At 36.5% G+C, this 1,153,433-nt stretch overlaps 2 protein-coding genes and 1 long non-coding RNA gene across 4 annotated transcripts; 2 read left to right on the top strand and 1 right to left on the bottom strand.

The window, feature by feature from the left end:
- Window positions 1–110,658: 110,658 nt before the first annotated feature.
- On the top strand, window positions 110,659–112,449 carry LOC137246278 (salivary glue protein Sgs-3-like). 2 transcript variants are annotated; one of them, XM_067777388.1, is made up of 2 exons: window positions 110,659–110,711; window positions 110,790–112,449. In XM_067777388.1, exons 1-2 carry the CDS (start codon window positions 110,702–110,704, stop codon window positions 112,064–112,066), a joined length of 1,287 nt encoding a protein of 428 aa, XP_067633489.1. In that variant the 5' UTR covers window positions 110,659–110,701; the 3' UTR covers window positions 112,067–112,449. The 2 variants fall into 2 exon arrangements, with proteins under 2 accessions (XP_067633489.1, XP_067633488.1); XM_067777387.1 differs by having other exon boundaries at window positions 110,660–110,711; window positions 110,772–112,449.
- A 183,371-nt stretch (window positions 112,450–295,820) lies between these two features.
- side-V (sidestep V) lies at window positions 295,821–790,012 on the bottom strand. Its single transcript, XM_067777067.1, has 12 exons — window positions 789,919–790,012; window positions 564,764–564,899; window positions 509,363–509,571; window positions 505,299–505,543; window positions 483,018–483,090; window positions 458,096–458,247; window positions 455,312–455,519; window positions 451,976–452,106; window positions 387,875–388,028; window positions 376,046–377,002; window positions 363,610–364,304; window positions 295,821–296,733 (listed from the first exon to the last, which is right to left on the bottom strand). Exons 1-12 carry the CDS (start codon window positions 790,010–790,012, stop codon window positions 296,023–296,025), a joined length of 3,765 nt encoding a protein of 1,254 aa, XP_067633168.1. The 3' UTR covers window positions 295,821–296,022.
- Window positions 612,822–707,122, top strand: LOC137246279 (uncharacterized). Its single transcript, XR_010951434.1, has 3 exons — window positions 612,822–612,892; window positions 627,839–627,856; window positions 707,025–707,122. It is a non-coding gene; the product is annotated as an uncharacterized lncRNA (long non-coding RNA).
- Window positions 790,013–1,153,433: the final 363,421 nt, after the last annotated feature.

Raw genomic sequence — 1,153,433 nt, forward strand, 5'->3', positions numbered from 1 at the left:
GGTTCTTTGCCGGATATAGATACGGCACGTTTCGGTAACAAGCACCATTAAGGTACTAGCCCGGCCGTCTCGGGAACGATTTAGTACGACCACATGGAACCTTCCAGGCAAACCCATTCTCCCACTCCCCATATCCCTGAGGTACTTGGGATCGTCAAGCCTCAGCTGCTAAAGAAACAGGATTCGCCACGGTTAGGTGAGGTTTTTTAGTTTGATTGGAGAGGCTGTAAATTGCGCTGCTACACAACCCTTCGAACGAATTTTGTATTTTAGTCGCCTGCGGGGGGTATCGCGCTGTGGATCATAGTTATTGTTGAACCAGCACTATATCGCTGAAGCTATCAATATAATCTCATACGTGATCAATCTAATCTCATAGATAATTAGTTTTTCCATTGCCTTCATCTTTGGGGCGTTAGATCTCCTGCTTGTTCTGAATCGGCTTCAAATTGTACTTTTATAAAAATTGGGATACTGAGTTTTCAGTTCTATTAAAAAGTTAGCCAATTTATATTATTGCTATTTTATTGCACTTCGCTGCACTTATTCACATGCAGGTCTTTGCGATTTATAGTTCATCACTGATAACGTTCATCGTATTGTGCAGTCAGTCAACATCATTACGATGATCGCTATCGCTCAGCACAGTTTGCGCCTCCCCTATCAGCTAAAGTTCATTCTGTCAACAGCGCAACAACTTCTCATTGGTTTGCTTTGTTTAAATATCAGTCAACAATAATAACAACTACAACAACGAAACAAATTATCATTTTGAGTTGCCACTCTTGAGGAAGTGTAAGTGTCATTTATGCCGTCGGGCATTTTTACCACCTCTTTTACTTATGGTACGTTATTTCGCGTGGTCGTTGTGCGTGTTGTTTCTATTTTTTGTTCGTGCCTGGTTTTATCATTTTAGCTTGTCAATTGTGACAGTTTTGGTTCAAGCAACCTTTTTTCTTCATCTGTTGTTAACTTCCACTCTATCTTGGGTTCAATATTAATTGTATGCAAATTAAATGCACAGACAAACAAATTGCTTGCCAACGAGTGCAATGACGGAGTAAATGAGAGCATTTAAAAAAAATTACAACAAATGACAGGAGAGTAATAAGTGCGCTTGTGCGCCTCTCCTGCTAATAACACTGGATCACAAATACCAATTTTTTTTTCTGCATCAGAGACGCCATTAGCAAATTCCTATGTAGAATCACCCCCTGATTTCGAAAATCAAGGTTATTTTTAATTCTATGGTAATGCTTTTGAGATATTTGCGAATAACGGTTTTTTCCAAAAAAAAAAAAAAAAATTGGGTCCACTTAATCATATATGTCTCAAGAACGAATTGAGCAATTCCAAAACGGTGTGAAGTTTCTTAAAGGTAATAAAACTTTCTATAAACTGTGCATTCAACTTGCTAGGCCCTGCAGATTCAAAGATAACGAACAATCATTACGAATTTTTTCCATTTTTTTTGTAAAAATATAAAAAAATTTGTAGTTTGCGAGGAAGGATCTCGAGAACTTTTTATTTTTTTGCAGATTTGTTTTTTTCTCTCTAAGCCTTGTTTTATTATATGTTAGTATTCGTATATCAGTTAGTTAGTTTTTGCATATTTTTTGTTTTCTCTCTAAGCTCTGTTTTATTAAAAAAAAAAATAATAAGGTTCCATTCAACCAAATCGACGGACTAATACAAAAGTTATTGGCATTAAAGTAAATATATCCATTTAATACTTAAGTACCCTACTGGTACATATGTGTTAATATTCGCTAACTAACTAATATACGTATACTAACATATATGTACCAGTAGGGTACTTAAGTATACATTTTTTTTTTTTGGAAAAACCAGTTATTCGTAAATATCTCAAAAACGTTACCATAGAATTAAAAATAACTTTGATTTTCGAAATCAGGGGGTGATTTTACATAGGAATTTCATAATGGCGTCTCTGGTGCATTTTGGTTGTAAACCAGTGTAATTGTTTGTCTAGCAACAGAGAAGAAAGGGTGCCAGTATTGATGAAAGAATGATTAAGTGACATGCAAATTGGAATATGTGATTTCTTTTAATTTGATTAAGTTTATGTCGGAAATGGAGTGATTATATGAGGGAGAGAGGAGCGAATGCGCAAAAGTTTTCGTTTTATCAATAACAAAAATTTATAATTTTTAATGAATTTCCATCATATAAATTGCGTACCTTGGCCAATTCGAGGATATCGAGGACCAAAACTTTCTTCTGCCACAAAGAAACGGCACGTAAACCCGTCTAGCTTTCAGAAAACCTCATACCACCAGAACTGCTTTCATACAAAAATTTGGAGAGAACGTGGAAGAGGATGGTGTGATGACAAAACTAGCGCAGATATCTGTCCTAGTGTATATACGGGAATAATAGGCGCTACCGATAGAAATTGTGATGGCTTTTGTGTGCGGATACGCAGCATTTACCTCATAAAAGTTCATAAAGCTGTCCAGAAGTATAGATTTTTCAAGCCTTGAACAGGTCAATATAATAGTCACTTCCACATAATATGAAGGTGAGTTCAAAAATTATAGACTAATTTACCTCCTATCCACAGTAGCGTAGACTGAGGTACGTACATACATATTGTAAGGAATTTTGGGAAATTCCTAATAATTATACACCTTCTGCTAATGTTCGAATCGCTAAACTGTCGAGCAAATAACTCCAATATTCAATATTGCAAAGTGTTCTTTATTAGTCTACTTTGGGAGTTTTACTTCACAACTAAAATTCACTTCACAACTAATAGCGTTTTTAAATAAAACTGCTTAGTTATTCCTCAGAACTTTTTTTCCTAAGGTCTAGACTTTTCACGAACATGGCACAGTTGTATCGTATACCTCGCTATTTAGCTATATGCGTATGTATGTGTGAGTAAAAATTTCGGTTGATGACTACATGTGTATGTGTGCGATATCTCTTCACTTCGAGCTGCTGTTTATGTTTGTTGAATATTCTTCGTTGCTTTGTACATAAGTGTGGCTGATTGCCATTTTTATTGTTGTTATTATTTACTAACAGCATAGTGATGTCAACATTCGCCAAAATATATATCCATGCCCTATGTTCACATGTACCTATTTAACCTGAAGGTTTTGGTGCCTCTTTCTGCAGAAAAATAAATTGACTTAACCTCAAATGCTAATGAGTCCTCCATAATGGGGAAAGGCGTCTACGTCGAAGGAAATTTGCTACCGCCTATCAATTAAGCAAGTGAGATTTGCGGTAAATTGACGAAGTACTTGCTGTTATCCAAGAAAGAGTCGGCGCATTCACCCCTTAGCAGCCACGTCACTGTTGCCGGATATGATCTCGAGACTGGGAACCAGCATCAACATCAAAAACGATGTCAGCTTTGAAATCAAATGGAGATTAACACTTGAGAAAAGCTGCTTCTTTGAACTGAGTAAGTAATTGAAAAGTAAAGTCCTCCCTCGGCTAACAAAAATCAAGCTTTTTAAGTCGCTCATAAAACCTTTCTCGATGTATGGCCCGGAATCATGGACAGTGTTGAATGAAGATGAGATGCTTCTTGGGGTGTTGTAGAGTAAGTTTCTAAAGGGGTTCTAAAGCTGTATGGACTAATTTGCAATGCTAACGGCGAGTATCAAAGGAGTTATAATGATGAGCTGTTTGAGTTTTACGCAGATATAATAATGTAAATGGAGGAGTACGCTTCGGCCAAGTAAGTATTTCAATCGACTCCGCAGTTTGGAAGTAGAGGATGGGGCAAACCTCTACTGAGTTAGAAACGGCAAGTGGGGGGAGACTTTACCTACAATCTACTCCCTGTAAACCCAGTTTGCTAGTTCGTGGTTTAGCTTTGTTATCTTATTTTATAAGTTACATCCTTTTAAGCTATGGTTTCTACACCACATTTGCCTTACTTTTTAAGTTTTCGGTTAGAAAGCAGGAGGGAATCTCTAATTTCCAGAGAGATGATGTGAATAATGTATCGTCCGTCTTATTTCGTGTGCAGATTATGTATGGCACGCTTTCTTTTTGTACGCACTTTCTCAACTTCACAGAAGCACGGCGTACATTACTGTCTCAAGAAAATAGTCAGACTCGATATTGGCACCGTTTAGATTACGTATATCGAGGGCGTAGGTGCTGGGAAACAAAGATAATGACCGGGTTTTTTGTTTGTTTTTATCAGTAGATGCCGTGAAACCGTGCTTAGCAGTCCACTAAAGTAGGGAAATTTTCAGTTTACCATTCCCCAAACAATGACCCGGAATTTTTTTTGGTGCTGAGCTAATGTGAGAAAGCGACAACCTGGCAAGACCACTCCCTTATACACCGCTCAGGAATATTGGGATATCGATTCAGATATCGGCGGCTTTTAACCACCATAAGGCACTGCTACTATTAGGCGTCTCTATGGAATCAAGGGGCACCAAAACCCTCTGGACATTATGTTCATATGTGCAGTGGGCTCTTGAACCCTCTAAGTTAAACCACGCTTCTATGGAAACCAAAAAAGCCTTGCATAATAAAGCATTGACCAAAATGGTTATACGGTCAAGCCCTTGCCAAATATGTAAAGAAGGCAATAATGTAAGGCAAACCGATTACTGTAGGAAACGAGTCTGGAAAATACTTATCTGCAGTAAACAAACCCAGCTGGATCCAATAATTTTTTTTTTAAATATTTACAACCTAATGAGCTTAGCAATATCCACAATTTATCAGAGCACAGGTCCATTTACAACTTTTTTAAGCAATAAAAAATTCCAACAATACCAAATAAACAACCCACAACACATTTTTCGCATTTTCTAAGATTTATGATATTGAAATTGAGTGAGAAAATTATAAGCTTGAGAAGCCGACAATGCACAAGCACCGCCTTGTGAGCACATAAGCCGAAGTATCGATGTGCAAAGTGCTAAAGGGCGACAAGCATTTCACAATAAAGCGAATATTTGAAGGGGTGACATAAGGTCAACGGCTTTAAGATCAATTGACTTTATGACCACTTCAAATGGCCACAAAGTCTTTATGAAATTGCTAAAACGTCATATTTAAAATGGTTACAATGCCAAAGATATTGATATTCTGATTTTTCGAAATGGTCATAAGGTCAACTCTTTTCTCCTCAAGTGGCCATTAGGTCAAATATTTTGTTTCGCAGCTCCAAGTATTGAAATATAAAAAAACATTTGAATTACAGTAATTTTTTTATTATTTTCTTCATATTTTTTGGGAAGTAGAATGAAAAGAGACGTATTTTAAAATTCAAATCTTCCGATACGGCGCTCATTTTCTTATATTTCGGCTGCAATCTGTTAAAAAAAACACCGCCCAACGAGGTTCTCTGATAAAAACTCATTCAACTAAATGTTTAGAGAAAATTTCGAGTAAAAAACCGCCTCCACCTCTACTTTTCCTAATTGTTTTTTCACAATAGTGCGAAATCGGATAAAAAGCTTGGGCGGCGGGGATTCCTTTGAAACAAGAGTAATATATTCAACTAAACGTGTAACCTATCCTGCGGCAGTTTTTGGTTTTTGTGCTGATTTTGTTGTTGTTGCTGTTGTAGCAGCGGTTTGCGCTTCTGAAAGCAGCCTGTTCTATATACCAGATCAACCAGGGCTATGACTTCAGTCTAATTTGTTTTTGTGCTGATCTTAAATTGCTGTAAGTGGTCATGGTCTTTTGCCCAAAATGGTCATAAGGTCAAAGGGAAATTTCTTTAATGGCCATGAAGTCAAAATTAAGAACAAAAAATTCAATTGAACTCATGCCCATTCCAAGTGGTCATTGACCTTATAGCCGGAAATTTTCTAAATGCCTATAAACTAAGAACGGTCATAAAGTCAATCGACCTTCTGAGCATTTGAAGTGGTCATAAGGCCAATTGATCTTATGTTCGTTTAAATTGGTTTTAACGTCATTCGAACTTTTGATCGTTGACCTTATGTCACTTCACTGAAATATTTTTATTCGCCTTGCACAACAATGCGCCGTTATTTGACTATACGACGTACTTTGGTTTGATAGCTTTTGGCGCTGAATTGGAATTAAGTTTATGTTTATTTTCATAAGTTGGCAACATTTTTACGACTTAACACCGCCATCGAAACTGCAGTGGAACCTACGCTTAAGTTTTTTTTTTTACATTTTTTCATTGACGTAAATGAGCTTTGGGCAAACAAAACAAATATCGATAAAAAGTTTTAAAATTGTGTTTGAAAAGCGCTGAGTTATATGATGACGCCGTGGCAGCTTTGTTGGCACTATCAGAATGATTACAAAGCGCTTTGTCGGCTGGTTAGTTGCTTGCTTGCTTGCTTAACACTCGGCTGACTGCTTTGATTACTGTTAGTTTGTTTTGGCATGGTTTGAGCGCGTCTTGCCAATTTTGATGGTCAAATGTAATAAATCAAAATGAAATGTTGCCATGCACTGATGAAAGAATCGGGCAAAAAACGCTGAGTTACATTCACGCAGCGCTGCAAGTTAAATTTAGCCGCACACGCAAATTGAAAGTAAGCAAGCAGAAAAAGGGAGCTTGCATGTACGTAAATACGAATTTCTTTCATTCTGTTCAATCTTTTTGTTTTTTGCAAAATTTTGGCAAGCATTGATAGTGTAAATGAAATAAATGGACGCGCGCAGTTGGCTACGACGACCCATGCGAAGGCGAATAATGAAGACAATGACGTTCAAACGCAAGCTGAAGTGCGATGCAGGGAGACAGCAGCGAATTATAAAACAAACGGACATCGTACAGGAAGCGACAGCTGGTAGCATAAAGCAAAGATAGCAACTGGGCAACTGTCAGTGAATTCTTAATAAAGTATCTTTTAGTCGTTTCGGCTGCCTACAGATAAAGTAAGTTAAAGAAGCAACAACAACTCTGACATAGTGTCGGATGCAAGGAAATGCAGTTATGCAAAATTTATGTGTTTCTAGGACAATTTTGATATGAAAGAAAAAACGTCTTTAAATAACGGTAGAAGCAAAAGACCAGGCTGTGTTTAAAGTATTGGAACTGGCGTGAGTAGAGGAAGAAAATATTACTTTTCTATAGAGTGAGTTGGTAATGCTTCCATAAAGTTAAGTAAGGCACAGGCGTATGCAAATAAAATTAGATATATGTATAAAGCTGGATACATTGGTGCTTTATCGGTAACCGTATCGGTAACCTTTTAACAGCTGTTTCGACCAACCTTATGAGAATCAATGCAATCGATTATTGGTGCCGCTAAGGTCGTACCGTATCGTAGCCAACCAATTGGGTTTTGGTTTACCGTCGCAACGATAAACAGCTGATTACGTTAGGGATACGACTACAGCGATACGACATACGGCACCAATGACTCCCGCTTAAAAGAAATTGTTCCTACCAACGCTATTGGCGCTTTTTATTATGGACTACGTTGTTCCGACCGTTTAAAGCATTAGAATATAGGTTGCGTATATTGCAAATATGTGTGTGTGTATGTTGAGGTGCAACTTTTATTTGGTTTATGTCTGTCTGACTGCAAGGCGTGGGTATGAGCAGATTTACTATAAATGAAAGTTCAGTATTATTTGAATATGAATCTTACATATATTCACTAGCAGACCCGGCAGACGTTACTCTGACCTAGCTTTGGTCTATCCGCATAACTTTTAAGCAGTTTTGACCTCTTACTCTCCTCTTCCATTTCTCCCCCTTTTCCTTATATTTTTACTCACTCCTCCCATTGCCTTTCTTTCCGCGTCTCTTTCTCATATCTGTTCCCCTCGATCTATCAATATATCTATATCTTCGTCTATCTCTATATCTTTCTCCTTTCTCTTTTCTCTAGTTCTTCTTGTTCTTTTCCTTCTGTTTTTCCCAGTCTCAGTCCCAGTCGCAGTCGCAGTCGCAGTCGCAGTCGCAGTCCCAGTCCCAGCCCCAGTCCCAGTCGCAGTCCCAGTCTCAGTCCCAGTCCCAGTAACAGTTCCAGTTCCAGTCCCAGTCGCAGTCCCAGTCGCAGTCGCAGTCCCAGTCGCAGTCCCAGTCCCAGTCCCAGTCCCAGTCCCAGTCCCAGTCCCAGTCCCAGTCCCAGTCCCAGTCCCAGTCCCAGTCCCAGTCCCAGTAACAGTCCCAGTCCCAGTCCCAGTCCCAGTCCCAGCCCCAGTCCCAGACCCAGTCCAGTCCAGTCCAAAACCTAAGTCCCAGTCTCAGTACCGCTCCCGTTCCCAGTTGCAGTGTCATAAATATTAATCTGGGCAAACGGCTAGCTATGTACATATATGCCCAGTTTCAGGTAAATCGAAATAATAACAGACTTTGTTCGAAAAGACCGGTCCTGGTCCTCCTCCCAGAAAAAAGGTATCGTAAATACTAGTCTAGGCAAAGGGCTAGTTATATACCAAATTTCGGTTAGATCTGTTCTTGGTCCACTTCCTCGCAAGAAACTTCACTGGAACGCTATCCTTTCTTTCAAGTGGGATTAAACTACACACGGCGTGCAAATTTGATTGAAATTGGTTAAGTAGATTAGGAGTCCAGTGACACGAAATTCATATAAATTAAGATTTTAAATCCTATTCGCATAGAGCACGAAACGTGCACAGGAAATTGAAGTATAAAAGTGTGAAACATTAGCTTTATCATATCTTTGGGAGGAAGGAGTCGTGTGCAGAATTTGGCGCAAGTGCGGGAAGTTTCTGATCGCCTTTCACCTGGGATTGACCAGGCTGTTTCTTATGAATGCGTTTCAAGCAGCTCACTAGATACTTCCTGACGCTTGCGTCCAAGTGCCCCGTGGGTACACCTAGTAAATATCTGTTTGACGGTGAGATAACGTAGGTAGCGACGATTTTGAAAGGTATGGAATTCAAGGGGTTGATAAGCGCAATACAAAGCTTTATAGCTATAGAGCAACCCAATTGCCAACCTCAACTACGCGAGCATCGTACACGTATTTAGCAGGCGAATTGCCCTTGGAGGCCTGCATGGTTTATTGTGGTCATATTACTCGTTCCCAAGATGGTCGGGCTAGTACTTCAATGATGCTTGTTACCAGATACATCGATAAAACTCCCCAAAACCTTCGAGGAGTGTCTTTATCGTTAATACAACAACAACATTTGAAAAGATATAATCGCCTTTATCAGCTAGTTGAAGCATTCCATAGGCGGAGTTTAATCATTATGACGTGTGGCTGCAAGCTAGCGTCTGTCTTGTGTCTGGGATACAAAATTATTGCCCCCAGAACGGCTTGTGCGCTTGGCTTGGAACCTAGATCATACAAAAATTTTACAATGAAAGTCCTCAGATAACGAAATAACAACCATTGCAAAGTTTTGATTTAAGGGCACGCATCTGCGATGTACGTTCCCTTAATGGTATTTCCGACGCTACCCGGCTGATATCACCGCCATCCAAGAGACGTATTTCAAGGAGTTGTGTGGTGCAACTGCATAAAGAGTTGCTAGTGCGATTTATAGCATCCTCAATCCAATTGTAACATTCACCTACTCGTGGCGAATGCATTTAGCAGGCGAGGCTTTTGGCGATCTCAAGTTCCCCACTGAAGTAGGGGCTTGGATGACCTAGAAGGTTCAATAAAAAATAAATGTAAGGCGCCATAATCTCCGAAGAGATTTAAGGCAAAGCTTCTCTTCCAATTTGCGTCGTGCTCCTCTTGATTTTCCCTACAAAATGGCCGGACGGGACCTACATGTTTTATGCCCTCTTCGAAGAATGGCATCTGCAAGGCAGATGAGTTTTCACTGAGAGCTTTTCATGGCAGAAATACACCCGGAGCGCTTGCCAAACACTGCCGAGGGGCGACCCCGCTTAGAAAATTTTCTTCTAATTGAAAAACCTTATTTCTGAAATTCTGATGTTGCTTTGCCCGGGGTGTGAACCCAGGGCATACGGTGTTGTAGGCGGATCACGCTACCATCACACCACGGTGGCCGCCAAGGTTCAATGCTTTCATATTAACTTGTTACCCAGAAGGTCGGGCTGGTACTTCAATGGTACTATTTTTCAAAATATATCCGATAAAATAGAATTTCTTTTATCGGGGCGGGATGGAAAATGTTAATTGTACCATAATTGCTGCCGTCGCAGCAACTGTATGTCCGTGGACCAAAAACTACACTTTTGGAACAGTTGCTATTCAGGGACTAATTTTCCATCACTTCAGGGTTGCGTTCCATGCTTCTCCCTTTTTAATAGCCTTCTGTTGTTCCAGCGACCCTTTACTGCTTCTTTGCTCCGATTGTGGCTACTAAAAAGTTGCTGTTTTGTTGCCACTCTTTTGGAATGCTCTGCGTTTTTGCTGTATCATTAACGGTAATAATTTGGCCGACACTTTTCTTGAGCAATCGTCGGGTTTGACTCCTTCAAGAGGATTTGAAGTAGGTGAGCTCATGTCCAGGGGGCATTTGTGTAAGGTAGCAATTCACCCTACCAAAGATTCTGGTGCTCTATGCTACAACATATCTGATTAGTTTCATCGTTTTTGCCACTGCCTAAACGTTTCTTCCCTACTCTCTTTGCTTATGACTTCCATGTGCTCTTGACCTGTCTGCTTTATTCTTTCATCTTTTTTCCAGTGCTAATAGTCAACGGCGATTGCTACTGTAATCGCTTGTACGACTGGACCTGATGCCGTGCGATAAGTGGAAGCTACTCTCAGAGTTGATTTTCTTCGTGCAAATATTTGAGGATTAGAGCAATTCTATTTTCTAGGTGCGTACCGCCATAGTTCGGAGCGGTAACGGGGATAGGGTGCTATCTATCAGCAGCTTCTTTTTGATTACTTTGATAACTTAATCACCTCAGCAGCAAGATTCTAGCGCTATTTTTGTATGCTTACATAATAAATAATAGCTTTTTTTTAGATTTGTGCCACTAACCGATGGCGTGCTCCTAATTAATCTTGACACCATCGATATTACTAACTTTCTATGAAAAATTGGCATTACAACAGAACTGTGCATGTAGACCAGCTGCAGGGATGCCAGTTAGTTCATTCATTATCTCAGTGTAGACAATTTCTTTTGAAAATTGAGAAATTTACAATATCTGTGTCCGAAAACCATAAAATCTAATTTACAAGTAATTTGACAAACAATTGTGACAATAAATACCGATGAGTGGTAGTAACGGAACCCAAAAAATAAACACAATCCTATGTACACTAAACCACCGTAACACTGAATGGGTGCCCAATAGAACAAATAAACATTGACTTGTTTCACAAACCCACAATGCAATAATCAGAACAGGTGAGCACCAACAAGGCAGAAAAGCGAATACAAACAAACAACAAAAATAACAGAAATAAATTGCAGTTGGAAAGAATTACACACTTGTGTAAAATTACTAAAAGGAATTGCAAGCGAACAAAGGAAATTCATGTGCGAGAATGTTAGAACAAGATGAAAAGTGGGGGAGACGGCCATAAAGAAGGGCAACATGATTGCCAAGAGAACGGAGAAAGATTGAATTGTGCAAGTGACCAATAAAATAAATTCTGTAAAAAAAACCACAAACTTGTGAGAGAAGATTGAAGAAGAATGTAATAAGGAGCAGTTTAGTTCAGTCATGCTCATCTAGTAGCTCAACGGCACTCACATCAAGCAGTGACTAACAATAGAAGCTTTGCTGGTTACGCACAGAATTCTGCATCTTCAAGTCACAGAACTGGCAAAGGGTCCTCCACAGAATTACTTATTAGGAATGCGGTTCTTGAGTCTGCAGTGACCTGCTTGAATTCGTATGCCGGGATCACACCTCTACAGTGCTTTGCAAAGACCTTCGGATGTATATCCGCCATTGAAAGTTGTCTCAGCAGAACTCATCTCCCACAGCAAATGTTACCGGAGTCCATACAAATTATGAAAAAAAGGAGCAGGAAAAAGTAGGAGATAAACTCGGTTTTAATCACCTCGGAGGTACACCGCGCCTTGCCAACACTTTTATCATCATTAATTGGTGCTTAAATACCTAAACTATTTTGGCCGTTTCGTAAGAAGTCACACCAGATACCGCGGGAGGTCAAGTCTTCCTCCATCTGCCTCTCTCAAATCAGTAGAGATCCCCCCCCCCCCCCCCCCCCCCATTCATATGCTTCCGAAATTTTAAGGGATTTCCATCACAATTTACAGCTTCTGCAGCACATTTCTTAACCTCACCTAACCTAAAAGGTTCAATGTGGTCATGCCAAATCGATCCCCAGATGGTCCTAGGCGGTGCAATTTACGGTACGTAATGGACCAAAATACGGCAAAACACCATCTAAAGCTACTTATCCCGACAAGGAGAAAAAGAAGAATGCGTCAAAATATTTTCATATCTATTTTTATATTACATCAAATGTATCCTCCTAATATTAAAGTGGACTCTTACGAATCTCTGGTCCGCTGCTAATGGGACTTAATTTGAGATTTCTGATATTCTTTCGTCAAATTTCGCCAGTCCAACACACCTTAGATTGTTACTCACTTGGTTGTTCCAACGAATGCGGGCCCCCTTTTTTCTTTCAACCCCAGGTGGGAGACGATAAGAATACCCACCGGACCGGAGCATCTTCAACCATTCGCATAACCTGGCGCAGCGAATGAAGCCGCAGTTTGATCACGACTTGGTGAACATTGTTGTTGTTGTTGTTGTTGTAGCAAAGTTCGCCCCACCTAATAGCAGCGACCGATCACAAATTGTCATCAATATCCTCTAACGGGAGTCCAAGGAAACTTGCCGTTTCAACAGGGGTGGACCATAAGGAAAGGGGTGTTAGAAGCGTTGGTTCCACATTACAATTAAAGAGATGGTTGGTGTCATGTGGGGACACATTGCAAGCGGGGCATACATTTTGTATGTCGGGGTTGATTCTGGATAGGTAAGAGTTTAACCTGTTACAGTATCCAGAACGAAGTTGAGCAAGAGTGACACGCGTTTCCCTGGGGAGTATGCCTTCTTCTTCCGCAAGTTTTGGATACTTTTCTTTAAGTACTGGATTCACCGGGCAATTCCCGGCATAAAGGTCCGATGCCTGTTTATGGAGTTCACCAAGGACCTGCTTGTGTTTTTTCACTTCATACGGCTGGGTTCTCAGGTGCCGTATTTCCTCAAAACGCTTACGGAGATGACTCCTTAAGCCCCTAGGCGGTGCTGGTTCATCAATCAGATGTCTGTTGAGATGCCCAGATTTATGGGTATTCAACAGGAACTGTTTGGTCAGCATCACATTTCTCTCCCTGATGGGGAGTATTCTCGCCTCATTATGCAGATGGTGTTCTGGGGCATAAGAAGACAGCCCGTGACGATTCTGAGAGCGGTATTTTGGCAGGCCTGTAGTTTCTTCCAGTGAACATTGTAATGTCTGCTCATATCATCAAATCTTTAGATTTTGTCGGTGATGACGTGACGCACCCGTAAAGCCCTTGGCTCTTTCGAAGAACTTTTATTTCGAACACTTCTAAAGCCGCTTTATGAAGGAATCAGTATATTGTATGAAAATATAAATTCAGCCTTCCGATTTTGCACTGGTAAACATGCCACCTCTGAACTTAAGCCGTTTTTAAAAGTTTTTTGTTACTCCGGAGTCGCATTGACGCTGCGAAGAGGACCTTCACGTCAATAGATAAAACCTCACAGCCTTTTGCAAACGGTGGTGTAACTAAGCCGCTAGAGGCTTCCTCGCTGTGGGTAGTTTGACGAAACCCGAAGAGGAAAAGTTAACACCAACCGAACCCGTTGAGAGAACCACCAGTTTGGCGAGCAGCAACCAGGCAACATGTCCCCAGCAGGTAAAAGTGGTAAGCAGATCAATGGTACCCATTCGAACTCTTGTGCGGAGAGCGCAAGAGCTATCAGCCCAAGACAAATAGTGTTAGAAAAACGACCACTTCCATCAGAGTACATTGCGATAGGCGCACGTCTGCGAAAATTAATGTGAATCTAGTAAAAGTTTCTCCCAATGAAATGGCAATATAATTTCAAACCTCCCTCTGAGCCAAAGACACCTCTAAGAGTAAGTTATCTGCAAAAAAATTTCGAAGACTTGGAACTGTTATCCGCGATATCGTTTGGCATCATAAGTGGTTATAAAAACTTATAGTGCGCTGACGAGTGTTCGGTCGCGCTAACTCATGAGAGATCTATACGAGTCTTGCCGGTACAAACTATGCAACAAAAAAAATTTAGTTTTATATTTTGTTGTGTACGATGACTAAAATCCTTTGTGTTCCGAAAAAGATGTAACTCTAGCTGACGTCGTATTGTTGTTGTTGAAATTTAAGTCGCAAAAACACTACTTAGACACTTAACGAGAGTTACAGATTTGACAGTTCTTTCCCTGATTGAAACCGGTACGATCTGGTAGTAAGTAGCACCTCCTTAGTACAACTGCTTCACCCATCGAACCATCGGTTTGTGGCTTTTAGCTGCTTCTTCCGTTAGAAATCCGTATCACTAGTTTCTTGATCCGCAGGAGTGTTAACGTCACTGTCGTGTGGCTCAATTAGCTGAATTTGCTGAACTCCTCTGCAAAATTTGATGCAATGGTCAGACAGCTAAGTTTCTTGTTTGCTTTTGTTCAATACATACGACTAGTAGAAAATTACACATATAAACTAAGAATTTGTATTAAGTTTTTATTTTTGTTGTTGTTATTATATAATGTTTATATAGCTTCTGTTTGCAGATTGCAGAATATTGTGAATATTGTGTTGTGGTAAACGTACAGAGAAACACCTTAAGGAGTATTCAAGAAAAACCACAGCAGATAGATGAAGGAAGCAAGGGAAGAGGGAAATGTGTAACGACCAATAAAAAAAATATTATATGAAAGCAACATAAACAAACAACAACAACAATACAAAACGAGTAAGCAGAAGCATGTTTGTAAAGTAGTAAATGTAAACTGTAAAGAATATAATAAATGTTAAGGTGTGCAGTACGACAAGAACAACAACAACGTAAACAACAATATAATATAAAATGCAAACTTAAATGTACAAAAAACAAGAAAATGCAATGCAACAGCGCATGCTGAAGCGGAGGAGATGCGCGTCAGCCTGGAACATACAATTTTATAAAAAGGATATTAACGTAACGTCGTTGGCCTCCAGGGAAAAGCAAAAGGACAATTGCTTTACAACGTGAAAAATTGAATAGAAAAGTAACTTGTGCATGTATGAATTGACTGTGTGTGTGGCTGTTAGTCGTTGCGACTGGTCATATTGTTGATATAAACCAGATATAGAAGTCCTAATACATACTGATGAATAAATGCTGCTCCAAGCGAGGACTTGGCCGGTTGGCAAGTTTGTGTGTGTTTGGCTTTTGTGACTTATGCGATGAATTTGCACGGCAATACCGGAATTGAATTGAATGAAAAGCTTACAATCTAAAATATGCAAACATTTGTTATATACGGTAACGCTAATAACAATACACATGCACAGAAACGACGTAGGAGATGACCCATAATATAAAGAAGCAATTAAGGGTGTCTAAGTTCGTGTGTAACCGAATATTATATATCCAGTGTGAGTTTCAATTGTACTGTTCATTTCAGATAAATTACTTGCCTTATCCTACTGAGGTATATTTTAAACACAAATTATTCCCAAAACAAGTAAGGAAGGCTAAGTTCGGGTGTAACCGAACATTACATTCTCAGTTGAGAGCTATGGAGACAAAATAAGGGAAAATCACCATGTAGGAAAATGAACCTAGGGTAACCCTGGAATGTGTTTGTATGACATGGGTATGAAATGGAAGGTATTAAAGAGTATTTTAAAACGGAGTGGAACATAGTTCTATAGGTAGACGCCATTTCGGGATATCGCCATAAAGGTGGACCAGGTGTGACTCTAGAATTTGTTTGTACGATATGGGTATCAAATTAAAGGAATTAATGACGGTTTTAAAAGGGGGTGGCCCTTAGTTGTATATGTGAAGGTGTTTTCGAGATATCGACCAAAATGTGCCCCAGGGTGACCCAGAACATCATCTGTCGGGTACCGCTAATTTATTTAAATATGTAATACCACGGACAGTATTCCTGCCAAGATTCCAAGTCCTTTTGATTTCGCCCTGCAAAACTTTTTCATTTTATTCTACTTAATATGGTAGGTGTCGCACCCATTTTGCAAAGTTTTTTCCTAAAGTTAAATTTTGCGTCAATAAACCAATCCAATTACCATGTTTCATCCCTTTTTTCGTATTTGGTATAGAATTATGGCATTTTTTTCATTTTTCGTAATTTTCGATATCGGAAAAGTGGGCGTGGTCATGGTCAGATTTCGGCCATTTTTTATACCAATATAAAGTGAGTTAAGATAAGTACGTGGACTGATCTTAATAAAGATATATCGATTTTTGCTCAATTTATCGTGTTAACGGCCGAGCGGAAGGACAGACGGTCAAGTGTGTATACAAACTGGGCGTGGCTTCAACCGATTTCGCCTTTTTTTACAGAAAATAATTATCGTCCTAAAATCTAAGCCCCTACCAAATTTCACAAGGATTGGTACATTTTTGTTCGAATTATGGCATTAAAAGTATTCTAGACAAATTAAATGAAAAAGGGCGGAGCCACGCCAATTTTGAAATTTTCTTTTATTTTTGTATTTTGTTGCACCATATCATTACTGGAGTTGAATGTTGACATAATTTATTTATATACTGTAAATATAATAAATTTTTTGTTAAAATTTGACTTTAAAAAAAATTTTTTTTAAAAGTGGTCGTGGTCGTTCTCCGATTTTTCTAATTTTTATTAAGCATATATATAGTAAAAGGAGTAACGTTCCTGCCAAATTTCATCATGATATCTTTAACGACTGCCAAATTACAGCTTGCAAAACTTTGAAATTACCTTCTTTTAAAAGTGGGCGGTGCCACGCCCATTGTCCAAAATTTTAATAATTTTCTATTCTGCGTCATAAGTTCAACCCACCTACCAAGTTTTATCGCTTTATTCGTCTGTGGTAATTAATTATCGCACTTTTTGGGTTTTTCGAAATTTTTGATATCGAAAAAGTGGACGTGGTTATAGTCCGATATCGTTCATTCTAAATAGCGATCTGAGATGAGTGCACAGGAACCTACATACCAAAATTTCGTCAAGATACCTCAAAATTTACTCAAGTTATCGTGTTAACTGGCAGACGGACGGACGGACGGACATGGCTCAATCAAATTTTTTTTTGATACTGATGATTTTAATATATGGAAGTCTATATATATCTCGATTCCTTTATACCTGTACAACCAACCGTTATCAAATCACAGTTAATATACTCTGTGAGCTCTGCTCAACTGAGTATAAAAATAAGGGAGTCTAAGTTCGGGTGTAACCAAATTTGGATTTACGCTGCTGTTTATTGTACATATTGTGACGAATATTAGCAACACTAAGTGAGGCTACCAACTCTAAGCTGATACTAAGCAGTCACTGGTATGTACATAAACAAATCAATCATAATGTCTACACATATGTAAATACAAGCAGCGGAGAGATACGCACAAACACATGCATATATCTGAGATACTCACAAAAGTATGCAATCATCAGCTACTACTTCGCTCACATATACAAACGCATATGCATACAAATACACGCGCAAGCAGGTAGAGGGTTCTAGAAGAAGAAACGCCTAGAAGTATGCAAACGAGACGGCAGTAAGTATAAAAGAAGCGAAAGCTGTGTAAGCAGCAATCAGTTTGATTTGAACACGCAATTAGTTGTGAAGTATAAGTGTTATTGTGAAGTACCTTAAGGTAGTCTAATAAAGACTATTTTGCATTACTGAATATTGGAGTTATTTATTCGACAATTTAGCGATTCGAACGTTTCCAGAAGATTTAAAATAAGCGGAGTTTCCCGAAATTCGTTACAATATTTATTTATGAGCCTAATATATATATCGAATATATCATATGGCTCAGCAGCACTCATATGAATGTTGGAGATTCGAGTTCAACGCTCAGCTCCCAAAAAGCTAGCTGATGAAGAAGTGATATTCAGAAGCATGTCCTAGTAACCATTGCCGTTTGTAAACTTACAATTTTTCTCTAATATCAATAACAAAAACCATTGTATAAAGCAATATGAGCAATGCTCGCTAATTAAATACATACGATTATATCGAATTTTGTTATGAGGGACTTTTTTTAAGGCTCTAGAAATGTTGTGTAATGCCTGATCGAATGAGGGTGGGGGCGTGGCACAACGCCCATTTAAAAAAATGTCTCCCAATTTCCTCTCACAATAAAACTTAGCAAGTGAAACGTCATTGATACAAAACTACTCTTCGCTAAGATTTATTAGTCTTTTATATAAATGTAGAATGTGGGCGTGGTCCTTAACCGATCTCGTCCTTTTTTCTAGCAATAATTTCTGCTATAATGAAAATACGTGTACCCAATCTTGTTACGATCTGTTAATTTCTTTTCGAGCTGTGGCTTCCGAAACATAGAAAATTGCTTCAAAACTTTTAGTTTTTTTTTATGGTTTTTTGTTATAATTTCCCTTGGAAAAAGAAATATCATTGATGTAAAGCTCTTTTTTCAAAGATATATCTTATTTTATTCGTTCACGAGCCTTTTAAAAATCTTTTATATAAAAGTGGGCGTGGCCTTTAACCGATTTCGTTAATTTTTCTTTTAAGCATTTCTTAAAGAAGAATCATTCTGCTGAATTTTGTTATGATAGGCTAGCCGTTTTTGATTTATGATTAATAACATTTGTAAAATTTATTTTAGCAAAAGTGGGTGGTGCAACGCCCATTTTCAAAACTTTTTATCAATAGTCTTAAATTTTTTAAAATATCTATGTGAAGTTAGCCCCCCCAACTAAAAATTTTTAATTTTTTAAAACGCTAATCGTTTGATAGTCGTTTGATAATGATTGATACACTTCGATATTCGTTTGATAGTTATTCGTTTGTTAGAAAAACGAAATTTTTAAAAATATCTATGTGAAGTTAGCCCCCCCAACTAAAAATTTTTAATTTTTTAAAACGCTAATCGTTTGATAGTCGTTTGATAATGATTGATACACTTCGATATTCGTTTGATAGTTATTCGTTTGTTAGAAAAACGACATTTTTTAAAATATCTATGTGAAGTTAGCCCCCCCAACTAAAAATTTTTAATTTTTTAAAACGCTAATCGTTTGATAGTCGTTTGATAATGATTGATACACTTCGATATTCGTTTGATAGTTATTCGTTTGTTAGAAAAACGAAATTTTTTAAAATATCTATGTGAAGTTAGCCCCCCAACTAAAAATGTTTAATTTTTTAAAACGCTAATCGTTTGATAGTCGTTTGATAATGATTGACACACTTCGATATTCGTTTGATAGTTATTCGTTTGTTAGAAAAACGACATTTTTTAAAATATCTATGTGAAGTTAACCCCCCCAACTAAAAATTTTTAATTTTTTAAAACGCTAATCGTTTGATAGTCGTTTGATAATGATTGATACACTTCGATATTCGTTTGGTAGTTATCCGTTTGTTAGAAAAACGAAATTTTTTAAAATATCTATGTGAAGTTAGCCCCCCCAACTAAAAATTTTTAATTTTTTAAAACGCTAATCGTTTGATAGTCGTTTGATAATGATTGATACACTTCGATATTCGTTTGATAGTTATTCGTTTGTTAGAAAAACGACATTTTTTTAAATATCTATGTGAAGTTAGCCCCCCCAACTAAAATATTTTAATTTTTTAAAACGCTAATCGTTTGATAGTCGTTTGATAATGATTGATACACTTCGATATTCGTTTGATAGTTATTCGTTTGTTAGAAAAACGACATTTTTTAAAATATCTATGTGAAGTTAGCCCCCCCAACTAAAAATTTTTAATATTTTAAAACGCTAATCGTTTGATAATGTTTGATACGCTTTTATATGCGTTTGATAGTTATTCGTTCGTTAAAAAAAATTTAAATATCTACATATGTCAAATTGCCCCCAGTTGATAATTTTTCAGGCTCTAGAGGCCTAGGAGCTCGAAGCGATGTCTATGTCATTCTTTGGTTGATAATACGTGATAATGCAACTGGCTGCACTCCCCTCGTTGCGGCTCTTAAGTTAGAAGGGCATACAAATTTTATGTCATTTTTATATATAGGAAGAAGATAAACATTAATTTCAGGGTACCTCTTATCCGTAGTTTTGATTATATCTGTTAAACGGCTTTAAATAAACCAAATAGTTTACTTTTATGTCATCAGCATCTTTATTTGATATCCATTTTGTACAATTACATAAAAAATTCCGGGGTCCCTAATATGGGTTTCGACACCATAGGCAATAATAATAAAAAAGACTTTAGCCGATTGTCATATCCAATATGTATACAAAATTTCATGAGAATCGGTCCAGCTGTTTTGGAGGAGTATGGTAACGAAAATTGGGCCACGAGAATTTTATAAGGAGAGTTACATACATATGTACAAACTTACATACAGGTTCAATTAATAAAAGAGTGTTAAAAATATTAAAATTTCATGCGAAGTTAATCCCCCAATTGATAAGTTATAATTTTTTCGAGTTGGGTACATGTATGCAAATTTTTCTGAGTTTTGGTATTTTTTCATAACGAATTGGTCCCAAAAATAAACGCGTTGTGGCAACAATATAATGGATTAGAATTCAAAACTACATACATATATTAAAATTTAAACCTATTTTTTTGCATTGATTGTTGTGCCGTTAACTTCAAGTGATAGCCACGTCGGCGCCGACGAAAATCAACATACTGTAGACCATTTAGTTGAATAATTAGGGCTGATCACATTTAACACGGTGTCCACGACGTGCTTGTGTGTTTTTGCTGGAAAAGATAGGGGAAGATGGGGGCGGGGGCTGATGCTCGGCATTGCTCCTGACTGTGCTACTATGATTGTAGTGATGGGTTGGAGCGGCCGTAAGAGTAGGAGGCGCCGATCGGCGCCAGCAACAGCGGGCAGTAGATATAGTATGCAAAGCAGGGTTGCTGCTGGAGTGTTGCACAGGTACGCTTCTGCTTCCGCGTCATATTTCTGTAGATAGTCATAAGTAAAGCCAACTGAATCTTAATCAGGTTATGCTACGCCTCACATTTTTAGAAATTTTGCGCGCCCAACGCTTTTATTTAATTGTCTGATCTATGCCATAGATTGATAAGGAGTGTGATGACTAGTACCTAGGACCTACCTAATTATTTTCTAGCTTTTCGTATTATTATTACTTCATGTAAGTATTGTTTTCAATGAAACCGTTTAACTTAAACATTTTTTTTTAATTATTTTATTTTCGTGTTAAAACAATGTGTTACATAGTTTTATTTTCTAAATAATCACAAATATTGATAATTTTACATTTACTTCATTTTTAATTTCGAAACTAGCATAACTGCACTTTCCCCCTGCTTTGCATACTATATCTACTGCCCGCTGTTGCTGGCGCCGATCGGCGCCTCCTACTCTTACGGCCGCTCCAACCCATCACTACAATCATAGTAGCACAGTCAGGAGCAATGCCGAGCATCAGCCCCCGCCCCCATCTTCCCCTATCTTTTCCAGCAAAAACACACAAGCACGTCGTGGACACCGTGTTAAATGTGATCAGCCCTAATTATTTAACTAAATGGTCTACAGTATGTTGATTTTCGTCGGCGCCGACGTGGCTATCACTTGAAGTTAACGGCACAACAATCAATGCAAAAATATAGGTTTAAATTTTAATATATGTATGTAGTTTTGAATTCTACTCCATTATATTGTTGCCACAACGCGTTTATTTTTGGGACCAAAATTCGTTATGAAAAAATACCAAAACTCAGAAAAATATGCATACATGTACCCAACTCGAAAAAAATATAACTTATCAATTGGGGGATTAACTTCACATGAAATTTTAATATTTTTAAAACTCTTTTATTAATTGAACCTGTATGTAAGTTTGTACATATGTATGTAAGTCTCCTTATAAAATTCTCGTGGCCCAATTTTCGTTACCATACTCCTCCGAAACAGCTGGACCGATTCTCATGAAATTTTGTATACCTATTGGATATGACAATCGGATAAAGTCTTTTTTATTATTATTGCCTATGGTGTCGAAACCCATATTAGGGACCCCGGAATTTTTTATGTAATTGTACAAAATGGATATCAAATAAAGATGCTGATGACATAAAAGTAAACTATTTGGTTTATTTAAAGCCGTTTAACAGATATAATCAAAACTACGGACAAGAGGTACCCTGAAATTAATGTTTATCTTCTTCCTATATATAAAAATGACATAAAATTTGTATGCCCTTCTAACTTAAGAGCCGCAACGAGGGGAGTGCAGCCAGTTGCATTATCACGTATTATCAACCAGAGAATGACATAGACATCGCTTCCAGCTCCTAGGCCTCTAGAGCCTGAAAAATTATCAACTGGGGGCAATTTGACATATGTAGATATTTAAATTTTTTTTAACGAACGAATAACTATCAAACGCATATAAAAGCGTATCAAACATTATCAAACGATTAGCGTTTTAAAATATTAAAAATGTTTAGTTGGGGGGGCTAACTTCACATAGATATTTTAAAAAATGTCGTTTTTCTAACAAACGAATAACTATCAAACGAATATCGAAGTGTATCAATCATTATCAAACGACTATCAAACGATTAGCGTTTTAAAAAATTAAAAATTTTTAGTTGGGGGGGCTAACTTCACATAGATATTTTAAAAAATGTCGTTTTTCTAACAAACGAATAACTATCAAACGAATATCGAAGTGTATCAATCATTATCAAACGACTATCAAACGATTAGCGTTTTAAAAAATTAAAAATTTTTAGTTGGGGGGGCTAACTTCACATAGATATTTTAAAAAATTTCGTTTTTCTAACAAACGAATAACTATCAAACGAATATCGAAGTGTATTAATCATTATCAAACGACTATCAAACGATTAGCGTTTTAAAAAATTAAACATTTTTAGTTGGGGGGGCTAACTTCACATAGATATTTTAAAAAATGTCGTTTTTCTAACAAACGAATAACTATCAAACGAATATCGAAGTGTATCAATCATTATCAAACGACTATGAAACGATTAGCGTTTTAAAAAATTAAAAATTTTTAGTTGGGGGGGCTAACTTCACATAGATATTTAAATTTTTTTTTTTCTAACAAACGAATAACTATCAAACGAAAATAGAAGCGTATCAATCATTATCAAACGACTATCAAACGATTAGCATTTTAAAAAATTAAACATTTTTAGTTGGGGGGGCTAACTTCACACCGCTAGTTGTTGTGTGGTCAGACAGATGGCTGGACAATTGGACCGACAGGCGGACATAGCTTAACCCTAGGAATTATACCCAAGTACAGGTGTGGCCAGTAGCTACTTTGGAGTGATGTAGCTCCTAAATCGCTAAAGATATTGACTTGAAATAATCTAGGAAATCGAAGTAAATCTACGTCGATTGGTGTCTTATTTGTCATGGTAGGTCCATGCATTGATGATATATAAGCTTTCAAAGCTGACACCTACGACTTCTTATACCCAGGTACAGGTGTGGCCAGTTGCCTTTTTTTCTCGTTTTTTCTCATTTTTTGAAGGAAAAAAAATTTTATTTATTATTTTCTTTATAAAATATTATTTTATTGATTATTTCTTATAACTAAATATGCAAACAAATTTAAATTATTCAATTGTCTTCATTATTTTCACAAATATTACATGTACATAAATGTATTTGAAGAATGCTGTATGCATATTGGGCGCTGACATATTCTGCACATGTTACACGTTCGTCTTCTGTGTTGGTCATGGATGTAGCAGAGAAAACAGCTTCCAACCTGCTGTTTCTTTGGTTTTGCACCAGCAGCTGCAGACGTTGATGACCTATTGTCAGCACTTCCTTGCAAGGCCGTACTTATGAAACTCGCGACTGCAATTTTTGTGTTGGAGTTCCGCATCACTTGCTGATTCACCGACCGCTCTTCAATTATGGGCATAGACAGTTCCTTGGCGAGCTGGCGAAGAAATCTCTTACGCTTCGCATTGGTGCACCTGATGTTGGGATTATTCTCCTAATATATGATGTACGCTGCCAATGCCGTCAAATCAATCATATTGAAGAATAGAGACAACGGCCAACGCTTTGTCATCCTTTGGCAAGTATATTCTCCAAGCAATTGGTCCATCACGTCCACTCCTCCTTTTGTCTTGTTATAAAACTCAATTTCTGGTTTGCCGCTTTCGCCAATATGATCATCGTCATGCATTGATGATAGTAATATAACTACCTGGTTTTTTTCGGCACATAGGAGCAAATGGATATGTTGGGCCTAAAACCGAATGTACTAGACCTCTCTGCACGATCTTTGTGTGCTAACATCTCCTTTGGTATGTAGGGCTTATTTTTCCGCAGAGTTCCAACTGCCGTCAAATTCATGGATGACAAGCTTTCCAGTAGATTTAGGGATGTAAAAAAATTGTCCATCGTTATATTTCGGCCGGTTCCATAAAAGCAGCTTACTAAATCCTTGACCACGCGTACACCCTGGTTAGTTTCCCGTCCCGTAGGTGTTTGGCCAGTATATATTTGTCCATGCAGTGGTTATGCGTTTTTGGCATCACATACCCACCACACTTTGATGCCATATTTTGTCGGTTTCGATGGGATGTATTGCGTGAAACAGCTGCGGCCACGATATGGAAAGAGCTGCTCGTCTACCGCTAGATATTCACTTCGCTTATATGACTGCTCAAAGTTGTAGTTCATCATGGTCCACAGCTCGGATATTGGTGCAGCTTTGTCAGTTACCAAACGTTGTGCCCGTGTGTTGCCATCGTCAAACCTTGTAAACCGCAGTATGGCCTGAAAGCAGTTAATGCCCATTGACGCACGATATAATGGACATTTTTCCACCAACCACAAGTCCGGCGCACATTCGGCATTGCTGCGGTTAGCGCCAGTCATAATAAGCACTCCAATGAACGCATGCATTGCACTCAAAGTAACCTTCTTTCATGTTTTTGGTACCGCCTCTGGATGTTTTGCGTTTAATTCCGCATATGTAGCTTCTACTTTTTTGTTGGTGTAACGTACTATAATATCCACCATTTCCGGAGTCATAAAACATTTATATGTATTGACTATTGACATCATAGTAGTTGATCTTGCGGGCCCACTTCGCTGTCGCAAAATATTTTGTTGCCTAGTTTGGCGTGCAAGTCGTGGCCGTGAGCTCCATATGGTACTATCACGTGCTACGAATTCAGCTGCACGCAAATTAATCTCCTCAGAATCATCTGCAGCATCGGATTCATTGTCAGATTCTTCGTAATCAGCCTCATCTACCTGGGCATTGTCAATTATGTAATCAGGGTCTTCTACATCCGATTCAACCAAGCCATCTGCTACTTGTTCGCTTTCATCCCTTCAGGGTCGGAAAATAATTCATCATCTGAGATTTCGTCAAACAGGTTTTGTATGTACTGCTCTTTTTCAGCGTCAGATAATCTATATAAAATAATTAATTTTTATTCCATTTATGAAATTATATTTGAGTTATTTGTATTTACCTCATATATTGATTCGAAGACAAATATTCCATGTTCCTTCTGCTATCCATGTTGTAATATTTAAAATTTTTTCTGACTTGTTATTTTCGCAAATATAAATCAACTTCACACTTCAAAAGAACGATTTACAATGAATATAAACTCGCAAAACTGCCGTTTATATAGCTGCAACCCTTAAGTTTCTGGAAGCATTTCTTACCTGTCAGGTAGTTGGATTATATCAAATGTTGTTTGTCAGCAAATTCTAGCAAGGGTACAATATAATGTCTTCTTCTAAATAATTAAGAGTGCGCGAAAAAGGTTGTATTCTAAAAATACTAACAACAATAGAAATTATTGACTTCTTAGAAATAACTTAGAATGCGCGCAATTCTTAGAAGCAGTCTACAAATATATGTTTATATTTACTTAAAATGTTCGCCAGACAGCCAGCTACAACATTGCATTAAAAAAAAAATAACTTGTTTCTCAGAAAAAATGAGAAAAAACGGGTAAAACAGGCTACTGGCCACACCTGTACCCGGGTATAAGAAGTCGTAGTAAAAGTTGGGTATAAGTCCTAGGGTTAATCAATTCCTTTTTTCATTCTGGGCGTTTTGATGTATGTAAGTCTATATTTATCTTGATTGGAAGGTTAAAATACTCTGTGTGCAAAGTACGCTGGGTATATAAAAAAAAACAGGAAAACACCAACTATAATGTGGATAAACTCAAACACGTACCATCATGCTTACAATATCAATGGTATGTTTCATATAATTTCCCAGGCATTGAGTGGCAACGCCAACGTATACCAGATGTCGTTTTGTGCCAGCTGTACAATGCTGTGAAACGAACGAAATTAGATCTGTTTGTCATCGTGCTGCTGCTGCAGCGCAAATATTCAAATTTCCTCGGGCATTTTTAGCAAAATTTTAAATAATATTCAGTAGCCCAATAAAAGTTGCAGTAGCAGTGAGTTAAGAGAGTTTGTTGTTAGCCGCCAGCCAAGAGTCGGCCTTGGCAATAATAAGCTGATGTTGTTGTTGCTGTCACGAAAAAGGTAAAAGTTAAGCGTAACATCATTCGCTTGCTAAAAATAAATGCTCGCACAATGAAATTTTTGAATTTTACATTTTGTAAGGAATTTTGCGATTACATTTTAACAAAATTAAGGATTTGTTGACTGTTGGCGTTGTTTGCTTGACAGTGCAAAAGGGTGAAACAAAATAATACAGAAACTTTGAGTTGTAATAGAATTTCGCCGAAGCAGCAGTAATTTTGATTACTTTGAATAAGTGAAAATTTAAAATTGATTTCTAAGAAATGAAACGAATGATGTTGTTGTAATTGTAATGACATAGTAATTTTTGGGGAGTGGTGCCCAAGTGGCAATTCTCTAACGTATAAGAGGCGTTAAAGGTGCCATATTCGAGAATCAATCACGAAGGTGTACATCACTGAGTTGATTTGGAAGATATCACATCTCACTTACTTACCCAATTGTCCCTTAACTGTTTAAACAGCTTTGGCCGTCCTACAAGGCCCGCCACTCAATTTTTCGCTTAGTCAACTGGCGCCAATTGGTCACACCAAAGCAGTTAAAATCGTTTTCCACCTGGTCCTTCCAGCGGAGTGGGGCCGCCTTTTTTCCTTTGCTTCCATGGTCGGGTTCCTATAAAAATATCTTCTTACCCGGAGCGTCATTTTCCATTTGCATAACATTGTATAGCCAGCGTAGCTGCTGTGTTTTAAATCGCTGGACTATGTTGATGTCTGTATAGAGCGCGTACAGATCATCATTAAACTTTCTTTGGTACTCGCCATCGCCAACGCGTAGAGGTCCGTAAATCTTTAGAAAATCTCTTAGTCGAACACTTCCAGAGCCGCTTCATCTGGTGTTTTCCGGGTCCATGCTTATGCACCATATAGCAGGAAGGCTCTGATAATTGACTTGCAGATCGTGATTCTCGTTTGCCGAGAGTGGACTTTACTTTTCAACTGACTAATTAGTTCAAAGTAGCATTTATTGGCAAGAGTGAGGCTTCTCTGGATCACATTATTAACGCAAATATACAATTTCCGTGAAAACGTCTAGATAATTTGCAAAAGGTGAAGTATGTTGTCAGATCCAGGTTGGTTTGTTGTTGTTGCTTTAACGATGCGTGAAGTAGCTTTAGGGACCATCAATTCACAGAAGTGAACCATAAAAAATTATTATAGCACCCTGCTTGGCTGTAGTTTACCTGTCCATTACCTTTAAGTCACGGATGCCCGGGAACCCATCCTAACAAAATATTGTTACGAATATTAGCAAAACTAAGGGGTGCTTCTATCTCTAAGCCGATGCTAAACAGTGATATCATGTACATCCATAGATCAATCATTATATATCTACATAAACGAAACAATAATTGCGTCTACGCATATGTACCATGTACGTATACGAGCAGCGTAGAATCAATGCACAAACACATGCATATATCTGAGATACTCCTGGAAATATGCAACGAGAGAAGCTATAAAATCGTGCAATTGTAGTTACAGCTGAGAAATTTGAGAGCTGATGGCAACTAGTAGATTCTGGAAATGGAAGCGCCTAGAATATGCGAACGTTGAAATCAGAGAGTATAAAAGGCAGCAAATGTAGAGGCGCTGGAGTTCAGTTTGATTTGAGCTATCAAGCAGTTATTGAAAAAGCACGCAATCTGTCGGGCAATAGTAGAGTTTCATTTGAGCTATCAATCAGTTTGGTTGTTAAGCAAGCTAGTTGCAAAATATAAGTGTTATTGTGAAATACTTTAATAAAGGCCATTTTTCCATTATTCAATATTGGAGTTATTTATTCAACAGTTTAGTGATTCGAACTTAGCAGAAGGGCAAATAAGGGGATTTGCAAGTAAATTCGTTATAATATTATTTTTGGCTCCCACATTATTTCGGAACCTACTGCATTTATCCACAAGCTAAGGAGGAAGTAGTAGCGTAAGATTGTTAGGCATAATGAGGATATTCCTCGGGGTAAACTTTTCCGTTGACCTTCTCTACCGCAAACTTTTTTGCGTGGATTTCTGCCTGAAAAGTAGTGGAGTAGCATCCCATTGGTGTTTATTTCTTGAAGTTCGGCCCATAGATACCAGTTCCGTTTTTCCGTCATCAAATTTTGATACATCTGTGAACCAGACCCCTGCGTGAAGGTAAGTATATGTATTCTCCGCTTCCCAGTGAGTTGTTTTCGAAATGAACACCTCGACTTTTCGTGAGATTTTGAGGGTAGGGCCATTGCATCACGTAATTGCAATATTTGGTTTCCTATGAATTTTCTTTTTACTTTAATATGTCCTGTCATGTTACCTATATATAAAACTCACAAATTTTTAAAGCCTTAGCGCAGCAAGAGTTGATTATTTCATTATTCAAATATAGAAGGGAGGTATTCTCACTTGGGTCCACTGATATAGCGAAAAGTAAGTCAACTGGTACATAGCCCCTATATCCCAGTAAGACTAATTACAATTAGAGGGCGTTAGATATTTGATGCCCACCTTGGACACATTAACGTAGTACCATTCGTTCCATGAGCGCAGTTTGGATAACACTCACAATTGCAGGTTTTATCGAGTTGTGCTCTCTAGATCTGCCAAATTCTATAAAAGGAAGCATGGGATACGTTATGCAAGTATAGTCGATCTAGAACTACAGAATAGCCCCAAGAGAAATTAGAGCAAGAATGACCGAAGGGTACCGATGAGAGCTATGAGTTTAAGGAAAATCAGTTTATAGGGAGAGGAAAATTTCCCTGCTCGAAATCTCCGCCAAGGCGTTACCATGGAGACTCTCCTCAAAAATGGTGTGGAGGGACAAACACCTACGAGTAAACGTTTTCGGATGCCGTCGGTATGTGAAATGTGCGACATACCCATCAAAGATATCCGGACCGGATCATAGTTGGCTAGATCATAGATTTAGTGTATTTCATTTGTTTTTCGAATTTACTCAAACATGTTATCTTTTGACTTTTCGGTAGATACCTCATTTCTAAATACACAGTTCTATTGCTTAGACCCTGTAAACCGCTTCTTGCGAGGTGATCGAACATATACTTCGCATACTTTATTCATAAAATTTTGGTTTATATAAGCACCCTTTGAATCTGTCAATGAAAGATGTCTACAGCCAATGGTAGAATATACTACGCCGTTAAACAAAGTGTGTACAAGGAAACAACAGAAGTAATGAAAATGATATGAAATAAGAAAATGTCTGAAAAACGTTGAGTTTCCGGTAAAATAACCAATTTTTATAAAATTTGATAGGTGAGATATAAATAAAAAAAAGGCGCGATAGCCTCCGAAGAGATTTTAGGCCCAGCTTCTCTTCCAATTTGCGTCGTGCTCCTTTTTAAGTTTTTTCTACACATTGACGAGAGGTCTCCGTTGACCTACTTGATTTATGCCGACTCCAAACGGCATCTGCAAGGCAGATGACTTTTCACTGAGAAGCTTTTCAGTGCAGAAATACATTCGGAGTGCTTGCCAAATCATTGCCGAGGAGCGACCCCGCTTAGAAAAACTCTCTTCCAATTGAAAAAATCTGTTTCTAAAATGTTGATGTTGCTTTTTCCGGGGCGTGAACCTAGGATCTACGTTGTGTTGTGAAGAGCAACCTACCACCACACCAGGGCGGCCGCCAAGTTTTCTACTATTACGAATTTGATTTTTGTGAATGGTTTCTGCTGATATTCTTTTTGTAGTAATTCTTAACATATTAGCGGTTTGGCCAAGTTATCTTTCAGACATATGGAATATTATGTAAAGTAAAGCTGTTTAAAAGATGTATTTGGACTAAGCCCCCAGACTCCTAAAGAGCTTCAGCTTTTGTACCTAAAGAGGTGTTAGGGTTTAACATGTCAAACTTAAATTTTGCATTGACACCATTTTTTAAACTCAGCTGAGCAGAGCTCACAGAGTATATTAATTTTGTTCGCATAACGGTACCCCGTAACGGCATAAACTAATCGAGATCGATATAGACTTCTATATATCAAAATGATCTGGGCGAAAAAAGAAATTCATTTAGCCATGTCCGTCCGTCCGTCTGTGCGTAAACACGATAACTTGAGTAAATTTTGAGATATCTTGATGAAATTTCGTACGCAGGTTCCTGGGCGCTCATCTCAGATCGCTATTTAAAATGAGCGAAATCGGACTACAACCACGCCCACTTTTTCGATATCAAAAACCTCGAAAAACCCAAAAAGTGCGATATGTCATTACCAAAGACAGATAAAGCGATGAAACTGGGTAGGTGGGTTGACCTTATGACGCCGAATATAAAATTAGTAAAATTTTGAACAATGGGCATGGCACCTCCCACTTTTAAAACAGTTTTGCAAGCTTTAATTTGGCAGTCGTTGAAGATATCATGATGAAATTTGGCAGGAACGTTGCTCCTATTACTATACGTGTTTTAAATAAAAATTTGCAAAATCGGATGACGAACACGCCCACTTTAAAAAAAAATTTTTTTAAGTCAAATTTTAACAAACAATTTAATATCTTTACAGTAGATAAGTGAATTATGTCAACATTCAACTTCAACATTTGTCTCAAAGCTCTCAGCTGAGTTTTAATGTTCGGTTACACCCGAACTTAGGCTTCTTTACTTGTCTCACATTTCAAATAATTAAAGGAAATGTTACGTATACGCACCGGTAGCCGTGTTTTGAGGTGGTAGGGATATGTTTGCGTGTAAGTAATTGGTTGATATTCAATAAAATAACGTACTTGTTACTTCTAGAGGTCGATGGATGGCGTTCTAGTGCTTTTAAAAATGTGAAAGACATTACATGGCTTAAATGTTAAATGTTCTCAAACTCACAAACTGTTTTAATATGCATTTGAAATTCTAGATATTAAACGAAAATTTCTATTTCAAACTTTACAAAAGTAACCAATCTTTCTAAAACTATCTAACCTCGCAATCAATGACCAATGGCCTTGATAATGATTTTTTTTAAATTACTCAACAAAAAACGAATTGAAATTAAACGATCAGTAAATACTTCTATTAGAGTTATACGCAAGCCGGAAAACATTTATTTTGGCATTAGAAAGCGAGTAACTAAGTAACAATAACACGCCGAAAGCAGGTGTAATGGGAGAGCAAATGAAAAAGTAATTTTTAATGTACATGCATACATACATATACACATACATACACACACACATTCATTGACGGCATCTATCTCAGCACTGTGCAGGGGAAGCGAAACGCGAAAAGAAATAACTTGAGCAATAAACTTTGTTGTTATTTGGGGTTCAGCTAATAGCCGGGGCACCTGCTGGAAATGTAAGCAAAGCAAAAACAAAAAAAAGAAGAATTTGCAAATTGATAAATTGAATTAAATTTTTTATAAACAACAATGGCAAGCAATTTCATGGAGCACTACAACAACACTAACTGCCGTGCTGCAGTGTAGGTGGGCAAATTGTCGCAAAGAACAATGGCTGTCAATAATGTTATTTAGTTAACTGTAAAAGCACTTGCATTGTTGTTGTGATGGAGTTGCCATTGAATGGATGAATATTTATAAATGCTCCCACCTACATAGCCACTTTAGAATTCTTGATTTCTTGTTGTTTACCTTACTTTTCTGCACACTTTTTGCCGCTGTCACTTTACGTGTAAATTACTGTTAACCTTTTTACTTTTGCCACTTCATCATTTGACTCTTTGAATTGTTCGCTATTTTTGCTTCAAATTTTTTGTGTGCATTTTTTGGTTGACTGTATTAAGTCAATGTGTATGTATGTTTGTATATGTGTTAAAAGGATTCGTCATTATTTAAATTGTAAAGCGGGTTTCAATGTTGTTTCCTTCGTAAAAACTTTTTCAGGCTATTTCGGGTTTGTCTTCTCTCTCCAAACATAATTCAAAAATTAATTTCAGTTAAGTCTCGATTTTGGCCTTTTTTCGGTTCTGGTTTCACTCTTGAGAACTAACCCCAATATCAGCTTCAGACTCCTTTGCAAAATTCCTTTCGGTTCTATTTCAGTTTTTGCTTCTTTGTTATTTCGGTTTCATTCTTCAGCATTTTTTAAGGTTTCAGTTTGGCTCAGATTGTAGAAATTATTGGAAGAAATGTTGGAGAAAAGCTTTGTAAATTAAGCCGTATCTCAAAATCACACAGAGCGGAAAGTACGGAAGTTGAAAGGAAGGATAAGGAGTCAAAATCTAAGACGGAACCGAAACCGAACGGCGTTTTACACGCTTTCTATAGAAGTGTTAACGATGGGTTATGGTTGTGTTATCTACGCGTAACCCGCTCTTCGAAGGGGTGTTATCGACGAGGTGTAGACCAGCTATCGTTAGGTTTGCCACATTGTTTGGTAGAGAAAATTAATCGATTTGTTATCGAAAAGTTATTGCAATGTTAGCAAAAAGGCATAGATTTGCTTTCAAAAATGTATGGACTTGTTGTCGATTACTTGTATAAAAACTACCGATAATTTATTAAAAAGTTATCAAAAAAATAACGGATTTCTATCGGAGTGTTACCTGTATGTTACTGATATGCTATCGAAATGTTATCGGTTTGTTATCAAAAATTTGTCGATAATTTTTAGAAAATTTAGCGACATGTTATCAAAAAAAAAAATCTATTTTTAACGACATCATCAGCTTCCTCAACTCCTATTGGAGCATAGGACCTCGAGCACCGACTTAAATCGTATTCTGTTAGGTGCGGTTCTTGTATTCATATCATTCCACGTGCATCCTGCGTCTTCGAGTTCTTTATCCACAATTTTGCGCCAAGTTTTCGTAGGTGCACCAGGTCGTCGGCTTCCTTGTGGACTCCATCGAAAGCTTGTCTGGCTATATTTACTGGAGGTCTTCTGAGAGTGTGACCAATCCACGACCATTTACGCTTGGTTATTTCTGTGGCAGCCTAAGGTTGATTTGTTCTAGACCATAAGTCGTCATTTGAAATTCTTTCCGGGCATCGAATTTTCAGGATTCGGCGCAGACATTTATTAATGAAAACTTGTAGATGTTTCTGAATTAAAGTTGAGCTTTTCCACGTTTCGCAAGCATTTAACGACAAGTTATGATAAAATTATCGACTTAATATTGAAAAGATCAATTTGTTTGCGAAAAGCTATCGATTTGCCATCAAAAAGTTATTGGTATGTTATTAAAAAAGGTTCGATTAGTCATCGATTTTTTATCAAAAATGTATCGACTTGATATCGAAAAGTTATCGATTTCATATCGGAATGGTACAAACTTGTTATCAGCGTGTTAGCGATTAGTTATTTTGATTTATTGTTTGTATATAAGCCAGCTTCGCTCCTACTAAAGTGGGGACTTGGGTGTGTCCCTGTAATAATTTTAGTATCGAAGTCCTGCGGTGAGTCCACTGGATGATGGCTTTGGTATAACAATGAAAGGGTGGGAAGGAGAACGAGAGTGAGTGGCTGGAAGGAAAAGTAAAAGGGAAAACGATAGGGAAGGAAAGGAAACATAAAATCCGAAAAATGTAGCGGTAGGGTGGGGGAGTGGAAAAAAGATAAGAAAGCCAAAGAGAAAACAAGTAAGAAAGTCTAAGTTCAGGTGAAATCGAATATTACATACCCAGCTGTGCAATTGAAGCGCTGTTGTTTTTAACTTTGTGTGGTTAATAGTATTCTATTCTGAACTCATTTTCGTTCAAAAGAAGCAAAAATTAAACAGAGGCTACCACAAATGAACTTGAGCGGCTAAAAATGCAGTTTAACAGTTGCAGCTATGAAAAAAAGTTATTGCAAACTTTGTTAAGGTTAGGTCTTTAGGAAAAGTCTTCTTAGCCTTTAACCGATTTTGATTATCTTCTCTCAGTCTATATAATTTGGCTAGGATAGTGTATCTGCCAAATTTCAATGTAATATCTTTGACGGCTTGTTCAACTTCCAAATTTTCTTCTTCCAAATATGGGTGGTGCCACGCCCATATTCCAAAATTTTTTGGAATTTATGTTTTGCGCCATAAAACCAATCCACCTACGAAATTTAATTTTTTTAAATTTTCGATATCGAAAAAGTGGACGTGGTTATCGGCAGATTGCGCTCATTTCCAATACCAATCTATTCTGGGTGATAACCCCACATACCGAACGGACATTGCTTAATCAAATTTTTTTTCGATAATGATGATTTTGATATATGGAGGCCTATATCTATCTCGATTCCTTTATACCGGTGTACAAGTACAGCTGGGTATAAAATGAGGAATGGATGGAAAAAAAACAGCGTGAAATTAATTTGTTACTACCTGAGCTACAGTCTCGTAATGCCCAAGAGAAATCGCGCAGTTTAAAATTATACAAACTCAATCAATTAACTGATGTCACCTTTAAAATTTTAAGAAGCATGTTTCACATCAATATCTTGGATTTCTTTAAACGGAACGGAACGGATATTTTAGTACTTAAATTAATCCTTCCATTAAAGTGCACACAAAGTAAGAGCAGTGTTAGGCTACTGAAGTTATTCTTACCTCAAGTGTCATTTGGAATTTTGCTCATTTAGTTGTCAACATTCAAGTGTCAATACTAAATGACGCACAGTGAGCGCAAAAGCAATTACAAATCATTGCTAACCATCACTTCTGTCTTTGCTACATTTCCATGCAATCTCAGTTGAAATGTGACCAAATTACCTGAAAAGCTTTTAACTAACCAAGCACACAACTAATCGGCTTGATCATTGTACGCATTGCAATTATTGTTGATAACGGCACGCATGACTTGTCATTTACAGTTACATTATATCAAGTAATCAAAGATAAGCGTCAAAGCTTTAACAAAAGAGCATCAAAGCTAAGCTGAGCAAATATGCCAAGTAGATGAAGTGATCGAAATCTTAACATTGGATTGGATATTCGTATAACTGGACTTACTTAACAGTGTCAACACTTCAAAGCGGAAACTCTGTGTGCACAATTGTGTACATTGATGTATCAACCGGGACAAGGATTACTTTTATACTTACATATAAATATTTTTGTAGGAATACTTGGATTTACGTATATATTGCACCTCTTTCTCATATGGAATTTTATTTTTGATTTTTTACTATCAAATCTGAAAGTTCTTGTCACTTGTTTTATCAATCAAAGCGGTGGAATGAAGTGCACATGCATTTGCCTCCTGAAGTAAACGGTATGCCGAAGTATCCAAATCACCAATAATTACTACTTATTTACTTTCTTTCTTCATCCCAATAGTCACCTGCTCAACGCATGTGTCAGTTCGTTTTTCATACTTGCAGCATTTTCTGTGACACTTGAAATGCCGCTGCAGCATGTTCGAGTAGTTGTTCGCGTAATTTTGTCACTTTTTCTGTTCCTAATCCGCCTAATCAATGTCTGTTTTATCTGCAGAGCTGCATTCGCAAGTGAGCGAGATGGCGTTGAAGTGTGAAGGAAATCAGCCTGTAAAACACTTAATAGCGAATTCTTTGATTATAGTCAAAGAAAATTTGATCGAATTATAGAGGGATTGCATGAGCATGTAGGGAACTTTTGACAATATTTCCCTACATGCTCAAGCAATCCCTCTATAATTCGCCATAAAAAAAAAAAACCAAAATGACAAGTTTGTCACCAAAAGTTTATTTGGTATCTCTTATTAGAACACAATTTTAAAAAGTATATTTCTTTTTGTTGTATTCGAACTGTATTCTTTAAGAATAGCTTCAAAAGTGAGGTTATGTTATTAGTTGGTTTTTGCAGTATGAGCAAGTTAAAAACTAGTAAGGAAGGCTAAGTTCGGGTGTAACCGAACATTACATACACAGCTGAGAGCTTTGGAGACGAAATAAGGGAAAATCATCATTTAGCAAAATTAACCTAGGGTAACCCTGGAATGTGTTTGTATGACATGGGTATCAAATGAAAGGTGTTAATGAGTATTTTAAAAGGGAGTGGGCCTTAGTTCTATAGGTGGACGCCATTTCAGGATATCGACATAAAGGTGGACCAGGGGTGACTCTAGAATATGTTTGTACGATATGGGTATCAAATGAAAGGTGTTAATGAGTATTTTAAAAGGGAGTGGGCCTTAGTTCTATAGGTGGACGCCTTTTTGAGATATCGCCATAAAGGTGGACCAGAGGTGACACTAGAATGTGTTTGTATCAAATTAAAGGTATAAATGAGGGTATTAAAAGGGAGTTGTATATGTGAAGGCGTTTTCGAGATATCGGCCAAAATGTGGACCAGGGTGACCAAGAACCTGTCGGGTACCGCTAATTTATTTATATATGTAATACCAGGAGCAGTTATCCTTCCAAGATTCCAAGGGCTTTTGATATCGCCCTGCAAAACTTTTTCATTTTCTTCTACTTAATATGGTAGGTGTCACACCCATTTTACAAACTTTTTTCTAAAGTTATATTTTGCGTCAATAAAACAATCCAATTACCATGTTTCACCTCTTTTTTCATATTTGGTATAGAAATATGGCTTTTTTTCATTTTTCGTAATTTTCGATATCGAAAAAGTGGGCGTGGTCATAGTCGGGTTTCGGCCATTTTTTATACCAAGATAAAGTGAGTTCAGATAAGTACGTGAACTAAGTTTAGTAAAGATATATCGGTTTTTGCTCAAGTTATTGTGTTAACGGCCGAGCGGAAGGACAGACGGTGGACTGTGTATAAAAACTGGGCGTGGCTTCAACCGAAAGCAGTTAACGTCATAAAATCTATGCCCCTACCAAATTTCAAAAGGGTTGGTAAATTTTCGTTCGATTTATGGCATTAAAAGTATTCTAGACGAATTAAATGAAAAAGGGCGGAGCTACGCCCATTTTGAAATTGTCTTTTAGTTTTGTATTTTATTGCACCATATCATTACTGCAGTTGAATGTTGACATAATTTACTTATATACTGTAAAGATATTCAATTTTTTGTTAAAATTTTACTTAAAAAACATTTTTGTTTAAAGTGGGCGTGTTCGTCATCCGATTTCGCTAATTTTTATTTAGCACATATATAGTAACAGGAGTAACGTTCCTGCCAAATTTCATCATGATATCTTCAACAACTGCCAAATTACAGTTTGCAAAACTTTTAAACTACCTTCTTTTAAAAGTGGGCGGTGCCACGGCCATTGTTCAAAATTTTTCTAATTTTCTATTTTGCGTCACAAGGTCAACGCATCTACCAAGTTTCATCGCTTTATCTGTCTTTGGTAATGAATTATCGCACTTTTTCGGTTTTTCGAAATTTTCGATGTCGAAAAAGTGGGCGTGGTTATGGTCCGATTTCGTTCATTTTAAATAGCGATCTGAGATGGGTACCTAGGAACCTACATACCAAATTTTATCAAGATACCTCAAAATTTACTCAAGTTATCGTGTTAACGGACGGACGGACGGACATGGCTCAATCAAATTTTTTTTCGATCCTGATTATTTTGATATATGGAAGTCTATATCTATCTCGATTCCTTTATATATGTACAACCAACCGTTATCCAATCAAACTTAATATACTCTGTGAGCTCTGCTCAACTGAGTATAATAATTCTCACATATTGGTAAAGCTGTGGCCAAAGTTTCACTTTGATATCTCTACTGGAAGTATTTTTGGCCACCAACTCCATATAAGGCCGACCAGTGTGCGGTGAGATCATCACTTCACAAACTTATACATCACACGAGCCATGCGCACATGCCTCATATCTGCAATGGTAGTACTACTCGTGCCAGATCTATTTACTATGTAGAACAAAGGGCGGTTCATAGACATCAGAAGTGGAACTGAATATTTGCCCAACGAGACTAGAAATCAATGCTACTGATACTGGAAGTCTTATCCAAGTGACAGTAAAGTCGAATTCAAAGCTATATTTAAATTTGACATCATATCATGGCTGAACAAAGTTCGATTAGCATGTATTGTTGGTGTAAAGGAAAACAAGTAAGCTGATAGATGAGCCCTAGAACCGAAAGCTTAAACACTAACTGAACTTGAAAAATTTCCGTCTTGTAGTGCCGCATTACAAAACAGAAGCTCAGAACGGAAGATACAGTAACGAGTTATACTGGCGTTCGTACAGAGTTATACTGGCGTTCGCGACTTAATTGCTCTAAGTAAAATCCATGATGGAAAGATGCAATAAAAACGCTTATAGTCGGCAACAAAAGTAGCCTTAAGATGGGCGGGAGTTCTAGCAGACTATTGTAGACTCGGACCCATATATATAAACTACGCATTTTGTATATCAGCATATACTTCCCCGATAGTACAACTGATTTTGCAGTTCAGAAGTTTTAAGGCATACAAAGAATGTGACACTTAAAACGATGGGGCATTGGTATTCTAAAAAGTAGCACGCCAACTTCCTCTAAAACGCCGATGTTTGTTAGTTTTCTATCAAGGGTAACTCAAAGATGCTTGACTTTATAGATAAAACCTAAGCTTTGAATGCACATATTTGGTGGTTTTGAGATTTGGCCTTCTTCTTCTTCTTGTTTCGATAAGGAGACTTGCTTAAGGATTTGGGGGGTTGTATCGATGTTGACGCTCCTTTGCTGGATATTGATCCGTTACATTCCGGAAATTATCACCATTAAGGCACTAGCCCGACCATCGCAGGACCGATAAGATATGAATACGTTGAACCCCTAGGTCGTCCAAACCCCTCTATTTCATGGCAAGCTTGGAGTCGACAGCCGCCTCCGGTTAAAAAAGCAGGATTCACCACGGTGGCCCCCAACAACAGTTGGGAAAGATCACTATATCGCTTGGTGCCTCTCTTTGTTAGTCTGGTAACCACACATTCACCTATCTCCATGGTAATTCTTCTGTGCGTGTGCGGTTTGTATATAAATTTCAATAAGGGGTTGGCAGAGGGTGGGCTTTTTAATATTTCGTATGTTTCTAAAAGTTAGCCGAACTGTCTCTTCCATTGCTACCAGCAACAAAAAGTCAAATCAGTACTAAATATAAAAGCCGTGGGTACCAAGCACAGCTATGTGTAAAGAAAACTCATGCTTTTAATAAACTTAGAACTCATGCAGAGGTTGAAGTTAAAACACCCCAGAAGTAACTGTACCAGAAATAAATAATTTCAGGCTTTTTGAGAAGAGCTTCGTCGGATTCTTATCAGTAATAACCGATGCCGACAAGTAATTGTTTTCTTATCGGCTTATTATCGAAAGCGAATTATATTCGTTAAACTATTGGGTTGGTATCTTATCGGTTTCCTATCGGCCTAACAGTTTACATATGCGTCATCGTTTTTATACTGAAGTTTTATCGATATCTGTTCCATAACGAACCGTTGATTCGGCGATAAAAAAACGATAACACGCCGATAACGAATTAGTGAAAATCCGATAAGAAACCGTTAACTTTTCGATACAAAATCGATTAATTTCTGGATAGAATTTATAAATTTTGGGGAAAAATATCGATGACATGCCGATACAAATTTTTACTACTCCGATAGCAAATTGGTAACTTTTCGATATAAAATCGATAGCTCTTAGATAACATATCGATAAATTTTCGATATATAACCGAAACCTTTAGAAACCTTTAACACACCAATTACAAATCGATACCTTTTCGATAGCAAGTCGATAATCTTTGATGACATACCGATGATTTTCGATAAATAATCGATAACTTTTCGATAGAACGCCGATAATTAGTCAATACAAGATCGATACGCATCGACAATCTTTTCTATCAATTTTAAATTTATTCCAATTCTATTCTTTTCCTTTCGCTTGCTTTACTTTTCTTTCCTATCCTATATTTTCTGTATGACTTCATCCATGTCAGCTATAGAGCTTACATAGCTCCCGCATTACGCTACTGTGTAGTGTCTACCTTTACGCTTACATTCTGTATTTCCTCATACCGCTGACAAAGATGTTTATGATTTTTATGGATCAAAAATTACGCTTGTGTGTGGATTTTTTGTCGAATTTGTGCAGAGACATATTTGCCAGAGCAGAAGCCGTCATAGTCAGCTGGCTTTGACAGATATCAGTGCGCGAGCAAATTACTCGTCAAAAGAAAAATTGTGCTACAAATAAAACGAAAAAGAGTTAAAATCCAAGACTAGATTCTGAATTAAACTCTTCCAGCTCTAAAAAAAAAGAGTAAAGAAATACTGCTGTGAAGCAGTGCGTAACTCCCACAAGTGCATAAATTTAAGGCTACGTCTGTCGGCATACAAACTCTAACAAAACGAGGCGAGAATTGTGTGCATGCACAGTATATGTGTGTGAGTGTGAGTTCCTATTTGCCTGCATGTACATGGAAGTCATCAGTAACATTTTCGACGCTTCCTTTTTTTGCGGTTGTAGCACTTCAAAGACTTGGGGGTGTGTGGAAAGCAAGGCAAAAGTTGTGTTTTGGACGTATTCGGGGACTATGTGGAAGTGCAAGGTGCAAATGGAATTTATCACCGACAAACATATAAACATTGTATTAGTACATTGAGAAATATAGTAGTTAACTGTTTTTGCTACGCTGCCACAGCGATATTTCTACTCTGCTTTACTTTGGTTCTGAGTCGCACTCAGGCGTTACACATCTTTGCCCCATACACGCAATGAAGATTTATACCACGTTGTATGGAATTAGTGCGCAAATTGATGGGCCGCATTGTACTATTTAGCACTTTGGACGTTAACGTTAAGAGAGAGGGAGAGAGAGAATATAGTAAGACCCAACAAGTTATGCCGTATAAACGTATGTATATGCGCCCAAATATACATACAAATGAACATGCGGACTATGAACAAGTCAGAATGTGGCTGCGAATATATAAAACCCTTTGACGACATATGTACATATGGGGTATTCCATCCAATTTCGACCAATTTTGAACCCTACCCCTTTAGAATTGGCTGAAAGTTTTTCTTCTTTTTCTAACTTACGAAAGACGTTTCTCAGAATTTTTTCAAATTTTTTCATCCAACTTAAAAAAAGTTATGAATTTAAAAAAAACACCGTTTTTGTTTTCAAAATGCTATAACTTTTTCAAAAATTGACCGTTTGGGATCTTTTTTTTTTTTTTTAAATTTGTTTTTAAATGTACTTTTCGAAAAAAATATAAAAAAATTTTTACAGTTTTTTTTTTGTAATTTTTCAGTTTTTCGAGATTTTTTGAATTTCGCCATTTTTTTTTCTCATAAAAAACTTCAATCAATTCTGCAATCATCCCCACTAATCCCGGAGTGGGCCGATTTTTTTTTTTTTTTAATTGAAAAAAAAATTAAAAAATTTGTTTGTATTTTTTCCGGAAAGTACATTTAAAACCAAATTTAGAAAAAAGATCCCAAACGGTCAATTTTTGAAAAAGTTATAGCATTTTGAAAAAAACACCGTTTTTTTTTTTAAATTTATAACTTATTTTGAGTTGGAAACCGGTGTTTTTTTCAAAATGCTATAACTTTTTCAAAAATTGACCGTTTGGGATCTTTTTTTTTTTTAATTTGTTTTTAAATGTACTTTTCGGAAAAAATACAAAAACATTTTTAAAGTTTTTTTTTCAATTAAAAAAAAAAAAAAAAAATTGGCCCACTCTGGGATTAGTGGGGATGATTGCAGAATTGAGTGAAGTTTTTTATGAGAAAAAAAAAAATGGCGAAATTCGAAAAATCTCGAAAAACTGAAAAATTACAAAAAAAACTTTAAAAATTTTTTTGTATTTTTTTCGAAAAGTACATTTAAAAAAAAAAAGGTCCTAAACGGTCAATTTTTGAAAAAGTTATAGCATCTTGAAAACAAAAACGGTGTTTTTTTAAAAATTCATCTTTTTTTGAGTTGGAAATTCCGAAAAACGTATTTCGTAAGCTAGAAAAAGAAGAAAACTTTCAGCCAATTCTAAAGGGGTCGGGTTCAAAATTGGTCGAAATGGGATGGAATACCCCATATATATTTATACTGTCATAGAATCGTATTGATATGTACGAATATTTATGTTGTGTTATAGTTACCCGTCGCGGTCATCAACAATCAGGATTGCGTATAATCAATGTCACTAACGCATGGCTTGGAAGCATGTGACTATCTGCTTGTCTCTTTGCCTGCCCGCCTATTCGCAACAAGCGCCAATGATCCTTATTTAGTCTCGGCTTCATTATGTCAGTGATTAGTGAAATTGAGCATTGTCTGTGAGTTAGTTCGATTGTTCGTAGCATTTCTATAGACAATTGTTGTTGTATGCATTGCTTTAGTTAAGTCATCACATTAGTTGTAAGTCCTTTTACCATAACAAAGCCGCTTCAATGAAAATCCTTACTTGTATTTCTATCGTATTGTCCACCTACAAAATTTATGTGTGTATAAATGTCACTACTTCAGGGAATTATATCATCTCTGACTATAAATGTTCTCAGAAAAGATTTTATGCTGCTTTAATAATGCATTAGACAATAAGCGGTTATTTAAAGGGCAGATTTGTAAAGGGCAGCTGTGAACGAGTTATAAGACATACATATTGTAACGAATTTTACTAAAATTCCTCTTATCTGCAACCTTCTACTAACGCTCGAATCACTAAACTGTTGAATAAATAACTCCACTATTCAATAATGCAAAATGGCCTTTATTAAAGTACTTCACAATAACACTTATACTTCGCAACTGATAGCTTGCTTAAATCAAACTGCCTTGTCATGCTTCAACTGTAGCTGCTTTTATACTGTTTGGTTTCGTTGGCATTTTTCTAGGCGGTTCTATTTCTAGAATTTACTAGTTAGTTACTAGCTATAAAATTACCAGCTATAACTACGTTTATAGCTCCTCATGTGCGCATGTATATGTGAGTGATACTTTCACAAATTATTGCCTACTTTTGAGCGCATCTCAGACAAGATATATGCATGTGTTTGTGCGTTTTCTCTCCGCTGCGTGTACGTACATATGTGTAAACATAATGATTGACTTGTTGATGTGCATACAAGTCACTGCTTAGTATTGGCTTAGAGATGATAGTATCCCTTAGCGTTGCTAATATTCATCACAATATAATGAAATAAGGCTACATATAATGTGGCCGTCGTGTGGTGGTAGTCTGCTCCGCCTACCACAGGCAAAAAACAACAAAAGTTTGGAAAAAATACGTTTTTCTAAGCGGGATGACCCCTCCTCAGCGGTTCGGCAAACACTCCGCGTGTATTTCTGCTATGATAAGTTTTTCAAAGAAAATATATCTGTTTTGCAGCTACTGTTCGTAGTCGGTATAAAATATGTAGGTCCCCGCCAATTTGTAGCAAAAAATTAAAAAGGTGCACGACGCAAATTGGAAGAAAAACTTGACCTAAATTCCCTCAGCCCTGAATTAACTTATTTTTTTAATGTCGCTTTTCAGTAACATCCCAAATATTTATGCTTGCATCATCTGTGCTAAAAAGCGTTGGTAATTTGGGGTCTTTGAAACACACTTGCAAAAAGGTGTGGTACCTTGAGAGACTCTTTGTTTTTTTAAAATTCTTATATTCATGAGTAAGGCTAGGGGAGGTACGCGTGAATGGGAAACTCTCACAATTCCCCTCCAACTTAACTGTGCTTATTTTGAATAGCTTCAGTGAAAGCAACGTGAAGTATTTTCGTCCAACCAGATACTTCCCAATTAGTCTTCAATTGCTTGCTAAAATAAACTTATGTAGTAATATAAGGTCCATCCTTCCTGCCTCCACCAGACTGTCGAGAATACGTGCGCTCAGAAATCTGTGTAATATTTTCTACAGCCCTGGGTATTGGCAAGGATAGTGCTGAATTGACTGCTTTTCGTCCTCATCCTCACAAGTGCTTCGAAGCATCGGTGGAATAGCACATTGACCTGCGATATCAACCATAGGCGACATCTCACAATTCTTGCTCGTTCACAGCAGGTAAATTAGATATTGTTCATCTGGAGATATTATATGGTCGTCGTGTGGAGTTTTACCTCTCATTTATATTCATTTCGGTCTTATTATTGGCATTTTTGTAACTAAAGTCATTCCCTTCGACATGTCCATGTCAAGATATTAAAAAAGCACATATTTAGATGCCCAATGAATGCCAGCAAAGCTCCACAATATCGTACAATACTCCATTTTATGAAGTTAGGTTCTAACACCTCTAAGGCAACCTGGCTATTAAACATGGCAGGTGTGAGGAGGTCGTTAAGAATGATGCTTTGGGTTCGTCCTAGCTGCAGTTTTCTTTTTAATGTTTTACTCCCTCCCATTTATATCTTGAAGCACACTTTATTTTCTATACCCGAGAGTCATCCCTTCATCTGCTGTAATATAGTCCATGTCAGACTTGAAATCACTTTTGACATTGTTTAATTGTATCTTTGCTATGTCATCTTATAACTTTGTTTGTCTTAGCTGATTGGTTTCTATCAATTTCCTTATGCCGAAATAACTTGCACGAAAAAATGCAGATCTACACCTGATGATATCCCCTGGCATGCTAACTTTTGAAGTTTTCCAACCTTCAGCTGATTTTCTAGGTCCTTTGACAAGTTTCTTCCAGAGGTCCCGTTCGAGGGAAGGAGTACTACCAGAACTTGCTTTGGTCTCTTCGTCGCGAATTAAGTCATTATATTTGGCTTCCGAAGAGTGATTTATTATTGTGCCATTTAAGGTTTGGGTACCTCAAAATGTTGCAAGGTGACATTTTCATGAGCTCACTAGTCATGGAAAGGGATATACCCGTCACCAGTATCTCTAGGTTGTTAGCACTCCTATTTCTCTGAAAGCTCCAACGGTTTCGTCAAATATCAATATCCAGAACAGCAACGACAGCGCGCCTTCCGGAGGACTTCTTCGGTAATCATTCTACAAAGCAAGCAGGCGCCGATAGTTCCGTTGACGACGCTAGTTCTGAGCATAGAATCAATCAAAACAACTCAAGAATCAGGGATACATGTTGCTCAAGCAATCTAAAGATGACCCCTAATGTTGAGAAAGACTGCCTGGGTATACACCAAGAAAGGGTCGACTTTTAAAAAAATTATGTACTTTGCGGGAAAATTGCCGGATTATTATTTGTGTAATGGGTTGTAGATGCAGATAGAGTGTCTGCGTTTTTAAGGTATTGTACCCTTCCAAGTTACGAGTAGCCAGACCGACAAAGTAGCAGTTTTCATTTCAGAAATGATTCTTTAAATCAAATATGGGCGATGTTTTCCACGCTAGTATGTTAAGTTGTATGGAATGTCAGCTTTCCCAATGAGTGCCAGTCTGTTATGAATGTAGCAACGATCTCTGAAGTAATATCACATTTTCAACAGATCTCTAATTATTACCTTATAGAGCTGAGCTCAGCCTTCGCATTCGCTATGTGGCGTGATGACAGCGTCTCATTACTTTCCATTGGTAAGGTTGTGTTGAGCCGGCCGGTCAAAAAGACCTCCCATAGACTAAATGTATCCTTAATTTTACCAGAATTTGTTCGACTATCAATCTTTAGAAACCCTAGTGGGCAATGATCGGAACCCTTCTTTCCCCAACTTCATCTTAAATCTTAAGCACAAAATCATTTTTATTGTGGCGACATATAATGAGTGTGACACGTACGAATGCCAAATCAGAATCGCAGGCAGTAACTGCCCCAGGCGAGACATGCCTCTGTCGGAGACCAGTCAATGACAGCCGTCGAGTGCAAACATTTATCAATGCTGACAAGAGTGCAACTAAAAAGTTGTCCATGCATGACTGCGTTAATTCATATGTATGATGTTGTCGTATGTATGTTTGTTTGAAAACATTAGGGTGTACCATATTTTCTTTGAAAGACAAATGTTTTTTGGGTAAAAAGGAACGAAAAATTTGAAATGATTTTATTCATTCATTAATTCAGTCCATGAAGAGCCTTTTAACTTATTCCTTACCTGACCAGGGCAGAGCGTCTGCAAAGAAAGTGCTCAATACCATCTAAATATTATTTGTTCCTACAGCTCCGACAGAACTCACTCATTCGGACTCCCTCACTCTTTTTAAGGCAATCAACGGATCTATGAAGGAACTATTCTGATTAATATTGAATTTTGTTCCTCCAGGAATGGAAGTGTCAATCAACTGGTTTCTCGTTAGTTAATCCGCAGCACAGATCCCAGGTACACCACTAGTGAGCTGTGACACTTACAACTGGTGTTAGGCACCGAGAGGTGTATTCGTCTAGCGACTGTAAAGTGCTACCTTTAATGAAGTCGCGCCGATTAAATATCAGAGTGAATTTGTCCAGATTTTGGACTTTTAGATAGCACTTGTGGCCTCTTTTGTTGCTGTAATTCCCGCCTGAAATATGAGAAAAAGGCCCGGCTTATGTCTAAAGAGAGTAAAAGTTCTTTTGAGTGGAAAAATTCGCCACATTACCGTTCAGTTTAGAGCTAACTAAGACTGTCCTGATCTCTGGAAACATAGTAGATATATCGTTCCACTCGTACCTCTCTAGAATTCCATTTAAGAACTTGTTGGTAGAAAAAGGGTCGCTGTAGCAAGATTTAGTTGAATTGCTCAAAGCATTATCCCGAGAATGCTGAAACGAGCACATCTGATGCGGATTTTCTTGCTGAAACTATTGCGGGATTAGTCAAACAACTGTGGTGGCCAACGACCTTAGTAAGTAAGTGGCTGATGGTAAAAAGGGAGGTTTTTGGGACGGAAACATCACTAAACAGCAGCAGTTCGACAACGGAGCACCTAAAGAATATAGAGCAGGAACAATGGGAGTGCCGGAAATTGATAGTTTACCTTCTAATAGAGTATGCTTCTCCAGGGTTTTCGGTAGATGCTCGTTCCTTGATGTGACTCATAGTTGGCAGAAAATGCCTTAGCTAAACAGGAAAATAAGTGCGAAATCTAAAAAGGTTGCGGCTTGTCGTTTCACGAAGCAAGGTGTATTCGGTGCTATCGTAGCACTTGATCAGATGGCGTTAAAATGTAAGATTGTCTCGATGGATATCATCTTACCCATGCTCGTAACCTAATATAAGAAGCCGGGAAGAAGTTGTGTCAGGACTTCATTGGTCGATTCGACGACGGAAATGCATTACCGCAGCGCACCGCTTTTCCGCAACTGTAGAACTGGTTGATGGTTGAAAACAGTGCTGAGGGAAAGAAGTTGAATCATCAAAACACAGCGAGTCTATCCGACTTGGTTTGGACTAAAGGTGAGTTAGTCTAAAGACTGCGGAGCATCGACCTTGCAAAGGAAGTGTGACTATGGCAACATCCCCTCAAGATAAAAATACGAAATTCAGGGCACACTTCAGTGAATTTCCATTGACAGTTGATTATCAGCTGACACCCAGCTATTGTTCGTTGCCTGTTGCTCAGCTGGGCTGTTTACCATGGTGCTGTATATAGTCTTGTTTCAGGCGCACGTGCAGTTACAGTGGAGGAAGTCCTATGACGGAAACATGACATTCGATCTTCTTTTTAAAACTGTTGCGAATTTGTGGAACCTCATTGATTACTTATTTAAACATATTGATGATAGTTTCACGGGGCATTCTAGTTGTGTAGAATATTGTAAAAGGCGCACCCTAATGTAATCACACACATTCCTACATAACTTTAAGCATAAATTGCTACATGCAACATGCAACCATTCATCTTTATTGCAGTACTGGTATATACAGCAGAGACGTGTCATTTGCGCAAAAGCAGCACAAAAACAAAACAACAACACTAAAATCAACATTAGCTTACTAGACTTTGTGCAAACGTTGAGATGTGGATATGAACTTAAACCAAAGTTGACGATATTGGTGGCGATGACGACGATGACGACGAGGACGATGAAAACGACACAGTGGACCCAACAGAGGACATGCAACCAAAAACTGGCATTTGCAATTATTATGCGCGACACATCGTCGGGAGTGGCAGCAGCAGCAGTGGCATTTGCAGTGGCAGTTCCATGTGCCACTAAGCAGGAAATTGAGCAGTGGCAAGGTAAAATAATGGACTGAAACCAGGATTAGGCAGGCAATCATCAAGTAAAGTTGCAACGATTTAGAATTATATAAGCTCATTTTGCAGATTTTTCGTGTGGTAGCATTTGTGTGTTGGTTTGTGGCAAGCAGTAATTTAGATGACGTGTGTGTTGGGAAAAGAGTCACCAAAAAGTAGTGCGCGTATGTTGATGAATCAATAATGAGCTATATGCGTGCTGCATAAATCTAAATAAGCTGATACTGCGCTGAGCGCTTATTGTACTTTATGATGGCGTATATGTAACGATGGGTGACTGCTCTGCAATATGTTTTATTGCCTTTTTGTAATCACGCCTACTAACAAATGTATGGGATAAACCAAGCTTATTGACAGTACTAGCACGAGCGAGTGATCATATTGGCGTTTATGCGCATTGCTGGAAATTGATAGGTGACACTCTGTTATTTTTGTTGTTGTAGAATTTGTAGATTTTTGTTTGTTGTATATAAATTTTAAATACATTAATGTTCTTTTTCACTGACCAATGGCTCCGCCTACCAACGAAGATCCTGGGTTCACGCCCCGTGCAAAGCAATATCAAAATTTTAGAAACAAGCTTTTTTAATTAGAAGAAAATTTTTCTAAGCGAGGTCGCTCCTCGACAGTGTTTGGCAAGCACTCCGAGTGTATTTCTGCCATGAAAAGCTCTCAGTGAAAGCTCATTTGCCTTGCAGACTTCGTTCGGAGTCAGCATGGAACAAGTAGGTCCCGTCCCGCCAATTTGTAGGAAGACTTAAAAGGAGCACGACTCAAATTGGAAGAGAAGCTCGGCCTAACATCTCTTCGGAGGTTATCGTACCTTACATGTGTGTATGTAATGATAATAGAGAGTGACACGCTTGCCAAAGAAATAAAATTTATGGAAAGACAGCTCAGTTAACCTGACATTGAGTGCAGTTTTTGAAGACTAAAAAAATCTAGGTCAGAAGTGCTCACATTAGAAATTTGGTACGCAGAGTATTCTAAAAACTTTATTAACAAGGCCTTTCCGAAGTGCCCTATGTCTCCGATGGCATATTCAGATTTTAAAAATTATGCTTTTGTGGTAAATCTAGATTGTTTAACTAGACTGGGATATCTCGCAGGGCCAGGTGGTACCAAGCTCTGTATCAGGGACTGTGCCCTAGAATGACCATAGTGATGAAATTTCATATCCTGCAAACGGTGCCCCGCTTTTACCGAAAGTGACGGACTTCCAGGGGACAATTGGCTGATGATATCTCTTCTGTAGCTGAGTAGTCTCAGATATCGACGCTTGACAAACCGCTGCCCATCAAAGACTCAGCAAAAAAAAAAATGTTATGATATAGATATATATGTAAATCGATCGCATTAACAGGATTAGCCTGGTTTCAATGGCCCACTTGAGGGCAGCGCGCTGCCACAACATCCAACGTATAAAAACTCAAAATTCTGAGTTGTTGTTCCAATCTGTGGGTCAGGAGGAATCTTTATCTGTATCAAATCAGCAAGGAGCGGTGACTAGCTTGCGTTTACTTTAGGCTTGAATTGGAATTCTTGTTTGGGACTGTGCAGGGTCTTGAGCCGGCAGGTTCTATATTCTGTCACTTTAGTAGTAAATAGTATATACGTTCATGAACCGTCGGCGCTTAGGTGGAAGTTTGGTTGCAGTTGAGGTCTCTCTCGAATAGCAGCCTTGAGGAGGGATTTATTTAGAATGTAAAAAAAACCAAAATACAGCAGAAGAGGGTGGAAGATAGGAGTGGAAACTACGGACAAAGATAAGAGTAACAGAGGAGATAAGTTGCGGGGCATTCAATGCGTTACAGACGCGGCTAGTGGGAAAAATGGGGTACGAGGAGCCTCCAGTAAGGATGAATGGCAACGAGTATTGCAACTGACTCCTAGCTAATACAGAAAAAGGGAGGAAAGGGCTCTGAAAGTAGTTCTTGGTAACAGTGCGAGGTAAGGCCGAGGGCCTGATCGAATGGGTCGGATTAATTAGAGGCAAAGGACCGTACAAAATCTTCTTATTCCGAATGGAAGTGGTGTGTAAGCCACTTATATAGTTTGAGACTATTTGAGGGAAGGATTTTCCTCCTCTTTTGGGCGCCTTTGAACAGTCCTTAAGCACTATTTTTTTATTTCTTCATTACTGAGTACTCTGACTCCCATTAGCTTTTGCTGAGAAGTAAGGCCTTATATCTGATGACTGACACTTCAGCATGTTTTGTTTTCTTTTCTAGCCGTCTTGCTTTCTCGACTGCATATTTCACTTTTACTGGGCCATTTTTTGTAGCCTTCTTGTCGGAAATCATATAGTCAGTAGAACCGTCCCCAAACTCATTTGCTGCAGTGAGGCATTGCTTCAAGTGTAACTACAAAATCAGCGCTAAAGATTTCCTAGGTATTATGCTACGCAATGCTGTTTTAACATCTTATTCATGGAACGGTCCACTTTGCGGTTTTCTTAAGTAACGTGCTCATCCTGTCTAGGTTGATGCAATGAAAAAATAACATCCACGATGCTGATAAGACAGCTCTTGATTGGGAAAAATCCTAAGTCGCCCCGGTATATAGATCCAACTGCCGTGGGTCCTTAGTCCACTTCCACACAAAAAGCTTTCCACCATATAAGTTTGGTTTAAGTGATTACAGCATCGATAGCACCTTTCTCCGCCCTCTTGTATGATTTGAACTTTTCCAAAGCCCTGGCTTCTTACGACTGACATTTCAGAAACCTGGGATTTCGTTGCTCCACGAGTAACTTATCTAATCCCTAATGCTTGTCGCCGTGGTATAAAGACATTGTCCTCTAAGGACAGGTAAGGTCCTCTGGGATGCTTTATCCAGAGGCATTTGGTAGTAAACTATTTGAAACTGGGGCTATATCAGGAAAGAACTATACAAAACCCGGTCTTTCATATGTTGGGTTTCGGATAATGGTTAAATCAATCCGGGATACTTTCGGCTCTTGTATTGTCTTAATGCGCCACCAACTTTGCTATTTCATTCGCTAATCTAGTTCAGATCGATTGTTCCATTCAAATTCGGAGTATGACACCGAAGAGACTCAACGTTGAAACCATTTGTTCTGCAACCAAAACTTCTTTAAACTCAAATTGCGTACTTAGTATAATTTTTCAAGCCGAAAAACTTTTTGAAGTTACACATTTATCATCATCTTCACAGTAGCTGTGGGCGCCATCTGAACCATACTATTTCCCCAAGCTAACAATAGAAACTGCTGGTCAGTGATTGCATGCGACAGGCAAATATCGCTCACAAATAAGTATGCAGCATTTTTTCCTGATTTTAGGAACCAGCAACATTGGCAAAAGCTTTTGCAACACATGGCTGTATGTATATGTATGTGTGTGTGTATGTGTGGTTGTGTGTTTCAAAAGGGCCAATGTCACCTAACAGTAGTTAACAAAATGTCACGTACATGCAGTCGTGGTTAACATAATGAATGACATTGGTAGCCTGCAGACTAGCACCAAGATTTGGCTGCCAGCAGCAATAGCAGCCAACAGCTAACAAGCAGAAATACATTGCAGCTGCAATCCTAGAGGTATCCGTAGGCAAACAGATTCATATTTCGGTTCATGTATGAATGAGTATGTGTGTGTGATTAGTTTTCTAAGCGGACTCTGTCCATTCATTGATTTTACTGATCACTCTGGTGAACTGCTAACGCGACTCATACTTACGTGATAGGATTGGGTTATTGTTGTTGCTATTTTTCTGGAGCCTCATATTAAGCTGGTTTACTGTAATGAATGCACACATTAAAGTGGGCCTGTTGTCCCGTTATTGGGTTGAATCGACCACGAATTGTCGTTGGCAACGAAAATGTGCGTCAAACATAAAACGCGAACAAAAACAAAAAAGTATATATATATATATATATATGTACATATGCATACCCTGTTGGTCCTTTATGTAGTGACATTCTCATTGGCAGTATCTGGATTTACCTTCTATCTGGAAGCTGTCAGCTATTCCACGTCAACACTCGCACACATTTTGGCAATTTACAGTTTCTCACTGAGCTGAGTTGTAGTAGTATTAGTGCCCATGCATAAGTATGCATATATGTGCGCAGGTTAAGTTCAAGGATCAACTTGATTCAATTTCAACAGATAAATGGTCTTTACCGCACAACAACAACAACAACAACCATGTTCAATTGACTTATGTATTTACAAGCTCGTATGTTTTTGCGTATGTATGTATGTGTATGTAGTCAACAATGTGTGGGTTAACAGCTTATTTGGCTATAAGATAGTTTGATTGCAATTCTTCAGCTGTGCCAAAGTCTACATCATTGCTGCCAACCTCAGCTCATACACACACACACACACACACACACACATACTCACACTGTAAATGTCTTTGAAATGTGTACAGTTTAAGTGTCTTGGTTTGTTGGCTCATTTCGTACTTTATTATGGTCTACATGTGAAGGAAATGTGTCTCCTAAGTGTCAGTGCTTCGTTGGCAATGAGAAAGTTTAAATTGCGCTGGTCATGGCTGACACAATATCCTTGGCTGCTCGATGGGTTATTGTCGTCCGCTTTAGAGACATTACTTAGTACGTTTATGCGGAGAATTTGAACAGTTTATTAAAGCTAAGTGGATTTGGTTGCAAAGCAATCTCAGTGTGCGATGGTAGTTTTGAATTCTGGCAAGGGATTTTTTTGCGCACGACAGTAATTGGGAGGACTCGCAAACAAAAAAATGTGAAATCACAGAAAATTAGTAACTGGTGGAGATGACTGAACCTTTTTAGGAGAAGAAAGCAATGCCCACCTAGCTGTTGCCCTCTTGAAGGCAAAGGCTGACCTCACTATTTTTATAAAAAAATTAAAAATATTTAGGATAACTACCCCCGCTATGCCATAAAATTGATGCTTGCCAACTTTCACACTAGGGCTAGCAAGAAAAAAGTCTTACAGTCAGAAAATTGACTTATCCGCGACACGAAACATGGCATTTGGTGGCTGCAAGATTCAGCATGAAAACTACTTGGTTGCACCGATAGAAGGAGCGCTTATTCGCACCGCTAAGATAGCGATGCTGCTGACGTATCATTTCCTTCATTGTAGCTATAAGGAGACTTCCCGAAAGGTATTGGTAGTTTTATTGATGCTGATAGTCCTTTGTTGGATATTGATTTGGTATGTTCTGGAAAATATCAACATTAAGCTACCAGCCCGAGCATCTCAGGAACGATTTCATTTACCACCTCGAACCTTCTTTGTAATCCGATGCCCTAATTTCGTGTCGATCGTCCTTTGGATATTGATCTAAAAGTACTAGCCCGACTATCTCGGAAATGTTTTGATGTATCACATATAAAAATTTCAGGTCATCCAACCGCGTCTGATAGGTAAATAGAATTCCTCACAATTTGGTGGAGTTGACAATTGGGTTAAAAAAAAAAATATATATAAATGTAAGGCGCGATAACCCCCGAAGAGATCTAAGACCGAGCTTCTCTTCCAATTTACGTCGTGCTCCTCTTGTTTTTCCCTACAAATTGGCCGGACGGGACCTACATGTTTTATGCCGACTCCGAGCGGCATCTGCAAGGCAGATGAGTTTTCACTGAGAGCTTTTCATGGCAGAAATACACCCGGAGCGCTTGCCAAACACTGCCGAGGGGCGACCCCGCTTAGAAAAATTTTCTTCTAATTGAAAACCCTTATTTCTAAAATTTTGATGTTGCTTTGCTCGGGACATACGGTGTGGTAAGCGGAGCATACTACTATCACATCACGGTTGCCGCCTTACGTTAGAGAAGCTATAAATTGCATTGCCAACAGCTTGAAAGTGTTTTTCTACACAATCCCTTGAATATAAAAAAAGAAGACGAACCCGATACACCAATTGCTGACGATGGAATATATATTCCGCCATAATACTGTAACAAAGAAAAACTTCAATATCACAGCAAAAAATATTAGGGAGCTGATAACCCCACAAGTGGACATTCAAGTCCAAAGGTGGCATTGTAAACAACGTCAGCTTACAAATCGGAAAATAATTCTTGTCAAACAAGTCCTATTACATTTCCATCTTGATGAACCAAAGTGTAGCTCTGAAAAGCTCGCACTATACCAGTCCTAAGGTAAGGCTCGGAGTCATGGACAGTGTTGGAAGAAGATGGGATGGCAATTGAAGTATTCGAGTAAAACTTTCTCTGGAATATTTATGATCTTCCCGTGAGTCCAACGACGTGCATACGAAAACGAGTATAATGATACATAGAAAGGGTAGGACCTCCTCCAGTTGGAAGAGAAGGGTGCAGAAAGATTTTAACCACATTGCTACTCCCAAGCGGGGTAGCTTTTTCCGCATCAGCTAAAATGGCCAAGGGAGTTAAGCGAAAATTAATGGTGAACGATTATGGTTACCTATTTTTAGCAAAATAGCATTTGAAATAAATTTTGTAGAAGCCTATAGTAATAATCATTTAATTAAGGGTGAAATAGAGGTCACATAAACCTCCTCCGAATAAAACACAGTATTTATGTGCTAAGTAAGGGTACATACACACAGCTTGGATTGCTAAGAAGTCAGAAGATTTCAGTGGTTAGCGGTATGCAACGGACGGGTTAGTTAAGAGCGACTGGGCCTGAGATCCCTCCTACGGTGAGATGATGGACAGTTGACCAACAGTTGTAGCAATTGGGATATCAGCATGACACTAGCTGGGTGGTGATATGACAACGAGCGTCAACAGCTAAACAGCGGGACGACAAACAGTAATAACAGAGCGACAGGAGTGTACCAGTAGCAGAGACGCAGCGAAGTGAATTTGGGGTCGCCAGAGACTCGGCTATTAAAAACAAGATTCCACACGAGTAGGTGAGGTGGACATTTGGGTTCGAGAAGCTGTAAAATGCGTTGGTTTGAATCAATTTGGTATTTTGGTCACCTCATATAAAACGAATACCTGCCTCCTAAACCCCCTAACCCGCTGGGGTATCAGTGGTTGTTAACTGCCCGTTGTACTGCGTTATACTTCTGGCGGCAGGTGAAGTTACAGAGGTAGTCCTGCTTATTGTAGCGCCACGTTGCATGTATAAAAGATCTTGCAGGGTTACCGAATAAAAATATGTAACATTTCAATTCAGAAATAGATAACATCCTTTTATACTTGTGTGTGCGTTGATATTATCTGTGACTAAGCCAAGTGCCAATTAAAATGCAACAAAACGGTCACAACAGCAAACCAGCAGCATACTGCTGAAATATAAAAAAACACTTCTTCATAAATGACAAGAGATAAAAAAAAAAAAAAAAAACAAAAAAAGAGTCAAAGCATGATATGAAAAAATATGAGATAAGTAATAAAAAAGAAATAAAAAAAAAACACATCCTGAAAAAGAAATAAATATAACCTAAACTCTTCAATATGTCTCTCTAACACTCACACACGTTTCATATTCCCTCAAGCGTTTTACTTACTTTCATACTAACACTCTACAAATAGGTCTAAAAAAACTATGGCAAACGCATAAGCTCTAAGCTGTTGCGCCTCTTGTTGCCTGGGTTTTTGTGCCCTTTGGGCATATTTTCATTATGATAAAACATTTGCGCCCCAAGTAGTCTCCATGGCATTTGTATATGCAATGCAACAGGCGACACTCTTTTTTCTTTTGCTTTTCTCTTTCACTGAAATCAGCAGCCTAGGCCTGGAAGTGCTATCATGTGGCAACACTTTTTTTTATTATTTTTTTTGTTTCAATTTGTGGCGGTTATGCATCATGCATATTTCGCAAAGACGTGCTAGATTTGTGTAGTCAAGATTTAGTTGTTTTTATAATTTACTTCCTTTTGCGTGCATACCCTGGCTGCTGATTAAAGTGACAATGTATGCCATAGCATCAAAATGCACTAGCAACATGTAACACGCAACATTCACAGCACTGTGACGCTTCTATTGGTAATAATGGCTGACTGTTTCATTTTATTATTAAACTGTTTTATTTAGCTTGACTTGACAGGCCGGCCGGCTGGCCGGCCGCACAGCCGTTGTGAACGAATTTTGTAATTAAAATTTAAGTTACTTGGAATATAGTTAAGAATCCGATGACAATGCAATAATGAGAAGAAAAAACTCCGATAGGTGGCGTAAGGATCGAGATATTCAAAAAAATCGTATTTGTGGTCCGATTTGGTCCATATTTGGAACACATAATACATACATGAATAGAAAGCGACCTATGAACAAAAATCGCCGCTAGGTGGCGTAAGGATCGAGATATTCAAAAAAAAATCGTATTTGTGGTCCGATTTGGTCCATATTTGGAACAAATACATACAGTCCGGTAGAAGTAACATCAAAATATTTAGGAGTTTGAGGAGGCACAAGCATACGTGGCGCAGAGTCGAGTAAATTCTTTGAAAGGATTATGTATTGATGACTTAGATTGTAACAAATTGTCAGGATGAGTCACTAAATGAACTAAATAGAATGATAGTCATAAGTAAGACCAACTGAACCATAATCAGGCTATGCTACGCCTCACATTTTTAGAAATTTCACGCGCGCAACGCTTTCATTTATTTTTCAGATGAACGCCCTAGATTGATGAGGAGTGTGATGACTAGTACCTAGGACCTACCTAATTATTTGCTAGCTTTTAGTATTATTATTACTTCATGTAAGTATTGTTTTCAATAAAACCGTTTAACATAAACAATTTTTTTTTAAATTATTTTATGAATACCTTTACATCAGAATTTGGCTTATGGGCGCAGCTTTATAATGCTTCTATGGAACTTGGCAAAAGCTCATTATGAAGTGATATGTGGGAAAATCAGCTCCCCTTAAATATTTTGTGATGTGTAAAGATCATTTGCTCATGGTATTGTGGAAACAATGGGGAATCGTTTTTGGAAGTGTAATTCCATATGGGAGAATGTTAAGTGTAAACCTAGACGTAGAGTGTGTTACTGGCATTATGTATGTGAAAATACAGTATGTAAGCGTTAGTGTAATCAGTACATAGTAGGGTTAAGTGGGAACAATGTACTATGAAAAAGATGAAGAAAAAGATAAGTTTAATAGTAATGTCAATAAATTTGTGGACAATTATAACGATGCTTATTGTTTTCGTTACGGCTGCGAAGCCAAAGCAAGGCAAGAAAAGGCAAGGAAAGGAAAAAGAAAAGAATGGAGAGGAACGGAAAGATAATAAGTCAAAGCAGTGGCCAAAGCCTAGCTGGAATCAAAACCAGTCAGCCTTTAATCAATTTTTTATCGAAGCGTTAACGGTTCGTTGCCAATAAGCTATCGGTTTGTTATCGACGTGATATCGGCATATTATGCGTTTCATATCGACGAGTTATAGATTTGTTATCAGTGTGTTATCGTCGGTTAATGCGTATTAACAATACCCAAGTGTCCTTAACCTGATGTCAGAAAGGCTATAGATTTTTTATCGAGGAATAATCGGTTTGCTACCGAAGCATTATAAATTTATCATCAAAAAGTTTATCAAATCGATGTGTTATCAAAACGTTATTTATTTGCTATCGAAAAGTCAGCGATGTGCAATCGGTGTATTAGCGACTTGTTATCGGCGTGTTCTTGATTTATTATGTAGAAGTTATCGATATTTTATCGATAGAATATTTATTTAGTATCCGAAAATGATCGATTATCTTTTGAAAAGTGAAGTTCTCAAGAAACTAAAGATTAGTTATCGATTTTTGATTATAAAGTTATCAATTTGTTATCGAAACTTTATCCATTGTGTATCGAATGGTTATCGAGATTTAAAAAAAAATTTAAGATTAGTAAAAGAAAAATGATCGATTTAATACAAATTTTTTGTAGTGTGTTATCGAGTTGTTACCGAAAAGTTATTGGCATGTTATCGATCTGTTATCGACCACGTTTAGGCTTATTTTGAAACAGATGGAAAATTTGTAAGACTTACAAGCAATGCTTCGTTTTGGCAGTATTTCGTTTGATAAATTTTTTGGTTGTAATAAGTTCTTCCTTCTTAAAGCACATGCAAAAAAGTGTTTGCGAATAAGCAACACTATCTTACATTCATCTTATATACATATGTACGAATGATGTTGCTTAGCTATACTCTGCTTGGTACTTGCAATTTAAAATGGCATTGTAGTTGCTTTGACATTGTTCCCTCGCGCTGCTCGTTCACTCAATATACATACTTACATCGGTTTTAGGGATGTTGCGAACGTGGAAGTTTCGACATTTCCGGATTTAAATATGACCTAAAGAAATCTTAAAGTTGCAGAAGAATGTCTTTAATATTCTATAGAAACATTGTATGCAGAAATTATGGTCCCAATTCTCTTCAGCTTTAGTTTTTTGTACTTTTTTGGGCTTATTCTCTTAACCCTTAGAAGGTCTTGGGGTAAAATTTGACACCTTTTAGGGGAAAATCGTTGCAGTACTTCTTTTTGATAGTCTAGGAATTTTATATATATTAGAAACACCCCGTGAAGTGATGTCGAGCTCATATACGAAATTTTTGGCTTTAGACTTTTTTACAAAATTGGCTCTTCCTATCTTCACCAACTATAGAGAAGTTACTACTTTTGTCTTTCTTGGCAGAGCTCTACACTCAACAGTCAAATTTCCGTTTTGTTAACGCCCGTAAACAAAATGTAAGTATGCTAAATAAGTTTCATGTGGTCAAATTTGACCCGAAGATCTCTAATGGCGTCATTTTAAGAGAGCTAATGAAGGTCAAAATAAAAACTCAAAGTTATTCTAAATTCATTTCGTGAAACTTTTTGATACTCCGTATTTTGTCTCTAACCACATAGATAATGGCGAACACGAATACGAATACTAATATTCGCAACATACCTAGGATGTGTGTTTAAGGAAATGTACGTAGTGATGATGACTTTATTAAAGCTCTACAAAGTTAAGTAGTGCTGCTGCATTAGGAAATGAAGTGTTAAGTATAGAATTTTATGACACTCGAGAAATGAATGAATGCAATGGGTGAATGAACTTTGTGTAGTGTTGTTGTATAGCATCGTAACTAGGATTTATATGAGTGGATAAGATAAAAATGTTCATGAAATTGTATTCGGCATTCAATAAGCTAAGGATGGGTGGCAAAAGAGTGTTGCTTTTGCTTAAAATTTTAGTTGTAGTCAACCAGACTTAAAAGAAGTAATCTGCTGAGCTTAAGTATCAGTGATTGAGATTCAAAAGCTCTATGGTCATTATTCAGAATGCGAAGTTCATAAAAGGCGAATGACCAAATTTCGTATAGAGTGAAAGTCCGTAAATAAACGCAAAACTTGCGGAATATAAGTCTTTTAAACATGTTCTCTTTCATTTCTTTATTAGCTGTTTGGTTCGATTGCAATTCTCAATTGGTTTATGGTTCTAAGGACTTAGTTTATTATCCCGAATCGGGGTCATTACATTAAAATTAGGAAGCCGATACCCAACACCACAGAGAAAAGTGGTCACATGGCCTAGTTTACAGCTCAAAGATGAATCGGTTGGGCTTCATTGGAATGCACGATTTTCGGCTAATGGTTTACCTTCAACCACGACAGTGGTAATAATTACTATACACAAACAAATATACATATGTCACGGCTGCCAGTTCAAAATGATTTCAGTTAAAATACCCCGATGCCAGTTTGGGTTTACTGCCATTTACAGAATCAGTTTCGGTTTGAATTTCAGTTCCGAGATCATATTCAGTATTATTCCCGGTTGTTGTTCTCGTTCAGTTTTGATTTCAGTTGCATTTCGGGTTTGGGATAATGCCTATTTTTCTTTCCAATTCTGGGTTCGTTTCTGGGTTCATGCACGGTATGTTTCTTGGTTGTGGTTCTCATTCAGTTCCGATTTCAATTGCATTTTGAGATAAAGCTAATTTTACCTTCCATTACTGCTTTCGGTTCTTGTTTTATTCCGATCTCAATATCAGTTTCTAATCGGGTTTGGCTGCATTACAGTTTCGGATTTGGATTTGTTTTTAAATAATTCGGATTCCGTTTCTATTTTTTGGTTAATTGGCCTCGGCTCCGGTTTTTATCTTGATACCATTTGCAGTATCAGCTTTGTGTTGAGATTTGGTTTTTCAATTTGAGTTCCATATTTGGCTTTGTTTACGGTTTTGGTTCCTTTTTCGATTCCGGTTTTGGTTTCAGGTCTGGTTAAACCATATTTTCTCACTAGGTTTCTAGTTTTGGTTCTTATTTTGTTCCGCTTCCGTTAGCACTCTCTATCTGGTTTCAGATCTATTTTCAGTTTCACTTTCAGCTTCGGTTTTCATTTCGCTACCAGATTAAACTAGGTTGTTACTAGTTTTTCACCTGGTACCTGTTTTGTTTCTGTTTGCTTTATGTTACAGTTCCATATTCGGTTCCGGTTTTGGTCGCTTCGGGTACAGGACTAAGCACCGGTGTCGACTAATTTTTGGCTCCGGGTTCGCATCCGTATTTTTCTCCGATTTCGGTTCCGAATTCGCGCCATTTTCGTTTCCGATTTCGCTTTCGGATTTAGTTTTCAATCAACTGACTTGGGGTCTGATTGCGCTCATATCAACTAAAGTTGATTTACACAAATATTTACTACACTAAGTTTTACACTTACATTCTGGATTCCCCCAAACCAGGAGCAAAGATGTTTACACAACAAAAAGTAAACAGCCTCATCCTGTTGCCAAAGGCCTAAAAGTATAAAAAAGCGCTTCGTAGCTATTCATTTATCCGTTAATTAATATGAATAACAAAATATATTTTATCTCTGGTTTTTAATAGAACAGTTTAGCATGCTTCCCTATTTGAATGTTATTATGCTCTATATTTTCTAGGAAAATAAAAAAACAATAAGCCTACACGAAATACAACAATGCTCATTAAATGTATGCTGAGATGTCTTATATAACGTGAAACAACACAAAAGCGAAACGATTGAAATACAATACTGACAAAAACATAAAAAAGAAGAATAGCAAAAATTAAACCGAAATTGTTTGACAATTACCTACATGCAACGAAAAAAATTACTACAATGTAGAGTACTGTTATACACTGAAAGGAATGATGCTAGTAAAATCATTCTGTTGTTCTTGACTTAACGGAGATTCTGTGAAATTGATTGAATAATGGTTAGGTAGGTTGAACTGGCCGATCTATGAGGACCTCACATAGACTGATTGAGTCCGTAGTGTTACTAGAAGTTTGTTTTAACGACCAAACTGAAAAACCCTATCAAAAACCAGGACCTATGTTATCAAATAACTCCATCCTCTTGGCAAATACTAGAAGCTTCCTAGGACTTAAGCCACTTGCTTCTTCTAGATCTGACAGCTGCATCACTCCAAATAGCTGGAGTATTAGCCTGGCAAGTGCAGGGCACGAGCACAGAAAGTGCTCGATCGTTTCCTCATCCAACCCGCACTTCATACATCTGCTATCACTGACCAAGCCTAATTTAAAGGCATGTGACGCCAGAAGAGGCAGTGTCCAGTCAGAATACCCGTCATGAGTCTACAGTCCTCTATTTTTAATGATAGCACAACTGTGTTAAAGTTGTAAGACATACACATAATCTTCGACACTTTACAGCCCCGCGCTTGAACCCACGCCTTTCCCGCTTGGTCGATCATGTGCACCTCTCGCCTTCGCTTAATTTCGCCCAATCTAATTGGGACATCTACGGAACAAGCTTCAAGGGATGCGCCCTTTTTAGCTAGTTCGTCCGCTTTTTCATTCCCATCTATTCCCATATATATATATAGATGTATGCTTCTCACTGTCCCGATTCTCTCCAGGGACTGTTTACACTCTAATACGCATTTAGATGCTGTGCTATGCGAGATTATTGCCGTAATTGCTGCTTGACTGTCAATATAAAAGTTAGCACGGTTGGAGCTTAAGCTATTCTCTTCCAGGGTTTCTACTGCTTTGGTTACGGCTAATATTTCCGCTTGAAAAACACTACAGTAATCCGGCAGCCGGTAGGATCTGCTTATTTCGGGATCAGCGCAGTATACTGCAAACCCTACTCCTTCCACTACTTTGGAACCATCGGTGTACACATGTATCGCCTCGTCCGCCATTTGCGCACTCTTGCGCCAACAGTCCACCTCTATTGTGACCTTAAGATCTCCCTCGAAGCGCAGATAGGGAATCATGTACTTATGGTTAATTCGACCGAAATCTTTGTCAAGCAAGCAAATTAGTTTAGTCATTTCAACAGAAGAGAAATTGTCGCTCTTAGGTTAACAAAATTCTCTAAAATTGACAGATTCCTAATCAATCTAAATGATTTTTTTGTTAACACAACTGATCTCACTGGTCATTTCAACAGCGATCAACAGTCAATACATGAGCAAATTTCAAAGAAAATTTTACGCTCACTGCGCTCTCTACTTTGTACTTATGTATGCTGTGTACTATATATATGTACATATTTACGTATGTATATGGCGGCCGCCGTGGTGTGATGGTAGCGTGCTCCGCCTACCACACCGAAGACCTTGGGTTCACACCCCGGGCGAAGCAACATAAGAATTTTAGAAATAAGCTTTTTCAATTAGAAGAAAATTTTCCTAGGCGGGGTCGCCCCTCGGCACTGTTCGGCAAGCACTCCGAGTGTATTTCTGCCATGAAAAGATCTCATTGAAAACTCATCTGCCTTGCAAATGCCGCAACATAGGTACTTTCGTACAAAGCTGTCGCAACAACTTTTTTTTTGTTCATTTGACTACTAAAACGTTCAATTACGAAATAACGATTTGTGCGCAGTGGATTTAACATCTTGTTTCGATGGATACAAATTGACAGAAATTTCGGTTGAATTGACTAGATTTCAGTTGATTTTACCAGTCTTTTTCTTTCAGTGTAGCGTATATCGTAACAAGACACCAAAATGTAAGCCGGAAGTAAAAATATATTATTAAATATTATGTACTGTTACACATTGCAACGCTGTATGTTTTATGGGAAAAGCTAAGAAAAAGTAGAGATTCCCAGATGAAATAAATATGGACAAGTACAGGAAGGAAGTCTTTCTTCTTGATAACAGCTTGAAGTGTATGTAAATTAGCTTTGCCATTGGCTGTTTATGTGAACATGTCATAAGTTGATGCCTCATTTTGGGGTAAACATGATATGTAAAGTAAAATAGTGTATAAAATTTATGAAAATATGCATTACGTTTACGTGATATTCATGTAAACAAGTTACTAGGATATTTATAATAACAACGTTGTAAACAAAAAACAAAAAAATTATGTACAAATTTATACTAAATTAATATCGCTTGGGGTCAAAAATTCATCCAATCCAATTTCTTAGACAAGGGATATCAAAAATTAATATGGAGATTTCTATGCATAGGGTATACATTCCTTTCGCTAAATTTCCACTCCTCTCTACAACATGGTGTTTATACGGAGTAAATAAATAATAAATGGTCTAAGTTCGGGTGTAACCAAACATTAAATACTCAACGTGACCTTCAATTTCACAGTTTATTTCAGATAAATTACTTTTCTACATACGTGGCATTCTCTTAAACTGCGTTTATATAAAAGTAGGCGTGGTCTTTAACCTATCCTGACTAATTTTACTAGAAACATTTCCTAATATAAGGTAAATATGTGTACCCCATTTTATAACGATATGTTAATTTTTCTTCAATCATGGCTGCCGAAACATAGAAAATTGCTTATTCAAAAAAAAGAGGCAGTGCCACGCCCATTAAAAAATTTTAATAATTTCTAACTTTTTGTTATAATTCCATTTAGAAAAAAAATAATAATAATAACAATAACATTAAGTCGCAAAGTTATAGCTTATTATATTCGTGTACGACCCTTTTAAAAGTCTTTTATATAAATGTGGGCCTTAACCGCTCTCGTCCATTTTTTATACTCAGCTAAGCAGAGCTCACAGAGTATATTAATTTTGTTCGCATAACGGTAATTCGTAACGGCATAAACTAATCGAGATGGATATAGACTTCTATATATCAAAATCTGGGCGAAAAAAGAATTTCATTTAGCCAATTCTGTCCGTCCGTCCGTCCGTCCGCAAACACGATAACTTGAGTAAATTTTGAGGTATCTTCATGAAATTTGGTATGTAGGTTCCTGGGTGCTCACCTCAGATCGCCATTTAAAATGAATGAAATCGGACTACAACCACGCCCACTTTTTCGATATCGAAAATTTCGAAAAACCGAAAAAGTGCGATAATTCATTACCAAAGACGGATAAAGCGATGAAACTTCGTAGGTGCGTTGACCATATGACGCAAAATAGAAAATTAGTAAAATTTTGGACAACGGTCGTGGCACCGCCCACTTTTAAAAGAAGGTAATTTAAAAGTTTTGCAAGCTGTAATTTGGCAGTCGTTAAAGATATCATGATGAAATTCGGCAGGAACGTTACTCCCATTACTATATGTGCGCTAAATAAAAATTAGCAAAATCGGATACGAACACGCCCACTTTTAAAAAAGTTCTTTTAAGTAAAATTTTAACAAAAAATTGAATACCTTTACAGTATATGTGACCCGGCCTATGAAAAGGTTGCTTATGACTCAAAAAAGAAATTGCGAGAAACAGCTGTTAAAGATAAACAACGCATTTCTTCAGTTTCTTAGTAGTGTTCTTTTTTTTGAGTCATTAGCCATCTTTTCATAGGCCGGGTCACATATAAGTAAATTATGTCAAAATGCAACTCCAGTAATGATATGGTGCAACAAAATACAAAAACAAAAGAGAATTTCAAAATGGGCGTGGCTCCGCCCTTTTTCATTTAATTCATCTAGAATACTTATAATGCCATAAGTGGAACAAAAATTTACCATTCCTTGTAAAATTTGGTATGGGTATAGCTTCTATGACGATAACTGTTTTCTGTGAAAATCGGTGCAATCGGTTGAAGCCACGCCCATTTTTTATACACAGTCGACCGTCTGTCCTTCCGCTCGGCCGTTAACACGACAACTTGAGCAAAAATCGATATATCTTTACTAAACTTAATTCACGTACTTATCTGAACGCACTTTGTATTGGTATACAAAATGGCCGAAATCCGACTATGACTACGCCCACTTTTTCGTTATCGAAAATTACGAAAAATGAAAAAAATGCCATAATTCTATACCAAATACGAAAATAGGGATGAAACATGGTAATTGGATTAGTTTATTGACGCAAAATATAACTTTAGAAAAAACGTTGTAGAATAAGTGTGACACCTACCATATTAAGTAGAATAAAATGAGAAAGTTCTGCAGGGCGAAATAAAAAACCCTTGAAATCTTGGCAGGAATACTGTTTGTGGTATTACGTATATAAATAAATTAGCGGTATCCAAGAGATGATGTTCTGGGTCACCCTGCTCCACATTTTGGTCGATATCTGGAAAACGCTTTCACATATACAACTACCACCACTCCCTTTTAAAAGCCTCATTAATACCTTCCATTTGATACCCATATCGTACAAAGAAATTCTAGAGTCACACTTGGTCCACCTTTATGGCGATATCTCGAAATGGCGTCCACCTATAGAACTATGGCCCACTCCCTTTTAAAATACTCTTTAATACCTTCCATTTGATACACATGTCATACAAACACATTCCCGGGTTACCTCGGTTCATTTTCCTACATGGTGGTTTTCCCTTATGTTGTCACCGTAGTTCTCAACTGAGTATGTAATGTTCGGTTACACCCGAACTTAACGTTCCTTGCTTGTTGATTTATGATTTATAATTTTTGTAAACTTGATTTAATCATAAAAATATCGGTTACCTTTCGCAGCGCGTACAACCTGATGATTTAAGACACTTGGGAATATTTCAAACAATTTCTGAATCAAAAATCAAATTTTCCAAAATGATTGATAAAACTGTTCTTTTGTTGCCGTTTTAACTTTAATTTCCTACTGGGTTGCTCATGCTCTCGCTCCCACTAATACAACTACATTAAATGTTTGCATGCAAACATGATCAAAAGCCTAATTTTCATTGCTAGTAAACAACAAAGCACGTGATAAAGAATCCAGGTTGGCCTGCTTTGTATGAAAATATTATGTCAAAAAATTTGACCACGCCCATTTTAGTGAAAAATGTAATTTGTTATATCTTCAAAATATTTAATAAAGTAAACATTCAGTACTTTTATCTTTACCGAAGTGTTATGAGTATAAGGGGAATGGAAGTTATAGAAGATGAGAGAAAACACAAAAGGCCACGGCGGAGGTGCATGAAAACTCCAATGGAATGGCTAAAGTAGATGTTGAAGGAGAGAAGATAAAAGTATTCTGTTGAAGAACGTCCTATCTCATAATGTTTTTCAATAACACCTTACTAAATGTCAAAATATATTGAAAAGTATTCATAGACAAGTTGCTTTTGAAACAATTTCTGAGTTCGGACGTTGTTCAAAGAATTCTCAGATAGGATGTTTATGAAAAAAATTCGAAATAAGGCGTTCTTTAAAAAACAATTTGAGATAGCGCGTTCTGCAGCCTGTAGCCGAGAGGAGGGTGATATTCCGCTTAGTAGTCGGCATAAATATGTTTACAAGCTCCGATAGAGCGCATAACCGGGTACCCGTGTGTCCAGTTGCGACTTTAAACTACTTTAGTGAGAGAACTACTGGCACTACAGTGCTGAACCTTCTAACCTAGGAAACTACAGTATTTCTGTATCCTTTAAGTCAATACAGTATAGTTCCCAAATAATACATATACATAATACATATAAGTTCCCAAAGTCGACACCTACACGAACGCATAACAGGGTACCCGTGTACCCTTCAAATATTTAACAATTTATTTGTTTTAATAAGAAATTTTTATTGCGGATTGTAAAAATATATTAGAAAACATGAATCTTTAAACAAAAAATATTTTATTTTGTAAACATATACTAGTTTTTCTGCTCGCAAACGGTGCAGATACAATTTGTCACCGAATGTACCAGGCACATTGGTTTTTTGCAGATGCTGCATGCTTTTCGCGTTTTTCTTCTTCGTTTGGGGGTTTTACTATAACATATGTAGCAGGATCCAGTTACCGGGATTCTCGAGCTTGATGCAGTAAGTAAGTAACTCACTGATCAGCACACATTCTGTAATAATTTTTACTTATGAATTTTGTTACTGTGCATTTGTTACTGTGTATGTGCAAAACCCCCGTTATGCGTTTGCGTGCTATTTTTTGGTTATGCGTTCTGCGGTTATTTATGCTCCAATTTTTGCATTATTGTTGTTGTTATAGCAGTACATCACGCTGCTAATACGTCAAGTTGCAGCTTAAATAGATAGAACTCGAGACACTTCGATTCATTGCTTTTGTTTGCTGGGTAGTTATCACCAATGCGCAACATTCTATAAAGCCCGGTTTTGCAGTATGTACAAGATCAACTCAGTTTGTCAGCTAAACTATGCTTAAACTTATTCTGCAGTTTTCAGTCTACTTTAACTGAAGTCTAAGCTGAGCTTAAACGGCCAATCTGGCAGGGTCAAACTCTAGTTAAGCTATCGGTGATTTGCGTTCGTGCGAAATGGCGTCGAATGTACCCAACAAGCATTTGGGCTTGAGTACCATTAGAGCTCATGTTGATAACCAGCATACCTCAAAAATCTCAAGAGGTGTTACGAAACAGTGGCTCAACTTGAGAATCATAGAGCCTCAGCGAAAGAGGGAGTTTTTATAAAGGGAAAAATGCTATTACTTAAGTTGAAAAAATGATGGTTCCAAACTATTGGTTCTTTGACTGGATTAAAATGTAAGATTCCAATAAATGAAAAATAAATAAATGTAAGGCGCGATAACCTCCGAAGAGATCTAAGGCCGAGCTTCTCTTCCAATTTGCGTCGTGCTCTTGATTTTCCATACAAATTGGCCGGACGGGACCTACATGTTTTATGCCGACTCCGAACGGCATCTGCAAGGCAGATGAGTTTTCACTGAGAACATTTTCATGGCAGAAATACACCGGGAGCGCTTGCCAAACACTGCCGAGGGGCGACCCCGCTTAAAAAAATTTTCTTCTAATTTAAAAACCATATTTCTAAAATTTTGATGTTGCTTTGCCCGGGGTGCGAACCCAGGGCATACGGTGTGTTAGGCGGAGCACGCTACCATCACACCACGGTGGATTCCAATACTACAGTATTTTCATGAAAACAAAATAAAATATATATAATTTATTTTTGAAAAATTACCCTTTATTACTGCTCTGAATCAGGTGTTTATTTCTCACAATAAATAGTTGTTGGCTTTGGTGGTATCACTTAGGAGATTTTTTTTTCAACTTCACCTCAAGTGAATATCCAAACTGGAGAAACGTGTTGAATATTCATTGGAGAACTGTATATTTCTCAAAATGCTAACGACGTTGGAGGTCAACTCGAGAACCATGAATTTTACAGAATTTTTCAAAGGTTGGATAGTGATTGGAGAATGTAGTTGGATATCAACTTAGAAATTTGTATATGTTTGTTGGGTAAGCAAAATTCAGCTGTTGTCGTATCTACAAATAATATAGATAATAAAAGACCAATGTTGCCGTACAAAAAAGCCTACCCCAAAGGCGGCCTTAAACTATGAATGAATAACTGCTAAGTAGTTTAATTTGAGTTTAATTTGACTACAGTTTAATCATACTTAGTTTAACCATACATTAACCAACTACTGAAAAAACGGACCTAAATCATAAAAATACTGTGCTACGCGGGAGGATTTTTTAAATGAAAATAAATTAAAATAAAAAGATGATAAAAAAATTTTAAGGACCACCTTTATATAAATGGACCAAAAATCAGAAGGCAATTTTTCCTTTAATACAGACATAATCTTGTTGAATTTTGACTAAAACACTTTAACAGTAGCTCTTGTAAAAGAATTTTGGGTTTTACAACTATAAAAGTGGAGCGCAATCTTTCAATTTAAGGCAAACCATGTACTTGGGATTAACTAATTGATTATTTAAGATTTAAGCACGCGCTCTACCTTTATAATTTTAAATTCCAAAATTCTTTTGCAAGAGCTATTTTTAAAGTTTTTTAGTCAACATTCAACAAGATAATGTCGTATTAAAGGAAAAATTGCCTTTTATTTTATCGTCCATTTATATAAAGGTAGTCCTTAAAATTTTTTAACATCTTTTTATTTTCACTTTCTTAGTGCTGCCTACAAAAAGGCATTTGGAATTTTGGGTTCTGACTCACGGCCCAAGTTTCAAGTCTCTATCTTACTGGCAAGTTACTTAAAAATCGATTGCAAGATTCCCCTCGTCTTTCAGGGACTTGCAGTTATCTTGACTAGCGCGCCACCTAGCGGAAATTTCTTTTCTATAAGTTGTATTGTCACTAGACCTCTAACTAACTGCCAAGTTTCAAGTCTCTAGGTAACCGGGAAGTTAGTTAAAATTGGATTGGAAAATTCCCAAATCAAAATTAATTATCTTAATATCTCGATCCGTGCGCTACCTAGCGAAATTCTTTTGACCAAATATTGCATTGCCACCGGGTTCTGACTCACGGCCCAAGTTTCAGGTCTCTAGATCACCGGGAAATTACTTAAAAATCGATCGCAAGATTCCCTACGTTTTTTCATGGGTTTTCAGGGATTTTCGTTTATTTCGATTCGTCTGCCACCTGGCGACATTTTGTTTTCCACGAATTGTAGTGCCATCGACTCGCAAACTATGTGCTAAATTTCAAGTCTCTGGATCGCCGAGAAGTTAGTTAAAAGTCGATCGCAAAATTTCCATTTTAAAATTAATTGTCTGTATATCTCCATCCGTGCGCCACCTATCGGATTTTTTTTCACTTGCATTGTAATGTCTTCTAGATCTGAACTATGTTCTAAGTATCAAGTGTCTAGCTCAACGGGAAGTTACCAAAAAAGACTTTTCCGTGGGTCAAAAATTTGTATGGAAATGAGGGGACAAACATGAAAGCGACTTAATATAAAGGTATAAATAAAAATACATAAATAAACAAAATAATAAAAAAGGCTTTGAAGAGATTTGTAAGGTATAATCGAAACAGCTGTCGCCTTGTCCGTCCTGATGGCATATTGTTTAAAAATGTCCCGAATTATTAAATAAATTATAAAGTAAAAATTGCTTCAACTAAATGTTTTCATACATTTAAAAGCAATAAGGGCAACCCTCGTTAAATTCAAAATAATAAAAAACCTAACCGGGGATCTCTGCTTAACCCGGAAGGATGCTTGCTCATCTACACCATTTATGATTTATGGTAATAAAAGTTGCGTAATTTGTTCAATCCTTTGTACCTTGACATATTTGCTTCCAAACAAAGTTATTATTACTTACTTCAAATTAAATGGACATAAGAGCTTAGTAAAGGATTTCTGCAAAATATAAAATATCCATCAAATATGTCATGAGCACAGCTGTTGTAGAGCATTGCATTTTTCCTGAAGCAAAGCTTAGTAGGAGAGCTTTAATTCAACCTCTTAGATATGTAGTTAGAAGGAAAATTTTTATAGAGTGACACAATTTTGATGTAGTTCCTGGTATAAGGTGACTTAAATCCTCCCATAGTTCGCGTTTTCACATAAGCGCAGCTTAAGCGGAAATAAAAGCTAAGTACATTTTTTTAATAAATATGTTTATGTAATACTACGACCTTTTTGTTTTTTTTTAAGGATTTGTTAACGACGATTTTACGAGAGCACAAACACAAATGTAAGCGAAATCAACTTAAGACAGCAAAGTGAAAACGAGAAAATCTAGTAAAACACGTTTTATAGCTGCAGAAATGGTGAATTGAATCTACAGAGGACTGTGAAAATGATAAATCGCGGACAAAAAAAAAAAAAAAAGTGATTACCGTTCGTATTATCCAGCAATAACTTTGATTATTATTAGCGAATAAAATGCGTATAAATTCATGACGATGCTCAGTTTGAATTATTCATGAGCAGCTGGAAACGGGCGTGAATGTTTACAGTTGAGTGCTATAATAGTGAAGAAGAGTACGTAGAAGTGTGAGTGAGATTTAAAATGACAGTGATGGTTAAGAATGGTAATGATGATGGAGTGATGGATAGGTTTTATGAACGGTTAACTGTCATAATGAAGCCATGGCAATAAGTTAATATAAAATAGAACTTTATGTAAATAAATTGCTAATATGTATATATTTTCATCTTGGCCATAAGTTGTATGAGTTTTATTGAGTCATATATATATGTATATCTGGTTCAGCGAATTCAAATCTAGCAACCAGTTACACTTAGTAATCTGATGACCAGAGTTGTTCCCCAGCGGCTGGGAGGGGTTAGAATATACGCGCGGCAGGCTTGTCTGTCGTAAGAGGCGATTAAAATATTAAATTGATTCAAGTGGTTATGTAGCGCAACTCTTTCAAGAGGTTGGCTGCGCAATTTATAGCTTCTCCAACACAATTGTCAACTTCACCTACCAGTGGCGAATCCTGTTTCTTTTGCAGTCGATGTTCTGACCACCCTAAGTACCTCATGGATCTACTTGTGGGAGGGCGGTATGGCCTAGTAGGTTCCCTGTGGTCATACATACTAAATCGTTCCCGAGATGGTCGTGCTGGTACCTTAATTGGCTTGTTACCGGAAGGTACCGGATCAATATCCGGAAAAGAACTTCAACACGGATAACACTTCCCACAAATTTCGGGGAGTGTCCTTATCACTACAACAACAACAAAAACAACTTGACTAGTGTTATGACCTACTAACAGAAGAAGGATCGTTATGAGAACTATTTAATTAAAAGCAACCACTTAAAATTTCTTACTGGTGCATTCTGACCTAGACGGTTATCGCTGAGTTTAGATTTCTTGAGCAAGCATGGGTAAAATAACGGTTCATTTAGATTATCTTAAATTATAATAAGATTTTCAAGTTAAGAAAATATTTCATCATAGACCGAATCCCGATTTGAGTAGGTATCTTTCGAGAAAAATGGGTTGGGATCAAGCAAAAATAAAAAAAAGAAGGAGAGGGTTAGAGGTTGTAGGAAAAAGAGAATGAGAGGGAGTGTAGTGAGAGGAAGATAAATAGACAGGGCAAGATTAAGGGATGGCTAAGAAGGAGGTTCAAAATAATTTTTAAAACGTTGGTAAACCAATCCGTGTGCAAGCCAAAGTCCACGCGGAATGCTGGTTACCTATAAAAAAATTTTAAGCCAACCTGTTGATTTCCCTTTGGTAACCAAAAAATTTTCCAAAAAATCTACCAAACTGTAAATTCAAGACCGATTTCAGTAGACAAGTTTGGCCTTGAAATAACGTTTCCATATCGACAAACAAGGCAATGAGCGGACACATTGTGATGCCCTTCAACGTCATACCTCTCTTTTGTGTTGGATATTGTAATGAATGTTATGAATCCTTGATTATTCTGTAGCTTCTGTTATAGTTCGAATCGCTGAGCTCTCGAACAAACAAATATTCAGTATAGTTTGGTATATTGTTCTTTATTGAAAACACTACTTTGGTAGTAGTATTTCATGATAAGATTACTCGCGTACTTCAATTAGAGCGTTTTCAAATCAAACTGATTCCTTATTCCTCAGCTTGCGCTGCTTTTATACTCTCAGTTGGTCTGGACTTTTAGCAAATAGCCTTCTCGAATAGCTGCTTACTTATTTCTTCTTTTGTTTATTCGGTATTCACGTTTGTTTTCTCGTTATATGCGAGTGTAATAACTTCTGCTATTTTTATAGCATACTTACGAATTATTTTTTGAGTGTTAATAAATATGCGTGCATACTACTTGCGTCGTTTCTCGTTAATCAACGACGTATTCACTTTCACTACGATGATTTAACTGTTAACAGCCACAGTTTCAATATTTCGGAACACTTGTTTACAGCCATGCCAGATTTTGCTGCACTTTGTCCGTGAAGAGCACTTTAAATACATTACCTAATAAACTTAAAAGCTTTGCTAACGAATAGTAGCTGTTATAGCTTATGCATTTTTTAAATGCTTCAAAGTACAATTAAAACTTACTAACTCTAATCTTTAATTAATTTAACACCAACTATCTTAACCGTTATCATTGCTATATCCAAACGAATCATTACTACTTTCGCAAATCCGCATTCCAAGCTTAGATTTTATGGTCTTATTGTGGCACTCGAATATATTTCAGCTACGTACTAACCAATGCTGCTTATCTGACAGCTGTCAAATTTAATACATGTTTCACATTAAATTTACAATGCAACACTTTGAAAATCGCTTGATATCGCCAATAAAGGCACATTTATAAGCCAAATTTGGTTAAATTACATGGCAGGCAGCCAAAAGCTAAGACATATGCTAGTACAAAGCTAAGCGCACACATATCAACACACTTACATGCCAAACATGCCAAAATGCCAACATTCACATAAATCATGCCACATCAACCTGCGGCGACTCCTAATTATTGTTCATATCAATTGAACGTCACTAATGCCACCTCTAAAAGTAGGTATGGATATGGAAGTAAGTACCCAGCAAAAAATGGCATAAGTGGTTGTAACTAATAAGGAATACTGGTTTCACTCCTGATAGATAAACCTAAGAATAAGGTAAATAGAGCACATCCCTAAGGTAAATAAAAAGTTTCCAAATGATATCTGGAAATGCCATCTGGTAAATGAATTTCCGGGCGGGTTGGCCGCAGCACTTCCAAGCTCCGTTTAAAAAACTTGAAAAAAATGTTTTAATTATATGCCTCTTAACTTGAACGTAGGAAGTAAAAATGGATTTTCGATGAGAGACTACCTATCTTTACTTAAATAATTTTGAAATTGGTTATTATAAAGATGAACGAAGGTATTCAAAGTCAGATGGCGTCTTATTATAGGTCCCATGCAAGCCTGATTTTATATGTGCAATAAGACTTATAATTAGTGATTCGTTTTAATTTTCCGACAGGGTGGATCAAATATGTATATTGGAAGGATTTTCCGTCATCTGTCATTTTTCGTTATAATTAGGTTGAAATATGGCATACTATTCCCTATTATACAGGGTTTATAAACCTTATAGGCAAGTTATTGTACTCAATGTATTATCTTATTATAACGTATTATATAAGACTGATTCTAGTTGGGTTACAAGCCTTATATATAAGGTCCTTATACAGCAAGTAAAATAAAGTTACAATAAGACCTTCATTCAGCCAAATTTTATTTGGTTCATATGCCTTTTAATAGGGATATTAAATACTATTTAATTGCTCATAATAAGTCTTAATTTAATCCTTATATTATATGGGCTATAAGCCTTATACTTAACGTCATCTTTCAGATAATTCTTTTGATTGATGATAAGGAGTACGCCATACAACTTACATTCCTCATAGAATTGAGGCCAGGTGCCATAAATCTTTTGCCCATATGAAATAAACCTTATATAAGTTTAACATTTGTTGCTGGGTCTTTGCATGTAAAGCAGGTCACCGCAAAGAATGTGTCAACAATCGCGAGAGCTGCAAGCTAAATTGTAAAATAATAAAACGTTGATGAAAAATGAAACAGAATTTGAATTTGAGGCAATATTGCACACCGCGTTTTCGTTGGAAAATTTTTATACTCAGCTGAGCAAAACTCACAGCGTATATTAACTTTGTTCGCATAACGGTAATCCGTAACGGCATAAACTAATCGAGATAGATATAGACTTCTATATATAAAATGATCTGGGTGAAAAAAAAAATCATTTAGCCATGACCGTCCGTCCGTCCGTAAACACGATAACTTGAGTAAATTTTAAGGTATCTTGATGCAATTCGGTATGTAGGTTCCTGGGTGCTCATCTCAGATCGTTATTTAAAATGAACGAAATCGGACTACAACCACGCCCACTTTTTCGATATCGAAAATTTCGAAAAACCGAAAAAGTGCGATAATTCATTACCAAAGATGTATAAAGCGATGAAACTTGGTAGGTGCGTTAATCCTATGATGCAAAATAGAAAATTAGTAAAATTTTGGACAATGGGCGCGGCGCCGCCCACTTTTAAAAGATGGTAATTTAAAAGTTTTGCAAGCTGTAATTTGGCAGTCGTTGAAGATATCATGATGAAATTTGGCAGAAATGTTACTCCTATTACTATATGTGTGCTAAATAAAAATTAGCAAAACCGGATGACGAACACGCCCACTTTAAAAAATTTTTTTTTTAAAGTCAAATTTCAACAAAAAATTTAATATCTTTACAGTATATAAGTAAATTATGTCAACATTCAACTCCAGTAATGATATGGTGCAACAAAATACAAAAATAAGAGAAAATTTCAAAATGGGCGTGGCTCCACCCTTTTTCATAAAATTTGTCTAGAATACTTTTAATGCCATAAGTCGAACAAAAATTTACCAATCCTTGTAAAATTCGGTAGGGGCATAAATTCTATGACGATAATTGTTTTCTGTGAAAATGGGCGAAATCGGTTGAAACCACGGCCAGTTTTTATACACAGTCGACCGTCTGTCCTTCCGCTCGGCCGTTAACACGATAAATTGAGGAGAAAAAATCGATATATCTTTACTAAACTTAGTTCGCATACTTATCTGAACTCCCTTTATCTTGGTATAAAAAATGGCCGAAATACGACTATGACACGCCCACTTTTTCGATATCGAAAATTACGAAAAATGAAAAAAATGGCATAATTCTATACCAAATACCAAAATAGGGATGAAACATGGTAATTGGATAGGTTTATTGACGCAAAATATTACTGTAGAAAAAACCTTGTAAAATGGGTATGACGCCTACCATATTAAGTAGAATAAAATTAAAAAGTTCTGCAGGGCGAAATCAAAAGCCCTTGGAATGGCAGGAATACTGTTCGTGGTATTGCATATATAAATAAATTAGCGGTAACCGACAGATGATGATTTGGTTCACCCTGGTCCACATTTTGGTCGATATCTCGAAAACGCCTTCAAATATACAACTAAGCCCACTCCCTTTTAAAACCCTCATTAATACCTTTAATTTGATACCCAATCGTACAAACACATTCTAGAGTCACCCCTGGTCCACCTTTATGCCCATATCTCGAAAAGGCGTCCACCTATAAAACTAAGGCCCACTCCATTTTAAAACCCTCATTAATACCTTCCATTCGAAACCCATGTCATACAAACACATTCCAAGGTTACCCTAGGTTCATTTTGCTAAATGGTGATTTTCCCTTATTTTGTCTCCAAAGCTCTCAGCTGAGTATGTAATGTTCGGTTACACCCGAACTTAGCCTTCCTTACTTGTTTTTTTTTGGCAATGTATATACTTAATAAGTATGTATGTTTGTATATATGTATCTAAGTGATGAGGAAAGTAAATGAAAATGCAGGATGAAATAAATGAGGTTACATTATGCTGATAGCTTTGTTTCCACCAGAGGAATGACCTGAATGCATAGTTTAAGTGTTTAATGGTTCGTTAGAAAAATAAAGAAGTTTCTGTGCCTACCGGAAATAAATGAATAGCATTTTACATAATTATTATTAGCAGCTTGTGTTTTAGTTTTCTGGTTGTTTTTCAATACACTATTAAAGCCCCGGCACATAAGCTATATAGATGCGTTTAACTCAATCTTAAGCATTATGATAGATTTCGCGTATTTTGAGTGACGAACTGTTGAGTGATACTGACGCCATCTGACATGAAAAAGTAGCCAATTTGCAACTTTTGTTGCAAGCAAAAGAAGAATTTTATATTTGCTTTGGCTAAGGCTGCTAGCACACTTTGCAAGTGAAATTATTTTTCCCACTCGTTGATAAATTTTCTAATATTATATGTTAGCAAGTATTTTTGTTGTATAGGGAGAATGTTTATTACAGTGCTTCGCAAAATGTTAGGATAGGTTGAACTGGCCGGTCCATGAGGACCTCACATAGACTGATTGAGTCCGCAGTGTTACCAGAAGTTTGTTTTAATGACCAAACTGAAAAACCCTATCAAAAACCAGGACCTATGTTATGAAATATCTCCGTCCTCTTGGCAAATACTAGAAGCTTTCTAGGACTTAAGCCACTTGCTGCTTCTAGATCTGACAGCTGTATCACTCCTAATAGCTGGAGTTTTAGCCTGGCAAGTGCAGGGCACGAGCCATCGGTGTACACATGTATCGCCTTGTCGCCATTTCTGCACCCTTTCGCCAACCGTCCACCTCTATTGTGGCCTTAAGACCTCCCTCATATAGGGAATCAGGTAATCTGGTCGTCTTGTGATTGATGACGCTATTCTACTATGGCCATATGGCCGGCGCTCAAGCTGCCCGAAGCACCGGGCCTGGTTGCGGTCGTTAATGCTTTGTTCTTTGCTACCAGGTCTACAGGTAGAATGTGCAGAATGGCATACAGTGCAGCCGTCGGGGTTGCTTTCATGGCTTCCGTAATGCTAAGCATCGATAGTCTGCATACCCCCTCTAATTTTTGAGGTATGTTGTTTTTTGTGTGGCTTTACACCAAACAAGAACTCCATAGTATAGAATAGGGCTTACAATCGCTGTAAAACCCAATGAGAAAGAGAGGACGATAGGCCCCACGTACACCCCAGCATGCTTTTATATGCATAGAGTGCCGTTGAGGCCTTCTTTACCCTCTCCTCTACGTTGAGCTTCCATGACAGCTTACTGTCTAGGATGATTCCTAGATATTTTGTGCAAGGTTTCTCCTGTAAGGTCACCCCTCCTAACTTAGGCCTGGGTCAATTTGGGACCTTGTACCTCTTTGTAAACAAGACCATATCCGTCTTCTCCGCATTGAATTTGAACCCGACATTAGATGCCTAGGTATGAATATCCCGAAGCGCCCGATCCATCAAAGAACTAATCGTTGGAAGGCACTTTCCACCTATGACAATTGCAACGTCATCTGCGTAAGCCGTAAGTTTTACGAGTCCCTCATCGAATTGCCTGAGCAGCTGGTTGATGACCAGCGTCCACAGGAGAGGTGATAGCACCTCTCCCTGCGGCGTGCCCCTGTCCACTGATTTCGTGGACTCGTACAATCCCCATTGTGATGTAATCTTTCTGCAATTTAACATGCAGCCGATCCATCTGATTAAGGCAGGATGTACTTTAATGTAATTAAGACCATCCATAATCGCCCATTTTGCAACATTATTGAAAGCCCCGGCAATGTCTAAGAAGATTCCTAGAGCATACTCCTTATATCTTATATTCCAGGGATTTCTCTATGCTTATTACCACCCTATGCAATGCGGTGTCTACCGACTTGCCTTTCGTGTACGCATGCTGTGTTGTGTAGAGCAGCTTTTCATCCACGTTGGACTTTATGTACACATCTATCAGCCTCTCAAAGGTTTTGATCAGAAATGATGTCAAGCTAATGGGTCTATAGTCTCTAGGATACACGTGACCGATCTTCCCCGCCTTTGGTAGAAAAGCTACACGAGCAATTCTCCAAGAGTACAGTACATGATTCAGTCTTATGGACCCATCGAATATTATTTTAAGCCACTCCACGACCGCCCTACTTGAGACTTGTAGCATGGCTGGGAATATACCGTCTGGGCCCAGCGATTTAAACTTAGAAGAAGCCCGGTACTACTAGCTCCGTGATCGAAGTGTGAGTGATGTCTGCTGGCTCTTCTAAACCGTCTACCGATGGGAAATGTGTATCGAGAAGCACCTCAAGGGATTCCTCACTATTACGTGACAATTCCCCGTTTTCCTTCTATATTAGTCCCTGGACTATGTTTCCCTTTGCTAGGACTTTTTTCAACCGTGCTGTTTCGCTGCAGCACTTTATGTCCGAACAGAAACTTTCCCATGAGTTTCTCTTCGCCCTGGTAATTTGACGCTTGTAGATTCTCAGTAGATCCGTGTACTCGTCCCAACACGCTTCGCTTTCCGCGGTCTTTGCGAGCTTAAACATTTCTTTTACCTGTCTTCTTAGAAGACTCAGCTCATTGCTCCACCATGGCGGCTTTGCTTTTCCTCTGAATCTTCTTAGCAAGCTTTGTTATACGCAGTTATAAGCGTCCTTGTTAGGAATTCATTCGACTCCTCCAGTTCCTCTACATTAGCAACCTTGGGTTGTCCCAGTTTTGTTTCTACATGTTTCTGGAATTTAGTCCAGTTCGTTGACCTAGGGTTTCTAAAGGTTCCTCCCTTCTCTACCGTCACAGGGGACATTTCCCCTGTTGGCTATCTACAAATTGGTTTGCAGGATGTAACAAAATAGAGATTCGCCTCTCTCGTTCGTATCTGCTCCTCCCCACGCATTGTGGTGCGCATTTGTATCTGCGCCTATGACCAACCGCCCTTTGCGTCCTTCCTCCTGTACTAGCCTTTTGCACTTCATCGGTGGAACCTCCGCAGCATGGGCTATGTAGCAGGACCCCAGGATAAATGCCTGCTTATTCTTTTGCTTAACGGCCACCACTACGAGATCCTCAGTGGTGTAATTAGGCAGCATATATGAATGCAGCTGTTTCCTTACAATTACTACAGCTCGCACCCGTCCTTCCGTTTGCGCGTAGTAAACGCCAAACCCGCGCACGCTAAGTCCAGAAACCTTTCCTCCCGATGGGATCCTGGATCAGCGCCATGTCAAACGAACCCTCCTCAAGGGTTAGGAGGAGTTCGCTCGACGCCACTTTACTGTGTTGGAGGTTTATCTGTAGGACTTGCAGCACCATTGAGCTGTTTGTCCCCCTCCAGCACCTTCGTCTTGACGTCGTCGTCCTGCCCTTGCCTGTTTGGTTTAGAGTATTCGAGGCCCCCTTCAGCCTCTCGTGACTGTTGTGCCGGGTGTTCTCTGTGCGAGTCACAGCACCATTTAGCGGTTGGTTCTCTTCTAGCACGTTCGTGGTGACGTCGGGGACCTCCACCTGAATTTTTTCCCTTAGGCTTTTGAGGTCCTTTTCGACTTCGCCCACCTCTAGCGTGTTAGGGTTTTTATCCTCGGGACTTCTTTTCCTGAGTCGCATGTAAATTTTGCCGGTGCCAAAGGACATTTTGCCAAGCTGCGTGTACAAAATATCATCCGCCGGCTTGTTTATTTGGAAGATGTAGAACTGACCATCCTCGGTAGACCGAGATACAGTAAGTAACTTCCATTCCTGTGTCGGTATGTTCGGATTTTGATTCTGCAGAAGTCGCAGTGTATCCTCCGGCTTCATCACGCGTGGTATCCATACCTTAACTTTTGGTACCGTGGGGATTTGCGCTTTATCCACCACCTCAAACCGCGCGTTGGTGCCTTGCCTTTGGAAGTTTGGAACCATTTCCTCCAGCCACCGCAAGCTCGCGATGTTGTCGCACGCTATCATTTTCACACCATTATACCATCCCCCCGAATCAAATGTTGGAAGGGGCTTACTTGGTTGTTCCCGCATCATCTTAAGCATTAAACTAATAAGCTCCCTTTCCACAGATCTCCCCCTTTCAGTAGTCATTTGTCCGAAAGGACTGCTACGATCAACCAGCACCACAGTCAGTGACTGCTTTGTCACATCACTCATCTTCTCGGGAAAAGCAGAAATCTTAGTGTTATCTCCCTTTGGCACCCCCGAGAAAGCCGGAGTCTTAGCGTTTACTCCCTTCAGCGCCTCCGAGAAAGCCGAAGTCTTAGCGTTATCTCTTTTGGTTTATCTCCTACTTAAGTAGTTGGAACCCCCCTCTGACTCGCAGCTTTCGAGGTAGTTGCTACCTCGCTATTGGAGCCTATCTGTCTTACAGCTTTGGGCCTACTTGTCTTGTCTATGCGATTGCCCCGTCTCGCAGTACTAGGACTGGGTCCTTTCTGCCTCTTGAAAGCAGGCTTGTCGCCTTCCGCCGAATGTTGCCTCTTCATTTTGCCATTCGACTCTTCTTCCTCTTCGTACCGGTTGCAGAACCGAGGGTTTATCGCAGCAAACCTTTTGAACTGCCTTCGACCTACTTCCACCGCTTCATGGGCCCATTCCAAGCACTCGATCTCCACTTCTGTTAGGTCGACCACTGCTTCCAAGCGTTGTACAATTCTTAGTGCTGCACGGTATTGCGAGAGAGCTCTTTTACTTCCTCTGCTCCGTACCCTTCTCCACTCTTCTATTCCGTTTTCATTTGTGTGATTCTCCAAAACGGAGTTCATTGAATCAGCACTTCTCTCTCTCCCCGGGTCCGACGCATCGCTTAATTCGTATTTGTCGTCCTTGGATTGTGACTCAGTCCTCTGCTTTACAGCGTCCTTATTACAATCAGGTAATGAGTCGTTCATCTTGGTCATACGACGACCTGCCCTACAAGGCGGGCTCAGCGGTCCAGTATTATATACAAGGAAAGAACCGTCCGCCGCAGCAGTGCCCCTTACTGCGGTATGGCCATAAATACTTCCCGAGGTGGCCCGGTAGCGGGAAGACTACGATCGAATACAGCCGATTTTATACCCTGGCTGCAAATCGTTCAATAGGCACGGTCCGCATAACACCCCGGATTAGAGGGTTAGCAGTTCTTGGTCATCGACATCCCGCCGCTTTCCTATGAGGCGAAACGGCGCAGATCTCAGTTCTAAACAGCTCCGCCTCATAGTTGGGCGCTATGGAGTTCGGCTAAGCCCTCACACCAACGGCAAGGTGCCTACCCTAGTGAGGGAGTGCTTCGCGAAAATTTGTATGTGAATGGGCAAGGCTAAATAAACTTCAGTTGCCAAGTCTGAAGTTTCGTCATATTTATAAACGCAACATCGTGTTTGATTGTGACGATTTTACTAGAATGCAAAGCTTGCGTTAAACGCATCTATATTAAAAATATCATTGTGTCACGGCCTTTATGCCTAAGCATTTTTTTAGCATTATTCAAACCTGTTTCGTATCTATATATGGGCAGCTTTTATGATATGATGGTGTTGTCTTTGGTTTCTGATTATTCTAGATCGCTAAAGTTAATTCTGATAGTATAAATGGAGCCAATCCTCTCTTACCCACTCATCCTAGCTTTGCAAATTGATCTATAATTTCATTGGGCCTTGATAAGTCTAAAAAGTTCAAATTTGAACAAAGTCTTTTATCAGAATTCCATACCAGTACTACTTTCGTAAATGCCTTATCTGAGCTGAAAACGTATTGAATTCATAGAGTTCTGAAATAGCGCGTTAGTCTATAAAATTCCGACAAAGGCCATTTAAAAAAAATAAGAGTTGTTAAAAAATTACTGAAATAAGGAGTTTTTGAAATCACCCTAGAAGGGGTAACATTACCCTGTAAAAATTGTCTAGCTCACTAAATTTTACTTCAAATAAGTTGCGAAAAAACGAACTCAGCAGTGTACTCTCATACTCGTATATATATTAAGGCTACCTTTAAAGAGAATTGTAGCGGCATTAATTGATATAAAACCTAAAACTTACCCAAAAATTGCATTGAGATAGTAGTTTTAAAGAAATGATTACAAAAATAATCCAGAAGTGATACTCTAATGGGGCGGAAATGTTTTAGCTATAGTTTAGAAGTGATCCAGAAATTGTGTCGAAATTTTACCTTTAAATAAATCCCGAAAAGAATCTAAATCTCTTTCAAATTGGTGCTGAAATAGTCTGGAAGTGATTCCGAAAATAATCCTTAAGTGATCCTGAAATCGACCCGAAATAGCATGGAACAAATTTCGAAATCCTGCGGTGTTTTTGAAATCATTCATATCCATGGCACTTAGCTTCGCACGTATATATAAGTTTAGATCCTGCAAATAATACCGAGGTGTTTCTCAAATCATTCCATATTATTATCCCGAAACAGTCTCGAAGTAGTCCCAAAAGGAGGCACTTTAGCTCCGCGCGTATATATATGAGCTTCGCTTTAATCCATCCGTAGTGTAAGTCCTCTTTTCACAGCCGACAGTTAAAATATATTGTAAGTTTTGTTAAGATTCAACTTTTAAATAATTTTTTTAAGTGGGCGTGGTCATCAACTTGTTTGGATCAAATATACTTAAAACCAAGAACTCTAATTCTGCCAAGTTGCAAAATGATACCAATGGCTTTTGATTCACTGCTTTCATACTTTTAAATTGTTTTTTACAAAATTGATGGCAGTATCACGCCCACTTTTAAAGATTTTACTAATTTACACTTTTGTGTATTAAAGTAATTTGCTCGCCAAGTTAAACCACTTTATCAGTATTTTTTTATGCATTGCGTAATTTTTTCAAATTTTTTTAAATCTTTGATATCGAATAAGCTGATTTCAAGCATTACACTTTTGTGTAATAAAGTAATTTGCTCGCCAAGTTAAACCACTTTATCAGTATTTTTTTATGCATTGCGTAATTTTTTTAATTTTTTTTTAAAACTTTGATATCGAATAAGCTGATTTCAAGCATTTAAGCGAAGCTATCTAAATTTTTATTCAAGTTATCATGCTAACGGATGTACGGTAGGACAGACAAAAGAGTAGGCATAAAAAGTGGGCATCGTTTCCAACCGATTTCGCTCTTTTTTGTGACAGACAGTTATTGACAAAAAGACAATGCTTTTAAAAACTTTTGGGTCTTTTTCTGACTTAATTATTGTTTTTTTTTTTTTTTTAATAGGCGTGGTCGTTTATTGATTTCCTCAATTTTAACTTAATGTTTATATAGTTGGCTGGTTGGTTGCTGTGCTGCCCGGCTATGGAGCCGGGCCCAAGTAGCATTCTAGGCGCCATTTTGATGCACTTCCTGCTGCAACCAATTACGTTTTGGATTGATGTACCCTGCTATAGTTTTACTCAAACCACTTGGTTAGATCAATAAACCTACTGATGTCCTTGATTCGGCAGTTTGACACCGCCCTTAAGTCCGGAAACACATAACTGCCTAGAGTTCGGGAGTTTATATAGTAGGAAGCAAAACTTCTCTGCCGAATTCAAATATGATATTTTCAACGGCTTTCTTCTTTTACGTGTAGGAGGTGCCGCGTCCGTTCTTTCAAAATATTACTAAATTTCAGTTTTATGTCATAAAATCCGCCCTTTATTACAATTTTCATCATTTTATCAGTCTTTGATAGTGAATTATCGCATTTTTTCTATTTTTCGCAATTTTAATTTCGATTTTTTTTTAAGTGGGTGCCGTTACGTATATAATACCCTCATTCAAAAGTACACGTTTGATATAAAAAAAGTTCGTAAAAAGACTTCAAAAAGAAGAAAAACAAAATTTAACACTTGTTCATCTATAAATTTTTCTATTACAACATTATTACATTTTGTACATGTACTACATATAATCCATATTTGGAATAAAAATTTCTGTCTTTTATGGTTTCTGTTAGACTTACACATTTCTCCTTTGCGCTTGTCATTTTGCAATTTCTCCTTCGAAGAAACTCTAATTTCTACCAATATATTCTCCTCTTTGTACGAAATTGTACTGTTGTTTTGCTATAATTATATTCAATACAATCCACATGTGAAAATACCCCTACACAGGGGTTGTTTTTTGTAGTGTTGCCAACTAACTATACTTTCTCCTGCTATACTTATTTGTGGATTTTAACTTAAGTTCCATTGCTATAAAATTGTACTATAACTCATAGCAGTGGATGGTAACCCCTATTTGTGGACACGTTTTTATTGTTGGGGTAGGATGAGGACGATGTAATTATCTGTTAAAATTTTGTTGGTTGAAAAATTCAATTCAATTCTTTTTTTTTTTTCTTATCGATATCTTAAGACAAAATTCCTACGAATTGAGTTGCTGAATACAAAAAAAAAAAACATAATTGATTAATTACCCTTTAAATAATAATTCGCAAAATTTAAAGCGTAGAGATTTATCAATTGTACTTTGTTAGACAAAAATTAATTGAAGTGCAGGACTGTATACCCAAGCATTTCTCTGTTTCTGTACCTATATATTGATTTCAGCTTCAGGTTGTGACGTATATGCAACGTTCGGTATGAAAGAGAAAGTAGTCCTAGTTTACTTACTTTGGATTTGTTCCTGCAGTGAAGCGTACTTGCTCCGAACTACATAGCGCAGAACTATAGAATTAAGAAAGTGTACTACACTTTTTGCAAGTGTACTTCAGATACCATGAAATGTTGTTGAGAAACGGTAAATGTACTTCAGAATAAACAATTGTAATTCAGAATGGATAAAATGCATTTCATAATAAGTAAATGTATTTCAGAAATCAAGTGTACTTCAGAAAACCGAATATGTATTTATAGAAAAGTCAATTTCTATACATAAATTGTAAATTTTACTTCAAAAAATAGTAAATTCTATTTGAGAAACTGTAAATTGTATTTCAGATAGCAATGAATGTACTTCTGAGTAATCAATTGAATTTCAGTAACCGTAAGCTGTACTTAAAGGGCAGTTTAAACTTGACGTATTCATATCCATATAAAACAGCTGATCCAGCCAAACTTATGTAAAGCAATGTAATTATTCTATGGTGCCATACCATAACGCCCTAGTCATAACCATACCATAGCCAACCAATTGGTTTTTGGTTTTTCGCCATATCCATAACCTACAAATACTTGAGTTGGATAATTTATTAACTGTTTGTAGATTTTATTTATTGTTTTGGATACGTTTTGAGTAAGAGACTTATTTTTTGTGGTATATGTTTGTAATTTTTTGCGTTTTCTTCTTTTTTGTGAAAATTTTACGATTTTTAGGTTAAAGCACCAACAACTGATGCCAATTGATATGGATAAGTAAAAATATGGTTGGCCAGACCCTTAAGAAACCACTTATTGTGCTTCAATATACTTTGCTGAGCTGTACATTTATTCTGAGATACATTTCACGGTTTCGGAAGTACAACTGACTATTCTAAAGTACAATTTACAGATTCTGAGGTACAGTGTTCAATTTCTGAAGTACAACTGACTAACCTGAAGTCCATGTCACGCTTCCTGAAGCAAAATTGATTATTCTGAAGTACAGTTAACGTTTTTTGAAGTACATCTGGAATATGGTGTAGTTCTGATTGAGTCCCATCACAATACTTTCAATTGACACTTTTAATATAGTGATGTCCTATGAAATGACAACGGCCCTCCTTTGTAGACCTTTTGAAAGAATTTAGTTCTAAAACAAACACCGCCGTTGATTGATTAATTTAAATTTGTATAGTTCAGACTTAAACGCAGATTGTTCAAGTATGGCTACCAACTGTCCCGCTCTGCATCCGATTGTTACCAGTTCGGAGGTAGTCATTAAGTCTGTAGTGCGAAACTGTCGTTTTTCATGACAATCTGCCATACCCGCTGCATGGTAAATATAATCCTTTTGACAAAGTCCAGCTCGCCACTTATAAACCCTGAATAGCGACTTCTCAAGTACTTAAACTTTATTTATATTTATTTATATACTTTCGTATAGGCGAAATTAAATTGTCTTTTAGGATTTAGAACTGTATTTTAACTGACAACTTTTCACAATTTGACAGAGTAGGTTAACTTAATCAAATAAATCCCAAATGTAGAGTGTAGGTAGCTATATTTGCACACATGCTCAACAAGGTCTACAATAAAAGGCTGAATCGTTTTGTTATTCAGATGGAAAAGAATATTCCGCATTACACTGAAACGGAAAGAAACAGTTTTTATTCCGATTCGTTAAAAAGCGTTTACATGAAAAAATATACAATATATGTATGTATATTCACACAGTACTTCATCAAGAAGTGTTCTTCAGTTCAAAGAAAGCATTGGAAAAACTTCACTCAGATCCGATCATACATTTATTCTGGGTTTCTTGTCATAAAGGGATGGAAGGTAATGAAAAGGCCGTTGAGTTGGCAGCATTCACTCAATCGACGATAGACGTCCCAATCTGCATGGGGGAAATCAAAAGGGAACAGGAAATGCATATGTTCCATCAAGCAGGAATGGCGTGGACAGAAGCGTGGGGCTTCAAAATTTCTTAGATCATGTGCAAGGCTTACAATATTAGACTCACATAGTGACGCACATCTCTAAACAAAAAATACTTACATACACGATGGGCATGCTGTCTGGACACTACTTTCTGGCGTCACATGCTTATAAGTTGAGCCTTGGCAATAACAGCAGATGTAGAAGTGCGCGCTGCAGGAAGAATCGATTGAGCATATTCTGTATTCATGTCCTGCTCTCGCCAAGTGAAGGCTGCAGATAGCAGGGGTGGCAAAGTTGTCAGATCTCAAGGCAACTAAGCTAGGTCGTAGAAAATTTCTAATATTTGCTAAGAGGACGAAGTTTTTCTGCCGTAAGTTCTGGCACCTGATTGGGGTTCTTCATTTTGGTTGTCAAACAAATTCTGGTAACATTATGGACACATTCAGTATATTTCATATATATTTTCTTCGTTGATGTATATTGGAACCATTTTCCGTCATCCCTTGTCTTGGATTTGAAGACATGGCCTCGAATGTATACCAAATATTAGCCCTATCGGAAAATCTGCAAAATATAATAAGTTTGTTTTCAGTTTGCGGACCTTTAATACTATATGCCATGGCTTACATAATAGCGTAAAATATACCGAATTTTCCAATTTTTTTATTGAGCTTACAAAAGATTGTAGCATAGTCAAGTGTGTATATAAATTTCTTGCAAGAAAATTTCATTTCCACCTCACCCCAATTTATAAATGTCTAATTGACTTGAAGTCATAACCTTTTTTAATGCTTTCCAAGGACCATGGAGTACTTTAAACTACGAGTAAGGTAAATATGTACATACATACATTCATACATATGCAGAGTATCAAATTTAGTAGAAAAATACTTAAGTATTAGAACATCAATTTGTATATTTATGTAAGTTTGTATAGCACTTAAAAAATTGCCTTTATATTCACGTTTTTGTGTTGGACAGGTATTTGATCAGTTAACTTAAGAACTTGTTTTAGAATAAAGTAAGATTTGGTTGAAATTGATTGCATATATTCATAGATTCGTAGATGCTATGTTACATATTCCATAAATGAAAGTAAAGGGCAACGAAAGTTTGTTTGGGGGGGTCGATGTATGCAAAGATATAACACAAATATGGTTTCATATGTGATTATGCAAACACTGACCATTCCACGAAAAACGCAAATTTTCGGCCCATTTACTGAATATTTTTTCTGAATAATTGTGGGTGGAATACATGCATAAAAACCCAGCTTCCAGGACCCGTATCATGGTATATGATTGGTGACAGAAATAAATTTTTAAATCGCAATAGCTCTTAAATAGTGAATTGGCTTAAGGAAATATGTGAAGGAATGGCTACGGGTACCCACTAGATCGATAATTTGTTATCATTTGAATAACAAACATATTGATCGTATAAAAAAAGTATTAATAAAAATATTTCGTTTCGTTAATTAAAAAAAAAAAAAAATAGCAGAAACAGTTAACTTCGTATCCTTTCGACAATAGACATCTTTTCTTCTACCCGTTTTACACCGTTTCACTTTTCCAAAAGTTAATCGATAACTTTCTTTGATAATTACCGAAACTCAATTTATTTTGACTTTTTCCTTTCCCAAGAAATTTTTTTTTATTACTTGATATATAAAGGAGTTACGTACATACAAAAATACAAGTGAAGCTATAATATGAGTTTAAAACAAAGCTAAATAAAAAGATGATAAAACATTTTAAGAACTACCTTCATATAAATGGGCCAATAAATGGAAGGCAATTTTTCTTTTAATACAGACATAATCTTGTTGAATTTTGACTAAAAAACTTTAACAATAGCTCTTGTAAAAGAATTTTGGGATTTAAAACTATAAAGTTGGAGCACAATCTTTCAATTTAAGGCAAACCATGTACTTGGGATTAACTAATTGATTATTTAAAATTTAAACGCGCACTCTACCTTTATAATTTTAAATCCCAAAATTCTTTTACAAGAGCTATTGTTAAAGTTTTTTAGTCAAAATTCAACAAGATTATGTCTGTATTAAAAGAAAAATTGCCTTCTATTTATTGGTCCATTTATATAAAGATAGTCCTTAAAATTTTTTTATCATCTTTTCATTTTAAATTGTTTAGTACTGCATACCAAAAGGGATTTTGGGTTCTGACTCACGGCCCAAGTTTCAAGTCTCTAGCTCACCGGGAAGTTACTTAAAAATCTATTGCAAGATTCCCCTCGTTTTTCAAGAATTTTAAGTTATCTTGACTAGCGCGCGCCACCTAGCGGAAATTTGTTTTCTATAAGTTGTATTGTCACTAGGCCTCTAACTAAGTGCCAAGTTTCAAGTCTCTAGGAAACCGGCAAGTAAGTTAATAATGAATTGAAAAATTCCCAAATCAAAATTAATTCTCTTAATATCTCGATCCATGCGCCATCTAGCGAAATTCTTTTGATCAAATATTGCATTGCCACCGGGGTCTAACTCATGGCCCAAGTCTCTAGCTCACCGGGAAGTTACTTAAAAATCGATCGCAAAATTCCCCCCGTTTTTAAGGGATTTGCAGTTATTTTGACTAGCGCGTCACCTAGCGGAACTTTGTTTTCTATAAGTTGTATTGTCACCAGGCCTCTAACTAAGTGCCAAGTTTCAAGTCTCTATGTAGCCGGGAAATTAGTTAAATATGGATTGAAATATTCCCAAATTAAAATTGGGTTTCTTACAATCTCGATCTGCGTGCGCCACCTAGCGAATCTTTTTGATCAAATGTTGCATTATCACCGGGTTCTGCCCACGGCCCAAGCTCCAAGTCTCTATCTTACCGGCAATTTACTCAAAAATCGATCGCAAAATTCCCTCGTTTTTCAGGGATTTGTAGTTATCTCAATTAAGACGCCATCTAGCGGGACTTTGTTTCCTATAAATTGTATTGTCACCAAGCTTCGAACCGTGTGCCAAGTTTCAAGTCGCTAGGTCACCGGGAAGTTAGTTAAAAATGGATTGAAAGATTCCAAAATCAAGATTAATTTTCTTAACATCTCGATCCACGCGCCACCTAGCGAATTTTTTTTGATCAAATTTTGCATTTTCACCGGGTGCTGACTCACGGCCCAAGTTTCAGGGCCGGGAAGTTACTTAAAAATCGGTCGCAAGATTCCCTGCGTTTTTTCAGAGATTTTCTTTTATCTCGATTCGTCTGCCACCTGCGGCATTTTGTTTTCCACGAATTGTAGTGCCATCGACTCACAAACTATGTGCTAAGTTTCAAGTATCTGGATCACCGAGAAGTTGGTTAATATCTATCCGTGCGCCACCTAGCCGACTTTTTTTCACTTGCATTGTAATGTCTCCCAGATCTGAACTAAATTCTAAGTATCAAGTGTCTAGCTCAACGGGAAGTTATCGAAAAAGACTTTTCCATGGGTCAAAAATTCGTATGGAAATGAGATGACAAACATGAAGCCACTTAATTTAAAAAGGTATAAAAAAAAATCTTTCTAACTTCGAAACATAAGAAAATTTTCAAAGATGTACACCCTTGGAAATCGACTGGACTTGCTCTTTGAAGTATAGCTAGTAAGGAAATCAAAGTGCGGACGAAAGTGTACTTAATAAACTCAGTTAGGTGTCCTAAATTTGGTCTTGAGAGATTCTATAATTTTCTCAAGTAATCTCTTGAGTTTCATAGTGGTCACAAAGGCGTTTTTTATACCCTGGTACCCCGAGCAAAATGTTGCAAGGGGCTGCAGCTGATTTAGAGGAGAAAGCTATATGAAAACGACTTAGAGCTCAAGTTATACTTGCAGAAATAAAATTTGGAAATCGGTTGTACCGTGATGATGTATTTTAGAGCGCTTTTATGTCATTGCTTAACAAATCCGGTGGTTTCGAGATATCGACCAAAATGTGGAGCAGGGTGACCCAGAACATCATCTGTCGGATACCGCTAATTTATTTATATATGTAATATCACGAACAGTGTTCCTGTCATGATTCCAAGGGCTTTTGATTTCGTCCTGTAGAACTTTTTCATTTTCTTCTACTTAATATGGTAGGTGTCAAAGTTTTCTCTAAAATTATATTTTGCTTCAAAAAAACAATTCAATCACCATGTTGCGTCCCTTTTTTCGTATTTGGTATAAAATTACAGGATTTTTTAAATTTTTCGATATCGAAAAAGTGGGCGTGGTCATAGTCGGATTTCGCCCATTTTTATTAGCAAGATAAAGTGAGCTCAGATAAGTACGTGAACTAAGTTTAGTAAAGATATAAATCGATTATTGCACAAATTATCGTGTTAACGGCGGAGCGGAAGGACAGACGGTCGACTGTGTATAAAAACTTTGTGTAGCTTCAACCGATTTCGCCATTTTCACAGAAAACGGTTAATGTTATAGAAGCTATGCCCCTACCAAATTTGACAAGGATTGGTAAATTTTTGTTCGAATTATGGCATTGAAATTATCCTAGACACATTAAATGAAAATTGGCGGAGCCACGCCTAGTCCTAGTCCTAATCGCAGTCCCAGTCCGTCTCTGGTCTACTTCCCGGAAAAAAGGATCGTAAATACTAATATAGGCAAATGTATATAGCAAATTTCAGGCAAATCGAATAGGACGTATGTAAATAGGTATGTTTGTATTATTAATTCATGTCTTTATTTCGGCTTCGCATGCATATTTATCAGTTTTGCCGGGTTAATGCGACTAAATCGAATATCACAATGAAAATCACTTTAAAGCTCTCAGTAAAAGCTTTCACTTGATATCCACATTACACACACATTCTAGGGTTATCCGGGTCCACGTTTTGGCATATATATCGAGGCCCTAGTCACCCAGTGGTATAAAAAATACTATGTTCTAAAGCACACATCAGCAGCTTCAATTTGATACCCATAATGTAAAAACACATCCTAGTGTTACGCTGGCCCATATCTCGAGACCCTAGTCACCAATAGGTATGAAAACTACCCTGTACTAAAGCACTCATCAACAGCTTCAATTTGACATTCACAATGTATAAACACTGTCTAGGCGTACACTGGCCCACGTATTGGCCTCTATCTCGAGACCCTAGTCACCCAGGGATTTGAAAATTACCCTCTACTAAAGCACTCATCAACAGTTTTCATTTGTTGTCCATATTCTATAAACACATTCTAGGGGTACCCGGGTCCACGTTTTGGCCTATATCTCGAGATCTTAGTCACCCAGGGGTACGAAAAATACCCAGTATCAAAGTACTCAGAAACAGATTCCATTTGACACCAATGGTGTACAAACAAATTTCCATGGATTACCAAGGTCCACGTTTTTGATTTCAAGACCCTGGCTAGAACGGGATAAAAAGTATTCTATGTCCTCTCCTTGCTCTAAGCTACCTCCCCACTAATTTTCAGCCAAATCGGTTAATCCGTTCTTGACTTATAAATAGTGTAACTAACAACACTTTCTTTTATATATACACATATATTTTTGATACCCATAATATATGCATATAAACCTTCTGAGGTTACCCTGATCCACATGTTCGATATCTCCTAAACCAACTAAGGTAACAAAATTAAAACTACCTTGCATTAATATCCTCATCAATGCCTATCGTTTGACATCCATATCGTATGAACACATTATATAGTTATCCTTGTCCACAGGTTGGACGATATTTCGCAAAGTTAGTTGGATATTGAAATGATATCAACTCTACATTAAAACCCTCGTCGATAGCTATCGTTTGATACCCGTATCGCATGACCTCACTTTAGGGTTACCCTGGTCCACATTTTGGTCGATATCTCAAAAACTTTTCTAAATCTTTGCAGTTTTTTAGCCTATAACCATGTCGAGCCACTACCAAATCTATGTTCAAAATTTCATCTCAATCGGTTCAGCCGTTCTCGAGCTTTGCGGTCCAGAAAAAACGGCATTCAAAATATATATTAGTATAGACTATTAAAATAAAACACGTTCTGACCCACGTTGGATTTATGTTGAGGATAATAATTTTAGAAAGTTGATCATTTAATTTTTTGAAATTGGCTTTCGAAAAATCAAAACGAATGGTAGACTTTGATTTAACATAATGTGTTCCTCCCTCTCACTGTGCTTCCAAAGGTCTGTTGCAATGAGAATACCGTCCGAAGAATCTTAAATGCAGCTGTTGTGATCTGATTTATGTATTATTCTTGATTACCCTGTCTTGCTCTTGTTAGTACGTTCCTTTTTAGACAACTCACTTCATATTGCTGTTGCGAGCTCCTCAAACTATATCTTTGCATAAGATCATATACATAGTTTAACTGATAATTGATAGTTAACAACACAATTTTCTTAACTCATCTTGCTGTAAACTGCCAACTAATCAATGTCTTAATTGAAGTTTATTGTTTACTTCACAATCAAAACCATCATTAAAGATCTTCACATATGCATACATTCTTAGACAGGTAACTTCACTACTCTGACTGGAAATTTCATAATTTAATTGCCACTATATAATACTAAACAACTCTTTCGAATTTTTGTAATATTGAACAATTTGAAAATAAATAATGCAGCATTTTGAAATTTGATGAGAATGTATTTATTATTAGATATCTATCTTGTCTTATAGATACGAATGTAAAAGTTGTATTTTTGTACTAAAATTTGCATAATTTTGTTAAATTGCGTAAAGTCAAAATCATGTTTAAATACATATTCATTAGGTCGGGTCGATTTGTGGGGAGGTAAAAAAATCGCCCATTGCCATATGTGAAAATCATATTCTAGGGATCAAAATAAGAAACTTTGCCGAATGAACCATACCTCTAAAACGAATTCTGATGTTCCCCCCCTTTGGGTCGTAAGGGACAAATTTTGAAAAATCCCACTTTGAAATGCCTATGCTTTATCTTTTTGGAGTTTATTTTTTCTCTTTAGAAATTGATTTAGTCAGAACATATGTAAATGAAAAAATGAATTCAACTTAGTAATAGAAAAATAATTAAAAAAAATTATTAGAAACTAGCGTTTTTACAACCCCCTTTTAAAACCAAGGCATCACTGTGATGCATTTGCATGTTGTAAACATAGTTGTGTCGGTTTTTTATTCAACCGTTTTAAAAAATGAAGGTACCACTGCGACACAATTGCAAATCGTAAAATCGCTTGTGTTTTCTTTTTAAGCCACCACAAGACACAGCAGGTAGAATTGAAATTGCGCCTACCCAAAAGTTCGACCCAAAGGGGGGGGGGGGGGGGGGGGGGGGACATCAGAATTCGTTTTAGAGGTATGGTTGGCAAAGTTCCTTATTTTGATCCCTAGAATACGATTTTCAAAGAGCAATGAGCGATTTTAAATCGACCCGCCCTAATATTCATAATATACATATATTTACTTTTCTTTGTTTCATTAGATACTGACAGCTTGTTTTCTCTTACGTATCTTATTATCATGTACAAAGTGATGCATACGTATATATGTATTTTGCATTTACTGCATTAGGCTGCGCCCTATTTGTATGAAACCATTTTTTTGTTGATATAAAAAGATAGATTTTGTGCAAAAATATTTGGTGGATTATAAGAACGTGTGCCGCAAAGATTTCTAAAATCTATCATGCTCAGGTGGCACTTTGTAGTGAAAATAGCTAGTTCAAAATTGGCACGTTCCCAGTGCATTCTGAACCATTACTAGTTCGTTTTCTATCTCATTTACATGCTTTAAACTGGCGATATCCTAGGCAGCGGAAACTTTTCCCGCTGCATTATATTTTCTGTAGCTCCGAGTTCGATAAAACTTTTCACTTTAGAACTAGGTGGTTTAATGGTACTTTTTCGATGGCTTCGACCAATTGAAAATTTACAGAAATATAAAAAGGAAGTAAAATGCAAGTACCGTATAAAATCTTAGGCGTTTTAATAGGGAAAAAATTACCCAACGCATTATTTTTTCTCGTGCGAACCAAAATTCCTATGAAATAAGAGAGTCAGTAAGTGACAGTAAACCTGAATACCTTAATAAAATTTTTGGTATTGTGACGAATATTAGCAACATCATCTCTAAGCCAACACTAAGCAGTGACTTGTATGCACATCAATAAATCAATCATTATGTCTACCTATACATCCATACAAGCAGCGGAGTGTGACGCACAAACACATGCATATATCTGAGATACTCCCAAAAGTATGCAATAATGTGTGCAAGTATCTCTCACATACACACGCGCATATGAGGGGCTGTAGGCGTGCATCTGTAGTTATAGCTGATAAGTTTTTAGCTGATAAATAAGTAGTAGATTCCAGAAATAGAAAAGGCTAGAAATATGCAACGAGGAAACAACACAGTATAAAAGCAGCAACAGTTGAGGCACGACCAATCAGTTTGATGTAAGGAAGCTATCAGTTGCGAAGTATAAGTGTTATTGTGAAGCACTTTAATAAAGGCCATTTTTCATAGTTGAATAGTGGAGTTATTTATTCAACAGTTTAGTGATTCGAACGTTATTAGAAGGTTGAAAATAAGAGGAATTGCACTAATTCTTTACAGTATTATATAGTGGTGACTGTGAATGTGAGTGACTGCAACGCAAAGTGTTACGGCGTCATACAAAGGCTGTCCCTAAGTTATCAAATTTCGGATGAGCTATAAGAAAACAACGAAGAATTTCTAATGCCCCGAAATGGCTCTATAAAGGACTGGGCCTTTTGCTGTCCATCTTTGTACTACCAGTCGTGCGTTGGTGGGTCATTGCTAGGAATATTGAATTTTAATTAAATGTTTTATTCAATGTATGATATCATTGATATCAATTTTATTACTAATTATTGATTGAAAAAATTACAATGTGAATCAGAAGCGTATCCAAACAGATATTTTGCTTGGGAACTATACGAAAAAAAAAATTATTTTTCTATAGCCGACCTGATCGGTGTTATCGTCTAGCTATTTTTTTTTTCAATAGCCGATTGAAGTCAATCGCAAAAATTGGTAGTCTCAACTGAAAAAAATGTTAAGTTATCATTGTTCATTCGGTCATAGGTCCACTAACCATCCGTTCGAGACGTCATTTTCACATAAGTTTTTGAAATAATTATATTATTTAAATGCAGTAGCTTGCCCAACCTATTGGGTTATCACGTATGTGTAACAAAAAATATTATAACACCATGCATAACAAAAAGTTTCGAAAAAGAATCTTTAATGCTGCGGGTACTCAAATATTCTAAAATCTTTCTCCTCTTTTCAATAAATTGTAATTAGTAGCCTTTTTTTTGGTTAAGGTGGCTGTATTTCATAAGTCTTAGTCAAGAGATCCAGTTTAGGAGCTCACTTTATTAGAAAGATCTGACACTTTCTCTTTTTCGCTGTCTTTTTTAAATTTGTGTGAAAATGGAGACTTTTCTAAACATTTTTTTACTAATGGAAATTTTATTATGCACAAGGTGTTATTTGTTTAAAGAAATATATGTGTGATAAGCATTTGTGAAACGGAATTATCTTTTAACCTTTTTTAAAAAAATTCTTCAATTTTCAGGTCTAAATATCGACTGCTGAGTGGAATATCACCCTATTCTGGCTGCCGTTTCTAAACCGCCCTGAAAACTTTTTTATAATATTCTATTTTAGAATTTGTTTCAAAAACGCACTATCTGAGCTTAAATTCAATGCATTATAAAGCAGCTTACCCGTGTTTTTGGAAACAATTCCGATACGGGATAGGGCGTCATTAAAGCAAACCCTGAAATAGCGTGTTTTTGAAAAATACTCGCAGATGGAGCGTTTTTGAGTTGACTGTTAGCCGTTGATATGTGAAGAATCATTATGCCATAACGATTTTAAATAAAATTTTTTATATCACGTTAAAGCACGGACCAACATTTCAAGGAAGATTCTTACATTGAAGAACAAAGTTGCAAATTTAGGAGCACCCTAATAGCTATTTATGTGTTTAAAATAGTATTTATAAACTTGCTGATGTGAATTTTATTGATATTTTGTAGATTTGCTGCAAAATTACATTGAATATAAATTCAAAAGCCCATTATATAGGCATTTACGAAGAAGAAAACGAAAAAGTTCCCTGCAGGAAATGCTACACAAATACTGAAATATTTTAAGAACTATTTTTGGTTTTTTTTTTGTGTGCAGAGATTCTGGTACGTAGATAATTGAGAAAACAAAATTAAGAATTCTAAGAGTTAAAAATATTTTATAAAAATCGCTATTTAAATATGAATTAATTTATCGCTGGAAAAAAGTAATTATTTTCTGACAGTTTTATTTCATTCAGGAAATAACTGCAAATGGAGAGTAACTCTTGCCAACAAGTGCTACTTTGGACTGAGTAGGCAATTAAAAAGGAAACTCCTCTCTAAACAAACAAAAATTGCGGCCAAAAGTCGTTCATTAAATCTGCCTTGATGTATAACCCGGCATCATGGACGGTGTCGGGAGAATATGAGATAGCCCTTGGAGTGCACGCGATAAAAGTTCTCCCGAAGATTCGTGATGCCGATAACGAATATTGAAGGCGATATAATGATGGGCAATATGAACTTTATTCAGTTAAGAACACATTGTAGCGAAATTAAGCCCAAACACTTGGTTGGCTAGGTTATGCAAATAGACGACGACGCTCCGGCCAAGAAAGCAAAGGAAGGGGGAGACCTTCACTGAGTTGGGAGAGGCAGAAGGAGGAAGACTCGACCTCTTATGTTGCTCCAAATTGGCGTCAGCTATCGCGAAACAGAGATAACCGGCATGACTTGTTACGAAACGCCCAAAACGCTTATCATAACGCTGTTTTTCGAAATTTTGATTTCTTTAAAAAAATAATATTAAAATTTTCCAGTTTTTTATTAGATAGGAAAAATTACAACAACTAAGGCATGACGTAGCTGAATGCGTTTGTGACAATTTCAACTATCATAGGAGTGTGGGTTCGAATCCCACTCCCAGGAGAAAAGGCTTTGAAGAGATTTACAAGGTATAATCGAAACAGCTGTCGCCTTGTCCTTCATGATGTCACGTTGTATAAATTTTTCCCAAATTATTATTATATAGGGAAAAATTTAAGTTATTTTTCTAGTATTTATTTCGATTGCAAAATAAAAGTTAGTTTTAGTGTTTTTGATTTGACTAAATATTTTCTTTGTTTTTTTTTTACTTCTTATGGATATTGCATTGATTTTTATACTCAGTTGAGCAGAGCTCATAGAGTTTATTAACTTTGATTGGATAACGGTTGGTTGTACAGGTATAAAGGAATCGAGATAGATATAGACTTCTATATATCAAAATCATCAGTATCGAAAAAAAATTCGATTGAGGTATCTTGATGAAATTTGGTATGTAGGTTCCTGGGCACTCATCTCAGATCGCTATTTAAAATGAACGATATCGGACTATAACCACGCCCACTTTTTCGATATCGAAAATTTCGAAAAATCGAAAAAGTGCGATAATTCATTACCAAATACAACTAAAGCGACGAAACTTGGTAGGTGAGTTGAACTTATGACGCAGAATAGAAACTTAGTAAAATTTTGGACAATGGGCGTGGCACCGCCCACTTTTAAAAGAAGGTAATTTAGAAGTTTTGCAAGATGTAATTTGGCAGTCGTTGAAGATATCATGATGAAATTTGGCAGGAACGTTACTCTTATTACTATATGTATGCTTATAAAAAATTAGCAAAATCGGAGAACGACCACGCCCACTTAAAAAAAAAAAATGTTTCTAAAGTCAAATTTTAAAAGAAAAATTAATATCTTTACAGTATATAAGTAAATTATGCCAAAATTCAACTCCAGTAATGATATGGTACAAAGAAATACCAAAATAAAAGAAATTTTCAAAATGGGCGTGGCTCCGCCCTTTTTCATTTAATTTGTCTATGATACTTTTAATGCCATATGTCGAACAAAACATTACCAATCCTTGTGAAAGTTGGTAGAGGCTTAGATTCTAGGACGATAACTGTTTTCTGTCAAAAAAGCGAAATCGGTTGAAGCCACGCCCAGTTTTATACACAGTCGACCGTCTGTCCTTCCGCTCGGCCGTTAACACGATAACTGGAGCAAAAGTCGATATATCTTTACTAAACTCAGTTCACGTACTTATCTGAACTCAGTTTATATTGGTGTAAAAAATGGCCGAAATCGGACTATGACCACGCTCACTTTTTCGATATCGAAAATTACTAAAAATGAAAAAAATGCCATAATAATATACCAAATACGAAAAAGGGATGAAACATGGTAATTGGATTGGTCTATTGACGCAAAATATAACTATAGAAAAAAACTTTGTAAAACGGGTGTGACACCTACCATATTAAATAGAAGAAATTGAAAAAGTTTTGCAGGGCGAAATCAAAAGCACTTGGAATCTTGGAAGGATAACTCTTCGTGGTATTACATATATAAATAAATTAGCGGTACTCGACAGATGATGTTCTGGGTCACTCTCGTCCACATTTTGGTCGATATCTCGAAAACGCCTTCACATATACAACTAAGGGCCACTCCCTTTTAAAACCCTCATTAATACCTTTCATTTGATACCCATATCGTACAAAAATATTCTAGAGTCACACCTGGTCCACCTTTATGGCGATATCTCGAAAAGGCGTCCACCTATAGAACTTAGGCCCACTCCCTTTTAAAATACTCATTAACACCTTTCATTTGATATCCATATCGTACAAACAAATTCTAGGGTCAGCCCTGGTCCACCGTTATGGCGATATCCCTAAATGGCGTCCATCTATAGAACTATGGCTCACTCTCTCTTAAAATACTCTTTAATACCTTCCATTTGATACACATGTCATACAAACACATTCCAGGGTTACCCTAGGTTCATTTTACTACCAGGTGATTTTCCCTTATTTTGTCTCCAACTGAGTATGTAATGTTCGGTTACACCCGAACTTACCCTTCCTTACTTGTTTTTTTCTGGCTTGAATTCTGTGGCAATTTGAAAAAAACAACCTAATTCGAGTTAGGATAATGGCGATACATAGACCTTTATCTGAAAAGCTAGCCACCTTGTAACTTCCTATATTTTGTAGCAGCCATTTGGCGCTAGGGCTATGAGTAAGTAACACACGGAGATCTGTAACGGATTTCTGTTATGAAGCCAGAATATCACTTTTATCCTAACTGGAATTAAGTTGTTTTTTCAAATTAACACAGAATTTAGCAGTTATTTATAATTCCTGAAAAGAGTGTATGAAAAAAATATCGAAAAGTTTACTTTTTCCCTACGGGGCTTGATTTTTTTGTTTCTGCTCTAAAATCGATTTAAATATTCTTTCAAAACAAACAAATTTAATTAAGTTACATGTAATTTGACATTGTTTTGTTAAGTTTATAGATCTCCCTTTTGGGGCAATAAAATAAAAAAATTATTTCTGAAACAAAAGAAAACACTTAATCTAAATTTAGTTATTTGACATTTAACCATCATGAAAGTTTAGATATTTGTCTTTATATAGAGAGGTACATGTATACAAATTAATATATTTAATATCTTATGTGTATTTGGCTGGAAGCCAGAAAATGTCAAGCTGATATTGATAAGAGAAAGAAAACAAAAAAAAATAATAAAACATAAAATAAAAAATTAGAAAAGTCATTTATAGTTTTTGTAACAACCACAACAGATATGTAACTGACATTTTACTTTCAGTTACATATGTATGTTCACATACACATTTTCATTTTTTAAGTTAGCAAGAAACAATGTGTATAACTTATCATGTTCAAATATGTATAGCAGCGAGCACGAAAATAGCAGTGATAATTTTTGTCAAACTTCGTTAATTAAATTCTTTTTTTTATTTTTGTTGTTTTAAAACGAAAGCTTCTAAGAATTTGGTAATTGAACCCACACAAAAAATCTCGAAAATGGTCACGAAAATATTCGAAAATTCGGGAAAATTTCGCACTTTTTCGGTCATTCGATTCGAGCTCAAGGCTAGAACAATAATTTTTTCTAATGATAATTATTGTTATTCTTTTTTTTTTAATTTTTCTATAATTGAAAAATTGTATTTTGTGTTTGGAATACTAAGAAGACAATTCAGACAACCTGCTATAGCTGCGCAGATAGATGCTTTAGGCATACTGCGCAGGTGATGATGAAGGCTTAGCACCCTTCGAAATGGATCTATTTGCGCAGCTATGGGAGGTTATCTGAAAAAAATTTCTACTTACTATTCCAAAAACAAATTACAATGTTTCAATTATAGAAAAATTAAAAAAAAAAAAAAAATTATTATCATTATAAAAAATGATTGTTCTGGCCTTGAGCTCGAATCGAACCTTGAATCATTTATCAATAGGGCGCTAAAAACAAAAACAATTCGCACTTTTTATTTAGAGTTTTCTGAATTTTTGGAGTATGCACATTTGTAGCCCACAATAAATTTTAGTATTGCAGTGTACAACATAAAGGCCTCTCAAAATTCGTATAGAACTTAAGCAATTTTTTTTCGAAGTATATAAAATATTTTTATACAAAATGAGGGCGCGTATATTTATTTTTTATATGGAAGTAGGTCTGGAACATCACTCAGACCAATGCGAGAATGAAAGAGCTATAATTTATAATTTATTAGACCAAATTTGATTGGGCTACCAAACTGCAAGCCCGAAAAAATTCGGAAAATTCTTAATAAAAAGTTCGAAATTATTTCGGATTTTCAAATTTCTTCGAAAATGTTTTTGAGATTGCATTGTTTCAGTTACAAAATTTATAGACGTTTTTTTCTTGCATTAAAGAAAAAAAATATCAAGAATTAAATTGCTAAAGGGCCACTGCTAATATCTAGTTTGCTAATGTAAATCTTAAGTATTAAACAAATAAATAAAAAATGGCTGGCTTGATCAATTTAAGTGTTTTCACTGATGTGTTTTAGTTATGTTGTATGTTACATTTTCAGAGTTTTCAGTGATAATAACCATCACCATTAATTGGCGCTAAACGCCTAAGCAATTTCGGCCATTGCGTAACAAGCCACGCTTTTGTTTCGCAATAACTGACACCAATTGGGAGCTTCTAGAGAGGTCAAGCCTTCCTCCTTCTGCTTGTCTCAACTAATTGGAGGTCTCTATCTTCCTCTGCTTCTAAACTGCGGTGTCGTTTAAAATACTTTTTTGGCTGAAGCGTCTTCGGCCATTCGCATAAGATGATCTAGCCAGCGAAGACTTTGGGTTTTATTCTTTGCACTATTGTCATATTTGCGTAAGGCTCATAGAGTTCATTACAATACCTCGACACTCGTCGTCAGTATCACGAACAGAGCCATACATGTTTCCCAGAACTTTTCTCTCAAACACTCCAAGAACCACCCTATCTTCTCTGTACACCGCCCATGATTTCGAGCCATCCACCAGGACAAGTATTGTGAGCGACTTGTAGAGCGTGGTTTTTGTTCGTGGAGAAAGGAATTTACTTTTCATTTGTCTACTCAGCCCAAAGTACCACTTGCAGGCAAGAGTTATTCTCCGTTTCATTTCTAACTTGACATTGTTTTTTCTGTTAATGATGGATGGCTCGAAAATAGACGAAATCTTTCGCAGCCTCGAATTTATTTCCGTCAAATGTGACGTCGCTGCCAAGCCGCGAATGCGCCGATTCTTTTTTGGATTACAACAAGTACATCGTTTTTACCGAAAGACCCATTTTTTTTGCTCCTTTATCTAATCTCGAGAAGGTAGAACTCACGCCGCGTTTGTACTTACCAATAAAATCAATAGGATCAGCATACGCCAATAATTGTACGCGCTTATAATATATTGTACCATCACCGTTAAGTTCTAGTATTATCTTTTCTAACATTATGCGAAACATAAACATTGCTCGGAGAGGTCCCTCTCAATCTTTACGGAGCTGATGGTGTTGTTCAACGTCATTTGGCAGAACCTTACTAACTTAGCAGAGAATTTATAGTCAGAAATAGCTGCAGCTTTTTTTAGGCTGTGTCCTATTTTAGAGTGTCCTATATGAAGCATAGTGAAGACCTGGTCGATAGCAGGCTATTGAATTCAGTATTTCGCACAGTACGTTAGAGACAACCTTATACGCGATATGAAGTTTTTAAGTTAGCAAGAAACAATGTGTATAACTTATCATGTCCAACTATGTACAGCAGCGAGCACGAAAATAGCAGTGATAATTTTTTTAAACTTCGTTAATTAAATTCTTTTTTTTATTTTTGATATTTTAAAACAAAAGCTTCCATTCGAGGTCAAAGCCTCGATTCGAGGTCAAGGCCAGAACAATAATTTTTTCTAATGATAATTATTGTTATTCTTTTTTTTTAATTTTCTGTAATTTAAAAATTGTATTTTGTTTTTGGAATAGTAAGAAGAAAATTTTTTCAGACAACCTGCCATAGCTGCGCAGATAGATGCTTTAGGCATGCTGCGCAGGTGATGATGAAGGCTTAGCACCCTTCGAAATGGATTTTTTGGCGCAGCTATGGCAGGTTATCTGAAAAAATTTTCTACTTACTATTCCAAAAAACAAAATACAATGTTTCAATTATAGAAAAATTAAAAAAAAAAAAAAAATTATTACAATTAGAAAAAATTATTGTTCTGGCCTTGAGCTCGAATCGAACCTTGAATCATGTACCAATAGGCCGATAAAAACAAAAACAATTCACACTTTTTATTTAGAGTATTCTGAATTTTTTTGAGTATGCACATTTGTAGCCCAAAATAAATTTTAGTCTTACAGTTTACAATATAAAGGCCTCTCAAAATCCGTATTGAAGTTTGACAAGTTTTTTTTTTAAGTATATTAAATATTTATATCCAAAATAAGGGCGCGTATATTTATTTTTTTATATGGAAATAGCTCTGAAACATCATTAAGATCACTTTGAGAATGAGAGAGCTATACCAAATTTGCTGGGCAACCAAACTGCAACTCTTAAAAAAAAAGTTCTACATATTTCCATATTTTCGAATTTCTTCGACACAGTTTTTGAGATTGGTTTGCATGGTTTCAGTTAGAGAATTTATAGAGGTTTCTTCTTGAATTAAAGAAAAAAAAATTTCAATAATTAAATTGACATAAAGAGCCACTGCTAATATCTAGTTCACTACTGTAAATCTTAAGTATTAAAGACTCAGTGAAGGTCTCCCCCTTCCTCTGTCTTCAAATTGCGGTGTCGACTGAAATACTTTTTTGGCCGGAGCATCTTCGTTCATTCGCATAACATGGCCTAGCCAGCGAAGCTAACTGCACTATCGTCATATATGCGTAAAGCACATACAGCTCATCACAATACCTCCTTAGATATTTGCCGTGGGCATCACAAACAGGACACCAAGAGCCATCTCATCTCCACTCGATACCGTCCATGACTCCGCAACGTGCATCAGAACAGGTACGATGAGCGACTTGTTGCTCGTCAAGAGGGGACTTTAATCTGTCTACTCAGTCCAAGGTTATCAGTAACGTGGCTGCCAAGACGCGAATGCGCCGATTCTTTCTTGGATTATTTAGCGCAGTACCCACTTTTTTTGCTTCTTTATCTAATATAGAGAAGGTAGAACTCACAGCGCGTTTGTACTTACCAATACTATCAATATCACCAGCATACTCCAATAATTGTACGCGCTTATAATAGATTGTACCATCACTGTTAAGTTCTAGCATTATCTTTTCCAGCATTATACGAAACATAAAAGTGGCTCGAAGAGCTCCCTATGAATCCTTACCGAGCTGGTGGTATTGCTCAACGTCATTTGGCAGAGCCTTATTAACTTAGTAGGGAATTTAAATTCAGAAATAGCAGCAGCTTTTTTTTTTTAGGCTGTCAAGGGCTGCTTTGAAGTCGAAATGGTAAGTGTCGAGTGTCCTAACGTGAGTATTCTCCATGATATGAAACATAGTGAAGACCTGGTCGATAGCAGACTATGGAATTCAGTCTTTCGCACAGTACGTTAGATAGAACCTTATAAGCGATACGAAGTAGGATGATTCCGCGGTAATTGGGTCGGCTTGTGGCACCGCCTTCCTTGTGAACTAGGTATACATATTTTTCATAGGAGTTGATGGTTGATGCATGCTCTTTTCTAACCAGGAATACATGGCCAATACTAAGGAAGTAGAATTTAGCAAACGAAGAAGTACACAATTTCAAGATATATATTGTACGGAAGACCTCTCGTTTTTGAGCTTAAAATAGGTCACGGTTTATATACCACATAGAATTAGTTATGAATCACATACTTGTTTGTCTCATGTTTAATGAATTAATGGTTTTCAACAACGTCACCACAAATTTCCGCTAAAATAAAAGTTCAGATAGTTTATTGAAAGTTCCATACGTACGAAGTAGCGCGTCATACTCATAGCTTTGTTTCTAATTTCACAGTAACAGGCGCATCTGCCGGCTTGGGACTTAATATCTAAGTTCAATAAATCCATAGAAAAGTACACATATTTATAATCCTTAACAGCTGGCACACATGTCGCCATTCATGAACAAAAGCCTGACTGAACTTTCTATTTTTCATATAACAAATTACTCTCTTCAAGTTTTGTTTGTTTGCAAAAGTGGTGCGATTTGAGCACATATGATATTTAAGCCAAAAAGTCAATAGATAAAGTTTTATTTTCAACATATACGAGATTAGTTTATGCTATTAACTTTCAGTGTATATTTGCAAGGCGCACGCGTAAGCTTCTTAGCAAAATATGGTCGCAGAAGTGCATGTCTAACGTTTGGAATCTTAAGTCTCAGTCCACAAGAGGGGAATCCTGCAAACTGCGCCAAATATCATGAAGTCGGCCTTGTTTTTGTTGTTGTTGTAGCGATAAGGACACTCCCCGAAGGCTTTGGCTAGTGTTATCGATGTTTATGGCCCTTTGCCGGATGCAGATCCGGTAAGTTCTGGTAACAAGCACCATAAAGGTACTAGCCCGACCATCTCGAGAACGATTTCGTATGACCACATGCAACGTTCTAGTAAATCCCCTTGATCCATCAGGTTGACAATTGGGTTGGAGAAGCTATATATTGCGCTTGCAACCCCTTGAGAAAGTTGCGCTACACAACTTTAGAATCAGTTTAGTATTTTAATCGCCTCTTATAAATCGGCTGATTGGACCTTATTGGTGCGGCTTGATACCTGCTAAATCTATCATTGAACAGCTTTTCAATATGCGCCAAACCTTGAAGAATAAAAAAAACACAAAAGTTATAGACATCCATTACTTCTTCGTCGTATTTGAAGATGCGTTTGACAGCACCAAAAGGAGCTACCTATATGACTGTATGTCTGAATTTGGTTTCCCTACAAATTTATACGACTGCGCAAAGTGACGTTGAGCAAAAACATCAGCTCAGTCAGAATTGGAAAGATCTCTCCGAGTCGTTCGAAACTAAACGAGGTCTCAGACAGGGTGATCCTCTATCATGAAACTCCTTTAATTTGATACTGGGGAAAATAGTAAAAGCAACAGACCTAACCGCTCCGGAATATGCTGACATCATTGGTATCATCGGCGTGAATACCCGCGACGTATATTCTGCTTACTCCAATTTCAAAGAGAATTGGAAGAGATGGTTAGGGGTTTGGAACTCAAAATATCAAATTGATTCAAGGGATTGTATAGCGCAACCCTCTCAAGAGTTTGCCAGCGCAATATATAGTTTCAACAACCCAATTGTGAACCTCATCTACCCGTGACGAATCCTGTTTTATTAACATCCGAGGCTTTGGCGACCCCGAACTCCTGATGAATTTCGGGGATGGGAGCATGGGACGGCCTAGAAATTTTCATGTGGTCATACCAAATCCTTCCCGAGATGATTGGGCTAGTATATTTATGGTGATTGTTACCGGAATGTACCAGCAAATGACTATCAACATCGACAACACTCCCCAAGGCCTCTGGAGTGTGTCCTTATCGCTTTAACAACAACAACAAAAACAGATGGGATTCGTGGTGAATGAGGACAAAATGAAGTACTTGCTGTCATCGAGCAAAGTGCATTTGTGATTTGCCAAACAAAAAAAACAACAACTTCAGCTCTGAATCCAATAAATGTTACTTTGGACAAGATCAGGGACGGATCCATAGGGGTTGGGAAGGGGGGGATCAGGGGTCAGGACATAAAACACTTATGGGAGGGGGGATTGTTGGAATAGAAGTGTGAGTTGGAGAGTTGCAGAGGGACTGGAACTGGGGCGGGGTTTGAGAATAAGGGATATAGAAGAACAAAAAGAACTAGAGATAAAAAAGAGAGCAGGAGACAGAGAACAAGATAGAGTTAGACGAAGTTAGAGAGATAGGGATAGATAGAGCGGGGAAGAGAGAAGGAGAGGCAGCTAGAGAAAAAAGAATGGATAGAAAGGGTGGAGAGGAAGAAAGAGACGAAAAGAGAGTAGTGAATAGTGGGATAAAGAAAGGGGGAAAGAGACGGAAAGAGCGTTAGAGGTAAAAATTTCATAAAAGTTGTGCAGCTAGACAAAAGCAGACCAACGTGTGCCGGATCTGCTTGTATTTCTATGTAGGTGTTGATATGTTTTTTGGATGTGGCTACACTAGTGACAGTATTAAATTATATGTCCACATTTTCTTATATAGAGTTAACGCTCTTACAAAATCAGTATTATGATAGTTATTTATATAATATTAATACAAATTCTGCATCCGTTCTTGGGCTAGGTACGAAATTGAAAAGTAAAGATCTCTCTAGACAAACGAAAACCAAAATCTACTAGTCCCTCATCGTACCCGTCTTGCTATATGGTGCAGCAGCATGGACCATGACAACATCAAATAAATCGGCTCTAGGAGTGTTCGAGAAAAAGTTTTATGGACCTCTTGGCGGTGGCGAGTACCGAAGAAGATTTAACGATGAGCTGTACAAACTTTATGCAAGCATCAACATAGTCCAGCGAATTAAAACGCAGCGGCTAAGCTTACTGGGCCATCTTGTGCGGCTAAGAAAGTATTTTTATCGAAATCCGCCTATGGAAGTAGAGAAAGAGCGCGGCCTCCACGCTGCCGAAAAGACTAGGTGGTAAATTATTTAGATGTTCTAAGTGTGACAAATTGGCGCAAGTTAGCCCAGCGAATAAGCGACTGGCGCGCCATTTTAGAGGCCAATATCGTTTAAATGCTTAAGCGTCAGTTGGGTGATTATACCAATTTCACACAGAGGGTTAATGGAATAATTAATAAAATTTTCTACATTAAAGCCTTTAATGAACTCAATATTCCATACAAATTATAAATTCTGAGGATGAAATGGCTAGATAGCATAATATTTTTTGGGGCTGCTGGCAGATGTTCGCTTAATGAAGCAAGCGGCCATATGTGAAAAGGAAAACTTAATTATTTCATAAAAAAAAAATCGGTATTAGAGCGAACAAGTAAGGAAGTCTAAGTTTGGGTGAAACCGAACATTACATACCCAGCTGTACACTTGAAATGCTGTTGTTGTTTGTTTTGTGTGCTTAATAGTGTTACAACGCTGCGCAATAATACATATACATATGGTTCTGTTCTGAAGTAATTTTCGTTTAAAAGAAGCAAAAAGGATACAGAGGCTGACACCAATAACCTTGAGCGGGTAATAATGCAGTTTTCCTTCAGATACGGGGATTTCCCTACTGTTTGTTTTAAAATAAAGATATAACAGAACAAGAAACAAACACACAAACGCCATTATACTAAAACGCGTTATTACAAAAAAAAAGGGCAGCGTTATTAACAAAATTCTCCAAACTTTTACTAGAAATAGCTTATTACCTGCATCTGCGCACTTTTACAAAATCTTTTATATAAAAGAAGGCGATTTAACCGATTTAGTTCATTTTTACTGAAAATATTTTCTGTTAAAAGGCATACATGTGCACCGCCCATTTTTCAAGATTTGAATTTTTTCTCATTTCTTGTTATAATGCACAAAATACGATTGGTACAAAATTATTATTCGCTAGGATTTAACTTATTATTTTCATCTACGACCCTTTTAAAAATCTTTTATATAAGAGTAGGCGTGGTCTTTAACCGATCTTGCCCATTTTTTCTATCGATCCGTTAATTTTTATACGAGTTATGGCTCCCTAAACATAGAAAATTGCTTAGTCATAAAAGGGGCGGTGCCACGCCCAATTTTTAAAACTTGAAATTTTTCCTATTTATTGTTATAAATCCACTTGGGAAATGAAATACCATTGATATAAAGCTCCTTTTTGCAAAGATACGGCTTATTTTATTTGTCCACGACCCTTTTAAAAATCTTTTATATAAAAGTGGGCGTGGTCTTTAACCGATTTCGTAAATTTTTCTTCAAAGCATTCCTTAAAGCAAAGGCAACCTCTCTGCCGAATTTTGTTACGATAGGTTTAGCCATTTTTGGTTTATGATTAATAATATTTATAAAATAGATTTTATCGCAAGTGGGCGGAGCCATGCCCATTTTAAAATTTTTTTTCAATTTTTTATCAAGATTCTCAATATCAGTCCACACGTCAAATTTCAATATTCTAGGTGTATTATTTACTAAATAATCAGGTTTTTTGTGTTTTCCAAAATGTTATATATATAAAAAGTGGGCGTGATCCGATTTCGCTAATTTTCAATGCCAATCTATTCTGGGTCCAGATAACCAAATTTGGTGAAGATATCTCAATAGTTACTCAATTTATCGTGTTAAAGGACGGACGGACCGACGAAAATAGCTCAATCAAATTTTTTTTCGATACTGATGACTTTGATATATGGAACTCTATATCTATCTCGATTCCTTCATACCTGTACAATCAACCGCTATCAAATCAAAGTTATAATACTCTGTGTACAAGTACAGCGGGTATATACATTAGGAATTGCTAGATTAAAATGTGTAGATAAGCGGTATTTTCTTAGTTACAACTTATTAATCGGCCATCAATTCCGGGCGTGTATGAGATATAAGTGTAGATAAAAATTTATTAACTTAATTAAACGAACCCGCGTATGTATTCAAATGACGTTTTCAAAGACCATGCCCTTTCAGCTTAAAAATGTTTCACTTATCAGCTATTTTTAGTAATTGGTTGGCATGTAAATAATTACAGTGTAAGTGGTGATAACTACTTCTACTATGAATGTCAATTTTACTTTCATGTTAAGAGAACAGGAAATCATCACTGCTTTCCATACATGCATTTTTCCGCATAACGAGTTGCAATTAGTAAGTAACTTACTAATTAAATATTTTGGCATATAAAAGAATGCAGATTTTTAGTTGCAATATTAGTTGAAAAGTTACTTTCGACATAAACATCCTGCAAAGAGAGTAGTGCAAAGATGCATTTAAGTGAGTTTGGTTGTTTTTCTTATACATTTTAATTTCTCCATATGCTCTCTATTAATTAAGTAATTTTTAATATTACAGCTAATTTGGTACTGCTAGTCTTTGCTGCGCTAGCAACAGAAACATACGCACGGGTTGAAAAGCCTGACTGTTCATTATATAGCAGAGACACAGCATTGCCCGATGATAGTAATGAACATGCTTATTATATTTGCAAAGGACGTGTGGCAAAATGGCGTTTATGTAAAAAAGGATTGATATTTGATGCAGATGTAAAGACTTGCATGTATCCTCAATTGGTTGGACATAATTCGCATAAAGCCGATGATGATTACGATGATTCATTTGAATTCGGACATCAACGTGAGGCTGCAAATAAGGACGAGCCATATGGTTGCAAGGACGAAATTCCCGAGCTTACCACTTGCATTACAACAACCTGTAAAACACCAAGAACAACATGTAAAACACCAACTACAACCTGTACAATGCCAAAAACAAAAACAACAACCTGTACAACAACAACAACTCCGAAAACAAAGACAACAACATGTACAACATCAACAAGAAACCCAACGGCCTGCACAACACCAACGACACCCTGCACAACACCAATAAAACCGGAAACAGAGACAACAACTTGTACCACACCAACAACAACGTTTACAACACCAACAACAACGTTTACAACAACAACGTTTACAACACCAACAACAACGTTTGCAACATCAAAAACAACGAACACAACACCAACAACAACGTTTACAACATCAAAAACAACGAACACAACACCAACAACAACTTTTACAACTCCAACAACTTTAACAACTTCAACAACAACTTTTACAACTCCTACAACAGAAATAACAACCTACACAACACCAAATATAGTGACAACACCGAAAACTAAGACCACAATCAGTACAACACCAACGACAACCTGCACAACACCAACAACAACGTGTACAACACCAACAACACCCTGTACAACAACACCTTGTAAAACAACACCTTGCACAACAACACCGTGTACAACCACATCCTGTACAACAACACCTTGTAAAACAACACCCTGCACAACTCCTCCTTGTAAAACGGTAGCACCACTGCGCCATCATTATTATGATGATGATGATGACCATGTACACGAAATACGCGTGAAAAAATCTTCCAAAGATTGTGCTGATTTACCCGATGGCACATTTCTCGTTGATCGAAAACTATGTAAACGCTTCTATGTATGTCTCAATGGAAAGGTAAAGCCACGAAATTGTCTACCCGGTTCTTGGTTTGATCGTGATTTAGAAGAATGTAGACCACGTCGTGAAGTAACAAATTGCAAAAGAACGAGATGGTAAAATATTTACCCCTATCACAATACGATCTATTTCCGCCCTAAGAGACTATCGATACGAAAAGGCGAGCTCACCTAATTGTTAGTAGACAAAACGGTTATATGGAGCGTTGAGCAACCATAACTTTGGTCAAAAATAGATAATCGTGATAGAGCTAATTATTGAATGATAACAAATTGCAATAAAAAGGTTATGATATTGAAAATATTATAACGATGTCAATGTGATAAAATTTGCTGCATTGTCTACTGATATCTTAGTAATATTTCTAGTTTTTATCGGATCGCTATGTATTTATTTGAATATCACACTTGTATGTCTTATCTTGCTTATCTTTGTTTATGTTAACGGATCATATTATAATCAAAGCATTCCAAAAATCCAAAGACTTGGTATATATTTATTTTGAATATGTGGAATAGACTAGCGAAATAGCTTCTAAGCATACTCGGCTGTATTTCAACGAAGCCCTCCTGATACTGGGCCGCCTTTGGAAGTAACGTTGGCCTTTCCACAGTACGGAGTGCTGCTGTGACGGAAGGTTTTGGAGCTGCGGAGCGTACCGGATCTGTATCCGGCAAAGGACCACTACATCGATAACACTCCCCAAAGCCTTCGGGGAGTAACCTTATCGCTACAACAACATACAACTAAGTGGTGTGGGAAATTCATGCAGGAAGAAAGAAAAAAGAAGAAAACAAGTTAACTCTTAAAATATTAAGAAAACTTTGATTTAATAAAAAAGATAAGAGTGAGTCAAGTAAGGTCTTATTTAAGGTATATTGTTACTAACGATTTTCTAAGGGCTAGCGCGTATAGCGTTCGGAAATCTTAGTTCGCGGCTTGACAACCCGTCAAAACGGGTTTCTGGCTAATTTCGGAACCATATTATAAGACCTATGCAGGTCTTGGCGTACGTTCACAGTCCGTTAACATTAAGTTGTGATGCAGGTTCGGTTGCGATCAGCCTAATTAACGCAAATGCGGTTTCGAACGTAGTCCCGATAAGAAACAGCGCCAACATTTACGTGGCTTCCCTGCGTTCGCATCAAAAACCACGACATTCAAGATGATTGTATATTCAAGGTGACTGTACTTTCGGACTAAGATAGTGGCTTCAAAAGGGGGCGGAATTACAAAAGTGATGAATCAACCGAAACAACAACAAACAGCACAAAAGTTTTCGCGCTTCAGAAGCGCTTGGCCCATCGGGCATAGATGAAAATATTTCGTCGCTCACGCGGACAAAACCGAAGTGAGCAGAGCATAAGTGTGTGCTAGGAGCGTATCCAGCTGCTTCAAAAGCAAGGGGAACTGCCTTTTTGACCTTAAACAGGCATTCCTACATTAAGTGAACTTATTAAGAAGGCAGGAGCATACCTTCAAAATTCGCAGGCACCAGCAGGGAATAAAGGCTCTGTGGCACTCTTAAAAAATATGGAATTGGATTGATTTTTTTAAGAGCTTAAATATATAAATGCGGAAAGTAAGCGCTTGGGCTTAGTAAGGTATCGTATGTAAAATAAGCTCTGGAGGTGACAAGTTCAATCAAATTCCATCTTTTTTAAGAGTTGCCATTAATGGAGCTGAGGATGGAAGCTCCATACCCCTGTGAAAGACACCTAGAAGGAACTAGGGGAATTGAAACAAGGTAGTCAAGCCAACTACCTCATCAAAGGCGCACGAAAAAACAAAACAGGTCGAATGGAAGAAAGGCTCTACAGGCCAAAAGTGTTGAAAGGTAACCAAACCCAAAAATCTGAATAAGAAGAACATTATTGAAGCAAGATCTGACGAAATCATTATTTTTAAGGCTGTATATGCTACGTATGCCGATATTTTGGGCAAAGTGGGGATTTACGATTAATTAAAATCTCTTTTTTGTAGAAGAACGGCAAAACCTAATTTGATACTTTAACTAAAAAGATCTTCATGCTTTAAACCGGAAAATTCCTGTAGAACTGTATGCCTGGAAAACGCTACTGTGTTCTGGTAATCTGGAAATCTCAGTTTTCGATCCGAACTGAGTCTCCTTACAGCTGAGGTTGCCTGGACTGTACGAAAGCCCTTTTTAGCCAAGGCGTAACTAAATTATTCATACTAGTACGCGCCAAACAGCCTGAACGGTTACAAAGTCTAAAGTTTTCAATCCGCGACTTGACTTTGTTATCTTACTTAGTTGGAGTCCATAACTTAAGTTTATCAATTGTTTGCTCTTGGTATCGTAGGTTTAGAAAGCTCAGAGTATTCGAGTGCCACCTCTACATAGCTGAATAGATGTAGGTTGTGCCTAAAACAATTGTGGCCTATCAACAACTGTGCATTATTGCAGTCATCCCCTCTAGAGATAGTTCTCAATAAATGTGCATAGTTTTGCTCATCGACACATTAATATCTATAACATTGAAAATCTCAAACTTTTCATGGCTTTTACGCTAACGTGTCGATCAACTATTTGCGTCAGTCACTCCACATACACACATACAGACAAATACTGTTAGCACGGTTTTCCAAAATTTATAGAATTTCCGCTATAGTAATTCAATTCATTTCACGTTTGTTGGACTCACACAATCTCTTGTGTTGTCATGAATTCATTTTAGTTTAGCTTTTACACATATTTGCAACATTTCAATGCAAAACAGAGCAATGGCAATAGTGCATTTCTACCCAGTTACAAATTTGTGCAAACACGCCCCTTTATAAGGCTCAACAGAAAAGATTCTTAGATTCAGCAATGAAATCTGTGCAGCGCTCCACTGAGAATGCTTTCTACGCTCCTTCTCTCGAGAAGTATGATAGCAGGGTTGTGAGATGGGTTTTTATCGATGGCTGAGATATCACTCACAGAATCTAGGATCAAATAGTAGTCCCAACTGAATAACACAGTATTAAGGTGTTAAGCTGCATGGTTCAGCAGTAGCCGTGCAGAGGAATTTGTGATGATTTGCAAAAGAGCATATGATTTTAGTCAGATGCTTGAAAGGGCTTTTCGAACAGAGCCTCTTTGTACACATACGAGTACGCTCAGAGAGGTTCTCTGTGTACCTTATAGGCACTCTCGGCGAGAGATTTATTTTTCGCATGCGAGCACTGTCCTCTTTTTATTTTTTACAGAAATACAATCTTCAGGGATTGGGTACACGATTTTTTGCAGGGTACATATACGAATATGCTTACATACATAAAGACAACAACGTACCTACAACAGCAAGCAAAAAATTTGCACTGACAATTTCATTAAAATTTCGTCGGTTAAATTCTTTTTTTTTTGATTTCGATATTTTAAGGAAAATTTTTTATGAACTTTGCAAATTAGACTAAAGGCTTGGTTTCCTCGAAAGCGTTGCCGCTATATAGCGGTCGTTACATAGCCGTAGAGTACGTTGTCAAAAATATTGCAATGTAAAATTAATTATGTGGAAAGTTCACCGTAACTTAATATAGCGGCCGGGCATAAAACAACCCTGCCGTCATAACGGTAAAAACTCGTTCATCACCGTTTTTTCCCACCGCTATTGTCAAAGCGGAGAATATTTTGTCAATAATTTCTAATTATTTATAAAATAAACAACATTTTTGAATTGCAATTTTTATACTCAGCTGAGCAGAGCTTACAGAGTATATTAACTTTTTTCGCATAACGGTAATCCGTAACGGCATAAACTAATCGAGATAGAATAGACTTCTATAGATCAAAATGATCTGGGCGAAAAAAGAAATTCATTAAGCCAGATCGCTATTTAAAATGAACGAAATCGGCTACAACCATGCCCACTTTTTCGATATCGAAAATTTCAAAAAACCGAAAAAGTGCGATAATTCATTGCCAAAGACGGACAAAGCAATGAAACTTGGTAGGTGCGTTGACCTTATGACGCAAAATAGAAAATTTGTAAAATTTTGGACAATAGGCGTGGCACCGCCCACTTTTAAAAGAAGGTAATTTAAAAGTTTTGCAAGCTGTAATTTCGCAGTCGTTGAATATATCATGATGAAATTTGGCAGGCACGTTACTCCTATTACTATTATATACTAAATAAAAATTAGCAAAATCGGAAGACGAAGAATTTTTTTTACTTCAAATTTTAACAAAAAATTTAATATCTTTACAGTATATAAGTAAATTATGTCAACATTCAACTCCAGTAATGATATGGTGCAACAAAATGCAAAAACTAAAGAAAATTTTAAAATGGGCGTGGCTCCGCGCTCTTTCATTTAATTCGTCTAGAATACTTTTAATGCCATAAGTCGAACAAAAGTTTACCAATCCTTGTGATATTTGGTAGGGGCATAGATTCTATGACGTTAACTGTTTTCTGTGAAAATGGGCGAAATCGGTTGAAGCCATGCCCAGTTTTTATACACAGTCGACCTTCTGTCCTTCCGCTCGGCCGTTAACACGATAACTTGAGCAAAAATCGATATATCTTTACTAAACTTAGTTCACGTACTTATCTGAACTCACTTTATCTTGGTAATAAAAATGGGCGAAATCCCACTATGACCACGGACAGTTTTTCTATATCGAAAATTTCGAAAAATAAAAAAATGCCGTAGTTCTACACCAAATACGAAAAAAGGGATGAAACATGATAATTGGATTGGTTTATTGACGCAAAATATAACTTTAGAAATAAACTATGTAAAATGGCTACCATATTAAGTAGAAGAAAATGAAGAAGTTCTGCAGGGCGAAATCAAAAGCCCTTGGAAGCTTGGGGAAGGAATTCTGTCCATAGTACTACATATATAAATAAAATAGCGGTACCCGACAGATGAAGTTCTGGGTCACCCTGGTCCACATTTTGGTCGATATCTCGAAAACGCCTTCAGAATACAACTAAGCGTCACTTCCTTGTAAAATCCTCGTTAATACGTGTAATTTGATACCCATATCGTACAAACACATTCTTGAATCACCCCTGGCCCACCCTTATGGCGATATCTCGAAAAGGCGTCCACTTATAGAACTAAGGCCCACTCCCTTTTGAGATACTCATTAACACCTTTCAATTGATACCCATATCGTACAAACACATTCTAGAGTCACCCCAGGTCCACCTTTATGGCGATATCTCGAAAAGGCGTCCACCTATAGAACTAAGGCCCACTTCCTCTTAAAATACTCTTCCATGCTATACAAACACATTCCAGGGTTACCCTAGGTTCATTTTGCTAAATGGTCATTTTCCCTCATGCAAAAATCTAAAATTTACTTTTGCAACTCGTCTGTCGTAACAGTTCGTAGTTTCCAACAAAGCGTTGCCGCTAGAAACTGTAAGTATACCGGCCGCCCTTTAGCGGTCGTAACGTAGCGGTACCGCTTTTGGAGGAAACCAAGCCTTAAGCAAACCAATCTCAAAATCATTTTCGAAAAAATTCGAAAATTTCAAGAAAATTTCGAGTTGGTTATTAGCAGTTCTTCGAATTTGTTTGAGTATACAGTTTTACAGCTCGTTTAATTTTAGTCTCACAAAGTACAAGTTATAGGTCTATCGAAACTAGAATTGATTTTTGGCAATTTTTTTTTTCGAAAGGTGTTTCAGATTTTCTCCATAAAATAAAAGTGCTCACACTTTTTATGACAAAAAAAAAAAAAAAAAAAAAAATAATCAAGAGAGTACTTGAAAAAAAAGTTATCAAAAATCAATGCGAATTTCGACCGTGTTATAACTAGAATTTTATAAGTTCAAAATTAATTTCGCTATAATTCTGCATACTTAAAAACCTTGAGAACTCCGAAGAAAATGTTCGAAATGTTTTCGATTTTTTTCGAAAATGTTTCTGATGTTGATTTCAGTAACAAAATTCGGAGAAGTTTTTTTAATAAAATATTAAGAATTAAAAAAGGAGAATGAAACTGTCGAAATTTAATGTACATTTTCACTGCTACTTTTCTGTTCGCTGGTATATGTAAGTATGTTTGAATGCTTGCATGAATTTGAACAATAGCTGGGAGCTGATAAATTAATTAGCTGAAATAGTTAAACGTTCCTGTCACCGTCAAAAGCTGTGGGTATGTAAGTAATACATACATAACCCTGCAAAAAATGCGATTAGTCTAGGTTGAGTCCGGGATGAGACGCACAGAAGTATGCTCCATTGATTGATCTTTTTATATGCGTATGTATCATTTGTTTGAGCTTCTCCTATGAAGTGACCAATTGTACCCAATTAAAACCGAACGGGAAAGATAGGACCACTCCCCTTTGTACCCAAATGGGGACTAATCTCTTTTGTCATCAAAAAGTGTAAGTTTACGTAAGGTACGAGGTTATGTACATTTTAAACGCAAAATTAAAATTAGCAAAAAATTGTTAGATACACCTATGTAAAAAAATTATTAAGTCGCCAACTCATTCCAAGAGGTATGGGTCGACGATAATGGAATATATGGTCCAAGTCATTTAGGTTCGGTGTAGGGCTCCGCATAATCTATTTTATTTAACTCACTTTGTTGCCGCTTTTTTATGTTTCTTAAAATGGACTACATAGATTTGAACCTGACTAATTCCAACTGTACACTCAAAGAAAAAATCGTTCAAAAACGAACTAAACAAGTTCAAAATTAAGAACATTCGTTGACAAAAGTCTTTTAATTACGCTTTTTCTTAACTCATGACCGATGGGCTTGTTTTAAGAACAGTTTTTCCAAGAACACCGTTCGTTTTTTATGACCACTTTGGTATTGATGATCTTTTCGCCTACCAGATTACTGTAGTGTTTAGCAACCGGAAATGCTGGCAATACACAGGGCTGTGAACCATCTAGGATCTATGCCTAAGGATAGTAAACGGGTGTTTATTTTCTCAGACTGCCAGGCCGCATTAAAGCCCCTGGACTCATTCGTCGACAACGCAAGTTCGGTCACTGCATGCCGCAGATCTCTTAACGAGATGGCTCAGCATTTCAGTATCAGCCTTATGTGGGTACCTGGGCACAGGGATATTGAAGGCAATTGCAGAGCAGACGAGCTGGCCGCAAGAGGCACCACCGACCATATCCTTCCGGGAAATGATTCGGTAGGCATACCCATGGCCACTTTCAGGCTTCGTGTGAACACAAGGACAATAAGAATCGCAAATGGACTATGGTCAGCCTTATCATCGTGTGAGACATCCAGGCAAAATTGTCCCTCATATGACAAGGGGCTTACAGAAACGCTTCTGATTTTAAACAAATCAGTTCTATCGTCCTGATAAGGGTTCTAACCGGGCATTGCTTAATAGATACGCATGGTGCTAGAATGGGGGTAACGTCCTTCGACTATTGTCGCAGCTGCAGCTGTACAGAAGAAGAATAGAGCGTCCAGCACCTTTTCTATCACTGTCCAGCGCTTAGTAGGCGTAGGATGGCTATCCTTGGTAAACCTTTTCTACATGACCTCGCTGAGGTCTTTTGCTATGAAGTAAAGGCTCTAGCAAAATTTATAATTACCCCGAGGTGGTTTGACCCGCTTTATGTAGGGTAGGGGTTCTCTTTGAGACCGTATAGGGTATTACAATGGGCCCACTGGTGGCCTAAGTAGTGAGCTGTTACCATAGTGTCCAGCTCAGCCCTTGCAAACTAACCTAACCTTGGTATTGATGTGTAAACCTTCTGTGCTCATTTCAAGCACCACTTGAGCTTGTTTTAAGATTTTTCGTTCTCACGCTTCGAGAACAATTTGTGGTCGATTTAACATTTTTCGGTATCAATTCAAGAAAGGTTTGTGCTTGATTTTTGGGGGAAGTGGGGAAGTTAATTTTTTCAAGTAGAAGCCATTTATTTACTTTTTATTAATAAATGATTTTTTGTCATTAATAAAAAATATTAATAACAAAAAATTATTATTAAAATTCCAAAGAGAGAGAAAGATTGAGAAATTCTTCTTATTCGATGATGCAATCTGCATAAAAATATTGAGAATTACCTGTGCATATGTGAATGGTACTCAACGAAAAATAAGAGATAAAAAACAGAATATAAAAAAATTGTTTTAAAAAACTTCAGAGTTTGACAATGATCGAACTCGCGCCACACGATCGCAACCGCAACATCATAGCCGCTGGGCCTCTACAAATTCTTGGTAGCTTGTGCCAAATGTTGTATTTAACATTGTAGTGCATATGAATTGTACCGTTTCTTTTTGCTTGAACTTCATTTAAGAACATTGTGCTTAATTTGCGAACATCGTTCCCATTAACACAACATTTGTTCATATTTTAAGATCAACCGTTCTCTTTTCAAGAACATGGTTGTCGTCGGTTCAAGAATAGGGTTATTGTTTTGAGAACGGGTCGTTCGTTTTTCAAGAACAAAAAAGTGAGAACATGAAAAGCTTGAATTGAGTCCGGTGGTGCTGAATTTTAGAACGGCGTTTTTCTCTGAGTGTACCCAAATGGGACTAGAGGGGAACAATTGTGCCCCTAATGTAGATAAAAGAGTTCAATCGGAGACCGCTCTCTTTAGGGATTAGTCGCACTTTTTTTTTGCTGGGTATATAACTTGTATGCATATAAACGTTTGCATTTACTTACACATGAATGTGTGTACTTATCGTATAGTGAGTGCAAAAGCGTAAAACAGTGCTGTCACCAACAAGCAACTCATAATTCCTGTTATATAATTACGTAAGTAGTTATTACTCCGTAAGGTTTTATACCTGCATAAGATGAGAGCGCCTCATGCACTCAAGTAAAAACTAGAAGTAAAGACCCAAGAGTAATCCAAAATTAAGAAAATTTCATTTAAAAATGTGGCATAATTAAGTTTAAAAATATATTGATGGAGGAGCGATTGAGAAGTGAACGCGATATAGCCACTACGTGATCTTAAATACCATTCCGATATAGCTCTAAACGATCCCGAAGGAAATGTTAAATAAAAACGAAAGCAATCGCTTAACAATCTGAATATACTCATGAATTAATCCATAGATGGTTCCAAAGTAATACTGAAAACCCCGAAATTATCCCGAAAATGATCTTAAATTATCCGCAGATACTCTTTAAAGCATTCCGATATAGTTTGATTTTTGATTGCAGGTTTGCTACCAGACACAATGATAACACTGGATTACAGCCAAAATGCACCAGAGACGCTATTATTAAATTTCTATGTAAAATCACCCCCTGATTCCGAAAATCAAGGTTATTTTTAATCCTATAATATAGTTTTTGAGATATTTACAAATAACCGTTAAAAAAAAAAATGGGTCCACTTGATCATATATATCTCAAGAACAAGTTGAAAGCTTTGAAGTGTTTAAAAGGTAATACAATTTGCTATGAACTGTGCATATAACACTTTTTGCTAAGCCCGGCACGTTTTGGAATTGCTCAATTCGTTCTTGAGATATATATGATTAAGTGGACCCAATTTTTTTTTGAAAAAAACGGTAATTCGTAAATATCTCAAAAACGTTACCATAGAATTAAAAATAACCTTGATTTTCGGAATCAGGAGGTGACTTTACATAGGAATTTCATAATGGCGTCTCTAGTGCAGAAAAAAAATTGGAATTTGTGATCCAGTGTAATGTTCCTGTGAAGATTGGGTAACTACGTACAAAGTACTTTTGGATCCAAATGCAATACTCTTTTAATAATATACGAGGAGTAAACGCAATTTTTGTAGAATCATAATATATATGTACGAATGTATATATGGCGTATTCCATCCCATTTCGACCAATTTTGAACCCGACCCCTTTAGAATTGGCGGAAAGTTTTTCTTCTTTTTCTAGCTTACGAAAGACGTCCATCCAACTCAAAAAAAGTTATGAATTAAAAAAAAACACCATTTTTGTTTTCAAAATCCTATAACTTTTTCAAAAATTGACCGTTTGGGATCTTTTTTTTTTAAGTTTGTTTTTAAATGTACTTTTCGGAAAAAATACAAAAATTTTTTAAAGTTTTTTTTTTATTTTTCAGTTTTTTCGAATTTCACCATTTTTTTTTCTCATAAAAAACTTCAATCAATTCTGCAATCAACCCCACTAATCCCGGAGTGTGCCGATTTTTTTTTATATTTTCTTTATTTAATTGAAAAAAAAAAAGTTTCAAAAATAACATTTTTTTTATCAATTTTATTTATATAACAAAAAAATGTAAGAAAATGATTTTTAAGTATTCTTTTCTTTATATATTATGGTATTTTTTAGAAAACATACATGTTTACTGTGTCAGTCATTAATCCTGGTTATTTTAATCGTAGATTACCATATATATAAAGAAAAGAGTACTTAAAAATCATTTTCTTACATTTTTTTGTTATATAAATAAAATTGATAAAAAAAAATTTTTATTTTTGAAAATTTTTTTTCAATTAAATAAAAAAAAATATAAAAAAAAATCGGCCCACTCCGGGATTAGTGGGGATGATTGCAGAATTGATTGAAGTTTTTTATGAGAAAAAAAAAAAAAAGAAATGGCGAAATTCGAAAAATCTTGAAAAACTGAAAAATTAAAGGAAAAAAAACTTTAAACATTTTTTTGTATCTTTTCCTAAAAGTACATTTAAAAACAAATTAAAAAAAAAAAGATCCCAAACGGTAAATTTTTGAAAAAGTTATAGGATTTTGAAAACAAAAACGGTGTTTTTTTTTAAATTCGTAACTTTTTTTGAGTTGGATGAAAAAATTTCAAAAAATTCTGAAAAACGTCTTTCGTAAGCTAGAAAAGGAAGAAAAACTTTCAGCCAATTCTAAAGGGGTCGGGTTCAAAATTGGTCGAAATGGGATGGAATACCCCATATATGTATGTATGAATGTATTTTCAAGCTCTGTAACTACACACCATAAACAGCTTTTGTATAGGCTGTCACTCATTTGGCCATAAATTAAATTTGAAGCAAATGCGTTTGTGCTTTCATTGTTCCAGCAGGCATTCAAATGTCAATTATCAACAATAACAGCAACAACTAAAATCATAACTTACACATGTATACGTGACAGTAATAATATGAATATTAACAATAAGAGTAGTGAAAATTTTGCATGAATACAAAAGCAAATACACACATACATATGTATTATCATGTTTGTATCACACGGCATGTCAACAAGGATTTGGGCAAAATTTACTATACTGGCGAAAAAGGGGAATTGTATTTAAAAACATAACTAATATATTCTGTCACGGTTTTATAGGCTTAACTCCTCCGAAACGTCCGAACCGATTCTCATGAAATTTTGTGGGCATATTGGGTAGGTCTAAGAATCGGTCAACGTCTACCTTTTTTTTCGCTACGTGTCTAGGGTGTTGAGATCAAAACGTGGACCCGGGTACCCCTAGAATGTGTTTATACAATATGGATATCAAATGAAAACTGTTGATGAGTGCTATAGTACAGGATAATTTGCATACAACTGGGAGGCTAGGGTCTCGAGATATAGGCCAAAACGTAGACCCGGATAGCCCTAGAATGTGTTTATACAATATGGATATCAAATGAAAGCTGTTGATGAGTGCTATAGTACAGGATAATTTGCATACAACTGGGAGGCAAGGGTCTGGAGATATAGCCCAAAACGTGGACCCGGGTACCCCTAGAATGTGTTTATACAATATGGATATCAAATGAAAGCTGTTGATGAGTGCTATAGTACAGGATAATTTGCATACAAATGGGAGGCAAGGGTCTCGAGATATAGGCCAAAACGTGGACCCGGTTACCCCTAGAATGTGTTTATACAATATGGATATCAAATGAAAGCTGTTGATGAGTGCTATAGTACAGGATAATTTGCATACAACTGGGAGGCTAGGGTCTCGAGATATAGGCCCAAACGTGGACCCGGATAGCCCTAGAATGTGTTTATACAATATGGATATCAAATGAAAGCTGTTGATGAGTGCTATAGTACAGGATAATTTGCATACAACTGGGAGGCTAGGGTCTCGAGATATAGGCCCAAACGTGGACCCGGATAGCCCTAGAATGTGTTTATACAATATGGATATCAAATGAAAGCTGTTGATGAGTGCTATAGTACAGGATAATTTGCATACCCCTGGGTGACTAGGGTCTCGAGATATAGACCAAAACGTGGACCCGGATAGCCCTAGAATGTGTTTATACAATAGTAGTAGTAGTAGTAGTAGTTTATTATTCATTTTGCTTATATCTACACAAATTTTAAATATAATTACAATAAGGCAAAGTATTAATATAAATTAAAGATATAAGAAAAGTTAGGGCATTTTATATGTTATGCAAAACATAGCGTCAAATGCCAATCCTATTTTTGTTAATAATACAGTGGGATGGACTGTTAAATTCATGGTAAATTTTTACATGAGGTTATAAAGATAACAAAATAACAAAACTTGTAAATTCATAACAAAATTGTGTACATAAGGTGGGTTGAGTAAAAGTGAATAGTATTCAAAAATAAACAGAAGAAATTAATTAAATTACAACTCTTAAGAAATCAAATTTTTAATTATCTGTCCGAAGCAAAACTTCGATTTCGAGATACGACCTGCTTAGAAGGAAGGATTTCACATATTTTAAAAACGGGCGAAGATTCCTTAAAGCCCGAACTTCTGCTGGTAGTGCATTGAATAGTTTACGAGACACTATTGTATAAAATTTGTTAGAATGTGTGGTTCTCCAAGAAGGCATAGCGACGGTGTTGTTTGTGTTTCTCCTCAGATTATATACTTCAGATGCCATGCTTTCCAGATAACCACATCTAAGGAAAAAAACTTTTTAAACTTTAAAATAATATAGGTCTCTCACTGGAAGAATGAGTAACCTTCTAAAAAGCTCCCTTGAGGAGTGCATTCGGTTCAGCTTGCATATTTTCCGTATTACCCACTTTTGCAATGTTATAAGTGGTTTAATTTTGTTCAAGCTGGCGCCTCCCCAACAGGTGATTCCATGTAGCAATTTTGAGTGAAATAATGCGTAGTAAACTGTTTTCATAGTTTTACTAGAGCAGTAATTCTTGAGTTGATAGAAGCAGCGTAGTGAATATTGCAAATATTTTTTCAAACGGGAAATGTGCCTATACAAATTCATATTACAGTCAACGATTATACCTAGCTATTGAAATTCCTCTACTATGCCAATTACAAAGCAATTGGCGCTACAGGATGTAAGAGAATTGAAAGTACAAGACAATAGCTCAGGACATAAATGCTGATGAAGGGTGAAGCGTTCGCAATCTGAAGAGTGAAAAGTTATGTTGACATCTGGAGGTTGCCTTGAATTCAAGCTATAAAACATTAACTTAGTTTTATTGCTGATGACGAGTTTATGTTTTGCGAACCAAGATCTTAATAGAGAGACATCATAATTTATATTAGCAATTAGGTCAAAAAAACTACCTGAGCCATATGCTAATGCAAGATCGTCAGCAAATGCAGTAACATTTCCTTTAATGGATATCAAATGAAAGCTGTTGATGAGTGCTATAGTACAGGATAATTTGCATACAACTGGGAGGCAAGGGTCTCGAGGTATAGCCCAAAACGTGGACCCGGTTACCCTTAGAATGTGTTTATACAATATGGATATCAAATGAAAGCTGTTGATGAGTGCTATAGTACAGGATAATTTGCATACAACTGGGAGGCTAGGGTCTCGAGATATAGGCCCAAACGTGGACCCGGATAGCCTTAGAATGTGTTTATACAATATGGATATCAAATGAAAGCTGTTGATGAGTGCTATAGTACAGGATAATTTGCATACAACTGGGAGGATAGGGTCTCGAGATATAGGCCAAAACGTGGACCCGGATAGCCCTAGAATGTGTTTATACAATATGGATGTCAAATGAAAGCTGTTGATGAGTGCTATAGTACAGGAAAATTTGCATACAACCGGGAGGCAAGGGTCTCGATATATAGCCCAAAACGTGGACCCGGTTACCCCTAGAATGTGTTTATACAATATGGATATCAAATGAAAGCTGTTGATGAGTGCTATAGTACAGGATAATTTGCATACAACTGGGAGACTAGGGTCTCGTGATATAGGCCCAAACGTGGACCCGGATAGCCCTAGAATGTGTTTATACAATATGGATATCAAATGAAAGCTGTTGATGAGTGATATAGTACAGGATAATTTGCATACAACTGGGAGGCAAGGGTCTGGAGATATAGCCCAAAACGTGGACCCGGGTACCCCTAGAATGTGTTTATACAATATGGATATCAAATGAAAGCTGTTGATGAGTGCTATAGTACAGGATAATTTGCATACAACTGGGAGGCTAGGGTCTCGAGATATAGGCCAAAACGTAGACCCGGATAGCCCTAGAATGTGTTTATACAATATGGATATCAAATGAAAGCTGTTGATGAGTGATATAGTACAGGATAATTTGCATACAACTGGGAGGCAAGGGTCTGGAGATATAGCCCAAAACGTGGACCCGGGTACCCCTAGAATGTGTTTATACAATATGGATATCAAATGAAAGCTGTTGATGAGTGCTATAGTACAGGATAATATGCATACCCCTGGGAGGCTAGGGTCTCGAGATATAGGCCAAAACGTAGACCCGGATAGCCCTAGAATGTGTTTATACAATATGGATATCAAATGAAAGCTGTTGATGAGTGATATAGTACAGGATAATTTGCATACAACTGGGAGGCAAGGGTCTGGAGATATAGCCCAAAACGTGGACCCGGGTACCCCTAGAATGTGTTTATACAATATGGATATCAAATGAAAGCTGTTGATGAGTGCTATAGTACAGGATAATTTGCATACAACTGGGAGGCTAGGGTCTCGAGATATAGGCCAAAACGTAGACCCGGATAGCCCTAGAATGTGTTTATACAATATGGATATCAAATGAAAGCTGTTGATGAGTGATATAGTACAGGATAATTTGCATACAACTGGGAGGCAAGGGTCTGGAGATATAGCCCAAAACGTGGACCCGGGTACCCCTAGAATGTGTTTATACAATATGGATATCAAATGAAAGCTGTTGATGAGTGCTATAGTACAGGATAATATGCATACCCCTGGGTGACAGGGTCTCGAGATATAGGCCAAAACGTGGACCCGGATAGCCCTAGAATGTGTTTATACAATATGGCTGTCAAATGAAAGCTGTTGATGAGTGCTATAGTACAGGATAATTTGCATACAAATGGGAGGCAAGGGTCTCGAGATATAGGACAAAACGTGGACCCGGTTACCCCTAGAATGTGTTTATACAATATGGATATCAAATGAAAGCTGTTGATGAGTGCTATAGTACAGGATAATTTGCATACAACTGGGAGGCTAGGGTCTCGAGATATAGGCCAAAACGTAGACCCGGATAGCCCTAGAATGTGTTTATACAATATGGATATCAAATGAAAGCTGTTGATGAGTGATATAGTACAGGATAATTTGCATACAACTGGGAGGCAAGGGTCTGGAGATATAGCCCAAAACGTGGACCCGGGTAACCCTAGAATGTGTTTATACAATATGGATATCAAATGAAAGCTGTTGATGAGTGCTATAGTACAGGATAATTTGCATACAACTGGGAGGCTAGGGTCTCGAGATATAGGCCCAAACGTGGACCCGGATAGCCCTAGAATGTGTTTATACAATATGGATATCAAATGAAAGCTGTTGATGAGTGCTATAGTACAGGATAATTTGCATACCCCTGGGTGACTAGGGTCTCGAGATATAGGCCAAAACGTGGACCCGGATAGCCCTAGAATGTGTTTATACAATATGGCTGTCAAATGAAAGCTGTTGATGGGTGCTATAATACAGGATAATTTGCATACAAATTGGAGGCAAGGGTCTCGAGATATAGGCCAAAACGTAGACCCGGATAGCCCTAGAATGTGTTTATACAATATGGATATCAAATGAAAGCTGTTGATGAGTGCTATAGTACAGGATAATTTGCATACAAATGGGAGGCAAGGGTCTCGAGATATAGGCCAAAACGTAGACCCGGATATCCCTAGAATGTGTTTATACAATATGGATATCAAATGAAAGCTGTTGATGAGTGCTATAGTACAGGATAATTTGCATACAAATGGGAGGCAAGGGTCTCGAGATATAGGCCAAAACGTAGACCCGGATAGCCCTAGAATGTGTTTATATAATATGGATATCAAATGAAAGCTGTTGATGAGTGCTATAGTACAGGATAATTTGCATACAAATGGGAGGCAAGGGTCTCGAGATATAGGCCAAAACGTAGACCCGGATAGCCTTAGAATGTGTTTATATAATATGGATATCAAATGAAAGCTGTTGATGAGTGCTATAGTACAGGATAATTTGCATACAAATGGGAGGCAAGGGTCTCGAGATATAGGCCAAAACGTAGACCCGGATAGCCCTAGAATGTGTTTATACAATATGGATATCAAATGAAAGCTGTTGATGAGTGCTATAGTACAGGATAATTTGCATACAAATGGGAGGCAAGGGTCTCGAGATATAGGCCAAAACGTAGACCCGGATAGCCCTAGAATGTGTTTATATAATATGGATATCAAATGAAAGCTGTTGATGAGTGCTATAGTACAGGATAATTTGCATACAACTCGGAGGCTAGGGTCTCGAGATATAGGCCAAAACGTGGACCCGGATAGCCCTAGAATGTGTTTATATAATATGGATATCAAATGAAAGCTGTTGATGAGTGCTATAGTACAGGATAATTTGCATACAAATGGGAGGCAAGGGTCTCGAGATATAGCCCAAAACGTGGACCCGGTTGCCCCTAGAATGTGTTTATACAATATGGATATCAAATGAAAGCTGTTGATGAGTGCTATAGTACAGGATAATTTGCATACAACTGGGAGGCAAGGGTCTCGAGATATAGCCCAAAACGTGGACCCGGTTACCCCTAGAATGTGTTTATACAATATGGATATCAAATGAAAGCTGTTGATGAGTGCTATAGTACAGGATAATTTGCATACAAATGGGAGGCAAGGGTCTCGAGATATAGGCCAAAACGTAGACCCGGATAGCCCTAGAATGTGTTTATATAATATGGATATCAAATGAAAGCTGTTGATGAGTGCTATAGTACAGGATAATTTGCATACAACTGGGAGGCTAGGGTCTCGAGATATAAGCCAAAACGTGGACCCGGATAGCCCTAGAATGTGTTTATACAATATGGATATCAAATGAAAGCTGTTGATGAGTGCTATAGTACAGGATAATTTGCATACAAATGGGAGGCAAGGGTTTCGAGATATAGGCCAAAACGTAGACCCGGATAGCCCTAGAATGTGTTTATATAATATGGATATCAAATGAAAGCTGTTGATGAGTGCTATAGTACAGGATAATTTGCATACAACTGGGAGGCTAGGGTCTCGAGATATAGGCCAAAACGTGGACCCGGATAGCCCTAGAATGTGTTTATACAATAGTAGTAGTAGTAGTAGTAGTTTATTATTCATTTTGCTTATATCTACACAAATTTTAAATATAATTACAATAAGGCAAAGTATTAATATAAATTAAAGATATAAGAAAAGTTAAGGCATTTTATATGTTATGCAAAACATAGCGTCAAATGCCAATCCTATTTTTGTTAATAATACAGTGGGATGGACTGTTAAATTCATGGTAAATTTTTACATGAGGTTATAAAGATAACAAAATAACAAAACTTGTAAATTCATAACAAAATTGTGTACATAAGGTGGGTTGAGTAAAAGTGAATAGTATTCAAAAATAAACAGAAGAAATTAATTAAATTACAACTCTTAAGAATTCAAATTTTTAATTATCTGTCCGAAGCAAAACTTCGATTTCGAGATACGACCTGCTTAGAAGGAAGGATTTCACATATTTTAAAAACGGGCGAAGATTCCTTAAAGCCCGAACTTCTGCTGGTAGTGCATTGAATAGTTTACGAGACACTATTGTATAAAATTTGTTAGAATGTGTGGTTCTCCAAGAAGGCATAGCGACGGTGTTGTTTGTGTTTCTCCTCAGATTATATACTTCAGATGCCATGGTTTCCAGATAACCACATCTAAGGAAAAAAACTTTTTAAACTTTAAAATAATATAGGTCTTTCACTGGAAGAATGAGTAACCTTCTAAAAAGCTCCCTTGAGGAGTGCATTCGGTTCACCTTGCATATTTTCCGTATTACATACTTTTGCAATGTTATAAGTGGTTTAATTTTGTTCAAGCTGGCGCCTCCCCAACAGGTGATTCCATGTAGCAATTTTGTGTGAAATAATGCGTAGTAAACTGTTTTCATAGTTTTACTAGAGCAGTAATTCTTGAGTTGATAGAAGCAGCGTAGTGAATATTGCAAATATTTTTTCAAAGGGGAAATGTGCCTAGACAAATTCATATTACAGTCAACGATTATACCTAGCTATTGAAATTCCTCTACTATGCCAATTACAAAGCAATTGGCGCTACAGGATGTAAGAGAATTGAAAGTACAAGACAATAGCTCAGGACATAAATGCTGATGAAGGGTGAAGCGTTCGCAATCTGAAGAGTGAAAAGTTATGTTGACATCTGGAGGTTGCCTTGAATTCAAGCTATAAAACATTAACTTAGTTTTATTGCTGATGACGAGTTTATGTTTTGCGAACCAAGATCTTAATAGAGAGACATCATAATTTATATTAGCAATTAGGTCAAAAAAACTACCTGAGCCATATGCTAATGCAAGATCGTCAGCAAATGCAGTAACATTTCCTTTAATGGATATCAAATGAAAGCTGTTGATGAGTGCTATAGTACAGGATAATTTGCATACAACTGGGAGGCAAGGGTCTCGAGATATAGCCCAAAACGTGGACCCGGTTACCCCTAGAATGTGTTTATACAATATGGATATCAAATGAAAGCTGTTGATGAGTGCTATAGTACAGGATAATTTGCATACCACTGGGAGGCTAGGGTCTCGAGATATTGGCCCAAACGTGGACCCGGATTGCCCTAGAATGTGTTTATACAATATGGATATCAAATGAAAGCTGTTGATGAGTGCTATAGTACAGGATAATTTGCATACAACTGGGAGGCAAGGGTCTCGAGATATAGCCCAAAACGTGGACCCGGTTACCCCTAGAATGTGTTTATACAATAAGGATATCAAATGAAAGCTGTTGATGAGTGCTATAGTATAGGATAATTTGCTTACAACTGGGAGACTAGGGTCTCGAGATATAGGCCCAAACGTGGACCCGGATAGCCCTAGAATGTGTTTATACAATATGGATATCAAATGAAAGCTGTTGATGAGTGCTATAGTACAGGATAATTTGCATACAAATGGGAGGCAAGGGTCTCGAGATATAGGCCAAAACGTAGACCCGGATAGCCCTAGAATGTGTTTATATAATATGGATATCAAATGAAAGCTGTTGATGAGTGCTATAGTACAGGATAATTTGCATACAACTGGGAGGCTAGGGTCTCGAGATATAAGCCAAAACGTGGACCCGGATAGCCCTAGAATGTGTTTATACAATATGGATATCAAATGAAAGCTGTTGATGAGTGCTATAGTACAGGATAATTTGCATACAAATGGGAGGCAAGGGTTTCGAGATATAGGCCAAAACGTAGACCCGGATAGCCCTAGAATGTGTTTATATAATATGGATATCAAATGAAAGCTGTTGATGAGTGCTATAGTACAGGATAATTTGCATACAACTGGGAGGCTAGGGTCTCGAGATATAGGCCAAAACGTGGACCCGGATAGCCCTAGAATGTGTTTATACAATAGTAGTAGTAGTAGTAGTAGTTTATTATTCATTTTGCTTATATCTACACAAATTTTAAATATAATTACAATAAGGCAAAGTATTAATATAAATTAAAGATATAAGAAAAGTTAAGGCATTTTATATGTTATGCAAAACATAGCGTCAAATGCCAATCCTATTTTTGTTAATAATACAGTGGGATGGACTGTTAAATTCATGGTAAATTTTTACATGAGGTTATAAAGATAACAAAATAACAAAACTTGTAAATTCATAACAAAATTGTGTACATAAGGTGGGTTGAGTAAAAGTGAATAGTATTCAAAAATAAACAGAAGAAATTAATTAAATTACAACTCTTAAGAATTCAAATTTTTAATTATCTGTCCGAAGCAAAACTTCGATTTCGAGATACGACCTGCTTAGAAGGAAGGATTTCACATATTTTAAAAACGGGCGAAGATTCCTTAAAGCCCGAACTTCTGCTGGTAGTGCATTGAATAGTTTACGAGACACTATTGTATAAAATTTGTTAGAATGTGTGGTTCTCCAAGAAGGCATAGCGACGGTGTTGTTTGTGTTTCTCCTCAGATTATATACTTCAGATGCCATGGTTTCCAGATAACCACATCTAAGGAAAAAAACTTTTTAAACTTTAAAATAATATAGGTCTTTCACTGGAAGAATGAGTAACCTTCTAAAAAGCTCCCTTGAGGAGTGCATTCGGTTCACCTTGCATATTTTCCGTATTACCCACTTTTGCAATGTTATAAGTGGTTTAATTTTGTTCAAGCTGGCGCCTCCCCAACAGGTGATTCCATGTAGCAATTTTGTGTGAAATAATGCGTAGTAAACTGTTTTCATAGTTTTACTAGAGCAGTAATTCTTGAGTTGATAGAAGCAGCGTAGTGAATATTGCAAATATTTTTTCAAAGGGGAAATGTGCCTAGACAAATTCATATTACAGTCAACGATTATACCTAGCTATTGAAATTCCTCTACTATGCCAATTACAAAGCAATTGGCGCTACAGGATGTAAGAGAATTGAAAGTACAAGACAATAGCTCAGGACATAAATGCTGATGAAGGGTGAAGCGTTCGCAATCTGAAGAGTGAAAAGTTATGTTGACATCTGGAGGTTGCCTTGAATTCAAGCTATAAAACATTAACTTAGTTTTATTGCTGATGACGAGTTTATGTTTTGCGAACCAAGATCTTAATAGAGAGACATCATAATTTATATTAGCAATTAGGTCAAAAAAACTACCTGAGCCATATGCTAATGCAAGATCGTCAGCAAATGCAGTAACATTTCCTTTAATGGATATCAAATGAAAGCTGTTGATGAGTGCTATAGTACAGGATAATTTGCATACAACTGGGAGGCAAGGGTCTCGAGATATAGCCCAAAACGTGGACCCGGTTACCCCTAGAATGTGTTTATACAATATGGATATCAAATGAAAGCTGTTGATGAGTGCTATAGTACAGGATAATTTGCATACAACTGGGAGGCTAGGGTCTCGAGATATAGGCCCAAACGTGGACCCGGATAGCCCTAGAATGTGTTTATACAATATGGATATCAAATGAAAGCTGTTGATGAGTGCTATAGTAAGGATAATTTGCATACAACTGGGAGGATAGGGTCTCGAGATATAGGCCAAAACGTGGACCCGGATAGCCCTAGAATGTGTTTATACAATATGGATGTCAAATGAAAGCTGTTGATGAGTGCTATAGTACAGGAAAATTTGCATACAACCGGGAGGCAAGGGTCTCGATATATAGCCCAAAACGTGGACCCGGTTATCCCTAGAATGTGTTTATACAATATGGATATCAAATGAAAGCTGTTGATGAGTGCTATAGTACAGGATAATTTGCATACAACTGGGAGGCTAGGGTCTCGAGATATAAGCCAAAACGTGGACCCGGATAGCCCTAGAATGTGTTTATACAATATGGATATCAAATGAAAGCTGTTGATGAGTGCTATAGTACAGGATAATTTGCATACAAATGGGAGGCAAGGGTTTCGAGATATAGGCCAAAACGTAGACCCGGATAGCCCTAGAATGTGTTTATATAATATGGATATCAAATGAAAGCTGTTGATGAGTGCTATAGTACAGGATAATTTGCATACAACTGGGAGGCTAGGGTCTCGAGATATAGGCCAAAACGTGGACCCGGATAGCCCTAGAATGTGTTTATACAATAGTAGTAGTAGTAGTAGTAGTTTATTATTCATTTTGCTTATATCTACACAAATTTTAAATATAATTACAATAAGGCAAAGTATTAATATAAATTAAAGATATAAGAAAAGTTAAGGCATTTTATATGTTATGCAAAACATAGCGTCAAATGCCAATCCTATTTTTGTTAATAATACAGTGGGATGGACTGTTAAATTCATGGTAAATTTTTACATGAGGTTATAAAGATAACAAAATAACAAAACTTGTAAATTCATAACAAAATTGTGTACATAAGGTGGGTTGAGTAAAAGTGAATAGTATTCAAAAATAAACAGAAGAAATTAATTAAATTACAACTCTTAAGAATTCAAATTTTTAATTATCTGTCCGAAGCAAAACTTCGATTTCGAGATACGACCTGCTTAGAAGGAAGGATTTCACATATTTTAAAAACGGGCGAAGATTCCTTAAAGCCCGAACTTCTGCTAGTAGTGCATTGAATAGTTTACGAGACACTATTGTATAAAATTTGTTAGAATGTGTGGTTCTCCAAGAAGGCATAGCGACGGTGTTGTTTGTGTTTCTCCTCAGATTATATACTTCAGATGCCATGGTTTCCAGATAACCACATCTAAGGAAAAAAACTTTTTAAACTTTAAAATAATATAGGTCTTTCACTGGAAGAATGAGTAACCTTCTAAAAAGCTCCCTTGAGGAGTGCATTCGGTTCACCTTGCATATTTTCCGTATTACACACTTTTGCAATGTTATAAGTGGTTTAATTTTGTTCAAGCTGGCGCCTCCCCAACAGGTGATTCCATGTAGCAATTTTGTGTGAAATAATGCGTAGTAAACTGTTTTCATAGTTTTACTAGAGCAGTAATTCTTGAGTTGATAGAAGCAGCGTAGTGAATATTGCAAATATTTTTTCAAAGGGGAAATGTGCCTAGACAAATTCATATTACAGTCAACGATTATACCTAGCTATTGAAATTCCTCTACTATGCCAATTACAAAGCAATTGGCGCTACAGGATGTAAGAGAATTGAAAGTACAAGACAATAGCTCAGGACATAAATGCTGATGAAGGGTGAAGCGTTCGCAATCTGAAGAGTGAAAAGTTATGTTGACATCTGGAGGTTGCCTTGAATTCAAGCTATAAAACATTAACTTAGTTTTATTGCTGATGACGAGTTTATGTTTTGCGAACCAAGATCTTAATAGAGAGACATCATAATTTATATTAGCAATTAGGTCAAAAAAACTACCTGAGCCATATGCTAATGCAAGATCGTCAGCAAATGCAGTAACATTTCCTTTAATGGATATCAAATGAAAGCTGTTGATGAGTGCTATAGTACAGGATAATTTGCATACAACTGGGAGGCAAGGGTCTCGAGATATAGCCCAAAACGTGGACCCGGTTACCCCTAGAATGTGTTTATACAATATGGATATCAAATGAAAGCTGTTGATGAGTGCTATAGTACAGGATAATTTGCATACAACTGGGAGGCTAGGGTCTCGAGATATAGGCCCAAACGTGGACCCGGATAGCCCTAGAATGTGTTTATACAATATGGATATCAAATGAAAGCTGTTGATGAGTGCTATAGTAAGGATAATTTGCATACAACTGGGAGGATAGGGTCTCGAGATATAGGCCAAAACGTGGACCCGGATAGCCCTAGAATGTGTTTATACAATATGGATGTCAAATGAAAGCTGTTGATGAGTGCTATAGTACAGGAAAATTTGCATACAACCGGGAGGCAAGGGTCTCGATATATAGCCCAAAACGTGGACCCGGTTACCCCTAGAATGTGTTTATACAATATGGATATGAAATGAAAGCTGTTGATGAGTGCTATAGTACAGGATAATTTGCATACAACTGGGAGGCTAGGGTCTCGAGATATAGGCCAAAACGTGGACCCGGATAGCCCTAGAATGTGTTTATACAATATGGATATCAAATGAAAGCTGTTGATGAGTGCTATAGTACAGGATAATTTGCATACAACTGGGAAGCAAGGGTCTCGAGATATAGCCCAAAACGTGCACCCGGTTACCCCTAGAATGTGTTTATACAATATGGATATCAAATGAAAGCTGTTGATGAGTGCTATAGTACAGGATAATTTGCATACCACTGGGAGGCTAGGGTCTCGAGATATTGGCCCAAACGTGGACCCGGATTGCCCTAGAATGTGTGTATACAATATGGATATCAAATGAAAGCTGTTGATGAGTGCTATAGTACAGGATAATTTGCATACAACTGGGAGGCAAGGGTCTCGAGATATAGCCCAAAACGTGGACCCGGTTACCCCTAGAATGTGTTTATACAATAAGGATATCAAATGAAAGCTGTTGATGAGTGCTATAGTATAGGATAATTTGCTTACAACTGGGAGACTAGGGTCTCGAGATATAGGCCCAAACGTGGACCCGGATAGCCCTAGAATGTGTTTATACAATATGGATATCAAATGAAAGCTGCTGATGAGTGCTATAGTACAGGATAATTTGCATACAACTGGGAGGCTAGGGTCTCGAGATATAGGCCAAAACGTGGACCCGGATAGCCCTAGAATATGTTTATACAATATGGATATCAAATGAAAGCTGTTGATGAGTGCTATAGTACAGGATATTTTGCATACAACTGGGAGGCAAGGGTCTCGAGATATAGCCCAAAACGTGGACCCGGTTACCCCTAGAATGTGTTTATACAATATGGATATCAAATGAAAGCTGTTGATGAGTGCTATAGTACAGGATAATTTGCATACCACTGGGAGGCTAGGGTCTCGAGATATTGGCCCAAACGTGGACCCGGATTGCCCTAGAATGTGTTTATACAATATGGATATCAAATGAAAGCTGTTGATGAGTGCTATAGTACAGGATAATTTGCATACAACTGGGAGGCAAGGGTCTCGAGATATAGCCCAAAACGTGGACCCGGTTACCCCTAGAATGTGTTTATACAATAAGGATATCAAATGAAAGCTGTTGATGAGTGCTATAGTATAGGATAATTTGCTTACAACTGGGAGACTAGGGTCTCGAGATATAGGCCCAAACGTGGACCCGGATAGCCCTAGAATGTGTTTATACAATATGGATATCAAATGAAAGCTGCTGATGAGTGCTATAGTACAGGATAATTTGCATACAACTGGGAGGCTAGGGTCTCGAGATATAGGCCCAAACGTGGACCCGGATAGCCCTAGAATGTGTTTATACAATATGGATATCAAATGAAAGCAGTTGATGAGTGCTATAGTACAGGATAATTTGCATACAACTGGGGGGCAAGGGTCTCGAGATATAGCCAAAAACGTGGACCCGGTTACCCATAGAATGTGTTTATACAATATGGAAATCAAATGAAAGCTGTTGATGAGTGCTATAGTACAGGATAATTTGCATACAACTGGGAGGCTAGGGTCTCGAGATATAGGCCCAAACGTGGACCCGGATAGCCCTAGAATGTGTTTATACAATATGGATGTCAAATTAAAGCTGTTGATGAGTGCTATAGTACAGGATAATTTGCATACAACCGGGAGGCAAGGATCTCGAGATATAGCCCAATACGTGGACCCGGTTACCCCTAGAATGTGTTTATACAATATGGATATCAAATGAAAGCTGTTGATGAGTGCTATAGTACAGGATAATTTTCATACCCCTGGGTGACTAGGGTCTCGAGATATAGGCCAAAACGTGGACCCGGATAGCCCTAGAATGTGTTTATACCATATGGACGTCAAATGAAAGTTGTTGATGAGTGCTATAGTACAGGATAATTTGCATACAACTGGGATGCAAGGGTCTAGAGATATAGCCCAAAACGTGGACCCGGTTACGTCTAGAATGTGTTTATACAATACGGATATCAAATGAAAGCTGTTGATGAGTGCTATAGTACAGGATAATTTGCATACAACTGGGAGGCTAGAGTCTCGAGATATAGGCCAAAACGTGGACCCGGATAGCCCTAGAATGTGTTTAAACAATATGGATATCAAATTGAAGCTGTTGATGTGTGCTATAATACAGAGTAAATTTTACACCGCTTAGTGACTAGGGCCTCGAGATATAGGCTAAAACATGGACCCGGATACCCCTAAAATGTTTGTGTATTATGGATATCAAATGAAAGCTGTTGATGAGAGCTCTAAAGTTCATTGTGTTATTCGATTTAGTCGCATCAACCTGGTAAAACTGATAAATATTCATGCGAAGCCGAAATAAAGACAAGAATTAATAATAGCCACATACCTATTTACATTCGTCCTATTCGATTTCCCTGAAAAATCGTACATAAATTTGCCTATATTAGTATTTACGATGCTATTTTCCGGGAAGTATACCAGAGACGGACTGGGACTGGGATTAGGACTAGGACTGGGACTGGAACAAAATACATACCACCCTCTGGGACTGACAATAAGAGATGTAGATGAAGAAGGAGAAAAACTTGAGAGAAGAGAAAATAGAGAAGGAGACTGAGAAAGAGACAGAATGAGACGAAGATGGAGATGAAGCGAAAAAGACGGAGGAGGAGTGAATAAAAAGATTAGGTAAAGTGTAGATGGGTAGGGCAGAGTTAGACGGAAAAAGCTTATTAAAATATATGCAGATAGGCCGAATTTAGGTCAGAACAACGTCTGCCGGGTCTGCTAGTAATAAATAAATATAAGGCGCTCTAACCTCCGAAGAGATTTTAGGCCGAGGGAAGCTCGTAGTGCTCCTTTTAGTTTTTCATACAAATTGGCGGGACGGGACCTACATGTTTTATGCCGACGTCGAACCAGGCTTTATATTGTGAAATAACTTCGTCCTCTTGGCAAATGTTGGAAGCTTTCTAGCACCTATCCCACTTGCTGCTTTTAGATCTGAAAGCTGTATCACTTCTCATAACTGGAGTCTTAGCCTGTCAAGCGTAGGGCACAAGCACAAAACGTGCTCGATCGTTTCCTCCTCCAACCTGAGCTTTCTACATTCCTCTCTTTTTAATGATAGGAGTAACTTCCTTAGTCTAAGGTTGTAAGACCTGCACATAATTTTCGACACTTTGCAGAACCGGGCTTGGGTCCACGCTTTTCCCACTTGGTCGATCATGTGCATCCCTCGCCTTCCCTTAACCTCACGCAATCTAATTGGGACGCATGCTGATACCACTGGTAAAATCTCCGGTATTCGGCTCTTATTCATAAACCCATTTAACTGCACCAAAATTTGTCTTTTCCAATAGCTTTTATGTATATCCCCACTTGCACACAACGTAGGTCTGCTAGGCAATCAAAGAAGCATCGATGTAAGGATCGATATATTATGCATACTGTAGGTGTATTCTGTGCTCATATTTTATTTGCTGGCTAAAGTGTGTTCTATGAAGATTATTTCATCAGGAAAAACAATGCTACCAACATTGCATAATGGAAAGGCTTTCGCATATGGAAATGGATAAAAAGTTGACTATTTACCGATAACACGCTCATAATAAATTTCGACGACAAATCAGTAGTACCCTAAAAATCGATTACTTTTCAATATACAAATGATAACTTTTTGAAAAAAATCGATTAATTTTCGATAAATAATTGATAAACTTACGATAATAAATCGATAGTTCGTCGATAAAAAATCGATATCTTCTGCTGTCGATTGCGATGTTTATAACACTTCGTTAAAAATAAATAACACGTCAATATCTCATCGATAACATATCGACAATCAAGTTTATAAAACTTTGATAACAAATCGACAAATCATTTAAACCTAGTCGAAATACATCCATAGCTCGTCGATAAGAAATGTATAACACGTCAATATCTTGCCGGTGGCAAATCGATAACTCATCGATAACAAATCGTTAATACTTCGATTACAAATTAGTAACACGTTGTCCGGTGCCGTTAGAGGTAACATGCTTTCCGCAAGGTCATTTAAGAAGTGTCGGGTCGTTTCATGCCCGCTGTAAGAATTCCGGAAATCCATACAGAATAGAAGCCGCAACTTTAGTGAGACAACATGAACTTGATGAACCGTAAAGTCCTTATCAAACACAACTAAACAAAAAGACAAAATTTGCATCGCTTTTGGCTATAAAGTGCCACCGGGTGCGAGCAAATGCGCGAGCGCTTTTGGCTGATAATATGTAATGCATTTCACGTTTGACAAATCTAGACGCATACACAAGCATAAAAACAGCGCGTCGCTACACCGCCAAAGTGTTTGAGGAGGCCATGGAACATGCTTAACCAATCGAATCAGTAGGTGCGGATGGAATTGCCATTCCGATGCTTAAAAGCTCGGCCATGAAGGATTAAAATACTTAGCACTCGTCATCAATATGCCTGTGTTCACTTTCGTCATCCCTGAAAAAAGGAAAATGGGGAGGGTGATACCGCTACTAGTTAAAGCCTGGGAAACCTGCTAGCTTAGGAGACTGCTATCGACAAATACCTCTCGTATCTCCAGTAGCTAAAACACCTTAAGCGCCCTGCTTCCTTATTTCAACGCAAACCTGCGGCTTGCCGATCATCAGCATGGCTTCCGAAAGTTACGCCATCAACACACAGATGAATTGTGGACTGCATAAAGAATCTCACAAGATAAAAGTATTTCAGAGAAAATGTCCAGCTCGCAAACAGTAGTCCATTTACGCTCTATTGATGAAGAGTGGGATCGCTTTCTTATTGCACAATTTCTATCCTTTGGAGTCAATTTCCAAGGAGTTTCAGTTTTTGTCAAGTTCAGTCGAGGCAGGCAGCAATACAAATCCGCCTTTCGGGCTGATTTCGCCCAACAAAAGCTCCATTTTTGTTAAAACCAGTGTAGGATAAATATCTTCATTTTACGCTTTATTATAGTTTGCAATATAAACCATGATTACATAACAACTACTTTCTCATACAGGTTCGGTCAAGGTCCCTTTATACATCCCAAATCTCAAAATTCGCATTTTCGCCAGATGTCGCTCGCAATTTCTTAAACAAATTTTTCGTGACCGTTCTCATAGCAATAATTGCGCATAAAGCGAAGTTCAAAATTTGTCGCCTCTAAACATATTTAAATGTGAAAAGTTTTTACAAGTCCTGCGTCATAATTGTTGTTATTTTTGTAATGCTTATGTCTGTACTGTTTTATTTTATTTTACGGTTTTGTACTTTTATGGGTTGGATAAACAAGATTAGAAAAGTTTGGGCAGCAGGCGTTGGCTGGCTTTTGTAGTGACCATAAAAACAATATCCCGTCAATAGTGGGAATATTTACAACATAATTTTAGGTGTTTAAGGGCTTGAAAAACTTTTGTATGCATAATATAGTTTTTGCATATTCGTTGTGTTTTTCGTGACGCGTAATTTAATAATTTAATTTGGAAAATATTTCAAAAGTTTTGTTTTGGTGAAGAATGCATTTTAGTCGCGCCAAAAATTTTAATTAGTGATTGAATTTATATTGAAAGAAGTTTGTTTGAGTTTCGTGGAAGGAGGAAATGCTTTATGCACTGACCGAAATATTTAAGCCACACTGTGAGACTCCTTTCTTCCATGAAGTGCTACACACTAAAACCTCAACTCCCACGGAGAAGTGCCCGCATTCGAAGAAGGTGTGCCACACGTCGTCTATTTTCTACAGTACAGACAGCTCGAGTTTTGAAAGAAGTAGGGAAGCTAAAGGTTGCGTGAAACTGAGTATTATATAACAAGTTTTAATAGCACTTGCGGCCACAGGTTTTATTGCATGGGATTAATTTTGATTGTAGAAGCCATTTTTCCCTGCAGCTCTAACTTTCGAAATAATTAATAATAAAGATTTTAGTTAAAATATATATATTGTAACGGATTTTGAGAAATTACCCTTATTTGAAACCTACTGATAACGTTCGAATCGCTAAACTGTTGAGTAAATCACTCCAAAATTCTGTATTGCAAAATGGTCCTAATTTAGATTACTTTGGGGGTGGTACTTCACAATTATACTTCACAACCAATAGCGTGTTTAAATCAAAAATGAATCGTCATTACTCAGCTTGCGCTGCTTTTATACCCTCTGTTGCCTCGCTCGCATATTTCTCCAAAAGTTTAGACGTTTCACTTTCTAGAACTCGTGTATCTCCTGCTTGGTAATTTAGTTATATGCGTGTGTATGTGTGATTAAGGATTTTGTCTCATGGCTATATGTGTGTACTGCTGCTGGTTATTGGTATGCATGTACTTCTCGTCGCCTACCATGTATGTGTGTAAATGATGATTGAAGTGTTCACGTACACAAGTGTGGCTTGCTTTAATGTTTTTGTCGTTGCTTTATTATTTACTAACAGCCTAGTGATGTCAACATTCGTCACAATATATTTAAGCTCAAATAAGGTGACTTACACTTTATATTTAGAGATTTTGTTTTATGATTCGACTCAAGAACACTACTCTGGAAACTCCAGCAGTAATCAGCTAACATATGTGCGTTTCAGTGTATCTGATATCGCTCTTCCGTAGTGCGTAGGACCTAGTGAAAACGCCCGGGCTGATCTTTACTGAGATTGCCTACATTTTCAGGCAAACTGCCCAGGTGGCTAGAGAGAAAGTGAATCTTGATAGTCTTGCTATGTACACCCAATGTAGGGTAGTGTAGTGGTATATATGCTCAGAGAAGTTAGGTAATTGTTTGTTACCTAAAAAGTCTTCTACAACTCAAGCGAACTCATCCTAAAGTTCACAAGCTAGTTTTCTAATCTATGCGCCATCTCTATGCAAATTTCAGCTTTAAACTTTTTAGAACTCAGTTTTGGAAATAATTTAGAAATGTATTTAAAACATTCACCACTTTTGTCTGAAGCCTTTTGGAGAAGGTATTATTATATGGTGTCTGGGTACTTGTGGTTTATTGATGACGTTAAGTTCCCTGGATTCAGAGACTCTCTAAAAAGCCAATCTTTCTTGGTTTAGTGCTCTGATTTTGCTCTACCGTCCTATAAGCATATGAAACAGGTATGTTTCGTGTAGCCAATTTTGACAGTACAAGAACTCTAAATAAATCATCTAATTCATGTTGATTAAAAATTTAAGGGTCAGAAGGGTCGATAAAGTCAGAATCATTGCTATCAGGTTAGGTTAGGTTAGGTTAGGCGGCAAATGCCCTGGTAGGGGAAGCTCACTTGGACAACATGAAGATTCGTTGGGAGGTCACATAAAATAAAATAACGGTGATGTAGCTGTAGTCGCTTAGAGAAATGCTTTCGCCTATTTCTGTCAAGAGCTGGCAATAAAGCATAAAGTGATTCGATGATCAAACCTCATCTTCTTCCATACAGGTACTGACGCATGGAGTTTCCAGCACATTGAGACGTACCGCATGGATTCCTATTGGGAAGTGGCCTGTTATTGCTATTATCTTGATCGCAACTGCTCGATGCATTCTGCTGAAGAAAATCCTCTGAATGATGCCGGTATATATTGGGTTCAGGTCCTGATGAATGTCTAGTACTAAGGACTGGTCGAACAGCAGTCAGTAAGTTGAGGTAGATCCATTTAAATTGTTTTTTGCTGATTATTCTTACTATGTTTGCACCAGTGTGATTCATGGCAACGATCTGGACAGGGTTTTGTCAAAGAAGGAATAATGACTTTTTTATACCCAGCTCTACTTGCTTTTAGGCAGATTTAAGTTAAGGATTCCATCAACTTAATTTTCATCTATGTGTACTCCATTTTATATATGGACAATTCTGAGAATCATATCGAGTCACAATTGCCATGTTTGATACAAGTGACATACAGCAGTGAACAAAAAAAAAAGCAGTGGCAATTAATTTCAATAAAATTTTTATTTTCGATATTTAAGAAAAAACGTTTTGGAATTTTGTAAGTGCGCAGTTATAAATCTGTACATGAAACATCGATATTTGAGGCATGAGTTGGAGCTACGTATGCCCATCAGTGTAAATCCACGTTTATTTCTTTTTAACACTTGTACTTTCTCAGGGAACTACCTCTGTTTCCATATGGTTGGGTTGATGCCAAATACATTCAAAAGCAGTAGAAAATCATGTATAAAACATGTGTACATTCACACGTATGTTTCAAATGTACGAAAGCACTATCCCTGCCTTGATCAATAGGAATTTATTCTACACATAAAATAAAAATAAAAACAATGTTGATATTATGAAAGATGGGGCAACTTGATACCCATCAACTAGGATTATATGGACCATTAATACACGCGCAATTCTTACCGGTTTGGTCAAACCCCACCATCTTCGAATTTGTCTTCACAACAGTTCAATTGCGGAAAATGCATACTGAGCCAAAGAATTTGCGGTCGTATTTAATCCTCGATATATTCCAAGTTAATTTTTTCAAGTTTCCAATTTCTAAGCAGCTATTCATATTCTGAAGTTCTTTTCTGGAAAAAACTGTTTCAAGTACATATATTTCGTAAATACATATAAAGGTTTTTCAAGACTAAGTGTTCTAAATTATATACTGGCACACAAACTTCAGAAAAATTTATTTTTAAAAACATACGATCATTGATACAAAATGCATATTTCATGCATGCATACAAGTTTTTCAACTCGGGAAGTAGCAAATAATTTTTTCATACTTTTTCGCTAGTACAGCACGCATACTTTTTGTATAAATAAATATGTTTAGAATTCCAAAAGCATGAACCTTACATACTTTTGCATGCATTTAGCATGTATACCTCCGGTATTCATAAAATTTTTTTGAACTAAGATGCAAACCAATCTCAAAAACGTTTTCGAAAAAATTCTTATTTAATTCAATTTGAGTAGCGCAAAAAGAAGTTATTGAAAATTGGAAATGATTTTTGCCAATATTCAGGGAACTTTAAATAAAAAGTTCGGAATCTTCATAGAAATCTCGGATTTACGTAGTGTTTCGAAAACGGGTTTTAGACTGATTTGCATAGCTTTAGTTATAAATGTTATAAAGTTTTTTGCTTGAAATATCAAAAATAAAAAAGAGAAGTGTCAAATGGACCAAATCTGATAAAATTATCACTGCTCTTTTTATTTTCGCTGTTGTACGCAACTTTAGGTCTTGTCTCTCTTCAACTAAGAAAGCACAAATAAGTAAAAGAAATGAAAATAACCAGGATTGTTTTATACAAATAGATAAAACATATAAATATTTATGATAAATTATGCTATACTTTGCTTATGTACTAAACTTTAATGAACAGCTGGCTTACAAAATTCTATTTAATCCTCTGTTATGATAAGTGGCTTATTGCCAAAACTGTGGCTTAACGTTAAAGAGGATAACGAAATTTTTTAAATGTGACATAAGAAATTAAAACAAACAAAAGCTTTAGTAAGCGAGCGGAGTAAACAATTTAAAATTTAAGAATTAAACTCTCAGCAGCAACTGCAGTAACAACTGCTCGTATGAAACCGGAAGTCGGTTAAGCTCCGAAGTGGTGGAAGAATGTTTTACCATTTCTGTTGACATTTCCGCTTCCGCTGTTTTACATAGAATGCAAAAAATAAAGCTCACTGTATATACTCTGCCTGATAAAAAGTGTGGGTAAAATGGGGAAAATTCTTTTAATGTATGTAAATAATATACAAATTTGTATATTCTTATGTAGCCGTATAATGCGAACATAACATAAAACAAACATGTATGCTGGTTTTAGTATTTATATTTGTGTACAGCCGCAAGCATTTGACTCTTACCTCTTCCTTTACACTACTTAAGCACTTTGCCAACTTGCTACTCTCTTTGCTTTGCGTTTGTTGTTCTTGCCTTTTACTCATACTAAGTAGCTGTTTCATATGTTCTTTGTCAATAACTACATCACGTTTGCCGCTGACAAGCGAAAGGAGTGTCAATCTCAAATAAATACATGCATATGTATGTTGGTGTATATGTAGATATAGTCCATGTAGTAAACGCAAAAGCGGATATCCGACATAATGTCCTGAGGGTATATTGAGTATGGATAACCTTAGAAATGAACATATTGCGATTTAAAAATGCAAAAAGCTTTTTATGTTTTATTTTAAGTTGTATAGTGTTCGACTCAGTTAATCAATAAAGTCGATACTTGAAATGATGGAACATTTAAATGCTTATATGAGTTAACCGGGGATTGCCCGTATCGCTTTAAATATATGAAAACATTTATTTCAAGCAATTTTTAATTTTATAATATATTAATAATTTGGGAAAAATTTAAACAACTTGACATCAGGACGGACAAGGCGACAGCTGTTTCAATTATACCTTGTAAATCTCTTCAAGGCCTTCTCTTCCGGGTGTGAGAGTCGAACCCGCAATCCTACGATAGTTGAAATGGTTATAAACGCATTCAGCTACGTCATGCCTTAGTTGTTGTAAAGTTTTTCCCAATTGCCTTCTTCGCATATATTATCTTCCACACGTTACATAATTCGTATGTAATTATGTGTTGAAGTTATGCCTGTTTGTAAGGCGGTTTTCAGAGAAACTTGGTATTTGTTGTTGTTTTTGCTCTATTTATAGAACTACAACGAATTAACCAAATGTTGTCTACTTATATGAGTTAACCGGGGATTGCCAGTATCGCTCTAAATGTATGAAAACTTTTATTTCAAGGAATTTTTAATTTTATAATTTATTAATAATTTGGGAAAAATTGATTTGATGTTTGTTTTGCATGGAAATTGAACTCAGGATCTTCGGTGTGGTGGAGCAGCACGAAGTTGTAAAGGAGCATGGTTGCAGCCGCTGTATGCCTCTGCCAAACTCTATGTGGTAATTGTTTTGCGTTAACTGCGATACAATTGGGAAGTAATGTGATAGTTGGAATAAAGTAAAATAAGTCAGATTTTCTTGTATTTGTTCTAATTCGCGCATTTACATTTTTTTCTACCTGTTCATGAAAGAGGATGAAATGGAATACACACCTAGAGGGTCATTATAAACTATTGGCGATTTCGTTATAAACTAACGAGAAATCTTTAATTTACAATAATATGATGGGATATCATATGATATTCCGTGATATGATAAAATGTGATATTATGTGATGTAATATGATATGATACAATATGATTATGATATGATACCATATGCTACGATACGATATGATGTGATATTATATGATATGATCCCAACAAAAATATAGTGACGGAAAATGTCGTCCATCGAAAAATTTCCCACTTCGTTCCCCAAAACAGTTATACGAAGGAAGCTCTATAGTTTGTGTACACTTGCCCAATATGTGTGAGCAATATGAGAATCACAAAAACCGGTAGGATACGGATCGGAATGGAGACCAAAATGGCACTGAAAATTAAACGTGTTTAGTCGTCACAGAAACAGCCATTTTACTAGCCAATTTACGGGTTCACTTTGTGCCGGGATACGATTAGATGTGATATGATATGAAATGAAACAATATGATATGATATGATATTATATGATACGATGTGACATGATAAAATTTGATATGATAGTTATGATAAAATGTTATATGATATGTTATTATATGATGTAAAATCAACCGTTGGTTATAGTAGATATCTACATATCACCAGTCTATCTCGGCTGTAAGTTCGAAAACATCTTATTTTAGAATATTTTTCAAAATGTTCTAACTAAGGATTTACTTCAACTAAATTCGGTCACATCATTTTTTTTTTATAAAATCTCTACTTAAAGTCATAATGTATTGAATTTATGCGCAGATGGCTGATTTTAAAACAAACTCTGAACGTTTTTAAAACAATTCTTGGCGTTTTTTAAATAAATTACAAGATATCACATTTTAAGAAAATGCTTTTATAGAGATTTTTTGAGACGGCGGTCAAGTTGGTGTGATATTTCACATAGCAGTGGATATGTTATGACATGATGTGATGTGATGTGATATGATATGATAAGACATGATATGATATGATAGGGATGATATGACATGATAAAATATGATAAAATAACGCAAAAATTCCTCAAGTAAAACTCGAAATTCCTCTACCATCAGTTTCTCACGTCTTTTACGAATTATTTGCAAAATAATAATACTAAGTACGTATTACATAGAGTTGGCAGATTGCGCGACTTTTTAAGAAGCAACGTGACGTAAGTTTTGTAGCTTAAGCAGCCAAATGCAAGCGATTTGAGACAATGTCTCAACAAATTTGTGCGATGAGAAGTCAAAGGAAAGTATATACAAAATGGCCAAAAACCAGTCGAACTAAAGCCATCAACCAACGACAGTGTAGAAGCCTCAAGCGTAACACAACTTTAGAAATAGAAAATATTTAGTTGAAGTGTAAGAAATGATTTTCGTGGTAGAATGTTATTTACTTTCACAATTTCAATACACTTAATTAGCATTATTAAATGGTATGGCATGTTCATATACATATACATTAGGGCGGGTCAAATTGCATGGGGAAAAATGGGGGAAGAAACTTCAGGTGCACATACAGTTTCTGAATCTATGGGTCATACTGAGAATATTGTCCATTGGACCATACGTCTGAAATAAATTTTAGGCCTTCCTAATTTTGTTAGAAAATTTTATATCCCAATCCGAATCCGAATTTGACATTTACTTTCATGTATTTTATTTTTGAGAGCCGCTATTCGGACTGGGATGTAAGTTTTCTAACAAAATTAGGGAGGCTAGAAATTCATTTCAGAGCTATGGTCCCACGGACAATATTACTCAGTACCCATAGATTCAGAAAATGGATGCGCCTTTTTAACAATAAATTTGACCCACCCTAATACACATACATATATTTTGACTCTGTGATTGTTCTTAGTTGCTTTGAGTTAATATTCAAGTTTGTTTGCCCTCAAAACGCGGAAATGAAGAGCTTTTCAAAATGATTTATTTGATTCAAATTGAAAAGTACCTAAGGCAATGCATTGTTTAACAATGAGAAGCAAGATTTCGAAGGCTCAAAATGTACTATGTAGTTTTTGTTATTGAGAAGGCAAAATATGAACTAATATTTGTCTTAAAGTCGGGTAACAATGCGCGTGTTTTAGTAGAAGTTTGAGAAACATAGGAAAATACAAAAGTTTGCACTTATGTTAGACAAATTGAACAGGAGCGGAAGAACGGTTTGAGTTTCGGTGTTAGATGGTTTATTATAACATTGTTATTTTCAAGCTTTCGTATTGCTAAAATGGATGCTGATTTCAATTAGATGAAATTTTGCGAGCATAAAATACTATTCGATGTGCCAAGACTTTTATTAGTAGTTTGGTTTCGTTTTGTTAAGGGTTGAGATTACAAAAACCAAGCTGAAGACTTTCTGAGTTCAAGAATCTCAGATGACCACGTTTAGGTTATCGAAGATGTTACAAACCTTCTGAGGTAACGCAACATGGTTATGATATCGAGAAATGAAGGTGGTCGAAATTAGTGTGCCTCTTATTTGATGATACGGGTGGTGGCCTCGGATATCTGGGAAGATTTGTCATCATATCTGTACACCTACAAAAGGAAGTGATATTTCGTTCTCTATTTCTATTAATCACAGTAGCTTAAAAAGCAGGAGTTCAATTGTGTAGGCCATCTTTCGATGGTGGGTAGATATGATAAAATCTTTTCCAAGTCTGACATCAATAAGCTTACCTATACAAATATTCGCGTGCTACTGTAGTTTCTCACAGAAGATCGTCAAAAGGTGTTGCAGCATTGGAGCTGCCTTCGATATTATTATAGGTGGGGGTACCCTGCAATAAAAAAGGAGCTATTGAAAACAAAGTTAAACAGCAAAGCTCACATTGTAATTTTATCACATTCGGGTTCGAGTACTTTTAGATCAGCCTTTTTCCGGGATATAGATTTTACTTTGGACGTTCTGAGCCCATAAGTAAATAGGACTGGCTGATTTGCAGAAAATTCACAGAAAGAAAGAGTTCGCGTAGGCTTAAGTGGTCAACAAAAAAGTTCGCAAGGCAGGTAGTAGAAAATGCAACAAGAAGTGCGTAGCGGGTCTGTAACACTCCCTAAGTCTTCAGTGGTTGAAACAACAAAAAAACATATGGTTGAACCAGTTATTTAAGAGAATCAGCCACTTTCTGGTGAGCGCTGCTTATATCGCCTGCAATTTCTAGATACGCCAGTTTTGCACTTTCTCAATTTAAAACAAATTTGCTTTCCGAGCCAGCGCTTCCAGCAGATTTAATATTATTGAAGGCATCTCGGACGTATATTAAGCCCGCAGGTTATACATCCTGCAATACAGAGATTTATCGTTATCAGTAACTACCTCATGAAGAGCGCTTTGCCTAAACCCATCTACAAGATGAACCAAAAAATGTTTACCGTTCTGCAACTTTTGGCATACAATTTATTTATCGAGTCACCGCATAAAATCACTTTTGATCCTCTGGCATCTAGTACATATCCAGATCTTAAGAATATTTAAATATATCGCTTAAAAATCAAATTGTCAACAGAGGATTGCATCAACACATGATACAAGCTAATTTGTAGGGAAGATGCGACTACTCACAATTGTCATCCATATCCTGTATCGGGAGTCCAACAGTGGTAGCCCAAAGAGAAAATGCCGTTGGAGGCGTTGGTTTCAGAGTGCAATTGAAAAGATGGTTGGTGTCATGTGGGGACACATTGCACGCAGGTATGCATTACGTATATCAGGGCTGATTCTGGATATGTAAGTGTTTTACCTGTTACAGTGTCCAGATCGAAGTTGAACTAGAGTGCCGCGCATCCTCCTTGGGAGGTTGCTTTCCTCTACTGCGAATTCAGGGTATTTGACGTTAAGAACGGCGTTCGCCAAGCAATTCCTAGCAAGGATGTCCGCAGCGTTTTGGTGCATTTCTCTGGGAATCTTTGTGTGTTTTTTCTTCATACCGCTCAGTTCTCAGGTAGGTGCCGTATTCCCTCATAATGCTTGCATAGATGACTTTTTAAGTCACCGAGGGGCGGGGCTTCTTCAATCAGGTGCCTGTTAGAATGCTCTGGTTTCATTGCATTCAGCAGAAACTGTTTGCTCAGCTTTTATTCTTTCCTTTATGGGGAGTACTGTCATCTGACTATGAACATGGTTTTCTGGAGACAGTTCTAGCAGTTTTGAGAGCGGTGCTTTGACAGCCCTGTATTTTCTTCCAGTGAGGGATCCTTCAGTACATATTTGCTTTGTAAAGGGTAATGAGCGGGACAACTGCAGCCGACAAGAGATTTGAGGATTTTATTACAGCTCTTGACTTGAAGTAAATATATCTGCACGCTAAAATATAGATCCTGATCGAACGTCACAACTAGCAATTTTGGATGTACGGGAGTCGGTAGCGTAATACCATCGACGTGGACAAAATTTGTTTTCTGTTTGTTGTAAATAGGATTGCCGATGATTTGGTCGGTGACAACGTCAAGTTTCATGAGGCTAAGTAGCTAGGAAGATTTGGGAAATATTCGCTTATTTTATTATATAGCTCATCAATGGCTAAACCGGTCATCGGCGTAGGATACAATAGTAACTCCTTCTGGTAGCAAAAGTAGCTTCAATATATTGAAGTTTAACAAAAGTGGAAGTAGGACACCACTGTGTAGCAGCCCTTGTCTAGTTCTTCTAGGTGTAGATGTTATGTTACTGAATGGCACTTCTGCTTCCCACGGTAGCCGGAGCGATACTGGAGTTTTTTCCGATCAAAGGCTGTCGTTTCGGTGTAACTCCATTTAACGGATGGGGGGTCTTACATAACGTAAAACTGTATATGCAGGTATACTGATCCTGATGTAGTCAGCTGAATAGTTCCCTTCTTGACGGATTTAGTTTTCAAAGCCTACATACCACCAAACACGTGTGGATTACGAAGTGTGACTATGAAGTATACAAAATTTTTCAAGAATATTCTGCAGTCAGAGACTGTCTTATTTGCAGAGCTAGTGAAGCAGCTAAACAAAGTACTACCCGCTTTTGCGTTCAAAAATATAAAACAAATATGATGCTCCTTTAGTTCGTAGAGCTTATTCCACAATTTTTATAATTTTCATGAGAATGAACTTCGTCACAAATCTCAAAATTGTAAGTCATTAAAGGAAAATAGATAGGCCCACCATTAAGTACATGGAAATTATCAAGATGAAGAACTGTGTTGATTTAGCCATGTCCGTCTGTCTGTTTGTATGCAAACTAGTCCCTTAATTTTTAGGATATCGTGATAAAATTTGGTGAGCGTGTACATTTGGGTGTCCGATTAGACATTTGTCGGAACCGAACGGATCGGACCACTTTAGCATATATCCCCTAAAGAACCGATTTTTCAGAAAAAAGGATTTTTGTCATATCTTCCTCAATTTTTTTTTTTTTCTTTATTGCTGGCGTATTTTAATATAATACAATGTTTTCTCGAAAAAAAAAAATACATTTTGTGTGTATGTATGCATATTTGCTTCCTACGCTGTCAATTGCGCTAAGTACACTAGTTTACATTTAAATTATTTTAGTACATACTAACAAGGGTGTTGTGCCAGCTTAAATATACTGGCGCCAAATTATTTTAATGTACTTATTTACTGTGTTGTGTTTTTTTTTTTTTTTTTTTTTTTTTTTTTTTTTTTTTTTTTTTTTTATAAAAAACAAATAAGAATAAATTAGCTATATTTTTATTTTACATGCTAAAGTTATAAATCTAGTAACAAGAGGCTTTTAACTTGCCTCTTGAAATGCAAATAATTTGAACATGTTTTAACATTGTCGGGCAATTTATTAAACATTCTAGTACCATAGCTACGTATTGAATTTGTGCTTCTTTGAGTACGAAAAAACATGTTTTTATACATAGAGCATTTCTAAAGTTATAGCTTAGATTTCCTGCGAAATTTAAGTCAAGACTATGTTTAATCAAATTGTTTTTGATTTTGAAAACAATGAGCAGTGTCTGTAGGATACTGTACTTTCTAACGTCTAACCTATTTTCGTAAAGCCTGATAGTGGGAGTTATTCTGGGTAGTAACAGGATATTTTTTATTATTTTGTTTTGAAGTATTTGTAACTAATTTATTTTATTTTCTGCACATCTGCTCCAGATTGGGTTTAAATACGTTAAACGTGATATAAAGTACGCATCGTATAATAGCCATAATTGTTTTGCGGGTATATTATTTCTACCTTTATATATTGCGAAATTTAGCGGTATTAATTTAAGTTTCAATCTAGTTATATGCTCGTGCCAATTTAAATTCATGTCGAACCATATTCCAAGGTATTTCAACTTATCTACCTTCGTGATACTTTTGTTATCAAATGCGAAACCAGGAAAATCTGTAATGCTCGGTATGGGTTTGAAGTTGTTAAAAATAATGAAATGTGTTTTTTCTAAATTAATTTTTAATAAATTACAATAAAACCATTTTTTATCTCATCCAAATCTGTCCTACTGTTGGTGATTAATTTTTCTAACGTACTTGCAGAGTACATGAAGGTTCCATTATCAGCATAAAACTGGGGAACACCCTTTAGATTTTGTCTTAGTACATTATTAATATATATTATAAACAGAGTTGCTGCTAGTTTTGATCCTTGTGGTACGCCTGTTATAATTTCCAAAGTGGAACCCGTTGTATTATTTATTTGTACTTATTGTTTTCTGTTGGTTAAAAAGGTTTCAAATTTCTTCAGTTCCTTGCTTTCCAAGCCTAGTTCAGCTAACTTACGAACCATTATCTTTATATTTACTGAGTCAAAAGCTTTTGATAAATCAATTGCCAAGAGAAATAAAAAATAAATGTAAGGCGCGATAACCTCCGAAGAGATCTAAGGCCGAGCTTCTCTTCCAATTTGCGTCGTGCTCCTCTCGATTTTTCCCTACAAATTGGCCGGACGGGACCTACATGTTTTTATGCCGACTCCGAACGGCATCTGCAAGGCAGATGAGTTTTCACTGAGAGCTTTTCATGGCAGAAATACAATCGGAGCGCTTGCCAGACACTGCCGAGGGGCGACCCCGCTTAGAAAAATTTTCTTCTAATTGAAAAATCTTATTTCTAAAATTTTGATGTTGCTTTGCCCGGGAGTTGAACCCAGGGCATACGGTGTGATAGGCGGAGCACGCTACCATCACACCACGGTGGCCGCCAATTGCCAAGAGAGCCAGATTGAAAAACAACAAGGCCGTGGGCGCTGATGGATTGCCCGCGCAGCTATTCAAGTACGGAGGCGAGGAGTTGCACGCCCGACGAGTGCATGCCCGATGGCTGGAATCTAAGTGTTCTTTGGCCAGTCCACAAGAAGGGGGATACTGCAAAATGCACAAACTATCGTGGAATCAGCCTTCTTAATATCGCATATAAGGTCCTTTCAAGTGTATTGTGTGAAAGATTGAAGCCCACCCTGAACCGGTTGATTGGACCTTATCATTGCGGCTTCAGACCTGGTAAATCTTCGACCAGATTTTCACAATGCGCCAAATCTAGGAAAAAACCCGTGAAAAGAGAATGGACACACATCACCTCTTCGTCGACTTTAAAGCCGCCTTCGACAGCACGAAAAGGAGCTGCCTATATGCCGCTATATCTTATTGGTTTCTCCGCAAAACTTATACGGCTGTGCAAAATGACGTTGAGCAACACCATCAGCTCAGCAGAATTGGGAAGGACCTCTCCGAGCCGTTCGAAACTAAAAGAAGTTTCAGACAGGGTGACCCCCTACCGTGCGATTTCTTTAATTTGATGCTGGAGAAAATTATACTAGCTGCAGAACTTAACCGCACTGGAAAAATATACTATAAAAGCGTACCATTACTGTCATATGCTGAACACATTGATATCATCGGCCTAAACATCCGCGCTGTTAGTTCTGCTTACTTCAAACTGGAAAAAGAAGCGGTAAAGATGGGTTTGATGGTGAATGAGGACAAAACGAATTACCTGCTGTCATCCAGCAAAGAGTCAGCGCATACGCGCCTTGGCAACCACGATACTGTTGGCAGCCATAATTTCGAAATAGTAAAAGACTTCGTTTATTTGGGAAACAGCATCAATACTAGCAACAACATCAGCACTTCGAAAGATTTATGGACCTCTACGCGTTGACGATGGCGAGAAACGAAGAAGATTTAATGATGAGCTGTACGAGCTATACGCAGACATCAACATAGTTCAGCGAATTAAAACGCAGCGGCTGCGCTGGCTAGGCCATGTTATGCGAATGAAAGATGATGCTCCGGCCAAGAAAGTGTTTCTATCGGAACCCGCCTATGGAAGCATAGGTAGAGGGCGGCCCCCACTCCGTTGGAAGGACCAGGTGGAAAACGATTTAAACTCCCTTGGTGTGACCAATTGGCGCCGGTTGGCGGAGCCGTTTAGACGGTTAAGCGCCAATTAAGTAAGTAAGTAAGAGAGCCACATAATTCTTTTTATCAATATTTTCCTAGATACATTCTGTGCACGATATGCACGCTGCCATGACGTTGGAGCATTATACAAAGCCAAACTGGTTTTTGTCAATTATATTATTTTGTGCTAGAAATGTTTTAAGTCGATCAAGAAGTATGCTTTCAAACATTTTATCAATGGTGCTGAGCTTCGTTATTGGCCGGTAGTTTGAACATCACTCTTTACTTTATCAGATTGAAACTTCAAACTTCACCGTATGTTTTCGTATATTGTATATATTATTGTCTGAGAAAATGGATGAGATCGGTCGTATATATAGCATATATCTCATACAACCGATTGTTGAGATAGGAAACTTTTCGCAATTTAACAGATAGAAGCCTTAAATTTCACCAAATGCCTACGTTTACGTCATATATTGTTGAAATTGAAATGAAATGTTTTACATGCAGACCACAAAAAATGTGAAAATTGGCATCCTCACACAAACTACCTACCTATTTTTTTATTTTTCATAGAAATCTCTAAGGTATGTATATCTGTTCACTATATATATTTCTTATCTTACACTGCCGATTATTTGGATATTACGAATGGGATAAAATTATTGTTCAGCCCCATTCATGAAAGGTATTAAGTCTTCGGCATAGCCGAAGACAGTTCCGTACTTACTTGTACTTGTTTGCATTTCACTAAGAAGCGACCAAGTGATCAACAATGTGCTAAGTTCTTCCAACATTTCTTGCCAATTTTCTCTTTATAAAGGAATGTCCTTCCTAATAATAAGAGTCACAATCTGCTTAATGAATATTTATTGTGCCTCAATATTTCTCCTAAATTTTTTAAAAGTTACAGCATTTAAAGGTTAGACTAGAAAGTCATATAAAATGCAGCCATCTCAAATTAATTATTTTCAAACATTGGGTACTCATTCAACTGAAAAAAAAGTATTAAAAAAATTTGCATAAATAACGCATTTTCCAAGTCCCAAGGCGATAATATTCATTGAGTTGAGAATAATAAACTTTTACACTTTTTCCACCAACACCAACAACAACTGGACATAGTTAAAGATAGTCGCCAAATGCCAGTTGCAAACAATGGACAGTTGTTAATAAAATAGTGTCAATGTCAAGTTAAATGGAAGTAAGAGAAATGAAGAGAGAGTGGAAATGCTAACGATACGAAAATAGAAATAATGGGGCGTCAAATGCCAGAAGGTGGATTTTAAAATAAAATTGCAAATTAAAAGCGTCAAGTGCAAATTCAAAGGCACACAAAGCACTATGTATGTATGTGTATATGTGTTTATATGTACATTGCAATATAAATTTAATAAATGAATTCAATCACATAACAAGTAAGGAAGGCTAAGTTCGGTTGTAACCGAATATTACATACTCAGCTGAGAGTTTTGGAGACAAAATAAGGGAAAATCACCATTTAGCAAAATGAACCTAGGGTAACCCTGGAATGTGTTTTTATGACATGTGTATCCAATGAAAGGTGTTAATGATTATTTAAAACGTATTGGGCCTTAGTTCTATAGGTGGACGCCTTTTGGAGATATCGAAATAAGGGTGGATCAGGGGTGACTCTAGAATGTGTTTGTACGATATGGGTATAAAATTAAAAGTATTAATGAGGGTTTTGAAAGGGAGTAGCCCTTAGTTGTATATGTGAAGGCGTTTTCGAGATATCGACCAAAATGTGGAGCAGGGTGACCCCGAACATCACCCGTCGGGTATCGCTAATTTATTATATATCATACCACGAACGTATTCCTGCCAAAATTCCAAGGGCTTTTGATTTCGCCCTGCAGAACTTTTTCATTTTCTTCTACTTAATATGGTAGGTGTCACACCCATTTTACAAAGTTTTTTCTAGAGTTATATTTTGCGTCAATAAACCAATCCAATTACCATGTTTCATCCCTTTTTTCGTATTTGGTATAGTATTATGGTATATTTTTAATTTTTCGTAATTTTCGATATCGAAAAAGTGGGCGTGGTCTAGTCGGATTTCGTTCATTTTTTATACCAAGATAAAGTGAGTTCAAGTAAGCACGTGAACTAAGTTCATTAAAGATATGTCGATTTTTGCGCAAGTTATCGTGTTAAGGGCCGAGAGGAAGGACAGACGGTCGACTGTGTATAAAAACGGGACGTGACTTCAACCTATTCCGCCCATTTTCACAGAAACCAGTTATCGTCATAGAATCTATATCCCTACCAAATATCACAAGGATTGGTAAATTTTTGTTCGACTTATGGCATTAAAAGTATTCTAGACGATTTAAATGAAATTTATCTTTGTATTTTGTTGCACCATATCATTACTGGAGTCGAATGTTGACATAATTTACATTTATACTGTAAATATATTAAATTTTTTGTTAAAATTTGACTTAAAATTTTTTTTTTTTAAATTGGGCGTGTTCGTCATCCGATTTCACAAATTTTTATTTAGCACATATATAGTAATAGTATTAACGTTCTTGCCAAATTTCATCATGATATCCTCAATGACTGCCAAATTACAGCTTGCAAAACTTTTAAATTACCTTCTTTGAAAAGTGGGCTGTGCCACGCCCATTGTCCAAAATTTTTCTAATTTTCTATTTGGCGTCATAAGGTCAAGGCTTCTACCAAGCTTTATCGCTTTATCCGTCTTTGGTAATGAATTATCGCACTTTTTCGGTTTTTCGAATTTTTCGATATCGAAAAAGTGGGCGTTGTTGCGGTCCGATTTCGTTGATTTTAAATAACGATCTGAGATGAGCGCCCAGGAACTTACATACCAAACTTCATCAAGATACCTCAAAATTTACTCAAGTTATCGTGTTTAAAGGCGGATGGACAGACGGACGGACGGACGGACATGGCTAAATGAATTTCTTTTTCCATTTTCTTTATCCATTTTGATATATAGAAGTCTATATCTATCTCGATTAGTTTATGCCGTTACGGATTACCGTTATGCGAACAAAGTTAATATACTCTGTGAGCTCTACTCAGCTGAGTATAATAAATGTGGCATAAGCAATTACAACAAACAGAAACGAAACTAAAGGTCAAACCGTAAAATTAAAATAATATTTTCCATTTATGCATATTTACGGTGCGCATATAAATAAATATTTTGCTGATTTTGTTGTTGTAAAAGGGTTTTTGCATATATTTGAAAAGTCAACCAGTGCGGCAACAATCAAACTTTTTTGGAACGTTCTAAAAGCGTCAATGTCTGCCAAATGTATTCAAAATATTTAATTTATTACACTTAAATTTCTTGCTGGCCTAGTTTACTGTCATTATTTTTTTGCCTTTGCATAATTACTTGATTTTTCTGAGGAAAAAACAAAAATTTCGGCCTTACAGTTGCAAACACTAAAATTGCAGTGAAAAATCTTACTGAGTTTTATCAATTACTTCCTTTTGTAATTTGTTTATTTTATGTAGAAACAAGTAAGGAAGGCTAAGTTCGGGTGTAACCGAACATAACATACTCAGTTGAGAGCTATGGAGACAAAATAAGGAAAATCAATCTGGGGTAACCCTGGAATGTGGTTGTATAACATGTGTATCAAATGAAAGGTATTAAAGAGTATTTTAAGAGAGAGTAGGCCATAGTTCTATGGATGAACGCCATTTAGGGATATCGCCATAAAGGTGGACCAGGGCTGACTCTAGAATTTGTTTGTACGATATGGGTATCAAATGAAAGGTGTTACTGAGCATTTTAAGAGTGAGTGGGCCTTAGGTCTATCGGTGGACGCCTTTTCGAGATGTCCCCATTAAGGTGGACCAGGGGTGATTCTATAATGTGTTTGTACGATATGGGTATCAAATGAAAGGTGGTAATGAGTATTTTAAAAGGGAATGGGCTTTAGTTCTATAGGTGAACGCCTTTTCGAGAAATCGCCATAAAGGTGGACCAGGGGTGACTCTAGAATATGTTTGTACGATATGGGTATCAAATGAAAGCTGTTAATGAGTATTTTGAAAAGGAGTGATCCTTAGTTCCATAGGTGGACGCCGTTTCGAGATATCGCCATAAAGGTGGACCAGGGGTGTCTCCAGAATGTGTTTGTACGATATGGGAATCAAATGAAAGGTGTTACTGAGCATTTTAAGAGGGAGTGGGCATTAGGTCTTTAGGTGGACGCCTTTTCGAGATATCGCCATTAGGGTGGGCCAGGGGTGACTCTAGAATGTTTGTACGGTATGGGTATCAAACGAAAGGTGTTACTGAGCATTTTAAGAGGGAGTGGGCATGAGGTCTATAGGTGGACGCCTTTTCGAGATATCGTCATTAGGGTGGGCCAGGGGTGACTCTAGAATGTGTTTGTACGATATGTGCATCAAACGAAAGGTGTTACTGAGCATTTTAAGAGGGAGTGGGCATTAGGTCTATAGGTGGACGCCCTTTCGAGATATCGCCATTAGGGTGGGCCAGGGGTGACTCTAGAATATTTGTACGATATGGGTATCAAACTAAAGGTGTTACTGAGCATTTTAAGAGGGAGTGGGCATTAGGCTTATAGGTGGACGCCTTTTCGAGATATCGCCATTAGGGTGGGCCAGGGGTGACTCTAGAATGTGTTTGTACGATATGGGTATCAAATGAAAGGTGGTAAGGAGTATTTTAAAAGGGAGTAATCCTTAGTTCTATAGGTGGACGCCTTTTCGAGATATCGCCATAAAGGTGGACCAAGGGTGACTCTAGAATGTTTGTACGATATGGGTATCAAACGAAAGGTGTTACTAAGCGTTTTAAGAGGGAGTGGGCATTAGGTCTATAGGTGAACGCCTTTTCGAGATATCGTCATTAGGGTGGGCCAGGGTGACTCTAGAATGTGTTTGTACGATATGGGTATAAAATGAAAGGTGGTAATGAGTATTTTAAAAGGGAGTGATCCTTAGTTCTATAGGTGGACGCCTTTTCGAAATATCGCCATTAGGGTGGGCCAGGTGTGACTCTAGAATGTTTGTACGATACGGGTATCAAACGAAAGGTGTTACTGAGCATTTTAAGAGGGAGTGGGCATTAGGTCTATAGGTGGACGCCTTTTCGAGATATCGCCATTAGGGTGGGCCAGGGGTGACCCTAGAATGTTTGTACGATATGGGTATCAAACGAAAGGTGTTACTGAGCATTTTAAGAGGGAGTGGACACTAGGTCTATAGGTGGACGCCTTTTCGAGATATCGCCATTAGGGTGGGCCAGGGGTGACTCTAGAATGTTTGTACGATATGGGTATCAAACGAAAGGTGTTACTGAGCATTTTAAGAGGGAGTGGGCATTAGGTCTATAGGTGGACGCCTTTTCGAGATATCGCCATTAGGGTGGGACAGGGGTGACTCTAGAATGTTTGTACGATATGGGTATCAAACGAAAGGTGTTACTGAGCATTTTAAGAGGGAGTGGACATTAGGTCTATAGGTGGACGCCTTTTCGAGATATCGCCATTAGGGTGGGCCAGGGGTGACTCTAGAATGTTTGTACGATATGGGTATCAAATGAAAGGTGTTACTGAGCATTTTAAGATGGAGTGGACATTAGGTCTATAGGTGGACGCCTTTTCGAGATATCGCCATTAGGGTGGGCCAGGGTGACTCTAGAATGTGTTTGTACGATATGGGTATCAAATGAAAGGTGGTAAGGAGTATTTTAAAAGGGAGTAATCCTTAGTTCTATAGGTGGACGCCTTTTCGAGATATCGCCATAAAGGTGGACCAAGGGTGACTCTAGAATGTTTGTACGGTATGGATATCAAACGAAAGGTGTTACTGAGCATTTTAAGAGGGAGTGGGCATTAGGTCTATAGGTGGACGCCTTTTCGAGATATCGCCATTAGGGTGGGACAGGGGTGACTCTAGAATGTTTGTACGATATGGGTATCAAACGAAAGGTGTTACTGAGCATTTTAAGAGGGAGTGGACATTAGGTCTATAGGTGGACGCCTTTTCGAGATATCGCCATTAGGGTGGGCCAGGGGTGACTCTAGAATGTTTGTACGATATGGGTATCAATCGAAAGGTGTTACTGAGCATTTTAAGATGGAGTGGACATTAGGTCTATAGGTGGACGCCTTTTCGAGATATCGCCATTAGGGTGGGCCAGGGTGACTCTAGAATGTGTTTGTACGATATGGGTATAAAATGTGGTAATGAGTATTTTAAAAGGGAGTAATCCTTAGTTCTATAGGTGGACGCCTTTTCGAAATATCGCCATTAGGGTGGGCCAGGTGTGACTCTAGAATGTTTGTACGATATGGGTATCAAACGAAAGGTGTTACTGAGCATTTTAAGAGGGAGTGGGCATTAGGTCTATAGGTGGACGCCTTTTCGAGATATCCCCATTAGGGTGGGCCAGGGGTGACTCTAGAATGTTTGTACGATATGGGTATCAAACGAAAGGTGTTACTGAGCATTTTAAGAGGGAGTGGACACTAGGTCTATAGGTGGACGCCTTTTCGAGATATCGCCATTAGGGTGGGCCAGGGGTGACTCTAGAATGTTTGTACGATATGGGTATCAAACGAAAGGTGTTACTGAGCATTTTAAGAGGGAGTGGGCATTAGGTCTATAGGTGGAAGCCTTTTCGAGATATCGCCATTAGGGTGGGACAGGGGTGACTCTGGTATGTTTTTGTACGATATGGATATCCAATTAAAGGTATTAATGAGGGTTTTAAAAGCGAGTGGCCCTTAGATGTATATGTGAAGGCGTTCTCGCGATATCGACCAAAATGTGGACCAGGTGATCCAGAAAATCATCTGTCGGGTACTGCTAATTTATTTATATATGCAATACCACTAACAGTATTCCTGCCGAGATTCCAAGGGCTGTTGATTTCGCCTTGTAGAACTTTTTCATTTTCTTCTACTTAATATGGTAGGTGTCACACCCATTTTACAAAGTTTTTTCCAAAGTTATATTTTGCGTCAATAAACCAATCCAGTTACCATGTTTCATCCCTTTTTTCGTATTTGGTATAGAATTATGGCATTTTTTTCATTTTTCGTAATTTTCGATATCGATAAAGTGGGCGTGGTTATGGTCAGATTTCGCCCATTTTTTATACCAAGAAAAAGCGAGTTCAGGTAAGTACGTGGGCTAAGTTTAGTAAATATATATCGGATTTTGCTCAAGTTATTGTGTTAACGGCCGAGCGGAAGGACAGACGGTGGACTGTGTATAAAAACTGGGCGTGGCTTGCACCGATTTCGCCCATTTTCACAGAGAACAGTTACCGTCATAGAATATATGCTCCTACCGAATTTGAGAAGGATTGGTAAATTTTTGTTCGACTTATGGCAATAAAAGTATTCTAGACAAACTAAATGAAAATGGGCGGAGCCACGCCCATTTTGAAATTTTCTTTTATTTTTGTATTTTGTTGCATCATATCATTACTGGAGTTGAATTTTGACTTAATTTACTTATATACAGTAAAGATATTAAATTTTTTGTTAAAATTTGAATTTAAAAAAATTTTTTTTTAAAAAGTGGGCGTGTTCTTCATCCAATTTTGCTAATTTTTATTTAGCACATATAGAGTAATAGTAGTAACGTTCCTGCCAAATTTCATCGTGATATCTTCAACGACTGCCAAATTATAGCTTGCAAAACTTTTAAATTACCTTCTTGTAAAAGTGGGCGGTGCCACGCCCATTGTCCAAAATCTTACTAATTTTCTATTCTGCGTCATAACGTCAACCCATCTACGAAGTTTCGTCGCTTTATCTGTCTTTTGTAATGAATTATCGCACTTTTTCGGTTTTTCGAAATTTTCGATATCGAAAAAGTGGGCGTGGTTATAGTCCGATATCGTTCATTTTAAATAGCGATCTGAGATGAGTGCTCAGGAACCTACATACCAAATTTCATCAAGATACCTCAAAATTTACTCAAGTTATCGTGTTAACGGACGGACGGACGGACGGACGGACGGACGGACGGACGGACATGGCTCAATCAAATTTTTTTTCGATCCTGATTATTTTGATATATGGAAGTCTATATCTATCTCGATTCCTTTATATATGTACAACCAACCGTTATCCAATCAAACTTAATATACTCTGTGAGCTCTGCTCAACTGAGTATAAAAACGGAGAATAATTCAACCCCTTCTGCGAAAGTACTGGAAAGTTACGTTTTGTAGTATACTAGTAGTGATAATAATTTTGTAAATGCCAAAAGAATTTGGGGAAATTATTAGGGATGGGATTCTACCGGGTATTTACCATTTTTGTGGGTAAATACCGGGAATATTTCTCTTTCTTTAATATTTAAAAATTATCTGAATCGAGCCTGCTTAGAATTGCAATTCAGCAATTAAATTTATACGTCATTTGAAATTAAAAAAATTTCATTTGGATTTTAAGTAAACAACCCACAAACATTGGGGTTCAACAATTAGTCAAAAAGGAGTCCAAATTTTGGATCGTTTGCACTCACTATATCTATAATATAAGTCTTATACACGCCTCTTTCCGATATCATTTAAAAGCCTTTTTGGCCTCATTTACTGCTTATTTTAAGTTCTTTAATGACACTCTTTCTGGAATTTAGGAAGAATTTTTGACACATATGCGAAGCGGAAAACATAGGGGAAAAAATTGTTGTGATAAAACTCCCATAAGGATAGGTTAGTTTGGGGTGGCTGCCCGAGGGCGCCCTTAGGCCAATAGTACTAGGCCCGTTGTGATACCACGAAAAACACCGTTACCTTTCCTCTTCGAACCATTTTGAGGACCTGATGAAAACTACCAGGTCCTTGACGTCATGCTCCACAACCTGATTCAGATTATCAAGAAATGGAGCTCCCAGAAAGCGCTGCCGTGCTCCGCTTACTGCTGGGCAGTTGCAAATGAGGTGAACCACCGTTTCCTCCTCCTCATCCTTTTTACAACTCCTACAGCAACGACGATAAGGTGCTCCTAACCTTTCTGCATGCCTACCTATGAGACAATGACCCGTTATTGCCCCCAAAAGTGTGGAAATTGTATCCCTTCTTAGGTTGTACACGTGACGGGATCTTTTAGGATCCCATTTCGGCCAGGTTTCTTTCGATGTTCGACACCCCGGTGTTTGTAGCCATCTTTCGTTGGCTTGACGGTAGATGTGCTCTTTTAGCATTAGCTTGCATTTGGACAGGGGCATACCTAAGCGTTCTTGTCCAGGAAGAACCTGCTTGGTTGTACCCTGCCTAGCGAGTTCATATGCAATGCAGTTTCCCTCGATATCCCTATATCCAGGGACCCATGTGAGGTGTACACGGTTCTGTTGAGCCATCTTTTGAAGAGATCGGCGACAGTTTAGTGCTAGTTCAGAATTGAACGAGTGGGAGCCCAAAGATTTTAGGGCAGGTTGGCTGTCGCTGAAGATAAAAATTTCTTTGCCGACATTGTATGTCCCTATCCTAGCTGAGGCTTCCATTATGGCTGCAACTTCTGCCTGGAATACACTGCAGTGGTCGGGTAGTCTGAATGAGAGCTGGAGGTCAAGGTCCCTTGAGTATACTCCACCTCCGACTCTACCGTTTAGCTTGGAGCCGTCCGTGTATATGGAAATGCTGTTGCTCATAGCAAGGCACTTATCCGACTCCGTCCAGTCATCCCTGCTGGGTATGCTTATCTTAAAGTTGGTTTCCGCAACTGTTGTGGTCGCACAGCGATCCGTGCTAGGAGGGAGAAAACTGTATTTGTTTAGTATAATTGAGTGCCTGTGGTCTTGTTGTTCCAACACGACAACTCCCTTAGACGCAGGGCTGACGTTGCCGCTGCTCGATGAACAGCCAGATCCAATGGCAGGATGTCAAGAATGACCTGAAGAGCTTCGCTAGGCGTTGTTCTTAGAGCCCCGCTTATGCTTATCATGATGGATCTGTGGACTTTACCCAACAAGTTTAGGTTTGACGCCTTGCTCAAGGCTGGCCACCATACGACTACTCCATACAGCAGTATGGGTCTGACAATCGCGATATAAATCCATCTGCATATGTTGGGGGTGAGTCCCCATTTTTTGCCAATGGCTCTTTTACACGTATATAATGCAATGTACGCTTTCTTTTGTCGCTGAATAACGTTGTCCTTCCAGTTCAGCTTTTTGTCTAAAACTACGCCTAGAAATTTGGCTTTATCTGCCAGGCTTAGGCGCATGCCATTTAGTTCTGGTAGGTTCAACGATGATATTTTGTATCGTTTGGTATATAAGAGAAGCTCTACTTTATCGGAGTTGACGCTGAGTCCACATCGGGAAGCCCACAGGGAAACTTCTCGCAATGCTACCTGCATCAAGTCGCACAAAGTTTGAGGGAAATTGCTTCTTTAGACAATCGCTAGGTCATCAGCATATGCCACGACCTTCCCGCTCCCCCAACTAGTATCTCTTAATAGCGAGTTTACAGTTAGGTTCCATAGTAAAGGGGAAAGGACACCACCCTGGGGCGTGCCCCTTGCGACAAATCGTGTTATATCAACCTTCCCCAGTGAGGAAAGCACTTTCCTTCCCCTGAGCAGTTGATCAATCAGTCCCACTAGGGGTCTATTTACGTCCAGATCAGTTAAAGCATTGTTAACGGCGTCTGGAGTTATATTGTTGAATGTTCCTTCAATGTCTAGGAAGGCCACAAGACAATAATCCTTTTCGAACACTGATGTTTCTATAGTAGAGACTAGGCTGTGTAGCGCAGTCTCCGCAGATTTACCTTTGGTGTACGCGTGTTGGTAGCCCGAAATGAGATTCCTATCAATGCTTGTAGTGAGAAAATCGCTAACTATTCTCTCTAGGGTCTTGAGTACGAAGGATGAAAGACTGATAAGTCTGTAGTCCTTCGGCTCGTAGTGAGAGGCTTTGCCTGCCTTAGGAATGAATATAACCGTGGCGCTCCTCCATGCACACGGAATATAGTTCATAGCTAAACAAGCGGTATATATGTGCCGCAGCGAGTTGGCTCATAACTCCAAAGAGAAGATAAGTTCAGCGGGTACAATCCCGTCTGGTCCAGTCCCATAAGGATAAGATAGAAATGATTTTAGTATTAATTGAATTCAATTTTTATTTAGAATAAATTTTCGAAGAAAATTTTCTTAGTTGTTATGCAGGAGCTGCGTAGTTTACTAATTTTAATATTTTTTGCATGTTCACAATTTCATCAAGTTGTAGTCATAACATAATCTTGATGATAGCATTCGTGAGGTTGATATTTTTCATGTATTTCGCACTCATATTGAACTCCAGAACTACGAGTGCTTTGAGGATAAACCCTAAATAAAAAAATTAAAACTTTCACCCAGATTTTTAAATACTCCTCGAATGCTCTATTTTTTCGAAAATTTTGTTGAATTCATTTAATTTTTTTAAGACTAACAAACAAAAAAAAAAACAACAATACAAAAAAGTTATAAAATTAGCTAAAAGGTTTCACCGAAATTTTCATGTTTGCTACTGTAAATATTTATTAGAACTTATTGAAGTCCCACCTTTTTACTTCGCTGCTTTTCTATTAGCATATTAGAATGGGTTGGGGTTCTTCTTAAAATTAAATGTTGAAAGTATGAGGCGCAAAGAAATAGCTTGATTTTGTATTTTGATTTTATTTTGAAAAATTTTAAAGACTCTCGTAAATTAAAAAATCGTCCTTATTTTCATATATCTTTTAAAGCTATTATTAAGTAACCCTTACACGACTACCAAATCCAATGTCTGGGTTGAAGACCCGGCCAAAGCAACATCAAAATTAAAAAAAAAAAAAAAATTTAATTCCAAGCACTGTTGGTTGCGCCATTTTCTGTGAACCTTTCTTTTGTTTAGTAAGTACTAAGGCATATTATGTAACAAGCAAGGATGCGAATAAACTGGTGTATACATATGCAGATTTAAGCATCAACTTATGCAGTGACGAGCTACTTAGAAAGCATTGAAACGTGCCCAACAGACGTAGAGCCTAGAGTTCGATCAACTTGCCGAAAAAATAATAAAATGATTGATGGTAGTACCGGGAGGAAATAATATCTTGAATGCAGGTGGTTTTGTGTGCTTAAAATCCCACACTGGCTTTAAGGTTTTCCATGTTTTCTACTCTATAAAAAAAGAACTATACTAAATGAGTTTCGAAATGCTCCTAACAACGCCAGCGGCCGCCGTGGTGTGATGGGAGCGTACTTCGCCTACCACACCGAAGATTCTGGGTTCACGTCCCGGAAAAAGCAACATCAAAAACTTTAGAAACAAGTCTTTTTTCAATTAGAAGAACATTTTTCTAAGCGGGGTCGCCCCTCGGCGGAGTTTGGCAAGCACTCCGTGTGTATTTCTGCCATGAAAAGCTCTCAGTGAAAACTCATCTGGTCCCATCCCGCCAATTTGTAGGAAAACAAGTAAGGAAGGCTAAGTTCGTGTGTAACCGAACATTACATACTCAGCTGAGAGCTTTGGAAAAAAAATAAGGAAAAAACACCATGTAGGAAAATGAACCTAGGGTAACCTTGAAATTTGTTTGTATGACATGGGTATCAAATGGAAGGTATTAAAGAGTATTTTAAAAGGGAGTGGGCCATAGTTCTATAGGTGGACGCCATTTCGGGTTATCGCCATAAAGGTGGACCAGGGGTGACTCTAGAATTTGTTTGTACGATATGGGTATCAAATTAAAGGTATTAATAAGGGTTTTAAAAGGGAGTGACCCTTAGTTGTATATGTGAAGGCGTTTTCGAGATATCGAACAAAATGAGTACCAGGGTGACCCAAAATATAATCTGTCAGGTACAGCTAATTTATTTATAAATGTAATACCATGATACTGTTCCTGCCAAGATTCCAAGGGCTTTTGATTTCGCCCTACAGAACTTTTTCGTTTTCTTCTACTTAATGTGGTAGGTGTCACACCCATTTTACAAAGTTTTTTCTAAAGTTATATTTTGCGTCAATAAACCAATCCAATTGCCACGTTTCATCTCTTTTTTCATATTTGGTATAGGATTTTGGAATTTTTTTCATTTTTCGTAATTTTCGATATCGAAAAAGTGGGCGTGGTCATAGTCGGATTTCACCCATTTTTAGTACCAAGATAAAGTGAGTTCAAATAAGTAGGTAAACTAAGTGTAGTAAAGATATATTGATTTGTGCTCACGTTTTCGTGTTAAGGGCCAAGTGAAAGGACAGACGGACGACTGTGTATAAAAAACAAACAGAAAACAGTAATCGTCATAGAAGCTATGCCCTTACCAAATTTCACAAGGATCGGTGAATTTTTGTTCGACTTATGGTATTAAAAGTATTCTAGACAAATTAAATGAAAAAGGGCGGAGCCACGCCCAATTTCAAATTTTCTCTTATTTTTGTATTTTGTTGCACCATATCATTACTTATATACTGTAAAAATATTCAATATTTGTTAAAATTTGACTTTAAAATTTTTTTTTTTTTAAAGTAAGCGTGTTCCTTATCCGATTTTGCTAATTTATATTTAGGACACATATAGTAATATTAGTAACGTTCCTGCCAAATTTCATCATGATATCTTCAACTACTGCCAAATTACAGCTTGCAAAACTTTTAAGTTACCTTCTTTTAAAAGTGGGCGGTGCGACGCCCGTTGTCCAAAATTTTACTAATTTTCTCTTCCGCGTCATAAGGTCAACCCACCTACCAAGTTTCAGCGCTTTATCCTTCTTTGGTAATAAATTATCGCACTTTTCCGGTCTTTCGAAATTTTCGACATCGAAAAGTGGGCGTGGTTATAGTTCGATTTCATTCAATTTAAATAGCGATCTGAGATGAGTGCCCTGGAACTTACATACCAAAATTTACTCAAGTTATCGTGTTTACGGGCCGACGGGCGGTCGGACGGACATGGCTAAATGAATTTCTTTCTTCGCGCAGATCATATTGATATATAGAAGTCTATATCTGTCTCGATTAGTTTATGCCGTTACGGGGTGTCATGCAAAGAAAATTAATATACTCTGTGAGTCTGCCCAGCTGAGTATAAAAATTTCAACTTATCAACTTATCCAATGCCGAACGCCTTAGAAAGCATTGAAATGTGCCCCAACAGACCAAGAGCCTAGAGTTCGATCAACCTGCCGATAAAATAAGTAATACCGAGAGGAAATGGTATCTTGAATGCAGGTGGTTTTGTGTGTTTAAGATCCCACACTTACTTTGAGGCTTTCTATGATTTCTGCGCTAAAAAATAACTATGCTAAATGAGTTTAAAAATGCAATTAGTATGTGGCGAAACTTTACTCCGTAACTATATCTTTACATCTTCGACTAAATTTAAGACACGATGGATCATTGTATTCCGGAAATTGCTCCCTGTGGCAGTTTAACCAGTTTCATTGTTTCCAGAGCGGCTAAATGATTGGTGGATGAGTCAAAATTGTTAAGAAAACAGGTGAGATATTTTTTGCCTGGAACTCGATATAAGCAGCGAATTCAAGCGATCGATCTTTGTAGCGTATTTCAAGCGATGAATTCCGAGATTTAGAAGAGAATTGAACATTTATTGGATTCGAACTATTTTAGAATTAGAAATATTTCAATTTATTCAAAATTAAAAAGTGTTTACTCAACATATAGAACATTTTCGCAATTAAAAAGGTTGATTTTAGGAAATATTTTCCGTATTTAGAGTATATGTGTTTTCTTGTGTCTGCATGTCTACACCAGCAACTTCTGCAATTTTTCAACACACACACACAATTAGTAGCGGCTTGCTCAAACCACAAACTCTTTAATTGTCACAGCAACTGTCAGTCTGTGGTAGAAAATCAAATTGAGTGAGTGATGACTACCTGCACAGCATATAAAATTTGTCCAAAAATGTCATAATTTCTTTTCAATTGCTGACCGTACAGCATCCGATGATACAATTTTAATTGCTTCAGGACAAGTGTACATTAGGGTGGCCATTCGTTGTATGGAGGAAAAAAAGTGTTTGGATTTTCGATCCGACCCCCTAGAAATATGAGAATAGCGCAAAACGATTATATACAAAGTCTTATCTATAAGATTAAGAGGTTGCGCAGGTAACTTGAAGTCCTAAAAAGGTAAATTTCAAGTGTTCATATTTCTTTAACCTAGAAACCTTTACTTCTCTTCAGAGCAATTTTCATGTCTCAAGTTCTTTTCTTTTTTAAAATGACTACAATCTTAAAACTCGGTTCATTATTAACATAGCTATGCAAGAAAATATAATATATGTAAACGAAAAAAGTTTTTCTTGATTAATTATATAAAAGAGAATGACCAACACCCATCAGGTATTCAAGGGGTTAGTAAGCGCAATTCATAAATTCCGTCATAAATTTTCAATGCGACGCGAATCCCTTTACAAATATGCATATATCACACAAGTATTTAGCAGAAGAAACGCTGGCGACCTAAAGTTCCTCATGGAACAAGGGCGGGGAGGGGGGCGGGGTGTCGTTATGGCAAAATGTGCGGGCTTTTATTTTAATGGTACTTGTTTCCGTAACGTACCAGAGTTATATACGCCAAAGGACCTAAAATATCGCTAACACTCCCCAAAGTCTTCGGGGGCACCCGTCATGATTTCCTCAGTTAAACAGTGGTCCAAAGCGTTTTGAAACTTATACGTCGTTAAGCTTAAACTGTATGAACCTCAAGCTTGTGTTCTCCAAAAATTTTAAAAAATTCATAGTAAAAATTAAAAATTTTGCATGCCATTGAAATTTTGCCACATCAGCAATTCTATAACTTTTTGTATTTAACTAATTTTTGTTGTTTTATATGCGTTTGAAAGAAAAATTTGTGAACGGTATTGATAACTAGTGCGAGAAAATTCCATCATCAATAAATGAATTAAGGTGGACCAAAGAAACCTAAAAATGAGCGCTTTTTTAAGATTTCAATATCCCTGCGCAAATCTATTTTTATTGGCCTTAATATTTGTAATACAAGTTTTAAAGCTGTTTCAATATTTGCGGGTAGTGAGATCGATATTCGAAACCCTTTGGAAAACAAGGGCCACCCTAGTGTACATACCTATGTGTATGTGTGTAGCAACTTGGTAAAGTTTGGTTGACCATAAACACTTGCTCTTTGTTAGTTGAATTTTGCATTGAATAAAGTTAAAAGTTAAATGAAGTATGCAGACAGTGATTGCAACAATTCTAACAATCGAAGAAAACCGAAATTTATCTACATACAAATATATATATAGGTGTCAATGTAGAAAAATTTTGGAAAAAGAAAATCTATATCAAATTCTGCGCCCAAAACGATTAAATATCAAAAGTATCTAAGTCACATGCAGATACTTATGAGATATGTAGAAGCTATTATTTGTAAGAGTATAAGGAAGGTTGTAAATGGCAGCTTTGTATGCACATAAATACAAATACAGTATTTTTGTAGTAGACATGCAACTATGTCAAATATGTCAAATTTGAAAGCCCGCAAAGAAGATTGCAGCAGCCGGTAAGCGGAGCCACTCAAGTGCTCTATATGTGTATGTGCAAACCAAATATCACAAGAGAATAGTGCAAACATTTTTTTTATACTCAGTTGAGCAGAGCTCACAGAGTATATTAACTTTGATTTGATAACGGTTGGTTGTACAGGTATAAAGGAATCCAGATAGATATAGACTTCCATATATCAAAATCATCAGTATCGAAAAAAAATTTGATTGAGCCATGTCCATCCGTCCGTCCGTCCGTCTGTCCGTTAACACGATAACTTGAGTAAATTTTGAGGTATCTTGATGAAATTTGGTATGTAGATTCATGTGCACTCATCTCAGATCGCTATTTAAAATGAACGATATCGGACTATAACCACGCCCACTTTTTCGATATCGAAAATTTCAAAATGCGATAATTCATTGCCATAGACGGATAAAGCGATGAAACATGGTAGGTGGGTTGATCTTATGACGTAGAATAGACAATTAGTAAAATTTTTGACAATGGGCGTGGAACCACCCACTTTTAAAAGAAGGTAATTTAAAAGTTTTGCAAGCTGTAATTTGGCAGTCATTGAGGATATCAAAATGAAATTTGGCAAGAACGTTAATACTATTACTATATATGTGCTAAATAAAAATTAGAAAAATCGGATCAAGAACACGCCCACTTTTAAAAAAAATTTTTTTAAAAGTCAAATTTTAACAAAAAATTGAATATATTTACTGTATAAAAGTAAATTATGTCAGCATTCAACTCCAGTAATGATATGGTGCAACAAAATACAAAAATAAAAGAAAATTTAAAAATGGGCGTGGTTCCGCCCTTTTTCATTTAATTCGTCTAGAATACTTTTATGGCCATAAGTCGAACAAAAATTTACAAATCCTTCTGAAATTTGGCAGAGACATAGACTCTATGACGGCAACTGTTTTGTGTGAAAATGGGAGCAATCGGTTGAAGCCACGCCCAGTTTTTATACACAGTCGACCGTCTGTTGTTCCGCTCGGCCTTTAAAACGATAACTTGAGCAAAAACCAATATATCTTTACTAAACTCAGTTCGCGTAGTTATCTGAACTCACTTTATCTTGGTACAAAAAATGGATGAAATCCGACTATAACCACGCCCACTTTTTCGAAATCGAAAATTACGAAATATGAAAAAAATGCCATAATTCTATACCAAATATGAAAAACGGGATTTTGATTGGTTTTTTGACGCAAAAATAACTTTAGAAAAAACTGCAGGCCGCAATCAAAAGCCCTTGGAATTTTGGCAGGAATACTGTTCGTGGTATTACATATATAAATAAATTAGCGGTACCCGACAGATGATGTTCTGGGTCACCATGGTCCACATTTTGGTCGATATCTCGAAAACGCCTTCACATATACAACTTCCTTTTAAAACCCTCACCAATACCTTTAATTTGATACCCATATCGTAAAAACACATTATAGAGTCACCCCTGGTCCACCTTTAGAACTATGGCCGACTCCCTTTTAAAATACTCTTTAATACCTTCCATACCCTTGTCATACAAACACATTCCAGGGTTACCCTAGGTTCATTTTCCTACGTGGTGATTTTACCTTATTTTGTCTCCAAAGCTCCCATCTGAGTATGTAATGTTCGGTTACTCCCGAACTTAGCCTTTCTTACTTGTTTCTAACTCAGCTTCTCTTAAAAGATTTTATCAAGCATTTCATGAGCTTCCGTTTGCTTGAATGTATTTTATTCTTTACAAACCTCGGCTTTTGAAAGTTTGCAAGCTGTGCAAGCATCAAGCATAACGCACACAAATCATGACGCTTGAGTTATTGAAATATTTTATTAACCCTACTATGTCGTTGTTTGAACGTAGAATGAGCGAGTGCGGTTTTCCAATTGGTGTTCATATGCAGTTGGTGTGTGTGTGTGTGTGTATGCATTTTGCGAAGTTTTGAGTGAATGGCAATTCATTATTCATAAATTGAGTTTGGAGTGGGTAAAACAAGAGTTGCATAAATTGTTGCTTTGACTTTCTTTGAGTTCTCATATAATTTGTTTAACATAAATATAGAAGTAGGAAATTCATATAAAAGCGAGTGTGCTAAGCGAAAGATTGCTGTAACAAACAATCCTAGCTAAATTGTAAAGACAGTCACTTAAAAATGTTCAGCTGTGGATAACAATTATACCAGAGCAAATGTGGATTAAGTTTAGAGGAAAAAATGAATTGAAGCAGAATTTTCAAGCAATTTCAAAAGATACATACATGTGAGAGACTAAAGAAAAAACGAGCATAATTGATTTGCTTTTGAAGCAACGTACAACAATTTAAATCAGAGACGCACGCAGCAGCTTTGCAATACATCGGCAGTTTAATTGGCATTCACCTACACCTGGAATCAGACATTAGACCTTAAATTCTTTAGTTGCGGTAAACAAAATTTGTTTGAGTGCAAAAATACTCGGCCTTTAATGTTACTCATACGCTCTGGAGCACTTTATTATTTGCTTGCAGTTCAATAGCTATGAGCTTAGCCACGAAGCAAACAATTGTCATTGTTTAATGAGTCAATGTATTAACGTCATTTATGAGCCCTTCAATGCACAAAACTATTAACTCCATAAAACAGAAAGTAGAGAAATGCAATGAAATAATAAGCCTTGAATAAGAATTCCCTTTATAATATAAATTCAAACAAATATTATATAATGCATTAATAAAGATGTAGCTTTCATCTAAAAGTATTTAAAATCAATAAGTAATACTAAGTTCAAACACACATCAAATTGGCAATTTATACTATTTGGGCAATTTATTACGCAATTTGTCATATAATAAATTGTAATAATAAATTGCCAATTTAAAAAAACTTGCGTAATAAATTGTTTCAAACTGCAAATGCAACATTGTAAAGTGTGTTTATTGAGTATATTTAAACGTCAGTTACGCATGGCTAAACTATATGGTTGGCTCATCTCATCAGCTGTTTTTTTGTCTTTCATTTCCTGGAGTAGGGATTGTCAAGAGAAGATGGCAAACTCAAAATGAAACCAAAACATTGAACACATTTTCTTACAACACACAAAAATTTCAAAGTTATATGTTTTCATTCCATTTCATTCGCCTAATAATGTGCGTGTTTATTTTGACAGTATGAACAAAGGTATGTTCTTGCTGTAGAGATGAGCCAACCAGCTATCAAATTACTATTGTGTAAGCTAAATCGAGTTGTATGAACAGCACTCAATTCAAATCGAAATTTCCTCAATTTATTTTTCTGTTTGAACATAGTATAAGACTAGCCAAAAAATTATCGTCTGAAATCTTACAATTTTTATGTGGCTGGTGGAGTTAATCAAATTGGCAAGTGAAAAAGTAATAAATTTAAATTCAATATTTAAATTTTTAAGTTTCTTCTCACAGAAAATTTAGGTATTAGATATTTTTTGATTACAAATTTTTCCTGAAAATTAATATTAACAGTTCTGTTATAATATATTATTATTTGTGATTAATTCGTCAGCAGTATGAATGATGCCTTCTTCATCAGGTGTATGTAAGCACTTGTCATTTCGATTTGGCCGCAAGTTTTTTAAGTAATCATGTTTAACAAGAGAAATGAATTTCAGCAGATCCATCATGTCTCTCCTTTTTCCCCTTTTTACAGATCTACCTTTAGGATATAACTAGCAGACCCGTCAGACGTTGTTCTGCCTAAATTTGGTATATTTGCATACATTTTAATAAGCTTTTTCCATATAACTCTGCCTTCCCCCCTCTTCACTTTTTCTTAATCCTTTTATTCACTCCTCCCTCCGTCTTTTTCGCTTCATCTATCTCTATTTTCGTCTCACTCTATCTGTTTCTCAGTCTCCTTCTCCTTCCCCCTTTTCTCTTCTCTCAAGTTTTTCCATTCTTCTTCGTCCCTTATTACCAGTCCCAGAGGGTGGTATGTATTTTGTTCCAGCCCCATTCCGAGACACAGTCCCACTCCAAGTCTCAGTCTCAGTCCTAGTCCTAATCCCATTCCCAGCCCGTCTCTGATCTACTTCCTGGAAAAAAGGTTCGTAAATACTAATATATATAGGCAAATTTATATACCAAATTTCAGGAAAATCGAATAAGATGTATGTAAATAGGGATGTGCGTATTATTAATTCATATCTTTATTTCGACTTCGCATGTATATTTATCAGTTTTGCCAGGTTGATGAGACTAAATCGAATATCACAATGAAAATTACTTTAAAGCTCTCAGCAACAGCTTTTATTTGATATCCATATTACACACACATTCTAGGGCTATCCGGGTCCACGTTTTTGCCAATGTCTCGAAACCCTAGTCTCTAATAGGTATGACAACTACCCTGTACTAAAGCACTCATCAATAGCTTCAACTTGATACCCATAATGTAAAAATACATCCTAGTGTTTCGCTGATTCACGTTTTGGCCTATATCTCGAGACCCTGTTCACAAATGGGTATGAAATTTACCCTGTACTAAAGCACTTATCAACAGCTTTCATTTGTTATCCATATTCTATAAACACATTCACGGGGTACCCCTCCACATTTTCGCCTATATCTCGAGACCCTAGTCATCCACGAGGACGAAGAATACCCCGTATCAAAGTACTGATAAGCAGCTTCCATTTGATACCCATATTGTACAAACGCATCTCAGAATTACCCAGGTCCACGTTTTGATTTCAAGACCCTAACCAGAACGGGATAAAAACTATCCTCTGTCTGTCTCCTGGTTCTAAGCTACCCCTGCACCAATTTTCAGCCAACTTTGTCATCCGTTCTTGAGTTATAAATAGCGTAACTAACACCACTTTCTCTTATATACGTATGTACATATATACATCACATTAGAAACTTCGAAAATTGCAGTATTTCTCCACTATTTAATGAATGTTATTACACATATAAACTTTCCTCCTCAATCACTATATCTATTAAAAAAACCCCCTTCAAAGGGACATAGGGACAGAAAAAGCGACTTTGTTTTATACCATGTAGTGATAGTGATACATGCAAAAATACCAATAAAACTTTTTTTTAAGAATTAATTAGATATAAGGAAATGTTCAACATTTTCAACGAAAGAGTATTTTTCAAGAGATGTATGCATTCTTAACCATTTATGTTGCATAAATATATATGTACATACATATGTCAAGCTGATATGATATGAAAATACATACATATGTATATCCATACATACCTATAAACCTACGCCCGAAGTTAAATAACGCAGCGAATGCTATGTATGTACGTATGTGTCGCATCATGCCTCACTCAAAAGCAATTTGCGCGCACAGTTGACACCGAACAATCACACACCCGCATTTTTTGGTAAAAATGTTACTTTTGTTTAAACAATTTGGCTGACATAAGAAAGGAGTTAAGTATTTTTTTGATGATAAAATTTATAGATAGATAGATAGATATAGATAGACGGATATGGATAAAGGCTGATCTACATTTTCTAAACTTTGCGGTCTACCTGCCACAGATTTCCTTATGTTGATGACATAAAATTCTGAATCTTCATTATTGTCATATTTGAATTGTATAAAGTGTGGTTTGGATCTTTCTAAAAATTCACCGTTATCATATAGCGTTTGCTAGTTAATTTAAGTTGCATTACTGAAACGATTTCTATTACAGTACGGAGTTAATCAAAGTGGCCTTTGAGATAAATTATTTATTATTCAGTGGCCAAAAAATATTTGTAATTTTGTGGTGCTATGCTAGTTAGGATTTAACTACATTAAATCTTTAAAAAAAATATTTCTTGTGGACACGAAGTCCGACTTTATTCGTTCACTTTCAAATTAGAACTGATTTTACAATTATTCCTAATTATAATTTACGGCTAATTCTAAATTTGTATGTTTGTCAGGTCACGTTGCACCTGCATGTGCTGGGAATATTTGCCGGGTTTGTTGTAGCAGCGTCAGCATATTTTGTAGCGCGTGTGGTGTCGTTTGCCCATGGGAGACAAGCAGGTTAAATGTTCGCATTGTCACTTGATATTGCTGTGATGCAATAATTTTGTTATTGCCACGTATGTTGTGTTAACGTGCTTTATTGATTGGGAAAGTTTTTATAAATATAAATTGTTATGACTATACCAAGTGCTTCTACACTTAAACTTAAGATTTTTGCAAAAAGTGGAGTTAGTCGATATATCATATATTCGCATGTTAAGGGTATCACTAAAAAGAAATATACTCATTCTTTGTAGATCGCAACTGAATTAAGTTCATATGAATTTTGACACATGTTTGCTTTGACTTTGGATACACATACTAATGTATGTGCTATGTTTGTATTTTTTGGCTTAGGGCGTTTACTTACTTAAAGTGATATGGAATTTAATAATGAACGTGTACTATGCTGTCCTCATAATGCTCATGCAACATACATGCATATCTCCACATACGTGTTACATAGTCGTATATAAAACATAGGAATACTTACTCACTGCCATCAGCTATAACTTGACAATGAGCGTCTTGGAATCACTCATTATTAAAATCTTTGCTTACCACATCAACAAAGATGTCACTGAAACTATAAGCCATAATATTTATGGCAACAAGCAATAACAGCTCAAGTCGAGTTTAGTCGAAATTGAGTTGTTGTTAGCATTGCGTCCTTCGTAGTATGACTTATAATCACGCAAAATCGGTGGCAAATTTTTTTTAAAATTTCTGCAACTAGTTATTCTTTTTTTATTTTTATTATTTTTACCTTTATATTAAGACGCTTTCATGTTTGTCCCCTCAGTTCCATACGAATCTTTGACCCACGGAAAAGTTTTTTCGGTAACTTCCCGTTGAGATAGACACTTGATACTGAGAACATAGTTCAGATCTGAGAGACATTACAATGCAAGTGAAAACAACTCCGCTAGGTGGCACACGGATCGAGATATACAAAAAATTAATTTTAAAATGGTAATTTTGCGATCGACTTTTAACTAACATCTCGGTAATCCAGAGACTTGAAACTTAGAACATAGTTTGCGAGTCGATGGCATTACAATTCGTGGAAAACAAAATGCCGCCAGGTGGCAGACGAATCCAGATAACTGAAAATTCCTGAAAATCCCTAAAAAAACGCAGGGAATCTTGCAATCGATTTTTAAGTAACTTCCCGGTGAGCTGGAGATATGAAACTTGAGCCATAAGTCAGAGCCCCTTGACAATGCAACATTTTATCAAAAAAATTCCGCGAGGTGGCGCATGGATCGAGATATTAGGAAAATAAATTTTAATATCGGAATCTGTTAATCCATTTTTAACTAACTTCCCGGTTACCTAGAGACTTGTAACTTAGCACATAGTTCGGGATCCGGTGACAATACAACTTACAGAAAGCAGAATTCCGTTAGGTGGCGCGCTAAGTGAGATAACTACAAATCCTTGAAAAACGAGGGAAATATTGCAATCGAATTTTGAGTAACTTCCCGGTGAGCTGGAGAAACTTGAGCCGTAAGTCAGAACCCGGTGACAATGCAACATTTTATCAAAAAAATTCCGCGATATGGCGCATGGATCGAGATATTGAGAAAACTAGTTTTAAATTGGGAATCTTGCAATCGATTTTTAACTAACTTCCTGGATATCTAGAGACTTGGAACCTGAAATATAGTTTAAAACTCGGTGACAGTGCAATGTATGTGAATTTCAGCACGATCTTCAGCTGTGCAAATTAAGTAGCTTACAAACGAGGTGGAATTCTGTTGTTTTCAGTTGTTGCCAGTGTTGTCAGCGAAAATTCCACTAATTCTATTAAATCTTACTATTTTGAATAAATAAATAAGGATAAAAATTTTCACTTAGGAATTACTTCAATTACTAATCAAAATTGCAATTGCTTTTTTGTAGGCAGTACTAAAAAATTGAAAATAAAAAGACGATAAAAAAATTTTAAGGACTACCTTTATATAAATGGACCAAAAAATAGAAGGCAATTTTTACTTTAATACAGACAGAGCGTTTTTGAATTTTCACTAAAAAACTTTAACAATAGCTCTTGTAAAAGAATTTTGCGATTTAAAAATATAAAGATAGAGTGGGTGTTTAAATTTTAAATAATCAACTAGTTAGTCCCAAGTACATGGTTTGCCTTAAACTGAAAGATTGCGCTCCACCTTTATAGATTTAAATCCCAAAATTCTTACAAGAGCTATTGTTAAAGTTTTTTAGTCAAAATTCAAAAACACTATGTCTGTATTAAAGGAAAAATTGCCTTCAACTTTTTGGTCCATTTATATAAAGGTAGTCCTTAAAATTTTTTTATCATCTTTTTTTATTTTCTATACTTTAAGAAAAAACTTTTGTAAATTTTGAAATTGAAGCAACTGAAAGGGCTTTAAAATTTGCTGTCGAAAAAATTCGAAATTTTTTTAACGGGAATTTCGAGCTTTTTGTTGGAGTTGTGTGAATTTCTTTTGGTTTCCAGTCTTCTAGCCCACTCCATTTAAGTCTGACAACGAACAAGTAAAAGGTCTCTCAAACTTCGCATTGGCTTTTGACAATATTCGTCTGATATGGAAGAAAATCTGAAACACCCTTTGGAAAATATTGTCAAAAATGAAGGCGAATTCATCCAAGGTAATGACAAAGCGAATTCAACCAATTCGCCGGGCAGAAGAATATAAAGTCAATAGAAAATTTTCTTTGATTTCGATTAACGGACATATTGTTGTACAAGTTATTGGAAAATAATCATTAAGAAGCAATCAGCTGTTGGGACAACAACACCTGGTACTGAATTCACCATGGTAAAAATTATACGTCTCTCGAAATTCAGATGAATTTTTGACCAAGGCGAGTTCAATACCTGATGTTGTTATCCCAATAGCTGATCGCTTCTTCTTGAAAATCTTCCATATAACGCCTTGTACATCAGTATGTCAGTTAATCGAAATCCATGAAAATTTTCTTTTGACTTGACATTGCTCCACACGGCGAATTGGTTCAAATCGCTTTGCCACTACCTGATATAGATTTGGCTTGATTTGTACTTTGAAATTTTTATTAATATTAGGTCTCGATGCACTGAGACTTTTATTTAGATCTATTGTGCTTGACCTTTAAGTCTACTCTTCAATGCGTAGACCTTTTATTTAAGTATTGCTACACACTTTTAACTCCCTATCACGAAGGCATTAAGAATAACGCCTCCTAGATGCAAGAATCTTTGCTTTACCAAAGCGATGCACTAGCAGGGACTGTGAACCAGCGGTGCATTTATCGGCTTACTAAAGCGACAGATTTGTGTATCAGATAAATTTAAAACACTAAACTGATAACCTAGACTACTGTGCTCCTTACAGTACCCAGTGAAAGCCTGAAGGTCCTATCTGCTTAGGTTAATGATAATACTAATATTCTCATTGCTGGGAGTATAACCATCATGGTCTGTCTTTACCCTGGGTATACCTCCCAGTACTTTGATTTACATATAGCTATGGTTACCATAGTATGTGACTTTGTGAGTCCACAGTAGGACTCTGTGCCGCAGAATGCTGCTATAGCAAACCGGCTTGGCTAGGAGTCTGCCTGTTGATTACTGTACTGTACTAGACTAAAATATAAAGTTACAAAATTTTGTAACATTTTTTTGAATTTTGGAATTTTTTTTCGAATTTTTTTTTGCAAACGTTTCGAGATGCAGTTAAAAAATTAATACAATTTCTTTTTAGATATTGAAAATATAGGAGAATTTAGGTGTGGAAACTTAAACAAAAAGTACCCCCTGCTATTTTTCTGTTCGCTGTTGTGCAAAAGCCATCATAACTAAAGCCGACTTAAGAAACATGCAATATGTAATAGCTCGTAGAAAATGTACATGTTACAAGCCCTAAAGAAGACTCACAAAAATATTAGGTTTTATTATAAAAAATCGGCAGTAAGACTTTGCGCCATGTCCATTTCCTTAGCAGACTTAGGATGTTATTGCTTGATATGATTTTGTAATAATAAGAAAAGGAAAGGGAAATAAAAATAAAAGACTTACACCCAAGGGCTGGCTGCATTTCATACTAAAGTAATAGCTGCACTGGTGCAGATTGAGACCTAACGCTGCGCTAAAAAACTGGTTGCGTTAAAACCGTTCATAATATTGGTGTTATTAAGTACAAGTGTGCGCCGGTAAGTGCAGGAAATTCGAAAGTGTCATTTGCCCTGAAACATCAGTTTGGGCGCATCTTAGACAGCTAAAGAAGTTGTTGTAAGAAAATGAAAAGAAAAAGAAATTTGAATGAAAATGAAAAAATCCATTCAAATACACATAAGCAAAGACACCAGATAAAAACGTATGTAGGTGAAATCAACACGAAAGAAAAACAAACTAAAGATAAAAGGAAGAAAAAACGGAAAATTGAAAGAAACTAAAAGCGTATATATACATATGGGGTATTCCATCCCATTTCGACCAATTTTGAACCCGACCCCTTTAGAATTGGCTGAAAGTTGTTCTTCTTTTCTAGCTTACGAAACACGTTTTTCAGAAGTTTTTCAAATTTTTTCATCCAACTCAAAAAAAGTTATGACTTTTTAAAAAAACACCGTTTTTGGTTTCGAAATGCTATAACCTTTTAAAAACTTGACCGTTTGGGATCTTTTTTTTTTTGAAAAAATTGTTTTAAATGTACTTTTCGGAAAAAATTCAAAAAAAATTTTAAAGTTTTTTTTTAATGTTTCAGTTTTTCGAGATTTTTCGAATTTCGCCCTTTTTTTCTCATAAAAAACTTCAATCAATTCTGCAATCATCCCCACTAATCCCGGCGTGGGCCGAGAATTTTTTTTTTTTTTATTTAATTGAAAAAAAAACTTAAAATTTTTTTTTTGTATATTTTCCGAAAAGTACATTTAAAAACATGTTTAAAAAAAAAAATGATCCCAAACGGTCAATTTTTGAAAAAGTTATAGCATTTTGGAGAAATCACCGTTTTTTTTAAATATTTAAAGCTTATTTTGTGTTGGAAAAACGGTGTTTTATTCAAAATGCTATAACTTTTTCAAAAATTGACCGTTTGGGATAATTTTTTTTTTAAGTATGTTTTTAAATGTACTTTTCGGAAAAAATACAAAAAAAATTTTAAAGTCTGCCCACTCCGAGATTAGTGGGGATGATTGCAGAATTTATTGAAGTTTTTTATGAAAAAAAGGGCGAAATTCGAAAAATCTCGAAAAACTGAAAAATTTAAAAAAAAAACTTTAAAAATTTTTTGAATTTTTTCCGAAAAGTACATTTAAAAACAAATTTAAAAAAGATCTCAAACAGTCAATTTTTGAAAAATTATAGCATTTTGAAAACAAAAACGGTGTTTTTTTTTAAATTCATAACTTTTTTTGAGTTGGATGAAAAAATTTGAAAAACTTCTGAAAAACGTCTTTCGTAAGCTAGAAAAAGAAGAAAAACTTTCAGCCAATTCTAAAGGGGTCGGGTTCAAAATTAGTCGAAATGGGATGGAATACCCCATATATACTTAACTAGTAGGGCAAGCATTTTTTTGTTTAAGCAAGAGAAAGCAAATATGTCAAGGATGGGCGTTACAAATCTCTGTTTTTATGTATATGTGTGCATAGAAATCAGAGAACTGTTTGAAAAGTAAAAAAAAAAAAAATATATATATATTTTAGTTATGCTTAACGAAAGTGTTTTAGTGTTATTTGACTTTAGAAGACATATGCCTTTTGTTAATCACGCTGAGTTAACTAATTTGGCTTAAGATTAAGTGCGTGTCAATCTTGAATCGTATTTTGGTATTAGAAGAGCGCATGTACGTGGCAGCTGATAGTTGTGCATGTGGGCATATGACACGCCTCTTGCACATGTACTTTATTTCAGTTACGATTTATATGGGGAAATATTGAAACAAGTTTTTTAAACTTTCGCGTAGCTACGTTTAAATCAGTTTTCTTCGTTCTTGATGACCTGTGCGTTACGAGGTGGATTAGAAACGGACATACTTCACTATGGTGGACATGATGTGTTGGTAGCGTGCTCCAAGTATTAAACGGTATATCCTTTCTTCGATTTCCGCGCAAAGCAACATCAAGAACTTAGAAACAAGATTTTTCAATCAGAAACAAAGGAGGACGTAGCAAAATGGAAGAGAAGCTCGGTAGGCATTTATTTATTTATTTATATTGGAACGATTTTCCGTCATCCCTTGTCAAATTTGGTTTTGAGACAAACCGGTAATTTTAGTCCTAATTACCTGCCCCAGTCAGCCACACAAATCGATCAGTAAAACCACACTCGGATCTGAATGCACACACAGCATATACACAAAGACTAACTATACACAAGCATCAATTTTGACAATACCTGCTCATGTACCTACGAAGTATAAATACAGGATAAACGACAACAACAGTTCAGAGAAAATCGACACTGATTATGGCACAACACCGAAACCGGTTTGTCTCAAAACCAAATTTGACAAGGGATGACGGAAAATCGTTCCAATATACATCATTTATCCACCCTGTCGGAAAATCAACAAAACAAAATAAGGCATTTATTGAATTATGCCTTACTTTATTTTTTTGCAGATGACGTTTGGAGTTAGCATAAGACATCTACGGGACCTACTTGTAGCCACTAATTTGTAGGAAAAATTAAAAGAGCACCATGTAAATTGGACAAGAAGCTCGTCCTAAATCGTTTCGGAGATAAATTGATCATTTACATATTTGAAGCTAACTGAGTTGTATTTAGTTTTATTATAAAATTTTCAAGTTGAAAAAATTATAGAAAGGTGCCTAAAAGTATGTGCATGTTTTCGTAATAATCGCATACTATCTTAACAATCTTACAGATAAAAATTCAGCTGCATAGCTTAACGCAGTTTTGAGTTTTTATTTTATTGTAGAACCCCCAAAATTTTTGAAAAATATTAAGATTATACACAAAAAATTCTAAATTAATACTAGCCCAAAACTAGAAGCTTCTTTCATCAGCTCCTCTTTTCTATTCTATCCAATTGCTATATCCAAAGGTAAACTATGCTCCTATTTCAATGGTACTGATTGAAATTTCATGGGCGTGTGTTTTCTAATAATAGTTTTCTAATGCGTTGTCAGCAATGCTATGCTAGGAATTGCGCTCGCCACTCTTCATTGTGAATATCCTCATTCAGAGTCAAGTTCAAAAGTGTTAGCATACTTTTTGGCTGAAGAAGTGAATTTTCCTATTCTTTACATAATGAAATTGTGGTAATCAAAATTAAACTTTTGTTGCTAAAATCCGTATCTACTATTGATAAACGATTCATTTGCCAGAAATGTCCAAAAAGTTGTGTCAGACAGAAAGCTGTTGACTATGTTGCAACCGCAATAGCAAACTAAATACAAAAACCCAAATCTACTAATCGCGTTAATTAACAGTTTCAGTAGTGATGTATACTTAATTACATACAAAGTGGAATTAGGTTTAACAAATGATCTATAAAGTAAAACACAACGGTAAATCGGTTTAACCCAAGATGTACACATATACTTAATATAGCTTGTGGGAAACAACTGGAATAAGAAAACTGTTGCTATAAATTTCTCAAATACAAATATAAACAAAACATGACCTCCTTCTCTGCATACTCTTGACCTTTTAATTGCTTTGGATATTTATATAAAGCTTTGTCCAATACGCATTAACTTTTCCTCTGCTGACTTAATGTTTGAGTGGCCGTCTAACTGACTGCCTACACCACTAACAAGCACATCATTAGTGTCAACGACCAAGTGCTGTTTAATGGCGTTAAGAATTAACAAGAAATGCGTGATTATAATACCAAAAAAAACCAATACACGCCCACGCACTTAGGTTTTGCTACAATATCTAGCTACCTAAGTAATTACATATCTCGGCACATACATATGTATCTATATAAGAGTAAGCTATATATTAATTGCTATGCAGACAATAAACGCAGCAACAAATTTGATTAGATAAATGCTATTCCTATTGCTGGTGTTAAGTGCTTGATGCTGATAATGATGCGCCCATTTTTATACTCAGTTGAGCAGAGCTCACAGAGTATATTAAGTTTGATTGGATAACGGTTGGTTGTACATATATAAAGGAATCGAGATAGATATAGACTTCCATATATCAAAATAATCAGGATCGAAAAAAAATTTGATTGAGCCATGTCCGTCCGTCCGTCCGTCCGTTAACACGATAACTTGAGTAAATTTTGAGGTAACTTGATGAAATTTGGTACGTAGGTTCCTGAGCACTCATCTCAGATCGCTATTTAAAATGAACGATATCGGACTATAACCACGCCCACTTTTTCCATATCGAAAATTTCGTAAAACCGAAAAAGTGCGATAATTCATTACCAAAGACAGATAAAGCGACGAAACTTGGTAGATGAGTTGGATTTATGACGCAGAATAGAAAATTAGTAAAATTTTGGACAATGGGCGTGGCACCGCCCACTTTTAAAAGAAGGTAATTTATAATTTTTGCAAGCTGTAATTTGTCAGTCGTTGGAGAGACGTTACTCCTATTACTATATGTACGCCTAATAAAAATTAGCAAAATCGGAGAAGGACCACGCCCACTTTTAAAAAAAAATTTTTTTTTAAAGTAAAATTTTAACAAAAAATTTAATATCTTTACAGTATATAAGTAAATTATGTCAACATTCAACTCCAGTAATGACATGGTGCAACAAAATACAAAAATAAAAGAAAATTTCAAAATGGGCGTGGCTCCGCCCTTTTTCATTTAATTTGTCTAGGACACTTTTAACGCCATAAGTCGAACAAAAATTAACCAATCCTTTTGAAATTTGGTAGGGGCATAGATTTTATGATTTTAACTGTTTTCTGTGAAAACAGGTGAATTCGGTTGATGCCACGCCCAGTTTTTATACACAGTCGTCCGTCTGTCCTTCCGCATGGCCGTTAACACGATAACTTGAGTAAATTTTGAGGTAACTTGATGAAATTTGGTATGTAGGTTCCTGAGCACTCATCTCAGATCACTATTTAAAATCAACAATATCGGACTATAACCACGCCCACTTTTTCGATATCGAAAATTTCGTAAAACCGAAAAAGTGCGATAATTCATTACCAAAGACAGATAAAGCGACGAAACTTGGTAGATGAGTTGAATTTATGACGCAGAATAGAAAATTAGTAAAATTTTGGACAACGGGCGTGGCACCGCCCACTTTTAAAAGAAGGTAATTTAAAACTTTTGCAAGCTGTAATTTGTCAGTCGTTGAAGTTATCATGATGAAATTTGGCAGGGACGTTACTCCTGTTACTATAAAAAATTTTTTTAAAGTAAAATTTTAACAAAAAAATTAATATCTTTACAGTATATAAGTAAATTATGTCAACATTCAACTCCAGTAATGACATGGTGCAACAAAACACAAAACTAAAAGAAAATTTCAAAATGGGCGTGGCTCCGCCCTTTTTCATTTAATTTGTCTAGGATACTTTTAACGCCATAAGTCGAACAAAAATTAACCAATCCTTTTGAAATTTGGTAGGTGCATAGATTTTATGATGTTAACTGTTTTCTGTGAAAACGGGCGAAATCGGTTTATGCCACGCCCAGTTTTTATACACAGTCGTTCGTCTGTCCTTGCGCATGGCCGTTAACACGATAACTTGAGCAAAAATCGACATATCTTTAATGAACTTAGTTCACGTACTTACTTGAACTCACTTTATTTTGGTATGAAAAATGAACGAAATCCGACAATGACCACGCCCACTTTTTCGATATCGAAAATTACGAAAAATGAAAAAAATGCCATAATTCTATACCAAATACGAAAAAAGGGATGAAACATGGTGAGGTAATTGGATTGGTTTATTGACACGAAATATAACTTTAGAAAAAACTTTATAAAATGGTTTTGACACCTGCCATATTAAGTAGAAGAAAATGAAAAAGTTCCGCAGGGCGAAATAAAAAACCCTTAAAATCTTGGCAGGTATTACATATATAAATAAATTAGCGGTATCCAACAGATGATGTTTGTGTCACAGGTCCACATTTTGGTCGCCATCTGGAAAACGCCTTCACATATACAACTACCACCACTCCCTTTTAAAACTCTCATTAATACCTTTAATTTGATACCCATATCGTACAAACACATTCTAGAGTCACCCTGGTCCACCTTTATGGCGATATTTCGAAACGGCGTCCACCTATAGAACTAAGGCCCACTCCCTTTTAAAATACTCATTAACACCTTTCTTTTGATACCCATATTGTACAAACAAATTCTAGGGTCACCCCTGGTCCACCTTTATGGCGATATCTCGAAACTGTGTCCACCTATGGAACTAAGGATAACTCCCTTTTAAAATACTCATTAACACCTTTCATTTGATACCCATATCGTACAAACGCATTCTAGAGTCACCCCTGGTCCACCTTTATGGCGATATCTCGAAAAGGCGACCACCTATAAAACTACCACCTCTCTCTTTTAAAACCCTCATTAATACCTTTAATTTGATACCCATATCGTACAAACAAATTCTAGAGTCACACCTGGTCCACCTTTATGGCGTTATCTCGAAACGGTGTCCACCTCTGGAACTAAGCATCACTCCCTTTTAAAATACTCATTAACACCTTTCTTTTGATACCCATATTGTACAAACAAAGTCTAGGGTCACCCCTGGTCCACCTTTATGGCGATATCTCGAAACGGCGTCTACCTGTGGAACTAAGGATTACTCCCTTTTAAAATACTCATTAACACCTTTCATTTGATACCCATATCGTACAAACGCATTCTAGATTCACCCCTGGTCCACCTTTATGGCGTTATCTCGAAACGGTGTCCACCTCTGGAACTAAGCATCACTCCCTTTTAAAATACTCATTAACACCTTTCTTTTGATACCCATATTGTACAAACAAAGTCTAGGGTCATCCCTGGTCCACCTTTATGGCGATATCTCGAAACGGCGTCCACCTATGGAACTAAGGATTACTCCCTTTTAAAATACTCATTAACACCTTTCTTTTGATACCAATATTGTACAAACAAATTCTAGGGTCACACCTGGTCCACCATTGTGGCGATATCTCGAAACGGCGTCTACCTGTGGAACTAAGGATTACTCCCTTTTAAAATACTCATTAACACCTTTCATTTGATACCCATATCGTACAAACGCATTCTAGATTCACCCCTGGTCCACCTTTATGGCGATATCTCGAAAAGGCGACCACCTATACAACTACCACCACTCCCTTTTAAAACCCTCCTTAATACCTTTAATTTGATACCCATATCGTACAAACAAATTCTAGGGTCACACCTGGTCCACCTTTATGGCGATATCTCGAAACGGCGTCCACCTGTGGAACTAAGCATCATTCGCTTTTAAAATACTCATTAACACCTTTCTTTTGATACCCATATTGTACAAACAAATTCTAGGGTCACCCCTGGTCCACCTTTATGGCGATATCTCGAAACGGCGTCCACCTATTGAACTAAGGATTACTCCCTTTTAAAATACTCATTAACACCTTTCATTTGATACCCATATCGTACAAAGGCATTCTAGAGTCACCCCTGGTCCACCTTTATGGCGATATCTCGAAAAGGCGACCACCTATACAACTACCACCACTCCCTTTTAAAACCCTCCTTAATACCTTTAATTTGATACCCATATCGTACAAACAAATTCTAGGGTCACACCTGGTCCACCTTTATGGCGATATCTCGAAACGGCGTCCACCTGTGGAACTAAGCATCACTCCCTTTTAAAATACTCATTAACAATTTTCTTTTGATACCCATATTGTACAAACAAATTCTAGGGTCACCCCTGGTCCACCTTTATGTCGATATCTCGAAACGGCGTCCACCTATGGAACTAGGGTTACTCCCTTTTAAAATACTCATTAACACCTTTCATTTGATACCCATATCTTACAAACGCATTCTAGAGTCAACCTGATCCACCTTTATGGCTATATCCCTAAATGGCGTGCACCTATAGAACTATGGCCCACTCCCTCATAAAATACTCTTTAAAGCCTTTCATTTGATAGACATGTCATACAAACATATTCCAGGGTTTCCCTCGGTTCATTTTCCTACATGGTTATTTTCCCTTATGTTGTCACCATAGCTCTCAACTGAGTATATAATGTTCGGTTACACCCGAACTTAACCTTCCTTACTTGTTGATGATAAGCCTATACTATTCGGTGAAAACTTATGCGGTATAAATGTGTGCTAGTTGTATGTGAATATGTGTGTGTGTAAATGATAACAATCATATAGTAATGATCATAAAGGTTTCATATAAATTTGTTATTGAATGTCATCCAGCAAAATTGGGTGGACTCTGTAGTAAGACTATGCACAACTACAATTTAAACAAGTAAGGAAAGCTAAGTTCGGGTGTAACCGAACATTACATACTCAGCTGAGCGCTTTGGAGACAAAATAAGGGAAAATCCCCATTTAGCAAAATGAAACTAGGGTAACCCTGGAATGTGTTTGTATGGCATGTGTAACAAATGAAAGGTGTTAATGATTATTTAAAACGTAGTGGGCCTTAGTTTATAGGTGGACGCCTTTTCGATATATCGCAATAAGGGTGGACCAGAGGTGACTCTAGTATGTGTTTGTACGATATGGGTATCAAATTAAAAGTATTAAAAGGGAGTAGTCCTTAGTTGTACATGTGAAGGTGTTTTCGAGATATCGACCAAAATGTGGAGCAGGGTGACCCAGAACATCTTCTGTCGGGTACCGCTAATTTATTTATGTATATCATACCACGAACAGTATTCCTGCCAAGATTCCAAGGGCTTTTGATTTCGCCCCGCAGAACATTTTCATTTTCTTCTACATAATACGGTAGGTGTCACACACATTTCACAAATTTTTTTCTAAAGTTATATTTTGCATCAAAAAAACAATCCAATTACCATGTTTCATTTCTTTTTTCATATTTGATACAGAATTATGGCATTTTTTTCATTTATCGTAATTTTCGATATCGAAAAAGTGGGACTGGTCATAAACGGATTTCGGCCATTTTTTATACAAAGATAAAGTGAGTTCAGATAAGTACGTGAACTAAGTTTAGTAAAGATATATCGGTTTTTGCTCAAGTTATCGTGTTAACGGCCGAGCGGAAGGACAGATGGTCGGCTGTGTATAAAAACTGGGCGTGGCTTCAACCGATTTCGCCCATTTTCACAGGAAACAGCTATCGTCATAGGATCTATGTCTCTACCACATTTCACAAAGATTGGTAAAGTTTTTTTCGACTTATGGCATTAAAAGTATTCTAGACGAATTAAATGAAAAATGGCGGAGTTACGCCCATTTTGAAATTTTCTTTTATCTCTGTATTTTGTTGCATCATATCATTACTGGAGTCGAATGTTGAAATAATTTAATTTTATGCTGCAAAGATATTAAATTTTTTGTTAAAATTTGACTTAAGAAAAATTTTTTTTAAAGTGGGCGTGTTCGTCATCCGATTTCGCTAATTTTTATTTAGCACACATGTAGTAATAGGGGTAACGTGCCCACGAAACTTCTTCATGATATCTTCAACGACTGCCAAATTACAGCTTGCAAAACTTTTAAATTACCTTCTTTTAAAAGTGGGCGGTGCCACGCCGATTGTCCAACATTTTTCTAATTTTCTATTTTGCGTCATAAGGTCAATTCACCTACCAAGTTTCATCGCTTTATCCATCTTTGGTAATGAATTATCGCACTTTTTCGGTTTTTCGAAATTTTCGATATCGAAAAAGTGGGCGTGGTTGTAGTCCGATTTCGTTCATTTTAAATAACGATCTGAGATGAGCGCCCAGGAATATACATACTAAATTTCATCCAGATACCTCAAAATTTACTCAAGTTATCGTATTTACAGACGGACGGACGGACATGGCTAAATGAATTTCTTTTTTCACCAAGATCATTTTGATATATAGTAGTCTATATCTATCTCGATTAGTTTATGCCGTTACGGATTACCGTTATGCGAAGAAAGTTAATATACTGTGTGAGCTGTTCTCGGCTGAGTATAAAAATGCTTAAGTGCTTTTATTGTCAAAAGCTCTCCTTTTGTTAATCTTTTATTGAAAACTTTGTCTTTATCTTAAGGTTCTAATTAAACACAATCTCATTTCGTTATATAATCCAATGTTAATTGGATTGAAGAAAAGAAATTTAAGGCAGGTTGGTTAGTTTGGTTTGCGGTTGACGATACGAGTTTTATGTCACAATAATATTTGGGCTCAAACTTGATAGGGTAGTAGAAGGTGAACAGAGAGTGATAAGGGCAATAAGTTGACCCAAAACTCAAGAGAAGAGCAACTTTACGAAGGAAAACTTATCTTGAGATTCGCTTAGTTATTCTAGCCGCCGAAAAATCATCGTAAGGATTGTGAGTCGATAAAGCGTTCCATGAGTTAGGTGATAAGCTTTAAGAGCTTTATACTGATAAGAAGATAGTGCAGCAAGTAAAAGTTAAAAGGCTTCGCTGGATAGGCCATATCATGCGAATGGAGGAAAATGCTATGACCAAAAAAGAGTATTTCAAGCGACAGCCGCAGTTGGAAGAAGAGGAAGAGGGAGATGTTAATTGAGCTTAAAGAGGAAGATAGAGGAAGACTAGAACACTCTTGGTAATCCCATTTAGCTTCAGCTTTATACGAGTGAGCAAAAATCGGTCAAGAGTTTAAGCGTCAAATAATGACGATGATAGTTGCCGGGTTATAATTGTAATATGGCCGACGTGATTAGGCACTTGATGTTTCAGGAGCGCTGAAGATCCTTGAATTCCTGGGATTTATAAAGGGTTGCATAGCCCAGCCCTATCTCTGCGAGGTAAACAAAAAGTGGAAAAGTTTGCAGTTTGCAACTAAAACTGCTCTTTAGCTGTTTTTGAAATGCATGAAAAAAATATTTATTAAATTTTGTTGCGGTACTCACCAAGCAATGAACAATTGGGTTTCATGCGGCACGGATGAACCTGAAATATTAACCTCATGTCGAAGCTGCAACCTTCCAGCCGCAAAGAAAATGCCTTCCACCGCAGCTGCGCTCCTTTCAAGCGGAATGAACTTTCTTGGAAAACCTCTTTATTACGGCCACGCAGAATATAAAAATGTGCTGCCTTGAGAGTCTCTCGAATCTATAAACCCAACAAGATGGATATAGTGGACCTCTGTTCTCATAGGTGCTCTTGAGTATCCGTCCGTGAGACACTATAGCGCTAGCATGAGTCAATCAGTCACCACACCAAAATTTTCGGTCTTTGGCTTTTAGTTGCATTTTGCTCCAAGAATGCCAACCACCGGAATATTCTTAATCTATTGACCAGATTAAGTTAAGCCACTTATCACTGCCTACTTGGGGAAAGTCTTCTCTTTCCCTTTCTGCCATCATTAAATTTCTGTCAATACCAGAAGTTAGCATTACATACATATATCTTCCCAAGATCTTTTCTCTTTTGCTCTACACCACCCCACGATTTGTGGCATACATTAGGAAGAAGTATGATTACAGACTTGTGGAAGGTGATTTTGGCTCGCAAAGATAGGACTCTAATTTTCAACTGCGTTTTTAGTCCAAAGTATTATTTGTTGACTAAAGTTATTTTCCGCTGGGATTTCAGGCTGATATCGTTTCGCCGATTAAGTTCATTTATATTCCAGCCCCCGTAGGTTAGTATAAATACTTTTGCAACCCAGCCGAGTTACAAATAAATAAAAAAAGGTTTCATATCATCAAAGAGTTTTGATGTTTATCCACTTATCCAGATTTGTGATAAATTTTTTTATTCTGGACTTGGGCTAATATTTATAAAAATTATGATCATCAAAGAATGTTTGTTCAGAGATAACGCTAGCCAATGGTTAGCCGTCTTATGGTATCAACCCACATTGCGAGCTGAGGTCAACTGTATATGCTTTATTTTCGTCCTCTCAACAGACTCTCCATAACATAGCTGATGTTCTTGAGAACTAGAACTCTAGAACTCAGCTTTGAAGATGAACCAACAAAGCAAGACTACAAAATTTGACACAAAGTCGGTTTTCGGACCACCTGTAAAAGTTTTGGAATATGTGAGCCCAGACCCGTCTTAAAAAAGGCGCGTTATCCATATTAAAGCTACTGCTTATGTCTCAGCACAATTGTTGTTTGTAATGGTAGAGGTGAGCGATAATCAACGCCAAATTATCCACAATTGTTTTTATTTAATCAAACACACTCATAAATGCATATCCTCTGAGATTCGTATTAAATTAAATTGTTCAACTGTTTATTAAATCGACTAAAATTCAACTCGCCCGTGTTTTGGTGCATTGGACTCACCGCCTTCAGAAGTTCTTCAGCTGCCAACTGGCAATATGCATTTTCACAGATTTTCAAGAAAGTCAATAGAAACACTGAAGCATATGGGCAAATACATATGTATGCGTGTATGTGTATACTTATGCAAGGATGTAAACGTTATCATTATCTTAGCTGTTATTCTATTGTCATTCCTTTAGTTGGTTGGATGGAATGTATGGGAATTGGGTTAGTACAAAATGCCATTTAGGTGGTTCTCTGTTACCCACAGTTGGGGCAAGTATTCGATGTAGATCAAAATATGGTTTACTTGAATGTAGTATATAGACAAGCACACACGGGTCATTTCACTGTGACATTTCAGTATATATGTATATTTAAGGTTTTGATTCCCAAGCTTTTATTGAAATTTATTTAGGTTGACTTTTAAGGGAGAGTATACCAGTGAATTTCATGTCAGCGTGTTAAAAACAAAAACAAACATTTTTTTCTGATACAATTTATTATCGAAAACGTATCGAATTATTATCGAAAAGCTATCGATTTGTTATTGAGAAGTGGTCGATATGTTATCGGAGTGCTACCGATTCGTTGTCAGCGTCTCATAGATTTGTTATCGGTGTATTAGCAATTCGTTATCGGCTTGTTATTGATTTAATATCAGTTTTTAAACGACAAATTATCGATAATTAATCAAAAAGTGATCGAAAAATTATAAATAAGTTATCGAAAATGATCGATTTTTAACAAAAAAGATCGATTTGTGTCGCAAAGTATTACAAGTTCATTATATTCGTGGCATCGATTAGCTATCGAAAAATAATCGATTTGTTATCAAACAACTATAAACTGTTTATAAATTTTTTATCGGGGCTTTACCAGTTTTTTATCGGCAATATAAAACTCATAGGTTTGTTTAAATAAGAGACCATTTAAACTTCAATACAAAATATATGACACAGCTGAAGCCCCGCGATAATAAGCCGATTAGAAACCATTAAGAAGCCTAAGCGATAACTGGACGATAATAATTCGATATAGATAATAAGCCAATAATACAACAATAACTTGTCGATATCGGTTGGTACCCATAAGAAGGCGACGAAACTATACTTAGAAATCACGATATTACTTATTTTTGATAAAATTTTCGTATTTTTGGTTCAACGTCAATCCTTCGGCGACATCTAGTTAACTTATAAACGTTCGTTTTCAAGACGCACACCCGACTTTGTACACGTTGAAATTCACGAGTACTTGATACTCACTCCGTTTTCTGAGCGTTGTTGAGCTTGATCCCCTACAACTTATTTAGTAGATGTAAAGTCCGAAACAAAACAGATTATTTCCAGCGCATTCGCAACAAAAGTTGTGGAATGGCCCATATGCGTGTTAGACTATGTGAAATCTTTCATATTTCGGCAATCGATCTAGAATAGATACACATATGTATTAATGTTTATATGTATATAAATCCCTGGGTAAAGTCTCTTGCAGGCATGGTTTATAGCCCTGTAAAAATTGCAAGAAGTTAACTTGCGTATGCAGGCAGTACTCAGTAAGGATCGAAGAGTGCACCGAAATAAATTGCAATTAATGAAGAAAACGTGAAAGGAGTATGAATTAAATACTTGTTTCATATTTATGTTTATATGTTTATGTAAGCTTCTTTGAACGGTTTTGGAAGTCCAATAAATATTCTTAGTGAGTTTCCTATTTAAAAACTACAACTGGGAGAAATCGCTGTGCTAGGTTATGTTGAACGTGTCGGTAAATAAAGACCACACATAGACTGAATGTGCCCATTGTGTTTCGTTTGACGACCAAAAGTAAGAACTCCAATCAGGTGCCAGGACTTATGTTATAGAATAACTACGTCCTCTTGGCAAATACTAAAAGCTTAATTGCGGCCTCGAGATATGGCAACTCTGCTGCCCTTAATAGAGGGTACCAAGACCTGGCAAGCGTAGAACAAGGACACACAATGAGCTCAATCATTTTTTTCGACAACTTGCACTTACTACATCTTGTTGGTTGGTGTTTAATTAAACTACGTGCTTATCAATAAAAAATATTATAGCGAATGATATTAAGTATAGCACATCACCAGGCCCGCCGAGAGGGTAGGGGGGGGGGGGGGAGGTTTCTGAGGGGGCCCGAGATTTAGAGGTACTATGAAATTTTTTTTTAATTCAGGAGAGTCTTTAGTTTTTCTATGTGCAATTTTTAAGTCGAATTTCAAAAGGAACGAAAATGTGCATTTCGTTTTAATATTGTAACGAATTTACTGCAAATCCTCTTATTTGCAACATTCTGCTAAGTTCGAATCACTAAACTGTTGAATAAATAACTCCACTTTTCAATAATGCAAAATGGCCTTTATTAAAGTACAATAACACTACTATTGCCCGACAGATAGCGTACTTAGTTCAAAACTGCTTGTAGCGCCTCTACCGTTGCTGCCTATTATACTCTTTATTTTCCTCGTTGCATCTTCTAGGCGCTTCTGTTCTAGAATCTACTAGTTGGTTATCTGTTATAATTATAACTACAGATGTACGTGTATAGCTCTCATATGCGGGTGTGTTTGTAAGCGACACTTCCACAATTACATTGCATATCTCAGCTAAGATATCTGCATGTGTTTGTGCGTTGCTGCTCCCTGCGTGTACGTACATATGTGTAGACATAATGATTGAATTATTGATGTGCATCAAGTCACTGCTTATCATCGGCTTAGAAATGGCAGTACCCCTTAGTGTTGCTAATATTTGTAACAATATTATAGTGAAGTGTGAAAAATGAAAATCTATATATATAAAAGGAAAGGCTAAAATGTGTGGTAGTTAGTCGCCGGTGTTTGAAGAGATGCGTCGGTCGATTTTGTTCAAACTTTCACACAAGTTGCGTAAACCTCACGCGGCGATTACTACATAGGCTTGGTTGCGATCGACGTACAGGGTCTCGAGATACAGGTCGAAACGTGGACCCGAGTACCGCTAGAATGTGTTTATAGGATATGGATAACAAATGAAAGCTGTAGATGAGTGGTTTAGTAGAGGGTAATTTTCATACCACTGGGTGACTAGGGTCTCGAGATATAGGCCAAAACGTGGGTCAGTGAATGCCTAGACAGTGTTTATACAATATGGAAATCAAATGAAAGCTGTTGGTATCCAGAGACGGACTGGGACTGGGATTAGGACTAGGACTGAGACTGAGACTCGGAGTGGGACTGGGACTGGGACTGGAATAAAATATATACCACCCTCTGGGACAGGAAATAAGGAATGCAGAAGATTGAGATGGAATTGAGAGAAGAGAAAAGAGAGAAGGAGATTTAGAAAGAGATAGAATGAGACGAAGATGGAGATAGATGAAGCGAAAAAACGGAGGGAGGAGTAAATAAAAGGATTAGGGAAAAGTGAAGAGGGGCGAGGGCAGATTCACACGGAAAAAGCTTATTAAAATGTATGCAGATAGGTTAAATTTAGGGCAGGACAACGTCTGACGGGTCTTCTAGTATAATAAAAAATTCTTGAAATGTTTCGACGGTATTACATTGATCGACTCCTGCATAACACCGGACTATTTTGTAAGCACTCGAATATGTTAAAAATATATCACATGGTGTAACATACTTTGCCAGGACATAACTTCATATTTATCTAGGTATTTGCAGATGTTAACACACAACAAATCCATTTGCACAATTTTCGGTTCTGTGGCAAAAATTGCAGTCAGTAATCGCTTACTGATTCGATTTAAAATTCCAATGAAGCTTTTTCTTTCACGACTTGCTTTACAATGCGTTTGTCACTGAATATCTACTCTCCACTAACCAACAACAATACAAAAAAAAAAAAAACACATAAGCCAAACAAGAGGATGAGGAGAGTGCAGTTAGCGTAATTTGTAGGATTATTTACGTACCATACATACGTTTGTGTGTGCGCGCTTGAAAACCGTTTATGTGCTTATGAATGTATTTGTGTGCTGAATAGATCTGAAGGGAATGCGGTGACAAGGGATGCATTTATTTGCACAAAGCATTATTAAGTGATAGATGTTGGATGAAATGTTGGTTTCATGGCAATTAAGTTTGATTCGATGAGAACGACATCTAGTGGTAAACTAGAAAACGCTTGTGCTCAAGGCTAAAAGGCAACAATCATTTCTAAATATTTAGTATGCACAACAGCATCAACAACATTGATTTGTGCAACAAAAATGTAGGGAAATTGCTACGTTGAATGCATTGCAGACGATTGGCAAAAATGACAATCGCTATTTACGAAATTTTGGTCAAGGGTCTCAGGTTGCTTTGAATTTATTCGTAGTTTTTTTGTACATGACTTTTAATTTTGTTTATGGGGTGAGTTTCGCTCATAAAATATTTATGGGTTCGGTTTAATAGAGCGGAATATTTTGATTGATTGGGTGAGTTGTAGTTAAAATGCTAGTAAATTTCTAATTTATATTATGCCGCTTTTTCTTCAAATTTGCCTTGACATTTGTGTAACTTTTGCCACTTTTAGCAACTCCTAAGTCTCTTGCAAAGAATAATATAAGGATATATATGAGGGCCTGGGGCATTACCGTAAACACTATACCTGTCGGCGAAGCAATGAACGGGCTTTTCTTTTGTCTTGAAATTGGGTTTGAATTTATGCCTAGAAAATAGACGTTACTATGAAGGTGTTGAAGAAGATAAACAGAATGATCATGTAGGCACTTCAATACAGTAAAGTGGAATAGATTGAGTTTCTTTTTTAATTGCGAAGGGTTAATTTTCCATTACGCTGATCTAGAAGCCATGGCTTTCAACAGGAGAAACTATTTCTAGATTCAGTGCATTCGGATTCCGGAAGGTACGCTGAGAGTTGCGGTTACTTATGGTAAGGAAATAGCTGTATTCACGTACGTGACTTTACTTCGGTACTTTAAAAGCTTGTGTTAGTGGAAATCGAATGTGAAACTAAGCAGGCGGAAACAAATAATAAAGGCAAATCGCTCTTATTTTACAAAAGTTTAAGTAACCTGCAGGTATCCAACAAGGGTAGTGTTCCTAAACAAATATGTGTGCAATGTTCAATAAAATATCATATTGAGTTGTGAGCGTCTCTGTCAAGTTTTTGCTGCCAGTTTGTACTCAGCCATCTTCCTGAAGTCATGTTTATAACAGGTTAAGGATCTCCCTAAGTAAGTTAGAGGAAATGGGAGTTTTAAAAATACTTTTGCAACAAGCTGGAAGTGCCAGAAATATGAAATAAATAATAGTTTAAAAAAACTAAAAAAAAACACACTTCACAGCAATCAAAAAGAACACAGTTTGATGAGATGAGCAACGAAAAGGATGCAGCGCGAATATATGTATATAGTTTTGCAAAAAAAAAAATTTTTTTTATTTAATTGAAAGTAATGTAAGTGAAATCCTCAATGTTGTGTAAAATGTTTATTTTGCAAATATTTGTTTTATGTTATTAATAAAAACAGATCTCCCTGAGGAAGGTACAAAGTGTACCGAAACGCGTAGGAGGATAAAGGAAAACTTAGTTTTTCCCTTAAAAACCACCGGCCAAATAGCTCTTATATAAAATAACCCAAACATAATAAACATTGGCCCATCAAACAACTGAATAAAAAAACACGCTTTTATAGCTAACCGAACTAAAAAATTGAAAATAATTTTCAATTAAAAAGAGTTTGTATAACAGTAGTAGAAGGTCAAACAATCATTTATAGTTAATCACCTCAAAATAAAATTATAATAAATTTTAAGTTATTAACGGAATAATTTAATTCAGATTAAAAAGCGTGGGGTGCATTTGACTACATTTCATATCATTCCTCCCAGATAATTGCCAATAGAATGATTGTAACATTCAATATCAAAGTCCCCACGCTTTTTACTAAATTATTATGTTAATAACTTAAATTTTATTATAAATTTCTTTTGAGGTGATTAACTATAAATGATTGTCTGACCTTCTACTGCTGTTATATAAACTCTTTTTAGGTGAAAATTATTTTCAATTTTTTAGTTCGGTTAGCTATAAAAGCGTATTTTTTTAGTTTTTTTAAACTATTATTATTTTTAATTTTTTAGTTCAAGTAATTTTAAAAGTTTTAGTCGAGAGTAATGAAACCTCGAAACGCCAGCGGTCTATGTATGAATCCAACCCCACGGCACCGAAAAGGGCCAAGACGCCGGGAGGCTGGACGCGGTCTTTCGCCGAAATTGCCAAGGGTCGGCAGATCATTGGCATTATAGGCGAGAGCAGCGAAGATGGCAGCATCCCGAAAAATTAAATTTAATTTTATAAATAACTTAATTAACTATCGTTAACTCTATGTCACCCCACCATCACATTATTGATTTGTCATCGAGCCTTGATACGTGTGCAAAGTTTCAATGAAACTTATGGCCATTCAAAGTGGTAATAAGGTCAATTGACCTTATGGCCGTTGACCTTATGTCACCACACCATCACATTAATGCAATGTCATCGAGCCTTGATACGTGTGCAAAGTTTCAATCAAACTCGTGGCCATTCAAAGTGGTAATAAGGCCAATTGACCTTATGGCCGTTGACCTTATGTCACCACACAATCACATTAATGCATTGTCATCGAGCCTTGATACGTGTGCAAAGTTTCAATCAAACTTATGGCCATTCAAAGTGGTAATAAGGCCAATTGACCTTATGTCACCACACCATCACATTAATGAATTGTCATCGAGCCTTGATACGTATGCAAAGTTTCAATCAAACTTATGGCCATTCAAGGTGGTAATAAGGCCAATTGACCTTATGGCCGTTGACCTTATGTCACCAGACCATCACATTAATATATTGTCATCGGTCCTTGATACGTAAGCAAAGTTTCAAATTAATCAGAATTCTAGAAACCGGTGAAAATTAAGCTCAAAAAGATTCCGTTACATAGATACAGATCAAGCTAATAAAAGCGTGTTAAAAATAAACTTTGCAAAATCCAAAAAGGTGGCCACTGCAGAGTAATTGCCAAAGACTTTAACGAATGCGTAAAACAGGTTGGTTTCTAAAGCAATCCACGTGAAAGGCATGATGAAGTAAAGAGCTAAAGAAACCATAACCAGGCGCCGTTGTAAAACACTTTGAGAAACTGGCAAGGCCATATCTATGAAAGACATATGCTATTGAGTGCGCAAATCTAGTTAGAGCCTCTCTCTCTATTACCGGGTAATGTTTTTTTAGGAGATAGAGATAATTTGTTTGGTAGCATTGAAGAAATAAAGATGGGAAGAAGTCTACAACAGGAAGAATGTTTCCGGGGTATAAGACAAATTTTCGTTGTTCTACAATATTCGAAAGATTTTTCTTTTATTCCCAACGAAACATACTCAGCTAAGAGGGAAATCTATTTCTACCACACTACATTACAACACATATCGATTTTGGCACAACATGGATTTTGGCACAACATATGGGGAAGAATTTGAGCTCGTACCTACTTCTCCACTGCAAAATATAAGCTAAGCTAAGATGACCCAAAGTAAGCGCAAGCAGATGATGACGGCACAAGACGAAGGCTCTCTGATGTGTCCCGTTACTCTAAATTATAAAAGTAGCCACGAAAGGCGACCATCTTGGGAACGATATAATATTATCACACTGAACTTTCTTGGCCATTCCGCCCCCACCCTCTAGTTCCATGAGCAGCTGGGGTCGTCAGAACTTCGGCTGTTAAAGGAACAGGATTCGCCACGAGTAGGTGAGATTGATATGGAATTGGACATTGGATTGGAAAAGCTATAAATAGCGCTGGCAACCCCCTGCAGTTTGCGCTACACAACCGCTTGAGTCATTTGGGTATTTAAGTCACCTTTTACGACAAGCATACCAACTACCTCAAAACTTGTCTGAATCTCGAGCCGACTTGTTGGCCTGCCTCGCCCTGAATCTTCTCGGTGGTTAAAAGTTAACGATAGATTATCGAAAATAATCTATTTGTTTGCAAAAGTTATCGATATTTTATTACAAAATTATTGGTGTGTTTTCAAAAATGTATCAATTTGTTATCGTAAAGATAACGATTTTTCGTCCGAGTGATACCAACTTCGTAGTGGCCTGTTACAAATTTTTTGACGGATGTTTAACGATTAGTTGTCGAAATAATATCGTTTTGTTGTCGAAAATGCATCGACTTACTAACGACTTGATATCGAAAAGTTATAAAATATCGACGAATTATGAGGCAGATACCGATAAACCTTCACTAAAAAATTGATGCTACACCTGTCATCCATTAATAACAAACTGATAATAAATGAATTGAAAACCAACGTGTTGGCATTAACATGCCGATAACAAACCGATTACTCAACGGTAGTAATTCACTTTAAATTGTACGCCCCTAACAATTAATTAAGGCTACCAGTTGTTGCCGTTAAGAAGCCGACACTGCAGTGTCCTAATAGCTCGAAAATATTTGTTCATTTAAAGTTGCGCTACGTGAGCTATAGCTAACTTAAAAGCATTAGGCTGGCAATAGAGTGGAAGCGAGAAGTTTTGCTTAAATATAAAGATAGAAAGCTGTCAAAATGATTCGTCATGGAAAATTGTAAAAGTTGTACAATGCCAGAGACGTTTTAAGCTTGTGAAATATGTATGTGAAAATAAAAATTGCTTTTCAGCGCAGCCTATAGCAAGCACCTTGCCGTCAGCCTTAGTTTTGTAGACGTGCACTTATCCGCTTACACATCGAACTTCACGCGTATTTGGCACGCATGCCTTTTTTATCAAGTATGGTTACAGAAAATAATTGAAACATTGCCGGACATGTTGGATAACATTCCTGTTCACGTTAGAGATTTTATGTGTTTGAGCCTTGGCGCTAGTATTTAGCTGTAGCTTTGAAGGCATAGCTACATACCGAACAGTTGAGTTGGGAGAGCTCAGTTATATCAAAAACCTTCCTTAATAACGACTATGGCGGCATGGGAACAACCATTCCTTCAACCTATGTACGCATGTACATAATTATGTAATTTTGCATTTGATAATGCAACCATTGCTGATGAATATTTATCTTAACCTTTATAAGGTCTTCGGGTCAAATTTGACCCATTTATGAAGAAAATCGTTTTTTCCCGAAAAGTTTGAGGATATAGTTTTTCATATTTTATGACTTTTATTCATTTTAGAAGCCACGAATGTACTAGTGATTTTCAACTCATATATTTACTAGTTTTATTGATATACAATTTTTTACAAATAGGGTCCTCAGGTCAAGTTTGACCCATTGTAAACGCACTATTATTTTTGTGTTGCTCGATAACCTTTTTGGCTAACTTCCGCTTTTCTAACGCCTATAAATTCAAAATAAATACTTATAGACATATGGTTGTCTCGCTTCCTTTTATCACGTTTGTGCTTTTATATCGGGGAATCCCCAGATTATTTGTTTGTGAGTGAACTAAAAAGGTTTGCTTGCTAAAGAAGAAAGAGTAACACAAATAAATTTGAACACTAAGAAAAATGGCTTCAAAGAAAATAAAAGATAGTGAAATAGAGGTCCTATGGAATGAAGTATCAGACGAAGAGGAATCTTGTTCAGAAAGTGAAGATTACATTTAATACACTGAGTCGTTGGATAGTGAAAGTGATAGTCAAAGTAATAACGAAAATATTTTCACTGAGGACTTTGTTACAAAAAATGGACAAATAAGATATTCAAGGCGCCTTGTAACAATAGATATGGAAGAGCCCCCATGCAGAATGTTATCAATAAAAGTCCAGGTGTGACTCGCTACGCCTCTTCAATAATTACTGGGGAAGAGATGTCAAGCTTTCAATTATTCTTCCCAACTTCTGTGAAGATCACTCTCTTGAAATGCACAAACATTGCAGGAAAACGTATTTTCCGTGATGACTAGTCCGGCATCGACGAGATTCAAATGTTCGCATTTATTGGTTTATTTTTGTTAGCTGGAGTGTATCGCTCAAATAATGAAAGAACCAGAAGTTTATGGCACCCTGAAATAGGAACACCCATATTTGGAGCAATTATGCCATTGAAAAGTTCAAAGTCATTTCAAGAGTAATAAGGTTCGACCATAGAGACACTCGCAGCCAACGGCGAATGGTATACAAGTTTACACCGATACGTGAACTGTGGAATCTCTGGGTTGATTTGTTGCCCAAACTTTATAACCCTTCACAAGATGTAACAATCAATGAGCCGCTGGTAGCATTTAGAGGAAGATGCCCATTCTGACAATGCATAGCATCAAAACCAGCAAAATATGGGATCAAATTTTGGGTTCTTTTTGATGCGGTTACTAGTTATGCCTGGAGTATCCAACCGTATACAGTAGGGCGGGTCGATTTAAAAATCGCTCACTGCTCTGTGAAAATCGTATTCTAGGGATCAAAATAAGAAACTTTGCCGAAGGAACCATACCTCTAAAACGAATTCTGATGTCCCCCCCTTTGGGTCGAACTTTTGGGTAGGGGCAATTTCAATTCTACCTGCTGTGTCTTGTGGTGGCTTAAAAAAAACAACACAAGCAATTTTACGATCTGCAATTGTGTCACAGTGATACCTTCATTTTTTAAAACGGTTGAATAAAAAACCCACACAACTATGTTTTCGAAATGCAAATGCATCACAGTGATGCCTTGGTTTTAAAAGGGGGTTGTAAAAACGCAAATTTCTAATAATTTTTTTTTATTTCTTTTCTATTACTAAGTTAAATTCATTTTTTCATTTACATATGTTCTGACTAAATAAATTTCTAAAGAGAAAAATAAACTCCAAAAAGAAAAAACATAGGTATTTTAAAGTGGGATTTTTCAAAATTTGCCCCTACGATCCAAAGGGGGGACATCAGAATTCGTTTTAGAGGTATGGTTCCTTCGGCAAAGTTTCTTATTTTGATCCCTAGAATATGATTTTCGCAGAGCAATGGGCGATTTTTTTGCCTCCCTACAAATCGACCCGGCCTAGTATACAGGCAAAGATATAGGAGCCATGCTCGAAAAAAGCAAGGTATGCGTGTAGTTCCTGATTTGACAGCTGGACTTAAAGGGCAATAATGTGACTGCAGACAATTTTTTCACATCTTAACAACTTGAACAAAAACTACTGGAAAAACGCATCGCTTTAGTTGGAACCATTCGCACAAATAAGCCTGAGTTGCATTCAGAGTTAGTAACAACTAAATTAAGACCTATTTATTCTTCGACATTTTGTTTTCAAGAGAACATCACCCTGCTATCTTACATCCCAAAGAAAAACAAACTGGTGCTTCTGCTTAGCACTTTGCATCATAGCTCAGAAGTAAGTGATAGCGAAGACAAAAAATCTCAAATAATATTGGATTATAACAAATGTAAAGGTGGTGTAAATACGTTAGATAAAGTTGTGTCCTGTTATACTTGCAAAAGAAAAACAAATCGATGGCCCCAAGTTGTATTTAGCAATATGATCGACATATTAGCGTACAATGCTTTTATTTTATTTACCTCTGTTAATAAAGGCCAAAACGGAAGCTCTTTTTCCAAATGCCGGCACTTCTTGGAAAACGTAGGCCTACAGCTTACAGCGCCTTATACAAAAAAAAGAGAAACGTTATCAAGGGCTAAATTTTCTCGGGAAATCGGTAAGAGAATTCAAGATTTGAATCATCACGATCAACAGCCGTCTATTTCAACAAGATCGGAGTTAAGACCAGACAAAAGTACAACAAAAAGACGTCAATGCCAACTATGTCAGAAGTCAGATAATTAAGCTGGATTAGTGTGTACCAATTTTGAAACCTTTGTATATAAAAAGCATTCTAAAACGATTATTTTATGTGACCGATTAAATAATTAAAAACTTGAATTATCTAGATATAATTTTTCCATGAATTCATTTTATTTTTTTCTTGAATTTAAATAATTGATATTATATTTTTATTCCATACACTGTATTTAAATATGTGTTTCTTGCTTAATTTTGCGAAGTCAAAAAGAAAAATGTTGAAATAAATGCTGTTAAAAGTATAAAATATTTATTAATTTTAGCTAAATATAATACGCTATATTTTATAAAACATTTTAATATGTTAAATTCGTTCTATACCACAACTTTACCGCTTGGGTCAAATTTGACCCAAAGAACTTGAACGTCAGCCATTTTGAAGAACTTATGGGGGTTAAAATAACTTTATTGTTTCTCCTTGAATTTTACGATTTCATGTGCAGTTCATCAAATCATACTGATCGTAATTGCGCAATAAATACCTTACTGTATAACATATTTTCTGAGTACATATTGCAAAGTATACAGTAAAAAGTATTTTTATAGCTAAAAACAAAGAAGTTTATATGGAATGTTCGTAAATGTCCTTTGCTGTAAAGAATTTTTTTTTTGTTTTTTGAATAATACATATGTGGTACATATTATATAAGAAAGGTATACTTAAGCAGGTGCATTGAAACATTCACGCGAAATAAGTAGGTTTTTAAATTTTTTACAACTTCTACTTTCCAGTACCGAAATAAATACACCTACACGTACTTTTAATCAAAACAACGGTACACAACGAAATACATTTTTTATGTTTACGACATACTTAAGTACTTAACTTGTCCATTGACTGCTTTACTACATTATTTATGCTCTTACATTATTTATGGTGTATGTTGTCATGTGTGTCACATAGAAAATGAAGTTCATGACTTAGCTGAAGCTTTCATTTGATAAGGGATATTTTGCGTTTAAGAACTGCCAATATTTTTATATAATTTTTTAAAACGAGGCTCAATACTTCAGTGTAACTTGAGCGTAGTTCATAAGGCCATAGTTGTGTAGCGTCATCATCTGCGCTTTAAAGTGGCTCTTAGAGCCACAAAGCGGGTGGGTTCAAAAGTGCTCAAAATGGCGGACGAGGCGATACACGTGTACACCGTTGGTTCCAAATCAGTGCAAGAAATAGGGCCTGTGTTATACTGAGCTTATCCCTAAACAAACACATCCTGCTAGCTGGCAGATCTTACTTACTTACTTAATTGGCGCTTAACCGTCTAAACGGTTATGGCCGTCCAACAAGGCGCGCCAGTCGCTCCTTCGCTCCGCCAACCGGCGCCAATTGGTCACACCAAGGGAGTTTAAATCGTTTTCCACCAGGTCCTTCCAACGGAGTGGGGGCCGCCCTCTACCTCTGCTTCCATAGGCGGATTCCGATAGAAACAATTTCTTGGCCGGAGCATCATCTTTCATTCGCATAACATAGCCTAGCCAGCGCAGCCGCTGCGTTTTAATTCGCTGGACTTTGTTGATGTCTGCGTATAGCTCGTACAGCTCATCATTAAATCTTCCTCGGTACTCGCCATCGCCAACGCGTAGAGGTCCATAAATTTTTCGAAGAACTTTTCTCTCGAACACTCCCAAAGCCGCTTCATCTGCTGTTGTCTTGGTCCATGCTTCTGCCTCATATAGCAGGACGGGTGCGATAAGTGACTTTTAGAGTATGATTTTCGTTCGCCGAGAGAGAACTTTAATTTTCAATTGCCTACCAAGTCCAAGGTAGCATTTATTGGGAAGATTGATTCTTCGCTGGATTTCAGTGCTGATGTTGTTGCTAGTGTTGATGCTGGTTCCCAAATAAACGAAGTCTCTTACTATTTCGAATTTATGGCTGCCAACAGTAGCGTGGTTGCCAAGGCGCATATGCGCTGACTCTTTGCTCGATGACAGCAGGTACTTCGTTTTGTCCTCATTCACCATCAAACCCATCTTTACCGCTTCTTTTTCCAGTTTGGAGTAAGCAGAACTAACAGCGCGGGTGTTTAGGCCGATGATATCAATGTCATCAGCATATGTTAGTAATTGCACGCTTTTATAGTATATTATTCCAGTGATGGCAGATCACCTTAGCGTTTTTCAGGCGGAAGAAGTAGCCGTAACCAAAGTGGTAAAAACACTGGAAGAAACAAGATTAAACTGTAAACGCATTAACTTTTATATTGACAGCCAAGCAGTAATTAAGGCAATAATCTCGCACAAGACAGCATCTTAAAGTATGTTAGAATATAAGCAGTCCCCGAAAAAAAAAGAGAAACATACATCTATGTTGGGTTCCAGCGCATATGGGAACATATTGGAATGAAAGAGCGGATGAACTAGCTAAAAATAGCGCATCCCACAAAACTTTATCCGTAGTTAGACGAGATTTACAGAAGGAGAGGGTTGCGCATGAGCGACCAAGCGGGAAATTCGTGTACCCAAACGCGGGGCTGCAATGTGTCGGAGATTATGTGTAGGACTTACAACCTTATACGAAAAAATGTACACTTATCATTAAAAAGAGAAGACTGTGGACTCATGACATTTATTCTGACTGGACACTGCCTTATGGTATAACATGCCCTTAAATTGATCTTGGTCAGTGACAGCATTTGTATGAAGTGCGGGTTGGAGTACGAAATGATAGTGCACATTTTGTGCTTGTTGTTGTTGTTGTTGTAGCGATAAGGTTGCTCCCCGAAGGCTTTGGGGAGTGTTATCGATATGAGGGTCCTTTGCCGGATACTGATCCGGTACGCTCCGGTACTACAGCACCATTAAGGTGCTAGCCCGACCATCTCGGGAACGATTTATGTGGCCACATTAAACCTTCAGGCCATCCCTTCCCTACCCACCCCCAAGTTCCATGAGGAGCTTGACAATTGGGCTTGGAGAAGATGTATGTTGCGCTGGCAACCTGAAGCTCGTGCCCTGCGCTAGCCAGGGTAAGACTACAGCTTTTAGAAATGATACAGCTATCAGACGTAGAAGCAGCAAGTGTCATAGGTCCTAGAAAGCTTCTAGAATTTGCCAAGAGGACGGAGTTATTTTGTAACACAAATCTAGCATAGATGGTGTTTGGTAGGGCTTTTCAGTTGGGTGGTTAAACAAACCTTTGGTAACACTACGGAGTCATCCAGTCTATGAGAGGTCCTTATGGACCGGCCAGTTCAACCTAACATAACATCATCATATTGAATATAAAATTTGAGAAGGTTTTTATAGTTTGTTTAAAATTGGGAAGTAAGTCCTCTACTTAATTATGACGGGATTTCGCTCTTAGAAAATGGTAAGTTTTCGTTTAAATTACAACATCTAGTTTCGTGTCACACAAATATACGACTTAAAGTGATAAAATTTCAAAAATTCTTAGTTTATGCGCAAGTGAGAAATTTGGTGAAATATTAGTCAGAGTCGGGTGAAAATGTCGCATCCGTCATAACATCACATTTGGTATTTTCAAAACTACATGTTCTACTTTGTAAGACCCGTAAAAGAGTGCAAGAAATAATAAACAAGTGAGGCATTTGATTGCTCAACTAAAATGTACTCAATTCACTTAATATTGCATTCATTTTATTGCGTATACGCCATGTCGAACGAATGCGTTGGCTTATAAAATGTTAGCTTAAAGTGGCTTAAAAGATTAAAATACTTATACATACATGCGCATATATAAAACGTATATTCATGCCATTAGTTTAACTCAGTGTAATTTCCGTACATTTGCGCAATTATTTACAGTAGCGAACAGGAAAATAGCAGCGACAATTTATTTGTCAAATTTCGTCAATTATATTCATCTTTTGTTAGTTATTAGCTTTACCCGGGGTACGCTGTAACCCCGAGATCGAATGAATGTTACGTTAGTTTTTCTGTTTTGTCTGTTGACAATTTAGTTTATTGTTCTGTAAATTGATTTGAATTTTGTACGCATGTTTGATGAAATTTTCGTTTAAAACATTTTATTATTGCATCTTATTGTAATGCAAGTGGGTACACAATATTTTTGGTTTTCTCGTTCGGTGCAAAAATAAACAAATGTGGTTCTAAAGAGTTTAGAAATTCAATTGGATAACTCACAATTCGATCTTCATCTGTAACTGTGTCGATCGACTTATATTTCGTCAATTCGCCAGGAATTTGGTTTTGAATGTCATCATTGATTTGATATAAAAAAAATAAATGTAAAGCGCGATAACCTCCGAAGAGATCTAAGGCCGAGCTTCTTTTCCAATCTGCGTCGTGCTCCTCTTGATTTTCCCTACAAATTGGCAGGAGGCAATTGCAAGGCAGATGAGTTTTCACTGAGAGCTTTGCATTTTTGTTCTAATTGAAAAACTTTATTTCTAAAATTTTTTTGATGTTGCTTTGCCCGGGGTGTGAACCCAGGGCATACGGTGTGGTAGGCGGAGCACGCTACCATCATACCACGGCGGCCGTTGTAAACATGATCAGTTTTGGGAGCTAAGATTGCTCGTTCCCATAGCCAAAAATAATCTAATTTAAAATTCTTAATTATGAAATATGAAAAACCTTTGTCTGGATCGAAGGAACCCATAGCCAAAATTTGGTGATGATTGAAGTGTGGGAAATCCGTTTCCATAGGGAACGCACACACAGAATTTGATTTTTATAGAAGATGTAAATAGACTGAAGCTAACAAATTTTTTTAACGGTGGCAGATTACTAAACGTCCAGAAGGAATAACAGCCAAACTGAACAATGCAGTCAAATTTTAGGTGTTAAAATAACTTAAGTTTGTACGGCAGTAAAATAGTTCTGAAAAATTCCATTTGTAGGGAAGGTGCCACGCCCCTTATTCCCAATTCCGCATTTTACTGGAGGTGTTAGAACTTAATGTCATGTAGCTCCTTACCAATTTTCATTATCCTACCATTACTACATCCAGAGATATGAAGTATGATATATTTCATTTGTATGGGAGGTGCCACGCCCCCTTTTTCCCGATTCCACATTTTCTTTGTGGTGTTAGGGATTGACCTAATATAACTCCTTACTGAATTTGAATGTTCTGGAATGTATACCTTCAGAGTAATGCAGTACCAAAGATTCCATTTGTATGGGAGGTGCCACGCCCCTTTTATATATCGAAGATATTTTCAGCCTAAAACCTTCGTGTTCACCGAAGGAACCTATAGCCAAAAGTTGGTGATGATTGAAGTGTGGGAAATACGTTTCCATGGCGAACATACGCACAGAATTTGATTTTTATATATATAGAAGATATATAGATAGATAGATAGATATAGATAGATATATTTTCGATTATTTAATAAAATACTTTTAAGAATTTTGTAAATGAAACTGCAAAGAAATCTCAAAAATTTTGAACTTTTGGTTGGAGTTCTCTGAATTTTTTTGAGTATGCAGTATTGTAACTCTGTGTACGGAGAGAATTCCGAACTTATTGGAAAAATTTTTCGTGTTTGGTTTGCACAATTTCAGCTTCAAATATCATTAAAATTGTTTCCTAAGACATTATGAACAAAGAAATAAGCTGGAAAAATTTGCAAAAAAAAAAAAAAATAAAAACAAGTCACGACGAAATGAGCTGTGTCGAAGACTTCTTACCTTTCATGAATGGGGCTAAACAATAATCTTGTCAATTCGTAATAACAAAATAATCGGCTGAAATATATAGTGAACAGATGTACATACCTAAGCGATTTTTATGATAAATATAAAATGAAAAACAAGTAAGGACGGGACTGTCTTCGGCTGTCGAAGACTTCATACCTTTCATGAATGGGGCTGAACAATAATCTTATCCCGTTCGTAATCTCCAAATAATCGGATGTATAAGATAAGAAATATATAGTGAACAGATGTGCATACCTAAACGATTTTTAAGACAAATGTAAAATAAAAAATGGCAAAAACCCCTTATCTGAACGATCGGTTGTAAGGGATATATATTATATATAGCTCCGATCGAAATGCTTTTTACAGGAAATCATCTATGATATATTAGAATATATATCACCAAGCTTCACGTTTTTATATTGGAAACTAAGGGAGAAATGGCCAAAAATCTTTCTATATGAACGATCGGTTGTATGGGATATATATATTATAGTGGTCCGTTTTTCATTGTTTCATTGAGATATCTCAAAATGTGAGGGACTAGTTTACGTTCAAACAAACAGACGGACGGACATGGCTATATCAACTCAGTTCGTCACCCTGATCAATCCGGTATACTTAATGGTGAGTCTATCTTCTATATTTCTCAACGCTACAAACATCGGACCAACGTCAATATACCATTTCATGTTCATGAAAGGTATAATAACTAGATATTTTGTGTGAGGATGCAAAATTTCACGTTTTATATGGTCGGAATGAAAAATCTTTGACCATGAATCACTTATGCCAACAATAATGCGGAAAACGTAAGTATTTGAGGAATTCTGAAGCTGCTAGCCATTGAAAAGGGGGTTGAAATGACAGTTTATATGGGGTATATACTCACATATATCAGACAACAATATATGCTATATACGTAAGCATTTGGTGAAATTTGAAGGTTTTAGCTGTTAAAATGGTTTCTTATCTGAACAATCGGTTGTATGGGATATATACTTTTTATACAACCGATCTATACAATTTTTTTCAGAAAACAATTTATGCTATATACTTAAGCATTTGGGGAAACTTGAAGTCTCTAGCTGTTAGTGGGGCAGTAGTTAAAAAAGCTTCTTATCTGAACAATCGGTTGTGGGGGATATATGCTATATATACTACCATCTTGTCCATTTTTTCAGACGACAATTTGTGCAATATAAGAAAGCATAAGGCGATGTTTGCAGCTTCAGTCTGATAAACTGAGGAAGATATGACAAAAATCCTCATCTGAAAAATCGGTGGTATCCCCCATATATGCTATAATTGTTCGATCTGGAAAGTTCCGACATACGTCTAATCCGACACCTAAATATACCCGCTTACTAAATGTTATCAAGATTTCTAAAAAATTGAGGGATTAGTTTGTATACAAACAGACGGACGAACAGACGGACATGGTTAAATCAACTCAGCTCTACATCCTGATACTTTCAGTAAACTTATTGGTGGATCTATCTCTTCTCCTTTAATGTAAGTCCTTTGAGATTCGTGACAAATTAAATATACCATTTAATTTTCATGAAAGGTATAAAAATGGCCACTGCTATTTTTCTGTTCTCTGCTATATATCTAGTAATGCATTGTTTGTTGTTGTATACTCGTGTGCTTTACAATTACACTCCATTCAATAATTAATTGCAATTTATTGAACAATTGTCATGTGGAACGTTTTTGACGTTGGTATTGAAAATCATTAGCACGCAGCGGATGAAATTCTCAACCGCGGTGCATTTAAAATATCCATTTATATAAATACAAAACTAAATATGTTGAGTGCTGAAGGGCTATAGAAGTGTTGCTAATTTACTTACTTCCTCACTTAATTAATTGGCGCTTAGCCATTTAGACGGTTATGGCCATTCAATTGGTCAGTTTAAGGGAGTTTTAACCATGCTCCCACCGGCCTTTTCAACCTAGTGGGGTCGCATCCTTCCACTGTGGCGGGTTCTGATAGAAATACTTTCTTAGGCGGAGCCTCAATTTTCATTCACATAACATGGCCTTGTCAACGTAGCCGCTGAGTTGTGATTTGTTGGAATATGTTAATGTATGCGTAAAGCTCTTATAGCACATCATTAAATCTCCTTCGGCAATAGTCATCGCCTACGCGTAGGGGATCGTAAATTGTTTTCTCTCGAACACACCCAGAGCTTCAGATGTTGTTGTCATGATCTATGCTTCTGCAACATATAGCAGTACGGGTACGATTATTTACTTGTAGAACATGAGTTTCGTTTGCGAGAGGTGACTTTGGTTGAATTATTATCAAAGCTACAAAGCCTCGGTACAATTGTTTTGATCTATTGTTCTTGTACTTTCAGCCTGGTAGTCCAAAGAAGGGCTCTGGATCATGGAATACTGCTAAAGCACCCTACTTGTATACTACCGAGTGTAAGTCGATATTACTGGCTGTTGAGTTGACAAGTTGTATATCATCAAAATATTCAAAATCCTCATAACCAAGATCATTGGGCACACTAAAATTTCCTTGAAACTAATGGCGTTTTCCTTTCTGGTGTAGCCCAGTTGATTCTTCTCAGCTCTCTCTCTCTCTTTGTTAATTTCACAAAGTGCAAAATGGGGGTAGCATTTGTCCCAGGAAGGAAAACACCATAACTTACGTTATATTTTTAAACGAATCAGGTGTTATGCTGCTTTCTTGGTGGTGACACAGTTCCTCTCTACAGTCTCATACAGTCAAATTGAGTTTCATAGCATTATTAGGTCTACATCTCCATCAGTATATAATTCATGTGTTTGTACGAAAAAAAAACATATATATATATATATATATATATATATGTGCGTATATATATATATATATATAGCAGTCAGTATCAGTAATGTACGTATTTAACTTTGCTTGGTTGATTGTTTGCATTAATTTATAAAAAAAATCCAAAGAGCGACTGCTTTCCACATTGGCTTAGCAAAGTAATTTTCAACTTTTATTTAACCCGATCGAGCTGTTTCCGTCAAGCGGCGACAAGCGCAGAGCTGCTAACTTCAATTAAAAGTTTTGTTACATCCGCCATTAGACAGACAATTCTGTGCATTAGCAAAGTGTATTTTCAACACCAGAGGAAATAAGTCAACACAATGAAGAAATAAAAGAAATAAATGCAGATTTACACTAATACAGATATAAATAAGTTAGAAAACAAATATTAAGCATTGAGTAACTTTCATGTGACTGATCCGTGTTAATTTACTCATTTGCCGTAAAATTAGCTTACTGCTGTGTGCACAAATACAAATACGATTCCTGTGTGTATTTGAGTGTGTCACTTGTATGTATTTTATTGATTCTTATATGATTTTACTATTTTTAAAGATTAAATACAGTCACTAATAGAAAGCGGAAATGGATGGAGGCCAAAACGAGGCATTTTAAGTGAATCCTTTGGAGATTTAATTTCATTGAAAAAAAATTGTTGAAAGCAAAGTTACAGCAGCGACTTGAAAACTTGAAATTGAATTGATAACAAGTAAATATTCCAAAAGAGCGGTGCAGAGTGTGGAAACAAATTTTGAAATCTGCTGGTACGACAATGTATATGGGGTATTCCATCCCATTTCGACCAATTTTGAACCCGACCCCTTTAGAATTGGCTGAAAGTTTTTCTTCTTTTTCTAGCTTAAGAAAGACGTTTTTCAGAAGTTTTTCAAATTTTTTCATCCAACTCAAAAAAAGTTATGAATTAAAAAAAAAAAAAACGGTGTTTTTTTCAAAATGCTATAACTTTTTCAAAAATTGACCGTTTGGAATTTTTTTTTTAATTTTTTTATAAATTTACTTTTCGGAAAACATTCAAAAAATATTTTAAAGTTTTTTTTTTTGTAATTTTTCAGATTTTCGAGATTTTTCGAATTTCGCCCTTTTTTTCTCATAAAAAACTTCAATCAATTCTGCAATCATCCCCACTAATTTCGGAGTGAAAAAACACCGTTTTCCAACTCAAAATAAGTTTTAAATATTTTGAAAAAAATGGTGTTTTTATTTTAAATGCTATAACTTTTTCAAAAATTGACCGTTTGGGATCATTTTTTTTTTTTAAATATGTTTTTAAATGTACTTTTCGGAAAAAATACAAAAAAAATTTTAAAGTTTTTTTTTCAATTAAATAAAAAAAAAAAAAAAATTTCCGGCCCACTCCGGGATTAGTGGGGATGATTGCAGAATTAATTGAAGTTTTTTATGAGAAAAAAAGGGCGAAATTCGAAAAATCTCGAAAAACTGAAAAATTACAAAAAAAAAAAATTAAAAATTTTTTTATAAATTTTTCCGAAAAGATGTACTTTTTAAAAACAAATTTAAAAAAAAAAGATCCCAAACGGTCAATTTTTGAAAAAGTTATAGCATTTTGAAAACAAAAACGGTGTTTTTTTAAAAATTCATAACTTTTTTTGAGTTGGATGAAAAAATTTGAAAAACTTCTGAAAAACGTCTTTCGTACGCTAGAAAAAGAAGAAAAACTTTCAGCCAATTCTAAAGGGGTCGGGTTCAAAATTGGTCGAAATGGGATGGAATACCCCATATATAACGAAGATGTATATTTATACGATGCTGATGGACTCCGAAACCACTCCGCCGACTTTATTCAAATTTGCAGGCCAGCTTAAAGCAACTCGGAGCGTGATTCTATGAAGTTTTTTTTTTTACCGGAAAGTGGCCCAGAGACCGATTTATTCGAACAAATTCTATTCACGGTTCGTTTTGACTGAAATTTGGTATATAAGTGGCTCTTTGCCTATATTAGTATTTACGGGCCTTTTTTTTAGAGAAATGGACCGGGAACCAACTCGGACTAGGACTGGGAATGAGATTGGGTCTCGGACTGGTAATGGAAGTGGGACTTGGGAAAAACAAAACTTGCTGGAGTGAAGAGAAACGAGGAAAGGAGAAAGAGACTGTTAAATTGATCGAATTAGATGAAGAAAGAGAGATAGGGATGATTGAAGAGGTAAAGATGGAGAGGGAGAAAGAGATGCAGAGAAAGAGGGAGTAGTGAATAAAAGGATAAGGAAAAGGGTAGAGAGGGGGAACGAGAGGAAGACGTAAAAACTTCTTGAAAGTGATGCAGATACACCAAAGTTAACGCAGAAAAACTGCTTCCGGGTGCGCTAGTAGCCTATACATCTAATATAATGCAGTCTGCACAGTAAGCTCTGATTTTAAAATGTTTTTATACTCAGCGTATATTAACAGAGTATATTAACTTTGATTGAATAACGGTTGGTTGTACAGGTTTAAAGGAATCGGGATAGATATAGACTTCCATATATCAAAATCATCAGTATCGAACAAAAAATTTGATTGAGCCATGTCCGTCCGTCTGTCCGTTAACACGATAACTTGAGTAAATATTGAGATATCTTCACTTAATTTGCTACACGAGCTTATCCGGACCCAGAATAGATTGGTATTGAAAATGAGCGAAACCACGCCCACTTTTTATATATGTAACATTTTGGAAAACACAAAAAACCTGATTATTTTGTAAATAATGCACCTAGAATGTTGAGATTTGACGTGTGGACTGATATTGAAACTCTTGATAAAAATTTGAAAACATTTTTTTTAAATGGGCGTGGCACCGCCCACTTGTGATAAAATCAATTTTACAAATATTATTAATCATAACCAAATTCGGCAGAGAGGTCGACTTTACTGTAAGGAATGCTCTGAAGAAAAATTAACGAAATCGGTTAAGGACCACGCCCACTTTTATATAAAAGATTTTTAAAAGGAGCGTGGACGAATAAAATAAGCTATATCTTTGCAAAAAAGACCTTTATATCAATGGTATTTCCTTTCCCAAGTAGATTTATAACAATAAATAGGAAAACTTAAAATTTATAAAAAGGGGCGTGGCACCGCCCCTTTATGACTAAGCAATTTTCTATGTTTCGGGAGCCATAACTCCAAGAAAAGTTAACGGATCGTAATAAAGTTGGGTACACATATTTTCCCTATAGCAGAAAATATTTATAGAAAAAATTAACGAGATCGAAATAAGCTATATCCTAGCGAAAAAGAGCTTTGTGTCAATAGAATTTTACTTTCTAAATTGAATTATAACATTAAATTTGAAAACACTAAAATTTTCTAAATGGGTGTGGCACCGCCACTTTTATGACTAAGCAATATTCTATGTTTCGGGAGCCATAACTCGAAGAAAAATTTACGAATCGTAATGAAATTGTGTACACATATTTTCCTTATAGCAGAAAATATTGCTAGTAAAATCTGACGATATCGGCGAAAGACCACAGCAACTTAGCTATGAAACAAGTTTAAAAGGGTCGTAGACTACTAGAATAATAAGCTATAACTTAGCAAAAACTAGTTTTGAGTCAATGATATTTCACTTATCAAATTTTATTGTAATAGAAAATGGGGAGACATTTTTTTTTTTTAAATGGGCGGTGCCACGTGTTATGTAAAAAGTATTTAAAAGTTCTTTATCTGAAATGAATTCTACAATTGAAGCTCACGATGAGTATATAATGTTCGGTTACACTCGAACTTAGACACCTTTACTTGTTATTTTTCATTTTAAGGCTTAGATATGCGATATTGTCCTTTTCGGTAAAATTTGGAAAAATCCATTTAAAAGGCGTGGTTTTTATCAAAAATGTGTGAAAAATCATAAAATTGTTTTTCACACAGCTTTAAGTCAAAAACGAGTCACCAATTTGAAATATTTCTTATATGCAATTAAACATTAAAATATTTAGTTACTTTTATCCCGCATAAAAAAAGTAGGATTTCTTTGTTATATTATCAAAGTTGTTACAAAAAAAGAGTGCATATGAAAACACAATAGTTTGGTTGTCTGTTCGCTTCGAACCAAACGTTTAAGTACGTGTTCAGCGAGAGCATCCCACTATATCACATACAAACAAATCAAGTCAGATCAAAGCGTGTACAAAGCCAGCACGCGCTAGCATATCTAGCTATGTAATACAGTCGCCGCAAAGTTGTATCTTGGCTGTCAACTTCACAACTTATAAACTACTGCAGCAACAGTGGGAACAGTTGGGGAAGATATTTGCGATAGTGATTTGGTGAACTTGTTTACGTTTGGATCCAATAGGGAGCGTATTCGAAAAGGTACACTAAGGCCCATAGCGCAGTGGCAATTGGAGCGTTGATGGTGTACTGCCCCATACGGTGCGGTCCAGTAGTCTGGGTAATTCTAACTGTGTTAGTTGCATAGAGGATGACGTGGTGGCGTTATCAATTCAATATATGCTTAACTGTCAGTACTCTTGAATTTCGTTGTGTTAATATAGAGGTGTTCGTCTAGGAAGCAAATATTTTTAGCGTTCGACGAAACCATGTTGGGAATATATAAGAGCCATGCCGGTATAGCTTCTAGGCTACTTTGAGAAAGAGATTCCTCAGCTTGTTATCGATGATAAATTTATCGCTATATTATAGGTTCGTTACCATCTAGTTATCGGCTTGGTAATAAGTAGTATTTTATCGCACAAATATCTATATGTAATAAACTTTTTATTGAAGTATTAACGGTGGCTGTTTGATAAAAACCGATAAGTTTCCAATAATAAAATGTCGATTGCAAACCTTAACTCATCTCAAACAATTCGGTAAGAGACCGATAACTAATTGTAATCAAATCGAAAGTTCTTTGATAACAAATAGGGATCTTTTCAATAGCACATCCATTACAAACCGGCAACTAGTCACCGAAGAGATTAAGGCAGAGCTTTTCTTCTGATTTGCAAACGATATCCGTTTTAGTTTTGCCTATGCAATTGCGGGACTCTTGTCACGAGTGTTTTCCACGCCACAGTCGCTTGGCTACTCCGCTTAGAAAAACTTGTTACTAATTAAAAAAAACTTTTTATAAATTTTTTCGTTTCTTTGTCCGGGACGAAGACAGGACCTTCGGTGTGGTAGGCAAAGCGCACTACCACCACACCACGGTGCAAAGAAAAACCGATAGCTTGCCGATAAAAACCCGAAAATTTTTAAAACTTCAATATCAAATCGATAACTTGTTTATACTACGAAGTTAACAAATATAAAACAAACCAACAACTCGTCAAAAAATAGGTTACTTGCGTCTAATCCGTCAATAACAAATCGATACCCCATCGGAATGCTTGTTATCGATAACCGAATATTAGCTCTTTGATAAAAATTTTATATCACGTCATGTGGTTTCGACTATAGCATTGGCTTCGGTTTTTGCTCTCATCTTTACCTACCTCACCTGACTTTTTCTTTCTTTTTGACTTTCATTAGTATATTCAAATTATTTGTTGTTGACTTCTTTATCTAAGTATATTGCACATACAAAGTCGTTCAGAAAAATCTGTTTTGTTATAGAATGATGAAATATTCTAAATACTTTTGTTCATGTGTATGTTTATGTGATCTCATTCTAAAAATTTTATACTTTTGTACGCACATATGCAAATATACTATCAATGTTAGTTAATCCTAGCAATTTTATATATAAAATTAAATTCGTCATTTATGTACAAAAAGAAGAAGTTTACTTCTACAGCAACAGGAATTGCTTTCTTCGGCTATAAGATAAATACAAATTGCCAGTTTTATAGACGATTTTCAGTTTCAACTTATTAGTCATGTAGACATACATACATAATCCCTGTAAAAAAATCGTTTAGTCTAGGATGAATCCGGCATAAGTCGTAAAAGAGCATGCGATTATAGCCAGGTTTTATATCTTTATTTGAGTTGGAGTGATCCCTTTTGCTTGTGCATGTCCTATGGTGAGGGCAATTGCACATGTTTATATCTGAGTGGGTATAAAGTGTCGGACTGGTCCTATTTATACCCCTACGGGTACTGTCGAAAATATAATTTTTCTTATCTCTTTTATTTCCATGCATGTTATGTTCCACATGTTCTCTCTCTGCCCCTGCGGGTACTGTCGGACAGATTCCCTTCGTACCCAAAATGATATTGTCGGAGGAATCCTCATAGGCGAACAGATTGGTACAATCGGACACGGATAATACTTACAGATTACCTCCTTTTTAAAATTATAACAAAATTTTTTTAATTCTTTTTGCATTGCAGTATTTATTTAAAAATAAATACATACGTAAATGAAAACAGATTCCTTTCAACATTTTTTTTCGTGCGCCTTTTTTGAAAGTGCTTTCATTTTCACAATTTTTTATAAAACATAGTTGAATTGAAAGAACCTTTTTTCTCTGTGGATAATTTAAGTAATAGCAGTCTCAATAGGATTGGTCCAAAGAGACATGGGTTTTAGAGGTGGTACCAACCGTAATTGCATCGATTCTATGATTTCTTAAACTCTTGTACAAAACTTTTTAATGTTTTCGTATTGTATGAAGGCGACCGCCGTGGTGTGATGGTAGCGTCCCCCGCCTACCACACCGAAGATCCTGGGTTCAAGCCCCGAGCAAAGTAACATAGAAAATTTAGAGAAAGTATTTTCAATAGCTTTCCTAAGCGGGATCGTCTCTCGGCAGTGATTTGGCAAGCACTCCGAATATATTTCTGCCATGAAAAGCTTCCTAGTGAAAATTCCTCTGCCTTGCTGATGCCTTTCGGAGGCGGCATTAAAAATGTAGATACCATTCCGCCAAAATTTATGAAAAATTAAAAGGAGAACGGCCTTAAATCTATAAGCTATCGCGGCTTGCATTTATTTATTTTTAATTCCCGGAACTGAAGTGCCACAACTCGTATGGTACTAGTCTTTTAGGCTCGGTGTAGGGCTCCGCATTTTTCTTAAATAACAGAGGTCTGCGACCAAAGAACTGCATATGATTATTTTTACATTTTCTTACAGATTTTGACCCCCTGAAAAGATATTTTGACCTCTTGAAAACAGAAAAAATATTCAAATTATTATATCACATAATTTTTTATGTATATTGCAGTATATATGTTCACTGGTAAAACACCTATATGATTTTTATTTGATAATAGAGAAAAACAGCCTGAGCTGTTGGCAAGGCGAATTCATATAAGGTGAGAGCAAGGCGAGAACTACGAGAACTACGAACAACAAGCGGAAGAACAAGCAATCAGCTGCTCACTTGACATCACCATGTAATGAATTCGCCTTGGCTGTTGGTGAGACTGAGAATGTTTTACCATGTTGAGACAAGTCAAATGACGTATATCGTTGAAACAAAGAAAAGCTCTCAGTAGACATACTGGTATTCAAGTGAACAGTGCTGTTGTCTATTAATCATGGCTACAAAGGGGTTGTGATATTTCTCCAAACAGTTTTTTTTATATCTGTGGTGAATTCACTATTAAAAGTCAACAGAAAAATATAAGTGATTTTGTAAGAAAAGTGTATTTTGCCTACTTTAAATTAAAAGTTGGTGATCAAGATAAACCACGGGCTCTGCATAAGGTATGTAGAAGATGCGAAGAAGATCTTCGTTTGTGGTTTAAGGGAAAGAAAAATGCATTTCGATTTGGAATTCCTATGATATGGCGTGAGCAGAAAAATCACACCACTGACTGCTACTTCTGCTCAGTTGTCGTAAAGGGATTCAAATCAAAAAACAAAAGAAACATAAATTATCCTAATCTTGACTCGGCTATACGTCCAGTGCCCCATAACTCCGAGATATCTATCCCGCAGCAACCTTCCAGTTTGGATGAGTACCCTAGTGAGTTGGAGGACGAAGCTACATTACCTCTTCCGAGTGAATCAAGCTCAGATTTATCTTTTGACGAAGATGGAAGGCCTCAACTATTTTCTCAAGGTGAGCTCGATGATTTAGTAAGAGATTTAGGTCTTTCAAAAGATGCAGCCACATAGGCTATTTTCCTGAAAACCTGGGAACTTACAGTTAAGAGCGGGGGAGCGATTTCAACAGGATGTTCGTGATATCGAGAGAATGTACCAAGGGCGATGGGCGATGTCACTTTGCTTGCTGACTAATGTTGGCTGCTTAAGCGCGAAACTGAAAATGGAAATCGGAAAAGGACTCGTCAAAGTATCAAAGAAAGGAAGAAGAGGTTTCATAAAGAACATGAAGAGGTATATGCATCAAAATGTTTGTCTGCTTTAAAAAAAATATTTATTGTTTGAAAATTTTGAGTAAAGGAGAGTTTTAACCAATTTTTTGTATTTGAATTTGCAAAAAATCCTTATGTGATAGAAAAAAATGGCCACCACTTTTGAAATCTGCGCACTTTAAAACATAATTCAATAAAAATATCTCATGAAGTAGACAAAAAAATTTTTTTCGCAGATCTGTGTAATTTGTTTCAATATCATCAAATTTTTATTTCTTATTTTATCCATTTCATTGCCATTTATTTGATATTGTTTCTGATAATGGCTACTTACATTTTAAACTGACTAATCTTAACTGCAGTCAAGAAGGAGTAGAGGGATCAACTAGGCGCCAATGTAGGCAAAAGAGAACAATCTCAGACTACACTCTTTAGGGATTAGTCGCAAAATTTTTGCTTGGTTACTAGAACATAAAACATACATACTTATAGTTGTGTGCATGTGTGTTTGTTAAAATTTTTGAAAGATTTTGTACACAAAGAAAAATAATAACATATGTAACTAATTGTATGCCTTTTTCACATAAAGTTAAGCTCGAAAAGATTTAATTTAGGAATGTGTAAAGACTTTTTAAAAAAATATGTGTAATTTTATTTCTGTATTAAAGCATTGAAAGCTTAAATTCTAACATTATATTGCAATTTAATTTGAGTACTTTAAAATGTTTTTCACTTTTGTTTTAAATTTATTTTCTAAAAATTCAATTGAGTATTCTTTTGAGCAGTTAAAGTTTCCTCTTTCATTTTCTATTCTAGCATACATTCCATTCTCGCCTTTTATCCTTTGTCTAACTAAAAAATAATACCAACTAAAGAAGACAGCAAAAAAAAAAAAAAATATTAATGCCAAAATTTTTTTCTTACAAAAATCGTATGCAAATAAATTATAAATATTTTCACAGCTGCCAAGTGTAGAAAAGTTGTGCAAGTTTATACAAAATTCATTGAATTCTGAAGCACTTGCTTATCCAAAAGTAGGGATGGGACTGTCTTCGGCTATACCGAAGATTTTATAACTTTCATGAATGAAGCTAAGCAATAAATAAGCAACAACTACGACATACATCAAATAAATAATAGATCCGTAATTCTCACAGAAAGCTTCGTGTTTCTTATTCTTTGTATGAGAAAGCTTTACAACGAATCTCTCTTGTCTGGGCAATCGGCTGTATGGGACATGTGCTATATATACGACCCATCTCTAAGATTTTTTCAGAAAACAATAAATGCTTTATAAGTAGTCATTTTTAGAAATTTGAAGCTTCTAGCACTTGCAGTGATACAGTAAATGCGAAAAGTTTCTTATCTACACAATCGAGGTAAAAGAATATAAAAAACATATTTGTACTATCGATCTCTACGTTTTTTTTTATACAGCAATTAGCTAGAAGACCCGGCAGACGTTATTCTGCCCTAAATTTGGTATATCTGCATACATTTTAATAAGCTTTTTCCGTCTGACTCTGCCCCCTCCCCCTCTTCACTTTTTCCTAATCTTTTTATTTACTCCTCCCTCCGCCTCTTTCGCTTCATCCAACTCCATATTCGTCTCATTCTATCTCTTTCTCAATCTCCTTCTCTCTTTTCTCTTCTCTCAATTTCTTCTCATTCTTCTGCATCTCTTATTGCCTGTCCCAGAGGGTGGCATTTATTTTATTCCAGTCCCAGTCCCAGTCCCACTCCGAGTCTCTGTCCTAGTCCTAGTCCTAATCCCTGTCCGTCTCTGGATAATATATTATTCTGTACTAAAGCACTCATCAACAGTTTTCATTTGATATCCATGTTGTAAAAACACTGTCTAGGCATTCACTGGCCCACGTTTTGGCCTATATCTCGAGACCCTAGTCACCCAGGGGTATGAAAATTATCCTCTACTAAAGCACCTGAAAATGTGAGTGCCGGTGGGTACACATAGCATTTTATTATTACGTATAAACAAATAAAAAAATTTGCAAAAATATAATATTGCTACTATAAACTGAGACATAACTTATCCTATATTTCAAGTTAGATCGAATTCTATACGGTGTGCAAAACAAATTCAAAATCGGTTCAGTAGCTCAGGAGTCCATCGGGAACAGACATAGTGATACTAGATTTTTATATATTAAGATATATACTGCATACGTAACCATTTGGTGAAAGTTGAAGCTTCTAGCTGTTAAAATAGAGCGAAAATTACGAAAAGCTTCTGCGCTGAACAACCGTTTTTATGGGGTATATAATATATATATAACCGATCTCGATAATTTTTTCAGAAACAAACAAAATTGTAGAGATATCACACCGGGACAAGCGCAATTCATAGCTTTCGCAACTTAATTGTGAACCTCACTTACGCGAGGCAAATCCTGTTACAAATAAGCATCTATTATATACATATTTAGCAGGCGAGCCCCTGGCTACCACAAATTTGTAATGGAACTAGAGGGTGGAGGCAGGATAGCCTAGAAGGTTCAATGTTATAATATTAAATTGTTCCCGAGATGATTAGGCTAGCACCTTAATGATATCTTTTACCGGAATATACCAGATCTATATCCGGCAAAGGACTATCAACATCGGTAACACTCTCCAAACTCTTAAGGGAATGTCCTTAGCGCCACAACAACATCAACAACAGTTTTTGATACAATAATGCGCCCCATTAAAGAAGCGTCTGGAAAAATTTAAAACTTATATCTCATAAAGTGAGGAAGATATGACAAAAAAACCTATATTCTGAAAAATCGGTTGCTAGAGTATATATGCTATAGTGATGGGATCTAGCCGTTCCCGACATATGCCTAATCGGACACATAAATATACCCGCTCACTAAATTTTTCTTAGATATCTTAAAAGTTGAGGCACTAGTCTGTGTTCAAACAGACACACGGACATAGCTAAATCAAATCAGGTTGTCTATCTGATCAGTTCGGTATACTTATTTATTGGTCTATCTCTTCTTCTTTAAGGACTTAAAATTTTAAAATTAGTGACAAACTGAATATACCATTTTATATTCATGAAAGGTAAAAGTGCTACTGAATAGCGGTGAAAAATAGAGTGAGTAAAAGTACCGCTAATATTATAGCATTGACAGCAAGTAAAGCGCGCAAGGATGGATGAGTTGCGGAATTAAGATACAATAAGGATTTGAGTAATACTGAATTTTTTAGCAAAGAGATTTCTTATTGAGTCGGGGAATAAATACAAACATTTCTTTCCACCTGACTACATTTTCTGTTAAATGTTTACTGAGACGAATTTTAAGTATTCTCGATTATTCCTGTCAAATAAATAACTAAAATCTTCAGGTGGTTTCTGAAGGTTTAATAAGGAGTTAAAGACGGCCATCGTAGTGTGGTGGTTGCGTGCCATGCCTATCACACCATAGGTCCTGGATTCAAGGCGAAGCAACTTCAAAAATTAAAAAAAATTTTTTTTTTTAATTAAAAATTTTTTTTTCTAAGCTGGATGGTCCCTCAAGAGTGGTTTTGCATCACGCTGTATTACCGCCAAGAAAAGGCTTCTAAGTGATAATTTATAATACACTTGGAGTCCGTGAAAAACAAACATGTACCGTATTGCTAATTTGTGGATACATTGAGAAGAGCACGATGCAAATTGGAAGAGAAGCTCGAGCTTATTATGCTCGGATGTAAATCGTGTCAAGTACTTGTCTATATTTTTCAGGTTAGCGTAGTTGGCAGCTGCCCAGTTATGGCGTAGTTCACTTAGACACTTTTTTTTATTAGATTTTTGTATTGATTTTTGTATTCAGTAATTTAGCGAAGCGAGGCGCTTTAACAAAAAGCTACAGGGTAAATATTTGATGTATATTGGAGCGATTTTCCGCCAACCCTTGTTAAATTTGGTTTGGAGATATAAAGGTTTTGGCGTAGCGCTATCATCAGTGGCGTTTTTCGTTCTGATGATGGCACAACGCCGAAACCCATTTGTCTTTGACAAGGGATGACGGAAAATCATTACAAAATGCACTCAAAGATCTTGGAAGCATTTTATTCATCTTATCTCCCTCCCAGTTTTTAGTAATCATTCCTTTCTTCATTTTTTTTAGTCTAACCCTCGCTCTCCTCTTTTATTTTGTCTAGTACTTAAATATTACATTAAAAGCTTCCGATGGCCAATTAATTGAGTCCTCTTTATTGAATGGTATGAGGGAACATATTTCAGATCTCACAATATTTCAAGACTAAAGTTTTAAAAGTATTAAATTTTTTTTTTTATTATTTTGTAAGTTGTTAAAAAATATATAATACCGACCAGCACTGTAACTGAAAATTTTAAACAAAGATTTGCTAATTTATGGAGTTTGGAGAGACGTGTTTTCGAAACTTCCTTAAACACGTTACCAAAATAATTTTGAAAAATTATTTTGCTTTCGTTGGTGTTGTCAGAATGGTTCCAATATAAATGACAAGTCCCACTTAAACATTACAATCTTCTGCCCTCCTTCCATTGCATAAAGTCATAACACTCAAAAAAAAAAAAAAAAAAAATTTCATCAGAAAATTTTTCCAATTTTTATCCATTTTTAAAAGGCAGATTTCCTTATTCTACATGTTTTGCTGATACAATTTCTTTGACAAAAAATCATAGTCAAACGTATTCTAAGTATATTGACACCCCTCAGATGGAATACACCGATCTTTTCACACTGCTGGAGAAGTCCTTAACAAGATAGTTTCTCTGAGATAAGCGACCAGAGTCTTTGGAGAAAAACAAGCCATAATAAGTTATTACATATCTACAGAATTGAAGTTACCAAAAATGCCCTTATGAGCTATGTAGAGGAATACGCAAAATTTGGTCAAGGTAAAAGTGTGAAAAACACAACATGCACTTTTTAGGAGAAACGAAAACTGGCATTATTAGCAAAAACGAAAAACTCCCTTTGCCATTAATAAAATAGTTAGCATACAAATATTTATAGCTTTTTATTTCGAACTTTGACACGCATTCTTTTTCCGTAACTTTCTTTAAAGCTGAAGCATGCCATTCAATTAAGGACTCTTTGCATATGCAAACATACGGACGCTTCTTATCAAAATGAGCTAAAACTAAAACCAACGTAAACTTTGATAATTTAAGATTTATATGCACTTACACAATTTTCAGGTTACACTAGAAATATATTAAAAATGCAAAAGAAAGAAAAAAAAAATTAAGAAATATGCGCCAAACACGAAAAGTCAAATTTAAATGCTGATTTGCATATGTGCACTACGCACAGCACACTTCACACACACGCACAGAAACATACACACACATATATGCCTACACGTCTACACACAATGAAGATAAGTGCCAATGAATATTGTTGTAAAATTACATGCATATGTGGCCACTCACCTGACCATAAAAATTTAGTGAGAGACTTTAACAGAAGCTAGCAAGCGCTTAGCAAATTACACGCACACATACACAAAGGTAAGAGGATGTGAAAATAGCTTTATTATTTAGGGTAGTAACGGTGAAAGGAATTTGTGGCGTATAAGTTGATCGTAAATTAGAAGACGTTTATGTAGCAACATTGCTGTCCCAATAGCGATAAGAAGGCAAAATAGAGAAAGAACAAGTAAGGGCTTCAATGTTTCGATTGTGTTCAAGGGCTTAGACCTTTCACGAATGTATGTGGACTATAAAGTGATTGGAGTCTAAGTGTTTAGGTAAGCAAGGGAACATAAATCTATACCTTGGGAATCATTTTATATCGTAGTCTTGATCGTAACTGAAGGCGATCTTCTATGATTTTTAACAAAATTTCTTCAATCTAGACGTTCACTGACAATTATGGTGAAAACTCGAAACTCTGAGTATGAGTTATCTGTACAAAGTTTTATATCACCATCTGTGTGCTAGGTGTTTCCAAGACTTATTTATTATGATTAAATTTGGTAAGTACTTGCAACTTAGACCAGCTTAGGTAACCGAAGAGGTCTCACCTCAAATAATGACTAATGTGTCCCAAGCAGAAATCATCTCTTATTTGTTATAACTCCGAGTGTGTATGAGAAAGGGACTGAAAAGAAAAGAAATAAGATCAGGGTGAAACGCGGGTTGCGAAAGGAACGCTAGGAATAGAGAAAGAGAGGGAGGTTAAGACGAAAAGCAAGAAGATGTTGAAAAGGAAGAGGAAGGAAAAGAGCGAGCAAGGAAGACAAGAGAGAGAATTGCGGAAAACAAAAGCAATAAGAAAGGCAACTAGGGGTATTGAGAAAAAAAGTATGGTTGAGTGGTAGAAAAATCGAAATGAAGTGAGTGCGGTAGAAAAAAGAGCAAGAGGGGAAAGGCTGGTAGCAGGACTAAAAGAGACCGAAACAAGGAAAGAGAACAGGCATGCCGAACAAAAAGAAAGTAGAAATTTAGAGGCGTGCATAGCAAAGAAGAAAGAGGGGGGAATAAAAGAAAATAAACCCGAGAGGAAGGAAGGGAAGATAGTGGATTACGGAAAATTAAATTTAGAGAAGGGAATAAGAATGTCAAGAAGAAAAGGTAATGAAGGGAGTGCGGCAAAATAAATCAAGGGGAGGGAAAGGTGTGCAGCAAGACGAAAAGTTACGAAAAGAGGGAATAGAAAGAGCATAACAAACAAAGAGAAAGAAGTAAATAAAAGGCGTAGCAAAGAAAAAAAGAGAGGGAACAAAAGGAAAGATAATGAGGGAAGAGGAGTGGAAAATTAAAATGGGCGGGAAAGATCTGGATATAAAATAAAAAAATAAATATAAGGCGCGATAACCTCCGAAGAGATCTAAGGCCGAGCTTCTCTTCCAATTTGCGTCGTGCTCCTCTTGATTTTCCCTACAAATTGGCCGGACGGGACCTACATATTTTAAGCCGACTCCGAACGGCATCTGCAAGGCAGATGAATTTTCACTGAGAGCTTTTCATGGCAGAAATACACCCGGAGCGCTTGCCAAACACTGCCGAGGGGCGACCCCGCTTAGAAAAATTTTCTTCTAATTGAAAAACCTTATTTCTAAAATTTTTGATGTTGCTTTGCCCGGGGTTTGAACCCAGGGCATCCGGTGTGGTAGGCGGTGGATATAGGTCAGGGGAAAAAAAGAGTAAGAAGAAACCGAAAAACAAAAACAGTGAGAGTAAGAATTAGAATAATAGTAAGAGCAAGAGTGAGAGTAAAAGGAAGAGGAAGAGAAGGAGAAAGAGTACAAGTAAGAATAAGAGTAAGAGTATGAGCAAAAGTAAGAGTAAGAGTGAAAGTGGGATTAAGAAAAAGTGTAAGAGTAAAAGTAAGAGTAAGCGTAAGAGAAATAATAAAAGTAGCAGTAGAAGTAAAAGTAAGTGTAAGAGTATGAGCAACGGTAAGAGTAAGAGAAAGAGTAAGATTAAAAGTGAGAGCAAGAGTAAAAGTATGAGTAAAAGTAGAAGTAAGAGTAAGAGTTAGTGTAAGAATAGGGTAAGAGTAAGCTTAAAAGAAAAGCTGCAAATAAAGATAAATGGCAAATGAATAGAAGTGAAAAAAAAACATTATAAAAAAAACTGGCGCGATACAACTCCGTGGAGCATTAGGTGGAGATTCTCGAGCTTCTCTTCCAAATTCCGTCGTGCTACTTTTCAGTTTTTTTTTGTTGAGTAAATGGCGGAACAGGACCAACGTGTTTTTCGGAATGGCATCTGCTAGGTAGACAAATTTTACCTTACAATTTCAAGTGGCAGAAAAAAACTTAAAAAAATGTTAATAAAGTGTTTTGATGATACCTTTGTTGAGATGGAAAATATTTGCTATATGGATCCAATCTTTTCGGCTCTTACAAATACTTAGAAGGCCAGAAAACTACATCCGGTTACGAAATTTCATCAAAATATCTCCAAAGTTGAGATACTAATTTGCCTTTAGTCAGAGGTATAGGCAGGCGAACATAACTTAAACGACTCGACTCGGTCAGAATGACAAATAATTGCAGTATTTTTATTGATGGTTTATCTTTTCTACAAATAAAAACATTGAATCAAGGTAATTTTACGGTTTCATGTTCACAAAAGGTATAAAAGACAAATAGCAGTGTGTCTTGCCGCCAGTTAAGGAGACCGAAAGAGGTGGGGGCGGCACTAGCAGCAGCAATATTGATAGCCATGGTAGTCGGTCAAACGAAACCCTTTCTTACATAGCTACACATCCTTGCATACACTATTAAAGTAGTCGTATAAAACCAACCAAGCCGATCACCTTTAAGGACCAAGGACCTTTTATAATGTCTTTTTTATATTTTTTATTGCAATCCTTCATGATATGTTAAAATGAAAGATATGTTAAAGGATGCTAATCCGCTTACCGGCATGAAAACAAGAAAGACACAAAAACAAAATGTGGGTAAAATAAATGAGTAAAAGAAATAACGATATGGTGTAAGTATGGGTTTAACAGCACAAAAAGGAAAACAAGTACGAAAAAACATTGCCAAGATTGTACAATAACAGTAAATAGTAGTGGGACATCCCTGCGACTTTTACGAGATACACTACAATATTGTGCTATCTGTATTTACAGTATTGTGCAAAAATAGAGCTGCGAAAAGTGAAGCTCCGTTAGTAAAAAAATATACATTTGATCATGTTGAGAAAATGTGTTAAGATATTTTACTTTTCTTTTCCAACAAGCCTAAAGAAAAGTTAATGAGTTTGTAATCTTCATGAGGCGGATAAAATTTGGCATACCTAAGAAAAAGGAAATTTTTTCCAGAAAATTTTGCAACCACAATTGATGACCTTATTAATTTAAAATATATATTAATGACTATCACTCTATAAACTGTAATGACGAAATTATGAAATTTAAAGTAATTTTAAATAACTTAAACTTTTGATAGAGTATGCCAAGAGTGAGGCCGTATTCAAAAAGCTAATGGGACCTTCTTAATACAGCTTGAGTCCTGGTAAATCTACTATCGAGCAGATCTTCATGATGCGCCAGATGCTGGAGAAGAATCACGAAGAGAATGGACACTCACCATCTTTCCGTCGACTTCAAAGCAGCCTTCAACACCAAGGAAAGGTGGTTTGTATGCTGCTATGTCTGAACTTAAGTTTCCTGTAAAGTTAACAAGCTCCTGTAAAATAACGTTGAGCAAAACCACCAGCTCCATAGGGATTGGGAAGGACCTCTCCGAATCATTCAAAAGCAAAGGAGGCTTCAGGCAAGGCAACTCGCTTTCATGCGATTTCTTTAGCAAAATGCTGCATACGATAACTCTCACAGCAGAACCAGACCGTGATGTTACAATCTACTATAAGAGTGTACATTTACTGGCGTTTGCTGATGATAATAATATTATGAGCTTGAGCAAACGCGCTGTGAGTTCTGCCTTCTCTGGATTAGATAAAGAAGCAACAAAAGTAGGTATTGTGGTAAATAAGAACAAGACGAAGTACTTGTTGTCATCCAAAAAGGAGTGGGCGTATTTGCGCCTTGGCAGCCACGTCACTGTTGTCGGATGAAGGATTGCGTCTATTTGGGAGTCAGCATTAACAACAAAAAACCAGTGTCAGATTAGAAATCAAACTGAATGTTAAAGCAATTGAAAAGTAAGGTCCTTCCTCGACGAATAAAAATTACGCTCTACAAGTTGCTCATCATAACTGTACTGATATATGGCTCGGTTTCAAAGTGTCGAGGGAAGATAAGATGGCTCTTAGAATGTTCGAGAGAAATGGTCTCCGAAAGATTTATGATCCTGTCCGTAATGTCGAAGGCGAGAAGGAGGTTTAATTATGAGCTGTGCGCGCATAACCCAAGTACGACGATAGTGCAGCAGCGAATTGGAATGCGAACGGGCGAAGACGCTTCGCCCAAAAAAGTACTTCAAACGACCCGCAGTTTGGAAGCAGAGGAAGAAAGAAACCTACACTGTGTTGGAAGAGGAAGGTGGAGGAAGACTTGACCTCCTTTTGTACTCCCAATTGGCAACAATTATCGCGAAACAGCGATACTTATTACGAAACGGCCGAAATCGCTTAGGCATATAAGGTTTTTATTATATCGGTTTGAGATTTGTCTTCAAATTTCAGTGTGCTTCAGAATACATAAAGAAAAAATTTTCGCTAGGTGGCGTTTCGTTCGCGATTTTAGAAAAAGGCAAGATATATAGAAAACCTACTTAGGGCGTGTGGAGATTTCACATTCGATTTTTAGGTAACTTCTCATTGAGCTAGAAACATGAAACCTAAAACTTATCTCAAGATATTGTGACAAGAGAAAATGTTCCGCTAGTTTTAGAATTTTGAGATAAGTTTTTGAGAAACTTTTTGGTGAACTACATAGAGACCTGAATTTTAAGAGTTTAATGCAAGTATTGAAAGAATTTTTCTAGGTGATGCACAGGTCAAGATATTGCAGAAAATCGTACGGCTAATCCAATCAGTTTTTGAGCTGCAATTTAATACTTGAGACGAAGTTGAGAACCCAATGGCAACCCATTCGACAATGGGAAAAATTCCGGTAGGTAGCAACGGCTGGGGTAAATCATTCAGAAGATTCTAACCGAACAGGGGATGGTGAAACTTTACATTGAGTTACGAAAGCAACCCCCACATATGCAGTTCTTTAAGTTTGGAAGAAATTCGAAATTTGGGATCTAGCTTCAAGGAAACCCCGCGTTTCCTTTAACTTCTTTAAGTTTTGAAGAAATTCGAAATTTGGAGTATAGCTTCCAGGAAATCCCCGCCTTTTCTTTAAACACTTCCTTATTATAAAGCAATCAAAACGCAGAAGAGAGTTTGACTTTGAACGCAGAAACAATATTGATGAATAGTACTCGATAAATAGTCGATAATTTTTCGAATATGAATAATAACTTGTCAATAAAATATCGATAAATTTTTGTGAAAAAATCAGTTGCACGCCAGCAATAACAATAACTGACACTCCGATAACTGGTCTAGAACTTTTTGTTTACGAATCCATAAATTTTTGAAAACAAATCGATAAGTTTAAAATAAATAAATGATAACTTTGCGATAGTAATGCGATTTTTTCGATAGAAACCCGATTAATCGTCTTTTAAAACCCGATAGCAAATTTGTAGCATTTCTGTACCTAATCTTGTAACTCCTTTACATGTTTACACTTTGTCAACAAATACTCGCGAACAACAAGGAATCCCGTGTTGCAGCAACGTGGTGCAATGGCACCTACGATTAGAGTCTCACGCGATTTTGAGGTGCACATTGTAGGACAGAACTTTATGTGGAACAGGCAATCCATAAAGTGACTCTGACCCCGAGGTCTGGTTCATGGGTGAATCAAAATTTGTCGACGGAAAAATGGAAGCTGACATGTATGGACTGAACTTCAAGATATCGATACCAGTGGAATGCTTCCTCTTTAATTTTCAGACAGAAATCCTATCAATAGAAGTTTGCGGTAGATAATGTCTAGGAGGAAGCTTATCCAAGAAGAATATGCTCATGGTGTTAGCAAGTCAGGTGGCATTACGTGCCTTGCCCTTTTAAATGATTTATGCTAAGCTAGTGGATGAATGCATTGGAGTCCTAATTGATCTGAGGGCATAAAACTAGGTTTTTCTAAGTATGTGTGCCTGGGTATCAGGGACATGAAATTAATGAACAGCAAACAACCTTGCCTAACATGATGCAATAACAGCATTCTATGCTTAAGAACCCTTCTATGGAGAAACAAAAGCACACACTATGGAAACCATAAGTAATTAGGAAACAAAGCAGTTGATACAACAGTACATTTTATGCCAGTTCAAAGACAGGACAAATTGTTTATGTTCCCAGAAAAGAGGGTATCAGTCAATTATCAAAACATACAGTATGACCTAGGGACCCTCAATAGGTAATCAACGGGACTCTGTAGTCTACGTTATCACTTCAGTAAGTTAAACCTATCTCAAACAAAAAGTGTCGCATTTGTGAGCTGTGGGATGAAACCTCATAAATAAGAAATATTTAAAACGCCCATAGTCCGTCGATAACAAACGATAACTCATCGATAACAAATCGCTCATTTCATATCAACTATATGACGTAAATTTTTCACATATTACGTGTTTCCCCATACATAGCATACCACTTCCAGCGACCAAGCTTACGCTTACAATCTGGATTGTCCCATGCTATGAATTAAGATATTTTACACATCAAAAATGTTACGTATACGCACTGTCAACCGTGTTTTCAGATAGTACGGAGAACGGATATGTTTGCTTGCAATTGATTGATTTTTAATAATACAACGCCCTTTATTTATTTTTTGATTTTTTATACTCAGTAGAGCAGAGCTCACAGAGTATAATAACTGTGATTGGATAACGGTTGGTTGTACAGGTATAAAGGAATCGAGATAGATATATACTTCCATATATCAAAATAATCAGGATCGAAAAACAAATTGATTGAGACATGTCCGTCTGTCCGTCCATTAACACGATAACTTGAGTAAATTTTGAGGTATCTTGATGAAATTTGGTATGTAGGTTCCTGGGCACTCATCTCAGATCGCTGTTTAAAATGAACGAAATCGGACTATAACCACGTTAACTTTTTCGATATCGAAAATTTCGAAAAACACAAGAAGTGCGATAATTCATTACCAAAGACAGATGAAGCGATGAAACTTGGTAGGTGAGTTGAGCTTTTGAATTAGAATAGAAAATTAGTAAAATCTTGGACAACAGGCGTGGCACCGCCCACTTTTGAAAGAAGGGAATTTGAAAGTTTTGCAAGTTGTAATTTGGCAGTCGTTGAAGATATCATGATGAAATTTGGCAGGAACGTTACTCTTATTACTGTATACGTGCTTAATAAAAATTAGCAAAATCGGAGAACGACCAAGCCCACTTTAAAAAAAAATTTTTTTAGGTAAAATTTTAACAAAAAATTTAATATCTTTACAATATATAAGTAAATTATGTCAACTCCAGCAATGATATGGTGCAACAAAATACAAAAATAAAAGAAAATTTCAAAATGGGCGTGGCTCCGCCCTTTTTCATTTAATTTGTCTAGGATACTTTTAATGCCATAAGTCGAAAAAAAATTCACCAATCCTTGTGTAATTTGGTAGGGGCTTAGATTCTAAGACGATAACTGTTTTCTGTGAAAAAGGGCGAAATCGGTTGAAGCCACGCCCAGTTTTTATACACAGTCGACCGTCTGTCCTTCCGCATGGCCGTTAACACGATAACTTGAGCAAAAATCGATATATCTTTACTAAACTTAGTCCACGTACTTACCTGAACTTACTTTGTATTGGTATAAAAAATGGCCGAAATCCGGGTATTACCACGCCCACTTTTTCGATTTCGAAAATTACGAAAAATTAAAAAAATGCAATAATTCTATACCAAATACGAAAAAAGGGATGAAACATGGTAATTGGATTGGTTTATTGACGCAAAATATAACTTTAGAAAAAAACTATGGGAAATGGGTGTGACACCTACCATAATAAGTAGAAGAAAATGAAAAAGTTCTGCAGAGCGAAATCAAAAGCCATTCGAATGTTGGCAGGAATACTGTTCGTGGTATTACGTATATAAATAAATTAGCGGTACCCCACAGATGATGTTCTGGGTCACCCTGGTCCACATTTGGTCAATATCTCGAAAACGCCTTCACATATACAACTATCACCACTACCTTTTAAAACCCTCATTAATACCTTTAATTTGATACCCATATCGTACAAGCACACTCTAGAGTCACCCCTGGTGCACCTTTATGGCGATATCTCGAAAATGCGTCCACATATATAACTAAGGCCCACTCCCTCTTAAAATACTCTTTAATACCTTGCATTTGATACACATGTCATACAAACACATTCCAGGGTTACCCTAGGTTCATTTTCCTACATGGTGATTTTCCCTTATTTTGTCTCCACACCTCTCAACTGAGTATGTAATGTTCGGTTACACCCGAACTTATCCTTCCTTACTTGTTTTTTGTTTGTTTCAAATACATACTTAGTTAAAAGTTATTTTCAACACTTCAAACTACTATTATTTTGCGCAACACTAAACAATAAGCTCGTTGTAAGCATAGGCAAAAGAGCACGTGGTATACCAGTGCAAAGCTTTCGTGGCATAAAATCAAGATTTATGAGGCAACAACAACATAAAAAACAACAACACTTTACTACTTTCATAGTTATTTCACATAGGCCACAGGGAATGGAAAAGCAGAAAATTTTTACCTTGGACTTTAAGAAGTTAATTATTTAGCGCAGAGCAAGAGAGGCGAATAGTTGACGTAAATAAAATGGAAACATTCTTATTATAATAGTAAATCAGTGAGGTAGCAAGGAAGTGAGTAGTATTTTATGTACATTGCTGTGTAGTGAAGTGTGATGATGAGCTTTCCTGCGCTGGTTTATATGAAGTAAATGAGCTTCTTTTCTCTTCCATTGGTTTATACGAGCGTTTTGAGAAAATAGGGTCAACTAAAATTACTCTAGAAAGGTTAGTGCGTTTTATGCAGTCTCGGGCCAGTAAAGATGCCTAGCAGATTGCGTTGAATCTCTAGAATGTAATCTATTTAATTTGACACGAAAAGTTAACCTTTTGCTTTACAGTCCATCTGCCAACAAAATGTATGCATATTTGTTGTTGTATTTTTAGTATAAATTCTTTTGGTGTTGTTAGTGTTTATGTGTTTTTCCGTTAGTGTTGCTGATTTACTACTTATTATGTTAAATAACTGGAACCTTGACATTTGTTTTAATTTATGTTCGTATGCCAAATATACAGCTCATTGCTTATTTGTGTAAGAAAAATTGGTGCTAGTTTATGCTCAAAATGAAATGTAATTGATCTTATTTTTTCCGGAATTGCATAATAACAGAAATGTATTATATTAATTTTTGCTCGCTTCACTATCATAAAGTTTCCTTAAATAGTTGCTGAATATGTTCGTGGAATATCAGTTGTTGGGAATTATTTATAGCAGGTAGCCTGGGGAGAAACCTTCAGGCCACCACAAATGATTTTGGAAAGGAAAGGGAAGAAAAGAAGAAAAAGTGAAGAGAGATAGGAAAGCTAGAAGGCTTGAATATTCAAGCACCAATTAAGAAGAAGAATATCGGCTTTTCCCAGATAAGTTATCGGCTATGGGTGTATTATCCATTTCTTACTTACTTACTTAATTGGCGCTTAACCGTCTAAACGGTTATGGCCGTCCAACAAGGCGCGCCAGTCGCTCCTTCGCTCCGCCAATCGGCGCCAATTGGTCACACCAAGGGAGTTTAAATCGTTTTCCAACTGGTCCTTCCAACGGAGTGGGGGCCGCCCTCTACCTCTGCTTCCATAGGCGGGTTCCGATAGAAACACTTTCTTGGCCGGAGCATCATCTTTCATTCGCATAACATGGCCTAGCCAGCGCAGCCGCTGCGTTTTAATTCGCTGGACTATGTTGATGTCTGCGTATAGCTCGTACAGCTCATCATTAAATCTTCTTCGGTACTCGCCATCGCCAACGCGTAGAGGTCCATAAATCTTTCGAAGAACTTTTCTCTCGAACACTCCCAAAGCCGCTTCATCTGCTGTTGTCATGGTCCATGCTTCTGCCCCATATAGCAGGACGGGTACGATAAGTGACTTGTAGAGTATGATTTTCGTTCGCCGAGAGAGGACTTTACTTTTCAATTGCCTACCTAGTCCAAAGTAGCATTTATTGGCAAGATTGATTCTTCGCTGGATTTCAGTGCTGATGTTGTTGCTAATGTTGATGCTGGTTCCCAAATAAACGAAGTCTTTTACTATTTCGAAATTATGGCTGCCAACAGTAGCGTGGTTGCCAAGGCGCATATGCGCTGACTCTTTGCTCGATGACAGCAGGTACTTCGTTTTGTCCTCATTCACCATCAAACCCATCTTTACCGCTTCTTTTTCCAGCTTGGAGTAAGCAGAACTAACAGCGCGGGTGTTTAGGCCGATGATATCAATGTCATCAGCATATGCCAGTAATTGCACGCTTTTATAGTATATTGTTCCAGTGCGGTTAAGTTCTGCAGCTAGTATAATTTTCTCCAGCATTAAATTAAAGAAATCGCACGATAGGGGGTCACCCTGTCTGAAACCTCGTTTAGTTTCGAACGGCTCGGAGAGGTCCTTCCCAATTCTGACTGAGCTGATGGTGTTGCTCAACGTCATTTTGCACAGCCGTATAAGTTTTGCGGGGAAACCAAATTCAGACATAGCGGCATATAGGCAGCTCCTTTTCGTGCTGTCGAAGGCGGCTTTAAATTCGACGAAGAGGTGATGTGTGTCGATTCTCTTTTCACGGGTTTTTTCCAAGATTTGGCGCATTGTGAAAATCTGGTCGATGGTAGATTTACCAGGTCTGAAGCCGCACTGATAAGGTCCAATCAGCCGGTTCACGGTGGGCTTCAATCTTTCGCACAATACACTTGAAAGGACCTTATATGCGATATTAAGAAGGCTGATTCCACGATAGTTGGTGCATTTTGCAGTATCCCCCTTCTTGTGGACTGGGCAAAGAACACTTAGATTCCAACCGTCGGGCATGCTTTCGTCCGCCCATATTTTGCTAAGAAGCTGCTGCATGCGCCTTACCAACTCCTCGCCGCCGAACTTGAATAGCTCCGCAGGCAATCCATCAGCGCCCACGGCCTTGTTGTTTTTCAATCTGGTTATTGCTATTCTAACTTCGTCATAATCGGGCGGGGGGACATATATTCCATCATCATCGATTGTGGGATCGGGTTCTTCATCTCTGCGCGGTGAATTGCTGCCTCCATTTAGGAGAGCAGAGAAGTGTTCCCTCCATAATCTAAGCACTCCATCCATCCATTTCTTAATGAAGAGTTATTGGTTCATTATTTGTAAGCGCGCTATGGACGAAGTCTAGACGCACCATCGATTTTTTAAGAAATTTTTATAAATTTTATATCGATAACAATATTTATCAATAAGTTACCGATTTTTTTTCAATAAATTATCGGTTTAATAACAAAAAATTTTCAATTTATTATCAAGAAAATATAGATTATAGTTATTAGTACGTTAAGAAAAAGCGGTTCAGAAGTTATACATTTTTTTCAGAGAGTTATCGGTATGTTTCCACCATGTTATCGGCTTTTCTTTTTAAGAAAAATAACGGGTTTTTCATTCGATAGAATTGGCGATTTATTATCAAAAAATTTGTTTATTTAGTTTCGAAAAGCTATCGAATTTGTATCAAAGTGTTACAAATTTGTTATCGACGTGTTATCGACGACCGATTGTTTTGCTACGAAACGTTATCCGATAAAAATAAAAACAAACTGACAAAACTTCATTAAAAAATCGATGACACTCGATATCAAGCCTATAAGAAACCAGTATAAGGCGTGAAAATTAGCCCAAAATCCGATAACTCGCAAGGTTAACCAGATTGTCTTTATCGGTTAGTACCGAAAAGTAGCGAACAAATCTCTTCTCAAAAAGGACAAATTTATTTGTTTGTTCAACCACCGAGCGAGCTCCAGCTAGGTTAAAGTGCCCGGTCAATAAAGACCTCACAGATACTGAATGCGTCCATAGTTTAGGTCTAGTAAATTTAAAAGCGATATTTTCGTAGGCGTACCCTGTAAGTTTTCCTTTCGATCTTCGCGAGTACCTCGCTTCTTTTTTTTTGAAGGAATCACAGTTTGTTGTGTTGACTAGGTGAACATTCTTTTAAATAGTTCACTTCCGCAATTGGTAATATGATTGATTTAATATATATTTAAGGCGAAATACGAAGGGACGCAAGGAATTTGTAAGTTATTTAAAAATACCAGTGAAAGGATTTCCTCCCGTCGATAAATAAAGAGAAAAATATGCACCTTGTGCGCTTTGGGCATTACCTTAAACAGCTCATCAAAGAAAATAAAGATATCTAGAATTGTTAGGGATTGTTGTGCAATTCTCTGCATAGAAGCTAGGTCCATCTGCTCGAACAGAACAGAAGTAGCCCTACTCTGAGCTGACGTTAAGCTATATCTACCATATGATCACAGTACTAGGTCTCACGCATTGTCCATGCAATCGGTTTAACCGTCTACTTTTACATGGCGGTGGCAACTGTCAGGAGTGCATTAATTCGCAGCTCGTTGTAGCTCAAAACTCTACTGCATGGAAATTAAATATCCAAAAGTGGTGTTAGAAGTTAAGTAAGGGCGGACTTTACAAAATTTTTCAAAAGTACAAAAAGCGAGTTCAGAGGTTGTTAAGCCTAATCATAAAATAGTTCGAAGCAATCGAGTGCGAGGTCAGGTATTGCCCCCAGCGGGTAAGGGGGTAAGAATATACCCGCGGTAGGTATGCCTGTCGTAAGAGGCGACTAAAATACCACATTCAAGGAGTGTGTAGCGCAACCCTTCAGGTTGACAGCGCAATATATAGCTTCTCCAAACCTAATTGTCAACCTCACCTATACGCGGCGAATCCTTTTCACTAACAGGCGAGGCTCTGGCGACCCCAAGCTCCTCATGGAACTTGGGGGTGGAGAGGGAGGGGATGGCCTGAAGGTTTAATGTGGCCAAATAAATCGTTCCCGAGATGGTCGGGCTAGCACCTTAATGGTGCTATGGTACCGGAGCGTACCGGATCTGTATCCGGCAAAGGACAATCACATCGATAACACTCCTCAAAGCCTTCGGGGAGCAACCTTATCCTATCTTATCCTACCTTAACCTACAACAACAACAACAACAACAGATCAGGTATTCCCAGACCACCCTAAATTGCACTATAGTTGAACTCAAAAACTTGATAGCCGCTTGGCCATCAGAGTAGATGTTATGTTCCCTAACCGTAGAAGCACTGGATATTATATAATCCACTGCATCCTTAATTGCAGCAACTTCCACTTGGAAGACGCTGCAGTGATCAGCCAACTTTAACTTGCGGCTCTTGACAAAAGACCCCCTCATTAACCTTTTCGTGCAGATTCGGATGGTGCAGATTCGAACCATCCGTTAACAAGTTCACTGACTCCTCTTCCCTGTTCCTCTCTCGGCAGAATGACTGGGTGATGGTTGTACAGAAAGCTATTATTTACCCACAATAATTCGTCATGACAGGGATAAAGTCAGCCCTATTAAGGAGGCTAGAGTGCGCCTGTACCTTAATAGTATAAAATAAAAATCGCCAAAACCTACGGGGAGTTTCATTATTGCTTCGATGAACAGACGAAAAAGAGAAAAGGTAGGGAAAACAAATTTGAAATATGAAGAAGGTTAATAATATGAAAGATGACATGAAGATAAGGAAAGAATTGGAACGCAGAGGAAGAGCATAAGAAAAGAAGAAATTTCTATTGCGTATCGTAATTTCTGCAGATAAATAATATGTTTTTAGTGGTCTTATTCTCCTCAATAAAGGAAGGAATTTTCTATTTACGCTGAGTGTATAGCTGTTGTATTGAAAATCCACAGGGAGAAGGAATGCAGAAGTTGCTTACAGAACGTGCAGCCTCAGGTTTCGAGGATTCGGTTGAAAAAAAACTTTCTATCAGAACTTGCTCAAAGAACTTAAGCTGAAGTAGGAGCTTTTTCAACGTCTTGCTTCTTATTACTTTAACAAATGTGTACATATATACATACATAATATTTGTATCGATCTTTTGTAAGTTTCGTATTTAATATGAATTGAAAATCAACAATGAAACGAAATCAATGTGGAGCGAATAATTGCATTTGGGAGCAGGTTGCATTGTAGTTGGTGTGGAATTTTAGCTAAACACACACAAACATTTATATGTAAATAGTAAAGCCATTTCTAATGATAGTACACGGCTGGCTTCTATTGTAGTTTGGTATTTCTCAGTGCACAAACGAATAAACTTACATACGCTGGGACCCTACTGGTATGCGACTATGTAAATACGGAACTATGTATGTGTGTGTATACGTATATGCAAATGCATAGCTTTAATTTTTGTACAAAACTCACAAAACACTTGTCAACTTTGGCAACTTTAGCTGTCAATGTTGTTCCAAAGGTATGTAGTTCTTTTGTTATTTTTAAATTCATACTTCAAAAGTTGATTTGCCCACAATTTACAGACGGAGGAATGCAAAACAGACTTGATTTTTAGAGCTATCGGTTAGACAGGGGAAAGGGTGGGGTTGTGAAATAAATAAGGAATAGTATTGAAAGCAATGATATATGAAAAAAGTTTTATGTAAACAAAGAAACGCTTCAAAGTTTCCAAAAATTAATATTTCATCTTTTTTTAATGACACCAGAGGGAAGAGGAGGACAGCAGCAAAAAGTTAGACATGACCAATAGAAAAATGGAAAACGTTTAGTATTTTATAAAAAAATAAAAAGCGTAATTGGTGTGGCCTATTCAAACGAGTTCTATAGTAACAATTTGCTGATTTCAAATAGTCTCACAGATATCTGAAAGACTTTATGCTATAATTGGAGCTATTAAAGAATGGTTTTCAGCCTTCTTAATTGTGTTGCACGATATCGTGTCCATTAAAAGATTTTGAAATCTGTGTATTTGTAACTTACGCCACTCATTTGTGGATTCTGTTACTGTTAGTCTTTAGATTTCAAGATATTTTTGTTGTTGTTATAGTCCTGGTTCGCTCCATTCAAGAGATGAGACTACTCACAAACTGTTATTTTAGCCTATAACGTTCCAATGAAACTTGCAGTTTCAACAGGGATTTACCAGAGAGAGAATGATTTTAGAGGCGTTGATTCCACATTGCTATTGGAAAGATTGTGTGCATCATCTGGGGACACGTTACAAGCAGGATGCACATTCTATATGTCGAGGCTGATTCTGGATAGGTAAGAGTGTAAGCTGTCACAATATCCAAACCGAAGTTGAGCTAGAGTTATTCGCGACTTTCTTAGGAGGTTTCTTTAAGAAAGGGATTCTCCGCGAAGTGTCTACCATAAAAATCCGAACGTTTTGATGGTTTTCCCTGAGCACCTTTTTGTGAACTTTTTCTTCATTCGGCTGAGTGCTCAGGTGCCATATATCCTCATAATGTGTGCGGAGATGTCTTAAGTTGCTGGGAGGCGTGGCCTATTCAATCAAATGCCTGTTGGGATGCCCAGGCTCCTGGGTATTCAGCAGAAGTTATTTGTCAGCACACCATTTCTCTACTTTGTGGGAGGGGGGGGGGGGGGGGGGGGAGTACCCCGCTTCAATGTATAAACGATGTTCTGGGGGCATAAAAAGACATCCCGTAGCAATTCTGATTTGTAGATTACAGCTCTTTGCACAATCCTCAATATCAGTTTCGAAGAACACGAAATAACCACTATTGCGATCACTTCAGAGGTTGGTTTTCACAATTTTCCTTATTTAGTTATAATTTCAGTACCATCCTCATTATAAACTTTGCTGAATTGAACACAAAGACCAAATTGTAGTGCTATAATAAAAAAGGAAAGAACAAAAATAGTATGGCCCCAAATATCATGAATCGATTAGAGAATGTCCGCAGTTTGCACTGGCGGATAAAGAAGCCTTTCATGCTCCTACAGTACGAGTCGTCTAAACTACACAGACAAAGAAGTTCGAGAGGTCAAAAAAACCCTTTTAGGAGTTGTGAAGGAAGTGATAACACAGAGCGTAGGGACCTTATATCGGGCAAAGGACTGTTCACACCCATAACGCTCTAGCCCTTAACATACGGAGAGTATATTGCGGTTACCTCAAAAACAACGAAAATATGCATTTGAATCTAATATGCGTTAGTGACGCTCCATGAGAAAAGACCCCTAACTCGAATGTCAATAATTTTACACGGCAGCACATTGAGTCGTATGCGATAGCCTTGGTGGTCCGTATACGACAAAATTATTGTTGACTTTAACTGTACATAATCCAAAAAGTAGTAAAGATATTGACTTTGTGCTTTTTACCAATTTTTAGAACAAGCTTATATTTGTAAGAAATCGTAAAAAAATTGATTTTTTTAGTTTCATTTGTATGTTTGTATGGATGTGTGGAACTCTTTTATACCAAATATAAAAAAAATGTTACGTATACGCAACGGTTTCCCTCTTTTCATGTGGTATGGATATTTATGGGTGCAATTGATTGGTTTTCAATAAAATAATACTAGGTACAAACACACGCCATATTGGCAATTTATACCATTTGGACAATTTATTACGCAATTTATCATATAATAAATTGTAATAAAAAATTGCCAATTTAAAAAAAAATGCGTAATAAATTGTTTCAAACTGTAAATACAACCTTGTAAAGTGTGTTTATTGAGTAGATTTAAACGTCAGCTGCGCATGGCTCAACTATATGGTTGGCTCACCTCATCAGCTGATATTACTTTTTTCATTTCACTGGAGTAGCAATTGTCAAAAGAGGATGGCAAACACAAAATGATATCAAAACATTGAACACATTATCTTACAACACACAAAAATTTCAAAGTTTTATGTTTTCATTCCATTCCATTCACCTAATTCCAACACGCACATTTTGACATTCTGAACACAGGTATGTTGTTGCTGTAGAGATGAGCCAACCGGCCATCAAATTACTATTGTGTAAGCTAAATTGAGTTGTATGAACACCACTCAATTTGAATTGATATTGCCTCAATTTATTTTTCTGTTTGAACATAGCATAACGTGCTTGTCAAAATATGACAAGGTTTATTATGGAATATTATATGGGCATCAGTTTGTGAATATTTGAAGGTTGCTTTTAAGATGTTTTCAACATTGTTTTCGGGTCTTGTGCAGATGTAGCATACATTAAAGAGATTTTCGAAATCACTTCAATAACTCGATTGAAAATAGTTACGATGCTCCAAAAAAGTAACAATTTACACTGTATCATCTAGTTTCAAAAAACTACCCTGCTCCGGAAAAGTATCTGGTCCATAAAATTTATGATTTCTAAAAACGCATAAGTTCCAAATATTTAACCGGTCCCAAAAAAGGCTCCTGTTTCACACAAGTAACCGGTTCGAAAAAGAGCTCCCGTTTCAAGCAAGTAACCGGTTCCAGAAAGTAACTGGTTTCAAAAAAGGTTCCTGTTTCAAGCAAGTAACCGTTTCCAAAAAGTAACTAGTTTCAAAAGGTAACTAGTCGCAAAAAGTAACTGATTCCAAGAAGTAACTGGTTTCAAAAAAAAAAACTGGTTTCAAAAAGTTGCTGGTTCTAAAAAGTAGCTGGTTTCAAAAAGTAACGGCTTCCAAAAGAGTAACTGCTTCCAAAATGTAATTGTTTCAAAAAAGAAATAACTGGTTCCAAAAATTATCTGGTTCAAAAAAGAAGTAACTGGTTCCAAAAAGTAACTGGTTGCAAAGACGAAAAAGCTTTCAAAAATTATACTGCTAAAAAATGTCGAATAGCACCCAGTTTAATAATAAATAATCCGTTCTATAAAGTAACAAGTTCGAGATTACATATATTACCGGTTCTTAAAACAGCAACCAGTGACAAATTAATAACCGTATAAAAAACTAAAACGCTTTCAAACATTATGCAGTTTGAAAAAATAACTGGATATAAGGGTTCAAAAATGTAATCGACTCCAACAAAGTAACCGGCTCAAACAGAGACACGTGTTGCAGATATGTAACCGAAAAATAGACACCAGTACCCGAAAAATAACTGCTTTTAAACCTCAAACGGCTTTGACAAAGTAACTAGTTCCAATTACGAAGAAATAAAGTCTCATTAAAGCCTGTTACTTAGTTTAAAGTAACAGGTTTCAGATACGTAACCGTTTAAAAAAATAGTAGTCATTACAGAAAAAGTGAAAGCTCTCAAAAATTACCCGGTTCAAAAAAGTAACCGCTTCTAAAAAAGTAACCGGTGCGAAAAAGGTAACCGGTTCGAAAAAAGTAGGCGCTCCTAAAAAAGTAACCGGCTCCAAAAAAGTTACCGTTTCTATAAAAGTAACCAGTTCGGATAAGTAGGCGCTTCTAAAAGAGTAACCGGTTCCAAGAAAGTTACCGGTTCTAAAATAAATAACCTGTTCCAAAAATAGTAGGCGCTTCTAAAAAAGTAACCGGTTCCAAAGAAGTAACCGATTCCAAAAACGTAACCGGTTCAAAAAAGTAACCGATACAAACAAAGTTGTAGATGCACAAAAACTCACGGGCTCCAAAGTTACATTTTTCACACCTGCATCTGGTTCCAGAAATGTATTCGTTTTCAATAACGGACAATATCTTAAATTTTAAATTTTTACTTGAGATGTCGATGCCGAAAACGTACAAAGTTACCACCTTAAAGTTTTAAAATATGTGACCCAGTCTATGAAAAGGTGGCTTATGACTAAAAAAAAAAAAAAAAAAAACAGCTGTTTACAGCTGTTTCTCGCAAAAAAAAAAGCTGTTAACAGCAGTTTCTCGCAATTTCTTGTTTGAGTCATAAGCCACCTTCTCATAGACTGGGTCACATATATTGCATTTAATAGTGGTATTTTGTTCCTCCTAATATACAAAAATCTCGAACTAAATAATTTTTAGCTAGATTGCCACCCATGCTAAATATTAGGAATTCGACTTAACCAGAGCAAGTCTCAGCTACTCAGCTAGCACTCATTTACTTCCACATAAGAATGTATGCACATACATACATATGGGGTATTCCATCTTATTTCGACCCATTTTGAACCCGACCCCTTTAGAATTGGCTGAAAGTTTTTCTTCTTTTTCTAGCTTACGAAAGACGTTTTTCAGAAGTATTTCAAATTTTTTCATCCAACTTAAAAAAATTTATGAATTAAAAAAAAAACACCGTTTTTGTTTTCAAAATGGTAAAATTTTCAAAAAAAAAAAAAAAAAATTCTCGGCCCACTCCGGGATTAGTGGGGATTATTGCAGAAGTTTTTTATGAGAAAAAAAAGGGCGAAATTCGAAAAATCTCGAAAAACTGAATTACAAAAAAAAAAACTTTAAACATTTTTTTGAATTTTTTCCGAAAAGTACATTTAAAAACGAATTAAAAAAAGATCCCAAACGGTCAATTTTTGAAAAAGTTATAGCATTTTGAAAACAAAAACCGTGTTTTTTAAAAATTCATAACTTTTTTTGAGTTGGATGAAAAAATTTGAAAAACTTCTGAAAAGTCTTTCGTAAGCTAGAAAAAGAAGAAAAATTTTAAGCCTATTCTAAAGGGGTCGGGTTCAAAATTGGTCGAAATGGGATGGAATGCCCCATATATAAACTTGTACAATTTATGGTGCTTACCGAAATTTAAATGATATATGTAAATTTAATATATTCAATTGGATTGCGTTCAATTGAATTTAATTGGTGGAAGTTAAGGCGTGGGAGAGCGTTTATTTAAATGTTGTCAGTCGATAGCAAACATTAAAACCGAATAAATATATACCAACCTACCTAAAGTAAAGCATATATGTATGTATGTATATAAGTAGATTTACACCAAGCCAATATGTATGAGATAATGCACGTGCACAAATATCACCGCACATATACATATGCACACGCAAATACAAGGACACTAAAATCTGTTTTGTTACGTGCGCAGATTTTATATAATCAAAGCAAAAATAAGTTAAAAGTAAATAAGAAAAACCTCAAAAGTTGACTGACAAAATATGCTTTCGGCTGAGTCAACATTCCTCTCCCTTTTATAATTGCATGTCGATTTACGTTGACAGACTGACAACGCCGAGCAGTAAGCTTATCAACGCCGATTTGCTGAATTTTTTTTTTTTTTTTTGTTTCAGTTATGTATTCGTTTGCAGTATTTGAAATATTTTAGTCGATATGTTTATATATTAAAATTTTGCAATTGTACGAAATTCGATTTCGTTCCATATCCGCAAATTATCGTTTCACCTTTACGAGATTTGCTATGAATTTGTAAATGATGTAGCGCACTTTCGCAGATTTACTTGATGGACTAAGGACTAATGCTGTCAGAAGGTTATCACTTTTTGGAACTATAAGGATTAAAACAGTGAACGAAAAGGGCTAAAAAAATTAATTTACAGATGCAGAAGCGGAACAGATAAGTAAAGTGGAAAACTATAGGAGAACTATAACAGGAAAACAAGGTAACTCCACTTTGACGTATTTACTATAAACTTTGCTAATTGTCAGAGATAGAAATTGTGAAATGATGATAACGCATTACCACCTCAAAAAAATATATTTTTGAAATTTTTGATTTGTTATGATGAATTTTAATTCTACTTTTAATATTTAAAACATAAAAATAAAAACAACTGTCAAAAAGTGTGACCTGTCCTTCATGTAAATATATCTAAAAGCCGCATCCAAAAACTAAACATAAATCTGATTACTCTCTTGTAGGGAACATCTCTAGTTCAAATCTAGTGCGCGCTTATTGCATTCCGAGCCACTGCTATTTCGCCCTTTGACTCGTTTACATGCTTTCAACTGTCGAATTTAACATGACGCTGTGTTGGGCAATGGAAATTGTCCCCGCTGCATTACATTTTCTCTAGTTCCCAACTAGATCAAATTTCCCTTTATACAATTTATTGTTTTTTGGCACTTTTTCGTTAGTTCCGAACTAGTGTACAAATTTATAGCTAAGATCTAGTTCTTTTCTTGGTAGTAATTCGGTGGCTCCGACTCGAAATTCTGCATGTTGCTTCAAGAATGATATTATCTCCTTTTTTGATACATACTCATAGTCGAAGATCCTTAAAGCTGGTAGCCATTATTTTGTCAGTTGCCTATTTCTCAAATATAGATATGTTAAATATGAAATTAAAAAATCCAATATGTCATATAATAACTGGAGAAAATCTAGCTACTAACGAAACTGTACTTATTTGTCACTTTAGATCTAGTTCCGAACCAAAAATAAAAATCGGTTCTGTTGTTCTTGACTTAACGGAGATTTGGTGCAATTGATCGAGTTATGGTTAATTCGACCGAGTTCTTTGTTAAGCGACCAAATTAGTTTAGTCATTTCAACAGAAGAGAAATTGTCGCTCTTGAGTTAACAAAAATCTGTAAAATTGATAGATTCCTAATCAATCTAACTGATTTTTTTGTTAACACAACTGATCTCACTGGTCATTTCAACAGCGATCAACAGTCAATACATGAGCAAATTTCAAAGAGAATTTTACGCTCACTGCGCTATCTACTTTGTACTTATGCATGCTGTGTACTATATGTATGCACATATTTACGTATGTATATGGCGACTGACGTGGTGTGATGGTAGCGTGCTCCGCCTACCACACCGAAGACCCTGGGTTCACACCCAGGGCAAAGCAACATAAAAATTTTAGAAATAAGGTTTTTAAATTAGAAGAAAATTTTTTAAGCGGGGTCGCTCCTCGGCACTGTTCGGCAAGCACTCCGAGTGTATTTCTGCCATAAAAAGATCTCAGTGAAAACTCATCTGCCTTGCAAATGCCGCAACATAGGTACTTTCGTACAAAGCTGTCGCAACAACTTTTTTTTGTTCATTTGACTACTAAAACGGTCAATTACGAATCAACGATTTGTGCGTAGTTGATTCAACATCTTGTTGCGATGGATAAAAATGTACAGAAATTTCGGTTGAATTGACCCATATTTAGGTTAATTTTAGCAGTCTCTTTCTTTCAGTGTAGTTACTAAATTCCCTTTAGGATCTTGTAAGGAGACATCGCTTCTTAAACTACGACCTCTAAAGCGGGAAACCCACACTACAAATAATCGCTAAGCAGCTTGTTTGCCCCCTCCTTCTCCGCCGTTTTGCTTTAGCGAAGTACCTTTCAATCTCGTGTTGGGATAATAGGATTCTGATTAAGCAATAAGTTCGATGCGTCCTCACAATACACTACACATGGGATTCATGCCTTTTATGGTTTTATAATGTTCAATCTTATCAACTTAACTACAATGCATTTAATGAATCGAGTAGTGGAAGATGTTTGTTTGGTACGTTCCTCTTTATTTTGACAATGATACTAAGCAGTTTCTTTTAGAGTCCCATAGAATTCGTGCGTTCTTTTAGCATAACATTCAGGAACTGCTCGTCGTTCAGTTCAGTTTGTGGAAAAGGGCCCTTTGCTTCCTTTATCATTTCAGAGAAAAACCGTAATTTCTGTGTTACCTCACTTTACTTATTAAATCAGTTCGTAGCAGCAGCGTTCTTTGTTGCGAAAAGGCCGCCGTTCTTTTACAGAGCGTCGCAGTGAAAGGAAGGGTCTATTTAACTATAGCGAAATTGACGCACGGAAGCGCCTAAGCCACTCAGCTACATGGTAGTGATAAGTCTTCACGCCACTTACAAGCTACCTTTAACAGAAAAGGCTTTAGACAAAAAAATGGAAAAAAAAACTATGATGTCTATTTGTGGTGGTGTCAAGACCATATGTCCTTGGAACACCGAAAGGATTTAATATCTACCTGTAAAAGCTTGTTAAACGTAAAAAAATATACCAACACATTTACCGTGAAGAGAAGCCCTTGCTTGACAGAATCAATAAATTGTGCATATGCTATCCGGTGCACATTTATTTTTTGAATGGGATGACGCTGAAAGAAAAAGACTGGTAAAATCAACCGAAATACGGGTCAACACAATCGAAATATCTGTAAATTTTTATCCATCGCAACAAGATGTTGAATCAACGGCGCACAAATCGTTGATTCGTAATTAACCGTTTTAGTAGTCAAATGAGCAAAAAAGTTGTTGCGACAGCTTTGTACGAAAGTACCTATGTTGCGGTATTTGCAAGGCAGATGAGTTTTCACTGAGATCTTTTCATAGCAGAAATACACTCGGAGTGCTTGCCGAACAGTGCCGAGGGGCGACCCTGCTTAGGAAAATTTTCTTTTAATTGAAAAACCTTATTTTTAAAATTTGTATGTTGCTTTGCCCGGGGTGTGAACCCAGGGTCTTCCGTGTGGTAGGCGGAGCACGCATTACACCACGGCGGCCGCCATATTCATACGTAAATATGTACATATATATTGCGACGAATACTAGTAACACTAAGTGATACTCACATCTCTAAGCCGATAATAAACAGTGACTTGTATGCACATCAACAAAGCAGTCATTATGTCTACCCATATGTCAATACAAGCAGCTGATGGCAACGCACAAACACATGCATATATCTGAGATACTCCCAAAAGTAGGCAATAATTTGTGCAAGTATCACTCGCATATACACGCGCATATGAGAGGCTATAGGCGTGCATCTGTAGTTATAGCTGATAAGTTTATAGCTGATAAATAAGTAGTAGATTCTATAAATAGAAACGCCTAGAAGTATGCGAGCGACACAGCACGGAGTATAAAAGAGCGCCAGCTGAGTAATCAGTAATTCAGTTTGATATTAGCACGCTATCTGTCCAAAAGTAGAAGTGTTATTAATAAAGGCCATTTTGCATTATTGAATAGTGGAGTTATTTATTCAACAGTTTAGTGATTCGGACGTTAGTAGGAGGTAGCAAATAAGCAGAATTACACTAAATTCGTTACAATTGGTGTCAGAAGAGGAATTGTTGAGTAAATCCCGAAGATTGGGAATACAACTTGGACATGGCAAAGTTGAGTGAACTGACGATCTAGCAACTGAAGGAGGAGTTGGAAGTCCGTGGATTGGCTACTACTGGCAATAAATCCCAGCTACAAAGACGACTAAAAGTAGGTATGGTATTTGAAGGAATCAATGCTGATGAGTATGTCTTTTATCCTGATGTGGAAGAGCCAACAACAAAAATGGAAGAAAAAAAGGAAACACCGCAGACAGTGACGAGCACAATATCTGCACAAACATCGACAATGGCATCTCAGCTGGCGTCACAGGAGGCACGCATTTCAGACATGGCGCCGCATATGTCATCTCAACTGGAAGCGCAAGAGGCACGTATATCTGGAATATCGACACAAATTTCGGAACAGGTATCATCGCAGCTCTTTGCGAAACTGGAAGAGCCGGATGCAAAAATTTTACAACTCGAGGACAAAACTGATGCCGAGATAGAAGTGCTGAAAGGCCTTATGCAACAGTTACAACTAAATCGCCCAGCTATTCCAGCGAGCGATCCGAAGGTAAAAAGTCCATCTTTTGACGGCTCTGTTCCTTTCCAGGTATAAAAGCTTCAAATTGAGAAGACAGCAGCAGTGAACAACTGGAATGCTGAAGATAAAGTTGCTGCGCTGTTCGTGGCATTGAAAGGTCCTGCAGCTGAAATCTTATAGACTATTCCAGAGTACGAATGGAACAGTTATGAAGCATTGATGGCCGCTGTCGAGAGAAGTTATGGAGGCGAGCATAGAAAACATATATACCAAATTTAGCATAGAGTATAGCAAAAAGATATATCAAATTGAGTTGCAAAACCAAAAAGCAAATGAGAATTTGCATGAGTTTGCGTCGGATGTTGAAAGATTGGCTCATGCAGACGCACCCGTGGAATACACTGAGAGGGTTAAAATCCAGAGCTTTATAAATGGAATACGGGATGTCGAAACGAAACGATATACATATGCGAACCCAAAGCCAACATTTGCTGAAACGGTCTCCCATGCACTGACTCAGGAAACAGCGTCACTTTTGAGTAAGCCCGCATACAAAGATCATCGCGTGGAAGTGGAAAGGCCAGATTGGGTAGACACAATTTTTGAAGTACTGAAGGGACTACAACAAAAAAATGCCGGAGTTCTGAAGTGTTGCAAGTGCGGTAACCCGAGTCACATTGCACGTCACTGCAGCACCGGTCATGGTAGTTTCAACTTGGCTGGTCGTAAACGCAAAGCTGGAGGAGATAAGCAGAGCGAGTCAGATGTAAAGATTGAGAACTTGCCCCAGCTATTGAATGTCCTGTGATAACTAACTCGCAAACTGGAAGGAAATCGAGCAGTCTTACCTTCAAAGGAAATGTGGATGTTAAGGAGCGTGTACTGGCTGTAGATACGGACGCATCTCATTCTTTAATCTGATCTGATTTCGTCAACAGGAGAGTAAAGCCTTTACCTGGAGCAAGATTGCTTACGACTACTTGCGAGTATAACCAAGTCCAAGGAGAAGTGGTATGTGAAGTCTTAATTGGGAAGGTCATGGTTCTACACAAATTCGTTGTGGCAGATATCGTTGATGAATTCATATTGGGAGTGGACTTCTTAGTGGACTATGAGATCAGGATCGATATGCAGAGCAGGATTATGCAGTATAGGAACAAGGATGGGCCACTTAACTTCAGTTTTGAGCAAGAGTTCAGCAGTGAGCGGGTGCTGGTGAAAGAGATTCGACAAAAACCACAAAAGTCAAAGGCAGCAGATCGGGCAAGGGTTGATGGAACGAATGGGCCAAACAAATCATAACCGAATGTACCTGTGAGAAAAACACTGGCATTGACAAACCCTAATGGACGAACTAAAACGAAGGAAATAATTTCCCAGAAAGAATGCAAGGGCAGTTTCAAGCCAAGGCGCACTACTTTTGTGAAACGTTGGAACGATACTGATTATGCGACGCCAATCCGTTAAGCGCATAGTGGAGTTATTTATTCAACAATTTAGTGATTCGAACGTTAGTAGAAGGTTGCAAATAAGCAGAATTACACTAAATTCGTTACAATATAGTACACAGTATACATAACTACAAAGTAGAGAGCGCAGTGAGCGTAAAATTCTCTTTGAAATTGGCTCGTGTATTGACTGTTGATCGCTGTTGAAATGACTAGTGAGACCAGTTGTATTAACAAAAAAATAGTTAGGTTGATTAATAGACAGATTCCTAGTCAATTTCATAGAATTTTATTAACTTAAGCGTGACAATTTCTCTTCTGTTGAAATGACTAAACAAATTTGTTCGCTTGATAAAGAACTCGGTCGAATTAACCATAATTCGATAAATTTCACCGAATCTCTGTTAAGTCAAGAACAACAGAACCGATTTGTTGATTTTACTAGAACCATTTCTCTCAGTGTATCAAAACGGAATTTATTTCAACGGGGGTAATGGCGGCTAAGAAAAAAAAAAGTAGAGCTACCTTTCTGAATTTGTATCATGAGCAGAACTATACAAAAATTTGTATTTGATAAAAAAAAAATTAAAAAGCACAGGAACACAAAGCCACGACGATAAATTAAAAACGGCTTAGCTCAATACTTTCAAATAATTGCCAAAACGAAGAACCACATGCCACTTAAAACACACCAATGTGGCAACACTGCTAAGACCAAACAAGTATGGGCTGACGTTTTGAATTTAAATTACTTTTCTATAACTGCTGTTTAGTGTTGTTGCTAGGCAATATAAGATGCTTATATCTATAGATAGAACAGAAACTAAACGATAAACAGCGTGATTTTATAGCTAAGGACGTGGTGTTTTGCACGTGGCATGTGGCAAGCTCAATATTTGCGCTGATAAATAATTCAATGGATATAGTATTGTAATACTGATTTTGGTTATAACCAGCTGTGGATACGAGATAGGCTCTCATATATCACAATCATACTTCGCGCCAACCATGTGCGTTGGTCTATCGGTTCGTTCGGCAGTCACAACTACTATGGCCTCGCGTAATTATTCAGAAGGTGAGGCCCCAAGCAGCACTGTTTGGCACCACTTATCACTGGCTAGTTCCAGATAACGTAATCACATTTTCTTTGTTTTGCCATAGACGATAGGGAGCTTACACCCTTTTTACAAACTTTTCCATAAGGCAGTACTCAGTTAGTACTCCTCCATGTGTGGATATTTAAGCTTTCTTGGGGTGTAACCGTACGGGATACCTGAACATCCCAGTTTGGCCAGGTTTGCTTGGCTGTCCGATACTATGGGATTTGTGTTTATCTATCGTTGGCTTCACGGTAAATGTATTCTTTATATGTTAGCTTACATTTTGAAAAGGTTATATCTACGCGTTCGTGTGATAATGTGATGATGGCGCCACATTGGAAAGCCTTCCGGGGACTTCATTGTGATCACATAGTATAGAATTCCAACATTTACACTCACAATCTCTTTTTGTCGCACAAGTTGTAGGTTCCCATATGTCATGGTCCAGAGGTAGCTGGTTAAGGAGCACATTTGGTGCGTCAATTGGGCACTTAGTGGACCTGTTACTCTTTCGAAGGCTTCTCGTTGTACTCTATTGATATTTTTAATACTCTATTCTTTGTTCATGGCCGGGCAATCTATAGCTCCAAATAATAGTTTTGGCATGACGACGGAAGTATTAGGTAAAATCACGAGTTTGGGTTTTAGATACCATTATCTGCTACCTTTTCAAGAGACGAAAGCTATGTAAGCAACAAGTTAACTCAGAGGAGGAGTTACTGGCTGCCTTGTTGGACGCTCTTAACATTTTAAACGGTTAAGCGCAAAATAAGGAAGTAAGTAAGTTCGAGAGGACGGTCGGAACTGTGGTATTTTAGTTCTTGTTATTATACAATAAAAGCTGCGTCTTACTGGGTTTTACATTAAAAACCGCTTTATCTAGTAGTTGAGCGGAAAGTGCCAGATAAACCGATTATGACACAAAACATCAAACTGCAACATTTTATAAAAAATCATCACCTGAGTATATAATGTTTGGACCTACAGTTAGCCAGACTTCCTTACTTGTTATTTTTATACTTCTGCACATTTTTATACTCAGTTGAGCAGAGCTCACAGAGTATATTGACTTTGTTCGCATAACGGTAATCCGTAACGGCATAAACTAATCGAGATAGATATAGACTTCTATATATCAAAATGATCTGGGCCAAGAAGAAGATAATTTAAAGGTTTTGCAAGCTGTAATTTGGTAGTCGTTGAAGATATCATGATGAAATTTGGTAGGCACGTTACTCCTATTACTATACGTGCGCTAAATAAAAATTAGCGAAATCGGATAACGAACACGCCCACTTAAAAAAATTTTCTTTTAAAGTAAAATTTTAACAAAAAATTTAATATCTTTACAGTATAAAAGTAAATTATGTCAAAATTCGACTACAGTAATGATATGGTGCAACAAAATACAAATATAAAATACAATTTCAAAATGGGCGTAACACCGCCCTTTTTCATTTAATTCGTCTAGAATACTTTTAATGCCATAAGTCGAACAAAGATTTACCAATTCTTTTGAAATTTGGTAGAGACATAGATTCTACGACGGTAACAGTTTTCTGTGAGAACAGGCGAAATCGGTTGAAGCCGCGCACAGTTTTTATACACAGTCGATCGTCTGTCCTTCCGCTCGGCCGTTAACAACATAATTTGAACAAAACTCGATATATCTTTACTAAACTCAGTTCACGTACTTATCTGAACTCACTTTGTATTGGTATAAAAAATGGCCGAAATTCGACTATGACCACGCCCACTTTTTCGATATCGAAAATTACGAAAAATGAAAAAATGCCATAATTCTATACCAGATATGAAAAAAGGGATGAAATATGGTAATTGGATTGGTTTAGTGACGCAAAATATAACTTTGGAAAAAACTTTGTAAAGTGGGTGTGACACCTACCATATTAAGTAGAAGAAAATGAAAAAGTTCTGCAGAGCGAAATCAAAAGCCATTGGAATCTTGGCAGGAATACTGTTCGTGGTATTACGTATATAAATAAATTAGCGGTACCCGACAGATGATGTTCTGGGTCACCCTCGTCCACATTTTGTTCGATATCTCGAAAACACCTTCACATATAAAACTAAGGGCCACTCGCTTTTAAAACCCTCATTAATACCTTTAATGTGATACCCATATCGTACGAACAAATTCTAGAGTCACCCCTGGTCCACCTTTATGGCGATATCTGGAAAAGGCGTCCACCTATAGAACTAAGACCTACTCTCTTTTAACCCCTTTCATTTGATACTCATTTCGTACAAACGCATTCTAGAGTGACCCCTGGTTCACCTTTATGGCGTTATCTCGAAAAGGCGTCTACCTATAGAACTAAGGCCCACTCCCTTTTAAAATACTCATTAACACCTTTCATTTGATATCCAAATAGTACAAACGCATTCTAGAGTCACCCCTTGTCCACCTTTATGGCGATATCCTGAAATGGCTTCCACGTATAGAACTATGGCCCACTCTCTTTTAAAATACTTTTTAAACCTTCCATTTGATACCCATGTCATACAAACACATTCCAGGGTTACCCTAGGTTCATTTTCCCACATGGTGATTTTCCCTTATTTTGCCACCAAAGCTCTCAGCTGAGTACGTAATATTCGGTTACACCCGAACTTAGCCTTCCTTACTTGTTATTTATAACTCGTGGTTGCCAGTTTTCGATAAGCTGTATCTAATATGATTTTCAAATATTTCGTTAACTTATTTATATTCCTGGTGCGTTGAAATTTTTATGCATGTTTTTCAATTGGCTTAAGCTTGTGGCTTTTAACTTTGGGTGGAGTTATATGTAAGATAGAGATGCGTTTAAATATTTATCTGCATACCGATAACCCATTTTTAGATTACAGTATGGATTCGCCTTGGCTAATAAATTGAATATTACATAATTTTATCTCGAAAATTTTTGGGTTAATATGAAAAACTTAGGAGAACTGAGAAATGTATAACTTCTTAAGTTGCGAATTTTCAATTTTAAATTGTTTTCATTGTATTCAATCTAAAGAGGAAGAGCGATCAAAGCAAAAGGCAGGCGTTTGTTTAGCGTCGAGATTTTAAACTGCTCAGCTATAGAGAATAACACATAAGCTAAGTTAAATACATTTAAATTTAAAAGATACTTATAAAATATATTGTTAAATTAAGACAGGACATTTATGATTGTGAACAGCGGCTTAGGCCAAGGATTCAAGGGGTTGATAAGCGCAATACAAAGCTTTATTGCTTCAAAGCTTCCGCAACCCAATTGTCAACCTCACCTACGCGAGGGGAATCCTGTTACAAATATTAATATTTCATACATATATTTAGCAGGCGAGTTTCTGGCGACACCAAGTTCCTCACAGAACTAGGGGTGGGGGCAAGATGGCCTAGAAGGTATAATGTGGTCATATTAATCGTTTCCGAGATGGTGGGGCTAGTACCTTAATGGTTCTTCGTTACCAGAATGTAACAGATATATATCCGGTAAAAGACCATCTACATCGATATCACTTCCCACAGCCTTCGGGTAGTCTTTGTCGTTAATGCAACAACAAAAACAACGGCTTACTTGGATAAAATTTGAGACAAATTTACCTATAATTAAAAAGAGCTACTAATTGGATAGGAAGCTCACTATGTATAAGACCGTATGCTTATCAGACCACTGCGTTATTTTTCAAGCTGAGCTTGTTAATTAACTTGGCGGTGACTTACCCTGTTTCCATTTTTTCCGACAGTCAGGCTGCTATTAAATATCTGAAATGTAAACATACAAATAAAGTTCAGGGAAGCTCTAAACACGCTAACTGTTAAGTGCAACCTAAGTATAATATGGGTACCAGGCCTCAGTTATATCTAAGAAAATGGCGCTGCTGATGAGCTAGCAAGGGAAGGCACCAGCTTGCAAACAATCATCTCTGCTGGCTGGGCGAATCCTCTGATGAATACCTGCCAGCACCTGACGCCATCTCAGTTCACGGAACAAGCTAACGCGAGATAGGACATGGAAACAACATGTAGAGTGTCCAAGCAAATATGGCCTAAGCTGGAAGAAAGGTGATCACAATTGATCATACTTCTGAATCTCCTTTCTGCAAGTCCATGAGTGGATATTCTAACAGGCCACTATCGTATGGGCGCCCATGGGGCTTATATTGGCCTGCAAACAGTTTACTTCTGCCACAGTTGAAGGGGAAAGAAGAGAATCTACTAATTGCGAAGGAAAGGAGGGCTCCTTCATGGTATTACAACGGGCCACAATGGTCTACGTGTATCCGCGCTTGGGCAGCGGAGGCGACCCCTTCAACCTTACCTATACATACTATTTGGGGAGGGTGATTCTTACTGATGAAAAATGAGTATGAAACATGAAAAAATAGCTCGAAGGCTTATTTTATTCCAAATTAGTTCAACATTATTTCGTGAAGAGAGGTTTGAAATATTTTAAATGCCTGGAGAAAACTTGGGCGATAGATGCGTCAGAAACCAAAGCAATTACTAAAGCAAACCCACCTACAACGTTTCGTCGCTTTATCCGTCTTTGGTAATGAATTATCGCACTTTTTCGGTTTTTCGAAATTTTCGATATCGAAAAAGTGGGCGTCGTTATAGTCCGATTTTGTTCATTTCAAATACCGATGTGAGACAACCGCCCAGGAACTTACATACCAAATTTCATTAAGATACCTCAAAATTTACTCAAGTTATCGTGTTTACGGACAGACGGACGAACGAACGGACATGGATAAGTGAATTTCTTTTTTCGGCCAGAATATATTGATAAATAGAAGTCTATATCTATCTCGATCAGCTTATGCCGTTACGGGCATGAGCTCTGCTCAGCTGAGTATAAAAAAGTTGGGTTAGGTTTGGTTAGGTGGTAGCTGCCCTGGTAGGAAAATCTCATTTGAACAGCGATATGAAACCGATCTCAATCTTGGATAAATCCTCCGGAGACCCAAGTTAGTCGCGACCGATATACTTTCGCCTAGTTTTGAAAAAAGCTGAGAAATCAAGCATACATTTTATGGATGATTTTAACTTATCATCCTCCGTACAGCTGCATTAGGATGGGGTTTCTAATATATCGATATGTACCGCATGAATTTCCGTTGGACAATGTTCTATTAAAACCTCTATGATCATTTTAATATTAGCCCATTTGAACCCAATTATTACGGCAGACCTCCTGCCATCAACTTCCGGCCAGAATGATCCTACTATCCTGCAAGAGGTGGTGACGGTCCAACGCTTGTTAAACTGACTCGAGAGTCATCCATGCAGGAGCAGACCCCAGCGGTATCCCGAAATCTCTACAATCATCTTAATCTGGTTCAATTGTACTGATGCGAATAAAAAATACGCTTGATAGTTGCCCGGGATATCACTATGGCCCGTAATCCAAATAATCTTAGTCATAAAATATTTCGATGTAATCGCTAGCGAGGTCAGGACTCTCGAACCACCCATCCTCAATCGCACTATAGCTAAACTCAAGGCCTTGATAGCCGCTTGGCTATCGGAGTAGAAGTCAAGTTTCTTAACTGTATTAGCAATTGATAGCATTTCATCCACCGCATCCTTAATTCATAATGTTCATTTTGTTTTAGAACGTTTCGAAAAGGTGAAGATAGTTATTAATATTCAAAAGTAGTCTCATCCTTTTTACTCTAGCGATATGGATAATCACCGAAGGTTTTGAAAAGTTGTATCGATGTTGATGGTCTTTTGCCGGATATTAGTCTAGTACGTTTCGGGAAATAGTACTATAAAGGTCTTGATCCGGCTATCTCTTGATCGATTTGATATGAAACACGTTGAACCTTCCAAGTAATTCAACCCCTTCCTTCCGTGAGGAACCAAAAGTTCGCCAGAGCCTCGTCTGCTAAAGAAATAGAATTCGCCAGGGGTAGATAATGTTGACAACTCAATCATTAATTCCTTCAGTCTTATTGTACGATCACAAATATTTTGCTTTACACTGTACGTAATTATACTAAATCCTTTTGTGCAATAAGCCGAAAACGTAAATTTACTGATGCCTTGGGAGAAGTAAGAAATTTAGCAAATTTGCGCAATTATATTGTTTTCATAATAAATATTCAATAATCACAAATTGATAGTGAATAGTTGCTGAATAATCGATATGCTTACGTAAATAGCAAAGGCAGCACAAACACTTAACCGACTTAAATGTTTAGATCTAAGCATTCGCTTCAATGGGCATGCTTTGCTTCATCTGAATATGCATAAGAATTTGTACTTGCATACATACATACAAATATATAGGTCATTTCGCTTTGGCAAATATGCTACAGGCACTTCGACAATTCTTACCTTGCAGCTAAATTTACTCACTCGCACTCTCTCTGCCCCTCTCATTGAAAGATGTGAGCTTCAAAGCTCTTATTCATAATACACATGTTGGTCCAAATGTATATACAAGAGGTGCATATGTAGTTGTAGTTGGGTTATTAATGCATTTAGCAATTAAATGCATCGAAGCAAATTATTTGCTCTGAACTGAAATTAATGATGACCGCAAATTATAAATGTGATATGAAACCAATAAATGCGTTTAAATACATATAGAAGAATGTGGTTCTATGATTTTATGCATGCCATACAATTATGTTTATTTACACATACTCTCATTATATTAGACGCTTAAGGAACACAGGAGGCTCCTAACAAAAGTTCGTTTCAGAAAAAAAAATTTAATCCTTTGTTTGTGCTTAGGTAGTCTTCTGATCAAGCAATCAAATATTTTGTGGTCTTATACCCAGCTGTACTTGTACACAGGGTATTATAACTTTAATTGGATAACGGTTGGTTGTACAAGTATAAAGGAATCGAATCGACATAGATATAGACTTCCCTATATCAAAATCATAAGTACCGAAAAAAAAATTGATTGAGCCATGTTCGTCCGTCCGTCCGCCTGCCCGTTGACATGATAACTTGAGTAAATATTGAGATATTGGTACACGAGCTTGTCTGGACCCAGAATATATTGGTATTGAAAAAGAGCGAATACGGATGATAACTACGCCCACTTCTTATTTATATAACATTTTGGAAAATACAAAAAACCTTATTATTTAGTAAATAATACACCGTAGAATGTTGAAATGTGACGTTTGAACTGATATTTAGGCTCTAGATAAACATTTTTTAAATGGGTGTGGCACCGCCCACTGGTGATAAAATCAATTTTACAAATATTATTAATCATAAATCAAAAACGTTAAACCTATCGTAACAAAACTCGGCAGAGAGGTTGCCTTTACTGTAAGGAATATTTTGAAGAAAAATTAACGATATCGGTTAAATAAAAACGTTTTTCAGAAGTTTTTCAAATTTTTTCAACCAACTCAAAAAATGTTATGAATTTTTAGAAAAACACCGTTTTTGTTTTCAAAATGCTATAACTTTTTCAAAAATTGACCGTTTGGGATCATTTTTTTTAAAAAAAATTTTTAAAGTTTTTTTTGTAATTTTTCAGTTTTTCGAGATTTTTCGAATTTGGCCCTTTTTTTTTCTCATAAAAAACCTCAATGAATTCTGCAATCATCCCCAATAATCCCGGAGTGGGCCGAGCATTTTTTTATTTTTATTTAATTGAAAAAAAAAAACTTTAACATTTTTTTGTATTTTTTCCGAAAAGTACATTAAAAACATTAAAAAAAAAAAAGATCCCAAACGGTAAGTTTTTGAAAAAGTTATAGCATTTTGAAAAAAAAAAAACCGTTTTCCAACTCAAAATAAGTTTTAAATATTTTGAAAAAAAAATTCTCGGCCCACTCCGGGTTAGCGGGGATGATTGCAGAATTGATTGCAGTTTTTTATGAGAGAAAAAAAGGGCGAAAAAAAAACTTTAAAAATTTTTTTTAATTTTTTCCGAAAAGTACATTTAAAAACACATTTAAAAAAAAAGATCCCAAACGGTCAATTTTTGAAAAATTTTAGCATTTTGAAAACAAAAACGGTGGTTTTTTTTAAAATTCATAACATTTTTTGAGTTGGATGAAAAAATTTGAAAAACTTCTGAAAAACGTCTTTCGTAAGCTAGAAAAAGAAGAAAAACTTTCAGCCAATTCTAAAGGGGTCGGGTTCAAAATTGGTCGAAATGGGATGGAATACCCCATATGTATTATTGTGCAGCCTTGTAACACTATTAAGCACACAAAACAATCAAGAACAGCATTTCTAGTGTACAGATGGGTATGTAATGTTCGGTTTCATCCAAACTTAGATTTTCTTACTTGTTTGAGTAAAGATTTGATTTGCGTCTTTACTTACCACAACCGTGGTGGCTCGAAAATTTCTACCAGCCAAATATAGTTTTAAGTTTTTTGTGTACTACATTCTCGAATCTCCTACTGTTTTGTTTTATCTCATTCTACCGTTGCTTATATTTGCTGACACCATTACTGCTACCTTCGCTCCTAAGTACATTTGTTTGTGTAGCTTTCTCGTTTTAAGCTTGCGTCCGCGATGAGAAAAATTTCAAATATGTTTAGGTGAGAACGACAGCATGAGCATGCCAGTAGGAAATTGAAGTTAAAGTTTCAACATGCGGGCGGTATATCAAAATGTTTGTAAATTATTATTTTAGATCCAGACATGGTGAATAATATTCTCCTATTGCTTTATTCAGCAAGTTGCACTCGCATCGAAGTGAATTTTTTACATCTACTAAGCAATGAGCTTTGTTTGTCAAAACAGAGTTTTTATTTGTTATACAAGATTAGCAGTATCAACGAAAATATGCTGGGTAGTATTTTAGAGTGGAGTAAGTAGCAAAATAAAACCTCCGAACGATATGATATTTATAGCGAAGCGCCAGCAAATCAAATTTATTTTATGCTATTTGCGATCGCTTGACCACAAATAGCATATCGTTCGGAGATTTTATTCTGTTATTTGCGCCGCTCTAAAACATTATAAGATCATAGCTGAGCCTCAGAAATGCTATCACTTTTTAATCCTACGGCTCTGTTCTATGCTCTGTTCATGTTCAGAGCGGAGCAACATCAGAACAAAAAACTGCAGAGAAGAAAAGTGTTCTCAATCACTTTGTCAAATCAGCCCCTTTGGCCAAATATAATTGTTATAACTCGCTTAGTCCTCCGATTAGCGGTGAATAAATTCAACACATCTTATCGTTGTCGTCTGGCCAGACGAAATTTGACACTTTAAATTTTATCCACAAATATTTAAACTCTGAAGAAATCTCTTCGCGCACTGTGATTACCCAGTAATAAGTTTGAATTTTTATTGAAAATTTTTGAAATGAATACGAAATATGAGGTCTTATAGGCTTAAAACTATGTTCGTCTAGGCAGACGACAAAGCTAAAATGTGACATAATCAACTATGGTACAAAAAAAAAGGCGAAATAAAAAGAAGAAGATATCGGTGTATATTGGAACGATTTTCCGTCATCCATTGTCAAATTTAGTTTTGAGAAAACGAAAATCGACACTGATGACGGCACAATGCCGAAACCGGTTTGTCTCAAAACCAAATTTGACAAGGGAGACGGAAATCGTTCCAATATACATCATTTATCCACCCTGTCGGAATATCAACAAAAAAAAAATAAGAAAATATCGATTTCCGAATTATTATAAAGACCGCCTCTAAACTCAAAAGTCACTAAAGCTTTTCATGATCGGGTGGGTAGGAGTAAAGTTATTCACGAAAATAAAGCCTTCTCGTCTGGCCAGACGGCACCATCTATCGAAGGGTTAAAAATTGCATATTTCCGACAATAATTAAAACTTCGTAACTAGAAAAGTTAAAAATGTTTGAAAATGTTAAAAAAAAAAAACAATGAGGGCAATCGCCGCTTAATTCAAACAAATGAAAATGCCAGTTTCTTTGAAACCTGCCAACAACAAAAAGCATAACTATGTATAACTATCTATATAACATATGAAAATATACGTCGTAGAAGTTCAGGTTCGAATCCCAATCCCGGGAGAAAAGGCTTTGAAGAGATTTCCAAGGTATAATCGAAACGGCTGACGCCATGTTCGTCCTGGTGTTATGTTGTTTAGATTTTACCCAAATTATTAAATAAATTGAAATAAGTTTGATATTTGACTGTTCCTCCAATTAAATTATAATTTATATATTCTAGTTTTTAAATAAAATTTGTGAAGACATCATTAGGAATCTGAGGCTGTGCTTAGAAAACAAAAGAACGCATATTCTCAAATAGAAACTGGCCTTTGAGTTCAAAAAATTTGAATAATTATATACTCTATAGAAATTTTTTTGTAGGTAAATTTTTTTAAAAGATTTTTTCTCATACAAAAAGGTGATTTCAAAATGAAATTGTTACAACTTTTGTAAAAATAATTTATAAAAAAACATATTGATTTAAAAGGTTATTACCTAAAATACATAGCCAAAAAGCTGAATATCTAGAACACAAATATGTTTAGGTGATGAGTTATTTATGAAAGGCCATTTTACCAGTTATCATAATATTTCTCACGGGGCATCTTTATCACTGTACGACAGACGTGCTTGCTGTTCCGCAAACGACTACACAAAGGGAGTAAGAATACTATATGTAAACTAATTCTAGCTCAATTGAGATGCAGCGTGCTCATGCTTTGCTTAGGTTGTCACTGCTTCTATTCTCAGTTGAGCAGAGCTCACAGTGTATATTAATTTTTTTAGCATAACGGTAATCCGTAACGGCATAAACTAATCGAGATACATAGATATAGATTTCTATTTATCAAAATGATCTGGGCGAAAAAAGAAATTCACTAAGCATGTCCGTCCGTCCGTCCGACCGTGCGTAAACACGATAACTTGAGTATATTTTAAGGTATCTTGATGAAATATGGTATGTAGGTTTCTGGGTGATCATCTCAGAGCGCTATTTAAAATGAAAGAAATCGGACTATAACCACGCCCACTTTTTCGATATAGAAAATTTCGAAAAACCGAAGAAGTGCGATAATTCATTACCAAAGACAGCTAAAGCGATGAAACTTGTTGGTAGGCGGGTTGACCTTATGAATTAGAATGCAAAATTAGTAAAATTTTGGACAATGGGCATGGCACCGCCCACTTTTAAAAGAAGGTAATTTCAAAGTTTTGTAAGCTGTAATTTGGCAGTCGTTGAAGATATCATGATGAAATTTGGCAGGAACGTTACCCCTATTACTATATGTGTTGTAAATAAAAATTAACAAATGCGGACTACGAACACGCCCACTTAAAAAAAAACAATTTTTTTAAGTCAAATTTTAACAAAAAATTTAATATCTTTACAGTATATAAGTAAATTATATCAACATTCAACTCCAGTAATGATATGGTGCAACAAAATACAAAAATAAAAGAAAATTTCAAAATGGGCGGGGCTCCGAGGAAATTTTAAACGAACGACTTATTGATGTGAAAGCTTTAAATATTGTAACGAATTTACTGCAATTCCGCTTATTCGCAACCTTCCGCTAACATTCGAATCACTAAACTGTAGAATAAATACCTCCAATATTCGATAATGCAAAATGGTCTTTATTATACTTCCTTCAAAATAACACTTCTGTTGCTCGACAGATAGCGTGGTTAAATCAAACTGACTTGTCGGGCCTCAACTGTTGCTGCTTTTATACTGTGTGGTTTATTCGTTGACATATATCTAGGCGCTTCTATTTCTAGAATGTACTAGTTAGTTATCAGCTATAAAATTACTCAGCTATAACTACAGATGCACGATTTGATAACTTCTCGCAAAGACCATGCGCGTGTATATGTGGGTGATACTTACACAAATGATTGAATACTTTTGGGAGTATCTCAGATATATGCATGTGTTTGTGCGTCTCCCTTCGCTGCGTGTACGTACATATGTGTAGACCTAATGATTGATTCGTTTATCTAGATACAAGTGACTGCTTGCTTTATTGTTGTTGTGGCTTCATTTACTTAGCATCAGACTAGTGATATGAGTATCACTTACTGTCACTAATATTCGTCCAATATGTAAATTTTGTATTTATAAGCGCACTATGTTTCTGAAAACCTATTTTTGAAATACTATGAGTCTCTATCTCGAATTCCAGCTCGCAAATTTTAAGGAGACATTTGCTTGGCGAGTCTCGTATAATTTGTTCCTTAATTTTTAAAGTACTTAGGGAGCATTTAGAGTTTATAAAAAAATAATATAAGAATTATGAAAAAAAAGTAATCTTTCCATCACGGAATCAGAACTCGTTTCTGACCTATAATTTCTTCGCTTGATTTTGTGAAGTGTAATCGATTCCCCGGGAATCGGTCTGGTACATTCCGAAAACAACAATATATTGGCGAACCATACCAGGAATAATCTAGTATACCCAAGTCGAGCCTTTTAAGTCAGCCCACCTCTTATTTGCGTGGAGCGCTTGAACAAGCTCTAACGGACACTGTACATATCGCCACCGTAAAGAAAAAAGCTTTTTGCTTTACTTTTTCCCCAACATGAGGTTTGTTGTTGTAGACAGCCTTATTAAACACCTTTATAAGTGTGGTCATCAGCAATTATCTTCCACGCGATAATCTGAAACGTGTTTCTAGACGACACAATGTATTCAAATTGATTGAAAAAGTTCTGTTCCAATTTTTTTCATGTGTAAAAATAGTTCCATGCTTCTTGACAAGGAGTGTGTAGAACATATACACAAAAACCTCTCCTAACGGCCACCTCTACTATGCGGACTCCTCCCTTGGTCGGACGGGATTTCAAGCAGCAAGTTTAAGTTAAAATTTGTGCACAATTTGGCCTCTGTTAGGTGGACAGTTAAAATTAAATAAATCCCGTTTTACGTAATACAGATATGTAGTTCATGTTATAGCTGTATTTATGTAGAACGAAAATTTTCATTTTCCGGTTCAAAAAGGCCATTAGCTAGTATAACTTTTGTATAAACAATTGCCTGAAATTAGGTTAGATTGAAATGACTGGTCCGTAACGACCTCACATAAACGGAATATTTCCCACCCCATTTGTTTTTCTAGATCTGAAAATTTTATTTTACATGATTCAGTTATCTGCCAGTTTGCAAGATCGTCTTATTACGGAACCGGCATGGTATACAATACATCGTCCCTACTCCATTAGTTTGGTTCCCACGGCTTTGTACGTGTGTTGCATCTTCCCGCATTTTCGCGAGCTCTTCCCACGCTTCCACCTTAATTGGGGTATCTAGATCAATAAAATCTTAGAAAATCCTCGAATATCTTGCCTGTAGCACTTGAGAAAAAGATAAGGATACGCTCATTAGCATTTAAAAAGTAATTGACTTGACGTTAGCATGCTACGCGTCCCCGATATGCTCGCCGAACTAAAAAGCCTCTCACCGGAAAAAACCACAGGTCTCTCATAACACCGCTCTCAGAAACGCTACGGGATGTCTTCTTAAAATAACATACGAACAGTTTTTGTTCAATACCTGGAAACTCGAACATCCCAACAGCCATCTCATACAAAAAAGTCCACCTCCCAGAAATTTAAGAAGTCATCCCTGCAAGCATTATGCGGCACCTGAGAGGTCAGCCATATGTAGAAGAAAAGCACAAAAAGGAAATCAGTGATATCCACAAAACGGCGTCCGTTCTCTATGCCAGTAGTAGCCCGACGAACCGTGTTCTTAAAGTCAAAAATCATGAACTTGCAGCAGAGGAAAGCAAGCTCCCCAGTGAAATGCACGTCACTCAAGCTCAAATTTCCTCTCAAGCTTAAATTTTCTCTCTTATCTGTAACAGGTTAATCCTTTACCTATTCTGAATGAGCCCCGATAAACAAAGGGTATGTCCTGCTTGTAGCGTGGCCCCACATGACATCGACCGTCTTTTCAAGTGCAATGCGAAAACAACGCCTCTACTATCTATCTATCCTTGACCCAATCCTGTTAGACGATATTGATGAGAATCTTTTAGTAGTCGCACCTCTTAGATAGGACGAAGCACTGCTACAATAACAAGAAGTACAAAATCTTTCAAATAATCAAAAAATGTTAAAACAGCAACCCACTCTCTTGAGTGAATAGCTCTTTTAGCTGACGGTGGGTGTACGGACAAATGCGGTTTCACTTTGTATATTATGTATGGTATATATTTGATATAAGGAAATTTTACCACTTAACATACTTTCATCAATTAATCAAATTAACACATTCGCGATTACTTACATATTGATAAATTCTATTAGTTTATTATTATTTCCGTGTATGTATTTATAAGTCTATAACAAAATGTTTGTCATTTGTAATTAATCAAACTGATTTGATCTATTAATTTCATAATTCATAAGCGCTGAAATTTTCATGCTAATGTCATATGCAACAAAAATGTGTATAAATTGTTTAAAATATATTCTATCTAAATATGAGCTAAATTGATAGACCACAATGTTGACCGACCATTTGTACAAGCTTGTAAGTAATTAGTTTAGTTTATCAGTATTGCTTTAGGTAAGGTAAGCCCATTAGGCTAATTAAATTGTTAAGTGATTGTATAACATATTCGTTGTATTGATATCACTCTCTCGAGAGAGATATGTTACTAGTTAGTGGTTTTTGTGTTTTTTATACTCAGTTGAGCAGAGCTCACAGAGTATATTAAATTTGATTGGATAACGGTTGGTTGTACATATATAAAGGAATCGAGATAGATATAGACTTCCATATATCAAAATAATCAGGATCGAAAAAAAATTCGATTAAGCCATGTCCGTCCGTCCGTTAACACGATAACTTGAGTAAATTTTGAGATATCTTGATGAAATTTGGTATGTAGGTTCCTGAGCACTCATCTCAGATCGCTATTTAAAATGAACGATATCGGACTATAACCACGCCCACTTTTTCGATATCAAAAATTTCGAAAAACCGAAAAAGTGCGATAATTCATTACCAAAGACAGATAAAGCGACGAAACTTGGTAGGTGAGTTGAACCTATGACGCAGAATATAAAATTAGTAAAAGTTTGGACAATGGTCGTTCGTCTGTCCTTCCGCATGGCCGTTAACACGATAACTTGAGCAAAAATCGACATATCTTTAATTAACTTAGTTCACGTACTTACTTGAACTCACTTTATCTTGGTATGAAAAATGAACGAAATCCGACAATGACCACGCCCACTTTTTCGATATTGAAAATTACGAAAAATGAAAAAAATGCCATAATTCTATACCAAATACGAAAAAAGGGATGAAACATGGTGAGGTAATTGGATTGGTTTATTGACGCGAAATATAACTTTAGAAAAAACTTTATAAAATGGTTGTGACACCTACCATATTAAGTAGAAGAAAATGAAAAAGTTCTGCAGGGCGAAATAAAAAACCCTTAAAATCTTGGCAGGTATTACATATATAAAAAAAATTAACGGTATCCAACAGATGATGTTTTGGGTCACCCTAGTCCACATTTTGGTCGATATCTGGAAAACGCCTTCACATATATAACTACCACCACTCCCTTTTAAAACTCTCATTAATACCTTTAATTTGATACCCATATCGTACAAACTCATTCTAGAGTCACCCCTGGTCCACCTTTATGGCGATATATCGAAACGGCGTCCACCTATAGAACTAAGGCCCACTCCCTTTTAAAACCTTCATTAATACCTTTAATTTGATACCCATATCGTACAAACAAATTCTAGGGTCACACCTGGTCCACCTTTATGGCGATATCTCGAAACGGCGTCCACTTGTGGAACTAAGCATCACTCCCTTTTGAAATACTCATTAATACCTTTCTTTTGATACCCATATTGTACAAACAAATTCTAGGGTCACCCCTGGTCCAACTTTATGGCGATATCTCGAAACGGCGTCCACTTATGGAACTAAGGATTATTCCCTTTTAAAATACTCATTAACATCTTTCGTTTGATACCCATATTGTACAAACAAATTCTAGGGTCACCCCTGGTCCACCTTTGTGGCGATATCTCGAAACGGCGTCCATCTATGGAACTAAGGATTACTCTCTTTTAAAATACTCATTAACACCTTTCTTTTGATACCCATATCGTACAAACGCATTCTAGAGTCACCCCTGGTCCACCTTTATGGCGATATCTCGAAAAGGCGACCACCTATACAACTACCACCACTCCCTTTTAAAACCCTCCTTAATACCTTTAATTTGATACCCATATCGTACAAACAAATTCTAGGGTCACACCTGGTCCACCTTTATGGCGATATCTCGAAACGGCGTCCACCTGTGGGACTAAGCATCACTCCCTTTTAAAATACTCATTAACACCTTTCTTTTGATACCCATATTGTACAAACAAATTCTAGGGTCACCCCTGGTCCACCTTTATGGCGATATCTCGAAACGGCGTCCACCTATGGAACTAAGCATCACTCCTTTTTAAAATACTTATTAACACCTTTCTTTTGATACCCATATTGTACAAACAAATTCTAGGGTCACCCCTGGTCCACCTTTATGGCGATATCTCGAAACGGCGTCCACCTATGGAACTAAGCATCACTCCTTTTTAAAACACTCATTAACACCTTTCTTTTGATACCCATATTGTACAAAAAAATTCTAGGTTCACCTCTGGTCCACCTTTATGGCGATATCGGACTATAACCACGCCCACTTTTTCGATGTCGAAAATTTCGAAAAACCGAAAAAGTGCAATAATTCATTACCAAAGACAGCTAAATCAATGAAACTTGGTAGGTGAGTTGAACTTATGACGCAGAATAGAAAATTAGGAAAATGGGCGAGGCACCGCCCACTTTTAAAAGAAGGTAATTTAAAAATTTTGCAAGCTGTAATTTGGCATTCGTTGAAGATATCATGATGAAATTTGGCAGGAACGTTACTCCTATTACTGTATGTACGCTTAATAAAAATTAGCAAAATCGGAGAAGGACCACGCCCACTTTAAAAAAAAAAATTTTTTTAAAGTAAATTTTTAACAAAAAATTTAATATCTTTACAGTATATAAGTAAATTATGTCAACATTCAACTCCAGCAATGATATGGTGCAACAAAATACAAAAATAAAAGAAAATTTCAAAATGGGCGTGGCTCCGCCCTTTTTCATTTAATTTGTCTAGGATACTTTTAATGCCATAAGTCGAACAAAAATTTACCAATCCTTTTGAAATTTGGTAGGGGCATAGATTTTATGACGTTAACTGTTTTCTGTGAAAATAGTCGAAATCGGTTGAAGCTGCGCCCAGTTTTTATACACAGTCGTCCGTATGTCCTTCCGCTCGGCCTTTAACACGATAACTTGAGAAAAAATCGATATATCTTTACTAACTCAGTCCACGTACTTATCTGAGATCACTTTATCTTGGTGTAAAAAATGAACGAAATCCGACTATGACCACGCCCACTTTTTCGATATCGAAAATTACGAAAATGAAAAAAATGCCATAATTCTATACCAAATGCGAAAAAAGGGATGAAACATGGTAATTGGATTGGTTTATTGACGACAAATATAACTTTAGAAAAAAACTTTGTAAAATGGTTGTGACACCTACCATATTAAGTAGAAGAAAATGAAAAAGTTCTGCAGGGCGAAATAAAAACCCTTGAAATCTTGGCAGGTATTACATATATAAATAAATTAGCGGTATCCAACAGATGATTTTCTAGGTCACCCTGGTCTACATTTTGGTCGATATCTGGAAAACGCCTTCACATATACAACTACCACCACTCCCTTTTAAAACTCTCGTTAATACCTTTAATTTGATACCAATATCGTACACACAAAGTCTAGAGTCAACCCTGGTCCACCTTTATTGATATACCTCGAAAAGGCGTCCACCTATAGAACTACCACCACTCCCTTTTAAAACCCTCATTAATACCTTTAGTTTGATACCCATATCGTACAAACACATTCTAGAGTCACCCCTGGTCCACCTTTATGGCGATATCTCGAAAAGGCGACCACCTATACAACTACTACCACTCCCTTTTAAAACCCTCATTAATACCTTTAATATGATACCCATATCGTACAAACACATTCTAGAGTCACCCCTGGTCCACCTTTATGGCGATATTTCGAAGCGGCGTCCACCTATAGAACTAAGGCCCACTCCATTTTAAAACCCTCATTAATACCTTTAATTTGATACTCATATCGTACAAACAAATTCTAGGGTCACCCCTGGTCCACCTTTATGGCGATATCTCGAAACGGCGTCCACCTATAGAACTAAGGATTACTCCCTTTTAAAATACTCATTAACACCTTTCATTTGATACCCATATCGTACACACAAAGTCTAGAGTCAACCCTGATCCACCTTTATGGCGATATCCCTAAATGGCGTCCACCTATAGAACTATGGCCCACTCCCTCATAAAATACTCTTTAATGCCTTTCATTTGATACGCATGTCATACAAACACATTCCAGGGTTTCCCTCGGTTCATTTTCCTACATGGTTATTTTCCCTTATTTTGTCTCCATAGCTCTCAACTGAGTATGTAATGTTCGGTTACACCCGAACTTAACCTTCCTTACTTGTTTTTATACAATTTGAATGCATATCTGTTGTATGAATAAGTAATATAAATAAATACCCTTTTATGTAAGCGTAGTTGAAATGTCATAGTACTAACTTGTTAAAATGACAAGGGTTGATATGAATATTTGACCTAAGGAATGTATTACAGTAAAGGTAAAGACAAATGGTGAGGGCACAACAATCGTACATTCTAGTCATATGTGTGAATTGTACGCTTAAGACGCCAGACACTTTGTACAAGTAATTCTCTTTAAATTGTTAACACCACTTTGTTTGATATAATTGAAGCACCCAAGGTGAAAGACAACGTGATGAAAGTAAAAAAAATGCTATGCCTTTTACTTTAGTCACACATTTTTTTGTTTTGCTCGCTTGTGTACGTGCCTTATGAATATGTAATATTTCAATGCCTAAAGCAACGAGTGACAGCAGTTTGAAAGGAAGTTAGAGTGAAGTTCAGTTCAGTTTGGTATGACTGCATATAGAAGAATGGAAATAACAGCTCTGAGTACAATAACTTCATATCAGCTTAGTATTTTTATACTCAGCGTGCTTTGCACACAGAGTATATTAACTTTGATTGCATAACGGTTGTTTGTACAGGTATAAAGGAATCGAGATAGATATAGACTTCCATATATCAAAATCATCAGTGTCGAAAAAAAATTTGATTGAGACATGTCCGTCCGTCCGTCTGTCCGCTAACACGATAACTTGAGTAAATATTGAAATATCTTCACCAAATTTGGTACACGAGCTTATCTGGACCAAGATTAGATTGGTATTTAAAATAAGCGAAAGCGGATGATAACCACGCCCACTTTTTATATATAGCATTTTGGAAAACACAGAAAAGCTAATTATTTAGTGAATAATATACCTAGAATGTTAAAATTTGTCGTGTGGACTAATGTTGAGACCCTTGATAAAAAAAAAAATTTTAGATGGGCGTGGCACCGCCCACTTGTGAGAAAATCAATTTTACAAGTATTATTAATCATAAATCAAAAATCGTTAAACTATCGTAACAAAATTCGGCAGAGAGCTTGCCTTTACTCTAAGGAATGCTTTGAAGAAAAATTAACGAATTCGGTTAAGGACCACGCCCACTTTTATACAAGGGATTTTTAGAAAAGTCGTGGACGAATAAAATAAGCTATATCTTTGCAAAAAAGAGCTTTATATCAATGGTATTTTATTTCATAGAATGTCATAGAAGAAAAGTACAACTTTGTGCAGTTGCAATATATTTTGTGTCTATCATGATATTTTGATGTGTGAAATGTCTTGAAAATATCGACCTATATAAGTCCAAAATCTCTTCGTGCAATATGGATATCCAACCAAATTCGTAGGTGAGCTTTCCAGTAAGCTGACTCTTTAATTTGGACTGAGTTGGAACGATTAACAACGGCTGAGGACATTCTAATTGCATACAGATCGAATTTAAATAGTTAAACAGGGTTGATTAATTTATTTTAGAACAGTGTAAGAACCTATCTGGGTTCACATTTTTAGATATACGCCCAAAGCCGATTGATACGATAAAAAAAAAAAATAAAAATAAAATAACAAGAAAGGAAGGCTAAGTTCGGATGTAACCGAACATTACATACTCAGCTGCCAAATTACAGCTTGCAAAACTTTTAAATTACCTTCTTTTAAAAGTGGTCGTTGCCATGCCCATTGTCCAAAATTTTATCCATTTTCTATTCTGCGTCATAATAATTTGGTAATGAATTATCGTACTTTTTCGGTTTTTTGAAATTTTCGATATCGAAAAAGTGGGCGCGGTTAAAGTCCGATTTCGTTTATTTTAAATAGCGATCTCGTATGAGTGTCCAGGAACATATATACCAAATTTCATTAAGATACGTGAAAACTAACTTAAGTTATCGTGTTTACGGACAGACGGACGGACGGACGGACATGGCTAAATGAATTACTTTTTTCGCCCAGATCATATATCAAAATGAAATCTATCTCGATTAGTTTATGCTGTTACGGGATACCGTTATGCGAAAAAAATTAATATACTCTGTGGGCTCTGCTCAGCTGAGTATAAAACCAGCAGTCATGTAGTACTTACGTTTGATACCCACATTGTTCAACCAAATTTTTGGCAAATCTAGGTCCCAATGTTTGGTTATATTTCGGAAACCAGTCGAGCCTATATCGCTGTAAATTTAAGTATATATTTTCGAAACCGATTAATATATCCAAGCTATTTGGCACTCTTTTTATTTGACTTAGTTATTGAACGTTGCTAGTTCTTCATGTGGGCGAAATTTTCAACCATGTCTTATAGATTGAAGTAAGAACTTTTCTACGCTAAACTACTAATTAGCGCCTGTCGTTTGATTACCTTATAGTAAAAACACATTTCTGGCCTACCTAGATGCAAATTATCAACAATATCTCCAAAATTGGCGGGGATGACCAAGTAAAATATTTGTTTGAAACCCACATCGTGGAAACATATTTTGTGCCTATCTGGGTTCTCAGAGATACCGCAGACAAATTCTTAGATATCCCAGTGAACGTCAACGATCGCTGCAAAGCGTATTTGTAGCCTATCCAGGTCCACATTCTGATCGATAGCTGGACATCCGTTGGAGTATCCAATCGGAAGACTCAGGTTACTTAAACAGTGTACAGATGCTCATATAAAAGTATGGTTTATGATGTCGGGATGAACGGAATTCCGAGAAGCATAGTTTAAACTGTTGCTAAGTTAAAAAAAACTTGTTTTCATTATATCGTCCCTTTTTCTAAGTACAAAATTCGCAGCGTTCGTATATGATTAGTCTTATTCGTTTCTACCTATATTATAATATATTTAATTGGCCATGTTTCTTTTTATTTATTTTTTTTTTCCTTCGGATATTACACTTAGTATTAATGTATGGAGAAATACTGGAGACATACACTATTCAGTACTAATTTTATTCGCAACAATTTTATTAGCGAAGATATTGTTATTTACATAGCAGTTTAAGTGCAAATGTATACGCGCGTACAAAAAACCAACATGCTGTCCGACCAGTCTGGATTCCGGGCAGCAGATATTCAATTATCACACAGTAATTAATGTTGCCCTGTATGGAAGGCTGGACAAGATGTGTTGCCAAGCCACTTTCCCAAATATTGTACCAATTTTATAAACAGTTTAATGGAAAGAATTTTTGGAAAAATTTATATAATTTTCTGTTGATAAACGTAAAAGGCTAATAAAAGTTATAACAACAAAAATTTGATACTTTTTCAATACAAATAGCGAATACGTTTGCTAAAATAAATACATTTATATATATATACATATTGTGACGAATATTAGCAACACTAAGGGGATACTATCATCTCTAAGCCAATACTAAGCAGTGACTTGTATGTTCATTATCAAATCAATCATTACGCCTATAGATATGTCCACACAAGCAGCGGAGAGCAACGCACAAACACATGCATATATCTGAGATACTCTCAAAAGTAGGCAATCATCTGTGGAAGTATCACTCACATATACACGCGCGTGGGCTATGCGAGAAGCTATTAAAACGTGCATCTGTAGTTATAGCTGAGAAATGTATAGCTGGTAAACGAGTAGTAAATTCTAGAAATAGAAACGCCTAAAAGTATGCGAACGAGACATCAGAGAGCATAAAAGGAGGTAAAGCTGAGACTCAGTAATCAGTTTTATTTAAGCACGCTATCTGTCGAGTAGTAGAAGTGTTATTGTGAAGTACTTTAATAGAGGTCATTTTGCATTATTGAATAGTGGAGTTATTTATTCAACAGTTTAGTGATTCGAACATTAGTAGAAGGTTGCAAATAAGAGAAATTTCACTAAATTCATTACAATATGTTACTGTTAAATAAAGAATTAAACCATATCATATGATCACTAAATTAAAGTCGATGATAGAAAAATTACACCCAATTTTTTTTATGAAACAAAGTTCTAAAAATTCAGTAAAAGTGTTTGTGTTTTTTTTATAAATATGAGCTTCAATCGAAATAATCTGGCGAATTATTTCCTACTAAAATAAACTTTTACACTATTATTATGTTACCTTGTTTTATATTTTGCTCTTTCATCATATTCTCTGATGACCGCACTTTGAAGCAGCTTTTCAACTCGGATTTCTAATTTTCCTGTTTATTTTTTTATTTTTATTTTCATTTGGATGAACTAATATACGCACAGAACTTATACAGAAGCAAATGAGTTCCACAAATGTAATTTGAGCATTTATAGTTTGTAGCAAAGTTCAGTAAAAATAAGTTGGAGCAATATTTGGGTTGATTACTCATCTTTGGTTTATTTAAATTTTATTAAATATTGAGAGTTTTGATACTCACGGTATGAGGAAGTCCAGAATGCAAGCAAAAGTTATGTGTAAGCGTAGGTGTAAGCGTAGACATGATATGCAGGATTGGTATGCTCTATCGGGGAATACAGAGTATACAGTTCGCCCCATAAATTGAGAAAACAAAAGTTCAAAAATACATTTTTCAGAAAATATTAGTCAAAACCCTTTTTTCAGAAAGTCAGAATTCAAAAGTCAAAACTCAGAAATCAAAATTTAGAAGTAGAAATTCAGAAGTCAAAATTCAGAAAAAAAGTTTCAGGGGTCAAACTTCAGAAATTTGATTTCTAAATTTGGACTTCTAAATTTTGCCTTTCCGAAAAAGGGTTCTGTTACCTATTTGTTTGCATAGCGAAAGTCTTAAATTGAAGCAATAAACCAGTGTTCAAGGAATACGATGATATGGACCGGCAGTGTTCGCACCCAACCCATAAACGATTTCAGATTTCGATGCCTAGGTCGGCTATGCAATACGAGGTGATATATTTTGAATTGAAATTTTAAGAAATATATTAAACAGCTTTGGCATTTGTTGTTATTTCAAAAAAGCAAAATTTCCTTAATATTATTAAATTCTTTTTAATTTTATATATTACGATGTCGGAAAGTGTTTTACAATGAAAATTTGCGCTGCGCATTAAAAACCAATTAGATATTATTCATAGTTATTAAATCCTTTTATCAATTAAAATTGAATATTTTCATCTTAAACTTAAAAAAACACAAAGATTTAATTGATTTATTTAGCTCAAAGGAAATATTACGTTTTTCCCAGCAAACCAATAGATTTATTTGGTTTTAGGATTTAAATCTAATAATTTTCTTCAAAATTATTTAACAACAACTAAAACTTTTAAACCAGCTTCAAAATTTTTGAATCAAACAAACATACAATTTCCGTTCAAGGGATAGAAGATAGGGCCATTTTCTTTGCAGAAATTGGTCTTAAGGTAAATTTATTTTTGGTAATTTTAATCTTTATATTTCACAAGCTAACAAATACATAGTTGCACATTGACAAGTCCTCTGTAACGCACAGGACATTCAAACGCATTTAAACCAGCATAAAAAGGAACATGAGGAGCGGAGTGAGCGGATATTATAATTTTTGGATATCACAATTTACATGTGCATTCTTACGCACACGTCAACGCGAGTCTATGGAGTTTCGCTGTTAGTACTGAACGACGTTGAATGCAGTTTTTACCGAAGCATCATCGCTGTTACTTTAAAAACTTTTGATTCAGATAATTATGGGTAGCCACCAGGGCCGCGGAGAGGGCGGGGCAGCCAGGGCAATTGCCCTGAGGCCCGGAAAGTTTTTGGGCCCCGGCAAGGCAAAGCTGTATTGACAGTACTCTCAAAGCAGTATTGACGGTAATCTACCATCGAAATCTGGAACTGCAAGCTGGAAATGCCACACTGGATGTGGAAACAGAAAATATACCGCAGCCTGATTGATGACTTGAAGAAGTTCAGGGATCAATGGTCGATCATACTTCAAGAATGTAAGGTTCTGAATACCTTCGTAGAGAAAAGAAGCGGGATAAGAAAGCGCCAGTTCGATGAATTACTTGGCGAATCACCTGAGCGTGATTCCGAAACTCAATTCAAACAGCAATTTTTTTACGTTTTTTTGGACTGCTTGACTGGTAACATGACAAGACGTTTCGAAGCCGTAACTGAAATTGCGATTAAATTTAGTGTTCAAGATCTGACGGAAGAATAGCTCAGAGAAAAAAAGCAGCGGCATTCCGCACGATTTATGGCATCGATATTTGTACGGATCTCTTAGACGAAATCATTCATCTGAAAGCCATCCACTTAGCAAATTTGGGATGTGGTTCGCTGCCATCATTTAACAAATTTCATGACTTGAAAATGGAAGTATTATTTCCTAACATCTGCATAGCATTAAGAATATTTTGCACACTTCCAGTCAGTGTGGCTGAAGGGGAGTGTTCTCTTAGTCTATTGTCTCGCGTAAACATTTTTTACGTTCTACTATGAGCCAAAATCGCTTGACAAGCCTTGGAACATTGGCGTTGGAGTCCAGCCTTGGTCGCAGCATTAGCTTTGAATCGGTAATTTCCATATTCGCAGACCAAAAAGCACGGAAGGTCTTCCTTGGCTGATTCAAGCTCTTAAAATGTATATATTTAGAAAAAGTTAATGTAAGCAAATAAAACAATGAAATCTAACATTTCATTTAGGTAAGTGCTCCAGTAAATCTTATTTTATATGAAATAAAACTGACAACGTGAACTGAAAAATTTATGTATGTTATGTTATTTTGTTTTACTGGATTGAGTTAATTTTTTAGGGGGGCCCGTAAACGTGAACTGTCCCAGGGACCCGGCACGGCTCTCTGCGGCCCTGGTAGCCACATGCAATCGTAAATATCTTTTTATTTTAAAGCACTGCAAATCAATTAAGTGTACGCCCTATTTTCATTTTAATTTAATATATCCGTTACCTAGCATGGCACTGGACTTGCTATGGATCAATAGTGCTGACTGCGAAGTCTCCAGGTCCTTATGGCCATGCTTGGATAGGAAAGCCACCAGCTACTATCTCAAACTGAACAAATCCCCGATGAGGGTACTTACGGGTGTCATCACAGGTCATTGTGCTATCACACCAATGCTCCGACAGTGGCGAATACCAACAAGCTTCTTTTGAAGACGCTGTTCGGATGAGAAGGGAGAGGAGTCGATGTACCACTTTCTCTGCCGATGTTCGGGGCTTCAAAAAAGAAGGCTCCGATTTCTGGGCACACAGTTCTTCGACAGCCTGCCAGAGGTTGGGAAGGCGGACGTCTCGCACCTACTTGGTTTCACCAGGAAAAGCAAGTGGTTCCTTGAGGACCAGTAGAAGGTAATTGGGTTCAACGAATGTGCCGCCACCCTGTACTTACTGAGCTCGCACACAATGGAAATGTCTCCGAGTGGAAGTATGGGTAATACCCATGCACGCCCTCTTAACCTAACCTAACATTAGCTGCTTTTTTTTTCAAGTCTATATACGTTTACGCTTAAAATTTATATGGACTGCTAAGCGAATTTATATGGACGCCTAGCAAAGTGTTCTCCACGATCTTCCTGTCCCGAATTCAAGAGGCGGTGCACGGAACTCTAAGAGAAAATCAGTTTGGCTTTAGACAAAACCGATCCTGTGTTGATCTAATAAATACCGTCCGAATCATTGTTGAACAATGCTGTGAATAAAGAACATCAGCTTATTTACTTTTTATCGACTTTAAAAAGGCTTTTGATAGTCTCGACAGGAAATATATTTGGGAAATACGACGAAAACGAGGGATGCCCAATAAAATAATCAACATTATGAAGGCAATATATGCCGAATTTAAGTGCCGGGTCAGTCACGATGCATACTATCGCCGCTCTTGTTTATCTTGGCATTAGACAAGATTATGAGGAATGCAGAAAATGGTGGACACGGTATACAGTGGAAGCCTTTCACTCAGCTAGGGTATTTAGAATATGCAGACGATGTCTGTCTGCTAAGCCACAGCAGTACTGACCTTCAACACAATTTAGAAACTGTCAACACACATGCAAAGGAGGCCGGACTAAGCATCAATACAGCGAAAATGAAAGTCATAAGATGCGGCTATAGTATTTCATCAAGGCCATTGATGCTTACGGTTGACGAAAATGAAATCGAAGGTGTAGAGTCCCTTGTTTATCTTGGTAGTATTGTCTCAAATAAGAGCGGTGCAGATGAGGACGTTCAGTCTCGCAGAAACAAAGCAAGAATGGTTTTTGGGCAACTGGCAAACATGTGGAGGTCCAGCCAAATATCTTTAAAAACGAAGCTTCGACTGTTTAATTCGAATGTTAAATCAGTACTGTTTTATGCTTGCGAGACGTGGAAAAGCTCAACTTCAATTCAGAAACGTTTACAAGTTTTTATTAATAAATGTCTGCGCCGAATCCTGAAAATTCGATGGCCGGAAAGAATTTCAAATGACGACTTATGGTCTAGAACAAATCAACCTAAGGCTGCCACAGAAATAACCAAGCGTAAATGGTCGTGGATTGGTCACACTCTCAGAAGACCTGCAGTAAATATAGCCAGACAAGCATTGCGATGGAATCCACAAGGAAGCCGACGACCTGGTGCACCTGCGAAAACTTGGCGCAGAACTGTGGATAAAGAACTCGAAGACGCAGGATATACGTGGAATGACATCACAAGAACTGCACCTAACAGAATAAGATTTAAGTCGGTGGTCGAGGCCCTATGCTCCAATAGGAGTTGAGGAGTAAATAAACCTCTGGAATTGCTACGCATAAAATTAGTACTACTAAATTTCAATACGCATTATACTCAGATCTAACTGAAATATGTGTCCATGTTTCACCCTCTGCACTAATTCCATGTATTCTATGCGCGTCCACTATCTATCACAACTGATTCAGCTATATGTTATACACAGAAATACAACAGAGGGTTGTGTCTCCGCTTTTCGGTACACCCTGTAGCTGTAGCTAGTTGTTTAACCACTGCCGCTAGATGGGTCTCCTAAGCATTATCTAAGTGAGGATAGGCGTTTTTTTCACGCAAAAACGAAACGTATCGCGTGTAAAAAAAAATACGGCTATTACCTACCGTTTTTGCTAAGATTGTTTCAATAATCAACAACGTTTTGTTTTGTTTATATTTTCATTTTATTTATAATCAATTGTTTTTGTTTTCCTTAAATTTATTTATCTAATAATTTTCTCTCCAATCGTGATTTCAATTTATTCTAATACTTAATTAGTTATTTGTATTTTCATAAGTAAATAAGTAATCAATGTAACTTTTAAAATTTTATATTGACGTAAATAATAAATCATAAATGTGTAACACCTAGTTTAAAAATTTAATTTGGATTATAAAAAAAAAAAAGAAAAAATACACTTTCAACTTCTTATAAACAGTAAAAAATAGTTTTATAAAATAGCGAACTAAGCTTATCTCATTTTGAATTTTTTTGCGTTTCAATTAAAAGGTTTTGTGCAATAGAGAAAATTCATAATATTTTAATTGGTCTTAAATATAACTTAATTAAACTAAATTGTATGCACTGTGGAGCTAAAAAAAGATACACTTAATATATGCATGCATACAAACTCAAATAAGCGTTAAAACCCAGCAAACCTTCAGCGTCATAAAGAAGTCTTAGGTATGATTCTTAAATTGGAGCATCTTAGCTCTTTGTGAGCTTAATTGAGAAGTGTAAAACGAATCAATTCTTTTTCTTGCCATGCTCTTTCAAAATGAGCACAACTTCTTACATTAAACAGTATGATCCAAAATTTTGCTTAAATATTTCGCACACATCTCGCTGGGACAAAGCCAAATAAAAATATTAGGAAATTGTTTCTTCAGTTTCAGATAGCTTTGTCGAAAGAGCCGTGCTCTGAGCTCTTAGAAAGACCGATTGCCTCACATCACATCTCAGTTGATGGCGATCGTGTTTTTCATGGTAGAAGGATTACGTACGGTACCTATGAAAGTCATCGACTTCCTCTCCCTAAATATCATTCAATCTATCTATGAAATCTATTAAAAATTATGAAGTCCTTGAACTTTCAATTTAAGCAGGAAATAATGAATATGATGAGAAATGATGAAAAAAACTAAAAAAGGAAATGGCCATGCATTATGCATTAAAAGCTGATGAAGTCAATATTACAAAAGGAGTCGCTTTTGACATTACTCACTCTCATAACTTAAAGTGTTGCTTCCTGATTTTTTCTGCTGCATTGTTTTTTTTTCAGTGGCATAAAAAAATAATACATGCATGCCATTCTGAAACAAAAAATAACACACAGAAAAGTAACATCTGCGGTCTTTTTCCTTTTCTAGGAGGTTGTTATTTCCTTTTTGTATATGAACTAATAAAATGTTTAGGCTTTATTGCCGCTGTAATTATGTCGTCGTACCAGAATTACAGAGCTTCTAAAAGGAAATTGAAAAAAATGTAACAACGGAATCGAATGGCTGGATGTTAAGAGTATCACATTGTTCACAACTAAGGAATATGGAAAAGACTATTGGTCAATGCGATGATTTACGATCTGGAACAATATAATGAAGTTGCGTATGAGCATGTAAGAGGTTTGTAACACGAAAACGCGGGATTGATGGTAAACAGTGCCAAGAACCAACATTTCAATATGTAAACCAATTGTTAAGGGCAAGGCTCATGTAGTATGTAGAACGTGCTGGAGTAGAAATATATAGTGGCAGAGGTTGTACAACATGCTTTAAAAAATCAGGGCTAATAGATTTAATTTATGGCAAAAAATTAGTATATGGCTTATCAGACCTTTACTTCAAATATTTCTGTCTAAGTTTGGAAACGTTTAGACAGACATACTTCTAGCCGTATGATCAAACATGACAGACGTTTTTCTGAATTTGTCGAGCTATAAACTTGCCTCTCCTCTGACGCACCCTCTTCTTCCTCTCTTTTTTCCTTCTCTCTAGGCTTTTTCTAGATAACCAGTTCCTTTCATTAATTCGTTAGTCTTCCCTTTTTCTCTTACTTTTCCTGCTCTTGCTCTGGTTTTGCTACATCTCTCGTTTCTACCGTCCATCCATCCATACCATCATCCATATGTTATTCTTACTCTTCTTGTTAAGCGCTTTTTCTCTCTATTTCTTCTCAAACTATCTCATATATTATTTCTAATTGCTGTGTTTATGTACAGGTCCCTTTTTCGCTCTTATTTGGAATCCAAATCTTTAAATAAAGTTTTGGTTATAAAGACGGGTATTCGTACTATTAGCGAGCTTTGTTAAAAATAAACGATTATGAGCACACAAAGAAATCCATTTGTGCTATGGCAATATTGTGAATATTTGATTTGAATTAACACTGCATTACCGGCAGTTGATAACATTCGCCAGATGGCAGCGCAAGCGCATGTAAATTTATATAAGTTTGATTGATTGACAGCTGATTTTTGTTGATATTTGATATGAGACTTTTATATTTGTTGCGCAAGATGCCCACGGGGCCGGTTCGGTACCCTTATTCTTACTTTAATATTCACTCTACCTCACCACCACTCATGTTTGGTTTTCTTTTCCTTCTTTTAATCTTTCCAATGTGAAAATGTATCGAGCTTGCTTTTTTTCTGCCCATTGCATTAGTAAAGTAGTGTGAAAGTAGCAAAATTGTGCCAAGAATTTTCGCTCCCTACTACTTCTCAGACCAGATTATGAGGGCCTCCAATTTTTTGTTGTTGTACTACTAACTTCACTGTTTGGCAAACCCATTTACATGTTACAAGCGTGAATTCATGTAAATTCTAAACAGAATTCACCTCATTGTTTTCGCTATGATTAAAGTTTACGAAACTTCACCATATTTATTAAGCTTGATTTATTTTAAGAATCGCTCAATGATTGGTGAATTTATTTTACGTGTTGATTTATTATTCACACAATTACACCTATTTCCAGTACTGCACTGAGTTTGCATTTGTTTGTAGTAATGTTGTGCTTGGTTAAAACAATTTTATAACTTAGTTCTTATATATTTGAGAAATGGATGGGTTTTATTTTAGTTAGCTATCTTTGTAGAGGTTAATGTAATAATTTTTTTAAAACCAAATTACATACCAATCTTTTCTGGCTTATCTGATATGACCTATTTTTAAAATTAAAGGCTTTTATATATACGCAATATGTAGTGTTAATGAAAATATAATATATAAAGCTTTTTGTTAGCCTTGGTTTCAGGAATACATGGGCCAAATATTTAAACACCATTTTGTATTACACTGCATGTAAAAGCCTGAATGAGAATCATGCATGACAGCTATTGGCCTCATCTCATTTGTGGAATCATATTGGACTTCAAAGAAAAGAGACTCCTTTCGAATGCTTTTCGGCCAAAATGAGTCAAAATTGACGCGCTATAAAAGTTTGGGGGTAAGTATCACGCCGATATCTTTGAAATAATCTCGAAACTATATCAATATATATAAAATTTGAACACGAAAAAGTCGGCTAGGTACTTTTTATACAGGAAAACATACATATGTACAAATTTGTGTAAAATTTCTGTGCTAATTGTGTTAGTACTGCTAAATGTTCTTCAATAAAAATCACTTATTTTCACGAAAAAACAATAAAAAAATAAAAATGTAAGACGCGATAACCTCCGAAGAGCTCTAAGGCCGGGGTTTTCAAAAAACAATTAATTTTGCTAAATTTTAATAGCGCTAAATATAGAATTCGCATAACTATTCAACAATTTTTGTGAGTTCTATATTTCATAATTTATAAGTTCTTTGTATTCTTGATTTTTTTGTATGTATGTAGGTAGAAAAATTCATTTAGTTTCAGTTGTCGTGGGCGGGAGAAAAGATTATATAATTTGTTTACAATTTTGTTTTGTTTTTCGTTCATTTTCATTCGAGTATTTTTAACATTCACATTTTAGCTCAAACTGTTTATTTAATTATTTTATGATTTGCTTCATTATCATGTTTTATTTGTATTCGTTTTTGCTTTGCAATACCATCGACGGGACTGTCTTCGGCTGTGCCGAAGATTTCAAACCTTTCATGAATGGGGCTGAACAATAATCTTATCCCGTTTGTAATCTCCAAAATAATCGGATGTATAAAATAAGAAATATATGGTGAACAGATGTACATACATACCTAAACGATTTTTAAGATAAATATAAAATAAACAAGTAAGGAAGGTTAAGTTCGGGTGTAACCGAACATTACATACTCAGTTGAGAGCTATGGTGACAACATAAGGGAAAATAACCATGTAGGAAAATGAACCGAGGGAAACCCTGGAATGTGTTTGTATGACATGTGTATCAAATGAAAGGCATTAAAGAGTATTTTATGAGGGAGTGGGCCATAGTTCTATATGTGGACGCCATTTAGGGATATAGCCATAAAGGTGGATCAGGGTTGACTCTAGAATACGTTTGTAAGATATGGGTGTAAAATTAAAGGTATTAATGAGTATTTTAAAAGGGAGTAATCCTTAGTTCCATAGGTGGACGCCGTTTCGAGATATCGCCATAAAGGTGGGCCAGGGGTGACTCTAGAATTCGTTTGTGCAATATGGGTATCAAACGAAAGGAGTTAATGAGTATTTTAAAAGGGAGTGGGCCTTAGTTCTAAAGGTGGACGCCTTTTCGAGGTATCGCAATAAAGGTGGACCAGGGGTGACTCTAGAATTTGTTTGTACGATATGGGTATCAAATGAAAGGTGCTAATGAGTATTTTTAAAAGGGAGTGGGCCTTCGTTCTATAGGTGTTCGCCTTTTCGAGATATCGGCATAAAGGTGGACCAGGGGTGACTTTAGAATATGTTTGTACAATATGGGTATCAAATGAAAGGTGCTAATGAGTATTTTAAAAGGGAGTAATCCTTAGTTCCATATGTGGACGCCGTTTCGAGATATCGCCATAAAGGTGGGCCAGGGGTGACTCTAGAATTCGTTTGTGCAATATGGGTATCAAACGAAAGGAGTTAATGAGTATTTTAAAAGGGAGTGGCCCTTAGTTCTAAAGGTGGACGCCTTTTCGAGATATCGGCATAAAGGTGGACCAGGAGTGTCTCTAGACTTTGTTTGTACGATATGGGTATCAAATGAAAGGTGCTAATGGGTATTTTTAAAAGGGAGTGGGCCTTCGTTCTATAGATGTTCGCCTTTTCGAGATATCGGCATAAAGGTGGACCAGGGGTGACTTCAGAATATGTTTGTACAATATGGGTATCAAATGAAAGGTGTTAATGAGTATTTTAAAAGGGCGTGGGCTTAGTTCTATAGGTGGACGCCTTTTCGAGATATCGCCATAAAGGTGGACCAGGGGTGACTCTAGAATGAGTTTGTACGATATGGGTGTAAAATTAAAGGTATTAATGAGAGTTTTAAAAGGGAGTGGTGGTAGTTGTATATGTAAAGGCGTTTTCCCGATAGCGACCAAAATGTGGACCAGGGTGACCCAGAACATCATCTGTTGGATACCGCTAATTTATTTATATATGTAATATCTGCCAAGATTTTAAGGGCTTTTTATTTCGCCCTGCAGAACTTTTTCATCTTCTTCTACTTAATATGGTAGGTGTTACAACCATTTTATAAAGTTTTTTCTAAAGTTATATTTCGCGTCAATAAAACAATCCAATTACCTTACCATGTTTCATCCCTTTTTTCGTATTTGGTATAGAATTATGGCATTTTTTTCATTTTTCGTAATTTTCGATATCGAAAAAGTGGGCGTGGTCATATTCGGATTTCGTTCATTTTTCATACCAAGATAAAATGAGTTCAAGTAAGCACGTGAACTAAGTTCATTAAAGATATGTCGATTTTTGCTGAAGTTATCGTGTTAACGGCCATGCGGAAGGACAGACGGGCGACTGTGTATAAAAACTGGGCGTGGCATCAACCGATAAAATCTATGCCCCCACCAAATTTCAAAAGGATTGGTTAATTTTTGTTCGACTTATGGCGTCAAAAGTAGCCTAGACAAATTAAATGAAAAAGGGCGGAGCCACGCCCATTTTGAAATTTTCTTTTATTTTTGTATTTGGTTGCACCATATCAGTACTGGAGTTGAATGTTGACATAATTTACTTATATACTGTAGATATATTAAATTTTTTGTTAAAATTTTACTTTAAAAAAAATTTTTTTTTTAAGTGGGCGTGGTCCTTCTCCGATTTTGCAAATTTTTGTTAAGCGTACATATAGTAATAGGAGTAACGTTCCTGCCAAATTTCATCATGATATCTTCAACGACTGCCAAATTACAGCTTGCAAAATTTTAAATTACCTTCTTTTAAAAGTGGGCGGTGCCACGCCCATTGTCCCAAATTTTACTAATTTTCTATTCTGCGTCATAAGTTCAACCCATCTACCAAGTTTCGTCGCTTTATCTGTCTTTTGTATTGCATTATCACACTTTTTCGGTTTTTCGAAATTTTCGATATCGAAAAAGTGGGCGTGGTTATAGTCCGATATCGTTCATTTTAAATAGCGATCTGAGATGAGTGCTCAGGAACTACATACCAAATTTCATCAAGATACCTCAAAATTTACTCAAATTATCGTGTTAACGGACGGACGGACATGGCTCAATCAAATTTTTTTTCGATCCTGATTATTTTGATATATGGAAGTCTATATCTATCTCGATTCCTTTATATATGTACAACCAACCGTTATCCAATCAAACTTAATATACTCTGTGAGCTCTGCTCAACTGAGTATAAAAATGGTAAAGCGGGTCTCCTTATCTGAACCATCGGTTGTATGGGATATATATTATATATAGCTCCGATCGAAATGATTTTTACAAGAAATCTTCTATGATATATTAGAATATATCACCAAGTTTCACGTTTTTATATAGGAAATTAAGGGAGAAATGGCCAAAAATCGTTCCATCTGAACGATCGGTTGTATGGGATAGGTATATACTATATACATATAGCTCCGATCAAAGTGATTTTTTTAGAAAATCTTCTATGAAACATTAAAATATATATCACCGAGTTTCACGTTTATACTTTCTAAATTAAGGGAGAAATGGCCAAAAATCTTTCTGTCTGAACGATCGGTTTTATGGGATATAACTACATATAGCTCCAATCAAAGTGATTTTTTCAGGATATCTTCTTTACTTTATATTTTCTAAATTTCAGCAGGAATAACCAAAATCGTCTTATCTGAACGATCGGTTGTATGGGAGATATACGTTATAGTGGTCCCATCCTACCGGATCCGACAAATGCTTAATATAATACAAAAATACATCCTTGTGCCAAATTTCATTGAGATATCTTAAAATTTGAGGGACTAGTTTGCGTTCAAACAGACAGACGGACGGACGGACAAACGGGCATGGCTATATCAACTCAGTTCGTCGCCCTCATCAATTCAGTGTACTTAATGGTGAGACTATCTTCTATATTTCTCAACGTTACAAACATCGGACCAAAGTTAGTATACCATTTCATGTTCATGAAAGGTATAAAAATACATACAGCTGCGCGCATGAAAAAAGAAGTGACAATTTTTTTTTAAATTTCTTTAATTGAACTCTTTTTTTATTTTCGATAGTAAAAGAAAAATCGTACATAAACTTTTTTGACCGAAACAGTGCAAACCAATCACAAAAACGCCTTCGAAAAAAAAAAAAACACGAAACAAATTTTATGAAAGTTTCGAATATTTAATACTTTTTGTTTGAGTATGCAGTTTTGTTAATCAATAGATTTTAGTCTAACAAAGTACAAGTTATAGGTTTCCCAAAATGCGCGTTAATTTTTGAATTTATTTTTATGCTGTTGTTCAGAGCTTGGTTTTTTATGTGGGTGAAAATCTAGGATTTTTTTCAAAAACATTTTTGAAATTGGCTTCAGTTCATGCATACCTTTTCTTAAATTAATGAATATAAAAAAAGCTAAAAATATATAAGTAAACAATTTTCAAAAAAATACTTTTTACCGACTGTTGTAATAACAATTGTTTTAAAACAGATCGATTTCTTAATTGTTTAAGCTTTCTAGTTTTTATATTTTCTTCATTTAGAATGCAGTACAGTTCGTTCTTCTTCTTACCTGTTTTATTTTACATAAGTTTCGTACGTTGAGTGTATTGTTTTCATTATATGTATGCATGCGTATTAGTTTATCATTATACATTTTTGTTTTACATATTTCTTTGTTTAATGTACAATGCAATGTATTTTTTGCTTGTATGCATTGTTACATAGCACATAGTATATGCGCAGTTAGTCTTTTTTTGTTTTTTTTTTTCTTTTTTTTTCTCAATTGTAAACTCATTCAATATGGCTAACTAAAATCCTTATGGAAATTATTCTTTGTTCATTATGTATGACATTTTTATATTTTACAACTACACACAAATGATTTATATACAGTTATATACATTTGCAAGAGTATGCTTAAAAAAAATAATAACAAAAATATGGCGCATTTCAGGTTTTGTTATGTTTTTAGGTTTACCCACTGGCATAAATGCAATCGAATTGATGGAAAGGTTATAATTTGTTTCGCTCAATCTTAATTTTAACGCTATATAAATTATAGAGTTTTATAATAAATATACTAAATATGTAACGGTGTATATAGTTTTGTTGTTGTATTACATAAATTTTTATTTAAAGATCTCTAAATGCACAACTTACGCTTTAAACAAAAATAGAGAACCCCAACGGCCATGATTTGACTTCGATGAAACTTTTGTCCGATTTAAGCTTTGGGCTTCAAATTTTTTTCTGCTCCCTTAGAAAACAAATTTAAATTGGAAATGTTGAAGTTTTAGGAAAAAACTTTTTATTGATGACGCATGCTTTGAGTTTTTTAATACATTTTTTGATGAAAATTTGTATATGTGACCCGGTTTATGAAAAGTTGGCTTATGACTCAAAAAACAAAAAAAAAAAAAAGCTGTGTACAGCTATTTCTCGCAAAAAAAACAGCTGTTTCACGCAATTTATTTTTTGAGTCATAAGCCACCTTTTCATAGACCAGGTCACATATATTAAAACCATTGTATGATATCTAGAAAATATTTCCAGGAAAGAAAAACTTGCATATCCAGCCATATTCTATCAAATGTCGAGTCAACATAACTACCGTGTACCTATGCAGTCCAAATTATCTAGAAAGCTTCAAGATAGCCGTTTTCTTCTCTCTCTGAAGTAATTTAAAAAAAAAATGTGTAGCTTGCTTACTTCGATATGAATTCTTTACAATTTCCCAGACAAAAGAGGTGATTATTCTTCTAACTTCCTTTTTTTCCCTTCTCAATGACGGACATAACTCAAAACACCTGACCGGTGCTTACCTATGCAGGAATATCTGATGGGCATTTCAACAGACGCTGTATGAAGATGCAAGCTAACCATACCGAAGGCGCTTAGTTCAATAGGCAGAATAGTAGGAAAGTCAGTAGCTAGTGCTGCAAACTCAAGCTCAGCTCTAAATCTAATACCAGTACCACAGAAAAATTAGTTTGATAACAGGTAGATTTTCTGCAGTTCGGAACTATAAATTAAGTCTTATAGGAGAGGATAATGTTTACTGTTAAGAACATCGTAATGCAAACTAACCCAGTTGAGATGATGTTAAAGAGTTTGAGGTCGAACTATTAATGCTTCTGAACGAACTAGATGTGCACCAGGCCAGCACTAGACTAGATATTTAGCGTACAAGGAAATTCCTTTAAAATTACTTTAGATAATCTTTCTAGACCTGGTAGCCCCTCGATTCGGCTTTAAAGTGAAAATAAGAAATGCTCGGCCTTAATTTATGAGAAAGCTTATCATGCCTTTATCATTGCTAATTCGACCATTGCTTGCAAAAAAGTCCACTTCGGCTATAAAGAGTACACACAACTCACTGTGTAGGTGGTATTGTGGAGATTTAAGAAGGCAGCCCGTATCAGTTTTGAGAGCGGTGTTAAGACAGGCCTACAGTTTCTGCTAGCCAGTGACCCTTAGGCTCGGCGATTACATCGGAGACGCATAGCATGCAAGCGGCCGGCCAATTGTCCGTCTCTGTATGTTTAGTTATTGTGCTGCAGGCAAGAGATTTGTGGATTTTATTACGGCTTTGGATTTTTGTTTCTTTGTGATTTTGGTTTGTTTCGATTTTTTGGTTTTGCTTTCTTTCATCGTTAATTTGATTTGTTTATCTTTTGGCTTGTTTTGCTATTTTTGTTTGATTGTTTGTTTTGCCTATTTTTTTGCTTTGTTGGTTAGGTTTGTTTTTTCGTACACGTTTTCTTTTTAATTTATTTTGTTTGCTTGTCTTGATTTTTTTCGGTTTACTTGTTGTGTTTTTTCTGTTTTATTTTGAATTTCGATTGCTACTATTATTGTTTATTTGTTCGTTTTACTTTTTTTGCATGGTTTATTTTCGTCTGTGGTGTTTGTCTACTTAATTTGTTTTTTGAGTGTTGATTTGATTTGTATTGTTTGTACTGTTTGTTTTGTGTATTGTTAAATTCTTATGTTTGCTTTGTTTATAATGTTCCGTTTTTCTCAATTTTCCTTATTTCGTTTCCTTTTCTTTACCTGTCCTCAATTCGTAAAGTTGTAAAAGTTCCAAGATCATCTGAGTTTCACTTTCGCATAAAACCTTTCACATGATTCCTTTTCATGTGATGTTCCATTAACCTCTCTTCCAAGATAGTTGACCCTCAAGAAGATAGCATCTTCAAATATAATCCTCTACAAAACTCTTTATGACGTCTGTTAAACTGGGAACATAAAAAGCAATAGCGAACTATTTATAAAAACTTTTGTTCACTGCAAAATTTATCTATCGGGTAGTGAAAAATCGGATATTAATTCAGAATGCCTTTCGAAGAAGCAATTAGTGTGCCAAATTTTATATTGATTTCCTAAACAGAAAAAAAAAGTTAAACCACTTCAGACGTACAGCTAAGGTTCGGGGGAATAACTAAGCCCCATACGAGCTCCCAAAAATTCCTAATGTTTCGATTTATTAAATGAATACCAAGGTAAAGAATATCAAGTTCGGTAGTTTCCTAATACTGAGTTTACCAATAGTTTGAAAAAAATCTACCTTATCCTGATATTTTCTATAATTTCTACCACAAACTCTCCTGAAGGATAAGAAATCGAAATCTATACGTTCATTGACATTGCAAATTATTAAAAAAAGTAGAGAATTGTAAGTAGTGCATTTTGTGTAAAGATTTTCAAATCTAAAGGCGTAACTTCACGTCAAACTGTGTACGCAAATTTTCCACCGTAGGTACAAATTTAAAATCCCTCAATTTTAGTTTATTTTTAATTATTTTAGTTAACGTAGTTGTATTTTATGATATTATACAACTATTTATTCATACATACATACATATTTGTCATCTTACATTCATAGCTAATTATAAATTTCGCTTGGAAGCCTTATACTTTCTTGTTCATTTTGTAAAATTATTAAATTATAAAATAGAATAAAAAAAATTTAAGGTATCAGAATGGCAGATTTTGCAGAGTAGGGTAAGTCTAAGTTAACTTAAACACAAAAAAAAAAATTAAATTAATAAATAAAAATAACGTTTAATTCATATTTATAAATTAAAACATACCCTGTTGAAAGCGCGAACATTTGTCAATACGTGTAGCATTAAATAAATCCGTAGTTTTAATGAACCGATCCAAGGTTTCGAAATAAATTTAATAAAAAACATTTAATTGTCGAAAAAAAAGTTATATTTTAACGGGGAAAGATTACGCTGAAGGTGGCACAATGTACAGTACAGTCGGAAAGCATTAAAACAAGATAAAAAAAATATGTTGTCAGTTAAACCTCGGAATTGTGTTTTTCCAAATTGCAAACGAGCGAAAGGAATTTGAGCCCAAATCATCAGCGAGAAATAGCCAAACTAGCCAAGATAATGATCCGAAACATACATCAAAACTTTGTACTTCTTATTTAGAACGAAAAAGGTTGCAGGTGACCTTAATACAATGAAGTGGCCACCACAATCTCCCGATTTAAATCTCATCGAAATATGGTGAGAACAATAGGATAGACGTGTGAGAGATCTAAAGCCAACAAGCCTCCTTGACCTCTGGGATTGTTTGAACAAAGCGACTATTCCACGCTACATCAAACACTTAACAAACTCATCGAAAGAATGTCGAAATGTTGCGATGCAGTCATCAAAGCAAAAGGTGGTCATTTTCAAGCAAATCGCTTAAAGTAACATACTCATTGTTTTCTTATAAGTTTTGATGGAAGCTTCAATAAAATTAATTAAAAACGTCTTCGGATCAGAGAAAGACGTTGACTGTACAAAACTATTGCAAATATGGATATGTGGATAATGTTTTAATAAATAATACGATAAACTGACAAAAAAAAAATACGTTTTTAATCTTGTTCCAATACTTTCCGACCGTACTGTACGTGACGTTCCAATGTACATTTATGATCCACCCTTTCGGAAAATCCCCAAAACAAAATGAATTTTATTAGTGATTTTTGGGCCAGGGTATATATATGTTTTTTTAAGTTTTTAAAAAGGAGCTTTTCGGCCGTTGAATAAAAGACAAATTTATTTTAATGAAAATAAATCAGACTCCCTGAGGAAGATGTCATAGAAAAACAGTGAAACGCGTGGTAGAATAAGAGAAAACTAAAGTTTCTACTTATTATTTAAGAATTCATGAGCTTAATACCGGCTTATAATAATTGAATAGTTTTTTTAATTATTATGTTTTTCTGTTTGTCTTTTCTTTATCGGCCAAAAAGCTCCTTTTTGAAAACTTAACAAATTGAATTTTGTTCAAATTAAGAATATTCAAAATGAGCCGAAAAAATACAGAACAAGCGTTGAGTCAATGAAGTAAAAAATAGAGTATTTTCAAAAATTCAAATTTATAAAATAAAAAAGAAAAAAGTTAACATATCAAAACATTACGCAGAAAGCTATCTGTAACATATAATCATGAAAAAAATATAATTTAATGAAATTAATCATTGCTAAATAAAGTGAATCAATGCAATGCAGTTTATGAAAAAATATATAAAAAGTTTTCATGTGCTTACGAAACATAAAAATAAAAATAAATCGACTTAATTTTTTCTATCTACAAACGATCAAACGATATTCCTACATACAAACTTATTATAATTACACTTGTCTACACCACAAACTAATTTGCTTTTGCTTACCTGCTAGATATATTTAAATTACATTTAATTTACACAACGCCATAACAACGGCGTCTACTACGCCATAATTCTTGCTCAATTTCATCATACTAAACGATTGTGGTACGCTCCGCATTGCTCGTACACGTGCTACTCCCACCAATACATACAAATTGACATTTAATGTCATCTTTCGGTAATTCTCAGGAGGCCACGGTCTCATAGTTACTATTACCCAAAAGCGCTGCTGATGAGTTAAGCATTGATGCGCCACCACCTAGCGCTGTTGTGGCAGGCGACATTGACGTTGTTCTCATACCCATCACACCCATATCACTTATGCCACCGCTAAGCGATAGCACACCCACACCACTACCACCAGCATTATGAGTACGCGGTGATGTAAGCAACGTTTGTGTTGCGGCTAGACTAATATTCCCCGATGTCACTGATGAGGTGAGCGTTGATGGTATACCATTTGCTGCCATTGACGCTACAGCTGCAGCAGCTGCTGCCGCTGATGCGTGATGCGCATGTAATGCATTTGGATGTGGTAATGTATTACAATGTATACCATAGCTATTGTTGCTTGTAAGACTACCACCACCACCACCAACGCCACCCGAACTGCTACCCAATGTACTGCTATTCGTTTGTAAAGAACCATTCGATTGACCGCTCAATAATGGCATGGTGCATGTGGTTGTTGAACCATAGGGCGATGTAGGTGATGTGCGTGTTTCATAAGCCGGCAGGTATGAGCGTCCGGGTATACGTGTGTAAATGTTTGGTGGTGTGCGTGTAGAGAGTAGCGGTGGTGGTGCGGTATACACAGGACGTTGTGTGGCTGGCGCACGTTGTGGTGTATTGTAGAGACTAAAGGCGGGATTGGTGGTGAGCGAAAGTTCGCCATACTGCAAAGAAAATAAAAATTTTAATTATTATTAACTTTTGTGCGTATATAAAATGTTATTTAATGTGGTTCTTAAATATTAATTTCGCTAAAATATCATATGTTTTCAAACTTTTTGCAATAAAATATATTAAATATTTAAAGTGTGCTGCAGTTGGCAGTGGTGCCTTCTTCATTCACACAAATATTCTGGAAACTCCGTTTAAGGCTGAAAGGCTTTCAGCTATTTGATTCATATTACCCCTCTTGTTGCATTTGCTTTTGAAGTATTTACGAAATACTAAAAGCCAAGACAACAAGCACACACTCGCACTTGTATGCATATGCAAATTAGGGTGGTTCATATTTCGATTGAGGGAAAAAGTACGAACCAAACGAGGCAATTTCTTTAACCTTATGCTGAAGAAGATAAGTCTAGCAGCAGAACTAAGCCGTAGTGACACAATCTATGACAAGAGCGTACAATTACTGGCGAATGTTGACGATACTGATATTATTGGCCGTGATTTCTTTCTGCCTGCTCTCGATAAGATAAAGAGGCAAGCAAATGATGTATATTGGAACGATTTTCCGTCATCCCTTGTCAAATTTGGTTTTGAGACAAACCGGTTTGAGCGTAGTGCCATCATCAATGCCGATGTTCGAACGAAATTTTGAAAATGAACAAAATAAAATAAGTCAACAAAGAAATCTTGTGGTAAACAAGGACAGAACGAAGTACTTACTGTTGCATATAGTTTAAGACTATGAAAGACTTCGTCTATCTGGGAAAAAATATTCCATTAACAGCTTAGAAATAAAAAGGAGCACAACTCTTGCCAACAAATGTTACTTTAGACTGAGCTGGCAATTGAAAAGCCAAATCCTCACTCAACGACCAAAAATCACGTTCTAAAAGTGGCTCTTCATATTTGTGCTGATTTATGGCACGGAAACATATACTGTGTCAAGAGAGAATAAGAAAGATCATAGAGTTTTCGAGAGAAAAGTTCTGCGGAGGATTGATGTTCTTATCCGTGTTGGCAGCGGCGTATATCGAAGAAGGTATAATAATGAGTTGCCTAAACTTTAGGCAGATATGAAGAGAACGCATAAAAATGCAAAGCCTTCGCTGTTCTGAAGCCATTGGAAGAGGGAGACTTCTCTTTAGTGCTCTTAGTACACGGAAGAGTGAAGTACTCACGGGAATGCAAGTGAAGCTAAAAAGGCGTGTTAAATACTGCAATTGACGAACCAAAGTGCAGCACAAATTTACCCACCCTAACGAAGACACCCCATAAGAAATGTTACTTATACGCAATGTTGGCCACTCTTCTTTTACATTAATAAATGCATGTGCTTCTATTAGCTTCAAATCCCTTGGGCAAGTTATTGTGACCCAGTAATTGAAGTGCAATGTACATGCTTTGTTGTGTTTTTTCTTTTATATACACACGTACATATGTACATATGCACGTACAACATATGCAACATTATTAATATTAAATTATGCAAAGTGACCCAAACATAACATACATATTTTATGTAACTTTTAATCACATACATATGAACATTCATACAATCATATGTTCGCATATTATTTATGGGTAAGCTTTTGCTTTGTTTCTTTGTTTCAGTAGTAACATCCGCTTTGTCTTAAAAACCCAAATTCACTTCCCACTTGACATGCGAACTTAAGTGTGCCAATAAACCTAATTTGCTTGGGTACAACTGGGTATGGGACAGTTGTGTGAAAAGAACATGTGTAATAATTTAGTTGGCGCAAGGGAGACATTGTATATCGATAGTGTTAAATGTTGAACAAGTTGTTATAATATTTGAAAAACAAATCATTTTGAGTCGCGAAATAAGTAGGAAATCATTGCTATTAATGAAAGTGGTAAATGCGACAATCGTGATGTAGTAGTAATTAGCTTGTATACCATATTGTAGATCCAAGGCTCAAGTTATGTGAAAACATCATCATTATTAATTGGCTCTTAACCGCGTAACCAACTTTTGCCGTTTCGTAATAAGTCATGTCGTCTATGCCTGTTTTGCGGTAACTGACGCCAATTTGGAAGCACCAAGGGAGGTCAAGTCATCCGTCACGAGATATAACGATGATCCCTGTGAGACTGAGCTGGCAATTGAAAAGTAAAATCCTCACTCGGCGACTAAAAATTACGTGCTACAAGTGGCTCATCATATCTGTCCTGATTTATGGCACGGAATCAAGTACTGTGTACAGAAGATAAGAAAGTTCCTAGAGTTTTCGCGAGAAAATTTCTTCGAAACATTTATGGTCGTATCCCTGTCGTCAGATGCGATTATCGAAGAAGGTATAATGAAGAGTTGCCTAAACTTTAGGCAGATATGGAGAGAGCGCATAAAAACCCAAAGGCTTTGCTGGATAGCTCAGGTTATGCGAATGAACGAAGACGCTCCGGCAAAGAAAGTATTTCATTCGATGCCGCAGTTCTAAATCAGAGGAAGGGCGAGACCTGGACTGAGTTGGAAGAGGTAGGTGGAAGAAAAATTCAGACCTGTATAGTACTGAGTACATACCTGTACTTGTACCAAATAAGTACAATTACTCAAGTACTTCAAATCTAAGTACAGTGTATAAGTACTACAGTACTTGTACTTCGAATCCGAAAGTACAAGTAGATATACTTACTAAATTCTTGCAAGTACACGAAAGTATATTTTCTGATAAAAGATGTCAGTTTGATTCATAAATGGAAAATCAAAATATGAGTAAAATTCATATTAGAAAGCAACAAGAAGTAAATCAACACATTAAATAAGTATAAATTTTAGAACAGCTAACAATATTAAAGTAGTTTTGTATTTGCCTTCATTAGTACTAGCTTTTCAAACGAAAAGCCCGTCACTGATTGCTTTCTGGGACTAAAAATTATGCCTGCTAAGGAAAATAAAAGCTCTACTGGTTCGGAGGAAGCTGAGGACGTATTCAGTTTGATTGATAGGTCCTTCATAAGAGGATACTCTGAAGCATATTTAAATCTGTTGATGTATCATTAAATCACCATAAAAGTCTTCTTCAGCCATTTTGTCAAAGTTAGGTGATCGTAAGGGTGCTAGTTGATCCGCTTCAAACCCGTTCAATACTTATCAAAGTACTTCGAAAGTACTTACAAGTACTTTACTTGTACTTCAACAATTCAAGTACATGTAACTCGATACTTATACTTGTACTAATTTTTCGAAGTACTGAGGTATTGATACTTATACTTGTACTGGTACTTTTTCTTTACAGGTCTGGAAAAATTGCTCTCAATAGGCGTCAGCTAAGGCGAAACAAGGATAGCTGGCGTGACTTGGTACGAAACGGTCAAAATTGCTTTGGCAGTTAAGCGCCAATTAATAGTGATGATAATTAATCTGAACTTTCTTTCTTCTAGTCCAAAAAAACATCTTTCTAAAATTGTGATGTTGCTTTGGCCGGAACATGAATTCATGATCTTTGGGGTGATGGACAGAGCACGCTACTAGCATACTTCGACGGCCGCCCCAGCAAACAATGTAATGTCTTAGATAAGTGCAATGTATCTGTGCTTTTCTTTGCTACTGAAAAGATCTAAAAAATCATATAAGTAGTATATTAAGCTGATTATTCCATATTCAATTTTCTTAAAAAAACTTTCAAGTTACGACATTTCCATTAGGATAGGTCGATTTATAAATATACAAAACATTTTGTTCTGAAACACCGGAAAAACAAGACCTAAATTTCTCTTGACCTGTTCCCACTCATACAGTTTCAAGAAGTTTCACGCTAAAGGGCAAAAACGATTCATGCCATATGCCTATGATGATGGCGAAGAAGAGAAAAGAGAACTATCTCATGTCGACTACAGAGTGGTAGATCTCCCTGTCTTGACTAAGGTTGCGGAATCGCTATATATCGACAAACTTTTCAAAAATTTCGATGATGTTGATGTCAACGAAAATCTATCTGAGCCAAAAATTCACTACCTTTGGACGTAAGACAACAAGTTTATGAAAAATAAGCTGATTTAAGAAATTTTCGAACTAGATCTCACTATATGATATTGTAACGAATTTAGTGCAATTCCTCTTATTTGCAATATTCTACTAACGTTCGTATCGCTAAACTGTTGAATGAATAGCTCCAATATTTAATAATGCAAAATGGCCTTTATTAAAGTACTTCACAATAACATTGATACTTCACAACCAATAGCTTGCTTAAATGAAACTGATTGTCGTGCCTCTTCTGTTGCTGCCTTTTATACACTGTGGTTTCTCGTTTGCATCTTCTAGGCGCTTCCATTTCCAGAATCTACTAAGTTGGCCATTAGCTATACAATTATAGCTTCCCATATGCGGGTGTATGTGTGAACACAATTATAATTGCATACTTTTGGGAGCATCTCAGATAAGATATCTGTATGTGTTTGGATGTGTGAGCGACACTTGCACAACCATTGCATACTTTCAGGAGTATCTCAGATGTATGTATGTGGTTGTGCGTTGCTTCTCCGCTGCGTGTATGTACATATGTGTAGACACAATTATTGAATTATTGATGTGCATACAAGTCACCACTTAGCATCGGCTTAGAGATGATATTATCCCTTAGTGCTGTTAATATTTATTTTTATTTATTTATTTATTTATTATTTAAAGTCGACGACAATCTATGATCGACTGCATAATATAAAAGATATATAAATATGCAACTGAAAAGATAAAATTTAAGATATATCGAGATTTCAACAATGTTATATTACAAACAAAGAAATATTAATGAACATTACTCTTCAATTTCAGAATATAATAATAATAAGAAATATGAGCAGAAATAAGAACTTATGCCGAAATCTTATACTGGCGGAATGCATCAGATTCCGCTCAGCATGATTTCGGAATGCAGTGGATTCCAATCCTCCTGTTGGAATGCAAAAAGATTCCAATCAGCATGTCATGGGAATCCGGCAGTGCTAAGAGTAGTGTAATGAGAATACGCCATCACAAGGCATAAAAAAGTAACATGACCTGTGTTGTTGGAATGCACCGGATTCCAATAAGCTCGATGCCTGACCCATAAGATTATACTGCCGGAATGCATACGATTCCGGTCAGTGACTCATGAAAAAGCATGTTTTTTACGTTGTTGGAATGCACCAGATTCCAATCAACACAATACTGTCTTGTTCCTTCTTAATGATACATGTTGATAAATGTTCCTCCATCCCTAAGCGAGATAGTTCCTGTCTTTTATGGAAGGAATAAAATGCCGGCAAATTAAATTATCTTGTATCTCTTAAATTATATAAGCAAGTATTGCATTACGTATAGTGGCAAAAGTACATTCTAGACTGATACAGCTATACAAGTCATTGTAGTGCGCACACCAGATAAGAAGAGAATTATTTTTAGCAAAGTTTCGTCGACAAAGGGGTAAATAGAAAGGAACGTAGTGTCTGGATACTCTAGGGAGAACCGCGAAAAACAAGCGGCTGAGGAGGTCCGCAGAATCAATTTCTCCAATAATGAGCTTACGGATGAACCATACCACCAGTAATATTCTCCGATTTTCCCGAGTGGGTAAGTTAATAAGAAGAAGTCTACTTCTGTATGGAGGAAGGTGGAGACTTGAGTCCCAATTAAGGCCGCGCAATGCAAATATCAAAAATTGCTTTTGAACTGACTCAAGACGCTTTATATGCTTTTGAGAAACAGGGGACCAAACGCATGAGCAATACTCGAGTATTGGACGAACCAGCGATGTGTAAAGAACCTTAGTGAGGTACGGATCATCGAACTCTTTAGCCCACCTTTTAACAAATCCAAGTAAACCCAACGCTTTGTTGGCTATAGATGAAATATGCATGTTAAAATTTAATTTCGGATCAAAAAGGACACCTAGATCATTTGCAATAGATATACGCTCCAAAGGCGTTCCATCTATTACATAAGATTTCAATGCTGGCTTCACTCGGTGAAATGTCATATGCTTACATTTAGAGCAATTCAAAGCTAGTAAATTTGTTGTGCACCAACATTGGAACGAGTCCAAGTCGGCCTGAAGAAGATCCAAGGAATTCAAATCGGTAGGACAGTAAGTGTAGCAAAGTTTTACATCATCCACATACATTATAGTATGGGAATATAATATTGTTTGTGGCAAGTCATTAATGAAAAGGGCAAAGAGCAAAGGGCCTAGATGACTTCCCTGGGGTACGCCGGAGGAAACTCCGAATGATTCCGACAGATTGCACTTGAACAGGACTTTTTGGGTTCGGTTAGAAAGATAGCTTTTCAGCCACATTAATAGGTGAAACGGAAAGCCCAGTAAATCAAGCTTATGAATAAGTAACTCATGGTTGACGGTATGAAATGCTTTGCTGAAGTCCGTGTAGATGACATCCGTTTGCTTGTTCGCTAAAAATCCTTCCATAACTATAGAGGTGAATACAAGCAAATTTGTAGTGGTTGACCTTTGACGAATAAAATCGTGTTGGCATGGAGATAAAATACTAGAACACTGATATTGGAGTTGACTAGTAACAATCTGTTCAAAGACTTTAGGAATAACTGAAAGCTTAGCAATACCCATGTAGCTTTCAACTTTTGACCTACTACCTTTTTTATGCAGGGGTATAATAAAAGACTGTTTCCAAAGTGCCGGGAATGACGCAGATCCCAGAGATAGCTCAAATAATTTTAAAATAGGCTCATACATGTTTTCGGCGCAGTACCTAAGCACGCAACTAAGAACACCGTCCGGTCCCGGATTCCTAATGTAATTCCAGCTATCTAAGCGATAGGGATATTGACCGGAATGAAAACCACTGGATGAATACGTGGACTTAAAGAACTCAGAAAATAGTTCAGCAACGTCGTCATCAGTGCAAGCTTTTTTACCTCCAAAGGTTAATGAGGAAGGATACCCAGAAGTTTTCCGCTTTGAATTTACGAAACTTTAAAACTTTTTTGGATTTCTAAAAAATTGGGTTTTACAACAACTCAAGTAATTTTTATAACAAAGCTGATTAAGACGATGAAATTTAGAACGAGCTATTAGATATTTAGAGAGGTCTGCAGATGCTCCAGATTTCTTGAATCTCTTATAAAGCCTAGATTTAATGTTATTAAGTCTGATAAGGTGCCTTGAAAACCAAGGGGGCTTATTCGAACATAGGGTATAGCGAGTAGGAATGCAGGTATCAAAGAAGCCATTAAGCGTACTGTAAAATATAGAGATAACCGAATCGACATCAGTGCAAGCATAGAGATCCGACCAATCATGGGAAGCCAACAGATCATTGAGCATAATAAAATTCGCTTTGTAGAAGCATCTAGATCGGGGACGAGACTGTAATTGAATCCTACAGGGTAGGCTGATATCAAGTGATATCTCTAGCGTAGGGTGAAGAGGGTCTTCTGGAAGGGATAAAGGTGGTATTTGCGTAAGGGCAGTACCCACCGAGCCATCCACAAATACTAAATCCAGCATTTTATTTCCACTATTTGGAACATTGTTAATCTATAAAAGAGATGAGTCTAATAAGCAATTGAGAAAACTCGAATAACGCTAACGCAAATTTGCAAATAATGCACTGTCCAAGAAATAAATCTATAGCTAATTGGGAGAAATGGCAAAACAACAAAGGCATAGCATTGGCTGAATAAATTTGTCCACAGATGAAACATCGCAGAAGTGCGGGTTTGAGTTCCACATCCGTTATAAAATTTTGTCCCAAATATTTAACAACCATTTTTATTAAATTATTTTCTACACCTTTTCCAGTTTAAGTACAGAAATTTTCAACTCAAGTTCAGAAATTTACAATTCAAGTTCAGAATTTCCAATTCGAGTTCAGAAAATTCTTGCTGGATGTCCTTGTAACTGACTCTTATGAGAGCAGGAAAGAGAAGAGAGGAAAGGAGTTTTTCTTCGCCATCTCCTTCATGTTAGCAAAATTGATTTAATTGAGTTAAGAAGTACAATGCTTTCTTAACAGATAGTAGGCCTTCATATCCGTGTATCATATTATTAGCGCTAACATTTACTATCTTATATACTTTTATTCCCATTGCATGAAAGATAAAATTCCTGACAAACTTTCTCAACTTGAAATGTACCTTTATGAATTTGAATTGTAAATTTCTGAACTTAAACTGGAAAAGGTCTATTAAATGCAGCCATTAATAAAACGCCCTGGTATGCGAGAGTTGAAGCTTTCATTCCTCTTTTTTGCTATCTTACCTAAAGTAAAGCTTGAATCCTTTAACTATTTTCATTAAAGCATTCGATATAATTTGCAATAAAAATTAAACACCAACAATAGTTAGCGCGACGTCACCATTGTCTCCACCTTGAAAATGCCATAACTTGAAATATTTTATTTTCTCGAATTTATAGGCGAGAACATAAATTTAATACATTAAATAAAGCTCAGAATGTGTTTGGCTTAAACGTTCTTTTAATGAAATTCATATTAAATATTTTAGTGCTAGGCTGATTTTAATACATACGGCAGGGAAAGGAAAAAAGCAGCGGTAATTTTTTTATACACAGAGTGCTTTGCACACAGAGTATATTAACTTTGATTGGATAACGGTTGGTTGTACAGGTATAAAGGAATCGAGATAGATACAGACTTCCATATATCAAAATCATAAGTATCGAAAAAAATTTGATTGAGCCATGTCAGTCCGTCCGTCTGTCCGTTAACACGATAGCTTGAGTAAATATTGAGATATTGAGATATCTTAACGAAGGCCCACTTTTTATATATATATAATTTTGGAAAACACAAAAAACCTGATTATTTAGTAGATAATACACCTAGAATGCTGAAATTTGACTGATATTGAGACTCTTGATACAAATTTGGATTTGAAAAAATTTTAAAATGGGCGTGGACCGCCCACTTGCGATAAAATCAATTTTACAAATATTATTAATAATACATCAAAAATCGTTAAACCTATCTTAACAAAATTCGGCAGAGAGGTTGCCTTTGCTATAAGCAATGCTTCGAAGAAAAATTAACGAAATCGGTTAAGGACCATGCCCACTTTTATACAAAAGATTTTTAAAAGGGTCGTTGACGAATAAAATAAGATATATCTTTGTAAAAGAGAGCTTTATAACAATGGTATTTCATTTCCCAAGTGGATGTATAACAATTAATAGGAAAAACTTCAAATTTAAAAAAATGGGCGTGGCACTGCCCCTTTTATGCCTAAGAAATTTTCTATGTTTTGTAAGGCATAACTCGAAGAAAAATTAGAGGATCTTAATAAAATTGGGTACACAAATTCTCCTATGGCAGGAAATATTTCTAGAAAAAATGTACGAGATCGGTTAAAGACCACGCCCACTGTTATATGCAAGATTTTTAAAATGGTGTAGACGAAAATAATAAGCTGTATCTTAAGGAAACAGAGTTTTGTATCAATAGAATTTTACCTATTTTCTTTCTTCTATTCTAATTTAATAATTTTTTCAATTAAGAAAAAAATTTATCATAACAATAATAATGATAAAATAATTATTGTTAGACCTTGAGCTCGTTTCGAGCCCGCGATAATAGAATTTTACTTTCTAAATTAGATTATAACATTAAATTGGAAAACACTTAAATTTGAAAAAAAAAAAAAATGGGTGTGGCACCGCCTCTTTTTTGTCTAAGCAATTTTCAATGTTTCGGGAGCCATAACTCGAAGAAAAATTTATATATCGTAACAAAATTGTGTGCACATATTTTCCTTATAGCAATAATAAAATTAAATAATTAAAATATTTCTAGTAAAAATGGACGGGATCGGTTAAAGACCACATCAACTTAGATATAAAACAAGTTTAAAAGGGACGTAGACTAGAATAATAAACTATAACTTAACAAAAAATAGTTTTGATCAATGATATTTCACTTATCAAGTTTTATTGTAAGAGAAAATGGGGAGAATTTTTTTTTTAAACGGGCAGTGGCACGTGTTATGTAGAAAAGTAATTTACCTGAAATGAAATGTACAATTGAGACTCACGCTGAGTATATAATGGTTGGTTACACCCGAACTTAGACACCTTTACTTGTTTTAGTTTAAATTCGTAAATTTAATTCTTAATATTTTTTTCGATCATTGAGGAAAAAAAGTTTCGAAATTTTTAGAATTTCCTGTGCTCGTATCGCGTTATGCGATCCGTGATCGGAACCAATTCTTGTTATCGCAATAACTCTGAAATGTGTAATCGGAATAAAGAAATATGTGAATTGTACTTATTAGATCCATAATTTATTATCATCTTTACTATTTTTTGACTGTTTCTGATTTTTATTTTGAGTGAAACTGCTTTTCGATACGTGATCGTAAAATACGATACAGGCACTGGTTTTCTGTGGCCCAATCAATTTTGGTTTAACAAAGTACATGTAATAGCCCTCTCACATAACGCACTGATATTTGACGACTTTTTTTTTCAAAGGATGTTTCAGATTTTGTTCCATGAAAAGAAGACATAGCTTTCGTTTTTCAGAAAAAAATTGTCAAAAATCAGTGGGAATTCTAAGACTTATAAAAATTGCGTTTCGTAAATCTAAAATAGGTTGGGATACAAAACTGCATAAACGAAATCAGAGAAATTCAAATAAACGTTTTTGAGTTTGGTTTCCATAGTTTCAGTTACAATTTTATAACACTTTTTTACCATAGGTTAGGTTAGGTGGTAGCTGCCCTGATAAGGATAGCTCACTTGGACAACACGAAGGTCCGTTGTGATACCACATACACCAAAAATAACTGTGACTTAGATATAGCTACTTAGAGAATCGTTGGGTAGCAACGATAAAGCTCCGAATGATACCGATCTCAACTTTGGATAAATCCTCGGGAGATCCAAGTGAGTCGCGACCGAAGTACTTTCGCCTAGTTCTGGCAAAAGCTGGCAATCAAGCATAAAGTGATTTGGTGTTTCCACCTCATCATCCTCCATACAGCTGCAGCAGGATGGAGTTTCCAGTATATTGAGACGTACCGCATGGATACCCATGGGAAAGTGCCATGTCAAAACCCCAATGACCATTGATAGGTGAGCCTTAGTAAACCCAATTATTTCAGAAGACCTAATGTCATCCACTTTCGCCAGAAAGATCTTGCTAACCTGCAAGACGTGGTGTCCGCCCAACATTTGCTGAGCTGATTCGAGGCCCAGCTATGGAGGAGCAATCCATACCATAATATGGATAAAAGTTTGACTCTAATTTTTCAGGTCGCTACTGAAAGCATATATGTATACATAGATGTACACAGATATTCAACGCGCTTTTATTTTTATGCCTATTCGCGTCTAACGCGCTTTGCAAGTCTTGCCATTCGCACATCAAAAGCAAGATACATAATCAAACTGAATTCGTTTCATTGACACTTTTATTAGTTTGTTTGCTATATATCAACATTTTGGCAAATAAATTGAACAACTTTTAAGGCGGCAATAATTCTGCATATGCCCTTATCGTAGCAGGTCTTTACTTTTTCGCACTTGTTCAACTTTTGCAGAGTTTGAGTAGAAGTTTTCATAGCGAAACTTGTTATTTCCAAGGCCCCCTCGTTATCTGGTTACTTTTTTATTTTTTTTTTTTTGTAACATTTAGGCATGAAAAATTGCCAAAATCCTTCTTCTGTCTAAATTTTGTTATTATTTTTGTTTTCTTGCGTGCTTGTCGCCTGTAACAGTAAATTTTGTTCATGGCCTTTTTGAGTGCTGTTTAGCGGCGACACCTGTCAATTGGTTATACATAAAAGTACATGAAAACATATGCACAAGTATTCACGCATTTCTATAGGTTTTGTGCAAAGAAACTGCACACTTTCTTCAAAATACAAATTCTTTTATCAGAGTGGTAGACAGATGGATAAATATATATGTTGTGAGGTTAAGCACTGCGACCTATTGGTCTATTGTTCCCCCATTCTCTTCACAACACCTCATCCAAACCGATTTCTCTGAGAAAATCAAGAATAGTTCTCGGCTTCAAAGAGTGCATGTGACTACTTTCTAATTTGGTGATTCTAGGATCCTAAGTCTTCCTCTCACGACTGCATCGCATTCTATTAGGATGTGTTCTGCAGTCTCATCTTCGCGAACACAGAATCGACAGAGTCTAATAGACGATATACCTAGTTTACGCATGTGGCTCTTTAGCCTGCAGTAACCTGTGAGTATGCCTGTTAAAATTATAAGACTGCTTTTTGGGTGGTTCATCATAGCTTTATATCGCTTTGAGTTGTACCCTCCTATTAGTGACTTTGCCTGCCGAAATCCTGGACTTTCGTGCCAGTGTTGTTCTCTGAGGCACGCCTCTTTTTGTCTGAACTCTTCTCTTATTGTGTGTGACCCTTTCGGCATGATGGGCTGAGCTCCTATTGACTTTTCTGCCCTTGCCATCTACTCCTATTTATCCAAGTACCCAGGCTAAACGGATGGTGTTAATGTGTAAATGTTGAATGTGTTGATGATTTAATCTCAACTGAAGATAGTGCCTTGAGCGCAACCTGCCTGTCGCTGAATATAGCGATTCTCTCAGATTTGTATAGTCTGTATTTATAAGTACAGGGCATGTGTTTGGCATTTTTATCTCAGCTCCTAATGTTTAGTTAAGCTAATGTTGCTACTTTTTCTTTTTTTTTTGTATATTATCTTCGTTTTGTGAAGTTCTTCTGCTTTTTAAAATTTTTTTTATATCGATGTTTTAAGTTTATGCACAAGCATTTTTTCCTCACCAAAAATTCATCGAAGTAAAATAAATTGCTATGCACTTACACATCATCACTTACAAAAGTGTTATGCATATACATATAAGTGGTAGTAGTAGTGGTATAATAGCTTAATATTTCCATATGATTTTTGTCCGTTATCAGCATTTTCACAATTTTTATTTCTTCCAATGTTTGCCAATTTATATGGCATACTCCAGCGCACTCATTCTTCAATATTCTAGATTATTTGTGCACAATCGAAAGCTGACAACGTTGGCAATATTTTTTTTGATAAGAAAGTAGGTATAACAGGTTACATGCAGATATGATTTTGTTACACAAATTTAAATCAAAATATATGTAAATATATGGAAGTATTGTGACTCAATTTTACAATGCGTTATTGTCGTCAGCTGCATATAGAATTTTTGAGTTATTTTATCGACAAATTCCTGCATACAAAAATCGTTTTATTTTGCGTTTTTTTTTCTTAGAAGGAAGAGGAAACAAAAGAAACGCATATGGTTTATCTATTTTTTGAATACTTCAACCATCGCATGCCATGGCGTATGAGTAACATTTGATTGTAAGCAAACGACATAACCTTTGCATGTAGCAGCGCTTTTCACATAGCAATTGTCTTCTAGAATATCTATACATATACGAACACATTTGCGGTTACCAAATATATTTCGATCTAAGAGATATACATTTGGGAAATGAAAAGTAGCAGTGAAAATTTTTTCAAATATCGTCAACGAAATTTTTTCTGCTTTAGTAAATGTTTGAGAAAATTTTGAAATAAGTTGACATCAGGACGGACAAGGAGACAGCTATTTCGATTACAACTTGTATATCTCTTCAAAGCCCTTTTCCAGCGATGATCGGACTATTTACAAATGGATCCACGTCTGCTGTTATACAACTTTATCCCAATTGCTTTCAGTTTTATTTATTTATACAAATAAATAGAACGACAATTTTTTTTGTTTGCTTAAATGAAAGAAATTACAGAAAGATTTTTGTTAATAATATGGAGTAGTATTTTACGAAAATTTCGTAGTTGCAGTTTTTTAGTCCAACAAAATAAAATTTATTTTCGAAGGGTGTTTCAGATTTTCTTCCATATAAAAAAATTGTTCACACTTTACATGGGACGCCGACACTCTGAAAATGTCCATTCTCTGGTTGCGGAATCGTAGTGGAAGTAGGCGTACCCCTCGCGGTTGGGCAAGTGGGAAATTTGAAATTTTTATGTGAAAAAAGATCAGCAAAAGTGGAGGAACAAACGGACTGTGCAATAACGAGAGCTACATGCCCAGAATGCAATGAAAGGAAGACAAAGCCTACTAGGTCCAACATCACTAAGCCAATAGCTGTCTGCACCGGTCATTGGGCTTTGGGCATGCATGCGAAAAAGATGGATATTCCACATAATAATAACTGCAGAAGTTGTAAAGGCGTTACTGCACAAGAAACTGTTGCGAATATTTTGTGCAAATCACGGTTCTAGCTAAAACACGTTTAAGATTCTTCTGGAAAATCTAGGAAGATCATCCATAAAAGTGGGATTCCAAATAATCTTCATTTTATAAACGACTCGTGCTGTTTATAATACATTGCCGATGTAGTACTCAAATTTTCATTATCTAGTTGAGTGACCACTATATCGACCTACCGAGATGTATTGATGTATGGAGGAAAATCTACAAAAAACAAAAAACGGAAAAAGAATTTTCAAAAATCAATCAAATCAAATTGAGATCTATACCTTGTAGACTGTTAGACTAAAGTTAATTGGGCTTCAAAAGTGCATACTCATACAAATTTTTAGAACCCCAAATGAGAAGTTCGAAATTTTTATAAGAATTTCTCGAATATTTTCGAAATAATTTTATCATACTCATAAAAATTCCGAAAGCCAAAATGAAAAATTCAAAGTATTGTAAAATTTTCTTAAATTTTCAAATGTTTTCGAAAAATAGATTGCTTTGCATAGTTTCAGCAAGAAAATGCGTAGAACTTTTTTCTTCATAAGTATATCAAAAATAAAAGGAAAGGTGAATATAATTGACGAAATTCTGTAAGTACTGCCACTGCTATTTTTCTGTTCGCTACTGTACATACATTCCATTCACGCATTATAAAACTGTGTACGCTCCATATCTAATGCCATCAAGGGCATTCCAAAAATACATATTTAGAATCGAATATCACAATATCTTTGACACATAATCGATTGAGGGTATACGCTCGTGCTTGCCCTAGGAATTTCTATTTGCAAGTATGTCTTGTACTTCTAAGTTTATTCACGTTATGCCTGTATTCTATATTTCGATTTTATTGTGTATTTATGTTTGCCGCAAAAGTCACAATAAAATCGTTGTCACGTTCAATAGACATACATATAAAGGTGAAATGCCTACACACACAGATAAACACTTGATGTATAAGTAATTATGTATTCGTACATTAAAATTTAAGTGCAATTATTGCTACATACATGCAAGTTCCCATGGATTTACATATGTATAAAGGTAAGGTTGTAGATTTTGTTCTGAGCAATTTTCAAAACATTACTCAAAGATTTAGACAAGACAAAACTCTTTAAAAAAGTTTCACCGGAGCATAGCTTGAAAGTTCATGTTTAACATACCCAATTTTGACTTCCTTGAAACTAACTCGATTACAATTAGTACTTTAGGCTTGAAAGCCTTGCACCTGAAACAAAGCCTCTATCAAAATCATGGCCGAAAATTGACTTTACACTGAAAGAAATGGTGCTCGTAAAATCAACAAATCGGTTCTGTAGTTTTTGACTTAACGGAGATTCCGTGAAATTGATCGAATTATGGTTAATTCGACTGAGTTCTTTGTAAAATAAACAAATTAATTTAGTTATTTCAACAAAAGAGAAATTGTCGCTCTTAAGTTAACAAAATTCTGTAAAATTGACAGATTCCTGGTCAATCTAACTGATTTTACTGTTAACACAATTGACCTCACTGGTCATTTCAACAGAAATCAACAGTCAATACATGAGCAACTTTCAAAGAGAATTTTACGCCCACTGATATCTCTACTTTGTACTTATGACGATGGTGCCACTTGTTTAAAAAAAAATACCAAAATAAGAAAACCACCAAATCGGAAAAACACACAAAATGGGAAATCAACAAAAAACTAGTTTTTCAGTTATCAATACAAAACGAAAAACCCTTTTTTGAATTTACTGTGCAAAAAATTATTAGATACCGGGACACCTATTTATCGGGTACAATTTTGCAACTTTTCCTCCAAGCGAAATGCAAAATTGCGTCCTCTTGTTGCAAAATTTTGTTTGAACGAACAGGATTTTTCCAAATTTAGTAACATTTTGTTCAAGTTTTTACTAATTTTCACTCACGCTAACGAATTTAATAAGATGAAAAAAAAACATCCTTTTTTAATATTGATGTTTCCGACAACATAAAAGTTTGAATTGTTTTGGAATCGTTTCAACTTAAAGTGTTACGAAAATCAAACTTGCCGAATTACATGTAAAGTTAGTCCAGTGGTGAGTTACCTTCCTGCGATTTGATTCTTTACTTTTCTATAACTTACAAGTACTCCTTTTATAATGTTACGTCAAACATTAATACAAGTTTTGTTTGAAACAATGAAGTGTGGCAACTACATGCGAGAGAAGAAATTGAGAAAGAGCTGAGCTGCAACTGAAAAAATTGAGAATCAGTTTTGTGACTACTATTTCCATTTCTATTTGCAAAGGGAAGTTCAAAACTATAAATTAAATAAATTATAAAATATAAAATTTGGTGAAAGTGCATTTAATAAAACAAAATAATAAAGTATATAATGTTTAATGTGTGGCAGCATATTTGATGCAAGCCCAATTGACGTTCGGTTAGTAAGTGCCACCGTGGTGTGATGGTAGCGTGCTCCGCCTGCCACACCGTATGCCCTGGGTTCGCACCCCAGGCGAAGCAACATCAAAATTTTAGAAATAAGGTTTTTCAATTAGAAGAAAATTGTTCTAAGCGGAGTCGCCCCTCGGCAGTGTTTGGCAAACGCTCCCGAGTGTATTTCTGCCATGAAAAGCTCTCAGTGAAAACGCACCTGCCTTGAAGATGCCGTTCGGAGTCGGCATAAAACATGTAGGTCCCGTCCGGCCAATTTGTAGGAAATATCAAGAGGAGCACGACGCAAATTGGAAGAGAAGCTCGGCCTAAAATCTCTTCGGAGGTTATCGCGCTTACATTTATTTTTATTTTTTTTTTGTCGCAACAACTTTTTTTGTTTATTTGACTACTAAAACGGCCAATTACGAATCAACGATTTGGGCGCAGTTGATTCAACATCTTGTTGCGATGGACAAAAATCTACAGAAATTTCGGTTGAATTGACCCGTATTTCACTTGATTTTACCAGTCTTTTTCTTTCAGTGTAAACAGTGGCTCTCTAAAAACTAAAGGGATTGATCCTTCGTAGCTGCATTGAGAGCAAAATTGTGATATAAAATTCAAACGGATAATTTAGCCCTACGCATAGATTTTAAGGTTAATTAAAAGTATTTTAAGAAAGATGTGGCAAAAAACTGACTTACCATAAAGCATATGTTTATGTATAAAAAAAAAATTGAGCTCCTCTACTTCAATTATTACCAAGTTTGTAAGTGCACCGCTTTTGACAGCTCAGTATTTGGCTCAATAGCAAATATTAAATTTTAAATGCGAACTTAAAAAATTCTGAGCTGAACTTATAGCCTCTAAGGACTTTCCTTTTTCTCTATATACATATGCGTGTTAAACACACTTGGTAAGGTAGCACTCGGGTCATTCCGGTTCAAGTATCATCTGTCATGGAAATGTCGTTGTATGATGTCAAGGAGCCTGATTTATTAAGAGCAGTTTTCGACATCTCATTATGCGTATTGTTAACGCAGGACTACGGAGACAGATTTTTGCGAGGCGGTGAAACTGATGTACATTTCTGCACATCGACAAATATTTCATCAATGTCTTTCCAGCGGCAATTGAAGAACCCTCCTAAAACTGAAAATAGATTGGAGTCTGGTGGTAATGAGAAAATGTAAACCAAGGGGATTGTTCTTTCTTTTTCAGGTCCTTGAGGATAGGGGCTGCCATGACGTGGCTTATGTCGATGATCACCCAGTTCCTGTCAGGGATGGCAATCAAAGTTTCACTGAGGGAAGTTTTACGTGCTTGTCTTGATCAGGCGTATGTATGTATGTATGTATTGTAAGATTCCTGAATAAAAAAAAACCTTTCCTATTTATATATCTAAAGGTGTTGTCGGAAGGTTTGCAAACCTTGTGACGTGAAAACGATTGGCGACGGTGGAATAAATGGGGCCCTTCATACAAGGTCTGCATAGACGCTCAACGTAATGCTGAATCTTTACCCAGTTCCACAACAGTGGAAATACGGCTTCGTATTGCGGGATATCACCTCGTGAATTTTGGCCACTCCAATATTTTGACCAACTTCCACTATATCCCTGGCAGGACCGACTACTGTGTGCCGCTTCCGCTCTTGTTTTCCCGCTCAATTCGCATGTTCCTTCAAGGGTGAGATGGGGTCCTGAATTAATATAGGAAATGAAACAATTCATGAATGCATTCAGGCACGACGCGAAGGCTTGATGGTGGGTTAGGTTTTGAAGTATTTTGCCTTGAGACGGAAATTTAGATTTCTGGATCACTGCAGCTTCTAAAAGGCGGAGCTAAATCTACTAACGTGAGGTCGAGGAATTTGAAGGATTTCTTAACCATGATGATATACCCAGCAACAGTCACGCTTATCTACCGACCCGGTCAGGCACTGTTGAACTTATCTTGTCTGCCAATAAGGACTATAAAACTCTATAAATTGCGCTGGCAGCCCTTGAAGGGGTTGCGCTATACAACCCATTGAATCTTTTGGGTATTTTAGTTGTCTTTAAAGACAGGCCTATTTGCAGCGGGTATATTCTAAGCCCCCTGGGGTACTTTTACTATTCCTTTGCATGTTTTAATCCATTATTCTCTAACGTTTTTTGTTTTTTTTTTTTTTGCTTTTTGCTTGTTCTAATTTGCATTATTTTTTGACTTGGTTAAAAATGTTCACTTCAACTTAACACTATAAACATGGCTAGGATTTGACGCGTGGGTCCAACGTGTATTCTTGTAGATTTCCCATTCCGCGACCTTTTTCATACCAAAGCTATATCTTTCTACTTCTGTCAAGTAGAACTTGAATTGTTTAATACAAAAGACTATTAATCACAAAGCTTTTTCCAGAAAAGATGCATTAAAATTCAGATCTTTCAGGGGCATAATCAAATGATTACCTTTACCACATCGATCATGTATGCGTGGCGAATATTAGCATCACTATGCTGTTAGTAAATAATCACAACAACAACAACAAAAAGCCACGCTTATGTACAAGGCAACGACGAATATTCCACACATAACCAGTAGATCGAAGTGAAGAGATATCTAACCATACACAAATGTTGTCATCAGCTAAGAGAATAAGTAGTTACTCACACATACACACGCATGTGGCCAGAAGAAAAGCATTAAATGCAAATATACATTTATATAGCTGAGTAACCAAGCATGAAGTGCAGCGGTTCTAGAACACATGATCGTGAAACGACGAGACATTAGGAGAATTGGCGAACGAGATAACCGAGAGCAAAAGAGCAGCCTAAGCTGAGTAATCAGTTTGATTTAAACACGCTTTTGTGAAGTACGTGATACAATTCTGAAGTACTACTCACAAAGTAGTCTAATAAAGAACATTTTCAATACTGAATATTGGAGTTATGTACTCGAGAGTTCAGCGATTCAAACGTTAGCAGAAGGTGTGTAAATTTCAGGAATTACCCTAAATTCGTTACAATAGTTTTAGTACTTCAAAAAGTACTTAACTGCTTTACATAATATATAACATGAGTAGTTCGAACATAATAGGCCCTTCCTCTCACTGTGAATTAATAATCATAATTAGCTAATAATATCTGCTTAATTAGGATTTAGAAAGTATTATTGTTTACGAAATAAATTGCTTGGGTGCTTCAGCATATTGTTCAAAAATGAAATCAACCCTTTTTTATTTACAATCAAAGCCCCAAAATATTCAAAAACCCATAATTATTAACAAACAAAGCAAAATGCAAATTGTTAGGTAATACTTGATATTCTGTAGGAAAGGACGTTCACATAGAAAATAAAGACAAGACAAAGTAATTGCTTTCATCAGCATCAGCCATCAGCATAATCATCGGTAGGCAATGAGTTGCTTTTCTTAATTTATTAAATTGGCTCAGATGTTGACTGAGATAAATTTTAATTGGCTTGTAAAGTGGGCACAGCATGAGAAGCCGTTGAGGGTCGATTGCCATACCAGTGGGATGATATTTATGAATCCTATGATTACATAATTAAGTAGTGTGTAAGCAATTTTTGTTTGCATTGTAATAGGTCATCACCTCACATTGTTGGCACTTATAATTTGCTACAACTTAATCGCAATTAAAGCACTTTAATTAAGCTTGAGTCAAATAAAATGAGTAACTTTGTATAGCTTATGTTGGTATAATCAAGATATGTTGGTATAATCAATCTTATCGAACCTCGTATATGAATCTAAATACCAATTTTACTTGAGTGTGCTTCGTGTGTCTTAATATGAGCAAACAAAGCAAAATTCAATAAAGTATGTCATAGCTTGTGTTGGTTAAGGGTTCGACATAAAATATCTTGAATGACAAAGACAATAAGCGCTGACACAATTTCCTCCAAACACATATTTGCAATGTTATGCAAATGTTTATGTGTGTGTGTGTGTTTCCGTGAAGGATACTGTCAAGAAAATTGGAAGCTAACAAATTAATTCGTAAATATGTATATAAGTACACCTATGCGTTTGAGCTCACATATGTAAGTATGTGTGTGCCTCTTTAAGATATGTGCCTATTCATGTGCTTAACGAATATTTATGATGTATTTGCATATAAATATATTATTTTATTTACATACAATTTTGTAGGTTTGTGCTTTTGCCTATGTATTTTCGAACAGGCAATCGTAATCACCAAGCCATGTGCAAACACACCAGTGTGCTTGTGTTGAAATGGAGGGCACTACAAATTCTATTGGGGTGTGTGCTTTATTAATTACATATATATTAATGTAAATTTATGTACATATGTGTAGTCATGAAACTAGAAGCAAATTTGACAATTCTGATTTTAATTATTAAGTACGCAGGCCTATTTCTAATTTAATTCCTTTTGTGGAACTCGATTTTTTTCAATTTTCAAATTATGTTCTGTAATCTGTAAAAGGTATATTCAACATATTAGGTTTCTATTAAAATTCCCTTGCGAAAGTACAGGGGCGTAGCGACGGGGAGAGGGTTTGGGGGTTTAAACCCCCCTTGTCTCCAGATCATTTGATTTTTTAGGTCATTACAATTCAAATATTTGATGTTTTATGTTTATGTTAATAAATTTCTTTATAATTCTGCTACGTTTTTACTTTGTTGGTGATAATATATTTTGAATATGCAAGCATATCTATGTACGAAATGAATACTTATATATTTTAATCATATTCTGTTTCATAATAATTCTGCAATTTATTAAATATACAAATGTACATGTTAACTTTTACTATAGTTTCATAAAGAAGTTTCCTTGTTAATTTGTCTAACGACCATCTACATACATATCAGAGAATAGCAAAAATCGAACACAACAACGTTCGGCAACAACGACAACATGATCGTGTTCAATGATCCATCTTGCTTAAACGAATATAATCGACATTGATTTAAAATCAACCAACTTATTGCATGCGTGAATATAATCAATTCAGGCGTTTGCACGTTTGCCTCAACAGCGATTATATTCATCGGAATGAAAAGGCAAATATTTTTAAGATTTAAATAATGTTAAATTTACAGCATTTTTTTGAAGTACACATTTCCTATTTTGAAATATAATGCAAATTTGATATTATTTTCCATGTGGAAAACACATTATTATAATGTAATATCTACTTTTTTCGCATGTCAAAAACACATCTCAAAAATGTAAAATTGAAATTATTTGATAAATGAAAAATAATGTGTTTTTCACATATTAAAATGTAAAAAACACATTAGTGTTTTTTACGCGTAGATATGACTTTTTTAAATAACATTTTTTTCTTTTCGATCGTTTCTTTCTTTTGAATTTTATATACGTATAAGTTAGATCTCATACATAGGCTTAAAAAGCATGAACTCTACTTATTCCTGAAGGTGGTATATCGGTTTTTTTTATCAATTTATCTATGATTAGTATTACAGGATTGCGATTCTATGGCTTTTCCTAATGTTCACATGTTGCTGAAAATCTTGTGTACGCTTCCAGTAACAACTGCAACGAACGAGAGATCTTTTTCAACTCTTAGGCTGATTAAAAACTATTTGAGAAACACGATGAGTGAAATCGATTGAATGGCTGTGCATCACTAAGTATCCACCGTGATCAAATTGTTACCGTTGAAGAAGTTTTAGATGAAATGGCAAAGAAAAGCCGACGCATGCGCTTAATGTAACCTTTTTCATATCATATTCGAACTACACGTACTTTAATGTTAAAGCTAAAGACAACATTTTTTTTTTATTTATTTAACTGACAAAAAAAAAAAATTTTTTTTAACCCCCCCAAGGCAATTTTCTGGCTACGCCCCTGCGAAAGTAGTACCGTGTTGCGTAATATGAAGTCAACAGTAATAATTAGCATCTAGGATAAATTTTTGGTACCAAATTTTACTTAATCTAAAATTTTATTATAGCCAAGTATTTAAAATGTGAATTTAAGAGTGATTGCAATAAAATATGAACGTAAAAATATTTAAGCGAAGCAGCGTATCAGATTCTAAGAATATAAATATAAGCGAATGAGCGTAACGATAAGAGCGTAGGCGTAACCGTATGAGCGCAAGCGTGTTAGCGTACGCATATAATCATAAGCATATGAGAATTACAATATGAGCGTAATAGTTGCTTATTTGCGCCATTAAATGTCAACGTTAAAACGTGGACAGCATATTACAACTTTTGTTATTTAAGGATTTAAAGTGCGTTTTTAGGCGAAGTCTATTGCAAGCATACTAGCTTTAAGGAGCAAAAGAATATCCGCGTATAATCGCTGGCGTATGAGCCTATTGGCTGTCTTTAATGCAAGCGTACAAGCGTAAACGTAAGAGCGCAAGGGTATACCCGTATAAGCGTAAGCGTGTAAGCAGAAGCGTAAAATAGCCTTTAGTGTAAACATACATTTTTTGTAGCAAATTTTACTTAATTTTAAATTTCGTTTTAGCCTAGAATTGGAAATGTGAATTTAAGAGTGGTTGCAAGTAAAATATGAACGTAAAAGCGCTTAAGCGAGGAAGCTTATCAGATTATAAGAATATAATTGTAAGCGAATAAGCGTAACCATAAGTGCGCAAGCGTAACCGTATGAGCGCAAGCGTCTTATCGTAAGCGTATAATCGTAAGCATATGAGTATTATCATATGAGCGTAATCGTTTCTTATTTGCGCGATTACATGTTAACGTTAAAACGTGAATAGCACATTTCAACTTTTGTTATAGTTAAGGATTTCAAGTACTATTTTAGGTCTAGTCTAGTGTAAGCATGCTACATTTAAGGCGCAAAAGAATATACGCGTATAATCGTAGGAATATGAGCCTGTTGGCTTCGTAGCGTATCTATAATGTAAGCGTATGTGCGTAAATGTAAGAGTCGCAAGCGTATATCCGTATAAGCGTAAGCGTGTTAGCAGAAGCGTATAACGTACTAGCGTAAAATGTCTTAAAAATAGCAATAAATGGCCCAGTTTTAGTTATAGATATAGCTATGTCGTAGGCAATTTCTTAATGATATGAACAGCGAAGAAATATTCATTCATTCATTCATTCATTCATTCATTAATTATTATAAGCGTAAGCATGTAAGCAGAAGCGTACTAGCGTAAAATATTCTAAAAATAGCAATCATTTACCCAGACTCGGTCATAGATAGCTATGTCGTAGGCAAAATCTTAAAGATAAGCATAGCGAAGAAATATGTAATGGTATAACGTAATCCATGTCAGCGTAGTTGAAACAACATAAAAGCGCATTGCCGTATTAGAAGTGAAGTGTATTAACGTATATAATATTTCCTTTCAAAATGAGATCATCAGGCTGCTGAAATCGTCTACTAATTCTAAAATTACCTTGTTTTGACGACCAATTCGAAAACGTCTTATCTCAGAGAAAATTTTTAAAACATGTCTTATTTCAGAATATGTTTGAAGAACACCCTATATCAGAGTTTAATCGATGATCTAAACAATTGTTAACCTCACCTACGCAATGCGAGTTATATTTAAAATGTGAATGTATCATACATATATTTGACAGGCGAGGATCTGGTAACTCCAAGTTCCTCACGTAACTAGGGATTGGGGGGCGGTATGGCCCAGAACGTTCAATTCGATCATATTAACCCGTTGCCGAGATGGTGGGGATAGTAGACACCTCACTGCTGCCTGGAACCAACAACATCGATAATACTCCTCAAAACAACAACATGACGCCCTTTATCATAACATTCTATCTGAGCAAAAATACAATATAATTTTACCACGCAGGGTGTTTTTGAAACAAATCCTTAAAATGGGATTTTTTTTAGAGATAAACTGAGAAAGAAGGTTTTCGCGATAGGAATATCACCCACTCAGACGTTGGTATAAAAAATAAGTTTCTTGTCTATAGCACAAATGGTAATGGTTGTTGGTAAAAAGGGCGTGGCACTTCCAATATGAATAAATTTACACAAACTAAATATCGTTAGAAGTGTTTTGGTAGCTCATGGCAAAACATTTATGTCGTTGAAACGATATAATGCAATTTCCCGAACAAACAATGGCTGTGATTATTAACTTAAATTTTATATGGATTGCTAAGTGCATAGCTTTATATACACTTATGAAATTGGTGCGCATAAATTTTGTACTAAAAATGTGTGTATACACTATTCTTTACTTTCAATTTCGGTATGCGCTCCACACTGTGGCCGAAAAAGTGTGTGTCTCCACTATCTCTAGTTACACTACTAGTACATGCGATTGCCGATTATCACTTTTTATTAGTCGCAAAAGCAAATGTATATGCAAGTAAAAACAAGTAAGGAAGGTTAAGTTCGGGTGTAACCGAACATTACATACTCAGTTGAGAGCTATGGTGACAACATAAGTGAAAATAACCATGTAGGAAAATGAACCGAGGGAAACCATGGAATGTGTTTGTATGACATGTGTATCAAATGAAAGGCATTAAAGAGTATTTTATGAGGGAGTGGGCCATAGTTCTATAGGTGGACGCCATTTAGGGATATAGCCATAAAGGTGGATCAGGGTTTACTCTAGAATGCGTTTGTACGATATGGGTATCAAATGAAAGGTATTAATGAGCATTTTAAAAGGGTGTGGACCTAAGTTCTATAGATGGACGCCTTTTCGAGATATCGCCGTAAAGATGGACCAGGGGTGACTCTAGAATGCGTTTGTACGATATGGGTATTAAATGAAAGGAGTTAATGAGCATTTTAAAAGGGAGTAATCCTTAGTTCCATAGGTGGACGCCGTTTCGAGATATCGCCATAAAGGTGGACCAGGGGTGACCCTAGAATTTGTTTGTTTGTACGATATGGGTACAAAACGAAAGGAGTTAATCAGTATTTTAAGAGGGAGTGGACCTTTCTAGACCAGGGGTGACTCTAGACCTTGTTTGTACGATATGGGTATCAAATGAAAGGTTTTAACGAGTATTTTTAAAAGGGAGGGGGCTTTCGTTCTATAGGTGTTCGCCTTTTCGAAATATCGCCATAAAGGTGGACCATGGGTGACTCTAGAATGAGTTTGTACGATATGGGTATCAAATTAAAGGTATTAATGAGAGTTTTAAAAGGGAGTGGTGGTAGTTGTATATGTGAAGGCGTTTTCCAGATATCGACCAAAATGTGGACCAGGGTGACCCAGAACATCATCTGTTGGATACCGCTAATTTATTTATATATGTAATACCTGCAAAGATTTTAAGGGTTTTTTATTTCGCCCTGCAGAACTTTTTCATTTTCTTCTACTTAATATGGTAGGTGTCACAACCATTTTATAAAGTTTTTTCTAAAGTTATATTTCGCGTCAATAAAACAATCCAAATTCCTTACCATATTTCATTCCTTTTTTCGTAATTTTCATCCAATTAATTTTTCGTAATTTTCGATATGGAAAAAGTGGGCGTGGTCATAGTCGGATTTCGTTCATTTTTCATACCAAGATAAAGTGAGTTCAGATAAGTGCGTGAACTGAGTTTAGTAAAGATATATCGATTTTTGCTCAAGTTATCGTGTTAACGGCCATGCGGAAGGACAGACGGACGACTGTGTATAAAAACTGGGCGTGGCATAAACAGATTTCGCCCATTTTCACAGAAAACAGTTATCGCCATAAAATCTATACCCCTACCAAATTTCAAAAGGATTGGTTAATTTTTGTTCGACTTATGGCGTTAAAAGTATCCTAGACAAATTAAATGAAAAAGGGCGGAGCCACGCCCATTTTTAAATTTTATTTTATTTTTGTATTTTGTTGCACCATATCATTACTGGAGTTGAATCTTGACATAATTTACTTATATACTGTAAAGATATTAAATTTTTTGTTAAAATTTTACTTTTAAAAAAATTTTTTTTTAAAAGTGGGCGTGGTCCTTCTCCGATTTTGCTAATTTTTATTAAGCGTACATATAGTAATAAGAGTAACGCTCCTGCCAAATTTCATCATGATATCTTCAACGACTGCCAAATTACAGCATGCAAAACTTTTAAATTACCTTCTTTTAAAAGTGGGCGGTGCCACGCCCATTGTCCAAAATTTTACTAGTTTTCTATTTTGCGTCATAAGTTCAACTCATCTACCAAGTTTCGTCGCTTTATCGGTCTTTTGTAATGAATTATCGCACTTTTTCAGTTTTTCGAAATTTTCGATATCGAAAAAGTGGGCGTGGTTATAGTCCTATATCGTTCATTTTAAATAGCGATCTGAGATGAGTGCTCAGGAACCTACATACCAAATTTCATCAAGATACCTCAAAATTTACTCAAGTTATCGTGTTAACGGACGGACGGACGGACGGACGGACATGGCTCAATCAAATTTTTTTTCGATCCTGATTATTTTGATATATGGAAGTCTATATCTATCTCGATTCCTTTATATATGTACAACCAACCGTTATCCAGTCAAACTTAATATACTCTGTGAGCTCTGCTCAACTGAGTATAAACAAGTAAGGAAGGCTAAGTTCGGGTGTAACCGAACATAACATACTCAGTTGAGAGCTATGGAGACAAAATTAGGAAAATCAATCTGGGGTAACCCTGGAATGTGGTTGTATAACATGTGTATCAAATGAAAGGTATTAAAGAGTATTTTAAGAGAGTGTAGGCCATAGTTCTATGGATGAACGCCATTTAGGGATATCGCCATAAAGGTGGACCAGGGCTGACTCTAGAATTTGTTTGTACGATATGGGTATCAAATGAAAGGTGTTACTGAGCATTTTAAGAGTGAGTGGGCCTTAGGTCTATCGGTGGACGCCTTTTCGAGATGTCCCCATTAAGGTGGACCAGGGGTGATTCTATAATGTGTTTGTACGATATGGGTATCAAATGAAAGGTGGTAATGAGTATTTTAAAAGGGAATGGGCTTTAGTTCTATAGGTGAACGCCTTTTCGAGAAATCGCCATAAAGGTGGACCAGGGGTGACTCTAGAATATGTTTGTACGATATGGGTATCAAATGAAAGCTGTTAATGAGTATTTTGAAAAGGAGTGATCCTTAGTTCCATAGGTGGACGCCGTTTCGAGATATCGCCATAAAGGTGGACCAGGGGTGTCTCCAGAATGTGTTTGTACGATATGGGAATCAAATGAAAGGTGTTACTGAGCATTTTAAGAGGGAGTGGGCATTAGGTCTTTAGGTGGACGCCTTTTCGAGATATCGCCATTAGGGTGGGCCAGGGGTGACTCTAGAATGTTTGTACGGTATGGGTATCAAACGAAAGGTGTTACTGAGCATTTTAAGAGGGAGTGGGCATGAGGTCTATAGGTGGACGCCTTTTCGAGATATCGTCATTAGGGTGGGCCAGGGGTGACTCTAGAATGTGTTTGTACGATATGTGCATCAAACGAAAGGTGTTACTGAGCATTTTAAGAGGGAGTGGGCATTAGGTCTATAGGTGGACGCCCTTTCGAGATATCGCCATTAGGGTGGGCCAGGGGTGACTCTAGAATATTTGTACGATATGGGTATCAAACTAAAGGTGTTACTGAGCATTTTAAGAGGGAGTGGGCATTAGGCTTATAGGTGGACGCCTTTTCGAGATATCGCCATTAGGGTGGGCCAGGGGTGACTCTAGAATGTGTTTGTACGATATGGGTATCAAATGAAAGGTGGTAAGGAGTATTTTAAAAGGGAGTAATCCTTAGTTCTATAGGTGGACGCCTTTTCGAGATATCGCCATAAAGGTGGACCAAGGGTGACTCTAGAATGTTTGTACGATATGGGTATCAAACGAAAGGTGTTACTGAGCATTTTAAGAGGGAGTGGGCATTAGGTCTATAGGTGAACGCCTTTTCGAGATATCGCCATTAGGGTGGGCCAGGGTGACTCTAGAATGTGTTTGTACGATATGGGTATCAAATGAAAGGTGTTACTGAGCATTTTAAGATGGAGTGGACATTAGGTCTATAGGTGGACGCCTTTTCGAGATATCGCCATTAGGGTGGGCCAGGGTGACTCTAGAATGTGTTTGTACGATATGGGTATAAAATGAAAGGTGGTAATGAGTATTTTAAAAGGGAGTAATCCTTAGTTCTATAGGTGGACGCCTTTTCGAAATATCGCCATTAGGGTGGGCCAGGTGTGACTCTAGAATGTTTGTACGATATGGGTATCAAACGAAAGGTGTTACTGAGCATTTTAAGAGGGAGTGGGCATTAGGTCTATAGGTGGACGCCTTTTCGAGATATCGCCATTAGGGTGGGCCAGGGGTGACTCTAGAATGTTTGTACGATATGGGTATCAAACGAAAGGTGTTACTGAGCATTTTAAGAGGGAGTGGACACTAGGTCTATAGGTGGACGCCTTTTCGAGATATCGCCATTAGGGTGGGCCAGGGGTGACTCTAGAATGTTTGTACGATATGGGTATCAAACGAAAGGTGTTACTGAGCATTTTAAGAGGGAGTGGGCATTAGGTCTATAGGTGGACGCCTTTTCGAGATATCGCCATTAGGGTGGGACAGGGGTGACTCTAGAATGTTTGTACGATATGGGTATCAAACGAAAGGTGTTACTGAGCATTTTAAGAGGGAGTGGACATTAGGTCTATAGGTGGACGCCTTTTCGAGATATCGCCATTAGGGTGGGCCAGGGGTGACTCTAGAATGTTTGTACGATATGGGTATCAAATGAAAGGTGTTACTGAGCATTTTAAGATGGAGTGGACATTAGGTCTATAGGTGGACGCCTTTTCGAGATATCGCCATTAGGGTGGGACAGGGGTGACTCTAGAATGTTTGTACGATATGGGTATCAAACGAAAGGTGTTACTGAGCATTTTAAGAGGGAGTGGACATTAGGTCTATAGGTGGACGCCTTTTCGAGATATCGCCATTAGGGTGGGCCAGGGGTGACTCTAGAATGTTTGTACGATATGGGTATCAATCGAAAGGTGTTACTGAGCATTTTAAGATGGAGTGGACATTAGGTCTATAGGTGGACGCCTTTTCGAGATATCGCCATTAGGGTGGGCCAGGGTGACTCTAGAATGTGTTTGTACGATATGGGTATAAAATGAAAGGTGGTAATGAGTATTTTAAAAGGGAGTAATCCTTAGTTCTATAGGTGGACGCCTTTTCGAAATATCGCCATTAGGGTGGGCCAGGTGTGACTCTAGAATGTTTGTACGATATGGGTATCTAACGAAAGGTGTTACTGAGCATTTTAAGAGGGAGTGGGCATTAGGTCTATAGGTGGACGCCTTTTCGAGATATCGCCATTAGGGTGGGCCAGGGGTGACTCTAGAATGTTTGTACGATATGGGTATCAAACGAAAGGTGTTACTGAGCATTTTAAGAGGGAGTGGACACTAGGTCTATAGGTGGACGCCTTTTCGAGATATCGCCATTAGGGTGGGCCAGGGGTGACTCTAGAATGTTTGTACGATATGGGTATCAAACGAAAGGTGTTACTGAGCATTTTAAGAGGGAGTGGGCATTAGGTCTATAGGTGGACGCCTTTTCGAGATATCGCCATTAGGGTGGGACAGGGGTGACTCTGGTATGTTTTTGTACGATATGGATATCCAATTAAAGGTATTAATGAGGGTTTTAAAAGCGAGTGGCCCTTAGATGTATATGTGAAGGCGTTCTCGCGATATCGACCAAAATGTGGACCAGGTGATCCAGAAAATCATCTGTCGGGTACTGCTAATTTATTTATATATGCAATACCACTAACAGTATTCCTGCCGAGATTCCAAGGGCTGTTGATTTCGCCTTGTAGAACATTTTCATTTTCTTCTACTTAATATGGTAGGTGTCACACCCATTTTACAAAGTTTTTTCCAAAGTTATATTTTGCGTCAATAAACCAATCCAGTTACCATGTTTCATCCCTTTTTTCGTATTTGGGATAGAATTATGGCATTTTTTTCATTTTTCGTAATTTTCGATATCGATAAAGTGGGCGTGGTTATGGTCAGATTTCGCCCATTTTTTATACCAAGAAAAAGTGAGTTCAGGTAAGTACGTGGGCTAAGTTTAGTAAATATATATCGGATTTTGCTCAAGTTATTGTGTTAACGGCCGAGCGGAAGGACAGACGGTGGACTGTGTATAAAAACTGGGCGTGGCTTGCACCGATTTCGCCCATTTTCACAGAGAACAGTTACCGTCATAGAATCTATGCTCCTACCAAATTTGAGGATTGGTAAATTTTTGTTCGACTTATGGCAATAAAAGTATTCTAGACAAACTAAATGAAAATGGGCGGAGCCACGCCCATTTTGAAATTTTCTTTTATTTTTGTATTTTGTTGCATCATATCATTACTGGAGTTGAATTTTGACTTAATTTACTTATATACAGTAAAGATATTAAATTTTTTGTTAAAATTTGAATTTAAAAAAATTTTTTTTTAAAAAGTGGGCGTGTTCTTCATCCAATTTTGCTAATTTTTATTTAGCACATATATAGTAATAGTAGTAACGTTCCTGCCAAATTTCATCGTGATATCTTCAACGACTGCCAAATTACAGCTTGCAAAACTTTTAAATTACCTTCTTGTAAAAGTGGGCGGTGCCACGCCCATTGTCCAAAATCTTACTAATTTTCTATTCTGCGTCATAACGTCAACCCATCTACGAAGTTTCGTCGCTTTATCTGTCTTTTGTAATGAATTATCGCAATTTTTCGGTTTTTCGAAATTTTCGATATCGAAAAAGTGGGCGTGGTTATAGTCCGATATCGTTCATTTTAAATAGCGATCTGAGATGAGTGCTCAGGAACCTACATACCAAATTTCATCAAGATACCTCAAAATTTACTCAAGTTATCGTGTTAACGGACGGACGGACGGACGGACGGACGGACGGACGGACGGACGGACGGACGGACAGACGGACGGACGGACGGACATGGCTCAATCAAATTTTTTTTCGATCCTGATTATTTTGATATATGGAAGTCTATATCTATCTCGATTCCTTTATATATGTACAACCAACCGTTATCCAATCAAACTTTATATACTCTGTGAGCTCTGCTCAACTGAGTATAAAAACGTGCACAATACTTCCAAACATCATAGAACTATCAAAACTTTGCAGCTAACATTTAAATTTTTTGCTATTTTACTGAGCACGACTGTTTAATTACCCAGTCATATGATAGCCTCGCTACACGAAAACTCAATTATTCAGCTAGGATAAAAATAAAGTTGCAAATAAAAAGAAAATATAAACAATACTCTAAAAAAAATAAAAAATAAAAAATACGTACAAAACGCAACAACGACAATGGATGAACTATCGCTCCAAGAAACATGACCAATTGTGCTTTTAACGCATACTTTCATAAGGGTATGCCGGCGCCCACAGCACACTTCCGTTTTGACACGTTTTCGTTTCACTAAAGACACAGCACTTCAAATTAAGTGCTGTTATGTAACAAGAAAACAACAACAACAGAAAAATGTCAAACGTTTACAATGGCAACGTAGGCAATAACGGAAGTTATGATGATACGCTATCTCTCAGCTCTGAAGCATGCTTTATTGTTGTTGTATATAATGTCAATATGTAAGCACACACATACATGAATACGAGGGAGGTGCTTATTTTTCGACTTTTTAAATAATAATGGGGCACCCCGTAAAATCATTGTTTACTCAAGAATACTGAAAGTCAAACTATAAGAAAAATTATTGTAATAATATAATACAGGCAATAAAACGGAAATTAAATTTTTAATTTAGATACTCCAAAAGATCTGCTTATAACCAACCTTAAAAATAGTCTTAGTTATTTTGGGACAAAACCATTGGTGAAAGTTACTAAAAACGGTCAAATAGTAAATATTAGCGTAAAAGGACCATGCGCCATACAGACTTCAATCCTCGGTAGCGACCTCTAATTGTTTAGAAAAAGACTGAAATAGTTTCTCAGTCAGAGAAACAATTGAGATAAAGTCCTGCCAAAAAATAAAAAAAAAAAAAAACAAGTAAGGAAGGCTAAGTTCGGGTGTAACCGAACATTACATACTCAGCTGAGAGCTATGGAGACAAAATAAGGGAAAATCACCATGTAGGAAAATGAACCTAGGGTAACCCTGGAATATGTTTGTATGACATGTGTATCAAATGGAAGGTATTAAAGAGTATTTTAAGAAGGAGTGGGCCATAGTTATATTGGTGGACGCCTTTTCGAGATATCGCCATAAAGTGGACCACGGGTGACTCGAATGTGTTTGTACGATATGGTTATCAAATTAAAGGTACTAATGAGTGTTTTAAAAGGGAGTGGCCCTTAGTTGTATATGTGAAGGCGTTTTCGAGATATCGACCAAAATGTGGACCAGGGTTACCCAGAACATCTTCTGTCGGGTATCGCTAAGATTCCAAGGGCTTTTGATTTCGCCCTGCAGAACTTTTTCATTTTCTTCTACTTAATGTGGTAAGTGTTACACCCATTTTAGAAATTTTTTTTCTAAAGTTATATTTTGCGTCAATAAACCAATCCAATTACCATGTTTCATCCCTTTTTTCGTATTGGGTATAGAATTATGCCATTTTTTTAATTTTTCGTAACTTTCGATATCGAAAAAGTGGGCGTGGTCATAGTCGGATTTCGTCCATTTTTTACACAAATACAAAGTGAGTTCAGATAAATACGAGAACTGTCTTTAGTAAAGATATATCGATTTTTGCTCAAGTTATCGTATTAACGGCCGAGCGGAAGGACAGACGGACGACTGTATAAAAAAACTGGGAGTGGCTTCAACCGTTTTCTCCCTTTTTCACAGAAAACAGTTATCGTCCTAGAATCTAAGCCCCTACGAAATTTCACATGGATTGGTAAATTTTTGTTCGACATATGGCATTAAAAGTATCCTAGACAAATTAAATGAAAAAGGGCGGAGCCACACCCATTTTGAAATTTTCTTTTATTTTTGTATTTTGTTGCAACATATCATTACTGGAGTTGAATTTTGAGATAATTTACTTTTCTACTGTAAAGATATTAACTTTTATTTTAAAATTTGAATTAAAAAATTTTTTTTTTAAAAAGTGGGCGTGGTCGTTCTTCTATTTTGTTAATTTTTATTAAGCATATATAGTAATAGCAGTAACGTTCCTGCTAAATTTAATCATGATATCTTCGACGACTGCCAAATTACAGCTTGCAAAACTTTTAAATTACCTTCTTTTAAAAGTGGGCGGTGCCACGCCCATTGTCCAAAATTTTACTACTTTTCTATTCTGCGTTATAAGGTCAACGTACCTACCAAGCTTCATTGCTTTATCCGTCTTTGGTAATGAATTATCGCTCTTTTTCAATTTTTCGATATGGAAAAAGTGGGCGTGGTTATAGTCCGATATAGTTCATTTTAAATAGCGGTCTGAGATGAGTGGCCAGGAACCTACATACCAAATTTCATCAAGATACCTCAAAATTTACTCAAGTTATCGTGTTAACGGACGGACGGACGGACATGGCTTATTCAAATTTTTTTTCGATACTGATGATTTTGATATATGGAAGTCTATATCTATCTCGATTCCTTTATACCTGTACAACCAACCGTTATCCAATCAAAGTTAATATACTCTGTGAGCTCTGCTCAACTGAGTATAAAAAAATGTTCCACACGTATAAGGACCAACCTAATCTTATAAATGCGGCCACCGTGGTGTGATGGTAGCGTGCTCCGCCTATCACACCGTATGCCCTGGGTTCAACTCCCGGGCAAAGCAACATCAAAATTTTAGAAATAAGATTTTTCAATTAGAAGAAAATTTTTCTAAGCGGGGTCGCCCCTCGGCAGTGTCTGGCAAGCGCTCCGATTGTATTTCTGCCATGAAAAGCTCTCAGTGAAAACTCATCTGCCTTGCAGATGCCGTTCGGAGTCGGCATAAAAGATGTAGGTCCCGTCCGGCCAATTTGTAGGGAAAAATCAAGAGGAGCACGACGCAAATTGGAAGAGAAGCTCGGCCTTAGATCTCTTCGGAGGTTATCGCGCCTTACATTTATTTTATTTTTTTTATAATCTTATAAATGCTTATATTTATTTTATAGCCACTTCGACGATGTCACTAAAAATTGGCCTTATCGCTAATATGTAAGAAAAAAAAATATGAGTTCACATGAAAGGACTTTGAAGCTTATGAAAGACAAAAGGAGGAAAACTTTAAAAATGCGAAAAATAAATAAGTAAGGAGAAAGTAAAAAATACCGCTTGTATCTCAAATATTGATGACGCGTTAAAACTTGTGCTAAAAAAAATCCATACATGCACCAAATCAGTCAGTGATGGTGGCAACAAAAAAAAAAACACCAATAAAATTTTAACAAGCCCAACGTATGTATATGGAGTATATAAATAATTGACATTTTAGACACCAAAGCTTTCCAGCTGTTATCGCCTATTTAAGCATAGATGAATGGGCATTTATGACTAAGTTGTCGATGACAACAGTGTTTTACAAATTTTCTAATTTCCTGAAAGGTAAGTAGAGCAGATGTACATAATTTGGTTGACAAATTAGTAATGTAAATTAAATTGTTTATGTAACAAGCACTCTGTTCTCGAAAGGTATATAAATAAAAATAAATAAATGTAAGGCGCGATAACCTCCGAAGAGATCTAAGGCCGAGCTTCTCTTCCAATTTGCGTCGTGCTCCTCTTGATTTTCCCTACAAATTGGCCGGACGGGACCTATATGTTTTATGCCGACTCCGAACGGCATCTGCAAGGCAGATGAGTTTTCACTGAGAGCTTTTCGTGGCAAAAATACACTCGGAGCGCTTGCCAAACACTGCCGAGGGGCGACCCCGCTTAGAAAAATTTTCTTCTAATTGAAAAACCTTATTTCTAAAATTTTGATGTTGCTTTGCCCGGGGTGCGAACCCAGGCCATACGGTGTGGCAGGCAGAGACGCTACGATCACACCATGGTGGCCGCCACCAAAGTGAAAAGTATATACCGTTGCGAAAATAATGACGTGACAACTGACTGGTATAGAAGCAGCGTAAGTAAAATACGCGTAAACATTAAATTATGAAGTTATACTCGCATTGTTGTGGTGTATAAAGGAAATTTTGGTGAAAGCAATATATGAGTTTATATATTTGACAATTCACTGAGGCGAACCGGCAACGGAAGGGAAGGAATTATTAAAACTCGTCACAATATATCGACTGCTGTGTGCTATGTCCCCCTATTGCAGAGTATTTCTAAAAACATCTTGTTTTTTTTGTTGTTGTTGAAGCGATAAGGTCACTCTCCGAATGTTTTGGGGAGCGCTAACGAGGTCGTTTGCCGATACGTTCCGGTAACAAATACAATTAAGCTACTGAACAGCCCATCATTAAATCTTCTTCGATACTCGTCGTCGCCTACGCAAGAAGACCCATAAACCTTTCGAAGAACTTTTCTCTCAAGCCGCCTCATCTGATATTGTCATGGTCCATGATTCTGCACTGTATAACAGAACGGGTATGGTAAGTGATTTGTGGAGCATGATTTTCGTTTGTGGACAGAGGATTTAGTTTTCCATTGCCTTTTCAGTTCAAAGTAGCATTTTTTGACAAGAGTAATTCCTCGCTTGATTTCTAGACTGAGGTTGTGGTTTGGGTTGATTCTGGTACACAAATAAACAAAAAAAATGTAAGGCGCGATAACCTCCGAAGAGATTTTGGGCCGATTTTCTCTTCAAATTTGCGTTGTGCTACTTTTTTAATTTTCCCTACAAATTGGCCGGATGGGACCTACTTGTTTTTATGCCGACTCCGAATGGCATATGCAAGACAGATGTGATGTGGCTTTGCCAGGGGCGTGAACACCGGATCATCGGTGTGGTAGGCGGAGCACGCTACCATCACACCACGGCGGTCAGCACAAATAAACAAAGTTCTTTATTAATGCTAAATTACGGCTGAGCGAGAATGTTATGGAATATCTTGAGTATCTAATAGACATTCATTTTCGGGATGTTCCAGTTGCCTGAGAGAAACATCATCAATCTACCTAATGGAAAACCAATTTGCAAGGACCAGTAACTCCGGGCCTGATGGCATATTTCTTACGCAACTTTAAAGGTATTTGGGGATTCCCTGCAGCTGAATGGGTTCCAAGTCTTGAAATATGTTCAATGTCAGCATGGACTTTAGATGATTCGGTCATCAAGCGTTCATCGGCAATTCTCAGTTATAAAATTCATAGAAGTTTTCCTCAAATTATGAAAAAAAAATTTTTTTTTTTGATTAAATTTGATTAAAATGGCTTTTACTTTTTTCGTGCTCGCTTCTGTACGTATGTATCACAGTTTCTTTGTTTGCGTAAGTCTGAGCAAACTTTTACAAAACTTTTATTTAATGAGACTGTTTGTGAAACTTTTTCTGTAAGTCATTTATGTGTTTGCTATATACATATAATACTACAACAAAAATGTACAGCAAATACATTAAGGCGTTGGACCGTGGTCGAAAAGTCACTTTCGCTAGAACAATTTTTTTATTTATAGCGTTTTGTTTTTAGAAAACTTTTACTTGCGTTACACATAATATTTGCTAAAAGCTTGTTGACAACAAAACTAATTAAGTAAACATATACAAATATGCTGCAAGAGGGTATGTTAAGTTTACAAATGAAGAGCAGATTCTTGAGATTATTTGAGTTTATTGTGCAACTGAATTTCGGATTGTAACTACGCCAAGGAAACTGCCACTTAGTCCATTAAAAGGTTTGATAAAGAGTTATTGTGGCAACATTTTTGTTATACTAAGCTGAGCAGAGCTCACAGAGTATATTAATTTTGTTCGCATAACAGTACCCCGTAAGGGCATAAACTAATTGAGATAGATATAGACTTCTGTATATCAAAATGATCTGGGCGAAAAAAGAAATTCATTTAGCCATGTCCATCCATCCGTCTGTCCATGAACACGATAATTTGCGTAGGTATCTTAATGATATTTGGTATCTAAGTTCCTGGGCACTAATCTAAGATCGCTGTTTAAAATGAACGAAATCGGAATATAACCACGCCACTTTCAATACCGAAAATTTCGAAAAACTGAACAAGTGCGATAATTCATTACGAAAGACGAATAAAGCGATGAAACTTGGTAGGTGGGTTGACCTTATGACGCAGAATAGAAAATTAGTAAAATTTTGGACGCTTTTAAAAGAAGGCAATTTAAAAGTTTTGCACGCTGTAATTTGGCAGTCGTTGAAAATATCATGATAAAATCGGCCGGCAGGAACGCTACTCCTATTACCATATCGTCGCCCGCTTGCCAGAAGCATGTATGTGCCAAAATGAAAATGTTGGGAAATCGAGTTTCAAAGTTTATTGCTCTCTCAAAATTAGAAGAATTAGTTTCTCGTGTAAAAATGTATCTATATATTATCACACTATGCTCTTTCAACTGAGGGAATTGCTCTGCTCGCATCCCTTCTATTCTCCGAGATTTAGCATATTCATTTTTCTGGCACAACAAAAATTTAAAAAGCTGATATATTTTTTGTTAAGACATCTATACAAAAAAAAAAAAATTAAAAGTATTCGGATCTGCTCATGCTTTCTATGCATTTTGATGCGCTGAATCCGAATAAGCTATAAGAACAAATCCGAATAAGCTATAGAAGCAACTGGTCATGGTATGGCCTTAACCTCAAAAGACGTAAAAAAATCACTGCAGATTGATTTTTAAATAACGTTAGGGCCAAGCCAAGACCTGCTAGGTCAATTCCGTTAGCGGATTAGGATTCGGAGCATCACAGAACTTGGCAAAACATCCGCGGCTTTGACATATCGAAAGTATGTATGTAAATGCAAAAAGTTACAAATTCAATTCAATTTCATATACACTAATGTGTTTTTATTTACGATATTATTGCAAACATAGAATTAGTTCTTATTCTCATCAGAATCAGAATCTTCTGAAATGTTGGGTTCGGGAAAAGCGTTGCCCTCAAGATTTTTATAAAAAGAATGATATTATTTTGGTATAACCAGTTTATCACAAAATGTTTCCAAATATTTTAGTTTTGATTCGGGAAGAGGCAACGTCTTCGAATAAACCGGTTTGCCTTCAATTAAACAACTATTTTCTTTACGATATTAACCTATAAAAATTCTTCATCGGTACAATTTTTTTTTTTTGAAGAATACCAGGCACGTATACCCGAACGATGGAACATACGAATATGTGAGCTGCATCACGCTGGAACCCGCTTTGAAAAAATCCAAATTTTTTTTGTGATTTCTATAACTACAAACGATGCAATTGATTGTAGTGAAGTTCATTTTTTTGTAGTTCTTATAGTTACTCCGAAAATATAATACATTGTGCGGATACCAAGCAATTTAAGCAGATTTGGTTTTTTTCTTTTTGAAATACGTTTTAAATCGTTTGTAGTTTTTCATACGAAAAATAAATTTTTTTTTGGTCCACAGGTTTCGGAGATATCGCTAACGCATCTCAAAAAAACCAAGAACGCAGCAATTTGGAAGCACTAAAAGTACTTTTCCTATAACTACAAACGATGGAATTGATTGTAGTGAAATTCATTTTTTTGTAGTTTTTATAGTTACTCCGAAAATATAATACATTGTGCGGAAACCAAGCAATTTAAGGAAATTTGGGTTTTTTCTTTTTGAAATACGTTTTAAATCGTTTGTAGTTTTTCATACGAAAAAAAATTTTTTTTTTGGTCCACAGGTTTCGGAGATATCGCTAACGCATCTCAAAAAAACCAAGAACGCAGCAATTTGGAAGCACTAAAAGTACTTTTCCTATAACTACAAACGATGGAATTGATTGTAGTGAAATTCATTTTTTTGTAGTTTTTATAGTTACTCCGAAAATATAATACATTGTGCGGAAACCAAGCAATTTAAGTAAATTTGGTTTTTTTGTTTTTGAAATACGTTTTAAATCGTTTGTAGTTTTTCATAGGAAAAAAAATTTTTTTTTTGGTCCACAGGTTTCGGAGATATCGCTAACGCATCTCAAAAAAACCAAGAACGCAGCAATTTGGAAGCACTAAAAGTACTTTTCCTATAACTACAAACGATGAAATTGATTCTAGTGAAATTCATTTTTTTGTAGTTCTTATAGTTACTCCGAAAATATAATACATTGTGCGGAAACCAAGCAATTTAAGTAAATTTGGGTTTTTTCTTTTTGAAATACGTTTTAAATCGTTTGTAGTTTTTCATACGAAAAAAAATTTTTTTTTTGGTCCACAGGTTTCGGAGATATCGCTAACGCATCTCAAAAAAACCAAGAACGCAGCAATTTGGAAGCACTAAAAGTACTTTTCCTATAACTACAAACGATGGAATTGATTGTAGTGAAATTCATTTTTTTGTAGTTTTTATAGTTACTCCGAAAATATAATACATTGTGCGGAAACCAAGCAATTTAAGGAAATTTGGGTTTTTTCTTTTTGAAATACGTTTTAAATCGTTTGTAGTTTTTCATACGAAAAAAAATTTTTTTTTTTGTCGACAGGTTTCGGAGATATCGCTAACGCATCTCAAAAAAACCAAGAACGCAGCAATTTGGAAGCACTAAAAGTACTTTTCCTATAACTACAAACGATGAAATTGATTGTAGTGAAATTCATTTTTTTGTAGTTCTTATAGTTACTCCGAAAATATAATACATTGTGCGGAAACCAAGCAATTTAAGCAAATTTGGGTTTTTTCTTTCTGAAATACGTTTTAAATCGTTTGTAGTTTTTCATACGAAAAATAAATTTTTTTTTGGTCCACAGGTTTCGGAGATATCGCTAACGCATCTCAAAAAAACCAAGAACGCAGCAATTTGGAAGCACTAAAAGTACTTTTCCTATAACTACAAACGATGAAATTGATTGTAGTGAAATTCATTTTTTTGTAGTTCTTATAGTTACTCCGAAAATATAATACATTGTGCGGAAACCAAGCAATTTAAACAAATTTGGGTTTTTTGTTTTTGAAATACGTTTTAAATCGTTTGTAGTTTTTCATACGAAAAAAAATTTTTTTTTTGGTCCACAGGTTTCGGAGATATCGCTAACGCATCTCAAAAAAACCAAGAACGCAGCAATTTGGAAGCACTAAAAGTACTTTTCCTATAACTACAAACGATGGAATTGATTGTAGTGAAATTCATTTTTTTGTAGTTTTTATAGTTACTCCGAAAATATAATACATTGTGCGGAAACCAAGCAATTTAAGTAAATTTGGTTTTTTTGTTTTTGAAATACGTTTTAAATCGTTTGTAGTTTTTCATAGGAAAAAAAAATTTTTTTTTTGGTCCACAGGTTTCGGAGATATCGCTAACGCATCTCAAAAAAACCAAGAACGCAGCAATTTGGAAGCACTAAAAGTACTTTTCCTATAACTACAAACGATGAAATTGATTGTAGTGAAATTCATTTTTTTGTAGTTCTTATAGTTACTACGAAAATATAATACATTGCAAAATTGGGAAATTCGAATACACCCGGTTGGGTATTCCAAACAATGATTTTTGCACAGCAAATGGGTTCTTTGTATAATTCTCTCGATTTAAATTACAAGCATATTAAAGTTTTTGAATGTGCAAGTAAATATTGTTGCTTACAATTCATATGTTCAAAAATAAAACAAACTTCATTTCAGCATACCCCTTCTAACAAAAATTATTCTTACGCTCAAGCAAATGTACGTACATACATATGTATGTATGCTCATATGTAAGCTAAGAAATGTATGAACATGGTAATGTATCTGCTATGACGATCGTAGCGTATAAACAAACTTAGATATATATGCAAACACATACATATGTATATTCTTAAACTAAAGATCAACCAACACCCCACTTCACTCCACTTCACACCCACCTCATTGATACCAATATATCCAAGCATAAGCTAATATATGTATGTTTGTACATTCACATGTTCAAAAAAAAAAAAAAACTTCTATTCAACCAACCACTTCCAACAATAATTATTCTTACGCACAAGCATGTGTACATACATACATATGTATGTTCAAATGTAAATCACAAAATCCTGAAAACTAGCTTCCTCTTTTTCATTCATAATGCTTCTTCTTAAGTTGTCCAAATTGGTGATGCAATTTGGCAATATGGCATTTGATAAAATCGTCAAAAGAAAAATGTTTGTGATTTTATAAATACCTACTTCGATGCATATTGAGGGCTTTCATTATAACGCGCATAACTACTTCCATAACTAGGCACTTTTCCTATGAAATAATACCAAACTATTTATATGCCCTAATCGAAGTAATAATATGGTAGTAAAAAATGCAAATAAAGATGCGAGTATATTGCCCAATAAATGCCCAGTAACGTATTAGCAATATAATCTAAATATTTTCATGCATTGTTCATATACATTTTTGCAAATAATTTTCCAATATGCCGAATTGCCGAGTTGGCAGAGCTTATGGAAATTTTAATTTGCTATTTGAAAAACCTGATCTTATTCTGTCGAAAAATTGTTCGCGCAGTCGAACAACCAAGTTTTCAGCAGCTGTGTTGCAGTTAATAAATAAAAGTCGAGTTTTACCCGTTTCTGGCCCGAATTCGCACTGTGACGTCATATTGTATATGCTGACTTGTTTATCACATGTCAGAACAAAGTAAGAATTTTACACCATTTTCATAGATAAATATAGTAATAAATGGGAGGGGCGAAATGAATTAAAGTAATTTTGACAAGAAAAATAACATTATGTCGCAAAAGAGCAATAAATTCCTTTATTTTAGTATTAATAATAAATTCCCCTTTTAGCTGTCAGTTGATTAAAGCTGCAAACGGCAACACTTTTAACCACCGACGACACATAATTTGGCTCGTGCTATTGTATTTCGTTGGCTAATTGCTACGAGCATTCATATGTATATATATATATCTGTATACGCGGATTTACATAAAGTCTTTGGTCGCTTTAGAACGTAGCAAGCGGCAAGTTTTTTTTATATCTGCCTTTACTTTGGAGTATTATTGAATATGTATGTATGTACATTTCTAATTTGGTTCATATTTTCATACATATATATTCAATGATACAATGCTCAAAAGCTGATCGACAGGCACAGGCTTCTGTGTACATATGCACATACGTATTTAAGGGTGGAATTGATGCTAGTCAAGTGCTCTTTGACTTGGCTTATCAAACTACAAATGATGAAATTAATTGTAGTGAAATTCATTTTTTTGTAGTTTTTATAGTTACTCCGAAATTATAATACATTCTGCGGGAACCAAGCAATTTAAGTAAATTTGTTTTTTTTTTCTTTTTGAAATACGTTTTAAATCGTTTGTAGTTTTTCATACGAAAAAAAATTTTTTTTTTTGGTCCACAGGTTTCGGAGATATCGCTAACGCATCTCAAAAAAACCAAGAACGCAGCAATTTGGAAGCACTAAAAGTGCTTTTCCTATAACTACAAACGATGAAATTGATTGTAGTGAAATTCATTTTTTTGTAGTTTTTATAGTTACTCCGAAAATATAATACATTGTGCGGAAACCAAGCAATTTAAGTAAATTTGGTTTTTTCTTTTTGAAATACGTTTTAAATCGTTTGTAGTTTTTCATACGAAAAAAAATTTTTCTTTTGGTCTACAGGTTTCGGAGATATCGCTAACGCATCTCAACAAAACCAAGAACGCAGCAATTTGGAAGCACTAAAAGTACTTTTCCTATAACTACAAACGATGAAATTGATTGTAGTGAAATTCATTTTTTTGTAGTTTTTATAGTTACTCCGAAAATATAATACATTGTGCGGAAACCAAGCAATTTAAGGAAATTTGGGTTTTTTCTTTTTGAAATACGTTTTAAATCGTTTGTAGTTTTTCATAGGAAAAAAAATTTTTTTTTTGGTCCACAGGTTTCGGAGATATCGCTAACGCATCTCAAAAAAACCAAGAACGCAGCAATTTGGAAGCACTAAAAGTACTTTTCCTATAACTACAAACGATGAAATTGATTGTAGTGAAATTAATTTTTTTGTAGTTCTTATAGTTACTCCGAAAATATAATACATTGTGCGGAAACCAAGCAATTTAAGTAAATTTGGGTTTTTTCTTTTTGAAATACGTTTTAAATCGTTTGTAGTTTTTCATAGGAAAAAAAATTTTTTTTTTGGTCCACAGGTTTCGGAGATATCGCTAACGCATCTCAAAAAAACCAAGAACGCAGCAATTTGGAAGCACTAAAAGTACTTTTCCTATAACTACAAACGATGAAATTGATTGTAGTGAAATTCATGTTTTTGTAGTTTTTATAGTTACTCCGAAAATATAATACATTGTGCGGAAACCAAGCAATTTAAGGAAATTTGGGTTTTTTCTTTTTGAAATACGTTTTAAATCGTTTGTAGTTTTTCATAGGAAAAAAAATTTTTTTTTTGGTCCACAGGTTTTGGAGATATCGCTAACGCATCTCAAAAAAACCAAGAACGCAGCAATTTGGAAGCACTAAAAGTACTTTTCCTATAACTACAAACGATGAAATTGATTGTAGTGAAATTCATTTTTTTGTAGTTCTTATAGTAACTCCGAAAATATAATACATTGTGCGGAAACCAAGCAATTTAAGTAAATTTGGGTTTTTTCTTTTTGAAATACGTTTTAAATCGTTTGTAGTTTTTCATAGGAAAAAAAATTTTTTTTTTGGTCCACAGGTTTCGGAGATATCGCTAACGCATCTCAAAAAAACCAAGAACGCAGCAATTTGGAAGCACTAAAAGTACTTTTCCTATAACTACAAACGATGAAATTGATTGTAGTGAAATTCATTTTTTTGTAGTTCTTATAGTTACTCCGAAAATATAATACATTGTGCGGAAACCAAGCAATTTAAGTAAATTTGGGTTTTTTCTTTTTGAAATACGTTTTAAATCGTTTGTAGTTTTTCATACGAAAAAAAATTTTTTTTTTGGTCCACAGGTTTCGGAGATATCGCTAACGCATCTCAAAAAAACCAAGAACGCAGCAATTTGGAAGCACTAAAAGTACTTTTCCTATAACTACAAACGATGGAATTGATTGTAGTGAAATTCATTTTTTTGTAGTTTTTATAGTTACTCCGAAAATATAATACATTGTGCGGAAACCAAGCAATTTAAGTAAATTTGGTTTTTTTGTTTTTGAAATACGTTTTAAATCGTTTGTAGTTTTTCATAGGAAAAAAAATTTTTTTTTTGGTCCACAGGTTTCGGAGATATCGCTAACGCATCTCAAAAAAACCAAGAACGCAGCAATTTGGAAGCACTAAAAGTACTTTTCCTATAACTACAAACGATGAAATTGATTGTAGTGAAATTCATTTTTTTGTAGTTTTTATAGTTACTCCGAAAATATAATACATTGTGCGGAAACCAAGCAATTTAAGTAAATTTGGTTTTTTTCTTTTTGAAATACGTTTTAAATCGTTTGTAGTTTTTCATACGAAAAAAAATTTTTCTTTTGGTCTACAGGTTTCGGAGATATCGCTAACGCATCTCAAAAAAACCAAGAACGCAGCAATTTGGAAGCACTAAAAGTACTTTTCCTATAACTACAAACGATGAAATTGATTGTAGTGAAATTCATTTTTTTGTAGTTTTTATAGTTACTCCGAAAATATAATACATTGTGCGGAAACCAAGCAATTTAAGGAAATTTGGGTTTTTTCTTTTTGAAATACGTTTTAAATCGTTTGTAGTTTTTCATAGGAAAAAAAATTTTTTTTTTGGTCCACAGGTTTCGGAGATATCGCTAACGCATCTCAAAAAAACCAAGAACGCAGCAATTTGGAAGCACTAAAAGTACTTTTCCTATAACTACAAACGATGAAATTGATTGTAGTGAAATTCATTTTTTTGTAGTTCTTATAGTTACTCCGAAAATATAATACATTGTGCGGAAACCAAGCAATTTAAGTAAATTTGGGTTTTTTCTTTTTGAAATACGTTTTAAATCGTTTGTAGTTTTTCATAGGAAAAAAAATTTTTTTTTTGGTCAACAGGTTTCGGAGATATCGCTAACGCATCTCAAAAAAACCAAGAACGCAGCAATTTGGAAGCACTAAAAGTACTTTTCCTATAACTACAAACGATGAAATTGATTGTAGTGAAATTCATTTTTTTGTAGTTTTTATAGTTACTCCGAAAATATAATACATTGTGCGGAAACCAAGCAATTTAAGGAAATTTGGGTTTTTTCTTTTTGAAATACGTTTTAAATCGTTTGTAGTTTTTCATAGGAAAAAAAATTTTTTTTTTGGTCCACAGGTTTCGGAGATATCGCTAACGCATCTCAAAAAAACCAAGAACGCAGCAATTTGGAAGCACTAAAAGTACTTTTCCTATAACTACAAACGATGAAATTGATTGTAGTGAAATTCATTTTTTTGTAGTTCTTATAGTTACTCCGAAAATATAATACATTGTGCGGAAACCAAGCAATTTAAGTAAATTTGGGTTTTTTCTTTTTGAAATACGTTTTAAATCGTTTGTAGTTTTTCATAGCAAAAAAAATTTTTTTTTTGGTCCACAGGTTTCGGAGATATCGCTAACGCATCTCAAAAAAACCAAGAACGCAGCAATTTGGAAGCACTAAAAGTACTTTTCCTATAACTACAAACGATGAAATTAATTGTAGTGAAATTCATTTTTTTGTAGTTCTTATAGTTACTCCGAAAATATAATACATTGTGCGGAAACCAAGCAATTTAAGTAAATTTGGGTTTTTTCTTTTTGAAATACGTTTTAAATCGTTTGTAGTTTTTCATACGAAAAAAAATTTTTTTTTTGGTCCACAGGTTTCGGAGATATCGCTAACGCATCTCAAAAAAACCAAGAACGCAGCAATTTGGAAGCACTAAAAGTACTTTTCCTATAACTACAAACGATGGAATTGATTGTAGTGAAATTCATTTTTTTGTAGTTTTTATAGTTACTCCGAAAATATAATACATTGTGCGGAAACCAAGCAATTTAAGTAAATTTGGTTTTTTTGTTTTTGAAATACGTTTTAAATCGTTTGTAGTTTTTCATAGGAAAAAAAATTTTTTTTTTTGGTCCACAGGTTTCGGAGATATCGCTAACGCATCTCAAAAAAACCAAGAACGCAGCAATTTGGAAGCACTAAAAGTACTTTTCCTATAACTACAAACGATGAAATTGATTGTAGTGAAATTCATTTTTTTGTAGTTCTTATAGTTACTCCGAAAATATAATACATTGTGCGGAAACCAAGCAATTTAAGTAAATTTGGGTTTTTTCTTTTTGAAATACGTTTTAAATCGTTTGTAGTTTTTCATACGAAAAAAAATTTTTTTTTTTGGTCCACAGGTTTCGGAGATATCGCTAACGCATCTCAAAAAAACCAAGAACGCAGCAATTTGGAAGCACTAAAAGTACTTTTCCTATAACTACAAACGATGGAATTGATTGTAGTGAAATTCATTTTTTTGTAGTTTTTATAGTTACTCCGAAAATATAATACATTGTGCGGAAACCAAGCAATTTAAGGAAATTTGGGTTTTTTCTTTTTGAAATACGTTTTAAATCTTTTGTAGTTTTTCATACGAAAAAAATTTTTTTTTTGGTCGACAGGTTTCGGAGATATCGCTAACGCATCTCAAAAAAACCAAGAACGCAGCAATTTGGAAGCACTAAAAGTACTTTTCCTATAACTACAAACGATGAAATTGATTGTAGTGAAATTCATTTTTTTGTAGTTCTTATAGTTACTCCGAAAATATAATACATTGTGCGGAAACGAAGCAATTTAAACAAATTTGGGTTTTTTCTTTCTGAAATACGTTTTAAATCGTTTGTAGTTTTTCATACGAAAAATAAATTTTTTTTTGGTCCACAGGTTTCGGAGATATCGCTAACGCATCTCAAAAAAACCAAGAACGCAGCAATTTGGAAGCACTAAAAGTACTTTTCCTATAACTACAAACGATGAAATTGATTGTAGTGAAATTCATTTTTTTGTAGTTCTTATAGTTACTCCGAAAATATAATACATTGTGCGGAAACCAAGCAATTTAAGTAAATTTGGGTTTTTTGTTTTTGAAATACGTTTTAAATCGTTTGTAGTTTTTCATACGAAAAAAAATTTTTTTTTTGGTCCACAGGTTTCGGAGATATCGCTAACGCATCTCAAAAAAACCAAGAACGCAGCAATTTGGAAGCACTAAAAGTACTTTTCCTATAACTACAAACGATGAAATTGATTGTAGTGAAATTCATTTTTTTGTAGTTCTTATAGTTACTACGAAAATATAATACATTGCAAAATTGGGAAATTCGAATACACCCGGTTGGGTATTCCAAACAATGATTTTTGCACAGCAAATGGGTTCTTTGTATAATTCTCTCGATTTAAATTACAAGCATATTAAAGTTTTTGAATGTGCAAGTAAATATTATTGCTTACAATTCATATGTTCAAAAATAAAACAAACTTCATTTCAGCATACCCCTTCTAACAAAAATTATTCTTACGCTCAAGCAAATGTACGTACATACATATGTATGTATGCTCATATGTAAGCTAAGAAATGTATGAACATGGTAATGTATCTGCTTTGACGATCGTAGCGTATAAACAAACTTAGATATATATGCAAACACATACATATGTATATTCTTAAACTAAAGATCAACCAACACCCCACTTCACTCCACTTCACACCCACCTCATTGATACCAATATATCCAAGCATAAGCTAACATATGTATGTTTGTACATTCACATGTTCAAAAAAAAAAAAACTTCTATTCAACCAACCACTTCCAACAATAATTATTCTTACGCACAAGCATGTGTACATACATACATATGTATGTTCAAATGTAAATCACAAAATCCTGAAAACTAGCTTCCTCTTTTTCATTCATAATGCTTCTTCTTAAGTTGTCCAAATTGGTGATGCAATTTGGCAATATGGCATTTGATAAAATCGTCAAAAGAAAAATGTTTGTGATTTTATAAATACCTACTTCGATGCATATTGAGGGCTTTCATTATAACGCGCATAACTACTTCCATAACTAGGCAATTTTCCTATGAAATAATACCAAACTATTTATATGCCCTAATCGAAGTAATAATATGGTAGTAAAAAATGCAAATAAAGATGCGAGTATATTGCCCAATAAATGCCCAGTAATGTATTAGCAATATAATCTAAATATTTTCATGCATTGTTCATATACATTTTTGCAAATAATTTTCCAATATGCCGAATTGCCGAGTTGGCAGAGCTTATGGAAATTTTAATTTGCTATTTGAAAAACCTGATCTTATTCTGTCGAAAAATTGTTCGCGCAGTCGAACAACCAAGTTTTCAGCAGCTGTGTTGCAGTTAATAAATAAAAGTCGAGTTTTACCCGTTTCTGGCCCGAATTCGCACTGTGACGTCATATTGTATATGCTGACTTGTTTATCACATGTCAGTACAAAGTAAGAATTTTACACTATTTTCATAGATAAATATAGTAATAAATGAGAGGGGCGAAATGATTAAAGTAATTTTGCCAAGAAAAATAACATTATGTCGCAAAAGAGCAATAAATTCCTTTATTTTAGTATTAATAATAAATTCCCCTTTTAGCTGTCAGTTGATTAAAGCTGCAAACGGCAACACTTTTAACCACCGACGACACATAATTTGGCTCGTGCTATTGTATTTCGTTGGCTAATTGCTACGAGCATTCATATGTATATATATATATCTGTATACGCGGATTTACATAAAGTCTTTGGTCGCTTTAGAACGTAGCAAGCGGCAAGTTTTTTTTATATCTGCCTTTACTTTGGAGTATTATTGAATATGTATGTATGTACATTTCTAATTTGGTTCATATTTTCATACATATATATTCAATGATACAATGCTCAAAAGCTGATCGACAGGCACAGGCTTCTGTGTACATATGCACATACGTATTTAAGGGTGGAATTGATGCTAGTCAAGTGCTCTTTGACTTGGCTTATCAAACTACAAATGATGAAATTAATTGTAGTGAAATTCATTTTTTTGTAGTTTTTATAGTTACTCCGAAATTATAATACATTCTGCGGAAACCAAGCAATTTAAGTAAATTTGTTTTTTTTCTTTTTGAAATACGTTTTAAATCGTTTGTAGTTTTTCATACGAAAAAAAATTTTTTTTTTTGGTCCACAGGTTTCGGAGATATCGCTAACGCATCTCAAAAAAACCAAGAACGCAGCAATTTGGAAGCACTAAAAGTACTTTTCCTATAACTACAAACGATGGAATTGATTGTAGTGAAATTCATTTTTTTTGTAGTTTTTATAGTTACTCCGAAAATATAATACATTGTGCGGAAACCAAGCAATTTAAGCAAATTTGGGTTTTTTCTTTCTGAAATACGTTTTAAATCGTTTGTAGTTTTTCATACGAAAAATAAATTTTTTTTTGGTCCACAGGTTTCGGAGATATCGCTAACGCATCTCAAAAAAACCAAGAACGCAGCAATTTGGAAGCACTAAAAGTACTTTTCCTATAACTACAAACGATGAAATTGATTGTAGTGAAATTCATTTTTTTGTAGTTCTTATAGTTACTCCGAAAATATAATACAATGTGCGGAAACCAAGCAATTTAAACAAATTTGGGTTTTTTGTTTTTGAAATACGTTTTAAATCGTTTGTAGTTTTTCATACGAAAAAAAATTTTTTTTTTGGTCCACAGGTTTCGGAGATATCGCTAACGCATCTCAAAAAAACCAAGAACGCAGCAATTTGGAAGCACTAAAAGTACTTTTCCTATAACTACAAACGATGGAATTGATTGTAGTGAAATTCATTTTTTTGTAGTTTTTATAGTTACTCCGAAAATATAATACATTGTGCGGAAACCAAGCAATTTAAGTAAATTTGGTTTTTTTCTTTTTGAAATACGTTTTAAATCGTTTGTAGTTTTTCATACGAAAAAAAAATTTTCTTTTGGTCTACAGGTTTCGGAGATATCGCTAACGCATCTCAAAAAAACCAAGAACGCAGCAATTTGGAAGCACTAAAAGTACTTTTCCTATAACTACAAACGATGAAATTGATTGTAGTGAAATTCATTTTTTTGTAGTTTTTATAGTTACTCCGAAAATATAATACATTGTGCGGAAACCAAGCAATTTAAGTAAATTTGGTTTTTTTGTTTTTGAAATACGTTTTAAATCGTTTGTAGTTTTTCATACGAAAAAAAAATTTTTTTTTGGTCCACAGGTTTCGGAGATATCGCTAACGCATCTCAAAAAAACCAAGAACGCAGCAATTTGGAAGCACTAAAAGTACTTTTCCTATAACTACAAACGATGAAATTGATTGTAGTGAAATTCATTTTTTTGTAGTTTTTATAGTTACTCCGAAAATATAATACATTGTGCGGAAACAAAGCAATTTAAGCAAATTTGGGTTTTTTCTTTCTGAAATACGTTTTAAATCGTTTGTAGTTTTTCATACGAAAAATAAATTTTTTTTTGGTCCACAGGTTTCGGAGATATCGCTAACGCATCTCAAAAAAACCAAGAACGCAGCAATTTGGAAGCACTAAAAGTACTTTTCCTATAACTACAAACGATGAAATTGATTGTAGTGAAATTCATTTTTTTGTAGTTTTTATAGTTACTCCGAAAATATAATACATTGTGCGGAAACCAAGCAATTTAAGGAAATTTGGGTTTTTTCTTTTTGAAATACGTTTTAAATCGTTTGTAGTTTTTCATACGAAAAAAAATTTTTTTTTTGGTCGACAGGTTTCGGAGATATCGCTAACGCATCTCAAAAAAACCAAGAACGCAGCAATTTGGAAGCACTAAAAGTACTTTTCCTATAACTACAAACGATGAAATTGATTGTAGTGAAATTCATTTTTTTGTAGTTTTTATAGTTACTCCGAAAATATAATATATTGTGCGGAAACCAAGCACTTTAAGTAAATTTGGTTTTTTTGTTTTTGAAATACGTTTTAAATCGTTTGTAGTTTTTCATACGAAAAAAAATTTTTTTTTGGTCCACAGGTTTCGGAGATATCGCTAACGCATCTCAAAAAAACCAAGAACGCAGCAATTTGGAAGCACTAAAAGTACTTTTTCTATAACTACAAACGACGAAATTGATTGTAGTGAAATTCATTTTTTTGTAGTTCTTATAGTTACTCCGAAAATATAATACATTGTGCGGAAACCAAGCAATTTAAGTAAATTTGGTTTTTTTGTTTTTGAAATACGTTTTAAATCGTTTGTAGTTTTTCATAGGGAAAACAATTTTTTTTTTGGTCCACAGGTTTCGGAGATATCGCTAACGCATCTCAAAAAAACCAAGAACGCAGCAATTTGGAAGCACTAAAAGTACTTTTCCTATAACTACAAACGATGAAATTGATTGTAGTAAAATTAATTTTTTTGTAGTTCTTATAGTTACTCCGAAAATATAATACATTGTGCGGAAACCAAGCAATTTAAGTAAATTTGGGTTTTTTCTTTTTGAAATACGTTTTAAATCGTTTGTAGTTTTTCATACGAAAAAAAATTTTTTTTTTGGTCGACAGGTTTCGGAGATATCGCTAACGCATCTCAAAAAAACCAAGAACGCAGCAATTTGGAAGCACTAAAAGTACTTTTCCTATAACTACAAACGATGAAATTGATTGTAGTGAAATTCATTTTTTTGTAGTTTTTATAGTTACTCCGAAAATATAATACATTGTGCGGAAACCAAGCAATTTAAGGAAATTTGGGTTTTTTCTTTTTGAAATACGTTTTAAATCGTTTGTAGTTTTTCATACGAAAAAAAATTTTTTTTTTTGGTAGACAGGTTTCGGAGATATCGCTAACGCATCTCAAAAAAACCAAGAACGCAGCAATTTGGAAGCACTAAAAGTACTTTTCCTATAACTACAAACGATGAAATTGATTGTAGTGAAATTCATTTTTTTGTAAATCTTATAGTTACTCCGAAAATATAATACATTGTGCGGAAACCAAGCACTTTAAGCAAATTTGGGTTTTTTCTTTCTGAAATACGTTTTAAATCGTTTGTAGTTTTTCATACGAAAAATAAATTTTTTTTTGGTCCACAGGTTTCGGAGATATCGCTAACGCATCTCAAAAAAACCAAGAACGCAGCAATTTGGAAGCACTAAAAGTACTTTTCCTATAACTACAAACGATGAAATTGATTGTAGTGAAATTCATTTTTTTGTAGTTCTTATAGTTACTCCGAAAATATAATACATTTTGCGGAAACCAAGCAATTTAAGTAAATTTGGGTTTTTTGTTTTTGAAATACGTTTTAAATCGTTTGTAGTTTTTCATACGAAAAAAAATTTTTTTTTTGGTCGACAGGTTTCGGAGATATCGCTAACGCATCTCAAAAAAACCAAGAACGCAGCAATTTGGAAGCACTAAAAGTACTTTTCCTATAACTACAAACGATGAAATTGATTGTAGTGAAATTCATTTTTTTGTAGTTCTTATAGTTACTACGAAAATATAATACATTGCAAAATTGGGAAATTCGAATACACCCGGTTGGGTATTCCAAACAATGATTTTTGCACAGCAAATGGGTTCTTTGTATAATTCTCTCGATTTAAATTACAAGCATATTAAAGTTTTTGAATGTGCAAGTAAATATTGTTGCTTACAATTCATATGTTCAAAAATAAAACAAACTTCATTTCAGCATACCCCTTCTAACAAAAATTATTCTTACGCTCAAGCAAATGTACGTACATACATATGTATGTATGCTCATATGTAAGCTAAGAAATGTATGAACATGGTAATGTATCTGCTATGACGATCGTAGCATATAAACAAACTTAGATATATATGCAAACACATACATATGTATATTCTTAAACTAAAGATCAACCAACACCCCACTTCACTCCACTTCACACCCACCTCATTGATACCAATATATCCAAGCATAAGCTAATATATGTATGTTTGTACATTCACATGTTCAAAAAAAAAAAAAAACTTCTATTCAACCAACCACTTCCAACAATAATTATTCTTACGCACAAGCATGTGTACATACATACATATGTATGTTCAAATGTAAATCACAAAATCCTGAAAACTAGCTTCCTCTTTTTCATTCATAATGCTTCTTCTTAAGTTGTCCAAATTGGTGATGCAATTTGGCAATATGGCATTTGATAAAATCGTCAAAAGAAAAATGTTTGTGATTTTATAAATACCTACTTCGATGCATATTGAGGGCTTTCATTATAACGCGCATAACTACTTCCATAACTAGACACTTTTCCTATGAAATAATACCAAACTATTTATATGCCCTAATCGAAGTAATAATATGGTAGTAAAAAATGCAAATAAAGATGCGAGTATATTGCCCAATAAATGCCCAGTAACGTATTAGCAATATAATCTAAATATTTTCATGCATTGTTCATATACATTTTTGCAAATAATTTTCCAATATGCCGAATTGCCGAGTTGGCAGAGCTTATGGAAATTTTAATTTGTTATTTGAAAAACCTGATCTTATTCTGTCGAAAAATTGTTCGCGCAGTCGAACAACCAAGTTTTCAGCAGCTGTGTTGCAGTTAATACATAAAAGTCGAGTTTTACCCGTTTCTGGCCCGAATTCGCACTGTGACGTCATATTGTATATGCTGACTTGTTTATCACATGTCAGTACAAAGTAAGAATTTTACACTATTTTCATAGATAAATATAGTAATAAATGGGAGGGGCGAAATGATTAAAGTAATTTTGCCAAGAAAAATAACATTATGTCGCAAAAGAGCAATAAATTCCTTTATTTTAGTATTAATAATAAATTCCCCTTTTAGCTGTCAGTTGATTAAAGCTGCAAACGGCAACACTTTTAACCACCGACGACACATAATTTGGCTCGTGCCTATTGTATTTCGTTGGCTAATTGCTACGAGCATTCATATGTATATATATATATCTGTATACGCGGATTTACAAAAAGTCTTTGGTCGCTTTAGAACGTAGCAAGCGGCAAGTTTTTTTTATATCTGCCTTTACTTTGGAGTATTATTGAATATGTATGTATGTACATTTCTAATTTGGTTCATATTTTCATACATATATATTCAATGATACAATGCTCAAAAGCTGATCGACAGGCACAGGCTTCTGTGTACATATGCACATACGTATTTAAGGGTGGAATTGATGCTAGTCTGCTCTTTGACTTGGCTTATCAAACTACAAATGATGAAATTAATTGTAGTGAAATTCATTTTTTTGTAGTTTTTATAGTTACTCCGAAAATATAATACATTCTGCGGAAACCAAGCAATTTAAGTAAATTTGTTTTTTTTCTTTTTGAAATACGTTTTAAATCGTTTGTAGTTTTTCATACGAAAAAAAATTTTTTTTTTGGTCCACAGGTTTCGGAGATATCGCTAACGCATCTCAAAAAAACCAAGAACGCAGCAATTTGGAAGCACTAAAAGTACTTTTCCTATAACTACAAACGATGAAATTGATTGTAGTGAAATTCATTTTTTTGTAGTTTTTATAGTTACTCCGAAAATATAATACATTGTGCGGAAACCAAGCAATTTAAGTAAATTTGGTTTTTTTCTTTTTGAAATACGTTTTAAATCGTTTGTAGTTTTTCATACGAAAAAAAATTTTTCTTTTGGTCCACAGGTTTCGGAGATATCGCTAACGCATCTCAAAAAAACCAAGAACGCAGCAATTTGGAAGCACTAAAAGTACTTTTCCTATAACTACAAACGATGAAATTGATTGTAGTGAAATTCATTTTTTTGTAGTTTTTATAGTTACTCCGAAAATATAATACATTGTGCGGAAACCAAGCAATTTAAGCAAATTTGGGTTTTTTCTTTCTGAAATACGTTTTAAATCGTTTGTAGTTTTCATACGAAAAAAAGTTTTTTTTTGGTCCACAGGTTTCGGAGATATCGCTAACGCATCTCAAAAAAACCAAGAACGCAGCAATTTGGAAGCACTAAAAGTACTTTTCCTATAACTACAAACGATGAAATTGATTGTAGTGAAATTCATTTTTTTTGTAGTTCTTATAGTTACTCCGAAAATATAATACATTGTGCGGAAACCAAGCAATTTAAGGAAATTTGGGTTTTTTCTTTTTGAAATACGTTCTAAATCGTTTGTAGTTTTTCATACGAAAAAAAATTTTTTTTTTTGGTCGACAGGTTTCGGAGATATCGCTAACGCATCTCAAAAAAACCAAGAACGCAGCAATTTGGAAGCACTAAAATTACTTTTCCTATAACTACAAACGATGAAATTGATTGTAGTGAAATTCATTTTTTTGTAGTTCTTATAGTTACTCCGAAAATATAATACATTGTGCGGAAACCAAGCAATTTAAGTAAATTTGGGTTTTTTCTTTTTGAAATACGTTTTAAATCGTTTGTAGTTTTTCATACGAAAAAAAATTTTTTTTTGGTCCACAGGTTTCGGAGATATCGCTAACGCATCTCAAAAAAACCAAGAACGCAGCAATTTGGAAGCACTAAAAGTACATTTCCTATAACTACAAACGATGAAATTGATTGTAGTAAAATTCATTTTTTTGTAGTTCTTATAGTTACTCCGAAAATATAACACATTGTGCGGAAACCAAGCAATTTAAGTAAATTTGGGTTTTTTCTTTTTGAAATACGTTTTAAATCGTTTGTAGTTTTTCATACGAAAAAAACTTTTTTTTTTGGTCGACAGGTTTCGGAGATATCGATAACGCATCTCAAAAAAAACCAAGAACGCAGCAATTTGGAAGCACTAAAAGTACTTTTCCTATAACTACAAACGATGAAATTGATTGTAGTGAAATTCATTTTTTTGTAAATCTTATAGTTACTACGAAAATATAATACTTTGTGCGGAAACCAAGCAATTTAAGTAAATTTGGTTTTTTTGTTTTTGAAATACGTTTTAAATCATTTGTAGTTTTTCATACGAAAAAAAATTTTTTTTTTGGTCCACAGGTTTCCGCACAATGTATTATATTTTCGGAATAACTATAAAAACTACAAAAAAATGAATTTCACTACAATCAATTTCATCGTTTGTAGTTATAGGAAAAGTACTTTTAGTGCTTCCAAATTGCTGCGTTCTTGGTTTTTTTGAGATGCGTTAGCGATATCTCCGAAACCTGTGGACCAAAAAAAAATTTATTTTTCGTATGAAAAGCTACAAACGATTTAAAACGTATTTCAAAAAGAAAAACCCAAATTTCCTTAAATGGCTTGGTTTCCGCACAATGTATTATATTTTCGGAGTAACTATAAAAACTACAAAAAAATGAATTTCACTACAATCAATTTCATCGTTTGTAGTTATAGGAAAAGTACTTTTAGTGCTTCCAAATTGCTGCGTTCTTGGTTTTTTTGAGATGCGTTAGCGATATCTCCGAAACCTGTGGACCAAAAAAAAATTTATTTTTCGTATGAAAAACTACAAACGATTTAAAACGTATTTCAGAAAGAAAAAACCCAAATTTGCTTAAATTGCTTGGTTTCCGCACAATGTATTATATTTTCGGAGTAACTATAAGAACTACAAAAAAATGAATTCCACTACAATCAATTTCATCGTTTGTAGTTATAGGAAAAGTACTTTTAGTGCTTCCAAATTGCTGCGTTCTTGGGTTTTTTGAGATGCGTTAGCGATATCTCCGAAACCTGTGGACCAAAAAAAAATTTATTTTTCGTATGAAAAACTACAAACGATTTAAAACGTATTTCAAAAAGAAAAAAAACAAATTTACTTAAATTGCTTGGTTTCCGCAGAATGTATTATATTTTCGGAGTAACTATAAAAACTACAAAAAAATGAATTTCACTACAATTAATTTCATCATTTGTAGTTTGATAAGCCAAGTCAAAGAGCACTTGACTAGCATCAATTCCACCCTTAAATACGTATGTGCAAATGTACACAGAATCCTGTGCCTGTCGATCAGCTTTTGAGCATTGTATCATTGAATATATATGTATGAAAATATGAACCAAATTAGAAATGTACATACATACATATTCAATAATACTCCTGCAGTAAAGGCAGATATAAAAAAAACTTGCCGCTTGCTACGTTCTAAAGCGACCAAAGACTTTATGTAAATCCGCGTATACAGATATATATATATACATATGAATGCTCGTAGCAATTAGCCAACGAAATACAATAGCACGAGCCAAATTATGTGTCGTCGGTGGTTAAAAGTGTTGCCGTTTGCAGCTTTAATCAACTGACAGCTAAAAGGGGAATTTATTATTAATACTAAAATAAAGGAATTTATTGCTCTTTTGCGACATAATGTTATTTTTCTTGGCAAAATTACTTTAATTCATTTCGCCCCTCCCATTTATTACTATATTTATCTATGAAAATAGTGTAAAATTCTTACTTTGTACTGACATGTGATAAACAAGTCAGCATATACAATATGACGTCACAGTGCGAATTCGGGCCAGAAACGGGTAAAACTCGACTTTTATGTATTAACTGCAACACAGCTGCTGAAAACTTGGTTGTTCGACTGCGCGAACAATTTTTCGACAGAATAAGATCAGGTTTTTCAAATAACAAATTAAAATTTCCATAAGCTCTGCCAACTCGGCAATTCGGCATATTGGAAAATTATTTGCAAAAATGTATATGAACAATGCATGAAAATATTTAGATTATATTGCTAATACGTTACTGGGCATTTATTGGGCAATATACTCGCATCTTTATTTGCATTTTTTACTACCATATTATTACTTCGATTAGGGCATATAAATAGTTTGGTATTATTTCATAGGAAAAGTGCCTAGTTATGGAAGTAGTTATGCGCGTTATAATGAAAGCCCTCAATATGCATCGAAGTAGGTATTTATAAAATCACAAACATTTTTCTTTTGACGATTTTATCAAATGCCATATTGCCAAATTGCATCACCAATTTGGACAACTTAAGAAGAAGCATTATGAATGAAAAAGAGGAAGCTAGTTTTCAGGATTTTGTGATTTACATTTGAACATACATATGTATGTATGTACACATGCTTGTGCGTAAGAATAATTATTGTTGGAAGTGGTTGGTTGAATAGAAGTTTTTTTTTTTTTTGAACATGTGAATGTACAAACATACATATGTTAGCTTATGCTTGGAATATATTGGTATCAATGAGGTGGGTGTGAAGTGGAGTGAAGTGGGGTGTTGGTTGATCTTTAGTTTAAGAATATACATATGTATGTGTTTGCATATATATCTAAGTTTGTTTATATGCTACGATCGTCATAGCAGATACATTACCATGTTCATACATTTCTTAGCTTACATATGAGCATACATACATATGTATGTACGTACATTTGCTTGAGCGTAAGAATAATTTTTGTTAGAAGGGGTATGCTGAAATGAAGTTTGTTTTATTTTTGAACATATGAATTGTAAGCAACAATATTTACTTGCACATTCAAAAACTTTAATATGCTTGTAATTTAAATCGAGAGAATTATACAAAGAACCCATTTGCTGTGCAAAAATCATTGTTTGGAATACCCAACCGGGTGTATTCGAATTTCCCAATTTTGCAATGTATTATATTTTCGTAGTAACTATAAGAACTACAAAAAAATGAATTTCACTACAATCAATTTCATCGTTTGTAGTTATAGGAAAAGTACTTTTAGTGCTTCCAAATTGCTGCGTTCTTGGTTTTTTTGAGATGCGTTAGCGATATCTCCGAAATCTGTGGACCAAAAAAAATTTTTTTTTCGTATGAAAAACTACAAACGATTTAAAACGTATTTCAAAAACAAAAAACCCAAATTTACTTAAATTGCTTGGTTTCCGCACAATGTATTATATTTTCGGAGTAACTATAAGAACTACAAAAAAATGAATTTCACTACAATCAATTTCATCGTTTGTAGTTATAGGAAAAGTACTTTTAGTGCTTCCAAATTGCTGTGTTCTTGGTTTTTTTGAGATGCGTTAGCGATATCTCCGAAACCTGTGGACCAAAAAAAAATTTATTTTTCGTATGAAAAACTACAAACGATTTAAAACGTATTTCAGAAAGAAAAAACCCAAATTTGCTTAAATTGCTTGGTTTCCGCACAATGTATTATATTTTCGGAGTAACTATAAGATTTACAAAAAATGAATTTCACTACAATCAATTTCATCGTTTGTAGTTATAGGAAAAGTACTTTTAGTGCTTCCAAATTGCTGCGTTCTTGATTTTTTTGAGATGCGTTAGCGATATCTCCGAAACCTGTCTACCAAAAAAAAAAATTTTTTCTCGTATGAAAAACTACAAACGATTTAAAACGTATTTCAAAAAGAAAAAACCCAAATTTCCTTAAATTGCTTGGTTTCCGCACAATGTATTATATTTTCGGAGTAACTATAAAAACTATAAAAAAATGAATTTCACTACAATCAATTTCATCGTTTGTAGTTATAGGAAAAGTACTTTTAGTGCTTCCAAATTGCTGCGTTCTTGGTTTTTTTGAGATGCGTTAGCGATATCTCCGAAACCTGTCGACCAAAAAAAAAATTTTTTTTCGTATGAAAAACTACAAACGATTTAAAACTTATTTCAAAAAGAAAAAACCCAAATTTACTTAAATTGCTTGGTTTCCGCACAATGTATTATATTTTCGGAGTAACTATAAGAACTACAAAAAAATGAATTTTACTACAATCAATTTCATCGTTTGTAGTTATAGGAAAAGTACTTTTAGTGCTTCCAAATTGCTGCGTTCTTGGTTTTTTTGAGATGCGTTAGCGATATCTCCGAAACCTGTGGACCAAAAAAAAAATTTTTTTCCCTATGAAAAACTACAAACGATTTAAAACGTATTTCAAAAACAAAAAAACCAAATTTACTTAAATTGATTGGTTTCCGCACAATGTATTATATTTTCGGAGTAACTATAAGAACTACAAAAAAATGAATTTCACTACAATCAATTTCGTCGTTTGTAGTTATAGAAAAAGTACTTTTAGTGCTTCCAAATTGCTGCGTTCTTGGTTTTTTTGAGATGCGTTAGCGATATCTCCGAAACCTGTGGACCAAAAAAAAATTTTTTTTCGTATGAAAAACTACAAACGATTTAAAACGTATTTCAAAAACAAAAAAACCAAATTTACTTAAAGTGCTTGGTTTCCGCACAATATATTATATTTTCGGAGTAACTATAAAAACTACAAAAAAATGAATTACACTACAATCAATTTCATCGTTTGTAGTTATAGGAAAAGTACTTTTAGTGCTTCCAAATTGCTGCGTTCTTGGTTTTTTTGAGATGCGTTAGCGATATCTCCGAAACCTGTCGACCAAAAAAAAAATTTTTTTTTCGTATGAAAAACTACAAACGATTTAAAACGTATTTCAAAAAGAAAAAACCCAAATTTCCTTAAATTGCTTGGTTTCCGCACAATGTATTATATTTTCGGAGTAACTATAAAAACTACAAAAAAATGAATTTCACTACAATCAATTTCATCGTTTGTAGTTATAGGAAAAGTACTTTTAGTGCTTCCAAATTGCTGCGTTCTTGGTTTTTTTGAGATGCGTTAGCGATATCTCCGAAACCTGTGGACCAAAAAAAAATTTATTTTTCGTATGAAAAACTACAAACGATTTAAAACGTATTTCAGAAAGAAAAAACCCAAATTTGCTTAAATTGCTTGGTTTCCGCACAATGTATTATATTTTCGGAGTAACTATAAAAACTACAAAAAAATGAATTTCACTACAATCAATTTCATCGTTTGTAGTTATAGGAAAAGTACTTTTAGTGCTTCCAAATTGCTGCGTTCTTGGTTTTTTTGAGATGCGTTAGCGATATCTCCGAAACCTGTGGACCAAAAAAAAATTTTTTTTTCGTATGAAAAACTACAAACGATTTAAAACGTATTTCAAAAACAAAAAAACCAAATTTACTTAAATTGCTTGGTTTCCGCACAATGTATTATATTTTCGGAGTAACTATAAAAACTACAAAAAAATGAATTTCACTACAATCAATTTCATCGTTTGTAGTTATAGGAAAAGTACTTTTAGTGCTTCCAAATTGCTGCGTTCTTGGTTTTTTTGAGATGCGTTAGCGATATCTCCGAAACCTGTAGACCAAAAGAAAAATTTTTTTTCGTATGAAAAACTACAAACGATTTAAAACGTATTTCAAAAAGAAAAAAACCAAATTTACTTAAATTGCTTGGTTTCCGCACAATGTATTATATTTTCGGAGTAACTATAAAAACTACAAAAAAATGAATTTCACTACAATCAATTTCATCGTTTGTAGTTATAGGAAAAGTACTTTTAGTGCTTCCAAATTGCTGCGTTATTGGTTTTTTTGAGATGCGTTAGCGATATCTCCGAAACCTGTGGACCAAAAAAAAAATTTTTTTTCGTATGAAAAACTACAAACGATTTAAAACGTATTTCAAAAACAAAAAACCCAAATTTACTTAAATTGCTTGGTTTCCGCACAATGTATTATATTTTCGGAGTAACTATAAGAACTACAAAAAAATGAATTTCACTACAATCAATTTCATCGTTTGTAGTTATAGGAAAAGTACTTTTAGTGCTTCCAAATTGTTGCGTTCTTGTTTTTTTTGAGATGCGTTAGCGATATCTCCGAAACCTGTAGACCAAAAAAAAATTTATTTTTCGTATGAAAAACTACAAACGATTTAAAACGTATTTCAGAAAGAAAAAACCCAAATTTGCTTAAATTGCTTGGTTTCCGCACAATGTATTATATTTTCGGAGTAACTATAAGAACTACAAAAAAATGAATTTCACTACAATCAATTTCATCGTTTGTAGTTATAGGAAAAGTACTTTTAGTGCTTCCAAATTGCTGCGTTCTTGGTTTTTTTGAGATGCGTTAGCGATATCTCCGAAACCTGTCGACCAAAAAAAAAATTTGTTTTCGTATGAAAAACTACAAACGATTTAAAACGTATTTCAAAAAGAAAAAACCCAAATTTCCTTAAATTGCTTGGTTTCCGCACAATGTATTATATTTTCGGAGTAACTATAAAAACTACAAAAAAATGAATTTCACTACAATCAATTCCATCGTTTGTAGTTATAGGAAAAGTACTTTTAGTGCTTCCAAATTGCTGCGTTCTTGGTTTTTTTGAGATGCGTTAGCGATATCTCCGAAACCTGTGGACCAAAAAAAAAATTTTTTTTCGTATGAAAAACTACAAACGATTTAAAACGTATTTCAAAAAGAAAAAACCCAAATTTACTTAAATTGCTTGGTTTCCGCACAATGTATTATATTTTCGGAGTAACTATAAGAACTACAAAAAAATAAATTTTACTACAATCAATTTCATCGTTTGTAGTTATAGGAAAAGTACTTTTAGTGCTTCCAAATTGCTGCGTTCTTGGTTTTTTTGAGATGCGTTAGCGATATCTCCGAAACCTGTGGACCAAAAAAAAAATTTTTTTTCGTATGAAAAACTACAAACGATTTAAAACGTATTTCAAAAACAAAAAAACCAAATTTACTTAAATTGCTTGGTTTCCGCACAATGTATTATATTTTCGGAGTAACTATAAGAACTACAAAAAAATGAATTTCACTACAATCAATTTCATCGTTTGTAGTTATAGGAAAAGTACTTTTAGTGCTTCCAAATTGCTAAGTTCTTGGTTTTTTTGAGATGCGTTAGCGATATCTCCGAAACCTGTGGACCAAAAAAAAAATTTTTTTTCGTATGAAAAACTACAAATGATTTAAAACGTATTTCAAAAACAAAAAAACCAAATTTACTTAAATTGCTTGGTTTCCGCACAAAGTATTATATTTTCGGAGTAACTATAAAAACTACAAAAAAATGAATTTCACTACAATCAATTTCATCGTTTGTAGTTATAGGAAAAGTACTCTTAGTGCTTCCAAATTGCTGCGTTCTTGGTTTTTTTGAGATGCGTTAGCGATATCTCCGAAACCTGTCGACCAAAAAAAAATTTTTTTTCGTATGAAAAACTACAAACGATTTAAAACGTATTTCAAAAAGAAAAAACCCAAATTTCCTTAAATTGCTTGGTTTCCGCACAATGTATTATATTTTCGGAGTAACTATAAAAACTACAAAAAAATGAATTTCACTACAATCAATTTCATCGTTTGTAGTTATAGGAAAAGTACTTTTAGTGCTTCCAAATTGCTGCGTTCTTGGTTTTTTTGAGATGCGTTAGCGATATCTCCGAAACCTGTGGACCAAAAAAAAATTTATTTTTCGTATGAAAAACTACAAACGATTTAAAACGTATTTCAAAAAGAAAAAAACCAAATCTGCTTAAATTGCTTGGTTTCCGCACAATGTATTATATTTTCGGAGTAACTATAAGAACTACAAAAAAATGAACTTCACTACAATCAATTACATCGTTTGTAGTTATAGAAATCACAAAAAAAATTTGGATTTTTTCAAAGCGGGTTCCAGCGTGATGCAGCTGAATATGTGCTGTTCTTATTTTTTTCAAAAATTGTAAAAATTGTTTAGCCATATCAACGAATGTGTCATACAATATGCCACGTTCATTTTTCTGGCTCACCTTTTTGTGATTGGATTGTACATTCGTGAAAATGGCATTGCAAATTATTGGGGTTTCCATGTACGTAGGAAGCTCTAGATTTAAGTAGAACCTAGAGAATCTAAAGGGTAATCTAAAAGGGCCTCTAACACAAAGTCGGAAAAATTTCATATTCATGCTTCTGGGTAGCGAGCGACGATATGTGTTCTAAATAAAAATTAGCAAAAGCGGAAAACGAAAACGCCCACTTTTTAAAAAAGTCAAATTTTAATAAAAAATTTAATATTTTTACAGCATATAAGCAAACTATCTCAACATTCAACTCCAGTAATGATATGGTGCAACAAAATACAAAAATAAAAGAAAATTTCAAAGTGGGCGTGGCTCCGCCCTTTTTCGTTTAATTTGTCTAGAATACTTTTAATGCCATAACTCGTACAAAAATTTACCAATCCTTGTGAGGTAAGGGCATAGCCCCTATACCGATAACTGTTTTCTGTGAAAATGGGCGAAATCGGTTGAAGCCGCGCCCAGTTTTTATACACAATCGACCGTCTGTTCTTCCGCTCAGCCGTTAACACGATAACTTGAGCAAAATTCGATATATCTTTACTAAACTTAGTCCACGTGCTTACCTGAACGCACTTTATCTTGGTATTGAAAATGGACGAAATCCGACTATGGCCACGCCCACTTTTGTGATATCGATAATTGCGAAAAATGAAAAATGCCATAATTCTATACCAAATATGAAAAATGGGATGAAACATGGTGATTGGATTGGTTTTTTTACGCAAGATATAACTTTAGAAAAAACTTTGTAAAATGGGTGTGGCACCTACCATATTAAGCAGAAGAAAATGTAAAAGTTCTGCAGGGCGAAATCAAAAGCCCTTGGAATCATGGCGGGAATACTGTTCGTGTTATTACATATATAAATAAATTAGCGGTACCCGACAGATGATGTTCAAGGCCACCCTGGTCCACATTTTGGTCAATATCTCGAAAACGCCTTCACATATACAACTAAGAGCCAATCCCTTTTAAACCCCTCATTAATACCTTTAATTTGATACCCATATCGTACAAACACATTTTAGAGTCACCCCTGGTCCACCTTTATGGCAGTAACTCGAAAAGGCGTCAACCTATAGAACTAAGGCCCACTCCATTTTAAAATACTTTGAATACCTTTCATTTGATACACATGTCATTCAAACTTATTCCAGGGCTATCCTAGCTTCATTTTCCTACATGGTGATTTTCCCTTATTTGAAAAAGGATGAAGGAAAATCGTTCCAAAAAACTTCACCCTTGGTCTACAATTTCTGACTTTTATCGGACTCATATTTAAGAGCGTTTCGAAGATATTTCAGGAGTGTTTAAAAAAAAAAAATGATAAAGAAATGCGTTAAAATTTAACCAAATTTTCATACTAAAAAAAAACTATTCAAATAAAACGAATTGATAGCTGAAAGAAGATAGCAAAGGCAGGTTGCTCCAATTTTTAGTTCATATTACCATTTGTATATATCCATGAAAAGGACAATTTTGTCTCCAAAACTCTCAGCTGAGTATGTAATGTTCGGTTACACCCGAACTTAGACTTCCTTAGTTGTTTACTACTTAATATATAAAAAACACGTGTCACAACATTTTTGACCGCGATGGACTCCTAAACTACTGAACCGGTTTTGAATTTGTATTGCAGCCCGTGTCTAGTTTGATCTAACTTGAGCGATAGGATAGGTCGTATCTCAGTTTATAGTCGCAATATTATTTTATTGCAAATTTTTTTATTTGTTTATACGTAATAATAAAATGTTGCGTATACGCAGTGGTACTCATATTTTCAGGTGGTGCGGATATACTTTCTTGTAATTGCTTGGTGTTTAATTAAACAACCTGCTTATCAATAAAAAATATTATAGCGAATGATATCAAGTATGGCACATCACCAGGCCCGCCGAGAAGATGGGGGAGGTGGGGTTTCTGAGGGGGCCCGCGACTTAGAGGTACAATGACATTTTTTTTAATTCAGGAAAGTCTTTAGTTGTGTAGAGTGTAATTTTCATACCCCTGGGTGAATAGGGTCTCGTGATATAGGCCATAGGTCTCGTGATGAATGCCTAGACAGTGTTTACACAATATGGATATCAAATGAAAGCTGTTGATGAGTGCTTTAGTACATAGTAATATATTATCCAGAGACGGACTGGGACTGGGATAAGGACTAGGACTGGGACTGAGACTCGGAGTGGGACTGGGACTGGGACTGGGACTGGAATAAAATACATACCACCCTCTGGGACAGGCAATAGGGGATGCAGGAGAATGAGAAGAAATTGAGAGAAGAGAAAATAGAGAATGAGAAGGAGATTGAGAAAGAGATAGAATGAGACGAAGATGGAGATAGATGAATCGAAACAGACGGAGGGAGGAGTGAACAAAAGTATTAGGAAAAAGTGAGGAGGGGGAGGCCAGAGTCAGACGGAAAAAGCTTATTAAAATGTATGCAGATAGGCCAAATTTAGGCAGGACAACGTCTACCGTGTCTTCTAGTTTCTATATAGAAACATATGCAAGCACATATCCTTAAGTCATTAAACATTTCTTTGTACAAATTCTCAATACACTCACCTGCTTGCCAAATGTAGGCGACAGTGATTGTGGTGGCGGTGTCGCTGTATTAATGCGCGATGGTGGCGTATAAAGTATTCGCTGTGATTCAATATTCAAACGATCGAATGCTTTCTCCTCCAAATGGAATTCATCTTCACTATTTGTTTCTTGTGGCACTACATCGGGATTTTTGTCTTCCAAACTTGAATGGCTACCCATGTTGCGTGATAACGGTTCAGCGCTACCCTTATCCGCTTCTGTTGTAGTTGTGTCAGCTGTTGGGCGTCTCGTTGTTTTTGGACGTACACGCAAGAAGATTACAATACAAATTGCGATTAAAATAATGGTGGCAAAAATGCCGAGTAGCGCACCTAGCAGTGGTGTCAGTTGCACAAGCACAGCAGTTGATGAAGCTGTGCGTAAAAGTGGCGCTGATAATGTACGTCCACGTACACGTAATGATGATTTGCTTGGACCTTGTGCATTCACCGCTGTTATGCGTATCACAAAGACGGAGTCACTAGGTAAACGCTTAACCGTGAATTCGGCATATTTATAGGAGGTATTGTAGAGTATTTGATTGGTGAGCTCATCTTTGACTTGTACATGAAAATGTTGTGTTATGCCACCATCATAGCCGGCTAGGCATTGAACTTGTATTGAGTTGGCGGTGGCATTGTAGGCTGTGCAATTCTTTACTGGTTCGGGGAAATCTGTGAATGAATATGAAAAGAACATTTTTTGTAAGCTTATGAAGTTTTTTTAAGTCAGCACAAAAAAAACATAAAAATTTCGATAAGTGTGCGTGCATGTGCGTATTTTATTGGCATCCAAAGTTCGCCGCCTAAATTTATAAACCGTTCACACTAGGTTGTACGCTCAGCGTAAACAAAATACATTTTTAGCTAAGATAAGATGCTTATGAAAAAAATTCTGAGACAGGAGGTTCTCTAATTGAATTCGGAAAGAGGCGCTTTCTGTGCCAATTCTGAGGAAAGGCATGCATTTTTTTTGGACTAAGAAGCCAAGTTGGGATAAGGTAGGGAAAGTAAGCTGAAAACAAAATGGAAATGGAATGGGATTACGAGTGAGTAATAGACAAAATGGTGTATCGTATAGAAAGTTTAAAAAGGCAATGTGTCATATGAGTTTCCCGAAAGGGTTATGATTAGAAGAAGTTAGCAGAAGCATATTTCCCTAGAGTGTTATCGTGTAGCGGTTTTTTAAATTCCATCGACATTTGCCTCCATGGTACGATTGTGGCTGGTAGTTTCTAATTAGACTGATTCATTCTATGAGTTGCATCTTTGCTTTGTGATAAGTTAGCGGATTCTCCCTAGGAGATATTGTCAGTTGATGAAAAGCGCATCTCTGCTTTTTTATTGTAGCGATAAAGACACTCATTTGCAGATATTGAACTTGCACCTTCCAAAAACAAGCATCTAAGGATACTAGGCCTACCATCTTTGGAACGATTTGTTTAGACTACAAAGAACCATTTAACATATCTCACCCCCGCATACATTCATATTTGTAACCGGGTTCGCTTCGCTTAGGCGAACTTGAACCCTAAATATATATATGCTGGGCTTGTAAAATATTGAATAAGATTCAGAACATAAATATGACGAATATTGTCTGAAAAAAGTCTGCTAAACTTCAGCATTGTTACCATCACCGACTTTATCCCTTTGGAAGTCTGTATGCAGTTATTCCATAGAAAGAGGCCGAGGTAGAGAGACTCATCACAGGTAATGAATCACGAAACAGTCTCATGTCAGAAGCTAGATGTAAGATGCTTTTTAACCCAGATAACCCTGATGTACTATATGTAGTACACCAATTTCATATCGATTTACGCACGCGCCCCACGGCCAGGAAATAACGGGGATGTATTTTTGCATGCAGTAGAAAATACCGTTAGTAAGTGTTTACAGTCCCTCAGTGAGAGAAGTGCTCGTTGTCTTATTCAGAAAATTACTAAATTTAGAAAAATGCAAAAGTATAACATACGATTTCAAAAGTGAGTTAAAATTTATATGATAAAATTTACCAAATATATTTTTTTATTAAAAAATTATAGAGAAATAAACGAGTTTTTAAATGTGTAAAATTATAGTTAAATACATTGAAAATTAATTAGTAGTAAAAATGAGCAAATATTAGTGTACTGTATATAGTACATTAGGAAGATAGGTGTCTACAGGATCTATTTTTTTGCAGGGGTCTCTGGCTTCATGAGGTTGTTGTTTTGTTGGAAGATGGTGAATAAAACATTGGCGACATCCATGAAGTGGTGTTGTTTCCTCCAGTTAATGCAAACGACGAAGATTCTGGTCCTGAGGGAGCTTTTGGCGTAAATAATTTTCCATCTGCCCAACTGCAGGCGCCAGCAGAAATAAAATTTTTGTGCAGCCGGGCCTGAAAGTTCATCGGATATGTTGGACCATAATATACTGTTATATATGTAGCAAAACCACATTTGATTTACATGTATAACTCTAACATGGGAGGAGTGGAACGTTCTGACCAAAATATAAGCTGGTATGGAATTTCAATGAGGGGCAAATGGTACCTGCCTTTGCTAGCCCACTGCATTGATATGGCGCTCCAAAACGCTTGGATCATACATCGAGAACGGGGCGAAAGTTTAGACCAACTGAGCTTTAGGCGTGCAGTGGCTACCATGCTGCTGACTGCCCATCGAAAGCAATCAACCTACCAAAAGACCATCCAAGTTGCCCTAAATAAGCCGAGATTCGCTACGACCGTATGGATCATCTTGTAGAGCCACAGGAAAAACAAACCCGATGTGGATATTGCCATCAAAAAACCACTACAAGATGTGTAAAATGCAATATTGGAGTACATAGAAAGTTTTTTGTAAACTTCCATTCCAATAAATAAAAATATGTTTTTATCCCTTATATTCCTAATGTACTATATATAGTACACCTCTAAAACAATAAAAAAAAAATTAAAAAAAAAAAAGTATCAGAGTCTCTTTCTATAGCGGTTTTAAACAGACATTTCCAAAAAAAAATCAAAAGTTCTCGCCTGAGTAACTTTTAGGGTTATCTGGGTTAGGGGCATCAAGCGGATGTTGCTTCTTTAAGACTACCTTACCTTGCTAGCGTTTGCATCGAACTAATTAAAAAGTAGGGTCATCTGGGTCCCAATCCATTGCTCTATCGCGGGTACGCATTGCTACGCTTTCCACGTAGGATCTGCTCCTGGACAGCGAGGCCTCAGTTAAGGTAAACGGTGGGAAGACGCAAACACATGTAAAATAGCGAAATATTTCTGACAAGAAGTGGCAAGCAGTTTTCCAACGTAATACGGTTTATTATGGCTGATATTTAAATGGTGTTTGGGGGATTTTTAACTTACTTTCATGAAAAATTCTTTCGGCTGCAGTTTCATGGAGGATAATGTGGTAAAATTGTCGATTCACTTTCTGTTTGTCTATCCTGCTTTTACAAAATGTAGGCAAGGGCATTATGGTGTATCTTCAGAGGATTTTTTCTGAGTCAAAATGGTTATAGTTTACGCCATGTGTCCAAACGCGCTTCTCCGACTGTGCTAGCTAACCTAAATTAACCTCAATACCTCGATTTCACAATCTAACCTGTCGTATTTTTCTTTATTCATTCTCATCGTGTATTGGACTGCTTCATATTTCGAGTATATAGTCCACAGTTAGTTTTCGGAGCAAAAGTGTGCCTATGATCAATTTAATAGTGGCATTGAATATATAAACATCCTCCCACTGCCTATTCCTTATTATCGTAGTTTAGCTCCAACTAAATTTAACTATAAAATGTCATGCAGATATTTACTAGCTGCTCTCAAAGTTTTACCACCACTGCCATTAAAAACGCCATCATCATTTATGTTAAGGTTGTAGTTAAGTAATACTTTCTTGGCTCTTCACATAGTCGCACAACCTTTTAGGGTCAATAGTGCACTTGAGCGTGGCACACAAAAAGCACGTCAAGTGGTGGTTAAAACTTAAGAAACAACAACGAAAAACCCGTTCGTTGCATCCGTATATTTCATCTTAGTAGATGCATAACATCGACTAGTTTTATGTATATAACAGGGGAAAGCAGAGAGGGGTAAATGAAATCACCCCCTCTTCAAAGTAAGCAATTGCGGTTCTTTTTGTTGTTTATTATATTTCTTTTTGTAATTTTTTACAAGCACACTTTGCAACGAATATGCTTCAAGAGCATAAGCAAACGAAACCACTACAAAACAATGTGCAATATGTACAGCAGCAAACAGAAAAATTGCAGTTTAAATTTCATTGAAAATTCGGCAATAAAAATTGTTTTTTTTTTATTTTCGATATTTTAGGAAAAAACTTCTACAAATTTTGTTACTTTAACTATGCAAGCCAATATCAAGTAGAATCTAAAAAAGTTCGAAAATTTTTAGAGATTGTCTTCAAACGTTTTTTCGAATATGCTGTTTTGTAACTCAATACAATTTATGCCCAGTTTTTCAGTGCGAGGTTTTACTACAGTTAAAGTTAACTAGAGTTTAACTTTGCTACTTTGCTCGATAACATTAAATTTTGCAGCTTATCTCAGCTAAACCGGCTGAAGTGGCAGGGTTGTACTCTAATCAAATTTAACTATAGTATACGCACTAAAAAACCGGGCATAAGTCTAACAAAGCAGAAGTTTTGGATTTCTCAAAATTCGTTTTGATTTTTGACCGACTCGTTTTCGGAGCGCTTTTAAGATGTTCTTCCAAAGTGTAAAATGGAAAAATATCCGCAACAGCCTTCGGAGAAAAAAAAAATTGTGAAAAAGAACAGCGGATTTTGGGAGAACTCGTATTTGTTCTTGATTGGACTCAAACTGATTAGGATAGAAAACTGCGTATTCAAAAATTTCAGAGTACTCCAAAATTTTTAAAAAACTATCTCGAATTTTCGATTTTTTCGTAATTGTTTTTGAGAAAGGTTTTTCAAAGTTTCTATTAGGAAATTCACATAATTTTTTTTTAAATACCAAAATCAAAATAAAAAAGTAAATTGACGAAATTTGATAAATGTTTCCACTGCAATTTACCTGTTCGCAGCTGTAAGTACCCGGCAACAAAAACGTGTAAGTATTTATATCATATTTAAGTCATTCCACGGCAGCGATGCTTCCTATGACAGCTATATCGTAGATTAAAGCAATTATTGAAGACTACTGGCAAATCAATTATAGTGAAATCGATTTTTTTATATTGAACCGTTTTCATTGCTCTCAAGACAACAACAGTGCAACGAACTTATTTTTGTCAATTTAATTGCTTAAAGGCGTTAAAAGTATAAGTCTTAGTCTTGGTAGCCTATTAGCAGTATACATATCATCGTTTACTAGAGAAAGTATCCTAAGTCAGTCAACAGGAGTGCACCTCAAAAAGGTTTTGCAAGCATGTTAATGAAATAAAAGGTAAATTTTTTGTTGGGTACTACGTAAGCAGTACTACTATATCTATGTGTACGACAAAGCAATGTGCTGAAGGAAGTAAAACAAAAGCTTACAAGCCGCTAGATAAGCAGTTAAATTGAATCAAAAACCAACTAAACAAACCAGGTGGCAACCACAACCAACTCACGCAAAAGCACTGACAAACACATGCACAAAAGTAATAGGGCGAATGTAGAGGATTGCTTTTCAGTTGCAAGTTCAAAACAATATATATGTATACTTGAGAATGGCTAGATATTTCTAGTTAACGCACACTAACATTTGTTTAGAGATTGTAGCCAGACTGTAGGGCGTTTAGAGTTTATTTTTTATTTTTTTTTTTTATGTACTTATACGTATACTACGTTTGGTGTTCGTATGCTTTTTTACTTATATGCGTGCACGTTAGTAAAAATGCATATAAATGCTTAAGCTAGATATATAGGCTTTTAAGCACGCTCTCACACTTTTAAATAAACAATGCAGCACCAAGTTTTTTTTATTAAGTTTGCCTTTTTTACTTTTATTTTATTTTTTTCTTTACCAAACGCTTCTCTCTAATTCTAAGCCTAACATGGTATGCCCGCACTTGCCTAACACTTATGGTTACTTGAGTTGTTAGTCTTAATTATTAAGAGTCGTTTGTGTTTGTGCGGTTGTTTCAGTTTTACTTTTACTTAACAGCACCTCTCACTATACAAACATACAGTGGCAATTTTAAAAAGTGGAAAACAATTTAAGAAAAAATTGCTAAGAAGTTTGGAATAGAAACAGTGAAAACCAATCTCAAAAACTTTTTCGAAAATATTCGAAAAATCGAAGAAAGATTACGAAAATTTCGAACTTGTTATTGCGAACTGTCTTAGCTATTTTGAGTATGCAGTTTTGTTGCCCAATCAATTTTATTTTAACAAAATATAGAAGAAAAAATTGCTAAGAACTTTGGAAATGAAACCAATCTCAAAAACGTTTTCGAAAATATTCGAAAAACGATTACGAAAATTTCGAACTTGTTATTTCGAACTTTCTTAACTATTTTGAGTATGCAGTTTTGTAGCCCAATCAATTCCAGTTTAAGAAAATGTATTAGTTTAACAAAATATAATTACAGGTCTCCCAAAACTAGCAATGACTTTTAACAACTTTTTTCCGAGGGTTGTTTTAGATTTGCTTCCATACAGGAAAAGTTGTTCATACTATGTATGGAGGTAAAAAATTCACGTGAATATTGAGAAACCTATGACTTGTACTTTTGTAGACCCATATTGATTGCGGTGCAAAAATGCAAACAAACAAAATTCGAAAAACTTTATGTAAATTGTTCAAAATTTTCGTCAAAATTTTTCGAAGTTACTTTTTTTTTGAAAACGTTTTTACGCTAGTTTCCAAAGGCTTATATTCGAAATTCATGAATTATTGTTCTTAAATTATGGAAAATAGAAAATAAAAGAGTTTGGTTGACGAAATTTGATAAACATTTTCACTGCTGTTTATGTGTACGCTGCTGTATGTAGGTGTGCGCTTCTATATACAGTGAAACTTCTCTTAGCATAAAGCCAACTTCCGCCAGGTTAAGCGCCGCTTATTTATTCGAAATTAGTATGCGAAAGCGACTAAGCATGTAATCGAAAAGACTTCGAACTTTTAAAAATTGGCCATTATTAGCATAAGTTAGCGATGAGTAATCGGTTTTTAATCGAAAAGTTAACGATTTCCTATGCAAAAAAGAAAACTTTTCGATTTATTTGAAAAAAATTATCCATTTGTTATGGAAAGGTTATCGGAGTATTAAATGCCGATAGTGTCATCGATTTGCTACAGAGAACTTATCGATTTGTTATCGAATTTTTATCAAAATGTGATTTACTTGCCATCGAAAATTACACGGTTTCTTATCGTACCGTTCCCAATTTGTTATTGGCTTGTTAAGAATTGTTTACGACGACTCGTCGACGATAGATACGGACAGATACGTTAGTAATCCGTCGATAAGAAACCAATAAGAAGAGGATGACTCGGAGTTGTTAGGCCGATAACTAGTACATTATAGTTTGCTTTTGATTATAAAGCAAAAATAAAATAGTAACTTTCCCATATCGTGAGAAATCGTTGAGAATCCGACGAAGCTCCTTTCACAAAGCTCGATACAGTACGATTTTGACATTAGTCCATCGATTTACAAAGGCAAATTATATGGAATTTTTATACATGTGTATATGTATTTCACCGTACTGCCACCTTGTATGGTTCCGCGATGGTTAAGAACCATGATTGAGACAGTTGAGGATGCGTTCTAAAGCTCTGCCAAAGGTCGTAGTTGTCACTTCGCATGATATCAAAACGTTAAAGGCGACTCTTAAAAGCACGCACCGGGTAAGATTCTGCTGTAATTTCGAACAAGCACGATTTCTTTATGACGAATATTACTATGACAAATTAATTAAAAATTTAAATAAACATATAAACCATATTGAAATTAACTTGCTCCGCATAAAAGGACTCTCTGAAACTGTCTGGAAAGTCTGAAATCTCGATGTACGTCATGTTCTGTTTTTGAATATTTGTTGTAAGGCCTTCTATTTCTACGCCAGCGGCAAACGAGTTGACATAATTTTACTCCGAAGGCCGGTAGGTACACTTCTTATCTACAAGTTTCTTCACCACCAAGCGTGTTGGTACAATACGAGTTCAATTCTGGCTCAACTTTTGTTGAGCAAGCATTTTAAAGCCAATATATGGGGCATCGCTCCTAAATGGGCAAATATGTTTTTCAGACTTGAAGATATCTAGGCCCTAGACACAGGCTTTAAATTGCTTAGTATATCTAGATAATTGCAGAGTATATCTAGACAGTTTGAATTTTCCTACACTATCCTCCAGCCGTGCACTTGCAGCTCAAAACATAGAGCTTCTCTTAGTAAATTAATATAACGGCTTAAATACCACGAAAGGTGGTAAAGTTCCATCAAATCTTTATTAATTGAGCCACGCTAATTGTGAAAACTTGACAAGTACCTAATTTCGGTACTAAACATTTTTTTGTTCGTTAATGTTTTGTGGCTTCACGGTGCTCTCGAGGCAATGAAGAGAGATGAAGTGTAATAAGTGCCCTCTAGCTTAATTTAACTACACAAACAACTGAGAGTGTGTTTTTTTAATGTAAGTGTGAGAATTTCGTTTTTGGTTCTTTTGGTTTGTAATGTACATTAGTAGTTATATAAATAACATGAAATACGAATGTACATTAGGGTGGCCCTTATTTTCCAAAGTGTTCCGATCAAGAATCCCTAGACCCCCTAGAAATATGCGAATAGCCTAAAAACTAGAATTTACAAAGTTTTAGGTCAATCGAAAAAGGGTTAGAGGTAGCGTAAAGAGCTGGAAGTCCTGAAAACTGACGAATTTTTACAATTTCTTAAATTTGGTCAACCCTACTTCATTTGTTATGGGAGAAACGAAATTTATCGTGTTATTATATTAGTAAGTTCTAGAGATATTTGGCTTTCAAATAAATCTAAAACAACAAAAATTGGTCAAATAATAATAAATTTATAAAATAAATTATGCCTTAAATACGGTGTCATTACTTCAAGAATGTGTATATAATTAGTATACGTAAATGAGTTTGTTTTAAATTTATTTTTTATACATTTTTTTTGTAAATACATTTTTAAAACATATACATATATTTTGTGAAACTTTAGCTGACACGTATATTATATGATATTATTTCCAAGGATCTAATTAATGATGATTTAGTATGTGATTCAAATTGTTTTTTGTAATCAGTTACAACTTGTAAAAAATATTGTTTTTCTTGTTCGTCATTTGTAAGTATTCTGCTATATTCTTCCATAAGCTTTACTCCCCGTTCTGCTGCGTCGTTAACTACTTTTATATTTATAACAGTATCCTTAGCTCTTCTATAGGATCCTGTATCCCCCCCAGTATAGTGGATCTACCTCCAGAAATTGAGATGATATCCCAAACCGACCAAAAAATGAATTGTATTTCCTGTTACAAAATCGTGTAGTTCTTTTTCTATGAATTTATTGATTTCACTGGGCCTTAAGTGTAACATCTTTAAATTTTCTGTTTCCTTGTCGCAGTTGTCTATGCTTTTGATTTTTCCACAATCTTTTTCTTCGTGGTACAAGAGACGTCATCATCGAACAATGCGAATGCAATACATTCTTCAGACAGGTGCCATAGGTGGTTACAAATCTTTTTTATTGCAATGTCAGATATTTTTTATTAACATTTCTGTATTTATAAATTTCTCTAATAAAAGATAAATCTTGAAGAGGTGCTCTATGAGGATTAGTACAGTAAAACCAAAGCTTAACATAGAATTGTATAACAAACGCGCATATACTTGCTATCGAATTCTCTTCATACTTCGTTAGTTTAAACTGTTCACCAAAAAAATAGATTTTTAAGCAATACAATGCCTTAGACATCTACCAAGCATGATGAGTGGGCTTTGGTGTACGAAACTTTATGCCATCACTTGCTCCTAGACATATAGACGTTAATTCCAATAATTCCCTATAGTCATCTCTTACTATTTTGTTTTTCAACTATTCCTTAGAGGGTTTTTTAAGATAGTATCTTTGCTATCGCTTAAAAGTAATTTTGTTATTCGTTATTTTGTAGCAAATCTCTAATCGAGGTGTTTGCAATTTTCTTGAAATCGCCGAAATAACTGTACGTCCTTACTAGTATTTACTGGAAAATAACTCTCAGCAGAATTTCATAAATATGATGACGACAAGTTAGATAAAAAAACTTTCCCTCAAGTTTTTTTTCTAATAACGTTGCAGCTCCTTTTATAACGCCTGTGTTAACCGATGACGTATCAAAACAACAGGCCACAATATCATCCTTCAGATCCCATTCAAATAACAGTTCATACAACGTGTCAGATATTTCCGAGCCTGTTGCTAATTTGTTGCTCCTATTAACTGTTCACCATTCCTGTAAGCAACAAAAACTGGTAGTCGTTTCACCTTTTCACGACCTGTTATTTGTGGAAGTGGTTTTCCATGCCAATGCAAATTGCCGCAATTTATCTATTTAAAAAAAACCTATATTCAAAATTTGTTCATTCAAGAGCAGTATAGTTTTAATAAGAAAACGACAAAGAAATTTTTTGTAGTTGTTTGCAATTTTAAAATATATATTTTCATTTCTTTATACTTTTTTTAAAATTTCTTTCGACATGCTTGTTGCAAGAAAAAGTTGCAGTGCAGGCTTGAATTTGTTGTGGCATCACGCATTTCGAAAGAAAATTTATAAAAAAATATATGTGTATACTTTTTCAAATAAATAAACTTATGTATTTGTGTATACGATTCACTGATAAACACATTTGCACAGACTTAATTTACTTTTCATATTTGTTTGTCATAAGCAATATATACTTTGCCCTGTAACTCTGTTATTGATCGACCGATTTTGAAGATTGTGGCCATCTTAGAAAAGTAAGAAAACACAGATCTTATTACGGTATGGAAAAGCAGCAAATTTTCGTAGGGTTTAGAAATATGGAACCCTGAATAACGAAATTGTAAAAATTCGTAATTTTTCAGGATTTCAAGCCCTTTGCGCCACCTCTAAATCTTTTCGATTGGCCTAAACCTTTGTATATATTCGTTTTTGAGCTATTCGCATATTTTTAGGGGGTGAGATCAAGAATCCAAACATTTTTTTTCCCTCCATACAACGAAGGGCCACCCTAATGTAAATACGTATGCAGGCGTATATGAGTTACTGTTGACCTTTTGACTTTAATTAATTTAAACAAAAAATGCTACAAGACACAAATGAGTGCAGCGCGTTGGTTTCTCAATTGTGGCAATGGAAAAATTTTAATTGAGTTTTCTAGAACTGCGGCGTGAGTGACTGAAAAGTGTACCCCAAAGGACCTAAAAGTATCTGCGCTGTATAAATTTATACATAAATATATATATGTAATGCATATATATGTATGAGTTAGTGGAAGTGTTGAGCAAATTTTAACGATTTGTATTGAATAAATTTTTGATTGAATTTTATTTAATGAACCAAGCAAAACAATCAGTTTAAGCCAAAAATATAGTTGTATTTTAAAATTTTTTTTTAATTTTTGACATGTCGAGCAACATGGAACCTAACGAGAACAGTTGACCTATTTTGTTAATTAATATAATTTTATTATTTTAGAATTTTAAGAAAAAACTTCTTATGAAATTTGTAATTGAAACTATGCATACCAATCTCAAAAGCGTTTTCAAAAAAATTCGAACTTTTTATTTGGAGCTCTCAAATTTTTTATTTCTTTTTTTTGAGTATGCTGTCTAGCATTACAATGCATTTTAGTCTAACAGTTTTCATGGTGTTGCAGATTATCTTTTATATATAAAAAAAATATTTCACGCTTTGTATGGAGGAAAATCTAAAACACGCTTTGGAAACAAAATTTCAAAAATCAATGCGACCTAGAGAGACCTTTTTAGACTGAAATTGATTGCGGTACAAAACTGCATACCCAAAGGAATTAAGAGAACTTCAAATGAAAACTACGAAACTTTCATAAAATTATCTCGAATTTGTAATATTTTCGAAAACATTTTGAGATTGGTTGACATAGTTTAAGCTACAAAATTCAATAGTTTTTTAGATATCAAAACTGAAAAGAGGAAGAATTTAATTGACGAAATTTTTTAAAATATGATGCTGCTATTTTTTTGCTTTCTACTGTAAATGTGTGTATATTTCTTTCCATAAACAGAAATACCCAAAAACTTGCAAATACATATTTACCACTTAATTTATATAAAAAAAAAATTCATTTACGGCCTTTTGCAAATTTGTTCCAGACACTCATAGCAGTTCGAACTCGAAAGTATACATATATAAATAAATAAATACGCACAAATATACGTCGGGGAACACATACGTACACATATACGCAAACATTTTGTATCAATATTTTCACTTACCTGCCGGTTGTATGTGATACCAACAAGGCTCACTATGACCCATTGCATTACTCGCCACACATGAGATTGCACCAAAGCTGTCATACGAATCTATATGATAGCTATAGATATTATGTAGCGGTGGCAACGATGTTGGATGAGTGGTTATTGTGGCAGCGCCCATTGTGCGATGATGTTGCTTTTTATGTAGCGCAGTTGTCAGTCGTTTACGTTCGACCACTTGAAATTGATTGCTATGCGGATGGATGTCATGTCCGGTAGCAGTACCACCGTCAGCACCTCCACCGACTGCAATGCGTCCCTGTTGTTGATGTTGATGCGCTAACAATTTTTGTGGTTCATGTGGAGGATATAGTTGCTGTTGTGTAGGCTGCTGTTGTTGATGCTGACCATGATGTTGTCGATCTAAACGATTTTTATATATCAAATTTGAATAAACCATACGTGTATGTGGTGACTGTTCATTTGCTGACAGCTGTTCATCATCATCCGCTGAATGCGATTGCTCAGCATTTTCATTATTTTCCATAAAATCGCCAGCATCATCATTATCAGCATCATCATCGTATTCGTCGACATATTGTGTAGGCGTTTCATGTTCAGCGCCATTTTCAAAATGTATATTAGACCATGCGTTGCCGCTATGACTGCCGCTTGCCGCAGCAATACGTCCATGTCGGCCAAGCAGAAATTTTTGTGTATGACCATGTTTCCGTTTGCTACGCTGATAATATCCGGTTACAGTCGCTCCTTCATCCGGATACAAGTGTAGCGGCATAGAGGCTGGCGCTGTTGCCATCGTTGTAGGCAATTCAATGAGCCTCTCTAGTGAATTGTTGAAATGCCATCTGTAATTTAGATTATCAAGTGGATTCGAGTCCACTTGACACGTAATATTGATGGTTTGTTTGAGGGCGGCGCGTATAGTTGTCGATTCAGATTTGCATACGGGCGGATCTGCGGGCAAAATAGATGGAGAGATACATACTTAGTTAGAGATTTTGTATGATTTTTTTTTATAAATTTGATATGTCCTCATATTTAGGCTGTTTGGCTTATTAAATGTATTATACTTATAGCTTTGGGCCAAATGAGCGCTCAAAGCTAAAAATAATTGAAATCACAGAGAGTTGCGCTGATTAAAAATTTTGTATTTTAATGTTGGGGGAAATTCTAAATGTAGCATAAAATAAACTCAACTACATGAATCGGAAAACAGGAAAAGTAGCATAGTAACATTTAAAGTTACCTTGAGCTGATCAGTGCCCGAATCGTCTCATATATGCAATAATAACATCCCTGAGGGGTAGTCAGTAACTAGTCATACAATTTCTGGTTCAGAACTAGACATAATAGACCGTTTGGATTTCATATTGCATATTTAACATGTATGTCATAAGACGATATACTTAATAAACTCCGTATACTAGCTTTAAGGAACTTCGTTCTTTCGTTCCACTTTAAAAGCATTCCCACTGGTTCGGTATGATCATACTGGAAGCAATTTGTAGAATTATATTCCGGCACATTTTTCAACTAATTCGGAACTATGCAACGGGGAAAATTTTCGCGGCCTAGGATATCGCCAGTTGAAAGCATGTAAAAGAGATATAGGGCGAACTATTAGTGGTTCTGCATGCAGTAGAATTGCACCAGCTTTGAACTAGAGTTTTTCCTTCGGGGATGGTACAGTGCCGGGCAGGGTATCAAACCAAAGCAATTTTTTTGAAGAGATTGAGGCTTAAGTTGATTTCCCAAATCAAAGGTATGGACTTGCGAGCTTATAAACTAGAACTTTGTGAAATAAGTTCAATTTATGTATTACTTAAAAGCGTAAAATTGTATGCATGTGCTTATTTTAAAGGGATACGTTTTTTTTCTTTCAAGTTTATATGACTTTATTTTCGAAAATCTCTTCGGATGTTCGTTGTTAACACTTGCAGATATATAAAATGCCATTTAATTGAAAAAAAGGAAATCACGACCGTATTTCTGCTCCTTTAGTTTTTGGAACACCTTAATAAAAAAAACAAGTAAGGAAGGTTAAGTTCGGGTGTAACCGAACATTACATACTCAGTTGAGAGCTATGGTGACAACATAAGGGAAAATAACCATGTAGGAAAATGAACCGAGGGAAACCCTGGAATGTGTTTGTATGAGATGTGTATCAAATGAAAGGCATTAAAGAGTATTTTATGAGGGAGTGGGCCATAGTTTTATAGGTGGACGCCATTTAGGGATATAGCCATAAAGGTGGATCAGGGTTGACTCTAGAATGCGTTTGTACGATATGGGTATCAAATGAAAGGTGTTAATGAGTATTTTAAAAGGGAGTGGGCCTTAGTTCTATATGTGGATGCCGTTTCGAAATATCGCCATAAAGGTGGACCAGGGGTGACTCTAGAATGTGTTTGTACGATATGGGTATCAAATTAAAGGTATTAATTAGGGTTTTAAAAGGGAGTGGTGGTTGTTGTATAGGTGGTCGCCTTTTCGAGATATCGCCATAAAGGTGGACCAGGGGTGACTCTAGAATGCGTTTGTACGATATGGGTATCAAATGAAAGGTGTTAATGAGTATTTTAAAAGGGAGTAATCCTTAGTTCCATAGGTGGACGCCGTTTCGAGATATCGCCATAAAGGTGGACCAGGGATGCCCTAGAATTTGTTTGTACAATACGGGCATCAAACGAAAGGTGTTAATGAGTATTTTAAAAGGGAGTGGGCCTTAGTTCTATAGGTGGACGCCGTTTCGAAATATAGCCATAAAGGTGGACCAGGGGTGACTCTAGAATGTGTTTGTACGATATGGGTATCAAATTAATGGTATTAATGAGGGTTTTAAAAGGGAGTGGTGGTTGTTGTATAGGTGGTCGCATTTTCGAGATATCGCCATAAAGGTGGACCAGGGGTGACCCCAAAATTTGTTTGTACAATATGGGTATCAAAAGAAAGGTGTTAATGAGTATTTTAAAAGGGAGTAATCCTTAGTTCCATAGGTGGACGCCGTTTCGAGATATCGCCATAACGGTGGAGCTGGGGTGACCCTAGAATGCTTTTGTGCAATATGGGTATCAAATGAAAGGTGTTAATGAGTATTTTTAAAAGGCAGTGGGCCCTCGTTATATAGGTGTTCGCCTTTTTGAGATATCGCCATAAAGGTGGACCAGGGGTGACTCTAGAATGAGTTTGTACGATATGGGTATCAAATTAAAGGTATTAATGAGAGTTTTAAAAGGGAGTGGTGGTAGTTGTATATGTGAAGGAGTTTTCCAGATATCGACCAAAATGTGGACCAGGGTGACCCAGAACATCATCTGTTGGATACCGCTAATTTATTTATATATGTAGTACCTGCCAAGATTTTAAGGGTTTTTTATTTCGCCCTGCAGAACTTTTTCTTTTTCTTCTACTTAATATGGTAGGTGTCACAACCATTTTATAAAGTTTTTTCTAAAGTTATATTTCGCGTCAATAAAACAATCCAATTACCTTACCATGTTTCATCCCTTTTTTCGTATTTGGTATAGAATTATGGCATTTTTTTAATTTTTCGTAATTTTCGATATCGAAAAAGTGGGCGTGGTCATAGTCAGATTTCGTTCATTTTTCATACCGAGATAAAGTGAGTTCAAGTAAGCACGTGAACTAAGTTCATTAAAGATATGTCGATTTTTGCTCAAGTTATCGTGTTAACGGCCATGCGGAAGGACAGACGGACGACTGTGTATAAAAACTGGGCGTGGCATCAACCGATTTCGCCCAGTTAACGTCATAAAATCTATGCCCCTACCAAATTTCAAAAGGATTGGTTAATTTTTGTTCAACTTATGGCGGTAAAATTATCCTAGAGAAATTAAATGAAAAAGGGCGGAGCCACGCCCATTTTGAAATTTTCTTTTATTTTTGTATTTTGTTGCACCATATCATTACTGGCGTTGAATGTTGACATAATTTACTTATATACTGTAAAGATATTAAATTTTTTGTTAAAATTTTACTTTAAAAAAAATTTTTTTTTTAAAGTGGCCGTGGTCCTTCTCCAATTATGCTAATTTTTATTATGCGTACATACAGTAATAGCAGTAACATTCCTGCCAAATTTCATCATGATATCTTCAACGACTGCCAAATTACAGCTTGCAAAAGTTTTAAATTACCTTCTTTTAAAAGTGGGCGGTGCCACGCCCATTGTCCAAAATTTTACAAATTTTCTATTCTGCGTCATAATATCAACTCACCTACCAAGTTTCGTCGCTTTATCTGTCTTTTGTAATGAATTATCGCACTTTTTCGGTTTATCGAAATTTTCGATATCGAAAAAGTGGGCGTGGTTATAGTCCGATATCGTTCATTTTAAATAGCGATCTGAGATGAGCGCTCAGGAACCTACATACCAAATTTCATCAAGATACCTCAAAATTTACTCAAGTTATCGTGTTAACGGACGGACGGACGGACATGGCTCAATCAAATTTTTTTTCGATCCTGATTATTTTGATATATGGAAGTCTATATCTATCTCGATTCCTTTATATATGTACAACCAACCGTTATCCAATCAAACTTAATATACTCTGTGAGCTCTGCTCAACTGAGTATAAAAAAAAAGTTTAGGTATAAGGTTAAAATTGTAAAAATTTTGAGCCTTAGGGCCAGATTATGTATGACGACGTGACACTTTGCGACGCTGTCACTGACATTAGCATTCAACACTTTAAAATAGTGAACATTTCACAAAAGTCTCTCAGGCCCACTGTCTGCCTTTTCAAACGTGAAAATATGATTGGTTGCGTTATACATAATATACCCCTAAATCTGAAACTTTTTTGTACTACATATTTATATGACAGAACGAAATTTGGTTTAAAATTTAGGATATACCGGTTTTTACTAAAAAGAGGGTTTTAACGGTTTTAACAGAAAAAGGAAAATTGTGCTGTCCGCCGTCAGATTTCTAGTCGAAGTGGTCTGTATGAGGGTCGTGCGCTCCACACACTGATCTATCACATCTGTATAACGAAACACATCATACTATTTTCTACGTATAACATAATATTTAAAAAAAATCATATTTGCCGTGCCGCACTTTTCACAAACATTTTATTTTATTTTTTTTTTTTTTTTTTTTGTTTTAGATTTTCGATTGTAATCTCAAACTTTTAGGTTTTATTTTAAACCCAGAATTATATACAAATTTCCATTTTTAGATTTTTAAACTTTTTTTAGTTTTGCTGTTCAACCGTAACTGTCACTAAGTTTCATGTTTAGAATTTTTTAAACTTTAAAGTTTTTTTTTTTTAACTTTGAGAGTTTTTACACTAATAGCACAGTGGAGTTTAAAATTTAAACAGAATTTAATTAAAAAATGTGAAGTAGTAAAATGATTAGTTCCCAATTTAGTACAACAAAGTTTGAATATGTTTCGGAATCATTTATAATTTAGCCTAAAATTTTTAGTCATGCAATATAACAATTCGGGGTTTTCTAGAAAAATACAAAAAATGGTTCCACAAAACAAGCCCTAAATTTAGATGCGGCTTGAGGAGGCCTGAATAGTTTTGCGTGATATATAACATGATTTCAGACCCTTTCTTTCACATTTTCTAAACGCACGTTCTATTTTAAGCATGAGTTTCTCTAGCTAATTAGGCGTAATTACAAGCCTTTAAGTAATTTTAGCTTAGAGTTCATCGCAGTGTTTGAAAACAAAACTAGAAACAACAAGTAAGGAAGGCTAAGTTCGGGTGTAACCGAACATAACATACTCAGTTGAGAGCTATGGAGACAAAATAAGGAAAATCAATCTAGGGTAACCCTGGAATGTGGTTGTATAACATGTGTATCAAATGAAAGGTATTAAAGAGTATTTTAAGAGAGAGTAGGCCATAGTTCTATGGATGAACGCCATTTAGGGATATCGCCATAAAGGTGGACCAAGGGTGACTCTAGAATGTTTGTACGATATGTGTATCAAACGAAAGGTGTTATTGAGCATTTTAAGAGGGAGTGGGCATTAGGTCTATAGGTGGACGCCTTTTCGAGATATCGCCATTAGGGTGGGCCAGGGTGACTCTAGAATGTGTTTGTACGAAATGGGTATCAAATGAAAGGTGGTAATGAGTATTTTAAAAGGGAGTAATCCTTAGTTCTATAGGTGGACGCCTTTTCGAGATATCGCCATAAAGGTGGGCCAAGGGTGACTCTAGAATGTTTGTACGGTATGGGTATCAAACGAAAGGTGTTACTGAGCATTTTAAGAGGGAGTGGGCATTAGGTCTATAGGTGAACGCCTTTTCGAGATATCGCCATTAGGGTGGGCCAGGGTGACTCTAGAAGGTGTTTGTACGATATGGGTATCAAATGAAAGGTGGTAATGAGTATTTTAAAAGGGAGTAATCCTTAGTTCTATAGGTGGACGCCTTTTCGAGATATCGCCATTAGGGTGGGCCAGGCGTGACTCTAGAATGTTTGTACGATATGGGTATCAAACGAAAGGTGTTACTGAGCATTTTAAGAGGAAGTGGGCATTAGGTCTATAGGTGGACGCCTTTTCGAGATATCGCCATTAGGGTGGGACAGGGGTGACTCTAGAATGTTTGTACGATATGGGTATCAAACGAAAGGTGTTACTGAGCATTTTAAGAGGGAGTGGACATTAGGTCTATAGGTGGACGCCTTTTCGAGATATCGCCATTAGGGTGGGCCAGGGGTGACTCTAGAATGTTTGTACGATATGGGTATCAAACGAAAGGTGTTACTAACCTTTTTAAGAGGGAGTGGACATTAGGTCTATAGGTGGACGCCTTTTCGAGATATCGCCATTAGGGTGGGCCAGGGTGACTCTAGAATGTGTTTGTACGATATGGGTATCAAATGAAAGGTGGTAATGAGTATTTTAAAAGGGAGTAATCCTTAGTTCTATGGGTGGACGCCTTTTCGAAATATCGCCATTAGGGTGGGCCAGGTGTGACTCTAGAATGTTTGTACGATATGGGTATCAAACGAAAGGTGTTACTGAGCATTTTAAGAGGGAGTGGGCATTAGGTCTATAGGTGGACGCCTTTTCGAGATATCGCCATTAGGGTGGGCCAGGGGTGACTCTAGAATGTTTGTACGATATGGGTATCAAACGAAAGGTGTTACTGAGCATTTTAAGAGGGAGTGGACACTAGGTCTATAGGTGGACGCCTTTTCGAGATATCGCCATTAGGGTGGGCCAGGGGTGACTCTAGAATGTTTGTACGATATGGGTATCAAACGAAAGGTGTTAGTGAGCATTTTAAGAGGGAGTGGGCATTAGGTCTATAGGTGGACGCCTTTTCGAGATATCGCCATTAGGGTGGGACAGGGGTGACTCTGGTATGTGTTTGTACGATATGGATATCAAATTAAAGGTATTAATGAGGGTTTTAAAAGCGAGTGGCCCTTAGATGTATATGTGAAAGCGTTCTCGCGATATCGACCAAAATGTGGACCAGGTGATCCAGAAAATCATCTGTCGGGTACTGCTAATTTATTTATATATGCAATACCACTAACAGTATTCCTGCCAAGATTCCAAGGGCTGTTGATTTCGCCTTGTAGAACTTTTTCATTTTCTTCTACTTAATATGGTAGGTGTCACACCCATTTTACAAAGTTTTTTCCAAAGTTATATTTTGCGTCAATAAACCAATCCAGTTACCATGTTTCATCAATTTTTTCGTATTTGGTATAGAATTATGGCATTTTTTTCATTTTTCGTAATTTTCGATATCGATAAAGTGGGCGTGGTTATGGTTAGATTTCGCCCATTTTTTATACCAAGAAAAAGTGAGTTCAGGTAAGTACATGGACTAAGTTTAGTAAAGATATATCGGATTTTGCTCAAGTTATTGTGTTAACGGCCGAGCGGAAGGACAGACGGTGGACTGTGTATAAAAACTGGGCGTGGCTTCAACCGATTTCGCCCATTTTCACAGAGAACAGTTACCGTGATAGAGTCTATGCTCCTACCAAATTTGAGAAGGATTGGTAAATTTTTGTTCGACTTATGGCAATAAAAGTATTCTAGACAAACTAAATGAAAATGGGCGGAGCCACGCCCATTTTGCAATTTTCTTTTATTTTTGTATTTTGTTGCATCATATCATTACTGGAGTTGAATTTTGACTTAATTTAATTATATACAGTAAAGATATTAAATTTTTTGTTAAAATTTGAATTAAAAAAAATTTTTTTTTAAAAAGTGGGCGTGTTCTTCATCCAATTTTGCTAATTTTTATTTAGCACATATAGAGTAATAGTAGTAACGTTTCTGCCAAATTTCATCATGATATCTTCAACGACTGCTAAATTACAGCTTGCAAAACTTTTAAATTACCTTCTTGTAAAAGTGGGCGGTGCCACGCCCTTTGTCCAAAATCTTACTAATTTTCTATTCTGCGTCATAACGTCAACCCATCTACCAAGTTTCGTCGTTTTATCTGTCTTTTGTAATGAATTATCGCACTTTTTAGGTTTTTCGAAATTTTCGATATCGAAAAAGTGGGCGTGGTTATAGTCCGATATCGTTCATTTTAAATAGCGATCTGAGATGAGTGCTCAGGAACCTACATACCAAATTTCATCAAGATACCTCAAAATTTACTCAAGTTATCGTGTTAACGGACGGACGGACGGACGGACGGACGGACGGACGGACGGACGGACGGACGGACGGACATGGCTCAATCAAATTTTTTTTCGATCCTGATTATTTTGATATATGGAAGTCTATATCTATCTCGATTCCTTTATATATGTACAACCAACCGTTATCCAATCAAACTTAATATACTCTGTGAGCTCTGCTCAACTGAGTATAAAAAATTACGAAAAGGGCAGTGACAAGTTTTTACATCCCATAACCACATTTTGGAGGCGAATTTCAAAAAGAAAGATATAACTTTTGCTTATGTTTCAATCTGTTAAAAAAAGATTTGTTCCAATTCATGTTCCCATATAATAAATGAATCAAGGGAGTTGAGTATGTGTCGATACAAAATCACATACATCATTTATCCGACTTATCGTATCACAGTTGCTGTAGATATAAAATTTTGCAGGATCAGTGGACCTACTAACAAATATGACGAGTCGGCCTCAACTTTAAAAATTGTTTGATTGTAAAATACTTATTTCTAATACCCATTACTTTATCCATGTGTCTATATATACATGTGAGAGTCTCTGAGGGCGCGGAGCATCAAACCTAAACCACATCAACAAATAACGCGAAAATGTACACAGTTCTATATTTTGTACCCAGAACGGTAAAAGCTATGGCCTTTTTTCACAGGGTATGTTGGAAAGTGGACTAGGTGATGATCTATTCAAAATAAAATAGTGTACGGTACGATTTGCTTGAAATTCTGTAAAAGGGTACTTCCGTGACAGCTTAGCATTATTCAGGAAATTTTCTTTACGGCAAGTGGGACCGACTTATTTAAAAAAATCTTAAAATTTTAAAACTCGGTACAGCAGTACCTCACTGACAACGAAAATATTTGAGAAACTTTTCATTGCGGGAAGTGGACCAGTGGCCGACTTATTCTAAATAAAATAGTGTGCGGTGCAATTTGCATAAAATTCGGTATATGGTATCGTAACGAAATTTGGGGGTTTCCGATTATTTTGCACCTTCTGCTAACGTTCGAATTGCTGAAATGTCGAATAAGTAACTCCAATATTCAGTATTGCAAAACGGTATTTATTTAGACTACTTTGGGAGTAGTACTTCACAACTAATAGGGTGTTTAAATCAAACAGATTAGTCATTCTTCAGCTTGCGCTGCTTTTATATTCTCAGTTGACTCGTCCGCATATTTCTCCTAAGATCTACACGTTTCACATTTTAGAACTGTTGTATCTCCTGCTTGGTTATTTAGCTATATGCGCGTGTATGTGTGAGTAACAACGTTTGCACTTAGCTGATGACTATAAAAAATAAAAAAAAATAAATGTAAGGCGCGATAACCTCCGAAGCGATCTAAGGCTGAGATTCTCTTCCAATTTGCGTCGTACTGCTCTTGATTTTCCCTACAAATTGGCCGGACGGGACCTACATGATTTTATGCCGACTCCGAACGGCATCTGCAAGGCAGATGAGTTTTCACTGAGAGCTTTTCATGGCAGAAATACACCCGGAGCGCTTGCCAAACACTGCCGAGGGGCGACCCCGCTTAGAGAAATTTTCTTCTTATTGAAAATCCATATTTCTAAAATTTTTGATGTTGCTTTGCCCGGGGTTTGAACGCAGGGCATCCGGTGTGGTAGGCGGAGCACGCTACCATCACACCACGGTGGCCGCCAATGCTGATGACTACATATATGTATATGAGATAATTTATTTGGTTTAAGCCGCTGATTATATGTGTGAAATATTCTTCGTCGTCTTGTATGTGTAAATGTGCATAAATGCGGCTGCTTGCTGTTTTCGTGGTTGTGATTATTTACTAACAGCATAGTGATGCTAATATTCGCCACAGTATATTCCTTGACTAGCTCATTATTTGCGGAAATTTTCTTTGCGAGAAGACCTATTCCAAAAAATCTCACTTATGGTGCAGTTTCCTTTAAATTCAGTACACGTGCACCTCTTTGACAAAGTTAATATTTAAGAAACTTTTCATTCCGCGAAGTAGATTAGGGGCCGACCTATTTTAACGATATCTATTTCTTCTGTATGTGTGTTTGTGACTAAACACCTTCAAAACGTTTGGACATATTTTGATGAAATTTTGTGTGGTTGTTCAATTGGATTTCAGGATGCTTTACATTTACAATTTGGTCTGTTCTCCTTCTTATTTTTCCGGGCAGAGAACCAGCGTCAACCCATTAAAAAATAATTTTTGGTGCGATCTTCTTGAAATGTGGTACTTCCTTGATTTATTTGCGTACATTTTATTTCCGGGAATTTTACCATAGACCGGCCTATGCGAAATAATCTTGTTAATGGAGCGATTTGCTAAAAATTGAGTGCAGGATTTTCTCTTCGACAAGTGTAATATATGCGGCTTTTTCATTCTAGCAAGAGGAACAATGTTTGAGCAGTTTGTTTGTGATTTTTGAAATTTTTTATTCAGGCAGCCGAATAAGTTTATCTTATATACAAAAATTAATACAAAATCAGTTCGTAATCTTATAACTTAAGATTGTAGATTGTTTGTAAGTGGATTTCAAATAACCAATTTTTTTAGATATGAACCAAAATATCGACTAGGGTTCTAGTGTGCTTTCGCAATATGGGTAAGGATTTGGATGTGTATGTGAGGTTTTTAACAAGGGGCGGTGGTTAAGAAAGCGAGGAAGATAGAAAAGAAAGTTACACGAAAAGTCTGAGGTAGAAAAAGAGAAGAAGGAAATTAAGGGATAGGAGTAATGATTGGAGAGGGGAAAGAGTGGTTAAAGTGACGAGGGAGATAAAAAAGGAGTTATACGAAAAGCCTTCGTAGAAAAAGAGAACAAGCAAAATAAGAGATAGAAGTGAGTATTAGAGAGGGGGAGAGGGGGAGAGAAACAAGAGGAAGAGGAATATAATAGAGCGGATGTGAGGGTGAGGAAATAAATTGGGATTAAGAAAGAAAGAAGAAGAGTGATAAGAATGAAGAGAAAGTGCGTGGGAAAAAGAAAAAGAAAGAAATAGAGGGCGGTTGAGGAACGAAAAACCAAAAAAGCAAAAGAGAGAAGATACAGAAAGTCGCCGTTCTAGAGTATAGATAAGTTGATAAATATTATCTGCTTAATCTAATATGTAAGGAGACGTCCCTGATAACACTCAATAACGATTTTAAAATTTCACTTACACTTCACATCCAAATAAACTTCATTGCTGGACACACTCCCTTGTATGTTAGTGGCGCGACAAAAATATTGACCATGTGATATTTTTGATATACCCTGCAGTACAAGCGTCTGATTGGAGATGATTACGCCGCGCGAGAGATGAAGTTGTTTATCCTGAAATAAAAAATTTAAAAAATATTTTTAGAATTTTCTAAAAAACAGGAATTGTGAAAAGAAATTTTGCATCATCCTACACGAAGTGAAATTTTAACTATACATACATATATACCACCCGTAAATCAGAGAAAAACTTCGTTTAAAAACTCAGCACCACCGCACTTTCATGTTCTTACTTTAAATTTACTCTTTTTCTCTTAAAACTGCCTTCTTAAGTTAACAACCATTTTATTGAAAAGAAAACAGTTGTTTTTTATTTTATTAGCATTATTAACCCATGTAATAATAACAAGAGTAATGTTTTTTTTTTTTTTATGGTAAGCACCAGGGATTTGAGGTTTTGGTATCGCGTAGCCACCTCTCATTTAGTATAGAAAATGCCACCACCTGCGTTTTTGAACAAGGTCCATCTCGCCTGCCTCATTGGGAGTGATCGCTGGGGCTCTGAAGTTCAGAATTTGGGTAGCAACATCGCTTTAGATTGATAAATCTCAACTTGGGCCACAATGTTTACATATACGATGAATACAGCAATAAACACACACTTGTACACGGTTAGAAATTTGAGCCTAAGGGGCATATTATATATAAGGCAACAAGTCGTATTTTCTATATGTGAAATTCGTGTGCTAAAAGTACATTCGTTCACCCCAGTGAGTTGTAGTAAACTTGTTTGCCTTTGAGAAATTTTTGGTATTATATAATGGTGAATGTAAATGCTAGTGACTGCGGTGCAAAGTTTTTTTTACCCGAAAATGTAGACGTATATACATGTGAACAATAACACGGCTATTGTTTTGATTGGATAGTATAATTTTCGGCATTTCGTAACATTTTTATGAGGATTTTTCTGCTTGATTAGATTTTATGAGGCCTAGTGGTCAACGAAGCATCTGGTTCAATTCCCCACCATTTTTTCAGAAGAGTATTTCCCTTGGGTACTCTAGGATATTGTGACGAATATTGCCATCACTATGCTTTTAGTAACTAATCGCAACAAAAAAACACAGCAAGCAGCGACACTTAAGTACAAGGCGACGAAGAGATATCTCACACACACACATGTAGTCATCAGCCGAAGTAGTTAATCACACATGCACACGCATATGGCCAGTAGAAAAGCATAAACTACAATTATACATGTATATAGCTGGTAAGCAAGCATGAGATACAACTGTTTGCGAAATTACTACTCTTTAGGAGAAATGGGTGAACGAGAAAACCGAGAGCATCAAAGTAGCGAAAGCTGAGGAGTGACGAATCAGTTTGATGTAAAGGCGCTTTTGTGAAGTATGTGATATTAAAGTATAATTGTACTACTCCCAAAGTAGTCTAATAACGACCATTGTGCAATACAATATTGGAGTTATTTATTCGACAGTTCAGCGATTCGAACATTAGCAGATGTTGTATATATTTCAAGAAATACCCAGAATTCGTTACAATATATTAATGTCACACGTGTTCATTAGTGTTATGTCAGAAAGGGTTTAATAAAACAGTTATGGATCATACGTTTTATTCATACTAAGCAGCGAACGCAATACGAATGAACTCTATATGTCTTGGTTAATACAACAACAGCAACAACATATCTCGGCCAAATTAGTACTGACAATACTATTTCAATAAAAATTAAGTGACCTTTCAAGGACAAGCATTTAAAAGGTGCCAATAATAAAGATACATTAGCTTTACTGCGAAATAAAAAGCTATATTAAAACTTATTTGCACCTGTTCTTGAATAGGAAGTAGAAGCTGTCATAATGGACTTTAGCAAAAATGCATTAACTCAATAAATTTAATTGTCGCTTAATGGATGATGTCAAAAATATATTTCATGTACTCTGTAAAAGCTTATTGAATAAACTGAGCTGAGAAACCGAAGATTTATAGCAAATATCTATTTAAGTTGGTTTGGAGGAGTGGTGGAATTTGTATATATGTACGTTTGGCTGGTGTTTGGTAGCAGACAAGGAGTGATCAGCATAGGGATACGTGAACAAGTTCATTACAAACGTTGCCTTTTGAATAGCAAGTTTACAAACTTTGAGCTACATAGTCTCAATAAAGGAAGCGTTGTTATAGCAAAGAATTGCGGCAAAATATTTTGAGATCAAGGTAACAAAAATACGGTTTTGATATAAAATCGCATATAAAAAAAAAAAAAAAATTATATTTTCAGATGAAAATCGCTTTGTTTTTCATGTTTAGCTGTTGTGTGTTGGGGTTGGCTAAAAAATTAGGCGACTCATTAAGACACATCAATCAAATGACAGAAGCTAGAATTAATTTAATTTTTGCGAATGCGCCATATTGCCTTGAGCTTGATGAAATGTTACAACAAGTATATGTGCCGCGTTTCCTAATTTCAACAAATCGACTGGGAAATTTACATCAACATTATCAGGAAAATATAGTATCTGTGCTATTTTTGGATAATTCTTATGAAAGACAAGAACAACAATTAAAAATATTGAACTATATTGTAGTACATTGCAAACATTGCGTAGTACTCTTTATATCGAAACACACGCAAGTTATAAGAATGCGTTGGCTTTTCCAATGGTGTTGGGATAATAGTTTTATAAATGCATTATATTTAACAGTGAATAACAATTTTACAACATTTACGACTTATACGCCATTTCCACGCATTCAATTATACAACACTACGCTTAACGAGTATTCGAAAGCATTTCAAAAAGACATATATAATTATAAAGGATATCCCATACGCTTTTGGAGTGGTTTTCAAATTCCGCGCTCAATGGTATATGAAAATAATATGAATGAGTTGATCCTCAAAGGCAGTTTATTGCGTATATTAAAAATGTTTGCGGATAGAGTTAATGCTACATTAGAACGTGTCATCAGCGGTACGAATCATACGGCTCCACAAAATTCAGAAGACTGTGTACAACTGCTCAGCGCAAAAAAAGTTGATATATGCACACACATGTTTTTTATCGATAGAATTTTTCACATGACGCATCCAATGTTCTTACTCAAATTGCATATATTGGTACCTGAGGCACGCCCATTAACTATATTTCGTCGTTTTACTGCACCATTCAGCTTAGGTGTTTGGCTTATGCTCCTTTTGTCGCTTATGACATTTACTTTGGTATTGGGTTTGATTTGTTTTTATCGTTACTCCAAATGGTGTATTGATCATATATTTCTAGAAATATTTGCCAGCTTCCTTTATTTACCATTCCAGCTGCCACTATTTTCAGGTCATACTCGTTATTTTTTACATTTACTATTGCTTGCATTTGGATTTTTATTATCAACACTTTATTTAGCATTTCTTTCGAGTTTCTTTAGTGCTAATATCTATGAGAAGAAAATTCAAAATATAGCTGATCTAAGAGATAGAAATATATCAATACTTCTTGATAAGGAAGATGCTTCAATTTTAAGGCATTATGAAGTTGACGATGAGCTTTACAAAAGCATATTGATTGCGCCAAGCGCATTTGTTGATTCTCATCTATTTAGTTTAAATCCAAAATATGCATACGTTTGTGCTTTGGATAAATGTGAATTGATACTTAGACAACAAAAATATATGAGACGTCCGAAAATGACTCATATAAGCTCGCCCACTGCTCTAATGTGGGCCGGTTTGCTTATACAAAATCATACATTTTTTGAAGTTTCCTTCAATGCACATTTGCAGCGAACGTTTGAAATGGGTTTCATTCACCATCACACGGATCAAAGTTTTGCTGATGCTGCGGAAATGGGATTTTTGCACTACTTTCATACAGAGGAGCATAAAATTGTTGTTCAACGTTTGGATATTGATTATTATGGTTTGATAGCAGTTGTAATCATTACAGGACATTCGATTGCTTTAGTGGCTTTTATTGGTGAATTAATTGTGCATCGATATTGGTAATGCAGTGGAATAATGTTGAATATAGATGACGAGCTCAGATAACAAACTTGAACGTATTTTAAAATAAACTTTGAAAACATGTAGCTCATGTGCATATGCTTGGAAACATAGCTGCTTAAAAATTTGTAAACTTTGCCGTGTCCTTATCATACGACTATTGTGAAATTTTCTTTAATTAGAAGTCTCAATTTAAGTGGTATAACTAAAGTAAGCTTTTGATGTTGTATACTTTAATGAAATTCAATAAAATAAAGATAACAAATAAAAGATGTAAATATTAACAAGTAATGAAGGCTAAGTTCGGGCGTAACCGAACATTACATACTCAGCTGCCAAATTACATCTTGCAAAACTTTTAAATTACCTTCTTTTAAAAGTGGGCGGTGTCACGCCCATTGTCTAAAATTTTACTAATTTTCCATTCTGCGTCTTAATGTCACCAACTACCAAGTTTCATTGCTTTATCCGTCTTTGGTAATGAATTATCGCACTTTTTCGGTTTTTCAAAATTTTCGATATCGAAAAAGTAGGCGTGGTTATAGTCCGATTTCGTTCATTTTAAATAGCTATCTGAGATGAGTACCCAGGAAATTACATACCAAATTTAATTAAGATACCTCAAAATTTACTCAAAAACATGATAACGTTTGCGGACAGACGGACGAACGGACATAGCTAAATTAATTTCTTTTTTCGTCCAGATCTATTTTATATATAGAAGTCTATATCTATCTCGATTAGTTTATGCCGTTGCGGAGTACCGTTATGTGAACAAAATTAATATACTCTGTGAGCTCTGCCCAGCTGAGTATAAATATATTGTATTGCCATACTTAAACCCGACCCTTACGCTATCGTTCAGCTATTTGACATCAGTTACCTGACGCATGTTTTCTACTTGCCGTTTTTGCCTTTTCCATTGCAGAATAATGAAGAATCGAACGGATAATGCCACTACCAAAGCTAAAGATCCAGCGAAGACGTTGGAAAACGTTCTACTCCCTTCACTTTAAACGCAAGTGGCGCTTAATGATAAGCTGTACGAGCTATATGCAGACATCAACTTAGTCCAGCGAATTAAAACGCAGCGGCTGCGCTGGCTAAGCCATGTTATGCGAATGAAAGATGATGCTACGGCCAAGAAAGTGTTTCTATCGGAACCCGCCTATGGAAGCAGAGCTAGAGAGCGGCCTCCACTCCATTGGAAGGACCAGGTGGAAAACGATTTAAACTCCCTTCACGTGACCAATTGGCGCCGGTTGGCGGTGAGAAGGAGCGACTGGCGCGCCTTGTTGGACGGCCATAACCGTTTAGACGGTTAATCGCCAAATGAATAAGTAAGTAAGTAAATTCCGGACTGAGCCACTGAAAGCTCCATCATAGGATCGTGGTCGTGGCACTTGACCTGTCGTTTGATACAGTCAACCACCGCGCACTACTCCCAGACTTAGAAGTATCACCTCTTGTCTAAAAATATTGACGGCTGATTATATGAGAGCTAGGCAAGCGTCGCTTAAATTTAAGAGCGAAACCAAGAAACTTAGGAAAGTCAAACGAGGGGTGGTTTTCTATCCTTGTTTCTTTTAATACAAACATATCAAATCTCTTTTCACCGGCAGAACGAGATATCAACACATCCTATGAGGACGACTGCACGATGATAACAACTGGCCTTGGCCCCTCAATATATGAATTAGTTTCCAAAATGAATAGTTATATACCCAGTCTTTCTGTTTAATTTAGCTAGCGCGATCTGAAACTTTTGCCGATCAAGTCAACGGCCAATATATATAAGACTTTTAATAAACAGATGACACATATATTGGACGTTCCCGTCGATGGCGTTACGCTACCGACTGTCAGTCAGCCAAAGATCTTATTCGTGTCATTCGATAACACCATCACCTTCAAGGCGCATGCCTTCGATATCATATCTTAAGTTCAAAGCCACAACATAGTCCTCAAGTCACTTTCCGGCAGAACAACTAGCAAAGCAATTAATCGACTGATCATGTGATACGCGTCACTGCCTGACTTAAAAATAATACACTGGATGGAAAACGCTTTAGGCGTGCCAAATACTGCCTTCAGAACTACCACGGCATATATTTTTATGACCCTTGATCGCCACCTACATAGTGAATCAAAAGAGCCCAACTTAAAGGATTTTTTGCTGAATAGTAATAAGGCGGAGAGTCCCAGCAAATAACTGCCTGATCTAGTCCCACCTACTAGAGGGATAGGAATACATCTCTCTAAGCACTACGGTGAGATACGGCACCTACCACCTCAGTCGTAAGGAGCAGCTAAACCTAATCCATACTGATTTGGTAAATATCTTCCCTTAGTTGCACTCGGTGAACGCTGTTATCACAATATTGTTACATAAACTAATAGTATGTCAATTGGTGTGATATTAGAGTTTTTGATAACTAATATGCCATCTTATAATACTAACGCAAAGGCTGACTAGTGAGTTAAATGGTAAGATTCTGGTGCATATAATGACTAATTTTTCAATAGGTATGAAACTGATGCAGAGACTGGCAATTGATATTTCGCAGGACATCGTCGAGTTAAAAATACCAGTTGCTAATATGGAAAAAAGACAGAATTCTAAGTGCTTGCAATCAAGATGAATGTATGTAACTTTCAAACTCAATTTTATACCTTTCTTGAACATGAAATGGTATATTAACATTGGTCCGATGTTTGTAGCGTTGAGAAATATAGAAGATAGACTCCCCATTAAGTATACCGAATTGATCAGGGCGACGAACTGAGTTCATATAGCCATGTCGGTCTGTCCCTCCGTCCGTCCGTCTGTCCGTCCGTCTGTCTGTTTGAACGCAAACTAGTCCCTCAAATATTGAGATATCTCAATGAAATTTGGCACAAGGATGTATTTTTGTATTATATTAGACATTTGTCGGATCCGGTAGGATCGGACCACTATAACATATATCTCCCATACAACCGATAGTTCAGATAAGACGATTTTGGTCATTCCTGAGCAATTTAGAAAGTACAAACCTGAAACTCGGTGATATATATTTGAATATATCATAGAAGATATCTTGAAAAAATCACTTTGATCGGAGCTATATATAATATATATCCCATAAAACCGGTCGTTCAGATAGAAAGATTTTTGGCAATTTCTCCCTTAATTTAGAATATAAAAACATTAAACTTGGTGATATTTATCCTTATATATCGCAGATTCCTTGAAAAAATCACCTTGATAGGAGCTATATGTATATAGTATATACCTATCCCATACAACCGATCGTTCAGATAGAAAGATTTTTGGCCATTTCTCCCTTAATTTCCAATATAACAACGTGAAACTTGGTGATATATATTCTAATATATCATAGAATATTTCCTGTAAAAATCATTTCGAGCGGAGCTAAATATAATATATATGCCATACAACCGATCCTTCAGATAAGGGGGTTTTTTGACATTTTTATACTCAGTTGAGCAGAGCTCACAGAGTATATTAACTTTGATTGGATAACGGTTGGTTGTACAGGTATAAAGGAATCGAGGTAGATATAGACTTCCGTATATCAAAATCATCAGTATCGAAAAAAATTCGATTGAGCCATGTCCGTCCGTCCGTCCGTCCGCCTGTCCGTTAACACGATAACTTGAGTAAATTTTGAGGTATCTTGATGAAATTTATTATGTCGGTTCCTGGGCACTCATCTCAGATCGCTATTGAAAATGAACGATATCGGACTATAACTACGCCAACTTTTTCGATATCGAAAATTTCGAAAAATCGAAAAAGTGCGATAATTCATTACCAAATACGGATTAAGCGATTAAACTTGGTACGTGAGTTGAACTTATGACGCTCAATAGAAACTTGTAAAATTTTGGACAATGGGCGTGGCACCGCCCACTTTTAAAAGAAGGTAATTTAGAAAATTTTCAAGCTGTAATTTGGCAGTCGTTGAAGATATCATGATGAAATTTGGCAAGAACGTTACTCTTATTACTATATGTCTGCTTAATAAAAATTAGCAAAATCGGAGAACGACCACGCCCACTTTAAAAAAAATTTTTTTTTAATTTTAAAAGAAAAGTTAATATCTTTACAGTTTATAAGTAAATTATGTCAACATTCAACGCCAGTAATGATATGTTGCAACAAAATACTAAAATAAAAGAAAATTTCAAAATGGGCGTGGCTCCGCTCTTTTCCATTTAATTTGTCTAGGATACTTTTAATGCCATAAGTCGAACAAAACATTACCAATCCTTGTGAAATTTGGTAGAGGCTTCGATTCTAGGACGATAACTGTTTTCTGTGAAAAAAGCGAAATCGGTTGAAGTCACGCCCAGTTTTATATACAGTCGACCGTATGTCCTTGCGCTCGGCAGTTAACACGATAACTGGAGCAAAAGTCGATATATCTTTACTAAACTCAGTTCACGTACTTATCAGAACTCACTTTATCTTGGTGTAAAAAATGGCCGAAATCCGACTATGACCACGCCCACTTTTGCGATATCGAAAATTACGAAAAATGAAAAAAATGCCATAATTATATACCAAATACGAAAAAAGGGATGAAAAATGGTAATTGTATTTGTCTATTGACGCAAAATATAACTTTAGAAAAAAACTTGGTAAAATGGGCGTGACACCTTCCATATTAAGTAAAAGAAAATGAAAAAGTTTTGCAGGGCGAAATCAAAAGCCCTTGGAATCTTGGAAAGAATACTGTTGGTGGTATTACATATATAAATAAATTAGCGGTACCCGACAGATGATGTTCTGGATCACCCTGGTCCACATTTTGGTCGATATCCCGAAAATGCCTTCACATATACAACTAAGGGCCACTCCCTTTTAAAACCCTAATTAATACCTTTAATTTGACGCCCATATCGTACAAACAAATTCTAGAGTCACCCCTGGTCCACCTTTATGGTGATATCTTGAAAAGGCGTGCACCTATAGAACTAAGGCCCACGCAATTTTAAAATACTCATTAACACCTTCTTTTTACAACATGGTGATTTTCCCTTACTTTGTCTCCACAGCTCTCAACTGAGTACGTAATGTTCGGCTACACCCGAACTTAGCCTTCCCTACTTGTTTATTTTATACTAGCCTTTACCCGCGGCCCCGTCCGCGAGGAGAAAATAAAATATATGTGCTATTCACGTTAGCCTGCTTATCAAGTTGTCTGTTTAAAATTTTTTTCTGTCAATGTATTTTATTTTTTAATACAGTAAAAAAAAAGAACTAACTGAGCTGATGGGCACGCTTACATGAATAATACAATACACTTTTTTCGAATTAAAAAAAATACATTTTGTTTCTAAGTTAAATTAATTGATATGACAGGGGTGAAAGAATTACTACTCATAGAACAAAGGAGTGAAACTACAATTAGCTAAAACCAAAAAGAAGTTTTTAAATGAAAGCAGTGTTGCTTTTTCGGGTATTTAGTTAGTTAAAATATTACAAAAATTTTAATTATAGGTGTAATAGTTCGTTACAGGATTCATTTAAAAATAGAACGAAAAAGCTGTGATATATTAAAGATAAAACATACCGAATTTTAATTACGAATAATTTGCCGTAAATCCACGGCCATGTGTGCTGAATTACCGGTTTCGAAGAGACCTAAAATGATCCCGGAAGTGTCCCTAAATGACACCAAATAGTCACGAAATGATGCCGACGGGATCCTGGACAAATCTCGAAAACTATCCAGAAATGATGCCGGAAGGGTCCCAAAATAATCCCGAAGTAGTCACGAAAAGTCCCGAAATGACCCTGACGGGATCCCAGACGGATCCCGAAAACCATCCAGAATTGATTCCTGAACGGTCCGCAAATGATCCCGATATAGTCCGAAAAAACTCTGACGGGATCCCGGACAAATCCCGAAAATCGCCCAGAAATTATCCCGGAGGAGTCCCAAAATGATTCCGAAATAGTAGTCACGAAAAAGGCCCGAAATGACCCTGACGGGATCCCGAAAACCATCCAGAAATGACTCTGGAGGGATCCCCAAATGATCCCGGAAAAGTCCCGAAAGTCACGAAAAACTCAGACCCATCCCGAAAATCATGAAGAAATTATCCTGGAAGGGTCCCAAAATTACCCCGAAATAACTCCGACGGGATCTCGGACAGATCCCGAAAATCATCCAGAACTGAGCTCTGAAACGTCCGCAAATAATCCAGAAATAGTCCGGAAAAAGTCCCGAAGAAACTCCGTCGGGATCCCGAACAGATCCCGAAAATCATAGAGAAATTATCCCGGAAGGGTCCCAAAATGATCCCGAAATAGTCCCGAAAAGGCGCGAAATAGCCCTGACGGGATCCCGGACGGATCCCGAAAACCACCCAGAAATGATCTTTAAGGGCAACTGACCCCGAAATAGTCGTGAAAAATTCCCGAAATTACCCCGACGGGATCCCGAAAACCATCCAGAAATTATCCCTGAAGGATCCCCAAATGATCCAAGAACAGTCTCGAAATTCCCTGACATTTTCCCGAAAAATTAAAAAAATAAACCCGCCGGGATCTCGGACGGATCCCGAAAACGATCCAGAAATGATCCCGGAAGGGACCCCAAATGATCCCGAAAAATTCCCGAAATTCCCCCGATGGGATCTCGGACGGATCCCGGACCATCCAGAAATGATGCCGGTTGGTACCCCAAAATGATCCCGAAATAGGCCAGAAATGACCCCGTCGGGATCCCGGACGGATCCCCAAAAGTATACAGAAATGATGCTGGAAGGTGAAATGATCCCCTTAAAGAAAGATGAAAAATGAAATGATCCCCTTGTAGTTCCGAAATGATCCTGACGGGATTCCCGACGGATCCCGGAAACTATCCAGAAATGATGCCGGAAAGGTTCCCAAGTTATCCCCAAATAGTCCCGAAATTACCCTGACGGTATCCCGGACGGATCACGAAAACCATCCGGAAATGATGGCGAAAGGGTCCACAAATGATCCCGCATTAGTCACGGGTTCCGAAATGATCCTGACGGGATCCCCGAAGGATCCCGGAAACTATCCAGAAATGATGCCGGAAAGGTTCCCAAGTTATCTCCAAATAGTCCCGAAATTACCCTGCCGGTATCTCGGACGGATACCGAAAACCATCTAGAAAAGTGGCCGGAAGATACCCCAAATGATCCCGAAAAAGTCCTGAAGTGACCCCGACGGGATCCCGTACGGATCCTGAAAATCATCCAGAAATGATGAAGGTAGGTACCCAAATGATCCCGAAATAGTCCCGAAATGATCCCGACGGGATCCCGGACAGATCCCGAAAACCAACCAGAAATGATGCCGGTAGGTACCCCAAATGGTCTCGATATGACTACGTCGGGATCCCGCACGGATCCCTAAAACTATCCAGAAATGATGCCGGAAAGGTCCCCAAATAACCCCCTAATAGTCCCGAAATTACGCCGACGGAATCCCGGACGGATCCTTAAACCATCCAGAAATGATGATGGAGGAGACCCCAAATGATCCCGCTAAAGTCCCAAAATGACCCCGACAGGGTCCCGGACGGCTCCCGTAAACCATCCAGAAATGATGCCGGTAGGTACCCCAAATGGTCCCGATATGACCCCGTCGGGATCCCGAACGGATCCCTAAAACTATTCAGAAATGATGCCGAAAGGGTCCCCAAATGATCCTGTATTAGTCGAGAAAAAGTTCCGAAATTACTCCGACGGGATCCCGGATGGATCCCGAAAACCATCTAGAAATAATGCCGGAAGAGACCCCTTATGATCACGCAAAGGTCCCAAAATGACCCCGACAGGATCCCGGACGGATCCCGAAAACCATCCAGAAATGATGCCGGAGGAGACCCCAAATGATCCCGCTAAAGTCCCAAAATGACCCCGACAGGATCCCGGACGAATCTCGTAAACCATCCAGAAATGATGCCGGAAGAGACCCCAAATGATTCCGCAAAAGTCCAAAAATGACCCCGACAGGATCCCGGACGGATCCCGAAAACCATCCAGAAATGATGCCGGAATGGACCCCAAATGGTCCCGAAATGACACCGACGGGATCCCGGACGGATACCGAAAACCATCCAGAAATGATGCCGGCAGGTACCCCAAATTATCCCGAAATAGTCCCGAAATGACCCTGACGGGATCGCGGACGGATTCCGAAAACCATCCAGAAATGATGCCGATAAAGTCCCCAAATGATCCTGTATTAGTCGAGAAAAAATTCCGAAATGACTCCGACGGGATCCCGGACGGATCCCGAAAACCATCTAGAATTGATACCGGAAGGTACCCCAAATGATGCCGAAATAGTCCCGAAATGACATCGACGGGATCCCGGACGGATCCCGAAAACCATCCAGAAATGATGCCGGAGGAGACCCCAAATGATCCCGCTAAAGACCCAAAATGACCCCGACAGGGTCCCGGACGGATCCCGTAAAACATCCAGAAATGATGCCGGAAGAGACCCCAAATGATCCCGCAAAAGTCCCAAAATGACCCCGGCAGGATCCCGGACGGATCCCGTAAACCATCCAGAAATGATGTCGGAAGAGACCCCAAATGATCCCGCAAAAGTCCCAAAATGACCCCGACAGGATCCCGGACGGATCCCGAAAACCATCCAGAAATGATGCCGGGAGAGACCCCAAATGATTCCGCAAAAGTCCCAAAATGACCCCGACAGGATCCTGGACGGATCCCGTAAACCATCCAGAAATGATGCCGGAGGAGACCCCAAATGATCCCGCTAAAGTCCCAAAATGACCCCGACAGGGTCCCGGACGGATCCCGTAAACCATCCAGAAATGATGCCGGAAGAGACCCCAAATGATCCCGCAAAAGTCCCAAAATGACCCCGACAGGATCCCGGACGGATCCCGTAAACCATCCAGAAATGATGCCGGAAGAGACCCCAAATGATCCCGCAAAAGTCCCAAAATGACCCCGACAGGATCCTGGAAGGATCCCGTAAACCATCCAGAAATGATGCCGGAGGAGACCCCAAATGATCCCGCAAAAGTCCCAAAATGACCGCGACAAGATCCCGGACGGATCCCGTAAACCATCCAGAAATGATGCCGGAAGAGACCCCAACTGATCCCGCAAAAGTCCCAAAATGACCCCGACAGGATCCCGGACGGATCCCGTAAACCATCCAGAAATGATGCCGGAGGAGACCCCAAATGATCCCGCAAAAGTCCCAAAATGACCCCGACAGGATCCCGGACGGATCCCGAAAACCATCCAGAAATGATGCTGGAAGAGACCCCAAATGATCCCGCAAAAGTCCCAAAATGACCCCGACAGGATCCCGGACGGATCCCGTAAACCATCCAGAAATGATGCCGAAAGAGACCCCAAATGATCCCGCAAAAGTCCCAAAATGACGCCTACGGGATCCCGGACGGATCCCGTAAACCATCCAGAAATGATGCCGAAGGAGACCCCAAATGATCCCGCAAAAGTCTCAAAATGACCCCGACAGGATCCCGGACGGATCCCGAAAACCATCCAGAAATGATGCTGGAAGAGACCCCAAATGATCCCGCAAAAGTCCCAAAATGACCTCGACAGGATCCCGGACGGATCCCGTAAACCATCCAGAAATGATGCCGGAAGAGACCCCAAATGATCCCGCAAAAGTCCCAAAATGACCGCGACAGGATCCCGGACGGATCCCGTAAACCATCCAGAAATGATGCCGGAAGAGACCCCAAATGATCCCGCAAAAGTCCCAAAATGACCCCGACAGGATCCCGGACGGATCCCGTAAACCATCCAGAAATGATGCCGGAAGAGACCCCAAATGATCCCGCAGAAGTCCCAAAATGACCCCGAGAGGATCCCGGACGGATCCCGTAAACCATCCAGAAATGATGCCGGAAGAGACCCCAAATGATCCCGCTAAAGTCCCAAAATGACGCCGACGGGATCCCGGACGGATCCCGTAAACCATCCAGAAATGATGCCGGAAGAGACCCCAAATGATCCCGCAAAAGTCCCAAAATGACGCCGACGGGATCCCGGACGGATCCCTAAAACCATCCAGGAATGATTACGGAAAGGACCCAAACTGACCCCGAAAAAGTCCCGTAATGATCCCGGAAACCATCAAGAATTTATCTCTCGAAGGTACGCAAATGATCCCGAAAGTACCCCGACGGGATCCCGGACGGATCCCGAAAACCATCCAGAAATGATGCCGGAAGGGTCCCCAAACGATAGCGAAATAGTCCCGAAATGATTCCGGAATAGTCCCGAAAATGTCCCAAAATAACACCGACGGGATCCCGGACGGATCCCGAAAACTATACAGAAATGATCCCGGAAGGGTCCCAAAATGATCCCGAAATAGTCCTGAAAAAGTCCCGAAATTACCCCGGCGTAATCCCGGACCGATCCCGAAAACCATCCAGAAATGATCCCGGAAGGGTCTCGATATGACCCTTACGGGATTACAAATAAGGTGAAGCTAATTATAAAACCATGTTAATAAGGCAGCAGGCGCATTGGAGCGAATAAAAAGTTACATAGAAACATACAGGTAAAGCTAATAAAAGCGTGCTAATAAAAACAATTGATGGAGGGCGGATGGCGGGAGTAGAGGAGAGGACCACTGATCGTTCCTCCAAAATTGTCTAGATCTCGTTCTGTATGTACCAGATACCAAAAACTATTGATTTAGAAGAAAATTTATATTGAGTTATAACAATTTATAGATTTTACACCAGAGGGGGTGATAAAGGGGGGCGGGCGGAGGGTGTCACTGCTTACTTTGTAAGCCCTCGACTTATTTGACCCCTTGAGTCTGTGATATTGGTGAAGGCCAGTATACGTAAAGTTATAATGTGTAAAAATTATTGAAAAATTATTTCTCGAAGGGGTCGTGGGACCCCCACCCCTCTTTCCATGTTCGAAAAAAATTTCGCTAGTAGACCACTGTCTGTGTCCAAAATTTCATCAAAATCCGTGTAGCCATTCTGGCGTGATTCAGTCGCAAAGACGAAAAAATATAATAATTAAATTATAACTGTTCCTAGGAGGCGGAGACCACGCCCGTTTTGAAAGATATATAGCTAGTAGATCCTTCTAGAATATTGGCTATATGTGTGCAAAATTTCATCCAAATCGGTCCAGCCGTTCTTGCGTTATTGAGTCACAAAGACAAACGTCTGGACAAACATCCAAACATCCAAACATCCAAACATCCAAACATCTTCACATCCAAACTTTGCCATTTATAATATACTAGCCTTTACCCGCGGCCCCGTCCGCAAGGAGAAAATGAAATATGTGGGCTATTCACGTTAGCCTGCTTATAAAGTTATCTGTTTAAAATTTTTTTTCTGTCTAATGCATTTTATTTTTGTAATTGAGTAAAAAAAAAGAACTTTATGAGCTGATAACCTGATAGGATCCCAAAATGATAACGAAATTATCCAGAAAAAGCCACGAAATGACCCCGACGCTATCGCGGACGGATCCCGAAAACCATCCAGAAACGCCCCGGAAGTGTTTCCAAAAGTTCCCGAAGTAGTCCCAAAAAAACCCGAAATGACAACGACACGATTCTAGACCTATCCAGATAACCACACAGAAATGATGCCTGAAGGGTACCAAATTGATCCCGAAATAGTCCCGAAAAAGTTCCGAAATCACCCTGTCGGGCTCCCGGACGGATCTCAGAAACCATCCAGAAAATATCCAGGAAGGGTCCCTAAATTATCCCGACTAACTCCAGAAAAAGTTCCGAAATGGCTCCGAGGGGATCCACGATGGATCGCGAAAACCATACAGAAATGATTCCGGAAGGATTCCAAAATGATCCCGAAATAGTCCGGAAATGACCCTGACTGGACCCCGAAAGGATCCCGAAAACTATCCAGAAATGATGCCGGAAATGTCCTCAAATGATCACCTAATAGTTCCGAAAAGACCCCGACGGGATCCCGAACGGATCCCGACAACTATATAGAAATGATGCCGAAAGGGCCCGCAAATGATCCCGTATTAGTCGAGAAAAAGTCCCCAAATGATCCCGACGGGATGCCGGACGAATCCCAAAAACCAGCCAGAAATGATGCCGGAAGGGACACCAAATGATCCCGAAAAAGTCCCGCAATAATTCCGACGGGATCCTGAGCGGATACCGAAAACCATCCAGAAGTGATGCCGAAAAGGTCCTCAAATGATCACCTAATAGTCCCAAAATTACCCTGACGGCATCCCGGACAGATCCCGAAATCCATCCAGAAATGATCTTGGGAGGGTCCCAAAATTATACCGAAATAGTCTGGGAAAAGTCCAGAAATTACCCTGACGGATACCGGACGAATCCTGAAAGCCATCCTTAAATGATCCCGAAAAAGCCCCGAAATGACCCTGACGGGATCCCGAAAGGATTCCAAAAACTATCCAGAAATGATGCCGGAAAGGTCCTCAAATGATCCCCTAATAGTTCCGAAATGACCGTGACGGGATCCCGAACGGATCCCAACAACTATCCAGAAATTATGCCGAAAGGGTCCGCAAATGATCCCGTATTAGTCGAGAAAAAGTCCCGAAATGACCCCGAAGGGATCCCGGACGAATCCCAAAAACCAGCCAGAAATGATGCCGGAAGGGACACCAAATGATCCCGAAAAAGTCCCGCAATAATTCCGACGGGATCCTGAGCGGATCCCGAACGGATCCCGACAACTATCCAGAAATGATACCGAAAGGGCCCGCAAATGATCCCGTATTAGTCGAGAAAATTCCCGAAATGACCCCGACGGGATGCCGGACGAATCCCAAAAACCATCCAGAAATGATTTTGGAAGGGACCCCAATGATCCCGAAAAAGTCCCGCAATTATTCCGACGGGAATCTGAACGGATACCGAAAACCATCCAGAAGTGATGCCGGAACGGTCCTCAAATGCTCACCTAATAGTCCCAAAATGACCCTGAGGGCATCCCGGACAAATCCCGAACTCCATCCAGAAATGATCTTGGGAAGGTCCCAAAATGATCCCGAAATAGTCTCGGAAAAGTCCAGAAATTACCCTGACGGGTTCCCGGACGAATCCTGAAAGCCATCCTTAAATGATCCCGAAAAAGCCCCGAAATGACCCTGACGGGATCCCGAAAGGATTCCAAAAACTATCCAGAAATGATGCCGGAAAGGTCTTCAAATGATCCCCTAATAGTTCCGAAATGACCGTGACGGGATCCCGAACGGATCCCAACAACTATCCAGAAATTATGCCGAAAGGGTCCGCAAATGATCCCGTATTAGTCGAGAAAAAGTCCCGAAATGACCCCGAAGGGATCCCGGACGAATCCCAAAAACCATCCAGAAATGATGCCGGTAGGTATCCCAAATGATCCCGAAATATTCCCGAAATGACCTCGTCGGCATCCCGGACGGATCCCGAAAATTATCCAGAAATGATGCCGGAAGAGCCCACAAATGATCCCGAAAAAGTCCCCATATGACCCCGACGAGATCCCGCACGGATCCCGAAAACCATCCAGAAATGATGCCGGAAGGGTCCCCAAATGATCGCGAAATAGTCCCGAAATGATTCCGGAATAGTCCCGAAAATGTTCCAAAATAACCCCGACGGGATCCCGGACGGATCCCGTAAACTATACAGAAATGATCCCGGAAGGGTCCCAAAATGATCCCGAAATAGTCCCGAAAAAGTCCCGAAATTACCCCGGCGTAATCCCGGACCGATCCCGAAAACCATCCAAAAATGATCCCGGAAGGGTCTCGATATGACCCTTACGGGATTACAAATAAGGTGAAGCTAATTATAAAACCATGTTAATAAGGCAGCAGGCGCATTGGAGCGAATAAAAAGTTAGAAACATACAGGTAAAGCTAATAAAAGCGTGCTAATAAAAACAATTGATGAAGGGCGGATGGCGGGAGTAGAGGAGAGGACCACTGATCGTTCCTCCAAAATTGTCTAGATCTCGTTCTGTATGTACCAGATACCAAAAACTATTGATTTAGGAGAAAATTTAGATTGAGTTATAACAATTTATGGATTTTACACCAGATTGGGAGATAAAAGGGGGCGGGCGGAGGGTGTCACTGCTTACTTTGTAAGCCCTCGACTTATTTGACCCCTTGAGTCTGTGATATTGGTGAAGGCCAGTATACGTAAAGTTATAATGTGTAAAAATTATGAAAAATAATTTCTCGAAGGGTCGTGGGACCCCCACCCCTCTTTCCATGTTCGAAAAAAATTTCGCTAGTAGACTACTGTCTGTGTCCCAAATTTCATCAAAATCCGTGTAGCCATTCTGGCGTGATTCAGTCGCAAAGACGAAAAAATATAATAATTAAATTATAACTGTTCCTAGGGGGCGGGGACCACGCCCCTTTTGAAAAATATATAGCTAGTAGATCCTTCTAGACTATTGGCTATATGTGTGCAAAATTTCATCCAAATCGGTCCAGCCGTTCTTGCGTTATTGAGTCACAAAGACAAACGTCTGGACAAACATCCAAACATCCAAACATCCAAACATCTAAACATCCAAACATCCAAACATCCAAACATCTTAACATCCAAACTTTCCCATTTATAATATACTAGCCTTTACCCGCGGCCACGTCCGCAAGGAGAAAATAAAATATATGTGCTATTCACGTTAGCCTGCTTATCAAGTTGTCTGTTTAAAAATTTTTTCTGTCAATGTATTTTATTTTTTAATACAGTAAAAAAAAAGAACTAACTGAGCTGATGGGCACGCTTACATGAATAGTACACTACACTTTTTTCGAATTAAAAAAAAATACATTTTGTTTCTAAGTTAAATTAATTGATATGACAGAGGTGAAAGAATTACTACTCATAGAACAAACTACATAGAGTGAAACTACAATTAGCTAAAACCAAAAAGAAGTTTTTAAATGAAAGCAGTGTTGCTTTTTCGGGTATTTAGTTGGTTAAAATATCGCAAAAATTTTAAATATAGTTGTAATAGTTCGTTACAGGATTCATTTAAAAATAGAACGAAAAAGCTGTGATATATTAAAGATAAAACATACCGAATTTTAATTACGAATAATTTGCCGTAAATCCACGGCCATGTGTGCTGAATTACCGGTTTCGAGGAGACCTAAAATTATCCCGGAAGTGTCCCTAAATGACACCAAATAGTCACGAAATGATGCCGACGGGATCCTGGACAAATCTCGAAAACTATCCAGAAATGATGCCGGAAGGGTCCCAAAATAATCCCGAAGTAGTCACGAAAAGTCCCGAAATGACCCTGACGGGATCCCGGACGGATCCCGAAAACCATCCAGATTTGATTCCTGAACGATCCGCAAATGATCCCGATATAGTCCGAAAAAGTCCCGAAAAAACTCTGACGGGATCCCGGACAAATCCCGAAAATCAACCAGAAATTATCCCGGAGGAGTCCCAAAATGATTCCGAAATAGTAGTCACGAAAAAGGCCCGAAATGACCCTGACGGGATCCCGAAAACCATCCAGAAATGACTCTGGAGGGATCCCCAAATGATCCCGGAAAAGTCCACAAACCATCCAGAATTGATCTCTGAAGGTTCCGCAAATGATCCCGAAATAGTCCCGAAAGTCACGAAAAACTCAGACCCACCCGAAAATCATGAAGAAATAATCCTGGAAGGGTCCCAAAATTACCCCGAAATAACTCCGACGGGATCCCGGACAGATCCCGAAAATCATCCAGAACTGAGCTCTGAAACGTCCGCAAATAATCCAGAAATAGTCCGAAAAAAGTACCGAAAAAACTCCGTCGGGATCCCGGACAGATCCCAAAATCACCCAGAAATTATGCCGGAGGGGTCCCAAAATGATTCCGAAATAGTCTCGAAAAAGTCCCGAAATGACCTTGAGGGGATCCCAGACCGATACCGAAAATCATCCAGAATTGATCTCTAAAGGGTCCGCAATTTATCCCAGATAAAGTCGCGAAAAAACTACGAAGGGATCCCGAACAGATCCCGAAAATCATAGAGAAATTATCCCGGAAGGGTCCCAAAATGATCCCGAAATAGTCCCGAAAAGGCGCGAAATAACCCTGACGGGATCGCGGACGGATCCCGAAAACCACCCAGAAATGATCTTTAAGGGCAACTGACCCCGAAATAGTAGTGAAAAAGTCCCGAAATTACCCCGACGGGATCCCGAAAACCATCCAGAAATTATCCCTGAAGGATCCCCAAATGATCCAAGAACAGTCTCGAAATTCCCTGACATTTTCCCGAAAAAGTAAAAAAATAAACCCGACGGGATCTCGGACGGATCCCGAAAACGATCCAGAAATGATGCCGGAAGGGACCCCAAATGATCCCGAAAAATTCTCGAAATTCCCCCGATGGGATCCCGGACGGATCCCGGATCATCCAGAAATGATGCCGGTTGGTACCCCAAAATGATCCCGAAATAGGCCAGAAATTACCCCGTCGGGATCCCGGACGGATCCCCAAAAGTATACAGAAATGATGTTGGAAGGTGAAATGATCCCCTTAAAGAAAGATGAAAAATGAAATGATCCCCTTATAGTTCCGAAATGATCCTGACCTGGATTCCCGACGGATCCCGGAAACTATCCAGAAATGATGCCGGAAAGGTTCCCAAGTTATCCCCAAATAATCCCGAAATTACCCTTACGGTATCCCGGACGGATCACGAAAATCATCCGGAAATGATGGCGAAAGGGTCCCCAAATGATCCCGCAGTAGTCGCGGGTTCCGAAATGACCCTGACGGGATACCCGAAGCATCCCGGAAACTATCCAGAAATGATGCCGGAAAGGTTCCCAAGTTATCCCCAAATAGCCCCGAAATTACCCTGACGGTATCCCGGACGGATACCGAAAACCATCTAGAAAAGTGGCCGGAAGATACCCCAAATGATCCCGAAAAAGTCCTGAAATGATCCAGACGGGATCCCGGACGAATCCCGAAAACTATCCATCTAGGTACCCCAAATGATCCCGAAATAGTCCCGAAATGACCCCGCTGGGATCACGGGTGGATCCCGAAAAAGTCCTGAAATGACCCCGACGGGATCCCGTACGGATCCCGAAAATCATCCAGAAATGATGAAGGTAGGTACCCAAATGATCCCGAAATAGTCCCGAAATGATCCCGACGGTATCCCGGACGGATCCCGAAAACCAACCAGAAATGATGCCGGTAGGTACCCCAAATAACCCCCTAATAGTCCCGAAATTACGCCGACGGAATCCCGGACGGATCCGGAAACAATCCAGAAATGATGCCGGAGGAGACCCCAAATGATCCCGCTTAAGTCCCATAATGACCCCGACAGGGTCCCGGACGGATCCCATAAACCATCCAGAAATGATGCCGGTAGATACCCCAAATGGTCCCGATATGACCCCGTCGGGATCCCGAACGGATCCCTAAAACTATCCAGAAATGATGCCGAAAGGGTCCCCAAATGATCCTGTATTAGTCGAGAAAAAGTTCCGAAATGACTCCGACGGGATCCCGGACGGATCCCGAAAACCATCTAGAATTGATACCGGAAGGTACCCCAAATGATGCCGAAATATTCCCGAAATGACATCGACGGGATCACGGACGGATCCCGAAAACCATCTAGAAATGATGCCGGAAGAGACCCCAAATGATCCCGCAAAGGTCACAAAATGACCCCGACAGGATCCCGGACGGATCCCGAAAACCATCCAGAAATGATGCCGGAGGAGACCCCAAATGATCCCGCTAAAGTCCCAAAATGACCCCGACAGGATCCCGGACGGATCCCGAAAAACATCCAGAAATGATGCCGGGAGAGACCCCAAATGATCCCGCAAAAATCCCAAAATGACCCCGACAGAATCCCGGACGGATCCCGTAAACCATCCAGAAATGATGCCGGAAGAGAACCCAAATGATCCCGCAAAAGGCCCAAAATGACCCCGACAGGATCCCGGACGGATCCCGTAAACCATCCAGAAATGATGCCGGAAGAGACCCCAAATGATCCCGCAAAAGTCGCAAAATGACCCCGACAGGATCCCGGACGGATCCCGAAAACCATCCAGAAATGATGCCGGCAGGTACCCCAAATTATCCCGAAATAGTCCCGAAATGACCCTAACGGGATAGCGGACGGATCCCGAAAACCATCCAGAAATGATGCCGATAGGGTCCCCAAATGATCCTGTGTTAGTCGAGAAAAAATTCCGAAATGACTCCGACGGGATCCCGGACGGATCCCGAAAACCATCTAGAATTGATACCGGAAGGTACCCCAAATGATGCCGAAATAGTCCCGAAATGACATCGACGGGATCCCGGACGGATCCCGAAAACCATCCAGAAATGATGCTGGGAGAGACCCCAAATGATCCCGCAAAACTCCCAAAATTACCCCGATAGGATCCCGGACGGATCCCGTAAACCATCCAGAAATGATGCCGGAGGAGACCCCAAATGATCCCGCTAAAGTCCCAAAATGACCTCGACAGGGTCCCGGAGGGATCCCGTAAACCATCCAGAAATGATGCCGGAAGAGACCCCAAATGATCCCACAAAAGTCCCAAAATGACCCCGAAAGGATCCCGGACGGATCCCGTAAACCATCCAGAAATGATGCCGGAAGAGACCCCAAATGATCCCGCAAAAGTCCCAAAATGACCCCGACAGGATCCCGTAAACCATCCAGAAATGATGCCGGAAGAGACCCCAAATGATCCCGCAAAAGTCCCAAAATGACCCCGACAGGATCCCGGACGGATCCCGTAAACCATCCAGAAATGATGCCGGAGGAGACCCCAAATGATCCCGGAAGAGATCTCAAAATGACCCCGACAGGATCCCGGACGGATCCCAAAAACCATCCAGAAATGATGCTGGAAGAGACCCCAAAAGATCCCGCAAAAGTCCCAAAATGACCCCGACAGGATTCTGGACGGATCCCGTAAACCATCCAGAAATGATGCCGGAAGAGACCCCAAATGATCCCGCAAAAGTCCCAAAATGACGCCGACGGGATCCCGGACGGATCCCGTAAACCATCCAGAAATGATGCCGAAAGGTTCCCCAAATGATCCTGTATTAGTCGAGAAAAAGTTCCGAAATGACCCCGACGGGATGCCGGATGGATCCCGAAAACCATCTAGAAATGATGCCGGAAGGTACCCCAAATGATGCCGTAATAGTCCCGAAATGACATCGACGGGATCCCGGACGTATCCCGAAAACCATCCACAAATAATGCCGGAAGAGACCCCAAATGATCCCGCAAAAGTCCCAAAATGACCCCGACAGGATCCCGGATGGATCCCGAAAACCATCCAGAAATGATGCCGGAATGGACCCCAAATGGTCCCGAAATGACACCGACGGGATCCCGGACGGATACCGAAAACCATCCATAAATGATGCAGGCAGGTACCCCAAATTATCCCGAAATAGTCCCGAAATGACCCTGAACGGATCGCGGACGGATCTCGAAAACCATGCAGAAATGATGCCGGAAGATACCCCTAATGATCCCGAAATAGCCCCGAAATGGTCCCGACGAGATCCCGGACGGATCCCTAAAACCATCCAGGAATGATTACTGAAAGGACCCAAACTGACCCCGAAAAAGTCCCGTAATGACCCCGGAAACCATCAAGAATTTATCTCTCGAAGGTACGCAAATGATCCCGAAAGTACCCCGACGGGATCCCGAACGGATCCGGAAAACCATCCAGAAATGATGCCGGAAGGGTCCCCAAATGATCGCGAAATAGTCCCGAAATGATTCCAGAATAGTCCCGAAAATGTCCCAAAATAACCCCGACGGGATCCCGGACGGATCCCGAAAACTATACAGAAATGATCCCGGAAGGGTCCCAAAATGATCCCGAAATATTCCCGAAAAAGTCCCGAAATTACCCCGGCGTAATCCCGGACCGATCCCGAAAACCATCCAGAAATGATCCCGGAGGGTCTCGATATGACCCTCACGGGATTACAAATAAGGTGAAGCTAATTATAAAACCATGTTAATAAGGCAGCAGGCGCATTGGAGCGAATAAAAAGTTACATAGAAACATACAGGTAAAGCTAATAAAAGCGTGCTAATAAAAACAATTGATGGAGGGCGGATGGCAGGAGTAGAGGAGAGGACCACTGATCGTTCCTCCAAAATTGTCTAGATCTCGTTCTGTATGTACCAGATACCAAAAACTATTGATTTAGGAGAAAATTTATATTGAGTTATAACAATTTATAGATTTTACACCAGAGGGGTGATAAAGGGGGGAGGGCGGGCGGAGGGTGTCACTGCTTACTTTGTAAGCCCTCGACTTATTTGATCCCTTGAGTCTGTGATATTGGTGAAGGCCAGTATACGTAAAGTTATAATGTGTAAAAATTATTGAAAAATAATTTCTCGAAGGGGTCGTGGGACCCCCACCCCTCTTTCCATGTTCGAAAAAAATTTCGATAGTAGACTACTGTCTGTGTCCCAAATTTCATCAAAATCCGTGTAGCCGTTCTGGCGTGATTCAGTCGCAAAGACGAAAAAATATAATAATTAAATTATAACTGTTCCTAGGGGGCGGTGACCACGCCCCTTTTCAAAAATATATAGTTAGTAGATCCTTCTAGACTATTGGCTATATGTGTGCAAAATTTCATCCAAATCGGTCCAGCCGTTCTTACGTGATTGAGTCACAAAGGCAAACGTCTGGACAAACATCCAAACATCCAAACATCCAAACATCTTCACATCCAAACTTTGCCATTTATAATATATATTAGATATTAGATACTAGCCTTTACCCGCGGCCACGTCCGCAAGGAGAAAATAAAATATATGTGCTATTCACGTTAGCCTGCTTATCAAGTTGTCTGTTTAAAAATTTTTTCTGTCAATGTATTTTATTTTTTAATACAGTAAAAAAAAAGAACTAACTGAGCTGATGGGCACGCTTACATGAATAGTACACTACACTTTTTTCGAATTAAAAAAAAATACATTTTGTTTCTAAGTTAAATTAATTGATATGACAGAGGTGAAAGAATTACTACTCATAGAACAAACTACATAGAGTGAAACTACAATTAGCTAAAACCAAAAAGAAGTTTTTAAATGAAAGCAGTGTTGCTTTTTCGGGTATTTAGTTGGTTAAAATATCACAAAAATTTTAAATATAGTTGTAATAGTTCGTTACAGGATTCATTTAAAAATAGAACGAAAAAGCTGTGATATATTAAAGATAAAACATACCGAATTTTAATTACGAATAATTTGCCGTAAATCCACGGCCATGTGTGCTGAATTACCGGTTTCGAGGAGACCTAAAATTATCCCGGAAGTGTCCCTAAATGACACCAAATAGTCACGAAATGATGCCGACGGGATCCTGGACAAATCTCGAAAACTATCCAGAAATGATGCCGGAAGGGTCCCAAAATAATCCCGAAGTAGTCACGAAAAGTCCCGAAATGACCCTGACGGGATCCCGGACGGATCCCGAAAACCATCCAGATTTGATTCCTGAACGGTCCGCAAATGATCCCGATATAGTCCGAAAAAGTCCCGAAAAAACTCTGACGGGATCCCGGACAAATCCCGAAAATCGCCCAGAAATTATCCCGGAGGAGTCCCAAAATGATTCCGAAATAGTAGTCACGAAAAAGGCCCGAAATGACCCTGACGGGATCCCGAAAACCATCCAGAAATGACTCTGGAGGGATCCCCAAATGATCCCGGAAAAGTCCACAAACCATCCAGAATTGATCTCTGAAGGTTCCGCAAATGATCCCGAAATAGTCCCGAAAGTCACGAAAAACTCAGACCCACCCGAAAATCATGAAGAAATAATCCTGGAAGGGTCCCAAAATTACCCCGAAATAACTCCGACGGGATCCCGGACAGATCCCGAAAATCATCCAGAACTGAGCTCTGAAACGTCCGCAAATAATCCAGAAATAGTCCGAAAAAAGTACCGAAAAAACTCCGTCGGGATCCCGGACAGATCCCAAAATCACCCAGAAATTATGCCGGAGGGGTCCCAAAATGATTCCGAAATAGTCTCGAAAAAGTCCCGAAATGACCTTGAGGGGATCCCAGACCGATACCGAAAATCATCCAGAATTGATCTCTAAAGGGTCCGCAATTTATCCCAGATAAAGTCGCGAAAAAACTACGAAGGGATCCCGAACAGATCCCGAAAATCATAGAGAAATTATCCCGGAAGGGTCCCAAAATGATCCCGAAATAGTCCCGAAAAGGCGCGAAATAACCCTGACGGGATCGCGGACGGATCCCGAAAACCACCCAGAAATGATCTTTAAGGGCAACTGACCCCGAAATAGTAGTGAAAAAGTCCCGAAATTACCCCGACGGGATCCCGAAAACCATCCAGAAATTATCCCTGAAGGATCCCCAAATGATCCAAGAACAGTCTCGAAATTCCCTGACATTTTCCCGAAAAAGTAAAAAAATAAACCCGACGGGATCTCGGACGGATCCCGAAAACGATCCAGAAATGATGCCGGAAGGGACCCCAAATGATCCCGAAAAATTCTCGAAATTCCCCCGATGGGATCCCGGACGGATCCCGGATCATCCAGAAATGATGCCGGTTGGTACCCCAAAATGATCCCGAAATAGGCCAGAAATTACCCCGTCGGGATCCCGGACGGATCCCCAAAAGTATACAGAAATGATGTTGGAAGGTGAAATGATCCCCTTAAAGAAAGATGAAAAATGAAATGATCCCCTTATAGTTCCGAAATGATCCTGACCTGGATTCCCGACGGATCCCGGAAACTATCCAGAAATGATGCCGGAAAGGTTCCCAAGTTATCCCCAAATAATCCCGAAATTACCCTTACGATATCCCGGACGGATCACGAAAATCATCCGGAAATGATGGCGAAAGGGTCCCCAAATGATCCCGCAGTAGTCGCGGGTTCCGAAATGACCCTGACGGGATACCCGAAGCATCCCGGAAACTATCCAGAAATGATGCCGGAAAGGTTCCCAAGTTATCCCCAAATAGCCCCGAAATTACCCTGACGGTATCCCGGACGGATACCGAAAACCATCTAGAAAAGTGGCCGGAAGATACCCCAAATGATCCCGAAAAAGTCCTGAAATGATCCAGACGGGATCCCGGACGAATCCCGAAAACTATCCATCTAGGTACCCCAAATGATCCCGAAATAGTCCCGAAATGACCCCGCTGGGATCACGGGTGGATCCCGAAAAAGTCCTGAAATGACCCCGACGGGATCCCGTACGGATCCCGAAAATCATCCAGAAATGATGAAGGTAGGTACCCAAATGATCCCGAAATAGTCCCGAAATGATCCCGACGGTATCCCGGACGGATCCCGAAAACCAACCAGAAATGATGCCGGTAGGTACCCCAAATAACCCCCTAATAGTCCCGAAATTACGCCGACGGAATCCCGGACGGATCCGGAAACAATCCAGAAATGATGCCGGAGGAGACCCCAAATGATCCCGCTTAAGTCCCATAATGACCCCGACAGGGTCCCGGACGGATCCCATAAACCATCCAGAAATGATGCCGGTAGATACCCCAAATGGTCCCGATATGACCCCGTCGGGATCCCGAACGGATCCCTAAAACTATCCAGAAATGATGCCGAAAGGGTCCCCAAATGATCCTGTATTAGTCGAGAAAAAGTTCCGAAATGACTCCGACGGGATCCCGGACGGATCCCGAAAACCATCTAGAATTGATACCGGAAGGTACCCCAAATGATGCCGAAATATTCCCGAAATGACATCGACGGGATCACGGACGGATCCCGAAAACCATCTAGAAATGATGCCGGAAGAGACCCCAAATGATCCCGCAAAGGTCACAAAATGACCCCGACAGGATCCCGGACGGATCCCGAAAACCATCCAGAAATGATGCCGGAGGAGACCCCAAATGATCCCGCTAAAGTCCCAAAATGACCCCGACAGGATCCCGGACGGATCCCGAAAAACATCCAGAAATGATGCCGGGAGAGACCCCAAATGATCCCGCAAAAATCCCAAAATGACCCCGACAGAATCCCGGACGGATCCCGTAAACCATCCAGAAATGATGCCGGAAGAGAACCCAAATGATCCCGCAAAAGGCCCAAAATGACCCCGACAGGATCCCGGACGGATCCCGTAAACCATCCAGAAATGATGCCGGAAGAGACCCCAAATGATCCCGCAAAAGTCGCAAAATGACCCCGACAGGATCCCGGACGGATCCCGAAAACCATCCAGAAATGATGCCGGCAGGTACCCCAAATTATCCCGAAATAGTCCCGAAATGACCCTAACGGGATAGCGGACGGATCCCGAAAACCATCCAGAAATGATGCCGATAGGGTCCCCAAATGATCCTGTGTTAGTCGAGAAAAAATTCCGAAATGACTCCGACGGGATCCCGGACGGATCCCGAAAACCATCTAGAATTGATACCGGAAGGTACCCCAAATGATGCCGAAATAGTCCCGAAATGACATCGACGGGATCCCGGACGGATCCCGAAAACCATCCAGAAATGATGCTGGGAGAGACCCCAAATGATCCCGCAAAACTCCCAAAATTACCCCGATAGGATCCCGGACGGATCCCGTAAACCATCCAGAAATGATGCCGGAGGAGACCCCAAATGATCCCGCTAAAGTCCCAAAATGACCTCGACAGGGTCCCGGAGGGATCCCGTAAACCATCCAGAAATGATGCCGGAAGAGACCCCAAATGATCCCACAAAAGTCCCAAAATGACCCCGAAAGGATCCCGGACGGATCCCGTAAACCATCCAGAAATGATGCCGGAAGAGACCCCAAATGATCCCGCAAAAGTCCCAAAATGACCCCGACAGGATCCCGTAAACCATCCAGAAATGATGCCGGAAGAGACCCCAAATGATCCCGCAAAAGTCCCAAAATGACCCCGACAGGATCCCGGACGGATCCCGTAAACCATCCAGAAATGATGCCGGAGGAGACCCCAAATGATCCCGGAAGAGATCTCAAAATGACCCCGACAGGATCCCGGACGGATCCCAAAAACCATCCAGAAATGATGCTGGAAGAGACCCCAAAAGATCCCGCAAAAGTCCCAAAATGACCCCGACAGGATTCTGGACGGATCCCGTAAACCATCCAGAAATGATGCCGGAAGAGACCCCAAATGATCCCGCAAAAGTCCCAAAATGACGCCGACGGGATCCCGGACGGATCCCGTAAACCATCCAGAAATGATGCCGAAAGGTTCCCCAAATGATCCTGTATTAGTCGAGAAAAAGTTCCGAAATGACCCCGACGGGATGCCGGATGGATCCCGAAAACCATCTAGAAATGATGCCGGAAGGTACCCCAAATGATGCCGTAATAGTCCCGAAATGACATCGACGGGATCCCGGACGTATCCCGAAAACCATCCACAAATAATGCCGGAAGAGACCCCAAATGATCCCGCAAAAGTCCCAAAATGACCCCGACAGGATCCCGGATGGATCCCGAAAACCATCCAGAAATGATGCCGGAATGGACCCCAAATGGTCCCGAAATGACACCGACGGGATCCCGGACGGATACCGAAAACCATCCATAAATGATGCAGGCAGGTACCCCAAATTATCCCGAAATAGTCCCGAAATGATTCCAGAATAGTCCCGAAAATGTCCCAAAATAACCCCGACGGGATCCCGGACGGATCCCGAAAACTATACAGAAATGATCCCGGAAGGGTCCCAAAATGATCCCGAAATATTCCCGAAAAAGTCCCGAAATTACCCCGGCGTAATCCCGGACCGATCCCGAAAACCATCCAGAAATGATCCCGGAGGGTCTCGATATGACCCTCACGGGATTACAAATAAGGTGAAGCTAATTATAAAACCATGTTAATAAGGCAGCAGGCGCATTGGAGCGAATAAAAAGTTACATAGAAACATACAGGTAAAGCTAATAAAAGCGTGCTAATAAAAACAATTGATGGAGGGCGGATGGCAGGAGTAGAGGAGAGGACCACTGATCGTTCCTCCAAAATTGTCTAGATCTCGTTCTGTATGTACCAGATACCAAAAACTATTGATTTAGGAGAAAATTTATATTGAGTTATAACAATTTATAGATTTTACACCAGAGGGGTGATAAAGGGGGGAGGGCGGGCGGAGGGTGTCACTGCTTACTTTGTAAGCCCTCGACTTATTTGATCCCTTGAGTCTGTGATATTGGTGAAGGCCAGTATACGTAAAGTTATAATGTGTAAAAATTATTGAAAAATAATTTCTCGAAGGGGTCGTGGGACCCCCACCCCTCTTTCCATGTTCGAAAAAAATTTCGATAGTAGACTACTGTCTGTGTCCCAAATTTCATCAAAATCCGTGTAGCCGTTCTGGCGTGATTCAGTCGCAAAGACGAAAAAATATAATAATTAAATTATAACTGTTCCTAGGGGGCGGTGACCACGCCCCTTTTCAAAAATATATAGTTAGTAGATCCTTCTAGACTATTGGCTATATGTGTGCAAAATTTCATCCAAATCGGTCCAGCCGTTCTTACGTGATTGAGTCACAAAGGCAAACGTCTGGACAAACATCCAAACATCCAAACATCCAAACATCCAAACATCTTCACATCCAAACTTTGCCATTTATAATATATATTAGATATTAGATTAGATTTATCTTATTTATCTTAAAAATCGTTTAGGTATGTACATCTGTTCACTATATATTTCTTATCTTATACATCCGATTATTTGGAGATTACGAACGGGATAAGATTATTGTTCAGCCCCATTCATGAAAGGTATGAAGTCTTCGGCACAGCCGAACACAGTCCCGTCCTTACTTTAATTTTTTTTACAATTACAAGTACCAACCAATCAAATTTAACGTAAAACTTGATTGAAACAATACAAAATCAGGACGTACGATGCCTAAGCTGTTGAGAGTATAACTTGTGAATCTCTTCAAATCTAATATCTAATATATCTATATCTAATATCTAATATATATTATAAATGTGAAAGTTTGGATGTTAAGATGTTTGGATGTTTGGATGTTTAGATGTTTGGATGTTTGGATGTTTGGATGTTTGTCCAGACGTTTGTCTTTGTGACTCAATAACGCAAGAACGGCTGGACCGATTTGGATGAAATTTTGCACACATATAGCCAATAGTCTAGAAGGATCTACTAGCTATATATTTTTCAAAAGGGGCGTGGTCCCCGCCCCCTAGGAACAGTTATAATTTAATTATTATATTTTTTCGTCTTTGCGACTGAATCACGCCAGAATGGCTACACGGATTTTGATGAAATTTGGGACACAGACAGTAGTCTACTAGCGAAATTTTTTTCGAACATGGAAAGAGGGGTGGGGGTCCCACGACCCTTCGAGAAATTATTTTTCATAATTTTTACACATTATAACTTTACGTATACTGGCCTTCACCAATATCACAGACTCAAGGGGTCAAATAAGTCGAGGGCTTACAAAGTAAGCAGTGACACCCTCCGCCCGCCCCCTTTTATCTCCCAATCTGGTGTAAAATCCATAAATTGTTATAACTCAATCTAAATTTTCTCCTAAATCAATAGTTTTTGGTATCTGGTACATACAGAACGAGATCTAGACAATTTTGGAGGAACGATCAGTGGTCCTCTCCTCTACTCCCGCCATCCGCCCTTCATCAATTGTTTTTATTAGCACGCTTTTATTAGCTTTACCTGTATGTTTCTAACTTTTTATTCGCTCCAATGCGCCTGCTGCCTTATTAACATGGTTTTATAATTAGCTTCACCTTATTTGTAATCCCGTAAGGGTCATATCGAGACCCTTCCGGGATCATTTTTGGATGGTTTTCGGGATCGGTCCGGGATTACGCCGGGGTAATTTCGGGACTTTTTCGGGACTATTTCGGGATCATTTTGGGACCCTTCCGGGATCATTTCTGTATAGTTTACGGGATCCGTCCGGGATCCCGTCGGGGTTATTTTGGAACATTTTCGGGACTATTCCGGAATCATTTCGGGACTATTTCGCGATCATTTGGGGACCCTTCCGGCATCATTTCTGGATGGTTTTCGGGATCCGTGCGGGATCTCGTCGGGGTCATATGGGGACTTTTTCGGGATCATTTGTGGGCTCTTCCGGCATCATTTCTGGATAATTTTCGGGATCCGTCCGGGATGCCGACGAGGTCATTTCGGGAATATTTCGAGATCATTTGGGATACCTACCGGCATCATTTCTGGATGGTTTTTGGGATTCGTCCGGGATCCCTTCGGGGTCATTTCGGGACTTTTTCTCGACTAATACGGGATCATTTGCGGACCCTTTCGGCATAATTTCTGGATAGTTGTTGGGATCCGTTCGGGATCCCGTCACGGTCATTTCGGAACTATTAGGGGATCATTTGAGGACCTTTCCGGCATCATTTCTGGATAGTTTTTGGAATCCTTTCGGGATCCCGTCAGGGTCATTTCGGGGCTTTTTCGGGATCATTTAAGGATGGCTTTCAGGATTCGTCCGGGAACCCGTCAGGGTAATTTCTGGACTTTTCCGAGACTATTTAGGGATCATTTTGGGACCTTCCCAAGATCATTTCTGGATGGAGTTCGGGATTTGTCCGGGATGCCCTCAGGGTCATTTTGGGACTATTAGGTGAGCATTTGAGGACCGTTCCGGCATCACTTCTGGATGGTTTTCGGTATCCGTTCAGATTCCCGTCGGAATAATTGCGGGACTTTTTCGGGATCATTGGGGTCCCTTCCAAAATCATTTCTGGATGGTTTTTGGGATTCGTCCGGCATCCCGTCGGGGTCATTTCGGGAATTTTCTCGACTAATACGGGATCATTTGCGGGCCCTTTCGGTATCATTTCTGGATAGTTGTCGGGATCCGTTCGGGATCCGCTCAGGATCCCGTCGGAATTATTGCGGGACTTTTTCGGGATCATTTGGTGTCCCTTCCGGCATCATTTCTGGCTGGTTTTTGGGATTCGTCCGGGATCCCTTCGGGGTCATTTCGGGACTTTTTCTCGACTAATACGGGATCATTTGCGGACCCTTTCGGCATAATTTCTGGATAGTTGTTGGGATCCGTTCGGGATCCCGTCACGGTCATTTCGGAACTATTAGGGGATCATTTGAGGACCTTTCCGGCATCATTTCTGGATAGTTTTTGGAATCCTTTCGGGATCCCGTCAGGGTCATTTCGGGGCTTTTTCGGGATCATTTAAGGATGGCTTTCAGGATTCGTCCGGGAACCCGTCAGGGTAATTTCTGGACTTTTCCGAGACTATTTCGGGATCATTTTGGGACCTTCACAAGATCATTTCTGGATGGATTTCGGGATTTGTCCGGGATGCCCTCAGGGTCATTTTGGGACTATTAGGTGAGCATTTGAGGACCGTTCCGGCATCACTTCTGGATGGTTTTCGGTATCCGTTCAGATTCCCGTCGGAATAATTGCGGGACTTTTTCGGGATCATTGGGGTCCCTTCCAAAATCATTTCTGGATGGTTTTTGGGATTCGTCCGGCATCCCGTCGGGGTCATTTCGGGAATTTTCTCGACTAATACGGGATCATTTGCGGGCCCTTTCGGTATCATTTCTGGATAGTTGTCGGGATCCGTTCGGGATCCCGTCAGGGTCTTTTCGGAACTATTGGGAGATCATTTGAGGACCTTTCCGGCATCATTTCTGGTTAGTTTTCGGGATCCTTTCCGGGTCCCATCAGGGTCATTTCGGGACTTTTTCGGCATCATTTAAGATTGGTTTTCAGGATTCGTCCGGTATCCGTCAGGGTAATTTCTGGACTTTTCCCAGACTATTTCGGTATAATTTTGGGACCCTCCCAAGATCATTTCTGGATGGATTTCGGGATCTGTCCGGGATGCCGTCAGGGTAATTTTGGGACTATTAGGTGATCATTTGAGGACCTTTTCGGCATCACTTCTGGATGGTTTTCGGTATCCGCTCAGGATCCCGTCGGAATTATTGCGGGACTTTTTCGGGATCATTTGGTGTCCCTTCCGGCATCATTTCTGGCTGGTTTTTGGGATTCGTCCGGCATCCCGTCGGGATCATTTGGGGACTTTTTCTCGACTAATACGGGATCATTTGCGGGCCCTTTCGGCATCATTTCTATATAGTTGTCGGGATCCGTTCGGGATCCCGTCGGGGTCTTTTCGGAACTATTAGGTGATCATTTGAGGACATTTCCGGCATCATTTCTGGATAGTTTTCGGGATCCTTTCGGGGTCCAGTCAGGGTCATTTCCGGACTATTTCGGGATCATTTTGGAATCCTTCCGGAATCATTTCTGTATGGTTTTCGCGATCCATCGTGGATCCCCTCGGAGCCATTTCGGAACTTTTTCTGGAGTTAGTCGGGATAATTTAGGGACCCTTCCTGGATATTTTCTGGATGGTTTCTGAGATCCGTCCGGGAGCCCGACAGGGTGATTTCGGAACTTTTTCGGGACTATTTCGGGATCAATTTGGTACCCTTCAGGCATCATTTCTGTGTGGTTATCTGGATAGGTCTAGAATCGTGTCGTTGTCATTTCGGGTTTTTTTGGGACTACTTCGGGAACTTTTGGAAACACTTCCGGGGCGTTTCTGGATGGTTTTCGGGATCCGTCCGCGATAGCGTCGGGGTCATTTCGTGGCTTTTTCTGGATAATTTCGTTATCATTTTGGGATCCTATCAGGTTATCAGCTCATAAAGTTCTTTTTTTTTACTCAATTACAAAAATAAAATGCATTAGACAGAAAAAAAATTTTAAACAGATAACTTTATAAGCAGGCTAACGTGAATAGCCCACATATTTCATTTTCTCCTTGCGGACGGGGCCGCGGGTAAAGGCTAGTATATTATAAATGTGAAAGTTTGGATGTTAAGATGTTTGGATGTTTGGATGTTTGGATGTTTAGATGTTTGGATGTTTGGATGTTTGGATGTTTGTCCAGACGTTTGTCTTTGTGACTCAATAACGCAAGAACGGCTGGACCGATTTGGATGAAATTTTGCACACATATAGCCAATAGTCTAGAAGGATCTACTAGCTATATATTTTTCAAAAGGGGCGTGGTCCCCGCCCCCTAGGAACAGTTATAATTTAATTATTATATTTTTTCGTCTTTGCGACTGAATCACGCCAGAATGGCTACACGGATTTTGATGAAATTTGGGACACAGACAGTAGTCTACTAGCGAAATTTTTTTCGAACATGGAAAGAGGGGTGGGGGTCCCACGACCCTTCGAGAAATTATTTTTCATAATTTTTACACATTATAACTTTACGTATACTGGCCTTCACCAATATCACAGACTCAAGGGGTCAAATAAGTCGAGGGCTTACAAAGTAAGCAGTGACACCCTCCGCCCGCCCCCTTTTATCTCCCAATCTGGTGTAAAATCCATAAATTGTTATAACTCAATCTAAATTTTCTCCTAAATCAATAGTTTTTGGTATCTGGTACATACAGAACGAGATCTAGACAATTTTGGAGGAACGATCAGTGGTCCTCTCCTCTACTCCCGCCATCCGCCCTTCATCAATTGTTTTTATTAGCACGCTTTTATTAGCTTTACCTGTATGTTTCTAACTTTTTATTCGCTCCAATGCGCCTGCTGCCTTATTAACATGGTTTTATAATTAGCTTCACCTTATTTGTAATCCCGTAAGGGTCATATCGAGACCCTTCCGGGATCATTTTTGGATGGTTTTCGGGATCGGTCCGGGATTACGCCGGGGTAATTTCGGGACTTTTTCGGGACTATTTCGGGATCATTTTGGGACCCTTCCGGGATCATTTCTGTATAGTTTACGGGATCCGTCCGGGATCCCGTCGGGGTTATTTTGGAACATTTTCGGGACTATTCCGGAATCATTTCGGGACTATTTCGCGATCATTTGGGGACCCTTCCGGCATCATTTCTGGATGGTTTTCGGGATCCGTGCGGGATCTCGTCGGGGTCATATGGGGACTTTTTCGGGATCATTTGTGGGCTCTTCCGGCATCATTTCTGGATAATTTTCGGGATCCGTCCGGGATGCCGACGAGGTCATTTCGGGAATATTTCGAGATCATTTGGGATACCTACCGGCATCATTTCTGGATGGTTTTTGGGATTCGTCCGGGATCCCTTCGGGGTCATTTCGGGACTTTTTCTCGACTAATACGGGATCATTTGCGGACCCTTTCGGCATAATTTCTGGATAGTTGTTGGGATCCGTTCGGGATCCCGTCACGGTCATTTCGGAACTATTAGGGGATCATTTGAGGACCTTTCCGGCATCATTTCTGGATAGTTTTTGGAATCCTTTCGGGATCCCGTCAGGGTCATTTCGGGGCTTTTTCGGGATAATTTAAGGATGGCTTTCAGGATTCGTCCGGGAACCCGTCAGGGTAATTTCTGGACTTTTCCGAGACTATTTCGGGATCATTTTGGGACCTTCCCAAGATCATTTCTGGATGGAGTTCGGGATTTGTCCGGGATGCCCTCAGGGTCATTTTGGGACTATTAGGTGAGCATTTGAGGACCGTTCCGGCATCACTTCTGGATGGTTTTCGGTATCCGTTCAGATTCCCGTCGGAATAATTGCGGGACTTTTTCGGGATCATTGGGGTCCCTTCCAAAATCATTTCTGGATGGTTTTTGGGATTCGTCCGGCATCCCGTCGGGGTCATTTCGGGAATTTTCTCGACTAATACGGGATCATTTGCGGGCCCTTTCGGTATCATTTCTGGATAGTTGTCGGGATCCGTTCGGGATCCGCTCAGGATCCCGTCGGAATTATTGCGGGACTTTTTCGGGATCATTTGGTGTCCCTTCCGGCATCATTTCTGGCTGGTTTTTGGGATTCGTCCGGGATCCCTTCGGGGTCATTTCGGGACTTTTTCTCGACTAATACGGGATCATTTGCGGACCCTTTCGGCATAATTTCTGGATAGTTGTTGGGATCCGTTCGGGATCCCGTCACGGTCATTTCGGAACTATTAGGGGATCATTTGAGGACCTTTCCGGCATCATTTCTGGATAGTTTTTGGAATCCTTTCGGGATCCCGTCAGGGTCATTTCGGGGCTTTTTCGGGATCATTTAAGGATGGCTTTCAGGATTCGTCCGGGAACCCGTCAGGGTAATTTCTGGACTTTTCCGAGACTATTTCGGGATCATTTTGGGACCTTCACAAGATCATTTCTGGATGGATTTCGGGATTTGTCCGGGATGCCCTCAGGGTCATTTTGGGACTATTAGGTGAGCATTTGAGGACCGTTCCGGCATCACTTCTGGATGGTTTTCGGTATCCGTTCAGATTCCCGTCGGAATAATTGCGGGACTTTTTCGGGATCATTGGGGTCCCTTCCAAAATCATTTCTGGATGGTTTTTGGGATTCGTCCGGCATCCCGTCGGGGTCATTTCGGGAATTTTCTCGACTAATACGGGATCATTTGCGGGCCCTTTCGGTATCATTTCTGGATAGTTGTCGGGATCCGTTCGGGATCCCGTCAGGGTCTTTTCGGAACTATTGGGAGATCATTTGAGGACCTTTCCGGCATCATTTCTGGTTAGTTTTCGGGATCCTTTCCGGGTCCCATCAGGGTCATTTCGGGACTTTTTCGGCATCATTTAAGATTGGTTTTCAGGATTCGTCCGGTATCCGTCAGGGTAATTTCTGGACTTTTCCCAGACTATTTCGGTATAATTTTGGGACCCTCCCAAGATCATTTCTGGATGGATTTCGGGATCTGTCCGGGATGCCGTCAGGGTAATTTTGGGACTATTAGGTGATCATTTGAGGACCTTTTCGGCATCACTTCTGGATGGTTTTCGGTATCCGCTCAGGATCCCGTCGGAATTATTGCGGGACTTTTTCGGGATCATTTGGTGTCCCTTCCGGCATCATTTCTGGCTGGTTTTTGGGATTCGTCCGGCATCCCGTCGGGATCATTTGGGGACTTTTTCTCGACTAATACGGGATCATTTGCGGGCCCTTTCGGCATCATTTCTATATAGTTGTCGGGATCCGTTCGGGATCCCGTCGGGGTCTTTTCGGAACTATTAGGTGATCATTTGAGGACATTTCCGGCATCATTTCTGGATAGTTTTCGGGATCCTTTCGGGGTCCAGTCAGGGTCATTTCCGGACTATTTCGGGATCATTTTGGAATCCTTCCGGAATCATTTCTGTATGGTTTTCGCGATCCATCGTGGATCCCCTCGGAGCCATTTCGGAACTTTTTCTGGAGTTAGTCGGGATAATTTAGGGACCCTTCCTGGATATTTTCTGGATGGTTTCTGAGATCCGTCCGGGAGCCCGACAGGGTGATTTCGGAACTTTTTCGGGACTATTTCGGGATCAATTTGGTACCCTTCAGGCATCATTTCTGTGTGGTTATCTGGATAGGTCTAGAATCGTGTCGTTGTCATTTCGGGTTTTTTTGGGACTACTTCGGGAACTTTTGGAAACACTTCCGGGGCGTTTCTGGATGGTTTTCGGGATCCGTCCGCGATAGCGTCGGGGTCATTTCGTGGCTTTTTCTGGATAATTTCGTTATCATTTTGGGATCCTATCAGGTTATCAGCTCATAAAGTTCTTTTTTTTACTCAATTACAAAAATAAAATGCATTAGACAGAAAAAAAATTTTAAACAGATAACTTTATAAGCAGGCTAACGTGAATAGCCCACATATTTCATTTTCTCCTTGCGGACGGGGCCGCGGGTAAAGGCTAGTATATTATAAATGGCAAAGTTTGGATGTGAAGATGTTTGGATGTTTGGATGTTTGGATGTTTGTCCAGACGTTTGCCTTTGTGACTCAATCACGTAAGAACGGCTGGACCGATTTGGATGAAATTTTGCACACATATAGCCAATAGTCTAGAAGGATCTACTAACTATATATTTTTGAAAAGGGGCGTGGTCACCGCCCCCTAGGAACAGTTATAATTTAATTATTATATTTTTTCGTTTTTGCGACTGAATCACGCCAGAACGGCTACACGGATTTTGATGAAATTTGGGACACAGACAGTAGTCTACTATCGAAATTTTTTTCGAACATGGAAAGAGGGGTGGGGGTCCCACGACCCCTTCGAGAAATTATTTTTCAATAATTTTTACACATTATAACTTTACGTATACTGGCCTTCACCAATATCACAGACTCAAGGGATCAAATAAGTCGAGGGCTTACAAAGTAAGCAGTGACACCCTCCGCCCGCCCTCCCCCCTTTATCACCCCTCTGGTGTAAAATCTATAAATTGTTATAACTCAATATAAATTTTCTCCTAAATCAATAGTTTTTGGTATCTGGTACATACAGAACGAGATCTAGACAATTTTGGAGGAACGATCAGTGGTCCTCTCCTCTACTCCTGCCATCCGCCCTCCATCAATTGTTTTTATTAGCACGCTTTTATTAGCTTTACCTGTATGTTTCTATGTAACTTTTTATTCGCTCCAATGCGCCTGCTGCCTTATTAACATGGTTTTATAATTAGCTTCACCTTATTTGTAATCCCGTGAGGGTCATATCGAGACCCTCCGGGATCATTTCTGGATGGTTTTCGGGATCGGTCCGGGATTACGCCGGGGTAATTTCGGGACTTTTTCGGGAATATTTCGGGATCATTTTGGGACCCTTCCGGGATCATTTCTGTATAGTTTTCGGGATCCGTCCGGGATCCCGTCGGGGTTATTTTGGGACATTTTCGGGACTATTCTGGAATCATTTCGGGACTATTTCGCGATCATTTGGGGACCCTTCCGGCATCATTTCTGGATGGTTTTCCGGATCCGTTCGGGATCCCGTCGGGGTACTTTCGGGATCATTTGCGTACCTTCGAGAGATAAATTCTTGATGGTTTCCGGGATCATTACGGGACTTTTTCGGGGTCAGTTTGGGTCCTTTCAGTAATCATTCCTGGATGGTTTTAGGGATCCGTCCGGGATCTCGTCGGGACCATTTCGGGGCTATTTCGGGATCATTAGGGGTATCTTCCGGCATCATTTCTGCATGGTTTTCGAGATCCGTCCGCGATCCGTTCAGGGTCATTTCGGGACTATTTCGGGATAATTTGGGGTACCTGCCTGCATCATTTATGGATGGTTTTCGGTATCCGTCCGGGATCCCGTCGGTGTCATTTCGGGACCATTTGGGGTCCATTCCGGCATCATTTCTGGATGGTTTTCGGGATCCATCCGGGATCCTGTCGGGGTCATTTTGGGACTTTTGCGGGATCATTTGGGGTCTCTTCCGGCATTATTTGTGGATGGTTTTCGGGATACGTCCGGGATCCCGTCGATGTCATTTCGGGACTATTACGGCATCATTTGGGGTACCTTCCGGCATCATTTCTAGATGGTTTTCGGGATCCATCCGGCATCCCGTCGGGGTCATTTCGGAACTTTTTCTCGACTAATACAGGATCATTTGGGGAACCTTTCGGCATCATTTCTGGATGGTTTACGGGATCCGTCCGGGATCCCGTCGGCGTCATTTTGGGACTTTTGCGGGATCATTTGGGGTCTCTTCCGGCATCATTTCTGGATGGTTTACGGGATCCGTCCAGGATCCTGTCGGGGTCATTTTGGGACTTTTGCGGGATCTTTTGGGGTCTCTTCCAGCATCATTTCTGGATGGTTTTTGGGATCCGTCCGGGATCCTGTCGGGGTCATTTTGAGATCTCTTCCGGGATCATTTGGGGTCTCCTCCGGCATCATTTCTGGATGGTTTACGGGATCCGTCCGGGATCCTGTCGGGGTCATTTTGGGACTTTTGCGGGATCATTTGGGGTCTCTTCCGGCATCATTTCTGGATGGTTTACGGGATCCTGTCGGGGTCATTTTGGGACTTTTGCGGGATCATTTGGGGTCTCTTCCGGCATCATTTCTGGATGGTTTACGGGATCCGTCCGGGATCCTTTCGGGGTCATTTTGGGACTTTTGTGGGATCATTTGGGGTCTCTTCCGGCATCATTTCTGGATGGTTTACGGGATCCCTCCGGGACCCTGTCGAGGTCATTTTGGGACTTTAGCGGGATCATTTGGGGTCTCCTCCGGCATCATTTCTGGATGGTTTACGGGATCCGTCCGGGATCCTATCGGGGTAATTTTGGGAGTTTTGCGGGATCATTTGGGGTCTCTCCCAGCATCATTTCTGGATGGTTTTCGGGATCCGTCCGGGATCCCGTCGATGTCATTTCGGGACTATTTCGGCATCATTTGGGGTACCTTCCGGTATCAATTCTAGATGGTTTTCGGGATCCGTCCGGGATCCCGTCGGAGTCATTTCGGAATTTTTTCTCGACTAATACAGGATCATTTGGGGACCCTATCGGCATCATTTCTGGATGGTTTTCGGGATCCGTCCGCGATCCCGTTAGGGTCATTTCGGGACTATTTCGGGATAATTTGGGGTACCTGCCGGCATCATTTCTGGATGGTTTTCGGGATCCGTCCGGGATCCTGTCGGGGTCATTTTGGGACTTTTGCGGGATCATTTGGGGTCTCTTCCGGCATCATTTCTGGATGGTTTACGGGATCCGTCCGGGATCCTGTCGGGGTCATTTTGGGCCTTTTGCGGGATCATTTGGGTTCTCTTCCGGCATCATTTCTGGATGGTTTACGGGATCCGTCCGGGATTCTGTCGGGGTCATTTTGGGATTTTTGCGGGATCATTTGGGGTCTCTCCCGGCATCATTTCTGGATGTTTTTCGGGATCCGTCCGGGATCCTGTCGGGGTCATTTTGGGACTTTAGCGGGATCATTTGGGGTCTCCTCCGGCATCATTTCTGGATGGTTTTCGGGATCCGTCCGGGATCCTGTCGGGGTCATTTTGTGACCTTTGCGGGATCATTTGGGGTCTCTTCCGGCATCATTTCTAGATGGTTTTCGGGATCCGTCCGTGATCCCGTCGATGTCATTTCGGGAATATTTCGGCATCATTTGGGGTACCTTCCGGTATCAATTCTAGATGGTTTTCGGGATCCGTCCGGGATCCCGTCGGAGTCATTTCGGAACTTTTTCTCGACTAATACAGGATCATTTGGGGACCCTTTCGGCATCATTTCTGGATAGTTTTAGGGATCCGTTCGGGATCCCGACGGGGTCATATCGGGACCATTTGGGGTATCTACCGGCATCATTTCTGGATGGTTTATGGGATCCGTCCGGGACCCTGTCGGGGTCATTATGGGACTTAAGCGGGATCATTTGGGGTCTCCTCCGGCATCATTTCTGGATTGTTTCATTTGGGTACCTACCTTCATCATTTCTGGATGATTTTCGGGATCCGTACGGGATCCCGTCGGGGTCATTTCAGGACTTTTTCGGGATCCACCCGTGATCCCAGCGGGGTCATTTCGGGACTATTTCGGGATCATTTGGGGTACCTAGATGGATAGTTTTCGGGATTCGTCCGGGATCCCGTCTGGATCATTTCAGGACTTTTTCGGGATCATTTGGGGTATCTTCCGGCCACTTTTCTAGATGGTTTTCGGTATCCGTCCGGGATACCGTCAGGGTAATTTCGGGGCTATTTGGGGATAACTTGGGAACCTTTCCGGCATCATTTCTGGATAGTTTCCGGGATGCTTCGGGTATCCCGTCAGGGTCATTTCGGAACCCGCGACTACTGCGGGATCATTTGGGGACCCTTTCGCCATCATTTCCGGATGATTTTCGTGATCCGTCCGGGATACCGTAAGGGTAATTTCGGGATTATTTGGGGATAACTTGGGAACCTTTCCGGCATCATTTCTGGATAGTTTCCGGGATCCGTCGGGAATCCAGGTCAGGATCATTTCGGAACTATAAGGGGATCATTTCATTTTTCATCTTTCTTTAAGGGGATCATTTCACCTTCCAACATCATTTCTGTATACTTTTGGGGATCCGTCCGGGATCCCGACGGGGTAATTTCTGGCCTATTTCGGGATCATTTTGGGGTACCAACCGGCATCATTTCTGGATGATCCGGGATCCGTCCGGGATCCCATCGGGGGAATTTCGAGAATTTTTCGGGATCATTTGGGGTCCCTTCCGGCATCATTTCTGGATCGTTTTCGGGATCCGTCCGAGATCCCGTCGGGTTTATTTTTTTACTTTTTCGGGAAAATGTCAGGGAATTTCGAGACTGTTCTTGGATCATTTGGGGATCCTTCAGGGATAATTTCTGGATGGTTTTCGGGATCCCGTCGGGGTAATTTCGGGACTTTTTCACTACTATTTCGGGGTCAGTTGCCCTTAAAGATCATTTCTGGGTGGTTTTCGGGATCCGTCCGCGATCCCGTCAGGGTTATTTCGCGCCTTTTCGGGACTATTTCGGGATCATTTTGGGACCCTTCCGGGATAATTTCTCTATGATTTTCGGGATCTGTTCGGGATCCCTTCGTAGTTTTTTCGCGACTTTATCTGGGATAAATTGCGGACCCTTTAGAGATCAATTCTGGATGATTTTCGGTATCGGTCTGGGATCCCCTCAAGGTCATTTCGGGACTTTTTCGAGACTATTTCGGAATCATTTTGGGACCCCTCCGGCATAATTTCTGGGTGATTTTGGGATCTGTCCGGGATCCCGACGGAGTTTTTTCGGGACTTTTTTCGGACTATTTCTGGATTATTTGCGGACGTTTCAGAGCTCAGTTCTGGATGATTTTCGGGATCTGTCCGGGATCCCGTCGGAGTTATTTCGGGGTAATTTTGGGACCCTTCCAGGATTATTTCTTCATGATTTTCGGGTGGGTCTGAGTTTTTCGTGACTTTCGGGACTATTTCGGGATCATTTGCGGAACCTTCAGAGATCAATTCTGGATGGTTTGTGGACTTTTCCGGGATCATTTGGGGATCCCTCCAGAGTCATTTCTGGTTGGTTTTCGGGATCCCGTCAGGGTCATTTCGGGCCTTTTTCGTGACTACTATTTCGGAATCATTTTGGGACTCCTCCGGGATAATTTCTGGGCGATTTTCGGGATTTGTCCGGGATCCCGTCAGAGTTTTTTCGGGACTTTTTCGGACTATATCGGGATCATTTGCGGACCGTTCAGGAATCAAATCTGGATGGTTTTCGGGATCCGTCCGGGATCCCGTCAGGGTCATTTCGGGACTTTTCGTGACTACTTCGGGATTATTTTGGGACCCTTCCGGCATCATTTCTGGATAGTTTTCGAGATTTGTCCAGGATCCCGTCGGCATCATTTCGTGACTATTTGGTGTCATTTAGGGACACTTCCGGGATAATTTTAGGTCTCCTCGAAACCGGTAATTCAGCACACATGGCCGTGGATTTACGGCAAATTATTCGTAATTAAAATTCGGTATGTTTTATCTTTAATATATCACAGCTTTTTCGTTCTATTTTTAAATGAATCCTGTAACGAACTATTACAACTATATTTAAAATTTTTGTGATATTTTAACCAACTAAATACCCGAAAAAGCAACACTGCTTTCATTTAAAAACTTCTTTTTGGTTTTAGCTAATTGTAGTTTCACTCTATGTAGTTTGTTCTATGAGTAGTAATTCTTTCACCTCTGTCATATCAATTAATTTAACTTAGAAACAAAATGTATTTTTTTTTAATTCGAAAAAAGTGTAGTGTACTATTCATGTAAGCGTGCCCATCAGCTCAGTTAGTTCTTTTTTTTTACTGTATTAAAAAATAAAATACATTGACAGAAAAAATTTTTAAACAGACAACTTGATAAGCAGGCTAACGTGAATAGCACATATATTTTATTTTCTCCTTGCGGACGTGGCCGCGGGTAAAGGCTAGTATATTATAAATGGGAAAGTTTGGATGTTAAGATGTTTGGATGTTTGGATGTTTGGATGTTTGGATGTTTGGATGTTTGGATGTTTGTCCAGACGTTTGTCTTTGTGACTCAATAACGCAAGAACGGCTGGACCGATTTGGATGAAATTTTGCACACATATAGCCAATAGTCTAGAAGGATCTACTAGCTATATATTTTTCTAAAGGGGCGTGGTCCCCGCCCCCTAGGAACAGTTATAATTTAATTATCATTTTTTTTCGCCTTTGCGACTGAATAACGCCAGAATGGCTACACGGATTTTGATGAAATTTGGGACACAGATAGTAGTCTACTAGCGAAATTTTTTTCGAACATGGAAAGAGGGGTGGGGGTCCCACGACCCTTTCGAGCAATTACTTTTTAATAATTTTTACACATTATAACTTTACGTATACTGGCCTTAACCAATATCACAGACTCAAGGGGTCAAATAAGTCGAGGGATTACAAAGTAAGCAGTGACACCCTCCGCCCGCCCCCTTTATCTCCCCCTCTGGTGTAAAATCTATAAATTGTTATAACTCAATATAAATTTTCTCCTAAATCAATAGTTTTTGGTATCTGGTACATACAGAACGAGATCTAGACAATTTTGGAGGAACGATCAGTGGTCCTCTCCTCTACTCCCGCCATCCGCCCTCCATCAATTGTTTTTATTAGCACGCTTTTATTAGCCTTACCTGTATGTTTCTATGTAACTTTTTATTCGCTCCAATGCGCCTGCTGCCTTATTAACATGGTTTTATAATTAGCTTCACCTTATTTGTAATCCCGTAAGGGCCATATCGAGACCCTTATGGGATCATTTCCGGATGGTTTTCGGGATCGGTCCGGGATTACGCCGGGGTAATTTCGGGACTTTTTCGGGACTATTTCGGGATCATTTTGGGACCCTTCCGGGATCATTTCTGTATAGTTTTCGGGATCCGTCCGGGATCCCGTCGGGGTTGTTTTGGGACATTTTCGGGACTATTCCGGAATCATTTCGGGACTATTTCGCGATCATTTGGGGACCCTTCCGGCATCATTTCTGGATGATTTTCGGGATCCGTCCGGGATCCCGTCGGGGTACTTTCGGGATCATTTGCGTACCTTCGAGAGATAAGTTCTTGATGGTTGCCGGGATCATTACGGGACTTTTTCGGGGTTATTTTGAGCCCCTTTAGGCATCATTTCTGTATGGTCTTCGGGATTCGTCCGGCATCCCGTCGGGGTCATTTCGGGACTTTTTCGCGACTAATACGGGATCATTTGGGGACCCTTTTGGCATCATTTCTGGATGGTTTTCGGGGTCCGTCCGAGATCTCGTCGGGGTAATTTGGGGACTTTTTCGGGATCATTTGGGGGCTCTTCCGGCATCATTTCTTGATGGTTTTCGGGATCCGTCCGGGATCTCGTCGGGGTCATTTGGGGACTTTTTCGGGGTCATTTGGGGACTTTTTCGGGGTCATTTGGGGGCTCTTCCGGCATCATTTCTGGATGGTTTTCGGGATCCGTCCGGGATCCCGTCGGGGTCATTTCGGGACTTTTTCGCGACTAATACGGGATCATTTGGGAACCCTTTCGGCATCATTTCTGGATGGTTTTCGGGATCCGTCCCGGATCTCGTCGGTGTCATTTGGGGACTTTTTCGGGATCATTTGGGGGCTCTTACGGCATCATTTCTGGATGGTTTTCGGGATCCGTCCGGGATCTCGTCGGGGTCATTTGGGAACTTTTTCGGGATCATTTGGGGGCTCTTCCGGCATCATTTCTGGATGGTTTTCGGGATCCGTCCGGGATCCCGTCGGGGTCATTTCGGGACTTTTTCGCGCCTAATACGGGATCAATTGGGAACCCTTTCGGTATCATTTCTGGATGGTTTTCGGGATCCATCCGGGATCTCATCACGGTCATTTCGGGACTATTAGGGGATCATTTGAGGACCTTCCGGAATCATTTCTGGATAGTTTTCGGGATCCTTTCGGGGTCCCGTCAGGGTCATTTCGAGACTTTTTCGGGATCATTTAAGGATGGCTTTCAGGATTCGTCCGGGAACCCGACAGGGTAATTTCTGGACTTTTCCGAGACTATTTCGGTATCATTTTGGGACCTTCCCAAGATCATTTCTTGATGGATTTCGGGATCTGTCCGGGATGCCGTCAGGGTCATTTTGGGACTATTAGGTGATCATTTGAGGACCTTTCCGTCATCACTTCTGGATGGTTTTCGGTATCTTTTCAGGATCCCGTCGGAATAATTGCGGGACTTTTTCGGGATCATTTGGGGTCCCTTCCGGCATCATTTCTGGATGGTTCTTGGGATTCGTCCGGCATCCCGTCGGGGTCATTTCGGGACTTTTTCTCGACTAATACGGGATCATTTGCGGGCCCTTTCGGTATCATTTCTGGATAGTTGTCGGGATACGTTCGGGATCCCGTCAGGGTCTTTTCGGAACTATTAGGAGACCATTTGAGGACCTTTCTGGCATCATTTCTGAATAGTTTTCGGGATCCTTTCGGGATCCCGTCAGGGTCATTTCGGGACTTTTCCGGGATCTTTTAAGGATGGCTTTCAGGATTCGTCCGGGATCCCGTCAGGGTAATTTCTGGACTTTTCTGAGACTATTTCGGGATCATTTTGGGACCTTCCCAAGATCATTTCTGGATGGATTTCGGGATCAGTCCGGGATGCCATCAGGATCATTTTGGGACTATTAGGTGATCATTTGTGGACCTTTCCGGCATCACTTCCGGATGGTTTTCGGTATCCGTTCAGGATCCCGTCGGAATTATTACGGGACTTTTTCGGGATCATTTGGGGTCCCTCCCAAGGTCATTTCTGGATGGATTTCGGGATCTGTCCGGGATCCCGTCAGGGTCATTTAGGTATCCTTTCGAGATCCCTCAGGGTCATTTCAGGACTTCTTCGGGACTATATCGGGATCATTTCTGGATGGTTTACGGGATCCGTCCAGGATCCCTTAAGGGTCATTTCGGGACTATTAGGTGATCATTTGAGGACCTTTCCGGCATCACTTCTGGATGATTTTCGGTATCCGTTCGGGATCCCGTCGGAATCATTGCGGTACTTTTTCGGAATCATTTGGGATCCCTTCCGGCATCATTTCTGGATGGTTTTCGGGATTTGTCCGGGATCCCGTCGGGGTTATTTCGGGACCTTTTCGGGGCTATTACGGGATCATTTGGGGATCCTCTAGGGGTCGTTTCGTGACTTTTTCTGTATTATTTCGGGATCATTTGGGGACCCTTCCGGCATAATTTCTTAATGGTTTGCCGGATCCATCAGGGTCATTTCGGGACCATTTTGGGATCGTTTAGGGACCCTTCCGAGATCATTTCTGGATCCGTACGGGATGCCGTAGGAGCCATTTCGGCATTTTTTGTTACTTTTCCGGGATAGTTTTTGGACCCTTCCGGAATCATTTCTGGATCTGTGCGGGATCCCATCTGGGTCATTTCCGCACTATTTCGGGATCATTTTGGGATCCTTCCGGAATCATTTCTGTATGGTTTTCGCGATCCGTCGTGGATCCCCTCCGAGCCATTTCGGAACTTTTTCTGGAGTATGTCGGGGTCATTTGGGGACTTTTTCGGGATCATTTGGGGTACTTACCGTCATCATTTCTGGATGGTTTTCGGTATCCGTCCGGGATCTCGTCGGGGTCATTTGGGAACCTTTTCGGGATCATTTGGGGGCTCTTCCGGCATCATTTCTGGATGGTTTTCGGGATACGTCCGGGATCCCGTCGGGGTAATTTCGGGACTATTAGGGGACCATTTGGGGACCTTTCCGGCATCATTTCTGGATAATTTTCGTAATCCGTCCGGGATGCCGACGAGGTCATTTCGGAACTATTTCGGGATCATTTGGGATACCTACCGGCATCATTTCTGGATGGTTTTTGGGATTCGTCCGGGATCCCGTCGGGGTCATTTCGGGACTTTTTCTCGACTAATACGGGATCATTTGCGGACCCTTTCGGCATCATTTCTGGATAGTTGTCGGGATCCGTTCGGGATCCCATCACGGTCATTTCGGGACTATTAGGGGATCATTTGAGGACCTTCCGGAATCATTTCTGGATAGTTTTCGGAATCCTTTCGGGATCCCGTCAGGGTCATTTCGGGACTTTTCCGGGATCATTTAAGGATGGCTTTCAGGATTCGTCCGGGAACCCGTCAGGGTAATTTCTGGACTTTTCCGAGACTATTTCGGGATCATTTTGGGGCCTTCCCAAGATCATTTCTGGATGGATTTCGGGATCTGTCCGGGATGCCGTCAGGGTCATTTTGGGACTATTATGTGATCATTTGAGGACCTTTCCGGCATCACTTCTGGATGGTTTTCGGTATCCGCTCAGGATCCCGTCGGAATAATTGCGTGACTTTTTCGGGATCATTTGGGGTCCCTTCCGGCATCATTTCTGGATGGTTTTTGGGATTCGTCCGGCATCCCGTCGGGGTCATTTCAGGACTTTTTCTCGACTAATACGGGATCATTTGCGGGCCCTTTCGGTATCATTTCTGGATAGTTGTCGGGATCCGTTCTGGATCCCGGCAGGGTCTTTTCGGAACTATTAGGAGATCATTTGAGGACCTTTCCGGCATCATTTCTGGATAGTTTTCGGGATACTTTCGGGTCCCATCAGGGTCATTTCGGGACTTTTTCGGCATCATTTAAGATTGGTTTTCAGGATTCGTCCGGGATCCTGTCAGGGTAATTTCTGGACTTTTCCGAAACAATTTCGGGATCATTTTGGGACCCTCCCAAGATCATTTCTGTATGGTTTTCGCGAACCATCGTGGATCCCCTCGGAGCCATTTTGGAACTTTTTCTGGAGTATGTCGGGATAATTTAGGAACCCTTCCTGGATATTTTCGGAATGGTTTTTGAGATCCGCCCTGGAGCCCGTCAGGGTCATTTCGGAACCTTTTCGAGATCATTTTGGAACACCTTCAGGGATTATTTCTGTGTGGTTCTCTGGATACGTCTGGAATCGTGTCGTTGTCATTTTGGGTTTTTTTGGGACTTTTCCGGGAACTTTTGGAGACCCTTCCGGGGCATTTCTGGATGGTTTTCGGGATCCGTCCGCTATAGCGTGGGGGTCATTTCGTAGCTTTTTCTGGACAATTTCGGGATCATTTGTGATCCTATCAGGTTATCAGCTCATTTAGTTATTTTTTTACTCAATTTCAAAAATAAAATGCATTAGACAGAAAACAAAATTTTAAACAGATAACTTGATAAGCAGGCTAATGCGAAGAGCCCATATATTTAAATTTCTCCTTGCGGACGGGGCCGCGGGTAAAGGCTAGTAATAATATATATGAAAAGTGAGTCAGATATAAATTTGCCATCAAAAACTAATCTTCGCTAAAGCTGCTGATGGAGGATATTGAAAATAAGCCTACGTTATGTAAATACAACACATGATACATATAGATAGACCTCTCATACATCGAGTCCCTTAGCAAAACAAAAAAATCCTTTCTTATATAGCCAAACATGTTAAAATGTATGCTTGTAAAGCAATGATGGATTATAAGTAAAGCAAAAGTATATGAAAAACATACTTCACTTAAGTATATGCATATCCACTACTAAGAAAACCCTTTTCACAAATTTCTCACAAAGCTACTCCGTCTAATAGCTGTTATGTACTCGTTACTTAGACCAATGGACAGTTTAATATGTGCGTTTAGCAAATTTAACAGGGATAAGAATAATATTGCGATACATAAGAGAACTTACGAAGCAGAGCTGAAGCATAGCCAAAGGATGTATTAACTACCTTGAATAGCTGCTCCTAATGCTTCTATAAAGTGTGGTTAGCTGCTGAGTGAAACGTTTTGTGGTCGAGTGCTATCACTAAGATTGTATTGTGCATAGTAATCCTTTTATATGGTCACTAAACATGGTGTTTCTATTCAATTTATGCGAATTAGCAAGTAGATAACGATTGAAATTGTATATGTTTATACATTAGACCAATAGAGTTTGGAAATTTCTAAGCTCACGCCGCAATATGCACATTTTTGTGAAGAAAATGTAGCACATTTCGTCTAGTAAGGGTTAGTTCTTAACTTTTTGTTACGTTTTTAACATTTTTTAGCTGAAGATTTTTCAGGATCTTATCTGAGTCACGAAGCTCAAGTGTTGTAGGAAGAAATAGACAATCACGCGATTTTGTTGTAAACAAACAATTACACGTAAACATATCCATAGCACCTGTAAAGACGGATACGTATGCCAAAACGTAACACTATTTTTTAGTATATGTGTTATAAAAGAGAGTCATATAACTTGACATACATACATACTGGTGAATCAAATAAGGAAGTGTTAAAAAATGGTATCACTCACATAAAAATATTCAAAATTGTTAGACAAGTTATTCATAGGGCTTTCTCATGAAGAAAGATCTGCTGCGATTTAAGATTGTACAACATGGATAGAATACATACCATTGCATAGGGAGAACAAGATAGGGAATACAAGAAGTATGCCTTAGGAGTCCTCCAATACATTGCCCGAACTTTTCGAAACGGGCGATCGTGCATTGCCTAAACTTTATTTGAGGTAAATTTAGCCTTAAAAAGATGGATCGGCTACGTGCTTTCTGGCAGTGATATTACTTCATAATAGAAAATTTGTGAGCGAAGAAATCAATTCACAGGAGTACGCCGCAGAACGTATTACGATCACCTCTGTTTTGGACGCTGGTTATCAACCAACTTGTCAGGCAGTTCGACGTGCGATCCGTACGGCGTACGCTGATGACGTTGTAGTTGTCATAAGTCGATAACGTCTTCTAACAATTAGTTATTTTATGAATCGGGCGTTTCGTGATCCACATACTTGGGCATCTAATATCTCATTGGCCGCCTGTGCAGAGAATACTGATCTGGTCCTGCTAACTTAAAAAGCTAAGATCCCGAGATGTTGGGAAGGGTGATCCTGCAGGAAAAAGCTTGTATAAATAATTATACTATAAATCACTTTAAGTTAGTAAATTACCGTGGAATCTCAACGCGGAGGAGAGAGTGAAGAAGACCTCGACGGTACTGTATGCATATACAAGCGTGCAACGATGTACGTTAGGAATATGGCCTTCTCTCTCTCATTGGTATTTGCATTTATTGTAAAGCCTATTCTATATTATGGATTCTTTGTTTGGTGGGGAGACACAAAAAAAAAAATACCACAAGAAACTAGAGAAGTTATGCAAGCTATCAGAGCTTAGCATAGTTGTAGCGCTTAAAACCTATCCCTAGGGTGCGTTGTATGTCGTCCAGTACATTCCGCCTGTATACTTGCAAAAAGACTTCGTACCTCGGGACAGCTTGAGCACAGAATATACGGTAATCGTAGCATAATCTCAACAGATATTGGACGAACTTACTATTTTAAACTCGATGGTTATTGTAGAACCACAATACCGGAGAATTACTTGCACAAGGGCAAAGGTATGACGTGATACGTGTGAGTACCGATGGTTTCTATCCTATAAAAGTTGGGGTTTTGCATAGCGTGCTCATTCGGATATATGTAAATAGATACTACAAGCGAGCGGATAACAAAAGTGCCTTCCTGTCGAAAAAGTAACCGTAGAATCTATGAGCTAGCTAAGAAGGGCGCATCCCTTGAAGCTTGCACCGTGGGTGATCAAACTATGTTGTGCGGTATGAAAGAAAGAAGTCAAGAGTTGCGCATTATCGACCAAGCATGAGAGGCGTGTAGAGCTGCAAAGTAGCGTAGATCAAATACTGTTGCTCGTATCATGAGTACTCTAGCTAGACATTACGTCCTGCTGTCACACGGTTATAAATTTAGAGTCATCAGTTATAGTAGGTAAAGAAAACGAAGGCTTCGGTAGGAGCATGCACGTTGTGTGATAATGTTCTGCGCTCGACAGACTAAGACTCCAGACTTTAGTAGCGGCATAGCTATTAAGGCTCCAAGTGGCAAGTGGCATAAATCCTAGAAATTTTTTGTATTTTCCAACAGTTCGGAGCTAGTTTATAATAAAGGTAATGTTTTTTTTGGTAAGGTTTGTCAGTTTGGTTGTTAAACAAACTTTTAGTAGCACTATGGGCACATTCGGTCCATGTGAGGTCCTCACGAACCCGCCAGCTCAATCTAAACCAACCTAGGAATGCTACTGAAAAATACATTGGGGAAAATATTTGGAATAATGTGGTGAGCTATCTAGTGAATAAAAAGAAGGCAGACATTCTTTCATGTTTTTTTACCTGAACGCAAACAAAGCACGCAGAGTGGTGGTGAAATATGAAACTAAGAAGCTGACATGATTTTGGTCCTCAATTGATTGGCCAAAGAAGTAAGAATGGGTAAAGGATACAAGTTCTTTAAAGAATTGCAACGCAGATATGTACTACAACAACAAACAAGTTGAAGTAGCAAAAAACATAAAATGTTTAAAGAGCAATGCAGTGCTGAGCTTAGTGACGGATAAGAACTGAAGACAGCAACAATAAATAACAAAAAAAAAAAAAAAAATTGCATACACATAAAATAAGGAGTCACTCCGAATGCATATAAATATTTATTGCATTTTATGCTGAGTAATCCATATATTTATCTTTTATATGACTTTGTATATGATTAACATTAAAACAAAGTTGCGACAAATGGGAGAAAACTGCAGCAGGAAAAAAAAAAAAATACAAACTACCACAAAGGGTAAATAAGAAGAGCAAAAGGGCGGGCAGTGAGACATCCTTAAATTTAACAGTAATGGAAAATGCCGTGCGAGTTACTTTGACGAAAAAAAATAAACAAAACAAGTAAGGAATGCTAAGTTCGGGTGGAACCAAACATTACATACTCAGCTGAGAGCTTTGGAGACAAAATAAGGGAAAATCACCATGTAGGAAAATGAACCCAGGGTAACCCTGGAATGTGTTTGTATGAAATTGGTATGAAATGGAAGGTATTAAATAGTATTTTGAAAGGGAGTGGGCCTTAGTTCTATAGGTGGACGCCATTTCGGGATATCGCAATAAAGGTGGAACAGGGGTGACTCTAGAATGTGCTCTTACGATATGGGAATCAAATAAAAGGCGTTAATGAGTATTTTAAAAGGTAGTGGGCCTTAGTTCTATAGGTGGACGCCATTTCGAGATATCGCCATAAAGGTGCTGCAGGGGTGACTCTAGAATTTGTTTGTACGGTATGGGTATCAAATGAAAGGTGTAATGAGTATTTTTAAAGGGAATGGGCCTTTGTTCTATAGGTGTATGCCTATTGGAGATATCGCCATAAAGGTGGGCCAGAGGTGACTCTAGAATGTGTTTGAACGATATGGGTATCAAATTAAAGGTATTAATGAGGGTTTCAAAAGGGGGTGATCCTTAGTTGTACATGTGAAGACGTTTTCGAGATATCGACCAAAATGTGGACCAGGGTGACCGAGAACATCATCTGTCGGGTACCGCTGATTTATTTATATATGTAATACCACGAGCAGTATTCCTGCCAAGATTCCAAGCGCTTTTGATTCCGCCCTGCCGAACTTTTTCATTTTATTCTACTTAATATGGGAGGTGTCACATCCTTTTTACATAGTTTTTTCTAAAGTTATATTTTGCGTCAATAAACCAATCGAATTACAATGTTTCATTCCTTTCTTCATATTTTGTATGGAATTATGGAATTTTTTTTTAATTTTCGATATCGAAAAAGTGGGCGTGGTCATGGTCGGATTACGGCCATTTTTTGTGCCAAGATTAAAGTGTGTTCAGATAAGTACGTGAACTAAGTTTAGTAAAGATACGTCGATTTTTGCTCAAGTTATAGTGTTAACGGCCGAGCGGAAGGAAAAATGGTCGACTGTGTATAAAAACTGAGCGTGGCTTCAACCGATTTCGCCCATTTTCACTGGAAACAATTACTGTCATAGAGTCTATGCTCATACCAAATTTCACAAGGGTTGGCTAATTTTTGTTCGATTTATGGCATTAAAAGTATTCTAGACAAATTACATGAAAAAGGACGGATCCACGCCCATTTTGAAATTTTCTTATATTTTTGTATTTTGTTGCACCATATAATTACTGGAGTTGAATGTTGACATAATTTACTTATATACTGTAAACATAATCAATATTTTGTTAAAATTTGACTTTTATAAAATTTTTTTTAAAAGTGGGCGTGTTCTTCATCTGTTTTAGCTAATTTTTTTTAGCACATATATAGTAATACTAGTAACATTCCTTCAAAATTTCATAATGTTATCTTCAACGACTGTCAAATTACGGCTTGCAAAACTTTCAAATTACCCGCTTTCAAAGGTGGGCGGTGCCACGCCCATTGTCCAAAACATTACTAATTTTCTAATTTGGTAATGAATTATTGCACTTTTTGGATTTTTCGAAATTTTCGATATCGAAAAAGTGGGCGTGGTTGTAGTCCGATTTCGTTCATTTTAATTAGCGATCCGATATGAGCGCCCAGGAACCTACATATCAAATTTCATCAAGATACATCAAAATTTACTCAAGTTATCGTGTTTACGGCGGACGGACGGACATGGCTAAGTGAATTTCTTTTTCCGCCCAGATCATTTTGATATATAGAAGTCTATAACTATCTCGATTAGTTTATGCCGTTACGGATTGACGTTATGCGAACAATGTTAATATACTCTGTGAGCTCTGTTCAGCTGAGTATAAAAATTGCAGACGCTCGTAACAACAGTTGAGTGCCTTTATTTATTATTTACTTAAAATGACGCTAGAAGAAATGAACAAGAATAAAAATGAAAAATAAAATAAAATAAATGTATTCTACATCCAAATGTGTAACATAGAATGCATTTAAGAAGTAAATCCAGTATCTTAGCTTGTATTGCAGATATCTGTATGTATGTGTAAAATATGTGGCATCTATGATGCACAAGAAATATTTGCAACCAAAAAAATTTACATACGTACCAATGTTTATGGTATACAAAAAAAAAAAAAAAAAATAATAATAATAATAATAAACTGCACCCTGAAAAAATGCGATTATTCTAGGATGAAATCGTGATGAGTCGCAAAGGAGGATGCGACCATGCCAGTTTTGATCTCTTTGTATGAGTTGAACTGTTCCCTTTGTTTGAGCATATCTTATGAAGAGACTAATTGTGCCCATTTATATCCGAAAGGGATCAATACGATCAATTCCATTTGAATCCATATAGCACCATAGAAAGACTACTCCTTTTTCTGGACTTAAATAGGGCCCAGTCGAATTTTTCATGGTAGAAACACAATCGAAGGTTTGCCAAGACACCCGCTTTTCAGAGAGGAATAAAAAAAATTCTCCGAAAATGTAGCCCTAACTGCGGCATAGTCATTAAGTCCCAGTAATTTAGGTTGGGTATAGGGCTCCGCTTTTTTTCTTAAATAATTCGATTCAATCAACTGTAATCATTTTTATTTTTCTCATTTCGTTGACGTTTTTTTAATATTTTTTAAAATGGGCTATATAGCTTTCAAACAGACTAATCCCAGCTGTACTCGAAAGGGACTAAAGGGGATCAATTATGTGCAAATTTAGACAAAAGAGATCAATCGGAGACAAATCTCTTTAAGGATTAATCGCACGATTTTTTGCAGGGAAATATTTCTCAGTACTTCTTCCTATAATACATCAAGCGAGTGACTATATATGTATGTATGTTGACATATTGAGATGACTGACTGTTTCGCAACTTGATTTGTTTGCAAAGGAACTTATATAAACGATAAATGTATGTAGAAAAGTATGGAGTACACCATTATATCCCTTTCATATAAATAACTTAGATACTTTAAGATAATATTTGCAAAGTACCTCAGAGAGGTAAATAGTAAACCTGTCGTTATTTACGAAACTACTATAAATATGAAACTTAATGTAAATGCACACAAACTAGCATACAAGATTACCTACACAAATACAGAAGAAAAGTTGCTGAGCACTTCAATTGATAAGGCATTACAAAACAGCTTCAGAGCATAAGCAATGCACACCTGAGCAGGGCTCTTCGCAAGGCGCTTACTTCTTCCCGAAAAGCGTGTTACCAAAGGTGTTTGGTAAGTGAGCTTTTCCTTCGGAAGCGTAAAAGCAAAGCCTTGTAATTCGTCCCATTTTTTATTTATCTTAACCTAATTCAAAATAAAAGCTTCTGAACTCCTTATAGCAAAACCAACGATCTACTGGGCCGACACTCGCAATTCAAATCCTAAAATAACAAAAGTTTGCCTCAGATTAACATTTAATATGAATTTGTTTAATATTTATAGGTATATTTCTTAATTTTGTTTTAAATAACACCATGTGTAAATAAATTGTTTAATTTTATAACAAGTCCCTGATTCCCTATCTGTGTTTCGAGGGAGATCTTAAGGCCACAATAGAGGTGTACGGTTGGCGCAAGGGTGCTCAAATGGCGGACGAGGCGATACCTGTGTACACCGATGGTTCCAAAGTAGTGGAAGGAGTAGGGTCTGCGGTATATTGTGCTGATCCGGAAATAAACAGATCCTACAGGCTGCCGGATTACTGTAGCATTTTCCAAGCGGATATGGTAGCCGTAACCAAAGCAGTAGAAACTCTGGAAGAAAATTGCCCAACCTGCAATCGTGTTAACAGTTAAGCAGCAATTAAGCCAATAATTTCGCATAGCACAGCATCTAAATGCGTTTTAGAGTGTAAGCAGTCCCTGGAGAGAATCGGGACAGGGAGAAGCATATATCTATATTGAGCTCCAGGGCATATGGGAATAGATGGAAATGAAAAAGCGGATGAACTAGCTACAAAGGGCGCATCCCTTGAAGCTTGCTCCGTAGACGTCCCAATTAGACTGGGCGAAATTAAGCGAAGGCGAGAGGTGTACATGATCGACCAAGCAGAAAAGACGTGGGTTCAAGCGCGAGGCTGTAAAGTGTCGAAGATTATGTGCAGGTCTTACAAACTTAGGCTAACAAAGTTGCTTCTATCATTAAAAAGAGAGTACTGTAGACTCTTGACGGGTATTCTGACTGGACGCTGCCTTCTGGCATCACATGCGTTTAAATTAGGCTTGGTCAGTGATAGCAGATGTAGGAAGTGCGGGCTGGAGGAGGAAACGATCGAGCACGTTCTGTGTTCTTGCCCTGCGCTTGCCAGGCTAAGACTCCAGCTATTAAGAGTGATATAGCTGTCAGATCTAGAAGCAGCAAGTGGCTTAAATCCTAGGAAGCTTCTTGTATTTGCCAAGAGGACGGAGTTATTTTATAACATGGGTCCTGGTTTTTGATAGGGCTTTTCAGTTTGGTCATTAAAACAAACTTCTGGTAACACTACGGACTAATTCATTCCATGTGAGGTTCTCATGGACCGGAACCTAACCTAACCTATAACAAGGCCGAGCATGACCAAAACTGCTTACAATACAACCCGGGTAACTGAAAGAGGAACCCACCTGTTCTATAAAAGATTTTAAGATGCAGTTTGCTTTTTACCTAAATAAATATTGGAAATATTTATATCAGAGGTCGAGCTATTGAAAAAAAATTAAATAATCATAAGTGAAGAGTAGAGAGGCGGTAAATTAAGATTGATGAGAAAAGAGATGCGAGGAGAAATGTAGACTGAAAACGGGAAAGAAATTAGCGCAGGGAATAACAGAAGCAGAACAAGAGAGTGGAAAGAAGAAGCATTTAAGTAAGGAGGTGAGGAAGAGAAAGCATAGTGAAAATAGAGGCGATAGTGGTATAAGAATATATTTAGAAGTATTAAAGGAAGTTTGAGAAAAAGCAGTGCCGAAAAAAATGGAAGAAAGGAGAGCGGAGGAGAATAGGAAGCAGTGAGATATAAAAGTATTCACCATAAGCCATATAAATAAAAATTAGTTTTTTCCAAAATTTCTTAAATGAGTTGTTCTACGGCGGCAACGCGCCGGGTAATAGCAGGTATGAAAAAAAAATTTACGAAACAATCTAATGGGTGAGACACTCTGAAAATTTAAAAAAGCTGCAGTAAGTGCTTTCTACTGCTTTCTTTTTCTGGTGAAAAACCCCTAAATCCCTTAGTTACTTAGTTGGCGCTTAACCGTTTAAACGCTTATGGCCGTCCAACAAGGCGCGCCAGTCTTTTCTACTCTCTGCCCACTGGCGCAAATTGGTCACGCCAAGTGAGCTTAAATCGTTTCCACCTGGTCCTTCCAGCAGAGTGGGGACCGCCCTCTTCCTCTGCTTCCATGGGCGGGTTCCGGTAGTAACGCTTTCTTAGCCGGAGCGTTATCATACATCGGCATTTACAAATTTCGAGAGAAATCTATGTTTTAGTGAGTATGTCAAAAAATTGTCGAACCTATACTTTTTTAAGTTTTGGAAATTGTTTGTGGTCATCGCGAATATCATCAAGTTCAGAAATTAACGCAAAGTCCACACCTTTCCAACGTGCGATATTTGATCATTCGACTGAGATACTGTGAGTGTCAAGGGCCTGACGTGGGAGTTTTGAGCCACGATTATTCAAAAAAGTTGCATGTTCTTCAAAGAAATCTGTATACAATTTTTTGTTTGTTTTCGTCCCAGCAATACGAGTGCGAACTATTGAGATGCAAATTCGCATCGCATTCGTATATGGCCGCTGTGGTGTGATGGTAGGGTGCTCCGCCTACCACACCGAAGATCGTGGGTTCAACTCAATTAGAAAAAAGTTTCTTTAAGCGCGGTCGCCCTACGCTAATTCGAAGAGAAGCGTGGCCCAAAAACTCTTCGAAGCTTATAGCGCCTTGTATTTGTATACTCAGCTGAGCAGAGCTCACAGAGTATATTAACTTTGTTCGCATAGCGGTAATCCGTAACGGCATAAACTAATCGAGATAGATATAGACTTCTATATATCAAAATGATCTAGGCGAAAAATGAAATTCATTTAGTCATGTCCGTCCGTGAGTCCGCCCGCAAACACGATAACTTGAGTAAATTTTGACGCATCTTGATGAAATTTGGTATGTAGGTTCCTGGGCACTCATATCAGATCGGCATTTAAAATGAACGAAATCGGACTACAACCACGCCCACTTTTTCGATATCGAAAATTTCGAAAAACCTAAAAAGTGCGATAATTCATTACCAAAGACGGATAAAGCGATGAAACTTAGTCGCTGCGTTGACCTTATGATGCAAAATAGAAAACTGGTAAAATTTTTGAAAATGAGCATGGCACCGCCCACTTCTAAAGAAGGTAATTTAAAAGTTTTGCAAGCTGTAATTTGGCAGTCGTTGAAGATATCATGATGAAATTTGGCAGGAACGTTACTCCTGTATGTATGCTGAATAAAGATTAGTAAAATCGGGTGACGAAAACGGCCAATTAAAAAAAATTTTAACCCATATTTTAACAAAAAATTTTATATCTTTACAGTATATAAATAAATCATGTCAACATTCAACTACAGTAATGATATGTTGCATCAAAATACAAAAATAAAAAAAAAATTTCAAAATGGGCATGGCTCTGCCCTTTCTCATTTAATTCGTCTAGAATACATTTAATGCCATAAGTCAAAAAAAAATTCACCAATCCTTGTGGAATTTGGTAGGGGCATAGATTCTATAACGATTACTGTTTTCTGTGGGTGAAATCGATTGCAGCCACGCCCAGTTTTTATACACAGTCGACCGTCTGTCCTTCCGCTCGGCCGTTGACATGATAACTTGAGCAAAAATCGACATATCTTTACTAAACTCAGTTCACGTACTTATCAGAACTCACTTTATCTTGGTATAAAAAATGGCCGAAATCCGACTATGACCACGCCCACTTTTTCGATATCGAAAATTACGAAAAATTAAAAAAATGCCATAATTCTATACCAAATATGAAAAAAGGGATGAAACACGGTAATTGGATTGGTTTATTGACGCAAAATATAACTTTAGAAAAAAGTTTGGAAAATGGGTGTGACACCTACCATATTAAGTAGAGGAAAATTAAAAAGTTCTGCAGGGCGAAATCAAAAGCCCTTAGAATCATGACGGGAAAACTCATAGTGGTATTACATATATAAATAAATTAGCGGTATCCGACAGATGATGTTTTGGGTCACCCTGGTCTACATTTTGGTCGATATCTCGAAAACGCCTTCACACATAGAGCTAAGGGCCACTCCCTTTTAAAACCCTAATTAACACCTTTCATTTGATACCCATATCGTACAACACACATTCTAGAGTCACCCCTGGTCCACCTTTATGGCGATATCCCGAAATGGCGTACACCTATAGAACTATGGCCCACTCCCTTTAAAATACTATTTAAGACCTCCCACTTGAAACCCATGGCATACAAACGTATTCCAGGGTTATCCTAGGTTCATTTTGCTAAACGGTTATTTTCCCTTATTTTCAAAGCTCTCAGATGAGAATGTAATGTTCTGTTACACCCGAGCTTAGCCTTCCTTACTTGTTTTATTTTACATTCGTAGTTATTATAGAGTACAGCATGCTACAGAAAAATTCCAATATGAAATCATTACCGAGCTTTAAGAGCATTTCTTCTTTTTGTGTGAGCTTCTCTCAGCTTTCAGACAAAAGCATTATAAAGTTACCAACAACAATGCTGAAACAAACGAATGCTCAAAATTGAAGAGCATATTAAACAGTGCTAGCAGCATCTTTACGTCTGAAGTGTAATTGTTGTTTTATTCGCCAATATAATAACAACATTTTTTTTTTATTTTTTAATGACAAGACTTGAAATAAAAACGAACAAAGGATGACGACAGAGTTGTTAAATGAAAGAGTGTGAGAAGTGCTTGCATTAGACAGTTTAAGAAAAAGTATTCCTTTCTTTCTTAAAGTTTATTAGAAGTGTTAGAATTACTCGAATGTACTTATTATGAAGAATATGGTCATAACTTCAGTTTATCTTTTGGGTATTTTAAGTGGTCTTCGATCAATTGACGTTAGGACCGTTCATTTAACACTTTGAGCACAAATTACTATCAGGGGAAGTTGCAGCTAAGCAAGAAGTCTTCTTGTGGTAGACTCCTCTAACTAGTTAAAAAAGAGCGAGAGTACTCGTGAAGCTCCATTTTACATTGAAGTTTTATCGGTATCTGTTTTATAACAAATCGATGAGTCGTTAATAACAAATCGACAATACGCGAATAATAAATTGGTTACACTCCGATAACATATTGATAACTTTTTAAAAACATATTGATAGCAAATTGATAATGTTTCGATAAATTTTTGATAATATATTGTTAGCTTCTACATAAATACTTGTTATTTATACGATAAGTATCCGATAAATTAAAAAAATCTTAAATTGTTTGATAAAAAATCGGCAAAATACTGGTTACAACTAGGCAACACACCGATAACAAATCGCTATCCTTTTGATAACAAGCCGATTACTTTTTAATAACACATCAATAATTTTTTGATAAATAATTGACAACTTTACGATAACAAGTCAATAATCTTTGTTACCGATATAAAATTTATAGTTATTTATAAACAAACCGAAAACTAGTATTTTCCCCCTCTTTGCCTTTTTTGATTTGGTTTCTTTTATATCCTCTTGCTAGCATTTTCTAGCCTCATCTTGTCTTGCCTTATCTTCGCAACCGTGACCATAATGATAAACATTGAATCATATTATCGACATTTGTATTATAAACTTATTTTTTTTGCTTCTTCTTCCTCTGTTTCATCTTTTTTATTTTTTACCTTACTCGTCCCGCTTTCTCCTTTTTATACTTTATCGATTTGTTTTCAGCTTCATTAATTTTTATTAACTGATTTGCTCTCTGATTTCGTTCATATTGAAACTTCTGCGTACCACAGTGTAGTGACTACACTTACGCTTACACTAAAACTCTAAATTCTCCCGTATAGCATACCAGTTCCAAAAACTACGCTTACGCTTACATTCTGCATTCCCCTATCCCGTGAGCAAAGATGTTTACACGGAAAAAATACCGGTCTAATGTTGACACTGTATATTAATCAAGGAATTATAGAAAAGGGCAGAGCTTTAGTGGAGTATGCACGAAGGTATGTTCTAGTTTGTGTAAGTGCCTGACTGACTAAAAAGAAGGACCTCATCCATATGAAGAAAATAAGCTTCATTGCACGTTTAAATGAATGAATGTTGGTAAGCTTACTAAGAATGAATCCTGCTCTTAATATAGTTGTAAAAAGAACAACGAGGCTTATAAATAAAACTTTGGTGCAGTTTTCTACACCTAAATATTTCTAACACAGGCTGTAAACAATTATGTTAAAACTATTTCTTAGCAGAAGGTAAGGGGCTAAGGATATAACCACGCAGGTGTGCCTGCTGTAAGAGGCGACTAAGATTTTCAATTGATTTGAGGGGTTGTGTAGCCCAACCGTTTCAAGGGGATGCCAGAGCAAATTATAGATTCACCATATGAATTGTCAACCATAGTGGCGAGTTCGGTTTCATGAGAAGCCGAGGTTATGGCGACCTTAAATTTTTCATGGAAATAGAGGGTGGGTGCTAGTGGGGTTAGAAGGTTCAATGTTGTAATATTAATTTGTTTCAGAGCTGGTCGGGCTACTGCTTGATACTGGAACGTACCGGATTTATATCGGGCGAAGGGCCATAAACATCGCTTATGCTCTCCTAAATCTTCGGGGAGTGTACTCAGCGCTACAACAACATCAACAATAGCAGAGCGTACCCGGTCACTTTATGTACCCAGTTGGTGTTGCTGTTTGTTTTACACATATTTATTTATTCTATCGATAATGTTTTTGCAACTTGGTGACAAAAGAATTTTGGTTTTATTATATTGGTTTTCTTTTATGTTAGTATATATTTTTGTAAATGCATTGTTTTAGCGTGTCAATGAATTTCATTCATTCTTCTTTTTCATTGTTCGCTATCATACTCACTAACTGGCATTTTTTACTTCATTCATTGTTTATGTTTTTGTTGACTGGTGATACTTGAAATTTTGTGAATATATTAAAAATGCATTGTTCGAACACACATTTACACACGAACACGTATAATGCGACTGCATCTGCCACACATGTAAAGAATTTTTATTTTAGCAAAGTTGCCCGACAGTCTTCCTCATAGTGGGATGATGTTGTTACATGTTTGTGTGTATGTGTATCTATTCACGTGTATGTTTAGTTTAACCTACATTGTGATACCACTCGACCCGTGTTATGCCTGGATTCGCTTTTACATCGCATTCCAAGTAAACATCTGATCCTTTGAGCAAGTTGTTTGGATCCAAAGGAGCACCTAGACGTAGCGAAACAATAGGCGCGTCTGCAAATAAAAGAATTGAAAGGATTCAAGTTGAGTTCGTTGAATTTTAGAAGCTGCATGAACAAAAATTTAATTGTAGAAAATTATAGATATACATATGTACGTATGTGAAATAGAAAGAAACTTTAACTTTTTTTTTTAAAACATAAATGCGTTCTCGATTGACCATAGTTGAAATGGCCGGCCAATAAAGGCCTCACATAGGGTTAATGTGTACATAGTCTTTTGATGGACCATCGATTTGCCATGTTTTTTTTTGTTTGCTGTTGTTGGCCCCAAATAGGCTATTTCAGGTCCCAGAACCAGGCGCGCACCGATTATGGGGACTTCACACATGACAGAAATCGGCAGCACCTAAGCACGTGAACACAGCGTGCAATAAAGTGCAGGGCTTGCTCTCAGAGTTATTGGCAGAGAGAAGTGACATACTCATCCTCTTAAAGCTCACGCTACCACATTACCCACTAGATAAAAATAAGCACAACTAGGGCCCACTCCAAAAAGGAAAGGAGCCCCCTTCTTTCAACAGTATTACCGCTCACTGCGCGTGTTGGAGACTGTGAAAAAATTATGGAGAGCTATCCGAAACAATGCCTCAAGGGCGCAATAGAGGACCGGAGAAGTCTGTCTCACAGACATGTTGTATTCCGGAGATGGCACTCCACAAAAGATGCCATAGAAAACGTCATAAATAGAAACTTACACCTCAAAGAAATATCTGATGGTGATATACCTTTTCGTAGCACATTCACGGAGCCTGAGAAAGAACTGCTATAATGAACCTGAGCATGTTAGGCAAACATAGGCCGTCCAAGGCCATGCACGAGAAAGCTGTTTGCTTCAGCTTGGAAGTGAAGCAGTGAAGCAGGTTCAACGAAGGAAAGTGCACCAATGAACTAATTCCTCAAATAAGTCAATGATTGAAGCGGCTACACGGAGAGATCGACTTTTGCCTGACACATTATTTAACCGGACACGATTGCTTTGGTAGATATCTCCACATAATTGATAAGACTGAAAAACAAAACTGATGTACGCCAAACCTTCTTCATTTCCCAACACAGATTGAGAGTAGACACACTTTGACGACCTATCCCCGGGTTATCAGTAGCATCACCTGCCGGGCAGACAGCTGCGATATGATCAGCAGCTACATGTGTGAGGCCAACACTTCTCAGATAACGAAAATATAGATGCTTGGCCTATTAGCTTGAGGTTAGCCATGGTAAAGTAAAATATCGCCGCAGATACGGATGAAAGCAGACCAACATTCGGAGAGCCCGAAATTAGGCATATCATATTACTATGGCCCGCGACCAAGATAATCTTAATCACAAAATAATTCGATGGTATGGCACGCGAGGTCAGGCACTCCCAGACCACACTCGATCGCCATATAGTTGAACTCAAGGCCTTGATAACTGCTTGGCTCTCCTGACAGATGTGAAATTTCCTGACCTTTGTAGTACTGGATAGCATTTCATCGCGACAACTTCCGCTGGGAAGACGCTGCAGTGATCAGCCAACTTAAACTTGAACTTGCAACGGCTTACATTTAACCAAGTATTGGGGGAAACCAGTTGATTTTTATTTAGAGCTTTATCATTTTTTCGGTCGGAGCTTTTAGGGATTGTGAGATCTGTATAAACTGAGATTTTGAAGAATTAATGAGCTCTGTGTATTATTCCCTTAGTCTTACTAAACAGTTGCTGCCGTGAGTCTTATTTGCTCTCATTATTAATTTTCATTTATCAATTTATTCATGTTAATTTAATTACTAAACTTTATTAATTGTTTTATTATTTCTTCAAAATTGTACTAAATGAATTAATTAAATGTATTTCAACATACTAACTCAAGTGCAATAAGCTGTAACTGACAACTCAAAGAATTAACTCGATTCACATAACTTGCAGCCTGAAGCGTAGAAATCAATTAAATTTTGCTAAAATCAATTAAAAACTTAATTAGTGAAAGCGAAGCTTCTTACGTTGCTTTAAACGGCGAATTTAACTAAAACAAGCGATTATATAACATACCAAGTTATAAACATAGCAGTGGTGCACTCAAGAGAAAAACTATGCGGCGTTCACCAAAATGTTGTGTGGGAGCAGCGACAGGGATTCAGTAAAGCAAGTCAATCAAAGACCTGGAAAAGTTACCATATGCATATCCATATAAAACAGCTGATCAAACCAAGCTTATGAAAATCAATGGACCTAGTCAATGATGCAATACCATAACGCCCTAGCCATAATCATACCATAGCCAACCAATTGGTATTTGGTTGGTCGCCATATCCATAACCTTAAAAAATTGTTTTTGTGAATTTATTAACTTTTTGGACATTTTATTTTTTTGTTGTGGATAAATTTTGACACAGTGACTTATGAATTGTTGGATTTCATACCAATTTTTTCTTATTTTTTATGAAGTTGTCACATTTTTTAGGTTAATGCACCAATAACCGAGGCAAGTCGATATGGCTAAGTAAAAATTGGTTTTGACTAAGGCATTAAGACTATGTCAACTTTGCCAGGGTTCTTGAAGCAGTATACGGCTCACGCGTGCGTAAAAACATAAAAAAAGTTATGTAAGGCGCGATAACCTCCTCAATTTGTGTCGTGCTGTTTTAAATTTTTCTTACAAATTGGTCGGAAGGGACCTGCTTGTTTTATGGCGACTCCGAACGGCATCCGCAATGAGTTTTCACTGAGAGCTTTTCATGGCAGAATTGCAGTCGGAGTGTTTGCCAAATACTGCCGATGGGTTACCCCGTTAGAAAACATTTCTTCTAATTGAAAAACATGTAAACACATACCACTACAAAATAAGTTGCTTTTGTATTCGAAGCTGTTCCGGCGTTGTGCACCACTGAAACATATGAACGCTTTATAAATGCAATTGCCGTAAAGGTTAAGCACTCGTGTCAATATTAAAACATATGAATACAACTACGTACAATTGCAGAATGAATTAATCTGTATAAAAGGTGCACTTATGAGAAGTATTCGGCTAAACCGAGAAGCAAAGCTATAAAGGGAAGTATGCGCATACTTGAATGTAACTAACTTGAGAGTGCGATGAGCTACCTATAAAAGCTACGAATACATAAAAAATCACATACGTACATATGTATGTGTTTGTATAGAGACAGCTGTTAAGACACGTAACATAGTAGCGTTATATACGACAATTGACTTACGTGTCACATTTAGCACGCGCGAATCCTTCAAATACAATCCCATATTGCCATTGCTTGATGCCGTCAACACAGTCATATCACCCTCATGTAATTGTTGTGATGTTATAGATGGATTTAATGAAATGGAGCAGACTACTTGACGTTCGTTATCCTCGGGCACTGGTATAAGTATCAACTCGGAGACGGTTGTATTGCCATCACTGGACGTCTGCAAAAGATTGTGTTTGAAGTAAAAGAAGTGATTTAAAATTTAATCAACAGAACTCAAGTGTACAAATAACAGAACATGCTTAATATTATGAAATAGTAACAAGAAATAAGAGTATCATATACATGCGTCTAAGAATATCACAAGCATATTTGCATTTGGTGGAAACAATGACAGCAAATATGTTGCCAGTTTAAATGATTCTAATCTATTTTTTTATACTCAGCGTGTTTTGCACACAGAGTATACTAAATTTGATTGGATAACGGTTGGTTATACAGGTGCATAGGAATCGAGATAGATATAGACTTCCATATATCAAAATCATAAGTATCGAAAAAAATTTGATTGAGCCATGTCAGTCTGTCCGTCCGTCCGTCTGTCCGTCAACACGACAACTTGAGTAAATTTTGAGGTATCTTGATGAAATTTGGTATGTAGGTTCCTGGGCACTCCTCTCAGATCTATATTTAAAATTAACGATATCGGAATATAACCACGCCCACTTTTACGATATCGAAAACTTCGAAAACCCGAAAAAATGTGATAATTCATTACCAAAGATGGATAAAGCGATGAAACTTGGTAGGTGCGTTGGCCCTATGAAGCAGAATAGAAAATCAGTAAAGTTTTAGACAATGGGCGTGGCACCGCCCACTTTTGAAAGAACGTAATTTGAAAGTTTTGCAAGCTGTAATTTGGCAGTCGTTGAAGATATCAAGATGAAATTAACTTGGAATTTTATAATTTTAACTCTATTTGTGAAGATAACAATTCTACTGAAATGTCCTCTTTAGACTGGGATTGTCTTTTCTATGGTCTGTCTTTACATGACTGCTTTGAAGTTTTTAAATTTAAAGTTAACAGCATCTTCAAGCGCATTATTCCTATTAATAATATAATATCTTATAAAATTCCATGGTATACTAGAGACTTAAAGAAACTAAAAAATTTAAGAAACAAATTTTATAAAAAATTTAATTTTTCGGGCTCTTGTTTCCATAGTGATCTATATCTGTGTTACTCGAAGGAGTTTAATCCATGAGTAACGTGCTATATAAAAATTAAGTTCAGAAATATGAAACTGAAATCAAAACGAACCCTAAAGCGTTTTGGCTTTATGTTAAGTCAAAAAAATTGTGTTCTATTATTCCGCCTGAGGTATTCTATAAAGAAACCATTGCTTCGACCTCCTATGAGGCTGCAAATCTTTTTGCGGACTTTTTCAGTTCCAACTTTGAGTCTGACATTGAAGAAACTGAAAACCAGGGCCCAGTCGTTGGCTCTCCTATTAATTTCGGAGCTCTCTACCTAATAATTGATGACATAATAGATGTCATTAGGAATATTAGTTGCACAACACAGACTGATGTCGATGGTTTATCGGCCTGTCTATTTAAAAATTGTGCAGCTTTTGCTTACCCTCTTTTAATTTTACTCAATAAATCGTTTGATAGTGGCGAATTTATCAATGCTTGGAAGATTACTTCTATTACCCCTATTTTTAAAAGCGGTAACAGGAATGATATTTCAAATTACAGACCCATCTCTAAATTATCAACGGTTTATAAATTATTTGAGTACATCGTTAAACAGAAAATGTGGTTTGCCGTTAAGAGCTTGTTATCACCTAATCAGCATGGCTTCCTGCCAGGAAGATCTGCCACGACAAATCTAGCTATATTTTCCGAATTATTTTTATCAGCTTTTGGTAACCGTTGTCAAGTTGACACCATCTATACGGAATTTTCGAAAGCTTTTGATAAAGTTAGTCACTCGCTTTTATTATCCAAACTATCCAGTTTGGGATTTCACTCCATTTTTTTATCGTGGATAAGATCGTATCTTTCATCTAGAAGCTGTGTAGTAAAAGTTGATAATACTTCATCACGTTCTTTTATTGCCTGCTCTGGTGTTCCCCAGGGTAGTATTTTGGGTCTGGTGCTCTTTATTATTTCTATAAATGACTGCTCAAGCTGCTTTCGACACTCAAGATTTCTGCTATATGCTGATGACCTGAAAATATTTACGGCTGTTACCAGTCACCTGGACTCTGTTGAGTTACAAGAGGATCTTAATAACGTTGTAGCCTGGTGTAATAGTAACCGATTACATTTGAACCTAAAAAAGTGTTTTGATATTTCGTTCTCAAAGTCTCTTTCTCCCATTCCCACCTCATATTGTATCGAGCACTCTCAGCTTTGCTCCCTTAGAGAAATTTCGGATCTCGGTGTTGTCTTTGACTCAAACTTTTTATTTCTTGGTCATATAAATTACATAATTGCTAAATACTACTCAATGCTTGCATTTATTCACCGTTTTGGGTCAGATTTTAAGGACCCTTATACACTGAAATTATTGTATACGAGTTTGGTACGTTCAAAGTTAGAATATGCTGTCTTTATTTGGGGACCTTATTATGACTGTCATATCAATAGGATTGAACGAATTCAAAAATCTTTTATTCGATTCGCTCTTCAAGATTTGCATTTGGCGGAACCAATGACCGTAAATCTGTTACCAATTTAAATAATTCTAATCTAAAATTGAGGAAATATCAAAAAATCTTTACTTACCGACTGTGTTGAGCCTTTAAGCACTTGTCCCGCCTTGGTCCATTTGATTTGTGGTGGTGGCCTTGCACCCACAGCGGTGCAGGTGACATGCGTACGCGTACCTGCGACGAGCGCGTGATTAAGTCCTTGCAGAAGCAGGCTTAATGGTGGCACTGCAAGATAAAAAGAAGCCAAAAGGTTAAATTATAATAATAAATATATAAAAAAAAAAATAATACTAAGCTATAAAGCATATGGTAAATTTTTGTATTTTTTTAGAAGTTTTTTGAAGTTGTTTCCAAGTCTAAGCTTTCTCACAATATGTCAATTCTTCTTCCACTTATGGCTCCGGAAATATTAAAAAGAGCACTGCCACGCCCTATTTCAAAATTTGTTCAAGCAATAATTTTCTTCTTATAAACAAACTTGAGAAGTAAAATGGCATTGATATAAAGTTATTTTTCGCAAAGATATCGCCTATTATATTCATCTACGATTCTTTCTTAACCTCTTTTATACAAATGTGGGCGTGGCCCTTATACGATTCTATACAATTTTTGCAAACTTGTCCACGGTAATACCAAAAATATGTGTGTGTCAAGGTATATCAAATGGTGTTTGAGTTTTTGGCTGACGAATCGTGTGAAAATGCTTGGTCTAGAAAGGGGCGGTGTCACGCCCATTTCCAAAATTTTTTATTTATTTATTTTCTTGTTATAAATGTGCATAAGAGGAAAAATAGCATTGTTATATAAAGTTCTTTTCGCATATTGCCTTTTGCATTCGCTCAAGATCTCTTTAAGTACCTTTTATATAAAAGTAGGTCCATCCCGATTTCCTTAAAATTTGTTCGAACTCATTTCCTATTACAAGGATTTTCAGTTTATCGAGTTTTGTGATGATAACTAAAACCGTTTTTGATTTACGACAAATAATATTGGAAAAGCTGATTTTTTCAGAAGTCGGCGGTGCCACGACCCCCTCCAGAACTAACGTGCGGCAACAGAGTCTTTTCCTCGGTTCATTCCACACTTTTTGCGCTTTCATGTCGTCCTCGTTGCGTTTTTGGACACTGTTGCAAAATCTATTTTTTGTGTCTCAGTTTCGTCATCTGTCGTGATATATCATAAACGCTATTTTCCTCACAACTTTTTATCATTCCATGCGTTTGCGTATTTGTGTTACTAAATTCTTACAAATCGGCGGGATAGGTTGGACAAGAAAAGAGCCAGAAGCCACCGCATCTCAAAAATATCTTTCTGGGATGATTGATTAGTTCGCCTTGCTACTTTCCCCGGTTCGTTCCACTATTTCAAAGCTTCAGATGATTCTTTGATATCTGTGGCACACAGATTTATAATAACGTTTGTTAGAAGGTTTGGTGTTTTAGAGTCTCTGAATACTCATACATATACTGAATATGCCGTCGTTGTAATTTGATGATCCCTACGATGAAGACTAACTCTGTTTGGATCTCCCCAAAACCACTTTCAACTTTAGGCTAGCCATCTATAGTCAAATATTCTGCAGTTACTCCCTTATTATACTTAACTGAGCAGAGCTCACAGAGTATATTAATTTTCTTCGCATAACGGTACTCCGTAACGACATAAACTAATCGAGATAGATATAGACTTCTATCAAAATGATCTGGGCGAAAAAAGAAATTAATGGCTAAATTCGTTCATCCGTCCGTCTGTCCGTAAACACGATAACACGAATAAATTTTGAGGTATCTTAATGAAATTTGGTATGTAATTTCCTGGATACTCATGTCAGATCGCTATTTAAAATGAACGATATCGGACTATAACCGCGCCCAATTTTTCGATATCGAAAATTTCGAAAAACTGAAAAAGTGCGATAATTCATTACCAAAGACGGATAGAGCGATAAAAACTCTAGTTGGGTTAAACGTATGATGCAGAATGGAAATTTAGCAAAATTTTGGGCAATTGGTGTGGAACCGCCCACTTTTAAAAGAAGGTTATTTAAAAGTTTTGCAAGCTGTAATTTGGCAGCTGAGTATGTAATGTTCGTTTACACCCGAACTTAGCCTTCCCTACTTGTTTTTTCCATAGCTTCGAAACATAATGCTTGCAGCATCTGTTGTTCTGTGGCTACTATTCCACGTTAAATAATTAGTTACAACGCTATCATTTTGCAAAATTCCTAGCCATGTATATAATTAAATGAATGAAAAATATATTTCAAAAAAGTAAAATCATACAATATTAGAGTAAGGTCACCTCGACCACTAAGAAGATAGTACAAGATTGTAGTTAATGCGCTGAAAAGCATATTTATGAAAAGTTGCACAAGGAACAGACGATTCAACGTACCGGGAACAAATATCGTGAAAACTGTAATGTATTCTTGCTATCAAAAGAAATAACCAAATCCGTTGAAACTTTTGGCGGAGAGCCAAATTTCAGCGTTTTAGCCGGAATGAGCAAGGACTTCAAATTTAAAATTTAAAATTCTAGCGGAATTAAAATTTCACTTACATACATATATAAAATTCTGACACATAAAACAATTCAAACCAATAAATCCGTTTAAGCTAATAGAGTATATGATACCAATCACAGGTTTATCTAATAAAAGCCAATTTCTTATGCACATATCGTAAGCTGAGCTATAAGGATTTTATAAAGTACTCAAAAAGATAAAAGATTAAAATAGACAAAAAAGATGCTTTCACATCTTGAGACTCGAAAGTAAGTAAATGCATGAAATATCTTTGCTTTTGCTCCTACAAATCAAAGCACAAGCGAGCAGGTGTAGGTTGAAAGCCACACACATACAAACATATGAAGCTGCTGTAAAATCTTTTATTTAACAAACTAATATGCATAGCAAAAACACAGAAGAAACGACTTCTTACATGTTCGTCATGCATGTTTGTAGATATGTAAACTTAATTCCAGTGCACATACATAAATTCGCCTAGTTAAATATTTGTATGTAAATATGACGGTCCACAGTTTGGACAAGGGCGTTTTGTACGATTTATGCGCGCTGAAATGTGTGTGCAACATATTTGTTAAGTCGACAGCTGGGCGTTACTATGCTGTACTTACTTACAGGCAAGTAAACTTAACAACTTTTGTGCATATGTAAATAAGTGATTTAATATAAGAACATGCTTCTTGAGAAAAAATTTGAGTAATTCTCAAAGATTTTATTACATCATAGAAGTTTTATTTATCCTTTGTCGAGTATTTGTTAGAGAGTATTTGGTAAATGTATGTGCATGCATATTAGACTGGGTCGAAAAAAAGTTTTAAAAGTTCGCCACTAAAATTAAAGCATTAATATGAGAAAAATATTAAAATTTTTTTTTGGTCCTTAGAAATAGAGCCGAATTGCCCTTTCTTTATTGTAATTTCGTTATTTGACATCCAATTCCTGAAATTCGTACGTCATCTTAATATATAAAAATCACGTGTCACAATCTTTGGCCGCGATGGACTCCTAAACTACTGAACCGATTTTGAATTTGTTTTGCACCCCGTGTGTAGTTTGATCTAACTTGAAATATAGGATAAGTAATATCTCAGTTTATAGACGCAATATTATATTATTGCAAATTTTTTCTGAGGGGGCCCGCGGTTTAGAGGTACTATGCAATTTTTTTTAATTCAAGAGAGTCTTTAGTTGTTCCATGTGCAATTTTTAAGCCGAATTTCAAAACCAGAGAAAATCTGCATTTCGTTTTAATATTATAGTGAAGTGTGAAAATAAAAATCTATATTTATAAAAAGAAAGGCTTAAATGTGTGTTAGTTGGTCGCCGGTGTTTGAAGAGATGCGTTGGTCGATTTTGTTCAAACTTTCACACAAGTTGCGTAAACTTCATGCGGTGGGTACTACATAGGTTTGGTTGCGATCGACGTACAGGGTCTCGAGATATGGGCCGAAACGTGGACCCAAGTACCCCTAGAATGTGTTTATAGAATATGGATAACAAATGAAAGCTGTTGATGAGTGCTATAGTAGAGGGTAATTTTCATACCCCTGGGGGACTAGGGTCTCGATAATGCCGTGGGCCAGTGAATGCCTAGACAGTGTTTATACAATATGGATATCAAATGAAAGCTGCTGATGAGTGCTTTAGTACAGAGTAATATATTATCCAGAGACGAACTGGGACTGGGATTAGGACTAGGACTGCGACTGAGACTCGGAGTGGGACTGGGACTGGAATAAAATACATACCACCCTCTGGGACAGGCAATAAGGGATGCAGAAGAATGAGAAGAAATTGAGAGAAGAGAAAAGTGAGAAGGAGATTGAGAAAGAGATAAAATGAGACGAAGATGGAGATAGATGAAGCGAAAAAGACGGAGGGAGGAGTGAGTAAAAGGATTAGGAAAAAGTGAAGAGGGAGGGAGGGCAGAGTCAGACGGAAAAAGCTTATTAAAATGTATGCAGATAGGCCAAATTTAGGGCAGGACAACGTCTGCCGGGTCTTCTAGTCATTTTATAAAAAATAAAATAAAATCGGAAAGCTACATATTTGTTCTTAACGGCCATGAAGTCGTTTTCACATGTTTAAGTCAGCTAATTGAGTATTTATCACCCCCTAAGTATACTTTTTGTTTTACCAGACGAAAGTATTTCCAAATTCATGACATTATTGTGTTTGAACCAATATAATGACCTATTTATTTTAGAAATGGAATGTCGTACAATCATGTAACAATAAAAAACTATTTCGGCTATATTTCGAAGGATCAAAAAAATACAAAAATTTTTTCCGAAACCCACATATGTTTCAATTTAGGGGCGGAATTTCGGAATTTTTTTTTTTGTATGCGAATTAACCCAGTCGAAAGCACATGTGATACCATACATACATACATATGTAAGTAAAAAGTATACAGTAGTAAGCATTGACTTTTATTTATTTTACTTTACTACCGTTAGTCAAGTTTATTATATGAATTTCTGTATATATTTTAACTTTACTATTTTTTTAACCACACACATCCATGCACATATCTACATAACAGTAGCGAACACGAAATTAGTAACCATATATTTCTCCAAATTTCTTCAACAAAATTTCTTTTCCAATTTTCGTTATTTTCAGAAAAAGCTACAAAGGATTTTGTAGCTGATGGCATGCAAACCAATCTTAATAACATATTCGAAAAAATTTGAAAATTCAAGAAAGTTTTACGATGTTGTGTACTTTCTGTTTGAAAATTTCTGAAATTTTTTCGAGTATGCAATTTAGAAGCACAATACATTATAGATCCACACAATATGTGTTTCAGGTCTATCAAAACTCGCGTTGATTTTATCAACGATTTTCTTTCCACACAATATGTGTTTCAGGTTTATCAAAACTCGCGTTGATTTTATCAAAATTCATTGCGAATTGTGAGAGATCTATTATTCGTACCTTGTGCGACTAAAATGTGTCGGTCTTTAAAACTACATACTCGAAAAATTTTCAGAACTTTATTAATAGAAAGTTCGAAGCTTTCGTAAATTTAGATTTTAGTTGATGAAATTTGCTAAAATTGGTACTGCTATTTTCGTGTTCGCTGCTGTACTTACATTTGATGTATATAAATAAAGCATTCGTTAGCTTTACAAATGTTTTACTTTGAATCTTTATGAGGCGTAATGAAAATAATTCTTCATTTTTTATTGCATCCTTACAAGCATGACTAATTTGTTCACATGTAATGTTATTAACAAGTTTATTTAAACAATTCCTCAAACGTTTGTGACTTAATAGAAAATATTATTACAAACATTTATTGGCAATTATTTGCATGCTCAAGGCAGCAGCACGAGGAAGTGTCAAGTGAGAGAGAGAACAAGCAGCACAAGGAGGGTTACTCAAAGCTTTTTTACAAGGCGAAAGCTTATATGGAGGTCATATTTTCTGTCATAAAACTTGAAAAATTATGAAAAGAAGTACCCACTGGAGATCTTTAAAAAAAAGGAAATAGATATGCGAAAAATAATGCGAAAATCGCATGAAATATTAGAACGAATACTGCACGAGATTTCAAACAAAACTTGTTATTTTTATTCTTTTTGTTTTGCTGATTTTTTTTTATTTCATTATCGGCTTGTTATCAAAAGAGAAATTATAGCTGAATTAACAGCTACTCACTTGTTTCTAATTGTCTTGCTATGGATGGGTGAGAGATGCGTCATCGATTTCTTATTGAAGTTTCATTCGTATCTGTTTCGAAACAAACCGATGATTGGTCGATAATACGCTGACAACAAATTAATAACTTTTTGATAACAAATCGATATATTTTCGATAGTAGATCGACAACTTTTTAACTGAAAATGTATCATTTTTGATAAGAAAACGATATGTTGTCAATATTATGTTGATAACAACACGATAACTTTTATATATAAAGTAAATATATTTTTGATAAAAAATCGATAACTTATTGCTAACTTCTCGATAACAAGTCGAAAACTCTTCCATAACACGCCTGTAAGAGATCAGTAAGAGGCCGGTTAATTTAAGATAACAAATCGACAACTTTTTATAACACATCGATATCTTTTCGATTATAGCCGATAATTTTTCAATAATAAAGAATAAGAAAAATATATAAAGCAACACAGCAAGCCCGAAAGGAAGAAATGGCCATAAACGATGATTCGGATGCAAATAGCGAGGAAAGTGTGCGGGTCACAAACTGCACTTAGAATTGAAACGTGACAGAGAGTTTAAGAGTACCCTTTCACAATATCGGACAAGATTTATAACTATGCAACACTTTAGCGCAGAGGTCTACTCCACCGACAGCGAAAGCGAGAGCTTGGCATGAGCCTGTAATATATTAGAAGTAGATCGAAGGAAGTTCACTGTCGAGGACTATGCTACCAGCAATCTTAAATTCTTCAACCGTGTTTAAAATGAAACATGCGGGAGTGGGAAGAAAAGGCAGTATTCGGCTGAAGACGACAAACCTTCTTTGAAGGGGCGGAAAAAGAGTGGCAAACGCCCAAAACCACGAGGTAAGCTAGCTGGAATGACCAGACAAACACCGTTAGATTTGGAAAGAAGAGCGAAGAGGAAAGTCTTAGTATGGAATAACCATATACCTCAAAAGCTTCAAGGCAGAAACAGAAAGATAATAATGGTAGCATCGGAAAAAATTACGAAGTTGTTCAGGGTACTAACGACATGATTACGGCTTTAACGGAGATACAAAGGGAGCTAACGGTGCGGCCGTTTTTACCGAGAATAAGAGGGCAAAAATAAGCTGTAACAACCACAACGGGCAGGATCTTACGAAATGTGGAGATCTGTTGCATAGTAGCTGGTTGGCATCATAATCACAACGACACTTTGTGAACCAAATAGACCCCTTAAGTTCTTCGAAATAGCGGAAATAATAGGGTTAAGTGGAAGAATTGAAGCAATACGTCATCTTAAAGTGGTGGATGGAGTTGCTCAAGACCCTCATAGGCAACAGGGCACACGGTTTAAGGTGGTGAGAAGAGCACAAATCCAAACGATGCTATCGGCCAAGGATTATATACCAGGTTTGGTACAGCTCGTATACGCGGTGAACAGGTTGCAGCTTTAGAATTTAACACAAGATGTGAAGGTACTTCATGTAACACAACGCTCGTAGAAGGGCTAGCACAACATCTTACAAATAAACAGGGAATCTGAGGATCTCTTATACCCAGATCCTGAGAGAATATCCTGGGGTGCGGGCAGTATTTATATGCGGTATAAAAAAAAAAAACACAATACGCCAAAAGTAACAGGGGAGATGGAAAGGCACCTCGAGATCGCTACACGAATAAAATGAGTTCAGAATAGCAACATCACGACCTGAATAAAAAAAGTTAAAAAATCTACGGTGTATCTACCAAGCTATGAAATCTTATAGAAGCAAAGTTAATAAGAAGAAACCGGCTTTTCATTTGAACTGGAGTACTTTTTGTCCAAACCATAATATTGCATACAAAGCTCTTGCAAAGTTTTTCCTCCCTTGACTTGAACAAAGAATAAAAAAAGTAAGTTGGCTACTGGGGAAAGACGAAGTTTTTCTAAGTAAGCATAGGAAGGGTTGGGTACCTATCTTTATTGAAATAAGTTGTCTTTTTGATTAAGGCTGGATGCGAATTTGCCTAACTTGCTGCCTAAATTGAGAAAAGACCTAAATCACTGGAAAATGTCGGTAAAGCAGTCCAAATGAAAAATTTAGATTTTTTAGCATACTTTTCAGCCTAAATTCAAATGTCAAATATAAAAAATAAACTAGCAGACCCGTCAGACGTTGTTCTGCCCTAAATTTGGTCTACCTGCATACATTTTAATAAGCTTTTTCTCTCTAACTCTGCCCTCCCCTCTTGACTTCTTCTTAATCATTTTATTTTCTCCTCCCTCCGTCTTTTTCGCTTCATCTAATTCTATTTTCGTCTCACTATATCTCTTCCTCAGTCTCCTTATCCTTCCCTCTTTTCTCTTCTCTCAAGTTTTTCCCATTCTTCTTCATCCCTTATTACCAGTCCCAGAGGGTGGTATGTATTTTGTTCTAGTCTCATACCGAGTTCCAGTCCCACTCCGAGTCTCAGTCCCAATCCTAGTCCTAATCTCAATCCCAGCCCGTCTCTGGTCTACTTCCCCGAAAAAAGGATCGTAAATACTAATATAGGCAAATTTATATACCAAATTTCAGACAAATCGAATAGGACGTATGTAAATAGGTATGTGGGTGTTATCAATTCATGCTTTTTTTCGGCTTCGCATGCATAGTTATCAGTTTTGCCAGGTTGATGCGACTAAATCGAATATCACAATGAAAATTACTTTAAAGCTCTGATCAACAGCTTTCGTTTGATATCCATATTACACACACATTCTAGGGATATCCGGGTCCACGTTTTGTTTGGCCTATACCTCGAGACCCTAGTCACCCAGCGGTATAAATTACTCTGTTCTAAAGCACACATCAAAAGCTTCAATTTGATACCCATAATGTAAAAACACATCCTATTGTTACCCTGGTCCACGTTTTGGCATATATATCGAGACCCTAGTTACCTAAAGGTATGAAAACTACCCTGCACTAAAGCACTCATCAACAGCTTCAATTTGATACCCATAATGTAAAAACACATCCTAGTGTTACCCTGGTCCACGTTTTGGCCTATATCTCAAGACCCTAGTCACAAACAGATATGAAAATTATACTGTACTAAAGCACTCATCAACAACTTTCATTTGTTATCCTTCTTGTATAAACACTTTCTAGGGTATCAGGGTGCACGTTTTGCCCTCAACCTCGAGACCCTAGTCACCAATAGGTATGAATACTATCCTGCACTAAAGCACTCATCAACAGCTTTCATTTGTTATCCGTATTCTATAAACACATTCTAGGGGTACCCGGGTCCACATTTTGGCCTATATCTCGAGACCCTAGTCACCCACGGGTACGAAAAATACCCCGTATCAAAGTACCCATAAACAGCTTTCATTTGATGCCCACATTTTACAACATATCCCAGGACTACCCAGGTCCACGTTGTGATCTCAAGACCATATCCAGAACGGGATAAAAAGTATCCTATGTCTGTCTCCTGGTTCCAAACTACCCCTCCACCAATTTTAAGACAAATCTGTTCATCCGTTCTTGAGTTATAAATAGTGTAACTAACACCACTTTCTCTTACATACATATGTACATATATACATCACATTAGAAACTTCAAAAATAACAGTATTTCTCCACTATTTGGTGGAGGTTATTATACAATCTACAAACCTCAATCACTCTATCTATTAAAAAAATGCGTAGTTTTAAAGGTTTAAGCATTCAAAGGGACATGGGACAGCAAAAGCGACTTTGTTTTATAGTATGTAGTGATAGTGATACATGCAAAAATACAAAAAAATAAAACTTTTTTGAAGAATTTTAAGGAAATGTTTAATATTTTTAACGAAAGATTATTTTTCAATAGATGTATGCATTCTTGCATTCTTAACCATTTATGTTACATAAATATGTATGTACATACCTATGTCAAGCTGATATGATATGAAAATACATACATATGTACATTCATACATGCCTATAAGCCTACGCCCGAATTTAAATAACGCAGCGAATGCTATGTACATATGTACGTATGGTCGCAACTCAAAAGCAATTAGCGCGAAAAGATGACACCGAACAATCACACACACGAATTTTTTGGTAAAAATGTTACTTTTGTTTAAACAATTTGGCTGATATAAGAAAGGAATCAAGTATTTTTTTTTTTTTTTTGATGCAGATCGAAGGTAAATATTTCAAAGTTTTACTGAATAGTAGAATTTTTTAAATCCATCCATCCGTTTATGAGTTATAGCTGTGTACACAAAAATTTTATGATTTTTTCTACATTTTGGCAATTTGCCACGCCCCTGTAATATATATCTTCAAATGATATTGACTGTACCATCTCACATAGCTAAGCTTTCAAATGCATAAAACCGTTTTAATATCGGAGCATTCTGTATGAAGTTATGTGCATTCATGGCATTTAGCGACTTTATTTTATAAGATTTATAGAAGATATCTAATTTTTCTGTTTTTTACTCAGCTGAGCAGAGCTCACAGAGTATATTAACTTTGTACGCATAACGGTAATCCGTAACGGCATAAACTAATCGAGATAGATATAGACTTATATATATCAAAATGATCTGGGCGAAAAAAGAAATTCATTTAGCCCCGTCCGTCCGTCCGTAAACACGATAACTTGAGCAAATTTTGAGTTATCTTGATGAAATTTGGTACGTAGGTTTCTGGGCGCTCATCTCAGATCGTTATTTAAAATGAACGAAATCGGACTACAACCACGCCCACTTTTTCGATGTCGAAAATTTCGAAAAACCGAAAGAGTGCGATAATTAATTACCAAAGACGGTTAAAGCGATGAAACTTGGTAGGTGCGTTGACCTTATGACGCAAAATAGAAAATTAGTAAAATTTTGGACAATGGGCGTGGCACTGCCCACTTGAAAAGAAAAATCTTAAAGTACAATTTTAACAAAAAATTTAATATCTCTACAGTATATAAATAAATTATGTCAACATTCAACTCCAGTAATGATATGGTGCAAAAAAATACAAAAATAAAAGAAAATTTCAAAATGGCAGTGGCTCCGCCCTTTTTCATTTAATTAGTCTAGAATACTTTTAATGCCATAAGTCGAACAAAAATTTACCAATCCCTGTGCTATTTGGTAGGGGCATAGAGTCTATGACGATAATTGTTTTCCGAGAAAATTGGCGAAATTGGTTGAAGCCACACCCAGTTTTTAAACACAGTCCACCGTCTGTTCTTCCGCTCAGCCGTTAGCACGATAACTTGAGCAAAAATCGATATATCTTTACTAAACTTAGTTCACGTACTTATCTAAACTGACTTTATCTTGGTATAAAAAATGGCCGAAATCCGACTATGACGTTGCCCACTTTTTCGATATCGAATATTAGGGAAATGAAAAAATGCCATAATTCTATACCAAATATGAAAAAAGAGATGAAACATGGTAATTGGATGGGTTTATTGACGCAAAATATAACTTTAGAAAAAATTTGTAAAATGGGTGTGACACCTACCATATTAAGTAGAAGAAAATGAAAAAGTTCTGCAGGGCGAAACCAAAAGCTCTTGGAATCTTGGAAAGAATACTGTTCGTGGTATTACATATATAAATAAATTAGTGGTACCTGACAGATGATGTTCTGGGTCACCCTGGTCCACATTTTGGTCTATATCTCGAAAACGCCTTCACATATACAACTAAGGGCCACTCCCTTTTAAAACCCTCATTAATACCTTTAATTTGATACCCATATCGTACAAACACATTCTAGAGTCACCCCTGGTCCATCTTTATGGCGATATCTCGAAAAGGTGTTCACCTATAGAACTAAGCCCTTTTAAAATACTCATTAGCATCTTTCAATTAATACCCATATCGTACAAACACATTCTAAAGTCATCCCAGGTCCACATTTGTGGTGATATCTCGAAAAGGCGTCCACCTATAGAACTCAGGCCCACTCCCTTTTAAAATACTCATTACTACCTTTAATTTCATACCCACATCGTACAAAGACATTCTAGAGTCACACCTGGTCCACCTTAATGGCGATATCCCTAAATGGCGTCCACCTATAGAACTATGGTCCACTCCCTTTTAAAATACTTTTTAATACCTTCCATTTGAAACCCATGTCATACAAACACATTCCAGGGTTAATGGTCATTTTCCCTTATTTTGTCTCCAAAGCTCTCAGCTGAGTATGTAATGTTCGGTTACACCGGAACTTAGCCTTCCTTACTTGTTATTTTAGGAAATACAAATAAAATGCACGTTTGGTACCAAAAATTCGGATAAGTGGAAAATATGTAATTTAAAGATAATTCTTCTTTTTTGCTTTGGACAAAATAATAATTTAGGCTGTCAAATGAACTCGCACACATGCAACAGCTTTTTTCCTAAATTTGAGTAGTGCTGGAAAATTCCAATGGAATATTAATTTAGGTACCAAAAATTTAGGCAACTCGCACCCAGCCTAAAACTCCAAAACCAACTCTCCATAGATTTGCCATTGACGCTAGTTATAAGCATAATTTTTGCCGCCCCACACAGAGACTACACTGTTCTCTTTGCCTGAGTTGTTTGCAAAAGGCGATTTGATGCAGAAATCTGTAATGTACCTTATCAAAAATCAAAGCGGAAAAGTAAGTTTGTTTACCTCAAACTTCAAAATACTCACCCAGGGCGGAAGCTGAATCGTGCCTCAAGTAAATGTGAACAAAAACGCACTAATTATTAGTAATCACGCACTAAAAATGCAAGCAACATACAAACGCAAATATAATTTTCTTTGTGAAGAGAAATTGCACTCGAAGCGTTAACAGGAGTAGTTAAGACATGAGCAAAAAGTGGATGCTTTTCTGTTGTAGTTGCTGGTTCATTGTTGGTGCTGCTGAAGTTGTTGGTTTCTGGTTGCTGTCAGCTTTCTTTATTTTAGCATCGCTGATAGCGCAAACTCTATACAAAATATTCTGATGATTTTTGTGCGAAATTACACACTCCACTGTCATCAATGTGTTTAAGGAAATGTCACGAAAATAACAGCATGTGAGGCATGTGTCACGTGAAAAACAAATGCCGGCCACATTCATACAAGGGTGATGAGGACGAGTGGTGCGATTGTTGTGTGCACTTAGGCGTATTGAAAACGTGCGCTGGCAAAAGACGTCAAAGCAATGCCAGACAATTTTCGTTTTGCTCAGTCACTGTATTTGATTACAACAAAAGCTGAATGATTTGTGCATATTTTTTCATTAGCAGCACAAAAGCGACCACCTTTGCAACCACCGACGCAGTTATCACCCTCACTCACTATCACCAACAGCACTTGTTTGCCAACACTTCAGTTATAATCTTTTACGAGTATGCGTACACATATGCAGTGTGCTGCATTAAAAAGTAGCGAGCACGATAAAAGCAGTGGCAATTTCTTGTCAAATTTCGTAAGTTTTAAATTTATGTTTAATAATTTAATACCGTTTTCACACAGAAACTGAATCGAAGCACAATTCTATTTAATGAAATAATTAAGTTTCACTTTTCATACAGGGCCTTTTGCTTCATTGAGCGAACATTTGTCAGCAGCCCCAAAAAATATTTCGTTTTACAAAAAATATTTAAAATGGAAAACAGTCGTTTCCTTCTTAACTATAAATACAATCAAAATAAAATGCATGCGGAACAATCCATAGATGCTGCGCCTAATCAAATATGTGCCTATTTTCGAAAAAGCCATATTATCTTTTGCAGCAAATGCAGCGAAAATAAAATTTTGAATTTTTTCGTGTTTTTATATTTTTCGTAAATTATTGAAAATAATTTATTTTTGATTGTCATTTGTTACATTGACATAGGCATTCAATAAAGCAATAATGAGATAATTAAGAATTTGTATTTTGTATGGAAGATTGAGTTCAATTAGTGCTTTAATGTAGACAACTTGACTAATTATTTCATTAAGCCTCTGTGTGAAATTGGTATATAAAGAAATGTTCATAAATTTTGTAAGTGAAAATATGCAAACTAATCTCGTGTTCGAAAAAATTCGATACAATTTTGCGAAAATTTCGAAATTTTCTCTGTAGTTTCCTGAATTTTTTGAGTGTGCTGGTTTGAAGCCCAATCAGATTCAGTCTGACAAAGTAAAAGTTATAGGTCTCTCAAAATTTGTACTGACTTTTGTCAATTTTTTTCCTAAGCGTGTTTTATAGTTGTTTCCATACGAGGGACGCATTGCATAACTCTTTATTTAGTGGAAAATCTGAAGCACTTTTTCGAAGAAAAATTGTCAAAAATCGATGCGAATTTTGGGAGACCTATAATTTATACTTTTTTGACTAAAATTGATTGGGATACAAAATTGCATACTCAAAAAAATTATAAAATTCTTAATAAAAATCTAGATATTTTCGTAAAATTTTCTCGTTTTTTCGAAACTGGTTTTCAGATTGGTTAGCATAGTTTCAATTACCATCATATATGTAATAATTCTTTATCGCTACTGCAGGCTGGGAACTCTCGCAGACATCAGAGTTTATTTATTTATTTATTTATATTTATTTATTCATGCATATTGCAACAGCGATATAGGAGTATTTCATATATGGTTACAATATTCATACAATTTTTTTCCTTTGCCTGAGGGCCTCATCGAGAATTGCTAGTGAATTTCCACTAACACTTTCTTTGGTCTATCTGTTTGACATAAAGTAAGCAATGTAAATGCCAAAAGAAAATGATAGAGAATACCATTGCTGGACGAAATCGATTGGAGGTGAATCGTTCGTCTAAGCTATCGTTCGCAATACAGAATGAAGTCCTTAGAAAACACAAGTAAGGAAGGTTAAGTTCGGGTGTAACCGAACATTACATACTCAGTTGAGAGCTATGGAGACAAAATAAGGAAACTCACCATGTAGGAAAATGTACCTAGGGTAACCCTGGAATGTGGTTGTATGACATGTGTATCAAATGGAAGGTATTAAAGAGTTATTTAAGAGAGAGTAGGCCATAGTTCTATGGATGGACGCCATTTAGGGATATCGCCATAAAGGTGGACCAGGGCTGACTCTAGAATTTGTTTGTACGATATGGGTATCAAAGAAAAGGTGTTACTGAGCATTTTAAGAGGGAGTGGGCCTTAGGTCTATCGGTGGACGCCTTTTCGGGAAATCGCCATAAAGGTGGACGAGGGGTGACTCTAGAATATGTTTGTACGATATGGGTATCAAATGAAAGGTGTTTATGAGTATTTTAAAAGGGAGTGATCCTTAGTTCCATAGGTGGACGCCGTTTCGAGATATCGCCATAAAGGTGGACCAGGGGTGACTCTGGAATGTGTTTGTACGATATGGAAATCAAATGAAAGGTGTTACTGAGCATTTTAAGACGGAGTGGGCCTTAGGTCTATCGGTGGACGCCTTTTCGAGAAATCGCCATAAAGGTGGACCAGGGGTGACTCTAGCATATGTTTGTACGATATGGGTATCAAACGAAAGGCGTTAACGAGTATTTTAAAAGGGAGTGATCCCTAGTTCCATAGGTGGACGCCTTTTCGAGATATCGCCATTAGAGTGGGCCAGGGGTGACTCTAGAATGTTTGTACGATATGGTTATCAAACGAAAGGTGTTACTGAGCATTTTAAGAGGGAGTGGCATTAGGTATATAGGTGGACGCCTTTTCGAGATATCGCCATTAGGGTGGGCCAGGGGTGACTCTAGAATATTTGTATATATGGGTATCAAACGAAAGGTGTTACTGAGCATTTTAAGAGGGAGTGGGCATTAGGTCTATAGGTGGACGCCTTTTCGAGATATCGCCATTAGGGTGGACCAAGGGTGACTCTAGAATGTTTGTACGATATGGGTATCACATGAAAGGTGTTACTGAGCATTTTAAGAGGGAGTGGGCATTAGGTCTATAGGTGGACGCCTTTTCGAGATATCGCCATTAGGGTGGGCCAGGTGTAACTCTAGAATGTTTGTACGATATGGGTATCAAACGAAAGGTGTTACTGAGCATTTTAAGAGGGAGTGGGCATTAGGTCTATAGGTGGACGTCTTTTCGAGATATCGCCATTAGGGTGGGCCAGGGGTGACTCTAGAATGTGTTTGTACGATATGGATATCAAATTAAATTTGATGAGGGTTTTTAATCCGAGTGGCCCTTAGATGTATATGTGAAGGCGTTTTCGCGATATCGACCGAAATGTGGCCCAGGGTGGTCCAGAAAATCATCTGTCGGGTACTGCTAATTTATTTATATATGCAATACCACGAACAGTATTCCTGCCAAGATTCCAAGGGCTGTTGATTTCGCCTTGTAGAACTTTTTCATTTTCTTCTACTCAATAGGTAGGTGTTACACCCATTTTACAAAGTTTTTTCTAGAGTTATATTTTGCGTCAATAAACCAATTCAATTACCATGTTTCATCCCTTTCTTCGTATTTGGTATACAATTATGGCATTTTTTTCATTTTTCGTAATTTTCGATATCGATAAATTGGGCGTGGTTATAGCCGGATTTCGGCTATTTTTTATACCAAGATAAAGTGAATTCAGATAAGTACGTGGACTTAGTTTAGTAAAGATATATCGGTTTTTGCTCAAGTTATCGTGTTAACGGACGAGCGGAAGGACAGACGGTGGACTGTGTATAAAAACTGGGCGTGGCTTCCACCGATTTCACCCATTTTCACAGAAAACAGTTACCGTTATAGAATCTATGCCCCTACCAAATTTAAGAAGGATTGGTAAAATTTTGTTCGACTTATGGAATTAAAAGTATTCTAGACAAACTAAATGAAATTGACTTTTAAAAAATTTTTTTTTAAAAAGTGAGCGTGTTCTTCATCCGATTTTGCTAATTTTTATTTAGCACATATAAAGTAATATTATTAACGTTCCTTCCAAATTTCATCATGATATCTTCAACGACTGCCAAATTACAGCTTGCAAAACTTTTAAATTACCTTCTTGTAAAAGTGGGCGGAGCCACGCCCATTGTCCAAAATCTTACTAATTTTCTATTCTGCGTCTTAACGTCAACCCATCTACCAAGTTTCATCGCTTTATCCGCTTTTGGCAATGAATTATCGCATTTTTTTGGTTTTTCGAAATTTTCGATATCGAAAAAGTGGGCGTGGTTATAGTCCGATATCGTTCATTCTAAATAGCGATCTGAGATGAGTGCCCAGGAATCTACATACCAAATTTCATCAAGATACCTCAAAATTTACTCAAGTTATCGTGTTAACGGGCAGACGGACGGACGGACGGACGGACATGGATCTATTAAATTTTTTTTCGATACTGATGATTTTGATATATGGAAGTCTATATCTATCTCGATTCCTTTATACCTGTACAACCAACCGTTATCCAATCGAAGTTAATATACTCTGTGAGCTCTGTTCAACTGAGTATAAAAATGTAATTGATAAAACTTAATAAAAATATCCACTGCTATTTCCGTTCTCGCTGTTGTACTTTTAATACAGAATACGTTTGAATATCTGCTTATTGTGTAGTTGTATTCCTTTTGCTGTTTGTGAGTTCTTTGTTCGACTTTTAATTACAGCCACGCGTTCAAAATTATGCAATCATATTCTTTCTTGTCTTGAATGCTACTTATTTGCTTGTTATATGTATGTATGCATGTATATTAGTTATGATTGGTGTATATTTTGTTGCCTACTTACAGGGGTTCACATTGGGTGACTGACTATTGTTTGCTTATGTGCTCGTAATTGAAATTGTTGTTTGCTGCTGTGGATTTGTGATTTAAATGCAGCAACGTTTCCTTATTCGTTTGATTTCCCAATTGTAAGAAAATGTGCTTGCATTGTATTAATGAAATGACAGGTGTGAGTAGGAATTATGTGATTTCTCAAAGGACATGAGGAAGATTTAAGCTTTGTTGTGTGTTTGCTGTTAAATGAAGACAACAAAAATATTTGTTCATACTTACGTGCATTATTATATGCTGCCTTCTCCACTCAAACATCCCCCTATATTTTTATACCCAATTCTTCTATTTTTGTCCTTTTTCGTGTTTTTTTTTTTTTTTTTTTTTTTGTCAATTCACAAAGGGCTGCAACACGCTCCCAAAAAACACGAACACATTAGTGTTCTTTCAGCTCATTTTGAAATTTTGGAAATGCACGTTCATATCTCATATAGCTTGACATGAGTTTTAATAGAACCAATAAGTAAATCACTTTGTTTGATTTATTCAAAATTTTGCGCTTTGTTAAATTTTTTTTTTTAGAATTTTTCTCCCTTTTTTTCTTTTTTTATTCACTTTCGTCCTCTGTGCTCCTTCAGAAGTGAAATCATTGTCAAATTGCACTTCAGTGTCTGCAAATTTCCTATTTAATCTCTGAAATTGACTCCTGTTAAGATTTTTGCCTATTACAGCTCACTTCTCTCTATTATACGCTGGTATTGTTGGAAATGTTTTTTAAACACATAATGAAAGTGAAATATGCGCCCAATTGTGTTCAGCTCAATTAGTGTGCATTGAGCAGCACTCCAATCAAGAATTTTCAATTGCCATAATATGCAAGATTAACTGTATATCAAAACAATAATTATTTGCCTGGGGCAATTTGTTCGAACAAAAGCCGCTTGAAAGTATGCCTTAACAATGCAAATAGAAGACGGAGGACTTATTTTTAACCTTCCTATACTCGCGCTAATTTTTGCAACACATATACACGCGCACGGTCTCACAGAACGAAAGTTTGAACCAGATGAAATACTAGTTTTTTGAAACAAAACTTAAAAAAAAAAAAACAATTTTATTTAAACTCGATGATATAATAAAAAAAAAATAAAATCATTCAATGAATTAATATTCAGTAATTTTATTGATTTTCAGTCGTTAACATATTAGTCCTCAAAATCGATTGTTTTTTCGTACATGCTACAAAAATAAAAAATTAATATAATCTTAAAATTTCAAAAGCACTCTTTGTGCAATACATAAGTCACAGGTTGATCTAATTATCAGCCTTTAAATAAAAATTAGGGCATATCACATTTCAAAAATCAAAACCGTTAGCGTTGCTGCAAAAAAAGTTAGAAAAAACAAAAAATAACTCTCTTAGTTTAAAAAATACTTTTTTTGCAATAATAAACAATAAGATAACTTTTTCATTATCCTTATAGTAACAGTTAGAACAACAAAATCAACAAAATCTTCAACCTCGCTGTCATTTTCATCCTCATATTGAGAACTCGAAATTTCTTCCTACAAAAGTAATCTGATTTGCTCTTGATTCATTTTGATAATTAAAGGTACCTGCAAAATAATAAAATACACAACAATGAAGAAAAACACAAACAATAAAAAAATTTTTACCTGCACAAAAAGTTACACATATACTCACGCCGGTCTCACACATCAATTACTATCAAATACACCAATATGTCCGTCTCGCACAAGCACCAAAACAAAGCTTGTAAAAAAAGCGGCAGCTAACAGAAAATTCAAATTTCTAGGGTTTCTGGAAAAAATAGTATTTACGGAAAAGCGTTTTGTCGGTCTCACAGACCAACGCGCGAGTATAGGAAGGTTAAGAGAAACTCGTAATATTGGTAATATTTTAAGGTATTATTCTAGCAGTAATTTAAATATTTAATATAAAAAAAAAAAATAAATAAATGGTGGAGCTCTTGTTTCAATCGACTTTACGGCTAATTGACTAGTCGATTAGTGGAGTATAAATTTTTGGATTGATTAAAAAGTAACTTTCACTATTCGAGTACTGACGAATTGATGAATTTAATTTTTTATACCTCTCATGAAAATGAAATGGTATATTAACTTCGTCATGAATCTCAAAATTGTAAGTCCTTAAAGGAAAATAGATAGACCCACCAATAATTATACCGAAATGATCAGGATGAAGAGCTGAGTTGATTTAGCCATATCTGTCTGTCCGCCTGTCTATTTTTATGCAAACTAGTCCCTCAATTTTTGAGATACCTTTATCAAATCAGGTGAACGGGTATACGGCAAACGGGTGTCCGATTAGACAAATGTCGGAACCGGCCGGATAGGACCACTATAGCATATATCCCCCATACTACCGATTTTTCAGAAAAAGATAATTTTTGTCATATCTTCCTCAATTCATCAGATTGAAGCTTCATGCTTGTGCATATTGTTGTCTAAAAAAATGCATGAGATCGGTAGTATTTATAGCATATATCCCCCACAAGCGATTGTTCAGAAATGTAGTTTCCTGCTGCAATTTCAGTTTCTGGAAAAGTAGTTCGTTAGAAAATGTCTTTTTTCTGGTTCCTGAGCGCGCCAAGGAGTCAAGAGAGAACTCAGTCATATTTACAAAAAAGTTTATAGAAATTGCTTGTAAATATGCACTTACTGAATCTACAACAGCGGAAAATTCATACGAAACTTGATTCATTTCTAATTAGGCCTCAATCAGCTTAGTTAGCTAGCGAGATTGCCTACCTTTTTTTCGCTACCCGTAGCGTATGCATTTTAGATATTTACACGCACTAAACACGCAGTTGTAGGCCGAATAGTTTGTCACATATGTAAATGTCAACAGCAGGGTTGGTAATAACATAAAACAGTTAAAAGTCCTTATAACAATGAATGAATGTTTAAAGTGCAAAATTCCAACGCAAATGCAAGGGTAAGGCTTATATATGCATGCATAATGTACTTTTTGTGAATTAATACGAGTATCATATACAGCGCATCTAAAATCGTGCTCAATCAAACCAATATTTTTTATTATCTGCCAGCGACTAACAACTGGCTTGACAAACAATAACACTCATGCACTTCTCTGGTATGTGTGGTTCTGACATAGAACGACACATTTGTGCTTGATTGCTACCCTGTGTTGGGAGAACATTATCTGAAGGTTGCACTTTAAAGTATGGGAGATGTGAAAGAAAAAAAAAAAAACAATTTGAGGTACAGAAAATATGCCCAATAAAAATTAATTATACGTCATGTCGTCAGAAAATGGAAAGTGACTTATAAGAGAGAAAAAAAGAGGGAAAATTAGATTAGATTCAGTGTGTGAGAAAAAGAAAAGCCTTGTAAGGTAAGAAATTTATGAGTTTTTGTGTTTGCTGCAAAAATTTAAATGTCACCTTTTAGCCTAAATACATACATATGTTTGTAAGTAATTTATTCAAGCTTCTGGCCTACTTTTTGAGTCATAAAACAACTTAGTCATAAGTAACATTTGCGAGAATTTCGGGTAGCGCACTTAAATTAAGTTAAAATGCTTCTCCTTGTTATAATTTCCCATTTAAACGGAGCTTTGAGAAAAAACGGTCTTTAATAAAAAAAATTGTATGACAGTCAAAAGAGATAAGCAAGTAATGTGCTGCCCAGCTACACGTAAAGTCGCATGTTCAAGTACCGCGATAACTATCATAAAAAATACTTACGACAAGTTTTGCTCGGCAGGATAAGCTTCCCTTAGAGGTTTGCTAGATGTATTTTTTGATACGAAATGCTTTTCGGCACAAACTCATATGCTTAAAAAATGCTAACCAGAGTTCTAACGAAATTTGAAAGTTAGTAGGAAGAGAAGCTTGGCCTTAATATCCATTGTGGTATATAACACCAGGGTCGAACATGCATAAGTATTTAAGGAGAGGGTAGCACTTAATTGTAGCATGTCTAGCACATTTTGGTAGGCAATTAAGAGCTCATGTACAATGTGCAATAAAATTTATGGCAACACAAATAACAAAAATGCTTTATATGAAAATGAAAAATTATTATTTTTTTTTTGAGATGAGCGTGACTTTGAAATGGAAGAGCTTAATATCAGCTCTATAAATAAGATATGTAGAACATAAACTGACAGTTATAGATTTTGTGACTACTGAGAAACGTTTTGAATATATTTTGAGTTTTCAGAAGGCAAAGTGTATGAGATAAGCTCCAATGATGCAATGATATTCAGTTCGAAGCACATGCAGCGCTTTATCACGTTCATCTGTGAATAGAAGGCTATATTTAATTCGGTCCGTCATAGTTCACCGAGACACGATTAGGAACACACAAAACATATTAGCAACAAACGGACAGCCCGAGCGCAAACCCGTCGATTGTTAGCGTTTTTTTTTATTAAAACATCTAAACAAATTTTTATTTGTGAATTAGCGTGCACTCAGTTGGCAGTAGTAACCGGGATTCGCCGAGACCTTTTTTCACGTGGGAAGCCATACCATGAAACAAGACTCCGCGCTGCCCAAGGCAGCACGTTCTATGTACAGGAGCGACTCGGGATTTTTCCCGACCAAGGGCTGTCATTTCAGTGAAACCCTTTTTAATTTTTTGCGTCCCTCCCACTCCGCGAATAACCTTTCAACGATATGAACTACTATGTTATGCATCGTAAGGTTAGGCCAACGACGGCAGGTATTTACATTAAATCAATCACTTCACTGCTATGAAAAATTTAACACTTTCGTGTGCTCTCAGGCAGCCAGACTTTACATATATATTTTTTCGAGTTTGCAACTAACCATACTGTTCAATTTTTGTTATAAATTTCCAGTTTAGGTGTGACGTACAGCCATGCCAAAACGGGGAAACTTCTCTAATTCGTGAAATACTTTTTACAAAAAATGTCCAAAAGTGTAAAAAGGAATATCCATAGGCCAAAAAACAAAAACTGGGATATAATTTTTTTATTTGTTTAATAGAAAAGAAATCTGTAAACAAAGTATGCCATGCACACCTTTATTTCTTATAAAATCATATTGTGACGAATATTATCATCTCTAAGCCAACACTAAGCAGTGACACATCAATAAATCAATCATTATGTCTATACATATGTCCATACAAGCAGCGGAGAGCAATGCACAAATACATGTATATATCTGAGATACTCCCAAAATTAGGCAATAATTTGTGCAAGTATCACTCACATATACACGCGCATACGAGAAGCTATAAACGTAGTTATAGCTGGTAATTTGATAGCTGTTAACTAACTACTAAATTCTGGAAATAGAAGCGCCTAGAAATATGTCAACGAGGAAACCACACAGTATAAATGCAGTAACAGTTGAGGCACGAAAATCAGTTTGATTTAAGCAAGCTATCGGTTGCGAAGTATAAGTTTTATTGTGAAGTACTTTAATAAAGGCCATTCTGCATTATTGAATAGTGGAGTTATTTATTCAACAGTTTAGTGATTCGAACGTTAGTAGAAGGTTGCAAATTAGAGGAGTTGCCCTAAATTCGTTACAATATGAAAAACGCCCCTCAGTCTAGAAAATGTAGTAAAGGTAGAAAAACCTACACTTGTACCTACAAATGTACAATACTCAGGGAACGCAACGCTTTTTCAACTAATATCAAACAAATTGGTACATATGCCTATATATATGTTTAAAAAAATACTACAAGAATTATTTTACAATTTTTTAGTTAGTATAAATTTATTGGTCAAAATGGTTGCTGAAAAATAACTTAAAAGAAGACAGAGCGAAATTTCGACACCCTCTACCGTTCCAATTCGTTACCTACTTCACAGTAAGTTAAGCTCATAATAACAATAATTCTATCGTCTTTAGGGGATAAAGGAGATATCAAGATTTTCAAGTGGGAACATTTTATAAGGCATATTTTACTTAAAAGAAGTGAGGGATTTTCTCACTCGAATAATAGACAAAATGGGAAAATTGATACCACTGCGTGGAATTTTTTTTTCCCAATTCGACGGCATCACAGGTCAAGCACACACTCACGAACTTCAACGAAAAAGAAAAATTACCAGTGCTCTGAAGCGGAGTATCAATATAGTTCAGATAAAAGTAACATATGGTCCCGTTTATTCGTGAGCCACGTAACTAAATTTTTTGGGAAAATCTGTTTACTAATGAGAAAACACTCATAAAATATCGTACCAGACGAGGCGATAGCTAGTTTGTCAAAAATTATTACCGTCATAGTTTTAAGCTCCTCGTTGTAGTTGTTTTCTTCGACTACCCAACACTTTCTCAATTGTAGATATATGGTGCAGAAGCGTGAACGATGACAACATCAGACAAACCGGCTCTGGGAGTGTTGTGAAAAGAAAGAATTAATAACGATGAGCTGTACGGCCTTTACGCGGACATCTACATAGTCCAGCGAATTAAAACGCAGCGTTTACGCTGGCTAGGTTATGTTATGCGAATGAAAGACATTGAACCGGCTAAGAAAAAAATCTAAAAAAGGCAAAGAAAATAATTTAAAAAAAGGAGAAAAAATGGTGGCCTCTTTCTGCTTTAAGGACCGGTTGTAAGACGATTTAAGTTCTTTTGGTGTGACGAATTGCAGCCAGTTATTTTAAAGAAGAAGAGACTGATGCATCATTTTGTAGGGCCATAACCATTTAAAGGGTTAAGCGATAGTTAAGTCAGTAAGTATTTCCCTGAATACATTTGGCTCTGTAACTATATGCTTTTGCTGAGGTATTTTAATGATTATCCCTAAATTCCTGCAGTAAAGCAGCTCACAGTAATATGACGAATGTGTTCTAAATTTGGGCATTCGCGCAAATACGAGATTAATTTGCCGAACATTCGCGGTCCGAAAATATGCTCTCTTTGGAAGCACTTTTCTCATTCTTTTAGTAGGGTGGCATGGCCATTTGTGATAGTACTCCAAAGATATCATTGTAAAATGGGTTGTACAATTTAAAAGGCTTTCGAGCACAAAAGAACATTGTTCTAGCCCTTTCAAAGTGATTGTAAAATAAATATCGTATAATATTTATAAGAGTGCATCGCATTGAAAAAACACACATTTGAGTAAAACAAATTTGTATACTCACAGTTCATATCCAGTACAACTTTTTTTGTTAAAGCAGCCACAACATGTCCATTACTTGCTTGACACGTATAAACCTATAAAGGATAAACAAATAAAACATTGTACTTACTTACTTACTTAATTGGCGCTTAACCGTCTAAATGGTTATGGCCGTACAACAAAAAACATTGTACTATTGTAAATAATAGAACAAATAATGCATAATATATAGGCTCATAAGATTATTGGGGTCAAGTAAAGCAACATATATATTCAATATATTATATACTTAATATAAGTCAATTTAGATGTTTTATTAAATAAAGCGAATTGCTAACATTCACACCTTTGACAAAACAAACAAACACCTACACCAGATATGTACATATGTCAATGTATGAGGAGTTTCATATTAACACGCAATAAGTGAATTATTTAATAGTTTTCGAAAGGTGTAGGGATAATTAGGCTAGTCAACTAAAAACAGTTATTTAAAATTTTTATTTACGCAACGAAGCCAGATGGCACAACATCACATTTTCTCAATTTTCGAGGAATTTTTCAAATGTAATTCTGACGTTTTTATATGGAATTTCTCATGCTTAGTAAGCACTATCCAAATCAAAAATAAATATGCAGTCACATATGTTTTTATGTTAGTTTTGTATCAATAATATTTAGAGATGGGGTTCTACCGGATATTTACCATTTTTATGGGACAATAACTGAAATATTCCTTTTTTATAATCAGCGTGCTTTGCACACAGAGTATATTAACTTTGATTGGATAATGGTTGGTTGTACAGGTATAAAGGAATCGAGATAGATATAGACTTCCATATATCAAAATCGTCAATATCGAAAAAAATTTGATTGAGTCATGTTCGTCCGTCCGTCTGTCCGTCCGTCTGCCCGTTAACACGATAACTTGAGTTAATATTGAGATATCTTCAGCAAATTTGGTACACAAGTTTATCTGGACCCAGAATAGATTGGTATTGAAAATGAGCGAAATCGGATGGTAACCACGCCCACTTTTTATATATATAACATTTTGGAAAACACAAAAAACCTGATTATTTAGTAAATAATACACCTAGAATGTTGAAATTTGACATGTGGACTGATATTGAGACTCTCGATAAAAATTAAAAAAAAAAAAAAAAAAAAATTTAATGGGCGTGGCACCGCCCACTTGTGATAAAATCAATTTTAGAAATATTATTAATCATAAATCAAAAACCGTTAAATCTATCGTAACAAAATTCGGCAGAGAGGTTGCCTTTACTATAAGGAATGCTTTGAAGAAAAATTAACGAAAGCGGTCAAGGACCACGCCCACTTTTATATAAAAGATTTCTAAATGGGTCGTGGACGGACAAAATAAGCTACATCTTTGCAAACAAGAGCTTTATATCAATGGTATTTCATTTCCTAAGTGTATTTATAACAATAAGTAGGAAAAACTTTAAATTTAAAAAAATGGGAGTTGCACCGCCCCTTTTATGACTAAGCAATTTTCTATGTTTCGGGAGCTATAACTAGAAAAAAATTAAGGGATCATAATAAAATTGGGAGCACAGATTTTTCCTATAGCAGGAACCACGCCCACTTTTATATAGACGAAAATAATAAGCTATATCTTAGCGTAAAAGAGCTTTGTATCAATAGAATTTTATTTTCAAAATGGAATTATAACATTAAGTCGGAAAACACTAAAATTTTTGAAAATGGGCGTGGCACCGCCCCTTTTATGATTAAGAAATTTTCTATGTTTCGGGAGCTATATCTCGAAGAAAAATTAACATATCGTAATGAAATTGTGTACACATAGTTTCCTTATAGCAGAAAATATTTCTAGTAAAAATGGACGGGATCGGTTAAAGACCACGGCAACTTAGATATAAAACAAGTTTAAAAGGGTCGTAGACTCGAATAATAAGCTATAACTTAGCAAGAAATAGTTTTGAATCAATGATATTTCACTTATCAAGTGTTACTGTAAGAGAAAATGGGGGACATTTTTCTTTTATACGGCCGGTGCCACGTGTTATGTAGAAAAGTAATTTATCTGAAATGAAATGTACAATTGAAGCTCACGCTGAGTATATAATGTTCGGTTACACCCGAACTCAGACACCTTTAATTCTTGTACCTTTTTTGGATATTCAAAAAATAATTCAATCGAGGCTGCTTCGAATGACAGTTCAGAAATTCAATTGATACGTCATTTGAAATTAAGAAATTTTTGTTTTGATTTTAAACAAGCAAACCAGCAAACGTTCGAAGTCAACAAAATAGTCCGAACTCATTTAGGAGCGTGAAGTAAATACGATATGACTCCTAGCAGCTCATATTTTATAGCTAATATGACTTCTGCACAGGCGTCTTTTCGATGTCATTTATGAGCCTTACTGGCCTCACAAACTGCTTGTTTTTAGTTCTATAATGGCACATTTTAGGGCTTTTAAGGAGAATTATTGACACATATCCGAAGGGGAAAATATAGGAAATCAATTTTTGTAATAAAACTCCCCTGAATTATCCTGTTAATAGAAATGAGATAAGTTTTAATTGAATTCAAATTTTATTTAGAATAAAGCTCTGATTTTTTATTCCGGTGCTTCCTAGTTTACCAATTATAACATTTTTTGTTTGTTCATAATTTCATCAAATTTGAGTCATAACAGACCCTTAGGTAAACAAATTTCTGAAGCTCATATTTTTCACATATTATTAGACTCCCGAATTTTAGGGGCTTCGAGTATGTTTAAAGAGTACACATAAGCTACCCCTCAAACATGCTCATGGCGATCATAATTTAAGAATCCAAAATGAGTGATAAATTAAGGAATCAGAAAAACGATCAAATGGGAGCCTTTTGTGACTCCGATATGATGGCATGCCAAATATTTATATTTGTCAAAACAAAGCTTCTCCACCGTCATCTACATATTAAAAATGTTAGTGTTTTGAACATTGTTTAATGTGACCGAAAAACTGTCACGCCTTGTCCTGATATGTCGATCCCGATATGCCACCAGGAAGCGCTGACGAACGTGGGGTTTCCTCCTATACATTTTGTTATAGATTTTGCTATTTAATGCAAATGACTCATTTTTCCCTCCCAAATGAGCTCATAATGACTGTAAATGCCCCGATTTAGATATTTTTTCTGGCTCCTTTTTGACTTAAAATGTTTGCTGGGCACATTAAAATTTTTGCTTCGGCATGCATTACTGGTAAAGATTTTTGGAAAACGCTTTTTTCTAAAAGATAATTTATACCCCTCTTTTGGGTAAATATTTTGGTATTTACCCATTCTTACCATATATAACCAATTAACAGGGTATTTACCATTTGGGTATTTACCCCTTTCCCATCTCTAATAATAATAATTGTATTGACACAAATTGCTTCATGAATTATTAAAAAAATCGACTTGTATTAGGAGTTTGGTTATTAGTTATACAAATATAAGGAAAATTGAGAGCTTGATACAAATTTTGTGTTGTGTCATACCTAATGTAATTTAAAAAAGTCACGCTATTATTGGTGTGGATCTGATAAACCAAACAATTTTAATTAGATAATAGAAAAAAATATATGTTAAAAATGGGTGTTGACGACTTTAACAAGTTAAATTCTCATAAGAGCGAAAAAATGGAAAAGGGAACTGGAGCTGAAATGTACTTTAAGCATCTGCAGGTAAATCAATCATACCGACATCCTGACGCAAGCAGTGCCTTCCAGGTGGAGGTCTATGCCATAGAGAGAGCAACCAGATTGCTCCAGCATACTTAGTCTCAGACATTAATGTAACGATCTTTGCTGACAGCAGGCCACTTCAAAAGCATTAGAAACCCACGAGCTTCGCTGGCGTTTATAAGGCACCTAACTGAATCACTTTTCTGGGTGCCGGGCCACAGCGATATGGAAGGGAATGAATTTGCGGATGAGATGGCTTTGAAAGGTTTCGAAATGGATATAAGAGAGGCGGACAGCTCCGTACTGCTACCGCTTGGTTTGCTGTAGAATAATCGCGATGATTGTGAAGTCTCAAGGTCGTTATAGCCATATTTGGATAGGCAAGGAACTAGCTTTAGTCCCACGCGAATCAAATCTGAAGTGAGGGTACTTATGGAAGTCATCACAAGTCATTGCGCTGTTGCATCAATGCTCAGACGGTGGTGTCTGCCAACCAGCTCACTCAGCAGAAGCTACAAGGGTGAGAAAGAATACCATCATTTTCTCTGCCGATATTCAGAACTGTAAACAAGACGACATAGATTTCTGGGCGCACAGTTTTTCTATAGTCTGGAAGAGGTTGCGAAGGTAATTCTTTCATTGCTATATGGCTTCATCAGAGAAAGCCAGTGGTTCGTTCAGGACCACTAGAAAGTAGTCTGGTTAGACGAATGTTCCACCCGGCACTCACAATGGTCAGAAATGCATCCGAGCGGAAGTGTGGGATGCCCAACATACGCCCTCTTAACCTAACTTAACCCTAAGAGGCTTTAGAGCAAAATCCCAGGGTCGATCGCACAGCTAACAGAATACTAGCAAAACAGATTTCCAATTAGGCCTACGCACAACTTAAGATATTGAGCACTGGAAACTTTAATATAGTTATTATTTTATAAAAAATCAAATTGTGAAATTGTAGTTGTTATTTGCGCTCCCTGTATTAACTTTATATACAGCATTCTTTCTGACGTTTACTTCCAATTTTGTTTGTCTTAATAAACATGAGTTATTAAAAATGCTTTCATATCTCTAGTTGAATACCACAAACCGAGACAAAAAGTGGCAAAATAGTTGTACCAAACAACTTTTGACGTAAAACGGATAATCCGCCAAAAAACTTTTGAAGGCAATAAGCATAAACTAATGAATTTATACAAACTTGAGTAAAACTTCGAAAAACAGCAAAGTCTTAAAAGCTTTGTCAGAATTACATGGATACATATACTTTACATAAGTGAATCATATTACCAGCGTGAATGCTTGGAATGCGTAAGACTAAAGAACCTGATCTGTGATGTCGACTTGTTTCTAAAACTCAAGTCTGCGCAGCTAAGAAGATTATAACAATGGGTTTATGAAAATAATAGCTTAGTTTACCGGCAGATAATTTAAACGAAATTTATCGCAGATTATTTTCTTTTATCTACGCGAAAGTCTAGATAAAAGGCCAGCGGTTTCTGGCTGCGAGAAAGCCAACTTTAGCGGGACCAGGTGACATTCTTCCTGCGCAGCTTAGAAATTCTTTACGGATATACTGCCACTGGTTTGCCATCATTTACACTTATTGCCTTAAAAGGAGCCACATATTGAAGTCTTGAAATAAGACCCAGGTTACTTTTGTGCCAAAGGCTAAAGAGTGTAGACCAATCACACTTTCGTCGTTTGTTTTAAAAACGCTAGAGCGGCTTATTTGTCTGTACATAAAGGACGGAATTTCTCGCGGTTTTAATCGGCATAGCAGCACATCTATTGTAAGGCCAAGTCAAAGAAACCAGCTCTCCATGCTACTGAAATGCAAATAACGGGATCCCCAGAGCACAGAAAATACTCTATTTTCTTCGCAATAAAGGAACCTCTAACAGTGGTCTGTCTGAAATCATTATAAACGGCCTGGTTCGCTTAGGAGTCGAGGGCTCCCTGGTTGCCTTTATTAACAGACTTCTGTGCAACAGAATTGTCTCATCGGAGTAGGAAGGGGCCATAATCGAAAGAAAAGTATGCAGAGACACGTCAGAGGGGGTGTTATATCACTTATACTCATGAATGTGGTAGTTAACAAGCTTTTGAGGCGTCTAGAAGGAAGTGGCTACCGAATGGTGGCCTATACGGCTGACCTGGTAATCATTGTTAGAGGTAAATTTCTAAACGCCCTGTAAGACTTTTTTTAGAGATCGGGACTAGGTAGGCGGAGTCATGTGGAGTGTCAATCAACCCTGCAAAACGGATCTGATTCTTAATACGAAGAGATATAAGATGTCCGATTTCGGGGCACACTTGCTGGAGGGAACAACGTTGACAAATTTTTGATGGGGTTAAGTATTTGGGGAATATGTTGGACAGGAAACTGTTCTAGAGCAAACATAGAGGATAGGGTTAGGAAGGCCTCGGGTGCCACCTGTAAGAGCTTTGGACTCTTACCAAGGGTATGGGCCTGGTTGAACGGACTTTACACCGTGAGTATTACCAACATGTTAGGGGAAGTACAACGTCTAAGGAAAACTCCTGACTTGGCATATAATACAATGCTGCACATACATATGTTTATGCGGTGGATATTGCGAGCAAGACGTCTGCGGTCCGGTCTCTGATCAATACATAGCATTTCATTATTATTACAAATCTTGACTTCATTCCAGACAAGAGAATTTATTGTGTGCCAATAACTGCGCCCTGTGCAAGTTTGAGAACAGACATCCCCTCGAGAGAGGAGTGCCGAAAAGAATTAATTTGGGGCAGAGTGCTGGTTAATTAGTTCACGGATGGGTGTTCGAAGTTGGGCGGAAAGGTTGGAGTGGAAGCTTTCTGTCAGAAATTCGATGTAGGTCGCAAGATTCGGTTGCCCGATCACTGCAGTGTCTTCCTAAGGGAGAATACCGCAATCAAAGATGCGCAGATGGAATGGCATCTAGTGCTACCATGGTTAGACAATTCAGCAGCTACATAGCTAGCCGCGTTTCTAAAAAACCAAAAGTTAAACTGCGGTGCGATGGGGGGTTGTATGGCCTCACTTATGGTTGAATTAAACTAATTTAATTTTAATATCATCTGGTTTCTGTCACTAAGCAATATACCTGGCAACTGTCACGCGAATCTGCCAGCATGGCTGTGGCAAATACGGATTACCCCCAACCACCTGTGGCCTGCTTCTCTATAGGTGGGCCCTGAGAAAGCTAAGCGGACACACATCTTGCACGCCAGCAAGGTATGAAATGTCAAATGTTTCTTCTAATTCTTTACTTGTAGCAAAGGTTGAATATTTCCAACCGAATTTGAGAAAACCGATTACCTAGAGATTCGTAGTACCACATCCCCACTAAATACATATTTACCTGTGCAAAAATAATTTAGACAAATACCACAAAACGTTGCTAAGTTGGTTCTTAAATATTTCTAGAAATTTTGCAAGAGGAAGTTTTTTGCCAAAAATAAACAATTTGTGTTTTGCTCTCAAAGATTTTCAGTGCAAAGGTACAAATAAATGCAAGTTTTCATTTCCCACATTGCAAAGATTTTGTAGAAATTATTTTGTTAAGTGCGTAAAGGAAGCGTTGGAATGTAATTTTAGTTGAGACATGTTGAAGTGGAGTTTGGGTTTAATTGTACGCTGTTGACTTGCCATAAATTTTAATTTAACATCCTAAAAACACCAAAGAGGTCACCTTGATGCCAATGTCACTTAAAATTTTATTGCACACTTTAAGTCGAAACAATATTGCGCAATAGTTTGAATACAACCCTGGGTTTTGTGGTTTGAAGCTTAAAATGATATATATCTTTAATAGGTTGGGTGAAATAAAATTAAAAAAAAAGAAAACATTGTATTAAAGCAGAACAAAATGCAGCAAACGAAACACGTTTACAGCCTTAGGTTATATTAAACCAACCGATTCGTGTGGACCACACGTAGATTGAAATAGTCCATAGTGTTACCAGAAGTTTGTTTAACGACTTAACTGAAAATTCCTGCCAAAAACCAGTACCTATGCTATAAAATAACTCTTTCCTCTTGGAAAATACTAGAAGCTTTCTAGGACCTATCACAATTTGTCGCTTCTAGATCTGACTGCTGTATCACTTGTAATAGCTGGAGTCTTAGCCTACCAAGCGCAGAGCACATGCAAAAAACATAGTCGATCATTTCCTCCTCAAGCCCGCTTTTCCTACATCAGCTATCTTATTTAAAATCAGGTTCAGACGGAATAATCGTCATGAGTCTACAGTCCTCTCTTTTTATACTCAGCTGAGCAGAGCTCACATAGTATGTTGTGACGAATATTAGCAACACTAAGGGATACTATCATCTCTAAGCCGATACTAAGCAGTGAATTGTATGCACATAAACAAATCAATCATTATGTCTACACATATGTCCATACAAGCAGCGGAGGGAAAAGCACAAACACATGCATATATCTGAGATACTCCCAAAAGTAGGCAAGCATCGGTGGAAGTATCACTCACATATACACGCGCATATTGCTATGCGAGAAGCTATAATCGTGCATCTGTAGCTATAGCTGAGAAATTTATAGCTGGTAAACAAGTAGTAAATTCTAGAAGTAGAAACGCCTAGAAATATGCCAACGAGGAAACCTAAGAGTATAAAAGCAGCACCAGCTGAGGCACGACGAATCAGTTTGATTTAAGCAAGTTATTAGTTGTGAAGTATCAGTGTTATTGTGAAGTACTTTAATAAAAGCCATTTTGCATTATTGAATATTGGAGTTATTTATTCAACAGTTTAGCGATACGAACGTTAATAGAAGGTTGCAAATAAGCGAAATTTCCATAAATTCGTTACAATATTAATTTTGTTCGCATAACGGTACCCCGTAACGGCATAAACTAATCGAGATAGATATAGACTTCTATATATCAAAATGATCTGGGCGAAAAAAGAAATCTATATAGCCATGTCCGTCCGTCTGTCTGTCCGTGAAAACGACAATTTGAGTAAATTTTGAGGTATCTTGATGAAATTAGGTATGTAGGTTCCTGGACACTCATCTCAGATCGCTATTTAAAATGGACGAAATCGGACTATAACCACGCCCACTTTTTCGATATAGAAAATTTCGAATAACCGAAAAAGTGCGATAATTCATTACCAAAGACGGTTAAAGCGATGAAATTTGGTAGGTGCGTTGACCTTATGACGCAAAATAGAAAATTAGTAAAATTTTGGACAATGGGCGTGGCACCGCCCACTTGAAAAAAAAAATCTTAAAGTACAATTTTAACAAAAAATTTAATATCTCTACAGTATATAAATAAATTATGTCAACATTCAACTCCAGTAATGATATGGTGCAAAAAAATACAAAAATAAAAGAAAATTTCAAAATGGGAGTGGCTCCGCCCTTTTTCATTTAATTAGTCTAGAATACTTTTAATGCCATAAGTCGAACAAAAGTTTACCAATCCTTGTGACATTTGCTTCGGGCATTGCTTCTGCGATGATAACTTTTTTCTGCGAAAATGGGTGAAACCGGTTGAAGCCGCACACAGTTTTTATACACAGTCGATCGTCTGTCCTTCCGCTCGGCCGTTAACAACATAATTTGAACAAAACTCGATATATCTTTACTAAACTTAGATAACGTAATTATCTGAACTCATTTTATTTTGGTTTTAAAAATGGACGAAATCCGACTATGACCACAGCCACTTTTTCGGTATCGAAAATTTCGAAAAATGAAAAAATGCAACAATTCTAATCAAATACGAAAAGAGGTATGAAACATGGTGATTGGATTGGTTTTTTGACGAAAAGTATACATAACTTTAGAAAACAAACTTTGTAAAATGGGTGTGACACCTACCACATTAAATAGAAGAAAATAAAAACGTTCTGAAAGCCCTTGGAATCATGGCAGGAATACTGTTCCTGGTATTGCATATATAAATAAATTAGCGGTACCCAACAGATGATGTTCTGGTCAACCTGTTCCAGATTTTGGTCGATATCCCGAAAACGCCTTCACATATAAGACTAGGGCCACTCCCTTTTAAAACCCTCATTAATACCTTGAATTTGATACCCATATCGTACAATCACATTCCAGAGTCACCCCTGTTCCACCTTTATGGCGATATCTCGAAAAGGCGTCCACCTATAGAACTAAGGCCCACTCCCTTTTAAAATAATCATTAACACCTTTCAGTTGATACCCATATCGTACAAACACATACTAGAGTCACCCCTGGGCCACCTTTATGACGATATCTCTAAAAGGCGTTCCCCTATAGAACTAAGGCCCACTCCCTTTTAAAATACTCATTAACACCTTTCATTTGATACCCATATCGTACAAACACATTCTAGAGTCACCCCTGGTCCACCTTTATGGCGATATCTCGAAAAGGCGCCCACCTATAGAACTATGGCCCACTCCCTTTTAAAATACTCTTTAATACCTTCCATTTGATACCCATGTCAAACAAACACATTCCAGGGTTACCCTAGGTTCATTTTCCTACATGGCGATTTTCCCTTATTTTATCTCCAAAGCTCTCAGCTGAGTATGTAGTGTTCGGTTACACCCGAACTTAGCCTTCCTTACTTGTTAATTATATGATACTTTACTTTGGGTCCGCGCTTATGTTGCTTTGTCGATCATGTGCAACTCTCGCCTGTACTTAATCTCAATATGACTCGAACGTCTAAGGAGCAATTTTCGAGGGATGCGCCTTTTAATGTAGCTCATTCGCTTTTACTCCCATCTTTTCTCATAAGGCCTGAGGCCCAATATAGATGTATGGTTCTCCCTATCACGTTTCTTTCCACACAGTTTCAGAAAGTGCGCTATGGGAGATTTTTCCTTAATTGATGTTTGAATATCAGTATAAAAGTGACGGGACGGCGGTCTAAGCTAATTTATTCGAGCTTTTTCTACTGCTTTGGTTACGGCTGAAAATCTCTATCTGGCAGCGCTTGTAGGATCTCTTTATGTTCGAATCAGCACAGTTTAACAAAGATCCTACTCGTTCTATTATGTTGGAACCATCGATGTACGCGTATATCCCCTCGTCTGCCATTTGGGCACTTTCGAAGCGCAGGTACAGAATTAGGTAGTATGTTTGTCCAGTAATTGATGTCACTATACTACCATGACCGTATGGTCTGCGGCCAAGCTGTCCCAGGACTACATGCGGATTGTGTAGAATTGCATACAGTATAGCCGTCGAGATTGCTTTTCAGAGTTCCCGTTATGCTAAGCATTGATAGCCTGCATTCCTCCTTAAATTTTTTGAAGTAGTTTCTTTTTTGTGTGGCTGTCCACCCAACCAGTACTCCATAATATAGGGTAGCCCTTACATTTGCTGCAAATACAAAATGAAGGAGAGAGACCCCACTTCATGGAAAAAGTGTTATTGATAAATTTTTCACTCCTTCCTCTCGGTTTAGTTTTTAGTTTAGACGACAACTTAATGTCTAAAATAATTCCCAGATATTTCATGCAATGTTTGACTTTATGTAGACATCTATTAGTATCTCAAAGGTTTTGAGCATTAATTATATTAAGGTAGGAAAACTACACGAGCAGTTCTCCAAGAGTGTGGTATATGATACATTTTGATGGACACATCGAGTATTATGTTGAGCCATTCGGCGATCGATCTATTCGAAATTTGTAGCATGACAGGAAGTTCACCGCCCATTCGATCTTGGTATTGGTCACCAACTACTGCTCTAACCGCTCGGTGATCAAATAGTAGGTGCTGTCTGCTTGATCTTCTGAATAATTATGTGGATGGGAAACATGTGTTGAAAAGCGCCTCAAAGGGACTCTTCATAATTAAGACCGTATACTTTATTTTGCTGGACTATATTTCCAATTGCTAGGAATTTCCTTAACTGCGCTGTTCCGCTGTCTCACCAGATGTCCCTACAGAAATTTTTGAAGACAGTCCCGTCCTTACTTGTGCTTTGCTTTTCTCTTCATTTTCTTAGATGTCAATCTCTCGCTGACATACGCATGGTCGGAGATGAATGGTGCAGCAAGATATGATTGTATGGTCTTTACAGTCTTCAATGAAACATTTTGCTGTCTTTATATCCATAACACATAACATAACAATATAAACATCATTTGACACACTTAAAAAGTTACAGAGAGAGAGAACAGAACAATTCGTAGTTTGTAAAAAATGTGAGTGCCTATTTCTATTTGTATAGAATTAAAAAAATTTGAAGTCTATAACATACGCACTAAATCCGATTAAAATCATTTAAGACATTTTCCGGTCAACAGACAGTCAAACACATGAGCCGCAAAGCCAACCAAAACAAACTCAATGCGGTCGTACTGCAAAGAAAGTGTGCTGTAGTGACACAGACTAAAAAGCAAAGCAAATAAATGTGGCTCTGGTTTGTTGAAAAGCAAATCCACAAAAAAACTATGCGCTTGAAGGAAGAAATGTAAGTCAGGTGTAAAAATTAATTTACTATGCCAACTCAACAATTGAAGATACTTTAAGCTAATGCGGCAGAAGAATCCACAACAAAGCCGAACAGTGAGAGTAAACGTAAAACACGCAAGAAATTGTTTAAAAAAGGAAAAAAAGGAAAAGTTGTAAATGGAACATACAATGAATACGCTAGAAATATTTAAGCTGCTCCAAATTGATGCCAACACAAAGTCAGTGCGCCCTAGAACTACACTTAAGTCCCGCGTTGACCATGGTTGGTGAAAAATTGTTTGTGTGTTTTCTTTGCTGGTGTGCGGCATGCAGCATTAGTTTAAATTATAACAAAGAAGTGTGCAGTGAAGAAGAAAAATTCTTTTAGTTCTAAAATTTACGGTATTCTTGAGAGTTGAACAATGTGTTAATGCTAAATACTTAAGAATTGTCACACACGTAAGCGCGCTGCATGATTTCCGGGTGGCCGTTTGGAATAGATTTTACCTATGTAGGCAGTGGCGTAACAATAGAATGGCAGGGAATACAAAATGCCACGGATGCCCGACCCAAGAGGGCTCCGGGCCAAGGGGCCGCGAGATCAAAAATAATACATTGTACCTAAGTATTTTATTTTATTTATTTTATTTTTATTTTTTTAAATCCAAATTGAGACAACTAAATACCATAATACAATTTCAAGTTAATCGTTAAGCATTTCAACCAAACTAAACAAAATAGTTTAATGATATGCAAACATTTTTTGAAACAATTCAACAAATTTATAATATTTTTGGACAAAGTATCGAAAGATGGAATATTTTTTCAAGTTTCGTATCTAATAAAAAAAGTGAGTATTCAACTTCAGTAACACTAAAAACATTAAACGCTACTAGATGGACAAGACGTTATGATGTTGTTTGTGCCTTAAAAGTTCGGTTTGTTGAAGTCAAAAAAACGCTAACGAAAACATTCCGTTAAATTGAAAAATTAGATGAAAGAAATGAAGATGTTCCAATTAAAAAGAAGATCGAAAACTACAGTTTTGTCATGTTATTAGTTTTCCATTGCAAGGACCTACTTACTTTAGATGCAGCCCCTAAAGCACTTCAGTCTAAAAACACCGATCTCTCAAATGCCTCTTAAAAATGTCTAGATATCGACATGAATTTGAAAATTTAAAAATTTAAAGATGGATTTTTACTGTAGCAGAAAATTGGTTTATCATCCCTGAATTTTCTAGAACTCGCCAGACGATGGTAAAACGCCATTTGATGAACTTTGCGAAGATGAGCGTCTCCAAGTTCCGGAAAGTTTGTTCAAAGTGAACATATTTTATCATTATAAACCAAACAGATGAAGCGGCTTTGGGAGTGTTCAAGAGAAAAGTTCTTCGAAAGATTTATGGACCTCTACGCGTTGGCGATGGCGAGTACCGAAGAAGATTTAATGATGAGCGTACGAGCTATACGGAGACATCAACATAGTTCAGCGAATTAAAACGCAGCGGCTGCGCTGGCAAGGCCATGTTATGCGAATGAATGATGATGCTCCGGCCAAGAAAGTGTTTCTATCGGAACCCGCCTATGGAAACAAAGGTAGAGGGCGGCCCCACTCCGTTGGAAGGACCAGGTGGAAAACGATTTAAACTCCCTTGGTGTGACCAATTGGCGCCGGTTGGCGGAGCGAAGGAGCGACTGGCGCGCCTTGTTGGACGGCCATAACCGTTTAGACGGTTAAGCGCCAATTAAGTAAGTAAGTAAACCAACAGAAATCGCCTTTCATTCCAATGAATGACATTGTTTCAAATTCCAGTGTTTTGAAGCCTTCCACTTTAAAAGTTTTAAATGACACTGATCTATTAAAGAATGTTCTAGAATTTGTTGGGATATATAAAATAAAAAAAAGACATATCTGAAACATTTGCCAGGGCAATTCTCAATTTTTGACCCACTTTCGGAGACGAAATGGAACAATCGTTGTGTATTAGAGACCTTGCTGATCTATTAATAATAAAAAATCATTCTTCTTGCATCTGTCCTGAAGAATGCACTACATTACTGTTTTTCAATACAATTCCTGTGACTGCAGCTAGTGCTGAATGATCATTTTCGAAATTAAAATTGATAAAAACGTACTTAAGAAACTCTATGAGACGAGACAGATTATGTAACTTGGCTATTCTGTCTAATGAAAATTCTATAGCATGATCTTTAAACTTTGATGAGTTATAGACATTTTTGCGGAACAGAAATCTCGAAAATTCTCGACTGCCTAAGAAAGGTGGCCTATGACCATTAGTGGGACATATGCAACGTGTAATTGAGTACGCTGAAAATCTCGAAATTTGCTGAAACTAAACTGAGTACATCGTGATGATTTTTATTGATAGGGCCCCATCAAAAGAATTTGCCACGGGCCCCAGATGGTATAGTTACGCCACTGTTGTGGTTGTGCAATAGCATAAAAAACTCAAGTGAGAGGTTTTTATTGAGTGAGAATTTTTTGAGATTACAGAAGTAGTGCGCTTTAAATGAAAAAATAATTTAGAAAAATAAAAGAAAATACCACACACGTTGCCTTAAGTATGTGGGGGCGTCATATTAAATAGATGCTTTAGAATTTTTAAGGTGACATATGTATACAGAAATGTGGCTTACAAAGCCTGCGAAGAAATATTAGAAGTTTTTGATTAAGTATGCTCTTTAACCAGAGCTTTGTAATGTCGCCGTGCGTCACGCCTTTGCGCTGATTCAGTAATTCGCAAAATATTCCTTAGATGTAGATCGCATCTTAATGGGTGTACTTAAGGGTCACTGCCTTTTGGCATCACTGATAGCAACTGTGAGCTGCCTGCAGCTTCTTATATTGAAGTATTAAAATGTGGTACTCTTTATCGAACGTTTGGTGATACATGAGAGCAATGTTTCGCCTATTAGGAGTAGCACAGTTTGATCAAGCAATACGTTTTCGGACCACAGCCATTAAAACAAGTTTTAGATTGCAAATATACACATATGTATAGGAAAACTATTTCGCTGTTTAAGTTAAAATATTTTGGTATTAGTTTCATAACATAAAAAAACTCTGGCTGGCTTGTGTAAATCGAAATAAGTTTGCTTTTGATCGCAAGTCACCACGTACATAGATGATTCGCGAGTCAGACGCACCGTACTTAGACCCCACAATATCTGGGTGACGTTTTGCATTTAAAACTTTAGTAGAAAATTGCTGTTTTAACTCCCAACATAATCTCATTTAGCACATGGAAATAAGTACTGCGTTTTCTCATTTTTATTTTAGTCCTTCCAAATAAAAAGTTTCTCAAAACTTGCAACATTGTCATTGTTTTTCAGTAATAATTTGTATACTCAGCTGAGCAGAGCTCACAGAGTATATTAACTTTATTCGCATAACGGTAATCCCTAACGGCATAAACTAATCGATATAGATATAGAGTTCTATATATCAAAATGATCTGGGCGAAAAAAATAAATTCATTTATCCATGCGGTCCGTCCGTCCGTCCATCCGTCTGTCCGTAAACACGATAACTTGAGTAAATTTTGAGGTACTTAATGAAATTTGGTATGTAAGTTCCTGGGCACTCATCTAAGATCGCTATTTAAAATGAACGAAATCGGATTATAACTACGCCAACTTTAAAAAGAAGGTAATTTAAAAGTTTTACAAGCTGTAATTTGGCAGCTGAGTATGTAATGTTCGGTTACACACGAACTTAGCCTTCCTTACTTGTTTCATATCCGCTCTATCTTTGTAGAAGGTTAGAATTCAGAAGCTGATACACTGTGCTAATCGAAAATTTCAATTTCAACTTAAATTTATTTAAAAAAGTGGTTGTGACTGTAAGACAGAGTATTTTATAGCACATCAGCGATAATACATTGCAGAGAAATATATATCCAAAACCGAAGGTATCATAGAAGAAATGAAATGTCGGAGAATAAGAGAGGATCCCACAGATGAATACCAAAAACAAATCAAAGTTGCTATAAAAAATGCAACAAATGCAGAAGATTCTAACATGGCACATAGATTGGTCGAAATGAACCCTTCGGCTCCTCCACTGATTAAAAAAAAAATAAATAAATGTTAGGCGCGATAACCTCCGAAGAGATCTAAGGCCGAGTTTCCCTTCCAATTTGCGTCGTGCTCCTCTTGATTTTCCCTAAAAATTGGCCGGACGGGACCTACATGTTTTATTCCGACTCCGAACGGCATCTGCAAGGCAGATGAGTTTTCACTGAGAGCTTTTCATGACAGAAATACACCCGGAGCGCTTGCCAAACACTGCCGAGGGGCGACCCCGCTTAAAAAAAGTTTCTTCTAATTGAAAAACCTTATTTTTAAAATTTTGATGTTGCTTTGCCCGGGGTGTGAACCCAGGGCATAAGGAGTGGTAGGCGGAGCACGCTACCATCACACCACAGTGGCCTCCACTGATTGCGCTACCAAAAATACACAAGCCGGACACCCCAATGCGCCCATCATTAACTTTAAATCGGCACCACGACTGTCCAAATATTTAAAAACGCTATTGAAAGATACTCTGGAGCTAAGGAACGAATATGCAATAGCTAACACTATAGAACTAATAAAGAAACTTGAGACCGTAGAGCTAACAAAGAACAGCAAATTGGTATCTTTTGACATAAAAGATTTATACCCATCAATACCACTATCGGAGACTTTGGACATAGGTGGCTCAACAATAGTTCATAATACAAAAAACAAAGTGAAAAGTATGCAAATCACAAATAAGCTAGGAACCACTTTACGTCAAAACTATTTTCAATTCAACAATAAAAAAATATATAGACAAATAAACGGTCTTGGAATTGGAAGCCCCCCATCAGCAATTCTTATGGAAAAGTACGTACAGGAGATGAAGTACAAATTAGGCGTGTCATTTTATGCTAGATACGTGGATAACATAATATGCATTTTAACTATTAATAACGAAGAGCTTGTATTGGAGTACCTCAACAAGCCGCACGGAAATATAAAATTTACAATGGAAACCGAAAAAGAAGGAGGAATCAACTATCTAGACCTCACGATAAATATTCATAAAGAAGCAAAAAGATTTAACTATGACATATATAAAAAGCCAACGGCCACCGACAGAATAATACATTATACCTCAAATCACCCCCAACGGCATAAAAATGCAGCATTAAGGCACTTGGTGCATACACTTGAAAGCACACCTCTTAAACAATAGGAGTATAAGAGAGAACTTGAGGTCATATATAATATCGCAGCAAACAACGGATATAAAAAGCACTAGTAGATCAGCTCAGAAGGACAAATGGAAAACCAACAATAAATAATGAAAAGGAAAATAATAGCTGCACGACTATGACACAAACTGGAAAAGCAACATATAAATTGGCAAACTTCTTCAAAAATTACAAAATTAACACAGCTTTCAAAACATCGAACAATCTAGGGCGAAAATTAAGAACTAACACTAACTCAGAGGATCCGTTTAGCAGCCACGTCGTATACAAGCTTACCTGCGGATGCCAATATAGTGACATAGGACAAACAGGACGGTAAATAAGAACGAGGTTTAGAGAACATATTAGAGATTGCAACAAAAAAATACGGATTCCAAATATTATACCCGAGTCTAAGTTAGGGTTCTTCACATACAAGCAAAAGGCCGGCGTTTCAACGTACTCGAAAACATGGAAATCTACAAACAGAAAACATTCGACGGTAGAATAATAAAAGAACATAAAAACACAATTTCTGACACAATATTCGAGCTTTTAAAATTTGTTTACAAGAACCAAAGTAATCACACAGGTACAACAGACAAAAACACAACAACAAATAAACACAAATAAACTAACACACCAAAACAACAAACCCACAAAGAAGGCCTAACGACTAAAATTACGGATTTTTACCTACCCCAGTCATCCAAACAAATCGAACATTAAAAACCACCCTCGGTTCTGAATGAACACACAGCACAAACACATAACTAAATACTTATACACAAGCATCAATTTTGACAATACCTGCTCATGTACCTAGGAACTATAAATACAGGACAAACGACAACAATATATCAGAACGAAAATCGACACTGATGATGACACAACGCCGAAACCTATTTGTCTCAAAACCAAATTTGACAAGGGATGACGGAAAATCGTCCCAATATACATCATTTATCCACCCTGTTGGAAAATCAACAAAATAAGTGATATATTTACTACTTCCCTAACAACCACCATAACGTATTGAATATATCTTACTGTACCAGCAGGCTTCACATGCGCCACATGCAGAGAATGAACGGCTCATTAATCAGCTTGGCTGTTATAAATTATCAGTTCTTTGTCGATTTTCCTTAATAACTCCCAACCAACTGGCATACATATCGTCTACAGCTTTTACTAAAATCTCTAAATCAGTATCTGCGTGAGCTCGTTGAGAGCTGCCAATATTTACCATCTAATCCGGCAATCAAATTTCAAGAGCACTCCACCGGAACATAAAGTAATAAGCGATTTTATGCTTGCTTGACATTTGTCACATTGGGCCTTTTCTCTTTGCTCTACTTTATTGTTATTGTTGTTTTATTTATATTATTGTAGGATAACAAGATAAACACTTTTAGTTAAATTGAAAAGAATTCGCAACGAATTCGCTGAAATGAGTAAGTAAAACGATGGTAGCAGGACGAGGAGGAGGATATTTCGAAAATATCATTTCTCTTTGAGCAGATGGTATGGATATTAGAGGATTATTAGCTAAAGCTTTGTGAGTTATGAATGATTTTGCCGGTTTCTTTTTTTGTCTTCTTGGCTATGATTGTCATATGATTTTTATTTTAAATATTAACTATTCACACAGTCAAGGCTAGGCATAGGAATTTGGAATCTATTTTCATTTCTTTGTGTTAACGGAAGTGGTAGAAATATTTTCTGTGTAAACGAATATTTGTGATAGCTTAACTTATTTGCTTACCGCCATAACTTGACTTGGCTTATGTAATAAATGCTGAGTATTAGCAGTAAAAATAATGTTAAGAATAGTAATATAATCCATCGCCAACAATCAGAATAGAGGATAAGTACTTAATCCCAAAATCGTGTTGGGAACGAAAACAAACGACTTAAACAAAGCTTGTGCTCGGTTATATTTGAGGATAACGTTAGAGCTTGGATAAATACGATTTTTTTTGGACTATCGCTATCGATAGTGAAGTGGAGTGAAGTCTCTTTCTATATAAAAATATCTGCACCTGATAATAACGACTTTCTGAATATCCAGAAAATTACCATCAACATCGAGAACGATCCAAAAACCTTCGAGGAGTGTCTTTATCGTTAATACAGCAACAAAAACGGCGACTTCCTGAATCCCGCTAAGAAATAATCCTGAAATTTTTCAGAATTTTTAGTTTCTATCGGAAACAAACCAGAGAGGCCAAAATTCAAATATAATAAAATTCAGCTATAAAAATGCCCGATAGAATAAATACCGCAAAGATACAATTTAAACAAATTTTCAAAAACAATAGAACATACATACATATTGTTACGAATATTAGCAACACTAAGGGAAACTATCATCTCTAAGCCGATGCTAAGCAGTGACTTGTCTGCACATCAATAAATTAATCGTTATGTCTACACAGATGTACGTACACGCAGCGGAGAAGAGACGCACAAACACATGCAGGTGTCTTATCTGAAATGCTCCCAAAAGTATGCAATTATAATTGTGGAAGTGTCGCTCACAAATACACGTGCATCTGTAGTTATAACTATATAGCATTAACTAAGTAAATTCTGGAAAAGCCTAGAACTATGCAACGAGGAAACCAGACAGTATAAAAGGCGGCAACGGTAGAGGCGCGACAATCAGTTTGAGTTAAGCAAGCTATCAGTAAGCGAAGTATAAGTGTTATTGTGAAATACTTTAATAAAGGCCATTTTGCATTATTGAAGAGTGGAGTTATTTATTCAACAGTTTAGTGATTAGATAGTAGAAGATTTGGAATAAGCGGAATTGCAGTAAATTCGTTACAATATTTTCCCTCAATGCTAAGCGTAGTCCTACATGGTGCACTAAGACTCATGCTAGCGTCCGGGGCGCTAGTCTGGTAGGCAGAACTAGAGAAGAAATACAACATTTAGAAACGAAACAACGTCACAACGGGCAGCATGCGCAGAGGAAGCACTTAGGTCGACTTCAGTTTAGGTACTATGAGGAGCAGCTGCATTTGGACCTGCACATACGCCTGACAGCTCCAAGTTCAGCAAACAGGTTTAGGGATACTTAAAGCTGGAACAAAAAGCTTTATGGCCACAACGTTATCCTAAGGATGGTCGCTAACGTAGATACGTAGTAGCTTACCTATCACCCACATTGATCGTTAACAAGAAAGTCAAGATGAGGTTACCCTCAAGCATGGCTTGGTCAGCCGAAAAATTTTACAAAAAGGGCGTTACCACACTCTACATAGAGGGATCTAAAATCACCTGCTGTGTCGGTGAGGTGTTTACTTTGAATCTTTATTTTTTCTTAATTTCGCACTTTTTTGATTGATACGGTTGCCATAAAAGTACTTATGAGAAATTTTCCGTATCAAGCCGCTTTAACGGGTGAAACCGAACATTACACACCCAACTGTAAACTTGAAATGCTGTTGTTGTTTGTTTTGTGAGCTCTTAATAGTGTTACAAGGTTGCGCAATAATACATATACATATAATTCTATTCTGAACTAATTTTTCTTCGAGTTATGGCTCCCGAAACATAGAAAATTGCTTAGTCATAAAAGGGTGCCACGCCCATTTTTTTGAATTTGAAGTTTTTCCTATTTATTGTTATAAATGCACTTGGGAAATGAAATACCATTGATATAAAGCTCTTTTGCAAAGATATAGCGTATTTTATTCGTACACGATCCTTTTAAAAATCTTTTATATAAAAGTGGGCGTGATCCTTAACCGATTTCGTTAATTTTTCTACAAAGCATTGCTTATAGTAAAGGCAATATCTCTGCCGAATTTTGTTACGATATGTTTAACGATTTTTGATTTATGCTTAATAATATTTGTAAAATTGGTTTTATCACAAGTGGGCGGTGCCACACCCATTTTAAATAATTTTTTTCAAATTTTTATCAACAGTCTCAATATCACTCCAAATTTCAACATTCTATGTATGTATGTAATTTACTAAATAATCAGTTTTTTTGTGTCTTCCAAAATGTTATATATATAAAAATTGGAGTGGTTATCATCCGATTTCGTTCATTTTCAATACCTATCTATTCTGGGTCCAGGTAAGCTCGCGTACCAAACTTGGTGAAGATATCTCAATCTTTACTCAAGTTATCATGTTAAGGGGCACACGGACGGACGAATTTTTTTCGATACTGATGATTTTGATATATGGAAGTTTATATCTATCTCGATTCCTTTTTATCTGTACAACCAACCGTTATCCAATCAAAGTTATAATACTCTGTGTACAAGTACAGCTTGGTATAAAAATATAGGTCACCCTTCGAAGCGACTACAGCTTGATGAATTAAGTGACTTGGGAATGTTTTCATATATTTCTGAATAAAAATCAAGCCAACCAAAAAGTTTGATAAAACCGTTTTTAATAAATGCACGTTGCGGTTTTAACATTAGGTTCCTGATAACATGCTCATGCTCTATCTCTCACTAATACACTTATATTGAAATTTTTACCGACCACTGATCTAAACATCTTAATTATTTAGGTCTCTAAATCTCCATTAAAATATGTAAAGCTATTTTTCTTATATTAACTACACCAACTTGAGAAATACAAATAATGAGATGTAAAACCAAGTTTCCATGCAATTTAGGCTTATTCTGGCATCAAAACTATAACCTTTAAGCGTGATGCCCAGAAGAAAGCCAAAAACAATTCTTAAAATCTCTAGTATATACTCTCTATGACTGTGGTAGGCAACTGATTAAGGTGAGTTTAGGAAAGCAACGCTGAGTTTATCAGAACCACCCAACAGGTTGAATCTTACAGTACTAACATCTTTACTTGGCATTTCTCTGAGCCAGACATACACACCCACACAACCACACATTTATGTAACTACATGAAGCCACTTACCGTTAATAAATCTTTTCGTGCAATATTTTTCAATTGTAGAATATTGCGAACAGTACCATCTGGTAGCACATCATATGAATCATCGACTAAAGCATGTTCACGCCACCAGGAAACGCGCGGAGGCGGCACACCACCACTGGACAAGCACGTCAAATTAATGTTATCACCCTCCAAGTATGGACCTGCCATTTGCTCGCGTATCGCAGCGCCATGATTATCCAATATCGTCAATTGTGTGGGCGGTACTGGAAAATAAAGAAAGAACTTCCATTTATATAACGAATAATAGTAAATACACAACTGCAAAAAATTAAAGGTATGCTATTATGGCAAAATATAATATTGCAGCAGAAACACAAACAACAACGAAAGTTTTAAAGAAGAAAAATTGCTTTAGGTACGGAAGAGGATGTTGAAAGGATGTTGTAATAAGGCAAACACTATGCAAGAAAGCAAAATTGTGTTACTACGAATGTCGTATTGGCATGTGAGCGTAGAAGATTTGCTGCTTTACAAAGAATTATTAAAAAAATGTCAGCGAGTTGATTGGTGACACATTCCTACAAAGTCGACAGTCGTACAAAGGAGCCTGGTAAAGTTGTTGTTATTACGCTTGAATGTATTATGTATTAGTAGCTATGTTTGTATGTACATAGTTGCTGATGGTATTACCTTTTGTGATAAACGAGCCAAAAAAATGTGAAGAATAGGTCGTGAGGGAAATGAAAAATGGAAGCTGCGGAAACGGATATGCCGAGAGTGAGTTGGCGCAGGCGAAGAGCTTAAATTGTGGGTGTTTGCGTGCTAAATGGTTGAGAAGTCGCGCTGCTACCTTTGACTTACTCAAAATAGTGCTAGAAGTAAGGGATATGTGCAGTTTGAAAAAGTAGTGGAGGAGCTTTATTGCTCGTTGATAAATATCAAATCATTTTACTTGAGTAAGTAAGTCAGTTGGAATAGGGGATTCATGAAATGCTATTAAAGCTTCGGCGATAAGTTAAGGATCATAACAAAAGCAGGATAGAGTAAATTTCGCATATTAAAGTTTAAAAATGAAAAAATATGATCATTTGAAATTTTATTTTTACAAAATCCATGTTAATAAAAATATAATATTGTGAAGAATATTAGCAACACTAAGGGTAACTATCATCTCTAAGCCGATACTAAGCAGTTACTTATATGTACATAAACAAATCAATCATTATGCATACACATATATACATACAAGCAACGGAGAGATACTCGCAAAAGTATTCAATCGCCAGCAAAGTAGTTCTCATATATACACGCGCATATGGCTATGCGAGAGGCTATAAACATGCATCTGTAGTTTATAGATGGTAAGCTAGTAGTAAATTCTAGAAGAAGAAATGCCTAGAAGTATGCGAACGAGACAGCAGAGAGTATAAAAGGAGCGAAAGCTGAGTAAGCAGCAATCAGTTTGACTTAAGCACGCTATCAGTTGCGAAGTATAAGTGTTATTGTGAAGTATTTTCAAAGTAGTCTAATAAAGACCATTTTGCATTATTGAATATTGGAGTTATTTATTCAACAGTTTAGCGATACGAACGTTAGCAGAAGTTTGCAAATAAGCGGAATTGCACTAAAATCGTTACAATATTAAAAATAAATAAATGTAAGGCGTGATAACCTCCGAAGAGATCTAAGGCCGAGCTTCTCTTCCAATTTGCGTCGTGCTGCTCTTGATTTTCCATAAAATTTGGCCGTACATGTTTTGTGCCGACTCCGAGCGGAATCTGCAAGGCAGATGAATTTTCACTGAGAGATTTTCATGGCAGAAATACACTTGGAGCGCTTGCTAAACACTTCCAAGGGGCGACCCTGCTTAGAAAAATTTTCTTCTAATTGAAAAACCTTATTTCTAAAATTTTGATGTTGCTTTAGCCGAGGTGTGAAACCAGGGCAAACGATGTGGTAGGCGGAGCACGCTACCACCACACCACGGTGGCCGCCAAAAAAATATAATATTATTAGAATATATTTGAGAAATTTACATTTTGGTTGAAAAATCTTAAGATTTTAGCGGTTTTTATGGTTTCCATTAAAAAATTTGATGGAAACATGGGACATTCGACGAGCATAAGGCCTTGGAAATTGTTATATTTTTTTAGTTCTATAACCAGACAACGAATACGATTTTTCCTAAATTCGATGCCACAGTGGTCGTATGAATGATGCGGGAACGAGACAAGTGTAATGTTAAAATACGATTATGGGATCGTAAAATTGGTCAAAACTCTGACGTTTGAGCCAGAGACTAATCACTGAAAAGGTGAACTTATTCACTTTTAAATTGATGTATGATTATTCATCTACTTTGTTATCTTCCATAACTCACGGCACCTATTAATGAAGTTCCCGAAAATAAGGTATACATTTTCTACTTTTACTATTTCAGCGGCAGATCATGTGATGGGAGAGACGCGTAATTAAAGATTGAGGTGATAACCAATATAAGAACTTATAAGTGATCATAAAGCAAAAAGAATAAAAATATACATTAGGAGAAATAAGAATACATAAAGGAAAAAGGAAGGGGTGCTAAATGGGTTGAGTTGAGATGTTAAAACATGAGGAAGATTCAAGGAATAAACAAAGGGAAAAACTCAACGAAAAATTCAGAAACAATGCACAAAACAATAAGAACCAGACGTAAAAATTTCGCTCTAAATTTGCGTTTTATGAAAGGAGTGCTTTTTGTATCAAATTGTTTGTTCCTTTCTTATGTTTTGTCCTGATGCTCTGAACTAAGTCTTCAAAAATATACCGCGAGATTCCCCCCTTCAATAAATTTTTTTTAATACGCCGATCCATGCGCCACCTAGCGAAATTGTTGTGATGGTTATTGCACTCTCTTTAGCTTTTAATGAACTTCGAGTCTCTAGTTTATCGGAAAGCCAGTTAATAACTCGTGTAAATGTCTGATTACTGCGCTATCTACCGCACTCCTTTTTCCTTTTTTCCTAAATTTAGATTAAAATTGTAAGCCCATAGCTTTCCGAAAAGACAGTTGACAGTCCAGATTGCATTCTTATTAACTTTTATTAGAGTACGTTCTAAGTCTCAGCACTCAAGTTTCACAGGAAGATATTCAAAAACCAATTACAAGAATCCAGAATTTAGTACCGACATTGTCGGACAAAAGAGAACCCGACTAATTATAAAGGAAGTTAAAAAGAAAGGGAAGGAATCCAAAGGAATTTGAAAATGAAGGGAAAAGAAGAGAGAAAAAGACTTAAAAAGTGAATATGAGGCATATTGAATAATCAGAAAAAAGTGAAATAGAAGACGAAACAGAAAGAAAGGCACAGGACAGAAAAATTGCATACAAAATAGATGATAACAAAAAGAAAGAAAATTAATAAATCGGAATTAGGAAGCAATGCAAAACCAAATGGGAACTACTAAATAAAAGAAAAGATGAAAACAGAGGTGGAGGAAAAGAGAAAAAAAATAAAATAAAGGAACAAGGATAAGATTAGTTATGTGTTCATACTGATGAAGATGATATGCTGATCCTGATGGTTATAATGAAGAAAAGAAAAATATAAGACCGAAAATGAAAGAACACGCTCACGGTTACAATTACAGTGTCTAGTGCGATTGCTGTTACAGCTGCGGTTATTAGGGCTTATTCGGTGTTTTCAGTTAAAAATTACCGGCAGCTTAAACCTGTGATTACGATTACGATTATATTTATTGTTGCGTTTGCTTTTTTCGCTTAAGGTACATGGTTAGTAACCATTTGTTACAGTTGCTGTAAGGTTACAATAACGGTTATGTTTATGGTTAGTATAAAATGTTTGTGAAAGTTATGGTGACAGCTATAGTTAGTACGCTCATATAGAATGAAGGCTCATCAGTTACCGTTACTTATACGTTTACGGGCTCAGCTACACCTACGGTTATGGTTACAGTTGCGGAAACGATTACGGCTTGCATAACAATAGTCATTAGGGATACTTTTACCGATTCGTTCGGCTTAAACGTCAAACATAATGAATATTAGCTGTTAACGCCTTTTTTGTAAACAAACTTACCCAAAACAGTAACATTAATACGCCAATTCCGTGTCGGTGATTTATGAAAGTCCACACGGCACTTATACAATCCAGCATCGCTTGTTTGTATATTTTTGATGCGTAGCGCTGGTGGATTTGTGTCATAGTAAAAATGTGCCTTATTCTTAAAGACATTTTCATCTGCCCAGGGTATGGCTTGATGCAGAGGCCGACCGCGGGCGTCGAAGCTGGAAAGAGAAAAAAGAAACAAAAAATTAGGTCACTTAACGAATCAAAAAAATAGCAAATATACATATGCACTTAGGTGTACTATTTACGTTTTGATAAGAGAATATTATCTAATTAAATGAGAAAAGGAAAATTACACTGAAGATGGCGCAACAATGAAAGCTGTTAAAATCTGTGAAACAAAGTTGAAAAGAGATAATAACAAATGAGGAAGGCTAATTTCGGGTGTAACCGAACATTATATATTCAGCGTGAACTTCAATTGTACATTTCATTTCAGATAAATTACTTTTCTACATAACACGTGGCACCGCCCGTTTAAAAAAGTGTCTCCCCATTTCCTCTCGCAATAAAACTTGATAAATGAAATATAATTGATTTAAAACTATTTTTTGCTAAGTTATAGCTTATTATTCTAGTCTACGACCCTTTTGAACTTGTTTTATATTTAAGTTGCCGTGGTCTTTAACCGATCCCGTCCATTTTTAATAGAAATATTTTCTGCTATAAGGAAAATATGTGTACACAATTTCATTACGATATGTTAATTTTTCTTCGAGTTATGGCTCCCGAAATATAGAATATTGCCTAGTAATAAAAGGGGAGGTGCCACGCCAATTTTTAAAAATTTGAAGTTTTTCCTCTCAAAAATCTTGTATATAAAAGTGGGCGTGGTCCTTAACCGATTCCGTTAATTTTTCTTCAAAGTATTCCTTATAGTAAAAGCAACCTCTCTGCCGAATTTTGTTACGATAAGTTTAACGATTTTTGATTTATGATTAATAATATTTGTAAAATGGATTTTATCGCAAGTGGTCGGTACCACGCCCGTTTAAAAAAAATTCAAATTTTTATCAAGAGTCTCAATATCAGTATATATGTCAAATTTCAACATTCTGGGTGTATTATTTACTAAATAATCAGGTTTTTTGTGTTTTCCAAAATTTTATATATATAAGAAGTGGGCATGGTTATCATCCGATTTCGCTCATTTTCAATACCAATCTATTCTGGGTCCAGATAAGCTATTGTACCAAATTTGGTGAAGATATCTCAATATTTACTCAAGTTATCGTGTTAACGGACTGACGGACGGACGGACGGATATGGCTCAATCAAATTTTTTTTCGACACTGACGATTTTGATATATGGAAGTCTATATCTATCTCGATTCCTTTATACCTGTACAACAAACCGTTTTCCAATTAAAGTTAATATACTCTGTGTGCAAAGCACGCTGAGTATAAAAATTCATTTCCAAATATTGCCAGCTAAATCAATTCAAATTGATTTCTCTGGTAGATCCTTAAGCAAAAACACTCTGCGTAATCACTTTAGTAGCGTAAGGTCTCGGAATAGCATGGAAATAAGGAAATAAGGCAAACAGTTTTTTGTCAACGGTTGAACAAGTTAACTCTTTTGTATAATTAATAATTTCTAAAACAAAGGATGACTTATTCAGAGACCATGGTGAAAATTTATCTTTTTGGTTTAGTAATGGGTCGTTGATTCCAAGCTCTTTCGCGTATTCTATGCATCTGGATATTACTGACTTTCGCCTAAGGGGACGATTGCGATTGATTTCGGCAATAACCGTTTGGTAGAGCACGATGTTGTTACAGAGAAAGAGTTTTGATATAAGTTTTGTGGTGTTAAACACAGTTCTCTCTTCGATCGTAGGTAAGCCAGCCTCCGCAAGTACAAAACTGGTGGGCGACCTTGGAAATGCTCTGATGATCCGACAAACGGCTGATGGTAAGGTGCGTAGAGATGCACAGTGTCCATATATTGGAAGACCATAATCTATCTTCGATAGGATAAATGCTTTTGTAGCACTAACCATGGTGGAGATGTTGATCAGGCAGTGTTTTGAGGTTAAATACTTGATAATGTTTAACCTGGCAGCCAGCTGCTTTTTACGGTACAAACAGTGATCTTCAAAGGAGTATCTTTTGTCAAAGATAATATTGCAACATTAGATAAAAACATATTATGGCGAATATTAGCATTTTCGATAAGTAACTAAGTTAAAAATAAATAAATGCAAAACAACAGCGAAGTAAGCAGCCACACACACATGTAAACAGCAAAGATAAGACCGAAGAGGAAAGAGAAAACAGACACGCATGCATTTAAATAACAGCTAAAAGCGTAGAAGTTATCACTCACACATATACACGCATATAACATGATAACAAACGAGAACATGTATACAGAAATGAGAAATAAATAGCCAATAGAAGGCGTGAAAAGTGTAGGCCATTTGAGAAATATGCGAAGGAGGCAACATAGAGTAACAAAGCAGCGTAATACTGTTTTCACACAGAAACTTAATGATCTCATTTCACCTTCTAATGAAATCGTAAATTGTTTGCTTTCACACAGAAGTAACTGCTCGATTAGTATGAAGTATGAAATGTCAAGCCAATAAAATGAATGCTATATGACAGACAATCACGGCGGAACGATACAAGGTGGCAGCATGGTGATATACCTACATACATACATAAATAAGAATTCCATGTACTTTGTTTTTATAAATTCGATGGGCAAATGTCAAAATCGTACTGCGCCGGAAGTTGATATATCAAATCAAATAAAAAAAGGTTATAATCAGCTGTTCGATGCGGCCACCTCGTATCGTTCCGCCATGCAGACAATGACATTTGCTTTGACAAATGACATTTTTAAGCACTGTCGTTTTATGTCAACTGTTCTATAATGGCCGCACCTTCTCAGCTCTCTGGTGCGCAATCCGCTACTCCTTTGCAGGTGACTGCCGTGCCACCTCGTAGGGCTGTATTTGTGTCCCGATTACACGCCTCGCTTACTGAAAATGACATTGCTCATTACGTTTGCTCTAAACTTGGTGTTGCACCCACTAGTAACATCAATGTGTATAAATTTAATTTTAAATATGAGAGAGACATCTCCTCATTTAAAATATCCCTTTCAGATAAATATATCGATAAGGTACTTTATTCCTCTTTTTGGACTAAGCATACTGTGGTTCACTTGTTCACAAGAAAGGCGAGGGCCGAACCTGTTTTATTACAGCCAAAAAACGGTATGACGAACACAGTAATAACAACACAAAGGTAATTGCTGATCTGTCCCCTCTTGTCATTAATTACCAAAATGTTCGTGGTTTACGATCAAAACTTGTTCCATTCTTCCTTAATTCTATCAACTTTTCTGCACAAGTTGTAGCTTTTACGGAGACCTGGCTAAAGCCTGATAATTACAATTCTGAGGTTTTTTCAAATAAATATGCTGTTTATCGGCGTGATCGCATCTCTAGAGGGGGAGGTGTCCTTATTGCTGTTGAATCTAACCTATCATCTGAGTTGATTTCGCTGGACAATATCTCTCATATCGAATTCATAGCAGTTAGGCTTTCATTCGGTAGCTATAGCGTAATTGTTTGCTGTTCGTATATACCACCTCGTTCGGATATGGATGTTTATGCTAGTCATAGCTCGGCCATCTGCGATTTGCATTCGCAGTTGGGAGATAACGATCGAATTGTTGTTGTTGGTGACTTCAACTTACCAATACTTAGTTGGGTTAATATAAGTGATTCAAACTTTTTAACTCCCACTGCTCAACGTGAGTTTCTCAATTGCTTGTTAGACTCATCTCTTTTACAGATTAACAATGTTCCAAATAGTGGAAATAAAATGCTAGATTTAGTATTTGTGGATGGGCTCGGTGGGTACTGCCCTTACGCAAATACCACCTTTATCCCTTCCAGAAGACCCTCTTCACCCTACGCTAGAGATATCACTTGATATCAGCCTACCCCGTAGGATTCAAGTACAGTCTCGTCCCCGATCTAGATGCTTCTACAAAGCGAATTTCATTATGCTCAGTGATCTGTTGGCTTCCCATGATTGATCGGATCTCTATCTCTATGCTTGCACTGATGTCGATTCGGCTATTTCTATATTTTACAGTACGCTTGATGGCTTCTTTGATACCTGCATTCCTACTCGCTATACCTTATGTTCGAATAAGCCCCCTTGGTTTTCAAGGCAACTTATCAGACTTAATAACATTAAATCTAGGCTTTATAAGAGATTCAAGAAATCTGGAGCATCTGCAGACCTCTCTAAATATCTAATAGCTCGTTCTAAATTTCATCGTCTTAATCAGCTTTGTTATAAAAATTACTTGAGTTGTTGTAAAACCCAATTTTTTAGAAATCCAAAAAAGTTTTACAGTTTCGTAAATTCAAAGCGGAAAACTTCTGGGTATCCTACCTCATTAACCTTTGGAGGTAAAAAAACCTGCACTGATGACGACGTTGCTGAACTATTTTCTGAGTACTTTAAGTCCACGTATTCATCCAGTGGTTTTCATTCCGGTCAATATCCCTATCGCTTAGATAGCTGCAATTATATTAGGAATCCTGCTATTGATGGTAATATTGTTCTTCAGAGTCTTCAATCTTTGAAGCCCACCTTTTCTCCGGGACCGGACGGTGTTCCTAGTTGCGTGCTTAGGTACTGCGCCGAAAACATGTATGAGCCTATTTTAAAATTATTTGAGCTATCTCTGGGATCTGCGTCATTCCCGGCACTTTGGAAACAGTCTTTTATTATACCCCTGCATAAAAAAGATAGTAGGTCAAAAGTTGAAAACTACAGGGGTATTGCTAAACTTTCAGTCATTCCTAAAGTCTTTGAACAGATTATTACTAGTCAACTCCAATATCAGTGTTCTTGTATTTTATATCCAAGCCAACACGGTTTTATTCGTCAAAGGTCAACCACTACAAATTTGCTTGTATTCACCTCTATAGTTATGGAAGGATTTTTAGCGAACAAGCAAACGGATGTCATCTACACGGACTTCAGCAAAGCATTTGATACCGTCAACCATGAGTTGCTTATTCATAAGCTTGATTTACTGGGCTTTCCGTTTCACCTATTAATTTGGCTGAAAAGCTATCTTTCTAAGCGGACCCAAAAAGTCCTGTTCAAGTGCAATCTGTCGGAATCGTTCGGAGTTTCCTCTGGCGTACCCCAGGGAAGTCATCTAGGCACTTTGCTCTTTGCCTTTTTCATTAATGACTTGCCAAAGAAAATATTATATTCCCATACTATAATGTATGCGGATGATGTAAAACTTTGAAACACTTACTGTCCTACCGATTTGAATTCCTTGGATCTTCTTCAGGCCGACTTGGACTCGTTCCAATGTTGGTGCACAACAAATTTACTAGCTTTAAATTGCTCTAAATGTAAGCATATGACATTTCACCGAGTGAAGCCAGCATTGAAATCTTATGTAATAGATGGTACGCCTTTGGAACGTATATCTATTGCAAATGATCTAGGTGTCCTTTTTGATCCGAAATTGAATTTTAACATTCATATTTCATTTATAGCCAACAAAGCGTTGGGTTTACTTGGATTTGTTAAAAGATGGGCTAAAGAGTTCGATCATCCGTACCTCACTAAGGTTCTTTACACATCGCTGGTTCGTCCAATACTCGAGTATTGCTCATGCGTTTGGTCCCCTGTTTCTCAAAAGCATATAAAGCGTCTTGAGTCAGTTCAAAAGCAATTTTTGATATTTGCATTGTGCGGCCTTAATTGGGACTCAAGTCTCCACCTTCCTCCATACAGAAGTAGACTTCTTCTTATTAACTTACCCACTCTGGAAAATCGGAGAATATTACTGGGGGTATTGTTCATCCATAAGCTCATTATTGGAGAAATTGATTCTGCGGACCTCCTCAGCCGCTTGGGTTTTGCGGTTCCTCCTAGAGTATCCAGACACTACGTTCCTTTCTATTTACCCCTTTGTCGACGAAACTTTGCTAAAAATAATCCTCTTCTTATCTGGTGCGCGCACTACAATGACATGTATAGCTGTATCAGTCTTGAATGTACTATTGCCACTATACGTAATGCAATACTTGCTTATATAATTTAAGAGATACAAGATAATTTAATTTTCCGGCATTTTATTCCTTCCATAAAAGACAGGAACTATCTCGCTTAAGGATGGAGGAACATTTATCAACATGTATCATTAAGAAGGAACAAGACAGTATTGTGTTGATTGGAATCTGGTGCATTCCAACAACGTAAAAAACATGCTTTTTCATGAGTCACTGACCGGAATCGTATGCATTCCGGCAGTATAATCTTATGGGTCAGGCATCGAGCTGACTGGAATCCGGTGCATTCCAACAACACAGGTCATGTTACTTTTTTATGCCTTGTGATGGCGTATCTCATTACACTACTCTTAGCACTGCCGGATTCCCATGACATGCTGATTGGAATGTTGTTGCATTCCAACAGGAAGATTGGAATCCAATGCATTCCGAAATCATGCTGAGCGGAATCTGATGCATTCCGCCAGTATAAGATTTCGACATAAGTTATTATTTCTGCTCATATTTCTTATTATTATTATATTCTGAAATTAAAGAGTAATGTTCATTAATATTTCTTTGTTTGTAATATAACATTGTTGAAATCTCGATATATCTTAAATTTTATCTTTTGAGTTGTATATTTATATATCTTTTATATTATGCAGTCGACCATAGTTTGTTGTCGACTTTAAATAATAAATAAATAAATAAAAAAAAAACTAAGAAACTGAACGCTCCCAACAGAGTTGCATTGTGCTTTTGACTTCATTAGGCATTCGATTAGCTACTAATGAAATAATTATAGTTTCGAATTTTGTAGGGAAGATTGAGCTCAATAAGCGTCTTAATGTAGAAAACTGCCTTTATTATTCAATAAGCCGTCTGTGTGAAAACAGTATAAGCTTATTCGGTTTGATTTTAAAACGCTGTACGTAAAGTGCTTAAGTAATTTGATTGTGAATTACTACTACCAGAGTAGTGTTGTTATTTATTAAACAGTTCAGCGATTCGAACTATAACCGAAGCTACAGAATAATCAATAATCTATAAAAAAATGCCACGAAACCAAGCCAATAGCTTACAAAATAAGTACTTAGCTTTGGAAATGCAAAAAAGTATATACATACAAATATCACTGCTAATTATCAACTTTTATATTTCCGTATATACCAAAATTATTAATATTCTACATAAATTGTATCCATCGGCGCCACTTTCTCCACATTGCCCATTTCCAAGACCACAACCTAATCTCCATCAAAATAATCGCGCTAATATAAAGTACTTCAGTGCTTAACAAATATTTGTTAATTGTCTACTTATTAATTGCTACGAAACAGAGCAAGGAAGGCGTATTATATGCAAAAGCAACTAACAGCTTCGGCAGAGGCCCGCCTAGAAAAATAAATGGCATGAAATGAAATTAACTTATCATTTTAGTATAAGTACAAATAAGCTAGAAAAAAAAATTACATACATTTTATTAAATGTAATCAAAATTAATTAGCAAATCAGAAATTATTAGTACTAAATATAATTTATGGCCTAGCAACAATAGGAATACAATACACACGCATGCACAAATTTCACATGGCCAAAGGCATGAGTACTGACAGCCGCTTGTTAAATAGCCTTTTGTTTATGACCCATCAATATCCCTTCAGGCAAATGGTGGTTCCCAAAAGGAAAGTTGTAATGGCGAAAACGGACCAGTACTAGGACGTTTTTTTGTGATGCAGAAGGTATGCATAACCACTCTCTGCATCATTAAAAGACGCTCTAGTAGTGGGTCCCTATTAGCTTACTTAAAACTTAAAAAAAGGCCAAACCAACCACAAGTACGCCACCATAGCTGCGCTTAAAGACAAGTTGTTTCAACCCATCACATCGATACGAAAGATTCTCGAACGTATTATTAGTAAGCGTGTTCAGCGGACGCTGAAAAGCCCAGTTGGCTTGTCAAATAGTTGGTTTGAATTTCAAGGTCCACGATAGATGCAAAATACAAATAGGTTCAATATAGCCCATGCAGCCATAACTGGAGGCCAAAATAAGCGGAAGCTCTGTGCACTGATTACTTTGGATATTAAAATTATTGTAACACCTCGAACTGGATGCATATAATAACAGCGCTACGAAACTTTGGCACATCAGCTTACCTGCTCAGAAAAATTGGCAGATATTTTAGCGACAGATTACTACTTTTGACTTGATTTGCTACAAGCATTATGTAATGACAACGTAGGAAAAATAAAGGAATGGCTGACGGACATGAGGCTGGAATGACTAGCAATAAGACAGAAGTCGTTTTGTTGAGCACAAAGCGGACTGTGCATGAGTTAGTCCTAACCATAGGAGATTATTAAATACATTCAAGGCCTTTTCTGAAATATTTCCTGATATATTGACTAGTTAAAAGCTAACTTTTAAGGAGCACTTCAGGGCGTTGTAATAGAAAATTTATAGAGTTTGTGGAGTCCTAACGTGAATAATGCCCAACATCGGTGACCCGTCAGTTATTATCCAACATTACCAGCTCGATAATATTATATGCAGCACCTGCATGGCACTGATCAAAAATAATCCACCAAAAAGATATATTAGCAGCTTATCACATTACTGCTAAACAAATTGCATGTGCTTATCGGGCGGTGTCCGCCGACACGATCCACGTTTTATCCCCAAAAATCCAAGTAGATCTACTGCCAAGTGAAACGGACAACGGACACGAACAATACCTAGGTGGCAAGAATGGTGAGAATAATCGAGCAAACTGGGTGCTTGACTTTCATGTTAGTTCATAATATATCGGAATGGAACGATCAGAAGCAACGTGAACTAAATTACCACCTCATGCAGCTTTGAGTTCACGGCGGTTTTAAGGCATATCTACATAAGCCTAGGACAGAGGAGGACCCTTTCTGCCCAAACTGTCCCACCGAATTGGACAACGCAGAACACGCAATGTGCCATTAGGAATTTAGTTTTCCTTATGTGCAGACAAATATATTGTTGGACTGAGCAATATGACCCTTCTAGTAATGACGCGATTGGTGCATGCTGAAAGGTAGCGCAGATAAATGCGCATGTGAGGCAGTGGCGACTGAATCAACCCCTCCCCCACCCTCCGTCCCACTCCTTTGGGACGTTATGCATAACGCCAGTCCCACGGGGTTTCGACACATAAATGTATAAGCCTGGTTTCATTGAGTCACTTGGGAGCAGTGCACTGCTCTAACGTCCCAGAAAACAAGTGGTGCCCCATAGTATTGTTAAAGGAAGAATTCTTTTAAGCTATAACCGGTCTGCCACCACATTCTTTCTACGGTGGAAATTGGACACCCACAATGACAATTCCATGTTAAAGGTGCGCGTTTTTTTTCATATAAAAGAACCGTTACTGTGATGAATATGCTTTCTTGGTGATCGGTATGTGATACGTCACCTACCGGTCCTTTTGACTGCATGGATAGAATTTGACCCCAGAAGTAAATAAAAAAATTAAGCGTTGTTGCCATTTATTTACACGTGCGTGCATGGTCTATATATAAATTGTTACATATGTAAGTTTGTTTCTTTGATTTTCTATTTTTTTCAGTTATTTCACGCCTTCTCCATCAGCAGCGTGTTTGGGTAGTTATTGTGAATGTGAACAAATTAGGCGTGTAAATACAGTTGAATTTGTAATGACGCCACATGCGTAAGGCGAGTGATTAGGAAAGCTCACGTTGAGGGGCTTGTTACCAAGCAAGCGCCTTTATTTCGTGGGATGGGAAAAATTAAAGTTCGTTTGAATAAAGAAATGTATTTTCTTTGGCTTGGTGTATACAACACTGGTTCTAAAATTTATCGCTTTTATTTTAAATATTGACATTTACTGTGCTTATTATTTTAGTGCTACTCAGCGTCTCCATTCATTGAATCTCAGCCAAACGGTCTGTTTAAGTAATAAGACAGGTGAAAGAAATAAGAAAATATCTTAACTACGGCCTATGTTAAATGGTCTCTACGCTTAGAATGTAACGAAAATTTGAGGTGACCGAACTCTTTGGGAACAGCGAATTCATATACACACCCTGACTCCGACGTCTGGTGCACGGATGGTTCAAAACTTGATGACGTAAAAAAAAGAGCTAGTATCTATGGGACGCTCTTCAAGAATCCTTGAAGATTATCCGCATTATATCAGACAGCCAGGCAGCCTTGCTTGCCCTCCAGTTTTACAGCACTAGTTCTTAGCTAGTGGATGAATGCATTGAAATCCTAAGTAATGTGGAAGCCAAAAACAAGGCTTTTGGGTATCAGGGACATGAAGGTAATGAATAGGCAGACTACCTAGCCGAGCAGGGCTTCTATGGCTCAGAACCCTTCTGTGGACTCACAAAAGCTCACACTAGCGAGACCATAAGAAACTGGGCAGAAACAAAGCAGTTAAGACTTACTGAATGATCACAGCGAGAGTTCTTTATTCAAAACAGCCTACTTCGTGTCTTCCTTATGAGTCCGAATGTTTCCTGAGTAAGTGTCTACTCAGCCTAATATTGGAAACAAGTATTAATATCGTATTATTAATAACGTAACGACCGGTCCTATTTAAAAAGTTTCGCTAACAAGGTTGAAGCATATTTGTAAAAAAATTTTACCCCTGAACTTGAACACTTAACTTACGAGGAGTTCATAGAAAGGAATGATCAATAAGATTAATTACAGTCGGGCCTCGATTATCCGTGATCCGGTTAACCGGTAACCCCGATAAACCGTGATGGTCAGAGATCAGTCTATTGTTTTTTCTTTGCAGTGTTTTCAAATTGTTTGCTTGGATTAATCGTGATTACCTCTATTCTCCGTGATGGCAGCGAAAATTGTGTTTGTGTTAATAGCACGTCACTGTAGGTGAATATGTACATATGTATGTATAATAAACATGAAAGCGGGGAATTACCTTATTCGACGATGAGCCAGAAGCATTTACAAGTTAATACTGTAGTTTAGTTTTGAAATTTGAGAAGTGCGGGTGGTTAGATCTAAATATATTTAGTATGCCACTGTTACCAGTGGTAAAAAGAAAAAGAAATGTTTTAAATATTGAAGATAAAGTAAAAATAATTAACGAGCATTTGAAAAATAATGTGAGTGTTAAAATGATAGCTCAAAAATACGAAGTTGGGGTGCAGACCGTTAATGACATTTTAAAAAGCAAAGACAAGATTTTAAATTTTTGTGCAGAGAGTGATTCGGTGGTTGGAAACCGGAAAACTTTAAAGACAGCTGAAGAACCAAAAATAGATTTGGCACTTTACGAATAGTTAAGACAAAAGCGTTTTAAAGGCACTCCAATTACAGGACTGATGATAAGAGAAAAGGCTAAAATATACCACACAAAACTAAACGTTGATTCTGAGTGTGAATACTCCAACGGGTGGTTGCAAAATTTTAAGAATAGACATGGAATAAAAAGACTTCATGCTGAAGGAGAAAAATCTTTAGCAGACTATGTAAGTGTCACAATGTTTGCAGAACAATTAAATGAATTGATATCAACGGAAAATCTTACCAGTGTGCAAATTTATAATGCGGACGAGACAGGCCTTTTTTGGATGTGTTTGCCCGAGAGCAGTTTGGTTTGTCATAATGAAAGATTCATAGATGAAAAAAGGTGTCAAAAGAAAGACTAACCACTTCAGTTTGCGCTAATGCTGCTGGTACACACACAGGTGCACAGATTTCGTTATTGGTAAAAGTGCTCGTCCAAGAGCTCTAAAAAATGTATACGACCTTCCCGTAATTTATAAGGCCAATTCAAAAACATGGGTAACGTAAACAATATTTTTAGAATGGGTTACCAAAAGCTTTGTGCCAGAGGTAAAAGAGCATCTTAAGAAAATCGGTCTTACGGATGAGAGCAAAATCCTTCTGTTATTGGACAACTACCCGGCACATCCAGACGTTCACGATTTTAAGGCTAAAACGTTATTGTAAAATATTTGCCACCAAATTGTACGTCCTTGATCCAACCGATGGATCAGGGTGTAATATGGAGTTTTAAATGCCATTGTCGTAAAACTATAGTGCAGAAACTAGTCTTGTCAAATAATAGAGAAGATTTTAAGAAAAAATTTAATATACAGAAAGCCCTGTGGTCCACTTATAATGCTTGGGACGCTGTTACTTCCAAAGTTTTGAAGAACGCTTGGAATAATTTGTTATGCCCAGATAACGAAGGTGCGTAGGTATATTTTTATAATTTTATAAAATATTTTCATGCAAAAATTCATTGATTTTTGTTATAGGTATGAACATATAAAATACGCAAGTGAATGTGGCACAAATGATCAATATTACGGATGACTTTACCACAGAGGATATAGAGACATTGCTGAAATGTGATGAAAATGCCTCCCAATTTGCTGTTTTGTCAGATGAAGAAATTATAAGCATGGCAAACAGTAACTCAGATGAACCTGGGCGAGACAATGGATTGGAAGACACTGATGAAGACGATGTAATTGTTTCCAGAAACCACTTTAAAAGATTCGACAGAGGCATCAAGCACATTGCTGAATTTCCTGGATAGCCCTGGTTGACCCGGATTTACAGAGCAGGATAAAATTCAAGTTTATCGCATACAAGAAAAACTTATAAAGGAAAATTATAAATTGAAAAATATTAGACAAACAACACTACAGGACTTTTTTATGAAATTGTATTCTTTTTTTGCTTGAAGTCATTTTTTGCCTCATGTTTTCAGTAGAAAATTTCATGTATACATACATTGTATTTAATATAAAAATGTACATAATTTTCTTGAATTCATTTTTTTTAATGTAAATATGTATGTACACCAATGTTCACTTGTTAAATAATAAAAATATTAAAAAAACTATAATCAAAATTGTTATTCCATTAACCGTGAAAATCGATTATCCGTAATGCTTCTGGTCCCGAACATCACGGATAATCGAGGCCCGACTGTATAAAGAAACAACTAATTTCGGTACTTTTGCAGGGTGCTGATAGGTTTTTTTTTTTCAATTTTTCCAAGAAGTACGTATTCGATAATAAGACCCAGTTTTTTAATAGTTGGTTAAGCTAAGCTTAAAAAAAGTTTGCTCCAACTCATTGAGAAATAAATATCCAGTTCTTAAGTTGATAAATAACATCATTCTCTTATTACTTTACAACATTTGAGAAATTTTGTAAAACTTTTAGTTCTAGAGTTGATCTCCAACGTCATTCTCAAATTGTTTTCAATGTATAGTTTTCAATTGAATTTCCAGCCCATATCTCCAGTTGATATCTTATACTGCATATCGATTTAAGGTGGAGTTGAAAAAAATCTTCTAAAAGGTGATACCACCAAAGCCAAAAGCTGTTTATTATGAGAAAAAGATGCCTGGTTGGTAGCAGTAATGAAGCGTTATAAATTATATTTTATTTTTGTGAATTTCGGAGTCTTATATTTAAGTTCAATCAGAGAACCAGTTGATAACTATCCTTTTTCCACCTAAGTAACACAATTTTTTACTTTTTAAAAAATTGCACTCTTTTGCTGAGAAAGCTATGATTCTCAAGTTGAGCCACTGTTTCGAGAAAACTAGAAAACTCTTGTGATTTTAGAAGTATGCTAGTTGTCAACGCAGGCTCTAATGGTACTCAAGCCCAAATGCTTTTTAGAAAATTCGACGCTATTGCCAACGAACGTAAATAACCAATACATTAACTTGAGTTTACCACTGCCAGATCGGCCTCGAAAGCTCAGATTAAACTTCAATTAAAGTGGACTAAAAAACTTCGGAAGAAGTTGCGTAGTATTAACTGACAGACTGAGTTGAACTTGTACTGAAAAACCGGGCTTTTTTGCAAATAAATTATTTTACCGCAATTTTTGTCGCTTCCCTCAGAAGAACACACAAATACATGTACATACATAGGTGTATATAAAACAATGCTCTGTATAGGGGTATGTTGGTAAAAGTGCCATGAAAAGGTAGCCTACTTTGTTCGGTGTCCTTTTCGTTATTTCTTCGCATGAAGAATATGTGTGAGGGTGGGTTTTAAAGGGATAGCTATAGATGGCAACTACGCTGTGGTAGAGAAAAACAACTGACGTTGCTGAATGCGTTTGTAACACTTCACCATAGTAGGAATGCGTTTTCAAAACCAAGTCCCGGGAGAAAAGGTTTTGAAGAGAATTACAAGGTATAATCGAAACAGCTGTCGCCATGTTCGTCCTGATGTCACGTTGTTTAAATTTTTCCCAAATTATTAAATTAAAAACTATATAATTAGCAGTAAAAAAAATAAACATTCAGTTGATGACATGTTTGCTTTTTAAAACCGAACGTTCTATTAAAATAGTTATTTTAGTGAACACATTGCTCAACTGGGTGTTGATTAAGTAATTATTAAGAGTTTCTTACAATCCACCCTAATATAAACGCACGCAAGTCATTTTTTGTCAAAAATGTCTCATGCACATACAATTTGTATGAGAGCAACCCAAATTGAATTTGCTGCGTGAAAATCTAACTCGATTTCCAATTTTTGTTCTGCGTTACATTTAAATTTGACGTTTGCACACATGCTTTACATTGTCGCAACGCATGCTTATTTGGGTTAGGGCAAAAAAACGCCGGTTGTTTGCGTGCGCTCAAAAAACGCAGTGCGGTTTTATTAGGTTGGCTTGTTACAACGAAATTCAGAATAGATTTTTTGAATCGTTCGAAAGGAAGGTATAGAGGTTGTCAGTTCTGAAAAAAGCATAGTTATTGTTCTCACCGCACGCTATCATGATTTATGCATGCATTAGAACTAATAAAATGGTAGTGTTTAGAAAAGTTTCGTTACTAGAATGAGCGTTCATTAAATTTTTCGATTAATGAGTACAAAAGCAGAGAAAAAAGAAAAAATGCTAGATTATCACCTGTTTTGTGTTAAGCACAGTTATAGTGTTTCATGGTCATATCTGTAATTTGTGCTGCACGCGTTCGAAATAAGCTCTTAGATTGCCTACTTATAATAACTATATGGTGTCGAAACTTATCTAAAGTGTTATAATGACTGTTCCACTGTATAAGTCACGGTCCCAAGACGATGTTAGAATTAAATAAAACCGTTTAAAAAAAACGAGCTTTCTGCTCAAACTAAACTTTGAATAGTTAAGAATATCGGAAAAAGCTACTGCGCTCTTGGACAGATGCTTCAACGATGACGAATCCCATCAAACTGACTCTACAGAATATATCAATATAAGAAGTCGATTTATCACTCTCTAGGCTTAAAGGATTGTATATCAAAAATGTAGCGGTGTTGAATCTAGCAAAACTTTCTTCAAAATTCCAAGTGAATCATTAAATAAATTATATTTAACGATGTCAATTAGATGCTTATCGCGATACCAAGTTTCATTTTACTGTGACAATGCCATACATTAGGGTGATCCTTATTATTCAACTTTGAAAAAATTAACGGTACACCACGTAAAATCATTACTTATACAAAAATACTGATGGCGTATATATATATATTTTTTTTTTGAAAGGCTTTTAAAGGTCGCTACCGAAGGTGAAATTTTTGAAAAATCATATTATTACATATAAAAACAAAACACAAAAAAAAAAAAATGTATAACCTTACAGACTATCTAAGTTATTTTGGGACAAAAAATCGTTGAAAGTCACTAGAAAATATAAAATAGTAAACAGTACCGTAAAAAACAATGCGCCATACAAAATTCATACACATCAGTAGCGAAAAAAATTTAGAAAAAAAGTGAAATATTTTTTCAGGATAGAGAAATATTTGATAGGTGCCCTGCCAAAAAAAAAAAATAAAAAAAAATTTTTCCGTATAAGGACTACCATACTATACTTGTTTTATATGATAGGAATATACTTTGAGTAGTTAAACTTTTTGTAGGTTTGATACTTTGACAGGTTACTTTAATAAATTGGTACAGATATAAATAACTTGATGTCATTGTGAACTTCTCGAATTATGCTTCACTTGTAAATTCAAAAAACTTTATGGTTTAGGTAAGGTTAATACACGCCCTGTGCAGCAAATAAGTTTAAAATGTAGCTTATAAAGAAAGCTGGGAATTATTCGCTAATTATGCTTCAAGTGCTTGAAAGTAGGAAACATATTAGGGTATTACTTGCGTGCAAGGTATATCATTAGATGCTTACATAACAATCAAACAAGATTGTTTTAAGTGTTGTTGCTAAATATTGAGATGTCCAATTGCTTGGCAAAATTAATATACCTATACCAATTATACGCAAACATATCCGTACGACCTGAAAAGACGGGTACCTGTGCCTAAATGTAACATCGTTTCCTATTTACATAAAAGCATGCAAATAAAGCTAATAAATGTGCGTAAAAAAAGGATTCCAAATTTTCCACTTAATAGGTATCAAATTTTTCAAACCATCAAATTGAATTAGTGTTAAAACATATTCAGCCCAATTCTAAACGAAAATTCCGTGCGAGCTTTTTCCCTTCTCCCATTCCTTGTACTCTAAATAAAAAATTCTTTGTGAGTTTTTTCACTTCTCCCTTTCCTCCTATTCTGAACAATGTTCGAAAAAGCGGAAACCGGTTATGGGAGAAAAGTAGGTATTATGAATGTGAGGGAGAGGGAGATTTCTCTGCCATTTCATAGAAGTTTTTTCACTAGTTAAATTAAAGGGAATGCATCAAAATAGTTAACGGTAATTAGTTATTTTAAGAAAGAACACTTATTTGTACAAATTTGTGCTAAAATATGTGTTTACATTCTACCACAATATTCTCACTGTTAATGCAACAACAACAACCACAATATTCTTTATTTTAAGTCGAAAAGTATATCATAAGCAGCGGAAAAGCTCTTCGCATATTTGATGCAGCCATCCAGAAATTGCGCAAAGATTTTTAAGAAGGCTTAAATATATTTTGGCATATGGCGAAAGGCGAACTTAACTCGACTTGGCCGCCAGAAAATTGCTTTGCAGAATGAATGCATGCAAGTCCGCCGGATTTGTGTTATCCCGCCGTCTTCTTCTTCTTATGCTCCTCTGTTGATGTTGCTGTGGCACCAATTCATTACTCATTTCAGTGAATACCACATGAAATGCAATAATGTGCATTGTTTATACCTTATTTCTTAATTTCAAACCAATTGGCAACAATAATTAAACTTTTAAATTTTTTAAACAAAATAAGAAATGCGCAACGAAATTTCAATTGGCAAAAAAGCTAACTTCGAAATTCTGATTCATCAATTATTCTTCTCCCTAGGAAAAAAGAATTGGAGGAATTTTTCCGCGGGAATAAAAAAATCCGCGAGAACAAAATTCCGCGAGAATATTTAGAATTGGTTTGATTTTATTGAGTAAAAAAATTTAAATACGCTCTACATATAGCAGGCAAGAGTTGTGTTTTAATGGAATTAAAAGTCACAAAAAGGAACGGTGCAAAAATGTCAAATTGGAAATTAAGTGACGCTTAAAATATATTAACTTGCAAGTATAGACGCATACATACATACTAATATACACACGTCAAAATCATTGACAGCTCACTCAAAGTGACAGTGTGACAACAAGTTGCTATCGTTTACCATTAACAGCCTGATTCTAATGTGGTAACAACTTTCTTTACCACGGCAACTTTCTTCGTGTGGTAACTTTTGTACCCTTTTGGTATTCTGCGCACGAAAGTAGCCGGATAATTGCTTACCCACTAAAATAGGTGGTAACATCGATCTAACCACACAAAAGCTGTTGTTTAGAAAAAGGCAATACTGAAAAATAAAGAATTATGAGCGCAAATAAGTAAACATAATAGCAACAAGTAAGGAAGGTTAAGTTCGGGTGTAACCGAACATTACATACTCAGTTGAGAGCTATGGTGACAACATAAGGGAAAATAACCATGTAGGAAAATGAACCGAGGGAAACCCTGGAATGTGTTTGTATGACATGTGTATAAAATGAAAGGCATTAAAGAGTATTTTATGAGGGAGTGGGCCATAGTTCTATAGGTGGACGCCATTTAGGGATATAGCCATAAAGGTGGATCACGGTTGACTCTAGAATTTGTTTGTATGATATGGGTATCAAAAGAAAGGTGTTAATGAGCATTTTAAAAGGGAGTAATCCTTAGTTACATAGGTGGACGCCGTTTCGAGATATCGCCATAAAGGTGGACCAGGGGTGATCCTAGAATTTGTTTGTACAATATGGGTATCAAAAGAAAGATGTTAATGAGCATTTTAAAAGGGAGTAATCCTTAGTTCCATAGGTGGACGCCGTTTCGAGATATCGCCATAAAGGTGGACCAGGGGTGACCCTAGAATTTGTTTGTACAATACGGGCATCAAACGAAAGGTGTTAATGAGTATTTTAAAAGGGAGTGGGCCTTAGTTCTATAGGTGGACGCCGTTTCGAGATATCGCCATAAAAGTGGGCCAGGGGTGACTCTAGAATGAGTTTGAACGATATGGGTATCAAATTAAAGGTATTAATGAAAGTTTTAAAAGGGAGTGGTGGTAGTTGTATATGTGAAGGCGTTTTCCAGATATCGACCAAAATGTGGACCAGGGTGACCCAGAACATCATCTGTTGGATACCGCTAATTTATTTATATATGTAGTACCTGCCAAGATTTTAAGGGTTTTTTATTTCGCCCTGCAGAATTTTTCATTTTCTTCTACTTAATATGGTAGGTGTCACAACCATTTTATAAAGTTGTTTCTAAAGTTATATTTCTCGTTAATAAAACAATCCAATTACCTTACCATGTTTCATCCCTTTTTTCGTATTTGGTATAGAATTATGGCAGTTTTTTCATTTTTCGTAATTTTCGATATCGAAAAAGTGGGCGCGGTCATAGTCGGATTTCGTTCATTTTTCATACCAAGATAAAGTGAGTTCAAGTAAGCACGTGAATTAAGTTCATTAAAGATATGTCGATTTTTGCTCAAGTTATCGTGTTAACGCCAATGCGGAAGGACAGACGGACGACTGTGTATAAAAACTGGCCGTGGCATCAACCGATTTCGCCCATTTTCACAGAAAACAGTTAACGTCATAAAATCTATGCCCCTACCAAATTTCAAAAGGATTGGTTAATTTTTGTTCGACTTATGGCGTTAAAAGTATCCTAGACAAATTAAATGAAAAAGGGCAGAGCACCATATCATTACTGGAGTTGAATGTTGACATAATTTACTTATATACTGTAAAGATATTAAATTTTTTGTTAAAATTTTACTTAAAAAAAAAAAATTTTTTAAAAGTGGGCGTGGTCCTTCTCCGATTTTGCTAATTTTTATTAAGCGTACATATAGTAACAGCAGTAACGTTCCTGCCAAATTTCATCATGATATCTTCAACGACTGCCAAATTACAGCTTGCAAAAGTTTTAAATTACCTTCTTTTAAAAGTGGGCGGTGCCACGCCCGTTCTTCAAAATTTTACTAGTTTTCTATTCTGCGTCATAAGATCAACTCATCTACCAAGTTTCGTCGCTTTATCTGACTTTTGTAATGAATTATCGCACTTTTTCGGTTTTTCGAAATTTTCGATATCGAAAAAGTGGGCGTGGTTATAGTCCGATATCGTTCATTTTAAACAGCGATCTGAGATGAGTGCTCAAGAACCTACATACCAAATTTCACCAAGATACCTCAAAATTTACTCAAGTTATCGTGTTAACGGACGGACGGACGGACGGACGGACATGGCTCAATCAAATTTTTTTTCGATCCTGATTATTTTGATATATGGAAGTCTATATCTATCTCGATTCCTTTATATATGTACAACCAACCGTTATCCAATCAAACTTAATATACTCTATGAGCTCTGCTCAACTGAGTATAAAAAAGTGTTGCCTCTTGCCATACATATTTGTTTCCATGTACTTTCACAGTATATATTACAATATAGCTATGTAAAAACGTATGAATGTGTGCACATATGTATATACACATCGTCCCATTTATTCGTTAATATCGTATCAACGAGTGACATATTTTCGGTAAAGCCATGGCGGAACCATACACGGTGGCAGCATGGTCACATACCTACAAACATAAATAAAAATTCCATGTACTTCGTTTTTGTAAATTCGATGGTCAAATGTCAAAATCGTACTGCGCCGGAAGTTGATGTATCAAATTAAATAAAAAAGTTTATATTCAGCTGTCCCATGCTGCCACCTTGTACAGTTCCGCCATGGGTAAAGCGAAGAAAACCAACTTTTAAATTTCACTATAGACACTGGTGAGTTTTTCGGTGATGACAGCGTTACCACTTTGGCCAGAATAGCAAATAAAACAACTGGTAACGATTTTCGGTTACATAATGTTCTGAGTACTATTTTACCGGTAACGCTAAGAATCAGACCGTAAAAGGGAGAATGAGAAAAGACTATGAAGGAAGGAAAATAGTACATGGTTTTTGTGTTATATCTGCGCTAAATTCCTATAAGAAGTTTTAGATATATGAAACCAGAATAATAAAAGCAAAAAAAAATAGCACATAAGCAACCGGAATGACGAAGACACTAAAAACAACCCCATTTGTAACCATCGCCCTGAACCGCCACCGCTTTCGCATAGCTTTAGAGTGGCGATCAATGTTTCTCGTTCTTTAAGGACCCTCTGTTGTTTCTGCGTACAGGCCCCGATTTTTTGCTCTGATTTTAATTTCTACGAAGTAACTGATTTCTTGTCGCTCTTCGGAATCACTTAGCATCTAAACTGTAATGTTATCGATAGTGATTTGGCCGACTCTTTCCTCTTGCATTTGTCGGTTCTGGTTCCATCGCGAGTATTTGAAGAAAGTTTGTTCAGTATCATCCTGTGTTGTTGTTGTAGCGTTATGACACTCCCCGAAGATCTTTAGGATATAGGTACGGGTACGTTCCGGTAACAAGCACCTTTAAAGAATAAGCCCCACCAACTTGGGAACGATTTAATATGACCACATTGAACTTTCAAGGGGGGGAAAGATTTTCGGCTGAATCCGCCTCGGGTAGGTGAGGTTAACAATTACGTTCGAGAAGCTATAAGTTGTGCTACAGACCTCCGCTACACAACCCCTTAATTAATTTGGGTATTTTAGTCGCCTCTTGTGACAAGCACTCCTGGCGTGGGTATATTCAAAGTCCCCTTACCTACTGGGGGATCAGCATTGTACCTCGCTAAAGCTTCTGGTGCTCAATGCTTCAACAGCGCACACAATCGCAAAATATTCTGGAGATAAGCCGGCAATAACGCAAGGAAAGAAGGATATAGTGGATTTCTTTGAAAGGTGCGGTCCAATACTCCACTGAAGTATTTATTTACTAAGTGATCCCTAAATGGTCATGAAATAGTTCCGTAAAACGACAGTCTCGATTATATGCGGCCATATTTAAAAAATATTCCAAGGCAGTCCTTCCGATGTAATTGCTGAACAGCCTCGGAATGATTTATAAAGCCTGGAAACTATATGGAGATAGTTCCGAAGTAGGCACGAAATCGTTTTGGTGGTATTATAACAAAGACAGTCAAGTTATGTCGAACGAATCAATAAATAGTGCCAAAGTAGTCTAGAAATAATCCTGAAAAACATCCAAACATCATCCAGGACACAATGCCGAATTGGTCTTATAGGAAACTTGCGTAATCTAGTAATAGTCCCAAATTTCAGAACAAATTTCCTAACTGACGCAAAAGAGTTCTGAATTATACCAAAAACCATGCCGAATAGTTCCAAAATTAATCCCAAAATGGCCCGATATGATTCCAGATATAATCTAAAAACTATCACGAAACGATCTAAAAATTATACCAAAAAACGCCGTTACGATACAAAAGTAGCCTCAAAACGACCACGAAACAGCCAGAAAAAAAAACATAAAATGATCTCGTAATAGCCAGGAAACAATCCGGAAGTGGTATTGGAATGATTGCGAAATGATCCTGTAAGAAACCAGAGAACTGACATCTTTTTCACAATCATATATACCAAAATCTGCATTCATATATTATAAATTCAAAGATTGGTATATTTTGACGTCTAAATTAACCAAAGTAATACCGATTTGGGAAAAGAGTTCCAGAGGGAGTTCCGTGGATCAGGGGGTAACACTGTCCTTTACTCCTGATAAATTGAATAGAAGTTTTTATAAATCAAATATTATTGGAATAAGTCAAATCGACCCAGAGGTATGAAAGCTTATAACAACAGAAGACGACGTCTCCGCTCACTTTTCCAAAATTTCCAAGAAGTATATCTGTGCATATATCATAGGTACCAAATATTGTTGGTATAGGATAGATACAGGTAGAGTTAGAACAATTTAAAAATACTGGTCCAGAGTGGAGGAGCTGGGGAGAGTCTGAATCTGCAAACTTTTCCTTAATTCTTACACCTCTATTAGTATAGCCCTTAGTCGATAGAATCCTCACGACTATGCGACTATGCTATCTGCGTGCAAACTTTCTTTAAAATTCATTCGGGTGTTCTGGCAAGATATAGCCACAAAATACAAGCGCTTGGACATCCAAACACAAAAAGAAGCTCCTTTTTTCTTCATTTTATAGTATTTGATTTCCGTAATACCTGTACTTAAGAAGTTATGCAAATAATTTACAGAAGCCAGTGGCATAATCTTAGGCGTTAAGCCGACAAAAACGCAAAATCTTTTTAGCTACAGCTTAGAGTAGTCGTAAAAAGTGCTTAATATAGAAGGGAAGTCTCATGATATGTCATGACAAAACTGTGTAAAAAGTATGCAAGAAAAAAAAAAAAAATACCACAGGTAAAAGCTCAAACATTTGTTAGCCTATAAAGCGGCTGTCCCAGATGTTGACAGCTTAACTAAAATTTCACTGCTGTTTTCCTCCTTTGTCAATGAGACCATGTTTAATTTTTCTTTATTTTTTTATTTTTTCTTGTTTTATTTTATACTTTTTAATGTCTTCTGTTGTTGTGCGTTTTAACCAAAAGCTTATATCGACGCGTTGACAAATTTAACACCAATCGTTCACTCTGCTATTGTTGTATGATTTTATTGTTGCATTTAATGTGAATGAAATTTTTATGGCCCACATTTTATTATTTTGTGTAGAGAAGTTTATGTTGGGTGAAGTGTGGCAAGCAGAGCTGCAATGTTTAAGCTTTATATTTGTGTATTGCCAAGAATAAATTGTCAATTTGTCTATAAACATCATGCAACGGTTGCCACAGCTTCTATAAAAAGTTATAGATATAAATATTTATGATATAGGGCATTACAGCTGCCAGTTTTCTTGTATATCTGATTTGCCTATTTGTGTATATTCTAATATTTTGACACAATTTCGATGTGCCGCAGGTATTAAAAGTTTACGAGTTTCATATTTTTTCTATAAAATGTTTCTTCACAGGAGTATGTAAAACATGCAGCAGAGAAAAGCAAATCATCCCAGTGAGTCATTAACAACATCTTTAGTGTGACATTTGTCAAACTTGCAGCGAGTCGCACTGGTTCCGAAAAAGGTAGTACTATCACATTAAGAGACGGTCCGCTGTTCTTTTCGGACCTTTTGTATGCTTTCAATTAACCAACACTGCATTTGATTGATTAAATTAAATTAGCGATCCAAAAAGCCATCTGAGCTTCGAATACAAACGCGAAATTTTTTGTAGTGGTACGTGTGTACAGGGTATGGAAAACAAAATTGGAACACAGAATTTACGCCATTGTGAATAAGACAAGTGTGATAACTTCTGCATAGACGTCAAAATTACAAATAGAATGGATCACCTGATTTTTAATTGAGTGTCGCTGTCTCATTCTGTATCTCTTTCTATCACCCGCTGAAGATAGCCGGCCCTATGCGCCGCAATATTGAACACCCTATCAAAATGCTGCCAAAACGCTAAAACGAAGACATAGTGAACATCCTGTCAGGCAGTTGAGGAATAAGATATCACATTTGTTTTATCCACAATGATTTACGCATCAGCTGTTTACTGCTTGAAGTGCGCCAAACAAAGATGCAGTGCTTGCTCTGCTGGAAAACAGTCGCTGCACTCACACGACAAGTAGGTGAACACCGAATAAATTTCCGACGTTCTACGAAGTTCTTGACGGCATACCTAATGGCGCTCTAATATACCTCGCATTGTTACTCATGCGCCCCTATGTTGCGAGGCGGCGCAACATTACTCATCGCACCAGTTGTTTTTGTTGTGATTTTTGCTGCAACTTTATGACATCTGCTGGAGCGATATGTTATGAGAAAGAAATGTACTCACATTGCTCGGTAGCATGGTAAAAATGCAGATTACTCTTAGTGTGGAGGTCTAACAGCCAATTTGCGTAAAGCTCTATGCTAGTGGGCAGCTTTTCGGCGGAAAACTTTCGACTCTCGAACAAAGAGATTCGGACTATAGTAAGGTATTGGTTCGAGTCATTATTTGAGCCTTGTAGGGTGTGTGCACGTGCAGGGCGCTTGTACTATGTTTGCTGTATGTCGAAAATTGACCAGTTCCCTCGAATTCACATGACTGCTCGCTTGTTCTTAGATCGAAGTCTGCGTGCGTCTGCCCTTTATGGGGAACATATATAACAAACTTCAGTGAGCTCTTAAGCCGGAGTGACCGCCTTCGAGTTTCTCGTTTTATCTTTCTTCTGCAGACGTGGGCGTTACAGAGATTGATTACCGGACCTTTCAAAAATATTGCTCACGTTTTCCAGAGTGCATCAACATCCTTCAAATCCCGCGCTCATAGGATATGCTAAGTTGTGCTTTTTTTCTTTCCTAAATAAACTTAATTCAGATTTTGGTTTTGCATGTTCTTCAAAGTCGTAGGGTAGAGGGGGGAGGCTTCGACAGGTTAAGAGAAAATGATTTTTTTAGAGAAACTAGAATGAGAAATAGATAACTCCTTTCATAATTACTGATGCCATGTATGTTTATGATACTTCGGATTTGTGGTTAATATTCCACTTGTTTTTTTTTTAAGTTATAATCAAATAACCAAAAACAAAAAATATGACGAAACCTCCCTTTTTCAGGGAGGCTTCGTCAGTCATCTGGATGGCTTCGACAATGGTTGGGAGGTTTCGACATTTATCAAATATAGCAATTTAACCAGCAAATTAAAAAAAAGGATGTTGGAAAAAACTCTAAATACGATTTTTAATTCATATTTGATGTTATTTATTTCAATACAGTAACAAATTTTTCGAACAAAAACATAAGAAATGTAAGCATAAAATAAAGTATAACTGTACTATTAACGAACATCTAAATTTGAAAAATCAAAGTTAAAAATAAACTTGCTTTGCGCGCGTGAAGTTCCTGGCGGATGTTCAGGTGTGGGCAATATACGTATTATATCCTGCTTTGAAACCAAGTGTCTGTCTTCTACAATCGGTTCATAGAAATATTGGGTTTTACTTTGACGTCTGAGGAATTTCGCGACGCACGTCGAATTTTTAACTTCCACGACTACACCAGTGTAAAAGAAATTTGTTTTGTCAATGAACATAAAAACAAAAACAAAAACGAATCGTCTAGCCAAGTCATACGTCAATCCATGATGAAGATCTGAACATTTCTTGAAGTAAACCGTTAATTCTTTTTCCTGGGCAGCTGTAAGTACTTAATTGGAAGAAAACTTCTGCTGAAAATCTTTAAAAGTTCCCAGATTTGTTTGCTCTTTTGAAATTCGAGATATTAGTGTTGTCCGCTTCAAGTTATATTTCCGAGCAGCGCTTGATGGTGTTTCTTTTTCTTTTTTTGTTTTATCTCCTCGATGGCTTTTTTCATTTTGTCTTCGTTGATGATCTTTTCAGGGAACTTTCTTTTGTAGATATTTGGCATCTTGATGACTGTAAAATATTACTTGCTAAGTAAAAAAGCTAGAAGGGAGGCTTCGACAAATTGTCGGAGCCTCCCAAAACATACTGTCGAACCCTCCCCCGTGCACTTATTTCAGATTTTTCGCTCCAAAAAATACATCTTAGTGTTATTGAAAGTCTTTAAAAGTAATAAATCTTAATTTTATTGCAATATTAATGGGCAGAAAACTCATGTTATATATTCTATATTGTACACTTTACACGCGAATAATTACCAGCAATTTTTACATCAACACTTTTCAAAAATAAAAAATCTCGACTGCATACTATCGTCATTGAACAAGCACTGAATAGTTTTCATGACAGCGTCACACTCAATTTGGTTACTATTTATTCGTGGAATAAGAACAATGGCAATAATAACGGCGGCCAAATTTGAAAAAGTCGAAGCCTCCCTCATGTCGAAGCCTCCCCCTTCTACCCTACCGTTTTCGGAATACCTTTATTGTTGCTGTTACTCATTTGCTTTTATTTTAGTATATTTTTTCTCAAGTAGTGAAACAACAAAGTCATTTTTTATGGACTTTTTGAACCCGTCAAAACATGTCGAACAGAAATAGAACAAAACCGCCTTTTTTGAGAATGTCAGAATGACATTTTATTTCCAAAAACAAAAGCTCTATAATCAAGGAAAAAAAGTCATGAATGCTATGACATTTTGTCAACCGTAAAAAGACTAAAAAAGCAACAACTGAGCTAAATTTTATGAGGAATGAGGAAGCGAAAAATTAAATAGCAAATAAATACCACGAAAGGGATTAATAGCATTAGAAAGCTTTCGGTTGACATGCTCCCCTGTGTGCTCTTCTGTTCTTAGCATCAATTTTCTATTACCATTCCCCTGTGCCATTAGGCCTTTCCTCCAAATGATTTGGGTGTCCAGTGCCATTTTATGACAATTTAGTTCAGTTAACTTTGTTTTTTTTGTTTATTTTTATACCTTTCATGAACATGAAATGGTATATTAACTTTGGTCCGATGTTTGTAACGTTGAGAAATATAGAAGATAGACTAACCATTAAGTATACCGAATTAATCAGGGCGACAAACTGAGTTGATATAGCCATGTCCGTCCGTCCGTATGTCTTGTTGAACGCAAACTAGTCCCTCAAATTTTGAGATATCTCAATGAAATTTGGCACAAGGATGTATTTTTGTATTATATTAGACATTTTGCGGATCCGGTAGGATCGGACCACTATAACCTATATCTCCCATACAACCGATCTTTCAGATAAGACGATTTTGGTCATTCCTGCCGCAATTTAGAAAGCATAAATGTAAAATTCGACGATATATATTCTAATATATCATAGAAGATATGCTGAAAAAATCACTTTGATCGGAGCTATATATCCCAAACAACCGATCATTCAGATAGAAAGATTTTTGGCCATTTCTCCCTTAATTTAGAAAGTATAAACGTGAAACTCGGTGATATATATTTTAATATATCATAGAAGATTTTCTGAAAAAATCACTTTGATCGGAGCTATATATAGTATATATCCCATACAACCGATCGTTCAGATAGAAAGAATTTTGGCAATTTCTCCCTTAATTTCAAATCTAAAAACGTTAAAGTTGGTGATATTTATTCTAATGTATCATAGAAGATTTTGTGAAAAAATCACTTTGATCGGAGCTATATATAGTATATATATCCCATACAACCGATCGTTCAGATAAAAAGATTTTTGGCCATTTCTCCCTTAATTTAGAAAGTATAAACGTGAAACTCGGTGATATATATTTTAATATATCATAGAAGATTTTCTGAAAAAATCACTTTGATCGGAGCTATATATAGTATATATCCCATACAACCGATCGTTCAGATAGAAATATTTTTGGCCATTTCTCCCTTAGTATCCAATATAAAAACGTGAAACTTAGTGATATATATTTTAATATATCATAGAAGATTTCCTGTAAAAATAATTTCGATCGGAGCTATATATAATATATATCCCATACAACCGATCGTTCAGATAAGTGGGTTTTTTGCCATTTTTTATTTTATATTTATCTTAAAATCGTTTAGGTATCTACATCTGTTCACTATATATCTTATACATCCTTATACATCCGATTATTTGGAGATTACGAACGGGATAAGATTATTGTTCAACCCCATCCATGAAAGATATGAGGTCTTCGGCACAGCCGAAGACAGTCCCGTCCTTACTTGTTTTTTTTTCTTTTTTTGTGTAGCAAATCGTCAGGCGTTATTAAAACGTGCTTAAATGTTGCTTTGACGTTCCCTCATAAAATTTATAGACAAAAAAAATGTAATTACTTGCACGGTGTGCGATTTTGATACCGTAAACGTGTTGTTGTTAGGACATAAAAATTGATGAAACCAATTTAATAACTTAGAAAAACGAGTAGCTACAAAAATTTTAAAATTTTACGTATGTAAATGAGGGCTATGAAAACGGTTGGAGATTTTTAGTATGCTCCGCGTATTTTAGTGGCAGTGAAATTGATTTTAGTACAACATAAACAGGATCGTTCAATTGTTAGCAATATATCTGCATAATAGATGGGGAAGGCTATCGGTGTAATGTATGCAAATTCCAAAACGCTCTCACATTTCTGCGAATAACTTTTTAAGCGACAAAATCATAACATTCCCGGCGAGCAGAAACATATCAATCGTTCAGTAGAAAGTCAACCTATCGCGAAAGGTTTTCCAAATAGTAGGCCGCTTTAAAGCTACTATTTTCATCGACTAAGGTGTAACAATTAACCCCAAACTGGACTTTAAACCAAATATTAAAAGCTGTGTTAACAAAGATCCTTGTTTTGGTTGAGCGTTGGGCTAAAGAAATCAACGACCCTTAATTACCAAAAACCTTTTCACGTCTTTAGTAAAATATACTAGTCGTCTGAAGCCTACGTTATAAGATCAACAGTGATAAATTGGAATCTATACAAGAAAGTGTTTGCTCTTCGGCCGACTGAAACTTACATTATTACTTATGCCAAAGAATAGTTAGGAAATTCTTAGACCACAGCGGATTAGTGGGTTAAGAATTTACCCGCGGCAAGCATGCCTGTTGTATGAGGCAACTAAAATACCCAAATGATCCAAGGGGAAAGCGAAACCCTTTCAAGCTCACTTTATGGCCCCTCCAACCTAATTGTCAACCTCACCTACCCGTGGAAAATCCTGTTTCTTTATCAGCCGATGCATTAGCGACCCTAAGTTGCATGGAACTAGGGAGTGGGGGGCTGGATGGCCTAGAAGGTTCAGTATGGTCATATTAAATTGTTCCCGAGATGGTCGGGCTTGTACCTTAATGGTGCTTCTTACCAGAACGTACCATATCTATATCAGGCAAAGGAACTTCAACATGGATCACACCCCAAAACCTCCGGGGAGTGACTTTGTCGCTACAATAGCAGTAGCAAAGGGGGAATTATTAGTGTAACATTGCGAAATTAGCCAGGGACTTAGTAAACAACCTGGTTTTGCAGACTGTGATTATGTTCAAAGTATCTCTCGGGTCGTCTACAAACTTCCAACCAATTTTGTTAAGTATATATCTATAAAATTTTTAAATGCACGGACTTTCAAATTACACAACAACTTATATCTGAATTTGCGTAGATAAGTAAATAAATGTACGATCTAGTGTTGGACGGTATTACGTTCATCACGAAAACATACTCGGAAATTCACCAGTGTAGTTATCAATAAACTAGCTTAACTAAAGGATTATTGAATTTACATTAGATAGAGCAGGTTTGAATAAAAAGTTTTAAGGCAGGTTCATTTTTCCAAAAGATTTTGCGTAATGTAATTTTTACATCGTTTTGATGGTGTTTTTGAAGAGACAGAACAGACTGGATGATATCATATCACGGGAGCTCAGTACCAGGTGATGTCATACCAACAGCATCATCAACAGGTAAAACAGTTTTTTTTTTGGAATTTTTTATTTTCAATCCACTTTTTAACGAAAGTGCATGAATACCGAACGTAAAACAAATATTTCGTTCTTTTTCTACCTCATTTTACAAAATATCGTCGATACTCACAGCGGGCACATTTGTTCTTTCGTCGGTAGTTGATGGTATTTATGTATAACATAAATTGTTATGCGATATAATATAATATGTTTAAATACAGCAGCGAACAAAAAAAAAAAAAAAACGCGTTGGCAATTTTTTTTTAATTTCTTCAATTAAATTCTTCTTTTTTGTTTTCGGTTAAAAAAAAAAAAACATGTGAATTTTATAACTGAAACTGGGCAAAACAATCTCAAAAACGTTTTCGAAAAAATTCGTAAATTCGAGAAAATTTTTTTTCGCAGTTCTCAGATTTTTTTCGAGAATACAGCATTGTATCTCAAACCAAATTAGGCTAACAAAGTATAAGTAAGATAGGTCTCTCAACATTCGTATTAAATTTTTAAATTTTTTTCGAATGGTGCTTCAGATCTTCCATATAAAAAAAAAATTTGATCACACTTGTAGGAATCTAAAAAAAAAAAAAAAAAAACAACCAACTGTCCATATAATATGAGTGTGATTTTTTAGAGACCTATAACTTGCACTTTGTGAGATTAAAATTGATTAGGGTACTAAAACTGCGTACTCAAAAAACACGGAAACTCAAAAAAAAAACTCTTAAATTTTCGTAAAATTTTTTCGAATTTCGAAAATATTTTTAAAAAATAATTTAATTTACGAGGTGTAAAAAGATTGTCCCTGCTATGTTTCTGTTCGCTGCTGCACATACATTCATAAAATTTTCTCTAAGTTTTGTACCGTTTAAAGATGACAGATGACTTTATTACTGTCACATAATATGAAACAAAAGAAATGTAATTATAGATACAATTGTTATAACTTTTATATTGAATTAATTCAAATTAAAACAACACATATTTCATTGATGGGTGGGTTCCCAGCGGGTGAGATATTCATGAATACCCACCCATCTGTATTTTATCATAAGCGCACGCTTTACACACCATGACTTCGCGCCCAACAAACTTCAAAAGAAATAGATAGTACTATGGTGACATGTTTTTCACATTCTTTCGTTTGGTTTTTGTTTCCTTTATTACTCTTAATTTTATATGTTGTTCTTATTTTACATTTTGAGCCTTTTGTGCATAAGCTATAAAGCAACATGACAATCGGAGTGCAATTAAATATTTCCTTCTGCTTGTGTCACAAGCAAATTATGAAATTCATTAAAAATGCTCAAAATAAAATTGAAAGCCTTAAAACAAAAATCAATGAACACAAGAAAATAACAACAAATGAAAGCAATAAAAATAATTTTTACAGAATTTTACACTGCAGTCAAGCCAACTTGTTTGTAAACTAAGTCTGAACTAGTCCGCCAACTAATACTTTTCTCAAGACACTACTAGACACCATTCGGAAAAACTCCACAATTAATCATACAATGCACTTAAAAATTTATATATTTAAAAAAAAAAAACGCTTAGAGCAGTTTCGTTCAAAGCTGACGCGCATGGCACAAGTTCTATTACCAGCAGAGACAATTTTAAGATAGAGATGTTGCAGGCGCATACTTCGGTGGAAAGCAGCGAAGCAGAAAGGAGCTTCACAAAATTCTAGTAGGTCACTTCCACCACACCACAAACCTTAACACATGTTTTAAAATAATTTAAGCACACAAAATACACTGATTGTAGTTTTAGAGTGTAAAAATGTAAATTCTGAACATATTAGCTGAATTAAAAGTGTACAAATAATTGTTAAATAATAAATACAAACAGTGGTAGTTTAACAAATTCTGCTGTAGTAAGTGGTGAATGTGACCTATTAGAGTTTTGTGAAGCTTGCTTCAAACTATCTTTCGTCCCTAGTCTCTATTACCAGTAGGCTGAATCGATTTTGCAACCTCTGCAACCTCTCTCTTTTTCTATTTTTGACTGTCCCTTGCTTAGCCGTTCTCCCTCCTATTTCTATTTATATTTTTCGCTTCCCCTCTTACGTTTCCTTCGCTCCGTTTCTCCCTTTAGCTCTGCCTTTTCTTTTTCCTTTCTCTTTCTCGGCTCATCTTCACCTTCTTCTACCTCATTTATCCCATCTATTTCAAAGGATCACTATACCAAATTCTGGCATATACCTGGAATATTTTGAAAAAATATCGAACTGCACTATTTCTGAAATGGGCGTAGCACACCTCACTTGCATACTACATTATCTTTAAAATACTTATACCCAATTCAGCCTAAATACTTTTTAGCCGAATCCATAACTTTTCGATAAGAAATCAAAAAAAGTGTGTAAAACAAATCGATAAATTTTCAATATATAACTTTTCGATAATAACTTGACAACTTTACGATAAAAAGTCGATAAGAAATTGGTAACAGCTCTATAATAATTCGACACCTTTTCGATAACTAATCTTTAACTTTTTCGTAACTTACGGAGACATTTTCGGTAAGTAATTGCATAGCATTTCTAAAGTAAATCGATACCTTTTCGATAAATCTTTTATCAAAAATCGCTTTATTTTAAATGATAACAATTTGAACACTTTCTGATACTAAACCGATAACTTTTCTATAGCAAATCCATTGCCTTCGTTAATGAATCGACAACTTTTCGATGATACGTCCATAACGAATAAGTAATACTAGTTAACAAAGTGGTAGCTATTCGAAAAAAATCTATATCTTTTAAATATCATTTCGATAACTTGAAGATACAAAATTTATAGTTAATCGATAACTCTTCGATAAAAATCTATAACTCATCGAAAAAATTTTATTAGTGATAACCTTTCCTTCCCTACCCTTCCCTTTTTTTATCTTCCGCATACGAGACGATAACCATAAAGCGGGAGTTATTGGTGCCGTATGTCGTATCGCTGTAGTCCCTAACGTAATCAGCTGTTTATCGTTACGACGGCACACCAAAAACGAATTGGTTGGCTACGATACGGTCACGATCTTAGCGGCACCAATAATCGATTGCATTGATTCCCGTAAGGTTGGTCGAATCAGCTGTTATAAGGTTACCGATACGGTTACCGATAAAGCACCAATGTCTGCAGCTTAAGCATCGTTATTACGACATTATTATCCACATTTTAGTAATTAGTAAAGGAATGGCCTTCAAAAAACTGTGTTTGCAAGGTTTCTTGTTAATATTTCGTATAATTGTGTTATTTTTGGGTTAGTCAGAAATCAGTAGTGGTGTATTCGTATTTTTCTGAGCTGTTTGGAGTTTTACTGCAGGGTATATGCACATACATACATAAACACGTAGTTGGCAATGACAGCAGCGGTTCCACGAAATGTAAAGAATATAACAAAAAGAAAATTATGTCAATCAATAAAATGTTATAATTTAAATAACGACATGCATAAAATTGACAGGCTAACGTTTTTTTGTTCTCTTGTTTTCTTATCACTTGGGTATCATAATTTTAATTTCGCCGCCACTTTATGACATTATGATGGTAACTGTTAGCGCTGAATAGATGATTTGGTGCCTATTTTGGGTACGATTGCAGTGCAACGGGCATATAAGTTGTTAACCAAGAAAAAGTATAGGGAAGCTTGTTCTATTACTTCAAACTGAAGATCTTTTAGATGAGTTCGTCTTCAACAAAGTCATCAGGGTACTTTTGATGCCAACGCCAAAGATGACCTTATCAAAATATATAACCATTATAGTACCCCGCATACTTTGTACTGCCCAAAAATTGGTTTGCCCACATTTAAAAATTGAGCCTTGCTTCTCCTATTCACTATCTATCCCATTATCTTCTACTCTATCTTCCATTTTTCTTATAATTATTTTCATCATTTGTCTGCATCCCACTCCCCTATCCCACCTCCAATCCCAGTCCCATTCCTACTCCCACACCCACTTCTACTTCCGCTAAGCTTCATATTCCCATTCCAACTTCAAGTCTTTGTCCCACTCGCACTACAACTCCCATCCCTCTCCCTCTCTCATCTAAATTACCTCATATGTGGAATCTCTATAACAAATACCGAATACCTGCTTCACCTGGCCGACCTATTTCGTTATCTTTGTTTGCATAAACCTTTATAATTCTATCAGTAGACAGAGGCATTTTTCATATTGTGGCTTTTACAGAAAAATTGAAGTTATTGCCTCTCCCTCCTTCTCTACATATTATATCCCTTTCTCTCCTCCGTATCCTTCTTCCTTTAACATTCGATTTTTTTTCTTCTACTTCCACCTTCTTTCCTCTCGCTCATGCTTCCCCTATTTGTCTTCAATTCCTTCCTTGCACATGCAGAAAGTTTTCAAAGTATATAGCTTTTCGAACAAGAACTCATGTACTAGATTTCAAGCAAATTGTACCATAAAGGAAATTTGTTCAAAAAGGTCGGTCACTGGCCCACTTCTCGAAATACTAGTTTTCCAAATATTATCTTTCGCAGAGAGGTACCCCCGTAACGAATTTTAAGTGAATCGCAACATAAATAAGATTATTTGGAACAGGTCGGCCCCTGGTACACTTTCCAGACCAAGTTGTGAATCTAAAGTGTCCTCAAATCCCATAAACATTTCCACTATACAAGAAAAATACTTGCTAATATATTTTGTCTTATGTTACAAAGCAGTTTTTAATTGTAAAAAACGTTGGAAAAGTACTAAAAAGTGGGAAAAATAGTTTTACTTGCAAAGTGTGAAAGCACCTACAGCCAAAGCAAAAGTCGAATTCTTCTTCTTGCGCTTTACATGTAGCAAAAAATGAAGATTGCCAACTTTTGTATGTCAGATGGCGCTAGTGTCGTGTAATCTGCTGTTGTCCATAAAAATACGTGTAATCTACTCATCATGCATAAGATTGCGTTGAACGCATCTACATCAAAAAGTTAATTGTGACGTGGCCATAATGTAAGGCGCCAAAACTTCCGAAAAGATTTTAGGCCGAGCTTCTCTTCCAATTTGCGTCGTGTTCCTTTTTAAACTTTCGTACTAAATTGGTGGAATGGGACCTACTTGTTTTATTCCGGCTCCGAACGGCATCTGCAAGGCAGATTAGTTTTCACTGAGAGCTTTTCATGGTGGAAATACACTCGGAGTGCTTGCCAAACACTGCCGAAGGGCGACCCCGCTTAAACAAATTGTTTTATAATAGAAAAAACTTTTTTCTAAAATGTTGATGCTGCTTTACCCGAGGGGTGTACACAGGATCTTCGGTGTGGTAGGCGGAGCACGCTACCATCACACCACGGCGACCACCCAAAAGGCTCGACAAATCATTATCTAGGCGCAAACACATTCGACTTTTGCGCCGTTTTGGCGCCGGAGTTATTTTGAAATAACGCACGTTGAAAGTTTAATTGGCACAACGAACGAAAAGGAAAAGCCAAATTTTGATTTGTTGTCAAGATGAAAAATTAAAAACAAAAACTATATTTACTATTCCGTAGCCTCTTTGTTATTTTTGGAGACTTCTTGGATTGCAAAGAATTTCAGAAGAAATTAACAACGCCAGCAAAACGTAAGTTTTTGAATTCCTACTTGCGTTAGGAGCATAGCATGGCTCAACTATGTATATGGTTGGCTCTCATCAGCTGATTTTATTTTTTCATTTCACTGGAGTAGGGATTGTCAAAAGGACATGGCAAGCTCAAAATGCAACCAACACATTGACAATATTTTAATACAACACACAAGAATTGCAAATTTTTATGTTTTCATTCCATTCCATTCGCCTTACACCAACATGAAGATATTGACAATCTGAGCAAAGGTATGTTGTTGCTATAGAGATGAGCCAACAATAGCCGTGTTTTTTTTACACGCGTATACTTTTCGTTTGCGCGTGAAAAAAAAACGCCTATCCTCGCTTAGATAATGCTTACGAGACCCATCTAGCGGCAGTGATTAAATAACTAGCTACATCATAGGGTGTACAGAAAAGCGGAGACACAACCCTCTGTTGTATTTCTGTGTATAACATATAGCTGAATCAGTTGTGATAAATAGTGGACGCGTGTAGAGTACATAGAATTAGTGCAGAGGGTGAAACATAGACACATATTTCAGTTACATCTGAGTATAATGCGTATTGAAATTTAGTAGCACTAATTTTTTGCGTAGCAATTTCAGAGGTGTATCTAAACTTTGTCGCTTAGCAATCCATATAAAATTTAAGCATAAACGTATATAGTTGTTAAATAAAATAATTAAAGTTAAACGGTTTTATTGAAAACAATGCTTACATTAAGTATTAATAATACTTAAAGATAGAAAATAATTAGGTAGGTCCTAGGTACTAGTCATCACACTCCTCATCAGTCTAGGGCGTTGATCAGACAATTAAATAAAAGCGTTGGATGCGTCAAATTTCTATTGATAGTCATATACAAGACCAACTGCACCTTAATCAGGTTATGCCACGCCTCACATTTTTAGAAATTTCACGCGCCCAACGCTTTTATTTAATTGTGTGATCAACGCCCCAGACTGATGAGGAGTGTGATGACTAGTACCTAGGACCTACCTAATTATTTTCTATCTTTAAGTATTATTACTACTTAATGTAAGTATTGTTTTCAATAAAACCGTTTAACTTAAAAAATTTTTTTTAATTATTTTATATTCAAGTTTTTAGTCTTTATTTAATTGCCTATTATTTCTCATTCTATTTAGTTCATTTAGTGACTCATTATTACAAGGACTCTTTCCTGACAATTTGTTACAACCTAAGTCCTCAATACATAATCCTTCCAAAGACTTTACTCGACTCTGCGCCACGTATGCTTGTCCCTCCTCCAACTCCAAAATATTTTGATGTCACTTATACCGGACTGCATGCAATATTTGTTCCAAATATGAGCCAAATCGGGCATCATAGGTCGCTTTCTATTCTTGCATGTATTATGTGTTCCACATATGAGCCAAATCGGACCACAAATACGAGTTTTGTGAATATCTCGGTCCATGCGCCACCTAGCGGCGATTTTTTCACAGGTCGATTTCTTTTCTTGCATGTATTACGTGTTCCAAGTATGAGCCTAATCGGACCACAAATACGATTTTTGTGAATATCTCGATCCATGCGCCACCTAGCGGCGATTTTTTCTTATTATTGCATTGTCATCGGGTTCTGCACTAAATTCCAAGTTTCATGCTTGTAGCTTATCGGGAAGTTACTTAAATTTTAATTACAAGATTCGTTCACAACGGCCGTGCAGCCTGTCCACTCAAGCTAAATAAAACCGTTTGAAAACACAGCTAATATAGTTGAACCATGGAGCATAGCAAGAAGAAGACGTGTCTATTCAAATTCAGTTGTTAACGCAACGTAAGCGAGAAAACGCCGCAAAATTGGTATGCGTTTGGGCCTGTATTTATTTGCGCAAGTTAAAAGTAAGATTTGTAGCAAAGATACTTGTGAAGCAAAAAAAAAAAGTTTTTACACAAAAAAGTAATCAATAAAAAGTACCAAGTGGTGTTTCTGCGAAAAACGCATTACAACATTAAAGTAAAGTAAATGAATGACAATATTACTTTTATATTTAATTTGATTTTTGTCATGAGAAATTAAAAAAAAAAATGAAAGAAATAACAAAGTTTTGCAAGAGCATTTTTACGCTTGAACTCTCAGAGAAAAGCTAATAAAGTATTCCATTTTTACTACTTGAAATAAATTTCACCTAAAAACACACACACAAGTTTCGTGAACTTTTCTCATCTTCCCTGCCAGTTCTCAACTTATGCTGCTCCATAAATTTTTTCTTGCTCACTTTCGCCTACAGACAGCCATTAAGTGTACTTTTTTCAAGTCACAATACCAAACTCGATTTTCATTTTCTTTTTTGTTTGTTTTAATGTTTGTCGAAATTCCTTATACATTTTTTTTTCATGGAAATTGTTGTGATGCTCTTCCGCCAAATATCATTCCGGATATTCATGTCGCTTCTTGATGGCGCAGTTTTCTAGTTTTTTTTTTTGTTGTACGTCATTGTCTTTAATTTTGTTTGCGTTCAGTGTTTTTTATTGAATGTATTTATTCCTTTTCGTTTTTAGTGGCCAGACTTATTTACCTTGGAGAGTCATAATATCTGTCATCGGCGCTTTTAGTGCCATTGAAGTGACAAAATATTCATTTACAATATTCATTTCAAAAAAAGGGGACTGGGTAAAATTAAATTGGAAGAATCTAGTTTTTATATATGGGAACTTCCACAGAAAAGTCCACCTTAACCGAAAAACTACACTATGATTTAAAAAAAGAAATTGTTTGAACTATTAAAGAAAAATATTTAAATGCTATAAAATTAATATTTTAAAAATTTTCCTTACTTGCGATGGTGAGTTATCGGTACACAAATTTCGAGTTCAATCGGTGATCAGTTTTTTTTATTTACAAGAGCATTTTCTCTTTGCTGTTTAAATTTCTTAGAGAAACTCTGCAATTCAACTCTAATAGCTCGAATTCGGCAATAACAACAAGTAGGCGTAAAATCAATGTAAAAGAGCTGTGACGCTACAATTAACAGTAAATTTTGGATTTACTTTTAAACAATATTCCATAATAAAGTCACGCCATACAGAGGCTATTTAGTCTTATTATATCTGCGCTGGCGATTGTAGATGCAAATAGTTTTGTGTTTTAATAAAAGTTGACAAAGTTTACAAATTAAATTAAATTTAAGCAAGTAATTACTTTCATATTGAGCTTCAAAGTTTCGTAACGTCACGCCATATAGTAAGTAATTTTCTCGATAGGTGATGCTTTATTCTGAATTCCAATTCAATCATGTCTTATGCAGAGGGAATCTTCGAGTAACGGTAAAAAATACTCAAAGTGCTATAGAGAAAAACTAAAAACCGACCCACTAAGGTAGGAGAGAAGCCGTTTAAAAACAAAAGAGAGTGCATCAAAGTATAGAAAAAGGTTGGAGTCCAGCAAGCATAACATGATGCAATAAGAAAACAAAATTGTAAAGGACAACAAGCATTTCGCTTGAGAAAGATAAATGAGTGTGATTTAAAAGATAACCCAGAAGCCAATCCGCCCCACAAATGCAAGCAAACAATAGGAAAGGCATTCAAAAAAAGCCAAAACTGCTTTGCCGGTCGACCCAAAGAAAAGAAACTATACTGTTGACTTGTTATATAAAAAATATAGTACATTATCATTGAAGGGCGATCCTAAATCTGCAATATAAGAAAAAAAACAGTTTGTCGTAGACTTTTACTCAAGAGATGTTATTAGTGTACAGGCCGCTGGTAGAAAGGAGATATTGATTGTCCATGGGGAAATAGTGGCCAAGCGTTTTATGTTGCCTTCTGTTGCTGAGTCATACGAACTCTAAAAATTGGAGAAAATATAGCTGTGTTTTTTTTTTACTTCTATATACGTTTACGCTCACACGCGTATACGTTTACGTTTATAAAAAAAAATTTATGTAAGGCACGATAACCTCCGAAGAAGATTTAAGGCCGAGCTTCTCTTCCAATTTGTGTTGTGCTCCTCTTGATTTTTCCCTACGGACGACATCTGCAAGGCAGATGAGTTTTCACTGAGAGCTTTTCATGGCAGAAATACACTCGGAGCGCTTGCCAAACACTGCCGAGGGGCGACCCCGCTTAAAAAAATTTTCTTCTAATTGAAAAACCTTATTTCTAAAATTTTGATGTTGCTTTGCCCGGGGTACGAACCCAGGGCATACGGTGTGGCAGGCGGAGCACGCTACCATCACACCACAGTGGCCGCCAAACGTTTACGTTTGCGAGTAAAAAAACGCTTATCCTCGCTTAGATAATGCTTAGGAGACCCATCTAGCGGCAGTGATTAAATAACTAGCTACAGCACAGGGTGTAACGAAAAGCGGAGACACAACCCTCTGATGGCCAGAGGGTATAACATATAGCTGAATCAGTTGCGATGAATTGTGGACATACATAGAATACATAGAATTAGTGTAGAGGGTGAAACATAGACACATATTTCAGTTACATCTGAGTATAATGCGTATTGAAATTTAGTAGGAAAATTTTTATGCGCAGCAATTTCAGAGGTGTATTTAAAGTTTGACGCTTAGCAGTCCATATAAAGTTTAAGCGTAATGGTCTCTAGATGAAAAAAAACACGGCTAATATGTGTGTTTGTAAGCATCATGCTAACTTTGCATTTATTTTGGAAAGCAGTGCGGATGTTATAAAATCTTTTTCGTCCAACTTTGAAAATTTTCTCAAATCTGCTTGTTGCAACATTGAAAACGAAAAATGCATGATGAATAAATGCAAAAATTGCGTTCAGAATGTAAGAAATGAATTAGTGCCCCGAAAATATTGGCCATTGATGGATGAAGCTGTTAAATGGAAACATTGGCGCAAAGTTGAACACCGCATTGCTTTGACATACACCGACGGTTCTTTATCTGATCTTTTGTACTACCTTTGTTTAAATACCACTTTTTATTAAACGTTCCTAACAAAACTATTTCGAAAGCAAAAAGATAACATTAGCCCAGAAGATCTAATTCCACAAATTGACGTTGCAGAGAACTATAGGTTAACTTTTCAAAATGAGGTGCAAAGCGTACAGTTTAGCTACCGTCAAGTTACCATTTTCACTTGCGTTGCTTGGCTGGTTGGCGAAGTAAAATCGTATGCTATAATCAGTGACAAACTCACTAACAATAAATTCCATGTGCGCTGTTTTTTAACAAAACTTGTAGACATAATCAGAAAAGAACATGGGCAATTTCAAAATATTTATATTTTCTGAGTTTAAAAATAAGTTTATTGCGCGAAGCCTGCCAGATTTTGTTTTTGAATTTGGTTGCAAAGTTGTAGAGTGGAACTATTTTGCAACTTCTCATGGAAAAGGTGCGATCGATTGGGTAGGAGCAACGATAAAACGAAAAGTTTGGCAGGTGACAAGAACGAAAAATATAATTTTAGATACTGCAGTTTATTTTTACCAATGTGCTCGAAATCATATTTTTGGAGTTAAATTAACTTACATTCCCACACAGCGAATAGAAGAGTTTTCTGTTTTGCTAACAGAAAAGTGGAATGAGTTGCCGAAAATTTCTGGAATACATAAAATTCATCATTTATCAAGCAGCGAAGACAGGCAAATAAAAGCAGCCGAGACTGCGTTTTCACATAAAAGTGTTGCATAATAATAAAATAAACTTTTAGAACGTTATTTTTACTTATTTAAAATATTTTTAAATAAAAAAAAATACATATTTTTAAATAAAATTCATGTTTTATTTTTAAATGTCAAATGTTATTTGGTTTATTTTTTCAAAACAACAAAATCACAGCACTTACCCCACCTATCCCTTCAATTTGGAATTTCTACAAAAAATTTTAAAATTGGAAAATTGGTATATCAACAAAGAAAATTTTAATGGATTTAATTTCAGTAACGCCACGCCAGACACTTTGTCTGGTAAAAAAAAAACCGAAAAGATTTTTTTAATATAAGAAATTGGAATATTAACCTTAAATATTTAAACATCATGACAAGAAGTGTTACGCGAATTGTTCTACTCAATTCCAAGAATTATGCCTTTTCAAATTTCAAGCCAAAGAGGAATTCCATTTTTTGTAACGTCACGCCTGCCCATTTATTACCTTATATAATTTAGTATTTTTAATAAATTTCCGTAAATTTTTTACTAAAATAAAGGCCCCTTTATTACAATGCAACTATTTAAAAAAAAAATTTCGAAATGTTAAGTAAAGCATTTGTTTTTTAACATTTAGTCATACAAATGTCACGTCACGCCAGTTTGGAAATACCCATATCTCTATGTACGTATGAGTGTTAATTTAAGTATGCAATAAAGTAGCAACTTAGATTACACGTGCTAATAAATTTCACCGCTTTATGAGATTGGTATTCGAACGACTCAAAGATTTTCATTCGGTAATCGAAATACCAAAATGTGTTATACGATCACGGATGACAAACCAATTTCACTCAAATGATAATGATAAAGATAAATCTGTAAATCTTTTCATAAAAATTATAATACAAAATCATAAGTATCTGCAGCCTATATTTCACGTACTATCGCAATCCTTATCACCATTTCAGTGCTACATATTGCGATTTATATTCCAATTCGATCACGGATCGTAAAGCACAAACGTGTCCTGCTGATATTTTCGGTGATTTTTTGATATCATACAGATTTTTGAAAATTATTTATGAATTCAATTTTGCATGAAAAATTACTTCTTGTAACTCTTTTTAGACCCCAATAACACGCGCTCCATTACAGTCTTTGGTGTTCAAATCTCAACTCAAAACAGTCTGAGTGCCATCTCTAATAAAGCTAGAAACTAGTTGTAGAATATCGATCTTCCACATAGCTTCGTTTTACATTTTCGTTTTTACCACCATAGGGTGACCCACCAATAGTTAAATCGAAAACTGTACATATTTTGTGATACGAAGCGTAACACATCTACTGTGAATACACAAAAATCAACAAAACTGCTGACTTTTGTTTGCTTTTTTGTCTTGCGCTTAACTGACCCAGTTAAAAATAAAAATAAATGTAAGGCGCGATAACCTCCGAAGATATTTTAGGCCGAGCTTCTCTTCCAATTTGCGTCGTGCTCCACTTTAATTTTTCCTACAAATTGGCGGGAAGGGACCTACTTGTTTTATGCCGACTCCGAACAGCATCTGCGAGGCAGATGAGTTTTCACTGAGAGCTTTTCGTGGCAGAAATACACTCGGAGTGCTTGCCAAATACTGCCGAGGGGCGACCCCGCTTAGATAAATTTTCTTCTAATTGAAAAACCTTATTTCTAAAAATTTTGATGTTGCTTTGCCCGGGGTGTGAACCCAGGGCATTCGGTGTGGTAGGCGGAGCACGCTACCATCACACCACGGTGGCCGCTGCCCCAGTTAGAATGAAGAAAACAAGAATTTCGATTACTCTCATAAGCATATTTTCTACTTTTTTCAGTGATACGCCTTAAAAGACTTTCTTCAGCCATGAGCGTAGTCCCTATCAGAAATTCTTGATAATTTAATTTGAAATGTTGTTGGTGTGATTTTCCAAATAAGGGCAAACCTTGTTAGGCGTAGTGACCTCTAAGACCTATTTAAACCCTTAGACCACGTTTACACATGCCTTAAACGACAATAAATCGTCAACAGATAACCTAAGCGTTTACATATGTGCCATCCCTTCAAACTAGAAAATTTTATGTCAAGTTTTCACGTTACATTTTTATTTTTTGCTTCCAATTAGAGATTACACTCTAGACGTGGAATTTTTATTATATTTTTCTATGAAAAAAAAAATTCGCAGCTCTTAATCTTGTTCATAATTACCGATTATCGAAGAACAAATTTATATGGCAAATCTAGTTGTGGTATTAACGATTTGGAGCAAGTACTGTTATGAAGATAATCTCGTTACATGTAAACCAGGTCTTAGTCATATCGGCAGCACTTTAGGATCAATTTTGAGTAAGTAGGTGCAGTTTATTGAACAAGAAAAACCATGCAACATTCTAAGCTATTTTTAGATGGATATACATATTTTTGTTGGAGTTGCTCGATTAGTTTAGATTGAGTTTGGTTAATACAGAAACATCTATTTTGTATACTTTTATAGTCCTCGGCTACCTGAATCGCTTTGTAGCAACTATGGACTTCTGAATAAGGCAAAAACGTGAATTTTTTCTTCAGTGATACATAACAATATTTCCAGTATAGAGCCGAACTTATATTCAATAGAAAACTACAAGTGGCATGCAGAGTTTCAATGCTTCTATTGGCATCTAGCACCAGGTTACAAATTTTAGCTCGGGCAGAGAGCTTCATGTGCAATTGCCAAGAATATAGTGTTGCCCTTACACTCCAATAATTTTAACAAAAGGTAGATCGATGCGTCTACAAGCGATTTCAGATCCTCTGCGATCATGCTAGATCACATAGATTTAGGGCCCAGTGCTTTAATATCTGTCACAACTGTTCGAGTAGATGTTGAACACTTTAACCCATAACGTACCGATTAACATATCGTTCGCCTCATAGATACAACCTCTGTTTGTAAGGCGCTGCTTTCTTGACGTAGCATACATATTTGGCTGAATCCGAGTTTTTTGACAAAATCTTCCTTGTTTAATAAGCGTTTCGTTTCGTTTTACATGCAAATCACTATTTTCTGACAAAAGCAATAGAATTGGGAAAATTAGGTTGACTGTTTAGGTTGTTGTTTGTTTTTGTACCAGTTTGCGTTTAAAAGTAATAATCAGGAAATGTTAGCAGTTTGTTATCGATGATTAATCGTTTCATCTCCAAACAGGTTATGTGCGTGTTATTCATTTCTTATCGAAGTGTTATTGGTTTTTTATATGTATCTATTTGTAATATCGACGAGTTTAAAAGCAGTTATTGATTTGCTATCGAATTGTTACGAATTTCCTCTCGGCAACAAAGGTTATCAATGAGCTACAGATTTTTTATCAACGAGCTATCGGTCTGTTATCGATTATTTGTCTAAAAGTTATCAATATGATATCAAAAAATCTAAAATTGTTATCGAAAACTTGTCGATTCGTTATCGATAATTTATCGGTTTGTCCTAGAGTTGCTTTCAAAAGGTTATCAAAAATTTATCGATTTATTATAACAAAAAAGCTATCTGTTTCATTGTTGTTGTATCAGCTTATTGCTTTAAGGATCGTGGGATTCAATGGCCTGCTGGCAATAATTTTTGACTTCAAACAATTGAAGATCATGTGTACTTCTTATAGCCTTGGACTAACAAAGTTACTTCTATCATTCAAATAGAGGACTTTATACATATGACGGGTATTCTGACTAGGCGCTATCTTCTGGCGTCACATGCCTTTAAATTAGGCTTGGTCAGTGATAGCAGATGTAGGAAGTGCGGGTTGCGCTTTTCAAGCTAAGACTTCAGCCATTAGGAGTAATACAGCTGTCAGATTTAGAAGAAGTAAGTGGCATAGGTCTTAGAAAGCCTCTAGTATTTGCTAAGACGTTGGAGTTATTTTATAATATTGGTCCTGGTTTTTGATATGATTTTTCAGTTTGCTCGTTAAACAAACTTCTGGTAACATGGACTTATTCAGTCTATGTAAAGTCCTCATAGACCGGCCAGTTCAATTTAATTTTTTCTCATTTGAAAAAAAAAAATAATAATTTTTTTATTAGAATAGAAATAAAAAGTTTAAGAGAACTGCCAAAGCTCGTTGTATAGAACGATTTTAGGTACTACTAAATTCCTTCATCGACAACATTCAGGCCTCACTGTTCCAACCATTCAGCAACCGCAGCTGTTGTTTTGCTATCTTTATAGCTTTTATTCCTATTCTGTTTCATTTTATTTTCACATTGCTGCGACATCTGTCGAAGAAACCATATGAATATGAGCTTGTTTTTAAGCTGTTTATATTTTTTAACAAAAAATTGTGAAATTGTTATCACAGTGCAAACAGTTTGTCATCGACGTGCTATCGATTTGTATTCGAAAAGTTTTCGATTTGTTTTGAAAAAGTTTTTGATTTGATATAAAAAAGATATGGTTTTATTTTCAGAGTGTTATCGATTTTTTATCAAAAACTTGCCGGTGCGTTAAGAAACAGATACCGAAAAAAATTCAAAATAAAATTGAAGACACATATGCAACTCGGCCGCCGGTAACAAGCCAATAAGAATACACTAAGCGGGCAGTGACGATAGCAAGCCGATAACAAAACGATAGCTCGGCGATAATATTTCCCTATGGATAATAAGGCTTTAAAGAAAAAATTCAGTTTTTACCGCCGAAGTCCTACTCAAAAAGTTTGGAGTTATTTACTTTTAGAAAAATTACCGCTGTTGAGGTTAAAATTAAACCCCTGAGCGAGCTTTAGTTATCTTTAAAGCATTACTTTCCTGGACCAACACCTGTTTGCTTATACATTGAATTTGCGAGTACTTGGTACTCACACCTATTATTTCTTATTGAGCTCCGTATTTGTGAAAAACACTCGTCTTTATCCAGCAAAACAAAAAACTACTAACATGGACACCACTTACTAATATCTGTGGGAAGGGCCTTTGTCGCCGTTAAAAAAAAAACAGCTTCGTACTATTGTAATCAAGATCTACTAGCAAGAAAACAATGTAAAACTTTTTTCTTGATTTTTGCCATCTTTTATTTGACACTTGGGAATGGACGTGCGCGGCTTGTAAATCTAGCATGATTTACTTTTGAAGTCATTTTCAAAGTTTGTTGTTCTGCGGAGAGCAAACTGGTGAAAATATAAGCACAGTTATGCCATTGAATAAACTTTTTTCTATAAGATTTAATGTATTTTAGTATAATCTGAATTGATTTTCAATAGATTTCCTTTTCTCATTTTTGGCATCATAAAGAAGATTCGAAACTTTTGAAACTACAATTCAAATAAATTTTGTTCTCAACTTGTAACGCCACATTGAGAAAAACAAAAACATAAGGCTCATTGCCAAAAAAGGACAAATATATACTTCCTGAAACAAAAATCCATTATTATGCGCTGCCCTTCGATTCTATTTTGCTCATTGTTTACATTCCACTTTGTGTTCTGGTTTATATGAGTTTTTGGCGGTGAGTCGATCAAACACTCGAAATGATTTATGAGTTGGAAAACAAATTACTTGTGGCATTAAAAATGCGGCAAATAACTAAATAAATAACGGTATTGGACAGCAGAAAAATCAAACGACTAGGCCAACTGCACGTTCGATACGCTGAATATTGGCTATATGTACGTATATATATATATGTCCATAAGATTTTGTTTCTCCTTATGTGCCAAGATAGAAGAATTCAAGGTTTATGAAGCGCATAAAATGTCAAAGAAAAGGAACAAATAAAAGCAATAAAAAATCGGTACGTTTTATAGAAAACAAATCAAATTAACTTTGGGCAAGACAAAGCACTTAAAATAAAATATGTGCGCTGGTAAATAAAAAAGTTAAACAAAAATGGAAGCACATTCGACAAGCCAATCCAGAGTATTTCCGCAAATGATTTTGTTTTCCTGTTTGAGCAGCACGGAAGCGACATGGCGTTTGCGGTGCTTTTATGTGGCGCTAAACAAACGTGCCGTTGAATTTATTTTTTTTGTTCGATATTTTTGACATTTTTATTACTTTGTGTATGACCTTTCTCTGCTTATCTACTGACAAGCTGACCCAATGGCTTACGAGCCAAGCCATCAAAACTGCAATCATTCAAACAAGCGAATTGACCCCGATTAAATTGTTGATCAAATTTAAATTTAATGTATATGTACAAGCACTGATATGAGCATTAGGGTGTGCTTAAAATTTATTCAGTCGGAATTCTTATCCTTCAGTTTAACATAGTATCGGTGTGCTATATTGAGATAGATAGTTTTATTAAATTATCTTGAATAAAAAGTGAATACTCACTTGGTCTTTCTTCGCTACACTCAACACTCCCAAATAAAAAGGTTTATTGTTTTTCCTTTAAACACGTTATAAAATTCAATTCTTTCGATTTATTATTTGATAGTCGATGACATTAAGACTTTAACTTTAAAACTTATATTTCCACAAACTTTGTATTCAAAATGTGTAAAATTAATATCTGGACAAGTATTTAAAATAGAATTTTAGGAGCGCGTCCGCGGTTGTCGGCTATTAGTACTTGACTGTTTTTTCCAAATATCGTTGAAGACGATGGCAATGGTCGCTCGTTGGTGTCTTCCACTACGCCGCGCACGGCTGCGCCTACGCATATTTTGACGCCGTCTAAATATTTGTGAAGGTGGCTTAGACAATCTAAAACTTTGTTACTTGCAAACCGAATAGGAATTTTTTCCTTGGCTTTTAACCCACTTACAAATGTTACCCAGATGGTCACACTACTTGTTTGGTGTGAATACCAAGGACATTCCTTAAGCTACTTATTTCGTTATTTAAAAAAACGTTTGGGAGCTCTCGACCAAGGGTGCTGCAATAGCTTGTGCGACAATACTTCTTGAAGGTTTACGTAGTGCAAACGGCATGAAAGTTTTTATCTGGATATACATAAATACGGCAAGCTTAGGTTGTAGGAACTTAGAGTATTACCACACTGGCAGAAGAACGGTTTGTTTGACCCCGTCGAACCTTTTTGATCATTAAATTTTGTCTGCTGATTTCCAGACAGGGTGTGAATGTATATTGAAATGATTTTCCGTCATCCTTTGTCAAATTTAGTTTGAAAACATACCGGTTTCGACATTGTGCCATCTTCAGTGTAATTTTTTTATGTTTAAATTTCTTACTAGCTCTCTTAAAGATCTTTTGTAGTTAACAATATCAATTAAATTAAATTAAATTAAATTGAATTAAATTAAATTAAATTGAATTAAATTAAACAAAATTAAATTAAATTAAACTAATTTAATTAAATTGAATTAAAATAAAATAAAATAATAAAATAAATAATATAAAATAATATAAAATAAAATAAAATAAAATAAAATAAAATTAAATTAAATAAGATAAAATAAAGCAAAATAAAATAAATTAAAGTAAAATGATATAAAATTAAATAAAATAAAATAAAATAAAATAAAATAAAATAAAATAAAAAAATAAAAATTTTGTTAATGAAAATCAAATTTAAATAAATATGACAAATAAAATAAAATAAGATTAAATTAATTAAAATAAAATAAAATTTAATAAAATAAAATAAAGTAAAATCAAATTTAAATAAATACGAAAAATAAAATAAAATCAAAAATAAAAAAAATTAAATTGAGTTAAATAAAATACCGTGGTATGTTGGTAGCGCGCTCCGCTTATCACACCGAAGGTCATGAGATAAAAGGCGGGCAAAGTAATACCGAACATTTAGAAAAAAAAAAGTTTTTTTAATTAGACCAAAGCACCTCAGTGCTGATTTGGCAATTCTCGAGTGAGTTTCTGCCATCAAAATCTTCCCAATGAAAATGCTTTGCAGATGCCCTTCGGAGTCGGCATAAAACATGTAGGTACCGTTGGAAGAGAAGTTCGGGTTTAATTTGTTTAAAGGTAAAGCGCGCCCAGTAATTATTTTAAATTTGTGTTTTTTTTAAATAAAAGTAACGCACCCCAATGTAGAGAGATATGTTCATCATTTGTCTTTAACATATCATGTAAAATTTGTATATTGCTACTAGGGATGATTGGTAAACCGTACACTACACACCAATCAAATTTTATGGTGAGCAATAAAAATCGGACACATCAGAAAATGTCAGAAAAAAATACATAATAAAAAGCATCGTTTGGTGTGATAATTCTAAAAGGGTATTATAAAAAGCTTAGCCGCAAATCATAAACAAATAAGTTCTATGCACAAATTATAAATATGTTAGAATATGATATACAATTTTGTTTGTATGTAAATCTGAAAAAATATATATATTAATAGCATTGTAAATATTTTATATAAATTAACCTTTCAATGCGATATCCACGTTTCATTTTAGCACTTCATTTTTATGCTTCATATAAATGCTTTCATTGATAGAAGCTGCTGCCCTACAAGCATTAATCTCTACAGCAGTATTTATGTGCATGATTATGTTATGTTATGTTGCATATTTGCAGCTATTAAGTAACGCTGCATCACCCCTGCAGCTTTTAACCCATTCAGTATATTTCTGACTTTTTTTTTTTTTTTTTTTTTTTAACTAAGACTGAAAGCAAGGGCTTTGCTTTGAATTCTATGAACAAATGTATGGTTTGTATGTGCTATAAAGTCAAATTTTTAATTTTTTTCCCATTTTTTTTTTAAATAATATTTTTCAAGTCACACACAATTTGTAAGCAATTCAAGCATTAAATGGGCTGCACATTCATCATTCCAATAGCTTTTATATGCTTGAAAATTGTTAAGCATGAACGCTTGCATTTACATAAGTGCATACTATGTGTGAGTGTGTATTTGTTGTTGCATGTTGTTTTTAATTTGTCTTGGTATTCACTCATAAATTGTTTAAATTGTTCTTAGAATTTTAAGATTAATGTTCATGTTAATGTGGTAATGCAGTCCAACGTCAAAAGGGTGACCCCAAACTTTATTTGTATTTTTAGAATTCGAATGATTTATTGCTTTGTAAAGTGCCAATTTCGATCGACGTTTTACATCGATTTAGTACATTTGGTAGCAAGTTCGTATTCTATGACTTCATATGGTTCTAATGGGCACTTATTTGGATATATTTTAAAAATAGTTTTTGTGTATTTTTTCTTGGTTTTATTCTTCTCTTTTTTATGCCTGCATGTCATAAGATGTCTCCTATTTGCAATTTTTTGGAACTGCAGCATTAAAACTTATATTATAAAAATTTTATTTTAACAGTTATTTTGTTAATTTTATTTTTCGCTCAGAAAATAACAGCCATTTATCCGAATTTTTTTATTTCGCTCTTAAAATAACGATAATTTTAGAGATTTTTTTTTCTAAAATACCAATAAAAAAAAAAATTAAAAATATTATATAATAGGTTAGGTTAGGGTTTGGTGGTTGAATAAATGATGGTCTTTCTTCGCTACACTCTTCACTTTCGTAAATAAAAAGATGTATGCTTTTCTTTAAAACGTTATAATCAGGCCTGTTCTGGATTCCGATTCCGATCAATTTTTTCGGAATCGAAATGGATTAGTGTTCTCAATTTCGATTCCGACCAAAAATTATCGGTTTGAAAAGTATTGCCTCTGAGCAGTCGGAATGAAAATTAATTGGCAGATTATACACAAATGTTGCGATATTTGTCTTTCAAATAATTTTTTTTAAATTCTTCATTTTATTTGGAAGAGTTGTGGTATTTTTTGTTTAAATTTGAGTTAAATTGGCATAATAAATCTTTCTTTAAAAACTTCTATCAAGAAATCTATTAGGCAAACGGCGCATTTTTACAATTCGCACGCACAATAGCACGTATTCTTGCGTCTGCGCATCAAAAACCATATCTGTAGGCATTTTTTAATTAAAATAAAATTTTATGATACTTAAACCAAAACACATAAACAAAAACAGCTGATTACACTGGTTACCGAATCGGAATGAAAACGATTCGAAATCGACTTCGAATCGATTTTTTACAATCGGAATTGAGAACACCAAATAGAAACCGGGTCGATCAATGTCGTTTTACTTTTCATTCCGAGTCGGAATTCAGAACAGGCCTGAATGTTTCGCTATTTATTTCTTCTTTCACAAGATAGAAATTAAGTTAATTTAAATATAAGTACATCTTACTTTTGTTAAAACTTTAACTTTTGATTTTAACTGTTCACTCTTTACAAACTCAAATTATTTCAACCAAATATATGGACACAAGTATTTTATATAAATATATGCAAAAAAGGATCGCGTCCGCGGTTGCCGACTGATAGTCCTTGACTGCCGGTCGGTTGCCGTTTTGTTGATGGCGATGGCCTTCGTGGGTGTTGGCACCTTCCAATTCGCCGCGCACGGCTCCCCCTGTGGGTTAGGGGTTAGAATATGCCCACGGTAGGTATACCGGTCGTAAAAGGCGACCATAATACCATGGGTACCCAATCCATGAGTAAGGTGTTTTACTCGAAAGGTAGCAGGGTGGACGCGGTGTATCACCCTGTGAGACCCTAGGCAAGGTCTTTATAAAAAGTGCTACCGCGGGAGCAGGAGAAGCCAGTGTGATCTGGTGCACTGCCCCTTGTGGGAGCATCGCGGTGGCTGTGGTTTCAAATAGAGTTCACTTATGACACACGCTCTGAGTAGACTTGCTTTACCTTGGGGACCCTAGACCCAAGGGAATTCGGTCTCATGCTTGCCACGGCGGTCCAAATTTCATTGAGAAGCTGACCCTGAGGGGCAGATGATAGGTTGGTCACATCCCTTAAATTGTGACAAAATGCTGTACAAAAGTCGACGAAAGATGGTGAAAGAGCGCATGTCTATCGTCAGCCAGAAAGCAATCGATAATTGTACGAGTGGGCCGGTGCTCATCTCGTCTTTTGAGATGTTTTGAGGCTGCTTTAGACTGCGCAAGCGAATAGAAGGCGTTCGCTGTGTGGATGGCCACACCCTATATGTGGCAAGATTTGACGTTGTCAAATCACTGTAGTGTGGCGGACTGCAGTGCAAAGATGTTGCTGGGGCAGGTACTCGGTACTTACAGGTCTGTGAGCGGAAAAGGTTGGACACATCCCTTAATTGTGGTAGGAGTGTATTTGGAGGCAAATCGGTGCATAATTGTTGTGTAATTGAGTGGAAATTGGAGCGAAATTAGTAGCGAAAATGGAAGCCAATAGAAGACGATATGGCACACAATGTTTGTCAACGTAGTGTGGCCTCAAGCGATGTCGAGGGGCATTGTTGAGGCGGGCACTCGGCACTCACAGGTCTGTGTGCGGAAAAGGTTGGTCACATCTCTTGATTTAAATTGTGATGGTGTTTGGTGTTGAAGACGGCGCATAATTGGATGCCAAGCTCACTTTGTTTGTCAACGTAGTGCGGCCCTTTAAGCAACATCTAAGCAAAACCAAGCGCCGCCAAATATCTCAATCTGGTTAACTTGTTAACCAGATACCGAGATATCAAAATCAATGAAAGAGGGACCTTGAGGCAAGCACGGAACTCGCGGTGGAGTTGCCGTGCAACCGGGTGCCATTACCCGAAAATGGAAGAGGAGGATGGATAGTCCTCCTCGGCCAAACCAAGGCTGGTTGACTTGAACACCCCAGCTCACCGCATTGGTACCAACTTGTTGGGCCGAAGATCAACGGACATTGATCTGTGTTTTACACCGGAGGTAAGTATTCACGACAGGGACTCCCGTAATACACGTTCTTTCGTCTTTCGCCGCGCACGGCCGCGCGTAAGGATGGCGCGCGCCGCCGTCTAATTAGGGATGTAGACAGTGGTAGCTACCTTGATACGGAAAACTCACTTGGACAACAAGAAGGTTCATTGTGGTGATACCACATACAATAATCTCAGCTGTGGATAAATCCTCGGAAGATCCAAGTGAGTAGCGACCGAAGTACTTTCGCCTAGTTCTTGCAAAATCTGGGAAATCAAGCATAAAGTGATTTGATGATTCCACCTCATCATCTTCCATACAGCTGCAGCAGGATGAAGTTTCCAGTATTTTGAGACGTACCGCATGGATACCCATGGGACAGTGCCGTGTCAAAACCCCAATGACCATTTATATGATGTATAATAGTTTAACCCTAAGGTAATCGGTAGCCTACATTTGCAGAAATTTTGGAAAAAAAAAAAAGAAAAAAAAAAAAAGCAGCAGGCTCCAAGATTCCCAGTAGTTTCCTAATTATAAATTCTAACTCGATTTAGTGCATTAAATAATTCAAACTATTACTTGAATGACTCCCAGATCTTACTTAAGAAAAACACCACCTCTCAGCCGGTAGTCTATATGAAAATATATGGAAAACTTGTTGAAATATATTATTTTCATATGTTATTACTACAAGCTTGTCGATGGTGTAATGGCTTAGCTGCACTTCAACGCTCCCGTCTATGTGTCTGAGAGCTTTGAGGTATTATATGTGTCTACGCCATTCTGCTTAATATATAGACTGTGAATTCTCGGTGACCATGAACTATGTCTATTCGGTAATTTGCAGCCAGAGTATAAACCCGGCTGAATTTCGATGCAGCCTTACTGATATCTTATGCTGATAACAAGGACGGACGGGACCTACATGTTTTATGCCGACTCCGAACGACATCTGCAAGGCAGATGAGTTTTCACTGAGAGCTTTTCATGGCAGAAATACACTCGGAGCGCTTGCCAGACACTGCCGAGGGGCGAACCCGCTTAGAAAAATTTTCTTGTAATAAAAAAACCTTATTTCTAAAATTTTGATGTTGCTTTGCCCGGGTTGTGAACACAGGGCATACGGTGTGGTAGGCGCAGCACGCTACCATCACACCACGGTGGCCGCCACGGTGACCAAAAATGCGTATAACTATCGAAGAAGCACTGAAATTATCCCTTTTTGTGTGCAACTTCTGGTGTTTCGAACAAGAAACAACCAACTAATCCTTAACCTAGACCATATTGTGTACTGTTTGAAAAAGCTCGAGTTCAGTACGGACTTTGGGCGCTTTAACCGTCCTGTTCTTGAATAATTTTTCTTCTTAGTTCGCATGGCTGGGTAGACGGGTATCACAAGGCAGTTTATACGTGAGAACTACTAGTGTTACCTAGGTATCGCAGCCATGAGAACTAGTAATAAAAAACTAATTTATTAAAAAACCATCTTTATGAAAGTATATTTGAAAACAAGTTTTCTCTCTTTTTGTAGAAAACTTATTCCCATACGATGCCACAAAAATTGAACTCGTTTCTATTTGTAGATTATTTAAAAATGGCTTTTGAGAGGTACCCGGATACCCATCTATGCACAGGACGGTTAACTACATGCTACTTAACAAATATCATACGAAAAACTAACTTCACCGACGGAGACATTCCGCCTTCTTTTAATGCTCAAGTTGATTAGGTTAAACGGGTCATTCCGCTAAGACCTCCAATACATGCAACTAAATCAAATCGAAAGAGTTGTCAAAATGTGATTATGGGCTTGCACATAGCGGAAACGCGTAATTATAAGGTTTTGAATATTAGCAATATATTTTACATCAATTCTTTGGTACTCTCATATAATATAATGATATTTTCATAGGATATTTACGAAATGTTTTGTGAATGTTAGCAAACAATGCGTGCATATTTCTTGCTTCATTGCTTGTTTATCAACGACTAGGCCAGTATTACCACGATCATAACGCTCTTACTAACACAGTTTCAGTTTTAAAGTCCACATACTTGGTTACGGCGATCCAACTCTAAGAGAAATGAGTAATTTTGCAGTGCTTTGTTGAATTTTTCTGTTTCATATACTTCTATCTGTAAAATATAGACCATCTCTGAAAGTTCTATGATAGAAATCAACAAAATTAAGCCAACCAACCATGCCCTAAATTTCACTTTAATAGTGCCAATAAGGTGCTTCGCTAAGTCACACGCCATTCCTTAAAGGGTTCTGAGGACGTTCGCAATGATCGTGTTCATTCAGCACTCTTCCTTAATTTTATTCGTAAAACTACCGATATAGTAAGTTTTCGCAGCGGTATTTAAGATAAGATTGTTTTTAATTATTATTATTATTTTTTTTTTTTTGAAGAAATACTTGCTAGAATGGCGCGTTATGCAATTATCAGTCGTTATATGGCGATCTCCAACTCTACCGACTACTCAGAAGTTTTTCTAACGTTGATACATTTTTTGGAGAATTCGCTACAACTGAATAGATAATTTTAAAAGTGTGTATTGCTTTTCAACACAATTTTTGTTAAACTTCGTGCGAAATGTAAAATATTTTAATTATTTTCAGTCGACTTACGTATAAATTGGCTTAACGTTGCCCTGCCGATACCAAATAACCAATTGCACTTTATCGGCAATCATTGTGCCGGGCATTAGGTCACAAGGTAGCGTCACCTCCAAACCAACGGCTGTTTGTACTTCTGAAAGAGGACCTGAAAGAAAAAATAATAAAAAAAAAAATTATTATTAACTAATGACTGGTAATTATACTAAAATGCTTATCATGTTTTAAATAAAACCTTGGATATAAAACGCAGTAAAATCTAATTAATTACTTAATTAATTTAAAAAATGTTCGAATGGTTGATATTTGTGGTCGATATTGAATATACAAACTTATTAAACAAGCTAATGAATATAGGAATATACGTTTTGCCATAACATAATTTGATATGTAATTAAAAATGCAGCACCACGCATTGATCATAAAAATTACTGACAACTAAAAGTTGGTCATTAATTTAATAATTTCTGGTAATAGAAAAGAAAAAACTGAAAGCTTTAGCTAGTAAACGTGCTTAACGTCGAAAAGCGAATGTAAAGCTGTTGCCATATGTTAAAACAAATTGCCAAAATATAAGAAAAGAACTACCAAAAAAACCTGACTTATTTTAATAAACACCGGCATACAATATTGAGGTTTATGGAAAGATTGTCATCTCATATTAAAAATATTACTCCGTGTAACACATAAATGCAGTGAAAGTGACGTGAGGTGAGGAAAAAGTAAGTGGCAAGCTAGTTTAACTTAAACTGGCTTGGGACCAACCAATAATATCAAGTCAATGATTACTTTAATTTGACATATTTAACCGAATGCTAAGTTCCATTTAGTTCCATTTTCATCAGATCCGTTTATAAACTTTCTGATAAAGTAGAAGATGTATATCTAAACAACGCAAAGAACGCGTCATCTTTGCAATTTCCTAAAAATACAAAAAAAACAAAAAAATTAAAAAAATTATAAGTTACCTTTCCTCATGCCATGATGTTGATCTAAAACCAGCTTTCTATATAATTTAAACCGATTTTGCTATACATTTTTGTAAACTGCATTGCTTGTTTTAATAAAATAGAAATAAGAAACATTTTTCCTGGCCTCAAGATTTCAAACATCCCAAAAATAATACTATGTGTATTTGATGAACGAGACAGGCTCATATTGTTTGATACAATTGTTTTTGTTATTGACAGCTAGCTGATGAAGAAGTGAATTTCAGAAACATATCATAGTAACCATCGCCGTTTTTAAGTTTCGTAATTTTTTCCTAATATCAATAAAGAAAACAATTGTATAAAGCAATTTGGTCTTATCTCGCAAATTAAATACACATAATAATATTGCTATGATTGTAAACAGCTGAGGCATTGCTGATAAATCAATGCTAAAGATCCAATGTAACTTAGCTCTTGTAGCGCGTCTATAAATATTCCACACAATTTGTATTAAACACATATAGTACACATGTGTACCAACATGGTGTATAAAAGGCATAGGAACAAAAAAGTAATACTTAGAGACAATTTACAAAGCCTGCAGTGGGGCATTCATATAGCTGTGTGGATAGAGGCATCTGCTTTACCGCCTGTATAAGCTATGCATCTTAGAGATTTCGAAATCACTACTCAGCTCACGAAAAGCTAGCTGATGAAGAAATACAACATGCCCTAGTAACCATCGCCGTGTGTAAATTTTGTAATTTTTCGGTACTATCGATTACAAAAACAATTCTATAAAGCAATATGAGCCTGTATCAGATCGAAGCGTTTGCGAAAGTATACTTCTAAAATTTTTTTTCAAATAGAAAACAAATTGAGAAGAGTGTGCAAAAAGGGTCAGTCTAAAGTGGCAAACAAGCACGGAAGTTAAGTTCAAAAACTGAGAAAGAACTTAAAATGTTTCAAGGAAGAAAAAATAAAACTTTTTTGTTAAATAGAACCGATAACATCGATTGTAAATATGTATATACAAATTTATAGAAAATAAGCAGTAAGCAGTGTCTCGATTTCCAAATATAAAGTAGTTCAATGAAACCAATAACTAAAAATTTCTAAAGCTGAAAAGTAAAACAAATGAGATTCCATAAAATGTTCACACATTTACAGCAGCGTAACATAAAAAATAGCAGTGTGCACAATTTTATCACATTTCGTCGTCAATTAAATTTTTTAGATTATGTGACCTTTTAATGCAATAAGCGGCACAAAATGAAAGTTTTGCACGACACCTCCTCGAAAAGTAAATTTATTAAGATGTGTTGTACAAGTGTTAACGGATAAGATAAGACGGCTGTGATGATCCCCAGCTGTGTTGGTCGTAAGAAGCAACTCAAAATCCAGTTGCTCAAAAAGGTTCCGCTGCAGTCGAGCTGGAAAAAAGAAGAAGTTAGTATCGTAGCACACCAGATTAATTTACATTGAAATACTGCACATATCCGTAATACCCCCCTAAATCTCCCAGGTGCGTTTTATACAGCTACAACAAATCGAAAAGTGTTTTGCGCTGACTATTGATCCAACTCCTAGAATCGTGGACAACCAGTACTCAGTCACAAAGCATTAAGTTCGTAAATATCAAGCTCCGGCGGTTCGCAGAAGTCTATTGACACTTGCCTTTATATTTTTATTTGCCCCAAGGCACGCAACAATGTATTCCGGTCTCCGAGAAAGAATATACATACGTTATTTCATGTTTGATGTTTGCTTTAAGAGCAAAATTACAAAAATTTGCACACACAGCGTTCTGTGCTTTGGACATGTGCCGTAAACACCAGTATAAATTTAAGTGCAATAGAGTTCAATCTCAACACCAGAAAAAGCTAGCTTATAAAGACCTAAAGCTCAGAAAAAATGCCTCTCTCCACTCAGCCACTTGAATGCTCCGCTGCACGCTATATAATTTTGCTCTCTTAGTTTTTGCCCTTTTTGTTGCTATTCCTTTTTTTACTCTCAATTTTGTGATAGATATATTTTTAATATCAATTATATATTAATTTTTGGTGTGTTTTCAAGTTTCTTAAAATTCCGAAAAAATTTAGTTCAAATAGTTAAATTTTTATTTCATTTTGACAATTTTTTTTCGAAGTGTTTTTTTCAGAGTTTCTTCCATACGCATAGCTTTAATTGTTATACGGACGAAAATTCTAAGACACCCTTTAAAAAAATTATCAAAGGTAAATGCGACTTCTGAGAGACCTTTTACTTGTACTTTGTCATACTAAAACTGATTAGATTAAATAAAATACAGCATACAAAAAAAATATTCCGAAAACTCTAAATAAAAACTTCGAAATTTTCGTCAAATTTTAAAACGTCACTTCTAGCTTCGATGGTTAATAAAACAGCGGAAATGTCAGGATTAATTAAATTAGTACTTTATTTTTTCGGTCTTCAATCCAATAATGAACCGGAAGTCCACCATCTTCTCTTTATCTTCCATTTCTTTCCTTTACAGTGATGTATTTTTTACTTATTCTATTAATTAGTTTCCCATGGTTGTATTTCTTGCTAATTTTGTTACATTATTTGACATGGTTGCATTTATGATCTTACAAAAAATTAAATTTTATAGAAGTGTGGGAATTTTTTTTTACTCTGCATAGCTTAAGCTACAAACTTCATTGATTGTTTTTTTTTTATTTAACGAAAATAACCACACACAAAAATTGTAAATGATGAAACGTGATAAAAATTGTAACTGCTATTTTCATATTAGCTGCTGTTCTTTCTCTATATAGTATGAAGGAAAGACCAGAGAGAAATTAGTGAGAGCTATTGACATAAATTCTGTGGTCACAAGCAATAGTCGCCTCCTAAGTTCTATTCTTTTGCGCATGACCACGGAATTGTGGAATTGAAATCCAATTTGGAACTACATAAAAGAAAACGAATGAAGCATCAGTTCAGATTATAGATTTTTCCTACAGTGCATATATGTATGTATGTATATTACGTCTCATTGCGACCACGAAGTATTCAAGTCCATTAGACAAATTGAATTGCAATATTAATAACAATAACTGATATTGAGGACGATTCACTTACCATATGCGTGTTAGTACGAACGTTGGGATGAATGTAAAGAAGTATTCGTATGAAAATAAGTCAAGCTTGTTTTTATGGCTTTAAACAACAACTGCCGTATCGAACAACACAATTTATTAGTGGCTGGAGGGCATACAAAACATATTTCTAATTGTTGTATTTGTTAGGAATTTTGCTGTAAAAAGCTACAATATGTTTTTCCAGCTATCGATAGCATCAATTTCATGATAAAAAAAAAATAAATATATAACAACATGCAACTAGTAAAACAATAAGTTACATTTAGCACTACCTATAATCACATAAATATTTGATTACATTCTTTTCTACTACATTTGCTATCTATTCCTTTCATAGGAAAATGTAGGTAAATACAAATTTGAGAAATCTACTTTTGGTGAAACAGCACCACGAAAATCATGAATAAAACATGCATTTAATACTATCTGCTATTAACTGTTGAGCTCTGGTGATATGTAAGTATCAGTACCTAGATCATTCGAGATGAAATTTTCCTAAAGAAAATTATTTTTTGGGCTATATTTGACTCATTATACTCAGCTGAGCAGAGCTCACAGAGTATATTAACTTTGTTCGCTTAACGGTACCCCGTTACGGCATAAACTAATCGAGATAGATATAGACTTCTATATATCAAAATGATCTGGGCGAAAAAAGAAATTCATTTAGCCATATCCGTCCGTCCGTCCGTCCGTCAGTCTGTCCGTGAACACGATAACTTGACTAAATTTTGAGGTATCTTGATGAAATTTGGTATGTAGGTTCCTGGGCACTCATCTCAGATCGCTATTTAAAATGAACGAAATCGGACTATAACCACGCCCACTTTTTTCGATATCGAAAATTTCGAAAAATCCAAAAAGTGCCATAATTCATTACCAAAGATGGATAAAGCGATGAAACTTGGTAGGTGGGTTGACATTAGCCGTGTTTTTTTTTATACGCGTATACATTTCGTTTGCGCGTGAAAAAATACGCCTATCCTTGCTTAGATAATGCTTAGGAGACCCATCTAGCGGCTGTGGTTAAACAACTAGCTACATCAAGAGGGTGTAACGAAAAACGGAGATACAACGCTCTGATGGCATAGGGTATAACATATAGCTGAAGCAGTTGCGATGAATTGTGGACACACATAGAATACATAGAATTAGTGTAGAGGGTGAAACAAAGACACATATTTCAGTTACATCTGAGTGTAATGCGTATTGAAATTTAGTAGGACAAAATTTATGCGCAGCAATTTCAGAGATGTATTTAAAGTTTGTGGCTTAGCAGTCCATATAAAGTTTAAGGGTAAACGGATATACGCGTGTTAAAAAACACGGCTATTATGACGCAGAATAGAAAACTAGTAAAATTTTGTATAATGGGGGTGGCAACGCCCACTTTTAAAAGAAGGTAATTTAAAGTTTTGCAAGCTTTAATTTGGCAGTCGTTGAAGATATCATGATGAAGTTTGGCAGGAACGTTACTCCTGTTACTATATGTGTGCTATATAAAAATTAGCAAAATCGGATGAGAACACGCCCACTTAAAAACAATTTTTTTTTTTTAAGTCAAATTTTAACAAAAAATTCAACTCTAGTAATGATATGGTGCAACGAAATACAAAAATAAAGGAAAATTTCAAAATGGGCGTGGCTTCGCCCTTTTTCATTTAAATTGTCTAGAAAACTTTTAATGCCATAAGTCGAACAAAAATTTACCAATCCGTGTGAGGTGGTAGAGGCATTGCTTCTATGGTGATAACTGTGAAAATGGGCGAAATCGGTTGAAGCCACGCCCAGTTTTCATACACAGTCGACCGTCTGCCCTTCCGCTCGGCCGTTAACACGATAACTTGAACAAAAATCGATATATATTTACTAAACATAGTTCACGTACTGATCTGAACTCACTTTAATTTGGTATTAAAAATGGGCGAAATCCGACCAATGAAAAAAATGCCATAATTCTATACCAAATACGAAAAAAGGATGAAAAATTGTGATTGGTTTGGTTTTTTGACGCAAAGTATACATAACTTTGGAAACAACTTTTGAAAAAATTTGATACCCATATCGTACAAACACATTCCAGAGTCACCCTTGGTCCACCTTTATGGCGATATCCCGAAATGGCGTCCACGTATAGAACTATGGCCCACTCCCTTTTAAAATACTCCTTAATACCTTCCATTTAATACCCATGTCATACAAATACATTCCAGGGTTACCCTATATTCATTTTCCTCAATGGTGATTTTCCCTTATTTTGTCTACAAAGCTCTCAGCTGAGTATGTAATGTTCTATTACACCCGAATTTAGCCTTCCTTACTTGCCTTGGCGGCCACCGTGGTGTGATGGTAGCGTGCTCCGCCTATCACACCGTATGCCCTGGGTTCAACTCCCGGGCAAAGCAACATCAAAATATTAGAAATAAGATTTTTCAATTAGAAGAAAATTTTCCTAAGCGGGGTCGCCCCTCGGCAGTGTCTGGCAAGCGCTCCGATTGTATTTCTGCCATGAAAAGCTCTCAGTGAAAACTCATCTGCCTTGCAGATGCCGTTCGGAGTCGGCATAAAACATGTAGGTCCCGTCCGGCCAATTTGTAGGGAAAAATCAAGAGGAGCACGACGCAAATTGGAAGAGAAGCTCGGCCTTAGATCTCTTCGGAGGTTATCGCGCCTTACATTTATTTTATTTTTTACTTGTTTTTAGCTATACCTGAAGCTTACTGTATTCACTGAAGTAGATAAATATTCCTCTTCTGCACTACTTACTCCATCTCTTTCTTCGTTAGAAATTATCTTTCGAATACATTAAGATTCATTCTAACTACACTTAAGGCCATCTATGAATCCGACCATACAACAGAACAGGTATGACTAGAGACTTATAGAGTATCAAAAAACCAAAACTACATATCAGTAAAAGCTGTAAAAATTTATCATCATTCTGTTTTGAAGACAATAATTGCGCTACTGATATGATTGCAATCAAATTTGATTTACAATCATCGATAGCAACACAATCAAAGATTTATTTTCATTGGACTCACAGAAATAATTTTATATTCTTTGAGATTAGGTTGAAACCTTTGTGAAGGAATGAGAATTCCAGCTCAATTTTGCTTTTCAAGTATTCTGAAGTAGTAAATAATGTTTGGATTTTAAAAAATGGGCAGCTAGAATTTAGTTAAATTTACTTAATAAAGAGCATCATTTCCCCCATTTTGCGATAATAGATTATCTGTATTTGTTTGCTGATGCAATTTTTTAGTGTTTTTGGATTGATTGCAATCACTTTCTTCCAATTGATTGTATAGTGAATTTTTTTATCATCAGTGACTTTATAATTAATGTTTGCAATCAAAAACTTTTAACTGAAAAGTGTAACTCTAAAGTAATTGAATATTACATTTTTTACAATAAAAATTAATAAACTCATATTTGATTTGCAATCTTAAATGAGTTCAATATTTCTTATGTCTTGTAAATGTAATAAAATTTGTTTGAAATATTTCAGAGCTATCTTTTTCAGAATAATAACATTAAAAATGTTTTTGGATTGATTGCATTAAATTTTTACCAAATGATTGTTTTTGGTCCAAAATAGCATTAGTTGGTAAAAGTGAATTTTTTTGGAACGCGCCGTTCATATACAAAAAAAGAAATTGTAAAGGTCATTAAAATAATTTTTTTTTTTCTTATTAATAATTCTACAAATCAATCAAAATAGCTCAAATTTTTTTATTGGTTACTGACATATATTCAATAGTAATAAAGTTTTTATGCATACATATACAATATCCATTTAATAATTAATCCTCTTTTTATCTTCTTGTCGATTTTACAGCTTAAGGTTTTATATTTTTTTGTTATTATAGTGAAATATAGTGCAAAAACATTCAATGTTCAATGTTTCTTAACATCACTCAAACCTGAATTGTTTGCAAAAACCCAATTAATTTGCGTTGACATTTTACCAAATATTGTACCTACAGTAGCAAACACGAAAATAGCAATAGCACTTTTTATCAAAATTGATCAATTAATTTTTTTTATTTTCGATAATTGAAGGAAAACGTTTCATGAATATTTTGATTTTAATGTTTTTAAAAAAATTTTAACTCGAGAAAATTATACAAAAATTTGGATCATTCTATTTCGGGTTTTCTGAACTTTTTGAGAATTCAAAACTAAAAAAGTAAATATAAAAGCTTATTTTTGAGTACGCAGTTTTGTAGACCAATAAATTTTAGTCCAACAAAATACAAGTTCTAGGTCTCTAAAAATTGGTATTGATTTTTGATATTTTCATGTGAATAATGTTTAATACAGACTTCCAATTGAAACGTGTAACTCTTAAGTAATTGGATTTTATATTTTTTTAAATCAAAGTCAATAAACTCATATTTGATTTACAATCTAAAATAAATTCAACATTTCTTAAGTTTTGTAAATGTAATCAAATTTGTTTCAAATATTTCAGAGCTCTTTGTTATACCAAATTAATCAATCAATTACTACGAAATAATTTTTTATTTTTATTTTTTTGTTTGCGATCAGTAATTTTGCAATTGCAAGCAAAGTGTGAGTGCAATCATTTACTCCTACGTAATTTTACTTTGAAAATCTATTTTGCATACAATCGGATTAAATAAATTTTGTTTTTGATATGCGATCTGGTGGGATTGCAGTATTTCTTATGATTCGTCAATATAATAAAATTTAATTGCAATCTTTTTACAAAAGGCAATATTTCAAATTCAACCAAACCAATTGATCAAATTTGTTTAAAATCTTTGAGAACTCATATACTAAATTAACCACTTTTATATTGTTTCTAGAGTGATTGCAATCAATTAATACCAAATGATTGTTTATTTAAATGTTTTTAGATCAGTGATTTTACAATAAATGGTGGCAAGCAAAGTGTGATTGCAATCACTGACGCTTACATATTTGTTTAAAATCTTTCAGAAATCATATACCAAATTAGCCACATTTATATTGTATTTAGAGTGATTGCAATCAATTAATACAAAATGATTGTTTATTCAAATGTTTTTCGGTCAGTGATTTTATAATAAATGATGGCAAGCAAAGTGTGATTGCAATTATTAACGCTTACAAATTTACTGCAACTAAATTTCTCATTTAAAATTCACAATGAAAGATAAAACAAAGTCTTAAATTTTAAGTTTTTTTGAACATCCATAAAGTCGGCTTAAAATATTTGTTTACGCAGATCTTCGAATTAAATTTCTGTTTATGTTTACACAGCGTAATTAAAATATAAACAAACGAAGTCATAAAGCCATGATAGTAAAAACAAATCCGTTGTAATTGAAATGATAAAAAAAATTGCAATAATATTTCCAGCTTAAAATACTTGCAGAAGTATATAACAGTGCTCGTCCAAATATGAGTAATAATTGGAGTTTTAATTATTACACACAAAAATATTTTGGTATTAAACCCGTTCTTTGTAAAATTTTTCTATATAAAATCGTATATAGTGTAAATTTCATATCGAAATAGTGCTATAAAAAAAAAAAAAAAAATTTACTTATAATAATAATGAAAAAAATTTGGATGTTACTGAGGATGGAATTTGAGTCCAGGATGTTCGCTGTGAAAGCGGATCACGCTACAACCACACAAAAGCGGCTTACTGTCATTAGTCAAAATAACGGATAACAAAATTAGTTTTAATATCACTCCGAAAAGTGTAACACTGTAACATTACACCAAACATTGCATTAATTTGGTGCTTAGTTCGAAAGTACACCATAATTTGTTTCGATATTACTCCGAATATATTTTGTTCTGTGTACGCATAAGTTTTTTGCGCTTTATGCAAATACACAGTTACCTCAATTAATTTACATATTGTATCTATATATGGATGTATCAAAATTTTTTTATATAAAGTCACGTTTTTTGTCAATGGCGCCGCATATGTTTGCGTATTTAGGTTACGTTTACAATAGCAATAATATGTAGAGAAGAGTTTATTAAAATTTAGCTTTATACAGATATTGTAAACAAATATAACAAAAAATATTAGAATTTTTATTACGCGGGGCAAGACAAAGCTACTCAACACCGAAAATAAATTTTAGCTAAATAAAACATTAAAACAAAAAATTGTGTCCTTGCATTCCAGCTGAACACTTTTTTGCTTTGTGAACTAGGACGGCTGCTTTTAGACAGCAATTTGATCTTATATCTGAATATTTGAAGCGTAAGCACCGATAGTAACTTTCTTTTTAAATAAAAACTAGACTCCCTGAAGAGGATGCGCTAGCATCGAAACGCGTTGGAGAGAAACGTAAAATTTTGTCTTATAAGTTTGTAAATTCACTATTGGCTCACAAGTTAAAGGTTATATGTAAAACTAAACTATAAAATCTTTCTAGTTCTGATGCGCGTCTTGTGCGTTCCGGATCACTACTAGTTTGCACTATATCTCTTTCACATGCCACCAAGTAGAGAAAACAAAATAGCGATGTCCTAGACGGCGGAAATTTGCCACGTTGCATTACTTTTTCTATTGTTCTGAACTAGATAAAAAATTTCCACCATAGAGCTAGTTGCTTTATTGGTACTTTTTTGATAGTTCCGACCTAATGTAAGAATTCACAGTTGAGATTTATTTCTTTCGTTAGTACTATTTCGTGGGATCCGAATCAGACCGAAATTCTACACGTTGCTTCTAATAGCTGCCCTGATAGTTTCAAACTACTCCATACAAAAAAGAAAATATCAACTGCTTTTTAAGGTAGTTCAGATCCAGGTGAAAATTCGAAATATTTCAGCTGGCACCTTTCTGCATTGACAGTCTTCACCAACTTTTGAAACGAATATCGCTTGATCGGTTTAACACCGACTACTCGATACCAAGTATTGCCGCGTAGAAACCCTTCCATAAGTGTGTCTTTGTCCAGGCAGTAAGTATTTCGTATCCCCCAAAATCACACTCTGAAGGACTTAAATAAATAAATGCAAGGCGCGATAACCACCGAATAGGTTTTGGGTCAATCTTCTTTTCCAATTTGAGTCGTGCTTCTTGTAACTTTTTCCCGCGAATTTGCGGGACGGAACCTATATTTTTATGCCGACCCTGAACGGCATCTGCATGGCAGACGAATGTTCATGCCAGAAATGCACTCGTAGTCTTTGCAAATCACTGCCACGGGGCAACCCGGCTTAGAAAAACTTTTTCTAATTGTTTCTAAACTTTAGATGTTGCTTTGCCCGGAGCTTGAATCCCTCTGAAAGACAAAGGCATGTTTAATACGAAATACTTAAATACAAATTGCATGGCATTGTCTAAAAGTATATCCGAAAAAAATCCCTTTGTGGAATCCTTTTCCTGCCAATTTGGTTACCTAGTTATATGTTATGGAGTTAACGTAAGGGAGGGAGTTTAAGTAAGTGTTCAGAAAGAAGGTATACTCACAGTCGAAGCTCCTTAAAGGCCCTTGGTTTTTTGTAAATAGTATATCTACCAAATATATGTTCAATATGATATATAAAACCCTCACTGTCGATTTTTGAACTAGAAAAAGTCTTGTAACTATCGTACTAGTATTTATTTGGTGCTTTAGGTTTAGTTCTGAATCAGAAATTTGTATCACTAACTACCGTCTTCCCCAAAAAAAACTTCATAATGAATAAACATATGTATATTATGAATGCCCCTGGTTCAGATTTTACTTAATATTTGGAAAGCTTTTGCTATTAATTAACATAGATTTCAAACCTCATAAAGCTTTTTTCTTTTTAGAAGTTAGCAGTTACCATTATTTTCAACCAGTTCAGCCATTTTCACAAGGCTTTGCATACCTATAGATATGTGAAATGTTTTTTTGCTTTCCTTTCATTTCATCTCATCTCATCTCAAATATCAGGCTATCAAATGATTTTCCTGCGAAACTCTTCCACTTTTGACAAGATTGTTTAAGGCAAACTTAATCTACATCAACGACAATACACCGTTCAATTTACTATTGTGCCTATCAATGTTAATCAATCGTTGTTAATCAACGAGCTGGCTTTTGTTTAATTAATATTGTAATCTGAAGCGTAAACTACTGCGCGTATGCGCAATAGATTTTTCTTGTGTTTATTACTAAATTGTAAATACCTGACGCATATGAGCTTTGTTAATGCCATATGAATAGATCAGGTTGTTTTGTTTGTATGTCTACACATTTGGTTATCACTATTGTTTTGTTGTGTGCAATAAATAACATGAAATTCCTTTTAATACTACGCACAGACATTTAATTCATGCAACAAACCTTATAGTAATGTTTTTGGATATCATATATGAGTATATTTAAATAAATTTATTTACAGATGTATGCACAATCAGCATGTTTATGGTAAATATGTGGTTCGCCACTACTGTGGCTTCTTTATTTGTGAGTTGCACTGTTGATGCTTCTTTCGGCTTTGTTACTCCAACCCTTTTGACCGCTTTATTTCTTGAATTACTTATCTAAATGTAGGAATCACTCGAATGACAAGTGGCATAACAAGGCAACAAGCGTTTAAGACGTAGAATGTTTGCCAGAAAAAAAATTGCACTTCATATAAAGCTTATTTAATTATATTGTTGAACTAATATTTAACCAGCAATCTGAAATTTGTAAGTAGTAGCCAACATCCAGTGAGTTTTATAGCTCCGTATCGCGCCCAATTCTCATGGGAATGCTCTGAACCCTTCGAAGAATTGAGAAGAAGAGCTTATGATATTTTTTTTACACATGTGTTGTGATAGGCAGATGTCGCTGTTATGTTTCATTTAGCACATAAGATTTGCGTTCCAATGAAGCGTGATCCAGATATGGATAGAAAGTTAACAGGAAAATGCAACAACAACGCTGTAATCCTGATATCTATCTGGATCAATTTCGGATCAACAGGGTGGCTCTGTTGATTTGGTTTTTTGTGAAAATTTTTTGACAGCTAGCCCTCTGTTTTTGGTAGCAGTCATACGCACTGGGGCATCCGATATTTAACATATTTTTCCACTCGAAAACCCATAAATTTAAACTTTAAGTCTGAAAGCTAATTATTAAGGCCATAAACTATTTACATTACATTCATTTTAAATCATGATAAAAAAAACTATAAATTTTATATACAAAATAATGCTTTTTGCACAAAGTTCTTGACAGAAGTAAAATTTTTATTATCAGCCTTGGGACGAAAGTTATATAGTTCAAAGCATTTCTTTTGGTAGCTCTCCCGACATTTTTGGAAAATTTTAGGATTTGGAATTGGATTAGTAAAATATATAGGATTTGTGGCATGCTTTAAAGAACAAATTAGGCTATTTATTAGTTTGATAATTTGTTTTAACTTTTTAAGTAAAATTTCATGTAGCGTTTCGGGGGAATAAGTTGAAAATAACAGGCACCCTATTGTGTGTACACATTAGTTGAGTACTACCAACTCTCATAGTACTGATCCTGATCGTTCCAATGAGATCCAGAGCTCGATTACTCAATGGAACGTTACTTAGTTTAAAGCGTAGCAGTGACATCTATTTTTGAAAAGTTAGGGCTGGCAGTGTTGCCAAATCAAAGAAAAGAAATTAAAAAATTATCTGCCTCCCAACCAAACTTCTATGTGGATTTATCTGGCTGAAATCGTTTTTGTTGCATTTACATGCAAAATTATTTATCTGGCTAAGGATCTTTGCGACCGGATGATGCCTAGTATCTCTCGTAGCATCAACTTTTATGCATACGGTGTTAGCCACTAAAACTAAGGTTTAAACAAGATGTATATTTGAATGATTTTCCGTCATACATTGTTAAATTTTGCAGGGCCAAACCAGTTTTGGCTTTGTGCTATCAACATTTAGTTTTTCTATTGTTTTTTTTTTCTTTTTTCGAAAACGAAAAATCAAACTGAAGATGGCACAATGCCTTAACCGGTTTGTGCATAAACCAAATTTGAGAAGGGATGACGTAAAATTATTTCAATATACATCAGTTATCAACACTGTCGGAAAATCAACAAAACAAAATAAATCAGTTAACAAAAGACCGATTTACCTAAAACTAATCGGACGAAGTAATTAACGCCGTCGCCATTTTCCTCATTTTTTGTAAGCGCTTAAACTATTATTTGCTGGGTAAAATTGCTTCTGTATATGAAGAAAAGTATGTAGCAAGAGTACGACACTTGAAAACGTTGCGATAAACAAAATCAAAAAGCAAGAAAATATAATCGTAACAATACAAGTGAACCAGTTTTGAAGCCCTGCAGGAATCAATGTCTTTGCCGAAGCAGACTGCAATGCAGCAGTGTTACCGTAGACAATTTATAGGAAGTGCCTAAAACGGTGTATTTAAACTCAAAGGGTTTTAATAAATGTATGTGGTCAAAAGTGAAAGACGGTGCAAAGTTATGGAGATCTAGATTAATTTGTTCAGGTTTCTGCTTCATTCATAATAATTATTTCAAAATTTACCGCCTAGTGGAATGAAAATCATAGTGCGCCAGACGTGCTCTTTTAGCTGTAGCTAGGGACAATTGATAGCAGTAAAGATATCAACTATTCCTTCACCTTTTTTCCCTAACTAAGAAGAAATTCGAAAGTTTCTATGCGGGATTATCCTTATGAGCCGGTGCTTCTCCATTCGTATCTTTTTTCGGCAAAGCTCATTATACCTAGCCAGATTCAAGGGGTTGTGTAGCGCAATATATAGCTTCTCCAACCCAATTGTCAACCTCACCTTCGAGCGGCGAATCCCGTTTCACTAACAGACGAGGCTCTGGCGACCCCAAGCTCCTCATGGAACTTGCGGGTGGGGAGGGAGGGATGGCCTGAAGGTTTAATGTGGCCATATAAATCGTTCCCGAGGTGGTCGGGCCAGCACCTTAATGGTGCTGTGTTACCGGAGCGTATCGGATCTGTATCCGACAAAGGACCATCACATCGATAACACTCCCCAATGCCTTCGGGGAGTAACCTAATCGCTACAACAACAACAACAACCTAGCCAGACACCAGAAAATTTGAAGGATGGCAGACTTATAGATAGGAATTAATTTTACTTTGCTTACTCAATTAGGTAGATCTTGGTACCCAAAGGGATTTCTGCCCTAAATCTAGGCTGTAGCACGCGTGATTTTTGCCCTATTTCTAGGTTTTTTTTTTTCAAAAATTTTAATCACAAATTTCGAAGGAAAAATAAAAAAGTGCCACCTCAGCAGTGCTGTTGAATATTGCATTAGCATTGTTGATTTCAATCGCAATATACATCATAATTCTTTAGAGTAGTTGATTGCAATCACGGTTTTTATGTAATCCATGAATATACAGTCGCTGATGGTAATTTTTATTACAATATACAATCATTTTTATTGCAGTAAGCCTTTCGTGAATTAAATAGAAATTGTGATTGCAATCAATTCAAAAAGATTTATTTGTTTTTCTTTTCGGAGAACTTATTTTAATGAGCAGGATGCAAGAAAAACGGTATATTACAGAAATCCTGAAATACATAGGGATTACAGAGTTTACTTGCTGTTAGCGTAGCATTCTCAACTTGGTTAATAGTCCTTAAGGCAAAAAGGTTGGCAAATTTTTAATCAAATATTACAACACTGAATAACCACTGATGTGAAAATAATAATTTAAATCAAATTTAATTAACAGATGGGGCCAGCCAAGTTCCAATTTTGGTTGGAAGAAATTCTTTTTCTAAGTACACAGTCACAGATTTTCGTAGCATTTCTGAATTGAATGCAATAAAACTGACTCCAAACAAGGTGCTTACAGTCAAGTTGATTGCAAACAATTATTGCAAATTAATAGCTGTTTTAAATTGAAATGAAGAATGCATAGAAATTTGATTGCCATATATGTTAGATTTGAAGCTTTACAATCGCGATAAAATTTTAATGCCATGAATTAAATAGTGCAATCAATGATTGTAAAATAAAAAAAAGTGTTGATACTACAGAGGTGGCAAATAGAGCCTGCCGAATTTCAATTTCGCTTCAAAGAAATCATACGTTTCTTTTTGGCTGCAGTCATAGTATTTCAAGTTAATTCCAAACGATGTGCTAAAAATCAAGTCTAATGCAATTAATGCTTCTGAATAAATAGCAGATTACAATTTGTAAAAAAAGCAATGAAACTTTATTGCCTTAATCCAAACTGGAAAAAGAAGCGGTAAAGATGGGTTTGATGGTGAATGAGGACAAAACGAGCAAAGAGTCAGCGCATACGTGCCTTGGCAACCACGCTACTGTTGGCAGCCATAAATTCGAAATAATAAAAGACTTCATTTATTTTCGAACCAGCATCAACACTAGCAACAACATCAGCACTGAAATCCAGCGAAGAATCAATCTTGCCAATAAATGCTACTTTGGACTAGGTAGGCAATTGAAAAGTAAAGTCCTCTCTCGGCGATCGAAAATCATACTCTACAAGTCACTTATCGTACCCGCCCTTCTATAAGGGGCAGAAGCATAACAACTGCAGATAAAGCGGCTTTGGGAGTGTTCGAGAGAAAAGTTCTTCGAAAGATTTATGGACCTCTACGCGTTGGCGATGGCGAGTACCGAAGAAAATTTAATGATGAGCTGTACGAGCTATACGCATACATCCACATAGTCCAGTGAATTAAAACGCAGCGGCCGCGCTGGCTAGGCCATGTTATGCGAATGAAAGATGATGCTCCGGCCAAGAAAGTGTTTCTATCGGAACGCGCCTATGGAAGCAGAGGTAGAGGGCGGCCCCCACTCCGTTGGAAGGACCAGGTAGAAAACGATTTAAACTCCCTTGGTGTGACCAATTGGCGCCGGTTGGCAGAGCGAGAGAGCGACTGGCGCGCCTTGTTGGACGGCCATAACCGTTTAGATGGTTAAGCGCCAATTAAGTAAGTAAGATTGTAAGCTCACTGTAAATTCAAGATTTAAAATCACAAAAAAATTTTGTAATTTAATTGCAATCAAATAATTAGCAACAACATTGATTGTGAAACAAAATAATGTATTTATTACCAACAAACGTAGAAGATGGAGCAGCAGGGTATCAATTTCAGTTAAAATAAACAAATAGAGTTTTTTTTTTTAAATGCAATCATAATATTTTAGGTTAATTCCAAACGATATAAGCAATTCGTCATCAAATCGAAAAGGTATTAACTGGTAAACTCAAAAAAGCAATGAAATTTGATTGCATTTAATGATTGTAAATTTATTTTAGATTTCTAATTTACAACCACAATAAAAGCAATGAAATTAGATTGCAATCAAATGATTGGCGCATTCAGTGATTGTTACAAAAAAAAAAATTATTCAAATTTTCAAAATCAATATTTCAGACATAACGGCAACACTGGTTCATAGTATACAATAAAAGGAAAATTAATTTCAATTTCAACTCAGTTTTGAGCGGGAATCGTCGAAGCACTTGCAGAAAAAACTTGCAGCTGCATATGCGGTTGCGTTCATATATAGGATGTATGAGTATCAATGTGATTGCCAAGATTTATTTAGTGATGCAAGTCAATTTCCAAACGTAAAAAATAGCAAAAAAATTGCAGCAATTGTAAATTGAAAAATTAATTTGCCTCATCCACAGCTTATCTATGCTTTGTCATTTATTTAATATCACGGGATGCGTCTGCAGCCGGTTCTAGTCTAAAGAGCTGAGCTTTGTATCGAGAAGCTGCTGACATTGTTCGCTGTGTCGTCGCGTATATTATTTGGCGTCTACATATGCTGTAGTTAAGCCTGCGGGCCAAAACTAGTTGCTGTAATAAATTCAATAATTAAAATGTTTATCTTAGTCTCCAGGGAGCACGAGGTCTTGCATGCTGTTGAAGAGTAGTGAAAATAAAGATTGTGTAAAATGCGCAAATTGATTTTCTTTTTATTTCTGTTTTTTTTTTTCGGTAGATCGTTTTGATTAACGATGTTATTAGCGCCTCTCATCACTTACCATACTTCTTTGGGAGTGGACCAGTGAGTAGTGAATTGCTGTAAGAAGGTTGTTTGTCAAGTCCATAACTAACTAGCTCAATATTAGCATAAGCAAGGCAGATGAACTAGTTAAAGCTGAACGGAAATGTCACGTCGTTTTGACTTAATTTGAATGTAATGCAATTATTTAAAAATTTTCTTTGATTAAACATGGAGCATGCATGCATTTGTAAGAGTTTAGAAATTTTAATGAGTTGGATTTTAATCGTTACGGCGTTTAACCTATGGATGGTCTTCGGGTCATGTTTGACCTACATTAGGAAGAAAAACGATTTTTCCTGAAAATTTTCGCATGATATACTGCAATTTTTTTATTTATGAAACTAAGAAGATACTAAAGATTTTGCGCTCTAAAATATATTTACGACTTTTGTGGCTAAGATTTTTTCTTTTAAATATTTTTTATTTGGGTAAAATTTTACCCATTGTAAACTAATAACTTTTTTTTGGCGGAATCCTTTGCTCAATGATTGTGAACTTTTTAACGTTTGTAATAAAATGTTCTAGTACATCAACAAAATTGTTAACCATAAATTTACTACTGGGGTCAACTTTGATCCGAAGAACCTTAAAGACGTTATTTTTGAGCTTGAAAAATATGCACTGAATATAAAAAATAAATGAAATAAATGAAAGGCGCGATAACCTCCGAAGAGATTTAAGGCCGAGCTGCTCCTCCAATTTGGGTCGTGCTCCTTTTAATTTTTCCTACAAATTGGAGGGACGGAACCTACTTGTTTTATGCCGAATCCGGCATCTGCAAGGCAGATGAGTCACTGAGAGCTTTTCATGGCAGAAATACACTCGGAGTGCTTACCAAACACTGCCGAGGGGCGACCCCGCTTAGAAAAATGTTCTGCTAATTGAAAAACGTGTTTCTAAAATTTTGATTTTGCTTTGCCCGGGGCGTTAACCCAGGGTCTTCGGTGTGGTAGGCGGAGCACGCTACCATCACACCACGGCGGCCGTGTGCACTGGATATAAGAAACATATTTTCAAGTAGTGTTTTAAGCAAACATTTCTAAGCTTAATCGGACTTATGTTATTAACAAGTAAGGAAGGCTAAATAGGGGTGTAAGCGAACATTACATACTCAGCTGAGAGCTTTGGAGACAAAATAAGGGAAATTCACCATGTAGGAAAATGAACCTAGGCTAACCCTGGAATGTGTTTGTATGACATGGGTAACAAATGGAAGGTATTAAAGAGTATTTTAAAAGAGAGTCGGCCATAGTTCTAAAGGTGGACCAGGGATGACTCTAGAATGTGTTTGTACGATATGGGTATGAAATAAATGGTGTTAATGAGTATTTTGAAAGGGAGTGGGCCTTAGTTCTATATGTGAAGGCGTTTTCGAGATATCGACCAAAATGTGGACCAGGGTGACCAAGAACATCATCTGTCGGGTACCGCTAATTTATTTATATATGTAATACCACGAACGGTATTCCTGCCAAGATTCCAAGGGCTTTTGATTGCGCCCTGCAGAACTTTTTCATTTTTTCTACTTAATATGGTAGGTGTCACACCCATTTACAAAGTTTTTTCTAAAGTTATTTTTTGCGTAAATAAACCAATCAAATTACCATGTTTCATCCCTTTTTTCATATTTGGTATAGAATTATGGCATTTTGTCATTTTTCGTAATTTTCGATTTCGAAAAAGTGGGCGCGGTTATAGTCGGATTTCGGCCATTTTTTACACCAATACAAAGTGAGTTCAGATAAGTACGTGAACTGAGTTTAGTAAAGATATATTGATTTTTGCTCAAGTTATTGTGTTAACGGCCGAGCGGAAGGACAGACGGTGGACTGTGTATAAAAACTGGGAGTGGCTTCCACCGATTTCGCCCTTTTTCACAGAAAACAGTTATCGTCTTAGAGCCTATGCTCCTACCAAATTTTACAAGGGTTGGTAAATTTTTGTTCGACTTATGGCATTAAAATTATTCTAGACAAACTAAATGAAAATGGGCGGAGCCACGCCAAGTTTCATCGCTTTATCCGTCTTTGGCAATGAATTATCACACTTTCTCGGTTTTTCGAAATATTCGATATCGAAAAAGTGGGCGTGGTTAAAGTCCGATATCGTTCATTTTAAATAGCGATCTGATATGATTGCCCAGGAGCCTACATACCAAATTTCATCAAGATACCTCAAAATTTACTCAAGTTATCGTGTTAACGGACAGACGGACGGACGGACGGACGGACATGGCTCAATCAAATTTTTTTTCGACACTGATGATTTTTATATATGGAAGTCTATATCTATCTCGATTCCTTTATACCTGTACAACCGACCGTTATCCAATAAAATTTAAAATACTCTGTGAGCTCTGCTCAACTGAGTATAAAAATAAACAACAAATGCAAAAAGTTTAATTTAAATTGAATTTATTTAGATTTTGTTTATTTATTTCGTCTGTAGATTGATCGAACCTTACAGGCTAAGTGAACATTTAAATATGAAGATATTTAACAAAATTTTTAAAAATTCAGACTTTTATTGCTGATGATGTTGGGATGGACGAGATTTCGAGCAGTGAAAGTTTGTAGATAAGTTCTAAGTGTTTAGTTTGAAGTCTTTCATCCCCTTCCCGTAGTTGAAAACTTCGAACTGTTTTTTATGGCGTCTGGATGGACGGGATATCGAGCACCGTAATCAAAGTGTGTTGATAAGTTCGAAGTGATTAGTTTTCAGTCTATCATCTCCTTCCAGTTGTTGAAAACGCCGGATCGCATCGTTGATAGGATCGAAGTGATTAGTTTTCAGTGTCAAATTGCGTTGTTGATGATGTTGAATGGACGGAACAAAAGAGGATATTTGCCGATATGTTCGGAATGACTATCGTTCCTTTTCCGAATTTCATCGTTGATGATGTCGGTATGGACGGGAATCCGAGCACCAAAGTGAAAGTTTGTTAGTACGTTCGACGGGATTAATTTTAAATCCATCATCCTTTTGCGAAAGTTTATAAAACAGAACTGTATTTTTGATGATGTGGAACTGTACGCACTTCAGAGCACAATAGCGGAAGCTCGTTGATAGTTTCGAAATGATTAATTTTTCATCTATCATTCTGAGTACCATTGTAAATGTTTGTTGATAGCTTCGAAATGGTCAGTTTTCAAACTATCATCAATTATCTAGCATTTGAAAAAAAAAAATAATAATATTAATTGCATTGTTGATAATGTTGGGGATTATGAGATTCCGGGAACCATAGTAGATAAAAGTTTTTTGATTAGTTTTCAATCTTTCATTCCTTCCTCGTAGTTGAAAATTCTCAACATACAGAAAATATCAAACTTGACTAATGATCCCTTTTGCTTAATTTTATAATCATAATTTCATATACCATTTCTAAGCTTCTTTATATTTTTCCTTCCTGTATAACTTTTTGTTTTTTTTTTTTTGTTTAATGTCGTGTTATCTCTAAATAACTATAAATTGGGTAGAAAACATTTCTGAGTAATGAATTAATTAAAAATCAGAGTTCAATTTAATTTATTTCAAATAATTTAATTTTAATGCCTTCAACGCCAAACCTAGACACTTTGTGATTACTTAACGGCTCGTTATTTGACGCCACACGTGCGCAGAAATCACTTTTTCTATGGGATTTGCTTTATGCTATCATTTCCCACTTCATACTAAATATTTATTTAGCGATGATGGATGTGTGTGCTGCGTTGGCAGGAAGGCAGGAAGTTTTGAACATAAAAGTGCTAGCAGACATAATGAAACAAATCCTAAGTCAAAGTAGATACGGATTGCTTGTATAATTTTTTATCTGTATAACAATTATACGTATGACACATGCAGTGTCAGGTCAACAATCGATCGTACTATGTGGATTTACTTACAGGCGGCAACAGTTGCTTGTACTATTGGCTGCATTTCATTTGCAGCAAAAATTACACATGGCTTTGCATGGGCGTCACAAGCTGACAAGGTATTTTAAATTTGTTAGTTTCGCAAAGAATGCGTGATGGCTTTGATTGTTCGGCTAGAACAGTTTTAACTTGCAGCTGCGGTGACCATCCGTCTCTTATTAGCTATAACTGTTGGAATACTAAGTGAGATCAGAAACATGGTTCAGAATTTGCTGAAAGTGCAAAAATAAGGAAACAAATTTCTGGTCAGTTGCGTAATGATCGAGAAAGTTAGAAAATTCTTTCGCGGCTTGCAATCTTTCGATCGATTTTTACTGACGAAATGCAATACATATCATTTGTCTGCCCTAGAGCCATCTCCCCTGAAGCGCATCATAGTAGAATAGTTTCGAACTAACGCAGAGAAGCATTATTAGGATACAGTAATAGTCTTAAACGTATCGTCTCACAGTTATTTCAACTGACACTTTTTTAGAGTTTTCTTTTCTGGAAATAATGTAACCCTATTGGTTCTTCTCACTTCTATCGTAGATTTGTGTTCCTTTCATAAAAATTTCCTTCTGAAAAAGCAAGAGGAAACCATTATCTTCAATATCTGCCCTTTTACAGAGCGCCAGGTCACTTAGTTCATGGGTTACAATTTAAGAGTGCGACATGAGGGTAACATTTTTTCACGAAGCAAAAATTCTATAAATTTATATAGCTGTTGGTACTAGTGCGTAGTTTGGAGGTAGCCAATAAAATTATAGTCCGAAACTGGTGCTTAGCATGACTGTTTCTAATTTTTTCTGAAAAGTAGGTAGAGAATCGAAATCTTAAGGAAGCTTTACGAAAATCGCGGAATCTTAGAACAGAGTTTTTAATAACTTCGCTGTGGATACACACATGACCCTAGGTTCGTAGTTAAGAATCACGTGACGAAGCAATATCTTTAACAAAATTCCTCTATATATAAAAATATGGCTGCTAACCCGTATTGAGTACATAAAAATATGGTCACCGTACTTACGAGCTCCTTTCCTATTGGATCGCATAATATCTAGGTAAAATATTCAATTTGTGAAATTTTTATTAGCGGACTATAAAGACAATTGACCATTTGCCAAATAAATTAGCTAAAACGGCGATCCCATGACTGTGACAAAATATTATGGTAACCGGATTTGAAGTTGGCTATGCGAAAGCCGAAACTTATTTAAAAAAATATACATACATAAATATCCTGCAGAAATTAAAAGTACACTTTGCAATGCAAAATAAGACTATAAAGTTTGTAAAATAACCCAGCAAAAAGTTTGAACCTTATATAAGGCTTACTTCTTATGGTCAAAAGGCTTTTGGCATCCGGCCTTAAAAGTTGTATGTCGTATTCCTTATAATACTTCATATTTTTCTGTCCTTTGTCATCAGGTCTAGGGTTTATCTGAAACATAACGTTATGAATAAGGCTTACGGATCAAACAAAATGAATTTTATATACACTGAAAGAAAAAGACTGGTAAAATCAACCGAAATACGGGTCAATTCAACCGAAATTTCTGTAAATTTTTATCCATCGCAGCAAGATGTATCAGCTGCGCACAAATCGTTAATTCGTAATTGACCGTTTTAGTACTCAGATAAACAAACAAAGTTGTTGCGACGCCTTTGTACGAAAGTCCCTATGTTGCGGCATTTGCAAGGCAGATGAGTTTTCACTGAGATCTTTTCATGGCAGAAATACACTCGGAGTGCTTGCCGAAGAGTGACGAGGGGCGACCCTACTTTGAAAATTTTCTTCTAATTGAAAAACCTTATTTTTAAAATTTAAAATGTACAGTTACTTATTAAGACTAGTTTTAGGAGCACTCTATTTTCAACAAAAAAAAAAAAATCAATCTTCTTAAAACTATCACCAAAATTTATCGTCTATAGTAAGGTTTTATTTATCATGTATTTGAATTTCGGCAACACTTATTTTTTATGTTTAACTAACTACTGGATAAGGCTTCTTTGTGACATAAATAAGCTCAACAAAAGCGTTATAACAAGGCGTATGATGTACCATATGAACCTTATTCTAAGGTTTGGCTATGAGGAATGAAACCACTATGCCTTATTGCTTATAACCGCTTCGTCAGTTTTTGCAGGGAATCAGTAGCGTAAGTGCTCCAAACCCCAATCGAACAAAATTACGCAAAATTTATACAAAATCCAATTAAATCTTATTTCTGAACTTGTTGAAATTAGTCTGCTTATATACAGTAAATATCTTCTTCAACTGAGTACTTATTTATCTGTAACGATTTTTTTGTAAACATTTGCTTTTTGAAATTGATTTGCAAATACGTTCTGGTATATGCAAAGCTTCTGCTTCTAATGGATTGAAAATAAAAAAAAAAAAAAAAAAAAAAAAAAAAAAAAAAAAGAAAAAGATTTCAATCTGAAACCCAAAGGTAAAGTATGTATGTAAGTACAGCGGCGAGCACGAAAAAAACAGTGGCAATTTTTATCAAATTTCATTGATGAAATTGTTCTCTTTATTTGCTATGAATTTTGTAATTGAAACTATGCAAACTAATCTAAGGCAAGACAAGCTGTCGCCTTGTCCGTCCTAATATCACGTTGTTTAAATTTTTCCCAAATTATTAAATCTTAATATATAAAAATCACTTGTAACTATGTTTGTTCCCGATGGACTCCTGAAGTACTAAACCCATTTTGAATTTGTTTTGCACCCCGTATATAGTTTGCTCTAACTTGAAATATAGGATAGGCTATATCTCAGTTTATAGTCGTAATATCATATTATTGCAAATTTTTTTATTTGTTTAATATAATAATATAATGTTACGTATACGCACCGGTACTTACATTTTCAGGTGATGGGGATATACTTCCGTGTAATTGGTTGGTGTTTAATTAAAGAATGTGCTTATCAATAAAAAATATTATAGCGAATGATATCAAGTACAGCACATCACCAGGCCCGCCGAGAGGGTGGGGTGGGGGGGGGGGGGGGGGGGGGGGGGGGGATTAGCCCCGGGCCCGGGGTTTATGAGGGGGCCCACGAATTAGAGGTACTATGACATTTTTTTTAATTCAGGAGAGTCTTTAGTTGTACCATGTGCAATTTTTAAGCCGAATTTCAAAAGCAACGAAAATTTGCATTTCGTTTTAATATTATAGTGAAGTGTGAAAAAAAAAAATTCTATATATATAAAAAGAAAGGCTAAAATGTTGTAGTTGGTCGCTGGTGTTTGAAGAGATTCGTCGGTCGATTTTGTTCAAACTTTCACACAAGTTGCGTAAACCTCACGCGGTGGTTACTACATAGGTTTGGTAGCGATCGACATATAGGGTCGCGAGATATAGGCCGAAACGTGGACCCGAGTACCCCTAGAATGTGTTTATAGAATATGGATAACATAGGAAAGCTGTTGATGAGTGCTTTAGTATAAGGTAATTTTCATACCCTTGGGTGGCTAGGGTCTCGAGATATAGGCCAAAACGTGGGCCAGTGAATGCTTAGACAGTGTTTATAAATATGGATAAAAGACGGAGGAAGGAGTGAATAAAAGGATTAGGAAAAAGATAAGAGGGGAGAGGGCAGAGTTAGACGGAAAAAGCTTATTAAAATGTATGCAGATAGGCCAAATTTAGGGCAGAACAACGTCTGCCAGATCTTCTAGTAAATTATAAATTAAAAATTGCTTCAAATAAATGTTTTCATACATTTAAAGCAATACGGGCAATCTCCGATTAACTCATTATCTAAGAAAAGTTTCCCACAAAAAATCGAAAATTCGATAAAATTATAAATTAAAAATTGCTTCAAATAAATGTTTTCATACATTTAAAGCAATACGGGCAATCTCCGATTAACTCATTATCTAAGAAAAGTTTCCAACAAAAAATCGAAAATTCGATAAAATTTTACGAGAATTTCGAATTTGTTGTTAATCTGAGTTTTTTGTGTAAGCTGCTTGTAGCCCAAAGAATATAAGTATATACAAATAAATGGTAATATGTAACTGAATTGCGTAATCGTAGATATTGCAAGTGCATATGTAGATGTAAGAATCCATTACTCAATGCACTAACAAATATTCTTGTTGCACTCAAATAAATTAAATTGAAACCTTTTAAGAAAATAAAATATACTTTAATATTATATGAGTGATAGCGAAGGTAGCCTGGCATAGAAGCATAGATGGGCAGTATTCATTAGCGTGCTAAATTTTCTAAAAGAAAGTTTCTGAGTTGTTCAACCCGTTGATCGCTTTAAATTAGCACAAAATTTTCAATTTCATTATAAAATTACTTATATTAAAATTTTGTTATAATATTATACAGCGTTTATTACATTTTATTTGCTGTTACAAACAGAAATATTAGGTTTTGTTAAATTTTTGGTCATTGTTTTTTACATTTATCTGAAATCTTTATTCATATATTACAGGTATTTCGATGCAATGAAACTCAGATCTTATGCTGTTGTTCATTTCACGCCATTCGAGTATATTCATTCCTCAATTAAAGCTGACAACAAATGTAGTAAATAATGGCCGCTTCTTTAGCCTACATAACTGGCGCCCGAGTAGGAACCCTTCGGAATGTGGATCCTAGAAAAGTACCTCTTTCAATATGAGGTCCCTTAATTTAATTTTGGTTGCTGGAAGACTGATCATCTATGGTAGAGAGAAGAGGCGAAGAAATGGCACAGAAATAAAAGTGAATGCATTAGAGTTGGTAACACATGATTTTGTACTAATGGCATGAAGAATTGCTAAATGAATTTCTTTAAAAACAATTTAATAAATCAGCAGCTTGACACAATGAACTATTGCAGTGAATACGATTCAAAATTGTATTTCAATACTTCGCTTAAGTGTTCCTCAGGTTTTTGAGGTTAGAAATAAAACAAGAGTTAACTTTTGATTTCTGCCAACGAATTCGTGTTTAACGACCCAAAACCCATGAAAATTGACCAATCTCGTCATCCCACTATTTCTGTATGGGGCTGTGTTATATGCAGCACACCTTTTCAGGCTGGGAGGAAGGCAAGACCCTTCCAAGCTTTGCAGTAACGCCCACGTCAGCCTCGTATAACTTGTCATTTTCTGAACTTTCTGATTCCGATGAGAAGAACAAAAATTTTCCGAAAAATCAATGGCTTGCAAAAAAGTCAAAAAATGATCAAAAATCTAAATTGCTTTCAATTTTTCGGAATTTTTTTGTAGTCTTTGCCAATATATTTAGCTTTAGAAAGGGTGGAAAAGTACACAGCTCTGATCTATCTCTGATGAAAAATATGTTCGCAATCGGACAAGATGTGATGAGTAACAAGGGGGTGACATGATGCTTTGGACACCGATTTATCCATATGATTTTTTTTCGTCTCGCTCCCCGAAATACGTGTGCAATATATTGTGATGCAATATTCGATCGCCCTCTATATTGTGCGATTAACTTTTTAGAAACAATTGCTGAATGGATTAAAATATTAGAGCAAATATTTGAAAATTATTTTTTATGACTTCAGATTTAAAATTATATCCAAAGAGTGCCTTATCTCAGGATCGGTTCCAGTATTGCTCAATTTACATTGAACATTTGTTGAGTTCATTGTTACCTGTTATTGTTTTTGGTGACTTGAAACAATTGTCTCCTGTTGGTGATAGATGGATTTTTTCACCGAATCCGAGCGATAATTACAGCGTCTTAGTCAGTTCGCCATTATGAGAGCTCTTTAAATATTATGAATTGAATGAAATAATGAGACAGCGTGGAGATAAACCGTTTGCTATTGCTTTGAATAATATGCCCTCCGGGGGCTATGAACAGTGAAGACATATCTTTGATTGCAAGTAGGGTCGTTAACTCTGACCAGGTTCCGCACGAAGCAATCCACTTATTTTGGTCAAATGAGGAATCTGCCAACTATATTGCCCTTAAACTCAATCAAAATCCTTCTACAGCAATTTTGTCAACTGCGAAAGATGTGGTTAAAGGAGTTGCCGTTAGTGGCCAAAATGCTAATATCTTAGAACGGGTCAGACTATTCAAAACTTCGGAAACGCAGAGTCTTATCTATAGCTTAATACTAAAGATCACGGCCAAATATATGATGACAGTGAATGTCAACACAGGCGACGGTTTGGTCTATGGTGCAAATGGCCAGCTTATGCAGATAAATTTAGATTCATCAGTTCTAATAACATTGTGGATAAAATTTTTGGAACCTCCTGTTGGTTTGATGGCTAGATCGAAAAAGACCCATCCTAACGAACCTTCGAGGACACCCATTGAGAAGACTGTGCGAGCCTTTCAATATAACAGAAATGAACAGACAATAATTGAAAGAAACCTGTTTCCAATTGTCCCTGCTGAGGGAATAACAATTCACAAAAGTCAGGGTGCTACGTATAACAAAGTGGTTGCTCACACCCGACCTATAATGCCTACATCATCTTTATATGTAGCCTGCAGTCGAGCTATTAGTGCTGATGGTCTATTTATATTAGGTGACTTCATTCCACCTAATCCCTTTTGTGAATCTGATCCTGTTTTTAGGCAGTTGACTGATTTGACCACAACAAAAGCTTTGGCCCCAACATTCAACTTAATGCTTTATCGAACATCGAGCCTTCAAATTATATTTCATAATGTCCAGGGTCTTCATGCCCATATAAATGATATATATAATAACAACCCGATGCTATCCTCGTATATCCTGTGCTTTGTCGAGACATGGAGTTATCCATCTGAACACTTTGAAATTCCTGGGTTTATTTCACTAAATATTTTACGGATAGACAGAACCGAAACGGAAAACTGAATTAAGCGAGGCGCTGTAGTGTATGCGAGACCTAACATTGCTTCCGCAATAGAAATATGTAAGGTGAAGACAATTTGCTCTGGTCGCAAGGTTTTAGAAATCGTTGTATTCAAATGCAAAGATTATCATATATTGGTGCTTTATAGGAATTCCAAATTCCCCATCAGGCATTTTGAATCAGAACTGCGGGAAATTCTCACGACAGATTTGCATGAAAAAAATATCTTAATTTTGGGTGACTTTAATCTATGCCTTAAGTTTAGAGATAATAGAATCCAACATCTGCTGAGAGATAATAACTTTAATTCCCTACAAGACCTCCAATATTTCACCACACTTGCAGGTACCCAAATTGACTGGGCATTTTCAAGTATTGACACAACCCATGTTAAAGCTACTACTTATGAAACAGCATATAGCTACCACTATAAAATTTGCGCCTTTTTTTATGAAAATAGCGAAACTAAATAAAGCCGTGTTTTTTTACACGCGTATACGTTTACGCTTAAATTTTATATGGACTGCTAAGCGTCAAACTTTAAATACACCTCTGAAATTGCTGCGCATAAAATTAGTACTACAAATTTTAAATACGCATTATACTCAGATGTAACTGAAATATGTGTCTATATTTCACCTCAACACTAATTCTGTTTCACCTATAAAAATGGTGTGTATCCACAATTCATCGTAACTGGTTCTACTATATGTTATACACAGACATACAACAGGGTTGTGTCTCCACTTTTCGGTACACCCTGTGCTGTAGCTAGTTGTTTAACCAATGCCGCTAGATGGGTCTCCTAAGCATTATTTAAACGAGGATAGCCGTTTTTTACGCGCAAACGTAAACGTATACGCGTTCAAAACAAAACACGGCTTAAGATAAATTAAGATATTTATATAATGTAGCTGATTAGGTACATATTTTTCTGATTCTTAAGATTTATTATATTATCAGTATTATTAATTTATATAAATAAGAGAAGCCTTAGTTTTAGGTAAATATAAACTTATTAATCGAAATTAAAGCTTAAATTGTATTGTATTGAAAAAAATGTACTAACTAGTGATTACAAAATATAACAGGTTGACTTTCATAATAAGATTTAATAAACATCGCAGTGATGAAATTAGCATGTATGCTGACTTACATACATAAATTTGTCCAAATGTTTCTTATCTTTGCAAGTCATCAAATATACCAAGGTTAGTAATTAGATATACACATGAACCTCGACTGCTTTCCGAAATAAAATATTTTCTGTTCCTATTAATAAGGAAGGGATGGACTAGTTGTGATTCGACTTTTTTTCATTTTAATATTGTATAATATAATTTCATTGTTCGATATCAATAAAATTGTGAATTTTTAAATGAGTATAGTTTTTAACCGACTCATTTCTAACTCTCAAACCTCCTTTAATCGCCATTTAAAGGTTTTTTATGAAGCTTTTATCTATAAATATTAAATAACACTCATATCAAATCTGTGAAGGGCGCAGCTTCGAAAAATGTGTTGTGAGTTAAGGTGACAATGTGGATATCAATCAAAAATTATTGAAGAAGGTATAAATATGGGAGGTTATTATTTTAAAAACCCACTTAGGTTTGGGGATATTGGCCTAAATTTTTAACATATAATGTCTTTATACAATATATGCATTTGATACTTATTGTATTGGCGCGGCCATAAATATAGGATGCTATTACATTCAATAAATATCGAGCAGGCGATTTAGGATGGAACAAATAATTACAAAAAAGGCAATGGTTATTAACGAAAATTTCCAACTTTTACTAGAAATAGCTTATTATCTGCATCTACGCACTTTTACAAAATTTTTTATATAAAAGAAGGCGATTTAACCGATTTAGTCCATTTTCACTGAAAATATTTCCTGTTAAAGGGCATACATGTCCACCAAACTTTTCGTCGAGTTATGGCTCCAGAAACGTTGGGAAATGCATTGCAAGAAAGGGGCAGTTTCACGCCCATTTTTCAAGATTTTAATTTTTTCCCATTTCTTGTTTTAATGGCACAAAATACGATTGGTTCAAAACTTTTTTTCGCTAAGATTTAACTTATTACTTTTGCCTATGCCCCTTTTTAAAGTTATTTATATAAAAGTGGGTGTGGTCCTTAACCAATCTTATCAATTTTTACTAGAAATATTTCATGCTATAAAGAAAATTTGTGTACCCAATTTTGTTATGATATGTAAAGTTTCCTTCGAGTTATGGCTCCCGAAACATTGAAAATTGCTTAGACAAAAAGGGTCGGTGCCACACCCGTTTTAAAAATTTTTAGTTTTTTCCAATTTAGTGTTATAACTCAATTTAGAAAGTAAAATGCTATTGATACAAAACTCTAAGATATAGCTTATTATTTTCGTCTACGACCCTTTTAAAAGTTTTTATATAAAAATGGCCGTGGTCTTTGACCGATCTCGTCCATTTTTTCTAGAAATATTTCCTGCTATATTATTACGATCAGTTAATTTTTCTTCGAGTTATGGCTCCCGAAACATTGAAAATTGCTTAGTCATAAAAGGGGCGGTGTCACGTCCATTTTTTAAATCTTTAAATTTTTCCTATTTACTGTTATAAATCCACTTGGAAAATGAAATACCATTGATATAAAGCTAATTTTTTGCAAAGATATAGCTTATTTTATTTGTCCATGGCACTTTTAAAAATCTTTTATATAAAAGTGCGCGTGGTCCTTAGCCGGATTCGTTAATTTTTCTTCAAGGAATTCCTTAAAGTAAAGGTAACCTTTCTGCCGAATTGGGTTACCATAGGTTTAACGATTTTTGATTTAAGAGTAATAATATTTGTTATATTATATATATATATGATATCTCTACATTTAATCAAGTTACGGACGGACAGACACGGCTCAATCAATTTGTTTTTTTTTTTTTTTGATACTGATGATTTCGATATATGGAAGTCTATTACTATCTCGATTCCTTCATACCTGTACAACCAACCATTATTCAATCAAAGTTAATATACTCTGTGTGCAAAGCACGCTGAGTATAAAAATATAATATCCAACTTGTGGATAAATGCGCCAAAGCAAAAATTCATAAAAATCGTTATGACCAAGGCGTTATTCTATGAGTTCAATAACCGATTACGTTGGCTTCCATAGAGCTGGTTGGATCAGCTTTTTTACACGGAGATTGCCAAGGCCTCAAAGTAGTTATTCCGCAATTATTCCTTTTATCTCATGATCTATTAATACACGAGGGAACTTTACACTCGTGATGACAGTTGGGTCTCACAATTTCAGTCATTTACATGCGCCACACTTTGATTGCATACAATCAAAAATATTTATTTATCGCCGTAACATTTTATTTTTACATGATACAATACAAAAATATTGCCATTTCGACTGCTGACCGGAATATCCGCATATGTGACCCGGTCTATGAAAAGGTGGCTTATGACTCAAAAAAGAAATTGCGGGAAACAGCTCTTCTTTTTTTTTTTTTGAGTCATAAGCCGCCTTTTCATAGACCGGGTCACATATGCTGATATACCAGTCAGCAGTTTCGAAAACGCCCTATCTCAAAATATTTCGAAATTCGGTGTTCTGTCGTATAAGGGTGATATTGCACTTAACAGTGAATTTATAACAACACCTCCATATAGTTTAAGATAAAATCTATTTATTTTGTAAATATAGCTCTTTATTTATTTAAATCTTAATTTAACAAAATTTATTTATTTAATAAAATTTTCTTTTTTGATTTATTAAAAAATTTCCATTTTAAAAAGGTAACTTAATTATTTTTAAATATTGAAATATAAAAAATAAAAAACAAGTTAAAGTATTAACATAAATAAAGTAAACAACTAAATATAGACCCAACAACCTCTTAACACATCTTGGATCTTATAAAGCGTTGAACTCTTGAATTTGTAACATCTGTATATAAACCGGGAAGACCGGGGTAGTCACAATTACTTTGTAACACCGCACAAAGTCGTCCGCCCACAAGGGCCCCTGCTCCAGTATCTCCAAAACACACACCACTTCCACTACATCCAGCACAAATTATTGCTTTTGGTAAATCTTGCGAGTTCCTTATATTCCAATAAATGTGCTGGCAGGATATTTTGTTTACTATAGGCAATTCAGTAGTTCGGAGAATAAGATGAGGAGTGTCATCTTCTGCAGTTATCGAGCCCCATCCACTAACTTTCATCCTGCTACCCGTTAAAAATAAGTTATCGTCCGAAGGAGAGCAAAGCGCGATTGGTTCTACGGTATTAACCACGGTAACACCCCTCGCCAATATAAGCATACATACACCCATATTGCCTGTTTCTTTATGATAATCATTGATAAATTTTCCAGCGACATCGATTACTTGCCCTATTCCTTCGTCTATGTGATGTATATCGGCTGCACCAGCTATTACGAAGATTTGCCCCCGTTCTCTATAGCAGGCCCCAGCTGTAACCACAGATTTCTCACTAACTAAGGTACCAGCGAACTTATACGCGTTGTTAATAAATATTGCAACCGAGTGTCGGCTCTGCTCTATTGGTATCGTTTCGCCACCTCTAACACGAAATTGCGCATCCGTAAAAGTGAAATTGTAGCTTAGCCCAACAAGCAGGATCGTGAAGTATATGAGAGAATTCATATTAGTTTTAGACCTTACGCACCACTTTTTAAGTATGAAATACATCGAAATTAATTTTGTGGGCGCTATTTATACCTAATTGGGTGGTGTGAATAAAAAATAAACAAAAACTTTTCAGTCAAAATTTCAGGAATTTTAAATAACAACAATACATCTTAATTAAAGTTGAAGTTATACAATAAAAACTCTCGCGGCTTTAACAAAATATTTTGCTATACTTTTTCAAAAGAAAATTTCCTTGTACTTGTTGCTTTATATAAGTATGTGTTTGCACAGCTGAATTGTGTTATCAAATTGATATGTGTGCATTAATCGCACGTTTAATGAATAAATACAGAAAAGTACGTGGGGTAGACTTAATTAGTTTTATTTGTTATCTAATATGCTCTATTGTATACTCTCAGAAAACCAAAGTTGAGAGCAGTGCACTAATTTCTGAGCAACAACACTACTCGAACTTACGTGGCCCAATAAAACGAAACAGAAGGAAAGATTTACTGGTTTTCTTAAAAAGGTAGGGTCCAATTCAGAAAGGTGTTCTGGCAAAAAACTATAGATCCAAATCCCAGATTCGCAGCGGTTTGGGCGTATTTTTTCGGACGCTGTTGTATTGTTCCCCTCTTTTATCATTTCCTTAAGATACGCTTAGACAGCCGCCGATAAACCTAAAACTAGCAATCGACCGATGAAATTGGCCGGGTTGGTGCCCGCAGAAATACGATTGCTTTTATGTGCTTATCCCCTCACTAGGGTAGGCACCTAGTCGTTGGTGTGAGGGCCTAGCCGATCTCCACAGCGCCCGACTATAAGGCGGAGCTGTTTAGGACTGGCATCTATGCTGTTTCGCCTCATAGGAGGGCGGCGGGATATCGGTGACCAAGAACTGCCAACACCCTAATTCACGGCGTTATTAGGACCGTGCCTATTGGACGATTTGCAGCCAGGGGATAAATTCGGCTGTATTCGAACGGAGCCTTCCCGATACCGGGCCACCACAGTAAGGGGCGCTGCTGTGACTGACGGTTTTTTCCCCGTATATAATACTGGACCGCTGAGCCCGCCTTGTCAGGCAAGTGGTCGTGCGACCAAGATGAACGAATCATTACCAAATTGTAATAAGGAGGATGATAAGAGGAGGACTGAGTCGTAAGCCAAGGATGACAAATACGCATCAAGCGATGCGTCGGACTAGGGGAGCGAGATTAGTGCTGATTCAATGAACTCCGTGTTGGAAAAGCACACAAATGAAAACGGAGTAGAAGAGTGGAGAAGGGTATGGAGCAGAGGAAGTAAAAGTGCTCTCTCGCAGTACCGTGCAGCACTAAGAATTGTCGAACGCCTCGGAGCAGCGGTCGACCCAACATAAGTGGAGATCGAGCGCTTGAAATATGAGTTGGTAGAAGTAGATCGAAGGCAGTTCAAAAGGTTTGCTGCTAGAAACCCTCGGTTCTGCAACCGGTGCGAGGAGGAAGAAGCGCCGAATGGCAGAATGAAGAGACAACGTTCAGCGGAAGGCAACAAGCCTGCTTTCAAGAGGCAGAAATGACCAAGTCCCAGAGGCGCGAGGTAGGACAGTCGCAAAGACAAGACAAGTAGGCCCAAAGCTGTAAGGCAGATGGGCCCCAAAAGCGAGGTAGCAACTACTTCGAAAGCTACGGGTCAGAGAGAAGTTGCAACTACGGAAGTATGAGATAAGCCAAAGGGAGATAATGCTAAGACTCTGGCTTTCTCGGAGGTACTAAAGGGAGTTAAAGCTAAGTGTTTGAGCGACTGTCGTAGTCGCCAACAGCCAACCCTTCTATTTAATAGAAATTAGGCTTAACGAAACCTAAACCTGAATTTACCTGAATTTTATATTGAATTTATTGATATATGTACCTTTTACGTATAAGTACGCATTCTGAATTATTTGCACGTACAAATACGTAATATCATATTACGTACATATTTATTAAACTTAAGAATTTGAAATGTTTGTATTTTACGCTAACACGCGAGCGTATTTCACCTCTCTGGCAACCCCAACAATGGGTTGACAGATGTGACTATGTACGTACATACATACATTTATATTATTGTTTTTGACATTTCTTTTTATTTTTACTTATTCGAAATTTTTCTCCATCCCGTGTGTGACACAAAGTTGTAAAGCTCTTTTAAATTCAAAGAAATAGTTCTTTAAAATAAGAAAGCCCAGTTGCCTTTTATTTATTTCTGCAACATAGTCTCAGTGCAAAGTGTATATCGTTTCCAACGAGTATTGCAGTGCATTACCCCCAACCGCTCCAGTAAGTTAGAGCAAAAATCATACTGCCGGTGGTAGCAGCAGACACAACCACCGCCACCATCACCACCACATCATAGCCATCAACACCGCAGCAGCCGTATCCATCAGCTACACCCCACCGCAGAAAAAGGAAGGTAAATTTTATCCTGCCAACCCCCTAAACAGTGGTCCTTCGACGCCACCAAGGAACCAGCGACAATAAATACCCATTTGCCAAAAAACCGTGAGTATTAAATGACATTTGAATACACCCTAAACACGGAAAAATATACATAAAAGAGAAAAATCAAGGCAATTTTCATTTTCGAGGATTAGAATTTCCCGCCAATAATCCTCATTTCCCGCCAAATTTTCTCAAGTTCCCACTAAAATTACACACACCATTTCGTATATATATATATATATACATATAGCAATAACCCCATATTGCAAAACTCAGTACGGTATATGTGCAAAGCAAAATAAGAAAAACTCAGTAGTTAGCTACAGTGGGCACACTTGCTAAAAGCACCCCTTATATTTTAATGCGACAAATCTCTTAATAATTTAAAATTTCCTCATTTTAAACTAAAATATCTCTTGTCGTTAATTAAATATATTGCACAACCTCTGCTAACTTCTGATTTTTCCCAATTTAAATTAATACAAAACGCAAAAAATATTTTCAAATCTCCATACTTGCGTATACATACATACGGATATACAAAAGAAAGAAAACGACATAAGCGGTGAAATAAAATATCGTGCACAGTGGTACAAGAGTGGTGCAGTGCGTATTATAGCACTTTTCTCGCATTAAATTTGCACGCTATAAATTCTCAATCCCCATTAAGAATTTCGATAAGCTACTAATTTCTCTCTCCTCAAAGCCCCTACAGTCCAACAAATCGAAGCTAAATAAGACTCCTCTAAGTCACACAAAAAAAAAAATACACATTTTTAGATAATCTCATACGTATCAAAATTATAATAATTTACCGCCGAGATACTTTTAATACGTATATATACATATATCTCACATAATTTTTCCCACGTATATTTAAACCACCCGCATATATACATATTAAATACAGTGCACCGCGGCACAGTGGTCAACTTTGTCTCGTCATACCCTCAAATTTCAAATTAATTAAAACCTCTTTACTTCGGAAATTTGTCCCCCTCTCTCTATTAGGTTTTACACATACTCAAACCCCTCAAATAAATTTAACTAAAAAACTTTTTTTTGGTTTTGAAAATTATTCTCTCTTGCTATTTAACGTGAATATAAACGTAACTCCCTCACACATAGTTAAAAGCAAATAAATACTCTCTATTCAAAAAAAAAAAAGTTTTTTCTCTCTTAGTTAAATTTTATTAATTCTCAACTCTAAGCGACATAAAACAAAGCTCAAAAATGAGTGACGATGAAACCAAAAAAGGTGGCTCCAAAACTCAAGGAGTTAAAAAATTTAAAATCTCGTCTGCCCCCAAAAAATTTACATCCGAAACGGACAATTTTTTGGAATATTGTGCTCGGTTTAGGTCGACGTTTCTCCAAGACAACACGGAGTCCTCACTCAAAATAAAAAACGCCAATATAGACAAATTTTGGAATAGAGTCCAAACCGTCTTCGATAAGATTGTCGAAACCCCAGATCAGGACCTGCCAGAAGATTTTCCAACATCTGCTAATAGCATATACAGGTCCTGTCTCATAGCATACGAAGACACAAAAGCCCAGATCGAAGACCAGCTTCAGTTGCTTAAACAAGCAATTGCCCCCGCTCCCCCTACCGTCACAACAGGTCCGCCCGACAACTCCGGTATTTCGCTAAAGATCCCTCCCTGCGATACCGAAATATTTTATGGTGGTTATGAAAAATGGCCCTCATTTCGTGACATGTTCACAGCCGTTTATATTAACCATCCCAAACTCTCCCAAGCGCAAAAATTGTATCACCTCAGATACAAAACCCAAGGAAAGGCAGCTCAAATAGTCAACCAATTTCCCTTGACTGACGACAACTTTGCCTTAGCGTGGGAAGCCCTAAAGGCCGGATACGAGAACAGACGAGTTCTCGTAGATAACCAAATACGGGCCCTGATGAACTTAAAAACTATCACTACCGAAAACAGTGAAGACATTCAAAGGTTACAATCGTCGGTAAATAATTGCCTTCAAATTCTCGCCACGCAACAAGTCTCCACAGATAACTGGGACCCCATACTTATTTATCTGGTTACCTCTAAACTCCCAGAAAATACAGTCACGTTGTGGGAGCAATCTCTAACCTCAAGAAGAGAACTTCCCAACTGGTCCCAAATGGACCAGTTCCTCACAACGCGATACGAAGTGGTAGAAAGAGTTGATCAATGGCGCCCAAGTAAAAGTAAATTCACTCCTCCTCAAACTAGGCCGCCATTTAAACCCCAACAGTCACATGCGTTTCCAAATAAACCGACCTCCCACACCCAGTCCCATGTGACAGAGCAGCGAACAATGTACAAGTGCGCTATGTGTAAAACCTCATCTCACCCCCTTATAAGTTGCTTCAAATTTAAGAAGCTGTCGACCTCTGATCGCAGAAGGTTTGTGAGAGAAAACAATATGTGTTTCAATTGCCTCTCTCAGTCACACATACTGAAAGACTGTTCCAGTACTCAAACGTGCAATCAATGTCAAGATCGGCACAACTCAGTTCTTCACGAAGACACATCTCAAGTGCCGAAAAGACAACCCTCACGATTGCAAAGGACAGCCTCACAAGCCACCACCACGAATTCCACAGTCTCACCCGGTAATACTCCCGATCAAGCCAATGCTCTGGATGAAAGCCCTTCATGCTCGCAGAAAAGCCAAGTGCAATCGTTTTATTCCGAAAACGATTGTGAAATAATTTTACCCACGGCTATCGTTCCCGTAGAGCATAAAGGAGAAATTTTTAAACTACGAGCTCTTGTGGATCAGGGATCTGAACGAACCTTTATCTCTACCAGAGCCCAAGATAGACTCAAGCTCCCATTCAAACCCTCTAGATTTGAAATATCAGGGATGGGCGGCAAGGTAGTTCAGACCTCAAACAAATTGTGCTCTTTGACTTTGGTATCACCCGATTTTGAAACCAGAATAAGTGCAGAGGCAATAGTATTACCCCGGCTAACAAAAATGCTCCCCTCGCTTAAGCTCACTAGCGAGCTTCAAGCAAAATGGGCACACCTCAACCTCGCAGACTCGAACTGTCACTCCCCCTCGCAAATAGATCTCGTCCTAGGCAGTGATGTAATACCGCAAATCATCCAAAACGGCGTTGAGAAACTTTCCCCCCATCTTCTAGCGCAGAAAACCATTTTTGGATGGATTCTGAGCGGTAGAGCTCCTGTGATGGTAAACGCTTTCTGCATGCAAGTGTCAGAAGTGTCCAACGAAGATCTTAACTCTTTATTGCGTAAATTCTGGGAATTGGAGGAAGTTCCCACCAAACCCCAAATAATACCAGAAGACGAGTTTTGCGAAAATTTCTATGCAGCCACAACCTTACGCGATGATAACGGTCGTTATATCGTAAGGCTGCCGTTTAAACCCAGCTTCCCAGAGTCAATCTCATTATCCCACTCTCGGTCTTCAGCTCTAAGCCAGTTTCTTGGAATGGAGAGAAGTCTGCAGAAGAAAGGGGATTTAAAGACTCAATATGATAGTGTTCTAGAAGAATACCTCACCCTCGATCATATGGAGGAAACCGGCTCCTATGAAAAATTTGACGGAGGAAAATGCCTCTCATTTTATCTTCCTCATCACGCAGTTGTCAAACCCGAGCAAAAGACATCAAAGGTGCGGGTCGTGTTTAACGCCTCAAAGAAGTCGGCATCTGGACATGCGCTCAACGACGTTCTTTATACCGGCCCTACCCTCCAGCCCGATCTGATGCTTCTGATTCTCAAGTGGCGTACCTACCAATTTGTTTTTAACGGAGACGTAGAAAAAATGTATCGTCAAATCATAATGCATGAAGACGACAGAGACTATCAGAGGATCGTCTTTCGCTCATCCCCGAGCGACCCCATAAAAGACTATCGTCTGAAAACAGTCACATTTGGTGTGAACTGTGCCCCCTACCTCGCCATACGTACTCTTCACCAACTGGCCAAAGATGTAGAGGAAACTTTCCCCAAAGCCGTCCCTGTTTTGACGAAAGAAACATATGTAGATGACATTCTCTCTGGCAGCCATGAAATTCTCTCTGCTGAAACATCTCTCTCCCAAGTCATCCAAGTGTTAGCGTCAGCAGGATTTCCATTACGGAAAATAACGGCCAATCACCCCAGTATAATAAAAAACATCAAAGAAGAGGACTTGCTAGATACCAATCTTTTGGAATTCGAGAAAGCAAGCAACACCAAAACTCTCGGCATACAGTGGAACGCTCTGACCGACACGTTTTCGTATACAGTGGACTCAATACCCCTCTCGTCCGCTAATACAAAACGACAAATTCTCTCCTCGGTCGCAAAACTTTTTGACCCCGCAGGGTGGCTTACGCCGATTATGATTCAGGCCAAGATTTTACTCCAAGAGCTATGGATAGACGGAACTGGCTGGGACGAACCAGTGAAGCCCCTCCGCTTCATTAAATGGACGCAGTTCGCAAAAAATTTACCCAACATCTCAGAGATAAAGATACCTCGATGGGTTGACTACATGCCGAACCAGCAGGTTGAACTGCATGGTTTCTGCGATGCGTCAGAAAAGCCATATTGCGCCACTATATATCTGCGAACAACCCACGGTGCCACCACTTCGTCCCACCTTCTGGTCGCTAAAGGCAAGGTTGCCCCTCTTCGCACTACCAGTCTTCCAAGACTAGAACTATGTGCAGCTCTACTCCTTGCCCGACTAATCGCCGTCGTACAATCCCATCTCGAGCTCTCTCTTAAAAATCTTTACATGTGGTCTGACTCGGAAATTGTGTTAGCATGGCTCGAAAAGCCTCCCCACGCTTGGAAAACTTTCGTATCCAATCGAACAGCTGAAATTATGGATCTCGTCGGAAGCGCCTCCTGGAAGCATGTAGGCAGTCGCGACAATCCAGCAGATATGGGCACACGAGGATGCAAACCCATGGACTTGGCAAATTCTTCGCTGTGGTGGAATGGCCCTGCGTGGCTGACCCAGCCCCCCGAAATTCGAGCCGGATATGAACCAGCGACTTGGCCAAACCCATCTACCCGCAGCATCAACCCGCCTGAAATGCGCCGAGTCGAAGCACTATACTCAGCTGGAGATGACCCCGATGTATTGGATCGATTTTCCTCATTTCCTCGCGCCCTCAGGGTCATGGCATATGCCTTCAGGTTCCTTAATAATCTCAAGGACCGAATTCGAAGCATTAAACCCGCTTACACTCCCTCTCTGTCTCATGAAGATCTCCGCAAAGCGAAAAATAAACTTGTGACGTTAACACAAACCCGATATTTTCCTCGCGAAAGAGCATGCTTGGAAAAGGCAAAACCCATTGATCAAAGAAGTTCTCTACTAACCCTCAACCCATACCTCGATGAAAATGGGCTCCTCAGGGTTCATGGTAGACTAGTTCATTCGACGCTGACTTACAATGAAAAACATCCCGTTATTATCCCAGAAAAATCAAGATTCGCTGTCCTCTATATACAGTACCTCCATGAACTTCTTCTCCATGCCGAAATACGTCTCATGCAGCAATGCCTCAGACAGGATCTCTATATTCCACGACTTAAACCCCTCATAAAGAGATGCATACATCAGTGCAAAACTTGTACCCTCCACAAGCAGCAAATGCGATCGCAAATCATGGCGGCTTTGCCCCCGGAACGATGCACATATGCTCCGCCTTTCACCACTACCGGTGTCGACTTTGCGGGGCCTTTTCAAATAAAAGCCTCCTTGCTAAGGTCTCACACCTTACTGAAAGGCTACGTGGCCGTTTTTGTCTGTTTCGTGACAAAAGCTGTCCACCTTGAGCTGTGCTCGGACCTAACAACAAATGCCTTTCTCGCAGCATTCGCTCGCTTCGTCGGACGTCGTGGATATCCTGCCACAATGATGAGTGACAACGGCAAAACGTTTATTGGAGCTAAAAGAGCGACGGAAAAAGAGTTCGTTGACTTCATGAAAACTGCCTCTCAAGAAGTAATCGCAAAATACTCTCCCCAGGGCATTAATTGGAAATTCATTCCACCCGGAGCTCCCCACATGGGCGGCTTGTGGGAGTCTGCAGTGAAGAGTTTCAAACTGCATTTCAAGAGGACTGCAGGAGCCCACAAGTTCACATTTGAAGAATTTACCACCCTCTTGGTAAGAATTGAAGCCGTATTAAACTCTCGTCCTATCTCACCTTTATCCCAAGATCCCACAGAGTTTACCGCGCTGACCCCCGGCCACTTTCTTCGAGGTAGCCCCCTCCTCGCTATCCCTGAAGTGGATCACGCGGATTTATCTCTTATAAACCGATGGGACAGGGTAAAAGGTTTACATCATCAGTTCAGCAAAAGGTGGAAGGAAGACTACTTAAAGGATCTCCAAAAAAGGCAGAAGTGGAAAAATCCACAACCCGAACCCAAGGTCGGTGAGTGTGTCTGCATTTACGACGACTCACCTCCCCCGACTGAATGGCGCCTTGGACGGATTGAAAAAATACATCCAGGTCCTGACGGCCATATACGTGTTGTTGACGTTCGTACTCAAACCGGCACCCTCACACGACCACTTGTCAAGCTCTGTTTCCTCCCTCAGACTGAAAGCCCACCCTCTCGGGCAACCCCGGAGAATTCGTAGCTACTCTCAAACTACCTCTGTCCACTCTTACCACATCACCGTCACTAATATGTCGTATTTTGCAACATAATGCCAGCTGAAATCCCCTGTATCAGTATTTCTCTCCACTAAAATACTTTTACAACTGTAATTACAGATCGCTATGGATCGTGCAAATCAGTCGTCGTCACGAAGACCAGTGCGGTCGGAGATCGTTGCTCCCAACCGCGTCAATGAATCACGCAGCTCGACACTAATAACAGATTACCGACGGTGCCGCATATGCACCCGTCAGCACGCTCTTCGGAACTGCGTCATATTCAAAAAAATGAAACCACCCCAGAGATGGATGCTTGCACGAGCCCATGAGTTTTGCCTGAATTGCTTGGCATTATCTCACATCACCAGCGAGTGCAGCTCGTACGACAGATGCCGGATCTGTGGAGCGCGACATCACTCCCTACTCCATCGGCGGGACGCTACCCCAAGCGCCCAGCGCGCCATCCAGGCACCCCGGCCTGGCAGATCCGCCGTACCGGCACCCCCTGCCGCCACCGGGCAACCCCGTTCTCGCCCGGGAAACAACATTCCCTCAGCAGCACCCAGCATCGCACGACGCACCATTCGATGCACCGCACAAGGGCTGCAAACCGCCAACGCTAGAGGAAGAGTGTCCCAAATCCTCGTTCGAGATGCATTGCGGACCCTTAAGGAGCTACAGGAGGCTCTAGCCGCTGAACGCGCCTAGGGCGGGGACGATGTTTGAGCGACTGTCGTAGTCGCCAACAGCCAACCCTTCTATTTAATAGAAATTAGGCTTAAGGAAACCTAAACCTGAATTTACCTGAATTTTATATTGAATTTATTGATATATGTACCTTTTACGTATAAGTACGCATTCTGAATTATTTGCACGTACAAATACGTAATATCATATTACGTACATATTTATTAAACTTAAGAATTTGAAATGTTTGTATTTTACGCTAACACGCGAGCGTATTTCACCTCTCTGGCAACCCCAACAATGGGTTGACAGATGTGACTATGTACGTACATACATACATTTATATTATTGTTTTTGACATTTCTTTTTATTTTTACTTATTCGAAATTTTTCTCCATCCCGTGTGTGACACAAAGTTGTAAAGCTCTTTTAAATTCAAAGAAATAGTTCTTTAAAATAAGAAAGCCCAGTTGCCTTTTATTTATTTCTGCAACATAGTCTCAGTGCAAAGTGTATATCGTTTCCAACGAGTATTGCAGTGCATTACCCCCAACCGCTCCAGTAAGTTAGAGCAAAAATCATACTGCCGGTGGTAGCAGCAGACACAACCACCGCCACCATCACCACCACATCATAGCCATCAACACCGCAGCAGCCGTATCCATCAGCTACACCCCACCGCAGAAAAAGGAAGGTAAATTTTATCCTGCCAACCCCCTAAACACTAAGACTCCGGCTTTCTCGGAGGAGCCAAAGGGAGTTAACACTAAGCCGCAGGCTTTTCCCGAGAAGATGAGCGATATGGCAAAGCAGTCACTGACTGTGGTGCTGGTTGATCGTAGCACCTCTTCGGACAGATGACTAATGAAAGGTGGAGATCTGTAGAAAGGGAGCTTATTAGCTTCATGTTTAAGATGATGCGGGAACAACCAAGTCAGCGCCTTCCAACCTGATAGCGTGTGACAATATCGCGAGCTTGCGGTGGCTGGAGGAAGTGGTTCCAAACCTCCAAAGGGAAGTAACGAACGCATGGTTTGAGGTGGTGGATAAAGCGCAAATCCCCACGGTACCAAAGGCTAAGGTATGGATACTATGCGTGATGAAGTCGGAGGATACACTGCGACTTCTGCAGAATCAGAATTCGAACATACCGATAATGGATTGGAAGTTACTTACTGCATTTCGGCCTACGGTGGAAGGTCAGTTCTACATCTTCCAAATAAACAAGCAGGCGGAGGATATATTGTACACTCAGCTTGGAAAAATATCCTTTGGTACAGGACAAATTTATATGCGACTCAGGAAAGGAAGTCCCGTGGATAAAAATCCTAACTCGCTGGAAGTGGGCGAAGTCGAAAAGGACCTCAAAAGCCTAAGGGAAAAAATACAGGTGGAGGTAGCCGACGTCACCACAAAGGTGCTGGAAGAGGACCAACAGCCAGATGGTGATGTGAGTCGCACAGAGGAACACCCGGTACAACAGTTACAAGAGGCTGAAGGGGGCTTCGAACACTATAAAAAAAAGGGCAAGGGGACTACGACGACGTCACGACGAAGATGACTGGGAGTCCTACAGATAAACCTCTAAAACAGTAAAGTGGCGTGGAGCGAACTCCTCCTAACCCTTGAGGAGGGTTCGTTTGACGTGGCGCTGATCCAGGAGCCGTGGCTATCATCGGGAAGAAAGGTATCTGGACTTAGCGCACGCGGATTTGGCGTTTATTATGCGCAAACGGAAGGACGGGTGCGAGCTGTATTAATGGTAAGGAAACAGCTGCATTCACATATGCTGCCTAATTACACTACTGAGGACCTCGAAGTGGTGGCCGTTGAGCAAAAGAATAAGGAGGCATTTATCCTGGGGTCCTGCTACATGGCCCATGCCGCGGAGGTTCCGCCGATCGAGTGCAAAAGGCTAGTACAGGAGGAAGGGCGCAAAGGGCGGTTGGTCATAGGCGCAGATGCAAATGCGCACCACTATGCGTGGGGAGGAGCAGATACGAACGAGAGAGGCGCATCTCTATTTTGTTACATCCTGCAAACCAATTTCCAGATAGCCAACAGGGCAAATGTCCCAAAACACATTGGTCCAACATCCAGAAATATTTTGGATATTACACTGAGCTCCGAACGTGATATATCAAGTTATGATTGGATGGTTCTTGATAGAACATCCTTCTCCGACCATGCGTACATCAGCTTCAGCATCCCCCTAAAGAGCGTAGAGAAGGGTGGAACCTTTATAAACCCTAGGTCAACAAACTAGACTAAATTCCAGAAACAGGTAGAAACGAAACTGGGACAACCCAAAGAGATTGCCAATGTGGAATAACTGGAGGAGTCTAATGAATTCCTAACAATGACTCTTAGGACTGCGTATAACAAAGCTTGCCTCTAAGAAGATTCAGAGGAAAAGCAAAGCCGCCATGGCGGAGCAATTTAAAATGTAGAGGTGGTAGTTGTATATGTGAATTCGATTTCGAGATATCGACCAAAATGTGGACCAGGCTGACCCAGAACATCATCTGAAGAGTACCGCTAATTTATTTATATATGTAATACCATGAACAGTATTCCTGCCAATATTCCAAGGCCTTTTGATTTCGCCCTACAGAACTTTTTCATTTTCTTCTACTTAATATGGTAGATGTCACACCCATTTTACAAAGTTTTTTTCTAGAGTTATATTTTGCGTCAATAAACCAATCAAATTACCATTTTTTATCCCTTTTTTCGTAATTTTCGAAAAAGTGGGCGTGGCCATAGTCGGATTTCGGCGATTTTTTATACCAATACAAAGTGAGTTCAGATAAGTATGTGAACTGAGTTCAGTAAAGATATATCAATTTTTGCTCCAGTTATCGTGTTAAGGGCCGAGCGGAAGGAAAAACGGTGGACTGTGTGTAAAAACTGGGTGTGGCTTAAACAGATTTCGCCCTTTTTCACACAAAACAGTTATCGTCCTAGTACCTAAGCCCCTACCGAATTTTACAAGGATTGGTAAATTTTTGTTCGGCTATTGGCATTTAAAAGTATTCTGGACAAATTAAATGAAAAAGGGCGGAGCCACGCCCGTTTTGAAATTTTATTTCATTTTTGTATTTTGTTGCACCATATCATTACTGGAGTTGAATGTAGACATAATTTACTTATATACGGTAAAGATATTCAATTTTTTGTTAAAATTTGACTTAAAAAAAATTTTTTTTAAGAGGGCGTAGTCGTTCTCGGATATTGCTTATCTTTATTTAAAACCCATATAGTAATAGGAGTAACGTTCCTGCCAAATTTCATCATGATATTTTCAACGACTGCCAAATTACAGCCTGCAAAACTTTTAAATTACCTTATTTTAAAAGTGGACGGTAGCACACTCAGAAAAAAATTGAATGAAATGGCACTTAAGAAATTTTTTCCTCTTTGCATGGCCAAAATTTCTTCAAAATGAGGAACAAATCCTCAATTTGAAGACTTTTTCTTCATTTTGAAGAAATTTGGCTATGCGAATGAGGAAAAAATGTCTTAAGTGCCATTTCATTCCCATTTTTCTTCAATCGGGAGAAATTTTTTTCTGAGTGCACGCCCATTGTCCAAAATTTTACAAATTTTCTCTTCTGCGTCATAAGTTCAACTCACCTACCAAGTTTCATCGCTTTATCCGTCTTTGGTAATGAATTATCACACTTTCTCGGTTTTTCGAAATATTCGATATCGAAAAAGTGGGCGTGGTTAAAGTCCGATATCGTTCATTTTAAACAGTGATCTGAGATGAGTGCCCAGGAACCTACATGCTAAATTTCATCAATATACCTCGAAATTTACTCAAGTTATCGTGTTAACCGACGTACGGACGGGCGTGGCTCAATCAAATTTTTTTTCGATGCTGATGATTTTGATATATGGAAGTCTTCGTTTCGTTTATTAACGTTGATTATCGTAACGAAATGATATCGTTTCGTTGGTTAAGCATGCCTGGTGTGTGGTAAGATAAGTGCGAAAACTACTGCGTGACAGTACTTTATAGTTAAAAGCAGTTTGGAAACAGGTAAAACTAATTAAGTGGACTCTTTGTTCTTTTATGTATTTATTCATTAAAAATACGGTTTTTATTTTTAATTAATTTATTTATTTATTTGTACGGTTTATAAGCCGGCAGATTAAAATCATTTTTAATACGAGTATTTACAGAGTGCATATCTTTTACATCTATAAATATAAAAGCACCACCAACACTACGCATAACTCAAGAACGGATAAACCGATTTGGCTGAAAATTGGTGGATAGGTAGCTTAGAACCAGGGAACGGACATAGGATCTCGTTCTGGCTATGGTCTTGAGATCAAAACGTGGACCTGGGTAATTCTGGGATGTGTTTGTACAATATGGCTATCAATGGTACAATGGTATAAAATGGAAGCTGTATATGAGTACTTTGATACCGGGTATTTTTCGTACCCCTGGGTGAAGAAAATATAGGCGAAAACGTGGACCCGTGTACCCCTAGAATGTATTTATACAATACCGATTTCAAATGAAAGCTGTTGAATAGTGCTTTAGTACAGGGTAATTTTCATGGGCGTGGTTAAAGTCCGATATCGTTCATTTTAAATAGTGATCTGAGATGAGTGCCCAGGAACCTACATGCTAAATTTCATCAATATACCTCGAAATTTACTCAAGTTATCGTGTTAACCGACGTACGGACGGGCGTGGCTCAATCAAATTTTTTTTCGATGCTGATGATTTTGATATATGGAAGACTTCGTTTCGTTTATTAACGTTGATTATCGTAACGAAATGATATCGTTTCGTTGGTTAAGCATGCCTGGTGTGTGGTAAGATAAGTGCGAAAACTACTGCGTGACAGTACTTTATAGTTAAAAGCAGTTTGGAAACAGGTAAAACTAATTAAGTGGACTCTTTGTTCTTTTATGTATTTATTCATTAAAAATACGGTTTTTATTTTTAATTAATTTATTTATTTATTTGTACGGTTTATAAGCCGGCAGATTAAAATCATTTTTAATACGAGTATTTACAGAGTGCATATCTTTTACATCTATAAATATAAAAGCACCACCAACACTACGCATAACTCAAGAACGGATAAACCGATTTGGCTGAAAATTGGTGGATAGGTAGCTTAGAACCAGGGAACGGACATAGGATCTCGTTCTGGCTATGGTCTTGAGATCAAAACGTGGACCTGGGTAATTCTGGGATGTGTTTGTACAATATGGCTATCAATGGTACAATGGTATAAAATGGAAGCTGTATATGAGTACTTTGATACCGGGTATTTTTCGTACCCCTGGGTGAAGAAAATATAGGCGAAAACGTGGACCCGTGTACCCCTAGAATGTATTTATACAATACCGATTTCAAATGAAAGCTGTTGAATAGTGCTTTAGTACAGGGTAATTTTCATTCTTATTGGTGACTAGGGTATTAAGATATAGAGTAGTAGTGCGTGAAATTCACCTCACTTCAAACACGCTTAACGTTACAAATATACTTACAAACAAACGTTCATATCTAACCCAGATAACCACCATGAGTTTATTCGCACTTGCCAATATATTGATGCATCATACCAAATTGCTCAAACGGGAATCATATTGACAATATGTAGGTCAATATAATAATTTACTGACAAACCATTCCTTACTATTGAGTCATGCACCTCTAGTATGTAGATATTAATGTAAGTATGTATATATGTATAGGCTAAAAACTTTTGTATAAATAGTAACCAATTTCGTCAATAAAAAAGAATCAGAAATTGCTATCCAAGCGTTCGTCACACACTCATTTTTAACGTTCTTTACATGTCGATCCTCCCACCCTGATCTACAATTAGTGAAAAATTTGCTCATAAGCAAAATCGCTAGATCTTGCTGAACAGAGATTCTGACATCTCAACAAACAGTTCGCTAACTGCCAAGAATTTTAAAGACAGGACTAAAGGTCCTGCCAAACTAAAGGTAAAAACAAGTAAGGAAGGTTAAGTTCGGGTGTAACCGAACATTACACACTCAGCTGAGAGCTATGGAGACAAAATAAGGGAACATCACCATGTAGGAAAAGGAACCTAGGGTAACCCTGGAATGTGGCTGTCTGACATGTGTATCAAATGGAAGGTATTAAAGAGTATTTTAAGAGATAGTAGGCCATATTTCTATGGATGGACGCCACTTAGGGATATCGCCAAAAAGGTGACCAGGGCTGACTGTAGAATTTGTTTGTACGATATAGGTATCAAATAAGGTGTTAATGAGTATTTTAAAAGGGAGTGTGCCTTAAATATATATGTGAAGGCGTTTTCGAGATATCGCCATAAAGGTGGACCAGGGGTGACTCTAGAATGTGTTTGTACGATATGGGCATCAAATGAAAGGTGTTAATGAGTATTTTCAAAGGGAATGGGCCTAAGTTCTATAGGTGAACGCCTTTTCGAGATATCGCCATAAAGGTGGAGCAGGGGTGACTCTAGAATGTGTTTGTACGATATGGGCATCAAATGAAAGGTGTTAATGAGTATTTTAAAAGGGAGTGATCCTTGGTTCCATAGGTGGACGCGTTTTCGAGATATCGCCATAAAGGTGGACCAAGGGTGACTCTAGAATGTGTTTGCACGATATGGGTATCAAATGAAAGGTGTTACTGAGCATTTTAAGCGGGAGTGGGCCTTAGGTCTATAGGTGTACGCCTTTTCGAGATATCGCTATTAAGGTGGGCCAGGGGAGACTCTATAATGTGTTTGTACGATATGGGTATCAAATGAAAGGAGTTAATGAGTATTTTAAAAGGGAGTGGGCCTTAGTTCTATATGTGGACGCCTTTTCCAGATATCGCCATAAAGGTGGACCAGGGGTTACTCTATAATGTGTTTGTGCGATATGGGTATCAAATTAAAGGTATTAATGAGGGTTTTAACAGCGAGTGGCCCTTATATGTATATGTGAAGGCGTTTTCGCGATATACACTAAAATGTGGACCAGGGTGATCCAGAAAATCATCTGTCGGGTACTGCTAATTTATTTATATATGAAATACCACGAACAGTATTCCTGCCAAGATTCCAAGGGCTGTGATTTCCCCCTGCAGATCTTTTTCATTTTCTTCTACTTAATATGGTAGGTGTCACACCCATTTTACATAGTTTTTTCTAAAGTTATATCTTGCGTCAATAAACCAATCAAATTACCATATTTCATCCCTTTTTTGTATTTAGTAAAGAATTATGGTATTTTTTTCATTTTTCGTAATTTTTCGATATCGAAAAATTGGGCGTGGTTATAGTCGGATTTCGGCCATTTTTTATACCAAGATAAGGTGAGTTCAGATAAGTACGTGGACTAAGTTTAGTAAAGATATATCGGTTTTTGCTCAAGTTATCGTGTTAACGGCCGAGCGGAAGGACAGACGGTGGACTGTGTATAAAAACTGGGCGTGGCTTCAACCGATTTCACCCATTTTCACAGAAAACAGTTACCATCATAGAATCTATGCCACTACCAAATTTCAGAAGAATTGGTAAATTTTTGTTCGACTTATGGCATTAAAAGTATTCTAGACAAACTAAATGAAAATGGGCGGAGCCACGCCCATTTTCAAATTTTCTTTTATTTTTGTATTTTGTTGCACCATATCATTACTGGAGTTGAATGTTCACATAATTTACTTATATACAGTAAATATATCAAATTTTTTGTTAAAATTTGACTTTCAAAAAATTTTTTTTTAAAAAGTGGGCGTGTTCTTCATCCGATTTTGCTAATTTTTATTTAGAACATATATAGTAATAGTAGTAACGTTCCTGCCAAATTTCATCGTGATATCTTCAACGACTGTCAAATTACAGCTTGCAAAACTTTTAAATTACCTTCTTTTAAAAGTGGGCGGTGCCACGCCCATTGCCCAAAATTTTTCTAATTTTCTATTTTGTGTCATAAGGTCAACGCACCTACTAAGTTTCATCGCTTTATCCGTCTTTGGTAATGAATTATCACACTTTTTCGGTTTTTCGAAATTTTCGATATCGAAAAAATGGGCGTGGTTGCAGTCCAATTTCGTTCATTTAAAATATCGATATGAGATGAGCGCCCAGGAACCTACATACCAAATTTCATCAAGATACCTCAAGTTATCGTGTTAACGGACAGACGGACGGATGGACATGGCTCAATCAAATTTTTTTTCGATACTGATGATTTTGATATATGGAAGTCTATATCTATCTCGATTTCTTTACACCTGTACAACCAACCGTTATCTAATCAAAGTTAATATACTCTGTGAGCTCTGCTCAACTGAGTATAAAAATGTTACAATCGACAGTAAAGGCAGCCCTGCCTAAAGCGAACAGCAAATCAAAAATTTGCATGATTCCTTTGAATGCTCCTGACAAAGATGGTCACGAAGCAATGGGAAATTCTAGGACAGTGGAAATAGGCAAAAACGAAAAAAAATAAATAAATAATAATAATAATACTAAAAAACCAGCCAATAAGAACAAAGATAAAATAAAATATATGTGAAATAAAAATATATGTGAAGCGCTATATAAATTTGCAACAAAAGACTTCATTTTTTTTTTATCTTAGGATAGAAAAATGTTAGCGTAGAAAAATTATCAAGCAACCAGATTGTTGAGGAAGTTATTGACTTAGGACAATATTCGACCAGGCATGCATGAAATGCCGGCAATCCAGGACTAGAAATTTATAAGGAAAAACACAGTTGTCCTGAGGGACAAATTGGTGAAAAATTAATTCAATATTTACTGCAGTAGGCAAATTTAAAAATCTTAAAATGGTACACAAGTTCTCCAAGATTTAATAATTGCACTAACCCTAGAGGTAGTGAAAGTGACAAATCCCGGTTAAAAATAAAAATAATTCTTCACAAGAGTCATGACGATTCTGCCTTGGTGGACCAAAAATATATTGCAGGAAAATACGAAGAAAACAAAAAATATAAAGATATGAAAAATTTTTTACATCCACTGTCCTCCCTTCTGCTCAGTAGCTGAACTGCAACTTCTAATACTTAACCACACCGCTCTTCCGTCAACTACAGCTCTTCATTTGTCTATGCAGTTAGGTACAAATTTCATATTCAGCACGTTTAAAAACAAAAAAAAAAACTATTAAAAAAAAATTTTTAATAAGAATAATAATGAAAAGGAAAGGAAATATAAACCATTTTTTACCTATATTCTTTGTTAGAAATGCTATTTCAAAGAAATAAGCATAAGTCAAACCGGTTTACTCTAGAAATAGGCCATAAAGTTAGGAAAAATATTTGTACTCTAACCTTCGGTAGAATAGGAGATTTAGCTAACCAGGGAAAAGGCCCCACGTAAGTTGAATAATAAGAAAAATATTTTTATCTTAACTTATACACATAGAAATATTTTGATAGGAAAATAGCTTTGCACTATTTACTAAATGAGTTATAGAACCAATAAAGATAAGGAACTAATTTAAACCTTCAATAATAACCAAAATACGTTAATCAAAAATCTTCTAAATATACAAACAATAAACATTTCACGTTGCTCACAATAAGCACCAAACAAAAAAAAAAAAAAAAAAAAAAAAAAAAAACAATAAAGAAATGTTCACTCAATATGTAAACCTATGCCGATTTTTAAGTGAGTCGACGCTCTTAAGGGTCGGCTGTACAAAAAAAAAAAAAATTAGTAATCACAGTAAATATACGAAAACAAAAAATAATAGCAAAAGCCAGTATATAATGTAAAGCAAATGCAAGCGAATAAAAACAAGAAAGCACATAAGCAAAAAGTTCCCTACTTATAGTATAAAGTTACCATTATGACATAAATTACAACTAAATTAAAAAAAAAAAACGCAATTTTATTTGGTAATACTAAGCAAGTTGACTGGGTTATTCAACGTAAAATGAAACAACACGGCACACTAATAACAGTGACATTAGCGTGACCGTCTATAATTAAGCATCAAATTATATACGCTCACTTAAAAGGCCGGTGGTGTAGTAGTGCGTGGAACTCACCTCACTTCAAACACGCTTAACGTTACAAATATACTTAAAAACAAACGATCATAGCTAATTGACCCAGATAACCACCATGAGTTCTTTCGCATTTGCCAATATATTGATGCGTCATACCAAACTGCTCAAGCGGGAATCATATTGACAATACGTAGGTGAATATAATAAATTTCTGACAAACCATTCCTCACTATTGAGTCATGAACCTCTAGTATGTAAATATTAATGTAAGTATGTATATATGTGTTGGACGGCCATAACCGTTTAGACGGTTAAGCGCCAATTAAGTAAGTATGTAATGTATATATGTATACTAGGGCGGGTCGATTTAAAAATCGCTCATTGCTCTGTGAAAATCGTATTCTAGGGATCAAAATAAGAAACTTTTCCGAAGGAACCATACCTCTAAAACGAATTCTGATGTCCCCTCCCCCCCTTTGGGACGAACTTTTGGGTAGGGGCAATTTCAATTCTACCTGCTGTATCTTGTGGTGGCTTAAAAAAACAACACAAGCAATTTTACGATCTGCAATTGTGTCACAGTGATACCTTCATTTTTTAAAACGGTTGAATAAAAAACCCACACAACTATGTTTGCGACAAGCAAATGCATCACAGTGATGCCTTGGTTTTAAAAGGGGTTGTAAAAACGCAAATTTCTAATAATTTTTTTTAATTTCTTTTCTATTACTAAGTTAAATTATTTTTTCATTTACATATGTTCTGACTAAATAAATTTCTGAAGAGAAAAATAAACTCCAAAAAGAAAAAACGTAGGCATTTCAAAGTGGGATTTTTCAAAATTTGCCCCTACGACCCAAAGTGGGGACATCAGAATTCGTTTTAGAGGTATGGTTTCTTCGGCAAAGTTTCTTATTTTGATCCCTAGAATATGATTTTCACAGAGCAATGAGCGATTTTTTTGCCTCCCCACAAAACGACCCGGCCTATTGCTATCCAAGCGTTCGCCACACAATCATTTTTAACGTTCTTTACAATAGGCCAAAACGTGGACCCGGGTACCCCTAGAATGTGTTTATAGAATATGGATATCAAATGATGAGTGCTTTAGTACAGGGTAGTCTTCATACCTATTGTTGACTAGGGTCTCGAGATATAGGCCAAAACGTGGATCAGGGTAACACTAGGATGTGTTTTTACATTACGGGTATCAAATTGAAGCTGTTGGTGTGTGCTTTAGTTCAGAGTAATTTTTATATCGCTGGGTGACTAGGGTCTCGAGATATAGATCAAAACGTGGACCCGGGTGCCCCTACAATGTCTGTGTAATATGGATATCAAATGAAAGCTGTTACTGAGAGCTTTAAAGTAATTTCCATTGTCATTGTTTAGTCGCATCAACCTGACAAAACTGATAAGTCGAAATAAAGACATGAATTAATAATACCCACATAGCTATATACATATGTACGTCCTATTCGATTTGCCTGAAATTTGGTGTATTTATTTGCCTGTATTAGTATTTACGATCCTTTTTTCCGGGAACTAGACCAGAGATGGACTGGGATTAGGACTAGGACTGTGGCTGAAACTCGGAGTGGGACTGGGACTCGGAATAGCACTGGAACAAAATACATACCACGCTCCGGGACTGGCAATAAGGGAGGAAGAAGAATGAGAAGAACTTGAGAGAAGAGAAAAGAGGGTAGGAGAAGGAGACTGAGAAAGAGATAGAGTGAGACGAAATAGAAATAAATGAAGCGAAAAAGATGTATGCAGATAGACCAAATTTAGGGCAGAACAACGTCTGCCGGGTCTGCTAGTATTTTATATTAGTCCTCAAATACGCAGGTAAAGTTCCTTCTATTATGTTTTTAATAAATTTCTTGGTATAATAATGGCTGTCTAATGCTAAGCCAATTAAGAGAGCATATCATATCTCTGATAGGTGTGTCATACCGTTTTTTGAGAATGAATCTCATAGCTCGGTTCTGTTGCTTTTGCAGCTTGTAGAGCTGACTATCTCGCAAGATGAAAAATATAGTAGGGCAACAAATAAAATGAGGTTCGATTATATATCTGTAGGTGATGATTTTATACCTTATATTTAAATATTTGCAGGTTCGTTGTATAAAATATAATTTTTCGTTATTTTTCCTACCGTATAATGTACGTGCTCGTTGAAATTCAGCTTATCATCTATTTCTATTCCCAAGTATTTTATGGTGCTGACTTTTTCAATTAGTTCGTTATTTATATTTAAGTTTTGTAGCTCACTGTTTTGAAAATTGCGTCTAGATATAACCATAAATTTCGTTTTATTGACATTCACTTTCAGTCTGTTTACGCATAACCAACTTTATACGCTGTTAAGATCTTCTTGCAGCTTAGCATATATTTCAGTAATATTGTTCCCACTTTTCATAAGCAATGAATCATCAGCAAATAATTTTATTTCACAGTGCTTTATAGAGCTAGTTATATCAGTAATATATATATTGAAGAGTATGGGTGCCAGCACAGACCCTTGAGGCAGACCAACAGGTTCCTCCCTTTTATCCGATACGGACGTTCCAATCACTGTTCTTTGGTATCTGTTAATTAGGAGGTCTTGAAACCATTTTAGTTCTATACCAGAAACACCATGTAAGAAAGCTTTTTCAGCATTAACTTTGGTCGATCGTCTCGAATACACGTTTTAAATCCAAAAACACAGCTAATATGTGTACACATATCTAACTAAAAACACAATTCAACTGTGCGAATACATATACAAACAACTCATTACTAGGAAATTTCTTTTGAAAAACTAATGCAAGTGTTCTGTTAAAGCTGAGCTCATTTCGTTTCGCAGAAATATGCATATGTCTTAAAAAATCTGTTTGTTCAACTAATTAAAAAAAATTTTGTTTGTACTATTCCTGAAATCTATAAGAAAAAGTTTTTGTTTATTTTTTATTCACAAGACCCAATTAGGTATACATTGCGTCAACAAAATTTACCACGTAGTACTTTATACTTAAAAGCAGTTTGGAAACAGATAAATCTAATTAAGTGGCCCTTTGTTCTTTTCTGTATTTATTCATTAAAAATACGGCTATTGTACACATATTTAATTAATAACACAATTCAACTCTACAAATCTTAATCTTAATCTTAATAATCTTATCTTAATCTTGATCTTAATATAACATTAAAAATGCGAAAGTTTGGATGTTTAGATGTTTTGATGTCCAGACGCTTGTCTTTGTGACTCAATCACGCAAGAACGGCTGGACGGATTTTCTCCACAGGCTGCTTAAGAGTTGTTACAAATTAGCTTAAGGTACAAAAATCTAATATATAAAATATCTAATATATAAAATTCTCGTTGTTGAACTGCTTCGAAAAGGCTAGACCGATTTCCATGAAACTATGTGAGCATATTGAGTGCGTCTGCGAATCGGATCTTATCTATTTTGCATACCCATAAATAGTGAGCGTAATCCACCACTTAATTTCTTTAGTAAAATTTTTTGTTTTTATTTTGTTATGAAACATCATTCAATAATACATACACCAAAAATTACTCCTTGTACATTATTTCACAATTGTTAATTATAAACTTTATTTATTTTAAAAAAAAATTTTAATTTTATTTTGTCAACTAAGGCTAGGACTCAGCTTGGACTTAGATGGACGTGGACTTGGCCTTGGACTTGGACTTGGACTTGGACTTGGACTTGGACTTGGACTTGGACTTTGACTTGGACTTGGACTTGGACCTGGACCTGGACTTGGACTTGGACTTGGACTTGGACTTGGACTTTGACTTGGACTTGGACTTGGACTTTGATCTGGACTTGGTCTTCGACTTCGCCTTGGACTTGAAATTTGACTTGGACTTGAACTTGGACGTGGACTTGGAATTGGACTTGGACTTGGACTTGGACTTGGACTTGGTCTTGGACTTGAACTTGGACTTGGACTTGGACTTGGACTTGGACTTGGACTTGGACTTGGACTTGGACTTGGACTTGGACTTGGACTTGGACTTGGACTTGGACTTGGACTTGGACTTGGACTTGGACTTTGATCTGGACTTTGTCTTCGACTTGGCCTTGGACTTGAAATTTGACTTGGACTTGAATTTGGACTTGGACTTGAATTTGGACTTGGACTTGGACTAAGACTTGGACTTGGACTTGGACTAGGACTTTAACTTGGATTTGGACTTGGACTTGGACTTGGACTTGGACTTTGACTTGTACTTGGACTTGGACCTGGACTTGGACTTGGACTTGGACTTGGACTTGGACTTGGAATTGGACTTGGACTTGGACTTGGACTTGGACTTGGACTTGGACTTGGACTTGGACTTTGATCTGGACTTGGTCTTCGACTTCGCCTTGGACTTGAAATTTGACTTGGACTTGAACTTGGACGTGGACTTGGAATTGGACTTGGACTTGGACTTGGACTTGGACTTGGACTTGGTCTTGGACTTGAACTTGGACTTGGACTTGGACTTGGACTTGGACTTGGACTTGGACTTGGACTTGGACTTGGACTTGGACTTGGACTTGGACTTGGACTTGGACCTGGACTTGGACTTGGACTTGGACTTGGACTTGGACTTGGACTTGGACTTGGACTTGGACTTGGACTTGGACTTGGACTTGGACTTGGACTTGGACTTGGACTTGGACTTGGACTTGGACTTGGACTTGGACTTGGACTTGGACTTGGACTTGGACTTGGACTTGGACTTGGACTTGGACTTTGATCTGGACTTTGTCTTCGACTTGGCCTTGGACTTGAAATTTGACTTGGACTTGAATTTGGACTTGGACTTGGACTTGGACTAAGACTTGGACTTAGGATTTGCATCTGAACTTGAACTGGAACTTGGACTGGGAAAAAGGGAATGGGGCAGGATAAGAAGAACTAGAGAGAAGAGGAGAAGAAGTAAGGAACTCAGAAAAAATTGAGTTAGACGATGATAGAGAGATAGGGATGGATAGAGCAGAGGGAGGAGAACAAGATGGAGCTAGAGAAAAAAGTCGTGGAGGAAAATACGGAGAGGGAGAAACACATCCATAGTAAGAGAAAAACAGAGTGAGGAGTGAAAAAAGGACACGGAAAACGTGGAGAGGGGACGAGGGAGAGTAAAGGGTAACAACTTTTTAAAAGCTACGCAGATCGACCAAAGTTAGGGCAGAACTACGTCTGCCGGGTCTGGTATTATATATACACGAAACTTTTCCGTGAGCTATTTGAAATTGTAACTGTTCAACAATTAAAACGATGAGTAGGAGCAATTTATAATTCTTGATTTGAAAACCATCCCCTACGATTCTACTGACGTATATGGCAAAATCTTGAAATCTGTTTCGAAAGCTATAAAAATTAAGAACAGAAAATATTTTCGGTGACTATTCTGGACGCGGGCACTCTCTTAGATACGGAAAATTTTTTGGAACCGAGTACTTTTTTTTAGAACTGGGTAACTTTTCTACAGCCTGGTAAGACACTCAGTGAAACTAAAACAAGCGTGTGTGTGCGTAAATGTGTTTTCGCCAAGAATCGACTATTTATTCGACACAAATATAAAAAATTTAAACCTCTTAGCGTTATCGTTTTAAACTAACATTTACTCATTTGATAAGCAATTTATTAAAAAATTGCTCCTAACATTTTTTGTTAGTTTGAAGCACACAGTATACCATATTATTCCTTCGGAAGTGCCACTAATCTTATGTATGTATGTTACTTGATATTTCTTCGATTTTCTCGCATTTCATTTATAATGAAGTACCAATTTTATATATTATTTTTGTACATTTTTGTGGAATAGTTATTATGAAATTAGTGCAACTAGTTTGGTGGCTACTTTTATGCATATCTAAAACAATAAAATAATATAATCATTGACTTTTGAAGAAGGCATGGAGCCATGGCAACAAAAAAAAATAGTCATAATGAAGAACCCAAGATATAAGGAAAAGATGTCATGGTGATGACTTTTCTTAATAAGTATTTAGTGTAAGAATTATTTTGAAACGATTTTCCGTCATGCCTTGAAAATTTTGGTTGAGAAACAAAAATGGCTTGTTGTGCGTTGTGCCATCTTTAGTGTCTGTCGTGATCGCGGTACAATTAACTTTTTGCTTAGGTCAGAGACGATTCTTTCCCAGCCCGCGTGCGAAACTTTTTCAAGCTCTCACATGTAATAGTGCAAAGCTCCCTGCACTGTGAGATGTGAAAGTATATTTGCCCATAAGCTATTTTACGACTATTGAAAGTGAAGCTGCTTTGATTGGTGTGAGAATTTTCCAAATTAAATGGCCAAAGTTTAATTTTAAAAGTAAGAACAAAAATTTTTTTTTTTGGAAACAGTTCAATACATGAACGTTAACTATCCACTACTTGTAAAACTCATAGTTGTACTTAAAACAAGAAATCTTTTAAAACTACACTATGTTTTAAAATAAAACATAAAATTCAAGTACCCACTTCAGTTTTCCGAAATGCATCTTGTTTATAGATTAAAATGATTTACTATGGAGACAGTTTGAGTCTATCCATTCAAAATACCGAAAAACTTGAGTACTTTCTAGGATGTTCTGCATAATATTTCCGGAAAAATTGGTGACTCACTTGCACTGTATCTGTTTAACCCTCATTTGTACTGATGGATCCAGCCTTTTTGAACTCTAATTAACTATTTCTATGCCAGGGGATGAGTTTGTGTTTTAAAGCTTCTTGATATCCTTCGTTATGTATTTTAGCATAATTTTCTTCATGCATACATTTATAAACATTTGTAAATATTTATTAAATTTTTAAAATTAAATTTTTTTAAATTTTTTAAATTTTTCAGTGTCATAATCACATTGAGTACTGATGGGTCTGCCCAGACCCTTAAGTAAATAGCGTGGTGATTAAATTCGTTCGTATGCATCGGCCTACTTTATTGTCGGTTTGTGCATGGCTTTCTTTGCTGTTTTGTGTTTGAAGGCCCGTTTTTGAAAATATTTTTGTTTTATCACTTTACACGTGTCATTAGAATTCGCTGTTATCCGTGAAAACGTGTATTTATTTAGTAAAAATGAGTAATATAGATTTTATTTATGATAATGTTCCACGTCGTGATCCCAAATTTTATGAGTTGGTTGCAAATGCTTTGGCCGAGGAAATTGAAAACGATAATGACAATGACGATAATGATTGTGCCTCAGAAGTGGAAAATGAGTGGGAACTTGAAGCTTCAGATACTGAAGCTGAACATGAAATTGAAGCCGCATCAGTTATATATATACCAGTTCAATCAGCGACGATGATTTTAATACTGATGCAAGTAACGACTTTTTTGGTAAGGATGGGACCGTTTGGAGTAAGATAGTGCCGCAAAGTGGTCGTATTCGCTATCATAATGTACTACGTTCTCTCGGTGGATCGACTATCAAATCGAGTTCTCCTGTTGAAGTTTTTGATGAGTTTTTTACACTAAACATATCGTACATTATAATAAGTGAAACAAACAATTACGGTATGAAAAACACAAATGAATGGAACTTAAAAAATCCTACCAATTTGAAAGAATGGCAAAATCTTGTAAAAGCAGGACTGAGGGGTTGTCTTGGTATTCTTATTGCAGCAGGACTCAGCAATCAATAACCAGGCGGCGTCGGTTTTCAAAGCAACAATGACTAGCCATAGTTTTTTGGCCATATCCCGTTATATAAGGTTCGATGACGGATGCGCTAGATCCTTTCGCTCAGAAAATGCACCTATACGAGGTATTTGGAACTTTTCAAATCAAAGCTTTCAAAGGAATAGTGAGATAACTGTTGACGAGCAACTGTTTCCTTATCGAGGAAGAACAAAATTTACTCAATACATACCTTCAAAACCGGCTAAGCACGGTATAAAAGTATAGTGGAGATGTGACGCAAAAACTCACTACCCTTTGATTGGAGATATTTATACTGGAAAAGCAGCCAATGAAGATAGAGCAAAAAACCAAGCAGAAAATGAACAGATACCTTTGGTTTCAAAATATGCAAACTCAAGGCGCATAGTAGTTGCCTATAACTTCTTTTCTAATTTTAATTTATGTAAGCGTCTAATGAGCTTGGGGCTGTCCTACGTTGGATCTCTTCGAAGCAATAAAGCACGCATCCCACACGAAATGAAAAAACACAAGAATAGGGCAGTTATTTCCTCTGAGTAGAAAAACAAGATTCTTTTGCCAGGAGTGTGAAGAAGCTGTTTGCCAGCAACACTCACAATGCTATTACATATGTTTTAAGTGCACAAAAACAAACTAGTTTTAATTTAAATATTTTATTTTATTAACAGAGTGCCTTATTTAAGTTTTGAAGATGGTATTAAAAAAATAAAGTGCAGTTTCGATAAATTGATGTTAAATTTTCTTTGGGGTCTAGCCAGAACCATGGGTACTCAATATGACAATACAGGTAACCGTCAAAATGAGGGTTAAAAATATTAAGTTATGTAATTTTTTTTGTTTAGCAAAGAGCTCATTTTCAACTGATTGGTAAAGTGTTATTTTTGTGTTCGAATATCACTGGTTTAAGTACGTCTTCGGTGTCGTGAAACGCGCTCGTTTACTAGATGTTTGGTTTGTGGTTGGGTGCCATTCGTTGGCAGGTAGAAGTCAGTGATTCGAATATGTTTGTCCGCTAGGCTTTTACTTCGTGTAAGATTTAAAAGGGGGTCGTCTATAATTGCGTTAAAGTAAATACTACATCAGATTTTTCCTTTCCCATTGGTAGCTTTTTGTACTATGGCTTCACCTCTCCGTCCTGCCTCTTGATCCACCATTATCTCTTTCCTTCTTTAGTTTTACGTTTCTCTTGAACTCGTTCACTCTCTTTTCATATCACTGATCTCCTTTATTAGTTTCTATTTTTAATTTAAATTTATATATAAATATTTTTATTTTAAACTCTTTAAGGTACACCCACTCCTTCAGTTCTAGACCAGATATGTACATAAATATTATACAATTGCGCAAATATGTTTCTAATAAATGGTTGTCACATCATATGCTAATAATTATGTAGGCAAAAGGGCAAGCGCTTTTCAAAGCTTCCAAGCACTCAACCAGCACAAAAAGCAAACATTTCAGAGAGTTCACGCCTTTCAACCGGATCAATTAAATAAATCGATCGAAATTTTATTATCATGATTGACAAATGAGCAACTCGGAAGAAAATCAAAAATATATTTGTTCCTTATAAATACTAAGTAATTTTTGTAGTTCACTAATGTCAATTGATGCATCACAATGCGTCAAAAAGTACGCGCCCCTAAGGCACTCACACTGTGCCTGTCAGCCAAACTTTTATGTACAATCTGCATATGACGTGATCGATCGAAGATCTTTTGAGTGACACAGATTTTTAATGAGACATTTACTTAAGTACACTCAAAAAAACATATGTTTGTTATTATGTGTACATTAAAAAGTTAATTGATTTGAAAATTGCTGAATTTCATTAGGCATAATAAACTTTGTTTTCTTTTTTGCTTTGCTGTCAGATAATCAGCTAATAATTTGTCAAAACTCACTGCATGTGGGGTAATAATCGTGCTATAATACATAACAAATAAATACATATATATTACATATAAAATATTTATTTGCTTATGTGCCTTGGAGAGCGTGCAGCTGCGTGGGCAGTGTGGCGTGAAGTTGCACAGCATGCACGCGTCAGTTACAAAATTTTATGGATCGTATTTTATAAATTTTATTTGTATTTTCTATTTTGACTTGTTTGGTATCATTTATTATTATTATGGTGTTATTAACATTTACTTTTATTGTTTTGCAGCTAATTCTTATGGTTCAGGTGAGTTATTCCTAAATGACGCTTTGTGCGTGAAATTGTTTCGTTTGACTGTGGCGCCAGATGTGCTTTTGTCACACTTCATTTGTTATTTGGAATATGTTATTGTACTGTATTGGATACAGTTTTAGGGATTATAAAGTTAAGATATAAAAATGCTAATTTATATAATTGTTTGTGGCATAAGAAAACATTATTTATTGCTATAAGATCTTGATATTAAAGAGCGTTTTTGTTTTTATTTTCGGCAGTACGCCGTTTAGTTAGAAAGTTTTATTTACTGAATAAACAGATAAAAATAAAAAAATTATACCAAAAAGTGTAGGAAGTTTGTAGGCAGATATATGAATTTAATAAGGTCTATTTACACACTATGCGTCTGACTCGCGAGTCATCTGTGTGCGTGTTACTCCATGTCAAATTCATTTATTCGTATTCGATAACTTGTCGAAAAGCAATCAATATATAGCCTAAAATTTACCGATTTTTTATCAAAAAACTTTCGATTTATTATCGAAAAGTTATCGATTATTTATCGATAATTTTTAAAAAGGTTATGTTTTTGTAAACAAAATGTTATTAGCAATGTTATAGATTTGTTGTTGAAAAGTTATCGGTTATTATCGATTTGTTTGCAAATATTATCGATTTGGTAAAGAAGATTAATCGGTTTTTTTCTTAGTGCTATCAGTTTATTATTTGCGTGTTACAAATTTGTTTTCGTCTTCTCATCGGTTTGTTATGGAACAGATATCGAAAACATATCTGTAAACTGGTTATACTTACAAATTTAACTGATGCTTAACCGTTTGAACAATTATGTACGACCAAGAAAGTACACCAGTCGTTTCTTTGCTGTGCGTGCTAAATGGCGCAAATCGGAATTGAAATCGTATTTCCCCTGGCTCATCCATAGGTGGATTGCCGTAGGTATACAGTTTTGGTGGGATTACCATCTTTCTTTGTCATAATATCGCTTAGCCAGCGTAGCCACTGTGCTTCAATTCACCCATAAAACCTTCGAGGATTTTTTTTCTAGAAACTTCCAGCGCCGCCTAATCTGATTTTGTACTGGTCGATGATTTTGGACCATAAGCAGGTCGGGTATGATAGATGATTTATAGAGCATGATCTTCATTTTCCTAGAGAGGAATTTACTTCTCACTTTCCAACTTAGGCCAGAATAACATTTGTGGCCAAGGGTGATCCTTTGCCGGGTTTCTAGGCTGGCGTTGTGTTTTTTTACTTCCTTTTTATTAGGTCGGTTGAATGTTTGTTCACTTTTCATACAAATCTTGCAATCGATTTTTAAGTAACTTCTCTTCGAGCTACAAACGTGAAACTTTACACAAAGGTTAGAAACCCGTGACAATGCAACAAAAGGAAAAAATCCGTTAGGTGGCGCACGGATCGATATAATTAGAAAAGAATTTGAAATTTTTCAAACCAGCTTTTGAGTAACTTCTCGATGAGGTAGAGATTTGAAAATTCAAAATTAATTCAGAGGTGATGACAGCCGATGACACGATACAAAAAGATTCGCTAGGGGTTGCACGGGATGAGATATTTGGAAAAATCTTACGAAACGGAGAGAATTTTGGGATTGATTTGTATGTAAGTTTTCATTGAGCTACCACTGTAAAACTTCACAGATAGGATAAGACGCCGAGAAAATGTAAGAAAAGCAGAAAAAAATTCCGTTAGGTGGCGCACGGGCCGAAATATTTAGATAAGAAAGTTGGAGATTTGGTGTTTTGAGATCGATTTTAAAGTAACTTCTCATTGAGCTACAAACATGAAACCTTAGAGACAGATTGAGATACCGTGACAAGGGAACAAAAGGAGAAAAAAATTTCGTTAGGTGGCGCACGGATCTAAAAAATAAGATAATAATTTGGAAATTTGAAATTGGGTTTTAAGTAACTTCTCGATGAGCTAGAGGCTAAAGAATTAGAACTTAATTCAGAGGTCGATAAACAGCCGATGACACAATACAACACGTTTCGCTAGGGGGCGCTAAACTTTGATATTTAAATTTTGACATAGAAATTGCAAAAATATTTATCAGAAGTCAAAATATAAAGGTGGAGCGCAATTAATTGCCTAATAGTATCTCCTTTCCTACCAACTTTCCAATCCAAGTAATGTGCGCTCCACTTTTATATTTTTACTTCTCATAAATATTTTTGCAATTTCTATGTCAAAATTTAAAACTCAAAGTTCAGCAAGAATATGTCTTTATATAAGGAGAAATATTTCGCAGATTTTTGTGCATTTATATAAAGGAAGTGCTTAAAATTTTTTTATTTTATTTTATTTTTTGTTAATGGTGGTCCTTTTATATTTCCACGTTGCCAATGCGCTGACTCTCTGCTTAATGATAGCAGGTACTTCGTTTTGCCCTAGCTCATCATCAAACCCATCATGCCAAATGTACTCAAACAATAGTGACAGCATTTTTCTTTTCTCAAATAACACTGGATCACAAATTCCAATTTTTTTTCTGCACCAGAGACGCTATTATGAAATTCATATGTAAAATCACCCCCTGATTTCGAAAATTAAGGCTTTTTTAATTCTATGGTAACGTTTTTCAGATATTTACGAACAACGGTTTTTTCCAAAAAAAAAAAAAAAAAAATTGGGTCCACTTAATCATATATATCTCAAGAACGAATTGAGCAATTCCAAAACGGTTTGAAGCTTTTAAAAGGTAATAAATTCTATAAACTGTGCATACAACACTCATTACGGATTTTTTCCATTTTTTTTTTGTAAAAATATAAAAAAATGTTTACTTTGCGAGGAAGGATCTCGAAAATATTTTATTTTTTGCAGATTTGTTTTTTTCTCTCTAAGCTCTATTTTATTACAAAAAAAAAAAATAAGCTTCCATTCAACAAAATCGATGACTAATACAAAATATATAAGCATTCATGTAAATATATCCATTTAATACTTAAGTACCCTACTGGTACATATGTGTTAATATTCGCTAACTAACTGATATACGAATACTCACACATATGTACCAGTAGGGTACTTAAGTATTAAATGGGAATATTTTCATGAGTGCTTATAATTTTTGTAAGTCCATCGATTTTGTTAAATGAAAACTTATTTTTTGTAATAAAACAGAGCTTAGAGAGAAAAAAAACAAATCTGCCAAAAAATAAAAAGTTTTCGAGATCATTCCTCGCAAAGTACAAATTTTTTTTTATTTTTACAAAAAAAAAAAAATGGAAAAAAATCCGTAATGATTGTTCGTTATCTTTGAATATTCAGGACCTAGCAAAAAGTGTTGTATGCACAGTTTATAGAAAATTTTATTACCTTGTAAAAGCTATAAACCGTTTTGAAATTGCTCAATTTATTCTTAAGATATATATGATTACGTAGACCCAATTTTTTTTTTTTTTTTTTTTTGAAAAAACCGTTATTCGTAAATATCTCAAAAACGTTATCATAGAATGAAAAATAACCTTGATTTGATTTTACATAGGAATTCATAATGGCGTCTCTGGTGCATTTTGGCTGTAAACCAGTATAATTAGCACCAATTAGGCAGTAAAAGACTGACTGAGTCACATTTCAATCAGAGAAGTGTAGACAGAGAAGTCCTGCTTAAACGCACTCAATGAACGGCTGGATCATAGTGAATTTACTGATACGTTTTAAAAGGTCTTCGATTTCAGCGAACCCCCGCTTGTTGTTCAAAAAATACGTACATAGCTTCAGCAGTGCAGGGCAGCTAGACATGAAATATATAATACTTTATATACCCTTCTCGTTTATACGGCTGCGGCAGAAGTCACTTATAGGGTGACTTATGTATATACTCATTATAAACTTTCATCAGACAATAGCGCGTAGATGTCCTAATAAGTGGATTCAGGCAGACACAATGACAATTAATACAAAATTTGTTTCGCTACTAATTGCAGCTTTGTCAGATGTGGACTTCAGTGTTCATCTTCCCCCAGCTTGCTAGGCATAAATAAATTTCAGCGAGTTCATGCACTTTGCAAGAGCAGAATAAATATTTCAAATTGGTTTCACCTCGTTAAGAACAGTGGCCTTCATAGCTGGGTTAAGCTGTGGTCTAAGGCGAGGCCAGTTCATTTATCGCGAATTCATGCTTCCATAGATGCTACCGAAAAGTTGGATGTATAGATTGTATCCATCGGGCGGTAGCTGCAAATGCGCGGCAGTAGTATACTTGGAACTGCAAGATTTTCCGATTTTTTTTTTTATTTTTATTTTTTAATTTTCCTATAATTAAAACATATTAATAGGTACGCCGAGAAAAAAAAAATAACAATCAGATGTAATTACTTTATTATTTTAGTCAAGCATTTCTTTGCTGGAAGTGTTTGAAAGCTTCTCAGCAAAATATTGATAACGATTAACAAGCACAGAGTTTTAAGCAAGTTAACTTTATTAATTATCTGGGGAAATTCCCGCGAAAAATGCGAAAAAAATATTATGCATAACAAGTAAGGAAGGCTAAGTTCGGATGTAACCAAATATTACATACTCAGCTGAGAGCTTAGGAGACAAAATAAGGGAAAATCACCATGTAGGAAAATGAACCTAGGGTAACGCTGTAATGTGTTTGTATGACACGGGTATCAAATGGAAGGTGTTAAAGAGTATTTTAGAAGGGAGTGGGCCTTAGTTCTATAGGTGGGCGGCTTTTCGAGATATCGCCCTAAAGATAACTCTAGAATGTGTTTGTATGATACGGGTATCAACTTAAAGGTATTAATGAGGGTTTTAAAAAGGAGTGGCCCTTAGTTGTATATGTGTTTTCGAGAAATCGACCAGAACATTATCTGTCGGGTACCACGAATAGTATTCCTGCCATGATTCCAAGGGCTTTTGATTTCGACTTACAGAACTTTTTCATTTTCTTCTACTAATATGGTAGGTGTCACACCCATTTCACAAAGTTTTTTCCAAAGTTATATTTTGCATCAAAAAAAAACAATCTAATCACAATGTTTCATCCCTTTTTTCGTATTTGGTATAGAATTATGGCATTTTTTTTTCATTTTTCGAAATTTTCGATATCGAAAAAGTGGGCGTGGTCATAGTCGGTTTTTGCCAATCTTTAATACCAAAATAAAGAGAGTTCAGCTAAGTACGTGAACTACGTTTAGTAAAGGTATATAGATTTTTGCTCACGGCCGAGCGGAATGACAGACGGTCGACTGTGTATAAAACCTGGGCTTGTTCGACTTATGTCCTTAAAAGTATTCTAGACAAATTAAAAGAAAAAGGGCTGAGCCACGCCCATTTTGAAATTGTCTTTTATTTTTGTATTTTGTTGCACCATATCATTACTGGAGTTGAATGTTGACATAATTTACTTTTGTACTGTAAAAATATTAAATTTTTTGTTAAAATTTTACTTTAAATTTTTTTTTTTTAAAGTGGGCATGTTCGTCATCCGATTTTGCAAATTTTTATTTGGCACACATATAGTGATAGGAGTAACGTTCCTTCCAAATTTCATCATACCTTCAATGACTGCCAAATTACAGCTTGCAAAACTTCGAAATTACCTTCTTTTAAAAGTGGACGGTGCCACGCCCGTTGTCCAAATTTTACTAATTTTCTATTCTGCGTCATAAAGTTAATCAACCTGCCAAATTTCATCGCGTCATAAGTTCAACTCATCTACCAAGCTTCATCGCTTTATCTGTCTCTGGTAATGAATTGTCGCCCTTTTTCTGTTTTTCGAAATTTTCGATATCGAAAAAGTTGGCGTGGTTATCGTCCGATGTCGTTCATTTTAAATAGTGATTTGAGATGAGTGCCCAGGAACTTAATGAATTTCTTTCTTCGCCCAGCTCATTTTGATATATAGAAGTCTATACCTAAATCTATTAGTTTATGACGTTACGGATTACCGTTATGCGAACAAAATTTATAAACTCTGTGAGCTCTGCTCAGCTGAGGATAAAAAAGAATTACAAAACGGAAAATTGGCATGCAGATCTGGGTATTTATGGAAATAATTACAACCAGCTTGCTTTCATAACCTTTAACCTCTGCAGCTGAGTGGGAGATAGAAAGAGATGCGAGATCGAAAGAGAGTGAGACTATTTTTGCAACTGTTTATCGTACAACAACCGCCAATTAAAATGGAGGTTAAAACACAGAAACCACAACAGCTGGAAAAGAAACAACAATATTATTGTAATTAAAATTTGTCGAAAAAAAATAAAAATTCTGTTAAATGTATATTGGAAATTGTTTTTTTTTGCACAACCATTTTGTGTAAAAATTTTACGAGCTTAATATAAATATGTGTGACTATGTATGTGTGTATATTTATGTTAAGCTCATAAGTATATAGGTATGTACATATATGTTAAGTACATACATAAGTATGAAGGTATGCATACAACAACCTTCCTGCCTGTTTTAAGAATTTTTGTATGTCTATAAACGAGTATTTATTACAATGCATTTTCCGGAAATTACTGGCCTGACCAGATGTGTTGGTTCACATGAAATTTGTATGGCTTAACTCTTTGCTAATGCGCCGTTAAATGAGAGGATAACACAGTATTTTTGTACTTTTTAATTCGATTGTTTTAAACTTTTGCTACTTCGTTTCTTGTTGCTTGTAATACGAATCCAAGGCTGATTAAACGTCATTGCTAAGATGTGCTGTTGCCAGGCAAAGTATATATAGTAAAATGTTGTTTTAATGGAATTGAAATTATTGTTGTTTTAAAAAATGAAGCAGCAGAGGTTAATCTATAAAACGGCAAGCTGTGCTCTTGTTTAGTTGGCTACTGTGCTGCCCGTGCCATTTTGATGCATATTCTCCTGGAGCCAATTGCGGCTCAATTCAGACAATGAATCTGCTGATATCTTTCACACAGCATTAAGGTACATTCTAAAGTTTCGCCAAAATATAACTGCCTATAATTATAAACCTAGTGTGAGGTAGGTCTAACACTTCACAAAAGTAAAGCGCGATTGCTTCTTTCCTGCTTCCCTTGCAGAAGCTCCTTCAAATGCTGTTAAAAGGGATCCGCATTCTCCCAGCATGCAGGCCAAGCGGCCAGTGTACCATGATTATGGCAGTAATGGTGAAGATTGCTTCCCTTACCACAATTAGTAAGTTCTCTACTCTGGTATTATTGTAATTTAACCTGGTTTGCTTGCTATCTCGCTAGTATTCGAGTAGTACCAGTTTGAAACCCTTTAATTTGCCATATATGAACATATATTTTGATTGATATAAGTGGATGATACATCTCGACCGCCTTCACAGAGCCCCTTTGTCTCGCAAGTTCGTCTGCCTTCTCGTTACTTGCAAAGTTCCTGTCAACAGCGCCTGTATTCAGCAAGTGTGAGTTTTAAAATGTATATTTTTATTTCATACAAATTATATGAAGAAAGAGTGTACATATTAAACCTCACAGCTACTGAATCTACCCCCAGGTTACCAATACAATTGGTATGTTTGCAAAGTTAGCTGCGGCTTGAAGCGACTTCTTGCAAGCTGCTGATGGTCTTAAAGGAGTAAATGCACAGTTCGCACCCCCAAACCCCCACCCCCCCCCCCCTCCCAGCTTGAAAGATAATAGAAAAATGGGAAACTTGATTAATAGCGACACCTTAACTGCGTCCTTTTTTTGTACCCCGTACTCTATATACATATGTATTTATGTATGAATTCTAAACTTTTAACGAAGGTAGATACATAAAAATGTATCTATACCTATCTCATCATTTCTACTTTTAAATGAGAAAGCGTTATTTGAAATTAATAAGTCGAAATCGAATCTAAAATCCAAATCAAGACTTCTTGAGAAAATTTTAAAATGTATGTGGACCCATCACCATCCTGCAGTCAAAGTAGCGGTATTTTGTAGAGCATCGGCTCCAATATTTATAACAATTGGTTGGTGAAGTAACTGGAGAAACTTCGCAATTTACTATTTCGTACTCAACTCACACTTTTTTATTTACAACTGATTTTCACACTATCTGATTTCAAACTGACTGTTCCTAATTTCAAATGGCGCTTTTTAGATCGCTGGTTCGAATCGAGCTCAAGGCCTAACAATAATTTTTTATCATTATTATTGTTATGATAAATTTTTTCTTAATTGAAAAAATTTTTAAATTAGAATAGAAGAAAGAAAAAATTTTTTTTAGACAACTGCCAAAGCTCGTTGTATAGATCCATTTCGGGAACTGCTAAATTCCTTCATCGGCAACGTTTAGGCGCCGCTGCTATAACCATTCAGCCATCGCAACGGTTTTTTGTTTGTCTTCATTAATCCTACTTCTATTCTGGTTCGTGCCAATTGATATTCACAACACTGCGACATCTGTTGCAGAATAGATGTGAGAATTGGACTTGTTTGATGGCAATGCTGCCATAGTGTCATATTTTATTGACACTTTTTTCCCCGTGGTCTGGGATGTATTAACAATTTTTGTTGTTATATCGGCCTACTGATTTTGAGATCGCGGGTTCGAATCGAGCTCAAGGCCTAACAATAATTTTTTATCATTATTATTGTTATGATAAATTTTTTCTTAATTGAAAAAATTTTTAAATTAGAATAGAAGAAAGAAACAATTTTTTTTAGACATCTGCCAAAGCTCGTTGTATAGATCCATTTCGGGAACTGCTAAATTCCTTCATCGGCAACGTTTAGGCGCCGCTGTTATAACCATTCAGCCATCGCAGCGGTTTTTTATTTGTCTTCATTAATCCTACTTCTATTCTGGTTCGTGCCAATTGATATTCACAACACTGCGACATCTGTTGCAGAATAGATGTGAAAATTGGACTTGTTTGATGGCAATGCTGCCATAGTGTCATATTTTATTGACGCTTTTTTCCCCGTGCTCTGGGATGTATTAACAATTTTTGTTGTTATATCGGCCTACTGATTTTGAGATCGCGGGTTCGAATCGAGCTCAAGGCCTAACAATAATTTTTTATCATTATTATTGTTATGATAAATTTTTTCTTAATTGAAAAAATTTTTAAATTAGAATAGAAGAAAGAAAAAAATTTTTTTAGACAACTGCCAAAGCTCGTTGTATAGATCCATTTCGGGAACTGCTAAATTCCTTCATCGGCAACGTTTAGGCGCCGCTGCTATTCAGCAAGTAACAAGCAAACAAACAAGTCCAATTTTCACATCTATTCTGCAACAGATGTCGCAGTGTTGTGAATATCAATTGGCACGAACCAGAATAGAAGTAGGATTAATGAAGACAAACAAAAAACCGCTGCGATGGCTGAATGGTTATAGCAGCGGCGCCTAAACGTTGCCGATGAAGGAATTTAGCAGTTCCCGAAATGGATCTATACAACGAGTTTTGGCAGTTGTCTAAAAAAAATTTTTTTCTTTCTTCTATTCTAATTTAAAAATTTTTTCAATTAAGAAAAAATTTATCATAACAATAATAATGATAAAAAATTATTGTTAGGCCTTGAGCTCGATTCGAACCCGCGATCTCAAAATCAGTAGGCCGATATAACAACAAAAATTGTTAATACATCCCAGAGCACGGGGAAAAAGTGTCAATAAAATATGACACTATGGCAGCATTGCCATCAAACAAGTCCAATTTTCACATCTATTCTGCAACAGATGTCGCAGTGTTGTGAATATCAATTGGCACGAACCAAAATAGAAGTAGGATTAATGAAGACAAACAAAAAACCGCTGCGATGGCTGAATGGTTATAGCAGCGGCGCCTAAACGTTGCCGATGAAGGAATTTAGCAGTTCTCGAAATGGATCTATACAACGAGCTTTGGCAGTTGTCTAAAAAAAATTTTTTCTTTCTTCTATTCTAATTTAAAAATTTTTTCAATTAAGAAAAAATTTATCATAACAATAATAATGATAAAAATTATTGTTAGGCCTTGAGCTCGATTCGAACCCGCGATCTCAAAATCAGTAGGCCGATATAACAACAAAAATTGTTAATACATCCCAGAGCACGAGGAAAAAAGTGTCAATAAAATATGACACTATGGCAGCATTGCCATCAAACAAGTCCAATTTTCACATCTATTCTGCACAGATGTCGCAGTGTTGTGAATGTCAATTGGCACGAACCAGAATAGAAGTAGGATTAATGAAGACAAACAAAAAACCGCTGCGATGGCTGAATGGTTATAGCAGCGGCGCCTAAACGTTGCCGATGAAGGAATTTAGCAGTTCCCGAAATGGATCTATACAACGAGCTTTGGCAGTTGTCTAAAAAAAATTTTTTCTTTCTTCTATTCTAATTTAAAAATTTTTTCAATTAAGAAAAAATTTATCATAACAATAATAATGATAAAAATTATTGTTAGGCCTTGAGCTCGATTCGAACCCGCGATCTCAAAATCAGTAGGCCGATATAACAACAAAAAAAAAAGATGGCGCTTTTTATTAATAGCTGACTATTCTCAGTTATAAATGACACCTTCAAATTTTGACTGGATGCTTTCTCATTTGATGACCTCCCAATAACAATTCACCCTTTTCACTTCCATATAACGCTTTCTCTTTTCTCAAACGACTTTTCGCATTCACTACCGCTCATTTACAAATCATTTCAGTGGGATGCTTTCGCATTTTCAATTAACTGTTAATTTTCAATTTACTGTTCTAATTTACTATAAACTATTCGTAATTACAATTGGGCCTTCTAATTTTGATTTGACCCTTTCTCATTTAGAAGTGACTATTCTCATTTCCAATTCCAATTTTAAATTGAGTGTTCATCTTGACTTCTGATTGTTCTCTGTGCAAGTTGACGCTTTCTCATTTTCATTTGCCTTTCTCATTTACAATTGACCATTGCAATATCTAATTGACGATTTCGCGTTTAAAACTGACTATTTTCATTTCCATATGTCAATTTCGCTTTTACAATTTTCTATTCCCATTTATAGCTGACTATTCTTAATTACAGTTTACACTTTCGGGTTTAATTTTGACTCTGTCTGGTTTAAAAGACTTCGTTCTCACTTTCACTAGACGCTTTCTCATTTAAAATGGACTGTTCCCATTTACTAATGATAGTTCATAATTGCGGCTTTCTCATTTTTATTTCAGGTACTCATTAAGAATTCACTCTTCTTATAACGGATTTGATGCTTTCGCATTTACAATTTACTATTCCCATTTATAATTGACTATTCTCAACAACAATTGACGCTTTAACCGTAGTTCGGCCGACGATTTGTACACCTATTTTTGGCCGACGCTACCACCCCGGTGACTGCCAGAAAAAAAAGGGTTCAACTCGTTACAGTTGTTTATGACTAAAATTATAAAACCTTATTTTTTATTTTTTTTTGACTTAAAATTCTTAAAGTTAAGATGTCGCAGAAAATTAGTTAAAAAAAATTATTAAAAATATGTTTTTTTATTAAATAATTAAATAGTCACCCCGGTGGGCTCGTCGGCCAAATACGTTGTAAAACAATTGTAAATTACTAAAATTATAAAACTTTTCTTTTTTTCGAATTAAAATTCATAAAGTTAAGTTGTCACGGAAAATGAGTTAGAAAAAATTTATTAAAAAAATGTTTTTTGAGGGGAGAATGTAAAAAAGTCTCTCGGTGACTCGTGGGCCGAACTAGGGTTAAAGGTCACTATTCTCATATAGAAGTTACGTCTTCGTATTATCATCTGATGCTTTTCATTTACAACTTTTAACGCTGAAGAGTTGTGCCGGGTATCCAGAATCAAGCTTATTCCGGGTCTTTTTCCACTTTTAGAATATTCTGATTATTTGCCGAATCGATTTTTTAAAAACGGCCCTAGGTTTTTTTTTTTTTTTTTTGCGAAATGTTATAAAGAATGCACAGTCAGGATATGCAAAAAAACCTTACAGTAAGCGAAACTTTCATTTAAACTGAGTTCAGGTGGTGCACTCGTTAAAACTTCAAAGATTTTTGTTTGCGCTCGTGATTTTCTTACGCATGGCAAGAAAATCGAAACATGAGCAACAAAAACTGACCAACAAGAAGTCGAGAAGACAAACTGATCGATTAGTTTAGTTGTTATTCCATATTACATGCACAGTGTAAAAATGTTTTGATGAAACGCTGTTACAGGTTTCTTTTGTTAGAGAAAATCAATTACAACTGACAATCAAGCGATTGATGTGTTTACCAGAAAAAACAAAATACCAAACTTTTTAGATTTTCAAAGTGTAGATATTTGGCTGATTACGTCAAGTGGTTGTACGTACATATTTTTTGCTTGTGGTAATTTGGTAATGCTGTGATTATTTTGATTAATCACTTGAACTTGTAACGCCATCAGCTATAAGGCGCCAAAGCGTATATGCATCTGCCGCCAGAATGACGATGGTATTTCATCAATTTAATTCGATACAGGAATGCTTTCTCACAGCAACACCCATTAGTTACAACACATTAGGGCGGTCATTCGGTTTTGAATTTTAAGCTTTTACTTTTAACGAAGAATTTACTCAAAGAATTCAAAGGTGTAAAAGTCGGGCAATCGGCAAACTATGCGTATTTTCCACACAGTGGCGATGATGATACGCTAATATTTCATACAGCAAGCTGACGACTTCTCCATTGAAGTAACCATGTTGCGAGTAAAACGGCATGCATAAGATTCGTACCTTGATTCTCCATTGAAAAAGGCGTGTGCGACACAAAATCGTATCATTCATAATTTATTTTTAGAGTAAGATATGATGACGAGACGTATTCTCTGATGTGTTATTTCTTATTTTAGTTATAACCCTAATACACATACCATAGCTTGTAGTTATTGTTTTATTGTATGTGTCTAAAAAGTATTTATGTAATTAATTGAAAGGTGTCAATAAGATGCCACAAGGCAAGGCTGTAACCACAGTAGCCTACGAATTGGGCGTGTGCGTTTGTGGGTTTGACGATATCCCATACACGTAAATATGTATCACTTGTTGCCTTGAAGGATGCTATTATTATATTAATCATGAAAGATTTAAAATTAAAAATACTTTTAATTAACAATAACGTCAATCTTTGGCGTAGAGTGGCTCACAGCTTATTTCGAGCAGCTACAGAAAAACGGTAGAGCTATATAGAAAGGAAACTAGTGACGGTGTCAAAAAAATTCAAATGCATAGTTTTAATAAAAATATGCTTCTATTTGAACAAATACTTAATTTTCATGTGTTTACATGTTTGTGCTAATTATTTAATAATAACAAAAATTATCTCAAAAACTAGGGTCACAGCTTATTTCGCGCACTGCGCTCTGCCTTAGAAAAAAGTACTTTTTATTTAGTATAGTACCTCGTATGACCACCTTTTTGTTAAATAAAATCTTCAAGATGATTTTTCCCTTGATGCAATTAGTTTTTGAGCGGCATCGGGTGGTACCTTATGCCTTTCTTCGGCAAGAGTAGTTTTTAAATCGCTAATCTTACTAATCTGCTTTTGCCATGTAGCCGATTCCAAAATTGACCACAAATTTTCAATGGCATTTAAGGCGAGAGATTGTCGAAGTAGATTCATGAGGTGTGGAATAATTCCATATTACCCATGCCTACACAATACCGGCACAATCCTGGATATGTGTTAAAGGTATTTGTCTTGGTTTATTGTGCGATTCGCAACAAATTGCCTTTCGTAAGGTTTAATAAAAATTTTGTCCATTGTGGCATCAAAGAAAGTTATTTTGCCAATTCCAGAGGCAGCCAAGTAGGCCCAAATCCATCACACTTCCACCGCTATACCATACAGTTCCCTTCAAAAAATTTTTTTTGTTTAGCTCTGAAATTGCTTAACACCGCAATAATGTGGTCTAACTTATGACTATCAATATAAATTTGACGCGTCCAATGCTTTTATTTAATTGTCTGAACGCCCTAGATTGGTGAGGAGTGTGATGACTACACTCAAAGAAAAACGCCGTTCTAAAATCCAGCACCACCGGACTCAACTCAAGCTTTTCATGTTCTTACTTTTTTGTTCTTGAAAAACGAACAACCTGTTCTTAAAACAACAACCTTGTTCTTGAACTGAACCTTGTTCTTGAACGGCCGGTCTTAAAATATGAACAAATGTTCTATTAATGAGAACGATGTTCGTAAATCAAGCCCAATAAAAAAAAACCGTACAATTCGTGTGCACTACAATGTTAAATACACCATTTGGCACCAGGTATCAAGCAGTTGCGGTGGCCCAGCGGCTATGATGTCGCGCTTGCGATCGTGTTGCGCGAGTTCGATCACCGCCAAACTCTGAATTTTTTAAAACAATTTTTTTTTGTTCTATTTTTTTAACTCTTATTTTTCGTTCAGTTCCATTCACATATCCACAGGTAATTCTCAAACTTGTTATGAAATGTTTTAAGTATATATGCAGATTACATCTTTAAATAAGAATAATTTCTCAATAAGAGAAATGTATGAGAAAATTCTTATTATGCATTTTTTCTTAAACTTTTGAATTTTAGTAACAATTTTTTTGTTGTAAATATTCTTTATTTATGACAAAAATATTATTATTAATAAAAATTAAATAAATATATTTAAATAAATACTTTCCCTCCCACCAAAGATCAAGCACGAACCGTTCTTAAATTGAGACCGAAAAATGTTAAATCGGCCCCAAATCGTTCTCGAAGCGTGAGAACGAAAAATCCTAAATCAAGCCCAAGTAGTGCTTGAAATGAGCACTGAAGATTCACACATCAATACCAAAGTGGTCATAAAATACGAACGGTGTGCTTGGAAAAAGTGTTCTTAAAACAAGCCCATCGGTCACAAGTTAAGAAAAAACGTACTTAGCAGACTTTTGTCAACGAATGTTCTTAATTTTGAACTTGTTTCGTTCGTTTTAGAACGATTTTTTCTCTGAGTGTAGTACCTAAGACCTAACTAATTATCTTCTAGCCTTTAATATTATTATTACTTAATGTGAGAATTGTTTTCAATAAAACCGTTTAACTGAAAAATTGTTTTTTAATTAATTTATTTTGTAACAGATGGCATACATATATTTGTATAGTATTGGTTGACTTTTTTCTGTATTTTATGTCTCACAATTTTATTCCCCTAGCATAATTTGCATTTGCGCTAGAGCAGCTTACCAATTTAACCTAGAAAGGTATTTTATATGTACAACTATCCTTGGAAAAAAAAAAAACAAGTAAGGACGGGACTGTCTTCGCCTGTGCCGAAGACTTCATACCTTTAAAGAATGGGGCTGAACAATAATCTTATCCCGTTCGTAATCTCCAAATAATCAGATGTGTAAAATAAGAAATATATAGTGAACAGATGTACATACCTAAACGATTTTTAAGATAAATATAAAATAAATAAGTAAGGAAGGCTAAGTTCGGGTGTAACCGAACATTACATACTCAGTTGAGAGCTATGGAGACAAAATAAGGAAAATCACCATGTAGGAAAATGAACCTATGGTAACCCTGGAATGTGGTTGTATGACATGTGTATCAAATAGAAGGTATTAAAGAGTATTTTAAGAGAGAGTAGGCCATAGTTCTATGGATGGACGCCATTTAGGGATATCACCATAAAGGTGGACCAGGGCTGACTCTAGAATGTGTTTGTACGATATGGGAATCAAATGAAAGGTGTTACTGAGCGTTTTAAGAGGGAGTGGGCATTAGGTCTATAGGTGGACGCCTTTTCGAAATGTCGCCATTAGGGTGGGCCAGGGGTGACTCTAGAATGTGTTTGTACGATATGGGTATCAAACGAAAGGTGTTACTGAGCATTTTAAGAGGGAGTGGGCATTAGGTCCATAGGTGGACGCCTTTTCGAGATATCGCCATTAGGGTGGGCCAGGGGTGACTCTGGAATGTGTTTGTACGATATGGGTATCAAATGAAAGGGGTAATGAGTATTTTAAAAGGGAGCAATCCTTAGTTCTATAGGTGGACGCCTTTTCGAGATATCGCCATAAAGGTGGACCAAGGGTGACTCTAGAATGTTTTTACGATATGGGTATCAAACCAAAGGTGTTACTGAGCATTTTAAGAGGGAGTGGGCACTAGGTCTATAGGTGGACGCCTTTTCGAGATATCGCCATTAGGGTGGGCCAGGGGGACTCTAGAATGTTTGTACGATATGGGTATCAAACGAAAGGTGTTACTGAGCATTTTAAGAGAAAGTGGGCATTAGGTCTATAGGTGGGCGCCTTTTCGAGATATCGCCATTAGGGTGGGCCAGGGTGACTCTAGAATGTGTTTGTACGATATGGGTGTCAAATGAAAGGTGGTAATTAGTATTTTAAAAGGGAGTAATCCTCAGTTATATAGGTGGACGACTTTTCGAGATATCGCCATAAAGGTTGACCAAGGGTGACTCTAGAATGTTTGTACGATATGGGTATCAAACGAAAGGTGTTACTGAGCATTTTAAGAGGGAGTGGGCATTAGGTCTATAGGTGGACGCCTTTTCGAGATATCGCCATTAGGGTGGGCCAGGGGTGACTCTAGAATGTTTGTACGATATGGGTATCAAAGGAAAGGTGTTACTGAGCATTTTAAGAGGGAGTGGACATTAGGCCTATAGGTGGACGCCTTTTCGAGATATCGCCATTAGGGTGGGCCAGGGGTGACTCTAGAATGTTTTTACGATATGGGTATCAAACGAAAGGTGTTACTGAGCATTTTAAGAGGGAGTGGGCATTAGGTCTATAGGTGCACGCCTTTTCGAGATATCGCCATTAGGGTGGACCAGGGTTGACTCTAGAATGTTTGTACGATATGGGTATCAAACGAAAGGTGTTACTGAGCATTTTAAGAGGGAGTGGGCATTAGGTCTATAGGTGGACGCCTTTTCGAGATATCGCCATTAGGGTGGTCCAGGGGTGACTCTAGAATGTTTGTACGATATGGGTATCAAACGAAAGGTGTTACTGAGCATTTTAAGAGGGAGTGGGCACTAGGTCTATAGGTGGACGCCTTTTCGAGATATCGCCATTAGGGTGGGCCAGGGGTGACTCTAGAATGTTTGTACGATATGGGTATCAAAGGAAAGGTGTTACTGAGCATTTTAAGAGGGAGTGGACATTAGGCCTATAGGTGGACGCCTTTTCGAGATATCGCCATTAGGGTGGGCCAGGGGTGACTCTAGAATGTTTTTACGATATGGGTATCAAACGAAAGGTGTTACTGAGCATTTTAAGAGGGAGTGGGCATTAGGTCTATAGGTGCACGCCTTTTCGAGATATCGCCATTAGGGTGGACCAGGGTTGACTCTAGTATGTGTTTGTACGATATGGATATCAAATTAAAGGTATTGATGAGGGTTTTAAAAGCGAGTGGCCCTTAGATGTATATGTGAAGGCGTTCTCGCGATATCGACCAAATGTGGATCAGGTGATCCAGAAAATCATCTGTCGGGTACTGCTAATTTATTTATATATTCAATAACACTAACAGTATTCCTGCCAAGATTCCAAGGGCTGTTGATTTCGCCTTGTAGAACTTTTTCATTTTCTTCTACTTAATATGGTAGGTGTCACACCCATTTTACAAAGTTTTTTCCAAAGTTATATTTTGCGTCAATAAACCAATCCAGTTACCATGTTTCATCCCTTTTTTCGTATTTGGTATAGAATTATGGCATTTTTTTAATTTTTCGTAATTTTCGATATCGATAAAGTGGGCGGGGTTATGGTCGGATTTCGGCCATTTTTTATACCAAGATAAAGTGAGTTCAGATAAGTACGTGGGCTAAGTTTAGTAAAGATATATCGGTTTTTGCTCAAGTTATTGTGTTAACGGCCGAGCGGAAGGACAGACGGTGGACTGTGTATAAAAACTGGGCGTGGCTTCCACCGATTTCGCCCATTTTCACAGAGAACAGTTAACGTCATAGAATCTATGCTTCTACCAAATTTCAAAAGGATTGGTAAATTTTTGTTCGACTTATGGCATTAAAAGTATTCTAGACACACTAAATGAAAATGGGCGGAGCCATGCCCATTTTGAAATTTTCTTTTATTTTTGTATTTTGTTGCATCATATCATTACTGGAGTTGAATTTTGACTTAATTTACTTATATACAGTAAAGATATTAAATTTTTTGTTAAAATTTGAATTTAAAAAAAATTTTTTTTAAAAAGTGGGCGTGTTCTTCATCCAATTTTGCTAATTTTTATTTAGCACATATATAGTAATAGTAGTAACGTTCGTGCCAAATTTCATCATGATATCTTCAACGACTGCCAAATTACAGCTTGCAAAACTTTTAAACTACCTTCTTGTAAAAGTGGGCGGTGCCACGCCCATTGTCCAAAATCTTACTAATTTTCTATTCTGCGTCATAACGTCAACCCATCTACCTAGTTTCATCGCTTCAACAGCCTTTGGCAATGAATTATCGCATTTTTTCGGTTTTTCGAAATTTTCGATATCGAAAAAGTGGGCGTGGTTATAGTCCGATATCGTTCATTTTAAACAGCGGTCTGAGATGAGTGCTCAGGAACCTACATACCAAATTTCATCAAGATACCTCAAAATTTACTCAAGTTATCGTGTTAACGGACGGACGGACGGACGGACGGACGGACATGGCTCAATCAAATTTTTTCTGGATCCTGATTATTTTGATATATGGAAGTCTATATCTATCTCGATTCCTTTATATATGTACAACCAACCGTTATCCAATCAAACTTAATATACTCTGTGAGCTCTGCTCAACTGAGTATAAAAATGGCAAAAACCCCCTTATCTGAACAATCAGTTGTATAGGATATATATTATATATAGCTCTGATCGAAATGATTTTTACAGGAAATCTTCTATGATATATTAGAATATATATCACCAAGTTTCACGTTTTTTTTTTTTTTGGAAACTAAGGGAGAAATGGCTAAAAACCTTTCTATCTGAACGATCGGTTGTATGGGATAGGTATATACTATATACATATAGCTCCGATCAAAGTGATTTTTTGAGGAAATCTATGATATATTAGAATAAATATCACCAAGTTTAACGTTTTTATATTGGAAATTAAGGGAGAAAATGCCAAAAATCTTTCTATCTGAACGATCGGTTGTATGGGATATATACTATATATAGCTCCAATCAAAGTGATTTTTTCAGGATATCTTCAATGATATATTAGAATATATATCACCGAGTTTCAGGTTTATACTTTCTAAATTGCGGCAGGAATGACCAAAATCGTCTTATCTGAACGACCGGTGGTATGGGAGATATATGTTGTAGTGGTCCGATCCTACCGGATTCGACAGATGTCTAATATAATACAAAAATACATCCTTGTGCCAAATTTCATTGAGATATCTCAAAATTGGAGGGACTAGTTTGCGTTCAAACAGACAGACGGACAGACGGACGGACGGACAGACGGACATGGCTATATCAACTCAGTTCGTCGCCCTGATCAATTCGGTATACTTAATGGTGAGTCTATCTTCTATATTTCTCAACGTTACAAACATCGGACCAAAGTTAATATACCATTTCATGTTCATGAAACGTATAAAAAATAAGTACATCACTGACGAGACGCAGACCGAATTATTTATTGCTCTTACTTTATAAAACTATATATAGCGAAAATTAATTACATTTCTAAGTTTTCTATTTGTAATTTTATTACTCTAATATTGATTGCAACGGAATGTGCCAAATAGTAATTAATATGACGCCTATGGCTTGGAATTGCAGGTGACATTATTATGTGGGTAAGCAGCTTTCAAAGTGTAATTAATTTTCGCTCTTTTAATGTTTTACTCCTATAGCATCATGTTTTAAAAAATATATATAACTATTTGTCTGGGTCGATTTATTAGCCGATATCGCGCCATCGACTTTTCGATAGGATTTGGGCTCAGGAAAAAAAGTTCCACTACGCATACCCAAAAAAATAATTTTCGAACCTGCGAAATTTTATTTTCTTGATTTTTCTCGACATTGTTTTTAAGGTTTTTCTTCATGACCTACTAAAAAATTTTCATTTGATTGTAAAATTTTCAGTATATCCTGTCCGACCCAAAATTGTCCGCTAAAAACACACGTTAAAACTGCTATTACATCACTAGTTGTCACATAAGACGACTTGAAATTATTCAGAAAACATTTATGCATTTCGACGCCCTCCGATCGTTAAGTTTTAAGGATCCCCTATCATCTAACAACACTCGATGTCTACTAATATGACTAAAATCTTTAAATAGTAGAGGCTCTATTCTGACGCTGGCATTTATTTATGATATTGTTAGAGGCATGATTGATTCGCCTTTCCTACTGCAGCTTATTCGTTTTTATATTCGATCTAGAACCTTCGTAATCATGATAATTTTTTGTTTTGATAGAGCTAGAGCAGCTTATGCCTATAAAGCGCCTATTTCTAGGGAAATAAAAGGAATATTATTTGCTATCCAATACCAAGGAAATTGATTTTTATTAAATAAATCTAAGTTTAAACTCCTACTAAATAAATTTGTATAATACTAGTATATAATTACTCTAATTACATACTTTTAAATAATCTGTTAGATAATATTAACTTGTCCAATATTAACTTTGAAATAAATAAATAAATGAATAATAAATTCTTATATATGTACTTTGTAACTGCACCTACGCAAACTAGTTCCGCCTTCCTAAGCCAATTCATGTCCTCTCCCTCTGGCTAGTATGGCACTTTCACTCCCACACTCATTCCCTTTTTCATTACCGGCTGCATTTCCTTTTACCTTGAACGAATTTTTTTTAGAGTTATTACGAATATAAATTGCGTCCTACCTGAGTACCAAGCCCACATTTTGAAAACGATCTTTAGCCATAAATATGCCCAGACTTTAGAGGGATCGACTGCAAGGGTCGTCATTTCACGCACATCTGTGTCGATTTCATTCACATGGATTGCCTCGCTATTTTGTTTATTGAATGTATTACATGCCAACCTAATAAAACCGCACTGCGTTTTTTTAGCGCACGCAAACAACTGGCATTGTTTGCCCTAACCCAAATAAGCATGCGTTGCGACAATGTAAAGCATGTGTGCAAACGTCAAATCTAAATGTCAAAAATTGGAATTCGAGTTATACTATTTTCACACAGACGGCTTATTGAATAATAAAGGCAATTTTCTACATTAAGACGCTTATTGAGCTCAATCTTCCCTACAAAATTCGAATCTATTATTATTTCATTAGTAGCTAATCGAATGCCTAATGAAGTCAAAAGCACAATGCAGCTCTGTTGGCAGCGTTCGGCTTGCGTTTCCGCTTCTCAGTTTTTGGTGTGTTCAGTGCTTAAAAATGTCATTTGTCAAATCAAATGTCATTGTCTGCATGGCGGAACGATACAAGGTGGCCGCATCGAACAGCTGATTATAACCTTTTTTATTTGATTTGATACATCAACTACCGGCGCAGTAAGATTTTGACATTGGTCCATCGAATTTACGAGTACATGGATTTTTTTTTTGTTTGTAGGTATGTCACCATGCTCCCACCTTGTATCGTTCCGCCATGATTGTCTGTCACATCCTTCATACTAATCGAGCAGTTACTTCTGTGTGAAAGCAAAAAATTTACGATTTCATTAGCAGGTGAAATGAGATCATTAAGTTTCTGTGTGAAAACAGTATTAGGTTTTCACGCAGCAAATTCAATTTGGGTTACTCTCATACAAGTTGTATGTGCATGAGACATTTTTGACAGAAAATGACTTGCGTGCGTTTATAATAGATTGGCATGTTAGTCGTCGCTGAGCGAGCAGAGTAACAGCATCGGAGGAGACTGATATTGGTTTAACCATTTAAAAATAATATATCTTGCAAACAAAAGCTGAAGCGCTTAATTGAGGGCTTTTAATGTTGTTACCATTATATTTTATTTTAATTCTTTGGTACTTTCTTGTAATAAAAAAATATTTTTATAGAATATTTACGAATAATTTTTTGAATGTTTGCAAACAATGGATGTACTCGTTTTGCTTCATTGCTCGTTGATCAACGACTGAATCACTACCACTACGATCATGAAATTTTTACTAACACAATTTTGAAGAGCCTACATTTACTGTGCAAATTTCGTAGATATCTAACTTTTGCGAACATTGCACAAACGTAGACATTCATTTGTATAAATATACATATCGCTCATTTACTGCAACGTCGTCAGAACTCAAAAAACATGACTTTTGAGTTAATAACATATAAACGTACCCAATATCATGATGTATGTAGTATAAAAAAAATCTTCGTGATCAGTTAAAAATTTAGCTCGTGTTAAAAAAAATGAAAATATGCCTTTATATGCGCAACATATGGCAGTTAAAATCTTTGAATGGCTCTCCTGGAAAATTGTGTTTATTGAGTTATGATGACGTTGCAGCAAATGAGCGATATATCTGTGGCTACAAGGCATAACAGCCTAAGTCTTAAAACATATCATCGAAAAGGTTTTATAAAATGTTTCAAATATCGAATATAAAAGACAAAAATACAGAAATATCATTCAAATTCAATAGTTCACAAATATTTAGGAGGTATAAAAAGCGATTAAAAATTACTTTTGCGCATCAGATTATATCAAATTTTCTTGTACTTAAACGATAATAAATTGTGACCAAAGATATACAGATTTTCCTACAACGGATTCTTGCTTCAATTTTAATATTTAATCTTACTCGATTTAAAAACACTTTAATTTAAATCAAAAATATAATCGGCAAATATTTATATAATTGATTTCACAACTTGTATCCAAAACATAATCATTTTTACATGCAACCAAACAAAAATTTAATTTCTGTAAAACGATTATAAAGACTTGCGAGAAATGCAGGAAAAATCATTTTAACCGCACAAGTCAAGTTATCGGATTTTGGTGCTATAAAATTATCAAACATATAATAGATAACACTGTTAAATAATAAAAGGTATTCTAGCTTTGATGCCTAAGGCGATAGTGGCCCTTATAAAATAAATAATATTTGGTACCAACACTTGAAGATTCCACCATTTCTCTTTCCAGCTCTTTTTACGGAGTTATCAGGAAAATGCTACGTGTTGCCGCAACATGTTGCTAAAGACTGATTCAGTATTTTGATGTATAAAAGGTATGGAAAGCCTAATCGTGGAGATTGGTAGTGCTAGTAAAAAATGTTAAGGATTATATTGTGAGCAATATTGTTCAGTAATGCTCTTCATGAAGTCCGTTTTATGAAAAATACTTTGTAATACTCTGTTGTAAGTAAAATATCAAATTTTGTTGTACTGTGTAATTTGCATATTAAAACTTCTTTGTATGTCTTTTATTGCATTAGAGTAATTCAATTTCTTGCTTTCATAATCGGTAATGCATACATAAATACTTGTGGAATCATCTTATGAAATTTAATTAAATTATTGATCTAAGCAGATTTTATACATTCACATATGCACACTCAAACAATTTAATAGAAAAAAGAAATATTTAAATCAATCCGCAGTAATTTTTCTTTCTAGCTGAGTTTTACAAATACCATAATATATTGTATGAAAATATGTATGTACATACATACATATATGTATACTAAATTATATTGCGGCAAATATTAGCAGTTTCAGCACATCACTATGTCGGTAATAAATATATAAATGCTGCACAACCTCAACAGCAATGTAAGCTGATTAGACCAAAAGAAAGCTACGCTCGCATGCAAACAGCAATAAAGAGCGCAGACATTACTCACACATATGTATATACAGCATGAAAGAGCGCAGACGACATTACTAACAAAGATACACAGCAACAAGTAAGGAAGGCTAAGTTCGGGTGTAAACGAGCATTACATACTCAGCTGCCAAATTACAGCTTGCAAAACTTTTAAATTACCTTCTTTTAAAAGTGGGCGGAGCCACGCCCATTGTCCAAAATTGTACTCATTTTCTATTCCGCGTCATGGGTCAACCCACCTTCCAAGTTTTATCGCTTTATCCGTCTTTGGTAATGAATTATCGCACTTTTTCGGTTTTTCGAAATTTTCGATATCGAAAAAGTGGGCGTGGTTATAGTTACAAAATTAATATACTCTGTGAGCTCTGCTCAGCTGAGTATAAAAATAAGCGGACATAAAATAATATAAACTACAGATATGAATACACTTACATAGCCAAAGCCCTTATGACATAGAAAAATGAAAAACAAATAAGCAACTATTCGAGAAAGCTGATCGCGAAAAGTCTGTACGGCGGGAGACATCAATGGCAATTCAAAGAAGAGTCTTAAAGTAGCGACATTGAGGGGATGGCCATTCAGTTTATCTTAAAAACGATATAAGTAAAGAACGCGAATGCATTAAATTGTAAAGATTTACTACCGTAGTAGTGCTGTTAATGAACAGCATTTTATATACAGAAAATATGAGTGTACTTATTCTACAAATCAGTGATTAGAACGATAACAGTTATCGAGAATTTCATCATATTCGCTGAAATATGAAAATGAAAGTTCGATGCTGAAGACTGCCTCTTTTAAGGGTACCAGAGTGCGTAAGAAATATATGCTGAAGATTCAATATCCGTGAAAACAATTTTTTTGTAGAAATAGTAATGATTAAAACTGAACCAATGAATACTTACGATTGGCGCTAGAATGGGAAAATCGCATGTGAAAAATTTTCGTCGGTCTCACTAATTTCCTTCATAGCAAAACAAGCGATTTATTACTTACATAGGTATATTACATAGGTATAGTATAGGCGGCCACCGTGGTGTGATGGTAGCGTGCTCCGCCTATCACACCGTATGCCCTGGGTTCAACTTCCGGGCAAAGCAACATCAAAATTTTAGAAATAAGATTTTTCAATTAGAAGAAAATTTCTCTAAGCGGGGTCGCCCCTCGGCAGTGTCTGGCAAGCGCTCCGATTGTATTTCTGCCATGAAAAGCTCTAAGTGAAAACTCATCTGCCTTGCAGATGCCGTTCGGAGTCGGCATAAAACATGTAGGTCCCGTCCGGCCAATTTGTAAGGAAAAATCAAGAGGAGCACGACGCAAATTGGGAGAGAAGCTCGGCCTTAGATCTCTTCGGAGGTTATCGCGCCTTACATTTATTTTTTTTTTTTTAGGTATATTTCGAAAAGCAAATAAACAACACAAATAAATACATACGCCCAGACGGTGTAGCCATTCAAATGTTGAAACACCTTGGCGACGAGAGAGTATGCTAACTGACGCACGTTTCCCGACCAATGGAAAATCGAAGGATAATGACAGCAGATCCTGTCCCTTTAATAGACGAATTAATTTCTAAAATAAATAGCTATCTACACAGTCTTTTTGGTTTCTTCACCCACGGCCATTCTGTTTACGACACGGAAGGAACGGATGAAGTAAATATTAAACCTTCACGTCGATGACATTACGCTTCCTACCTTCAGTCAGTAAAGAACTTAAACTAACGTTGCTTACCACGTACAAAGCAATTGACCGGCCGCTAATGTGATACCCGTCACTAGTTTGGTCGGCTGGTCTTAAAAACACACACTGGGGGTCGTTGGCCTAGTCTACATTGAATCGACACCTTCTCTAGTTACCTTAACAATATACACAATCCAACATTTGCTTAACTAACAAGGGAGCCACTCTGGCTCAACTTCGTTCTGGATATTGTAACAGGTTAAACTCTCTATTGTCCAGACATCACGACATACGTAATGTATGTTCTGCATACTATGTGTACCCATATGACATTAACCATCTTTTCAGTTCTTATGTGGAACTTATGCCTTTAACAGCAGCAGCACTATGGTTCAAACCTGTTGAAAGTTCTAGAATCCTAAGACTCCCGTTAGAGGACTTTAATGACAATTTGTGATTGGTCGCACATATTGAATGGGATGAGGCAGTTTACACAACAATAAAAACAAAACAGCTAGAATAAACCTAATTATATAAATTGCGTTATTCAAAAATTTTCCTGAAATTCAAGTTAAAAACCAAAACCTAAACCAAATCTCCCGAAAAATATATAACAAAATTTTCCACAACCACTTAATTAATATTTGCGTACTTAATACAGAAATATATTTCCATTTCGTTGATTAAATTCCGATTTTAGGTCATAAAAAAACAAGTAAGGAAGGCTAAGTTCAGGTGTAACCGAACATTACATACTCTGCTGCCAAATTACAACTTGAAAAACTTTTAAATTACTTTCTTTTAAAAGTGGGCGGTGCCCGCTCATTGTCCAAAATTTTACTAATTTTCTATTCTGCGTCATAAAGTCAGCCCATCTACCAAGTTTCAACGCTATATCTGTCTTTGTTAATGAATTATTGCACTTTTTCGGCTTTTCGAAATTTTCGATATCGAAAAAGTGGGCGTGGTTATAGTTCGATTTCGATTTTAAACAGCGATCTGAGATGAGTGCCCAGGAACTTACATACCAAATTTCATTAAGATGCCTCAAAATTTACTCAAGTTATCGTGTTTACGGACGGACGGACGGACGGAAATGGCGAAATGAATTCCTTTTTTCGCCCAGATCATTTTGATATATAGAAGTCTATATGTCTATATCTATCTCGATTAGTTTATGCCGTTACGGGGTACCGTTATGCGAACAAAATATGCTCTGTGAGCTCTGCTCAGCTGAGTATAAAAAGTGACGAGAGAATCAAAAACGCTTAGCAATGTTTTATCTTCATTTGTATGTGTGTATATAAACAACAACGACGTCAAAAAGGAATAAATCGAAAACAACAAAAATATATTTATTTAGAGAACAAAAAAAAAAAAATACTCATACAATGTATTCCTGGGAGTGAATATAGTGCATGGATATGAAATTTTATTTTATGCAAATATTTAACCTCAGCAATAATTAGATTTTCACCAAATAAGCAAACGACACGTACAAAACATTAAATTTGCGGAGAAAGAAAATGTTAGGCAAAAGGAAATGTGAGAGGTGAGGAGGCGTAATAAGTTTTTAAGGCGCATTCGAATTGAACCCAACATACTCATTCATATGCGTAAAAGCACACAAAATATATATCAATAGGCAAGGGGTGTGGAAGCTAATCGACGAGGTAGAAAATGATTGTACAAAAGACTTGCGTACATTTGTATGTATTTAACATCAATTGGAAAAGTTTATCAATCAGAAGAGCCGAAAGGCGGGGTAAGAAAGGGATATGTAGTTGTCAAAGAGGAAATAAAAGCGAAATAAAGTACTTTAAAAGTTTTTGAAAGACAACAAAAACCATTGCAGATTTCTAAAATTCGTGCGCAGAACAATGCCGAAACAATCAAATCTATGGCAAACTCGATACATCTACTGAAATATATGTGCATTAAATTGACACTCGATGGTGGGAGGAAAAGGCCTCAGTTGAAGGCTCTTTTTTGCTCTTCTTGGCGCAAATCTGAATCATAAACGGGACTTGAATCGCTTTCCATATGATCCTGGAAGAGTGGGGACCTCGCCCTTAGTGCTTGGCGGACCGTGATTTTTAAACGATTGGGGGCGCAGATTCGACTCCGATCATCATCTCGTCGCGGTCTACAACAGTGCGCCGAAAGTATGCAAAAAAATACAATGGAAGCTAGACGTCAAAAAGCTTGCTCTCGCAAAAGCCGTTACAAAATTTAAGGTGAATTAAAATAAAATCTTAAGTTTTACTTTCGCTTTAATAATTTCTAGGGGTTATGAAATGGTGCTCTCACTAGCGAAACGATCTAAATTGTCTAAGTATTTGCAAAAAGTTGACATCTATGTAGTGAATAGGTCTGGCTTCAATGTAAAACTGAATAATTGAATTGCAAATTCGGCGGGCGCCTTGGTGTGATGTTAGCGTGCTCCTTCTACCACACCGAAGATCCTGGGTTCACGCTACAGGCAAAGCAACAACAAAATTTTGCAAACATGTTTTTTCAATTAGAAGAAATTTTTTCTAAGCAGGGTCGCCCTTCGGGATTAAGCAAGTAGGTCCCGTCCCGTTAATTTGTAGGATAAACTAAAAAGGGAACACGACGCAGATTGGAGGAGAAGATCGGCCTAAAATCTCTTCGTAGACTATCACGCCTTACAATTATTCATTTAAAATTCGGAAAACGTCGCAAAAACAAGCTTTTCACCAAACTACCATTAAAATCATAATAGCTGATAAAGTTTGCATTTGAGCACAAGAAAATAGTGGTAGTAGTTTCCTGGGCCTCAGGACTGAGGTTATTTGATGAAGTGTTTACATAAAAAAATACAATTTTCCGAGAAATTTCCTGTCTAAAGGTCGGTTTCTCTTGTGAACTTCAAAATTATTCTGCTCTTCAGACAAAAATTTTGTTCACAAAAAATTTTTATATTAGTCAGGTAAATCTTAAAGTTTACTCGAAAAAGGGCGTTTACAGTACTAATGAAAATTATAATGAAGTGAAAGGGATAAACGGTGAAGTCCTTTAGTGCTCAATTCGCCTTATATGGGGGTTTAGCTTTAGAAAGCGAGGTGATATTTTTCTAAATGCCCTCAAACCGATTTGAAACGGTTCTTGAGATTGGAACGGGTTTGATTTAAATGCTTTTTTAAATAGATATATTGGTTACATATTACGTTTCAGCGATCTTAATTCCTAGCTTAGAGCACAGTTTAATTCAATGATATTCATATTTAATATATCTTGGGGTTGATACCGAGAAATTGAAAATTTTCGAAAGAAGGAAAACGGAAATACATATACAGTGTCCCAAAAAATGAAAAGAAATATTATTTTTAAAAATATTTTTCACATTTGAAATTGCAAATCTTATACATATATTATTTCTAATTGCTGTTTTTATGTGCAGGTCCCTTTTTCGCTCTTATTTGGAATCCAAATCTATAAATAAAATTTTGTTTGTAAAGATGGAAATTCGTGCTATTATTAGCGAGCTTTGGGCATTATTGGTCGTAGTTCTTTTATTTAGCTATATTTTATTAAAACAATTTGTTAAAAATAAACGATTGTGAGCACACAAAGAAATCTATTTGTACTGAGGCACTATTGTGAATATTTGATTAGAACTAACACTGCATTACCGGCAGTTGCTAAAATTCGCCAGATGGCAGCGCTAGTGCATGTAAATTTTTATTGATAGATTATTGTTTGTTATAACAGCTGATTTCTGTTGATATTTGATATGAGACTGGTGTGTTCTTTTGACCGTCCGAGGTCACCAGAAATGTTTAAATGTAAATGACGAAAAGTTCCCTCAATTATTTGTAAGAATTTTCGAAGAATCCACATACAACTTTGAAGTCAGCACACTTACAGTTTTTAAAATCTCGCTCCAGTGAGAGATAATGATGTGTCTATAACAGTTTAGGAGTAAAACACACGAAATCTAATAACAACTCTATTTCGGCGACTACGAGTAAATTCAGAGGTAAGATAAAGCACTAAACAAAAGACAATTAGGTAGTTAGCTCTCTACTTTGCGTATTTTGGATATTGAGTAAAAATTATAAGCCCTAGTTAGATAAACTTAAGGACTACGTGAATGTCCCAAAAATTTTTTCTAATATACAAACAAATATGAATTGAAGAATTGGATCCAAATACTCGATTGCTTTTGTTAGTAGTTAGTTAATATCATAAAATTCACAACATATTAAGTTCTTAGAGTCACATGAAAAAGTTTGCACCAAAGTTGATTCACTCATGCATTGCGTGAGTGCGTTTGTTGCTCACATTGTAAATCATCACATAGTGCAAACAAAATTCCAAATCGAATAAAACTTATAGTATTTGTGTTAAACCAACAATGTTTTTTAGAATTTGCAACAAAATGTTAACAAAACAATTCAACATGAAACAACGAACTTTACTGAAATAGTGAAGGAGTAGAGTTGTGTTTAACTGCGGGAGAAGAGTATGTTAGCTTGTTTGGCTGCGTCATCGTCTATGCCACGCGTGTACGCAAGTGTAATCAAATGTAAACAAACGCCTAACAAAACACGTACGTCAGCAGTAATAGTAAACAATGTAAGAAAAGTTGCTGATTTACGCCCATAACATGCCCCGCCCCTCACCCCTTTGGAAATTTCTTGTGAGTGGCTGCTGCACCCAACATAAGCACACGAAGCCACTTAATTGGCGCGCGTATAAGTTGCATGGAATTCAGTGAAATTTTGAGTTGTTTGGAAAATAGCAGCAGGCTCCAACATAAAACAACACAAAGACCACAAACATGGATATCTAACAGAAAGTGTAGAAACATCGTAAAACATTGCAAATAACATAAAGTAAGAAAATGTTCTTGTTTTGGCAGCCACAAAAAAAAAAAACAAAAAACAGATACATCGAAATTTGAAAATTTAGAAAATAGTTTGTGGGAACGAGCGCAGCTGTTGTGGTGATAGCAGCAGTACTAAGGCGTTTGCAGAAAAGCAAGTGGCGTTACTAGCCTGGTATGCCGAAAATGTGTGTTCTTGGATATGCTCAACTAGAAAAACTCCTTAAATTAGATTTTAGACGCGTTGCTGGAAGAAGCCACATAAAATTTGGAATTTCTTCCAGTTAATTTTCGGACTCGAAATCAGCGATTTTAAAAAAACGTCCAACTATACCACAGATTAAAGAGCAGGTAACTGCTTACCTGCTTTCGTTTAATCGACATCCAAATCCGTACATATCGCCAATCTCAAATTTCCTAGCCGAAGCAGGCAACTAGATGCTGTCGTTATTGTCTAGTGACAAAGACACTCCCTGAAGTTTTTGCAGAGAGTTATAGATATCGATGGTCCTTTGCTGGATATAGATCTAGTACATTCCGCTTACAAGCAAAATTTAGATACCTGACCAATCATCTCAGAAACCACATGGAACAATCTAGGTCACCGCTCCCATACCTCCTAGCTCTGTAAGGATCGTAGGATCCTTAGATCCTCACCTGATTAATATGTGTAAGATACATTCATATTTGTAACAGTATTCTCCTCGAGTGGGTGAGGTTGACAATTGGGTTGCAGAAGCTGTGGAGCTATACAACTTTGTATTGCGCTTATCAACCACACGAATTCCCAGACAATGGAAAAAGTCCGCTACGTAGTAATTACGTAGCCATGTTTCCAATTACGAATTGATATGGTAATACTCTAAAAATTTGCAAAGAACCCACTGCCCTTTTCACCAAGCCAGGTCAAGAGTTTGGTGAGAGGGTTCCTGAACGAAAATTTCATTTGATCTTTTGAACACATCGTTTGATATTCGATATTTAATGTAATTCTATCTACAACGTCGTTTTCACAGCTATGCCTACTAAACGAGTTGTAGCGCCTGAAAGAATGCATCTGTTTTTGGCAAACTACATATGAAAACGTTTGAAAAGTTTAAAAGAACATTACTAGAGAAAAAAGAGTTTTCAACACCAAATTAACAACTTAAGGATTTTAAATATTGAAATTAAATTTTAATTAAAAACGACTCCGGCTGTATTTACAAGGATAAAAAAAAGTTTTATTCAACTTCCTTTTATTGCGTAGGGACTAACCCAGTCTCATAATATCGCACCTAAAGAAATAGTTCTCACTTCCTTCTCAATCTTCGTCCAATTTCATGAAATTTTCTTTAGTCTTGTATAAAAAACAACTGAAATCACAAAACTCCACTTCGCGCCTTAAAGTAGGTTTTAAAATAATTTTTAATAATTTCTGGTGAATTGAAGAAAATAAAATTTGTACTAAATTGATTCAAGTGACAATAACCACTTACATGTTTTATTTAGTTTTCTTTCACTTTATGAGATATCTCTGATTAAAGTATTTATATAAAGTCTAGCCAACAATGAAAGACGGAAAAGATTATAGACATACAAACAACACAAAAAGAGTAAAGTATCTTCACAAATTTATTTTACTTACACAAATTGTTGTTTGTTTATTTTCCTTTATTGATGTTCAAGTTAAGCTTTATTAAAGAAGATAAAAAAAAAATAATAAGATCATAGGTTTAAAAAGGTGAAGGTACTTGACTTTGTGTATACACTATAACGTGTTAATTTGACATCTTTTTGAAAGTATATGTATGTACATAAAAGCATACAGCAGCGAGCGCGAAAATAGCAGAGGACTCTAGATACTTCTTTTTATTTTCGTTAAGTTGTGACAAATCTCCTATGAATTTTAGAACTGAAACTATGCCCACCAATGTCAAGCAATTTTTCGAAAGTTCGAGAAAACTTAATGAAAATTTCGAATTTTTTATTTAGAGTTTAGCAATTTTTTTCGTAGTTTTGTAGCTCAATCAAATTTGGATTGACAAAGTGAAAGTTATAAGTTTCTAGAAATTCGCATTGATTTTTGAAAATCTTTTACCCATTGACGGTTTTAAATATTTTTCCATATAAAAATTAAAGCTATGTAAGGAAACAAAAAACATTCTTCTGATAAAAAGCTGTCAAAAATCATTGCGAATTTGTACTTTGTTAGATTAGTTAGAACTTATTGGGCTGCAAAAATGCATGAAAAAAATATTCGCAAAAATTTTCGAAACTTGCACAAAATTTTCTCCAATTTGTTATTTTCTTAGAAAACGTTATAAAATTAGTTTTCATAGTCAAAACATGAAGAAAATATTAAATAAAAAGTTCCATACCTCCGAAACTTTTTATACTCAGCGTGCTTTGACCACTTTTATATATATGATTTTTAAAAGGGTCGTGGACGATTAAAATAAGCTATATCTTTGCAAAAAAGAGTTTTATATTAATGGTATTTCATTTCCCTACTTTATTTATAACAATAAATAGGAAAAACTTCAAATTTAAAAAAATGAACGTGGCACCTCCCCTTTTATCAATAAGCAATTTTCTATGTTTCGTGAGCCATAACTCGAAGAAAAATTAACGGATCGTAATAAAATTAGGTACCCACATTTTCCCTACAGTAAGAAATATTTCTATTTTTCTAGGAAAAATGGACGAGATCGGTTAAAGACCATGCCCACTTCTATATAAAAGATTTTAAAAGGGTCGTAGACGAAAATAATAAGCTATATCTTAGCGAAAAAGATCTTTGTGTCAATAGAATTTTACTTTCTAAATTGAATTATAACATTAAATTGGAAAACACTAAAATTTTAGAAAATGGGTGCGGCATCGCCCATTTTATGACTAAGCAATTTTCTATGTTTCGGGAGCTATAACTCGAAGAAAAATTAACATATCATAATGAAATTGTGTACACATATTTTCCTTATAGCAGAAAATATTTCTAGTAAAAATGGACGGGATCCGTTAAAGACCACGACTACTTAAATATAAAACAAGTTTAAAAGGGTCGTAGACTAAAATAATAAGCTATAATTTAGCAAGAAGTAGTTTTGAATCAATGATATTTCACTTATCAAGTTTTACTGTAAGAGGAAATGGGGAGACATTTTTTTTTTAAACTGGCGGTGCCACGTGTTATGTAGAAAAGTAATTTATCTGAAATGAAATGTACAATTGAAGCGCACGCTGAGTTTATAATGTTCGGTTACACCTGAACTTAGACACCTTTACTTGTTTTTCATATATTTAAATTGTTTTGAAATTGTTTTTGAGATTGGTATGCACACTCACAAAATTTTAAAAAACTTTAAACAAAAAGTTCGAAATTTTTTTAAACTTTCTCGCTGTTTCGAACTTTTTCGAAAACACTTTTGGTATAAGTTGTCATAGTTCAAAAAATTTAGAAAGCTCTTAGTAAAAAGTTCGAAATTTACATAAATTTTCTTCGAAATTTCTCAAAATTTATATTCTTTTTAATATTTTTGAGATTGGTTTGTATACTCCTTAAGAACACTCTACATAAAAAAATATTTCGTAAAATTTTCCTGAATTTACGAAAAAGCTTTTGAGATTTGTTTGCATAGTTTAAAATGTTTGCCAGTTCTTTTTTAAATTATCGAAAATAAAGGAAAAATTCATTTGCGAGAATTTTATACAAATTTCCACTGCTGTTTTCGTGCTCACGGCTGTACATAAACATTGGTTGGCATAGTTTCAGTTACGAAACTTATAGCGGTATTTTCAAATATCGAAAATGAAAAAAGAAATTATAGCCTTTGAGGAAAATTTATAAATTTTGCTGCTGCAATTTTTCTTTTCGCTACTTTACATACATATAGAAATAAAGATTTGCATTGGTCGTAGACTGTATATACTGTATATACTCATATACCACACTAGTCCGAAAACATACCACTTTACAAATACAGTCTTCGGGCTGACTTCGAAAAATCTGATATTTTCTTAAATTTACTGTTACTATTTTTTGCTACTTTTAAAAGGACAATAACAATAACACTTATTGGTTAGTGTTAGCTGTGATTGTTATTGAGGCGTAAAACAAATTTTAATTTTTTATATAATTTTTGGACATCAGAACGGACAATGCGTAGTTCTCTTCATACCGATTTCTCGCGGGAGTGGAATTAAAAAAAGCTTTCTTGGGATGATCAATCTGTTGACTAACGCACTCCACCAAAGCCGCATGTTGTTGTTGTTCAACTTTGAATCAATTGCCTTCTGCTACACACATTTATACTTTGGTATAAGATTGGCTTTTTTGTTTTTGTCAGGTTCCTTATTAACAGATTTTCCCATTGTGTTATATTTATGTAGAAGCGCAATGACTTATCAATGAGTGTTATCTGTTGTTGTTAAGAGAGAAGATCCCTTGTTAGTTAATATATGAAACCATTTTCAAAGCCATCTTCTTTTCTTTAATTTGCATAAAGTTGAATCAAAGGGGCATCGGAACGTACAAGGCTACAGCTATTCTGTTTATATCTTGTAAATCTCTTCAAAGTGTTTTCTTCCGGGAGTGAGATTTGAGCCCGCACTTCTTCGCTGACCAATCTGTTTGGTATTGTTCAGTTTAGTTCCTTGTAAACTAATTTGTTCTCATATTGAGTACTTTCATTCTAAATATCATTGATTTCATTTCCACTTTGTTTCAGTCATGTTTGAGAAAATAAAATTTCAATATTTGAGAAACAGTGAAAAATCCTTACATAAAGAGCACAATCAACGGCCATTTGGCCCGCATTTGAGAATTAACGTTTGATTTTGAAAATACTACCTTCATACCACTCTAGACGCAGTTTACAACTTGTTGATTTGACTGCATGGTTTCCATACCGATATGATTGTTTGAATAGAAATATGAAAACTGCTTACGTGCGTATTCAGCAAGGTTTTGGTGTGAGTACAGTAGTTGTACATGATTTTCTTAAATGATAGCTTCCTAAGATTTTTGTTCAACACTTACTCTGCATAAATATTTATTTGTGTCATGCTCTTGAATATCTTGCCTGCTTTCATCTGTTTTTTTGTTGTCGCCTGATTGTTTCATTTCATTTCTTATTTATTTATTTATTTATTTTTTTTTTTACTTTATATACCTTTAAGTTTCTTCTCCATCACTTGCATGAGCCTGTATTTACTTTATCATGTCAACAAACTAATTTCAAATAAAACAAACTTTATGTCAACAATCAACGGCGGACAGAGAAACGTAAGTCTGTCGAGTAAATGCGATGGTCGAGTGACAATTCTACTTTGTAGCAACAACATCGTTTACTTTGGTATCACATTTATAACTTTAGCTAAGTTCCATATTTTTCATGATATACATTTTTTTCCACCTTTATCACTTCTCCTTTCGCTATTAGAAATCATTTTATTTCACTACCTTGCACAAACGTTTGTCCCTCTAGGCACCAACGCTATCGCAACTATTCGCTTACAAAGTTTTCATGTTTGTTGGTAATTCATCAAAAATTTTACGTTGCCTTCATCATTTTATACTTCATATAAATGGTTGGACAGTTCAGTAATCGATATTTGAAATTTACTTTAACTGTGGCGACGATGATAAACACCATCTCGATGGTCAGCACTGCGGCGACCACAGAAATGAAGTGTGAAAGACGCCACAAATAGTGCGCGTTCTATTTATTGATTAACTTACTTTCCTTTGAAATTTAATTTAATTTTTATATGTATTAAAAGCGACAATTGATATGATATTTGCTATAAATAAAATTTTCATGGAATTCACAAGTACTTACGTGCACGTATGTATGTAAACAAAGGTGTGGCCTAACGTGGAATATAGGCACGTGTTTCAATGAGTATGAACATAAATGTAATGGAGTGAATTAATGATTACAAAAGTGATTGAATGAGTCCAATTAACGAACACAAAAAATTTAATTAACAACAAATTACACAACTATTATGGCATTTTCATAGATCCAAATTGCTAGTTATTATAATTATAGCTACTAATATTAGCTTGCAGCTAGGAAGTTAAATATTTGTAATTATTAAGATAAGGGAAATACTAATTAGAAGTAAAATTTAATGAAAATTTTTTAACACCTGGCAAAGCCATATACATAATTAAACTGAACAAAGACCACAAAAAAAGATGAATATTGAAAAAAATATTCAGTGAGTGAACATAACCGAATTATATCAATGAAACAGCATATATGTAGAACTTAGAAACATGAGAATGATAAAGATAAAGTTAAAGAAGAAGATGAAAAGAAGATATATCAGAAGAATAAGAAAGATAACTATGATAATGATGTCAGTATGTGTTTATGATGTCAATATTAATGATGATGATAGAGGTAATGATGACGTGCTGACGTGGTGACGTTAAAGAGAAGTCCGAAAAGGAACCTTTGCACTCTTTAGTCTTAATTTTATTTATTCTCTTAGTAAAACCTCCCAAATTCCATGTTAAACTGGCGCCAACTCCAACAGTTCTCAATGTGAACAATATATAGGATTAGATAGTTGTTTCTCATTGAACACAACAGAAGTTGTTGTTGTAGCTATAAGGATACTCCCCGAAGGCCTTGGGGAGTGTTATCGATGTTTATGGTCCTTTGCCGAATGCCGATACGGTAAGTTCCGGTACCACGCCCAACCATATCGGGAACGATTTGTTATGAGCACATGCAACCTTCTTGGCCACCATGCCCTCCCACCCCTAGATCCATGAGGACTTCGGCATCGCAAAAGCCGCGGCTGTTCATGAAACAGGATTCGCCACGGAAAGGTGAGTTTGAAAATTGGGTTTGGAGAAGCTATATATTGCGCTGGCAACCTGAAAGGCTTGCGCTACACAACCCCCTGAATCTGGTCTCTAAACCACCTCTTACGACAGGCATACCTACCGCGGGTATATTCTGACCCCCTAACCCGCAGGGGGATTCCATTTTGCGACTTCTGTTGTTTAACACTAATAGTGCCATTTCGATAGTTATACGTGTTTGTTTCATTTCGAAACTTCTTCCTTATAATGCTGGTTGCTCAACGCAAGGCTTCTTGCAGCAAATTGCTTGAACTGTCTTCAGCGTACTTCTACTTCTTCACGTCCCATCCCAGGCGCTCAATCTTCAAATCTTTTGGGTCGGCCACTGCTTTTAAGTGACAGACAATTTTTAATGCTACACCGTGCTATGTGAGGACTCTCTTACTCTTTCTGATCCGTAGCCTTCTTTTATTTTCTTCTCTCGTTGGATTCATGTGCCGTTCCATGACGGAGCTCGTTGAGTTTACGTTTTATTTGCGCTACGAGTGCGACGCAGCGCTTGTGCTATCACGCTCTCTTCTGATGAAATTTTTCAAATGTTTTAGATGGTTTCTACAAATGGAGATTAACGGCTGAGGGGTGTTTTTTTTTTCAAGTAGATGCTCTTGGTCAGACAAATAATAGTTTGTATGATTTTATGCACTAAATCGGCTTAAAATTCATAATAAAAAAGCAACTGAAAGCTTCGAGATCTGTTTTTTACGATATTTATACCTTTCATGAAAATGAAATGGTATATTAATTTCGTCACGAAACCGAAAATTGTAAGTCCTTAAAGGAAAATAGATAGACCCACCATTAAGTATACCGAAATAATCAGGTTGAAGAGCTGAGTTGATTTAGCCATGTCCGTCTGTCCGTCTGTCCGTCTGTCTGTTTGTATGCAAACTAGTCCCTCAATTTTTGAGATATTTTGATAAAATTTGGTGAGCGGGTGTATTTGGGTGTCCGATTAGACATTTGTCGGAACCGACCGGATCGGACCACTATAGCATATATCCTCCATACAACCGATTTTTCAGAAAAAGAGGATTTTTGTAATATCTTACCCAATTTAACAGATTGAAGCTTCAAATTTCACCATATACTTTCGTATATTGCACATATTGTTGCCTGAAAAAATTGATGAGATCGGTCGTATATATAGTATATATCCCCCACAACCGATTGTTCAGATAAGGAACTTTTAGTAATTACTGCCCTATTTTAAGAGCTAGAGGCTTCAAATTTCAACGAATGCTTACATATATAGCATATATTGTTGTCTAAAAAAATCATAAAGATCGGTGGTATATATAGTATATATATGGTGGTATATATAGTATATATATATAGTATATATATATATATTTTTTCGCAAATTTTAGCCCCATTTTAACAGCTAGAGGCTTCCACTTTCAGCGAATACTTACGTATATAGCATATATTGTTGTCTGAAAAAATCATAGAGATCGGTTGTATATATAGTATATATCTCATACAACCGATTGTTCAGATAAGAAACTTTTCCCAATTTCTACCCCATTTTAACAGCTATAAGCTTCAAATATCACCGATTGCTTACGTATATAGCATATATTGTTGTCTGAAAAAATTATAGAGATCGGTTGTATATATAGTATATATCTCATACAACCGATTGTTCAGATAAGAAACTTTTCGCAATTTCTACCCCATTTTAACAGCTATAAGCTTCAAATTTCACCGATTGCTTACGTATATAGCATATATTGTTGTCTGAAAAAATCATAGAGATCGGTTGTATATATAGTATATATCTCATACAACCGATTGTTCAGATAAGAAACTTTTCGCAATTTCTACCCCATTTTAACAGCTATAAGCTTCAAATATCACCGATTGCTTACGTATATAGCATATATTGTTGTCTGAAAAAATCATAGAGATCGGTTGTATATATAGTATATATCTCATACAACCGATTGTTCAGATAAGAAACTTTTCGCAATTTCTACCCCATTTTAACAGCTATAAGCTTCAAATTTCACCGATTGCTTACGTATATAGTATGTATTGTTGTGTCAAAAATTCATAGAGATCGGTGATATATATAATATATATATGATGGTATATATAGTATATATATATTTTTTTTGCGAATTCGGCCCCATTTTAACAGCTATAAGCTTCAAATTTCTTACGTATGTAGCGTATATTTTTGTCTGAAAAAATCATAGAGATCGGTGGTATATATATTATATACTTCATATAAACTGTAATTTTTGCCCATTTTTTACGGATAGAAGCTTCAAAATTCATCAAATTTCATCAAATAGTTACGTTTACGTCATATATTTTTGAAATTCGTGGTTCGTAGTCATAGTTTTTGCATTCAGACCACAAAAAACGTGAAGCTTTGCATCCTCACACAAAGTACCTACCTATTTTTTATTTTATATTTATCTTAAAAATCGTTTAGGTATGTAGATTTGTTCACTATATATTTCTTATCTTATACATCCGATTATTAGGAGATTTCGAATGGGATAAGATTATTGTTCAGCCCCATTCATGAAAGGTATTAAATCTTCGGCACAGCCGAAGACAGTCCCGTCCTTACTTGTTTTAATTTGAATTCGCTTTGCAATCACCTTATATAAGTAGATTCTCCTTGATTTTTAGAAAAGAAAAATGGCGAATTCAGTAAAAGACTCATCGGCTGATTGCTTCTTCTGTATGGCGAATTTGGTTGAATTCGCTTTGTCACCACGTTGTTTAAATTCGCCTTGTAAAAGAGTTAAGAAAGTTTGGAAATGAATTTCAGAGCGAATTCAGCGCAAAATACTTACAGCTGCGAGCAGGAATATAGCAGGGACAATTTTTAAGCAATTAGGTCTATAGAATTCTTATTTTTTATTTTCGATATCATATGAAAGATTCCATAAATTGTGGTACTGAAACTATGCCAAGCATGGTGAAAGACGTTTTCGAAAAAATTCAAGAAATTGTAGAACTTTTTTTTAGTGTTTTCTATTTTTTTTTTCTGGTTGCAGTTTTTCAGCAATGGATGAAGATCTGAAACCCTTCGGAAAGGTTAAATTGTTTAAAATCAATACGAATTTTAAGGGACCTATAAATTGTGCGTTGTTAGACTAAATTTATTGGACTAAAAAACTGCAGACTCAATAGAAGTAAACTAAAATTTCAGTAAATTTTCTTTATTTTTGAAAACGTTTTTAAGATCATTTTGCATAGTTTATATTACAAAATTAATGAGTATTTCTTAAATTATCAAAAAAAGGAACTCAATTGACAAAATTTGCTAAAGACTGTGAATGCTATTTTCGCGCTCACAGCTGTAGGTTGGCTGGTAATAGGCGCTAGGCGAATTCATTACTGAATTTTACTGCAAATTTCAAAAAAAAATGCTGTGGGGCCTTTGGTGTATTCCTTTCCGAATTTTAATTCGCAAGAAAATTATAGGCAAATTGAAGGCGACTTTCGAGGCATATTTACAGGGCAATTTGAGCAGGAGCACGCAAACGGCTTTTAGAGCAAAACTGCAGATGAATTTCATGTTACACTAAAAAAACTGTTTGAATAATTGAAAATTCGCTTCACTCCAAGTAAGAGAGTGGTTGTTGTTGTTTTTATAACGGCAAAACCATACTTCCACCATTTGGGGTAGCGCTACTTGAGTAGGGGATCTAGGATACAGGAAGTTGACATATATCTATTCTGAGAACTATTACTTTGTTTGCGGACGAGGCTGTAATCTGCAAATTAATAAAGCAATCGCCTTAAAACCTGGTCCGTTTATTGAATGTTCATACGTGATGTGATTTCATTACAAAGTCCTTCATAAACCAATGCCCATCAAGTGTCATCAAACTCAACTTTGAAGAAAATTGTAAAAAAAAGAGAATTGCGCAAGTAAATTCAAATGAAGACCTTTTTGTTGAACTTTTCACACAAAATTTGAATTAAATAATGTACAGCAACAAAAAAGGATAGGACCTTAATAAAAATTCATGACGATAACGACACAACAATGCGACATGATGCCAAAGAATAAACAACAGGCTGACAAACTTAAAAAAAAAAAAATTATTGTAATACCTACAAACAAACCCACAAATGAGAGTAAACAAAGTCTGGTTTTAAGTCAAATAAGTACCTAAGTATTCCAAACTCATCAGATGCTGGCACCTCGAGCGGTACATATGTACTTGGCTTGTGTGGCGACACCGCTGTGTAATGTTGTTATTATTCTGGTGCTGATGTTAGGGTGCTGCTGCTGTAGGGCAAACAGAAGTGGCAACCAAAATGTCAAAAAATTAAAGCCGACTGCCGACTGGCAACACTCACAAAGACTTTTGAATTGACAGACATGCGTTGACAAAAGCAATTCAACGCTTCGCACCCAGTATATGTTGTTATTGTATTTATTGCCTTTTCATAGTCTGTTAGCGGCATTGCAAAATCAGCAAAGCGGACTTTGTTATTTGAAAAAAAAAAAGAAAAAACTGTGATATGGAACCTTAAGCTCTCCCTAAATTGCAAAGACGCCGAATATGTAGTTGTGGCTTTGTTTCCACAAAGGACATGCGAGAAGTGATGGTACATTCATGGGCACATACACGTGTGCTCCTTCAAAAAAAAAGTGCATACATGCGAATGTGTCAACTGGCGTTTTGAATGTGTTTTTGATGTGTGCATTGCTTTTTTATTTTTTTTGAAATGTATGAAACAAAAACTTATTTTTAAAAATTGGTTACAAGCACAGTGGAATGTAATGAAAAGGCTGTTCCAGCAACAAAATTTAAAATTTGTAGTTTTTTCTTGTTTTAAAATAATTATACTTAAGACTGAAATTAAAGCTCGAATAATCTACGAACAACAAAACACATTTTTCACTTTAACACCAAAAAAAAACGTCTTTGGTGAAACTTCACTGTAGTGCTGCGGCAGCATTTTCGAAGTTCCTGAAATTTATCCCTTTAAATTGTCTAGAAAAAAATTCCGAAAGAATTCAGAAAGGATTTAGCAATGGTCATGAATGGATATATAAAAAAAATCACTAAAGATTCCGAAAGCAGCTCCTAAATGATCCGAAAATGGATCCTAAAGTGTTCTTAAATTATCTGAAAGCATTAACGAAACGATCATGTAATCTAGGTCGAAAGGATATGTAAACGGCATGAATATTTTCATGAAACTCTACACTATTGTTACGAATATTAGCAAAACTAAGGAGTGCTGCCAGCTCTAAGCCGATCTAAGCAGTGACGTGAATGCACATCAATAATTCAATCATTATGTATCTACATAAGCGAATCAATAATTGCGTCTACACATATGTACACATTCCGACGAGCAACATTTACATACAAGGCAGCGAGAGATGAGATGTCACACACCGATGAATTTACTTATACGCTTATGTGTGTGCGGGAGACTGTAAACTACAAACACATGCATATACCTTATCTGAGTTGTCACAAGAGAGAGCAATAATTTGTGCACGTAGTTGTGGCTGGCGATTTTGTAGCCGAAACAACTAGTAACTTCTGGAAATCGAAGAGCCTAGAAGTATGCAGCGTAAACTATAAAAGCGATGCAGGCGAGTAAGAAGTAATTCAGTTTGATTTGAGTTGTCAAGCAGTTGCGATTAAGACGATATCTAGCGAGCAAAAGCAGTATTATTTTGAATAGTAGAGTTTCATTGAGCTATCAATCAGTGTGGTTATTAAGCAAGCTATTCGTTGCACAGTTGAGTGTATTGTGAAGTACCTTAATAAAGGCCATTTTGCATTATTACAAATTGGAGTTATTTATTCAACAGTTTAGTGATTCGAACTTAGCAGAGGATTGCAAATAAGAGGAGTTGCAAGTAAATTCGTTACAATTGGTGTCAGAAGAGGAATTGTTGAATAAATTCCGAAGATTGGGAATACAACTTGGACATGGCAAAGTTCAGTGAATTGAAGATCCAGCAACTGAAAAAGGAGTTGGAAAACCGGGGATTAAATACAACTGGGAATAAGATCGAACTTCAAGCACGGCTACGAGAGGTAATGGAATCGCAAGGAATTGATGTGGACGAGTTTGTCTTTTATCCTGATGGGGACGAAACAACAACAAAAATTGAAGAGAAAAACGAAACATCGCAGACAGTTACGAGCACAGACTTGAACATGATATTGGCTGCAATAACTGCTCAAACATCGACAATGTCATCACAGATGGAATCGCAGGAGACACGTTTAACATCCAAGATGGAAGAACAGAAAACGTATATGTCATCTCAACTAGAAGAACAGAAGACGTATATGGTATCCCAACTGGAATCGCAGGAAACCCGTATAACATCACAATTGGAAGAACAGAGGACACATTTGGCGTCTCAACTGGAAGCGCAAGAGGCACGTATATCTGCAATGTCGGCACAAATTTCGGAACAGGTATCATCGCAGCTCTTTGTGAAACTGGAAGAACAGGATGCAAAAATTTTACAACTCGAGGACAAAATTGATGCCGAAATAGAAGCGTTAAAAGGTCGTATGGAGCAGTTACAACTAAACCGCCCAGCTGTTTCAGCGAGTAATCCAAAGGTAAAGACACCATCCTTTGACGGTTCTGTTCCTTTTCAGGTCTTTAAGCTACAGTTTGAGAAGACCGCAGCAGTGAACCAATGGAATGCTGAAGATAAAGTTGCAGCTCTGTTCGTGGCACTGAAAGGGCCTGCCGCGGAAATCTTACAGACCATCCCAGAGTACGAGCGGAACCACTACGAAACATTGATGAGCGCTTTAGAGAGACGTTACGGAAGCGAGCATAGGAAACAGATATTCCAAATTGAGTTGCAAAACCGCTACCAAAAAGCAAATGAGACATTGCAGGAGTTTGCTTCAGATATTGAAAGATTGGCTCATCTTGCAAATGCAGACGCACCCGTGGAATACACTGAAAGGGTAAAAATCCAGAGTTTCATAAATGGCATACGAGATGTGGAAACGAAGCGGGCTACATATGCGAATCCAAAACTAACGTTTGCTGAAACGGTATCGCATGCACTGACTCAGGAAACAGCCTCACTTTTGAGTAAGCCAGCGTACAAAGCTGATCGCGTGGAAGTGGAAAAGCCAGACTGGGTAGACGCAATTTTGGAAGCATTGAAGGGTACGCAGCAGAAGAATAATGATGCAGTCAAATGCTTTAAGTGTGGAAAGCCAGGGCATATTGCGCGTTATTGCAACACCAACCCTAACAGTTCCAACAATGTGGGTGGTCGTAAACGCAGAGCAGAAGGAGATGAGCAAATCTCCAAGACAAATCAATCGTTAAACTAAAGCGAGTCAGCAGCAAGGGGCGACAGCTGACTCCCTCAATTGAATGCCCCATAATCTCTATCTCACAAATTGGAAGAAGGTCGAGCAATCTTACTGTCGGAGGAAATGTGGATGGAAAGGAACGTTTACTGACTGTAGATACGGGTGCATCTCATTCCATCATTCGAGCGGATTTAGTCAACAAGAAGATAAGACCATTGCATGGAGCAATATTGCGTACAGCCACTGGAGAAGACACCCAGGTAATTGGAGAAGTAGAATGTGAAGTAGCAATCGGGAACGTCACGGTACTACACAATTTTATAGTGGCAGATATTGTTGATGAAATCATAATTGGAGTGGACTTCTTAATCAACCAAGGCATCAAAATCGATATGCAAAGCAAGACGATGCGATATAAGAACATGGATGTGCCACTTAATTTCGGCTACGAGAGAGGCTACAGTAGTAAACGAGTGCTGGTGGAAGAGAGTCAGCAAATACCACCAAAATCAGAAGCAGTCATCTGGGCAAAGGTTGATGGAGATTGTGGGACAAACAAATTGTGGGTTGTCGAAGCAGCAAATAAATCAGCACTGAACATACTTGTAGGAAAAACCCTGGCTATGAAAAAACAAGATGGACGTATTCCGGTAAGAGTACTAAATGAGTTCAAGTCACCATTCAATTTGACCAAAGGAGCTATTTTGGGAAGATGCCAAGAGGCCAAAGTAGTTATTAACTGTGAACAGCTCCAGGAACACGTTTCATCTAGTAATACTGATCTTTCAAATGATATCACGGCATGGACGCATGGGCTAGAGGAAGCCTATCAGAGTAAGGCAAAACAACTGCTCATAAAATACGCGAACATATTTGACCAGGATGGTTCCAAACCAGGCCGCACCAATGTTGTGAAACATCAAATTGACACTGGAGATGCGAGACCGATCCGTCAAGCTCCACGTAGTGTTCCACTGGCGAAGCGGGAAGTTGTGAGTCAAATCATTCAAGAAATGAACGACAGCGGCGTCATCGAACCATCAGCTAGTCCATGGAGCTCACCGGTAGTACTTGTAAAAAAGAAGGATGGAAAAATGAGGTTTTGCGTGGACTACCGGAAGTTGAATGACGTAACGAAAAAGGATAGCTACCCATTGCCAAGAATTGACGACACTCTGGACTCGCTATCTGGTACGAAATGGTTTTCCATGCTGGACTTGAAAAGCGGCTACTGGCAAGTGGAGGTGAAGGAGGAAGATAAAGAGAAAACAGCCTTCAGTGTCGGTGATGGTCTTTGGCAATTTACAGTGATGCCTTTTGGACTTTGTAATGCACCAGCTACTTTTGAGAGACTCATGGACCAGGTACTGAAAGGACTACATTGGAAAACATGCTTGGTGTACCTGGACGACATCATCGTATTGGGCAAGAACTTTGATGAACATCTTAAGAACTTGGAGGAAGTTTTCCAGAGAATAGCTGGCGCTGGTCTGAAGTTAAGTCCCAAAAAGTGTGCGCTGTTTAAAAAGGAAGTCAATTATTTGGGTCACAAGGTAACGACAGAGGGCATCTGCACTGCGAACGAAAAAATAGAGGCTGTACAGGATTGGCCAAGACCACAGAATCTACATGAATTGAGAAGTTTTCTTGGGCTGTGCACATATTACCGCCGATTTGTACCAAATTTTTCCAGCGTAGCCCATAGCCTCCATGAGCTTACACGAAAAAACAAAGCTTTTGAATGGAAGAAGGAGCAAGAAGTGGCTTTCCAAACATTGAAGGAGCGTTTGTGCACTGCCCCAATGTTAGCATATCCGATTCCAGGAGCAACATTTATTCTAGATACAGATGCAAGAGGATATGCTATAGGAGGCGTTTTATCACAACTGGTCGATGGACAGGAGAAGGTAGTTGCATATTACAGCCGTTCGATTGGAAAACCAGAGAGGAACTACTGTGTTACGCGGAGAGAGCTGTTGGCATTGGTAGAGTGCATTAAACATTTTCACAAATACCTCTACGGCCAGCGATTCCATGTCAGGACAGATCACGCAGCATTGAAATGGCTTCTGCAGTTCCGTAATCCGGAAGGACAATTGGCACGGTGGATCGAGCGACTTCAAAGCTATGACTTTTCCATTGAGCATCGAAAAGGTAGTACCCATGGAAATGCCGATGCAATGTCACGAAGGCCATATAGTTTGGAATGCAAGCACTGTTCAAAGGCCGAGGCTAAAGAAGACATTATAGATGTCCGGCTAATGACTATAACGTGTACGGATGAATGGGACAAGGAACAACTAAGAAAGTGTCAGCTAGAAGATACAGATCTGTCACATGTTATGCAAGGGCTCGAACGAAACGAAAGACCAAGCAGAGAGGATATGTCAGCAGAGAGTCCCATTGCGAAGTCATATTGGGCACAGTGGAACAGTTTGGAATTGATATCCGGTTGCTTGCATCGAGTATGGGAGAGTGAGGATGGTCAGTGCAAGAAGAAACTTATAGTTGTTCCCAGAAAAAGGATTCCTGACGTGCTCAGCGAGTTGCACAATGGTCCAAGTGGAGGCCATCTTGGAATCACGAAGACACTCGAGAAAATTAAGCAGAGATTCTATTGGGTTGGTTGCCGTCAGTCGGTCACCGAGTGGATTGCCAATTGCGAGGTATGCAACAGAGCGAAAGGGCCCAAAACCCGAAGTCGTGGCCAGATGAAGCAGTATATTTCAGGTGCACCATTTGAAAGGATCGCCATGGATGTCGCAGGTCCATTTCCTACTAGCAACCGCGGAAACAAATACGTACTGGTGGTTATGGATTATTTCAGTAAATGGCCAGAGGTATACCCAATCCCAAACCAAGAAGCAGAAACAGTAGCAGAAGTGGTTAAAAACGAATGGGTTGCAAGGTATGGTGTACCAATGGAGTTACATTCTGACCAAGGCAGGAATTTTGAATCAGCTGTGTTCCAAGAACTGTGCAAGAAGTTGGGCATTCGAAAAACACGGACAACTGCATTGCATCCTCAGTCCGATGGTATGGTGGAACGTTTCAATAGAACATTGGAGGAGCATTTAAGGAAAGTAGTCGACAAGTACCATAAGGACTGGGATACACACATATCATTATTCTTGATGGCCTACCGATCGGCAGTACATGACACAACGGGCCAAACTCCCGCAAAGGTAATTTTTGGCAATGACCTTCGACTGCCAGCTGATTTGAAGTATGGGATAGATGCCGATGCGGAGAGGAATGTCAAGAAATCCACTGATGTCTTAGAAGAAGAGCTGAGAGAGATACACGATCTGGTAAGGCAACGAGCAAAGATTATGAGTGACAAGATGAAAGCGAGGTACGATAAAGCAATTAATTCGGAAGGGTTTCAGGAAGGAGATTTGGTGCTGCTATACAACCCACAACGAAAAAAAGATTTGTCCCCGAAATTGCAGTGTAACTGGGAAGGCCCAAAGAAAGTTGTAAAACGGATCAACGATGTAGTGTACCGCATACAAACCACTACCAAACCACGAACCAAAATGAAAGTGGTTCATTTGGAGAGATTAGCAGCGTTTAGATCGAGAGATTTGTCTGATCGGGACGATCAGACTTAGGTGGAGGGCAGTGTTACGAATATTAGCAAAACTAAGGAGTGCTGCCAGCTCTAAGCCGATCTAAGCAGTGACGTGAATGCACATCAATAATTCAATCATTATGTATCTACATAAGCGAATCAATAATTGCGTCTACACATATGTACACATTCCGACGAGCAACATTTACATACAAGGCAGCGAGAGATGAGATGTCACACACCGATGAATTTACTTATACGCTTATGTGTGTGCGGGAGACTGTAAACTACAAACACATGCATATACCTTATCTGAGTTGTCACAAGAGAGAGCAATAATTTGTGCACGTAGTTGTGGCTGGCGATTTTGTAGCCGAAACAACTAGTAACTTCTGGAAATCGAAGAGCCTAGAAGTATGCAGCGTAAACTATAAAAGCGATGCAGGCGAGTAAGAAGTAATTCAGTTTGATTTGAGTTGTCAAGCAGTTGCGATTAAGACGATATCTAGCGAGCAAAAGCAGTATTATTTTGAATAGTAGAGTTTCATTGAGCTATCAATCAGTGTGGTTATTAAGCAAGCTATTCGTTGCACAGTTGAGTGTATTGTGAAGTACCTTAATAAAGGCCATTTTGCATTATTACAAATTGGAGTTATTTATTCAACAGTTAAGTGATTCGAACTTAGCAGAGGATTGCAAATAAGAGGAGTTGCAAGTAAATTCGTTACACTATCCATAAACTATCTCGAAACCAGACACGAAGTGATCCATTTCCACTAATTGCAAGGAAACGATTCCAAAAAGCTTCTTTCTGCGTTGCTGTCACTATTCAAAACTTGTACCCAAAACAGTTTGGGAACGATCTTAAAAAACTTAAAATGATTCCTTATACCTAAATAATTCCGAAATTATAGCGAAGACAATGCTGAAATGGTCACCAAAATATCGCAAAATTTATAATTAAAGAGACAATACCAGAATGATGCTGGAAACAATACCGAAACCATTTTCAAAATGTTCCGCACGGAATATTCCCTAGTTAGTTCTAAAATGATCGAGGAGTCGCTTTGAGAGGTTCCGAAATCATCTAAAAACAATTCGAAATAATTAACAAAACGATTGTGAATCTCTCCGGGAGTAGTTCTAATATGGCCTACAAAATAGTTTCCAAATGGTCTTGAAACTATTTTGAAAACAGATCTGATATCATCCACTGATAGTACGAAATGATCCGAAAAAGTTAATTTATTAATAACGAAAGCATTTCCGTATTGACCCCTTACTGGTCTCGAAAACAGTCTCAGTTATTCAAAATGGTCTGAAAATATTGCCGAAATGATTCAAACACAGTTTTAAAATTTTTTTTAAAACTATCGGCATTATTACAAAATAATTCTGAAGTGATCACCAAAATATTGCAAAATTATCCCAAAACTATCCTGCATTAGTCCAAATTAGAAAATGTCGTTTAAAAAAAGTGAATAGTCTTTAAATGATAACAGAAAGGATGCGGAAATAGTCTATGCATGGTGCCAAAACGGTCTGATGCTTCAAAATGGGAGGTTGGGGATGTTCTGCACATTTAAAAAATTCATTAGTCAAAGTTTATTGTTGTGGAGAAACATATATGCGTTATCAGTTGTTTTACAAAAAAAAGTAAAGGCAGTAGATTATCCAGACTATTTGCTATCTGGATCATCATTATCAAATAAGACACTCTAGCTATTTCTCTTTCGAGATACCTGCCACCCATTGCCATAACCAAGGGATGTCAAGTCTTCCCTCACCTGCCTCTCACAACTCAGTGGAGGTCTACTCTCTCATTGCATTCAAACTGCGGTTTCGATTGAAACACTTTCTTGGTTAGACCTAGCCAACAAGGACTTAAGGCGCTTCCCTATCTTCATATATGCGTAGGACTTTTAGAGCTCATCATCATATCTCCTTCAATACTCGCCGTCGCCGTCATCAACACGGACAGGACCATAAATCTTCCGGAGAACTTTTCTCTAGAACACCTAAAGAGCCATTATCATGGACGGTGCCGAGAGAAGATACGACTCTCAGCACCGTCCATGATTCTGAGCCACAGATCAAAACAAATATGATGAGCGACTTGTAAAACGTGATTTTTGTTCGTCGAGAGAGGATTTTACTTTTTAATAGCCTACTCAGTCTGAAGTAGCACTTGTTGGCAAGAGTTGTTTTCCGTTATCGTATTTCATTAAAATCAGTTCAGAGACACAAAATGGCGCAACTACTTATGGAAAAGGAACTGCTCCCAGAGGATCTTCGACCATTCTCTGTTCAAAAATACGTAGTCAGTAGATCCCACAGACTATTGTCTTTCTACTATATTTCGAAGCGGTTCAGGCGTTCTGGGGTAATTGAGTCTTAAAGAAAGGAAATCCCGTCGCTTGAACTTATACTTTTTTATTTTCGGGCGAGTAAGACGGAAAAAGCAGTTTTGAATGTTCTTCCTATAATCTTTACATTTTCGACACACTGTGTATGTTTTTCTCAATTGCCTGCAAGTAACTGTCAGAAGTTTGACTTGCGTAGCTTGCCACTGCTCCATTCGCATTCCAGGCATCAAATACAAAAAGAAAGAGCAACACACATCGCTAATTTTGACTGACATGACCCTGTCTTAACCAGCCACACATAAAAACATACATGTATGTATATTAAGATTGGCACACTCAATTTGACGCTGACTTATGTGTCTATGCATGCGTACAAGAGGCTTCCAATAATATGCATTGAATTAGATACACTTGTCAAATCGTACGCCTTCTGTTATATGAAGCTCTCATCCAATACCTACTGCCTTTTACTGTCACGGCTTGCTCAAGAAGTGCGCTGTTTTTTAATGATTTTTTTCATTTTATATTTTTCATTTAATACTTTAGAAACATTTTTTGTTTATAAGCAATTCACACAGTGTTGAACAGCAACAATTTTTTCGTGACATAAAATTAAAACAATTTGAATATGTTAAAATATGTACATATATATATTAAAAAAAAGAGAGGAGGGAAAACATAAAAGGGTTCTTATTCCTGGTTTTATGTTAATTATTAATTATTGCTATGCAATTAAATTTATCTTTGAACTCTTTGTTTTGTACTCTCGCACACTTCCTGCACTGAGAAAAAAAGCTGGTAAAATCAACCCATTTCTCTGTCTAATTGCTAAATAAGTGCAGATTGTTTTATTTATATTCTTCATTGTTTATGTATTTATTTATTCTTGTTTAGTGGTAATTTTTTGTGTTTTATATGAGAGCTAAGTTTTCTGTTATCCACTTACGCGTTTAGATAAATGTTTTACCTTCCTTAGGAGTGGCGCTATTTTCAACTTTTTTCCCTATCTAGTATAGTGCATCTTAAAAATTTCAACCGTTTAACGACAACGTGTTGCCTGGAAATCACGGTGGATTTTGTTATGCCTGGCAGTACGGATTGCCATTGGGAATTCTGGCAATTATAGGAATTATATCTTGTCGAGATTCTTAAAGTCGAAATTAAGGAGTGTGCAAATAAATATTAATAAACTAGTTTTTCAATCGCAGTACCAATATTATGTTAGAAAGCGATATTGCAGTTAAATGCTGTCCATTGTTAAGTTGAGCTGAACTGGCGGGTACATGAGGACCTCGCATAGACTAAATGAGTACGTAGTGTTACCAGAAGTTTTTTTCAATCACCATAATAAATTCTGATACTATGATCAAATATAAGAACGTCTTATACACTGTTCCAAACCAGTTCGATACGCTTGCATTAGCACATTCTTGGCGCTGTCATTGTGCTGACTGTCGGAGCATCATCGCTGTGCGCTGTATCAAGCAATGAATCCAATAGATATTTGCTGCCCGCAAAGTGATTTGTGTGAGTATTTCATGGTTTCACCACGCAACTACACACACCCTATTACCACAAGCACCAGCACTATATGTGATACCATCATAGTCACCGTCAGTAGCATTCATATCGTTCAAATTCATTTACAAGCATACCAACATATGTACCCAGAAGAAAAGTAATAAAGCGCATTACAAAGTGGCATGGCTTTGTTCTCTTGTATCATACAAGGTAAGAGCCTAACAATATTCTCGCGGTAGGTGTGCCTGTCGTAAAGGACGACTAAAATCCACACACTAAAATGGTTCAACGTGCTCATATCAACTTGCTTCGGAAATATACGCTCTTGTACTTTAAGTGTGCTGATTTCCGTAACATCGTAATCGATTTTGCTACATAAAACCAAAGATAAGAATGCAAAAATATTACCTTGCGATTCTAAAAAGAGTTCAGGAGATGACAAAGAACAATTGTTTTGTTTTATCGGCCTATCGATAAGAGACTCCAGTTTCAAATTCGAACTCAGAGCATTTAAAAATAATTTTTTTGATAATTATTGTTTTTTTTTCCCATAAATGAAATTTTTTTTAGTATTTTAAAAAACAATGTTTCAATTATAGAGAAATAAAAAAAAAAAAATCATAAAAATTATTGTAAATGAAATTTTTTTTTTAGAATCTTAAAAAATAATGCTTAAATTATAGACAAATAAAAAAAAGATTATCATAAAATTATTGTTACGGGAATTGGGCTCGAATAAGAACCTGGAAAGAATAGAGATGATAAGGTCTTAAGCCGCTTGTATAAGTGCTCCTACGCGTCAGTTTTTCTACTAGGAATATGCCTTGCTTAGAAGTTAACTTTTAAGTTTATTTCAGATTAGAATAAGTAAAATTAAAAGAAGAGGAAGTCTCATTTTTAATATTCAGCAAAAATTGTTTGATCTCAACTTTTTGTCTTAAGAGGGTTTCAGATCGTCTTCCATATAAAATATAAATTTATGCGCATTTCGTAGAGAAGATAATATTAAACACCCTAACTAAATTGTGCGGGCACTACAATCCCAATTATTTTTTACTCAATATTTTCTCTGCTGGGTATCTACATAGATTTACCTCTACATTTACTGTACGTATCACATTTCATGCTGCTGACATTTGACAGGCGGTAAAGCTAAATGCTAAAAAAAAGCTGTGTAGAAAAGAAAAACTGCTCAGCATTCTTGAGGCAACTACAATCCACCAGCTTTATGCTGCCTTTCGCCTTCCCTATCCAATCACATCTCGCCTCCATATCATTGTTTTCATAAGCCAAGTGCACGTCAAGTATTTCATTCAAGTGCAATATTCGTAAAATTTAACATAGAATGTTTTTTATTGTTTTGCTTTTATTTCGTTTCGCTTTATATACGACATAAGTTGGTATTTCGATTTTTTATTCATAAGATAAATATAGTGTTGTTCGTTGTTGCCTTGTACTCGATACCGGTACTCATTTAAAAAGAGCGATAGAAAGTACGCAATACTTACTAGGATTACACTGATTACATTTTTTTGTAAAACTTATAAAAACAAGTCTTGCACATGCAAAACAACTGCGATTATATGTACGAAATTATTTAAAAGAAATAAGAAATTTAAGTTCCCCCAATCACCTCGCGAATTTTAGGATATGATGCGAGGATGAGTCGTGAATGCGGAACGTTTCGAAACTGTGGATTTGCTTGACTCAACCAACCTTCCTTTCAATTTACTTTTCTTCACATTCATTTTTAATAAGCAATTTCTTAAGCTCGATTCGAACCTTGAATAATTTCTTAAGCTGTCTAAGCTTTGGGCAATTGAGGGCGAGCAGTTTAATAAGAGTTATAAATGAGTAATTTTATGTGCTTGTAAGCGTATGAGTCGTGGCGCAGTGGCTGACGTACCCGACCAAACGCCCGGGGTTGCGGGTTCAACTCCCACCAAGCATTCCTTTTTTTTAAATTTATAAATTATTATTATTAATGGACTGTATTGAGTTTATGGGGTTTTTGATTTAATGTATTCCATTTATTGAGTTGGGTAGTTTTAGTGTTATTGGTGTATTTAAGTCATGGGAGGATGCATAGCATCAGTACACCTTTATTTATTTATTTGTGTTTATTTTAAGGGATTCAGTTTATTAAGTTGGGTAGTTTTAGTGTTATTGGTGTGTTTAAGTCATGGGAGGATGCATAGCATCAGTACACCTTTTATTTATTTAATTTGGGGGCGAGCACTGGGGGCTCTGAGGCTTCGCTCTACTGAGCCACCTCATCCTCTATTTGAAGAACCCTTTAAAATGTGATATGGAGGCGAGAGCGGGACGGCTCTGAGGTATTGGCACTCCATTTTCTACAAGAAAAACCTCTATTTATTTAATTTGGGGCGAGCGTTGGGCACTCTGAGGTTTCGCTCTAATGAGCCACCTCATCTTCTATTTGAAGAACCCCTTCAAAGTGTGATATGGAGGCGAGCACTGGGCTCTGATGTATTAGCACACCATCCGAAGAACCTCCCTTTTAATTAAAAAACTCAAACTATGTCTTTAGAATATTTCACTAACCAGTTGAGAATTACAAGCACACTCAATGGCTACTGAAACAAACGAACGAAAAATGTTCATAGTTTAAGTCGCTTAAACATAAGCCTTTAAATAATTTGAGATGAAATAGAACGACATCATGGCGGGCCAGCCGACGCCTGCTACGATTATGATCTCCTTTGCCTTCTCTTAGAATTGGAATTGATCACTAACTCCTACGATGATCGACCAATTCACAACAGGCTCAACCAAAGCCATATCTTGTTGTTGTATAATTTTCTGCCAATTTGCCTTCTGTATCATATATTTATACTTTCGTACTGAACATAATTGCTATTCTATGAATGCTATTCTAAGAAGCACAATATGCAGCCGTCAGTGCTACTTGTTATCAGCCTTTATTAGATATTTGATATAATTTTAATATTGGTAACGAAAAAGGTCTAAACTTTGTGAGTCTTACAAAAATTGGGAAATAATTCGTAGGGCAGAAGTTACAAAAATTCATGAAACGATAACTGACCCACATCTTTGCGGTGCCCACGTACTCTTTATCTGTGAAGGTACTACTTGTACCAGGAATCAGGTGCGAAAAAGTATTCGTTACTTGAGAAAAAGTACTTGAGTATTTACCAGAGCAGGATTTACTGGAACTACATTGACCACAGGTGTATTTTTTGATTTGTAATTTCGAGATTTTTATAATCAGTTGAGCAGAGCTCACAGAGTATATTAACTTTGATTGGATAACGGTTGGTTGTACATATATAAAGGAATCGAGATAGATATAGACTTCCATATATCAAAATAATCAGGATCGAAAAAAAATTTGATTGAGCCATGTCCGTCCGTCCGTCCGTCCGTCCGGCCGTTAACACGATAACTTGAGTAACTTTTGAGGTATCTTGATGAAATTTGGTATGTAGATTCCTGGGCACTCATCTCAGATCGCTATTTAAAATGAACAATATCGGACTATAACCACGCCCACTTTTTCGATATCGAAAATTTCGAAAAACCGAAAGAATGCGATAATTCATTGCCAAAGGCGGTTAAAGCGATGAAACTTGGTAGATGGGTTGACCTTATGACGCAGAATAGAAAATTAGTAAGATTTTGGACAATGGGCGTGGCACCGCCCACTTTGACAAGAAGGTAATTTAAAAGTTTTGCAAGCTGTAATTTGGCAGTCGTTGAAGATATCATGATGAAATTTGGCAGGAACGTTAGTACTATTACTATATATGTGCTAAATAAAAATTAGCAAAATCGAATGAAGAACACGCCCACCTTTTAAAAAAATTTTTTTTTAAATTCAAATTTTAACAAAAAATTTAATATCTTTACTGTATATAAGTAAATTAAGTCAAAATTCAACTTCAGTAATGATATGATGCAACAAAATACAAAAATAAAAGAAAATTTCAAAATGGGCGTGGCTCCGCCCATTTTTATTTAGTTTGTCTAGAATACTTTTAATGCCATAAGTCGAACAAAAATTTACCAATCCTTCTCAAATTTGGTAGGGGCATAGATTCTATGACGGTAACTGTTCTCTGTGAAAATGGGCGAAATCGGTGAAAGCCACGCCCAGTTTTTATACGCAGTCCACCGTTTGTCCTTCCGCTCGGCCATTATCACAATAACTTGAGCAAAAACCGACATATCTTTACTAAACTTAGCCCACATACTTATCTGAACTCACTTTATCTTGGTATAAAAAATGGCCGACATCCGACCATAACCACGCCCACTTTATCGATATCGAAAATTACGAAAAATGAAAAAAATGTCATAATTCTATACCAAATACGAAAAAAGGGATGAAACATGATAACTGGATTGGTTTATTGACGCAAAATATAACTTTGGAAAAAACTTTGTAAAATGGGTGTGACACCTACCATATTAAGTAGAAGAAAATGAAAAAGTTCTACAAGGCGAAATCAACAGCCCTTGGAATCTTAGCAGGAATACTGTTAGTGGTATTACATATATAAATAAATTAGCAGTACCCGACAGATGATTTTCTGTATCACCTGGTCCACATTTTGGTCCATATCGCGAGAACGCCTTCACATATACATGTAAGGGCCACTCGCTTTTAAAACCCTCATTAATACCTTTAATTTGATATCCATATCGTACAAACACATTCTAGAGTCACCCCTGGCCCACCCTAATGGTGATATCTCGAAAAGGCGTCCACCTATAGACCTAATGCCCACTCCCTCTTAAAATGCTCAGTAACACCTTTCGTTTGATACCCATATCGTACAAACATTCTAGAGTCACCCCTGGCCCACCCTAATGGTGATATCTCGAAAAGGCGTCCACCTATAGACCTAATGTCCACTCCCTCTTAAAATGCTCAGTAACACCTTTCGTTCGATACCCATATCGTACAAACATTCTAGAGTCACACCTGGCCCACCCTAATGGCGATATCTCGAAAAGGCGTCCACCTATAGACCTAATGCCCACTCCCTCTTAAAATGCTCAGTAACACCTTTCGTTTGATACCAATATCGTACAAACATTCTAGAGTCACCCTTGGTCCACCTTTATGGCGATATCTCGAAAAGGCGTCCACCTATAGAACTAAGGATTACTCCCTTTTAAAATACTCATTACCACCTTTCATTTGATACCCATGTCGTACAAACACATTCTAGAGTCACCCTGGCCCACCCTAATGGCGATATCTCGAAAAGGCGTCCACCTATAGACCTAATGCCCACTCCCTCTTAAAATGCTCAGTAACACCTTTCGTTTGATACCCATATCGTACAAACATTCTAGAGTCACCCTTGGTCCACCTTTATGGCGATATCTCGAAAAGGCGTCCACCTATAGAACTAAGGATTACTCCCTTTTAAAAAATTCATTACCACCTTTCATTTGATACCCATGTCGTACAAACACATTCTAGAGTCACCCTGGCCTACCCTAATGGCGATATCTCGAAAAGGCGTCCACCTATAGACCTAATGCCCACTCCCTCTTAAAATGCTCAGTAACACCTTTCGTTTGATACCAATATCGTACAAACATTCTAGAGTCACCCCTGGCCCACCTTTATGGCGATATCTCGAAAAGGCGTCCACCTATAGAACTAAGGATTACTCCCTTTTAAAATACTCATTACCACCTTTCATTTGATACCCATGTCGTACAAACACATTCTAGAGTCACCCTGGCCCACCCTAATGGCGATATCTCGAAAAGGCGTCCACCTATAGACCTAATGCCCACTCCCTCTTAAAATGCTCAGTAACACCTTTCGTTTGATACCCATATCGTACAAACACATTCTAGAGTCACCCCTGCTCCACCCTAATGACGATATCTCGAAAAGGCGTCCACCTATAGACCTAATGCCCACTCCCTCTTAAAATGCTCAGTAACACCTTTCGTTTGATACCCATATCGTACAAACACATTCTAGAGTCACCCCTGGCCCACCCTAATGACGATATCTCGAAAAGGCGTCCACCTATAGACCTAATGCCCACTCCCTCTTAAAATGCTCAGTAACACCTTTCGTTTGATACCCATATCGTACAAACACATTCTAGAGTCACCCCTGGTCCACCCTAATGACGATATCTCGAAAAGGCGTCCACCTATAGACCTAATGCCCACTCCCTCTTAAAATGCTCAGTAACACCTTTCGTTTGATACCCATATCGTACAAACACATTCTAGAGTCACCCCTGGTCCACCCTAATGACGATATCTCGAAAAGGCGTCCACCTATAGACCTAATGCCCACTCCCTCTTAAAATGCTCAGTAACACATTTCGTTTGATACCCATATCGTACAAACACATTCTAGAGTCACCCCTGGTCCACCCTAATGACGATATCTCGAAAAGGCGTCCACCTATAGACCTAATGCCCACTCCCTCTTAAAATGCTCAGTAACACCTTTCGTTTGATACCCATATCGTACAAACATTCTAGAGTCACCCTTGGCCCACCCTAATGGCGATATCTCGAAAAGGCGTCCACCTATAGACCTAATGCCCACTCCCTCTTAAAATGCTCAGTAACACCTTTCGTTTGATACCCATATCGTAGAAACATTCTAGAGTCACCCTTGGTCTACCTTTATGGCGATATCTCGAAAAGGCGTCCACCTATAGAACTAAGGATTACTCCCTTTTAAAATACTCATTACCATCTTTCATTTCATACCCATATCATACAAACACATTCTAGAATCACCCCTGGCCTACCCTAATGGCGACATTTCGAAAAGGCGTCCACCTATAGACCTAATGCCCACTCCCTCTTAAAATGTTCAGTAACACTTTTCGTTTGATACCCCTATCGTACAAACATTCTAGAGTCACCCCTGGCCCACCCTAATGGCGATATCTCGAAAAGGCGTCCACCTATAGACCTAATGCCCACTCCCTCTTAAAATGCTCAGTAACACCTTTCATTTGATTCCCATATCGTACAAACACATTCTAGAGACACCCCTGGTCCACCTTTATGGCGATATCTCGAAACGGCGTCCACCTATGGAACTAAGGATCACTCCTTTTCAAAATACTCATTAACAGCTTTCATTTGATACCCATATCGGTCAAACATATTCTAGAGTCACCCCTGGTCCACCTTTATGGCGATTTCTCGAAAAGGCGTTCACCTATAGCCCATTCCCTTTTAAAATACTCATTACCACCTTTCATTTGATATCCATATCGTACAAACACATTCTAGAGTCACCCCTGGTCCACCTTAATGGCGATATCTCGAAAAGGCGTCCACCGATAGACCTAAGGCCCACTCCCTCTTAAAATGCTCAGTAACACCTTTCATTTCATACCCATATCGTACAAACAAATTCTAGAGTCAGCCCTGGTCCACCTTTATGGCGATATCCCTAAATGGCGTCCATCCATAGAACTATGGCCTACTCTCTCTTAAAATACTCTTTAATACCTTCCATTTGATACACATGTCATACAACCACATTCCAGGGTTACCCTAGGTTCATTTTCTTACATGGTGATTTTCCTTATTTTGTCTCCATAGCTCTCAACTGAGTATGTAATGTTCGGTTACACCCGAACTTAGCCTTCCTTACTTGTTTTATGTGCAATTGCATCTTTAGTATAGCGTTGCTAATCTCTTGCTATTTTAATATACTCTTACAATGTACACTTATTTCAGATATAATAAAAACAACTTGATATATAAAGATGTATGTACAACAGCCAATACGAAAATATCAGTGGCAGTTTTTATGAAATTTCGTCAATTAAATTTTTTTGAAGTTATACTTCCCTAGGCGCGTTATGAAAAACTGATGAGCATGAAATTTTAACATGTAACACCAAAGTAATAGGTCACAAATGCAGTTCGTGTGTTTGTTCGCTGTAAATTGTACGAGCATACTTGCATGTGTTGCATATTTAATACGAATACCCAAACTGTCGGGTTGAACTATAGAAATTATAGTTACAATCGAATCAGTACTTATTTGTTACTTAAGGCGTAGTTTTGAACCGGAAGTTTGTATCACTAATTACTGACTTTCTTACAGGGTACACAAAAGTGAATAAAATACAGCAGCCTCATCAGTACCCGGCATCATATTTTTGTGTTCTATTTTATCTACATACAAAAAATATATATGTACCAATATTCTATCTAATCCATTTGCATTTGTATTTTATTCTCAATTCTAGTTTTTGTTTTGTCAATATATTTGTAAAGCTTAGTAAAGCTTTACCTAATTCTTACCCACATGATAGATAAAACCAGTCGACACCTCATTCCAAAGAAATATTAGATTTGTGGCTTACCTGAAAGAAAAAAGAAAAAATGTTTTAGACATTTGTGTTCCTTAAATGTAACAACAAAAGTTTGTTATGTGTTTTCGTATGTTCTATGTGAAATTTGAAATAGCCTTACATGGAAAACTACAATTAAGAAAAGCTTACATTTCTTAGCCTTTTTCCAATAAGCACTCTCTGCACTATTTTCTGCATTAATTTTCTGGGAATTTGTAATCACGAAGGGATTCTAAACATATAAATTATTGTTATAAGAGGACTTTTATATTTGCTGCTGCTTCATTTTGGAAATAAAAAAAATTATTAATAGAAGTTTTAGTTCTCATAGGACATAATTTGTAGAAACTGGCTCGAGGTAAGGTGTATTAAAAAAAGCAAAGTTTTTTGTTTTTCCCGATATATTTCAACCTCCTTCGGAGATCATCTTCAGGGGTTATATGAGTTCGAATATACTTTTAATCCGCAACCGCTTAGTTATATGTGCAATTTTGAACTCAAGCCAGTTTTTACAAATTATATTCTATAGGAATTAATATGTCGCTGAAGAAATATTTATCAGTTTTAATTCACTCAAAGTTTCTGAAAAAAGATTTAACAAACTGATGATCCGAAATCTGCAACATATACATATCTAGTTCTTGCAACTTAATCACCTAAAAATTTTCATTGATTTTCAACCGAATGCTGTGAGATCCTTACCAACCAAGCCACACCTTACCCAATGCTTTATCTGATTTAAAGTATTCAGCTTGGAGAACTCAAGTCCTTATGTTCAAGAATTATACTATTTTGAAGAGTACCTTCAAAGGGTCGTTTACTCCTTAATCCTAAATTTGTTATGCTATTCTCCAGTCTATAAACAAACAGCAGCTCATCCATAAGCGAATATGGTGAAAGCGGCACCTAAAAATGTTGTAGGTATGTAAGTTTTAGGGTGATTTTCATTTATGCATCCCTCTTACTGATAGTATGTACGAATCTTCATGTTATACCAGCCATAACCCGGCGTATGTGTCCGCAGATACATAAAATAATTTTATACATCAGTCGTTATTGTAAATTTCATTTTATTAAGTTTGAACTCTAATATATTCCTTTCTCTTATTTACTCTACACTATATTTTCTCCATCATTTTTCTCTTAATTTTTTCTCCAGTTTATTTTTATAACTTTGACCTCGCTCTCCTCTTATTCTCTCTCTGAACATCTTCCTTCTAATCCCTATCCGCATCCTCTCTTCATTCTTCTTCGGCATTTTTTTATCCTCGTGCCTGTCCCTCTCTTCTTTCCTGAACAGGTAACCCCTCTGTAGATTCTCCTTTGCATTTACCTCTCAGTCTAGCTGTCCCTGTGACTTTCCTTTTACCACTCTATCTTCCTCTTCACCCCGCTTCAATCATTTTATTGAAATACGAATACGGTTTTTATGTGTAAGATTTTTGGAAAGAAAGAAAGTGTTCCAAATATTAAACTAGGCAAAGCTTCATCCATGCATTCAGTTTAAAAAAACTCCCATCATACACAAGATTTTCAAGAACAAGTCGGCCCAATTCATTTCCAGCAAGAAAAGGTATTCGAAATATTGACCTGTTCGAAAGGCTGCCTAAACAATAAATTTCATAACAAATTACACCATAAATAATGATTTTTTAAAGGGTTTTATACCTAAATAAGTTGACTGGCACGAATTTTGTAATTGCAATTTAAGTAACTTCCCGATAAGCTACAGGCTTGGAACTTGGAGTATAGTTCAGAACACGATGACAATGCAATAATAAGAAAAAATCACCGCTAGGTGGCGAAGGATCGAGATATTCACAAAAATCGTATTTTTGGTACGATTCGGCTCATATTTGGAACACATAATACATATAAGATGAGAAAGCGAACTATGAAAAAAATCGCTGCTAGGTGGCGCATAGATCGAGATATTCAAAAAAATCATATTTGTGGTCCGATTTGGTCTATATTTGGAACACATAATACATACATGAATAGAAAGCGACCTATGATGTCCGGTAGAAGTGACATCAAAATATTTTGGAGTTGGAGGAGGGGCAAGCATGCCCAACGCTTTTATTCAATTGTTTGATCAACGCCCTATATTGATGAGGAGTGTGATAACTAGTACCTAGGGCCTACCTAATTATTTTCTAGCATTTAGTATTATTATTACTTCATGTAAACTTAAACACTTAAAAATGTTTTTTTAAATTATTTTATTTGATGTTGACGATCACTGGTAGATTTAATGGAAAGAAAACTTTCTCAAGTATTTAGCTAAGCCAAGTGGGACTCCTATAATAAATTTCAAGCAAATCGCACCATGAAAACGTTGACCCTTTTCCACTTCTCTGGATGAAAAATTTCCCTTCCAAAAACAAAAGTTTCTCAAGTAGTCAAGGAGGTACTTATGTACTGAATTTCAAGCTAATCACACCGTAAATTAGATTTTTCCGAAATTTGTGTCGAAATCATATGAAGTGTAGCGGTTTTAGTTAGGTAGATGTCAAGATAAAAGAGTCTTCTTATATATGCAATCTGCTGTATGAAAGATATATACTATGGATGGTGTGGGGGTCTGAACTTATGAGTTCAATCAAATGTATTAAATACATATTCGCTTAGCACGTATTTTTGGAATATCTCTAATTTTGAAAGACTAGTCCTTATCTGTATTGAAGAAATCTAGTTGATATCTTTCAACGAAAATGTGTAGCGGTCTCGCAAAACACTAGTTTCGCGATACAAGTTTAATGACCACCACCAAATTGGTGCTAATCGGCTGCAGAGCGGGACAGTTTGTAGCCCCACTTGTACCAACGCCACATAAGTGTAAACTATATGAATTTAAAGGAATTATTCAAAGCATGCGACTATTTCAGAACCTCCTATGATTGAACCAGTTAAGAACGCGTTCAAAAGATTTGCATAGAGGAACAATCGCATTTCGTTGAATATTATAATGTTAAAAATGCCAGTTAAGAGCACGCTGAGGGAACCGAATTAGAAATAGTACCATCTCTTAGTGAGATGATTCTACGCTAGTTCGAAACTAGCTCGAATCGCCGCAATGAAAGCGAAAACATATAAGAGGACCACATATCATAAAATGTAAGTATTTCAGATCTCCAGCTTTTTATTTCCACAAATGAAATAATACTGTGGCGAATATTAACATCACTATGCTGTTAGTAAATAATCACAACAAGCGGCCAAACTTACATGGAAGGCTACAAAAATATCTCACATACACATGTGTAGTCATCAGCTAAGAGCAGAATTTAATACTCACAGATACACACGCACATGGTTAGAAAAAAAGCATAAACTACAAATATGCATGTATATAGCTGGTAACCGCGCATGAGGTGCAGCCGTTCTGAAACACAGGTTCGCGAAATTACTAGACCTTACGAGAATTGGCGAACGAGATAACCGAGAGTATAAAAGCAGCGCAAGCTGAGGAATCAGCAATCAGTTTAAGTTAAATACGCTTTTGCGAAGTGCGTGATAAAATTGTGTAGTACTACTCCCAAAGTAGTCTAATAAAGACCATTTTGCAATACTGTATATTGGAGTTATTTATTCGACAGTTCAGCGATTCGAACGTTAGCAGAAGTTGCATAATTATCAGAAATCCCCAAAATCCATTACAATACTCTTACTTTATTGAAAAAACTGACTATAAAACGCAATTAAAACAATAACTCAAGCTTACGTTAAAAGTGTAGGTGCCTAACGTAGCCATAATTCATAAATCTTAGAAGTAGCTTGATTAATTACGTTTTTCGCACAACAAACGTTCTGCTCTCTAAGTGAAAAAAAGTAATAGATTGTGTTATTTTTAGTAGATATGCCAATTGTACACATTAGGGTGGTTTTATACCGGTGCAAACAAATTTTTATTTTATTTTTTTCTTAATTTTTTGGCAGGGCACTATCTCAATTGGTTCTCTATCCTGATAAACTATTTCAGTATTTTTTTCAGGTTTCTTTTAAATATTTAGAGGGCGCTACCGAGGACTGAATTTTGAATGGCACATGGTCCTTTTATGGAACTATTTCAACTTGTCTAGTAACTTTCAATGATTTTTTTGTCCCAACATAATTTAGGTAACCTTACAGCTTGTAAGCAAACCTTTTAGAAAACCTTCGCTATTTGAAATTAACTTTCCGTTTTTTTCGTGTTATATCGTTATATATTACAATAATTTTTTTATGAGTTTGACCTTCTATAAAAAAATAATAAAAAAATAAATGTAAGGCGCGATAACCTCCGAAGAGATCTAAGGCCGAGCTTCTCTTCCAATTTGCGTCGTTCTCCTCTTAATTTTCCCTACAAATTGGCCGGACGGGACCTACATGATTTTATGCCGACTCAGAACGGCATCTGCAAGGCAGATGAGTTTTCACTGAGAGCTTTTCATGGCAGAAATACACCAGGAGCGCTTGCCAAACACTGCCGAGGGGCGACCCCGCTTGGAAAAATTTTCTTCTAATTGAAAAACCTTATTTCTAAAATTTTTGATGTTGGTTTGCCCGGGGTTTGAACCCAGAGCATCCGGTGTGGTAGGCGGAGCACGCTACCATCACACCACGGTGGCCGCAATACCTTCTATAGCGACCTCTAAAACACCTAAAAAATATACGACTTCAGTATTTCTGAGTAAATAATGATTTTAACGAGTGCCCTGTTAATTTTTTAATCAATTAAATTTTTTTTTTAAATAAGGACCACCCTTACACATACGAAATCGATCAACATTGCGCGATGCACTCCAGTGGTACGCGCGAAATAATGTCAAGCGACAGCGCGCAATGCGACGCGCTCGATACTTTGACAAACGGTGACCTTATAAATAAATTTATCAACCGGTGTAAGCTATGTGAAAGCTCTTTGCGACTGCTGCCACTTTTACTCAAACACAACGTAATTACTTTGCTGCAGTTGTTGTTATGTCATGTCACCACAAAATGTCGCAGTGGAATTTTGGTGTTGGCTACCTACTTTGTATGGGGCACTCACTCACTCATCTCGCGCGTCTTGTTAGATTTGGTAAGAATGATTTTGTATTTTTGGGAAGCTATTAAATGTGTGTTAAGAAAAATTGCCATTAGGAATTCAAAGACCATTAATAAAGCTAAACAAAGATATATATTTGAGTGTAGTTCTGAACGATGCCCTAAAAACGTTTGAAAGGTGTATAGAATTCCACGCGCGCGCTCAGTGCATACGCGTGTTTCTTTTGGTACACTAACACATTTTTTTAAAAGAACTAAATTACTGCAAAGTATGAAGAGAAAAAAATTGTCTAGAGGATTGTAGTGACAGTAGGCTACACGAAAATTCATCACTAGTCTGTAAAAATTAAGAAATTGACAATAACATGCAAGAAAACGAAACATGCTAAAGGGCGTGAAGTTAGACCGTCTCTTAAAAATAGGTATGTATGAACTCCCGCGAATCCCTTTGCTTTAGTAGCATTACAGCTTTTTTTCCAAAAAAGTGTAAACCCATCTATTTATAAATATAAATAAAATGATATATAATGAAATATATCGTAATAAGGGATATCATTTTAGTTCCCGGTGGATATAATTTTAGTACCGTCGAAGGGCACTTCTTACAAACGCCTATGTATTACAAACGCCTATATATTAGCATGTTTTCAATGTGAGTAACTGCCTTAAGGCTCACCCTCACAGAGTCAAAACACAACGGATCTGATTGCATGATTAGTGGCCAAACTATCGGCTCTAAGTTACCTGCCCAAATACTTCGTAGCCGAATAATTGATAAGAAATTCGTTTGTAATCGGGTGTACAATCACAAGATCTTATCTTGGTAAGATACGGACACTATCAAAGCTCTTTATCGTTTAAGTGGTAGTGGCATCCGTTTGCAAGGTAGCTCCACTTTGAATTCCATTACCATTTTATTCCAAGCATAAATAGTTTGGTGCATCCATTTTGACGCTTGGGATACCGGCAGCTACATGGTCGAGTACCACAATTTTAATAAAAGTATGGGATGTGAAAACCCTCTTCTGAGCAACAGGATATCTTACATAACAATAACTGGATGTGACTACAATTTTTCCGTTCGCTGTGGTGTAAAGGTCACATTTACTATAGATCCGATGCCAACCATTCAGGATAGCCTAACTCAGTTAAAAGCATTTCAAACAAAAGTGAACACAAACCCACTCTTAAAATTATTAACTGTTATCCACAAGAAATAGACATCTGCTTGTCACCATTTACATCCAGTTTATACCGCACAGTTTAGGGATGCCCTCAACCTTTTTTTAACTTTCCGCAGAAGAATCTTTGAAATAATTAGGCTTAGGATTGAATAAGTAAAGGATCAGCTTTTCCTTTCCGGCCAAACTAAGCGAAAGTTATATTGGCAACTTTTAAACGAAGAAGAATGCATTACACCGAAGAGAATACTTTATTGCCAACTCCAGCGGAGAAAAGATTTCATAGCTTCGTTAAGTATGTTTTATTGTCAACTTCCGCAAAAATTAACTCGCACGGATTAAGGAAAAGGCCAGCATGCAAGATGAAATGAAATTCCACGTAAATATCACAATAGGTGCTCATTCCAAGGACAGGAGGTGAGATCTGTATGCAAGCATCAATCGGATTATTATATCACAACTGTCACAACTGGCTTTTCCAGCTCCCCGCTTTACAGTTTTTAGTGACCGTGATAGGGTCACGCAAGCGACGCTTGTACTGACAGTACTCCTTTTTGAGTTATCAGGATTGGATAGCCCTTTTTGGTATTTTGCTCGTCTTTTACGAACGGTATATCTACAGCGGGCATATTCTAACACGTTACCCGCAGCGGGACTGCTTATGAACAAGAAATTGTATATTAACTTTCAGTTGAAATTTTTATTATTATTCCGTAACTCTTAAGATAAAATTAGCTGAAAGGGCAAATTAGTCATTTTTTTTCGTTGATATTTTATTTTATTTCGTATGATATTTTATTTTATTTCGTATGATATTTCATATTTCATTCATTGACCTAAATGCGTGACAGTAAACCAGAGTGCCTTTGTGAGATTTTGGGTATTGTGTAGTTGTGAGTAACGGCGTCATACACAATCTGGTCTTAAATATTTGCTTGTGAAGTATCCAAGCCATATAAAGGTACCAATTGGCTATAAACTTCTCATTGAAACATCTGTTTCAGCCAATTTTGAAAAGATATTATAATGTTTGTCTGAAATCGGAAAGTGGAGTAATGCAGTTACAGAAGCGGGTGATTTCGTAGTCCCACCTGTCACTCTTAGAAAGTGGTGATTTTTTGTGTAAATAATATACCTAAATTTTATATTTCATTAGTTTTGTATCGGATGAGTGAGTATTCGCATTTAAATGACATAATTTTAAAACTTCTGTAATTACATGTTGAAGAAAAATGTCTCACCCGTCACCATGGAATAACCCTTATAACTATTTGGGCTTTTATATTATATTTTGGGAGAGTATATTTTATTTTCGAGAAACGGTCTAATGTGCACGCATTTTACAACAAATGTGCATTAGTCTTTTTTCGAAAAAAAAAAAAATAAATTAAAAGCAATGCAAGCAATTGTCTTGTGACACTGTAACAAATAGATATATGCGCGCTGGTAAATTATTGTCAAATTGGGAATGAATCTAAAATAAAGTGTTTGGGAACACACAAAAAACTGGTAAATATTCAAAAATACTGATGTGAGTATTGTAATTGAGCAGCCTGCTGACCTAGTCGGCCCTGCCACATAACAATTCACCTTTCTTTTGACAAAGAGAACATAATTTTCGTTTCACAGTTTTCTGCACGTACAAGCCTTCGGTGTCCACAATTTTATGCAGGAAATGTTAGAACATTTTTTTTTATAGAGTTCGAGTTTTTTGCTTTTTAATTTGGTATAATTAATTTTCTACATTTTGATACTTTGTTAAATTTATTAACTATGCTTTTCGTTTGTTTTGTATTTGGCAACTTTATTGCCCAACAATAAACAAATTAAAATGACAAATGTCGCTGATTTGCTAAAGATCACTGTAAGCTGATTAATTGTAGTGTTTTATTAGTGTTGCTTGTCACAACATTCTGGTTGATACATAATTTTAGCCGAGTAGGCGTTTGCTTTTGCAACCGAGCCTACCTAATTCACAGAAAGTATGTTATAATTAATAATGCATCCGAAAGATATTAAATATACGTGCTTAATAAAACTGCAAAAATTAAATATAATAGGGCAGTAGGTTAGTAAATAGTTCCATGACATTTATGGCATACCCTAGTAACACAAGCATAATTGGTTTTGATGAATTTTGATTTATTGTTAAAGACAACTGATATATCAATGAAATCAGCAAAGTTTATTTCCCGAAAATGTTGCTGTTTTATTAAAAATTTCGCATTATTTTCACTAAATTTAATACATGCGCCTAAAAGTAGACCAGTACACATTTTCTCGCTCGCTATTGATTTATCAATCAGAAGAGCACGTGGGGTAGTTTTCATTTAACCCAATTTTCTTAACTGACTCGCTCGAAATCAGAGCATAAACACGAAACCAAAAAACTAATAAATATCAGCATACTTGCAAAGCTTTAGCTTAAATAATATTACGGCGCATTTGCTATGCTTTATGCAAATAATCAATAGGCAGATATGAATACAAATTTCGAATTATAAGCAAAGAAGTATGCCGCACACTTAGCAACAATAGCACTGACAATTTTATGGAAATATATGTCACAAAGGAGGGTAGAATTGCAACGTAGCAGAGTCCCGTTTGGAGGCGAATCCGTGCTCACCAGAAAGTGCAAGCTACAAATGCAAGCCAGCTCTTTGGAGCAAGCCTTATTTCACATTTACACTGCACCAAATGCGACAGTTTGTGTGAAAAGTTCCCAATGCGACGCATTTTGTCATACAAATCGCTTTGCCGAAATTTCTCATTTGATCGCATTTGACTTGCAAATGCAATTCACATATCTGATCCACACACGCTTTTGGCAACTTCTTATTCAAAGAAACTCGAAAAGCACGTAATGGTAAAATGACGTATCAATTTTTTAGTAATATACGCTTGAAATGACTGGTTGGGAAGCAATCATTGGAAACTATGCTATAAAGCTGTTACAAAACAGTCGAAAAAGTAATTGCCGTCGTAGGTGTACATTCTTCGTAATCGGAATCGAACGCCCGTCACATCTCTAATACGGACATACATACATATTCCACACAGCAAAATATGCAGTTGTTTTGTATATATCCCGCTGTGAATGCTATTGTATGGGTGGCCTCAAATTTAGGTTAACAGTTGACGTTATGCCAAACACATTGAAGCATTGGATGCCAATGACGCGCTGCAGCAAAGTATCTGTTCATTGTAGGAGTTGCAAGCCTTCAAACTTATTTAAAAAATCATAAAAGCAAGCAATTTTTAGTTAAATATTTTGCGCTACATGCATAACTTTTTATAATTTCACATCAAACTCATGGGAAATAAGGCAAACATTGAATTTGCTAGCATAAAATATTTAATTGCAATAAAAATGAAAAAAATAAAAACAAAAAAAAATCAAATATCAGATAGAATAAAGTTTAAACACAACCGTGGGTATGCATAAATTTTAATATATTTTAATCCATGCGTATTTGTTACATATCAAAACGTATGAAATTTTGGCAGTTGATTGATTGAGCTGATACTGATCCTAATGAAGTACAGCAGCAAACAGAAAGATAATAGTGGCAATTTTTATCAAATTTTTGGAAAAAACTACTGGAAATCTATAACTGAAACTATGCCAACCAATTTTTAAAATTCCAGAAAGGTTTACTAAAATATCAACTTTCTATTATGAGCTCTCAGTTTATTTTGAGTATGCAGTTTTGTAGCGAAGAGCAAATTATCGGTCTCCCAAAATTCGGGCCGATTTTTTTCCGAATGATGAATGCTGTTTCCTGCATATAAAGTTTTCAAAAACCAATGCGAATTTTGATTTATACCTTTTACTTTGTTAGAGGATAATTGATTGAGCTAAAATACTGCGTACTCAAAAAAATTTTAAGAACTGCGAATAAACTGTTCGAAATTTTCCTAAATTTTTCTCGATTTTTCGAATTTTTTAGCAAAACATTTTTGAGAGGGGTTATTTACTAAATACATATAAGTTTTTTCTTAAAATATCGAAAGTGAAAAAAAATTTTAACTGGCGAAATTTGATTAAAAAAATTTTAATTATATGTTCATTCCTCTTTGTAATAAAATCGTGCAATTTTTTAAATTTAACAATCGCATAAAAGTTCATCATATTTTTGAAGTCGCTGATCTAGATCACTGGCAATTTTTAAAAAAGAATATCATGTGCGCCTAAAAGCAAGCAATATTTGATCACTCTCAGTAAGGAGCAATTTTTAATAAAATTAAAGAACAAAAAACTTTTTTAAAAATAAGCTTTTATTATTTTGGTTAATAAAATTAACTAAAAAGTAAACAATAATTTGACTCTAAAGAAATATAACACTTTATAAGTTCATTGTAAGCTTAAACGATAATTAGGCTTTTTCGTCTGCGACAAAAAAATTCTATATTGTACATAATTATATATTTTTAACATTAAAACTTTACACCTAAATTATTAAAGCTTACAGTTTATATCACAGTCCAAATTGTTCTAATAAAACACGTGTTAAATTTTGATGGTATAATTAAGAACATTTAGGATCTCATTTTCTTGCTATAGCAATGTAACACGCTTTTATTAGAACAATTAGGACTGTGATATAAACTGTAAGATTTAATAATTTAGGTGTAAAGTTTTAATGTTAAAAATATATAATTATGTACAATATAGATTTTTTTTGTCGCAGACGAAAAAGCCTAATTATCGTTTAAGCTTACAATGAACTTATAAAGTGTTATATTTCTTTAGAGTCAATTTATTGTTTACTTTTTAGTTAATTTTATTAACCAAAATAATAAAAGCTTATTTTTAAAAAAGTTTTTTTTTCTTTAATTTTATTTTTTACTTTTTAGTTCGTTTTATTAACAAGTAATAGAATAGAAGCTTGTTCTTAGAAAAGCCTTTTTCTTAAATTTAATTTAAATATGAATTTTTTTTTTAATTTTTAGTAGGGCACATTATTATGGCTTTGGCCGTGTAAATTATTATGGTGTATTTGTATATTTTAGATTTAATGCACAATTAATATGTGTGTGTTTGAGCGGCCAAATAATAACAGTAGTATTGCTAAAGTGCTGCTTAGTTGATGGAATGTCGCTAATTTCCTAGCGGTGATCAGCAGATTGTCAATATTTCATTCAACGGACGCGCGAAATTGCCACATCTGCTCAAATTTTCCAAGATTTTCCATTCTTGATTTAACTTAAGCTGTTATGCCAATATTTTTCAGCCAGCTCTTTTCAAATAGGTAATTTTTCCAAAAGCAAAATAAATTACAGAAAAGATTACAGAGTTAAACAGCCTTAAAAATTAAGCTATGTTGGTTATACACAGAAATACAGCAGAGGGTTGTGTCTCCACTTTTCGCAAGCGTTGAGATTCACCACGCGTGACACGCTTGATTCACCACGTCCAAATATCACAATCCACGGATAGGTACTTGTATTGGACTTAGGCTGTTATGCCAAAGTAAATACAAATCTTTACCGATAACTGTGTTATCGATTAATTTATCGAATTCTAACAAAGTAATATTGCATTGTCATCGGAGTTATACATGTGTGCAAAATTTCAGCTCAATCGGACACCGGGAAGTGTATCAAATTTAACTTGCAAGATTCCATTACAGACAACAAAAGTGAAACTAAATAAAAGCTTATAAAAAAGAACATCATGTGCGCCTAAAAGCAAGCAATATTTGATCACTCTCAATAAGGAGCTAAGCAGCTGATTATGATCGTTTGCCGGTCATGTAATTTTAATAGTGCCCTAAAGTATGCTAAATTAATTAAGGACATTCACTTCATGGAAGTGATTAAGAGACTTCAGCCCCCAAATTCCAACATTGACTAACGCTAAAACTCCATGGCCAAAAAAAAAAAACTAACTTAAATAGTATCAAGTGCGCAGAAAAGTATGCAACCACATGGTCACAAGCTTTACAATACCTTTACAAAGGACTAGAATAACAACTTTACAAGGGATGACAGGAAATCAATCCAGTTTACAAAAATATATATCTTAAAATTTAATATAGCTGTTAGCTTGATCATTTTTTTATTGAAGATTCTGGAATTTTGATAAAAATTCCGACCGCTCACTCAACTCACAATTTAGGCACTGGCTATATTTAAACAAAAGAAGCCACGTTTTTCTATATTTTGAGTACACAATCTTTACCCAAATAGTAATTAAGAGCGATCCGCCCCCTGCCTCTCTAAACATATATACATCTCCTCCCTCTCGAACTCTTGGTCATCCGTTCTAACCCAAAATTTCTTACATCTCACTTTATATTCTCTACGTTTGATAGCCACCATCATTTTCTTCTGCTTGTCACACTCTTTGCTTTATGTACTTTTTTCTTGTTGTTTTTCCAAAGTTTACGTCTTTACATATCAAATTTTCTCTTCCGCTATAAATGCATTCTTTATCTGAATTTATCTTTTTATTTTTGATGAACTTGAATCAGGACCCCGGATATACCGAATTTCTTCAAAGTATTGACAGTAGTTTGAACCATAACAAACCCTGCCTTTATCTTCAGGTTCTTATTAAAGAACTTTTTGAGGGGTAGTGGTAAAGTCTTTTTTCGTCCTCCTACGTGTTTCGGTTGCATTTTATTTCTTCATCAGTGGTTGACTAAGCAAAACCAGTAGCAAATTTAGTTATGGTTGAAATATGATTTACATACTTTTTTAATATTTGCATACTATTTTAAATACATTTTTTTCAAAATCAATTTTTTGCTTTTATTTCTTGTCGCACCATGCTTCCTACGGCATTTTTTTTAGAATTTGTTCTTTTGAATGACTCCCACAATTTAACGAGTGCTTTTATTAACGAAAAATATTGAAATATTATCAACAAAAAAAACGAATGGGAGTGACAAAAACACGACCACAAACAGCAAGAAATTACAAAGTGCACAAATAAAGAAAACCAAAATAAAGGAGAAACGAAAGGAGGAAAAACGCCATGATTAAATGTTCCTTTGTTCGATAAAAAAATGAAAGAGAAAAATTGTCGGAAAATTACCATTAAAATGAAATGTATAGATGCAAATATATTTAGACGCCATTGAAGAGTTTTTTCTAATAACCAACGTAAGTTTGGTTGAAAACTTTTTTCGACAATGAATGCTTTCAGTTAACACTGGTTTTGTTAATATGTTGCAAACATGTTGCCGTTAGGAAATTTGTTTTCTGAACGGTGAGTTGCTAAATGAAATAATTATCCTTTAAATTTAAAATAAAGATCGCCTTAAAATTATTTTTTACACTTCTCTACAATATTAAGACAAAAAGTTTTATTCACAACCAACACTTTAAAATGTCAAAGAACTGTCAGATAGCCGAATAAATACGTTGAGCGAATGTAGCGCGAACAATTTATGCTCAGTAATTTTACATAAAATCCCAGCCGTTGCGCATATCCATAATACTCAAAAGTGTGTTCAAAAAAATATTAACTCAATGATTGAAAAATTGATTATGCGTTTTTTTTATGCTGAAACTATTTAATAATGACCGGATTATTTGAGTAAAAATATTTGTGAAATAATATATCAGACGCAATTTGTACTCATTTTTTTTTCTCGCTGCAGCTAAGCCTGTTTTCGCGCATTTTTTCGTATAAAACCAATAATAATCTATTTTTGACTTAATGGACCATTTTACGAGAATACCCCAATAGTTGTCAAGTTACACAGGGGAGACCAGCTGCGACTTTTTTCTGCCATCACCATATCGAAATTATCAGCTCTTCTAAAAGAAAATACTCGAATAATAATGCACACAAGTTCATTTCACTTGTTTGATATCAACTTATAGTTGACTTGTAGCTAGCTCCTTTTCCTGCCGGGTATGCACAGATTTGCTCAACTTCGGCCTCAATTGTAGTCAGCTCTAGCCGACAAATATTAAAAATAAATGCAGAGCCACAAATAAAGCAATACTTTCTTCTCTAAATGTCTAAAGTTCTCTGAATCTGAGTATTGAGTCAGATTATTCAATGGCTTGTGATTTTCCAGATATTCTTATGCAAAGTTATGAAGCTGTAAATTAGAGCTGCATTCAAGACGTAGCGAAATCAATATTTGTAGCATACTTTTAGGCCCACTATGCTTTATAAAATGTTAGCCTTTTCAGTAGAAAAAAGCAGTCGATATAATTTAGTTAGCTTCAATTTTTAGTTTTATTAGTTAAATATAATTTTATTTCAAACATATATTGTTTGCTGAAGCCGTCTATTTCCGAATATAACGTGACGACCGTGCCTAAAAGTAGACTTCAAGTTTGCAAAAAAAATTCAGGATAATACCAAATGTCTCAAAACCAATTGAAAAATCAGGCCCCGCATGGAGATTCAGTATACGAAAGGCCTTTAAACATAACCTTTTTCGTTCACACAGGCTATGTTCAGAGTTCGAGCTTCTCGGGTAAGTCCAAATAAGTAAATTGAGTAAAATTGCGGTTTTCAGATTCAGTTAGCGTGTTTCAGTCCGACGTCTTCGCTATCTTGGTCAGTCTGCTTGGGCTATCAATGATGAATAAATACTTACTTACTTAATTGGCGCTTAACCGTTTAAACGGTTGATGAATAAATTGAAGGAACATTTCATATTTTTTAGTTAAAGAAAGAGCGGCGAAACCTCTACACACTGATCGTCCAGTGCACTGTTTACTTAATATTAAATAATTTGGTTACCCTATTTTTCGCCTATCTATCAGAAGCCAAACATATTCTACCCGATGTACACATACTAAAATCTGCTCCCCAACTTTTGTGCGGGTACCTACTAAGCCCAAATCGTATATTTCTATAAATTTCTTAAAGTGTGCAATCTGGCCTACTTTTTTGGAGTAGCCTGGGTAAACAAGAGGTTTTAAAGGTTGCAACAAAAAATATCATCAACGCTTCCGAAAAAAATGCTGAGATTCAGTGCTTCCACCTGGCCAACAGCTACCCAAAACTTTCCTTTCCTACTACACCCTTAAAAGTATGCAATAACTTCAATAAAAAGCAACAAAAGAAGCAATACTTTCACTAACATCTTAACTAAGCGGCTCAGTGAAAAAACAAGAGGAGTTAACGCCTCTTAGCAGAAAACGTAATTAAAAGTTTTGTTGAGGCGCCTTGTCAGAAATCACAAAATTGGCATTGGACAATTAAAATTGAATTTTAACGCAAATGCGTGTAGCATACTTTCAGGGTAATAAGAAAAGTTTTAGTTGATGTATATAGCGCGCAAAAACCTCACCTAACAATGAAATCAAAGGCTTGCTCGGAAAAGAAACAAAATAACAATAACAAAATATATAAACAAGATAAAAATAAACGCCCTTCAAAACTTCTTTAAAAGCGCTTAAGCATGGCAAAACGAACAAAGGTTAACGAGCTAACGATTCAAGCAACTATGCGAGACTAAGTACAACAACAAAGCAATAACAATAATCACAGCAGGTGTAATGGAAAGAGAAAAGGAAGAGCAGCAGTCCATGCTAAACGATCAAGAACAATGAGCAATAATAACAACAATTTAGCTAACTAATCAACGCAATTTAGGGTTAAGCGTGAAGCTTTAATCAAAGTTTTTCCAGGTAATTGAGCTTTAGTTTTACAACATAGTGAACGGAGGGAGAGAGGGTATTAAAAAAATATTTCTGTGTAGCAGCAGACAGCCTTACGCTATTTTTTCACTGCTAAAGCACATAGAAGCACCCAAAAACATGCAACAAAAATTGTAATGAAGACCTTTTTGTAAAATAGTAGTGTAGCAAGGTAATATTGAGATTAATTTGTTGCATACAAGCAGGCGCACAATGCGGGGGTACATTTTAGATTGGCAGGTGTCAGAAAAGTTGTATTTACATTACCACCAAACATTTTTACTGAATAGCGCAAATATGCTCACTGTATGCGAGGAAAACGCGAAATCGGATTAAATATATGGGACTTGAAGGGAAAAGAAAATAATGGGAATGAGAAAGTATTTGAGCGAAAATTTTGCCTATCTGAAAAAAAGCCGCAGTACATGCAAGGTGAATAACTGGCAGTTTTTACGTATAAATATGAGTATTAATTTGATATATTGCCGGTTTATTTTTCACACTGAGTAAAGAAAATTATGAATAAAATAACGGCAAAGCGCAAATTCAAAATTTGTGTGCTCGCTTTGTCGGCTACTTTGGGTTATTTATTTCAATTAAGCGAAAAGTACAACGTTTACAAATTAGGACTGGACATGCCAGCAGCAAAGACACTCAAGTAATATTTTACTTAATATAAAGCTGAAAGGAGCTTTATTTAATTTGGCAAATTAAGGGATGGCATCAGAAAAAAATTACTCTAATTATGAATAAAAGACGCTGTGCAAGGAGAGGGTAAGAAATTAGTGTAACTATATGAGTAGCAGGGGATTAATGAAGGTGCGCTTAGTTTCTCAGAAGGCATAGAAAAACAAAATTATACTCTTATGCGAGTAAAAAAGATCAAACAGAAATGGAGGAGGAGTAAGAGAAGAAGTATAATAACAATGTGGATGTTAATAACGATGCTTATGCTTATCTTCACTGAGAAATGAAAGGATGGATTGAAAAATCAAATCCGAGGCCTAAACAGAACATGGATGACGTGTTAATAATTTGTTATCTAAGTACTAATATATTGTTATAGATCGGATATCGAATTGTTATCGAAGTTATTTAAACGAGCTATCCGTTTGTTATCGATATGTTATCAAAAAGTTATTGATTTTTTATCGAATCATGATCGATTTGTTATCTAAGTGTCAGCATCCAATCGATTTGTTATGAAAATATATCAATTTTTTATCGATAAATTAACGATTTTTTATCAACATGTTATCAAAATTTTAGCGATTTTTTACAGACAATTCATCGATGTGTTAGTGGATTCTTACTAATTTTGTATTGGCGTTGCATCGATTGGATTTCGAAAAGTTATTGAAAAATTATCGATTTGCCATCAAAAAGGCTATCGAAAAAGCGAAGATAACGCAATAACTTTTCGGAATCGGGTTAGACCAATAAGAAGCTTTCAAAACTTTTCTCAAATACATCTAATTTACCGGTTTCTTGTCAAGTTGCCTCTAAGGACGTTTTACATAAATTTCTGGGTAATCTCTATTTAATTTAAGAATATAAGTTTTCTATATGAAAATCTGTCTGCTTACACATCGAACTTCACGATTACCCTTTTTCTTATTTTAGTAGCTGCAAAGGTCTTGCTAAAAAGGGCCAGGCATAATGCTAAAATAGACCACGTTCGATAGATCACAGTGCGAAGATAAACCATATTAGCTGGGCATCCATAGAAGGCACTTACAAATTCTCGTAGGCCCATCTACTTAGAAATATCACACTAATCGAGTATAATCGTAAAAAGCATGCACAGACTGTAAATGGCCTTGCTACTTTTTCATTAGAAGGACCATAACATTAAAAGGGAAAGCACAGTTTTTTTTAGGTCTAAAACGCAACCCTCGCATTGTTGTTATGGCTGATTTGATGATATATTTTTTCTTAGGAGAAGTGAAAAGCCTTCATTGTTGAAGTAAAGTAATATAGAAATGCCAAATCTTTATAAATACCGACAGAGATAACGAAAAATTACACCGAAGATGGCACAACGCTGAAACCGGTTTGTCTTCAAAAGGAGTGACGCCAAATCGTTCCAACATATATCAACTATACAATTTCGTTAATTGAAGTAATCGTTTTTTATTTTCGATAATTTCAGAAGAACTTTTAGGAGTTTTGTAACTGAAAATATGCAAATCAATTTTAAAACGTTTTCGAAAAAATTCGAAAATTCAAGAAAATTTTATGAAAATTTTGACTTTTTTATTTGGAGTTTTCTGAATTTTTTTTTGAGTTTGCAGTTTTTAAGCCTTATTAATTTTAATCCATAAAAGTACAATTTAAATAGTTCTCCAGATTCGGATTGACTTTTTTCCGAAGAGGTTTTCAGATTTTCTTCTATATTAAAAATAAAGCTATGCGAACTTCATATGGAAGAAAGAATAAAACAACATTCAGAAAAAAGTTGGCAAAAATCAATACGAGTTTGGAGGAAACTATAACTTATAAATTGTTAGACTAAAATTGATTGGGCTACAAAAATGCAAATCGAAAAATTTGCAAAACTCTATAAAAAAAGTTCAAAACAAATCAAAATTTTTCTCGAATTTTCGAATTTTTTTCTGAAACGTTTTTGAGATTTATATGAATTAATCGGGGATTGCCCGTATTGCTTTAATTGTGCGAAAACATTTATTTCAAGCAATTTTTAATTTTATAATTTATTTAATAATTTGGGAAAAATTTAAACAACGTGACATCAGGACGGACAAGGCGACATCTGTTTCGATTATACCTTGTAAATATCTTCAATCTAGAGATTTGTTTGCACAGCTTTAGTCACAAAGACGAGCCCCCAAAAATGTAGGATTTAGATATATTTCATGAGATTAATTGTATTTTAACAAAGTTTAGATAATGTATACAGTGAATTTTAATGAAATTGAACGTCTTTACGGCTTGCTTGTTGTCTTCAAACTCTTCTTAGCTTCGCTTTTCGTCTTAAGAGCTTCGCTTTTCATCTTTCGTCTTTCTCGCTCTTTTCTCCCTTTAATTATGCAACACGCTTTCGTTTTACTCTACGTCTTTAATCTTCTTCTACGTATTTGTGCTTCTTACTGAATATCTTCTTCTTTCTTAGCTGGATGTTCACAATAAATTCCCACATTAATTAAATTCAGAGCAGCGCTTGTTGAGAATGATAATCGAGGATACTGGCTGCTGGTACCAAAACACTGTCTGCAAATTTTATTCCTTATGATGGAATTCATTTCGAATGTGTCTATCTTAACATCAATTGAATATATGTGAGTATTCCAACTAACAAATTTTAGCAGTCCGCTTAAAAAAAGACAAACACCATAAAACAGCAAAACCTGTACGCAACCTATCAAACGACCAGTAAAAATACGAAAATTAGTTCTTAACTAGAAAATCAATAAAATACATTTGCATGATGCCAACCAATTTACAACAATGGTTGCAAATCGGGTAAAACAACAAAATTGGTAAGTAGCAAACACGCAAAGTCTAACTGCAGGAACATTTTATGATGATAATATATGCGCTACCAAAGACCACAATAAAAACCATGGTTATATAGACCTTAAGTAGGTGCCACATGAATCTAAACGCAAGAATGTTTGCAACAAAAGCGCAAAACAATAGGTTAAAAGAAAAAAAACGCTAAAGACAATTTCAAAAGGGAATTGTTAAGAAGATCAAAAAGAAAGAGAAATAGCAAAAAAAATTGATATGCTTACCACACCCACCGTAATTTCTGCTCATCAAGCGAGTTACTTTTATAAAAGATATTAGCTTGAAACAATAAAAAATTATAATCAAATCATATTCAAAAAAAAAAAAAACAAATAAGGACGGGAATGTCCTCGGCTGTGCCGAAGACTTCATACCTTTCATGAATGTGGCTGAACCATAATCTTATCCCATTCGTAATCTCCAAATAATCGGATGTATAAGATAAGAAATATATAGTGAACAGATGTACATACCTAAACGATTTTTAAGGTAAATATAAAATAAAAAATGGGAAAAACCCCCTTATCTGAACGATCGGTTGTATGGGATATATATTATATATAGCTCCGCTAGAAATGATTTTTACAGGAAATCTTCTATCATATATTAAAATGTATATCACCAAGTTTCACGTTTTTATAATGGAAACTAAGGGAGAAATGGCCAAAAATCTTTCTATCTGAACGATCGGTTGTATGGGATAGGTATATACTATATACATATAGCTCCGATCAAAGTGATTTTTTCTGGAAATTTTCTATGACATATTAGAATAAATATCACCAAGTTTGACGTTTTTATATTCGAAATTAAGGGAGAAATGGCTAAAAATCTCTCTATCTGAAAGATCGGTTGTATGGTATATATAATATATATAGCTCCGATCGAAATCATTTTTTCATGAAATCTTCTATGATATATTAGAATAAATATCACCAAGTTTAGTTTTAGCGTTTTTATATTGGAAACTAAGGGAGAAATTGCCAAAAATCGTTCTATCTGAACGGTCGGTTGTATGGGATATATACTATATATAGCTCCGATCAAAGTGATTTTGCCAGAAAATCTTCTATGATATATTAAAATATATATCACTGAGTTTCACGTTTATACTTTCTAAATTAAGGGAGAAATGGCTAAAAATCTTTCTATCTGAATGATCGGTTGTATGGGATATAACTATATATAGCTCCGATCAAAGTGATTTTTTCAGGATATCTTCTATGATATATTAGAATATATATCACAAAGTTTCACGTTCATAGTTTCTAAATTGCGGCAGGAATGACCAAAATCGTCTTATCTGAACGATCGGTTGTATGTGAGATATATGTTATAGTGGTCCGATCCTACTGGATCCGACAAATGTCTAATATAATACAAAAATACACCTTTGTGCCAAATTTCAGTGAGATATCTCGAAATTTGAGGGCCTAGTTTGCGTTCAAAGAGACAGACGGACGGACAGACGGACATGGCTATATCAACTCATTTCGTCGCCCTGATCAATTCGGTATACTTAATGGTGAGTCTATCTTCTATATTTCTCAACGTTACACACATCGGACCAAAGTTAATATACCATTTCATGTTCATGAAAGGTATAAAAAAAGACACTCCAAAAAATGCAATAACGATGATCGATTTTGAATTATTGCAAGCCACAAAAAGCCGCAACATAGCCGTAATAAGTATCTTATAATGGGTTATTGATATTTTTTTTCGTTCTGTATTAGATGTTGGCAAAATGAACGAAGCTGAAAAAAATATATAAGAATCTCTACAAAAGGTAATTTAACATTGCATGTGAAACGAAATTAATTTCGATAGTCCCACTTGGAGTGCTGTACAGAACACTTCCATGTATAGCAAATAAAAGCATCATGGGAATTTCGAATAAATTATAATAAAATTTTATGCACTTTCCCCTAGCTGGCACTCTTTTTTGGTCATATATTAGTTAAGTCTGCGTACGAAGCGCAGGGATTAAAATTGGAAAAACAAAGTAGATTCGAATATGACTCGACAGATGTAGAGAAAGAGAACCGAGTGCAACAGCGCATTACTTTCGATGGACGTTTGATTGGTATTTGTTTCAATTGCTAACACTCATCAATAAAATATTAATAATTTTTCGATAACATATCGGTAACTTTTCAATAATACTTTGATAATTTTTCGATACCTTTTCGAGAGATAATCGAAAATTTTTTCATAGCGCATTGATAATTTAAAATCGCTAACTTTGCGATAAAACATCGGTAACTATCCGAATGTCAAAACGATAACAAATTGGTAACACTTCGGTAAGGAATCGTTAAAAAATTGGTACCAGTCGATACCCTTTTCAAAAAAAATTGGTAACTTTTCAATAACAAATAGTTAAATTTTCGATAATAGATCACTTCCCGACAAAGAAATGGATAATTTTTTGGTAGCATAATTATAACTTTTTGACAGATAATCGAAAAATTGTCAATAATAAACGGATACCAAATCGATAATTTTTAGATAACAAATACTTTTTGATAACATATCGATAAAAAAATTGGTTCAAGTCGATAATGTCTCCAGAAAAACAATCGGTAACTTTTCAATAACAAATAGATAAATTTTCGATAATAGATTACTTCCCGACAAAAAAATCGATAATTCTTTGGTAGCATAATAATAGCTTTTTGATAGCTAATCGAAAAACTGTCAATGATAAATCGATAACAAATCGATAATTTTTCGATAACAAATCACTAGCGGGTCGATAACAAGTCGATTACTTTTTGATAACATATCGATAACTTTTCGATAATAAAATTTGTTCAAGTCGACACTCGTTTCAAAAAAATTAGGAACTTTTCAATAAAAAATAGATAAATTTTCGATAAAAAAATCTATAATTTTTTGGTAGCATAATAATAGATTTTTGATAGATAATCGAAAAATTATCAATAATAAATAGATACCAAATCAATAATTTTTCGATAGCAAATCACTAAATGGTCGATAACAAGTCGATTACTTTTTGATAACATATCGATAACTTTTCGCTAAATAATCACAATTAAGCAAATTTGGTGTTTGAGCAAAATAATAGTAGTACTAGTAGTAATTCGAAAAAACTGTATTTTGGCTTACTTCAGGCTGGGAAGCATAATATGTGAGCTTTCGTCTGAAAATATACGTGTTTGTTTTATAAATGACATTGTACGGGGATAGCGGGCTAAATGTTTCTTCCAACTTCCTTCGTTGTTGTCCGAAATGGTTTCTTTCGGAGAAAATGTGGCATACGTCGTCTAAGTTTCCACAGTATTGACAGTTTTTACTTCCCATCTGGCTTAGGAATTAGGAAAAGTAGAAGTCACTCTGTCCATGTGGGCTCTCCCAACATGACACCAACTCGTGGATTAGTTTCTTGGTGCACATTTCTCCAGCACTGCAGCAGCATTGCAGTTGACAACATCAAATCGATTATCTTTGTGCTTGAATGACAGCGACAACCCCACTCTCTTCACTTTCATTAGTAAGCGAAAGGGCGTATCTACATAGTCCACGCAGTGACAAGGATAACATCTGCATAAATTGTGCGCTAAGACCAGACAACTTGTAGACAAGTAGATAAGGTGTACCGTGAAAGAGTATTTCAGAGCGTCGAGCATGTCATCCCAACTGAAAGAGTTCCACGTTCATTGTAACTTAAAATACTATCAGACTTGTTTGTGGTTTTTCTTACCGCATTTGCTATTTCGGCCATGCTGCCAATGTCTTAAACCCACTCCATCCACAATGGCTGCTAATACTCGTTGTGTTTAGAGACTTGCCAAACATGCATTGTGGCCGGAATTACGACGAAGAGTCAAATTTTCATTCGTATTTGAGGATGTAAAACACTTCCATTGGCGATGTAAAGTTAACAAATAAATATCCAAAGCTGGCCAACCAAAATAAGTCAAAGGACGTTTCTCTTGTTGTTGTAACGATAAAAACAATCCTTTTAAGTTTTAGGGAGTGTTATCGATACTGCTGATCTTTTGCCGAATATAAAGCCTGAGCTTTCCGATAACAAGCACCATTAAGGTATACGCCCGACCATCTCGGGTAATGTGACCGATGATCGATGTAATATGACCGCGTTGAACTTTCTGGGCCATCTCGCTTTAGTTCGATGAGAAATTCTGTGTTGTCCGAGCCTCGTGACTAAAGAAAAAGCATACATTCATTGAGTTGGAGAAGCTGTAAATTGCGCCGACAACCCATTGAAAGGGTTGCGCTACACATCCCCTGAAGTCATTTGTATTTTAGTCGCCTCTTACGACAGGCATAACTGCAGTGGGTACATCCTAAGCCACCTATCTCGCTAGGGCTTTATTATAGTTTTTTAGTTTACCTGATCTTGTACATACTTGTATTTATTATCTTTAATTAAAAGGCAAAGTAGCTCCCATTAGCTACACTGCAGGGAAAATGGGACACAATGAACGCAAATCATCAGTTTCCCACTACAAGTTCAATGACGTCCTCCGAACTGGTTATTATCTATAGAAAAGCTGGACTTTTGGTAACCACACTTGTACCAACACCACTTAGGTTAGGTACGGTTGAACTGGCCGGTCCATGAGGACCTCACTTGGGCTGAATATGATCGTAGTATTACCAGAATTTTGTTTAACGACCAAATTGAAAAACTCCATTAAAAACAGAAACCTATATTATAAAACAACTCCGTCCCCTTGATAAAAACTAGAAGCTTCTTGGAACCTGTGCCACTTGCTGCTTCTAGATCTGGCAGTCGTGTCACTCCGAATAGCTGGACTCTTAGCTTGGCAAGCGGTGGGCCGCGCACAAAACGTGCTCGATAGTTTTCTCCTCCAACCCGCACTTCATAAATCTGTTATCACTGACGTAGGCGATGTATTTTAATTCGCTACACTAACTAGATGTCTACGTTAAGCTCGTACAGTTCATCTCTAATTTTTCGAAGAACTTTCCTCTCGATATTGTCATGTCCAAAGACCAGCCCCATATGATTGTAGAGCATGATCTTCGTTTACTTTTAAATTGCCTACCTACTCCAAAGTAGCATTTATTGGCCAGGGTAGATCTTCCTGGGCTTCAAAGCTAATATTGCTGCTTGTGTTAATGCTGGTTCCCAAAGAAACGAAATCTTTTACTATTTCGAATTTAGAGGCGTGGTTGCCAAGGCGTTTTATCCACCCTAATGCACATACATACAATATGTTGACTTGTATGTACAATGAAATGTGACTACAACGGCAAATGCAAACTTAATTTAGTAACCTTAAGGACATCTCATTGCCCATGCGGCGCTTGTATGACAAGGAAGAAATCCGTTCCACCAGCAGCCACGTCATTGTCAACAGTCAGAGGTCGTCTTTTACATTTTTCTACGCTACGTTCGCTTAGCCCGAATCGTCTGAATCCGGTCTTGTGAGCTACTGATGGAGCGTTGCTAATTTTGTATTATTTACTATAGGAAGTCGCAAACATACTGCAACGATGGAAGGCAGTTACTTGAGGTGTGGGCACGTGTTGCCATTTCAACGTGAGGTGTTCTTATTCCAAGTTAGTGTTGTTGGCTACACGTATAAATGGTAATTAAAAATGTTAAGCACGGCGTTTGCGTGTTTCGCCTACAAGATAAGTTTTATGCATGCTTTGTAATTTTATTTGATTTAATAAAATTTTTTGTTTTTATTTACTTTTACCTAAAGCGTTTGCTATCGTTTTGAAGCTTGCATATGCTGACCGAGTGCTAGCGCCTTCCTTTGCTGATTGAAGCCTGCAGCTCTACTGAAAATTTTGTCCTTTTTGTTGTTGTTGTTTTTGGTGTGTATCTTGTAAATAAGTGATTTGTTTTTGTCGAAAAATGTATCAGCAATGTGCAAAACGGTTTCTACTACTATTTCTGAAACGATTTTCTACGGTGGTCCTGTTTCCTGCTTTCCTTACTCGTTTTCGTTGAAATTGAATTAATGAGTGGGTGGGGCTGTTTAAATAGTTGCTGGTGAATGCCCTTAAGGGCGGTAGCTAGAACTGTCGTTGGATGCTTGTTTTTAAATTGCTACGCGTCAAATAGACTTTTTAATTACAAGGATCTGTTTTGTTCGATAAGCTTGGCGCATTTAATTGCACTCGACTCGGATAGAAGGTGGTGCTGACAGAACTAATGAAGTTTGTATATTTTGTTTTGCTATTACTTATCATCCTGTCTCGATTACATCATCTTACGAGGCAAAAAATAATTTAAATTTTAGAGAGTGCACGTCACGCAGAATTAGGTCACGTTTTGGTTGTCTCCGAGTTTTGTTAGTTTAATTAGCTATTTATTATACCTTTCATGAACATGAAATGGTATATCAACTTTGTTCCGATGTTTGTTACGTTGAGAAATATAGAAGATAGAACAACCATTAAGTATACCGAATTGATCAGGGCGACGAACTTAGTTGATGTATTTTTGTATTATATTAGACATTTGTCGGATCAGGTAAGATCGGACTACTATAACATATATCTCCCATACAATCGATCGTTCAGATAAAACGATTTTGGTCATTCCTGCCGCAATTTAGAAATTATAAACGTAGAACTCGGTGATATATATTCTAATATATCATAGAATATACCCTGAAAAAATCACTTTGATCGGAGCTATATATAGTTATATCCCATACAACCGATCTTTCAGATAGAAAGATTTTTAGCCATTTCTCACTTAATTTCAATACAAAAACGTTAAACTTGGTGATATTTATTCTAATATATCTCAGAAGATTTCGTGAAAAAATCACTTTGATCGGAGCTATATGTATATAGTATATACCTATCCCATACAACCGATCGTTCAGATAGAAATATTTTTGGCCATTTCTCCCTTAGTTTCCAATATAAAAACCAGAAACTTTGTGATATATATTCTAATATATCATTGAAGATTTCCTGTAAAAAGCATTTCGATCGGAGCAATATATAATATATATGCCATACAACCGATCCTTCAGGGGTTTTTTGCCATTTTTATACTCAGTTGAGCAGAGCTCACAGAGTATATTAACTTTGATTGGATAACGGTTGGTTGTACAGGTATAAAGGAATCGAGATAGATATAGACTTCCATATATCAAAATCATCAGTATCGAAAAAAAATTTGGTTAAGCCAGGTCCGTCCGTCCGTCCGGCTGTCCGTTAACACGATAACTTGAGTCAATTTTGAGATATCTTGACGAAATTTGGTATGTAGGTTCCTGGGCGCTAATCTCAGATCGCTATTTACAATGAACGATATCGGACTATAACCACACCCACTTTTTCGATATCGAAAATTTCGAAAAATTGAAAAATTGCGATAATTCATTGCCAAAGAGAGATAAAGCGATGAAACTTGGTAGGTGGGTTGAACTTATGACGCAGAATAGAAAATAAGTAAAATTTTGGACAATGGGCGTGGCACCGCCCACTTTTAAAAGAAGGTAATTTAGAAGTTTTGCAAGTTGTAATTTGGCAGTCGTTGAAGATATCATGATGAAATTTGGCAGGAACGTTACACCTGTTACTATATGTATGCTTAATAAAAATTAGCAAAATCGGAGAACGACCACGCCCACTTTTAAAAAAAAATTTTTTTGAAATTTTTACAAAAAATTTAATATCTTTGCAGTATATAATTTGGTAGCGGCTTAGACTCTAAGACGATAACTGTTTTCTGTTTAAAAGGGCGAAATCGGTTGAAGCCACGCCCAGTTTTTGTACACAGTTGACCGTCTGTCCTTCCGCTCGGCCATTAACACGATAACTTCAGCAAAAATCGATGTATCTTTACTAAACTCAGTCCACGTAATTATCTGAACTCACTTTCTATTGGTATAAAAAATGGCCGAAATCTGACTATGACCACGCCCACTTTTTCGATATAGAAAATTACGAAAATAATTCTATACCAAATACGAAAAAAGGGTTGAAACATGGTTTATTGACGCAAAATATAACTTTAGAAAAAAACTTTGTAAAATAGGTGTGACACCTACCATATTAAGTAAAAGAAAATGAAAAAGTTCTGCAGGGCGAAATCAAAAGCCCTTGCAATCATAGCAGGAATATAGTTCGTGGTATTACATATATAAATAAATTAGCGGTACCCGACAGATGATGTTCTGGGTCACCCTGGTCCACATTTTGGTCGATATCTCGAAAACGCCTTCACATATACAACTACCACCACTCCCTTTTAAAATTCTTATTATTAACTTTAATTTGACACCCATATTGTACAAACACATTATAGAGTCACCCCTGGTCCACCTTTATGGCGATATCTCGAAAAGGCGCCCACCCATAGAACTAAGGCCCACCCACTTTTAAAATACTCATTAACACCTTTCATTTGATACCCATATCGTACGAATTAATTCAAGGGTCACCCCTGGTCCACCTTTATGGCAGTATCTCGAAAAGGCGTCCACCTATAGAACTAAGGCCCACTCCCTTTTAAAATACTCATTAACACCTTTCATTTGATACCCATATCGTACAAACAAATTCTAGAGTCACCCCTGGTCCACCTTTATATCGATATCTCGAAAAGGCGCCCACCCATAGAACTAAGGCCCACTCCCTTTTAAAATACTCATTAACACCTTTCGTTTGATACCCATATTGTACAAACGCATTCTGGAGTCATCCCTGGTCCACCTTTATGGCGATATCTCGAAAAGGCGTCCACCCATAGAACTAAGGCCCACCCACTTTTAAAATACTCATTAACACCTTTCATTTGATACCCATATCGTACAAATTAATTCAAGGGTCACCCCTGGTCCACCTTTATGGCAGTATCTCGAAAAGGCGTCCACCTATAGAACTAAGGCCCACTCCCTTTTAAAATACTCATTAACACCTTTCATTTGATATCCATATCGTACAAACAAATTCTAGAGTCACCCCTGGTCCACCTTTATATCTATATCTCGAAAAGGCGCCCACCCATAGAACTAAGGCCCACTCCCTTTTAAAATATTCATTAACACCTTTCGTTTGATACCCATATTGTACAAACGCATTTTAGAGTCATCCCTGGTCCACCTTTATGGCGATATCTCGAAAAGGCGTCCACCCATAGAACTAAGGCCCGCCCACTTTTAAAATACTCATTAACACCTTTCATTTGATACCCATATCGTACAAATTAATTCTAGGGTCACCCCTGGTCCACCTTTATGGCGATATCTCGAAAAGGCGCCCACCCATAGAACTAAGGCCCACTCCCTTTTAAAATACTCATTAACACCTTTCGTTTGATACCCATATTGTACAAACGCATTCTAGAGTCATCCCTGGTCCACCTTTATGGCGATATCTCGAAAAGGCGTCCACCCATAGAACTAAGGCCCACCCACTTTTAAAATACTCATTAACACCTTTCATTTGATACCCATATCGTACAAATTAATTCTAGGGTCACCCCTGGTCCACCTTTATGGCAATATCTCGAAAAGGCGTCAACCCATAGAACTAAGGCCCACTCCCTTTTAAAACACTCATTAACACCTTTCGTTTGATACCCTTATTGTACAAACGCATTCTAGAGGTACCCCTGGTCCACCTTTTTATAACGATATCCCGAAAAGGCGTCCACCTATAGAACTAAGGCCCACTCCCTTTTAAAATACTCATTAACACCTTTCATTTGATACCCATATCGTACAAACAAATTCCAGAGTCACCCCTGGTCCACCCTTATGGCGATATCTCCAAAAGGCGTCCACCTATAGAACTAAGGCCCACTCCCTTTTAAAATACTCATTAACACCTTTCATATGATACCCATATCGTACAAACAAATTCTACAGTCAGCCCTGGCCCACCTTTATGGCGATATCTCAAAAAGCCGTCCACCTATAGAACTAAGCCCCACTCCCTTTTAAAATACTCATTAACACCTTTTATTTGGTACCCATATCGTAAAAACTAATTCTAGAGTCACCCCTGGTCCACCTTTATAACGATATCCCGAAAAGGCGTCCACCTATAGAACTAAGGCCCACTCCCTTTTAAAATACTCATTAGCACCTTTTATTTGGTACCCATATCGTACAAACAAATTCTAGAGTCACCCCTGGTCCACCTTTATGGCAATATCTCGAAAAGGCGTCCACCTATAGAACTAAGGCCCACTCCCTTTTAAAATACTCATTAACACCTTTTATTTGGTACCCATATCGTACAAACAAATTCTAGAGTCACCCCTGGTCCACCTTTATGGCAATATCTCGAAAAGGCGTCAACCCATAGAACTAAGGCCCACTCCCTTTTAAAACACTCATTAACACCTTTTATTTGGTACCCATATCGTAAAAACTAATTCTAGAGTCACCCCTGGTCCACCTTTATAACGATATCCCGAAAAGGCGTCCACCTATAGAACTAAGGCCCACTCCCTTTTAAAATACTCATTAACACCTTTTATTTGGTACCCATATCGTACAAACAAATTCTAGAGTCACCCCTGGTCCACCTTTATGGCAATATCTCGAAAAGGCGTCAACCCATAGAACTAAGGCCCACTCCCTTTTAAAACACTCATTAACCCCTTTTATTTGGCACCCATATCGTAAAACCTAATTCTAAAATCACCCCTGGTCCACCTTTATAACGATATCCCGAAAAGGCGTCCACCTATAGAACTAAGGCCCACTCCCTTTTAAAATACTCATTAACACCTTTTATTTGGTACCCATATCGTACAAACAAATTCTAGAGTCACCCCTGGTCCACCTTTATGGCAATATCTCGAAAAGGCGTCAACCCATAGAACTAAGGCCCACTCCCTTTTAAAACACTCATTAACACCTTGCCTTTGATAACCTTATTGTACAAACGCATTCTAGAGTCACCCCTGGTCCACCTTTATGGCGATATCTCGAAAAGGTGTCCACCTATAGAACTATGGCCCACTCCCTCTTAAAATACTTTTTAATACCTGCCATTTGATACGCATGTCATACAAACACATTCCAGGGTTACCCTAGGTTCATTTTCCTACATGGTGGTTTTCCCTTATTTTGTCTCCATAGCTCTCAACTGAGTATGTAATGTTCGGTTACACCCGAACTTAGCCTTCCTTTCTTGTTTATTTTATATTTATCTTAAAATCGTTTAGGTATGTACATCTGTTCACTATATATTTCTTATCTTATACATCCGATTATTTGGAGATTACGAACGGTATAAGATTATTGTGCAGCCCCATTCATGAAAGGTATGAAGTTTTCGGCACAGCCGAAGATAATCCCGTCCTTACTTGTTTTTTATTAGCAATTATGTGCTTTTTAAATATTTCGTTTTATTTTCGTAGAACTATGGTTTGCTCTCTTTATCAAAAATTTATTCATAAAGTAGCAAAAATATTTGGGTTAGAATTCCACCAGATTGAAACCCAGGGAAATATTTTTGGATTTTTCTTCGTTAAAGTATTCGAACAAAAACCTTGCAGCGAATCCCACTCAGGCCTTCTGCCGTCACATTCCTTTAAATAATGCCCCGATATGCCCCTTTATGCTTATAAGATGATGCTCGGTCTAATGAAGTATTTTTATCCCGTTCACGGAAGCAGAGGAAGACGGCGGCTCCCACTCCGCTGGAAGGACCAGGTGGAAAACGATTTAAAGGCGTTACCAATTGGCGTCAGCAAAGCGGAGAAGTGACTGGAAAGCCTTGTCGGACGGCCATAACCGTTCAAACTGTCTATTGCCAACGAAGTAAGTATGTAATCATCGCGACAATGGGAAATCTGATACGATTGGAGGTAAAAATTTAAGTAAAGCTTTTTTGTAAATCGACGATGCATTGCTAAGCATTAAAATACAAAAGTTATATTTTAGAGGCTTTCTTTTAATATGTTATGAACAATATTTCCTCTTTACCAAAAAAAAGTTTGGGCCACCCTAATATACATGTATATTTATATGTATACCCAACACACCAAATAATATGTAGGTACGTGTTACGTACTAAAATGTAGGTACGTATGCAGCGGCGTTAGTTCATACCTTCCAATATCCAGAACAGTCGATCGACCAGAGATGCCATAAAGAGCCTCTAAAAGGTTTTCGGTTTTGACCTATGTATATAGGGTGTGAGCGTATCGACTCAGATTCAAAAATTTAGTCAGTGAATCAGTTTGCGCTTGTACTATAAACAGTATCTTTCCAGCCAATTCTGTGGTACATTTTTTTTACCCTTTCCCTTGTAAACATTTTCGTTTTAATTCGAAGTCGTGACAGCGTTAGGCCCCACTGTCAAGGCTAAAATAAGAAATGAAAAATTGTGACGTTATATCGAATTAAATCCAACGATTCCACCCGACCGACTTGGAACGGAAGGCATTTCATGAAAATAAAGCGAAGTAGGAACTACTTCTATTTTTCATCGATTCGCTTTTCTTCTATCGTCCTTCGCTGTGGCGTATTACCAGTAGATAGTACGAGTGGCACATAAAAACTGTCGGAATTCGGTATAAGTGGCGTGTTGAATACCGCTAAAAAGTTAAGTGAACGATATATAAAATAAAAGAAATGTATGTAAATATACTTAAGTGGAAGAATTTTACAAGCTTTGTAAAAATGAAAAACCAAAAGAGAAAGAATGCAAAAATTAAAGTTAAGTGAAAAAGTAACAAAGCATGTACTACGACTTACCGTATAGTCAGGAAAGTGTGCTACATATAAGCTATGATGAAACTGAAGCACACAAACTTGGTAACTACAAATTTTCAAAAATATTGTTACGAATATTAGCAAAACTAAGGGGTGATGCTATCGTCTCTAAGCGGATGCTAAGCAGTGACGTAAATGCACATCAATAATTCAATCATTATGTATCTACATAAACGAAACAATAACTGCGTCTACATATATGTACCATGTACGTATACGAGCAGCGGAGAGTCAATGCACAAACACATGCATATATCTGAGATACTCCTATAAGTATGCAATGAGAAAAACTATAAAATTGTGCAATTGTAGTTACAGCTGAGAAGTTTGAGAGCTGCTGGACTAGTAGATTCTAGAAGATACGTAGGTTGAAATCAAAGAGTATAAAAGGCGACAATTGTAGAGGCGCTGGAATTCAGTTTGAATTGAGTTGTCAAGCAGTTACGACTAAGACGATATCTAGCGAGCAATAGCAGTATTATTTTGAAAGTCAGTTTCATTTAAGCTATCTGTTTGGTTATTAAGCTATTCGTTGCACAGTTTGAGTGTTATTGTGAAGTATTTTAATAAAGGCCATTTTTCCATTATTCAATATTGGATTTATTTATTCAACAGTTTAGCGATACGAACCTAGCAAAAGGGCAAACAAGAGGATTTGCAGCAAATTCGTTACAATATATTTAAAATGTATCACCAAAGTAAAAAATAACCCATTCATTTCTGAAATATGTAAAACTTATGCTTTATAATAATTTTTCACTATATATTGCTACGAGCGGCAAGAAGTGTGATTGTGTTAGTCGTAAATCATCTGCTATCAAATTATTTGGTCGTGTGTTGTTGATTTGAATGCACATTTCACGTGTTACATCGACAACAGACCTTTTTATTCTTGCAGAGGGAGACTATATATACATATAATCTTTACATATAAAAATCACGTGTCACATTGTTTGTCCGCGATGGACTCCTAGACTACTGAACCGATTTTGAATTTGTTTTGCACCCCGTGTGTAGTTTGATCTAACTTGAAATATAGGATAGGTTTTATCTCAGTTTATAGTCGCAATTTTATTTTATTGCAATTTTTTTTAAATGTATTAATAAAATTTTACGTATACGCAACGGCACTCATATCTTTAGGTGGTACTTACGTGTAATTGGTTGGTGTTTAATTAAACAACGTGCTTATCAATAAAAAATATTATAGCGAATGATATCAAGTATAGCACATCACCAGGCCTTTTTCGGGACTGGGGGAGGGGAATGGCGGGATTACCCCCGGGCCCGTGGTTTCTGAGGGGGCCCGCGGCTTAGAGGTACTAAGACATTTTTTTTAATTCAGGAGAGTCTTTAGTTGTTCCATGTGCAATTTTTAAGCCGAATTTCAAAAGCAACGAATATCTGCATTTTCTTTTAAAATTATAGTGAAGTGTGAAAAATATAAATCTATATATATATAAAGATAGGCTAAAATGTGTGTTAGTTGGTCGCCGGTGTTTGAAGAGATGCATCGGTCGATTTTGTTCAAGCTTTCACATAAGTTGCGTATACTTCACGCGGTGGTTATTACATATGTAGCTTTGGTTGCGATCGACGTACAGGGTCTAGAGATATAGGCCGAAAAATGGACCCGGGTATCCCTAGAATGTGTGAGTAATATGGATATCAAACGAAAGCCGTTGCTGAGAGCTCTAAAGTAATTTTCATTTTGATATTGTTTTAGCCGCATCAACTTGGCAAAACTGATAAATATGCATGCGAAGCCGAAACAAGGACATGAATAAATAATACCCACACACGTATTTCCACACGTCCTATGCGATTTGCCTGAAATTTGGTATATAAATTTGTCTATATTATTATTTACGACCCTTTTTTCCGGGAAGTAGACCGGAATAGGACTGGGACTGATACTCGGAGTGGGACTGGGACTGAGAATCGGAGTGGGACTGGGACTGGGACTAGAACAAAATACATACCATCCTCTTGGACAGGCAATAATGGATGAAGAAGAATGAGAAGAACTTGAGAGAAGAGAAATGGGAGAAGGTGGAGACTGACAAAGAGATAGAAAGAGACGAAGATGGAGATAGATGAAGCGAAAAAGACGGTGGGGGGAGTGAATAAAAGGATTTGAAAAAAAGAAAAAGGAAAGGGGGGGGGGGGGAGGGTAGAGTTAGACAGAAAAAGCTTATTAAAATGTATGTATATAGGCGGGTCTGCCAGTATTGTATACAAAGAAATTGTTTGACACTGGTATACAGAGAGAGATAAAGATTAGTTAAAGAGAATACCAGGCAGAGATATAAGAGATTTCTGTGCACTGAGGGAGATAGATATAGGAAAAGGAAAGAAAGATAAAGGGAGAGTGTGGGCTGCATGAGAATAAAAGTTTTATGATGTAGAGACGTAAGAAATATATTGCTGTTGGAAATAACAGGCAGGGAGAAAGTTAGAGTAATACAAGATACAAGATCAGTGTAAGGTGGATCGTAGAAAAGGTACCTATGGCAGGTTGGCTTATACCAAGCTCAAGCAACCATGTGCACCTTACTAAGCACGACATTGGCACTCGGAAGATATATACATTAAGTGATGTCTACTGCTGGTTTTAGCACTGGACCTGGGTCTTTTGATATTTATGTACATAAATATATTAGCTCACTTATCGCCTCCTACAACTGTGCAAGGCCTTAGCATACTATCGCAATATATAATAATCGTACCTCAAAAAATAAAGTCATTCTTAAAATAAAATGCTTAAAAACTAAATTTAAAAAAATACAAAAAAAAAATGGTTCATGGCAATAGTGGTATTACACAGCAGATTGCCAACAAAAAGATTTATGTTTTGCTCCTAAAAAAGACGAGCGAAAATAAAAATTTGCATGCAGCTTGCCATAAAATGAATGAAGAAACAAGTAAGGAAGGCTAAGCTCGAGTGTAACCGAACATTACATACTCAGCTGAGACCTATGGAGACAAAATAAGGGAAAATCACCATTTAGCAAAATGAACCTAGGGTAACCCTGGAATGTGTTTGAATGACATGGGTTCCAAATGAAAGGTATTAAAGAGTATTTTAAGAGGGAGTGGGCAATAGTTCTATAGGTGGACGCTATTTAGGGATATCGCCATAAAGGTGAACCAGGGGTGATTCTAGAATGTGTGTTTACGATATGGGTATCATATGAAAGGTGTTAATGAGTATTTAAAACGTAGTGGGACTTAGTTCTATAGGTGGACGCCTTTTCGAGATATCGAGATATCAAATGAAAGGTATTAATGAGGGTTTTAAAAGGGAGTGGCCCTTAGTTGTATATGTGAAAGCGTTTTCGAGATATCGACCAAAATATGTCCCAGGGTGATCCAGAACATCATCTGTCGGGTACCACTAATTTATTTATATATGTAATACCATGAACAGTTATCCTTCCAAGATTCCAAGGACTTTTCATTTCGCCCTGCAAATCTTTTCATTTTCTTCTACTTAATATGGTAGGTGTCACACTCATTTTACAAATTTTTTTTCCAAAGTTATATTTTGCGTCAATAGACCAATACAATTACCATGTTTCATCCCTTTCTTCGTATTTGGTATATAATTATGGCATTTGAGTTGAGTAAAGATATATCGATTTTTGCTCAAGTTATCGTGTTAACGGCCGAACGGAAGGATAGACGGTCGACTGTGTATAAAAACTGGGCGTGGCTTCAACCGAATTCGCCCTTATTCACAGAAAACAATTATCGTCCTAGAATCTAAGCCTCTACCAAATTTCACAAGGATTGGTAAATTTTTGTTCGATTTATGGCATTAAAAGTATCCTAGACAAATTAAATGAAAAAGGACGGAGCCACGCCCATTTTGAAATTTTCTTTTATTTTTGCATTTTGTTGCACCATATCATTACTGGAGTTGAATGTTGACATAATTTACTTATATACTGTAAAAATATTAACTTCTCCTTTAAAATTTGACTTTAAACAAATTTTTTTTAAAAAGTGGGCGTCGTCGTTCTCCGATTTTGCTAATTTTTATTAAGCATACATATAGTAATAAGAGTAACGTTCCTGCCAAATTTTATCATGATATCTTCAACGACTGCCAAATTACAGCTTGCAAAACTTCTAAATTACCTTCTTTTAAAAGTGGGCGGTGCCACGCCCATTGTCCAAAATTTTGCTAGTTTTCTATTCTGCGCCATAAGTTCTACTCACCTACCAAGTTTCATAGCTTAATCCGAATTTGGTAATGAATTATCGCACTTTTTCGATTTTTCGAAATTTTCGATATCGAAAACGTAGGCGTGGTTATAGTCCGATATCGTTCATTTTAAATAGCGATCTGAGATGAGTGCCCAGGAACCTACATACCAAATTTCATCAAGATACCTCAAAATTTACTCAAGATATCGTGTTAACGGACGGACGGACATGGCTCAATCGAATTTTTTTTCGATACTGATGATTTTGATATATGGAAGTCTATGTCTATCTCGATTCCTTTATACCTGTACAACCAACCGTTATCCAATCAAAGTTGATATACTCTGTGAGCTCTCCTCAACTGAGTATAAAAATACAAAAGCAACAAAGGGAGCGTAAAAGGGCATAAAACTATTACTTTGCCGTCAACATTTTTATAAAAAAGCTTTTTCTTATGCGCCCAAACTTTTCATTTGACGTATGCTGCGTCAGCATGAAAGGAAGTTAACCTTTTTCTTAGCATTTAGCTTTTTGTTGCAATTTTCTTTTTTGCGACATTTTAAGTTTTTAATTTTTTAAGAAAATATGTAATACCACGTGTCGCTCGGCAGCGTAGGCCAACAAAGCAGTACTTGGCGCCAGGCAAGCCAAACCAGCAGTTGCGGAAGTGGACATTAGCAGCTTCAGCGAGTAGTGACAGCAGTTCCTTTATCAGCAAATTTTTTCAGATCTCTTGTTTTTATTTAACAATTTTTTTGCTTCTTTGAAAATTTTCTTTTACATTTTCACGTTGTCCTTCTGCGTAAAATTGCTTTGGCTGAGGTAGGCTGTTGTAAGTATTTTTTATTAATATATTAAGACATGCGGCTGCTGTTCTTTAGTCGCATTCGAAACTACAATTTTCCCAATTACTATGTATATTTTTTATTTTTTTATTTTTATTTTTTTTTTTTTGCTATTTATTTTGAATTCCTCTTTTATTGTTATTTTTTAATTTTCATTTCACTTCATCGTTGCTTTACCCAAAATTAGGGTTCTGCTTGCGAAATTTAACAACGCTTATCTGTTTACCATTTATAGGTTTCTGATGTATGTATGTTTGTTGGTTGTATATTTACTCATTTAATGGCTTCTTTTAAGTTACTGCCTTTTTTGTGGTTCTGTTTGCATGTTGTAGTTTTTTTTTTCTTTTATTCAATTACATTTTCAAGATGAGATGACCGTTTTCATCCATCCATTCATACAATCGAGCAGCCTCTCCATCAATTTAGTCCATAAACACGCCTACATACGCTCTTGCAACATCCTTATTTAATGGCGAGTCATTGGCTACGATTCAGCTTCGACGTGTTTTCAGCCCACGCCATTCGCTCCTTTCCTTTTAACTTCATTTCCCTTTCGATACTGCCTTTCTTTATATGCCTACACATTGCTGGACTTCTTGATCTATTTGCTCAGGATGTTGATGGTTTTCCAGGCCTTACTTCGTCTCAATTTTCATTAACAATTGTCTCAAAAATTCGTGTTTTTTTTTTTATTTTGTGCTGCATTTTTCGGCTTTGCTAGTTTTTTTGGTATTGGTTTTTCATTTAACTACGTAGATCTTAAATTTTTATGAGCGCTTTATCCTTGCCCCCAGTTTCTTCATCTACTGTCGCTGCACAGGCATATCCTTTGCTACAATTATCCAGATCTACTTACAAGTCACTCAAACAGCCACTCGTATCATTTTTCGTAGTAATTCGTTCATTTGTTTGTTTACATGTAATATCATGTGTCTGTTTTTCGCTATGTTGAAGCACATATGTCTGTGTGTTTTTGGCCCTTTTACATAGTAGCTACATATGTGACAGCTCTTCCGCTTGCCTTCCGCTTTCTTGTATCAACTCTGTCTTGGTTATCAATTTCTCCGTTCCACATATACTGCACTCATTTCCTTTCCTTGAAAATCATTGCCATAAATTCTTTTTTCAGCGAAAGAATAAAAGCGAATAAAACGAAAAAGTAACGACATCTGTAGCCGTAACCCTAACCGTAACCATAATCATACCGTAACCATAACCGTATTCATAACAGTAATCAGAATCGTGACCGTTCGCTAAATTTGACTTTAACCAAAAATGCAAAGTTATTTTTAAACATAATCGTAACAGTAAAGATAATCTTAACTAAAACCATACAGTTAACTTTTACCGCAACCGTAAATTTAACAGCAGCCAAAGCCATAACCACAAAGTTAATCTTAACAGCTATTATATCCGTAATCGTAACAATTTAACCTTAAGTGACCCCGTAAAGTTAATATTGTCCTATGCCGGTTATATAACTGCATCCATAACCATAACCCTACCCAAAGTTAAGCTTAAATGAAACCATGAAGTTTAGCTTATCCGTAATATAACAGCAGCCATAAGCGTAAGTGTAAAGTCAACTTTAACCGTAACCGTATCCTTAACTGAAACCGTAAAGTTAACCTTTTCCATAACCGCATAGTATATTAGTATATAAAAACAGCCATAACCATAACCATAAGTTTCACCATAATGATAGAGTTACCTTAGCCGCAAATGTAACCTTAAGCGTATAAAGAGTTTACGTTAACCGTAACCACAACTATAGCCATTACCCTTAACAGAAACAGTAAAATTGTTTTTCTGCGTATACGCAAATATAATAGCAACCAAAACTAATTCCATAAAAGTAGCCCTTGTCTTCACCGTAACAATAAATTGAGTCGCACGAGTAAATGTTACCTTTTAAAATTGTTTTATTTATTTTCCATAAACGTTACCTTAATTTCATGGTCTTTGTTTACTGGTTAATTCAACTTACCGTAACCGTAACCCTAACTAATATTTTGGTCTTAAAAAAACTCAACAAAACGCATTTTAAACCAATGGTCAGTTCAGATCGGTTTTGCAAAAAGTGTAAGACAAAGCCTGTTAATAGCCTTGTTGTTGGTTTAGCCGAAAAATCACTCCCCGAACGTTAAGTTGAAAAAATGGCATATATACAGAGAAAGAGATGACAAGAAAAAAATTAAACGACTTGACGGTGCGGATACTTTGTACTCTTCCCCTCTTTTCTCACCCCTCTCAACAATGTCGCGCCGGACTTGAATACGAGAATTGTATAATGTAGAAGGGGACTCTAAGATATGGACACCAGAAAAAAAACTTTGTCGGAACAAAAACCGAACACCAAAATTGAAACCGATGCGCTGCTTTGCATTGGTTTCGCTCCCTGCTTTCAATTTCAATGCAATTCCAACGTACACATTTCGAGAGCTCTTCACTCTCAACCAAATTAATTCTTGCACAAACCAAAATTAATGCGTCCCTTTTTATACTCAGTTGAGCAGAGCTCACCGAGTATATTAACTTTGATTGGATAACGGTTGGTTGTACAGGTATAAAGAAATCGAGATAGACATAGACTTCCATATACCAAAATCATCAGTATCGAAAAAAAATTCGATTGAGCCATGTCCGTCCGTCCGTTAACACGATATCTTGAGTAAGTTTTGAGGTATCTTAATGAAATTTGGTATGTAAGTTCCTGGGCACTCATATCGGATCGCTGTTTAAAATGAACGATATCGGACTATAACCACGCCCACTTTTTCGATATAGAAAATTTCGAAAAACCGAAAAAGTGCGATAATTCATTACGAAAGTCCGATAAAGCGATGAAACTTGGTAGGTGAGTTGACTTTATGACGCAGAATAGAAAATTAGTAAAATTTTGAACAATGGGCGTCGCACCGCCCACTTTGAAAAGAAGCTAATTTAAAAGTTTTGCAAGCTGTAATTAGGCAGTCGAAGATATCATGATGAAATTTGGCAGGAACATTGCTCCTACTACTATATGTATGCTTAATAAAAATTAGCAAAATCGGAGAACGAACACGAACACTTAAAAAAAATTTTTAAAGTCAAATTTTAACAAAAAATTTAATATATTTACAGTATATAAGTAAATTATGTCAGCATTCAACTCCAGTAATGATACGGTGCAACAAAATACAAAAATAAAATAAAATTTCAAAATGGGCGTGGCTCCGCCCTTTTTCACTTAATTTGTCTAGGATAGGTTAATGCCATAAGTCGAAGAAAAAATTACCAATCCTTGTGAAATTTGGTAAGGGCTTAGATTCTAGGACGGTAACTGTTTTCTGTGAAAAAGGGCGAAATCTGTTGAAGCCATGCCCAGTTTTTATACACGGTCGACCGTCTGTCCTTCCGCTCGGCCGTTAACACGATAACTTGAGCAAAAATCGATATATCTTTACCAAGCTCAGTTCACGTACTTATCTGAACTCACTTTGTATTGGTATAAAAAATGGCCGAAATCCGACTATGACCACGCCCACTTTTTCGATACCGAAAATTACGAAAAATGAAAAAATGCCATAATTTTATACCAATTACGAAAAAGCATGAAACATGGTAGTTGGATTGGTTTATTGACGCAAAATATAACTTTAGAAAAAAACTTTGTAAAATGAGTGTGATACCTACCATATTAAGTAGAAGAAAATGAAAAAGTCCTACAGGGCGAAATCAAAAGCCATTGGAATCTTGGCAGGAATACTGCTCGTGGTGTTACATATATAAATAAATTAGCGGTACCCGACAGATGATGTTCTGGGCCACCCTGGTCCACATTTTGGTCGATATCTCGAAAACGCCTTCACATATATAACCACCACCACTCCCTTTTAAAACACTCATTAACACCTTTCATTTGATACCCGCATCGTACAAACAAATTGTAGAGTCACCCCTGGTCCACCTTTATGGCGATATCTCGAAAAGGCGTCCACCCATATAACTAAGGCCCACTCCCTTTTAAAATACTCATTAACACCTTTCATTTGATACGCCTATCGTACAAACTAATTTTAGAGCCACCCCTGGTCCACCTGTATGGTGATATCTCGAAAAGGCGTCCACCTATAGCACTATGGTCCACTCCATTTTAAAATACTCATTAACACCTTTCATTTGATACCCACATCGTACAAACAAATTGTAGAGTCACCCCTGGTCCACCTTTATGGCGATATCTCGAAAAGGCGTCCACCCATATAACTAAGGCCCACTCCCTTTTAAAATACTCATTAACACCTTTCATTTGATACCCCTATCGTACAAACTAATTTTAGAGCCACCCCTGGTCCACCTGCATGGCGATATCTCGAAAAGGCGTGCACCAATAGAACTAAGGTCCACTCTCTTTTAAAATACACATTAGCACCTTTCATTTGATACCCTTATAGTACAAACAAATTCTAGAGTCACCCCTGGTCCACCTTTATGGCGATATCTCGAAAAGGCGTCCACCTATTGAATTAAGCCCTTTCACGACCTTTTAAAATACTCATTAACACCTTTCATTTGATACCCATATGGTACAAAAAAATTCTAGAGTCACCCCTGGTCCACCTTTATGGTGATATCTCGAAAAGGCGTCCACGCATAGAACTAAGGCCCACTCCCTTTTAAAATACTCATTAACAACATTCTCTTTTGATACCCCTATCGTATAAGCTAATTCTAGAGTCATCCCTGGTCCACCTTTATGGCGATATCCCTAAATGGCGTCCACCTATTGAACTATGACCCACTTCCTCTTAAAATACTCTCTAATAGCTTCCATTTGATACACATGTCATACAAACACATTCCACGGTTACCCTAGGTTCATTTTCCTACAAGGTGATTTTCCCTTATTTTGTCTCCATAGCTCTCAGCTGAGTATGTAATGTTCGGTTACACCCGAACTTAGCCTTCCTTACTTGTTGGTTATTTTTTTGTGACTTTGTTGCTACGATACTGTTGCTTGACTTTTTCATTTAAACACAAAATAATTTATGTTTATTGCCGAAAGGATTTTTGTTTTTTCGTATACTTTTTTGTTTTTTTGTTTTTTTTTTTATGTCCTGACTCTTGCTCTTACTCTTATGAATTCACTTAGCTTATTTGTATTGCTTTTGAGCCAATACGCACTTCGACGACGTGCCTTGGGCATAGCAGCTCAAATTGTTTTGGCGCTTTTTTTTTCAACATAATCATCATTATTTTCGTTGTTGTAAGCATTATTTTTCATTTAAAGAAAATTGACTTTGTCTCGCAAATTTTGCCTTTAAATAAAATAAATAACAAAACCCACACATAATCTCGGAAATATGTTCAAGATGAAAGCTTTTACTCTCATTGCACAAGCATCCTCAGGCATTTCCCCAACATTTCCCTCCTTATGGCTGGCTGGTGTGTTTGGTGACATCGCTTTTATCCTGTTTTTATCATAGCGCTAGTAGTTGCTGTCGTTGTCTCCAACAACTTTGTTGCTTACGGTGCTCTTATATCTTTTTCTAACCTCGGGTAGCGGATACCACTTCCGTGCTTATTAGTTACTTATTTTCTTATTCTTGTTTCTTGTGCTTCAATGTTAAGTTTTGTCCTCCATGTATTTCTATTAAAATTGCGTGTGGATTTAATTTGGTAACTTTATTAACGCTTATTAACTGCCTCATTTTAAATTATATTTGTTGTTGCTAGCTTTTAAAGGGCGTAGTTAATATTAGTTTAAGTTAAAAGTTTGGCTTCACATCTGACAAACAAATTAAGCACGAAAGCGAGCTGAAAATGCGTATGAATTAGAGGAAATGAAGAGCTATACCAAAGCAGATCATCTGAGATAGTGTGGCTTTAAGTATTTTCGAGGGGTTTTTAAGAATACTTTAAAAAGCGTGAAATTCCTTCACATAGTCATTAGTATACTGGCAAGATCTAATGAGCATTTCCTACATAAAACGGGACAAAGTTGGTTTCAATTGGTGAGCAATCAGACTGAATGTGTGCCAAGTTTATTTGTAGAACCAGTTTTCTGATACCTTAACTTTTTCCTCTAGGAGCACGACGCAAATTGGAAAACAAGCTCAACCTTCCCTATCTCCACTAAACTGTCGCCAACCCGGGCGCTCAGAAATATTAGTCATCTTGTTTGCACTCTTCTCTCTTCGCACCCTGACAGCCGCGTTTTGTGGTATATTCCATCGTCGAAGCATCGGTGCAGTAGCACAGTGACCTGTGATAGCGTCTGTACTCTCACTGCGGTTTCATTTAGTTATATGAGCAAAATGCTTGCTTTTTTATCAAAAAATGGCTATTAAGGCCTTAAGATTTGCTGGAGGAGAAAGCTTATTTCTTTATTATCTAAACTTGGCTTTCAGGGCCTTGAGACCTCATAATAATACCGGTTGGTCCAGATTTGGCTTTTACGAATTCGCGATGTGTAATTTGAGGAGAAGCTTCCTAATTTCTTGTCTAAGCATAGTTTTTCGTAACTCACAATCATTCCGGTTGATAAAAAATTGCCTTGAGATTTGTTTAGTTTGAGGAAGGCACTTGCTTCTTGTCCTTACATAGCTATTAGGACCTAGAGACCTCACATTCATCCTATATGGCCCAAAGCTACTTCGTGGCCTTCAAACCGTCTTCCACAATTTTCCCCCGGAGATAATCCTGTGATAGTCGTATGGCCACTTCATACTTATCAATTTTGGAACATTCTCTGGCCATCTGATCTTAAAATCATTATGTTCAATATTACTATACCTTGGAAACCGGTAGAGGTGGAAATATCCTATGGACGCCAGTGAAGCTCAACTCCTTAGCACGATATTCCTTTTTTTTTCAAGTTGGATTCTAATGGCTTCCATGCTATACAGAATATCTCCATAGATAGAGGAAAGTTGAAAATTCGAACTGATTTTATTGTGGGCTCATAGAAGAAGCATGACACAGCTTTTTCAAATGCAATCACTTCGCACAGCAACGAAGAAGTGTAGACACAGCAATAGGCTATCTATCTCCGGGCAACGGGATAGGGGCAACAAGAACGTGAGGAATATTCTCCTCATGAGTCGGGAAGACAGCTGCTTAGCGCAATAACGTGAGTGTGTCCAAAGACCTCACATGGCGTGCTTCCGTACCTGAAGTAATGCCACACGCGGTCCCATGGGCCTAGAATGCGCCTGCCATTTGAGGAACGTTTTAATCGGTAGCCCATTAAGAGGGCAAATGAATCCTATACTCGGAAAGGCTCGATGCTACAGAGGCGTAACAGCCCGTTAGTGCATGAAGCATATCCTCCTAATACAAAAAAAGTATGACAAAAGTCGTTATATTGGTTTTTGAGACTGTGCTGTACTGAAAAATCATAACATATCTTTTTACGACATATACCTCCGCCTATAAAACACTGAAAAAACCTGGAAGTCGGGGTTTAGTTAAGTAACTTTTCAGAACTATGTGAGGGCCCCTATGGAAGGATCTTTCGTAATGACTTTGGTACCATTCTGTAATAAATGTGGTACCATTTCGCAATGGGATTGGTTGGTCACTTTGTGATCAGTTCGGATATCCGCCAGGTCATCTCAGATTTTTTGAAGCATTTTGGGGATTATTTTTGAATATTGTACTGCATTATTTCCGGTATATTGAGAAATTACATGAATAGCATTTCGAAAATATTTCACAACGGATTTAGAACTACTTTAAATTGTTTCGTGACCATGTCGGAAATATCTTAGAACAGTTTTGGCATTGGCTTGGGATAATTTGGAGGCCATTTAAGACCTCAGGATCATTCTAGGCTGCTTTGGTATATTTTAGCGTTGTTTTTGGGATAAGTTTCTAGTTAATTTCATGATTATCTCGATATTATATCTGCACTATTTTGAGATTGCTTTAGGAACATTTGGGTACTACTTCCTAAATTTTTTGGGACCACTTTAATATAGTTTTGGTACTACTTAGAAAATCTTTCGAGAATAACCTCGGCTTTATTCAGCCAATATTTGTAGATATTTTAGAGGGTTTGTGGAGTTATTTAAAGACAATATTAAGACTACTTTGGGATTGATGGAGACATATTCATAAAAACCGCTGTTAGCACCACACAATATTTACCGGATTCGATGCGCAGAGCTAAAGAGCAAAAAACTATGATGCAGAAGCTGTGTCAGGAAGACCGTATTGGAACTTGCGTACAAAGGACCTGCCGTTAACCTACATTAAGAGTCTCACCCTTAAGTGAAATATAAGGTGCTCAATTAATCTATACTCTGATGGAATTTTAGCGCCTTTCACCAGCACTTCATAAAATGTATTAGAAACGTAGGCAACGATACGGAAAAGAGAAGCGTGATCTCCAAGAAATCCGTATTATGCTAATACAAAGTCCCTGTGTAAAAAACAAAATTCTAAACTTCTAGTTTTTCCAATGTAAGTGCCGTATAAGGAAAGGCATGCCACCTTCTGGCGAACTCTTCTAAAATGGTCTTAATCAGGTTTACTAACCACTTATACTTAAGCTATTTCAAATGAGATTATTATTATAAGGAAGGATATCTGTATGTATATATACGAAGGTGTATGCCATTGCTGGGTAAAAGCTACTAATCTGACCTCTTTTATATTTTCCAACACGCAAAATATACTCCCTACAACACTATCTTACGCAAAAGCTTCACTTATTATATTAAATACCAACAAATAACAGATATTTAAAACAATTTTTTTCTCTAAACTCACAAAGTGTTAAGTGCACTTAAGTAATATTAAAAAAAAACTAGTACTTTTTTTAAAGTAAGTAATAATAGCAGCCATATCAGTGTCTGAAAGGAGCTCCATTCAGTGCCTAACGCGCAACTAATTTGCAACTTATTTAACTAACACTTGCCACTTGCCACACTTATTCGTACTATTCACCCAATTGCCACATCACTATTGGGCAGTTTGCCACTTTCTTCCTCTTCGCGCAATGCGCAACACGTTATTCTTTCATCATTTGGCTCTCTTGCCACTTCTGCTTTGTTAATTCAACAGTTTTTTTTTGTGATGTTGTTGTTTTCAGTGTTTGGTTGAAACTTTTCAGCGTCATTCAAAAAGTTTTTGATGCTTTTCAAAAGTCGTTCAACATAGAAATTTTTAGTGATTTTATAGCAGTTAAAAGATAATAAGATGAATGAGCGCGTATGATGATAAGAATAAGAAAATTGAGAATTGGTTGAAAGGAAAACAAAAAAAAAGCATAAAATTTGGCAATAAAATAGAACTTTTGCATTAACTAATGAGATAAAGCAAGTGTAGGGAGGTGGCGCCCACTTTGCGTAGGAGCAATGATGCCAAATTGAGGGAATTTCGCTTTTTTTTTTGGATGCATTAAAAAAAATTATTTATTTGATAAAAAGAAGGAGTAAATGGGGTTTTCACAGAATATAAATTGGTGTGTATTTGGGCCGCAAATATGAGGGAAATTCACGCTCGAATGAGAATAAAAAAAAAAAGAATTCAACTTTGTTCGTGATATTTTAATTTTGGTTTATATGGAATCACTGTATGGTAATGAAATGTAACTGGAAACAAGTAAGGAAGGCTAAGTTCGGTGGTAATCGAACATTACATACTCATCTGAGAGCTTTGGAGACAAAATAAGGGAAAATCACAATGTAGCAAAATGAACCTATGGTAACCCTGGAATGTGTTTGTATGGCATGGGTATCAAATGGAAGGCATTAAAGAGTATTTTAAAAGGGAGTGAGCCTTAGTTCTATAGGTGGACGCCTTTTCGAGATATCGCCATAAAGGTGGACCTGGGGTGACTCTGGAATATGTTTTTAAGATATAGGTATCAATTGAAAGGTTCTAATGAGTATTTTAAAAGGGTGTGGGCCTTAGTTCTATAGGTGGACGCCTTTTCGAGATATCGCCATAAGGGTGTACTAGGGGTGACTCTAGAATGTGTTTGTACGGTATGGGTATCAAATTAAAGGTATTAATGAGGGTTTTAAAAGGGAGTGGCCCTTAGTTGTATATGTGAAGGCTTTTTCCAGATATCGAATAAAATGTGGACCATTTTTTTCATTTTTCGTAATTTTCGATATCGAAAAAGTGGGCGTGGTCATAGTCGGATTTGGGCGATTTTTTATACCAAGATAAAGTGAGTTCAGACAAGTACGTGAACTAAGTTTAGTAAAGATATATCGATTTTTGCTCAAATTATCGTGTTAACGGCCGAGCAGAAGGACAGGCGGTTGACTGTGTATAAAAACTGGGCGTGGCTTCAACCGATTTCGCCCATTTTCACGGAAAACAGTTATAGTCCTAGAAGCTATGCCCCTACCAAATTTCACCAGGATTGGTAAATTTTTGTTCGACTTATGGCATTAAAAGTATTCTAGACGAATTAAATGAAGAAGGCCGGAGCCACGCCCATTTTGAAATTTTCTTTTATTTTTGTATTTTGGTGCACCATATCATTAATGGAGCTGAATGTTGACATAATTTACTTATATACTGTAAAAATAATAAATTTTTTGTTTAAATTTGAATTGAAAAAAAATTTTTTTAAGTGGGCGTGTTCGTCATCCGATTTCGCTAATTTTTATTTAGCACACATACAGTAAATAACGTGCCTGTCAAATTTCATCATGATATCTTCAACGACAGCTTGCAAAACCTTTAAATTACATTCTTTTAAAAGTGGGCGGTGCCACGCCCATTGTGCAAAATTTTACTAATTTTCTATTTTGCACCATAAGGTCAACGCACCTACCAAGTTTCATCGTTTTAGCCGTCTTTCGTAATGAACTATCGCACTTTTTAGGTTTTTCGAAATTTTCGATATCGAAAAAGTGGGCGTTATGGTTGTAGTCCGATTTCGTTCGTTTTAAATAGCGATCTGAGATGAGCGCCCAGGGACCTACATACCAAATTTCATCAAGGTACCTTAAAATTTATTCAAGTTATCGTGTTGACGGGCGGACGGGCGGACGGACGGACGGACATGGCTAAATGAATTTCTTTTTCCACCCAGATCATTTTGATATATAGACGTCTATATCTATCTCGATTAGTTTATGCCGTTACGGATTACCGTCATGCGAACAAAGTTAATATACTCTGTGAGCTCTGCTCAGCTGAGTATAAAAATGCTTTATTCCCAAACGGAAACGGCTAATTTCCGTTTCGTTTTAGCGCAGTCCTGCTAGGGAATTTGATTACTTTTCAAGTATTAATTTTTATAAACAACATTTTTTGTCTCAGATAAATATTTTTGCTTGTATCAGATGCTCTATAACATTTTTAGCGGCTACAAGGGTGTGCCTTCAGTTTCCCTTTCTAAGAGTTTTGATTTATTGGGGATCTACTTATAACTTTCGTTTGCCTGTGAAACGTGCAGCTCACAGAAAATGGAAAACAAAATAAATATTTAAATAAGAAAAGAGCTCAAATTACTTGAATGGTATAAAGTGTTAGCAACAAGCTTCATAGTTAGGGTTCGGTTTTGCTTCAAGTGCCAGTATGTAGTAGACAACATTCACACGGGTCTAACAAATCGTTTGCGTTGACGCGTGGAGCATGCTCGTTCCCTTGACTACTAAGGAAATATTTATGCTACATATCTCGCGTGCTCATCCAGTAGCTGTAGGAGGAGCCACATATGGCCAAATATGCCAGTATTAACTTACAACAAAATTTTGTTTGATTTAGCGACTCAAGTTTCTATATTTGTTGAAGTGGTTGGTAGGTGCGCTATTCCTTCAAGGTATTGAATACAAAAATAAATACAAGGCACGATATACCTTCACAAAAATTATGGCCGAACCTTTTTCCGATTAGCGTCGTGCTGCTTTTAAATTTTTCCTATCAACTGCTGGGATGGGATCAACGTGTTTTATGCCAACTCCATACGGCATCTGCAAGCAGATGAATTTTCGTTGAAAAGCTCTTCAAGGTAGAAATACACTCAGAATTTTTGCCAAATTACTGTCGGGAGGCTACCGTGCTTGGAAAATTTTTCAATGTATGGGAACTGCACCTTTTGAAGATAAATTTTACGGTGCCCATTATCTTCTTCATAGTTTAAGAAACAAATAAAAATAAAAAAAACTACCCCTATGTTTTTCTGCGGTTAGTATGTGTCAATTTAAGACTTAAAAAAAGAAAAACGGCCGAGTAGATTTTGCTGTCTTTTGCAGATTCCTTAGTTCTGTACACAGTAAAAATAAAAAGAATAAAATTAATCACTGCAAACCCATCCAGGCAAATGCTTTGAAAATAAAATTGCAAGGCATGCCTGTCGCAGGACCTGACTGAATCCATAGATCAGAATGTTCGATTGCTCAAAAACATTATTTCAGAAGCAGTCGGACTATTCTCGGAAGGTGTTAGTATCGCAACGTATATAATTTAGCGCGGAACTGCACACGATCTTAAACTTTTGGGCCATGTGGTTTTGGTTATAACTACAACACAACAATAACAAATTATTATGATAAGCTTTGACTTGCCCTGATATCAGACTATTGACAAAGTTGAAAACGTTGCAAAATTATATTATACCTTCCACACAAGGGCAAGTTAAGGAAACGTAGAATCCATTAAAAAAGCTTAAGTAAATTTGAACTGGCCGGTCAATAAAGACCTCATATGGACTGAATGGGTTCATTGTTGTACCAGAATTAGTTTGACGACCAAAAGGAAGAGTCCCAGTAAGGTTCCAGGATTTATGTTCTAGAATAACTTCGTCTTCTTGGCAAGTACTAGAAGCTTTCTAGGATCTAGCTTAGTTGCTGTCTCGAAATCTTGCAGCTCTTTCGTCCCTAATAGTTGACACCGTTACTTGGCAAGCGCAGTACACGAACACAAAACGTGCTCAACTGTTTCGTCCTGCAGCTCGCACTTCCTATATCTGCTGTTAATGACGAGGCCTAACATATAAGAATGTTACGCCAGAAGGTAGTGTCCAGTTAGTACGCCCATCGTGAGTCTACAGTCTGCTCTCTTCAGAGATATGAGCCACAATGTGAGTCTTATATCGTAGGATATGCAAATGATCTTAAAAGTTTTGCAGTCACAGTGCACTTTCAGCAGTGCCATAAAATTGTGGACTGCCTCTGGCGGTTGGAGTTCGTTTGCAAGCTAACCGGAAAACACAGAATGTAAGTGGGGTTGATTGGTCGGAACTGCTCAAAGTACGTTCTGAACTATCGCATTAAAAAACTGTACTAGTTCTAATTCTGTCCGCTCGCAGTGATTTCAACTGCCACTTTTAACATTGTTATAACTTAAGAAATGGCAATTGACATCCTTCGTTGACCTTTTCAACGCATTCTTAACTGATTCAATGATAAGTGGTTCTGTAATAGTCACAGCCTTTGATTGATACGAGTAGCTCAGACTTCAGCACCGTTGTTTGAAATGTGGCTAATAATTGTGCTTCTCTGTACCGATTAACGCCCGTTCGGAGGTAGTCGTTGTACGTATAAAACTGTGGATTTGCGTGACTACCTTCTATATTAATTTTAAGTTTTACCCGATATACAATGGAGGGAAGGTAGATTCATAGATTTCAAGTGTTGGTCCTCTGGAACATCTGTTTCAAAGCATCATACCTAATTCTGGCTAGGTTAGAGCAAGGCAGCGCTATTCAGCTCTCTTTCTCTCTCACTTCCTCGCGCAGTGGGCGTACCCAGCAAGAATCTAGTCACCGAAAATGTCGGCCAACAACAGAAAATCGCACCTTGTTCCTCAAAAATTTGTACGAAACAGTATAGCCCTATAGTTTGTTTACATTATGTGAGCAGTATGGGCAAAAACCATGATTCAATCACAAGAGGTTTGCTCGATAGAAAATTTTTTTGACAATTGCTGCCATTTTGCTCCCAAATCAAATTGACATCCGTTAACTGTGTTGTTTCTTAGCGATTTTTCGAAAAATACACTGGTCGACGGCCAAAATTTACCAGAGACGCCGTTATGAAATTCGTATGTAAAACCACCCCCTGATTTCGAAAATCGAGTTCATTTTTGATTCTATGGTACCGTTTTTGAGATATTTGCAATTTACCGTTAATCGAAAAACCCAAAAAGATGGCTTCCTTTAATTACGTATATCTCACGAACAAGTCAAGCAATTGCAAATGAGAAAATACAGAATCGGAAAAAAGATAAAATTTGCTATAAATGCATCATACATTGTTTTTTGCTCAACCATATAGTTTTCGAGATATTAGCTCATCATTTCAGATTTTGTTTTTTTTTTTATGAAAAAATATGAAAAAAATTACTTTTTGCGAGGGCAGCATTCCAAAACCACAACTTTTTTTCCAAATATTTTTTATTTACATAAAGCTCTGTTTAATTAGAAAAAAGATAAGCTATCATCGAAGAAAATCGATGCAAAACTACGTAAGTTATAAGCGATCAAATAAAAATACCCAGGTTGCGCAATTTCAACGTATACCTCAAAACGTATGTATGGTATAAAGAAGAGTGAAATATCTAGCTATGCTCTGTTTCTATTTAGTTAAAAGTTCAATTTATGAATGAAATTACCCATATTTTTAACTTTTTTTTTTTTAATTTATTTATGTTTGTACTATATTCTAACAATCTTTATCTTAATTTTATTTTAGTATGTAGTCGAAATAATTATGTGTTCGACTTTGATGCTTATTCAGTTTAGGATCGGTTTCTCTTATGAGAAACCATCAGTAATCACCCGTCATTGCGACGTCCCAGAATCCTTGATATCGATTTTCAATTAATTTCATTTGCTGATGAAACCTTTCACCATGTTCGTCACTTTCGTCGCCAAGATTTGCCGGAAAAAAGCTCAAACGTGAGTGAAGAAAGTGAATTTTTAACGACATAGTTACGCCTGGAAAGAAGATATTAGTTAGGTAAACAAGTTATAGAATTTTGTGAAATTAATTTTAATAAGCCTTTAATATTTACCTATTTTCGCATAATTATTGATTAAGTCGTTCACTATCTGCTCGTAGTTAGGGCTTTTGTGTCTACCGAGAAAAGAAGCAACGACGTTTTCAAAGGATTCCCACGCTGCTGCCTCAACTGATGAGAGTAGTTCTTTGAATTGATTATTGTTGATCAACTTTTTTATTTGTGGTCCGACAAAAATACCTTCCTTTATCTTGGCTTGAGAAATATCTGGAAAAATTTTTTTCAAATAGTCGAATGCTTCGCCTTCTTTGTCCAAAGCCTTAACAAAGTTTTTAATGAGACCGAGCTTGATGTGTAAGGGTGGAAGTATGTTCTTCTCTTTCTTGACATGTTGTGGACATGTTATCCACACCAACGGTAAACTGGACTCTTTCCGGCGAATCCTTTCTGACGTAGTGGTCCTTACGAGCTCGGCTATCCCACTTGCAGAGGAAGCATCAGTGCTTGGTGTAGCCAGAACATATTTTCCAATCATGCTCTTCATATTTGATAAATTTGAGTAGTTTTTGCATTTCCTCGTAGGTTTCCTTTGTATTTACTGCATGTGCTAGCGGGATAGAAGGCTTTTTGTTACCAATATGCAATAATACAGCCTTTAAACTCAGTTTATTGCTGTCTATGAACAATCGCCACTCTTTCGAATCATATGTTTGACCAAACTCTTTGAATAAACCAGGAATGTCGTTGCAGTAGCATATACTGTCTTTCTTGGTATAGTGTTTGGAAAATCGTTCGTGACGAGTTCTACAATATATCACCTTAACATCGGATGATACAAATTTAAATTGTTGCATACGAGAAGTGTGGATCTCGGCCTTTTCATTGGATAGTTCCAAATCCCTTATCCAATCATTAAGTTGTGCTTGTGATAGAACGTTTCTCTCCTTTCCCATGCGAAATTCAGTACAACTTGATTCCCCGCACTCAGATGTTACTGCTGACAATGGAACTGGATCCGCAACTGCCGTTGAATGTAGTACAGGTAATGTCACTGTAGGTACGCTGGCATAGGTTACTCTTCTTGATCTTCCAACGCCAAGTACTTTTGTTTGACAAATATAACACTCTATTGAATGGCAAGTAGGTTCTCTCCATATCATTGGTGTATCAAATTTTATTTGTTGTCAGGATTCCGACTGAATCAATTCTACTCGACACGATGTACACAAAGTGTTCGGTGTCCATGGTTTTTCAGCATTTTTAGGCTCAATGCCAAAATATTTGGAGTATAAAGTTTTGATATGATCTGAGAAAACTCGTCGTCGCCTTATGATAGTATATTGGCCACACATAAAACAGAACATATCTGGATCGTTATTACACTCAAATTCTCGCGTCCTTTTACTCATTTTATTTTTTTTACTAAATCACGGTTTTGAAATTTGACTTATGAACTGAACTATCTCCGGCGAGCCTTGCAGATGTTATGAAGTTTCAAGGCGCATTAACTAATATTTATACTCGGAACAAGAATAAAATTGAAAAAATCAAATCTTACCTAGACAGAAAGGTTCCTTTTTATACGAAGCCGGGAAAAGAAAATACTACCTGCTTTAGATGTAGGCTTTAAAAATTTTCTGTGTCTTATAATTTTGAAAATCTACCTGCATACCTGCATCGATTTTCTTCGATGATAGCTGATCTTTTTTCTAATTAAACAGAGCTTTACGTAAATAAAAAATATTTGGAAAAAAAGTTGTGGTTTTGGAATGCTGCAATCGCAAAAAGTAATTTTTTTTCATATTTTTTCATAAAAAAAAACAAAAATCTGAAATGATGAGCTAATATCTCGAAAACTATATGGTTGAGAAAAAAACAATGTATGATGCATTTATAGCAAATTTTATCGTCTTTCCGATTCTGTAAACCAATTTGCAATTGCTTGACCTGTTCGTGAGATATACGTAATTAAAGGGAGCCATCTTTTTGGTTTTTTCGATTAACGTAAATTGCAAATATCTCAAAAACGGTACCATAGAATCAAAAATGAACTCAATTTTCGAAATCACGGGGTGATTTTACATACGAATTTCATAACGGCGTTTCTGGTAAAGAAAAAAAGTTGAAGTTCGTGGTCCAGTGATATTAGTATTACAAATAGGAAGCAATCAGTTTACAAGTACCCATAAGTACTGAACTGCATAATTCCTTAGAACATTTATTTTAATTTTATGATGAATTTATTAGCTATGCCATGATCTATTAGTGTGGCTGAACATTGGTTTTATGAAAAGTACGGACACCAAGGAATTGTGCACTTTCGTAAACCTATGAACATACGAACCCTAAACCACCTTAAAATTCATAGCTCAACGTCCAAAACTCGATTAGTAAATCGATTCACGTAAAAATAACATTAGTAAATAATGAAGATGCCATAACAAAATGTAATCATTGAGCATATTAACTTATTCATTCTATATGTTCGGAACATTTATCTCCATTTAAGACTTTGGGGAATCGGTTTATATTTTGAATATTATGTATATTCGGACCTCGTGAGGTAGTTTCAAATGAACCTGTTCTTAATATTCTGAATTAACGGTTTATCCGGAAGACTTCCGTGAAAACTTAACGTAAAGGAGCTTTCCGAAATTTCAGAACAAAAACGTGAATACTCTCTGTGTAGCAGGACCGCATAAAAGCTGAACTCTTCGGTCAAAGTCAAGACCGGAATATAAAGTTTCTTAGCCAATAAGCCATTTTCTTTTATTTTTTTTAGTTCAGACCATGTGGGCTGCCTTTTCAATATCGTCTAATATCTCAAGACATTTTTCAAAAACTACCCATTTCATGGTTTGTCACAAAAACTCCCTACATTATAATTATATTGAAGAACGCCTCAGAATGCTTTTCATTAACCCCCTCTTATGTCAAAATGCATTGAACTTATGCTTATATAGGGGGTTTTTGAAAGAAATTTTGATATAGTGTAGTTTTGAATAAAATTCTAATTCTATTTTTGAATAAATTCTTTATCAATTCACGAAATACTTAGTAGAAAATGAATTACTTCCTCTAAAACCTGTTGGCATTTACAAATTTGTTATCACTACTGATATACTACTAAAGGTACTTTTCTACTACAATTTTCGCTAAAAGGGATGGAATTATTACCCGTTTTCCTTATTTCGTAAAAGCAACCCGTCCAGATTTTTCAATTTGGGAGTGTCAAAGCACTGCCTTCATTGAAGAACAAACCTCTAGTAGTTGAATCATGGGCAAAAACATAAATAGGTATGTACGATACAAAATGGAATTGTCAAAAAAGTTCCGGATTCTCTTAAAAAATGATAATAAGGATTTTACGTGTTTCTACGTCACAGGTAGGGTCATTTTATTGGCCAATTTACGAGTATACTTTTTTCCGGGTACGTTTTTATAATTTTCTCTGCTTATAGCATTGTTAGGGTCTCTTTCTCTCCCACCAACGCGATTGGTTTGTAAGACACAAGTGAGAAGTGAATTTGACAATGTGAGGTCATTGCGCAAATCGCAAAGAAATGTCATGGTTTCCTGCGCCATCTTTATTTTATGGATCTTGCGATGTTTCAATAAGAATGTTTTTTCAGTTTCATTCAGCTGCATTTCTTTTTGGCTCCATAAGATAATTTAGCGCAACACCTCTGCTGTACATATGTATTCATATTTGGTACCTCATATGTCAATCACTAAGCATACATTTCTACTGTGCAGCTAAAAAAAAAGGAAGAGCCAAAAAACATTGCTGAAGGGACACTCAAGAAGCAACCAAGAAGTAAATACCCAAATTTAGATAAAACAATATTTGCTTTCTTGCCTTTCAACAAATCAACTTCGGTTTCCTGCATTTTTAAGTTGACATATGTGCGCACACATGTGCACAACTAATGTATTAATCATTTGTATTCTAGGCGCCACAGCCGTAGGATATACGTTAAAGGCGCGCACACATGCGTGAAAGGAGTGAAAGTAGTTTGAGGCAGTCTAGGGCACACACACAAGCATAAGCACATATGCTCACACTTCAATTTTGCTTATATTCAAATAAATGAAATGGTGAGCGCAGGCCATTTATATCCTTAAGATTCCCCCTTGCACCATTTTCGTCTCATCTCTGCTCTATAGAGCGCTGAATTTACTACTTTCACTCGCCTTTTTAATATAACTGAAAGCATTTATTTTGTATTTCGTTTGCTTTTTGCAAGTTCTTTACTCCGTTTTTTCCCTCTTAATACTTTCTGCTTGTATTTGTTGGTAGCTGAGGTCAGCGCCTTCCAACACATTTCATTTCAAATATTAACATTTTTTTTACCAACTAAAAGCAACGAGAAATTGCCATACCCAAAAGTACCAACCAGGGCCGTAGCGTGAGTTGCAGAGGTCCCGGGGCAGAACAATAATTGCGGCCCCTTTATCAAAATTTTATCCGTGTGTTTCAGCCGTGAAAAGCTTCTCAGTGAAAATACATGTGTTTGTAGGATAAACTAAAAACGAGCACGCGGCAAATTTAAAAAGGAGCTCGATATGGGTATCGCGCCAAGCAATTTCTTATTAATATTTATTCATTGCAATACGATACAGAGATTTTTACTATAATAAATTTTGATCATATTCATATTACAGTCTCAGTTAAACTTAGCTTCGGGAAACATCAGTCTTGCTAATTTTATTACAATATCATTAGTTTTTGTACGACGTTTTAGATGAACTATAAAAGTTTGTTTCTCGATTTCACAGCAGCAAATTTGTCTATAACCACATTATAATCAACTCTGCGTGCTCTTTGTTTTTCGATGGAAAATAGCAACAAATTACTCAACCAAATTACTGCTTCGCAGGTAGTTTTTAATGAATTTCAATTTTGAAAAAGTTCGCTCAGCTTTTACAGTGGTTACGGGAATGGTGAGAAACATCAGAAGAGTGGTGCAAACATCTGCGTAGCGCGAAGACAACGAGGAGTTTTGAATAATCAAAAAATGAGCCAACTCTTTCACATCTTTCATAGGGGCAAGCTCTATCTGAAATATAGACCTGACATACAGTAATTGAGAGGAAAGTGATACTGATACGTCCTCAGAAAATTGGTTGCAAAACTTGTGAGCTTTTTGTTCCAAGCTCTTTATAGAAGCATTTGCTAGGAACTGTGGCTGCAAGACTTGATAATCACCCAGAACTTGTTTCATTCCGGCGAATCTATTTTCCAGTTGGGATGATATAGTACCAATCATGGGATAGAAAATATTCACTCGGAAGCATTGTTCTGGATCATTGAATCTTTCATCCTGACATAGTTCATCGAAATGAATCTTGACCCTGCGTGATCTTTTGTTGGAAAACTTTTTTTCTATTTTCCATAAATGGCATATATCTGAAGCATTGCGAAATAGCGAATAAAATTCATTTCGCAACTTCTGGATGCTAATATACAAACCTTGATTAAATTTTTCTCAACCACGAAATAATTTATAGGTGGCTTTTGACCGACTCTTCGTTTTTCTTTTTATTTGTCCCGTCTTTTTTCGGCACCACTAGGATAAGCACGTTTCATTTTGATTAATCTAGCACACTATTAGACACAAACTGAATCACTATGTAAACAAAGCTGACAAAGCTTTGAACTAAACTGGCAGTCTGTTGTTTTGCTGTGCCATTATGCGAACGCGCAAACTTGATCCGAGTACCGACCAGTGTTGCCGCGAGCTTTGAAAAAAATGTCAACTCATCGACTGGAAATTAGTTAATACATTTTTTCTTTGAAACAAATTCTAAGAATCTGTACTAATTTTAGTAAAATGCTGTTTTTCGTCCGTGCAAATTTTTCTACGTAATTTTAGATAACAATATTTAATTGAACAGAAATCAAGGTTTTAATTTAATTATTTCTTTTATTCGACCGGGCCCTTGTAGGCTGGGGCCCCGGGGCATTGCCTCTGTTGCCCCTTTGTAGCTACGGCCCTGGTACCAACAACAACAACAGCAATGTAAACAAACAAACTAACGTGGCATGAGAAAAATATCTGTGGCATGCTCCATTTATGTCTTGATATTTTTTGCCAGTGGAAAATCACGTTCCCTTTTTACGCTCAATATAAATAGAAGGAAGCCATACCGTTTTTCGTTTTTTTTTTTGTTCCTCTCTCTCGCACGCCTGCAGGATGTGTATGACCGGAAATGCGCTCAATTTCAAGGCATTACGTTATATTTTGTAAACGTTTATCCCTTTCTCTGATTTTACCACTGAATAGCTGGTAGATTACTAAACGAAAAACGCATTTTTTTTTTTTCGTTTATATTAAACGCTTTAGGTGCTAGGTCAGCAAAGGTATGCCAAATTAGACCTTCATTTCCTTTTGGCATAGAAAAGGTATTTTATTTGTTTATCTATTTTATATTTTTTGATTTCGTAGCTCGCATAAGCTTAGCTGTTGTTATTTGTATATAAGTCGCAGCTGTGTTTCGTTTTAGAAAGCGAAATTGGCAATTTGCCAAAATAAGGATCATGATTAGGTGGTCTTTGTTGTTGTAGTTTTTGCTTTCCGTAGCATAATTTTACTACCTTTATTTTGCAATTTATTGAGTGAGATTTGTTTAACAAAATTATTCAAGAAAATCAATAACATACACTGAAAGAAATGGTGCTAGTAAAATCAACAAATCGGTTCTGTTGTTCTTGACTTAACGGAGATTCGGTGAAATTGATCGAATTACGGTTAATTCGACCGAGCTCTTTGTCAAACGAACAAATTAGTTTTTTCATTTCAACAGAAGAGAAATTGTCGCTCTTAACTTAACAAAATTCTGTAAAATTGACAGATTCCTGGTCAATCTAACCGATTTTTCTGTTAACAAAACTGATCTCACTGGTCAATCCAATAGCGATCAACAGTCAATACGTGAGCAAATTTCAAACAGAATTTTACGCTCACTGTGCTCTCTACTTTGTATTTATGACGATGGTGCCACTTGTTTAAAAAAAAATATCCAAAATAAAACCACGAAATCGAAAAAACGCACAAAATGGGAAAACAATAAACAACTAGTTATTCAGTTATCAATACAAAACGAAAAACCCTTTTTTGAATTTACTGTGCAAACAATTATGAGATACCAGGACACCTATTTATCGGGTAAAATTTTGCAACTTCTCCTCCACGCGAAATGCAAAATTGCGCCCTCTTGTTGCAAAAGTTTTGTTTGAACGAACAGGATTTTTCCAAAGTTAGTAACATTTTGTTCAAGATTTTACGAATTTTCACTCGCGCGAACGAATTTAATAAGATAATAAAAAAATACTTTTCTTAATGTTGGTGTTTCCGACAACATAAAAGTTTGAGTTGTTCTGGAATCGTTTCAACTTAAAGTGTTACGAAAATTAAACTTGCCGAATTACATGTAAAGTTACTCCAGTGGTGAATTACCTTATAGCGATTTGATTCTTTACTTTTCTTTAACTTACAAATTCTTTATTTAAAATGTTATGTCAAACACTAATACAAGTTTTTTTCGAAGCAATCAAGTGTGGCAACTATATGCGAGAGAAGAAATTGAGAATGAGTTGAGCTGCAACTGAAAGAATTGAGAATCAGTTTTGTGACTACTATTTTCATTTCTATTTGCAAAGCGAAGTTCAAAACTATAAATTAAGTAAATTACAAAATATAAAATTTGGTAAAAGTGCGGTTAATAAAACAAAATAATAAAGTGCATAATGTTTAATGTGTGCCAGCATATTTGATGTAAGCCCAATTGACGTTCGGTTAGTAAGTGCCACCGTGGTGTGATGGTAACGTGCTCCGCCTACCACACCGGATGCCCTGGGTTCACACCCCGGGCAAAGCAACATCAAAATTTTAGAAATAAGTTTTTTTAATTAGAAGCGGGGTCGCCCCTCGGCAGTGTTTGGCAAGCGCTCCGAGTGTATTTTTGCCACGAAAAGCTCTCAGTGAAAACTCATCTGCCTCGCAGATGCCGTTCGGAGTCGGCATAAAACATGTATGTCCCGTCCGGCCAATTTGTAGGGAAAATCAAGAGGAGCACGACGCAAATTGGAAGAGAAGCTCGGCTTTACATCTATTCGGAGGTTATCGCGCCTCACGTTTATTTATTTATATAGCAACATAGGTACTTTCGTACAAAGCTGTCGAAACAATTTTTTTGTTCATTTGACTACTAAAACGGTCAATTACGAATCAACGATTTGTGCGCAGTTGATTCAACATCTTGTTGCGATGGATAAAAATTAACGGAAATTTCGGTAGAATTGACCCGTATTTCGGTTGATTTTACCATTATTTTTCTTTCAGTGCACAGTGATGTTGCCTTTACTAAAAATTAGATTGCATATCCTATTTCGCTGAAAGCTAAACAGCCGAAGTACTGAACCGGTTTTCCAACTTCAAGTCTCAAAGCTTCCCTGACCCATATAACCATATCCGTGAAGTGCTCCATGCTCAACAATTTTTTTCAAGATTCGTAATTACGTTGGACCAAATATTGAAGATATAAGCTTTTTAAAGATAATAGTAATAAAAAAGTTATACAAAAAACAAAAAAAAAAATATTTATGACAAACTTTTAGGTAAGTAATCATCACTTCATTTTTTTTTAAGTTTACAGTTTACAAAGCCTACACAGCCACGTCCCATACGAAAAACAAAAATAACTCATCACGTTTAAGTAATATCAAAAGTTACATATGAAACACGAGCATATCGAAAACGGTACAAAGTTGCTAACATGAATCATGTATGATACATGGGACAGAGGACCTGTTAAAATGTCATATGACTACCCTCGATTATTTTATTTTTCAACAGGGCAAAGCATTACCCGACGCGCTTGCCTTGCCACCGATTGAGCTTGGCAAAACTAACAAACGACGTATTACTCTCTTTCTCTCTTTTTTTCTGCTCATGTAGTTTCAGCAAACACAACAACAAAGTATTCTTTTACCGTTAAATTCACCAACTCAAATATTTTTAGGTTATGGATATGGCGAAAAACCAAAAACCAATTGGTTGGCTACGATACCGTTACGACCTTAGCGTCACGATATGGCACCAATAATCGATTACATTGATTCCCATAAGGTTGGTCGAATCAGCTGTTATAAGGTTCCCGATACAGTTACCGATAACGCACCAATGTCTGCAGCTTTGAGAAAAGTGCACAGGATTCAAGCGCAACACGCACCTGAAACGCCTTGCTACTTTTTCCCTTCGACTCGGCAAAGCCCAAGAAGTCTTATTGGTGGTTAGTGAAGGAGAGTGGTAGAGGGAGCGTTAAATTGCGCGGAGTAAGAAATAAAAGGTTTGATATTTGATAATATTCTTTGTAATCCCGAAAAAATTAAAGTTACGTAAGGAAGCTCTTTGGGGTGGCTGAAAAGCTCATGTTTCCGTTTCGTGCCTTCGCAAATGGGTGCAAAAACTTCCTCTTGCATTGAGAGATTTTTTGTTTTTCCTCCTTTTGGAGCAAAAACTTTCGAAAGAGTTTTTGTTTTTTCCCCCTTTTTTGTTAAGTTTGTTTCTTTTTTAATCTCTTTTATCTTTATCTGACTTTTTGTACCTATATTGTTGTGCATTTTTCCTTTACCTTTTTATTTTTTTAATTTTTGTGTTTTTTTTTTTTTCAATATTTCAAAATGATGTCCCACAGTACCTTCACTGCACCATTTGCCTTTATTTGTAAAATTTATATTTGTTTTTTGCTTGTTTTTTTTTTGTATCCCTTTTTCCTTTTGCTTCTTTTTATTCTTTTTTTAATTTCAATATTAAAAATTTGTTTGTTCCCTATTTCCAGGGTTCATTACCCTTCTATGTTGTTAGTTTGACCAGCTGACGAGGCTTAGTTTATAATCAGATAAGCACTACTCTTAGAGCTATTGGCTCTTCGCCCCTACCTTACTACCCCTACGGTTTGAGAGTCCTTGTCTCCAACCCGTACCCTTTTACGCATGTTACTTATTTGCTTCTTCTGCGGCTGAAAAGACCGTATTTCAGTCGGTGTTTGAATCTTTTTATGTGGCCTGATCCACGCTACCGCGTGGCAGCCTTTCCGGGCTTCTTAGTGCCTTAATTATGTCTTGGACGACGATCTCCATTTGTTTTTCGTTGCTTTCAAGTATCCGCCTCTAGAATGTCTCGGAAATGAAATCTTCCACAAAGATGCTATGCACATCTGTAGCTATGCGACAATGGACACATACATTGATCCTAACTCATAGGTAAGATAGATCTATACCACGCTTTTATTCTAGTCTGTATAGTTCACTTTTGATTAATAACTGAGTGGAATTCCGTTACCAATTACCTTGGACATGGATCAGTTACTAAATTATGTCACCAGTCCGCCAGTTGTTTGGCATCGACCCACCATCAACCATTAATCGAGCAGCCATTCGCAGTTCTTCTATGCTTATAGTAAGTTTTTAACCATCTAGCAGCTGATTCGCTGCTCATTACTTTCACAGGCCGTTTTTTCCCAGCCGTCCGTTCACCGACTCAACTGGTAACTTTTGGTATCAGGCAACCTTTTATGTATTTCACCGAAAATCTTTGAAATCAGCACCCGGTTCACCAATTCATAGTTCTCTGATTGTATCCTAGAATAATGTCAGGTTTAAACACAAATTCATAGGTTCCTTGGTTTAAGCCAGTTGAAGTCAGTGTCATTAAAACCTACCTCCAAATGATATACAACTGGAACGCTATCGATACGCCTAAATTAGTATTTGTCTTTGTTCTCATTCCATTATCCCTGTATCAATGCAAATCAAGTCCTCCTCCATAGGTGTCTCTCCACTGATTGGAGGTGTCCCACAGCTACTGCTGCTTGGACGGCGCATCTTCATCCATTTAAATAACATTTCTAGTCCAGTGTAGCGTTTGCGCTCCACTTTGCGTTATGTTCATGTGGCATCACGGAAAGGAGCATAAATTCTCCAGAAAACTTTACTCTCGAGTTCTGCAAGGGCGCAATGCATGCTTTTAGGCGCACATAACATTACTTGGAAGCAGTTTAGTAGCGGGTTTTAGGAATACCAGTTTGGATAATTTTCCAAAAATCTCTCTTTAATGAAATTATTTCATTCATTATTTTACAACAATTTTGCTAATTTAAAATCTTTTAACATGCGCCTTTGCTACTCTTTGTGCGCTTAATATAATATCGCTTTGAACTGTGGCATAACAGCATTTTTCCATTTCCGTTAACTCAAAAAACGTGTAAAAAGTAACAAAGGGTTAAAAAAAGGAAAAGATTCCTTTTTTTACCATTTATGCCACTCTCAATGACTGACTTACGCCACTCGCTCACACTTTTACTCGTGTACTACAACAAAAATAATCATAGCTACCGAAAACGTTTTGAGGTTTTGTAAAGACCTTCGAAAGCAACAGCAACAACAACATTAAGCCTCAAAACATGCAAATATTTCCCACAATTACATGCCTCAAACTGTAAACGAAATAACAGCGCAATAGAAATACAAACTAAAAAGCATTAAATGGAAATTAAAAATGCCATAAAATAAGCCCAAAGCAAAGCGGCAAGTTGTTGCAAGTGGCAAGTTGTCAGTCAGTCAAAAGCATACTAAAACACATAAACAAAGAGCAGACCGGGTGAAAGGTGGTTGGATCGGCAAGCAAGAGATGGGTTGGTTAAATGGTTGGATCTTCAATAACTACTGAAGCATGTACTTACAGCCGCATACAAATGCAACAAATCTAAAGCAGAACACACATATGTTTATTTTGGCCATTCACACGGACGGGTGCTCACCCCCTTTGGCCCATACAGCTCGAACAGTTCATATGCAGTGCGCCCACTTAACAACGTCAACAGTTCACTAGCTTTCGAGTGATTACAATTGATTTCTTCTTTATTTAAACATACTTGTACATACATATATGTGCAAGGGCGTAATCAGGTAGCAATTAAATATGGGGCAACAGGTATGCATCTTGCATATTTACTTTGGAGAGTTGAAAGATTGGACGATACGACTTTGCCATCTCTTTTACAGCGAAGGAATCTGTGAATTTCTGTGATATTGAGGCACACTGTACTAACCCACATTTGACGGTGTCCGTTTACTACATCAACTACAATAGAAAAACCAAATTTAGTAAACCCTTACAGTTCCGTCGAACGCTTCGGGTCATAAACTGACGCAATACCTCGACATTTTGGAAGAGGTGGGGTCAGCCTAGCACTTGTTTAGATGACTCACCGCATTGACCCACAATGGGCGGTGTCCCGCTAATACCCCAACTGCTTTCGATAGCTAATCTGTAGTAAACCCTTACAGCTTCATCGAACGCTTGAAAACAAAAACTGACTAAAAAGTCCTCGAAACTCGGTAAGATGATGTCAGCTCAGCGCTTGTTAAGATGGCTCGTGGCTCACCCCTCTAGAAATGGAGAGCAATTGGCTATCGAAGCCGGTGAAATACCTTCTTGGCCGAAGCGTTTCTCTTTACATAAATAACTTGACCTAGAAAGCGGAGCCTTTCGGACTTTTATATTTTGCACTATCTTCATGCCTCCGTTAAGCTCTTAGAGCCTGTATTTATACCTTTTTCGGCACTCAACTTTGGTATCATGAACAGGAACATAAAATTTCCAGAGGACTTTTCTTTCTAGAACTCGAGAGCCATTTCATCTCCCTTAAACACCTTACAGGATTCCGAGCCATACAACATTACAGGTATGACGAACGCATGCACAGCTGATTTTTGTGTGTCGGGAGAGGCCTTTGTTTTAATTTACCTATTCAGTCGCACTAGTTGATAGTTTTACCCACATCACTTCTTCGAAAAAGTTGTAAGTCTCATCTGACGGTGATGTCAATAAACCCCTGACAACCTTCGACCTCTCGTGGTAGCACATATAAGTGCTTTGATAAAAGTTTGTATAGGTCATTAAAACTTCTTATGAGTTAAAGCGACGGTTAGCATCCCATCAACCCTTTGTTTAATAGCGGCAACCACCGCCTGGAAGACGCTGCAATGATTGTACGCCATAAATTTTCGACTGATGCTGAGTTTCTTGCAGAATATTCTTCCTCAACAAACTTCCATCGGTGAACGAATTCTCCAGGCTACCATATTAGTTCCACACATAGTAGTTCCATATTCCATTCCTCGTCAGAAGAAAGTGGACAATCTGAGAAAAAGGGGTCAAAGTGATAAAAACTCAACTGCCTCTAAAATTTTCATCATTGATGGAGGGCCTTATTTTGGTTGTGATGTCCAAATGTAAATTTAATATGACTCTAATTCTGAATTGACCGTTTCAACAACCAAATTAACAAAAAAAAATTCATCATAAGTAAGCCATAGCTCTGTTAGTTTAACAATTATTACTGCTAAGAATATTAATGAAAACTTTTAAAATAACATATTTTCGATAATATAGAACAACAGTAAATGCTGTTGACATGACAGAGACGTCTGCGGCACCATGGTCATAACAACAAATTAGTGAGCGCCGTGAGTGCTAATTGCTCTTTAAAGTTGTTTGATATATTTGCATAACATTAACAGTTGTTCGCTGTTGAAATTACAAATAAAATCAGTTATTGCAACAGAAAAAACATTTATAACAGTGGTATACAAAGTAGTAGCAGAGTTTCGAATACAAACGCAAAATTTATTGTGGTAATATTTGTGTACAAGGAGAATGGTAAAAAATGTTTAAGCATAGAACATACGCGTAAGATGTTTACTGCTTGAAGCATTGGGAATGATAACTAAGTGTGATATCTCCTTCATAGACGTCAAAATTCCAAAGTGATTGGATCACCTGATTTGGAATTGACTATCGCTGTCTCATTCTGTATCTCTTTCTATCACACGCTGAAGATAGGCGCCACCATATTGAACAACCTGTCAAAACGCTAAAAAGTAGCCATATTGAACATCCTGTCAGGCAGTTGACAGATAAGATATCACACTTAGTTATCATTCACAATGGCTTGAAGCACAAGCAAAAACTGATTCACTGCTTGTTGCGCAGAATCTCAGTCGCTGTGCTCACGTGAAATGTAGATAAATGCCGAATAAATCTACGAAGCTGTACGAACCTCTTGGGTGACGCACTGATTTAGATTGATTGAGAACCTGTAATTTTTGCACAATATTGTTAACTTGAGACCAATGGTTTCTCTTCTGTTGAAATTACTTAACAAATTTCTTTTCTTGAAAACAAAGTCTGCTGAATTCGATATATTGCGAGGAATTTTACCGAATTTCTGTTAATTCAAGAACAAAAAAATGATTTGTTGGTTGTGCTACCAGGAAAGGAAAAAAGAATGCACTAGAATAAGAAGGAGAAATAGAAAAGAATAGGATAGAGAGTGAAGAGGAAAGGCTAGGCTAAATTTAAAATGTAGGAAAACGAAATTCCGTTAAGAAAATTTCTGTCAGGTACGCTAGTTATAATAAAAATTGGTTGTTTCTGCAAAACGACAGACTCATCTGCTGTAGGCAACGACGCCATTCGCAAATCTCCTGCTGCCTACGCTAGTGAATATGAAACTTCATTTACATATAGCATAGTTATTTTCACATATATGTATGTGACCAACTTTTGTGCTGCATGCAATTTTTAACAGTGTTGCCGTTGTGCGCGTTGCATGTTTGTTTTGCATTTGCGTGTCTGACAAAAAGCAACGGTAGGGGGGGGGGGGGAGGTTTTGTGTGTTGGTAAGATGAAAAACGTGCAAAAATTGCTTTACCAGTTTGCTATTCTTTTAGTTTTTAAAACCATTTATCGTATGCATATTTTGACATTTTTCATTTTCATTTTAATTGAAAAATGTAAAAATGCCACCGTTAGCCGTTTTGTGATTCCCAGAAATTCAAACAAGTTCCGCACGCTCGCAAATACTTGGGCTTATCGGGCGCGTTTTTTGCCTTGCTGCTGTCAGTTGGTAATTTCGCTGCTGCAGCTTTTTTGGTTTTAAATTTTATTTATTTTGTTTTTTCCTTGTTACGATCTGCCTACTAAAATGAGTTTCTAAATTTTTTTTTGCCAATCACATTTGCCATTAGTTGGCCGATTATTGCTATTTAAATGGCATTTTATGAATGTTCAAAGCGCCTGCCGCCACCAACACTAATGTTTCTATTTGTCTGTTGTTGCCGTTTTTCAAGTAGTGTTTGCCTCCATACTTAGTAAAATATAAATAAACGAGTGTTGCATGTCTGTATGTGAATTTGTTTAACTTGGCTGCCACTTAGGCAATGTGTTGTTTGGAATTGCGCTGATTAAACTCAAATTTGCCGCAAATTTGTCGATTTTGTTTATCGACTTATGAAATGTGAAAATATGTGACAAGTTTGCGAGCTTGAAATTGTCTAACAAATTGCTGTTAAATTAAATTTTGATGGAGTTGGTTGAACTCACTTTTTTGGTGTGCGGTTTTATGTAATAGTTTGAATAAAGCTGCAGACATTGGTGCTTTATCGGTAACCGTATCGGTAACCTTATAACAGGTGATTCGACCAACCTTATGGGAATCAATGCAATCGATTATTGGTGCCGCTAAAGTCGTAACCGTATCGTAGCGAACCAATTGGTTTTTGGTTTACCGTCGTAACGATAAACAGCTGATTACGTTAGGGATACGACTACGGCGATACGACATACGGCACCAATGAGTCCCGCTTGAATTTAGTAACGCTAAGTTGAGAAGAAAATTTGATTTGTGTGATTAGAAATAATTTTCATATATTTAAGTATTCAAGTTTCAGAAATAATTTTCATATATTCAAATGACAGACCCGTTAATAAATTATCTACCTTTCTTTTTTTGTCTGGCAATTTTTTTTTTTTTTAACCAGTACATCTGTAAACTTATTTGTTTTATTGCCTTCATCAAATTTTTAAGAATTAAGAGGCGAACTCATGTATGAGTTGTTTGCTGCTTGAAGTATAAGCAAAGACTGAATCATTGCTTGCTCTGCTAAATCTCAGTCGCATATAGGTAGATGCCCATTGAATTTCCGATGCTCTACGATGCTTTCGAAAGCTCAAAGGCTAAAAAAAATATTAGTTTTAATACCATCGAGCTAAGTTATGGAGGAATTTTAAGTACTTTTATGTTGCAATTTCATTAAATAAAAGAATGTGGGCACTTGTGCGGAATTTATTATTTCCCAGAATAAGATGAAATTAAGAAAAACAAAGACCTAGGTTAGGTTGAACTGGCAGGTTCGTGAAGACCTCACATAGACTGAATGAGTTCATAGTATTACCAGAAGTTAATTGAATACGCAATATTGCTATAATCATATGGTCAGCGCTCAAGCTAGCCAAAGGCGCTGAACCCCTTTGCAGTTGTTAACGCTTTGTTCTTTGCCACCAGGTCTAGAGGTGGAATGTAAAGAATGGCATAAAGTGCGGTTGTCGGGTTGTTTTCAGGGCTCTCGTAATGCTAAACATTGAAAGCATAAATCTTCCTAGTTTTTGAGGTATGTTGTTTTTTTATGGCTGTCCACACTAATGATACACAAGAAATAAAAAAATCACCAGAACAAAATTCGGAAATGGTCAGTCAGACTAAAACACGAATATTATATGAATATGATTATCTAGCTAAATTAAAACTAGAGCTTACGATTTCTCGAACATGTTCGAGAAGTGATTTATCGCGAGTCTCGCCTTCTCGTGAGATTCTCGAATCTAGAATTACTCGTAAGGCTCGCGAGATTCTCGAATCTCGAATTACTCGTAACGCTCGCGAGCTTCTCGACATTCAACTTAATCGAATCATTGCTATTTTATATAGAGCTTACGATTTCTTCTGGAGCACAAGCCAAAATGTCCGCAAAACCACAAGTAAAAAACACCGAAATGTATAGAGTATTACCAGTGCAGCGACTGAATTCAAAGTCGAGAAAATCGCAAGTATTACGAGTAATTCGAGATTCGAGAATCTCGTGAGCCTTACAAAAATTCGAGAAAAAATATTGCGAACAAAATTATATGTATAATAAATATGTTTTGAGTTAAATGTCATTGAAGCAATATAATCAACAAAAAATTCACAAGTAAAAAAAAAAACAAGTGTATAAATATTGTCCGTACAGCGATTAAGTAAGAATGTCGAGAAGCTCGCGAGATTTACGAGGACTTCTAGACACGAGAATCTCGCGAGAAGGCGAGTTCTCGATTTCTCGAGTCTCGAAAATCTCGCTTGTGTTCGAGAAGAAATCGTAAGCTCTAATTAGAACTAAAAAATAACAAGTAATAAATTTTTTCTTCAGCTATGTGAAAGCGCTCTTGTAATATCTGTATGAGGCTGTATGTAAGAAATCTCTCATACACATGTAATGGTTTGATCATCTCTAATATAAAATCACCCGGGGCATTGTTAAGCACACACGTACTACATATAAGAAATACAAATATGGTATATTTGGCACCTAAAAGTATTGTTTTTAAAATAGTGTTCCGAAAACAGTAAATAAATTGGTACAGAAGGAAAAAAGACATTCTGTAGCTATCAAACTTCTGGCTTAAACGATAAAAATTTGCGAAAAAATTATTCCAACAAGCGAAAATTATTTACTTGTCAACGAGTTTTTGTAATTGATGTGCCAAGCTGAATCATGTATGTCAATCAATTTCAAAAACGTTTTCGAAAAAATTTTAAAATTCTCAAAAATTGTACGAAAGTTTCCAGGTTTTCGTTTAGAGTTGTCGGCTTTTTTTTTTTTTTGACTATGCACTTTTGTAACCCAATAAATTTTAGTCCAACAAAGTCTTGATTTTTGACTTTTTTTTTGAAAATTTTTTTATATTGCACACGCCGGATGGAAAGGCTTATTTCTTACATATATGGAAGGAAATCTGAAACATTATTTGGAAAAAATTTTGATAGGCTTATAACTTGCACTTCGTGTGACTAAAACTGATTAAGTTACAAAGTAGTAGACTCAAAAATTCAAATATATTCAACTACTCAGAATGTTCGAAATTTTCCTAAAATGTGTACGAATTTTTTCGAAATTGTTTTTGATATTAGTTTGCAAAGTTTAAGTTACAAAATTCATAGATGTTGTTTTTCAAATTTTTTAAAATAAATAAAAATTATCTATATTATGAAATTTGAAGAAAAACTGCCACTACTATTTTCGTGTGCGGTCTAATAAATAATTAAGATGTGCTGCACTCTCGGTTTGTTCTGCACAAACTACCTGACTGAAGCACCCTATTACAAAAATATCAACAGTGTTGCAAAAATTCTATTGCATAGTACAATTATTCAAAATAATATAAATTTAAAGAGCATCCAATCTCGCAACTGCAATTTCTAGCTCTGTCAACGTCATTGCTTTTTTTCATTGCTTTTCACTATTTTATCTTGCTTTATTAGCATAACACACAAAAAAGTGAGTAAATGCATTTTAATTACTTGACCCAGTTCACTGTACTGTTGTGACCTCTGACTTCCAACAATTTATCCTGCCATTTCGTTTTACGTTCGTTTATCTGTTAAGCTGAAGTTTATTTAAAACAAGTAAGGAAGGCTAAGTTCGGGTGTAACCGAACATTACATACAGAGCTTTGAGTTTGGAGACAAAATAAGGGAAAATCACCATGTAGGAAAATGAACATAGGGTAACCCTGGAATGTGTTTGTATGACATTTGAATCAAATGGAAAGTATTAAAGAGTGTTTTAAAAGGGTGTGGGCCTTGTTCTACAGGTCGACGCCTTTTCGAGATATCGCCGTAAAGGTGGACCAGGGGTGACTCTAGAATGTGTTTGTACAATATGGGTAGCAAATTAAAGGTATTAATGAGGGTTTTAAAAGGGAGTTGTGGTAGTTGTATTTGATGAATTTCATATCAAAGGCTGAAAAAAACGTACATTTTGAACTCGACCCCCTCAGAATTTGATGAAATTTTGCATGGGGTTACATCTTACCCACCCAAACACAACCTCATTTTTAGAAATTGCATTTTCGAAAAATTGTGGGCGTGGCAAGGTATCGAAATATCCGAAAATATTAGAAAAATTACGATAATAGGTACTTTTAAAGTGTGATTACTACGGAAATATTATCTCTATTACCAAACACCATGACACCTAAGGAAATTAAAGATATTTTTGGGACGATTTATCTTACGAATTGATAAAAATTAGCAAAGATATACAAAAAAATAAAACAAAGTTTTCGGACGTCAAACGCTCTAGCATGGACAGGCGTAGTTTACCTGAACAAACTAGTAAGTAAGCAAATATTCCGAAAGTCAGCAGTATGAGCTGCGCAAAGTTGTATATTAAATCTAAATAAATAAAAATAAAAAATTACCTTTATCAAGTGTATGTCTATTTATTGTGCGTGTCTGAAAAATTTGATAATACGATTCTTGTTCGAATCTATTAGAATACTTCGTCATAGTATCTGTATCTGTATAACTTCCAAAGTATAGCTAGGTACCATTTTTGTCACACAATAATAGCAAAATAAACAAGTAAGGAAGCTAAGTTCGGGTGTAACCGAACATTACATACTCAGTTGAGAGCTGTGGAGACAAAGTAAGGGAAAATCACCATGTTGTAAAAAGAACCTAGGGTAACCCTGGAATGTGTTTGTATGACACTTGTATCAAATGGAAGGTATTAAAGAGTATTTTAAGAGGAAGTGGGCCTAAGTTCTATAGGTGGACGCCTTTTCGAGATATCGCCATAAAGGTGGACCAGGGGTGACTCTAGAATTTATTTTGTACGATATGGGTATCAAATGAAAGGTGGTAATGAGTATTTTAAGAGGGCGTGAGCCTAAGTTCTATAGATGGACGCCTTTTCGAGATATCGCCATAAAGATGGACCAGGGGTGACTCTAGAATTTGTTTGTACGATATGAGCATCAAATGAAAGGTGGTAATGAGTATTTTAAGAGGGTGTGAGCCTTAGTTCTATATGTGGACGCCTTTTCGAGATATCGCCATAAAGGTGGAACAGGGGTGACTCTAGAATTTGTTTGTACTATATGGGTATCAAATGAAAGGTGTTAATGAGTATTTTAAAATGGAGTGGGCCTTAGTTCTATAGGTGGATGCCTTTTCGGGATATCGCCATAAACGTGGACCAGGGGTGACTCTAGAATGCGTTTGTACAATATGAGTATCAAATGAAAGGTGTTAATGAGTATTTTAAAAGGGCGAGGGCCTTAGTTCTATGGGTGGACGCCTTTTCGGGATATCGCCATAAACGTGGACCAGGGGTGACTCTAGAATGCGTTTGTACAATATGGGTATCAAGTGAAAGGTGTTAATGAGTATTTTAAAAGGGCGTGGGCCTTAGTTCTATAGGTGGACGCCTTTTCGAGATATCGCCATAAAGGTGGACCAGGGGTGACTCTAGAATTTGTTTGTACGATATGGGTTTCAAATGAAAGGTGTTAATGAGTATTTTAAAAGGGCGTGGGCCTTAGTTCTATAGGTGGACGCCTTTTCAAGATATCGCCATAAAGGTGGACCAGGGGTGACCCTAGAATTTGTTTGTACGATATGGGTATCAAATGAAAGGTGTTAATGAGTATTTTAAAAGGGAGTGGACCTTAGTTCTTTAGGCGGATGCCTTTTCGGGATATCGCCATAAACGTGGACCAGGGGTGACTCTAGAATGCGTTTGTACAATATGGGTATCAAATGAAAGGTGTTAATGAGTATTTTAAAAGGGAGTGGGCCTTAGTTCTATGGGTGGAGGCCTTTTCGGGATATCGCCATAAGCGTGGAACAGGGGTGACTCTAGAATTCGTTTGTACAATATGGGTATCAAATAAAAGGTGTTAATGAGTATTTTAAAAGGGAGTGGGCCTTAGTTCTATGGGTGGACGCCTTTTCGGGATATCGCCATAAACGTGGACCAGGGGTGACTCTAGAATGCGTTTGTACAATATGGGTATCAAATAAAAGGTGTTAATGAGTATTTTAAAAGGGCGTGGGCCTTAGTTCTATAAGTGGACGCCTTTTCGAGATATCGCCATAAAGGTGGACCAGAGGTGACTCTAGAATTTGTTTGTACGATATGGGTATCAAATTAAAGGTATTAATGGGTATTTTAAAAGGGCGTGGGCCTTAGTTCTATAAGTGGACGCCTTTTCAAGATATCGCCATAAAGGTGGAGCAGGGGTGACTCTAGAATTTGTTTGCACGATATGGGTATCAAATGAAAGGTGTTAATGAGTATTTTAAAAGGGGAGTGGGCCTGAGTTCTATAGGTGGATGCCTTTTTGAGATATCGCCATAAAGGTGGGCCAGGGGTGACTCTATAATTTTTTTGTACGATATGGGTATCCAATTAAAGGCATTAATGAGGGCTTTAAAATGGAGTGGCCCTTAGTTGTATATGTGAAAGCGTTTTCGAAATATCGACCAAAATGTGGACCAGTGTGATCCAGAACATCATCTTTCGGGTACCGCTAATTTATTTATATATGTAATATCACGAATAGTATTCCTTCCAAGATTCCAAGGGCTTTTGATTTCGCCCTGCAAAACTTTTTCATTTTCTTCTGCATAATATGGTAGGTGTCACACCCATTACCAAGTTTTTTTCTAAAGCTATATTTTGCGTCAATAGGTCAATACAATTACCATTTTTCATCCTTTTTTTCATCCATTTTCGGGATATCGACCAAAATGTGGCCCAGGGTGACCCCGAACATCATCTGTCGGGTACCGCTAATTTATTTATATATGTCATACCACGAACAGTATTCCTGCCATGATTCCAAGGGATTTTGATTTCGCCCTGCAGAACTTTTTCATTTTCTTCTACTTAATATGGTAGGTATCACAACCATTTTACAAAGTTTTTTTCTAAAGTTATATTTTGCGTCAATAAACCAATCCACTTACCATGTTTCATCCCTTTTTTCGTATTTGGTACAGAATTAAAAATTTTTTTTTAAGTGAGCGTGGTCGTTCTGCGATTTTTCTAATTTTTATTAAGCATATATATAGTAATAGGGGTAACGTTCTTGCCAAATTTCATCATGATATCTTCAACGACTACGACTGAATTACAGCTTGCAAAACTTTTAAATTACCTTCTTTTAAAAGTGGGCGGTGCCACGCCCATGGTCCAACATTTTACCAATTTTCTATTCTACATCATAAGTTAAACTCACCTACCCAGTTTCATCGCTTTATCCATCTTTGGTAATGAATTATCGCACTTTTACGGTTTTTCGAAATTTTCGATATCGAAAAAGTGGGCGTGGTTATAGTCCGACATCGTCCATTTTAAATAGCGATCTGAGATGAGTGCCCATGAACCTACATACCAAATTTCATCAAGATACCTCAAAATTTACTCAAGTTATCGTGTTAACGGACAGACGGACGGGCGGACATGGCTCAATCAAATTTTTTTTCGATGCTGATGATTTTGATATATGGAAGTATATATCTATCTCGATTCCTTTATACCTGTACAACCAACCGTTATCCAATCAAAGTTAATATACTCTGTGAGCTCTGCTCAACTGAGTATAACTAGAAAGCAATGCAGAGCAACAACAACAAATGAGAATACACAAATTTTTGTACAAGAAAACTGTTCTATTGAAATATTTACTTTGAACTGCAAAAATGAAAGCAAACGCAGCAAATTTATTTATTAAAAAAAAGAGAAACATGAAGTAAGAAGACGCCGTATAAAAAATTTGAATAAATTATAAATAAATCTAACGGTGCAACGGCACAAACTCAGCTACAACATAAAGGTAAACGGGTGTTGAACGCCCAGTTTTTGTTGTAGTTTTATTTGTGAGATACAAATAAGTTGGAAAAGTGAAAAGCTTAAACAAGAGTATGTGAGAGGGATGAACTCAAAAAAATTAGGCACTATGTCTATACAAACAGTGCGCAACAGAACGGTTAGAATAAAAGCAACAAAAAAAAATAAAATATTTAATAAAATAACGATAAACGTGAAAATGAATAAAATGAAATTGCCACATAGCATGCAGGTACATATGTAAGTAAATGAAGTTTTGCTGCGAATTTGCTGAGGGAAGTATATTTTCAGGCGCTAAAGCATGCAATGCTTTTGCTATTGCTAATAAAACAACTAAATGTGGCAAAGAGAAGCTAAAAAAAACGTTGAAACCATTTCTCTCTTTGTCTCTTTGTAACTTTTTATACGTTTTCCTTTTTATTGTTTCACGTTGGAACGTTACTTTAACTGCCTTTTTTGTGTTTTTTGTTCTTTTGGCTTCTTTGTTGGTTGGAATAACTGAAAGCAAACTCTGTGGCCTTTTTTTGCTATCTTTGATGCATTATTAAAACAATTAAGAATAACGAGCGAGAATTTAAATGATTGGACTGGAGCTTAAATTTGTTGCATTTTTTTTTTTATGTTAAGTTGCAATTTGTATGGAATGAAGGCATATTCATCTATACAGAACGTTGTACTCATGCCTTATTATTATAACGAATTCTGGGGATTTCTGATTATTAATGCTAACGTCCGAATCGCTGAACTGTTGAATAAATAACTCCAATATTCAGTATAGCAAAATGGTCTTTATTTAGACTACTTCCTCAGATTGCGTTGCTTTTATACTGTCTGTTTTCTCGTTCGCATATTTCTCCTAAGGTCTAGACGTTACACCTTCTAGAACAGTTGTATCGCATACCTGTTTACTTAGCTTTATACATGCATGTGTGAGTAACCCCTTCTTCTCTTATGTGTGTGTGGGATATTCTTCTTCACCTTCTATGCATGTAAGTGTTGCTTGCTTTAATGTTTACATATACATAAGAGTGGCTGCTTGCTGTTTTTGTTGTTGTGATTATTTACTAACATAATATTTCGCCACATTATAATATTTATTTTATCGTGTGAGGAAGAGATGGACTATCGAAAAGACGCACCTTCAAAACTCTTATTTGCTTTTTTGAGTCCCAACATTCTGAACATATTCAGGTTATATGGTCTTAACAAACGTAGTATTGAATCGACTTTGCTGAAAGCTTCCTCAGAGGAAGCTTGTTAGTATAACTATATTATCAAAAACTGATAGTCCAGAGAAGTAGCCAGTAAAACTACGCACCAGACTATCTTGCTGGAGAATAAATTCATTATTGTACTCAAAAGTATGACAAACAAGGCTTCAAAACTTTTACCTTCAGAGATCTTGATCAAAAACGTGTTGATAATCTTGCATTTTGTGCTGTGTTGATGTTTTTGTTACAGATCCCTTATCATAAGAGTATACTAAGAGTACGCCAATATGACGTCTACAAAGGAAGTCCTGCAACCCTGCATAATAAATGAAAGATAAAATCACTTCATTTACAGATTCGAGCTCCTGATTTTTGCGCACTTCGATGCGATCAGTCGCTCAAAAATTTTCAGCAAGAATGAGATCAACTGATTAGAGTAAAAAACCTTCGACAGACCTAAGAGCTCTCGCCATTCTGACCATATTCCAAGTTTGTAAACATAGCTCAACCTTGAGCATTTGGCGTAGATAACAGGCAGCCAGTGAAGTAATTTCGCGAATATATCAGAAAAGAACGTTCAGCCTTTACTATTTCTTAAAAGCTTATAATATTCACTATCTAGGCAGAAAAGAATAAAAATAACAACTTAGCTCATTTTACCTTCAAGGAGATTAGAGCCGAGCTTCTGTTCCTATTTGCGTCGTGCTCCTATTAATTTTGCCTACAAATTGGTGGAGGACCTACATCTTTTACGCCGACTCCGAACGGCATCTAGAAGGCAGAGGAATTTTCACCAAGAAGATTTTCACTTCTGAGGGGCGATCCCGATTAGAAAAAATGTTTGCTAATTGAAAACACTTTTTTTCTAAATTCTTGATGTTACTTTGCCCGTGAGTTGAACTCAGAACCCTCGTTGTGGTAGGCACGCTAAATTCACACAGCGGCGGCCGCCTGACGAATACAGCAGAATAATTAACTTTGCGTCAAAAAATATTTAAAATTAAGTTACCATGCATTCCGTTTCTACAGTAGCGTGCTGGGGTCAGTAATCCTGGAGTTGTGAATTACAATTATAGTTCAGATATGAAAATTTTTATTTCTTGAATTTAAGTTGCAAATTTATGATCTGAACTAAAAAAGTTGTAGAAAACTAGTGTTTCTTAATCAATTAGAGCCCAACCAGAGGAAGACGTTAAACAAAAACAGAAGTAACTTTACCAGAAAGAATGATTTCTGGCCTTGCATAAGTATCTTTGTGGGCTTATTATCGATATCTACAAACACTTAAAAGTTGTTGTTTTATTATAGGCTTACGGCGAATTTTTAATGTCGAGTTATCGATTTGTTATCGGATTTTTAACATCGAGTCACTGGATTCTTATTGGTTTCTTATCGGATTTTTATCGGCGCACGGTGGGGTATTTGATCAATCTAGCTGATCAAAATTAAACAGCAGTTATTTCTGTTCAAAAGGTGGTTGTCGCACTTCACTGTTATGAAAAGAAATATTTGACAGTAAATTCACGGTGTTCCGCGCAGAATTACTATGGATCTAGCCCCCGGTTTCCGATGAACACGGCGTCATATTTTGGCATTACATGAGATATGTCAATATGGGTATCAAACGAAAGGTATTTTACTCCGCATTTCTGTGACATTTTTAAGTAGGGTTTCTACTTAGGGTTGCCACCTCACCTTCTTTTTTATATTTCTTTGTATATCCACTACCATCTCGGAAACAGATTAACTGATTTCAATCAAATTTTGTACATCGATATAGTAATAAAGTTTAAAACTTTTCACCTAGGTGTTGCCAGTTAGGATGTTTTTAGAAGGTAAAAAAAATTACATGAGATATGTAGTAAGGGTGTTAGTCTCTTACAATATCTATCGATCACCACTCAAAAAATCGCGGGTATGCGCAGCCGTTTTCGTAATTAAACTTTAAAAAAAATACAAGCTTATGTATTGCCAAAAAATCACTTGCATGATATGCCATGAAAAAATGATATATCTTTTTGTTTGCAAGGTTTTTAAAAAAATTATTATTGAAAAGTAGTAGTATTAGTAGAGTATCTCAGTTAAAACATATGAATTAAAAACACATTTACCTGTCCTAAAAGAAAATGTAACTAGATTTGATTAAGGTTAAACGAGTGAACAAGTATTTAGGTTAGAAGGGTATATTTCTTTTTAATCCAAAAATACTTCGAACTGCACACAGTTTTTATAAAACTTTAAATGTGCGCTGTTAGCTCCGTTTTCATTGCAGATGGGTTTTGTGGTATGTATACTAATCAATAGACATCTAGGAACGCCAGGGAGTATATTAAAAAAAATTTTGGATATTTTGAAAATCGAATTTTGGCCAGCTAGATTGATCAAATACCCCACCCTGCGACGGGTTACAGATTTGTGATTGCTTCCAAATTTAAGTTTTGTCGGTATCTGTTTCATTAAAAAACAATTAGTCACCGCAAAGAAATCTAAAGTACGCGGAAAAGAAATTAATAATACTTCGATTAGAAATCGATAGCTTTTCGAAAATAAATTCATTACAAATTAGTAACACTTATATAACAAATCGAGAACTTTTCTCTGGCGAATTAATAACTTTATAAAAACATATCGATCGCTTTTTGATAAATAATCGATAAATTTTGGATAAAAAGTGATAACTTATTCATACATAATTGATAAGTTTTTGATAGCAAGTCATTAATTTTTCTATAACAAGTCGATAACTTTTTGAAACCATATCGAAAACTTTTTGATAACAATTTCAATACAACAAGAAATACATAATTTCGGTAATATTTTGCTAGCATATCGACAGCGTTTCGATAAAAAATCGATGGATTTTTACACACCAAAAATATACCATTCGCAATATTGCTTAATTAATTATTCACTTACTAAATCATAGCTAGAAGGAACAAAGTTGAAATACGTGAGCAAGAGCTCTAACAACTTTGCTATAGAAAGCCTACCCTTAGTAAATAGTACATATACATAGTACATTTTTAGTTCCGAATCTTCAAGTCAAACATAGTCTTATTTAAAATCCACTCGAACACACAACTCCAATTTTACCACCAACGGAAGGAAGTTAAATATCCCAAACGATAATGCTTGACTAAGCTTAAAAAAGTGCTTTTTAATCTTAAAACATATTGCTAAAATTAGTTACTGTATGAATGTAGAATACAAGTTCTTATGCGACTCAGTCAATTTTTTCTTCCTTAAGTACTTAAATTTATCAAGAGTTTCTATTATCTAATATATTCATATAAAGATAGCAATATACAAGTACTCATTCGCTTCTTCAAGTGCCTAGCTTTATAAGCTGCTAATGCAAACCTAGCTGAGTGTTTGTTGCAAGGTCTTGTCAGTCAACACTTAAGCGACACCACCACACACATGCAGACACGTATGGGGTATTCCATCCCATTTCGACCAATTTTGAACCCGACCCCTTTAGAATTGGCTGAAAGTTTCTCTTCTTTTTCTAGCTTACGAAAGACGTTTTTCAGAATTTTTCAAATTTTTTCATCCAACTCAAAAAAAGTTTATGAATTTAAAAAACAAACACCGTTTTTGTTTTCAAAATGCTATAACTTTTTCAAAAACTGACCGTTTGGGATCTTTTTTTTTTTTAAATTTCTTTTTAAATGTACTTTTTGGGAAAAATACAAAAAAATGTTTAAAGTTTTTTTTTTTTTTTGTAATTTTTCAGTTTTCCGAGATTTTTCGAATTTCGCCATTTTTTTTTCTCATAAAAAACTTCAATCAATTCTGCAATCATCCCCACTAATCCAGGAGTGGGCCGATTATTTTTTTTTTTGTTTTTTTTTTCTATTTAATTGAAAAAAAAAAAACTTTAAAAATTTTTTTGTATTTTTTCCGAAAAGTACATTTAAAAACAAATTAAAAAAAAAGTTCCCAAACGGTCAATTTTTGAAAAAGTTATAGCATTTTGAAAACAAAAACGGTGTCCAACTCAAAATAAGTTATGAATTTAAAAAAAAACGGTGTTTTTTTCAAAATGCAATAACTTTTTCAAAAATTGACCGTTTGTGATCTTTTTTTTCTTAAAAATTTATTTTTAAATGTACTTTTCGGAAAAAATACAAAAAAATTTTTAAAGTTTTTTTCTTTCAATTAAATACAAAAAAAAAATAATTGGCCCACTCCGGGATTAGTGGGGGTGATTGCAGAATTGATTGAAGTTTTTTATGAGAAAAAAAAATGGGGAAATTCGAAAAATGCCGAAAAACTGAAAAATTACAAAAAAAAAAACTTTAAAAATTTTTTTGTATTTTTTCCGAAAAGTACATTTAAAAACAAATTTAAAAAAAAAAATATCCCAAACGGTCAGTTTTTGAAAAAGTTATAGCATTTTGAAAACAAAAACGGTGTTTTTTTTTTTAAATTCATAACTTTTTTTGAGTTGGATGAAAAAATTTGAAAAAATTCTGAAAAACGTCTTTCGTAAGCTAGAAAAAGAAGAGAAAGGTGTTAATGAGTATTTCAAAATTGGTCGAAATGGGATGGAATACCCCATATACATTGCATGCACACAAGCATTTCAGCACGTTCACATTTTGTAAGCAAATTTAGCTAAGTGTTTCGTAACTGCATGGGGGTGGTGATGGTGGTGTTAGGTGAAATGAGTAGATCTGTATATATAACTAAAACATTAAGTATGCAGATACGCATGGGTAATATACCTTAAGCTACATAATGCGCGCATGTCTAAAGATACATATGTATAGGTAAACTAATATTACTTTTTTATGTTTCGTACTAGTTTCTTACTTAACTTTTTTACTTACTTCGCCTTGCTACTTTTAATTTGTGTTCTAGTGCTTTAAGGGGTTGTTAATATTTATGCTATGTTCGCATGCTTTTATTTCATTTGACTTAAGCGTCAAGCGTCATGACATAATTTTTATACTGCTCCACTTAAGCTGTAAAACCTAATACCCCCCAACATCACCTTAACAACGGCATGGCTCGGAAAAATCCATTAAGCTAGTAACCAACTGGCCTACAACCTTTGTACTAAACCACATACATACTCCTACATTTTTAAATACATACATATAAACTCTCCAAAACGCACTGCCATCAGGTTTGCACCAATTTACTCATAACCTCTGACAGCATAGTCATATATAGTTGAATATGAAAGTACGTGTACATGTACACTTCGCAACAAAAATATTCTGAATAACAATAAAATTAGTCTGAATTCGTCCTAAGATATTCTAAGTCGATTCTGTTACTGGAGGAATAGAGAGGCATAGAATGAGGGAAAGGTAGAGAAGAGAGTTAAAGAGAGGGAGAGCGGTTTCGAAAGTGGAAATGAATAGCAAGGAAAGAGGGAGTGTAGAGGGAAGTATTATGAGAGAGAGAAATAGAGAGAAGAAGATGGTGATGGCGAAGCAGAATGAGAAAGAGACGGAGAAGAAGAAGCAAAGCAAGAAAAAGATGGTGATGGAGAAGCAGAGGGCGAAAGAGACGAAGGGGGAAAAGGTGACGGAAAACGAAATGGAGATAGAGATGGATATAGATGTGTAGATGGAGATGTAGATGTGGATGGAGATGGAGATTGAGATGGATGTGGAGATGAATATGGTGATGGTGATGGAGATGAAGAAGGAGAAGAGCAAAATGGAGATGGGGATGGAGATGGAGGACTAGACGGAAATGGAGATATAGATGGAGATAAAGTGGAGATGAAGATGAAGAAGGAGATGTAGATGGAGATGTGGGCGGAGATGGAGATGAGAAATAAATGAGACTGGAGATGAAGATGGATATAAAGAAGGACGCTGAAGGGAGAGGAACAGATAGTATAAGATACAAAAAAAAAATTGTCGGAAATGTGAGTTAAAGAAGTACTACAAATAAAAAGAGACAAGGAAAGATTAAGATAAAAGATAAAATTTTGAGAAAAGGGAAGTAAAGAAAAAGAAGAAAATAAAGCAAATTTGAGGCAAAAAAATAAGGAAGTATGGGATCGAAATAGAGACAAGGGCCAGAAGAAGTTGAAAGGTAAGAGGAAGTACAGATGAGCTTCGAAAGTGCCTTGTTAAATAGGTAGCTTATTACGTACGGCCACCGTGGTGTGATGGTAGCGTGCTCCGCCTACCACACCGGATGCCCTGGGTTCAAACCCCGGGCAAAGCAACATCAAAAATTTTAGAAATAAGGTTTTTCAATTAGAAGAAAATTTTTCTAAGTGGGGTCGCCCCTCGGCAGTGTTTTGCAAGCGCTCCGGGTATATTTCTGCCATGAAAAGCTCTCAGTGAAAACTCATCTGCTTTGCAGATACCGTTCGGAGTCAGCATAAAATCATGTAGGTCCCGTCCGGCCAATTTGTAGGGAAAATTAAGAAGAGCACGACGCAAATTGGAAGAGAAGCTCGGCCTTAGATCTCTTCGGAGGTTTTCGCGCCTTACATTTATTTATTTTTTTATTACTTTTTTCACAGAATAATTATCATAGTGATTCGTCGAAATGTACTCCAGCCGAGCTTTTTTCCAATTTTAGTTTTAGTTCGGTTAGCATAGGTGGAGCTGGCTGGTCAACGAGAACTTCACATAGATTAAATTAATTCATAGTTTTACCAGAAGTTTGTTTAACGAAAGGACTGAAACATGCTATCAAAAATCAGTAAGTACGTATGTATATTATAAAAAGTTCCGTCCTCCTTGCAAATATTAGAAGCTTTTAGGGCCTTTGCCACTTCCTGATTCTAGATCTGACAACTGTATAACTTCAAAAGCTGCAGTTTTAGCCTGGCAAGCGCAGGGCACAGGTGAAAAAGCGTGCTAGATCGTTTTCCCTTCAAAACGCACTGCCTACGTCTACTATCACTGACTAGGCCTTTTCGGTGGAGTACAAATCAAACTTTTGAAAAGAGGATTGATGATGAAAAGATGAGAATGTGAACATATTCGAAGCAGCGAACATTAAATTCAAAAGCTGGGCTGATCAAAAAGGTTTTTATTAAAGTGCAAATCACAACACATATCCAAATTATATGTACACTGAAACCTTGTTAAAGTGAAAAAAAAAATTAGTTTAAACGTTTAAAGAATTTTGATGGTCTCCTTAATGCATAAATTTTGAATTAAAATATTTCTCAGTGCTACAATGTTTTTGAAAAACTTTTTGTTGTCGATTTGTTAGTGTAAATTTTAATATCATACCGAAGTGACTTGGCTTCATATGAAAGTATATTTGCTTTTCATTTTCATATGAAATTCAGGCACTTTCGAATTGATCGAATTTATATGTGGGGTCATATAGCAGTGCTATGAACATTTTTTTTATATTCAAAGTGTGAATTTATATCTGTGCCTATTCTTCAAGGCAAAACAAAAACAAAAGTGCTATAATTGTATATGGTTGAGCAGCTCTGGTCAAAAGTTATCGAAATTTCTTTTTTCTCAAAAATATAGAGTACAAAGATCTCTGTTGACATTTTTTGTTTGTTGCATATTGTATGAACGTCAAGCTGCGGGGATGTGCTTTATAATCCTTAAGCGCCACAACAGTTTAGTGTTGGATGTATCCATTGTTGCGCTTAGTTTTATGACCGAAAGATGACATATACACAACACACCCACACAAAAATTTCCACGCACATATACACACATCATATATAAATATATATCACAAAATTTTATAAGCATTTCTGTACACAAATATATCTTTTTTATAATAAAACTGTTAGGTAATAAAAGCCATGACATAGCTTTGTACTTCGTTGGCTGTGTCTGCTGCTGCTACTGAGCAGCTCTTAGATTCAATGGCGCTCTTTTCGTCCCACCCGAAATTCTAATGATTGTGCTTGGTTTATCTTTCGTAAGCTGTAATCTTTAGATGAGAGAATTCCATTACGTCCAACTGTATGATTCTGTGAAACAACAGTATTTTGATGTGAATGCTTTTGACATTTACTTAACCACATACACAATATAATCCTGCAGATACATTTATGTATACACATACACCTACTACTACTTATATAATATTTAAAAAGGTATGCACGTGTCTCATGTGTAACACATAGCATTTAGTTATTGTTATGGCGTGACTTATATGTGCCAATGTCAAAGCTGTGATTTTTCTTCTTTTCTTCTTTTTTTTTTTACGTAGATTTTGTTTTTTTTGTTTTTCTTTGTTGTTTTTTTTTTTTTTTTTGTTTTACAATGCTCCCGCGTACCATTTTAAGTTAGCCATTTTATTTCAACAGCTTACGGAGCCTACTTTTGAGGTCGTTTATTATATGTAGCATGTGAAGTGTCCTTGTGATGTGTGTAGTACGAGCACCAGTGACATTGCATTCAAATGCTTTTGTAAAAAAAAACATATAAAAAACAAGTAAGGGTGGTTAAGTTCGGGTGTAACCGAACATTATATACCCAGCGTGAGCTTTAATGGCACATTTCATTTCAGATAAATTACTTTTCTACATAATACGTGGCACCGCCCGTTAAAAAAAATGTCTCCCCATTTCGTCTTAAAATAAAATTTTGATAAGTGAAATATCATTGATTCAAAACTATTTTTTGCTAAGTTATAGCTTATTATTCTAGTCTACGACCCTTTTAAATTTGTTTTATATCTAAGTTGCCGTGGTCTTTAACCAATCCCGTCCATTTTTACTAGAAATATTTTCTACTATAGGGAAAATTTGTGTACCCAATTTCATTACGATGCGTTAATTTTTCTTCGAGTTATGGCTCCCGAAACATAAAAAATTGCTTAGTCATAAAAGGGGCGGTGCACCGATTTTCAAAAATTTTAGTATTTTCCAATTTAATGTTATAATTCAATTTAAAAAGTAAAAATCTAATGATACAAAGCTTTTTTCGCTAAGATATAGTTTGTTATTTTCGTCTACGGCCCTTTTAAACATCTTTTGTATAAAAGTGGGCGTGGTTTTTAACCGATCTCGTCCATTTTTTCTAGAAATGTTTCCTGCTATAGGGAAAATCTGTGCACCGCATTTTATTACGATCCGTTAATTTTTCTTCAAGTTATGGCTGACGAAACATAGAAAATTGCTTAGCCATAAAAGGGGCTGTGCCACTCCCATTTTTTTAAATTTGAAGTTTATCCTATTTATTGTTATAAATACACTTGGGAAGTGAAATACCATTGTTATAGAGCTATTTTTTGCAAAGATATAGCTTTTTTTATTCGTCCACGACCCTTTTAAAAATCTTTTATATTAAAGTGGGCGTGGTCCTTTACCGTTTTCGTTAGTTTCTCTTCAAAGCATTCCATATAGTAAAGGAAAGCTTTCTGCCGAATTTTGTTACGATAGGTTTAACCATATTTTATTTATGATTAATAATATTTGTAAATTTTTTTTTATCACAAGTGGGCGGTGTCACGCCCATTTTAAAAATGATTTTAATATTTTTATCAAGAATCTCAATATCAGTCCACTCGCCAAATTTCAACATTCTAGGTGTATTATTTACTAAATTATCAGGTTTTTTGTGTTTTCCAAAATGTTATATATATTCTGGGTCCAGATAACCTCGCGTACAAAATTTGGTGAAGATATCTCAATATTTACTGAAGTTATCGTGTTAACGGACAGACGGACGGACGAGCATGGCTCAATCAAATTTTTTTTTTCGATACTGATTAGAAAAAAAAGTTGCTAATGTCCGCCCCTTAATTTAAAGATTATGTTGAGAAGGTTTCGGAAAATTTTTTTTTATTTTAATCCTTCGAAATACAGCCGAAAAGTTTTTTTCGCTGTAATTTGGTTATTTGACGTCCGGTTTTTAAAATTGATATGTCATTATTTTGGCCTTGAGAAGCTTCACATTTCCGTTTAATGTGCTTTTAAGCAATGAAGTCGTTTTCACATGATTAGGTTAGCTAACAAAGTTGTACCCCTCCTAAAGAATTTGTTTTTCTTGACCAAAGGAAAGTAATTAAAAATTGAAGAAAATGTTGCTTTTAAACCATATTACTAAAATAATAAACAAAGAAGTTATAGCACTTTCAATTTTTATTGCAACTGTTATTTTACCTGATTCTTATTATACTTAGACCTGATACTCATGGTATTTTTGGAGGAAAAATTATTATTAGTGTTTGCATTGAAAAGTAAATAAAGATATGCCAAATATCATAAATATCAGCAAATTGAAAAGTAAAAATGTGGTCGTGGTCCGCTCTTTTCCCTTATTTGAAGGGCTAAATTCTTTTTTTGAGAAATTTATATTAACAGCTGTTATACGAGGTGAGAAATCTGACTACAGTCAGACTCTGACTTTTCACCTCTATAACAGCTGTTATACTAAATTTCTCAAAAAAAGAATTCAGCCCTTCAAATAACGGAAAAGAGCCGACCACCACCACATTATTTACTTTTTCAATTTGCTGAACGCGTTAACAAAAAAAAACAAAAATTTCGAAATATAGAATTTCGAACTTCGAAAGCCGATATCTATTTTTTGGAGCCTAACTTCGAAAAACGGAGATAGTACTTTGTTTACTTAGGCCTCAATCACTACAAAAAAGTGGGTTTTGTTAGCTGACCTAATCATGTGAAAACGACTTCATAGCTTAAAAGGACATTAAACGGAAATGTGAAGCTTATCAAGGCCAAAATAATGAAATATCACTTTTAAAAATCGGACATCAAATAACCAAGTTACAGCGAAAAAACCTTTTCCGCTGTATTTCGAAGGTCAAAAAAAAATTTTTTTTCCGAAACCCTCTCAACATAATCTCTAAATTTAGGGGCGGTATTAGCAACTTTTTTTGTTATGGGGACCAACCCAGTCTACTGTAAAACCACCTGCTATCCAATCAAAGTTAATATACTCTGTGTGCAAAGCACGCTGAGTATAAAAATACAAAAACCAACAAAAATGTCTGGTCCTACTTGGTTTTTCATCCGTACTTTCACGTGTCTGGTGTTATAACGTCATCCATTTTCCATTTTGTTTACTTATGCGTGGTTGACATATGCGAATATTAACGGTTAAATATATGTGTAGATGTACATATACGCGTGAACATTTTTTCAGAAATGCTGGAATGGTGATGCGTGGCGAATTTAATAAAAAAAAAGCGTTTTCTTTAATATGAAAAGTTAAATTGCAAGATATGAATATCCCATTTTTGTGCTGCATATTACTTTTAATAAAATTAGAATTTGTATACAAATTATTTTTTTAATTGAAATGTTTTTTTTTTCCTTTGTTTTGTCCAATTATAGCATGTCATAAGGTTATTACAGAAATTTTAGTCTGAAGTTTATTAAACGGAATTTTAGCTTTTTTGAAATTTGTTGAAACGAGAAGCATATTTTCAGGAGATCAGGACTTTAAAAGGACATTAAAAGGGCATATACAGCTTCTTATTACCATAACTATGATATAGCAATTATAAAATTCGCATGTCAAAGAACAAAGTTAAAAAAAACTCGGCTATAATTACAAGAATAAAAACAAAACAAAAAAAAAAAAAAAAAAAAAAAAAAAATTATGAAACGCTTTCATTGTAGACCTTAAATTAAGATACGGTACTATTTGGCTGTTTTTATTTTTATTTTTTGCTTCAATCCTGACTAAGGTGCACTCAATGATACAATATGCGCCTAAAAGATGCAACGTTTAATACCATGTCGCTATATGGTTGCAAGGAAGCTTTAGGGGAGCCACTTATGTTTACTTGGCTTAATAGTTTACTGGGTTATCCCGCATCTATCCCACATGAGGTGCGAATGCAAACGAGAATCCGCACTGAAGAAAGCAGTTCACAAAAAAAAAAAAAAAAAAAAAACAATAATCACATAACAATTAAACATGACTTCGGCTTTATCTGCAAAATTTACAAAAAACTCCAAAAATAATTACGAAACCAGTCTTTTTATACTCAGTTGAGCAGAGCTCACAGAGTATATTAACTTTGATTAGATAACGGTTGGTTGTACAGGTATAAAGGAATCGAGATAGATATAGACTTCCATATATCAAAATCATCAATATCGAAAAAAAATTCGATTGTGCCATGTCCGTCCGTCCGTCCGTTCGTCCGTCCGTCTGTCCATTAACACGATAACTTGAGTAAATTTTGAGGTATCTTGATGAAATTTGGTATGTAGGTTCATGGGCACTCATCACAGATCGCTATTTAAAATGAACGATATCGGACAATAACCACGCCCACTTTTTCGATATCGAAAATTTCGAAAAATCGAAAAAGTGTGATAATTCATTACCAAATACGGATTTAGCGATGAAACTTGGTAGGTGAGTTGAACTTATGACGCAGAATAGAAAACTAGTAAAATTTTGGACAATGGGCGTGGCACCGCCCACTTTTAAAAGAAGGTAAATTAGAAGTTTTGCAAGCTGTAATTTGGCAGTCGTTGAAGATATCATGATGAAATTTGGCAGGAGCGTTACTCTTATTACTATATGTCAGCTTAATAAAAATTAGCAAAATCGGAGAACGACCACGCCATCTTTTTAAAAAAATTTTTTTAAATAAAAATTTTAAAAGAAACGTTAATATCTTTACAGTATATAAGTAAATTATGTCAACATTCAACTCCAGTAATGATATGGTGCAACAAAATACAAAAATAAAAGAAAATTTCAAAATGGGCGTGGCTGCGCCCTTTTTCATTTAATTTGTCTAGGATACTTTTAATGCCATAAGTCGAACAAAAATTTACCAATCCTTGTGAAATTTGGTAGAGGCTTAGACTCTAGGACGTTAACTGTTTTCTGTGAAAAAGGGCGAAATCGGTTAAAGTCACGCCCGGTTTTTATACACAGTCGGCCGTCTGTCCTTCCGCATGGCCGTTAACACGATAACTTGAGCAAAAATCGACATATCTTTAATGAACTTAGTTCATGTGCTTACTTGAACTTACTTTATCTTGGTATAAAAAATGAACGAAATCCGACTATGACCACGCCCACTTTTTCGATATCGAAAATTACGAAAAATGAAAAAAAGTCCATAATTATATACCAAATACGAAAAAAGGGATGAAACATGGTAATTGTATTGGTCTATTGACGCAAAATATAACTTTAGAAAAAAAACTTGGTAAAATGGGTGTGACACTTACCATATTAAGTAGAAGAAAATGAAAAAGTTTTGCAGGGCGAAATCAAAAACCCTTGGAATTTTGGAAGGAATACTGTTCGTGTTATTACATATATAAATAAATTAGCGGTGCCCGACAGATGATGCTCTGGATCACCCTGGTCCACATTTTGGTCGATATCTAGAAAACGCCTTCACATATACAACTAAGGGCCACTCCTTTTTAAAACCCTCATTAATACCTTTAATTTGATACTCATATCGTACAAAAAATTCTAGAGTCACGCCTGGCCCACCTTTATGGCGATATCTCGAAAAGGCATCTACCTATAGAACTAAGGCCCACTCCCTTTTAAAACACTTATTAACACCTTTCGTTTGATACTCATATCGTACAAAACGCATTCTAGAGTCAACCCTGGTCCACCTTTATGGCGATATCTCGAAAAGGCGTCCACATATAGAACTAAGGCCCACGCCCTATTAAAATACTCATTAACACCTTTCATTTGATACTCATATAGTACAAACAAATTCTAGAGTCACCCCTGGTCCACCTTTTTGGCGATATCTCGAAAAGGCGTCCACATATAGAACTAAGGCCCACGCCCTCTTAAAATACTCATTAACACCTTTCATTTGATACTCATATCGTACAAACAAATTCTAGAGTCACCCCTGTTCCACCTTTATGGCGATATCTCGAAAAGGCGTCCATCTATAGAACTATGGCCCACTTCCTCTTAAAATACTCTTGAATACCTTCCATTTGATACACATGTCATACAAACACATTCCAGGTTTACCCTAGGTTCTTTTTACATCATGGTGATTTTCCCTTACTTTGTCTCCACAGCTCTTAACTGAGTATGTAATGTTCGGTTACACCCGAACTTAGCCTTCCTTACTTGTTTAGTTTTTTTTTTTTTTTCCAACCAGGTCTAAAGGAACCCATTGATATAATATGCCCCTAAAAGTATGCAACGTTTAATAACATGTCGCTCCGTACATATATGTATGGCTGTAAGGCAGGGAGAGTAAGATAGCAAGTTTAAGAGGAACCAATGCGGCTTACTTGGCTTACTTGAAATATCTTGGAAATGATTGCATTCTGTCCCTTATACTTCCATTCCGCTGAATTTAGCAAAATAGAAATTTAAAACATGTCTACAAAAATTATTATTTAAGTAATATGTGCTTAACTACACGGCTGATTAAATATTATAGCTTTTATTGTTCTGGAAATAATGCAATTGCTTTTTTGTTATTGGCATATTTTGTGGCTAGCATATGCCCGCAATGGAAAACATAAAACCAAATATTTCATTATAAAATAGCATTTAAAGCCATATTAGGTTTTATCGAAAATAGTCAAAGTTAATGCACGGTATTACAAAAAAATTAGTTTTGCATACTAAAAATTTAATTCAAGTGAATTTATAAACAGATAACTTAATACACAAATCTGAGTTTAAAAGTATTTAGCATATTTCTCTGTGTATTTTTCTGAGTATTGCCTGAAGTCTGAAAGGGGCCGATTGAAAGAAAGCGTGAAAATCAAGTCGTTAGTAGATATAAAAGTTCCAATAAGTTAAAGACAAAACTCTATAGTAAGAAGTAGTTAGAAAACGCTGGCCTTAACCCGTCAAGCCTGCATAGTTCACATCATTACGAAATTAATAACCGGCGAACGTATTCTCTACCCAAACGCGCCTATAAGTATGCAGTATTTATTTTCAAACTTTGAACTTGCCATAAATAACCCAATACATAAAAGGCTAATAAAATACCACAAGATTTTCGCATATTTTTTAAGGTTTGTTTTGGTGTTTTTACGGTTGAAAAAACTTCTACACGTTTAACAAAATTAAATTTGCTTTCACCATATGCGAATTATAATTTTTGTGGCTAACGTAATCATTTTAATTTTAACTGCTTCAAAGCTTAATGCGTTTTTTTTCGCTTTGGTAGTTATGTAATTTATATTTTGGTCGTGTATGTATGTATGGGCAATTTGTTTTGTTTGCATTATTAAATTGAATTTAGAAGTGCAAAATATTTACATAGCGGAAACGTTCATAGCATATTCTCGCACATGAAAAATTTTAATGATATTTTATTATTGTTTTTCTAATTGTTATTATGCGTTGTTTGTAAATAGGAAAAAATGATGTATGCGTTTTTAAGCAATATTTTTTTTTAAAGATAATTGCTACATAAAATATATGAGGGAAATAACTGTGATTTCTATAAGTCTGGCAAAGCTCATTGTTTTAATCAGTGATGCTCAAACTCATTCAATAATATTTTGCGCTTGTTTTAAAAAATGAGTCTTCAGCGCTACACCTAAAAGGCTCGCATTTCTCTATTTGCCTTTATAAATTTAAATGAAATTAAGAATGCATTATTATATTATAATAGGGACACAATTTTTAAAGCTGGCCACCTTAAACGATTTTTATTTGGATATTTTTTTCATTTATATTTTTTATTTTTTTATTTGGATATTTTATTTTTTATAGATATTTAAGCTTTTTTTATACTCAGCTGAGCAGAGCTCACATGTCCGTCCGTCCGTCCGTAAACACGATAACTTGAGTAAATTTTGAGGTATCTTGATCAAATTTGGTATGTAGGTTCCTGGGCACTCATCTCATATCGCTATGTAAAATGAACAAAATCGGACTATAACCAAGCCCACTTTTTTGATATCGAAAATTTCGAAAAATCCAAAAAGTGCGATAATCACTTACCAAAGACGCATAAAGCGATGAAACTGGGTAGATGGGTTGACCTTATGACGTAGAATAGAAAATTAGTAAAGGTTTGGACAATGGTCATTGAAGATAACATGATGAAATTTGGCAGGAACGTTACTACTATTACTATATATGTGCTAAATAAAAATTAGCTAAATCGGAAGAACACGCCCACTTTTTAAAAAAAAAATTTTAAAAGTCAAATTTTCACAAAAAATTGATTATCTTTACAGTATATAAGTAGATTATGTCGACATTCAACTTCAGTAATGATATGGTGCAACAAAATACAAAAATAAAAGAAAATTTCAAAATGGGCGTGGCTCCGCCCTTTTTCATTTCATTTGTCTAGAGTACGTTTAATACCATAAGTCGAACAAAAATTAACCAATCCTTGTGAAATTTGGTAGGAGCATAGATTCTATGACGATAATTGTTTCCTGTGAAAATGGGCGAAATCGGTTGAAGCCACGTCCAGTTTTTATACACAGTCCACCGTCTGTCCTTCCGCTCGGCCCTTAACAGGATAACTTGACCAAAAATCCATATATCTTTACTAAACTTAGTTCACGTACTTAGCTGAACTCACTTTATCTTGGCACAAATGGAAATCCGACTATGATCACGCCCACTTTTTCGATATCGAAAATTACGAAAAATGGAAAAAAATTGCATAATTCTATACCAAATATGAAAAAAGGCATGAAACATGGTAATTCGATTGGTTTATTGAGGCAAAATATATCTTTAGAAAAAACTTTGTTAAATGGGTGCGACACCTCCCATATTAAGTAGAATAAAATGGAAATCAAAAGCTCAAATTAGCGGTGCCCGACAGATGATGTTCTGGGTCACCCTGATCCACATTTTGGTCGATATCTCGAACACGCCTTCACATGTACAACTAAGGATCACTCCCTTTTAAAACCCTCATTAATACCTTTAATTTGATACCCATATCGTACAAACACATTCTAGAGTCACCCCTGGTACACTTTTATGGCGATATCTCGAAAAGGCATCGACCTATAGAACTAAGGCCCACTACCTTTCAAAATACTCATTAGCGCCTTTCATTTGATTCCCATATCGTAGAAGCACATTTTATTGTCACACCTGTTCCACCTTTATGGCGATATCCCGAAATGACGTTCACCTATAGAACTATGGTCCACATCCTTTTAAAATACTCTTTAATACTTTCCATTTGATACAAGTGTCATACAAACACATTCCAGGGTTACCCTAGGTTCATTTTCCTACATGGGGATTTTCCCTTATTTTGTCTCCAAAGCTCTCAGCTGAGTATGTAATGTTCGGTTACACCCGAACTTAGCCTTCCTTACTTCTTTTTATTTATGGTTGTGAAGTCAGAACATTCGTATTTGTATTATATTTAATAAGCTTATGTTGGTTGGCGTCCTATACGGGTACGAGCCGACTCATCTGCGGTGGTCCTTAAAGGCCTACCAACAACATACATTCGCACTATCCTTAACGTACATTGTCCCTATTTGGATTCAAAAAACCATTTTTTGTCCTATCAATAGCTCTTCAAAAATCGTGGCGATATTGGTGAGCTGAATACTGCGATTTTCCTCTGTCTCTGCCCTACTAATAGACACTCTGCTAAACCGCACTTATGTCTTATATTGAAGTGATTTTGAGCAGTTTATGATTAAGTATATTGTTATTTGAATACGAGTTTGTATAATTTTCAATATACAATACAGCTTTGATTGACTTGTATGAGTAAAACGTGAAATAATCGCTAAAATGGTACTCAAACACATTTGTATGAACTGTATGAGCACATCAATAGGGAGGCCTTTCAGATGCCAATTGTGAGTAATAAATGCGAGAAAAAAATTTAAATATACATATATTGAGTACGAGTATAATAAGTGTAGCTATAAACAACAACGTATGATCAATAAACAAAAATGTTTAGTAACTTGGGTAGACATTTAGGCGTGTATGGCTCTATAGCTCTGTGTGACAAGTTGTGAGGGAGGTGTGTGTGAACATAGTGCGTGGGAGCAAAATTTGTACACAAACTTTAACAATTAATTCAAATCAAATTTAGATCAATTTTTGTTTATTTTTTCTTTTCTTTTTTAAATAAAACAAAAACTTTAACACTTGCATGTGACATTTGAATTTGTTAGCAATGAGGCAGGTAAACGACATAAAACACATATGTGCATACAATAAATAATACTAACGACAAAATAAGAAAGATAAATAAGTGAAGAAACAGATGTTGAATTAACGCTTACAAAGACAAAGGTCGTTAGAAAATATTGTGTACAGTTTTTAGAAAAGTAAATGCTTTATAGCAAGAACACGAGGCATTTGAAGTGAGTCGATGATGCACATGAGTTAGGTTATACCCTTCGCGTATATGGATTTATTAACTTTGGATCGTTGTTGGAATTTTCAAAGAACATATAAAAGATGAGGAGATTGATATGAATTAGACAAAATATTATTCTGTCTCTCCTTCGAAATACTAAGAAAACACACAAGAACAATAGGTTCGTATAAGAGGATTTCCATCATAAAAGTATCATCGAGTTCGATGAATTTTTATTATTATTAAACTGTTTTATTTAGCTTGATTTGACAGGGTGGACGGCCGTCCGGCACGAATTTTGTAATTGACATTTAAGTAACTCCCCGATAATATGCAAGCTTGAAACCTGGAATATAGTTCAGAACCCGATGACAATGCAATAATAAGAAAAAAAACTCCGATAGATGGCGCATGCATCGAAATATTTCAAATTGGTTCATATTTGTAACACAACACATACAAGAAATACAAGAATAGAAAGCGGCTATGGAAAAAATCGCCGCTAGGTGGCGCAAGGATAGGGATATTAAAAAAATCGTATTTGTGTTCCGATTCTGCTCATATTTGGAAAACATAATACAGACATGAACTGAAAGCGGCCAATAAAAAATCGCCGCTAGGTGGCGCAAGGATCGAGATATTTAAAAAAAATCGTATTTGTTGTCCGATTTGGTTCATATTTGGAACACATAATGCATATAAGAATAGAAAGCGACCTACGACAAAAAATCGCCACTAGGTGGTGCAAGGATCCAGTTATTCAAAAAAATTGTATTTGTGGTCCGATTTGGCCCATATTTGGAACACATAATACATACATGAATAGAAAGCGACCTGTGATGTCCGATTTGGCTCGTATTTGGAACAAATATTACATACAGTCCGGTAGAAGAGACATCAAATTATTTTGGATTTGGAGGAGGGACAAGCATACGTGGCGCAGAGTCGAGTAAAGTCTTTGGAAGGATTATGTATTGAGGACTTAGATTGTAACAAATTGTCAAGAAAGAGTGCTTGTAATAATGAGCCACTAAATGAACTAAATAGAATGAGAAATTGAAAATAAAATAATTTAAAAAAAATTTTAATTAAACGGTTTTATTGAAAACAATATTTACATGAAGTAATAATAATACTAAAAGCTAGAAAATAATTAGGTAGGTCTTAGGTACTAGTCATCACACTCCTCATCAATATAGGCAGTTGATGAGACAATTAAATAAAAGCGTTGGACGCGTAAAATTTCCATTGATAGTCATAAGTAAGACCAATTGAACCTTGCTATCGATAGCAAGCATTATTGATCGTTATTGAAAACTCATCAATTGGTTTTCGATTTTTCATGATTTTTGTTGGAAGAATATCGATTTACTATCCAAAAGATGTCGATACGTTGCCGGAGTAATACCGGTTTATTATCGACAAATAATCGGTCCAATAAAGCAATTATGGGAGGTCATTTTTATAGAAACCGTGGAGTTTGAGTTAACAAATGAGCTAAAATCAGAGTTGTAACTTTAACACAAACAGCGGATGGGCTCTTTTAACTCAAAATTGTTTCACCATTGTTTCAGGAAAAGAGCTTTAAAATATCTAGATAAAAAATAAATGTAAGGCGTCGTGCTCCTTTCAATTTATCCTACAAATTGGTGGGACGGAACCTACTTGCAAGGCAGATGAGTTTTCACTGAGAGCTTTTCATGGCATAATTACACTCGGAGTGCTTGCCAAACACTGCTGAGGGGCGACCCCGCTTAGAAAAATTGACTTCTGTTTGAAAAATCTTATTTCTAAAATTTTTGATGTTGCTTTTTCCGGGTCGTGAACGCAGGATCCTCGGGGTGGTAGGCGGAGCATGCTACCATCACACCACGGCGGCCGCTAGATAGGTTAGCAAAAAAGGACCAAACCTTTTATTAATTTGACCAGCGGGTTAAGGGGCTTAGGATATACCCCCAAGATTCAAGGTGTTGTGTAGGGCAACTATTTCAAGGTGTTGCCAGTGCAATTTATAGCTTCTCCCAATTGTCACCCTCACCTACCCGAGGCGAGTCCTGTTTCCTTAGCAATGGAGGCTGGGCGATCCCAGGTTCTCATGGAACTAGATGGTGCGGGCGGGAGGGCCCAGAAGGTGGTCATATTAAATCGTTCCCGAGTTTATCAATCTTCTGCCTTAATGTTGCTTTTTGCCGGAACGGACCGGATCTGATTCCGGCAAAGGATCATCAACATCGACAACAATCTCCAAAACTTTCGAGAAGTGTCTTTATCGCTGCAAAACAACAACCATGCAAATTATTCCAAGTATTTCTATTAAACTAGCTATGGTGGAAAAATTAATAGTTTTCAGACGACTGGTATAGGAGGCCAGATTATATAAGGAATCGCATTAGAAATCTCTTAAGGCAAAATGTAAGAATTTTCTTTTAACTAATTCGATCTGACTAATACAAACCGGGTTTCAAATTACTGAATCGTATTCCAATAACGGTCTAACCATTATGGGTATGACAGTTTTAGTTACATCCGTTCTATGTGGAGGATATGTGCCATAATGACCCCATCCCAGCGTTGCCGACAAATAATTAATTGGTCATCAGAATAAATTTGTTCACTAAAGTTCATTAGTAAAGACGAAAAATCATGGCTCATTCAAGCAGCTTGAATGATCATATCATATGCTTATCAACCTCATTAATTCCCGCCTAGCCACCTAAGCGATTTTGGCTGTTTCGTAAGAAGTCACACCAGCTATTTCTGTTTCGCGATAACTGACGTCAATCGGGAGCACAAAGGGGGTCAAGTCTTTCCCCATATGCCTCTGCCAACTTATTAGAGGTATTTGCTTTCCTCTGTTTGCAAACTGCGTTGTTCTCTGAAAAACTCTCTCAGCCGGAGTGTCTACGTCCATTCACATAACATGAGCTAGGCAGCGAAGAATTTTGGTTTTTCGGATGCTTATTCGTGGATATATCTCTTTTCATTTAAGGGTTAATAACTTGCAAAATTCGAAAGGTATAAATGTGTCTTTTTTATTTTTGGTAACAATAGTAATAACGCGACTATTCCATTCTTCCTTCGAGTGACTGTAAATTTGTTATCAAAGCCATTAAGTTGGCCATTTTTCAATGCTTTTTTCAATTTACTTAACACTTAAAATTCATGATGATGTGCTACAAATATGCGCGGGTAAAATTTCGAAAGTATCGCTGGTATTTTTAAGGGGCGGTAACTTTTATTGTGAACCCATTATATATTTTCCATCATACACACATATTTTCGCAAGCACAGTTTTTAGCCGCATTTTCTTATACACTTCCAAGCATACATTCATTGATACACTCATCAGACTTTTGGTGACACTTGCAAGCGGAAAGTGTTGATTACTTTTCGATGTAACTTGAATTAGTCACCCACATAACACCGCACTTCCGCCACTTCATGCGCGTTTGTCATTGCTGTCCCCCTCAAGCAATAATGAAAATGAGGGAAAGAAACACATTAACAATAAATTGCTAACAGATCGATTTGTATTAGAACTTTTCGTTTACGGCTTATATTTTTTTTTTGCAAGTGCGCGAGTGTGTGAATATTTATTGTTGATATGTGTGTGTGCGTATGCCTACAAATGCGTTTAATGACAGTTGTCATTATGTTTGAACATTTGTTTCATTCCAGTACTTTATTTTTTAGCCCCTAAGTGTTGTTTTCGTTGTATAATTATTGCCTTTTTTATGTGTGTGTGTGTTTCTCTAACATGACTATGTGATTATGAGCCTTAATAAGATTATATTTCGTTTATTTTCAATTACTTTGTTATGTACTTCATTTTCTTGAACGATCTTTGTTCCCTTTCTTAATAATTTCAATGAAAAAAACACTAACAAATTTTCTCCAGATATGAAGCGTTTATGATAATGCCGCTATTGATTTTTTTACATACATACATATGTGTGTACGTATGCACAACATTATCATATATAAATTTCATAATTTTGATCTGATCTTAACGTGCTTGGCAGGGGATTAACTTTCGTTGCTTCATAAAATTTCCTTTTTTTGTTACGCTCTTACATTGACATACATTCACACATCTCAATGTAGATGACATGCATTTGTAATTTCCTCGTTTGATGTACTCAAGTGTTTGAATTATGTTTATATTTGACTTAGAAATTTCATTTTCTCTAAGTGCAAGCCCATACCTATGTACCAAGTGAGAGGGAACACTAGAAGAAAAGCTGGAAGAAATTATAATTATTAGACGGATTAAATTTCTTGTAATATACACGTCAATGTCTACTCCAGACGCCAGATCAAAAGGTTATGTGAATGAGAAAATTCTAATAAGAATTCAACATTTATTTACCCACGCTATAGTTATTTCACTTAAAGAGTCGATTACTTATTTTTTTTATTTTATTTTTTACCAGGCGTGAACGCAATAAGTAGCGCTGAGAATATTTTAAAGAGAAATTTTTGGAAGATGAAAACGGTGGATAAATTTGATAGCTACATGATATCAATCATTGTGAATTCATACAAGTGAAAAGTCTTTCTATTCCTCCATTGCCATACCTACCTGTCAAATAAAAGCTGACAGGGAGAAGGGCTGTCGCGACTGGCCAGAGAATGGAAGAAAGGTTTGTTTTTTGCTCGCGGTTATTAAATTATAGTGCCATGAATTGCCCATTTGTGTTTCAGATCAGCTTTTCTTTTAAATTTGTATACAGAAGATCAGACAACATATTAATACTCATTTCTAAAATCTAGTTTATAGATTAAATTTGAGCAGCCAGTTAAGCAAACATTTTGAAATATATAACTAATGCATAAACCAGTCGTCTACAATAATGTTTGAAAAACGCTATTGAGCAAATGGTGTAAGTGATCGAATTACGATTAAACAGGTGATCGAGGCTGTTTACGAAAGAATTTCCCAGAAAGAATGTAAATGTGCTTACAATCCAGGGCGCATTACTGTTGGGAAACGTCGGAACGATACTGATTATTTGAAGCCAATCCGCCAAGGGTAAAGTAGTTCATTGGCCAAAAAACAGAGTGCGAGGAAACGATCCAGGATAATGAGTAGTAAGATGAAACGCAGGTACGATGAGAACAATAATTCCGAAGGTTTCTTGGAGGGAGATTTGGTACTGTTATACAACCCTCATCGGCGGAAAGGCATTCCATCCAAATTTCGGTGCAGTTGGTAAGGCCCGTACAAAGTTGTGAAGAGGATCAGTGATACCATCTACCGCATAAAAACCATTGGAAAACCACGAAATGGAAGTGTGATACATTTGGAGATGCTAGCGGTGGTTGAGTCAGGAAATATGTCTCATCGAGACGATTAGACTTAGGTAGAGGGCAGTGTGACGAATATTAGCAACACTAAGGGATACTATCATCTCTAAGCCGATGCTGAGCAGTGACTCGCATGCACATAACCAAATCAATCATTACGTCCATACAAGCAGCGGAGAGCAACGCACAACCACATGCATATATCTGAGATACTCCGAAAGTATGCAATAATTTGTGCAAGTGTCACTCACATATACACGCGCGTATGAGAAGCTATAATTGTGCAAGTATCACTCACATACATACGCGCATATGAGACGCTATAAACGTAGTTATAGTTGGTAATTTTATAGCTGATAACTAACTAGTAAATTCTAGAAAGAGAAGCGCCTAGAAATATGTCAACGAGGAAACCAAAAAGTATAAAAAGCAGCAACAGTCGAGGCACGATAATCAGTTTGATTTAAGTACACTATCTTTCGAGAAATAGTAGTGTTAAATACTTGAATAAAGGCCATTTTGCATTAGTGAATAGTCGAGTTATTTGTTCAACAGTTTAGTGATTCGAACGTTAGTAGAAGGTTGCAAATAAGCGGAATTGCAGTAAACTCTTACAATATCAATTAAGCAATGATTTAAAAAATCATAATAAAAATTTAAATAAACTACGTAATGCTTTCACTCCAACGCTCAGAATATTACGGAATTTTGAGGTGTCTATTGTGGACAGAAATCTTTTGGAAAGTGGGAATCCATATATTAATCCCGAATTAGAGATCTTATTCACGGATGGACCTAAATTTGGTAACGGAAAACGGGAGCTGGCATATATTGGGTGAACTTCAAGAAATCGATAACAATGGGATGCTACCCCACTATTTTTCAGGCAGTACTACATGGGAAAAAGTTTGCGGTAGAGAATATCTACGACGGAGCTTATCCTCGAAGAGTATCCTCACTATGTCAGACTGCTACGCAGCCTTGGGTGGATTGCAGTTTTACACAATAACTTCTAAGCTAATTAATGAAAGCATAGGTTCCGGGAGTCAAAAACAAGATTATCGGGTATCAGGGACATGAAGGTAATAATCATGCAGGCTATGTAGCCAAGCAGGGTGCTATAACAGCATTTCATGATCCCGAGCACTTCTGTGGACTCCCTGAGGCACATACTGCGAAAACCATAAGTAACTGGTAAGCAAATTAGTTCAGATAACACTAGATACGATACGAGAGTATCCTCCGAACTCATTAAGCAAATCAAGCAGGGAGCACTTACTAACTCTCACTATACGGGACATTGCAGTCTAGTATATCACCTAAGTAAGTTAAATCTATTCGAAACACAAATCTGTCGCTTCTGTGGGCTGCTGTCTCACATTATCTGCGAATACGTGGATAATTCTTTGCTTCTGATCGGAATAACTTGCATTCTGACAGCTTAAAAAAATATGATGGAAAAGTGTATATAAGGCCACACAAAAGGTAGAGATATAGGAGGATTGGAAACACATTCAACCTCCCAAAATATGTTGAGCTGTGATGATCGAAGTCCTCATAATTTGCGAGAGCATTAGTTTTAAAAATATTTGTCTGCCCAGAGATTAAAAATTGGGTGGTTGGAAACACATTCTTTCCAACATCCCAATACAATGCTGTGTTGATCGGAATCTTTTATAGTCCCACAGCGTAAATGTCAAAGCTAATAATTTGAAAGATTTTTACCTTAAATGGGTGCTCCCAGGACTAGTAACGCGTCCCTACCAAGCTTCTAGAAAATAGCGGATCCAAGGCTCGTACGTCCTTTTACGAGTCTATATGCTGAATTTAACAATGTATTTGTCCTGGTTTTCGTTATAAATTGGAAAAGAAGAATCGGTTTTCCAAAAATTTTGGCACTTTAAATTAAACACACACAAAATTTATATTAGCAAACAAAAATTCATAAATTGAGCTCGACAGCTCTTTTCCAAAGTCTTTCCATAAATAAAAAAAAAAAAATTTAACAAAACACGGTTAAATTTGTTTCCACTGTGGAACGCAGCGGCGCTACTTGGAGAATAATAAAATTAAATAAAATATTGTATCCATTCAAATAAATTTGCTCGTGTTCCGAAATATATAACAGCGAAGCTTGAAAAGAAAAACCACTGAGGAAAAAGGTAAGCCTTATAAAAGTTGTGTTTCTAAAATGCCTTTTACAAAATTTGTATTCTTTCACAAATCACCAGAAAATTTTTAAAATTTCACTTACCTTCATCTGCCGTCGCTGGATGCTGTTCGCCTTGTATTGTATAACTGCTCGTGACTGCAAGTAATAGCAGCAAAATTTTTCTTAGAATATTCATTTTGCAACGGCTATTTTTTCAAGTGTACTTGATTTTCATAAAACACGAAAATGCATTTGTGTCGTAGTAGTCATTAATAATACTTCGTTAATCAGTTCGTTATCAATTGAAATAAATTTTGAGTGAGTTATTTAGGAAATTACACCACTGTAACAGCAAAGCAAACATTAATTTGCGTAGAGTCTTGAAGATGTGCTGAAAGAAAGAGAAAAATAAATAAACTAATTAGTTTAGAAAAGTTAAGATAAAAAACATTAAGAAAGAAAAAAAATACAAGGCGGGATACCTCCGAAGAGAATTTAGGCCGAGTCCAATTTGCGTGGTGCTCCTTTTTAATTTTCCCTACGATTTCGCGGAACTGAACCTACATGTTTTACGGCGACTCTGAACGTAATCTGCACAGCATATGTGTTTTCAACAGGATCCATTTTATTAATATTTTTTTTAACTCGAAAAAGTTCGGGTCAAAAAAATTGTCCTAGATGAAAGTTTATGGAAACTCGGAGATTCCAATAGCATTTTCATAATAAATCATGCATCCTTTTTTTGAAGACATTTTTAAAAAAGTTCACAAAAAAAGTAAAATCCGGACTTTTATTTTTTCGTGGTTGTTCAACATATGAGATTTAATGATTCAATGTGCGATTCGAGCTCAAGGCCAGAACAAAAATCCTTCATCATCAGTACGCTTTAGGCACGCTGCGCTAGCTATTTGGCTAGCTTAGCATACTGATGATGAAGGCTTAGCACCCTTCGAAATGGATCTATCTGCGCAGCTATAGTAGGTTGTCTGAAAAATTTTCTACTTACTATTCCAAAAACAAAATAAAATTTTTCAATTATAGAAGAATTGAAACATAACAATAATTATCATTAGAAAAAAAATTATTGTTCTGGCCTTGAGCTCGAATCGAACCTTGAATCATTTATCAATAGGCCGATAAAAATAAAAACATATGAGATATAGATGCGAATTTGTTGATTTTAAAGATACAAATCGATTTGTGCAGTAGATAAATTAAAGGCGCGTAAGCACAATTGTAATTCAAACATATGTAAGTGAGGATATGTTCTTTATTTGACATTTAGTGATATAATCAGGGTTGCATTAAATTAATGAAGAATGGTCATTCACTAAGCTAATTCACAACAGAATTGCTAGCAAATAATATAATCATGTAAGTCTATCCTCTTTTATATTTTAATTATCTGCATATTTAATTAATATACCAAACCCATTTTTGGTTTAATGATAAATCTTACAATAGCCGTGTTTTTTTCACACGCGTATACGTTTACGTTTGCGCGTGAAAGAAAAAGCCTATCCTCGCTTAGATAATGCTTAGGTGACCCATCTAGCGGCAGTGGTTAAACTAAACTACAGCTACAGCACAAGGTGTACCGAAAAGCGGAGACACAACCCTCTGATGTATTTCTGTGTATAACATATAGCTGAATCAGTTGCGATGAATTGTGGACACACATAGAATGGTAGAGGGTGAAACAAAGACACATATTTCAGTTACATCTGAGTATAATGCGTATTGAAATTTAGTAGGACAAATTTTATGTGCAGCAATTTCAGATATTTAAAGTTTGTCGCTTAGCAGTCCATATAAAGCTTAAGCGTAAACGTATATAGAAGTAAGAAAAACACATGCCGTCATCCGGTGGCCAAATCCTGAGCCAGATAAATAATTTTGCATGTAAATGCAACAACAACGATTTGAGCCAGATAAATCCAGATAGAAGTCTGGTTCAATTTGTGAGCCAGATAATTTGTTAATTACTTCTTTTTAGGTTGGCAATGCGGCCTTTAATATACCTACTTTTTCAAAAATAGATGTCGCTGCTTCGCCTTTCGCCGTATGAGTTAAATGAAAAACAGCGGCGACATCTGCCTATCACATTTCACGTGTGCGAAAATTTCACGACATCTGCTTTTCAAGTCTCTCAATGATCCAGAGCATTCCTGTGAGAAGTGAGCGTGAGCCGGAGCTGTAAAACTCACTGGAAGACGACAACAGGTAATATTCTCTATTTTGTTTTCCTCTCCGTATGATTTGGTGTTCTACGCAGGAGAACTGCCAAAAATGTAATGTAATGTCACACTATCAAATAAATTAATTAATTAACTAATTTAATGTGCATATTAATATATAGAGTAGCGAACACGAAAATACAAGTGACAATTTTTATCAAATTTCATCACCTAAAATTTTTTTTGTTATTGATACTAGAGAAATTTTAAAAATGCGCACTTTGTGTACAGCAAACAACAAATGACAAACTCATAGACTGGCTAATTAAATACATGTTAATAGTATTGATATAATAAAGAACATGGCGGCCACCGTGGTGTGATGGTAGCGTGCTCCGCCTATCACTCCGTATGCCCTGGGTTCAACTCCCGGGCAAAGCAACATCAAAATTTTAGAAATAAGATTTTTCAATTAGAAGAAAATTTTTCTAAGCGGGGTCGCCCCTCGGCAGTGTCTGGCAAGCGCTCCGATTGTATTTCTGCCATGAAATGCTCTCAGTGAAAACTCATCTGCCTTGCAGATGCCGTTCGGAGTCGGCATAAAACATGTAGGTCCCGTCCGGCCAATTTGTAGGGAAAAATCAAGAGGAGCACGACGCAAATTGGAAGAGAAGCTCGGCCTTAGATCTCTTCGGAGGTTATCGCGCCTTACATTTATTTTTATTTTTTTATAATAAAGAACAGCGGAAGTATTGCTCATAATGCTCTGCCTAAAAGTACAAAATCAGTGATTAAATTCTGTTGAGCGAACCTAAAATTATTCGTTGGGCTAAGATTGATTGGGATACAAAACTGCATAGGCGAAAAAATTGTGAACATTTTTAATAAAAAGTTGGAAGTTTTCGTAATTTTTTCTCGGATTCTCGATTTCGAAAACATTTTCTACGATGCTCTTAAACTTTTTTTTACTTATCTATATATATAAATATGAATTTCAGTGCGCTAGTCTCAAGATTTCGAGATTTTTTATTTCGATCGTGATAGTTCAAGGATGGTTTAAATAATTTGCAGTGCCACGCTCCTATCAGGGACTTTATTTTCGCAGATATTCGAAGAAGGTATCCATAATTTATTATAAAGATTCATTATATTAGTGTGGGATGCAGTGGGAGGGAAAATGAGAGTGGGGGGTGGGAAAAGTAATGGTAGTAGGAGTTGTAGTGAGAGTGGGAGTGGAAGCGAGAGAGCGGAGGGGAAGCGAGTCTCACTTGCAGAATATCGCAAACCAGTTTTCAGGCAGGACAAAATATGCTGTGTTCACTATACGAAAATATAAAAAAATTTATTTAACTAATGAAATTTAAAAAAATTGCCCCTATTTTTTTCACGTACACTGCTGTACGTATAATAGACATTGCATATATTCCAACCGGATATTGTTTGCTCACGTATGTGAAAAAATTTTACAAAATTATCTCTTTCCCACTACAATAGGGTAAAAAAAAAAAATAAAACATACATCGAAACACGAAGATATCGATATTTTGCTTCGATTTATTGAAAGCACATCTGCGTAGCGCTTCACTGAGACTGCTTACAGCGTGCTCTTCATTCGAAGCGATTTGGTGCGTTTTAAAGAAACCAACTGACAAAAGAACTCAGACGGTAAGATGTTCTAGATACTGTATATCACATCAACCTGCTATTCTTTTTATCTTATTGATGTTCTTTTAAGTAAAAAAGTAACAAAAAATTCTTTTAGAAAAATGCATGTGTCATCAAAAACTTTAGAATTTAAAAACGCAAATAAAATAATTAAGCAATTCTAAAAACGTACTATTGCCATAGTATTTTGTAAAATGATATTAGAAAAATACAATACAAATCGAGCCTTCTATAAATGGCTCCCAATGCAACGATCCAAAGATTTAGATCGATGAATTTTTGTCATTGACATCCCCACTCCTTTCAAACCAAACATTTATAAAATACCAAAACTGAAAATATTTTCAGTTTTGTATCTAAATATCTCTGTGCACTTATGAATGTTTGTTTGCCCGTTATTTTATTTGTACAATATTCCCTGGAGTCATTGACATCTGCGCAACAGACACGGCAGGGAATTCATTGAATACTTTTATAAAAGTTGTTATAGATATAAATGTTGTTGTGCGTGTGTGTGTGTACATATATTTTGGTTATAGCCGTGTCATGAACAAAGTCAGTTTGGTAATTTTACAAGTGTCACTAATGTGTACACAAAAGGATATTTTCTCTATAACATGCAATTGGATCAGGGTCGACAGACATTGAAATTTAAGTAGCGGTTTATTGATAATGAATAAAATGGGTTTTGTGTTAAATATTGAAACGAAATTGAATTGAATTCATATAAGTAACTAAAAATCTGTAGTTGTTGCCAAACAAAATAAGCAAAAAATATTTATCTGCTGTCACAAGTCATAATGGTCTAAGTCAAAAAAGGATAATTCGCAAAATTAATTTTTAATAGCATTTTATACCGGCTTAAACATGAAGTTTCCCAAAACCCCACAAGTGGGAGCAAAATAGTGGTGACTACGATATCGTATAAAAAAAAACCTGGAACATTATCCAGTTATTGCTAAAAAATATTTCTTGAAATCTTCCTCGAACCATATGAGTTTTTATAACAACTTTGCTTAACCTTTGGAATGTGAAAATTACTCTAAACTGCAGTACCTCGCCGTCAAGCGACTCACTAATTAATACGCATACGTAATTTTCGGAAGAAGAAGAACTCACATATGGCATAATTGTGCAAGGTTTTGTTTGATATTGGATTACGATACACAGTAAAACTGCTAAGGTTAAACTAATGTAAAAAATAAAATAAATAAGTAAAAGTGTCTAGCATGAGCTTCAATTGCACATTTCATTTCAGATAAATTACTTTTCTACATAACACGTGGCACCGCCCGTTTAAAAAAAATGTCTTCCCATTTCCTCTTACAATAAAACTTGATAAGTGAAATATTATTGATTCAGAACTATTTTTTGCTAATTTATAGCTTATTATTCTAGTCTACGACCCTTTTAAATTTGTTTTATATCTAAGTTGCCGTGGTCTTTAACCCATTACGTTCATTTTTACTAGAAATATTTTATACTATAGGGAAAATTTTTGTACCCAAATGTACGATCCGTTAATTTTTCTTCGAGTTTTGGCTCCCGAAACATAGAAAATTGCTTAGTCATAAAAGGCGCGGTGCCACGCCCATTTTTTTAAATTTAAAATTTTTCCTATTTATTATTATAAGATATTGCGAAGATATTGCTTATTTTATTCGTCTACGACCCTTTCAAAAATCTTTTATATAAAAGTGGGCGTGGTCCTTAACCGATTTCGTTAATTTTTCTTCAAAGAATTCCCTATAGTAAAGCAAACCTCTCTGCCGAATTTTGTTACGATAGGTTTAACAATTTTTGATTTATGATTAATAATATTTGTAAAATTGATTTTATCACAAGTGGGCGGCGTCACTCCCATTTTAACAAATTTTTTCAAATTCTTATCAAGGGTCTCAATATCAGTGGAATAACATCACCACTTGTGCAATATCAAAATCCATTTGGCCAAACTATGATGGAAAGAGGACGAGAAGTCTTCTGAACCAATCCAGGGCTAACACACGCAAACTGGTAGCAGTCTGCACCGGTCATTTGGCAGTAGGTACGCATGCGGAAAAGATGGGCATTCCGTGTAACGACTACTGCAGAAGCTGCAAAGATACAAATGCCAGGGAGACAGTAGAGCAATTTATGTGTAAATGCCCGGCTCTAGCTAGGGCCCGGCTCAGGTTCCTTGGAACCCCGTTTCTAAAAGACCTCAGAGGGTTATCTGTGATGGGATTGATATCAATATCTTAATTCTTAATTTTATCAACAACTCTGGCTGGTTGTAATACATTGACCGTAACATTCCGTATGTTTTTAGACGAGTTACATGGCATCAAAATGGCTTTAAATAGCTACTTGGGCGACCAGAGTCGCAGCCATTTCACCTACCTATTTACCTACCTCAATATCAGTCCACACGTCAAATTTCAACATTCTAGGTGTATTACTTACTAAATAATCAGGTTTTTTGTGTTTTCCTAAATGTTATGTATATAAAAACTGGGCGTGGTTATCCAATCTATTCTGGGTCCAGATAATCTAGTGTACCAAATTTGGTGAAGATATCTCAATGTTTACTCAAGTTATCATGCTAACGGACGGACGGTCGGACAGACGGACATGGCTCAATCAAATTTTTTTTCGACACTGATGATTTTGATATACGAAAGTCTATATCTATCTCGGTTCCTTTATACCTGTAAAACCAACCGTTATCCAATCAAAGTCAATATACTCTGTGTGCAAAGCGCGCTGAGTATAAAAATGCATGATTACCTAGAACTCGCAATGTTCAATGTATAAACTTCACGGTGTATATCTTGAAAAATAATAGCTCGCCCATTTGTTAAAGTTAAACCGCAACAGCAGTAACTTAACCAAAAACCAATAATTTCAGACTTTTTGAGAAGAGCTTCGTCTACTATTATCAAAAGGGGATTATTATCGTAATCGGCTTATAGTTGGTTTCTTAACGGATTATTATCGGTTATCTGATTCATTACAAAGCGATGAAACGTCCATAACAAATTGGTAACACTCCGATTGGAAATCGATACTTTTTTTTGGTATTAATATTAGAGAAAATTACAATATTTGCATACGGTATTGGTTACTAGCACATGTTTCCAGATAGCTTTGCTGGAGCTGAGTTTTGAGCTCAAAACCGGCAGCATTCAGAGGCTTCTTTCCACTCAGCTATATGAATGCCCTGTTGCACGCTTTATAATTTTTTTTTTCTCTTAGGGCCGATTTCACCAACTCGACTTAGGCTAAAACATAGTTGCAACATAAGTTAGCCCAGATTTGAGGCTAAGTTTTTTTTTCGGTTTCACCAACTTAGCTACTAAACTCATTTGACCTAAGAAACCCTATCAGCTGTTTTTGTTTGTATTTTTGACTACGTTTTTATTACACGCCATCCAGTGAATTTTAAATATTGTCAGGTCCGGTTATCAGTTGCTTATAATATCGGGGTTGCTGTATTTGCATAATGAAATAAGTATAAATACTGCCATCTAATTCGACTCAACACTGTACTACAGCAAAACTGTTGAAAGTCGAGAATAAGACAGCTAACAGATATGCTAATTTGTGACTTAGCTAAGCATTGGTGGTGATACAGAAAAATTAAAAAATATGAGTTAACTACATATATATCTAAATGGAATATTTTCAGGCATATTCAACAGCACTTGACTATTAACATTGGATTTTCAGCTTTGTGCGAGCTGAATTTTTAACTTGAAATCCCAAACATTCAAACTTTACATTGCTGTAAATCGGATGCCTCTACCCACTCAATCGTATGCACGCTTTGTAAATTTTTCATATCAATTCGATAATTTTTTGAAAAGAAATCGATTACTTTTAGCTAAGAAACCAGTAAATTTTACATAAAAAACGATAACGTTCTGATAAAAAATCGATAACATTTTTTTTCAAATAAACTATAAACTTTTCGACAAATTTTGATAGCATATCGATAACCTTTCGAAAGCAAACAAATAGCTCGTCGATAATAAACCGCTTACATTCAATATTCTCCCATACCATTAGCAAGGACGTTTGCCCATCAAACAACCCACTGCATCTTCCACAAAATGTAACCTCTGCTATACACGCCATATCAAATATATTCCAGTAAAGATTTGACACTCTCTCAAGAATACAAACTTACTGCTTACGTTTAACAAAGTATCCTTGAGAATTGACAGAATGTCTAATAGCATAAACAAAAAAAAAAACGTAACAAAAAACCCAAATAAATTGAACACTGACTTGTGCGGCTATGCTCCAAGGACCATATCCTCAGTTATTCGTTAACATTTTATGCTTCGTTAGAAAAGTTTCAGCTTTTCAATATTAGATAGACTGTTATGCATATTTTTGCGCATTCACTATCAATCGTGTTGTTGTTGGTGCTGTTTCCGTTAGACATCAGACACTTATTGTTTTACTTTCAATATTGATGAGAGTTTTTCTCCTCCTACAAATAATCCCTCAAGTTAAGTTTCTGACATTTATTGCTTGGTCTTTTGCTCGTGCGATCGAATTTAAACATATCCCAGCAGAACATTTTTCTTCATATTTCATCCACCCGCAGATTAGCCTTTCTGCAACACCTTAGATATATATATATATATATATATATATATATATGTATATATATTTATTCATCACAATGACTTGAGCGCGTAAAAGTTTTGACATAAAAGGATATGACATCAACAAAAGGGGCAACGAAAGCATTGAAAAGAAATAAGCAAGAAAAAAAAGGAAGTAAGAATAACTTTACCTAACTACCAACTTAAGTATGCTAAATGCAGCCGTAAAAAAATGCGCATTGACGTTTAAACTAATTTATGTGACATTTTAGATAAATGACAACAACATTCAAACGCAAGTATTTACTTACAAACTAACAGTTGATCTAATATTTGCTGAATTATGTCGCTATGGAATGGAAGAAAAGTGTAACGATGGAGCAGAGAGCGAATGAAAATATTTTAGCTTGTTATTTTTCTTTTCTTTTAGTTATTTGTTGAAAAATGTCAGTTAAATGTTGAATTAGGAAATAGTTTCATAAGTTTGATAAGGGTTAATGGAATTTAACTCACTTTTTTTTTGGTTCTTATTGAATTATATGAAAAGCCTTGAGTTGAATTCATATGTGTGGAAAGCTTTAAAATGTGATAAATGTTTTATGTGAATTTATTTGACATATTCACGCTTGTCTGAAAGGGTCACTAAAAATCTAATCTACTCAGCATGAATTGTAGTTTTTTATTATATTTCAAATATATTCTAAAAAATATGCTTTTTGTTATAAAGACTTTTCTTAACAAATCATTTGTGGCGTTTGCATGGTTGAAGAATACAAATACCTTACTTAATATCAAGAATGGGAGTTTATTAATTTTAAATATTTTGAATATCCAGCTGTCTTTGTCTTTACGCCTGGACAATTTTGAATAAAATTTGTCGCACGGATACCTAGAGGTTGTAATTTTTTTATAAAACTTATGATTCTTGGCTCGTGGGAACAGTGCAATGATATCGTGGCAATTTGCAGTTTCGATACGTGACTATGCCGCGAGTAATAAATGTTGGACATAAACTACAGCAAGGCAGGTATGAAATAGAAGACAGCTATACATACACACATATATATAGAAGGCAACAGAAAATGTGAGTTGCAGAAATGTACTTACCGCACCAAGTTCGATTAATTTGCAAGACTTTCACAAAATGATTAGAAGCAATGTTGCCAGGTTAGCCTTTTCGAGGCTAGATTTAGCCTTTTTTTGCCTTTATCCTCGAAATTTTGTGTTTAGCTTCGTGACTTTTTTCTAGCCTTTTTTACTCCGAATATATTTTTAAAAATGTCTAAAATAAAATAATTTCAATAGTTCCTGTGAACACCTAATACCTAATAATATGAGTTCTCTACAAAAGATTTATTCTTTTTCTGCTGAAAATTCGTTGAAAATTTCAAAGCCAGATGTATTTTCTTACTTTGAAAAAGAGAAGTATAGTTATTCTTCAAGTCAAATAGCATTAATAGAGCTGCAGTGGCGAAAACTTGTAACTATATAATGGAAAAATGTACACTCCACTATGGAATTTTGGTCGGAATTCCGAGAACATAAAAATGCATTAAACGAACCTCCTTTTTTAGAACTTGTCGAATTCATATTTAGTTTTTTAGTATTACCACTCAGTAACGCGGAGGTTGAAAGAGTTTTTAGTTGCATGAAAATTCTGAAAACTAAATTAAGGAACAAACTAAAAATTAAAATGCTTAATGCGCTGCTTAATATTACATGCTCGTTAAAACGCTTATCTAAATGTTGTAATGACTTTGAAATTACCTATGATCTCATATCTATGGTAAATAGCCAAACTTTATACCCAGACATAAGCTCTTCTGATTCTTCAGACGGAGAATATTTTATATAAATAATTAGTTTGTAATATTTGTTTTATGTATATACACATATGCAATCATTTAAAGTAATTCCATGTGCTAGTCAAAGAAAATGTACCTGATATGTTTTGAAACAGGAAGTTATGCTTGAGTTATATTTATAAGTTTTTATATAAAAAAATTTAATGAATTAACCAAAAAATTTCTGGCCTTTTTTTAGTTTTTTTTCTAAATTTAGCCTTTCCTAACCTTTTTTTTTTTGCCAATCTAGCTTCTTTTTTTTTGGATCACCTGGCAACACTGATTAGAAGTGAGAACATGTGTGAAAAAAGTAAGAGAGACATTATATTTGCATCGCAAACAACTTATGAACACGGTTGCCACTTGGGGTACATTTGGACCAAATTTGGTCCACTCCAACCCCGTTTGGTCCGCTGGCCATTTTTTCAATTTTGGTCCTTTTTGGGCGAGCCATCACGATTTTTGTACTTTGTTTTGAATTTTTGAATTTTTTTACTTTCATAACAATACGCAACACTGATAAAAAATTTGCTTGCTTGAACACCCTGTGAATGGCAACCGATTTTCCGTAACTCTCACCAGCAGAGCCGATAGCTATTGGCCGGTTTTACATAGAACGCTTTGTCGTGTAACATTGTGCGTGTCTCGAAGTAAGAGGCGTTAGTGCAATAAAATTAGCAAATTTAATGTCAGATCCCGAAATGACAGCGTATATGCTGTTTCTCACCTATATTCTTAAAATTATAAATACCTTAAATAAAGAGTTCCAATCAGAAAACATTTTTCGTTTTAAATTTTTTTTGCATATTTTATTTTGTTTTGACAGTTGTTAATTTGCGTGCTTATGAAAATTTAAAAAATAAACTACGGGTTTTTATGTTGCGTATTTGCCATGACGTAGCAAATGCAAAGCCGTATAATATTTTGGCGTTTTGTGTAAAACTACTACACTCCCCTATTGCATGCTTAAAAAATTTGGATTTAAGTGATAAAACTTACTACTTTGAATTAAGAAATGTTTTTGTTGGAAGTAAAGCTGAAGTATTATTTTTTGAAAGCGATAACTTTACAGATGTACAACGACTTGCGGTAAAAAAAATTTTACGATTTTTATATTGAACTCTTAAAGCAAATGCAAGAACTACAATTACTCTCGACAAGGTATTAGCAGAAACCAAAACTTCTATAATACCGTTAATAAATAATTTTTCGTACTTGACAAAGTGGGATCAAGATACCATTGTTACACAATGGAAGCTTTTAAGACTGTTAAATTGTGATTTTAGGTCTGATATAGGCGTTTTAGCTTTTTGGGAAAAAGTAAGCTTTTATAGAAACGGTATGAACGAAAAGTGTTTTGAAGAATTGCTTGGTTTTGTATATGATTTACATAGTTCGGCGACCGCAGAGCGAAAAATTTTTGAATTGTCTCTTACTAAAACCATATTACGTAATAAATTGGAGTTTATTTCAATCAACCACATAACGTTAGCCAAAGAAATTTGTACGCAAAACCCAGGTCTTCATTACGTTTGGTCGGTGAAAGACATAGGCTGGTTCTAGAAAAGTTATACAATGCACGATATAAAACTGTGTTTATTATATGTTTTTTTCGATGTAGCCCAGAATATATTATAAACATATATGCTTTAAATAAATACACATACATATTTGTATAAGACTGAAAAATATGCCCATATGTGATAAAATGTGTTTAATTATCATCATCAATAATTTTCATCAATTTTAATTGAAACACTTTTAGTTTGTTTTTAACGTTGTGTTATTAACGTAAAGTTGTTGATTATTACATAAAATGAAAACAAATTTTGGTCCTTTTTTTGAAATTTGGTCCTTTTTTTCGACGAATTTTGGTCCCAAATGAAAATAGGCTTTGGCAACCGTGCTTATGAACAACCTCGTCCGCGAACAAAGAGCAAAAGAAAATGTATTTACCCCATTTCACTAGTAAAATGTTTGCAGGAATACTCGCAAGGGATCAAAGAACGATGCACAGTATCAAAAAAGATTATAAGAAAATATTGTTTAAAGCTCGCTAGCATTATTTGTTGCTAATATTGTAAACAATACTTTCACTAGCTCAAACTGAACATATCGGCATATGAATCATATTGTTATCATTTTCAGATGTGTTTGCGAGAGTTTTATCTGGTTAAATATCTTAAATCGCTCATATGGGGCATAATTTGCATGCATTTGGTCCGCTGGCTACACAGCAATAACGAGCGCGTATTACTAAGGCATATACATACATACATTTACATAAAAGGATACATTCAATATGAAATAGAGAAAAGAGCATTAAATAAGCAGTTCGAGAAGGCTGTTCGTGAAAAGTATTGACCTGGGAGATATAGGCGAACGAATAGCCAATCAGTTGATTTTGAAGCATTGAAAGTGATATACGCGATTAATTTAATTATGATATACTACTGCCATAGTGGTCTTCTAAATAAAGAACATTATCCTAAACTGAATATTTGAGTTATTTTTTCATCACGTGAAGACGAAATAACTCAATATGAAGTGAATTTATAGGCTCGGGCTGGAGACAAGGCCTCTTAAAAAAATATATATGTATATATATGGCCACCGTGGTGTGATGGTAGCGTGCTCCGCCTAACACATCGTATGCCCTGGGTTCACATCCGGGCAAAGCAACATCAAAATTTTAGAAATAAGGTTTTTCAATTAGAAGAAAATTTTTCTAAGCGGGGTCGCCCCTCGGCAGTGTTTGGCAAGCGCTCCGGGTGTATTTCTGCCATGAAAAGCTCTCAGTGAAAACTCATCTGCCTTGCAGATACCGTTCGGAGTCGGCATAAAGCATGTAGGTCCCGTCCGGCTAATTTGAAGGGAAAATCAAGAGGAGCACGACGCAAATTGAAAGAGAAGCTCGGCCTTAGATCTCTTCGGAGGTTATCGCGCCTTACATTTATTTATTTTTATATGAACAACAATGAACAAAAATGTTTAACAATAATATGGATCAAAATAAAAACAAAAACAAATAAAAGAATGATAAAAAAATTTTAAGGACTACCTTTATATAAATGGACCAAATTTAGAAGGCAATTTTTCCTTTAATAAAAACATAGCCTTGTTGAATTTTGACTAGTCCCTAGATATCCAGGAAGTTAGTTAAAATCGATTGCAAGATTCCCAATTTAAAACAAGTTTTCTCGATCCATGCGCCACCTAGCGGAATTATCTGAATAAAATATTGCATTGTCACCGGGTTCTGACTTACGGTTTCATGTCTCTAGCTCATCGGGAAGTTACTCGAAAATCGATCGCAAGATTTCCCCCGTTTTTTAAGGGTTTGTAGTTATCTCACTTAGCGCGCCACCTAGCGGAATCTTGTTTTCTATAAATTGTATTGTCACTGGGTCTCGAACTGTGTGCTAAGCTGCAAGTCTTTAGGTAACCGGGAAGTTTGTTAAGAATGGATTGAAAGATTCCCAAATTAAAATAAATTTTTCCAAAATCTCGATTAATGCGCCACCTGGCGGCATATTTTTGATCAAATATTTCATTGTCACCGGGTTCCGACCCACGGCCCAAGTTTCAAGTCTCTAGCTCACCCGCAAGTTACTCAAAAATCGATCGAAAGATTCCCTCGTTTTTCAGGGATTTGTAGTTATCTCAATTAGGCTGCCACCTAGCGGAACTCGGTTTTCTATAAATTTTATCGAACTATGTGCTAAGTTACAAGGCTCTAGGTAACCGAGAAGTTAGTTAAAAATGGATTGACAGATTCCCAAATTAAAATTAATTTTCCCAATATCTCGATCCATCTAGTGGAATTTTGTTGATAAAATGTTGTATTGTCACCGGGTTCTGACTTAAGGCTCAAGTTTCATATCTCCAGTTCACCGGGAAGTTACTCAAAAATCGATTGCAAGATTCCCAGCGTTTTTTCAGGGATTTTCGTTTATCTCGATTCGTCTGCCACCTGGCGGCATTTTGTTTTCCACGAATTGTAGTGCCATCGACTCGCAAACTATGTGCCAAGTTTCAATACTCTGGATCACCGAGAAGTGAGTTAAAAGTCGATAGCAAAATTTCCATTTTAAAAATAAATTTCTGTATATCCCGATCCGTGCGCCACCTAGCGGGTTTTTTTTTTACTTGCATTGTAATGTCTCTCAAATCTCAACTGTGTTCTAAATCTCATCCATTTTTTCAGACAACTATATGTACAATATACGAAAGCATATGATGAAGTTTGAAGCTTCAATCTAATAAATTGAGGAAGATATGACAAAAATCCTCTTTTCTGAAAAATCGGTTGTGTGGGGAATATATGCTACAGTGCTCCGATCCGGCCGGATCCGACAAATGTCTTATCGGACACCTAAATATACCCGCTCACCAAAATTTTATCAAGATATCCAAAAATTGAGGGACTAATTTGCATAGAAACAGACAGGCGGACAGACGGACATAGCTAAATCAACTCAGCTCGATATTCTGATCATTTTTGTATACTCGTGGGTGGTCCATGGCATCTTCTTTTTGGAGGCTTAGTTTGAAAAACAGAGATAGTAGTGTTTTTACTTAAGTCTCAATTTCCACAAAGAAGTGGGATTTGTTCAATACCCAAAAAAAAAGTTGATTTTGTCGCATGGTGTTATTATTATAAATACGAAACAACTGGTTTGACTCACTTATCTACTTTGACTTCCCCTATTCATGATATTTGACATATCTTTTATACTTTTCAGTGCAAACTCTGCCTTTTTTCCTCCAAAAATGTCATGAGATTCAGGTCTAAGTATAATAAGAATCAGGTAAAATATCAGTTGCTATAAATATTGAAAGTGCTATAACTTCTTTGTTTATTATTTTAGTAATATGGTTTCAAAGCAACATTTTCTTGAGCAGAGCTCACAGAGTATATTAACTTTGTTCGCATAACAGTAATCCGTAACGGCATAAACTAATCGAGATAGATATAGACTTCTATATATCAAAATGATCTGGGCGAAAAAAGAAATTCATTTAGTAAACACGATAACTTGAGTAAGTTTTGAGGTATCTTGATAAAGTTTGGTACGTAGGTTTCTGGGCACTCATCTCAGATCGCTATTTAAAATGAACGAAATCGGACCATAACCACGCCCACTTTTTCGATATCAAATATTTCGAAAAACCGAAAAATTCCGATAATTCATTACCAAAGACGGCTAAAGCGATGAAACTTTGTAGGTGGGTTGACCTTATGACATAAAATAGAAAATTAGTAAAATTATGGACAATAGGCGTAGCACCGCCCACTTTTAAAAGAAGGTAATTTCAAAGTTTTGCAAGCTGTAATTTGGCAGTCGTTGAAGATATCATGATGAAATTTGGCAAGAACGTTACTCCTATTACTATATGTGTGCTAAGGAAAAATTAGCAAAATCGGTTACGAACACGCCCACTTTTAAAAAAAAATTTTTTAAAAGTCAAATTTTAACAAAAAATTGAATATCTTTATATTATATAAGTAAATTATGTCAACATTTAACTCCAGTAATGATATGGTGCAACAAAATACAAAACTAAAAGACAATTTCAAAATGGGAGTGGCTCCGCCCTTTATCATTTAATTCGTCTAGAATACTTTTAATGCCATAAATCGAACAAAAATTTACCAATCCCTTTGAAATTTGGTAGGGGCATAGATTTTATGACGTTAACTGTTTTCTGTGAAAATGGGCGAAATCGGTTGAAGCCACGCCCACTTTTTATACACAGTCGTTCGTCTGCCCTTCCGCTTGGCCGTTAACACGATAACTTGAGCAAAAATCGACATATCTTTACTAAACTTAGTTCACGTACTTATCTGAACTCACTTTATCTTGGTATGAAAAATGGCCGAAATCCGACTATGACCACGCCCACTTTTTCGATATCGAAAATTACGAAAAATGAAAAAAATTCCATAATTCTATACCAAATATGAAAAAAGAGATGAAACATGGTAATTGGATTGGTTTATTGAGGCAAAATATTACTTTAGAAAAAACTTTGTAAAATGGGTGTGACACACCATATTAAGTAGAAGAAAATGACAAAATTACTGCAGGGCGAAATCAAACGCCCTTGGAATCTTGGCAGGAATACTGTTCCTGGTATTACATATATAAATAAATTAGCGGTTCCCGACAGATGATGTTCTGGGTCACCCTGGTCCACATTTTGGTCGATATCTCGAAACCGCCTTCAAATATACAACTAAGGGCCATGCCCTTTAAAACCCTTATTAATACCTTTAATTTGATACCCATATCGTACAAACACATTCTAGAGTCACCCCTGGTCCACCTTTATGGCGATATCTCGAAAAGGCGTCCACCTATAGAACTAAGGCCCACTCCCGTTTAAAATACTCATTAACACCTTCCATTTGATACCCATGTCATACAAACACATTCCAGGGTTACCCTGGGTTAATTTTGCTAAATGGTGATTTCCGTTATTTTGTCCCAAAAGCTCTCAGCTGAGTATGTAGTGTTCGGTTACACCCGAACTTAGCCTTCCTTACTTGTTTTTTAATTGCAAATGTAGATGTATATACATGTAGAAAAACACGGATATTTTATAAAAGCGGAATTTTTAATGTTACATGTGTCAGGTATGTAATATGGATACAACAGTCAGTTCGTCATATAGCCTGATCCTTAAATTTTATATGTTAGCATGAATATAAATACACATTTACGTTCTTTTACTCTAAGCTGATTATGTTGGCCTACACGCTCGGTATTATAAGTTTAGTAAGGTTTAATTTTATAAACATAGTTTCATATATATATATATATATATATATATGTTTATGTGTGTGATAATCATATTCGTTACCTGCTTGCATAATATAAATATAATATTAATACATATATACATTAGACCGGGTCAATTTATTAACCGATATCGCGCCATGGATTTTTCGATGTTCGAAATTGGGCTCAGAAAAAAAGTTCCACTACGCATACCCAAAAAAATCATTTTCGAGTCTGCGAAAAAAAAAATGGCGAAGGGTCATTTTTTCGACCAAAATACTCCCCAAAACGCAAAAAATATTTATTTTTTCAAAAAACTCTTATCGCCAACGTTTTTACAACAGTTTTTTGAAAAAAAAAAATATTTGTTGGGTTTCGGTGGGTGTTTTGGTCGAAAAATTTACCCTTCCGCCATTTTTTTTTCGCAGGCTCGAAATTGATTTTTTTGGGTATGCGTAGTGGCATTTTTTCCTGAGCGCAAATCCTATCGAAAAAGCTATGGCGCGATATCGGTTAACTTTCGTCCATACAAATCGACCTAGGTTAATATACATACATCTACATTTATAATATGTAAAATAAGTAGTATATTGTTAGTTAGTACTTTTCCCTTAGATATTATCCAATAAAAAAAAAAAAACAACAATTTTACGCAATAGCATATATTAACAGAAAACTAATTATAATACACATCAAATAACATATTTCTGCGCCACCGGTATTAAATGCTGTGCACAGTCAATTTCTTTATCCCTGCGGTGTATTTGTTCTAAATCCGTAAGGCGCCACCGGTAATCGCCCACCCAAGGTGACATAAACTAAACGTGTTTTGATGTATTGCACATAATTTTCATGTTATTTGCATGTATCTATATACATATATACTCCGTAAATATGTGATTATATACATATTAGGTAAATATGAATCATACAAATGTATGCAAATTCGTATACACTGCTGTACTGTCATAAAAAGTTGGCTAACAATTTAGATGTAGTACTAAACTAGCTCAGGCCGAACTATAAATCTATACTAGGTTCTCGGTCACAAAGAGATAGAAGGTAACGAAAATTCCGATGAGTTGGCAAAGGAGGGTGCAGCACTCGCTGAATCGACAAAAGACGTTCTAATCTGTTTGGGAGAAATCAAAAGGAGGCAGGAATTGCATCGGACAAAAAAAGGCGTGGACAAAAGCGCGGGGCTAGAAAATTTCTAAGATCATGTGCACAACCTACGATATCAGACTCACAAAGTGGCTCATATCTTTTAAGAGCGAAGACTTAAGGCTTACGATGGGCATATTAACTGTACATTGCCTTCTTGCGTCACGTGCTTATCAGTAAGGTCTCGTCAGTAACAGCAGCTGTGGGAAGTGCGAACTTCAGGAAGAAATGGTTGAGCAAGTTTTGTGTTCATGTTCTGCGCTCGCCAGGTCAAGGCTCCAGCTATTAGGGGCGGCAGAGTTGCCAGGTCACAAGGCAGTAAATAAGCTAGGTGCTAGAAAACTTCTTGTACTTGCTGAAACGACGGTGTCATTCTATTATGGACACGTTCAGTCTATGTGAGGTCTTTATTGACTGGCAAGTTTAACCTAACTTAACCTACAATTGGGCATATAACATACACATCGTCCCAAATGTATTTTCGCCTAGTTCATAACACCCTCTCTCTCTTAACTTTACAAATGTTTGCGTTGTTAGTAGACTTAGTAAAATTAGTCGCATTAGTAGTTGTGGGGTTAGTAAAAATACAGAATTCTCTTTACGATATAAATTGGTCTAAGGACAACTGTTTGTGGTTGACACTGTGCGCCATAAATACATACTTGCATGTTACCATATAGGTAAGGGGCGTGCGCTTTGTTGTTATACTAAAAAAAGCATGCAATTATTATACTGAAAAATTACTTTACATTTGCTATGATATAAATAAGGGTGTCGTGGCTAAAACTAAAGTCGCTAATGGGTGCGGCGATTAATAAAATAAATAAATACAATAAAATTAAATTAACTAAAGGCAATTATGATAAACGATAAAATAAACTGTGTTGCTAAGCGTATAAAGTTCTAATCAAAGAGATGTTTATAGTCTGATTAACCTTCAGAGGGTGTCCGGAACATATATGTATGTATGTCTAGTTTAAAAGCGACTATGTTTTTCATAAAAGTGTTATTCGATAATATGTGGAACGACTCAGAGAAAGGTGAGAAGTGACCAAGTGTTCCGAGTCATGAGTCATGCGGATTCGCTGACAGCTCGAGCAGACTTGAGCTACATGGCTAGGAAGATGTCTGTTGCCTTGTAGGTTGATTGGCAAATCTGAGGGCTCGCTGCAAGAGTGGTATATTGGCTGTACGCTACGATTATCACGGCGATTCTCTTCAATTGCGTTCTAGTCTGGTGGAGAGCACTAGGCACTTCTTCAATTTACAAAAGGTTAGAAGCAGTGCAGCGATTGGCGATGGTTAGAATAAGCGGGTCTCTTCGTACGACACCTACACTGGCACTAAACCCAATCTGTTGAATCTGTACCTGGCTAATGTCGTGGGCAAAATGGCCGCAGCCGATGTAGCAATATACCTTCATTATTCGGGAAATAATCTTGTAAATTAGGACACTCCAGCATTCTGATTGACTTCAACTCAAACAAAACAACTTATAAAATTTAATCAAAGCACAAACAGCAAAATTGTAACAAAAGCACAATAACCAAAGAAGAAAATAAAGCATGAAGCACTGCTACAACAACAACAACAACAACAACAACAAAATCATATCAATAAAAAAGCAAAAAAAAAAAAAAAACAGTAACCACGTGCTAATAACAACCATCTTAAAGGAAATCAAATAACAAGAAACAACAAACAGAATGACAATACGCGGTCAACGTGTAGTTAAAAGCCACAAAAGCAGGACTCAACTAAACCGTTAACAAGCAACAAAACAGAAAGCTAAACTGGATTACTAAAGCTAAATATACAAAACAAACCTCTTTAAGTGATAAAATCATGTAAATTGTATAGCTTTTAAAAAACGTAGACGGAAGGTGCTGGAAAATGGTGACAATGTTGTTGGTCAAATAGGATTAGAAAAAGGAAGTAATAACGGAAATAAAACAATACACAAAAGGAAATTAATGGAAAGGGTATTTGGTAGTAAGATTGGATTATTATGGATAGTTAAGTGTGTTAGACGTGATTGTATGCGGTCTAAGAGCTAGACAGGTAAATTTACAAATATTTATGCACGGGAAGCTACTTAACTCAAAAGGTTTTATTAGCGTTAAGCACTCAGTAGAATAGTAAACAGCAAAGGATAATCTAGTTGTTGCTTGAGGTTGAACATCCTTTTCTAAAGTAAGCGTCATATAAACAGCAAACGGATTCTCACTAAAGAGGGTTAATACTTCCTTAAATTTGTAATTGTAATACGAAAATAAAAGAAAGTAAGGGAATGATTGCGTTTTGTTGGAAGATTATTATTACATAATTAGATTGCTAAAGTAGATAAATAAATTTGATTTGAAGAAGGTATGTATGTGGACGTGTTTAAGAAGACAAACATATTTCTTATAACTTTAATTTCGTTTTATTAGTATTTAAGACTTCAAATTAACTTTTGCAATGTTTTCCAGTTAAAACTAATGATTGGCAAAAACTCGAGAGGGTCTTTAAACATTTGTCACAAGCGCAAAGAGCTTCTCATGTATGAACTAAGAAAGTATAAACTGAACATCATTAAAAACACATTAAAAATTTTATTATCAGAAGGTTCATATACACAAACACACACTTTTTTACACGGAAGTTAACAAGAACGGAAATAAGATTTTATTCATAAATCAAAACTTAGTTCAAAGGAATGCTCTTCTTAGAAGTGGTATAATAAGTATACCAATGCAAGGAGAAATGGCATTAAATTAAAGAAAAATGCAGTTTCCTGAGAAATAATTGTAATAGGTTATTTAGTAAAAACAAAAAAAGAGTTTCATAAATACGCAAGAAAATCTCAAATATTAACTCGCTATGAAGTGATATTGGTTATTTATATAAATTTCCTAAAATAGAGGAAAATGGCTATTAAAATAAAGAAAAATTGTGTATGATACTTCGCCATAGAAAAGCTTCCCTACATCTGGACAAGGAATTTTCTTAAAAATTAAAATTATAATTAAAAAAAATTATGTAGATTTTTTAACTATCACTGAGCTAACTTGTAATGTGAATATTGTGAGAAATATTATATTAATCAGCTAATCTTGATGAAAAAATTTAAGCAAATGTTTCCATTCATCAATGAAAACTTTTATACAAAAATTTAAATTTCTTACTTATAAATTGAAGTTTTTCTTAATTAACTCTAGTGAGATAACGTACGTCTGTGAGACATACGTCGTTTTAATTTTGCTCTCAGTCTCCCACAATCGTAAAGAGAGAACATTCTCATTCTCAGTTTTCTCAGCTACCATTACCAGCTTGTCAGTGGGGGTGTTTTTCAGTAGTAACTTTTTTGTTTGCTGAAATATATATGTACGATTGATTTTTAAAAATACGTCTAAGAGACGTATCGTTATCTTTTACGCGACTACAAATTTTATATGTAATTTTTGCCTAAAATGGTAATTTTAGCAAATATTTTTTTAAGTATAGTTTAAAACAGTTAATTCATTCAATTGAAGTACAAAAAAATGTATTTGATATAAATTTTTTTTCTTTACCAAAGGTCCTTCGAAAAAGACTGATTTTTGTAAGGACAAGACCAAGACAAGTCAAACTTAATGTTTAATATATTAAAAAAAAAACAATACTTTTCCTAAAAAAAAAAACAAAAAAAAAATGTAAGTTTTTTTTATATCCTTGGGGTCCTTAAACGTCTCTCAGACGTACGTTATCTTTCTAGGGTAAAAAAATAACGTTATCTTTCTAGGGTTAAAGAAGCTTTGTTTTTGCAAATGTTTTCTTCATATTAGTGAATTTCCTCACATGAGGTGAGTGTTTATTCTAAGAGTAATTTTAATGGTCGCCTTAATTAATAAGTTTTGAATTCTAGTTTTTCCCGGTGCTACAATATTTTTGAAAAACTTTTTGTTATCTATTTGTTAGTGTAAATTATAATGTTATATAATAGCGAAGTGCCTTGGGTATTATATGGAAGTGATTTTGCTCTGCACATTCATATGAAATTCAGGCACTTTCATATGAAACGGATTTATATGAGAGGGCATATGTGAGTGCTATGAAATTTTTCCATTTACACGACATACACACATTTCCACTCATATCTGCCATGGGTTATCTGCAGAAGTTGTTTGTACATCGACGCATCTCATAACACAGCTATCCAGCAAACTTATCCACGAAGAGTTTGTGGTTTCTGTGAAATTACAGTAATCGCAGAAGTGGAGGGCGAACATACCAAGGAGATGCGCCTTATACCCTACTTCAACTTCGACCATGAGGTATACAGCATTAAATCATATATTTGTATGTAATTTGGAACACACACTAACATCTCCTAACTGGATTAGGTGAATCGGTCAGCTGCGAGGACTTGAAACATCTCTGTTGATTATTTTAAGTAAGTTGGCGCAGGTATGGGTAAATGATGCTCATACGCGGAGAAATCCTCCAAATTTAAGAAACAATAAAGCCGAATTGAAAAAACAATCATTAAACATTTTTTATTGATTTTTTGTCTTTATTTGGCATTTGGAAAAATTTTAATATTTTAAAGATTCTGCACGTCTTATTTGGTTTGGCATTTCCACAAAGTTAGGGAGAGTGATTTTGAATTTATTTTATTTTTTTTGTTTAAATATAGTCGCCGAGAAGAGAGAATGGTTTAACCTTCTATTATTTTTATCATGGTATCTACTTATAAATGTATCACAAAAGAAAAAACTAATAAAAATTTCCCCTCTTGAACTGAGCAATTTTCTTTTATAGATTTCAAAAATGAGAGAATAAATAAAAATAAAAAATTTAGTTATATGGCTTTATATTTTGGAAAGAGGATATATAGAAAAATCGTGCTTTATTTTCTAACTATGGAAAATATATATTACTTTTAAAATCGACGAAGCGGTCAAAAAAAAACATTTCTCAATTAAAATAAAATTTCTCAAAGTAATCTATTCCGTAGGGCACATTTTCAACCTTTTTTCCACCATACGTCATGATACGCTCTAATGTGCCTTACTTTATGTCCTAAGTACATGTGACCTGCACCTTTAAATACTCATTTATTAATGCCATTTTCATGCAGTACACGCATCATACAAAGCCAACCGCAAAAACTGTAGAACCAAAAGTAAAAAAAAGCAAGGGTTCGAAAGGGGGCGAATAAAAAATGGGCGAGTTAAAAGGAAACTTGGAGCTTAAGCGCCGCACACGCAGGGAACAGACCGCAAGGCCAAATGAATGAAAGTGCCAAACAACAAAAAAATAGCTCGATAAAGGATAAAGTGAGAAAGAGCTGCGCTTATACAAAAGTGCATAACAAAAGCGTGACATCACATAAACGCACAGACACACACAGCAGCGCAAAGATTTACTAACAAGCAAATGTTGAATGGCGGAAGTGGTTATGCCACATGCCACCACCAACAACAACAATAATACTGCTACAGTGGCTTTGACGTAGTTTGAGGACAATTGCATGCAAATAATGTGGCATAATAAAGGCGGGTGTGAGTATATGTTAGTGTTTGAATGTATGAGCAACGTATTTACATTCCTTACTTACTTAATATGGGTGTGAATTTGTTTAACAAGCTTGCTGGAGTTTTATATTAATAATGATAATTTGGCGTGAATTTAACTTTCAAAAGCATTTACCGTCGTACTTCGTTAGCGAAGATAAATGGGCATGTGCAAGTGTGTGTTTTTAGGTACTCTTCGTAATTTACTTCACATTCCGCCAGATTATTATTAAATTTATGCCACTTGCACTCGGTGCCTAATATATTTATATATGGTGAATTCCTTTACAAATCGTATGGTGTCAAATGTCTTTTATGTTCATATTGTCTTCTGAAGCTAAATATTTTGAAAAATTCTTAGATCGCGTTCACACTTCTTCAATCTACAATAAATCGTCAGTAGATAATCTAGGCATTTACATATGTTCCATCCTTAGGAACTAGATTATTTGCTATAAAATTTTCACATTTCTCTTTTATTTTGTGCTTTCACTTAGGGATTACACTCTAGAGGTGGAAGTTTTTCTATAAAAAAAAAATATGCATCTCCAAAATTTTATCATAATTTCATCATGATTATCGAAGCAAAAAATGTATATGTAAAATCTAGTTATTTAATTAACTATTAGGAGTTAAGTACGAAAATGAAGATAATTTCTTTATATGTAAACTAGATCTTGGACCGCATGCAACTATAGACATCTCCCAGTTGTAGTAAGACCACGATGCACTAATCTCCATAATAAATCCACAGTAGTTAATCTAGGCGTTCACATATGCTTCATCCCAAGGAACTTAGAAATTATATCCCAGAGATTTTTCTAGGGCTAGAAACAGCGTCACCATCCCTAAAATTTGTTTATAAACCCCAATAATCGGAAAAATTGATACTAGAAATCTAGTAATTTAATGACTGATTGAGCGTTAAGTACGAAAATGAAGATAATCTTGTAATATGTAAACTAGGCCTTAGACAGTTGTTGTGGTTGAGTTAACAATGCTTCAATCCATTCAGAAGGTGTAAACGCTAAAAAATTGTCATCAAATTCTTCTAACAGAAGTCCACAGGAACTTGCAGTTCCGACAGGTTGAAAAGATGATTGGGGTCTTGGGGACATAAAATGGCTTTTTATTATTTGGAAAAGAAATTACACTCATGCTGCCCTCTTAAAATCTAACTTATAAATAACATCATCGAGCTGAGACACCTTTCGTAAGTCAGTTAAAAATATTATGTGAAAGGAAAACACAATCTCACTGAAGAACTGAAAAGAACCCACAGGGTGACACAATTTGCAGAAAAGAAAGCGACATTAGACTGAAAAGACTTTACGCTTAGGATGTTCTTCTGGAGTAAGCATCAAGCGGCATTATCAACTGTAGGAATATTTGTATGTCACACGGAAAGCACAATAAGCAGTGAGCGCTAAAAATAAGATAAGTGTGAAGCAAACTGCGAAACGAGCATGACCATCGTTCGTTTGTGCGCATATGCGTAAAGATACCTACGTAGCAGTGAGCTGCAATTATTCATTTTTTAAGGTTATTAGTGGACTAAGGAAAAAATGAGTATTAGTGCGTATGCAAACAAAGAACATCAAGCACTTATATCCACTAACACACATTTACATAGTCATGCTTCATAAAATGAATAACCGCTCATAAACCACGAAGCAGTTCAGTACTCAATTGACTCATTGAACAAGAAAGTCAACTGTGTTATACGAAAACACTAATTGGAATAAGTAAGACTAATAGTGCAATAAAATGAATATAGTCATATCAGCCTTCTGACGCTAGCAACACAACGATGTACACGAAACTAGACTGAATGCAACGCTAAAGAAAAACCGATAATAAACGAAGTATACAGTGTATTATACACGAAATCAATGTGCTACTGAGTTAAAGCGGCCATGATTTCAGTTTATACTCAACAATGTCATATATGTATGGGACATATGTGTTGCGAGGCACTCGTATGTTTTTTCTATTTTATTTGCTAGTCACTCATAGTATTTTTCTGTACTTCACTAAGTACACATTTAGACACAATTTTTTGGCTCATCACTAAGTGCACTAATTTTATTAGTACTCAAAGCAGATCTCTGCTACGTAGTAATAAATTAACGCACACAAACGAACGACGGTCATGATCATTTCACGGTTTTTAATACTAATCATATTTTATCAGTTAAATGCTTTAAAAAAAAGCTTCTTGAATTTTATAACTAAGACATTGCAAATCACTTCCAAACAAATTTCGGAAAAATTTTGAAAATTCGCGAAAATTTCGAACTTTTTATTTGGTATTCTATGAATTTGTTTGAGTATGCAGTTTTGTAGCCCAAACAATTATAGACTACAAGTTAAAGGTCTCTCAAATTAGTATTGATATTTAAAAATTTTCTCCGAAAGGTGTTTTAGATTTTCCGGCATACAAAGTGTGACTAATTTGGGATCTGAACAGTCATTTCTGGGCCCGGAATCAGTTCTTGTACTCGCCTCTCTGCGCCTTTAACCATAAGACAGCCACGCTCTGAACTATTTCTTAATTTGAGACTATGAATTATTGTGGGGCTTTGTGAATCACTCCCGAGTTTGAGACTGTGGCTGTGTGTGAGCTATATTAATCATGGCTTTAGTTTCAAACGTCTAGCTAGATATTTGCGCTTGTCGTGAAAGCAGGCTGACATATAACTAAAGGGATTGCGGATATGTAGGTTCCTTTACTGTTTGTGCGTTAGGCGATATGACAATTCCGCTCATCTTGTTTTGAAGCTCTTTCGTTAGTCTTCTTCGTCGACTTTAGGATAGGTAATAGAAGGCGATCTTTTTAGTTGTTTGTTACCCTGAGAGTGAAGCGGCATTAAAAGCCCTCCAAGGCAAGAACACGTCATGGAAATTAGCAATAGAATGCAGACAGACCCTAAACGAACTTGCATCGCGGTGTGAGACAACTGTTGTATGGGTCCCAGGTCACAGCGGTGTCCCGGGAACTGTGCTGCCGATGAACTAGCGAGGAACGCTACTGAACAGACAGAGCTAAGCCAGCGGAAGGATATTGCTCCCCTCTTGTTGCGTGCAAGTACGAGCTTACATCATTTTTCACCAAGAAGGCAAACGATTTTTGTCGGAGCTGCAGGGATGATGAGGAGATAGAAAACGTCGAGCACTTCCTCTGTAAATGCGCTTGTCTGGTCAGTATACGTATGGAAGGTGTGAATAAATATTTCATCGACTGATTAGCAGAACTTGGCTCTACGGAAATCGGAAATACTCTACGCTACATCAAAAGGACAAATTGGTTCAAATTCTTACACATCTAAAGGAGTGAGGGCTATAACCCACATATTGGTATCATAATGCGCCAGCCGGCCTAAGTGTGTCCCTCACATTTCTGGGGGAGAACCACTTTAACTTTACCTAATCTAACATTGATATTGTTTTGTTCATAAATCAGTTGGATTCAAAATGTGTTGAAAATTAGCTGCTGATATGTCCCCTTCCAATTTTTAAGTATGCTGCTTCTATTTCGAACAAAATTGTAAGTTTAGCATTCAATTTTTCTTTAGAAATCATACCGATTTGAGAAAGAATAACCCATATGTATTTGAAATTGAACTGATATGTGTATTAAGTTAAACAAAAACGAAAAATATATATATATATGGGGTATTCCATCCCATTTCGACCAATTTTGAACCCGACCCCTTTAGAATTGGCTGAAAGTTTTTCTTCTTTTTCTAGCTTACGAAAGACGTTTTTCAGAAGTTTTTCAACGCAAAAAAAGTTATGAATTTAAAAAAAAACACCGTTTTTGTTTTCAAAATGCTATAACTTTTTCAAAAATTGACCGTTTGGGATCTTTTTTTTTTTTAATTTTTTTTTTAATGTACTTTTCGGAAAAAATTCAAAAAAATTTTTAAAGTTTTTTTTTGTAATTTTTCAGTTTTTTGAGATTTTTTGAATTTCGCCCTTTTTTTCTCATAAAAAACTTCAATCAAATCAATTCTGCAATTATCCCCACTAATCCCGGAGTGGGCCGAGAATTTTTCAAAATATTTAAAACTTATTTTGAGTTGGAAAACGGTGTTTTTTCAAAATGCTATAACTTTTTCAAAAATTTACCGTTTGGGATACTTTTTTTTTTAATATATTTTTAAATGTACTTTTCGGAAAACATAAAATAAAAAATTGTTTAAGTTTTTTGTTCAATTAAATAAAAAAAAAAAAATTCTTGGCCCACTCCGGGATTAGTGGGTATGATTGCAGAATTGATTGAAGTTTTTTATGAGAAAAAAAAGGGCGAAATTCGAAAAATTTCGAAAAACTGAAAAATTACAAAAAAAAACTTTAAAAATTTTTTTGAATTTTTTCCGAAAAGTACATTTAAAAACAAATTAAAAAAAAAAAAAGATCCCAAACGGTCAATTTTTGAAAAAGTTATATCATTTTGAAAACAAAAACGGTGTTTTTTTTTTAACTTCATAACTTTTTTTGAGTTGGATGAAAAAATTTGAAAAACTTCTGAAAAACGTCTTTCGTAAGCTAGAAAAAGAAGAAAAACTTTCAGCCAATTCTAAAGGGGTTCAAAATTGGTCGAAATGGGATGGAATACCCCATATACATATGTATATGTTTAATAAAAACAAGCATAAAATTGATAAAAAAAACACACAGAAAACGAGGCGCTAACAAGGCAAGTCAAAACGTTTTTTTTTTTTTTTTTGTTTGATATATATAAATGCGCAACTTTCGTGCACGCGAGCAAGATATAATTGGGCTAGCCCCCAAAAATACATATGTACATATGAATGTATATTTTTTATAATTTATTCGTATGCCTACGTCAAATACAAAGGATATTTATGAAAATATCTAAAAAGGATAATAACACACACTATTTTCTCTTTGAAATTAGTTATAACGCTTTTGCTTGCTTTATGAAACCATTCATATTTTGTTTTGTTATATACGCTATATACATATAAATAAATATATGCATATATGTGTGTGACAACTTCATACACATGGGTCTTTATTTATCGAAGTGAAAGAAGCTTTTTCACTTTGCATGTGTTTATCATAGTTTTAAGCCCTAACTAGGTTGCCTTACCCCCAGCCTAACATTCAATGCGCTATTTAGTATATGAACATTTCTTTGTTGCTTCGTTAACTCTTTGTTCACTAACAAACCTTTGCTTGATTTAGGGTACATTTTTGGCATTTGTAAGCTATGCTAAATTATTTACTAGTTCCCTACTTTTGATGTCAGTTATTTAAGTCCTTAATAGTATTGACATTTCAGTTTTTGCGGTAAAGGGTCAATTCCTTGTTAAAAAAAAACAACGCAAATCTTTTGTGTTGTTATGCAATTGTTGTGTATTTTTGTATGTAAACCTCAGTATTTATATCAAAGTTTGCGAATTTTTACACATTCCACCTGCTTTTAGTATAGTATATATCGCCATACAAAAAAAAAATCAGATCTGGTAATGCGAGACAGTATTCCTATAAATCCGAATCCGCTACAAGAATTGATCTAACGGGTCGTGGTCGAGCGTTTTTGAGTATAGGACAGAACCGAGACTCGCGAGCCAAGTTCTGATAGCGGATTCGGAGCAAGCGCATTAAAACGCATCGGAATACATGTGTCACCTTATCAGATCCAACAAATATTATTTTTTGTGAAAGCAAAAGTTTCTGTTTTAGAATTGTTGGTAAAATTTGCGAACTTTATCGACGTTAGACGTCGCAATCCGTTTGAGAGAAATCAAACGGAGACAGGAGTTGCATCCATCAAGCAGGAAAGACGTGGATAAAAGCGCGGGGCTGCAAAATTTCTAAGAGAAGACTTGAGCATACTAACTGGACACTGCCTTCTGGCATCACATGCTTAAAAGTTAGACCTTTTCTTTAATTCTCAAAGCAGTGCAAAAAGAGCCCACTAACCAGAAATATAAACACTTTCCGGTGTTAAATTTTTTTTTTCATTATCATTATTATTATAAGTCGTCAAGCACTGCGACCTATATTTAAGTCCACTATTCCTGAAAGATAATCATAGATTTTTCTAATTCAGTTTTCTGAAATGGCTGTAGTTACATTTAAAACCGCCTTTAATAATTGGCAGCACTGGTTTTAGATGAATTATCAATATTTTATGCCAAATTGGTTTCTTTGGAGAAAACGGTCATATGTTTTTGAACTTTGGTGTTAGAAACACTAGAAAATAAAATGGCTGCAACTATACGTTAAAAAAATGCATAACACATATTTCCCAACCTTTTTTTCTTATTCTTAGAAGGAGTTTATCAATGGTTCGGCAAAAGAAGAAACATAATTTAAGAGCCTGCAACGCGAAAGTAACATACAAAGGAAATATCAATTAAAACAAGTAAGGAAGGTTAAGTTCGGGTGTAACCGAACATTACATACTCAGTTGAGAGCTATGGTGACAACATAAGGGAAAATAACCATGTAGGAAAATGAACCGAGGGAAACCTTGGAATGTGTTTGTATGACATGTGTATCAAATGAAAGGCATTAGATAGTATTTTATGAGGGAGTGGGCCATAGTTCTATAGGTGGACGCCATTTAGGGATATAGCCATAAAGGTGGATCAGGGTTGACTCTAGAATGCGTTTGTACGATATGGGTATCAAATGAAAGGTATTAATGAGTATTTTAAAAGGGCGTGGACCTAAGTTCTATAGATGGACGCCTTTTCGAGATATCGCCATAAAGGTGGACCAGGGGTGACTCTAGAATTCGTTTGTGCAATATGGGTATCAAACGAAAGGAGTTAATGAGTATTTAAGAGGGAGTGGGCCTTAGTTCTATAGGTGGACGCCTTTTCGAGATATCGCCATAAAGATGGACCAGGTGTGACTCTAGAATGCGTTTGTACGATATGGGTATCAAACGAAAGGTGTTAATGATTATTTTAAAAGGGCGTGGGGCTTAGTTCTATAGGTGGACCCCTTTTCGAGATATCGCCATAAAGGTGGACCAGGGGTGACTCTAGAATGAGTTTGTACGATATGGTATCAAATTAAAGGTATTAATGAGAGTTTTAAAAGGGAGTGGTGGTAGTTGTATATGTGAAGGCATTTTCCAGATATCGACCAAAATGTGGACCAGGGTGACCCAGAACATCATCTGTTGGATACCGCTATTTTATTTATATATGTAATACCTGCCAAGATTTTAAGGGTTTTTTATTTCGCCCTGTAGAACTTTTTCATTTTCTTCTACTTAATATGGTAGGTGTCACAACCATTTTATAAAGTTTTTTCTAAAGTTATATTTGGCGTCAATAAAACAATCCAATTACCTTAACATATTTAATCCCTTTTTTCGTATTTGGTATAGAATTATGGCATTTTTTTCATTTTTCGTAATTTTCGATATCGAAAAAGTGGGCGTGGTCATAGTCGGATTTCGTTCATTTTTCATACCAAGATAAAGTGAGTTCAGATAAGTACGTGAACTGAGTTTAGTAAAGATATATCGATTTTTGCTCAAGTTATCGTGTTAACGGCCATGCGGAAGGACAGACGGACGACTGTGTATAAAAACTGGGCGTGGCATCAACCGATTTCGCCCATTTTCACAGAAAACAGTTAACGCCATAAAATCTATGCCCCTACCAAATTTCAAAAGGATTGGTTAATTTTTGTTCGACTTATGGCGTTAAAAGTATCCTAGACAAATTAAATGAAAAAGGGCGGAGCCACGCCCATTTTTAAATTTTCTTTTATTTTTGTATTTTGTTGCACCATATCATTACTGGAGTTGAATCTTGACATAATTTACTTATATACTGTAAAGATATTAAATTTTTTGTTAAAATTTTTTCTTTTAAAAAAGAAAAATTTTAAAAGTGGGCGTGGTCCTTTTCCGATTTTGCTAATTTTTATTAAGCGTACATATAGTAATAAGAGTAACGTGCCTGCCAAATTTCATCATGATATCTTCAACGACTGCCAAATTACAGCTTGCAAGAGTTTTAAATTACCTTCTTTTAAAAGTGGGCGGTGCCACACCCATTGTCCAAAATTTTACTAATTTTCTATTTTGCGTCATAAGTTCAACTCATCTACCAAGTTTCGTCGCTTTATCGGTCTTTTGTAATGAATTATCGCACTTTTTCGGTAATCATGACAGCATTTATTCAGCCGTTTAAGACCACTTCTAATTGTCAGAAGCGAATTCAGACAACACTAATTAGTGTTTATTCATTAAAAATACAAATAAAACTAATTAGTGTTTATTCATTAAATATACAAACAGATAAAATTAATTGGTGTTTATTCATTAAAAATACAAACAGATAAAACTAATTAGTGTACCTTTTGTGCTTTTCTGTGTTTATTCGTTAAAAACGTAAACATTATATCACATAGTCTTTCTCACTTCAATAGCACAATTAAACTGTGCAAATATATAAACAAAGCACATGGAAATTTTCTTTTGAAAACAGCCATATATTTGATTTGTGCCCATTTCCTGAATCTAGAAGCTTCTACTTATTTTTTATTCACACAAGCCAATAATGTATAAATAGCGCCTACAAAATTTATCTTGATTTACTCAATATTTAACAATCGTCTCAAAAAGTTATAATTTAAAATGAGTATACGAAATTATATCCTGTTGGTCGCGCTTAGCTTCCCTTTCACCTGCACGAATGCGGAGTTTCGCACTGGAGCTGGCAGTTCTAGCAGTTCTGTGACTGCAGACGATCCATCATATGTGGTAGGAATATATCATGACGAAAAACATGTTTGCGGTGGATCACTGATCACATGGGAATATGTGGTTACAGCTTTAGAATGCGTGATGACAAGAAAACAACGGACAAGGATCATAGTAAAAGCTGGTCAAAAGGAGGAACAGCAAGCTCATAATGCTTATTATCACACGTATAAAGAATACCCCCCGCTTGGTCACGTTTCAGATGTAGATATAGGTATAATTAAAGTGCCACCCTTTATGCCAGCTTCTACAATAGGAACAATAAATCTTTGCAAAACTGTATTAGAACCGGGGGATCAAATGAAAGTTAGTAGATGGTATTCACCAAAGGGTTTTTATAATTATATCTATACTACTCTCGAAACTATAGCAGAAAAGAACTTTTGTCGTCGTTATGAAATACTGCAAAGTTTTAAATTAAAAACGGTTGTTGAAATTGGTTCAACACGTAAAGTAGTAGATGCTGGAGCGCCGGGCGTTGTGGAAGAAGCTCTTTGTGCTGTGGTAGGATCTGATTTCCATTCTACGGCAATCTATTATACAGATTTGTCTAAGGACAGTCCTGCTTATTTGTATATACAAGAAGTAACGAAATGTTCATAAGTGTAGTTATAAATTAAATGCTGTCATAAAAGTATGTAATACTAAATAAATTAATAGTACAGAGAGGGTAGACTCGCAAACATAGGAGTGCTGATATATTTCTGTTACTTAAATTATAATTTTTTATTGTAAAACTTAAACTGCTACAATCAAAATACTTCGTGAATTAAAAACGCATTGCGCACATATTGTTGTAGCAATATCGGAGTATTACATACATATATGACTGCTGAGTGGAGTCACTGATCGTAACACGTAATACGGGCCCAGATTTACACACGGCGACTCGTTCTAAGCAACAATTTGACATTTAATATTAATTGTTTCTAACTAAACATTTTTTTTTATTCATTGAGAATTTGAAATATTATTGTGAAATATGTATGTATGTATAAGAAATATCAAATAAACTTATAAACATTTCTATTCAAAATCAACCAAATGTTCCTCAATCAAAAAGAAATTCACAAAAACCAGAATTTGAAAACAGAAGAAAGACAGCTCAAAGCAATTCGCCGAGCACAAGAAACTCGGTGCCCGCGCTTATGTCGTTACCCCCTCTTCGCCAAATAACGAGTTTCAACAACAAAAATATTTGTATATAAATACGACTTACGCTCCTATTATATGAAATTGCAATGGACACGTCATTTTAAAAAGTCTTATAATACAGTTTTCACACAGACGGCTTACTGAATAATAAAGGCAGTTTTCTACATTAAGACGCTTATTGAGCTCAATCTTCCCTGCAAAATTTGAATCTATAATTATTTCATTAGTAGCTAATCGAATGCGTCGAACAGCTGATTATAACCTTTTTTATTTGATTTGATACATCAACTACCGGCGCAGTACGATTTTGAAATTTGTCCATCGAATTTACAAGTACATGGAATTTTTTTTGTTTGTAGGTATGTCACCATGCTCCCACCTTGTATCGTTCCGCCATGATTGTCTGTCTCATCCTTCATACTAATCGATCAGTTACTTCTGTGTGAAAGCAAAAAATTTACGATTTCATTAGCATTGAAATTAGATCATTAAGTTTCTGTGTGAAAACAGTATAAACCTTTTGTACTTTACCCTCAATACTCATAACAAACAAAAAAGGTTTATAAAGCTCTTATAACTCAAAAATTTTTACGGAAATGTCAATTTAAATTGCTTTTTAAACCTGTTATATTTTTTATGAATATAGGGGTTTATCGATAAAAGGGTTAAAATTTTTCACGGGTATTTCACCCAAAAATTTCATAGCTATAACGGGCAGTGTGATTTAAATATAATAAGATTTCGTTTATATAGCTTTAACTTAAATTTAGAAGTATTTTTATTGTGTCAAAGTTTTAACTTAGCAGGCAACGGAAAAAATCGCAAACTAAGGCATATTTCATTGCGGACCTGCCTACCTATATTGTTCAGTATGGAAGTATTGGTCACTGCGGCGCATTGCCTGAACAAATTTTATTTGAAGGACATCACCGTGTCGGCTGGTGCGACCCTGTTATATGAAAACAAGTAAGGAAGGTTAAGTTCGGGTGTAACCGAACATTACATACTCAGTTGAGAGCTATGGTGACAACATAAGGGAAAATAACCATGTAGGAAAATGAACCGAGGGAAACCCTGGAATGTGTTTGTATGAGATGTGTATCAAATGAAAGGCATTAAAGAGTATTTTATGAGGGAGTGGGCCATAGTTTTATAGGTGGACGCCATTTAGGGATATAGCCATAAAGGTGGATCAGGGTTGACTCTAGAATGCGTTTGTACGATATGGGTATCAAATGAAAGGTGTTAATGAGTATTTTAAAAGGGAGTGGGCCTTAGTTCTATATGTGGATGCCGTTTCGAAATATCGCCATAAAGGTGGACCAGGGGTGACTCTAGAATGTGTTTGTACGATATGGGTATCAAATTAAAGGTATTAATTAGGGTTTTAAAAGGGAGTGGTGGTTGTTGTATAGGTGGTCGCCTTTTCGAGATATCGCCATAAAGGTGGACCAGGGGTGACTCTAGAATGCGTTTGTACGATATGGGTATCAAATGAAAGGTGTTAATGAGTATTTTAAAAGGGAGTAATCCTTAGTTCCATAGGTGGACGCCGTTTCGAGATATCGCCATAAAGGTGGACCAGGGGTGCCCTAGAATTTGTTTGTACAATACGGGCATCAAACGAAAGGTGTTAATGAGTATTTTAAAAGGGAGTGGGCCTTAGTTCTATAGGTGGACGCCGTTTCGAAATATAGCCATAAAGGTGGACCAGGGGTGACTCTAGAATGTGTTTGTACGATATGGGTATCAAATTAATGGTATTAATGAGGGTTTTAAAAGGGAGTGGTGGTTGTTGTATAGGTGGTCGCATTTTCGAGATATCGCCATAAAGGTGGACCAGGGGTGACCCCAAAATTTGTTTGTACAATATGGGTATCAAAAGAAAGGTGTTAATGAGTATTTTAAAAGGGAGTAATCCTTAGTTCCATAGGTGGACGCCGTTTCGAGATATCGCCATAACGGTGGAGCTGGGGTGACCCTAGAATGCTTTTGTGCAATATGGGTATCAAATGAAAGGTGTTAATGAGTATTTTTAAAAGGCAGTGGGCCCTCGTTATATAGGTGTTCGCCTTTTTGAGATATCGCCATAAAGGTGGACCAGGGGTGACTCTAGAATGAGTTTGTACGATATGGGTATCAAATTAAAGGTATTAATGAGAGTTTTAAAAGGGAGTGGTGGTAGTTGTATATGTGAAGGAGTTTTCCAGATATCGACCAAAATGTGGACCAGGGTGACCCAGAACATCATCTGTTGGATACCGCTAATTTATTTATATATGTAGTACCTGCCAAGATTTTAAGGGTTTTTTATTTCGCCCTGCAGAACTTTTTCTTTTTCTTCTACTTAATATGGTAGGTGTCACAACCATTTTATAAAGTTTTTTCTAAAGTTATATTTCGCGTCAATAAAACAATCCAATTACCTTACCATGTTTCATCCCTTTTTTCCTATTTGGTATAGAATTATGGCATTTTTTTAATTTTTCGTAATTTTCGATATCGAAAAAGTGGGCGTGGTCATAGTCAGATTTCGTTCATTTTTCATACCGAGATAAAGTGAGTTCAAGTAAGCACGTGAACTAAGTTCATTAAAGATATGTCGATTTTTGCTCAAGTTATCGTGTTAACGGCCATGCGGAAGGACAGACGGACGACTGTGTATAAAAACTGGGCGTGGCATCAACCGATTTCGCCCAGTTAATGTCATAAAATCTATGCCCCTACCAAATTTCAAAAGGATTGGTTAATTTTTGTTCAACTTATGGCGTTAAAAGTATCCTAGAGAAATTAAATGAAAAAGGGCGGAGCCACGCCCATTTTGAAATTTTCTTTTATTTTTGTATTTTGTTGCACCATATCATTACTGGCGTTGAATGTTGACATAATTTACTTATACACTGTAAAGATATTAAATTTTTTGTTAAAATTTTACTTTAAAAAAAATTTTTTTTTTAAAGTGGCCGTGGTCCTTCTCCGATTATGCTAATTTTTATTATGCGTACATACAGTAATAGCAGTAACATTCCTGCCAAATTTCATCATGATATCTTCAACGACTGCCAAATTACAGCTTGCAAAAGTTTTAAATTACCTTCTTTTAAAAGTGGGCGGTGCCACGCCCATTGTCCAAAATTTTACAAATTTTCTATTCTGCGTCATAATATCAACTCACCTACCAAGTTTCGTCGCTTTATCTGTCTTTTGTAATGAATTATCGCACTTTTTCGGTTTATCGAAATTTTCGATATCGAAAAAGTGGGCGTGGTTATAGTCCGATATCGTTCATTTCAAATAGCGATCTGAGATGAGCGCTCAGGAACCTACATACCAAATTTCATCAAGATACCTCAAAATTTACTCAAGTTATCGTGTTAACGGACGGACGGACGGACATGGCTCAATCAAATTTTTTTTCGATCCTGATTATTTTGATATATGGAAGTCTATATCTATCTCGATTCCTTTATATATGTACAACCAACCGTTATCCAATCAAACTTAATATACTCTGTGAGCTCTGCTCAACTGAGTATAAAAAAAAAGTTTAGGTATAAGGTTAAAATTGTAAAAATTTTGAACCTTAGGGCCAGATTATGTATGACGACGTGACACTTTGCGACGCTGTCACTGACATTAGCATTCAACACTTTAAAATAGTGAACATTTCACAAAAGTCTCTCAGGCCCACTGTCTGCCTTTTCAAACGTGAAAATATGATTGGTTGCGTTATACATAATATACCCCTAAATCTGAAACTTTTTTGTACTACATATTTATATGACAGAACGAAATTTGGTTTAAAATTTAGGATATACCGGTTTTTACTAAAAAGAGGGTTTTAACGTTTTTAACAGAAAAAGGAAAATTGTGCTGTCCGCCGTCAGATTTCTAGTCGAAGTGGTCTGTATGAGGGTCGTGCGCTCCACACACTGATCTATCACATCTGTATAACGAAACACATCATACTATTTTCTACGTATAACATAATATTTAAAAAAAATCATATTTGCCGTGCCGCACTTTTCACAAACATTTTATTTTATTTTTTTTTTTTTTTTTTTTTTGTTTTAGATTTTCGATTGTAATCTCAAACTTTTAGGTTTTATTTTAAACCCAGAATTATATACAAATTTCCATTTTTAGATTTTTAAACTTTTTTTAGTTTTGCTGTTCAACCGTAACTGTCACTAAGTTTCATGTTTAGAATTTTTTAAACTTTTAAGTTTTTTTTTTTTAACTTTGAGAGTTTTTACACTAATAGCACAGTGGAGTTTAAAATTTAAACAGAATTTAATTAAAAAATGTGAAGTAGTAAAATGATTAGTTCCCAATTTAGTACAACAAAGTTTGAATATGTTTCGGAATCATTTATAATTTAGCCTAAAATTTTTAGTCATGCAATATAACAATTCGGGGTTTTCTAGAAAAATACAAAAAATGGTTCCACAAAACAAGCCCTAAATTTAGATGCGGCTTGAGGAGGCCTGAATAGTTTTGCGTGATATATAACATGATTTCAGACCCTTTCTTTCACATTTTCTAAACGCACGTTCTATTTTAAGCATGAGTTTCTCTAGCTAATTAGGCGTAATTACAAGCCTTTAAGTAATTTTAGCTTAGAGTTCATCGCAGTGTTTGAAAACAAAACTAGAAATAACAAGTAAGGAAGGCTAAGTTCGGGTGTAACCGAACATAACATACTCAGTTGAGAGCTATGGAGACAAAATAAGGAAAATCAATCTAGGGTAACCCTGGAATGTGGTTGTATAACATGTGTATCAAATGAAAGGTATTAAAGAGTATTTTAAGAGAGAGTAGGCCATAGTTCTATGGATGAACGCCATTTAGGGATATCGCCATAAAGGTGGACCAAGGGTGACTCTAGAATGTTTGTACGATATGTGTATCAAACGAAAGGTGTTATTGAGCATTTTAAGAGGGAGTGGGCATTAGGTCTATAGGTGGACGCCTTTTCGAGATATCGCCATTAGGGTGGGCCAGGGTGACTCTAGAATGTGTTTGTACGATATGGGTATCAAATGAAAGGTGGTAATGAGTATTTTAAAAGGGAGTAATCCTTAGTTCTATAGGTGGACGCCTTTTCGAGATATCGCCATAAAGGTGGGCCAAGGGTGACTCTAGAATGTTTGTACGGTATGGGTATCAAACGAAAGGTGTTACTGAGCATTTTAAGAGGGAGTGGGCATTAGGTCTATAGGTGGACGCCTTTTCGAGATATCGCCATTAGGGTGGGCCAGGGTGACTCTAGAATGTGTTTGTACGATATGGGTATCAAATGAAAGGTGGTAATGAGTATTTTAAAAGGGAGTAATCCTTAGTTCTATAGGTGGACGCCTTTTCGAGATATCGCCATTAGGGTGGGCCAGGCGGGACTCTAGAATGTTTGTACGATATGGGTATCAAACGAAAGGTGTTACTGAGCATTTTAAGAGGAAGTGGGCATTAGGTCTATAGGTGGACGCCTTTTCGAGATATCGCCATTAGGGTGGGACAGGGGTGACTCTAGAATGTTTGTACGATATGGGTATCAAACGAAAGGTGTTACTGAGCATTTTAAGAGGGAGTGGACATTAGGTCTATAGGTGGACGCCTTTTCGAGATATCGCCATTAGGGTGGGCCAGGGGTGACTCTAGAATGTTTGTACGATATGGGTATCAAACGAAAGGTGTTACTAACCTTTTTAAGAGGGAGTGGACATTAGGTCTATAGGTGGACGCCTTTTCGAGATATCGCCATTAGGGTGGGCCAGGGTGACTCTAGAATGTGTTTGTACGATATGGGTATCAAATGAAAGGTGGTAATGAGTATTTTAAAAGGGAGTAATCCTTAGTTCTATGGGTGGACGCCTTTTCGAAATATCGCCATTAGGGTGGGCCAGGTGTGACTCTAGAATGTTTGTACGATATGGGTATCAAACGAAAGGTGTTACTGAGCATTTTAAGAGGGAGTGGGCATTAGGTCTATAGGTGGACGCCTTTTCGAGATATCGCCATTAGGGTGGGCCAGGGGTGACTCTAGAATGTTTGTACGATATGGGTATCAAACGAAAGGTGTTACTGAGCATTTTAAGAGGGAGTGGACACTAGGTCTATAGGTGGACGCCTTTTCGAGATATCGCCATTAGGGTGGGCCAGGGGTGACTCTAGAATGTTTGTACGATATGGGTATCAAACGAAAGGTGTTAGTGAGCATTTTAAGAGGGAGTGGGCATTAGGTCTATAGGTGGACGCCTTTTCGAGATATCGCCATTAGGGTGGGACAGGGGTGACTCTGGTATGTGTTTGTACGATATGGATATCAAATTAAAGGTATTAATGAGGGTTTTAAAAGCGAGTGGCCCTTAGATGTATATGTGAAAGCGTTCTCGCGATATCGACCAAAATGTGGACCAGGTGATCCAGAAAATCATCTGTCGGGTACTGCTAATTTATTTATATATGCAATACCACTAACAGTATTCCTGCCAAGATTCCAAGGGCTGTTGATTTCGCCTTGTAGAACTTTTTCATTTTCTTCTACTTAATATGGTAGGTGTCACACCCATTTTACAAAGTTTTTTCCAAAGTTATATTTTGCGTCAATAAACCAATCCAGTTACCATGTTTCATCAATTTTTTCGTATTTGGTATAGAATTATGGCATTTTTTTCATTTTTCGTAATTTTCGATATCGATAAAGTGGGCGTGGTTATGGTTAGATTTCGCCCATTTTTTATACCAAGAAAAAGTGAGTTCAGGTAAGTACATGGACTAAGTTTAGTAAAGATATATCGGATTTTGCTCAAGTTATTGTGTTAACGGCCGAGCGGAAGGACAGACGGTGGACTGTGTATAAAAACTGGGCGTGGCTTCAACCGATTTCGCCCATTTTCACAGAGAACAGTTACCGTGATAGAGTCTATGCTCCTACCAAATTTGAGAAGGATTGGTAAATTTTTGTTCGACTTATGGCAATAAAAGTATTCTAGACAAACTAAATGAAAATGGGCGGAGCCACGCCCATTTTGCAATTTTCTTTTATTTTTGTATTTTGTTGCATCATATCATTACTGGAGTTGAATTTTGACTTAATTTAATTATATACAGTAAAGATATTAAATTTTTTGTTAAAATTTGAATTAAAAAAAATTTTTTTTTAAAAAGTGGGCGTGTTCTTCATCCAATTTTGCTAATTTTTATTTAGCACATATAGAGTAATAGTAGTAACGTTCCTGCCAAATTTCATCATGATATCTTCAACGACTGCTAAATTACAGCTTGCAAAACTTTTAAATTACCTTCTTGTAAAAGTGGGCGGTGCCACGCCCTTTGTCCAAAATCTTACTAATTTTCTATTCTGCGTCATAACGTGAACCCATCTACCAAGTTTCGTCGTTTTATCTGTCTTTTGTAATGAATTATCGCACTTTTTAGGTTTTTCGAAATTTTCGATATCGAAAAAGTGGGCGTGGTTATAGTCCGATATCGTTCATTTTAAATAGCGATCTGAGATGAGTGCTCAGGAACCTACATACCAAATTTCATCAAGATACCTCAAAATTTACTCAAGTTATCGTGTTAACGGACGGACGGACGGACGGACGGACGGACGGACGGACGGACATGGCTCAATCAAATTTTTTTTCGATCCTGATTATTTTGATATATGGAAGTCTATATCTATCTCGATTCCTTTATATATGTACAACCAACCGTTATCCAATCAAACTTAATATACTCTGTGAGCTCTGCTCAACTGAGTATAAAAAATCATATAACTGAAATTTTTTTTAGTTTTAAGTTATAAGACACTGGGAAAACCTAAATGTTTACTAATACTTCTATTGTTTACCAAGAGCATAGAATTATTTTATAATTTAGTCGTATATTATGTTCAACCCAACGTGACGCAGCTAGTCGTATTTTATAGTTTGAACCAGAATTCATATGATATATGAGCTTTCATTCACCTCAGCGAATGATAGTAAACCTGGGTGCCTTTGTGAAATGTTTGGTATTACATAGTGGTGAATGTAAATTTCAGTGACTTTAAAGCAAAGTTTCACGGCTTCATACATAATCTGGCCCTTAGGCTCGTTCGTAGGATGTTCTTTTTATGTCTTCGTGAGAACATCTGAACAGATTCAGTCTATGAGTAACTTTCAGTCGAATCATGTATCTCTCATCAAAATGATGGAATGTTGAAACTGGGAACATACTTCACAGGCCAATGACAGAGCAACGTGAGGGAAAAAAGCTTGAGTACTTACTCTAGATAACGAAGGTATCGTGTTATTCAAAAAGCTTAACCAAATTGAGAAATTTTACGATCGAATGTTAACTACTATGCCAGTGAGCTATGCAGATGCTTAAAACTTTGAACGTAGCTTAAAACTCTATTAAAGTACATTGAAATGATATACCTAGACGGTGTTCAGTCCGAGTTTAAACTTTAGTTACAGTGACTGCAATTTAACACTGCCACTTCGGCCGCTTCAGCTGAAATGAGCCTCAATATTTTATGTTATCAAACAAAGTGGACTTTCACTGAAATTTAAACCTGGTCTTTGAGATCTATAGAAAATCCACAAAGAGTATATAGAATCTTTCAAACGATTTTCAAGCAGTTTTTCATTGAGCTAGAAACTTGAAACCCAACACTTTGATCAGGGCGCAGTGACAAAGCAACAAACAAAGGTGGCTCATGGGTCGACATAATTAGGAAATCATACTATCTTATTAATCTTGGAATCGGATTCTAAGTAATTACTCCTTGTATTGCAAAATATAACTATAGAAAATCTTTGTAAAATGGGTGTGACACCTACCATATTAAGTAGAAGGAAATGAAAAAGTTCTGCAGGGCGAAATCAAAAGCCCTTGGACTCTTGGCAGGAATACTGTTCTTGGTATTATATACATATATAAATAAATTAGCGGTATCCAACAGATGATGTTTTGGGTCACCCTGGTCCACATTTTGGTCTATATCTGGAAAACGCCTTCACATATACAACTACCACCACTCCCTTTTAAAAGCCTCATTAATACCTTTAATTTGATACCCATACCGTACAAACGTATTCTAGTCACCCCTGGTCCACCTTTATGGCGATATCCCGAAATGCCGTCCACCTATAGAACTATGACCCCCTTCCTTTTAAAATACTCTTTAATACCTTCAATTTGAAACCCATGTCATACAAACACATTCCAGGGTTACCCTAGGTTCATTTTGCTAAATGGTGATTTTCCCTTCTTTTGTCTCCAAAGCTTTCAGCTGGGTATGTAATGTTCGGTTACACCCGAACTTAGCCTTCCTTACTTGTTTTTTTTTATTTAAATTATAATTTTAGTATATTTTTTTCAGCACTTATTCGGGATGAAGCTCCCAATATTTTGGTTTTTATATAGAATAACACTAGAAAGTTCGGTTTTGACACCAACATCTTTTGTGTGTAGAAATTTCGTAAAGAACGCTGTAGTTTTGCGATTGAGCTTCAAAAACTTTCTCATCGAGTTTTAAAATAAAACCTCGGACATAGTTAAGGAACCGAGACAATGCAATAAACGGAGAAAAAATTCCAATAATTGGCGCATGGGTAGAATTTATTATAAAATGCAAATGAGGGGTAACATTCTTGACCCCATTCTACCCATGCGCCACCTATTGGAATTTTGTCTATTTAAGGTTCTTGCTAGATGATATGAATCGCTCTATCGTCTTTTATTCAACTTTCTGAAACGCAAGAGGCCTGATATTTTCAATTTATTTAAGAGGCCAAAGAGGGGAAATGCCTACCAAAAAAATGCATGTTGCAAACTTTTAATTTCGTGCATGGTTCATAGCAACGAGACAGAGCAACAAGAGGGGAACATTAAAAGTAGATAAAGAAATTTTTAACACTTCCTTTATATGAACAGACCAAAACAAAACGGAAATTTATAATTTTGTTTCTGATAAGCTGTTGTAAAAATTTCATAATCTAAGCTCATCAACATTATATCTGGGTTTTGGGACACGATTTCCGCTGCGTTCTGAAACATTCATGTAACGGAGTGTTTAAAAATTTGCATCTCCTTTTTGTCAACTTTAGCTATTACTGTAGTTCTTAATAGCCACATATTTTCTGCAATATTTACTATATACACTAGAGAGAATCAGCAAGTATTATACAAAACTGTATTGTTTTATGTTTTTGGAGTCTGGAAAAAATCCCGAGATGTTAGCAAACAAGCTGTTTTCACAGGTAACCTGTAATAGTGTCAATGGAATTAGCGTCAATTGACATTAAGAGAGAACTAATTGATATTAATTTGAAATCCGAATTAAAATAAATGTCATAATCATGTTGGAACCAACGTCATTGACATTAATTATCTTTACAAGAGCGAATTAATGTCAGAATAACTTTTTCTCGCCAATGACATTAATTCTCTCTGAAAAAGTGAATTTATGTCAGAACTTCTTACCAACACCTCTGCCGAAGTTTCGAATAAAAGCAGCACAAATTTTGATTCCAAATATTAGTTACCTATTACGATAAGGTTTATTATTAAAATTAAAAAAAGCACATCAGGCGACAATCGCGCGAATTTTTATTCCAAATTTTTATTTCATGTTATGATACAAGATATTTAAGTATTTTTTATTCCAAATTTTCAACTGCGGCGCTTTTTATGAGGATTAAAGCGTTTAAAAAAACATAAATTTAGGCTAATCATCGCCAGGTCAGGACAGTTAAGCAACTGCAACACAATTCACAGTTTTATTTCTCTCAGCTCCTTAAATAGTGTGAAGCGAACTTCAGTCAATTTTCATTAGTTCGCTTTCGGATTTGGAATTAATGTCAATTGACGTTAGTTCAACTGACAATATTATATGTCACCGTTATCACATTATATATAAATACTCAGTTGTATTACCTATGGCTCTATATATTCATTTTCTTTATTGTCACGATATTCTCACGTATTATACATACATATATGTATGTATATCCTAACAAGATAGGAAATATCTCGAAAATCGAAGCTTCGTAGCATACCTTTTCAACTGCACTATCGTTGAACCGATGATAGCGTTTTCAACATGAATTAGCACAGTTAACACTTATTAATTTTCAATCAATTGATAAGACTTTTGGCATATTTATAACTTTCACACATTTTCTTTAAGCCAAAAATACTTTACTGCTATCCTGGGTTTAACTTTCAAAATTAGTTTTAAACTATTTAAGCACACACAAGAGATTTGAAATGATTTAGTTAATTTTTTTTTTGCTATTGCTTGCAAGTGTGTGTGTGACTGTGTGAATTGGCAAAATGTTGTTTGTTAATGGCTATGCGTTGAAGTGTATGTGTGCACAGGTGTGTATGCATGCTTACTGCATGTTTGTTGTTTTGTTTTCTGTTTCTCGCAGATTTGTGTTTGCACAAAATATATTTTCGCACTTTCGTTAGGGCTTAAGCGCCTTAAAGTGCGCTACGAAAATTTTTGCGTAATGTCATTCAACTTTTAGAATACTTTTCAAGCTTTGCAAAGGACGTTGGCACAATTTATTTGATTTATTTGCTTGATTGTTATGTATTTGCTTGTCACAGCTGGTGCTTAACGACATCAATCACTTGGATATTTTACTTGAAAATATTTGCTTTCTTTTTTTGATTTAACAACAAAGTCACTGTTGAGCGCGTGTATTGAATTATTGCACTAATTTTGAATTGAGCGAAATTTCGCTTTCATTCAGAATTCTCAGCAGGGAAACAGGAATTGTCTATTTCAAACACACACTGACATATTTTTGAATGCACTTTTTTCTTTCATTGGCATGCGACTTAAATACATATGTACATAGAAGTCTTGCGAACTTGTTTGTAGCACTTAATTTTTGCTAAGCAGCCAGGCTATGCCATCTAATTTGTGAATTTATTTCGTGCCACAACCGGGTGCACTTACGCACGCAACGAACGCAACACTTTCGTTAACCGTCGAAAACAAAACGAGCTCCCTTCCCACGGACGACGTACTGCATGTCAACCAGAATTTCGTTTATTCAACGAAATTTGTTAACTAAAACAGAAAATTGTATACTTTTTGTGGTTTAAGTTTATTTCTGCATTTATTTTTGCACTTCTTTACTAATCATGCTCGCACAATAAAAAAAAATATTTAAAATCGTGTCGCGTTTATCTGCTGTTTGGTTTTTTGCTTCACATACGCGTGTGTCACGTGCAACAAAATTGACCCGTCAACGATACCAAATCGCTTGAATACCCCGGCAACACTGAACTTCGAATTTTAGTATGACTTGCAGCCAGCCAGCCGAAAAACGATGTCAACTCTACAAACTAGCAACACAACGAACTGTGAACGAACGTAGAAAAAGAGCAATTCACAATTACTGTAATAGAGCACATTGCCACACACACGCACACACGCAAATATGCTCCGGCACATCCCACACGCGACCACACACACAAAAAAGTTGTATGTTAACAGAAATTCGAAGTGCTTCAAAACAATTCGGCTTGCATATAAAAATATTAATACTCCAAGTCGGTTGCATTGTTGTTGTCTGCTGCTTTTAGCGGTCCTCTTCGTTACCTACGCTTACTTAGCTGGTTAACATGACGTATGTGGAACGTATAGCGTGGTACCAGTTTATGTTTACTCAAATTGTTTACTCAAGTCGGTTGCATTGTTGTTATCTGCTGCTTTTAGCGGTGCTCTTCGTTACCTACGTTTACTTAGCTTGTTAACATGACGTATGTGGAACGTATAGCGTGGAACCAGTTTATGTTTACTCAAATTATTTATTATGCATTTCACACTTTGAAATGCAACAATTTTTCAATTAAGAAATACGCTCTTGTGATATAGTTACACCAGGGACAACTACGTGGAGTGAGATAAAATGCACATGCGTGAGAAATGGGTTAATTATTGAGAGAGCCCATGTTAATAACAGCGATAGCGAGTTTGTGAGAGCCAAGGAAATGCTTTATGTATGAAGGTATGTTCTGGTTGTGGAACTGTTATCTTTGTAGATACATTCGAAGTCAGTTAGTTAATTGAGTGTTAATGATGGTTAACATGCGGTTGAGTTTGTCTGCAAAAAATGAGCATTAACTATGTATGTGGCGCATGTAAATAAAAATATAAGATAAATTCATATTTTCTAGTTGACAAGAAACAGGGCTAAAATATTGTAGTGAGCGAAGAAAAGCAAAGAAACTATCGTCAGTAGCGTTTTTCGATCAATGGAAAATCAAAAAAAGACCATCTTCCTTAATGTACTGAAATGTTGCAACGGGCAATTTGTTGTAAGCACTTCTATAAGTGTATCATCTTAAACTTTTAAATTCTCAGTTTGACACTTCTTTAAAATAATATGTATGTTTTTATAAAAATATATACTTCAGTTTCATTCCCACTCCCTTCTCTTGGAAGTAGTAATATTCTTATATTCGAATTTTTTAGGTACAAATTAGCACTAAGCTAGTGCAGTAAAGGTCACTTTCTTTCTATAGATTTTTTCTTCACATTTTAACAAATGTTACCTCAAGAAACATGTTGCAATACTTGCTAAACATGCCTTTCTTAAATAACACAACAATTATAGCAAAATTTTCCAGCAACATGTTGCCATCCATATATTTTTTCAACGATTAAGAGAGCTCTGCTAAGTTGCTTCTTGGTGATAAAAATTATAACTGCTCTCATTTGATGTTATTTGAAGTTTTTGTTGAGATAGATAAAGAAAGGAAACTAATAAAATTTATTGCATTTTTAAAATTTTTTTTAGCCTAGCGCAGCATCTACCTTATTCCTTATGTTCATATATGCGAAAATGTAACAAAATTCCAAGCCGATTTTCAAACTACTTAATGGATAGAATGATGATAATGAAATTAATGTAGCCTCATCCAATTACGACATAGTAAGAATAGAAATAACCAGATTAAAAAACAACAAAGCCGCGGCTGCTGATGGATTGCTTCCAGTGCAAATCAAGTACGGCTGCTAGGAGTTGGTAAGGTGCATGCATCAAAGACTATGCAAAATAAGCTGGGGCGAGTGCATGTCCGACGAATTTAAGCGTTTTTCGCCCAATCCATTAGAAGGTAGGCCTTGCAAACGCGCCAGCTATCGTGGCATCAGCCTTCTTAGTATCGCATATAAGGTCCTAACAAGCGTATTGTGCGAAAGATTGATGCCCACCGTGAATCGAATAATTGGACCTTATCGGTGCGGCTTCAAACCTGGTAAATCCACAATTGACCAGATTTTCAAGATGCGCCGAGGCAACAAACCTGCGAGAAAAGAATTTACAACACTTCTTCGTCGATTTTAAAGCCACCTTTAACCGTAAGTCTGTGCAAAATGATGTTGAGCAACATCATCGGCTCAGTCATAATTGTAAAGACATTTTCGAGCCGATCACATCTAAATACGATTTTTAAGGTTTTAATGAATCTGAATAAGAATACTTTTATTCAACGAAATTACAAAAGCATATATATTTGGTTTTTAAATATCAATTTCTCGAAGCGTCGTCTTTTTCTCTCGGTTGTTCACTAAACTCTAAGGTTGCCGTCTTAATCAGCAGGGCTGTATTTTTAAGATGATGGGAGCGTTGCCATTTGAGGTGACACAGGTTGAACCCCTGTCGTGCGATTTCTTTAGTTTGATGCTATACAAATTTATACTAGTTTCAGAGTTCACCGCTCTGAGGAATATTCCGCAAGAGCGTACAAGGGGAAGAGATGCGTTTGATAGTGAGTGAGGACAAAACGAAGTACTTGGTAACATCAACTCCAATATACATCAACGAAAGATCGTCATTTTTGCCTTGGCAGCCATAATTGCGAAACAGTAAAAGACTTTGTTTATTTGGGAAGCTTTGAAATCCAGCGGAGAATCACTCTTGCCAATAAATGCTGATTTGGACTATGGTAGGCAATTGAAAAGTAAAGTAGTTGTGATCAATTTGCGGCTGTTAATCAAACAAAGAAGCGAATGGCGCGCCTTGTTAGACGGTCATATCTCCCAACCATTTCAGGACTTTCTTTGGATTATCTAGGGCCGTATTGTTTCGAGACTGTTCCAAATATTTTCTGCATTGTTTTTCAAAGCATTTCGTTCCAAATCGCGACATATTATGAGCGCCCCCTGATTTTGGGACTAAAAATAAAAAAAATAAATGTAAGGCGCGATAACCGCCGGAGAGATTTTAGGCCGAGCTTTTCTGCCAATTTACGTCGTGTTCCTTTTTAAATTTTCCTACAAAATGGGGGACGGGACCAACTTGTTTTATATCGACTCCGAACGGCATCTGCAAGGCAGATGAGTTTTCAATGAGAGCTTTTCATGGCAGAAATATACATGGAGTGCTTGCCAAATACTGGAGAGGGCGAACCCGCTACGAAAGATTTTATTCTAATTGAAAAACCTTGTTTCTAAAATTTTGATGTTACTTTGCCAGGGACGTAAACCCAGGATATTCGGTGTGGTAGGCGGAGTACACTCCCATCACACCACGGCCGCCGGGACTATCACCATTTTATTTAGGGATCATTTCGTATCCATGTATGGATTATATTGGGTTTATCTCCAGACTATACCAGGATTGTTTGCGTCGGCATAAAGTATGTAAGTCCCGTCCGGCCAATTTGTAGGGAAAATCAAGAGGAGCACGACGCAAATTGGAAGTGAAGCTCGGCCTTAGATCTCTTCGGAGGTTATCGCGCCTTACATATATTTTATTTTTAAGTATGATTGGAATTTTTTACGCTTTAAAAATCTTTGCATTAAAACATGACCAGCAAAAAAGCAGATTTCCCATTATAAAACATTCAATCCCTACATCAGGAAAAAAGTTCAAAACAAAAAGTGTTAAACCACAACAAAGTTGAGCTCCTAAATTAAAACATGAAACAGCAACTAAATGAAGTAGACTGCTGTAAAAACGGAAAATAATATGAATTTTTTTAAATACAGCGGCAAATGGGAAATCAAAATGAACTGACGAAAAATTCCATCAACTCACATCATTTGAGAGCACCAAGCGCGAGAAACCCCTTTTTCCAATGCCCTCTACAACGATTAACAAACAATCAAACTCATATCACAACACAGCGATGCAAAGTGCAGCTGGACGCGGATATGGTTCAGTAAATTGAGCTGGTGCCATAGGTCAGACAACGTCCAGGCGGTACAAACGCTTCTGAAAACAAAGCAAATGCTCGTTATTGAGTTGGCAACCAGAGCAGGAAGGGACGAGTGTGTGTTTTTGTTATGAAGTGGATGGTGTCGTAATAAAAGTAACACAGGTGTGCTTAACAACAGTAAATGATTACAACAACAATAAGTTACAAAAAGCAGAACAATTAAATTAGACAACAACAACAGAGGAAACAAAGGCAGCAGCAGCAGTAAACCACCAACGCACAAAAAAAAAAAAAAAAAAATATTAAAAACCAATGCGCGTAGGGACCAAGATAAATTAGGGGAGAGTTAAAATGTACGAGTAATAAAAAAAAGTCACGCAGGAAAAGTAATGAGCGGTAAAGGCAAACGTTTGTGTTCAAATTTGTATTGGTATTTATTTGGGGGAGAGCAAAAAACAAAAAAAAACAAAGGATTGATGAAGGGTCATAAAGCGGCAACAGCAGCCATGGTAACGACAACAGTCGGTAATTAGGCTAAAGCAACCAAATCGTTGGAAGCAGCAAGTTGCAACAAAATCGAACGGGCAGTAAGCGAGTTCAACGGCACAACAGATAGATTGGTGAAGGCTGAACTTCAAAAAGAGTAAAATCGTAAAAAAACTGACTTTTAGACCAAACGCAGACGACTCGTTTCCTCATCGCAGCGATATCATATTCAACAATTCCTTGTGCATTTTCTTGTGAGTGAGCCAATGCAGTTAAGGGATCATAAGGAGACTTTCTCCGAAGTATATCATATAAGTCTACCATATAGTGACGACGCGTAAGATATATGGTAGACTTATAACTCGTAAGACTTGAAAGGCAGTCTCTCAGCGGGCAAGGGGGTTATAATATACCCGCGATAGGTATGTATGTCGTAAGAGGCGACTAAAATACCAAATAGATTCAAGGCGTTGTGTAGCGCAACCCTTTCAGGTGGCCAGCGTAATATATAGCTTCTCCAAACCCAATTGTCCATCTCACATATCCGTGGCGAATCCTGTTTCATTAACAGCTGAGGCTGTGGCGACCCCAAGCTCCTCATGGATCTAGGGAGTGGGATGGCAGGATAGCCTAAAAGTTCGCATGTGGTCATAACAAATGATTCCCGAGATGGTACGTACGCAACGTACCGGATCTGCATCCGGCAGAGGACCATAAACATCCTAAGGCCTTCGGGGAGTGTCCTTATCACTGCAACAACAACAGCAGCTTGAAAGGCACGGCAAATGATAGCAATGTTTTTTTCCTATTCTCCAAATGCTTCCATCAAGCAATTTTTTTCAGCTATACCCTTAAGCGGCAATTGCAGTATGCGGAAAGCACTTACGACTACTATCGAACGTCATGCCGACTTAAGGGTTCTGGCGGAAGTTTGCGATAGCTAGAAACTAAACAAAAGATTGTCTGTTATAAGTGTTTTCTCCACTGCCTAAGTAAGATACGAATCTCTTTCATTCGATGGGCTCTCAGGCTTTTGCAGCCGTTCCAACCTAATTTGTATCAATTTTTCAGGAATGTCAAAGGAAGGAAGTTCAAAACATATATTAGCTAGTGGAATCTCTCATCGCCTACATCTTTTAACAGTAGTAGTTTGCCCTATTTGCCCACGATTTCATAGTATTTGAGCCTTTCAGCATACATTGTTTTCCTGACACTGTTGTTGTGTAAAATGACATCCCTTTGTCGGAAATTCCGAGTCGCTCCGGTACATATAACCGACTGCCAGCCTGACACTCGTGGCGTGGCCTTGTCTACCGCATGATATATTACAAATTGTAGATGGATGCCCTTTCAGTTGCAACAAACATTTATCAGCTAAAGAGATCTATGTTAGCCCAAACAGCCATTGTATGTTGAACAACCAGTCGTCTGATTTCCATGTGTAGATTTTTCTTCAAAGTCGTATTGGAATATACTCAATAGCTATGATGGCAGGTGCCGCTGGGAAGTTCGAGTATATTCCTAAGATTTTTCAGCTGGTATGTGGCGATCCGTAGCCGGAGTTAAACCTGTCTAAATGCAGAGTGCGCCCCCGTAATTCTCGCAGCCCTCGGTATTTAGTTACCTTTTTTTACAGTTAATTAATGCTGGGCATTCTGATGTAATGAGTTCCGCTGAACGCTCAATTGCGAGGAGTATGGTCAGGTTTCTCGCCAGATAGGGCAGTTGTTAAGCTAAGAGCTGAACTTGAAGTTGTATGTGACAGTTTTACACCAGTCGCGTTGGGGTGCCTTTTTTCGCTATACTTAACACATCTCATCATTTTGCTTTTTTCATTATCATCGGCTAGCCAAATATCAGGGCGGGCACTGTTGGTAACATGAGATGGCACAGGGTATGTTCACGTTCATTATTTCAGGGTAAGGATCGTTAAACTGAACAGATTCACCTCTATATTCAAAGACTGTGGCTGAAGACGGGGTTAAACGCATGACTTGACTGCACGTTAAGGCTCAACTGGTTTTCAGAACTTATTTAATTTTGATTGATCTGACTAATACTTCTAAAACGTCTACATTACAGATATTCTACAATCATTATGAATTCCCAAGAACAAATTTAATATTTTCAAAATTCAAAGACTTTTTTTTTAAAAGTTTTTTTTTTTACATTTCGAAGCAAGGCGAATTCAGTACCATGTGTTGTTATCCCAATAGTTGATTGCTTCTTTTTGATTATTTTCATACAACGCATTGTACAATGTCTTGACATTTTTCTGCACGGAAAATTTGTTGAATTCGCTTTGCTATCACCTTGGATAAATTCGCGTTGTTTCGAAGTCACAAAAAAACAACAAATCAAGGAAAATATATACAATGTGATGACAAAGCCAATTCAACCCAATTCGCCATGCAGAAGGAATGTCAAGTCAAATGAAAATTTATATTGATTTCCAATGCGAATCCAAATAAAGAGATGGTAAAACGAATTCAATCCAAGTCGCCGAGTAAAAAAATGACAAGTCAAAAGAAAGCTTGCATTAAGTTCGATTAAATGACGTATTATTTTATCAAGGCCAAGGCGAATTCAGTACCTGGTGGTGTTATCCCAACAGCTGATTACTTCTTCTTGATAATTTTCCATACAACGCCTTGTACAATAATGTCAGTTAATGGAAATCAATTTTCCTTTGACTTGACATTCTTCAGCAAAACGAATTTGTTGAATTTGTTGAATTCGCTTTGCCAACACCTGGTATAGATTCGCCTTGGCATTGTATGGTAAAAAGCAAGAAGAAGCAATCAGCTGATAACACCACCTGGTACTAAATTCGCCTTGTAACAAATGAGCAGTCTTACAGGAGGCAAATGACGAACGTGCTGTACAATAGTCTTAATCAAGGCGAATCCATACAAGGTGATAGCAAAACGAATTCAATCCAGTCTCTGAGCAAAAGAATGTTAAGCTAAAAGAAAATTAGCTAACATTTTGTTGAACCAAGCCATTGTATGGAAAATATCAAGAAGAAGCAATCAGCTGATGGGATAGCAACACCTAGCACTGAATTCGGTTTGAGTAGCAATAAAGCAAACATATTTTTAACTGTACGAGACGCCAAGGCGAATTCAGTACCAGGTGTTATTGTCCCATCAGCTGGTTGCTTCTTCTTGATATTTTCCATAAAACGCGTAGGTATAATAATTTGTCAGTTAAACGAAATCAATGCTCACTTTCTTTTGATTTAAAATCCTTCTTCACAGCGAATCAAATGCGCTTTGCCATCACGATGTTCGGATTCGCCTTGAGGAGAAGCGTACGAGTCGTACGAGGCTCTCCACTTAAAATCATGTATGCGACATAAAAGCGTATGCCATCTGACGTTTTCTACGAGTATGATATGACGATGTGCCGAGCCGTCTGCAGAAGGCCTTAGAGTAATAAAAATCTAAAATAGAATAGAATCTGTCCAAATCTAGTTAAAAGCACGATGTCGCTCTTTTAATTGGAGGGTGTGTGAAGCTACATTATTTTATGTTTTTGTTAATGCCGAAGCAGGAGGTACATTCCTTTCTACTTTGAAGTTTTATTCGGCTCAAAAGGTTGAAGGAATTTCGGCACACAATTAGATAATTAAAGTTATGTAAAGATATTAAACGTAACAATTTTATTTGATTCTCACCGAAATTAGTGAATCGTAAAAATCTATTTTATGTTAATTAAGCAGTGGCAGACAATCGAGAGCAGCGCACAACAGTCAAGTGGGCATGAAGCTGAATATGTAGGTTTGTGAAGCATGTCTAGCAGTTTTAATGAAGCTGTAGGCGTTACAATGTGTTATTTTTTTCTCCCCTAGATATTCATATCTATGTCTGTTTGTAAGTATAGCGCAGACACTTGTGATAGCTCCTGCATTTCATTCATGCATATTTTAAAATCAATGATGACTTTGCATCCGTTAAGGATATCGTCAAATATCTTGCATGTTATGCGTGTAGCAGCCGCAGAATGTGCGGTAGAATGGTTGAATATTTTGTGTAAATATGACTGTTCAAAACGCAGAAAGTCAGTGACAGGTAGAAAAAGTTGTGTATTCGAAAATAAACATGAATAGGCTATTAAGGTAGGTCAATGTCCTGTGGCAAGCCCATGAAATTATTATTTATATTCACATATTCCAATAGAGATATGCTCTCATCAATATGATAGTTCATGTATTTTGTAAGGTATTTTTAAATAAAACAAGTAAGGAAGGCTAAGTTCGGGTATAACCGAAAATTACATACTCAGCTGAGAGCTTTGGAGACAAAATAAGGGAAAATCACCTTTACCTAGGGTAACCCTGGAATGTGTTTGTACGATATGGGTATCAAATGAAAGGTGTTAATGAGTATTTTAAAAGGGCGTGGGCCTTAGTTCTATAGGTGGACCGCTTTTCGGGATATCGCCATAAAGGAGGACCAGGGGTGACTCTAGAATTTGTTTGTACGATATGGGTATCAAATGAAAGGTGTTGATGAGTATTGTAAAGGACGTGGGCCTTAGTTCTATAGGTGAACGCCTTTTCGAGATATCGGCATAAAGGTGGACCAGGGGTGACTCTAGAATGCGTTTGTACAAAATGGGTATCAAACGAAAGGTGCTAATGAGTATTTCAAAAGGGAGTGGGCCTTAGTTCTATAGGTGGACGGCTTTTTTGAGATATCGCCATAAAGGAGGACCAGGGGTGACTCTAGAATGCGTTTGTACAAAATGGGTATCAAACGAAAGGTGCTAATGAGTATTTCAAAAGGGGGTGGGCCTTAGTTTTATAGGAGGACGCCTTTTCGAGATATCGCCATAAAGGTGGACCAGTGTGACTCTAGAATTTGTTTGTACGATATAGGTATCAAATGAAAGGTGTTAATGAGTATTTTAAAAGGGAGTGGGCCTTAGTTCTATAGGTGGACGCCTTTTCGAGATATCGCAATAAAGGTGGACCAAGGTGACCCAGAACATCGTCTGTCGGGTACCGCTAATTTATTTATATGTGTAATACTACGAACAGTATTCCTGCCAAGATTCCAAGGGCTTTTGATTTCGCCCTGCAAAACTTTTTCAAATTCTTCTACTTAATATGGTAACCTAAAGTTATATTTTGCGTCAATAAACCAATCCAATTACCATGTTTCATCCCTTTTTTCGTATTTGGTATAGAATTATGGCATTTTTTTTTAATTTTTCGTAATTTTCGTATCGAAAAAGTGGGCGTGGTCATAGTCGGATTTCGGCCATTTTTTACACCAATACAAAGTGAGTTCAGGTAAGTACGTGAACTGCGTTTAGTAAAGATATATCGATTTTTGCTCAAGTTATCGTGTTAACGGCCGAGCGGAAGGACAGACGGTCGACTGTATACAAAAGCTGGGCGCGGCTTCAACCGATTTTGCCCTTTTTCATAGAAAACAGTTATCATCCTAGAATCTAAGACCCTACTAAATTTTACAAGGATTGGTAAATTTGTGTTCGACTTATGGCATTAAAAGTATCCTGGACAAATTAAATGAAAAAGGGCGGAGCCACGCCCATTTTGTAATTTTCTTTTATTTTTGTATTTTATTGCAACATATCATTACCGGAGTCGAATGCTCACATAATTAACTAATATACTGTAAAGATATTTGATTTTTTGTTAAAATTTGATTCAAAAAAATTTTTTTTTAAAGTGGGCGTGGTCGTTCTCCGATTTTGCTAATTTTTATTAAGCATACATATGGTAATAGGAGTAACGTTCCTGCCAAATTTCATCATGATATCTTCAACGACTGCCAAATTGCAGCTTGCAAAACTTTTAAATTACCTTCTTTTAAAAGTGGGAGGTGCCACGCCCGTTGTCCAAAATTTTACTAATTTTCTATTCTGCGTCATAAGTTACCAAATTTCATCAAGATACCTCAAAATTTACTCAAGTTATCGTGTTAACGGGCGGACGGACGGACGGACGGACATGGCTCAATCAAATTTTTTTTCGATCCTGATTATTTTGATATATGGAAGTCTATATCTATCTCGATTCCTTTATACCTGTACAACCAACCGTTATCCAATCAAAGTTAATATGCTCTGTGAGCTCTTCTCAACTGAATATAAAAATTTATGATATCCAAAATAAATTCACATAAGCCATTCCACAGTAATGGGTGGTAGCCAAATGTTATTTTTATAGCGTCTTACATACAATATATCAAACTGTAAAATTGTGGAAAGAGGTTATTTTGTGCAGTACTGAATGCGGCAGAAACTTTCTTTAAAAATTTATTACAATACGCTCTACAACACGGACAATACAAATTAGCACACCTGTATTTGAAATATATGAGAATACATATTTAAATTTTTCACACTGCGCACAGCATTAGTATGAACAAATGCAAATTCGGTGCTATAACACTAAGAAGTGGGATTGCGTGAGTTGTAAATCAAAAGTCCTTGGTTTATAGGGCTAATGAGCTAGTTTAAATAGCAAAGTTAAAAATAAAGCGCTATAGGTATGTGTAGTCTTTTAAAATGACTGTTGACAGTATTCCCTAAAACGTCCCGGATTTCAGTATTGTTATCCGTGCCGAGAGGCTTCCAGGTGACAAATATCGCATCACCTATCACTATTGAAGTAGCAGTTTCCATATCCAGGCAGCAGTTTGACGGGCGACTAATTGTGATTCATAGTCGTGTTGGCAGTTTTCGTAGAATAACTGCTGCTCACTGGTTTTATAACTCTTAACAATATCTATCCCTTAATTTTGTGGAGAGGTGAAAATGAATATGGGATAAGTATTACAGAAGTCAATAGTCAACGGAGAACTGACTGGGAAAACAATCTCATCCTTAAACTACTATGCGTATCGTATACTGAAATGATAACACTTTTTTAATGCGGTTTTAAGATATGGGATGCTAAGTTTTAAACGCTCGCGCAAATATTACTAGTTAATGAATAATATTTAAAGCAAAAATTTACGCATATTCTACAGAAAGAAAACCCACAAATGAATAAGAAACAGTGCCTTTCCCACCTGTAAGCAAACCTAAACAATGACTTTACCGGAATCGCGTCTCTTCTGTAGGCATCATTAGGCTGCAAAGCAAAAGAAACACTTCACGTAGGTGAACAAACGAGGAGGATACGAAAAAAAGGCGGGCTAGGAAACTAATACTACCTCCTGTTGTATTGATCTTAAAGCATGTTCACAGCAGAACCAGCGAGTTAAAAAATAAAACAAAATATTTTATACTTTTACCAAAGCCAAGTAGAAATATAACCTTTACAACTGCAACAAGGCTTAAGGCCTCGGGGCAGTTTGCAGAAGGCCGTAAGACTATATCAGTAAAGCGATATCTAACATAAGGCAACATGATCCCGAACTAAGCTTAAAAGAGATCTTGGGATGACAATCTAGTTGGAGCGTAAGCGCAAGTGTGCGGGAATGGCATAACATACAAAACACGTGTATACCGATGGTTCCAAATTAACGAACTGGTCGGGTGTGCTGTTTACTGTGGAGGGACTTTGCCAGCCGGACCGTACATCTATACTAGGCTTCTGATATGTTGACAAAAGAGGAATAATGAAAAATTAAATATTCTTAAAGAAAAGCTCTTCATTTCTATCATATAGGACATAAGTATGGAGTTATGGAATGCAAAGAAGGAAGGGGAAAAGCTTGTGAAGAATAGTTTTAACATCAAAAAAGCGTGGGAAGTTTTATCGAAGGCTTAAAAAAATATATTAATTTTGTTTTGTTGCTTTTTCGACAGGGTAGAAGATTGATATACATATACTGGAATGGTTTTCGATAATTCCATGGCAAATTTGGCTTGGAAAGAAATCATTTTCGGCGTTGCGCCATCTTCAGTGTAATTTTTCGTCGTATAAACAAAATTTTACAAGGAATTGTCGAAAACCGTTCCGGTTTACTTTTAAACAATTATTTTGAGTATAGAATGAGGATCATAAGTATTGAGAAGATACACAAACATTCAATTTTAAAGCAGCCCTTTTCTTTACTTTGTTTCCAAGCTCAAATTAACTACCTTTCGTAAATCTATGTTCATGAATATTAAATAGTTGTTGAGAAACATTTTTTATTTTCCCGCTTACGGGGGGTTTTTTACAATCTGCTTGATTATTTAAAACGAATTTCTGCTGATAGTTTGTGTTAAGTATTTTTTATAATCTTTATATATATCTATATTGCAACAACTATCAAAAGGATATGCTTTAAGACAAATAACATATAGAGATGTTATTTTTAGCTGAAAGGCGTCCAACCAGCGGAAATAATGCCAATCAAATTAAAAGAAGGTACATTTTTAGCATTTTGAGTACATACAGCTGCGAGCACAAAAATAGCAGTGACTCCTTTTAGCAAAGTTAGTCCACTACTTTCTTCTTTTCTTAATTGCCGATTATTTAAAAAAAAGTATCAGCAATTGTGTAACTAAAACTATGAAAACCAATCTCAAAAACATTTTTAACAACTTCGAAAATCGAGAATATATTACGAAAAATTCGAAGTTTTCATGTAGAATTTTGCAAGTATGCCATTTTTTAGCGCAATTAATTTTATTTATTTTTATTGACTTTTGAAATATTTTTTTTCTTCTTTTTTGAAAGGTTTTTTAAATCTCCTTCCAACAAACGAAGAGCGTATAGAGATATTTTTATATGGAATATAACCTGAAATGCACTTCGACAAAAAAAATTAAACGTATTATTGATAGACTTAAACCTCGTGCTTTGTTAGACCAAAACTGACTGGACTACAAAACTGCATATTCGAACAAATTCTAAAAAAAATCGAAATTTTTATGCAAACTTCTCGAATTTTCGAAATTATTCGAAAACGCCTTTGTGATTGGTTGGGATAGTTTCAGTAATGAAATTCAAGAGATTTTTTCATAACTTCTCAAAAAAACGAAGAATATAGTTGATCAAAAAAGCTGAAAAATCGCAAAGTGCGATAAACTTCGAAGAAATCTTGGGCCGAGTTCCTCTTCCACTTTGCGCAGTGCTCCTTTTAATTTTTTCATACAAATTGCCGACCCTGAACCGCATCTTCAATGCAGGTGAATTTTCGCTGAGAAGCTTTTCATGGCAGAAATACACTCGGAGCATTTGCCAAATTACTGCCGAGGGTTGACCCCACTTATAAAAACTTGTTCTAATTGAAAAAAACGTTTTACTAAATTTTCGAAGTTGCTTTGCTCCTGGCTTGAACCAATGATCTTTGGTGTGGTAGGCGAAGCACACTATTATTTTCAATAATTAACTTAAACAGTTGTATGTATTGCGTAACTGAAACAATCAGAACGAATTTAAAATACGTTTTCGAAAAATATAGAAAATTCGAAGTCATAATTTTTTCGAGTATGCAGTTTTGCAGCGCAATAATTTTCGTCCAAGAAAATAAAAGTTACAAATATCTCAAAGATTGTATTGGTTTTTTGTAATTTTGTTCCAAAGGCTGTTTTAAATTTTGTTCCCTGCGAAGGATCCATAGTTCTATTCTTTTCATATGTATCAAAAATATGTAACACCCTTCGGAAAAAAATTTTCTAAAATCAATGTCAATATTGTGAAATTTTTTACTTGTAATTTGTTAGATTAAAATTGATACAAAACTGTATACGCGCAAAAATTTCAAAAAAAAATTCCAAATTTTTATGCAATTTTCTAGAATTTAAATTTTCTGAAAACGTTTTTGAGACTTGCACGCATAGTTTCAGTTACGATATTCATGATGTATTGTTCTTTAACTTTCGAAAAATAAAAAAAAGAATGTTATTATTCAAATTAGCGGAAAACTGTCACTGCTATTGTCGTGTTCACAACTGTATGTAGCCATGTGCTTATCAGCCTATCAACATTTTTCTGTGTATAAATACTACATATTTGTGTGTAAGTGTATATTTTGTTTTAAATTTGTATATATTTATGTTACTTTATGCCACTCAACTGTCCATTTTATATACTAATTGGTCGGTTTAAAACTCTGCCAAAATGCTTGTATTCATTTAAAGCGGATTAAGACCGTCATTTTCCTTTTGGTATTTTTTGTTTGTTTTTCGCTTTGCCTTCGGATGGGCTTTGTTCTTTCGTTTGCCAGATTTGTAACATTCGAATTATTCTACGGGCATTTTAATTTGCAAATGATGCAAAAATTTCATGTTTTTTTTCTTCTTGTCCTTTAAAAGTTTATTTTATTTTATTGTTTTACTTCGGTCTTTGTTCTTTTGTTTGACTGCGATAAGTATCAATTCGTTTGTGTATTTTCGGCTTAAAAGATAAAGATCTGGCAACAATTTCGAGGAACATTTTTTTTTTCGTTATAAATTATTGGAAAACTTTGTGCAGATAAAAATCGTAAAGTGCAGTTAAGTAGAATAGATTTTAAGATATTTTTTCTTTAACAGCAGCGGTCAATATTTACACTACAGCAAATTTTCGGGATATTTAAACTTTAAAGAACCATTTTTGTTTAGCTATCCCTACTCAAGCGAAAAATGAAGCACAAAAGTTTCTTAATTTATTTGTTTTGTTTTGTTTTGCTATTTTCCATAATTTGATGAAAAAAATAAATTTTTTCTTACGAATAGCAGCCTGGTAATTTTGTTTATACATACATATATTACGGCATATCAAATCTGTTCTTACTGGCATTGAAAACACGGCATTTGAATTATGCGTCGAAGACCATCGGGACCCAAAACTGGTGTTTCCTGGTATTCTGATACATTCGGTCTTCATACAGCATCTAAAAATTGCGTCTGCGGTATTATTTTCGAAGTTGAGATCTCTGGCACACCAAGGGTAGTTTATGACTTAGTTATTTTGGAGCTCAAAAGGTGAAATCCTTCAAACTTTAGAGGCTAGTTTATCACTGTAGGACTTAAGTTTTTTAAGACTCATTACCAAGAATTGATCTAAAATATGTCAAAAACAGAGGCCGAGGTCAAAATAGTTGAAACAATCTCTCCTAGTCCTGACGGACAAAACCAAAAATGTAGTGCCGCTATGTTCAGTGTTGTGCAACTTGATGGATGATCGACAGCAAGGACGTTTCTCACTTCTTGATATCAATATCTCGCTTCCAGTGACGTTAGTAGCGATTTTAACTTTTTTTTTGGAAAACAGATAAACAAGATGATCCCAAGGGAATGCTTAAGGATTCAAACATTTTGGTGCAACTGGAATAGTATCAGAGATCCGATAGAAAGACTGTACATGCAAGTAAAGCTTCCCCGGCCATCGTGGTGTGGTGTCAGCTTGTTCCGCTTTCCATTCCAAAGATCCTGGTATCAAGTTCTTGACAAAGAAACATGAATAATTCAGAACAAAATGTTCAGTTAGTTTAAAGAAGTTTTTCTAAGCGGGGTCGTTCTTCGGCATGGGTTTGGCAAACGCTCGTAAAATTAATCTGCATTGCAGTTGCCGTTAGAAGTCGGCATAAAACATGCAATTCCCGGCCAGCTAGTTTGTTGGAAACATCTAAAAAAAGGTGCACAACGCAAATTGAAAAGGTAATTCGGCTTAAATCTACCCGGGAGTAAATCGCACCAAGTATCAATGTTTTATTGTACATTACGGTTCCCTCAAATGAAATATAACTTGCAGCAACTACAACAACAGCAACATTTTATTAAAGCCTTGGAAATCTCTCAACTTTAACGGATGTCGATTGAAGCTGGCCAAATTCTGTATATCGTGAAAGAAGAAAATTCTTTATACATTAACCGTGTTTCAAGCCCTCAAGCACACACTTGAGACCGCATTGTTATGCAAAGTGTTCACATTCGCTCAAAGTCTACCTTGCACCTTCTATGTGCCTAGAGAAGGTTCGGAGTTTCAATCGTACTCATTCTGTGTTACCCGAAGTAATGCTAACCCTGTCTCAGGTACTAGGATTTGCGCGGACCGTGGGAGGTGAGGTTTTATTGGGTAGTCCTTCATAAAAGAAGGGAGTCCTACACTCGGAGAGTCTCGCAGTGATGCTTAAATATCCCAGTCAGTGCATAAAGCATTTCCTCCTTCCACGAAACTAAAAAAAAAAAAATCATTCTGTGAAGGTACTCACGGGTGTTCTTTTAGAAACTGTAATCAGGAAGAATCGACCTTCTTCAAAGATTAGTTTCCAACTCAACTTTCCATCTGCTGTGCTGCAACATTTTTGTAAGCGTAAAGTGCATTCACTTAGCACATGAATGACGGTCGTAGATGTGTGCTAAGGTCGAAAATGACTTAGTTTTTTTTAGCAAGCAGGAGTATCGGGGTGATTTCCGCAATGACCGGTACGTCATAGTAGGTCAAGATGATAAGGGTACTCACTGGTTTTCTTTTAGAAACTGTAATCAGGAAGAGTCGACCTTCTTCAAGGATTAGTTTCCAAGTCCACTTTCCATCTGTTTTGCTACAACATTGTTGTAAGCGTAACATGCATTATTTTCGCACATGAATGACGGTCGTAGATGTCTGCCAAGGTCGTAAATGACTTAATTTTTTCAGCGGTAGGAGTATCGGTGTGCTTTCCGTAACGACCAGTACGCCATAGTGGGTTAAGATGATAGCGATTTGGTATTTTCGATACTACTAAATGGAGTTCGGCTGGCGACTGACTGGCGCATATTTCGTAGAAGTGCGTTTCTTCTTGTTTGTCCCAGGTCATGTGACAGCTCGCCCATAATCATAACCACTCTCTAACCTATCTTCTAGTAACAGCAGCGAACACAAAAATAACAGTAAACATTTTTTTATCAGAAGGACATTCCGTGCATTTTTTAACTGAAACTGTGCAAACCTATCTCAAAAACGTTTTCCAAGAAATCCGAAAGTGCCAGCAAATTTTACGAAATTATTGAATTTATTATTTAGAGTTTTTTGAATTTATTTTTAATATGCAGTTTTGCAGCTCAATCAATTTTGGTCTAATATTAAACTAGTTAGAGGTCTCTCAAAATTTACATTGATATTTGAAAATTTGTCTTTCCCGAATGGTGTTTCTGCTGTGGACGCTGGTCATCAACCAATTCGATGAGGGACCCGTAAAACTTACGGCTTACGCAGATGACGTTGCAATTGTCATAAGTGGAAAGTGCCTTCCAACGATTAGTTCTTTGATGGATCGGGCGCTTCGGGATATTCATACCTTGGCATCTAATGTCGGGTTGAAAGTCAATGCGGAGAAGACGGATATAGGTCTTGTTTACAAAGAGGTACAAGGTCCCAAATTGGACCAGGCCTAAGTTAGGAGTGGTGACCTTACAGGAGAAGCCTTGCACAAAATGTCTAGGAGTCATCCTAGACATTAAGCTGACATGGAAACTCAACGTGGAGGAGAGGGTCAAGAAGGCCTCAACGGCACTCTATGCGTGTAAAAGAATGCTGGGTTGTACGTGTGGCCTATCGCCCTCTCCTTCTCATTGGGTATTATCAGCGATTGCAAGCCCTATACTATACTATGGAGTTCTTGTTTGGTGGAAAGCCACACAAAAAATAGCATACCTCAAAAAATTAGAGGGAGTATGCAGACTATCGATGCTTAGCATTACGGGAGCCTTGAAAACAACCCCGACGGCTGCACTGTATGCCATTCTGCACATCCCACCTGTAGACCTGGCAGTAAAGAACAAAGCGTTAACAACCGCAACCAGGCTCGGTGCTTGGGGGCAGCTTGAGCGCCGACCATATGACCATAGTAGTATAGCGTCATCAATCACAAGACGAACAGACTACATGATTCCCTATCTACGCTTCGAGAGAGATCTTAAGGCCAAAATAGAGGTGGACGATTGGCGCAAGGTTGCGCAAATGGCGGACGAGGCGAGACATGTGGGCACCGATGGTACCAAAGTAGTGGAAGGAGTAGGGTCTGCGGTATACTGTGATGATCCGGAAATAAGCAGATCCTACAGGCTGCCGGATTACTGTAGGGTTTTCTAAGTGGAAATATTAGCCGTAACCAAAGCAGTAGAAACCCTGGAAGAGAATAGCTTAAGCTGCAACCGTGTTAAATTTTATATTGACAGTCAAGCAGCAATTAAGGCAATAATCTCGCATAGCACAGCATATAAATGCGTGTTAGAATGTAAGCAGTCTCTGGAGAGAATCGGGACAGGGAGAAGCATACATCTATATTGGGTCCCAGGGCATATGGGAATAGATGGGAATGCAAAAGCGGACGAACTAGCTTAAAAGGGCGCATCCCTTGAAGTTTGCTCCGTAGATGTCCCAATTAGATTGGGCGAGATTAAGCGAAGGCGAGAGGTGCACATGATCGACCAAGCGGGAAGGTCTTACAACCTTAGACTAACACAGTTGCTCCTATCATTAAAAAGAGACGACTGTAGACTCATGACGGCTATTCTGACTGTGCACTGCCTTCTGGCGTCACATGCCTTTAAATTAGGCTCGGTCAGTGATAAAAGATGTAGGAAGTGCGGGTTGGAGGAGGAAACGATCGAGCGCGTTCTGTGCTCGTGCCCTGCACTTGCCAGGCTAAGACTCCAGCTATTAGGAGTGATACAGCTGTCAGATCTAGAAGCAGCAAGTGGCTTAAGTCCTAGGAAGCTTCTAGTATTTGTCAAGAGGACGGAGTTATTTTATAACACAGGTGCTGGTTTTTGATAGGGTTTTTCAATTTGGTCGTTAAAAACAAACTTCTGGTAACACTACGGACTCAATCAGTCTATATGAGGTCCTCATGGACCGGCCAGTTCAACCTACCTACCTACCATGGTGTTTCAAATTTTCTTCCATACGAAAGGCGCATAGCTTAATTTTTTATATGCAGGAAAATCTGAAAGACCCTTCGTGAAAAAAGCTATCAAAATTTGAGAGACCTATAACTTGTACTTTGTTATACAAAAATTTATTGGGCTACAAAACTGCATATTTAACAAATTTTTAAAAACTCTAAATAAAAAGTTCCAAATTTCTGTAAAACTTTCTCGAATTTTCATACTTTTTCGAAAACGTTTTTATGATTGGTTTGCATTTTTTCAGTTAAGAAAATTTTTAAAAAATTTTAGTTGATGATGCCTTTATTCATATATTGGTTCTCATAAAGTCTTAAGCGATTTAGGACAGATTGCTTAGTTAGCGTCTCGTATTAATTGACCTTGTAATGGCTTAAAATTTGTTTAATTTAAAGATTCACAATCATTTCGGAATTAATTTAAAATTATTTAATAAGCGTTAAATTTTGAATGCCACAAAGCATTATATAAAATATGAAGTTTATTAATAATCGAAAATATTTTTGAAAAAAAAAAAAAAAAATTTTTACAAAATGTGTGCCATCGATATGCACCACGACTAATCTAATCTGGCTCTTTATTTTATTTTTCATCAGCAAATTTAACAAATACACCCTTAAGCCTTTCATGTTTTCTCTAATTTTCTTCCATAAAATAAATCGATTTTGATTATAGTAGCTGTCTACATGATAATAAAATATCATTAAGATAAGCGATATAACTACATAGCTAATCATAATTATTCTTTACAAATAAAACAACTTTTTTCAAGTATTGAAAAAATTCAACAAAATTAACTCTTCTACGAAGGGCGCTCGTGTGTGTGGTCCAATCGAAAACTAAAGAGACAATATAACTAAAACAAAATTACAAAAGGCATGAGAAAACCAATTAAATACGTAAACATGTACTTAATAAAAAAGGTATAAATGTATGAGTGGGAGAAAATATGAAAGAAAACAAATTAAGAATGCGAGGGTTGTCTTGAAGGGTTTTAGAAATGATGATTATGTGGGAATTTTTTAGATATTTTTTTTTATGTCCACGGAATTACAAAGTTTAATGTACATAACATGACGATGTCTATAAAGATGTAGAGATCATAACAATCGATTTTTAACAAAAAATATTAAGATGCTCTATCAATTTCTTTTCAAATTTTGATTAGTTATTTAAAAAGTTCTCAATTTGTTATAGGAAAATTATTGACATGTTATCGAAAAAATTTAAATAGAATATTGTTATCGAAAAATTAAGGATTTATTATTTTAGTAGAAATAATTTGTTATCGACGCGTAATCGATTTGTTCTGGTAAAGCTACAGATTTGTTATCGAAAATGTATTGATTATTTAGCATGGTCATACACCCCATGATCATGCTAAAGAAAAAAATTCAGTCCTTAGCAAGAAGGTACACAGAAAGAAATGGTGCTAGTAAAATCAACAAAATCGGTGCTGTTGTTCTTGACTTACCGGAGATACGGTGAAATTGACCGAATTATGGTTAATTCGACCGAGTTCTTTGTCAAGCGAACAAATTAGTTTAGTCATTTCAACAGAACAGAAATTGTCGCTCTTAAGTTAACAAAATTCTATAAAATTGACAGATTCCTAATCAATCTAACTGATTTTTTTTGTTAACAGAACTGATATCACTGGTCATTTCAAAAGCGATCAACAGTCAAAATATGAGCAAATTTCAAAGAGAATTTCACGCTCACGGCGCTCTCTACTTTGTACTTATGTATGCTGTGTACTATATGTATGCACATATTTACGTATATATATGGCGGCCGCCGAGGTGCGATGCTAGCGTGCTCTGCCTACAACACCGAAGACCCTGGGTTCACACCCCGGGCAAAGCAACATAGAAATTTTAGAAATAAGGTTTTTCAATTAGAAGAAAATTTTCCTAGGCGGGGTCGCCCCACGGCACTGTTCGGCAAGCATCCCGAGTGTATTTCTGCCATGAAAAGATCTCAGTGAAAACTCATCTGCTTTGCAAATGCTGTAACATAGGTACTTTCGTACAAGGCGGTCGCAACAACTTTCTTTTGTTCATTTGACTACTAAAACGGTCAATTACGAATCAGCGATTTGTAAGCAGTTGATTCAACATTTTGTTGCGATGGAGAAAAATTGACAGAAATTTCAATTGAATTGACCCGTTGTCGGTTGATTTTACCAGTATTTTTCTTTCAGTGTACAACGCAGTTAACTGTGGTCAATAGGGGATACCCTCCAGAGGGCGTACTCTCTCCTTTCTTGTGAACCCTAGTCATAGATGACCAGTTACTGAAATCCAATTGATTTTACACACAAGGGTATACAGGTGACTTAGTAATCTGCATCGCAGCAATGCAAAAGGAAACAATATCCAATCGTATGCAACAAGCCCTCCGCATAATAGAAAGGTGGTGTGATATCAAAGGACTGTCATCAAGCCTTACAAAGCTATCGTAATACCTTTCACCACGTAAAAAAGACTATTCGTGCCTGAACCATCCCTAGGTGGCAACAAAATTAGATTTTCAATGGTAGCAAAATACTTAGGGGTTACATTGAGAAGGAGCCTTACGTAGAATGCTCACCTCGATGATACCTTAAACAAAGCTACAAATGATTTCTTCGCCTGCCCTAGACTCTATGGCAAAACATGGGTGTATTGGACATTTAATACTATTGTGAAGCCAATAATCACCTATCCCACAAAAGACCACGCAAAGAACATCAATAGAAAAATTAAACAAGCTACATCTACTTGTTTGTATTGAAATAACGGGTGCGATGAGAACGTCCCCTGCTGATGCACTTAGTGACTTAGTGGAAAAAATGTAACTTTTGCAGCACTAAGGCATCGAAATATCTCTGAGCCAAAGAGCGGAAACATGACATGGCATATGAAAGTAATACGAAAATGCATAGGAAATCCCGTATAACGACTGCTTTGTGCATTAACCCCTGCGCTCCGAGTTCCGGGGAATTTTTTATTATCAATTGTGGACACACACTATTTTTCAGGCGGAAATCTATGCAATAATAGTTTGTGATAGTCAATGTCTATGGAGGGGCTTAGCTTTGAGGGGTGTCCTAATTTTGTCGGACAGCCAGGCAGCCTTGCAGTTTTACACAATGACTCATTAGGATAACAACTCGGGTATCAGGGACATGAAGGTAATTAACATGCAGACTACCTAGCCAAGCAGGGTGGTATAGCAGCATTCTATGGCCCAGAGCCCGTATGTGCACTCACAAAGGCAAACACTAGGGAAACCAAGCAAAGCACTTTAGAGAACACTAGATTGATAGACCAAATTGTTTATACTCCCTGCAATGAGACTATCAGCCAAAGTCATAATCTAAGCAGAGAGGACCAAGGAACTCTCACTGAGTACTTTAAGGAACACTGTAGTCTAAGATATCACCTAAGTGAGTGAAATTTATCCGACACAGCTTTTGTGAGCCGGATGAGAAACGCCGGTTTACATTATCTGCAAATGTATTGCTCTGGTAAGGCAGAGACTATGCCATCTAGATGGCGTAGCTTTTAGTCTCTTCGTGATACAGAGTAAGAAGCCTGAAGAGGCACTTAAATTTAATAAAAGCCGCCACATACAGTAATAGGCTGAAAGGTCAAGCACAATAGATCTATGAATAAAAGTCGCAGTGTATTGAGGCCTAGTTATGATAATAATGTATTGAATATTGACAGTTCTATACATAATTATGCTGCTACTAAATAAATACACAACAACAATAAAGCAAGCAGACACATTTGTGTACATGAACACATCAAAGTAAGCCATTTACACACACACATAGAAGCCGACGAAGAATATTTCACACACATAACCAGCGGCTTAAAGCAAAGAAATTATCTCACATACACATATGTTGTCAGCAGCTAAGAGCAGAAGTTGCTACTCACACATATACACGCATATAGCTGAATTGCCAAGCAGGTATTACAACTGTTCTAGAAGGTGAAACCTCTAGACCTTATGAGAAATATGCGAAGGAGGCAATAGCGAGTATAAAAGCAGCGCAAGCTGAGGAATGACTAATCAGTTTTAATTTAAACACGCTATTAGTTGTGGAGTGTAATTGTGAAACACTACTTCCAAAGTAGTTTAAATAAAGACCATTTTTCAATACTGAATATTGGAGTTATTTATTCGACAGTTCAGTGATTCGAACGTTAGCAGAAGGTTTGAAATAAGCAGAATTACCCAAAGTTCCTTACATTAATAATAAAAAATTTATCGATTTGCAAGTCGTTGAGAAATCAATATGAAGCCAATAGCTCGGTGATAACAACTCGATAACCTTATGATACTTGCACTATCGATGATAAGCCGTTAATAAAACAATAACCTGTCGGTATCGCTTTTTACCGATAAGATGCCAACAAAGGTCTTCCCAAATAGCCCGAAATTATACTTTTTTGGTAGAATTTCCTCTGTTGTGGTTTAACTTTAACCCTTGGATGAGTTCTAGTAAATTCAAGACATTAGTCTTCTAGACTCATCCCTACTCTTCCCTTTTTTTCGTCCTAATGCAAAGTGTGTGGAGAGAAAAAAGTGCAAAATCTTTAGAATCAAGGCATTTGTTTCAGCATCACCCTCGTATATCTCGGTTACGTTTCACTTATAAGACATCACCACCGTAGTTGAGCAGGACAACGTTGACAAGCACAAGTTTCATTTGAATAAAAAAAAGTGTTAACTAATAAAAATGACTTAATTCGAAGTTATCTTTTTTTAATTCTCGTTTTTTTTTAATCACATTTATGTATATTGTTGCTACATAGAAGCAACATTTCAATTAAGTATTGCCAACGATAATTCTGTGGCCAACAAAATGTTTAAAAAAAATAATCTTATCCAAAATGTGTGCTCAATCAAAGAAGATTTTTCCCCGAAAACTTAAATTTTTTATCTAAAGCTCACAATACACTGCTATTGGAGGGGGGTCATGAATACAATATATGTGATCAATTCAGCAATAATTCAATGTGCAAACAAAAGACAACAGTTACAAATACTGAATACGCTTTATTGTTTTTATTGTTGTTATCGTTGCTTAAAAGGCCCTCGCCAACGTCATGAATATAAATGCGGCCAAATACACATGTACCCTGATTCAGTTTTTGGTTTTTTAAGGTTTTTTCATGTATTTTATTTTTTTTTTTTTTTGAAAACGTTGACAACCCGCTGTCATACATACACACCTACCTCAACCAAACTACAACAACACAATGCAAGAAATTATGAGCTCAATAAAAATAAAAGCATAAAAACTGATAGCAGAAAATAAAACATTAAAAAAATATTTAAGTAATTGTTTGTGAACAACAAAGATAAATATGCGATATCAACAGGGGCATGCCCCAACACCCAAACGACAGCAAACGTTCAAAACAGCTAAAGTTATCGAAAAGGTATTGGCGTTGCACTCCATTCAATTCGAAATTTGATTTTAATAAATTCACATTATAGTATGTTTGTTTGTTTGTTTGCATACCTGCATTTTGTACTTCAGTGACTGATTTTTTATAATTTTTTTTTTTAGTCGAAAATCTCAAACTGTGTGATAATTAATGTTAAATGGCTATCGGATTTCTGTGCCGCAGGCGGTGCATACACCAAAAATTTAAAATTACTTGCAACATATATAAAAAGTGAGTTATTTAAAATTTATAGACGCTATTTGGCAATCTGTACAAAGTTTAAATTAAAACACATAGGATACTACAAATTTCACACAGAGAGTTAATAAAGCAATTAGTAAAGTTTTTTTTTATAGAGCTCCTTATTCTATACAAGGTTAGGTTAGGTTGAATTGGTCGGTCCATGAGGACTTCACATAGACTGAATGAGTCCGTAGTATTACCAGAAGTTTATTCTATACAAAATACAAATTATTAATTTATTCATTTCAGTCTTTAGAATACACGCTTTCTTATAGTCTACATTTTTTAAGTTTCAGCTCAGAGCATTGCAATTGAAGTTCAGAAAGTTACAATTGAAGATCAGAATTTTCAAATTAAGTTAAGAAAAATATAATTGAAGTTCAAAAAATAAAATTGAAGTTCAGAATTTCCATGTGTAGCTCAGAAAATTACAACTGAAGTTCAGTTAATTAAAATCGAAGTTCATAATTTCTATTTGTAATTTAGAAAATTACAAATGGAGTTCAAAAAATTACAATTGAAGTTCAGAAAATTAAAATTGAAATTCAATTGAATTGTTACAATTGAAGTTCAGAATTTTCAAATTAACTTCAGAAAATAGTTCAAAAATTAAAATTGAAATTCAGAATTTCTATTTGTTGCTCAGAGAATTAAAACTAAAGTTCAGTTAATTAAAATCGAAGTTCAGAATTTCTATTTGTAATTCAGAGAATTATAAATGAGTTGCAGAAAATTATAATTGAAGTTCAGAAAATTATAATTGAAGCTCAAATGAATTGTTACAATTGAAGTACAGAATTTTCAAATGGAGCTCAGAAAAAAGTTCAAAAATTAAAATTGAAGTTCAGAATTTCTATTTATAGCTCAGAAATTTACAACTAAAGTTCAGTTAATAAAAATTGAAATACAAAATTTCTATTTGTAATGGAAAATTACAATTGAAGCTCGGAAAATTATAATTAAAGTACAATTGAATATTCTAAACTTCAATTGTAATTTGCTGAGCTTCAATTGAAAATTCTGAATTTCAATTGTAACTTTCTGAACATCAATTGAAACTTTCTGAGTTTAAACTGAAAACAGTTTAGTTAAAAATATATAAAAGTACGAACTTAAACTTATTAAAACTGTTATTAAAATTGAGAACACTTCTTTATTGATTTTCTAGATGTATAGTCTTGGAAATATGCTCACTCATTGCACAGTTCATTAAAGAACTTTATTAAGGTTAAATGCTGCACAACAACTACAGCAATTTAAACAGATGACAGCTACGAACACACGAATGCAGTAACAATGTCTAGATCAGAGGTCGCCAGCTGGTGAAATAATTATTCTCGCCCACTTCACACATGTTATTATTCTCTTTCGTTAATTAGTCGTTGAGCAAGCGTCGAATTAACATCAAGGAAGGCTGCTGTTTTTCGCGTTAAATTTTGGCAAATATGCGTGCATATGTCGTGTCTCATTCCTCGCTTATCAAAAACTTAACACACATCCACTTCCATGGTAATACTTTTGCCAACATACTCACCGTTTCAATTTGGGTAATCACTGGTCTAGACCCTGGGCAAAAGTAATAGCAAGCCAACTGAGAGTATAAAAGCAGCGCAGTCTGGAAATCACTCAGTTTGGTTTTAAAACGCTTGAAGCGAAATGCGAGGATAATTTCAATCGTGGAGCTCTACAACCATAGTAGCTCGAACGATAATAGAATGTTGGCGAGTAATCGCGATTAGTTGCAATAACGCACGGATCTATTACAAATTTTTTTTAATTCACTCTCAATAAAGGCTATGCACATTGCCGCCTAAAGGTTTAACTTCAATCAACTTCACAATTGCTTTTTACATATACAAGGTATCTTTAACTATAGTGGTAGATACAAATTTGCATGTAACAATGTATGTATAAGTTTATATCTATGGATCTACCACCTGTTTACTATTACAACGCCTGAACGTGCCACACCCGCATGCGTCGCACAAATAATTCACCAAGCGTGAAATGCATTTCCAGTAGTTTTTATTTTATCTTTTCCGCCATACAATTTCCGATATATAAAATAAATAATATAGATAGTAACACGCATTATTTTTGTCAAATAAAAAAACGCGCAAATATGTCAACGCAAACCATACGTGACCTTTGAACTCACTGCTATGTTATCATCTAAATAACTATTGTATGTGCACTTGTGTATTTGTGGCATGACACTACTCTTGCGATGGTTTTATATTTAAAATTCGATAGAAGTTTTTCGTTACAGATCGGCACGGCGTGATTAACTCGCTACGAAATTCCAAACCTAAATATCTACAAGTCAAGCACTTATACAGTCAGTCACTCACATTTGTGCTGTTGGTTTCGCATTCTGAACTTCCTCAGGTAATTCCCTGATGTTTATTGCGATCGCCGTAACAGATTATATTACGTTGACAACGTGTTGAAAACAATGCGTTTGTTATGTTGCCTACTGAGTTTTTGTGCTTCGCGTTGTAGTTTGTTACAAAATACTTTACAATATTTTCTAACCCAACCATCATTAATCACTCAGACGAAAGTCATTAAGTGTCCATTAGCCATGTTATTGCTGATCTTCAAATGAGTTATGGTCATATATTTTACTTTAGTGAAATGTTCATGAGGTTTTTGAAAAAAAATTTTTTTTCATGGCATTGGAAATGGATTTCATGCAAAATTCTTGGAAAAAGTAGGAGGATTAAGCAGAGCAGTGAGATAAGATAAGATAAGACAAAAAGAGAAAAACACATGTAAAAGTGTTAGAATATGCATGTAGTGCTTCAATTTATAGCGTAGAGTTATTATTTGTTTTTTGTGCCATGGAGCGGGAAAAATAAATCAAGGGTAGTTTAATTTATTGAATATTTATAAAAAACATCCAAGCGCATGAACATCAGCCGTATATTCATGTAACATATCTTTTCCCTTGTAAGCGTTTCGACACTATAAAGTCTTCTTCAGGGAATCTGGTAATTTTATTTCCGTAATGTACGTCGTAACAAGCGACAAGTTTTTGTACATCCAAAGAAATAAGCCCAAAGAAATACATATTTTCAAAATTTGTTACGGATTACTTTTAAGCTCTTCACACTGTTGACAAAGTTTCTCGCTAGCGAATTTCCTTATTTATTTCAGTGCAATGATGATATTTTAGTAGTTTTGCGTAATACGTAATTTTATGTCATGCTGATTTGAAGCTTTCTTTCATACATATTCCCAACAAATAATTCTTCTATTGTATGTCTTGAATGGCGGTGATGTCAGAGCACATTTCAGACCCGGCCTGCCCTTAAATCATAGTCCTTTAAGTGCTGGTAATGGTATCTCACTAAAATGGGCTGTACGCGCATTTTAATTGAAATGCAACTATACGCAGTGGTCTAGTACACTGCCCGCTTTGCAGGGAATGCTGTTTCGCTTCATGTTTATATAGCGAGTCGTATATCCCAAAATAAATGTCCGCTTGCAACAGCATATCAAGATGATCAGACGATGCCGACACAATCTCCCAGCCATACCTTTAATTGTGTGTTCCTACGGGTCTTGACACGTTGTTGCCTTCTCACATTAGCTCACATAACGCGGATTTTCAGTGGATATTACGACTTATTCGTCTGGAAGTAGTAAGCTGCTCGAGACGTATGTAAAATATTGGCCCTGGCTATTCTCTGTTGATTAGGAAAGAAGCAAGCCACAATTTATAAGGAAATCTATACACGTTCCCATCCTCCTTTCATGGTAAGCTCTATGCAGATATCAATCCAATGAAACAAAGCGGCTGCGCTGCCCATGCCATATTATGTGAACAAAAGACCATTCTCCGTTCCAAAAAGTAACACCCGCAATGCCGTAATCCATTGCAACGGCCAAATAGAAAACAATTTGAATTTTCTTGGTGTTTCTAGTTGGCGCTAAATAATAGCTGGATGAGTAGATTTGCGTAAACATTTTTTAAGTATTTTTCAAGGCTTGGAACATAGTGAAAATCTAGTATTGACTTTCGATCTTATTCTTAATACTGTTTTCACACAGCAACTTAATGATCTCATTTCACCTTCTAATGAAATCGTAAATTTTTTGCTTTCACACAGAACTGCTCGATTAGTATGAAGGATGAAATGACAAGCGAATAAATTGACAATGCTATATGACAGACAATCATGGCGGAACGATACAAGGTGGCAGCATGGTGACATACCTACATACATAAATAAGAATTCCATGTATTTTGTTTTTGTAAATTCGATGGACAAATGTCAAAATCGTACTGCGCCGGAAGTTGATGTATCAAATCAAATAAAAAAAGGTTATAATCAGCTGTTCGATGCGGCCACCTTGTATCGTTCCGCCATGCAGACAATGACATTTACTTTAACAAATGGCATTTTTAAGCACTTAACACACCAAAAACTAAGAAACTGAACGCTCCCAACAGAGTTGCATTGTGCTTTGGACTTCATTAGGCATTCGATTAGCTACTAATGAAATAATTATAGATTCGAATTTTGTAGGGAAGATTGAGCTCAATAAGCGTCTTAATGTAGAAAACTGCCTTTATTATTCAATAAGCCATCTGTGTGAAAACAGTATAACATAAACTGACGCAAGCGCTTCATGAAAACGTCCTCGCTGTCGGTAAAACCTCTGCACACAATCTATTAAAGCCAGAAGCTTTGTTTTTTTTATGAGGTTATTCCTATGCACACCACCTCATTGTCAGCGGGAGAACTGATTAAACATCTTTTTTGAGTGTATCTTGCTGCCTTCGTTTAGGTTGGACAGGCCGGACAATAAAAACCACACACAGACTGCAACTTATTTCGTTTAAGAGAACAGTGAAGTCTTTGCGCGATAATCTAAGCACTCTCTGGGCATCGCTTAACAGGTCGACATTTTGGCTTTTACAGATAACTAAAAAGCTTCTGTGTTTGATATTGTTTTCGGGCTTCTCGCTTTCATCTCCAACTGTTGATCGCATTCGAAAATTTTCTTGTTGCATTTGATCTCAACGTCATCATGTTGGCTGGGTCCTTCCTTTAAGGTATACTCTTCAATTCTTCATATGACCAATGATTTTTGTTTTTGTTGTTGTTTTAGCTATAAGGACATTCCCCGAGGACCTTGGGGAGTGTTATCGAGGATGATGGTTCTTTTCCGGATACAGATCCGATACGTTCCGGTAACAAGCACCATTAAGGTACTAGCCCGACCATCTCTGCAATGACTACAATGAAACTTTCAAGGCCTTCCCGACCTCCCCACCGCTTATATCCATGAGGAACTTTTGATCGTCAGAGCTTCGGCTGTTAAACAGGATTCGCCGCTGTTAGGTGAGGCTGACAATTGGGTTGGAGGTGCTATGCATTGCGCTGGCAACCCCTTGAAACGGTTGGCCTGCACAACTCCTTGAATATGTTAGTCGCCTCTTATGCCAGGCATACCTGCCGCGGGTATATATTATGCCACTAACCCGCTGGGGTATTTTTCATCGTCGCCGGTAAAAAATGTCATCCTTCCTTGTTCATGCTTACTAAATTTAACATAATATCTTCGCAAATACTTGTAACCGAACTTCAAGGTACGTATGTTTGTATGCTTAAATAAAAAAAAAAATTGAACATTTAATTAACTACTTATCTCTAATTTATAGTTGAATTAACACTAACAAATTGAGACATAAAAAAAAAATTGTGAGACAATACACTGACAAATTAAAGAAAGTACGGAAGGCTAAGTTCGGGTGTAACCTAACACTACATACTCAGCTGAGAGCTTTGGAGACAAAACAAGGGAAAACCACCATGTAGGAAAATGAACCCAGGGTAAGCCTGGAATGTGTTGGTATGACATGGGTATCAATTGGAAGGTATTAAAGAGTATATTAAAAGGGAGTGGGCCATAGTTCTATAGGTGGACGCTCTTTCGGGATATCACCATAAAGGTGGGCCAGGGGTGACTCTAGAATTTTTTGTACGATATGGGTACCAAATTAAAGGTGCTAATGAGTATTTTTAAAGGGAGTGGGCCTTAGTTCTATAGGTCGACGCCTTTTCGAGATATCACCATAAAGGTGGACCAGGGGTGACTCTAGAATGTATTTGTACGAATGGGTATCAAATTAAAGGTATTAATGAGGGTTTTAAAAGTGAGTGGCCCTTAGTTGTATATGTGAAGGCGTTTTCGAGATATCGACCAAAATGTGGACCAGGGTGACCCAGAACATCATCTGTCGGGTACCGCTAATTCATTTATATATGTAATACCACGAACAGTATTCCTGCCAAGATTTCCAGGGCTTTTGATTTCGCCCTGCAAAACTTTTTCATTTTATTCTACTTAATATGGAAGGTGTCACACCCATTTTAAAAAGTTTTTTGATTTCGCCCTGCAAAACTTTTTCATTTTATTCTACTTAATATGGAAGGTGTCACACCCATTTTACAAAGTTTTTTCGAAAGTTATATTTTGCGTCAATAAACCAATCCAATTACAATGTTTCATCCTTTTTTCATATTTGGTATAGAATTATGGCATTTTTTGCATTTTTTGTAATTTTCGATATAGAAAAAGTGGGCGTGGTCATAGTCGGATTTCGGCCATTTTTAATAATATGATAGAGTGAGTTCAGATAAGTACGTGAACTATGTTTAGTAAAGATATATCGATTTTTGCTCAAGTTATCGTGTTAAGGGTCGAGCCGGAGGACAGGCGGTGGACTGCGTATAAAAACTGGGCGTGGCTTCAGCCGATTTGGCCTATTTTCATGGAAAACAGTTGTCGTCATAGAATCTATGCCCTACCAAATTTCACAAGGAATAGCTAATTTTTGTTCGACTTATGGCATTAAAAGTATTCTAGACAAATTAAATGAAAAAGGGCAGAGCCACGGCCATTTTGAAATTTTCTTTTATTTCTGCATTTCGTTGCACCATATCATTACTGGAGTTGAATGTTGACATAATTTACTTATATACTGTAAAGATATTAAATTTTGTGTTATAATTTGACTTAAAAAAAAAATTTTTTTAAGGTGGGCGTGTTCGATATCCGATTTCGGAAATTTTTATTTCAGCACACATACAGGAATAGGAGCAACGCTCTTGACAAATTGCATCATGATATCTTCAACGACTGCCAAATTGCGGCGTGCAAAACTTTCAAATAACCTTCTTTCAATTGTCCAAAATTTTACTAATTTTCTGTTCCACGTCATAAGGTTAACCCACCTACCAAGTTTCATCGCTTTATCCATCTTTGGTAATGAATTATCGCACTTTTTGTGTTTTTCGAAATTTTCGATATCGAAAAAGGGGGCGTGGTTACAGTCCGATTTCGTTAATTTTAAATAGCGATCTGAGATGAGTGCCCAGGAACCTACATACTAAATTTCATCAAGATACCTCAAAAGTTACTCAAGTTATCGAGTTTACAGGCGGACGGACAGACGGACGGACATGGCTAAATGAATTTCTTTTTTCGATCCTGAAGATTTTGATATATAGAATTCTATATCTATCTCGATTAGTTTATGCCGTTACGGATTACCGTTATGCGAACAAAGTTAGTATATTCTGTGAGCTCTGCTCAGCTGAGTATAAAAAAAATACAAAATAATAAACGACTGAGTGCACCTCTGAAGTATAAAGAAGGGGAAACAAGAAAGGTACTATCCTACAATCAAATTTGTTGGCAGTTCAAAAGGTCAAAATTAATGAGTTACTTAACGAACATAGCAATAAAACAAAATATCCCCACTGTATGTAAACAATAAATAAACAAAATTTCCAGCATCAGCTACCTGTGGGAAAATAAATGGAGACGAATAAAAGAAATCCACGTAACGCAGACTCCAACCAAATTAAGCCATCTAATCTCTATGCGCCACGATCGTACAGCAAATTAAGTGCTTAAGCTGCCAAATAAAAATCTTATCAAAGTTTGATTAAATGCATAAAACAGATAAAAAATTGGTTATTTGAGAAAGAGGGTTTATGGTATTTTGGGACTTATATTAATTAAGGTGAAACATCTCAAAGAGTACTTGAAAGTAAGATTTGAAAGTGGCAATAGGTTGATAAAAACACGAACGAAAATAACAGATTTCTAGAGTTAAGCTGACTTTAAAGTTTGATGGCCATTCGTGATATAAACAAGTGATGTATTTTCTGGAACAACTTCATTTTTAAAATACAGCGGCGAACACGAAAATGGCAGTGATAAAATTTTGTCACTTGAATTATTTTTTTTGTATTTTTAATTATTTAAGAAAAAACTTTGGTAAAACTCTAGAACAGCGGTCAACCGCTAATACGTGTCCAAAAATATCCGGAGCGGTGTTAAAAGATGCGTATTGACTTCGACAATATTAATAATTGTATCTCTGTCCGGAGATATTTGCAGTTGAAGTTGTTAATTTTGTGGTTGTTGTAATGTCGTTGAGCACTGAAATAACACATTAGTTTTGATCCCACCCCATTGGTGCAACAGGCAGTGTAATTTTTTTAGGCGCGTCCAAAGGCAACCAACGCAGAATGGTGTTCTGAATAAAAATACTATTGGTTCCACCCTCGGTCTGGGAGGGACGCGTGGTAATTTTTCAGCTCTTCATTTATATCTTTTGAACGAGTCAAAATTTTGATTTTCCGCCTTCGGATTATCAATACTTATTCAAAACTCATCGCTTAACACTTCTCCCGATATTTTTACACGCGTATTAGCAGTGGACCCCTATTGTAGACTTTTACCAAAACTTCTTTGAAATTTGTAACTAAAATTATTTAAGCCAATGTTGTTGTTGTTGTTGGAAAAGGTGTTTACTGATTTATGTAGATTAGGCTTACGGCCTACTTATGCTTCTCTGGATCAAATAGCTGCGTAGACAGCTGTTGTATCACATCATATTGCTTACGGAGATGTTTCCTTATCCCTCCTGGGGGCGGGGCTAGATCTCTTTAATGTTTAGCTATTTTGCCCCACTATGTGGATGATGTTCAAAGGTCATAAAAAAACATCTCGTGTCAGCTCAGATTGCAACATTTTAGCACGCCTTTACGAGCATATGACCAGACTGGCGACGCGTAGCTCATGGGCGACACGCCGATTGCTTTGTAGGTTTTTTAGCAGCGTTTCTTCATTTTTTACAAGCGACGTGAGACTTTTGTCGCGGATTCGCACTGTATATACAACTTCGAAGGCATGCGCCTTGAAAGTAAGAGTGTTATCGAACGTTACTCCTAAGATCTTTGGTTGACTGCAAGTCGGTAAAGTAATACCATCGTCATGAATGTTTAATAATTACATCATCTGTTCCTTCCACGTCGCAGACAGTATGACCTCGGACGACGAAACCAGAAACACTGGGGAGATAGCTATTTATTTTAGAAACTAGCTCGTCTATTGAGGGGCCAGGTACTGCTGGCATAATTGTGTAGTCGTCGACATAGTAAATGATAGTATGTTCATCTGGTGGAGAAGGCAACTTTGATATGCAGAAATTAAACACAAATGTTGATAGGACACCACCCCGTGGCACCCCTCTTTTATTCTTCTAGTTTTTGAGGTTTCGTTCTTAAATGGAAACGACGCTTGTCGACCATTCAAATAATTTATGGTCCATATTTTTAGAGAAGGAGGGAGTGCTGAACCTTCTATATCTTGTAGTAGTACTACGACAACTATCCTATGATGTGGTTTTTGCTGGTTTAGTTCGTAATTTATTGCGTTTTTCATGGCATTTAGCATGGTGGTAGTGTTAAGGGCAAATTAATGATGACTTATAACCATAAAGCCATAACCATATAAAACAGCTGATCAAACCTGCCTTATGGAAATCAATGTAATCGATTAATGGTGCCATACCATAACGCTAACGCCATAACCATACCATAGCCAACCAATTGGTTTTTGGTTTCTCGCCATATCCATAACCTAAAAATATTTGAGGTGGTGAATTTAATAACTTTCTGTAGATTTTATTCATTGTTTTGGATACGTTATGACTAAGAAACTTATTTTTTGTGGAATATGTTTGTAATTTTTTGCGTTTTCGTCATTTTTAAGAAGGCACCATTAATCGATAACATTGAAGATGTTTATGGATATGGGTATGGTTACGACTATGGCGTTAGGGTTAAGGAAGTTTAATTCACACTTTATGCATTTCGCGAAAACCATACAGATAGATGTCCAAGCGCAGTTTGGCGGTGAAATAAGGGAGCAGAATGGTTTCCAATGTCTTTGTAACTGACGAGCGGAGTAATATCGATCGATATAACCCACCTTCGTTAACGGGATTTCCAGGCATTAGTTTTCGAATTTTCCTTGTCACTTGAAGTTGAAAACGTGCTTCAGATGGCGGTAGTTTCCTCCCGCATGGCTATACCTTCTTAGCCTATTGATTTAGAGGACTTGGGCATTTTAAAGGCTTCTTTAACCTCTGTAGGGTCTGTTTTCACGACGTCTAGTTTTGTTTGCTGAAGGCTCATTTCAAATTACATACTAAAGAATTCAGAAACATCTATATAAAAAATTCGAAATTTTCGTAAAACTTTCTGGAGGTTTATAAATTTGTTTAAAAACATGAGTTGCGTTGCAACAGTTTTATTCACAAAATTCATAAAATTTTCTTCTTAATTTTTCGATAAAAAAAATAATGAGAATTTAATGCACGAACAAAATGTCTACTGCTATTATTGTGCTCGCTGCTGTGTGTACATATATATGTTATAATGTTTTCGTTTTTTTTTTAGCATTTTTATTTATTTATTTTTTTCAATATTAAATTTTAATTTTATTTTATTTATTTTTAATTTGGTTGCGCTTACATTTTTCTTAATTTCGTTTTTACTCTTCTTCCAAATTGATCTCCATTTGTGGGACACTCATTTAAAATTAAATAACATTTGCCGGCTACTTTGTGTTTGTAACCTTTTAAAGTGGATTTTTATTAAAATTAATTTTTATTGTGTCTTCTTAATGCTTGACATTATTGTACGTTTTTTAATAACACATATGGGATTGTCCCTGTCCCAAAAAAAAAATGATGTTATGCTTATTGCCTCGTTCGATCGATCTTTGCTGACCGCCCTTTCGGCACTACAGAGGGAATGAACAACAAAATAGAAAAAAAAGAAAACAAAAACAATTCAAATTTAAATGAATGAATAATAACATTTTTTTAGAACACTCAAAGGCTTTTATACGCATCGAATTGACAAAAGTTCCCTAAAGTCGTCGAAACAAAGCGAAGGCGTAACGATCACATGGATCAGCCAGTCGTTTAATATGCTGATTGGCCGGTAAAGTGGACAAGACATTGAATAAATTGTGTGCCGCGCATGTGCGGTTTTATAAAAGGCACAACAAACTAAAATCAGAAATAACAGGAACAACCAAAAGAGATACGAACGTTTGTCGCTTCCCCATGCAAAAAGTAGGTTTGTCAATTTGTGGAGCTGGAGAAGTTTTTGTTCGGGATATTGGTATTAAATTTTTTCCTGTAATCCTCTGTTTTTCTTGCAAATTTTCACTTTTTAAAGGCATCGCGTTTCAGGCAAAAAATAAGGTTGGTTATTGGTAGCGCATAAGACGCTATTTTGATAAGCTCGCTCCTAGAACGAATTCTTTATTTAACTATTTACTCAAATTATATGGTCAGGCCAATATACTCACACTGATCTCTTTACGGTTTATTTCGCCCACATATCGGACAAATATACTGTTTAAGGTTAGTACTTAATATGCGCTGAAGCTGAACACTTACAGAGGAAATGGCTAACCATTACTCACAGCTCCTATACCCGCCGTCAAATGGGATTCCCATTATTTAGGCATGTAGCCCCAACAGCCTGTATACCATTACTTTGACTCTGATTCTGAGTATATCTTTCCCTGTCTCATTCAGTAAAATTTCTGTGCTACTTTATTCGTAAGCAGGCAACGCTTTTATTTTACATGAGTCTGTAGAGTACCCATTTTCAATGGCAGTTTTCTATTATCTGTAAGGTGATCAAAAAATTATGATGGTCACTAAGTTTGCGACTTCATTTATCACCTTCCTGCAGCTAACGACTGCGTTAGAGGATGGAAATGATAAATCTAACTTTAAACATTACAGGCACATTCAGCGTTCGCCAATACGAAGCAACAGCACTCTCTATTCCAGGGACCGCTGCTAGCAGAGTTTGGGACTGCGACTTTTACCACAGTGAAACGTTGACGCTTTATGTTCTTTTAGTGAAAACAACCATAATTGATCCGGCTTTGACAAAAAAGTTACTCATACTGCTATAAAAACGTCTGAATATGCTTCAACCATAACTGAAATTTTATCGAGTTCAAGTAGTGTCCCATTCAGTGTTATGATAAACAGCAGTGGTGTGAGAACCCTTCGCTGAAGTGGTATACCTGTCTTACAATGCGAGTGGTTAATACCCCGACTAAATCTGCGTGCATAGTTATATTGTTGTTGTTGTTAAAATAATGAAATGGGGAGTGTAATCGAATTTGTGGGTCCTATGTGGTCAATATTAAGTTACTAGCTAGATCAAATAGGGAATGACTTGATATAACCACGTTGATCTGTCTAGGTCATTCCAAGTTCTGTGACGAACTTGTGCTCGTCTAAGGCTCGCCTACTCTATATGTGTATGATTCAAATATACATATTTGTAACAGGATTCGCTTCGTTTAGATGAGATTGTAAATTGGGTTGCAGAAGCTATGAAACTCTAAAGCTTTTTGTTGCGCTTAACAACCCGTTGAATCTCAAATATTTTTGTCTAACGAAAAACATAATTTCATTTTCCATGGATTACTTCCATCCGCAGATGTGATTATATTCTCCAGTCATTTTGAGACACTGTCCATAGGATATATGGGCTATTTTGGTAGTAGAGGGCTATTTCTACGGAACCAGTTAGCTTATGAGGTGTAGTTTTCATAGATCGCCTTTTATGTATGCAAGCTGTGGTTATGCTATTTTTTATCTTATGTGGATGCCTGAAGGTCACTCTAGATCATTCAGAGTAAAGAATGTAAGACTTGTTCATCTGTAGTCTTTGGCAGAAATCATGATCAATACTTGTGTAAGAAAAATCTTTTACTTCTTCTCAAGCTTCGTGGGGCGTCCATTGAGGTCAGGCGATTTTTCAATTCAGTCAGTTCAATAAATAATTTTGTAGTCGTGTCAGTAATGACGCGGCTTTCAGGCAAGTATGGCCTTTTTTGCATACCAAGAGAAAAAATGCAGTTAAATCTACTTAATTAGGGGTCAGTTCGATTGAAATATTTTTCGGCTTATATACATTTCAAAAAGGAGTTGTATCAACTTTACACAAACTGTTGATTTTTTCCGTTTTACCGAATGTCTACTAATGCAAGAACAACAAACCTGATTTGCTGATTTTACTAGAGTAATTTCTTTCCGTGCAGCTTTCGGAAGCTAACTGTTTTCATCGGGCGTCAATTTATGAATATAATCCAATTCAAAGATGGGTCATCTACCACATGCCTATATTATCATCGCGAATCTTATACTCGCACACTCTCGGGACTCACATCCCTGTGGACAGGCATAAAAATTCAAATGCTAACTAAAAAGTGCAGTACTCTTACATACCAATCCTGTTATTTCACTTCAAAACTCCATACTAACTTTATTACCTACTGACCATCTAGTGCTCGATTGTTTCTTTCTAAAGCCTTTCAAACTCATACGAATGTATGTGAGTCATGTGTGTACGCTTTCATTGCAAGTTTGTCTCTACAGCATCCTTTCCCAATCATTTATGCATCCGCTTAACAACCACTTAAGTTCGATAAGCGTGTGTCAAAAGCGTTTACGTTAAGGTTAAACGTACTTTATTTCTTCTACCTACATTTTGACTTTTTATACATTCATGAATACGTACCTGTACCTACATACATATAACGTAAGAGGGGTAGAGATAATTGAGGGGCACATGCATTGCTTACGAAATGCCAGCTCGTTTAAGATAAGACTTTGAAAGAAGTGCTTGATGTCTTTGCATTTGTTTTTTCTACATACTGAAACTTGAATTTCAATTGTAGATATATTGGTTGTATGCCACAAACTCAAAACAAGAAGTTGCTCCATAACTGCTGCTGGTGATGGTTAATGTGCAGCCGAAATGTGATAAGCGTAACGAGCAACGATTTGTAAGGTTTCGATGCACCCGGAATTTTGGTAGCAATATGCGAAGAGAGTAGTGAAAAGAAAATGAAAATAAGGTTTCAGTATTTATTATTGGGGTTTCGTAATTAAACTAATTGCATCAGAATCACTAAGTATGTTCATCAATATAAGTTAACAAAGTTGAGAGTAAACTCTAGTGAAAACAAGTAAGGAAGGCTAACTTCGGGTGTAACCGAACATTACATACTCAGCTGCCAAATTACAGCTGGCAAAACTTTTAAATTACCTTCTTTTAAAAGTGGGCGGTGCCACGCCCATTGTTCAAAATTTTACTAATTTTCTATTCTGCTTCATAAGGTCAATCCACCTACCAAGTTTCATCACTTTATCCGTCTTTGGTAATGAATTATCGCACTCTTTCGGTTTTTCGAAATTTTCGATATCGAAAAAGTGGACGTGATTATAGTCCGATTTTGTTCATTTTATATAGCGATCTGAGATGAGTGCCCAGGAACTTACGTACCAAATTTCATTAAGATACTTCAAAATGTACTCAAGTTATCGTGTTTACGGACAGAGGGACGGACATGGCTAATTGAATTTCTTTTTTCGCCCAGATAATTTGATATATATATATCGATTAGTTTATGCCGTTACGGGGTGCCCTTATGAGAACGAAATTAATATACCCTGTGAGCTCTGCTCAGCTGAGTAAAAAAAGAATTAAAAATTATTACTAGAAATACTTTTTTTAATATTTCGTATCTTGCTTCTACCTGGAGTGTTGCCGCCGCAGAAAGTGGTATTTTTTTTTGGAATGCTGCTTTTTCTTTCACTAACTTTCTTTCTTCTAAATCGATAAATATACACCTCTCTCCTCCGTTACTCTCTATTTTCTCTTCCTCGTCTGCCCCTCTCATTCTTCCTTCTTCTCTTCATCTGGTTCCGCTTCTGCCTCTGCCTTTCCCTGTCCAAACCCACTTCCTATCCTTTTCAATTTCTTTTTACGTTGACCTCTCTTTCCTCATCCCTCCCTCTACGACTCTTCTTCGCTAAAGACAAACTTTTTCAATAGTTCGATTCCCGATCTAAGTATTCCCAATATTAATTTGGGCAAACAGCAAGCCGCATCTTAAGGAATATTTTATTGAACAGGTCCATCCCTGTTTCGTATCCCATTGAAAGGGTCTCCCCAAGAAATAATCTAGGCAGATTGCTTATTGATTTTAAAATGTAACACAAAATTAAAACAGGCTTTGACACAAAATTAACAGGTTTCAAATGCAGTTCATGTGGTTGTTCGCTATGAACTGTACGAGCATACTTGCTTTGTGTGGGACTTTCTCCACATCGCAGTATGCGTCACATATATACATGTTGAATTAGATCGAGTGGTGAAAAAAGCTAACATTCGCTAACGTTCTTTAACTATGGGACTGCATTTATAAATATGTATGGACGCATGTACATATGTGTGTGGTTTCATTTCATATCAGCTTGACATACATACATACATATTTATGCAAGTAAATTTTGTTAATGGTTAAGAATGCACACTAACCTGGGTCGATTTGTATGGACGAAAGTTAACGGTATCGCTCAGGAAAAAAAATTCCACTACGTATACCCAAAAAAATAATTTTCGAGCTTGCGAAAAAAAAATGACGAAAGGGTCAATTTTTCAACCAAAACACTCCCCAAAACCCAAAAAAATATTTTTTTTTTTTTTTAAAAAACTGTAGTAAAAACGTTGGCGATAACCGAGTAAGGGTTAGAAGCTGCTTAAAAGTTGTGCAGATAGACCAAGGCTACACCAGAATAATGTATGCCGGGTCTAGCTCGAACGCTTTAATTTTGTACATACTAAATACTATAAAAAGAGGTAAAAATTGATATAAGTTAAAAGTAGTGAGAAAAAAGTGGTCAAGAACACCAACAACCAAAATTTGCTCAGTGCTTTGGTGAAGAAATAAATCAAGTACTTTATATTTTATACATATTTTATTCGCTCCTTTTTCAGTATTCTCCCTATCGCCCTTAAAATTTTAATCAGCTCTTTTGTGAGGTGTAAATTTACAAATATAAACGTTTTCACATGATAAATATCTTTTAATCAGTACTTATATGCGCCTCTTTTGCGAATATTGTTTTTTCGTTTTTTATCTTATGCCAAGCAAAAAAAAAAATTAATTAACTTCTCTCTTGAGCGATTAACATCATGTTCGTTGTATTGATGTGTGAGTAATGAAGGTGTTTTTTGAAGTCCTACTGATAACACATGCGATATGCGAAGGAATTCTGTGCAGGTGAGAAGCTTACTGCTGATTGAAATGCGTAATGATGGATTAACGAAATAAGAGAAGGCGTTGCAATGCGTTTTTTGTGATATTATTTTAAAGATGCTTTAAATAGAGAAGTAAATTGATTTTTTTATAAGTTGAAAGAAGTCAACACAAAAAAAAAAAAAAAAAAAAACAAATTAAGTAAAGACGTGATTTAGATAAGGGGGGTTCGGAAAGGCTTTTTTCTTTAATCAATTTCTGTTAGCAAAATTTAACTGTAGTAACTAATTATCCTTGTCGAGAGCCAGAGAAGGCCACCACTTTATTGTATAATTATTGATGGTGTAGTAGCTTATACTGATATCTGATTGGGAATTAAGAAAATCTACGCAATGTCCTGCTATGCCTACCCAGGGTGGCTAGCAATACGTTTTAAAGTTCCAAAGCCATTCCTCCATTAAATATGTAAGAAGTTAGCGCAACGTTTTCGTCCTATATAGCGCAGAATGCTCTCGACATCAGCAGAACCAAGCTAAGCTAAACAGTCTATAACGTGGTTGTTCAGACATGTTGTACATTCTGTTTTGTGGCCTTCCTCAATATTTCGCTATCAACAAACCGAGGTACATCACAGTATGGCGAAACACACATCTCCGTTGTGATTGACTAAAAGGCACGTATCTGCAATCAATTGCTACCTTCGTTGAAGTATTAGTGCCCTCAACAGCTATGACCACTGCTTGACGGATATTGTAAATTAATCTCAATATTGCAATTAATTTTGGAGCCAGCCGTGAAAACGAACGTATACTTAGAGACGAGAGTTTAGGTGTCATACTATTTGTGCCTCCAAGATTCTCATGTAATACCTTATTTTGTAGACTGAAGATCCTAGTTGTATTCTAGTTGGTGTAAGTTTTCGGAGGCCGTTGTACTCTTAAACTACGCTGTGTCTTTCGAGTGCCAGATAAGAAAAATCGTAATGCCTTAGAATAAGGTGGGTATAAGGAAGGTGCGTGCGTCCTTTAGACCCCATATTTTAGCCAGGATTGTTATAACTTAATTATAGTATATCTTAATATATAATTTCTCGACTTATCTATTTCGGTTCATTTAACTGTTTTAAATAACGCCGAGGTATAACATCTGCGGTGAACGTTTTAGCCTCGCCTAGAGACTGTAAATATTTTTCAGTTGTTACAGATTTGTCATCGCACCACATTATAGCTTCATAAGTAAGTGTCGACCTTCACAGAGTGTTGTCCTAGAAGCAAGTGTGCTATGAAAACGTCTTACAAGCATCATAGGAGAGTTTTTGCCGCAAGAAGCTGCTCCGCGTATTTCACAAATCAGCCGCGGTTAACGGAAAAGCGCATTAAACTCCACCTCGACGTCGAAAAAGATGCCTAGGGTGAAGTTCTTGAAGGCAAGCCCTTTCCTTTCCTTAATATTGATAGCATAGAGAGCTATATCAATTATCAACTTTTCTTTGGAATCTCCATGTTGGAAACAAGAAAGTTTATGCATCTGCATGTCAGATCTAATGTACGCATCCCGAAAACTCTTTAGGGATAAAACGAACACGTACGGATTATCGGCCTAAACTTTATTGGCCTTTAGTCATTTTTCTTTGTGTCACAGATACCCCCCCCCCCCCCCCCCCCCATTTTTCCATAAAAACAATCTTTGCCTCAGTCAAACTTTTTGAAATGTGGAAAACTTATACGCAGTGTTTGAAGATTTGTAGTAATTTGGAAGGATATTATTGGGGCCTGCAAATTTAACAAGTATGGCCAGTTCCATGGAAGACTAACAAGTTGATTTATTGTCGTGGAAAACTTACACAGTTTACGAGTAGTTGTGTTGGCTTGTCACACCGAAATTATGGTGGTGTTCGTGTCGAATTAAAACTCCTTAAAATGTATTACGGAAGTAAAGGGTTCGCGATCCAATCACATCAAAACAAGGAGGCTATGTGGTATGTGGCCTTTTATGTATACCTGTTATCAAATCTTCGTCAAAAGCAAGGAGCATCACAAGGAAGCTCAGGATGACTTCCCATATTGTAGCTTACAAGGAACCTATACCTTACCACTGAATGAGTCCATAATATGACCAGAAGTTTTATGATACCTTAATTCAACGAATTAGTCGTCTAAAATAAGATTTTTGTTGCATTATTTGAAAGCATGCTATTCTACTTCTCCCGTAAAAGTAGGAGACTTAGGCCGAGCCCCTGCTCCAATTTGCATCATGCTGCTTTTAAATTCTATCCACTCGTTTTATGCCACTCCGAACGGCATCTGCAAGCAGATGCATTTTCACTGAGACGCTTTCCATGTCTCTTTTACACTGTTGTTTATATATTATCAAATATGATACTCCCCGAAGGTTTTGGAGAGTGTTTTCGATATGGATGGTCCTTTGCCAGATATATATCCGGTACGTTCCGGTAACAAGCACCATTAGGGTAATAGCCCGAATATCTCGGAAATGATTGATATGGCCAAATTAAACTTTCTAGGCTATCCCGCCCCCTCCCCCCACTCCTAGTTCGCCAGAGCCTCGCCTGCCAAATATGTGCATGATACATTCATATTTGTAACTGGATTCCTCTCGCTTAGGTGAGGTTGACAATGAGGTTACAGAAGCTCTGAAGCTATAAAGCATTACATTGCGCTTATCAACCCCTTGAATACCGCAAAAAGACACTCGAAGTGTTTACAGACCTACTACCGTGGGCTTGTTTTTTTAACCTTGGCCTTGAATCCAGGGTATTTGGTGTGATATGCGATTACGCTATTATGAACTAATGCAGAAGTATCGCTTAAAATACGGTATTTGTTCCAATTCTTTCCCCAGTCAGTGTTGTCAACCAACACTTTTAACGTTGTGATCTCTTACGAACCGGCAATTGACCATATTTGGTCTGCAACGCTTTCTTAACTGGTTCAGTCGTATATGGGTTTGAAAGAGCGTTTGAGTAACTTAAATACATATAGCTCAGGCTACAGCGCTGGTTATACAAGTGTGTCTACTAACTTTGCCGCTCTGAATTCGATTAGCACCAATTCGGAGGTGGTCATTAAACCTGTAGAGCGAAACTGTCGCCCTTTGTCTCTGCACCCCATTTTCTCTGAAGGGAGTTGGTTTGGGAACGATGCAACCAGTATTCGTTATTAATCCATGTGATAGGCTGAGTCTAGCTTAGTCCTCCAACTTCAACATTAACTCATTCTACGTATCAACTATTCAAAAATCAAATGAATCTGACCTTAATATCAATAGTGTATACTTTTGGATGCGGTGCTATAATGCGTAAAATCTCTATAGAATAAAATCGACAGGATGATATGCGTTTCAGATTTGCCGTAGAAATCTCTGATTTATTTACACCATACAATTTTATTCTCAGCTTACAATTTGTCGTAACCATAATAATTTATATTGAAGTTATACACAAATACTCACAAAAAATCTCATATAAGCACTAATTATACAACGTCGCAATAATTTAAATTTTGCTGAATTTTATTTACTTCCAGCAAGTTGCTCAAGCGACCCTTCCGCATCACAATTTGATTGTTTCCTGTAGCATTTCCTTGTAAGACCACTTCAAAATACTTACTTTACACATTCAAAATTTTTCTAAAGTTGTTTTTGCAATTTTATTGCTTGTTGTTATTCATAGCATAATGTTTTATATAGAACAACTTTTTTTCAGCACTTAAAACATTCAACAGTTTTTCTTTAGTTTACGTTTATTACTTACAATATATTTATGTACATATTTTGTTGTATTTGCTTTGTTGCTATAAACATATTTTGCAATTACTTACATATTTGCATGTGGCGTAGTTTTTATGGATCTCACATAGTTCTTGCATATTTTATTTTATTTTTATTATACTCAGCTGAGCAGAGCTCACAGAGTATATTAACTTTGTTCGCATAACGGTAATCCGTAACGGCACAAACTAATCGAGATAGATATAGACTTCTATATATCAAAATGATCTGGGCGAAAAAAGAAATTCATTTAGCCATGTCCGTCCGTCTGTCCGTCCGTAAACATGATAACTTGAGTAAATTTTGAGCTATCTTGATGAAATTTGGTTTGTAGGTTCCTGTGTGCTCATCTCAGATCGCCATTTAAAACAAACGAAATCGGACGAAAATAACGCCCACTTATTCGATATCGAAAATTTCGAAAAACCGAAAAAGTGCGATAATTCATTACCAAAGACGGATAAGAATAGAAAATAAGTAAAATTTTGGACAATGGGCGTGGCACCGCCCACTTTTAAAAGAAGGTAATTTAAAAGTTTTGGAAGCTGTAATTTGGCAGTCGTTGAAGATATTATGATGAAATTTTGCAGGAACGTTACTACTGTTACTATATATGTGCTAAATAAAAATTAGCAAAATCGGATAGAGAACACGCCCACTTTTTAAAAAAAAAATTTGTTAAAAGTCAAATTTTAACAAAAAATTTAATATCTATACTGTATATAAGTAAATTACGCCAACATTCAACTCCAGTAATAATATGGTGCAACAAAATACAAAGATAAAAGAAAATTTCAAAACGGGCGAAACTCCGCCCTTTATCATTTAATTCGTCTAGAATACTTTTAATGCCATAAGTCGAACAAAAATTTACCAATCCTTGTTAAATTTGGTAGGGGCATAGATTCTATGATGCTAACTGTTTTCTGTGAAAATGGGTGAAATCGGTTGAAGCCACGCCCAGTTTTTATACACAGTCGACCGTCTGTCCTTCCACTCGGCCGTCAACACGATAACTTGAGCAAAAATCGATATATCTTTACTGAACTTAGTTCACGTACTTATCTGAACTCACTTTATCTTGGTATAAAAAATGGCCGAAATCGGACTATGACCTCGCCTACTTTTTCGATATCGAAAATTACGAAAAATGAAAAAAATGTCATAATTCTATATCAGATATGAAAAAAGGGATGGGACATGGTAATTGGATTAGTTTATTGACGCAAAATATACCTTTATAAAAAACTTTTTAAAATGGGTGTGACACCTACCATATGGTAGTAGAAGGTGTGGGGCGAAATCAAAAGCCTTTGGAATCTTGGCAGGAATACTGTTCCTGGTATTATATATATAAATAAATTAGCGGTACCCGACAGATGAGGTTCTGGGTCACCCTGGTCCACACTTTGGTCAATATCTCGAAAACGCCGTCACATATACAACTAAGGCCCACTCCCTTTTAAATTCCTCATTAATACATTTAATTTGCTGCCGATAACGTACAAACACATTCTAGAGTCACCCCTGGTCCACCTTTATGGCGATATCCCAAAATGGCGTCCACCTAAAGAACTATGGCCCACTCCCTTTTAAAATAATCTTTAATATCTTCCATTTGATACCCATGTCATAAGAACACATTCTATGGTTACCCTAGGTTCATTTTCCTAAATGGTGATTTTCCCTTATTTTGTCCCCAAAGCTCTCAGCTGAGTATGTTACGTTCGGTTACACCCGAACTTAGCCTTCCTTACTTGTTTTTGATTTTTCTTTCTTCTTGAAGAAATGCAAGTCATAAATATATAATTCAACTGGCTGCGCAACTTTATGTGCAACATGCTGCACGCACCCAGCATATGCCGCTATCCTCAACGCAGGGTAAAGCGCCTAAAAGCAAGCTTTGTTTAGTTTTCGATGGCGCGCGAGACGATGACCCACCATGATTGCAGCTGCTACTGAAACTAGTTCAAGTAGATTGCTGTAACGTGTGGAGCGAGAGGAAGTTTCGCAGGCAGCACTATGGCTTGCGGCCGTTATTTGTAACTGGTCGCACTATATACTTATCAACTTGTTGCAGATTTTATTTCGTTTCGTTTTCTACAAATTTTTTCTCTGCACTCATCGACGCATTTATTTATTTACTCATTTCAAATTTTTTCTTTTCATCATATAAATGACATCTTTTGGTAAGAAAAAAAACTGCAAGTATTTGGCGCATAAAATTTTCATGAAATACCGCTATGAACTGTCGCATTTTATATCTGTTCTTGTACATATTTTAACATTCACTTTTTTCCGTAAAATGTTGCAATAATTTATTTTTTGTTTGCATGCTTTTTTAGCCATCCTTTGTCATGAAAATTGTTATGTTTTCGGTTGAAGTGCGCACTGCTTTTCCAACGATTCTAAAAAATTTATTCATGTTTTTATTTTATTTTTTTTTTGTTTTGCATCAATTTCGGCATTAGGGCTATTCGCTATAAGAGCCATTAAAATTATGCTATTGCACAGAAATTTTCTTTATGAACTCGTCAATTAGCTATATCTTCATTACTTGCAGTATTGTGCGGGATAACAAGTCCGTAATTGGCAAAGTCCTCAATCGCTTCAAATATGTATTGGTGTTGGGTTATGTACCTCCATCAGTCGTGTACGCTTCCAGTTCGATCATTTAAACGATATTGTTTTCGTAGAGGCATTCACATATAAAGTAAAAAAGTATATTTTATGCTTGAAAACACTACCCTGATTTGCCTCAGGAATGGCCTAAGTAGCAGCTGTTGAAAGCGACTTCAACCATCTTTTCAATTGCAAAGTGGAACCAATGCCTTTAACACCCATATCTCGTTGGTCCAAGCATGCTGGAACTGAGTGAGCGCAACTATTAAATGGCGTGAGCTACTGCTACATGACAAATACTGATTTTTGACTGGTATAGACAAATACGAAGACTTCGAGTAGATTTCAGGCCATGTATCTGAGTTCAGCTCGGAAGCGTCAGTGCCGTGGTCTGTCGTTGTCAACTCTGATCGCGCAAAGCCTCCCACCTTCCCCACTTGACCATACTGCAATCAAACTGTTCTCAAACTTCAGTTGAGGATATACATTTATTTTGAAAATAAAATCTAGCAAAGTTTACTGCTGATTTAAAGCTCTTTTATACTTCATTTAAAAAACTAAATAGTTTTTAGTAATTTCTAAGATATTGTGGCGAATATTACCAGTTCTATACATTACTAGTAGCTGCTAGTAAATAAGTGCACAACATCAAAGAAAACTGCCAGACATACATGTAAACAGCAAATGTAGCAGCAAAGAAAACAGCAAAGAGAATATTTCACATACACACATGTAGTCGGCAGCTAAGAGCAGAAATTGTTACTCACACATAAACACGCATAAAACTAGAAGAGAAACGTAAATATCAGATATATAAAGAAGAAATAGATAAGCAGCTGTTCGTCAAAACTCTAGACCTTATGAGAAATGGGTGAAAGAGGTAACCGAGAGTATAGTTAATAGCAGCGCAAGCTGAGGAATAATCATTCAGTTTGATTCTATGACGCTGTTAGTGAAGTACGCGAGTTTTGTAATTGTGAAGTACTACTGCCACAGTAGATTTGTAAATAAAAAAAATTTTGCCATACTGAATATTTCAGTTATTCATTCGACACTTCAGTGATTCGAACGTTAACAGAAGCTGCAAAATAATCAGGAATTTCCAAAAATTTGTAAAAATTTCTTGGTTGAAATTTTAGTCCAGACACTTGAAAAATATAAGTTTCGATTAAAAGTTTTAATTAAAACTAAAACGTTTTACCCGTACCGCATTTTTAAGCTTTTTTGATATATGTTATAAGCTATTGGTCTAAAAATTAACCCAACTTTTAATATATTTGGATTTCAATTTTAGTTCAGAAATCGGAATAATAGAAATTTTCTGGACTAAAATTTAAACCAAAATATTTTAACTCAAAACCAATCATATGAGCTCGTTTCGTTTTAAACTTTGCAAAGTCTGCATTTAAAACCAAAAAATGTTTGATCATACATGTAAAGCAAACATTTTTTAAGCATCTCCTTTCCAAAACACGTTTTAAGCAAAGCTCCTTTCTCGCACCAGGTAGCTCAAATCACATCATAAGAAGCAGTAGTTTATGATGGCAACATCAGACAGGTAAATTCAGTAGTACAGCAACAAAATTTTGATGGCTCCCATAATCCAGTCATGATTTTTAACAACTTCCCTGCCCAATGAGTCATATGTGACTCACAAGAGGGCATTGAAATACGTTCATGAGTCACATATGACTCATTTCTTAATACAACTTAAAGACGCTTTCTTGGTATGAATGTGTCGTTATATATTTGTGAATTCTATGTGAGCGTATATCAAAAGACCAAAACTTTAGGAAAATGAAAGAAAATTTCGAAATTTTTCTGATACCTTTTTCTCATTTTCTTCAATTTTTGTATATACTTCTAACTTCAATTAAACAAAAAAGCAGACTAATATACGCTTTTGACATTTATATATCAATTTACCGTTATTGTGATTCGAAGACTTAAATTATTTCTTATGATCCTATATGTTCACATGTGACTCATTGAACGTGGTAAACAAAATTGTTTTTGCTACGTTCAGGAGCCACATTTGACTCACAAAATAAAATAGCCAAAATAAGGTAAATATATGTCAAATTATTTATTAAAATAATATTTTATAATATATATTCATATTATTCAATTAAGCAATACAAAAAATAATGGGCGTGGGGCATTCTCAAAGCGCTTTGTATGGGGACAAGGAAGTTGTTAAAGTAGTAGGGTGGGAAAATGTTTGATACTATTTTGCTACTTTTTTACAACCTTAGTAATTTTATATGCGGAAAAAACTTGATATATCTTCATACTTGCGATGGGCACAAGAAAGAAAATAGAAGAGAGAACAGAGGAAATGGGAAGAAAAAGTAGAGAAAGTTGGAGAGATGTCTGAGAAATAAAGAAAACAAGAAAAGGATTCCTGCACGTTACTTCATATTTCAGAAAGCTATTAACTAATATTTTTTTATGATATTAATGCTGCAGATAAATAAAGAAGTAACACTTAAATTTATGGGAGCGGGTATAATTTTAACTTGTAAACGGAGTCACCTGTCGCTATGCAAAATTGGTAAGTTTTTAGTATTTTCTTATTCATTGGAAAATATTTTGTTAAAGGTCCACAAAAACTTACAAGGTAGCTGAGAAGAACCAACAGGGCAACATTATTTTCAAAAAAGAAAATGCCATTAGATTCTCAGTTCGCTTTTGTTTTTAAAAGCAAAATGATTAAGCTCAAACCTTCGAATCCTGACTTTTTGATTTCGAAAATAATTCAACTCTAACCAGTTATTTATATGATTTTGCTATTACAAATATTTTCCAGTCATATTCATGCTTAAACATTTTCCCGCTATAGCGAATCGCCCTATTGTTAACATTCGTCGAACGCTTGCAATTGTTTCCACTATTATTGTACAGATTGATTGTGATTGAAAATCATTATTGCAATTTGCGGCTGAAACATAAACTGAGTGTATGTCTTGTGAAAGTGCAAATTCGTGTTCGTTTTGATTTCTATGGAAAAAAAGTCTTACAAGAAAAACAAATGCTTTTAGAATTTTCAAGTGAAACAAGTAAACATACATAAAGAATTATTCCCATTAGTTAGACAAATGCATTACACGGAAAAGTAAAAGAGATTGAGTTGTATGAAATTTGAAAATTATGTAAATTAGGGCAAATTTTAGTTGTGAAATTTCTAAAAAGAAGCTTTTAAAATATGTATGTAGTTTCCTCAAATTTCTTTTGAAACAAATTTATCTTTGAATACTTCTGGATTTGTAGTTATTACTCATGAATCTCATTACATTAATCAAGTAATGAAGTGCCGACTGATTTTGAGAACTGATTAATTGTGCACTGAAAACTCATAAAAAAGTGCTTCCCCCTCATGTTGTCGTTGTTGTTTTAACGGAGCTTCCCCGCATTCAATAGGAAGGAAACAAGCAGTTTCAACAGGGTTGGACAATAGAGATGCTGTTTCTAGAGGCGTAGATTCCACATTATAATTGAAGAGATGATTGGCTTCTTGCAGGGATACACTACGTATGTCGAGGTTAGTCCTGAATAAGTAAGAGTTTAACCTGTTACGATATTCCCAACGATGTTGGGACAGAGTGACTCGCGTCTCCCTAGGTAAACTGCTTTCCTCTCATACAACTGTTAGTGCATAATATATATTTTGACCATGGAGTTCACCGGGTGCAGCCCAAGAAAGTATCTACCAATCCAAAGTGGATTAGAGTTTTCGTTTGCTTGTCTAGTTGAAAGTGTTCAGTGGGTAGGTGGCCGATCTCATCATTGTGCTTACGGAGATTTCTCCTTATCCTTCCTGAAGGCGGTGATAGATCAAGCAGTTGCTTTTCTGGAATGTGCCGCTTTGTGACAATTCAGGATAAGCTGTATATTCATCATATATCATTATGCTCTTTTATTTTATTTTTTGCGTCACTATCCATACATATAAGTGGTGTTCTGAAGTTATAAGAAGGCATCTTGTGGCAGTGTTGAGTGCAGTGTTTTAGCAAGCTTGCAGCTGTATTTTTAAGTCAGACTTCGGACTGAAAAGTGATCATATCCAAGCTATCAACAAACCGCCATTGTGGTGCTCGAAATCCTGTCCCACAGTAACCCCGACAAATAAATATCGTGGTAGTCCCTGAAACAAGGCTTAAGACCTCGTGGCATCTTTAGCGCAAGCCGTATGATCATAGCAGTATAGGACCATCGAATATCGGACAAGCGGAAAACGATACGCGCCTGAGCTTCGAATGAGTTCTGGGGGCCGAAAACCAGCCATAGGGGTGGAGCCAGGATGCAGAAATGGTAGAACATACTATATACCGATGGTTCCAAATAAACGGATGGGTTCGGGTCTGGGGTTCGGGTCTGGGGTTTACTGCTTTGATCCAGAAGTAGGTCCTACAGGCTGCCAGATTTCTGCAGCTTCTTTCAGGTGCAAATTATAGCAGGGAAGAAAGCAGAAAAAATTCTGGAGGAAACATGCTTATGATGCAGCCGCGTTTATGCATATATTTTGATAGTCAGGCGGCCATTAAGGCAAACTTCTCACACAGTTCTTCATCAAGAAGTGTCCTGGAATGCAAAGAAGCATTGGAAAAACTTCGCTCAGAGCGAACCCCACAACTGTACTGGGATCCCTGTCGTAAAGGGATAGAAGGTAACGAAAAGACTGATGTGTTGACAAAGGTGCATCACTCGCTGAATCGACGGTAAATGTTCCAATCCGTTTGGAAGAAATCAAAAGAAGATAGGAGTTGGATATGATTCATCGAGCAGGAAAGACGTGAACGCATGTGCGATGCCTACGGAATTTCTAAGATAATGTGCAAAGTTTTCGATATTAGACTCACAAAGTGGCATATATCTCTGAAGAGAGAAGACTTAATGCTCACGATGGGCATACTAACTGAACATTGCCTTCTGACGTCACGTGCTTATAAGTTAGGTCAGTAACAGCGGATGCAGGAAGTGCGAGCTGCAGGAAAAACCGTTGAGCACGTTTTGTGTTCGTGTCCTGCGCTGTCATTATGAAGTGTTTTATGACCGACCAGTTCGACTTAACCTATGGTGCTCTGAATCTTATTCTTTCCGTCATTATCAATAGCGTAGCTCTAATTTAAAATTAACTCCTTAGTATATTCAAACTAAGATTTTACCATTCTGCTTCATACCTTTCATGAATGGGACTGAAAAATAATCTTATCCCATTCGTAATCTCCAAATAATACGCTGTATAAGATAAGAAATATATAGTGAACAGATGTACATACCTAAACGATTTTAAGATAAATATAAAAAAATGGCAAAAACCCCCTTATCTGAACGATCGATTGTATGGGATATACATTATATATATCTTTAACGTATGGGATAGTTATATATTATATACATATAGCTCCGATCAAAGTATTTTTTTCAGGAAATCTTCTATCATATATTATAATAAATATCACTAAGTTTAACGTTTTTATATTGGAAATTAAGGGAGAAATTGCCACAAATCTTTCTATCTGAACGATCGGTTGTATGGGATATATACTATATATTGTTCCGATCAAAGTAATTTTTTCAGAAAATCTTCTATGATATATTAAAATATATATCAACGAGTTTCACATTTATAATTTCTAAATTAAGGGAGAAATGGCCAAAAATCTTTTTATCTGAACGATCGGTTGAATGGGATATAACTATATATAGCTCCGATCAAAGTGATTTTTTCAGGATATCTTCTATGATATATTAGAATATATATCACCGAGTTTCACGTTTATACTTTCTAAATTGCGGCAGGAATGACCAAAATCGTCTTATCTGAACGATCGTTTGTATGGGAGATATATTTTATAGTGGTCAGATCCTACCGGATCCGACAAAAGTCTAATATAATACAAAAATACATCCTTGTGCGAAATTTCATTGAGATATCTCAAAATTTTAGGGATTAGTTTGCGTTCAAACAGACAGACGGACGCACATGGCTATATCAACTCAGTTCGTCGCCCTGATCAATTCGGTATACTTAATGGTGAGTCTATCTTCTATATTTCTCAACGTTACAAACATCGGACCAAAGTTAATATACCATTTCATATTCATGAAAGGTATAAAAAGATGCGGTTTTAAAAGCAAGAGCCCCTAAGAATTTCTTCTATTCCGATATACGCAAGTAATTCCAAAATAAGAACCTCTCCAAGGTAGCGTTCGACTAAGTGCTTTCTTTTTTACGCAAAATATTTAAGAATCGCGTACTTTAAATTTAATACAAATTCACATTGCCTCGTTTACCAACACTTTAACCTTGCCGCGTGCTCACTGCACGCATTTACTCGCCGCCTAAACGCCTGCAACGTCAAAAATCTGCGTAACATATGGCAGCCAATTCAAGCTGAGAACATGAAATTGTAAGCGCGTGTTGCACAAAGCCAATGCTGAAATACTGAACGTGTTCCATGCACACACTCACGCTCGCATCCATACAAACGAAGAACGAACAAATGCAGAAATAACAAACAAGGCGACACTTAATTGGATTTTTGCTACACATCAAGCGAGCTGCCCAACACAGCAAAAGTTGCAGAAACTGTATAAATGAACGAAAACGTTGGAACGTCAAATGCACGCAAACGCATCGTGCACATTTGTTGTTGCACATTTGCAAATGCTGTTAGATACTCTTTCTTGTTGTATGTGGCAGAGTCATAAAGAACGCGCACTCGACCTTAAACAATATGGAGAAATTGTAGCAAGACCATCAGAGGAAAATTCATGAAAAAAATAGCAAACAAGTAAAGGTGTCGAAGTTCGGGCGTAACCGAACATTATATACTCAGCGAGAGCTTCAATTGTACATTTCATTTCAGATAAATTACTTTTCTACATAACACGTGGCACCGCCCCTTTAAAAAAAATTTCTTCCCATTTCCTCTTGCAATGAAACTTGATAAGTGAAATATCTTTGATTCAAAACTAATTTTTGCTAAGTTATAGCTTATTATTCTAGCCTACGACACTTTTAAACTTGTTTTATTTAAAAGTGGGCGTGGTCTTTAACCGATGCCGTCCATTTTTATTAGAAATTTTTTCTGCTATAAGGAAAATATGTGTACACAATTCATTAAGATATGTTAATTTTTCTTCGAGTTATGGCTCCCGTCACATAGAAAATTGCTTAGTCTTAAAAGGGGCGGTGCCACGCCCATTTTTAAAATTTGAAGTTTTTCCTATTTGTTGTTATCAATTCACTTGGGAAATGAAATACCATTAATATAAAGCTCTTTTTTTCAAAGATATAGCTTATTTTATTCGTCCATGACCTTTCGAAAAATCTTTTATATAAAAGTGGGTGTGATCCTTAACCGATTTCGTTAATTTTTCTTCAAAGCATTCCTTATATTAAAGGCAATCTCTCTGCTGAATTTTGTTACGATAGGTTTAACGCTTTTTGATTTATGATTAATAATATTGGTAAAATTGATTTTATCACAAGTGGGCAGTACCACGCCCATCTTAAAAAATTTTTTTAAATTTTTACCAAGAGTCTCAATATCAGTCCACACGTCAAATTTTAACATTCTAGATGTATCATTTATCAGGTTTTTTGTGTTTTCCAAAATGTTATATATATAAAAAGTGGGCGTGGTTATCATCCGATTTCGCTCATTTTCAATACCAATCTGTTTTGGGTCCGTGTACCAAATTTGGTGCAGATATCTCAATATTTACTCAAGTTATCGTGTTAACGGACGGGCGGACCGATGGACGGACGGTCGAATGGTCATGGCTCAATCCAATTTTTTTTTTCGGTACTGATGATTTTGATATATGGAAGTCTATATCTATCTCGATTCCTTTATACCTGTACAACCAACCGTTATCCAATCAAAGTTGATATGCTCTGTGTGCAAAGCACGCTGAGTATAAAAAGGAAACACAAAACTGAATTGTGCAAAATTTTGTGTTCCATGTGCTCATGTGCGTGTGTGTGTATTTGCCGACACTGTGTGAAATCATTGTTGTGGCATATAAAGTGAAATTGTGCGTTAAATTTGTTGCTCACGATTAGCTGCTGTGGCGTCCAGCTTACACTCTTTTCTGCTAAACTCTATTCATCGGCTCATTGCAGGCGCTTTGCTGGCCAATTGCCATTTCCATTTGGCCGGTTTGACCTTTGGCAGCGTTGATGTGTGTGTGTATGCATGCAGCATATATGGAAGTACAGCTACGAACACGAAAATAGCAGTAGCAACTTATGTATATCAAATTTCGTCATTTAATTTTGCTTCTTTTATTTTTGATAGATTTAGAAAATACCTGAATGCATTTTCTTTTTTAAACTAAAATAAAGATGTTTTCGAAAATATTCGAAAATTGGAGAAATCTTTTTGAAATTTTCGAATTTTTTGTTTAGAGTATTTTTTTGCGTATGCAGTTTTTTAGCCCAATCAATTTTAGTCTAATAAAGTAAAAATTTTAGGTCTCTCAAAATTCGTACTGTTTTTTGGGATTTTTTTCCAAAGGGTTTTTTTTTGTTTTCTTCCATGCGAAGAGCGCATCGTGTTTTTTTTATATATATCAGAAAATCTGAAACATCTGAAATTTTCCAACATTAATGGGAACTCTTAGAGACCAATAACATACTTTGTTGGACCCAAATTTACTGGGCTACAAAACTGCATACTCAAAAAGAAAAAATCATAAAATTCCAAATAAAATTTTCTCGAATTTTCGAATTTTTTTCGAAAACGTTTTTGAGCTTGATTTGCATAGTTGAAATTATATTTATATTATATTTATTTGAAGTAATATGAAAAAACTACCACTGCTATTTTCACGTTCGCAACTGTAGCTATGAATGTAGCATATAAAAATGAGGTTCTAGTTGCGTCTTTTGCCCACCACTCATATCTTCTATTGTATTCTATTTTTATACAAAAGTATTTGTTGTAATTATTATTTGTTTTCCTGTTTCTATTTCTGCTAGTGTAGTTGTTGCCGCTCCATGTTTATTTGTATTTCATTTAGGGCTCTAATCTCTTGTGTGACTCATACTTTCCCCGATACATTTGTAAAGTCAAATACGTTTGCTTGCCCACCAAGTGGCAAAGTGGCAGCGGAGTTGACGCAGCAGGAAAGAAAAATTGCAACACATTTCTGACCTTTTCTGTTTTTTTTTTTCTGTTTTTTGTTTTTTGCTATTTCACTTTTCTGTGTCAATTGATAAAGTCAGTTAGAATGTTGAACGCATATCCGATATGTGTTTTCGTATTTGTACATATGTACATATGTGTGCCTCTGTTGGTGTGGTTTAGCTTAATGATGCGTTAATAAAAAAACGACAAGCAAAGATAATTTTGGTACTGAAAGGCTTTAAAAAAGAGCTTCTCAGAAATGAAACTGTGACTTAGAGGTGGAAAACTATCGACGATATATCGATACATCGATAGTTTTTACCTATCGATGGTACTATCGATTTTTTATGACTATCGGTACTATCGTTTAAAGTATTGTTGTAGAGGAATTGTAGGTTTATATATAATATAAAAACGCATTGGTAACTCATGTTATACTGGCATGTTGGTAGCACTTATTTTGACTTTTTCAGATGAGCGGACATTTTAGTAGCGATAGAAGTCTGTAAAACACGCGTATAAATTGGAACGAGTTTTTGCATTTTTGTACTCTTATAAATTTAATATTATATGGAACAAGTCCACGATTATTTATATAAATCGTCAACTTTCGCAAATTCTGAACAAAATGGATAGCGTGTCCCCCAAAAGAATGTAAAGATGTCTGCTATTGCAAAAAGGAGTTCAAATCAAGCGGCAACACAAACAATTTGTGGGATCATCTCCAGCGTTGCGCTTTGTAGTCGGCCTCAAAAGAGAAACGTGATGGCAGAAAAAAGCATCTGCCTCAAAAGCTGGACTGGTTTCGTTACCAAAAGTGAGCTAATACACGTCCAAAAAAAATTAGTAAAAATCTAGAACATCGATCGACTACTAATGCTAGTCCGATAATATCGGGATGGGTATCAAACGACGCGTCTTGATACCAAAATGTGTTGCTCTGTGTGGAAATATTTTTATAGTTGAATTTAACAGTTTTCATGTGGTTGTTGTACATAGAAAGAAAAGGTAAAAGTCTAGCTGAGGGGTCAACTGCTAATACGCTACCAAAAATATAGAGAGACGTGTCAAACGACGTGCCTTGACTTCAGTATTAATAACCAGAAAGACTTTAATAAAGAAAATTGGTGTAGAAAAAGATATTTAATTTAAATCCCAAAATGGTGTTTGACCGGCAAGTGTACTTTTTATAAGCGTGGCCGAAGCCTGCCAATGCAGAAGGATGTGCTGCGCAAAAATACTTTGAACCCCACCCCCAGTTTCGGAGTGGTCCGTGGCCATTTTCCGGTTTTTCGAGAACATTTTTTGATACATAAAATTTTTTTCCGCCTTCGGATTCTTGATACTGAGGTATTTTGTTAAGATTTAATTTGTTCTTAGATTTGTTTATCCAACCCGGTGTAATTTTTTATAAGCTCAGACAAAAACCGCTAATGCCGAAAGGTGTTCTGGATCCCACCGCCGGTTTCGGAGGGGTGCATGGTTATTTTTCGGTTTTGGAAAGGTGATACTTCTTTCTCTGAACGTATGCTCGACAACAGCACCAATTCCAAAATATCTTCACTTTTGTCTTTTTGTAGCACTCAGGTGTGCTCCATAAGACATTCTCTGCCGCTACGAAAATTTCTCGATAGTATCGATATATCGATAGTGCCCTTCGATACTATCGGCGTATATCGATAGTCCGGACTATCGATACTTTTCCACCTTTACTGTGACTGCTTTGTTAAGAGTATTATGAACGAAAGGTAGTGGTTAAGTCGATGATTAACGAGAAATTAAGCAAGACGAATGCACGCATTGTTTGCAAACATTTAAAAAAAATACGTAAATATGATATGGAAATATTAATTTATGATATGATAGTACCAATGAATTAAAATAGAATATTATGCTAAAATTTAGAGGACCAAAATTACGAGCTTGTTTTCATATAGCAAGACTGATTTCGCAATAGGAGAAAGTTAAAGAAAAAAATATTGTGAAATTATATTTAAATTATGCTTAGAAAAACCGTTTTTGAAACCAGTTCAAAGATTGAGCGTTGTTGAAGCAAACTCTGAAATAGTTTGTTTTCGGAACTGCGAATGAGATAAAGTTGATAAGTTTGATGTTGAATATTCGTCCATATTAACGGTCACACTCTTTTGAATATTTTGCGACCCTGTCAGCTTTTTTATAAAATTTGCATACAAAGAATTTTATGGTAATATAAAAAAAATGCATAAATATGAATATATGTATAGCTTTCTATACTAATAATTTTAACGTTCCCACGCTCTGTGGTATACATATATGAACATTGTAAACCCTTAAGTTGCTGTAAGTGTGAAACAATGATAGAACAAATACAAAGCTCAAAACTGAGTTTTATTAACACTTGAGGATGAAGTAGCATGATTCCTCAGGAAGACTACATATATAAGTACAAATGTACTCAAATTGAAGTGTGAATAACGAGTATTTGAATAGCTAATGTGGCGATCATTTTGATTTATAGAAGTCTATATCTATCTCGATTAGTTTACGCCGTTACGGGGTACCGTTATGTGAACAAAATAAATATACTCTGTGAGCTCTGCTCAGCTGAGCATAAAAGAAAACAGTAGTAGCTAAATACATTCTAAGCAATGAAACAGTTTGTAGAGCTAGCTATATAGATTCAACAATTAACTGGTTCTAAGGCCGTATATCTGTGATTGAGAGGCATTCTCCTTTTGGCATTTAGCAGTTAATATTTTCGAGCAAGGCTGCAAAAAAGTTCTTATCCTTACTGCATTCTGTAGTTTTTCTTTACATACAAATTTTGTTTACATTGTCAGTTCATGACTTATTTGCTCTTTTTCTAAAAAAATCAACAATACTAACAACAAGCATTAAACTAAATATTAAATAAACTAAATACACACAACTATGGCTAACTAACGCACCACTGGTCGAACAAAGATGTCCAGCACTGTATGCTCCAGCTTCGGTTTGTAAATTATATATGGATTGCTCTTGTATATTTATAGTTCCATAAATTGCTCTGAGTTACAGAAAACAGAGTTTGTTTTGAACGATTTTGAACAGCTTGTGTGTTTGTGACCAAACTTATTTTCATTCTCGAGTAAAACATTCTTTATTCCAATTCAACAATAGGTAATTTTTTTGAGATATTGCATTTTGAAACAAATTCTGAGGACGTTTTCAGACAGGAGGTCAGATGAGATAGGGTGGTGTTCCAGTTATGTAAATATCTAACTTCATTTTAAGAATACTAGAAGGAATAGAATATGTTGTTCATTCCAAAAATTATTCAGTGCATCAAAGCTTATGATTTGGAAGTTGGAGTATATATAACTTTATAAAGATATCCCTAATATTGAATAAATGAGCGCCAATAACACGGGATAATGATTTAAACTTCTATAAAAAATATTTTAGCCTGGCTCTCTTTAAAAATTTTCAATATAAATAATGAAACAAAACTTACTTACAAAAAAAAAACAAGAAAGCAGTTTGTACGTTTGTTCGTTGTGAATCAAACGCACACTAACAGCAGGATGACAATAAATGAAGTCTAATTTTCTTTACATTTTTCACATTCTACTGTATGGCGTTGAATTAATTCGCTTTCTATTACTTTCATAGATTCGGTTTGGTTCTTGTCTTAATGAAAAATCTCTAAATTAAGTGGCGTCCGCCGTGGTGTGCTGGTATCCTACCATACCGAAGGTCTTGGGTTTAACTCCAGGCCGAAGCAGCATCAAGCACTTTGAAACAAGTTTTTTCAAATAGAAAAGTGTTTGCAAGACGGGTCAACCTCGGCAGTGATTTGGCATATAATTCGATCGTATTTCTGCATTGAAAAGCTTCTCTATAATAACGCAGATGCTGTTCGGAGTCGGCGTTAACAAATAGGTCCCGTGTCGTCAATTTTTAGGATAAATTAAAAAGGCGCACAACACAAACGAGAATAGAAGCTCGGCCTAAATCTCTTCGGGAAATATCGCGCCTTGTACTACCTTTTTTTTATTGAAGCTAAATAAAAACTACGTGTTACGTGGTTATGATACGGAAGAATGAAAACCAAGTACATACTTGAATAGTGTTGAACTAAATCCAAACACAAAAATAGAAAATTAAAAGAAGTTCTTAAACTGCTACGCCTATCGTTCAAATAATTTATTCGACACAGCAAGGGATTTCTTATAGCTGACTTTGAACTTATAAAAAAAGGTAGAGAACCCATGAAAAAGTCCCTAAAAGCATAGTCATTGAGAATGTAAAATGTGGATGAAAAGGCAACAGCTGCTATAAGTGAATGTGGCAAGAAGAGGTTGGATACTTGAGGCGCACGTTGCGTAGCTGCAAAAAACGAATGAAATACAAATAAAATATATACAAAATTTTAAAAATAAAGGAGAAAAAAGGATTTAAAACGTAAATAAAGCGCGCCCAAGCGCAAAGGCAGCATTATCCAAGCGAAACTCTATGTGTGTTAGTCTAAAGTTTTTTTTTGTTTTATAAAAAAATTGTTTGACTCAAACATAAATATGCGTCCGCAGGGTCAGAGCATTGCTTGAGCTTCCACTAGGCGCAGCCTTTTGAGACGAAATGTCAAAAATTCTGCTGCCACGGTTATAGTTGTACATAAATACAAATACAACCCAGTCAACAGAAAAGGCGGAGCAACACTACAAAGGAGTTCTGAGTTAATGGTGTAAAACAGGGTTTAAAAATAAGGCAACGCAGGCAATGTAGCCAACGGTAGGCACAGCAATTTTAAATCAGTGTGCAGGAGTATCCCTCTAATTATTTCAAAAACATTCCGAAAATATCATGGAAATAATACCAGCAAAGCGGTATTAAACCAATCCCAAAACTAACTTCAGGTAGTCCCAGAAATGGTTACATCATAATCTAAAAACGTTCTCAAATAACCGCGGAATGCTTACTAACCAATACTGAAATTTTTTCGAATTAAACGCAAAAGTAATTCCAAAACTATCTCGAAATAATGCTGAAATGATCACAATATGATTCGAACAGTCCGAGAGAATCCTTCAACCAATTCCGAAATTACCCCAAAAACAGTTTGGAACTAGTCATGAAAAAATTTCAAAATTGTCCCGAAATTACTCCAAAATTGACACAAAAGTCGTCCCAAAGTTATATCTAAATAGTACTGGAGGGATCCCAAAATGATTTAAAAATACTTCCGAAACGATACCGAAATAGTCTTGGAAAATACTCGCAAAGTTATCCCGAAATTTATGCCGAAATAATCTCAAAATCGTCACGTAATTATTATGATTTCAGAATAAAGTAAAATGAAGAAAAACAGCACAAAAAAAATTAATTTTTTTATACTGAATTATTCAGACCAACAGGCATAGCTTTTCGAATTAGTCGAGAAAATAAGAATAGTTTCATAAAGGTCTCGATATCGTCCTGATGATATTCGTGAAATGGTCTGAGAATAAATCCTAACATTATTTCAAAATAGACTCGAAATACAACCCGAAACAGTTTCGAAGCTATGTCCAAATGGCCAGTATAAGTTCCCGCGTAACCCCATATATATACGACCGGGACCGGAGTACGATTTTTTTGGTTCGAAAAAAAAAAAATATTTGCATACTATGATAAAAACATAATATTTAACTTACAGTCTTTTTAGGTTAAACCTCAGCAGAAGTAACTTTATCAGAAACAAATTACTTTGGCCTTTTTTTTAGAAGAGCTTTGTCGGCTTCATATTGGAAACAACCGATACCGTCAAGTTAGTGTTTTATTATCGATACCGAATTACTATCGTCGGTTTGCTATCGGCTCGAATCGAAACCAAAACGTTATAGTTTTTAGATAACATATCGATAAATAATCGATACATTTTCTATAACATAACACAATTTTTTTCGTAAAAAATCGATAATACTTTGATACCAAATCGATAACTTTGCGATAACAAATCAATAAATATTCAATAACCTTCTGATACCAAATCGACCACCTTCCGATATATTACTGATAACTGTCCGATTACAGAAAGCAAACTGATTACTTTTAGATAAATAATCGATAACTTTTCCATATCAAATCGATAAATTTTATATAACATATCCCAACATTTTTGTTAATAAGTCGATAAAAAATCCATAATTTTTTCGATGATTATTCGATAACTTGTTGATAGAAAATCGCTCACCTTCCAATCAGTAATGTATGACTTTCCAGGTCGATAGTTATTCAAGAAAACAAACCGATAAAAAACAACCCGATAGCTTTTTGATAAATAATCTATACATTTTTAATAGCATATCGCAATTTTTTTGTTAACAAGTCGATAACTTTTTGATAGCAAATCAATAACTTTTCAATAAAAAATCGATAATTATTCGATCAGTTTTTTCTAAAAAAATCGATAACTATGCGGTAACTTTTTGATAACAAATCGATAACCTTTCGATAAATAATTGATAACTCCTCTATAATTGTTCCAACATTAAGATACAGAGTAGTTACTTAACTTACGCCTGCATTCTATATTCACCCATTAGCATATCACTTTCAAAGACCACGTTCACATTCTCAATTCCTCCGTACCGCTAGCAAAGATGTTTCCTCATCGAAATATTCACTAAAAATCAAAAAGTTCACAGCAAAGGCACTTTTCTCTACTTGGTTTTATGTATGGGAAACCGAAATATTTTTCACTTAGCCTTCTAGGTGTGATCCTTGTTCACTTGCCTACTCATTTCAAAGCACTTTTTGAAGGTAGAAAGCTTTGCAGATTGACTGGGAGAGCATTTGCTTCCACGTGCACTTACATTCGTTTGTAGTGTGTACTTTTATTGTTTTTATTACAAATACATTTTAATGCTTTTAACGGTCACATAAAATAATAATAAAAAAAAATATAAAAAACAAATAGCAAATGTATAACGAAAACACAAGCACTACATAAAATGCAAAACAGCGGTCTGGTAGCTTTACAGCGCCAGGAAGGGTAAAGCCAGCTCATAGCTCGTACATCAACCATGCGTTCCTGCAGCCTTCAACAACTTTCTCAGTTCTGCGTTTGCGGAATAAAATGCGAAAATAAGTAACTATGTAGTATATATAAAAAAAAAAAAACAAATAGCGCTGAATCGTTGTTAAAAAATCGCAAAGAAAAAAATATAAACCAAAAATAACAACATTAAAAGTGAGTCAACGAAAGGACACGCACGCACACACGCTCACTTATGTATGATTGTTTGTGCATATGCATAACAAACGTTTGCAACATCACTTAAGTCATAAGAGGTCTCATAAATACTATACTATATAGTATTTTTTTAAAAACCATATGTAAGTTTATTTCTTTGGGCGGCTTGTTATGCGCATAGTAGTTGTTGTTGAGGATATATTAAAGCATACAAGTGTGCGAAGTGGTAAAACGACATAAAAGCAGTAGAGGGCGATGAAATTGAAGGAGAGAAAAAAAACAAAAATAAAACAAAACTACGCAAATGACAATGGAAACGTTTTACAGATTTCACTTTTATTGTTTTCATATGCCAATATGACTTTTGGAAAGGCATAACTGTTCGACAAGCGTAATACATACACGGCTGTACATTTGTGTGATTCTGTATGTAAACAGCTTTATGCTTAATGGGTATTAAATTGTATAAAGGCTTACAAATTTGCTTTCTGGGTGGTCAACTCAGTGACTCAAAGGAAGAAGAACGAGAATTGAGGACGAAGTACTTGAATTTGTTTGAAGAAGTTATCGACACGCTACTCATTTCTAAAAATAACGAGTACGCTATAATATCGAAAACAAATGACTCGATGCATAAGTATTTTTTTCAATATCGGATGAACCGAAATTTCGAGAAAAAGTAGTGTTAAAAATTCCTGTCAATTGTAAACCTTTTAGAAGCTGGAGCGATTTCACTAAAGTCTTTAATTCGACCTGTGTATGGGTTAAAGTCTCCCAAGTGTACCACCTAGAATTCTTTTATCTCCCATTTCGTTACAACTTTGTAGAATTGTTGTACTATCAGACCTCAGCATGCGTATGTGTAAGACTTAATAACAACGGGTTGCCAAGATGCAGGAGCTTGAAAATATAGTCCTTCTCACATACGTACATAATAATAGATTTTTGTATTTTATTCGACCGTAATTATAAATATATTTATTAAACGAAGAGTAGAAGTAGAACTTTTGGGTGTAATAACGATCTTAAAAATATACGTGGATTGTAATTTAAGATCAAAAAAGTCCCAGCAGGCAAAAAAATCCCGAAAACCCTCATCCCTAGTTCATACCGACAGCGCTGATACAACATTTCGTTATACGTTGGCATAGTAGCACAAGTAGCGCTAGTCACACTAGACTAGGGCTACATCTCAGTGAAGCAAATATTATACGGATAAGGTCATATGAAGCTATGTCCATTTGTTAGCAGATAGATTACGTTACCGACAAGTTCCCTGTAATACCTAAATATATAGGAAAGTTCATACATCTTGAGCAAATCTATAATATCAGTCCTATTATTTAATTCATGTTTTGATGCACAAACTTTCCTTATTTTAAGCATTAACTGAGCTGCCTCGAAAAATCGCTTGGAGCCATTGCCCAGCACAACGCGTTGATACTAATCATTTACTCACTGCATGGTTTCAGCATCAAACAAGGCCCCAATACCCAGCCTTAATCTGTTCATTTTTATGTTCTTTTGGCTTATCATCCCCTTCCCTCTTAATCTGATTTCTCTTCCGCAATAGCACTCCCTTAAAGTTTATCTGAGTGTGTCAGCTATGAATATGCCTCGCTTACTCGCTTACAAGCATCTTCTGGTACTAGTCCGACTACCGCGGAAACGGTTTTTACCCCATGAATCCTTCGGTCTGTGGGCAGACATTCTCTACCTCATATATATCGTAAAACACTTAACCTCTTCCATTTTCTTTTCATACTCTTCTACCTCTTTTACAGTTACTACATTTTGTTTTTCTTCTTAGTCTCCCTAATTCCAATTGTTTTCGGAATAATATCTCCATTTCTACCTTTATTCTTATTCGTAAACCTATTCCTATATTCCAATTATATTTTCTATTCATATTGCTATTCGTGATGCTATTCCTCTTTCTATTCTTATTCCTAATCCTCCTCCTATTACTATTCCTATTCCTGGTTTTATTCCTTTTCTTATTTCCGTTCCTATTCCTATTAATACTCCAAATTTGATTCATATTCAAATAATTATTCTTATTCCCATTTCTATTCCTTTAACATCTCTCTTCCCGTTCTTCAGCCGTTCCATCTACTTGTTCTTATTATTCTTCCTGTTCGCATATCTATTTCCAAACATTTTGCATAATCCTATCCCACTCCTATGTCTTTTATTATTTCTATTCATTTAGCTTTTCTGTTTTCATTTCCATTATCCCTTCTATTTCTATTTCTGTTGCTGTTCTTATTCCTATTCCTATTCGTATTACTATTCCTGTTCCAATTCCAATTCCTCTTTCTATTTTCACTCCTGTTCCTATTTCAATTCCAATCCATATCCTTCTTTCTAACCTCACTCCTAGAGCGAAATTAGAATATGAAAAAAATTTAGTATACTTTTATATAAAGAAAAACTAAACCTTAATATCATTAATCTGAGCAAAATGTAAAATATATACTGCCTACCCGACTATAACGATTATCCTGTGTTACCCAAATAGAAAATGCTCTCTAGATTCCGCATGGGGGATGTCAGCCTTTTCCTGGGTTATTCCTAATTCTGACTGCTTAGCAAATTCTGCGTAGGTGCTGGAGGGGCTTCTCTGCTTTTTTCTGGGCGGAAAATTCTCCAATACATATATGGGGGGGGGGGGGGGGGGGGGGGGGTCGAGAATAGAGAATTTGGTATATGTAGTGTATCGGATTGTGCCCCATGCTAACCGGAGAGGTTATTGTTCATTTGCGCATTTCAAAAAACATATTTCGTACGAAGTTTTTTTTTTTTGATTTCAAACAATAAAACATTATTTTTATAGCATACTTTCGTTTTTTGTTTTTTGAGTGTTAATAAACATGCGTGCATACATCTTGCCATGTTGTTCGTTTATCAACGACTCAACCACTAACATTACGGAGATTTTCTGCTTATCAACACATCCACAGTTTCAATTTTGGTGATCGCTGATTTAAGGACACATTTTTGTCTGCCATTAATTAAGGTGTTCTCAATTTCTCACATATTTTCGAACGAATTCGTACTCTTGAATTATGATCAAAACGAGAATGTATGTGGAGTGCCTTCCACGCCACTTTGTAACTGGATATTTGATAAAGATAAACGTTACAATAAATATTTCTCGTTTTTCAAACTGCAGTTACTGTCATAACTTTTTTAGTGTGCCCATCATTCTATCCAAAATTTAGGTATATAAATGCAAAGGTATTTCATGAGTTTATAATATGCACCTTTCTATAAAAAAAATGCTCAGTATCAAGAGCACTAATAATATAAGGTTTGGGGGCAACAACTTTCCTCATCGTAATATCTATTTGTATTTATTTTTGGGAAAGTAATTAAATTGTTGTTTGTACTATTTAAGATTACAGCTGTTGCATATATGTGGGTGGATGATTTTACTTCGCTCCAATTTTATGTAATAGAATTTTACCTGAAAACTAAATCTCGAGTAGTCACTGTAGTGTTGACTTTTATGTCTTTGTATCAATATTGACTTGCATCATAACTGAATAATTAATATTTACTGTTGACATATATTTTATAACTGTTGACTATGCTGTCTTCTGTATTTTACTCCCCTATAGCTGATTTTGCTCAGACACAACAAATTGGCAGTAATTTTGTAGGTGAGAGTGAGATTCAGTTCTGTGTGCCTTTTTTTCATTTGTGTGTTTTATGTGTCAAGGGTTTTTTTCTTCGTGCTTCATTTTTGACTCGTGTGCGTGGTGTCTGCTCTTGTTTTTTTGCAGCTTTCTCGGCATACATTTTTCTTTTTATTTCTGTATAAAGAAAGCATATATTTCGTGGTATTTTTTTTTTATCACAAATTGAGTTAGTTTGCTTTTTGCGCAAACCGATCCAGCTCATTTCCTTTTACATATACACATATATTGTTAGCGGTAATGTGTTTCAGCTTCCTTTATATCTCTTTATTTCTTGCACACCCGCTGCCATTATTGACATTTCAGGATTTTTTTTGAGTTTTCACGGCTTGTTGTGCCAAGAAGCGGCCTGTCATCTGCTAACAATTATAGCACACTTCACTCTTCCTCGAAGTAAAATTATTTGTTCTACTCATTTTTTTAAAGATGAATACCACACATGTATAAATAGGCACGTATGTATGCAGGGGCGGATTCACGATCAGGTGCATTTGATCTTGCATCGTTGCATAGCATATTTCCATTGCAAACCATTATAATACAAAACCGATGTGCACGCATATGCACCTGTCAAATATTACAAATTTTTCATTGAAAATGCCATGAGCAAAGCAACATTTCTAACAGCTGATATTCCCTGCAAGAACACTTTCGTCAGATCATCAGTTATTTCAATGAAAGCTTTATGAGTTTTTAACCGTGTATTGACAATTATATGCATGTGTGCACAGATGCATATAATAATATGTATTTTAATTTTATCACTTTGAGCATGCATTTGCTCTAGCCATTTCACGATGTATGAGTTGTTTAGAATATTTTTTTTTTTTTTGGGTAAATAAATGTTCTGTTAGTCGTGTTGTTTTTGTTTTTTTTTTTTTTTTGGTATGCCATACACGATCCAGTGCATTTTTATACAATTGCATTATTTTGTCACAGCATATGCAATTAATTATTCGTGAATTGCCAATCACAATCTAAATTCGACCATCTGCCACGCACGTCACATTCCGTCGATACAAAACGGGTTAGAAACAGTAACAAATATCGTGAATATTTTTTTTTTTCTTAAATCAAATAGGGCTGGAAATCTGCTTCAAGAACACATTCTTGCTTCAAAAGCTGATGCTAAACAGACTCGACTATTGAAATTCTGTTATACGCGCTGGGTTCAACAACTGACATCACTCAGCTTGTTCCATGATTGCTTGGCTTTTATCGATTCAGCGCTTGAAGAAATGGATATGCTTAAAGACAGATCAGATGATGTACAGCCAAATGAATTGCTTGCTTCTATCCGAATGCCGCAATTCATTATTTCGTTGACAGTGCTGCAGCCAATCTTCTGCTTGACGAAGAGTGTATGTGTTAATTTTCCAAAAGAAGAGTGTACTCTGAGCCGATGTGTTCAAACGCACATGATATTTATGGAGAAATCAAGATGATGCGTTCCAAAGCTGCCGAAGTTTTTGGAGAGATGTTCAAATCAGCCACTCATATTGCAAATTTGTTTGGTACTGCGTTTACTGTTCCCCGTAGAGCGGTTCGTCAGACGAATCGTGATAATTATGACGGAAATTCTGAGGAGTACTATCGGCATTCTATTTTTATGTCACTCCTGAAAAAACCGGCCGAAAACTTTATTGAAAATCTGGACGCTTGTGATATGCAGTTTTACAGACAAATACACGGTTTAGTATAGGTTATACAGTATAGGTTATACACTGCCAGTTACGGCAGCTTCAACCGAACGTTCAGTATTTACTTTACGGAGAGTAAAAACCTATTTGCGTAATAAAACTAGGAGAAGAACGTTTGAATAGACTGGCATTGTTGAATATTCACAGAGATATCGAAGTTACTCATGACCAGATACCGTATATTCTGGCAAGAAAAGGAAGGAAATTAATATTACTCTATAAGTTATGTATCTAAATTGACCTGGCGTTATCTCGTCATTGTTTATAGATATTAACATCATTACCGACCCTATCGTTTGGTTCGAATATGCTTCCGACATCTCTCTTGACCGGACAGTTTTTTATGCATCATGTTTAAGGCATAATTTTTAGACAGCTTCTTGGCAGGACGCGGACAGTGATTTGTTGCAAAAAGCAGACACGAATATCTCATAAGCGGACAAAGTGAGAGTATGAACATCAATTTATACATTTGAAAAACGTCATAAAGGTTGTGGATATATGCACATGCTAAATAAAAAAGGGAGTCCGCGTAATAAAAAGATTTATATGTACTCATGTTTAAGAAGAGTGATAGTGTGATACTCACTACTCCGCAACCGGATTGGCTTAAGCTCGGTAAGGTTAAACCGAATTGTCCACAAGGATCTCTCAAAAACTGTGTTTATATCTTTAGAAGAAGTTTATTCGACGGCCAAACTGAAAAATATCTTCAGGAACTATAACCTATTGGAAATTTTCTTAGCTCATTAGCTGCTTCTAGGCTTAAAAGTTTGATCTGTTATGATTTTTTAAAACCTATCAGCCCAGCACTGGGTTTCACACCTTTCCTGATTGTTTGATAATGTGCAGCTATTGTTTCCTTTTCCAATTCATCCGCCTTTTCGTTACCATATATGTCTTTTTGACCGGGCCCTATAACAATTGTTAGCTTTTCCCTATTCCAATTATTATTGTTGTTGTTGTGCTGTGTGTGTGCTATGCGTAGTTTTCTTCCAGTCACACTGCTGCTTTGGTCACGGCGATCAAACTCTGCTTGTAAAACCTTATCTGATTTTTGTCTTTAAAATAGTAGTCAAATAATTTAAAATAGGTACCCATTCCTATAAGCGCACACGTTGAGTGTGCGCCCGAGGGTGGTTTGAATATACATACGTACGGGTCGAGTATTCGGGTTTTTGGCGATTAGAGTATTTAAACTTGATAGTACGTCACAAGACAAGTTTCTCTACCTATTTTTGACAAATTGTGTTATTTTTCTTAACTATATTTTTATGCTTATTCTATGTTCTTATGTAGTTGATGTTGCGAAAAGTAATAAAATAAATGCAGTATTATCCCTGATGAAGCTCAGAAGCATGGTAAACGTTTGTTCATAAAATCGCAGCATACACGAGAACGACAGCCTTCAGGTACTATTAGCAGACGATACCGGCAATACAAGTATCGTTCGTTCAGGGTCTCGTTCACCAAACAGATTGAGGCTGTGCATTTCACAAACTCTTCTTGAATTTTAAACGATACCATCTTCTTTTTGTGTTTATTGGGTATACATTTCTTATATTGTGGAGAGAAAGAAAAAAACAGAAAAAGCTATCACATACTGTGACAGCTAATTAAGGTGTTACGAAAGTAGGGTAATTGATTGAAGGGTAATACTTTTTTATACAAAATTGCCACCTTGCTTTACTTTTCTTTAACAACTTTCACTTAAGGTATCCTTTATAGCTGCGTAGATACAAACATGCGTAGCTATGATCATAAAAAATAAAAATAATATTTTTTAAATCAAAATCGTTATCATTCCAAAGCGTTTTCACCTGATTGTTTTACAATTTACTACACTTAAAAATTTTATATTTACTTTAAGGGCTCATTGATATTTCTGTCAATAAAAATGTTTATAGCTATTCATCATGCAATATGTTTCAATAAACAATGATTATACCATAAAAATACTGTTTGAATTTATGCTTGTAATTGATTTTGATAGCAGTTTGTGCAATTATTTGTGCATAAAAGAGTGCCCTGTAGGAAATATGACCAATGAAGCTTGCTAGATTAGTTTTTCATTTGCATTTGTTGCTTATGAACAATTTTTAAGGTTTTTAAATTTTTTAGTATTTTTTAGTGAAAAGTAAGTTTCCACGTTAAAAAGTACTGTTCCACCATAATCAGGTCTGCACATAGTATAAAGTATTTCTGAAGCTCAACTGCACTGAAAGAAATGGAGCTAGTAAAATCAACAAATCTGTTCTGTTGTTCTTGACTTCACGGAGATTCGGTGAAATTTATCGAATTACGGTTAATTCGACCGAGTTCTTTGTCAAGCGAACAAATTAGTTTAGTCATTTCAACAGAACAGAAATTGTCACTCTTAAGTTAACAAAATTCTGTAAAATTGACAGATTCCTAATCAATCTAACTGATTCTTTTGTTAACAAAAATGATCTCAATGGTCATTTCAACAGCAATCAGCAGTCAATACATGAGAAAATTTCAAAGAGAATTTTACGCTCACTGCGCTCTCTACTTTGTACTTATGACAATGGTGTAACTTGTTAAAAAAAGAAACACCAAAATAAGAAAACCACCAAATCGAAAAAACACTCAAAATGGGAAAACAACAAATACAAATAGTTTTTCAGTTATCAGTACAAAATGAAAAACCCTTTTTTGAATTTACTGTCCAAAAAATTATGAGATGCTGGGACACCTATTCATCGGGTACTATTTTGCAACTTCTCCTACAAGCGAAATGCAAAATTGCGCCCCTTGTTGCAAAAGCTTTGTTTTAACGAACAGGATTTTTCCAAAGTTAGTAACATTTTGTTCAACTTTTTACAAATTTTCACTGACGCGAACGAATCTAATAAGATAATAAAAGACATCCTCTTTTAATATAGATGTTTCCGACAACATAAAAGTTTGAGTTGTTTTGGAATCGTTTCAACTTAAAGTGCTACGAAAATTGAATTTGCCGAATTACATGTAAAGTTACTCCAGTGGTGAATTACCTTCCTGCGATTTGATTCTTTACTTTTCTATAACTTACAAGTTCTCTATTTATAATGTTATGTCAAACATTTATACTACAAGTTTTGTTCGAAACAATCAAGTGTGGCTACTACATGCGAGAGAAGAAATTGAGAATGAACTGAGCTGCAACTGAAAGAATTGAAAAACAGTCTTGTTACTACTATTTTCATTTCTATTTGCATAGCGAAGCTCAAAATAATAAATTAAATAAATTATAAAATATAAAATTTGGTGAAAGTGTGTTTAATAAAACAAAATAATAAACTGTATGTTAAATGTGTGCGAGCATATTTGATGTACGCCCAATTGAAGTTCGGTTAGTAAGTTCCACCGTGGTGTGATGGTAGCGTGCTCCGCCTACCACACCGGATGCCCTGGGTTCACACCCCGGGCAAAGCAACATCAAAATTTTAGAAATAGGTTTTTCAATTAGAAGAAAATTTTTCTAAGCGGAGTCGCCCCTCGGCAGTGTTTGGCAAGCACTCCGAGTGTATTTCTGCCATGAAAAACTCTCAGTGAAAACTCGTCTGCCTCGCAGATGCCGTTTGGAGTCGGCATAAAACAAGTAGGTCCCGTCCCGCCAATTTGTAGGAGGAATTAAAAAGGAGCACGACGTAAATTGGAACTGAAGCTCGGCCTTAGATCTCTTCGGAGGTTATCGCGCCTTACATCTATTTTTTTTTTTTGTCGTAACAACTTTTTTTGTTCATTTGACTACTAAAGCGGTCAATTACGAATCAACGATTTGTGCGCAGTTGATTCAACATCTTATTGCGATGGATAAAAATTTACAGAAATTTCGGTTGAATTGGCCCATATTTCGGTTGATTTTACTAGTCTTTTTATATCAGTGTGGACATTGCATGGTCTATAAAAATTGGAATTTTGATAAAAACATTATAACAACAAACATAAGACAATGCGTTTTAAAAGCATCCGAGAACACGAAAATAGCATGAAAACCTGGATAAAGATCTAAGATCAAACGTTGCAAAACAAAAATATAAAGGAGATTAGAATAAGCGACGTAATACTGAGTTTTATCTAAATGATCTTTTATTAAATCGTCTATTCATTTGTTACAAAAACTAAATAATAGTTTTCCCGATAGATATACTATATAACAAGCTTGGGTGGCTAAATTTAGTAGTTTCACACATTGCAAGATATATAGAAATTTACTGAGTTAGGTTAGGTTAGCTTTAACCGGCCGGTCAATAAAGACCTCAAATAAACTGAATGTTTCCATGATGTATCGGAATTTGCTTGACAACCAAACGGAAAATCTCCAATAAGGTACCAGGACTAATGTTATAGAATAACTGAAAAACTCAATAAAAAACTAGGACCTATGTTATGGTCTTAAATCCAGCGAAAAATCACTTTTGCCAATAAGTGCTACTTTGGACTAGGTAGGAAATTGAACTAAATTCCTCTCTCAGCAAGCGAAAATCATACTCTACAAGTCACTTATCGTACTCCTCTTGCTATATGGTGCAGAAGCATGGACCATGATAACATCAGATGAAGCGGCACCGGGAGTGCCGCGTTGACGACGGCGAGTACTGAAGAAGATTTAATGATTAGCTGGACGAGCTTTACGCAGATATGAACATAGTTCAGCGTATTAAAACGCAGCGGCTACGCTGGCTAACCCATATTATGCGATTGATAGATGAAACTCCGGCTAAGAAAGTATTTTTATTGTAACCTTCCAATGGAAGCAGAGGAAGAGGGTGGTCCCCACGCTGCTGTGAGAACCAAGTAGAAAACGATTTTGTTCCCTTGGTGGGACCAATTGGCGCCAGTTAGCAGAGCGAAGAAGCGACTAGCATGCCTTGTTGGACAACCATGACCGTTTAAATAGTTAAACGCCACTTAAGTAAATATGTTATAAAATAGATGCATGCTCTTGGCAAATACTAGACGATTTTCAGGACATATGCCATTCGCTGCTTCTGGATCTAATAGCTGTAGTTCTTCCAAAATCTGGAGTCTTATCGAGCGCAACGCACGAACACGAATCTGCACCTACTACATCTGTTTTTATTAGTTAATTCTTACAGGGATACAAAAGGCATAAGCACATTAACACTCGCGCGGGCCATACATACAGCAATACACATGTAATTTTTATACTCAGCTGAGCAGAGCTCATAGGGTATATTAGCTTTGTTCGCATAACGTTACCTCTTAACGACATAAACTAATCGAGATAGATATAGACTTCTATATATCATAATGATCTGGGCGAAAAAATTAATTCATTTAGCCATGTCCGTCCGTCCGTCCGTCTGCCGTAAACACGATAACTTGGGTAAATTTAATGAAATTTGGTATGTAGGTTCCTGAGCACTCATCTCAGATCGCCATTTAAAATTAACGAAATCGGACTATAACCACGCCCACTTTTTCGATATGGAAAATTTCGAAAAACCGAGAAAGTGCGATAGTTCATTACCAAAGACGGATAAAGCGATGAAACTTGGTAGGTGGGTTGAACTTATGACGCAGAATAGAAAATTAGTAAAATTTTGGACAATGGGCGCGGTACCGCCCAATTTTAGAAGAAGGTAATTTTAAAGTTTTGCACTCTGTAATTTGGCAATCGTTGAGGATATCATGATGCAATTTGGCAGGAACGTTACTACTGTTACCCTATGTGTGCTAAATAAAAATTTGCAAATTTGGAAGACGAACACGCCTACTTTTAAAAAAAAAATTGTAAAGTCAAATTTTGACAAAAAAATTTAATATTTTTACAGTATATAGGTAAATTAAGTCTACATTCATCTCCAGTAATGATATGGTGCTACAAAATACAAAAATAAAAGAAAATTTCAAAATGGGCGTGGCTCCGCCCTCTTTCATTTAATTTGTCTAGAACACTTTTAATGCCATAAGTCGAACAAAAATTTACCGATCCTTGTGAAATTTGGTAAGGGCATAGCTTCTATGACGGTAACTGTTTTCTGTGAAAACGGGCGAAATTAGTTGAAGCCACGTTCAGTTTTTATACACAGTCGACCGTTTGTACTTCCGCTCGGCCGTTAACACTATAACTATAAAATCGACATATCTTTACTAAACTTAATTCACGTACTTATCTGAACTCACTTTATCTTGGCAATAAAAATTAGCGAAAACCGACTAAGACCACGCCCACTTTTTCGATATCGAAAATTTCGAAAAATGAAAAATTTCCATAATTATATACCAAATACGAAAAAAGGGATGAAAAATGGTGATTGCGTCGGTTTTTGACGCAAAATATAAATTTAGAAAAAACTTTGTAAAATGGGCGTGACACCTGCCATATTAAGTAGAAGAAAATGAAAAGATTTTGCAGGGCGAAATCAAAAGCTCTTGGAATCATGGCAATAATACTGTTGTGGTATTACATATATAAATAAATTAGCGGTACCCGACAGATGCTGTTATAGGGCACCCTGCTCCACATTTTGGTCGGTATCTCGAAAACGCGTTCACATATACAACTTAGGGCTACTCCCTTTTAAAGTACTCACTAACACCTTTCTTTTTATACCCATATCATACAAACACATTATAGAGTCACCCCTGGTCCACCTTTACGGCGATTTCTCGGAAAAGCATCCACCTATAGAGCTATGGCCCACTCCCTTTTAAAATTGTATTTAATACTTTCCATTTGATACACATGTCATATAAACACATTCAAGGGTTACCGGAGGTTCATTTTCCTACATGTTTATTTTCCTTTGTTTTGTCTCCAGTGCTCTCAGCTGAGTATGTAATATTCGGTTACACCCAAACTTAGCCCTCCTTACATGTTTGTACTATTATTACCCGTTCGTAATTAAATAAAGTGTAGTGCTTGATAAGTTCTCTTTTTTTTGTGTTTATTTATTTATACCTATTTAATTGCATTTATATTGAACAACAACAAATACATTCAGCCGCTCCCCTGATTTTTATAAAATAACAAATGGCACTGATACACACAAACTTACATAACATATGTACATTTATCGTAGCTTTAAGCTCATTGTAAAGATTGAAAAGCCAAAATCAATTTTGATGTCGGTAGTACTTTTATGTTTTAATTTGTATAAATGTAATTTTTTTATGTGCACGGTTTTGTTGGTATTGTTATTGTTGTCAAAACTATTTGTTTGTTATTGGTTGTTGATTGTTTAATAACACAATCAAATATCATAACTCAAAAGTCGCACATATGCGCTTGCAAGCTTATGACATTTATATATATTTATTTTCTATATTGTTTAATACCCCCTACAGCTACCGCCCCCTGCCAGGCGGGTTTTTGTTATCTGTCAGTGAGTTTTCCATCTCTTGTTTCTTTTACTTTGATAATGTATGTTGAGATTTGCATGTCAGTTGCTCATATTGCCGCCAAAGTGTCATAATTCTGAAATTTTACTCCCATAAAATTCAATAAAAAATCAATTGACATGAAATATTGTTGGAAGTAAATTATCATAGATATGTTTTTTCCTATGTAGTTCTAAGTATGTCTGGGTACATATCAAATGTGGGTTGAGCGTAAGAACGTCTCAATATTACTTGTGGTTTATTAACACTGGGAGGTCACGCTTAATTATAATGCGACATAGGGGTGATAATGTTGTAAATTTTCTTTCTTTTCGAAACTCGAAGCTAGAAGATTTACATAACGCATGTTTGGATGTAATTTTCACCCTTTGTGTCTATGAATATTGCGTGGAAATATGAGCTTGAAAGAACAAATCTTTTAATTAAAGAATGTATGAATGTACATTAGGGTAGTCCTTATAAATCAAATAAAGAATTTTTTCCAGTTTCCCCATTTCAAACGGTACTGCCATTCTCAAAAACATCACATATACATTTTGAACCTGCTTGAAAACAGTTAAGTGTGTTGCTTAGGATCAAAGTAAAGATTTCTCCATGAAGACATAAAAATTTAAAAAAATTTTATATTTGCAATACCCAAAACTAAAACTCCGTCTCTATGCTCCTTAATCGTCTCCAATTGGGACTAAAATTTGTATGTGATACATCCGAACGTTTAAAAGGGGTAAACTGAAAAAAAAAAAACTATTTAGTTGATTTATAATGACCACCTATATTAGGCCCGCCCGCAGGGGGAGGGTTTTGGGGTATAACCCCCCCCCCCCCCCCTTGGGATTTTTTTTGGGTCAAGGCGACTTTAAAACTGCTCAAAAGTGAACGTTGTGAACACCGTAGATTTGTGTGGCTTTGAAATAACATTTCTAAAAAAACAATTTTGAAGTAAAAATGAAATTACATAAATGGTTAAAACATGTAAATTTGAATTTGGGAATATTATCGGTTATTTACTACCCCCCTTTTGGAAAATCGTGCGGCCGGCCCTGGCCTATATGCATACATAATACAGAGAGGACCCTCAGCCAAAGATTTTCATGTCATATGCTATTGGATAGGGTTTGAGTATTTATTTATATGACCTGATATGTGGACATTGTCTCGTGAAATCTTTAAACCGAATATATCAGACTGGTCCGATGTTCTATATCCGCTCTTAATATCAGATAACACATGTGAAATTTATGTAGAAGTTGTGAGCTTCTTGGATCACTTTATAGCTGTAGAATTGCTAACAGAAATGTTCTTGTTGTTGTAGCGATAGGCACACTCCCAGAAGACCATGGGAGTGCTATCGATGTTGAAGGTCCTTTGCCGTATTCAGATCCGGTACGTTCCGGTGACAAGCAACATTAATGTACTTGCCCGCCCGTCGATTTGGTATGACCACATGAAACCTTTAAGGCCATAAGGCACTCCCAACCCCTAGATGCATGAGGCACTTGGGGTCGCCAGAGCCTCGGCTGTTAAAGAAACGATTCGCCACGGGTAGGTGAGGTTGACAATTGGGTTGGAGAAGCAATATATTGCGCTGGCAATGCCTTGAAAGGGTTGCACTACGCAAATAAGCTGTTTTCCAACCATTTTACAAGAAAGGCTGGTCAGTAAACTCTCTAAAGCTGTTCCTCTTTTACAATCATATCATAACCTTCATTCTTTCCTGACTAACAACAACAAGAAATTCTTATACAAATATTATTGATTTTATTATGCGTCATGTGGCAACACTACAAGACTCATAATAAATTTATAGAAAATAAACAAAAAGCACATTAAATTACTACCAATTATTTCAATTTCAAACATTGGCGATGCCCATCTAACTAATATTAAATTACCTTTGTCAAGTTAGCCTGGCATTTTCCATTGTGACAACTTTCAAATGCACAAAACTACGAGTTCCCATCAAAGCGTCCAAACGGTACAACATTTGTTAGTATTTCTAATGAATTCTATGCCGAATTTAATTTCCATAGAAATTTTCGTACAAAATTGAAACTAATCAAATATCAAACAATTCTAGCTAAACAAATTTTAAAATCAAAAATAAAATCACGTTCGCACACCATTAGCCGCAATTCAATTCGATACCAAGTCTATGCAACTCAATCCAGTTCAATTCAATTGTAGTATGACCGCACAAAACCGTATTAGAATATATAGAGGGAATAGAATATGCGAATGTTGCGCCAAAAGTAAACTAGACAAAATTTTTCATTTTCGACCATCAACCATCTAATCTACATTGACTATCAACGACTATGAATTGGTTGCGCTTAGGACTGAATGCAACAACTCAATGACGTTTTTGGGAATGGCCTCTGATCGGGCAATGACCGTTATGTCAATAGAAATGTAGTTTTTGAAGCGCGGAATAACGTTGTGTGGTCAAGTGTTCTAGTAACCATACAAATACAACTGTTATACATATATACCCACCAGAGAAAATAGGAGGCAGTCACGCCTAGCGACAGTTTGGAACTATAGGTTCCGTATAGAATCGGCTGCAGAGCGGGACAACTGGTAGCCACACTACATAATATAAACAGCGCTTGAGTCTAAGCTATGTAATAAATAAAAAAAAACAAGGCACGATAACCTCTGAAGACATTTAAGGCCAAGCTTCTCTTCTATTCTCTTCTCTTCTCGTTTTGTGCAAGCTTCATCTCAGTCATTCACTCGGGAGAGGACTTCCACTAGCATAAGCAGCTTAGAATATTTCCGTGGTAGGCACTTCGTAAGAGGCGCCTTAAATCCGCAAAACTACAAGGCTCAATTTTTTTACCTCACACCTTCAGAGAGTGTTTTTATCGTTACAAAAAGAAGACGATTTAAGGAGAACTCGTGGGAGAGACTCATCTGAGTCAGTCGATTAACTAGCTCGAAATTGTAAGAAAATATTGATGAGAACTCTCTGTCCTTTCCTATGCGGAAATGTACCTATTTGATTTAATCCCGGACGAGCATTATCCTGAGTCTGCTGTATAATCTTTTTAAGTCACCTGTTGTTAGTGCAATCTCTCGATACACAGTCACCTTAGTGCACTTTTCAAGCTTAGACTAGGGCTAGTCTATCAAATACTAGTATATTTACTGGTACGATGCTTTTAAATATCGACTTCTGATTGGAATGTCACCCTACCTTCGCGACAGTTTATAGAAAACTTCCTTCATAAACCAAGTTTAAGTCTTATTTCCTCACTATTTATCATCAGCATTAATTGGCGCTTAACCGCCTATATTATTTTGACCGTTGCGAAAGTCAATCGGGAGCACTAAGAGAGATCAAGCCATCCTCGGTATTTCTCTTCCAGCTCGTGCATAATATTGTGATGAATATTAGCATCACTATGCTGTTAGTAAATAATCACAACAACAAATACTGTAAGGAGCCAAACTGCAAATGCACACACATAACTAGCAGCTCGAAGTGAAGAGATATCTCACACATACACACGCATATACCTCAATTACCAAGCAGCAGATACAACAGTTCTAGAAGGTGAAAAGTTTAGACCTTAGGAGAAATATGCGGACGAGGCATCATAGAGTATAAAAGCAGTGCAGGCTGGGGAATTTGATTTAAACACGTTATTGTGAAGTGAAGTATAATTGTAAAACTCCCACAGTAGTTTAATAAAGACCAGCAGAAGGTGCATAATTATCAGAAATCCCCAGAAATCGTAACAATATGATCCATTCGGTACACAATGCTCATTTCTGCGTATAGGTCAGACAACTCATCATTTTACCTCCTACGAGACTCGCCGAGAAAAGCTCATACAGCTCATCATTTACCTTCTTCGAGACTCGCCGCTATAAAGCTCATTCTCTTCGAGAATCGCCATCAGCACCAAGAACAAGATAAAAAATCTTCCAGCGAACTTTCTTCTCGATTGTTTATTGGTATTTACTTGTATGTCAACAGGTGCCATAATGACGCAAAGACTTGATATAACGTGTGTCAAAGATACCAGTCTACAAAATGCTAAAAAGGAAATAAACCAGAACTGAAACTAGTTGAGCTGCATAGCAAACGAATTTAGTCTAGTGTGCAACTAGCAGATATGGGGTACATACTCCAATCAAAGAGCAGGTGTATGAATGTCCACAAACGTGTCGCTTTTTTGGCCACCCCAGCAGCGTTCAAAGAAAAAAAAACTAAGAGAATGAACAAAAAGGCTAAAACTCGAACAGAAAAAAAAAATTTAAAGATTCACTTGTCCATACCCCAACACGTACGACTAAATTTTTCACGCTGCATACAAACGCAATGAATTGTTATCAACCAACGTCCACCAAGTTTTGTAAAAATAACGCCCGTAGCACATGACTTTGGCGATATTTTTGGTTTTTAGAAATGTTTGTCAGTGCAATTGGTGAAAAGGAAAGAGATCAGCGTACAAATCGTTGATGGGAGTTGCGCTGGTAAATTTTGGTGTGCTTTGCATGTGTAAGTATATTCCCTAACTATTGTTGTTGGTGTTATATGAACAATGTAGCACATCAACTTTCCCATATAAACTAGGTTGGTGGATAGCGACGACAAAATCAATTTCAAATAAATCACATAATAGGATTTTCCCCTACTTGCAACTTCTACAACAACTGCAATAATTCCATTAGAATATACAAAAAAATATAAAATCAATTAATGGAGACAAGTTGAAATGTTTGGTTAAACTGGAAAGCGTAGTACAGTCACAACCAATTGATATGTTTGTACGGTGCGAAGTAAAAAATATAATTTTATTAGCAGACCAGGCAGACTTTGTACTCTTCTAGCTTTGGTCAATCTGCACAACTTTAAAGCAGTTTTTACCTCCTACTCTCCCTTCCTTTCTTTTCCCCTTTTCCGTATCTTTTTATTCACTCTTCCCTCTACCTTTTTCTTTTTCTGTGTCTCGTTCTCCCTCTCCGCTTTTGTTTTTGTTGTGGTTGTTGTTGTTGTAGCGATAAGAACGGATCAGGAAGGCCTTGAAGAGTGTTATCGATGTTGATGTTCTTTTTCCGGATGAAGATCCGGTACGTTGCGGTAACAAGCACCATTAGCGTAGTAGCCGACCATCTCGGGAACGATTTGGTATAATCACAAGAAACCTTCTAGGCCAGAACGGCGTGGTTTTTGTTGTTGTAGCGATAAAGTTGCTCCCCGAAGGCTTTGGGGAATGTTATCGATATGATGGTCCTTTGCCGGGTACAGATCCGGTACGCTCCGGTACCACAGCACCATTAAGGTGCTAGCCCGACCATCTCGGGAACGATTTATGTGGCCACATTAAACCTTCAGGCCATCCCCTCCCTCCTCACCCACAAGTTCCATGAGGAGCTTGGGGTCGCCAGAGCCTCGTCTGTTAGTGAAACTGGATTCGCCGCGGGTAGGTGAGGTTGACTATTGGGTTTGGAGAAGCTATATATTGCGCTGGCAACCTGAAGGGTTGCGCTACACAACCCCTTGAATCCGGTATTTTAGTCGCCTCTTACGACAGGCATACCTACCGCGGGTATAATTTGACCCCCTAACCAGCTGGGGTGCCAGAATGGCGTCGTGCTCCTTTTTTAATTTTTCCTACAAACACCTACATATATGTTTTATGCCGCCTTCGAACGGCAGCTGCAAGACAGATTAAATTTCACTCACAGAAGCGTGATAGAAATACACCCACAAAAAATGTTTGCCAAACAACTGCCGAGGAGTGATACAGCTGCCAGATCTAGAAGTAGCAAGTGGCTTAAGTACAAAGGAAGCTTCTAGTATTTTCCAAGAGGACGGAGTTATTTTATAACATACGTCCTTGTTTTTGATCGGGTTTTCCAGTTTGGTCGTTAAAACAAACTTCTGGTAACACTACGGCTTCACGCAGTCTATGTGGGATCCTCATGGACCGGCCAGTTCAACCTAACCTAACCTAAGTGCCGAGGGGTGATCCCACTTAGAAAATTTTTTTCTGATTTTAAAAATTTTTTTCTAAACTTTTGAAATTGTATTGAGCTGGACTTGAACCGACGAGCTTCGACGTAGTAGCGGAGCACGCTACAATCACATCACTACGGATGGGGTACACCAGATTCTACTGAACTACTACTAACTTATGTTAGTGGAATTAAATAGACCGTTTAAGTGGAAGCCGGACAGGTACGGGGTGATGCTAGCACCAGGAGATACCGGACGCATATGCAGAAAAGTATTGCAGATAGATGCACTCCCTTCACCTGCACTTCAAACAAGAATTTTTGAAGAAAAGAAGACAGATTAGGACCAAGAGAAAAGAATAAGCAAAAGTAAAAAAAAGAGCGAGTTTAAAGCTGGAAGTTTGTGGCGCAGCTCAGTAGATGCGCAAAACGAAGCAAGTTTGGGTGTCAACTCACGCAGGCTTCGAGCTTGTGCAGCACAGGAAAGAGAAAATCAAAAAAATGAGGAAGATCGAGGGAGGAAAGACAGTTCGATAGAAAGGAAGCAGAGTAGAATTCAGGCAAGTACATTTCGCCCAGAACAACGTCTGTTGCTGTAGTTTTTACTATAAACGGGGGATTGACCAAGGATGATTTTTTTTTGTTTTTAAGAATTTTGTGAACGTTTGTAGATGGCCCGCCATCTTCTATCAAAACCAGGATCAAGCTCAGGGCCACTTTTTCAAGTAAACTTTAAGGTTTCTCTGTTCGATAAAAACATTAAGTTTAAAGGGCATGAAAAGATAAGCATAAAGTTAACGGCACAATAAAGTATATACAAACAAATTTTTAAAAAATGCGTCCATGTCTCAATGCAGAGCTAAATTATTTAACAATTATGATCAAATTAATGATAATTATTTTTATTAAAAAAACACACATTTCAAACGAAAAACAAACAATAAACACTTGACAAATAACTCACACAATTATGTAAATATGTAGGTAGTAATTTTATCAGTAAAAATAAATCAGTTGTCTGTGAAGCTTTACTTAACCCAATTTGAATATGAAATGCAAAGAAAGCGTAATTGATAAACAAAGCAACAAACAAGTAAGGAAGGCTAAGTTCGGGTGTAACCGAACACTACATACTCAGTTGAGAGCTATGGAGACAAAATAAGGGAAAATCACCATGTAGGAAAATGAACCTAGGGTAACCCTGGAATGTGTTTGTATGACATGCGTATCAAATGGCAGGTATTAAAGAGTATTTTAAGAGGGAGTGGGCCATAGTTCTATAGGTGGACACCTTTACGAAATATCGTCATAAAGGTGGACCAGGGCTGACTCTAGAATTTGTTTGTACGATATCGGTATGAAATGAAAGGTGTTAATGAGTATTTTAAAAGGGAGTGGGCTTTAGTTCTATAGGTGGACGGCTTTTCGAGATATCGCCATAAAGGTGGACCATGGGTGACTCTAGAATTTGTTTGTACGATATCGGTATGAAATGAAAGGTGTTAATGAGTATTTTAAAAGGGAGTGGGCCTTAGTTCTATGGGTGGACGCCTTTTCGCGATATCGATATAAAGGTGGACCAGGGGTGACTCTAGAACTTGTTTGTACGATATGGGTATCAAATGAAAGGTGTTAATGAGTATTTTAAGTTTAGTTTTAGTTCTATAGGTGGAAGCCTTTTTGAGATATCGCCATAAAGGTGGACCAGGGGTGACTTTAGAATTTTTTTACGATATGGGTATCAAATGAAAGGTATTAACGAGTATTTTAAAAGGGAGTGGGCCCTAATTCAATAGGTGGACACCTTTTCGGGATATCGTTATAAAGGTGGACCAGGATTGGCTCTAGAATGCGTTTGTACATTATGGGTATCAAACGAAAGGTGGTAATGAGTATTTTAAAACGGAGTGGGCCTTAGTTCTATAGGTGGACGCCTTTTCGATATATCGCCATAAAGGTGGACCAGGGGTGACTCTGTAATGTGTTTGTACAATATGAGTGTCAAATTAAAGGTATTAATAAGAATTTTAAAAGGGAGTGGTGGTAGTTGTATATGCGAAGGAGTTTTCGAGATATCGACCAAAATGTGGCCCAGGGTGACCCAGAACATCATCTGTCGGGTACCGCTAATTTATTTATATATGTAATACCACGAACAGTATTCCTGCCATGATTCCAAAGGCTTTTGATTTCGCCCTGCACAACTTTTTCATTTTCTTCTACTTTATATGGTAGGTGTCACACCTATTTTACAAAGTTTTTTTCTAAAGTTATATTTTGCGTCAATAAACCAATCCAATTACCATGTTTCAACCCTTTTTTCATATTTGGTATAGAATTATGGCACTTTTTTCATTTTTCGTAATTTTCGATATCGAAAAAGTGGGCGTGGTCATAGTCAGATTTCGGCCGTTTTTTATAACAATTGAAAACGAGTTCAGATAATTATGTGAACTGAGTTTAGTAAAGATATATCGATTTTTGATCAAGTTATCGTGTTAATGGCCGAGCGGAAGGACAGACGGTCGACTGTGTATAAAAACTGGGCGTGGCTTCAACCGATTTCGCCCTTTTTCACAGAAAACAGTTATCGTCCTAGAGTCTAAGCCTCTACCAAATTTCACAAGGATTGGTAAATTTTTGTTCGACTTATGGCATTAAAAGTATCCTACACAAATCAAATGAAAAAGGGCGGAGCCACGCTCATTTTGAAATTTTCTTTTATTTTTGTATTTTGTTGCACCATATCATTACCGGAGTTGAATGTTGACATAATTTACTTATATACTGTAAATATACAAAATTTTTTGTAAAAATTTCACTTTAAAAAAAATTTTTTTTTAAAAGTGGGCGTGGTCGTTCTCCGATTTTGCTAATTTTTATTAAGCGTACATATAGTAATAGCAGTAACTTTTCTGCCAAATTTCATAATGATATCTTCAACGACTGCCAAATTACAGCTTGCAAAACTTCTAAATTACCTTCTTTTAAAAGTTGGCGGTCCACGCCCATTGTCCAAAATTTTACTTATTTTCTATTCTGCGTCATAAGTTCAACCCACCTACCAAGTTTCATCGCTTTATCCCTCTTTGGTAATGAATTATCGCAATTTTTCGATTTTTCGAAATTTTAGATATCGAAAAAGTGGGCGTGGTTATAGTCCGATATCGTTCATTTTAAATAGCGATCTGAGATGAGCGCCCAGGAACCTACGTACCAAGTTTCGTCAAGATATCTCAAAATTTACTCAAGTTATCGCGTTAACGGTCAGACGGACGGACGGACCGACATGGCTTAATCAAATTTTTTTTCGATACTGATGATAACCAACCGTTATCCAATCAAAGTTAATATACTCTGTGAGCTCTGCTCAACTGAGTATAAAAAGAGCAAGCACTCCCCAAATACCTAAAGGAAATGCAGCAGTAAGCTATGATTTGATGCGTTCCATTTCCTATTCAAGCAGCATGAAATATTTGTTATGGTTGGTTTTGTTGTAAATTAGTACCATACAAAATGAATAAAGAAGAAATCAAACAAATATTATTGCATCAACAAACGTACATAGTTAGTTGCATATATATGATGTATGTATGTATGTCTACTTATAACAAACTTAGAGATAACTAAGTAGCGTTAATAAATAAAATGTTAACATGATAAACAACGCTTTAAGGTTAAGATGCAACATTTGTGGTAACAAGATGCTCAACAACCGTAGTTGTGTACATACCAATTGAATGTTTAAGGCGTAAAGATATGAAACGCTGATTTCAAGTTGGTCTGTAAAGTGTAGAAGCCAACAATTCACTGGTTTTCACATATCCACTTACGAATATATGTATGTATATGAAAATATATTCAAGTGAGCATCAATAATGGTGCGCTGTGGACCAACAACAACAACAACAAACAATTGTTGCACGTGCACTCACATTTAACTCTTTCATAGCATTCGAACACTTACTGAGCTGGCCAGCGGCTACCAGCCTACGCAATTATGATTAATCGCTCTGTTGTTGGCATGAAGTAGCAGCTCTACGTTAGTCCGCTTGTCGCGACATACGTAAATGGTGAAAGGTATTCAAGTAATGCATCATTTACTTGTTGTGTACTTACGTAGGTGCCACAATCTTGAATGTTTTGTAAATAGGTGGGCACTTTATGCAGTATTTTCAAGTGTATTTTGTTGGGAATTGTTGTACCTAGTGCAGTTCAAGACTAGTGACTAAAGTGTGGACAATGAATTTAGCGAAAACTCGAAAACAATCGGCTTTAAAGCGATAAATTAGCGTGAATTGAGGAGTCCCATATGTAATTTGTTTATAAATATTTAAACAAATGAGATATTTGTGATGTGACCTGCATTCATAAGTGAGCATTAATTGGTGAGCGATGGGAGGAAAGCACAGCGCGTTATTTGGCAAGACAATGGGTTTGGCGAAGTAAGAAACATTAAGAATTTCTTGTAAATTTTTCAGAGCTTTTTTTCCGGGGAGTAGGATTCGAACCCGCACTCCTACGATTGCTGACTTTTGACAAACACTCATGCCATTTGCCTTCTTTGCATATTTTGTAATTAGGATGTGTTTACAACAACATTACATGTGTTTGTAACCTTTCAACAATCGTAGCAGACGGATACGAATCCCGGCGAAAGAATTTGAAGAAATTTACAACGTGAAATAATGAAGATTTGTTTGTCCAAAACAGGTAAAATGTAAAGTCGGTAGAGAACTACATAAGTTAATGTTATATTAGTCTGAAAGGATGATTATAAATTTATAAAACAATGGGCAAATATATATTTTTAGTCAGCAAACAACAAACAAAGTGAGTAATTTTTTAGTGGTTTCGATTCTGTTTAAAATTTTTAAAAAATTTTTTTTTTCATTCAAATTTTAATACCTCAGTCAGCTTGTTGCATTTAAAAGAAAACCAATACTCATTGAACTCATAATAATTAATTTCAAGTTTTGATGCACTGCAGGATTGATATAGTCTTCTTATAAATTAGCGCATACAGATAGCACCAGTATTGACGAGACCCGCAAAAAAGTGAAACAAAGTTTGTTCCAGGGGGAAACTACCACAAAATATTGTACGCAGCCATTCTTAGATGCTCGAAATACATTAGCACAAGTAAGGACGGCACAGTTTTCGGCTGTTCCGAAGACTTGATACCTTTAATGAATGGGACTGAACAATAATCTTATCCCATTCGTAATATCCAAATAATCGGCTGTATAAGATATGAAATATATAGATAACAGATGTACATACCTAAGCGATGTTTAAGGTAATTATAAAATAAACAAGTAAGGACGGGACTGTCTTCGGCTTTTCCGAAGACTTCATACCTTTCATGAATGGGGCTGAACAATAATCTTATCCCATTCGTAATCTCCAAATAATGCGCTGTATAATATAAAAAATATATAGTGAACAGATGTACATACCTAAACGATTTTAAGATAAATATTAAAAAAATGGCAAAAAACCCCCTTATCTGAACGATGGGTTGTATGAAATATATATTCTATATAGCTCCGATCGAAATAATTTTTACAGGAAATATTCTATGATATATTAGAATATATATCACCAAGTTTCACGTTTTTGTATTGGAAATTAAGGGAGAAATTGCCAAAAATCTTTCTATTTGAACGATCGGTTGTATGGGATATATACTATATACATATAGCTCTAATCAAAATGATTTTTTCAGAAAATCTTCTGTGATATATTAATATACTAGCAGACCCGTCAGACGTTGTTCTGCCCTAAATTTGGTCTATCTCCATACATTTTAATAAGCTTTTTCCGTCTAACTCTTATCAATTTTGCCAGGTTAATGCAACTAAATCGAATATCACAATGAAAATTACTTTAAAGCTCTCAGCAGACCCTTTAATTTGATATCCATATTACACACACATTCTAGGGGTATCCGGTTTTGCCCATATCTTGAGACCCTAGTCACCCAGCGGTATAAAAATTACTCTGTACTAAAGCACTCATCAACAGCTTTCATTCGTTATCCATATTTTATAAACACATTCTAGGGGTATCCGCGTCCACGTTTTCGCTTATATCTCGAGACCCTAGTTACCCGCGGGTACGAAAAATACCCCGTATCAAAGTACTCATAAACAGCTTACATTCGATACCCATATTGTACAAACATATCCCAGGATTACCCAGGTCCACGTTTTGATCTCAAGACCCTATCCAGAACGGGATAAAAATTAGCCGACGTCTGTCTCCTGGTTCTAGGCTACCCCTCCACCAACCTTCAGCCAAATATGTTCATCCTTTCCTTCCTCTTCAATCACTCTTTTTCTATTTAAAAAAGCGCATCAAAATCCGTTGCGTAGTTTTAAAGGTTAAAGCATTCAAAGGGACATAGGACAGCAAAAGCGACTTTCTTTTGTAATATGTAGTGATAGTGATACATGCAAAAATACCAAAAAATAAAACTTTTTTGAAGAATTTTAAGGAAATGATTAATATTTTTAAGGAAAGATTATTTTTCAATAGATGTATGCATTCTTAACCATTTATGTTGCATTAACAATTAACCATTTATGTTGCATAAATATGTATGTACATACCTATGTTAAGCTGATATGATATGAAAATACATACATATGTACATCCATACATACCTATAAACCTACGCCCGAAGTTAAATAACGAATGCTATATATGTACGTATGTATGTGTCGTATCAAGCCTCACTCAAAAGCAATTAGCCCGGACAGTTCTCAGCGAACAAACACACATACGCATTTTTTGATAAAAATGTTACTTTTGTTTAAATAATTTGACTGATATAAGAAAGGAATCAAGTATTTTTTTTTTTTTTTTTTTGATGCAGATCGAAGGTCAATATTTCAAAGTTTTACTGAAAAGTAGAATTTTTGAAATCCATACATCCGTTTATAAGTTATAGCTGTGTAAACAAAAATTTTATGATTTTTTGCTACATTTTGGCAATTTGCCACGCCCCTATAATATATATCTTCAAATTATATTAACTGTACCATCTCACGTATCTAAGCTTTCAAATGCAAAAAACCGTTTTAAAATCGGAGTATTCTGTATGAAGTTATGTGCATACATGGCATTTAGCGACATTTATTAGATTTATAGATAGATATAGATAGATATATCACCGAGTTTCACGTTTATACTTTCTAAATTGCAGCAGGAGTGACTAAAATCGTCTTATCTGAACGATCGGTTGTATGGGAGATGTATGTTAAGTGATCCGATCCTACCGGATCCGACAAATATCTAATATAATACAAAAATACATCCTTGTGCCAAATTTCATTGAGATATCTCAAAATTTGAAGGACTAGTTTGCGTTCAAACAGACAGACGGACGGACAGACGGACATGGCTATATCAACTCAGTTCGTCGCTGTTATGAATTCGGTATACTTAATGGTGAGTCTATCTTCTATATTTCTCAACATTGCAAACATCGGACCAAAGTTAATATACCATTTCATTTTCATGAAAAGTATAAAAATAGGTAGGCACTTTGTATGAGGATGCAAAATTTCTCGTTTTTTATGGTCTGCATAGCTTTGACTACGAATCACTTATTTCAACAATATATGCCGTAAACGTAAGTATTTTATGAAATTTTAAGCTTTTATCCGTTAAAAAGGGGGCACAAATGACAGTTTATATGGGGTTTATACTATATAGATATACCACTGATCTCCATAATTTTTTCAGACTGCAATATATGCTATATACGTAAGCATTCGGTGAAATTTGAAGCCTCTAGCTGTTAAAATGGGGCAGAAATTACGCAAAGATTCTTATCTCAACAATCGGCTGTTGGGGATATTTGCTATATATACGACCGATCTCTCCCATTTTCCCAGAAAACAATATGTGCAATATATGAAAGCATTTGGTAAAATTTGAAGCTACAACCTGATAAATTAAGGAAGATATGACAAAAACTCTCTTTTTTCTGAAATATCGGTTGAGTGGGGGATATGTGCAATAGCGGTTCGATCCGGCCAATTCCGACAAATGTCTAATCAGACATAGATATGCCCGCGAACCAAATTTTATCAAGATATCTCAAAAATTTAGAGACTAGTTTGCATACAAACAGACAGACGGACATGGCTAAATCAGTTCAGCTCTTCGCCCTGACCATTTCGACATACTTATTGTTGGGTAAATCTCTTCTCCTTTAGGGACCTAGAATTTTGAGATTCGTGATAAACTTAATATATCATTTCATTTTCATGGAAGGTATAAAAATGGAATGACTTCCAAGTTATTTTCACTTTTGTAATTTTTGTTACACTGTGGACTCCATCAATTATTCTTGATTTAAAAAATTTTAGAAATCTTTTCCCTCAAATTAAGGGAACTTTTCAAATAAAATTTAGAAATCAGGGACACAATAATTAAAAGTTTTATCGCATATGCTTTGCTTCCTAGTATTTCTTTAATAAAAATTTAAAATTTTTTGTTCAATAAAATTTTTTTTTATTAAGGTTCCGGGTCTCATTCTCTATTAAGAAACGAACATTCGTCTCGCTCGTAAGAAAAAAATCGTACAGGTCGTATATCCCTTACAAACCGCTTAAGTATGTACATATATATGTTATCTATCAGCTCCTTTCATTAAACGTATGAAGTTTTCGGCACAGCCGGCGAGAGTCCTGTCCTTATTTGTTTTCGTATTGCCAACGAAAAAAATATCGCAATTACCAAGCCGCTTAAAAAAAAGTTGCCTTATGATTATTATTAAAAAATTTTTTGTATTTTCTTTTGAAGTTTTCTACAAAGCATCAACTTTGATAAAATTTTGAATTCGGGAAAAGTTTTCAATTTGAAACAAGAAAGGACGGGGCTGTCTTCGGCTGTACCGGAGACTTCATACCTTTCATGAATGGGGCTGAACAATAATCTTATCCCGTTCGTAATCTCCAAACAATCGGATGTATAAGATAAGAAATATATAGTGAACAGATATACATACTTAAACGATTTTTAAGATAAATATAAAATAAAAAATGACAAAAAACCCCCTTATCTGAACGATCGGTTGTATGGGATATATACTATATATAGCTCCGATCAAAGTGATTTTTTCAGAAAATCTTCTATGATATATCAAAATATATATCACCGAGTTTCACGTTTATAATTTCTTAATTAAGGGAGAAATGGCCAAAAATCTTTCTATCTGAGCAATCGGTTGTTTGGGATATATACTACATATAGTTCCGATCAAAGCGATTTTTTCAGAAAATCTTCTATGATATATCAAAATATATATCACCGAGTTTCACGTTTATAATTTCTTAATTAAGGGAGAAATGGCCAAAAATCTTTCTATCTGAGCAATCGGTTGTTTGGGATATATACTACATATAGTTCCGATCAAAGCGATTTTTTCAGAATATCTTCTATGATATATTAACGTTTATACTTTCTAAATAAAGGGAGAAATGGTCAAAAATCTTTCTATCGATAAACTGAGATTTTCCTCACTTTAAAGAATTTTTTTAGGGAATGCTTTCCATATAAGTGATTTTTTTATTTTTTTTTTTAGTGTACGAATGCTTCAAAATATTGAATGGCAATGCATTTAAAATTCTAGTAGCATACATCATCCAAATACTCATTTACATCTTTCAAAATGCTATTATGATGACAGTTTTCAAAAATTCCGGATTAACGTAGTATAAATTGAAATATTTGTGCTTAAAGCTCAATATATAAGTATTAATATATACTTACAATGAAAGAAAGAAACTATTACAACCTACTAGATAAAAGCGCTGAAAGGATTCGTCACAAGATGCCCGACCTAAGAGATTGGCATTGTTTTTATGTGACAGTTTCTAATTTGTCAAAAGTCAAATGGCAAATGATAGAACTAGAAATGACAAAAAACAAAATGAGTCAAACTCAGTTGTGGACACATTAGTTGCTTTCTTTTGCAAGCGAGTTTGAATAAAACGCTTCAACTAGTTAAACACTTTCATCATGGCGGAACCATATGTGAATGTGGTGGAAATTTATTAGCTAATTGATACTTTTTCTAGGTGTTTTGATATCTCTACTTCTGGCGCATTACATTTTTGATACTCAACCAGAGGATTACAAAAACAAAATACATGGAATATCTGTGTTTGTTCGTATGTATGTCACCCTGCCAACATGCTGGTATTTTGTTATGTGTAGGGTTCCTTTTAATCTATATATATAAAAATCAAATTCTCTGTGTGTATTACCTATGGAAACGTATTTCCCACACTTCAATCAACACCAAATTTTGGCTGTAGGTCCCTTCGATCAACGGGAAGGTTTTAGGCTAAAAATGATTTTGCTATATAAAAGGGGCGTGGCACCTCCCATACTAATGAAATCTTTGGTACTGCATAACTCTGAAGGTATAAATCCCAGAACATTGAAATTAAGTAAGGAATTATATGAGGTCAATCTCTAACACCAGGAAGAAAATGTGGAATTGGGAAAAAGGGGGCGTGGCAACTCCCATCCAAATGGAATATATCATACTGCATATCTCTGGATGTAGTAATGGTAGGATAGTGAAAATTGGTAAGGAGCTATATGACGTTAAGCCCTAACACCTCCAGCAAAATATGGAATTCGGAAAAAAACGGGCGTGGCACCTTCCCTATAAATGGGATTTTTCAGAACTATGGCTGCCGTGTAAACTTAGGTTATTTTAACACTTAAAGTTTGACTGCATTGTTGAGTTTGGCTGTTATTCCTTTTGGACGTTTAGTAATCTACCGCCGTTAAAAAAAATTTGGTAGCTTCAGTCTACTTACATCTTCTATAAAAATCAAATTCTTTGTGTGTGTTCCCTATGGAAACTTATTTCCCACACTTCAGTCATCACCAAATGTTGGCTATAGGTTCCTTCGATAAGAACGAAGGTTTTTCATATTTCAGAATTAAGAATTTTAAATTCATATTTTATTTTTTTTTGGCTATGCGAACGAGCACCCTTAAAAGAACTTTAAAAGATAATGTAACAAAATCAATGATCGCATTCAAAACCAAATTCCTGGTGAAGTAACGAAATATAAATCGATCGGCACAGTTACAGATGAAGGTCAAATTGTGAATTATCCAATTGAGTTTCTAAACTCTTTAGAACCACCTGGAATGCCGGCGCATATATTAACTTTGAAAATTGGCTCACCAATCAAGCTTCTTCGGAATTTAGACCCACCAAAATTGTGCAATGGAACCAGAGTGCGGGTTAACAAATTAATGCCGAATGTAATGTAAGCAGCAATCATCAGCCGTAAAAGCAAAGGTGAAGATGTGCTCATACCACGGATTCCAATGATTCCTACAGATTTTACATACAATTTTAAGCGCTTACAGTTATGCCTTGCTTTTGCAATGGCAATCAACAAAGCGCAAGGACAATCGCTTACTGTTGCAGGATTAAATTTAGAGAGTCCGTGCGTTTCCTATGGCCAGCTATATGTTGCTTGCTTTAGAGTTGGAACGCCAAAAAATTTTTTATCTTTGCACCGAACGAAAAAACCAAAAATATTGTGTACCAACATATATTACAATAATGCTACGTTTCCACTAAACCCAAACTCCGTGTTTGTCAACTCTTTTATGCAAAATATCTCTTGGCAGAAATACAACTTTTGATTTTTGCTTTCGGGTTATTGATACCGAAGTTTAAACGCGTTTTTCGATAGCTTACGCGATATTTTTAGACATGTTTTAACAGTCATACGAAACTGGCAAACACGGAGTTTGGGTTTGGTGGAAACGTAATATAAGATACAATAATGAAATGTCTTAACAGAGAATTTCACCAAATATGCGTACAAAAATCAATTAAAATCACAGAACAATAAACTAAATTATCAACAAACGAAACAGAAAAAATAACGCAACATTAATTCGACCTCGGGCGTTACAACGTACGCCTGGTATAGCCCCTATATTATAAATTTTACTTTAACATTATATACTTTGAAAATACATTAGTTTGTTCAATAATTTTATTTTCATTTTTTGATTTGTTATATTTCAAAATTTTTCATTATTTTTGTTTAAGCATATATGACACTACTTTATTTTTGCTTGGATTCGAAGCTAAAAAAACTGACGAAACTTTATCGGAACTTGAAAACACAAAAACAATTTCTATCATGAAAAAGCGAGACCACTATTCCCCAAAAATTAGTGAGTTTGACATGTTTTTGTTTATGTTTTACATTTTATTTTTACTTTAACACTTTTAGCAATAAAAACAATGCAAATAACACGCGAAAATTATTTAGGTTTCTATGGTTCACTTTTTCACAAGAAAGTTGATTTTAGTTGTGTTTTTATGCACCAAATTTTCAAACTAAAAATTAAATTTTTACGTGTTAGAAAAAAATGAAGAAAAAACGGCCGAATCTCAAAAAACCTATCGAAATACAAACTGGCTCGTTTGTTTTCAATGAACTAGATTGTATTTTCCTTGTATTTCGTTAGTTTTTTGAAATATAGTTTACACACTTACACCAGTACTGAAGATGTATAAGGAGAGAGTGTGACAAAAAATTGTAATTGTGAATTCATACAAGTGGCTAATGTTTGAAAAAAAAAAACCTTCACAATAGTAAACAGTCACAATCACCTGTCGAATCGCTGTTCGATTACTTAAATGATTTCCTCAATAATTTTTTCCAAACATTTTTGTAGACGTCAGGTATATTGCATTATTTACATATTTTAAAATGTTTACTTAACTACTTGCCCATCTTTTAACTTATATCTGGATTTTAGAAATGTATATTAGTATGTAGTCTGTCTTTCTGTATACACATTTAAAAGAAATGCTGATTTGAAACACAAATGGGCAATTCATGGCACTTCAGTTTAATAATCGTGAGTAAAAAATAAAACTTTCTTCCATTCTCTGGCCACTCGAGACAGCCATTCTCCCTGTCAGCTATTATTTGACAGGTAGGTATGGCAATGGAGTAATAGAGAGATTTTTCACTTGTATGAATTCATAATGATTGTTTGTTGCTTAAGCGATTTCATATCGAACCGCTTAGCCAACTAGACTAGCTTACTTTGTATTGTTACTTGTTATGCAATTCGCTGATGTAGCGTTTTATTTCCACTAGTTTGCGAAAAAAAGCGGTTAAGCGATATACAAACATTAAGTACTATGAACACACATACATATGTAGAAGCCCCAGTTTCAAACGAACGAGGGTTACTGAGTGTGTCAGCGCAACCCTGTCATTTGTCATTTAATAGAGATCGTTGCGTAGTAAACGCCTACCATTTTGCAATAGTAAATTAGATGACCAGCATATTCTTTGTACTGAATTGACCTCAACTAAAATTGCAGATGTTCGTATATGAATACAACTTTATGTAACTGTTTATCCACTTACAATATATATGTAGTTAAAAAGGTATGAACTCGTGTATGGATGTGTGTGGGTAATCAAGGACATTTGCAAAAAGTTTATGTTCCCTGAAAAAAATCGTGCGATTATCCCCTAGGGAGAGCGGTCTGCAATTGATTCCTTTTGTCCACATTCTAGTATAATTGATCGCCTCTATTCCCTTTTGGGTATATTTGGCATTAGTCAATTTCAAATTTATGTAGCCAATTGAAAACAAGTAAGGAGGGGACTTTCTTCGGCTGTGCCAAAGATTTCATACCTTTCATGAATGGGGCTGAATAATAATCTTATCCCATTCGTAATCTCCAAATAATGCGCTGTATAAGATAAGAAATATATAGTGAACAGATGTACATACCTAAACGATTTTAAGATAAATATAAAAAGATTGCAAAAAACACCCTTATCTGAACGAACGGTTGTATGGGATATATATTATATATAGCTCCGATCGTAAGTAAGTAAGTAATATTAGAATATATATCACCAAGTTTCACGTTTTTATATTGGAAACTAAGGGAGAAATGGCCAAAAATCTTTCTATCTGAACGATCGCTTGTATGGGATATATACTATATATAGCTCCGATCAAATTGATTTTTTCAGAAAATCTTCTATGATATATTAAAATATATATCACCGAGTTTCACGTTATACTTTCTAAATTAAGGGAGAAATGGCAAAAATCTTTTTATCTGAACCATCGGTTGTATGGGAGTTATATGTTATAGTGGTCCGATCATTCCGGATCCGACAAATGTCTAATATAATACAAAAACACATCCTTGTGCCAAATTTCATTGAGATATCTCAAAATGTGAGGGACTAGTTTGCGTTAAAACAAACAGACGGACGGACGGACGGACGGACAAACGGACATGGCTATATCAATTCAGTTCGTCGCTATGAAGAATTCGGTATACTTAATGGTGAGTCTATCTTCTATATTTCTCAACGTTACAAACATCGGACCAAAGGTAATATACCATTTCATGTTCATGAAAGGTATAAAAACAATAAAACACTAGTACATACTCAGCTGCCAAATCACAGCTTGCAAAACTTTTAAATTACCTTCTTTTAAAAGTGGGCGGTACCACGCCCATTGTCCAACATTTTACTAATTTTGTATTTTGCGTCATAAGGTCAATGCACCTACCAAGTTTCATCGCTTTATCCATCTTTGGTAATGAATTATCGCAGTTTTTCAGTTTTTGGAAATTTTCGATATGGAAAAAGTGGGCGTATTTATAATCCGATTTTGTTCATTTTAAATAGCGATCTGTGATGAGTGCCCACGAACTTACATACCAAATCTCATTAAGATATCTCAAAATTTAATTAAGTTATCGTGTTTAAGGGCAGACGGACGGACGAGACGGACATGGCTATATGAATTTCTTTTTTCGCCCAGATCAGATTGATATATAGAAGTCTATATCTATCTCGATTAGTTTATGTCGTTACGGGATACCGTTATGCGAACAAAATTAAGATACCCTGCGAGCTCTGCTCATCTGAAATAACAAACAGCAATGAAATGAATAAAATAAGAAGAGAAATGCGGAGCTCCATACCATACGATCCATTATCGTAATATTTGTTTTGTTTTTATTATTCTACAATCCCGTTATGAAAAAAATTAAGAATATTGTATTAGAGTTTAAACATTTTTTAATCCGTAAAATATTCCGTGCGGGCAGAAAGAGGACAGTCCGACAGTACCCATAGGAGAACAAACGAGCCTTGTGTGACCGTGGCTGTAGAGTTACGAAGAGAATATGTCGTACACTACCCGTATGGATACAAAAGGGGCCAGTCGGGCACTTCCCATAGGGGTATAAAGAAGAAGTCTCGAACAGTACAGAAAAGATTTGTCCGACAGTACACGTAGGGGTACAAAGAGAGCGTGTCGAACAGTACCCAAAGTGATACAAATAGGAAGTGTCGAACAGTACAGAAAAGATCTGTCTGACAGTACCCGAAGAGGTATAAAGCGGACCAGTCCGACACTACCCGTTCAGGCATAACCACATACAATGGGTTTTTCCATAGGACATGCTCAAATAAAAGGGACCGCTCCAACTCATATAAAGAGATTAGAACTGGCTATAATCGCATACTCCTTTGCAACTCATGCCGGATTCATCCTAGATTAATCGCATTTTTTGCAGGGTTATGTTAGTTCACTGTGTGAAAGACTCTTTGGTGAAAGGTTTGTTAGCGCAATGCATACAAGTAAAAAAATATTTCAATACATTCGAAACTAGATTTGGGATGTGCATACTAAATTATGTTTGAATAACTGTGATTTTAATGGAATTATTTATTGTGTCAAGGTAAAATGATATAGCAACGTACCTGATAGATTAAAGGAAACAACGAATGTATTATTTAGAACATAAAAGCGCACAATATCTCAAAAGCAAATTTCTTAGCGCAGTTTGTGTCAGAGGAAGGGAAATGTAGTGAAAAAGGTATACTTCAGCAAACGCCATCAGCCGTTTAAGGGCAAGAATTGCGTGCATATTAATCGTTCCCGAGATGTTCGGGCCTTAATGGTGCTTTGTTACCTGATCTATATCCGACAAAGGACTATCAACATCATTAACATTCACCAAAGTCTTTGTCGTTAATACAACAACAATGGCGTGCATTTTCTTTTCGTCTAAGGCCCATTTGTTACTTTTCAGTTAGTGCTATTTTCTCATGTGAACTTTTCTTCTTTAAACACAAATTTCGCAAAAAAAAAACTTTAAATCAGAAATGACGCTCTTAGTAGCATCACAAGTAATAACATCCCGCTTAACTGTTTTAGAGGCACAGCAAAGTGTCACACCTCCAATTTACTTTAAATACACACTCACTGTAATAAGCGACAAGAAAGAAAACGAAAGTTTAGGCACGACGCAAGTGAATACTTGCTGGGCATCCTAACATATATGTGATTGAAGACGCCCCGCCTTCAGGAACGCAAGTTGTATACTCCGCAAGCACTACTTAGAAATCCGACATACTGTGACGAATATTAGCGACACTAAGGGATACTATCATCTCCAAGCCAATACTATGCAGTGACTTGTATGCACATCAATAAATCAATCATTATGTATATACATGTGTCCATACAAGCAGCGAAGAGCAACGCACAAACACATGCATATATCTGAAATGCTCCCAAAAGTAGGTAATAATTTGTGCAAGTATCACTCACATATACAAGCGCATATGAGAAGCTATTAACGTAGTTATAGCTGGTAATTTTGTAGCTGGTAACTAACTAGTAAATTCTAGAAGTAGAACCGCCTAGAAATATGCCAACGAGGAAACCAAACAGTATAAAAGCAGCAACAGTTGAGGCACGACGAGTCAGTTTGATTTAAGCAAGCTATCAGTTGCGAAGTATTGTGTTATTTTGAAGTAGTCTAATAAAGACCATTTTGCATTATCGAATATTTGAGTTATTTATTCAACAGTTTAGTGATTCGAACGTTAGCAGAAAGTTGCAAATAAGAGGAATTTAAGTAAATTCGTTACACTACAATCAGCCGTTTGAACCAGAGGAGCATAAAAAGGCCTTCAGAGTCAACCACAAAGAGTCAGTAAAGTACTTAGTCGATATATGCCCGGCAAACTCAGTTCTAAATAACAAATATGTATATGGAATTCGAAATAGAGAAAAACATACTTTCAAGAGAAACGCGAGTCACTATGGCGTAACTTAGATCTGAATACTATCAAAGGTTAAACTCTTACTTATATAGTATGAACCCCGACTAACGCAATGTATGTCCTGCATGTAATACGTCTCAACAAGACACCAACCTTCGTTTCAATCGCAATGTGGAATCAAAACTTCTAACACCAATATCTCGTGTTCAAACCCTATAGAAACTGCTTTGGTTTTCTGTTAGAGGGTAGCGATTATAATTTGTGAGCGTTCGCATCTGTTGGAAGAGTCGTAGAACTGCTTCAAGAAGAAGAAGAAGATGCCGTACCACACAGCCCTTGCTTGGAAATAGACAGGCGACCTCTCAAGAGGCGCTTCTTTGCACGCAACCTTCGAGTTCATGGTTAGTAACTTGGCGAACATAACACAATGTTATGAATGTCCGAAAGTTTGGCAAGGTATCTACTGATAGACCTGAGCTTATTGACCACCCCCTAATAATCTGCTTTAAATTATTCTTTAATCGGGTTGGTTGAAACTAGACTAAAAAGCAGTTTGGCTTGAAGTGGCTCCTCCTCTCCAAACCATTTTGAGGGCCTGATATTGACTACCAAGTCTATGAACTGGGTCCTTTCTGCCTCTTGAAATTAGGCTTGTCGTCTTCCGCCGAACGTTGCCTCGTTGTCATTCGACGCTTCCTCCTCCTCGTACCGGTTGTAGTACCGAGGGTTTCTCGCAGCAAACCTTTTGAACTGCCTTCGACCTAGTTCTACCGACTCATGAGCCCATTCCAAGCGCTCGATCTCCACTTCTGTTGGGTCGACCACTGCCCCCAGGTGTTGCAGAATTCTTAGTGCTGCACAGTACTGCCAGATAGCTCTTTGACTTCCTCTGCTCCGTACTCTGCTCCACTCTACTACTCCGTTTTCATTTGTATGCTTTTCCAACACGGAGTTCATTGAATCGCACTACTCTCGCTCCCTGAGTCCGGCGAATCGCTTAATGCATTTTTGTCGTTCTTGGCTTGCGACTCAGTCCTCCTCTTATCGTCCTTATTACAATTAGGTAATGAGATGTTCATCTTGGTCGTACGACCACCTGCCCGACAAGGCGGGCTCAGCGTTCCAGTATTATATACGGGGAAAGAACCGTCCGCCACAGTATCGCTCTTTATTGTGGTAAGGACGTCAATACTTCCCGAGGTGGCCCGGTATAGGGAAGGCTCCGTTCGAATACAGCCTGCAAATTGGCTGCAAATCGTCCAATAGGCACGGTTCGCATAACACCCTGGATTAGGGGGTTGGAAATTCTTGGTCACTGACATTCTCCTATGAGGAGAGGTGGCGTAGAGGGCAGTTCTAAACAGCTCCGCCTCATAGTCAGGAGCTATTGAGTTCGGCTTAACCCTCACACCTACGACAAGGTGCCTACCTTACTGAGGGTAGTCTAAGCTTGCTCTGCATGTGCTGTTTGTGTACACTGAAAGAAATAGTGCTAGTAAAATCAACAAATCGGTTCTGTTGTATGAGTTAACCGGGGATTGCTCGTATCGCTTTAAATGTATGAAAACATTTATTTCAAGCAATTTTTAATTTTATAATTTATTTAATAATTTGGGAAAAATTTAAACAACGTGACATCAGGACGGACAAGGCGACAGCTGTTTCGATTATACCTTGTAAATCTCTTCAAAGCCTTTTTTTCCCGGGAGTGGGAGTCGAACCCGCACTCCTACGATAGTTGAAATCGTTATAAACGCATTCAGCTACGTCATGCTTTAGTTTTTCTGTTTTTGTTGACTTAACCGAGATTCGGTGAAATTGATCGAATTATGGTTAATTCGAGCGAGTTCTTTGTCAAGCGGAATAACTAGCTTAGTCATTTCAACAGAAGAGAAATTGTCGCGCTTAAGTTAACAAAATTTTGTAAAATTGACAGATTCCTAATCAACCTAATTGATTTTTCTGTTAACACGACTGATTTTAGAGGTCATTTAAACGGCGATCAACTGTCAATATATGAGCAAATTTCAAAGAGAATTTTACGCTCACTGCGCTCTCTACTTTGTACTTATGACGATGGTGCCACTTGTTAAAAAAAAAACACCAAAATAAGAAAACCACTAAATTAAAAAAACACACAAGATGGGAAAACAATAAAAAACTAGTTTGTAAGTTATCAATACAAAATGAAAAACCCTTTTTTGAATTTACTGTGCAAAAAATTATGAGATGCCGGGACACCTATTTTTCTGGTACAATTTTGCAACTTCTCGTCCAAGCGAAATGCAAAATTGCGCCCTCTTGTTGCAAAAGTTTTGCTTTAACGAGCAGGATTTTTCCAAAGTTAGTAACATTTTGTTTAAGTTTTTATTAATTTTCACTCACGCGAACGAATCTAATAAGATAATAAAAAAACATCATTTTTTAATGTTGATGTTTCCGACAAAATAAAAGTTTGAGTTGTTTTGGAATCGCTTCAACTTATAGTGTTACGAAAATTAAACTTTCCGAATTACATGTAAAGTTAATCCAGTGGTGAATTACCTTCCTGCGGTTTGATTCCTTACTTTTCTATAACTTACAAGTTCACTTTTTAAAATTATATGTCAAACAGAGAAGAAATTGAGAATGAGCTGAGCTGAAACTGAAAGAATTGAGAATGAGTTTTGTGACTACTATTTTCATTTCTATATTCATATTTATGTATATGTAGCAAGCATGCGTATTTATGTATTCACAAATTATGTATTTATATGGCGGCCGCCGTGGTGTGATATTGGTGGTGCTCCGCCTGCTACACCGAAGACCCTGGGTTCACACCCCGGGAAAAGCAACATCAAAATTTGAGAAACAAGCTTTTTCAATTAGAAAAAAAATTTTCTAACCGGAGTCGCCCCTCGGCAGTGTTCGGCAAGCACTCCGAGTGTATTTCTGCCATGAAATGCTCTCAGTGAAAACTCATATGCCTTGCAGATGCCGTTCGGAGTCGGCGTAAAACAAGTAGATCACGTCCCGCCAAATTGTAAGCAAAATTAAAAAGGAGCACGACGCAAATTGGAAGAGAAGTTCGGCTAAAATCTCTTCGGAGGTTATCGCGCCTTACATTTATTTATTTATATGGCAACATAGGTACTTTCATACAAAGCTATCGCAACACCTTTTTTCGTTCATTTGACTACTAAAACGGTCAATTACGAATCAACGATTTGTGCGCAGTTGATTCAAGATCTTGTTGCGATGGATACAAATTTACAAAAATTTCGGTTGAATTGACCTGTATTTCGGTTGGGTTTACCAGTCTTTTTCTTTCAGTTTAGTTCTGACGATCCATTTTTTTAACCAAACTCTAACTCAAATTAAGAAGTTATTACATACAATCAAATACCTTAAAAAATTGAAAGAAGTCCATTTCGCTTTATAAAGCTGGTTTACTGTAGAGACCCATATATAAGAAGTAAATCTTCCTTTTTTGCATCATTCCATTAACTCATATGGATTTATTATCGCTCCAAGACATCAGCAGCCAGTTGTAGTAAGCCGGCAGATAGCTAGCAAAAACTGACACCGAAAACGAAATAAGCTTATGAAAACAGCAGTCGATTTAATGACAACAACAAAAACAATAACAATCCCACAAATTAAAACAACAACACCAAAAATGACAACAAAAACACTCGGAAAACTACAACACTGCAAATACAAAAACAATAAAACAGCTGCCAAAAGCACACAATGATGAATGAACGTATATACAATTTCATACGCGCATCAGCAAAAACAACAACAACAGCAACAAAAATACCAGCAAAAAACATAAACCAAACATAATCATGCAATAAGTGCTCGTAATAATAATAAACAACGAACATCACTTACCGGGAAGACATCAATTTTGATTCTCGCACTTCAGGCAATGGCGTTTGCGAACCAGATAAAAAAAAGCACAACAACAACAATAACAATTGCAGCAATAACCACGTAATAGAGATGATGTGGCAGCAGACGACGTTAACGACATTGACAAATGATCAAAAAATGGACACTCGAAGTGCCATCACATCCTCCTGCCTCTTGCAAGCATACTACACGGAAAAGCACGGTAAAGCAATAATTCCATTTTTTCCATATTCTAATGCTACTAAATTATTACAAGTACTCATTGCTCACTTTAGTCACATTTTTTATACTCAGTTGAGCAGAGCTCACAGAGTATATTAACTTTGATTGGATAACGGTTGGTTGTACAGGTATAAAGGAATCGAGATAGATATAGACTTCCATATATCAAAATCATTAGGATCGAAAAAAAATTTGATTGAGCCCTGTCCGTCCGTCCGTCCGTTAACACGACAACTTGAGTAAATTTTGAGGTATCTTAATAAAATTTGTTATGTAGGTTCCTGAGCACTCATCTCAGATCGCTGTTTAAAATGAACGATATCGGACTATAACCACGCCCACTTTTTCGATATCGAAGATTTCGAAAAACCGATAAGGTGCGATAATTCATTACCAAAGACGGATAAAGCGATGAAACTTGGTAGGTGAGTTGAACTTATGATGCAGAATAGAAAATTTGTAAAATTTTTGACAATGGGCGTGGCACCGCCCACTTTTAAAAGAAGGTAATTTAAAAGTTTTGCAAGCTGTAACTTGGCATATGTTGAAGATATCATGATGAAATTTGGCAGGAACATTACTATTATTACTATATATATGCTATATAAAAATTAGCAAAATCGGAGAACGACCAAGCCCACTTAAAAAAAAAAATTTTTTTAAGGCAAATTTTAATAAAAAATTTAATATCTTTACAGTATATAAGTAAATTATGTCTACATTCAACTCCAGTAATGATATGGTACAACAAAATACAAAAAAAAAAGAAAATTTCAAAATGGGCGTGGCTTCGCCCTTTTCCATTTAATTTGTCTAGGATACTTTTGATGCCATAAGTCGAACAAAAATTTACCAATCCTTGTGAAATTTGGTAGGGGCGTAGAGTCTAGGACGATAACTTATTTCTGTGAAAAAGGGCGAAATCGGTTGAAGCCACGCCCAGTTTTTATACACAGTCGACCGTCTGTCCTTCCGCTCGGCAGTTAACACGATAACTTGAGCATGGCCGAAATCCGACAATGACCACGCACAGTTTTTCGTTATCGAAAATTACGAAAAATAAAAAAATGCCACAATTCTATACCAAATACGAAAAAGGGAATGAAAAATGGTAATTGGATTGGTTTATTGACGCAAAATATAACTTTAGAAAAAGTCTTTGTAAAATGGGTGTGACACCTACCATATTAAGTAGAAGAAAATGAAAAAGTTCTGCAGGACGAAATAAAAAACCCTTGAGATTTTGGCAGGAATACTGTTCGCGGTATGGCATATATAAATAAATTAGCGGTACCCGACAAATGATGTTCTTGGTCACCCTGGTCCACATTTTGGTCGATATCTGGAAAACGCCTTCACATATACAACTACCACCACTCCCTTTTAAAACCCTCATTAATACCTTTAATTTGATACCCATATCATACAAACACATTCTAGAGTCACCTCTGGTCCACCTTTACGCCGATATCTCGAAAAGGCGTCCACCTATAGAACTAAGCCCCACGCCCTTTTAAAATACTCATTAACACCTTTAATTTGATACCCATTTAGTAAAAACAAAGTCTAGAGTCACCCCTGGTCCACCTTTATGGCAATATCTCGAAAAGGCGTCCACCTATAGAACTAAGGCCCACTCCCTTTTAAAATACTTATTAACACCTATCGTTTGATACCCATATTGTAAAAACGCATTCTAGAGTCACCCCTGGTCCACCTTTATGGCGATATCTCGAAAAGGCGACCACCTATAGAACTAAGCCCCACTCCCTTTTAAACCCTCATTAATACCTTTAATTTGATACCCATATCGTACAAACAAATTCAGGGGTCACCCCTGATCAATCTTTATGGCGATATCTCGAAAAGGCGTCCACCTATAGAACTAAGCCCACGCCCTTTTAAAATACTCAGTAATACCATTCGTTTGATACCCATATCGTACAAACAAATTTTAGAGTCAGCCCTGGTCCACCTTTATGGCGATATCCCTGAATGCCGTCCACATATAGAGCTATGGTCCACTCTCTCATAATATACTCTCTAATACCTTTCATTTGAAACACATGTCATACAAATAGATTCCAGGGTTACCCTCGGTTCATTTTCCTACATGGTTATTTTCCCTTATGTTGTCACCATAGCTCTCAACTGAATATGTAATGTTCGGTTACACCCGAACTTAACCTTCCTTACTTATTTTTATACTCAGTTGAGCAGAGCTCACAGAGTATATTAAGTTTGATTGGATAACGGTTGGTTGTACATATATAAAGGAATCGAGATAGATATAGACTTCCATATATCAAAATAATCAGGATCGAAAAAAAATTTGATTGAGCCATGTCCGTCCGTCCGTCCGTCCGTCCGTCCGTCCGTCCGTCCGTCCGTCCGTCCGTCCGTCCGTTAACACGATAACTTGAGTAAATTTTGAGGTATCTTGATGAAATTTGGTATGTAGGTTCCTGAGCGCTCATCTCAGATCGCTATTTAAAATGAACGATATCGGACTATAACCACGCCCACTTTTTCGATATCGAAAATTTCGAAAAACCGAAAAAGTGCGATAATTCATTACAAAAGACAGATAAAGCGACGAAACTTGGTAGATGGGTTGAGGTTATGACGCAGAATAAAAAATTAGTAAGATTTTGGACAATGGGCGTGGCACCGCCCACTTTAACAAGAAGGTAATTTAAAAGTTTTGCAAGCTGTAATTTGGCAGTCGTTGAAGATATCATGATGAAATTTGGCAGGAACGTTACTACTATTACTATATTTGTGTTGAATAAAAATTAGCAAAATTGGATGAAGAACACGCCCACTTTTTAAAAAAAAATTTTTTTAAATTCAAATTTTAACAAAAAATTTAATATCTTTACTGTATATAAGTAAATTAAGTCAAAATTCAACTCCAGTAATGATATGATGCAACAAAATATAAAAATAAAAGAAAATTTCAAAATGGGCGTGGCTACGCCCATTTTCATTTAGTTTGTCTAGAATACTTTTATTGCCATAAGTCGAACAAAAATTTACCAATCCTTCTCAAATTTGGTAGGAGCATAGATTCTATGACGGTAAGTGTTCTCTGTGAAAATGGGCGAAATCGGTAGAAGCCACGCCCAGTTTTTATACACAGTCCCCCGTCTGTCCTTCCGCTCGACCCTTAACACAATAACTTGAGCAAAATCCGATATATCTTTACTAAACTTAGCCCACGTACTTATCTGAACTCACTTTATCTTGGTATAAAAAATGGCCGAAATCCGACAATAACCACGCCCACTTTATCGATATCGAAAATTACGAAAAATGAAAAAATGCCATAATTCTATACCAAATACGAAAAAAGGGATGAAGCATGGTAACTGGATTGGTTTATTGACGCAAAATATAACTTTGGAAAAAACTTTGTAAAATGGGTGTGACACCTACCATATTAAGTAGAAGAAAATGAAAAAGTTCTACAAGGCGAAATCAACAGCCCTTGGACCCTTGGCAGGAATACTGTTAGTGGTATTGCATATATAAATAAATTAACAGTACCCGACAGATGTATTTCTGGATCACCTGGTCAAAATTTGGTCGATATCGCGAGAACGCCTTCACATATACATCTAAGGGCCACTCGCTTTTAAAACCCTCATTAATACCTTTAATTTGATATCCATATCGTACAAACACATACTAGAGTCACCCCTGTCCCACCCTATTGGCGATATCTCGAAAAGGCGTCCACCTATAGACCTAATGCCCACTCCCTCTTAAAATGCTCAGTAACACCTTTCGTTTGATACCCATATCGTACAAACATTCTAGAGTCACCCCTGGCCCACCCTAATGGCGATATCTCGAAAAAGGCGTCCATCTATAGACCTAATGTCCACTCCCTCTTAAAATGCTCAGTAACACCTTTCGTTTGATACCCATATCGTACAAACATTCTAGAGTCACCCCTGGCCCACCCTAATGGCGATATCTCGAAAAGGCGTCCACCTATAGACCTAATGCCCACTCCCTCTTAAAATGCTCAGTAACACCTTTCGTTTGATACCCATATCGTACAAACATTCTAGAGTCACACCTGGCCCACCCTAATGGCGATATCTCGAAAAGGCGTCCACCTATAGACCTAATTCCGACTCCCTCTTAAAATGCTCAGTAATACCTTTCGTTTGATACCCATATCGTACAAACATTCTAGAGTCACCCTTGGTCCACCTTTATGGCGATATCTCGAAAAGGCGTCCACCTATAGAACTAAGGATTACCCCTTTTAAAATACTCATTACCACCTTTCATTTGATACCCATATCGTACAAACACATTCTAGAGTCACCCTGGCCCACCCTAATGGCGATATCTCGAAAAGGCGTCCACCTATACACCTAATGACCACACCCTCTTAAAATGCTCAGTAACACCTTTCGTTTGATACCCATATCGTACAAACATTCTAGAGTCACCCTTGGTCCACCTTTATGGCGATATCTCGAAAAGGCGTCCACCTATAGAACTAAGGATTACTCCCTTTTAAAATACTCCTTACCACCTTTCATTTGATACCCATATCGTACAAACACATTCTAGAGTCACCCCTGGCCCACCCTAATGGCGATATCTCGAAAAGGCGTCCACCTATAGACCTAATGCCCACTCCCTCTTAAAATGCTCAGTAACACCTTTCGTTTGATACCCATATCGTACAAACATTCTAGAGTCACCCCTGGCCCACCCTAATGGCGATATCTCGAAAGGGCGTCCACCTATAGACCTAATGTCCACTCCCTCTTAAAATGCTCAGTAACACCTTTCGTTTGATGCCCATATCGTACAAACACATTCTAGAGTCACCCCTGGCCCACCCTAATGACGATATCTCGAAAAGGCGTCCACCTATAGACCTCATGCCCACTCCCTCTTAAAATGCTCAGTAACACCCTTCGTTTGATACCCATATCGTACAAACATTCTAGAGTGTCCCTTGGTCCACCTTTATGGCGATATCTCGAAAAGCGTCCACCTATAGAACTAAGGATTACTCCCTTTTAAAATACTCATTACCATCTTTCATTTGATACACATATCATACAAACACATTCTAGAGTCACCCCTGGCCCACCCTAATAGCGACATTTCGAAAAGGCGTCCACCTATAGACCTAATGCCCACTCCCTCTTAAAATGCTCAGTAACACTTTTCGTTTGATACCCATATCGTACAAACATTCCAGAGTCACCCCTGGCCCACCCTAATGGCGATATCTCGAAAAGGCGTCCACCTATAGACCTAATGCCCACTCTAAAATGCTCAGCAACACCTTTCATTTGATTCCCATATCGTACAAACACATTCTAGAAACACCCCTGGTCCACCTTTATGGCGATATCTCGAAACGGCGTCCACCTATGGAGCTAAGGATCACTCCTTTAAAAAATACTCATTAACAGCTTTCATTTGATACCCATATCTTACAAACATATTCTAGAGTCACCCCTGGTCCACCTTTATGGCGATTTCTCGAAAAGGCGTTCACCTATAGAACTAAAGCCCATTCCCTTTTAAAATACTCATTACCACCTTTCATTTGATACCCATATCGTACAAACACATTATAGAGTCACCCCTGGTCCACCTTAATGGGGACATCTCGAAAAGGCGTCCACCGATAGACCTAAGGCCCACTCCCTCTTAAAATGCTCAGTAGCACCTTTCATTTGATACCCATATCGTACAAACAAATTATAGAGTCAGCCCTGGTCCACCTTTATGGCGATATCCCTAAATGGCGTCCATACATAGAACTATGGCCTACTCTCTCTTAAAATACTCTTTAATACCTTTCATTTGATACACATGTCATACAACCACATTCCAGGGTTACCCCAGGTTCATTTTCCTTATTTTGTCGCCATAGCTCTCAACTGAGTATGTAATGTTCGGTTACACCCGAACTTAGCCTTCCTTACTTGTTTTTTCTAATAACTTCAAAGCTCTTCACGCCAATACCATTCGACACGATTTATTTTATTATTTATATTTTTTTGTCAGCAAACTTTTTGCATTTTTGAATTTGCCACACGCCAAACTTGAGTGGGCCCTTTGCCACTTTACGGCTGTTGCCACTTGCCATTAGCCACTTTTGCTTACCAATTGATATGCTACCCAAAAAGGTTAACAGTTTTAGCCGTGAACAGTGTGATAGTTTGAAGAAACTTGCACCAAAATGAAATAACCTCACAGTAAACTTAAAAAACGTCTGCACGACTGCCGATTCAACGTACCTCGTTTCTCCCTAGTCCCTTAGGTATTTTGCCTAGTATGAATTTGCGTTATCTCCGAACAAGTCTACAGCTTTTTTTTCATGTCGTGGAAGGATATACACCAAAATATTGTGAGCGACATTCGCCGAATGTTCACGATGGTTGTTGATTTCCAGTTACTGAACATAATACTATGTTCAAACAGAAAAATAAATTGAGGCATTTCGATTTGAGTGGTGTTCATAAAACTCAATTTAGCTTACACCCTAGTAATTTGATAGCTGGTTGGCTCATCTCTACAGCAACAGCATACCTTTGTTAAGACTGGCAAAATGTGCGTGTTGGTATTACGTGAATGGAATGGAATGAAAACATAAAGCTTTAAGGGTTTTGTGTGTTGTAAGAAAGTGTTTTCAATGTTTTGATTTCATTTTGAGTTTGCCATCTTCTTTTGACGATACCGACTCCAGTGAAATGAAAAAAATAAAATCAGCTGATGAGGTGAGCCAACCATATATTTGAGAAATGCGTAACTAACGTTTAAATCTACTCAATAAACACACTTTGCAAGATTGCATTTCCAGTTTGAACCAATTTCTAATACTATGTTCAAACAGAAAAATAAATTGAGGTAATTTCAAATTAAATTGAGTGGTATTCATACAACTCAATTTAGCTAACAACAGTAATTTGATTTCTGGTTGACTCATCTCTACAGCAACAACATACCTTTTTTCAGACTGTCAAAATGTGCGTGTTGGTATTAGGCGAATTGAATGGAATGAAAACATTAATCTTTGTGTGTTTTACGAAAATGTGTTCAATGTTTTGGTTTCATTTTGAGTTTGTCATCTTTTTTTGACAATCCCTTCTCCAGTGAAATGAACAAAATTAAAACAGCTGATGAGATGAGCCAACCATATAGTTGAGCCATGCGTAACTGACGTTTAAATCTACTCGATAAACACACTTTACAAGGTTGCATTTGCAGTTCGAAACAATTTATTATGCAATTCTTTTTAAATTGGCAATTTATTATTACAATTTATTATATGATAAATTGCCCAGATGGTATAAATTGCCATTTTTGGTGTGTTTGTACATAGTTATTACGCAATTTTTTTAAATTGGCATTTTATTATTACAATTTATTATATAATAAATTGCGTAATAAATTGCTCAAACGCTATAAATTGCCAATTCGGTGTGTGTTTGTACATAGTATAAAACATTCTTTGAGGCAAGATTGGGAGAAATGCATAGACAGTGATAGGCATTACAATCTGCACATACAACTGGAAGAGAGGACTGACGCTGATATGTACTCAACGCTTATGCAGGTAAATCTGTCGTACCGACTTACTGACGCATGCGGTGTCTAGGACTGTGCGGACGAAGATAACAATGAGCTGTACCAGGAACGTGAGAGTAAACAGAATAGAAGAGGGCTCCCACGGAACTGCTGGCACACTAAGACCGAACATTGTCATATGTGACGAAGTCAGCCGGCGCATCACCCTGATCGACGTGGCCATTCCGTTCGAGAATAGAGGAGATTCTTTCAGGGAGGCTAGCCAACAAAAACTGAAGAAATATCAACCTCTGTCTGACCAGCTGACATCAATTGGTGATGGGGTCAGGGTGGAGACGTTTTTCGTGAGAGCCCTGGGCGGATGGCACCCTGTAAACGAACTGGTCATAAACCTCTTCAACATTTCGCGTTATTATGCGAGCCTAATGAGGAAGCTTATGATAAGTGATACCATCCGCTTGTCACGGGACATATATGTGAAGCACGTAAGCGGCATCCGGCAATACTTTAATTAATTAACTTTACTGCCTGTTACATGTGCTGACCTTAAGGCCGCAATAGAGGTGGACGGTTGGCGCAAGGATGCTCAAATGGCGGACGAGGACATGTGTACACAGATGGTTCCAAAGTAGTGGAAGGAGTAGGGTCTACGGTATACTGTGCTGTCCGGAAATAAACAGATCACACATGCTGCCGGATTACTGTAGCGTTTTCCAAGCAGAAATAGTACCCGTAACCAAAGAAGAAGGAGCCCTGGAAGAGCACAGCTTAAGCTGCAACCGTGCTAAATTTTATATTGACAGTCAAGCAGCAATTAAAGCAATAATCTCGCATAGCACAGCACCTAAATGCGTGTTAGGGTGTAATCAGTCCCTGGAGAGAATCGGGACAGGGAGAAGCATACATCTATATTGGGTACCAGGGCATATGGGAATATATGGGAATGGAAAAGCGGATGAACTAGCTAAAAAGGGCGCATCCCTTCAAGCTTGCTCCGTAGACATCCCAATTAGACTGGGCGAAATTAAGCGAAGGCGAGAGGTGCACATGATCGACCAAGCAGGAAAGGCGTGGGTTCAAGCGCGGAGCTGTAAAGTGTCGAAGATTATGTGCATGTCTTACAACCTTGGACTTACAAAGTTGCTTCTATTATTAAAAAGAGAGGACTGTAGACTCATGACAGGTATTCTGACGTCACATGCCTTTAAATTAGGCTTGCTTAGTGATAGCAGATGTAGGAAGTGCGGGCTTGCCCTGGGCTTGCCAGGCTAAGGCTCCAGCTATAAGTAAGAGTGATACAGCTGTCAGATCTAGAAGCAGCAAGTGGCTTAAATCCTAGGAAGCTTCTAGTATTTGCCAAGAGGACGGAGTTATTTTATAACATAGGCCCTGGTTTTTGATAGGGTTTTTCAGTTTGGTTGTTAAAACAAACTTCTGGTAACACTACGGATTTATTCAGTCTATGTGAGGTCCACATGGTCCTCCACGGCCAGTTCAACCTAATCTACATGTGCTGTTTGGTCATCGTACAACGTCCTTGTGATTGAAATATATTTTCTGTCAGGCAACTTTTAACCTTAACGCGTTCTTTGTTGAAAGCCAGGCCGCCCTAAAAGCACTAGAATCCAACGAGATAAAGTCGAATATAGTTCGAATGTATGGCGCCCCGCTAGTGCCCACAAATCTTCTTAATATATCCCTTTGCTGTGTCACAGGGCATAGCGGTATTGAAATGAAAGAATTTGTACATGAAATGGCCATAAAAGTACCGAAATGGGCCGTTCTGTACGACCAGCTCTGTGTTATCTTCTGAGGAGAACCGAGAGGTTTACGTTAAGGGGAATGGAGATGATTGCGAATTTTTGGATAGAAAAGGAATTAGATTTCATCTCACTCTTAACAAATCTGCAATGAGACTTTTTAGGGGTGTCAAAATGGTGGTGCATACCAAGAAGGAGGAAAATAAGGCGATCCATTACTTTCTCTGCCGATGTCCACGATGAATGGTTTTTCGACAGTCTGGCAGAGGTGAACCCCATACTCAGATTCTTGTACCCAATTTTTTCAGAAGAGGCTCAACCTTGAAGGTTCAACTATTACATATGTATACAGAATAAATCACGGCAACTATATGTATGTATGTCCTGCATAAGACAGAGACTAAGTTTTAAATTTTAATATGCACCTGCACTGCTGGACTCTAGGAAACGCAAGACCGTGAAGTGTATAAAGAAGATTGAGAGCGTTACAGTGATATGGAAGCAGCTGCAGTACCAAGTAGTTTTGGAGTGAAGTGGCTTGACGTAACATGGCTGGACGTAAGGGGTGATAATGAACGATTATGGAAATAAAACCTCTAAGGAGACGCCTGGCAAAGGGTCATTAGTCGTAGTACTGGGTGATAAGCACAGCAACAGCTGAGCGTTAATATGAAAGTTGTGTGGCAACGGCGACAACTGCGTGGGGAACCGGGAACGGGGGGTAGCAGGTAATGCTGGAGTAGGTCCTTATGCCGGCTTTTTCACTGCGACTTTGTCTGCTTTGCTTTGCCTGCATTGATACTTTCAGCAATGATACGTTTAACAACGTTTAAACCGGTACTTTTTCAACTCTAGTATGATTAGTAATGACATAGTCCGAGATCAGAAAAATAAAATATTATAAACGCAAAAGTTTTTCAGCTCATCTTACTGTCAAACCATTGGATTGTCAATAGCTATCAACACCTTGCTAGTATATTTGACTTTGCGGCGAATTCTCCCAATATAGCCCCCTGTGCGCCACTCAAGTAAGCTAATGGAGAGTGGCTTAAGTTTGTCGCTGCTTTGGTTGTTTAGTTTAATTTAGTATGCATTTTTTTGACGAAGTATTTGCCGGACGACGACAACACAGCACTTTATACAAAACTTTTAATGGTAGGGGGCATTTCAATCGTTTTCAGTTACTCTTCTTCTCTCAATTACTCTTCTCCCTCTACTTACTTGTAAAGTTGCCGAAGCAACCAATTCAAATTACTATTCACTCTAGCTATATTTTCTCAGCAGCAATTTTGATGTTGGGGAAAAACAAAGAGGAAAAATTATAAAAAAAAGTATGAAAAAGCTCGAGTAGTGCTTGCATTAGATGTTACTTTACTGCTATTGTCTTTACTGTTTTTTATTGTGGTTGTTGTAATTGTAGTAATTGTTGTTACCCGTACGTCAGTTAGCAGCTCAGGCATTTCTCGGAAGCACCAGTGCCCATGTCTCCATTGAAAGCAAATAAATTATGTTGTTAACAAGTTTTCAACGCGTGTCATCGATAGGTGGGACTTAACAAAAGTACTAACAACAACAACAGAAACAACACATGTATGTATGAACATATACATATACATATATATTTGTTTAGTTATTTACTAAGTTACTTGCAACATCATTTTATGCATAACCTAAGTGTTAAACATTGTGTCACAGAATGACTTTATTGATTGGTTGACAGCAAATGGTGGGAACATTGGTGAGTGCTATCTTGAAGACTGCATTAAGTATCTATGCATGTATGTGTTTGCTTTCGTCTTAAAAAATGTTGGCTTAAAATGAGATATGTTTCTTGGTGATGATGGCAACCTAAACGAATCAGTGAACGTGCTAATGAAAAATGCTTAATTTGCTGCAGAAAATGATTAACACGAAAAAATACTTAACATTTCATTGACAATTGCTAAAGATACTTATTGACACAGAAATTTAACAACACTAGTCAACAAATAATTATTTACTTCATCGGTAAAGATTTTGAGATACACTTACGATCAAAAAACAAAAAGCCAAGGAAAATGTTCTCCCTGTTACGGCGTTTCTACAGTAACTACAGCTGCGTAAAGAAACGTTTTAGTTATTGTGGTAAATACCGATAATTCCTTAACTCATTAGGTGGTGTCTTAGGGCGAGAAAGTTAGAAAGTCCCTAGCTTACTTACTTAATTTGCGACTAACCGTCTTAACGGTTATAGCCGTCCAACAAGGCGCGCCAGTCGCTCCTTCGCTGCGCCAACCGGCGTCAATTGGTCACACCAAGGGAGTCTAAACCGTTTTCCACCTGGTCCTTCCAACGGAGTGGGGGCCGCCCTCTACCTCTGCTTCCATAGCGGAGCATCATCTTTCATTCGCATAACATGGCCTAGCCAGCGCAGCCGCTGCATTTTAATTCGCTGTACTATGTGGATGCCTGCGTATAGCTCGTACAGCTCATCATTAAATCTTCTTCGGTACTCGCCATCGCCAACGCGTAGAGGTCCATAAATCTTTAGAAGAACTTTTCTCTCGAACACTTCCAAAGCCGCTTCATCTGACGTTGTCATGGTCCATGCTTCAGCCCCATAACATAGTAACTTGTAGAGTATGATTTTGTTCGCCGAGAGAGCACTTTACTTTTCAATTGCATACCTTGTCCAAAGTACCATTTATTGGCAAGATTGGTTCTTCGCTGGATTTCAGTGCTGATGTTGTTGCTAGTATTGATGCCGGTTCCCAAATGAACGAAGTCTTTTACTATTTTGGAATTATGGCTGCCAGAAGTAGCGCAAGTTGCTAAGGCGCGTACGCGCTGACTCTTTGCTCGATGACAACAGGTACTTCGTTTTGTCCTCATTCACCATCAAACCCATCTTTACCGCTTCTTTTTCCAGTTTGAAGTAAGCAGAACTAACAGCGCGGGTGTTTAGGCCGATGATATCAATGTCATCAGCATATGCCAGTAATTGCACGCTTTTATAGATAATTGTTCCAGTGAGGTTAAGTTTTGCAGGTAGTATAATTTTCTCCAGCATTAAGTTAAAGAAATCGCACGATAGGAGATCACCCTGTCTGAAACCTCGTTTAGTTTCGAACGGCTCGGAGAGGTCCTTCCCAATTCTGACTGAGGTGATGGTGTTGCTCAACGTCACTTTGCACAGCCATATAAGTTTTGCGGGGAAACCAAATTCAGACATAGCGGCATATAGGCATCTCTTTTCGTGCCGTCGTAGGCGGCTTTAAAGTCGACGAAGAGGTCATGTGTATCGATTCTTTCTTCACGGGGTTTTTCCAAGATTTGGCGAATTGTGAAAATCTGGTCGATGGTAGATTTACCAGGTCTGAAGCCGCACTGATAAGGTACAATCAGCCGGTTCACGGTGGGCTTCAATCTTTCGCACAATACACTTGAGAGGATCTTATATGCGATATTAAGAAGGCTGATTCCACGGCAGTTGGTGCATTTTGCAGTATCCCCCTTCTTGTGGACTGGGCAAAGAAAACTTAGATTCCAATCGTCGGGCACGCACTCGTCCTCCCACATAGAAAGTCTCTAGCAGTTTTCGTAAAATCAGCTATGTTTCATATGAGTAAACAATAGTAGTCTTATCCTCAAAAAAAATTGGAAGAGTCGACGGAGAACATAATAAAAAGATGATAAAAAGAAATTTTAAGGACTACCTTTATATAAATGGACAAGAAAATAGAAGGCAATTTTTCCTTTAATACAGACATAGTCTTGTTGAATTTTGACTAAAAAACTTTAACAAAGCTCTTGTAAAAGAAGTTTGGGATTTAAAGCTATAAAGGTGGAGCGCAATCTTTCAATTTAAGGCAAATCACCTTGTTGGGATTAACTAATTGATTATTTAAAATTTAAACACGCACTTTACCTTTATAATTTTAAATCCCAACGTTCTTTTACAAGAGCTATTGTTAAAGTTTTTTAGTTAAAATTCAACAAGACTATGTCTGTATTGAAGGAAAAATTGCCATCTATTTTTTGATCCATTTATATAAGGGTAGTCCTTGAAATTTTTTTATCAACTTTTTATTTTAAATTTTTTAGTACTGCCTGCAAAAGGCAATTGCAACTTTGATTAGTAATTTAAGTAATTCCTAAGTGAAAATTCTTATCTTTATTTACTTGTTCAAAATAGCAAGATTTAATAGAATTAGTGGAATTTTCGCGGACAACACTGGCGAAGACAACAGAATTCCACCTCGTTTTTCAGCTACTTAATTTGCACAGCTGAAAATCGTGGTGAAATTTGCATACGCCTGAAAGTTTGAAAGAATCGTGGTGAAAGTCGCGTACGCCTAAAAGTATGCAAGGACGTGCATTGAGTTGGGCCTTCAACGAGGTGGAATTCTAGAACGCCTGCAATACTCAGGAGGCTAGCCATGAAGGTATTGCCTAATCTTCTAAATAGTTCGACTTGTGCGTTACGTAGCTCAAATTTTTTGATCAAACATTGCACTGTAACCGAGTTTTAAACTATATTTCAGGTTTCAAGTCTCTAGATATATAGGAAATTAGTTAAAAAATGATGGCAAGATTCTCAATTTAAAACTAGTTTTCTCAATATCTCGATCCATGCGCCACCTAGCGGAATTGTTTTGATAAAATATTGCACTGTCACCGGGTTCTGACCTACGGCCCAAGTTTCATGTTTCTAGGTCGTCGGGAAGTTAATCGAAAATCGATCGCAAGATTCCCCCCGTTTTTAAAGGATTTGCAGTTATCTTGACTAGCGCGCCACCTAGCGGAACTTTGTTTTCTATAGGTTTTATTGTCACCAGGCCCCTAACTAACTGCCAAGCTTCAAGTCTCTATGTAACCGGAAAGTTAGTTAAAAATGGATTGAAAGATTCCCAAATTAAAATTTGTTTTCTTACTATCTCCATCCGCGTGCTACCTAGCGAATTTTTTTTTTGGTCAAATATTGCATTGTTACCGGGTTCTGACCCACGGCCTAAGTTTAAAATCTCTAGCTCACCGGCAAGTTACTCAAAAATCGAGCGCAAGATTCCCAAATTAAAATTAATTTTCCTAATATCTCGATCCATGCGCCACCTAGAAGATTTTTTTGATAAAATATTGCATTGTCACCCTGTTCTGACTTACGGCTCAAATTTCATATCTCCAGCTCACCAGGAAGTTACTCAAAAATCGATTGCAAGATTCCCTGCGTTTTTTCATGGATTTTCAAGGATTTTCGTTTATCTCGATTTGTCTGCCATCCGGCGGCATTTTGTTTTCCACGAATTGTAGTGCCATCGACTCACAAACTATGTGCTAAGTTTCAAATCTCTGGATCACCGAGAAGTTAGTTAAAAGTCGACCGCAAAATTTCCATTTTAAAATTAATTTTCTGTATATCTCGATCTGTGCGCCACCTAGCGGATTTTTTTTCATTTGCATTGTAATGTCTCTCAGATCTGAACTATGTTTTAAGTATGAAGTATCTAGCTCAACGGGAAGTTACACAAAAAGACTTTTCCGTGGGTCAAAAATTCGTATGGGAATGAGGGGACAAACATGAAAGCGACTTAATATAAAGGTAAAAAAGATTAATTATCCCTAAGGAAGTTTTGGGCGAAATATATTAAATAGGTGACTTTATCCATTCGTTATCGAAGTGGGCGACCACGAATGGCTATTAAATTTAATAAGAATATCGTCACAATAGCTCTTCTTAATACATTTAATACTGCTCCAGCAACTTCCGCGGAATTGAGGGATAGTATAACCATGAAAAATATTATATTGTTGGTCCACCGTAATATAATTAGATGGTCCCTGGCAAGAATAAAACCAGATTCTTGCAACAAAAATCCTTTCCCCCCACTAAGCTGGTTCTGCGAGAAAAGGAACTGGCTTTGGAGCGACTGGGGACGAGTCGCATTCTCTGATTAGCGCAAGATAAATATATTATATTACGTATGGTTATACGTGGTTAGCAAATATGTATATGGATTCAAAGTTGCGTTCAGATTACCGCCAATTGGTTACACCAAGGGAGCTTCAATCGTTTTCCTCCTGGTCCTTCCAGCAGAGTGGGGACCGCCCTCTACCTCTGCTTCCATAGGCCGGTTCCCATAGAAACACTTTCTTGACCGGAGTGTCATCTTTAATTCGCATAAAATGGCCTATTCAGCACAGCCGCTGGTTTTTAATTCGCTGGACTATTTTGATGGCTGCGTAAAGCTCGTACAGTTCATCGTTAAATCTTCTTCGGTACTTACCATCGCCAACGCGTTGTGGTCCATAAATCTTTCGAAGAACTTTTCTCTCGAACACTCCCAGAGCCACTTAATCTGATGTTGTCATGTTCCATGCTTCCCCACCATATAGCAAGTCGGGAACGATAAGTGATTTATACAGTATGATTTTCGTTTGCTGAGAGAGGACTTTACTTTTCAATTGCCTACCTGGAAACAGTGATTCTTCGCTGGATTTCAGAGCTGGTGCTGTTGCTAGTGTTGCTGCTGGTTCCCAAATAAACGAAGTCTTTTAATATTTCGAAATTATGGCGGCCAACAATAGCGTGGATGCCCAGGCGCATATGCGCTAACTCTTTGCTCGATGACAGCAGGTACTTCGTTTTGTCATCATTCACCATCAAACCCATCTTTACCGCTTCTTTTTCTAGTTTGGAGTAAGCAGAACTTACGGCGCGGGTGTTCAGGCAGATGATATCAATGTCATCAGAACATGCCAGCAAATGCACACTTTTATAGAATATTGTTCCAGAGCGGTTAATTTTTGCAGCTTGTATAATAATAGTTATAATTTCTCCAGCACCAAAAAAAGGAAATCGCACGATAGGGGGTCACCCTGCCTGAAATCTCGTTTAGTTGCGAATGGCTCGGAGAGGTTCTTTCTAATTCTAACTGAGCTGATGTTGTTGCTCCACGTCATTTTGTACAGCCACATATGTACGTTGTACGAGGAAACCAAATTTAGACAAAGCGGCATAGAGACATCTCCTTTTCGTAATGTCGAAGGCGGCTTTAAAATCGGTGAGGAGGTGTTGTGTGTGAATTCTTGCATTGTGAAATTCTGGTGGATGGTTGAACTACTAGCGTGAAGCCGCACTGATAAGGTCCAATCAGCTGATTCACGTTGTGCTTCAATCTTGCGCACAAAACACTTGAGAGGACCTTATATGTGTTATTAACAAGATTATTTCAGAGATACTTTGCGCAATTTGCAGGATCCGCTTTAATGTGGAATTGAGAGACGGCTTTTAGATTCCAATCGTCGGCCATGCTTTCTTCCGACCGTATTCTGCATGACGCATGCGCCTTACCAACTCCTCGCAGCCATATTTGAATAGCTCCGTAGGCAATCCATCAGCGCCCGCGGCCTTTTTGCTTCTTAGTCTGGTTATTGCTATTTTGATTTCGTCTTACAGAAGTTCTCAAATCAACAGATTTTCTCGAAAATATCACCCACTCTTCAGTTAAATTTCAAAATGCTATGAATTAAAAAAGGCAATCTCAATTTTCACATAAACTCTTAATGTAGTCATATCTAAAGCACTAAAGCTCTCCACCACATTCATTTGTTTCAATTAAACATTGTTAATAAAAACTTTTAATTTCAAATGCTTAGTTATCTTAAGTACATATGTAAGGAAAATCGTGAAACGCTACAATTTCTTAGCTTATTTGCCCGATCTTAACAGTTAAGTGAGCAATGTTCAATTAATGAAAAAGGGGCGCCACTCAGATATATCAGCATGTATCTAGGATTATGAATGCTTTTACTGCTGCAATTGTCAGACAGAAAAAAAAAAATAGAACAATGATTGAAGTCAACATGTAATACCCCGTAAATTTCTGCAAGAATTGACTTGAGCTTTGAAATACGCGATTTTAATATAAGAAAAGAAACACATTTTCAAGGCGCATAATTAAAAAATGTATATGCGTTCAAAGTTATGTAAATAGATACATACATCCAAGCGTGAAAACAGGGTATATGTATAAAATATACCCTACATAAAATTATGCGTCTAGCCCGAGGAATGACGTCCCCGCTTTTACTGGCAAGAAGAAGGCATTTATACAAAATAAAACATTACCCAATGTACGAAAGCTGCCCCTGCAGTGATATAAAAGTTTTGCTGGGCGATTTGAACGCCAAAGTTGGCAACAAGATCGCGGGTGTTGATGGATTATTTCTAAGTGCTCGTTGGAATCTAAATGTTCTTTTCCCAGCCCAAAAGAAGTGGGATCCTGCTAACTGAGCTAACTCTCACGGAATCAGCCTTGTTAGTATAGCTTTTAAGGTCCTGTGAAACGTATTGTGACGAATATTAGTGAGACTAAGTGATACTCACATCACTAGTCTGATGCTAAGTAAATGAAGCCACAGCAACAATAAACCAGAAGGTCACTTGTATCTACATAAACGAATCAATCATTATATCTACACATATGTACGTACACAAACCGGAGAAGAGACGCACAAACACATGCATATATCTTGTCTGAGATGATCCCAAAAGTAGGCAATTATCTGTGGAAATGTCACTCACATATACACGCGCATATCAGAAGCTATACACGTTAGACTGGGTTGATTTATTAACCGATATCGTGCCATCGATTTTTCGATAGGATTTGGGCTCAGCAAAAAAAAAGTTCCACTACGCATATCCAAAAAAATTATTTTTGAGCCTGCAAAATTTCAAGGATTTTTTCGATTTTTTATGCATTTTTTCATTTTCAAGGCTCCAAATCATTTTTTAAGTATTTTTTTCGTGTCAGTTGGCAAATGAAAAATTGGTAAATGCAGTTGTTTGACAAAAAAAAAAATTTCTTTTATGGAGATTTAGAAGAATTTTCGTCGAAAAATCGATTTTTTTTGCAGGCTCAAAAATTAGTTTTTTGGGTATGCGTAGTGGAGCTCTTTTTTCCTGAGCCTAAATCCTATCGAAAAATCGATGGCGCGATATAAGTTAACTTTCGTCAATACAAATCTACCCAGGTTAATACATGTGCATCTGTAGTTACAATTTTATAGCAGTAACTAAGTTAATTCTGGAAACGCCTACAAGTTTGCGAGCGACACAGCACAGAGTATTAAAGCAGCAACAGTTGAGGCACGGAAGTCAGTTTGATTTAAGCACGCTATCTGTCGAGCAATAGAAGTGTTATTTTGAAAGTATTCTAATAAAGACCATTTTGCATTATCGAATATTGCAGTTATTTATTCAACAGTTTAGTGATTCGAACGTTAGCAGAAGGTTGCAAATAAGCGGAATTGCAGTAAATGCGTTACAGTATTGTGCGAATAGCATCAGCCTGAATACCCTTGCCGTAATTTCTGCTTACTACAAACCGGAAAGAGCAGCGCAAAGGAAGGTACCAGATGATATATGAGGACAAAACCAAATACCTGCTTCGTTTATCAGTGTTAATACAAACAAGAACATCATCTTTGAAATATAACGAAGAACCACTCTTGCCAATAAATGCTATCACTCTTGCCAATAAATGCTACAAACTGAAAAGTAAAGTCCTATCTCGGCAAACGAAACTCATGCTCTACAGGTCACTTATCGTACCAGCCCTGCTATATAAAGCAGAAGCATTAACCATAACAACACCAGCTGGGGCGGCTCTGTGAGTGCTGGAAAGAAAAGTTCTTCGAAAGATTTATTGGCCTGTAAGTATCAGCGACGGCGAGTACCGAAGAAGATTTAATGAGCTGCTTGAGCTTTAGGTCGAACATAGTCCAGCCAATTAGCGGCTGCGCTTGCTATGCCGTGTTATACGAATAAAATATGAGGATCCGGCTTAGAAAGCATTCTTATCGGAACCTGGATATGGAAGCAGAGGAAGAGGATGGTCGCTTGCATAGGAAGGACCAGGTGGAAAACGACTTAAATTCACTTGATATGACCAATTGGCGTCAGTTATCCTAACGAAGAAGCGACTGGCGATACTTGTTGGGCTACTATAACCGTTTAAGCGCTAAAGTTAAATAATCAAGTAAGCTTATACAAAAGTCATGTTCTTGCAAAATCGCAACAGTTTATATATACCATGTAAATTGTACCTGATGAGTCCCGGGTAATCCGCATTAGTTGATTTTAGGTCGGCTGCACAAGCTTTCTGTATAAAAAGTATGCGCGTTTGGATAAAGAAATGGTTCTTTGCTTTGGCGGCTGCAGCATCTAAGAAAATAGCATTATATTACATGATCGTAAAGGGTTAATAGCTGATTTTGTTTTTGTTGTATTATTGGATTATTATTTGCCATGACTATGCTCTGCATTGTACTTGTATAGCCGATAAAGGCCAGCAGTGACAAGAAACTCTATGAAGTATTGTTCATGTGTACATACATTCGCACATACATATATACAATTTAGGGAAATTAATAACTGCCCAGTAGAAAAAACGAGTGAGAAAAACTTAACGAAACTGTTCCCTAGAGTTTAAAGCACGGCTGGTCAGTTTTGGACTTTAGTGTTTGATAATGGTAAGCGTGGAATTTTGTAACACTGTAGGAGTGCAAGTCGGTCGCGCATATGATGATGAAGCTCTCTTATCGTTGTTCGCGTATACACATATGTGTTCGGAATTGTACCCGTCCGAGCGGTGTCCCAACTCTGGTCTATAGCGTCTTATCATCTAGATGATTTCGCAAATTATCATCTAATCTAATATAATATATATCTAAGTGCTGTTCTTATGAACAGGTCCCCTTTTTCGCTCTTATTTGGAATCCAAATGTATTAATAAAATTTTGGTTGTAAAGACGGGGATTCATGCTGTTAGCGAGCTTTGGGCAATTTTGGTCGTAGTGCTTTTGTTTAGCTATATTTTATTAAAATAATTCGTTAAAAATAAACGATTGTGAGCACAAAAAGAAATCTATTTGTACTATGGCACTATTGTGAATATTTGTACTGCATTATGGGCAGCTGCTACCATACGCCAGATGGCAGCGCAAGCTGTAAGTTTTAACTGATTGATAGAACAGCTCATTTCTGTTGATGTTTGATAAGATACTTTTATATTGATTGCGCAATATGCACACGGGTCCGGCTCATTTTTATATAAAAATTGAAAGTAATAAAGTGAAATAGTATCAAGTACTCACGCGATTACTCATTCGAGGATCCAAAGAATCACTCTCATTGGATCACAGCACAGATGTGCATTGCTCTTGCTTAAAAACTGTTCTGTAATGTCTTATAAAATATATATGATGCAAATTTTTAGCTCTAGAGCTACAAAGCCAAACACTAAATATTTTCATCTTAGCCATATTCCTAGCCGTATTTAAAATTAGTTCATCAAGAAGTGTTCTGGAATGCGAGGAAATATTGGAGAAACTTCGCTCATTCCAGGTTCCCAATCCTTCTGTGAGAAATTAAAAGCATAAAGCAGAAAAAGCATGAACAGAAGTGAGAGGCTGCGAAATTGATCGTGCTTTTTGGCGTCACTTCTTATAATTTAGGCCTTGTCAGTAGCAGCAGATGTTCGAATGTCAAGCTACAGGAAAAACGGTTGAGCACGTTCTGTATTCGCATCCTGCGTTCTCGAAGTCAGGGCTCCAGCTACTAGGGTTATAATACTTGCCAAATCTCGAGGCAGCAATTAAGCTTTGCCTTAGAAAACTTTAGGTACGTCCTAAAAAAGAGTTGTTTTAGAATCTTCAATCTCGGAATCGCCTTAAAAAAACCCTTTCACCGATTTTGAATAAAGAATTTCTATTTTGGCCGAGCTTTTCCTTCAATTTATATCGTGCGAGATGAGGCATCGACTTTCACTTAAGTGCGCGGCAAAATTGTAAACAAAATCCAGCTATCGATTTAACCCTCCGATGAGCGGTGAATAAATTCAACACATCTAAGCGTTGTCGTCTGGCCAGACGAAATTTGACACTTTGAACTTTATCCGCAAATATTTGAATTTTTATTTAAATTTTGAAGAAAACTTGTCGCACACTGTGATAAGTTTGAAAATTTACGAGGTCTTATAGGCTTAAAAATATGATCGTCTAGCGAGACGACAAAGCAAAAATGTGACATAATCAACTTTGGTATAAAAAACCGATAAAATAAAAATAAAACAAGTAAGGAAGGCTAAGTTCGGGTGTAACCGAACATTACATACTCAGTTCAGAGCTGTGGAGGCAAAGTAAGGGAAATCACCATGTTGTAAAAGGAACCTAGGGTAACCCTGGAATGTGTTTGTATGACATGTGTATCAAATGGAAGGTATTAAAGAGTATTTTAAGAGGAAGTGGGCCATAGATCTATAGATTCACGCCATTTAGGGATATCGCCATAAAGGTGGACCAGGCCTGACTCGAGAATTTGTTTGTACGATATGGGTATCAAATGAAAGGTGTTAATGAGTATTTTAAAACGGCGTGGGTCTTAGTTCTATAGGTGGACGCCTTTTCGAGATATCTCCATAAAGGTAGAACAGGGGTGACTCTAGAATTTGTTTGTACGATATGGGTATCAAATGAAAGGTGTTAATGAGTATTTTAAAAGGGAGTGGGCCTTAGTTCTATAGGTGGATGCCTTTTCGGAATATTGTTATAAAAGTGGACCTGGGTTGACTCTAGAATGCGTTTGTACAATATGGGTGTCAAACGAAAAGTGTAATAAGTGTTTTAAAAGGGAGTGGGCCTAAGTTCTATAGGTGGACGTCTTTTCGAGATATCGCCATAAACGTGGACCAGGGGTGACTCTATAACTTTTGTGTACGATATGGGTATCAAATGAAAGGTGTTAATGAGTATTTTAAAAGGGTGTAGGCCTTAGTTCTATAGGTGGACGCCTTTTCGAGATATCGCCATAAAGGTGGACTAGGGGTGACTCTAGAATTTGTTTGTACGATATGGGTATCAAATGAAAGGTGTTAATGAGTATTTTAAAACGGCGTGGGTCTTAGTTCTATAGGTGGACGCCTTTTCGAGATATCTCCATAAAGGTAGAACAGGGGTGACTCTAGAATTTGTTTGTACGATATGGGTATCAAATGAAAGGTGTTAATGAGTATTTTAAAAGGGAGTGGGCCTTAGTTCTATAGGTGGATGCCTTTTCGAGATATCGCCATAAAGGTGGGCCAGGGGTGACTCTATAACTTTTGTGTACGATATGGGTATCAAATGAAAGGTGTTAATGAGTATATTAAAAGGGTGTAGGCCTTAGTTCTATAGGTGGACGCCTTTTCGAGATATCGCCATGAAGGTGGACCAGGGGTGACTCTAGAATTTGTTTGTACGATATGGGTATCAAAAGAAAGGTGTTAATGAGTATTTTAAAAGGGTGTAGGCCTTAGTTCTATAGGTGGACGCCTTTTCGAGATATCTCCATAAAGGTAGAACAGGGGTGACTCTAGAATTTGTTTGTACGATATGGGTATCAAATGAAAGGTGCTAATGAGTATTTTAAAAGGACGTGGGTCTTAGTTCTATAGGTGGACGCCTTTTCGAGATATCGCCATAAAGGTGGACCAGGGGTGACTCTAGAATTTGTTTGTACGATATGGGTATCAAATGAAAGGTGTTAATGAGTATTTTAAAAGGGCGTGGGTCTTATTTCTATAGGTGGACGCCTTTTCGAGATATCCCCATAAAGGTAGAACAAGGGTGACTCTAGAATTTGTTTGTACGATATGGGTATCAAATGAAAGGTGTTAATGAGTATTTTAAAAGGGAGTGGGCCTTAGTTCTATAGGTGGATGCCTTTTCGAGATATCGCCATAAAGGTGGGCCAGGGGTGACTCTATAACTTTTGTGTAGGATATGGGTATCAAATGAAAGGTGTTAATGAGTATTTTAAAAGGGCGTGGGTCTTAGTTCTATAGGTGGACGCCTTTTCGAGATATCTCCATAAAGGTAGAACAGGGGTGACTCTAGAATTTTTTTGTACGATATGGGTATCAACTGAAAGGTGTTAGTGAGTATTTTAAAAGGGAGCGGGCCTTAGTTCTATAGGTGGACGCCTTTTCGAGATATCGACATAAAGTTGGACCAGGGGTGACTCTAGAATTTGTTTGTACGATATGGGTATCAAATGAAAGGTGTTAATGAGTATTTTAAAAAGGAGTGGGCCTTCGTTCTATATGTGAACGCCTTTTCGAGATATCGCCATAAACGTGGACCAGGGGTGACTCTAGAATGTGTTTGTACGATATGGGTATCAAATTAAAGGTATTAATGAGGGTTTTAAAAGGGAGTGGCCCTTAGTTGTATATATGAAGGCGTTTTCGCGATATCTACCAAAATGTGGACCAGGGTGATCCAGAACATCATCTGTCGGGTACCGCTAGTTTATTTATATATGTAATACCGTACAGTATTCCTTCCAAGATTCCAAGGGCTTTTGATTTCGCCCTGCAAAACTTTTTCATTTTCTTCTACTTAATATGGTAGGTGTCACACCCATTTTACCAAGTTTTTTTCTAAAGTTATATTTTGCGTCAATAGACCAATACAATTACCATGTTTCATCCATTTTTTCGTATTTGGTATATAATTATGGCATTTTTTCATTTTTCGTAATTTTCGATATCGAAAAAGTGGGCGTGGTCATAGTCGGATTTCGGCCATTTTTTATACCAATGCAAAGTGAGTTCAGATAAGTACGTGGACTGAGTTTAGTAAAGATATATCGATTTTGCTCAAGTTATCCTGTTAACGGCCGAGCGGAAGGATAGACGGTCGACTGTGTATAAAAACTGGGCGTGGCTTCAACCCATTTCGCCCTTTTTCACAGAAAACAGTTATCGACCTAGAAGCTAAGCCTCTACCAAATTTCACAAGGATTGGTTAATTTTTGTTCGACTTATGGCATTACAAGCATCCTAGACAAATTAAATGAAAAAGGGCGGAGCCACGCCCATTCTGAAATTTTCTTTTATTTTTGTATTTTGTTGCACCATATCATTACTGGAGTTAAATGTTGGCATAATTTACTTATATGCTGTAAAGATATTAACTTTTCTTTTAAAATTTGAATTTAAAAAAAATTTTTTTAAATAGTGGGCGTGGTCGTTCTCCGATTTTGCTAATTTTTATTAAGCAGACATAAAGTAATAAGAGTAACGTTTCTGCCAAATTTCATCATGATATCTTCAACGACTGCCAAATTACAGCTTGCATAACTTCTAAATTACCTTCATTTAAAAGTGGGCGGAGCCACGCCCGTTGTCCAAAATTTTACTAGTTTTCTAATCTGCGTCATAAGCTCAACTCACCTACCAAGTTTCATCGCTTAATGCGTATTTGGTAATGAATTATCGCACTTTTTCGATTTTTCCAAATTTTCGATATCTAAAAAGTGGGCGTGGTTATTGTCCGATATCGTTCATTTTAAATAGCGATCTGAGATGAGTGCCCAGGAACCTACGTACCAATTTCATCAAGATACCTCAAAATTTACTCAAGTTATCGTGGTAACGGACAGACGGACGGACGGACGGACGGACATGGCTCAATCGAATTTTTTTTCGATACTGATGATCTTGATATATGGAAGTCTATATCTATCTCGATTCCTTTATACCTGTACAACCAACCGTTATGCAATCAAATTAATATACTCTGTGAGCTCTGCTCAACTGAGTATAAAAATATCGATTTCGGAATTATTATAAAGACCGCCTCTAAACTTAAAAAGTCACTAAAGCTCTCCATGATCGGGTGGGCAGAAGTAAAGTTATTCACGAAAGTAAAGCTTTCTCCTCTGGCCAGACGAGACAATATGAGATGGCATCATCTGAAGCATTGCTTTCCTAGAGTAAAATGCTAACTTAAATAGAAAGGATCGAAATAGAGCTTTATTCACTTGGAGCTTTTTTCAACAGGCAACCATCACTGTTATTCTTATCGGAATCCACCTACGGCAGCAAAAGGAAATGGCGACCTCAAATACGGACAGAACCGTTTAAATCGTCAAGCACCAATTGTGTAAGTATGTAACCAATACAGGGTGCTTACTTATAGGGGGTTCAAATGTAGCATAATCAGTCCATAGTCTATAACTAGAACTTTAACCTACAGGGTATGATGCATATAATCAACCAATGACGGCATTGACAAGCGAAAAAAGTGCTGTCAATGCAATTTGACATAAGCACATTTTAATCTTGTCAATGAATCTGAATATCAAAATATGTTAAATGGCCACCCGTATGAGCCAAGCGCCAGAGCAAAGGACAAGCATTTTGGCGCATAGCGATCGATGATGATGATGATGATGAATAATTACGAGTGCAAAGACAACAAGAAGCACTATTATTTAATACGTAAATATGTATATGTACATGTACAAAGTTATAGACACATAGCCACATAGGCAACTAACAATTAGTAACAATAAAGAGAGATATGAAGTGGAGGAGTAGCTGACAAAGGCAAATGCTGTAGCAGCAAAACTGTGGCATTTAAACAAAGACAGTTAAAAATCTTTTGGAGGGGGGGGGGGGAGGGGGAGGGGTAAGGCCTTACATGCATATATTCATAAGTGTGTGTGTAGTTGGGTACCATTATAGGTTTATAACTGATGGGATAACATCTATCCTCTACTACAGCAGCAACAACTCAAATCGCGCATAAATTAATTGAAATAGTTAGGGAACTTAAAGAGATGGCATAAGGCAGAAAAACATTGGCCAATAATTGCTTTTGTGAACTCGTTATGAAGTTCAAAGCCTGTGTACATATGTAAGTGAGCGTATTCGTGGAAAAAATTTAGCGGCTGGGGTAAAGAAAAATCAAATCCTTAGTAGATCGATTGTATGTTATTAGATAGTGTTCACAACTTATCTTTCCCTATTCCGTGATTGATTTGATTTAACAGCATTGAAGGTATAGATACACATCCGCTTCATACATATTTATAAACATTAGTATCTACCATTTTTAAAGCCAAAAGTTTTAAGGAGCTACTTTTTCATAGAGAAGATATCTTAATGACATTCGTAATGGATTATGGAAAGTTTGCGTTAACTATTAACCTATTCACGGTGGTCCTTCTAAACAAAGGTCGCAAATATCATATATACATTTTGGTCACAATTAGAGACGACTAAGAGATATTAGCCCCGTTGGTCGGGAGGCTCAGAAGATACCTGCGGTATACCTATAGGTATGCCTGTCGTAAGAGGTGAATAAAATACTAAGCTCATTCAAGGAATTGCGTAGCGGAACAATCTCAAGGAGTTGCCAGCGAAATTTATAGCTTCTTCAATCGAATCCTTATTCTTTAGCAGCCGAGGCTCTGGCGATCCCAAGTAACTAGGTTGCATTGTCTAGAAAATTTCGTGTGGTCATTTTTAATCGTTTCTGAGATGGTCGGGCTAGTACCTCAATGGTGCTTGTGACCATAACGTACCGAATCTATATCCGGCAAAGGACCATCAAATCGATAACACTCCACAAAACCTGCGGGGAGTGTCAACAACAACAAGAACAACTAAGAGGTCTTGCACATGGTTCAGCGTTGGGAGTATTCTATTGATACTAGAGCTTACGATTTTTTTTTTCCACCACAAACGAGGGTTTTGAGATTTTGGAAACTTGCTTCTAGCGAGATTCTCGAAATACTCGTAAGGCTCTTGAGCTTATCGACGTTCAGTTTAATCACTGTATTGGCGATATTATATAAACCTTACGATTTCTTCTCAAAATTCTTGCCTGCGATAGGGAAAGACATTTATTTTTGATATTTTTTTCCTGGAATTAAAAAAAGTTATTTGAATTATAGAGACCACCCTAATGCAAATATCTTCCTCCTGGCCACCGTGGCACATATTTCTAGGCCCGCTTGTTTCCTTACCTGTTCTGCCATACATTCAACTTTCTGTGTGACGATAATGTTACCTTAATGTCTTTATACGAACATACACGTGTACATCTCTCCAATGCTTATTTCCTAGTTGGTTTTCGAATCCACTCACTCGCTCTTACTTCGAATTGTAGATAACAAAATGTTATTTTAATCGAGAGGACTACATAATGAGTATCGGAAATACGGAAAAAAAACCCATGATTCAATCACAAGCGGTTTGCTCGGCTGACAAATTTTATGACAATTGCTGCCATTTTGCGCCCCAATCGAAATGACATCCGTTAACTGTGTTGTTTCTTTGCGATTTTTCGTAAAATATTTGTAGTAGAAATGGGAAGCAAGCAGTTTACAAATACCCGATAAGTACTGAACTGCATAATTCCTTAGAACATTTTTTTTAATTTTATGATGAATTTGTTAATTACGCCATGATCTATTAATGTGATTGAACATAGGGTTTTTGAAAAAAAAAACGGACACCAAGGAATCGTGCACTTTTGTAAACCTATGAACATACGAAACCTAAACCAATTCAAAATTCATCGTTCAACGTCAAAAACTCGACTAGTGAATCGATTCACGTAAAAATGTCATTAGTAAATAATAGAGATACCATAACGGAATGTTCGAAACATTCGTCTCCATTTAAGAATTTGGGGAATCGGTTAATATTTGGAATATTATGTATATATTTATGTGATACATTCCGACGTCGTGAGGTAGTATCAAACGAACATGCTCCGAATATTCTAAATTAACGGTTTATCCAGAACACTTCCACGAATACTCAACTGAAAAGAGCTTTCCGGAGTTTCAGAATAAAAAGCTGAATACTGCCTGTGTAGCAGGACCGCACAAAAGCTTAACACTTCTGTCAAAATCAAGACCGGAATATAAAGTTCTAAGACAATAAGCCATTTTCTTTAATTTGTTAGTTCATTGCGGCTGCTGAGTAGAGTATCACTCCATACCGGCTGCCAGTTCGAAATCTTCCTTTCTCAAAATATTTCTCAAAAATTTCCCATTTCAGAATTTGTCAAAAGAACGCCCTATATTAGAATTAGATTGAAAAACGCCTTCTTTCAGAATGCTTTTCAGTAACTCCCTCTTATGTCAAAATGCATTGAAGTTATGCTCAGATAGGGAAACAAATTCTGAAATAGTGTATTTTTGAATAAATTTCTAACGAACGGCATTCTTCATACAAAATTCTGAAAGAATGACCAAACCAACATGAGTCTTTACCAATTAAGGAAATAATTAGTAGCAAAGGAATTATTTCCCACAAAATCTGTTGGCATTTACAAATTTAATGTCACTACTGTTATACTACTAAAGGTACTTTTCTAATACAATTTCCGCTGAAGGGGATTGAATTATTTCCCGTTTTCATTTATTCGGGTGTGTCAAAGCTCTGTCATCAGTGGAGAATAAACCTCTGGTAATTGAATCATGGGAAAAACCAACGTAAGTTTTTTTTTAGTGTGACAGTTTGAACTTGTAGGGCCATATCTTTAATTCTATGTGATATCTATTAGAGGTTTACGCCGATCACTTTATCGGCGGCGGTGCGCCGCCCACGCCGGTGTTTTTACTTTAAAAAGCTTGATTTTTCTATTTAAAAAAATAGTATTTCAATATGTTTTATTTGTATGTATTTAAGGAAACCAAAGTTTTGGCCATTTCGGAAAGATCCGGGGGTTTTGCCTCAAAAACTCGCAGATCCTTGAAAAATTCTCAGGAGTAGCTCTTTGCGAAGGGATTGTCCCTCGTTCACTTAATTCAGCGAGGCTTCGAAGCTAACCCCGGTCTTTGGAATTGGTACTGCTGCGTCTGCGGAAAAGAAATAGAGATACATAAAATGGTCACACTTTTGTCTGTTTATCTCGTGCAAAGCGTAGTTTCACCTGGGGTAACTCCTAAAAATCGTCGCGAACACAATTTCTTTAAATCATTTGTGGTTCCTTGACGGTAACGCATAAAGGCGACTTACGGTTGCTATTCATGGTCTATTAATACTCATGATTATCGTGGTACTAGGCGCATCCAGTTTTTTCCAGCTACAATTCCCGATGATTAGGAGCTACAATTCCCGATGTGCGAACAATAGCAATCCCGTCCACCAGTCGCTACCACGCCTCCTGACCCTCACACCATATACCAGCACAGAAGCTATAGGACTGCGACTTCGAACTCATATGTACCTTCGTCGACGTCACTTTCCTAGAAGATCTTGGCGTAGTTCCAAAGACTTTCTACCGGATATTTTTGTCGCGCTATGCTGCCGAGCTACACCAGAGAAACACCTTGAAACATTAGGGAGTAACTATTCGGCCAAGGATGCTGCCCTCGAAATCATAAGCAGTCTAAGTGGATTTCGTTGCCGAACTCATAACTCATAATTATAAATAAATATTGGAAATAATTAAAATGTATAAGGACCCTGGATACAATTTTTAAAATGTAGGCCAAAGTTTGCAGACGTTTGTGTTCACAACATTGATTTCAATAGTCTTCATTAAAGCAAAACGATATTTTAGAATAGATGACCGCGTAGCTTCAGTTTTCAGACTATTTCGACTGTTCACTGCGTTAGGGTAGTAGCACACACGGTCATTAGTTCGACTGTCTTGGGAAAGCTTTTGCTTCACCACTTTGAATGTTCTTGTGAAGGACAACGCCTCACTGGTAAATATATGTGCCTACGTATTCACATTTGTAAATGGAGTCGTAACGCGTAGGTTATATTTAAACTTGGTTGGTAACCTATAAACAATGTGATTCACTCCAAGGGACTAGTTTTGGATAAGGGCCGCCAACTTTAGGAAATGTCAAACCGGGAGACTTAGGTGTTGAAGGATGAAGTGTGAAAATCTAAATTAACATTTCAGACGCTTTGTATTTCGCAAATAAACAACAGATGTTTGAATATAAGGCCAAGTGATTTTTCAAACCCTTCTCATACGTACATATATCCTCAACTTAAGTATGAGCTAAGAATCATTTCAAAGCAGTGTTTATGCCCCTAAAACCTGTTAAAGGATTTCGCATCACTGATTTCGTTTATTCCTTCGGCCAATCGCAATGTAAATTTTTTTTAAAAATCGGCACATTTTTGGGTAATTTGATTTTTTAACAACTTGAGGACAATTTGAAAACATGTTCGCCTTGGGTCATTTTATTTGAATTCTTTGTTCATTACTAATTTTTTGAAAAAATTATGCATAGTGAGGATTAGGGCGGGTCGATTTAAAAATCGCTCATTGCTCTGTGAAAATCGTATTCTAGGCATCAAAATAAGAAACTTTGCCGAAGGAACCATACCTCTAAAACGAATTCTGTTGTCCCCCCCTTTGGGTCGAACTTTTGGGTAGGGGCAATTTCAATTCTACCTGCTGTGTCTTGTGGAGGCTTAAAAAAAACAACACAAGCAAGTTTACGATCTGCAATTGTGTCACAGTGATACCTTAATTTTTTAAAACGGTTGAATAAAAAACCCACACAACTATGTTTACGACATGCAAATGCATCACAGTGATGCCATGGTTTTAAAAGGGGGTTGTAAATACGCTAATTTCTAATAATTTTTTTAAATTTCTTTTCTATTACTAAGTTAAATTAATTTTTGCATTTACATATGTTCTGACTAAATAAATTTCTAAAGAGAAAAATAAACTCCAAAAAGAAAAACATAGGCATTTCAAAGTGGGATTTTTCAAAATTTGCCCCTACGACCCAAAGGGGGGGGGGGGGGGACATCAGAATTCGTTTTAGGGGTATGGTTCCTTCTGCAAAGTTTCTTATTTGGATCCCTAGAATATGATTTTCACAGAGCAATGGGCAATTTTTTTGCCTCCCCACAATTCGACCCGGCAAAGTGAGCATATAAATTTATAGTACAACTTTTCTTTTAGTGTTTTGTTTCAATAACTTGGTGAATTGGATGATGCAAAATTCATGTATACTGACATCGAAAGCGCCTGTTTTTTTAAATAACTTTTGAACAGTTAGAAAGAGTTAAATTTCGCAATTAGTTTCTTATAACTAGCAGTGATGCGCATTCGTTGATACCACTTTCAACCATATCCGACCAATTTTCGACATGAACAATAAATGGCCTAAAGTCTTAAATGTGTAGAAAATATAATACCGCGCCGGACTCCGCCGCCGCCGCCGCCGCGCCGATATTTTTTGCATTCGGTGGCGGCGTGCGAAAAACGACTAAAATCGGCGGCGGCGGCGGAGTTTATCGGCGGCGTATATCTCTAATATCTATGCAACTGTGAAAATAATCTGAAATTTTTTAGTTTTCATTTGCATTTCCCGTTACCTCAACAAAGTACTTATCAGGCTAAATAGCAAACTGTCTAGGTAAATTAGCGAACCACCAAGCAACCTTGCAACTGCTCTTGAAACACGATCACTTCATGAACAACCATTGACCGTGACTCATTCTATGGCAAATATTAACAATTGAATTTGTTTAGAAAAAACGCAAATGAGTTATACTATGAACACAAAGTATGTTTAAATATTAGTTACTTTATTAAGTTGTATAACATATTCTAAGCACAAAAAGTTATTTGTTGTCTTCAAGTATGTGATGCGGAGTGATCTTAGCGATCATAACTACTTGCTTTAATAATGTATATGTGTCTACCTCTTTAACTTAAAGTATGCGAATATAGTACATCTACTCGTACTTTTAATTTATGGAAACCATATTAATGTGATATCAATGCATTTGCAGCACTTGACTTCACTCGATCGCTTGCTCCTCGTATTTCCGCTCCCGTAAAATCAAGCAATTATGACCATATCCAACACTGCAAGCTATTTTAAGCTTTCAATTTAATTTAGCTGCAGCTGTAAACTATCATTTCTTTGCAGAGTATTTAATACTTCAGTATTTTGTTCAACATACCTCTATGCTTGGTCTACAATGCCAATGCCGCTGAAACAATATTAAATTCCCTTTTGATACAACCAAAGGCTTGCTACTGCATACCAAGCGTTACGTTTCAGATTTCTTTATTTAAATTTCACTGTAAGCGCTGCGTTTGGTAGAAAAATTTTATAAGGAAGCACCTTTTGTGACAGGAAAACATATGAGTCAAATAGTATTCACCGCAATGCAGCACGCTCGCTTTGGTTAAGCTTTCATTATAATACAACGCAAATTTCAACAGCCTTTGTAGAATAATGTGAAGGCTCTTGGCAAGAAATAATTCAATGATTGCGTTGACATATTGAATGTGCTTTCAGCAGGTGAAAAAACAGAGGACTCACTGAAAGCATACTGTAACTGATCTTGTCACAACAATCAGCTTGTTTGCGGTTTCTCATTGACATTTGAGGTTATACTCATAACACATACATATTTAGAAATTTATATTTACAATATACTGCACTTGTATATCCGTATAAATTATACTAATTTGAATATCCGATTGTGCGTATTGAGAATAAATGTGGTTTGTGTAGCTTGTCAAGCACGAGAAAAGCTTCCGACCGCTGTGGTTTGTTAAAGCAGGTAGATGGCTAATTGCTTGTTTATTGATATTCATTGATTTCTCGATTGGCTTGAACAAACCACATTGTATGCTTAAGTCTTGTGGTTAAATTTAATGAATTTTAAATTGTAAATAACTAAAGTTAAGTTAAGCTTGTTGGTCCGTGAGGATCTCACATAGACTGATTGAATCCATAGTGTTACCAGAAGTTTGCTCAAGGACCTGACTGAAAACGTTATCAAAAATCAGGACCTGTGTTATAAATTAAAGAAGTATGTATTACTGAAGACATTGTTGTGCGACTTTTAGAAAGTGATTTTTGTTCGTCCAGAGAAGATTTTAGTTTTCAATTGCCTACTCAGTCCAAAATAGCAATTGTTCGCAAGAGCTATTTTCCGTTTGATTTCTAAGCTGTCATTGTTTTTGCTGTTAATGGTTGTTCCCACATAGACGAAATCCTTAACAGTCTCGAATTTATTTCTACTATTCTAATTAAAAAATTTTTTTTCATTTAGGAAGAATTTTATCATAACAATAATAAGATAAAATAATTATTGTTAGGCCTTGAGCTGGATTCGAACCCGCACCTTCGAATTTATTTCCAGCAACGGTGACGTGGCTGCCAAGGTGAAAATACGCCTATTCTTTCTTGAATGACAGCAAGTAAATCATTTTGTCCTAATTCTGCGCAAGACCCTCTTTTTGGTTTCTTTATCTAGTTCCGAGAAGGTAGAACTCACATCGCGTTTGTTCAGCCCAATAATATCAATATCATCAGCATACGCCAGTACTAGAGTTATCTTCTCCAGTATTCTGTTAAGAAAATCACACAAAAAGGAAGTCGCCTTGTCTGAATCCTCTTTTAGTTTAGAATGGCTCGAAGAGGTTCTTCCCAATTCTGACTGAGCTGATGGTGTTGCTCAAAGTCATTTTGCACAGCAGTATAAGTTTTGCGTGAAAACTAAATTCGGCATAGCGGCACTTGCGGGCTCGTTGGAAATCTGTGGTGTCAGCAGAGGCGGTACGTTATAAGAGAAAAATATGCTTCCTCAGCTCGGTCATAACGTTAGGTCAAATCAGGCATGCGAGCCAAGTGGAATAGTCATCACCTGTCTGTTTCGTGAGCACCTTTTCGATGGCAAACTTTTCTTGTGTCAGTGCGCGCACTTTCTTTGCCGCCCAAAGGCATGAGCACATTTTTGGCTTAGTTGTCTGAGTCGATATTTAAACCTTGTATAGTGCGCACATTCAGGACACTGGAACTATATCTGCCGTCGATCACCAAGTGATTGATTTGGTTTCGTGTTCTTCGATCAGGAGATAGCCAAGTAGCTTAGTGTATCTTTTTATGCTGAAACCCGGTACTGCAGATGAACATATTTCGAGCCGCGGCTAAGTTAATCACTCTAAACCCGTTGGAAGATATTACATATTTGTGGCAAAAATTCCGACTTTAGAAGAAATCATTTGTCAACTCACGCCAATTCAGGAAAAATAACTTTCGAGCACAAGCTTAACATTTTATAATCACATAACCCTTATATAATTTTTTGTCCGCGTTGCCACCTATTTGATATTTTTTTTTTTTAATTATGCGATAATTGCAAATATGGGTATCAAACGAAGGGTATTTTACTTTAAATTGCATTAGAAATATTCGCAGGTACAGTTACAAACTGGGATGGCCATCTAAATTTATTATATTGTATACAGGGACGTAGAGAGAAAATCTGGGCCCGTGACTAAACAATTTACGGGCCCCCTCTAAAAAATCCACTAATGCATTTGATTAACTTCAATTAATGACGTCTCGTTCATGAATCATTATTATTGGATTACATAAAAAAAATTTTTGCCACATCAACTAAGTGATTTTTGGACTAAGAGCTGGACAATGAAATTAACACAGAATATTTACTATTTGTACCAGTTTATTGTAACGTAGAAATAGAATTATCTTTTAACAGCCAGATATTGTTTCAAATAATCTTCTCTAGTTATTTTTGGTAACATTTTAATACATTTCTGATAAATTTAATGATGATTATAAATTTTAGTTATTCAATGTAGAAAGTTCGGATATCAAAGAGTTGCTTTTCTTGCTTTTTTCGCTGCAAACTTTTTATAATAATATCAAAATTTAACTGTCTTGCCAAAACGGATTCAAAACAGAGCGTGGCAAGTCCTGAAACTAGCTCTTGAGATGAACACGATCTATGATAGTTTTTGATTCTTGAAAGGACGCTGAAGGAACGTTCTGCACTAGCTACAGTGACAGGTATAGTGCAAAAGATACGTAAAGCAACACAAATGTTGGGGAAAATCGTATACAGATTTTGAACATATGTAGATGGCATTTAGCAATTCGAATGGTGACAGACCTTTATCAAAATTTGCTTTGTAAATGTGTTTCAAGTGAATTATTTCGCATTCTAAGCTTGGAGAAATGTCCGATTTGTATTTTTTGACAAATTTTGCTGCGCTCGCCCGAACCGTAATTTCATCCATGTCTTCAAATTGCCACAAAAAGGAAAACGCCTCGCTCAAATTTCTCATAGCTGCTAATCGTTCAGTAATGCCAGTGATTACCGAATCAACGAACACCAAAATTATATTGTTTTTAAAATCAGACTCTGAATCATCCGTAATCATCTCATTTAAATTATCTTCAGAACGTCTTTTGGGTTTTCTCTTTCGAATGTCCGAAAATTTTGGCGAGATGTTCAATTGAATAGCAACTGTTTTGCATTCGTTTAAAATTGTTTCCCATTCGTTCGTGATCAACGTCAAATCAGATGTCAGACCTCAACATCTATGGTGGCGTCTCTAGTTTGGAGGACCATGTTTCTTTCATTAATGGTATTCAGTATTTTGAACCAAATTGCGGACAGCAAGATACATTCGAAGTTGTTGATGTACTTGAGAATACCAGTAACATCGCCGTATGCTTGCGCAGTCAAATTTGGCTTTTGGCTGAAAGACTATGAAGAGAGCTCGGTAAATTTTTTTTGAGGATGTCCCATCGTTGTGGAGTGTTGCTGAAAATAGTAAAACATTTTTGTACAACTCCGAAGAAAGCAATTGCAGCCGTATAACATTCTGCAGCATCAACACAACATAAATTGAGACTGTGGCTTGCACAAGGCGAGTAATGAACATTCGAGTTTTTGTCGATAATGTGGCGTAGTGCTCTCTTGTAAGCTCCTATCATATTGGCGTCCTTATCGTACTCTTGTGCACGACAATCTTTTAATGGAATTTCGTGTTTACCTAGAGTATGGCAAATTAGATCAGTTATTTTCTGACCAGTGTTTTGGTTACAATTAACGAAAGCCAAAAACCGTTCTTGAATTGTAAAATTTGTTGCTTTCGAATTGAAAAGAAGTTAGCACTAAATGAACGTAGTCAACGTGACTAGCATCAGGCATGGCATCAACGATAATAGGAAAATACTTGGCTATCTTGCCTTGATCTAATATAGTTTCCCTCACGATATTTGCACACATTTCCATAAACTCGTTCTGAATGTCTGGGGAAAGATAGCGAACTTGTAAACTTTTGTGCTGCTGTTGTGAAATCATAGCCTTTTTCCAAATGATCTCTAAATATCGGATCATAATGGCTTATGAGATACCCAAAAAATGACCATCGTTTCGTTCACCAAGATATATACCTTCGCATTTGAAAGCTAGACCTCTTTCACCCAAAAAGAAAATAGTGTCCAAAATTCTATATAACATTTCTTTCCACTTTTGAGTTTCAGTTATTAGCTGTTTATTGATAAGTGTATCAATTGTAGCCTTCTTTTGAATTAGATTTGGTAAAGATCCCCATTGAATATAACATTTAATGTGATCTTGAGTATTTTTGTGTGATGGCAGTTTATGGTATAGCTTCTTCCATATCTGGAATTTCGAATATCCGCGCAACAAATTTTAGGTCGATTTAAAGTATTGGTGCTTTACAGAAGACATGGTAGGCAATAAAAACCATTGCAACTGGAACTCCACTAACCAGTCACGCTCCACTTTCTCTCAAATTGGCAAGATTCTGTTTAACAACGAGGTAGGAAATCACGTGGAAAAATAACAGGACACTTTTGATGACATCGACGAATTATTTCGTTGACTTCTTCAGAATGCAAAAACTCATTATTCACGCTAGCGATGTCGAAGTCGTTTAAATAATCTGGACTTTGATACAGAGTTGGTGGTATTGTTGGAAGACTTTTTGAAGATGAACCTTCATCAGTGTCGCCACGAAAACTTTACGATTTCGGATTCATGTAAACATACATTTTTGTTTGATGTTTTTATTGTCTCCTCAGGCTCAGGCAAAAAATCATTATCAATATTCATTGCTTTTGAAATTCGGCTTAACCCTTTCGACCCCAATTTTCTATCCGTATCCATAAAATTTTTTTTTAATTTTAATCATTTTGTAGTCACTCAAGGAGTGTCTGGCCAAAATTTCAAGTCGCCACGCCCATTCGTTTGGGCGGTAGAGAAAGTTGCTTGTGAGCAACGTTGGGCAATTGTGGTATATAAAAAAATTTTGTTTTGTTATTATAGCCGTATTAAGATTTATTGAATTATTTTAAATGTTAAGTATGAAAGGACAAAAAACAATTTTTGTTATTGTTACAGCAAAGATGTACTTTACATTTAAGACATTTGGACATTGGAGTTCCTGTTTTGCACAATCTGCAGCGACCTTTTTCGCCAAATACTACCCAGTGATCCACTTTATCATACCGCTTTGCATCTGGAGGGTTCGGTTGGAACCTATACTTTTTGGTGATTTGCGAAGACACACTGCTCGAGGGAGAGATACCATCGGAAGATGTTGGATTATTTTTTTCCGAATTCGATGGTCGACCTCTTTTCCTTTGGATGGAATCTTCAGAAACTGAACAATATTGCAAAAGTGCATTAGCAATTTCCAGTTGAAATTGTATTAATCGAATATGTTTCTGGTTGGGATGCAGAAGACCAAGATGTTTTCTATAAAGCAACCAAGCATTTGTAACGGATGTTCCTAGGCACCAATAGAAGATTCTTATGTACCATTTTCTTGAGCGGTGGTTAACCTTGTACAGTTCCATGAGCATATCAGCTAGGTCAACCCCTCCCATGCCTTTATTATAGGAAGCAACTATAGCAGGTCTTGGAACATCAATGTAAGTTTTTTCCTTCGGGCTCCAATGCTTACAAACATCAACAGGCTGGTGGTCTATACACGAAGATGCTAGCAAAACTGATTTGTTGTCAAACCACTTCAGCCATACTATATTAAAATTAGCTTCACATCTCACGTCAAAAGATCCTCTTCCCCGTTTTTTGAGTTCAATATCTGAAAGCAATTGGCAACTGATTACCCGATTTTTACGGATAGTACCTGTTGCAAATATGCCCATTTCCTTTAACGCAATAAGAAGACTTACTGATGTAAACCAGTTGTCGAAATAAAGTTTAAAGTTCTTGTTTTTGGGCAGGTTTTGAGCCAGATAAAGGACAACATACGAAGATAGTCCCAATCCGTATGACGGACAGGTTCCTTCGCCAACATACATTGTAAAATCATATACCATGCCAGGAGTTCCAGCACGAGTAAACATTTTAAAATCCCATTTGTGGGGCTTAGCTGGGTTACATTGTTTATAAGTAGACCGTCCTAAGCCAAGAGTAACAGTATAAATTTATGAATATCAATAAGTTGACAAGTAATCAAGATTTTTATCAAGGTGACAAATATTTCTATTCTGTGCATAACTTGACAACTCTAAAAAGCTCTACGACCTGTGCTTTTCACCATACTGTGGTGACATAAATAAAGGAAACAGAAATCAGCTGTTTAGTGCAACAATCGCGAAATGGAATAAACGTAAGAATTAAATATTGTTCTTTATTTTTTGTAACAAATATTTTAAAATCATGGCTTTTTCAAGGAAATCAAAAGCGGAACGTGCTACGCATGGGCAATTGGAGCGATATGGCTCATTTTATGCTGCTAACCCCGAGTGAATAGGAAAAAATAATTCGTGGGATTTTTCGGGGTCATTTCGGCATGTCTTTATAGACTCCCTCGGGGTAATTCGGGGGACATTCTGGGATGGTTTTGGGGACTCCCTCGAGGTCATTTTGGGGATATTCCGGGATGGTTTTGGGTACTCCATCGGGTCGTTCCGGCGTCATTTAGTGGTCATCCCGACCATCCAGGATTGACCCCAAATGACCCCGAGAGAGTCCCCAAAACCATCCCGGAATGTCCCCTACATGACCCCGAGAGAGTCCCCAAAACCATCCAGAATGACCCCAAATGACCCCGACGGAGTCCCCAAAGCCATCCCAGAATGTCCCCAAATAACCCCGAAGGAGTCCCCAAAACCATCCCAGAATGTCCCCCAAATGACCCCGGGAGGATCCGATGGAGTCCCCAAAACCAGCCCGGAATGTCCCCCAAATGACCCAGAGAGAGTCCCCAAAAAGATCCCAGAACGACCCCTAAATGACCCCGGGAGGACCCCGAGGGAGTCTCGAACACCATCCCGAAATTACCCCCAAAAACCCCAGGAGGATCTACCCACAATAATAGCAAAAGTAATAAATGTTCTTCCATTTTCTCTCGATCGCGCAATAACAGAATTCTAATTTAAATTTGTCCGTATAAATTAAATTATCAAGAGCGCTTGACTTATTGACAATTTGTCAGCGAAAAAGCTTTTTCTTTTTTACATAGAATAGCAATTACTTGCTAAATTGTCAAACTTGACAAATAAGCAAGATGGTGAATTTTTCAAGGGCACAGAGTAGAGCTGTAAAGCCATGGTGGACACCTTTAAGCATTAAAATAAAAAAGTTTATTATTTTGGCCCACCCTAATTCATGTATATATAGTACTTAGATGGAAGTGGCACTCTACGGATTCATGGAACTTTTACTGAGGCTTCATTGCTTTGACAACATGAAGTTTGGCGATATTCAATAATAAGAGTATTCATCGAAAACTTCTTGTAAATGTTTTGAGTAAGGCAAATGGCACGACAATGGCATCGTTCATTAATTTGCTAAAGAATTTCAATAAAAACTAATAAACCAAGTGGTTTTTTATTGGAACGAGAAGTGGTGTAAACGGAAGGGGCATAAATGAAAGGAAAAGAAGTGGGGCTGTGACAATGTCAACTTTTTTCAAAGAGCATTACATATTTCTTTTGTAGTTTTTAATTAAATTTTGTTTTGCTATCGCTTGGTAATTAAGTGGAATAACATTAATTGAGCTCATTAATAACGCAAATCACGCATAATAACATATGCACATGAGCTGATTGGCAAATTTAATTTTTTTATGCGCTTCCTTATGCTGAAAATCAATATATGTATGCAATTGTATTCTCATTGTTAGCGCCAGCAATTGAATAACAACAAACATGTGATTGAGCAACGTCAGATATTTGTAAAAGGATTGTTTGATTATTCCAGGTGTAACTTCGATGTTGCATTATTTTGACGTTCATGTTTGACAAGTTAAACTTTTTTGTTACTGATTGAAATGACATTTGTAGGCGTAAATTTGACAAGCTGCTTATTTTGACAGCTCATCAGTGGATCAGCTTAAGCGTCCATATTTATAAAAATATACTGATTAAAGATATCAGATAAAAGTATTGACATTTAGACACAGCTATAGTTGTATTCCATTTTTCGGTCCCGCCGATGTTTCAGCTGATTCTTTTCGGCTACTAGGACTCTATCCCAAATACTTACCAACTATTCTGTTTTGTTTGAAATAATGGCCTAATCTTGGTGCAATTCTATGCTAACTGTATATGTACTTTAAAACAAAGTTGAGAGCTCGGAACATATCCAGAAAGAAACCAAGGCACATCACTCTAATTATGTCATGTCTTGCCCGCAAAGACTGCAGCAACTATCTTCACCTATTTCATGGTCGCATTATTGTTGCATCTCACTAACTAACCGGCCGCCTTGGTGTGATGGTAGCGTGCTGCGCCTATCACACCGACGATCCACGGTTCACACCGCGGGAAAAGAAGCATCATCAAAATCTTAGAAACAAATTTTTTCAATTAGAGGACATTTTTCTTAAGCGGTGTCGCCTCTCGGCAGTGTTTGGCAAGCACTCTGCCTTGAAAAGCTCTCAGTGAAAAGTCATCTGTTACTGTTCCGTCCCTTCATTAATCTTTATGTGGATAACCGGTTTGGTAGCGTTAGCTTATGCAACACTGGCTGGTAATTTAAACACTTACATATATTGAATATATGCATAGTATTACCAGAATTTATTTGGCGACCTAACTTAAACCCCCAATTAGGTACCAGGATTTGTGCTGAACTTGAAATTGGAGTTTTATAGCCACTTACGTAATTTCTGCACCGAGATATGACCACACTGACACCCCTAGTAGCTGGAGCTTTGATCTCGCAATCGCAAATCCTGTCGCCCGATCTTTCTACATCTACTGTTACTGACGAGGCTTACTTTAAAATCGTATGAAGCCGAAAGTTAGTGTCGCGTTAGTACGGCAGGCATGAACTTTCAGTCTTCTCTCTTTAGAAATAGGAACAACTTTGTAAGGCTTAATTTCTCTCAACCGGGTTAGAACATCAATCATATATGCAACAAGTACTGTTCTCCTTTGCCAAACTATCGGCCTTTTCGTTATATTATGTGCCCTTATAACAGAAAAGCCAGAATAGATGTAGACATCGGTCTGATTCACTGTGTGTTTGCATTCTAGACCCATTTTGATGGTGAGCTGTCTAATATTATTGCCTTAATTACCGCCTGACGATAAATACATATAATGAATCCAATGCAGCTTTAGCACTCTTCTGTGATATATGATTGCATTCAGCCAAACGTAGTCTCTCACTCCGGATCGAGCCTATTCTTCCTTTAGCTCCCACGGTAGTTGGGTATGTTACGGTCCCCAAGAGAGGAACAGGTTTTTAATGCTGTCCAGCAAAGTGAGAGCTATTTGTCTCATTTCTTCCTCAATTCTATTTATTTTCTATGGCCAACAGAAAAATGGCTGAACTCACTGAACTTACCTACGTCATGTTTATCTTGTTCTCCAGCAACGTATCATCGCTTACAGCACTTTTTTCTACCCCGATTTGCGACGCGGTTCTCCTTCTCTCTCTCCTCCTTTAACTTATTTTAAATCTTTTCTTCTGCTTATTTTTAAAATCGTATTTTCTGCACACCGATTACTTACTCAATAAGATATTCTCAGAGCTTTAATATTTAATATAGTAAAAAAACAACCGCCCTCAAAGGCAGCGCCTGTTCTTGAGAAGAGCTTCGTCAGCTTCATATCGTTAGCAGCCGACAAATAAAAAAGAAACACTTGGCGCGATTAACCTCCAAGGAGATTAAGGAGGGATAGAACCTACATGTTTTGTGCCAACTCCGAACGGCCGCTGCAACGCAGAAGTACTATTACTGAGAAGCTCTGCACGGCAGAAATACCCTCGAAGTATTTGCTAAACTACTGCCGAGGGGGTCCCTACTTAAAAAAAAGGAGTTTATAATTAAAAAACACTTTTTTTAATATACCTATTGTTTTGGCCTGGAGCTTCTGTGTGGTAGGCAGAGCACACTACCACCACACCACGGCGGTCGGTAACAACCAATACCAAACATTTTTAGTTTTATTATCGATTTATTTTCGATAGCGTATTATTATCGCCGAGTTAAAGGTTTGATATCGGTTTGTTATCGGCGAGTTATGGGCTTTTTATTGCATTCTTATCAGCTTGTGGAAGTTTTATCGGTATCAGTTTCTTAACGAATCGATTAGTGGTCGATAAAAATCGATAGCTTTTCGATATAAATTAGACAACTTTTTGTAAAGAAATCGATAGCTTGTTTAAATCAAATTAATAATATTTTAATAATAGAACGATAAATTTTCGATAACGAATCGATAAAACGCCATTAATAAGCTTGTGACACTCCAATAAGAAATCGATAACTTTTAGATATAAAACCGATAATGTTTCACTAACACATCGATAATAAATCGATAGCACGGCGATAACAAATTTATAAACTCCTATAAAAATTTGATAAGTTTTCAATAAATAGTCGATAGATTTTCTCTCTCTCTGATAAAAAATCGATAACATATCTATAGCCAATGTTTTAATTTTTGTGAATATATGAAAAACTTTTCAATAAATAACACTGTGCAACACAAAATTTCTGCTGGGTTGAAACTCGGTAATAATGGTTCTAAATGATCCCTAAAACATATCCGCTAAGGGCGTTTGCTAGGTTAGCCCGTATAAGTGAGATATTTGGAATTTTTTTTTTTTGTTTTTTGCAAAAGTAAATGTTCATCCGATTGACCCAGAAATACACCATTGACGGCCTTGAGGAAGGAAAGGAGAAATGGAATCGAAATCAGAAATAACATCAGCATATGATTTGGAATCAGATTAGAAATACCATTCAATATGCATTACAGTTTAAATGATGACTCCTGACGATAAATACTAAAAGAGTTGAAAAAACATAATTTCAACGGATCGTTACATTTTTAAATGTGCCAAAATGGATTCCTAGCCACCGAAAACTACTGGTGAGGGTTTTGTATTCCAAAAATCGGATAAAATTTTGCTTGCAAAAAAATAAAATTTGCAGATATCTCGCTAAACTAGCAAAGCATGTGGGGGAAGTGTTTAAGAGATCACTTTTAAACCATTATTTGAGCGCTTCATTCCAGTAGCTTTAAAAAGGTCAAAATTGGTCGCACAGTATAAGCAATAAATTTTCGATTATAGCTCAATAACTTTTCGATACCAACCCATAACTCGTCGTTGAAAAGTTGATAACTCATCGATACACATTGTTATCGATAGCAAATTTATAACACTGTGCTAACAAATAGATAACTCGTCTACACATCGTCGGCTTACCATCTGTATTCCCTCGTACAGCATACTGAAAGCAAACACTACGCTTACATCCCCCTCAGCGGGTTAGGGGGCATAGAATATACCCGCGGTAGGCATGCCTGTCATAAGAGGCGACTAAAATACCAAATTGATTCAATGTAGCGCAACCCCCTCAATGGGTTGCCAGCGCAATATATAGCTTCTCCAACCCAATTGTCAACCTCACCTACCCGTGGCGAATCCTGTTTCATTAACAGCCGAGACTCTGGCGACCCTGAACTCCTGATGGATCTAAGGGGTTGGAGGGCGGTATGGCGTAGAACGTTTCATGTGGTTATAACAAATCGTTCCCGAGATGGTCGGATTTGTGCGTTAATTGAGCTTGTTACAGGAACGTGCCGAACCTGCATCCGGCAAAGGACCATCAACATCGATAACACTCCCCAAGGCCTTCGGGGAGTGTCCTTATCGCAACAGCAACAACAACAACTACTACTAATACTACTTCCAAGGACTGCGCTTACGCTTATGTTGTGCTTACATACTAGATTTCTTTCCTTAAGAAAAATGTTTATTCCCTTTCCAAAGCTTCTCTAACAAACGATCCACGAATTATATACACTGTATTTGTAAGTAATAGATACATATATGCATACATTCATATATGTTCTTGCATGTGTATGTATGCATGTATATACATACATTATACGTTCAACTAGTTATGTTAATTAACCACATAAATAATGCAATTTGAACTCTGGTTGTCAGAAGTGGTAATTGATTTATGTATTCTAATAAAATATGATAACTCAACTCCGTTCAACTCAACGCGAACTCAGCGGAGTGCAGACTCGCTTCGACATAGCTGAACTCATGGGTTGATGGCGCTGGAGTGCGAAAATGATATTTAATAAAAGCTATAAACACAACAAGTCAGGAAGGCTAAGTTCGGGTGTAACCGAACATTGCATACTCAGCTGCCAAATTACAGCTTGCAAAACTTTTAAATTACTCACTTTTAAAAGTGGGCGGTGCCACGCCCACTGTCCAAAATTTTGCCAACTTTCTATTCTGCGTCATAAGGCGAACCCACCTACCAAGTTTCATCGCTTTATCTTCTTTGGTAATGAATTATCGCACTTTTTCGGTTTTTCGAAATTTTCAATATCGAAAAAGTGGGCGTGGTTTTAGTCCGATTTTGTTCATTTTAAGTAGCGATCTGAGATGAGTGCCCAGGAACCTACATACCAAATTTCATCAAGATACCTCAAAAGAGAGTCGGCCGGACGGGCGGACATGGCTAAATGAATTTCGTTTTTCGCCCAGATCATTTTGATATATAGAAGTCTATGTCTATCTCGATTAGTTTTTGCTGTTACGGGGTACCGTTATGCGAACAAAATTAATAGACTCTGTGAGTTCTGCTCAGCTGAGTATAAAAACGCTAGTAGCAAAGTAAATAAACTGCGTCAGGCGAAAAACACATGCGAGCATAAACCATTATACACACACTTAAATGCACACACGTTAGTTTACATGCAGCGGGTGTACGGATGTTGCACATGTGTTGGTGTCTATGCTAGCATGCAATTTTATAGCATAGTAACAAAATATGCCACAATTTACAAACAAATGTTGCTAGCAACAAAAATGAGGTGGCAATAACCCGCAAGCGCTACACGTAACAACAAAAACCAACAGCAACATAAAAATGCCAACAACAACATACCAACAAGCCACAACCAACAAAACGAGGAGCACAGCGTGCAGACATAAATAGATAAAATAAACATAATAAAACACTTTTATGAGTAAAATGTGGCAAATAAAATATAAAACGCACAACAAAACAAAACACACATAGCACACACACAGACTTAAGCCCCCATTACTGATACTTAGCATAGACTTGACTTGACTTGGCGTAAACTTGGCAACTTAGCCATGATTATACTCCACTTGGCGCATACAATCTGGCATCATAATCAGCGCTGAAATTTATTTTTAAATAAATGTTAATTTGTATGACAAAATGTCAAAATGAAATGGAAACAAACGAATGGCATCTCAAAATGTAAATGTCACTTAGAACTTACAAAGAAAATCAAAATTCAACAGACTTCTAAGTCAAGTTAAGTGTTACCAAGTTTTGAGTAATCAGTAACATGCAGTGTTCATTTAACAGTGACAGTTCTCAAGTCAAGTCAAGTCTATGCTAAGTATCAGTAATGGAGCCTTTACTCAAATGTTCTATGCTTGCACGATAAAGGGCAGTTGAACCAACAAATAAAATGCTGCAGCCAACTTCCACCCACACTCACACAAATGTACATGGTTAGCAAATATAAATCCTCATAGTAGATCATCTAGCAGCAGTACAAACGCACAATTGTTCGCATTTAACAAAACCACCATCTCTCTTGACCTCTGCCACTGTGCCACTGGTCGTGCTGCCATCACCGTCTATACAATAACCTTCAATTAATGTTAAAATAAACGCCGAAACATAAATGATGACACTTTTTCATTTGCGCTAATTTTCCTGCTAATAAAGCGTGAAAGCAACCGGACGAGTGGCATACAATGCACAGAACATACACACACACACATATAGCTATGTATGATAAGAGATGGGATCACCAAGAGCACTGTACTACGTGTGTATGTGCATAAGTAGATAGTGCGTCGGTTAAGTCAGTTGACCAATGTTATACACGCGCCAAAGGGAATTTAAATGTGTCTATGGCCCACACATATCAACTAACATATTTTGAGCACATATACATACAGTTGGCGCAGAAAAAATATCACAGTTAGTTTTTTGCGCAATTTTTTTTTCTCGGATTTATAGTTTTTATTTGTCTTAACTTTTTTAATCTACTTAATCAAAAAGTAACAAACTTCTGGTAACACTACGGAATCATTCAGTCTATATGAAGTCCTCATGTACCGGCCAGTTCAACCTACTCAAAAATATAGTTTTTAACCTCACCCCAAAAATCGAGGAGACTCCATAAGTATAAAACGAAATCACGAAATTTGTATTTGTGACTCCCCCCCCCCCCCCCCCCCCCCCCCTCAAGCTTTGATTTGAAACGCTTTTTATAGTTGTAGAGCGAAGCTATGTGAGATGTTTATTTTCAATATTATATTAATCCAATTCGGCCGACGATTTTTAGAACTATTTTTGGCCAACGCAGTCACCCCGGTGCCAAAATTAGAATAAAGGTCTTCAAGCTGTTACAGTTGTCTATGACTAAAATTATAAAACCTTATTTTATATTTTTTCTCCTTAAAACCCAGTAAGTTTGTATGCTACGGAAAATGAGTTAACAAAATGTATTAAAAATATGTTTTTTATTAAATAATTAAATAGTCACCCTGGTTACTCCTCGGCCAAAATGCGTTGTAAAACATGTAAATGACTAAAATTATACAAATTTTTTTTTTTTGTATTTTTTCGACTTAAAATTCATAAAGTTAAGATGTCATGGAAATGAGTTAAACAATTTTAGTAAAAATATGTTTTTTTGGGGGAGAATACAAAACAGTCACCCTTTCACTAGTCGGGCGAACTAGGGTTAAGGGATCTATTAAAGGGGGCTTGGCAATTTTTGGATAAATTGTTGTTTATACAGCTCTTAATCAAAAACGTATGAATCATTTTAAATATTTCTAAAACTAAAATTTGTTCAAAAAAACATGCTTTAAAAAGCAGCATGTGTGTTTGTTTGCTGCGAACCAAACTTTCAAACACGCATTCCACGACACCATGGCATTACACCATACCAAATTAGATAAAAGGAAAAAAGACCAACTAGCATACTTAATTATGTATGTATGTTAGCATAGGTGTAGTTTCATTGTGTTTGTTTGTTTGTTGTGCTTTTTGATTCACATTCATATTTATGCAACAACCCATTAAAATTGAATATATATTTGGAATCATACGAGAAGGCAGACGATGTTACAAATGCGCGGGCACTGCTGGATACTGGGGTGACATTCGAGATGCAGCTTCTTTTTCTCAGGGGTTAATCGTACAAAATTTGTATTATTAAAATTTCCACTACTTCCATTTATCTAGTTACGATCTTAATAATTTTTGGAAGTTTCTCTATTTACCTGTTGTTTCAGAAAAGCCGATCTCATCGGTTTCCTGAACAGATGAGGTGACGGCGCTTAGTGTTTTGTACATAAAATGGAATTTTCAATAAGTGGTCAAAAGTATTTAGCAAAACACCAATCAATTTTTCCAATTTTTCATACATCCCTTAATGAATGTTCACTGCAAACAAATAAAAAACAAGTAAGGAAGGTTAAGTTCCCGAACATTACATACTCAGTTGAGAGCTATGGTGACAACATAAGGGAAAATAACCATGTAGGAAAATGAACCGGGGGAAACCCTGCAATGTGTTTGTATGACGTGTGTATCAAATGAAAGGCATTAAAGAGTATTTTATGAGGGAGTGGGCCATAGTTCTATAGGTGGACGCCATTTAGGGATATAGCCATAAAGGTGGACCAGGGGTGACTCTAGAATTTGTTTTTACGATATGGGTATCAAATGAAAGGTGTCAATGAGTATTTTAAAAGGGAGTGATCCTTAGTTCCATAGGTGGACGCCGTTTCGAGATATCGCCATAAAGGTGGACCAGGGGTGACTCTAGAATTTGTTTTTACGATATGGGTATCAAATGAAAGGTGTCAATGAGTATTTTAAAAGGGAGTGATCCTTAGTTCCATAGGTGGACGCCGTTTCGAGATATCGCCATAAAGGTGGACCAGGGGTGACCCTAGAATTTGTTTGTACAATATGGGTATCAAATGACAGGTGTCAATGAGTATTTTAAAAGGGAGTGATCCTTAGTTCCATAGGTGGACGCCGTTTCGAGATATCTCCATAAAGGTGGACCAGGGGTGACCCTAGAATTTGTTTGTACAATATGGGTATCAAAAGAAAGGTGTTAATGATTATTTTAAAAGGGAGTGATCCTTAGTTCCATAGGTGGACGCCGTTTAGAGATATCGCCATAAAGGTGGACCAGGGGTGACCCTATAATTTGTTTGAACAATATGGTTATCAAATTAAAGGTATTAATGAGGGTTTTAAAAGGGAGTGGTTGTAGTTGTATATGTGAAGTCGTTTTCCAGATATCGACCAAAATGTGGACCAGGGTGACCCAGAACACCATCTGTTGGATACCGCTAATTTATTTATATATGTAATACCTGCCAAGATTTCAAGGGTTTTTTATTTCGCCCTGCAGAACTTTTTCATTTTCATCTACTTAATATGGTAGGTTTCACAACCATTTTACAAAGTTTTTTCTAAAGTTATATTTCGCGTCAATAAACCAAACCAATTACCATGTTTCATCCATTTTTTCGTATTTGGTATAGAAATATTGCATTTTTTTCATTTTTCGTAATTTTCGATATCGAAAAATTGGGCGGGGTCATAGTCGTTTTTTATACCAAGATAAAGCGATTTCAGATAAGTACGTGAAGTAAGCTCAGTAAAGATATGTCGATTTTTGCTCAAGTTATCGTGCTAACGGCCATGCGGAAGGACAGACGGACGACTGTGTATAAAAACTGGGCGTGGCTTCAACCGATTTCGCCCATTTTCACAGAAAAGAGTTATCGTCATAAAATCTATGTCCCTACCAAATTTCAAAAGGATTGGTAAATTTTTGTTCGACTTATGGCATTAAAAGTATCCTAGACAAATTAAATGAAAAAGGGCGGAGCCACGCCCATTTTGAAATTTTCTTTTATTTTTGTATTTTTTATTGCACCATATCATTACTGGAGTTGAATGTTGACATTATTTACTTCAAATTTTTTTTCGATCCTGATGATTTTGATATATGGAAGTCCATATCTATCTCGATTCCTTTATACCTGTACAACCAACCGTTATCCAATCAAACTTAATATACTCTGTGAGCTCTGCTCAACTGAGTATAAAAAAAAAAAAAAACAAATAAGTGGTCCATTTTATTTATAATTCACTGTATGCTTACATTGGGTATAGCTGGTCGCTTGTTTAATAAATAGACGCATGGTAGGGGCAAATGGACATTGCTGGTTAAGCTGTGGCAGCATTAACGCTTTGGGAGTTATGAGTAGGTACATACATACATATATGCGTGACAACATGTTCCAGGAAAATTTTACAGTGAATCTAAATACACTTAATAAATAAGTGCAGAAGTGGTTGTACATATACACAGCTTCAAGCTGGTGTGAGTGAAAAAATAAAATTATAATTTATGTATTTACGGTGCTACTATGCACATACTCACAACAGATACAAATCACAAAATGCTTGCTACATATATACATATTTATATTTCCTCCAAGTGATGTGCTGTAGTATAAGTGGATACATGAGAAGAAATAAAGCTAATAGGTATAGAAACTATACCATTCAGTTGACCCATGTAATATATACATACGTGATCGAAAAAGCTGTAATTCAATTAGCATTTGGTACAAATCTTGAAGACTTTCAAAAAAATTTATTTCATATGCCTTTTTTGTAAAGATTTTTCAAAACCAATAGCAAGAGGGATGCCTCGAAACTCTGCATGATCTAGAAAAAATTGAGGGCTTTCATTGAGCAATATCGTACAATAAATATTTGGTAACTTTCCGAGTGTAAACCGATAATACTCCGATCACGAATCGATATTTTTTCGTTAAAAAATTTATGCTTTTCGATAACGAACCCATAAATTTTCGATAACAAATCGATAATGGGCTGTTAACAATTCGTAACACTTCGACAACAAATCGATTACTTTTTGCTAAAAATTTATAGCTCTTTGATAGCTTGTCGATACATGTTGGATACATTTTTGAAAATTAATCGATAACTCTCCGATAAGTAGTATTTATTTCAATACTTGTCGACTGCTGAGCGAAATGTCACTCTATCTTGGATGCCGTATCGAAATAGCCCTGTCTCAGAAAACATCAGAATTTGTTTAAAAAGAGTTCTGTAATCAAATTCGGTTGAAGAACACACTTTTTCTGAACTGGTTTCAAAAACGCCCCAGCTTATGTCAAAATATCTTTAAATCAAGCTCAGATGGGGCATTCTTTTAACCAATTCTGAGATACTCCGATAACAAATCGTGTTTGCCTCCATAATGAATTGATATTTTTTTATTACAAGTCGATTACTTTTCGATAACAAATCGATAATTCGCCGATAACAAACTTAAATACTCCAGTAATAGATCAATAACTTTTCCTTAAAAATATATAACTGTTTGACTACATATTGATACCTTTTCGATAAATAGTTAAAAGTATAACGATGCATTTTCGATAACTAGTATTTAATTCATTACATATCGACTGCTGAGTGGAATATCATGGTTGCCGTTTCGAAATTGCCAAATCTCAGAAAACATCCAAATTTGTTTAAAAAACGCCCCAGCTAATGTCAAGATGTATTTAATGGAATTTTGCAAACAATTTTGAGATAGGGCGATTTTGAAACAAATTCTGAAATAGGGCGTTATTCAAATGTTTTCTGAGGTCGGGCGTTTTTGAAACGCCACCTGAAATAGGGCCTTAAAAATGACTTGACATGGTTGATGTAAGCTTACTTGTACGTAACGCACAACATGCTGACTGATGCATGTATACTGAAACGATTTTCCGTTACACCTTGTCAATTTAAGTTCGGAGACCAACCGGTTTCGGTGTTATGCCACCTTCAGTGTCATTTTTCGAAGGAAACCGATCTAATATACAACAAATATCCATCTTGTCGCAAAATCAACAAAGCAAAATGAATGTTGCTCCTACTCAAAATTAATCTTATTTATTATTATATAGTATATTAGATTCAAAAATTGTTCATCCAAGGGCTGCCACTAAGAAAGTTTTTAAAAGGTTGCCAACTCTTTGAAAAACATTGCGTTTCTAACAATATGCTTCTAAAAGCAATTTCCACCTAGGGCAACCGCTTCATTTTTATATAGTGCGTTCATTATAAGTTCGCGATTTTGTGTTAGATCCGAAATTAAAGTTTATAATATAAGCATTGCGCTATATCACAAATCAACTGTTCTAACAAAGGTAGGCCTTACTATTGGTTCGTTGAGCAAACTTACTACTATACTGTACTATGATACTTATACTATGAACTCACTGAGTTTATGTGAGGTCCTCATGGACCGGCCAGTTCAACCTAATATAAATCTGCTGCAGAGTGAAAATAATTAAGTGTAAAAGTCATATTTTTCTCCTCATGGGCCGTTGGCTACATCTCTTACGTTTTCATAGCGTCTTTCTGATGAATGTTGCTCACCCAGCAAAAATACCTGCTCCTTTTACCCTTGAAGTTCTTTTTTTTGTGACTTTTTTCATCACTTTTTGCTGTTTTTGCTAGCATTATTTGCCTTGTCACTAAAACCATACTTTTTCACTTTGTTGTTGTTGAATATTATTAAACATTTACTTTTATTAATAAACCTATACTTCTGGTATGAGACGAGAACAGTAGGTTCTGTAGCTGAATGTGCAGTTCAGTAGCTCTGTCGCATTGTAACTACTGGAGTGGGTGCGGTTACCGTTACGTCCATATACGATCCGGTGTTGGGAAGGTGTCATTGCAATAAAGCCTATGTTGTGAACGTTCTTGCTCCAAATCAGGCGAATCGACAGTTCCTCGTCGTAGACATCATGCAATACAAACTAATAATCTGGTGAACATAAATGGTACTTAAAGGACTAAAGTTCCGTCACAAGCTATCTCATGGTAACAATTCACATTCCAGACACAGACCAAGCCTTAGTTAACCACTTCTTTATTTAGCTGAAAACTGTAATTACCACCATATTTTCTTTCAGTGCCCCAAAGGCTTACCTTCTGCAAATCCACTAAAAAGACATCAATTCAGTTGTTTCTTATCTTTCGCTCAAGCACTGTGATCTCGATACGGACACAATAATGCCGATATGGTTAAATGGGTGAGCAGTTGACTGCAGCAAAGCGCGAGGATGCGATGATAATGGATAATGAGGCAGGAAGGCAAACAACAACAATATTTGTAGAACACATTCAGAACGAGAATCGACGGCAAAAGTAGGTGACGCAGAAGATAGAACGCAACTGGCGTATGATAATAATAATAACAGCGGTATCAATAGCAAAAGGAAAAATGTAACAAAAATTAAATTTACTCAAAAATAAATGGCATGGTTTACTTAACAAGAATGAGTTATCACGAGAAACAGAACCGTAGATTGTCAGCTCCTGCGCCAACAGCCAACGTGGAGTCGCATCGACAGCATCGAAGCAAACGCAAATGCGATGAAAAAGACACATAAAACAACAACAAAAGAACAAAAATAACAGGGTTAGCCAATCAAAGAACCAATTATTTTTTTTTTAAACTTTTAATTTTTTTTTTTTTTTTTCATTTATCACCGCTAAGCTGAACTCCAATAAATGTCAGTACCTTCAATCCAAGATATAATGAGCTTTTTGCGTATTGAATGATTTGCAGTCAGGTGTGTTATTTAATTTTTTTGAATGGAGTCGAATAAAAGGTTGAGGGGTACAGTAAAGGTATGGTAGCACTAACACCATTGATGTTGTCTGGTTATTGTCTAGTAATGAGAGCTTCGTGGTTGTGGTCATGAAGCGAAGGAAATGCAGAGTTCTCTTCTTGGAATCCAGCTATAGGTCTCATATCATGCGAAAGCTCAATATAAAAGTTCAAAAGCGCGGTAGATTAGAAAGGGTGCAAAAGTTGACACATCACATGTGTGAATGCACATCTCACTGTGTTGGTAGGTGGGATACCAACGAAGGAGGGGAGCCCCTTTTCTGTTATATACTTCAAAATAGTCTAGATGGTGTTCCTACTTATGAATATCGGGATTTCATCTGAGACCATGCAAAATTCACCTGAAGCATACTCCTTAAAAGTATAGAAAAGGCCAAGAAAAATATGGATTTGGACAAAGTTCCAGGAATTTGCAGATAGAAATGTTTGGAGGAGTCTAATAAAATCCTATCAAAGATACTATCAAATGTTTACAACAAAGATGACAAATGAAAAGCAAAGTCAATCAACCGCAGGTTGCATGAAAATCGATCGACCGATTCGTCATCTGTACATTGCTAATTCAGCAATCGTATCCATCCACATTCACCAATCTACCTATTTGTCATCTTGGACTCAGCGGGTTGCTATTCCACCGACCATATTTCCACCGCATCCACTGGCAGCCGCACGCTGTCAATCGATTCTAGGCTTTCCACCCCTTACATCGATCAGTGGTTGGTAATATTTCCCCTCCAGCATTACAATTAGATAAAACTCTCCGCCACGGTGCGTGTGTGTGTGCGTCTAAAGCAAATACGACTTCGACGAAACACACCCTACATTTGTTATACGGAATAAACAGAATAGCTTTTTCTGATCTTATATATTATTTCTAATTGCTGTTTATATGTGTTTTCCAAGCGGAAATAGTAGCCGTAACCAAAGCAGTACGAACCCTGGAAGAAATAGCCCTAGCTGCAATCGTGTTAACTTTTATATTTTATACAGTCAAGCAGCAATTAAGGCAATAATCTCGCATAGCACAGCATCTAAATGCATTTCAGAGTGTAAGAAGTCCCTGGAGAGAATCGGGACAGGGAGAAGCATACATCATATTGGGTCCCTGGGCATATGGGAATATATGGGAATGAAAAGCGGATGAACTAGCTAAAAAGGACGCATCCCTTGAAGCTTGCTCCGTAGACGTCCCAATTAGACTGGGTGAAATTAAGCGAATACGAGAGGTGCACATGATCGACCAAGCAGGAAAGGCGTGGGTTCAAGCGCGGGGCTGTAAAGTGTCGAAGATTATGTGTAGGTATTACAACCTTAGATTAACAAAGTTGCTTCTATCATTAAAAATAGAGGAATCTAGACTCATGACGGGTATTCTGACTGGACACTGCCTTCTGGCGTCACATGCCTTTTAATTAAGATTGGTAAGTGATAGCAGATGCAGGAAGTGCGGCCTGGAGGAGGAAACGATCGAGCACGTTCTGTGCTCGTGTCCTGCGCTTACCAGGCTAAGACTCCAGCTATTAGGAGTGATACAGCTGTCAGATCTAGAAGCAGCATGTGGCTTAAGTCCTAGGAAGCTTCTAGTATTTGCCAAGAGGACGGAGTTATTTTAAAACTTAGGTCCTGGTTTTTGATAGGGTTTTTCAGTTTGGTTGTTAACACAAACTTCTAGTAACACTACGAACTTATTCAGTCTATGTGAGGTCCTCCTGGACCAGCCAGTTCAACCTAACCTAACATTTTATTACCGGCAGTTGCTAACATACGCCAGGTGGCAGCGCAAGCGCATGTGCATTTTTATTGATAGGTGATTGATTGCTAGAACAGCAGATTTCTGTTGATATTTGATATGAGACTTGTATTTCGTTGCGCAAGATGCGCACGGGTCCGGATAGAAACAATTAAATGTAATCTCAGGTTATAGGTCAATTGCCTAACCCTGTATATTTAGCGCGGACTGTTAATAAATAGGCTTGCAAATTCAAAGAAGTTTCACTCAATTGCCCTACCACATTATTTGCATCGCGATACGGACACGTACGCACATACACCTAGTGACGGTTCGACAATAATGGGACAGCAAAAGCAAAAAAACAAAAAACATGAACAAGCACAAGTATGACGACAGCACAAAAACAAATGAATAGTTTGTTAAAACGACTCACATTGAGTTGTTGCACATTTTGCGCTGTGTGCATCTTGTCAGTTTTTCAGTTGTTGTTTAATTTTTTTTTGCGCCTTTTTTTGCCACCATTATTGTTGATTTTATTTCGCTTGCTGTTGTTATTTGTATTGTTTATGTTGTTGTTGTTATTGCGCCTACTTAAGCACTGACTGTAATGTCGTCCCGCGCCACTTTAGAGAATGCAATGATTTCCAAGAATGATCAACACTTGGCGCGTTCTTAAGGTCTCTTGTGGCTGACTGTGAATGCATACACTCGCTGCTTGTTGCTGTTGTTGTTCCTTTGGCGGCAAGACTTCTTTAAAATTTATTTACTTCACGCAAACAAAGAAAGAAGAAGCGAATATTAACAAAAATAAAATAATAAAAAAAATTGTGCTGTATAAAAAGGTTGTGATAAAAAACTTTAAAACACCATCTGTGTCTCAGCCTCACACTTCAGAGCTTTGCTATTGCTTTGTGCATTGCGGTTCGCCTTTTTATCACCACAACAAGTGAGCTCAGCTCCCCAGCTCGGTTGTTTCCTTGCAACTTCTGCTTCTTTTGCACTGCTGCTCATTTTTTGCATCTTATTTTGTTTTTGTGTTGCATTAATTCTTTCTTCATTCGCATCTTTCTTCGTTAAAAGGCCTTGGCTCTTGAGCGTAGAGGTCGCAAAAAAAAGGCTGGCAAAATGATGTACTAATTTGAAAATTATTATTTTTTTAGTTTCTGCTTTACAGTCTAGTTTTCTTATAATATTTCTGTATTTGTTAGTGATGATATTGTCGTAACTGTGGTTATTTGCCCCGTGGTTTTAAAAAATTTTCAGTTTGTTTTTAATTAAAATATAACTAGAGCTGACCTAAGAACGCATCCCTTGCATTATTTTGTGGGATCTCTTGTAATTTGGGCTACCAAAATGGCGAAATTCCTTAAACATTCTCTATTGTGATTTCATTTGCTTTTATTTCTTCAATCATAAATGGTTGCAAGTTAAGCAAGCTAGGTAATGCTTGGTTGGCCCTGTTTAAACGTTAAGCCATCAATATTTGGGGAAAAAATTGAAACAAATCGACATCCATTATACCTTGCAAATTCTTTCAAAGCCTTATCTTCGGGCGTGGGATTTGAAGCCGTACGCCTGCAATTATCGGATTGCTTACAAAACCCCTGCGAACATCACCACGACTTGCTGTTTTAAAACTTTTCCCAAAGACTTCTTCATTTATACTTCCATAGTAGAGATATACGCCGCGAATTTTTGTCGTTTTTCGCTCTCCGCCGCCGAATGTCAAAAATATCGGCGCGGCGGCGGCGTCCGGTGCGTTACTATATTTTCTACTCTTTTAAGAATGTTTAGGCCATTTATTTTTCATGTCGAAAATTGGTCGGATATGGTCGAAAGTGGTATCAACGGATGCGCATCACTGCCAGTTATAAGAAACTAATTGCGAAATTTAACTCTTCCTAACTATTCAAAAGTTATTTAAAAAAACAGCCGCTTTCGATGTCAGCTTAATACGGACTTTGCATCACCCAATTCATCAAGTTATTAAAACAAAACACTTAAAGAAAAGTTATATAATAAGTTTATATGCTCCCTTTGCATATTTTTTTCAAAAAATTAATAATGAAGAATTAATTAAAATAAAATGACCCAAGGCGAACATGTTTTCAAATTGTCCTCACGTTGTTAAAAAAAAAAAAAACAAATTACCCAAAAAAGGTGCCGATTTTTTAAAAATTTTATATTTAGATTGGCTGAAAGAATAAGTGAAATCAGTGATGCAAAATCCGTTAGTAGATTCTAGGGGCATAAACGCTCCTTTGAATTGATTCTTACCTCATACTTAAGTTGAGGATGTATGAACATATGAGAAGGGTGTGAAAAATCATTTGCCCTTATAGTCAAACACTACTGTTGTTTATTTGCGAAACTATACAATATCGTCTGAAATGTTAATTTTGATTATCACACTTTATTCTTCAGCACCCTAGTCGCCCGGTTTGACATTTCCTAAAGTTGGCGGCCCTATCCAAAACTAGTCCTTTGAAGTGAATTGCATTGATTATAGCCCATCAACCAAGTTTAAATATTGTGGCGAATGTTGACATCACTAGACTGTTAGTAAATAATCACAACACAAAAACATTAAAGCAAGCCGCACTTGTATACATGAACACATCAATCATAATTTAGACACGTACATGGAAGACGACGAGAAGTACATGCACATACATAACCAGCAGCTCGAAGTGAAGAGATATCTCACACACACACATGTAGTCATCAGCCAAAGTTCTTGCTCACACATAGACACGAATATAACTAAATTACCAAGCAGGAGATACAACAGACGAGGCAACAGAGAGTATAAAAGCATAGCAAGCTGAGTAGATAGATAGATAGATAGATGTTGTGAGGTTAAGCACTGCGACCTATTGGTCTATTGTGCCCTCATTCTCTTTACAACACTTCATCCAAGCCGAGTTCTCTGATAAAATCCAGAATGGTTCTTGGCTTCAGAGAATGTATGTGACTATTTTCTAATTTGGATGATCCTAGGATCCTAAGCCTTCGTCTCGCGACTGCATCACATTCCTTCAGGATGTGTTCTGCAGACTCATCTTCGGCATCACAGAATCGACAGAGGCTACTAGCCGATATACCCAATTTATGCATATGGCTCTTTAGCCTACAGTGACCTGTGAGTATACCTGTTAAAATCCTAAGGCTAATTTTTGGGAGATTAATCATAGCCTTATATCGCTTTGAATTGTACCCTCCTATTAGTGCCTTTGCCTGCCGAAGTCCTGGACTTTCACGCCAGTGTTGTTCTCTGAGGCACGCCTCCTTTTGTCTAAATTCCTCCCTTATTGTATGTGACCCTATTGGGACCATAGGCTCGGGACCTATTGGCTTTCCGGCCGCTGCCAACCTGGCAAGCTCGTCCGCTCGCTCGTTACCATCCACTCCCCTGTGTCCAGGTACCCATGCTAGACTGATGGTGTTATTAACTCCTAGACTGTTTAACCTCTCTACGCACTCAAGGACTGTTGATGATTTAATTTCAACTGATGATAATGCCTTGAGTGCAGCTTGACTGTCGCTGAGTATAGCGATTTTCTCGTTGGTATATCCCCGCTGTAAGTTTATCTCTGCACACCGGCTTATGGCAACAACTTCGGCTTGGAAGATGCTCGGATATTTTCCGAGTGGTAGGGATATTTTGGTTCGGGGGCCGACAATCCCCGCTCCTATGCCCTCCGGTGTCTTCGAGCCATCGGTGTACCATATTATGGTGTGTTCCTGGTGAAGCGCTTCAATCCTGGAAGTGTTCCACGTACATTTGTTCCCCAGCTCTATTTTGAAGCGCTTCTCAAACTTAATTATCTTCCTCGTATCATCTCTGGGAAGTTGAATAAGTGGTATCTGCTCCTGCAGCTTTGCCATGCTCCGTGACTGTATCACTTTGCCTCTTCCATATCCCTCTTTAGCTATGTTTACTAAAGTTCTCCTGGCTGCCTGCTCAATTATTATATGTAGAGGCGTTAACTCAATCAGCACCTCTATTGCTGCCGTCGGGCATGTTCGCATAGCTCCCGTAATGCAGACACACGCTAAGCGTTGAAGCTTCGTGAGTGATTTTTGTACGGTCACCATGGTTGTCCTTGATGCCCACGCAACTGCTCCGTACACTATGATAGGTCTCACTATCATAGTGTACATCCATCTTAGGATCTTTGGGCTGCATCCCCAGGATCTTCCTGCAATACGTCTGCACACCATTATTGCTGAGTAATAACGAATCAGTTTTGATTTAAACATGCTATTGGTTGTGAAGTATATGCCCCTATTACGGTTAACAACTAAACTTAGTTGGGTTGTAATTAAAACAACTCAACTTTAAGACAACTCAACTATTGTTTGGTATTACGAATTACAACTTATTTCAGTTGAAGTTGAATTGATGTTGCCAACCTAAGAAAGTGATGATTTGACAGATAAATGAACAGCTGGTAAATTTTTGGCGGAAATTTAAGCATTTGCAAAAGTGATTTTGTTATTAAAAGCAAAACGGATACTATATGAAATCTATTTTATAATGGCGAAAATGTTGGTGATTAACATGTCGCGAATACGAAAAACATTCCCGTGATCATTCCAAGCCCTTAGAACTACAAAGCACCAAGTAAGAAAATGTTCAAGTGACAAATGATGGGCTTCAAATGAAGTTATTTTGCAGATTTGAAAGGAAGCATTTTGTTCATTGCCAAACACAATTAAGGACCATTTCCGCACACGCGTTCGTGGGATGGCTTTACCCCTATTTTAAAATTATGCGCCACGCTCAGATTCCTTGCTGATGGCAGCTATCAAAAATGCAGTGGAAATTATTTTGGTGTTGAACTGGTTTTAGATATTATTGAGGAGCATATTAGTGTGAATTGGATTAAAACCCAAACAGCAAAAATTGTACTTTACTCTAAAATAGGATTCCCAGGAGTAGTGATTAGCATAAATGGGACTCACGTTCTAATAATTTCACCTATTTTAGCTGCATCCGAACTGTGGAATGTCGGTCCATAAAGTCAAAAAGTTATTCAATGTAATCTTTCGTTTAAACGTTTTTTTTTTATAAATGTGTACGAAATTGTTGATTATTGTTTGATTAAAAGGTTTAACTATCGGCTTTAAATTTTTGTATTTTTTTTTGGTGCCGTTTTGTGAGTCCGTGCACCATCTAATTCTTATCAAAGGTGGTATCAAAAGACGCGTTTCGAACTCCGTTTTTAGGATTCGAAAGTGGAAATTAAAAATTTTATTTCTGTCGAAAAATATTTACAAAAGCCCAAAAAATTGCCCGAGAGATTCCCGAGGCCCGATCCACAGTTTTTTTACACAGAACATCTTTCTGCGTTGGCGGCCTTTGGTCGCGATATGTGATGATAATCCTGGGTGGACCCGACGCCTTTCTGCATTAGTGTGTACAAAAAATATGTCAAAATATAACAACCACATGAATATTTGAATCGAAATGATATGACAGAAATTAAATTTTTAATTTTTGTTTTCGGATTCTTAGATCGGAGGTCGAAACGTGTCTTTTGATACCAACTTTGAAAATTTTTGTTAAAAATTAGGTGGTGAACCGTCTTGTAAAACGTTACATTTTTTCAAAACAACTGCAAAATTGTATGAGATAACTGCTAGTAATCAATTGTAAGTTTTTGACGTCTTTGACAACTACACCAACACAAGGTTGTAAACGGTAATGCCACAAAATGTTTTTAGATTAGATAACTAAACCGACATTTTTTTTGACAAGTTGAGTTGTAATCTGTAATACCAAATGGTGAAATTTCAACCGAACCAGAGTTGAGTTGTAAACGGCAATAGGGGCAATAATTGCGAAGTACTACTACCAAAGTAAGCTAAATAAAGACCAGTTTGCAATACTGAATATTGGAGTGATTTATTCAACAGTTTAGCGATTCGAACGTTAGCAGAAGGTGCATAAATATCATAAATCCCCAAAACTCGTTACAATATGTCCTACACGTTACGACTCCTTTTACAAATGTGAATACATAGGCACATATATTTACAAGGTGAGGGTTTGTTCTTCGCAAGAACACTCAAAGTGGTGAAGCAAAAGCTTCCCCAAGACAGTCGAACTAATGACCGTGTGTGCTACTACCCTAACGTAGTAGACAGTCGAACTAGTCTGACAACTGAAGCTACGCGGTCATCCATAATGAGTTCCTATATCATAAGGCCGGAAAATAGCAGTTAACATCTTTCAACTTAAAATCGGTCGACTTTCATTCGAAAATATCGTTTCGAATTAACGAAGACTAGTCAAATAAATATTGTGAACACAAACGTCTGCAAACTTTGGTCTATATTTTAAAAGTTGTATCCAGGGTCCTTGTAAAATTTTAATTACGTAGATCCGCAGATGATTATACGATTTTCACCCATGGGTTACGCAATGACATCCACTTAGACTGCTTATGATTTCCAGGGCGGCATCCCTGGCAGAATAGTCATTCCCCAACGTTTCAAGGTGCTTCTCTTGTGTAGCTCGACAGCATAGCGCGACAAAAACATCCGTTAGAAAGTTTTCGGAGCTACACCTAGAGCTTCTAGGAAAGTGACGTCAAAGAAGGAATGAGTTCGAAGTCGCAGTCCTATAGCTACTGTGCTGTGATATGGTGTGAGGGTCAGGAGGCGTAGTAGCGACTGGTGCTCGGGATTGCTACTGTTCGCAGATCGGGAATTGTAGCTCTTAAAAACAGCTGAAAAACTGGAGGCGCCCTGTGCCACGAGAGTCATGAGTATTAATAGACCAGGAATAGCAACCGTAAGTCATCCTTGTGGCGTGACCGCCAAGGAGCCACAAATGATTTAATGAAATTGTGTTCGCGGCGATTATTAGGAGTTAAACCCAGGTGAAACTACGCTTTGCACGAGATATACAGACAAAAGTGTGACCATTTAATGCATTTCATTTCTTTTCAGCGGACGCAGCAGTACCAATTCCAAAGACCGGGGTATGGTTCGAAGACTAATAACAACTATCAATAATTTGAAATAATTTTGTTTATGTGTTAAATTTAATTTTTTCATTATAATTTTCCACAAAAGACAATGCAAATAACATGGAAAAGTTATTTCGTGCTCTGGTGGTTCACTTATTTCACGCTAAAGTACATTTTAGTTGTGTATTTATGCACAAAATTCTCGAAGTAAAAACAAAATTTTGATTTCTCAGAAAAAAGTAAGAAGAAACAACCGAATACCAAAAAAACGTAACAAAATACAAACTGGCTCGTTTGGTTTAATTAACTAGGTTGTATTTTCTTTGTTTCTTGGAATATAGCTTACACAATTACACCAGTATTTAAGCCGTGTTAGGAGGGATTGCGACAAGAAATACACCAAAATAAAATAGTGTCATATAAGTATTAAATACATACAAACAAAGCCTTTCATAAATATAATTTATTTTTAATAGAAAAATCAAGCTTTTTAAAGTAAGAACACTGGCGTACGCCATCGCGCCGCCCACGCCGCCGCCGCCGGTATATGATAGAGCCTACGCCGCTGCCGCCGATAAAGTTATCGGCGTAAACTTCTATTCCATAGTCCTCCGTCAGCCACTGGGGGCGGTAGAGCTTCCAGATCTCGAGACAACAAAAACTTCTATAAGACAACATTGAATTTAGTCAACAAAATTTTGTGCATAACTTCACAACATCGCAATATAATGTCGAATTATACAATATCTGACGATCAAATGATGAAAAATCACATGATGTGCCAAATCTTCAGAGACAAAACATATCGGCATCATATGATATCAATCATATGATTCTGCTTTACCAAATCTTCATAACTTACGACGGGCAAATTGACTTCACAACATCATATTATACAAAAAATTATGTAATATCTGTCTTTTGATCTTGGCTTTCCCTTCAAATATTTAAACTCACAATGCATACATATCAACATCTACAAATTACATCTCGTCATATCATAGTTATGAGTAATAATATTTAACATTGTTCATTTACGTGCAATATGACTTTACATCATCACATAAAGTTATGAAATGCTATAATATCAGACGATCAAATAGTGGAAATTCACAGGATGTCTAATTGTGCACACATAATTCGGCATCACATGATACCAATACATGTCACAGTCTTGTTTTATCCAATCACTGTAACGTCTAAGGGGCAACGTGACTTCGGATAGAGTTATTCTATAAGATAAGTCTTTGGGTTTTTCCGTTGGGTCGTCAAACAAATTCTGGTAGCACAATGGATACATTCAGTCTATAAGAGTTCTTTATTGGCCGGCCAGTTCATATTTATCTATCCTAATTTCTCTGGACGAGTAAGAATTATGCTCTTTCGACTTTCTAGCAAGCATGTCGTTATATTTGGCTAAAAATCATGGTCTTTGTCGAGAGGAAATGATACTATGGTTCTTAGAGTATGAGCAAAACCGCCGCTTAGTTGTGAGAGAGACGTGAATGAAGACATAAGCTCCCTTGGTGCTTCAAAAAGCAATCAAATAAATACATTCCTTTGAATTACGTACTGCCCCAGTGTTTTACTCTAACTCCAACTGCTTATCTTCTTTTTCTTCTTCTCCGTCTTCCTCTTCCCTCTCTTGCCTTCGCCACGCACTTGGTACAGTACTCTCATGTTCCCTTTGTATCTTCATTTTCCTTCCCCCATTCCATTCATTATATTTCTTCTCTTCCGATTTTCGTCGTGCTTCTTTTACTTTTTCCTATACATTGGTGGGATGGAAGCTACATGTTTTACGCCGACTCCGAAATGCAGATGAATTTTCTGCTTTTTATGACAGAAATACACTCGTCGTGTTCCACCGACAAGGCGCGAGCCCTGTTTCCTAAATATTTTGATGATGTTTTTCCGAACCTTGAACCTAGGACCTCCGGCATGGTAGGTGTAACATGTTACCACCACAGCATGACGTCTGCCCCTGCATTATTTTCTGGTGCTCTTCTGTCTTTTCTGTCTCTGTCTCTTCTTCTAACGCTTACCATCATTTTCCGACACGTTTTCTCTTTTATTAAATTTTTTTTCTGGATATAAGTTAAGGCAACCGCTTACCAAGTTGACCCTTACCAACGGCCTGCACGCAACTTCATTAATTGCTTCATCATCGATTTATTTGTAACAAACAACAGTCAGCAATAAGCACAGTAAACAACAGTCAGCAACGATCGCAGTAAACAACAATCAGCAATAGTTCGATTTTGGGCAATAACAAGAAATAGGGCACACATGCAAATGCAACGTGACGTATGGCCAATGATAGGTGTAATTTTAAGTTAAGACATTCATTGTAATTATTCTTAAGTTGAATCACAACCAATAAATATGAAAGCGGACGCAAGTCCGCTACCTTTTTAAAAATATAAAACGTACTATAAAACGTTAATTGGCGCCCAACGAAGGGGCCGGTGTTATTGTGTTCGATAAAATAAGTATTCGGTCGAATAGTATTTGGCAAAAAGTGCCAACGCGAAAAACGAGTTTCGTGAATATCGAGGCAAAAGCCAGCCCCAAGGAACCCAGCGTTGGATTCCTGTAGGAAGAACGCACGTCTCCAATAGTGCGATTTGGCGATACCAGAGTAGCGGCAGCAAAAAGGAGCAATATCCCACCGCCAGGAGGCGCTTACCGTAAGATTAGTTTAGGTAATATAAAATTTTTTTTTCTAAAGTGAAATTATATCGAAGTGATTGAAAAAAAATAAAGGAAAGAAATTACATATATCGAAAGTATACTAAAATATTAAAGTGAAAAAAATTATAAATTATTGATGCAAAATAAATCATATCGAAATTATATCAGAATATCTTAGCGAAAAAAAAAATAATAAAAATAAAATATTTATTATTGAGAGAAAAGAAATTAGGACAGACATAAGAATTTTGAAAAAAAAACAAAATCCAAAAGAAAGAATAAGAATCATAAGGATTTACCACAAAATTTTTTTAGGAAACTAAATATTGCTTAGACTAATTTACAATCTAATATACCAATTTATAATAATATCTGGCTTGTACAGCCATAAAATAATATAATTCAAAGCTGCGATTCACCACGTTCGTGGGGACCCTCCAGCTTATAACAGCGAATATTCTCTGCGATTCACCACCAAAGGGACCCTCCAGAAAATAATAACACGAAAAAAAAAAATATATTAATAGTATTAATAATAGCAAACTGAAATAATATAAATTTTTCAAACAATGTCAAACCCTAATGGCATAATCCGACCCCCTGTGTTAAATGCAAATGCGCTTAACCCACCTTCTCAACCAACTACCGCTCCTTCAGGTCAATTTAATATGGACCAATTAACAACCATAGTGACAGGACTTGTCACCAATATCCTTAAGCAGGAAGGACGAAATTTAGTACAGGCAGCCCTTAACCCAAACGCTTGCTTTTCCAACATATCTGACGTAACCATAGACGAAAACCACTTGAACAACATAACGGAACTCGACAAAATACCGGACGTTGTTCGATGCCTCCGCGAATTTTCTGGTAATCCAGGAGAGTTTAACTCTTGGAAAAAAAGCGTAGATCGTATCCTTCAGATCTACGAGCCCCTAAAAGGAACGCCAAAATACTACGGCATCTTTAATGTTATAAGGAACAAAGTTGTGGGCAACGCCGATATTGCTCTCGAATCTTACAATACACCATTAGATTGGAAGGCTATTTCAAGATGCCTTACTCTCCATTACGCCGATAAGCGAGATTTAGGTACTCTCGAGTACCAAATGACCTCTCTAGTGCAGGGCAACCTCACTATTCAAGAATTCTACCAACGCGTCTATTCCCATCTCTCCCTTATCCTCAATAAGCTCGGATGCATGGAAGTCGGTGCAGAATCTATGCATTTACTTACCCACACATACCGTGATAAAGCCCTAGACACTTTCATACGAGGACTGAAAGGTGATCTACCAAGATTGCTTGGAATGAGAGAGCCAGTAGATCTTCCCCAGGCTCTTCACTTGTGCCTAAAATTGGAGAACCAAAGCTTTCGTTCCCATTACGCAATGAATAGCAATAGCGCAAATAGGAAGCCTCATGATTTCCGACCACCTCTACCACCCAAAAAACCAGCCAATGAATTTTACCCCCAGTTGGCATACATGCCAAGACCTCAGATGCAAGCCCAGAATCTTGCGTATCACTATCGCCCTCAACCTACCTTTAACAATTTCCAAAATAATCAACCAAATAGACCATTTGGTCAACAAACCCCTTTCAAGCCTCAACTTCCACGTCCAGAACCAATGGACGTCGACAAATCCCTACATTCAAGAGTGGTAAACTATATGAATAGACCACAAGCCAATAATGGTGTGAAGAGACAATCAAACTCCTCACAACAAGTACCCCTAAAACAGCAGAGGAATTTCCACGTAGAGGCAAGTGAGCAAGATTACCAGCAAGACCACCAACAAAACTACCAACAAGATCCACAATACAACACAGACCAATACTATCAACCAAACTGGACTCCTACTGCACAGGAGTACGAGACAGCATTAACAGCAGAAGAAAATGGACAATCAGTCCAGGAATACGCTGAGGGATGCTCATATCCTGAAAAGCAGGACCATATTGATATCCATTTTTTAGAATGAGAAGTTCTTCGTTACCCTACGTCGAATGTAGAACGAAGAACGGGAAAATTCTTAAAATGTTGATCGATACAGGATCGAGCAAAAACTATATCCAACCCTGTCATGTCCCAAAGAAAATACCCAACGACGAACCCTTCATCGCGAACTCTATTGCCGGACAGGTTGCAATTACCCACCATACCATCATTAATATATTCGGCAAGAATGACACACCTTTGAAATTCTTCTTACTTCCCACATTAAAATCCTTTGACGGAATAATAGGAAATGACAGTCTTAAGGACCTTTGTTCAACAATAAATATACGCGACGATACCCTGACATTAGGTAATGGCCTAAGAATAAAAATTAAACAAAAACTTTCTCCAACCGTTAATAAAATTGACATTAGAACTGACCATATGACAGCTACACAAAAACAACACATACACCATTTGACTAGACGTTATCCACATCTTTTTTCAGAGCCCGATGAAAAATTAACATACACCACTACAGTAGTAGGAGAAATCAGGACCTCCTCTGATACCCCAGTCTATACAAAATACTACCCATACCCCCTTGCTATGAGAGACTTCGTAACAAAAGAAATAGGAAATCTACTAAAAGATGGAATCATCAGACCATCCCGTTCACCATATAACTCACCCGTGTGGGTTGTGCCAAAAAAAATTGATGCATCAGGACAAAGAAAATATAGACTAGTAATAGATTACAGAAAACTTAACACTCAAACAATAGCTGACAGATACCCAATCCCAGAAATCAATGAGGTTATCTCACAGCTGGGAAACAACAAATATTTTTCCGTTCTCGACCTGAAAAGTGGCTTCCATCAGATTCCATTAAAAGAATCAGACATTGAAAAGACAGCATTTTCGATTAACAACGGGAAGTACGAATTCACAAGACTTCCGTTCGGACTAAAGAACGCACCCTCTATTTTCCAGCGCGCACTCGACGATATATTGAAGGAGCACATAGTTATGTCTACATAGACGATATAATAGTGTTTGGCAAAGACGAACAAAGCCATCTTCAAAACGTCGAAACAATTTTTCATACGCTAGAAAAAGCGAACATGAAAGTCCAGCTCGACAAGTGCGAATTTTTTCGTCAAGAGGTCGAATTTTTAGGATTTATCATATCCCCCACAGGTATAAAGACCAATCCCGAAAAAGTAAAAGCCATTCAAGAATTCCCATGTCCACGAACATTGAAAGACCTAAGATCTTTTCTTGGCCTCTCGGGCTATTATCGACGCTTCATCAGAGATTACGCTAAGCTAGCAAAACCTCTGACCTCGCTTTTAAGAGGGGAAGATGGACATGCGTCCAAAAATTCTTCCAACAAAAAGCCGGTTGTGTTCGATAACGACGCTATTGATGCCTTCAATAAAATAAAATCAGCATTAACATCGCAAGAAGTCATACTATCGTACCCTAATTTCAAAGAAGAATTCCACCCCACCACAGACGCTTCAAACTACGCTTTAGGTGCCGTCCTTGAACAATCGGGGAAACCGATAACTTTCATATCTCGATCACTAAATAAAACTGAGGAGAATTACGCCGCAAATGAAAAAGAAATGCTGGCAATAATTTGGGCCCTCACTTCCTTACGAAACTACTTATATGGATCTGCAAAGGTTGTAATTTTCACCGATCACCAGCCACTCACTTTTGCATTGAGCAATAAAAACCACAATGGAAAAATGAAAAGATGGAAGTGTATCCTGGAAGAATACAACTATGAGATGAAGTACAAGCCCAGAAAACAAACGTTGTTGCAGATGCACTATCAAGACCGCCACAAACTGACATTAACACCCTCACAACTACAGAACATAGCAACGAAAGCTCCTCACACCCTCTCATTCCTGCCACTGAAGCCCCCATAAATGCTTTTAAGAATCAATTGTTTCTAATGTTTGGCAACGAGGATAGCTACTCGTTCCAGTTACCATTCCCTACTTTCCACAGACATACAATTACAAAGCCAAACTTTTCTACACAGGACATCATTGATATATTTAAAAGATATTTAGATCCAGCCCTCGTCAACGGTCTGTACACTACAGAAGGGTTGATGGGTAAAATTCAGGAAATATTTCCTCTCCACTTTAGTAATGTTAAAATCCGTTACACACAGACTCTTCTTCAGGACGTCACATCAGAAACAGAACAGGAGCAAATTATAATCGAAGAACATCAACGAGCTCACAGAAACAGCCGCGAAAATAAAACCCAAATTTTACGTAAATTCTACTTTCCAAGAATGTATGCGAAAATCGAACAATTTGTAAAAAAATGTTCAACTTGTCGCGTCCAAAAATACGATAGGCATCCAGCAAAACCGCAAATTCAGCCGACCCCCATTCCTCAGTCTCCAGGTGAAATAGTTCACGTTGACATATATTCCACTGAGAAAAAATTAATACTTACCGCAATTGATAAATTCTCTAAATACGCCCTGGTTAAAATGATACCTTCTAGAGCAATAGAGCATATTAAAGAACCGATTCGAGAAATAATGATCGCATTTGGAATACCAAGACTCGTAGTAATTGATAACGAAAAATCTCTTAACTCTGCCTCAATCTCATCCTTACTTAAGGATGAAATGTCCATTAACGTCCACACCACACCACCGTACAGTAGCACAAGTAACGGTCAGGTAGAAAGATTCCACAGCACACTTTCAGAAATAATGAGATGTCTCAAAAGCAATCAGCCTACAATAACATTTGAAGAACTTCTATTTAAATCGGTACAGGAATACAATTCGTCGATTCACTCAACCACAAAGAACAAACCCATAGAGATATTTTTCGGAAATAGACTTTACAATGATCCACAACAATTAGAACAGAAAAGGCAAGAAAACATTGCCTTACTCAGGAAAAAACAAGAACAGGATCTCTCGTATCACAACAAAAACAGACCTGAAAATAAAGATTTCCCCATAGGAGAAATAATCTATGTTAAAATTAACAAGAGACTAGGTTCCAAGCTAACTCCAAAGTATAAAAAGGAAGAAGTCTTGGAAAATCACAGGACAACAGTTAAAACAGTATCAGGACGAACAATTCACAAATCTCTAATAAAAACCTAATTAAATTTCCAGGCAAAATGGACCTCTACAAACTTCTTATTCTCCTCATTACTACTACTACCTCTTCCTCAGACGTTCGAATTCTAGACTACAGCAAATCCCAACTAGTAACAATAGACAATGGACAAGCGAAAATACAAGACGGAACATTTAGACTTATTCACCTCATCGACTTAGAAAAATACGAACAATTTTTGACAGAGACATATGAAGAGATAAATAACCAAATCCCTAACGATCACTTCTTATATCCCCTCCTCAAACATGAAACCATTCAAACCCTTGAAATCCTAAATACGCTTAAACCCTCTAACATCAATTATAAAACTAGAAGATCCATTGAGATATTGGGAACGGCATGGAAATACATAGCTGGATCTCCCGACCACGAAGATTTAAACATAATAACCAATAATTTAAATAATCTAAACGAAAATAATAATGAGCAAGTAGTAATTAATAACCTATTTGAAAAAAGAATAAATAACATAACTAATATAGTTAATAGAATGATAAACACTATTAGAAAAGAGGAAAATGTTGTAACGGAAATCATAATAAATTTGCAAAATAGAATTAGGTTAATTAAGGAAGAATTAATAAATATAAAATATGCCATCCAATGGGCAAAAGAAAATATATTGAACTCTGTAATATTAAGCAAAGAAGAAATAGAATTGTCAATCAACAAGATGAAAAAGGAAAAAATACCATTTAAAAGTGCCGAAGAAGCACTAGAAATATCACAAATAAATGTACTAAGTAAAGGAATGAAAATTTTATACATGGTTAAAATACCGCTGACACTGAAAGAAATATTTAGAAGAATTATCATACGACCTGTAAAAAGGACAAAAAATACTATAATAAAAACTGAGTATAATGAAATACTAAAAGGAAAATATTCACTGTACGGAATAAAAAATGATTGTGAAAGTTATAATGATCTAACGATCTGTAAAGAAACAAATGTTATAGATTTAAGTAAAGACTTATGTGTAGCTAGAATAATAAATAGTTTAAATTCGACTTGTTCGACAACGAACGGCCATCACGTCCCTACCTTAGAAGAAATCAAACCCGGAGTAATATTGCTAAACCGGTTCGAAGGCGAAGTGCAAACTGATAAAGTATCTCAACCAATCAATGGAACGCATGTGATAATATTTAACAATGCAACAATAAAAATAAACGGCCAAACATTCGAAAATGTTGAAGCAAGACCAATTGAAACCATTCCCGCAATACTACAGCCAACTCCATTAGAAAAAGACCACATTGAATTACTCTCCCTAGAAGCTTTAAAAGACCTGCACATCAAAAACACGCATCAAATCAATTCTATTAAAAAAGCGACACTCTCTGTCGGAAGTTTCACAACGGCAGCATTCCTAATAATCACAATACTTATTTTTTTCCTAAGGAAACGATCAGTGGAAATACGATATGTAGAAGAAGAAATAGCAAAGCCAGTACAATCTATTACGAATCAAGAAGTTAGCCAATCAAGTCAAGAAAATCATATTCCAACATATGTGAGTTTTAACAATTTGCCATTCTACTAATGATCGAGGACGCTCACACTTAAAGGGGGAAGAGTTAAGGCAACCGCTTACCAAGTTAACCCTTACCAACGGCCTGCACGCGCAACTTCATTAATTGCTTCATCATCGATTTATTTGTAACAAACAACAGTCAGCAATAAGCACAGTAAACAACAGTCAGCAATAGTTCGATTTTGGGCAATAACAAGAAATAGGGCACACATGCAAATGCAACGTGACGTATGGCCAATGATAGGTGTAATTTTAAGTTAAGACATTCATTGTAATTATTCTTAAGTTGAATCACAACCAATAAATATGAAAGCGGACGCAAGTCCGCTACCTTTTTAAAAATATAAAACGTACTATAAAACGTTAATTTATACAAGAAAATTATCTAAGTAGCAATTTTATCTTTCCCTTTACCTCCAGCGCTTTATACTATTCCCACCTTCCATTCTCCTCCCGTATATTTATACCAATCCCTTTCTCTATGACTCCTTCGCTTCATCTGCGACACCTTCCCGCATATATTTTTTTCTTTTTATTACACTTTCCCTTGCCCACCATAAATTACGTTGTTTCCTATTCCTTTCCCTTGTTGTTCACTTTCATCCCTTTTCCCTCTCCCCTTCCTTTCGATTCCTCTGCCCACCGTTTCCGAATTCCATTGGTATTTCTTTTTTTCTTCTCACTCTACGAATTTCAATTACTTTCTCTCTTTCTTCTTCTTGCAATTCCTCTTACTAGTCTATCATCTTCCTTTCCTCACTTTTCCCACCCTATCACCTTCTACTCTTCGTACTTAATCCGCCATTACTTTTGTGCCTTACCCTTTACTTGAAATAGTGTCGAGGATATAACGATATTGTGGTTTCTCCAAAAAGAGCTCCTACATACTACTCTATCTATAGGATCCATATCCCCATTCCTCTTAAAATTTCGATTCTGAGTTTTAACGAGTTGAAGCCACTTTGGTTAATAGTTGATATAAAGAGTATCCTATAGCTTCAGTTGAACCAATTTAAGGCAGTCAAAGGAATTTTATCAAGATAAACTTTTGGATATAAATATTGGCACGAGACATTAAATGTAGGTTTTGTTGGTCGTTATTTTTTCGACGTTCTGAATACAAGATAAATTCGTGATAGGTCCTCAATTCGTTGTGGATCTCCATTTTTCCGTCTATGGGGTCACTATCAAAGGTTTCTTATTGTCCTGACCGCCAACGAACAGTTTTTTGACCACTTGACCTGCGAATGTGTAGTTTTAGCTGCCTATATAGTCTAGATTACACAACATCAGGACACTTAAATTTTAAATATGTGTTTCCTCTATTCTTTGCAGTCAAAGTTGGGTTTCGAAGGGAATGATTGCAATGACGAAGCCGGACTATTTCAACCCATTAGCATAGCACGACGTGTGAGATAGTAAAGACTTTGTTCCCTGTAACAGGTTCATATATGCGCCAAGTCAGTAAATCATTAAGATTGCTTCAAAATATTATCTCTTCACTCTTTACACTCATTCAGTCAGACCGTACAGTTCAACTTAAGCGCCTCGGGAGATAACTGAAAGGACCATAGCTTCTAAAGGTAATTATACCTCTCATTAAAATGAAATGCTATATTAAGTGTTTCACGAATCTCATAATAAGTAAGTCCTTAATGGAAAATAGATAGAACCCCCAATAAGTATACCTAAATGATCAGGATGAAGAGCTGAGTTGATTTAGCCATGTCCGTTTGTATGCAATTTAGAGACTAGAATTTTTGAGATATCTTGATAAAATTTGGTTAGCGGGAACATTGAGGTGTCCGATTAGACATTTGTTGGAATTGGCTGGTTCGGACCACTATTGCACATATACATACAACCGATTTTTCAGAAAAAAGAGAATTTTTGTCATATCTTGCCCAAATTATCAGATTGAAGCTTCAACTTCACAATATGCTTTCGAATCTTGCACATATTATTGTCTGAAAAAATTGATGAAATCGGTAGTATACATAGCATATATCCCCCACAACCGATTGTTCAGATAAGAACCGTTTCGTCATTATGCCCCATTTTAACAGCTAGAGTCTTCAAACCTCAGCGAATGCTTACGTATAGAGCATTCATTGTTGTCTGAAAAATTTGTAAAAATCGGTGGTATATATAGTATATATCCCATACAACCGATTGTTCAGATAAGAAACTTTTCGTAATTTCTGCCCCATTTAACAGATAGAACCTTCAAATTTCAGCAAATGCTTACATATATAGCATATATTGTTGTCTAAAAAAATCATAGAGATCGATGGTACATATAGAAATGATGCTAATGTCTTTATGTGTCAAAGAACTTTTATTAACTGCCCATTATACAAAAATGTGTAACATACATAAACCTTAAACGGAATTAGAAAATACAATTATTGAAAAAGAGAAAGTAAAGGAAGTAATGTAGGTATGAATGTATGTTCTGTGTTACATAGGTATGTATGTACGTGTTGATGTTAAATGTGAGTACGTATGTAAATAGTGGGTGTAAATAAAGAGAGTAGTTTCAAATATAAGTAAGCTTAATAAGTAAAATAATTATGAGAGTAGGACTAAGCTTAAATTAAGAGTAAGATTAAAGTTAGTAAGTATGTATAAGTAAATATAAGTAAGTATAAGCGTACGTAAGATTATAATGTAACTCCTCCACCCGTAAGTTATTTGTGCCCTCACAAATATTTAATTTACTGATTATTTATTGTATTACAAAAATTGAAAAAAATTTCATGGTAAAAACAAAAGAAAATGTTTTAACTACTACTTACATTATTTATTGTTCAAATTGTAGTTTCGCTTGAATTGACTTTTGTAATATTTTATATTTCTATTGTTAGAAGAATCTATAACATAATTACCTTGGCGATCATATTTTACAAGTTTCTTATATTTAGGCTTACTTTTCGCAATTTGTCTATTAACTACAATGTTTTCTAATTGTTTAGGTTCAGCATTTCTATTTTTATTTAATTTATTTATTCTTTGAATTTTTTGTTGTTCATACTCTTTACATAATTTATTTATGTCTTCTTTATCATAGTTTTTTATTATAAAATCAATTGGTCGTATTTTTGTGGTAGAATGAATAGTTCTATTGTAGGCATTAAATATATTAAAAAGTTTGTCATCTAAGTCTATTATTTTATTATTGTTGTCAGCTTCTAATATGCGTAGATGTTCATTAAGTGTGCCGTGGAGGCGTTCAATGTCTGAATTACCTGTCTTAAGGTATGGCGTGGTTACGTGTGACTCAATGCCTTGTTCTTTTAAAAATAACTTTACAGCACTATGTAAAATGCAACGATCGTTATCGAATATGAGTTTATTCATCTTTCCTAAAAATAAAATACGTTCTTTTAAAGCGGCTAGAATCGCAATCCAGTTTCTATCATTTAATTTATGAAATGTAGCATACTTCGAGAATTTGTCTATGGTTGTCAAATACATTTTATTTCGGCAGGGGTACCAAATATCTATATGTACTATATCATTAAAATGTGTAGGGGTTTCTGTTATTTGGAACGGTATTTTTAAAGGGTTTCTGTCATGCTTAGCTATAGCACAAATGGAACAATTATTTATGTAATACGTTATAGTTTTATAAAGTTTCGGGTAAAAATATTTATTTTTTAACTCCAAAAATACTTCTTGAATGCCTCGGTGGTTATTGCGAAGATGTTCATTTTCAATAATAGTCAACATATCATTTTTGTCAGTGATTTCAATTAGCTTAATATTTGATCGATACAGTGTCAAAGATTTATTATCAAAATTACTAAGGTAAATATTTTGAAACTTCATAAAAAGGTCATCATTTTCACAATATATACACATTATACCTTTATCTATTAATATATCTTGCATAATTTTATTGAGATCGGATTCAAAGGTTATTTCTATGTGCTTCTGGCACTTTTTGTTCACAATTTTTAACATACACTTTTCTTTTTCTCCATAGCGTAGGTATATTTGATTCTTGTAGTAATTTATTGCTTTTTCAGTTATAAATATATAGTTCAAATTATCTTCAAGTGCACTGTGCACTGTCGCATCTGTTGATTTAATATCTATTTGATCATCACTTTCTCCATTGAATTGATTTTCTACACTTACTTGGCTATTAAAAATATTTTCTTTTACTGAATTTTTGACTTCGTCATTTACAAAATATCTACTAAGAACGTCAGCAACTGTGTTGTCTTTACCTTTTATATGCGAAATTTCAAAATCATACTCATTTAGTAGAATTTTCCACCTTTGTAGTTTCATGTTTGGCTCCTTAATGTTGTGTAGCCATACTAATGGTTTGTGGTCAGTTTGAATTTGAAACTTGCGACCGTATAAATATGTTCGGAAATGTTTTACTGACCAGACAACAGCAAGTGCTTCTTTTTCTATAGTTGAATAGCGAATTTCATGGTCAGACAATGTTCTTGATGCATAACAAATTGGATGGCCTTGTTGGCTTAAAACTGCACCTATTGCGAATTGTGATGCATCGGTTGTGAGTATAAACTTTTTATTAAAGTCTGGTGGTTGTAACACCGGTTCACTAGTAATAAGTTTTTTAAGAGTTTCAAAGGAATTTAAGAAATCTTGGTTTTTAAAATCTAATACAGCATTTTGCTTTAAAAGTCGAACCATGGGATATGCAACTTTGGCATAATCTCGCATAAATTTTCGGTAATAACCGGTGATTCCTAAAAATCGTTTGATTTCTTTTATATTAGAAGGTGGCTGCATTTTATTTATTGCATCAATTTTTGAGGGATCAGGTTTAATACCTTCACCTGTTACAAGGTGCCCTAAAAACCTTGTAGTCAATGCCGCGAAATGGCATTTATCAATTTGTACTTTTAAATTTGAATCGCGTAAAGTGCTAAATACTTTTTTAATGGACTCTATGTGTTCCTGAAAACTGGTTGAAAAAATCAAAATGTCGTCTAGATAGACAACGCAAATTTTGTTAATATGATCTCTTAATACGTGGTTTATTAACTTTTGAAATGTTGCAGGGGCCGTTTTAAGGCCAAATGGCATACGATTAAATTCATAATGGCCACTTGCAGTAGAAAAAGCCGTTTTAGCCCTATCGTCAGGATGTACCTCAATTTGATGGAATCCCTTAGCGAGGTCTATAGTACTAAAATACGAACATTTGCCCAACTTATCAAATATGTCCTCCATATTTGGAAGTGGGAACTTGTCGTCCACTGTTTGGTCATTTAATTTTCGGTAGTCTATCACAATTCTCCATTTTTGTTTACCACTGTTATCCGGTTTCTTGGGTACAACCCATAATGGGGAATTGTAAGGACTACTACTCGGCGATATAATATTTTGTGCTAGCATATCCTGTATTTGCCTATCCACCTCTGCTCGGTGTATCACAGGATATCTGTACAGTTTGCTATATATAGGACTGCCAGTTTTTGTTATGATTCGATGACGAATTTCACTACTAAAAGGTAAATTTTCGCCATCTTTATAAAAAATATCTTTAAATTTACTTAAAACTCTTTTTAAAATTTCTTCGTCTTTTGAATTTAAATGTGAAGGAAACATTTTAGGTAACGAGTCTTCCATAAATTCTTCTTCATTGGTCAATATTTTCAAAGTTTCAATATTCTGATAATCTTCTACTGCCAATTCTTCTTCTTTGCTAAAATAAATCGGTATTCTTGCATCTTTTGTTATTAAAACTCTATGTTCGTAGTCTATTTTACAACTCAAGCTAAGCAATATATTATTTCCTATCAGACCATCAAAATACCTGTGAAATTCAAATTCTAAAAAATTTACGTAAAAATTTGGCTTATTAAATTCTTTAAACAATGGAAAGCTATATTGAATGTCCGTTGTAACATCTCTATTAATTACTTTTAAGGTGATTGGACGTGATTTTATTTTCCATTTGGGATTGCATATATGTGGATTTATTATAATGAATTCTGCACCAGTATCTATTATAAACTTAAGTTTTCTTACGTTAGTGTTTATTGTTATATAGGGGTAATTTCTTAGACCGTCTAATTGAAAATTTTGTTCATTTTCATTGACTCCTATTTCCATAGGCTCCGCAGGCGGATTTCTATTATTATACAGTCCTTCATTATTGTTGTTATTATATTGATTATAAAAATTACGTGAGCTACGATTCGTTCTATTTGTTTGGTTGCTGTTGTTACTATTAAAACTTGGCTGAACAAAAGAATTCATACTGTTATGGTTATTGTATCGCCCAGAATTATTAACATTACTGTTGCTGTACTGTGGTCTATGTGTTGGCTAACATTACTGCTAATATCGTTTACTCTATCGTTATTACTGAACTGCTGCCTATTCTGTTGATTAACATAATTATTCAGATTGTTTTCTCTGTTATGTTGTCTATGCTGTTGAGTAGCATAAGAACTCATGTTACTAACATTATGTTCAAAGTTATTATTATTTTTGTTAAACTGAGTACTGTTAAAAAAATTTGTTCGTTTGTTTGTATATTTCAAATAACCATTTGATTTTATAATATCATATGCATCTTTTAACGTTTTTGGATCCCTACTCACAATAATGCTTTTTACAGGTTCCGGTAAACCAAATTTAAATGAATTCAAGGCAATTCTGGCATTGCTTTCACTATTTATACTCAATGAACTATTTCCACTAAATTGTGATGCGTTATTTAATCGACATAATAATGTATTGAGTAAATTATAAAAAGCTTCAATTGTAGAATCACATCTACAAACTCTTATTTTATCAATTAATTCATCAACGGATTTTTTTTCGCCATGATTATCGATAAGAACTTTTCTTATTTCCGGCCAAGTGTCTGGATTCCCGTTGATTAAAATTGATCTTCTAGCACTCCCAATAATTTTATCTTTAATTTGGCCAATTAATAAAATTTTATATTCGTCAGCGGTGAAACTATTTAAAATTTGATCCATGGAGTCTATTCGATGTACGAAATTTGACAATGCGTCTCTATTTCCATCATAAGGAGGAATGCTATTTATGTTTGTCGAAATAAGTTTAAATTTAATATTGACATCTAAGTTCTCCATATTGAATATAATGAATTTACACTAAATGAATTTCTACAAAAATGATCAAAATATGGATTTGCTCTCTTTAATGTTAATTACGTACATATATAAATAAATATATACATTTGTACATATGAGTGGAAAAATACCTTTTGACTCAATATTATTTCTTCTTAAGTTGTTATACTTTATTTGTATTTGTTGCAATTGACGAGTTGGATCAAAGATGACTTAACCTACTTGATGAGAAAATGATTGTTGTTGCTATTTGCTCCCCGTTTTTTGTGTACTCAAAATGTGCCCAAGTTAATGATTGATGTTCTCTTGTTTTGTAATTGTTGTTATATTTAATTGCTGATGTATGTTCATATATGCACACGGATATTGAGTTCTTTATGCTTGTTTTGTTGTTTTTAATATTTAATTTTGATTTTTCAGTTAGTTCATTTCTCGTATTTGGTTATTTTTAATATTTTTTTGTTGCATGCTCTCTTCGAGTAGCACAAATAAAAACAAATTGCATGAAATCAATTTATAGTTCTCTCGAAGGTGACCTCCAAATCACTTTTTTCTTTTTACAGTTTCTAAGAATGCAAATTTTTCGTTCTTTCTCTTTTTTTTTATGCTGTTTTTGTATAGCACAAATTAACTAATAAAAAATATGCTTGTAATAAAGTTGTTGTTCCCTCTCCAAGGTGACCTCCAAATTACCGTTTTTTTCTTTCTACAGTTTTTAGAAAAGAAATTTTTTCTTTCACATTTCTTGTTTTCTTGTATTTTTTATTTTCATTTTCGAGTGTTTTAAAACGTCTTTTCTGCACAATTTCACATAAATCACAATAAATTTTGTTTTAAAGTCAAACAAATATCCTTTTCGAACGATTTTGCTGCTTTTTCGTGACTCAAATACTTAGTTATTTATATTTTTTTTTGTGTAGAACTTCACGCTAATCACAATAAAATTTATGTTTAAAACAAATGTTCTTTTCGAACAATTTTGCTCATTTTTCTTAAGTCAAAAAACGTAATTAAGATTTCGGATATTTAAAATTTGAGTGTCAATCACAATAAAATTTGCGTTTAAAACATATGTCCTTTTCGAACAATTTTGCTTTACTCAAAAAAAATTTTTTTTTTTATTTTGCACTGCGTGTTAGGTTCGCGTAAGACTGCGCCAGAAATGATGCTAATGTCTTTATGTGTCAAAGAACTTTTATTAACTGCCCATTATACAAAAATGTGTAACATACATAAACCTTAAACGGAATTAGAAAATACAATTATTGAAAAAGAGAAAGTAAAGGAAGTAATGTAGGTATGAATGTATGTTCTGTGTTACATAGGTATGTATGTACGTGTTGATGTTAAATGTTAGTACGTATGTAAATAGTGGGTGTAAATAAAGAGAGTAGTTTCAAATATAAGTAAGCTTAATAAGTAAAATAATTATGAGAGTAGGACTAAGCTTAAATTAAGAGTAAGATTAAAGTTAGTAAGTATGTATAAGTAAATATAAGTAAGTATAAGCGTACGTAAGATTATAATGTAACTATATATTATATACCCCATATAAACTGCCGTTTCTGCCCACTTCTTAGTGGCTAGAGGCTTAAAATTTTTCAAGAACTATACTCTTCACCCTTATGTCAGCTCTTTTACTCTAAAAATACTTCTCTTTCAAAAGTAGGGGACAATATGCCGCAGCTAGAGCCAGCTCAAGAGTGATTTGCCAAACTAAAGGTAAACACAAAAGATGCATCCGATTCATTATCCTTCATCATTAGCCATATGGCACAAATTTCGCAGACCATTACCGAAACGAAAAGACAGCCAAATGACAGTTAATTGTGTTGAGGCAGCAAAATGAGTGGCTGCGTATTTCTTCGTTTTCAATGGGAATGTATGTGTGTGGTCAATAGTAATAACGGCAGCATCATTACGTCAAAAATCAGTGTCAGTGTCGGTGCAACGAAACGGAAATGGTTGACATTGAAATGAAAACAAAAATGACGCAAACAAAGCCAGAGTAGAGCGAAGCATTGTGTAGCACGATGATGCAGCAGTGTGGCACACAACAACATTAGAACGACAGCAACAGTTGGCTTACAAGCTATGGAAATTAATGGTTTCGCCAACTAATAAGCGGCTTAATATTGCCAAAGATCGAAAGTGATGGGTAGACTACAGTATGAGTGCTCGAAAGAAAGCCGCTAAAGTTAAAAGAAGCAGCCGGAAGTATCTGGCCGCTAACTGCAATAAGAATGAAGCAAAATGTAAGGAAGATTAATATTAATAAATATGCTAGAAATTAATGTTTCAAATGAAAATATGAGGGACTTTTGAGTAGTTGAATAGTTGAACGGTAGCGTGTTGTACCACAAACTTAATCCAATTCAAGCTTTGCTTGTACAGCTGCTTCTTATTATAGTCTGCTGTTGGCTTGATGCACAACTAAACGTTGGCTTGGATTTTGCGGCTACAGCGCACTCGTGTGTTCTGTTATGAATACTGACAATAACCGCTAGCTGACTCCTATCAAAAGATGCTGGAAAAACTGTGATAACGAATGTAATGAACACAAAGTTTTATTTTTAATTAGTCATGCTGTTCCTTTCTAATTTTTCCTGACTCCGATGCAGTAAAGAACCAACCACGGCTGGCGTATAGACGTTACTTAATGCCCCGCTATGTAGAGAAAGATTCTTAGAACGAATTCCGTGAAAGCGATCCCTTTCTCTTTCTTAGTGATGATATCGTGGACTATTGTCTCGAAGGATTTGCACTTTGAGTATGCTTTTTGAGAATTGGAAAAGTTTTTTATGTGTACATCCAGCGGAATTTCCAGGGTTTTGTGCTTAGAGGACAGTAAGGCCCAAGGGCTTGAAATCGGTGGACTTTGAGTGTGTTTAATCGACTTAAATTATGAGTTTTTTTCTTTCGTTTGTTTCATAAGCGCTGAAATTCTCATCCGGCTTATTCTAAAGACATAGTTTTAGTTTTTAATTTAAAATTGAGGTTCTTCGAGTAGAAGATGGGGTGCCAATACCTCAGAGCCCAGTGCTCGCCTCCACATCACATTTTGAAAGGGGTCTTCAAATAGAAGATGAGGTGGCTCATTAGAGCGAAACCTCAGAGTTCCCTATGCTCGCCCCAAATTAAATAAATAGAGGTTTTTCTAGTAGAAAATGGGGTTCCAATAACTCAGAGCCCCCTGCTCGCCTCCATATCACATTTCTAAAGGGGTCTCCAAATAGAAGATGAGGTGACTCATTAGAGCGAAACCTCAAAGTTCCCTATGTTCGCCCCAAATTAAATACATAAAGGTGTACCGATGCTTTGCATCGTCCCGTGTTTTAAATACACCATAAACTAAATGAACATAAAATACAGTCCATTAAACTAATAATTTATAAAATAATAAATTTAAAAAATGTTTGGTTGCAGTGGGCTTTGAACCCGCAACCCCAAACGTTTGAGTCGGGTACGTCATCCACTGTGCCACGACTCATACGTCTGCAAAAACATCAAATTATTCCCTTATAACTCACATTAAACTGCTCGCCCTCAACTGCCCCACGCTTAGCTAGAGTGCGAAGCAGGCCCTTCTTTGGGCATAAATAATTCCCCTCGGTCCAGCTTCTTGGAAATTGGGACATAGAACTTTATTTTCCACTTAAAGTTCAGGGAATTATACCATCAGGTCCAGGCGATTTAAAAGGGTCATTTGATAGTGCATTTGACAGTGTGAAGGGTGATTAAGTGCCAAAGGGAGTGTTAATTGACCGGAGGTCCGGGAGATTTAAATGGGTCTTTGATAGTCCATTTAACATTGTGAGAAGTGATAAAGTGATTAAGTGCCCAATTAAGTGGTACTTGACCGTAAGATTCTTGATTGAAGGTGTTTTTTTCGTGATGCCAGTAAATCGCATGTCCAACTAAACTTCCAACATGGCGTCGCTGAATAACATTTGTCCCCCATTGGGCTTCTCCATGCAACTCGTCTAAATTACGTCATAATATCACAAAGTTATGGAATAAATGTTATAATACCACCAGAGCAAGTGCGGTCGGGTTTAATAAAAGCTGTAAATATCTGGGGCTGTAAGACACTTCGCTACGTGACCGAATCAAAACGGAACACGATTTCATTATTTTTAAAAATCCTGAAGAAATAAGTAGATACATGATTCAACCAAAATTTCAATTGGATATCAGCAGGACTTAAACCCTATACAAGTTAAAAATTATTCCCGTGCCGTTTAAGTTACCGAACCTCATTTAAGCTTTTTTCCTTACAGGGTCTATCGTACACTAAACATTCATTGTTGCCGAATTTACAATTGAAAATGTAATTTTTTCCAATTCGCTAGGTGCTTGAAGTGGCGGTCAGAAAACCGAGCATAACTAAAATTATTTGAGGCGATTGCGTGGCCATGACCGATGTCATGATTTGGATGAGAAAATGATGATTGTGCGGAGTAGGAAAATCGTGAAGTGAAAAATGAATGGTGGCAAGAATGATGTTGAATGTTGCAATGATGACTACTATGAATGCAATCACTCAATGATAATGATAGTACAAATAGACAAAAAGAAAAAAACAAGTAAGGAAGGCTAAGTTGGGGTGTAACCGAACAGTACATACACAGCTGAGTGCTTTGGAGACAAAATAAGGGAAAATCACCATGTACGAAAATGAACCTAGGGTAACCGTGGAATGTGTTTGTATGGCATGGATATCAAATGGAAGATGTTAAAGAGTATTTTAAAAGGGAGCGGGCCATAGTTCTTATAGGTGGACGCCATTTTGGGATATCGCCATAAAGATTGACCAGGGGTGACTCTAGAATGTGTTTTTATGATATGGGTATCAAATGAAAGGTGTTAATGAGTATCTTAAAAAGGAGTGGGCCTTAGTTCCATAGTTGGACGCGTTTTCGAGACAACGCCATAAAGGTGGACCAGGGGTGACTCTAGAATGCGTTTGTACGATATGGGTGTTAATACTTTAAATAGATTACTCGATCTCATATTTATTAGTGATAATATTAATTGTGAAATCAGTGAATGTACAAATCCCATCACTCACAAGGACAGGCATCACCTACCCTTGGTTATTAATTTTAGTTTTTATAGTTTTGCACAGGATACTTCTGAAAGCAGATTTACTTTTAACTTTAATTCGTTTGATTTTCCCAGTTTTAATAGTTTTTTATCTGAAATAGACTGGGGAGTGGTACTTGAAGGACTGGATACTTCTAATAGTTTCCTAACTTTCAAATCTATTCTATTAAATCACTGCCTGCTTAAAATTCCTATGAGAAGAATGAGGCCTTACAAACTTCTGTGGTATACGAAAGAGTTGAAAAAATTGAGGAATCTCAGAAATAAATATATACGTAAGTTTAAACATACGAAAAACCATTTGTTCTTCATTAAATATAAGCAATACTTGAAGAAATTTAATAATTTGGATAAGCTTCTGCACACCAACTATATTCATACAATCGAGTCTAATATTAAATTGAATCCGAAAACATTTTGGAGCTATATCAAGTCCAAAAAAGGTTGCTCCAGTATACCGTCTGGAGTGTTCCTTGATGGCCACTCAGCGCGAACACCGGGTGACATAGCCAACTTATTTGCGGAGTTTTTTAAATCAAATTTTTCTGCCGACGATAGTTATCAATCGTTTGATGCCTCCTCGAATCTTGACACTGCTCTAAACTTTGGTGCCCTCTGTCTCTCTTCTGATGATATTAGTAATGCTATTCTCAAACTTAAATCTTCGTCTCAAACAGACGTTGATGGGTTCTCTTCAGTCCTGTTAAAAAACTGCCCGACTCTAGTTCTTCCTTTAAGAATAATCTTTAATATCTCTATCGTCCGGTACGTTCACTGACGAGTGGAAGCTCACCTCCATTACCCCCGTTTTTAAAAGTGGTAACAAAAATGATCTGCGTAATTACAGACCTATTTCAAAGCTTTCTACCATTTCCAAAATTTTCGAGCATGCTGTTAATGCCAAGTTGAGTTTTGCGGTTAAAGCTTTAATATCTCCCTTGCAGCATGGTTTTGTCGCTGGTAGATCAACAGTTTCAAATCTTGCTGTTTTTAGTGAATATTGTGTTGAATCTTTTTCTGCAGGTTATCAGGTTGATTGCATTTATACGGACTTTTCAAAAGCTTTTGACAAAATCCATCATAGTGTTTTAATTAAAAAATTAGGTTGCCTTGGTTTCCACTCTTCGTTTCTTTTATGGTTTAAGTCTTATTTAAGTAACAGACAGTGTATTGTTTCCATTGATGGACAATCGTCTAGTCCGTTTGTAGCCACTTCTGGGGTTCCCCAAGGGAGTATATTAGGTCCACTTTTATTTATCTTATTTATTAATGACGTAAGTAGTTGTTTTTTATTCGCGAAATGTTTGCTATACGCCGATGACTTAAAGCTATTTTCTGCCATTAAGACGCCAGATGATGCCTTAATGTTGCAGAGTGATATTAATAAATTGCACCAATGGTGCCTGAACTCCGGTATCTCTTTGAATCCGTCCAAATACTTTCAAATGACCTACTCGAAGTCAATTAATCTTCTAACTACAAATTATAGTATCTCTAATTGTGAGCTTCAATGTGTTAATGAGATTGAGATTAAGGACCTTGGTGTTGTCTTTGACAATAAGTTTTCTTTTAGCAAGCACATAAATTTCATAACCTCTAAATCATATTCTATGCTTGGCTTTGTGAGGCGCAATGCTACCAAATTCTCTGATCCCTACACGTTTAAGCTACTTTACACGTCTTTTGTTAGGTCTGGAATATGTCGTATTTATTTGGAGACCAAGTAGTCAAACTGCTATTACCAGAATTGAAAGAATACAAAAAATTTTTCTCAAATATGCCCTTCGACCATTAAACTTCTCTGATCCTATACCCGCCTACTCTGCGCGACTTATGCTTTTAAGCCTTAAGTCTTTAAATAATCGCAGATCAATACTCTGCTTGTCATTTACGTATGATATTATTAATGGGTCCGTTGACTGTCCATATTTATTGGATAGGATTCGATTCAATATTCCTCGAAGGTGTCTTCGCAGTTTTTATACATTTTATTGTTACAATTTTAAAACCCACTATTCCAGTAACGCTCCAATTGCTCGTGCTCTCCGTGAGTTTAACTCTATCAGTACTGTTGTAAATCTAGACTTTTCTGCTCCAAAAGCGAAACTGCTAAATATGTTAAAATTTGCTTTCTAAGTACTATGTATTATTTTTCAAATAACTATCTCTTGACTTTAGTTTGTATCATAGTCTGTAAGGATTTAAGTCCATTGACTAAGTGAAATAAAGAAATAAAGAAATAAAAGGTGTCAATGATTACTTAAAAGGGAAAGGGCCTTAGTTTTATAGGTGGACGACTTTTAGAGATATCACCATAAAGGTGAAGCAGGGCTGACTCTATAATGAGTTGGTACGATGTGGGTATCAAATTAAAGGTATTAATGAAAATTTTGAGAGGGATGGGCCCTTAGTTGCATATGTGAAGGTGTTTTCGAGATATCGACTATAAATGTGGACCAGGGTGACCCAGAACATCATACCGCTAATTTATTTATATATGGGATATTCCATCCCATTTCGACCAATTTTGAACCCGACTCCTTTGGAATTGCCTGAAAGTTTTTCTTCTTTTTCTAGCTTACGAAAGACGTTTTTCAGAGTTTTTTCAAATTTTTTCATCCAACTCAAAAAAAGTTATGAATTAAAAAAAAAAACGCCGTTTTTGTTTTCAAAAATTGACCGTTTGGGATCTTTTTTTTAATTTGTTTTTAAATGTAATTTTCGGAAAAATACAAAAAAATTTTTAAAGTTTTTTTTTGTAATTTTTCATTTTTCGAGATTTTCCGAATTTCGCCATTTTTTTGTTTTTTTTTTTTTTTCAAAAAATTTCAACCAATTCTGCAATCATCCCCACTAATCCCGGAGTGGGCCGATTTTTTTTTGTTAATTAAACTTTAAATTTTTTTTTATTTTTTCCGAAAAGTACATTTAAAAACAAATTAAAAAAAAAAAAAAAAGATCCCAGCCGGTCAATTTTTGAGAAAGTTATAGCATTTTGAAAAAAACACCGTTTTTTTTTTAAATTCTTAACTTATTTTTTAAGTGGGCGTGTACTTTATCCGATTTTGCTAATTTTCATTTAGCACATATGTATATAGTAATAGTATTAACGCGCCTACCAAATTTCTACATGATATCTTCAACGACTGCCAAATTACGGCTTGCAAAACTTTCAAATTATCTTCTTTCAAAAGTATGCGGTGGCACGCCCATTGTGCAAAATTTTACTAATTTTCTATTCTGCGTCATAGGGTTAACCCACTTACAAAGTTTCATCGCTTTATCGGTCTTTGGTAATGAATTATCGCATTTTCGGTTTTTCGAAATTTTTGATATCAAAAAGGTGGGCGTGGTTATAGTCCGATATCGTTCATTTTAAATAGCGATCTGAGAGGAGTGCCCAGGAACCTGCATTCCAAATTTCATACCTCAAAATTTACTTAAGTTATCGTGTTAACGGACAGACGGACGGATATGGCTCAATCAAATTTTTTTTCAATACTGATGATTTTGATATATGGAAGCCTACATATATCTATTTCGATTCCTTTATACCCGTACAACCAACCGTTGTCCAATCAAAGTTAATATACTCTGTGTGCAACGCACGCTGAGTATAAAAACATGTTGCTCCTGTTCTTGATGGTGATTTAGGAGTAAAATGATTGTTACTTTGCAGATATTGGTGGTGATGGCAAGCTTTACTTGTCTGCGTAGTTGTTGGTAAGTTTTCTAGCTGCAGCTGAAATTGTCGGTTGATGTTGATGTAAAGTTGTTGATTATAATAGCAGTTTGTGGGGTTGAAGTGAAGTTTTGTTGTGGCTTCACACACATTTAACACATTAGATATGTATGTGCATGTATCTATGTAGTAGATATATATGTATGCATTTCTTTACAATCATCATATGAAAAGCGTGGCGAATTTCATGCCATACCACGCAAGCTGCTTTCAATGAATTCGCTCAACCGCTGGAATTTGTGTGTGCGTGTGCAGTGTGCTTGGCATAACAAAAATTTGAGTGACAGTTGAATGATATAATGAGCACCAAGCAAAGATAAACGATGCTCGTCAAACGGTGATGTGCGCGTGATGAACAACAACAGTGGCATATACAGCAACAACAATAGCGACAACAAAAGCTGTGCAACATTAGTAAGCAATAAAAACAATGAAATATCTCAAAAACAAAAAATATTTTTTTATTCTTATTAGATATTCAGTTTTCTTAATCTTAAAGTGAAAAGTAATTTACACATACATAATTAGACTTTCTTTGAATTCATGCTCATTAAATACTAGGGATGTCACTTATGTTGCATCAATGTTCTTACCAAAGCTAAGCAACTTTCTGCATAAAGCACCAAACAATAGAAATGCTTTTAATACGATGGTGCATGTTAAAGTAACGGTTAATAGTAACCGATTCGTTCAGCATCATTCTTGCGGTTTCCCCTTCCAAATATGCGCGAAATGTTGGGAGTGATATGTGCATGCCCTGAGAAACATGGTCAATCGAGGACCATCCAGTCATACCATTTTAAATAACACTCAGAACACTCAGAATGTGATATCAAGCATACTAACGGATGTTGGACCAACGTAGTAAACGGGTCCCCACACTGTGATCTTAGAAATCCTCCATTCAGTCAAGCAAAGTAGGAGGGGCTTCATTCCCGCTACTGCAGTGTGCTCAAGTTTTATTTTATGGATTCTCATCATCGTTATTAGTCCGCCTACAACACCTACGTAGTAACGTATACGTCTTTCTTTTGCGAGGTTCTATTCTATCTCGCCCACTTCTAGCGTGCTAACTTCTAGGCCGAGATATCAGGAACTTTGAAATCCTGTGTCGGTATTTTAGGATTTTACCGCAGTAAAGCTGTGTACTGCAGCCTCCAACTCATTCGATATCTTGGCCTTCCAAGATATGCGCTCTTGCAAACAGAGCGCTCATTTCCTGCGTTTGGAGGTCAGCAACATCTAGCTCCAGCCAACTCAAGGCGTTGTATAACTGCGTTATATCAACTAAACGTCTCGCCGAATCGAAAGATTAAAGCGCTTCACTCGGTTTGTTCTGCAATATCGTGCTCATGAAGCTGAGAGTATCCCTTTATACTGATCCTTACCATTAGGTAGACAACTACCCAAAGGTGCTACCAGAATCAATTAGCGCAACTTCGTCACGTTGTTCGTCTTCCGAAGGTGGTCGAATTTACAGCATTAGAGTCCATTGGCCTCTCCTTGCTGCCCTGGAAATGGTACCTTTCTCTACCTTAAAATCAGATTAGTCGCTTAAGTGGATGCTGCATTTTTAGTCCGAACCTCTCAGGGCTGAAAAACTGAAGGACTAAACGCAGCAAACCTCTTGTTCACGAACTGTCGTTTACCCTTCTTTACTTCTTGGCTCATGCGAAGTATTCGCTTATCTGGTCAATTATATCGACCACGGCTCGCAAGCGCTGAACAGTTCTTAATGCTGTCCTGTCCGGATTAACTTACTCTCTCTACTTTGTACCCTCCTACACCCTTCTGCTCTGTTCGCACCGGCGTGTTACGTTCTTATCGCGCTCATCGACTTTTCGTTACCTTAACTCTCTACTTTTGATCCATCGTTTGGTCACATGGGAAACAGGTCGCGATCATATACAAGGATTAAGAATCATCTGCTACAGTAGCGTCGCTACCACTGAAAATTCCACCATTAATTCTGCGTGAAAAACAGCCACTTAGGCTCCTAACAGCAGATCTTCTAACAGAAACGGTTGGCATATCACCATGGATTACAGAGTTGGCAGTTCTTGGCCTTTCTATGTCGCGAAAAAGTGAAGGCACAAGCAATAAATCCATCACACACGCAGGCAAAATTCACTTCGGCCCACATTAACGACAAGATGCCTGCGCACGACGACTTCAAAACCATTCGTGGTTGGTAATTTTTTGTTTTCAACCTTAAGAGTCAATTTAGAGGCTGATAGATGTGTATATAAAGTCCATCGTGGATGAAAAGCTGCTCTCCGCAACACAACATGCGTACAACAAAGGCAAGTCGGTGGACACCGCATTGCATAGGGTGGTAATAAGCATTGAGAAATCTCTGGAATATAAGGAGTATACACTAGGAGTTTTCTTGGACATTGCCGGGGCTTTCAATAATGTTTCCAAATGGCGATTATGGATAGTCTTAATTACATTAAAGTACATCCAGCCTTAAACTGATGGATCGGCTGCATGTTAAATTGCAGGAAGATTACGATTGTACGAGGCCACGAAATCAGTGGACAATGGCACGCCGCAGGAATGGGGTGCTATCACCTCTGCTAGGGGCGCTGGTCAACAACCAACTGCTCTGGCGTTTCGATGAGGGACCCGTAAAACTTACGGCTTACGCAGATGACGTTGCAATTGTCATAAGTGGAAAGTGCCTTCCAATGATTAGTTCTTTGATGGATCGGGCGCTTCGGGATATTCGTACCTGGGCATCTAATGTCCTGTTGAAAGTCAATGCCTGGAAGAAGGATATGGTCTTGTTTACAAAGAGATACAAGGTCCCAGATTGGACCAGGCGTAAGTTAGGAGGGGTGAACTTACCGGGAAAACCTTGCACAAAATATCTAGGAATCATCCTAGACAGCAAACTGTTATGGAAGCTAAACGTGGAGGAGAGGGTGAATAAGGCTTCAACGGCACTTTATGCATGTGAAAGAATGCTGGGGTGTACGTGGGGCTTATCGCCCTCTCTTTCTCATTGGTTTATTACAGCGATTGTAAGCCCTATTCTATACTATGGAGTTCTTGTTTAGTGGAAACCCACACAAAAAACAACATACCTCAAAAAATTAGAGGGGGTATGCAGACTATCGATGCTTAGCATTTCGGGAGCCCTGAAAACAACCCCGACGGTTGCACTTTATGCCATTCTGCACATTGGTGTAAGGGTGCTTTTTGTTACAAGTAACACAGTTTTTTTTTTTTTTTATTTTGCACACCTTAATGATCGCCCAAATTCGTATGACATTGCATTTGTTTGTCCTTTTGAAGAGGTATACAACAAAAGATTTCTATCGAAACTGCTTGAAAGACAGTAGTCACACTTTTCATACGAATGTTCGAATGTAGTTTTTTTGTTGTTTTCTTCTATGGCACATTGTTGCGTGGTCATGTTGCCAGCAACCAACCACGCATTCATTGTCAAATATTCATTACTTTTCCACTTGGAATGTTGCTTTTCAAAATTTTTTATTTTTTTTAGCAGATGACCACGACATCACGGCAATAACAACTAATACACACGTTCCACTAAGTGATAAATTTTAATAAACAATCCACCCAGAAATGTTTAGCATGTGTGTGGGGTGTATTATGAATTGAAAAAAAAAAATAAAAATTTGGTGGATATTTAAAGTTAAAATCTGTAAATTGTATTTGGAAAGTTAGTAAGCTTGGTAATGGTTGATGACCTTACATCTATTTAATTTTAAATGAAAGAGCTCTAGGCTATGAAATCACATTTAAAATCAAATTTTGTCTCTTTAAATAGAGGAGAGCTGAAGATTTTCCTGGTAACTACAGCAGCGATGTATTTCAAAGTGTTTAATTATTTCCTAAGGCTTCCTAGTCCTTCTACTAAACTAGGAGTCAGGCCACCTAGAGAGGAGAGTTTAAGCCCGACCATCTCGGAAACGGTTAAATATGACCACATTGAATCTTGTCCGCCACCCCGCCTCCATTCTCTACTTTCATGAGGAACTTGGAGTCACCAGAGTTTCGTCTGCTAAAGAAACAGAATTCGCTGCGCGTAGATGAGGTTGCCAATGGCATTGAAGACGCTATAAGAACCCTTAAAGGGTCACCGTACACAACCTATTAAATTATTTGGCTGTTTTAGTCGCCCCTTAAGACAGGCATATTTGCCGCGGGTATATTCTTAGGCTCCTAACCCGCTGCGGGTTGCCAATTGAGATCGCAAACTACAGTGTCCCCTAGAGTATCGCTGCTTAAATTGAGTTTGGGTGACTCTCTTCTTGATATCTATTGTACCTCGATACTAGCTGTAAGTGGATCTTTGAAAATTCGTAAGGGAATGCCGCTTAAATTTCATATTTGAGCTGCAATACAAACTTCAAATGTCGTTAGAAACACAAACGCTAGAAGCGAGACTCTAGCATGCTCACGCTGCTTCACTGCTCATCTCACGCGCAGCTTGACTTAAAGTTCTACTCAGCAAATATGGTGGTTGGTTGACTTCTGTACTGCACGGCTTGTGAGACCGGGCTCAAGTGGCATGGCTCCTTTTCTTTTTCCTTTCCTTTCACTTGTGTTCCTTTGTTTTTTAGACTTCCTCAATTTCCAATAACTAATTTGCTGTTTGATTTTCCTCATACCAAGTACATTGTTCCCGCTTTACCCTACAACGTAGTGACTTCAATTACGATTAAATTTTGTACTCCCTCATATGACACACCACTTGCAAATACTACACTTAATTTTACCTCACGCTTACATCCTTGATCCCCAAACATCAATACCGTGAGCAAAAATTTCATTTTTTGAAAAGTAAAAACTTGAAGTTTGGAAGCCCATTAGGGTCGTTATCAATTTTCTTTTTTTGAAAAACCTAAAGTTGATACAAAAATCTTCACACACTAAAGTTTTTTTCAGGCTCCCGTCTATTGAAATTCGCTATGCTTACTTAACCGCTGCCACAAAGCTAAAGTCCAAATTATACAGACAAAGAAAGAGTGGGTGGGGTGCGGTGTGCAGTCAGGGGCATGCAATCGAAAAGAAGTAAGCACAACTCATCGTATGCATGTTGCACATATGTTAAACAATTTTTGATGAATGCTTTTCGAGTGTCGGCATGTAGAAAAAAAAAACAACAATGTAAACGGCAGCATTATTTATATCAGCACTTGTTGGTTGCGCATGCGCGCCCGCGCACTAACTCGAACACTTCATGCACACAAATAAGTAAAAGCATTTATCATTTCACAGAACGAATGACTGTAACGCATGCCAACGCTTTTACTATTGTATTTGTTGTTATTATTATTTTTGTCTATTTCTTTTATTTAATTTATTTTTTTTGTGAAAACTTTTGAACGTCCCACTCAGCGCATGATTTAACACAAATCACTCTCAAACATTTTGTGCTAAATGTTAAAATAAATAAATGAAACGATAGCAATGACTACTTATACGCACACACACACAAATGAGCAAATACAACCTTGTAGATAACAGTACAGTGGGGAAAATAAATTAATCAAAAGCGCTTAAGAGTAGCTTTTAGTAAAAAAAAAAACACGTAGTAGGTTTGCTAGCGGCATTTTTTTGTAAGCGAGCTGCAAAGTAGCACCCAGTAGCGGCAAAGACAATATTAACATAGAGGCAGTGCACGGACGAAAAATAGCGTGAAGCAAGCTTCACAAAACCTCTAGTAGGTCACATTCACCACTTACCACAGCAGAATTTGTTAAACTTCCACCGTCTGTATTTATTATTTAACAATTATTTGTGCCCATTTTATTCAGCTAATGTGTTCAGAATTCACATTTTTACACTCCAAAACTACAATCGGTGTATTTTGTGTGCTTAAATTATGTTAAGAATCGTGTTAAAACTTGTGGTGTGGTGGAAATGACCTACTAGAATTTTGTGAAGCTCCGATGCTTTCCACTGAAGTTCGCGCATGCAACATCTTTATCTTCAAACATTTTTGGTAGAGGTTATAAAAACTTTTTCTCAGAAAATTCCAGCTGACACACATTGTATGTCTGTCCTAGAAGTAAAACTGTCAGGCGCTTTCCTTTATAAAGTATTACAGTACGAATTCTAAAGAACGGAAATTACTGTGCTGCCCATATAGCACTTCAAAGAGAATGGTGCTTGTTCTCCGTCTGCATAAGCGAGTTGGCAAGGTATAAAGCAAATGAGTTCCCTTGGAAGCAAAAAGCCTATGTTTCACAACGAGGCATTTGTGGCTCGTTGGAAGTAAACTTCACCGAAAAGCAATTTAGTGAATTTTTTCCATAAAAGAATTAACGAAATTCTTGGAAGCACTAGAGACGCTCACCTCCTTCTGATGAGACCTTCCGGTGCAAGCTCATTAGTCATCTGATATCTTTCGATTAGCCTGTGTCCTGGAACACAGATAATAAATATTTCCACATAGAAAGAAATGGTGCTAGCAAAATCTACAAATCGGTTCTGTTGTTCTTGACTTAACGGAGATTCGATGAAATTGATCGAATTATGGTTAATTCGACCGAGTTCTTTGTCAAGCTAACAAATTAGTTTAGTCATTTCAACAGAAAAGAAATTGTTGCTCTTAATTTAACAAAATTCTGTAAAATTGACAGATTCCTAATAAATCTAACTGATTTTTTGTTAAAACAACTGATCTCAAGAGTCATTTCAACAGCGATCAACAGTCAATACATGAGCAAATTTCAAAGAGAATTTGACGCTCACTACGCTCTCTACTTTTTCTTATGTATGCTGTGTACTATATATACATATATACAACTGACCTCAATGGTCATTTCAACAGCGATCAACAATCAATACATGAGCAAATTTCAAAGAGAATTTTACGCTCACTACGCTCTCTACTTTTTCTTATGTATGCTGTGTACTATATGTATGCACATATTTACGTATGTATATGTCGGCCGCCGTGGTGTGATGGTAGCGTGCTCCGCCTACCACACCGAAGACCCTAGGTTCACACCCCGGGCAAAGCAACATAAAAATTTTAGAAATAAGGTTTTTCAATTAGAAGAAAATTTTCCTAAGTTCATTTGACTACTAAAACGGTCAATTACGAATCAACGATTTGTGCGCAGTTGATTCAACATTTTGTTGGAGTGGATAAAAATTGACAGAAATTTCGGTTGAATTGACTCGTATTTCGGTTGATTTTGCCAGTCTTTTTCTTTCAGTGCAATGTTTGAGAAATGCAGCTATGATTAGCTAGCATGCATCTCCTAGCTTTGTGCTAGTTTATGGTGCTACTAGCGCTTTTATTATCTGAATTTAAGTGCGGCTTATGCCGGTGTAGGTAAAATGTTCATTTCTTTCGGAAGCAGGTTTAAAATGGGTGTCTAAAGCCGCCGTTGGATAGACTTCAGTAGCACCAACGCACGCAGTGTGCTAAGCCTTCTATAAGCTGGTGAGATTCTAGTTCTTCCTCAAAGTTTCACGCCACATTAAAAAGCCACATATGCGCACTAGTCACACCAATGTCTCCAGCAGCCTTAACATTATCTTTCGCCTGATAACTTACGGAATATCGCCTTGCAGGCCTGAAAGCGATGTAGGCCTTCCGTACCCGTTCCTCGATGCACGATTTCTAGTTGAGTCTAAAATCGGTTTATTCACTTTACTTTATGGCTTATTCATTCCTTTCTCTACTGGGATGATTCTGTTTTACTAATAATTTTATGTCTAACAAATAGGTTCTTGTTTTTTTTTTTAACTCTCTGAGGAAAGATTGCGCATACTCTCAAACTCAATTACAATTCAGCGCATTGTAAGGGACACAGCCAAAAAGGTATTATAAAATAAATTAACAAATAAATGCGACTCAAATTAATAAATAGATGCTTTTAGTAAAATATTAAGATAAAATTAATTTTTAAATGTCACTTTGACACTTTAAATTTTTGTGGTACCCTTTACGCTATTATTGTTTTCTTTTATTACTTCTGTTGTATAACACCAATGTATTGCTTACGCTACGACCAACTTAATAATAGATACAAAGATAGCATTATGTCAAAATAAATAAACAATAATTTTTATTTTCTTCGATTTCGAAAATGTATATGTATATCTTTTTGAAGTCGTTACTGCAAATTATGTGGGCTGTTCGGGCTTCGTTGACATTCAAGCTTCCGAAAAATTTATAAATATTACATATAAATAAGTAGATACATTATTTACTAGAAAAAATCAAGATTTATCAAATTTCTATATCGGCGCTAAAATATTTCGTCCTCATGAAAATTGTGAGTTCGGTGTCATTGCAATTTAAGGTTGAAGGATTTGGTTTGGGTGATTGAAATGAGTTCAATACCTTAGATTGATGAGGAGTGTGATGACTGACGCGAGTGAAGCAAGCAGAAGTAAAAACGACGATAATTAAATTTTGTGACTTCTTTATTTGCTTGTTCAAGTACAACTATGATTCTTACAATTTAACATTTCATGACATGATACTGCTAGATTGCTCTATAACTGTATGAAAATTGTACTCTCTTACTTGAGATGTGTGAAAAGGTAAATGTACATAGGTATAGTTAGTATGCAAAAATATGATGTGTACATAGGTATAACCAGTATGCAAAGTATGATTGTGGTTACAATTATTGACTATTAGTATTAAATACATGATTTCGCTTAATGTACCACGCCCAACATACTCCCTCCGTTGAAAGGGCTCCCTTTCAAGCGTCTTCGGTTTCCGGTAGTGGGGCTAGTCGATGGATAGTGCGTCGAATTGTACCTTTAGTCGTGCGTACGTCAGCTACCCGCACCTTGCCGTCGTTCCCTGGAATTACGCTGATAACTCGAGCTAATAGCCATTGCTGTGGGGGAAGGTTATCTTCCTGCACGAGCACCAATTGCCCGATCTTTATATTTGGCTCAGCTTTGGTCCATTTCCCTTTTTGTTGTAGTGTATGGAAATAATCACGGGCCCACTGCTTCCAAATTGATTTTTTATATAAGTAATTTGTTGAAAATATGTCAAGTATGAAATATTTTTATCAACATCGAACTGCATATCAGGCAAGGCCTTTAGTGACGTTCCAATCAGGAAATGAGCAGGCGTAATCGCCTCGGTATCCTTTGGATCATTTGAGACCGGAGTAAGCGGGCGAGAATTCAGCACAGCTTCGATTTCGATGAAAAGAGTTTGAAGTTCTTCATACGTAAGATTAGCCTGAACGAAATTCTTAAGCAACAATGTTTTAGCTGACTTCACAGCGGCTTCCCAAAGTCCTCCAAAGTGGGGTGCCCGTGGGGGTATGAATCGAAAGTCAATCCCAATTTCGTTACTGTAGCTGATCACTTCGTTCAACGCCGTGTCATTTAAGTATTTTTCAGTAAACTCCTTAAGTCGCGAGCTAGCGCCAACGAAATTAGTTGCATTGTCACAAAACAAACGTGAAGGGATCCCGCGTCGACCAATGAAGCGCTTAAGACAAAGCAAGAAGGAATTGGTTGACAAATCTGAAACCAATTCGATGTGAACAGCTGGGAGCGTAAGTTTTATAGGGTGGCTTGCCTCGTAAGCGATAAGATGTGAGAAATGGGACGCAAAAATCCACTCCTGATACAAAAAATGGTCGTTGAGCCTTAACACGATCTGCAGGAAGGTCACCCATTATTTGACCGATAACCTTGGGCTTGTAATGAAAGCAGTGCGTACACTTGCGCACAACCTTGCGAACGATTTCGCGTCCATTCACGATCCAAATTCGTTGACGCAGTAACGAAAGCAATACTTTTGGTCCGGCATGAAGATTGCTACGGGCAAATATTCAATATAAAGATGAGTAAATCTATGTGATTTGGGTAAGAGTGCGGGATGCTTACAATCATAGGGAACTTCAGCATTTTTCAGTCGTCCGCCGACTTATAGAATAAATCTGACGTTGCCGTTTGTGCTTATTGGTTGTAGAAACGGTGAAAGACGTTGGAGATCCGATTTGAGAATACCGCCAGATTTAAGGCAATTTATCTCAGTGCTAAAATGAATTCGTTGTATATCAGATACTATTATCCAAAAGAAATAATCAAATTCGGTGGCTGGAATGTGTATCACGGTTTTCGGGTTAATTTGACGATTTGGAGGAAATTTGTTGAAGGTGCGATATACAAAAGAAACAATTCTTAAAATTTTGAAGAACGAAGAAGTTTTTTCAATTATGTTTTGAATAATGTCCACAGTACTACTACTTGTGTTGCATGTGAATGCGATTTTTCGCCTGCGCTCGAGATCTGTTTGTGTTTCAGTTTGATTTTCGACTGGAGGCCAGTTCTCCGCTTCCTTTTGCAAAAAACTTGGACCTGTAAACCATATAGTACTGGCAAGTTCTGATGCGCTGTGGCCGCGAGAAACAATGTCTGCTGGTTTGTCTTTTGTAGGGACATGTCTCCATTCAACTCCTGCGGTATTGTCTTGTAACTCAGAAATACGATTGGCTACAAAGCAAGTCAAAGTGGAAGAATGCATTTTCAACCACTGTAAACGATTTTGGAATCTGTCCAAAAATAAATGTTTTTTACGTATTTCAAAACCTTACATTTTATTTTTGTCCATGTCCTACTGAGGAGCGCAGCTGCACATAACTCCAATCGAGGTATGGATATAGCCTTAATTGGTGCCACCTTTGACTTGGCGATGAGAAGAGTGGTTTTAAAAGTTCCGGCGAATGATTGGCGAATGTAAATGGCGCACCCATATGCGCGGGATGAGGCATCTGCGAACCCATGTATTTGACCACTGTCCTGAAGACACGTGAATACATAACGCGGAACTCGTATACCATTTATGTAATTTAAATCATTTTTTATTTGCAACCACATTGAGTACAGATCCTGTGTGAGTGGTTCATCCCAATCCATGTGTTGTATCCATAGCTCCTGAAGTGAAATCTTGCAACGAATTGTAATAGGACTTAGCAAACCCAAAACATCGTAAATTTTTGCTACAGTTGACAAGATTGTTCGTTTGGTTGCAATAGAGCATTCATTGGATTCAAAGTTAAAGCAGATTTCGTCCCTCATAGGTTTCCATACCATACCCAACGCTTTGGTAACATTGTCATCACTTACTTTTATCTGAATTTCTTCTGCTGATTTTTCGATTAGTTGTGGGCAACTTGAATTCCATTTCGCAAGCTGTAGACCAGCATGTGCCAGTAAAGTAGTAATTTCGTCTTGTATCTCTAGCAAATCCTTTACACTCCAGTCAATAGGTCGTCAACGTAAAGATCCTCTCTCAACACTCTTGCTCCGACTGGATAGCGATTCCCATACATGTCAGCAAGGTGGGCTAAACAGCGTATGGCTAAAAATGGTGCAGATGACATACTGTAGGTCACGGTGTTTAGTTGAAATAATTGCAAGGGAGCACTTGCAGTTTCTCTCCATAAGATTAGTTGAAAGTTTCGATCATTTTCTTCAACAAGAAACTGTCGATACATTTTTACTATATCGGCTGTGAGTGCGTACCGATGCAGACGAAATGTTAATAAGGTTAAAATCAGTTCTGCTGAACCATTAAAATTTCATTTAATGCTTTATTCGACGAAGTACGCATTGAAGCGTCGAATACCACCCTTAGCTTTGTTGTGGTACTTTCGGGGCGTAGCACGCAATGGTGAGGTATAACGTAATGTAGACTATCAAGCTGGGTATCTGAAACCGCTGTCATGTGACCTAAAGTTTGATACTCTGCCATGAATTCGAAGTACGACTGATGAAGCCTAGGATTGAGATAGAGGCGGCGTTCAAGTGCAAAAAATCTTTTACGCGCACCGTCAATTGAATTTCCAAGGGCTGCTGGAGATTCCCTAAATGGTAGGCGCACTTGCAATCGGCCGTCGGAGTGTACGAAAATATTAGATTGAAAATGTTCTTCACATGCTTTCTCTTCTTCGGATAGTTGCGGTGGCAGCGAAGTAATCTCTTCTACTTCCCAGAATTTGCGCAGTAATGACTCGACAGATTCCAATTCTCTCACCACATTGCACGTTAATGGCTGAGTTATTGGTTGTTCACATTGTCCGCCTACAACCCATCCTAGAGAATTGTTGACTAAAAAAGGCAAACCGTTGCCTAGAGTTACCTTTTCTCCGCGTAAAATATCAAAGAAGACCTCACTGCTAATCAGTACATCGATTTTTTGAGGTTTGTAAAACAATGGATCAGCAAGATTAATTCCTTCGGGAATAGTCCAATTTTTTGAAAAAATATATTCGCTAGGCTGCATTGACGATATTTTCTTAGTTACCGCAAACTGTGTAGAACGTTCAAAAGTTGAAAAACGAGAGCGAAATGTAGCATATACTGCATGCTTTAACGTTGTTTGAACGTCACCGATTCCGGATATTTCCTGATTCGATGTTTGTCGCTTCAGCTGCAAGCGTTTAGCGGTTTCTTCAGTAATAAAGTTTACTTCGGAACAAGAGTCTAACAGAGCCCGAACGGGTTGGAAAATCCCAAAACTGTCTTTCATTAGAATTATGGCTGTTGGGATAATATCTCTTTTTTGTGATCGTATCACCATAGCGACTGGTGGATTTGACTCAGAAGACTGCTAAGCAGTGCTAGGCTTTGCATCGGAACTCGGTGAAAATATATGTAAGTGTGTATGATGCATGCCTTTAAAAACTCGACATTTAAATTTGGAAGGGCATTTTGCTACAGAGTGGCCTTTTCGCAAACAATTTATGCAAAAACCTGAACGCTTCACAAATTCAAATCTACTTGACACAGGAAGAGCTAAAAACGAGGTACAATTTCCCAATGTGTGTTCTGCTGTTTGACAATAAGCACACGTTGAATGAGAATTCACAAATGTATGTGAAGCCTTTTTTGAATGCAACCTTTGTTTCACGTCACGATTATGCTCAGTAGATTCCGTTGGTTTTGCATGACTCTCTAAAAATTGGCATCTCCTATTTAAAATTTTATAACATGCTTCCCAAGTTGGAAGCGAGTCATAGTCTTGTTTTTCCTCATAGGATGCTTGAGAACCCTTGTCTACTTTTGAAAGAACGATGTGAATGAGAATAGAACTCAGAATTTCAGTTTCTGAACCCAACGATAATAGTGATGCACGTATAGCTGAAACCTTATCAATGATGAGACGTAACGAGTTAGAATCTGCATTCTGCATGGGTGAAATATTAAACAAAGTGGAAATGTAGTCGCGAAAGATTAAAGTGTTATTATCAAAGCGATCCTTCAAACGTTTTAGGGCTTTAGTGTAGTTGTCTTCAGTGATTTGAAACTGCTCCACAACTGACAATGCCTGACCTGAGAGGCAACCTAACAAATAATCGAATTTGTCAATTGTTGGAATTGTAGAGTCTTTGTCGACGAGGTTAGAAAACGTAAGCGAAAATCTTTTATACTCGGCATATTTGCCGTCAAATTTAGGCAATTTTTGAGCAGGGAGACGGGTATGATGTAATGTACTGAGTGTAGCCGATGTATTTAAAAAACTTGTTTCTGCTGCACTCGCACGACGAATGCTATTTAGCAATTGCATAATCTTTGCATTTGCGGTAATATAACTCTCCTCGATATCACTCCTGGCACTGTCTGTTGGACTAAGTTTTTCAATTTGTCCCTGAATATGGCATTGTTGCTTAAAATAGGACTCAAGGATTTGAAGGTGACATTCTAAAATTGTGGGGTCCGTTGTTTCCTCTAACTTGTCTATTTTGGCCTTCATATTCCTAATATTCCGTTTCATAGTGGATCGTTGCTGTTTGAGCGACGATAATTGTTCTTCGTCTTCTCCCGCCATCGTATTACAAGTTAAAGTGGACGCGCAAAGGCTTAATAATTGAATTGACCAGCAAAAACCAACAAGTGCAACTACAGTATAAGAAACTAACGGCGATTGAGATTCACTGCCAGATTTTTACCTTGTAAGCGACAGAAATGCTAAATAAGGGTACGAAAACACTATAGCTGCGGTTGACCTTCGATTGACTTTCCACGCTGATGCAGAAAACGTTACCAAACGAAGTTTTGCAAAAAATTATTACGAGAGTATTGTATGTTGGGTGGGTGCTAACAATTGAACTATACCGTCTATTTTACTTTAAGCACAGTAATAAGCAAATAAATAATAATAATATGATTACTAATACATATGTTTGTATATTGGAAATATCTTACAATTTATATGTGCTTAATCTTACGCCCTTTGATTTGCTTAACACCAGACTTGATGAACGGTGTAAATGTTGCTTGTTGTTAGCTGCTCGCCCATGTACATAAGTACGTTTGTTGATTTTACCGCTTCAGTGAAATGTTTGGTCAAATTACAATTTGTTTAAAAATTCGATTTAATGACGTTGATCGTATGTTAAATCACGAAAACTATAAATTTTGACTTTTTTGGACACTTAATAAAAGTCCTGTCACGGTCGCCAATGACGCGAGTGAAGCAAGCAGAAGTAAAAACGACGATAATTAAATTTTGTGATTTCTTTATTTGCTTGTTCAAGTACAACTATGATTCTTACAATTTAGCATTTCATGACATGATACTGCTAGATTGCTCTCTAACTGTATGAAAATTGTACTCTCTTACTTGAGATGTATGAAAAGGTAAATGTACATAGGTATAGTTAGGATGCAAAAATATGATGTGTACATAGGTATAACCAGTATGCAAAGTATGATGTGTACTTAGGTATAACTAGTATGCAAAAGTATGATTGTGGTTACAATTATTGACCATGAGTATTAAATACATGATTTCGCTTAATGTACCACGCCCAACAATGACTATTACCTAGGACCTACCTAATTATTTTCTAGATTTTATTATTATTATTATTTCATGTAAGTATTGTTTTCAATAAAACCGTTTAACAAAAAATTTTTTTTTATTATTTTATTTTCAAATTTATATTAGTCTTTATTTATTTGCCTATTATTTCTCATTCTGTTTAGTTCATTATTACAAGGAATCTTTCCTAACAATTTGTTACAACCTAAGTCCTCAATACATAATCCTTCCAAAGACTATACTCAACTCTGCGTATGCTTGTCCCTCCTCGAACTCCAAAATATTTTGATGTCACTTCTACCGGACTATATGTAACATTTGTTCCAAATATGAGCCAAATCGGACATCATAGGTCGCCTTCTCTTCATGTATGCATTATGTTTTCCAAATATGAACCAAATCGGACCACAAATACGATTTTTTGCATATCTCGATCATTGCGCCACGTAGACGGGATTTTTTTTCATATGTCTCTTTCTATTCGTATATGTATTATGTGTTCCAAATATGAGCCAAATCGGACCACAAATACGATTTTTGAATATCTCGATCATTGCGCCACCTGGCGGCAATTTTTTTCATAGGTCGCCTTCTATTCATGTATGTATTATGTGTTCCAAATATAAACCAAATCGGTCCACAACTACAACTTTTTGAAATATTTTGATCCATGCGCCACCTATCGGATTTTTTTCTCATTATTGCATTGTCATCGGGTTCTGAACTATATTCCAAGTTTCAAGCTTGTAGCTTATCGGGAAGTTACTTATACTATTTTCACACACACGGCTTATTGAATAATAAAGGCAGTTTTCTACATTAAGGCGCTTATTGAGCTCAATCTTCCCTACAAAATTCGAATCCATAATTATTTCATTAGTAACTAATCGAATGCCTAATGAAATCAAAAGCCCAATGCAACTCTGTTGTCAGAGTTCAGTTTCTTAGTTTTTGGTGTGTTCAGTGCTTAAAAATGTCATATGTAAAAGTAAATGTCATTGTCTGTCATATAGCATTGTCATTTTATTCGCTTAACATTTCATCCTTCGTACCAATCGAGCAACTACTTCTGTATGAAAGCAAAAAATTTACGATTTCATTAGAAGGTGAAATGAGATCATTAAGTTTTTGTGTGAAAACAGTATTAAATTTCATTACCAAATTCGTGCCGGCCAGCCAGCCAGCCAGCCTGTTAAGTCAAGCCGTTTAAAAACAACACACCGTGCACAGAGGTTCGTGTCTCCGCTATTTAGCACAACTCGTTTTGTAGTGAGTTATTTAACCACTGCCTTTTTCAATAATTGCCGCTTGATGGGTGTCTTTGCGCGCATAGCCTAGACAGTTACAAACATTCAAGTGAAGCTAATATAAGCGAGTTAAAAATTACAGAGTCTCAACCAATCTTACTAATTTTTCTGTTAAAAGAACGGATCTCATTGGTCATTTAAATAGTCAATATCATGTAAATGTTTCATGTAATTTTAAAGACAAACTTACACCCACGGCGCTCAATACTTTGTTCTTATCACTATCGTTCCACAGAAGTTTGTGTCATCAACAGCCACAGTTATTCTAATGTTGAGGGAAATATGTTATTTTAACAGCATTGATTGGTGTTGTTAGAGTAACGCTAATAATTGGTAGTTAACAGAGCAGAGCTAAGCGGACCCCAGGTATAATGGAAGAGTGGCTACGATTACCACACGGAAGATCCTGATTCAAGGTTTGGAAGCACCAACATTAATACTGTTTTTACACAGACGGCTTATTGAATAATAAAGGCAGTTTTCTACATTAAGACGCATATTGACCTCAATCTTCCCTACATAAGTCGAATCTATAATTATTCCATTAGTAGCTAATCGAATGCTTAATGAAGTCAAAAGCACAATGCAACTCTATTGGTCGCGTTCAGTTTCTTAGTTTTTGGTGTGTTCAGTGCTTAAAAATGTCATTTGTCAAAGTAAATGTCATTGTCTGCATGGCGGAACGATACAAGGTGGCCGCATCGAAAAGCTGATTATAACCTTTTTTTATTTGATTTGATACATCAACTTCCGGCACAGTACGATTTTGACATTTTTCCATCGAATTTACAAAAACAAAGTACATGGAATCCTAATTTATGTATGTAGGTATGTCACCATGCTTCCACCTTGTATCGTTCCGCCATGATTGTCTGTCATATAGCATTGTCATTTTATTCGCTTGACATTTCATCCTTCATACTAATCGAGCAGTTACTTCTGTGTGAAAGCAAAAAATTTACGATTTCATTAGAAGGTGAAATGAGATCATTAAGTGTGAAAACAGTATTATACTGTTTAGACAGGATATTAAAAATTAAAAAAAAAGTTTTAAGCGCATCTACTTTTTTATAACAACGCTTTGGCCTAGGTTTGATGAAAAATTCTTAAATAATAACTTGGTCAAAAAAGCACATCTGTATCTCTTCACCGTCGAATACCATACGACTTACCTGTTCTTATATGAGCACCGTCTGTGATCTTCAGTCATACAACACACTTATATGTACAATGAAAGCCTTATTAAGAGTGATTTTCATGTATGGATGCTTTTAGATCTCAACAAACAACTTTTATGTGGCCAAAGATGTAATAGCATATCATCCAGTATGTACAGCTGGGTATAATAACTATTAAATGATTCTTAGAATTTTCTTTCGCGTAATTGCCGTCATATCGAGAACTACCCTAATTAAACGTGTTCCCAACACGTGCTCACAACGTAACACCAACCAAAAGTTTTCGCTATGTTTTTGACAGCAACCTTTTTTATAGCAGCAAAATAAAACTGCATTGAGACCCTTTAATTGTTCTTGTTAAAATATACTATCTACACAAACTAATGGTCTACTCGCAATACTTGCTATGATAGGATTTTTATACCTTTCGTGAAAATTAAATGGTATATTAAGAAACTCAAAATCGTAAGCCTTAAAAGAGTAGAGATAGGCCAACCAATAAGTATACTGAAATTATCAGGTTTACAATCTGGTTTGATTAAGCCAAGGTCATCCGTTCGTTTGTCCGTTTGAAAGCAAGCTAATGCCTCAATATTTGAGATATCTTGCTAAATTTGGGGAGCGAATACATTTTGGTGCCCAATTAGACATTTGTCGTAACAACTATAGCATATATCCCCCATATAACCGATTTTTTAGAAAATATATTTTTTTAATTTATTCCTTAATTTCCTATTAAAATTTCACCAAATAATTTCGTTTATGGCCCATATTGTTGTCTAAAAAATTGTTTAGATGGGTCGTATATATAGCATATATCCTATACAACCGATTGTTCAGATAAGCAGCTTAAAATTTCACCAACTGCTTTCGTATATGGCACATATTGCAGTTGGAAAAAATCAAATTGATCTGTCGTACATATAAAGTATATATCCCATACAAACCGATTGTTCAGATTTTCAGCTTATCGTCCTTTCTGCACCATTTTTACAGCCGATATATATTTTATTTTATTTTATTTTAATTTATTTTATTTTATACAGCCAATTATTCAAATATAACAAATGGTATAAAACTATTGCTCAACTCCATTCATGAATGGTATGAAGTCTTCGACACAGCGAAAGACAGTCCCGTACTTACTTGTTTTGTTTCCTTTTCTCATTTGCCGAACAACTCGAAATTAATTAAAAACGCCCACCTCTCATCGATAAATCAAAAGCAACAGAGTTAAAGCGAATAAAATTTGAAAAACAGAGCCAAAAGGGTATTGCCAAATTTTTATGATTTCAATCTGTAAAACAGCAAGAGAAAAGTAAAAGGAAGCTAAAATTAAAACACAAGTTTCCAAATGTTGCGTATGGCACATGTCGCATGTTAAAAACGCAAACGAGTAGAATGAGTAAACTTTGGGCGGAAGGCGAAACGGCAGCAAAAGGACCAACTGGCGCTTGCTGCTGCATTTAAGTTGACTTGACAGCCTACATGCCAAATGGTGGTGGCTGCCGACCTTAAAGATATGCCAGACTATTTGCGAATATAAAAATTAAGTTTGGTAAAAAGATTTAAGACATTTTTAAACCACAAAATATAACGAAAATTTCGTCAGTTTGCCATTTTTTTTTTGGCGCAAGTGCGTGTGAAATTTTTTTATCGCACTTTGAAACAGTGACGTGCTGGAGTGTAGTGGTAAAGAACAAATAGCGTAGTGACAGTCAAACGGAGCGCATTAATATCATTTATGTCAATGTCAAAGACGTTGTGGCTTAACCACTGAATTGATGTGCTGTCGGTGACTAAAGTCACTCTGCGCCCTTTCAGACTGGCTTTATTAAATTTTTGTTTTTACTCGAATAACCAAACAGTGACTCAAAAGTTTAAATGTGCAACAGATTTTTAAGTATCCTAGAAATCTGATAGTGAATCTGAAATGTAAGTTACTTACTGAGACAACATATATAACATGAAACTTGTTTGAAGGTGAGAGGATATTATCTAATCTATGAAAAAAATAAGAGAGTAGTATATTAGAATAACATCAAGTAAGGAAGGATAAGTTCGGGTGTAACCGAACATTACCTACTCAGCTGAGAGCTTTGGAGACAAAATAAGGGAAAATTACCATGTAGGAAAATGACCCTAGGGTAACCCTGGAATGTATTTGTATGACATGGATATCACATGGAAGGCATTAAAGAGTATTTAAAAAAGGGAGTGGGCCATAGCTCTATAGGTGGACGCCATTTCGGGATATCGTTATAAAGGTGGACCAGGGGTGACTCTAGAATGCGCTTGTACGAAATGAATAAAAAAAAAAAATAAATGTAAGGCGCGATAACCTCCGAAGAGATCTAAGGCCGAGCTTCTCTTCCAATTTGCGTCGTGCTCATCTTGATTTTCCCTACAAATTGGCCGGACGGGACCTACATGTTTCATGCCGACTCCGAACGGCATCTGCAAGGCAGATGAGTTTTCACTGAGAGCTTTTCATGGCAGAAATACACTCGGAGCGCTTGCCAGACACTGCCGAGGGGTGACACCGCTTAGAAAAATTTTCTTCGAATTGAAAAACCTTATTTCTAAAATTTTGATGTTGCTTTGCCAGGGGTTTGAACCCAGGGCGTACGGTGTGGTAGGCGGAGCACGCTACCATCACACCACGGTGGCCGATATGGGTATCAAATAAAAGGTGTTAATGAGTATTTTAAAATGGAGTAGGCCTTAGTTCTATATGTGGACGCCTTTTCGAGATATCACCATAAAGGTGGACCAGGGGTGACTCTAAAATGTGTTTGTACGATATGGGTATAAAATTAAAGGTATAAATTAGGGTTTTGAAAAATAGTGGCCCTTACTTGTATATGTGAAAGCGTTTTCGAGATATCGAACAAAATGTGGACCAGGGTGACCCAGAACATCATCTATCGGGTACCGGTAATTTATCTATATATGTTATACCACGAACAGTATTCCTGACATGATTGCAAGGGCTTTTGATTTGGCCCTGCATAACTTTTCATTTTCTTCTACTTAATATGGTAGGTGTCACACCCATTTTACAAAGTTTTTTCCAAAGTTATATTTTTCGTCAAAAAACCAATCCAATCACCATATTTTATCCCTTTTTTCGTATTTGGTATAGAATTAAGGCAATTTTTTTTTTCATTTTTCTAAATTTTCGATATCGAAAGAGTGGACGTAGTCATAGTCGGATTTTGTCCATTTTTAATACTAAGATAAAGCGAGTTCAGATAAGTACGTGAACTAAGTTTAGCAAAGATATATCGATTTTTGCTCAAGATATCGTATTTACGGCCGAGCAGAAGGAAAGACGATCGACTGTGTATAAAAACTGGGCGTGGCTTCAACCGATTTCGCCCAGTTTCACAGAAAACAGTTACCAAATATCACAAGGATTGGTCAATTTTTGTTCGAATTATGGCATTAAAAGTATTCTAGACAAATTGAATGAAAAAGGGCGGAGGCACACCATTTTGAAATTTTCTTTTATTTTTGTATTTTCTTGCACCATATCATTACTGCAGTTGAATGTTGAAATAATTTACTTATATACTGAAAAGATATAAAATTTTTTTTTTAATTTCACTTAAAATTTTTTTTTTAAAGTGGGCGTGTTCTTCATCCGATTTTGCTAATCTTTATTTAAAACACATATATTAATAGGAGTAACGTTCCTGCTAAATTTCATCATGATATCTTCAACGATTACCAAATTACAGCTTGAAAAACTTTTAAATTACCTTCTTTTAAAAGTGGGCGGTACCACGCCCATTGTCCAAAATTTTACTAATTTTTCCATTCTGCGTCATAAGGTCAACCCATCAACCAAGTTTCATCGCTTTGTCCGTCTTTGGTAATGAATTATCGCACTTTTTCGGTTTTTTGAAATTTTCGATATCGAAAAAGTGGGCGTGATTATAGTCCGATTTCGTTCATTTTAAATAGCGATCTGAGATGAGTTTCCAGAAGCCTACATACCAAATTTCATCAAGATACCTCAAAATTTACTCAAGTTACGGACGGACATGGTTAAATGAATTTCTGTTTTCGCCCAGATCATTTTGATATATAGAAGTCTATATCTATCTCGATTAGTTTATGCAGTTAAGGATTGCCGTTATGCGAACAAAAGTAATATATTATGTGAGCTTTGCTCAGCTGAGTATAAAAAAAGCTTATTGAAAACAAGATTAAGAAAATACTTAAAGCTCGAAAAAGGACCTAACCATGTCTGATAGGGGTTTGGAAATAGATGTAAGTTGTAATCAAAGTAATGAAAAAAGCCTCAGGGAAAATCAAATAAAGCTTTGCTCGTTACTAAGATTTTAAGTTGATTTAGAAGAAAACATTATCTGTAATCAATTAATTGATAATCTAGTGGGAAATTGAGGTTCTTGTTTTGGATATCATACTTAGTTCAAAGGACTCAATCAGGAGCTGTCATATCCTTAGAACAATCATACGTGATGCATTATTGCATTCTACATGAGGAATCTATGTGCAGTCAAGATAGGAGCAACCTGGTATATGTTAGCGCAAGCTATTCTGGCTGCATGGAGTTAAAAGTCTTCAGTATAGACAATACCTCGTTTCGTGACAGTCACAATAAATTGGTGGTGTAAGTACGGTTGAAAGTATTCGCATTTTTGAACCCATTCTGGTTATGCAATCTATCTCATACCATTAACCATTTAAACACGACTACATATCCCGATCTGAATAGAGAACCATACTGCAACTCTATTTAACTTGGACAATAGAACTCTGAGTTTGAGAAAGCGAAAAGGGAAAAGTTAAGGAAAAACGTGCAGAGCAGCAGATAGGACGGATACGAGTGGGCGAATGAGTTACGTCTAGGCGAGTATTCGCACGGAGCTAAATAATTAATATCACATATTCCAGGAACCATTCGTCTTTGCTCACGGCCAGTGTTCGCACCAAGCTAAATTTTTTGTAACACATATTTTAGGAACCATGGGGCATATGTCTATCGACGGGTAAATGGCATGTTGTCCACATCATACCAACGAGCTACTTACGTATTTCTTAAAGAATTGTAATAAAATTTCTATTGATTACAAGTATTATCATGGTGTTATAAATTTTTAATTGTTACCGATTTTATTCTGAAAAGCTATCGCTTACATACCGAAAAGTTATTATTTATCGATATGTTATCAAAAATTTATCGATTTGTTACCTAAAATCTATCGATGTGATATCGAAAATTTAGCAAAATATTAGCAAAAAAAGTTATTATTTATCGATATGTTATCAAAAATTTATCGATTTGTTACCTAAAATCTATCGATGTGATATCGAAAATTTAGCAAAATATTAGCAAAAATTTTTCGAAAATGTATCGATAATTTATCGAAAAAGTATCAATAAGTTATAAAAATTATCGATATATTATCGAAAATTTACTGCAATTTAGCGATTTGCTATCGATTTTATAAAGAAAAATTTTATATTTTTTATCGGAGTTTCATCATTTTGGGATCGGCGTGTTTTCGATTTGTTGAAATCGAATGCACTTCTGTGTTCTTAAATTGGCCGGAAAGAACCCCATAAAAATTCGATGACTCGGCGATAAAAAGCGTCAACAGACTGATAATTCAACTATAATTATTCGCTATCGATAATAAAACAATAACTTTTCGGTCTCGATTTTTACCGATAAGAAACCGATTAAATACTTCGCGATAAGCTCGAATTTATTTGATTCTGTTAAGGGCAGCGTTTTTATGGCGCAAAATCTTCTTCTCAGGAATTTTTTTTGAGTACAGACGTCCATATATATGTCTAAAAATCGAACTGCCTCTCATTTGGAATCAAGACCTGTAATGTACCATGTCGGATCGCCAGATGTTACAGCGGCAGTGCAATGTTATACGGGCGTGCATGCTAGTTGGACCTGGTCTAAGCTCTTCGGCTGGGGTGGATACTTGTATAAACTATTCACACTGCATACATACATAAACATAATTTTCATGCACTTGATTTTCTTTTAATATAAAATCCTAATATAAACAACAGCAAATTACACATCGGACAATAATCCCAGACAACACAAAATACCAGATAAGCGGACGGACGCATGGAAAATTGTTTCCTACGGGGAACGTAAATTGTAGCGAAACAAGACGACAACAGAACGACAAGAATGGAACTGCATCATGGAGACTCAGATGTTATTCAGTCTCCGCTCTCTCCCTTCCCAACCATTCTACGAGAGTACACCATCTCTCCCGTCCCAACCTAATATAAGAATCAGCGCCTGAGATCACATAGTTTTATACCACTTACACTTTATTCATTTTAATTAAAATTCATTATCGTTACATAACAAAGTATATTGTTTGCAGTGAGAGGAATCGTTTAATATTCTCTCTCAATGCACTAACACTTAAGCAAAACGAATTCAAACATTTAACGAACTCGAACACATATGTGTAAACGAACTTACACATGCAAATTAAATACAGGAAAATTACCGAAGAGCAAGCGAGAATAAAACCGTTTATAACACTTTCGAACAATTTTATTGAAGTATATGTATGGATGTGCAAAATGTCAGTTCACTTACCAAAAGGAACAAACGACAACAAAAACAAACACGCCAAATATACAGCGATACGATAGAAGCAATGAAAACTCAGCAAAGAGATTTTGTATTTTGCACAACACACATACACCACAACCAGTCTTATAACCCTTATGTACGTACCTTTATTAACCCTTGATGATCCCACGTTGTTTGCGCAAACAGCAGGTCCTCACTGGAAATTTGGTGGAATTTTGTTATGTATACGCTATATTCCCGCTTTACACCATGACAATTGTGTTTATACTTATGTACTTTTTTTTTTTTGGCAAAAATATTCAAGAATTTAAAACAAAAAAAACTAAAGAGCCGAACTCGAAATTTGAGCTTATTCCAAAAAAAAAATTACGCAAAGGCGTTTTTACATTACGAACATAAAAAAAATTATTTTAGAAAGATTAATTCTTACAGAAATAGATACATGTACATATACATATGTATCTACGTTGATACTATGTATGTACGTAATTTTATAAAAATGAAGAAATATAGAAATATAAGTATGATGAAATGCCGGAGATTTATGTTGTATGTCTGGTTGTAAATTGGTAGTCAATATAGCTGTAAACAAATACGTGAATAATTTCGGAAATCCTTATTGTAAGTTAGGTATTGCTATGGTTTAAACTGATGCAGATGTGTATAGTTGTAAAGCTAAGTATTCAGCTGAGGCAACTTGTAGATAATCCTATAGAGAAAATAGGTCGCAATTTAGAACTTTGCACAGGGAGTTCCTTATATAGTAATATATAGATATACGTACCAAGAAGGTATTGTACAATACACGAGTTATTGTGAGGAAAAAGTACATATATGGTAGGTGAAGCCACTAAATTTGGCTGAATTGGAGCACCTTCTTCAGCGAACCACCCTCATAAGGGAGTTGGCCATATTCGGCTGAAAATTACTTAACGCCAACTTATTTGTACTTCCTTTTTGGAATATATATAGCGTTTGTTTGCTTGCAAACAATTTAAAAAAATTTTACTTGTGCACTTTAAAAACTTTCCACTTTAGAATATATTATTCATTGAAACTTCTTACACTGAGATGTGTTCTTTGGCACGACTTCGAACAAAATGGACGAGTCTAAGCAAACGTTAATCAGGCGTCACTTTTAAAATTGTATGCAATTCGTTCTTATTTTGCTGTAATGCTCTAAATGTGTTCGCCTTCCATGACATATAACTAATTATATGACAGGAATGCCTTTTATGTACAGTGGAGGTAAAAATTATTAAACCTGCATAGGATTCAAACATAGCACACATCACAAACACAAATTCTAACCAAAAGCTTGTCTACCGTTTGGAATTTGAAAATATGAGTGCTATATATGTAAAAAAAACTGTAATAGTACGAACTAACCCAACGAACTTCTAGGTTAAGATTTATTCTGTGGTTTCACAGTGGTTGTATATCTTTACAGTGAAATGTTCCGAGTAACTTTCCGTCTTCGCCTTCCAATACATAGTACGCCGTACCTTGTTTACTTCGAACCCGCGCCTTGAGAAACGTAGGAGCTAACTTGCTATTGAAGTTCTTGCTTTGGTTACTCTGTGAGAAGTTTCTACGCAAAACCATCTGACCCTCCTTGAAAGAAATTGGTCTTGCCCGTAAATTGTAAATTCTCTCGTTTGTCTTGTAAGATTTTTGTATATTGGTACGCACGGTATCCCGAATTAATGAAAGGGTATTATGTCTTTGTTCAATACTTTGTACGCGGCCTTCTTCCAACATACCAAGATTACGAAGTAACTCATAATTGTTACCGTGTGTCATCATGTGTTGACCAAAGACAGCAAAATATGGGTTTGTTAATGTCGACTGATGAATGGAATTCCGCAAAGAGCAGTTGATGCTACTCAAGTGCTGGTCCCATTCACGCTGATCACCTTTGATGTAGGCGCGAAGTGCTGCATTTATGGAGCGATTGACGCGCTCCGAACTGTTACTTTGCGGAGAGTACGCAGCGGTACACACATGCTTAATGCCACATTTTGTCAAAAAGGTTTCAAATTCACCAGATTTGAACTGGCTGCCATTATCGCTTACCAGAACTTCCGGTACGCCAAATACGTCAAACACATGTTCCTTAAGAAAGTTGACAATAGGTGTCGTTGTGAACTTTTTCAAGGGGCAAAGGAAAGTAAATTTGGATAATTGGTCAAGAACTATCAAAATCCCTATATTTCCGTTCTTGGACCTCGGAAAAGGGCCGATCAAATCTATAAAAAGTCTTTGGAAAATGCGTTCCGTCGATACAAATTTTCCCATCAGAGGTCTCAGTGTTTTTGTCGGATGCTTTGTAGTCTTACACGTGACACATTTTCCTACGTAATCACGCACAGAGCGCAAAAGCCCTGGCCAAAAGAAAAATCGTCTAACACGCTCAACGGTCTTCGCTATGCCACCATGTGAGCTCGTGGGGTGGTCGTGTGCACCTCGTAAAATATCATCTCTCAAGCTTTCAGGTACAACGAGCTTCCAAGACGACTCTTGCTGTTCTACATCTCCTGTGTAGTATTCCGTACGGTGATATATGAAGTTTTCCCGAACTTCAAAATCAGGGTACTTATCTTTATTTACCAAGATCTTGTTCCGAAGATCTGCGTAGTTCGACTCACTAAAAGCTGTGGAAGAAAGGTCAATGATAGGTACATAGTCTGCATTTAAATCGGCTATGTTGACTTCGAACGCTCGCGAAAGAGCATCTGGTACTACATTGTTAGTACCTTTACGGTGTTCAATCCTAAACTTGAACGCTTGCAGCTTGAGAGCCCATCGTGCTAAACGACCGCTTAGATCTGATTGATTCATCAGCCATCGTAAACTCGCATGATCTGTTATTATTTTGAACTCTTGTCCTTCCACGTAAGACCGAAATTTCTTCACAGCTAAAACTGCTGCCAAACATTCTTGCTCAGTGACAGAATAGTTCCGCTGGGCGTTGTTCAATTTTTGAGACATATAAGCGATGGGAACTTCGTCTTCATTCTCATTTAACTGTGCGAGTACTGCTCCTACTCCGTTTTGGCTTGCGTCGCACTGTATAATAAACGGTTTTGTAAAATCAGGGTTAGCTAGAAACGGTGCTGACGTTAGTCGCTGTTTCAGTATGTCAAAAGATTCTTGTGCTTGTACGGTCCAATCAAAGGATTTATTCTTTTTGAGCAGTTCAGTCAGCGGTTGAGTCACGTCTGCAAAGTTTGCTATAAAGCGTCGATACCAGCCTGCCATTCCTAAGAAGCGGCGTAGCTGTCGCACTGATTGAGGTTGTGGAAAATCTACTATAGCCGAAACTTTTGATGGGTCTACTTTAAGTGTTCCATTACCCACAAGGTATCCCAGATATTTTACTTCTTTTAAACAAAATTTACTCTTGCCGACATTTATAGTAAGCCCTGCCTTACGTATCAATAATGCAACTTCTTGTAGTAACTCAACATGCGATGCAAAATCTTCTGAGACTATTAGAAGATCGTCCAAATACACAAATACCCGTTCTTTCAGGTTGTATGGAATTACCTTATCCATCAAGCGACACATCGTTTGAGGAGCGTTGCACAACCCAAACGGCATCACTTTAAATTGATAAAGAGGACGATTGGGAACTGTAAAAGCTGTCATTTCGCGCGACTTGGCCTCTAGTGGAATCTGCCAGAATGCGTCTTTTAGATCCAAGCTAGTAATAAATTCCGCACGAGGTAACCGGCTCAAAATACCGTCTATATGAGGTAATGGATACGCGTCTTTACGTGTTATTTCGTTAACTTTACGACTGTCCAAGCATAATCTAACCTTTCCTGGTTTTCTCACAAGCACTACCGGCGATGACCAAGCACTGCTTGACTCTTCAATTACTCCTAGTTTTAACATGCGCTCAATTTCTACTCCCATCAATTTTTCAATGGCTGGTGAGACAGGAAAATGTCTTTGCTTGATTGGCTTAGCAGTTCCTACGTCTATCTCATGTTCAAGCAATGTAGTCTTACCTAAACCATTCTCCTCGTAGGATGGAAAGCAACTAATGGCCGCATTGAGTTTACGTTGTTGTTCAACTGTCAGATCGTGATGGTTTTCATTAACAGTTGGTAATAAAGTTTCGCTTATTATATGAGGAGCTAGCTGGAACGTTTGCCAAAAATTTACTCCTAAGTATACGTCTTGTGACAAACTGGATATGATATAGAATTCTACGGGTTTTGTATCTTGCTTGTAAGTAGTCATTAACTCAACAACACCTTCTACATTTTGCCTTGTACCGTCTGCGGTTCGTGCAAAAGTTTTCAGTGGTTTAAATGCCAATTCATATTTCTTATTTATTATTTCCTCAGCTAATTTTCCCCCTATACAACTTATTGAAGCCCCCGAGTCTAATAACCCAAGCATGTCGAAGTTCATAATACGAATAGCTGCATATGGTCTAACATCTCCTGGCTTACAAATGATGCTCGATAATAATTGGTTACGTTTAACACCTATCTCTTTCCAAAATTCTTTAGCTCTAACTGCTGAACGCGTATGCTTAAAAATATGTTCGCGCCTAGTTTTATATTCCTTAAGACGTTCATGAAAAGGTTTGATAGGATGTACTCGTGGTAAATCCAATAAATCCTTTGTCACATTTGGTGGTCTTAAAACTTGTACTAATTCTGGCTCTGCGCTTGCAGAGGTTTCGGATGTTTGCGGTTGTCGTTGCAAACATCCCGTAGCGCGTTTCCCGACTTGTTACAATTTGGACAAGTTGGTAAAAAGAATGCTATTAACCCGCACCCATAACAAAACACACGCCGCGGCTTAATGCATTGTTTGTAATTGTGTCCCGCCTCGTCACAATTCCAACACTTCCTATTGGCTAAATCTGATACTGCTGATATTTCATCGGAAGCGTTGTTAACTTCCTCATTAATATCCACGTGTTTGACTTCCGAAATTTGTCTGCCTGGAACTCGAAATTGCTTAAAAGGAACTTTTTGTGCACCTTGCACAGTGTCAAAGAAATTTTCGCGTCTTAGGCAAGCACGACGTAAATCGTTGAGAGATGTAATGTCGAAATGTAATAATTCTAATCGCACATCAGGTTTGAGATTTTGTATTAAAGTTTCCACGAGCTCTCTTTCAGACAACGGAGTGCTTAGTGAATCACACAGACATAATACACCTTCTAGAAATTTTTCAAAAGGCTCATTCGGTTTTTGTTTCCTGTTGCGAATAGTTTCTTTAATGTCAAAATCTGTACGAATATCCCTAAAGTTTCTTTTCAGAGCATCACAGAATGAAAACCATTCAAATACTCCATTAGCGCGATGGTATCGCCAAAACCAATTTTTGGCCTTACCCTCAAACAAAATATGTGCGTTTTGGCAAAGGGCATCAAAGTCGCCACGTAATGATGACGTTGTTAATGCGTTCACCCTATAAATAAATTCGCTAACAGATATGCCCTGAGAAGAACCATCAAAAACTAATTTCCAATTTGAAATTATCTTAGCGATTCCACCTGCTGATAAAAACGTTTCTGCGCTTTGCGATCGAGCAGAACGCGTACGCGTAGCTTCTGTGTAGTAAGGTGTCGGATCAGCGGAAGATTGTCCTACCCTACTATTTTGTAAATTAACAGCTGTCCTGCCCTGACTGGGTAAATCATCGCGAGGTCGTGACTGATTTAGGTTCATCGCTGAAAAATTACCTTCTAAAGAATTTGTTAATAACCTTTCAATGGTATTTTGAATATCGCGTGTTACTAATTCTTGTTGTCGACGCACTACAGTTTCTACTACTTCTTCTATACGGTCAAGATCATTCTGTTGGGTCAGTCTATTTTGGTTCAATCGGTTAATGCGAGAATTACGATTTTGTCGACGCGATATGCTCGAATCCCCTGTGTTATTTACTTCACCATGTTCTAGTGAAGCCGTGTCTGACACTGCTAAACGTCTATGAGTGATTCGTCCCCCCATAGAAATGGGTTCTGATATGGGTTCTAGAGATATATTTTGTCCACCGTGATTGGTCATAAAATTACTATCAATTTGTCTGCGACAAAGTGGACAAGAATTGCTACTATATACCCACCTTGCTATACATTCTCCATGAAATCTGTGCTGACAAGGAGTAATTACCATGTCAGAATCCAACAAAGTTTCATTGCAAATGGTACACAATGAATCTTGTGCATCCTCTACTTCTAAATTTTCATCACTGCGATGAACAGGCATTTTGTTACAATCGCAAAAAAAATTGTTAATCAAACTAAAGATAAAAAAAAATACCGAAGATTCTTCGACAAAGCTCACATTCACCGAAAATTATTTCCTTGTTAAATCTTTGAAGTATTATTGTTACTACAATCCGATTAAATTATGAATATCTTTATTATTTTCGATTTATAAAGTATTTGTTAAAATTTGTAGTTAAAATTATATATAAGTGCTTTTACTGCTAAATATGAATTCTTTCAGCAAAAATTTAATCCAAATAAAAAAATCTCGGTAATTTCTATGTGATCCCACGCTGACTTCCAGTGGCCGCCGTGTTCCCTTCTTCTCGTCTGCTTCGCGAATGAAAATAAAACAATTGTGTGCCAGATCTTTGCTAACTGCTATTATTTGCAAACACTCAACTTATCCAAAGCCGACCATATGTTTACAAAAGTATAACAGTTTGAGGAGATTGAAATTCAGAAGCAATTCAATGGTAGAGTGTAACAACCATATTACTTTAACTCTATTCCAAAAGAAAAGCAAATGAGGTCAATCACCCCAGTGAGAAATTGTTCGTCAAAATATGACTGAATGTGGTTAAGAAAACGGCCTCCGCATTTTAACCTAATTCCAACACTCTGTCACCCCTGACACTGATAAACAGATAAAATTTTATTCGGGTACCCGCGAAAGCGAGGGCCCCTAGTTGGGCGCCATTTTTATGTAATGTACCATGTCGGATCGCCAGATGTTACAGCGGCAGTGCAATGTTATACGGGCGTGCATGCTAGTTGGACCTGGTCTAAGCTCTTCGGCTGGGGTGGATACTTGTATAAACTATTCACACTGCATACATACATAAACATAATTTTCATGCACTTGATTTTCTTTTAATATAAAATCCTAATATAAACAACAGCAAATTACACATCGGACAATAATCCCAGACAACACAAAATACCAGATAAGCGGACGGACGCATGGAAAATTGTTTCCTACGGGGAACGTAAATTGTAGCGAAACAAGACGACAACAGAACGACAAGAATGGAACTGCATCATGGAGACTCAGATGTTATTCAGTCTCCGCTCTCTCCCTTCCCAACCATTCTACGAGAGTACACCATCTCTCCCGTCCCAACCTAATATAAGAATCAGCGCCTGAGATCACATAGTTTTATACCACTTACACTTTATTCATTTTAATTAAAATTCATTATCGTTACATAACAAAGTATATTGTTTGCAGTGAGAGGAATCGTTTAATATTCTCTCTCAATGCACTAACACTTAAGCAAAACGAATTCAAACATTTAACGAACTCGAACACATATGTGTAAACGAACTTACACATGCAAATTAAATACAGGAAAATTACCGAAGAGCAAGCGAGAATAAAACCGTTTATAACACTTTCGAACAATTTTATTGAAGTATATGTATGGATGTGCAAAATGTCAGTTCACTTACCAAAAGGAACAAACGACAACAAAAACAAACACGCCAAATATACAGCGATACGATAGAAGCAATGAAAACTCAGCAAAGAGATTTTGTATTTTGCACAACACACATACACCACAACCAGTCTTATAACCCTTATGTACGTACCTTTATTAACCCTTGATGATCCCACGTTGTTTGCGCAAACAGCAGGTCCTCACTGGAAATTTGGTGGAATTTTGTTATGTATACGCTATATTCCCGCTTTACACCATGACAATTGTGTTTATACTTATGTACTTTTTTTTTTTTGGCAAAAATATTCAAGAATTTAAAACAAAAAAAACTAAAGAGCCGAACTCGAAATTTGAGCTTATTCCAAAAAAAAAATTACGCAAAGGCGTTTTTACATTACGAACATAAAAAAAATTATTTTAGAAAGATTAATTCTTACAGAAATAGATACATGTACATATACATATGTATCTACGTTGATACTATGTATGTACGTAATTTTATAAAAATGAAGAAATATAGAAATATAAGTATGATGAAATGCCGGAGATTTATGTTGTATGTCTGGTTGTAAATTGGTAGTCAATATAGCTGTAAACAAATACGTGAATAATTTCGGAAATCCTTATTGTAAGTTAGGTATTGCTATGGTTTAAACTGATGCAGATGTGTATAGTTGTAAAGCTAAGTATTCAGCTGAGGCAACTTGTAGATAATCCTATAGAGAAAATAGGTCGCAATTTAGAACTTTGCACAGGGAGTTCCTTATATAGTAATATATAGATATACGTACCAAGAAGGTATTGTACAATACACGAGTTATTGTGAGGAAAAAGTACATATATGGTAGGTGAAGCCACTAAATTTGGCTGAATTGGAGCACCTTCTTCAGCGAACCACCCTCATAAGGGAGTTGGCCATATTCGGCTGAAAATTACTTAACGCCAACTTATTTGTACTTCCTTTTTGGAATATATATAGCGTTTGTTTGCTTGCAAACAATTTAAAAAAATTTTACTTGTGCACTTTAAAAACTTTCCACTTTAGAATATATTATTCATTGAAACTTCTTACACTGAGATGTGTTCTTTGGCACGACTTCGAACAAAATGGACGAGTCTAAGCAAACGTTAATCAGGCGTCACTTTTAAAATTGTATGCAATTCGTTCTTATTTTGCTGTAATGCTCTAAATGTGTTCGCCTTCCATGACATATAACTAATTATATGACAGGAATGCCTTTTATGTACAGTGGAGGTAAAAATTATTAAACCTGCATAGGATTCAAACATAGCACACATCACAGACCATAAGCAAATATATGAAAAAAGAAATGCTTTAAAAGTTCGAAAAGAAGAGTGACTCGAAAAAGGCAGAAAGAACGGAACCGAAAGGAATAAGGGGGTAACAACGGAGAGGTATACTGACAAAATGATCGTGGAAAAAGTATAAAGGAGGGGCGCAAAATATATAAGAGAAGAAATGAAAGCAAAGGGGGTTTGAAGAGGAAGAGCGAGAGTGAGAGACATAAACTTCTCCAAGTTCTTTAAACATAACTAGTTAAAGTAAATGCTGGACAACAGCAAGCAGCTGAAATACAGCCACACATACAAGTACAAAGCAATAAAGGGCGCACATAAGTATACAAAAAGGGCAACAGTGAAGAATGAGATAGAGGTCTATTAGGGAAGTAAATAAACAACTAATTGAAAAGGCTGTTCGCAAAAAATCTAGATCCTGCGGGACATAGCCGAACGATGCAACTAAGGAAATAAAAGCAGCGCAGTGCAAGTGGTGCAAAATCAATTTGATTTTAACACGCTATAAGCGAAGTACGCGAATAAATTAAATTGTGAAGATCTACTACCATAGTAGTGCTGCTAATAAAAAACATTTAAATACAGAATATTAACGCTTATTTATTTGTGATAGTTCATTCATTTGGACGATAAAAGGAGAGCAGAATTATCCAAAATTCTTGAGATTCGTTATAATATCGACCGCTGATAATATCTCGGCTGTCGTTTCGAAAATGCCCTATCTCCTCAAGTGTTTAAATAACGCCCTTTTCGGAACTCGTTTCAAAAACGCCCTATTGCCGGAAACGGGTGAATAACGGCCCATTTCGGAATTTGTTTAAAAAATGCTCTATTTCAGAATTTGGATGAATAACGCGCTATCTCCTAGTTTGTTCCAAAACGCCCTATCTGAGCTCAAATTCAATACATTTTGACATAAGCTGGAGTGTTTTATTCAAACGTTTTCGAAACTGCAGCCGAGATATGATGATTCTCAACTCAGCAGTCGATACATTTGAGGTCACTGTGCGTTAACATTTATTATCTGCCAATATTTTGCATTAATTTCAGCATATTCTAGAAACTAAATATTTTTTGAATTTTATGTGCGATTTTTGGTTATTAACTTTCAACTTGCCAATTTCATTTTAGATTTTTAAATGAATGGAAATATATAGCTGTGTGTTTGCATATGTGCACCTTTATGATGTTGCTGACATTTTGAACTCCCTACGGCTATGGTGGCGCCAGTGTTGATGTCATTTGGCGCATTTTATAATATTTTATTGCGCTTTAAAGTTGATGCTACACACGCATACATATATGAATATAAATGTGAATGTGCGTGTGTGTATGCGTGTTTGGCAATTTGACAGCAAATAAATGAATTTCATGGATTATTGCCATATGCGGCGCTTCACATTTTGTCGCACAGTATTTTTAAGGATCTGCTTGCTGTTATGGCTTTGCTGCATTCACTTTTTATAATTTTTGTTAAAAAGTCAGTTTTTATTTTAATTTAACATTATTTCATTGTTGCGACAGGTAAATGCTCTTGTGGTCTTACTTTTAAGTGCGTGCGCTGAACTCAGCTGCTCCTACACTGACAGTTCGTAAGTGATAAGCGGTAAGTTACATTTGTATCAAAGTAGCAAAGATTTTTTAAAGATAATAATTCTTTTTATACTCAGCGTGCTTTGCACACAGAGTATATTAACTTTGATTGGATAACGGTTGGTTGTACAGGTATAAAGGAATCGAGATAGATATAGACTTCCATATATCAAAATCATTAGCATCGAAAGAAAAATTTGATTGAACCATGCCCGTCCGTCCGTCCGTCTGCCCGTTAACACGATATCTTGAGTAAATATTGATTTATTTTCACCAAATTTGGTACACGAGCTTACCTGGACCCAGAATGGATTGGCATTGAAAATGTGCGAAATCGGATGATAACCAAGCCCACTTTTTATATATATAACATTTTGGAAAACAAAAAAAAACGTGATTATTTAGTAAATAATACACCTAGAATGTTGAAATTTGACGTGTGGACTGATATTCAGACTCTTGATAAAAATTTGAAAAAAATTTTAAAATGGGCGTGGCACCGCCCACTTGTGACAAAATAAATTTTACAAATATTATTAATCATAAATCGTTAAACCTATCGTAACAAAATTCTGCAGAAAGTTTTCCTTTACTATAAGGAATGCTTTGAAGAAAAATTAACGAAATCGGTAAAGGACCACGCCCAATTTTATATAAAAGATTTCTAAAAGGGTCGTGGACGAATAAAATAAGCTATATCTTTGCAAAAAAACAGCTCTATAAGAATGGTATTTCACTTCTCAAGTGGATGTATAACAATAAATAGGAAAAACTTCAAATTTAAAAAAATGGGCGTGGCACCGCCCCTTTTATGACTAAGCAATTTTCTATGTTTCCGGAGCCATAACTCGAAGAAAAATTAACGGATCGTAATAAAATTTGATACACAACTTTTCTCTATAGCAGGAAATATTTCTAGAAAAAATGGACGAGATCAGTTAAAGACCACGCCCACTTTTATATAAAAGATTTTTAAAAATGTCATAGACGAAAATAATAAGCTATATCTTAGCGAAAAAAGCTTTGTATGAATGGAATTTTAATTGGAAAACGCTAAAATTTTTGAAAATGGGTGTGGCGCCGCCCCTTTTATGACTAAGCAATTTTCTATGTTTCGGGATCCATAACTCGAAGAAAAATTAACATATCGCTCATTTACTTCAATAGTGTCACAACTCAAAAAACATGACTTTTGAGTTAATAACATATAAACGTACCCAATAACATGTTCTATGTTGTATAAAAAAATCTTTTATGATCCGTTACAAATTTACCACGTGCTATACAAATGAAAATATGCCTTTATATGCGCAACATATAGCAGTTAAAATCTTTGAATGACTCTGCTGGAAAATTATGTTTGTTTAGTTATGACACTATTGAAGTAAATGAGCGATATCGTGATGAAATTTTGTCACATATTTTCCTTATAACAGAAAATATTTCTAGTAAAAATGGACGGGATCGCTTAAAGACTACGAAAACTTAGATAGAAGTTTAAAAGGTTCGTATAATAAGCTTGAATTAGCAAAAAATAGTTTTGAATCAATGATATTTCACTTACCAAGTTTTACCGTAAGATGAAATGGGGAAACATTTTTCTTTTAAGCGGGCGATGCCACGTGTTATGTATGAAAGTAATTTATCTGAAATGAAATGTACAATTGAAGCTCACGCTGAGTATATAATGTTCGGTTACACACGAACTTAGACACCTTTAATTGTTTAAAGATAATAATTCTTTTTTTCCTACAGTTTCGTTACCAAATAATACCAGTACTTTGAGATGGATTTGCAGTAAAGCCACTTTGCGAAATGAAAAAGTTTCTGAAGTTTTTGGTTGCGCACAGAATTAAGTTTAGCTACGCATATATCACTTAAAAGCCGCTTTACAAACTCACGTTCAAACAATTTTTGCATGTATCTTCATACTATATAAGTTGCCTTACATACACATATGCATGAACATATTTCATTTGGTTTGCGATATGGCAAAAAAATCCATTAAATATGCTTTGCTTAAATACCTGTCCTCGGTTTTGATGGACAAATTTAATGCTCTGCTTGAATCGCATTAAGTAGATAAATAGGAAGTAAACTTGATGAAAGCATAAATATAACGTAAAATCTAAGCGTCTACATACTTTGCATGAAATTTTTGCTTGACAAGATGGATATCATTTTATGTACGAATAAATAAATCTTTCTTGTGGGTGGAGTCTACAACTTTTCTTAGGCTTACTGCTGTTACAATAGGCTTTCTAAAGTTGCAGTTGTGTGTGTATTTGCTTCCCTGCACACGTTAAACTTCTTAATTTTATAATGAATTATTCATCTATTTATATGAGGGTTTGACGAACAGTGACTATAAATTAAAACCATCATCAGTGCCTAAATGAGACGGATTTTTTTATCAAAATACTAATAATAACCAAACGTTTTAATTAGATTCACAATTCAATTAAACTCTGTGACGATTCAGGCCGAGCTTCTTTTGCAATTTGTGTCGTGCTTCTTTTTTCAACAAATGGCGGAACGGGACTTACATTTTTTATGCCGACTCCCAACGGCAGCTGCAAAGCAGATTAACTTTTCCTGAGAAACATTTTTATGGCAGATATACACTCGGAAGATTTGCTTAATCACTGCATAGGGGCGACCCTGCTTAGAAAAACTTTTTCCTGATTGAAATAACTTGTGTCTCAACCTCTGACGTTGCTTTGACGGGCACTTGAATCCACGGTATTCGGCGTGATAGTTGGATCAGGCTAACACTACACCACGGCAGCCGCTGAGATGCGTACAGGATTCGTCAACCTTATTCTTAAACCACTCCTCCACATTTTTTCTGGTTTACATCAAGAAGATGGCACGTGCTGATGCAACACATTTGGTTAAAGATACCGATAGAGATTATGACACTCATAAGCAGTGAGATAGTCCCAAGTGAACGACTTGAGACTATGTCACCGAAGTGGGGATGAAATAATCACAAGTAAACCTGGTCATGAAACAAACATCAGACGATTACTCCACTCGACTTTCAAACCTGCTCACTCAGAGGAATTTTCGACCGAACGATGTTACATAACGATTTTGCCGCTGCTGAAACCAAAGGTTTCCAGCAAAGCCCGCAAAAAAAAGCTGATATGATAAGGAATGTTGCGATACCTGGGAAAAGAAGGAAGCTGCCAAACGAGCCACGATAAGAGAGACGCATATTTAGAAGTAAAAAATGTGAGCCAGAACGGCCTAAGTGAAAGGAACTGCAGATGCTGGCAGATGACGAATGGTTTGAAGACTGGTTCAGATTCTTGCTGGAATTATAGTAGCAAACTTGTAGCTGACGTACAGAGTGTGCTTAAGTTATGCAAAACAAGTAAGGGCGGGACTGTCTTCGGCTGTGCCGAAGACTTCATACCTTTCATGAATAGGGCTGAACAACAATCTTATCCCATTCGAAATCTCCAAATAATGCGCTTTATAAGATAAGAAATATATAGTGAGCAGATGTACATACCTAAACTAAATATAAAAAAATGGCAAAAACCCCCTTATCTGAACGATCGGTTGCATGGGATATATATGTATTATATATAGCCCCGATCAAAATAATTTTTACAGGAAATCTTCTATGATATATTAAAATATATATGACCGAGTTTCACGTTTATACTTTCTTAATTTAGGGAGAAATGACCAAAATCGTCTTATCTGAACGATCGCTTGTATGGGAGATATATGTTATAGTGGTCCGATCCTACCGGATCCAACAAATGGCGGACAGACGGACATGGCTATATCAACTCAGTTCGTCGCCCTGATCAATTCGGCATACTTAATGGTGAGTCTATCTTCTATATTTCTCAACGCTACAAACATCGGACCAAAGTTAATATACCATTTCATGTTCATGAAAGGTATAAAAATATTTCTCCTCATTGCTAGCTGGGGAAGGAAATACAGAACGGTATACCCCATGGTCAAAGTCAGTAATCCAGTATCTTACAGAGTTTGCTTTGCTCTTAAGGAATGGAAAAAAATCTGAAATTAAAAATTTAAAAAAGATGATAGCTATTTCTTAACGGAGTTTATTTATTATACGCCAGCAAAACGCTTACTCGAAAAAAGGAAAGATATGTATCGAAATTAGGAGCTTATTATTGAGAGTGCCTTTAAGAAAGTGCCAACGAATTGACTCTATGATCACGAGTAGAGTCGTCATCGCAACTTTAGGAGAGTGCTCAGTACGTTAAATGGATACTATAGCGGTGTGCAATCGTCTCTTCTTTACTTGCTAGTGACATTCTAGAAATCTCTGGGGTAGATGGAGTGAGGGTAGTCGCTCGCTGTCAACGATGAGCAGAACGGGGTGGGTTAAAAATGGAACTTGTCATATTAACAAGAAAACCAAAGATGTCCTCCTTTAATTTACCGAAGCTAAACTACACAACGACAACTTTCTCTCTTATGAAGCCAAAGTTATGCTAACCATTGATACTCTGCATACCCCCTCAAGTTTTTTGGTCTACGTACTTTTTTGTGTGGCTGTCCACTAAATAAGAATCTCCTAATAAGGTATGGGTTTGACAATTGCCGTAAATAACCAATGAGAGAGTTTGGGTGATAGGCCACACGTGCATCCTAACATTTTCTTGCTTGCATAGAGTGCCACGGAGGCTTTTTTGCTCTCTCTTTCACATGGAATTTCCATGACAACTTACTATCTAGTATAACTCCTACCTACTTTGTGCTATATTTTTCTTGCACGGTTACGCCTCCAATATTGGGCTGAGTCCAGTTAGGGACCTTATACTTCCTAGTAAATAATACTAGATCGGTTTCTACCGCTTTGGCGGTTAACGCGACTCCAGATGCCCACGCATGTACATACCGAAATGCCTGCTCCATCAGAGAGTTGATTGTTGTTAGGCATCTGCCGCTTATAATGACAGAAACGTCATCTACATATGGCGTACGTTTGACTAGTCGTCCGTCGAACCGCCTAAGCTATTGGTTTATAACCAACGCCCACAGTATTGTTGATAGAACCCCACTATGTGGTGTTCCTCTGTTTACAGATTTCGTTGCCTTCTGCAGCTTAACATGTATCCGATCCAATTAGCTTAAGCTGGATGAACCTCAATCGAGTTGAGTCTGGCCATGATTGCTCTTTTCGAGACATTGTTGAAAGCTCCGGTAATGTCCAGAAAAACACCCAGGACACATTCCTGGTTTTCTACGGCCTCCTCTTTATTCATAACCACCCTATGCAATGCAGTATAGTCTGACTTGCCTTTGGTGTAAACATGTTGTGCTGAAGAGAATAATTCCTCGTTCATTATACCTTTCGTGAACATGAAATGGTATATTAACTTTGATCCGATGTTTATTACGTTTAGAAATATAGGAGACAGACTCACCATTAAGTATACCTTCTGCCCGTCCGTCCGTCTGTCTGTCTGAACGCAAACTAGTTCCTCAAATTTTGAGATATCTCAATGAAATTTGGCACAAGGATGTATTTTTGTAATATATTAGACATTTGTGGAATCCGGTAGGATCGGACCACTATAACATATATATCCCATACAACCGATCGTTCAGATGGAAAGATTTTTAGCCAATTCTCCCTTAATTTCCAATATAAAAACGTTAAAATTGGTGAAATTTATTCTAATATATCATAGAAGATTTCATGAAAAAATCATTTCGATCGGAGCTATATATAATATATATCCCATACAATCGATCGTTCAAATAGAAAGATTTTTAGCCATTTCTGTCTTAATTTCCAATATAAAAACGCGAAACTTGGTGATATATATTCATAGAAGATATCCTGAAAAAATCACTGTGATAGGAGCTATATATATAGGTATATCCTATACAACTGATCGTTCAGATAAAAAGATTTTTGGCCATTTCTCCCTTAATTTAGAAAGTATAAACGTGAAACTCGGTGAAACTCGGTGATATATATTTTAATATATCATCATATATCATAGAAGATTTTCGGCACAGCCGAAGACAGTCCCGTCCTTACTTGTTTTTGATTTTATATACACATATATTAATCTCTCTAGGGTTTTAAGTAGAAAAGATGTCAAGCTAAAAGATCTGTAGTCTTTCGGGTACAGATGACTAGCTTTTCTCCACTTTCGGTATGAAGACTACTCGAGCCGTTCTCCAAGATTACGGTACGTGGTTCAATGGTTCTTCCGTTTGGTCATTAAACAAATTCTGTTAACACTATGGACACGTTCAGTCTATGTGAGGTCTTTATTGATCGGCCAGTTCAATCTAACCCATATATATCTATCAATCGTAAAAACAACCATTACTCTAAAACTTTACTTTTTATCCTTTTGCACTTTTGGTTATTAACAAAGAGCTTAAAGCAACAGGAATAATTGTTCAGGAACTTAAAAAAATTGCATATTCCATAACATATGGGAGGACCTAATTAGGAAGCTTTATTTGTTTGCATTAATTAATATCAGCATTTGTTCACACCAAACAAACATAACCGCGTAAACATACATATGTACATATGAACATAATCCACGCGCAAATGAAATGTAATCCCACCAGGCTCACTGCCGCTAATACCTTTCGGCGCGCTTCTCATTTTTTACTCATATTTCGCATAATTTACATAAAAATGTTAAATATGAGAGCATTAAATTTTCTTTCAACAATTGCTATGTCGACTTTTATTACATTTACAACGCTCTAGCCATCATTAATTGACATAATTGCATAATTAAGAGGAGCAGCAAAAACAATAAAAATGGTTTAATTTACGCATACAGATAATAAAATGTGCATGTGTGTGGTTTTGGACCTACCCTACAGTCAAAAGCCAAAGTAGTCAGAAAGCATTCTAGTTCATTGACTAGAATTTCGTGGGGTTATGCATTCTGGTCAACTTTTGAATAGTTAATTGACTTGCATTTTTTCTCTTTCTGACGCCAATTCGCAATGTATACTTCAGTTAGCAAGGCTAGATGTCGAACAAATTAACGGATACACAAACCCGACCATGACGCGTCACATTTGACCGTTACTTTAGCAGATTACAGACGCCATTAAAAAGGCCAAGCCTTCTAAATCAATAGGCCCAGGCGGAATAGCTATGCCGATGATAAAACACTTTGGGCATAAGGGCATCAGTTACTTAAAGCATCAGCTAACATCAGCTAAATAAAGAATGGCAAGGATAATCCCACTACCAAAGACTGGATAGCCAGCATACGATGGTGAGTCGTATATGCCGATATCATTCCTTTAGCCAGTAGCGAGTACGTTGACAATCGTTCGGCTTCCTTTATTATAACGCATATCTTCGACTAGCCAGCCATCAGCGTGGCTTCCGTAAGGTGCATATCACTAGCACCGCGCTAAATGCCTTTAACATCTAGATAAATTGCGTAGTGAGCCACATAAAATCCCTTGAAATGATGGCGTTGATGGCACTTGACATTCCAAAAGCTTTTGACACCTCACATTGCTCCAAGGTATAAATGGTTCAGCCTTGAATAAAAAGACAGATCACAAATTATATGAATTTTCGGCAAAAAAGTCTGTTCAATTTGGGGTCGAAACGTGAAAGCCTAGAGCGAAACACGACTGCGCGATAATGGCAACAGGCCCTGCCCCCCTCAAAACAGAAACTGGTTTTCAAAAGAAATAATTATGTACCCCGTATTTCTGTTTTTTTCACCTCGCGCGATCTGAAACTATAGTCGATCAAGTCCACTCTGTTTAATACGTGGAAGGAACAGATGACGGAAGTATTGTACTATGTCGTATAGATGATGTTACGCTGTTGACAGTCAGTCACTCAACGGTCTTTAGGAAGCTCACTTAGATAGCATGAAGGTGCGTTGTGATACCACATAAAATACCGGTGACGTAGCAATTGCTACTTGGAGAATCGTTGCGTAGAAAATATTATATAATGAGACCGACCTCAAGCTTGGATAAATACTCCGGAGGTTCAAGTGAGTCGCGACCGAAATACATTCGCCTTGTTCTGGCAAAGGCTGGGCAATGAAGCACAAAGTGACTCTATGATTCCACCTCATTATCCTCTAAACAGCTGCAGCAGTATGGATTCCCATTGGACAGTGTCCTGTCAAAACCCCAATGACCATTTATAGATGAGCCTTAATGAACCCAATCATTTGGCGAACCTACTGCCATCCACTTCTGACCAGAACAATCTTGTTACCCTGCAATAGGTGGTGTGTGAACAACGATTGCTGAGTTGACTCCACGCCGATTTATGCAGGAACAGACCATAGATGGCTAGCGGAAATCCCTATAGCCATCTTCTACCGATTCAACTGTACCTCTGACCTCTGTTCCGAAATGTTTCTCAATATTCGTACAACCTTTTATTACCTTAAGTGTGATTAAACTATTCTAAGGCCTTTTGTTGAACTAGTAGGGATCAAAATTTGGCGTTATTTGTACATGCTTATATTGCTTGGAAGGTGATGTATTTTCCAATAAAATTTGACTAGTTTTGAAGTTGGAAGTTCTGTAATCGATATGCACTACTGGTCTACATGCATACATTCATAAAATTTGCATGACATCTGCTTGCTGACATAACAGTATTATAGCATTTACACGTGTAAGTCATCAACAGATAGATCAGCCATGACGCGATGAACGGAATGCTGGTCTGTCAATTGTGCGGGTGTTGGCATTTACGTATATTAAATTATGTGTAGATTACAACAAAAATGAAATAACTGTACATACATTTATATGTAAATACATATGTGTTATAAACAAAGTACACAAGAAGGTGGCATAAATTTATTTACTTATGATTGCCGATTTAAAAATTCGAATTCGTTCAACTAAGTCAGACAAACACTTTGTTTGAAGGCAAGAGTAATTGACTCAAATAAAACCAAATCAACTCAATTTGAAAGTTAGAAATCTAAAAAAATATTCTGAAAATGAGAATTTCGGTTTCTCTGCTTGGCCATAGAAGCTAATGATTTCATTACCAAAACGGAAAAATTACATTGGGTTGGCAAATGATAGGCTCGTTTTTCTTGGATTTCTAGCTGTGCCTAAAAATGCATGTTCCTACAGAAAATTAGTATACAAATTTCTAAATTTTTTTGTTTTATTTTTTACTAGCAGACCCGTCAGACGTTGTGCTGCCCTAAATTTGTTCTATCTGTATACATTTTAATAAGCTGTTTCCGTCTAACTCTGCCCTCCCCCCAACCCGTATCTTAAATTTTTCTTAGTCCTTTTATTCACTCCTCCCTCCGTATTTTTCGCTTCATCTATCTCTATCTTCGTCTCACTCTATCTCTTTCTCAGTCCCTTTCTCCTTCCCTCATTTATCTTCTCTCAAGTTCTTCTCGGCCTTCTTCATCCCTTATTCCCAGTCCCCGAGGGTGGGGGATTATTTTGTTTTAGTCCCATTCCGAGTCCTAATCCCACACCAAGTCCCAGTCCTAGTCCTAGTCGCAATCCCCGTCCCAGTCCGTCTCTGGCCTACTTCCTGGAAAAAAGGATCGTAAATACTATAAAGGCAAATTTATATACCAAATTTCGGGCAAATCGAATAGGACGTAAGTAAATAGGTATATGGGTATTATTAATTCATGTCTTTATTTCGGCTTCGCATGCATATTTATCAGTTTTGCCAGGTTGGTGCGACTAAATCAAATATCACAATGAAAATTACTTTAAAGCTCTCAGCAACAGCTTTCATTTGATACACATATTACACATACATTCTAGGGGTATCCGGGTCCACGTTTTGGCCTATATCTCGAGACCCTAATCACCCAGCAGTATAAAAGTTACTCCGCACTGAAGTAGACATCAACAATTTCAATTTGATACCCATAATGTAAAAACACATCCTAGTGTTACCCTGTTCCACGTGTTGGCCTATATCTAGAGACCCTAGTCACAAACAGATATGAAAATTACCTGTATTAAAGCACTCATTAAAAGCTTTCGTTTGTTATCCATATTGTATAAACACATTCTAGGGGTACCCGAGTCCATGTTTTGGCCTATATCTCGAGACTCTAGTCACCCAGGGGTAAATACCCCATATCAAAGAACTCATAAACAGCCTCCATTTGATACTCATATTGTACAAACACATCCCAAGATTACCCAGGTACACGTTTTGATCTCAAGAGCCTAGTCAGAACAGGATAAATAGTACTCTATGTCCGTCTCCTGATTCTAGGCTACCTCTTCACCAATTTTCAGCCAAATCGGTTCATCCGTTCTTGAGTTATAAATAGTGTAACTAACACCACTTTCTTTTATATATATACATCACATTAGAAACTTCAAAATAACAGTATTTCTCCACTATTTAATGGATGTTATTATCCACACAAACCTTTTTCTCCAAAGAATCTATCTACTAAAAAAAACCGCATCAAAATCCGTTGTGTAGTTTTAAAGGTTTAAGATTTAAAGGGCGTTTTCACATTGACCTTCACATTGACCGACACCGACTCCGACACCGACACGATTTTTTCAAAGTATTTACACATTATAAACGACGCGACGCGATACCGGCAGGCAGTGGTCATAAAATAACAAACAATGTAACAAATAAAAACAAGTTATCGATGACGACACGAATGGAACTCTTGCTTCCCGCCGGCATGTCGTTGCCGACAACGGTATAAAGCTGTCGTGTCGGCAAGTGTGAAAGCGTACCCATATATTTATATGAATTTGTGTTCCCACTGTTGTCATTGTCGGTGTCGTGTCGCTGTGGTGTCGGCTAGTATGAAAACGCCCAAAGGGACATAGGGACAGAAAAAGTGACTTTGTTTTATACTACGTAATTATTTATGTATTTATTTTTTGCAATAATAGTAGGTACAATAAAGAAATACTTCTTTCTAACTAGAATTTTTTTCCGGATGAATAGCCAATTTAAAAATATTAAATACCAGTTTTCGCCTTTGATGAGGCAGATAGAGCAGTTTCAGCTAACTCAGTTTTCTAAGATGCAACACAGTACTCTTCGATATCCCTCACTCTCACTGCGAATGAATTCTGTCAGGTTGAGTTGCACTCTCAGAAATCATGTGCGGCTAGATCGTGCTCCGATATGATCCCATGATCTCTCACAGTGATTTATTTAAAAAGACGCAAAGACCAATAAAGGAGTATCCTAATACGAATGTCAATATTTACATACACATATTTTGTATACGACGCTCTGGTTCTGTTCTTAATGGGGGACGAGATGACCTTGATTAAGGTGCTAGTTCCCTAGCATACTAAATCCATGCCAGACAAAGCATAATCTACTTCTATAACGCTTCATTATACCTGTGAGGAGTCTCCTCATCGTTATCACAACAACATTCCAACTCGGTAGTATTTATAAACTTAACCCATCGATAACTGATCAACCGAGTTCACCTCGCAATTTAGTGATTATATTTATTTTAATAAAATTTATTTTATTTTCATGGCTTCTAAGGTAACGAGGCATTTGCTGTTTTGAATGGGTTGTCCCATTATAATTTAAACAGATTTTGTTGTTGTTTACTCTTACAAAAAATCTTTGAAGAATGTCGCGCTTTGGTAGAAAATAAAAGCAAATACACAATTTTATGCAATCATAACGTAAAATAAAAAACCTTCAACAAATAGCTTGAGGTTACATAAGGTAACCATATTAAAGTTCATTGAAAATTAAAATTGATGCTGTGGTTATGCATATTTTTCTTAATTTTTTTTCTTTACACAAACTCTTTTTGTGGTGATCTATGACTAAAATAAATGACATTGTTGTTGCTCTCGTAATATACGTTGCTGGTTTTAGGCCGTCATTTTTGGCCTAAATTTATTACATCATAAGCACCAAGTTGTGTCAATAGCGATAACAAGTAGAGGAAGAAAAGAAAAAATGTGGACAATACCAATAAAAAAGAAGAAGAATAAGAAATTTTTATGAAAAGTAAATGTAACAAATAACAACAAGCCTATTATAGTGGGGCCGTATTATCTACAATAATTTGGTTATGGGCAGCTCTTAGCACGTTTTAATTTATCACCACGACGTTATAGGTAGCCTTCCCATATTGCCTAAAAGGCCATAACAGCAAATAAAAGATTAGGTTAAACTGGCCGGTCAATAAAAACCTCGCATAGACTAAATGTTTCCATAGTGTTACTAGAATTTGTTTGACGACCGAACGGAAGAACCCCTTATGTTATAGAAAAACTTCGTCGTATTGGCAAATATTAGAAGTTTCCTAGGACCAAACTTAATTGCTGCCTCTATATATGGCAACTCTCCCGCCCCTAAAAGCTGAAATATTGCCCTGGCAAGTTCAGGATACGAACACAGAACGTGTTCAAGAGTTACTGACGAAGCTTAACTTATAAACAAGTGACGCCAAAAGGCAATGTTCCCTTAATATGCCCATCGTAAGCCTCAAGTCAGCATAGCATTTTATATCATAAACAAATTTTGTATTTCAGGTTGGAATGGATATTGACTAATGCTCCATAATTGCTGCGGTCGCAGCCACCTTACGTCCGGGGACTAAAACCACCCCATTAGAAACTTTCGCACATTCAGGACCATAATTTCAATGTGGATTTGCATATTTGTAATTTTTTAAGTCTTGAGTTCTTCCGGCATCCAGGCCCCGCTTTGTGTTTCCAAGTGTGTTTTCTACGAAGTTACTGATTGTTGCCATTATTCTGGGCTGCTCAGCGTAACAAACACACGTATCATATCTGAATCAAAATTGTATGTATTTGGCTTATCTGCCATGATTAAAGTGTGGTGTAAAGCACATACAGAGGTTAAAAGGCAATTTCAGAGCTCAAAAACAAAAATTTGTAGGCAACTGTATGGTATGGCGGTGGAAGTGGGCCTACTTGGCTGCCTCTGGAGTTGGCAAGCTATCTTTTTTTGATGGCACAATGGACAAAAATTTGCATTTACCCTTATCAAAAGACAATTTGTTGCAAATTGCCCCTAATTTAGGTGTACGTGATCGATTTCCCAATAAGCAAGACAAATACCCTTAAGAAAAATCCGGCATTGGGCAGGCATGTGTAATATGGATCTGTCCACACCTCAAGAATCAACTTTCGCAATATCTCGCCTTGAATGTCTTTGTAAATTTTTGGTAAATTTTGGAATCGGCTACACGGCAAAGGCAGACTAGTAAGATTAGCGATTTAAAAACTGCTCTTGTCGAAGAAAGGCATAAGATACCACGCGAAGCCGCTCAAAAACTAATTGGATCTATGGAAAATCATCTTAGAGATGTTATTTAACAAAAAGGTGGCCACACGAGGTATTAAACCAAATAACAAAGTAATTTTTTCTAAGGCAGGGCGCAGTGCACGAAATAAGCTGTGGCCTTAGTTTTTGAGATAATTTTAGTTTTTATTAAATAATTAGCACAAACATGTAAACATATGAAAATTAAGTATTTGTTGAAATAAAAGCATATTTTTATTAAAAATGCGCATTTGAAATTTTTTGACAACGTCACTAGTTTCCTTTCTATATAGCTTCACAGTTTTGTTCTGTAGCTGCACGAAATAAGTTGGGAGCCACTGTATGTACGTCTTTGATTGCACCTAAAATACATTTTCCGGGCATTAACCCATGCTGTCTGATTTACGGTCCTCTTGCTTGTTCAATATCATACATTAGGGTCAGCTTGTTTGATCTATCATGCTTTAATTATTCTCCTCGCTTCCTACCAGCTTTCCTAATTAACTAAATTTTGCATTCATAAACATTTATTTAAAATTCTTAGTTCAGGTAAACTAAATTATGAATTTCGGAATTCCATGCTCTGCCTTTTAGGCACTGGCGATCATATTTCGCACAAATGAAACAAACGACGCGACGTGCTTGGAATTTCATTTATTTGTCGGAAGCTGGTTGAGTTGAGCGTACTCAGAAAAGCCTCAAAAATCTGCTGGTATTCATGACAGCATCTACTTGTGAGCGACGTATCTTAGGTGTGAGTAACATGAGACTTTAATGCTCATTGTTTGGGCAACTGTCTGCTTGCTTGGCAGACAAGCGGTGAGTTCATTGTGTTTTTAATGAGGCAGGTGATGATTTTTTGATGAGTTGCTTTTCTAATTTAATGTTCCTTAATTTTGTTTGAAAGAATTTTAAGTGCCAAGTTTGAATTTTGAGTAGTTATTTGAGTAAGAAGCAAAAAATATAGGTCCTGCGGTAAACGGAGACAAAACGAAGTATTAACTGTCATCTAAGAAAGAATCGGTGCATTCGCGGCCATTTGGGAACCAGCATTAACAGCAGAAACAATGTCAGCCTAGAAATAAAACGGAGAATAACTCTTGCCAAATAGTGCTTCCTTGGACTGAGTAGGCAATTGAAAAGTAAAGCCCTCTATCGACGAACAAAAATCACGCATCACAAGTCGCTCATGATACCTATCATGATGTATGGCTTCGAATCATAGACGATGTCGAGGAAAGATAAGATGGCTCTTGTAGTGTTCGAGAGAAAAGTTCTCCGGAAGAGTAATGGTCCGTGATGATGATGGTGAATATCGAAGGAGGTATAATAATGGCATGTATGAGCTTGACCCAGCGAACAAGAACCCAAAGCATCGTTGGCTAGGTCATGTTATGCGAAAGGACGAAGGCGTTCCGGCAAGAAAGTAATTCAGTCGATATCACAGTTTGGAATCAGAGGAAGGGGGATACCTCCATTGAGTGGGGGAAGGCAAGCGGATGTCCCACCGCACATGGGTTGGTACAACTGAAGCAGATTGAAATGGCTGTAGGAATATCCGAGTTCCCTTACCACCTGTAGTATTTTGCTCTATAGATGAGCATTAAGTCAGCTAAGAAAACACTAGGCGGTAAGGTAGTGGGATCTTCCTGTCCGTGTGTGAATAGCAGGGGGTATTATGAATTTATTCGTTTTACAAAGGTTCATTTATAAATGGCGATAGGGTTTGACGGGAAATGGCTGTGTATGAGGTGCATGTCAACATAGTTCATGCTTGACTGTCCACCTTTTGCCAGAACTAGACGAATGTATTTCGGTCTCGGCTTACTAAGAAATCTGGAGGACTTATCTGGGGACGGGATTGTACGCATTGGAAATATATTGTTACTGTGCAACGATTTTCTAAGTAGCTATAGCTTACGGCCCAATTATCTAATGTGGTGTCAGAAGGAATCTTCAAGCTGTCCCTGTAAGCTTCCCTTGCAGGGTTAGCTATTAAAAAAAAAAATAAATGTAAGGCGCGATAACCTCCGAAGAGATCTAAGGCCGAGCTTCTCTTCCAATTTGCGTCGTGCTCCTCTTCATTTTCCCTACAAATTGGCCGGACGGGACCTACATGTTTTATGCCGACTCCGAACGGCATCTGCAAGGCAGATGAGTTTTCACTGAGAGCTTTTCATGGCAGAAATACACCCGGAGCGCTTGCCAAACACTGCCGAGGGGCGACCCCGCTTAGAAAAATTTTCTTCTAATTTAAAAACCTTATTTCTAAAATTTTGATGTTGCTTTGCTCGGGGTGCGAACCCAGAGCATACGGTGTGATAGGCGGAGCACGCTACCATCACACCACGGTGGCCGCCAAGGGTTAGCTATTATTCAACCTAATATATATTGTTGAAAGCACCGCCTATGTATATTAAAGCAGCTAAGCTATATTGTTTGTAGCGGAGTAAACTTTTTACAGAGCCAATGAGCTTATGGAGGACAATATCGGTTAATCCGCCCTTCATCTACACTTGTGACGCTATAGAAAGGTTTGGCGCCATTATTTTTGACTAATTATATGAGAATTAGCCTTTCATGTGAAACTTATTGGTCTGCAGTCTTTGAGTAGAAAAAATATTGCAATTCGCTTCCTGCCTTGCATATATTCTGTGAAAAAAGGTACCAGTTTAAATATTACGCTTAGATCAGAATTATTTTAAATCCTTTGCAACCACTGGAGCCACTGAACTGAAAGAAAATCTTATTGGAAACAATTTGTAGAATTTCGGTCAGGTTTGGAACCCACAAAATAGTACAAACAAGAGAGTTAAGCCTAAACTGTAAATTTGTAGACTAGTCCGGAACTATTGAAAAAGTGTCGATAAGAGAACTACTTCTAAAGTGGAAATTTTTATCTAGTTCATAACTACAGCAAAAGATAAGCAGCGTGGACAATTTCACCGCCTAGGACATCGCCATGTGAAATTCGCCAGTTGAAAGCATGGAAAAGAGTTAGAGGGCGAACTAGTAGTGGTTCCGAATGCACTATACTTTTCCAGTTTAAGTTCAGAAATTTACAATTCAAGTTCACAAAAGGCGGAAAGGTGAACTTGAATTGTAATTTTCTGTACTTGAATCGTAATTTTCTGAACTTGAATTTTATTTTTCTGAACTTGAATTTTAATTTTCTGAATTTGAATTGGAAACTGTAAACTTGAAATGTAATTTTCTAAATTTGAATTGTAATTTTCCGAACTCAGGCTGGAAAACGTGTAGAAGCTCACCAGTTTCAAGCCAGAGATTTTCCCAACAGGTTAGGTAACAGTTTAGGCAAATTCGCCCCCAGATGTTTTCTGCGTACTCTCCTTGATTATGTTTAATTTTTTGCATTATGTTTTCTATAAAGTTTTTAAGTGAAATCCTGCGAATAAATTTATAATTCTTTTATCTTACTCGCTGCTATTAAAAGCTGTCAACAACGACCATTACCGCAAACTACTTTCATATATGTGTTGCCATCAGTGTAATGCGGTGAAATAAAAATTAACCACAAAATATTTTTTTAGAAATAAATCAAGCACATGGATGCATAATTTATTTGTAGCAACATAAGCACCAACACTGAGCATACACCGGTTGATGCGTTTAAAAATATGAAAATAAATTTTCAGTTAAAATTTGTATGCGCTTGAAAAATGTTGCTGACATTAATTGACCACAACAATTTGGCGCGACAACTTTATTATAAAATTTTGAAATGTATAAGCCACATATAAAGTGAATATGCATAGGTGTGTGTCTGTGTATTTACATATGTATGTGTGATCGATGATAGCATGGTGAAAGGCTTAAAAGGCGATATATCAAATATATTTACGTTTAGCATTTTTTAGTTTTTATGCAACGTTCATGCTTTAATAACATTCAATAGATGATATAGTAAATTTATTTATTTTCGTAAAAACTGTGTTTTTTTTTTTTAATTTCAGCTTACGTACGATACTTTTATTAAAAATGTGTCGGTTGTCAACACGTTGCGCGTTCGCGAATTGACAGTGGCAATGGTGCGTTGATGTCGTTGACGCCATTATGTTCGCCCTTTTGCGAAATCCGGCAGTGCAACAACAAGAACATGAACAACTTTTGTGTGGCAACTATCTTATTTCATATTTTCAGCTTTGCCTGCGTTTAACTTTGTTATTTCATTTAGATTTATGTATGTGAATTTTATAATTAAGTTTGAAATTACTAAGTTGCACTATGGGTTAGCATGTCTGATTTGCTGGAAAAAATTTCTGATAGAACATTTATTCAGTGCTGTTCAAACATTTTTATATGATAGTGCAAATCACAATCATATACAAATTTATTTAACTTTTTTAAATTATAAAAAAATGAAAAAATATTTTAAATGTTTAAAGAATTTTGATGGTCCCCTTAAAGAATAAATTTTGAATTAAAAATTTTCTCAGTACTACAATATTTTTGAAAGATTTTTTGGTGTCAACTTGTTAGTGTAAATTTGAATATCATACCGAGCTGCCTTGGTCATATGGAAGTGCGTTTTCTTTGCATTTTCATATGAAATTCATGAAATGAAAGTGCATGTGAATCGATCTTATATGAGAGGGCATATGAATTTTTTTTATATTCAAAGTGTGAATTTGTATCTTTGCCTATTCTTCAGGGCAAAACAAAAACAAAAGTGCTATGAGTGTATAGGGGTTGAGCAGCACTGATTTATTTGATGCTTTTTGAATTTTAATGTTTCTCTTATAAAAAGCTTAGTTTGTAGCATGAAGCAATAAAACCAGAAAAGTGAAGTCATGGGTACAACCACAAAAATTGTATGGCCCTCATAATACGGACATATCGCACACTAACTACAAAAGAGTCACAACTTAAAATTTTTCAAAATCGGTTTTTTTCCATAAACCAATTCATAGTACACATCTCTAACTGCCTCTTAAATTTCGTTGTCATTATTTTCTTCTTTAACTGGAAAATTACCGTTATGCCAGTTTTGGTGTTGATTGCATCGCTTGCGCTCTATCAACTAAAGAGTACTATTTGTAGTTGTGTCAATGTGCTTAAGAACAAGTGAACAGTTTTTTTTAGGCATAAAGTGTATTATTTTAAATTCTGACTATCTTGTTGCACAAAATTTTTAACTTTGTTGTGTATTAATTAAAATTTTGTCTTTTTATACGTAAATAGTGAGTAAAGTTTCTTGTATTATTGTGAAATATGCCTTTTTTGATGAAATAATTGTGAATGTACGAGTAGTAAGTTTTCTTAGAAATAGTCATAATTCAAAATTGCTATATATTTTGTCCGTAAACAAATAATTACAACAAAATTTCATCAAATCATTTTATAATGAAAGTATCCTTCTTTGTAAAACTGGATTTCAGTATAACATTACAGACGTTTTCACATAAACCGTTTTTCTTCTCTCCTGAGCATTTACATTTTTTCAAGTTGTCACTCTTCAGTTAGTGTGCGATATATTTTAAAGTAGTAGGGAGAAAACATTTTTGGTACTATTTTGCTACTTTTAAACGAGCTTTGTACGGTTATATGTGGAAAATAGCGTAACTCGATATAACTTCACATTGAAAATGGGGACTAGAAATAAAAGAGAGAAGAAATGGGAAGAAAAAATATAAAAAGCTAGAAGGAAGTCGGAAAAAGTGAAGAGAACAAAAGGAGAGTGTCTAAGCTTTGGTGATTCGACGGGTGAATAGTTTTTTTTATTTGTTATATTTATATTATTTATTTAAGTGGAATGTATGTTATTTCCGAGAGAGGTCGCTATGCGCCTGTTACACCTTGTATATATTCATTTGGGGCGAGCACTGGTGGCTCCAAGGTATTTGCTGCGGGTTGAGCTACCTTGTTTTGCTTTGAAAAACCCCGCTTTGGGATAAAAAATTTAAACTATGTCTTTAAAATATTTCACTAACCAGTTGAGAATTACAAGCACACTCAATGGCTAATGAAACAAACGAACGGCAAATGTTCATAGTTTAAGTCACTCAAACATATAGTGAGAGTAAAAGTAAGAATAAGGTTAATGATTTGAGTAAACAGAAGTTAACATTAAGATTTAGCTAAATGATAAGATTAAGAGCAATAGTAAGAGTTTGGCTTGGATAAGGGTAAGATCGGGAAGTGTAAGAGGAAAATCGGAGAGATTTACGGAAGAATTAAAGGACTAAAAAATCGGCCCTTAATATTTCTTTGAATACAGCTGGTTCCAAATCTTCTTTTATGATCAGGGTGTAATTTCGTTCGTGCGCAATATAAAATTGTTGGTAAACACTTCTGCAAAGGTTTCCGTTTCTGGGTTCGAAATTGGGAAATCTCCACGTGTAGGAAAATAACTCCTACGGTCTGTATTTCCTTTTGTGGGAGGGTGATATTTCCTTTTCTTGAGTGGAAATGCAAAAGTTCAACTCAAAGGAACTGAATGGATGGATCTTCAAGGTATCACACTGCCCATAACTAAGGAATATGGAAACATATTGCTGAAGTCAATTAGAGGATTGGCGATCTGAAAAAATATAATGAAGTTGTGTATGAGTCTGGGAGGCTTGTAATACGAAATTCCTGGATTGACGATATACGGTCCCAAGATCCAATTTTTATCTATGTGAGGTAAGCGTTGAGGTGGGCTCATTGAGCAAAAAGATATTTGCAGGACTGGAGTTGACTTATGATTTAGAGTACTTGTTCCATAAAGAAGTAGAAGGCCTGTGGCACATAGTTGCTATATTTTGATTGCATAAGCTTTCATTGTGTATAACATTCAACGCCATGATACAGTTTTTATTTTTATGGAATCCTTTCTGGTAATCGGCTAGAGGCAGACTGTGACTTTGGTGTATATGATAATAACGATAAGTGTAGTATGGAAAGGTCTTCACTGACTTCGATCGATATGGCTCCCTTTTATAAGCTGGTAACTAAGAAGGGAACGTCCAATGTTTATGCTAGGTTAAACTTGCCGGTCCGTGAGAAACTCCATAGACTGACTGAGTCCATGATGTTATCAGAAGTTGGTTTAACCGCCAAACTGATAAAAACTATCAAGAACCAGGACTTATGTTATGAAATAACTCCGTGCTCTTGTCAAGTACTAGAAGCTTTCTAGGACCTGTGCCTCATGCTGATTCTAGATCTGAAATCTGGATCATTCCTAAAGCTGGAGTTTTGAACATGCAAGAGCAGGGCACGAACAAAATCCCGAACCCCATCGTTTCCTCCTCCACCTCGCACTTTTTATATCCACTTTCACAAAGCAAGCCTAGTTTAAAAACAGCAGACGCCAGGCAGCAGTGTACAGTCAGAATGCCCATCATATGTCTACAGTATAATCTTTTTAATGATAGGAGTAAATTTGTTAGTCTAACGTTTTAAGACCTACGCGTGATCTTTCGCTCTTGGTCGATCATGTACCACTCTCGCCTTAACTTAATTCCGCCCAATCTAATTGGGACGTCTACGGAGCAAGCTTTGAGGAATGCGCTATTTTTAGCTAGCTTATTCGCTTTTTCATGGCACTTTATTTCCATATGCCCTGGGACTAGATGTATGCCCCCCCCCCCCCCCCCCCCCCCTATCTCTATTCCTTTCTGGGATTGCTTAGAGTAGAACATATTTTTAGATGCGAGATTAGTGTTGTAATAGCAGCTTGGCTACCAATATAATAGGTGGCGCAGGTGCAGTCTAAGCTACTTTCTTTCAGTGTTTCTACTGCTTTGGTTACGGCTACTCCTACTTCCACTTGAAAAACGTTACAGTGGTCTGTCAGCTTGTAGGATCTGTTTGTTTCCGGATCAGCACAGTATAAATATAAAATAAATAAATGTAGGGCGCAACAACCTCCGAATAGATTTTAGGCCGAGCTTCTCTTTCAATTTGCGTCGTGCTCGTCTTTATTTTTTCCTAAAAATTGGCGGGAGGGGAACTACTTGTTTTATGCCGACTCAGAACGGCAGCTGCCAGGCAGATGAGTTTTCACTGAGAGCTTTTCATGGCAGAAATACACTCCGAGTGCTTGCCAAACACTACCGAGGGGCGACCCCGCTTTGAAAAAAATTGTTCTAATTGAGAAACTTGTTTCTAAAATTTTGATGTTGCTTTGCCCGGGGCGTGAACCCAGGCTCTTTGGTGTGAATGGCGGAGCACGCTACCATCACACCACGGCGGCCGCGGCACAGTATACCGCAGACCTTACTCCTTCCGCTACTTTGGAGCTATCTGTGTACACGTGTATCGCCTATTCCGCCATTTGCGCACCCTTGCACAAACTATTCACTACTATTGTGGATCCAAAAGTCCCTTGAAGGGATAGATACGGAATCAGATAGTCTTTTTGTCCTTTAATTGATGACCCTATACTACTATAGCCGTATGGCCTGTATTAAAGCAGCCCCAAGGCACAGAGCCTCTTTGCAGTTCTAAACGCTATGTTCTTTGGCACCAGATTTCCAGGTGGAATGTGCAGAATGACTTAAAATGCAGCCGTCGGGGTTGTTTTCAGCTCTGATAGCCTGCATACGCCCTCTAATTTTTAGAGGAAGGTTCCACTAAAACAGTTACTTTTTTTTTCGTCAAAACTTCGTCTAAACCACACCCTTTTGACAACGCCCATTTTCTTGGTACTTCCTTAGCTTAATTTTCTCCCGATTCAGAAAGTTCGCACCTAAAACAATGATACACATGAACGTGTTTTCCTAACAGACCTACAACTTACTTGTACTACTAACGATGAAAATATTATATTTTTTTACCGATTTCTAGAAACGACTTTTGCCATCGAACTTAGTCACTTATTCCATAGTGCGCTGCGTTCGTTTGGGCCTCGCGTGTTTATTGCATAGTTTGAACGTTCATTCACTCATTGACGCATTGCGTGCAACGGCCGCATAGGACCCAATTCCAGCATTTAAATTGGCTACTTTATTTGCTTAAAAGCCGGTTGAGGACTTTCAATGCAAATTTCTCTCAATACTTAATATATGCATGCTTCTTTTTTTTTTTTTTTGGAGCCCCCTTTCATTCAAAACCACACATTTATTTGAATTTATTTCTACTCTTTCATGCCATAAAAATGTCGGCAGCTTGACAAAAAAAATTGCATGATTTACGTCTTCAACGCCATCATCATGATCGGCTGCTGCGTCTTTGCCAAAAATCGGCGATGATTTGGAATTTATTTTAAAATGCTTGTTGGCGCATTGTCATGAAACGCATCGCTACTACGTGTTGCTGCATGGATGAAATATTTTTATATTCTTTTTATATTCAGTTGAGCAGAGCTCACAGAGTATATTAAGTTTGATTGGATAACGGTTGGTTGTACATATATAAAGGAATCGAGATAGATATAGACTTCCATATATCAAAATAATCAGGATCGAAAAAAAATTTGATTGAGCCATGTCCGTCCGTCCGTCCGTCCGTTAACACGATAACTTGAGTAAATTTTGAGGTATCTTGATGAAATTTGGTATGTAGATTCCTGAGCACTCATCTCAGATCGCTATTTAAAATAAACGATATCGGACTATAACCACGCCCACTTTTTCGATATCGAAAAATTCGAAAAACCGAAAATGTGCGATAATTCATTACAAAAGACAGATAAAGCGACGAAACTTGGTAGATGAGTTGAACTTATGACGCAGAATAGAAAATTAGTAAAATTTTGGACAATGGGCGTTACACCGCCCACTTTTAAAAGAAGGTAATTTAAAATTTTGCAAGCTGTAATTTGGCAGGATGCAATTTGGCAGGAACGTTACCCCTATTACTATATGTGTGCTTAATAAAAATTAGCAAAATCGGAGAAGGAACACGCCCACTTTTAAAAAAAAAAAATTTTTTTAAGTAAAATTTTAACAAAAAATTTAATATCTTTACAGTATATAAGTAAATTATGTCAACATTGATTATTTTATTTTATTTTTATGTCAACATTCAACTCCAGTAATGACGTGGTGCAACAAAATACAAAAATTAAAGAAAATTTCAAAATGGGCGTGGCTCCGCCCTTTTTCATTTAATTTGTCTAGGATACTTTTAACGCCATAAGTCGAACAAAAATTAACCAATCCTTTTGAAATTTGGTAGGGGCATAGATTTTATGACGTTAACTGTCTTCTGTGAAAATGGGCGGAATCGGTTGATGCCACGCCCAATTTTTATACACAGTCGTCCGTCTGTCCTTCCGCATGGCCCTTAACACGATAACTTCAGCAAAAATCGACATATCTTTACTGAACTTAGTTCACGTACTTATCTGGACTCTCTTTATCTTGGTATAAAAAATGAACGAAATCCGACTATGACCACGACCACTTTTTCGATATCGAAAATTACGAAAAATGAAAAAAATGCCATAATTCTATACCAAATACGAAAAAAGGGATGAAACATGGTAAGGTAATTGGATATTTTTATTGACGCGAAATATAACTTTAGAAAAAACTTTATAAAATGGTTGTGACACCTACCATATTATGTAGAAGAAAATGAAAAAGCTCTGCAGGGCGAAATAAAAAACCCTTAAAATCTTGGCAGGTATTACATATATAAATAAATTAGCGGTATCCAACAGATAATGTTCTGGGTCACCCTGGTCCACATTTTGGTCGATATCTGGAAAACGCCTTCACATATACAACTACCACCACTCCCTTTTAAAACTCTCATTAATGCCTTTAATTTGATACCCATATCGTACAAACAAATTCTAGGGTCACCCTTGGTCCACCTTTATGGCGATATCTCGAAAATGCTACCACCTATACAACAACCACCACTCCCATTTAAAACCCTCATTAATACCTTTTATTTGATACCCATATCGTACAAACACATTCTAGAGTCACCCCTGGTCCACCTTTGTGGCGATATTTCGAAACGGCGTCCACCTATAGAACTAAGGTCCACTCCCTTTTAAAATACTTATTAACACCTTTCGTTTGATGCCCATATTGTACAAACATATTCTAGGGTCACCCCTGGTCCACCTTTATGGCGATATCTCGAAACGGCGTCCACCTATGGAACTAAGGATTACTCCCTTTTAAAATACTCATTAACACCTTTCTTTTGATACCCATATTGTACAAACAAATTCTAGGGTCACCCCTGGTCCACCTTTATGGCGATATCTCGAAACGGCGTTCACCTATGGAACTAAGGATTACTCCCTTTTAAAATACTCATTAACACCTTTCATTTGATACCCATATCGTACAAACGCATTCTAGAGTCACCCCTGGTCCACCTTTATGGCGACATCTCGAAAAGGCGACCACCTATACAACAACCACCACTCCCTTTTAAAACCCTCATTAATACCTTTAATTTTATACCCATATCGTACAAACACATTCTAGAGTCACCCCTGGTCCACTTTTATGGCGATATCTCGAAACGGCGTCCACCTATGGAACTAAGGATTACTCCCTTTTAAAATACTCATTAACACCTTTCTTTTGATACCCATATTGTACAAACAAATTCTAGGGTCACCCCTGGTCCACCTTTATGGCGATATCTCGAAACGGCGTCCACCTATGGAACTAAGGATTACTCCCTTTTAAAATACTCATTAACACCTTTCATTTGATACCCATATCGTACACACGCATTCTAGAGTCACCCCTGGTCCACCTTTATGGCGATATCTCGAAAAGGCGACCACCTATACAACAACCACCACTCCCTTTTAAAACCCTCATTAATACCTTTTATTTGATACCCATATCGTACAAACACATTCTAGAGTCACCCCTGGTCCACCTTTGTGGCGATATTTCGAAACGGCGTCCACCTATAGAACTAAGGTCTACTCCCTTTTAAAATACTTATTAACACCTTTCGTTTGATGCCCATATTGTACAAACATATTCTAGGGTCACCCCTGGTCCACCTTTATGCGATATCTCGAAAAGGCGACCACCTATACAACAACCACCACTCCCTTTTAAAACCCTCATTAATACCTTTAATTTGATACCCATATCGTACAAACGCATTCTAGAGTCAACCCTGATCCAACTTTATGGCTATATCCCTAAATGGCGTCCACCTATAGAACTATGGCCCACTTCCTCATAAAATACTCTTTAATGCCTTTCATTTGATACACATGTCATACAAACACATTCCAGGGTTTCCCTCCGTTCATTTTCCTACATGGTTATTTTCCCTTATGTTGTCACCATAGCTCTCAACTGAGTATGTAATGTTCGGTTACACCCGAACTTAACCTTCCTTACTTGTTTTATTTGCACATTCTTGCCAAATTTTATGCATTTTTTTATTTAGGTAAGTTCGCTATAAAAATGCAATATGAAGGATAAATTTGGTATTGTCACACCTGCGTGCCGAAATGCGCATAAATTTTGGATAACTCAGGTAAAGCGCGCTTTTAAACTAACACACACGCACACGCACTCGCACATGCTTCTGCGAAGAGCTATCCCTTGGTAAGTCAATATGTAACACCCGCTGAGTAAAGGAGAGTACTTCATATGCCTCTTCATTGCTGTCCCTTCCCGAAGCATTACCACGACGCATATGTTGTTTAAGAAGTGAACTCCTTCTATAAGCTATTCCATTCGATTTGAAAATGCAAGGTTATTCCATTTGACGGTAAGATCCTCTAGTTACTGTGAAAGCCTCTTAGTCCTTCCTTTTTCTACTGGGCTGTAACTCACGCGCATATGTATTAAGTCGTGTACGTGTTTCGCAAAACTTTAATTTCACGTCAGAGCATTTTCGGTCACCGAACTGAATTCCTTTTCATACTTTGAGTATGCAGTGAGCGTTGAACCCCTTTGACGCTGTTGAATATTCTTTTTTAGAATTTTTTGTGCATAATAAATAATACTCTCTTAGCGCTGAAAGCGGTACGCAGCGCTTCTAGAACAGCACATTTTGAGATTTTGGAATAAGATGTCAAAGTAGCTCTGGCACAAAAAAATATTCACAAGTGCTAAAACACAAACTTATTATTTATATGTCAAAGCATATGCTTTCATAGTTGAGTACTTATTTTGCTACATGAGCACATACGCACAATGTAAATAAGTGCTTACACTGAGAATCACAAAGGCCAAAAACTCCACCGAGAAAAAAAATTGTTTGGCTTACTTTTGTGGTATATGCAGCAAATATGTTCTCTTGTTCCAGCTTTAGGATCGATAACTACCCAGAATAGTAGAGCAAGGAGCTGCATGAAGTCGCGGTATAAGAAAAGCTAAACTTGCGTGATGTTTTTTGAATCAAGCCATTTAGCAGGGCTCCTCATTTGTTTAGACATCTGGTGATGATAGCCGAGTCGACGTTGATAAATGTGTCTGAAAAAAATCCGTATAAAATGAAACATCGGCTTTCTCTTTCTTTGATCGCCGACTCCGCTGCTGCTATGGGTAACAGCGAAGGTGCTAATATTTGTATCAGTGGCAGGATCATCTATAATTTTTGGAGAGGTCTATGATTGCTTTATGCAACTTGTGTTATAACCACAAAACAGAAAGTTGGACTGTGTTAAGCCTGCTATGTTTCGTCAGTAGCGAAGGGGGGGAACTTTTTGGGGGTTTAAACCCCCCCCCCCTTGCCTCAGGATCATTTGATTTTTTAGGTCGTTACAATTCAAATTTTTGATGTTTTTATGTCTATGATAATAAATTTCATTATAATTATGATACGTATGTACTTTGTTGGTGATATTATATTTTTAATATGCAAGCATATGTATGTACGCAGTGAACACTTATCTTTTAATCATATTCTGTTTCATAATAATTCTGCAAATTATTAAATATACCAATATACATGTTACTTTTACTATAATTTCATAAAGAAGTTTCGTTGTAAATTTGCCTAACGACCATCTACATACATATCAGAGAACAGCAAAAATCGAACACAACAACGTTCGATTACATTCGGCAACATGATCGTGTTCAATGATCCAACTTGCTTAAACGAACATAATCGACATTGATTTAAAATCAACCAACTTATTGCATGCGTGAATATAATCAATTCAGGCGTTTGCTCGTTTGCCTCAAGCGCGATTAAATTCATCGGAATGAAAAGGAAAATATGAAAACTCCATGCGTCTGCGGCGACAACCTACATATAAACATTGCTTACGGTTCTGTTTGTTTGCCGAAATAAACGATACTAATTCTCGTGCTTTGATTTTATTCTCCACATTTAAATAATGTTAAATTTACAGCATTTTTCGAAGTACACATTTCCTATTTTGAAATATAATGTAAATTTGACATTATTTTCCATGTGGAAAACACATTATTATAACGTAATATCTACATTTTTATACTCAGTTGAGCAGAGCTCACAGAGTATATTAAGTTTGATTGGATAACGGTTGGTTGTACATATATAAAGGAATCGAGATAGATATAGACTTCCATATATCAAAATAATCAGGATCGAAAAAAAATTTGATTGAGCCATGTCCGTCCGTCCGTCCGTCCGTCCGTCCGTTCGTCCGTCCGTCCGTTAACACGATAACTTGAGTAAATTTTGAGGTATCTTGATGAAATTTGGTATGTAGGTTCCTGAGCACTCATCTCAGACCGTTATTTAAAATGAACGATATCGGACTATAACCACGCCCACTTTTTCGATATCGAAAATTTCGAAAAACCGAAAAAGTGCGATAATTCATTACAAAAGACCGATAAAGCGATGAAACTTGGTAGATGAGTTGAACTTATGACGCAGAATAGAAAATTAGTAAAATTTTGGACAATGGGCGTGGCACCGCCCACTTTTAAAAGAAGGTAATTTAAAACTTTTGCAAGGTGTAATTTGGCAGTCGTTGAAGATATCATGATGAAATTTGTCAGGAACGTTACTACTATTACTATATGTACGCTTAATAAAAATTAGCAAAATCGGGGAAGGACCACGCCCACTTTAAAAAAAAATTTTTTTTTAAAGTAAAATTTTTACAAAAAATTTAATATCTTTACAGTATATAAGTAAATTCTGTCAACATTCAACTCCAGTAATGATATGGTGCAACAAAATACAAAAATAAAAGAAAATTTCAAAATGGGCGTGGCTCCGCCCTTTTTCATTTAATTTGTCTAGGATACTTTTAACGCCATAAGTCGAACAAAAATTAACCAATCCTTTTGAAATTTGGTAGGGGAGTAGATTTTACGACGTTAACTGTTTTCTGTGAAAAAGGGCGAAATCGGTTGAAGCCACGCCCAGTTTTTATACACAGTCCACCGTCTGTCCTTCCGCTCGGCCGTTAACACAATAACTTGAGCAAAAATCGATATATCTTTACTAAACTTAGCACACGTACTTATCTGAACTCACTTTATCACGATATAAAAAACGGCCGAAATCCGACCATAACCACGCCCACTTTATCGATATCGAAAATTACGAAAAATAAAAAAATGCCATAATTCTATACCAAATACGAAAAAAGGGATGAAACATTGTAACTGGATTGGACGCAAAATATAACTTTGGAAAAAACTTTGTAAAATGGGTGTGACGCCTACCATATTAAGTAGAAGAAAATGAAAAAGTTCTACAAGGCGAAATCAACAGCCCTTGGAATCTTGGCAGGAATACTGTTAGTGGTATTCCATATATAAATAAATTAGCAGTACCCGACAGATGATTTTCTGGATCACCTGGTCCACATTTTGGTCGATATCCCGAGAACGCCTTCACATATACATCTAAGGGGCACTCGCTTTTAAAACCCTCATTAATACCTTTAATTTGATATCCATATCGTACAAACACATTCTAGAGTCACCCCTGGCCCACCCTAATGGCGATATCTCGAAAAGGCGTCCACCTATAGACCTAATGCCCACTCCCTATTAAAATGCTCAGTAACACCTTTCGTTTGATACCCATATCGTACAAACATTCTAGAGTCACCCCTGGCCCACCCTAATAGCGATATCTCGAAAAGGCGTCCACCTATAGACCTAATGCCCACTCCCTATTAAAATGCTCAGTAACACCTTTCGTTTGATACCCATATCGTACAAACATTCTAGAGTTACCCCTGGCCCACCCTAATGGCGGTATCTCGAAAAGCCGTCCACCTATAGACCTAATGTCCACTCCCTCTTAAAATGCTCAGTAACACCTTTCGTTTGATACCCATATCGTACAAACATTCTAGAGTCACCCCTGGCCCACCCTAATGGCGATATCTCGAAAAGGCGTCCACCTATAGACCTAATGTCCACTCCCTCTTAAAATGCTCAGTAACACCTTTCGTTTCATACCCATATCGTACAAACATTCTAGAGTCACCCCTGGCCCACCTTAATGGCGATATCTCGAAAAGGCGTCCACCTATAGACCTAATGCCCACTCTCTCTTGAAATGCTCAGTAACACCTTTCGTTTGATACCCATATCGTACAAACATTCTAGAGTCACCCTTGGTCCACCTTTATGGCGATATCTCGAAAAGGCGACCACCTATTGAACTAAGGATTACTCCCTTTTAAAATACTCATTACCACCTTTCATTTGATACCCATATCGTACAAACACATTCTAGAGTCGCCTCTGGCCCACCCTAATGGCGATATCTCGAAAAGGCGTCCACCTATAGACCTAATGCCCACTCCCTCTTAAAATGCTCAGTAACACCTTTCGTTTGATACCCATATCGTACAAACATTCTAGAGTCACCCCTGGCCCACCCTAATGGCGATTTCTCGAAAAGGCGTCCACCTATAGACCTAATGCCCACTCCCTCTTAAAATGCTCAGTAACACCTTTCGTTTGATACCCATATCGTACAAACACATTCTAGAGTCACCCCTGCCCACCCTAATGACGATATCTCGAAAAGGCGTCCACCTATAGACCTCATGCCCAGTCCCTCTTAAAATGCTCAGTAACACCTTTCGTTTGATATGGCGATATCTCGAAACGGCGTCGACCTATGGAACTAAGGATCACTCCTTTTCAAAATACTCATTAACAGCTTTCATTCGATACCCATATCGTACAAACATATTCTAGAGTCACCCCTGGTCCACCTTTATGGCGATTTCTCGAAAAGGCGTTCACCTATAGAACTAAAGCCCATTCCCTTTTAAAATACTCATTACCACCTTTCATTTGATACCCATATCGTACAAACACATTCTAGAGTCACCCCTAGTCCACCTTAATGGCGATATCTCGAAAAGGCGTCCACCGATAGACCTAAGGCCCACTCCCTCTTAAAATGCTCAGTAACACCTTTCATTTGATACCCATATCGTACAAACAAATTCTAGAGTCAGCCCTGGTCCACCTTTATGGCGATATCCCTAAATGGCGTCCATCAATAGAACTATGGCCTACTCTCTCTTAAAGTACTCTTTAATACCTTCCATTTGATACACATGTCATACAACCACATTCCAGGGTTACCCTAGGTCCATTTTCCTACATGGTGATTTCCCTTATTTTGTCTCCATAGCTCTCAACTGAGTATGTAATGTTCGGTTGCACCCGAACTTAGCCTTCCTTACTTGTTTTTATATCAAAAACACATTTCAAAAATGCAAAATTCAAATTATTTGATAAATGAAAAAATAATGTGTTTTTTTCATTTTAAAATGTAAAAAATACATTAGTGTTTTTTCCGTGTAGATATGACATTTTAAATAAAATTTTTATCTATTCGATCAGTTTCTTTCTTTTGAATTTTACATACGTATACGTTGTACCTCATGCATGGGCTCAAAAAGCATGAATTCTACTTATTCCTGAAGGAGGTACGTCGTTTTTTTTTTATCAATTTATCTATGATTAATATAACAGGAATGCGATTCTGTGGCTTTTCCTATTGTTCACATGTTGTTGAAAATCTTGTGTACGCTTCCAGTAACAACGGCAACGGACGAGAGATCTTTTTCAACTCTTAGGCTGATTAAATACTATTTGATAAACACGATGAGTGAAAATCGATTGAATGGCTGTGCATCACTAAGCATCCACCGTGATCAAATTTTTACCGTTGATGAAGTTTTAGATGAGTTTTTAATGTAACCTTTTTCATATCATATTCTAAATACACGTACTTTAATGTTAAAGCTAAAGACAACACTTTTTTATTTATTTAACTGAAAAAAAATGTTTTTTGAACCCCCGCACCCCCCCTTCCCCCTCCAAAAAAATGTTTGCGCTACGCCCCTGTTATTTTTTTCCTTTTTATTTGGGAACCAACTGACAAAAACGGATCAACCAGGTTGCTTCCTCGTTTCCGACAAAAAATAGTTACAGATATTAAGACTGCTCTCTGAAGTCTGACTTTATCCGTCCTGTTGATGACTATTATCTGAGAAGCTTACTAAGCTTGACAAACTCTCGGAGTGGGAAGTTAGGCTAGGTTGAACTGACCTATCAATAAAGTCCTCACATAGACAGAAAGCGTACATATTGTTACCAGAATTTTTTTGACGGCTAAATGGAAGAGCCCCATTCAGGTACAATGAATTATGTTTTAGAATAACTCCGTCCTCTTGGTAAATACTGGATGCTATCTAGTACCTAGCTTAATTGCTAACTTAAAATCTGCTTCCCCTAAGAACTGGAGCTTTGGCCTGGCGAGCGCACGACACGAACATAGAACGTACTCAGCCGTTTCTCTTGCAGCTCGCTCATCCTACACCTGCTGTTGCTGACAAGGCCTCACTTTTAAGCATGTGACGCCAGAAGGCGGTGTCTAGGTTATATGCCTATGGTGAGCCCTAAGTCTTCTCTCTTCACTAATATAAATCAATTCATAGGCTTTACACATGATTTTAAATATTTTGTAGATCCGCGCTTTTGTCCACGCCATTCCTACAAGATAGATCATATACAATTCTTGTCTCCTTTTAATTTGCCCCAAATCAATTGGGACGTCTATCTTTGTTTCAGCGAGCATTGCATCCTCTTTTGCCAACTCATTCGCTTTTTCGTTACCTTCTTTCCCTTAACGACCGAAACCCAAATAAAGATGTAAGGTCCGGCTGCTTCTTTGCATTCCAGAATACTTCTTTCTTAATTACTGTTTGGGACTAATGCCTTAATCGCCACCTAATTATCAATATATATGTATATTGACGCCATTGCAGCTTAAGCACACGTTTTCCAGAATTTCTGCTGCTTTCCTCACGTCTATAATTTCCACCTGTAAGACGCTGCAGTATTCTTGCAAAATGTAGGATCTACTTATTTCTGGAGCGACAAAGTAAACAGCAGACCAGTTCCATTAATTTGGAAACGGCCGTATATACTGTATAATATGTTCTGCCATTTCCGCACTCTGCACCACCCCTCGGCTTAATTGTGGCTACAGGATCTCTTTCGAAGCTCAGGCATGGGGCCGTATATTCCGTTTGCTCGTTATTAGATGGCGCTATAATGCTTTAAGCCTTGTGTGAGTTGCTAACGCGATGTTTTTTGCCATAACGTCTACAGTAGGGATGTGTAAAATGGCCTGAAATGCTGCTGTCGGGGTAGTTTATAGGGCTCGCGTGAGTGAGAAACTCTCACAAAATTATCTTAAGTGAATTTTTATTTAATTATGTGCATTTTGTTATTGAGTCTATTTGTTTTATCAGTTTAGGCTCCCGCAGGATATGTTGAGTACTATCTTTCCAATACTCAAAAGATTCGCCAAACTTCGAGCCCAATATCAATAAACGCTTCATTTGGCCAAAGAGAGAGTAAGGGTGGGGGATAAAGAGATAAGTATGGACGAATTAATTAGGTACTTTTTCAGGTAATAGCAGAATCGATTCTGATGTTTGCAGTCTACGTGAAAGTACCGGCACTTTACACTTTCAAAGGAATTTAGGTAATTCGTTTTCTAACTGATCCAACAACTGACATCCAACAAAATATTTCTCTCAATGTAAAGTGCAATTCCCCACGCACATATATTTTCAGCGCAGCTAGCGCATATACTTGTATTGTATATACGTATATAAATCCTGCCAAAATTCCAGCATAAGTGAATACCAACTACCATTGTTCCAGAAGCAACAACAAAGCGCCTCGAAAATAAAAAAACTTTGATCTAAAAGCTATACATTTTCGGTAATTCGCACATGAAATCTCATATGCCATACTCAAGCCACCGACCAACAACCAACCACCAAACAACCGCCAAACTATAGTGGATGTAAGCGAGCATAAATAGTGTTGCTACTTCTGCTTTTGCTGCAAGCTGGTAAGTGCTTAAGTGTTGGACTTTGTCACCAACACCATTACTGAAAACGGCGCCTGCACCGACGCCTTCACTTACACACATACATATGTGCCATGGCACAACCGGATACATACAAAGTATTAAGCAACATATGCAATTTTGGTCATTTATTTCTCTTTGGGCACTTCACTGCCAAGGCAAACACGTAAGGCGTTGCGGTGATTTTGTATTGCTTTTTGTTGTTGTTGTTGTTGCTAGTGATTGTCGAAAATTCTTGGAATTTTAGCGTCCACACTTGTTCTTGTTCTTTCGCATTATGTAGGGAGGGTATGTGATGTACTTAAGTATGTAGGTACGTACGCTCCCTATGGCGTTGTTGGTTAAGCTGGTGTTTTGTTGAATTTATGGCAAATATGCGAAAATCTGAAGGCAAAATCAACAAGATGACAGGCGAGCGTACGAAAATGGAATTTTTATTTATTGACAGAGAACGGTTATTGAAGGATGTATGTATGTAAATATGTATATATAACTATTAGGTTGCACCTAATAAGGCCACTTTTCTTCCAAAGCAAGGTTGCCATTAGAAATCGTATAAGCCCGGAATATTGGATTTTTGAAGAAGCATCGTGCACTGATAGATGACTAGATTGCATGTATTTTTATGGAAAAGGGCAAATCGAGCGCCACTAGCGTCATTTGAAATCTTCAATGTTAAAAAAATTTTTATTTTTTTTTTTCAGTTAAATAAATAAAAAAAAAATGTTTTCTTTAGCTTTAACATTAAAGTACGTGTATTTAGAATCACCCTTATCGCGAAGTTCACGCGGAAAAGTGTTCGCCTTCACTTCTTTTGTTCGGGTGAACTTTTTCCGCCTATCGGCAATTTCGGGCGAACAAAAGTTCACTTCGAAACAGCTGATGCTCTATTGCGAATTGGCAGTGTACAAATAATTTACTTACAATTGTGTAAATTTTGTAACCAAGCATATATTTCCTTAAAATACAACAAAAATGTAAATAAAAAATTAATAAAATAATGTTTAGCATTGCACTTAGGTTGGATTTGATTGAGCGCGAGTCGAATATATATGTGAAAGCGATTCGGACGCAATTGAGGGACAGTTCTAACTCTTTGGAGCTAAATGATTCACTGTAAGCCGAAAATTACTATTTTCAGCACTTTTGAATAACAAGTAAATTTTTTTTCAATTAGCTTTCGCCAATATTACACGCTAAAGAAGCTGGCATTCTAATATTTGCTAGATATTCTTACCAACTCCTTGTCACCATTGAAGCAAAAATTTGGAGTTCCACCAATTGTAAAGTTGAGTAAATGTCTTCGTTTTTTTCGCATAGAGCAAAATCGTTGGAAAGGACCATGAAGTGGGTCCTAGGTAATCTTGTTTTTCAGTGAGGTGATCATCATTTTGGAACCATTGCTTTGTCCACAATGGATAACTTGGCCGACGGATACGTTGTGAAAAAATATAATTTACATACTTAGCAATACAGGAATTTCACTTTTTTCCGCTCAGCTTACGATTGTGCATTATTTATTTATTTATTTCTAATAATCGAAGTACATATACATAATTATAAGAGTATCAAATTTCAAAACAAAAAACTAATTACATTTTGTTTTCCTCTCGTTCGCCTGTAAAATATAAGTGAACAAATTTTGGTTTTCCCGCTGTTCATTTCGCCCGAACAAAGAGTTGCCGATAAGGTGAAATCTTTTTCGAACATGAAAAATTGTTTCGCCACCCTCTGCGATAGGATGAACAAAAACTGTGAATATTTTCGGGTGAAATTAAAACTCACGATAAGGGTGATTATGATATGAAAAATGCTACATTAAAAACTCAAGCGCATGCGTCGGCTTTTCTTTGCCATTTCATCTAAAACTTCATCAACGGTAACAATTTGATCACGGTGGATGCTTAGTGATGCACAGCCATTCAATCGATTTTCACTCATCGTGTTTCTCAAATAGTTTTTAATCAGCCTAAGAGTTGAAAAAGAACTCTCGTTCGTTGCCGTTGTTTCTAGAAGCGTACACAAGATTTTCAACAACATGTGAACAATAGGAAAAGTCACAGAATCGCATTCCTGTAATATTAATCATAGATAAATTGATAAAAAAAAAAAAAACGACGTACCTCCTTCAGGAATAAGTAGAATTCATGCTTTTTGAGCCCATGCATGAGGTATAACGTATAGAAAGAAACTGATCGAATAGAAAAAAGTTTAATTTAAACAAGTAAGGAAGGGACTGTCTTCGGCTGTGCAGAAGACTTCATACCTTTCATGAATGGGGCTAAACAATAATCTTATCCCGTTCGTAATCTACAAATAATCGGATGCATAAGATAAAAATTATATAGTGAACAGATGTACATACCTAAACGATTTTTAAGATAAATATAAAATAAAAAATGGGAAAAAACCTCCTTATCTGAACAATCGGTTGTATGGGATATACATTATATATAGCTCCGATCGAAATGATATTTACAGGAAATCTTCTACAATATATTAGAATATATATCACCAAGTTTCACGCTTTTATATTGGAAACTAAGGGAGAAATGGCCAAAAATCTTTCTATCTGAACGATCGGTTGTATGGGATAGGTATATACTATATACATATAGCTCCGATCAAAGTGATTTTTTCAGGAAATCTTCTATGATACATTAGAATATATATCACCAAGTTTAACGTTTTTATATTGGAAATTATGTGAGAAATGGCTAAAAATCTTCCTATCTGAATGATCGGTTGTATGGGATATATATTATATATAGCTCCGATCGAAATGATTTTTTCATGAAATCTTCTATTATATAAAAATACAACAAAATAAATGTAAGGCGCGATAACCTCCGAAGAGATCTAAGGCCGAGCTTCTCTTCCAATTTGCGTCGTGCTCCTCTTGATTTTCCCTACAAATTGGCCGGACGGGACCTACATGTTTTATACCGACTCCGAACGGCATCTGTAAGGCAGATGAGTTTTCACTGAGAGCTTTTCATGGCAGAAATACACCCGGAGCGCTTGCCAAACACTGCCGAGGGGCGACCCCGCTTAGAAATATTGTCTTCTAATTTAAAAACCTTATTTCTAAAATTTTGATGTTGCTTTGCCCGGGGTGCGAACCCAGGGCATACGGTGTGGTAGGCGGAGCACGCTACCATCACAGCACGGTTTAGAATAAATATCACCAAGTTTAACGTTTTTATATTTGAAATTAAGGGAGAAATTTCCGAAAATCTTTCTATCTGAACGATCGGTTGTATGGGATATATACTATATATAGCTCAGATCAAAGTGATTTTTTCAGAAAATCTTCTATGATATATTAAAATATATATCATCAAGTTTCATGTTTATACTTTCTAAATTAAGGGAGAAATGGCCAAAAATCTTTCTATCTGAACGATCGGTAGTATGGGATATAACTATATATAGCTCCGATAAAAGTGATTTTTTCAGGATTTCTTCTATGGTATATTAGAATATATTAGAAGACCCGGCAGACGTTGCCCTGCCCTAAATTTGGCCTATCTGCATATATTTTAATAAGCTTTTTCCGTCTGACTCTGCCCTGCCCCCTCTTCACTTTTTCCTAATCCTTTTATTCACTCCTCCTTCCGTCTTTTTCGCTTCATCTACCTCCATCTTCGCCTCATTCTATCCCATTCTCAATCTCTTTCTCTCTTTTCTCTTCTCTCAATTTCTTCTCATTCTTCTGCATCCTTTACTGCCTGTCCCAGAGAGTGGTATGTATTTTATTCCAGTCCCAGTCGCAGTCCCACTCCGAGTCTAAGTCCCAGTCCCACTCCGAGTCTCAGTCCCAGTCGTAGTCCTAATCCCAGTCCCAGTCCGTGTCTGGATAATATATTACTCTGTACCAAAGCACTCATCAACAGCTTTCATTTGATATCCATATTTTATAAACACTGTCTAGGCATTCACTGGCCCACGTTTTGGCCTATATCTCGAGACCCTGTACCTGTAGTAACCACCGCGTGAGGTTTACGCAACTCGTGTGAAAGTTTGAACAAAATCGACCGACGCATCTCTTCAAACGCCGGCGACCAACTAACACACATTTTAGCCTTTCTTTTTATATACATAGATTTTTATTTTTCACACTTCACTATAATATTAAAACGAAATGCAGATTTTCGTTGCTCTTGAAATTCGGCTTAAAAATTGCACATGGAACAAGTAAAGACTCTCCTGTATGAAAAAAAATGTCACATTACTTCTAAATCGCGGGTCTCTCAGCAGGAATGACCAAAATAGTCTTATCTGAACGATCGGTTGTATGTGAGATATATGTTATAGTGGTCCGATCCTACCGGATCCGACAAATGTCTAATATAATACAGAAGTATATCCTTGTGCCAAATTTCATTGAAATATTTCAAAATTTGAGGGACTAGTTTGCGTCCAAACAGACAGATGGACGGACAGACAGACGGACGGACGGACAGACGGGTTGGATCATTGAACGCGATCATGTTGCCGAACGTAATCGAGCGTTGTTGTGTTCGATTTTTGCTGTACCTTGATATGTATGTAGATGGTCGTTAGGCAAATTTACAAGGAATTCTTTATGAAATTATAGTAAAAGTTACCATGTACATTTGTATATTTAATAAATTGCAGAATTATTATGAAACAGAATATGATTAAAATATAAGTGTTCATTTCGTACATACATATGCTTGCATATTAAAAATATAATATCACCAACAAAGTAAATACGTAACAGAATTATAAAGAAATTTATTAACATAGACATAAAAACATCAAATATTTGAATTGTAACGACCTAAAAAATCAAATGATCCTGAGGCAATGGGGGGTTTAAACCGCCCCCGTAGCTGCGCCCCTGCATTGAACTGTTGAATAAATAAACACGAATATTCCGTATCCCAAAATATTCTTTATTTACAGTACAACTATGGTAGTTGAACTTTACAATTAAAACTATTCATTCGCTTACTCCACTTATAATGTTTAAAAATCAAATTGATTGACTATTGCTTAGATTGTCCTGCTTTTATACTCTTAGTTGCTTCGCTCGCTCATGAGTGGCTAGACTTTTTACGGGCAGCCTTCACAATTAGTTGTTTATTTACTTCTCTCATCTACTACATCATATATTCGCTGTTATATTTTTTGTAAGTTTATGTGTGAGTAATTTCATCTGCGCTCTTTGTTGTTATGTTCATATGTGCATAGCTATTTAATCTCTCATTTGCCTACATTGCTGTTGTAGTTGTGCAGCATTTACATATATACTAGCAGCATAGTGACGTATCGAAACTGCTAATATTGGCGACAATATATTAGTAAATATTTGTGTTGTTTACAGAGGAAGTTTATTAGTGCTTCGCTTAATTTTATACGTGGATGGACAAATCGAGACAAGTTTCAACAGCTAAGTAGGACGCTCTGTTTATATTTACAAATCGTTATATTTGCTTCTGCAACAAAACTTGTGAAAACAACAAAATCCACTCTGACGAGGGCATTTAAGACGTGAAAAGCGCCAAAAAAAGTTCGAAAGCAGCTAAGAAGTAAATATGACCAGATCTGTTCAGATAGATAACATTTTAACAAATCTAATCAAAATTAAGGTTGGCTTTTAATATAGCACGAACTTTTTTATTGATAAAATAGGTAAAGCCACAAAATTGATCTCTTTCGGGTACAGTATCGTCGGGTACCGTAACATATTGACCAAGCATCGCTGTGTTTTAAAAGTTTCTGACTTTATCTAATTCGTTCAGACCAGACCACAAATCTATACTAGGCTCCAGGTCATAAAGGGATAAAGTAACGAAAAGCCCGCTGAGTTGGCACAGGAGGGTGCAGCTTTCGATAAATCGACAGTAGACGTCCAAATCCGTTTGGAAGAAAAGAAGACGATGGTTGCATATTATTCATCAAGTAGGAAATACGTGAACAGAAGTTCAAATCCTACAAAGTTGGACTCACAAAATTACCCATATTTCTTAAGAGAGAAGACTTGAGACTCACGTAGACAAGGTATGAGATCTTCGGTACAGTGGAAGACAGTCCCATCCTTATTTTTGTTTATCTAATAACAAGAACAATAATTAATTCACATTGACTTTCATACCAATTGCTATCATTTATAGGAAAATATCGAGGGATTATTTGATTTAACTCAGTTATCCAGGGCAAGTTTTTCTAACGAGATTAACTAAATTATTTCTCTGTACAAAAAAGGCAAACCCTAATGCACACAAGATGATAATGATATATTATTTATGTTGGTCAAATATCTCAAAATATTTGCAAATATCGGGAGCTATAATAAAGCGTTACCTGAAACCGTATTACCGGTCATCACATCGAAAAATACATCAAGCTGCGGCAATACGCCAGCTTTATATTGTAAGACCACAATATTTGTGATGTCGAGACAATAATGCATTGTTGAAGTTACGATCGAAGCTTAGCTTAAGAGATTAACTCAGCATTTTAGGGATCAGCCCGTTATCACCGGTCCTGTTTTTTAAATTCTATCGCTGACATGAGGCAGCCAACTTTTTGTTGCTCACGGTATGGGGAGTACAGAATGTAAGCGTTAGCGTAATCACTGCACCGTTATCAAAAAGTTATCGGTTTGTTATGAAAATGTTATCGTTGTCATATCGAAACATTATCGGCTAATTATTAAAAATCTACCGGTTTGCTATCGATGTTTTCAGATTACTCTTAATTCGTTATGAAAAAGTTATCGAATAGTTATCCATATATTTATCAAAGTATTTGTTATCAGGGTATTATCGATTTGCTATCGGAAAGTTATAAATTTGATTATTTTTAAATTTTTTGTCGAAACAAAATTGTTATCGGTGTGTTATTGATTTTTTAAGGTTTTTCTTTTCAACAAATATAGAAAAAACATGAATACAAAACCGATGACTCTTCTGTAAGGCGTCGTTAATCTGATCAGAAACCAATAAGATGCCGATAACTCGACCCGATAAAAAAGCTGATAAAGAATCCATAAATCTAAGATAATAGTTCACAATCGAAAACAGGAAGAAATTATTTGTTTCTGATAAAGTTGACTGGGTACAAATTAAAGCCCTGTGTGAGCTATAGTTAATTTAAAAAATTAGTTTTTTAGACCCATAGCTATATGTTAATACATCGGACTTCATGAGTGCTTAGTACTCACGCCTTTTTTTAAATCTAAGCTAACTTTTGCTCTTAAAATACTGATAAAAACACTTTTTATGTACTGAAAGCTTTCCAAAATTTTGTTAAAATTAAATTTTGAAGTAGAAGGAAAATTCTGCACATTATGTAAATTTCATTCAACGGGATTACTCTTTCAAAATTTTTGCAAATTATGAAATCGACTCAAGTATGACATTACATCATCTAAAGGAAATCGTATAAATTTACATGCAAACTCTGTACTGCTTTCAAAGGCGCTTAAGCATATGAAGCATCATCGCCTCTCGCACAGATAACTCCCTCCTGTATCCACTAACGACTTGCAACAAGCAGGTGCAATACATTTAGCAAGAATTTGTCATTATCCAAATGCTCTGTCGATTTCATCCACTTCAACTTGTCATAAGTGTGTTTGTATACAACATATGACATAGTACTCTATGAGGAGAGTCCATATGTATGTATGTAAGTATGTAAATTTATTTGCTTACTTGTGCATTCATAAGTATATGAATATATAACCAAACGAATGAGTGCGTCCATATTTGCATTCTTAACTCAGATCAGACATCGACCAATAAATTATGCAAATATTTAAGAATTTGTTTTTGCAACACTTCACTTACATATACTTATATGGTATGTATGTTTGGTTTGTGGCACAATGTAGGGAAAAGCTGTACTTTGAAATGAATGCACTTATGGTACACTTAGAGCAAATATTGGTTTGCGGTTGACTGTCTTTAAATGTAAAGGACTTGTATTTTGATATGTTTTTTGCGCTCTGTTCAGCATTCTCCAGTTTTTGTGTACCTAGAAATGCTAGATTACTAAAAGAACCCTTAGTAATTAGTTATACTACATTTACATTGGCCGCAAATGAGTCCTTTTAAATGAATCATTTGAAAACTTTTACATTGGCTCTATTCGCATTTCACATAACCCTCCCTGCAAGACTCGTCTACCAGTACACCAATCAATCGCAATACATGGCACTGACATCATTGATTAAACGATAGCAGACTAAAACAAGCAAGGAAGGCTAAGTTCGGGTGTAACCGAACATTACATACTCAGCCAAAATTCAGCTTGACAATCTTTTAAATTACCTTCGTTTAAAAGTGGGAGGTGCCACGCCCATTGTCCAAAATTTTACAAATTTTCTATTTTGCGACATAAGGTCAACACACCTACCAATTTTCATCGCCTTGTCTGTCTTTGGCAATGAATTATCGCATTTTTTCTGTTTTTCGAAATTTTCGATATCGAAAAAGTGGGGGTGGTTATAGTCCGATTTCGTTCATTTTAAATAGCGATCTGAGATGAGTGCCCAGGAACTTACATACTAAATTTTATTAAGATTCCTCAAAATTTACTCAAGTTATCGTGTTTACGGACAGACGGACGGACGGACGGACGTACGGACGGACATGGCTAAATAAATTCCTTTTTTCGCCCAGATCATTTTGATATATAGAAGTCTATATCTATCTCGATTAGTTTATGCCGTTACGGATTACCGTTATGCGAACAAAGTTAGTATACTCTGTGAGCTCTGCTCAGCTGAGTATAAAAACAGCATTTAATTTTATCTTGCAAATTTTCCTAAGATGGGAATGCCTCTCTTTACAGTGAAACCATTTTCCTTTACTAATTTTCTACTACTTCCATATCAGACACATTCATTACTTGCTCAAGATTTTTCTACAGGGATTTATTTGTTTGCCTTTCTCTTTATGCTCACAAATTCACAATGCACATATCTGTCTCAAAGGTTCCACACTTGAGTTATTTATGTACGTCGTCAAAGGGAGCAACTGTTAAAACAATTAAAGTGAAATACTTTACTGAAGCATGATTTTCTTCATTTGGTTTTAAAAACTTGTGTTAGGAGTAGAGAAAGTATTACTTCATTCTTTCACGAAATAAGCTTTAACATCTTCACTTGTAATATTCGGCTTTCTATTCACTTGCTTCCTGCTGTGGCCAAACAAACATTAACCATCATTAGGCGAGTTTCTTAACTCCGTATAGTCCTCATTGCTCACGGAAACGCTCTGGCTCAATGATAGACTTCAGAAACAGAATTCCAGATATTTTCGCTCATTTTGAGAAAACTTGGTGCGATTTGGTTACGAGGAGATCCAGGCCGAGTCTCTCTTCCAAACTTTTTTCTTATTGACAAAAAAAAAATAAAATTTCTAAATTTTTTATATTGGATCTTCCAGGGCTACACCACGGAGGATGTCGATGTATAACGAGGCTAATTATCGAACGTTACTTTCAGTCTTATTCAACATTATATTGTCGGCGTGTTGCTCGCGAGGAAGACTAATATGATTCGTTGAGGAAAGCTGAGATCCGCATTTGCAGGGTCGAGCGAATATTTTTTGCAAAGTTATACAAGAAAAATAAATTGTCATCTATTTTAATCAATATCTCGAGAACCATATTCAGTTTGTGATGAAATGCCATTTATTTTTTACCCTGATTATATTTTTATAGAATAAGGTCATAAATATTACGGTGCAAAGAGAAAATGAACAACTGAAACGTGTTAGTCTTCCACGCGAACAACTTAAATATGTTGGTCTTCCACGCGAAGAAGTAAGACGTGCTAATCTTCCATGCGAACAACGAATTGTGTTAATCTTCCATGGGAATTGAAACGTGCTAGTCTTTCTGGGACCGGCGATATACTCTAGAGCTTAAATAGCTAAAGTGTCAATGATATTCGTTATCGTACGATGTTTCTGATATTTATTTATATTTCAGTTGTGACAGGTAGAGGTCCAAGTTGTCTTTAATTTGACAACTGAGGTTAGTGACTAAGCATCGTTATATATTTTTGAAAATGTGCGTTTACTATAGACAGGTAAGGCTTCGACAAAGTGACTGCCGCGATGGCGCACATGAGCCAGCGTCAAGAGACTCGTTGCGATATTACAAAAAGACACCATTAAATCGCCTTTTTGAACCATTTCGAGGACCCGATAAATGGTACCAAGTCATTGGTATAGACAGCGTTGTCTGGAACCACTGAACACCCGGCGGTTGCACATAAGGTGATCCTTCGCCTTCACGATAGATGTACTCTTTGAGAATTTGTTTGCAAATGACAGGCAAAGGGTTAACCTAAGTATCATTTGCAAGGAAGCATCTGCTTTATAGTGCCTTGCCTAGCAAGGTCGTCTGCAATACAGTTTCTCTCAATTTCCCTGTATCTAAGGATCCATGTGAGGTGTACGTGGTTCTGTTGAGCCATTTCCTGAATAGATCGGTGAGAGTTTAGTGTTAGCTCAGAACTGAATGAGTAAGAGCCAAGTGATTTTATAGCCTCTTGGCTGTCTCTAAAAATTAAGATTTCCTTGGCGATAGTGTGTTTCGGTTTCGGATATTTCAATAGACCTCTTTTGCAACACTACTGTTTGACTTAGAACCGTCAGTGTATATGGAAAGGCTGCCTTCAGCAGCGAAGCACCGATTTGACTCCAACCAGTTCGTGTTAAAGAATCGTCTAGCTAACAAAAGTTATGAAAACTGAACGATTTGTGGGAAGTGTATCTCGTTAAAGATAATTTTGAGCAACAAAAGTCTTGAAGTAAAAAATGTACCTAAATTCTGGCATCATTTAAATGCTTTTTAACTTCACTAATTAAAGCTAAATTTTGGAAATAAATGGCAACATCAACAATTAGTAATTTCTAATTAAATTAATAGCCTTACCATTTACGCTTCATCAAGTTTATTATCGTGCCAAACAAAAATATTACTCAAATTTCTATTAATAGGTGTTCAAAACTTATTATCCTTTACATTTATTCAATTTATAATAGCTTTTCGTTCATGCTGTATTTTATTTTTAGCAAAACCCTTTCTCATGCAGCTTCTTGCATAAGGCTTTGCTGTCTACCTCTTTCCAACCGATTGAATGCCACTTTCTTACCGCGAAATTTGTAGTTATCAGAAGTTATTTAATCCTTTGTTTTGCGTGCCGACAGCCGACGATCATATCAATTTATTGGCGAGTAATTTTCAACACTATAATTAGCATTGAACAGTTACAAACGAGATGACAATAGCGAAAACTTAATGGCCGCGTCACAATAAACTTTTTTATATATGTATATTTGTTCCACGAAATCTCATTCATGATGAGTAGATTGCATGTTATTTTATGGAGAACGGCAGATCGAGAGACACTAGCGCCATCTGACATACAAAGTTGGCAATCTTCAAGTTTCGCTACTTTTAAAGCATAGGAAGGAGAATGCGACATTTGCTTTGGCTATGAGTGCTTTCACACTTTGCAAGTTATTCGCACTTTTTGGTACCTTTTCAGCCTTTTTGTAAATTAAAAACTGCATTTTAACGAAAGAATATGAAACAAAATATGTTGGCAAGTATTTTTCTTGTATAGTGAGAATTTAACCGGCAAGGCGAAACCAGTTTCAATTGCCAAGTCTGAAGATTCTGCATATTTACAAACGCAACACCTTGCGTGGTTGTGGCTAGTTTACTGGATTGCATAAGATCACGTTGAACGCACCTTTTATATAAAAAGTTCATTCTGACGCTGCCATAAATATTTCTCAAAGGTTGAAGCAAATATTAATTTCCTCTAACAAAATACAATCCAATCGTCAACATGAAGAATTGGGAAGCAACAAATTAAAAAAGCATTCAACGAAACTGGTTGTTGTATGAATTAGGTATATTCAAATATTTGTGTAAGACACCGAATCGTATGATTACATATTTAAGGAAATTTCTTACGATCATATAAATTAAATTTTGGTTGTAAAGATGGAGATTCGTACTTTTAGCGAGCTTTGGGCATTATTAATCGTAATGCTATTTGTACTATTATTAGAACTAACACTGCATTACCGGCAGTTGCTAACATTCGCCAGATGGTAGCGCAAGCGGATGCACGTTTTTATTGATAGATGATTGATTGATTGAACAGCTGATTTCTGTTGATATTTGATATGAGACTTTTGTATATTGTTGTGCAAGATGCAAGTTTCGTTAAATGTAAGTAAATAAACAAATTTAAGCGGTACTGCAAAGAGTCATGGATATGATCTTTAAAAGTGCTACAAGCATTATAGCGGCCACGATTTTCTTCATCTGGCATCCCATCGGCATAGATAACAATACTGAAACCCTTAACCTGGGGAGCACTATCAATTGCCTTATTAATGAACCGTTTAAAGTTGGCCCAGCCTTACAAAATCGTGTAGAGGGATGTTCCACGAAAAGAGCAATACAATAAATTTGCAAACCTTTGATTCATTTGGCAGATGAGAAAATATACTACCCGCCATCGTTCAGTCACTTGATCCATCGCAAAAGATGTCATCTGAAATGCAATGTAATATGCACGTAAGTGCCAAAAGAAATTTTGCATTTTCGATGACAGCGATTTAAAAGCGACTTTAAGTATTCGGAAGGCTATTAAATATCATTCATTTCACTTTTCCCTATGAGCAAAAGATGCCTTTTGATTCACCTTTGAATTTTAGAGCGGAACAATATTGACACGCAACCTTCATATTGCCTAAATCAATGCTAGAATTATTTGCATACATCAAATGTGGCAAAAAGATTTTGGCACAATAGTTTTCTTATCCTACAATATTGCAGTGTTTCGTGTACTGACACCTGAAGTAAGTTTGAGTCTTGTCATTTTGATATTATTTATGCAGGCCACCTGGAGTTACCCACATTGTTTTTGCCATGGCTCACGTTTAAAAATTCACGATACATATATTTGTGAAAGGCCGAATTCGCGTTTTCCTGTTCATTTTGTTATTTAGCTTATACTCTACTTGAACAGGCATACGGAAAACTAATTCGTTAGATGAATAAATGAAGGGTAGTTGATTTACTTCTCACAAAATCACACTTCTTGCCGCTACAGTACCAAACCTGAGTTCGTTCGGAGCAATGTTATGCTTGGAGTAGAAAAATTTAAAATTTATATATAGAAGAAATGGGTGGGCTTGTTTTTATTTTAAGTAGCTACCTTTGCAGACCTAAATACAGGAATTATTTTAAAGAAGGTTGCCGTCCAATACGTTAAAATTTTGATCCATAAATATAGGTGTGCTTTTTAGTTTGAAAACAGCTCCAATAGCTATTTCCAGATATGCATCGGAAATGGATATTACACAAAAATGTTTATTGGGTATGCATCCCTACATTGTAATATAGCATACAGAGCATGCGCGATACTGTGAACTATTTAAAAGTGGATGAGTTTAAGTTAACCAAAGCTTTTGTTTTGATATGTCACATTAGTAGAAATAGGTAACCCCTATTAAAATATTTCAATTCAAAATTTTAAGAATTTTTCGTTGTGTTGGATATTAATTTGTGGCTGGGAATTATTTTATAAAATGTAAGTTTTTTGGAAACTGTTCGACTGCAATTATTGCTTTTTGCCATGAAGCTCCCTATATGGGTTGTTATAAAACTTGTCACGCAAAATGAAGGTTCCAATGAAGGACTTTGTTGCCTTCACCTTTTGCAGTGTCTCCGTTACCCAGCGAATACTGTACCTACCAACATAAATAATTTAAAAGCAATGACTTTAATATGAAATATTATAGTAGAAAGTGAGGAAGCATAAAAACCAATAAAAGTAAATGATATATAAAATAAAAAAAATAAATGTAAGGCGCGATAACCTCCGAAGAGATCTAAGGCCGAGCTTCTCTTCCAATTTGCGTCGTGCTCCTCTTAATTTTCCCTACAAATTGGCCGGACGGGACCTACATGATTTTATGCCGACTCCGAACGGCATCTGCAAGGCAGATAAGTTTTCACTGAGAGTTTTTCATGGCAGAAATACACCCGGAGCGCTTGCCAAACACTGCCGAGGGGCGACCCCGTTTAGAAAAAATTTCTTCTAATTGAAAAACCTTATTTCTAAAATTTTTTGATGTTGCTTTGCCCGGGGTTTGAACCCAGGGCATCCGGTGTGGTACGCGGAGCACGCTACCATCACACCACGGTGGCCGCCTATATGATATATAAACAAGTAGTCATTAATCATGAAAATTAACCACCGCCAAGTTCGTAAGCACTCAAACAAAAGGAAACTGGTTTTGGAAAAGGGAAGGAAGCGGATGCTAACTTAGTTGGAACATATATATAAAGGCCGAAAACCGATTTTGCAATTATTTAATAAAAAACAAATATGTATATTTGCCTGCAATCATTGCTGCATGAAAACTTGGTCAGGGGAGCGGAGTCTTTGGTAATGCTTTATATGAATTAAAGGTCAGATTACGTACAATGCTGTGTCACTTCGCGCCGCCGTCATTGACATACACTTTCACTTTAACTATTATATTATACCAAAAACTTCATAAAAGCGTTTAGGTTTACTGTCACTCAACGAGGTGAATGAATGCTCTTATATCATACGAATTCACACCAGAAAAGAGGATTCGTTGCGTTACACATAATATGACCCTAAGTGCACATGTCATGATTTCATAGTGCAGAGCTGCGATATGTATGGTCCATATCTACACTGATATAATTAATACTACGTGGCCATCTCATCTTTTTTTGTGACATAAATCAATGTCTTTGTATTATATTACACTATCAAAACATGACAAAAACTATTAAGAAGCAGATTTGACGACAACGATCTTCTGAGCCGGTCCGGTTCTGAGTTCTTTCTCGTCATGTTATGAGCGCGTTCACTCTCACGTTATTAACTTCCTGCAGTGTTTTTTCCGTGGTGGCTTGAAACCCCTCATTGTGGTGTTGTCAATACAGGCTAGCTGAGGCAATATAGGGCTTGCGTCACGGTTACATCTAAAGGTCGACGACTTCTTTCAGTGATCAAAAGCGATGACCAGGGAAAGAATTTACCAATTGTTTTATTCACGAGTTTGTTTTATTGTGCACTTTCTTAGCTGTAATTTCATTTTTTGTTCCCCAGACAACCAAGAATCCTAGTAGAGGTTTTAATGAAGGAATCAGGTACTGAAGACGACCACGTTTTGAGAACCGGCTAGATATGTAGTACTAATGAGCTGTTTGCTCACTTCAAAAACTTCATCGCTATGTCTTCGTTTTTTTCTTGAAACTTCGATTTAGCGCGCCTTGCCTTCTTTTAGCGTTTTTTATTGTTCTTTGTGGTAGTTTTTTCCTCTGGGGCTGATCGATACTTCATTTTTTACGGGATGTTTTTCCAAGTTACATGATATGTGGCTCCAGGATATGTTGCACTCTCCTTCTACTTGGCGACAGATAAAGTGCTGGACATCCTCAACTAGCCAAGATGCGCGAGGTACCTTGAAATGCTGTACCGTCAGAGCATTGACTGGTTTAACAAACGTGGCATTCATACCTTGGTCTTTAGAACGGTGTGAGTCAGCGCTCTATCCATAACTTCGAACCGGGCGCCTAAAATATTCCTGAAATCGATCAGCATTTCAGTTACTTTTCCACGTCATTTGTTCTCGCGGGTAAAGTCCGAGTCACAGTATTACCTCCTTTTGGCTTCCTGCAATCGTCTTAACGTTACATCCCTGTTATATATTAGCAATCAAACTATTCTCTTCTTTGTTATTGATATATCACTACCATTCTCCTCGTTTTGATTTGCATCTTTCGAGGTATTTGCTTCCTCGGTGTTGGGGGTACCTCTATCTTTCAGTATAAAACCTACGTGTGTTTACAATGCACGTAGCCCACCTAATGGCCCTGATTCAGGGCATCTCAGCCTCTTAAAAGTAGTATTCTCGCTTTCGACCGATCGCTATCTCCTCACATTACATGTAATGCCTTCCTCTGCATACCGGTTTATATATCCAGGGTTCCTTGTTTAAGAGTCCGGCTCACCGCTTGTAGCGCTTTCATCTTTAAAGGCTTTCAAACCTATTCTCCCTATTTCGTTTTTATTTTTGCTTTTAAAAGCTTTTAATTGATTACCCTTGATCTTTCGACGGCCTGCCCGACCAGACGGGTTCGGTGGTTTAATGCTAACTATTCCGAAGAAAGAACTGATCAAGACACTCCCTCATCAGTCCACTTAGATAACCATTTGGATGTAGGTTGCAAGGGCTTAGCTGGACACTATGGTAACAACTCACTACTTAGGCCACCAATGGGCCAATTGTAATATTTGGATGTAAGAGTTCCAAAATTACGGATTTCGACCAAGAATGTCCTGGGTTCAAGTACCGAGCAAAGCAACATCAAAAATTCAGAAAAAGTTTTTTTAAATTAAAAAAAAGTTTATCTAAACAGGGTCATCCCTCTATAGTAGTTTGGCAAGCACTTGGAGTGCATTTCTGCAATCTCGAGGAAATTTATCTGTTTTGCAGCCGCCTTTGCTAGTTGTCATAAAACACGTAGGTCACGCCCTCCAATTTGTGGACAAATTTTATAAAAATTAAGAGGCAAATTTGAAGGGAAGCTCGTGCTAGATCACCTCAAGGTTAAACCACGCCAAGTATTATTATTATTGCTTTTTTTTCATGAAATCTATTCGAATGCTGACTTGGAATTAGAAGTCAAGCGGAAAGTAAATTTTGCATTTAATGCGTTTTGTCAGTTTAATTAAAATGCAAGCAGCAGTGGCCGGCTTAGATCGCAAAAGTAAGCGTAAAAAATGTAAATAAAATTCTGGTAAACAACTGCTTCCCTCACAAAAAAAAATGGTCTAAATACCTCGACATCAGCCATTGCTATTGCTGCTGCTACCGTTTATTTTCTTCTCTCGCCTTTACTCACTTTCATCCTTCACTACATACTCGACAGTTCAATCTTTTCGCGCGCTTCTACTTTGATTGGGCAGCTTCTGGGCGTAAATTTAAATTTTAACAGCAAACAAATAATCACTGACGCAGTACGCGTTGAAATTGGTTCGTTTTTTTCCACACGCCTCTTTCACTCTTATTATATGCATTTTTCAGCTCGTTTTCTTTACTGCACCAGTAGTTTATTTAACGTTTCTTCCTTCGTGTCCAATTAAAATTGATTATTGACTTTTGGCATTCAAGTTGATTCAGCGAAAAGCGCATCACGCTGCCACTGATAATTTCTGAAGCGTGTTGCGTATGACTTTCAATGAACCACAACACAAAAGGAAGTTCTGTGATTGCAACGCTACACAATGCGAAATTATTTCGTTAAACTTATTTGCAAAGTGAACAAGCGATAATGTTAGTTATGTCTATTACCAATAGTTTCTGCGTAGAAGCTTTACCATTGGATCAATTATGCATATTGAAACTCCCTCAGGCATCTGTCCTAGGGCCAGGGCCAACACTATGATATGCCATGCATGCTACAAACCGACCTTCGCAGAGGCATGAAAATTGTCGGCTACGCAGATAATATAGGCGTTGTAACTGTAACCAAGAAACTGATTTTCTAACGACGCAGTAGGAAGAGTAAATGAATATATGATGAATATGGGTTCGGATAGGCTGAAGTGGTTTTTTTGAGCTCAAAGCGGACTTTTGATGAATAGATCCTAACCATCCTATATAATCAAATAAATGCAAGCACTTTCTTTAAATAATAAAATGTAAACATTGACTTTTAAGGAAGTTGTTAGCGCCGTGGGAGAGAAATATTCTAAAGTTGATGGATTCCAAATGCGATTAATTCACAACATCGGCCAACCAGGCGAAGCTACGCACCCAACTCGATAATATAATGTAACGAATTGAGGAAAATTCTGATTATTAAACACCTTTTGCTAACGTTCGAATCGCTGAACTGTCGAATAAATAACTCCAATATTCAGTATTGTAAAATGCTCTTTATAAGACTACTTTGGGAGTAGTACAAATATACTTTACTTCACAATTAAAAAAAAAAAAAATAAATGTAAGGCGCAATAACCTCCGAAGATATCTAAGGCCGAGCTTCTTTTCCAATTATCGTCGTGCTCCTCTTGATTTTCCCTACAAATTGGCCGGACGGGACCTACACGTTTTATGCCGACTCTGAACGGCATCTGCAAGGCAAATGAGTTTTCACTGAGAGCTTTTCATGGCAGAAATACACCCGGAACGCTTGTCAAACACTGCCGAGGGGCGACCCCGCTTAGAAAAATGTTCTTCTAATTGAAAACCCTTATTTCTAAAATTTTGATGTTGCTTTGCCCGGGGTGTGAACCCAGGGCATACGGTGTGGTAGGCGGAGCACGCTACCACTTCACAACTAATAACGTGTTTAAATCAAACTGATTCCTCAGCTTGCGCTGCTTTTATAGTCTCTGTTGCCTCGTTCGCACATTTCTCTTAAGGTTTAGACTTTTCACGTATAGTTGTATCTCATACTTGGTTACTTAGATATATGCGTGTGCTTGTGTTAGTAAAAACTTTTGTTCTTAACTGATGACTACATGTGTGTATGTGAGATATCTCTTCACTTCAAGCTGCTGGTTATGTGTGTGCATGTACATAAGTTTGGCTGCTTGCTGCAAAATGGTGTGGAATACGCAGAGCACGTAATGCTTTATTACCCTCGTTTTCTTCGAGAAAGACTGTCTGTACACATAGTTTTCGCGAATAAATATATTATGACGAATAAAGTTCCCTTGTCGTGCAGGATGACTCCTAGATATTTTTCTTGTAGAGCTAGCCATTCAAACTTAGTCTTTGTCCAATAAGGGACCTTATATTTCCTAGTAAATAATAATAGATCGATTTTTACCGCATTGCCGGTTTACCGAACTCCAGCTGCCAATGCAGGTGCATCCCGAAGTGCTTGATTCAACAGGCAGCTGAGGTTTTGAGCAAAATAGATTTCAAACTAATAGACCTTAGTCTTTCGGATGCATATGATTCGTTTTTCCCGTTTTCGGTATGAAGACTGCCCGAGCTCTTATCCAAGATTGGACGTGGTTCAGTTTTATGCAACCCTTGTGGATTATTCTAAGTCATTATACAATCGTTACACCTGCCATCTGTAGCATAGTAGGGAATATCCCATCTGAACCCGTTGATTTGAACTTTGCAAAAGTTTTTATTTACCATCCAATTTTAGTATTTGCTACCAATCCTGGTAATGCAAACTCCGTATAAGGGGTGTAGGCGTTGTTACGTAACTCATCGCACTAACCGCATCATCACCTGATGGGAAGTGTGTGTTAAGTACTGCCACAAGTCACTCTTCACTACTGTGTGACCATTCCCCGTTTTTTTTTTATCAGTAATTGATGGGCCTAATTATCATTTAATGTAAACAATGAAAATTCATTTCATGATGAAAAATATTATTTACTTGTTTAAAACAATGTAACAAAAATTTATTTAAAAAAAATTTTTAATTTATATTTTTATACGTATATATGTATGTATTTATTTAAATAGAAAAAACGTTGCAACAATATCCATCTAAATTGGGACACTAAGCTCATTAATTTACTTAATTGCCCTACCAACAGCGAATAACTTATTATTAATTGCCACTTGTCAGAATGAAATAAAATAAATGTTGGCAAAAAAAACCAGACATAAAAACAGAAAAGGAGCGACAGCTGTCAATGAATAACTAAATAAAGCAATAATGCCGTTAGTTTTTTATTTTATTTTATACATTTTTTTAAATTTTTTATTATCTTGATATATAAAAATCACGAGTCCTTATGTTTGGCGCCAATGTACTCCTAAACTACTGAACCGATTTTGAATTTGTTTTGCACCCCGTGTGTAGTTTGATCTTACTTAAAATATGTGATAGGTTATATCTCAGCTTATAGTCGCAATATTATTTTATTGCAAATTATTTTATTCGTTTATACGTAATAATACAATGTTACGTATACGCATCGACACTGACATTTTCAGGGTGCGGATATACTTCCGTGTATTATTATTATTAATAGGTCTGGAAGCACTGCGACCTTTGTGCACATCTATTGTGCAAGAAATTTCAGCCTAATTTTGTATCTGGAAGCTCTTGATGTATCTAAGTACCTCTTCAGGCTTTTTACTCCATATCACATAGGAATTAAGAGTCCCACCACCTAGTTGGGATAGTCTCTGCCTAGCTAGAGCGACGCATTCGCAGAAAATGTGAACCGGCGTTTCATCATCCAGCTCACAGAAACGACAAATTTGGGTATCAGATAGATTTAATTTACTTAGGTGATATCGTAGACCGCAGTGTCCCGTGTAGTACCCGGTAAGTGTTCTTAGATCCTCCCTGCTTAGGTTAATGAGTTTGGCTGATAATTTCGTTGCCGGAAGTATAAACAGTTTGGCCTGCCTTTGCCCTGGGCAATCAATCCAGTGACGTCTGAATTGTTTAGTTTCCCAGTTACTTATAGTTTACCTGGTGTGTGCTTTTGTGAGTCCACAAAAGGGCTCTGGAAGGGCTCTGGAATGCTGATGTAGCACCCTGCTTTGCTAGGTAATCTGCGTGTTCATTACCTTCATGTCCCTGATGTCCGGGAACCCATCCCAACAAAACCTTGTTTTTGGCTCCCAGAGCATTAAGGATTTCAGTGCATTCATCCACTAGCTTAGATGTAACTGTGTAGAAGTGCCGCCTGGCTTCCGTGTAAGGTTGGTGTTTAATTAAACAACCTGCATATGAATAAAAAATATTATAGCGAATGATATCAAATACAGCATATCACCAGGCCCGCCTAGAGGGTGGGGGTTTCTGAGGGGCCCGCAATTTAGAGGTACTATGAGATTTTTTTTTAATTCAGGAGAGTCTTTAGTTGTTCCATGTGCAATTTTTAAGCCGAATTTCAAAAGCAACAAAAATCTGCATTTCGTTTTAATATTATAGTGAAGTGTGAAAAATAAAAATCTATATATATAAAAAGAAAGGCTAAAATGTGTGTTAGTTGGACGCCGGTGTTTGAAGAGATGCGCAGGTCGATTTTGTTCAAACTTTCACACAAGTTGCGTAAACCTCACGCGGTTGTTACTACATAGGCCTGGTTGCGATTGACGAACAGGGTCTCGAGATATAGGCCGAAACGTGGACCCGAGTGTGTTTATAAAATATGGATAACAAATGAAAGCTGTTGATGAGTGCTTTAGTATAGTGCTTTAATACAGAGTAATATATTTTCCAGAGACGGACTGGGACTGGGATTAGGACTAGGACTGGGACTGAGATTCGGAGTGAGACTGGGACTGATACTCGGAATGGGACAGGGACTGGGACTGGAATAAAATACATACCACCCTCTTGGACAGGCAGTAAAGGAAGCAGAAGAATGAGAAGAAATTGAGAGAAGAGAAAAGAGAGAAGGAGATTGAGAAAAAGATAGAATGAGAAAAAGACGGAGGGAGGAGTGAATAAAAGGATGAGGAAAAAGTGAAGAGGGGGGAGGGCAGAGTCAGATGGAAAAAGCTCCTTAAAATGTATGCAGATAGGCCAAATTTAGGGCACGACAACGTCTGCCGGGTATTCTAGTTAAGTATAAATTGTTTCCTTTCAACACTCAAATATAAATGATTGAAATAAATTAAAAATAGAGCAAACACCATATGTATGTATATGCATGAGTATGCGTTAGTTAATGTGTGTGTGTGTAACAATGTGTGTGGCAAAAGACCACACAGCTGGTTAAGCAGACCTTTTTCACATGCGCAACACACATGCAAATTATGAGTAATATTTAAACAAACAATAAAAATACTATGAAACATAAATTAAATTTGAGTTGTAGAACAGCGGCGACCACAGCAGGAAACCAATGAGCACAGCCCAATCAGTGGCGCCACAAGTCAACGCCAAAGGTACGCTAAGTAATATATATCGAAGGTATTTGTGTACTATGTGTCAATTTATTGTTTATTTATTTGTAGCGCCACACAGTGGTTTAAGTTGTAATACCAAACTTTGATAAATTTACACAAAACTTAAAACGGAGCAATATTCGAGGCTGCTGGTTTTAAATTTGAATGCTTTTTTATACTCAGTTGAGCAGAGCTCACAGAGTATATTAAGTTTGATTGGATAACGGTTGGTTGTACAGGTATAAAGAATCGATATAGATATAGACTTTCATATATCAAAATAATCAGGATCGAAAAAAAATTTGATTGAGCCATGTCCGTCCGTCCGTCCGTCCGTTAACACGATAACTTGAGTAAATTTTGAGGTAAATTGATGAAATTTGGTATCTAGGTTCCTGAGCACTCATCTCAGATTGCTATTTAAAATGAACGAAATCGGACCATAACCACGCCCACTTTTTCGATATCGAAAATTTTGAAAAACCGAAAAAGTGCGATAATTCATTACCAAAGAAAGCTAAAACGATGAAACTTGGTAGATGGGTTGACCTTATGACACAGAATAGAAAACTTGTAAAATTTGGTCAATTGGCGTGGCACCGCCCACTATTAAAATATGGTAATTTAAAACTTTTGCAAGCTGTAATTTGGCTCCGCCCTTTTTCATTTAATTTGTCTAGGATACTTTTAATGCCATAAGTCGAACAAAAATTTACCAATCCTTTTGAAATTTGGTAGGGGCATAGATATTATACGTTAACTATTTTCCGTGAAAATGGGCGAAATCGGTTGAAGCCACGCCCAGTTTTTATACACAGTCGTCCGTCTGTCCTTCCGCATGGCCGTTAACACGATAACTTGAGTAAATTTTGAGGTATCTTGATGAAATTTGGTATGTATGTTCCTGGGCACTCATCTCACAACGCTATTTAAAATTAACGAAATCGGACCGTAATCACGCCCACTTTTTCGATATCGAAAATTACGAAAAATGAAAAAAATGCCATAATTCTATACCAAATACGACAAGAGGGATGAAACATGGTAATTGGATTGGTTTATTGACGCGAAATATAACTTTAGAAAAAACTTTGTAAAATGGTTGTGACACCTACCATATTAAGTAGAAGAAAATGAAAAAGTTCTGCAGGGCGAAATAAAGAACCATTGAAATCTTGGCAGGTATTACATATATAAATAAATTAGCGGTATCCAACAGATGATGTTCTGGGTCACCCTGGTCCACATTTTGGTCGATATCTGGAAAACGCCTTCACATATACAATTACCACCACTCCCTTTTAAAGCTCTCATTAATACCTTTAATTTGATACCAATATCGTACAAACTCATTCTAGAGTCACCCCTGGTCCACCCTTATGGCGATATCCCTAAATGGCGTCCACCTATAGAACTATGGTCCACTCCCTCATAAAATACTCTTTAATGCCTTTCATTTGATACACATGTCATACAAACACATTCCAGGGTTTCCCTCGGTTCATTTTCCTACATGGTTATTTTCCCTTATGTTGTCACCATAGCTCTCAACTGAGTATGTAATGTTCGGGTACACCCGAACTTAACCTTCCTTACTTGTTTTGCATAAATTCTAAATGACAAGCCAAAAGGAGTTTTTCAAAAAGTTACGCGGTTTAAGTCATCACAAATGAAAAATTAATTTTCAAAAGCCCAACCAACGATGAAATTAGTATATACCACGGTTTAAAAAGAAGGTACTTCCACTCAAAATTTTTTGACGAATTTGGGGATTTTAGAAGTTTCATAATGTTTGTTGTTTTGCTAGAAGCTTTGCCATACCGTTATTGTTTAAGGCGAAATCGTGTTTTGTCGGGATGGAAATTTCTTCAGGATGAAAACGCAATGGTCATCTGAGACAATAATAATTTGCTTCAGCATGGTTTATGTGCATACATATCTATTGAGAATACAGTAAAACATGCAATTTTATTGAAAAATAGTGGATAATGACTCATACATTCGTTATTGACTCATATCTTTATGGCAGCTTTACCCCTAGGCAGAAAAAAATACACGAAATCATGCGTCTATAGTGGATATTTCTCAAGGCATGTTGGGAAAAAGTGTAGCTCCAAAGTCTGCAGTGAGTGATTAATATTTCACGTTTGAGGAACGCCACATGTCAATGCTTAAAGGGCACAAAGGGCTTGCCCCAAGGTGATTCCTGGTACAACGGGCAAAAGAACTCTAATAACTAGTGGCTAACCTACAGAGCTACAGGGCAATGTTCTCCCTAAAAATGGTCCTCCTCAAGCGCCATGGTTGATTTATACAACAAATAAAAAATGTGGACTTGTAGCTAATTTATCACCATTAAATTTCATAAAAATTGCGTTTACTAAACTCTATAGAAATTGCGGTTTTGGTTTAAAGGGACCTCCTTTGGGCAATCAATTAACAAAAGTTTATGTTTTGTCAACATGTTCTGAGCAAACGTATGGACATTTAAGAAGGCTATATTCCATTGCTTTGTATATTTCGATCCATGTTTCTTCCACCAAATCAATTTCCCTATCTCGAAAAACTTATTGAAAACCTTCTTTTCTAGACTAATATTTCGTAATAAAATATCTCCAACGCATGTGGCAATTTTTTTTTTTTTTTCATGTATAATAAATAAAAAATAACCCGATTTTACTCATCACATATTCAGCCGGTGGAAAAAAATTTGCAAATACACTCAAAATGACAAAAAAAAATTATATGTGGGATTGATTTTGCGTCATGGAAATCATTCCCTCAATTTATTAATTTACTGATTATTATGCACCTTCTTTTCACGTTCGAATAGACCAACTGTCGATTAATAATTCAAATATTCAGAATGGCAAAATTTTCTATATATTTGCAACTCTACTGTAGTAGTAATAATTCACAATTACAATACTCGCATACTTCACTAATAGCGTGATAAAATTAAACTAATTCACAATTGCTCAGATTGCGCTGCTTTTATACTCTATGTTGCTCCGTTCGCATATTTCTCCTAAGGTCTAGACTTTTCGCGAACAGCTGCTTATTTATTTCTCCTGTTTGTATCCACGTTTGTCCACGTTTTGTATTCTAGTTATATGCTTCTGCTCTTAGCTGGTGCGTACATATATGTATGTGAAATATTCTCTTTGCTGTTAGCTTCGCCATTGACATTTATGCTTTTGTTTTTATATGTGCATATGTGTGGCTGCTTACTTTGCTGTTGTTGTGCATTTATTTACTAGCATAGTGCATAGTGATGTATAGAACTGCTAATATTCATCACAATATTATTATTTTTCCTTTTTTCTGCACAAAGGCAAAATAGTGTTGAAGTTTTTGACACCATTAGACTTCGAGATAATTTTTTTTTTTTCTTAGAGTAGGCGTAGTCGCCAACCGTATTCTTAATTTAACAAGATGTATATATTGTAACGAATTTGCTGCAATTCCTCTTATTTGTAACCTTCTGCTAACGCTCGAATCACTAAACTGTTGAATAAATAACTCCACTATTCAATAACGCAAAATGGCCTTTATTAAATTACTTCACAATAACACTTATATTGCTCGCCAGATAGCGTCTTAAATCAAACTGATTGTCGTGCCTCTACTGTTGTTGCCTTTTATACTGTATGGTTTCCCCGTTGCATATTTCTAGGCTTTTCTGTTCTAGAATTTACTAGTTAGTTAGCAGCTATAAAATTACCAGCTATAACTACGTTTATAGCTTCTCATATGCGCGTGTATATGTGAGTAATACTTGCACAAATTATTGCCTTCTTTTGTGAACATCTCAGATAAGATATATACATGTGTTTGCGCGTCTCTTCTACGCTGCTCGTATGGACATATGGGTAGACATAATGCTTGATTTAATGATGTGCATACAAGTCACTGCTTAGCATCGACTTAGAGAATATAGTATTCCTTAGTGTTGCTAATATTCGTCACAATAAAAAGCAAAGACAATCTATATTATAAATCTTCAACGGCTTGAAAATTTAACATTTTTTTTCTTTTGAATTTTTGTATTTTCTATTTTCCAAAACTTCATTAGATTTTTGTATTTGATCCTAATTTAGCCAATATTTTTTTCATTTTTCGAAATTTCGAAATGTATTTTTTCTTAAAGTGGGCGTGCTCGCCATCCGATTTTGTTAATTTTCATAGAGTGAGTGTATAATGGCAAGAAAAACCACCATGACAAATTTTATTGCTACAACTTAAATGCCCTCTTTACAGCTTGGAACACGTTCAAACTTTCTTCTTCTAAGTGTGCGATGCCACGCCCCATTTTCGAAATTTTTTTAAAATTTCTATTTATTTTGAGTTAATTGTACGAGCTTAAAGGCCGTAGGTAAAATAAAACACAATGTCCCTTAAGCTCATAAAATTAACACAAAATAGACGTATGTATAAGGCTATAAAAATTAAAAAAAAATGTCTATTTATTGTTTCAAGTCAACCTACATATCAACTTTCCTCACTTTAACGGTCTATGGTGAGGAACTGCTGCATGTTTTCCATTTTTCGATTTCGAAAAAGTGCGTGTGCTTAAGTTCGATTTTGCCGATTTTCAATACCAATCTTTTCTGGGTCTAGATAAAACAGTGGTGACGTAAAGATATCTAAATTATTTCTGAGGTTACCGTTTCTTGCAGATTATATACCAAAGAGTGATCATTTATTTAGCTGATCAAAAAAAGATAGGTTTTGCAATTCTTAGGGCTTTACTTTTTTCGTTTCTTAACCACTGTGCGCCGTTTATTTCTTATTTTGGTTTTTAACTATGAGGGTATGCGTGCAGCGGTGTTGCGTCATCACTGGCAAAAGCTCTCGTACATACTTGCATTATTTTTTATTTTTTTTTTGTAAGTAAATTGAACAGACAAATATATGATATAAAGAATTGAAGTTAATTGCTTTACCATGCATCCTTCGATTTCATTCTCCTATAGCGTTCGCGTCTTAACAAACTCGGCCCCTACACGCCGTAGATTACTCAAATCATTCCTCCAAACTATTTGCTCTATCTTCAACTTTCTGCTGTGTTAATGATGTTTCTGCGTTTACGATTAGGCGGTGATTAATTTACCTTCTTTTACTTTTCATTTCCTTCCCCCGACCATCTTTTGCACAGTATTCATACATACTAGATGCGTATATTTAACTTTCAATAAGCTTACCTTCCGCAATTATTTTCTCCAGCTGCTCTTGTTTAGATCACCGTAGCATCGCTTTCTTCAAAGGCTTTTACTTTATGTTTAATTATTGTTGTTTTACTTGAATCGTTTCACGCCGTTGATGGATATAAATCACCTAAAACATTGCTTCGTTTTCCGCTTTTGAGTAAGCAAATTGACGTTGGCGCTTTGGCTATGAACTTTATATCATCACAGAGTGGCTGGTGTTAGTTTGTGTGTTTTTGTTAGTTGTTTCTAATGTTTTATCTTTAATAAACTCACTCAAATGGAAAACAGTCACATTTGTTTTATTGACCGGTTCGATGAATATTGAATAAAACTAAAAAAACGTTAAATCCTTGCCACATTTTGCACATTTCGCTTTGTTCTTGGGTGTTCCCTTTGTTTAGCCGCAACAGATATTTATGTCATTTTTTATCGCATCAAATCAAATTAGAGTCAACCTTCTTTTATATTTTGCTCAAAATTGATATGGCTGTTGTGTACTATCAAGCGATTAAATCGTTATTTATAGCTTGTCAGCAGGCGTTAGAGAATAATTTGCAGAAAATATTTGATAGGTTCGGAAGTATTCATTGCCAAAGTTATAATACGCGAAATGGTGTGAAAGGTGTAGCTAAGTATTTCTCACCAAGCTATCTTATGTTAGAAGGTCATCACAACAACGCGCGTGTTTTAATCATAGCGTTAATTCTTACATGCCTGACGTTTAGGGCCAGATTTTGTATGAAACGGTGACACTTCTTTGCGTCGCAGTCACTGACGTTCACATTCACCACTATATAATACTAAAAATTTCACAAAGGCATCAGATTTACTTTCATTCACTGAAGTGAAATCATGCTCTTATATCATACGAATTCTGATTCACGCGAGAAAATGCAACTCGTTGCTTTATACATAATATGTCCATTATTATTGTATGATGTATTATACGGACTATTTCGAAAGCGTATTTTAGTTCCTTTTGGTAGGTGCTTTAAATATTTTTTTATTTTTATACTCAGCTGAGCAGAGCTCACAGAGTATATTAACTTTGTTCACATAACGGCAATCCGTAACGGCATAAACTAATCGAGATAGATATAGACTTCTATATATCAAAATGATTTGGGCGAAAAAAGAAATTCATTTAACCATGTCCGTCCGTCCGTTAACACGATAACTTGAGTAAATTTTGAGGTATCTTGATGAAATTTGGTATGTAGGTTCCTGAGCACTCTTCTCAGATCGCTATTTAAAATGAACGATATCGGACTATAACCACGCCCACTTTTTCGAAATCGAAAATTTCGAAAAACCGAAAAGTGCGATAATTCATTACAAAAGACCGATAAAGCGACGAAACTTGGTAGATGAGTTGAACTTGTGACGCAAAATGGAAAATTAGTAAAATCTTGGCCCACTTTTAAAAGAAAGTAATTTAAAACTTTTGCAAGCTGTAATTTGGCAGTCGTTGAAGATATCATGATGAAATTTGGCAGGAACGTTACTCTTATTACTATATGTACGCTTAGTAAAACTTAGAAAAATCGGAGAAGGACCACGCCCACTTTTAAAAAAAAAATTTTTTAAAGTCAAATTTTAACAAAAAATTTAATATCTTTACAGTATATAAGTAAATTATGTCAACATTCAACTCCAGTAATGATATGGTGCAACAAAATACAAAAATAAAAGAAAATTTCAAAATGGGCGTGGCTCCGCCCTTTTTCATTTAATTCGTCTAGAATACTTTTAAGTCGAATAAAAATTTATCAATCCTTGTGAAATTTGGTAGGGGCATAGATTCTATGACGATAACTGCTTTCTATGAAAATGGGCAAAATCGGATGAAGCCACGACCAGTTTTTATAAACAGTCGGCCGTCTGTCGTTTCGCTTGGCCGTTCACACGATAACTTGAGCAAAAATCGATATATCTTTATTAAAGTTAGTTAACGTACTTATCTGAACTCTCTTTATCTTGGTATAAAAAATGGCCGAAATCCGACTATGACCACTCCCACTTTTTCGATATCGAAAATTACGAAAAATGAAAAAATGCCACAATTGTATACCAAATATGAAAAAAGAGATGAAACATAGTAATTGGATTGGTTTATTGACGCAAGATATAACTTTAGAAAAGAACTTTATAAAATGGGTGTGAGACCTACCATATTAAGTAGAAGAAAATGAAAAACTTCTGCAAGGCAAAATCAAAAGCCCTTGGAATATTGGCAGGAATACTTTTCGTCATATTACATATATAAATAAATTAGTGGTACCCGACAGATGATGTTCTGGGTCACCCTGGTCCACATTTTGTTCGATATCTCGAAAACGCCTTCACATATAAAACTAAGGTCCACTCCCTTTTTAAACCCTCACTAACACCTTTCAGTTGATATCCATATCGTACAGCACACATTCTAGAGTCACCCCTGATCCACCTTTATGGCGATATACTGAAACGGTGTCCACCTATAGAACTTTGGCCCACTCCCTTTTAAAATACTTTTTAATACCTTCCATTTGAAATCCATGTCATACAAACACATTACAGGGTTACCCTAGGCTCATTTTGCTAAATGGTGATTTTCCCTTATTTTGTCTCCAAAGATCTCAGCTGAGATAAATAAAGCAATGAGCAAATAAAGTATTTCAGTTGACGTCGCAGTTTGGAGTCAGAAGAAAGTGGAGACCTTTATTGAGTTGGGAGAGACAGGTGGAGGAAGACTCGACTTCCCTTGGTGCTGTCGATTAAAGTCAATTATCGCGAAGCAGGGATTGTGACTTGTTACGAAACGGGAAATCTCGCTTAGGCGCTGAAGCGCAAATTAATGATGATGATGATGGCAAAATTATGATTAGCAAAAAAAAAGTTCCAGAGGATGTGTGCTCTGCCTACCACACCGAAGATCCTGTGTTCGATTCCAGGGCAAAGTAGCAGAAAAAATTAACTAGTTCTTTTCAATTTGAGAAAAGTTTTTCTAAGCGGGGCGTCCATTGGTAGAGATTTGGCAAACACCCCGAGTGTATTTCTGTCATGAAAAGCTTCTCAGTGAAAACTTATCTGCCTTGCAGATGCAGTTTGATATCGGCGCAAAGCATGTAGGTCCCGTCTCATCAATTTGTAGGGAAAATTAAAAGGAGCACGACGCAAATCGTAAGAGAATTTCGTCCTTAAATCACTTCGGCGGTTTTCACGCCTTGTATTTTTTCATTTTTGAGTTTGCTCAAATGCGTTTTGGAACAAAAGGAGTCAAAAATTCCATTGCCGCGAACTGCCTAATCGGGCGCCGTATAAATCACCTCACAATAAAATCATGCTTTAAGGCGCATGCTCCAAAATGACCTCAAATAACGGTCGTCGTAGAGTATACAATTTTCTGTATAAAGGCGTCGCATTAAAGCTTTTGTTTCACGCCTTAAAGTATGCGATTTCTGAAATTTTTCAATGCCTTCACCAAATTTTTAGCCCTCTACACGTTTACACGTCAGGGTCAAGACATATTTTCGATGTGTTAGTGAAATATTTTTGTATAAGTCATACAAACATGCCTCTGGCTGACTAGTGAAAAACAAAATGAGTTTGATTTTGACCGCAAATCGACACAAGCACAGATGACTCGCGTGTCAAACGCACCGTGTGTAGACCGCATAACAGGAAAATCAAAAGAAGCTTAGTCACATAGCAACCACTTTTCATAGGGCGCATTTTATCACTACATATGATTTTCGACACTAAAAAACAAAGCTTCTCAACACATTACGTGAAGTGTAAATTGCGTAATTAATTTAAAGTACTTTGCTTAAATTTGTAAACCCCCTTTTCAGCGTCAACAGTAGCAAGCAGTCAAGAAGCCTTACATATGCCTTTTTTGACAGGACCTGATATATTTTGGCGCGCTTCGGATGGTTTGTTTCAAGCATTATTTTTTCCCTCCTTTACAAATTTGTATTAACTCTGGAGTATATTTGACTCATATGTGGAGCAAATTATTATTTTTTTGTTTTTTGGATTGTTTTTTTTTTACAAACAAAAATTCTCTTTTTTTATGAAGTGGCTGCATTTACATACCAACAAAGTCATCAAAAAAGGTAAAAGGATAATATATTCCAACTTTTGTAAGTATGCGCTCATTCAAGGGAAATTCACACTTATGTGTTTTTACATTTGGGATAACTCAAGCTGAGTGCAAACCATCTGGCTTGTGCTGTCCGTCACTTGTGATGCCTGTGTTGAGCGGTCGCATGAATGACAAAGTCGCACTCGGCTGTATTTGACAGACGTCAAGTTTTCTAAATTGCTACAAACGAACTGCGTTTGTATTTTTGTTTTAGTGTATGTACATTTTAAAAAATTGACTGCTTCCAACAACAACTTTGACCACCAGAGACTAACTCACACATATGCACTGATAAACAGTTCCCTGAAAAAAAAAATCTAGCATGGAGCTGGGATTAGCCGCAAGTGTGTATGCGACTAATGCCATCGCTTTGATCGTTTTGTTTGAGAATGTCGTATGGAGAGATTAATTGTATCCATTTATACCCGAAAGGGATACTAGGACCTTTGTACCATATATGGGAACATATGAAGACTAGTCCCTTTTCGGTTCAATAAGGACTCAAATAGCGCCCAGTCGCATCTTTCATGGCAGAAACGCAAACGAAGGGTTTGACAAGCCACCAAATCTATTTGATGTAAGTTGTTCGCACGCTTTTCAAAAAGGAATAAAAAATACTAGCCGGACCCGTGCGCATCTTGCGCACCAAATATAAAAGTCTCATATCAAATATTAACAGAAATCAGCTGTTCTATCAATCAGTCATCTATCGTTAAAAAGTCATATGCGTTTGCGCTGCCATCTGGTGAATGTTAGCAACTGCCGGTAATGCGTGTTAGTTCTAATCAAATATTCACAATAGTGCATATTGCAAATAGATTTCTTCGTGTGCTCACAATCGTTTATTTTTAACAAATTATTTTAATAAAATATCTCCATCTTTACAACCAAAACTTTATTTTTAGATTTGGATTCCAAATAAATGCGAAAAAGGGACCTGCAGATAAAAACAGCAATTAGGAATAATATATAAGGTTCTTAGAAAATTTAACCCTAACTCCGGCGTAGTCGTTAACGTAATTTAAGTTGGGTATAGGGCCCCGCATTTTTCTTAATAATTGGAATCAATCACCTATAATCTTTTTTATCTAACGCACTTCGTTGCCGCTTTTATACCCGCTGTACTTGTACACAGGGTATATTAACTTTGATTGGATAACGGTTGGTTGTACAGGTATAAAGGAATCAAGTTAGATATAGACGTCCATATATCAAAATGATGAGTATCGAACAAAAATTTCGATAACTTGAGAAAATATTGAGATATCTTCACGAAATTTGGTACACGACCTTACCTGGACCCATAATAGATTGGTATTGAAAATGAGCGAAATGGGATAATAATCACCCCCACTTTTTTATATATATAACATTCTGGAAAACACAAAAAACCTGATTATTTAGTAAATAATACACTACAATGTTGAAATTTGACGTGTGGACTGATATTGAGACTCCTGATAAAAATTGGAAAAAAATTTTTAAAATGGGCGTGGCACCGGTCACTTGTGATAAAATCAATTTTTGCAAATATTATTAATCATAAATCAAAAATCGTTAAACTTATCGTAACAAAATTCGACAGAGAGGTTGCCTTTACTATAAGGAATGCTTTGAAGAAAAATTAACGAAATCGGTTAAGGACGCCCAATTTTATATAAAAGATTTTTAAAAGGGGCGTGCATGAATAAAATAAGCTATATCTTTGCAAAAAAGAGCTTTATATCAATGGTATTTCATTTCCCAAGTGGATTTATAACAATAAATAGGAAAAATTTCATATTAAAAAATGGGCGTGACTAAGCAATTTTCTATGTTTCAATAGATTTTTATTCTCTAAATTGAATTATAACATTAAATTCGAAAACACTAAAATTTTTGAAAATGGGTGTGGCACCGCCCTCTTTTTGTCTAAGCAATTTTCAATGTTTTGGGAGCCATAACTCGAAGAAAAATGTACATATCGTAACAAAATTGGATACATACATTTCCCTTATAGCAGGAAATATTTCTAGTAAAAAATGAATAAGATTGGTTAAGGACCACGCCCACTTTTATATAAATGGCTTTGAAAACGGTCGTAGGCAAAAATAATAAGTTAAATCTTATCGAAAAATTGTTTTGTACCAATCGTATTTTTATTGTTTCTTTTATATCTTTGCTTTAAAATAAACAATAGGGAAATCCCCATATCTGAAGGAAAACTGCATTATTACCCGCACAAGGTCATTGATGTTAGCCTCTGTATCCTTTTTGCTTCTTTTAAACGAAAATTAGTTCAGAATAGAACCATTTCGACCGATTTTGAACCCGACCCCTTTAGAATTGGCTGAAAGTTTTTCTTCTTTTTCTAGCTTACAAAAACGTTTTCCAGAAGTTTTTCAAATTTTTTCATCCAACTCAAAAAAAGTTATAAATTTAAAAAAAAAAAAACACCGTTTTTGTTTTCAAAATGCTACAACTTTTTCGAAAATTGACCGCTTGGGATCTTTTTTATTTTTAAAATTTTTTTTAAATGTACTTTTCGGAAAAAATTCAAAAACATTTGTAAAGTTTTTTTTATAATTTTTAAGTTTTTCCAGATTTTTCGAATTTCGCCCTTTTTTTTTCTCATAAAAAACTTCAATCAATTCTGCAATCATCCCCACTGATCCCGGAGTGGGCCGAGAATTTTTTTTATTTAATTGAAAAAACAACTTAAAATTTTTTTTTGTATTTTTTCCGAAAAGTACATTTAAAAACATATTTAAAAAAAATGATCCCAAACGGTCAATTTTTGAAAAAGTTATAGCATTTTGAAAACAAAAACGGTGTTTTTTTGAAAATTCATAACTTTTTTTGAGTTGAATGAAAAAATTTGAAAGACTTCTGAAAAACGTCTTTCGTAAGCTAGAAAAAGAAGAAAAACTTTCAGCCAATTCTAAAGGGGTCGGGTTGAAAATTGCTCGAAATGGGATGGAATACCCCATATGTGTTATTAACACTAACACTATTAAGCACACAAAACAAACAACAACAGAATTTCAAGTGTACAGCGGGGTATATAATGATCGGTTTCACCCGAACTTAGGCTTCCTTACTTGTTTTAATATTTCTTAAAATGGGCTACATAGATTTCAAACTGAGTAATCCCAAATGTACCCGAAAGGGACTTAAGGGTATCAATTAAGCCCAAATGTAGACAAAAGAGATCAATCGGATAGCAATCTCTTTAGAGATTGATCGCATTATTTTCTACAGGGTTATACACATACATACATACATATTTGTTTCGCTCTACCGGGCTGACAGCACAGGTGCCATTATAAGTTCAGATCAGTGGTGCACAAGGTCGACAGAGCTTCGAGAACAAATGCAATAATGTTTTGGTCATATCTATTTACATGGATAATATTTTAGCATAGCACTCACACATGAGATATTAACCTCTTGTTGTGCAAGCTAAAAATTACTAACTGCTAGCTTTGGTGAATCTCTGTCGCTGCGCCCACACGATGTGCAGGTGAACCTTGAATAGTTTTCTGAAGCTCGCGTGTGCACCACTGGCTGGGGCGCCTACTTCGAACAAACATTTGCATCAGGATGTAGCGATTTTAGTAATTTGTCAAGTGCTTTGCATTTGCTTATGAAAAGGTATTAAGCTCCTGGCACCGCCCAACAAATCCTTTACCCTATTCAAATGCCCAGAGAATTTTTGCATGTTTTATATTAAGTTATTGGTAAATTAAATCCAAAAGCAAACGAATAACTTTTTTTTTGTGCTGGAATTAATGTACTTAGGACATGAAGTTAGTTGACGGTTAAGAGTATGTGTTCACTCCCTGGAGTGTGGTGTGAAGATACCTTCAAAATACTTAAGTATCCGCCTTTTATAATATATTTTTTTTTATCTACAAATTTACTATTGTGCTTGTAATGTTATTTTCATAAATAAATAGAAAATTTCAGTGGTAAAAAATAGAGCATACTATGAAGAAGCTTAAATGTTGCTACACCTTTTTTTCCCTTTAGTTTTTTTCTTCATTTTCATATATTCGAAAAACGAAAAAGTTTTTTTGAATATGTTGTTGTAGTTCGCGCTTCTTCTTCAACAATACATCCCATAATGCTGCTAGCGGGGCGCTTAAGAGCAGGGAAATTGTCTGTCGTATTGACATAGGAAAAGAAAAAGACTTCGCTTATTTGGGACCAGCATCAACACGAGCAAAAACATCAGCTCTGAAATCCAGCGTAGAATCACTCTTGCCAATAAATGCTACTTTGGACTAGCTAGGCAATTGAAAATCTCGACAAACGAAAATCATACTATACAAGTCACTTATCGTTCCCGTACTGCTATGTACACAGTGCAGAACATGTACCATGACAACATCAGATGAAATGGCTCTGCGAGTGTCCGAGAGAAAAGTTCTTCGAAAGATTTATGGACCTCTACGCGTTGGAGATGGCGAGTACCGAAGAAGATTTAACGATGAGCTGTACGAACTATACGCAAATATCAATATAGTCCAGCATATTAAAACGCAGCGACTGCGCTGGCCATGTTATGCGAATGAAAGATGACGCTCTGGCCAAGAAAGTGTTTCTATCGGAACCCGCCTATGGAAGCAGATGTAGAGAGCGGCACCTATTCCGCTGAGAGGACCAGGTGGAAAACGATTTAAACTCCCATGGTGTGACCAATTGGCGACGGCTGGCAGAGAGAGGGAGCGACTAGCGCGCTTTGTTGGACGACCATAACCGTTTAAACGGTTAAGCGCGAAGTAAGTAAGTAAGTAAGTCAACTAAGTTAGAAAGCCAGGAAAAATCTTAGTTCCAGGGAATTATCGTTTTTTTGCAAAATATGATCAAAATAACGTGGCTCAAATACGCTTTTGTTTTGAAGTAACAAGAACACATTTTCGCAAGACGAATCCACGACCTTACGACCCTAAGCGATTTTGGCCGTTTCGTAAGAAGTCAGGCCAGCTATCCCTGTTTCGCCATAACTGATTGATTTAAGAGCACCAAGTGCGGTCAATTCTTCCTCTACATGTCTTTCCCAACTCAATGATTGTATCGCCCTTCAAATGCTTCCGAACGTTGGTTTCGATTGAAATATTTTCTTGGCCTTGGAGAGTCTTTGTCCAATCGCATAACTTTAATTAGCCAACACTGCTCATACAGCGCATCAATATACCTCTTTTGATACTCGCCCTGGGCACTCATGATAGGGCCATAAATATTCCGGCGAACTTTTTTCTCGTACAGTCTAAGAGCTATCTCATTTTATCATGACACCGACCATAATTCTAAATCATACATCAGCACAGGTATGATGAGCGACTTGTAGAGCATGTTTTTTGGTCATTGAGCGAGGCCTTCACTTTTCAATTGATTACTCAATCCAAAGTAGTACTTGTTGGTAGGAGTTATGCTCCGTATGATGTGTTTGTTGATTTTGTTTTCGCTGTTATTGTTGACTCCCGAATAGGTAAAGTGTTCCACAGTCTCGAATGGTGTGGAAGCACTACTTGAAATTCAACGTCAAGAGATGATAAAGGTGATGTGCGAGCTGGTTTCACTCCACCCTCAGAAACCGAAAGCACAACCAAACGAACTTGCACAAAGTATATGGGGAGAGCTACAGCAGAGGAAGTGAAGTCAAAAATAGAGAATCAAGGTAGCTGAGGAAGGCTAAAGCAGAGGAAGGGAAAGCGAATATAGAAAATCTGATAAAGCAGCTTACACACACCGAGCTTCCTCGGTACGACATTAACACAAAGATTAAGAGATTCGGAAAGAGTTTTAAAAGAGATTCCGTACACAAAGCAACACTGCCTGAAATGGAAAGTTTCCATTGAAACCAAAGAGAATCGAAAAACAATTGTGGTGGTAACAAAAATCAACATGTCTATACAACTGGCTACTCAAGGGAGTGCTACACTTTATCAAGGTGCACTTATATTGGGGTCTCGATGTCTGCATAGATATTTTGAACCCACTCGAAGCTAGCAGCACAGCGTAGTCATGAATATTATACAGTCTGAATGAGTTCAAGGTGTTACTGGAAGTTTTATCAACAAACGAACTGAAAAACTTTATCAAAAACCAGGTCCTCTGTTATAAAATAACTACATGCTCTTGGTAAATACTAGATGCTTTCTGAGATCCAAGCCACTTGGATTTCAGAATAGCTGCAGTCTTAGCATAGCGAGCGCAGGTTAGGAACATAGTATATGCTCAATCGTTTCCGCAACGTGTTCATCCGTTTCCTCCTGCAGCTAGCACTCCCTGCACATGCTATTACTGACGAGACTTAACTTATAAGCATGTGACGCCAGAGGGCAGTGTCGTACAATAATCTAAGGATGCGTGCTTTTTATATAGCTTATCTGATTTTTTATTTCCCTCTATTTGCATTGATCTGGCACCTTGTAGGATCTATATATTTCTGGAGAAGAACCGCAGATCCTACTGCTTCATTACTTTGAAACAATCGATGTTCAAGTGTATCGCCCCGTCCACCATTGCAACATTCCACCTTTTCGCTCCCCTTTGCTAAAAAATGTATAGCCTACATACCCGTCTAAATTTTTGAGGTAGGTTTTTTCTGTTTAACTGTCCCCCAAATAAGGGCCTCATAGCATAGTATAGTCACAACAATCGCTGTTAATATCGAATGGCAAATAGCGAAAAGTATGCCCCACGTACATTCCAACGTAAAGTGCCATATAGGCCTTTTTCACTCCCCCCCCCCTCCCCCCGAGAGCTTTAGCGACAATTTACTGTCTAGAATTATTAAGAAAAATTTTTCGCCTGCAGAGCTAAGGTTCAGTCCAGTTCGTGACTTTATACCTTTTTAGCAAAGTAATCCAGAAGCTCTATATTATTTGCCACTGCCAATTTATCTCCATCTACAGAGAAAGCTCTTATTGCTAGCTTTACTCTTTCTCATACTATCACTAGTCTTCTCTTTCTTTTCCTTCTCCTTCTTCTGGGTTTCTTTGCCTCGTTTTCTTCCGTTCACATTCGATATGCCTGTACCCTTTTTCTGATTTTCGCCATCACTTTCACTACCACACAATTTTTCATGCCTTCCCTTCTCCTTGTCCCTTTTCCGTTTCATACCCTTTCCCGCATTCTTTCTCGTCGTCCTGGTTTCCACCTCTCCTACTTCCCTTCCTTTTCTTTTTACTTCACGCACTTCTTTGCGTATACCATTATATATCGTAGAATACTTTTTCTAAAGGAAGCCTACCATTTTCCCATGGAATAAATATCAAGATTAAATACTTTAATATCTTTCCCTTAATCAATCACAGGTAGATATGCACATATAGTATGCTCACCTCACACAGAAGGCCCTAGGTTCAATGCCCTGAAAAAGTACCATCAAAATAAAAAAGTGATCCCGAATAGGAAAAATTTTTCTATGCGAGGTCGCCTAAATCTCCTTGGAAATTAATCTCGCATTTTGTTAATTTTTATACTCAGTTGAGCAGAGCTCACAGAGTATATTACGTTTGATTGGATAACGGTTGGTTGTACATATATAAAGGAATCGAGATAGATATAGACTTCCAAATATCAAAATAATCAGGATCGAAAAAAAATTTGATTGAGCCATGTCCGTCCGTCCGTCCGTCCGTCCGTTAACACGATAACTTGAGTAAATTTTGAGGTATGTTGATGAAATTTGGTATGTAGGTTTCTGAGCACTCATCTCAGATCGCTATTTAAAATGAACAATATCGGACTATAACCACGCCCACTTTTTCGATATCGAAAATTTCGAAAAACCGAAAAAGTGCGATAATTCATTACAAAAGACCGATAAAGCGACGAAACTTGGTAGATGAGTTGAACTTATAACGCAAATAGGGCGTGGCACCGCCCACTTTTAAAAGAAGGTAATTTAAAAATTTTGCAAGCTGTAATTTGGCAGTCGTTGAAGATATCATGATGAAATTTGGCAGGAACTTTACTCTTATTACTATATGTATGCTTAATAAAAATTAGCAAAATCGGAGAATGACCACGCCCACTTTTAAAAAAAATTTTTTTTTTAAGTAAAATTTTAACAAAAAATTCAATATCTTTACAGTATATAAGTAAATTATGTCAAGATTCAACTCCAGTAATGATATGGTGCAACAAAATACAAAAATAAAAGAAAATTTAAAAATGGGCGTGGCTCCGCCCTTTTTCATTTAATTTGTCTAGGATACTTTTAACACCATAAGTCGAACAAAAATTAACCAATCATTTTGAAATTTGGTAGGGACATATATTTTATGGCGTTAACTGTTTTCTGTGAAAATGGGCGAAATCGGTTGATGTCACGCCGAGTTTTTATACAAAGTCGTCCGTCTGTCCTTCCGCATGGCCGTTAACACGATAACTTGAGCAAAAATCGATATATCTTTACTAAACTCAGTTCACGTACTTATCTGAACTCACTTTATCTTGGCATGAAAAATGAACGAAATCCGACTATGACCACGCCCACTTTTTCGATATCGAAAATTAAGAAAAATGAAAAAAATGCCATAATTCTATACCAAATATGAAAAAGGGATGAAATATGGTAAGGTAATTGGATTGCTTTATTGACGCGAAATATAAATTAAGAAAAAACTTTATAAAATGGTTGTGACACCTACCATATTAAGTAGAAGTAAATGAAAAAGTTTTGCAGGGCGAAATAAAAAACCCTTAAAATCTTGGCAGGTATTATATATATAAATAAATTAGCGGTATCCAACAGATGATGTTCTGGGTCACCCTGGTCCACATTTTGGTCGATATCTGGAAAACGCCTTCACATATACAACTACCACCACTCCCTTTTAAAACTCTCATTAATACCTTTAATTTGATACCCATAACGTACAAACTCATTCTAGAGTCAACCCTGGTCCACCTTTATGGCGATATTTCGAAAAGGCGAACACCTATAGAACGAAGGCCCACTCCCTTTTAAAAATACTCATTAACACCTTTCATTTGATACCCATATCGTACAAACAAAGTCTAGAATCACCCCTGGTCCACCTTTATTGCGATACCTCGAAAATGCGTCCACCTATAGAACTAAGGCCCACTCCCTCTTAAAATACTCATTAACTCCTTTCGTTTGATACCCATATTGCACAAACGAATTCTAGAGTCACCCCTGGTCCACCTTTATGGCGATATCTCGAAAAGGGGTACACCCGTAGAACTAAGGCCCACGCCCTTTTAAAATACTCATTAACACCTTTCATTTGATACCCATATCATACAAACAAATTCTAAAGTCACCCCTGGTCCACCTTTATGGCGATATCTCGAAAAGGCGAACACCTATAAAACGAAGGCCCACTCCCTTTTAAAATGCTCATTAACACCTTTCATTTGATACCCATATCATACAAACGCATTCTAGAGTCACACCTGGTCCATATTTACGGCGATATCTCGAAAAGGCGTCCATCTATAGAACTTAGGTCCACGCCCTTTTAAAATACTCATTAATACCTTTCATTTGATACCCATATCGTACAAACGCATTCTAGAGTCAACCCTGATCCACCTTTATGGTTATATCCCTAAATGGCGTCCACCTTTAGAACTATGGCCCACTCCCTCATAAAATACTCTTTAATGCCTTTCATTTGATACACATGTCATACAAACACATTCCAGGGTTTCCCTCGGTTCATTTTCCTACATGGTTATTTTCCCTTATGTTGTCACAACTGAGTATGTAATGTTCGGTTACACCCGAACTTAACCTTCCTTACTTGTTTTTAATAGACTGGGTATAAATTGGTGTAACATTTCGGAGCAGTTTCATTGGAAAGCGAGTCGGATTAAAGAGTGTGAAGTCAATTCTACGACCGAATGCATCCTAATTGCTTTCAAACCTTTTCTTTGTGGAATTCTAATTCTAGCCTTAATTTTAAAGAAAATATTTCATTTGTTTTTTTGGTGAATTGTTTAGCAGGCAATAGGACTTTCACTCCCATTAATGCGAGAGTATGCTGATGTTAGCTTTAAAGAATTTTTATAATTAAACAAACGCTCGTAAAATAAATCTAAAATTCATTAACGTTCCTCTATGTATTTCAACTTAACTTAATTTCTTCATTTTCATGAAATATGCTATTGTTCTAATGTCATTATTTATCCATGCAATCTATTTTATGGTTCTTTATTTTTGGTAAATTTTCACTTATTTTATTTTACGTTCAATATATAATGCGAATACTCTCATACTTTGCACATCCTCTTTCCTTTGACCAGTAGTTTGGACTTAACAACTATTTCGTTGCCAACAAAACGCACGCACAACAATCAAACTTAGAGCACATAACCTATGCATGAGGCGGTGTGTGCGTGTGTGTGCCAACTTAAGATCGATACCAGCGCCACACCCACAGCTGGCTTCATTAAAAACTTTTAGAAAATACAATTAAAACTTTCGCGTAAGCACTACGACCACAACGTGCCAAATAGCTTTTATGCTACACTAATTTAAATTTTTATACCTTTCATGAACATGAAATGGTATATTAGCTTTGGTCCGATGTTTGTAGGGGGCGTGTCATTATTCTGTATTACAAAATTCTGGGTGACAAAATTCTGTAAATTGCAAAAAAATTCTGCTTTCTAAAATTCTGCTTTTACAAAATTCTGCATGTTTAATGCGAAAAATTCTGCTTTATTCAAGTTTTGTGATTTTCGTCATACAAGAAGTAACAAAAGGGAGCGTGTCATTATTCTGTGTGTACTACGCAGAAGGACATCACTGTGCCGGTAGCCAAGGTTATACCACACACCCTGACTTGGCATGGCGTAGCCCAGGGTTATTTTTTATAAGCGCGGCCGAAGGCCACCTATGCAGAAAGGTGTTCTCCGCAGAATTACTGTGCATGGCGCAACCGGTGTTGGATCGGCTTTTTCCAGAATATTGATTTCCATAATATTGATTTCCGGTGTTCCGTCTTCCGGAATTATGAATGCAGAATTTCGAAAAAAGCAGAATTTTGACTTCCGGAATTTTGAATGCAGAATTTCCAAATAAGCAGAATTTTGACCACAACCCCAAGAACTGTCTTTAAAATATATAAAATATATATTATAATGATGTTTCAAGAAATAATGTAAACAAAATACCGTTTGAAATAGAATGTGCGCACTTTTCAAAATAATTACATGACCTCTTTAACATTGTTAACATTATATTTTAATACAGAATTCTGTAATACAGAATTTTGAAAGCAGAATTTTAGAAAGCAGAATTTTAAAAAGCAGAATTTTGTTTTTGGAATTTTGTACATACAGAATTTCGACACCAACCCGTTCGTAGCGTTGAGAAATATAGAAGATAGACTCAAAATTAAGTATACCTAATTGATCAGGGCGATGAACTGAGTGGATATAGCCATGTCCGTCTCTCCGTCCGTCCGTCTTTTTTGAACGCAAACTAGTCCCTCAAATTTTGAGATATCTCAATAAAATTTGGCACTAGGATGTATTTTTGTATTATATTAGACATTTGTCGGATCCGGTAGGATCGGACCACTAAAACATATATCTCCCATACAACCGATCGTACAGATAAGACGATTTTGGTCATTCCTGCAGCAATTAAGAAAGTATAAACGTGAAAATCGGTGATATATATTCTAATTTATCATAGAAGATATCCTGAAAAAATCACTTTGATCGGAGCTATATTTATTTAATTATTTAAAGTCAACTAACAAAAAAAAATACAAAGGAAAGTAACAACAAAGGAAAGTAACATAAAAAAAGATAAAAATATATACAAGCATAGAATTAAAAATGGAATTAATTAAAAATTTACAATTTTGTTTAACGTTGAACAAGAACTAAAATTAAACTATCATTACAAATTAAACAAGTAAACTTTAAGATATCAGTTGAGACTGAAAAGTATAGCATTGCGTAAGGCAACAAACGAACATTCGATACTAATGCAATTATAGAAGTCGTTATAGTACGAGCACCAAATACCATACCATCGGGCCCTGGAGAAAAATCGGTTTCAGAGCTAAAAAAATCTGAAGTACAGTAGCACTATCAATGACTGGATTGAGAATACAGTTAGAAATAACTATTTCGAACGGATAACTACCGCTTTGGGTACATGTTGACGAATAGGTCGATTTAAAAAAGCCTACGAATAAGTCGGCAATATCATGGTCAATGCTAGCATTCTTGCCACCCAAAGACAAAGATGATGGAAATCCCGAAGATTTGCGTTTTTGTTACTACTTTTAGCCTTAACAAAATGAACCGGAACGCAACGATTAATAAAGTCACTTAGGTGACTATAAAAAATAGACGTGACAGGCTTAACATCAGTACAATATATATACCAGTATATATATCAGTATATAATATATATCCCATACAACCGATCGTTCAGATAGAAAGATTTTTAGCCATTTCTCCTTTAATTTCCAATATAAAAACGTTAAACTTGGTAATATTTATTTTACTATATCATAGAAGATTTACTGAAAAAATCACTTTGATCGGAGCTATATATATTATATATCCCATACAACGGATCGTTCAGATAAGGTGGTTTTTTGCCATTTTTTTTTTATATTTATCTTAAATATCGTTTAGGTATGTACATCTGATCACTATATATTTCTAATCTTATACATCAACATTTTTGTTCAGCTCCATTCATGAAAGGTATGAAGTCTTCGGCACAGCCGAAGACAGTCCCGTCCTTACCTGTTTTAATTTCTTTTTAGTTTCTTTTTTTCACTACCTATTTTTTTATTTCTTTTGATTGACCAGCTGCAAGTGTCAAATCGATGAGTGAATTTTGTGCAATTTTTTTATTTTTTTTAATTTTTTTACACAGACGTATGTGTGCCAGTACTAGAAAGAGTTCCAACGAATGTGCAAAGTTGAGAGAGAAACAAATACTTTTTTGAAAGTTTACGAAAAGCTTTTAGCTCCTCTACTGCCTCGTATTTTTGTTCTCCCACTTTTTAGAGTCAAATGATCGCCTTTAAGCGAAATGTTCATGTTTTCGAGAAAGACTTAAATAGTTTGCCAGTGCACAATTTCGCACGAAGTATTCAAATTAAACATTGTTTTTTGTGGTCTGAGAAAAGACTCATGAAAACCGCAAGAGATGGTCAAAAAAATTTATTTATAAACTAGAGATGAGTGCAGCACTAAAAACTCAATACTGATCCCGCTCTTCCAATACACAGCTTAAGTGCCGCCAATTTCGCCCTTTAGTGTTTAAATTTCGAATACACTTATCGTGGCAATTCTCACGCTCCAATCGTCCGGGTCCGGACATAAATATATATTTTGTAATTAAAAATACCAACACGTAATTTTAAATTATAGACACACCGGCGACGTGTCTCACTGACTCGACCTATTTCGGATGCTGCAAAGAGTAGTGATGTTTAATGACTCATATACTGCAAAGCTGCCCACGCAATGGCTCTATATGGCTCCCAACAATATTTCGTTGGCTCCATCTGGCTCCCAACAACTGCTGGCTAAAAATCACTCCATGCTTTGAAATTCAAAGGAAAATTAAATTTTAAATTACGTTCGTGCCAGAATGCCACACAATAAAACGAACGGAACAATATACTATAAAAGCGTGCAATTACTGGCATATGCTGATGACATTGATATCATCGGCCTAAACACCCGCGCTGTTAGTTCTGCTTACTCCAAGCTGGAAAAATAAGCGGTAAAGATGGGTTTGATGGTGAATGAGGACAAAACGAAGTACCTGCTGTCATCGAACAAAGAGTCAGCGCATATGCGCCCTGGCAACCACGCTACTGTTGGCAGCCATAATTTCGAAATAGTAAAAGACTTCGTTTATTTGGGAACCAGAATCAACACTAGCAACAACATCAGCACTGAAATCCAGCGAAGAATCAATCTTGCCAATAAATGCTACTTTGGACTAGGTAGTCAATTGAAAAGTAAAGTCCTCTCTCGGCGAACGAAAATCATACTCTACAAGTCACTTATCGTACCCGTCCTGCTATATGGGGCAGAAGCATGGACCATGACAACAGCAGATGAAGCGGCTTTGGGAGTGTTCGAGAGAAAAGTTCTTCGAAAGATTTATGGACCTCTACGCGTTGGCGATGGCGAGTACCGAAGAAGATTTAATGTTGAGCTGTACGAGCTATACGCAGACATCAACATAGTCCAGCGAATTAAAACGCAGCGGCTGCGCTGGCTAGGCCATGTTATGCGAATGAAAGATGATGCTCCGGCCAAGAAAGTGTTTCTATCGGAACCCGCCTATGGAAGCAGAGGTAGAGGGCGGCCCCCACTCCGTTGGAAGGGCCAGGTGGAAAACGATTTAAACTCCCTTGGTGTGACCAATTGGCGCCGGTTGGCGGAGCGAAGGAGCGACTGGCGCGCCTTGTTGGACGGCCATAACCGTTTAGACGGTTAAGCGCCAATTAAGTAAGTAAGTAAAACGAACGGCAAGATAATCAATTGACATCCATTCATATTATCTCTGTCTTGCTCTCAACCACAAGTACCTTTAGCACCGTTGATCTACAACGTCGAGCTGGAAGAATTTTTATTATTTCACACCTACAAAAGAGCAAACAAGCACAAAAGGGATCAGTAACTAAAAACCATCATGCGAGCATGACCGCTGCTCGATTGTGCACTTGTGTTGAAGTAAAACCACTGCGGTCACATTTGCTTTTTGTCTGCCTGCTACTGACCTGATTTTGAATTTTGTGTAAGGAGGCATATATGTATGTGAGCGGGGTTGCAAAATGTCGAAGATCATGGCCGCGTCCTACGAGATTAAACTTACAAAGTTATCACAATCACTAAGACGAGTTGACCGTAGACCCATGATAGGTATTCCAACTAGGCATTACCTTCTGGTTAACGTGATTTTAAGCTATGCCTCATTAAATGTAATATATTTAGGAAGTGTGGGTTGCTAGAGGAAATAATTGAGCACGTTCTCTGCAAAGTCTTATGCCGAAAATTGCTGGGTGAACTCCCATCCCAGAGTCCAAAACTCGAAACTCATTGTAGAGGGAAGCAGACTTTCTGAGGAGACGAGCGTTACTCCCATCGATCTGTAAACTATAACCATCTGTGGACTATAGTCCCATACCTAGCTTAAACACGTATACGCATAGATGTGTGCTGTAGTGACCCCACCAAATTGCGTACGCTTATGTACATCTGGTCAATATCACTTTCATGCTTTGCGGCAGGCACACCGCATTCTATAAGTACCGCAAACATGCATGAGCTGTCAATTTGACTATACATCATCAACCAGTCAAGTCAACTATCCATCCATTCAGTTGTCCAGTTAGTCAGCCAGTCAATCCATTCATTCAAGCATAACATATATAGGTATACATATAAACATCAATATGTATATGATGCGCATTGAGTCGGCTATTAGAGTCTGTGTCTGTCTGCCTTTTTTAAAAAGCTTGTTCAAGGCGGTGGGTTAATGCTTTTGGCAGCATTTGCAAATTCAAGGAAATGCGTAAAACAACAAATACAATGTATATATATGTATGTATGAATATGAAAGACAAAAATTAACACGCTCACACCTTGTTGGGCAATCAAAAGTCACAAAGCGACAACGTTCAACTGTCAAAGTGGCACGTCCGTTCAATCAACACAGCACTACGCTTGTGGTCTGCAAATTGCAAGACATCAACAAGACGTACATCTTTGCATACGTTTACTTTTGTGCATATATACATATGCACATACATACATACTACTGGAGGCATACATATCGTTCCAAGTTGACTGCTCTGAATTGCCAACAAGTCATCCAATTGATTCATGTGTTCACCCTTGAGCGGAAATGTGTGAAAAGACTTTTTTGGCCTGTCATTTCTTTCATTTATTCATATTGTGACTGCACTTCTTACTGGCACTTGTATTGTAGTGTTCATGTTCTTTGTGTATTTTGGCCCTTTTTATACTCAGCTGATTTTTATACTCAAAATAGATATAGATTTCTATATATCAAAATGATCTGGGCGCAAAAATAAATTCATTTAGGCATGTCCTTCCGTGCGTCTGTTCGTAATCACGATAACTTGAGTAAATTTTGAGGTATCCCAATGAAATTTGGTACGTAAGTTTCTGGGCACTCATCTCAGATTGCTATTTAAAATGAACGAAATCGGACTATAACCACGCCCACTTTTTAATTCATTACCAAAGATAAAGCGATCAAACTTGGTAGGTGGGTTGACCTTATGACGCAGAATTGAAAATTAGTAAAATTTTGGACAATGGGCGTGGCACCGCCCACTAAGAAGGAATTTAAACGTTTTCGAGCTGTAATTTGGCAGCTGAGTATGTAATGTTCAGCCTTCCTTACTTGTTTTTTTTTTCTTCTTATTTTCAATCGCAATACTGCTAGTTGTAGATTTCTCGAAGCAACATTTCCAAAAATCAAATTTATGCACAACTTTTTGGAATAGTTTTAAGTTGTATTTATTTTTCCTTCTTACACCTAGTTTAGATATAAAGAAATTATCTTCGTTTTCGTACTTTCAATCGTTAGATAGATATTAGATAGATAGATTGTTGCGAAATTGTACACTGCAAACCTTTTGATCTTTTGTGCTCTCATTCTATTAACAGCACCAACAGAGTCCTCTGAGAAAATCCAGCATGGTGCTCGGCTTTAGAGAGTGTATTTGTCCACTTTCTAATTTTAACGATACAAGAATTCTTAGTCTTCTTCTCTCGACTGCATCCTATTCTAGCCCAGCTGATGCTGTCTCGAGTCTCGAAGTTATCGCTTGTGTTTGCGAAGAAATCGTAAGCTTTAGGTATTCCACTTATATTTTTTTGGAAAAACCTAGTTCAAGATGAGAACCAATGCATTTTACTGGATTCCTTACTAGAGCTGACCTTAACTAGTTGTTGTTGCTGTTGTTGTAGCAGTGATTCGCCCCATCCAATATGTTCTACCGATAACAAATTTTCATCAATGTCCTCTAACGGGAGTCTAAGGAAACTTGCAGTTTCAACAGGGTGGACCAGAAGGGTGTTAGATGCATTGGGCCACATTGCAATTAAAGAGATGGTTGGTGTTATGTGGGACCACATTGCAAGTGGAACATACATTATGTATGTCGGGGTTGATTCTGGATAGGTTAGAGTTTAACCTATTACAATATTCATAGTGAGTGCATCTTCTAGGGAGAGTGCGTTCGTCTTCTGTGAGTTCTGGAAATTTTTCTTTATGAACTAGGTTCGCCAGGCAATTCCTGGGATATAAGTCCTACGCCTTTTTGTGGATATCACTAAAGACCTATTTGTAATTTTTTTTTCATACGGCTATGTTCTCAGGTGCCTTATTTCCTCATAATGCTTGCGGAGATAACCTCTTAAACGCCTGAGAGATGTGGCCTCTTCAATTAGATATCTGTTGGGATGTCCAGATTTCTAGGTATTCAACAGAAACTGTTTTTTCAGCATTTCATTTCTTTCCGTAATGGGCAGTACTCTCGCCTCATTGTGTATGTGGTATTCTGCGAATATAAGAAGACAGCCCGTAGCGTTTCTGAGAGCGGTGTTTTGGCAGGCCTGTATTTTCTTCCAGTGAGCAGCCCTTAGGCTTGGCGACCATATCGGGGACGCGTAGCATGCAATCGGCCGGTCAAGTTTGAGGATCTTGTTACCGCAAGAGCAAAGCAACATCAAAATTTTAGAAACAAGTTTTTTCAATTAGAAGAAAATGTTTCTAAGCAGGGTCGGCAGTGTTTGGCTAGCAATTTGAGTGTATTTCTGCCATGAAAAGCTGTTCAATGAAGTCTCATCTGCCTTGCAGTTGCCGTTTGGAGTTTGCATTAAACCCGTAGGTCCCGTTCCGCCAATTTGTAGGAAAAACTAAAAGAAGTTCGACGCAAATTGTAAGAGAAGCTCGGACTAAAATTAAAATTATTTATAAGACAGTCGGTAGCGTAAATGCCAATACGGTCGATATTTGACAAGTCAATTTAAGTGGTATTAAAATCCGACTTAGTAGGCAACTTTACTTTCCAATCCTACCTGAAAAGATTGATACTTGTCAATCCCAACTCAAGCTTATTCAATAGCTTCCACCATTTTAGAAGTCCAAAGTTGACCAAGTCTTCCTCCACCAGGTTTTAGCCAACTCAATCTCTTCTTTTGCCTGGATTTTTTTACTTGCTGCCAAAGACGTGTGCGCTCAAGAATAGCTTATGAGGCCTGGCTGTTCAACTCGAAATATTCCCTAGCCAACGAAGCCGTTGAAATTTAAGTAATTGCACTTTGCTCATTTGCGCATAAGACACAATCAGATAATCATTACGTTATGCACATCGTTGGATACTATGAGAGCCATCCGGTCTACTTTCGACAGGTTTTTTCAGAACCCAGTGGAGCGTAATATTTGTTCGTCGGGATATAATTTTACATTCAAATTTACCACTCAATCCATATTATCACTTGGAATTGTGATTGTATCCAATGCAGTACTTGAAGTGGCAAGTTTCGTCATATCTTTAACCTTATAACTATGACCGGTGACGAAGGCATTTAAAAAATATATCCTAATTTTAACGTTTCAGAGTTTCAATATTTCCGAGTTTATATTGGAGCCTCAAGATCGCAGTGACTTGAGGGTTTGAACTTATTCTTAAAATTATAGTTTCTGATAAATATAGCGGCGAAAGTCAAACGGAATTCTATGAGGAACTTTGTGAGTGATGCTTGGTGCGCGCACACAGATAGACGGAGAAACAAAAACTGCTATCTTGGATTTCGTGTACCTAATCTTTCTATAAAAGTTACTTTCTTCAAACAAGGAGAATCTTGCAGTTTTTTCTAGAGTAACTTTCCGGAGATCTAGAGTGAAATTTGGAACACACATTGGAGCGCGTTGACAATTTAGCATGAGTGAGAATGTGGTCCAGCGGTCTAAAAAACTTTCGAAATTGGAAAATTCGCTTTCGAGTTCTAAGAAGCTCCACGTTGACTCAGTGAACTGAAACTTTGAACATGGCTTTGGGCTTTATTTTGTTGTTATAGTCAGGATAAAATAGTTTTCAAGATGAAACAAGGATCGAGGTATGTAGATATGTTTAAAAAATGCATTTACTACAACGAGCCAGATTCTTGAAACTGAGAACATATTTCACAACCCCATGACAATACAACATGATGTAAAACAAGTAAGGAAAGTTAAGTTCGGGTGTAACCGAACATTACATACTCAGTTGAGAGCTATGGTGACAACATAAGGGAAAATAACCATGTAGGAAAATGAACTGAGGGAAAACCTGGAATGTGTTTGTACGACATGCGCATCAAATGAAAGGCATTAAAGAGTATTTTATGAGGGAGTTGGCCATAGTTTTATAGGTGGACGCCATTTAGGGATATAGCCATAAAGGTGGATCAGGGTTGACTCTAGAATGCGTTTGTACGATATGGGTATCAAATGAAAGGTGTTAATGAGTATTTTAAAAGGGAGTAATCCTTAGTTCCATAGGTGGACGCCGTTTCGAGATATCGCCACAAAGGTGGACCAGGGGTGAACCTAGAATTTGTTTGTACAATATGGCCATCAAACGAATTGTGTTAATGAGTATTTTAAAAGGGAGTGGGCCTTAGTTCAATATGTGGATGCCGTTTCGAAATATCGCCATAAACGTGGACCAGGGGTGACTCTAGAATGCGTTTGTACGATACGGGTATCAAATGAAAGGTGTTAATGAGTATTTTAAAAGGGAGTAATCCTTAGTTCCATAGGTGGACGCCGTTTCGAGATATCGCCATAAAGGTGAGGGGTGACCCTAGAATTTGTTTGTACAATATGGGTATCAAAAGAAAGGTGTTAATGAGTATTTAAAAGGGAGTAATCCTTAGTTCCATAGGTGGACGCCGTTTCGAGATATCGCCATTAAGGTGGACCAGGGGTGACCCTAGAATTTGTTTGTACAATACGGGCATCAAACGAAAGGTGTTAATGAGTATTTTAAAAGGGAGTGGGCCTTAGTTCTATAGGTGGACGCCGTTTCGAAATATCGCCACAAAGGTGGACCAGGGGTGACTTTAGAATATGTTTTTACGATATGGGTATCAAATGAAAATTGTTAATGAGTATTTTAAAAGGGCGTGGGGCTTAGTTCTATAGGTGGACGCCTTTTCGAGATATCGCCACAAAGGTGGACCAGGGGTGACTCTATAATGAGTTTGTACGATATGGGTATCAAATTAAAGGTATTAATGAGAGTTTTAAAAGGGAGTGGAGGTAGTTGTATATGTGAAGGAGTTTTCCAGATATCGACCAAAATGTGGACCAGGGTGACCCAGAACATCATCTGTTGGATACCGCTAATTTATTTATATATGTAGTACCTGCCAAGATTTTAAGGGTTTTTTATTTCGCCCTGCAGAACTTTTTCATTTTCTTCTACTTAATATGGTAGGTGTCACAACCATTTGATAAAGTTTTTTCTAAAGCTATATTTCGCGTCAATAAAACAACCCAATTACCTTACCATGTTTCATCCCTTTTTTCGTATTTGGTATAGAATTATGGCATTTTTTTAATTTTTCGTAATTTTCGATATCGAAAAAGTGGGCGTGGTCATAGTCGGATATCGTTCATTTTTCATACAGAGATAAAGTGAGTTCAAGTAAGCACGTGAACTAAGTTCATTAAAGATATGTCGATTTTTGCTCAAGTTATCGTGTTAACGGCCATGCGGAAGGACAGACGGACGACTGTGTATAAAAACTGGGCGTGGCATAAACCGATTTCGCCCATTTTCACAGAAAACAGTTAGCGTCAAAAAATCTATGCCCCTCCCAAATTTCAAAAGGATTGGTTAATTTTTGTTCGACTTATGGCGTTAAAAGTATCCTAGAGAAATTAAATGAAAAAGGGCGGAGCCACGCCCATTTTGAAATTTTCTTTCATTTTTGTATTGTGTTGCACCATATCATTACTGGCGTTGAATGTTGATATAATTTACTTATATACTGTAAAGATATTAAATTTTTTGTTAAAATTTTACTTTAAAAATCGAAATTTTCGATATCGAAAAAGTGGGCGTGGTTATAGTCCGATATCGTTCATTTTAAATAGCGATCTGAGATGAGTGCTCAGGAACCTACATACCAAATTTCATCAAGATACCTCAAAATTTACTCAAGTTATCGTGTTAACGGACGGACGGACGGACGGACGGACATGGCTCAATCAAATTTTTTTTCGATCCTGATTATTTTGATATATGGAAGTCTATATCTATCTCGATTCCTTTATATATGTACAACCAACCGTTATCCAATCAAACTTAATATACTCTGTGAGCTCTGCTCAACTGAGTATAAAAATCTCGCTATGTAGTCCAAGGATCGTGAAATTTTAAAAAATTCTTCGAAATCATCATATCTTCCATACACGCTTAATTTGCAGCTTACGAACAAATTCCATAAAAGCCAAAGTAATATTGCAAAAATTATTTCACTCCTGAATTTTTATATTGCAGAAAACGTGCAGGTAAAATGGTGCTTATACTAGCTTAAACAAATAAACAGAAGAACACCCATTTCGCATGACATCGAACTTGTTCTCGCAATGTAATTTTCTGTTTTTATTAAACGGTTTTATTTAGCTTGACTTGACAGGCTAGCTGGCTGGCTGGCCGGTACGAATTTTATAACTGAAATTGAAGTAACTTCCCGGAACAATGCAATAATAAGAAAAAAACTCCGATAGGTGGCGCATGAATCGTAATATTTCAAAATTTCTATTGGTAGTATGTATAAGACCAACTGAGCCTTAATAAGGTTATGCTACGCCTCACATTTTTAGAAATTTCACGCGCCCAACGCTTTTATTTAATTGTCTGATCAACGCCCTAGATTGATGACAAGTGTGATTAATAGTACCTAGGACCTACCTAATAATTTTCTAGCTTTTAGTATTATTATTACTTATTAAAAGTATTGTTTTCAATAAAACCGTTTAAACTAAAAATTATTTTTTAATTATTTTATTTATTATTTGAATTACCTATGAAGGTGGTAGACGGCCACCGTGGTGTGATGGTAGCTTGCTCCGCCTACCACACCGTATGCCCTGGGTTCACACCCCGGGCAAAACAACATCAAAATTTTAGAAATAAGGTTTTTGAATTAGAAGAAAATTTTTCAAAGCGGGGTCGCCCCTCGGCAGTGTTTGGCAAGCGCTCCGCGTGTATTTCTGCCATGAAAAGCTCTCAGTGAAAACTCATCTACCTTGCAGATGCCGTTCGAAGTCGGCATAAAGAATGTAGGTCCCGTCCGGCCAATGTGTAGGGAAAATCAAGAGGAGCACGACGCAAATTGGAAGAGAAGCTCGGCCTTAGATCTCTTCGGAGATTATCGCGCCTTACATTTATTTTTTTATTTTTTTCCCTATGAAATAAATATATAAAATTATCAAGTGAATAAGACCACGCTTGAATAAAAAGGCTTGATAAAAAGGTTAACACTCAAAAACATCAAATGTCATATGCAAATCATAACATAAAATAATTCGCCATTTGACGACAACGTTTGGGATATTTACATATGGACATATTGACTACTTGCCAAGGTTGACTCACCCACTCACTTAGTAAACTACTTGTTAAGCCACCACAAATCCAATGCTTCACAGCACTTCAGTTTTGGTCAGCAAACACTCGAATGGAAAAAAAAAAATTTAAATAAATGTGCGCTTTATTTAATACTTTTTTGCTTAAAACAATATTTTGAATACTTTTGTTTGTATAGGTAAATGTTTGAAGTGATTTTTACAAATGCCGTCAAGTTTTGAATGAAGCTTATCGCTGGCTTTGTGAGCAAACGTGCCATGTCCATTTGCTAAGTGTAAAAATATCAATTAGCAGAATATTTCAAGGTAAAGTTGTTTTAGACTTTAGAGCTCTTTTGGGACACACATATATATCTATGAAACTCTTCCTCGTAGGTGAGTGAAATTGCTACCACCTGCTATGGTGGCTGGAAAAAGTACTTTGGGTCAAGGGGGGTTGTTCACCACGTGTACTCTGTCAGACAGGTCTTCCATTCCAGGTCATTACTATAAGACCGTTCCTCCTACTACCCGTGTGGATCCATCGATCTACAGGTTTGTTGTTTGAGAGTCTTGTACTAATAGCCAGTAATTTACATTACTAATGACACTTTCTTTTAGATACAGACAACACTGACTTCCCCGATCTTTTGGCATCTAGACAAAATCAGTGTCTGATGAGTGCCAGCGTCGTTACGTTCTCTCTCCGGGCGTCACCTTTACTCACTCTGCCATCAGGACCAACATCACCCGCACAACTAATACTTTAGCCACATATTACAGTACTCTCCAGATAAAAGAAATATTATTATTGGGGCTATTGCTAGATGGAGCCCAAAATTATAGTACAAATTTCACTTTTCGTTGATATTAAATATTATTATTATTTATTTGAGTTGTTGGCGAACTTTCTTCTGTACCTTGTTGTTTGGCTGGCTTGAGGTCCGATTTTTTAAATTAAAAAACCAAAAGTACTTTTTGATTGGTACAAATATATTTCGGTTATCCACGGTAACCGTCTTCAGGGCTGAATTATTTTACACGTCTTCAGTGGTTGGCGTTGAGTTTCGCTCAGTACGACCTCAAACCAGTCAAACAACAACATATAATAATAATATTATATAATATTATATTATTATTATTATTCTTAGGCCTGGAAGCACTGCGACCTTCGTGGAGATCTCTTGCACATGACCTTTCAGCATAATTTTGCATGTGGAAGCTTTTGATATATCTGAGTACCTCTTTAGGCATTTTACTCCATATCACATAGCGATTAAGATTCACACTACCTAGATGGAGAGTCTCTGATTTACCAGAGCGACTCATTTGCAGAGAATGTGAAACGGCGTTTCATCCTCCAGCTCACAGAAACGACAAATTTGAGTATCGGATAGATTTAACTTACTAAGGTGATATCGTAGACCACAGTGTCCCGTACACAATGTGAATTCGTAGGTCATCCCTGCTTAATTAATGAGTTTGGCTGATACTTTCGTTGTCGAAATTATACACAGTTTGGCCTGTCTTTGCCCTGGGCAGTCAATCCAGTGACGTCTGAATTGTTTTGTTTCCCAGTTACTTGTGATTTCCCTGGTGTGTCATATTGTGAGTCCACAGAAGGGCTCTGGACCATAGAATGCTGCTAAGGCACTCTGCTTTGCTAGGTAATCTGCATGTTCATTAACTTCATGTCCCTGATGTCCGGGAACGCAAACACAAAAAACGCAAAAAACATTGTTTTTGGCACCCAGGTAATTAAAAATTTCAGGGCAGTCATCCATTAGCTAAAATATACCTGTGTAGGATTGCAAGGCACGCAGGGCCGCCTGGCTATACGACATAATGTATAAGATCTTCGTTGTTGAGTCTTGCGGCAGACATTCTCTACCGCAGATTTCTACTGCATGGATTTCTGCTTAGTTAGTTCCCAACGCTCTGATGTGTTGCTCATTCAAGGATTTGATGGCTCAAATCCAGGCTTGTCTCGACTTAAGTACTTTAAATCAAATTGTTTGTTTGAATTCACCCTAATTTGAACACTTTCACATACTCATCCACAATTATGCCTCTAAATGCAAATCCTACACTTAAAATTAAGTGCGGCATTAAAATTTAATTCAAGGTCATAAAATATGGCAAATGATCGCCAGCAAATAAAAACGTGTTTGTTGCTGGCGTGCAATGGAGGTGTCAACAGCAGTTGTCGGATGTGCCTGTATGTATATTAGGGTGGTTCGATTTGTATGGACGAAAATTAACCGATGTCGGGCCATCGATTTTTCAATAGGGTTTGGGCTCAGGAAAAAAAGTTCCACTTCGCATACCCAAAAATATAATTTTCGAACCTGCGAAATTAAATTTTTTTGACTTTTTTCGGCTTTGATTTTTAAGGTTTTTTTCATGAACTACTAAAAAATGTTCATATGTATACCCTGTCCGATCCAAAAATTTCCGCTAAAAACGTTGGCGATAACATTTTTTTGAAAAAAAAAAAAAATAATATGAAAATTTTACAATCAAATGAAAATTTTTTTTAGTAGGTAATGAAAAAAAACTTAAAAATCAGAGTCGAAAAAAAGTCAAAAAAATGATATTTCTCAGGCTCGCAAATAATTTTTTTTGGGCTTGCGTAGTGGAACTTTTTCTCCTCAGCCCAAATCCTATTGAAAAATCAATGGCGCGATATCGGTTAATAAATCGACCTAGTCTAATGTATATATCGATATATGTTCCTATCTAGTGAAGTCGGCAGAGTTTTATTGCGATACACTCCTTACTCTTCACCAAATACTGGTTATTTTATTACAATTTATGTGTGCGGCTCTACAGTTTTATGTTATTGTCAATAATGTCAATTGCATAGAAAATGATCATCAATTTCTGCGCATGCGCGGCAGTGAAAAGCTTGCAAAAGCTGTAGGGACAATTTTTAGATGCAACAATGTAGGTATGCAGACATATATATTACTACAATAAATAATTATACAATTACTTTTTCTTTTACTTATGGTACGAGTTCGCCTCGCCTGCAACACACCACATTTCCCCCCGCTAAATGTTACAGCTCATTTAGAGGCTTGTGATGCCACTTTTAATTTTAAATCCGTGAAAAAAAATATAAACCACATCTGAAAACATCAATGAATCTCATAAATTCTCATTCGGTGACAAGTTGAAGTCGGCACTGCTTCTGCTCATGCGAGTCCCATGACAATTAAAAGTTTTAGTGTTATTGCAGGTGCATCAGGCGGTAAACAGCGTCAAGATTTTCAATCGGTCATTAGCGTAGCAACAACCGGTTGCAGGGATTTTGTTTAACTGATGGTCTTCGGCAGTTTCGCCTTCGTGTCTTTTTTTATAGTTTTTAATTTTTTTTATATTTTTTTTCTGTAGCCATATCAACTGCTGCTGTTCTCTTTATTGACGCGCCTCAAACGACTCGTCATGCCGTTTAATTGAGTCACAATTAAATGGCATTTTATGAGCGGTCATTCACGTTGTCGCTGCCGCCACCAACAAACAGCATCGCTGCAACAAAAACTGCTACCTCAACAATGAACATGCATAAAGTATGAGTATAACTACCCAGCAGTGAAAAGGTAACAACAAGATTCCTTAATAAGAATATCGTGTAATAATTTATACTAGTTTCTTAGCAAATAAAGTGGACCTTATTCTAAGTTATCCACAGGGTTTGAAACGCACATATAATTTTGTATTATTAATAACACCAGTGGCAAAAAACGTAGCGTTAATAGCTTCATCGAGTCTGAGAGCCGTAGGGCAGCTTAAGCGCTACAATATGGCCAGTGTTGTATAACGTCATCAACTACAGGATGAGCACACTTTTTGATTCCGTATATGCGCTTCGAAGGGGCTGTGAAAGCCACAATAAAGGTGGATGGTTGACGGAAGGTTGGCGGGCTGATGGCCAAAGTAATAAAAGCAGTGACAGAAAAAAGTTTAAACTGCAGCAACTTTAATATTGATAGCGAAGCAGCAATTAAGGCAATAAGCTCGCACAGCACAGAACCTAAAATTGTGCTGGAGTGTAAGCAATCACTGAAAGGAATCGGGATAGGGAGAAACATACATCTATATTGGGTTCAAGGGCATATGGGAATAGACGGCAATGAAAAAGCGGAAGAACTAGCGGGAAAGGCGTGGAACCAATTCCAGGTCTATAAAGCGTCGAATATCATGTGTAGATCTCACACCTTTAGACAAACAAAGTTACTCCTATTAATAAACAGAGAAGACTGTAGAATCGTGACGGCTATTTTACTGGATAATATCTTCTGGCGTCACATGTTTTTAAATTAGGCTTGGTCAGTGATAGCAGATGTTGGAAATGCGGGTTGGAGAAGGAAACGAGTATTTTTGTGCTTGTTGTTGCTGTATTAATGACAAAGACA

This window comes from Eurosta solidaginis, chromosome 3 (assembly GCF_040869045.1).
Source record: "Eurosta solidaginis isolate ZX-2024a chromosome 3, ASM4086904v1, whole genome shotgun sequence".
Classification (NCBI taxonomy): Eukaryota; Metazoa; Arthropoda; class Insecta; order Diptera; family Tephritidae; genus Eurosta; species Eurosta solidaginis.

What these genes read in the sequence shown, in the direction of transcription:
- side-V (XM_067777067.1), bottom strand. Translation starts at nt 790,012, where the DNA reads ATGAATATTCTAAGAAAAATTTTGCTGCTATTACTTGCAGTCACGAGC. An exon ending in TTAAAGGCTCAACACAGTCG is followed by an intron (nt 455,520 to 458,095) that starts GTAAGTAAAGAT and finishes AATCTTTTGCAG; the next exon opens with ACGTCCAGTGATGGCAATAC. An exon ending in CGCCTACATTTGGCAAGCAG is followed by an intron (nt 296,734 to 363,609) that starts GTGAGTGTATTG and finishes TTTTCTTTGCAG; the next exon opens with TATGGCGAACTTTCGCTCAC.